Source organism: Lithobates pipiens, unplaced genomic scaffold (assembly GCF_037356315.1).
Source record: "Lithobates pipiens isolate NorthernLeopardFrog02 unplaced genomic scaffold, aLitPip1_a1.2 Scaffold_16, whole genome shotgun sequence".
In the NCBI taxonomy this organism is placed as follows: domain Eukaryota; kingdom Metazoa; phylum Chordata; class Amphibia; order Anura; family Ranidae; genus Lithobates; species Lithobates pipiens.
Window position 1 is genome coordinate 81,348,895 of NW_027507748.1, and position 1,153,433 is coordinate 82,502,327.

General features: G+C 42.1%; 1 protein-coding gene and 1 long non-coding RNA gene across 4 annotated transcripts in view; both read right to left on the reverse strand.

Moving 5' to 3' along the window:
- Positions 1–355,747: 355,747 nt before the first annotated feature.
- Positions 355,748–861,084, reverse strand: LOC143981884 (uncharacterized). The gene is made up of 8 exons (XR_013274374.1): positions 860,635–861,084; positions 781,202–781,243; positions 687,802–688,019; positions 609,051–609,091; positions 551,434–551,492; positions 463,400–463,449; positions 415,857–415,919; positions 355,748–359,737 (listed from the first exon to the last, which is right to left on the reverse strand). It is a non-coding gene; the product is annotated as an uncharacterized LOC143981884 (long non-coding RNA).
- Positions 861,085–1,107,783: 246,699 nt separating this feature from the next.
- USP25 (ubiquitin specific peptidase 25) overlaps positions 1,107,784–1,153,433 on the reverse strand; it is a 156,530-nt gene continuing 110,880 nt past the window's right edge. The window contains exons 14-26 of one of the 3 annotated variants that reach the window (XM_077480060.1): positions 1,152,858–1,153,060; positions 1,150,905–1,150,975; positions 1,148,428–1,148,656; positions 1,147,102–1,147,302; positions 1,146,435–1,146,574; positions 1,139,123–1,139,236; positions 1,131,597–1,131,692; positions 1,123,548–1,123,726; positions 1,119,641–1,119,719; positions 1,117,640–1,117,719; positions 1,115,179–1,115,302; positions 1,113,572–1,113,767; positions 1,107,784–1,108,482 (exon numbers count right to left, since the gene is read on the reverse strand). In XM_077480060.1, coding sequence (XP_077336186.1) covers positions 1,108,310–1,108,482; positions 1,113,572–1,113,767; positions 1,115,179–1,115,302; positions 1,117,640–1,117,719; positions 1,119,641–1,119,719; positions 1,123,548–1,123,726; positions 1,131,597–1,131,692; positions 1,139,123–1,139,236; positions 1,146,435–1,146,574; positions 1,147,102–1,147,302; positions 1,148,428–1,148,656; positions 1,150,905–1,150,975; positions 1,152,858–1,153,060 — 1,885 coding nt within the window. In that variant the 3' untranslated portion in view covers positions 1,107,784–1,108,309. The remainder of the gene's footprint in view (positions 1,108,483–1,113,571; positions 1,113,768–1,115,178; positions 1,115,303–1,117,639; positions 1,117,720–1,119,640; positions 1,119,720–1,123,547; positions 1,123,727–1,131,596; positions 1,131,693–1,139,122; positions 1,139,237–1,146,434; positions 1,146,575–1,147,101; positions 1,147,303–1,148,427; positions 1,148,657–1,150,904; positions 1,150,976–1,152,857; positions 1,153,061–1,153,433) is intronic. The other 2 variants (XM_077480061.1, XM_077480062.1) reach the window with 2 other exon arrangements.

The window sequence follows — 1,153,433 nt, forward strand, 5'->3', positions numbered from 1 at the left end:
TTCTATTAATGCCATGCTGGTCATTCGTTTTTACTGTATGTGAATTTTTAAGCTCCAATAAATGACTACACTATATGAGACCCTCCAGTGTGGATCCGTGCAGTGAACACTTAGGCCACGTACACACGGGCAGACTGTTCGCCCAACTTTGTCCGCTGAACAGTGTTTCAGCGGACAGTCCGCTCGTGTGTGGGCTTCAGCGGACAGTTTCAGCGGACAGTCTGACGAACATTCCCGTAAGACAGTCCGCTGAAACTTGGTTTGAGCGGACAGTCCGCTCGTGTGTAGGCTTGTTCGACAAACTAAGTTTCGCGCATGCTCAGAAAGGATTTACACGGCGAAGGTTGCATTGCAGTGTATTGGACGTCGTATTTTTCGTCCCGTCGTACGTGCCGTTCACTTCATCGCGCACGGTTTCAGCGGACTGTTCGTTCATCGTGTGTGGTCAAGTCCGCTCATGCAAAATTTTGAGCGGACTGTTTGTCGGATTGTTTGACAAACTAAGTTGGGCGAACAGTCCGCCCGTGTGTACGCGGCCTTACTCTCCATAGAGCCCATGTATGCATAGTGTGTGACGTTCTCTTGTGGTAGACATCTGTATCACCAGACATTTTGGGTTTTCCTAGCAGCTGGATGCTCGTGCATAAAGGATTGGGGAATTCTCTGTTTTTGATGTGCTGTTTGCTTGATTGAGGCAGTATAGGATCTGGTGAGTGCGACAGTAGCACTGAGCACAAGTGGTGGTGTGTGTCGCAAGCTAAGGTGGATGTTTTTTCCTGGACTCTGGAAGACACCATTCTATCTTTGTATTGTGTGCCTTTTCTCTGGGACTTTATTAATTTATTTGGTATCACAGTTACTATGGCCCTATTGGTTTTATATATGTATATTTGTTGATTTACAGTAGTTTTTGATGTAGTAGGCGCTGTTAATAGACATTGATTTAGTTTGTTATTAAAATAATAATTTATCAGAACTTTAACATAGGATTTAACTTCGCCACCGCTTATTATTGACCCTTGGCTTGTTCATTGACTATGCTTCCATCTGATTCCATCCAGCTAATACTAGTTACTGACCTTTGGCTTGTTCATTGACTACACATATGCTTGTTCCTTATCTGCTTCATCTGTTACCTGATGTCCGTTTGCTCTTGCTCTGCTGAGCAATCAAGAGGGTCGTAACCTGGCATTAGCGCACAGTGAAACCTATCTCCACCATCAGGAACTCTAGTGAAGACTGGCTTGTGCTTAGACCCTGTGCCTCAGGTGAGCTTGCATCATCCATTAGGGGGATCTGCTTGTATATTTTCAGACAATTACTCGTAAATCTCTCCACTGCTACAGCCACTGACCCCCCTGCTTGATTCCAAAATGACAGGGTGACACCACCAAATCTCATTCCAGATCTCCTGAGACTAGAAGTCAGAGGTAGCAGTGCCTTAGATATCACACTACAGATATCCAGCTATGAGTCTGTGTAGACTTAGAAAGCACCCTTACATGCCTGATATTTTTTGTATCTGGAATTCCAGATACAATGTAATTTTTCAGGGTACTAATTAGGCATAATTACCATTTCTAAATGTGCCTTTTGACACAGGAAAACTTTTTTTTAGTTTAGGGGGTGATGTGGGTTATCCCGGGCTGGGATAAATTTACCTGCTGCAGATCTATATATTTCTTTCTCTATCATTTTCTTATTTATAATGTGACCACTCTTTACACCAATAATGAACAACTCTGCTGTAGCCTGAGTCTATATTCTAATGTTTATTACAGTCGTGATAATCACCCCCGCTGAGATATTGTCAGCATTATTGGTCTCACCCACTCCACTAATCTCACTCTCATCAAAGAAAGTAGAAAATGGTCTCTCTGACATGCGATCCTTAGTTCACTGCACCGCTGAATGGCATAAGCAATTATAAAGCGTGCCTCTTCCCCAGGATAATTGTTAAGCATCCCCAAGCAGGCAAGCAGAGAGGAACATCAATGGTTGCCGATCTGTAGATGTACAATAATAAGGTGGTGGGGGGGGGGGGGGGACGATTATCTAGTTACGTGAGGAGAGTAACCTATAAATTTAAGGCACATTGAATTATTTGAATTTCACCTGAAAAGTGCATTGCTTACAAAAGTTTATAAGAAAAGTAAGCTAAAAACCTGCATTATATTTCTAATCCATAGCGTAAGAATTGTGTATTTCTTTTTAGTAGGCAGCTTTTGCCAGGCTGAATTCTGTGAGACAAGGGGATCAAGAAACCATCATCTCATATCTCATAGTGGGTACCTTAAAATCTGGGTAAACCGGATCATTAACCCTTTCATGCAAACCGTCTCCCTTTAAGCCCCTGTACACACGGTCGGAGATTCTGCCAACCAAATCCGTCGGATTTTGTCCGTCAGATTTAGTCCGACGGATTGTGTCCGAAACTGTTGCATACACACGGTCGGACTAAGTTGTCGAAAAGTCCGATCTTTCAGAACGTGATGATGTAATTTCGTTACGATGGGACTACATTCAGGCTAGTAGCCAATAGCTTTGATGTAGGAATTTGATCTGAGCATGCGTGGCACTTGGTCCGATCAAAATTCGCCACACATGATAGGAGTATGTCCGATCAAACCAGTTGGTCGGGAAATATTTCCAACATGTTGGAAAATTGGGTCCGACGGAGATGGAATCAGTCCGATGCATACCACACACAGTCGGATTATCTGACGACACGGTCCGATAAGACGCATTCCGACGGATTCTCCGACCGTGTGTACAAGGCTTAAGAGTTCCAAAATCCAGAAGGCAGAGGCAGGCATCCGGGTCACCAGAAATTAAATGTCACATGATCAGAAAGCCCCCGATCCTAAGTATGCATCGAGAGCTTACCGTTCTTCACCGTATACCACGCAGGAATCACGCCTTTAGCACGGTAAGCGTTTTACACAGGGCCGCATTAAGGCCCACATCCTGAGAGGACGTATATATGCGTACGGCCAGCGCAAAGAGGTTAAAGTCTTATACAATTGTGACTGGGAGTTTTGAAGACACCATGCCATCATCTTAAAGAAGAACTTATGGCAACGTTATTATTTACTCATGCAGTGGGGCCATGTCCGCACTGCGTGGGTTAACTGCTCGTTTTTGTCTAGGGGATTGCAGTGCGGAGATATACTTACTTAATCCACCTATCTTTAGAGCGCAAGACCAGTCCCCCCCACTCCTACCCTCCACACTAATGGTCTTGTGGATGGCCTATTTCTGACGTCATCATATCCATAGACCAGCTCCCGACGTGAGGACAGCAGGAATAGTCCACATGGACATGGGGTAACACGGTTTTCTGTAGAATTGGGTAAGTATAGCTTTTTGGTGTGCCCCTAGACAAATAAAGCACTTAATCCATTACCAGTACAGTCACAGTTCTTTAAATGCTTGTTCTTTAAAAGCTTGAAGGTAAAAGCACAGACAAATCAAGTATTTTGAACTGCTTACTTAAAGTGTTTTTACTTTCCATAAAAAATTTTTTGTTCACTTGCAATGTGATTTTGAACTTGAAAAATATTTTTCCACCTAACTGCCAGGTGGTGGTGACTGGCAACTGAACAAATTTCGTCCAATTCAACAAGAATCAGCCAAATGTTAGTCCATGTATGGCCAGCTTAAAGCGAAATGAGGGAAAGATGAATCTTTCAATACTGAATTTTCAGATTCTTGCAAAAGCCTGATCATGACTGATTCTCTTTAAACTAGAATATCAGTTCACATAATTACTGGTAACCATTTTCCTGTTTCTAAAATTTGCAGGTGTGTTTGATATTCCTCAGCAGCAAATATTATAACACTTTATTACTTTCACAGAAGGTTATTCTTTCAGCAGTTAAAATAAAAAATTTCTTATGGAACATGGAATAGAGTGGTTTTCGTGTGAGCCTGGCTATTGTAGTCTAGTGGTCACTTTTCAGGCTTCAGTGCATTACAAATTGTAAACAATTGTTCCTTCCTTTCGTGATTATAAGGACTGGCTTGTCTATGTACAGTAATTGTATGAATTCTCACACAGTATGGGGGCTCTGCTTTTTATAATCTTATAAAGAATAAAAAAAAGTGGCCAATTAATGGACTCACCAAGGTATGAAGCCTTAAATTTGGTAGCTTTTTAAAAATTCTTTGTTCTTTTTATTGAAATTTTCATAATAAAGTTACAAACATTAAAAAAAAAGTCAACAGTCAGCACTTCAATACACCAGCACCAGTGAACAATGCCACTCCAGACCATACCAGTGACCAGTTTCTTGGTATAGTTTTATTTTTAATCGAATATAGCCTAATAATGTATCTTCAAATTCAGGCAATAAACTCCAGGCAATAAATATTAATTAAAATGTAGGTAGGGGGATGCAGGCTACCTCCGCTGGATCCGTCACATGCTGGGATTCTGTGATCACTAAATCACTTTCCTCTTGTCTTTAGCAGTAGACAATGTGGTCATATGACTGCTGAATAAGGATGAGCCGAACAGACCTAAAATTCGTGTGAACTTTAGAACCCTATTAAAGTCTATGGGACTCGAACGTTCAAAATCAAAAGTGCTCATTTTAAAGGCTAATATGCAAGTTATTGTCCTAAAAAGTGTTTGGGGACCTGGGTCCTGCCCCAGGGGACATGGATCAATGCAAAAAAAAGTTTTAAAAATTGCAGTTTTTTCGGGAGCAGTGATTTTAATAATGTTTAAAGTGTAATATTCCTTTAAATTTCATACCTGGGGGGTGTCTATAGTATGCCTGTAAAGGGGTGCATGTTTCCCGTGCTTAGAACTGTCCCTGCACAAAATGTCATTTCTGGAGAAAAAAAAAGTAATTTAAAAGCACTCGCAGCTATAATGAATTGTCGGCTCCCCCTAATACAGAGAACAATCATTGAAAGTCATTGATAAAAAAAAAAAAAGTGTGGGGTTCCCCCAAATTTAATTACCAGGCCCTTCAGGTCTGGTATGGATATTAAGGGGAACCCCATGTCAAATTTTTAAAAAAATTACGTGGGGTTCCTCCAATTATCCATACCAGACCTGGTATGGGTTTTAAGGGGAACTCCACGCCAAATAAAAAAAAATGCCGTGGAGTTCCCCCCAAAAATCCATACCAGACCCTTTATCTGAGCATGCAACCTGGCAACGGCAGGAAAAGAAGTGGGGACTAGAGAGCCCCCCCCCCAACCGTACCAGGCCACATGCCTTCAACATTGGGAGGATGCTTTGGGGTCCCCCGCAAAGCACCTTGTCCCCATGTTGATGAGGACAAGGGCCTCATCCCCACAACTCTGACCGGTGGTTGTGGGGGTCTGCGGGCGGGGGGCTTATCAGAATCTGGAAGCCCCCTTTAACAAGGGGACCCCCAGATCCCCCCCCCTGTTTGAAATGGTAAGGGGGTACAAAAGTACCCCTACCATTTCACAAAGAAAGTGTAAAAAAAATGTTAAAAAACACACACCTTTATTAAAAATAAAAAACATTAAAAAAAGATTCCCAGTCAGAAGGGCTGCTGCCCTTCCTAGCAGTCCAGCTGAAGATCCTGCCTGTCTCATTGAGGTTCCAGGCAGCTGTGCATCACTAGGGGACCTATCCTGCTGCTAATTCTTTGAAAGCTGGAAGAGGGTTTTCACTAAGGATCCAGTCTGGAGGCTCCACTAAGGAAACTGTCTGCCTGAGTCTGCAGGGTGACTTCCAAGTCCCAAGGACACTGGCTGCAGACCAGAGAGAGGGATCTTAGTGACTGTTCCTGTTAACCCCTGGTGCACTAAGTTTAAGGCTTGCTGGCCTGGAACATTGCTAATGGTATCCCACCCAGTGCTGTCCATTTTATGTACTACTGCTCAATGGACTGTATTAAGAAGTAGCTGCAAAGGGAAGAGTGTACTCACATTCCTGTTCAGTGTTCTGGAGTATCCCACAGTTTCCCTAAGCCCCATCAAAGTTTATCTGCGACAAACTTTAAAAAGGCAACCCCTGCACTGTTTTCTGAGCTAGAGGAGTGAATGTTGCTGTTTACCTGGCTGCCTCTGCACTAGTGGGAGAAGAAACTAGGACACAACTAAGCAGCCCTTGAGTGGTTTATCACGACACCTAGTGTAAGTTACTTCCTACATCGCTGGCCTTTCTTTAATATTTAAAATGTAATTGTTACCAGATAGAAAAGCTCTTGCTATTATACTTCCTGCCCACTGTGGCTCTCATACACAGAAGCTGTAATGGGGTTCACACACCTTCCCTCTCCCCTTGTCCATTCACAGAACACCTTGTTTTCTGTGAACCATTTACTAAATGCAAGGCATTATGTGAATTGACAAGAGGAGAGGAGGGTATATAAACAACACTATGGCTCCTGTGAGTGAGAGCCTCATCGGGCTGAAGACATTGTGAAAGCTATTCCATGTGTGAATATTCACTTCCACTTTTGCAGTCATATGACGGCCTTCCAGAACGACTGCTCTTGTGCTCCCCCAGGGGCGCACATTGTGGCGATCAGTGGTGCGATGTGTCAGTCTGACACACACCGCTACACCGATTTCGGTAAAGAGCCTCTGACAGAGGCATAAGTACCCATCAGTGCAGCCTTTCAGTGCCCACCAGTGCCACCCATGAGTGCCCATCAGTGCCGGCTATCAAAGCACATCAGTGCTGCATATCAGTGCCACCCATCAGTGCCTCCTTCCAGTGCCCATTAGTGCCGCCTATCAGTGTTCATCATCAGTGCCCATCAGTGCCACCTCATTGGTGCAATCTCATCAGTGCCGCCTTATCAGTGCCCATCATGGAAGGAGAAAACATACTTATTTACAAAATTTTATAACAGAAACAAAAGAAAAATGTTTTTTTTTAAAACATTTTAGGTCTTTTTTTATTTGTTTAGCAAAAAAATAAAAAAAGCAGAGGTGATCAAATACCACCAAAAGAAAGCTCTATTTGTGGGAACAAAATGATAAAAATTCTGCTTGGGTACAGTGTTCTATGACAGCGCAATTGTCATTTAAACAGCGACAGCGCTGAAAGCTGAAAATTGTCTTGGGCAAGAAGGGGGTTTAAGTGCCGGTATTAAAGTAGTTAACATTGTAATAGAATGTTTCTCAGGAGGTGTCATAGTTGCAATGTTTTTTGAACAATTTTAGTGTGAGTCTGTCCCAGGCCTGTCCACACTAACAGTTAAATGAAGAAGCCCAGCCTCTACACCTTTAACCACTTCAGCCCGGAAGAATTTACCCCCTTACTGATCAGAGCACTTTTTGTTGTTCGGCACTGCGACGCTTAAACGCACAATTGCACGGTCGTGCAACATGGCTCCCAAACAAAATTGATGTCCTCTTTTTTACCACAGATAGAGCTTTCTTTTGGTGGTATTTGATCACCTCTGCGGTTTTTATTTTTTGTGCTATAAACAAAAAAATAGCATCAATTTTGAAAAAAAAAACGCATATAATATATAATAAATATCCCCAAAAAATATATAAAAAAATATTTTTTCCCGCAGTTTAGACCGATACATATTCTTCTACATATTTTTGGTAAAAAAAAAAAATCGCAATAAGCCTTTATTGATTGGTTTGCAGAAAAGTTAAAGGGTCTACAAAATAGGGAATAGTTTTATGCCATTTTTATTGATAATTTTTGTAATTAGTAATGACGGTGATCAGTGATTTTTATTGTGACTGCGACATTATAGCGGACACATCCGACAATTTCGACACATTTTTGGGACCATTGGCATTAATACAGTGATCAATGCTAAAAAAATTGCATTGATTACTGTAAAAATGTCACTGGCAGTAAAGGGGTTAACCACTAGATGGTGCTGTAGGGGTTAAGTGTGTCCTCGGGAGTGATTCTAACTGTGGGGGGAGGGGCTATGTGTGACACGTCACTTATCACTGCTTACGATTACAGGGAGAGCTGATCAGTGACAGTGTCATTAGGCAAAACGGGGAGATGCTTGTTTACATTAGCATCTCCCCGTTCTTCCTCACCATGAGACGATCACGTGTATGCCCACAGACATCGAGTCTGCAGGACCCGTGATCATGGTCACAGAGTTCGCGGCAGGCACACGTGCACGCCCGCAAGCCGTCTCTTAAAGGCCAATGTACAGGTACATTAATCTGCCTGTATGCGCCCTTCTGCCACAGTATATCTGCGTGAGGCTGTCGGGAAGCGGTTAATTGTTTGTTAAGACAAATAGCATTCAAGATCTGCTACATACAGACAGGGTTAATTATGGCAAACACAGCTGCCCCCTCCTAAGCCCTTGTACACACGGTCGGAGAATCTGTCGGAATGAGTCTTATCGGACCGCGTCGTCAGATAATCCGACTGTGTGTGGTATGCATTGGACTGATTCCGTCCGAATCTACGTCCGATCCAAATTTCCAACATGTTGGAAATATTTCCCGACCAACTGGGCCGGACGGACCTAATCCGATCATGTGTAGAGCATTTTGATCGGACCAAGTGCCACGCATGCTCAGATCAAATTCCTACATCAAAGCTATTGGCTACTAGCCTGAATGTAGTCCCATCGTAACGAAATTACGTCATCACGTTCTGAAAGATCGGATTTTTCGCCAACTTGGCCCGACCGTGTGTATGCAACAGTTTCGGACACAATCCGTCCGACTAAATCCGACGGGCAAAATCCGACGGATTTGGTTGGCAAAATCTCCGACCGTGTGTACGTGGGCTAAACAGAGGCAAATGCCTAGGAATTTTCCTTGCTGGAGGGTCCAGAATAAAGCATCTAAAAAAAGGTAAGCTGCAATTTTAATTTTTTTTTTTTACTTATGCTAGGTGAGTGAGGACATATAAAATGTAGAAAGTAGGTGTTATGCCAATTTGCTACAAAAGTGGAAATACACTTTAAATGATTTAATGATTAAAAAAAATATTTTTTAAATTTTTGCTATAATAGAATAATAGATAGCCCCCAAAATATATAAAGAAAACATTTTTCCTCAGTTTAGGCCGATATGTATTCTTCTGTATTCTTCTACATATTCTTGATAAAAAAAATTGCAATAAGCGTTTATTGATTGGTTTGCGCAAAAGTTATAGCGTTACAAAATAGGAGATAGTTTTATGGCATTTCTATTAATATATATATATATATATATTTTTTTACTAGTAATGGCGGCAATCTTCGATTTTTATCATGACTGACTGTGACATTATGGCGGACACGTCAGAAATTTTTTGGGACCATTGTCATTTATACAGCAATCAGTGCTATATAAATGCAGTGATTCCTGTGTAAATGACACTGGCAGTGAAGGGGTTAACCACTAGGGGGCAGGGTAAGGGTTAAGTCTGTCCTGGGGCGTGTTTCTAACTGTGGGGGGTGTGGCTACATGTGACACGTCACTGATCTCTGCTCCCAATCACAGGGAGCAGCGATCAATGACACTGTCACTAGGCAGAAAGGAGAAATGCTTGTTTACATTAGCATCTCCCCTTTCCTCCTCCCCGTGAGACAATTGTGGGTATCCCCGTGATCGTCCCGGCTCACAGAGGTCCTGCGCGCACGCGATGCCACGATGGCAAATTTAAAGGGACGTACCTGTACGCCCATTTGCCTGTCCGTGCCATTTTGCTGATGTATATCGGAATGTGCCGGTCGGGAACCTGTTAAACACATCTTTTTTATTTTAAAAAATGTTTGTAAGAAGAGGGACAGTAAGTCCATATAAAGACATATTGTTCTATATTTATATTTGTGATTGAATATGATTATGGAAGGTGTATGGGATAGACCAATGCAGAGAATGCATTAAGGTAAAAAAACCTTCTGCCTTTAGAACCACTTTAACATCCATTGCAAACGTACAAACCACCGTAGTTTTACCTTCCCCTTTGCCTCAAAATGGCAACAGTTGACCAAAATCCCTTAATTTTCACCCAATTTTCAGAGCTATTAAAACCTATTAAAACCTATTTGTAAATGTGTTCAATCTAAACCCCTGTTTTTATCACATGCTGTTAGACAGGACAATTCCGTTGGTTGCAGGCTGGTTGATAAGTTGAACTGTGAATTTTATTTGACATGCGTTGCCCTTCCATGTGCTCCATGCTGCAAAGGTCAGTTATAAGTGGGGGCAGTGGCCATTTGTTTGTACTGTTGGATTACTGGTGATGGAACGCACTGGAAACCTTTGCTGCCATTGTGCTATATGCTGGGTGTCCAGTGCGCTCCTGTGCCTCTAAGGAGGTGTGGGCTCCCTCTAGGCTCACTTGCTTTGCCCTCTGCCTATCCATTAGAATGTGCTTCCACTATGGAGGCTTTCAAAATTTAGAGTTAGGCCTGCAGATAATATTGAGGTGCTGTGAAGTGGCTCTGCAACTTATGAATGTATTTGCAAATGTTTGAAAACGAACCCCCTGTTTTTAACGCATACTATTAGACAGGATAATTTGGTTGGTTGCAGACTTGTTGGTAGGTTGAACTGGGAATTTCTTTGGTTTTGTTTTACATCGTTACCATTCCATGTACCCTTTAAGCCTCATACACACTATCAGATTTTCTGCTGATTTTTTTCCTTCAGATTTACCAAAACCATATAATATGAGGTCAAACCTTAGGAGTTTCAATGTGTATGCAATCAGGCAGGCCCTTCCACTACATGGTTTTGGTAAATCTGAAGACAAAAATCAGCAGAAAAACTGATAGTGCGTATGGGGCTTAAGTTTTCCTTATCCCTAAGCGGAGACTTTGGAAGAAGAAGACTATTCCTTGTTACTACAAGGAGGGGCCCCAATCATATATGGCATTCCAACTTTTCTTTTTAAACTCCCTTCAATTTTATTTGAGTCTATTATTCATCTGTATATAAATATCAGACTGGATCACAATTTTGGGTGCAATAATCCTGATAATCCTAAATCCTAAAGGATTCAAAGACTTTCACTGCTGTATATGTTTTCTTTGATCACTGGTTGTTTGCGCTGGACATCTTTACAGAGTAATATTTATATAGTTTATGACAGTACATCTGGATCATTAATCCAAAATCAAAGAATTTGAAAAACATGGGTTTTACAAAATTGTAACAGTATATGTGCCAGCATAAAAGGGATTTACTGTCTTTCAAAAAACAAAAACAAAAAAAAAATCCATGTTCCATGCTTAAAATCTGAAGGCATGCTTAGTCTCACAAGCAAAATAAATAGCAATTTTATTACACATTCATGTTGCTGTGGCAACTGGCTGTAATGACACAGACACAATGATGCCTTTGATAATGGAAAACAGAGATAGTGTAGAAGGTCTTATCTCACTTTTAGCTAACTTGCACCCATGTTTATTTATATCAAGCACTAACGGTAATCCTGTCCATATTTTTTACAATGATATTGCACCTGAACTATAGCGGTGATTAGAAAGAAAATGTCAGGGTAGACATAGAGAGTTTAAAAAAATAAATTATATACTATATGCATGGGTCATTTAGTGAGATTTTGATCTTGCTTACTCTGTTGTGCAATGTAAATGACATCTGACAATTGAAAAACCTCTGCTGTTGTCCATTTGCTCAACCTAAATGAAAAATAATAATTATAACAACAATAATATAAAATAGAGTGTAGAAGGATGCAAATAATTGGATAGAAGAGGATATGAGAAAACAAAGAGTAAATACATTTTTATATTGCACAAAGACATGCTTAGCTTTGGATTGATCCAAAATACAGATATTGAATAATATCTTCTAGGTGTATTGTGATGCTTTTACCGCTAATGAAAATTGTGGATTTCCACTCTGATTCGCTGTGTGCCGAGGCTGCCAATAATTTAAAAAGATCTCTGAAGCCATCAGTGCATTTGTAGTTATAAAGCTCAAACTTTTGTTGTTACCAAAGGATTTTATTAAAAAATAGACATATGACATGAGCGTGGGAGTTCTGGATGTAGCTTTAGTATATTAAACCAGAACACATATATGTTTCTAAAGGCAAATTAAATGTCATGAAATGTGTAATCACCTAACACAATATCCTGAGACATACAGTAAGGGACAAAATGCTGTCATTATGGTAGGGACATAAGCACACCATTGAGCTCAAGACCCGTTTTGTAGTTATATGCCACAAAATAGTTGTCAGAGGGTTAATTTGGAAGGACGAGGGTTGAGGATGAAAGGCTCTATTGAGCTTCGAATAGTGGGAGCTGTACAGTATGTGTGAGGCTGGAGAGAGTGGAGAAATTAGAATGGGAAGAAAAGACCAGAAGGGAAAAAGAAAGAAAAGACCAGCTCCAGGAAAAAAAAAAATACATTTAAATAGGGCATTGTGCATCAATTACCCTACTTCTCAGTCTCATTCTTCCTAAGCTATCCTGCTATGTAATGGATCAAAGCTAATACCCTGCCCTGGGGACCAGACATTTTCCCCTACCCATTATTTTCTTGGTCTCTGGTCCCCCCACTGCTGCCGTGGGTTCTTCTACCTCTGGACCCTATGAGAGAGGACCCTGGCCACCAGAAGTGTTGCCTCCACTAGATGAATATGTGCACATCAAGCAGGCATGTGGACACCTGAAGAAAGACACTAAGTTAAGTAAAATGGGCATATGAATAGGATTTTTCTTTATACCAGCGGTTAGTTGGGCGGGGGGGGGGGGGGCGGGGGTGAGAGAGGGGTAAGTTGAGGGTTGCTGTATCCTGGAGTTGGGCTTTAAGGAGGGATGAAAAGGGAATGAGAACGTAGAAGAGGTGAGAAGGAAACTGGAAAGGGGGTTGAAAGGAAAATGGGGGAAGGGGGTCCCTTCATCTTCATCTTGTGCATGCAATGTACAACACTACATGCATCTGTTGGGAAAAAAACAAAACTGGAAAATTGTATACTTACCTTTCCGTAATTTTCCTTTCCTGTTGCATCTTCATGGCAGCATACACTCTGGGTTGTGACTCCGCCCCCACAACCTGATAGGACCACATAGCTATAAGATGACGATACGCCCCCGCCCCGGTATTCTCTGTATATATGAATCACCTTTGCGGGTGGGATATTGTATGCTGCCATGAAGATGCGACAGGAAAGGAAAAGTATACAATTTTCCGGTTCCTGTCGCATCATGGCAGCATACACTCTGGGGATTAACTCACAGACTGGGTGTGAGATGCAAAGGTAAACGTTTATTAGAAAGGAATAGAAGAGTTGGCTTGAATAATGGACTTTCCAAACTCTGTTGATAGCCCAGCTGAGTCCCCCTTGTAGTGAGAGATAAAGGTGTTCCTGGAGGATCAGGTGGCCGCCCTGCAGATGGTTTCCGCTGAGACCCTACAAAACGGTGGCCACTGCTCTGGTGGAATGAGCCCTCAAGTCCTCAGGAATTTTCAGCTCACTTAGCAAGTAGGCCTTTCTAATGGTCTTCACCAACCAGGAGGCAATGGTTCGGGCTGACACTGCTCGACCTCTCCTAAGGCCGTAGGGAACGATGAAGAGGTTCTCCGATCTTCTAAAAGATTTGGACGCTGAAAGGTACTTTAGAATGTTGCCTTTTACATCTAGAGGATGAGGGTTGCCCTGGTCTGTAATAAGAGCTGGCAAGTGGATTTCCTGATTTCCTGGTTGAAGTGGAAAGAGGATGCCACCTTCAGGATAAAGCGATCCGAGGGTCTTAGAACTACCCTGTCCAGATGGATAATCAGATATGGCTCTTTAATCAGTAATGCTTGCATCTCTGAAACTCTCTTCGCTGATCTTATTGCAACCAGAAAAGTGACTTAGCACCAGTTGCCAGAGGGAGATGTTTTCCAACGGAAAGAAGGGCTCTTTGGATAGTGCCTCTAAGACGACCGATAGGTCCCATGTCGGAAAGAAAGGCTTCCTAGGGGGTCTTAGTTTAAGGTAGGCCTTCTGAAATTGCATAACGAGGGCATTATGAGCCCATTTAACCCCTGTCAGTGCGGATAGATCTGACACCTGAACCTTCAGAGTACTAGAACTAAGACCTTTGTCTAAGCCTGACTGCAGGAACTCTAGGATCAGTGGAGCTGAAAGGGAGGATAGATCCCAGCCAAGGTCCTGAGCAAAGGCAACAAACTTTTCCCAGACCCTGCGGTAGGTGCAGTTGGTGGTAGGTTTTCTGGCCTGGAGCAGGGTATCAATTACCTTCTGGGAGCAGCCCTGACCTAGATACCTAGCCCTCTCAGCCTCCAGGCCATCAAGTGCAGCTTTCCTGGATCTGGATGTAGTAACTGGCTCTGGGAGAGCATGTCGGCTGGCAGAGGAAGAGGGTCTGCCATGCTCCCTTGAAGAAGGATGGTGAACCATGGCCTCCTGGGCCAAAAGGGAATCACCGCTATCACCAACGCTGTCGATCCCTTGAGCCTTAAGAGAAATCTCGCTATTAGGGGAGTCGGAGGGAAGATATACCCGAGATGGAAGTTCCAGGGATGCTGGAGGCAATCTGTCCCCTGTTCTGAGGGGAAGGGGAATCTCAACAGGAATCTCCGGCACTTTGAGTTTGCCGGAGTCGCAGCAAGGTCTATATCCGGATGACTCCAGGTCTGGCAGATGAGGGAGAAGGCCTGAGGGCTCAGGGACCACTCGTTATTGGAAGCAAATTCCCTGCTGAGCGTGTCGGCTAAGATGTTCTCGACACCCAGGATGTAAGCTGCCCTCAGGTCTGACAGGTTCAACTGTGCCCATTCCATCACAGGGAGAACTTCCTGCATCATGGAGGGACTCCTGGTCCTCCCTTGTCTGTTTATGTAGGCAACAGCAACCTTGTTGTCCATCTTTAAGAGGACTTGCTTCCCCCTTAAAAGGGAGCTGAAAGCCAGGAGAGCTTGGAGGGCCGCCCTCATTTCCAACACGTTCGAGGCCGAGTCCCGTACTTCGAAAGGCCAATGGCCCTGTGCTGCATGGGACTGGTAGTGCACCCCCAATCCTTCTAGACTGGTGTCCATGGTTACTATCTCCTGAGGAGGGGTGACTATATGTTTGCAATTGTTTAAGTTGTGGGGACGAATCTACCAACGCAATGACCGCCTGACTCTCTCCGAGATCTGGATCATTTAGGTCATAGATGATCCATCCCACTGATGTAGGAAAGAGTTCTGTAGAGGTCTGGTGTGCCACTGAGCCCAATGAACCATTGGGATGGTCACTGACAGGGAGCCTAGAAGGCTGAGGCATACTCTGGCTGATAGGGATTTTGATAAAATGGCTTTCTTCACTTTCCGAATCAACAGGGAAGACTTCTACGGAGGCAGCTGCGCTGTATTCAACCGGGTATCTAGTTTGGCTCCTAAGAAGATCATTCTCTGGGTAGGCTGAGCATGGCTCTTCCCCCTGTTTATCAGCCATCCCAGATTCTGCAGATTGGAGACAAGGATTTTCTGGTGTTGTAACAACGACTCCTGGCTGTCTGAGAGGAGGAGAATGTCGTCCAGATAATGGTGGACTCGCAGCCCCCTCTCCCTCAGATGCGCGATAACGGGAAGAATTACCTTTGTAAAGGTCCTGGGAGCCGTAGAAATTCCAAACGGGAGGCTTTGGAATTGGAAGTGTTCGTGGCTTACCAAAAAACTGAGGAACTTTTGGAATTCTGAATGGATAGTAATGTGAAGGTAAGCGTCCTGTAGATCTATGGAAAGCATCCAGTCCCCCAGATTTATGACCTGGAGGATAGACTGGAGGCTTCCCATTTTGAATGCTTCTACCCGGATAGAGTGGTTTACGTTTTTTAGATCCAGGACTGGACGCAGGTCCCCTGATTTCTTCTTTACTAGGAATAGAGGGAATAGAACCCCCGACCTCTTTGAGATAGGGGTACCTCCATAATTGCTTCCTTTTGGAGCAGATCCTGGACCTATTGGGACAAGGCTAACCTCCTTTGTCGGGATGACGGGAGGTTCGTTGGGGAAAAATGGTCCCCCAGGGGATGACCCCTGAATGACCATCTGTGCCCCACACGAACAGTGGCTAACGTCCAGGGGTCTCTTATAATTTCCGCCCAGACCAGTGTGAACCTTGAGAGTCTGGCCCCCACTACTGCTAGCTGGGCAGATGCACCTTCAGTAGATGCCGGGGTCCTGGGCTTCTGGAACTTTAGCAAGGACGTCTGAGGGGCTTTCCAGTTCCTCCTGTACTCCCTACCAGGCCTGTAGGACTTGGCATCCCTGTACCTATCTGGGAGGTCGCGCTTAAAGGGAGGAGGCCTCTGAAGCTTTGGCTTCCTATCCGAGGGGATAAGCCCTGATTTTCCGCCAGTGACCTTTGAAATAGCAGAGTCCAATTTGGCGCCAAAAAGATTCTCGCCATCATACAGAATGCGGCACCAATTGGACTTGGAAACAGGATCTGCCACCCTGGGTTTAAGCCAGAGAGCTCGTCTGGCCATCACCGAGGACAACATAGCCCTGGATGCAGACTTAATTGCATCCACAGAAGCCTCTGCCACAAAATCCCCTGCAAGGCTTAGCTCCAGCAGAGCCCTAACTATCTGGCCTTGGTCTGCGCCCTCGGACACAAGCTTTTCTGTGCTTGCTGACCAACTGGCAATAGCCTTACCCACAGCTGCAAGTACCACTGCTGGCCTGCATGCGCCTCCTGCTTCTAGGTAAGCTCTTTTGAGATCTGTATCGATCCTCCTATCTAGGATGTCCTCGAATGACACGGCATCCTCGATAGGGAGCATAACATGCCTGGCTAGACGCATGAGGGATGCATCCACCACTGGCGGAGAAACGAGAGATTTAATTTTAGGCTCCTTCAGGGGGTATAACTTGGCAAGCCGATTGTTAAGAATTTCTTTCCTCTCGGGTCTCTGTCACTCGCCCCGATAAGCTCCTCTAGCTCATCAATGATGGGGAAGGCTTCGGATTCCCTTTTCAGATTCGGGAAGTATTTTCTCCATTTTTATTGGGTCTCCTGGGGTTCCTCCCAGTTAATGGCCTCCTTCACTGACTTAACAAAGGGCTCTATTAGGGAGAAATCAAAGCCCGCTGATGCATCTAGTTCTTCTTCATCTGAAGGGGAATCATGCTCTCTGGAAGTACTTGGGGGGGCCGGCGAAGCACCCCGTAGAGATAATTCCATGTCCAGAGCGATACAGAGGACTCCGTGAGCTCTGTGTTCTTGCCCTTTCTCTGTGTTCTTGCCCTTTCTCTCTGGTGGCTTCCTCAAAGCACCTGTGGCATGCCAATCTGTCTGAAAGGGCTATGGCCCTGCATACCCAGCAGGCATTTTCGGATTGATGGGAGTGGCGTGCTGGCGAATGGCGCCTCTGGTCAGGGGATCTTCTTTGGTGGGAATGGCTGCGCCTTGAACGAGACTTGAGCGACTTCTTCCACCCGAATGGCTCCACCTATGGCCAGAGCGGCTTCTTCTATGCGAGGAATCTATGCACCCTGATCGAGATGATCTTGCGAACCTGATGGGGCTAACCATTTAGGTAGCATAAGTGGTGTCCTGCTCTCTTTTTTGATCTTCTCTATTTACCAAACTCCTCCCCTCTTACCTATTAGGCTGGTGGTGATCTGCTGGAGCAGTGGTCTCCATGGATAGGGAACAGAGGAAGCCTAAGGAGACAGGTAACACAAAGGAGAAGGAAGATAAAGCCACAAGCAGAGAAGACAGAAGGCATAGAGAGAAGGAAAAAAAAGGGGAAGATACCAAGGCAGAGAGGCAACACTGGGGCAGATATTTGCCAATGCAGCAGTCAAAGAAACTTGGCTAAGGCAAAAAAAAAGGCATTAGCAGTAAAAAAAGGCATTTTCCCTTTTTAAAATTGGTGCCCGGGGTCACGTCCTGCTCGTGCATGCACAGTAGCACCGCGCGGGGGGCGGCGCCATCTTGGAAATTGGAAAGAGACACAGGGTGCCAAAACTGCACACTGAGCATGTGCAGAGCAGCAGAATGTCCAGGAAGAGCACTGACGCTCTTGTGGGACTACAGAGCCCAGCAGGAGAGAGGGAAAAACATAGGAAAAAACAACATGATGTGGCAAAAAGACATTAAAGGCATCTAAGATGCAGACAAAGGAAGACAGAGTGATACCGAGAGGAGAAAAGCCGGAGACCACCGCAGGTACTAAGCCTATTTAAGGCTTACAGATCAAGTCTTTATTGTATGCCTTCAGCCTATTTAAGGCTTACTTCCAATGGCTATAGAAGCAATGCTCTGTTATGCAGAGAAAAAGTATTCATACCTCTGAGATCACCAGAGTGGGGTTCCTTCCATTTAGCTTCCTTTAGAGGCTGTACCGGTAAGGACTTCCACCCAGGAGAGGCTAGAACCTGGCTGGGGCGAAGCGTTAAGAGGGTGATGATCTGTGCGGTCCCAACAGGTGAGGAAAAGTAAGACAATACCGGGGCGGGGGGGCGTGTCGTCATCTTATAGCTATGTGGTCCTATCAGGTTGTGGGGGCGGAGTCACAACCCAGAGTGTATGCTGCCATGATGCGACAGGAAACACCTTTTTCTTTCTCCAACAAATGAATGTAATGTTGTATGACAAGGCCCAGGAAGTAGAACAGAAAAACGGTAAGTAAAGCAGAAGAGCATTAAAAAGGTGTTAAATGAATGATTGCCTTTCAGTTACACTTAAAAGAGGGACTTCTGCTTATCTGCCCCCCCCCCCCCCCGGTGCCACATTTGACACCTTTCGGGGGGGGGGGGGGCAGTCCCCACTTCCATCGGACCTCGCCACGGCTTTAACTTAAATTTTGGGATGCATGAAAGTGATGTGATGTTCGTGTATGCATGCGAACTTATTAGCCACCCTCTTTATACTACTTATTTGGGGTTATTCTAAGGTAATATTTACACCTGTGATTACAATGAATTCCTGCAGCAAGAGGCAGTGAATCCTGTGGCAGGAATCAGCCTGTACAAAGCAATAACATGCTAAGAAGAACCGTAGAGACAAGAGAGATTGGGGCGCTCTTGTGAGGGTTGATAGCCGGTCTTGAACAGCAGTAGGGGGTGGCACTTGAGGCAGCACTTACTTGAGGGGAAGCAGCTCTAGGAAATAACTCACCATGCTTGATACCAAATTTCTTGGTCCTGATACACTACTTAACTCAGCGTATAATATTCTCTGGTTGTCCACCATTATTACTCTTGCAGTTTCCCACCTGTTCCTTTAAGAATCACTAAGAGATAATATATGCCTACCTTGTTGTCACATGCTAACTCTTATGCTAATTTACCGTTCTCTACCTTGTCCTTTAAGAATAGCCAAGGCCTAATATATGCATTCCTATATATGCTTATATATGGCCCCGAAACACATTACCGCCCACCACCTTCATCTGACTTGACTACCGGCACATGCATTCCAGCTTGGTTCCAGGACCCAGGCTGTTCCATTGCCTCCTCGCTCCCCCATTCCTCCGCGTCCTGCTGGGACTCGGAAACCTGCCGAACGTCTCTCTCTCTCATGCTGCACTTAGAGGCACCGTTCGTAATTCTTTCCTTTTTAGATGGGCAACAGCTGCCCACTGCTGTTCGGTAGTACCTGATTACCTATGGTTAGGGACAAATGTCAGCCCTAGATGTGATCTGTCCACATCCAGGGCCTCAGAACATCATATGTTCCTAACTACAGGAAATTGATGGATGTCTTGATACACACAAACAGCGCTGGCTTCTATCAGTTTGTCACTGCTTTGTATAGGCTGAGCTGCTGCAGCTGTTCACACCCCTGTGAATTCTACCACAGAATTTACAGAAATTCAGGCATGCAGGCAGGAGGGTGTGCTTAGTTGAGAAATCTCCTCCTCCCCTTCCTCCCTCCTGAAAACTCCTGGGATGTATAAAATCATTTGCCTAGGCCTGAAAACCATGAAAGTTACTGAAAAAAATTAAAACACGTAAATATAATACACTTTCCTGTTTATTTATTAATGCTATCAGCATAAGGATTACAAATAGTGAATGTTTATTGAGAGAGTGGAAATCCACTTTAACCACTTGCCGCCCGCCATATAGCAAAATGGCGGTGGCAAAGTGGTTTTAATATCCTGACCGGACGTCATATGACGTGATCAGGATATTAACCACTTACAGACTGGACCATTTTGCTGGTCAAAGACCAGACCACTTTTTGCGATTCGGCACTGCGTCGCTTTAACTGACAATTGCGCGGTCATGCAATGTGGCTCCCAAACAAAATTGACGTCCTTTTTTTCCCACAAATAGAGCTTTCTTTTGGTGGTATTTGATCACCCCTGCGGTTTTTATTTTTTGCGCTATAAACAAAAATAGAGCGACAATTTTGAAAAAAACGCATTATTTATTACTTTTTGTTATAATAAATATCCCCCAAAAATATATAAAAAAACATTTTAATCCCTCAGTTTGGGCCGATACGTATTCCTCTACATATTTTTGGTTAAAAAAATCGCAATAAGAGATTATTGATTGGTTTGCGCAAAAGTTATAGCGTTTACAAAATAGGGATAGTTTTATGGCATTTTTATTAATCATTTTTTATTATTTATTTTTTTTACTAGTAATGGCGGCGATCAGCGATTTTTATTGTGACTACGACATTATGGCGGACACATCGGACATTTTTGACACATTTTGGGACCATTATCATTTATACAGTAATCACTGCTATATAAATGCAGTGATTCCTGTGTAAATTACACTGGCAGTGAAGGGGTTAACCAGTGGGTGGCAGTGTAGGGGTTAAGTGTTCCTAGGGGTGTGTTACTAACTGTGGGGGGGTTGGGCTTTCATTTAGTGAACACTGATATCTGCTGCAATCACATGGAGCAGAGATCAGCGTCACTAATTGCTAGGCAGAATGGAGAAATGCTGTTTACACGGCATTTCCTCCATTCAGCCGTCCCGTGAGACGATCGCGGGTATGCCCGCAGCAATCGAGTCCGCGGGACCCGCGACTGGACTCACGGGGGTCCCTACCGGCATGCGAACGCCGATGGCAGGGCGGCATTGAAGATTGGACGTAAATGTACGCCAATATGCCTGCCCGTGCCATTCTGCCGACGTACATCGGCGTGCGCTGGTCGGGAACCGGTTAAGCTGCTGCCCGGGGGCGCGCATCACAGCAATCGTTGTTGCGGGGTGTCAGTTTGACACCCTGCAACTACGATCTTGGTAAAGAGTCTCTGATGGCACCCGAGCCGAGTCACAGCTCCCTGTGTCCATTCAGCCACAGAGTCGCACCCCAGCCCCGCCCCTTTCTCTCCTCAAAGGCTGACTGACTTTGATTGACAGCAATGGGAGCCAATGGCACCACGCTGCTGTCTCAGCCAATGAGGAGGGGGGTTCTGGTTCAGCTGAGACACTCTTGCAAGATCGCTGGATCTGGATGGGGCTCAGGTAAGTATTAGTGGGGCTGCTGCACACAGAAGGCTATTTATCTTAATGCATAGAATACATTAAGATAAAAGAAACTTTCTGCTTTTACAACCCCCCCCCCCCCCAGTTCGGTCCGCATCAGAACATGCAAACAGGCAATAAATTTGTTTGAACATCCGAACACCATTAAAGTCTATGGGACTGGAACATGAAAATCTACAGTGCTAATTTTAAAGGCTTATATGCAAGTTATTGTCATAAAAAGTGTTTGGGGACCGGGGACCTGGGTCCTGTCCCAGGGGATATGTATCAATGCAATTTTTTTTTTTTTTTTAAACGGACATTTTTTCGGGAGCAGTGATTTTAATAATGCTTAAAGTGAAACAATAAAAGTAAAATATTCCTTTAAATTTCGTACCTGAAGGAAAAAAAGTCATTTAAAAGCACTCGCAGCTAAAATGAATTGTCAGCTCCCCATAATACAGAGAACAGTCATTGAAAGTCATTGATAAAAAAAAAAAATCAATTACCAGACCCTTCGGGTCTGGTATGGATATTAAGGGGAACCCTGCGTCAAAAAAAATGACGCGGAGTTCCCCCCAAATATCCATACCAGACCCTTCAGGTCTGGTATGGATTTTAAGGGGAGCTCCACACCAAATTTAAAAAAAAATGGCGTGGAGTTCCCCCCAAAAATCTATACCAGACCCTTTATCCGAGCACGCAACCTGGCAGGCCGCAAGAAAAGAGGGGGGACAAGAGAGTGCCCCCCCTCCTGAACCATACCAGGCCACATGCCCTCAACATTGGGAGGGTGCTTTGGGGGTAGCCCCCCAAAGCACCTTGTCCCCATGTTGATGGGGACAAGGGCCTCATTCCCACAACCGGTCGGTGCTTGTGGGGTTCTGTGGGCGGGGGGCTTATCAGAATCTGGAAGCCCCTTTAACAAGGGGACCCCCAGATCCTGCCCCCCTGTTTGAAATGGTAAGCGTACACCCTCCTTCGCTGGCCCCGGCTACCTGGAGACGTGCTCAAAATGAGCGGACTTTCCCCCGCGTGTGTGGGCGAGTCCGTTCATTTCAAAGGTACGGCGGATAGTCTGGCGGACTTAGTACGTCGTATTAGTCCGCTGAAAAAGTGCCGTGTGTGGGCAAGTAGCCCATTCGGAAAGTCCGGCGGACAGTCCGCCGGATAGTTGGCTACGTGTGTACGCAGCATAAGATGCAGTGGTGTGAGAGCTAAACATTAGAAGCTATAGAATACAGCAATACTGTAATTTCAAAAATAAATCTGTTCTGTTGAGTAGCAGCAAATACTAATGCAGAAAATGGATAGTGGATGCCATTATTATATTATACAGGATTTATATAGTGCCAACAGTTTGTGCAGCGCTTAACAAAATGAAGGCAGACATTACAGTTGCAGTACATTACAATTTGGTACAAGAGGAATCAGAGGGTTATTATAAAACAGTTGTAGGTACTCAGACAAGGTTATATGACTAACATATTATGCTTTAATAATCCACTGCTTGACAAGATGGCCCTCATTATTTTGCTTGTTATTCAAGAAAAGGTTTGAAAATAAAAGGTAAGATCACAAAGTAGACTTGAGGACACATCAGGCTGCGGCATACAAGCTTCATTTCGTAATATGCAGTGAGCCTGACTATTTTGTTCTATACATGCAGAATGCATAAGTTCAGTATTCATGGCTTTTCAAGATTATATTTGTCTTCTTCACTTGAAAATGCACAATACTGTTTCCAAACAAAATTAACGAGCCACAGAACATTGATCATAAAATAATGCCCTTGTGCTTATGTTGTATTCGCTGACAACGTGCCCATTATTTGCAACAGTAGTGGCTGCCATACTGTTAACTAAAATTATTTCTTTTTTTGTAAAATTGAGAACACCACAAATTGTCACTGTTATTAAACCTCAAAAACACAGGAGAATTTAAAGTGTATTGAACCCCCATAGCAAACCTTTTTTATATTGCAGCTTACCAATTCTTAGTTATGATGATTGCATTTGTTTTCCTTTATTTTAGGTGTTCTTTCCTTTATTTTCACCTGGTGATCCAGCCAGTAAGTCTGTTGTTTTTCAACAGAGCAAGTTCTCCTGCAGATGTCACATTTAGAGGTTGGGTACAAACCATTTATCGCTGACGGGAGTGCTTACAATGGTCAGCTTTAGACATTTATGTATACAACTTTATCCCAAAAGGAAAAAGCTGTTACTGTAACAGCTTAAAGGAGAAGTAGAGCCAAAGGAGTGAAATCTGTTCTGCACTCCTGTAACCCGTTTTCAGCAGACAGTGGGCTGAGGCCTGCTGTCAGCTGATGTCACAGAGCCGGCCGGTATAACCAAGGTAACGCCTGTGTCTGTGTGAATACAATGTGATTAAGATATGATTAAAATATGTGCAGCCGCTGTCCAATATATGGCTGTTTGCCAATACAGTGCTTGCTTTTCCAACTCTGTGCCGACCCCACTGGATGAGATCTTGCATGGAGCCCCAGATCGAGGGAGATTATCAGTGGTCTTGTATGTCTTCCATTTTCTAATTATTGCTCCCTTAGTTGATTTCTTCACACCAAGCTGCTTGCCTATTGCAGATTCAATTTTCCCAGCCTGGTGCAGGTCTACAATTTTGTTTCTGGTGTCCTTCGACAGCTCTTTGGTCTTCTCCATAGTGAAGTTTGGAGTGTGACTGTTTGAGGTTGTGGACAGGTGTCTTTTATACTGATAACAGGTTCAAACAGGTGCCATTAATACAGGTAATGTACTAGTGGAGGACAGAGGAGCCTCTTAAAGAAGAAGATGCAGGTCTGTGAGAGCCAGAAATCTTGCTTGTTTGTAGGTGACCAAATACTTATTTTCCACCATAATTTGCAAATAAATTATTTCAGAAATCAGACAATGTGATTGTCTGGATTTGTTTCCACATTTTCTTTCTTATAGTTGAGGTATACCTATGATGACAATTACAGGCCTCTCTCATCTTTTTAAGTGGGAGGACTTGCACGATTGGTGGCTGACTAAATACTTTTTTGCCCCACTGTACCTTGGGGTGTCTTCTTTCCAAAATGTGGTCATTTGTGGGGGTTTTGTGCCATCTTGACATTTCAGGGCCTCCATAACTGTCATAGGTAGTGAGGAAGTGAAATCACTATTTTATGCCCTTAGAAAGGCTGAAGGCGGCAGGGCTCAAGTCCTGTGGGAACGCATGGGAACGGAGTTCCTGTACTTTTTCCACAACAGGAACTCAGTTCCCGTTAGCAGCCATGTCCTGCAAGACTTTGAAGTATGCGAGCTGTGTGGCAGGTGCTACACTAGCAGCCGCCGACACAGCTCGCAATAGTAAGTGCCGCACACCTGACCAGTCAGGCATTGCCAGTAGGGGGCCCCATGACAGCTTCCACTTTGATCTACCTGTCAATCACAGCTAGCTGACGGGTAGACCAGGTCCCTGCTGCTAAGAGATTGTATTTAGTCAGACCTCTCGTGATGCGCTCCTCCCTACCGGCCCCTCCTGATTTTCTGTCTCCTCATCCCCCCCCAGTCTCCTGCATACTTGCTCTGTGTGTCTCGCTGAATCCCCCCCTCCTCTATCTTCAGTGTCATATGATGAGAGAACCCAGAGGAGGAGCACAGCTATTCTGCTCACAGGACATGCAGGGAGAGAGGTGAGCTGAGGGAGTAACATCAGTTTGGGGTGGTAAGCTGAGCACAATACCTGGCAAAGTTTAATGCCAGGAGGGAAGTTTATGTGGAAATATGTGAAGCGTTGGAATAGCAGTGAGTGTGTGTTGGAGCCCTGCAGAGTTTGCACCCCCCCCCAAGCTAACATACATCTCCTAAGCAGGAACACAACACTATCTCCACAAGCATTCTGTCCAGATAATGTGCAGTTAGTTTATGTCTTTTCCGTTTAACCCTGTGTTATCCAAACTCTGTTCAATGAAAAGTGTAAACTCACCACATAAACACTATATACAAAATAACATTCCCAATAAAGATCAGAACATGATGTACAATTGAATGAATGCTGATTATTCAGAGAATTACCGTATTTATGTTTATTGAGGATTGTTTTTTTTTAATGTACTAACAGTTAAGCTTCATACACACAATACGAAAATTGGATGAAAAATACGCGTTCGTGCATATGAGCGTATCATTTTTTTTGGGTGGGTGAGTGGATTGGGGTTTATTAGACCCTAGATCTCTCCTTTGCCCTCAAAGCATCTGACCACACCAAGATTGGTGTGATAAAATGTTTTCCCAATTTCCCAATGGCTCTGTTTATATCCGGTGAAACCTAAACCATTAAATTGCTCGTAGCATTCGGTTTCTTGGGCCATAGCGATGATTGGAGCTGTTCTGGTCACCGATCAACTCTATGGTCAGCTGGAGGAACCACCAGCTGCATTCTCGGGTTCCCTGTTGGGACAAGAGAGCCTGAGAAAACCATGGAAGATGGTGGGGGTTCCCTCCCACTGCTTGTAAAAGAAGTCTACAGGCTAAATTAGCCACTAGAATTGCTTTTACATGAAAGCCACCCGCTGGCTAAAAAAAATTATACCAAGATGATACCTAAACCCGCAGGCATTATTCTGGTATAACCACTCAAAATCTAGCAACATACTAGTACGTTGCTGGTCCTTGTTGGGCATAATGTAATGTTCAGGCTGCATGAAAAAAACATTGATCAGTGGGTATACCGCCCTTCATCCATCCACTTCTAATGATGGGAATACACGCACCATTTTTTTTAACTGTGATGGTGAAATCACCTCCTACAGCGCTGGAGTCGCTGATTTACGTATCGTGAGAGCAAACGCTGTTGCTGTTAAGATAAATAAATCAGTGTTGCAGCTGAATGGCGTACCAGGTAAGCAAATGATGGTTAACAATAAAACAAAGTAACATTACAGTATAACAGTAAGACATACCATACCTGCAAAGTAAATACAATAAAACATAGTAAAAATAAAACATTTTGAAACGCAATCTGTGCCTAAAAAATATATGTCGAAGCATGGGGGCATTCCGCCCCTAATTTTAGGAGCAATTTGCTCCTCCACTCCTGCCCCATGCTTCGGCATATATGCTCTTTTTTTTAATTGTGGTGGTCAAAACCGTGCTGCAGCTGAATGGCGTACCTGCTAAGCAAATGATGGTTAACAATAAAACATTACAGTATAAAAGTAAGACATACCATACCCGAAAAGCAAATACAATAAAACATAGTAAAAATAAAACATTACAGTTCTAAAATACAGGAACACTAGAGAGAGAACAATAGATATAGAACAATAGAGACCGAACAATGGAGCGGACAATGGAGAGTGAACATAAAAGAGAGAACAATAGAGTGAATAAAAATAAAACATCAACTATTTTTGTGTTTTTTTTGTTTTTACTTTTATGTAAACTGTAAACTCTAAAGTCTCACAAAATGTGATGGCCAGCTTATCTTTCGGGACCCTGTGTAAGTGTTCCCTAGGACTGTGTAGTACTGTACCCTACGCTAATACACCACTAGTGTGTTGTTGCGTTTTGAAAACGATGCAGAGACCTGGTGCAGAGCCCGATGCAGAGACCTGGTTGGTCAGGACAGGAGGGACAATAAAAGCAGGTGTCACGCATAAACCCAAGTTTTCTGTCCTCCCTTCACGCAGATACGACGGTCCAAATTCCTACGCCGACTGGTGCTGTGGAGAAACCCCTTTGTGTCCCTGAAAACAACCTTAACATGGGAGGGGTGGGTCTTAATAACCAGTTGTTGGCGCTGTACTTAATTGCCCATAAGGCCAGACACTGCTATTAAAAAGTGTCTGTATATTCCAATCGGCTCTGCTGAATGCTTTTGTGCTATACCAAGCTTGAGGACAAACCGGACCCTTCCTAAAATTCCAGGAAGAGATTGTCACAGCCCTTCTGTTTCCAGACGGTGCTATGGCCTACCTTCCCAACACAAATGCAGTGAGCCGGCTGCATGAGAAGCATTTTCCGTATGTCCTCCCTGGTATTTTCAAATTTCCAAATTTTAGAATTTAGACTTTTCAAATTTTAGAATTTTTGATTCTTCAAATTTTAGAATTTTAGATTTTTACTTTTTTGGATTTTCACATTTTCAAATTTTAGAATTTCCAATTCTTCAAATTTATGAATTTTTGATTTTTTTTTTTTTTTTTCAAATTTTCACATTTCCAAATTTTCAGATTTTGGAAAAATTCGTTACACGAGTTTTTCTTAATTCTAATATTTCCAAATTGACAAATTTGTTGAATTTCCTTGAAAAATAAATTCGGAATGAAACAAATTGCACGTGTCTATTGTATTTTTCTATATACATTTACCTGGCTTCAAGTTAACAAACCAGCACTTTCTCCAGCTCCAGCACCACTCCCCTCATTTCCTGCTTTTTCAGAAGAAACTGAGGACAGCAGAGCCATAGGCTCCTGCTGTTATCAGTCAAAGATGTGTGTAGAAGGGGGTGTACAAATCTGAACACAGACGGTGTGCATTTGGAAGCACACACACCTGTAAGCATGTCAAAATTTGACATTCAGCTATGTCTGGATGAGTCCATGCAGCATCTGTATCCACAAGGTTACTCTTAGCCAGCGTAAGATTTCCACTCTACACTATGATTAAAGGGTACCTTTAAAGTTTGATGCAAGAAACAGGAAGAGTATATTGGATTTTGATGATCTACCCGTGAGCCTAACTTAACACAGGATGGAGGAAACCTGAAGGTGATGAATTTCTGCCAGGTTTGGGAAAATCAGTTAGAATAATTGGCTCAGGAGGTGCCAGAGCATATTGGCAAACATCTTTCTGAACTGGCATTCACAAATATTTCTGACTGCACAATTATGTAAACACTGTCACTCATCGCAGACTGCACACAAGTGACTGTCACATTTCTACTCTTCCAGGAACTTTTGGATGCCTTCATAGCAGTGTTTTCAAAATTCAGTTAGAGCCAATGATATATTTTTGTGTATCTAGATGAATGAGACATAAGAGAATATACAAGGGCTTACAAAGTCTCATATTAAGTTTTCTTGTCTGTTAAATTCTGAGTTATCACTTTGTGAATATTTCATGCACAAAGTCAGAGACTAGGTATGGGCCGAATGGACCTCTATTCAGTTTGCACCAGAACGTCCAAACACTGTGAAAGTTTGGACCCAAATAACGAACCCCATTAAAGTCAAAGGGACCCGAACTGCAAAAATCAAAAGTGCTAATTTTGAAGGCTTATATGCAAGTAATTGGGCATACAATGGTTATAGGGGTCTGGGTCCTGCCCTGGGGGACATGTATCATTAAAAAAAAAAAGTTTGTGCAAAAACATCATTTTTTAATGAGCAGTGATTTTTTTGATTTTTAAAGTGAAAGCCTAAAAATGAAAAAAATCCTTCCAATATAGTGCCTGGGGTGTCCCTTTAGTCTACCTGTAAAGTAGCAGATCTGTACCATGTCTAGAATCTGCTGCACTAATAATTGCATTTATAAAGCCAAAAAACTGACATTTTCCATGCAAGCTGCCTTTATTTTGCTCAGCAACAGCTGGTGAGCCAATGTGTATGATGAGGTCACAACGTAGTGCACCGGGAACAAGATTAGAGATTTTTTGGATACATTCTGGTGTCACTTTAACTTTGTATAGAAGTAACAGTGCATAAAAATTGGTCTTTGGGTGTCTGACACCTTCCCACCGTAACCCTATAGAGGTAATCTTGATGAAAGCAGGAATTGGCCTTGCTGTAAAAAATTGCAATGATATGCACCTGTTAAACAGCTGCAGAAATATTTGTCTTAGGGTGTCGGTGGCACCTTTCCACCATAACTCTATAGACTTACTCTTGATGAAGACAAAAAAATTTGCAATGATATGCACTTGTCAAACATGTGCTGCAAAATTGGTCTTTAGGTGTTTTAAGTGTACCCATGAAACCTATACCAAAAACATTCTTCCAGATGAAATGATTGAACACCATCAAAGCTAGGCAGCCTTGAAGTCCTGCAGATATTCCACATCCCAAAAAGATTTAATCAGTGACATCGGCATCAGGGGCTTCATAGCTGGTAATCCAGGACTGATTCATTTTTATAAAGGTCAAATGGTCCATGGAGTCTGTGAACAGATGCGTTCTATGATCAGTAACGAAACCTCCTGCAGCACTGAATGTCCATTCTGAAAGTATGCTGGATGCAGGGCAGCCTAACAACGCAATAGCATACTGGGCAAGTTCTGGCCAGTGGTCTATTCTCATGACCCAGTCAGTCAGTGAATCATCAGCTAGAAAGCTCTCCATCTGTTTTGGCCCCAAGGTAATCGTCCACCATATGATGCAGATACTGCCAATGGGATGTGGAAGCTGAAAGCCCTGGGCGGCGAGGACTAAAAAAATTCTGAAATGCCTCACTTAGGAGGACGCCTTCTCCAACGCTCCTCTCTTGACCAACAGAAGACTCAAAACTATGTTTTTCATGACACTGTAACCTACTGGGGTCAGGAAAAACATTCAATAAAATCCTCTTTAATGTGTCCTCAAGAGATTTTATCTTCTGCACTCTCTGTGGGGACGGGATAAGTTCTGAGACCTTCCCTTAATAATGGTGGTCAAGGAGGGTTTGCCAACCAGTAATCATCCTTCTCCTTTTTGTCACTTATTCTTGGGTCCTTTCACAGGTTTTGAAACATGAGGTTGCCCATGTGCCTCAAATTTGCCAAGGCTTGAGAAGCAGACTCCTCAGGGTCACTCAGAATGACAGCATCTGTCAGAAAAAGTTTCCCCTGCTAATGGCATTGTCAGGCATTTGGCATGCAGTACTGATGTCCACCAGCGGGTGTCTCCTGGCAGTCTGGAACTGTCAGGGGAGCTTTCTCCTGCTGGTGGTACTATGTGATCTTTGTGCCGCAGTACTGGAGTCCACCAGCAGGTGTTTCCTGGCAGTGTGGAGGCTACATAATCTCCTGCGATCAGGCGTTACCTGAGTCTGATTGCAGGAGATGTGTATAAATACCCGGCAAGCACACACACACCTTGCCTTGGTATCTTCCGTGCACCTTGACCTGATTCTGTGAGCTCCGAACCTGATCCCGTCTCGGTTGTTATCCTTACCCTCACCCTGCAGCCTTATCCATCCATCCCCTCCTTGTCCTGGTTGCTCCCTGTTCCCATCTGCTGACCTCCTGTTGATGACCCTGGCCTGACTATTCTGGCATTCCCCATTGTATATATATATATATATATATCTGTCTGATTATTATTATTTGTGGGTCTCTGTGATTTGGTTGGTCATGCACTGTATTATATTGGAGGTGGTTGTGTGTATATTTGTCACTTATCTTTAATAAATCACCATATTCTCACTTATATACATTTGGTTTCCTCTGTTGTTGTCCACAAAGGTCTGGTCTCACCTGATACGTGACAGCATCTGGAACTTCCTCCTCCCAGTCACGTACTACTCCCAAGGGTCCTGGGGTTGGAAAGCCATTGCTTACAGATTGACACGTCTTCCTCTTCTTAAAAAGCCTTTGAAAGTACCAGAATCCTCCTCCTCATCCACCACCCCCCTCTCCTCTGTGTTCTGTGACATAGGAATGATGGTGTCTGGATAAAGTGGGCCTTGAGAGTAAAGGAAGTCCTCCTCTTCCTCCTGCTGCTTTGCCTCCAGTAACCTGTCCATAATGTCACGCAGAGTCTGTTCCAGCAGGAACACAACAGGGATTGTGTCACTGATGCATGCACTGTCACGGCTCACCAGCCTTGTGGCCTCCTCAAATGGTGACAATACAATGCATGCATCCTTAATGATCAGCCATTGGAGTGGGGAAAAAAAACTGAGGCAGCCTGAGCCTGTCATGCCGTATTTGCACAGGTACTCATTGACAGCCCTCTGCTGCATGTATAGCCGCTGTAGCATTGAAAAAGTCGAATTCCACCTAGTGGTCATATCAAAAATCAAGCGGTTTATGGGCAGGTGGATTTCCCACTGAATTTCAGCCAACCAAACACTGGCTGTGTATGACTGCCTGAAATGGCTACAGACTCTGGGCAGTTTTATCACACCTTGCAATCCTGGGTATGTATTAAGGAAACACTGCACCACCAAATTGAGGAGATGTGCCAAACATGGCACATGTGTCAACTTTCCCTGTGTAAGGGCGGACAGGAGGTTTGAACCATTATCGCACACCAGCATTCCTGGCTCCAGTTGGCATGGTGCGAACCACATCTGGGCCTGTCCCTGCAGAGCTGCAAGAATCTCTGCTCCGATGTGGTTCCTGTCTCCTAAACACACCAGCTGAAGCACTACATGGCACCTTTTAGCCTGACTCTGGGAATAGCCCTTTGATTACTTAGGGGGTACCTGATGTTCATAGGACAATTCTGCAGAGGAGGGCATGGAGGTGGGGGAGGAGGTAGAGCTCACAGGTCTGGCATCATCACCACCAGCCGTATGAAGACATGGGGGCACAACAAGCTGCAGCACCAAGCCCTGTCTGGCATCCTTTCAAGTTGCAAGCAGCATTATATCTCTGTCCATGCTTGCTGGACCACGTGTCAGCAGTAAGGTGGATTTTACGGCTATCTGCCTTAACCCAACAATGCCAGAACATTTCCTTCCATGTGATGGTAGAAAGATGGAATGGCCTGGAATGTGAAAAGTAGTAGCGACTGGCAACCTGCCATTGTGGTACAGCACATTGTGCGAATTCATGGATAGGGGTAAAATCCACCAGGTTGAAAGGCAGAAGTTGGGGAGCCAACAGCTTTGACAAGCTTGCATTTAGATGCTGGGCATGTGGGTGGCAAGGACCGTATTTTTTTCCCACTGCAGCAGATGGGGCAGAGAAATTTGCCAGGTACAGTCTACATCTGGTGGTGTGCTGCTGGCAGATGTGCTGCTAGAACCTGGGACACCCTGTGCTATAACATCATCCCTGTCACTGGAGGCTGCTGAGCTTTGGGGAGTGGGTCGGCAGACAACAGCTACAGAATGTGATGGAATTTGGTGGCTGCTCTCTACTCTTTCTTGGGGTTGTGCCGCCTCACCTTCAGTTTCCTCCTCTGCTCTGACACCCAAGTGACATCATCATCATCTCCATCTCCTCCATCTTCACCATTACCACTGCAGACAACCTGGCAATATGCTGCAGCTTGGGGAACATGAATGCCAATTTGTCTACCAGTGTTCCTCCTTCTCTCTAGGCTCATGTTCCTGTCATCCTCAACCTCAGAACCAACATCTGAATCCAGTAATGGCTATGCATCATCAAGGAGAAAATGGCTGATGCTGTGGTCAAATAACCTAGCTGACTCCTCAATGGCTGATGTTGGGGCTATGGCAGGAATTGATGTGGACAAGGAGGCAGGTTTATCCACTCTGGCAACTGCAGGGGACTTCACACTTATCTCTGCTTGCATGACAGAGGATGAGGAGGATGAGGAGGGTTTAGTAGGCCAGACTACCACCTCCTCTGCATGCTGTGGCTGGACAGCACGGGCAAATTTCACAGAGGAAAGGCCTTGCCTAAGGACTGACCACCATATCACCTTTGCCTGTGGACACATTTGTTGCTGGCCCCCTTACAGTGCCAAGGGAACGTCTGCCTCTCCTTGTTGTCCTTCCAGACATTATTGGACGGGGGGGGGGGGGGGGGGTGCTTATAAGCAAATGTAAAGAAGAATTTGAAATATGTATGTAGATGCACTTTAATCAATGTAAGCATCATGGAAAATGTAGTTCCAAAACATCTGGGGTGCCAAGGTTCGCCATCACTGCACTATATTATACTGCAATATAAAGCGCCTGCCGTTAAATTGGCACTAACCCACACAGAAGTAAATGGAGTTAAAACTGACAGTAACGCACACAGAACTATATGGCGTTAAATTGGCAGTAACGCACACAAAATTATACGGCGTTAAACTGACAGTAACGCACACATAACTATATTGTGTTAAACTAACAGTAACTCACACAGAGGTAAATGGCTTTAAACTGGCACTAATGCACAAAACTATATTGCTTTAAACTAGCAGTAACGCACACAAAACTATATGGCATTAAACTGGCAGTAACGCGCACAGAAGTAAATGGCATTAAACTGGCAGTAACGCAATCAAATAGACAGTGTTTAACCATCACTACACTGACGCTATCTGAACTGTCTCTACTCTAGCTATACACTAATATAAAGATTACTGACACATTCTCACTACACTACACTGAAACTATCTGAGCTGTCCCTACTCTAGATGCACACTATGCAAAGCTGAATGATGGTCCTCCTCACTACACTCACACTATCCCTAGACTGACACTATACTAATATTCTACACTGACAATTGAAGAAAAATAGTACAGCATAGCCACTAACTAATAGCACTGAACAGAACCCTGTTCTATCTCTCTCTACCCCGAAATCACACTGAAAATGGCTGCAATTGAAATAATACTTTTATACTGTGGGGTGGGAATGAGCCATGATTGGATAAAGTCATGATGAGAGTGTCCAATCATGACTCTGACAGTGCTCTGTGGCCTGATTGGCTGGAGCTTCCACTGCTTCAGCCAATCAGGGCTTGCAATACACTGCATTGCGGTCGGTTCGGGGGCCGAACAAACGGTCGAACAACCCATTTTTTTGCTGTTCTTCGAACGTCCAAACAGTGAAAGTTCATCCCAAATTTATGCTCGGGCCAAACCGTTCACCCATCCCTATCAGGGACAAAAAGTAAAGCATTTGTTCTCAGAACTAAGAAGAATATATACAATATTCCAGAGGATATATAAGGCTGAGACTGCATGAAAGGGCATTCATAGATTTCAGAGGGTCCTACAAGCAGACCCAACCTCTTCTAAAAAAAAAAAAAAACTTGACTATAGGATGCATAAATGTGAATGCTCAGTATAGCCAAGCATTCTTTTAATGTATGTCTTTGTATCTGGGATGGGGAATAATGGCCAAACATTGCCAGTACCACTTATTACAGGGTATGTTACTGCAGGATGTAGGGGCTGGAAGATTGACCCAATGGCCATAGCAGGGGGTAAAGGCATCTGTTCCCCCTGGAATTTTCAAATGCTTTACATTTTGAAGGAGGCTGCAGCATGGAGTAAATCAGGTAGGTGATCCAGGCAGCGGGAAAGCAAGATAAGTACAATAGTTCTTCTTTTGCAAGCCATTTTTGCATTTTTTTAAACATACTATATATTATGCCGACTTTTCAACATCCAAAGTCTGACGGACTGATTCCGTCAGACTATTCGATCGTGTGTGGGCTGCAACGGACTTTTGATTCACCAAAGTCTGACGGACTTTAGAATATGGAACATGCTTCAAATTTTTCCGACGGAACTCCGCCGGACCCGGTCCCTTCGAAAAATTCGCTCGTGTGTATGCTATTCCGACGGACTAAAACCGACGCTAGGGCAGCTATTGGCTACTGGCTATGAACTTCCTTATTCGAGTCCAGTCGTACGTCATCACGTTCGAATCCGTCGGAGTTTAGTGTGATTGTGTGTGGCTAAGTCCGCTCAGTCGAAAAGTCCGTCAGAACTCTGTCGGAACTCCGGCAGAACTCCGGCAGAACTCCTTCGGAAGTCTGTCGGACATAAGTCCTCTCGTGTGTACGGGGCTTTAGTGTTTCTCAACCTTTTCTCAGTCAAGGCACCCTTTAAAATGATCTTGAGGCACCCTATTCTAAAATGTAAAAAACAAAACAAATAATTTTACATAATGCAGCAGCATCCACGCATGTAGGACACCCAACATTAGAGATGACTTATGTTTTTTACAATGCAAATATACCTTTGTACACTACTACTAACTAGTATTCCGTCATTTCTCTTCTCTCTCAGTCTCTTCACCCCCCCCCTCCTTCTCCATCACACAGCTAATGTGATTCCAATGCTGAATGCTGAGGGACAAGGATGTTGAGCAGGCGCTGAATGTATTCCTTATGACCAATGATATTATTGGTTGTGTGACAGTGCCAGGCCCTGCCACTGTGAAAATGTTGGAGGAAATGACACTGGGTTTGCATTAAGGCTTAATTAAGGGGCTCCAGACAATTGTTGCTGAACAGAAAAAGCTATGTTTTTGGCTTTCTCTGGATTCTGTAAACCTGGATTGGGGCCTGGAGTTTGATGGTTCCAAAGTGCCTGGGATGGGGTGGAACCTTCAATCCTGTGCCTGGATTTTACTGGATTTCAGCAGGCTGTGAGGACATAGGTGTGCAAGGTCATTATATTCTCAAGCCTGAGGATAGCTCAAGGCTCCCAGTTTGGAGACAGAAGGTCTCACCCAGTGGTCAGAGGTGCCCCAGCCAGGAGAAAAGAGGTCTCATTCCAGGAGTCAAGTGGGCTTCTATCACGGGTGTCAGGAGAACCCATATCCAGAGGCCAGGAGTGGACCATGTAGCAGGAAAGCAGGGGGCTGTAACTAAAGAATAAGAAAGTCAAGTGAACCAGGCCAGCAACACAGTCAGGGGGATTGGTAAGAAGAGCAGTGGTGCTGCTTACCAGGGTGCCGGGTGGCTCTACATTTTCAGCTGACTAGTCATGTGTATGTGGAAAAACCCCTGCTTGGGCAACTGATGTTTATGTAAACTTTCTTCTTTGTTTAATAAAAGTGGTCTGCCATGCCCTTAAATACAGTTTGGGCTCGGGAAAGAACATAAACACATGGGTATAATTACGGTACCCCAATAGCATAGTTGCTAAGATTCTGGACGCTGGCCTGTAGGCTGCCCAAGGTTGTAATGCTGCACAATAAAGGTTTAATCCACCTGCTAGCTTAATAACAATTTGTGGGCAATTATGCCATTTGCCACAGCAAACCAGGTTGAAAAAGGCTGCATTATATCATATTTATTAGGTAATGAAAAATAAAGCTGCTTTGGATTTACAGCAGAAACAAACAAATAAATAAGCAGATCTAACAGGCTGCTTTTATATTGGGTGATGGTAGTCGGGCTTGTCTGGAGCACAGAAGATCCTTGTTTCCTCACGATAGAATGAAAGGACCAAATCGCCACCTCCGTATTGGTATTCAGTGACATTCACCAGCCCAGCAGACAGCGGTGTCTGCAAGGAACACAATGGAGCACTGCATATGTCAAGGAGATGGATTACATCTGCAGTGTCTGAATTCCAAGCCACGCTTTCCGCCAGCAGCAGATTCACCTCACCTAATAGTGATGAATCTGAAGGCTTCAAAGAGTGGGCCGGGTAAATATCTGCTAATATGTTCCAATTATAATTTAATGAGCATAAGCACTGAAATAAGAGGAGCTGTTCAAAGGGATCCTGAATAAAAAGGGACTTGCATAGAGACTCAAATCTAGAGTGAATATTGTAGAGGTATTATTAATTGCCTCTTCATGAGCTATTTCACCTTAATTTTCTGTATCATGTAGTAAGTATCACAATCAGCCTTAATTGCTCCCAAGTAAATGTTTAACATACCGCTTTAGCGCCAATTTAATATTAAGGAAGATTAGCATTTCACCGATTCAATCAGTTTAATTAAAGACGCCTTCCACCTACAAATTATTATTTGTTATTTTTTAATGTGTTATACAGCACCATCAGCTATAGTGGCATTGTACAGAGAAGTGATACAAACAAGAGTTTGTAATGATGATAATACTAATAAAACATTTCCAGTATTACATACAGTTAAATAGAAAAACTATAGGAGACAGAACTGGCATGATAGGAGACAGAACTGGCATGATAGGAGACAGAACTGTACCCATGCAAGCTATGAAATGATTTCAAGCTCTTGGCCACCAGCAGATCATTATTGTTAAAGTGCACCAAAAATGCAGCTCGCTTATTGATCTCTGATGCCCATCCATATCACATGTTCCACGTCATATACTATATTAATACAGTATATCAATATAAAAAAAATAAAAATATATGTATTCTTCTACATATTTTTGGTAAAACAAATCCCAATAAGCGTATATTGATTGGTTTGCGCAAAAGTTGTAGCGTCTACAATATAGGGGATATATGTGTAGCGGCCATAACCCGTTGCAGGACGGCCTTGACTCAATGAGCTTACCGGTTACCTTCTTTTGGCCTGCTCTTCCACTTCCAGGGTTGATACCCAATGACTTGTACACTGACACAGATGAAGTCCTTTCAAAAAGGTTTTATTCTGCAGTAAAACTTTCAATAACACAGTCTCTTAGGGAACAGAGGGCATGGGTGAAGAAATCAGGCACCTTGAACTGCAGGTCTAGCAAAGTCTCTATTTCCACCCAGAGAGTAGCCACTTGCAGCTGAGTACTTCATGGCTGAACAGATCTCTAGCCAGAGATCATGGCAGTCAGCACGTTGACTCAAACTTGAACAACTAAGGGCGAACAGGAACCTTTTTCGTCCGTACCTGGAACGTTTCCCATCTCCTTTATGGTACTGGAAAAGTGTGAATTTGTCAATGTCCTTCTCAACTCAGTAACCAGGCACTTCTCAAGATGCCACTTGCCGACCCTCCTCCGAAGATTCCTCCCCCAGTCACTTCCACGAGCTGCGGTGTCCCTCCAAGCTGAGAGCGCACCCAGACACTTTGAATCCTCCCTCAGTTACTGCGCCTCGGACCAGCAGGTTCCGAGACTCGGGAACAGACGGATCCCTACCCCAGACCAAGCAGGTCTATCAGGGGCCACTGACAGGAATGTGTTGCGGGGTGTTGAACACCCCAAGACCGGGACCCCTCACTGAGCTGCCCCGGTCCTGGAACCAGACCAGACCACGCGGGTCTCTCGAACAACTCCGGAACCCCGAACACGTGACCCACACCTGTTTAAATACCCCTTCCCAGACTCCTCAGCGGGCTCCGGCACTCCCACTGATTGGCTCCGAGAAGGCCGATACCCAAACATCCAACCAGACTTGGTTCTAGCCTTCCAAACATAGCCTGGCCAGACTTGTGTTAAGGCCTACCTACACAATTAACCCTCAGAACCTTTACTGTTCTGAGGCCAAAAACTAAATTTACAGGTGTGTGACATTTGATGCCAAATGTCATCCGTTACATATGTATGACATTTGTATTATTCATTTTTTTTTAACTAGTATTTTTTTTTGTGACATTATGGCAGACAGGGAAAAGGATCACCGCTCAAGGTGAAAATGTGGATATAGAACCCTCCTCGGAACTGGAACACCAGGCGCTGGCTAAGCATATAGCAACATGAGGCAAAAAGAAAGTTCTGGACATCCACACTCCAGAATATAGCCTTTATTAGTAAAAGGTCTAACAGATACAAGCAACAGCAAAAAATGGGACAAACGACCCGACGCGCTTCACATTTAACAGTGCTTAGTCATAGCTTGACTATGACTAAGCAATGTTAAGTGTGAAACACGTCAACTCGTTTGTCCCATTTTTTGTCCCTTTTTTTGCTGTGGCTTGTATCTGTTGGACTTTTTTACTAACAAAGGCTATATTGGGGAGTGCGGCTGTCCAGAACTTCCTTTTTGCCTCATTACGGCGGACAGATCGGACACTTTTGACACTTTTTTTGGGACCATAGACATTTATACGGTGATCGGAGCTAAAAATAGCCACTGATTACTGTATAAATGTCACTGGCATGGAAGGGGTTAACACTAGGGGGCGATCAAGGGGTTAAGCGTGTCCTAGGGGTTGTTTCTAACTGTGGGGGGAGGGGACTGACTGGAAGTAGAGAGAGATCGCTGTTCTTAATCACTAGGAACAGCAGATGTCTCTCTATTTCCCTGACAGAATGGGGACATTGACAGATCCCCATTCTGGCTCTCTGAGGAGCAATCATGAGTCGCCGGTGGACATCACGGCCGCCAACCACGCGCATTGGCTCCGGAGTCATTTTGCAGGAGCGTGCGCGCTCCCTATAGCTCTTACAGCGGCTGATGTAAACCTACGGCGTTTTTTTGCGCAGCCGCGCCAACCTGCCGCAGTATAATGGCGGCGGCTGGTCATCAAGAGGTTAAAATACATCGCCTCTCATCCTACAATAAAGCAGTTTTACTTTTCTGAGGATTGCGGAAAAAATATAACTAACTTTATGGTTAATATTTTTTTTTTTGCTCAAAAGGTTTATTTTAAAACGTACAGGAGATATTAGCATTATTATCTTGAAATTGTATATAAATACAGTTCTTCTCAGAAAGATGTTATTACAGTTTAAGTGTGGTACTTCCGTATCTTCTGAGTACACAGTAGCATTATCCTCCCAGAACTATACTTAACCACTATTTTTGGTTGTAGCAATGCTCATGTATTGCTACTTTTATATGGATGATTATGCCTATATTTCATGGGAATGACTGTGACATATATAATTAATGTAACTGTGTACTCTTTTCATTCTCCACATTTACTTTATGACTTTTATGTTTTAATATACAGTTGCCTCCAGGCTAGTATTTGTTTCTCAACTGTATATAGTGTCAGTATATTACTTAGCACTTTACAGGGTATAAAGAATCAATTATATCAGCCCCTGTAACTTAAAGCGGTATTAAACCCTAAACCAAATATATTGCAGCTTACCAAGCATTAGATGTAGTGGCTGTATTTGTTTTCTTTTTTAGGCTTTCTTTCTTCTATTTTCATCTGGTGATGTGGCTAGTAGTTGTGTTGTTTTTCACAAGTTCAAGCTCTCCAGCAGAATGTGTCAGTTTACAGGAATGAGACAAACCACTTAACACTGACAGGGGTGTAAAACCAGCTTTAATTTATTCATGCAAAACCTTTGCTGCCCCCTCTGTTTTCCTTTGGTGATCTGGCCAGTAACACACCTCCTTTATTATAGTGCCTCCACTCTAGATGAATGAGAACAGGGGGCACCTTTGGACAGCAGCATTGTTAATCTGGGGGAAGGGTGTGTTAGGACTAGCAGGTTTAAATACACTAGCAAAATTTTGCCAAACTCCAGCTCACACTTCATATGCAGTTACAAAAAACAGTATTTATTTTCTTTTTTTCTTTTGGGATAAAGGGTTTACATAAATAAAAGCTGATCATTGAAAGCACCCTTGCTAGTGTTGAATGGTTTGTCTCATCCTTGTAGCTTATACATTTGCAAGCAGGCTTGTTCTTTAAAAAAAAAACAGATTTACTGGCTGGATCACCAGATGAAAATAAAAGAAAAAAATCCTATAAAAGACAATACAGCCACCCCATCTATGAATTGGTAAGCTGAAATATAATAAATGTTTGCTTTTGGGTTTCTTCAATTTTGATGTTCCTACTATGCAGAAAAATTCTGGGTGGAAAGCCAGTCAGCCTACGATATATTTTTGAATTATGGAAGGTAACATAAGCAAACAAAAGGAGACTATAAGGTCCGTACTACCACTTGACCTCATTCACAGAATTAACGCGCATAAGATATTTAGGTATCAGGACACATTTTGCCTAAATATCTCATGCGATCCTGAAACTGTAAATTCACTAGACAACTTGTGCAGTGTTTACCGAAAACCACTGAAAATGGTTGGTAACTACCACATGAACAAGCGTTAAAATACACTCACAGAAGCAAATAAATAATTAAGTGCATCAGAAATTAAGTAGTGGTCCAGGCATGCGGTATTTGTGGAATGTGTACTAGTTGTTAAGGAATATGTGACCTCTGCATCCTTAACAACCAATGGTTCCCCACAGACAGCTGAATCTAAAAAAAAAAAGAAATTGCCAGCAATAAACTTGGGGAAAAAGACAGGGTGCCCCCCCCCCCCTCCCAATGCATACCGGCCCTTTGGGTCTGGTATGGATTTTGAGGGGAATCCAAAGACAGAGTTTTTATGCATGGGGTCCCCTCAAAATCCATACCAGACCCTTATCCAACCATGCAACCCGGCAGGTCAAGAAAGGGAGGGGATAAGCAAATTCCCCCCCCTCCTGATGCCAGGCCACACCCTCAACATGGGAGAGTGCTTTGGGGTGGGACAGGTTGATAGGGACAAGAACCTCCTTCCCATAAACCTGGCCGGCAGTTGTGGGGGTCTGTGGGCGAGGGGATTATTGGAATCTGAGAGGCCCCTTTAACAAGGGAGTCCCAACATGGGGAGAGAAGGTGCTTTTGGGACATCCCCCCCCCATGTTGAGGGCATGTGGCTTGGTATGGTGCAGGAGGGGGACGCTCGCTTGTCCCCTCCCTTTTCTGACCTGCTCAGCTGCATGCTTGGATAAAGGTCTGGTATGGATCTTGGAGGGGGCCCACACCATTTTTTTTTAAATGTTGGTGTGGGGTTCCCCTTAAAATCCATACCAGACCTGATTTTTTTTTCTACTGTCAGCAGGGAACGCCACTGACAGCTTATGACTTATCGGCAGTCCATCTATTTATTAATATTAATAAATATACCAACTAGTGCCAGACATTAGATTTTCATATGTTTTCACTCCCAAAATACCTCAAGGGGGGATGGGCCGTAGCTCTGTGTCTGACTGGACACAGGGAGTTGTGACTGGGCTCAGGTGCCCCAGAGCAAGCTGCTTGCTCTGGGGGCACCCAACAGGAGGGAGGGGCCAGGAGCACAGAAGAGGGACACGAGAAGAGGAGGATCTGGGCTGCTCTGTGAAAATCCAGAGGTGGTAAGTATAACAAAACTTTACAATCACTTTAAAGCAACATTCAAGGTAAAAGCAACAAGATGAAATGAATAGCCTATTAAAAAATAAAAACAAAATCAGCTTTTGCTGCAATATTCTATTCAGCTTTTAAGGGTTAGTTCACTTTTTTGAAAAAAAAAATGAAAAGGTGAACTAACACCCTTCATCCTCCTGAACCCTCCCATGTCCCTGCTGTACTTCCCTCCATGGGTGATGAGCTGACAGTGCCCATGCAGTCTGAGTAGCTGTCTGGGGATTTGAGATGCTGGGAGGGCTCCCCTTGCGGCCGAGTGCAGCATACCACTGAAGGTGACACAGCAGGTGTGGTGCCCACAGAAGCATGGGTGCCTGGTTGCTGGAGACAGACGTGCTTTGGTAGGTCCAGGAGACAGGGACCAGGGAAGTAACTGGATCGCTGAGCCGGGAGCTAGGCCAGGGGTCATTCACAGGAAGACAGTCTGGAATAAGAATGACCAGGGGTGAGCTGAGTCTTGATAAGCAGAGTCCAATAGCCAGGCCGGGGTCAAATGCAGAGAGCAGGCAGAAAGAGGTCAAGTGCAAGCCAAGGATCGAGCCAGAGCAGGTCAGAACAAGCCGGGTCAGTACACAGGAGATCAGATCAGCAGGTAATACAGGGCACAGGAACACAGGGGGAGCTAAATATAAACCAGCACTGCATTGTTGCAATGCATTGTTGCAAGCAGTGGGTTTAAATAGGCAGTGGCGCCCAGATCACGGCGCCGTGCGTCCTTGCGCGCCAATGCGCGCTAACATTCACTTGTCTGTGCTGGTTTCCTGACACCCTGTGTTTATATGTAAATAACAGTCATTGATATGTAAATAGCGACAGAATTAATATGTAAATAGCCGTGGACCGCTGCACTGATATGTAAATAGAGGCGGTATTCATATGTATATCATGCCCCCCTGAGGTCATATCCACTATTACTTCTGCTGAATAGGGATGAGCCGAACACCCCCCCCCCCCCCCCGGTTCGGTTTGCACCAGAACTTTCGAATGGACCGAAAATTCGTGCAAACTTTAGAACCCAATTGAAGTCTATGGGACTCGAACGTTCGAAATAAAAAGTGCTAATTTTAATGGCTAATATGCAAGATATTGTCCTAAAAAGTGTTTGTGGACCCGGCTCCTGCCCCAGGGGACATGGGTCAATGCCTAAAATTTTTTTGAAAACGGCCGTTTTTTCGGGAGCACTGATTGTAATGATGATTAAAGTGAAATATTCCTTTAAATATCCTGCCTGGGGGGTGTCTATAGGATGCCTGTGAAGTGCCACGTGTTTCCCGTGTTTAGAACAGTCCCTGCACAAAATTACATTTAACTGAAAAAAAGTCATTTAAAACTGCTTGCGGTTTTAATGTAATATCTGGTTCTGGCAATACGGATGAAAATCATTGAGAAAAATGGCATGGGTAGCCCCCCCTGCCCATTACCAGCCCCTTTGGGTCTTGTACGGATATTAAGGGGAACCCCATACCCATATTAAAAAGGCATGGGGCCCCCAGGCCCTATGTACTCAGAACATACAGGTGGTGCAAACAAGACAGGGACTGTAGGTTTTTTGTGTTAAGTAGAATCTGTTTGTAATTTTGAACTGGTACATTTTTAAAGTGTAGCTCCAGTCCAAAAATCTATTTTTAAGCTTTTTGGAAAACATAGGGAAGGGTTATCAGGTTCTCTATATCGGTGCTGGTGTCAGTGCTCAGTCTCTATCGCGGTGCTGGTGTCAGTGAGGGCGATAGCAGCAGAGAAGGCAATCAGCAGGCAGTGCCAGCACCATGGTTGAGGATCAGCACTGGACTGGCACCTCCGGACCACCGCAGTGGAGCCCTGCATAGGTGGGGGTAAGGGCCGGGCAGAGGGAGGGGCTCAAGCACAGGTTGGCACACTGGGACACTGGCACCGGACTGCGCTGCCCTGACTGTGGCACTGATCATCTCCTGCACCCCCTTCATAGCCTGGCTTGACCTTGCCTCTCCTGCATGGCCTTCATGCGCTCCTGAATTGTCAAAATTTCACAAATAAAAAAAAGAGTGCTTGTCGTTGTCGATCCCAGATTCACTTCATACTTTTATTATGTCAGTGTCCATGTGGTGGGACTGTGTGTGCACAGCTAGTAAGTATTTTGTGGCTGAAAATATGACCTGTAGGTTTTTAAGGTTCGCCTTCCATTAAAGTCAATGGGGCCCGCCGCAAACTTTGTGGTTCGCAAACTTTTGGCCGCGCTCACAGTTCGCGCAACGTCCCGTCGGAAGTTCGTCCATCACTAGATGTGACATTTCAAAAAAAATTATTTGGTTACATCAGCTTCAGGTGTTTGGTAGCTGGTGGTGATCCAAGACTGACTCATTGGAGATGTGCCGCCTCCTCCTCCTCTCTCCTATCAGGCACCCACGTGGAGTCATTGACCTCATCATCCCCTCCCTCTTGATCACTGGAGCAAACCTGGCAGTATGCTGCTGCTGGTGGAACGTGACTGCCAGATTGCTGTCCTTCTTGAGCATCCCCTCTCTCTGTGCTCACGGTACTGCCTTCCTCTAGCTGGGTATCATCATCAGAGCCTTCAAAACGCTGGGCATCCTCCTGGAGCATGTACCCAACACTGTGCTCAAACAGTTCAGGGGACTCTTCAGGAGGACATGGTGAGTCTAGGGAAGGAGGGACTGATGACATTGAGATGAGGGAAGAGGACGCGTTGGCAGCTGCTTTGCTAGTACCCTGAGCCTGGGTGAGAGAGGATGAGGAGGATGAAGAGGGCTTGGTTATCCACTCTACCAAGTCTTCGGCATGATGCGGCTCAACACGTCCAGCTGCCAAAAATAAGGACAAGCGTGTCCCATGGCCACGTGCTGATGATGATGCATAGCGTCCATGTCCAGCACTGTTGTCTCTAGACACAGAGCCTGCTTGCCCTCTTTTATTGGCTTGTGACTGTCTGACTCTCATTGTTGGCCTACCAGACATAGTAATGGCCTGTAGGGAGATGGGAAAACCAGCAATTGGGTAGTTTATATTGTGCAGGAGGCACACAGCACCCACTGTAAAGGCTGCAGATGCCTGTATTAGAGAACACCAGCAATAAAGGGTAGATACAGGTGTATACTGTGCTGGAGGCACACAACACCCACTTTAACTCCTGCAGATGCCTGAGAAAAGAACACACTGTCCCTGCCTATCTAGCTCTTTCTCTGCACACCGGAACACTACACAAGACCGTCGCGCTGGCGGCCTTATATAGTGTGGGGCGTGTACTAACCCCCCTGAGCTATAATTGGCCACGCTATTTTTTAAAAAATTTTGGTGTGAGGTTCCCCTTAATATCCATACCAGACCTGAAGGGCCTGGTATGGAATTTAGGGGGACCCCACACTTTTTTTTGGTTCGGGGTTCCCCTGTGGGGAAACCCCCATGCTGTTTTTATCAATGAACTTTTATGTGTATTGTGGACCAACAATTCATTGTAGCCGTGAGTAGTTTTAAATGACTTTTATTCCTTTAGAAATGTCATTTTGCGGTCAGACTGTTCTAAACACGGGAAACATGCGCCCCATTACAGGCATACTATAGACACCCCCCAGGTACGAAATTTAAAGGAATATTACACTTTTATTGTTTCACTTTAAGCATTAAAATCACTGCTCCCAAAAAAACGGGCCATTTAAAACTTTTTTTGCATTGATACATGTCCCCTGGGGCAGGACCCAGGTCCCCAAACACTTTTTATGACAATACCATGCATATAAGCCTTTGGATTATTCATGTTTGTGTCCCATAGGCATTAACGGTGTTCATGTGTTGAAACTAATTTTTTTGCCTGTTCGCATGTTCTGGTGTGAACCGAACAGGGGGGTGTTCGGCACATTACTAGTTGTCAGGGAGATCATTGCATATTCCCCTTTACACTGGTGGTTGGTGTAAATGCTCTTATTATGTTGGTGTCAGTGTAGAAATCCCTCTTTATATTGGAGGGTGGCGTAAAATCCCCCATTACATGGTGGTCAGTGTAAATCCTCCCTCACATTGGTGGTCATTGCAAATTCCCCAAAGATTTCCAGCTTTACCCGATTCAGAATTTGCCACAGTGTACTGCCTCCTAACTAATCCAATCTCCCCACCACTTCCACTGATCCCGTCAACTCCCCAGCATTTATCTGATCACACCCCCTCCCCCAGCATTGCCACTGATCCCAGGAGTCCTAGGAGTTTTCTGTCTATCGATGGGTCCCCTCAACTCCCCAGCCCATGGTGTGCAGGCAATAAGATGATGATATGCTGTAACCTTTAGCAACCAATCAGTGAGCACTAACCACTTGTAACCGAGTAGTGAGTGGTAAGAATGTCCAGTAACCTCAAGCAACCAGTGAGCAGTATTGATGTACAATAATCTCTAGCAACCAATTAACAAGCAGAAGTCAGCTGTAACCTATAGCATATAATCAGTAAGCCATAATGTGTACTGTAACCTCTAGCAGGTAGTCAGTGAGTGGTAATGATAGACTGTAACCTCTGGTAACCAAACGCGATCGCTGCCTGATATGATTCAGTAAACTGATTTTGAGTATAGCTGCTATTTATTGTATGTCGCAGAAAAGGTGAAGAGTGAAATTGCATGGGGGGGGGGGGGGGGGGTGTCATAACAAAATGTTTGCCCAGTGTCCAGTCACTATTAAAGGGGTTGTAAACTCTTGTGTTTTTTCACCTTAATACATCCTATGCAAAAAACCTGGCAGTGACTGGTCCCCCAGCCCCCTCGTTTTACCCTAGGGGGTTATTTGATGCAGGGAAGAGCCACGAGAGCCACCAAGGGACCCCAGAAGAGGATGTCTGGGGCCACATGTTTGTCGTTAAAAAACAAACAAACAAGCATTTACAATCAGTTTAACTAAAGACGGTCCTGCTTATGACAATTCTTCTGTATGTCCTTATGGCAATACTTCTCTATGCCCGGTACACACAATACGATTATCGAACAAATGATCGTCCATTTTTTTTTTGCATGCTAATCTCACGTCGAATTTGATGAGTTTACTACAGTCACGAAAATTCACGTATGACAGAATAAAAAAAATCGGAAGTGATGTCATGTGTTGTATTGCATTTTTAAAAGACAGCTGTACTGTAAACGAAAATCGTACGATCCGTGCATGTCCGATAGAATAATATCGGATGAACTGTCCTGATCAGCTCTCGAAAGCTCTGTACTAACGATCTGATTATCATATTATTGATTCAAAATCTGCATTTTTGGTACGATTTTCGGATTGTGTGTACGGGGCTTAAAGGAATGGCATTATGCCAGGTGTAGCTAGGCACGAGATGGACAATGTCAGTGATTTTGTGTCTCTGGTGGCCTAAGCTTAAATCCAGCTCAGATTGCCTTCAAGAAAATACAACTTGAAACTTTTATCATTTTTCAAAGGACAGAAGTTGTTCTTGGCACTCAATAAACACAAGTGTACTTGTTTAAATCATGATCTGAACAAAAATGACGGCAAAAGAACATGGGGCTCTGCAGTTCCTGTGACAGTAAGATCAGAGCTGATAATTTCTTGCCTTTTTCTCAGACATTGAAAAAACATGAAAACATTCAGTAACCCATCTCTATAATTTAACCCAAAACCTCAGACCTGTAAGGCACAAATGATCCATACTTATCCATGCTTCATCATGCTTCATAGGCTGAGTTTTTCTTTGTTTTGCAAAAACAGTAGTAAAAATTTTTTTCATGTATTTCTCCTTTAAAATCCCTGTGGTGTGCCTCTATATGAAATATAAAATTTGAAGCAGTGCCAACATGAAGATTAGAAATTGGACTCCAGGCTGTTGGATAAAGAGAAGAGCTACATTGTGTTTTCCTGTATACTGTTAGCAGGGGGTCCTACCAAGACCTTGTACTGGACAGAAAACCTTACCAGTGCTAAATGTGGACAGTGAACCTTACTGATGCACAAAAAATAATAATGGAAACCAGATAATACCTCCTTCATATAATATACTGCATATGCATATATACAAAGAGAAAGAACCCTTAAAGGGCCAGAAATAGAATAATGAGCAGATGCTATAGGGTTTAATCAGCAGTTGGTGGCAAGCTTTTAGGCAGGTGAAGTCTGTTTTCTCCACTGCAGGTGGCACTCAACCACAGCGGCATTGCAGTTGGAGGGGAAGTCAAGAGGAACATGGTTCCTCTATGGTTTTCTGGATCACTGGAGAAGCTATCCGATTGGATGCTGCCATTCCATGTGACTCTGGCTGCCATCTTGGGTCAGGCAGTGTCTATTTAGGGACCATGGTTCCCAGGCTTGGTGTACAGTTCGCGTGCGGATAGTCAGGGACAGTGAATAGGGGTAGGGAGAGGCTCCAGACAAATACGGAATGAGTAGGGATGCATCATCCTTCCTGGAAGCCTCCCTACTTGTGTACGGACCAGCCAGGCCATATTCTTTACCTCAAGACAGACGTTATCAGTACATTTGATACCTGCTCTGCTACACATCGCTGTTACATCCTGTGAGTGCCCCTGGTTGGGTGCTTTCACACCATGCTTATTGTGAATTGCCAAACCTTGACTTTAAAGTAATGTAAAGTCTTGTTTAAAAAAAATTGAAAAATAAACCTGGATCTTGCAGCCTGGATCTTCCTCTTCTCAGGTCTCTCTTCACTGCTCCTTGCCTCTCCCTCCTGTTGAGTGCCCCCACAGCAAGAAGCTTGCCATGGGGGCACCCGAGCTGGGTCACAGCTCCGTAAGTCCATTTAGACATGGAGCCCCGACCCGGCCCCTGATTGGCTCTCTGACTTTCATTGACAGCTGCAGGAGCCATTAGCACCACTGCTGTGTCTCAGCCAATTAGGAGGAGAGTCCCGAATGGCTAAGACACCCGTGGACATCGCTGGAGAGAGAGAGGGCTCAAGTAAGTAATGACAGGGTTCTGAGGAGGCTGCTACACACAGAAGATTTTTTATTAAGATAAAAAACCTTCTGCCTTTACAACTCCATTAATACAAGTTCTGTTTCCTGACTCTTATGTGTTTATTACCGCACCATGTTGCACCCCCCCCCCCCCCCCCCCCACAAGCTAGTTCATATATTTGCCAACCTTAGATATATGGATTCTACCTGCCCCTGAGTGGTTTTCACAAAACATATAGAGCTAGGATAGCTCCCTGCTCCCCATTCACACCTGGAACCTGCTCCACATTCACACCTGGGACCTGCTCCCCATTCACATCTGGGACCTGCTCAGGTTTGCGGCCTTTTTTAAAGAGCATCAGAGTGGCCTGGGAGGCAATTGCCTCCCTACCCACTGGGCCTCTCTGATGTCCTGTAAAAAGGCTGCACTGCTTCTGCCAGAAATGATCAGCCAAGAAACCGTCAAGAGGATCACACAGAGCGGGGATCTGACGCTGTGACATATCTTGTATATTAAACGCCGACCCCAGTCAAACAAGGTCTCGGCTTCTATGATAGACAGACTGCGGGTCCAGGAGGCAAGACTTTGACAGTGGCCAGCATTTCATCTCCAAGCTGTGTTACAGCAGAAGGTCCCCTCTCTGTGTGATCTGGCTGGCAATCCTCCTGATTCCTCCCTGTGATCCCTGTTGCATTGATGGGAACTGATGAAGCTGCACTTATGGGCACTGATAGGCTGCATTGATGGGCACTAGTGAGGCAGCACTTATGGACACTGATAGGCTTTATTGATGGGCACTGATTAGGCTGCACTGATGGGCGGGCACTGATAGGCTGCATTAATGGACACTGATAAGGCTGTACTTATGGGCACTGCTATGCTGCACTGATGGGCACTGCTATGCTGCACTGATGGGCACCGCTATACTGCACTGATGGGCACCGCTATGCTGCACTGATGGGCACCGCTATGCTGCACTGATGGGCACTGAGACTGCATTGATGGGCACTGATAGACTGCATTGATGGGCACTGATAAGCGCCGATGAGGCTGAACTGATGGACACTGATGATGCTGCACTGGTGGGCAGTGATAGGCTGCACTGATGGGCACTGATAAGGCTTCACTGATGGACACTGATGAGGTTGCACTGATGGGCAATGATAGGCTGCATTTATGGGCACTGATAGCCTGCACTGATGGGAACTGATGAGGCTGCACTGATGAGGTGGCAATGATGGGCACTGATAAGCTGCACTGATGGGCACTGATGAGGCTGCACTGATAAGGCAGAACTGATATGCTGCACTGATGGGTCTGCACTGATGGGCACTAATAGACTGCACTGATGAGCAATGATAATGCTGCACTGATGGGCACTGATGATTCTGTAATGAAGGGTGCTGATGAGGCTGCACTGATGGGCTCTAATGGGGCTGCACTGATGGTCACTGATATACTTTATGTCAATATTGTTAAAGTTGTTGATAATATTCATTTTGTAACTTAATTCTGCATAAAACATTTAACAGTGTAATTTCATGGGGAATGAGATCTAGGGGTGAGACAGGGTAGGGGTTGGGTGGGGCAACTGGTGGCCTGGCTAGTAGCTCAGGACTTGACATTTTGAGATTTTGAGCCCTGTATATATATATATATATATATATATATATATATATATATATATATATATATATATATATATATATATACACACACACACACACACACACACACACACATATATATATATATATATATACAGTATATATACAGTACATTTGTCAGCTTATAATAAATCCAGAGTAAGATTTTGTGTATTTATTTGAATTAATATGACCAAAATTAATATGGTAGGTAGGCAAAATAGTCAAAGGGTTTTAGTCAAGTTAAAGTAGAGTTCCACCTGAAGCACTTACCCCCGAAGAAGCGGCTGAATTTGATTCGGGCCTGCACTCTGCTAATGACCCCCCCAAATTGACTCAGTCCCCTTGACACAGCTGTGGTGCAACACAATACAGTACAATATAATGTAATGCAATATACCTGTGTTGTAACCTCAGGATTCACTGGCTCCACCTGCTGGGAGAAAAAGGAACAACACTCCACACCAAAGTACTTAACCAGAAACGTATATATTTACTGGAACTTGAGTAAAGTAAAATGGTAAAATGGTAAGTACAATATTTGCACTGTTACATAAACATAATGTAACAGCACAGTAGGTATACACAACAGATTATACCTGAACAGTTGTCTTAAATGACCCCTTAGAATGCGGCTCCAATTGGGACCAGTGCTCAGAGGGACTACACCTTACTCTGGGCACCTTCCCACTTCCAGCACATCCTAGTAGCTATATGCAGGATCAATAATGAATTACAACACAATCACTAGGGAGCTCCCCCTACTTTAATAAGATGCAAGGCCTTGCAATAAAGGATGCAGTCTTTGATCTTCTTTTCTTCTGCTAGCTATAGTTGTTGTAACAATTGTAATCCAACAGTAATCCGACAGTGGAACAACAAAGGTTAACGTGAGATGAATATTAGAACTGTTCCTGTAGTATGATACACTTGTAATTGCCTCTGGTGTAACACAGTGCTAATAGTATTGTGATGAATAGGCTTGAGGTCTGCTTAAACTCAATCTGTCCATTAGATTCTCCTCCGTGGGACTACAAGTCCCAGCAACACTGTGTTAAAGTCTAGGTGTATGCAAGTGCATAAGAAACTGTGGGCAACAACCCTCTCACCAAACTGGGTCTGAAGAATCAGTCAGCTCTACTCAACTGGTCTCAGTCCATTTGCTGCGGCCACACCGTCACGCTGTTCAGCTTCACAAGGTCACCAGGAGCTCTCGGTTACCTCCGTCAGGGTGCCTCTGTATCCTTCCCGATCCGACCACACTGCTATCCCAGCACTCTGTGGTGTGAAGTCCTCCTCTGGTTTTAATTTGCTGCTCTGCAGGCTGCAGTTCTCTGGAGACCTCCTCACAGGTCCTCACAGGCAGGCCATGTGTCCAGAAGAGCCAGAAAATGGCCACTTGGGCTCTTTTATAGCCTACCCAGCATGCAGTTCAGTAGAGGGTGATCATGGGTAGGTCACCTGAAAATATAGGTAGATAAGGACAAATAACAAAAGTAAACACAGTCACTTCCTGTTATCTTTCCAACACCATGAAAAGGAAAATAACTAAAGTCCATTTCCAGTTTTGGTCACTAGATAGTGCCAAATACTAATGAATAACATTATCCTTAGGTTTACATTGTATTCACCTTAAAGTGGAGGGCCAACCTGAAAAAGAAAAATATTAAAAATTACAAAAAAATCTAAAAAAAAAAATGAAAAAAATTTTTTTTTTACTTACCAGAAATGCCTGTTGCTAGGCACATAATCCTAATATTCCTCTTCCTCCTCCGCGGAGATGTTCTTTCTTCTCTCCTCGTCGCGTTGTCTTCTGGGTAATGGGTCGCGCTGTGTTCTGGGAACTGTGTGTTCCAGAACACAGCACGTCCCATTCACAAAGCGCTGCGCTACTCGCGCATGCTCAGTAGGAAATGGGCAGTGAAGCCGTAAGGCTCCACTGCCTGTTTCCCTTAGAAGGAATGGCGGCGCCGGGACCCGAGAGCCGAGGGACGGGTCGGCCTTGGGTGGCCGACATCGCGGGCGCCCTGGACAGGTAGGGATGAGCTTCATGTTCGAGTCAAACGTACGTTCGACTCGAACATCGGCTGTTCGCCCGTTCGGCGAATTCCGAACGTTATGGGCCATTCGCGCCAAATTTGTGTGGCGCTCACAGCCCACAATGCACTGCGTCATCGCAGTGCATTGCTGGCTCATGATTGGCCAAGCATGCACTGTGACCCCGCATGCTTGGCCAATCACAGCGCCAGCAGCGAGGAGAGCCATGATTGGCCACAGGCAGGATGCCTGTGGCCAATCATAGCTCAGGCTGTGTAGTACACGCCCCACACTATATAAGGCCGCCAGCGCGGCGGCCTAGTGTAGTGTGTTGGCGTCTGAAGCAGTTAGTGGGTGTTGTGTGACTCCATTACACTGCTGTTTTACCCAACTCCTTTCAGGCCATTACCATGTCTGGAAGGCCAGCAAGGAGAGGCAGACAGGCGCGAGCCGATAAAAGAGGGCAAGCAGGCTCTGTGTCTAGAGACAACAGTGCTGGTTGTGGACGCGGTGCATTGTCATCAGCACGTGGCCATGGGACACGCTTGTCCTTCTTTTCGGCAGCTGGACATGTTGAACCGCAACATGCCAACGACTTGGTAGAGTGGATGACCAAGCCCTCTTCATCCTCCTCATCCCCTCTCACCCAGGCTCAGGGTACTAGCAAAGCAGCTGCCAACGCGTCCTCTTCCCTCATCTCAATGTCATCAGTCACTCCTTCCCTAGACTCACCATGTCCTCCTGAAGAGTCCCCTGAACTGTTTGAGCACAGTGTTGGGTACATGCTCCAGGAGGATGCCCAGCGTTTTGAAGGCTCTGATGATGATACCCAGCTAGAGGAAGGCAGTACCGTGAGCACAGAGAGAGGGGATGCTCAAGAAGGACAGCAATCTGGCAGTCATGTTCCACAAGCTGCAGCATACTGCCAGGTTTGCTACAGCGATGAAGAGGGAGGGGATGATGAGGGCACTGACTCCACGTGGGTGCCTGGTAGGAGAGAGGAGGAGGAGGAGGAGGAGGAGGAGGAGGCACATGTCCAACAAGGCAGGATGCCCTCCGGGGGCCAGCTTAGGGGCAGCACACCGACTGAATCACACCGCAGAGCTCCGCCTGTGCAGGGCGCTGCCTCTGCGTGTTATTCTAAAAGTTCTTTGGTGTGGGCCTTTTTTGAGACGAGTGCATCAGATCGCACCGCTGCTATATTTGCAACATATGTCTCAAGCGTATCTCGTGTGGCCAAAACATCAGCCGCTTGGGCACCACATGCTTGACCAGACATACCGTATATACTCGAGTATAAGCCGAGATTTTCAGCCTCTTTTTTGAGGCTGAAAGTGCCCCCCTCGGCTTATACTCGAGTCATCGCTGTCTGCCCGCTCGATCAGCGTGTCGAGCAGACAGACAGCGGCCATTCTATTCAAAAGCCGCGCCTCCGGCTCCGCCTTCGCCTGTGATAGGCGGAACACTGAATTTCCCAGCAGCCTGTGTTCCGCCTATCACGGACATCGTATCATCCTCGTACTACGGACGAGGATGATACGACGTCTGTGATAGGCGGAACACAGGCTGCTGGGAAATTCAGTGTTCCGCCTATCACAGGCGAAGGCGGCGGCGCAGCTTTTGAACTTTACAATGGCCGCCGACGAAGAGGGCACGGGACGGCACGGCACGGGACGGGACGGGACGGGGGCAAGGCAAGGCACGACACGGGACGGATGCAAGGAGGCAAGGCACGGCACGGGACGGAGGCAAGGAGGCAAGGCACGGGACGGAGGCTCGGGACAAAGGTAGGCTGGACACACACACACACACACACACACACACACACACACACACACACACACACACACACACACACACACACATGGATGGAGACACACACAGGGATGGATGGATGGATGGATGGAGACACACACACACAGGGATGGATGGATGGATGGATGGAGACACACACACACAGGGATGGATGGATGGATGGATGGAGACACACACACACAGGGATGGATGGATGGATGGACACACACACACACAGGGATGGATGGACGGACACACAGGGATGGACGGACACACAGGGATGGACGGACACACAGGGATGGACGGACACACAGGGATGGACGGACACACACACAGGGATGGACAGGCATGTCTCACCCTCGGCTTATACACGAGTCAATAAGTTTGCCAGTTTTTTTGGGGGTAAATTGGGGGCCTCGGCTTATATTCGGGTCGGCCTATACTCGAGTATATACGGTATGTTGACCTGCCATGCAGCTCGTTGGCAAGCGCACCTCAAAGACCCACACCAAAGAACAAAGCGGGCCTCTCCTTGCTCCTCATCAGCTGGCATCTCCAACCCCACTAGGCCTTCAGTCCTCTCTGAAACCTGCTCTGAGAGGAATGAAGGTGTAGAATTAGGTGTGTCACAGCCAAGTGCTTCCGGGCACTCTGCTAGCAGTACACCCACGTCCGATTATAGCAGGCAAATGTCCCTGCCCCAGCTGCTGGACCAGCGAAAGAAGTTCACTCCCAGCCATCCACATGCCCAGCGGTTGAATGCTAGCTTGGCTAAATTGCTAGCACTTCAACTGCTGCCTTTTCAGTTGGTAGACTCGGCCCCCTTCCGTGAGTTTGTACAATGTGCGGTTCCTCAGTGGCAGGTCCCCAAACGCCACTTTTTCTCACGGAAGGCGATTCCGGCTCTCTACCGGCATGTGGAAGGCAATGTCCTTGCCTCGCTGGACAGGGCGGTCAGCGGTAAGGTGCATATTACCGCTGACTCATGGTCCAGCAGGCATGGACAGGGACGTTACCTGTCTTTCACGGCCCATTGGGTCACTCTTCTGGCAGCTGGGAAGGATGCAGGACAAGGTGCAGTAGTGTTGGAGGTTGTTCCACCACCACGCCTCCAAAATGCTACTATTGGTTGTGACACACCTCTCTCCTCCACCCCCTCCTCTTATTCTTCCTCCATGGCCTCTTCCAGTGCTCTGTCCTCAGAACCAGCGGTGCTCCGTAGGCGTTCCAGGGGCTACGCAAGTACGCAGGCAAAACGATGCCATGCTGTGCTTGCGCTGGATTGTTTGGGGGACAGGAGCCACACTGGGGCGGATGTTTTGTCAGCTCTGCAGGGGCAGGCTGAGAGGTGGTTGACGCCACGCCAGCTTAAGCCAGGAATGGTGGTTTGTGACAATGGCACCAACCTCCTCTCCGCCCTCCGACAGGGACAACAGACCCATGTGCCCTGTGTAGATCACGTCCTTAACCTGGTGGTGCAGCGGTTCTTGGGCAGGTACCTCGGCTTACAGGATGTACTGAAGCAGGCCAGGAAAGTCTGTGTGCATTTCCGCCGATCATTTAATGCCTGTGCTCGGCTGGCTGAGCTCCAAAAGGAGTTGAACCTGCCCAAGAACCGCCTTATATGTGACATGCCCACCAGGTGGAACTCAACGTTGGCCATGCTGCAGCGGCTGCACACGCAGCAGAGGGCCATCAATGAGTACCTGTGTGGCCACGGCACCAGGACAGGGTCAGGGGAGCTCGGTTTTTTCTCATCACGCCAGTGGAGCATGATCAGGGATGCATGCACTGTCCTGTCACCGTTTGAGGAGCCCACAAGGATGGTGAGCAGTGACAGTGCATGCATCAGTGACACTGTACCTCTTGTCCACCTCTTGGAGCATACGCTGCGTGGAATAATGGACAGGGCACTTGAGGCAGAACAGAGGCAGGAAGAGGAGGACTTCCTTGCCTCTCAAGGCCCCCTTTATCCAGACAGTGTTCCTGCTGTGCCACCCATCACACAGGAAGAGGATGAGGAGGAGGAAGAGGAGGAGGAGGATGATTGTGTCAGCATGGAGGTGGAGGCTGGCACTCAGCATCAGCAGCAGCAGTCTTGTAGGGATGATTTACAGTCCCAAGAAACACGTGGACTTGTACGTGGCTGGGAGGAGGTCGCTGCGGATCATGTTGCCCTTAGTGACCCAGAGGACTCCGGACCGAATGCCTCAGCTAACCTACGCTGCATGGCCTCCCTGATCCTGCAAAGCCTGCAGAAGGATCCTCGTATTCTTCGGATCAAGGAGAGGGACCATTACTGGCTGGCCACTCTCCTTGATCCACGGTACAAGGGTAAGGTTGTCGACCTTATCTTGCCATCGCAGAGGGAGCAGAGGATGAGACATCTCCGGGAGGCCTTGCAGAAAGGTCTGTGCAACGCGTTCCCAGAGACTGGGAGGTTACAAACTCCTGGTCCTGGACAACGTGTTGCTGAGGCATCGGTCAGAAGGAGCGGTGGAGAAGGTGGCCGTCTGACTGATGCTTTCAGACAATTTTTTAGTCCACAGCCCCAAGGTATGATCGGTTCCAGCAACCATCGACAGCGTCTGATTTACATGGTGCAGGAATACCTAGGGGCAAGGTCAGACTTGGACACCTTTCCCACCAAAAATCCTTTGGCTTACTGGGTCTTGAGGATGGATCACTGGCCAGAGCTTGCACAGTATGCAATTGAGCTACTGGCCTGTCCTGCATCCAGCGTTCTTTCGGAACGCACCTTCAGTGCTGCTGGTGGCTTTGTTACCGATCACAGGGTGCGCCTGTCCACCGAATCAGTTGATCGACTGACCTTCATCAAGATGAATCACTCTTGGATCACCCACAGCTACCAAGCACCTGAAGCTGATGTAACCGAATAATTTTTTTTGAAATATCACATCCCTTCAAGATTGCCTATGCTGAGTGACTGTCCTGTTATGTTGATTGTCTATCCTCTTCCTCCTCCGCTGATATGTTGGAAGAACATTTCTGGCTCTGGGTGATGCCATCAGCCCAATTTTTCTGCCCCTGTTTAACAGGGGCGTTTAATTACAATTTTTGATGCAATGCTTTGCAGCAGGGCTAATTCCTGCAATAAAACTAGAGTATATGGGAGAGGTTGCAGTGTGGTGGCACCAGCACCAGTGCCTAAGGCCCAATTTTTCTGCCCCTGTTTAACAGGGGCGTTTAATTACAATTTTTGATGCAATGCTTTGCAGCAGGGCTAATTCCTGCAATAAAACTAGAGTATATGGAAGAGGTTGCAGTGTGGTGGCACCAGCACCAGTGCCTAAGGCCCAATTTTTCTGCCCCTGTTTAACAGGGGCGTTTAATTACAATTTTTGATGCAATGCTTTGCAGCAGGGCTAATTCCTGCAATAAAACTAGAGTATATGGAAGAGGTTGCAGTGTGGTGGCACCAGCACCAGTGCCTAAGGCCCAATTTTTCTGCCCCTGTTTAACAGGGACTAGTAATTACAATTCTTGATATAATATTTCACAGGAGGGCCCGTTCCTGTGCCCACCCAGAGTAACTGTGAGGACTTGTGGCACCTAGTGTTGTGGCACCAGCACCACAACCACCAAAAGTCAATTTTTCTACCACTGTTCAACAATGGCATGTAATTACAATTCTTGATATAATCGTTCACAGCAGGGCGCTCCAACGCCCACCAATAGTCACTTTGAGGGCTTACAATGTTGTGGCAAAACCAACACCTTGTTCCGCCATTTCTGCAGAGCATATAGGGCAGGCACCTACTTTCAAACATCCAACTTACAAACATCTCCTACTTGCAAACGGAAGGAGACAACAGCAAGTGAGATGAAAAAAGATGGACGACAAAACAAATTATACAGGGGTGATAACCCTTCCCTATGTTTTCCAAAAAGCTTAAAAATAGTTTTTTTGACTGGAGCTCTTTAAAAATGTACCAGTTGAAAATTACAAACAGATTCAACTTAACACAACAAACCTACACAGTCCCTGTCTTGTTTGCACCGCCAGTGTACTGCTGTTCTAAGTATATAGGGCCTGGGGGCCACACACATTTCCTTTTTTTAATATGGGTACAGGGTTCCCCTTAATATGCGTACAAGACCCAAATAGGCTGGTAATGGGCAGGGAGGGCTACCCATGCCATTTTTCTCAATGATTTTCAACCATATTGCAGGAACCAGATATAACATTAAAACCGCAAGCAGTTTTAAATGGTGTTATTTCCGTTTAATGCCATTTTGTGCAGGGACTGTTCTAAACACGGGAAAGACGTGGCACTTCACAGGCATACTACAGACACCCCCCAGGCACCATATTTAAAGGAATATTTCACTTTTTTTTTCACTTTAATCGTCATTAAAATCAGTGCTCCCGCCAAAACGGCCATTTTTAAAAACATTTTAGGCATTGACCCATGTCCCCTGGGGCAGGAGCCAGGTCCCCAAACCCTTTTTAGGACAGTATCTTGCATATTAGCCGTTAAAATTAGCACTTTTAATTTTGAACGTTCGAGTCCCATAGACTTCAATGGGGTTCTAAAGTTCGTTCGAATTTGGGGTCCGTTCGAAAGTTCTGGTGCGAACCGAACCGGGGGGTGTTCGGCTCATCCCTATGGACAGATAAGTGTGCTTATTAAGTCAGCAGCTGCAGTGTTTGCAGCTGCTGACTTTTAATTTTTTTATTTTTTAAACGGCCCTCCTCTTTAATATTGCATTAATAGGCAAAAATGTCAGTGCTACACACCCATTTAAAAGTCAGAAGCTACAAAAAGTGTAGCTGCTGACTTAATAATCAGACACTCACCTGTCCCACAGTCCAGCGATGTGGGCGCACAAAGCCTCACTCCTCTCCACGGTCTTATGGGACCTGTGACGTGTCCCAGAAGATTGCAGGGAGGGAGGAGGGAGAGGTGAAATTCCTTCCGGCGCCACAGAGCCAGAGGAGGAAGTGGGAGCTTAGTGCTCTTAAAAACAGGGTACCCACTCCAAATGTGGCTTTCCAGGGGGGGGTACCATCACTTAAAGCGGAACTTCCATTTTTGGATGGAACTCCGCTTTAACTGATACTGATAGCAACTGTACTTATTCTGCTAAATTTGGCCTGATAACCTAGGCGGACAAGGAAAAGGTAAATCTTTTTTTTTTTTTTTTTTATTAAGGAAAGATTCTACTCCAAAGCTAGAAAATGATCATTTATTTTGTACACAGAATTACAAACAGTTTTCTGCTGGCTTGTATGGATGGCGAGATTTCAGAGCATTTCATGTTCAGACTGACCATTACCAGTCAGCTTGTGCTAGAATTCAAGGACTGTTATGCTAATGTTCAAAGCTTACTTCTTAATGCCTGGCTAATCGACTTGGCCAAGCAGAAACCGTCGCAGATGGAATTCTAACCATGAAATAACAGGCCTGACACTTCACATTTTCATAATGAAAACTTGTCCCCACCAATATATTAAAGCAAAATAATAATTAAGATATTCTGAACAAAAGCAAAAGCTCTGCGTAGACAGCCATGTTAGAGGACAAATGTCACCTTTTTTCCAACCATGCTAAAATGAAAACCCTTGTTATGTTGTCAAGCTGAGGGGGTAGACAATGCCCGTGCTAACCTATAATCAGACTGTTTTACTTTCCTTACTGTCATTTCTCTAATTACAGAATTAAGGAAAGGGATCTTCTCAAGCATAAATATAAAGGAAAATCTCCTGCTGAACTGATAACAAAACCAGGACAAATGTATAAACTCAAATCTAGCTTCATATTGAAAAAGATATATACCGGTGTAAATATAAAAAATTATACTATCATTACTGTTTATTTTTATTGATAAAGCAACATGATATTCAATAGGGATGAGTCAAATGTACCAGGGTTTGTTGGCGAGTCAGAGAACTGTTAAATCCAAAATCTAGAGCAAAGATGCTGCTTGCAGGAGTTTTTTTAACCACTTCAGCCCCGGACCAATAAATACCTTAAAGAGGAGGGCCGGTTAAAATAAAAAAAGAAAAAAAGTCAGCAGCTGCAAACACTGCAGTTGCTGACTTAATAAACACACTCACCTGTCCAGGGCGCCCGCGATGTCGGCCGCCCGAGGCCGACCCGTCCCTCGGCTCTCGGGTCCCGGCGCCGCCATTCCCTGTAAGGGAAACAGGCAGTGGAGCCTTATGGCTTCACTGCCCGTTTCCTACTGCGCATGCGCGAGTCCCGCAGCTACTGCGCATGCGCGAGTCCCGCAGCGCTTTCCGAATGGGACGCGCTGTGTTCTGGAACACACAGTTCCCAGAACACAGCGCGACTCATTACCCAGAAGACGCCGCGACGAAGACAGAAGACAGAAGATCTCCGCGGAGGAGGAAGAGGAAGATTAGGATAAAGTGCCTAGCAACAGGCATTTCTGGTAAGTAAAAAAAAAAATTTTTTTTCATTTTTTTTTTTTTAGATTTTTTTCTAATTTTTAAAATGTTTTTGTTTTTCAGGGTGGCCCTCCACTTTAAGGACCAGAGGTCTTTTTCCAATTTCGCACTGCGCTGCTTTAACTGGTAATTGCGCGGTCATGCAATATTGCACCCAAACGAAATTTGCGTCCTTTTCTTCCCACAAATAGAGCTTTCTTTTGATGGTATTTGATTGCCTCTGCGACTTTTATTTTTTGCGATATAAATGGAAAAAGAGCGAAAATTTTGAAAAAAAATGATATTTTCTTCTTTTTGTTATAAGAAAAATCGAATAAACTAAATTTTAGTCATACATTGAGGGCAAAATTTATTCAGCCACATGTCTTTAGTAAAAAAAATGTCAATAAGCGTATATTTTTTGGTTTGCGCAAAAGTTATAGCGTCTACAAACTAGAGTACATTTTCTGGAATTTACACAGCTTTTAATTTATGACTGCCTATCTCATTTCTTGAGGTGCTAAAATGGCAGGGCAGTACAAACCCCCCCCAAATTACCCCATTTTGGAAAGTAGACACCCCAAGGAAACTGCTGATGGGTATGTTGAGCCAATTGAATATTTGTTTTTTTTGTCCTAAGGGATTGAATAATGACAAAAAAAAAAAAATGTACAAAAAGTTGTCACTAAATGATATATTGCTCACACATGCCATGGTTATATGTGGAATTGCACCCCAAAATATATTCCGCTACTTCTCCCGAGTACGGGGATACCACATGTGTGGGACTTTTTGGGAGTCTAGTCGCGCACGGCATCCCGAAAACCAATCACCACCTTCAGGATTTCTAAGGCCGCGTACACACGCGCGGACTGTTCGCCCAACTTTGTCCGTCCAACAGTTTCGGCAAACAGTCCGCTCAAACTTAGCATGGACGGACATGGCCACACACGACGGACGAACAGTTTGCTGAAACCGTGCGCGATGACGTGAACGGCACGTACGACGGGACGAAAAATACGACGTCCTATACACTGCATTATAGCTTTCGGCGTGAAAATCCTTTCTGAGCATGCGCGAGACTTAGTTGGCCGAACAAGCCTACACACGAGCGAACAGTCCGCTGAAACCTTGTTTCAGCGGACAGTTTTTCGGAATTTCCGTAAGACCTTGTCCGTCCAACTGTCCGCTGAAACTGTCCGCTGAAGCCCCACACACGAGCGGACTGTCCGCCCAAACACTGTTCAGCGGACAAGGTTGGGCGAACAGTCCGCCCGTGTGTACGCGGCCTAAGGGTGCAAATTTTTGATTTCACCCCTCACTACCTATCACAGTTTCGAAGGCCATAAAAAGCCAAAATAGCACAAAACCCCCCAAAATGACCCCATTTTGGAAAGTAGACACCCCAAGCTATTTACTGAGAGGCATGTTGAGTCCATGGAATATTTTATATTTTGCCACAAGTTGCGGGAATATTACAAACTTTTTTTTTTTTGCACAAAGTTGTCACTAAATGATATATTGCTCACACATGCTATGGGCATATGTGAAATGACACCCCAAAATACATTCTGCTGCTTCTCCTGAGTACAGGGATACCACATGTGTGGGACTTTTTGGGAGCCTAGCCGCGTACGGGACCCCGAAATCCAAGCACCGCCTTCAGGATTTCTAAGGGCATAATTTTTTTATTTTACTCCTCACTACCTATCACTACCTATCACAGTTTTGACGGCCATAAAATGCCAAGATGGCACAAAACCCCCCCAAATGACCCCATTTTGGAAAGTAGACACCCCAAGGAAACTGCTGATGGGTATGTTGAGCCCATTGAATATTTATTTTTTTTGTCCTAAGGGATTGAATAATGACAAAAAAAAAAAAAAATGTACAAAAAGTTGTCACTAAATGATATATTGCTCACACATGCCATGGTTATATGTGGAATTGCACCCCAAAATATATTCCGCTACTTCTCCCGAGTACGGGGATACCACATGTGTGGGACTTTTTGGGAGTCTAGTCGCGCACGGCATCCCGAAAACCAATCACCACCTTCAGGATTTCTAAGGGTGCAAATTTTTGATTTCACCCCTCACTACCTATCACAGTTTCGAAGGCCATAAAAAGCCAAAATAGCACAAAACCCCCCAAAATGACCCCATTTTGGAAAGTAGACACCCCAAGCTATTTACTGAGAGGCATGTTGAGTCCATGGAATATTTTATATTTTGCCACAAGTTGCGGGAATATTACAAACTTTTTTTTTTTTGCACAAAGTTGTCACTAAATAATATATTGCTCACACATGCTATGGGCATATGTGAAATGACACCCCAAAATACATTCTGCTGCTTCTCCTGAGTACAGGGATACCACATGTGTGGGACTTTTTGGGAGCCTAGCCGCGTACGGGACCCCGAAATCCAAGCACCGCCTTCAGGATTTCTAAGGGCATAATTTTTTTATATTACTCCTCACTACCTATCACTACCTATCACAGTTTTGACGGCCATAAAATGCCAAGATGGCACAAAACCCCCCCAAATGACCCCATTTTGGAAAGTAGACACCCCAAGCTATTTGCCGAGGGCCATCTTGACACTATTGAATATTTTTTTTTTTTGTCCCAAGGGATTGAATAATGACAAAAAAAAAAAAATGTACAAAAAGTTGTCACTAAATGATATATTGCTCACACATGCCATGGTTATATGTGGAATTGCACCCCAAAATATATTCCGCTACTTCTCCCGAGTATGGGGATACCACATGTGTGGGACTTTTTGGGAGTCTAGTCGCGCACGGCACCCCGAAAACCAATCACCACCTTCAGGATTTCTAAGGGTGCAAATTTTTGATTTCACCCCTCACTACCTATCACAGTTTCGAAGGCCATAAAAAGCCAAAATAGCACAAAACCCCCCAAAATGACCCCATTTTGGAAAGTAGACACCCCAAGCTATTTACTGAGAGGCATGTTGAGTCCATGGAATATTTTATATTTTGCCACAAGTTGCGGGAATATTACAAACTTTTTTTTTTTTGCACAAAGTTGTCACTAAATGATATATTGCTCACACATGCTATGGGCATATGTGAAATGACACCCCAAAATACATTCTGCTGCTTCTCCTGAGTACAGGGATACCACATGTGTGGGACTTTTTGGGAGCCTAGCCGCGTACGGGACCCCGAAATCCAAGCACCGCCTTCAGGATTTCTAAGGGCATAATTTTTTTATTTTACTCCTCACTACCTATCACTACCTATCACAGTTTTGACGGCCATAAAATGCCAAGATGGCACAAAACCCCCCCAAATGACCCCATTTTGGAAAGTAGACACCCCAAGGAAACTGCTGATGGGTATGTTGAGCCCATTGAATATTTATTTTTTTTGTCCTAAGGGATTGAATAATGACAAAAAAAAAAAAAAAAAAATGTACAAAAAGTTGTCACTAAATGATATATTGCTCACACATGCCATGGTTATATGTGGAATTGCACCCCAAAATATATTCCGCTACTTCTCCCGAGTACGGGGATACCACATGTGTGGGACTTTTTGGGAGTCTAGTCGCGCACGGCATCCCGAAAACCAATCACCACCTTCAGGATTTCTAAGGGTGCAAATTTTTGATTTCACCCCTCACTACCTATCACAGTTTCGAAGGCCATAAAAAGCCAAAATAGCACAAAACCCCCCAAAATGACCCCATTTTGGAAAGTAGACACCCCAAGCTATTTACTGAGAGGCATGTTGAGTCCATGGAATATTTTATATTTTGCCACAAGTTGCGGGAATATTACAAACTTTTTTTTTTTTGCACAAAGTTGTCACTAAATAATATATTGCTCACACATGCTATGGGCATATGTGAAATGACACCCCAAAATACATTCTGCTGCTTCTCCTGAGTACAGGGATACCACATGTGTGGGACTTTTTGGGAGCCTAGCCGCGTACGGGACCCCGAAATCCAAGCACCGCCTTCAGGATTTCTAAGGGCATAATTTTTTTATATTACTCCTCACTACCTATCACTACCTATCACAGTTTTGACGGCCATAAAATGCCAAGATGGCACAAAACCCCCCCAAATGACCCCATTTTGGAAAGTAGACACCCCAAGCTATTTGCCGAGGGCCATCTTGACACTATTGAATATTTTTTTTTTGTCCCAAGGGATTGAATAATGACAAAAAAAAAAAAAAAAAAATGTACAAAAAGTTGTCACTAAATGATATATTGCTCACACATGCCATGGTTATATGTGGAATTGCACCCCAAAATATATTCAGCTACTTCTCCCGAGTATGGGGATACCACATGTGTGGGACTTTTTGGGAGTCTAGTCGCGTACGGCACCCCGAAAACCAATCACCACCTTCAGGATTTCTAAGGGTGCAAAGGCCATAAAATGCCAAAATAGCACAAAACCCCCCCAAATTACCCCATTTTGGAAAGTAGACACCCCAAGCTATTTACTGAGAGTCATGTTGTCTGAACGAAAAAAAAGAGATTGATCGGTGGGTATGCCCACCATTAGATACCTCCCTTCATCCACCCACTTCTAATGATGGACATACATGCACCATTTATATATGCCGAAGCATGGGGGCATCCTCCCGCAAAAAAGTTATGCCGCGTACATACGTTCAAACTTTTCCATGGGCAAGCCCCCTGTCGGAATTTTGACCGTATGTACGCGGCATTAGGAGCAAAATCACTCCTCCACCCCTTATGCCCCCATGCTTCGGCATATATGCTCTTTTTTAACTGTGGTGGTGAAATCACCGCCTACAGCACTGGAGTCACGGCTTTATGTATCGTGGGAGCAAACGCTGTTGCTGTCAAGATAAATAAATCCGCGCTGCAGCTGAATGGCGTACCTGCTAAGCAAATTATGGTTAACATTAAAACAAAGTAACATCCCAGTAAAACCTTACCATACCATACCTGCAAAGCAATTGCCAAAAAAAACTGTAAAAAATAAAACATTTTTTAACACAACCTGTGCCTAAAATATATATATGCCGAAGCATGGGGGCATCCTCCCGCAAAAAAGTTATGCTGCGTACATACGTTCAAACTTTTCCACGGGCAAGCCCTCCGTCGGAATTTTGACCGTATGTACGCGGCATTAGGAGCAAAATCACTCCTCCACCCCTTATGCCCCCATGCTTCGGCATATATGCTCTTTTTTAACTGTGGTGGTGAAATCACCGCCTACAGCACTGGAGTCACGGCTTTATGTATCGTGGGAGCAAACGCTGTTGCTGTCAAGATAAATAAATCCGCGCTGCAGCTGAATGGCGTACCTGCTAAGCAAATTATGGTTAACGTTAAAACAAAGTAACATCCCAGTAAAACCTTACCATACCATACCTGCAAAGCAATTGCCAAAAAAAACAGTAAAAAATAAAACATTTTTTAACACAACCTGTGCCTAAAATATATATATGCCGAAGCATGGGGGCATCCTCCTGCAAAAAAGTTATGCTGCGTACATACGTTCAAACTTTTCCATGGGCAAGCCCTCCATCGGAATTTTGACCGTATGTACGCGGCATTAGGAGCAAAATCGCTCCTCCACCCCTTATGCCCCCATGCTTCGGCATATATGCTCTTTTTTAACTGTGGTGGTGAAATCACCTCCTACAGCACTGGAGTCGCGGCTTTATGTATCGTGGGAGCAAACGCTGTTGCTGTCAAGATAAATAAATCCACGCTGCAGCTGAATGGCGTACCTGAAAACATGAAAGATGGTTAACAATAACACAGTAAACAGTAAAGTATAAAAAATTTGAGAGAAGAGAGAGAGAGAGAGAGAGAGAGAGAGAGAGAGAACAATAAAACGACAACTATTTTTGGTTTTTATATTTTATATTTTTTTTGGTTTTTTTATTTTACTTTTGTTTTTTTTGTTTTTTTATACACTTTTTTTTGAACTGTAAACTGTAACTGTAACGGTTCGGGTCTCTCAAAATGCGATGGCATCTTGGGAGACCCTGTGTAAGTGTGCCTAGCCTGTGAAATGCTGTACCCTACGCTAATACTTCACTAGTTCATGGTAGCGTTCAAAACACTCACCCTGACAAAGACTAGGATTGCCAGGACAGCGTGGACAATAAGAACGGGTGTCACGCCTATATCCGCGCTTGCTACAGACACGACATCTTTTTTGGGGGGCTCGTTGGGTAGGGGTACTCGGGAGGACATAAGAATAATGCCTCTCATGCAGCCGGCTTACTACATTTGGTTGGGAATGGTGAGGTACAGAACCGTCTGGAAACAGAAGCTCTGTGACAACCTCTCTTTGGAAGAAAAGAAAGGTTAATGTTCCGCCTGAAGTTTTGTATAGCACAAAAGCATTCAGCAAAGCCAATTGAAATAAGTAAGCAGACACTTTTTTGTACCAGCGTCTGGTCTTACGGGAAGTTAGATACGGCGCCAACATCTGGTCATTGAGGTCCACCCCTCCCATATTTTTGTTATATTCGTGGACACAGAGGGGTTTCTCCACAATACCAGTCGCCGTAGAAATTTGGACCGTCGTGTCTGCATGAAGGGAGGTAAGAACGAAAACATTCTTATTATGCCTCCACTTCATAGCGAGCAAATTATTACACCGATAGCAGGCTCTCTCCCCCAGCCTAAGACGGGAATCTACAAGCCGCTGGGGAAAGCCCCGGCGATTAGGTCGCACGGTGCCACATGCTCCAATCTGATTATCAAATAAATGACTAAACAGTGGCACGCTGGTGTAATAGTTGTCCACGTACAAGTGGTACCCCTTTCCGAATAAGGGTGACACCAATTTCCACACTATCTTGCCAGCGCTTCCTATGTAATCAGGGCAGTTCTCCGGCTCTACGTAACTATCTTTACCCTCATAAACCATAAAGCTCCATGCATAGCCTGTGGCCCTGTCACAGCACTTATAGAGCTTGACCCCGTATCTGGTACGCTTGTTGGGAATGTACTGTTTGAATGACAAGCGACCAGTAAACTTAACCAGGGACTCATCAACGCAGACAACTTTTTGGGGAGTAAACAAGTCTGCAAAACGTTGGTTGAAGTGGTTTATGAGGGGCCGAATTTTGTAGAGCCGATCGTATTCAGGGTCTCCACGTGGACGACAAAGTTCATTGTCACTGAAGTGCAAGAACCGCAAGATCTGCTCGTATCGTTTCCTGGACATGGAGTTAGAGAACACGGGCATGTGGTCAGCCGGATGCGTGGACCAATAAGCCCGCATCCGCATAAATTTATGTGTGCCCATGTTGAGGGAAAGGCCCAAAAACGTCTTAAATTCGGAAACCGTAACTGGTTTCCAATCTCTGGCAAGAGACGGCAACTGGGGATTAGCGGCGATGCGTTGACCAGCATATAAATTGGTTTGGTCCACAATAGATCTATAGAGATCTTCCGTGAGATACAGAGAATAAAAATCGAGTGGCGTAAAATCATCTGTATCCACCTGAATACCGGGTTGGGCAGTGAATGGGGGAAGTACGGGTTCTGCAGAAGTGGTGGGCACCCAATTGGGATAGGCGAATTCTGCAGGAAGGGCACTATGGGTACGACGGGCCTGTCTTTGTCTTCTTCTTGGTGGCAGCGGGACACTACTTGTGCTTGCCACCTCGCCAGCTTGAACTGCACTTATGGGACTCGCCACGTCACCACGTGATACTGCAGTGCTGGATGTACGTCCAGGGTGTACTAGGCCGCTGGTGCTTGCCAGTTCACCAAAAGGATGAGCGGCACTAGTACTGGCTCTATACTCCATACGAGGGACTTGCGGTTCCTGCACCTCAACAACATCAGAAAATCGGGGTCGGGTACGCCTGACAATAGCAGGGACCTCTTCTTCGTCGTCAGAGCTATCTGACATGGAGGCGCTGTCCTCTACAGGTTCGTATTCTGAGCCTGAATCTGACAGATCAGTGTCTTCCTCTTCACTATCTGTCATGCTCAGAAACGTGTAGGCCTCTTCACTAGTGTACCTTCGCTTTGCCATTTTGGGCTCTAAATTTAGGGGTACAGTAGTGAGACTCACAGGTAAAAAAGCACCTAGCCTGTCAGCGACTGTATAAAACGCTACAAAAAAAAACTGTTAGCGATCGCAGGGATCAGGCCTGACTCTGCGAACGCTGCAGTTATGTGTGTTGTGTTTTGTAAGTGACAGTGATCGATCGATACTGCACTTGGGTGGGCTGGGCTGGGCTGGGCAGAGGGGCAAAACGCAGGTGCTAGCAGGTATCTGGATTGATCCTGCTAACAATGCGTTTTTTTAGAACCCTAAATTGCTGGGCACGCTAGTATAGATCTGATCAGATCAGATATTGATCTGTTCGGATACTATACCACTAAGGGAGGTGTATGCTTTGCGCGTGGGTGTTAGCGGTGCTGGCACTAACCTAGCACTGCCTGGGGCGACGCAGACCCTTTCTGACCCTAAAACCAAATTTATATCACCCGCCGGGTGATCAGGGGGTTAAACCTTTATTAGGTACCGTATATACTCGAGTATAGGCCGACCCGAATATAAGCCGAGGCCCCCAATTTACCCCCAAAAAACTGGAAAACTTATTGACTCGTGTATAAGCCGAGGGTGAGACATGGCTGTCCATCCCTGTGTGTCCGTCCATCCCTGTGTGTGTGTCCGTCCATCCATCCCTGTGTGTGTGTCCATCCATCCATCCATCCCTGTGTGTGTGTCCGTCCATCCATCCCTGTGTGTGTATCCATCCATCCATCCATCCCTGTGTGTGTGTGTGTGTGTGTGTGTGTATCCATCCATCCATCCATCCATCCCTGTGTGTGTGTGTGTGTGTGTGTATCCATCCATCCATCCATCCATCCCTGTGTGTGTGTGTGTGTGTGTGTGTGTGTGTGTGTGTGTGTGTCCATCCATCCATCCCTGTGTGTGTGTCCGTGCAGCCTTGTGTGTGTGTCCAGCCTACCTGTGTCCCGAGCCTCCGTCCCGAGCCGCCGTCGTCCCGAGCCTCCTCCGTCCCGAGCCTCCTCCGTCCCGTGCCTCCTCCGTCCCGTGCCTCCTCCGTCCCGTGCCTCCTCCGTCCCGTGTCGTGCCGATGGATCGCCGCTCCAGGATCGCCGCTCTTCTCGGCGGCCATTCTACAATTCAAAAGCCGTGCCTCCGCCTCCGCCTGTGATAGGCGGAACACTCAATTTCCCAGCAGCCTGTGTTCCGCCTATCACGGACATCGTCTCATCCTCGTCCGTAGTACGAGGATGAGCGGATGTCCGTGATAGGCGGAACACTGACTGCTGGGAAATTCAGTGTTCCGCCTATCACAGGCGGAGGCGGAGAAGGAGGCGCGGCTTTTGAATTTTAATGTCCGCCGTCTGTCTGCTCGATACGCTGATCGAGCAGTCAGACAGCGGTGACTCGAGTATAAGCCGAGGGGGCACTTTCAGCCTCAAAAAAGAGGCTGAAAATCTCGGCTTATACTCGAGTATATACGGTAATAAATGGCGGGTGCCCTGATGCTATAAAAAGCGAACTACCTAACCAGCGTCACCCGTAACACTTATACGGTGATCACTGGTGAAAGGGTTAACTAAGGGCAATCAGGGGTTAAAACCTTTATTGGGTATTTATATGGGGGTACCTGAAGCTTTATAAAAACCTGACGGGGAACCTAAATAACTAAATAACTAACTGGCTAACCAGCGTCACCAGTGACACTTATGCAGCGATCGCTGGTGAAAGGGTTAACTCTAGGGGCAATCAAAGGGTTAAAACCTTTATTAGGTTATATATCGGGGTACCTAACGGTATAAAAACCTGGCGTTGAACCTAAAAAAAAACTAGCTTCCTAGCGGGACCAGTGACACTATTGCAGCGATCAGAAAAACGATCGCTTAGTGACACTGGTAAAAGAGGGTGAAAGGGTTAACTGGGAGGGCAATCAAGGGGTTAAACCTTTATTGGGGGGGGTAGGGGGCTACCCTGGACCTAAAGGGGCCTAACACTAGCTGCCCTGACACTTTTTACAGTCACAACTGACACTAAATGTAGTGATCAATAAATAAATGAACACTGCATTAGTGACACTGTGACTGGGGGGGGGGGGCGGGGGGCCGATCGGGGGGGTGATCGGGGGGTGACTGGGGTGAAATGTGTGCCTGTGTGTACCTATGTGTCAGTGGACTGTTGGTGCACTTACTTGGACGTCTTCACTCCTCGCTGTCCGGTTCAAAAAGACCGCCACGAGGAGTGTGACATCACTTCCTCCTCCTGTGTTTACATTTTCACAGGGGAGGAAGTTCGTCACTGGCCAGGAGCGATCGAGAGGGGATGGCCAGAAACCAACGGCCATCCCCTCATCGCGGGTCACTCCGGCACCGAAAGGGACCGCCGTATCTAGCGGGAGGGGGTCCGATCGGACCCCCCACCCGCTAGAAGGCATTCACGTACATTTACGTGATTGTGCCTGCCTGTGCCATTGTGTTGACGTACATTGGCAATACGGCGGTCCTGAAGTGGTTAAATGTCCTGCAAGCCCACAGCTTCAGTATGAAAGCACTCGGGTTTTCACACTGGAGAGACAGGAGTGGCGCTTTACAGGCGCTATGCTATTTTTAGCACTGTAGCGCCTGTAAAGCGCCTCAGTGTGAAAGGGGTTTAAATGACAGCTCTTGGCAGCTTTTTTTTTGTTTGTTTGCTTCATCTATACCAAACCCTTATCCTAGATGATTGTCTGGTATACAGTAAATGTTATTGGTCCTTTTTTGCATGCTGTTCCCTCTAACATTGCAAACCAGATCCTTTTTCTTGATGAGAGTCTGGTATGGATGTGAAGAAACCCCCCCCCCCCCCCCCCCCAAAAAAAAAAAAAAAAAAAAGTTTTGGGTTTTTTAGATCTGGTACGGTTTTTAAGGGGGGACTCCATGCAAAAAAACAAGAAAAAAAAAAAACATGATGCCCCGCTCCTGAAAATCTGTACCAGACCCTTATCCTTGCATGCAACTTGGCAGGCCAGGAAAGAGGAGGGACAAGCATGTGTGGGTTGGGCCAACGCACCCCTCTGCATGTGGGGGTATTTTTTGCTATGAATGCACTCACCAATGTGAAAGTCTAACATTACGGCATTTCCCTGACTTAGAGATAAGCCATAATACTGTGTGCAGTAGTAAACATATAGAGTTCTTCTGAAGGTGCTGTCCCAGTTCACTACACATTGTAACTTTGTATATGTTGCATTAGGAGGAACACTGTTGAGCCTGCACCCTCTCCACTAGTCCAGCGTACCTCTGTTACCGCACTCCCAGTAACAGAATGGGGTCCCACAGTGCACCTAGCGCAGATCTCATGCATGTAAGCATTAACTCCTACACTCTTGTACCCATGTGACCACGTCATAGATCTCCATACCGCAGGTTCGGTTCTAGTTGCTACTGGGAAGAGAGCCAGATCACCAAACCAAAGTGTTGTAACTTGAACTAATGCTTGGTTACTTATAGCAACTGTACTGCTCCTCTTGTTAATTTGCCAAGTAGACCTTTGATAGCAGTAGTGATTCATACTTCACATGTGCTTTACTGGCCCAAGTTCTTTGAATATGCCAGAAACAACATGTTCCCCTTGAATAATTTAAGACAAGGCTTAGAACAGTTGATGCAATTTTACTAAAATGCTTCCTAGTTCAGGGGGTCCCTGACTTAAGAACGCCCGACTTACGAACCACTCCTACTTACGAACAGGGCGCTGCAGGGACCCTATGCTGTTCTGTGCGGACCATCTGCCGTTCTGCACATGCGCGGCCAGACGGAGCCTTGGAAAATGCCGGAAATGTCTGTAATTGTCGTTCTGCACATGCGCGGCCGACTTACAACCATTTCCGGATTGCAAACAGGAGGAAAGTCCCTAACGGGTTCATAACCCAGGGACCACTTGTACAGTCCAACTTGAACAGTAATATCAAAATGTTCCTAACTACCTCTAGCTGGCTGCCCAGGCCTACCTCAGAAAGGTTGCGTCCTTCACTTCTTTGTTCTCCGGAACCCTGATACCTCAGACGGACTGCAGGGGACAGCAGTCCTTCTCTACAGCAGCTAAGTCATGTCCTTTCTGATGTGGCCTACCTGAAACCGTGCTGAACCCAGCTTTCTCCCATATTTATACCACTAGTAGGTAGAATGGATCCAAAAATCCTGGGAACCAGTGGCGGTGCATCCATAAGGGCTCACGGACGCCACCCCCTCTCTCCAGCCACCCCTCTAGCACCAATAGATAGATTCATGCATAGCATGAATCTATCTATGGCCGCTGCTGCCACCCTGCCCGGCCCCTTTTCGGGCGCCGGGCACTTGAATTAAAGCGGCAGTTTCTTTTGGGAAGCACCTGATTAGAGCCATAGGCTCTAATAGGCATCAAAAAAGGTATTCTGCGAGCACCATGTAGGGTGCTCGCAGGCCACTCAGCTGTGTTAGAAAAGCAAATGAATATTCGCTTTCCTAACACTAAACCTCCTCTCTGCCAATCAGGTGCTTGGATCTGTTACCCGTCATCCGATTTGCTGAAATGACAGGCGCTGGGATTGGATGCCTATCAGGCATCCAATCATAGCAGAGGAGAGGAGAAGACATCGAGGAGCTGTCCTACTGCCACCGAGACAGGGTAGTACAGACGGCGGGTGGGGGGCACACTGACATCATTTGCTATGGCACAGTGGCTGCATTTGATGGGGCACAATGAGGCTGCATTTGATGGGGCACAGTGAGGCTGCATTTGATGGGGCACAGTGAGGCTGCATTTGATGGGGACCAGTGACTGCATTTGATGGGGCACAGTGGCTGTGTTTGATGAGCACAGTGGCTGCGATTGATGGTACATTGAGGATGCAATTGATGGGGTTTTTTCCCAGAATTTTTCAGTTTGTTTGCGCCCCCCAAAAAATTTTGAACACCAGCCGTAACTGCTGGGAACTATAGCACACACATTCCTCCTGGCCTGGGCCAGCCACTAACTGAACTAATATTTCCGTAGGCAACCTGCCTACATATGCAGCCCCCTCCTCCTAAAACATATCAGGCCATATGCCGTCAACATAATGAGGGTACCTTGCCAGGGGAAACTTGTCAGAAAGGGTCTGTTTGTTTATTTATCGTTGGCTTGTTTTTTGCGTAGGGTTACTATATCCACATGAAGCCTTACTTTTTTTTAAAGTGCCAGTTATTTTCAGCTGAGACCAAAGCAATATAAAACTTACAATGATGTGGCTGTCAATAAAGATTGTTGTTCTTGTGTAAATCTTATAGTGCTTTAGCAAGCTAATTGTTTTACAGCCAGGGTTTATATGAACTTTGATTGCTAAATTATAGAAATATATTATGCTTTCTTGATGATGATTATTATTATTTATACACTTTATTTTTACTTTTTTACTATTGGTATGTAGTAATATTGTCTTAGGCTTCCTCACAATCTGTGTCAAGTGAAAGGTTACTGTCTATAAAGCATGTCTTCACATCAAGCACAGTGAAAGCTGTGAGGATCAACCTGGAGAAGGCAAGGCAGCAAAGCCAAGCATACAAATGTGTAAGCCTGTAAGAAGTAGCTTACTGAGTATTGTAAGTTTCCCAAGAGCAATATCGTTTCAGACTCCTGTTTAGACTTTTATGAAGCGAGTCATATGTACAACAGACATCTCTGGAGACGTTAAATCAGACAGAGAGACTGGGGGAAGAATGTGATTTAACCGCTAGCGCTCACCTCTGAGGGAGCACTGGAGTAAATAATATATACCAACAAGCTTATATTGATAAGAAGGATTTCTCAGACACCCTTCCTAAGTGTTAGACTGAAGATGACACAACAGCAATGTCAACCAAGTGAGAACGCGGAAATCGCACCCACCCATGGGCTAGTAAAAAATCCACAAATCTCTTTTTATGTTTTCCTTTTTTCATTATTATCAATACGATTTGGAGTTTTATTGATGTTGAGGATTTTTTATTTTTTTTGACTCTCATGAAGAAGACATTGACCGTAATGTGCATTTCAAATAAAAAGCAAGCATAATCCAACCTAATTGTTCAGTATTATTTAAACTAGCTAAACTGCCCATCGACTCGAGAATTATCCGATTGCCCTTAAGACAAGCTGTCTGTAGAGCTCTGCTATGTGATCGATAAATTACAATGTATGTCAATGGAGGAATGAGGAAGCAGAGAAGAGGCCAGGGCCAACTTATCAAGATGGATAAATGGCTATGGGGACTGGTGTTTGAAGCAATCTAATTGTTAGTTCCGCCTGACAGTAGTCGACTTGCAGACATGAGATGATCACCCTATCTGGCTAGATAAGAAGACTTAGTCATCTACAGGTACCTTAAATAAACTCTCTTTCAGTATTTTATCTTTTGTCTCAGATTCTCTAGAAATTCCCATGGCAGTCAGGGAGCTTAGAATGGAAGATAAGGCGAAAAGGATAGTTTCTGTATCACATGACCACACCGAAGTAGATAAAAAAAAAAGGATTTACAGGCATCTTTTTATAAAAGATATATTTTTAGCAAAACTTGTCATTAACCTAATAACCACTTCAACCACTTCAGCTCCGGAAGATTTACCCTCCTTACTGACCAGGTCATTTTTTGCGATATGGCACTGCGCTACTTTACCTGACACTTGCGCAGTCATGCGACACTATACCCAAATACAATTTATGTCCTTTTTTCCCCACAAATAGAGCTGTCTTTTGGTGCTATTTGATCCCCTCTGTGTTTATTTTTTACGCTATAAACAAAAAAAAAGACTGCCAACTTTGAAATAAAAAAACAATATTTTTTACTTTATGCTATAAAATATATACCTTTTTTTTTTTTAAATCTAGTTTCTTCATCAATTTAGGCCAATATGTATTCTGCTACATATTTTTTTTTTGTTTAAAAAAAATAAAAATAAAATCCCAATAAGCGTATATTGATTGGTTTGCACAAAAGTTATAGCGTCTACAAACTATGGAATATTTTTATGGAATTTTTCTTTTACTAGTAATGGCAGCGATCAGCGACTTATAATGGCACTGCAATATTGTGGCGGACAAATTAGACACTGATACTTTTGACACTTTTTTTGTAATACAGTGATCAGTGCTAAAAATATGCACTGTCACTATACTGATGACACTGGCTGGGAAGGGGTTACTATCAGGGGTCAAAGGGTTAACTGTGTGCCTAGCTAGTGATTTACTGTAGTGGGGGAGGTGCTTGTACCAGGAGAAGGCATAGATCCGTGTCCCTGCTTTGCAGGAACACAGGATCAATGCCTGCCATACTGATAGAATGGCGATCTGCCTTGTTTACATAGGCAGATCGCTATTCTGCCTGTGTCCTGAATGATTAATGGGTGCCGGCGAACATTGGGTCAGCGGGGCCTGCTGATCGGCTCCCACTGTGTAGAATCACAGTGGGAGCGAGTCACCAGTGGCGCGCACTCGCGTCTAATACCAGGAAGTGCAGGATCACGTATATATATATATATATATATATATATATATATACACATACATATGTGTGATCCTGCGCAGTGTGGCAAGTGGTTAAAGCTAGTTTGTGTGCAGCACCCCCCTAACCCCTGGTATCGGGGTGGGCTGACATTTCACCTCAGGGTGCTGGTTCTTAGCAGTGCTAAAACATCTTCATCTACAAAATTAGTACTATTCTAGTCGACTAAAATACGACTAAAACAAACACAATTGGGATGACTAAAATATGTCTAAATGGCATTTTAGTCAAGAGTATGGCTAAAAATAAATTGAATTTTGACGTCAAAATTAACACTGGTCTGTAGTGCATGTTTAAACCTAAATACCATAACATAGTTACATAGTTACAAAAAATAAAAATAATATCATACAATCCCATATACCCAATTCTATACCCACAGTTGATCCAGAGGAAGGCGAAAAACCCCAGCAGAGCATGATCCAATTTGCTAAAGAAGGGGAGAAAATTCCTTTCTGATCCCCTGAGAGGCAATCGGATTTTCCCCAGATCAACTTTACCTATAAATGTTAGTACCCAGTTATATTTGTACATTTAGGAAATAATTCAAGCCTTTCTTAAAGCAATCTACAGAGCTGGCCAGAACCATCTCTGCATATAGTCTATTCCACATTTCACAGCTCTTACTGTGTAGAAACCTTTCCATATTTGCAGATGAAATCTCTTTTCCTCTAGACGTAGAGTGCCCCTGTGTCCTCATTGTTGACTGTAAAGTGAATAACTCAACACCAAGTTCACTATATGGACCCCTTATATATTTGTACATGTTGATCATATCCCCCTTAATCTCCTCTAATCTTTCCTCATAGCTGAGCTCCTCCATGCCTCTTATCAGTTTGGTTGCCCTTCTCTGCACTTTCTCCAGTTCCCCGATATCCTTTTTCAGAACTGGTGCCCAAAACTGAACTGCATATTCCAGTTGAGGTCTTACTAATGATTTAAACAGGGGCAAAATTCTCTCTCTCTCTCTCTCTCTCTCTCTCTCTGGAGTCCATACCTCTCTTAATACAAGAACGGACTTTGCTCGCTTTGCAAACAGCAGCTTGGCATTGCATGCTATTATTAAGCTTATGATCTACCAAAACCCCTTCTCCACTATGGATCCCCTCCAGTTGTACTCCCCCTAGTATGTATGATGCATGCATATTCTTAGGCCCCAAGTGCATAACTTTACATTTATCAACTTTAAACCTCATCTGCCACATAGTCGCCCAATTAGACAGAGCATTGAGGTCGGCATAAATAATAACATATTCGATTTTTCACTCCAGCCGTATATAATGAGTTTGGAAATTGTAGAGAAATGCTTAAATAATGCATTACAATTTAACTACACCCATCAGATTTTAAACGACTAAAATTATTTTAGTCAACTAAAATGACCTGGAGATTTCGTTGACTAAACATAAGTAAAACAATTGCAGAAGACTAAAATTGGACAACTGACACTAAATGTAGTGATCAATAAATAAATGAACACTGCATTAGTGACACTGTGACTGGGGGGGGGGGGCGGGGGGCCGATCGGGGGGGTGATCGGGGGGTGACTGGGGTGAAATGTGTGCCTGTGTGTACCTATGTGTCAGTGGACTGTTGGTGCACTTACTTGGACGTCTTCACTCCTCGCTGTCCGGTTCAAAAAGACCGCCACGAGGAGTGTGACATCACTTCCTCCTCCTGTGTTTACATTTTCACAGGGGAGGAAGTTCGTCACTGGCCAGGAGCGATCGAGAGGGGATGGCCAGAAACCAACGGCCATCCCCTCATCGCGGGTCACTCCGGCACCGAAAGGGACCGCCGTATCTAGCGGGAGGGGGTCCGATCGGACCCCCCACCCGCTAGAAGGCATTCACGTACATTTACGTGATTGTGCCTGCCTGTGCCATTGTGTTGACGTACATTGGCAATACGGCGGTCCTGAAGTGGTTAAATGTCCTGCAAGCCCACAGCTTCAGTATGAAAGCACTCGGGTTTTCACACTGGAGAGACAGGAGTGGCGCTTTACAGGCGCTATGCTATTTTTAGCACTGTAGCGCCTGTAAAGCGCCTCAGTGTGAAAGGGGTTTAAATGACAGCTCTTGGCAGCTTTTTTTTTGTTTGTTTGCTTCATCTATACCAAACCCTTATCCTAGATGATTGTCTGGTATACAGTAAATGTTATTGGTCCTTTTTTGCATGCTGTTCCCTCTAACATTGCAAACCAGATCCTTTTTCTTGATGAGAGTCTGGTATGGATGTGAAGAAACCCCCCCCCCCCCCCCCCCCCAAAAAAAAAAAAAAAAAAAAGTTTTGGGTTTTTTAGATCTGGTACGGTTTTTAAGGGGGGACTCCATGCAAAAAAACAAGAAAAAAAAAAAACATGATGCCCCGCTCCTGAAAATCTGTACCAGACCCTTATCCTTGCATGCAACTTGGCAGGCCAGGAAAGAGGAGGGACAAGCATGTGTGGGTTGGGCCAACGCACCCCTCTGCATGTGGGGGTATTTTTTGCTATGAATGCACTCACCAATGTGAAAGTCTAACATTACGGCATTTCCCTGACTTAGAGATAAGCCATAATACTGTGTGCAGTAGTAAACATATAGAGTTCTTCTGAAGGTGCTGTCCCAGTTCACTACACATTGTAACTTTGTATATGTTGCATTAGGAGGAACACTGTTGAGCCTGCACCCTCTCCACTAGTCCAGCGTACCTCTGTTACCGCACTCCCAGTAACAGAATGGGGTCCCACAGTGCACCTAGCGCAGATCTCATGCATGTAAGCATTAACTCCTACACTCTTGTACCCATGTGACCACGTCATAGATCTCCATACCGCAGGTTCGGTTCTAGTTGCTACTGGGAAGAGAGCCAGATCACCAAACCAAAGTGTTGTAACTTGAACTAATGCTTGGTTACTTATAGCAACTGTACTGCTCCTCTTGTTAATTTGCCAAGTAGACCTTTGATAGCAGTAGTGATTCATACTTCACATGTGCTTTACTGGCCCAAGTTCTTTGAATATGCCAGAAACAACATGTTCCCCTTGAATAATTTAAGACAAGGCTTAGAACAGTTGATGCAATTTTACTAAAATGCTTCCTAGTTCAGGGGGTCCCTGACTTAAGAACGCCCGACTTACGAACCACTCCTACTTACGAACAGGGCGCTGCAGGGACCCTATGCTGTTCTGTGCGGACCATCTGCCGTTCTGCACATGCGCGGCCAGACGGAGCCTTGGAAAATGCCGGAAATGTCTGTAATTGTCGTTCTGCACATGCGCGGCCGACTTACAACCATTTCCGGATTGCAAACAGGAGGAAAGTCCCTAACGGGTTCATAACCCAGGGACCACTTGTACAGTCCAACTTGAACAGTAATATCAAAATGTTCCTAACTACCTCTAGCTGGCTGCCCAGGCCTACCTCAGAAAGGTTGCGTCCTTCACTTCTTTGTTCTCCGGAACCCTGATACCTCAGACGGACTGCAGGGGACAGCAGTCCTTCTCTACAGCAGCTAAGTCATGTCCTTTCTGATGTGGCCTACCTGAAACCGTGCTGAACCCAGCTTTCTCCCATATTTATACCACTAGTAGGTAGAATGGATCCAAAAATCCTGGGAACCAGTGGCGGTGCATCCATAAGGGCTCACGGACGCCACCCCCTCTCTCCAGCCACCCCTCTAGCACCAATAGATAGATTCATGCATAGCATGAATCTATCTATGGCCGCTGCTGCCACCCTGCCCGGCCCCTTTTCGGGCGCCGGGCACTTGAATTAAAGCGGCAGTTTCTTTTGGGAAGCACCTGATTAGAGCCATAGGCTCTAATAGGCATCAAAAAAGGTATTCTGCGAGCACCATGTAGGGTGCTCGCAGGCCACTCAGCTGTGTTAGAAAAGCAAATGAATATTCGCTTTCCTAACACTAAACCTCCTCTCTGCCAATCAGGTGCTTGGATCTGTTACCCGTCATCCGATTTGCTGAAATGACAGGCGCTGGGATTGGATGCCTATCAGGCATCCAATCATAGCAGAGGAGAGGAGAAGACATCGAGGAGCTGTCCTACTGCCACCGAGACAGGGTAGTACAGACGGCGGGTGGGGGGCACACTGACATCATTTGCTATGGCACAGTGGCTGCATTTGATGGGGCACAATGAGGCTGCATTTGATGGGGCACAGTGAGGCTGCATTTGATGGGGCACAGTGAGGCTGCATTTGATGGGGACCAGTGACTGCATTTGATGGGGCACAGTGGCTGTGTTTGATGAGCACAGTGGCTGCGATTGATGGTACATTGAGGATGCAATTGATGGGGTTTTTTCCCAGAATTTTTCAGTTTGTTTGCGCCCCCCAAAAAATTTTGAACACCAGCCGTAACTGCTGGGAACTATAGCACACACATTCCTCCTGGCCTGGGCCAGCCACTAACTGAACTAATATTTCCGTAGGCAACCTGCCTACATATGCAGCCCCCTCCTCCTAAAACATATCAGGCCATATGCCGTCAACATAATGAGGGTACCTTGCCAGGGGAAACTTGTCAGAAAGGGTCTGTTTGTTTATTTATCGTTGGCTTGTTTTTTGCGTAGGGTTACTATATCCACATGAAGCCTTACTTTTTTTTAAAGTGCCAGTTATTTTCAGCTGAGACCAAAGCAATATAAAACTTACAATGATGTGGCTGTCAATAAAGATTGTTGTTCTTGTGTAAATCTTATAGTGCTTTAGCAAGCTAATTGTTTTACAGCCAGGGTTTATATGAACTTTGATTGCTAAATTATAGAAATATATTATGCTTTCTTGATGATGATTATTATTATTTATACACTTTATTTTTACTTTTTTACTATTGGTATGTAGTAATATTGTCTTAGGCTTCCTCACAATCTGTGTCAAGTGAAAGGTTACTGTCTATAAAGCATGTCTTCACATCAAGCACAGTGAAAGCTGTGAGGATCAACCTGGAGAAGGCAAGGCAGCAAAGCCAAGCATACAAATGTGTAAGCCTGTAAGAAGTAGCTTACTGAGTATTGTAAGTTTCCCAAGAGCAATATCGTTTCAGACTCCTGTTTAGACTTTTATGAAGCGAGTCATATGTACAACAGACATCTCTGGAGACGTTAAATCAGACAGAGAGACTGGGGGAAGAATGTGATTTAACCGCTAGCGCTCACCTCTGAGGGAGCACTGGAGTAAATAATATATACCAACAAGCTTATATTGATAAGAAGGATTTCTCAGACACCCTTCCTAAGTGTTAGACTGAAGATGACACAACAGCAATGTCAACCAAGTGAGAACGCGGAAATCGCACCCACCCATGGGCTAGTAAAAAATCCACAAATCTCTTTTTATGTTTTCCTTTTTTCATTATTATCAATACGATTTGGAGTTTTATTGATGTTGAGGATTTTTTATTTTTTTTGACTCTCATGAAGAAGACATTGACCGTAATGTGCATTTCAAATAAAAAGCAAGCATAATCCAACCTAATTGTTCAGTATTATTTAAACTAGCTAAACTGCCCATCGACTCGAGAATTATCCGATTGCCCTTAAGACAAGCTGTCTGTAGAGCTCTGCTATGTGATCGATAAATTACAATGTATGTCAATGGAGGAATGAGGAAGCAGAGAAGAGGCCAGGGCCAACTTATCAAGATGGATAAATGGCTATGGGGACTGGTGTTTGAAGCAATCTAATTGTTAGTTCCGCCTGACAGTAGTCGACTTGCAGACATGAGATGATCACCCTATCTGGCTAGATAAGAAGACTTAGTCATCTACAGGTACCTTAAATAAACTCTCTTTCAGTATTTTATCTTTTGTCTCAGATTCTCTAGAAATTCCCATGGCAGTCAGGGAGCTTAGAATGGAAGATAAGGCGAAAAGGATAGTTTCTGTATCACATGACCACACCGAAGTAGATAAAAAAAAAAGGATTTACAGGCATCTTTTTATAAAAGATATATTTTTAGCAAAACTTGTCATTAACCTAATAACCACTTCAACCACTTCAGCTCCGGAAGATTTACCCTCCTTACTGACCAGGTCATTTTTTGCGATATGGCACTGCGCTACTTTACCTGACACTTGCGCAGTCATGCGACACTATACCCAAATACAATTTATGTCCTTTTTTCCCCACAAATAGAGCTGTCTTTTGGTGCTATTTGATCCCCTCTGTGTTTATTTTTTACGCTATAAACAAAAAAAAAGACTGCCAACTTTGAAATAAAAAAACAATATTTTTTACTTTATGCTATAAAATATATACCTTTTTTTTTTTTAAATCTAGTTTCTTCATCAATTTAGGCCAATATGTATTCTGCTACATATTTTTTTTTTGTTTAAAAAAAATAAAAATAAAATCCCAATAAGCGTATATTGATTGGTTTGCACAAAAGTTATAGCGTCTACAAACTATGGAATATTTTTATGGAATTTTTCTTTTACTAGTAATGGCAGCGATCAGCGACTTATAATGGCACTGCAATATTGTGGCGGACAAATTAGACACTGATACTTTTGACACTTTTTTTGTAATACAGTGATCAGTGCTAAAAATATGCACTGTCACTATACTGATGACACTGGCTGGGAAGGGGTTACTATCAGGGGTCAAAGGGTTAACTGTGTGCCTAGCTAGTGATTTACTGTAGTGGGGGAGGTGCTTGTACCAGGAGAAGGCATAGATCCGTGTCCCTGCTTTGCAGGAACACAGGATCAATGCCTGCCATACTGATAGAATGGCGATCTGCCTTGTTTACATAGGCAGATCGCTATTCTGCCTGTGTCCTGAATGATTAATGGGTGCCGGCGAACATTGGGTCAGCGGGGCCTGCTGATCGGCTCCCACTGTGTAGAATCACAGTGGGAGCGAGTCACCAGTGGCGCGCACTCGCGTCTAATACCAGGAAGTGCAGGATCACGTATATATATATATATATATATATATATATATATACACATACATATGTGTGATCCTGCGCAGTGTGGCAAGTGGTTAAAGCTAGTTTGTGTGCAGCACCCCCCTAACCCCTGGTATCGGGGTGGGCTGACATTTCACCTCAGGGTGCTGGTTCTTAGCAGTGCTAAAACATCTTCATCTACAAAATTAGTACTATTCTAGTCGACTAAAATACGACTAAAACAAACACAATTGGGATGACTAAAATATGTCTAAATGGCATTTTAGTCAAGAGTATGGCTAAAAATAAATTGAATTTTGACGTCAAAATTAACACTGGTCTGTAGTGCATGTTTAAACCTAAATACCATAACATAGTTACATAGTTACAAAAAATAAAAATAATATCATACAATCCCATATACCCAATTCTATACCCACAGTTGATCCAGAGGAAGGCGAAAAACCCCAGCAGAGCATGATCCAATTTGCTAAAGAAGGGGAGAAAATTCCTTTCTGATCCCCTGAGAGGCAATCGGATTTTCCCCAGATCAACTTTACCTATAAATGTTAGTACCCAGTTATATTTGTACATTTAGGAAATAATTCAAGCCTTTCTTAAAGCAATCTACAGAGCTGGCCAGAACCATCTCTGCATATAGTCTATTCCACATTTCACAGCTCTTACTGTGTAGAAACCTTTCCATATTTGCAGATGAAATCTCTTTTCCTCTAGACGTAGAGTGCCCCTGTGTCCTCATTGTTGACTGTAAAGTGAATAACTCAACACCAAGTTCACTATATGGACCCCTTATATATTTGTACATGTTGATCATATCCCCCTTAATCTCCTCTAATCTTTCCTCATAGCTGAGCTCCTCCATGCCTCTTATCAGTTTGGTTGCCCTTCTCTGCACTTTCTCCAGTTCCCCGATATCCTTTTTCAGAACTGGTGCCCAAAACTGAACTGCATATTCCAGTTGAGGTCTTACTAATGATTTAAACAGGGGCAAAATTCTCTCTCTCTCTCTCTCTCTCTCTCTCTCTGGAGTCCATACCTCTCTTAATACAAGAACGGACTTTGCTCGCTTTGCAAACAGCAGCTTGGCATTGCATGCTATTATTAAGCTTATGATCTACCAAAACCCCTTCTCCACTATGGATCCCCTCCAGTTGTACTCCCCCTAGTATGTATGATGCATGCATATTCTTAGGCCCCAAGTGCATAACTTTACATTTATCAACTTTAAACCTCATCTGCCACATAGTCGCCCAATTAGACAGAGCATTGAGGTCGGCATAAATAATAACATATTCGATTTTTCACTCCAGCCGTATATAATGAGTTTGGAAATTGTAGAGAAATGCTTAAATAATGCATTACAATTTAACTACACCCATCAGATTTTAAACGACTAAAATTATTTTAGTCAACTAAAATGACCTGGAGATTTCGTTGACTAAACATAAGTAAAACAATTGCAGAAGACTAAAATTGGACTAAAACTAAAATTCAATTTTAGTCAAAAGACTAAATCGAACTTTGCTGCCAAAATTAACACTGGTTCTTAGGCATGGTGGATGTGTATGTTTGCAGAAAGTCTGTGCCAGTCACTTTTAAAATGAACAAAGTGATTTTATTGCTCACAACAACAAAAATGCAAGGAGAGAAAGTTAGGGCACAGGACACCCTTAGGACAGTAGGGTCAGACAGGTTAGCAAACTCCCCAAAAAAAACAAAAAAAAACAGCCAGATAGAGAGCAATACAGCACAAGGGCCTTTGGCCTGCATCCAATGTTCTGTATCTAAGTAGCAACTGCTGTCTCCAATAGCAACCAAAATCTCACTGTACCATTCAGGGTTTCCTTCTCAATTCAAATCAATTCACAAAACATTATTTTTTGTATGCTGCTGTTTATTTTGTTCCTGACATTTGGGGGTGATGGGAGTGTGACTGTGGCTGCTTGTACTGTGCTCTTCCCGTTATTCTCCCATTTTTGTTTATTATTATTATTATAATACATGATTTACAGTTGTGCTCATAAGTTTACATACCCTGGCAGAATTTATGATTCCTTGGCCATTTTTCTGAGAATATGAATGATAACATAAAAACATAAATACCGCAATGACCTTGATCAAAAGTTTACACACCCTGGTGATTTTGGCCTGATAACGTGCCCACAAGTTGGCACAAAATGGGTTTGAATGGCTATTATAGGTAACCATCCTCACCTGTGATCTGTTTGCTTGTAATTAGTGTGTGTGTGTGTGTATAAAAGGTCAATGAGTTTCTAAACTCCTGACAGACCCTTGCATCTTTCATCCAGTGCTGCACTGACGTTTCTGGATTCTGAGTCCTAGTGAAAGGAAAGGAATTGTCAAAGGATCTGCGGGAAAAGGTACTTGAACTGTATAGAACAGGAAAGGGATATAAAAAGATATCCAAGGAATTGAGAATGGCAATCAGCAGTGTTCGAAATCTAATCAAGAAGTGGAAAATGAGCGGTTCTGTTGAAACCAAAACACGGTTAGGTAGACCAACTAAAATTTCAGCCACAACTGCCAGGAAAATTGTTTGGGTGGCAAGGAAAAACTCACAAATAACTTCAGATGAAATACAGGCTGTTTTAAGATGCACAATAAGGAGGCACTTGAAGAAAGATGGGCTGCATGGAAGAGTCACCAGAAAAAGGCCTTCACTACGCAAATACCATTAAGTGTCCTGCTTACAATACGCCAAACAGCAAGAGACAAGCCTCAAACCTTCTGGCACAAAGTCATTTGGAGTGATGAGACCAAAATTGAGCTTTTTGGCCACAACCATAAACACTGCATTTGGAGAGGAGTCAACAAGGCCTATGATGAAAGGTACAACATTCCTACTGTGAAACGCGAAGGTGGATTGCTGATGTTTTGGGGATGTGTGAGCTACAAAGGCTCAGGAAATTTGGTCAAAATTGATGGCAAGATGAATGCAGTATATTACCAAAAAATACTGGAGGAACATTTTCATTCATCAGCCAGGAAGCTGCGTATGGGACATACTTGGACATTCCAACATGACAATACTCCAAAATGCAAGGCCAAGTCTACCTGCCATTGGCTACAGCAGAATAAAGAGAAGGTTCTGGAGTGGCCACCTCAATCTCCTGACCTCAATACCATTGAGCCACTCTGGGGAGATCTCAAATGTGCAGTTCATCTAAGACAGCCCAAGAATTTACAGGGACTGGAGGCTTTTTGCCAAGAGGAATGGGCAGCTTTACCATCTGAGAAGATAAACAGCCTCATCCACAAATACCACAAAAGACTCAAAACTGTCATTGATGTTAAAGGGGGGCAATACACGGTATTAAGAACTGGGGTATGTACACTTTTGATCAGGTTCATTTGGGTAGTTTCTGTTGTAATTATGATTTAAAAATAGCAAATACAATTGATTGATAATAAATGGCTTCAGCCCAACACTAACCATGAGTGAAAGAAAAGTTTTTGTGTTATCATTCATATTCTCTGAAAAATGGCTTAGAAATCATAAATTCTGCCAGGGTATGTAAACTTATGAGCACAGCTGTATATAGCTATACTTTAGTGCTCTTTTGAGCATGTTTGGGACGCAGATGGGTAAATGTTGGTGATGTAGTTTGCATGATGGCATTGTGGCCTGTATTCCAGTATGGAGTGGGTGCTGTATTTTGGTGATGGCAGGCGATAAAATGATGATAGTTGGAGAGGGCTTTTAGGTTCCCACTGAACCTGTGCCAGGGAAGTTGATTTTTGGTCAGGGTGTTACCTCAGCTTGCCACCTCATCCCTTTAAACCCAAACACATATGAATTACACAGGTTCTGAGGCTAATTTAATGCGGAAGAGGCACCAAGTGAGTTTACTTACCACCTTAATCATCCACGGAACCTGTTTAATTAATAGGTGTTCGGTCCTAATCACCTGCTTCCCTGCAGACTCACAGTCATTGTCAGAATTACTGTTTGTGCTCCAACAACAAGAATACAATCCTTTCCTGGGTTTTTCTTTGAATTGCTAAAGGAAATGACTATTGTTAGCCTTTGCATAAGTACAGCTTTGTAAGTATGTATATATCATTTGATTTTAGATTTGAAATGGGTACCTGGTTGCCATTGTTTCTGTGTGTGAAGTACCGTACACAGACTGTTCTGTCCCATTTATGATTTATTGTTATTGCATTGAACTATATAAGGTTACTATTGATGTATGATTATTGATGTTTAATTTATGCTGATATCTAGTGGTGGTTTCGTGCCACTACAACTTGTCAACTCATGTGATTTGGTGTCCTCCTCTGTCTTCCCCTCCTGTTTAGTGCTAGTCAGTTTAGTCCTAGCTAGACCCTCTCTGATTCATCCATGTTCCCATTGCTTCACAGAGACAGAATTTAGGAAGGTCATTGGCTTCTTCAACTGCAATGATACTGCACTGCAATTTATATGAATAATTATTTGTGTTGTATATAACTTCTGTTTCTTTTTGAAGAGTTAAGCTGCCTATGTTGAGATGGTTGGCCAAAATGTACGACATCCATTGTTACAACTCAAAAAAACATTTATGTCGGACTTGACTGGTACTAGAAAGGAAAGACACATAAATATATAAAAAATATAGAAAATTTTATTCAAACCCTTAAAGGGTAGTTCCACTTTCATGGAGAAAAAAATAGCAAATAAAGAAAAAATAATATAGCACATATAATTGCCACACTAATCATATTGTGATTGAATGTTATTAAAAATTACCTTTCCTTTTCAATCTGCAGCCAATGCAATTTTCTGAGAATCCATTGCAATATGGCTACCTGGAGTTGTTCTGTACTCTGGCCACTACCCAGAAACATAATTTCCTGCTTTTGCGATTGGCTCACCAATTTTCCCAGAAGTCTACCTAAGATACAAGTCAGATTTCAGGCATCCCTTGCAACAAAAATGAAATTTTTGGAGATATACTTTCAATAGGGATGCAGGCCCAGCAAATTTCCTCATTAGTGCTTTCCAGCTGCACATGTGACAGTTAAGGCACAGATAAACACACATGGATTTATTCAGAATAACAAAAGGTAGGACAAAAAGGTCTGCAAAAAACTTTGTTATAATCCTTGTAATGTACATAGATCACCCAGAGGGGAATGTTTTTTTCTCAACAAAAGTGGAGTTACACTTTAAGATCACAATTGAAATAACATGGGATTATGATCCCTTCAAGACAATGTAGACCAAATATATTGTATCTATTCACAAATATCTTATCTAAAATGTCTTTGCTGAACTATCTCAAGTAGTCAATGTGTTTCACATCAATTAGCTTCTTCAGGACCTTTACATCTTGGAAGCAAAGAAAAATGGCCAAAACACAAGCAGTGAAACACGTCAACCTCAGTACGGCATCCACCTAGGTAAGATTTTTTTTTTAAAAAGGAAACCCATACTTCTGTTTTTAATATCTTGTGAGACTTGTAGCATTTGCAGCCTTTTATTTTATTCATTTCTGCTTTTCAGTTGGAAACAGAGTTCAAGCCTGTGTCACTGGCTTAGCCCGGGTGATAAAGAGTTCACTACCTAATTTTCTCCAGTATCTTCTGCTGGGAACTTTTTTCCTTCTACGTTAGTCTCTTGAAGGACTTTAATTAAAGTCCACATCCTCCAGATTTTTTCTCTAGCTAAGCTTCTCACAGGACTTATGCATTTTCTGGTTCTGGTTAGGGGTAAGAGGGAGAAGTTCAGCCAGCTATTGCTGGCTCAGTTTGTGAAATGTAATGTTTGTTTTTTTGTTTTTGTTTTTTCTGTCTTTCATTTCTTTTCATGGTATGACACTATGAGTATTGTACAGCAGCTGTCAATGAGATATATGGTAGCCTCTATTCTATGTTTGTGGTTGTACAGTATGTGTGTATATCTCATAGACTACGATGACTATGGAATTCCCATGGAATTCAACTCAAATTATATAGAGCTTCTGGCACCTAGATTCACAACTCGTTTGACCAATTTGCCTCCCAGGGTTCTCTTCATGAGTCTACTGTATGTCTGAGACTCCTATTCTGTTGGTGCCCAAACTCAGTAAGCACCCAGAGGATTGTGCATCTTACAAGCAAATTTATTTGCTTAATGTTGATGCAAAGATACTCACACAAATCTAGCCAATCATCTATCCCGGGTGCTAGATGATCTTATACATGTTGACCAGACGGGTTTCATGTCTGGGAAGGGCACTAATATCACTATCCACCTTTTGTTTTTAAATATTTTGACTACTCACATCAAATGCAGCACAAAGGTTATAGCCTTATTACATGTTGAGAAGCTTTTTTGATTTGGTTGAGTAGGTTTTCCTCTGGGAGATAATGCATAGATTTGTGTTTGGGCCTAGGTTCCTGATGTGGCTACACATGCTTTACCAGGCTCCTAGAGCATGGGTACACGCCAATGATAGAAGTGCCTTCTCTCTGCAGGAGGTAGGGAACCTGTCAAGGGTGCCCTTTGTCATCTAATCTTTTTGCTCGGGCCCTGGAACTGCTGGCCATGTTTGTATGAAACTCTTAGCTCATTAACAGCCTGTGAGTTGGTCCCCTGGTGGTAAAAATTTGCTTTATGATAATGATGCTCTCATGTATTTACAAGTGGCTATTCTGGGTTTTGGGTTGGAGTCTATACTAACCTTCCAAGTCCTACGAGAATGACTCTCTGAGTATGGGTTTACACTAGGAAGAGATTTATTAAACTTAAAAATGAACACCCCACCACCGGTTGTAGGGAAATCCTTAAGATCTATGCCAGATTTATAATGTTGAAAGTTATTATGCCTGCTAGTATGCTACTATCATTTGAGGACCTATCCTCAGTTTCACTTTTCACAAATTCCTGTGCTTGAAACAGACCTAATGCCGCGTACACACAACCGGACTTTTCGAGGGACTAGGTCCGACGGTCTTTCCAACGGACTTTCGGCGGAGTTCTGATGGACTTTATGAATGAACGGACTTGGCCACACACAATCACACCAAAGTTTCCGATGGATTCAAACGCGATGACGTACGACTGGACTAGAATAAGGAATTCATAGCCAGTAGCCAATAGCTGCCCTAGCGTCGGTTTTTGTCCGTCGGACTAGCATACACATGAACTGATTTCTCGGTTTGGCGGAGTTCCGGTGGAAAAATGTAAAACATGTTCTATTTCTAAACTCCGCCTGATTTTTGGCAAGCAAACGTCTGATGGAGCCCACACAAGATCGAATTGTCCGACGGACTTGTTCCGTCGGACCTTTGATGTCAAAAAGTCCAGTCGTGTGTATGCGGCATTAGAGTCTTCTCTCTCAGGACTCTTTTCTGAAGCCCCTTTCCTCCCTAAATCTGCATCTTCTTCGTGTAGATTCTCCTAGTATTGATAGACTGAGGGAACAGTGGAGAGCTGATATTCCGGCATTGAACCAAGAGGACTGGGAAGACTGTCGTGAGGACTGCTTTAAAAGTGTTATTTCATCTAGAGATAAATGGATACAGACACATTTTTTTGATAGGGTATCCGTCACCTCACAATGACTGCGTATAATCTATCCCCAGAAGTTCCCGATCTGCCGTGCTGTCTGAGGGACCCTGCTAGACACTGCTAAATATTTTTACATGTTTTAATACTGTCCCAGGTTGATACAATTTTGGATGGAGGTGGATGACCTCATTAATGTCTGTCTACAATTGTCCCTTTCTGTGTCCCCTGAGCTGGCTTTCGCAAAGATGCACAAAGGCCTCACCATATTAAGTTGCTGGTTTTTATATCTATTATATTATGCAAAAAGGAATCTTTATATAAATGGAATTCACCATCCCCACCCACTCTGTCCTCCTGGAAATCCTTGATTAATGCAGTTTTGCATATGTAAGTTGACATATTTGTATGGGAATTGTCCTAAATAGTATGGTAAGGTCTGACAGCCTTGGAGAGCCCAGTGTCACTCCCTTTCCTCCCTAAGAAAGTTTCCTCTCTCTTCCTCATCCAGGTACCATATGTGTTTTTTTCTTTCATTTTATGTTCTTAATGTCTATATGTTTCAATAAAATAAATCCCTGCTTGTAAAATAACATTTCTGTCTTGCCCTTATCAAACAATGAGACTCAAATGCAGTCACTACAATGCAGGATCCACATAGATTGTACAACAAAGAAAGGGCCCAGTTCACAATAATTTATCCTTATTTAAATGTAATTTCTTTAAGACTCCTTTCTTCCTAACTAGATGAGTTGTATTTTGCAAAACTGCAGTTATCCTATTAACTGACAAAGCTCTGTGATGGATCCGTGTGGTGAATAGCCATGTAACAGATGTAGAATACTGTGAACTTACTATTGTAGTTTTATACACTTCACAGTAGGTCATATCTAAACACACATTTTGAGCATTTCATTCACCTCTTGATAACAGAACACAATCATTTTGAAAATTTGAAATAATTTGACCACCAAATGTGATCAGATGAATAACACGGCTTGTTCACTAAAGAAAATAAAGTATTGCCAAATGTTGTGTTTTTGATAACCAAGGAACTCTGGGAAAGCTGTTTTGTATGCACAGAAAATCACAGTTGGATAAGCAAAGGCATCAGGAGGCCCTGCCAACTATTACTGGGCAAATTGTTCAATGGGCATGAGAGCATGACTTGCAATCTAAGATTAAACTAAGAGCAAGATTAAAAAAAAAAAAAAAAAACCTTTGCTTGTTCCACTACAGTACAAATCATAAAACCGAGGCTGTAATGGTGGGTGATGACATTTAAAGACTGCAAAGAAATTTGAAAAGAAGGAAACAGAATTATACATGAAATTATTGTTTCAAATCTCTTTGACACCCATATTTAAAAAAATTCTGTCAAGTCAACTTTAAAAATGAAATCGAGAGGCCAAGTGATAAGCATTCAGAAGGGTTAGTTTGCTCTTTTTTTTTTTTTTTCATTTTACAATGTGATCTATTTATAAAGGTTTGTTGGAGGGTCAAGTTCATCGTTTCCATCCACTGGTTCTGCACATTCATTAGTTCAGCATTTTTAGCTTCTTTTTAAATCCTTTTTTTTTTACAATTTAATTTGAACTGTCCCCATCTGTAATCCATTCAAAACTGGAATCTGAGAAAAATGCATTAAATGGTGTGTATAAAAATGTAGGAGGGTGCCTTTAAAGTGTTAGCCCTTGTACACACGGTCGGAGATTCCAACAACCAAATCCGTCGGATATTGTCCGTTGGATTTTGTCCGACGGATTTTGCCCAAAACTGTTGCATACACACGGTCGGACAAAGTTGTCGGAAAATCCGACGTGATGACGTTATTTAATTACACCGGGACTACGTTCACGCTAGTAGCCAATAGCTTTGGTGTAGGAATTTGATCTGAGCATGCATGGCACTTTGTCCAATCGGAATTCTCTACACATGATCAGAATATGGGCATTTTGTTGGAAAATTTTACCAACAAGTTGGAAAACTTGGTCTGTCAGATACTCCGACAGAAACAGTCCGATGTAGACCACACACAGTCGGAATATCCGACAAAACGGTCCGATCTCCGACCTTGTGTACAAGGGCTAAGAATGTATGTTTGCTGAGTGCTATGTATTGTAAAATATGCCTTCCTTATTTTTGTTTAAGAAATGCACGTGGCTGTCCTGGGTGAACAATCATACTGAGCTAAAATGTCTGTGTTCCCGTTTGGGTAACTTAGAAATACAGGAATTCAGCATTGCAAGGGATTCAGTCAGTCTGTGTGTGTAATGAGGATTGAGGGGAAAAACTTGTGTAGGATTTAAGAGCTTTCAAGCTACAAGGCACCTTCAGCAGGAACCCAGTTGGGGTTCCAGAGTACAAACTGAGCCATTGGTGGATTCTATTGTATTGGACTTTAATATTGAGATACCTGCTAAATCTTGGCGTAGGGGCACTAAGGGAAGCACAGCCGTATTAATGCAATAATGCAACTTTGTCAGGACAAGTCTATGTAAGAGAGGGTCTATGCTCCTGTTGTGAATGTAATGAAGATTTATTTAAGTAAACCAATTAATTTGATGAAGAAATCCTGCCTGGTCTGAAGTTATTTGAGGTCACAAAGTGGTGTATGTAAGGTGTATCACAGAACGCAGTCACATTATGGAGAGACATTGCAATGTGAAGATACAGTACAAGGGTCCCATATGTGCAGCAGAATTAACCTGTTTGCTTCTGGTGGTAAATCGAGTACAAGTGTCTAATAAATGATAGCAGCCAGCCGTTCAGGAATTGGGGTGACTGACAGAGGTGATGGAAGTCCCTTGTGGCAAAGAAGGTTTTTACCCAAACATTGGTATAGGGCATCCTAAAGAGCTGGCCTGAGGGTCACAGGGGAGAGAGAGAGGCCTCGGGATCAGAAGCATGGTGTTGGCTTCTTGGAGTATATAGCAGTATAATGCTAAAGTGGAGAAGAGATAAGTGAATGATAGCTGGGTCACTGGGAGAGTGAAAAGTTATGGCTGGTGGCAGGGTCGGACTGGGAATAAAAAACAGCCCTGGAAAAAATTTCATACCAGCCCCACAGCATAACGTCATTATTTGCTTATTTATGAAAGGAAAAACCATACATTTTGAAGCACATTTGATGAAGAGTGTATTATATATAGATATGAAATCACATAGGGATATATATATATATATATATATATATATATATATATTGTGAGGGGTTAGCTCGGCAGCGGGTGTGTGTGACCCCCTGGATGGGTTCACAACACAAAGTCAGGCACAGCAGACAGCGGTGTAGGTTAAAAAAACAAAAGATCCGGTTTATTTATGCTACATGCAGTGATACATATAACAGCCAAACAAAATAAAACAAGAAAATAAATCCTGGTCAGCTTGACCTCTAACTACACATGTAGACTCCCTGTCTAACAACTGGGTGCAGCCTTGTGCTATACCAGTCCCTGCCTTTGTTGTAAAGGTTTTGCCACACAGGCGTTAACTCACCGCACAGTACAGGTGACACACTCCCCAGTCTATACAACACAAAACTGGTTCCAGGATGGAGCATCTCCCTAAGCATGCTGGGGTTTTTTGTAGAGGTCTTAATGAGCCCACTTACTACAGCTGGGCTCATTAACTCTTCCCCTCTAATTGTAAAAGTCTGCATAAAGCCTGAATCTAGGACACACATATTTCCCATCCTGGATACAACCAGGTGATTTTACCTGCGTGCTGCCACATACCCCCCCCTCTTGTTTCAACCTTGGGGTTGTAACACAAGCAGCCAGACACGCATGTATCCGAGACAAAGCATCCACATTCCCCATTTTAACACCAGGGCGATGCTTAACTGTAAAGTTAAATTCCTGTAGGGCCAGGAACCACCTATTTACCCTTCTATTGGTCTCCTTGTTTTGAGCCATCCACTTTAAAGGAGCGTGATCAGTCCCCAGGTCAAAGTGCCTACCTAGCAGATAGTACCGAAGGGAATCTAGAGCCCACTTCACTGCTAAACATTCCTTCTCAATCGTGGAGTAATTTACCTCATGGGACTTCAACTTCCTGCTGAGGTAAATGACTGGGTGCTCTTCCCCGTTCCAGACCTGGGATAACACTGCTCCTAACCCAATGTCTGATGCATCAGTTTGTACAACAAAGTCCTTAGAGAAGTCTGGTGAGTACAACACTGGCTGGCTACATAAGGCTGTTTTTAAGGACTGAAATGCTTCTTCAGCCTCTGGGGACCATTTAACCATGACCGACTCTTTCCCTTTCGTCAGGTTGGTGAGGGGCACAGCCTGAGAAGCAAAATGGGGAATGAATCGTCGATAATAGCCAGCGATTCCCAGAAAGACTCGTACCTGTTTCTTGCTGTTAGGACGTGGCCAACTCTGTATGGCCTCGACTTTATTGACTTGGGGTTTTATCACCCCCCTCCCAATAGTGTACCCAAGATATTTGGCCTCCTCCTGTCCAATGGTACACTTCTTTGGATTGGCCGTAAACCCAGCTTCCCGGATAGAGTCTAGGACTGCTTGTACTTTTGGTAAATGTGAGACCCAGTCTGTGCTATGAATAATCACATCATCCAGGTAAGCTGCAGCATATTTCTGATGGGGCCTCAGAATCTTATCCATTTTCCGCTGGAATGTTGCCGGTGCATTCTGTAACCCAAACGGCATTCTCTTATATTGGAATGCCCCATCTGGGGTTACAAACGCAGTTTTCTCCTTGGCCGACTCGGCCAGGGGAATTTGCCAATACCCTTTGGTGAGATCAAGAGTTGTCATATATCGGGCTGTTCCCAGCCGGTCAATCAACTCATCTATATGCGGCATGGGGTAGGTGTCAAATTTTGTAACTTTATTTAATTGTCAAAAATCATTACAAAACCGCCAGCTCCCATCAGGTTTGGGCACTAGTACGATAGGACTGGACCAGTCACTCTGGGACTCCTCTATCACACCCAATTCCAGCATCCTTTGAACCTCCCCACGTATTGCCTCCCGTCGGGCCTCTGGTATTCTATAAGGTTTTAGTTTTACCCTTTCTCCTGGCGGGGTGATAATGTCATGCTCTACGCCAGATGTTTGTCCCGGCAGCTCAGAGAAAATCTCTTTGTTACGAAGTACAAACTCTTTAACCTCCTGTTGTTGGGCTTTCGATAAGGTGTCTGCTATTCCAACCTCAGGAACTAAGCAATCAGGCTGTACTTGTGACAAAGTCTCTGCGACTAGGGATTCCCTATCCCTCCAGGCTTTCAGCAGATTGACGTGATATATCTGCTCCGGCTTTCGCCTTCCTGGCTGTCTAACCCTGTAGTTCACCTCACTCATTTTTTCAATTACTTCATATGGACCTTGCCATTTGGCCAGAAATTTGCTTTCAACCGTAGGGACTAGCACCAAGACCCTATCCCCGGGGAAAAAGTACGTGTCTTGGCCCCACGGTTGTACACTCTCTGCTGTGCTAACTGCACTTGGGTTAAATGTTCCTTTACAATTGGCATTACCTGTGCAATTCTATCTTGCATCAGGGCGACATGCTCAATCACACTCCTGTGAGGAGAACTCTCATTTTCCCAAGTTTCCTTGGCGATATCCAGCAGCCCTCTTGGGTGTCTCCCATAGAGCAACTCGAAGGGTGAGAAACCCGTAGAGGATTGGGGTACCTCCCTAATGGCAAACATCAGATAGGGTATTAGACAATCCCAATTCTTTCCATCTCTATCCACCACCTTCTTTAACATTTGTTTTAGGGTTTTGTTGAATCTTTCAACCAACCCATCTGTTTGGGGGTGATACACAGATGTACGCAATTGCTTCACTTTGTACAACTTGCATAATTCTTTCATAACCCGGGACATAAAGGGTGTACCTTGGTCCGTAAGCAGTTCCTTACAAATACCCACGCGGCTAAAAGCAAGAGATAGCTCTTTGGCTATGGTTTTGGCCGAGGTATTTCGAAGAGGAATTGCTTCCGGATATCGGGTGGCATAGTCCAATATAACCAAAATGTACTGATGCCCCCTAGCGGACTTCATTATCGGACCTACCAAATCCATTGCGATCCTTTCAAAGGGGACCTCAATGATAGGAAGAGGTACCAGCGGGTTACGGAAATGTGGCATAGGTGCCGACTTCTGACACACAGGGCAGGAGGAACAATAATTTTCTGTTTCCTTCATGACCCCAGGCCAATAGAATCTCTGCAATACCCTCTCTCTGTTTTTTTCGGTCCCCAGATGATCTCCCAGAATGTGCCCATGGGCCAATTCTAACACCAACTTCCTGTAAGGTTTGGGCACCACAAGTTGCTCAATGGTTTCTTCTGCCCTTTGAGCCACTCGATACAGCAGGTCCCTTTCCACAGTGAAGTACGGGTAAGTGCAAGTCTTATCTGGGTTCACTAACTCGCCATCTATTTTCACCACATTTTCCCGTGCCTTTATTAGGGTGGGGTCTTTTAACTGTTCTGTGGCAAAATTTTCCCTGTGAACCTCAAGATCCGAAAACTCCACAGACGGCATGTTTTCAACTGAGGATGTTGGCTCCTCCCCAGTTTCTCGAGTTTCCCCCGCCAATACCGACAAGGGAAATTCAGGAGAGTCCTCACCACCCCCAGAGGAATTCTGGTCATCTTCCTGGTTTATAGGGGCACCAGTGGGGGGCTCAGGACAATCCCAGAGTTCCCAGAATTTTGGAAAATCCCTTCCCACAATAGCATCATGTGGTAAGTGAGACACTAACCCCACCTGATGAGAGAGGTTACCTTTGGGGGTCTCAAAAAACATGGAAGTTACAGGATACTCTCGGGTGTCCCCATGCACACAAATAACAGCCACCCTGTTCTTCCCAGAGACCTCTGTAGTAACTAATTCAGCTTTTATCAATGTTACCAGGCTACCTGAATCTAGCAACACATCAACATGTCTACCATTAATACACATTTTACATAAATGTCTCTCAGGTCCCCGAATGGCAGTGCATGCAACTGTCGCAAACAGCGACTGACGTCTCTCCCTTATAAAGTCACATTGCATAGGCTCATCCACAACTGGGCAATTGGCTGCAATATGTCCCTCTTGCCGGCAGCGGTAGCAAATAATCTTTTTCGCTGCCTCTTGCAGCATGGGCTTCCTGGGCTGCTCCCGCCAGACCTTAGGTAGAACTCCCACCCTCTCACTCTCTCCCCTCACCCTCTCACTCTCTCCACCCTCACCCCTTGGAGTCATCTTACCCGCCACTGGGGATGATCTGGTCTTAGGGGGGAAAGTCCGTGAGTCCCTGGAAGATGTGGTCAGGTTCTCTGTAGCCAAGTACCTCTCAACCAGACCCACAAGTTTATCTGCATTTTCTGGGTCTCCATGGCTTACCCATTTTTGGATGGCAGTAGGAAGAGCTCTCAGGAAACGATCCATAACAACAAGTTCCACAATGTTTGGTGCAGTCAAAGTCTCTGGCTGCAGCCACTTCCTGCTCAGGTGAATGAGATCATACATTTGAGACCTGGGAGGTTTTCCAACCTGAAAAGTCCAGTTATGCACACGCTGAGCCCGGACGGCCAGGGTGACACCCAGCCGTGCCAATATTTCTGCTTTTAGCACCACATAGTCTTTTTGCTTGGTCAGGCTCTAGGTCATAATAAGCTTTCTGCGATTCCCCAGTTAACAGAGGGGCCACCAGTCCAGCCCATTGCTCCTTAGGCCACTTTTCCCTTTCAGCAGTCCTTTCAAATGTGGTCAAAAACACCTCCGGATCATCCTCTCCAGTCATTTTTGTCAGTAAACGGCTCACACCAAAGGATGCGGTATTATTGTAACCACTTGCTTCATTGGTCTGCGGACGTTGCTGTATTAATGTCTCTATTTTCTGTTGAAAATTCTGCTCTTGCTTCTGCAACAGGTCTATGAAGCAGGCTTCAGATCGCTGCTGGGCTTGTTGCTGAGCTTCCAAACTCTGCTGGTGAGCCTTCTGCTGATTTTCCAAACTCTGCTGCAAAGTTGCATTTATCTGCTGCTGGGCTGCAAGGCTCTTTTGTAAACCTGCATTTGTTTGCTGCTGATTTGCATTTGCTTGTTGCTGGTTTGCATTTGCTAGAGCCAGCTATCTCCTCCATGCTGGCATTATAACAAAAAAAAAAAGTGCCAAAATTCTTCACCAACTGTGAGGGGTTAGCTCGGCAGCGGGTGTGTGTGACCCCCTGGATGGGTTCACAACACAAAGTCAGGCACAGCAGACAACGGTGTAGGTTAAAAAAACAAAAGATCCGGTTTATTTATGCTACATGCAGTGATACATATAACAGCCAAACAAAATAAAACAAGAAAATAAATCCTGGTCAGCTTGACCTCTAACTACACACGTAGACTCCCTGTCTAACAACTGGGTGCAGCCTTGTGCTGTACCAGTCCCTGCCTTTGTTTTAAAGGTTTTGCCACACAGGCGTTAACTCACCGCACAGTACAGGTGACACACTCCCCAGTCTATACAACACAAAACTGGTTCCAGGATGGAGCATCTCCCTAAGCATGCTGGGGTTTTTTGTAGAGGTCTTAATGAGCCCACTTACTACAGCTGGGCTCATTAACTCTTCCCCTCTAATTGTAAAAGTCTGCATAAAGCCTGAATCTAGGACACACATATTTCCCATCCTGGATACAACCAGGTGATTTTACCTGCGTGCTGCCACAATATATATATATATATATATATATATATGTGCAAATTCCAGTTAAAAGTTGTAAGTGGACAATCATCAAGGGGGACCCCAGGAACTCAGAACATGGGAGGGGGGGAACCACCTTCCACATAAAGAATACACTAAGGTAAGGGGGGTGGGTGCTCACCAAATGCAGCTTTACTCTGCCCATGAATGCAGTCTCACTTTGCTCACAAATGCGGCCTCACCGTGCCCACGATTGCAGCCTCACTGTGCCCATCAAATGCAGCTTTACTGTGCCATGAATGCAGTCTCACTATGCCCATGAATGCAGCCCCTCCTGTGCCCCATGTCCCAGTCTGCAGTCCCTGTCTTTGGGAAGGTGTATGATTGATGCTCGGTACGGTACCTTGCATGCCAGAAGGATATCCATGACGGGCAGCAGCAGGCAGGATCTCTTCTCGTTTTGGATGGGGGTGGTGCTCCTTCCAGAGGATCTGTTTGCTGTCAGATGAAGTGGTCCCTGGCCACCTGCACATTCAGCCGTCCTCATTTTCCGGCCCCAGTCAGCCTGTCCTCTGGTCCTGGGGAAGTGGAAAGCACTGGGTGGGAGCTGGAGAGAAGGGGAAAACACATGAGTGGGGGCAAAGAGCAGGGGGTAGTGGAGATCACAGGGGAGGGGAGCAGAGAGCACTGGGGGGGGGGACTTGAGAGTACTGGGGGGCCAAAAAGAACAGAGCTGGAGAGCATGGTAGGCTGAGAGCACTGAGGGTGCTAAGAGTGTGGGCTGGCGAAGAGTACGGGGGGGCAGAAAAACAGGGGTGGAGAGCAAGGGGGCTGGAGAGTACTGGGGGGGGTACAAAGAGTAGGGGGGAGCTTGAGAGATCCAGTGGGGGCCAGAAAGAACAGGGGGAAAAGCACGGGGGACTGGAGAGCATTATGGAAGGTGGAGAGCATTGGCAGGGTTGGAGAGCACATGGGTGGGGGCAAAATGCAAGGGGGAGCGGTGAGTACAGGGCTGTGGAGTGGAGAGTGCTGGAGGGGAGCCAAAAAGAACAGGAGTGGAGAGCACGGGGGTAGAGAGCACTGGGGGGGGGCTGAAGAGCGATGGGTGGAGCTTGAGGGCACCAGGGGGCCAGAAAGAACAAGGGTGGGGAGAATGGAGGGCTGGAGAGCACTGGGGGGGGGGGCTGGAGAGTGATGGGGAGAGCTGGAGAGCACTGGGGGGGGGGGGGGTGAGAAAGAGCGGGGGAGAGTACTAGGGGGAAAAGAACAGGAGAGAGAGCACTGGGGGGAGTGGAGAGCACTGGGGGGGAAAGATCAGGGGGGAGAGCACTGGGGGGGGGAGAGAACAAGGCGGGTAACAAGAGCGGAGAGCACTGGGGGGAGTGGAGAGCACTGGGGGGGGGGGAGAACACAGGGGGGTAGAGCACTGGGGGAGTGGAGAGCACTGGGGGTAGAACAGGGGGGGGAGAGCACTGGGGGGGAGAACAAGGGCGGAGAGCACTGGGGGGAGTGGAGAGCACTGGGGGGGGAGAACGGGGGAGAGCACTGGGGGGAGTGAAGAGCACTGGGGGGAAGAACAGGGGGGAGAGCACTGGGGGGAGTGAAGAGCACTGGGGGGAAGAACAGGGGGGTATAACACTGGGGGGAGTGGAGAGCACTGGGGGGGGAGAACAAGGGGGGGTAACAAGGGCGGAGAGCACTGGGGGGAGTGGAGAGCACTGGGGCGGGGAAGAACAGGGGGGTAGAGCACTGGGGGAGTGGAGAGCACCGGGGGTAGAACATGGGGGAGAGCACTGGGGGAGTGAAGAGCACTGGGGGGAAGAATGGGGGGAGCACTGGGGGGAGTGGAGAGCACTGGGGGGAGCACTGGGGGGAGTGGAGAGCACTGGGGGGGGGGCAGGAGGGAAGAGCAATGGGGGGAGTGGAGAGCACTGGGAGGGAGAACAGGGGTGAAGAAAGGGGGGAAGAATGGGAGGGAACAATTGGGGGGGAGAACGGGGGGAGAGCACTGGGGAGAGTGAAGAGCACTGGGGGGGAAGAACAGGGGGAGCACTAGGGGGGAGCACTGGGGGGAGTGGAGAGCACTGGGGGGGAGAATGGGGGGGGCAGAGCACTGGGGGGGAAGAGCACTGTGGGGAGTGGGGAGCACTGGGGGGAGCACTGGGGGAAGTGGAGAGCACTGGGGGGGAGAACAGGGGGGAGAGCAGAGTACTGGGGGGGAAAGCACTGTGGGGAGTGGGGAGCACTGGGGGGGAGAACGGGGGGAGCACTGGGGGGAGTGGAGAGCACCGGGGGGGAGAGCACTGGGGGGAGTGCAGAGCACCTGGGGGGAGGAGAGCACTGGGGGGGGAAGAACAGGGGGAGAGCACTGGGGGGAGTGGAAGAACAGGGGGCAGAGGAGAGCACTGGGGGAGAAGAACAGGGGGGAGAGCAGATCACTGAGGGGAGAGAACAAGGGAGAGCACTGGGGGGAGTGGGGAGAACGTGGGGAGCACTGGGGGGGAGTGGAGAGCACTGGGGGGGCACTGGGGGGAGTAAAGAGCACTGGGGGGGAAGAACAGGGGGGAGAGCACTGGGGGGAGTGGAGCGCAGGGGGGGAGAACACGGGGGAGAGCACTGGGGGGTGGGCGGACGGGGGGAGAGCACTGGGGGGGAACAGGGGGGAGAGAGCACTGGGGGGATGAAGAGCACTGGGGGAGTGGATAGCACTGGGATGGTGGCTAGAGAAGGATGGGGAGAACTGGAGAGCAGGTTGGGGGGCAGAAAGAACAGGGGTGGAGAGAACTGTGGGGGGGGGGGCTGGATAGTGTGGTTGGAGAGGAGAGCACTGGGGGGGGGGCAGGGAGCACAAGGTGAACTGGAGGGGGGGCAGTGAAAGAAGTTGGAGGATCAGCATGGGGGCTGCATATAGAGGAAATTATCTTTCTATATTCCTCCATGCAGCCGCGGAATGCTTGATTCTCCTCCTCTCCCTCCTGAAAGCATTCAGCGGCTGCATGGAGGAATATAGAAAGCTCATCTCCTCTATATGCAGTCCCCCCTGCTGATCCTCCTATCCAGGCACACAGGGCGGGCTGTACAGGCTTCATCTCCCCCTGTTGATCACAGCGCTGGCTGGCTCTGTGTTCGGCGGCCACTCTGTAACACGGCCCCGCCCCCCAGACTGGCTCATGTGATAGGCGGAACGTTAATTCTCTCTACCATCAGACGAGCTGGTCTGGGGGGACGGGGCCGTGTCACAGCGCGGCCGCCGAACACAGAGCCAGCCAGCGCTGTGATCCGCTGTAGCAAGCCCCAATGCAGCCGCAACTAAAAGTGGCCCGAGGGCAGGTGGCCTACAGGGAAATCTCCCGGTATCCCGGTAGGCCAGTCCGGCCCTGGCTGGTGGAGTCTGGTACATGCACCACAGTGCCAACTAATACATTGTACTTAGTTTGCAAGTAAAGAGTAAAGGTGTTCAGCCAGCATGTTATATAGAGCAAAGTTAACAAACAGAGCCAAGATAGATGTCTGTAAAGAGTATTGTCCATTAGTGGAGACAGATGCCTTAATGCCACTTCAAGTGTTCAAGGGAGTACCTTTGTTGGCCCCTAAGGGCATGAACGTACACTTTCCAGAGTCCCCACCTTAGCCTGCTCACTATCACAGGTATTGTGCCAGTTCCTTGCATTGTTCTTTAGGTTTTCCAAAACTTCAGCACATTTGTTTCCTGAATTAAAAAAAAGTCATAATTTTTACTAGTGCACCAGCCTCTAGAGTAAAGCTTTATAAATATATAGGGAAGCTGGGGTGATGAGAGTCAAAAAAACTGTAAACCAAGGAGTTGAAAACCTGGTTCTGTGTCCAATTCAGGGCCAAATTTACCATTAGACTCAATAGGCCTGTGTCTTCAGCTAGCAAAGTTAAATCTGAGCTCCAGACAAACAGATACATATACAGATAAAATACATAAATGGAAATTACTACTAAGAAATACTGCACTCCATTGATGTTACTAAAGCTTAACACCTTTATTGGAAAGCACACACTGTGTACTTCCACCCTAGGTCCACCACTTTTATGCATTACACCCCTCCTGGCTTAGTTGTAGAGATTCTCTATCTAAGCCAGGATGGGTGTAACACATTGGAGAGGCACACCTAGGGTGGAAGGGTGCAGCATGTGCTGTCATCAATGCAGAGTTTTGGTGGAGTCAATGAAGTGCAGTCCTTTTCTTCATAGTGATGCCTATTGCATAGAGCGTGGATGTTACATAGTTACATAGTTAGTGAGGTTGAATAAAGACACAAGTCCATCTATCTCAACTAATTAAAAATAAAGAAATCCTATACTCACAGTTGATCCAGAGGAAGGCAAAAAACAAACAAAAAAAAACAGCAAAGCATGATCCAATTTGCTGTAGTAGGGGAAAAAACTCCAAAAATAAAGAAAAAAAGACTAAATAATGCAGTCATCACAACTGACTGATAAGCAACATTATAATAAATGTTTGATTTTGGGTTTAAAACCACGTCAAGGACTAGCACCCCCAGCCTACTAATTGGATAGTGAAGTATCAGAAGACTAATGGGATTGTCCCTCTACTCACTCTGCTCTAATGACTCTTTTCAATATCTTTAAAGTGGTTGTAAACCCTTACAAACCACTTTGACCTACAGGTAAGCCTAGATTAAGGCTTACCTGTAGGTCCAAGAAATATCTCCCAAACCTATACAGTTTAGGAGATATTTGCCCGAAGATGGGCACCGCTGTCTTTGGCGCATGCGCCGTAGACAGCGGCGCGCAGGCGCACTGAGCGTGGCATCGTCGATGACGAGGATGCCGCGCAATGCTACGCGTCTTGGCTCCCGTGCGCATGTGCGGGAGTGACGTCATCGCTGCTCCGGCGAATCACATCGCCGGAGCAGCGAGACCCACGGAGACCCACCAAGAAGATGGACGCTCGGAGCTACAGGGGACAGCGGTGACTTCGCTGGCTCCTGTGTCAGGTAAGTGACACATAATGGGCTACTATGCGATGCATAGTAGTCCATTATGCTTTGCCTTTGCAGGGAATGAAAGAGGAAGTAAACTCATCAGGGTTTACTTCCTCTTTAACCACTTGAGATCCGCGCTATAGCCGAATGACCGCTACAGCGTGGACCTCCTTTGCCGGGACTACGTCTATTGATGACGTCCCGTGCACGAGCGGCCTGCGCGCCCCCTGAGGGGCGCGCTCGGCACGCTCTGTGATCGGCGAGTCTATGAGACTCGCCTGATCACTGATCCGAGCAAGGGGTCGATCCCGACCTCTTATCACGTGATCAGCTGTCAGCCAATGACAGCTGAACATGTGATGCGACGGAGCCGGTAATCGCTGTCAGCGCGAGGAGAAAAAAAAAGAGCCGATCACCGGCGGCCGTGATCGGGACATCAGTCCCGATCACGGCCAGCCCTGCCAGTGCCTACCTGCCCCCTGCCAGTGCCACTTTAATGAAACATAAGTGCCCCCCGTCAGTGCCACCCAGCAGTGCCCACAGTGCCACCCAGCAGTGCCCACAGTGCCACCCAGCAGTGCCACCCACAGTGCCCACAATCTGCCTCAACAACGGTGCTGTACCCCAGTGCCACATATCCGTGCCCATCAGTGTCATCTACTAGTGCCCATCAGTGTCCAGCAGTGCCGCCCATCAGTGCCCAGCAGTGCCACCTATCAGAGCCACCTATCAGTGCCACCTATCAGTGCCCATCAGTCCCATCTATCAGTGGTACCTATCAGTGCCCCTTAGTGCCACCCATCCGTGCCACCCATCCGTGCCACCCATCCCTGCCCATCTTTGCCCATCAGTGCCGCCTTATCTGTGCCCATCAGTACTGCCTTATCTGTGCCTATCGGTGCCACCTTATCTGTGCCTATTAGTGCCGCCTTAACTATGCCTATCAGTGCCCACCAGTGCAGCCTATCAGTGCCCACCAATGCAGCCTATCAGTGCCCACCAGTGCAGCCTATCAGTGCCGCCTCATCAGCGCACTTCAATGAAGGAGAAAAATGACCTGTTTGCAAAATTTTATAACAAACTATTAAACATGATTTTTTTTTTTTTTTTGTTTGTTTAGCAAAAAATAAAACTCCCAGCTGTAATTAAATACCACCAAAAGAAAGCTCTATTTGTGGGAAAAAAATGATAAAAATTTCATTTGGGTACAGTGTTGTATGCCCGCGCAATTGTCATTCAAAGTGCATCAGCGCTGAAAGCTGAAAATTGGTCTGGGACTGAGGGGGGTTTAAGTGCCCAGTAAGCAAGTGGTTAAATGTGCACCATTTCAGTTCCCTCTGTCCATTTTGGTTTCCTCTGGGTGCTCCAGTTTCCTTCCACAATCCAAAAACATGCTGGTAGGCTAATTGTCTCCTGTCTAAATTGTCCCTAGTATGTGTATATATGAACATGATTTAGGGACAATATATTGTAAGCTCCTTGAGGGAAGGGACAGATGTGAATTAATAATATATGGAAAGATGAGCAGAGGTTCACCAATCTGTGAAAAGCTGCATCCAAAAAATTGTCAAAAAAATTCTCAGTAATGCTCCTCAATGTAAAATTGAAGCTGCATCCAAAAAGTTGTCAAAACATTTATGAATAATGTTCTTCAATGTAAAATTGCAAAGATTTTAAATATATGATCATCTCAGTACCTAATATTGTTAAAAGATTCAGAGAATCTGGAGAAATCTCTGTGCGCAAGAAAAAGGTGGAAACACAATATTGAATGCCAGTGATCTTCAGGACCTCAGACGACACTGCATTAAAGCCAGGCATGATTCTGTGACGGACATCACTTCATGAGCTCAGGAATACTTTAAAAAAAACACTGTTTGTGAACACAGCTCACTGTGCCATGCAAAATTGCAGGGTAAAGCTTTATCATACAATGAAGAAGCCATATCTGAAATGTTCCAGAAACACTGCTGTCTTCTTCGAGCCAAAACTCATTTAAAAAGATCTGTTGCAAAGTGTAAAACTTTTCTGCGGTCAGACAAATCAAAATTTGATATTCTTTTTGGCAACCATGGACGCCACATCTAAAGAGGAGAGGGACCTTCCAACTTGTTATCAGTGCTCAGTTCAAAAGTCTGCATCTCTGATAGACATGTGCTATTCGTTTGTACGAATCTCAAATTCGTACGAATTTCCCTAAATTCGTACATTCGGGAGGATCCGAAATACGAATTGCCATGCGTCCGAATTTTCGTACGAAATAAGAAACTTTTGTTTACGAATCCCCAGGAGGAAGTCAGCACAGCACAGGGATGGTGGGAGCCCCTCATCTAACAAAAATTCATATTTCGGATAGGAAATTCTTCAACGGAATTTCGTATTTCATATAAAAACCAAACTTCCATCAGCATCGACTGTCATATTGAGGTATATTTTTGCCTTTAAATTCATCGTAACGAACATTCGTACAAGTTAACTAACCTAACGACAATTAGTATTTTGTACAAATTGAAACGGAATTTCGGACATGAAATACGAAGTACGAATTAATTTTAATACGAACCATAACGGAACAGAACGAAACAAATTTATTGACGGCGCCCATGTCTAATCTCTGATAGTATGGAGTGCATTAGTGTATATGGAATGGGAAGCTTGCACATCTTGAAAGGCACAATCAATGCTGAAAAATGTATCCAGGTTTTAGAGCAGCATGAGCTCCCATCCAGTCCATATCTTTTTTAGGGAAGACCTTGCATATTTCAGCAGGACAATGCTAAACCGCATACTGCATCTATGACAAGAGCATGGCTTTGTAGTAGAAGAGTCCAGGTGCTTAACTGGTCTGCGTACACTCCAGACCTTTTATCAATTGGAAATATTTGGTGCATCTTAAAGAGAAAAATACAACAAAGAAGATCCAGGACTGTAGAGCAGTTAGAATCCTATATTAGACAAAATGGGACATTTCTCTGCCAAAACTCCAGCAACTGGTCTTCTCACTTCTCAGGCGTTTACAGAGTGTTTTTGAATGAAGAGGGGGTTTTCTATTTTCTATTGTGCATAAAAAAAAATTAGATCTACAAATTTTTACATTTTGTTTCTATGTAGATTTTAAGCAGGGTCCTGAATATTTTGTGGTTGTAAGATACAAACAACAGTGGACTTTTAAATATTACATGAACAGTCTTTTATAGTCATTAGTGGGAATAGGTGGCTACATACTTATATAACTATATAACTATATAACTATATATATACCGTATATACTCGAGTATAGGCCGACCCGAATATAAGCCGAGGCCCCCAATTTACCCCCAAAAAAACTGGCAAACTTATTGACTCGTGTATAAGGCGAGGGTGAGACATGCCTGTCCATCCCTGTGTGTGTGTCCGTCCCTGTGTGTCCGTCCATCCCTGTGTGTGTGTGTGTCCATCCATCCATCCCTGTGTGTGTGTGTGTCCATCCATCCATCCATCCCTGTGTGTGTGTGTGTCCATCCATCCATCCATCCCTGTGTGTGTGTGTCTCCATCCATCCATCCATCCATCCATCCCTGTGTGTGTGTGTCTCCATCCATCCATCCATCCATCCCTGTGTGTGTGTGTCTCCATCCATCCATCCATCCCTGTGTGTGTGTGTCTCCATCCATCCATCCATCCCTGTGTGTGTGTGTCTCCATCCATCCATCCCTGTGTGTGTGTGTCCGTGTGTGTGTGTGTGTGTGTGTGTGTGTGTGTGTGTGTGTGTCCAGCCTACCTGTGTCCCGAGCCTCCGTCCCGTGCCTTGCCTCCTTGCCTCCGTCCCGTGCCGTGCCGTGCCTTGCCTCCTTGCCTCCGTCCCGTGCCGTGCCTTGCCTCCTTGCCTCCGTCCCGTGTCGTGTCGTGCCTTGCCTCCGTCCCGTCCCGTGCCGTGCCTTGCCTTGCCTCCGTCCCGTGCCTTGCCAGGATCGCCTCGGCGGCCATTCTAAAATTCAAAAGCCCCGCCTCCGCCTCCGCCTGTGATAGGCGGAACACTGAATTTCCCAGCAGCCTGTGTTCCGCCTATCACGGACATCGTCTCATCCTCGTACTACGGACGAGGATGAGACGATGTCCGTGATAGGCGGAACACAGGCTGCTGGGAAATTCAGTGTTCCGCCTATCACAGGCGGAGGCGGAGGCGGAGGCGCGGCTTTCAAATTGTAGTATGTCCGCCGTCTGTCTGCTCGATACGCTGATCGAGCAGTCAGACGGCGATGACTCGAGTATAAGCCGAGGGGGGCACTTTCAGCCTCAAAAAAGAGGCTGTAAATCTCGGCTTATACTCGAGTATATACGGTATATATATATATATATATATATATATATATATATATATATATATTCACTGACTGCACCTGCTCTCTTTGTATTGTTATAGAAATCATGACGCATGAAAAGCTTTTAAATCAAGAATTTTCAAGGGAACGTATAAGGCTGTACCCATCATTACACTGTTTATGGAAGGTCAAGTCCACAGACACTCCTAATTGCCTACTCAGAAATAGATCTTATGAACAGCTGGTGAAGTTCTGAAAGATAATTAATCTTGTGGTTATAACAAAGTTTGCAAAAACAAAAATTGCACAAAATTTATTTTAAAGAGTTGAAGGCGACAAAAATTTGAAACCTCTGCTGTTAATGTGCATATTCCTTGCCTTGGGTACTATGAATTGTGTACGTTTATGGCAAACTAGGAAATAGGGCACTCCACAATTTCAAACTTTAGCAGTGATAACAGCAGATATAATTGGGTATATGAAGGTTCACAGCCATCCAAGTCATAGGATATCTAGTGGTAGTAAATAAAACACAAATGGACATCCAGCCTCCAAGTGGCTTCTTCAGTTTGCGTTAAGTAATTACACAAAATTTATTAACCCTATAAAACAAAAAAGTTGATCAAGAAATGCTCACCTTCTTTAACCAGTTCCCGACCGGCGCATGACAATGTACATCGGCAGAATGGCACGGGCAGGCATATTGGCATACAGGTACGTCCATTTCTATATGCCGCCCTGCCATTGCGTGCACACCGCCGGCAGCACGCTCGCGCGTTGATCAGGACACCCGCGAGTCCGGTCTCGATTACACAGGAATCAGTGCATTTGTATAGCACTGATTGCTGTATAAATGACAATGGTCCAAAAAATGTGTAAAAAATGTCCGATGTGTCCACCATAATGTCGCAGTCACAATAAAAAAAAAATCGCTGATCGCAGCCATTACTAGTAAATAAAATAATTATTAATAAAAATGCCATAAAACTATCCCCTATTTTGTAAACGCTATAACTTTTGTGCAAACCAATCAATAATCGCTTATTGCGATTTTTTTTTTACCAAAAATATGTAGAAGAATATGTATCGGCCTAAACTGAGGGAAACAACTGTTTTTTTTATATATTTTTGGGGGATATTTATTATAACAAAAAGTTAAAAAAAATGCTTTTTTTTCAAAATTGTCACTCTATTTTTGTTTATAGCACAAAAAATAAAAACCGCAGGGGTGATCAAATACCACCAAAAGAAAGCTCTATTTGTGGGAAAAAAATTACATCAATTTTGTTTGGCAGCCAGGTCGCACAACCGTGCAATTATCAGTTAAAGCGATGCAGTGCTGAATCGCAAAAAGTGGTCTGGTCTTAAGCCAGCAAAATGGTCCGGTCTGAAAGTGGTTAAATATATACTGTAGGTCAGTGGTTCTCAATTCCTGTCCTCAGGACCCACTAACAGGCCATATTTTAAGTATTACCTTGGGGAGATGCAGACTAGAATATTGCAATCACTGAGTAGCAAATTATATCACCTGTGATGTATTTCAGTTATCTTGCAAACCTGGTCTGTTAGTGGGTCCTGAGAACAGGAGTTGTAGGTGGTCCATGTGCCTTATATGACTAAAAGTTTGTGGACACCTAACCATCAGAGCTGTATGAACTTGTGGAACATCCCATTCCAAAACCATGACCATTAATATTGAGTCCCCCGCCCCCCCTTTGCAGCTATGACAGTTTCCACTCTACAGAAACAAAATCTTAGCGTGAGGGAATTTGTGCCCATCCAGCCAAAATATAACTTGTGAGGTCAGGGCTGTTTTTGGACAAGAAGACCTGGTTTATAATCCCATTTCAATTCATCTTGAAGGTGTTCAGTAGGGGTTGACGTCAGGGCTTTGAGTTTTTCCAACACCAAAAACATTAAATCATTACTTTGTGGACCTGGCTTTGTGCGCAGTCATGCTGGAGCAAACAAAATAGCCTTTCCAAAGTGTCTGTCATACATTTCAAGGCACACACTTGTCTAAAAAATTCTTTGTATGCTGTAGCATTAATTTGAAAAAAAGTGAGCTTCTCTGATACCAAAACAATGGTAATGGTGATAGTCAGAAATCAATAATTAATAACTACACATGAATAAACTGATACTCATTATATAAGTGAATGGCAATAAATATTAAACACAAAAAACCCTGTGAGAAAAAAAAGAAAAAATCTTTGAAGAAAAATGTGTCCATACATAAGTCCAAAGAAACTTTTATAGAAAGAGTTAAATTAACAACACCCACTCTAGTGATAGGAAAAAAAACTGTATTGAATTATTAGTAACCATAATGTGATCCAGAAAAAAGTGGTGTTCTGATAAATCTCTTCACCACCAACACTCTCCTCTTACCAGAAATACTGGATTTCAGGTATTAGAGATCACATGCGCTTGTTTAGATTCCAATGGACTTAGTAGTCAATCTGGAGAAGAGATCCAATTCCAACGGACTCAGTGGTCAGGCTGGAGAAGAGATCCATATCCAATGGACTCAACGATCAGGCTGGAGGAGAGATCCAATTCTAATGGTCTCAGCGGTCAGGCTGGAGGAGACATCTGATTTACGGGTGGTGATAATAATAACTCCCAATCTGGCTGATGGTATCCTGGTCTGGAGGTTGATGTGAAGCTGCTCTGATGAGTTTTCTATGACTGGGTGACTTATAAGCACGGTGACTGGACATTATGTCTGTATTAATGAGTTAATGAGAATACAGACAACATTATAAACCTCACATAGGATCTACTTCTTTAACAGTATGCTAATAAAGTTGTTTCACCTTTGGAGAAAAAAATTGACAGAGATGCTTATACTTTTCCCTCTCCAAAACTCAATGAAAGAAAGATTTCGCCTGGAGTTACCTTAACGCTTTGTCAACAGTCTTATTTGGATGGATATTTGAAGAGAAGGGCTGAAGTATTTAGCTTTGCAGTCCAGGTTCCCTCCAGCCTTGTCTCCAGTGTTGCCTAAATAACCAAAAGCCAAGGCATTTAGTCATGTGATTTTTGTTAAAGGTGAGGAACAGGTTTTAGTTTTGCTGAACCTTTCTCTTACATTATGCGACCAAAGACTAGGAACTAATTGAAGGAACCTGCATTTTCTCTGAGAAAGTATTATAGCTCAACTGTTACTCTTTATGCATCCATTACTGCAAGACTATGGACCCTCGAATACACGTTCTCTTTAAATATTAGGCAATCTCTGTTATTTCAGAGCAGGTTTCTGGAAATATTTGTCCAACGGATACTATTGTTGAACTACTTTAGACCTTCTGAAGATCTACCTACAGCCAAGTACCCCATTGTCATATGAGACGTTGTCCAATGTAAATGGTTTTATTCATCTTTTTGGAAAATAATGATGAATTGCTTGTAGAGGCACAGGCTTGGACACTGTTCAGTTTTTTCTAATATTTATTAGACATGTGCATTAGTTTTCGTCCGGATGCATTTTCGTCCAAATCTCAATTTGACAAATGAAAGCGCAGAATCCGAAAGACGAAAGATCCAACATAAATAAATGCTTTATTTTCCTTTTCGTTGTTACAACAGTTCGATATAGAATAGGAGATTTGACGTGACTCTGACAATAACAATCTGTGTCTATTGAACCTGTGGTCGAATGTGCCTAACCTTACCTCTATTAGTCCAAGATTATATAGAGAAAAGATTCGACAGAGAGAAAAGATTCTGGAATTGGGTGGGGGAAGTAAAATAAAAATAATGATGATGATGAATGTTATTGGCTGATTGTAACCAAAGAGGAGGAGCAGTAAAATAGCTAAAACTAAGTACACACGTACAGCCAACTTACTTTCACTTACGATTGCTAGCAGAGAGAGACACAGAGAGTCATTTCAGTAGACAATCAATCTTATCTCGTCCATTTGAATTCTCACTTTTCAGAGAACCCAAATTATTATTAAGCATAAGCACAGCAGCAGAACAATAGTGGAGCAAGCTACAGTTCAACTTAGCTTTTTCCTTATAATCTGCTGCTATTGTGTTAGTGTGTGAACCTTATAGCAATACTAGTGTTGCTGCTAGTGTTGTTGTGGTAGCCTCAGAGGCTGCCTGTGTTGTGGGGGGAATTTATTATTATAGAATCTTGTTACCTGTCTGATCAGTGATCACTATCACCAGTCCACCAGTTTCTGTTTGAACGAGTATATAATATATATACAGAAACACTTGTAGATGGTCCAGGAACGTCCTCCAATGCCTCCATGTCGCTCTCACAATGGGTTGCTGCCATATTCATTATTATCAGTCACTCACTATCTGACACCGTGAGACTTATGCCGCATACACGTGATCGAATTGTCTGGTGGACTTGGTCCGCCGGACCACAGTAAGCCGGACAATTCGATCGTGTGTGGGCTCCAGCGGACTTTTTCATCGTAAAAGTCCGGCGGACTTAGAAAGTAGTTTTGACTCAAAATTTGTCCGCCAGACTTGGCTTTTGGCGGACAATCCGTTCGTCAGTGTGCTAGTCCAGCAGACTAAGAATGATGCATGCTCTGAAGCAAGTACGAGAAGGAAGCTATTGGCTATTGAACTTCCTTTTTCTAGTCCTGTCGTACGTGCTGTACGTCATCGCATTAGAAATTGCCAGACTTTCGGAGTGTCCGTGTGTGGCCAAGTCCGTTCGTTATCAAGTCCGGCAGATTGTTTGCCGAACAAGTCTGCCGGACAATTTGATCGTGTGTAGGTGGCATTAGACCATTCATTCTACATGAATGGCGTGGATTTGACAAAGCAACGAAAAACACACACGTTTATAATAATATTCGACGGAGCATCGAAACTGTACGATGCTGCAATCATATATTTCCGGAGTCAAATGCTCCGCCTATAGGCTATATAGAGTTTAGCAGCTCTGTCGAATCTTCTTTATACATTTGACAGACACCATAAGCCTTCAAAGACAGATTCGACTGTAATTCATGTGGATTTTCGGACTAATGTAATTTTTGAATGAAAAACAAAATAAATAAAAACACATTTCGGGAGTAACAAAATAAATTTATTTTTCGGACGAAAACGAAATTCCAAAACGAAATATTTCACTCTGCACATGTCTAATATTTAATACACCAGCTATTCATTATTTCTATTATTTCTTAAGACAACCTTTCTTGAGCTAGGTAATCTTGCTTCTAAAGCCAAAGTAGTTCATATACTTATTTTCCTTTTTCTGCTGATGTGTACTCCTAAGTTCACTATGTAAACTTAAAAGTAAGGCCTCATTCACACGGGTGTACACTGCTCCTGAAGTGATATCCATGTGGGTGTAAGGCCCTGAATGTATCCAGGTAGCATTTGAGGCCATGCACCCACACCAGCACAGATGTCACATTGTGAGCAGCAACTGTGTCTGTGCAGCCATTGTGTCTGAAGGCAATGGGACTGCCTATATGGGGATGCATGGAACACCTGTGTATCCTTGTGCAGGCAAACCATGCTCTCCATGGATGGAAGGTTATGTGCACCCCATGTGAAAGAGTCCTTAAAAGTTGGATCACAAGAACTAAATTAATTAAATTCTCATAAGATGTATATACAGTATCTCACAAAAGTGAGTACACCCCTCACAGTTTTGTAAATATTTTATTATATCTTTTCATGTGACAACACTTTTAATGTTAAGCATTGTAAAGTAGTGAGTGTACAGCTTGTATAACAGTGTAAATTTGTAGTCACCTCAAAATAACTCAACACACAGCCATTAATGTCTAAACCGCTGGCAACAAAAGTGAGTACACCCCTAAGGGAAAATGTCCAAATTGGGCCCAAAGTACCAATATTTTGTGGTCCTCTTGGAGGTGTGTTTGGGGTTGTTATCATGTTGGAATACTGCCCTGCAGCCCAGTATCCAAAGGGAGAGGATCATGCTTCAGTATGTCACAGTACATGTTGGCATTCATGTTTCCCTCAATGAACTATAGCTCCACAGTCCCGGCAGCACCCATGCAGCCCCAGACCATGACAGTCCCACCTCCCACTGCTTGACTGTAGGCAAGACACTAGTCTTTGTACTCTTCACCTGGTTGCCACCACACATGCGTGACACCATCTGAACCAAATATGTTTATCTTGGACTTATCAGAACACAGGACAGGGTTCCAGTAATCCATGTTCTTAGTCTGCTTGTCTTCAGCAAACTGTTTGTGGGCTTTCTTGTGCATCATCTTTAGAAGAGGCTTCCTTCTGGGGTGACAGCCATGCAGACCAATTTGATGCAGCGTGCGACATATGGTCTGAGCACTGACAGAGTGACCCCCCACCCCTTCAACCTCTGCAGCAATGCTGGCAGCACTCATACATCTATTTCCAAAAGAAAACCTCTGGACATGACGCTGAGCATGTGCACTCAACTTCTTTGGTCTACCATGGTGAGGCCTATTCTGTATGGAACCTGTCCTGTTAAACCACTGTATGGTCTTGGTCACTGTGTGGCAGCTCAGTTTCAAGGTCTTGGCAATCTTCTTATAGCCTAGGCTATCTTTATGTAGAGCAACAATTCTTTTTTTCAGATTCTCAGAGAGTTCTTTGCCATGAGGTGCCATGTTGAATGTTGAACTTCCAATGACTAATATGAGAGAGTGAGAGCGATAACACCACATTTAACACACCTGCTCACCATTCACACCTGCGATCTTGCAACACTAATGAGTCACATGACAATGGGGAGGGAAAATGGCTAATTGGGCCCAATTTGGACATTTTCACTTAGGGGTGTACTCTCTTTTGTTGCCAGCGGTATAGACATTAAGAGCCCTTTCACATTACTAGCACTGCCGCGCTAGCGGTAAAGCGCCACTAGTAAAGGGACTGGAGGATAGTAGTTATGAAGAAAGGTTAGGAGCACTGAACTTATTCTCTCTGGAGAAGAGATGTTTGAGAGGGGATATGATTTTAATTTACAAATACCATACTGGTGACCCCACAATAGGGATAAAACTTTTCTGTGGAAGGGAGTGTAATAAGACACAGGCCACTCATTAAGATTAGCAAAAAGAGGTTTAACCTTAGACTGCATAGAGGTTTCTTTACTGTAAGAGAGGCAAGGATGTGGAATTCCCTTCCACAGGAGGAGGTCTCAGCAGGGAGCATCGATAGTTTCATAAAACTGTTAGACAAGTAACTGAACAACCGCAACATAAACTAATATACAATGTAACACCAACATATAATCGCACACATAAGTTGGACTTGATGGACTTGTGTCTTTTTTCAACCTCACCTACTATGCAACAGTGTAACATTCCCACAGACACACTCCTAAACCTTGTGGGCAGCCCTCCCAGAAGAGTTGAAGCTGTTTTAGCTGCAAACGATGGGCCAACTCATTATGGGACCCTACAGACAAAGACTGGAATGCCATTAAATTTCATTATAAAAAGCTATTATAAATGTAGCGGTAAGGGATAGAAAGCAATTATAAATAACAATGTACCAAATAATATATCAAAATAGTGCAAACATATGATAAAATCAATTCCAAAATTAAATTAGCATGTGAAGATATGTATGTATAGTGTATAAAAACACAAGTGGAAAGTCCCAAAGGTGGAAAGACCTTAAAGGTAAGCATATATAGTGTCCACCACAAGAAAAGTTGTTGCTCAGAAGTGGGGTACAACGACGTTGGCAAACATGTAGAGCACCAGGGGTAGTGTGTCCTCCACCCAAGATGAGGGGTATGTACTCTTATCGGAAGAAATGGACTCGAGTGTCAGCAACAACAAGGCAATCATGCAAGAATGGCCCAATCAGTGGACTTCCACGAACGATCCAGGGAATCAAGCTACCTCCAATAAAGTATCCAGGAAATCGTGCAGATGAATGTGAGGCTGAAACTCAGATGTTAAACAGCTGGAGTGGAAAGCCAAATAACTCTCATCTGAGGGGATAGCGAAAGAAAAAATGCCTACATATGGTGTAGGTCAAAAAGCTGGGTTTTATTGGAAAAAAAAAAAACATTCATCCATGAATATAAAACTGTGATCACAGAATAAAAAGCAATGTGGGAAGCTGAAAGCCAAGCCCAAGTACATGTAAAGGCAGACGTCCGAATACTTTTGCTAATATAGTGTATTTGCAAATACAGCTACTGTACTACTGTACTAGCTGAGTGTTCACTGAATTTCCCCACCCAAGTGCACCTTTCTCTACCCATGTGCTGGTTATTAACAAAATGTAATAAGCTTCCACTTTGTCCTTCAAGGTAATCTTTCTCTCAGTTTTCATTGCAATATACTGTATATCTCTCATTTTGGGTGCTCACAGTTGGAGACCTTTGTATACAGAAGTGCCTCAACAGGGCAGTTTTGCTTCGCATGTGCTTGACATCAAAGTATTTTTTTAAACTCTCGGGTAGTAGATGAAATGTTACATGACCCATTCTATACTGTATCTTCCATCTGCTGTTGTCTGACAGTTAATATTGGTATAACCCTAAATGCCAAGGCCTGTAGAGTGCTCTCAGTAGTAAGCGTGGTGTTCACTGACAAACTACAACTAGAAAAAAAAAAACTAGCAGTATTATCTTTAGCAGCCAATTAGATACTATTTATTCTCATCTGCTTTTGAGATAAATATGCCAAAATCAGATTCTAAATCCAGCCAGGCTACAGAGGGGAATGACTATTACTGATTATTAGTTATTGCTAAGCACTTGTGTTAAAAGTAATAAAAGCTAATTTCACCTTGTCTGTGAGAATTACCCCTAAGGGAGTGATTAAAAACCTGGATTCTTTTAACTACAAACACTTGAAAAAATAATTAGAATGGTGGAACCAGAGAATTGTCTGCTGCAGCATTCTGGAGGGCTTTGCTGTGAAAATCAGACAATGAAAAAAAAAACCCTCTGTTATTTATTTATGCAAAATCTGAATGTGTTAAATTAAATCTTTGTTTATGTCATAAATCTGGTGCACATACATGAGATTAATGGTGTACCAAGATTTGGGGCCCCGGGGAGAATAGAGACCCTTCTCACATGCAAGATAGCACAAAGCAGGTAAACTGTAATCCAAGACAACCTGCACATGCCAAGCCTGACCCTAGCAACTAAGACTGCGTGAAACTAAACAGCACTAATGGTAAGAGAGAGCTCTGGTAGGCTGCTCAAGTTAAATCAAAAACATATTGTAATTTCAATAGAAGTAGACACTAAAACTAGCATAGCTGCAATTAACCAACACCTAATTGAGTCAGCAGTATATCACCACTTCAAACTATTTCCACAAATAGCAGCGTACAAGAATACACTTAAACACATTCAATCAGTGATTAGAATCCCAAAAATACAGCTGCATTGTGTCCAGGAAATGGTTGTGGTTCAAGGCTAAAAGAGTAAATCTATATACTTCAATGGCCTGTTTTGAATAGAAGATTTAAAAACATTCAGTCATCTTTCACAACGTTGTGTCACTGCAGGCTACACAATAGCTTACATTGCTTCCCTGTGTTCAGTTGATGACAGCTGGTGATAAGTATACAACTCCCACCAATAGGGCTTTGGATGGCTGAGCTCCCGGTAAGGATGGTAATATTTATTATGCTCAGGATTGGTGTCCCTGTTGTCTGATTAAGGGTATCCTTGTGCGCTCCTTTTCTTGGCAATTTTATGGTTTCCACTTTATCCTGGTTCTGGTGGTACTAGAAATAGCCATGGAAATACTCATGTCCCTGGCTGTTTGACATTTGAATAAGTACATCTTTCACAACACAACCACTAATAATATTTAGTGCTCTTCATTGAGGGCTGGCTGACTGAACTCTCCAGGTCCAGGGGTTCTAGCTGGGTGCAGGAGCTGGAGGAGCCACCACCACCAACGCAGTACTTCAGGGTCATGGTAGGACAAGAAGGAAGAAAGCCAGAGGGAAAGATGCCTGTCCTTCTCCCCACCTTCCCCTTCACCACATGGTCCCTGGAGCATTGGCCTTGTAGCTGTGGTGCTGGCTCTCCTCTAGACACTGGTAGCACACGAGGCCTTAGAGCTGTGGTTCTGCAGCTCATGTTGGTACAGGTGGAGATCTTCCAGTGGCTCAGTCTATGACTCACCTAGCCTTGGGTGGGTGGTACCATGAGGTGTGTGGCCAGCATTTCTCAGGGTGGATGACAGAGAAGGCAGCAGGACTGTAGAAGATGCATTGCTGACAGTGTCCTCCTTCGGGCTCTGGAGGGTGGCTGACCTTGTTCTGCTGTTAGAGCTCTAAAGCCCCATACACACTACCAGTTTTTCTGCTGAGTTTTTCCTTCAGATTTACCAAAACCATATAATATGAGGTCAAACCTTAGGAGTTTCAATTTGTATGCAATCAGGCAGGCCCTTCTACTACATGGTTTTGGTAAATCTGAAGGAAAAACTCAGCAGAAAAACTGATAGTGTGTATGGGGGTTAAGACACACTCCAGTACCCAGTGTAGCTACATCCAGGAGAAGCTCGCCCAGGATAGGGGGACCTTAACACTGCGGGCATGTAGTGGTGAGGAGGGAGGAGCAGAGCCCTGGTGGTGTAGTGGTGAGGTTGGTGTGCTGCAGGCATGGCCGAGGGAATAACAATAATAATTTTCCAAACTTTCTGTTTTGCCTAGAGTACAGGAGCTGAAGGGAAATCTCTCTAATATGACACTAATTACAAACAAATTGACAGGGGTTTTACCCCTTTTCTACTCTGTCCAAAATTGAAAAATGTTGTGCCTTTAAAAATATTTTAAACAAATTGGTGTGTGTCAAGCAAGATTCTGTCATATATTGTCCACAATAGGGCTGCACAGGGCAGTTACAGCCTGGAGCGGGAATGGTACCCCATGGTTCCCCTGAGTTGAATCAACCTATATGGCATCACATGACCAAGCACACAGAACCAAATAAGAAATGTTTTTGGTTTTAGTTCAGTTTTGAGTTTTGGTCAGTTTTATGTTCATTTTTTGAATGCACTGTTTAAGATGACACATTTATACACAATGTATTTCAGTATATTTGTATATCAGGAGCTGACCACAATTAGACTACTAGTCTATGTCTAACTGGAATTCTCAAAGAGTAACTCCACTTTCGTGGGAAAAAAATATAGCAAATAAAAAAAATTACATAGCATATACATTTACTATTATAATTGCTATTATAAGTCAAAACGTAATTGAATGTTATTAAAAATATCCTTTCCTTTTTAATCTGCAGTGTTATTTTCTGTAAAATACAATGCAATATGGTAACCTGGAGGCGTTCTGTACATAGATGGTATACAGAACATCCCTGAGAAATTGAATTTCCTACTTGTGTGATTGGCTTATTGATTCTCCCAGAAGTCTGTACCAAGATACAAGTTCGAATTTGGGCATCCACTGCAACAAAAAAAATATTTTTGCTGAGATACTGAAAAGGAAATCCCTTCTAAAGGGATGCAGAGCCTGCCACTTTCCTACTTAGAGCCCTGCAAGTGCAGCAGCTGATTGATAATGATAAAGTCACTCCCTGCAACAAAGTTTGTTTAAATTAGGGATGAGCTTGATGTTCGGATCAAACAAAAGTTCGACTCGAAGATAAGGTGTTCGTCCGCCCGTTCGTGAAGACCGAACATTATGGGGCGTTCCCGGAAAATTTGAGCACAGCGAAATGCCCCATAATGCACTGCGACATCATTACTTTACAGGGTAAAGGACCATGCAAAGCCGCAGATGGTGGCAAGAAAGCGCGCTGAGGTGATTCAGTTCGCATAGGTAGCGCAATACAAGTCACTCATTCATTCATTGCTGTATGATTATTGGCCAAAGCATGCACCTGACCTGCATGATTTTTCCAATCACAGCATGCTCTGCTAAGCGAGCCATAATTGGCCAAAGGCAGGGTGCCTTTGGCCAGTCATGGCTCAGGGGGACTAAGTTCACACCCCACACTATATAAGGCTGCTTACATGACGGCTGTGTGTAGTGTTGTTGGTGTGGATATATATATATATATATATATATATATATATATATATATATATATATATATATATATATATATATATATATATATAACCAGTCTGATATATGTATATATATATATACAGTGGTGTGAAAAAGTGTTTGCCCCCTTCCTCATTTCCTGTTCCTTTGCATGTTTGTCACACTTAAGTGTTTCGGAACATCAAACCAATTTAAACAATAGTCAAGGACAACACAAGTAAACACAAAATGCAATTTGTAAATGAAGGTGTTTATTATTAAAGGTGAAAAAAAATCCAAACCATCATGGCCCTGTGTGAAAAAGTGATTGCCCCCCTTGTTAAAACATACTATAACTGTGGTTGTCCACACCTGAGTTCAATTTCTCTAGCCACACCCAGGCCTGATTATTGCCACACCTGTTCACAATCAAGGCATCACTTAAATAGGAGCTGCTTGACACAGTAAGGTCCACCAGAAGATCCTTAAAAGCTACACATCATGCCGAGACCCAAAGAAATTCAGGAACAATTGAGAAAGAAAGTAATTGAGATCTATCAGTCTGGAAAGGGTTATAAAGCCATTTCCAAAGCTTTGGGAATCCAGCGAACCACAGTGAGAGCCATTATCCACAAATGGCGAAGACATGGAACAGTGGTGAACCTTCCCAGGAGTGGCCGGCCGCCCAAAATTACCCCAAGAGCGCAGCGACGACTCATCCAAGAGGTCACAAAAGACCCCACAACAACGTCCAAGGAACTGCAGGCCTCACTTGCCTCAGTTAAGGTCAGCGTTCATGCCTCCACCATCAGGAAAAGACTGGGCAAAAATGGCCTGCATGGCAGAGTTCCAAGGAGAAAACCACTGCTGAGCAAAAAGAACATCAAAGCTCATCTCAATTTCTCCACAACACATCTTGATGATCCCCAAGACTTTTGGGACAACATTCTGTGGACCGATGGGACAAAAGTGGAACTCTTTGGAAGGTGTGTGTCCAAGTATATCTGGCGTAGAAGGAACACTGCATTTCATAAAAAGAACATTATACCAACAGTAAAATATGGTGGTGGTAGTGTGATGGTCTGGGGCTGTTTTGCTGCTTCAGGACCTGGAAGACTTGCCGTGATAAAAGGAACTATGAATTCTGCCGTCTACCAAGAGATCCTGAAGGAGAATGTCCGACCATCTGTTCGTATACTCAAGCTGAAACGAACTTGGGTTCTGCAGCAGGACAATGATCCTAAACACACCAGCAAGTCCACCACCGAATGGCTGAAGAAAAACAAAATGAAGACTTTGGAGTGGCCTAGCCAAAGTCCTGACCTGAATCCTATTGAGATGTTGTGGTATGACCTTAAAAAGGCAGTTCATGCTCGAAAACCCTCTAATGTAACTGAATTAGGACAATTTTGCAAAGATGAGTGGGCCAAAATTCCTCCAGGACGCTGTAAAAGCCTCATTGCACGTTATCGCAAACGCTTGGTTGCAGTTGTTGCTGCTAAGGGTGGCCCAACCAGTAATTAGGTTTAGGGGGCACTCACTTTTTCACACAGGGCCATGATGGTTTGGATTTTTTTTCACCTTTAATAATAAACACCTTCATTTACAAATTGCATTTTGTGTTTACTTGTGTTGTCCTTGACTATTGTTTAAATTGGTTTGATGTTCCGAAACACTTAAGTGTGACAAACATGCAAAGGAACAGGAAATGAGGAAGGGGGCAAACACTTTTTCACACCACTGTATATATATATATATATATATATATATATATATATATATATATACAGTATCACACATAAGTGAGTATACCACTCACATTTTGGTAAATATTTTATTATATCTTTTCATGTGACGACACTGAAGAAATTACATTTTGCTACAATGTAAAGTAGTGAGTGTACAGCTTGTATAAACCACTGGCAACAAAAGTGAGTACACCAAAAGACAAAAGGGAAAATGTCCAAATTGGGCCCAATTAGCCATTTTCCCTTCCTGGTGTCATGTGACTAGTGTTACAAGGTCTCAGTTGTGAAAGGGGAGCAGATGTGTTAAATTTGGTGGTATCGCTCTCACTCTCTCATACTGGTCACTGGAAGTTCAATATGGGACCTCATGGCAAAGAACTCTCTCAGGATCTGAAAAAAAAGAATTGTTACTCTAGATAAAGATAGCCTAGGCTATAAGAAGATTGCCAGGACCCTAAAACTGAGCTGCAGCATGGTGGCCAAGAACATACAGTGGTTTAACAGGACAGGTTCCACTCAGAACCGGCCTCGCCATGGTCGACCAAAGAAGTTGAGTGCACGTGCTCAGTGTCATATCCAGAGGTTGTCTTTGGGAAATAGATGTATGAGTGCTGCCAGCATTGCTGCAGAAGTTGAAGGGGTGGTGGGTTAGCCTGTCAGTGCTCAGACCATACGCCGCACATTGCATCAAATTGGTCTGCATGGCTGTCGTCCCAGAAGGAAGCTTCTTCTAAAGATAATACACAATAAAGCCGGCAAACAGTTTGCTGAAGACAAGCAGACTAAGGACATGGATTACTGTAGCCATGTCCTGTGGTCTGATGAGACCAAGATAAACTTATTTGGTTCAGATGGTGTGAGGTGTGTGTGGTGGCAGGAGAGGAGTACAAAGACAAGTGTGTTTTGCCTACAGTCAAGCATGGTGGTGGGAGTGTCATGGTCTGGGGCTGCAGGAGTGCTGCCGGCACTGAGGAGCTACAGCTCATTGGAGGAACCATGAATGCCAACACGTACTGTGACATACTGAAGCAGAGCATGATCCCGTCCCTTCAGAGACTGGGCCACAGGGCAGTATTGCAACCTGATTGCGACCCCAAACACACTGCCAAGATGACCACTGTCTTGCTAAAGAAGCTGAGGGTAAAGGTGATGGACTGGCCAAGCATGTCTCCAGACCTAAACCCTATTGAGCATCTGTGGGACAGCCTCAAACAGAGGGTGGAGGAGCGCAAGGTCTCTAAAATCTACCAGCTTTGTGATGTCGTCATGGAGGTGAAATGTTTCTAATACACTTCAGGCAGTGTTTTTTAATAAATATATATATATATATATATTATATATATATATATACTCTGCATCCAGTGTAGCCTATATCTACAGTGCATTCAGTGGTATACTGTTTCTAATACACTTCAGGCGGTGTACACAGTATCTAATACAGTGTATACATTTTCTACTACACTTCTGGTGGTCTAGACAGTACACAATACAATGCAGCCGTAGTACAGTTTCTAATAGAGTGGAGGCAGTGTACACAGTATCTAATAAAGTGTGTACAGTTTCTAATACACTGTAGTGTGGTGTTGCAAAACAAAAAATACATTATGCCTCGAAGGCCACCAAGGAGAGGCAGACGCTCACAGGCTACTAAAAGAGGATAACTCTGCTGGCAGCTGGGAATAATACAGGACAGGGTTCAGTGTTGTTGGAGCTTGTTCCGCCACCACTCCTTCAAAATTCTAGTGGTGGTTCTGCCACAGCTCTTTCCTCCACCCCCTCCTCTTATTCCTCTATGGCCTCTTCTCCAGATTTGTCCTCTGAACCAGCGGTGCTCCGTAAGCGTTCAAGGGGCTACGCAAGCAGTCAGGCTAAAAGATACAATGCAGTGCTTGAGTTGGTCTGCCTAGGGGACAGGAGCCACACTATGGCAAAGATTCTGTCAGCTCTGCAGGGGCAGGCTCAGGGGTGGTTGATGCTATGCCAGCTTCAGCCAGGAATTGTTGTATGTGACAATGGCACCAACCTTCTTTCCCCCCTCTGACAGGGACACTTGACCCATGTTGCATGTTTAGCACACATCCTGAATTTGGTGGTGCAGCAGTACCCATTCTTACAGACTCTCCTGAGGCGGGCCATAAAAGTCTGTGGTAATTTCCGCCGGTCATACAATGCCAGTGCTCGGCTGGCTGACATTCAAAGGATATGCAACCTGCCCACCAACCGCCTCATTTGTGACATGCCCACCAGGTGAAACTCAATGTTGGCAATACCGCAGTGACTGCACACATAGCAGAGGGCCATCTATGAGTACATGTGCAAGTATGGCACCAGAACTTGGCTTCTTTTTGAAACAACAGTGGCTATTGATCAAGGATACATGCACTGTTCTGTCACCATTTGAGGAGGCCACAAGGGTGGTGAGCAGCAACAATGCATGCATCAGTGACTCTGTCCCTCTAGTCTCCCTGTTGGAGCACATGCTTCATGGAATCATAGACAGGGCACTTGGCAGAACAGCGGGAGGAAGAGGAGGACTTCCTTACCCCTCAAGACCCCCTTTATCCAGATAGCATTCCTGCAGGCCCACCAAACACACAGGAAGAAGAGGAGGAGGATTGTGTCAGCATGGATGTAGAGGATAACACTCAGCAGCAGTCTTCAAGGGATGGTTTTCAGTTCCCAGAAACCCAAAGAGTTATACGTGGCTGGGAGGAGGTAGTTACAGATCATGTGATCCTTAGTGACCCAGAGGACTCAGAATCGAAAGCCTCTGCAAACGTACGCTGCATGGCGTAAGTCATCCCTGATTCTGCAAAGCTTGCAAAAGGACCCTAGGATTTGTGGTATCAAGGAGAGGGATCATTACTGGCTGGCAACCCTTCTTTAGCCACGTTACAAGGGTAAGGTTGGATAATTCATCCTGCCTTTGCAGAGGGAGCAGAGGATGAAACATCTTCAGGAGGCATTGAACAAAGGTTTGTGCAATGCATTTCCAGACCCTGGGAGGTTACAATTTCCTGGTGCTGGACAACATGTTGCTGAGGCTTCGTTAAGTCAGAGGAAGAGCATTGGAAAAGGTGGCTAACCGATGCCTTTAAACAATTTTCCAGTCCTCAGCACCCAGGTCAGATTGGTTCAAGCAACCATCCCCAGCATCTGCATTACATGGTGCAGGATTATCTAGGGCAAGAGCAGACTTGGAGACCTTTCCAACAGAGCATCTACTGGGTTACTGCATCTTGAGGATGGACCACTTGCCAGAATTTTCTGAATATGCAATTGAGCTACTGGCCTGTCCATTCTGTCTGAATGCACATTCAGTGCTGCTGGAGGGTTTGTAATGGATCAAAGACTGCGCCTGTCCACAGACTCCGTTGATAGGCTCACATTCATAAAAATGAATCAGTCTGGGATCAGCGGCTATCAAGCACCTGATGCTGATGTAACTGATTGAATTTGCTATGGATGTAGTATCCCCCAAAGACTGCTTATGCTGACTATCCTATTCCTCCCTAATCTTGATGATGCTAGCTTCCAACAATATTTTTGGTTTAGGGCACCACCACCCAAGCCCATTTTTCTGCCCCTGTTTAACAGGGGCATGTAATTAAAATTTTTGATCTAATATTTCACAGTAGGGCCCATTCCTGCACCCAGCAAGAGTATCTGTGAGGGGTTACAGGGCACCACCACCACCACCCAAGCCCCACTTTTTCTGCCCCTGTTTTACAGGGACATGTAATTACAATTTTTGATCTAATATTTCACAGCAGGGCCCATTCCTGCGTATAGTTACTCTTTAAAGTTGACCTTTCCTCCTTTCCCTGCGGCGGATTCACCGTGAGATCACTTTTATCAGCGGCGGGAGAGGAGGGCCCTTCTCCCGCCGTGCTCCGTTGCCCTCCACTGCTTACCAGAGCCATTGGCAGCAACAGAGGCGATCGGATCTTCACTCTTGCTGGGCATGGAGACAAGTGAGAGGAAAATGGCCCCCACCTGTCTCCATAACTTTGCAGGGCGGAAGCGCCCGTATATATGAAAATGGTATTCAAACCACACATGTGAGGTATTGCTGCGATTGGTAAAGCGAGAGCAATAATTTTAGCCCTAGACCTCTCCTGTAACTAAAAACATGAACCTGTAGAATTTTTTAAACATCGCCTATGGAGATTATTAAGGGTAAAAGATTGTCGTCATTGCATGAGCGGGTGCAATTTTGAAGTGTGACATGTTGGGTATCAATTTACTCGGCATAACATTATCTTTCACAATATAAACAAAATTGGGCTAACTTTACTGTTGTCTTCATTTTTAATTAAAAAAAGTGTATTTTTTCCCAAAAAAGTGCGCTTGTAAGACCACTGCACAAATACTGTGTGACAGAAAGTATTGCAGGAACCGCCATTTTATTCTCTAGGGTGTTAGAAAAAAAGATATATAATGTTTGGGGATTCTAAGTAATTTTGGAGCAAAAAAAAACTGTTTTTAACTTGTAAACAACAAATCTCAAAAAGAGGCTCGTCCTTAAGAGGTTAAGGGAGGGGGGCTATTTAATAAGCTGAGATGATGGATAAGTCACTCCATTGTCTCATTCAGTTGTGTGTAATTTGCAGCTTGAGATGTTGAGCTCTGTAAGCACCTGACCCCTGAAACCTCATGGGGTAGATTTACTAAGAATGGTGCACTCAGAATTTGGTTCAGCTATGCATGGTGGATAATTAGCTTCTAATTTCAGCTTGTTCAATTAAGCTTTGTCAAAAAAACTGATTGGTTCCTATGCAGAGCTGAAACAGAATTTGCACTTTACTGGTTTAGTAAATAACCCCTACAAATACTTGCTATTCTGGCCAAAATTATATATTAAACATAAAGGGTAATTGTATTTTCTAATTTTAGCACAGCATTTGGTTCTCCAACATTTCAGTTCTTCTATTAAAATTAGGTTAATAGTAAGTTAGTACGTAATAATATACTTGTATGACCATAAAACAATGGATGATTCTACTAATGCATTTCTTATTCATTTCTAACATTACAATTTACTTTGAAGGTCAATGATCTCTTTTCCCAAAGCCGTGTATCTATAGAAATGCTCTGTGTTGGTAAACCTGTTAACATCTTCTGCATTATCTTGGCAGAAAGTACATGAAATAATGTGATTCCCAGAAAAGCGCCATCGGTAAATATTGCTGGTTTCTAAGCAATATATTTGAAAATGATCAGAAAAATGTTCCATGTGTTATTACTGAAGAACATCCATTTCAAAATAATATATTATTTAAAAAAAAAAAAATTGTTGTTGGTTTGTCTGAGGCAAAATCCTACCAGAATTCTTGGTAGCTGTTGCAGTATTTGCGACTTATTGTCAGTGCCCGAGGCATGTTTTCTGTTGCTGTAAAAGTAAGCTGAAGGTGTTGCCCTTAGCCACCAGTTAGGCCCCAGATGTAATTTTTTCCAGCCAGGCCTGAATGAGTGGAAAAGCCGAAAGGCTGTAGCCGCAGGCAACAAAATTTTGACATTTGTTGTCCTTCCTTACACCATGCGAGTGCAATCTTTCTTATGTAGAAACTAGAACTACTAAGTAATAATTGTCTCAGCTCATACACTAATGTCCATTTAAAGTGTATCTTCACCCTCCATGGCAAGCTGCCTCCCATCCCCCCCTCCACTGCACAAATCAGGCTTTTTTTTTCTTTAGTTACTGTATGTTTTTTATTTTTTAATATTAAAGCTGTAGCCTGCCCCCTGTGCACATCATTCGCCTAGGCGACTAATGTGCAGTATGCCCACACTGCCTTCTGGGATGTGATGTGTACATCACATATCGAAGGAGGCTTAATCCTTCAATGAGAAAGGAGGAGGGGCCTAGTGGCATGTCATCTGGGGAGCCCACGTCTGAACCTGGAAGGGCTGGCAGCTTCCCGATGAAGTCACTGAAGAAGATGGCGGCATGGGACTGGGCGGGGGGCAGAAGGGAAGTGTCAGAAACCAGGAATTAGACCGAGACAGAAGTACAATTAAATCACACTTGTTTATTAAATAAAAAGCATAGTAAAAGCATAGCCAGAGTCCAGTAACCGGATCGAGTAGTCAGCCAGGCCAGAGTTCAATAACCAGATTGGGTAATCAGACAGACCAGAAGTCAGGGATCCAAGTAGAGCAACAGCAAGCAGGATAAGGAGCCAGAAGGGATGTCAGCAAGCCAGTCTTTAAACAGAACCACAGGAGATGGTTTCTTGTGATGTGAAGGCAGGTCAGACAAGCATGATCAGGAACAGCTGGTAACTGTGGAGAGAGATGAGAGCTGGCAATTAGCCGACAGCTGAGCAGCCAGCCCAGAGAAGGAAGGGCTAAGCCAGCCCTGACAGGAAGCGGATCGCAACAGGATCCGCTGGTTGGGTGAGTGCCCTATAGAACAAAAAGCAAAAAAGTTTTAATAATATGATAAGACTTGAGGCTGGACATGGATTAGGCAAATGAACGGTTAAAAACTTGCACTCAGTTTATTATGATAAAAATGAGTCCATGAATAGTGTTAATGGTAGTAAAAACTGCAAAGAATGCCAAGCCAGGGACCATGAGCATAGATGGAATGGGGTCATCCAGCGCCATGATGAGGACTGTTGGAGGGGCGCCAACTCAATAGCCCTTGTGGGATGAATCCGGATGGGTAACCAGGAGAACCAGCCTGCTCAGGAAGCCAGACCAGGCAAGCCCATGCGCCCGGATGACTTTGTGGTGAGCTGACAGGTGGGACCAGGAAGACCAGATGGAATCCTCACAGTCCCAGTGTGGAACGCAAGCATGATGTTGCTGTGATGACGTAGTTTGCATACATGCGCTGTGTACAGAACTCCTCCAAGTAGCCATATTGCATTGGATTTTACAGAAAATGAAGCGCTGCAGATTGAAAATGAAAGGTCGTTTTTGAATAACATTCAATTACAATATGACTTATGTCACAAATGTATATGCTATATTAATTTATTTTTATTTGCTAATTTCTTTCCCCACGAAAGTGGAGTTACCCTTTAACTGTGCAGGATTGGCTATAAGGTAAGCGGGGTTTAAAAAAAAACTGAGGGTGGGGGGGGGAGTGGAGTGAAGATCCGCTTTAAGTAGATGTGCTGTAAAGGACTGTGCTCACACACACAGAACTAGTCACAGAGAGAGGCAAAATAAAAGTGAAATATTACTGAAGCCTGCCCTTGTTTTTAGTGCAGGTTAGAAAATGAAAACTAATGCTTGCCCGATTACCATGGGTAATCACAGTATATTTCTTTACCAGCAAAGGTTGTATGAATTTGACCAATGATTCATCAGTGCAACCAAAAACCCCTTGTTAATATAAAGGAAGTGATAATCAGACATCAGTGGATGGTTTTTGAACTCTAAAGCCCCATACACACTTTCAGATTTTCTACAGATTTTTGTCTTCAGATTTACCAAAACCATGTAGTGGAAGGGCCTGCCTGATTGCATACAAATTGAAACTCCTTAGCCCTTGTACACACGGTCGGAGATTCCGTCGAAATGTGTCCAATCGGAGCGTCTTGTCAGATATTCCGATTGTGTGTGGTCTGCATCGGACTGTTTCCGTCGGAATATCCGTCGGACCAACTTGCCGGAAATATTTTCCGTCAAAATGCTCCGATCGGACATACTCCGATCATGTGTAGAGAATTCCGATCGGACAAAGTGCCACACATGCTTAGATCAAATTCCTAGACCAAAGCTATTGGCTACTAGCGTGAACATAGTCCCGTCGTAACGAAATAACGTCATCACGTCGGATTTTCTGACAACTTTGTCCGACCGTGTGTATACAACAGTTTCGGACAAAATCCGTCGGACAAAATCCGACGGATTTGGTTGTCGGAATCTCCGACCGTGTGTACAAGGGCTAAGGTTTGACCTCATATTATATGGTTTTGGTAAATCTGAAGGAAAAAATCTGCAGAAAATCTGATTTGATTGTGTATGGGGCTTTATTGGTCCCTTAGAAAAGTGCGAGGGTTCTTCAAAAAGTTTCCACACTTTACTAAACATTTTCTATTAAGAATTTCAAAAACAAATCATAACACTTTTCTACATAGTCACTTTCCTTTGTGATACAATTTTCCCAGCATTGCACCAACTTTTTAATGCCATCAGCAAAACTCCTCCCTTCCTCGCCGTTTCCAACGAAAACACAAGTACAAGGTGATTACATAATACAACTAATATCTATCAGAGCTTGATCATGTAAACTTTTGTGGTTTGTGGTTTAGCCATGACCACTGACTCACTCCATAACCGCCTTTAGGACTTCTCCAGAGCCTCTCCCATCCTCTGGAACTCCCTGCTCCGTTATATCTGATCAGCCCCTAACCTGTCCACCTTTAGGAGATCCCTGAAAACTCGCTTATTCAGGGAAACCTATTCCACACCCACCTAACAACTGTCTCTGAGCCACCTCCATCAAATCATTCCCCGCATCTATTACCTTTTGTACCACCTCCACCTCCCTTTAGAATGTAAGCTTTACGGTTAGGGCCCTCCTGTCTCTTCTATATTGAACTGTACTGTAATTGTGCTGTCCCCCTCTACATTGTAAAGCGCTGCATAAACTGCTGTGCTATATAAATCGTGTATAATAATAATAATATTAACCCGCATTGAACCACCTCCAAATTCACGATCAACATCTGAAAAAAATGAAGACCACTTATAACTGCATAACCCTCCACAACATTCCCAAAATGTTGTAGCAAATTACACTACAAAGCCTGTGATTCACCCCCTTACCTTGGCTACTGCAACTCCCTCCTTGTTGGCCTTTCTTTACACAAGGGGGACAGCCTGTCTATCATGAATCAAAACTCATCCACCTATCCAACAGGGTCAGCCACCCATCTCTGCCAATCCCTATACTGGCTTCTGCTTGCTCAAAACATACAATTTTAAATAATAAACCCAATATACAATGCCATCCTCAACTTTGCCCCAAGCTACTATACCAATTGCCCTATTGCTTTTACATTCTGTAGGACTATTTCTTAACTGTTTATCTATGTTGACCCATTGTAACATTGGCATGTTAGTCACGACTTTTATGAGCAATGTTTTTGGCTATGGTCTACCATGCGGTAGTGTAGGTGGTATGCTGTTTGTTTGGCGGCAAGGATTTTTCTTATAGTGCTATTTATGATTTATTGATGTAAGTGCAATTTTAAATTTGAATAAATCTACTAAAAAGGTTTTACACTATTTAGAACATTTTCTTCCATGCTCTGGGGTGAGCCTATCGGGATAATGCTGGTTTAATCATTATTGCTCAACTATCTGCCTCTGAAGAGATCCATTAGAAACGCTCCTGGAAGACCCTGGCCAGGTTGTTTGGCCACATGCTCTGCTGACCTTTCTTTAATTAACAGTACAAAATAAAATACTGTTAATACTGTTTAATTACTGTTAATAATTATTATTAAGTATAACTAATTAATTAATAATTAATAGTATAGAACAATTAATACTGTTCTAATTACTGTTAAGTAACTGTAATAAAATAAAACAAAATAAAATGTGTTCTTATACATATACAGTGGTGTGAAAAAGTGTTTGCCCCCTTCCTCATTTCCTGTTCCTTTGCATGTTTGTCACACTTAAGTGTTTCGGAACATCAACCCAATTTAAACAATAGTCAAGGACAACACAAGTAAACACAAAATGCAATTTGTAAATGAAGGTGTTTATTATTAAAGGTGAAAAAAAATCCAAACCATCATGGCCCTGTGTGAAAAAGTGATTGCCCCCCTTGTTAAAACATACTATAACTGTGGTTGTCCACACCTGAGTTCAATTTCTCTAGTCACACCCAGGCCTGATTATTGCCACACCTGTTCACAATCAAGGCATCACTTAAATAGGAGCTGCTTGACACAGTAAGGTCCACCAGAAGATTCTTAAAAGCTACACATCATGCCGAGACCCAAAGAAATTCAGGAACAATTGAGAAAGAAAGTAATTGAGATCTATCAGTCTGGAAAGGGTTATAAAGCCATTTCCAAAGCTTTGGGAATCCAGCGAACCACAGTGAGAGCCATTATCCACAAATGGCGAAGACATGGAACAGTGGTGAACCTTCCCAGGAGTGGCCGGCCGCCCAAAATTACCCCAAGAGCGCAGCGACGACTCATCCAAGAGGTCACAAAAGACCCCACAACAACGTCCAAGAAACTGCAGGCCTCACTTGCCTCAGTTAAGGTCAGCGTTCATGCCTCCACCATCAGGAAAAGACTGGGCAAAAATGGCCTGCATGGCAGAGTTCCAAGGAGAAAACCACTGCTGAGCAAAAAGAACATCAAAGCTCGTCTCAATTTCTCCACAACACATCTTGATGATCCCCAAGACTTTTGGGACAACATTCTGTGGACCGATGAGACAAAAGTGGAACTCTTTGGAAGGTGTGTGTCCAAGTATATCTGGCGTAGAAGGAACACTGCATTTCATAAAAAGAACATTATACCAACAGTAAAATATGGTGGTGGTAGTGTGATGGTCTGGGGCTGTTTTGCTGCTTCAGGACCTGGAAGACTTGCCGTGATAAAAGGAACTATGAATTCTGCTGTCTACCAAGAGATCCTGAAGGAGAATGTCCGACCATCTGTTCGTGTACTCAAGCTGAAACAAACTTGGGTTCTGCAGCAGGACAATGATCCTAAACACACCAGCAAGTCCACTACCGAATGGCTGAAGAAAAACAAAATGAAGACTTTGGAGTGGCCTAGCCAAAGTCCTGACCTGAATCCTATTGAGATGTTGTGGTATGACCTTAAAAAGGCCGTTCATGCTCGAAAACCCTCTAATGTAACTGAATTAGGACAATTCTGCAAAGATGAGTGGGCCAAAATTCCTCCAGGACGCTGTAAAAGCCTCATTGCACGTTATCGCAAACGCTTGGTTGCAGTTGTTGCTGCTAAGGGTGGCCCAACCAGTTATTAGGTTTAGGGGGCAATCACTTTTTCACACAGGGCCATGATGGTTTGGATTTTTTTTCACCTTTAATAATAAACACCTTCATTTACAAATTGCATTTTGTGTTTACTTGTGTTGTCCTTGACTATTGTTTAAATTGGTTTGATGTTCCGAAACACTTAAGTGTGACAAACATGCAAAGGAACAGGAAATGAGGAAGGGGGCAAACACTTTTTCACACCACTGTAGATGTTCCGTATACATATACATGTTTAGAGGCATATTTTAAAATATGCATATTTAAAGGCATATTTAAAGCTCAGCCTTTAGAGACAGAAGAAAACCATTCTGGATTGCATTTTTGAGAGGCGTTGGCAGGCAGAACAAAAAAACATGCTAAATTCTTCTAAATGCCCTTAAACACATTTTTTTAAACCCAGTGTGCATGGACCCTTACTGGCAAATACCAGCTGTCAAAATGACAGCTGAGAATTGCTATATGGCAAGAGTTTCTGTCAAAATGTAGCCATTCCTGTGTAAAATTACACTTGATGATACATTGCAAGTGTCAACGAGTAATACAATTTATTTCTATCGTATATACTATTTACAACTATTTTTACAATTGTGTAGATCTTAGGTGTGACCTTGGACCTGGCTATCACATCCTTAGTTAATCCTAATTAGTCTTCATTACTCTATTTTTGTACCATTAATTATATATATATATATATATATATATATATATATATATATATTTTTTTTTTTTTTTAAGCATTCCACCAAAAATACTTTTTATTTGCAAATAACATTGCCATGCTTTGTACCAATAGCTTTATTTTAGTATAATTTTAAATGGAACAAATTATAAAATGTATATTTTTTTCTTTATAGTAAAGCTACATTGTTTAAAACTAACACTGGTCAAAATAGAAAAAAATATAGATTTTTTGTCTATAGATTATATAGGAAATTCAAATAGTTTTTTTCAAAACAATTTTGCCATAGGTGTATCATGAAACATGGTCAGAAGATGGATTTAGCTTTGAAAAACAAATTAAATGTGTAATATTCTGTTTGGCCACTAGATGTCAGAGACAAATATATAACAACGTGTTCCGTATCGTCAAGTGTATTTGTAAAAACGAATGAAAAGAAAGGTCTCCACAAAAGAGGAGTGAACCTTTTGCAGCGTTTTATTTTACCAATGGTTATGTTGTTCAAATGAGAAACGCCAGCCTCTAGGCCCACATGCATGCACACACACATAAAAAGAGAAAACACAAATCCATCTTGATCCAGGAAATGTTTTATGCAAGAGGAAAAAAGCAACCTGGTTCATTTTACCCTTTGATAGTGTACTTACAATGTACCTGTGACATGTCAGTTGCAGGTCGATATATGCAACTAGGAATGAGTTACTAGTCTGAACTTGAACTCTCTATATTTCACTGAAAGGGCAAGCTGAAATGGTTAGATTTGGCCAGTTCGCCCATCTGCCCAAACGTTCTACTGCAGCCGGAAGTCATTCATTTGGTGGACGTAATTCTGCTGCCATTAAATGACAGTTTCTGGACGCCCATGGCTTATTTCAAATTATAAACAAGCTGGCGGGCATCCTTGGGTGATGTTATTGACCAAGTATGGTCATGATCATCTTTGGTCACTGTCACCAGTGAGCATCCCCAGCCGGTTTGTTGACATCAGTTGTCAGCAGCTGGCCAGTGTCTGGTGGCAAGTGTCTGGTGGGAGAGGATCATCGGTATGGATGTTTGTGTTGACGGGTCATCGGGCATTGTTCATTGTGATTGACGCTGGATCTACTTTCCTGGCTGACAAGATTGATGTTGGATTTACATAATGGTTAATTTTTTTTTGTGTATTTTTGTTTAATAAAAAACGTTTTACAGGTGTGTGTCTAGGGGTCTGATATGGATTTTTAAGGTGGGAACCCCGTGCAAAGAACAAAAAATAAATGGAATTGGGTCTTCTCCATACCAGTCCCTTATCAAGTCATGAGGTCTGGCTGAGTAGGAAAGGGAGGGGCAGTGAGTATGACCACAGACCGTCAACATGGAAAGAGTGGATGGGGGAAGGGGGGCTGGGCAGGATGGCCACTAATTAGATCTACACTACAGTACACACAGCTCACTGCCCAATATCTGTGCTGAGACAACAATGCCTTCAGATCCCAGCTGCTGCCACCAATATGCGATAAACAGAAGGTCAACTCTCAGCATGCCGCTACCAATAATTGATGATAGTGCTCTCAGACTCAACCCACTGAGATTTTCTAGCTTGCAGTACCACAACCTAGGTTGCCAGCCAACCAAGGGTAATCTGGTCCAGTAACTACACAGTTAATCAGTAACTACCAATCAGTGCCCATCAGCGTCTTCTCATCAGTGTCATCTATCAGTGCCACCTACCAGTGCCCATCAGTGCTACCTAATAGTGCCCATCAGTGCAAACTATAAGTACCATCTATCAGTGCAGCCTCATCAGTGCCCACCAGTGCCTCCTCATCAGTCCCCACCAGTACCGCCTCATCAGTGTCCATCAGTGCAGCCTATCAGTCCCCACCAGTGCCGCCTCATCAGTGCCCATCAGTGCAGCCTATCAGTCCCCACCAGTGCTGCCTTATCAGTGCCCATTAGTTCAGCCTATCAATGCCCATCAGTGCTGCCTCATCACTGCACATCAGTGAAGGAGAAACATTACCTGTTTTTTATTATTTTATAACTAACTATGAAAACGTTTTTTTTTTCCCCCAAAAAATTGTCTTTTTTCATTTATATAGCAAAGAATAAAAAATCCAATGGTGATTAAATACCACCAAAAGAAAGTTATATTTGTGTGAAAAAAATTATAAAAATATTGTTTTGGTACAGTGTAGCAGAGTAGCAGGAAAGGGGTAAAAGTGGCCAGTAGGCAAGTGGTTAAAGTGAACTGTGCATTTAATTTATAAATTGTTGTAATGGGATCAAGATGTGTGTATGCTGGGGGGGTTGCTTGTGTAGTAGATGGAATACTGACTTCTATAGACAATAATAGTTAAACTAACATGTGTCGCAGATTGGCAAACTTAAACAGAAAATACTCTATTTTCTTATTCTGTTTTGGGGTGCCTTGACTTTATTACTGTCACATGTGCCACCAGTGAGATTTGACGTCCAGTTATAGGGTTCACTTGCCAGTGTTCACAATAGCCCCCCAATGACTTGGCTCTATAAAATGTGTTAACCCCTCAGTGACCAGCCCTCACAATATGCACATTAAACCCTCAGTGACAAGTCTCCAGTTTATAGGCATTAACCTCTCTGTGTTTGGTGTCAAGTGTATGTGTAACCCCTTAGTGACCACTCTCCAGGATACTAACCCCTTAGTAACCAATATCTAGTATGTTAACTCAGTGACCACTCTCAACTTTATGCTTAATAACCCCTCAGTAACCAGTCACCAACATTTGTGGAGTAATCCCTCAGTGATCAGTTTTTAGTACATTTCTACTTACTCAGTGATCAGTCTCCACTGTATATACTGTACACTTCAGTGACCAGTCTTCATTTCCTCTCAGCGATCTGTCTCTAGTATATGTAAATTTAAAATGTTACTAAACCCATAACAGTAAAATCAATCTGTGTATGCAGTAAAGCATGCTTGTTATGCTCACCGTGGGAACCTAATCCTCAGCATTGTGTAAAAAGACTATTCCTGTCTTCTGTATTCTGATCCTTCCCTTCTTTTACTACTCTAATCGATCTGATGCTAGTACAGAGTCTTGGAGGCACACTGCACATGCTTAGTTTGGGGTGTATTGCTAGAGTTTTTTTTTTTTTTTTGGGAGGGTGCGTGTTATCAGCACTGTCCAGACAGAGGGTCAGGGGTTATGCAGCTTCATAGGATGGTCAGAGGAGAATGAAAACTCCCTCTACAAGCTCTAACCAGACACTGATAGAAGTGACAAGACTTCTGTATACTGCTGATGAGAAAAGGTATTTAGCAGTTTATATTTACTGAAATACGGTAATTGAATTTCCATGTTCCATGTACTGTGGGAAACCAGATTTAGTGAATACAGAGTCATGGGATTAGTAACACTTTAACTACTAGATGAGCAGCCTCCAGTGTATGTGCTTTAACTCCCCAGTAACTGGTCTCCCTTGTATAGCCATTAATCTCGCAGTCATCATCACGAAGGGTATATGTATTACCCCCTCAGTGACTAGTGTCGAGTGTCCTTCAGCAATTCTGTAATTACCCGCGCTTTAGCTCAGAGCTTTTTGAATCACCCTCCAACCCCACTCAACACACACACAGACACACACACAGAAACACACAAATACACAATAAGCTTACTACCTATTCTATTTCTTTTTTTTTCTTGCATAGTTGTAATACTTTCCATATTTTATTTATTCACAGCACATTATACTTTTTGCTTTACTATGTATTTGATATTTTCAAATCACGCATTTTTTAATGCTTTCTATGTCCCAGACTGCATGCATATTTGTTTTATGATGTAATACAGTACACAAAGTATAAACGTCCATCACGATAAACGTTTTTCCTACTTTATATCACTTTACATGTACACCCTTTCACAAAACACTACAGATATAACTGTATCATGATGAACCTATCCTCCAGATGCCCACACCTCATTCTTCAGCCTGAAGGCTTTACTCTCTTTTTTCCAGACTGATGAACACCTCCTGGACCCTACACTGTAGACCAACAGCCCCACTATCCTTTGTCCCAGACTGATAGGCACATATTGAACCCTACTTTGTAGACTGAAAGCCCTGCTTTCCTGTTCCACACTGATGGACATATCCTTGATCCTACTCCTTGAGCACTAAGCTAAAATCCTAACTTTATCTGAGTTCTCTGTAATTCACTGCCCCTACATTTTACAGAACTGAGTAAGAACATACAAATTAGAATTCCCGAACACTGTGCCATGTAACCTTTTCACTCTGTATTCTGTATCACCAATTACATTCAGTCTTTCAAGGCAGCTTTGACTCTAATTGCTTAATATGAGAAACATTTTAGCAGCATTTTTTCCTTTATGTAAAAAATAGACAGAGGCCTGCAGGGATATTTCAGAATTACAAGCAGGTGTGTTCCAGGATCACCAGATGCAACACCCTACTAAGTAGGTTACTAGGATGATAGATATTCAGTGTCTCACAGGCTGCAGGTTTGATTGCTTCCCCCTGCATTCGAGACATTTCCATAACATTGGAGGCTGGGGGAGTCAAACGGACAGCTTGAATATGTATTGTGCTGCAACCAATCCCTGGGGAGGAGTGTCCAGTAAGTGTCTGGGGAGTCTGCAGCAACCCTGTTCTTGTCCTGCTGCAGAAGTTCACAGCCTCAGGGGCTGCTGCTCCATTGAGACAGTTCTGCTGGTGTGTGAGGGCCCCATGATAATATTTCATTAGATCATACTTGCCAACTGTCCCGGGTTTGCTGGGACAGTCACATTTTTTGCTAAGCTATCCCAGGATGGCTGTGTCCTGGGAAGAATCCTGGAAACTGTGCCCTCCTGATCACAGTACTGTGCCCTCTTGACCACTCTTATACGGTGCCCTTTTTGTTTATTACTCTTTGATTTATGGCCTGTTTTCATATTGTTTAATATTGATTTTATAAAAAGTAGAAATAAATATGTTTAATTCTATCAATTATTTATTCTTTAATTCTTAAGAGTAGGTATGTAAATTAGGGGAGGCTAGTAGGGGCCCCAGTGCATTATGTTGCCCAGGGGCCCATTATGCTGGCCATTATGATGGCCCTGGTCGGGAGAACTCAATGAAGAGTGCCTGGTGAAAGCTGGAAGGAATGTAGCTGCCCTGGGACATTCTGGCCTCAGCTCAGGATCCTACTGAATGTGTGCTGTTCTACTTTTAGGGTGTCAGCAATAGCTTACTGAGACAGCTTTTACAGGGTTTCAGTCCTGACCTTCCCCTTTGTTTCTGGCTTAAAGACTGTTCAATGATGTTTCACATAGTGTGTCCTCCTGTTACAGTACAAGTCAGCATTTTTGGAGTTTCTGAATACTACCCAAAACCCTCTCCTGTTACAGGTTCTACTAGCAAGAAAAACATAAAAAAGACCACCCCAGACTGTTTATTGGAGCCAGACTAGCATACTAGAAAAAGGGAACCATATGGAAATTTGGTATTAGAGGTAAAGATTAATAATATAATTTTGTAGTAATATACTGTATGTGTGTTTATACAGTTTATTCTCTAGGATTTCAGTACATTATGTTAGGAGCAGCAAATGAAAATAAATGAAACGTGTTCAGCGATATTTTTGGTATTTAGAAAGTATTTGTTAAAAAAACATGCCTGAAATGGGATGGGTTTCTAATTTACACACCTTTTGTTTCACTGATTGTCACGTAATTCACATATAGATTTCCATTTAGAAAATCGTATCTAGAACGGGATTTTTGGTTTTGTGCCTGAAAAATACAACTTTATACTCTATATCAGGGGTCTCCAAACTTTCTAAACAAAGGGCCAACTTACTGTCCTCCAGACTTTAGGGAGTGGACTGTGGACATTGGGAGTACAAAATGTCAAAGCATCAGTGGCAATAAACAATCCCCATTGGTGTCAGTGGGAGGAATTGTGTCCCATTATTGGTGTTTTTGGGATGAATTATGCCCCATCATTGGTGTCATTGGGCCCCATCGTTGGTGTTATTGGAAGGAATTGTGCTCCATCATTGGTGTCATTGTGCCCCATCGTTGGTGTTATTGGGATGAATTATGCCCCATCATTGGTGTCATTGGGCCCCATCGTTGGTGTTATTGGAAGGAATTGTGCCCCATCATTGGTGTCATTGGGTCCCATTGTTGGTGTCATTTAGAGGAATTGTGCCCCATCTTTGGCGTTATAGGGCCCCATTATTGGTGTCCTTTGGAGGAACTGTGCTCCATTGTTGATGTCACTGTAGCAATTGTGTTATTCATTGTTGTTGTCAATGAATAAAATAGCACCCGAAGGGCCACAAAAAAGAAAGCAAAGGTCTGCATCCAGACCCCGGGCCACAGTTTGGAGACCACTGCTCTATATGGAGCAGTGAAAAACACTTCTGCTTTGCATCAATTTTTAAATATAAACCTATTGTTATTGTGTTATGATTATTTCTATTATTCTATTCTATTATTTCTATGCTTTTCAAAGCAACAACAGAGCAATAAAATGTAGTACAAGTAATATAACACATCCAATGTTCCTGAGGCTAGTAGTCTATACAGTTGTTTAGCACACATAATGTAGCAATAAGGAAAAACAGTAGCAGAGAGACTCCTGTCCATATTAGCTTAGAATCTAGATGGATAAGGGAACTATTTTGTTTGCAATCACACTTGATTCATTTTTAGCATTATTTTTGGGGTATTTTCCAATTGCTTTCTTCTTATATTACATTGAACAACTGCTCTGTGAACCTTTATATATATTTGCGGCAGCAGAGTTCCTGGCCTCCGGCAAAATGATTGCAAGGTAAGATGTGTATATAGATTACAATTACTGCTGACATCTAAACAACATTAACAAAGGCTCTATTGGATTTTTACTAGTAATCAAAGGTCATATTATTAAAAGCATACAAAACATCGTGAGTATAGCAATAAATCACTTCCAAGTGCTAAACATAATTTTTGTTGAAAACATTTTTTTAGAATAAGTACGCTGAGAGTTTTCTGCTCAGCTTTCAGTTACAATGATGCCATGCTGCTTCCTTCAAATGTAAAACCTGAAAAAAATTTTTTAAATGTGTGATATTTACCTTTTACAGATCTGCCTGTTTTATAGTGCTTTTATTTTATTCAATTTTTTTTTACCAGCAGAAGACAAAATATTAGGGCCCATTAAAAAAAATTTATCTGGCGCAGAACACAGCAGATTTCAGCAAACATCTGATTGGCTGCTATTGCCCATACTGCTGAAGCCCTTATAAAATTAACCTTTTTACCCTGAGGGGTGTATTCAGTAAACCATTGAACAGGGCAATCCAAGAACTTGAAGGACCAGCTTGAAACTTTGGGGTTGATTTGCTAAAGACACATAGACTGTGCTCTTTGCAAAGTGCAGTTGCACTCTTCAAGTGCGGTTGCTCCAGAGCTTAGTAAATGAGCAGAAGCTCTGCTGACTTCCATCATCCAATCATGTGCAAGCAAAAATGCTGTTTGTTTGCTTTTGTTTTTCTTGCACGTGATTGGGTACTCTTTGCAAAGCGAAGCCTTACCTCATTTACTAAGCTCTGGAAAAATTGCACTTGCAGAGGGCAACTTCACTTTGCAAAGTGCACAGTCGATTTGCCTTTAGTAAATCAACCCCTATGTCCTAAAGCTGCACTCCAGTCAGGCAGCTAGATACACAAATTAAACACATAAAAACAGTTTTACTAGCTAGAACATTTGTGATTCAGGCCCAGCTGATGGATAACACTACTTTCAGATTAGACATACAGTAGGGCCACTTCCCTACATCCAGCCTGCTAATTAGACAATAAAGGAGCAGCAGCAAAACCCTCCAACAGGAACGATTATTCTGTATAGATATAGAATTTTCCACCCCTGAGATTTTGTTTTAAAGGGTTAGTTCACCTAATAAATGGGTACCAGTAAAACTGTGCAGCTTTGAGTAAAGTTGGATTATGCTCCTGCTATAGGAGTAGGTCATCAACGTATTTACCCAAGCCTGGCTTAAAAAACTCCCATAGATGCCCCCCATCCTATATTGTTGCTAGGACTTTGCTAAGACATTTTTCTAAGACACTCCCAGATGTTACTGCTCACTTCCACTATCACAGGAGTGAGGTTCACTATATCTTCCATTGCAGCATCTCTGAGCTCACAGTTATTGTGAGCTACTTTTTTTCTGCCACTAAATTACCCTCTATGCTAGCCTATGTGCCCATCACACAAAGGTGTAGTGTTACCCCCATAGTAGTCACTGGATAGGATGTTTTTTGCCACAAGGACCCACAAGGACCCAAACACTGGGATGAGTTTACAAACATAAAATATTAGAGAAATTCACTAAAATGTTAATTAAGGGTACACTTTAGTAGTGCTATATAAAATAGATAAATAAAAATAAAAAAAAACAGGCACCAAACTAAGTAGTATAGGCAAACTTCATATATTGTCACCCAACATAGTTGGTAACTAGGCAAGCATAAAATGGATTAACAATGGTAATAACACAATTTATCATACAAAGTGATTAACAGTAGGGACTAGGTATAAGATGACATTTGGCTTCCAGATCAGCATAAACAGTAGTTTATAAACAGTAGTAAGACCCCCTCCAGTGCAGCAGTGAGCAGTAGAAAAGTTTAATCTACGACAAGGTAGTTGTGACTCAGATGCAGTAAAAGTTCAGTATAGTACAGTATAAGGTTGGTATAAGTGCAGTCTACATTTGGAATAAGTGTGGTATAGAGTGCAGCATGGTTGCAGTATGGATTGGGTAAACTTTGTGTCCTGCTCTCAGTGGCTCAGTCCCTGCTAGCAGTATTAGCAGTGGGCAATAAGCCCTTTTACCAGTCCCCAGGATGCTGAGGTGGCCTCTAACTGTAGAACGGGGCCCCCTCCCCCCAGACTCTTCCAGAAAGCCCCTCGGTGATCAGCAGCAGTTGGAAGAAGAAGGTGAGTGGATGAGCTAGTTTCCCTGCGGCAGTGGTGCAGGTGATGTTATGTGGTCTGTGCTGCCCTGCCCCTCCAAGGTGTCCTCACATACACTCTCAGGCTTGGATATATGATGATATAGCCTCTTGCTGGCAGGCAAATATGCAGACAGAGGTGTTATTGCTCTAAGACCCCATACATGCTATACAACTTTTGTCTGATTTGTTTGGTGTGAGCTTGTTGTTGGAAAGTCCGACCGTGTGTAGGCTCCATCGGACATTTTTTGTCAGAATTTACGACAACAAATGTTTGAGAGCTTTCGAGCATGTGTACACAATTCCAACGCACAAAATTCCATGCATGCCTGAATCAAGTACTGGATGGAAGTGCTTAGTCTGGTAAAACTAGCGTTCGTAATGGAGATAGCACATTCGTCATGCTGTACATTTTGTAATCTTTCAATGCAGCGCATTCTCCAGAATAATGTTTTTAATTTTTGTTTATAGTAATCTCCTTTTCTTTTTTTGGGGGGAAATCAGGATCTTTTTTTTCTAGTGATCTTCATAATCTTTTTTTTTTCGTTTTGTGTGTCAAATTACCACAACACCATTATTATCTTGTATTTTTTAACCTCAAAGAGATTGGCTGGTGTAAGTGTCCCTTGTTAATTTGACCTTGTATTTTTGAAATGTACCTGCCTACTCACAAACAAACTGTCCTTTTTAATTATAACACATAGCCAATGATTTAAGAAAAAATATATACATTTGTTAGAGGTGCTAACAAAATAAAGAGCAAGGCAACGCTGCATAAACTGGTGAAACTAGCGAAGACTTTGTACCCCAGGGCACATATCAACTATTTGCTTGGCAAAATTGGGAGCCTCAGGAGTCTATTTAATAGGGAGCACAATCCGGTCCAGGACTCCGAGAGATCAGGAACAGCAGCAGATGACATGTATGTCCCCAGGCTGTGGTCTTACAACAGCCTGCGCCTTTTTCCAGACCAGACTGAACCCAGGCCATCACTCTCTTGTCTTCCTTACATGCTTGCTTCCACGCTTGCTTCCACGCTTGCTTCCAGGCTGTGGCTCTGGTGTTGGAGTTGTAGCAGGAGGTGTAGGAGAAGGAGGAGAATGGTTCAACTCACATAGGTGGGTTTTGCTTGTGATTTCACCCCTCAACCCCTTATTTAGGGACATATATATCTGTTCCTCACAAAAGAGGCGTTGGCCCACCTCCATTTCCTGCATTTTTTTGGCAGCCATGCAGGCATAGGCCTCCAGAAGACTGGTGGGGGTTCTGAGGGCCACAGATGCCTGTCAAATTAACCTAAGTGCTGACTCCTCCATGATCCTCCCATTCCTGGGTCTTTTTTGTTGAAGGTGAAGGGGAGGGACCTAGGATTCGGTCAGGCTACTGGGCCCGACCACCTCCTGGCTGCCACATACTCCCACCAGCTCCTGGTTGCCACTTACCCCCGCCACCTCCTGGCTGCCACTTTCCCCTGCCACCCCCTGGCTGCCACTTTCTACAGTTTCCTTCTGGCTGAAGATTTCCTACGTATGAAAAAGGGAAATAGTTTTAGTTTATTGTTCTTCAATCACACACAATTTTGATAAATATGTTGAACAATGCTATACCTGACTCAAGCTGGGCTCCTCCACATCTTCTTCCTGGGTGGAAGGCCCAGGTTGGACACCAGAAGCCTCAGCTGGGGTGGAAGGAAGAGTGGAAGGAAGGGTTGAGAGTGATGGCCTGATTTCAGTCTGGTCTGACAGAAATCGCAATCTGTCGTAGCACCACAGCCTGTGTACATAAATGTCATTTGCTGCTGCTCCTGATCTCTAGGAATCCTGGACCTTCTTGCGCCCCTCATGCCACCTATTTTGCACTTCAAATAGTTGATGTCTGCCGTGGGAATCTGCAGCTTCACAAATTCCATCAATTTACCCAGCGCTGCCTTCCTCTTTAGTCGATTTGTATAAAAGGGGTGTTTTGTCTGACACAGACAGGGCAGCTCTCTGTACAAATCAATGAATTGGGGGAGGAAATCATGATCTCTGAATTGATCCATATTCTCTGCAAGACACAACACAAGACAAACCCTAATGTCACGCTAAACTTGTATAATCTTGTCCTAATATAGGCCTCAATCTCTAAGCAGAATAGGCCACTGATGCCCCAAATTAAAATTGTACCTTCCTTAGAATGATCACGCTTCCGCTACGCCATCCTCCGCTCACAGATCGTACATATGGCATACGCATGTTACGCTTTATATACACAGCGCATGCGTGAAACTCTGCCCGCCCCTGACCTTCTTTCCCAGCCCCTTGTCTTTCGGCGCAGTGGGAGAGCACATGGCGAAGACAATAGGTGCATGCAGCAGAGAGCAGCAATGACGAACACCAGGAGCCACGAACGTCCCGATCCCGGAGGAGATTTAAGGCCTCTAATATGTTCTTGGGTGAGATGGTGGACATCTTGAAGAGGGCCGACTATGACCGGAAGCATGGACCTTACCCAAACTCAAATGTAAGAAAGGCCATGACTAAAGTTGTGAAAAATCTGCAGAGGAATTTTGGGGTGCGGCGATCGAAGGATCAACTGAGGAAACGATAGTCAGACCTCAAATTGAGGGAGCAAGATCAGTACAGAAGAATCAAGACAGTGCTGCAAAAAATAAGTATTTTGTTGTGTGTTCCTATTCTTCTTATTACGTTTGTGTTGCTCCATGTGCTTTTCTTTACTGTTGTACAAAATGGCAAGTTTCAGGTTCGTGGGCACAGTAATTGTTCATAGTAAACATCATTCATTTGCCCACTAATACGATGGTTTTGCCAGGTGCAGGTTAACTACATTTGTTCAGGCCTATTTCTGTTAAAAAAGGTTTAATACATTATTGTCTAGATGGGTTTGTAACTAAAATGAAATGCAAACTTGATTCAGTGTAAGGAGAGGACACTCAGCAGCTGTTTACACATCTGGATGCAGGATAACTAGTGTGGAACACCAGAACAAACTTTTTAGGGTGTCCCACACAGGTGCTCCAGTGGATACTAGGGGTGTCTCCATGCGAGAAAAGAATCGGGACATCAGAGGACACCAGTGACCCCCAACCTCCTAAAGAAGGGGAAATCCAAAAACCACACCCTCGGGATGTGGAGGAAGGAGAGGTTTATGAATTGGGTGAAATAGTGACCACAACAGGTGAGTGTCTGAGACCACAACTTCAGGAAATCGATGTATGCATGCATACTTATAATACATGGTGTATTTTTTTCTTTTAGGTGATGTGGATGTTGTGGAAGAAAAATTTCATTTTGCAAGTGCACACGTCCTCATCGAGGAGATCATGGTGTGCAATCGGTATTTACAGAAGATCAAGGAAGACATCAATGATGTGGAAAAAAGACTCAAAAACATCATTGATGTTTTAGGCAGAATATAAAACACACCAAAATTTTATAATTTTTTGATTTTTATTATAACTTTTCTAAAAAATGTTGAAAGCTACATTTTTGAAGATGCACACACTGTGTCAACATGTGCTATCTGCCATCACGGGATATCAAGGTACGCGTTTTGTGGGCGCAACCCCTTCCTCGCAACTAAAGTAGATAAGAGGAAGGGGTTGTACCCCTGAAACATGTTCATTGATTCCCCATGATGGGAGCTAACACATGTTGACCTTAGGCATGAGATCAGGAGGGAAATCCCCATTTTGACTCTCAATTTTTGTGCATCTTCAAAATTTGGCTTTCACAGGGGTGACACCACCCCATCTGATGAAGGCAATATCAACACAGTTTGGACATACTAATGTCTGATATTGCCTTCAGTTTATCAAAGTTGAACTTTGTAAGTTCCTGAGTTGTGTATAGTTTTATGTTTTGAAAAACATGCCTGTTTACCACAAAAAAGGATATTTCTACTGTCCCAAAAAAAAAAAATCCACAGTGCTTTATAATTTGCATCAATCAGGCCATTATCGTCACTCCCAAAAATTATTTCAGGGTGCTGAAAATTATGGATATTATTATCATTAATGCATTACATACATTAACCGGTTCCCGACCAGCGCATGCCGATGTACATCGGCAGAATGGCACGGGCAGGCATATTGGCATACAGGTACGTCCATTCTTTAATGCCGCCCTGCCATGGCGAGCACACCGGCGCCGGTGTGCTCACGTGCTGGTCGGGACCCCCGTGAGTCCGGTCGCGGGTCCCGCGGACTCGATCGCCACGGGCATACCCGCGATCGTCTTGCGGGGCGGCTGAACGAGGAAATGCCATTGTAAACAGCATTTCCCCATTTTGCCTAGGAACTAGTGAGGCTGATCTCTGCTCCATGTGATTGGAGCAGAGATCAGTGTTCACTAAGTTAAAGCCCAGCCCCCAACAATTAGTAACATGCCCCTAGGAACACTTAACCCCTACACTGCCACCCACTGGTTAACCCCTTCACTGCCAGTGTCATTTACACAGGAATCACTGCATTTATATAGCAGTGATTGCTGTATAAATAACAATGTCCCAAAAATGTGTCAAAAATGTCCGATTTGTCCGCCATAATGTCGCAGTCACAATAAAAATCGCTGATTGCCGCCATTACTAGTAAAAAAAAAATATTAATAAAAATGCCATAAAACTATCCCCTATTTTTTAAACTCTATAACTTTTGCGCAAACCAATCAATAATTGCTTATTGCATTTTTTTTTACCAAAAATATGTAGTAGAATACCTATCGGCCTAAACTGAGGGAAAAAAATGTTTTTTTATATATTTTTGGGGGATATTTATTATAACAAAAAGTAAAAAATAATGCGTTTTTTTCAAATATGTCGCTCTATTTTTGTTTATAGCGCAAAAAATAAAAACCGCAGAGGTGATCAAATACCACCAAAAGAAAGCTCTATTTGTGGGAAAAAAAGGACATCAATTTTGTTTGGGAGCCATGTCGCATGACCACGCAATTGTCAGTTAAAGCGACGCAGTGCCAAATCACAAAAAGTGATAGGAGACAGCTAAAAGAAACACAAGCAGGACATATTTTTCATTTTTAAATACAAATTTATTTTAAAAATACATTTATTTAAAGACATATAATGTCTTTTATTGACATTGATCTGTTATTGATCAATGAAATTAAATTAATACTGGCCAATGAAATTAATTACCGCCCAAATGTTTGATGCTCCTGAACATATTTAAACGCTATATACTGCTTTTCTCCTGTCAGGAGCAAGGAGTTCAGAAGAGCCTAGTGTGCATGAGGTCAAGTAGATCTTAACCATATCTGAACAATGCTTATTTTCGAAAAGCACTGCTTCCCAGTGGTGCTGTTTTTTGTGACACTGTGTACATGCACTTGCTCTGCATTTCATTGCCAAGAACTAGGCCATGCCTGTGCAATGTGTGTCCATACAGATGCTTGTAGTCCCTATTGAGGGTGCATGTGACAGGGTGATAACACAGTTGCACAATTGAGAGAACACTGTAATCCCATAAGAGGAGATGCCTGACCAAGGACCTCCATGGTGGGATCACCAGGTTTTATTATAATAAAATGTGCATATTTAACCACTTGCCGACCGCCGCACGCCGATGTACGTCGGCAGAATGGCACGGGCAGGCATAAGCACGTACATGTACGTGATTTGCCTCCCGCGGGTCGGGGGCCCGATCGGGCCCCCGCCCGGTGCCTGCGGCGGTCGGTTTTCGTTCGGGAGCGATCCCGGACGAGGGGACGGCCATTCATTCATGGCCACCCCCTCGCGATCGCTCCCGACGAATGGAAATCCCCGGTGACATCACTTCCTCTCCTGTAATGTAAACACAGGAGAGGAAGTGATGTATTCTCTCCTCCGTGTCGGTATTTTTCGTTCCGACACGGAGGAGAGCGGATCAGTGAGTTGCACCAACACATCCCACACACAGTAGAACATGCCAGGCACACTCACACCCCCCCTTTACCCCCCGATCACCCCCCCAATTACCCCTGCCCCCCCAGTCACAGTGACACCAATGTCATTTTTTTTTTTTTTTTTTTTTTTTTTGCATTGGTGTCATTTGTGACTGTAATAACTGTTAGGGCAGTTAGGGTTAGCCCCCTTTAGTTCTAATGTACCCCCCTAACCCCCCCAATAAAGGTTTAACCCCGTGATCACCCCCCGTCGCCAGTGTCACTAAGGCTGGGTTCACATTGCAGCGGTTTATGAGAACGAATGTGATTCGCACCGCACTGCAGTGCAAATCACATCCGATCTCTGTGCGATTCGAGTTCAGCCATTCGCCGCACCCGCCGCACCCGCCACACCCGCCGCACCCGCCGCAAATTCGCACGGGACCCTTTTTTTGGCCCGCAGCAGAATCGGATCGCATGGGTGTTCACACCATGCGATCCGAGTTTGCAGATCGCACTGCGATATGCGAACTGATCTGGGGGTGTCAGTAACATTTCACTGACACTCCCAGCAGTTCGCATAGGGCAGTGTGAACTGCCGCCGGGAGGCATGCGATGCGGGAACCCGCCACGGATTCGCGGCGTTTCCGCATCGCTCCAGTGTGAACCCAGCCTAATAAGCGATCATTTTTCTGATCGCCGTATTAGTGTCACAGGTGACGCTAGTTAGGCAGGTAGGTATTTAGGTTCGCCGCAGCTTTTTATAGCGCTAGGGACCCCCATATACTACCGCATAAAGCCCCCTGATTGCCCCCTAGTTAACCCTTTCACCAGTGATCACCATATAACTGTTACAGGTGACGCTGGTTGGTTAGTTATTTTTTTATAGTTTCAGGGCACCCGCCATTTATTACCTAATAAAGGTTTAACCCCCTGATCACCCGGCAGGTGTCATTTGTGACTAATAACTGTTAGGGCAGTTAGGGTTAGCCCCCTTTAGTTCTAAGGTACCCCCCTAACCCCCCCAATAAAGGTTTAACCCCGTGATCACCCCCCGTCGCCAGTGTCACTAAGGCTGGGTTCACATTGCAGCGGTTTATGAGAACGGATGTGATTCGCACCGCACTGCAGTGCAAATCACATCCGATCTCTGTGCGATTCGAGTTCAGCTATACAGATAGTATGGCTGAATTCGTGTCGCACCCGCCGCACCCGCCGCAAACTCGCACGGGACCCTTTTTTTGGTCCGCAGCAGAATCGGATCGCATGGGTGTTCACACCATGCGATCCAAGTTTGCAGATCGCACTGCGATATGCGAACTGATCTGGGGGTGTCATTAACATTTCACTGACACTCCCAGCAGTTCGCATAGGGCAGTGTGAACTGCCGCCGGGAGGCATGCGATGCGGGAACCCGCCGCGCATTCGTGGCGTTCCCGCATCGCTCCAGTGTGAACCCAGCCTAATAAGCGATCGTTTTTCTGATCGCTGTATTAGTGTCACAGGTGACGCTAGTTAGGCAGGTAGGTATTTAGGTTCGCCGCAGCTTTTTATAGCGCCAGGGACCCCCATATACTACCGCATAAAGCCCCCTGATTGCCCCCTAGTTAACCCTTTCACCAGTGATCACCATATAACTGTTACAGGTGACGCTGGTTGGTTAGTTATTTTTTTATAGTTTCAGGGCACCCGCCATTTATTACCTAGTCTCACTAGTGTACCCCTAAATTTAGGGGTGTCTACTTTCTAAAATGGGGTCATTTGGGGGGGGGGGTTTGTGCCATCTTGGCATTTTATGGCCTTCAAAACTGTAACGCCCTTAGAAAGCCTGAAGGCGGTGCTTGGTTTTTGGGGCCCCGTACGCGGCTAGGCTCCCAAAAAGTCCCACATATGTGGTATCCCCGTACTCAGGAGAAGCAGCAGAATTTATTTTGGGGTGTCATTTCACATATGCCCATGGCATGCGTGAGCAATATATCATTTAGTGACAACTTTGTGAAAAAAAAAAAAAGTTTGTAATTTTCCCGCAACTTGTGGCAAAATATAAAATATTCCATGGACTCAACATGCCTCTCAGCAAATAGCTTGGGGTGTCTACTTTCTAAAATGGGGTCATTTGTGGGGGTTTTGTGCCATCTTGGCATTTTATGGCCTTCAAAACTGTAATAGGTAGTGAGAAGTGAACTCAAAAAATTACGCCCTTAGAAAGCCTGAAGGCGGTGCTTGGTTTTCGGGGCCCCGTACGCGGCTAGGCTCCCAAAAAGTCCCACATATGTGGTATCCCCGTACTCAGGAGAAGCAGCAGAATTTATTTTGGGGTGTCATTTCACATATGCCCATGGCATGCATGAGCAATATATCATTTAGTGACAACTTTGTGAAAAAAAAAAAAAAAAAAAAAAAGTTTGTAATTTTCCCGCAACTTGTGGCAAAATATAAAATATTCCATGGACTCAACATGCCTCTCAGCAAATAGCTTGGGGTGTCTACTTTCTAAAATGGGGTCATTTGTGGGGGTTTTGTGCCATCTTGGCATTTTATGGCCTTCAAAACTGTAATAGGTAGTGAGGCGTGAAATCAAAAATTTACGCCCTTAGAAAGCCTGAAGGCGGTGCTTGGTTTTCGGGGCCCTGTACGCGGCTAGGCTCCCAAAAAGTCCCACATATGTGGTATCCCCGTACTCAGGAGAAGCAGCAGAATTTATTTTGGGGTGTCATTTCACATACGCCCATAGCATGTGTGAGCAATATATCATTTAGTGACAACTTTGTGTAAAAAAAAAAAAATAATTTTTTTTTTGTCATTATTCAATCGCTTGAGGCAAAAAAATAAAATATTCAATGGGCTCAACATGCCTCTTATCAATTTCCTTAGGGGGTCTACTTTCCAAAATGGGGTCATTTGGGGGGGTTTTGTACTGCCCTGTCATTTTAGCACCTCAAGAAATGAGATAGGCAGTCGTAAACTAAAAGCTGCGTAAATTCCAGAAAACGTACCTTAGTTTGTAGATGTGACAACTTTTGCGCAAACCAATAAATATACAATTATTGACTTTTTTTTTACCAAAGACATGTGGCTGAATACATTTTGGCCTAAATGTATGACTAAAATTGAGTTTATTGGATTTTTCTAATAACAAAAAGTAGAAAATATCATTTTTTTTCAAAATTTGCGGTCTTTTTACGTTTATATCGCAAAAAATAAAAATCGCAGAGGCAATCAAATACCATCAAAAGAAAGCTCTATTTGTGGGAAGAAAAGGACGCAAATTTTGTTTGGGTACAACATTGCATGACCGCGCAATTACCAGTTAAAGCAGCGCAGTGCCAAAGTGTAAAAAGACCTCTGGTCATTTACCAGCAAAATGGTCCGGTCTGAAAGTGGTTAAAAAGATTGTAACATGTTAAAACTTAAAAATGAACTGACATTTTTTGGGGATTAGCTTGAAAATCATCTTAGTTGCAGTGCCATTCCTATTAATGGTGCAGTATTCAGCTTTTTCTATGTAATTCAGTATTCACTTTACAAAAATTTAATGGAGGCTGAGTCTGTACCATCTTATATCTTTCTCCATTTGACAAGGCTTGAGTCACTGGAAACCTTGATTGCAGTTCCTATACTGAATGCATAATACGTAGTGTTAGGCACATATATTTTATTTCTTTTTGATTAAAGAGTTTCTAAACTTTTCTCATTTAATTTAAGTCATTTATAACTGCTTCCCCATTGGAAAGATTCACAATCCCTTCATATCTCAAAGGCCACTATCAACTGGACAGGAATTGAGGCAAATGTTCTTGAATGGGGGCAGAAAGAGTCCCTCGAAAAAATAAAAATTAATAATGGAGAACCAAAAAAAGATTGAGCTGGAGCTCTGCTTTAAAGCTGAACCCAAGGGAAAATCTTGAGTTATCCTTGTGCTGCGTCCCCCCACCCCCCCCTTGCACTGCACACATGTTGTTTGTCTAAGGTACCAAGAAAAAGCAGTTCTACTTATGTTTTCCCTTAAGCTGGGTACATACACTTTGTTTTTCTTTTGTTTTTTTTTCTTTTAGCCTGCTGACTGATAAAAAAAAACATGGATCCTCCATCTGCACAAGCAAGGTGGATGGAGGAACCCTCCCCGCTGTGCTATTGTATTCTTACACCAGGGACTCTTCTGTTGTCAGAATACACCGATCAGCACTGCAGCCTGTTGGCTGCAGCAGCTGATCGAATGAAGGTTTACTAGCAGTCTCGTGAAACATTAGTTGATCAGCTGACTTCTGCAGGAACCGGAAAGGCCACACAAAAGTTTGGCCTGTTCCTGTTGAGCTGGCAGAATTTCCATCTGTGTGTACCCACCCATACTTCCACAAGCTTCCTCTTCCCTGTGCAACCAGTCCCCTGAAGTTGCTTCCCTTTGCAGCACCATTTGTTACATACAGTAGTTAATCTGGTTGAAAAAGGATAAAAGTCCATCCAGTTCAACAAAAGGGGAAAAGCACTCTGACATCATTGCAGGCCTGCATTGTAATGGAGGACACCGAGGGCCCATCCAAACCCCAAAGCATTGGAGAGAGGAGGAGAATGCTGGTTGCTGGTAAAATGATGAAAAGTGTAACTAAAACTGCTTTTTAATGGTACCCAAGACAAGAACATGCATTGAACCCTTAAAACCCCACTACAAAGATAACTTTCGATTTTTCCCAGAGTGCAGCTTTAAGTAATCTCTGATAGTGGTTTTAAGATCTCATTAAGTATGCTTGGGGGGGACAAAAAGGAAATTTGTGCATACTTTATAATTCAGCTATTAGTTACCTTGAGTGATTCAATTTAAGGCAATTATTTGTTCACATAGCTTTTATCTTCTGCAATAGCCACCAATTTTTCTATTTCCCTTGAATATTCTACTCTGAATAGCAAATGTATTTTTTCGTTCCTTTGGTGAATGGTCCACAATAGAGCCTATAGTGCATAATTATCTTACATTTTGACAAGGTTTATTATACAAGTTTTGTGAATTAGGTAGGAAGTCCTGCTCTTTAATCAGTTCCACCAAATGGGAGAAAATATGGTCTAATGCCCTGTACACATGGTCGGACTTTCCGACGGAAAAAATGTGTGATCGGATTGTGTTGTCGGAAAATCCTATCATGTGTGGGCTCCATCTGACTTTTTCGTCGGAATTTCCAACAGACAAAGTTTGAGAGCTGGATCTCAAATTTTCTGATAACAAAATCCGATCGTTTAAATTCTGATTGCGTGTAGACAATTCCGACAGACAAAGTGCCACGCATGTTCAGAATAAATGAGGAGACGAAAGCTATTGGCTACTGCCCTCTTTATAGTCCCTTCATAAGTGGTTTACGTCACCTCATTCTGAACGATCGGCTTTTCTGACAACTTTGTGCTACTGTGTGTATGCAAGACAAGTTTGGACCAAAATCCGTTGGGAAAAATCAGACGGATTTTGTAGTCGGAATGTCCGACTGTGTGTACAGGGCATAACAATATCACTCCTTTGCTTTAGCCCAGGTTCACACTAAGCTGCGGGAATAAAGCCGTGCAAATTCAGGTGAACTCACACAATTTCACTCCCGCATGTCAGTCCCGATTTTGGCCACGATTTAAGAGAAATCTGTGCAGGTTTCTGCACAGATGTCGATGTAAATTGCAGCCCGAAATCGCAAAAAGTAGTACAAAAACTACTTTTTGAAACTGGCATTGCACCGATTAGGATTAGGATGGTGCCATTGACGGCAATTGCCGCCGATTTAATATGCTAAATCGCATGTCAAAATGCTCCAGTGTGAACCTGGGCTCAGTGTGACTTAACCACTTGACCTCCAGGAGGTTTTACCCCTTCATGACCAGGGCATTTTTTTGCAATTCAACACTTTACTACTTTAACTTGCAATTATGCTGTCATGCACCACTGTACGCAAATAAAATGTATAATTTTTCTTCACACAAATAGAGCTTTTTTTTTGTTATATAAACGAAAAAATAACAAAAAATTTGGTGGGGGGGGGGGGGGGGGTGGGGCAGGGGGAAATGCGTTATTTTTTACTTTTCTACATATCCAATAAAATCTAATTTCTTCATACATTTAGGCCAAAATTTATTCTGCTACATCTCTTTGGTAAAGACTAAACTGCATTTTTGGGGACATTATACTATTGGGGACACTAGTATAGTTCTGATCGTGATCTAGATACTGATCTGTACAGACACTATTCTAGTAATAGCAGTTGTAGTATAACTGTGATAGTGTGGCTGCCAATCTGGCTAATTTGTTAATGTACTGCTGATAGTTGTCAAGGGGTTAAATGACAACCTGTCCTTTTATAGGCATTATAAAACTTCCTATCTGCACCTTGTATTTTCACCTGCTGAAAATGTGTATTACTCATGTAGTTTCATAGTGCCCTTTGTTGTTCTGTAAGCAAAGCTTATAGTATTTACAGTAAATCTTCATATTTCTTGGTCAGCAGTTTCTGTCTGTGTTCAAACATATGCCATGCAGCATGGCACTGCACAGGTTAATGCATGACCTCAGTCTGTAGTCTGAGAACTGACACTTCCTGCTAATAAACTACATATCACACAATCTCTGGGTCTCTCAGTCTAGTGCTGGGAGAGCTAGACAGTCTGCCGGCTTGTGTATGACACAGACAAAAGCAGGCAGAGCATTCGCAGACACACAAAGAGCTCACTGATGCAACCAGATGATATTTTTTTTATTACATTAGCACTCCTGTATTTGTGATGCAACACTAAGCAGATGGCTAGTAAATCAGTGGATGCTGTGTGACCCAGAACAGTTGTTTTGTGCCTTTGGTGAATAGGAGAAAGCTTGGTGAATGACTACGTGGATATAGGAAAATCAATCAGTCACGATGCTACAAACTGCAGACACAAAATGCAAGCTCATCATTACAAGGTAAGGCAAACAAACAGCACAAGGAATGAAATTACACTAATACCCAGTTAAAACAATGTTAAACATCCATACAAACCCCATGAGAGACAGCCACGTACCTTCATACTTATTACTTACCTCCAGACCCACTTCTGAGTTCTTTGCAGTAAGGAGTTCTGGACATGTCTAGCTTCTACTGAGCATGCATGCCACTTAGCTGAAAACTGAACTTGGTCTGAAGACCCAGAATCAGATCAACTTACAACAACTCCATTTGATTAAATCCTCCTTAACCCCTTGGCAGTGAAAGTACGCATATATGTGGCCTCTTGGCAGGTGTGCCTTAACATATATGCAGCCCTGTATAAACAAATTACTGAGCTGCGAGCTTGCTCCCTGAATGCTTCCAGCAAGGTAGGGATCGGAAACCTCCTGATGCATGCTTGCAACTGGGAGTTTTCTGATCATGTGACTGCAATGACAACCAGTCACAGAGGTCACATGACCTGAATGCCCATCTTTGCCCTCCGGCTTTTAGAACTCTTAAAGGCCCGGGAGGCGGTTGGCGCCATGAGGTTAAAATATATCTACAATTAACTTGTAGACACGTCAAGGTAACCAATATGCACCCTCCAAACAAACCTGAACGTTTTATTCATTACAACACAAATCATATGAACGCAACAAATATTCCAGTCCATGCCACTTATTTAAATGACCGTCAGTTTGATGAATGCCAGTCCTACAATGTAATCTTAACAAAAGCTAATAATAGCTGAAGGTATGATGTAGAGCTGCACCAGATTTTGCACTCTCAAGTTTTAGTAAATCAACCTCAGTATTCTAAATGAGGTCCAACTAAAGGTCTATGTTGGGGAATCAGGACCTCTTTCCTCTTGTTGGTGATCCCTCTAGTGATTCAACCTAGAATTCTATTGGCTTTCCCCATTGCCGTTTTCTCATTTTGCAATCATCTAAAATAAGTACACCTATACCTTTTTCCTCTGTTGTGTTGGTCAACACCCCAATATTGTGTTATATCAATGAATTCAATGGATTTTTTTTCCCTAGGTGCATTATTTTACATATAGAAACATTGAACTGCAGTTTCCACTGCTTTGACCAATCTTCCAGCATTGACAATACTGTTCCATGTTGCAGTCACCTTCAGGGATATAAACCCTTTGCGTCATCAGCAAAATAGACATGCATTACCCACCAAACCTCTAAATATACAGTTAGGTCCATATATATATATATATATATATATATACGGACACAGGCACAATTTTAGTTTTTTTCAGATATTTACCAAAACAAGCTCTAGTTATATAATGGTTTTGGGCTGAAAGTGAACACTCTCAGGTTTAATTTGAGGGTATGTACATCCAAATCGGAGGAAGGGTTTAGGAATTATAGCTCTTAAGAATAGCCACCCCCCCCCCTTTTCAAGGGACCAAAAGTAAATGGACAATTTAATCAAAAGCTGTTTCATGGCCAGGTGTGCGCTACTCATTTGTTATTTCTTCATCAATTAAGCAGGTAAAAGGTCTGGAGTTGATTCTAAAGCCTCATACACATGATCAGATTTTCCACAGACAAAACCTCAGACTTTTATCTGAAGGGCATTGGCCAGGAACTTGTCTTGCATACAAACGGCAAGGAATTGTCGGCCAACAAACATGAACATAGTGACGTACTAAGTGTTTTTTTAGCTCCTTAGCACCACCCTTTGGGCTCCTTCTGCTAATTTCATGTTAGTAGAAATTTGGTAAGTGTTGATTCGTGCTTCTCATTTCACGCTTTTCACTTCGCGCTTTTCATTTTGTGTTTTTCAGTTTGTTTCTGAATGGCCATTCGTCAACCAGCCATGTTGCAATGGCCTTAGAGTTATTGCTTCGACCCAAGTCCAGTCCAGGAACAGAAGGAGGAGGATTTCTTGGACCAAAAATTGGTTGCTTTATTAATCGTGACCAATTATGTCATTTGCCTTTGCTGCGGTAGCTCCAGGAGAATAATCCAGATGATTTTCTGAATTATCTATGGATGACGGACCCCTGCTTTCACCAACTCTTGGCATTGTTGACCCTTTATATTAACCTCCCTGGCGGTATGATTCAGTCCGGTTTTAGGTGCTGAAAGCGGTACAATTATTTTGCATGGGAATTTGGCGTTTTATTTTGTAGTCCTGTAATTCTTAGGAATAATGCTCTTAAATCTGTTCAAACCAGAGTCTAGCAGACATCCCGGGTATGATAAAGTTTATAATATAATAAAGAATAATAAAAATTATTCAATAATGTAATCAAATCCAAAAACACTGAAAAAGGGACACGTTTTGGTTTCTATGGGCAATCTCCGAATTCCAGGCAGAAAAAACAGTATTTATAATATAAAAGTGCATGCAGGGCACTGCACAGACCACTAGGGACAAAGGGGGTGTGTAATTTTTAATACAGTACTGTAATCTGTAAGATTACAGCGCTGTGTGTGTTTTGTGTCTTTTTACTTTTTTGAATTTGCCGCCGTTCTCCGCTCCCGTGCGCCGTAACGTCGCAGGGAACGGAGCTCGGTGGCATTCGGCACTGTGAATCGAGCGGAGGACAGCTCGATCACACAGTGCGGGGGACATCGCTGGATCCAGGGGACAAGGTAAGTAACTCTCCCTGTGTCCTCCCCTGCATCTAGTGATGCGATCCCAAGTCTGGCTCGGGGTTACCGCTTCTATCAGTAAATTCCTAACCCGAGCCAGACTCGGGATTACCGCTAGGGGGGTTAAGAAGCAGGACACATGCATGAGGCTTTTATTTTATTTTTTGGTTGAATAATGATTTGATTTGGTATATTTTCTATATTTTTGGATGTATAGAATGCAATTTTGGTTAAATTCTATTGGCAGATAGCATGTCTAATTTATTTGTGTTCTTTTTTTAATGCACAATAAAAAAATTGTGGAGAATAATACTTGGCTATGTGTTTTACTACAAATTTGGAAGTAGGCAGTTACATTTTAAAAGATACAATGTAAAATTAACAAGGGACACCAACATAATTGCATCTTTGATCTTAAAAATTACGGGTTAATGGTGTCATGGTAACTTGCACCAAAAAAATCCAACAACAATTGTCCAAGGGAGCGTATAAACGGATGGATTTTCCACCAACAGCCTGTCATCACACAATTTTCGTCTGAAAATCTGATTGTGTGTATGAGGCTTTAGTGTGGTATTTGCATTTGGAATCTATTGCTGTGAACCTACTTCATGCATTCAAAGGGGCTGTCCATGCAAGTGAAATAGGCCATTGTAAGGCTTTAAAAACTAAAAAAATCCATCAGACAGATAGCAGCAACATTAGGAGTGGCCAAATCAACAGTTTGGTACATTCTGAGGAAAGAAGAATGCTTTGGTGAGCTCAGCAACATAAAAAGGCTTGGACTTACACAGAAGACAACAGTGGTGGATGAGCACAGGATCCTCTCTTCTAGATTGTAAGCTCTAATGAGCAGGTCCCTCTGATCTCTCCTGTATTGAATTGTATTGTAACTGTACTGTCTGCCCCCATGTTGTAAAGTGCTGCTCAAACTGTTGGCGCTATATAAATCCTTAATAATAATGAATAATAATAATAGTAAAGAAAAACCAATTCACAACATCTGGACAAGTGAAGGACACTCTCCAGGAGGTGGGCGTATCATTGTCAAAGTCCACAATCAAGAGAAGACTTCACAAGAGCAAATACAGAGGGTTCACCACAAGGTGCAAACCATTCATAAGCCTGAAGTATGGACAAGTCAGATTAGACTTTCCCAAAAAAACATCTAAAAAAGCCAGACTATTTCTGGAAAAGTATTCATTGGACGGATTAAACTAAGATTAATCTGTACCAGAATGACGGGAAGAAAAAAATGTGAAGAAGGCTTGGAACAGCTCATGATCCAAAGCACACAACATCATCTGTAAAACATGGTGGCCACAGTGTCATGGCATGGGCATGCATGGCATCCAGTGGCACTGGGTCATTGGTGTTTATTGATGATGCGAAGACAGAAGACAAAATTCTGCAGTGTTTAGAGATATACTGTCAGCCCAGATTCAGCAAAGCTTCAGAAAGGAGGAAACACCCAGTCTTTGGTAATGTCCATGGGATCCAGACTTCAGGCAGTCATTGCTAGTAAAGATTTCTCAACAAAATATTAAAAATTAACATTTTATTTATGATTATATTCATTTGTCCAATTACATTTGAGCCCCTGAAAATGGGGGAACTGTATATAAAAATAGTTGCAGTTCCTAACATTTTTACTTGATATTAATGTTCAGCCCCATGAATTAAAGCTGAAAGTCTGCACTTCAAATTAATTTTGGATTGTTTTGTTTTATTTTTATTCTGGTGGCATACAGAGCCAAAAGTAGAAAAATTGTGTCTGTGTCCAAATATATATGAACCTAACTGTATATGACTTACAAATAGGTGTTACACCACTAGTGACGGCTCTCTGTTCCAAATGAATCACAAACCCAACCACACTCTGGTTTCTGTCCTTTAGCCAACTGCATATTCACTGAACCGCCCAAGGGTTAAATCCTACCTTGTACAACTATTTATTAGATCATTATGTGAAACTGTAGCAAATGCTTTGCTCAAATCAAGATAGGCTATGTCCACAGCACCACACTGGTCCAAAACATTGGTACTGTTGTCAAAATATTCAATCAGATTAGTCTGACATGATCTGCCCTCAGTAAAGCCATGCTGATTTGGGTCCTGCAGATTGTGTTTTTAAGTTATCAAAAAGGCTATTGCTTCAGTAGTAGTACACTCTGCTTATTTATTAAACAGTAACAGGCTCACTTTGACTGGTGGATAGAAATGGAAAAAAAAAAGCACTTTAAGCTAAAATAAAGGCCATATCAACATAACATAATAAACAATATATACCCCAAATAAATGAAAATAACAAAATACAATCTACCTGAAACAAAAGATATTTTTTTTAAGGGAAGCATTGTAGCAAAATAACAAAAGCTTTTTATGGACTGAAAATAAGATTAAAGTAACCACTGACTTCAAATCAACCACAAAATAAAATGAAAGAGAAAAAAGCACCCAAGAAAAATAAAGCAGCAAAGGGGTCAACTGCTCAATCAGAATTAAAGATGAGTTTTACTCCCCAAACAGTTTGACACTATTCCAGCACAATTACACTATGGTTGCCCTCTGCCCTCTGTCCTCCAGTGAGTGGACTAGTTTAACCATAATCCCCTTTACTGGCCCTTCTAAGCCTGCTGACTATAATTCAAGGCCCATGCAGTGCATTATGGTTTAAAAAAATCTCCTGGGTGAAACTGCACATAAACTCACCAGGATCATGAATCTCAGAACCCAGAGAATGCACCTCAAATCCTTAGCAGCAACGAATATGAACGTCAACTCCAGTGAGGGTCGAGCTCCACCTTCACGAAAAAGTTTTAGACTTGCACAGTATATACTATCTGTATATACTGTACTATCCCTATAATATCTCCCTGGATCTTCATGTACACTTTTTGTATAATTATTCCCAGTTTAAATTTGACAATGTTTTTGTGACAGGTTTACCTTAAATATTGATCAGCTAAATAGTTCATTAGCGTTTTACAGTCTGCACTTAAATCTTTGTAATCTAAAGTTGGGCTGTAATTCACTGGCACCGTACAACGTGGCATGAGTAACACGCAAATGCAATCTCTGGCAGAACTCCCAAGTCATATAGTTTAATTACACTGATGAGTTATATCTCTATCCTGTGTAGTGGTTGGAAAAATATAAACACGCAAAGAAGAAAATGTCCCCGGCCCACTTAAATCAAGAACATTAGAGGTGTACATGCATTGCCATATTAAATTCACATTTCAAAGTCATTTCAGGACAGCAAAAATACCATATCATAAAAAACAATGACCCCCACCATGCTCCCACTATTCATGAGCAAATACAAGTAGAAAATAGGTAACATTTTAATCTTTTTTTTTTTTTTACATTTTATTTTAGCTGTCATAAAAAAAGGAAAACCTGAATAATTTTTTTTTTTAATAAAAGTTTAGCTATGAAATGCAGACAATATAATTAAATCACAAAAGTGACCTTTCCAACAGGCTGCTTTATATAGAAATCTACAAATCTGCTGTAACAGTAAAGCCTCGTACACACAATCAGATTTTCCGACAGGAATTGTGTGATGACAGGCTGTTAGCGGAAAATCCGACCGTTTGTACGCTCCATCGGACAATTGTTGTCGGATTTTCCCCAGACAAATTTTGGATGGCAGGCTTAAAATTTTCCATGGACAAATGTCTGTTGTCGGATTTTCCGAGCGTGTGTACACAAGTCTGTCAGACAAAAGTCCAAAGTAAAAACATGCATGCTCGTAGGCAAGGATGAGCTGGAAGCGGTCGGTCATGTAAACTAGCGGTCGTAATGCAGAATTAACATTCGTGGCGCGGCAAATTATGAAATCTCAAAATGCAGTGCCCAATTCTCTTCTTCTATAATGTTATAACAATGAAGCTGCTTTGCTGGTGATATTGATGGAGTTATTGCAAACGCATTTTCAAAGGTTTTTTTTTCCAGTGATATCAAGAATAATATTATTATGCTTGTTATTTTTTATTTTTTTTTGGTGCAAGTTACCACAACACCATTATCTGTAGTTTTTAAAATCAAAGATACAACTATGCTGATGTCCCTTGCTAATTTTACACTGTATTCGTGTGTACGAGGCTTTAGGCTATCTCTAAATCTCTTACTAAAAAATAAAAGAAAAAGAGGGAGAATTAAAAAATTTAAGTGCATACCGCTTTTGGCAACATTTTTGCATGGGTATCCAGACTAGTGCGTATGAATGCTTTCAGACATGCCGGTGATAAAGTATCTGGTGATAGTGAACCAATCACAGTTACACTTGCTTATGTTTCTTGAAAATAATAACACTCACTCAGTTCTGAAAATGCCAATTGGATAAGTGATTAAACATTTTATGAATCTTTAGTTGTGTTTGATTTACTGCTAAATATTCTGACTGTTATATTACTTTACATTATTTTTTCTAGTCCATAACATAATTGGTTTAAAGGGAGTGAATTTTTGTATTTTTATTACTATGTTAAGCACTAAAAACTATCAATAAAACATTTATTTCCTTTTAGTTACATGAATATGAAATATTAGTATATAATATTTAAATCCCAATAAAACTTTCTGTTTAAATCAGCTAAATACATTCCAGGTGCATTAAAGGAAAGGTCTTGTTTTCTTTAGAAAGCAGCCACAGTTTGAGTAAAAAAGCCTGCCAATACGAAGGACTCTTCATCTCTGTGTGGAAGCAGTGGTCTCACCCGAAATCTAGTAAGTCACAAAAGCAATTCAAGGCTTTCTTATTAGCCCAGCAAGATTGTAACATGTATAAACATGTGCTTTCTTTTTCCTCCGAAAGCATTTTCGTCCAAATTTACGGTATTTTTGTTATCGTTTTAACAAACGATAACGAAAGTGCAGAATCCGAAAATTGAAAGATCCGACGTAAATAAATGCTTTATTTTCATTTTCGTTGCGACAACAGTTCAACATGGATAGGAGATTCGACATGACGCTGACAATAGCGATCTGTGTCCATTGAACCTGTGGTCGAATGTGCCTAACCTTAGCTCAGTTAGTCCAAGATTATTCGAGATGAAGATTCAGCATGAAGATTCAACGAAGCAGTCGCTGCGAGCAAACATTTATGGTCAAATGTTCCGCCCATAGGCTATAGGAGAATTCAAATGTTGGTTGACTAGTAACAATAATTAAAAAAAATAATTCTTACTAGTGTCATACAACATTAGAATTCTACTATAGCTTGTAGGCGGAACAATCGACCTGAAATGTACGATTGCGGCATCGTACAGTTTAGCTGCTCCATTGAATCTTCTTAGAACATTCGACAGACACCATGAGCCTTCAATGACAGATTAGACCTTAATTATTTTGGATTTTCGGACAAATGCAACTAAATAAAATTATTTTTTCCCCCTTCTTTTCTTTTTTTTTTTTCTCTTTTTTTTCTCTTTTGCCCATTTGAATATGGTTGAGTGATCATGCTCCAGGCGACCGGTGTCGGCATTGCGCGCTCGAGGTAGGCTGGGGGGTGGGGTGGGAGGGGTGGGAGGGGCGGGGGGGAGGGAGGGTGGTAAAATGTATATTGATGCTGACAATAATGAGCAAGTGGGCTATATTTTTATTTCTGTAATATTCAGCCTGCTTTGTAAGCTGCTATGTATAACCTACAATACTGCTGTATATATTTGGAAAATTATTAATAAAAATTTATTAAGTGAAAAAAATAAAAGTATTTTTCGGACGAAAATGAAATTCCGAAACAAAATATTTCAGTGTGCACATGTCTAAACATGTAATACATATATTATTGTTAATATATATATATATATATATATATATATATATATATATATATATTTGTTTACATAATGATTTTATACAAATAATTAAACAAAAATAATAATATCAGTTTATAAACTCATAAAAATCAAAAAGAAATTGACCAAAACCTTATAGTACCCTGTTATTTAAATGTGCTCTTCTTTAATCTTATCTACCTCTCAATAAATAAAGGCTTGTTCACACCAAAATATGGTGTTGAAAACTTGTGTTCTGTGCTTGTTTCCTGCACCTCACTCAAAACACACAAGGTGTGTGATCTGCTGCATGTGTCAATGTAATCCTTACCACGCCCCAAACATTGATTGAAAACTTAGTTTATTTGTCTGCACAGTAGCATGCGATCCAGTTGCAGTGCATTTTTAAAAGTAGTACATGCATTACTTTTGGTGCAGTCCTGAGCAACTTCTTGGCAGCCTCATTAATAGGGTTTCTGTCTTGTTCCCCAATGGTGCGTAAGCCAGCTGGCAAGGGTAGCACATGGGCGATGTCTATATCCTCCAAATTTGAGTCCACATACTCCCCGAGTGCTCCTCTGGGAACCCGGACAGGGCATCAGTGTGCCCATTGAGCTTCCCTGGCGGATAGTGGATTTTGAGCTTTAATCGGGCCAGGCAGGTGGCCCACCTCTGTTCCAAGGCCCCCAACTTAGTGGTTTCAAGGCATGCAAGGCAGTTGTTGTCCGTGAAAACTTCAGTCCCGCCGACTGTAGCCTTTTCACAGTGACAGCTGTTATATAGCGAAGGGTGGGACACTTTTTATTTTTTTAATAAAGGAATTGTCAAAAACTGTCTGCTGTCGTTTTTACTTTTTTTACACTTTTTTGGTGACTGGGTAGAGGTACATTGTACCGCCACCCATTCACATAGGGGGTCGGGACCCCCACAAGGTTGTGGGGACAAGGTGCTATGGGGGACCCCAAAACAACCTCATGTTGAGGGCATGTGGCCTGGTATGGTTCAGGAGGGGGGGCTCTCTCGCCCCCTCTTTTTCTGCGGCCTGCCAGGTTGCATGCTCGGAGAAGGGTCTGGTGCGCCATTTTTTTTTTCTTTTAACATTTGGTATGGGGTTCCCCTTAAAATCCCTGAAGGGCCTGGTATGGATTTTGGGGGGACACCCACGCCATTTTTTTCAATTTTGGTGCGGAGTACCCCTTAATATCCATACCAGAGCCGAAGGGCCTGGTAATGGACTGAGGAGGGAACCCATGCCGTTTCAATTATTTTTTTTTATGTATATTGCCGGGGTCCGGCAATACATTACAGCCTCAAGCAATTTTAAATTAAATTTTTTTTCTTTTAGAAATTGAATTTTGCTGCGGTACTGTTATAAGCATGGGATAGAGGCGCTACTTTACAGGCAGACTAAGGAGACCCCCCAAGCACAAAATTTAAAGAAATATTTCATTTTTATTGTTTCACTTTAAGCATTAATAAAATCACTGCTCCTGAAAAAATTTCAGTTTTACATTTTTTTTGCATTGCTATATGTCCCCTGGGGCAGTACCCGGGTCCTCAAACATTTTTATGGCAATAACTTTCATATAAGCCTTTAAAATTAAAATTTTGATTTTTCACATTCGTGTCCCATAGATGTTAACGGTGTTCGCACAAATTTTTTGTCTGTTCACATGTTCTGCTGCAAATCGAAAGGGGGGAGGGGGGGTGTTCGGCTCATCCCTAGTGGTGGTGAGGCACCGCATCAACATCAGCCAGGATGGCATGTCTGAGCAGTGGTATTGGTGTGGTTCCCAGGTTGACAAGTTGCACCACTCTTCTTTTTTGGACATTGGATAGGGTTTGGCTTACCAGCCACTCTCCTGACATTACTGGACCCTTGTGGGCTTCTACTATAATGGTGGCCCCTGTAATTTTTTTGTGGGCCTCAACAGGCGGGTGAGCATAGGTCATTCAAGACATTCATGCCCAGCACTACACTGCTGTGTTGACTGGGCCACCGGTCAGCACTACCTCTACCCACTCCACCATCTGGTCTTTGATTTCCTCACCAAGGTGATGCCTTTGACCAGAATGGGTAGATTATTGGCCTCTCTATAGGATAGTCAGCAGGGATTTAACTATTTTAATGCTCCCTCTCCCTCAGGAGTCAGTAGTTTAAAGATGGCCTGGAGAGGTTTCTGAATTCAGACCACCTACAGTTCTTGGATAAGTGTCCATAGCAGCTGCACCACCCACATTTTCGATCCTCTTTAAGGTCCCTGCGCAGTGGATTCTCACTCCCTGTGGCACTGGGATGGTCCTTCTCAGAGAAGGCCACTTCCTGTTTCAAGGCGGCCGCATGCCATGCTAGATTTGTCAGCGGGATTTGCATGGCTGACAGGAGTGAAGGTGCCAGGGCCTCCTCTATGAAGTATACAAGTTCAAATATCTTGGTCACTGCTATCGTTGCATCCATTTCTTTCTGTTTCTGTGCAACCCCGTCCACCACCGCATTGTGGAAGGAGGTGGCGTGTTGTGCCTTAACTTTCTCTTGCAAGGCCCTTTAGATGGGTCCAGCATTCAGGCCCGCTATGACCTGGTCCCTTAATATGTGCTCCGTGTCAATGTCAGCGCAGCCATGCACTTCCCTCTTTTCCATGTGCCTCCACATGTTCTTCATGGTTACTGCTTATTGGGTGAGATTCTGGTCCTCCTGGTGTTTTCTTAGGAAGAACTTTGCCTCAGCTCCAGAAGCGGTATCTTCTCCCCAAGCAGGCCCCGCATGTGATATGATTTGTTCCAAGGTAGCTCACTCATGTTATGGCAACGCCATCACTGCATGGCAGGTATCATCCTCTATGGTGTTAATAGCCAGCTCCACCACTAGCCGGGTCGGGACCTGATACAGGCGTGTGGCACTTTCCAGTCTATCCTCCCACTCTGCCAAGGCAATGTTAGAGCTAGTAAACTTCGATATTAAAGATAAGTCCGATCCTAGCAGAGCCATGCTGGAGGCAGATCCTCTTACCACACCCGCTGCAAGGGACATATCCTGCCGGCTGGCACCAGGTGTAGCTGTGGTGCGGAATAATACACTCAGTCCCAGTGCAATGAAAGAACTTGTTTTGAACAATTGCAGAAACAGTTCACAAATAACCTGGTGGGAAGGCAATTCGACCAGGAACACTCACAGTTCCAACAGTGTGTAGAGAGCAGAGTCCAGCCAAACTCTCAGTGTCTGTAGAGAGGGAACGAATGTGCCCTGTGGCCAACTTATGGTCAACAAGCAGGTGTCCCGAGACATCGTGAGCCCTAAGTTTTCCCCCTTCATCAATAGCCTTTCCCACTAGTACTGTCCCTACGATGTGGGGGTACCTGTCTATACTCTACTAACTCGCAAATGCACCCCAAATCTGAGAGCTAGGGCCTTAAACAGGCTCTATCTGACCCAAGATAGCTGCCAGAGTCACATGTGTCAGCAGCATTCAACTGGACCATAGAGTGTTCCTCTTGACTTCCTCTCCAACTGCAGTGCCACTGCAGTTGGAGCAGCGGCACTGCAGCTGGAGAGGAAGAGAGTTGGAGAGAAAAAGTAGACGGCACCTGCTGACACACATGCAATGCAAAAAACTGGCTGATGTCTATTTTGCTTTATGCTGTACATCTCACAGTTCCAGCAGTTATGGTCCTGAGGTAGGCAAAACAAAATCATCCTGGACAGCTGCTGCCAATTCTGTGACTCAGAAAGAAAAAACTTCTTCCTGACTCCTCAGGGTCATTACATTGATTTCTTGGATCAATTTATATTGCTTTACTAGCTTTTAGTAATTTTAGATTTTGTTTTACATTCTATTTTTGTTTTGCCATTCCTGCCTCATACTGTAAAGCATTCTAAAGGTTATCCATTCCTATTGTAAATAGCCCCTCCCTTAACTGATGATAATCCATTCTTTTTACCACATTCAGCAGATGTCCCTTGTTCTTTGTACAGTCCTTGGGTAGTAAAGCTATTTTATTTAATCTTTATGCTGGCTTTGTATATGATTGAACTTGTTTAAGAACTAAAGGCAAAACAGTTTTTTCATTCATTTTGGAAAGCATAGCGGAATGGTATAATCCCTATCACTTTTATTTTTACCATCTATGTCCCACTGGGGAGATTTCCCTTCATCAGGGTTACCGGGGTTCCCGCCGGGGTTACGAGAACTAGAATCCTCAGTGGAAGGTTTCCCCTCTATTTTTGTTTTGGGGGCTTAACATTTGGTAAATGGGACAAATAGAGAGGAAAAACCACCCTAATAGGGACACAGACAGCAATAAAAAAAAAAAATAACAGGTGTTCTAATCCCTCTTCATTCTATACAAAACCAAAAAAAGTTTTAGTTATACTTTAAGGCTAAATTTCAGGCAAACAGCAAAACGCAAATATGAAATACATATAGGGAGTTGTTTTAGGTGTCAAATGTTTTGTATGTCTTTCTATCTGGTCCTAAGATATTGACAGCTCTGCCACACAGCACAACCCTGTTTGGCAAGGGAGGGCAACTAAACGCTTTCTTCTGCAGTTTCACTTTCACTTACAGGTCCCCACCCTTGATCAGTGAAAGGAGAACCAGCATACTGATGAGCTAATTTTTCTTTCATTCTGTTCTTTTCACCTATAAGTATACTACTTGTACTGCTATACACTTGATTAGCTCTCTCTGCTGCTTCTCTATCACTCTGAACTCTACTGCTCAGAAAGCATAGGGACTGTTAGCGGCTGATACCAAACTTCAGGAACTTACCCTGCTTTCATTTGAAAGATACAAAATAACAAAATAACGAAGAATAAAGAACAAAATATGTTTAATGATATAATAATGATTATAGCACAGCATCAATGATTACCTTTTATATCTGTCTGTTGCTCAATTTTATGTGTCCTTAAAGCAGAGCTCCACCCAAAAGGGGAAGCTTCGCTTGTTTGAAACCAGGTACCCCCCCTACACTTCAGGGTAAGATTGCCGCAATAGTTGTGTGGTGATCTTCAAAATTTCTGGCCCCTCCTCCTTTTCCCGAGTCGCGCTGTGCTTTCTGAACCATTCAGAAAGCACAGCGTGACTCGCGCATGCGAAGTAGGAAACAGGCTGTGAAGCCGTGAGGCTTCACTTCCTGTTTGCCTTAGTAACGAAGATGCCGGCGCCTGGATGGATCGGCTTTGGGTGCCAAAATTGCGTGATCCCTGGACAGGTAAGTGTCCTTATCTAAAAAGTTAGCAGCTACAGTATTTGTAGCTGTGGACTTTTAATTTTTATTTTTACACGCTGGAACTCCGCTTTACAGATGTTTCTTTTCTAAGTTGAATATATGATTTATTTTTACTTTTAATGTTTCCCAATTTGATATCCAAAAGTGGATATTATAGTGGTATTAGAAGTGATTTACACAGAAGTAAGGCTACTTATATCCCTTTTTATACCTGCCAAGTTTTATTTTATTTTTGTCTTTAGTCACTCACCAGCACTTTTTGCCCAGCTTACCTATTTTAAAGCTGATGTTTATCCATAAAAAAAAAACATTATTTATAGCTTTAGTGAGTTAACCTAACCTGGGTCCTGTAGAAATATTCACCATATGGATGCCCAGTCCTCTTCCTGTTTCTGAACTTCCAGCACTGTGAGGCTTGATATCTTGGGTCTTCTGTGAAGCTGCTGTGCAAAGATTTTGACAGGAACATATACCCTCCTCCCTTCTCCTCCACTAAAAACATTCTTTCATTGCTTTCACTGCATGTAACACAATCTTTAAATAAGAGAGAGAATTATTAGAATCAGACTCTTCCCCATTCACAGAGCATGCTACAGGCAGTGAAAGCAACAAAAGAACATTTTTTAACAGAGGAGAAGGAAGAAGAGTACAAGTCCTCTTCAGGAACTTTTTCACAGCAGCTTCACAGAAGACCTGAATCTATTAATCCCCACAGGGCCAGATGTTCAGAGACAGGAAGAGGACAGGGCATCTCTACCAAGAAGATTTCTAGAGGATCAAGTGGCCAGCACTATATGGGACAAGTTTTTTTTATGATTAAACTTCAGCTTTAAAATACAGAAGGTCTGCCATTTCTACAGTCTAAGGGAATATCCTTATGTAGCCAGGTGCTGGCTAAATTGCCTGTGTCATCGAGGGACATTCTACAATATCCGCCGCAGTGAGTCTGCATCCCTCTAGAGCTCAGCTCGGACACTGCATTGCCACCTCCTAAATGCAGAGTGAGTAAGGTCCCAGAAGAGAGTGAATGATATTGGGACATGTAGTCAGAGGAGCCAAGTTTACACTGGAGTCAGACTACTGTTTACTACAAGGGGGAGAGAGTAGAATGCTGGGAGAGGATAAATATAGCCTGGTCTGGGAAGGAGTTGGTCTCTTGGGATCAAGGCCTTCAGGTGAGAGCGGGGACCTGGACAGTTGGAGGGTTGCGAGAGGTGCCACGGCCTAGGCAGTGTGAAGAGCTTCCTGAAAAAATCTAAGAGAAATGATCTTCACCAGCTCTCCGTTGGCCGAGTGACTGTCGGTGGTCACTCTCATCATTATTGGCACATCCCACTGCATCCCTGCTCTGCAAGGTGTGCGGTCGGGCTCCTCTCCCAGGGTGCAGATTCTTCAGGAGCCTGTTCCAGGACCCAGTTATTCCCTTGAGTCTGATATTGTCAGGATTGGTGTTCCAAATTATTATGCCAATGACATTTTTCTCATTTACCTAAATAATTGATGTAAACAGTCAGCATAATTCTCATGTTATCAGTTATTAAGAGTACAATTCAAATTTTATTGAACAAACCTCCTAATGATAACAGTTTTTTTTTCTAAATAAAAAACTTAAAATGCACTGTTCCAAATTATTATTATGCACAGTAAGTTTCAAAATACTTTGTAGGTTGTAAAAACTGAAAATTGTTATTTGTTGTGTTTGCATCATATTTACTGAAATCAAAAGATATTTTAATCAAACTTTGAACAACATTTTAACTTTTTTAACATTTTAACAGGTCACGTTACATTTTAACATAGGACCCCTTATTTGATAGCAGCTTCACAAGTGTTTCATCCACTGAACTTGTGACTTTTTGGACAGTTTCTGCTTGAATTTGTTTGCAAGATGTCAGAATAGCCTCCCAGAGCTGCTGTTTGGATGTAAACAACCTCCCACTCTCAGATTTTTTGCTTGAGGATGCTCCAAAGGTTCTCAATAGGACTAAGGTCAGGGGGGATGGAGGCCACACCATGGCTTTCATCCTTTTATCCCCAAAGCAGCCATTGATGCCGAGGTATTCTTTGCAGCATGAGATGGTGCATGATTTTATTATGGAAAGCATAGTTCTTCCTTCTGTACCAAGGAAGAAAGTGGTCAGTCAGGAACTCCACATACTTTTCAGAGGTCATCTTTACACCTTCGGGGACCCTAAAGGGGCCAACCAGCTCTCTTCCCATGATTCCGGCCCAAAACATGACTCCACCACCGCCTTGCTGACGTCACAGCCTTGTTGGAACAGGGTGGCTGTCCACCAACCATCCACTACTCCATCCCTCTGGACCATCTAGTGTTGCATGACACTCATCAGTGAACAGGACTGTTTGAAAATTAGTCTTCATGTATTTTTCTGCCCATTGCAGCCATTGTGCTTGTGAGCATTGGTTAGTGGTGGATGAACGGAAGGTTTATGCACAGTTGCAAGACTGTGGAGGACTCTACACCTTGATGTCCATGGGACTCCAGAGGCACCAGAAGCTACAAATATCTTTTTGCTGCTATGTAATGGTGTTTTAGCAGCTGCTCTCTTGATCCGATGCATGGACCTGGCAAAAATCTTCCTTAATGTGCCTTTATCTGCACGAAACCCGTCAAACTCTGAATCAGCCACAGATCTCTTTATAGTGCCATGATCACGCTTAAGTTGTCTTGAAATATCTAATGTTTTCATACCTCATCCAAGGCATTGAACTATTTCACTTTTTTCGGCAGCAGAGAGATACTTTTTCTTCCCCATATTGCTTGAAAATGGTGCTCTGCTTAATAATGTGGAACACCCTCCTTTAGTAGTTTTTCCTTTAATTGGGCTCACCTGGCAATCTAATTATCACAGGTGTCCGAGATTGTTTTCAGTGATCAAAAGAGCCCTGAGACACGATGCCATCCATGAGTTAGACTGAAAAACAAAATATTTAATCTTTGTGACACTGAAATAGAATTTGAATAATACTTTGGAATAGGGTGTATTCAGATCTCAAATGTTATATTTCCGTTCATTTGCTGAACCATAAATGTGTTACCGAGCTTGCTGAGTCAGTGGCGTCAGGAGTTAAAGAGAGTAGTCTGACATAAAGGGTCATTCTCCTTCCCTTTTCATACCTGCAGTCGTAGGTCCTACTAAACTTTACTGGTTGCCACTATTCATCTTATTGTAATTCTATATGCATTGCATACCTGTTTATGTGTGTCGAGAGTAGGAGTTTAATGCTAAAAAAAAAAAAATCTGTTTAAGCCAATCTTGTTCTGTCTACTTGAACACCCAGAAGTAAAGAATACTTACTTTACTGCAGTCTGATTTCTGTATAATTGCCAACCCCACCAGTGAGAGACTCAGCAACATACTTCAGATTAAACCTGACCATCATCACAATTCACAGCATACTACAGACTATGTGCTGCAACATGCCAAGCCAGAAGACTGACTGCATTTAGCTCGAAGAGCAGAGTCGACTCTGCCATCCACACACCCTACATTAAACAAGAAAATAATCCCATACTTGGTCAGCCTTCAGTGCAACCTACATCCAAGCTATCAAACCCCAATGATACAGCCACCCACTTCAGAAAGGAAGGGTCATGGGGTAGAAATCACAGCAACAGCATTTTTGATGACCACAAATACAAATCAAGTCCCCCACACAGCAGAGCATCTCCAAACTAGTAACGCAAAGACCAAGGTGTGTTGGATTTCCTCAAGTTCTTTGCATGGCGTGAGCTGTTGACAAAGGGACTTACAAGGTTTAACGACCAACTTGAGAGCTATAGAGAATGGCGATCGCCCTTCACAAATTCAATAAATGATCTAGATCTATCTGCAAGTGAGTAGGCTGATCTCTTGTCAAATGGCTCGGGACTGAGTGTTCAGAGCATGCATGAAAAATCAGGGACATCAATGTTAACTACCCAAGCAGAGGACTTAGCATGATATGAGAGAGAATTGAGGAGTGCTAGTTCCCCAGATGCCACAGAAAATTCACTCTTTAAAAGAATAGGACTTCCCTAAGATTCCTAAAAAAGGCTTCCAGAAGCTGAAAGAGTTAAGCAACTTGGTAACAGAGCTCCAAGTAGCCAAGGCAGAAGGAGATTTGCCAGGCCTTACTTTTATAGACACAGCCCGTGGTATTAACCTGAAGCCTTACAGCCTTCAGGAAATGTGGGTTACACGAGGCTCCAACTACAAGCAAGAGCATAACGTCTCTTTTCCACCATTCTTTTTGGACTTTATTCACCAACAAGCAAAGACTAAAAATGATCCCAGTTTTGACTTCTCATCATGTGACTCTGCTTACCCTAGGACAGGTAAGGTTACTTCAACTCGAAACTTTAAAGACATCACTGTTGCAGTACATAAAACAAGCGTATCACCAACAGAGAACCCAAGCAGAGAGTGTCCCCCTCACAAGAAGCCCCACTGGTTGCTAAAGTGCAGAGGTTTCAGAGAAAAAAACTCTCCAAGATCTTAAAACCTTTCTCAAAGAAAATACAATTTGCTTCAGGTGGTGTTCATCAACTTTGCACCTTGCAAAGAACTGCAAAACTGTTTAGAGTGTGGCAACCAGGGCCAACGCCATGGGCTCTTACCACCTCAAACCAGGTTGAAGAGCACGATGGTTAGCAGCGAGACACAGTGCCTCTTATAGTGACACCCCAGTGCACCCAAGTCTGAAGGTCTCTTTGGAAAATCCTGCTCCAAGATTTGTCTTGTCACAGTTTACCCCATAGGTCACAGACAAAAGGCAGTAAAGCTGTACATGATCTTGGATGATCAAAGCAACAGATCACTTGCTAGCTCAGCTTTCTTCAATACCTTTAAAATTGTGGGAGCCAGGTCTTCATACTCACTCAAGACTTGTACGGGTGTGAGTGAAAAAAACTGTGAGAAGGGCCATTGATTACCAAATCGAATCCATTGATGGCCAAACTGCCTTTGCCAACCTTAATCAAGTGCAATCAGTTCCAAACTGAAAGAGGGGAAATCCCTAAAGCCAAGATGGCATTTCACCACAGACATCTAAACAGCATAGCACATCTTATCCCTACACTTGACCCTCAGGTTTAGATATCGCTCCTGCTTGGGAGAGATATCATCAGGGTTCACAAGGTGAGAAAACAAACCAATGGACCCCACAATTCTCCTTAGGCTCAGAAGCTGGACCTAGGATGGGTCATTATAGCCAATGTTTGCCTAGGGAATGCTCACAAACCAAGCAGCATGAACTCTTTTTTTTACAAGGACATTAGAGAATGGGCATCCCTCCCTTTTCCAACCTTGCCCCAACAGATTCCCTATAAAAGAGGAACCTGCTAGTGTCATACATTCCAACCTTTAAACTAGCAATTTTCCCTACGATGAAGACAAAGATCAGTTAGGATGCTCAGTTTTCCAAAAGACAAAAGAAGACCACAACATTGCCCTATTTATTGAAGATCTTCTTGAGGATAATGGAACAGGAATTCTACAAAAATGATGCAAACAGCTGGATAGCACCCCTCCCTTTCAAAACACAGAGACCCTGTCTTCCTAACAAGAGAGCACAGGCTTTAAAACTCTTTTCTTCTCTCAGGCACAATTTTCAAAGAAAAACCAAAATGAAAGAACTTTCTGAGATTCTTCTGGTTTAAGGATAAAGACCCCACTGATGAAGTTAAAGAATACTGCATTAAAGGAGGACATTTTTGGCAACAGCCCATCTCCTGCTGTCGCTAGCTATGGACTTAAAGCTATCTGCCCAAGAAGGTGAAAAAGACTATGGGCAAGATGTAAGACAGTTCATTGAGAAAGACTTTTATGTAGATGATGGCCTGAAGTCACTTCCATCGACTGAGGCTGCAATCAGCCTACTTAAGAGGGCCCAAACCACACTTGCCTGTTCAAACCTTAGGTTGCATAAGATAGCTTCAAACAGCAAGGCTGTTATGGAGGCCTTACCCTCTCAAGATCATGCCAGTGATTTTAAAGACCTAGACTTGGCAACAGACTTGCTACCCAGGCAGCGCAGCCTAGGACTCAATTGGGATCTCAAGTCTGACACCCTCACCTTCCAGGTCGACCAGTAGCCAAAGCCTCTTACCCGGTGAGGTGTCTTGTCTACCATAAACAATCTGTATGACCCAATTGGGTTTGCAGCACCAGTGACTGTCCAAGGTAAGATTCTGCTCAGAGAGTTTACTGCAGACATATGTGATTGAGATTCTTCACTTCCTCCTGAGAAAGCGACATTATGGGTAACATTATGGGTAACATGGAGAGACTCTTTAAAGGCAATATTCAACTTAGACATACATAGGCCATATGCTTACATCTCCCCTGCAGAAGTTCAGTATAGAAAGCTATGTGTATTCTGCGATGCTTCGGTAAAAGCAATAGCTGCAGTAGCCTACCTTAAGTCAGTGGACATCAAGGGTCAAGGCCATATCGGATTTGTACTGGGTAAGTAGCACCATGTCCTGGGACTACCATTCCAAGATTAGAACGTTGTGCTGCTGTTCTAGCAGTGGAGCTAGCAGAACTAATTACATCTGAAATATATGTAGAACTTGAAGTTCAAGGTAGTGCTGGCTACATTTACAACAAGAGGAGGAGATTCTATGTCTGTAAGTAACAGAGTCCTTCCTGAGGATCAGGAAGTCTACACAACCTACCAAGTGGAATTCTGTATCAACTAATCATAATCCAGCAGATCATGCTACAAGGGGTGTGCCAGCATCCCGCCTTAGAAATACTACATGGCTTACAGAACCACACTTCCTGTACATACCAGTGCCTAGCAAATTGTTGGGATCCAAGTACTTTCATAGATTCTCCACTTGCAAGTCTTTATTGAGCTATAGCCTGCTTAATTTGCATAACCAGATCTTTTAAAGCCACACCTACAGGATCAAGACATTGCAAAGGTTGGCGCTTTTCAAGGCATACACAGTGGATGAGTTCACACCTGGGACGTGCGGTGAGGTCAGTAATGAGACACTGGCTAGTATCAGAGCCAGATACATGCAGGTTACATACACCATGATCGTTAGAGCGAGAGCAATAATTCTAGTACTAGACCTCCTCTGTAACTCTAAACATGTAATCTGTAAAAAAATGTAAAGTGTCACCTATGGAGATTTTTAAGTACTGAAGTTTCGTGCCATTCTGCGATTTACTTGGCGTAACATGATCTTTCACACTATACAAAAAAATCGGGGTTATCTAGTGTTTTTTTTTTTATATTCATGAAACTGTTTTTTGAAAAATTGCTGCGCAAATACAGTGTAACATAAAAATTTGCAACAACAACCATTTTATTCCCTAGGGTCTCTACTAAAACAAAATATATATTGTTTGGGGGTTCTGAGTAATTTTCTAGCAACAAATTATGATTATTACATGTCCAGTCCTGGGCACCAGTCCTCAGAAAAGATGTCCTGGAAATGGAGCAAGTACAAAGAAGGGCAACAAAGCTAATAAAGGGTCTGGAGGATATTAGTTATTAGTTGCGAGCACTGAACTCATTCTCTTTGGAGAAGAGAGACGCTTGAGAATAGATATGATTTCAATTTACAAATACTGTGCTAGTGGCCCCACAATAGTGATAAAACTTTTTTGTGGAAGGGAGTTTAACAAGATGCGCGACCACTCATTAAAATTAGAAGAAAATAGGTTTAACCTTAAACTACATAGAGGGTTCTTTGAATCTGTGCATTTCCTTGCACAGATAAGCACCTGAATGACCACAACATACAGGGATACACAATGTAATACTGACATATAATCACACACATAGGTTGGACTTGATGGGGTTGTGTCTTTTTTCAACTTCACCTACTATGTAACTATGCAGCTATGTAGGAGAGAAGTGTTAGAATTGGCCTGGGTGGCAAGGGGTTAATTACCATAAGTAATATACAAATAATTATTATATATTGTTTTTAAGGTAATTTACTATATTTTTAAAAACTGTACTCAAGTAGGTGGCTTAACGGACACATTAAAGAAGTCTGAAGTTATAACTTCAAACCAGTAATTTCACAGTAAGTAGATAAATAATACATTTTTATCTTATAACATATAGTATAATAATATATGATTTAGCTTGATTAAAACAGTGCCTTTTTCAGCAGCAGCAGATTCTCATTCTCCTTCTTAACTGTGTGAGAAAAACATAGGATTGTGGGTAAATTATCCCTATAAACCCATGTTTTTTCCTTGTAGTTAAGAGGGCTGGGCTGGAAGGGAGCATGTGTCTTTTAGACACATGCCCCTTCTATGACACTGCAGTGAGAGGCGTGTCTCCACTGCAGCATTTTTATTGAACAGCTGAGGCTAATGGTACTTTACCATTGGTCCAAGACTCCAAGCTGTCCATTGAGCTCAGTGCCTACGACAAGAAGTGAGGAGAAGCACTGTGAGCTCAACCACTCAGTCGCTGAGCTACGACCCTTGAAGCTCAATTTGTTTTTCTTTTTGTTTTCTTTCTTTTTTCTTTTTTTACATTTTCATGGCAGATTGGGCTCTGCCTCACCTGCCACCCCTGACTACACGTGCCCGGCTCACACAGGCTAAAAATTGTATCATTTACTGTGTCCAACAAGAGACGTATGCACCAACACTAGAATCAGGGGCGTAACTATAGGGGGTGCAGCAGTCGCGACCGCTACCGGGCCCTGTGATGCAGGGGGCCCATGCAGCCCCCTCTACATATGGCCGGCAGCAGCATAGGCAGCTAGGGGTACCAGTGCACCATGCACACGGGTGGCTGGAGGGTGACTAGCAGAGCTCCATGCTCGAATATCGCACTGGCTGCTCTTCAGTTGTGCATTCCCCGCATTACCTGTGTCCTCGGCCGACTCCTCAGAGTACCCCTCCCCTGCTCCATGCATTGCCGCTCAGTCCGATGTCTGTTTTCCCCAGCCAGAGTCCCGCGCCCCCGGAGTCCGGCCTGCACTGCATACTTCCCCCGGGTAAACTTTAAGCACACAGATGCAGTTCAGCCCTATGACAACCGGCTCCCTGGAGGACCTGTAGGCTTGTCTGCCAGCCCCCCTCCTCCCCCGTCATACACAGATGGTGAAAGGTCTTTCTGGGAGATATGCTGATCACCCGTCCAGCACACTGGATGGAGCCCAGGCCAACATGGATGAGTGCGCGGCTTACAGCTTGTTCATGGTGAGTGAGAGGACCCCATCCCCCACACACCATTACATACCCCCTCCATCTCCCCCTTGGGACAGGGCCCCCTTCTCATGTGGGGACAGGGACTCCCACCTCCCCTGGGGACAGGGACCCCTTCTCACCTGGGGGCAGTAACTTCATCTGCCCTGGAGAAAAGGACCTCATCTCTTCTGGGGACGGGGACCCCATCCTGCCTAGGAACAGTCCCCCAATGGGGCACCTAAAAATAAAAAAAAAATAATAAAAAAAAAATACTGATACCAGTGGTGGAACTACAGGGCTCACAAAGGTCATATCCGTGACCACGCCCTGGAGTTCCACCGCTGGAATCGGAGGGAAGGGCCCTGGCTGGGGTTCAGGGGGGCCCTTCATGGTTTCTTGCATCGGGGCCCTGAAGGTTCTAGTTACGCCACTGACTAGAATGCATTCAAAATCACAAGAATGTTGCAAAAGACTGTCCTCTGAAGAAACTCAATCCCTTTGTAGACAATAAAGGACTGTTGAAAGTTGGAGGGCACATTTCCAACGCAAGACTTGAAAGTGATGAAAGCAATCCAGTAGTAATCCTAAGTCACCATATTGCTTCTGTACTTATGGAACTTTACAAAATACAGACAAAGCACCAAGGGCGTTTGTTCACAGAAGGACCCTTATGTGCAACTGGATTATGGAACAAGTGGAGGAAGCAGTACCTATCCAATCTACAGATAAGAAACAAATGGCAAGACTGCAAGCCCAACTTCGAACCTGGCACCATTGTTCTTGTGAGACTCTAAGTCTAGGAGAAACGAATGGCCCAAACCCAAGTGTTTCCAAGCAAAGATGGGAAAGTCAGGAAAGTAGAGGTTAAGGTCATTAGACAAGATAAGCCTAAACTTTTCCTCAGACCTGTGTCTGGAATTAATTTAACTACTCTTCCCAGAGGGACCATCATAGTTGCTATCCTTGGGATACCAGACAGGGAGTGCCATGCTTTCAGAAAGTGTTTCTTATGTTCCTTTGTTAATTGTTGAATATGCTAATGTTATGTTAAGTAAATTGTAATATCGCCATCTAGTAGTTAGTTTGTATACTTATAGTTCTCCAATTATTAATAGACAGGTTGTTGCTTTAAAGCCACCGTAACTTCCCATAATTCCTGTGGGCTAGTCCACGAGACAGCTCCCAGTAGCCATCTTATTTTCATTTATGCATTTTCTCCAGAGGACTCTACAGCTTCAATTTTATCATCAGTCTAATGGCAGAATCATCACCGGTATGTTTATAACCCCTTTCCCTGGTTAGACTAGTGTGTCAGGACTGTATATTTTGTATATTGTATATACTGATTGAATGTTATTTCTTTTAATTGTAGTTTTACTGTAACTTCCCTGCAATAAAAGTTGAAAAAAGGACCTAACACCTGCCTCAATGAGCTGTCAAGGGTTAAGGGTTGTTAAGGGTTGTTAAGGGTTGTTAAGAGTGTCTGTCAAATTATACCTCAGCCACTTGTAGTGAGGGCAGAACAAAACTGATACACAACTGATACACAATTTGCAATATTATACCTTCTAAATCCCTCAAATTTCAGTTTTTCCTTCTCCTTCTATTGAAATCAACTGGTTTTCTCATGTTTTCATGGTGGTCGTAAATAAGACAAAGTTAACGCAAAGTATCTGCTATGATCCTTGGGTTAGCAACAGCCAGGCAGATGTCTTACTGAAAATCTCAGTTTATAAAACATCTGCCAGCTTCCCTCTGCACTTGGTTCTGTTGCACAGCCTTTTACAACCAAGCAGCAGTTCCATTTGCTTAAAGTGGTTGTAAACCCTTACAGACCACTTTTACCTAGATGTAAACCTAGATTAAAGCTTACCTGTAGGTGCAAGAAATATCTCCTAAACCTACATGGTTTAGGAGATATTTGCAAAAGACAGGCACCGCTGTCTACGGCGCATTCATCGTAGACAGCGGCGCGCAGGCACACTGAGCATGCCGCTGCTAATGGCGATCATGACGTTAGTGGGAGCTCCTGTGCGAATGTGCAGGAGTGACATCATTGCGGCTCCGGCCAGACACAGCGCTGGAGCCACGATACCCGGAAGTCACTCCGGGAGAGATGGCGGCATCGGAGGAGGACAACGAGGGTTGCTTCGGGGGTTTCCATCTCAGGTAAGTTATTCATAATGAGCTAGTATGTTATGCATACTTGCTCATTATGCCTTTGCCTTGCAGGGTCTATTTTTTTTTTGGTTTGGCTTTACTTCCTCTTTAAGTGAGAATATAAAAGGAATGGAACTGAATTATCCAAAAGCTGCAAAAAACTCACTGTGTGCCATAAGGAGTGTGTCAGAATTTTGGTTTATCTCCCCCTAGCATGATGGATGTGATGGCTAATCATCAAACCAGGGATAGTGATGAGTAGAGTGATTAAGTCAAATTGATTTTGCAAAAAAAATTGAACATTTTGCCAGTAATTCTCTAAAATTTGCATGAAATAAATAAAAAATCCATGTAACCATTTTCTTTAGAGAATGCTGTTTTTTTTTTTTGTGGAGAAAGTGTTTTAGGGTAATTTATTTGTTTATTGTTCTTTGTATTTGTATTTTTCCCCCTTTTTATGTAATTGTTATTTGTGTTTCGTCCCTTTATATTTTTAATTTTATTTTTTCTCACTGTCTGTTTTTTTTTTTTTTGATGCAGGATAATTGATAGGAGCTTCTGTAACCTTCAGTTAAAGCCCATTAAACCCTTAAACGCTACCAGCAAAACTTAAATTTCACCTTCTTCATTGAGTCCAATACATTTTTTCAAAATGGCAATATTAAAGGATAAGTTCACATTTTAAAGTGTTACTAAACCCAGTAATATGAAAATAGTTCAACCCCTTCCACAGTACCCACAGCTTATAAATCTTGTTACATTAAAATACTACCACTATATACCTTTTTCACGGTTATATGATAAACTGCACAGTTGCTTCAGTGCTGAGAGTTTAGAAAGGAGGAGGTTTTCACTACAGCCTGTATACACGCCCACATGTGTGATGCCAATATCATGTGACCTGGCTAGCCCTGAGAACAAGAAACTGTTCTCTCCAGCATAAAAAACACAACTGAGCATGTGCAGGTCGGCTACTCTGCCTGTGTTAGCTGGCCTTCCCCACATAGACAGTGCAGGAGGGAAAGATCTGTGCATACAGGATAAAACAGCTGTAGCACTAACCCCCGAAGGAGCTACTGGTTATTTTTGGGCTTACCGTTACCTTCCGTTCTCCCTGTGACACGTCAGGGGATGTCCCATGGTAGATGACCCAGTAACTTGAGACTGACAATAGATCCACTTGAATGGATTTTATTTGCAAAACTCAAACCATTGAACAGTCTTTCAACTTGGGATCAAAGGGTTGGAAAAGGAAGTTCAGGTACTCTCAATGTCAAAGTCCAAAAAACGTTAAAGAACTTGCTTACTTTGACTGCATCCAGAGAATAGACATTCACAGCTGGTTGAACACTCAGGTTGGACAGTCCCTCTCTCACAAGGCCTAGCAGCCAACAAGGTGCTTACTCAGGAACAAAGTCTTTGTCATAGACGTTGTTGCAGAACACGTAGGGAAACTAAGCTGTAGAACACTTGTAGGATACCTGGATCTTTCAGCCTGCTTGACGATATCCACAAGACCAGATTCTTTCGGTAACTTCAGCCCTTCCAGGCTCTTGTTAAGAAAACCAACCCCTACATGGTGTTCTTCTAAAGAGTCCTCCCCTGGAATGCTTGAAGTACAATGGGTCTCTCCCGAACCGGAGATGGCACCTCAGAATCCTCCTTTAGTTTCTTTGCCCTGGGCCAGCCAGCCCCGAAGCATTAAAGTCAGGTGGATTTGCACCCCAAGCCATAGCCTTCCTGCGGGCTGGTCAGGAGGACCATGTAATCAGCATATCATACTGGACTGGAACCCTGAACCACGTGACGTCCACATCTTAAATACCCTCTCCCAGAGGGCACCTTGAGAGTGCCACTCCCACTGACCTGGCTCCGAAAGAGAGTAACTTAAGCACCTGACCAGACCATAGTTCCACGCCTGCCACAAGAGACAATGCCCCCTGTGGCCAGACTGAACATCTCACAGTCCAGTCAGACTGATACAGAAGTCAAATTTAGACAAATAATACCCAAACCTAACTGCAGTTTAGGTAGAGTTTAATTTTGAAAAACACATACTGCGTGCTCTTCAGGAGCCCGCCGCTACACAGCCTTTTTACACAATGCAGAGGATTAACCCCTTAAGTTCCACAGTGAGTATAAAAAGCATCCTATGCTGCATATACAGGCTGATTTTACTGTTGTGGGTTTAGTAACACTTTAACATAAAATAATAAATGCACATTTTTTGCAGATAAAAAAATGGGCATTTATAAATTTTTTATTAATTTTGTTTTTAGAGCCTCTAAAGCATTGCACCAGCAATCAGCAAGACGCTGGTGACATGCATGTCTCCTGCAGACCTGTCAGTGTATCTGTTTATAGCACAAAAAATAAAAACCGCAGAGGTGATCAAATACCACCAAAAGAAAACGCTTGTTGTGGGAAGAAAAGGACACAAATTTAGTTTGGGTACAGCGTCGCATGACTGCGCTATTAGCAGTTAAAGCGGCGCAGTGCGAGATTGTAAAAAGTGCTCTGGTCACGAAGGGGGTAAAATCTTCCAGGACTGAAGTGGTTAAAACTAGCAATGTTTCCTGCTGCTAGTCTGGGAAGAGTACACGTTTCTACAGCTAATAGCTTACCCAAGAACAAGAAAATGTCACGTACATGCTACTTATGTGTTGTGACACACACAGACTACTGAAAACGACAACAATAAACTCTGATTTCACAGTGTATAGCCCAATGGATGTTTTCATTGCAGCTCTTACTTTGCCAGTCTAGGTAATGTGTCCACAGCTGATAAACCTATCATTGCGGTAACATCTTACGGGTCATTTATGCTTCCAGGAAGAAAAGAAATGAACTTAAACTGCTACTTCATGAGCCATGGATATGGTTTCTTATGAGCCACTAGCAGCTGCAATGTGATATCTGCCATGGCTCATTAGTACATTACTCTCTTCTTCACACCTCTAAGTAATTCTGTGTTAAAATAAAACAAAGCACCGCATTCAGCCTAGAGGATTTAACTGGACTGACCTGAAATTACATTTTAATTTTGTTTGCATTCAACAAACACTTAGGCTTCTACTTACTTGTCGGGGAGGAACATTTCCAATAGCTCCATTACACAGCCCTATGGCTGATTTACTGAAATGAATGGAGAGAATGGATCATTATGCTGGATCAGATTTGGGTAAAAACCGTGTGCATTCAGCTGCTGGAGAGCCACACACAGTAAGCCAGCAGACAAACATTTGGGGAATGTAAAGTGGAACTCCAGCTCCAGGTTATCCCCACCCCTGAGCCTTTCTTGGATGGCATTTTTGTATACACTTCTATACATGCCTTTTTTATCCTCAAATTAATGTTTTGTGATGACACATGTCCAGGAGTTGGGATTACAGGAACAGTGACAGTGACTCTATATTGAAGGTGGTTATTGAAAATATATATATATATATATATATTTTATATATATATATATATATATATATATATATATATATATATATATATATATATATATATATTTTTTTTTTTTTTCAGTAATCACCTTCAATATGGAGCTGTTTATCATTTTTTTTTTTTTTTACAGGTGAAGGGCAGCAAATTAAAAAGAAAATCTCTTAAGCTGGGTTCAGATATGTGCGAATTGGATGCGGCTTTTCCTGCATTCAATTTGCATGACATGCGAGCGTGACTGGCTCTCAATAGAGCGGGTTCACACATGTCCATATTCCAAAAGGGTCCTGTGTGTGTTTGGGTCCAGTTCAGGTGTGAATTCAGGCAAAAATTGATGCCCCTCTAGATGTCCTAGTTGGACAAAACGCGTTCAGCTTGGTTCGTTGCTCCCCACATTGCTTATACCTGTGATCCCATTTTACTTATTGTATGTTGGTTTTAAAATAAAAACCTACTTTTTTTGATCTACACCATTGGAAGCACTTTTTTTTCTCTACATACCTCCCGGATGTGAGTTTGTCTGGCTATCCAACTTGGGTCATCAATTGTCCAGTCTTGCTGCCACCTACCAGTTTCCTTGGCTGCACTTCTGGAATTCCTGGACTTCTTGGACCATTTGGGTGACTTGCCAACTTGGATATCCATGCTTTATTGACTCATTGACGCTGACATTCTGGTCCACTGGTTCCTGTAAGAGTATGCATTCTTATTAATGAATTGATGATTCCCCACCCTGGAAGTTCCTTGTATCGGTTCACCATCAGTTTCTTTCTGAGAACCACCATTTGTCCGTTGAGGACTCCGTTTGCACTTTTTTAGGATTGATTCATATCATTGGACTCATTGGGCATTTATGCATTTATATAGCAGGTTTTACTTTGAATGCACATCTGATGATTCATCCTTTTGATATATTGTTACTGTATAAATATTGTTTAGCACTACATTTCACACACCTCATCACTTTGAATATTTGTCACATTCTTATGTAGCAGCTTCTGATTTCCCCACAGAAATGTATTTATTATTTTTCATTTTAGTTAGCGCAATATTTCCTTACATCTTATAAAGATTTGGACCTGATTCACACCTGAACCAGTGAACAGAAATGCATCGGACCCCATACTCGGAACCACGGCCAGACATATGTGAACCTGGCCTAAAAGTGATTGTAAAGGAAAGAATAATAAAAAAAAAACAATCATGTTATACTTGTTCTTTGAAATGGTTTTGCACAGAGCAGCCCCTGCCTCTAGTCCTGGCCCATCCTCCTGCCAATTTCCCCCAATAGCAAGCCTCTTGCTATGGGGACACTCCTGACCCACGCTCTGTTTGTCCATTTGCACACAAAGTGTGGCTTGGTGATTGACAGCATCAGGAGTCAATGGCTCCTGCTGCTTTGTAAGACAACGAGGAGAGAGCCCCCCGTAGAGCCGCTGCTCTTATGCACATCGCTGGATCAAGATGAGGCTGGGGTACAGTGGGTATAGAAAAGAATCAGCCCCCCGTCCTTTTAAAATAATCAAATTTTGTTGCTTTGCAGCCTGAAATGAAGATAGACACGGTTTTTGTTTTATCCAGCTGTATTTACTAGTGCAACGTATAATATCCAGTACATACCAACATGTCGTAAAAAATAAAAAAATTACCACCTCCATGCTTTACTGTGGAAATTGTGCTATTTGGATGGTGAGCTGTACTGGATTTCCACCAGACATATTGTTTGGTGTCAAGACCAAATAATTCTAAATATCTCTCTATCAATAATTTATGATTCTTATGATTCTTTTTTATACCCACTTTAAGTATAAGGGGGGTGAGCCGCATCCAGAAGGTTTTTTACCTTATTGCATAGAATACATTAACGTAAAAAACCTTGAGCCTTTAGAACCACTTTAACCACTTCCCGACCACCTCACGCTGATATACGTCGGCAGAAGGGGATGTACAGGCTGAATCACTGTACGTTGCCCTTTAAGAGGCGTCGGGGGTGTGCTCCATGGGTCCGGTCGTGGGTCCCGTGGAATTCGATCGCCGTGAGGATATCTGCAATCGCCTCATGGAGGAAGAACGGGGAGATGCGGAAGTAAACAAGTATCTCCCTGTTCTGCCCAGCAACAGTGACACTGATCTCTGTTCCCTGTGATTAGAGCAGAGATCAGTGATCTGTAAAACACAGTCAAGCCCCCCACAGTTAGCAACAAGCCTCTAGGACACACTTAACCCCCTAACTGCCCCCTAGTGGTTAACCCCTTCACTGCCAGTGTCATTTACACAGGAATCAGTGCATTTGTATAGCACCGATTGAGGTATAAATGACAATGGTTCCAAAAATGTGTCAAAAATGTCCGATGTGTCCGCAATAATGTCGCAGTCATGATAAAAATCGCAGATTGACGCCATTTAAAAAAAAATATTAATAAAAATGCCATATAACTATCCCCTATTTTGTAAACGCTATAATTTTTGCGCAAACCAATCAATAATTGCTTATTGCAAATTTTTTTTACTAAAAATATCTAGAAGAATACATATCGGCCTAAACTGGGTAAAAAAATGTTTTTTTATATATTTTTGGGGGATAATTATTATAGCAAAAAGTAAAAAATAATGCTTTTTTTTTTAAATTGTCGCTCTTTTTTTGTTTATTGTGCAAAAAATAAAAACCACATGGGTGATCAAATACCACCAAAAGAAAGCTCTATTTGTGGGAAAAAAAAGGACGTCAATTTTGTTTGGGAGCCACGTCGCACGACCGCGCAATTGTCAGTTAAAATCGACGCAGTGCCAAATCGCAAAAAGTGCTCTAGTCAGGAAGGGGGTCAATTCTTCTGGGACCGAAGTGGTTAAAGCCAAACTCCAGGCAGATGAAAGTACACAACTTGATACAGTTGTATATTCTTTTAAATAGAATTAAAATAATTTTTACATAAAATAAGCATAAATACACTGTATTGTTAACAGATTCCTGTCATCATTTGCACAGCAGCACTGGCTGGGAGAGGATGGGGCAGTCAATTTGATGCTTGTAAATTTGCTAACAAAGGAGGATGGTGACAGGAGGAGAGAGCAGAGTGTGCAGACTTGTCTGTGTGCTGCTCCTTTGGTGTCCAATCAGTGGGGATTGGCATTTCTTACCTCCAACAGAAAGAAGGTGGTGTCACCATGCTGGTTATGCTACCTGGCATTTTGGCATGAGCTACTTTGGCAAAATCTGCTTGTTTTCTTTACCTCTAGGATTTATTTGTGGTAGTTTAGTGTATTGCATTCATCATTTAGTGCTATTTGTATTTAATCACTTCCGCCTGGAAAGATTTACCCCCTTAATGAGCAGGCCATTTTCTGCAATACGGCACTGCGTCCCTTTAACTGACAATTATGCGGCGTTGTACACAAACAAAATTTATGTCCTTTTTTCCCCACAAATAGAGCTTTCTTTTGGTGGTATTTGATCACCTCTGTGGTTTTTATTTTTTGCGCTATAAACAAAAAAAGAGCGACAATTTTGAAGAAAAAAAACAATATTTTTTACTTTTTGCTATAATAAATATCCCAAAAAAAAAATTCTTCAACAGTTTAGGCCAATATGTATTCTTCTACATATTTTTGGTAAAAAAAATTGCAATAAGTGTATATTGATTAGTTTGCACAAAAGTTATAGCATCTACAAAATAGGGGACATGTTTATGGCATTTTTATTATTATTATTATTATTATTTTACTAGTAATGGTGGTGATCAGTGATTTTTAGTGGGACCGCAATGTTGCAGGGGACAGATCAGACACTTTTGACACTTTTTTGGGACCATTGACATTTATACAGCGATCAGTGCTATAAATAGCCACTGATTACTGTATAAATGTCACTGGCAGGGGAGGGGTTAACCCTAGGGGGGCACTCAAGGGGTTAACTGTGTTACCTAGGGAGGTGTTTCTAACTGTGGGGGGATGTGACTGACAAAGAGTAGAGAGAGATCGCTGTTCCTGATTACTGGGAACAGCAAATCTCTTTATTGGGTTTTTTTTTTTCATTTTGTATTTGATTATGTTTGCCTACTGTCATGTTTTTGTCTACTTTTTTCATGTATAAAAACCAAAAACATTAAATGATGCTGCTGAAAGGCGGAAGCGCTTGACACAAGAACAGGTCCAGAGTAGTTGAAGTAGGTTATACAATCTCACTGCTATTCAATGAACATTGTTGCCTTTAAAAACCAACAAAAACATTTTAATTGTACATTATCCTTTGCTTCACTTTGACCTAAAATATTACCAAAACTCTCCTATTTTTGCTGAAATTTGGCACAATGAAAACTCCCAATTTCTTTTATCCCTAATGTATACGAATCCCAAAAGCATTTTTTGGTAAATACGACAGTTCACATATATGTATTTCAACTGTGTATGCAGCTATTTGCCTGGAGTTCAGCTTTAAACCCTCTCTGTTCTCAAAGTTCTCTATCATACTGACTGCTAATGACTCTCAAGGAACTCATATCAGAGATACAGTGATAAAGAGAAATGCAGAGAGTAAGAATAAAATATTTAATGTTACATCTCTGCACAAAAATCAATGCTAATCAATCTAAACAATTCACAACCTAAGCAATAACCTTAAAGTGGACCTGCACTTAACTAAGCTATAAAATCTGAGTTCTGGAAAGACTGGGTGCCTGCACATGCTTCTTCTACTGCTAAGCTCCCAAATGTCCCTTCTTTGGAACCAAATCCCTCTCTGTCTCTTCCTACTCAATGTTCTATCTATTCCATCATCTATACAGACCTTTATAAATTAATCCGCTATTTGGATATTAAATGTGCTTTCACTAAAGCCTCTGCATCAGGAAGTTTTGTCACCTTAGTCACCTAGTGCCCCGTACACAGGATCGGAAATTCCACCAGCAAAAGTCCGATGAGACCTTTTGGTCGGAAAATGCGATCGTCTGTATGCTCCATCGGACTTTTGCTGGGGGAATTTCGGGCAGCAAAAAATTGAGAGCATTATTCTCAATTTTTTCAATCGTGTGTACGCGGCATAAGGAATACTTATATTGTATCCCAGTGTACGGTACGGTATCCCAGGGTACCGTATCCCGGTGTACTGGAGAGGTAGCTGAACAAATTGTTGGATCCAGTTTTCACCATGCCATCACTACGTTTGCAAAATCCGTCACCGAATTTACACGTATGTAGAAAATTTTGATATTTAAAGTTTTTTCTAATTTTACTACCAATTGTATTCTGAAAAATTGGGGTACAAAGTACAAGTTATACCTCTTGCCAAAAACCTTAAGGGGGCTACTTTTCTAAATAGAGGCATTTTGAGGTGGCTCAGGGGGTGCTACTACTCTGAGCCACTGTAAATGCAATACAGTGCAAAAAAACAGACATGCCAGTTTTCAGCCATTGAGAGCCAAAATGTGCTCCCTTGATTCAATGTCCTGCCTTGTTCTCATCATGTGACTAATACATACTTATTAATTATCCTTGTGTATGGGAGAGGTAACTGAATAAATTGGTGGATGCGGTTTTTACTATGCTATCACTGTGTTTGTGAAACCCATCACTGAATTTAGGCTTTTGTTGAAAATTGTGTGTTTATTTTTTCCCCTAATTTTTCTGCTAAGATTGGAAATTGGGGTTCTTATTCCAAGTTATAACTCTTGACAAAAACCTTGAGGGGTCATTACAGTGTAGTTTCCAGGAATCTTGCCATTCGGGGTGACTGTAAATGCAATCCAGTGCCAAAAAATAGACATGCCAGTTTTCAGCAATTGAGAGCCAGGATGCGCTCCCTTGTTTCTGGGCCCTACCATGTTTCTGCCATATGACTAAAACTAACTTAAATGTTCTTATGTATAGGAATAGTAGTACAAAGTATTTTTATTGCATCATTACCTAATATACTGTATGAAAGAAACTGAAAAACAACTAGAAACACAAAACAATTTTTAATAAATGTACATTTTTTCAATTTGTTTCCATTTTTTTGCTTTAAAACTAAACTAAAGTTCTGAAATAATACACTATGAGCAGGCGGGCATTTCTATTCTGCAATAAAACATACCTACCTGCAGCTGAGCCAATCTAGTGTACTGGAATGACTAGCTCCTGTGCATCCCACACTGGCCAATGAAGACTGCTGAAACCAGGCATATGGGAGAAGATGCCGGAGGCGGCTAGGGAGTGTTGGGAAGGTGCATATCCTCCTGTTAGTTTTGCTTTAATTTCAAGTAACACCAATATAAAAATGATTACATACAAATGTTCAAAACATACCCAGTCTAAAACTTCAGACTGTTTGCTGTTCAAATGGGACATTTGTAGGGTCTTTTAATATATTTTCAAATCCAGGGCCTTTGTTGTTATGTCATAGTATGAGAAAAAAAAGCTTCATAAAAAAAATCTAATATATACATCATTGTTTCTATACCATATAACTCCTTCCAAAATTAGAAAAAACAAGCAAATATGGTATTGCTCGATTCCAAGCACACATTTTAAAAAATAAGTTATTTCAGAAAAATAAACTCATCTTTTACATTTGTTATTTGGTCGATATCACCAGAAAAAAAAAATTTCAAATATTTTAATAATTTTTACTTTCATTTCTATAACAAAATATAAAAAATAAAGAATATCATTTAAAGTATGGGACTCAAGTAGTTATGCAACACATACATGCAGCTTGACTTATTTTGTGCATATTCATTTGCAAAAATGTAACTGTAATAATAAATTATATGAACAAAGTAATGTAAAGCTAAAACTTATTTTTTTTGATTTGGATATTATGGGGAAGTGTTAGAGCCTGTCACTGCTATTCAGTATCTAAAAGGCCTCCATCATAATGTGTCTACTCATTGCCATAGGCCTTCCAATGACATCCTCGGCCATTAGCTTTTATATTCTTGAAGAAAGGAAAGTCCACACAAGAAAGTTATTTACTGCACTTTACTGATGTTCTTCAAACATGGCAGTGACAGATCATACCACACAGACATACTGATAAGTGTCTTCAGCATACGTTTCCATACACAAAAGTGGACAACCTGTAGCAATCATTTGTGAAAGCAAAACATTGCACATCACGCATAAGACATCTTCCCTAAGGATCTCCTCTCTCCTCCCCTTGGGAGCACCACAGTGTTGGGACCCATCCCCCTGTATACTAAATCTGTAGCATTCTGCTGTATTCAGACCGAAAGTTACAAGGTGAAGCATCTCTGTCAGCCGAGATTAACAAGGTGCCTTGTCAAGTCTCTCTTTTTATGTCCCACGTCATAGCCCTACCTAGCCGGATACACTCCCAGATATCACTATCAGTCCCAGCTGCACTATTACTCACGTCAGAGAACACTTAGCCCGGCCTAAAAGGCCTTTCGCATCCTGTTGCCAGTCTTCATAGACAATGAACGACTAAAGCTGGCTCTTCTAGTTGTTAGATTATCTCATGGGCACTAGCTCCACTAATTACATTACTAAGGGAGGCTTGGTTTAAAAAGAGACCTAACACCCAATTACATAATTCCATATTGCCACACTTTTTTGGGACAGAGTCACCTTGTGGTAGACTAGCCAATTGCACCTGCTTACATTGCATTTTGGAGAGATTTTCTTTGAAAAATAAATGAAAAATCCACTTTTAGCTCTTGCCACCTATTTTTAGCAAATCATTTAACAACTTTGACTCCTTCTAAAAAAAATTAAAAATCACCATTAGCTAAAGTTATTCTATTAATAATAATCCTGTCTGGACTTGTTTCTAACAAATATTGTACATTGCAATATGTATTATCCTTGTTCCAAGTTTCCAAGCCAATAAAACACCATGAGCCCACAAAGAGATCAGTTATTTGGCTGCATGAATGTAGAGAAATTTATTGAGTTCCCTTACCATCCCAAACCCTACTGGTGAATGTAAATTTCTGGATGCATAATGAAATGTACAATAATTGCTTCAACTACCTTGACATACTGTACCTCAACAATATCTAATTATATTTATGAATCACATTCTGCTGGTTAGGCATTATGTTTATTAAATTGTTTCTTCTTATCATCTGATAAGTCATGCTAAATTAGATAGATAGATAGATAGATAGATAGATAGATAGATAGATAGATAGATAGATAGATAGATAGATAGATAGATAGGTAGATAGATAGATTTATTAATAAGTCAATGATAGACAGAGAGAGGTTGATTTATTAAAAAAATAAATAAATAGGCTGCTCACTTTGCAAGGGAAGTTGCACTTTGCAAAGGGATTTCCCCAAGAGCTTAGTGAAGTTTTGCAAAGAATACCTAATCACAAACAAGAAAAAAAAAAAAAAAACAACAACAATTTTATTTGCACGTGATAGGATTATGGAAGTCAGCAGCACTTTACTAAGTCAGCACTTTACTAACTTATTTACTAAGCTCTAGGGTAAATTCATGTTGCAAAGTGTAACGTCCCTGTAAATTTACTAAATAAAATCGATAGAGAGCTATATATTGATAGATAGACAGGTTTATAAATACATGCACATTAGACAGATAATAGATAGTGGCAGCAAAGTGGCTTAGTACTTAGCACTTCAGCCTTGCAGCACTGGGATTCTTGGTTTTAATGCCAGCCATGACACTATCTGCATGGAGTTTGCATGGCCTCCTTGTGTTCATGAGGGTTTCCTATGCGTACTCCAGTTTCCTCCTACACTATAAAGACATGCTGGTAAGTTTAATTACTCACCTTAGTATTTGTATATATGCATGTGAGATAGGTATTAAATTGTAAGCTTCTTGAGGGCAACGACTGATGTAAAGTAATGTGTAAATTGTTGGTGCTATATAAGTGCATGTATTGATAGATTTACTGATATATGCATGATAGATCTGGCTTCCGTGTACATGTACCATACAGCAGGGAGTGAGCTATGAGTAGGCATTGATATTAATTATTCCCCCAGAGATCAGTGACATTGAATGAAAAGAGGTGCAGCATTAACACGTACAAGAAAAAAAAATTGGACCATTTAGCAAGCCCCCATGTCTGTGTTTTCTACAGAGAATATGACGGGTTAAAAGTTTTGTCTGTGACAATGAAATTGAGGCCAGCTGTAGGTCATATTCACGTCCCAGTCACAGGAAAATGAACCTGTGAGACAGAACCTAATTATCTGCTAAACCAAAAGCCAGTCTCAGTTCAATAACTTACGACAGAGCTGGCAGACAGATATAGTGTTGCCATGGAAACCTTCGACTGCAGACAGGAACAAGAAGTCAAACGAGACTGTAACCCTAAGTGTGCCGAAACCGTTTCTTTGTCACCGCACTAAGATACCAAATAATGTTCCTTTTTCTATCTTCTAAAACATATCCAAAAAAGAATTTCCCAAAATTACGCGACTGCTACCGGCTTGCTGCAGCCTTTGTGCCAAAATAGGTTTTTAACAGTCTAAAAACCCCGAATGTAAAACGCTTGCCTAAACAAGTAATGTTCCTGCAGATACAATGCTGTAGAGATTACAAATGTCAGCCATTTTGCATCCATAAGCCATTTTATTTTCCTTTTATTGTCCCAGCGCAAGTGTTCATTACTGCTGTTTTGTTGCTTTCAGGCAATAGCAAATTACTATTTATTTTATTCTTTTGTGAATATTACTAAATTCTTGTTAGGGGAAGGAAATGTAGCACATAAGTGGCACCTTTACTTTATGAACATTGAACAGGACCCCCACAGGCAAACAGGAATGAAACTTGGAATGGATGGTAGAAAGCAGAAAGTAATAGAAGAGGAAAATACAAAATACCACTGTTATAAACCAGCAAGCTTTATATGAACTTAGAATTTACACCAGGCTACCCATTAATACATGGACTTCATTGAACACATGTAACATATAAAGGAATTTAAATGGAATTAGCAGAGACATTTTTCTTTAAGTGAAGCGAGGTCATGTCAGTTTACAGCAAGTAAGCTAGTAGATGAAACATTCCCTACCGTTCAATAAAGGTTTCACCCTCTACTGACGATCTTAAAGTGCACCTACTTTACTAAAAAATATAATACTGTAAAGGAAGAGGATAGGAGATGTAGAGGTTGTACTGTTCTTTTTAGTGATGAAGGTTTTATTGCATTTGGCGAAAGTCAACTCTATAACATTCTTACGTGTCCCTTTATTCTGCTTACCATAGCAGTTCTTAGCAGGTAAGGTTGAGAAGGTTAGACATTACATACCAAATTTCCCTTAAGCACCCCAAAACATCTATATAAGCATACACAATTTGGTCAATGTTTTTTGGACACTTGACAATCACACTTACTTATACTGATTAGCCAAAAGTATGTGAACATCAAGTTTAAATGTTTTGCGTCAGGGGTTAAAGTTAAAGCTATAGTATACAAAGAAATATTAGACAATTGTACGTTTCCAACCTTGCAGCAACAATTTGCCTAGTTCGGTGTGGAGGAACTCGAGTGGCTTGCACAGAGCCCTGACCCCCTACTGAAGACCTTTAGGTTCAACTGGAATGTGAGCCAGATCTCGTTCAAAGTTGGTACTTGACCTCATAAGTGCTCTTATGGCTGAATGGGCACACATTCCCACATACACACTCAAAAATCATGTGGAAAGCCTTCCCAGAAGAGTAGAAAGGGAGGGCCGGCTGTTTGAGGGGCTGTCAAACTGGAGGCTAGAAGTAGACTTGCAATACAGCACAAATGTTTTTTTTTTTTTAAATACTACACTAAGCAACAGCCCAGACTTTCTACATCCTCAAGCCCTGATAAAGTTTCTCCTTGAAAACTGTTGCTTATTTTCCTAATTGTATATAAAGATAAACTTTATCTGCCCCGTGAGTCTTTCTGCTATTAGCTGATGTAGGTAGACATTAGCATGCCCTACTGGTTGCATTTAATTATATTAGGTGTAGTGCCTGCCTTGCAATAATGCTACAATAATTAGCATTGTCAAAAACAACATAGAACCTGTCTGGGTAGCAAAACTATCCATGTTAACATGTTAATTACATGTTTAGAAACAGTAACTCTGTCATAATAAATGATCGGTTATTTCTTCCTTAAATTTAAAAGCTTGGTGCACCCAAAAAGTGATATTTATTATTAGATGGAGCTTGGTGAGTCAGCAACTAATATTTTTTGTGTCTTGGATATGTGGGTGTTCTGCCCATTTTCCCAACAGCTCCTGTTGCATTCTTTATATAAAATAAACAATTAAATCCAACAAGGAGGGTGGGATCCATTTATACTGACCACACTAAGTGTGTGGACTCAGGAGCAGATATCTCTCCAAGCAAACTGTAACAAACTGTGAGGTGGTTTAACTCTCCAGCATCTACAAAAATGTCAAATATCAGTTATGGTCTATAACTCCAATAAAACATTAACCTAAATTCTGGTCTGAAAACATTATATTGTCTTGCACTACATTTCCATAATTTCTCACAAACTGGTAGAATGTATCAGTCAATTCTGACATTAGTGATGATACCTGGAATTTCCTTTTCCTAGGGGAAACACCAGTCAGAGTCAATGTTCCTCCAGGCAATTTCATCATTTTATTGAGTATTAGGGATGGTCTGGATGTTCGAGCCGAACGTAAGCTTGACTTGAACATCAGCTGTTTATTTGTTCGTGGAACAAACAAACATATGGGGCGCTTGTGGCAATTTCGTCCGCTGAGGAGCGCCCCATAATGCACTGCGAGATCACAGTGAATTGATGGCTGCTGATTGGCCAAAGCATGCACCTGTCCTGCATGCTTTGGTCAATCACAGCAGGGTGAGCTGTGAGAGCTATGATTGGCCAAAGGCAGGGTGCCTTTGGCCAATTATGGCTCAGGGGCTAAGTCCACGCAGCACAATTTATAAGACTGCTTATATGGCGGCCGTATGTAGTGTGTTAGAGTGGAGATAGCGTAGGCAGGTTAGTTAGTGGATAGAGCGTGTAGTCAGTGTAGTATATATATAGAGTGCGGCAGTGTAGAATATATACTACAGTGCAGTCAGGGTAGAATATATATTACAGTGCAGTCAGTGTAGTATATATTACAGTGCAGTCAGTGTAAAACAAAAAAGTGTGGCGCTTAGGTGGCAACAAACCACACGAACCAGTAAGGCACTAATTCAAGCAAAGAAAATTACACTTCAAAAAAAGAATATATGTGTAAATTCCCTTATATATCAAGAGATCTTACTCCCAGGTGGAAGAGTGCATGAACCTCATGCACACAAAAGGTTAAAGTAAATAAAATTAATTTAACATATACAGTCCATCAAGTGAACGTCTAACAGTCCTTGAAATGTGTAATATCAATCACAATTCCAAACTTGAGGTGATGTAAAAAAGGTGGAATTCAACTTCTGATGTATAGAATAATACCACCACCACTGTGATAAAGAAGGGAAGAGGAGGCTTACCAAATGACGTGGACTCAGAGGAAGGCTTACGCCTCTCGAGTCATATGGGCCTGTAGGTTAGCAAACCAGATAATCATGCATCTAGTGTGTAATCTCCCGCAAGTCTTCAGGTCATAAAATCATCCGTACCGATCCTCCTATAGTGCTCATCCCATGAAAATAGGGGGCTCAGGTATCAAAGACCATGGAAGTAGAAAACTAGCATAACGTGATACCGTTTTAACATCCAATTTATTAAAAAATAATAATAAAATTACACTCACATTTGATTCAATCGTAATAACATAGTCAGAAAGTAGCGATATCCATAAGGGGGTCCACCCGACACGTTTCAACTAAACAGTCATCCTCTGGGGTGTGGACCCCCCAAACAGCATCTCTTATAAGTACAAAATGACCCAAAAATAACCAATGACCCCAGAAGCACTTGGCACTTCCGGTCACATGTTCCGGAAGTGTATATATTAAAAATTCCTCCATATATATTTATTATCCTTACATATAGCATCATCCCCATCAGAGATGTCTGCCAAATATCCAAAATATAAACGAGACTGTGAATATTTGGATATGAAAGATTTTCCACATCTTGGGCATAAATTAGCATCCATCCTGTGTCGTAACCAAGCCTCGTTCTGATCACGAGGCCTGGCCATCCAAACACCAGCATGCAGCATAGTCAAGCCTCATTCTGAAAACCAAGCCTCACCCTGATTATGAGGCCAGGCCTCATACTAGCATCCGTCCTGTGTCCTAACCAAGCCTCGTTCTGATCACGAGGCCTGGCCATCCAAACACCAGCATGCAGCATAGTCAAGCCTCGTTCTGAAAACCAAGCCTCGCTCTGATTATGAGGCCAGGCCTCATATTAGCATCTGTCCTGTGTCATAACCAAGCCTCCTTCTGATCACAAGGCCTGGCTATCCAAACATCAGCATGCAGCGTAGTCAAGCCTCATTCTGAAAACCAAGCCTCGCTCTGATTATGAGGCCAGGCCATCAAAACTCCGGCATACAACGTAGTCAAGCCTCACTCTGAAAGCGAGGCCAGACTGTCACAGCTGCGGTTTAGCCAGCAAAAACACTTCCCAGGACCAAGCCTCGCTCTCAAAACGAGGCCCAACCCACGGACTGGCTGCAACAATATTGCAGCCACATGAACATGTTCACCATAAGGGAAAAAAAGGAGGAAAAAAGGGGGAGATAAAATATTTACTCCACCTCAATAGGGGGTCATTAATTTCTCCAAAAAATCACGCTACTAAAACAAATCACGCTGCTAAAACAAATCTGTTTTAGTAGCGTGATTTTTTGGAGAAATTAATGACCCCCTATTGAGGTGGAGTAAATGTTTTATCTCCCCCTTCTTTCCTCCTTTTTTTCCCTTATGGTGAACATGTTCATGTGAATATCTGTATATATATACTTTGTATACCTACTAAATATGTGTAAAGTTTATATTGATGACCCCCTTAAGACCATGACTCTGGCAGACGTTGTATGGCGTCGCCCTGTTGCTATGGAGTTGCTTGACGCCCCCTATGGGGAGGTTATGTGGGGCGGGTTCATATACACACAAGCGGGCAGTATGGGGCTTGATAATGATTGTTGCAGCCAGTCCGTGGGTTGGGCCTCGTTCTGGGAGCGAGGCTTGGTCCTGGGAAGTGTTTGCTGGCTAAACCGCAGCTGTGACAGTCTGGCCTCGCTTTCAGAGTGAGGCTTGACTACGTTGTATGCCGGAGTTTTGATGGCCTGGCCTCATAATCAGAGCGAGGCTTGGTTTTCAGAACGAGGGTTGACTATGCTGCATGCTGGTGTTTGGATGGCCAGGCCTCCTGATCAGAACGAGGCTTGGTTACGACACAGGATGGATGCTAGTATGAGGCCTGGCCTCATAATCAGAGCGAGGCTTGGTTTTCAGAATGAGGCTTGACTATGCTGCATGCTGGTGTTTGGATGGCCAGGCCTCGTGATCAGAAGGAGGCTTGGTTACAACACAGGATGGATGCTAATTTATGCCCAAGATGTGGAAAATCTTTCATATCCAAATATTCACAGTCTCGTTTATATTTTGGATATTTGGCGGACATCTCTGATGGGGATGATGCTATATGTAAGGATAATAAATATATATGGAGAAGTTTTTAATATATACACTTCCAGAACATGTGACCTGAAAGTGCCAAGTGCTTCTGGGGTCATTGGTTATTTTGGGGTCATTTTGTACTTATAAGCGATGCTGTTTGGGGGGGTCCACACCCCAGAGGACGACTGTTTAGTTGAAATGCGCCGGGTGGACCCCCTCACAGACATCGCTACTTTCTGACTATGTTATTACGATTGAATCAAATGTGAGTGTTATTTTATTATTATTTTTTAATAAATTGAATGTTAAAACGGTATCACGCTATGCTAGTTTTCTACTTCCATGGTCTTTGATACCTGAGCCCCCTATTTTCGCGGAATGAGCACTATAGGAGGATCACTATGGATGATTTCATGACCTGAAGACTTGCGGGAGATTACACACTAGCTGTATGATTATCTGGTTTGCTAACCTACAGGCCCATATCACTCGAGAGGTGTAAGCCTTCCTCTGAGTCCACATCATTTGGTAAGCCTCCTCTCCCCTTCTTTATCACAGTGGTGGTGGTATTATTCTACACATCAGCAGTTGAATTTCACCTTTTTTACGTCACCTCAAGTTTGGAATTGTGATTGATATTACACATTTCAAGGACTGTTAGATGTTCACTTGATGGACTGTATATGTTAAATTAATTTTATTTACTTTAACCTTTTGTGTGCATGAGGTTCATGCACTCTTCCACCTGGGAGTAAGATCTCTTGATATATAACGTAATTTACACATATTTTCTTTTTTTGAAGTGTATGTAATTTTCTTTGCTTGAATTAGTGCCTTACTGGTTCATGTGGTTTGTTGCCACCTAAGAGCCACACTTTTTTGTTTTAATTTTTGCATGTTACTGTGTAGTCTTCAGTAGTGTTGGCAGCTGGGTAGAGCACATCTTTTCACAACGCAGTATTTTTTTACACCTTTGTTCCTCAGTGCAGTCAGTGTAGAATATATATATCACAGTGCAGTCAGTGTAGTATATATATTACAGTGCAGTCAGTGTACAATATATATTACAGTGCAGTCAGTGTATCATACATAATACAGTGCAGTCAGTGTAGAATATATAACACAGTGCATATTAAATATTACTGTGCAGTGCACAGTGTATATACTGCAGTGCAGTGTATATAGTGCAATGCATAGTATATACTACAGTGCAGTGCATAATATATAATGCAGTGCAGAGTATTTACTACAATGCAGTTCGGCATATATATGACAGTGCAGTGCACAGCATATAGTGCAGTGCAGAGTATAGAATACAGTGTACTGTGGTGTGAATAACACAGTGCAGTGTAGTGTGAATAACGCTGTGTTCTAGTGCTACTGAAGTGTCGCTACATTTTTTTTCATGAGTCTTTTTTTTTATCTTTTTTTTCAGTATCAGGCCCTGTTGATGCATTATTTTTTCTCTGTGACACATAATTGCTGCCCCCCCCCTTCTGCGTCGCAGGTGTTTATCTTTCTGTGTCAGCAGTGGTTCCCTTTTTCTTTTTTCTGTCCTTTCTTATTTCTTTTTTACATTTACTTAATTTTTATTTTTTTGCAGCAGCAGCAGCAGCAGCAAAAAAAAATTATCCACAGTTGCTGCATCGTTATATTCATTAAAAATATATATCATAAGATGGTTTATAGTGCACCAAGCAAAAGTATTGCACCCAAGCACCATATTTCCTTCTCACATTCTGTAATAAAGAGTTATAAACCCCTCCCCCTCCCCAAAAAATAAAAAACAAGAAAAAAAGGGTGTCTGCCCCGGTTCCACCAGGCAGACACAAACAGCCACACTATTCCATCCCAGGCATAAGATCAATAAGGCCTGTCCAGCTATCAGGTTGACTTAACCTTAACTATTTCTAACCTATAAAAGCTAGAGCAAACATTGGGACTTTATATGAGGCGGTATACTGTATATACATGCACCTCCATCCCCGATATATTGAGAAAGAAAAAAAGGAGCAATGGTGGGACTTTATATGAAGCATGTCACTATATTTATTGAACCACTTGATTTACATATCATTCCATTTATTAACACAAGCTATGCATACATTGGGTAAATAGTACATTAATAAATTAATAAATAATTCAGCTAAAGGATCATAATCATAATACATAATATATAATTGATTCGAAAGTATATCATAAATAGTAATATAGTAATCTCATACAAAAAATTATATTAAATATAAATTAATAATTATAGATCCATAGAAAACGAATATTTCATAATATAACATAAAAAATTCCATGTAGTATGCATAGCATTTGATCTTAGTATATAGACCTAAAATTATAATTGTACCCGCATGTAGACCTCAGTAGAAAATAGGTTCGTTAAAGATAATGAATATTAAATAAAAAACTGTGACAACGCATCAAAGGTAAGCTCTACGCGTTTCGTGGTTATATACCACTCATCAGCAGATGCAGAAAAAGGGGGTATCTATAATGAGAAAAAAAAGCCAAATAAGTAAGAGGTATATGAATAATATATAATATATATGGTTATATGAAAAGGGGGGAGCAAGGGGGACATAAATAGTCCCAAACATTCTCACCTATCCATAGTATCAAAGGTACATTTGTTTGTAAAAAAATTCTAACCTATGATGATCTGGACGGTTGGATCCAGGACCCAGACTCCACTTCCTATCATGCAGATGCATGTTTAGGGGGAAGAAGTATTATATTTCTCCTCTAAATTCAGGTCAATATAGAGAATAAACCTAAACATAAACCGTGTAGTGGGACTACTTCATCCTATGTGAATCAGCCTGTGCGCTGCTCTGACGGACAAAGCTCTCTTTTCATTTTTGAGTTATGATTTCTTTCTGTATGGGTGGAGCATTAACATTTGGGATATAAGCAACCGATTTGGAAACCGCAAGCCATTTGTCCCTGAAGAATATTTGCATTTTGTTTTTTCGATACGCGTTGGACATTCTGCCTGTCCGAAATGTTCTGGCCTTTCTCCGCAGCTGTTTCCATTTCTGTTCCCAATATGTGTTTGTTGCTTTAATTCCCATTTTGTTAGGTACCTGATGTTGAAGCCCGACTTGTAGAAGGAGACCCCTCTTACAACGGTGGTTCAGGAGCCACTGGAATGGGAACAGCGGTCTCAAGAGCACAGTGGGTAGGAGTGCCTGCTGGAATAGGGCCGCTGGGACTGATAGTGGAGAAGAAATCCCTCTGGATGGCTGGACGGCTGGAAGTTGATAGAAGAGCTGAGAAATGCAAGCAGCAGCTACAGGAGCCGATGAGAGGAACCACAGGCACAGCAGAACACTGAACAGGCATCAGGTTGGAGCAGGGTCGGATGGTCCGGATCAATTGGCGAGCAGACAGGTGATAGCAGCAGGCAAGGAAGCGTCGGTAAAACTGGCAGAGGTCGGCAATGGAATCACAGGCAGAAGTGGTAGCAAGGTCAGGCGGGCCGGGTCAGGTTTAGAGAAGGCAGAGAAGCCAGACGAAGCCGGGTCGGTAACAATAGCAGATGATCAAGTTCAGGTTCAGGTAGTCAGATACACAGGAGCTGAAACAGCGCCGCACCAGCGCACTAGGAGAACCTTTAAGCGTTCAGTGGCGGCAAACAGCGCTATCGCGCACACGCGCGCGCCTGACGCGCGCACGCCAACGCACCACTCGCGATTGCGCATGCGAACGCGCACGCGCGCGCGCCGGAAGCACGCGCTGACGCCTGCCAGTGTGAACACGCTGAGGCTCAGTTTGAGAAGAAGCACACGTGCGCATGCGTGCACGCAGCTGTGCCTGTCCATCGCTGGTAAGTCCCTGACATTGCCCCCTCCCAAGGGGCAGCCTCCGGATGCCCAGCAAGTCCCTCTTTTCTGGATGGGCAGAAAAGTAGGCACGAATTAACCGCTTGGCATGGATATTGCTGTCAGGTTCCCAGGAATTGTTTTCCGGACCAAACCCCTTCCACTTAATCAAAAACTGAATACGTCCCTGTCTTCTTCTGCAATCAAGGATGGCTTCCACCTCATACTCCTCGTTTCCATCCACTATGATGGGTTCTGGAGGTCTAGTTCCTCTATCAGGGGAAGGATCAGGGACGGCAGGAATCAGCAGTGACACATGAAACACAGGGTGAATCCTAAGCGACTCGGGCAGGGCTAACTCATAGGAAACTTCATTGATTTTCCTCTTTACCGGAAATGGTCCCATAAATTTAGGTGCAAGTTTCCTGGAAGGACAAGCCAATTTAATGTTATCGGTAGAAAGCCATACCTGATCCTCAAGATGTAGGGTCAGTTCTCCTCTTCTTCTCCGGTCAAAGGCTCTCTTGTTGTCTGCCTGCGCTTTAGCCACTGCCTCCTGCAACACCCGGTTATTATGGCTGAGGAACTCCACTGTCTCCTGGACCACCGGAACTGAGGTTTCTGAAAGAAAGTCAGGCAGAAAAGTTAAATGAAAGCCATAATTGGCGAAAAAAGGGGACTGACCGGTGGCTGAATGACGAGCATTATTGTAGGTAAATTCTGCTAAGGGCAGCAGGGACACCCAATCATTCTGTACAAAAGATGTGAAACACCTAATGTACCGTTCAAGAGTTTGGTTGGTCCTTTCCGTTTGTCCGTTGGTTTGGGGATGTTAGGCCGAGGACAGGACCAGCTCAATTTTCAGAATCTCACACAGGGCCCTCCAGAAACGTGAGGTGAACTGAACTCCTCTGTCGGAAACTATATTTGCTGGAATTCCATGTAACCTCACAATTTCTTTAATAAATATGCGGGCAGTCTCCACAGCAGATGGGGTCCCTTTTAGGGGTAAAAAATGGGCCATTTTGGACAGCCGGTCTACAACCACAAAGATAGCCGAGCACCCCTCAGAGCATGGAAGCTCGACTATAAAGTCCATGGTAATCATTCTTCAGGGTCTGTCGGGCACAGGTAAGGGTTTCAGCAGTCCCCAAGCCCGATTTCTTGGCGTCTTGTTCTGGATACAAACAGGACAGGAGCTGACGTACTTCTCACAAAAGTCCTTCAAGTTGGGCCACCAGAATGTGCGTCGTACGAGCTCAAGAGTCTTACGGACCCCAAAGTGGCCTGCCAGCGCATGATCGTGAAGAAGGGACAACACTTTGACTCGAACATTCTTGGGAACAAAGATTTGACTTCCCCTCCAGAACAAGCCATCCCTGGACGTTAAAGTGATCCCGGGGGATTTTGAGGAGTCAGAGGACACTTATTTGATCAAAGAGAGAAGATCTGTCTGTAAAAAATTAGTAAAAAATTTCCGGCAGGCAGGATGGTATCAGGAACAGATAAGTCCTTTGGATTGTCATAAATGTGCATCCGGTTTCACGTTCTTTGATCCGGGCCGGTATGTTATATGGAAGGAGAAGCGTGAGAAGAACAGGGCCCAGCGAGCTTGTCGGGGTCTCAGTCGTTTGGCAGACCTTAGGTACTCTAAGTTCTTATGATCGGTATATATTAGTACCGGATGAGCAGTGCCTTCCAACAGATACCTCCACTCCTCCAAGGCAGCTTTAATAGCGAGCAGTTCTCGGTCACCAACGTTATAATTCCTCTCTGCAGAAGAGAGTTTCCTAGAGAACAACCCCACAGGGTGCATTAGGTCCTTGTTACCTCGACGTTGAGAGATGACTGCTCCTATGGCCACTTCAGAAGCGTCTACTTCGAGAATGAAAGGTAAGGACAGGTCCGGATGACTGAGGATTGGGGCAGACGTGAAAAGTCTTTTAAGCTCTTCAAAGGCACTCTGGGCCTCCTGAGTCCAGCAGAAATGAGAGCTTTGTTTTTGTTAGTTGCGTGATGGGCGCAATTATAGCTGAAAAGCCTCTTATGAATTTCCTATAGAAGTTCGCAAAGCCGATGAAGCGTTGTATGCCCTTATTATCCAGAGGCACCAGCCAGTCTAACACAGCAGACACTTTTTGGGGATCCATCTTAATGCCCGTTGGGGAGATCACTAGCCCCAAGAATTGGATGCTCCGTAATTCGAATTCGCATTTCTCAGCCTTCGCGTAAAGTCTGTGCTGACGAACACGGCTTAGGACCTTGCGAACATGCTCCCGATGCTGATCGAGTGATCCGTCAAATATTAAGATGTCATCCAGGTAGACAATCACGAATACATCAAGAAAGTCTCTGAATACATAGTTAATGAGATGTTGGAATGTTTCCGGAACGTTGCAGAGCCCGAAGGGCATTACCAAGTATTCATAATGCCCGAATCGGGTCCGGAAGGCTGTCTTCCATTCATGCCCGGCCTGAATGCGGACTAGATTGTAACCCCTCTTAGGTCAAGCTTAGTAAATATGACAGCAGACCTCAGTCTCTGGAAGAGTTTGGGTATCAAAGGTAAGGGGTAGCGGTTCTTAACTGTAATCTTGTTTAGCTCTCTATAGTCCACACATGGTCAGAGGGTCTGATCTTTTTTGGTAACGAAGAAAATTCCGGCTCCCGCTGGGGAAGTTGAAGGGCGAATGAACCCCTTTTCCAGGTTCTCATCTAAGTAGATCTTAAGTGCCTCCTGCTCCTTTTCTGACAGAGGAAAGATGCGTCCGAAAGGAATCTCGGCCCCAGGGAGCAGTTCAATCGGACAATCGTAGGGGCGATGAGGAGGTAGAAAGTCTGCTCCTTTCTTGCTGAAGACATTAATAAACTCGTGATAATGCTTGGGTACAGTCTGGAGTAGATTCTGGTCAGAGTCTACACATAAAAGGGTGGCAGAAGACTTGGTGGAGTCTGTTAGGCAGTGCTTCAGACAATAGGGAGAAGGAAACTTGACTTCTCTAGTAACCCAATTGATGTGAGGGTTATGGGCTTGGAGCCAGGGTATGCCCAGGATGATCGGAAACATCGGAGAGGAGATTACATCAAGGGTCAGGAATTCTTTATGCTGAGAGGAGATGATGACAGGCAGGGGAAGAGTCTCTTGAGTTACCTTCCCAGAACTGATGCTAGATCCATCAGCCAGGAAAACTGAAAGTCCATGAATCTTGTCTTGTAACGGGATGCCCTGTTGGCCAGCAAAGATGGGATCAATAAAGCAGCTGCACGCCCCGGAATCAATGATAGCGTTGACTGTCACCGTCCTTCCTTGGAGCTGTAGCAAAAGAGGAATAGCAAGGTGGGTTGAGTTGGCAGACAATGCAGAATAGACTGGTAGAAGCAGAAGATAGGCACTTACTTGTCTTGACAGGGCAGTTATAGACATAGTGACCTGTACCACCACAGTAGAGGCAGAGATTCTGCTGCCGGCGACGTGCACATTCTTCTGGGGGTAAAGCAGGGCGCATTAGTCCCAATTGCATGGGCTCGGAGGTGTCAGGAGCCGAGCAGGCCGGATAAGAGCTGGGCGGAGGTAAGTAGCGGGAAGCAGGCATTGGGGCCTTCGCTGTCATCCAAACCGGGCTGGTTTGCTGAGCAGACTGCTCTGATCGTAGCTCCCGGAGACGACTGTCAATCTGGATTGCCAAGAAGAGCAAGGCCTTAAGGGTTTCTGGTATGCAGACTTGAGAAAGTTCGTCCTTAAGCCCTTCGGATAACCCCATGCGGAACTGATGCCTCAAAGCCGTATCATTCCACTGAGTGTCTGTAAAGTCCGTGACATAGTCCTCGGCCAGTCTGCGGCCCTGCTGGAGCGCAAACAGGGCAGATTCAGCTGCGGCAGTCCTTTGGGGGTCCTCATAAAGCTGAGCCATGGCTTCAAAGAAGGATTGCAGAGAGTGAGTCAGGACTGAGTCTCCTTCAAGTAATCGATGGGCCCAGGTCTGGGGTTCTCCTTGTAAAAGGGAGATCACAAATCCTACTTTAGTGGCTTCCAGGGAGAAAGTCCGTGGTTGTAGGGCAAAATAGAGCTGACAGGCGTTCCGAAAAGGCCCGAAATTTGGTTCGATCCCCAGAGAACCTCTCTGGAATGGGCACCCTTGGCTCAGGTGGAAGCATGACAACAGATGGGGAGGCAACAGACTGTACTGGTGTGGAGGATGGAGCAGAAGCTGCATGACCAGCATCAGTAAGGTTCTGGACCTGTCCTTCAAGTCTGGTGTAGCCATCCTGAAGCGACTTTACAGCTTGGGTAAGGGCCGCCAGATGCGTGCAGATCTCCTTCATGGAAGAGGTCTCTCCTGCGGGCTCAGTCATAGCTGTTTCGTACTGTTAGGTACCTGGTGTTGAAGCCCGACTTGTAGAAGGAGACCTCTCTTACAACGCTGGTTCAGGAGCCACTGGAATGGGAACAGCGGTCTCGAGAGCACAGTGGCTAGGAGTGCCTGCTGGAATAGGGCCGCTGGGACTGTTAACGGAGAAGTGATCCCTCTGGATGGCTGGAAGGCTGGAAGTTGATAGAAGAGCTGAGAAATGCAAGCAGCAGCTACAGGAGCCGATGAGAGGAACCACAGGCACAGCAGAACACTGAACAGGCATCAGGTTGGAGCAGGGTCGGACGGTCCGGATCAATTGGCGAGCAGAGAGGTGGTAGCAGCAGGCAAGGAAGCGTCGGTAAAACTGGCAGAGAAAGAAATTATAAGGCAGAGGGGGAAGGGGGAAAGAGAGGAATCTTCACACAAAAGACCTCAAGGAAAAGTGTTGGTTCTATTGGACTTTTTAGGCAAAAGAAAAAATTCTAAAAAACAATATATTCAAAAATGTTATTTATTGTTTAAAAAAATCAAAAAATTTAATTTAGAATATAAACAGAAAAAGAAGGGATTTTTAAATACACATCAAGTCTCGCTTGATATCCTGTCGAGATTAATACAATCTACACATAATTCATATTCATTTCCATATATATCCAAAGATTAGCAGCTTGTACATTAATACAGGATGTCAATGAGTCAGGATATCAAGTATAGAACTAAAACTTAAATATGTTCTGGTGCTCTACATGTTTCGCGTTTTTGAGTAACGCTTCTTCAGGAGCTTTAATAATTTTCTAAAATATAAAAAATGTATAAAATATGTCAATCAGATCCATAACATAAAACATTACATATATATTTATTTATGCATTACATATATATTTATTTATACAGTCTATCAATATGTTAAAATGTTCTAGAGAAAAAAAAAAATTTAATTATGTGTTGTGAGGACTCTCATGACTTTGAAGCAATATGGGAACGGATGTGACATTTAGATTTCGTGCAAATAGTGTCAGTATTGTAATAAATTTACTTACGTTTCTTCATGGGTATGCTCCTGGTGATTGATATAAGCCACTGCTGTGGCATTGTCGGACTGAACCCGAACAGGGAGACCTCGTAGTCTGTAAGACCACTTTATGAGAGCCATATAAACTGCCCGGATCTCCAAGACATTTATGGGCAATAGCTTCTCGATCGCAGACCATTTCCCCTGCGAGCACGTCTCCTCCAACACTGCTCCCCGACCTGTCAGGCTGGCATCTGTCGTGATAATCTTCCATGGAAGAGGAAGAAAAGTTTTGCCCTTCAGCAAATTCTTGGTTTGTAACCACCAGACGAGACTCCTGCGTGTCCCTGGGGATAGACGCATAGGAAGATCCAAGGATTGGGGCTTCCTGTTCCAAGCCGCAAGGATGCATCTTTGCAGAGGCCTTGAGTGGAACTGGGCGAATGGGACGGCCTCTAAGGAGGCAACCATTTTCCCTAACAGTCTCATACACAATCGAATGGGGGAAGATCTCCTGCCCAGAATTAGGCACACCAGATCCCCAATGGCCAAGGCTTTTGGCCTTGGAAGAAACGCCTTGCCCTGAGAGGTGTCGATGATCATACCCAGGTATTCCAACCTGGTGGCAGGCTGTAGGGATGACTTTTCTAGGTTTATAATCCAACCTAGGCGTTCCAGGTGTTCTAGCGTTCTGGTGACGCTGTGGTTCAGGAATGCTACTGTTTTCTCCATGAGAAGCAAATCGTCTAGATAAGCCATGACGGCTATACCCTGAGCTCTTAGGTTTGCCAAGAGAGGGTCCAGAATCTTTGTGAAGACTCGAGGGGCCGTAGCAAGCCCGAACGGCAAGGCCACAAATTGAAAATGGCGCCGCTCTACCGCGAACCTTAGAAATTTTTGGTGTGCGGGAAAAATTGGCACATGGAGATATGCATCCTTGATGTCTATTGATGCATAAACTCTCCCCCTTGCAGGGAGGAGACCACAGTGCGGATTGACTGCATTCGGAAGGACCGGATGCGTAAAAAACGGTTCAGATCCTTCAGATCTAGGATAGGTCTGACACTTCCATTTGGCTTCGGAACGATAAAGAGATTTGAGTAAAACCCTGAACCCTGTTCTTTTGGGTCCACTTCTACTATCACCCCCTGGGATAGTAAGTGATCTAAGGCCAGAAATAGCGGTTTTTGCTTTACTGGATCCCTGGGGATCCTTGACCTTAGAAAGCGAGAAGGTGGAATCTCCTGAAACTCTAGCCTGTAGCCCAGAGATACCGAAGAGATCACCCACTTGTCCCGGATCTCTTCCCGCCAGGCTCCTGCAAACTGCAGGAGCCTTCCCCCCACTCGGCCGAGCGGGGGCGCCCCTTCACAAGGAAGCTTTTGGGCTCTGCTTGGCAGGCTTTCGCCCCCAAGTCTTTTTCTGCCCCCGGGCTCGGCCCTGAGGGTTGAGAAGGCCGTCGCCACTGCTTAGAGCTTGATGCTCCGGGAGAGAGAGCATGCCTGAATGAAGGACGCTTGCTCCTTTTGACTGGAGGGAGAGTAGTTTTACCTCCTGAAATTTTTTGGACGAATTTGTCTAATTCTTCTCCAAACAAACGTTCCCCTTTAAAAGGGAACCCAATCAAATGCTTCTTGCATGACAGCTCAGCTGCCCGATTCTTTAGCCATAGGGCCCTTCGCATGTGTACCAACATGAGGGACAAACGTGATGCTTGTTGGACAGAATCCAAAATCGCATCAATCATGAAACACAGAATATGAGGCATTTCTGCATACTTTTCTACTTCCTCGCTGGGAAGGAGCCCAAGCATCTGCTTAACCTGTTCCTTGAGGAACTGGCACAACCCCACGGTTGGGACTGTAGGTTGCACTACAGCGCTAGTCATGGAAAAGGAGGCTTTTAATAAGGTTTCCAGCTTCTTATAAGTTGGATCTTTAAATACCTGCGCATTATCCAAGGGACAAGTCAGGTTTTTATTCACGCAAGAAACAGCCGCATCAACAGATGGGACCCCCCACTTCTTGGTGAAACTCTCCTCCAGAGGATAATGCATAGAAAACCTTTTAGGAGGAGTAAACAGTTTATCAGGATGTCCCCAATCCTCATACAACAATTCATCCATTAAGGGATGAATTGGGAAGGAATAGGCAGTCTGTGGGGCTTTCCTGACTCCCAGGGAAGAAACGGAGGATGTAGCGACTTCAGCAGCAGGCATTCCGAATGTGGTAGGCACCAATTCAGTATAATACTGCATCTGTTTTCTGAGCGCCTGGGAGGAGGGGACTCTCTCCTCTTCCTCTGATTCATCCGACTGCTCATGATCCCTGTCCCAAGACAGGGATCTCGCCACATTGTCAGAAGAATCATCTGAGAGAGGAATTTCAGCAGAGGGAGGGGATCTTCCCCTTTTCCTGCTATCTTTCAGGGAAGCAGAAATAAAATTCATTATTCTCCCTTCAAAACCCTCCAATGTAGCCCTAAGGGAGACCTCAGTGACATAAACTGGGGCTGGGACATTAGGAGAGGCTGCAAAACCTGACAGGGGCACTGACTCGTCCTGAGAGGCTGGCTCCAGTCTTGCAGGGGGGGATGGTAACTTACAGGCACTTTTAGAACCCCTGGACCTAGGCGGTGATTTACCAGTAAAAACCTTTGGAAAACAGCGCTGTCCAAAAAAATAACTCTATATATCAAAACAAGGCCTAAGCCAGTGAACTCTAAATGTGATACTATAAATATCAGTATAAATTCTTGCTGCAGCCCAATGTGAGATACCCACACTAAACACAAACCAAAAAATAAATAAAGCTGCGCCAAAACTTATACATTAAAATGATAACATTGTGACACGTTAAATGCTAATATTAAATGCTAGACCATGTGTACTAACAAAAATTGTGAAAAAATCAACAATCTTAAAACACATAAAAAATCCAAAAGGAGGGAAGCCCAGAGATATGAATTTAGTCCATTGAAGTGACTCAAAACAGACACTCTTCAGATGTATAACAGGTGCGCCCAACAAGACAGTTATATCCACCACCTATTTCAATGAGGCTTACCAGCTGCCAAGATCTTTTCAGGGAGATCATACACGCATGAAGAGAAGCGATCGTTCCTAGTCTCTCCAATGGATTCTGCTGGCGTCTCCACCTCTTATGTCTCTTTCCTACAGCGTCTCACATTCCACCGTATTTGTTAGGTAAGAAAAGAGAAAGAAAGGCTACCATAGCGTAATTCCAGCAAATGAGCAGCACCTCCTCTTTACCAAAGAGGGACCTCACGATATCCACCTAGATGGAGATCCTGACCAGCACAGGAACTTCCGAGTGATTACAATGACTAATTTCCGGGTCAGAACATGAAATCACGCTCTTTTGATCGAAGCTGCGAATATTTGATCGCAACCAGGATTTAAATTTTTTTCTTTTCCTTTATTTGCAGATATGCAAATCTGTATTTCTACATATGATATTTGAAGGTAAAGGGAGTTCGATAAGAAATGGTATCCCTGGGATAGTAGCACGTGAATTACAAAAACAAAGGACCAGTTTGATCTCAGGTTCACATTGACAGCTGAACTCGCACGATTTCATTGCCGCATATCAGCCCTGACAGCGGGGGGGGGGGGGGGGGGGGTAATTTCAGAGACCTCTGTGCAGGTTTTTTACCAGTGCCTTTGTTACCTCCCCCTGAGACCCTCTTACGAGGAGACATAGCAAACAAAGCTACAAAGCAGAGATACTAGTATAAGTGCAATCACTGTTGTGCTTAAAGTTTCACAATAAATATATATGCTTAAATTGCACAACCTGATGCTAAGTAGGTGTCTAGATTTGCCTGGATCCAATCCCCACGGATGCTTACTGCCCACAGCTCCTGTGTCTCACACTTACAGCCCCCTGACGCTCTGGGCTTTTTAAATCTGCCGCCTGGAGCCTGCGCAGTACAGCACGGTGCACACTGACGTGCACGGCTCACAACCACACTCCCCCCTCCTCCATTATGCCAGGAACGCGCCCGGCGCATGTGCACGAGGACCGCGGGATCCAGGGGGGAAAGGAGAACTCCACCGGAGCTGCGTGGGACCCCCAAACTACGTGGGACCCCTGTGTTACCTTGTTGTGGCAGGGACTGCAATGGAGACATGAGACAGCCGGAGAACCAGGCTTCACTGAGCGTGTGTACTGAAAGGCATGTAAGTATGCATCAGGCTGCTCTTACTCCCTCTAGTGGTGGAAACCAGGTAAGACATACAACTACTCAAAATGAAGAAATCCATCATATAATTATATATATAGGATTAACTTACCTTACCTGTCCTCGCCACAGGAATTGCTGAAACAGACAATTTCCAGCCTTCACCCATCACGGCGGGCAGTGTTAGCCAACCTTCAGGTTTATCTGGGGCTCTTTCTCGGAAGAGCCTCCTACCTGGACCATGTAAAAGACTCTGCCAGAAACTTTTGTGCACTCTGTATAAGCAGTACACCAAGTCTAGTTTTCCCAGAGCCCAGTCTTCCAATAGGAGAGGACTTACAGGCCAAACCTCGTTCCTTTGTCTGACGAGGCCCGGGTACCATACCATCTTGGGAGTCAAATATCGGCCCGAGGTATGGATCCGGTTTGTTGTAGTCCTTAGGCCCCCGCATGGACCTGCACAGAGCTAAAGTTTTACGTGACCAACCACCATAGACACTGGCGAAAAAACTGAGGTGCCTCCCATATGGGAGGGGTTATATAGGGGAGGAATTCTCCTTAATTGGGGTTAACCAGTGTCCAATCACCAGAGGTGCCTATATAACCCACTATGTAATGAAGCTCCTGTGTCCCGTGATGTATGATCAAGAAAATACATTTTTGCTTGCACATGATTGGATGATGGAAGTCAGCAAAGCTTCTGCTCATTTACTAAGCTCTGGAGCAAATGAACTTGCAGAGGACAACTACATTTTGCAACATGCACAGTCTATTTGCCTTTAGTGAAGAGAAAAATGACCTAGTGCATAACAATGGCCAAGCCTGCATAGCAGTTCAAATGAATATATGTGGATATTATTGTCCATATATACTTAAGTACGGTATATTCAGGTGCCAGCCATCTAGAGTGTATCCAGAATACTCTGTGAGAAATGCGAAAGAGGATAGGGGGGAGGCTCACCTAAGTATTAAATGATTAAATGGTTATGTAATAAGCGCAACATAATGCACTTACACAAAATAAGACATTAAAGGCATATCTATGGTTAAGAAGGTTCTCCTTGAGGGATGCCAACTATCCAGTTTTCCCAGAGTTCAGAAGGTGTCAGAGCCTGTGCAAGATGCTGAATCCAAAAGAGACAAAGGAAAAGGTCTGGTGTCCCCAGTGACACACTTCCATCCCTGTAATATATAAAAAACAACAAAGGATTCGCCCTGGGACTTTAAATGAAGTGGGTACGGTTTCCGCCAGTAAACATAACAGTAGTAAATATAATATATGGTTTATTCAAGTACAATTGTTAACATGGATAAATAACATCAACGGTTGCCAATATAAAATATATAAACAAGGAGTATTGGTACATAAATGTAGAAGTAGTACATGGTACACGGGCATCATACTACCCGACTAGTTTCGTGAGATCCAGCTCGCTCTTCAGGGGTGGATGTGTGTAACAATGTACCTAGCATGAACAAAAATATATATGTTTGGCAATATAGCACAGTATTAGTTATAACAGCGCAGGGTAGGAGGGGTTGTAGGCACCCCCATACTTACCACTGAGCTTGGCCATGGCTCCAGGTGTGCAGCCTCGAGACAGCAGCAGCGTATGCCTCCCCTGGGAGCTGAGGGGGCAGGATCAAATGGGACCCCAAACAGGGCCAAACGGAGAGCAGGCATGGCAAAGGTGTAGTGATGTATCCCTAGGGTCCTCATTGGTCGATAAAACGTATAGGCTGTGAACATAAGTATGTTTGTCAGGCATCTGAAGTAGTAGAGTAAAATCAATAGATATTGGTATAAAGATATGTATGCATGTATGCATGAATGAAAAAGTTGTAGGGCCATGAAGATGGTTAGAAACCTAGGACAACAGAGGGGTACTACCAGGTGACAAAGAGAGGGGGGAAAGAGGTGAACTACAATTGTGTGGGTAGTGATGTATCCCTAGGAACCTCATTAGTCCATAAAGCGTATAAGCTATAAACAAATATGTTTATCAGGCATCTAAAGTAGTAAAGTAAGATCAATGAGTATAGGCATAAAGATATGTATAGCCAAGTAAAGCCTGAATCAAGGATGGTAGGGACATGGAGATGGTGGAAACCATAGGGTAGCAAGGGGGTACTGGCAGGTGACAAGGTAAGAAAAGAAAAAAAGAAAGATGGACTCGTGTGGAAAAATCATCAGTATCCAAGAAAAATATAAATAAATAAATAAGAATAAGTGCTCGTAAGATAAACAATGTGTGAGATATGCAAGTGTGCCTAAATAAGGTAAGTATCAAAAAAGTGAATATGGTGAGTACCTGAGTCAGGTGAATATCCTAAGTATAAAAGTAATGAGACACAGCAAGCAATCTCCACAGCTGTGTGTGTCCTCAGTGAAGAGTGAAATGAAATCCAAGCCATGCCTGACCTCCAATTTAACCCCGGAAGGCCCCAACAGACTCCGCCCCCAACACCATGTGTGGATGGCTGACATGTGAGTGCAGGAGGCACCCACTGTCATAGGAAGGCACGCAAATGCAAGCGTACCCCCATGCCATCTGATGATATAGTGCGTCCAGCTATGCCGACGTCTGCAAAATCGCACACGCCATGCTTCTGAAGCCTAAACATGGTGCCGATGTGTAGGTGTCCCCAACCGCCAGAAAGCAGATGGGGACAGCAGGAGACATGAAAAAGCCTCCCTTTATACACATCGCAGCTCCCAATGCGAGACAGAAATCGCTAGCGCCAACCGAGGAATCGCATACAGAGCCAGGGTATATAACAATACTGGAATAAAAATTGTGTTGGAGAATGAGTACCCTAGTATAGTATCAAAGTATAACAGTTATTTGTACATGTAAATACTGGCGGGGGTGACAACAGACCAGGTTTGGGCTAATGGGTGTCTTCCACCCGGGTTCAATATAGAGACAAAGGAAAAGGTCTGGTGTCCCCAGTGACACACTTCCATCCCTGTAATATATAACAAACAACAAAGGATTCGCCCTGGGACTTTAAATGAAGTGGGTACTGTTTCCGCCAGTAAACATAACAGTAGTAAATATAATATATGGTTTATTCAAGTACAATTGTTTACATGGATAAATAACATCAACGGTTGCCAATATAAAATATATAAACAAGGAGTATTGGAACATAAATGTAGAAGTAGTACATGGTACACGGGCATCATACTACCCGACTAGTATGCTGCACGGTCTAGGAGATAATTTACAAATCACTGTACGGTGATTTCTTCTGCATATGCTCCGGAGTTAGAAAGGGCGCGCTGTGCGGTTTCTGTGCCGTTTCGGGCTTGGTCATATCGTTAAAGGCGGCTCCCACACGCATGCTCGGGAGTGATGTCACGTGACTCCGGCCAGTCAAAGAGCCAGAGTTTGCCGCCCTGAAAGGAAGAGGGGTGAAGAATGGACGCTCGCTACTACAAAGGAAGACAGGGACATTGTGGGCTTCTCCTGCAGGTAAGTATCACATAATGGGCTACTATGCGATGCATAGTAGCCCATTATACTTTACCTTTGCAGGGAATCAAAGAAGAAGTAACACACATCAGGGTTTACTTCCTCTTGAAGATGAGGCGGCACAACCCCAAGGAGACAGACATCAAGAAAGAGTAGAGAGCAGCCATTCTATTCCATCACATTCTGCAGCTGTTATCTCCCGGCCCTCTCCCCAAAGCTCAGCTGTCTGGGCCCTTTTCAGCACATCTGCAGCAGATTGAAAACTGTATCTCAGGCACATCAAATGTGGCAAAAACACCAACCATTTAGGTACCACATGCTTAACAAGGCATTTAACATCCAACCACTCAGCCCGTTGGCAAGAGCACCTAAAAGCCACAAAAAAGGGGCAAAAATTTGTCCCCCTCCTCCTCCTTACCCAATTCAGTCTGCTCCTGCGATACCAAGTCATTATCTCTCAGCAGCCTCCACTGACAGGGATGATGGTATAGCATAGCGTAAAGACTGTAGCCGGCAAATTTCTCTGCTCCATCTGCTGCAGCGGAAAAAAAATGACAGTCCCTGCCACCCACATGTCCAGCACCTGAATGCAAGCTCGTCCAAGCTGTTGACTTTCCAACTTCTGCCTTTCATCCTGGAAAATTATGCCCCCTTCCGTGAATTCACACAATGTGCTGTACCACAATTGCAGGTTCCCAGTTGCTACTACTTTTCACATAAGGCCGTTCGATCTCTCTACCATCATGTGGAAGGGAATGTTCTGGCATCACTGGGCAAGGCAGTCAGCCATAAAATCCACCTTAGTGCTGACACATGGTCCAGCAAGCATGGGCAGGGATTATATATTTAGTTCACAGCACACTGGGTAACGTTGCTTGCAACTTGAAAGGACAGGGCTCAGTGCTGCAGCTTGTTATGCCCCCACATCTCCATACAGCTGGTGGTCAGAGCTCTACCCCCTCCTCCTCCTCTGCCACCTCTATGTCCTCCTCTGCAAAATTGTCCTATGAACATCTAAATGTTCAAAGGTCTATTCCCAGAGTCAGGCTAAAAGGTGGCATGCAGTGCTTCAGCTGGTGTGTTTAGGGGACAGGTACCACACAGGAGCAGAGATTCTTGCAGCTCACCAGGAATGGTGGTGTGAGATAAGGGCTCAAACCTCCTGTTCGCCCTTAGACAGGGAAAGTTGACATGTCCTCAATTTGGTGGTGCAGCATTTGCTAAGTACGTACCCAGGGTTGCAAGATGTACTAAAGCAGACCAGAAGAGTCTGTAGCCATTTCAGGCACTCATACACAGCCAGTGCTCGGTTTGCTGAAATTCAGCAGGAATTCCACCTGCCCATAAACCGCCTGATTTGAGGCAGAGCAGCAGGAGGAAGAGGACTTCCTTTCCTCTCAAGGCCCACTCTATCCAGACACTATCATTCCTTTGTCACAGAACACACAGGAGGAGAGAGGGGAGGAGGAAGAGGAGGCATATTCTGGCACTTTCATAGGTTTTGAAGAAGAGGAAGACATGTGTCAATCTGTAAGTGATGGCTTTCCAACCCCAGGACCCTCTGGAGCAGTACGTGGCTGGGAGGAGGACGTTTCAGATGCTGTCGTTCTGAGTGACCCAGAGGAGTCTACTTCTCAGACCTCGGCAGATTTGAGGTGCATGGGCAACCTCATGCTTTAAAGCCTGCGAAAGGACCCAATAATATGTGGCATAAAGGAGAAGTATGATTACTGGTTGGCAACCCTCCATGACCATCGTTTTAAGGGGACGGCCTCAGAACTCATCCTGTCCCCACAGAGAGTGCAGAAGATAAAATCTCTTGAGGACACGTTAAAGAGTATTTTATTGAATACTTTTCCTGACTCCAGTAGGTTACAGTGTCATGGAAAATGTAGTTTTGAGTCTTCTGTTGGACAAGAGAGGAGTGTTAGAGAAGGCTCCTGCCTAAGTGAGGCATTTCAGAATTTTTTTAGTCAATGCCGCCCATGGCTGTCAGCTTCCACATCCCATCAGCAGTTTCTGTGTCACATGCTGGACGATTACCTCAGGGCCAAAACAGAGATGTACAGCTTTCCAGCTGATAATCCACTGCCTTACTGGGTCATGAGAATAGACGACTGGCCAGAACTTGCCCAGTATGCTATTGAGTTGTTGGGCTGCCCTGCATCCAGCGTGCTTTCAGAATGGGCATTCAGTGCTGCAGGAGGTGTTGTTACTGATCATAGAACGCATCTGTCCACAGACTCCATGGACCATTTGACTTTAGAAAAATGAATCAGTCCTGGATTACCAGCTATGAAGCCCCTGATGCCGATGTCACTGATTAAGTCTTTTTGGGATGTGGAATCTCTGCAGGACTTCGAGGCTGCCTAGCTTTATGGGTATTCAATCATTTCACCTGGAAGAATGTTTTCGGTATAGGTTTCATGGGCACAATTAACACCCAAAGAACAATTTTTCTGCACCTGTTTGACAGGTGCATATCATTGCAATTTTTTTACAGTAAGGCCAATTCTTGCTTTCATCAATATTACCTCTATAGGGTTATGGTGGGAAGGCATCAACATCCAAAGAACAGTTTTTACGCACCCGTTATTCTATCCAAAGTCAAAGTGACACCAGAATGTATCCAAAAAATCTCTAATCTTGTTCCCAGTGCACTACAATGTGGCCTCATCATAAACACTGGCTCTCCAGATGTTGCTGAGCAAAAGGAATATTTTTTTTTTTTTTACTTTTTAAATGCAATTATTGCTGCAGCAGATTTTAGGCATGGCACAGATCTGCCACTTTACAGGCAGACTAAGGCCCCCGCCCCCCCCCCCCCCCCAGCACTATATTTAAAGGTATTTTTAATGTTTTTGCTTTCACTTTAAAAATCAAAAAAATCACTGCTTGTTTAAAAATTACATTTTTCACAAACTTTTATTTTATTGATACATGTCCCCCAGGGCAGGACCCAAATCCCTATAACCATTGTATGCCCAATTACTTGCATTTAAGCCTTCAAAATGGGCATTTTTGATTTTTGACATTCGTGTCCCATGGACTTTAACCACTTGCAGACCGGACCAATTTGCTGGTCAAAGACCAGACCCCTTTTTGCGATTCGGCACTGCGTCGCTTTAACTGACAATTGCGCGGTCGTGCGACGTGGCTCCCAAACAAAATTGACGTCCTTTTTTTCCCACAAATAGAGCTTTCTTTTGGTGGTATTTGATCACCCCTGCGGTTTTATTTTTTGCATTATAACCAAAAATAGAGCGACAATTTTGAAAAAAATGCATTATTTTTTACTTTTTGTTATAATAAATATCCCCCAAAAATATATAAAAAAACATTTTTTCCCCTCAGTTTAGGCCGATACGTATTCTTCTACATATTTTTGGTAAAAAAAATCGCAATACGCGATTATTGATTGGTTTGCGCAAAAGTTATAGCGTTTACAAAATAGGGATAGTTTTATAGCATTTTTATTAATAATTTTTTATTATTTATTTTTTTACTAGTAATGGCGGCGATCAGCGATTTTTATTGTGACTGCGACATTGTGGGGGACCCATCGGACATTTTTGACACATTTTTGGGACCATTGTCAGTTATACAGTAATCACTGCTATATAAATGCAGTGATTCCTGTGTAAATGACACTGGCAGTGAAAGGGTTAACCAGTGGGTGGCAGTGTAGGGGTTAAGTGTTCCTAGGGGTGTGTTACTAACTGTGGGGGGGTTGGGCTTTCATTTAGTGAACACTGATCTCTGCTCCAATCACATGGAGCAGAGATCAGCGTCACTAGTTGCTAGGCAGAATGGAGAAATGTTGTTTACACAGCATTTCCTCCATTTGGCCGCTCCGTGAGACGATCGTGGGGATGCCCGCGGCAATCGAGTCCGCGGGTCCCGCGACTGGACTCACGGGTGTCCCGACCAGCGCGGGAGCGCGCCGCCGGCGGCGCGCTCCCGATGGCAGGGCGGCATTGAATATTGGACGTACCTGTACGCCAATAAGCCTGCCCGTGCCATTCTGTCGATGTACATCGTCGTGCGCTGGTCGGGAAGTGGTTAATGGGGTTCGTTATTCGGGTACGAACTTTTGTGGTGTTCGAAAGTTCTGGTGCGAACCAAACAGGGGTTCATTCAGCCCATCCCTACACAGGAACTGTCAAGCCAGTAGAAGGAGCTGTATGCTCTCTGAGTGCATAGCCTATCTTCCTGTCCTTTCAAAACTGAGGTCTGCCCAACAGGTGACATAATTTCCCTCTGTGACATCCAGACCAGGCAGCCTGGATCCTCTTCACTCCCTATTTTGGATTCAGCATCAGGGCTGCACAGGCCCTGACACATTCTGAACGCTGGGAAAACCAGATAGTTGGTACTCCTCGAGGAGAACCTTCTTAACCTCCTTTGATGTCTTCTTTTGCGTAAGTGCGTTATTTTGCGCTATTAGATAATCATTTAATACTACACTTAGATGCATCTTCCTCTTTTCCTCTTTTGTCTTTCTCTATTTGCCTTTAGTAAGTCAACCCCAATGTGTACTACACACTGCCAGGTTCTGACAGGTCATTGGCAACACGAAGCTTGAATAAGAAGCCATGTGCAGACGTATGCAGAACACATTGTACATTATGTATACTAATATAAATATAAATATATATATATATAAATATATATATATATATATATATATATATATATATATATATATATATATATATATATATATATATATATTGTGGCAGCACGCAGGTAAAATCACCTGGTTGTATTCAGGATGGGAAATATGTGTGTCCTAGATTCAGGCTTTATGCAGACTTTTACAATTAGAGGGGAAGAGTTAATGAGCCCAGCTGTAGTAAGTGGGTTCATTAAGACCTCTACAAAAAACCCCAGCATGCATAGGGAGATGCTCCATCCTGGAACCAGTTTTGTGTGTATAGACTGGGGAGTCTGAGATCTGTTCTGTGCGGTGAGTTAACGCCTGTGTGGCAAACCCCTACAATAGAGACAGGGACTGGGGCAGCACAAGGCTGCACCCAGTTGTTAGACAGGGAGTCTACGTGTGTAGTTAGAGGTCAAGCTGACCAGGATTTATTTTCTTGTTTTATTTTGTTTGGCTGTTATATGTATCACTGCATGTAGCCTAAATAAACCGGATCTTTTGTTTTTTGCACCTACACCGCTGTCTGCTGTGCCTGACTTTGTGTTGTGAACCCATCCAGGGGGTCACACACACCCGCTACCGAGCGAACCCCCTCACAGTTGGTGGAGAATTTTGGCAGTTTTATTTATTTATTTATTTTTGTTAAGGCCAGCATGGAGGAGATACTGAGACAGCTGGCTCTAGCAAATGCAAACCAGCAGCAAACAAATGCAGCTTTACAAAAGAGCCTTGCAGCTCAACAACAAGCCCAGCAGCAGGCAAATGCAAATCAGCAGCAGACAAATGCAACTTTGCAGCAGAGTTTGGAAGCCCAGCAGCAGGCAAATGCAAATCAGCAGCAGACAAATGCAACTTTGCAGCAGAGTTTGGAAGCTCAGCAACAAGCCCAGCAGCGATCTGAAGCCCGCTTCATAGACCTGTTGCAGAAGCAAGAGCAGAATTTTCAACAGCAAATAGAGACATTGATACAGCAACGTCCGCAGACCAATGAAGCAAGTGGGTACAATAATACCGCAACCTTTGGTGTGAGCCGTTTACTGACAAAAATGACTGGAGAGGATGATCCGGAGGTGTTTTTGACCACATTTGAAAGGACTGCTGAAAGGGAAAAGTGGCCTAAGGAGCAATGGGCTGGACTGGTGGCCCCTCTGTTAACTGGGGAATCGCAGAAAGCTTATTATGACCTAGAGCCTGACCAAGCAAAAGACTATGTGGTGCTAAAAGCAGAAATATTGGCACGGCTGGGTGTCACCCTGGCAGTCCGGGCTCAGCGTGTGCATAACTGGACTTTTCAGGTTGGAAAACCTCCCAGGTCTCAAATGTATGATCTCATTCACCTGAGCAGGAAGTGGCTGCAGCCAGAGATTTTGACCGCACCAAACATTGTGGAACGTGTGGTTATGGATCGTTTCCTGAGAGCTCTTCCTACTGCCATCCAAAAATGGGTAAGCCATGGAGACCCAGAAAATGCAGATAAACTTGTGGATCTGGTTGAGGGGTACTTGGCTACAGAGAACTTGCCCACCTCTTCCAGGGACTCACGGACTTTCCCCCCTAAGACCAGATCATCCCCAGTGGCGGGTAAGATGACTCCAAGGGGTGAGGGTGGAGAGAGTGAGAGGGTGGGAGTTCTACCTAAGGTCTGGCGGGAGCAGCCCAGGAAGCCCATGCTGCAAGAGGCAGCGAAAAAAATTATTTGCTACCGCTGCCGGCAAGAGGGACATATTGCAGCCAATTGCCCAGTTGTGGATGAGCCTATGCAATGTGACTTTATAAGGGAGAGACGTCAGTCGCTGTTTGCGACAGTTGCATGCACTGCCATTCGGGGACCTGAGAAACATTTATGTAAAATGTGTATTAATGGTAGACATGTTGATGTGTTGCTAGATTCAGGTAGCCTGGTAACATTGATAAAAGCTGAATTAGTTACTACAGAGGTCTCTGGGAAGAACAGGGTGGCTGTTATTTGTGTGCATGGGGACACCCGAGAGTATCCTGTAACTTCAGTGTTTTTTGAGACCCCCAAAGGTAACCTCTCTCATCAGGTGGGGTTAGTGTCTCAGTTACCACATTATGCTATTGTGGGAAGGGATTTTCCAAAATTCTGGGAACTCTGGGATTGTCCTGAGGCCCCCATTGGTGCCCCTATAAACCAGGAAGATGACCAGAATTCCTCTGGGAGTGGTGAGGACTCTCCTGAATTTCCCTTGTCGGTATTGGCGGGGGAAACTCGAGAAACTGGGGAGGAGCCAACATCCTCAGATGAAAACATGCTGTCTGTGGAGTTTTCGGATCTTGAGGTTCACAGGGAAAATTTTGCCACAGAACAGTTAAAAGACCCCACCCTAATAAAGGCACGGGAAAATGTGGTGAAAATAGATGGCGAGTTAGTGAACCCAGATAAGACTTGCCCTTATCCTTACTTCACTATGGAAAGGGACCTGCTATATCGAGTGGCTCAAAGGGCAGAAGAAACCATTGAGCAACTTGTAGTGCCCAAACCTTACAGGCAGTTGGTGTTAGAATTGGCTCATGGACACATTCTGGGAGGTCATCTGGGGACAGAGAAAACCAGAGAGAGGGTATTGCAGAGATTCTATTGGCCTGGGGTCATGAAGGAAATAGAAAAGTATTGTTCCTCCTGCCCTGTGTGTCAGAAGTCGGCACCTATGCCACATTTCCGTAACCCACTGGTACCTCTTCCTATCATTGAGGTCCCCTTTGAGAGGATCGCAATGGATTTGGTAGGTCCGATAATGAAGTCTGCTAGGGGGCATCAGTACATTTTGGTTATATTGGACTATGCCACCCGTTATCCGGAAGCAATTCCTCTCCGAAATACCTCGGCCAAAACCATAGCCAAAGAGCTATCCCTTGTTTTTAGCCGCGTGGGTATTTGTAAGGAACTGCTTACGGACCAAGGTACACCCTTTATGTCCCGGGTTATGAAAGAATTATGCAAGTTGTACAAAGTGAAGCAATTGCGTACATCTGTGTATCACCCCCAAACAGATGGGTTGGTTGAAAGATTCAACAAAACCCTAAAACAAATGTTAAAGAAGGTGGTGGATAGAGATGGAAAGAATTGGGATTATCTAATACCCTATCTGATGTTTGCCATTAGGGAGGTACCCCAATCCTCTACAGGTTTCTCACCCTTCGAGTTGCTCTATGGGAGACACCCAAGAGGGCTGCTGGATATCGCCAAGGAAACTTGGGAAAATGAGAGTTCTCCTCACAGGAGTGTGATTGAGCATGTCGCCCTGATGCAAGATAGAATTGCACAGGTAATGCCAATTGTAAAGGAACATTTAACCCAAGCGCAGTTAGCACAGCAGAGACTGTACAACCGTGGGGCCAAGACACGTACTTTTTCCCCTACGGTTGAAAGCAAATTTCTGGCCAAATGGCAAGGTCCATATGAAGTAATTGAAAAAATTAGTGAGGTGAACTACAGGGTTAGACAGCCAGGAAGGCGAAAGCCGGAGCAGATCTATCACGTCAATCTGCTGAAAGCCTGGAGGGATAGGGAATCCCTAGTCGCAGAGACTTTGTCACAAGTACAGCCTGATTGCTTAGTTCCTGAGGTTGGAATAGCAGACACCTTATCGAAACCCCAACAACAGGAGGTTAAAGAGTTTGTACTTCGTAACAAAGAGATTTTCTCTGAGCTTCCGGGACAAACATCTGGCGTAGAGCATGACATTATCACCCCGCCAGGAGAAAGGGTAAAACTAAAACCTTATAGAATACCAGAGGCCCGATGGGAGGCAATACGTGGGGAGGTTCAAAGGATGCTGGAATTGGGTGTGATAGAGGAGTCCCAGAGTGACTGGTCCAGTCCTATTGTACTAGTGCCCAAACCTGATGGGAGCTGGCGGTTTTGTAACGATTTTAGACAATTAAATAAAGTTACAAAATTTGACACCTACCCCATGCCACGTATAGATGAGTTGGTTGACCGGCTGGGAACAGCCCGATATATGACAACTCTTGATCTCACCAAAGGGTATTGGCAAATTCCCCTGGCCGAGTCGGCCAAGGAGAAAACTGCGTTTGTAACCCCAGATGGGGCATTCCAATATAAGAGAATGCCGTTTGGGTTACAGAATGCACCGGCAACATTCCAGCGGAAAATGGATAAGATTCTGAGGCCCCATCAGAAATATGCTGCAGCTTACCTGGATGATGTGATTATCCATAGCACAGACTGGGTCTCACATTTGCCAAAAGTACAAGCAGTCCTAGACTCTATCCGGGAAGCTGGGTTTACGGCCAATCCAAAGAAGTGTACCATTGGACAGGAGGAGGCCAAATATCTTGGGTACACTATTGGGAGGGGGGTGATAAAACCCCAAGTCAATAAAGTCGAGGCCATACAGAGTTGGCCACGTCCCAACAGCAAGAAACAGGTACGAGCCTTTCTGGGAATCGCTGGCTATTATCGACGATTCATTCCCCATTTTGCTTCTCAGGCTGTGCCCCTCACCAACCTGACAAAAGGGAAAGAGTCGGTTATGGTTAAATGGTCCCCAGAGGCTGAGGAAGCATTTCAGTCGTTAAAAACAGCCTTATGTAGCCAGCCAGTGTTGTACTCACCAGACTTCTCTAAGGACTTTGTTGTACAAACTGATGCATCAGACGTTGGGTTAGGAGCAGTGTTATCCCAGGTCTGGAACGGGGAAGAGCACCCAGTCATTTACCTCAGCAGGAAGTTAAAGTCCCATGAGGTAAATTACTCCACGATTGAGAAGGAATGTTTAGCAGTGAAGTGGGCTCTAGATTCCCTTCGGTACTATCTGCTAGGTAGGCACTTTGACCTGGTGACTGATCACGCTCCTTTAAAGTGGATGGCTCAAAACAAGGAGACCAATAGAAGGGTAAATAGGTGGTTCCTGGCCCTACAGGAATTTAACTTTACAGTTAAGCATCGCCCTGGTGTTAAAATGGGGAATGTGGATGCTTTGTCTCGGATACATGCGTGTCTGGCTTCTTGTGTTACAACCCCAAGGTTGAAACAAGAGGGGGGGGGGGGGTATGTGGCAGCACGCAGGTAAAATCACCTGGTTGTATTCAGGATGGGAAATATGTGTGTCCTAGATTCAGGCTTTATGCAGACTTTTACAATTAGAGGGGAAGAGTTAATGAGCCCAGCTGTAGTAAGTGGGCTCATTAAGATCTCTACAAAAAACCCCAGCATGCATAGGGAGATGCTCCATCCTGGAACCAGTTTTGTGTGTATAGACTGGGGAGTCTGAGATCTGTTCTGTGCGGTGAGTTAACGCCTGTGTGGCAAACCCCTACAATAGAGACAGGGACTGGGGCAGCACAAGGCTGCACCCAGTTGTTAGACAGGGAGTCTACGTGTGTAGTTAGAGGTCAAGCTGACCAGGATTTATTTTCTTGTTTTATTTTGTTTGGCTGTTATATGTATCACTGCATGTAGCCTAAATAAACCGGATCTTTTGTTTTTTGCACCTACACCGCTGTCTGCTGTGCCTGACTTTGTGTTGTGAACCCATCCAGGGGGTCACACACACCCGCTACCGAGCGAACCCCCTCACAATATATATATATATATATATATATATACATAAATTAGTAATTATTAACATGACATATTGAAAATGATAATCACTCATTAAACATTAAATAATAAACCAACCATTGGTACTAAGGATTTGCTGAGCGTCTCCAAGGTAGTAGATGTTCTATGTATTTATTTAGGTTTAAATGTACCTATTTTACTGCAGCTTGGAAGAGTCCCACTAGTATTCATTACTAGGCATTTTGCACCAAGTAATTCAGTAGCTCCCAAAGAAGCATATTTATCACCAAGTGCGCATAAACTGTATTGACAATGATTACCCTGACTGGAAATATGCTTTAGGCTTAAAGCAGCATGGAACTTTATTAATATGATCATCACTTGGGGCCTTTCATTTTTCATAATTCCAGAAACTTAAGCATTCTTTAATAATAAACAATTTCTGCTTTATTAAAGCCTATTTCTATGCAAGTTGCTAAATGCACATTTAAAAAAAAAAAGAGAGAAAGGTCGGATCCTGTCTTGCAGGGGGCTTCAATATTGGCATGTATCATTGCCTGGGTGACCCTATGTTTGGTAATCAAGATACAGATTGTAGATGTTTTCCAGGACCTGGCAATAGTTTGCTTAACCACTGTCCACCAAATATGTAAATATGTGGCGGGTTTTCCACAGCCTCAAAAGCAAGAGGATAGGTAAGCCAGAACTTACTTCGCTATTCTCCTTGGAACAAGGTACCACCTGGATAGCACCTTTTAAGTTTTTAATGCTGAAACATTCTGTGACAACTTACGGGCACCCAACAATATTTCCGACCAACTGAAGTCTGTTGCAGTTTGGGTTTAATCTAATCTGTAGGTAACAAAATATGTCAGAGCTTGGAAACTCAGTGGGCACCATTCACATTACTGATCGCATGCGGTATTTAGGTGTTTTACCAAATACCACATAAATGCAATCCTAAAAAAAGTAAATTCACTATTGCTTTATGCAATATTTGTAGCAGTGAAAATCAATTCAATTCAAAATGCATTTGGGAAATGAGTAGTGGTCTCAGCATGCGATATTAAAGGAACCGCCAGCTGGCAGCATCCTTAACAACCAGTAAATAGATTTGGGCTAACGGTTCAGCCGAAGCATGAGTTCGGGCCAAACCCTGGCTGTTCTCCCTGTTTGGGGAACACCTGAATTTGCAGAGTGTTCAGCGGGTGTTTGCCCCGCTGAACACCCTCCAATGCACTGCACGCTGCACAGTATATTCTGTGCCCTGATTGGGCAAAGCTTTTCCCAATCAGGGCACAGTAAAAGCTGGTTGTTAACTGCTTCCGGAATGCCCACTGCACATTTACTATGGTAGCCCGGCTGCGTGAAACAACATACCTGTACGTTGTTTCCGCCTTGGGGTCCACTTCTGTTGTGATTGGACACAATGGGAGCCAATCAGCAGGTCTTGTGGCCACGATGGCCGCCTGGACCCGCCGATCGTTCTTTAGAGAAACAGTACGGTGGTCTGCCTATGTAAACAAGGCCGACTGCTGTTCGGTCAGAGAGGAAGAGAGAGATCTCTTCTTTATGCTAATCAGGAACACAGATCTCTCTCTTCCTTCAGTTAAACTATCACCCACACAGTTAAAAATCACTCCCTAGTAGCACACTTAACCCTTTAATCACCCCTGATATTACCCCTTCCTTGCCAGTGTCATTTATACAGTGACAGTGCATTTTTATAAGCACTGATCACTGTATTGGTGCCACTGGTCCCCAAAAAGTCACTTGCCACATACACATGATTGCAAATTTGGCCAGCAAAAGACCGATGAGAGCTTTTGGTCAGAAAATGCGATCGTGTGTATGCTCCATCGGAATTTTGCTGGCCGAATTCCAGCCAGCAAACGATTGAGAGCAGGTTCTCAATTTTTCAGTCGGAATAATGAATATAGCACATCGTCATGCTGAAATTTGTGAAATTGTTTAATGCAGCGCATTCTCTTCTTCTTTAGAATGCTAGAAGAATGAAGTTGTTGTGCCGCTCATATTCATACAGTGTTCTCACAAACTTTTTTCTTTATTATTTCTTGTGATCTCATGAATAATCGTTTTTGTTTTTAAAGCCAGATCTCCATAATAATGTTTGGAATTTTTTTCATTGTCATTTTTTTTTATCAAGAACTCATTTTTTTGGAATATTTTTCAATAATTTTCTAGTCATCTTTATGTGTGTCAAGTTTACACAACAACATTATTATCTTGTATTTTTAAAGATCAAGGAGGTTGGTGTTGGTGCTCCTTGTGAATTTGACATTGTATTTTTGAAATGTACCTGCCTACTCACAAACTGTCCTATTTATTCTGGCTAATAACAAAATAAAGAAGGCAACACTGGAGAAACTGCTGGAATTTGCAAAGCCTTTCTACCCCAGGGCACACATCAACTATTTGGAAAATAAAATTGTTAGCTTGAGAAGTCCATATAATGGGGAGAACAATCTGGTCCAGGATTCCCACAGCCTCTGTCTTCTGTCAGATCAGACTGAACCCAGGCCAAAAAAAAAAATTCTCACACCTGAGGCATTGGCCCTCCTCTATTTGCTGCAATTTAGCAGCTACATAGCAGCCATAGGCCTCTTCAGCGTCGGGGGGGCTTTTCAGGGCCGCATTAGCCGCCTTAATTAGGCCCAGTGCTGCCTCCTCCACATTACTCCCCTTCTTGGCCCTTTTTGTTGTAAGGCGGAGGGGAGGCACCTGGGATTGGGTGAGGCTACAGGGCCCTGCCACCTCCTGATTGCCACTTACCCCCACCTCCTCCTGTCTGCCACATTCCAGAGCCTCGTCCTGGCTGAGGTCTTCCTGTGTATGAAAAAGGGACATCGTTTTATTTATTTTTTTCATCAATCACACACAATTTTCAGCTTATGACTGTTGCAAATTGAATGTTAATAAATAAAAAAGACTATCATTCTGACCCCAGCATTTTTCACTCTTGTCACACTCATTTTTGACCCCTACTGTCTATTGATGTGTCAAACACTTTTTGTTAAATCATTCATTTGTTAGCAATAAAACATCTAGTTAACAGCAATCATTTTCGGACAATAAATATGTTAAAAAAATACTATACCTGGCTCCAGCTGGGCTCCTCTACTTCTTCCAGGATGAAAGGCCCATGTTGGTCCTCGGAAGCCTCATCTGGTGGATGGAAGTGTAGAAAGTGATTTCCTGGCTTCCATCTGGTCTTCCAGAAACTGCATCCTGTTGTAGTACCACAGACTGGGTGCATACACATCCTCTGCTGCTGCTCCTGATCTCATGGAAGCCTGGATCTTATTAAGTTCCTTCCTATATGTGCTTCTCAAGCTACCAATTTTCCTCTCCACAAACTCGATGTCTGCGTCGGGGACCTGTGTCATCACAAATTCCAGCAGTTTCTCCAGCAATGCCTTCCTAGCTGGTTTATTTCAAATTTAGGGGTTTTTAACCTCCCACAAATTTTGCATATCCCTGTATTTGTCTATGAAGTGGCCCATGAATTAAGGGTCTTTGAATTGTTTCATATTTGCTGCAAGACAAAACACAAGACAAATACACTAATATCAGCCTAAACTTTCCTAATGTTATCCCAATATAGGCCTCAGTCTAGAATCAGTATAGGCCACTGATGTACCAAAGTTAAGATGTTACCTTTGTTCGTTCTCCTTCCTCAGCACACTGATCATACCTATGACACACACGTGTTAACTTTTACACTGTGCATGCGTGAAACTCCACCCGCGTCACCCCCCCTGACGTTCTTTCTATAATATTCCCTGCCCCATCTCTTTCATCGCAGTGGGAGTGGAACATGGCAGAAACACAGCAGGTGTTCACTACTACTAGTAGTAATGAGGAGGAGGAAAGCCCAGAGGCCGAAATGTCCCGATCCAGGTGGAGATGATCAAAATATTGAAGAGGGCTAACTATGATGGGAAGCATGGACCTTTCCTAAACCGCAATCTGAGAAAGGCCAAAATCATGACAAAAGTTGTGAAGAGACTATGACGGAATTTTGGGATACGACGATCCAAGGAGCAATTGATGAAATGCTGGTCAGACCTCAAATTAAGGGAGCAGGCTCAGTACAGAAGGATCAAGAAAGTTCTTCTAAAAAGTAAGTAGTTATCGTATTATTATTATTAACTAGCATGCTGCTCCATGTGCTTTTCTTTACTGTTGTACAGTTTAATATGGCTACTTTCATGTTCATGGGCACAGTAATCGTTCGTAGGAAACATCGTTCGTTTGCCAACTAAATATGATGTTTTTAGCAGATACAGGGTTAACTATATTTGGTCATGCTAAGTTTAGGACATTGTTGTCTAGATGTCTTTGAAACTAGAATGAATTGCAAACTTGATTCAGTGTAAAGTAAGGAGAGGACACTCAGCAGCTGTTTACACATCTGGACTCAGGAGCATTGTGTGGCACACCAGAGCACATTTTTTAGGGTGACCCACACAGGTGCTCCAGTGGATGTCTCCTTGTGTGAAACTTGTCCAAAAAAGGTAAGTATTCCAGCTTGGTTAAGGGAATTAATCATGTCTTCAACTTGGAACTCTGCCCATTCAGGTAATAGATGTACCATAGGTACAGGTAATAGATTTAAGCCTGCATATTTATAATACATGGTGTGTATTTCTATTTTAGGTTATGTGCAGGTTGTGGAAGAAAAATCTACCAATTTCACAAGGGACAGTACACAATGGTTTATCCAGTACATACTGGTGTGTATTCAGGATTTAGATCTTATCAAGTAAAAAACCAAAGAGATTGAACAAAGACTGAGGAACATGATTGATGTACTAGGGAGAATCTAAATCCAAAAAAGATGACACCTTTTTTTGACAGTCTGTCATTCCTGTGGCATTGAAGGAAATTGTGGAGTCAAAACCAAAAAAAAAATAGTAATTTTGTACCTAAACATTGCAAGCAGATTAGACAAACATTCTTGGCCAACATCAGTATAACATTTATTTTAATGAGTATTTAAAGACAAAAATCTAAGGCCCACATTTTAGGGGGGGGGGGTCTAAATGAGTTTGGGAGGCAAAAAAAAAACAACCTCTGACACTCTGCATGAATTTAAGGACAACAATAACATTTGTACACATTATAGGGGTGTTTAGGGTAAAGCAATACAATGGCTTTACAATGGCTGATAAAATACATTGTAAAGTGACTGGGCTGGCTGTGTATGGACCCAGGACCGCATGCTCGGGAGGTTAGTGAAGGCAAATATGCATGTAGGCTAAGAAGTACTGCAATGTGGCTACTAGCCTCTGCTCGGGAGTGATGGCTTGCTGTATGCAGGTGTCCTGCCTGCTAATATAAGGGGAGAGCAAAGCCAACAAATGGTGAAAAATGGGGTCCGTCATCCGGAAAAAATTCCTGAAATCATCAGGGTTATTCTCCTGGATCTTCTGCATAGTACCCCTACATATTCACCAAAAAAGTGTAAAAAAAAGTAATATAAATACATAGATAGTTTTTGACAATATCTTTATTAAAAAAGTGTCCCCCTGATATAAATCCATTGTCAACCACCATGTTGAGGGCATGTGGCCTGTGTGGTTCATGTTCATTTTGGCGTGGAGTTCCCCTTAAAATCAATACCAGACCCGAAGTGGACCCCACACTGTTTTTTCTTTATAAACAAATGCAATTTGCAAAAAAAAAAAAAAGTTGTAAATTGGGACACTGTCATTGGTTCATCTGGCACACACCTTCCAAGAAGGCACTGGACACCGAACAGGAAATGTGGGTTGGGGGCTATTAGTACAAAAATGGTAGTTGTTAGCACTTAAACACCTCATATTGTGTAGTTCTCTTCACGATCACAGGTGAGATAATTGTGTGGTTATTTTAGAATATAAAATACCATATGGCCTAAAGCAGAACTACATCCAAAAAAAGGTTAGTGGTCTTTTTTGCAGAAGAGATAAGAATAAAGATATACAGTAGATCTCACTCAGTGAAGAAATGCGTCGGACAAGGCTTAGTTATGCAAGCTAGAGACATCTGTGCTGTGAGGACAGACAGTATGGAGAGTGTTAAACTTCTTATGCTATAAATGATAGACTGAACAGCTTTTAAATGTTTTTAACTTTTGCTGCTTTTTTAAATGTTGTATGCTGAGAATGCCCTTGAAATATCTTCTTTTGAGCACTGTTATCAATAGTGCTTGTATGCACTTAGGTTATGCGGGTGCTCAATTATAAAAGTATTTATACAGATTTTAATAAAGTAATATTTAATATACTGTAACTTATATCCTAAGCATCAGTTAATTATAAAAAACATCATCAAAATACCACTGAAATACGCTTACAACTATGATCTACAATTGCTATTAAGATTCTATTTACTCTATAATGAATAATAATAATATGAGAATAATAATATAAGGAATAATAAGATGAGAATTGTTTTAAGCTATATATATATACATATATATATATATTTTTTTTTTTTCAGATTTATTTATATATTTCAATCTTCTATTGTATGTAAAATACCATTAGACTAAGTATTTATGTACATCATAATGTACATGTTTGTATATCATATACTCTCTTCTTTATTGTAAGTACAGTTACAATTGTAATCACATATTTCTGTACATCACAATATTGTTTTCTTTTGTTATGTTAAAGAGGTAGTAAACTGCAGATGGTAAAAAAAAAAAAAATCCCTGCAAGGCAATGTCATAATATACATCTCATTCTAGCACATTATGATAGACTTACCTTAGAATGAAGCCCTTCCAGTGGCGCAATTGCACCACTGACATCTTTCTCTGGTCTTCCTCCCGGATTCGCGGCCTCCGGCTACATGAGTGGCCGTCGCGCGATGATGTCACTCCCGCACGTGCATGCGGGAGCCGCCATCTACGAAACTGTTACTTATCCATAATAGAAACATAATTAAAAAGATGAGATTTTGTCCATAAGGAGAGGTTGGTGAAAGAATATTACTGCACATAGTGTGGAAGGGTGTTGGATCACTGGCTGCATAAAATTGATGCTGCATTGTTTTGGAAGAAATTATATATTGTAAATAATTAGACTGCACACACAAGGGTGGTCGTATCACATAAATTTTTAGGGGTTATGAGAAAAATATTACTTTCTTGATGATGTATGTATGATATTACTTAAGAGCAGCAGCTGTGGGGGAGTTTTTACGTTGAGAGTGCAAATAATAACCGACAGTATATTGTATTTTTGCAAAATTTGTCCTGAATGTGAGCATGCCCTAATAACTCACCAATCCATCATTTGCTAATCTTTTTGTGTTACAAGATATATGATAAATTATATCTCTAAGACCCATTTATTATTGTTACCTGTAGCTTTGGAACCAGATCCTGGCAATCTACGGCTTCTGCCTTCTTGGATAGCTCACAAACATTAAAGAATAGGTAAACCCAACATTTCATATTCATGATATGGGCCTGCTGTACCATATACTTGTATGAAAAAGTATCCAGTTCTCTATTTATTGCTTCCTTCGTGTGAAATCTCTGGTGTTTCTGCCAGTCCCTCTGCTTTCCTATATATCAACCACACTAAGCAGGGGAGCACAGCATGGTCAGTTCTCTAGCTGTGCTGGAGCCTGCTCTCCTCCAATGTTTAGACTTGTCCTGACACCCCCTGCCCCCCTACCCCCACACCGCCTTTCACTGGGAAGATCACTGCACTGCTTCTTCTCCTCGACCAGTTCTTGTGTGGCTGAGAACAGAGGGAATGTGATCACTTATAAAAAAGGGGGAAAAAAAGGTTTTTATATATTTTTTTTATATCTATATATAAATGGTTTGCCTTTCATTTCTATTTTAAACTAAATGGGTTGTTTTACAAGGTGATTGTTTACAATCATTTTAACTAATAGACCCTCAAGCAGTGGGTTTTTGCAATGCAGATGTTCTATGTAGTATCTTGCAGCCAGGAAAGGCATGTCTTTGGACAATATCCATAAAAAGCCAAATACCCGATTCAAGCTTTCAACCAATACCAATCACAATAAAAAAAAAAAAAACATTGGTAGAAGGATGGTTGAGATAACACAATGTCAAAACTTGGAAGTAATTGGCAATTTTATATTATTATGAGGGGACCCTGGATAATATTGTGGGTAAAGTCATGTGACATCATAAATAACCATGCGCACAGGGGATGGGGATGGGGGAAGACATCACTGCACTATGTGCTGTTCCCAGGCACATTCCTGGTTCAGCTGTGCCCTTGAGAATGTGACTGCCAACTCCCCCCCACTGTTTTGATGCAGGTGGCCTCAGAATAGGGTCCAATCACAGTTGCAATTACTGCAACTTCTGCTTCTATGTCACTAGCAATTAGCATGGTTTTACTATGATCACTTATGCTGCATAATTTAGCATTTGTTAAATTCACTAGCTTTTGTAATTGCATTCCCTGCATGCAAATGAGGTATGACTGTGACTAATAAATTCACCAATTTGTACTTAATAAGGAAACAACACACCCCATTCCGCTACAAGTATCAAATGATAGGTATTGAATATGCAAGAAACCCAATTCCCCAATCATGAGTTCACTCATTCTTTTTATAAGCAAACACAACCATGGTAACGGATAGAGATGAGTAAAATTCAGAGTTTCCGTTTCCCCCAAATATTGGCAAAAATCAAGGGATTTCGAAAGTTTGGCATTTTGGTGAAATGCATTAGTCAGTGAGAAAGTCAAGGTTGTTTATTTAATTTTGGTGAGGTGGACTAATGGATCCTGATGGTTACAGATGCTCCTTTCAACTATCCTAGACCTATTATTTTCCCACAAATTAATATAAAAATACACAGGAAAAAAAAAAATACAAGGAACACTAAATGCAATGAACTACTATAAATACATCTCTTAAAAAAAAAAAAATCCATACATTCTAAAAACAAATGGAGCTCTCAATGGAGCTGATTCACACAGCTCCGAGGTGACCGAAGTCCACACTGGAAAAGGGTCCTGTGCATCTTTGGCTCAGTGTAAGGTCCAAATTCAGGCAAAAATTCGGACCTGATTTGCCCCTGAAATCGAAAATAGGGACGCAGCAGCTAGTGTAAAACCTGCCTCAAACAAGATTCACCAAGGTAGTTCATTGATCAAAATGATTACATTCCACTTCCCTGATGGATCTGTTGTTTTGTGGCCAAAATCTATTTTATCCAACTCAGTAAACTCCTCCCTAGTAACAGATAATCCACTAAAAATATGACTTTACCAAACAGGTATATTACCTACTGATTTCACTTATTGCTTAGACTTACCCTTTCTTTAATGTAGTTGGGATTTTTGAGTGTACTGATCCATTTAACTCAACTTTAAGCAACAGTACGTTCTTTGTATGAAAAACAGTATTATATCATATTCATCTATTTGAAATCGACCTCAGCTATATCTCACCATCAATGCCTGCAGAGACCAGCAGAAGAAATGTACTCTACGAAGAAGCAAAGATATTCAGATCAGACATTGACTGACAACCCCATTTTGCTGTCCAGTCAACAACTGGGAGATCGCTGGACAGATAAGAATTGTTATTAGGCTGATGTGTTCAGCTGCCTCCTTTCTTACATCTTGTGCGGTTCATTTTTCTGCACCCTGAATAAAATCTCTCTCCGCATTGTCATAAAGACCACATACCATGCAAGCCACTGATATCAGATACATCAATGCCTACATTTACTATGTGACAGTGATATGGATCTGTATCTGTAATACACACAACATTCCAAAGAATGTGTAAGATAAAGAGCCACATATGCAAAATGCCTTTGGTGATATTCGTTGCTAGCAGGATATAGAGTGGAATTTAGTTTAATACAGCTATTATTACAAATCTAACATTATGGATAAAGTATAGAGGAATTGAAGAGAGTATTAGAACTGCTTTAGGCTTTTATTACTGTTTTCATCCCTGCTAGAGATGTTCACTCTCTCCATTTGCATTGGTGACCATTGCAACTAGGTCAAAAGTGATGGAAAATCACACATTTTACAGTTGCCACTGGAACAGAATGTGATGGGAAAATCTTCCATAGGGAACACATGTTCTGGTGACATTATCTAGTAGCAGATGTTTAAAGCTCGTCACACATATGCCAATTTTTTGTCAATTGTAACCACTTTCATAATCACCACCAGAAAATACAATCATAGACAACCACCAGAGGCTAAGCAAACTAACACCCATGAGTTTGAATGACCACCAGAACGCAGTTGGTTGTGAAGTTGGGCAATACATTGCCAGCTTCAGTCCAATTTATTATACTACTGAATTGAAATGGAATCAAAATGGAAGAAAACTGCTCCAGTTTGGATATTTGGATTTCTCCACCATGTAAGAGTGGGCGATTTTGTTTCCGTCTCCTTGTGGGCAATCAAAAACACCATTTTATGCCTTCAAATTGCTTTGTGATTCTGACAGGAAATTGAACTAAAATTGTGATCGCTCTCAAATGCATGGTTTAGAGGAGATTTCCTTGTACTTTAGAGAGGTTTCTTTTTATGGCACAGACTGGAGTCAGGCTCGGAGGCCAGTAGCTATAGCAGTGGAGGAGCACCCACCGACAAGTAGGTGGTAGTGATATACAAGCGGGTCATTCTTGCTGATGACACAGGTTCACCTGAGATAGTAGAGAAACTGGTATTCACCAGAGCTCCTGATGGTGGAGATGGATTTTGCTGCATGCTAGTACCAGGTCACAGTCCTTAGGATTGCCCCACTAGGAGGTGAGCAAGCTGGGGTGCAGTAGCAGATACAGCAGGTAGGGCTAAAGAAGAAGCATAGTCAGAAAACAAGCCAAAAGGTCAGCAGTGAATGGTTGCAGGTTGGGATAAAGCAGAAGTGTAGTCGAGGAACAAGCCAAAGTCCATATCTTCGCTGGTAGCGAAGATATGGACAGCAGCAGGAGAGACAAAAGCGAGATAGCTGGGATGGAGGGAGCACAATAATCTGGCAAACAGGAAGTGCAGAGACATGGCTTAAATCAGGGAGTTCATGGGAGGAACAAAGAGGTCAAGGTTTAAGACAAACAAGATTCAAGGCAGGATCAAGGAGCTGTCCAGGAAACTGTCCAGCATGCCAGGCGGCTCAGCAAGCAACTTCATTGCCAGACACAGCAGAGATACATCCCTGATCAGCAGATCAAGATTCTGTAATCACTCTGCCATGGTCTGCAATTAACTTCATACTCATACTTCTGGCATGCTCATGCTTGGGCTGGCAAAACAATGTCATTGGTGGAAGTATATTTAGTGCCAATATGACCTCTTGTAAAGATGGTACTAGCTGATGAACCAGTGAGTGGGGGACTAACTTACTGGAAAAAAAATTCTCATGAAATTAATTTTTTTTATCTATATATGTTCACATATGATCTAACATTGTAAAGGTCTAGTTCCACTTTAAGGCCCCTCTCTGCAAATGCCTGATGGAGTTTTAATACAGACTGCTAGTCCATGAATTTATAAAGTCTTATACTTTACAAAAGCAATTTTTGAAGTTTAAAAACTAAACTAGATTTTATAAAAATGTTGAATTTATAAAAAAAGAAAGTTGATGAAAAATGTATGAACCAGGGCCGATAACGCTTTTTTTCAAAGGCTTGCATTAACACACTTAACAATGTTTTGCAAACAGAGAAATCTAAATCAAGAGCAGTAACAATGTCTGAAAACAGCAAACTTGACCTTCAACACAAGCTTTTATAGTCATGTTAAAATGAGCTATAGAAAAAAAAAATATAGACGAACTGTAAAACTAAATATTTTAAACATTTCTAAATAGACCTTTGATCACTACTTTACCTATTCTACCACTTGTCTCTCTTATCTCCAGAAAATCTCTTGTGCTGTTCCCTTTCTCTAGAGCTTCATTACAATGTAGCACTACCCCCATAGGAGCTGTTGGTTAGGATGGGTCCGCTGTTCTTTGCCTCGACCTTTTCAAGAACCTCAGCCCCTCTTATACTTCAGGTTGAGTGTACAAATATACAATACCACAGGAAATCACTGAAAATAATACTTAGTACCCAGTAGTAGTGCTATATCAAAGAAAACAGGCACCAAACCAGGTAGTAATAATATAATTCCATCCGATATGATTGGTAACAAGGCAGGCATAACAATTGATTGATAATTGTAATAACACAGATTAGCATACAGAGTGATTAGCAGTAAGCCTAGGCATGAGATTACATTTGGCATCCAGATCAGCATAAATAGTAGCAAGGCCAACTGAAGTGCCACAGTGAGCAGTAGTAAAGTTTAATCTACCAAATTCTGGAACTATACTGCCAGAGTGCATTTATGGTGGTGATGTTAGTCCTAGACTGACTGAGTATGCACTCTTCAAAAGAGAAAGGAGAATGTAGAGGAGAGGGTATGGGTTCAAAGGAGACTTGCTGAATAATTATTGTGGGAAGGGCAGTCCTTTGAGCTGTTCTTCTGCTGGCCATTGTTTGGGTCATTTAAGAGTGTTAGTTCAATTAACCACCTCAATACAGTGCACTTACACCCCCTTCCTGACCAGACCAATTTTCATCTTTCAGCGCTCTCACAGTTTGAATGACAATTACTCAGTCATGCAACACTGTCCCCATATGAAACTTGCATCCTTTTTTCCACACAAATAGAGCTTTCTTTTAGTGATATTTAATCACTAGTGGGTTGTTTATTTTTTGTGCTATAAATAAAATAAAAAACGTAAATTTTGTGAAAAAATGCCCTTTACTTTGTTTCTGTCATAAAATTTTGCTAATTGGTAATTTTTCTTCATAACTTTTTGCCAAAATTTATACTGCTACATATCTTTGGTAAAAATAACCCAAATTAGTGTATATTATTTGTGAAAGTTATAGAGTCTACAAACTATGGTGCCAATCACTGAAAATTGATCACATCTGATCAGGCCTTCAGTACATCAGGTGTATCTCATTTCTTGAGACACTAACAAGTCAGGAAAATACAAATACCCCCTTTTTAGAAAGTAGACATTCCAAGGTATTAAGTAAGTAGCATGGTGAGTTTTTCTAAGTTGTCATTTTTCCCACAATTCTTTGCAAAATTAAGATTATTTTTTTTTTTTACAAAATTGTCATATTATCAGGTTATTTCTCACACACAGCATATGCATACAACAAATTACACCCAAAAATACATTCTGCTACTCTTCCCGAGTACGGCGATACCACATGTGTGAGACTTTTACATAGCCTGGCCACATACAGAGCAGCAACATTGAAGTGGCACCTTCAGGCATTCTACAAGCAAAAATGACACATCTCATTTCACAACCACCTATTACATTTTGAAGGCCCTGGAGTACCAGGACAATGGAATTGCCCACAAAATGACCCCATTTTGGAAAGAAAACACCCCAATGTATAATCTATGAGGCATAATGAGTCTTTTGAACGGTTAATTTTTTTCCAGACTTTTTGGAAATTGTGGAAAAAAATAAAAAAACATTTTTTTACACAAAGTTGTCAATTTATAAGATATTTCTAACACATAGCATGTATATAGCAAAAATTACACCCCAAAATACATTCTGCTACTCCCGAGTATGGCGATACCATATGTGTAGGACTTTTACACAGCCTGATCACATAGAGAGGCCGAACATTGAAGTAGTACCTTCAGGCGTTCTAGAAGCATAAATGACATATCTCATTTCATTCCTACCCATCACACTTTTGAAGGTCCAGGAGCACCAGGACAATGGAATTACCCACAAAATTACCCCATTTTGGAAAGAAAACACCCCAACGTATATTCTACGAGGCATGGGCTGCAAATAGGTACTCGGGTACTCTGAGGGGCTGCAGATAGGTACTCGGGTACTCTGATGGACTTGTGAAAGGTACTTGAGTACTCTGATGGCCTGGTGACAGGTATTCGGGTACTCTGATGGCCTGGGGACAGGTGCTCGGGTACTCTGATGGCTTGGTGACAGGTACTCGGGTACTCTGATGGCCTGGTGACAGGTTCTCTGATGGCCTGGTGACTGGTATTCGGGTACTCTGAAGGGCAGTGATAGGTACTCAGTTACTCATATGGACTGTGACAGGTACTTGGGTACTCAGATGAACTCTGACCGGTACTCAGGTACTCATATGGATTGTGATAGGTACTCAGGTACTCAGATGGACTGACAGATACTCAGGTACTCAGATGAACTGTGACAGGTACTCGGGTACTCTGATGAGCTGTGGCAGGTACTCGGGTACTCTGATGGGCTGTGACAGGTACTCGAGGACTCTGATTGGCTGTGACAGGTACTCGGATACTCTGATGGGCTGTGACAGGTACTCAGGTACTCAGATGGACTGTGACAGGTACTCAGATGGGCTGTGTCAGGTACTCGGGTACTCAGATGGACTGTGACAGGTACTCTGATGGACTGTGAGTGACAGGTACTATGATGGGTGGTGACAGGTCCTCTTTATTGGGGGGGCAATCAGTGTGATTGGTGTGTACGCTGTCATTTGACAGCCGGCGGTCGGTAAGCAGTTAAAGACAGTCCAAATAACCTGCATGCAATATAGGTAAAGTATAGGTATGGTATAGACTCAGCACAGGTGCAAGGTAGATGTGGTTCTAAAGTGGTAAAGGTTTGGTGTAATGAAGTAGAGGGTTGGTATAGGTGCAGTCTAGATTTGGAATATGGGCTGTATAGACTACAGTATGGGTATTGTGTGGTTTGGGCACACTTGGTGTCCTGCTCTCAATGGCTCAGTCCCTGCAAGAAGTGTCAGTAATGGGTTAATAGCCCACTCACAAGTCCACAAGATTCATTGGTGACCTCTTGCTGTAGAAGGGGGAGCCCTCAGTCTCTACTTGAAAGCCTCTGATGATCAGTGGTGGGAAGCAGAGGGTGAGTGGATGCTGGAGTTTCCCTGTAGCAGTAGTGGAGTTGCTGTGATGTGGGCAGTGTTGTGCTGCCCCTGGCAGTCCTTATACCCAGTGTCAGGCTCGGTTCTCTTCTGGTATGGTCTTCTGCAGGCAGCTAAATATCTAGGCAGAGGTGCTCTCTCACTCCCTCAGTCAGTACCATCAGTATCTCAGTAGAGGGGGAGGGAAATATATAATATATGGCTGTAGTCTAGCACCTGGCTACAACACCATGAAGCATTAGTTTGAAGCAAAATAAAATAGTTTGTCTGTTTTAGGCAGGACTTTTTTCACAGAAAATAGGTGCAGGAACTCATAGGTGCTAAATTGCACTGGGGTGGGGGGTGGGAGGGTCTCATAGGCAATAAATACTAGAAGTTTGCTTCATACAGAATGCAGAGTTTGGGAGTGAGATATAAGAGCCTGTGTTGTGTAGAGTGTGGAGATCAGAAGTGCGCAGTGTAAAGATTGCAGGGATCAGGAGTGCTTGGTGAACTGAGTGCAGATTTTGGGAGTGCGCGGTGTACAGGGTGCAGAGTTTAGGAGTGTGCGGTGTACAGAGGGCAGAGTTTAGGAGTGTGCGGTGTACAGAGTATAGAGTTTAGGAGTTTGTGGTATACTGAGTGCAGAGTTTAGGAGTGCATGGTATACATAGTGCAGAGTTTAGGAGTGTGTGATGTACAGAGTGAAGGGTTTAGGAGTGTGCAGTGTACTGAGTTTAGCAGTTTGGAGTGTGCAATGCAGGGCTGAAACTAGGGGGGGCAGACGCATCTAGGGCATAGAGCCGCTATATTGCCACATACCATTTTTCTTGGGGGGGTGCAACAAAATTACCATCCCTAGTTGCCAGATGTGCTAGCTACGCCACTGGCACGGTGTACTGAGTGCAGGATTTAAGAGCGCTTACGGTGTGGAGATCAGAAGTGCACAGTGTAAAGTGTGCAGGGTTCAGGAGTGTGCTACATACAGAGTGAAAAGTTAAGTTGCATGCTTTGTACAGAACTGTGCAGTCACTCAAGGTTTTCTTGGCACTTTAAAACAAAAATGCCCCCCCCCCCCAAATTCTCATTCTAGACAGGACTGACATCCCTCTTCTAGCACAAGTAGTCATTCCCCCCACATCTATATAAAGGCTCTGCCCCCACCATAAATCCTTTTGTTTCTCCTCCCCAAATCTCTCATTAGTGACCTCATATACAGCATACAGTGGTGTGAAAAAGTGTTTGCCCCCTTCCTCATTTCCTGTTCCTTTGCATGTTTGTCACACTTAAGTGTTTCGGAACATCAAACCAATTTAAACAATAGTCAAGGACAACACAAGTAAACACAAAATGCAATTTGTAAATGAAGGTGTTTATTATTAAAGGTGAAAAAAAATCCAAACCATCATGACCCTGTGTGAAAAAGTGATTGCCCCCTAAACCTAATAACTGGTTGGGCCACCCTTAGCAGCAACAACTGCAACCAAGCGTTTGCGATAACCTGCAATGAGGCTTTTACAGCGTCCTGGAGGAATTTTGGCCCACTCATCTTTGCAGAATTGTCCTAATTCAGTTACATTAGAGGATTTTCGAGCATGAACGGCCTTTTTAAGGTCATACCACAACATCTCAATAGGATTCAGGTCAGGACTTTGGCTAGGCCACTCCAAAGTCTTCATTTTGTTTTTCTTCAGCCATTCGGTGGTGGACTTGCTGGTGTGTTTAGGATCATTGTCCTGCTGCAGAACCCAAGTTCGTTTCAGCTTGAGTACACGAACAGATGGTCGGGCATTCTCCTTCAGGATCTCTTGGTAGACAGCAGAATTCATAGTTCCTTTTAATCACGGCAAGTCTTCCAGGTCCTTAAGCAGCAAAACAGCCCCAGACCATCACACTACCACCACCATATTTTACGGTTGGTATAATGTTCTTTTTATGAAATGCAGTGTTCCTTCTACGCCAGATATACTTGGACACACACCTTCCAAAGAGTTCCACTTTTGTCTCATCGGTCCACAGAATGTTGTCCCAAAAGTCTTGGGGATCATCAAGATGTGTTGTGGAGAAATTGAGACGAGCTTTGATGTTCTTTTTGCTCAGCAGTGGTTTTCTCCTTGGAACTCTGCCATGCAGGCCATTTTTGCCCAGTCTTTTCCTGATGGTGGAGGCATGAACGCTGACCTTAACTGAGGCAAGTGAGGCCTGCAGTTCCTTGGACGTTGTTGTAGGGTCTTTTGTGACCTCTTGGATGAGTCGTCGCTGCGCTCTTGGGGTAATTTTGGGCGGCCGGCCACTCCTGGGAAGGTTCACCACTGTTCCATGTCTTCGCCATTTGTGGATAATGGCTCTCACTGTGGTTCGCTGGATTCCCAAAGCTTTGGAAATGGCTTTATAACCCTTTCCAGACTGATAGATCTCAATTACTTTCTTTCTCAATTGTTCCTGAATTTCTTTGGGTCTCGGCATGATGTGTAGCTTTTAAGGATCTTCTGGTGGACCTTACTGTGTCAAGCAGCTCCTATTTAAGTGATGCCTTGATTGTGAACAGGTGTGGCAATAATCAGGCCTGGGTGTGGCTAGAAAAATTGAACTCAGGTGTGGACAACCACAGTTATAGTATGTTTTAACAAGGGGGGCAATCACTTTTTCACACAGGGCCATGATGGTTTGGATTTTTTTTCACCTTTAATAATAAACACCTTCATTTACAAATTGCATTTTGTGTTTACTTGTGTTGTCCTTGACTATTGTTTAAATTGGTTTGATGTTCCGAAACACTTAAGTGTGACAAACATGCAAAGGAACAGGAAATGAGGAAGGGGGCAAACACTTTTTCACACCACTGTAGGCTTGGGCTCCATGCGGGCGGGAGATCTTCTTTCTCCCAAGCTTCTCCTCTTGTAGTCTTTCATAGGACGTGTCAGAGCCAAGGAGGAGACTAGGGAAAGCTTCCTCAGATGATCAGATCTCAGATGACAAGCAGAAGCTGGCAGGGGAGATGACACGGGTTCTAGCAATTGCAGCGTGGGCAACACATGAATGGATGGCCAGCACTAGCGATGTCATTGGGGCCCCACCCGCACATTACTCCAGAGGCACCCGGGTGGGGTGGGTTCACTGCAGCTGGGCTTTTGTATTTAGAAATGACAGCAGTGAGCGGAAAGCACAGGGCTAGCGTTCTGCCACATTCTGGCTGTAAAAAAGCCATGGTTTTAGGTATATCAGTTTTGAAACCAACTAATTAATATATCACACCCAAAAAAATAAATGTGTGACATTTGTGAAACCAGTTTATCTTACCTAAAAAATGAATTGGAACTAAACCATTTAAATACCTCAAAACCTCAGAGGTGTCTTCCATAATCTGCAAGTAACTACCATTCTTTAACAGCTGGCAGCAAACTAGATTTAGGGTTCCACTGTACTGATATAATGCACAGTGAAGTGGAATGAACTCAGTTTCATGGGCCCAGTAATAGTATATACTGTAACCCTTGGGATGGCTGCAACCATTGTAATATAACATCTGCTTTTAAGTTTTTTTTTCTTTGTGGTCTTCAACCACACAAAATATGTTCTTCTGGATCTCTCTTTAAAGCTTTATTTCACCCAAAGCTGATATTAATGTATTTGGTCAATGCTTAAGCATTAAATCTCCTAACATTTTCTTACTTCTTTAGGGTACTCAGTTACCAAAGTAATTTGAAGGATGAGTTACAGTCCCTTTGAATTTCTTTTTATTTAGTTCATATTACAGAATGTGCAAAAGGTGAAGTGATCAAAAAAGTAAAGCTGATACTGTTTTTTTTAATCGGCGGACAGTTCCCTTAAATCAGAGATTGTGCCTGAAAACCAGATATCTGGGCACCCTATCTTTAGTCTTATACTAAATATTAAAGGATGAAAAATTAGTCCAGAGTAGTGAGGATTGCAAAAACCCATACATATATATGCATATCATAGCATTTATGGCTTTAACGCCAACATTTATCTTATGCCGTGTACACGCGGCTGTACTTTTTGACAGCAAAGGTCCGACAGAACAAATCCGTCGGACAATTCGACTGTGTGTGGGCTTCATCAGACCTTTACTGTTGAAAAAAACAGATGGACTTTAGATTTAGAACATGTTTCAAATCTTTCCGACGGACTCAAGTCCGGTTGAAAAATCAGTTTGTCTGTATGCTGGTCCGACGGACGAAAACCAACGCTAGGGCAACTAATGGCTACTGGCTATGAACTTCCTTATTCTAGTCCGGTCATACGTCATCACGGTCCAATCCGTCAGACTTTGGTGTGATTGTGTGTAGACAAGTCCGTTTCAACAGAGAAAAAGTACTTCGGAATTCAGTGCGACGAAAAGTCCAGCCGTGTGTACAAGGCATAACACTAGGTTTTCTTTGAAACTCTGCTAGGCCGGCAAATTTTGTCAGTGATTGTTGTTTTATGCCTCATACACACGACTGGACTTTCCGGCAGACTAGGTCCGACGGTCTTCCCGAAGGACTTTCGGCAGAGTTCTGACGGACTTCCGAACTAACGGACTTGGCCACACAGGAATGGACTAAATCCGTTTGAAAGTCCGTTCATTTTGAATGTGATGACGTAAGACGGGACTAAAAAAGGAAGTTCAATAGTCAGGTGCTAATAGCTTCCCTTGCGTCATATTTGGTCCGTCGGACCAGCATACAGGCGGTTTTCCGGATAGGAATTGAGTCCGTTGGGCAGATTTGAAATGTTCTATTTTTAGTTATGTCAGATTTTTTAAATGAAAAACAATCGGATTAGCCCACACACGATCGGATTGTCCGACAGACTGATTCAGTTTGACCTAGTCGGCCGGAAAGTCCGGTCGTGTGTACGTGGCATGACTTTCTTTACATAAGGTACCATTATACACAGAATTAAGGTGGAGCACACATCACAATGCTGGCAGGCTAATATAATTCTAAATTGGCCTATGTTCAATTAGTGTGCTGCAGTGATCAATATATCCATTATTTGTTAAGAGATGTAATATATGCAACCAATTTATGACTTCCCAGAATTACTTTATGAAAAGCTGGATGAGGAAGAATACAGATACTAAATCTTCTTCAAAGAAAAGTGCTCAACAATGCAGAAATGGAATAGGGTCATTTAAGTTTATGTAAATACAACACACTTGCCAGTAATTGATGTGATTTTTTTTTAGATGCTGAGAAATGTTTGACCCCCTTTATACTGGAGTTGAGGGGTATATAAGGAAGAGAAAATCCTCCTTATATTGGTGTTCCATTGAAGAAAAGACTCTTAAAGTGATTGTAAAGTATTGTTTTTTTTGTTCTATAAAAATAACAAACATGTTATACCTATCTGCCCTGTGCAGATGGTTTTGCACAGAGCAGCCTGGATCCTCCTCTTCTCAGGTCCCTCTCTTCTGTGCTCCTGGCCCCTCCCTCCAGTTGAGTGCGCCCACAGCAAGCTGCATTAGAATGCATTAAGATAAAAAAAAAAAAAAAAACTTCTGCCTTTATAATAACTTTAAGCAAATAAAGGCACTAGGTAGCCAATTGATAAAAATTTGCTTCAGCATTCAAGCACATTTCTTACCTGGATCAGTGAAAGGAAAAATGCCCCTCTACACTGATGGTCCGTGAAAGAGGGAATGCCCTGTTACATTGGTGATCAGTGTAAAAACAGGGATAAAAAAGAAAATACCTGTCATACATTAGCGGTCAGTAGAAGGCAGAATGTCCCTTAAAAAGTATGCCCAGTTACCTACATTGGTGGTTAGTGAAAATAAAAACGTCCCATTATTTTGGTGTTCAGCAGGAGAGAGAACACACCCTTACATTGGTGATCAGTGGGTAAAAAAAATACCCTATTACATTGGAGATCAGTGGAAAGAAGATTGCCTGCCACCTTAAGTTGGTGGTCAGTGGGAGTGCAGCTAAAGAGATTATTGATTTTCTTGGTTATATACCTAGGGGAGAGGAGAAGCTTTGCTGATCCTGCCCAGCTTTCTCCGGCACTGCAAATAAATATTAGTGTCAGAAATTTTCAAACACCATCAGGTGGTGGATTAATCCATTTATGATCTGCCTACCACCATCTTCAGTCTCAACCAAGTAAAGTCTGTGGGGTTAAAAAATTGGGAGCCATATTTGTTTAGGTCTCGTGACCTGGGCTCCCATGGGTAAGTGGCAGTTAGTGGCCTAGCACATCTATTGTAGTGTTTAGTGGCCTTAAACATCAATTGTAGTGTTTGTTTTTTGTATTTGTGTACATGATCATGGCAGGGTATGGATGTCCTTCACTTAGCTTTACCTTTGAGAGAAAATGTTGTCATTTTGAACAGTTCTCTCAATTGTGTCTGTTTGTTTGGGCATAGTGAGGGCTGAAATTGTATAATGAAAATCATAGGCTTTCAGAAATCTTTCAATTGTTGTTGAAGGGCCATCGCAAACTCTTCTAGAATTCTGTCTCTATTGCGTTCAGTTTTAATGTACAGTGGGTCTCATGTTTTTGTAAACAGGTTTTTGTAGGGGGTCACTTTCAAAAAATCTTCTGTAACAGTCCACATCAGGAACACAGTTTTAAATGTCAGTACAAAAATATCTAATGCAATGCCTTGCCATGATTTTGAAGATATTGTACGTGGGATCACACGTATCATTGGGTTAGTACAATGCTGAAAACAATGTGATTACTATTATGGATTTAATAGCAATCAACCTTTTCCCTTCGCAAATAAGATAAATTATCAACATATACAAACATTAGAAGATGATCCCTCTATAGCAGGGGTCTCCAAACTGTGGCCTGGGGGCCAAATGCAGCCGTTTGCTTGACTTTACCTAGCCCATGAGCAATATTACATCCTCTGACTCCAAAAATGGGATGGATTTCCCCCCTATTACCAACAAAAGGGAACAAATCCTCTCAATGACACCAATGATTGGGTAAGTTTCTCCCAGTGACACAATGATTGGGCATGATTCTTCCCACCCAATGACACCAATGATGGAGCACAATTCCTCTCACCAAAGATGGGCATTTATTCACTCCCATTGATGCCAGGACATTTTCTACTTCCGATGGTCACAGTCCACCCCCCTAAAGTCTGAAGGAATAGTAAACTAGCCCTTTGTTTAGAAAGTTTGGAGACCCGGGGGCGTGGCCAACTGCCGAGCTGAATGGAAGCCTGAATCCTCAGCTCCTGCACTGAACGGATGATAACGGCCGTATACTGCTAATCCGACCGCTAAAAAATGAACCAACCGGATCCCCACGCGTTCGGGAACCAGAACGGAACATCACGGAAACGAAAAGAGTACCGACATCCGAAGAAATTGACGGATTTCTTCTCCTCCGGGAGCTCTCAAAATGGCGCCCGCGATACCTCACAGCACAACGAACGGGCCTATACTGATCTGCCTGATGCGGACGTCCTGAACACGCAGGCACAAGAGGAAGATGTGAACTCCACATCATCCCAGGAACCCCAGTCAGCATCCAACAGCCCAGCTAAGTCACGAATGAGACTAGAAACTACTACTACTCCAGCTCTGGAGGTAAGGCCTACTCTGGACAGTCTCCTCACACAGACACCAGCATCCTCCCCTATTGCGGCCTTCCCCACTGCTAATCAGCCTGTGATAGACACCATGTTAAAAGACATGCTGATCTCTCTACACAGCTCCTTACATTCTGATATCACCTCTCTAGTCACAGCATTCAAATCTGAAATGGTCACTGTGAGCAGCAAAGTAAATGTTCTTGAACAGCAGATGAGCACAATGGCTGTCACAGTTAATGATTTAGTCGATGCTCACGACCACACCAGAGAAGAACAACAATGGGTTTGCGCCAAAATGGCGGACCTCAAAGACCGCTCGAGGCGTAACAATATAAAAATCAGGGGGATACCCGAAACAATCTTACCCTCAGATCTACAATCCTATGCTAGAAAAATGATTTCCTTAATTCTGCCTGAGCTACCCCCAATTGAAACGGTCATCGATCGTATTTACCGACTTCCGAAACCACATCACTTATCTGTGGAGGTCCCACGAGATACCCTCATGAGAATACATTTCTTCCACACCAAAGATATGCTTCTAGCCAAAACCAGGAGAATGGAACATCTTCCTCCACCATACCAAAAACTGCAATTCTTTGCAGATATATCCCAGTACATGCGTCAGCAACGACGTCAACTACACACCATTACTAAGCCACTAAATAACCACAAGATTCCATATCAATGGGGCTACCCCACCAAACTCCTGATCAACAGAAATGGAAAGAAATACAGCATCCATACAGTTGAAGAAGGTATACAGCTTCTCCGTGAATGGGGCATTGTCCCTGAACCAATAATGCCAATACAGCAGCAACATACTGCAACCCAACTCCATGGCTCTTCTGATCCTAGGATCCGCTCCAGCCAATACACATGAGATTAGTGGTATCACTGTTCAGAAATCCACTGTAACCTCCGTTCCAGTGCCTGCTCATTGCAGATTGTTCACGAACACTACCCCCACAGATTGCTAGGTAGTCCTACCACCTTACTACCGAGCGCTACCTTTCTTCCCCTCACCATCGCACCTCCCTTCCATTGTTTTTATCTCCCTTTTATTGTTGTTTCAGCTTGTGTATATTATCTGTCTGCTTTTTCCCCCACCCGTCCTTTCCTTGGAGAGCACAACCCTCAGACCTTTACTGACTTCCGCACCTGCTCCATCAACCGACCAGTGGATCCATCGTCTTCGCAACTTCTACACCGACAATACCTGATAAGCCGTCAACTGTGAGTACTACTGCACCTCTCACGACCCTCCTTCACCATTGCACAGAATGCCTAAATTCTTATCTCTCAATGTTAAGGGTCTTAATCACCCAGCCAAGAGGTCGTCTCTGTGGAAAACTGCAATATCTTCTCACTGTGATGTCCTCTGTGTTCAAGAGACACACTTTAAAATCACTGCAGAACCCCCATGTACCAATAGACACTTCCCCAATATTTTTCGAGCCTCGGGGCCTGAAAAAAGAAACGGAGTTCTAATAGCAATTAAAAACACACTCTCCTTTTCACTACACGATAGCCTAGTTGACCCCAATGGCAGATATCTTGCAATAGATTGCTCTTTAAACAACGTCAGATATACTATTGTGGCCCTATATGCTCCCAACAAAAAGCAAATGAACTTTCTCTCCAAGCTTCTGAAGAAAATAAATAATTTTAAACGTGGCCAACTCATAATTTGTGGGGACTTCAACATAGTCCCGGACATCACCATCGATACCTCCTCTCACACCACTAGACCTGCCTCCCAAATGGGACCCTTCATAAGGAATAATGATCTCTATGACGTTTGGAGATGTCATCACACTACGGAAAGAGACTATTCCTACTTTTCTCCACGCCATAATTCTTACACACGCATAGATTACTTTTTGCTGGACAAATGGACTTTACCCCGTATATCTGCTTCAGAGATTTCTACCATTACATGGTCCGACCATGCACCGGTTATGATAACTGTGGAGGACTCTCCGACCACATCCAAAACTCGGATCTGGAGAGCTAATGCCTCACTTCTTAACTCCCCACAATATTCAGACCACCTCAAACAAGCACTGGAGGAGTACTTCTCCCTCAATGAAGAATCTGTTAATGATAATTTCACACTTTGGAACGCTCATAAAGCGTTCATAAGAGGAGTACTTATACAATTGGGAGCCAAAGAGAGGAGGAGGAGATCACAGCGCTTAGACACGCTTACTTCAGACATCAAACTCCTGGAAAACCAAAATCAATCCAATCCTAACCCCTCCACTAAACTTAAACTAGATCACCTTAGACAAGAATTACGAGCTCACCTACTTGACAATTACCAAAAAGCACATACTTACTTTAGAGCTGTACATTATTCTACTAGTAACAAAGCTGGTCGAGCCATGGCTACCAGAATTAAAGGTCATTACTCCAAGACTAAAATTCCTTTTTTATTTCACCCCACCACGAACAAAAAAGTAATAGATCCCTCTGCTATCGCAGACGCATTCAGCCACTACTATGAATCCCTCTATAATTTAAAATCAGACCCCAATACCACACAACCCTCTCCTCAGGACATAGACTCCTTTCTCCAAGAAATAAAACTTCCCAGACTCTCAAGTGATCAACTTCAGTCACTGACTGCTCCATTCACACCACAGGAAATTATTAACATCATTTCTGCCCTGCCCTCCAACAAATCTCCAGGACCAAATGGTCTCACTGGTGAATACTATAAAAAATTTAGCTCGCTCCTCAGTCCCTACTTTTCCAGAGTATGCAACGACGCTGCCTCCTCCTCCTCTCTACCTCCAGAAATGTTATCTGCTCTAATTATTACATTGCCGAAGCCGGGGAAGGACCCGTCACATCCACAGAATTTTAGGCCAATCTCTCTTCTAAATGTAGACACCAAGATCTACGCCAAACTTATAGCAAACAGACTGATAGACTTAATGCCCCATTTAATACATAGAGACCAATCCGGATTTACTAAGGGGAGACAAGCCTTTGATGCTACCCATAGAATAATTAATGTGGTACACCATGCTGAGCTCACTAGAACGCCTTCTCTGCTTCTGTCATTAGACGCAGAGAAGGCGTTCGATAGAGTACATTGGGAATATATGAAAGCAACCCTACTTAAGTTTGGATTCCAAGATACGATATTCTCTGCAATTTTAGCTCTATACTCGTCACCTTCTGCCCAAGTATATACCTCTGAAATGTTATCTAAACCCTTTCAGATCACTAATGGCACACGCCAAGGGTGCCCCTTATCGCCACTAGTTTTTAACTTAATGATGGAACCCCTGGCCGAACACATTAGAACACATTGCAACATAAAAGGATTCACCATTGGCCAAATAGAACACAAAATTAATTTATTTGCTGATGACGTCATATTGATGATCACGGATCCCCTTTCTTCCCTGGCTTCGGTACAATCATTATTGAAAAGGTTTAGTGATTTATCATATTATAAAGTGAATGAACATAAATCCGTTATTCTAGACATGGGTTTGGATGCGACCACTGGTAACCTTCTTAGAAATTTGTTCCCTTACTCTTGGACTGACACTGGTTTACCCTATCTGGGTATACATATTACTAGATTTACGAAATTACTCTTTTCCCGTAACTATCCTGTTATCAAACAAACGCTACTTCAAGACATGGAAAAGATATCAAAACATGAATTTTCTTAGGCAGGTCGTCTAGCTGCTTTCAAGATGATGGCGTTACCTAAACTGTTATATGTCTTTCGTACACTGCCTATACCAGTACTGCTTACTTATCTTAATTCACTACAATCTGCATTAACACGCTTCCTCTGGCAAGGCAAGAAACCACGATGCAATCACACAAAGCTCATCAAACACAGATAAGTAGGTGGCATGGGACACATAGATATTAAGGATTACTATATTGCTACCATCATATCCCAAACGAAAGAATGGTTTAACACACACACCAACACCCTGTGGGGAGCTATAGAGAACACAATGACACCTGGTACTAATCTATCCACCTGGCTGTTTAGCACCTCCACTAAGACTCCACAATTATCTCTATACTCACCTACCATACAAGCCACGGTCAAAACTTGGAGAACACTACACTACACTAACTGGACAAATCTTCCCCTACGACCCATTCCAATCCCCCTTGAAACACTACAACTACTTACTCCTGACCTCCACATTCCTGTCTGGATATCGGCCATGGCAACTTACACATCGGAACTTCGCTCTCTAATTAAATCCAATTCGCATACACTCAAGCAACAACAGTCGGCCACCCATATGACGGACTATCTAACATACTACAGGATAAGACATTGCCTCGCTGCTCACCCTTCTTTAGAAAGTTCTCTACCACTAAACATTTGGAAGTTCCTCTTTCTTAACGATCATATCTCTAAGGGGATCTCAATAGTATACTCCACCTTGCAGGGAAAACACATGTTTTACAAGTCCAAACCCCTTACAGACTGGGAGACAGACCTTGAAACACAATTCTCAGATTGTCAGTGGCAACAAGCAATTAAGTCCACTTACACATACACTGCTTGCTCCGCACTTTGGGAGCTCGCCCAAAAAATTACAATGAGATGGTACTTGACACCATATAGAATGGCCAAATTTAACAAACAAACACCGCATACTTGCTGGAGAGAATGTAACTTGCCTGGGACACTCCTACATATTTTCTGGTCATGCCCGCGTATAAAACTAGTCTGGTCCAAAGTAGAAACACTACTACATGAAGTTCTGCGCCTACACATTCCACTAACTCCTTCTCTGGCAATCCTCAATATTAACATTAACGACATTCCATCAGACCTATGTTTAATCACCACACACATTCTCTTAGCCACAAAACTCTTAATAGCAAGAAAATGGAAGACAACTGCAGCCCCATCACTGGATGAAATTATCATGGTAGTCCAAACGCACTATACATATGAAATTGTTCTCTCTAGAGGGAAACACAACCATCACCGCATTAAAACTCTCTGGCATCCCTGGTCGGTATGGTATGACCAATACCACAATGTTTGATTAACTCTTTGAATCTAGACAACCCCATGACTCTCCGTCCTCTTTTGCTTCTTCCCCTCCTATCCCCCCCCTCCTCTTCTCTTCCCCCCTCCTTTCCTTAAGCTCCCTCTCCTCTCCCCCCTTCCACTCCCCTCCCCCCTATATCTCTTGCCCTTCCATCATTGCTGTTTATAAGCTGATATTATAGACTGTTATGTACTAAAATGAACATTATATTGTACCTATTGTACCTATCATAACTACTGTTCCTGTAGTACCGTTTGTACCTACTGCGTATTTACATTGTTGTATGTTCGCTAAACTCAAACAAAACTATTTTGAAAGAAAGTTTGGAGACCCCTACTCTATAGATACAGTGGAGTAAGCGTGAGTGAGCTGTTATAGCAGTCTGTCCACTTTTTACTAGGAGTCATTTGAGCAGTTTCAAAGCTGCTTAATTACTTCTACAATTTGTGGAAGGTGCAACTCCCTCCGTTGCCTCACCCCAATCCCAACCACACCATGTATTCTGGGCTCAACTGCCCTTCCTGAGCCTCCGGGAGATCCATGGAAGGCTTCAGCTGATTGTACCTGTAGTGAAGCTGTAAAAAATTAAACATGGTCTCTGGAGGCAAAAGGCATTTAGACTAAGCACCATCTGCTGTTCACCATAGTCACATGCTGTTCACCCTTATATGTTAAGCCCCATACACATGGGCTAAATGTCAGGAGACTCTGGCCAATTGAAAAAAAAATTACCTACATTCAGCTTTTAAGTATGTCAGAGCCCGGCCTCTGTTAGACAAGCATGCTGGAAAACCAGCAGCCGACATGCTCCTCATCAGCTCTCTCAGCCAGTAGCTGAGAGCGCTGATTAGAGTGTTTTGGCTGAGAGCCTTCCCCATGTCATAACATAACAGCTCAGCAGGGGAGATTGCTGTGCCAACGTCGGATCCCGCTGGGTTGAACAAAAAAAACTGTTATGCCGTGTACAAGCGGTCAGAATTTCCGGCAACAAATGTTCAGTGTGAGCTTGTTGTTGGAAATTCTGCCCATGTGTAAGCTCCATCAGACATTTTTTGTTGGAATTTCCAACAAACAAAATTTGAGAGCTGGTTCTCAAATTTTCCGACAACAAAATTGTCATAAATTCCGATCGTGTGTACACAATTCCGATGCACACAATTCCACGCATGCTCAGAATCAAGCAGAAGAGCCGCACTGGATGTTAATCTTCATCTTCTTCTCTAGTGCCCTGTCCATAATGCCATTTTGCATCTGCTCCAGCAGGAACACAACAGGGACTGTGTCACTGATGCATGCACTGTCACAGATCACCATCTTTGTGGCCTCCTCAAATGGTGACAATACAGTGCATGCATCCTTGATGATTAGCCATTGGTGTGGGGGAAAAAAGCTGAGGCAGCGTGAGCCTGTTGTCATGCCGTATTCGCACAGGTACTCGATGATGGCCCCCTGCTGCATGTATAACTGCTGCAGCATTGACAAAGTCAAGTTCCACTTGGTGGGCATGTCACAAATCAGGAAGTTTATGGGCAGTTGGATTTCCCGCTGAATTTCAGCCAACCGAGCACTGGCTGTGTATGATCACCTGAAATGGCTAGACTCTTCTGGCTAGCTGTAGCACATCTTGCAACCATGGGTACGTATTTAAGAAACGCTGCACTACCAAATTGAGGACATGTGTCAGGCATGGCACATGTGTCAACTTTCCCTGTCTAAGGCTGGATTCACACCTATGCAGTTTTAGTGCTTTTTGCATTTTGCAGATTTGCACTACAGAACTTGTTCCATAGGAAACCAAGTTAAATGGACTGTAGTGCAAATCTGCAAAATGCAAAAAGCACTAAAACTGCATAGGTGTGAATCCAGCCTAAAGGCGGACAGGAGGTATGATCCATTATAGCACACCACCATTCCTGGCTCCAGCTGACGTGGTGTGAGCCTGTCCCTACAGAGCTGCAAGAATCTCTGCTCTGGTGTGGTTCCTGTCTTCTAAACACACCAGCTGAAGCATTGCATGCCACCTTTTAGCCTGACTCTGGGAATAGCCCTTTGAATGCTTAGGGTTACCTGATGTTCATAGGACAATTCTGCAGAGGAGGTCATGGAGGTAGTGGAGTAGGAGGGGGTAGAGCTCACAGGTCTGGCATCATCACCACCAACTGTATGGAGATGTGCGGGCATAACAAGCTGCAACACCGAGCCCTGTCCTGCATCCTTTTGAGTTGCAAGCAGCGTTACCCAGTGTGCTGTGAACAAAATATATCATCCATGCTCATGCTTGCTGGACCACGTGTCAGCAGTAAGGTGGATTTTACGGCTGACTGCCGTGCCCAACGATACCAGAACATTCCCTTCCACGTGATAGTAGAGAGATGGAATGGCCTTACGTGAAAAGTAGTAGCGACTGGGAACATGCCATTGTGGTACAGCATATTGTGCAAATTCACGGAAGGAGGCAGAATGCACCAGACTGAAAGGCAGAAGTTAGAGAGTCAACAGCTTTCACAAGCTTGCATTTAGACTCCCGGCATGTGGGTGGCAGGGGCTGTATTTTTTTTCCGCTGCAGCAGGTGGGGCAGAGAAATTACAGCTACAGCCTACAGCTGGTGGTGTGCTGCTGGCAGATGCGCTGCTGGGACCTGGAACACCCTGTGTTAGGTGCTCTTGCCAAGGGGCTGAGCGGTTGGAGGTTAAATGGCTTGTTAAGCATGTGGTACCCAAATGGCTGGTGTTTTTGCCACGTTTGATGTGCCTGAGATACAGTTTGCACATAGAAACAGTGTGATTTGCTGCAGATGTGCTAAAAAAGGCTCAGACAGCCCAAAGGCCCAGACAGCTGAACTTTGGGAAGTGGGCCAGGAGATAACAGCTACAGAATGTGATGGAATTTGGTGGCTGCTCTCTACTCTTTCTTGATGTCGGCCTCCTTGGGGGTGTGACCCCTCATCTTCAGTTTCCTCCTCTGCTCTATCTGGCACCCAAGTCGCATCAATGACCTCATCATCATCCTCTCCATCTCTTTCATCATCATCAGTACCACTGGAGACAACTTGGCAATACGCTGCGGCTGGGGGATCATGAATGCCAATTTGTCTACCAGTGTTCTTCCCTCTCTCTAGGCTCATGTTACTGTCATTCTCAACCTCAGAACCAACATCTGAATCCAGTAATGGCTGGGCATCATCAAGGAACAAGTGGCTGACGCTGTGGTCAAATAACTCAGCTGACTCCTCCATGGCTGATGTTGGGGCTATAGCAGGAATAGATGTGGACAAGGAGGCAGGTTTATCCACTCTAGCAACTGCAGGGAACTACACACTTGTCTCTGCTTGCGTGACAGAGGTTCAGTCAGTCCACCACCTCCTCTGCATGCTGTGGCTGTATAGCATGGGCAAACTCACTAAACAGAGGAAATTATGCCCTGCCTGAGGACTGACAACCACGTATAACTTTGCCTGTGGACACATTTGATGCTGGCCCCCTTACAGTGTCAAGGGAATGTCTGTCTCTCCTTGTTGTCCTCCCAGATATTATTTGGAGGGAGGGGGCAGTGCTTATAAGCAAATGTAAAGAAGAAGTGAAAATCTGTATGTAGATGCACTTTAATCAATGTAAAGTGGCATTTGGTGCACTTTAATTTGAGTACTCACACTACACAGACACACTCCATGGATACACTATAATAAATTGCAATATAATGCGCAGTGACGCACAGAACTATATGGTATCAAACTTGCAGTAAAGCACACAGAAGTAAATGGCATTAAACTTGCAGTAAAGCACACAGAAGTAAATGGCATTAAACTTGCAGTAACACTCACAGAAGTAAATGGCGTTAAACTTGCAGTGAGGCACACAGAAGTAAATGACGTTAAACTTGCAGTAACGAACACAGAAGTAAATGGCGTTAAAGTTGCAGTAATGCACACAGAAGTAAATGGCATTAAACTGGCAGTAACGCACAAAACTATATGGCATTAAACTGGCAGCAACGCACACAAAACTATATGCCGTTAAACTGGCAGTAACACACACAAAACTATATGACGTTAAACTGGCAGTAACGCACACAGAACTATATGGCGTTAAACTGGCAGTAACTCACACAGAACAATATATGGCGTTAAACTGGCAGTAACACACACAGAAATATATGGCATTAAACTTACAGTAACACACACAGCTATATGGCGTCAAACTGGCAGTAACGCACACAAAACTATATAGCGTTAAACTGGCAGTAACGCACACAGAACTGTATGGCGTTAAACTGGCAGTAACACAATCAAATAGATGGTGTTCAACCGTCACTACACTGATGCTATCTGAACTGTCCCTACTTTAGCTATACACTAATGTAAAGATTACTGACATGGACTCACTACACTACACTGAAAATATATGAGTTGTTCCTACGCTATACTAATGTATGTATGAATGACAGAGTCTCATTACACTACAGCGAAACTATCTGAGCCGTCCCTACTCTAGCTGCACACTATGCAAAGCTGAATGATGGTCCTCCTCACTACACTCACACTATCCCTAGACTGACACCGAACTAATATTCTATACTGACAATTGAAGTAAAATAGCACATTATAGCACACTAACTAACTAATAGCACTGAACAGAGCCCTTTTATATCTCCACGCCAAAATATGACTGAAAATGGCTGCCATTGAAAGAATACTTTTATATTGCGGGACGGGAATGTGCCATGATTGGATAAAGTCAGGAGGACAGTGTCCAATCATGAGTCTGATAGTGCTTTGTGCTCTGATTGGCTGAAGCTTTCACTGCTTCAGCCAATCAGCACTGCAATGCATTGTGGTCAGTTCAGGGGTGGGGGGGCGAACAATGGTCCAATGACCTGTTTGTTCGGGTGTTCGCTGAATGTCCAAACAATGAAAAATCAGCCCAAAATTATGCACGGGCCAAACCATTCGCCCATCCCTAATAACAACGTGACCTTAAAAAAATGGAATCTAACCACTTCAATACAGGGCTTTTATACACCCTTCCTTCCCAGACCAATTTTTAGCTTTCAGCGCTCTCACACTTTGAACGACAATTACTCAGTCATGCTACACTATACCCAAACCAAATTTGTATCATTTTTTTCTCACAAACAGCTCTTTCTTTTGGTGGTATTTAATCACCGCTATATCTTTTATTTTTTGCAATATAAGTGAAAAAACAGAGAGATTTTTGAAAAAAAAAACACTTTTTTTTAGTTTTTATTGTAAAATTTTGCAAATAAGTAATTTTTCTTCATACATTTGGGCCAAAATGTATACTGCTACATATCTTTAGTAAAAATAACTAAATAAGTGTATATTATTTGGTCTCCCTGAAAGTTATAGAGTCTAAAAGCTATGGTGCAAATCATCAAAAATACATTCTACTACTCCTCCCGAGTGTGGCAAAACCATGACTGTGGTATACCAGATAGGATGCTTCCAGAACCCCAACCTTACCTTATACCCCATTAACTTAAAGCGGGAGTCCGCCGGGACTCCGCATTTTTTTTTTTTTTAAAAGCCTGGAGCTACAAATACTGCAGCTGCTGACTTTTAAAATAGTGACACTTACCTGTCCAGCGCGCCCGCGATGTCGGCACCCGAAGCCGATCTGTAGATCGTTTCTCGGGTGCTGCCGCCGCCATCTTGGGTATGGGAATCAGGAAATGGAGCCTTTCGGCTTCATTTCCCGGTTCCCTACTGCGCATGCGCGAGCCGCGCTGCGCAATAAGGACGGTCCCCGCTGCCTCTGGGATCTGTGTGTTTTCCCAGCAGGCAGCGGGGCACTTGCGGAAAGGGGCGGGCACTTGCGGAAAGGGGCGTAATCTACGCCCCTTTCCGCAGAGAGCTATCCCGGAAGTGGGTGCATTTACCTGGATTATCCCTCCCTCCTGAAAAGTGGCAATTGTGGCGCCGGAGGGGGGGAGGATTCCGATGAGCAGAAGGTCCATTTTAGGGTGGACCTCCGCTTTAAGACCACACTGGTTGGAGTAAGAAAAGGCCGTAGCAGCCTACTTTATTATTTTAAACAAAATAAACAAATAAATTCCAATAGGAACAACTCTGTATGAAAAATATGTACTCTCAAGAATATAAAATTATAACAATAACAAACAATATCCCAATATAATTTCTGAATAGCAACCACTGCATGGCATTGGTCTGTGCAGGCAATTATCACCAAAACATCTGAACCCATGACCAACTTGACACTGCGGTCCCTCTCCAAGCGTAATAATGGGCCTCAAGCCGACAAGCAAGCTCAAAGACAAACGCTGTCCGCAGTGCCCCCATAACACTTTCCTTCTAACCTCAGTTATCCGGAAACCACCATCAGGATCCCATCCAGCGATAGTTCCTGAACCATTTTGCCATATCTCCTTCGCCTGCACAGACCAAAAACCCGCCACCGCATGAGGAAATAAAACCCACTTACTGCCGCATGCCCCTCCACACCCGAAGCGCTCGCTCAATACCATCCTGGATCCCAAGAGTCCACAGGTCAATGCCCACGTCATTCAAGTGAACTCCATCCTTTCTCAGGTATATCCAAGTCTCAAACTCGAGTTCTAAGTGTCTAATGGCCAACCCCCCATTCTGGACCATGAAGTTACTAACCGCCCTATTCACCTTCCTCCTGGCTCTATTCACCCCCTCAACTGACCTGGCCATCCGCCACGTGGTGCGGGCCATCATGTCCGACCAAACTATGACCATGTTTGGAAAATCCATGCTGAGACGCCACACGTCAAACTGAATATCACGCGTAAGGTCAATCATAGTCCTACTGCCCAAGTCATTACCTCCCGCATGGATCACTAGTACGTCTGGGGGCCTGTCTCTCTGCGCAAAACGATGAACCTCCCCCACCAATCTGCCCCATAACATTCCTGGAAAACCAAACCACTTGATACAGACCTCACTTTTAGCAAAACCTAAACGTCTGCCTCCCCTCCTAGCATTACCCCGTCGTGCCCCCCAGCACACATAGGAATGGCCCATTATCCAGACCAATCCTTTTGCCGTACCTGAAACAGAAGAAAACAGGAAAAACAGCAATGATCACCACCGTACAGTAACATCATAACATGAAACCAACACATTCCAACCAACCCCTTCCCCTGTCAACCTACTGCAAACCCCTAATCCAGCTATCCAGCCCAGGATAACCGTCCCCTCTCCCCCTTTTTTTTTTTTGATAGACCATAGCTAACCAAACTGAGCACCGATCACCATGAGGTGGCCCACCACCCCACTTGCCCCCAAACCATCCACCTGTTCCTCCCCAGGTGGGATGCAAGCCCCAGTAGATCCATCCGAACCCATACCAACCAGTCTACCACAGCACTACGAGTCCCGTCAGGGTACCACACTGCCCCTCCCCCTCAAACAGCATCCTGTGTCACAGGCGTATCAAAAGCCAAATCCCACAACCACATAGGGCAGGGAGTCCCAAATCTTTCCACCCCGGTACCAACTCCCGGAACCTCTCCCACTTGAACCTGGACAGCGCATCCACCACCACGTTCTCCACGCCCGGAAGATGCACCGCATGAATGAACACATTCAACTGCAGGCACCGCAACACCAGGTGACGCAGAAACCGAATGACCGGGGGGAAGAGGCCGTATGATGATTAATGACCTGCACTACCCCCATGTTATCCCCATGGAAACGCACTTTCAGGTCCCTGAATGAAGCACCCCACAGTTCCACCGCCAGAACCACTGGAAACAACTCCAGCAGCACCAGATTCGACGTGTACCCTGCCGCCACTCATGATTGCGGCCAAGGACCCGTGCTCCATTGACCCTGAAAAAACGCCCCAAATCCAAAAGCCCCAGCCGCATCGGTGAACAATTCCAGGTCAAAGTTGCTGACTGGCCCTGACATCCACATCGCCGGCCCATTGAACGACTCCAAAAAAGTCTGCCAGACCTTCAAGTCTGCCTTATGCGATTTCACTAATCGCACAAAATGCGTAGGGGACCTGATACCCGCCGTGCTGGCTGCCAACCTGCGGTTGAAAACCCGCCCCATCGGTTAAATCCGACAGGCAAAATTGAGTTTTCCCAGGACCGGCTGCAATCTCCTCAGCTGAACCTTCCGAACCCCCAACAACTCTGCTATCTCCCGCCGCAAGTCCGCTAACTTGTCTTCAGGCAACCGGCACTCCATGGCCTCGGAATCCAAGACAATTCCCAGAAGCACGATGACCGTGTGAGGTCCCTCAGTTTTGTCCGGTGCCAAAGGAATGCCAAATATGGCCGCAATATGCTGCAGCGTCGCCAGCAATATCGCGCAAACCTTGGAAACTGGCGGCCCAATGCACAGGAAATCGTCAAGATAGTGAATGATCGAATTCACCCCCGACACATCCCTCACCACCCATTCAATGAACAAGCTAAATTGTTCAAACACCGCACAGGAAATTGAACAGCCCATCGGTAAGCACTGGTCCACATAGAAACCATCCTCCCAATGACACCCCAACAAACGAAAACTATCTGGATGCACCGGCAACAAACGAAAGGCCGATTCCACGTCCGCTTTGGCCAGTAACGCCCCTTTCCCATACCTGCGCACCCAATTCACCGCTGCGTCAAAGGACGTGTATGACACGGAGCAAACCTCCTGATCGATCACATCATTCACCGACCCACCCTTTGGAAAGGAAAGGTGGTGAATAAGCCTGAACTTGAGGGGCTCCTTTTTGGGCACCACACCCAACGGAGAGACCACCAAGTCGTCCAAAGGAGGCACAGGGAAAGGGCCACACATCCTACCCAACGCAACCTCCTTCCGCAGTTTTTCCGAAACCACTTCCGGATGTTGCAGGGCCGACTTCAAATTGGGTGCCAACGGGGGAATCACCGCCAACGGAATCCTAAATCCATCCGTGAATCCAGCCTCTAGAAGCTTCGCTGCACTCCTGTCCGGATACCTACCGAGAAACGGCCGCATCCTTGCCACCATCACCGGAGTCCTCCCTCTTGTTGCTAACATCCCCCGGTCGGCCCTTCCCTTGCTTAAAGCATCTGGAGGCGGGATGAGCTCCGCCGCAGCCCGAACACTCGTGCTTGAACCGGCAACCAGAGTTGTACTGCAAACACACCCCTTTTTTATTTCCGGTCGGTTGTCCTGGGGCCGAAAGTCCACCGGCCCCCCCTGAAAAAACTGCCCGGGGCCCTCGCCGTCGTCATCAAATGCATCCACAAGCTGATGTCCTTGTGGTCCCATCGTAGGTCCGGCTGCACCACTCTCCGCTGTCTGAACTGTTCGTCATAGCGCAACCACGCAGTTCCGCCGTACACCCGGTAAGCCTCCCCAATCGAATCCTGGTAACAAAACAACGCCGAACAATGTTCGGAGTGTTTTTCCTCTATGACACTGGCCATAATGGCAAATGCCTGCAGCCAATTCGCAAATGTCCTAGGAATTAATCGATACCTCCGTTTTTTCCTCATCCTCCTTCTTGGAATTGTCAGGCTTCACCCTATCCAAGTTGAACTTTTCCAGCGGTAACAACGAGAAGATCTCCACATACTCACCCTTCCACAGCTTTTCCCGGACCTCCTGCTTTAAATGAGCCCCTAATGGTCCCTCGTAACAAACGTAGACCTCACATCTTGTCGCGTCTGCCAGCCTAGTAATGTCCTGCCTCCCACCTTTGTCACCAGACGCCGCCACCTGTTCACCCGCCGGAAACCACACTCTTGTCACTCCCCACAGCGTCCACAACCGGCCCCCCAACCACAGGTCCCAGAACAGGCCGAGCTGCCGCTATGCTCGCCCCCGCCATACCGCCCCCCGGGGGCACCCATGCCGCCCCCGGCCCCACTGGTGCCGTAACACCCCGTTCAAACTGACACACCAGTTCTTTCAAACCCACCAAAAAACCTTGCAAGCCCTGAGAAACCCCTGCCCCCCCCTGCTCAAAATGACCTGACGTACACAATCCTGGTAAAGTAGCAGGTGACTTACTGGGCTGCACAGGAGACGCCCCATCAGCCGATCGCCCATTCACTCCGGATACCCTCCCGACGACTGGAAGGGCGGCATCGTCCACCTCATCCGATTCCTCCATGGCTCCCAGCTCTCGCTCCACCTCCTCCGATGATGAGGACCCGCCAGACAGCTCTCCTTTGGCTGCCGCTGTGCTTGCTGCCATCCGTGCCCGTCTGCGCTCCGCGTGACCGCCCTCCGACTTCCGCTTGGCCTTGCCCAGACTGGTGTACGCCCCCACAGTCCCGCAGTCTCCATCCTTGCTTGCTGTGTCCCTGGGCAGCCTCCGTCCCGGACTGCGGCGATCCCCTGCCGTGGCTGTGGCTGGCCCGGGAATAGCAGACATCCTATGCCCCCTCCCGTCCCCCCCACTGCTCAGCTCCGCTCCGGGGGCGGGGCCAGCGCTCCGGAATGACTCCCCACAGTGCTCCCCTGCCGTCACCACCGCAGGCCCGGGAACCACCGCTCTCCCCCTTTTGATGGCTGCTCACCGCTCCTTTCCTGGGGGGTTGCCAGCGCTAAGAAGGGGCTCCAAAGAACAGTCCCCTGCCGTCAAGTAAGCAGGCCTGGGGACATCAGCTCTCCCCCTCGTGACTCCCGCTTGCTGCTCCGTTCTGGGGGCGGGGCCAGCGCTCACTGAAGCTGCTCTCCTGGCCGTTCTGTGCTCCATCCCCATCCCCCTGAGCCTCCCCCGCGTGGCCGATCCGGGCTGTGTAGAACCCTGTCCCGGGAGACCCAAGCTGCCTGTGGCCAATTTTGTCACGGGGGTGACACCGATCGTCCCGCCAAGCCGCCGCCCCCCGCCCGCTGTCCCCCCCTGTCTTTCGGGCGAAAACTGCTCCGGTGGCCGGAATCGCCGCGCCCCTGTGCTCACCCTGTTCCCCCCAGCAGTCATAGGCTAGGCTCCGGCCGTGTTACTAAACCCCCCAGGGTATCCAAAAGCCAGTCCTCACCCCGGACCACTGCCTGCTCCCTCAGCTGCATCAGAAGCCTCTCCACAGACTCCATGCTGGAACTTTCTCCTCTGTCTTCTGTTAACTCCGTGCATGCCCGAGGGGACTATATTAACTTTTCTAACCCCGCCCCCTAGGCACCCTAGTCCTTCCCTTAATTCTTTCATCTACTCTACTGTTAATCCCATCATGTCCGCCCTCCACTTATCGCCTTTTTGGCTGTCAGCTCCGGGCTCTCTTATGTGTGAGACTTTTACACAGCCTGGCCACATATATAGGCCCACCATTGAAGTAGCACCAGCATAAATTACACATCTCATTTCTCAACCCCCATTACAGTTTTGAAGACCCTGGAGCACCAGGACAATGGAAATGCCCACAAAATGACCCAATTTTGGAAAGCTAACACCCCAACGTATAATCTATGAGGCATAATGAGTCTTTTGAACAGTTAATTTTTTTTCCAGAAGTTTTTGGAATATGTGGGAAAAAAATGAAAACGCTTTTTTTTTTATAGAAAGTTATCAATTTATAAGATATTTCCAACACATAGCATGTATATAGCAAAACTGACACCCCAAATTACATTCTACTACTCCTCTCGAGTATGGCAATACCATATGTGTGAGACTTTTACACAGCCTGGCCACATATATAGGCCCACCATTGAAGTAGCACCGTCAGGCGTTCTACAAGCATAAAATACACATCTCATTTCTCAACCCCCTATTACAGTTTTAAAGACCCTGGAGCACCAGGACAATGGAAATGCCCACAAAATGACCCCATTTTGGAAATCTAACACACCAGCGTATAATCTATGAGGCATAATGAGTTTTTTGAATGGTTCATTTTTTTCCAGAAGTTTTTGGAATATGTGGAAAAAAAACACAAAGCATTTTTTTTATACAAAGTAGTCCATTTATAAGATATTACCAGCACATAGCATGTGCATAGCAAAACTGACACCCCAAAATACATTCTGCTACTCCTCTTGAGTATGGCAATACCACATGTGTGAGACTTTTACACAGTTTGGCCACATACAGAGGCCCAACATTGAAGTAGCACCGTCAGGCATTCTACAAGCATAAATTACACATCTCATTTCTCAACCACCTATAACACTTTTGAAGACCCCGGAGCTCCAAGACAATGGAAACGCCCACAAAATTACTCCATTTTGGAAAGCTAACAACCCCAACGTATAATCTAGAAAAGGAATATGTGGGAAAAAAATTAAAACACATTTTTTTTTATACAATATTGTCCATTTATAAGATATTTCCAACACATAGCATGTACATAGCAAAAAGGACACACTGAAAAACATTCTGCTTTTATACAGCCTGGCCACATACAGAGGCCCAACATCCAAGTAGCACTGTCAGGTATTCTAGGAGCATAAACCTATCACATTGTTAAAGGCCCTTCATATTTTCTAACACATAGCATGTACTGTACATACCAATTACAAACCAAAATACATTCTGCTGAGCAAAGGGTAAAGAAAAGATTACCTGTGGTTTTAGTAGTGTAGTGGCCCACAGAGGAGAGCATCGGTCCAAGTAGCAGGCAGGAACATGGACCGCAACAGCAAAACAGGCAGTAGGCAGGAATAGTCAGTACAGATAGAGACGTCAGCACAGCCAAAGCATTGGTCCAGATAGCAGGCAGGGATTTGGTCAGCAGCAGCAAAAGGATCCAAGGATCATCCATGCAGCAGGCATGAATACTGTCCATAGTACATGCAGCAGGCAGAGGTATGGTCAGCACACCCAGAGTATTTGTCCAGGGAGCAGGCAGGACCATCAAGCTTAGGGCATCGGTTAGGAAAGAATGGGGACAGGGGTAGAGTCTTCTCCCACCCAAATCGCTTTGAAGCCTCCGGACAACCAGACCCTGTTCTGGGAACACAGAAAACCAAAAACTGGTTTTCTGAACTCAGAACACTATTCTGGAGACCCTCACATATGTGAGACCCCTGTGTAGCAGGGTGAAAGATCAATCCAAGGGGCAGGCAAAAACATGGTCAACAGGACGAAGTCAGTGCAGGTAAAAGGCAGAAATAGACGGTAGGCAGAGGCACAGTCCAGGGTCATTTCACGTGAAAGGCAGAAAAATGGTAGATAAACAATGCAGATGGTAGGCAGAGGCATAGTCGAGAAACAGGCCTGGGCAGTTCATGCGGAAGACAATGATGTGGTTGGTTAATGCAGGAAAATATTCAGGACAGAAATTGAAAACGGGGAAATGGCAGTATTAGAAATATGGGCTAATAGTTTTCGAGAGTGTGATATCGCTTGAAGCATTCTCTAATGCAAAGGCCAGGTTGGGAGGGGCAATGGAAGCTGGTGTCTTTCCTAATTGCTCTTTTGGTGCACACCCGACATTTTTTTTGGCGTTGTCTTCCGGATCCTGCTGGTGGAATATGGTCTGGAAAATGGCACTCATGTAGTCTGCTGACACAATTGGAGCAAATGCTTTCTTGGGGGATACTTGTTGGTAGATCAGGGCAGTGACAATGCCTTCAGTAAACTTTATGAAGGTGGTGGGTGTTTCTGTTGTTTTTTAATAGATGATGAAAGAATTTAAAAGGGCAAAATGAAAAAAGTAAATTGTGACTTTTTTGTACCAGAAGAGGATTTTATTGTTGAAAGATAGGGCTGCAACATTTGATCGTTTAAATCCACCCCCCCCCCCCATGAATTTATTGTACTCGTTGATACAGGAAGGCTTGCGAACGGGACCGCGTCTTCTGTGAAGTTCCACCGAGGTGTCCTCGTGGATGGTGGACATGATGTACACATCTTTTCTATCCCTCCACTTCACAGCCAACACTTCCTCGTTCCTCAAGCTTGTCGATTCCCCCCTTTGAATGGTTGTGGTGACAAGACACCGTGGGAAGCCCTTTTCATTTTTCCTTGTTGTACCACAGGCCAATGTTTTTTTTTTAGGTATAGGTGGTGGAGAAGGGGCAAACTGGTGTAATAGTTGTCCATGTAAATATGATACCCCTTTTGGAGGAGTGGGAATGCCAACTCCTAAACAATTTTTCCACTTATTCCCATGTACAATGGACACTTAGGGGGCTGGAGCTGGGAATCTTTGCCTTCGTACACGCGGAATGAGTACACATAACCGGTGTTGCTTTCACAGAGCTTGTTGAGCTTCAAGCCGTACCTCGCCCTCTTACTGGCGATATATTGCTTGATTCCCAGCCGGCCTGTGAAATGCATCAGGGATTCCTCCACAGATATGTTTTTGTCAGGGACATAACGTTTGGCAAACTTCTTGGAAAAAGAATTAATTAGGGGGTAAATTTTATATCGTTTATCAAAGTTTGGCTGATATGGTGGATGGGTTTGGTTGACCAATAGTTATGCATATAATTTTCCTTTGTGTAAGCCCCATGTTGAGCATTAGGCCTAAAAACAATTTAAGCTCCACCACTGTTAGGGGTCTCCAGTCAAAAGGGGGGCAAAGCTGGAGCTGGGGTTGGTGGCAGTAAATTGTTGGGCAAAGAGATTAATTTGGACTGGGATGCCTTGAACTAATTTGTCAGGGAAAAATCCCTTTGGGAAAAACCTGCAGTGTTGACCTGCACACCTGGCTGTGCTGTAAAAGGGGGATTGTGGCGACCCTGTGGTAGAAGGCAGCCACAATGGGTTTGCCAAGGCATCTGGAAGCTGGGTTTGGGCCCTAATTATTTGGCGGGCACTTGTACTGGGCGTTTCCTCCTGGGGTCTAGCAGCGCTTGTACTGGGCCTCTCCTCCTGGGGTCTACAGCCGTTGGCACTGCTGGTAGCTGCCTGGTGTTCAGACCGTCGTCTTTTTGGATGGACTGCTTCCTCCTCTGATTCGGATCCTGATGTTCTGCCTTCGGGGATATCATATTCCGAACCAGAATTGGAATCAGAACTGCGCGGTGAGAGCTCCCCGTTGCTCTCATCGGTCAGACTGAGTATTTGGTATGCGTCTTCTGGGGTGTACACCTTTCTGGACATAGTGGCTGTATGTACTCTGGTGGCGGGTACTCTGGTGAGGTGGCGGGTACTCTGGTGGCAGGTACTCTCCTGGTGGCAGGAGATCAGATTAGCTGATCTCCTCCTCACACTGGATTGGTGTTTGAAGAGGAGAACCCAGCAACAGCGGTTACACATTGGTTTTGTTTACATTTAGTAACTGGCTTTGATAGGACATAGCCAGTCACGTGGTAAAGAGACAATTTCATTGGCTCTTTTCACTGATCGGGGCTGGGCTGCATCCAAGGGAAAAGCCTCAGTCCCGATCGCTGCTCTATGCACCACCGGAGGCACGCACGGGCACCGTGCACGCTGCTTCCCAATGCCGCTCTGCATAGAGACTAGGCATGTGCACTGACAAAAAAAGTGTTCATTTTCGTTTCATTTGTTTTTTTTTCCGGAAATTCGGAAAATCTAAAATTCAGAAATTCGGAAATTAGAAAATTCGGAATTCGGAAATTTCGGGAATTTTCACATTTAGATTTTTCGGATTTCCGAATTTCCGAATTTAGAATTTTCGGATTTCCGAATTTCTGAATTTTTGAGTTTCCAAATTTTGAATTTTCGAATTCCCGAAATTCCGAATTTCACATTTTCGGATTTCAGAATTTTAGATTTTCCGAATTTCCGAGTTTTGCATTTTTCGAATTTCCGAGTTTCGGATTTTCAGAATTTCTGAGTTTCGGATTTTCAGAATTTCCGAGTTTCGGATTTTCAGAATTTCCGAGTTTCGGATTTTCAGAATTTCCGAGTTTCGGATTTTCAGAATTTCCGAGTTTCGGATTTTCCGAATTTCCGAGTTTCAGATTTTCCGAATTTCCGAGTTTCAGATTTTCCGGATTTTCTGAATTTCCGAGTTTCGTATTTTCCCGAATTTTAGATTTTCGGATTTATGAATTTCCAAATTTCCAAATTTTCGAATTTGCGAATTTTGGATTTTAGGATTTTCAGAACTCCGAATTTTTGGATTTTCAGAACTCCAAATTTACGAATTTTTGGATTTTCGAAATTCGGGAATTCAAAGATTTGAAAGTCCAAAAATGTGAAAATCTGAAAAAAAAGAAAGAAAATCAGTTTAATTAATAACTAACTATTAAATTAATGAGTACGAATTTATCCGAAGTTACGAATGATCTGAAATAACCAATGCTGCATCTAAACAAATGGAACGGAACAAATTAATAATAAATAATTAATAATATGTTGTATTATTATTATTAGATTGTTACATTCCATTTGGTAAGATGTGGCATTCGTTATTTACGATAATTCGTAACTTCAGATAAATTTGTACTCGTTACGTTCACTAATACAAATTTGAAAGGGAATTCCAATACCTATAATTTAATAGTTAGTTATTATTTAAAATTATACAGATTTTCTTTCTTTTTTTCTTATTTTTGAATTTGCGAATTTCCAAAAGTCCGAAATTCGGAAATCTGAAAATCTCAAAAATTTGAAAATCCAAAAATTTGAAATTCGGAAATTCAAAAATTCGGAAATCAAAAAATTGGAAATTGGGAATTTTTAAAATCCAAAAATTCGAAATTCGGAAATTCATAATTTCGTAAATTCATAATTTCGGAAATTCGTAGATTTCGTAAATTCATAATTTCGCAAATTTTGAAATTCAAAAATTTCGGCAATTGAAAAATTCGGAAATTCGGAATTAACGAATTTGTCAAAATTTGTTAAAAAACGAATTTGGAACTAAATGAATCGGAAGTGCACCGCTAGGTAGTGGACCTTAGGACTGACTGCTGCAGATTGTACCGAGGAAGGTTCAGGACACAGGTCTACTAGATCACTAACACAGATCCCAGTAGGAGCTAGAGCATAGATTACCCAGGGCGTGGAGTCTAAGAGCCAACAGGTGTTTACCAGATCCTCCAGTGATAAGGAAGGACTTCGCTGCAATCTGGCTCCAGGGCGTGGCCCCTAGGGTCTCACAGCTCACACTCACAGTAGACTATAGGAAAAGAAAGCAGCAGGCTGGAACAACAAGGATAGAAAGGGGATAAGGCAGAGGTCAGGGTAACTAGCAGACAGGAACAACAGAATACACGCCAAAGGTTCAGGGTCACAGGCAGACAGGGATGGTCAGGGACATGCCAAAAGGACAAGGTCACAAGCAGACAGGAATCGTTGAGAACACGCCAAGGTCGGTAACAGAAACAAACATAGAGCACACGGCAAGCAGGAAACAGGAACCCAAATACACAATGGATACACAATAGTTGATCAGCAGCACTGGCTTGCAGTGCACAGGTTAATATAGGGTTCCCTGATAGGGCCTGGGGTGGAGCCATGCTTAGCCCCTGTACACACGGTCGGAGATTCTGCCAACCAAATCCGTCGGATTTTGTCCGTCAGATTTAGTCTGACGGATTGTGTCCGAAACTGTTGCATACACACGGTCGGACTAAGTTGTCGAAAAATCCGATCTTTCAGAACGTGATGACGTAATTTCGTTACGATGGGACTAGATTCAGGCTAGTAGCCAATAGCTTTGATGTAGGAATTTGATCTGAGCCTGCGTGGCACTTGGTCCGATCAAAATTCTCTACACATGATCGGATTACGTCCGACCAGCCCAGTTGGTCGGGAAATATTTCCAACATGTTGGAAAATTGGGTCGGACGGAGATTCGGACGGAATCAGTCCGATGCATACCACACACAGTCGGATTATCTGATGACACGGTCTGATAAGACGCATTCCGACGGATTCTCCGACCATGTGTACGCGGCTTTAGAGGAGAGGTTATAAAAACCACCAGATGGAAGTGGCTGGCCTCTTAGTCTGAACACATGAGGAGAGGTAAGCAAACAGAGGAAGATTACTACATAACCATGACACTAATAGAGACCAATTGCTCTGCTGTCCATCTCCACTGCTTTATTACCCCCAACAGGAAATGTCTGTGTCCCAACTGACACGTCGGATCCCCAATCGCCGCAGTAAAGCCAAGGACATAATATGACACCCACCCAGGATGGGAGATCCCATCTGTGGGCATCATTTAACTATGGCTGGGAATTGAAGTGGTTAAAGACCCATTTTGAGGCACTTTCAAATCGCTATTTCTAGCACTAAAACACCTGAAAACTGCCTCGGTATGAAAGGGGTCTTAAGCCCCATACACACTATCAGTTTTTCTGCTGAGTTTTTTCCTTCAGATTTACCAAAACCATATAATGCGAAGGTCAAACCTTAGGATTTTCAATTGGTATGCAATCAGGCAGGCCCTTGCACTACATTGTTTTGGTAAACCTGAAGGAAAAACTGTATGTGTATGGGGCTTAACAGTCTTTAGATGCATTCAATTTTTTGTCAGTCTTTTTTCCCCTACATTTTCACTTGCAGTAATGTACAACCTGTCCTAGCGTGACAATACTCACTTACTATACTGAGAACTGGGAAGATTGATATTATTTAGGATTCCAGCTCAGTGCACAGGGAATTACAAGGACAATGTATTCTGGTAGGATCAAAACATTTATTTTTGTACTTGCAGAAAACAAATTTAGCTCAAAAAATAAACGAAGCCACCACATATATAACTATAAGCTGCAATACATTTATATATATTATATATATATATATATATATATATATATATATATATATATATATATATATATAAAACCTTTAGTGCAGCCAAAAGGAAAAACTGAAAAATCAGCACAGGGGATATAATTTACAGTATGCAGGATGTGTGTCCCTTGTACTGATGCCTCTTCTGTTTTTAGAAACGTCTCCATTAATGTCCCCCTACTCCCGCCACCATATTCTTCCTGTGTGGCAGGGGTTAATAGAACAATGTTTGAAAAAATCAAAATAGCTTCTTAAAAAAAAGAACTAAATAAGATCTATTGGATCATTAAAGGAGAACTATAGCCAAAAAAAATTTCATGTTGGATAGAGTAAGGGAGGGTTATGACCCCTGTCAGATTTTTTCACTATCTGTGTTCCAGTGAGGAGATTTCCCTTACCTTCCTATCCCATAGCCAAATAAGAAGTCAGAGGAAATCCATTCAAATTAAGGGAATTCCTTGGGGGCCCCCCAGGTCACCAAAACTAGTGTCCATGTGAAAAAATGTAGCTGGATAACCGCACTCCAAAGTATTTAACTTTATTGCAAAAATATGATTAAAATCATAGCATCCAGGCTAATGTACAGACTAACTGCACAGCTGCTGACATGTTTTACACCAAACACGGTGCTTAGTCATACCTAATGTGCAGAATATACATACAAAGCTATATACACACCCAAACAATTAAACAAATGAATAAAATATGTGTATAACTCAATAACAATCAAAGAGGCACCTGTAAACATCCAAAGTCCAAAGAATAACCCTTAAATGGATAGAAAAAAGCCCTTTTACACCTAAATGTAGTTAATATATTGAGAACATGTACAATAGTGATAAATTGCATCACAAATCCTAACTTTAGAGAGAAAGATACGGGTGCAACCTAAAGAAAAAGACATATTTAAAAATATTTTTCATTTTGTATGTAAAAAAATCCCATGCATCGGCTAACACACAAAGGAAGAGAAAGAACATAACTCCCATTGTGTGTATATGCCGGTGCATGGTGCTCACTAGACATGTGCATTCGTTTTTGTCCGAATGCATTTTGGTCCGAATTTCAGGTATTTTCGTTTTCATTTTGACAAACGATAATGAAAGCACAGAATCCGAAAAACGAAAGATCCAACATAAATAAATGCTTTATTTTCGTTTTCATTGTTACAACAGTTATAGAATAGGAGATTCGACGTGACTTTGACAATAACAATCTGTGTCTATAGAACCTGTGGTCGAATGTGCCTAACCTTACCTCTATTAGTCCAAGATTATATAGAGAAAATATTCGACAGAGAAAAAAGATTTGACAGAGAGAAAAGATTCTGCAAGTTACTGTCCTAAAAAGGGGCACATGTTTCCCGTGCTTAGAACTGTCCCTGCACAAAGTTTCATTTATGCAGGAAAAAAAGTCCTTTAAAATCACTCGCAGCTATTATGAATTGTCGGCTCCGTAATACAGAGAACACTCATTGAAAGTCATTGATAAAAATAAATAAATAAATAAATAAATAAGCGTGGGGGTCCCCCAAATTCAATTACCAGGCTCTTCAGGTCTGGTATGGATATTAAGGGGAACCCTGAGTCAAATTAAAAAAAAAAATTGACGCGGGGTTCCCCCTAAATATCCATACCAGACCCTTCAGGTCTGGGTGATCTCGCCCCCCTCTGATGTAACACAGGCAGGTTTCCGTTACATCAGAGGGGGCGGGGTCACCCATACGTCACTGGGGAAGCCCGGGTTTCCCCTTGCATCAGAGGGGGCGGGGTCAGGTGACGGGTGGCAGACACTCTGAAGACAGAAGATGGATGGATTCACTGCGCTGGATCAGATCAGCCATCGCTGGACCCCGGAGAGATGATCATCCATCGCTGGATAGCAAGAGTGGATTAGCACCGCTGGAATCTTTTTTTTATTTTTTTTTATTTTTAATAAAGGCATTTTTCAAAAGTGTGTTTGTCTTATTTAACTATTTTTTACACTTTCTTTGTGAAATGGTAGGGGTACTTTTGTACCCCATTACCATTTCAAACAGGGGGGGCGGGATCTGGGGGTCCCCTTGTTAAAGGGGGCTTCCAGATTCTGATAAGCCCCCGCCCGCAGACCCCCACAACCCAGTGGTTGTGGGGATGAGGCCCTTGTCCTCATCAACATGGGGACAAGGTGCTTTGAGGGGTCACAGACCCCCAAAGCATCCTCCCAATGTTGAGGGCATGTGGCCTGGTACGGTTCAGGAGGGAGGGGGGCGCTCTCTCATCCCCCCTCTTTCCCTGCGGCCTGCCAGGTTGCGTGCTCGGATAAAGGGTCTGGTATGGATTTTTAGGGGGACCCCATGTAATTTTTTTTTTTTTGACGCGGGGTTCCCCTTAATATCCATACCAGACCTGAAGGGTCTGGTATGGATATTTATGGGGAACCCCATGTAATTTTTTTTTTTAATTTGACGCAGGGTTCCCCTTAATATCCATACCAGACCTGAAGGGCCTGGTAATTGAATTTGGGGGACCCCCACGCTTTTTTATTTATTTTATTTATTGTTTTTTATCAATGACTTTCAATGAGTGTTCTCTGTATTACGGAGCCAACAATTCATAATAGCTGCGAGTGATTTTAAAGGACTTTTTTTCCTGCATAAATGACACTTTGTGCAGGGGCAGTTCTAAACACGGGAAACATGCGCCCCTTCACAGGCATACTATAGACACCCCCCAGGTACGAAATTTAAAGGAATATTACACTTTTATTGTTTCACTTTAATCATTATTAAAATCAGTGCTCCTGAAAAAACTGCCATTTAAAAAAAAAAAATTTGCATCGATACATGTCCCCTGGGGCAGGGCCCAGGTCCCCAAACACTTTTTAGGACAGTAACTTGCATATTAGCCTTTAAAATGAGCACTTTAGATTTTGAACGTTGGAGTCCCATAGACTTTAATAGGGTTCTAAAGTTCACACGAAGTATGCTATATACTAGCTCCGTCTAATCTTCTTTATACATTTGACAGACAACATAAGCCTTCAAAGACAGATTCGACCGTAATTCATGTGGATTTTCGGACGAATGCAATTTTTGAACGAAAAACGAAATAAATAAAAACGAATTTAATAAATAAATTTTTCGGACGAAAACGAAATTCCGAAATGAAATATTTTACTCTACACATGTCTAGTGCTCACTAAATAACAGAATCACCAGAAAAAAAACATACACAAATATTCCCTGAAAAAGACACATATCAAAAGAGAAGAGTTACATTATGCCGCGTACACACGGGCGGACTGTATGGCGTACTTAGTCCGTCGAACAATCCGACGGACAGTCCGTCATACTTTCCACTGAACGGACTTGACCACACACGGATACCCAAACAGTCCATCGAAAGCTTGCGCGATGACGTGTACAGCACGTACGACGGGGCTAGAAATAGGAAGTCCAATACACAGCAAAGCACCCTTCCGCCATGTAAATCCTTTCTGGGCATGCGCCATTCTTAGTCCGTCGAACTAGCATTCTGACGAGCGGATTGTCCGCTGAAACCAAAGTACGACGGACAGAATTTCGAAAAATCCGGAATACTTAGTACGCCAGACTGCACGCTGAAAAAGTCCGCTGAAGCCCACACACGAGCGGACTGTCCGCTGAAATGTGTTTCGACGGACTAAGTACGCCATACAGTCCGCCCGTGTGTACGCGGCATTAGAGAAGGATTACTAAAATCTCATTGTAAGATGTATCTAGTCAAACCTGCTCCTTTGATACAATGTAGAGATTGTAATAAAGACAATAAATAAATAAATGAAACAAGGATAGGCTGATAGAACGATCTAAACCAAATCGTCTAAAACCAAAAATAAATTAAATATATGTATATATCCTGAAACTAACAAGTAAGGCAAACTGGTAAAAATTTATATATCCAGCTAATTAAACACTAATGAATATTCAACTAGTTAATGACATACACAGTTAAGCATGTGCCTAGTTAATCGCATACACAAAACACTACATTAACCGCTTGAGATTCGCGCTATAACCGAATGACGGCTACAGCACGGACCTGCTTTGCCGGGACGATGTCTATTGACGTCGTCCCGTGCACGAGCAGCCTGCGCACCCCCTGAGGGGCGCGCGCGGCGCGCTCTGTGATCAGCGAGTCTATGAGACTTGCCTGATCACAGATCGGAGCAAGGGGTTGATCCCGACCCCTTACCACGTGATCAGCTGTCAGCCAATGACAGCTGATCATGTGATCACAACAGAGCTGGTAATCGGCTACTTTTTCCTCCTGAGGAGAGAAAAACAGCCGATCACCGGCGGCGGTGAGAGGGACATAAGTCCCGATCACGGCGAGCTGGGGCCAGCGCAGTAGGTGCCCACCTGCCCCCTGCCAGTACCACATAAAATATGGCAAAAAGTGACACAAATTAGTGCCTATAGTGCCACCCATCAGTGCCCATAGTGCAACCCATCAGTGCCCACAGTGCCACCCATCAGTGCCCCCCGTCAGTGCCACCTATCAGTGCCCACAGTGCCACCAATCAGTGCCCACAATCTGCCTCGCACACACAGTGCTGCACCTCAGTGCCACATATCTGTGCCCATCAGTGTCATGTACCAGTGCCCATCAATGATGCCCATCAGTGCCCAGCAGTGCCACCTATCAGTGCCACCTATCAGTGGCCATCAGTTCCATCTATCAGTGGTACCTATCAGTGCCCATCCGTGCCACCCATCTGTACCACCCATCCGTGCCACCCATCAGTGCCATCTTATCTGTGCCCATCTTTGCCCATCTTTGCCGCCTTATCTGTGCCCATCAGTACTGCCTTATTTGTGCCTATCGGGGCCACCTTATCTGTGCCTATTAGTGCCGCCTTAACTGTGCCTATCAGTGCCCACCAGTGCCGCCTCATCAGCGCATTTCAATAAAGGAGAAAAATTACCTGTTTGCAAAATTTTATAACAAACTATTAAACATGATTTTTTATTTTATTTTATTTTGCATCTTTTTTTGTTTGTTTAGCAAAAAATAAAACTCCCAGCTGTAATTAAATACCACCAAAAGAAAGCTCTATTTGTGGGAAAAAAATTATACAAATTTAATTTGGGTACAGTATTGAATGACCGCGTAATTGTCATTCAAAGTGCATCAGCGCTGAAAGCTGAAAATTGGTCTGAGCAGGAGGGGGGTTTAAGTGCCCAGTAAGCAAGTGGTTAAACTTATGTCCATCAACCAAATAAAAGATATATATAATAGTGTATTAATTAAAACACGCTGGTATTAGCAGTTGCCCAGTTAGCTAGAAAATAAGGATGGAAATAAACTAATAAAAATTATCAGAACTAAATCGTCTAGAAACCAAAAATAAATAAATATATACATATAACCAAAACCAACGGGTCGGGCAAAGCTAATAAAAATATCTAGCTAATTAATCGCATGCAAGACGTAACATATCATATTAGACATGCTTCCATCAAAGGGATGGAAATATAGATAAATTGTATGAAAATAATAATAAACTGCGCTCAGGTATGGACAAACCAATTAATAATAATACCAAAAACTAAATGAGTAAACAAAAGGCTGCAGCTCAAAGTGGGATGCACACACTTAATAAACTAGGAAAAAGGGGTCAAGAGCTGCGCCACAGACACTATTAAGTAACCAAATGGATAATATATAATAATAAATAAATAAATTATTTATATATATAAAAATGTATTTAAATGATATATAAATCACATTAATCCCACATAACTTAATGAAAAAAGGACTTCAAGGCCACAGTTCATCAACCCAGAAGGAAAAAACAAGGATTATAGAATAAAGTCCTTTGTAAGGGTTCTTTTCGGGACACCACAGTGAATCCACACAAAACAGCAAGCAAGTGCCCGTCCCCTGAGAAGTGGATGCGTTTACCAGATAGCAACACAAATAAAGCCTTATTAATAGACCATCTGTGTCTTTTTCAGATGGTCTATTAAGATATTTAAGATGCGGACGTCACATGGTTTGTGGTTCCAGTCCAGAATGATGTGCTGACTTCATGGTCCTGGTCCTCCTGACCAGCCCCCAGGAAGGTTTTGGCCTGGGGTGTGGATCCACCCAATTTTGATGTCTCGGGGCTGGCTAGCCCGAGGCAAGGGAACTAAAGAAGGATTCTAAGGTGGTTGGGCATCGTCTCCGGTTTGGGAGAGACCCAGTGACTTCAAGCATTCCAGGGGAGAACTCTTCAGAAGAAGACCACATATGGGTTGGTTTCTTAGTAAGAGCCTGGAAGGGCTGAGGTACCCGAGAGAATCTGGTCTTGTGGATATCGCCAAGCTGGCTGAAAGATCCAGGTATCCTACAAGTGTTTTCAAGCTTAGTTTCCCTGCATGTTCTACAACAGCGTCTGTGGCAGAGACATTATCTTGTATGTTCTACAACAACATCTGTGGCAGGGACTTGTTCCTGAGTTAAGCACCTTGTTGGCTGCTAGGTCTTGTGAGAGAAGGACTGTCCAACCTGAGTGATCATCCAGTTGCAAATGGCTATTCTCTGGTTGCAATCAAAGTCAGCAAGTTCTTCAACATTTTGACTTTGATATTAAGAGTACCTGCATTTCCTTTCCAATCCTCTGAACCCAATTTAAGAGACTGTTCATTGTCTACGTTTTGCAAATAAAATCCATTCAAGTGGATCTGTTGTCGGTCTCTCAAGTTACTGGGCCATTTACCACGGGACACCCTTAGACGTGCAAGAAGGAAAACAAAAGGTAACGGTAAGCCCAAAACTAACCAGCAGCTCCTTCGGGGGTTAGTGATAAACATACATAATAACTAAAGGGACTCTAAACAATCAATGTGTGGAAAATTTTACTCATAAAAAATGAAATATCCCACTCAAAGTTGTCTTGTATGGAGGTGGAATATCCAATAAACCTCCCTCTTACACAATAAACTAAACCTATCACCTCCTCTTTTAGGCAGAATGACTGAAAGAGGGGGTGATAAGTTTAGTATCTTTTTGTAAAACTAGTGTCCATATTGGAAGATTTCCTCTCTATTACTTTTCTGGGAACAACTCAAAATTTGGGATTTTCTTTTACTTTCACTTTTATTGATAATGATAAACAGGACAAATAGAGAGGGGGTAAATCTCCTTGACAGGGACACAGACAGCAATAAAATCTGACAACTGTTCTAATCCCTTTGCACTCTTTCCAAAACAAAAAAAAAGTTTTACCTTTAGTTGTACTTTAACCACTTCAATACAGGGCACTTTCACCCCCTTCCTTCCCAGCCCAATTTTCAGCTTTCAGCGCTCTAGCGCTTTCAGTGACAATTGCGCGGCCATGCTACACTGTACCCAAATGAAATTGTTATCATTTTGTTCGCACAAATAGAGCTTTATTTTGGTGTTATTTATTCACGACTCCGTTTTTTTTTTTTTGCGATATAAGCGCAAAAAAAGCGGAAATTTGGGAAAAAAACAATATTTTCTTTTTTCTATTTGAAAAGAAATCCAATAAAATCAAATTTTGTCATAAATTTAAGCCAAAATGTATTCTGCTACATGTTTTTGGTAAAAAAAATTCCGTTAAGTGTATAATAATTGGTTTGTGTGATCACGGACATATGTACGCAAATGATCATGTACATATGTGTGCAGGTGATCACGTACATATGTGTGCAGATAATCATTGGGACATGTGATTTTAGTGGGACATATGTGGGGGACATGTTTTTATTATTAGGGACATGTGTTTTTATTATTTGGGGACATGTATGTTTTGGGGACATGTGTGTTTTGGGGACATATGTGGGGACTGTGTTTTCACTGTGTGGTGTGTTGTGTGTTTACACTACACTGATGATCAGTGAGTAAAAAGCTGTGAAAAGCAGCCCATACTCACTGATCATCAGCCGGCTGCAGCGTTCTGCTCTCCTCTTCTCAGCGGTGACTTCCGTGTGAGGAGAGGAGAGCCGATTGCCTAGCAACCGGCTGTTTGTTTACATCACATGACGGCCGTGATTGGACACGGCCGTCATGTGATCAGGAGGGCCAATCACAGAGCCCTCCTGCCGATCTGAGATGTGCCGTGTCCGGGTGACACGAGCACATCGGGATCGCGCCGCTGCGCGGGCGCGCGCGCGCGCGATCCCGCTGCTCCTGAATGACGTTCCTGAACGTCCTATCAGGAGCAGGCGGCTCCCACCCGGCCGTATATATACATTGGCCGGGTGGGAAGTGGTTAAGTAAAATCATCACATTATAGCCACCTTTACAATGTTTTAAATCTCAACCACATGCTAGGGATTTCTAATATATGTAAAATTTTACAGCTGCATGCAGCAGAATAGCAGATCATTTGCTTCAAGCCAAATCAGAAGTTACATGATATTGGACAGTGTGGAAAATACTAAAGGAAAACTTGGACCTACATCCCAATGAGGAAACCCAAACCTTTTACATTCAGAATAAGAACTCCAAATATAGATTTGACAAATGTTACCATTGTGTTAGGCATAGGGCTTTCAGACAGATTCCTTTGAACCAAGAGAGATTTGAAAGTTGTAGTCTTTTACTTTAATTGGATAGATGGAAATAGATGAAAATGATGTTGTGTTTGACAGTAATCTTAATACCAGAAACATAAATAATTATTCAAATGTTTCATTGGGTGATACAATAAACCTACTGTAGATGGCCAAGGGTATCCAACTTCTTAGATGAAGGGTTTTGGTTTCATGATTTTCAGTTATACCAAAGTGATTACCACACTCTGTTTCACTTTTGTATTATATTAACAACTACCCTTTCTTTTACAGAATCAAGAGTTCCTTTTAATTTTGGCAAATGTTTACAATTTGTGGTCATCTTTTATTTTCTGGTATTTATGATTAATCTAATCTTCGTAGGTTATAAGTACTTTGATTACAATACATTCATGAAAACAAGTAAAGCACTGTTTGTAAGGATTCATGCACATTGGATGTTTTTACTGCTGCTTTTAGGGGCGTCAGGCATTTTTTACTTCTGCTTCCAAATGTCCCTCCATGTTAAATAGATAAAAACAGATTGCATACTGGCCTAGGGCATTAACCAACAACAATTTATTGAAGATAAAATATAACTACTCACTAACATAGGTAGTAAAAACGTTCATCAAGCCACTGCAAGTGGCTGCAATCTCCCAGCTTTGCCAAAGCCTCTAGCTCAAGGAGGACCTCCCCAGGGTCTTTACTGACTGAAGTGTTTCAAAGGTTTGTCCTTCTTCATCAGAGCCAAACAACAAATGATCATATAGCCTTTTAAATACCTTCAATCTTATTGCTGTCCCTCCCACAACATGAGGGTCAGAGCCTCCTCCCAAAATAGGGAGGGGGAGAACGTCCTGCCTTTGCATGGAGTCATGCTATAATAGTAAGAAAAAGAGGGGTTGGGACTTTGAATGAGGTAGGTCTAGCATGGCTAAAAGATGAGTCAATGTAAGAAGACATGTTTTAGTCAATACATTAAAAAACATGCCATAGCAAAATAAGTACATGCATGGTAAACAAGCATATCAATCACATATTATTAACCAGATATTCATAAATACAATAATAGCAACTTAGAGATGACATATAGAAGTACAAGACAGGTGTCCATCATAAAGAATCACTTGAAAAGCAACATGGTGGGGTAACTTGGTAATGGATGAAATAAAACCATCTAAAAAGAAAATGGTGCATCAAAATTGGCGCCCCACACTTTTTGTGGTTTCCTACCACATCATCAACCATGTGAACATGAAAACTGGAGGCTGCTTAAAATGTTCATCCCAGGAGCTGAGGAAGGGGCCTGCAGGAAAGCCAGATGCACATCATGATCCCCAAAGAAGTGATCAAAAAGAAAACCAATGCGGTAAAAGTGCTATCTTCTGACTACAGAGTTCTTTTCTGACTTGGACTATCACACCTATGCTCAGGAGATTATCGTTTCTATAGCCCCTCCATGTTAACCTATGTGTCCATGCACACAAATACTTTTAGCAGCATTTAGTGGCAGGGGCTTTTAGAGGCAGGAAAAAAAAACCACTGCCTGTGTGTCCAGGAGCAGCAGCGTTTTGGCAGAAAAAACAATTGATGCTTCTAAAGGTGTCTAAATGCATGTTAAAGTGGTTGTAAACCCTTACAAACCACTTTGACCTACAGGTAAGCCTAGATTAAGGCTTACCTGTAGGTCCAAGCAATATCTCCTAAACCTATATGGTTTAGGAGATATTTGCCCGAAAACGGGCACCGCTGTCTACGGCGCATGCGCCGTAGACAGCGGCGCAGGCGCACTGAGCGCGGCAGTTCCAAGAATGGAGCTGCCGCATTTGTCGACTCCCGTGCGCATGCGCGGGAGTGACGTCATCGCGGCTTCGCCGAATGACAGTGGCGGAGCTGCGAGACGCCACCAGCAAGATGGATGCGGCGGACTACAGGGGACAGCGGCGACTTCGCTGGCTCCTGTGTCAGGTATGTGACACATAATGGGCTACTATGCGATGCATAGTAGTCTATTATGCTTTACCTTTGCAGGGAAAAAAAGAGGAAGTAAACTCATCAGGGTTTACTTCCTCTTTAACGTCAGGCATGTTTAGCACTTTAGCATTAATTCATTTTATGAGCAGAATAAATTAGTATGCTGGGCAATGAAATCAATTAATGGACAAACCTTAGACACTTTTACAAGCGCAAGGCGTTTTTTTGCCAAACGCTGCTGCCAGGAGGAAAGGCTTCTAGGAGAGTAAATTATAGTAGTGAAATTACAGTATTTTTCAAGGTTCTCCTCAAATCTATGTTACCTTCTGAGTTGAAGCAGAAAGGTTTGTTGAAAGGAGAAAGAATCTGGAAACCAGGAGTTGAGATGACCCTCTGTAGCTCTATCAGTCTACAAGTGATGAACCTCCTGAGATAAGTTTTTCACCTTGTTTTCCACAAAAAAACAGGGGCGTTTATACATGGCCATACAAGTACCAGAAGTGATGCTATCACACAGACCAGAAGTGACGTGGACTGCATCACAAAATTTGTTCCAATGTACATAGAAACATAGATGAGCGTTTTTTTACTGCAATTTTGTGAGTGTTTTTAATCTTAAGTGGGCAATATAATGTAGCACTAACCCCCGAAGGAGCTGCTGTTTTTTATTTGGGCTTACCGTTACCTCACCTGCTCATTGTGTCCGTCTTAGGGGTCCTGTTATAGAGTGGATGAACATTAGCTCCGACACTTAGTCCTTTTTATGAGTATTTATTTAACAAGAACACACACTTTTGCAATAGAGGGGTAGAGGAAAAAGGGAATTCAGGCACCTTTGTAGTTTTGCGGGATAAAGGTATTTTCTTGATCCAGAGGACAAAAGATTTCCACTAGCTGGATCTTACAATCACCGGATAGGCCTCTCTCACTGACCTAGCAGCCGGTGAGATGCTCAAACAAAGTATCTGCAACAGACTTGATAAATTTAGCGATCTTGTTATGCAATCCTCTGGGCACAATAAGCTTCTGGTTGCAAAGATTAAAGAATTTCCCCACAGTACCTGATTCTTTCAGCCGACCTGACGATACTGTGTGGTAGACAACCCAGGATGCATCCTCCAACTGAGTCTCCAGGCTTCTCGATGAGGCACCAGCCTTATTGCTTGGTCCTCCTCAAAAAAGTCCTGGATCCTCCAGTTGCTTGGCTTCTCCCCACAGGCAAGACAGCACAGGATCATCTCTGGATCAGTAGGCCCCAGAGCCTCTGGGTCTACCTTTCAGTTGCAGAGCCTCAGGCCAGCAGGCCCTGAGACATTGAATGAGGCAGAATACACCTCAGGCCAGGAGGGCCACGAGGTTGGGAAAAACAAACCACTCTCTCGATTATATGAATGGTAACAGCGCTCTCTGCAGGGACATCTCAATCCATACACCAGGTCCACTCACAGGTGCCGAGGCTCAATGTGTCCCAACACACTCCAATGCAACAGTAGTAAGAAGAGCCGGCAACACTGTAATCCTTGAAGTGTCGTTTATTGGTACATCAGAGTGACCGTAAAACAATAAAACTGACGCGTTTTGGCAATAGTCTTAGTCTTCTTACTACAATAATATAGCGCCTGAATGGGATTATAGGATTTATATAGCGCCAACAGTTTGTGCAGCGCTTACAATGAAAAGAGGGGGCAGCACAATTACAATACAGTTCAAAACAAAAGGGACAGGAGGGCCCTGCTTATGGAGCTTACATGATGGGGGTGGCTCCGGTACAGTTCTTAAGTGGGTGTGGGATAGTCTTCCCTGAGTAAATGAGTTTTCAGGGATCTCCTAGAGGTCGACAGGGTGGGGGCTTATCAGACATACCGGGGCAGAGAGTACACTATGTGGAGTATTCTGTCTGAGCCTTAGAGGTAAGGAAGTTACCTAATTGGAAGTGGCTATCCTGACCTGGAAGATCTTTCCACAAAACTTGTTTAAACAAAGCGAGATATGCCCACCAGTAAAATGAGAGACATCTTCATTTGGTGAGTGTGGTGTATTGAGGGGAATGGTGGTCACCATTTGCACCATGGTGAAGATTTTAGGAGTGGATGTTGGGATCGCTATCTGGAGGCACTTAATTCGGTATACTAAGGATACTCATTTGAGTATGCACTGACACAGAGGTGGACATGTGTACATGTAATTTAAATAGTGAAGCACTGCCTGGAATGACAGACTATTTTTCTTAATTGTACCAATTGATATATCATGTATGGTAGCTGCTAACTCTTTTTATATTAAGTTTTTTATATATTTTTTAAATTTTGTGTGACTCTCTAAGCTCGGAGTGTTTTGAAATTGTTTAATTATAACAAAGATATCCAATAAAAACATTTTTTAAATCTAATTTCTTCTTAAATTCAGGCCAATATGTATTCTGCTACATATTTTTGGTAAAAAAAAATCCCAATAAGCTTATATTGATTGGTTTGCACAAAAGTTATAATGCCTACAAACTATGGGATATATCCTGGAATTTGTATTTATTTTTATTTTTTTATACTAATAATGGTGGCAATCAGTGACTTATGCCACGTACACACGAGCGGATTGTATGGCGTACTTAGTCCGTCATACAATCCGACGGACAGTCCGTCATACTTTCCACTGAACGGACTTGACCACACACGGATACACAAACAGTCCGTCGAAAGCTTGCGCGATGACGTGTACAGCACGTACGACGGGACTAGAAATAGGAAGTCCAAGACACAGCAAAGCACCCTTCCGCCGTGTAAATCCTTTCTGGGCATGCGCCATTCTTAGTCCGTCAAACTAGCATACTGATGACCGTATTGTCCGCTGAAACCAAAGTACGACGGACAGAATTTCGAAAAAAACGAAATTCTTAGTACTCCGGACTGCACGCTGAAAAAGTCAGCTGAAGCCCACACACGAGCGGATTGTCCGCTGAAATGTGTTTAGACGAACTAAGTACGCCATACAATCCGCTCGTGTGTACGTGGCATAATAGTGAGACTGTGATATTGTGGCAGACATTTAAACACTAACTGAAGCTTTTGACATTTTGTGGGAACCAGTGACACTAATACAGTGATCAGTGATAAAAATGTGCACTGTCACTGTACTAACACTGGCTGGGAAGGGGGTAAAATCTAGGGTGATCAGTGTTTTTGTGCACTGTGTGTGTGTGTGTTGTTTTTACTAAAGGTTGTGCTGTTTTTTTTTTTTATAAATCCATCACATCCCTGCTGACAGAACAGAGTTCAGCCTTATTTACATAGCCCCTCTCCTCACCAATCAATGGGTGGCGGCGGACATCCATTGGCTGCTACCCACTGATCAGCTTGTGCTGTGTCTAATCACAACACAGCAGCAATATACAAATCCCCTTCGTGTCTGGCATGGATATTAAGGGGAACTCTGTGGCAAAATGTAAAAAGTGTTAAAATATATTGGCATGGGGGTCCCCCCCCCCAAAATCCATACCAAAATCCATACCAAGCCCTTCAGATCCGATATGGATGGTGGGGTGGGTGCTTTGGGGTCTTCCCCAAAGCACCTTGTCCCCATGTTGATGGGGATAGGGGCCTCATTCTCACAACCCTTGCCTGGTGGTTGTGGGGGTCTGTGGGCAGGGGGCTTATTGGAATCTGGAAGCCCCCTTTAACAAGGGGGCCCTCAGATACCCCCTAAGTGAATGGGTATGGGGTACAATATACCCATACCGATTCTTCAAAAAGTGTCAAAAAAGTAAAAACCACTGCAGACAGTTTTTTGACAATTCCTTTATTTAAAAAAAAAGTGTTCCGCAAGTAAATCCATCTTCAATCACAGAGCCGACGGTCCAGAGGAAAAAAAATTGAAAATCTCTGCCTCCCATGGGAGGCATCCTGCAGCCTTTTCATGATGAAAGCTGTTATATAGCCAAATGTGGGGCCACCCAGTGACGTAAACATGTGGCCCCCCCCTTGGCTATATAACAGCTGTCGCTGCGAAAAGGCTGTAGTCGGCAAGATGCCTCCCATGGAGGTGGAGTTTTTCCTTTTTTTTTGGTACTGTCGGCGCTGTGATTTAAGATGGATGGACATTTTTTACTTTTTTGAAGTTTTTTGGTGAAAGGGTAGGGGTACAATGTACCCCACACCCATTCACATAGGGGGGGTCGGGATCTGGGGGCCCCCTTGTTAAAGGGGGCTTCCAGGCTTTGATAAGCCTCCCACTCGCAGACACCCACAACCCTTGGGGATGAGGCCCTTGTCCCCATCAACATGGGGGCAAAGGTGCTTTAAGGGGGACCCAAAAGCACTCTCCCCATATCGAGGGCATGTGGCCTGGTACAGTTCAAGAGGGGGGCCTGGTATGGATTTGGGGGGGGGGGGGGGCACGCCATTTTGTTTTACATTTTGGCGCAGGATTCCCCTTAACCCCTTCAATACACTGTGCTGTATAAATTACACTGCCTGCATTGACTAAATATAGGCTAACTAGCCTGCCTGCCTAATATGGCTCAAACTATCTCCGTCCACACACTATACATGGCCGCTATGTAAACAGCCTTATATAGTGCCTTATATAGTGTGAGGCATGGACTTAGTCCCCCTGAGCCATGATTGGCTCAAGGCTCCAAGACTAATTCATTTTTATGAATGTGAGCCTATGAACGGAGTCTGTGGACAAGCGCACTCTTTGATCTGTTACAAACCATCCAGCAGCACTGAATGTGCGTTCAGAAAGCACGCTGGATGCAGGACAGGTTGGTAGCACAATTGCATATTGAGCAAGTTCTAGCCAGTGGTCCATCCTCAAGCCCCAGTAACTCAGTGGATGCTCTGTTGGAAAGGTCTCCAAGTCTGCTCTTGCCCCTAGATATTCCTGCACCATGTAAAGCAGACGCTGGTGATGGTTGCTTGAACCGATCAGACCTTGGTGCTGAGGACTGAAAAATTGTTTAAAGGCATTGGTCAGCTGGCCACCTTCTCCACCACTCTTCCTCTGACTGAAGGAAGCCTCAGCAACACGTTGTCCAGCACCAGGAAATTGTAACCTCCCAGGGCCTGGAAATGCGTTGCACAAACCTTTCTTCAAGGCCTCCTGAAGATGTTTCATCCTCTGCTCCCTCTGTGAAGGCAGGATGAGTTCTGCAACCTTACCCTTGTAACGTGGATCAAGAAGGGTTGCCAGCCAGGAATGATCCCTCTCCTTGATACCACGAATCCTAGGGTCCTTTTGCAGGCTTTGCAGAATCAGGGAGGCCATGCAGCGTAAGTTTGCAGAGGCTTTCGATTCTGAGTCCTCTATGTCACTAAGGATCACATGATCAGTAACTACCTCCTCCCAGCTACGTACAACTCCTTGGGTTTCTGGGGACTGAAAATCACCATCCTTGGGCCCTCCTAAAATGGTGACAGGACAGTGCATGCATCCTTGATCAGTAGCCACTGGTGTGGCAAAAAGAAGCCATGCTTCCCTGACCCTGCCCTGGTGCCATACTGGCACAGGTACTCATTGATGGCCCTCTGCTGTGTGTGCAGCTGCTGCAGCATCGCCAATGTTGAGTTGCACCTGGCGGGCATGTCACAAATGAGGCGGTTGGTTGGCAGGTTGAATTTTCTTTGAATGTCAGCCAGCTGAGCACTGGCATTGTATGACCAGTGGAAATGACCACAGACGTATGCCAAACATGGAACATGGGTCAAGTGTCCCTGTCGGAGGGCAGAGACAATCTTGATGCCATACAACCATTCCTGGCTGAAGCTGGCGTGGCGTCAAACCCCCTCTGAGCCTGTCCCTGCAGAGCTGACAGAATCTCTGCCCCAGTGTGGCTCCTGTCCCCTAGGCAGCCCAACTCAAGCACCACATGATAACTTTTAGCTTGACTGCTTGTGTAGTCCCTTGCAGGCTTATGGAGCACCACTGGTTCAGAGGACAAATCTTCAGAAGAGGCCATAGAGGAAGAAGAGTAGGAGGGGGTGGAGGTGAGAGCTGTGGCAGAATCACCACTAGTATTTTGGAGGCCTGGTGGCAGAACAAGCTCCAACAACACTGAACCCTGTCCTGCATCCTTTCCAGCTACAAGCAGAGTTACCCAGTGCACTGTGAAGGAAAGGTAACGTCCCTGTCCATGCCTGCTGGACCACGAGTAAGCGGTAATATGCACATTACTGCTGACTGCCCTGTTCAACAAGGTTAAAACTTTGCCTTCCACATGCCGGTAAAGAGCCGGAATGGCCTTCAGTGAAAAGAAATGGCGTTTTGGAACCTGCCACTGAGGTACAGCACATTTCACAAATTCACAAAAGGAGACAGAGTCTACCAGCTGAAAAGGTTGCTAGTTGCAGTGCTAGTAATTTGGCCAAGCTAGCATTTAGACACCGAGCATGTGGATGGCTGGGACCAAATTTCTTTTTATGGTTCAGCAACTTGGGTAGGGAAATTTTAGTGCTAAAATCAGATATTGGTGTACCACTAGCAGATTGGCTGCAAGTAATTGGGACACCTATTGCTATACCTTCATTCCTCTCAGTGCAGGCTTTTGAGAGGACTGGAGATATAGTAGGGTTGGAGATCCCAGATGAGGAGAAGTCCGCCTTTTTCTTTGATGTGGGTCTTTCAAGTGCTGCTGCCAATGGACTGCATGGCAGGTCGTCATATGTCTGGTTCAGCATGTGGTGCCTAAGCGGCTGCTATTTTGGCCACGCTTGATCCACTTCAGACATAGGTTGCAAACAGCAATGGTGCGATCTGCTGCACACGTGTTGAAAAAGGCCCACACCAAGAAAATTTTAAAAGTCAGCGGGGAGTCAGCAGTGCCCTGAATCTGCAGAGTTCTGCGGTGTGATGCAATAGGTTGGCTGCCTTTAAGCTGCCCCCTAGAGTACATCCTACCTCATTGGAGTTGTGCCTCCTCCTCCTCTCTTCTCTCAGGCCCCCTCGTACAGTCAGTGACCTCATCATCCCCTCCCTCCTCATCAATGGAGCAAACTTGGCAGTATGCTGCAGGTGAGGGAACATGACTGCCACTTTCTTGTCTTTCTTGGGCACCCCCTCCCTCTAAGCTCATGTTACTCCCTTCCTCAACCTGTGAACCAACATTTGAGTCTTCAAATCACTGCGCATCTTCCAACAGCATGTACACGACACTGTGGTTGAATTCTGGGGACTCCTCTGTGCATGATGGTGGGGCTACGGAAGGACTGACTATGGACAAGGAGCCAGTGGAATAGGCCACTTTGGCAGTTTCATTGGAAGGCAAACTACTCTGAGCCTGGGTGACAGAGGATGAGGACGGCTTTGTTATCCACTCCACCAACTCTTCTGCATGCTCTGGCTCAATAACATGGCCATCAGCAGAAAAAAAGGACAAGCATGCCCCACAGCCACCTGCAGAGGATACACAATGTCCACGACCAGCACTGTTGACTGTAGACACAGAGGCTGCTTGCACTATTTTAGTGACCTCTGAGCGTCTGCCTCTCCTTGGTAGCCTTCTGAACATGATGTATATTTTGTTTTGCAACACCACACTACACTATATTAGATACTGTGTACATCACCAGAAGTGTAGTAGAAACTGTACACACTGTATTAGATACTGTGTACACTGCCTGCAAGGTATTAGCAACTGTACTACGGCTGCACTGTATTGTGTACTGTGTATACCACCAGAAGTGTACTAGGAACTGTTCACACTGTATTAAGTACTGTGTACACTGCTTGCACTGTATTGGAAACTGTATACCACCAGACGTGCAGTAGAAACAGTACACCACAGAATGCACTGTAGATATAGGCTACACTGGATGCAGAGTATATATATTGTAATATTTGGGGGTTATTTTAGCTTAAAGGTAGAGCTTACCAGTGAGCTGAGTCCACGCCAGATATGCAGTTTTAAGGGCTTGTAGGCCCACTTTTATTAAAGAAAGAAAAGTCTGATAACAAAATAGTTGCCCACACAGGGGTTTCAGCTTTCCACAGCAATAATGTAAGTAGAACCAAAAATACCAAGCCACCTGGCTCTCTTTAGCAGCACTGCTGCTCAGACTAATGCTGCAGCCCTCTCGGCTCTGTAACAGGGTTCCTGTACATCCAGTACCTCAGCACTCTTTACGAGTTTCTTTTTTTTCAGCCCACAAGCTTGGACCCTCTGTCTGCTCTGACAGACCGACCTGTGTGGACATGCACACTTCTTCTCCCTTACTCGCCTGGACTCCTCGGGAGGGTGGAGCCCAGAACCATGGTGTTGGCTTTGTTTTAAGCCCAAGACCCACCTGTGCAATCATCCAGCCAGACTGCTGGCTGGTCCCAAAACCCGGTCCCAGGATTGGAGATTCCGTACTACCACATATCCCCCCCCCCTTTGTTTCGACCCAGAGGGCGGAACACCCAAGTTACTTTTGGCACCTCTGTGCCAGATACCATTTACAGAAGTATCCCCCTGTCCAACCTCGCTTCTCCTAACGGGGAACTCCACCCAATGCCTCCTTTGGTGTCTCCCTCTAAGCCTTACTGTCACTCTGCTATGAGCTTTGATGCAACCTTCCCAACTTTTCTTCCGAGTGCATTTCCATAAGCACTTCCTCTCCTGAAATCTTAATGGGTTCCCGTTGGTCTTTCTACCAATCCTTCTGCCTCCACGCTTCAGGTTCCCAGGTTTCCCCAAAACTTTCTCAGTAGTACTGTTCTGAGACTGTAGGGGGCCTATTTCTATAGTGTTTAGAATGGAAACCCACCTCTTATTTCTGGTACCTGACTCAGCAGTCACTAACTGATTACCAGGTTTACCTGTACCTTTGGGCACCACATTATCATGTACCATTAACACATTATTTGGTTCATCATTGACAGACATATTCAAACCAACATTAGACCTCTCAATGTTGCACATGTCACCAATGCCTTTTGTTTTCAAAATTTGCTAGGGCAGAGTCTGCAGAGGGCACACATACCAGAGGGCCGCCATCACCCACAGGAACCTCACAGGACGCCACCTCCCCTGGGTTCACCCACTCTGCAGGCAGCTGTCCTATCACTTGACCCGTTCTGATGCCATCTGTATTTTTATCCACCGGAACAGGCAAGCTCTGGTCTGATCCACATACAATTTTTATCACACTCCTTGTCCATTCCCCTGTCCCGGGGACCTTATTAGGTTTGTCACCTAAACCAAGCACTGGACTGGGGACCCCAGTCTCTTTAATCACCTTTGTTTGAGCCCTGGTCCGGATCTCTGCTGCTTTCCAGTTCACACTTGGCCCTTCCATTTCATGTGGTTTTTCTACCGGTGCAGTAAACGCGCCCTTCATCGATAACTGACCAGCACCACCCTGAACCATAGTAGCAGAAATGCTTCCCATCTGGCTGTTAGGAGGTGAAACCACAGGCACAGACATTTTAGGCTTATTTACCATTTCTCCAAAGTCTGTCTCAAGTATTTCTTCTGGACGTAATCCAGCAGCATACGTAGCGGCAACTTTTAACAAAAGTAGCAAATTTAGGAATAAACCATTCCTGTCCTGTTTTGCTTTGCTCTGTACAGCCTGCCATACAGTGCTCCACCTAGTGGTACTCCGCAGTACCAGACCATCAGACTGTGAAGGAGACACACTAGTATAGATTGGCTGTACATCCCAAAGTTCAAGCATCTCTTTTAATGCTTCAGTTATAAACCAGGCCCTTGACTCCAGACCTAAGTCCTTCCTGGGGACTTTCATGACACTGGGGATGCAGAGAGACTCACTTGCTGAGACTTGAAAAGTTGCAACGGTTAACGGAACCTCCTCCCGGCTGGAGGTAAACACAGCCTGGTGCTCCACCAGAGCGCTGCCAGGTGCTGGACTCATACACAACTTCTCAGGCTCAGCATCAGTGAACTGCTCCAGAACATTACCAGTGACGTCACGTTGACACTCTATGTCAACCTCAGTTTTGTGGGTCACGGACAATGTCTCTGCTGTGCCCTTGTTTGGTTCATCCTGCTCACCAGGGTTAACTCCTGCAGCAGCCACCGCGCCCTCAGGTACAGGCTGTTCTGCAGCCCCTCCTGCTGGCCCAGCAGAAACCGTGTCCACCTTATTTTTGTGCATAAAAGCCTTTTCTATCAGGGAGATAAGATTTTTGCTCCAACTATCCCAATCTGTTGTATGTGCGCTCCCTTCTGCGGTACTCCTCAGCACCGATCCATGTGCCCAAGGAGACACATAAGAACAGACTGGCTTAGTTGCAGACTCATAACACCAGTCATTGTAAATTACGTCAGACTGTGGTAGCACAGGTTGCAATACACCATATTCACCACCTTTCTCAGCTTGCATTTCATAAGCCTCACACACCTTTGCATTTTTCACAGGTTGTGTTAATCCACCATTTACCTGCACATTTTTAGTACTAGCAGCTTGCACTAACACATTACCATTACACGGTACAGTTCCATTCTGTCCCACCAGAGTGACATCGCAGTTGTCCAGGGCAACCTCTGACTCCAACACATGAAGTTCCCTGGAGATTCCTGTGGACAACTGTGCTGTCTTACCACCAGTTGCTACAGGCAACGGCCCATTTTTGATAACCCCAGGTTCTTTCAGAGCAAAAGTTTTCCCAACAGCATTAAACTTTTCATTAACAGTAACACTTATAGCATTTTTCGCATTTGTAGGCTGTCCTAGCCCATGGTCAACTTGAGCCTGATAGTCATTAGACATAACACTTTTAGTCATCAACACAGGTTCTATTTGGATTTTAACCCTTGCATTCCCACTATATAGGGAAAAGTCATTCTCAAGTGCACATTCAGTGGCCCCACTAACTGGGGTCACTCTCACATCATCATGGACAGTCTCGTAACCAGTCCTTTTATACATGAAATCAGCAGTTCCAGCCATCATTTCATTAAAGACAGTCTTACCCACCGCAGTAGTTGGGGTCACCATCTTCATTTGAGTACGTCGTCTTATGCACCAGTCCTCTGCTGCACTTTTACTGGCCAACTCCTCCTGGGGGCCATGGGATGAAACTACAGCAGGCATCTCCCACCGTTTAGCACCCCCTGCAGGCACAACAGGAAACTTCTTGTTGCTAGGGGTGACTGCAAACATATTTTCACCGGAATCTGGGCCTACAGACAAAACTTTATCAGCAACATTATCTCCAGCCGTATTCCACAACCTAGGGCAAGAAAACATGCCATGCCCCAGCTGGCCACATTCCAGGCATGGTACTGGACGATTTTTTTCCAAAGCGATTCTCTCCTGGTGATTCCCAGCTGGCCGGAATGCACAGGCCTCTTTGTGGGGACGCTGAACCAAACCTCTACTGCAGCTCCTTTCAGGCATAAATTTCACTCCGGTTGCCATGGGAGACCGCACTCTCCCAGCAGAACTTTGCTGACTCTCTCCAACATGATAAATTGGCTCCTCCTTAAGCCACTTTCCACAATCCTTATTAGACATAGCCCATTGTACAGAGACAGCCCGACTGGCTTCCTTTGCGTTGCTATGGGCAACCACTCTCATCCTCAGCCTTTGATCAGCCTCTCTCCTTGCATATAGCATGGGCTTCTCTCTGCTGGATCCCGTCTCATGCTGTGACACATTCACATCTTTCACAATAGCGGTTTTAACTGCATCAGCTTTGCCAGGGGCAACAACAGCCCTCTTCCAATTATGGACATCCAGCGGCTTTCCCCTTGCACTGAGGGTTGGCTTCCTTTCCTCTGTAGCTTGGTTCAGTGCTGCTAAATGCTGCTTGCACCAATCCACTGCAGATTCAAATGCTGGTGGACTCTCCATAACAGCAGTCACCTGTGCACTCATTGCACCAGTGTTGCTAGGGACAACCCCAGCCCTTTTTCTCCTTGATAAACTCTGATCAGGTATGTATGGGGCTCGTTCGGGCGGTAACAACCCCTCCAACCACAGAGCTCTGTCTCTCATTTCAGCAAAACCTGGCCTCTTTTAGGAGCTTTGACCGCCCCATACTTAGAGACTCCAGAACCACTTTAAACAGTCCAGGAAAATGAAAGTGTCTCTTTTAAAGCAAGTTGCTTTTCTCTTCATGCAAGCTTTCCTCACCTGCACATTGCACACACTGATTGTGCTGTCTCATACACACAAACACAGTTCATAGCAAGAAAAAATAAATAAAATTTAGACTTTTCATTCACATGTACACCACCTGCAACACGCAATGCCTTTTGCCTGGCTGCACTTCCACACACAGCCAATAGTTCCTGACTTGAACTTACTGTAGGGCAAGGACCCGAATTCCACCGTCTTGTGCCCGCATTCGAACACCACTTGTAATAATTGGGGGTTATTTTAGCTTAAAGGTAGAGCTTACCAGTGAGCTGAGTCCACGCCAGATATGCAGTTTTAAGGGCTTGTAGGTCCACTTTTATTAAAGAAAGAAAAGTCCGATAACAAAATAGTTGCCCACACAGCTCCCCCTCTCCACCCCCCAGACCAGGCCCTTTAGCAACATATGTCGTTGGTTTACAGTTTTATTTAACCTTATAGTTTCAACTTTTATAGTTTATTTAACATTATGCCAACTGCAGGTGGGATCTCAGTATCTTCTTGTGTGAATCCCATGCAGCTGGAGAAACACAGCTGCTTGATATTGCTTTTGAGTCCAGCCTGGGCCCATAAATAGTCCTGGTGATATGGGGATGACAGTGTCATTTGTGAGTTATGAAAGAGCGATTAGGAGGTGTTGTGCGTGGAGGCGAGTAAGCTGCCCATACAGGGGGTTTGTTCTATATTTATTGACACAGCAAAAAAGTCTAGAATGGGTGGAATTCAATATTCCTGATTTGCACAATATACTCATAAACTAGTGTTCTGAAAATACCAGATTACTGGCAGCAAGAATGTTTTTGCAGCTGAGAGGCCCTTTGCAGTATAGTAATCCTATATAGGCAGCACTCCTCTGTTTGCATTTCAAGGCTTAGAGCTCAAAAGTTGTTTGCCTTTTTTACTACTTTTAAATATTGCTTAAGATTGTATCTGAGTGATTACAAGAAAGCCCCATGTTTCCACCTCTAGATATGGAATATTAATCCATAGTCATGTACAAGATTACCGGCATTATTGTAGGGAAAGCAATGTTAATCTTCTGCTGTGATGATGAGGTTGTTGAAATAGATGTGAAAGTTAAAATTAATAGGAAAGAAGCGTAATGATCGGGGGAGATTTGTAAAAATTAAATGGATTTCCATTCCAATCAAGTCTCATTCTCTTGTTGGAAATGTCAAAGTGTCAGGCAGGGCCATTAAATGAGCATGATTTATAGCAGAGACAAGAAGATCATTTCTGGTGACTGTCTACATCCAGCAAGCACAGGCAGAGAAAGAAGTAATGCACAACCATATCAGTACTTAACATATTCGCTGCTAAAGAATGATGGGGTCACAAGTCACCACATTCTCTACAATAATACTACTCACTGACTTACAGCATTGCCAGTTAAAGGATAAGTGCACTTTCATATGAATTGTCAATATTGCCACCACTCAACCTATGCAATAAAAATCTCATCAGAAAACTGTAACTTAGCATTGTAGAAATCATAGTATTTATTGTCTGGGGTCAGCACTGTAGTTACCAGTTCTATACTCTGTAGCTCCATTGCAACCTGGCTAATGTGCCAATGTAAAGAAGTGGCCTGGGCATTATTCTCTATAACCAAAACCTGTCTTTCCCATCTGCAGCTCAGTAGTGACCAGCAGCTCCAGGCAACAAGTAAATCCAACAATGAAGAACCAACACTATCTATAAAACAGTGCAACTATAATGAAAAAGTAATCTTGGAAGTCACTCTAGCTATTTTGAAAAATTACATAAGCAGCTCCATGTAGGAAAGCAATTGACACTTACTAGTCCTGCTGCCCCACTTCTTGAATATCCAAGTTTTGCTAGCAAATGCTTACATTTCCCAATTGTGCTTTGTGAATTAATCTACTGTCCCCTATGTCAAATCAGGACACAGGAGTCAGCAGAAGGAACCACAGGGAGCAATGACAACAAGCTATCTGACCCATAAGTGTGATGAAGGTTTTTCAGTTAGCTTAGAGCTGCAAAGAAGTGGGGTTCAACAGTGGGACAAGAAAACATTCATTGCAGAAAGCTGTTTTTTTTTTTTTTTTTTAAATAGTTGACAAAGTTGCTTCTAAGCAAACCTGTGATCTGCCCATCCAGTGCAAAGCAACATGTTTGTGTTAATCCCTCATATACTACTGCCACACACATGAAATTATTTTATCCTCCTGACATTCCATTTATCACTGTGAGCCCAAGTCTTTGTATTGAGAAGCATGTGACTCACTTCATGTCACAGTGCTGGGCAAAACTGTGCTGTGATATAGGGTTTCCATATCCACGTGTAAGCTACAACTCTAGTTTTCCTTACACTCTTGGTAGCTGAATGGGGAATGAGGAAGTGAATGGAAGGTAAGTAGATACTGTACATCCATAGAGGTCTGCATTAAAGTGGACCTGTTTCTTTATCCTGCATATGGAAAATTTTAAGTTATCTGAGATAGCATAAACAATGCCATAGGAGTCACTGAAGAGTTGCAAGTCCTGTGGTAATCTTCAGATCGATCTCCATGCCACTGCAGAGCTCTCCCTTGGATCCTAGACCCATATTGTACCCAGGGCTTCAGCTTCTTTCTGAGTTCAGATTAAAAAGCACCAGTTATGATTGGGCTTATACAGAAATTGAAATATTCCATTTTAAATGATCATATACAGTATGTGCAGGCTTACCCATAAGGCAGAAGGCAGAAGTGAGTGCAATGAGTATAGCAGTTTTATGTTGCTTCTCAGGAAAGAACTTAGATGTTGAAAGGATCATGCAAGGTAAACACAGGCCCTCTCTGTGTTGGAGAAGTGGCTAACACATGAGAATGCCACTGTTGTAGCATGAGCAATGAGAATTCACAAAAGGCTGGGAAAAGATCATGGAGAACCCAGCAAGTGCCTCATCCCACCAGACTGTACCTACACCTGTAACATCAGGTTAGGGTAGACTGAAACTTTAATTAGGATCCCTGGCCAAAATGTCTCCCTTATTTAATTATGTATACCCTAACTTCCAGCCCCAAGAGGTTCTAACTGTTCACCAATCTTAGCCTGGAATTCTTTTACTGTACTATAGTGTTTTTTGTTTTTTTTCAAAAAGATTTTTATTTATTTATGTATAAGAACAACATACAGAAGGCTTGGACATAAGTTGTACAATAATGCTATGTACACACGATCGAACATTCCGACAACAAAACCATGGATTTTTTTCCAACGGATGTTGGCGCAAACTTGTCTTGCACACACGGTCACACAAATGTTGTCAGAAATTATTATCGGCAAGAACGTGCTGATGTACACGACGACGGGACTAGAAAAAGGAAGTTCAATACCAAGTGCACCACCCGTTGGTCTCCATCTGCTAATCCCGTGTTAGTAGAAGTCTGGTGAGAGATGATTCGTGTTTTTCAGTTCATTACTGCTCTTCAGTTTGTGCTTGTGGTTTTGTACCTGTTTTTCAGTGCGTCTTGTCAGTTTGTATCTGTTTTTCAGTGCATTCTGGTCTGCTCGTTTCTGATTTTCAGATCATTCTTATCATGTTCTTTCTGATTTTCAGTGCGTTCTGTTAGTTGACCAGCCGACCATTTTCTAGCCATGTTGAGGGTACGTACTCCTTGTAGAGTTTGTGCTGTGCAGGGGCTTGGTGTTGGAGTTCTTACTTTGATCAAAGCCCAGTCCATGAACAGGGAGAGGCGAAGTTCATGGATGAAGAATTGGTTGCTCCAGCGTGACCAATTCTCGCACATGCCTTTGTTTCGGGAGACCCGGGATAATAATCCTGATGATTTCAAGAATTATCTCCGGATGATGGACCCCGTTTTTCACCGTCTGTTGGCTTGTCTGTCCCCTTATATTACCAAGCAGGACACCTGCATGCGGCAAGCCATGACTCCTGAGCAGAGGCTCATCGCTACCTTGCAGTACTTGGCGATGGGGAGAAGTCTGCAGGACATCAAGTTCTCAACAAGCATCTCCCACCAGGCTCTGGGAATCATTATTCCAGAGACCTGTTCTGCCATAATTCAGGTCCTGCAGATGGACTATATTAAGGTAAGTTTTATCCTTTAACATCACATTCTATGTATTTAATGTTTGATAATCTATTGTATTTCTTTCATCATTCCATAATTACTATGGTCCTAATATGCTGTGAATGTCATCTTTGTCCTCATGCATGCTGTAAGTTTTTAAAGTTATTTTTTGTCCTTCCTAAATATTTTCCTTCACTAACCTCCCCAGCATGCTATCCTGGGCCCATACACACATATCCTAGTCACTTAACAATGTATTTAGTCAGCTCCATTGTAGTACTTACCCTAACCCCCCCCTAAAATGTGTACAAATTTGATTTTTGTCCTTAAATTCATGCAGAGTGCAAGAGGCTTTTGGGAGAGGGGGGCAAAACTCATTTGGAACCCCCCCTCCCCCCAACCGCTAAGTCAGCTGATACCAATCCTCTATCTGCTGACTTTGCCAAACTCATATACACTATACCTACCTCTTTTGTGTTCAGATTTATGGATGAATTCACCAAAGAATGTAGAGCAAGGGCCTGCCTGAATGCTTTCAAATGGTGCTGTTTAAAGTTTTGTTCTCCTATTATCTTGATAGGTAACTGCAGAATTTAAAAATGTGCTTACATTTGGACAGTGTGTATTCATATTTTTGGATTATGACACTTCTTAAGCCACGTACACACGGGCGGATTGTATGGCCTACTTAGTCCGTCATACAATCCGACGGACAGTCCGTCATACTTTCGAATGAACGGACTTGACCACACACGGATGCACAAACAGTCCGTCGAAAGCTTGCGCGATGACGTGTACAGCACGTACGACGGGACTAGAAATAGGAAGTCCAATACACAGCAATGCAACCTTTCGCCGTGTAAATCCTTTCTGAGCATGCGCCATTCTTAGTCCGTCGAACTAGCCTACTGACGAGCGGATTGTCCGCTGAAACCAAAGTATGACGGACAGTATTACGGAAATTCCGAAATACTTAGTACGCCAGACTGCACGCTGAAAAAGTCCGCTGAAGCCCACACACGAGCGGACTGTCCGCTGAAATGTGTTTCGACGGACTAAGTTAGCCATACAGTCCGCCCGTGTGTACGCGGCTTTACCTGTCCAGTGGGCTGCCAATAGTGTAAGTAAGGATGGGTTGGCCAAAGTAAAACACATTATTTATGCATTCAGCTCTCAATGAAGTGGAGAGGGTTACCTGTCCAACCCCCCCCCCCCCCACCATAACATTTTTACAATGGACCATCAGAGGGGGTGAGTAATCTGATAGGTGGACCTTATACTTTTGTCTTAAAACACTAATTTCAATAAATGTTATAATTATGTTGGCCAAGAACGTTTGTGTCTAATCTGCTTGCAATGTTTATGTGCAAAAATACTAATTTTTTTGCTTGTTTGACTCCACAGTGTCCTTCAAACCCACAGGAATGGCAGACAGTGGCATTCCAGTTTGCCCAGCAGTGGGACTTCCAAAACTGCGGAGGGGTAATCGATGGGAAACATGTAAATATCGCCCCCCCCCCCAACCCCCAACTTGGGGTTATACTATTATAATTATAAGGGGTTTAAAAGTAAATGGTGGCAGGTGACATGGCAAGTGACAGCCTGCAAATGGTGGCAGGCGATGTGGCAAGTGACAATCCAAAAATGGTGACAAGTGACGTGGCAAGTGGCAATCTGCAAATGGTGGCAGGTGATGTGGCAAGTGACAATCCACATTTGGTGGCAGGCGACATGGCAAGTGACAATCCACATCTAGTGGCAAGTGACAGTGGCAAGTTAAAAAGCTGCATCTGGTGACAGGCAACGGTGGCAAGTGACATGCTGCATCTGGTGGCAGGAGATGTAGCAAGTGACACGCCCAGGGCTCCCACTGATTCTGCATTAAGGTGAATTGAACCACTTCATTATATATTAGAATGTAACAATAGAAACGATGCTCTTCGATCACCCTTGCACCATATCAACCATGGTGCCGTGATGATTGAAACGCCAACACCAGCCTTTGCCCGTGAATAATTGCTTACCACTGGTGTGACCCCCAACCCCCCCCCCCCCCCCCGGCCTGCAAAAAGGTTGTTGACCTCTTTTATGAGCTCTAGCCCCAGATCTTTTGCAGACCTAGCAACGCCCCTGGTAATACAGTGGTGTGAAAAAGTGTTTGCCCCCTTCCTCATTTCCTGTTCCTTTGCATGTTTGTCACACTTAAGTGTTTCGGAACATCAAACCAATTTAAACAATAGTCAAGGACAACACAAGTAAACACAAAATGCAATTTGTAAATGAAGGTGTTTATTATTAAAGGTGAAAAAAAATCCAAACCATCATGGCCCTGTGTGAAAAAGTGATTGCCCCCCTTGTTAAAACATACTATAACTGTGGTTGTCCACACCTGAGTTCAATTTCTCTAGCCACACCCAGGCCTGATTATTGCCACACCTGTTCACAATCAAGGCGTTCCAAGGAGAAAACCACTGCTGAGCAAAAAGAACATCAAAGCTCGTCTCAATTTCTCCACAACACATCTTGATGATCCCCAAGACTTTTGGGACAACATTCTGTGGACCGATGAGACAAAAGTGGAACTCTTTGGAAGGTGTGTGTCCAAGTATATCTGGCGTAGAAGGAACACTGCATTTCATAAAAAGAACATTATACCAACAGTAAAATATGGTGGTGGTAGTGTGATGGTCTGGGGCTGTTTTGCTGCTTCAGGACCTGGAAGACTTGCGTGATAAAAGGAACTATAAATTCTGCTGTCTACCAAGAGATCCTGAAGGAGAATGTCCGACCATCTGTTTGTGTACTCAAGCTGAAACGAACTTGGGTTCTGCAGCAGGACAATGATCCTAAACACACCAGCAAGTCCACCACCGAATGGGTGAAGAAAAACAAAATGAAGACTTTGGAGTGGCCTAGCCAAAGTCCTGACCTGAATCCTATTGAGATGTTGTGGTATGACCTTAAAAAGGCTGTTCATGCTCGAAAACCCTCTAATGTAACTGAATTAGGACAATTCTGCAAAGATGAGTGGGCCAAAATTCCTCCAGGACGCTGTAAAAGCCTCATTGCACGTTATCACAAACACTTGGTTGCAGTTGTTGCTGCTAAGGGTGGCCCAACCAGTTATTAGGTTTAGGGGGCAATCACTTTTTCACACAGGGCCATGATGGTTTGGATTTTTTTCACCTTTAATAATAAACACCTTCATTTACAAATTGCATTTTGTGTTTACTTGTGTTGTCCTTGACTATTGTTTAAATTGGTTTGATGTTCCGAAACACTTAAGTGTGATAAACATGCAAAGGAACAGGAAATGAGGAAGGGGGCAAACACTTTTTCACACCACTGTAGGTGTCCTAAAGCTACAACGTTAGAGTTCTAATCAATATTAAGGGCTTTCTACAGTTCCTACTGTCTGTCTATTATTGGGTAGGTGGGCAATTATTCAAGCAGATGGCAAATATTCAAGATCATTTTTTGACTTTAGTACTAAACCAACACCTCATATTAGCCGATCCAACCCATACCAAATATAAACATGTTTCACATGCATGGTTAAGTGATACCCCTAAACTACCACACTTCCATGAGTCGAGTCATTTTTTATTAAAAACTTCAGCCAGAGATTAAAATGCAAACTAATGTTATAGACATTTTACTCCATGTGAAACTAAGTGCACCAAAACCATAAATGTATGATTAAGTCTTAACATTCAAATACAAAATCCAATAAATTAATTTCTATGTTTTAATAAAAAGCCGAAGTAAGTCAGTAGTTTTCATTTAAACTTCAACTACAATTATTTTGTCTTACTTACCAAAGCTACACAAAAATAATACAATAAAACTATAAAAGAGTATAATTCATTCCTCCATACAGCATCCCTGCATTACTCATTTTTCCCTGAATCCATCAAGCATCCTTATACTGTGTTTGCTGCAAACATCTCTCTTTCCTATTAAATGATTTAAAAATTTTCTCATTAATGATAATATTAAGCTTAGCCAATCTAAGAAGAAAGAAAAATGAACTTCATTAAAATGATTGAACATTAGGGTTAGGGGCCTCATAAGACAGTCAGAGTAGAATGAAAACTCCTCCTACAAGCTTTAACCAGACACTGATAGAAGTCACAGTTTATATTTACTAAAATAATTACATTTCCATGTTCTGTGTACCGTGGGAGACCAGATATAGTGAATACAGGGTCCTGGGATTGGTAACACTTTAATCATTACATATTACTGTCTAAGTTCTACAAAGGAATTCTATTGGATATTTTTTACTTTTGAAGTAAAGTTTTCTTACTAATTGAAGTTTTCATAACACTGTCATAATGGTGCGTATACATATTGGAAACCATAGGACTTGTAGAACTGCTTAGTATTGTAAAACGTGTTAGTTAAAGTCCATGGTGGCTGGTGGTCAGTTGGTCAGTCAGTCACCAGCCCTGCACTTACCCTATCTAGGTTGCCGGCAGAGCTCCCTCTGGGCGGCGGCTCCCCCTGCATCTCCTCCTCCTCGGCATGACAACGATGTCTGCCGCACGTTTCCTCCCTCCTACTCCCTCTTCTTCCTAGGTGGCCAATGGGATTGGGTCTCCTCTCAGACAATCAGGTGATGGGTCTCAGGACCCGCTTCCTGATTGACTGAGAGGAAAATCAGGAAGACAAGAGCAAATATCCCCCCCCCTCCCCCGAGCCCATCCTTTTTTGAAGCCTATTAGAGCTATTGGCTCTAATTACGTGCTTCTAAAAAAAAAAATATATATATACCCAATTGGAATCCATGCGTCCGGCACCCCGCAGGCAGATTAGGGGGCCGGACGCATGAATGGTGGGGGGGGGGGGCATAACGGGCCACCACTGGTTAACGTTAAACTCATTTTATTTTGGAAGCATGCACACTGAATAATTATAGGCAATATTCTGGTGCTGGCCAGTCTGGAGAGCCAAGGTTATGTACAGCTAAATAGCCAAATAATTAAATTCTGTAATTTCCCACCGTTCTTTGCTTGACAATTGCAGTATAAACGTTGAAAATAACTATTTCTGTTTTATATGTGTTTGGACGCTGTACTTAAATGTGAAATATATATTTCACAAAGCTGAATCTGAAAAGCTAAGGTTTAATAAATTATTATTCCATATTCCAATGCATTTACTGGCTTTTATACTGTATGCTGTCCTCTAACTTCATTCTAGCACATGTAAACTCAAAGCCAATATTTAGGTTTAATTATTATAGCATAGCTAATTGGTCCAGGCAGCTTAGACCAGCCTTTCTTAACCAGTGTGCCATCAGAGGTTCTCAGGTGTGCGGCTGGATCAGGGCAGAGAAGGGTTGTCAGATGAGCCCGATCTCCTGACTCCCAGCTGAACTGTACATCTGCACTGTGAGAAGCTCCGTCAGCCTCAAAAGTGCAGCGGAGTGTGCTGTGCTTTCTGCTTCCCACTACAGTGCAGTACCCGGCTGAATGAGGAAACTGGAAAGGTACTGTGCTAGAAGCTAGATTCATTTTAAAAGGGCTTTATACACACTCAGTCCTCCCCCGCAATCCCGTATATATGTCAGCCCCCAGCTGCGGAGCTGATCTGTGTCTCACCTTTACAGCTGTAGGTCGGCTGGCACCTGTTGTTCCACTAGCTGGTGTTCAGCTCTGTGCATTCTGCAGCTATGGGTGTCACTGCCCCTCACCTGTTGCCTAATATATGATTCCTTCCTGCTACTTCCTGTCCAGCCCCTCATGTGCTTTTCTATTTAAATCCCTTTCAAACCAGCTACTGGTTACTTGAGCAACATTTGTTTCTGAGCTCCCTTTGTGTAACCTGCTTTACCTGACCTCTCGTGAACTGATCTCTTGTGTATCGACCTGGCTTGTTCTGATTACATTGTCTGCAGCCCACCCTGACCTTGGCTCACTATCCGGCTCTCCTTTGCTTCATCCATCCATCTATCTTTGTCTGCAGTGTCTTCTGGTACTTCCCTAGCGAGCAGGGTGAACCCGGGGGTCGTGACCTGCGGGAAGGCACGCAGCTAAGCCCAAAGCCTCGTGAGGGGGTCCCTGGCAGAATACCGGCTGAGCACAGTGGCAGCGTTTGATGGGCACAGTGGCAGCGTTTAATCAGAACTTTAAACTTTAAACAAAGGTCACTGGACTCCTCGCCCCTTCCCTTCGTTAGCAGATGGAGGCACTTGGGGAAGTGGGGAGGAGTCCAGTGACATTGATGTCCATGATGTCACCGGATCTCTGACGGAACTCCCTGAAGATCTGGAAGCCAGTGGAGAGGTGAGTACTGATCAAAATAATTTTGATTGATCAAAAAAATTTAAGATTAATCGAGGAATCAATCTTTAATTTCCACAGCCCTAAAAAAGGATGATAAACACTGGCTTAGACCAATATAAGTATGTATGTGCCATACTTGTAAGATCCCAGTGGAAGCTGAAAATCACTGTAGGTTAGTACCACTTCTACAGTGATCCCCACTCGCCTCCGGGCCCCATGCCAAGCGGATGACCTGCTGCTTACTGAGCACAGGAGATCACTTGCTTGGCATAGCTGCCATTCAAAGAACATTTTGCATCTTCTCAATGAATGTAAAGAATTTTCTGAAACCTAAAGTTGTATTAAATCCCAAAGCAAACATTTATTATATTGCAGCTTACCAATTCTTAGATGTGATGGCTGCAGTAGTTTTCTTCATTTTTTTTTTTTTTTAGGATTTTTTTTATTTTATTTTCACCTGGTGACCCAACCAGTAAGTCTGTTGTTTTCAGCTCATAAAATGGGGGACGCATAAGATCAGAGCTCCGTCCTTCGTTCCCTAATCTGAAGCTCCTGCTTAGCTACACCAGCATCCACGCCCCGAGAGCCCTCTCATCTGTGAGGCACACGTCACAGGCCATGCTCAGCTCATGGATCGGTACCTGTGTCAGCAGCAATCCCCTGTCTCAGGTAATCCAGCCGATGACGTGAAGTTAACCGACTCTCTCCCACTCGTCATACCCTCTCTATATGCTGACCGGCCCCCACATAAAACACAACCACCCGGCCATCCTGTTACGGCAATGGTGACTGTAAGGGTTCTGGATTTAAAGCAGGCCTTGCTTCAGAATTTGACCCAGAACATTGCCAAGGAGGTGGGGAAGCTTGCACATGAGCTCAGGGGAGAAATTCTCAACCCATCCTGATCATAGGTGGTGATTTTAACCTGTGCATGTCTCCGACTAAGGATAGATTTGCCCTATTTCAAACTACCCCATCTCTTCAAGTGCAAAAACTTTCCTCCTCGTTCCGAAAACTTGTCCGAGCCCACAATATGTTTGACACATTGAGAGTGAAACATCCAACTGCCAAACAATTCATGTTCTATTCCCCACCTCACAAGCTATATACACGATTTGATCACTTTGTCTCTGCACTTTTAAAACAAAACCCCGATTAACTGGCCAGACCATGCAGCTATAGTACTTGACCTTCTCTTAACTGCTTCAACCCCCAGAAAATGTCACTGGCACCTTAACTTTTCCTTCCTCAACATCCTTGACGTCAAACTCCACCTACAACAAAAACTGACTGAATTCTTTCAACTCAATGAGGGTACAGTATCTGAGACCTCCACTCTGTGGGAAGCTCATAAGGCTTTTTTCAGGGGTGAATGTATCTCTTCTGGATCTCGTCTAAAGCCCTACTCTGCCCTCCAACGCTCCTCTCTTTGAACCCAAATATCTGCGGCGGAGAAATGATTATTCAACTTCCCCACTGTGGATCGTGTTCGTGCTGTAATCTCTCTGCGTAACCGCATAAAATCACTAGACCTGAGCAGGGACCAAACAAACATTTTATGAATATGCTAACGAGCCTCATAGAATGTTGGTCCATAAACTGAAGCCATACCCCTATGATTCTACCCCTGACTTTCTGCTACAATCTGATGGAAACCCAACATACTGTCCTTGCACCATGTCTAAAGTCTTTGGAGAATTCTACCAGCAACTTTATAATTGCTTATCCACAGACCCAAATTTTCAGTTCACACCAGAGAAATGTAATACTTTTGTTAATTCTCGAAACCTTCCCACATTAGCCCCTGACAATCGCTCTGGGCTAAATGCACCTATAACTGTTGAGGAAATCACTGAGGTTATTAACTATCTACCATCACATAAATCCCCTGGTCCTGATGGACTCTCCTACTCTAAAGCTGGCCATATACCTATAGATTATCTGCAGATTTTCTATGGTTAGATGGAAAAAGTGGGAGATTGCTCCAGCCACACAGTTTAGCGAACATGGAGAAATCCATCTAACCATAGAAAATCTGCAGATAGTCTATAGATGTATGGCCAGCTTTACTATAAGACATTCCTACAGACTCCTGCTGCCCACATGGTAAAATTGTTTGCCTCTCTAATGAAAGGGAACATTCCCCACACCAAATTTTTACATGCTTTTATTATGGTCATCCCAAAACCAAACAAAGACCCAATGATTCCTGACAACTACCGCCCCATAGCTCTACTAAACTCTGATTATAAAATATTCATGAAAATAGTGGCAAACAGACCGTTCTTACTACTCCCTTCACTAATACACAAAGACCAGGTTGGTTTTGTTACTACTAGACACACGAATTACAACACCGGTTGTACTATTGACCTTATTGACTTATTAACCAAAACTAAGAGACCTGCTATAGTGTTAAGCCTGGATGCTCAGAAAGCATTCAACCTTTTAAACTGGTCATTCATTTTTGCCATATTATTCAGATATGGACTCTCTGGCCCATTTTTGCAGGCCCTTAAGGCTTTATATTCTAATCCTACTTCCCAGGTACAGCTTTCTTCCCATTTTATTATTATTATTATTATATTATTATAGATGATTTATATAGCGCCAACAGTTTACGCAGCACTTTACAATGTATAGGGGGGACAACACAATTACAGAACAGTGCAAAAGGTACAGGAGGGCCCTGCCCGTATAGCTTACATTCTAAAGGGAGGGGGTAGTGGTACAAATGGTAATAGCTGCATAGAATGATTTATTGGGGGTGGTTCGGGGACAGTTAGGTGGGTGTGGGATAGGCTTTCCTGAATAAATGAGTTTTCGGGGAACTCCTAAAGGTCTCCATGTGTCTCCATCATTTCCCCTGATTAACTAGACAGGGCTGCCCCCTATCCCCCTTGATTTTATACTCAGTCTAGAACCTCTAGCTACAGACATTCAATCCCACCCTGATATAAGGAGGGTGATGCTGAGACACAGGGAGTACAAGCTGTCCTTATTTGCTGAAGACATTCTACTAACAATAACACATCCCCACATTTCACTCCCATCACACAATATCCTACATTCATTCGGCATACTTTCAGGATTTAAAGTTAATTTGATTAAAACTAAAGCCCTCACTATAAACATCACGTCAAACACACTCACCTCCATACAAGATAATTTTAAATATCGTGCTCCCACTCACTTAAATACCTAGAATTATTATGCTTCTCATCTGAGAGCCATTGCCTCTTGGACGTCCAGGTGCATCCCAAACAGATGGTCGGAAATTGAAATAGGGATCACATCTCCTGCCCACCCTTGCTGCATGTTATGGCCATCCTCTGACAAATTAATCTCTCAACTGCGAAGCGTTTTCTTGTGAACTCGATGCTGTTCACGCTTTTGATTTGGAAACGCTGCTCTCATCTCTCATCTCCATTCTCACCACTAGTGAATGTTCTATTCAACCCGGAAATCCCTGACAGCCTATCTTATAATCCTATGTTACCATAGACCCAAGCTGGTATATTTCAGTTACGCCATTTGGTACACCCTGTGACACGCAAACTTCTCTCCTTTTCTGACTTACAATCCAAACATAAAATCCCCAAATCTCTCTTTTACTCTTTTTTTTTACAAATTAAACATTTCTTTGCATCCAAAATCCCACATATGACTTTGGACGTGCCAACCGAATTTGAATTGCTATGCTTAAGAGGCCCCTATGAGCCCCACCTGATTTCATCTATCTATAAAATCCTACATGCAGCCCCCTCTTGACTGAAAATATTCATGCATACATGAGGAAGTGGTCCCATATTTTGCAACGGCCTATTTCCCTAGGTAAATGGGGGGAAATATGGGAATCTACATCCAAATTTTCAAGGTGTGTGGCACAGAGGGAGACAGCTTACAAAATACTCATGTTTTGGTATAGGACCCGGACTTCTTAGTAGCTCAAAAACTGACATCATCTGGGCAATGCTGGAGATGTGGTTTATCCTTGGGTACCCATTTTTCATATATTCTGGGAATGCTCTGCACTTATACAATTCTGGACACAAGTTCATAAACTTTTAAAAAAAGGTCCTAGCTATACCCATCCCCTTAAACCCACACATCTTTTTTAGGTCTCCCACTCCCGAACACACCTAAAACTACCAGAAGATTGATGGCATTTATCTCATTGGCAGCCAGGCAAGTTATACCTCAACGCTGGCTGTCTACTTCCCCTCCTACTTTTATGTAGTTTCTCTGAGCCATAGCTGATATACACAGAATGGAACGTCTAACTGTTGTTATAAATACTCCCTGCCAAGGTTTGACAAAATCTGGGGGAAATGGGATGTTTCTGAATATAACAATGAGACGCAACCTCCAACTCCATAGTACTATAACTTATGTGCAAATCATTTTGGGTCTGTATATAACAGATAATATTTAGTTTCCTCTTGACTTTTTTATTCACAGTTATATTGCCTGTACCACGATGTATTATCACTGTTTTTTCCTTATATTCCCTCTCACCTTTTGCATCTGTGCATACCGTTTCGCTTTTTTGGATACTGTTTTTAAAATGTACAATCGCTTATGTACGATTTGAAAATGTAATAAATAAACAATAAAAAAAAAAAAGCTGTCCTACAGATGTAGAAGTTACAGGGTTGAGACAAACTATTTACTACTGATAGGGGTGCTTACAATGATCATCTTTTATTTACATAAAAACGTTATCCTAAAAGGAAAAAAACGTTGCTGTAACTGTTTAAAAATTGTTAGCTGGAGTTCAGCTTCAATTTGTTCAGTGTATTTAAATCTGTTAGTCTATCTAACACTCCCCTCCCCCCAGACTGACAGTCTTGCCCCCTGTTCTCCTTTATCCATTCCCTTTAAGTGAAGCCTGTCATGAGACAAATATAGAGGCTGCTGAAGTGTCTTTCTTAACATACTAGTTGCTTGGTTGGTATGTTAACTCTCTGGATTTGGTACTGTGAGTCACAGGCCAGTAACAAGTATGCAGATAAGGAATTCTGACTTTTCTTTGACTTTTCTGAACTGCACACTTCTCCAAGTTTAGTGAATCAGAAAGTATAACGGCTCCTTCACAAGGGCGTTTTGTCGCATATATCTGATTTCACGAGCAAGAATTAGTGTATTCTTGTAGCTGGAATGCAGTGGCTGCAGCTCCATTAGAAGTGCAGGGGTGCTGCCCCCCTAATCCTTGCACCCGCCCCTAATCTACATACGCCGGACAGATGGATTTCAATGTTTTTTTTTTTTTTACGCCTGAGGTTCTAATTGGTTTCAAAAAAGGGTCCCCACCCAGTTGTGTGACAATAGCAAATTATTATTCGCTATTGTCTTCCTGCTTCTCCTCCCAGCCAATCAGGAAGCAGTCTTAAGACCCAATTGGCTGAAAGAAGAAGCGACCATATTGGCCGGGAGCAGAGGGGGGAGGTGTGCTGAGGAGGAGACGCAGGGGAAGCGAAAGCTGACTGCGACTTGAATGAGGTGAATTCGGGGCTTATGGGTGGACAGGCGAGCAATGGGGGGGTTGTTTACCGATTGACCAAGCAATGGGGAGGGCGATCGGGTGGTTTGTTTGCCCCCCAAAAAAATAGAGCACCCGCCGCCACTGCTAGAATGACAGGTGTGTGTGAATGGCAGCCACTCAGCCCATACAGGGTCGTCATTCTCAGATCAGATGCATAAAGGTTCGGACACCCGTCCTTAAACACTGGTGCCCACTTGGTGTGTGACTATATGTGAGCAGTGACACTTGCTGCCAACCTAACAATTCTTTGTTCACGCTGAGCAGCAGCTGCAACTCGCATGCACCTGTCTATCCAGCTGCAGGAATAGACTGATCCTTGATGCTGGAAATCGATGTATGCCAATAAAACCCCATGTGAAACAGGTCAGCAGTAGAAGATGACAGGTTTGCTTTAGACCAAAACCTGCAAAGTATAAAACTTTTCATCTCTGACATCTCAACACAAACAAACTTTCCCCGTGTTCTTATTCTATTATGTGCATTTTGCATTGCAATAGTAAAATTTGCTACTTTTACCATATAACCAGCAACGCATTCACAGAACGCGCTCATTCGGTACTTGAAGCATGCTTAAGTAACTTTGTGGCTTGGTATTGACTGCCACTCATTATTTCATTTTGATCCTCGCAAGCTCCAGTCTTCTAATTCCTGCTTGCAAGGTTTTTATGAAATAAGCCTATGTGTGTTGATTTTGGAAGATGGCTTCATACCATTTGCTTGCCATCTAAATTAATAATAACCGGGTACAATGCTCATGAAGTCAATCATTTTCCTATAATTAGACTAGTATAATGATTCATTGAGATGAATGACTTTTTAAAATACCTTTTGCCATCATTTACCAATTAAGCCAGCTCTACAGAATACAGAATACAAAATAACTCAGCACTCAGCCAAGGATGACCTAAAAAAACATCATTTATAATAAAACCAAGGTCTCAGGGGTTGATTTACAAAAACTAGAGAGTACAAAATCTGGTGCAGCTCTGCAAAGAAACCAATCAGCTTCCAGGTTTTATTGTCAAAGCTTAATGAACAGGCCGAAGCTGGTTGGCTTCCGCTGCACTAGATTTTGCACTCTCCAGTTTTAGTAAGTCAAGCCCTTGGTGTACATGTATAACATATGTAGACTCACACTGGTGAGTTTGGGGTTCTGGGGTGTAGCTATACAAAAGATTGGGCTACCTTCAAATGCAATTGCAAATGTATATACACTATATTACCAAATATATTGTGACGCCTGCCTTTACATGCACATGAATTTTAATGGCATCCCAGTCTTAGTCTGTAGGCTCATGGGTGTCTGCAGATTTTTTTTTTCGGGGGGGGGGGGGGAGGCATCATTTTAGGGTCACCCATGCTCTGCCCCTTTTCGACAATGTCATGAAGTGGAGGGGTTTAGTCATCATATAAATTGCAGGCATGCAAAGGTTTGAGAAACCTGATGCAAAAGCTTAATAGAACAATCAAGCTGCCAAAATGTTCCCATATTTCTCCTTTAAACCTCATTTGCCATGTAGTTGCCAACTCCATTATTTTGTTACAGTCTTTCTGTAAAATTTCCATATCCTGAGTTGAAGTTATTGCCCTGCTTATTTTTGTGTTGTCCGCAAAAACTGAGATTGAGTTATTTATCCCATCCTCTATATCATTTCTTTCAAAATATTTTATTTTATAGTAAAGGCACTTACATACGTATAACAGTACATAAACTAACTGCAGCAGGGAGGGCCTGCTGTCACAATGTAAGTAATGAAAACAGGAGACATTAGTGAAAGACAGACAATATCAAAAGGGTACAGTCGGCATGCCCTTCCTCATCGAGGGGCTACATGAAAAAGAGGTAAACGGAGGGTGACCCCCCCGGGAGAGCCCACCAAGTAGAACTATTAGGGGTAGCTCCCAGGAGCCCCCATCCCGACACCCCTAATAGGGAACTTGCTGTGCCAGGATGGGGGAGTATCCTCCCAGGCCCCTCCCTCTCAGAGGGATAAAGCAGTTGGAGGACCGTCTGCAGTGGGTACCGCAACATTAAATTGGACTGTATGGTGAACCTGTCAATTACAGCTCTGTTGAGCAAACCAAAAACATAGAACGACTAGAAGGACAGAGAAAAGAAAAGAGGAAGAGAAGAGGAGAACAGAGGGGTAAGGGGAGGTAAGCTATGTCCTGAAAGGGTGGAAGGTTATAGCGGGGGAATGTTTCGCATTCAATGTAAGAGAGGGCGCTTTAGGGGTGAGGTCTGGTCACTAGGGGAGAGCCTGGGGGTACCCCAGGCAGCAGAGAGATTCCCATGTAACGGGCCCAAGGGTCCCACACCTTTCGGAATTTAGGTGTGGTGTCTGACAGAATACCTGACAGTTTTTCTTGGGACATTATCCACGATATCTTCCTCTTAACTGCGAGGAAGGAGGGTTTGGGTTGCTTCCATGCGGAGGCAATCGCAATTTTGGCTCCTAATAGGATAAAATAAGTTAGTTTCTGAATGTTACCAGACATCAAAGGAACCGGGGTATTGAGTAACGCAACCTCTGGAGTTCTCGGAACCCGGCAGCCTGTGACTAAGTAAATCAAGTTGAAGATTTTAGTCCAGAACGAACGAAGTCTAGGGCATTCCCACCAGATGTGGATCATGGAGCCACGAAGTTGGCACCCCCTGAAACATAAGGGGTTAGCCGTGGGATATATTTTGGCTAGCCTTACTGGAGTGAGGTACCACCTGGTTATCAATTTGATGCTAGCCTCCATTAGTGAGGTGTTCTGGATCCCACGAAAGGATCTGGCTAGGGCCAGCTGCCAGGTTTCGAGACTGCCAGAGGTCTGGAGATCAGATTCCCAAGCCGTCATATAGGGGGATTTGCCCGTTGGGGAAGTGAGAGCCGCGTAGATCACTGAAATACCACCCCTCTGCTCCCCGATCCTACCACACCAGGCTTCATATTCAGTAAAGGAAGGAGGAAGGGGTTTGTTTTTCCAAAGTGAGTTCAAGAAGTGAGATATTTGTTGGAAGCGGAACCTCTCTGTATCTGGTAGCTCTAAGTGTTCGATACAATAAGCTAGGGAAATCGGACCCCTGGAATTGAAAAAGTGACCTATCCGGTATAGTCCCTTGTCCAGCCACCATCTGAAGGCCTCAATGTTCAGACCAGGGGGGAAGTCATGATTACGGAACATGTGAGCAAGGGGTCTTAAAGTGGAGACTAGGGAAGGCTCTTTGCGAAGACCGTCCCATAGGGCGCAGGAGTGAGATAGGGATGGGGACATGATGGGCGGCCTGGCTTTGGGCGGGCACCATAATAGAAAATCTAGTGTAAAGGAGGGTACCGAACAGCGTTCTATGGACTGCCAATCCGGTTTCTCATATTTGGAGTAGATCGAGGAGAGTTGGGCTAGGCGAGCTGCAAGGTAGTATTTGTGGAGGTTGGGCAGACCCAACCCCCCCCTGCGTCTGTGCAGGAAGAGCGTGTTTTGCGGTAGACGGTATCCCTTATTACCCCAGATATATTTCAGTATTTTGCTTTGCAGAGAGCAAAGGTGGTCCTTCCGAACTGGTATTGGCAGGGCTCGAAAATAGTAGAGGATTTTGGGGAGAAGGGTCATTTTTATGGAGTTAATCCGGCCAAGCCAGGATAGTTCGTGTTTAGACCATGAGGAGAGATCAGTTTCCAGCTGTCTGTATAATTTGGGGTAATTGTGGGCATACAACATCTCTATTTTAGGTGTAAGGGAGATACCCAAGTATTGGATGGCAGTGTCACTCCATTGGAACGGAAAGGATTGTTTGAGTGAGAGGACTTGGTGGGTGGGGAGAGAAATATTCAACGCCACAGACTTGGAGTAATTAACCCTCAAGCCTGAGACCTTGGCAAAGTCGTCCAATACCCGGGATAAGTTGGGCAGGGTTGTGAGGGGGGAAGTGAGGAACAACAGTATGTCGTCCGCGAAGAGTCCACATTTGTGCGTTTGACTACCGCATTGGACACCTCCAATGTCCATATTGTGGCGGACTGCGATCGCCAGTGTTTCAATGGCTATTGCAAATATGAGGGGGGACAGGGGGCACCCCTGTCTGGTCCCCCTGGTGATGGGAATTGGCTCAGAGAGGTATCCCTGCATTCGAATTTGGGCCCTCGGCTGGGAGTATAAGGCCCGTAATAAGCCCAGGAAGCGAGCCCCAAATCCCCACCTGTCAAAGAGCTGGAAGATGTACTGCCATGAGACCGAGTCGAAAGCCTTCTGAATATCTAAGGAAAGGAGGAAGCCAGATTGTCCGGGTCCCCCTTCCCAATTAGACTGCAAAATGGAGATAATATCAATCGCCCTCCGAATTTGATCAGGTCCCTGTCTGCCGGGGATAAAACCAACTTGGTCCTTGTGGACGTAGCGTCCGATAAAGGAGGCTAACCTATTGGCCATAACTTTCGTGAGAATTTTGAGATCATTATTAATAAGGGAAATCGGTCTGTAGTTGCTGACATCTTCCAAGTTCTTGCCAGGTTTGGGGATGACCGTGATATACGCCGTGTTAAGGTGGGGATCCAGGGGGTCTCCATTAGCTTTATGATTACCGAGATTGGCCAGGTGAGGGGCTAGCGTGTTGGCAAAGGCTTTATAGTAAGGGATCGAAAGACCGTCGGGTCCAGGGGCGGAGCTTTTTTTAAGAGCCTTTATGACTTCCAGTATCTCCTCTGCCTGGAAGGGGGCTTCCATAACTTGTTTGTGAACGTCCGATAAGGCCGGGATGGGAAGTCCCTCCAAAAACTTTGGAAGGAGGTTATCTTTGGGAGGTGGGGAGCTACTGTAGAGAGAGGTGTAAAAGTTCTGAAAGGCATTCAGAACTGTGACCGGATTAGACGTGGGCGGGAGTCCTGCGCTTCTGATCCGAGGGAGGGTGCTCAACTTGGTTCTAGGGGAGAGTCTATTAGCCAGGAGTGTGCCTATTTTGTCCGCCTGTGAGTAAAATTTGTGGCCCGACCACCTAACCGATTTTTCAGCTTTCGTGGTGAGGGCGAGATTGAGTTCTAAGCGAGTCTTGTCTAGTATGGAGGTGGGGGTGCGGAGGGGGTCCTTTTTGTGAAGAGCTCTGAGTTTAGAGTATTCCTCTTCTAGCTTCAGGATGGTTGATTGCCTTTCCCGTTTTATTTGAGAACCTAATTGCATGAATTTTCCCCTAATATATGCTTTGTGCGCCGCCCACAGGGTTTCGGGGGAGACATCAGGAGTCGCATTAATAGAGAAATATTCCTGCAATGCTTTGTCGAGATCCATAACTCGTGATGGCTCCGAAAGGAGGGATTCATTTAACCTCCAATGCCTAGGGTGTCTCCCACTCGAACCCCCCAGGGCCGTCACAATTACCAGTGAGTGATCCGAGATCACTGTGTCAGTGATGGAGGCTTTGAGCATCCTGGGAAGGAGCGAGGAGGGGACAAGTATGTGGTCTATGCGTGCATATGATTGGTGAGGCGCTGAGAAGTGAGTGTAGTCTCTCTTTGTGGGGTTTAATTCCCGCCAGACATCGGATAACCCATGAGCGTGCAGCAATTTGGCGATCCGTAAGCTTGCCTTCGTGGGCCTGGTTAAGCGGGAACGTGAGGGGGAGGATTTATCAAGTCCTTGATCAAAGGCGACGTTAGAGTCCCCTCCGACAATAACCGTTCCCTCTAAAAGAGGTGCTAAGGTGCGCAGCAGGGATTCGAAGAATTTGGCCTGACCCGTGTTCGGGGCGTAGTAGGAGACCAAGGAGTAAAGTTGGTCCCCCACAGTGCCCTTTACAAGTAAATACCTGCCCTCCGGATCCGCTTTTTCAAAACTTTTATTGAATTTGCATGTTTTGGCAAACAAAATGGCTACCCCCCTGGTCTTGGATTCCGCGTTGGCTAAGAAGAACTGAGGGAAGTGGGCATGTAGGAACTTGGGACTATACCGGATAGGAAGGTGGGTTTCCTGAAGTAGAATTATATCTAGTTTCAGGGATTTGTAGTAATCAAGGGCTTTTCTCCGTTTGATGGGGGAATTAAGACCCTGAATGTTATGGGAGGCTATCTTAAGCCTAGCAGCCTGTGGATCAGCCATGGAGCAGAGGGGGAGCCCAGCATCTGAAAGCGACCTCACTTACCCAATCCATAGCGGGGTTCTTGGTAAGGGCATTGGGATCGGTGGCCCGAGGTTGTCTCCCAGGATACCATGTCGACTGGGTTGGCTCAGCCCAACCTGAGGAGAAAAAAAATAGTGTCATGTAAACATTCAACGGGGGTAGCTTACCATCAAGGGGGGAGAGAGGGGGAGAAAGGGCAAGGAAAGAAAGGGTTCCTGAGAAGAGAAAGAGGAGATCAGGGCAGGAGACACCCCCCGAAATCCCAAGAAAAAACAATGAAGACAACCGACCCATAAGGTCAGAAGTCCCGACCCTCAGACGCCTGGGATAGGCCGAGGGAGGGAGAGTTACACATGTGGTCCCTCGCGGAACTGGGGACCCCTAGTCGGGTAACTACCCGAGCTGTGAAATCAACTTTAAATAGCAATAACATATAAGCAGCAATATACAAAAAAAGGAATTTTTCTTGAGGCACGGCTAAACATAATGTCTAGAAGACACTGGGGCTAAACAATGAATGCTGTTCTTTAGGCATAAGGTAGGATGGTATATCCAGGGGGGGTGCTGTGGAATGCAGCCCCCTGGGAAATCCTCAAAGCAGCCTTAGGGCCCATTTCGAGGGGATGTAAAAAAAAATATGAGGGGTTACGGGCAGTCCAGTAGATGGACGAAGTACTGCATAGCGTCCCGGAATATTGGAGGCAATGGGGAGAAGGGTAGCACAAGGGTAGCACAAGTCCTAGGCAAGGGGAGGGCAAAAAGGGTTGGAGGGCCAAACTTTCAATGTTTGGGGAGCAGTCCTCCGGCCCTCTCCAGGACCTCGGACGGTCAGTCACAGAATGGAGAGTCTGAAAATGGGACTGGAAGTTGCTCAGGTGGGTGCATTATCCTTGACCTTCTTGGCTCTTCCGGAGGTCCACAACGGGGATTGTGGGCTGTTAGGAGTGGGTCGTTTGTTGGATCCTTGGCTAGGGTTAGAAGTGTCCATGTCAGCTTCTTGAGAAATGATTTTCAGCCTGGTGAGGAGCTTTTCCCCCTCGGGGAAAGTGGAGAAGGCAAAAGACTTCCCTTTGTCCGTGAACCTGACCGCAAATGGGAATGCCCATTTGTATTTTATGTCTTTTTGTGACATTGCAAGCAAGAGGGGTTTTAGAGCTCTCCGTCTCTGTATAGTGGAGGGGGAGAGGTCCGCAAAGATCTGAACCTGGTGGCCCTGGTAATTGACGTGTTGCAGGGATCTGGCTCTCTTCATAACTTCTTCTTTCACCGAGAAGTGATGTGGCTTGGCCAGAACATCTCGCGGGGTGCCATCCTTCCTAGGGGGGCCGAGGGTTCTATGGACCCGGTCAAGTTCAAGCTTAGTAGCTGGGATGTCAGGGATTAGCTGTTGAATGAGGTCTTGCACCGCCCTGGACACATCAGTTATTGATTCTGGAAGCCCGCGAATTCTGACGTTATATCTGCGTGACCTATTTTCGAGGTCATCTATACGGGCCATGGCTATGTCCAATTGCTCCTGTACTGAGTAAATGTGCCTGGAGTTTTGGATGGATCTGGCTATGGTATCCTCCATTTTATGTTCGATCGTTTCGATCCGGGAGCCTAGGTTAATAAAATCAGCTTTCAATTCCCCCGTGATTTGCAAGGCAGTTTGGGAGAGGCCCCTCTCTAATAGTTCAGAGAATTTGCCAAACAGGGCATCCATGTGGGAGACTGGGTCTGCATGAGCAGCCTCGTGGGGGGCCATGGCGGCCTGGGTAACCCTGTAGGTCCCCGCTGGGGAGGGGGAGAACTCCTGGATGGTGCGTTCCAGCAGAGAGACCGTGGAGGCCGGGGACGGTGTGGCTTCCTTGGGGAGACCCCTGGGGTTGCCTGGGGTGGCGTGGAGAGGAGGAAAGTCTGTATCTGACCTGAAATCCACTGTGCCTGCGGATCTGTGATCCTGAGACAGGAGCTGTGCTGCGGTGGCCATCTTGGATTTCTCCCTCACGTCCAATGAAGCGAACAGCGGGCCCAGATTGCGTTTAGCCAGTCCACCGGTCATTCAGAAATGTGCCCCAACACTTCGGGAGTCCGCCCCTATAGCTCGGGAAGCGGAAGGGTAGCCGTGTCGTGCGGTAGGGGTTCCGTCGTTCCGCGAGGCAGCGGAGCTTTAGATGATCGCGGCCATCTTGGAAGCCTCGCGCATGCGCACTCCTCCTCTATATCATTTATGAATACATTGAATAGAATTCGTCCCAAGACAAAACCTTAGGGTACCCCACTTACCACTTCAGACTAGTCGGAGTACACATTATTGATCACCGCCCTTTTAACACACCCCTGTAACCATTTTTTTTTTACCCAAGTACAAACCTTATGGTCCATGCCTGCAGAGCTCAGCTTGTAAATTAAGCACTGATGCAGAACTGTATCAAATGCTTTTGCAAAATCCAGGTACACTAAATCCACAGGCCTTCCCCTGTCTAGGTAGCTCATTTCCTTGTAGAATGTTAGCAGATTGGCCTGGCAAGAACAACCTTTTATAAACCCATGTTGATTACTACTAATGATACTTTTTTTCTTCAGTAAATTTTTGGATATATTCCTTTATCATCCCCTCCAATAATTTACCTACTATTGATGTTAGGCTGACTGGCCTGTAGTTTCCAGGGATTTGTCTCTGCCCTTTTTTGAATATTGGTACCACATTGGCTTTTCTCCAATCAGCTGGTACAATTCCTGTCAGTATACTATCACTATATACCAAAAGTTAGGAACAATGGTCTGGCTATAACCTGTCTGAGTTCTCTGAGGACTCTTGGGTGTAAGCCATCTGGTCCTGGTGATTTACCGTATATACTCGAGTATAAGCCGAGATTTTCAGCCTCTTTTTTGAGGCTGAAAGTGCCCCCCTCGGCTTATACTCGAGTCATCGCTGTCTGCCCGCTCGATCAGCGTGTCGAGCAGACAGACAGCGGCCATTCTATTCAAAAGCCGCGCCTCCGGCTCCGCCTTCGCCTGTGATAGGCGGAACACTGAATTTCCCAGCAGCCTGTGTTCCGCCTATCACGGACATCGTATCATCCTCGTACTACGGACGAGGATGATACGACGTCTGTGATAGGCGGAACACAGGCTGCTGGGAAATTCAGTGTTCCGCCTATCACAGGCGAAGGCGGCGGCGCAGCTTTTGAACTTTACAATGGCCGCCGACGAAGAGGGCACGGGACGGCACGGCACGGGACGGGACGGGACGGGGGCAAGGCAAGGCATGACACGGGACGGATGCAAGGAGGCAAGGCACGGCACGGGACGGAGGCAAGGAGGCAAGGCACGGGACGGAGGCTCGGGACAAAGGTAGGCTGGACACACACACACACACACACACACACACACACACACACACACACACACACACACGGATGGAGACACACACAGGGATGGATGGATGGATGGATGGAGACACACACACACAGGGATGGATGGATGGATGGATGGAGACACACACACACAGGGATGGATGGATGGATGGATGGAGACACACACACACAGGGATGGATGGATGGATGGATGGAGACACACACACACAGGGATGGATGGATGGATGGATGGAGACACACACACACAGGGATGGATGGATGGATGGACACACACACACACAGGGATGGATGGATGGATGGATGGATGGACACACACACACACAGGGATGGATGGACGGACACACAGGGATGGACGGACACACAGGGATGGACGGACACACAGGGATGGACGGACACACAGGGATGGACGGACACACACACAGGGATGGACAGGCATGTCTCACCCTCGGCTTATACACGAGTCAATAAGTTTGCCAGTTTTTTTGGGGGTAAATTGGGGGCCTCGGCTTATATTCGGGTCGGCCTATACTCGAGTATATACGGTATTTGTATTAAAGCGGAGTTCCAATAATAAAAAAAAAAATTAAAGTCAGCAGCTACAAATACTGCAGCTGCTTTCTTTTAATAATCATATACCTACCTGTCCCAGGGTCCAGCAATGCGGGGGAATGAAGCCCCGCTTGTCTCCCCCTCCTCACTGTGGTGCCGGCATTTTCACAGTAGAGCACGCACTGTGCATGCGCGAGCAACGCTGCGTGCTGTGACTGGCCGGGCAATCATCTGGGACCTGTGATGTATGCCAGATGATTGCCGAAAGGGAGAGGGGAGAGGTCATCTCCCTTCCGACACCACGGGGCGCTGCAGAGCCCCAGGAGGAAGTGGGAGCTGGAACATTCATGGTTCCCTCGATGAACTGTAGCTCCCCAGTGCCGAGAGCACTCATGCAGCCCCAGACAATGACACTCTCACCACCATGCTTGACTGTAGGCAAGACACACTTTGTACTCCTCACCTGGTTGCCGCTATACACGCTTGACACCATCTGAACCAAATAAGTTTATCTTGGTCTCATCAGACCACAGGACATGGCTCCAGTAATCCATGTCCTTGGTTTGGTTGTCTTCAGTAAACTTTGTGGGCTTTCTTGTGCATCATCTTTTTAAGAGGCTTCCTTCTGGGATGACAACCATGTAAACCACTGTATTGTCTTGGCCAGCATGCTGCAGCTCAGTTTCAGGGTGTTGGCAATCTTTTTATAGCCTAGGCCATCTTTACATAGAGCAACAATTTTTTTTCAGATACTCCAAGAGTTCTTTCCCCTGAGGTGCCATGTTGAACTTCCATTGACTAGTATGAGAGTGAGAGCGATAACAACAAATTTAATACACCTGCTCCCCATTCACACCTGAAACCTTGTAACACCAACGAGTCACATGACACAGGGGAGGGTAAATGGCTAATTGGGCCCTATTTGGAAATTTACACTTAGGGGTGTACTCACTTTTGTTGCCAGCAGTTTAGACATTAATGGCTGTGTGTTGAGTTATTTTGAGGGAACAGCAAATTTACACTGTTATACAAGCTGTACACTCACTACTTTACATTGCAGCAAGGTGTAATTTCTTCAGCATTGTCACATGAAAAGATATAATAAAATAATTACAAAAATGTGAGGGGTGCACTCACTTTTGTGAGATACTGTATGCTGTATTTTGTTATCTGCACACAAAATGTTTTCAGTTTTAAACTGAATGGGTTGGATTGTTTTAAAAGGTGATCATTTACAATCACTTTAACTCTTTTAATGTATCTTATTATTTTAAGGGTATACAACCACTTTAAATTCACCAATGGCTTCCACAAGAAGGTAGATCAAGGTGTAGTTTAAAGTAATTCTAAAGTCTCACTTTTTTTCTCTAAAATAATAAACATGTTATACTTACCTGCTCTGTGTAGTTGATTTTGCACAGAGCAGCCCCGGATTCCTCCTCTACTCAGGTCCCTCTATGGCTCTCCTGGCTCCACCTTCCTGTCAAGTGCCCCCACAGCAAGCAGTATGCTATGGAGACACCTGAGGTGAGTCACAGCTCCCTGTATCTATTCAGATTCGGCCCTGCCCCTGCTCTCTCTCCTGATTGGCTAACTGATTTTGATTGAAAACAGCCAATGGTGCCACTGCTGTGTCTCAGACAATCACGAGGAGAGTCCCAGATGGCCAAGGAATTCATGGACATTGCTGGAGAGAGATGGGGCTCAGGTACGTATTAGGGGGGTGCTGGGGAGGATGCTGTAAATAGAAGGTTTTTTATCTCAATGCATAGAATGCATTAAATGAAATGGACATTTGAAAATCTGATCCCCAGCCAGAAACACCAAAGAAGGGAGAGCTAACGGACTATTGCGATAGACATCCCAAAATACAAAATCGATTGAAAGAGCAAATATAAAAACAATTATATCAATTAATGTAATCATAAAATCAGACAATACAAACAGTCAAGAGCTAGTGTAGGAAGTGAAGTATTTAGACTAGTTTCGCTTTTCAGCTTCTTCAGGAAATACATACCGTATTTATCGGCGTATAACACGCACCCCAAGTTAAGGAAAAATACTTTTAGGAGGGAAATTTAAGGAAAAAAAATTACATTTAAATGCCCATCAATGCAGCCTTATCAGTGTCCAAGTGTATCAATGCAGCCTTATCAGTGTAAAAGAATATATCACAGTTAAATACAGGGTACAATCAATAAGTGTAATAAAGGGGGAGGAGGGGGAGGGGAAAAAAAATTGTAATACAAATTAATACAATCAGGGTCTTACCCAAACGCTCAAGCCACCAATTATAATTAATAGGTGGATAACACACCTGGTGCTTTGTGAAAGCTCCTCTCGGTTGCCTGAGTTACTTTGGTGGCTTGAGCTTTTGGGTAAGACCCTGTTTGTATTAATTTGTATTGCAATTTTTTTCCCCGCCCCCCTTATTACACATATTGATTGTACCCTGTACATATTTAATTGTGATATATTCTTTTAGATGTACCATATTTATCGGCGTATAACACGCACCTTTTCCCCTTAAAATCAGGGGAAAATTGCGGGTGCGTGTTATACGTCGATCTGCCATGGTTTCCTTGCGATTTTTGGGCTCTGGGTGGCTTTCGGCCGCCTTCGGCCTTTCTCTGCAGTTTTCGAGAGCGGCTGAAAGCCTCCGAGTACGGCTGAGGTGGCTGAAAACCGCCGAGAAGCGGCGAGAGTGGCCGAAAGCCTCCGAGTACGGCCGAAAGCCTCCGAGTACAGCCGAGGCGGCCGAAAGCCGCCACGATACGAAGGACATCTCGGTGGCGCCATTTTTAAAAACAAAATCTTAGGGGACAACGGACAAGGGGACAACGGACAAGGCTGCAATGATGGACAAACTGCATGACGGACAGGCTGCAATGACAAGGCTGCAATGACAAGGCTGCAATGATGGACAAGGCTGCAATGACAAGGCTGCAATGATGGACAAGGCTGCAATGACAAGGCTGCAATGATGGACAGGCTGCATGACAAGGCTGCAATGATGGACAGGCTGCATGACAAGGCTGCAAATGACGCTGACAAGGCTGCAAATGACGCTGACAAGGCTTCAGATGGACACTGATAAGGCTGCATTGATGGGCATTTAAATGTAAGTTTTTTTTTCTTAAATTTACCTCCTAAAAGTTTTTTTCCTTAAAATTCCCTCCTAAACTTGTGGTGTGTGTTATACATCGGTGCATTAAAATAATTGCCTCCTAAAAAAACTAAAAATTGAATAAAGACTTACACAAATCCGTATACAACAAATTAGCATTAGTAAATGGATAAGAAGGTATATTCAATTCACTTGTTTTAAACTTATTTTTTTTTTCATTTCTTTAGTTGCATACTGGTTTCTGGCCCAGACCAAAATGATGTCATACATTCCAGGAGTCTTTATGGGCATTTTTTTTTCTCTTTAATTTGGAGGAGCTTACTCACCAAAGCACACCCTTCTGCATGCATGCCTAAGCTAAGGCAACAAGATTCCAGGACATAAATGCTACCTGAATCATCTGCCTTTAATCAAGATGACCACAGCTGGGGGGATGTTTTTCAAAGTGATTTCTTAACAAAATAAAGTTTAAAGACATGGATGAGTTTGCTTTGAATACTAAAATGAATTAACTAGAGTTTTCAGTTTGTGGTGCTCAGATACAGTTTAGTTCCACGTTAATCTTTGCAGAGAGACGATCAAGAAGTGAGGGTGGTGACACCATGTCTCTTGGGATAAAAACTAGCTTAATGCGGATAAGTTAGAGCAGATCTTCTCATCCCTTTTATTCAAGAGAATCTCTTGAAATAACTTTCAGGCCTTAGAAAACAGTGTGATGGAAAGTTGTGGATAAAAAAATAAATAAAAAAATCTGGAATGTGGCATGCCTAAAGTATTTGGCACCCAAGCCTGTTCTATGCTAAAATAAAATTCAGTACTAATAATAATAAAATAAAACCAATATTAATAATAGCTAGAAAAGCAGACCATGAAAATCAAAGTGGTTTCTTACAATAGTCAGCGGGAAGAATACCCGCCTTATAGATAGTTGAAAGGTCGTTAGTGTCAGTATTTTCTAAGAGGCAGAAATTGCTCAAGGAACTTCTAATCTAGCAACCTCTGAAATAACCATAGGGTTCCAAAAAACCCTGGTTGAGAAAGGCTTTAACAGAGAGAAGATTATGAATTAACTTTAAGTTACGGTGGAACATGCTTTTGAACTGAACCCAGCAAGTTCATAGTTCTGTGAATGGACAAACAAGCCATATTTGACTAGATTGGCTGCCAAACCCCTGCCACCAAATTGCAGATCCCCCTCTGGCTGCTGTATTCCAACAAACTTTCTGACAGGTCTTCTGGGTGATGTAATTGACTGGCTGCTTTGTTGACATACAACGGCCTTCTGGGATCTGTCATCTGCAACAGGAGTAACATAGGTGAACAGCGCAGGGTGCTGCACTTCATCTTGTCAGTAGGTGATTTTTCTGTACTCCTGGGAAGGAGCCAAATATCTGGGGCCCACCTACTCTAAATGGCCATCTCCACCATTGGGGGACAGGGTGAGGGAATGAGGCCATTGTCACCATCAACATTGGGATACAATACTTTACTAGGTAGGAAGTTTTGCTGCCCCACCTTCATCCTTGCAAAGTACTCTCCTAATGTTGAGGGCATGTGGCCTGGTATGGCTCATGAAAAAGGAGGGTTATATGCTGGCTGCACCACCCTTTCCTTTCTACCCAATATGCCTGGAAAAGGGTTTTTGTGGAATTTTAAGGGGGGCACCACACTGTTTTTCTTTTTTTAAAGACAGTATATAATGATGATAAGGAATATGAGTGTCTAAATGGGAGGAAGAAGAGAACTATTAGAATCTAGATGCCCCCGTTAGAATAAGGGAACCCTCAGATATCTGCTCCCAAGTAGGTGAATGTGTATGGGGTACACAGAAAAATGTGAACAGAAAATAGAAATACACTATAAAAAAAGTCCTTTACTAGAAAAAAAGAACTTAACCAATGTCTCCTAATTTAAATCCAGCATCATGTCTAGTCATGTAGATCCACATCACTGACTATGATCCAACCTCATGTTCACCAGCTGTGTTTGATTATGCCCCCCCCCCCATGCTGCAGTCTCAAATAAGCGTAACCCCTGGTTGGCTGCTATACAATATGTCAAAAAACCACCTACTCCACAACTTCACATGAAGGTTTAAAGCACCCCCAAAGCAATTAATTTAAAGGATTTGTGTATTTTTTTATTGTTGCCCTTTAAGACATTTTAAAAACCCTCTCTCCTCTTAAATAGACTTTACCGTTTTTTGTTTTTTTGTCTCCAGTGGTAGTTCCCAGCTACCCATACCTTTTTTAACAAAAGCTTGCCTTCAAGAAGCTTAGAAAAAAAATGGCTTTGTATACCTCTGCAAGATATTGCTTAAGCAGAGATGAGATTTTAAAGTATTTTTACAGATAAAATAAAGGACATTTGACATTTCTTTTACACAAAAGAAGGATATAAACGTTTCCTTTTTTTTCATTAAAAAAATAAAAATTATTATTAAACATTACCTATCCACTTTACCATCAGCACTAGTGACTGTGCAGCGAATACTGCTTCTTACCAATACATTTTAAGATTTATTTTGTAAAACTGAACTGCGAGTTTAGATGTGCTTTTACTTTTTACAAATACATTTGCAAATGTGAAAACAGGTATTGTAGCATTGTGTTGTGCTGTGTTAAAAATTAAAGAGGAAGTAAACCCTGATGGGTTTACTTCCTCTTTGATTCCTGGCAAAGGTAAAGCATAATGGGCTACTATACATCGCATAGTAGCCCATTATGTGTCACTTACCTGACACAGGAGCCAGCGAAGTCACCGCTGTCCCCTTGTGTACAGAGCCTTTCTCTTCTTGGTGGGTCTCGCTGCTCTGGCGCTGTTATTCGATGGAGCATGCGCACAGGAGCCGCAACTCGCGGCATATCACCGTTAACAGCGGTGCCTGTCTTTTGGCAAATATCTCCTAAACCATGTAGGTTTGGGAGATATGTCTTGGACCTACAGGTAAGCCTTAATCTAGGTTTACCTGTAGGTCAAAAGTGGTTTGTAAGGGTTTACAACCACTTTAAGAAGCATGTTGCTTTCAGGAGGCATAGCCGCTTATGAGCCACCTCCATTAATTTCAATGGTAACGTGTCATAGCACACACACGTTTGAACGAGCAGCATGCAGCTGTGAACACTTACATGATGAGGAAGGGGACTGAGGAAAAGCTTCCTCCTGTCTGCAGCAGACTGATGACATAATCTAGTCTAGGCACTTGACTAAAGATCAAGTATGTTTTTTTTTTAACAATTAATGGTATAGCTCTTTATACTGTTACTCTATATTGCATAACATGCCAAGAATGTATTCAATCATGCATGCTCATAAAATTATTAAAAAGTTCCCTTTAGGCACTTAAAGTATAACCAATACTGATAAAAAAAAATGCATAACCAAAGGCAGCATGTAAGCAGGTTACGTTTTATGCTGCCCCATCAGGGAGGATTAGTGTTAATATGTTTCCCTGTTGTTTCTTACCAGGCTTTCTTGGTTGGGTCCAACCCATTTATAAATAAGGAAAGGAGTCCAGTCTGGATAGAAAAGAAAGTTAAAAGGAGAGAGGGATGCTGAGAAAAATGTTGCAGTTGCTGAGTTTGTCCCTGCAGCCTACTGCTGATGCCGGAGCACCCATGGATAAAGAGCCTTCTACAGAGTACGAGGCCTCTAAGATCTATAAAACGCCCAGCGACATCAGATCTGGAGGACTGCCATAATGGACTTCAAACAAAAAACTGAAAAAAGAGGGCGCACCAGACTTGTGCATTATCCTTTGATATATTTATATAAAAAAAAAAGAATTAAAAACTACTCACAAAGGTAGAAATAAAATCACGCTTATAACAGTCTTTGACATATGGCAGTCTGTCCACTGATAGCAGTCTCCAAGTCCTAGAGACAGTACATACGAACCGCTGCTGTCTGATGCGTTTCGAAGGTATACCTTCTTCCTCAGAGCCTAACAATGTTACTGTCTTGCATCTACTTATACATGTGTACATCTGGGAAACACATGTGCAGCCCCCTTAATTGACAGCAGTGGGAGCCAATGGCTCCCACTGCTGTCAATCTGGGCAGTGAGGAGGGACAGAGCCAGGAGTGCGCCAGTTCAGGATCACTGTCACTGCTGAAAGTGCTCTCATCTTACGCTGGTCTTCCTTACCGGACTCGCCGGTTTGCGAGTGGCCGAAGCCACAATGACTTCATTTATGGCACAGAACTCTGAAGGAATGGCCCGGGTGGCCATTCCTTCATTGTTCATGTGCCTCTGAGGTCACCAGCTACCTCTACAGGAGATATTTACAGTACCTATAGATAAGCCTTATTATAGGCATAACTATAGGTAAAATGTATGCATGGGATTTACTCTCACTTTAGCAGCTTCTGGCAATGTCCTATTTGCACCCTAAGGTACATTTTAATTCTAAACCTTAAAGGCCCTCCAAACCCCAAAACAACAATGTATATATAATACAGCTTACTACAGTATTTTTAGATGTGGAGCTACATCAGTGTTTTCAGGCTAAGAAAACCCTCTGCACTGAGTTAATATATTACACACATCAACTTCCCAAGTACCCTCTATGAACTACAAAAGAACGCCTTCATACATAATAGAAATGGAAAGTGGAAGAGTCATTCGTAGTACAAATCAAGATAGCAGCCTAGTGACAACCATGAATCTCTCCATGTATACAGTGGAAGGGTGGATATAGCCACCCAAGAACAGGAAGTGTGGTGTCACTAGGTGATAATAAGACAAAGAAAGCCTCAAAAAGAAAACGAATGGAGCCACCACATCTAAGAACAGATAAGCAGCACTATATTACATTTTTGGTTTTGGTATAAGTATGTTTTAAAAGAGGAAAAAAAAAAATTGGCAAAATGCTATGAATTGTCTTAATTTCAGAACTATAAGGACATTACATGGAATGTATTTTAACACAAGCCATACTAGGTACAACATGGATATTCAGATTTTTTTCTGCCTGTGTTTCTAATCCTGTTCTGATCGTAGAACTAGACACGAGAATTTTTATTTTTCGACAGACTTCCACGATCCAATTAGTACACTGATCATTTCCATGGGTATTTAAGTAAACCTGCTGGATACATTGTGGTTCACTACTATAAATGTAGCTAGTCCAAGACATAACTTGGCTCTAAGCGCAGAATTCTGAAGCTTAGCAAAAGCTTTTTTTTTTTTTTTTTGCTTCATAACCCTGTAGCAAAATTTCAATCCTTTAAAAATGTAAATGTGACAGAGGTTATTAGAATAATCAGAAAACCTGAGGACTATTTCATTTTTTGGAATTTAAGTGCATGTAAACCCAAAAACTAAAATGTAATATATTAAAGTTTATGAGTCCTTAAAGGAGTTGTAAAGTCTCAAGGTCTTTCACCTGAATGCATTCTATGCATTCAGGTGAAAAACCTTTTGTGGTGGAGCTTCCCCCCCCCCCCACCAGAGCCCCACTTTTACTTACCTGAACCCGATCTTTCCAGCGACGAGAAGAAGCTCAGCAGCTCCAGCCGCTGTCTTGGGTCTCCATTGGATAGATTGGCTTGTGCTGCTGTCAATCAAATCCAGTGACTCGGGAGGCGGGGGGGCTGAGTCCTGCTGTCTGTGTCAATGGATGCGGCAGCAGGATGCGGAGAACACCTGCATAAGTACCCCCATGGAAAGCAGCTCTCCGTCGGGGGCACTTGATGCGGAGGAGGTGCCAGGAGTGCAGACGGGGGTCCCAGAAAAGGAGGATCGGGGCCATTCTGTACAAAACCCTTGCACAGAGGAGGTAAGTATACTATGTTTTTTTTTTTTTTTTTTTTAAGTAAAACAAACCTTTACAATCACTTTAAAGGGGTTGTAAACCCTCAAGGTTTTTCACCTTAATGCATTCTATGCATTAAGGTGAAAAACCTTCTGTAGTGCAGCAGACCCCCAGAGCCCCCCCATACTTACCTGAACCCGATCGTTCCAGCAACGGGGATGGGCACAGCAGCTCCAGCCACTGTATTGGGTCCTCATTGGATAGTTTGATAGCAGCAGGAGCCATAGGCTCTCACTGCATTCAATCAAATGCAGTGACATGGGAGCCGGGGGCGGGGCCATGTCCTGTTGTCTGTATCAATGGACACAGCAGCAGGACTCAGGAGCGTGCCCACACGAGTGCCCCAATGGAATGCGGCTCTCCGTGGTTGCACTCAAGATAAGAAGGAGCCAGAAGCACCGCTGAGGGACCCCAGAAGAGGAGGATCTGGGTCGCTCTGTGCAAAACCCTTGTACAGAGGAGGTAAGTATGACGTTTGTTATTTAAAAAAATAAAAAAATAAACAAAAAACCTTTACAACCCCTTGAAATATGGTGACTGCATTTTCACATTTCAGACTAAACATATTCTCAGCAAGTACAGAATATACCTGTTGATTGTGCCAAAAACGCAGTTTCTTTGTGATTTTGTGTGAGCTTAAAAAAGCATAAACATCCCTATCTTGCATGTATGAACTACCATTCCCACCAATCTACCATGTAACAGATGAAAAAAGTTCAGCTTGTGTGACAACCATGGTTACCCCCATATATACAGTGGAGGAGTGAGTGTAGCCACCCTGGGACAGGAAGTATGTTATTCCTGGGATTGCCAGGAGAACATGAAGGAAAAGGTAATAATGCAGCCACTTCATCCAAGAACTGCTAAGCTGCAATATGTAACATTTTTGGTTTTGAGTTTAGATAAGCTTTACATACATAGAGTCACAGTTGACATGTTGCACAAGTGAAATGTAGCATTCGGTTTCACCTCCTGCTTATTTCGATAACTGACCCCTTTATCACACCATTTAAACTGGTTTTACAGAGTTTATTGTTTACATGCATAGAGCGTATGTAAGCCAGTTCCTAATGGCCCTGTTGTCAAATTCTCGCCCGACATCATTCAATTGAAAAATTGAAGGAACCAGGCAAACAATGGTTGGCTGAACGGTGCTTGTATCCCATCAGATGCAAAAACCATAGAAAGAAGCACCCAACCAAAATAATGAAGAGTCCAAGATCATTATAATCTTTTATAAAGTCATATAAAACAACCAACGCTTTCCAGGGACAACACCACTCCCCCTTCATCGGGGCTCATTACAGGATAAAACCTGGATGGACTCATAGAAAACTGTAACCTCACAGAGCTAAATGTACATAATATAACTGGATACTAACATTTATAGGTAAAGTTGATCCAGGGGATCAAGAAGGATTTTTTTCCCCTGCTGGAGCTAATTGGATCACGTTTTGCTGGGGTTTTTTGCCTTCCTGTAGATCAGTGTTTCATAACCTTTTTTTCAGTCATGACACCCTTTAAAATGATGGACAGTAACAAGGCACCCCATTCTAAAATGTAAAAAACGATTCTAATAGCTTTACACAATGCAGCAGCATCCACATATAGGGCACCCCATGTTAGAGGTGATGTATTCTTCCAAAGCAAATACACTTTTGCACACTGGTAATGACTAATATGAATGACTAGTATTCCAATGTTTCTCTTATCTCTCAATTTCTCTCCATCAGTCAGCTAATATGACCCCAGTGCTGAGGGAGAGAGGCAGAGGAGGATCAAACAATGATCTTGTGGAGGCCACAGATATCATTTTTTTTTACTTATGACATCAATGGTTGTTAGGATGCCGGTGTCTAGAAAGTCGTAATGGTGCTTAATGAAAACCTGTAGCTTTGTGTAACTAAAAGGCACCTGCTGGCTTATATACAACTTTTGATAAATTTTTAGGCATTTTGCCAAGGCACTCCTGAAGAAACCTCATGGCACCCCAAGGTGACTTGGCACTCTGGTTGAAAAAGGCTGCTCTGGATCAACTGTGGGTAAAGGGTTGTGTATATGGGATTGTATGATATGTATTTCCTTTTTTCTTTTGTAGGTTGAACTAGATGGACTTGTCTTTTTTTTTAGCCTGACGGACTAACTATCTATAGGAGCAACAGAACTGAACTCTCCTCATTGCGGAACAACTTGACAGCAGTTGCTGAGCACTGAGCAGCAATGGGTTGTTTGTCCCAAAATGTGCTGGTTGTTTTAAAATTACTTTTTATCAACAATTCAAATTATCTTGGAATCGTTTATCCTATTTTGGTCTGGCGCTCCTTTCTGCAATTCTATAGTTTGAGTTACTGTTGGGTGTCCATCGAGAGAGGCCTTGTTGTGTGGGAGTCCCCTTCGCCAGAGCTATTGAGCTTGTTTCAAGTTTTCCTTCATCTGTCTAAACATGCAAGTCTTATGCCCTGTACACAGGACTGGTTTCCCCATCAGAATAAACTCTGAAGGTTTTTCCGACAGAGTTCCAACAGAATTCCGCTGAAACTGTCTTGCGTACACACGATCACATCAAAGTCCGACCGTCAAGAACGCAGTGACATACAGCACATACGACGGGACTAGAAAAAGGAAATTCACTAGCCACTGCACCACCCTTTGGGCTCCTTCTGCTATTCTCGTGTTAGCAGAAGTTTGGTTGGAGACGATTTGCGCTTTTCAGACTCCAGCTTTTTCAGATCGTTTTACTGTTGTTCAGTTTGTGCTTGTGGGTTTGTATCTGTTTTTCAGTGCGTGCAGTCAGTTCGTATCTGTTTTTCAGTGTGCGCTTGTCCGCTCATTTCTGATTTTCAGCTCGCTCTTCACAGGCCTTGCTGTTCTTCAGTGCATTCTGTTAAGTTCGTTCTGACCAGCTGACCGTTTTGAAACCATGTTGTGGGTGCATACTCGTCGTGCAATTCATGCTGTGTGGGGGCTTGGTGTTGGGGTTTATACTTTGACCCAAGTCCAGTCAATGAACAGGGCGAGGAGGAGTTCATGGACCAAGAATTGGTTACTCCAGAGTGACCAATTCTCGGACCTGCCTCTGCTGCGTGAGATCCAGGAGAATAATCCTGATGATTTCAGGAACTTTCTAAGGATGATGGACCCTGTTTTTCACCATCTGTTGGCTTTGCTCACCCCTTATATTACGAAGCAGGACACCTGCATGCGGCAAGCCATCACTCCGGAGCAAAGGCTCGTCGCCACCTTGCGGTACTTGGCGACTGGGAGAAGTCTGCAGGACTCACGTTCTTGACAGGCATCTCCCCCCAGGCTCTGGGGATCATTATTCCAGAGACCTATTCTGCCATCATTCAGGTCCTGCAGAAGTACTATATTAGGGTAAGTTTTCTCATTTAGCATCACATTATATGTATTTAATGCTTTCTAATTTATTGTATTTAGTTAGTTCCCTAATTATCATGATTGGAATATGCTGTGAATGTCCCCTTTGTCCTCATGCATGCTGGAAGCTTTTAATGCTCCTTTTTTGGCCTTCGTGCATATTTGCCTTCACTAACCTCCCCAGCATGCTATCCTGGGCCCATATAGACCTATAGCCTAGTCCCTTAACAATGTATTTTGTGTATTTTGGAGTGCTGGAGGCTTTTTTTTTGGGCTCCCAAAGTCATCTCAACCCCCCTAAAATGTTTACAATGGACCATCAGAGGGGGGGGGGGGGGTGAATATGATATAAGTGGACCTTAGATTTCTGTCTTGAAATACTCCTTTAAAAAAATGTTATACTGACGTCAATCAAGAATGTTTTTGTTTAATCTGCTGTTTAATGTTATGTGCAAAAGTACTTTTTTTGTCTGTTTTGACTCCCCAGTTCCCTTCAATGCCACAGGAATGGCAGACTGTGGCCTCCCATTTTGCCTGCCGTTGGGACTTTCCCAACTGTGGAGGGGCTATAGATGGAGAACATGTCCACATCGTGCCACCACCCCATTTGGGGTCTTTCTATTATAACTATAAGGGGTTTAATAGTATAGTGTTAATGGCGGTGGTGTCAGCACAATTTGAGTTCCTCTATGTGGACGTGGGGAAGAATAGCCAGATGTCAGATGGAGGAGTTTATGTCCAGGCAGAGCTTCACCAGCGTCTCCAGACTAGTGGCCTAGCATTGCCACCTGATGCGGACAACATATAAGGACCCCATTTGTCTTTATTGCTGATGAAGCGTTCGGTCTGGGCGAGCACCTGATAAGGCCAGTCCCCCAAAGGACCCCCACCCCGCAGAGGAGGGTTTTTAACTACCGGCTTGCCAGAGCGAGAAAAGTCATTGAGAATACCTTCGAGATAATGGCCAGCCGGTTCCACCTGTTTCTGGCAGCAATCCATATGAAGGACTACAAAATCAACCATATCATCCTATACTGCTGCATATTGCAAATTTTTTTTAAGGAAAAATGCCTAAATTTATATTGCCTCAGTTGGGCCTGAGGCCGGACTTCCTATTAATCCCTTGACAGGCCTGGATACTGGCCATACTGGCTTGGCCCCCAAAGCACCCATGACGTTCGGCAGAAATATGTAAATGATTTTATGGGTAGCTGGGCCATTGCTATGCCAGACAATGTGTAAAACATTTTTAATAAAACAAAAATTATCTGATAAAATCTTAATTTTTCTTTATTATTTGTGTTTGTTTTTGGCTGTCTCCTTGGTTCTCCTAGTGCACTTGTAGTGCCAAGTGGATTTACCTTTAGTAAATAAGCCCCATTGTCACTGTAAACACAAAATTACTTAAAAAATTGGTATTGACCATTGAAATAACAAGCCACACATTGTTGATGAGCAAAGTTTTTACTGTGTGCACATTCACACATGTAAATTTTCAAATTTTTGGGTAAAAATAATAGTTTTTGTATTTTTTTTATTTTTTATTTTTGTTCAAAATAGGCATGTTTAATAACATATAACATACAAAACTCTGGAACTTACAAAGTTCAACCTAGAAAAACAGAAGGCAATATTAGACATTATAGTATGTCCTAAATGTCTGAATATTGCCTTCATCAGATGGAAGGATGTCACCCCTGTAAAAGCCGAATTTTGAAAATGCACACAATTAGGGAATCAAAATGGGTATTTACCTCCTGATCCCATACCTAATGTCAGCATGTGCTATCTGCCATTATGGAGGATCAATGGACATGTTTTGGTGGTACAACCCCCTCCTCTCACCTACTTCATTTGGGAGGAAAGGGTTGCAACCACAAAACACATACATTGAAATCCCCTGATGGCAGATACTGTAGCACAACTGTAGCACATGTTGATGTTGACACGCTGTGTGCATCTTCAAAACTGGGCTTTTACTAATTACAAAAAAAAAATGTGTTTTTAGAACAATAATTAAATTGGTTGCATTTTTAATATCTTTCAAATTCTCCCCAACACATCAATCATAGAAAAAATTCCTTTTACTCAAAAAGAGTGTATATCCCCTAATGGGAATTTAAATAGTTTATATTAAAATTGATATTTATTTAGAAAAAATATAAAATCAGTCACTATGACATAAACCAACATTACAATGGATACATGGACAAAAATGAATGACAAAGCCTATACTATTGAAACAGTATACAATAGATACGACGTTTCGAGGTGTTGATATGTGAACCTCTTCTTCAAGGGTAGTTGGCTTGGTCGCAACAACAATTATGTCTATAGTTCAAAAGGGGGGGGGGGGGGGGAAGACAAATAAAAAGAAGGAACAAAAAAAAAAAGAAAGGTACATGCAGCAAGTACTTTCACTATAATATCAAATTACTGTTCAGTGTGCAAAGCCTTATTAATCATTTTGATAACAATCATATTATACAAACATGTGTTCAATTACTAACCCTGTATATATGAAAGCAAGGCTTCTCCAAAACATATACCGTATCCAATGAGTGATCGATTAGCTGCAGCTCCACAGAGATCACGGAGTCGTAGCAAGGGAAGATGAAAAAGTGAGGGGGGAGGGGAAACAGGGAGGCAAAGCCAATCCCATAGATGGACACTAATCCCTCAGAAAAACCACAATCTACGTCAACCCAAGAGCTTCGCAACGGGCACCTAACCCCACATACGTCCCGATTTCCACGAAGAGGTAGGAGAGAGCCAGCGCAAAAGCAATGGCCCAAAACCAGCCCTCCCCAGTTGCTGGAAAGAAAGCACAAAATATCACATATATTGGTTACTATATTAAATATAAATGTACTTGCAGGTCTATAGATAAAATACAGCTACCCAGATAATTGACTTGTGATACTAAAGCCACAGACATAATCATAAGCAGACTCTGCTTGTTTAGTCTAACAATCATATATCAAAAAACTCAATATTAGTGTCTCCAAATAGTAATATTATCTCACACAGGATGATCCTAAGAATAATGACTGATGTTCAGTATTAGGTTTACCAAGCTAAATCCAGCTAGCATGTCAGTCTGTGGTATACTGCAGTCCAAAGGCAATCAGGGGACATCTGTTTAACCACTTCCCGACCAGCGCACGACGATGTACGTCGACAGAATGGCACGGGCAGGCATATTGGCGTACAGGTACGTTCAATATTGAATGCCGCCCTGCCATCGGGAGCGCGCCGCCACCGGCGCGCTCCCGCGCTGGTCGGGACCCCCGTGAGTCCGGTCGCGGGACCCGCGGACTCGATCGCCGCGGACATCCCTGCGATCGTCTCACGGAGCGGCCGAACGGAGGAAATGCCGAGTAAACAGCATTTCTCCATTCTGCCTAGCAACTAGTGACGCTGATCTCTGCTCCATGTGATTGGAGCAGAGATCAGTGTTCACTAAATGAAAGCCCAACCCCCCCCACAGTTAGTAACACACCCCTAGGAACACTTAATCCCTACACTGCCACCCACTGGTTAACCCCTTCACTGCCAGTGTCATTTACACAGGAATCACTGCATTTATATAGCAGTGATTACTGTATAAATGACAATGGTCCCAAAAATGTGTCAAAAATGTCCGATGGGTCCCCCACAATGTCGCAGTCACAATAAAAATCGCTGATCGCCGCCATTACTAGTAAAAAAAAAATAATAAAAAATTATTAATAAAAATGCTATAAAACTATCCCTATTTTGTAAACGCTATAACTTTTGCGCAAACCAATCAATAATCGCTTATTGCGATTTTTTTTACCAAAAATATGTAGAAGAATACGTATCGGCCTAAACTGAGGGAAAAAAATTTTTTTTTATATATTTTTGGGGGATATTTATTATAACAAAAAGTTAAAAATAATGCGTTTTTTTCAAAATTGACGCTCTATTTTTGTTTATAGCGCAAAAAATAAAAACCGCAGGGGTGATCAAATACCACCAAAAGAAAGCTCTATTTGTGAGAAAAAAAGGACGTCAATTTTGTTTGGGAGCCACGTCGCACGACCACGCAATTGTCAGTTAAAGCTACGCAGTGCCGAATCGCAAAAAGTGGTCTGGTCTTTGACCAGCAAATTGGTCCGGTCTGAAAGTGGTTAAAAAGGCTGTGTAATTATTTAAGCTTGCCCTCTGATAGGCTTGCGACCAGCAATGGGAGAAGTACAGCAGCGCGCGGCACCACATCCCCTCAAAGAGGGAGAGCGATGTCTCATAAGACATCTATGTGCGTGTGAGCGCCACGCTGCCCCAACCCATAGGGGGGCCGGACACGGCGCCCTGGTGATGCCGCCCGCGTCAATGTCCCGCAGCGCAGGTGAGGCATGTCGTTCACATGGAAACCATGTAAAAATACTGCCCAATAGTGAGGGAGGCAGGTCACGCCTCTAGGGCTGTACCCAAGCCCCCCCCCCCCCGCGCTGATTGCCATTATAAACAAAAAAAATCACAGCAAATATTGCAACACCACATTACAATGTAATGTTTAAGTACAAAGTCCAAATGCATATACAGTAAAAAGTTAATCAAATATAAAAATTTACAATAACAAAAAAAAAAACCCCAGAAAATAATCACAAATCATTAAATACATATACTGGACATCTCTGAATAGAGATTTCACTTTTAATTATAAAGTGGTTTATAGGACACAAATTTTATCACTCTTAAGCCCCGTACACACGAGAGGACTTATGTCCGACAGACTTCCGAAGGAGTTCTGCCAGAGTTCTGACAGAGTTCTGACGGACTTTTCGACTGAGCGTACCTGGCCACACACAATCACACTAAACTCCGACGGATTCGAACGTGATGACGTATGACTGGACTCGAATAAGGAAGTTCATAGCCAGTAGCCAATAGCTGCCCTAGCGTCGGTTTTAGTCCGTCGGAATAGCATACACACGAGCGAATTTTTCGAAGGGACCGGGTCCGGCGGAGATCCGTCGGAAAAATTTGAAGCATGTTCCATATTCTAAAGTCCGTCAGACTTTGGCGAATCAAAAGTCCGTTGCAGCCCACACACGATCGAATAGTCTGACGGAATCAGTCCGTCGGACTTTGGATGTTGAAAAGTCCGCTCGTGTGTACGCGGCATAAGGATTCCCACTCAGACCCTCCAGAGGAGAATCCCTCCAAGAACGGCCTAAATGAGATTGCTCCGTTAAGGCCAGGTGGCTTAGTCGCATTTAGGCGGAATATCCACCTCTGCTCTAACTGTAGAAGAAGTTTGTTGGTATCCCGTATCCCTGAATGTATCCTATCCAAAATAAGGAAGGAAATTTTTGGGGTGATCTCACTGTGTAAGTCTCTAACATGCATTCCAAGTGGAAGACTGGGATTACACGCCTTCATTGACACAATGTGTCGATAGGCACAACGCCAAAATGGCTGAATAGTCTTTCCAACATAAAAACAAAAACAGTCACAGCAAAGAAGGTATACAACACCCTCAGTCTGGTAATTAGCATAGTGTATGGGGCGATATCGTTCTCCATTGTCTAGGTATTTTGACAGCTGGTTCTCAGAATTCAATAGCAGCAGATTTGTCCATCCGTGTAGTTTAGAAATGATAGAGGAATATATTACAATTGTGTACATGGCCACCTTTATTGGCAACATATTTATCCACTATAAAACGTATTTTTCCTTTTAAAAATATTAAAGCTTTTGGATAGTAATGCTACAGGGAAAACATGAACCACGACTAAACAAGGACAGACATTAGGTCTGTATCTGATAAGAAACTAAGCATCCCAGAGTCAGCAGGGATGCTTGGCCTATTTACTGTATGTTATGTACCGGTACTCAATTTATTCTGCCCAATTTAGCTTGTTTCATCGTTAGACATTCAACTGATTTCTTAAATTTTCATATATATTTTATATATAAATGATTTATATGATATAAATAGCACTGTAACAACTTTGTAAAAATGTTTTTCCAACAAGGAGATAAAGAAAACACATTCTCCATATTCTACTTTTGTTTACTGTCAGGCAATTAGGAGATGACATCCCCTGTCTTATATGTCCTAATAAGGAGTTACTATACTTCTATATTAAAACCAGCTATAAAAAGGAAATATACACAATGATGTCATACCCCAAACATTGAAAATACTGATATCAGGGCTCAAAATTTCAAGTCCTGAGCTACTAGTCAGGCCTCAAGGGTTACTCACCACCAGTTGCCCCACCCAACCCTGACCCTGCCCCACCCCTAATTCTGCCCCTAAATACACCCTATAAATTATCTCATGAAATGACACTTAAATGTTTTATGCAGAATTAGGTTATGAAGATAAATATTAAGAACAACTTTATCCGTGCCCACCAATGCAGCCTGCCTGTGCCCACCATATAGCCTGTGTCCACCAAAGCAGCCTGTGCCCATCATGTAGCCTCTGCCCGCCATGCAGCCTGTGTCCGCCATACAGCCTCTGCCCACCATGCAGCCTCTGCCCACCATGCAGCCTGTGTCCACCATGCAGCCTCTGCCCACCTTGCAGCCTGCGTCAACCATGCAGCCTTTGCCCTACTAGCCAGGCCTCAAAGGTTACTCGCCACAAGTTGCCCCACCCAACCCTGACCCTGCCCTACCCTAATTCCACCCATAATTCTGCCCCTAAACATGCCCTCATAAATTATCCCATGAAATGACACTTAAATGTTTTAAGCAGAATTAAGTTATAAAAATAAATATTAACAACAACTTTATCCATGCCCACCAATGCAGCCTGTCTGTGCCCACCAATGCAGCCTGTGTCCACCAATACAGCCTGTGCCCACCAATACAGCCTGTGCCCACTATGCAGCCTGTGTCCACCAATGCAGCCTGTGCCTACCATACAGCCTCTGCCCACCCTGCAGGCTGTGTCCACCATGCAGCCTGTGTCAATCATGTACCCTCTGCCCACCATGCAGCATCTGCCCACCATGCAGCCTGTATCCACTATGCAGCCTCTGCCCACCATGCAACCTGTGTCCACAATGCAGTCTGTGTCCAACATGCAGCCTGTGTCCACCATACAGCCTCTGCCCACCATGAAGCCTGTGTCCAACATTCAGCCTGTGCCCACCATGCAGCCTACCCATGCAGGGTAGGAGAGGAACAGGAGAGCCGCCCGAATGATCAGAGTGCAGGCAACACAGCGATAACAGCTTTAATTTCAATTGCTGTGTTCCTCTGCTCAACGTCACATACAGCCCTATCCCCTGGCCGGGAAACTTTGATTGACAGATTGCCCGTCCTAAGAGGAGGGGCTATATGTGACAGCGAGCAGCGGGGAACCCAGCAATGTGAAATGAATGAATGAATGAAATACTTGTATAGCGCACAATGCGAACTGAATCGCCTCTAGGCGCTGTGGCGAGCTTTGATCATCTGCTAAAAGAGGAAGGTCTTGAGTTTTTCCTAAAAGCAAGGTGATTTTCTTCCAGGCGGATGTTGATTGGTAGAGCATTCCATAGCCGAGGCCCTTGGACAGCGAATTTCTGATCCCCCTTGGATTTATACCGGGCTTTGGGCACGAGGAGGAGGTTTTTGTTGGCTGATCGAAGACTGCGGTTTGGTGTGTAATGATTTCTTTTCTCCATTAGGTATTGCGGAGCTTCTCTATGCACGCATTTGTGGGTGAGGCAAAGGGTCTTGAACGTGATCCGATTTTTTACGGTTAGCCAATGTAAGCTCCTCAGCGAAGGAGAGATGGATTCCCAGGGTTTCTTTCCTGTTATCAGCCTTGCCGCCGTGTTTTGGATCAGTTGTAATCGCGCAAGTTGATATTGTGGTAATCCTATGTAAAGCGAGTTTGCGTAGTCCAGTCGTGAATTAATGATTGTTCCAACTACCACTGCTTTGTCATTCTTTGGGATAAAAGGGATGAGTCTGCGAAGCATGCGCAGCAGGTGGTGAGATCCACTGACTACTGCTCCTATTTGCGCATCCATTGACATTTGTGCGTCTAAAATAACCCAGAGACTCTTCGCTTTGGTCTTTGGGGAGATAGTCTGCCCAAAGACGGAAATGAAAGCTGTTATCGCTGTGTTCCCTACGCTCTGATCAGCTGGGCGTCTCTCCTCTCTCATCCCCTCCGCGATCACTGGCAGAAGGATTCCCATTCAACCCTGGCTTCTGGCAATGCCCCCCCCCCCCCCCTCTTCCAGACAGCTCTTAGGTCCTAGGCAGCCATAGCTCACCAGCCCTCACAATCCACTCGCAAAATGAGAGCAGGCGAGTGGAATTTAATTTAAATTACATTTTGCTACAATGTAAAGTAGTGAGTGTACAGCTTGTATAACAGTGTACAACAAAATTTGCTGTCCCCTCACGCAATAACTTAACACACAGCCATTAATGTCTAAACTGCTGGCAACAAAAGTCAGTACACCCCTAAGTGAAAATGTCCAAACTGAGCCCAAAGTGTCAATATTTTGTGTGGCCACCAATATTTTCCAGCACTGCCTTAACCCTCTTGGGCATGGAGTTCACCAGAGCTTCACAGGTTGCCAGTGGAGTCCTCTTCCAATCCTCCAAGACGACATCACGGAGCTGGTGGATGTTAGAGAACTTGAGCTCCTCCACCTTCCATATGAGGATGCTCCACAGATGCTCAATAGGGTTTAGGTCTAGAGACATGCTTGGCCAGTCCACCACCTTTACCCTCAACTTCTTTAGCAAGGCAGTGATCGTCTTGGAGGTATGTTTGGGGTCGTTATCATGTTGGAATACTGCTCTCCGGCTCAGTCTCCAAAAGAAAGGGGATCTGCTTCAGTATGTCACAGTACATGTTGGCATTTATGGTTCCCTCAATGAACTGTTGCTCCCCAGTTCCGACAGCACTCATGCAGCCCCAGACCATGACACTCCTACCACCATGCTTGACTGTAGGCAAGACAAACTTGTTTTTGTACTCCTCACTTGTTTGCCACCATACACGCTTGACAGCATCTGAACCAAATAAGCAAACTGCGGGATTTCCTGTGCATCATATTTAGAAGAGGCTTCTTTCTGGGACAGCAGCCATGCAGACCAATTTGATGCAGTGTGCAGCATATGGTCTGAGCACTGACAGGCTGACCCCACCACCCCTTCAACCTTTGCAGAAATGACAAAAGCATGATGCTGAGTGTGTACACTCAACTTCTTTGGTCGATCATGGTGAGGCCTGTTCTGAGTGGAACCTGTCCTGTTAAACCATTGTATGGTCTTGGCCACCGTGCTGCAGCTCAGTTTCAGGGTCCTGACAACCTTCTTATAGTCTAGGCCATCTTTATGTAGAGCAACAATTCTTTTTTCAGATACTCAGAGAGTTATTTGCCATGAGTTGCCATATTAAACTTCCAGTGATCAGTATGAGAGCTATAACACCAAATTTAACACATCTGCTCCCCATTCACACCTGAGACCTTGTAACACTAATGAGTCACATGACAACGGGGAGGAAAAATGGCTAATTGGACTCAATTTGGACATTTTTACTTAGGGGTGTACTCACTTTTTTTGCCAGCGGTTTGGACATCAATTGTTATTAATGGTGCTATACACCACCCTGCACTCCTGCCCGAGATGAGGATCTGCTACTCACTCAGCCAGAAACATCACAGACATATTTAAAACGAAACAAGAGGCCTGCAGCATGGGGAGCTCCAAGATGGTGCCGTCCCACCCCGAGGACTTCCGTGAGGACTCACAATCAGCACCTGAGGACTCAGGTAGGGGGATATCCCACTCAGATCACCCACTTACCTACGCTGATATGACCGTGTTTGCTATGGACATTAAGTCCATGTTCTCAGCGGCCATAACTGAATTAAAAGCGAACTTCCTAGTCATGACTAAGAAGATGGCGGCAGCTGAGGCGGGGGGGGGGGGGGGGGCGCAGGGACAAGGCTATCCACAGACTGTAAAAGATTACCACTACACAAACCCATCACTTTATTAAGATGAACAGGCACATTGTGGACCTGGACAACAGGGGCAGAAGAATCTCTGAGGTGGTGGAGCCAGACCAAATCATCCCTGCTTGCTTGCTGTTAAAGAGGACATGGGAATTGATTTTGTGAGTGCATACAGAGCTCTCCGACCGAGGAGCCCAGACACCGCCCACCAAGGGCCATAATTTACTGCTTACAGAACTTTATCCTCAAGAAGGAGATTATGCAAAAAGCCAGAAGGACCAGATTATATTTAATGGAGCAAACATTATGCTGTTCCAGGATCTCTCAAAAATCATAGAGCACTGCACCCCCTGCTGGAGAAACTGAGGGAAAGGGATCTGAAATACACCTGGAGGTTCCCATTTGATAACTATATCCTGGAATGGTCAGCAACATATCCTGTGCACGCTCGATGATTTACAGGACTTCTGTGAGGCCCTAAATTTGGACCATGTTGCCTTACCAGACTGGTACTCGGATTTCACCCTGGCCCCATTGGAAAGAAGCCCTCTGGGATCCCCGTTCTCCATGCCGGATAAATGACAATCCAAAAAGCAGAAGCCAAATCGTAATGGGGGATCCAAAGCAGGGACACCCAAACACCTAATGGAGGATCGCAGAGAGCAGAAGGGAGACTGACCCTGGACTGGGATGCCTCTTTGTTTTCCCCTATTTCTCTGCTCAACGTTCAGGGGAAACCTGACTACTGTTTTTTACCCCCCCCCACATTTTCCAATATCACTGTTTTCCCCACGCCTGGGAAAGCAAATACCACTGCTATGCCTGTTATTCCCATACCCACCTCTTTCCACTGACTCTACCATGCCACATCTCCTAGGCTGATGTCGCCTAAAAGCAATCTTCCACCCTTTGAGCACATAGAGTCACTGTTTATCCCAAGACTCCCTCCCCTTCCCTACCCTCCCCTATCCCCCTGAGTATCCCAACCTGGAACTTCAGATGTTCCCTACTGCTGCCTACTGACTTAACCAATTTGCCGTTTGAACATGGTAATCTAATATGGCTGTTGTCTGCATTCACCCCATGTATGGCCACATTTGTGACCAGCATGTTTGGTGCATAACAGTTGCCTTCATGCCTAAGGGTTCGGATATGGAACCAACTCTGACCATCACCTCCCGGGGGTGGGATGGGGAGACTGTGAGCCTAGATTCTGCAGAGATGTTACCCCTTGCTTAATGCTCACAAGATTACCTGTTAATGCTACCTAGTTGGGTAGATTTAATACTTGGTTAGAATTATATGAATAATGATATAAGACTGTGTTGCAACCTAGTTGCCCTTATTGGTTTAATTTTTTCTGTTTAACTTTCAATAATAGTTGAAACTGGTGACCGACCAATCACCCGGTCGCTAGTTGCCTCCCTCTTCTGCTGCCAAGTGACCCTATACCTAGTTGTTTACTAAGGAATGCACTATTTTATCACCTTTTGAGATATTACAATCTGTCTGAAAAGGAATATCTTCAGCTCCGTACATCCACCTTTCTAAACATTCTTCTTTCCTCTTTTATTCCTGTTGTTTGGCATAGTGTTTTCTACTATTTATACAAAGCATCTCTGTCTGGATATTGACTTGCTCTCTCCAATTTTGTTTTGCAGAGTTGCTCCAGGGCATTTCCTCCGGAGTCCACCAGATGGCATATACAGCACTGGGACACGGTCCCTTTGTGATCTCACATAATGTGAGAAGTTTGAATGTACCTGAGAGGCGCACCAGCCTACGGAGGGAACTCAAAAAAGGTAGGCAACACTTTGTGTTTCTCCAGGAAACTCACTTTAAAATGCACCACCTACCTAAACTAACAGACTCCTTTTTTAGAGATGCCTATCATGCCACTAATGATGACTCCAGGTTCAAGGGGGTCTCGATCTTGGTAAGCAAAGAAGCACCTTTCATCCTCAAAGAAAAACTGATGGACCCGAAAGGTCGATTTGTTTTTCTGAAGGGATCATACAAAAACACACCTATCACGTTGGGCAGTGTATATTTCCCCAACAGATCCCATGTATCTTTCTGCCAACGAATGGTGCAGGAACTCCAGGGGTTTGTGTCTGGATGCCTTATCCAAGGCAAGGGATTTAAACCGCTTGCCGACCAGCCACCATCATTAAACTGCAGCAGGTCGGCATAATCCCACGAACCGTTGTAGCAATACGTCAGCTCACGGGATCGGGAAAGCAGGTGTGCACAGCCCATGCTTATGGCCGATGGTCGCGAAGACCGCAGACCCTAGAGTGGTCGTGAGCAGGAGATACAGATCAGGGATGAGTGTGTGTAAATACACACTTCCCTGTTCTTTTCTGAGAGGAGTGACAGATCATGTGTTCGTATTAGCTAGGAACCACGATCCATCACTTTCTCTAGTCAGTCCCCTCCCACTTCAGTTAGAATCACACACAGGGAACACAATTAACCCCTTGATCACCCCCTAGTGTTAACCCCTTCACTGCTAGTGACATTTTTACAGTAATCAATGCATTTTTATAGCACCGATCACTGTATAAATGCCAGTGGTCCCAAAAATGTGTCAAAATTGGCCAATGGGTCCTCCATAATGTCAATATCATGATAAAAATCGCAGATCGCTTTTACACAAACCATCAATATATGCTTATTGTGATTTTTTTTAACCAAAAATATATAGAAGAATACATATCTGCCTAAACTGAGAAAAAATTTGCATGTAAAAAAAAAAGGATATTTATTATAGCAAAAAGTACAAAATATTGTGTTTTTTTTTCAAAATTGTTGCTCTTTTTTTGTTTATAGTGCAAAAAATTTAAATCGCAGAGGCGATCAAATACCACCAAAAGAACATTTCCCTCCAAGTACAGACATTTACATGGACCAAGTCAAACTCCCCCTTTAAATGGGACCCCAAGGCACTGAAATACCTAGGAGTGTGGCTCACACCCTTACTAACCTCCACTTAGGTCTACCTGACTTTAGAAACTACCAGGCATCTCATGTAACTAGAATAATAGACTGTCACGGGACGGCAAAGGATTGGGTCTCTCTGGAAGCGAACCTGAATCCAATCCCACTAAAATATTCCCCATGGATTCCTTGGGGGAGCTACCCTCTTAGTCTACGACGACACTCATTAACAAGAAACGCCTTGGACATTTTCCACAGACTGGCCACTAATTCAGATATCTCTTCCTCTCTTAGCCCCCTAACACCAATAAAAGACAACCCCAACTTTACACTTGGCTTTGGTAACCAACCAAACCAATAATCAGACACTCTCCTAGCTGGAGATTGCTTCGTTGATGGCAAATTAAGAGATTGGAACGTCACTTGAGGAAGGGACAAACTTAGCGCATATGCCCTTCTGGGCATATCTACAATTACGCAGCTACCTGGGGGGAAGGCTAGTAGAGAGAACTTCTGCAGACCCTTTACGGACCCAGAGTCAGCGTCTCATGAGGGCACTCAGTTCATTAGAGCCACTTCTACTGCATACTCATGGTTACAAAAGTCAAAACCCACTGGCACAAACGGACTCAGGAAGAAATGGTCAGAGGAGCTACAAATGGAGATCTCCGCCAGGCAATGGTGGTACAACACCCTGGCCAAGTTGCATGGTTGGAACCCACAGACTTTAGCAGAATGTTGGAGGTGCCATAAAGAGAGGGACACACTGTCCCATATATGGTGGCATTGTTCACTAATTGTGCCATATTGGGACAAAGTCAACGCCTTAATTAAACAAATAACGGGAACCAAACTTATCTTGAACGTGGCATGCTGTTTACTGCACATAACCAATTTTCCATTCAAGAAATATAAGCACACCCTATCAAAACGCCTACTCAACGCGGCCAAGTCCTTAATTCCTATATACTGGAATTCTCAATGGTTCCTTCCATTGCAAACTGGCTGTGCAAGGTTTCGGATACTCATGAAATGGAGGAGACTTTAGCACAAGCCAATGATAGAGTCGATAGATTTCATAAGACTTGGCAACCCTGGCTCTCCTTCAAATAATTACAAGCATATGACGGACCACATAAACTATACACATAATGAAGACCTCAGAGATGCTTTATGGGACCTCTTTAATATCCACACAGATGTTTATACAGACTGAGACATATATGATGCCACTCTCCTCCTTTATCTCTCTCCACATTCTCTCTTCTTTCTACCCTCCTTTCCTTAAAACCCAATTAGCAACAGCTACTGTTTGTCCAAATCCAATAAGACTGTGAATGTACTTTAATTCCGCTCACAAGGGAATTTATTATCTTTTTGACTGCAAGCTAAATAGTCTACCAGTTTATACATATTAGCATTGAACTGATACCTGGCTATGGAGAATTTGATAACAGTTGCTGACGGGTCACTATTAAAACCAGGTTATCTGTAAATGTAAGTCTGTAATTACCATGTATTGAACCATTATCCAAACAAGCAGTTGCATCTGCAATTATTATGTTATGCAAGATAGAGCAGAGGGGGAAAATGAGGGTGAGGCACAACCCCAATGAGGCAGCCATCATGGAAGAGTATAGAGCAGCCACCTTATTCCATCACATTGTGGAGCTATAATCTCCCGGCCCACTTCTCACAGCTCAGCTGCCTGTGCTTTTTTTTTAGCACATGTTCAGCTGATCACACTGTTGCAATTTGCAAACTTTGTCTCAAGCACATCAAGTGTGGCAAAAACACCAGCCATTTGGGAAACAAATGCTTGACAAGGCATTTAACCTCCCTCCACTCAGCCCATTGTCAAGAGCCCCTTGAATGCCAAACAAAAGGGGTGCAAATCTATTCCTCCTCCTTACTCATCTCAGTCTGCCCCCACTATTTCTCATGACCTCTCAGCAGCCTCCACTGATAGGGATGATGGTATAGCGCAGGGTGTCCCATGTCCTTGCAGCACATCTGCTGGCAAATTTCTTTACATCATCGGCTGCAGCGAAAAAAATATACAGTCACTGTCACCCACATGCCCAGCATCTAAATGCAAGCTTGTGAAAGCTGTTGGCTCTACAACTTATTTCCATCTGGTGGATTCTGCCCCCTTCTGTGAATTTGCAGAATGTGCTGTACCACAATGGAAAGTTCCCAGTCACTATTTCTTTTCACATAAGGCCATTCCAGCTCTGTACTATCTTGTGGACGGCAATGTTTTGGCATTGTTGGGCAAGGCAGTCAGCAGCAAAGTCCATGTTACTGCTGACAGGTGGTGCAGCAAGCATGGTCAAGGGCGATATATTTCATTCACAGCACACTGGGTAACTCTGCTTGCAACTCGGAAAGATGTAGGACAGGGATCAGTGCTGCAACTTGGTGTGCCGCCACATCTCATAACAGCTAGTAGTGATGATGCCAGATATCTCAGCTCTACCCCCTCCTCCGCCTCCATGCCCTCTGCTGAATTGTCCTATGAACCACAAGTACCCCCTAAGCGCTCAAGGGGCTATTCAATGAGTCAGGCTAAAAGGTGCCATGCAGTGCTTCAGCTGGTGTGTCTAGGGTCCAGGAACCACACTGGAGCAGAGATTGTTGCAGCTCTGCAGGGACAGACCCAGAGGGGCTGCCCGTCACGCCATCTGAAGCCAGGAATGGTGGTGTGTCTGGCACATGTCCTCAATTTGGTGGTGCAGCATTTCTTAAATAGGTACCCAGGGTTGGAAGATCTGCTAAAGCAGGCCAGAAGAGTCTGTAGCCTTTTCAAGCGGTCATACACAGTCAGTGCTCGGTTGGCTGAAATTTAGTGGTAAATCCACCTGCCCGTAAACCGCCTGATTCGTGACATGCCCACCAGGTGGAACACAATTTGGCAATGCTGCAGTGGCTACACATACAGCAGAGGGCTTCCAACGAGTATATGTGTGACTATGGCACAACGACAGGCTCCGCCAGGCCACAACAATGGCTGCTCATAGAGGATGCATGCACTGTACTACCACCATTTGAGGAGGCCACAAGGATGGTGAGCTGTGACAGTGCATGCATCAGTGACAAAATCCCTGGAAATTGTCATTCAAAGTACGACAGCGCTGAAAGCTGAAAATTGTCCTGGGCAGGAAGGTGCCCGGTATTGAAGTGGTTAAGCATCAAGAAATCACTGCTCATTTAAAAATTACGTTTTTTACAAACTTTTTTCATTCATACATACAGTACCCGGACCCCCATAACCATTGTATGCCCAATTACTTGCATATAAGCCTTTAAAATGGGACTTTTGATTTTTCACGTTCGGGTTCCATAGACTTCAACGGGGTTCCTTATTCAGTTCCAAACTTTCGTAATGTTCGAAAGTTCTGGTGCGAATGGAACTGGGGGTCATTCAGCCCATCCCTAATGTTTAGTATTTCGAGGATAGCAATTGCATACTGCACAATAATGTGTGGCTCATGAGATCATGACATTTTGTATACTCAAAATATTAATACATTTAGAAAACTATATCTGAGGGCTTGGTAGCTGCAAGATCATAAAGACTGTGATATCCCATGGGCCATTCTTCTGATCTTTTTATTGGTCACGTCATTTCTGTCTCTCCTCATGGACCAGAAAAGAGTGACCACACCAGCAGTCTAGAGTCCTCTTTTACCATCAAATGAAGGAAATCAGAAATCAGATGAGGTACACTCCATCATGTGCTCATTGACTGGACTTTGATGAACCCACAGAACCAGAACTTTGTTAAGTATATTTACTCCTAAACTCTTTTTGTGCTCTGTTGCATTATTGTATATTTTCCTTTTTTAATACCTTTTTCTGTAAATATTTTATTTGTGTTGTTTTACCTGTTCTTTTTATTAAACAATAATTTCAGATCATTAATATTGTCTCTAATGCTCGAAGACAGAACTTAAAGTGATTGTAAAGGTGTGTTATTTGTCTTTTTAAAATAACAAACATGTCATACTTACCTGCTCTGTGCAAGGGTTTTGCACAGAGCGACCTCAATCCTCTTCTTCTAGGGTGCCCCGGCAGCGATCCTGGCTCCTCCCTCTTTATCGGGTGCCCCTCATGAGTCCCGCTGCTATGTCAATTGACAAAGACAGCAGGACTCGGTCCTGCCCCCCAGCTCCCGTGTCACTGGATTTAATTGACAGCAGCAGAAGCCAATGGCTCCTGCTGCTATCAATCTATCCAATTTGGACAAAGACGGGCTGGAGTCGCTAAGCTCATGCACATCGCTGGAATGGACTAGCTCAAATAAGAAAAAGGCGGGGCTCTGGGGGCACCTGTAGCACAGGTTTTTCACCTTAATGCATAGAATGCATTAAGGTGAAAAAACTGGAGACTTTACAACCCCTTTAAAGAATCCCTATCTCTTTAAAGAATGCCATCATACTGAAAATCTCTGGAATATTCCTGTCTGTGATAACAATGTGTATTACAGATATTTGTTAAAAGTCAATTGTTATTGTGAATTGTCGATAGGTCAAAAGCTATCTGATGGTAGTTTAAGGTGTAAGGGGTTAATTGTGTAGTTAACCAAACCCAACGGCAGTCGATCTTATTCTGCTGGCACGTAGGTTGTGGTCCTGCAAGCTGGAAAATCTTTGTGTAGGTTGAGGCTGAGAGGGCATTGTCGTGTATCAGTGACAGCACATTGTGAGTTTGATCAGCAATTTGTCAGAAGTTGGTGAAGGTGACCAGGGCCTGATACCACATCCATCACAAGGTGCACTCAGTGGAACAGGAAAAATTTTCCAATGAAGTTACACGTCAATGTTTAAGCCAGGCATGGTCCTACCTGTTTGATCAGCTGCCTTGGTTTGCCTCAAATTATCACCCCATTTGAGTAGAAAACTGCATTGGATCTTAGGCTTTCAGAATGGCACACACCATCTCCCACAGGAGATCTGCATATCGAGGGCATAAAAGGGATCAGAGGTCTTACAGACCCCTGATCCATTTTATAAAGAGTACGGTCACTGTCCAAGCTATCACAAGGGGTGGTGTTCACTAGAGTTGAAGAAAATCAAAAACAAATAAACAAATTTAAAAATTGTTTAAAATAAATTTAACATTGCATAATTTCAAGGCATTATAAAAAAATCTGCCCATTAATGATTGTAAACTTTATGAATTAATACTGTGATTATTTATATTGTTCTACATGTAGTTTTTTCCTTTTTGATTTTCTTATATGATATATGAATTTGCTCTTGTATAATATATGAAATAAAAACTTTGTGATTTTAAACCTTAATGTAATGTCCAATGACAGCACTTATAAAATCCTACTGCCCCACCTCATTTATTGTTTCTATCTAAGATAATTAAGGATGTGGGTACCTGTATATTTAAAGTGACTGTAAAGTCTCATTTTGTTTCTATAAATATAACAAACATGTTATACTTTCCACCTCTGTGTAGTGGATTTGCACAGAGCAGCTCGGATCCTCCTCTTCTCGGGTCCTTCTTCAGTGCTCCTGGCCTCTCCTTCCTGTTGAGTGTCCCCACAGCAAGTAGCTTGCTATAGGGGCACCCAAGCAGAGCTGCAGTTCCATGTATCCATTCAGAAACAGGGCTGTGGTTCGGCCCTGCCCCTCTCTCTTCTGATTTTGAGTGACAGCAGCGGGAGCCAATGGTGCTGCTGCTGTGTCTCTACCAATTTAGGAAGGAGAGTTCTGGATGGCTGAGACACTCGTGGACATCGCTGGACAGAGATGTGGTTCAGGTAAGTATTAGGGGGCTGAGGGCAGCTGCTGCACACAGAAGGCTTTTTATCCTAATGCATAGAATGCATTAGGATTAAAAAAACTTTCTGACTTTACAACCCATTTCATTCTATTTTTCTGAGCAATCATTTTCAAGAATTGAAAATTGAGTGATCAGATAATAAGTAAAACAAAACTCATTCTAAAGTATATACAGCACAAATATAATATAAATATAAAATATAAAGGCAGCAATATATTAAAAGTAGTTGTAGAATATATTTGAAAAACAATAAGCCTAAGTTTAGACAAAATGTAAAAAAGAAACAACATGGGACATAACTTACTATTATTATTAGTTTTAGTCTGCTGCTGACTCCTGTTTTTTTTGCAATATTTATCCTCTGCCAACTCCCCACCCCCCATTAACCCCAGGCCCAGAATATTATGCCCAACTGTGCCCACCCTTTCTGGCTAACTCCTCCATTCATTGAAGCTGTACTATAGTTTTTTGGGGGTTTTTTTTAGTTTTCTTTTTAGTTTTTCCCAAATATTTATTGAAAATATCAAGAGAAATCAACAAAGCAGGTGACAGAAGTAGAAAGTACCAAATACAATATAAGTTGAAGCTGTACTATAGTTTTTATGAATGAGATACAATATATGAATGGAGGGGGCATACCTTTCCACACATCCTCCATTCATAGATCCATTTTCATTCATAGAAGCTGTAGTATGTGAATGGAGGATGTGGGTGGAAAGGGTGGGCATAGTTGGGCACTCTTGATGAGTGCCTGTCACAGCTCTCTCGATTCTATTAACCCCCACCACAATAGAAGATTGCAGCAGCAGTGGTACGGAGGTTTTGAAGGATGAGGATTGCAAAGAACCCAGGAGCCAGTAGCTCAAGGGGCGCATCCGATTAATAGTAAATAATGTCCCTTGTGCTGATTTTGTTTTGTTTTTTTCTTTATTTGTCTAAAGGCGTTCAAAGAAATGTGTTTTGTAAGAAAATCCAATATAAATGATTCTATTTCCCGTATTTAATACATTGGGGGTTAATTACTAAAGGCAAATCCACTTTGCACTACAAGTGCAAAGTGTACTTGAAATTGCACTGAAAGTGCACTTGGAAGTAAAGTCGCTGTAGATCGGAGGTGAACATGCAAGGAAAATAAAAAACAGCATTTTAGCCTGCACATGATTGGATAATAAAATCAGCAGAGCTTCCCTTCATTTCAGATCTACCCCTCAGATTTACAGCGACTGCACTTCCAAGTGCACTTTCAGTGCAATTTCAAATGCACTTTGCACTTGTAGTTTGTACTTGTAGTGCAAAGTGGATTTGCTTTTCGTAAATAACCCCCATTGTGTATACTGGGGGCCAGCAACCAATAGATCTCAGACAGGTGATGGTAGATCATGGTCTGGACTTGCTGACCTGCCATCCCAGAACATCAAACAGAGTGCAATGCAGAGGAACTACTTGTAAAGTTGGAGGTGTAGTTGAGAGAAAGAGCCACATAAGCTGATGCCTCCTCTGTAGTGCTGGCTTCTGTCCCATGCCGAGTGATACTAACTGCACTCCATCTCTTATCCTGGCTGGTGGTCTCCAGAGTGGTTCCAGCAGCAGGAGGAAGAGATGTTCAGGTCAGTGTTTACACAGGGCATAATAGTTTAGGGCTGCTCTCACACTGATGTGCTGCTTTTTACCTACACCGCGAGTGCAGTATATCTGCAGTTTTCTTGCAATCTTCCTGCACTTAGCCATAGACGTCTATTATATCCTGGGGGTTTGGTGCACTTTCTCAATGTAGGAGTTTTGGTTTTCATAAAGCACCGCACCTGCAGGATATGATAGAAGTCTATGACAATGGGTAGCTAACCTAGGAAAAATGCAGATGCACTGCACCCGCGGTGCAGGTAAACCGCAGCACATCAGTGTGAAAGCCTTAAAGGGGGCTCATTTACATTTGCAGTGGGGGGGGGGGCGTAAAAGTTCATAATTAAGATGTGTTTTTATCACCCCCGCCCCAACCTCACCCCCCTTTAGCTGCAATGGCCAGGGGTGTACACATTTCGCAGCCCCAGCAGAAGTTATACACCCTGTCATGGTTGGTGGTTGTAGCACGGGCCAAGCATGAACCATCAAGTGAATGGGGCCATGTTATAAGTGACCTGCAATCTTGTGCAATACAGCAAACAAGGGATTAAAGCAGGCAGCGTTGTGTTGCTTTCTCACCACCTGCTTTAACTCTTTGGACCCCACAGAAGTATGCAGTTGCGGGGCACTTGCACAGTGGCCCAATTAACTTGAATGGAGAGTGATTGGCAGGTGGTAGCACCCACCAAAAGCAGCAGAGGTTTCAATTCCTGCTGCGGCATGTGTACACCTTTGGCTGCTGCCTCAGCAGCTAAAGGGAGTAGAGATTGGGGGTGATAGAACCATGACTTAACCGCAGGGTTTTGCCACCCCCCAACTTTAAATGAGATTGAGCAGTAAGGGTGCAGCTGCTGAATGCCAGAAAGGGCTCAGTCACAAGTGCAGCAGGCAGTGCTGCTCCCCTGAAAAGCAATCTGAGTGTGTTTGACGGGCAGCAATCTGTTTCCTTCTCACCACTTGATTTAGCCTAGATTCAGATTGGTACGATTTGGCATGTAATTTTACATGTCAAATCACCAATGGCACCATCCAAATCAGTGCGGTGCCGACTTTGTCGTGCCGCACCGATTCCCAATAGTAGTTCCTATACTACTTTTGGTGACTTCGGGGTGCGATTTGTATAGACATCTGTCCAAGAACCTGCACAGATGTCTCTGAAATTGCTCCCGAAGTCAGACTGACATGCGGGAATGAAAACGTGCGAGTTCAGCTGAACTTACACATTTCCTAACCTGCTATCAGTGTGAACCTAGGCTTAAAGCCATGAATGCCGTGCAATGCACGAGATTGTGACACGGTAGTACGGCAATTATAGTTTTAAATCAGGTGTAAGGAGGAGATACTGTACATTTGGATCCTCTCCCATGCTGTTAAGGTAGATCTCCAACTCTTTAAATTTGCCTACCCGTGGTGTATACCATATGATAAAATAATTATATGAATTAGCACACTTACAAAAAATAACATATATTTAAAACATTGTTTAACTTTCAGTCTCTATTGATTTCTATAGAATAGTGTTTATTAAGATGTAAATGCATACATACAGATACTTTTTGAAGCATATGTACATTGAACTGAGATACAGCAATGGTCAGGTAAAAAAAGAGCCACACACTGCAGAGTGATGGAGCGCAGTGGTAAGGCAACTGGTCATTTGTTAAAATTCCCCCCGGAGCAGTATCTGCATTGAGTTTGTGTGTTTACCCTTTATTTGCATGGGTGTGCTCTAAGTTTTTAAACATAACTATAGGTTAATGGTCATCCTCCCAAATTGCCAATAGATGGCAGGAAAATTAGACTGTTCCTTTGGTGGACAGAGACCCTGTAAAATAATTTGGTGGCAATAAATAACTACTGGCCCAGGGCCATGGACCTATGAAGCCAACTGAGGCTGCATTCATGGAGGTGCATTAGGGGGCAGTACTGAGGCTGGAGTGTCTATATGGGATACTAAGTTCTCAGTACATGTTCAGCTGTGTATATGCTAAGTCTCCAGGCTACACACCATTATTGGTAGTGCAAGCGGTCACCTAACAACTAATGATGCTGTGTGGCCTGGCCACCAGCATCCTAGCAACCAAAGACACTGTGTAGCTGCAGCCACCAGCATCCTAGCAACTAATTACACTGTACACTGTTCAGCCCCAGGTGCCAACATGCTAATAACCAATGATGTCGTGCAAACCTGGCTGACAGTGTCCTAGCAACCAATGACAAGGAGGCAGCACAAATGGTTGCAAGAGGCTGCATCCACTCCTGGTAAAGAATTGAATACTGGAAATAAATAAATAAAGTTAGCTATACAAGTTGATTGGCTATAAACTCTTCCAGACACAGTCATAAATATGAATACGAGTGTGGCATTATGAATATTGAGTGTTCAGCTTAATATGTATTTCTTTTGTTTAACAATATAATTAATGATAATCTATGGGTTATGTTAAGAATTTATTATGCTGTTCTTGAAGTGCACAGGTGTATTGTTAAGGCACATAACAGAACTGCCAGCTTCCAGATATGAATGAACACACATATATCACATAATTGCTTCTTTTGTGAATAGAATGATAACACAGGTGAATTGAAATTACAATGAGATGCCAACATTTATTACTTTATTTTAAATCATTATAATGACACATTTATTAGTGCAAACTATGTGCAATAATGATGAAAAAAATAACACGAAAATACATTAAAATTGCAACAATACTTTGTCAAAATAGTGATAGTCAAATACAAAATCCCAACTCTCCTGCTCCTGCGAGCTTCAACAGGCATTTGTGATTGCCTATAATAAACTGCATGCGCAAAGACCTAGCTGTGTAAATGTATGCATGCGAGTATCCATACTACACATCAGGCCCTAAAAGTCTTCTTTTTTTATCCTCTCAAAACTTTCACATATTCATCAATTACCATTACTGATTATTATTCTATATAGCTGTCTGTAAGGTATACAGTAATTTTAAGAACAGTTTAACATATCAATAAGAGGATTTTCCTGTAAGAATCTTATACACATATTACAATTAAAATACAACAAAAAACAAACTTTTAGAATAAGCATAAACCAGGTTTTATCTCTGGAGCACAACAAAACTATATACTGTTTGAAGCATTTAAAAATAAAAAAATAATAATTCTATTGTGATATATGTGTTACAATTTTAATTAAAATTATATTTAACTAAAAACACATGAGTGGCAACCATTCTGTTTTTGCCTTTTTTTTCTAGCATTTATGGAATTCTATCGAAATATTACACTTTGAAAAAGTATATGATAGGTAGCATAGAGAGAGACATAAAATAAGCAAAGGAAAGACACTGCAGCATAGAGGATACCCTCCATTTACTGCATGCTCAAAGATAAAGGGTTAAAAATTGAAAGTTTAAACCTATGACTTTTTTTACATTTTCAATTTTACATTTTTATGTACATGTTTGTCTTACATTATCTGTGATTATATTGCAAAAATAAGTAATTTTTCTATTATTGGATAATAATTTGCTTGGCTATGTTATTAGCTATTTTTGGGCCAACTGTGCTGAAAAATATTATTGGAAGAAAGAAAGAAAGAAAGAAAGAAAGAAAGAAAGAAAGAAAGAAAGAAAGAAAGAAAGAAAGAAAGAAAGAAAAATAGGAGAGACAAGGAGAAAAATAGGAGAGAAAAAGAGAAAGAATGAAGGAAGGAAGGAAAGAAAGAAAGAAAGAAAGAAAGAAAGAAAGAAAGAAAGAAATATAAGAGAAAAAGAGAAAGAAAGAAGGGAAGAAAGAGAAAAATAGCAGAGAAAAAGAGAAAGAAAGAAAAAAAGAAAGAGAAAAATAGGAGAGAAAAAGAAAGAAAGAACCAACTTCTTATGAATATTATATATACATACACATAAAAGGCTAGTTGTGTCACAGACACAGCAATATTTTAGGCAGAATTGTTATGATCAGTATAAATGGAATGTGTTATATGATCAATGCACACTTAAGAACATTTAAAGATCAGAAAAGGTTACGTTTTATAGGTGTTATAGTTTTAATAGCAATGATTTTTGTCTTTTAAAATTAAAATGTACAAATAAGCTGGTGTCAAAACCTAGGTGATCCTTCATTTCCAGCACATTGAGCAAGCTCACATCAGCAGCAGACAGCAGTTAATGTATGCGTCTGGCTCAGTCTGGTCTACCCGCCAGGAATTCATCGAATTGTTAACATCCCTCCTTTTTTGTATGCACTGCACATGATTCTCTTCCTCGCCCTCCCCCCTCCTCCCCTGCCATTCTACAGCTGAGGGTTTATAGCGCTACCATGATATGATTACCTACAATCACATATTTTAGGAGAGATAAAAATATTCTAGCAGATATACTGAAAAATCTGTAAAATTCAAATTACATTTTTATATATAAAAAAAAAATTATATATATATATATATATATATATATATATATATATATATATATATATTTATCTAAGTATTAGGCTTAAGCCATTATACAGAAAAAAATAATAAAAATCACAACGTCAATAATTACTTATTTTGTTAAAACCAATAATTGTTAATATACTATTAATTAAAATAATTGAATTGCAGATTTATAATAAACATATATTGTAATCAGTATAAATAAGAGCAACCTAAATTAAGCGCTTAATGGGAATTAATCTTATCTATAAAGAGCCATATGGCTTAAAAAAATTTGATTAAATGTTATTAACAATAAATTAATTAAATCACTTAAATAGAGTTAGCTGTATTATTAAACACTGTGTGCTGTAGGGTTGCATAAAAATGCATCAACTACATGTAATGAAAATGGATTCTTTATATACTGCTATGAGATATAGATTATATATATATATATATATATATATATATATATATATATATATTATTGTTTTGGATGCTTGGACCTGTAAGGCAGTCAGTTTAATTTTTAAAATCTTTCCCAGTCTTAAACCTTTCATGAACTAGAGTATTAACACAGTATTATTCCTAAATGCATAAATCTTGGTCTTATTATATTGTTATGAAGTTTTTAGAGCTATAGTTATATCATTATGATTTGTGAAATGAATTTTTATATATATATATATATATATATATATATATATATCTTTTATGTTTCATTTCACAAATCATAATTATAGCTTGAAAAACTTAGAATAAGACCAAGATTTATGCATTTAGGAATAATACTGTGTTAATATCCTAGTATTATATATATATATATATATATATAAATAAAACATATATATAAAAAACACACACGTGTGCGTATTATATGGCTACTAGTATATCTTTAAAAAGCAAATTGTCTACATTTTTCAATCAATCTCACTTTACAAATAAGAAAATAACAGGGCCACACAACAACAAACTATATACATTTTTAATGTTATTTACAGAATATGTATTGTAATACAAAAGTAACTATGATCACTAGCATACAATAAATATTTTATAAAAAATAACCTATTTTCGAATAACATAAAAGCATTATATTATAATGCAAGCATTACATTTTCTCTGTAATAATCCCAATGTATGTGAATTCCTATAAAGACAGCAAGCACAGGTAAATGACAATATCCTGTCGCCCTCCCCTCAACATCTTCCCAAAAGAAAGAACATTTTGAAAATAAATGAATTGCTACAGCCACAAGTTACAGAAGTCATGCTTTCAATACCACAGGTACACAATCAATACAGTCCAGAGTTGCTGGTTCCCCTCCGCCTAGGTCCCAAGAGCCAAACTTGTGATCAATACTAAAAAATCCTCACAAGTTAGGGTCTCAGGGACTAGGAAAAGTCCGAGATCATTCCGCTGTGTTCGTCCTTCAAAATCGCGAGAGGGTCTGTTCGTTTTCCGATCGCGAACAATTCCAGCAATTAAAAAATTTAGACAAATACAACATGATGGTAAATGCATTTTGGTGTACATCAGATGTGCTAGATTAAAAGAGAGAGGATGACTTCAAAACATTCACAGTACATTGAGCATCGTTTTCCTAATAAGCCTCAGTATCACTCAGGGACCAAGCAATACATTTCAGCCTCATTTGGCATCCTGTTGCTCACTTGGGCCCTAGGAAACAGACTGCTTTAAATATATTTCCACAAGTAGAAAAAAAATAAAAAAAAAGGAGCAGAAAACAGTCTTTTTTTCTATCTTATTTAAAGGTGTTAAGCTCAAAATCCTTTCCTAAACGTAAATTGGTAAAACCAGGAGCCAGTGTGTGCAAGTTTTAAATGCTGTTGATATAGCTTGAGAACAACGAACAATGTGAAAAAAAAAAAAAAATCTATCACCAGGGGGCTTTCGCTGGTTTTGCATTAAAGAGGTACACCAGAAATCCCAGAAAATTCATAGGACAGACTTATGTCACAGAAGCAAAACATCTTTTCCATTGAAAGTGATTTCCTTGTTCTTTTCTTCGAAAAAAGCAAAAAAAAAAAAAAAAGACAAAAAAAAAAAATGGCCCAGGTAAGGTCTCAGTGCCTGAAGCAAAAGAAAAAAAATATATATATATAGTAGAATCCGAACTATAAAATCTTCATCTTTCCAGGATATTTCTGTTGTAAAAGAGAATACAGTAAAATAAAAAGAGTTAGTCATAGGACAGAGGTATACGCACAATGCTTTCAATTAACATCAGTTAAAAAAAAAAAAGGAACAGCACATAGAAATCAACCTGCAATGAAAAAAGCTGGTGTTGCACCTAATTTTTCGAACAGTGGATTCCATACAAAGCTTTTTTTTTTTTTTTTTGGGTCGCTTAAAATGCTGCAGCTATTAACATTTCCTCAAACGGCAAATGAAACCGTCTCAAATAAGTAGCCTTTATCCAGTTATCAAGCCATTTCGTCTCTTATCTTAAAATGATTTTACATGCAATATTTGAACACAGGCTATGGACGAACAATTAGCATGAAAAATCTGTGCCCTCCGCAGATTCGGCATTAACATAATTACATCCCCCCCCCCACCCCCCCATGGCAGAGACCCATCCTCCTGTGAGAATACATCTGATGCTCCAAAGATTGAAATCAGTCAGGTTTTTGAGGCTGGGAGACATACCTGAGCTTCTCACTCCCAGGCTTGGCTTTTACCTTCCCTCCACGCACGCAGACACGCAGACAGACAGACACACACTTGCAGACACGCACAGACATACACAGAGAGAGAGAGAGAGAGAAAAAAATAAAAATGCAAGCCCAAGCGTTGGATGCTGACTCAGAACAGTTGTGTTTGGAGGGGGTGCAATCGGCTGGTGTTTTCTCTGCACTCATCATTACCATTAACTCAGTCTCTCGTATCCACCCTTTCCTCGACCTGCAGAAATGCAGCATTTGCATGATGCTGGCATCTCAGCCCTTCCAGGTCAGACGCCTCGGGGTGGAACACACACACACACAATACAAGATCTAAGCCTCTCCTAAGATTTCCTTCTGATCTTCCAGCCGCGTTCTCCTCTTAGGGTGCTACCTTCCCACTTCCGCTTATTTGACATCTTTTCGGGGATTAAAAAAAAAAAAAAAATGCCCGTTGTTGAATAAAACGGCTTGCCAAATGGTCCTTCCTGCACCTCTTTTTTTTTTTCCAAAAAAGCCTTAGTCCCCACCCTTCTTTTACACCCCCCCCCCCCCCAAAAAAAAACAATAAGTAAGATCTCCCAAAGCAGTGGTGGAAATAGGCTGTGACATACAGACTTTCATCCTCAGTTCTCAGGCTGAAGAATAGCAAGTGATCCAGCCACGCACGTGACGTGGTGAGACATAATGCCAGCAATTCTTTTACAGTCTTAAGAGTTTATTCTACGCCTTTTCAGGTCCTCACCCTCCTCACTGAGCAAATGCTTGTGGAAACAATGCTTGTCTATAGTCCGGTTGCCAAACAATGCTATGATCAAGCATTTTATCACTGCTCCGTCAAGAAATCAAACTTGCTGCTTTCAATAACACTACAGCTTTGGGCAACGGAGCGGCTATTTTCTTCCTTTAGATCTACCCAACTGATGAGGCTTGTTTTTTTGTTTTGTTTTTCCGGCAGTTTCCAGCACCTAAAAGCAGCGGCTTCTGATCAATATAAGGGAGGACAATAGTTTAAAACCTGCCAGGGTGACAGCAAAGTAAATGGATCTTTGCAGACACACATTGATGCTAGGCACCCAGGATTTTTCATTAGCGTTCATATAAATAAAACATTAGTGCATGTAGACACTTGAAAGCTGTAGCATTGCTTTACTCCAGCTGATATCCTGCTACATCTCTACACATGAATCTTCTTTGTTCTAGGAATCCATGACACACCTAGATCCCTACAGAGCTGGAGTTAAAAGCTATTCCTCTAGACACTGCTCCTCTGTTCACTTGGAAAATTAGGAACAAAGAAGAGACAGCTACACAAGCACCGGCTAGAACCCACTGCCGTCTCTTGGTAAACAAAAGTCAAGTTTAAAATCCCAGCATGCACTGCAACATTGCAGTACTTCCGTAAGTAACCTACTGGTGTAATAATAATATTCACAATAATAATAAATGGCAACAATACTTAGCATTTTTAGGGAAAAGTTCCATGTTTCCTTTGTAACAAATAAAAAAAAGTTACAATATTTGTAGACTGATTATAACAAAATAAAAAAAATCTGTAAAATTGTAAAAAAAAAACAAAAAAAACATACAAAGTCAAACACATACATAAACCGCACAGACAAGCATGCATGCAGCAAATTATTCATCGTCAATACGGTTGAGACGGACGTCAGGCTCAGTTTAATGATATACGTACATTAGACAGCCTTCACTTCTTAATGTCCTTGTGCTGGAACTCACCCTTGCTCCAGTATCCCTTCCTTTGTGCCTCTTTTGCCCCTGTCTACTTTTACCCACAATGCCCTGGTTAAATAAATGTCATGACCTCGCTACAGCTATCAGACGTGAATAAAAAAAAAAAATAGAAAAAAAAAAAAAAGTCAGACACTGTTTAAAAAATTGAACATGCGCTCTCAACTAAACTGCCTCCTGGTACAGGTTTGTGGGCAGGCCCCTTAGAGGAGCTGTCTCCTGCTCCACCAATCAGGGAATGCCAATGCAAATGTTAGACATGTTGTACGCCAGCCCAATGTCTGGCATTGTACAGAATGCAAAGCAATGGTTAAACGATGTATAGATAACCTAAATGTTTGTTTTTTCTTAGAGCCAACAAAACCTTTCAAAGCAACAAAGCATGCCCTGGGTGATAGATGTCCAAATCCATAATGAGGGGCAACAAAAAAAAAAAAAAAATCGAATAAGCATACTGTATTTTTTTAAACAAAGCGTTGTCACAGAAACATCAGAGATATTAAAAAAGAAGCCCCTTTTAGGGCCAGGGGACTTGGCGGACCTGACTCAATCAATAATTGTCTGCTGAGAGATGCTGTAATCTATCAAGTCAATTACCTTTGCTAGCATACATCTGATCTGATTGTCTTCTAGTAACATTAACCCTTGAATGATTTTCTTTTTAATCTCACAGCATGAGTAAAGAAGCTAGGATAGAAAAGATGATATGGGCTGTGCCTGTGTAGAATTACTATAACCTGAAGATAAGATACACTATTGTGGTATACAGATACGAACATACGATACAGTTATTTTACAGAAAAGGAGGCATTGGTACTATAATACATGTGATTAGCCTTAAGAAATGAGTATGGTAGCAAGGTATTAACTGTAACAATATAATACAAAAAGCAGAAATACATTGTAAAGTGATAAAGCAGTTTTAACAGGTCAACAATGCTTTGTTTGGCCTCTTGCACACTGCTACCTGATAAGGAATTTTTTTTTTTACTGATCTAAATGCAGCCAATTGTTTTCAATGTGCCTGTACACACAGGCACATAAAAATGCATTGCGTATTGATCAGTAGAGAAAAAAAAATGCAAAAATTTGAGTTGTTGATTAGTATTTTTGTGTGTATACCCATAAATACGCACAAATACGGGCAAATCCCAAACTTCCTGCTTGTATGTGCATGTTTCCAAATACACGGAAGTGGTATACAGCCCATCCTCGTGTTTTTTCTGCCAGAAATGTGTGATGCTCTTACATCAGTACAGTGTGCAAGAGTCCATTAAAAAAAAGAAAGTTATCAGTGTTTATGTATACATTTGTTAAAAAGCGCAGCTTAATGTAAATATTTTTAATATTAATGTTTTAAAAATCTTGTTCCCATCTATAATATCATTATTTGCTATGGAGAAGAGACGCTTTAGACAACATATAATAGTGATATATAAATACCGGTACCTAAATGGTGACTCTAGCATAGGGAACAAAGTTTTCCCTTTAACCACTTCAGCCCCGGAAGGTTTTACCCCCTTCCTGACCAGAGCACTTTTTGCGATTTGGCACTGCGACGCTTTAACTGACAATTGCGCGGTCGTGCGACGTTGCACTCAAATAAAATGGACATCCTTTTTTTCCCACAAATAATGCTTTCTTTTGGTGGTATTTTATCACCTCTGCGGTTTTTATTTTAAATAAACAAAAAAAAGAGTGTCAATTTTGAAAAAAAAACGCATTATGTTTTACTTTTTACTATAATAAATATCCCCCAAAAATATAAAAAAAAAAAAATTTTTCCCTCAGTTTAGGCCTATAGTCCTATATGTATTCTTCTGCATATTTTTGGTAAAAGAAAATCGCAATAAGCGATTATTGATTGGTTTGCGCAAAAGTTATAGCGCTTACAAAATAGGGGATAATTTTATGGCATTTTTATTAATATTTTTTTTTTAAATGGCGGCGATCAGTGATTTTTATCATGACTGCGACATTATGGCGGACACATTGGACATTTTTGACACATTTTTGGGACCACTGTCATTTATACAGCAATCAGTGCTATACCAATGCACTGATTCCTGTGTAAATGACACTGGCAGTGAAGGGGTTAACCACTAGGTGACAGTGTAGGGGTTAAGTGTGTCCTAGGGGCATTTTTCTAACTGTGGGGGGCGTGGCTGTGTGTGACACATCACTGATCTCTGCTCTCGATCACAGGGAGCAGAGATCAAAGACACTGTCACTAGGCAGAACGGGGAGATGCTTGTTTACATTAGCATCTCCCCCATTCTACCTCCCCGCGAGGAGATCGCGACGATCGTGTCCGTGGGATGCACGACCTGACTCACAGAGCTTTCCGAGGGCGTGCGCATGCTGACCGCCACTTAAAGGGCAACGTACAGGTACGTGATTCTGCCTGCACAAGCCCTTCTGCTGGCGTATATCGGCATGAGGTAGTCGGCAAGTGGTTAAGGGAGCTTAAAGGGATTGTAAAGGTTCAGATTTTTTTTTTATAAAAATAACAAACATTCATACTTAAGGGTTTTCCACAGTGCAGGCCCGATCCTCCTCTTCTGATGCTCCTGCCTCATCCCCTTCATTACGTGCCCCTACGGAGAGCGGCTTTCCATGGGGGCACCCATGCGGGCACACTCTAGAGTCCTGCTGCTAAGTACATTGACACAGACAGTGGGACTCTGCCCCGCCCCCCCCTTGCTCCAGTTTCACTGAATTTGATTGACAGCAATGGCTCCTGCTTCTATCAATCTATCCAATAAGGACAGAGACAGTGGCTGGAGGTGCTGGGCTTGTGCACGTCTCTGGAACGGATGGGCTCAGGTGACAAAAAGGTGGGGAGGGGGACTCTAGGGGCAGCAAATAAGGTTTTTCACCTTAATGCAAAGAATGCATTAAAGTGCAAATCCTTGAGACTTTACAATACTTTTAAGAAGCCAGATGGCCAACCAATAAAATTAAAGGAAAGGCGATTAAACCTTAAACTGCGTAGAGGGTTCTTTATAGTCACATTGGTAAAGATGTGGAACTCCCCCCTGCAATTGGTGGTGTCAGTGGGAGGTGTTGATAGTTTGAAAAAACATGAGCATCTTAACAAACGCAATATACAGGCATATGGGAAACGGTATTGACATAAACGCTCGACACACACCCACACAGGTTGCACTGGATGGACTGGTGTCTTTATTCAACCTTAGAAATTATGAAACTATGTAACTATATCAGTCGGCATAGATATTTACATACTTATGTTGATAAAAGATACAAGTTCATTAAAGACCTCCATATACTATAAAGACACTTAAAGGAGAAGTCCAGCCTGAGCTCGTTTGGGCTTCTCCTCTGGGTCACAGGGGTGCAATTTGTTTTGCACTCCTGTGACCCGTTTTCAGCAGAGAGCGGGCTGAAGTCCACTCTCTGCTGACTTCACTGATTTCAGTCCAGGCACTGCATCATCGCAATAATAAAGTCTGGATCCGCCAGGTGCCTGGACTGACACCCGTCTCAGCCTCTCAGAGAGCCGCTGAGTGCCTGAAATGGTCCGCTCCGCCCCTCCACAGCTCAACGCTCCAATGAGCGCAGAGGGAGATGAGCAGAGAGCTGTGACTGACAGTCTGCAGCTCTCTGCTCATGGAGCTCTGAAAACTGAGTGATCGGCGATGTTCGATCGCTGAGTTTTCAGTGTAGATTCACCAGGGGACAGATTCAGCATCAAACCCATGCTCCATCCACCTAGGTAAGTATGAATGAGGAAAAAAAAATCCCATACCCTCAGTTAATCTAGAGGAAGCCAAATAACCTCTAAACAAGTCCGTTCTAACATTTAAAAAAAGCACAGTCCGATTTGCTCCAACATGGGAAACAAAATGCAAAAATTCAATTTGGCTGGCTCAGCAGGGGCTGGCCGAATTTTGATCAATGTGTAGCCACTGTGGTTGAAATTAAGTCAATCTACTGATTGATTTCTGTTCAATCACCGTGTGGGTATATTTTCATTCGATCAGTGCCACGTGCAATAGGCTACAGTGCTGATCTATGTATACGTACAGTGGGGGAGTCTCCTCGCTATCAGAATACAATAGCACAGCAAGGAGGATTCCCGCATCCACATCAAATGTGTGAATGGGGGAAGCGGATCCGTTTTTTCATTCCACCCTGTGTTTAAAAAATAAACTGACCCATGTATAGTTAGCTTGATAGTAGTACTACTAATAGTACTACTATACCTCTAATCTACAAGTTTATAAATTTAATACAAAAATGAATAAATAAAAGAAAAAATGTGAAAGACATTTAAAAATATTTCTTTAAGATAAACACTGCAATAATTCAAAATATTTGCTCACTGAAAGTGCACCTTCTTTTCCTCCTAAGACTTGAGAACTAGGGGCATGTTTTAAAGCATTGAACGTGACATTTAAAAAACTCTTTCTGCAGGTAAATCAATGACTGTAACATAAAACACATTCAACAGGAAGCTACACCTGCATAGGACACAAAGATAATAAAGCAGAACTATAGGATACAGATGTGATATTGGAGAATAATAGAAAACAGAGGTGACATAGTAGAACTATAGGATACAGAGGTGATATTGAAGAACTTTCAGATACAGACATAATATAGTAGAACTATAGCATGCACATAGGATATAGTGGAACTATAGGATACAGATAAGATATAGTGGAACTATAGGATACAGGTAAGATATAGTGGAACTATAGGAGGTATTATAGTAGAACTATAAGATACAGAGGTGATATAGTAGCGCTATAGGAAACAGAGGAGATATTGGAGAACTATAGGATACAAAGAGTAGAACTATAGCATACCGAAGTGATGTAGCATGCAACTATAGGATACAGAGGCAAAGCTCCCAATTGACCCATATTTGGAACAAAGTACCTCTGTCCCTCTTTTCTCCTCATTTGCCCTCCCCCTGATCTATATAAATGTAAATAAAATGCACTTTTTATTTTTCAAAAAGTGTTTCCTGGTGCTAAACCTTTCATCCAATTTCTAAATTGCTGCATTTGTAAATGTCAAAGGCCAGTATAAATTAATGGTATTGGTAAAAAAAAAGTGTGGGTTTAACTAATCTTTTTTGGTATAAATCTCCTTTAAGAGGGCGTGGCAGGGGTGTGTGTCCTATGCCTACATACTTTTGCTAATGTGTGTGGTGTCCCTCTTTCCCATCTCAAAAAGTTTGGAGGTATGCAGAGATGATGCAATAGAACTATAGGACACAGAGGTAATATAGTAGAAATACAGAATACAGCAGTGATACACTAGAATTATAGGATATAGAGGTAATAGAGTAAGACTGTAGGATGCAGAGGAGAGGAGATATTGGAGAAATATAGGATACAAAGGTAATATAGTGAAAATATAGGATGCAGAGATGATATGGTAGAACTATAGGATACAGAGGTGATATTGGGAAACTACAGGATGTAGAGGTAATACAGTTTAGTAGAAATATAGGGTACAGAGGTGATATAGTAGACCTATATGATACACAGAAAATACTGTATATTAGAACTATAGTATACAGGGGTTATATATGAGAAATATAGGATACAAAAGGTAATATAGTTAAAAATATAGGTTACAGAGGTGATATATTATGTACAGGAAGCCAAAGTTGGGTCCAGGAAAGCAGGTATAGTTCCCCAGTATTTGGGTGGTGGTTCCTTTAAGAGGACAGTCAGAAAACATTGTTGCATACTTAGGGGTTATCACCTATGCAGGGTGAGTTGTTCTGGGGTAGTCCAGGTGGAGAGAAAAAAATATTTTTCTGAATGGTAAGTCCTCATTTGGAACCCAGAATTCTGAGGATCGGAGAGACCTTTGGGGGGGAAAAGAACCTCCAAATTTTGATTACAAGGACTTTGGTCCTGAAAGTGCTAACCTGTCTGCATGGGAATCCAGAAAGAGAAGAAGAAACAGCCAGTCACCTGTCTCTGAGTGAGGAGTGTGAGCATGAGTGCGGCCGAGACAAGGCTGCTGAACTGTGGAGACCTCTTGTTTAGGCCCACTGAGATGGATGGGAGCTTTCAAACGCCCTGTAAGGGACGAGTGTGACTGGAGGTGAGCCAACCCTTGATTTTGTTGTACCAACCAATTGATGAACTATTTTGTTTTCCAAAGAGAAGCTATTTTTATGTTTGCCTGTTTCTTGAAAATAAAAAGCACTGTTTGCTTTAACCAATGTGCCTGGCTGATGATCTCAGGCTCCTCAAGTTCACAAGCAGAACTATAAGATACAGAGATGATATAGAAGAAATATAAGATACAGATGTGTTATAGTGGAACTATAGGATAAGGAGGAGATAGTGTAGAACTATAGGATATAGAGGTGTTATAATAGAACTACAGGATACAGAAATGATATAGTAGAACTATATGATACGCAGGAGATATAGTACAATTATAGCATACCGAGGTGGTATAATAGATATATAATAAAAACTATAGGATACAGAGGTGCTATATTAGAACTAGACAGTAGGATATAGAGGTAATATAATAGAACTATAGGATACAATGGTAAACACATTCACCAAGAAGATACACCTGCATAGGATATAGAGATGACATAGTAGAGCTATAGGATACAGAGGTGATATTAAAGAACTTTTGGATACAGAGGTAATATAGTAGAAGTATAGCATACAGAGGTGATATAGTGGAACTATTATTCTTATTATACAAGATTTATATAGCAAATAAAATAAGCAAAATGTTGTGCTGTCATTATTGTGATAAAGAAAATCAATATGCAAATAAAACAGATATTTTTCATTATTTGCATATTGATTTTCATTATCACAATAATGACAGCACAACAATTATCTTATTTTATTTGTCTTATGGTGTGTACATACATATGAGTGCAGCTGTTGGGTCATATATTTATATTCATTGAATCACTGAGCGCAGAATTTTATCATTTATACAGGATTTATATAGCACCAACAGTTTACGCAGTGCTTTACAACATAAGGGCAGACAGTACAATTACATTACAGTTTAACCGATTGCCGGCTCTCGTTCTGGGCGGGCATCATATGACGTCCCTCCATTTAAACAGGGAATTCATGCGATCGTGTGAGCGCATCCCTGTTCGTTCGGTGGCGGCATGTCACGGGGACACCGCTCGCCACCGAGGGGAGTGCACAGCCATTGGACATTGCTGTTTACCATGTGATTGGCCGTGATGAAGTCACGGCCAATAACAGGTGGTACCGCCACACTTTGCACGGCACATGCGCGCAATCTCGAGCACACTGCGTGTGCACATCGGTGGCGGCATGTTCCTGGGAACACTGCTCATCACTGACGCTGGTAAACAGCCATTGGCCGGCGGCTGTTTACCACATGAGCGGCTGTGATCCTTTCACAGCTGATCACTAAATGTCAACAAACCGCAGTAATGAGATGTTACCGGGTTCTCCTCCTCACACACCAATCGTGTATGAGGAAGAGATTGTGGTAACATCTCATTACCGCTTACAATGTACACCAATCACACTGATTGCTCCCCCCCAATAAAGAGGACTTGTCATCACCCATCAAAGTACCTGTCACAGTTCATATGAGTACCTGTCACAGTCCATATGAGTACCTGTCACAGTTCATCTGAGTACCCGAGTACCTGAGTACCTGTCACAGTCAGTATGAATACCTGAGTACCTGTCACAGTCCATATGAGTACCCGAGTACCTGTCACAGTCCATATGAGTACCGAGTACCTGTCACCACCCTTCAAAGTACCCGAATACCAGTCACCAGCCTATCAGAGTACCCGAGTACCTATCTGTAGCCCATCAGATTACCCGAGTACCTGTCACCAGGCCATCAGAGTACCCGAGTACCTATCTGTAGCCCATCAGAGTACCCAAGTACCTGTCACCAGGCCATCAGAGTACCCAAGTAGCCCCAGCCTCATAGAACAGGGCTCACAATTTTAAGTCCTGAGCCACTAGCCAGGCCTTAAAAGTTACTCGCCACCAGTTGCCCCACCCAACCCCTCCCATGCCACACCCCTAAACACGCCCTCATGAAATTACATTGTTAAATGTTTTATGCAGAATTAAGTTCTAAAAATAAATATTAACAACAACGTTAACAATATTAACATAAAGCATATCATTACCCATCAGTTCAGCCTCATCGGTGCTCATTAGTGCAGCCTCACAGTACCCATCAAATGCAGTTTTACAGTGCACATGAATGCAGCCACACTGTGCCCATCATTGCAGCCTCACTGTACCCATCAATGCAGCTTCACTGTGCCCATCAATGCAGCTTTACCATGTCAATGAATGCAGTCTCATTGTACCCATAAATGTAGCTCACTGCACCCATCAATGAAGCTCACTGTGCCCATAAATGCAGCTCACTGTGCCCATAAATGTAGCCTCACTGTGCCCATAAATGTAGCCTCACTGTGCCCATAAATTCAGTTCACTGTGCCCATAAATGTAGCCACACTGTACCCATAAATGTAGCCTCACTGTGCCCATAAATGTAGCTCACTGTGCCCATAAATGCAGCTCACTGTGCCCATAAATGTAGCTCACTGTGCCCATAAATGCAGCCTCACTGTGCCCATAAATTCAGCTCACTGTGCCCATAAATTTAGTCATACTTTGCCCATACATGTAGCCTCACTGTGCCCATAGATGTAGCTCACTGTGCCCATAAACGTAGCCTCACTGTGCCCATAAATACAGCTCACTGTGCCCATAAATGTAGCCACACTGTGCCCATAAATGTAGCCTTACTGTGCCCATAAATGTACCCACACCTTTCCCATAAATGCAGCCTCACTGTGCCCATAAATGTAGCCACACTGTGCCCATAAATGCAGCTCACTGTGCCCATAAATACTGCTCACTGTGCCCATAAATGTAGCCTCACTGTGCCCATAAATACTGCACACTGTGCCCATAAATGTAGCTCCCTGTGCCCACAAATACTGCTCACTGTGCCCATAAATGTAGCTCACTATGCCCTCAAATACTGCTCACTGTGCCCATAAATGGAGCTCACTGTGCCCATAAATACTGCTCACTGTGCCCATAAATATTGCTCACTGTGCCCATAAATATAGCTCATGGTGCCCATAAATGTAGCTCACTGTGCCCATAAATGTAGCTCACTGTGCCCACAAATACTGCTCGCTGTGCCAACAAATACTGCTCGCTGTGCCCACAAATACTGCTCGCTGTGCCCATAAATGTAGCTCACTGTGCCCACAAATACTGCTCACTCTTCCCGAGTATGGAGATACCACTGTCTCACACATGTGGTATCTCCATACTCGGGAAGAGTAGCAGAATGTATTTTGGAGTGTAATTTGTTTTATGCATATGCTCTGTGTGAGAAATAACCTGATATTATGACAATTTTGTAAAAAAAAAAATATTAATTGCAAAGAATTGTGAGAAAAATTACTACTTAAAAAAAACTCATCATGCTACTTAATACCTTGGAATGTCTACTTTCTAAAAATGGGTCATTTGGGGGGTATTTGTACTTTTCTGACTTGTTAGTGACTTAAGAAATGAGATACACCTGATGTACTGAAGGCTTGATCAGATGTGATAAATTTTCAGTGATTGGCACAATAGTTTGTAGACTGTATAACTTTCACAAAGACCAAATAATATACACTAATTTGGGTTATTTTTTTTTACCAAAGATGCGTAGCAGTATAAATTTTGGCCAAAATGTATGAAGAAAAATTACTAATTAGCAACATTTTAAGACAGAAAAAAAAGAAAAAGGCATTTTGTTTCTTAATATTTATGGTCTTTTTTTGTTTTTAGCACAAAAAACAAAAAAAAAAAAACCTAACTGAGACAGAGGCGATATAGTAGAACTGTAAGATACAGAAGCGATATAATAGAACTATAGGATACAGAGGTTACTATGTGATACAAAAAGTTGCAATGTTACTACAAAATATAGAGGTGCTACAGTGTTACCATGACATATAGGGATGAAACAAATGCGATAAAGTGTTAAGCTGACCATAGATTGATCGAAATGTGGCCAGTTCAGTGGGGAGTCAACTCCAACTCGATCCATCTATGGCCATTTCCTGCTCAACAAAAGTCTATCTAGTGATATAGGCATTTCTGCTGTCAGAATACACTAGAGCAGTGATGGCGAGCCTTGGCACTCCAGATGTTTTGGAACTACATTTCCCATGATGCTCTACTACACTGCAGAGTGCATGAGCATCATGGAAAATGTAGTTCCAAAACATCTGGAGTGCCAAGGTTCGCCATCACTGCACTAGAGTATAGGGGAGGATTCCTCCATCTACCTCACTTGTGTGGATACAAGAATCTGTTCCTTTTTTTTCCCGATCAGATCGATGGCTGATCGAAAAAAAAAAAAATACATCTATGTGCAGTCTTACAACAAGATAAAGGATGTTGCCTACAAAGATACATAGATGACACTTTTAATACATGGTTGCAATGACAAACATATACATGTAGTGATAAAATACAGTGATACTGTGAGATATAGAGGTGACACAAGGATACTATAACACACAGTGATGAGATAACATTATTTTAAACAGTGAACTATAAACATGCAGATAATAACAGGATAAAGTGTCGGCAGATAGAGTACTTATATTTATTATGTGATAGTGATAAAGCAATCACATATAGTATATAATGGTATCACTAGTGTAAGGATGAGCTCAGGCGTGTTCGCATACTCCATGTGCAGAACCCGCCAGGAAGTCGGCACTGCGCTAATTACAGGCAGTGAGACATTGCCCATTCTCTGCAGCTGCACAACCGGCAATGTCTCACTGCCTGTGATTAGCGCAGTACTGCACTGACTTCCTGGCGGGCTCTGCACGTGGAGTATGCGAACACGCCTGAGCTCATCCTTACACTAGTGTGACAATGCTGCTTTCTAAAAAAAAAAGAAGAAGAAAAAAAGGAATGAGGTAGTTGCCAGATGGTACTTCCTCTGTACACATTTTAAGTTAGACTGATTGGATAGTCTGATCAGACAGATGTTAACCTGTTAACATTAGCCACACCTACTTCTTGCTAAATCCTGCCCACTGTAGCCAAAACCCAATTCAGTTCTGGTCAATTAGCAGTTTGTTTGGGTGCAGCTATCAGAAATGGGTGCGGATCAGCCTGGCAGAACCTAATTTACTTAGGCCCCTTTCACACTGGGGCGGTGCGGGCGTCGGCGGTAAAGCGCCGCTATTTTTAGCGGCGCTTTACCGTCGTTTTAGCGGCGGTCTGCGGACGCTAGCGGGTGGTTTTAACCCCCGCTAACGGCCGAAAAAGGGTTAAAACCGCCCGCAAAGCGGCGCTTTGCCGGCGGTATTGCCACGCTGTCCCATTGATTTCAATGGGTAGGAGCGGTTTAGGAGCGGTGAATACACCGCTCCTTCACCGTTCCAAAGATGCGGCTAGCAGGACTTTTTTCACTGTCCTGCCAGCGCACCACTCTGGAGTGAAAGGGGCCGGTTTTTTTCAGGCGCTACACAGGCGCTATTTTTAGCACTGTAACGCCTGAAAACCGCCCCAGTGTGAAAGGGGCCTTACAGTTAACCCAGGCATGCGTGTCCTTAGTGTGGTTCAGCTGGAGGACGCACACCTCTTCCTGATTTTGTCCAACAGTGTGAGTTCTGCTGGATTATAAATGCTTTGGTATTGTAAGCTCTAATGAGCAGGGCCCACCGATTCCTCCTGTATTGAATTGTATTGTAACTGTACTGTCTGCCCTCACGTTGTAAAGTGTCGCACAAACTGTTGGTGCTGTATAAATCCTGTATAATAATAATAATAATATAATAATAAGAAGAAGAATGTGCCACCTGATAAATGACAGAACTTGGGTGCCACATCGTACATTGATATAAGCACCAGACTACTGTGCGAGACCTAATAACCTTAGTTATGGCAAGGGGGACATTGTTTTATGTAGACAGTAAGATATATATATATATATATATATATATATATATATATATATATATATATATATATATATATATATATATATATATACACATATACACACACAGTATCTCACAAAAGTGAGTACACCCCTCACATTTTTTTGTAAATATTTTATATTTTTCATGTGACAACACTGAAGAAATGACACTTTCCTACAATGTAAAGTAGTGAGTGTACAGCTTGTATAACAGTGTAAATTTGCTGTCCCCTCAAAATAACTCAACACACCATGTGTCTAAACTGCTGGCAACAAAAGTGAGTACACCCCTAAGTGAAAATGTCCAAATTGGGGCCAATTAGCCATTTTTCTTCCCTGGTGTCATGTGACTCATTAGTGTTACAAGGTCTCAGGTGTGAATGGGGAGCAGATTGCCAAGACCCTGAAACTGAGCTGCAGCATGGTGGCCAAGAGCATACAGCGGATTAACAGGACAGGTTGGTTCCACTCAGAACTGGCCTCGCCATGGTCAAGAAAAGATGTTGAGTGCATGTGCTCAGCGTCATATCCAGAGGTTGTCTTTTGGAAATAGACTATGCCAGCATTGCTGTAGAGGTTGAAGGGGTGGGGGGTCAGCCTGTCAGTGCTCAGACCATATGCCGCACGCTGCATCAAATTGGTCTGCATGGATGTCGTCCCAGAAGGAAGCCTCTTCTAAAGATGATGCACAAGAAAGCCAGCAAACAGTTTTCTGAAGACAACCATGACCTGTGGTGATGAGACCATGATAAACGTATTTGTTTCAGATGGTGTCGAGCGTGTGTAGTGGAAACCAGGTGAGGAGTACAAAGACAAGTGTGTCTTGCCTACAGTCAAGCATGGTGGTGGGAGTGTCATGGTCTGGGGCTGCATGAGTGCTGCCGACACTGGGGAGCTACAGTTCATTGAGGGAACCATAAATGCCAACCTGTACTGTGACATACTGAAGCAGAGCATGATCCCCTCCCTTTGAAGACTGGGCCGCAGGGCAGTATTCCAACATGGAAATGACCCCAAACACACCTTCAAGATGATCACTGTCTTGCTAAAGAAGCTGAGGGTAAAGGTGATGGACTGGTCAAGCATGTCTCCAGACCTATACCCCACTGAGCATCTTTGGGGCATCCTCAAGTGGAACGCGGAGGAGTGCAAGGTCTCTAACACCCACCAGCACTGTGACATTGTCATAGAGCAGTGGAAGAGGGATCCATTGGCAACCTTATGGTGGCCACGCAAAATATTGACACATTGGGCCCAATTTGGACATTTTCACTTAGGGGTGTACTGACTTTTGTTGCCAGCCGTTTAGACATTAATGGCTGTGTGGAGTTATTTTGAGGGGACAGCAAATGTACACTGTTAGGCCGCGTACACACGGGCGGACTATCTGACGGACTTGGTCCGCTGAAACGTGTTTCAGCGGACAATCCGCTCGTGTGTGGGCTTCAGCGGACTTTTTCGGCGGACAGTCTGGCGGACTAAGTCTTTCGGAATTTCCGTAATATTGTCCGTCCAAACTTGGTTTCAGCGGACAGTCCGCTCGTGAGTAGGCTAGTTCGACGGACTAAGTATGGCGCATGCTCAGAAAGGATTTACATGGCGAAAGGTTGCATTGCAGTGTATTGGACGTCGTATTTCTAGTCCCGTCGTACGTACTGTACACGTCATCGCGCAAGCTTTCGGCGGACTGTCTGTTCATCGTGTGTGGTCAAGTCCGTTCATTCGAAAGTAGGACGGACTGTCTGTCGGATTGTCTGACGGACTTAGTTGGGCAGACAGTCCGCCCGTGTGTACGCGGCCTTAGTCAAGCTGTACACTCACTACTTTACATTGTAGCAAAGTGTCATTTCTTCAGTGTTGTCACATTGCTTTTACACGAATATAATTTAATGCCATCCCAGTCTTAGTCCGTTGGGTTCAATATTGAGTTTTGCAGCTATAACAGCTTCAAATCTTCTGGGAAGGCTATCCACAAGGTTTAGGAGAGTGTCTATGGGAATGTTTCACCCTTTTTCCAGAAGCACATTTGTGAGGTCAGGCACTGTTGGGGACGAGAAGGCCTGGCTCACAGTCTCTGCTCTAATTCATCCCAAAGGTATTCTATCGGGTTGAGGTGAGGACTCTATGCAGGCTATTCAAGTTCCTCCACCCCAAACTCGCTCATCCACACTATATTGCCAAAAGTAATGGGCCACACCTCCAAATCATTTGGTGTGGGGGGGCGGGAATTATGGTGTGGGGTTGCTTCTCAGGGATTGGGCTTGGCCCCTTAGTTCCAGTGAAGGTATCAGCATACCAAGACATTTTGAACAATTCCATGCTCCCAACTTTGTGGGAACAGTTTGGGGATGGCACTTCCCGTTCCAACATGACTGCGCACCAGTGCAAAAAGCAAGGTCCATAAAGACATGGATGAGTGAGTTTGGGGTGGAGAACCTTGATTGGCCTGCACAGAGTCCTGATCTAAACCCGATAAAACACCTTTGTGATGAATTAAAGCGGAGGCTGTGAGCCAGGTCGTCTCGTCCAACATCAATGCCTGACCTCACAAATGCACTTCTGGAAGAATGGTCAAACATTCCCATAGACACACTCCTAAACCTTGTGGTCAGCCTTCCCATAAGAGTTAAAGCTGTTATAGCTGCAAAGGGTGGACCAATTAATCTCGGACCCTATGGACTAAGACTGGCATGCATTTAAAGTTCATGTGTGTGTAAAGGCAGGCACCCCAATACCTCTGTCAATACAGTATTATAATTATTATGATACATTTTACAAGACTGACATCATTCGCAATCTATGTAAGGTAAATGTCACCAAAGAGTCAAAGTTTCCAAAACAGTTTCTATTTCACAGCAGTAGTCTCACAAATGTCTCCCATAAGTTATATTTCACAAGTACATCAGTAAACTTCAGCATAAGTTATATTTCACACAAGAGTTGCCACTAATTTCAAAATTAAATTTTGTAACAATAAAATCAGTTATTTCCAGGATAAATTGTATTTTATGTGAGTGACATCACTAATCTCCAATATAAATCATCTCTCACAATAGTAATGTAATATTACACAGGAGTGACAACATTGATTTCCGATATAAATTATATCTCACAATAATAATTTAACATTTTGAAGGAGTGACATCATTTTTTTCCAATATAAATGATTTCTCACAATAGCAATATAACATTACACAGGTGTGACAACATTGATCTCCAACATAAATTATATCTCACAACAGCAATTTAAAATGATGCAGGAGTGACAACATTCATTTCCAATATAAGTGATATTTCTGAATAGCAACATAACGTTTCACAACAGTGACACTGATCATCTCAAAATAAAAGTTATCTCTCACAATGCTGATACAACATATAAGACACATCTTCAATATAAATTATATCTCACAGTATAACATCTCATAGGAGTGGCAAAACTGATCTGCAATATAAGTTATACCATAGAAACTTCTCATAGGAGTGACATCACTAATCTCCAATAAAAGTTATATCACACAATACAACATATCACAGGAGTGACCTCATTATGCTCCAATATAGTTTATACCCAACGGTAACAATAAAACATCATTCATTTCCAATATTCTAGATTTTACAATATCAACACCCCTTATCTCAAATGTAAATTGTATTTTACAGACCCAAATCATTTATTTTCAACATAAATTATATCTATTGGATTTGACGAATGTTACGCAAGTTATATTTCACTTTTAGACCTGTACATACCTTACCTCCCATACTAGTTATATATTACCAGATTGGAATACCTTACTTCATATACTAAATGTATTTCACCAGAACGGCATATCTTTTCTCCTATATAAGTCTCCTATATAAGTAATATTTCACCGGACCCACATGCCTTACCTCCCACATAAGTAATATTTCATCAGACCTGCATATACCTACCTTACTTCTCATATACGTTATATTTCATCCAACTCACATTCCTTACCTCTCAGATTAGTTTTATTTCACCAGACCGGCATACCTTACTTCCCATACAAGTAATATTTCACCTGACCCACATACCTTACCTCCTATACAAGTAATATTTCACCCGACCCACATACCTTACCTCCCATACAAGTAATATTTCACCCGACCCACATACCTTACCTCCTATACAAGTAATATTTCACCCGACCCACATACCTTACCTCCCATACAAGTAATATTTCACCCGACCCACATACCTTACCTCCCATACAAGTAATATTTCACCCGACCCACATACCTTACCTCCCATACAAGTAATATTTCACCCGACCCACATACCTTACCTCCTATACAAGTAATATTTCACCCGACCCACATACCTTACCTCCCATACAAGTAATATTTCACCCGACCCACATACCTTACCTCCCATACAAGTAATATTTCACTCGACCCACATACCTTACCTCCCATACAAGTAATATTTCACCGAACCCACATACCTTACCTCCCATAAAAGTAATATTTCACCCGACCCACATACCTTACCTCCCATATAAGTAATATTTCACCCGACCCACTTACCTTACCACCCATATAAGTAATCTTTCACCCAACCCACATACCTTACCACCCATATAAGTAATATTTCAGCAGACCCACATACCTTACCTCCCACATAAGTAATATTTCACCCCGACCCACATACATTACCTCCCATATAAATAATATTTCAACCGACCCACATACCTTACCTCCCATATAAATAATATTTCAACCGACCCACATACCTTACCTCCCATATATGTCTTATATTTCACCAGACCTGCATATACCTACCTTACCTATTATATTTCACAGAAGGAACATCACTACACTTAAGGCAGGTTGGCCATCACATATTAATTACAGGAGTATCGCTTACCTATACATTTTATCATTTCAGACACATCATAGATAACGTCAATTCTTGTGCTGTCCAGAATCCCTGATGGGAATTTTTTATTCACTCTTCCGTATATTCCTGGCCTCAGCAACTGACTTCCGAATATTTACTGCTAATCCCTAATATGAGTCTACGTACTGCCCACAGCCCCATCACCAAGGAAACACCGGCACATGACAGGCAACCTCAAAGTACCCAATCTCTGGGAGTTCTGAGCACGGTACATGTGAAGAAAGCCAAGAGACACTGGAGAATAGAATGAAGCAGAGATATCAATACACGACGTGCCTCAACAAATGTTTACTTAGAAAACACAGCATGAGGAATGTAAGCTTTAGCCTAGGTTCATATTGGAGTGATTTGTCATGCGATTTGATCTCTTAGTTGCAGCCTATTGGATTCAATGGCACTGTTCCAATCAGCGCGACATCGATTTTCAAAAGTAGTTTCTGTACTACTTTTGCCGATTTCAGGTGCGACTTCAATAGACATCTGTGCATGAAGCCACACAGATGTCTATCAAGTAGCACCTGAAACCTTGCTACTACTTTGAAATCGCGCTACTTCAAGTGAAGTAGCGCGATTTCAAAGTAGCATTAATGTGAACCAGGGCTTAAATGGTTTTCATTCTATACAAATCTCTCTGACTAGCCAAAATTCTTCAGCGTGTGAACACCTCTTTACATTTCTGGGAAAGACAGTAATAATAATAAAAAACAAAAATGTTACCTTCCTAGGGATTTGTTTTGGAGCACTCTAAACTGTTTTGCAGTGATTTTGGTCCCACCGACAAAAAGGTAACTGCTGAGCTTTCCCTGGTCAACATAAATTACAAGAAGTCCAGAGTCTAGATTTATAACCATTTCTTAGGTTTAAAGATGTAGTACTGCCAGCACAGCACTGGTTGGACTAATTATAGTGGCTCTCCAGTCCTCCCATAAAAAGGTAAATCCGGTCATAGGTAAATCAAAAATCAGTTGGTTCAGTGGGGGCTAGTTGAATTTCAATCCATGTATGGGCAGGGAGGTTGTACGATGTTCGATCTACCGTTCTGTACAACTGCCCTGATGATTTTCCCTGCTCGATGAGAAAGCAGGCTATAGCCCGCAATGCTGATCAGTGTATTTTGATGGGAGGGAAGTCTCCTGCGTGAGTTTTTCCTGAATTAAATGGTGGAAGCAGTACCCGATAACTGATTTAAAATATCCTCTTTTGCTGAGGACACAGCTGGATTCCTGCACAGGTAAGTGCCCCAATGTTAAAAGTCAGCAGCTACAGTAATTGTAGCTGCTGACTTTTATTTTTTTTCTGAAGGAGCCTAGAGCTCCTCTTTAAAGTGAACTAAACCCCTTGATTTAACAGTTTTGTGCTGGGGATGCAACTGTCACATTGGTTGTGCTCTCAACCAATCTGTCAAACCACCAAACAGCTGGTGTCATAACTGATTACATCATCAGTGGCAGATAAAGTATGCACCATCATGGCATCAAATGTCTGGTGTCATAACTGATTACATCATCAGTGGCAGGTAAAGCATGCACCATCATGGCATCAAATGTCTGGTGTCATAACTGATTACATCATCAGTGGCAGGTAAAGCATGCACCATCATGGCATCAAATGTCTGGTGTCATAACTGATCACATGTGCAGCCTCATGGCAGTTGCAGGTCAAACAGAGGCCAAGATGGACACTTCCTTGGTTGAAAATGATAGGAGGGTGAGCAGCATTTTTTTAATTTAAATTATGCTATGCGAATGGAAACACGTAACAAATATAAAGTAGCTGTTAGCCCAATTTGGCTGCAAAAGTGGAAATACGCTTCACATGTAAAATATTCACGTTTTAATCAGATCCTACCTCTTAATGGTAAGCCTAAGCAAATTATTTTGCTTTGGTTGGTTTGGTACCTTGCCAACTGCTAAAGAAACCATGGTACAAGGAAGGATTGGCACTGGAGCTTGGAGCAGTAAGTTTGTGGGGATAGCACCAGAAATGGAGGGGAGTATTGCAGCAAAGTTGCTTTTATATTTGTAAAAGTGCTGGCATATTTCATTTTAAAAACTTTGACAAAGCTTGGTGATTGGCCTTTGATGCACCCAGTTTTGTCACATACTGTAGTGGCAAGGACAGAGTCTTCAGCCCTGTGTAACCTCCAAGTTAGGACTTGGACCTTACGTGGGATTTCTCCTTTTTACTTTTCCTGACAACCAAACAGAGCCATGGAACAAATGGGAAGTTTACATGTGCAGCTAGGGAGAGCAGCAGATATGTGAGCTATTGGTTCGCCCTACACCGGCACTAAAACAGGAAGTGGTATCTAGAAGTGCTAAAGTTAGAAGTCGATTGGCTACCATGACCAGCTGCACCAGGTTTTGCACTCTCCAGTTTTAGTAAATCAACCACAGTCTGTACAGACAGCATGGTCAACGGCTGACTTGGCACCATGCATAGGCAGCTTAAATCCTTAATAAGACACAGAAGTTGAATCCAATGCAATTCTACTTCAGATAACTGCAAGTACAGTGCATTTTTTTTCCCAGTCTTTTAATGTTTAAGAATGACTCTAAGAAAGCACTGACTCTGCAATGTACTATCACTGACAGAGTGAACAGTCTAGCTAAGACTGAACTATTGAACACTGAACAGGAGGGGAGGACCCAGGAAGATACCAAATCACATAGTAAACAAGTTGTAGGGATCATTTACTTTCACTAGATGTCAGCATACTACAGAACAATGGCAACCAGATACAGTTCAATACAGCACAGAAAAATATATATACATATACGTGGGGCAGAACAATGAACGTGCTTTTTAATGGATCCATCTTTTGAAAGAATATCCCACCAGTGATGCCAAGCTGTAGACACAATTACAAAGTGCAGGTTACCTGAGACAAGATTTTCCTGGCATTTAATAAAAGGTATGTAAACAGAAGGCAACGACTTGCTCGTAATTTCCTGAAAGGTTTCGCTGATATTTATGCCCTTTGCAAATAGAGCAGCATTCACTACAACAGCGAGACCTTCTAGTCATAATCACATTGCTAACAAAACATTAACTGTCAGGAAAAAGCAAATATGGTTGTACAGCATTCAGAGCTCATCTGGGAATCTATATTATTATTATTATTATAAGTATTACATACTTCCCTACCTTTTAAGATGGGAACAAGGGACACCTATTAGCAAAAGTAGGTAGGCATAGGAAACACCGCTTGCCTCTCCCCCTTAAAGTAGAATTACATGAAAACAATTATTAGTTAAAGGGTTTGTAATTCTTCATGATTTTTCACCTTAATGTATCCTATGCATTAAGGTGAAAAAACACCTGGCAGTGACCGGTCCCCCATTTTACTTACCTGAGCCCTGGAATTTGACCCACTGGGGACACGCTGTCTCTCTGCCTGGGGTTCTTAGCTCTTGATTGGATAGATCGATAGCAGTGCAGCCATTGGCTCCCACTGCTGTCAATCAAATCCAATGACGTGGGCGCCGGGGGGTGGGGCCGAGCCATACATTCGGTGGCTATGGACACTGAAAGGTGGAGTCGGGAGTGTTCCCACAAGGTAACCCCCTCAGGGGTTATCTGATATGGGGAGGAGCAGGGAGAGACGCCAGGGGACCCCAGAAGAGCAAATTCAGGGGACACTGCAAAATGAGCTGCACAGTGCAGGTAAGTATGATATGTTTGTTATTTAGAAAAGAAAAACAAAAAAAACTAACCCTTAAGCCTCATACACACGATCAGACTTCCATCTGACTTTTCCGTGGATTTTTTGTACGAAGGAGCATTGGCCGTGAACTTGTTCTGCATAAACACGGAAGAACTTTTTCAGCCAACATTCCCCAAATCATGTGGTTTTTCAGCTCTTTACCGCCACCCTTTGGGCAACTTCTACTATTGTTGTCTGATCTTTAGAATTGGTTCTGAGCATGCGTGTTTGTACTTTGGACTTTATTCCGATGAACTTGTGTACACACTATGGGATTATCCTCCATCGGACATTCATTGCCGAGAGCATTCACAGTGAACATTTGTCCATTGAAAAAAACGAAAACAATTGTCCGATGGAGCATACACACGGTCGGATTGTCCAATCGCGTGTATGGGTCTTAACAATCACTTTAAACCCACAAGAGCTTTTTTTTTTTTTACCACTGCTATTCCTTTATATTGGCTTTTAAAGCTTACAAATGCAGAAATGTTAAATTTTGATAAAAAGTTTAGCACTGTGAAACACTTTTTGAAAGGTATACAACTATATGGATCAGCTCAAAATGAGGGACAAATGAGGAGGAAGGAGGTACAGAGGGGCTTTGTTCCAAATCAGGGACAGTCCCTCGAAAATCAGGGACAGTCTGGAGCTATGCTATTATCGATACTACAAGAAAACAGAAAAGCTGCGAGCCAACTGCAAGAGCAAGGGGATGAACATTTTGGTAAGAATGGCCTGCAGAGTGTGGTTGACATGGTTGAATGTAAGATATGATTTATTTTTCTCAGTCTTAGAAAGTCTGTTTGAAGACTAAAATAAAAGTGCAGTTAAAATAAAAATAATATTTGCAATTTCATCTAGAAAGCTCAGATCCAAGGCTGCAACTCTACACTACCTAAGCTGGGCACAGTTACGGTAACCATGGCAGCCGGTGTGCTCCTCACTACTACACAAGTGCCTGCGGCTCCCACAGAATAAGTAGATGGACAACAGTCCTCCTCAATGGGGACTGCTGGTCTAGTAGCAAAGAGGATGCCTGAAATGGATAGTATCCATTCGCTGCCTGGCTGGAATTCCAGTTTTCTTTTTTATGCACTGCTTTGATGGAGAAGTCCCACTGATTTTTTTCAGTCTACATCACACTTATCCTTCAACCATTTTGCTGCGGCACCAAATTTTGAAAACGTTTTACAAATATGCTATTATGCACATTTTTTTTAGCCTTAAGAATACTTACAGCCCCTAAAACATTCTATATTTTCCGAAAACAGAGAACCCGTGGAATAAAAAGATTGCAGTGGAAAAATGTTAATGTTTCATAATGTTTGTGTAACCTATATTTTCAATAAAAAAAATACATTATTATTATACAGGATTTATATAGCACTAACAATTTGCACAGTGCTTTACGACATTAAGCTTCATTTTAGTGCACACACAAACATAATCCCAAATTTTTTAATAAAATATGAAAGATGTGATTGTGTCGAGCACATGAATACTAATATGTCAGGAGTACCAATTAAGTGCACCCAGGAAAGGTGACAAACTACAATTCTCAAATGTTTACATAGGATTTCACATTTTAAGGGTAGATTTATAAATGCGTCTAAATCTCACTTGCCTCTGAAGCCCGAGACTGCTGACCGGTGGTATGGAAGAGGCGTGACGCCTCCCCACCGCCTGCTCTAACCCCACTTTTGCTGACAAAGGCACCGCAACCGCATGCATGGCATACGGTTGCAGGCAGGGGCGGACTGACAACTCATGGGCCCCTGGGCAATAGGAGAAGATTATGGGGCCCCCGGGCAATAGGAGATTATGGGGCCCCCAGGCAATAGATTATGGGGCCACACAGTATACACACACACACACACACACACACATACACAGTATACACACACAGACACACAATATACACACACACCTGGTTTTATTGAGGCTGGCAACCCTGATGGGGCCCCTTAGTGGCATGGGGCCCTCGGGCAGTGCCCGAGTGCCCAAATCGTCAGTCCGCCCCTGGTTGCAGGGCGTTTGCAGCGCTTCTCCATTTACTTGAAAGTGTCGCAACAAGTTGAGTGACCTTTGCCATGGTCATGAAGCATCATGCATGCAAATACCATGCAAACACCTCGGCCCGTTGTCTATTGTAGTGTAAGATGAGATGGTTGGCGGGAGGCAAAAACACAGCTTAACTACGCATTTTTGCTGCCCCTCTGACTGTAAGCCTAAACTTATGCCCCGTACACACGATCGGATTTTAAGACAACAAATGTTGGATGTGAGCTTGTTGGTGGAAAGTCCGACCATGTGTATGCTCCATCGAACATTTGTTGTCAGACTTTCCACCAACAAATGTTGGCTAGCAGGTTCTCAAATTTTATGATAAAAAATGTTTGTTGTTGGACTTTTTGATCGTGTGTACACATGTCCATCGAACAAAAGTCCACGCATGCTCGAAATTAAGTACGAGATGGAGATATAACTAGCTTTCATAATGGAGATATCACGTACGTCTTGTATGTCGCTATGTTCATAATTGTTGGCCAACATTTGTGTGACTGTGTGTATGCAAGACAAGTTGGAGCCAACCTCATTTGAAACAAAAATCCACGGTTTTGTTGTTGGAAAGTTCGATCGTGTGTACGGGGCATAAGTCTAAAAGCTTCTGTAGCTCATGAAATAAGAGCTGAGTGTAAATGATGGCCCTAGAATTTTTCCTCTCACTCTGGCGGTCACGTCAATATCTAACATGTGTTGTGCAATGAGCATTTATGCATGCATCCTAGGTGCACAGATATTTTATGTATGTGCTTGTACAAGTTTTTATTTTTATTTTGTTGTATTTGCTAGATTTTTATTATACTTTCTTTACTTCACTTTATCACTATTACAAAGGAGCTTACAGGCCAATTATGTGATAGCATTTTGCAGGTTACAAGTCTTCTTTATGGAGGTGTCAGGGGTCTTTTAGAATCCCAATGCCACAGTAATTTGTACAGTGCATAAAATAGAAAGAGCTTGCCTCCTCACTGCTCTTTCCGGGTTTCTTGGGAATCCAGACGTGATGCCACTGGCTCCACCCACCACGTTGTGTCACTGGTCATGTGACCAGGGAAGGGAAAGGCTTTACTTACTACAAAAAAGAACTCAATCTGTTGTTTACATGGGGCAAAGCCTTCAGCCATCTGACAGCTGTGAACTCAGAAGTGCTCAGAGCAGAGTACTTCTGGGTTTACTGCATGGAAGAGAGTGCACTCACTGGAACTTTTCTGTCTCTTGCTCTCTGCTGGCCATTCTAACAGGTGTTGTTGTAGTCCTGGGCCCCATAAGGAACAACAGAGCCTGAAAACCATAGAAGTAGGTGTCTTGGGGTAAGGGAGGTTCCAACACTACATCTTTGGTAACAAAAGGGTTCAATTACAAAACGGCTTTTGCAGGGATTACATTTTCTATTTAGTTAGGCTTTACTTATGCTTAAAGAAAACCTAACAATAATCATATCTTATTTTCTTCCTTTTGGGTCTATTAAATATATAATTGGAAAGTGTTTTGTTATATGCGTTTACACTTTCACTGCCATCTTAAATTGTTTTATTAGTCCTTCTAGTTCTGATTCTTGACTCCAAAACAGAGGTCTATTAACAACTATTTCCAGTTTCCACTTGGAAATGCAACAGGCTCAATTGCATTGCATTGGGTACCTCTTTTGCTCAGAAATAGCCCAGTAGAAGTGGTTCACCCGCTGTGCATTCTGGGTAAGGGTACTTAAAGTGGAAGTAAACTCCCCTATCGTTTTCAGCCAAGGAAGCTGCCATCTTTGCCTCTGTTTAATCTTCAACTGCTATGGTGCTACACATGTGATTCGTTATGACACCAGCCATTGGGTGGTTTGATAGTTTGGCTGAGAGCACAGCCAATGTGCAGTTAGCATTCCCGGCATCCCTTTTTTTTTTAACTGTTTAAATCCATGGGTTTACTTCCACTTTAAGGTATAGGCGCCATATTTTTGGGGTTCGTTATCCCAACCTCATGGCCCTCCTGCCATGAGGTGTGTGTGCTGTCTTCTTCAATGTCTTGGGGCCGGCAGGCCCGAGGCTTTGCAACTGAAAGGGTGGGTCCGAAAGTCTTGGGGCCTACCGATCCAGGGGTTGTTCTGTGCTGTCTTGCTGTGGGAAGAAGACAAGCAACTGCAGAATCCAGGACTGAGCAACAAGGCTGGTATCTCTGGAATAGCCTGGAGACTCAGTTGGAGGATGCATCCCGGGTCTTTAACTTTATAACAAATTGCTGGTTGTGCTTTTCTATGGCAGAGGATTGCACAACGATTCCGTTGAATTGAAAAGTCTGTGGCAGAGACTTTGTTTGAGAATCTCGCGGGCTGCTAGGTCAGTGAGAGAGGCCTATCCGGTGGTTGCTAGATCCAGCCTGTGGAAGCTGTTTGTCCTCTGGATCAGGTAAATACCTCTAACCCACAATTACAAGGTACCTGAATCACCCTTAACCCTCTATTCCTCTATTGCAAAACTTCATGTTCCTTCAAATAAATCTTTGGAAAAAGGACTAAGTGTCGGAGCTAACATTCTTTAATCCACTCTACAATGGGACCCCTAAAGCCCCGTACACATGAGAGGGATTAAGTCTGACAGACCTCCAAAGGAGTTCCGCCGGAGTTCAGACGGAGTTCCGACGGAGTTCTGGCGGACTTTTCGACCGAACGGACTTGACCACACACCATCACACCAAACTCCGACGGAGTCGAACGTGATGACGTACGACTGGATTCGACGTAGGAAGTTCATAGACAGTAGCCAATAGCTGCCCTAGCGTCGGTTTTAGTCCGTCGGAGTAGCACACACACGAGCGGATTTTTCGACGGGGACCGGGTCCGGCGGAGTTCCGTCGGGAAAATTTGAAGCATGCTTCATTTCTAAAGTCCGTCAGACTTTGGCGAATCAAAAGTCTGTTGCAGCCCACACACGATCGGATAGTCTGACGGACTCAGTCCGTCGGAGTTTGGATGTCAAAAAGTCCGCTCGTGTGTACGGGGCTTAAGACGGACACAGTGAGCAGGTGAGGTAATGGTAAGCACAAACAAAAAACCAGCAGCTCATTCGGGGGTCATTGCTACACTAGTGAGAAGACATTTTCCAAGAGCGGGTGCACTAAGCAGTAAAATGTTGTCAGATGTTCTAAAAATCTGCTGAGATTGGCCTTTAAGAATTAGTGCCATTAGTAAGGATGAGAAGAGATTTTGGATTTTGGTAGCTTTGACTTTGCCACAAAATTACCAATTCCGTCACCAGTAAAATGTCGCTGATATGGAAGCTCTAAATTTCACTCATTGAGCTGCTTGGGAAAAATTCACCTGACCTATTCTTTATTTAGATGGTGTTTTTTTTAAAGAGGTGGAGGATCTGTTTAGAGTAGTTTCACTTATTTCATTTAATGCTGGGATTTTTTAGTTTTTTTTTATACATTTTTTGTGAACCTGTTATTTGTGTATTGTTGCTTAACATTTTTATTTTGCATAATGACAGGTCCAGGATAGTTCAAAGGTGCTTCTTTAACCCTCAGAAGTCCTGTGAAGCCCAATGAACAAAGCACACAGTATGTATTTTGCAGCTTACCACTTCTTAAAGGTGTTTGTAAAGGTTTGATTTTCTATTTATTAAAATAATAAATGTCATACTTACCTTGATCCTCTTCTTCTGGGGTCTGCCGGTGCTCCTGATTCCCCCCCTTCAGTGATTGCCGCCATAGAAAGCCACTTTCTATGGGGGCACTCGTGTGGGCTCGATTCTGAGCTGCGCTGCCTATGTCTATGGAATTTGCCTTGTCACAGAATTTGACTCCTGCTGCTACCAATCTGCCCTGTGAGGAGGGAGAGAGCGGAGAGAATCACTGCTCTCGAGCACAGTGCTGGATGAAGATTGGGCTCAGGTAAGTTTAAGGGGAGCTGGGAGGGATCCTGTGGCACAGAAGGTTCCTTAAGGCTTTAGAAGTACCTTAACCACTTGAGGACCGCCGTATTGCCATTGTACGTCAGCACAATGGCACAGGCAGGCACAATCACGTACATCTACGTGATTGCCTTCCAGCGGGTGGGGGGTCCGATCGGACCCCCTCCCGCTGGTTACGGCGGTCCGATTCGGTCCAGGAGCGCTCCGTGATGAGGGGATGGCCGTTGGTTTTCGGCCACCCCCTCTGGATCGCTCCTGGCCAATGAGAAGCTTCCTCCCCTGTGTATTGTTTACACAGGAAGGAGGAAGTGATGTCATTCTCCTCGGGGCGGTCTTTTTGACCGGACTACGAGGAGAACAGTAAAAGTAAGTGTGCACCAACACTACACTGACATGTAGGTACACACAGGCACACAAACCCCCCCCGATCCCCCCCCCCGATCGCCCCCCGATCCCCCCCCCGCCCCCCCTCCCCCCCCAGTCACAGTGTCACTGATTGCATTGATCATTTCTTTACTGATCAATGCATTCAGTGTCAGTTGTGACAGTAAAAACTGTCAGGACAGTTAGTGTTAGGTCCAGGGTAGCCCCCTATCACCCCCCAATAAAGATTTAACCCCCTGATTGCCCCTAGAGTTAACCCTTTCACCCCCTTTTGCCAGTGTCACTAAGCGATCATTTTTCTGATCGCTGCATGTGTCGCTAGTGTCGCTAGGTAGCTAGTTATTTTTTTAGGTTCACCGCCAGGTTTTTATATCGCTAGGTACCCCGATATACTACCCAATAATGTTTTTAACCCCCTGATTGCCGCTAGTTAACCCTTTCACCCCCTTTTGCCAGTGTCACTAAGCGATCGTTTTTCTGATCGCTGCATTAGTGTCGCTACAGTCGCTAGGTAGCTAGTTATTTTTTTAGGTTCACCGCCAGGTTTTTATAGCGCTAGGTACCCCGATATACTACCCAATAATGTTTTTAACCCCCTGATTGCCGCTAGTTAACCCTTTCACCCCCTTTTGCCAGTGTCACTAAGCGATCATTTTTCTGATCGCTGCATGTGTCGCTAGGTAGCTAGTTATTTTTTTAGGTTCACCGCCAGGTTTTTATATCGCTAGGCACCCCGATATACTACCCAATAATGTTTTTAACCCCCTGATTGCCGCTAGTTAACCCTTTCACCCCCTTTTGCCAGTGTCACTAAGCGATCGTTTTTCTGATCGCTGCATTAGTGTCGCTACAGTCGCTAGGTAGCTAGTTATTTTTTTAGGTTCACCGCCAGGTTTTTATAGCGCTAGGTACCCCGATATACTACCCAATAATGATTTTAACCCCCTGATTTCCGCTAGTTAACCCTTTCACCCCCTTTTGCCAGTGTCACTAAGCGATAATTTTTCTGAACGCTGCATCAGTGTCGCTAGTGTCGCTAGGTAGCTAGTTATTTTTTTAGGTTCACCGCCAGGTTTTTATAGCGCTAGGTACCCCGATATACTACCCAATAATGGTTTTAACCCCCTGATTGCTGCTAGTTAACCCTTTCACCCCCTTTCACCAGCGATCACAGTATAAGTGTCACTGGTGACGCTGGTTAGCCAGTTAGTTATTTAGGTTCCCCGTCAGGTTTTTATATAGCGCCAGGGACCCCCATATACTACCTAATAAAAATTTGAACCACCTGATTGCCCCTAGTTAACCCTTTCACCACTGATCACCGTATAAGTGTTACGGGTGACTCTGGTTAGTTTGTTTTTTATAGCATTTTATATTCAAATCCGGAAGGCAGTGCTTGGTTTTCGGGGTCCCGTACGTGGCTAGGCTCCCAAAAAGTCCCCCACATGTGGTATCCCCGTACTCGGGAGAAGCAGCAGAATTTATTTTGGGGTGTAATTTGACTTCTGCCCATAGCATGTGTGAGCAATATATCATTTAGTGACAACTTTGTGCAAAAAAAAAAAAGTTTGTAATATTCCCGCAACTTTTGGCAAAATATAAAATATTCCATGGACTCAACATGCCTCTCAGTAAATAGCTTGGGGTGTCTACTTTCCAAAATGGGGTCATTTGGGGGGGTTTTGTGCTATTTTGGCATTTTATGGCCTTCGAAACTGTGATAGGTAGTGAGGAGTTAAATCAAAAATTTGCACCCTTAGAAATCCTGAAGGTGGTGATTGGTTTTCGGGGTGCCGTGCGCGACTAGACTCCCAAAAAGTCCCACACATGTGGTATCCCCGTACTCGGGAGAAGCAGCAGAATGTATTTTGGGGTGCAATTCCACATATAACCATGGCATGTGTGAGCAATATATCATTTAGTGACAACTTTTTGTAAAAAAAATTTTTTTTTTTTTTTTTTGTCATTATTCAATCCCTTAGGACAAAAAAAATAAATATTCAATGGGCTCAACATACCCATCAGCAATTTCCTTGGGGTGTCTACTTTCCAAAATGGGGTCATTTGGGGGGGATTTGTACTGCCCTGCCATTTTAGCACCTCAAGAAATGAGATCGGCAGTCATAAATTAAAAGCTGTGTAAATTCCAGAAAATGTACTCTAGTTTGTAGACGCTATAACTTTTGCGCAAACCAAAAAATATTCGCTTATTGACATTTTTTTTACTAAAGACATGTGGCTGAATAAATTTTGCCCTCAATGTATGACTAAAATTTAGTTTATTCGATTTTTCTTATAACAAAAAGAAGAAAATATCTTTTTTTTTCAAAATTTTCGCTCTTTTTCCATTTATATCGCAAAAAAAAAAAATCGCAGAGGCAATCAAATACCATCAAAAGAAAGCTCTATTTGTGGGAAGAAAAGGACGCAAATTTCGTTTGGGTGCAATATTGCATGACCGCGCAATTACCAGTTAAAGCAGCGCAGTGCGAAATTGCAAAAAGACCTCTGGTCCTTAAGGTATTTATTGGTCCGAGGCTGAAGTGGTTAAAGAGGAACTGCAGTCTGCTCACATAATTTGTTATAAAAACATATTTGCCATTCTGAAGCTTCCCTCCAACCACTTTGCATATTATTTTTTATGTAATGTGATTCTTTACTAGGCAAATATGCTGCAGAAATCTCCCTCCACTGAGTCTGGCTGTAGCCATTTTAACTGTGGGCAGCTGAAGCTGCTGCCTGTTCACTTCCTGGAATTACACAGACACACAGAGGCACACTGCAGCCCTGCAGCTCTCATTGGCCCGCTTATGACTCACCCCGCCTCTATTCCAGGCAAACTCTCACGAGAGTGAGAGAGAGGGAGAGCTGTGCATGATGTCATAAGCCTAGGCTAACGACCAGACAAGAAAGAGGAAGTGGGCTGTATACGGGATTTACTGGTAGAAAAAAAATGTTTTACTATCCAAAGTTAAAACAACAAGGGAAGAAAATTTAATAGATGGAAAGTTGAAAAAATTGCTGGAGGTCCGCTTTAAATAACTCATAGATTAACAGGTTGAATGAAAAAAAAATGACCAGATTCCCCCATCCACACATTTGAGGAGAATTGGGGAATCCTCTCCACTGAGCTATTGTATTCTGACTATAGCCAGTAGTGCTGATTGAGCGGAAAAATACCAACAGGCTGGTTGTACAGAGGTCTATCAGTGGAACAACCAACTGCTGAAACTGATGACATTTCAATACTTGTATGTATAGCCAATTTTAGATGTGATGGCTGCGTTCGTTTTCTTTTTTCTAGACTTTTTTTCCGTTATTTTTATCTGGTGATCTGGCCAGCAAGTCTGCTATTTTTCAACTTCCTTTAACAGACCAAGCTATCCAGCAAAAGTGGCATGGTGAGACAAAACAATTTAACGCTGACAGGCAAGCTTTTGTTCATTTACTGAAAATCTTTTTTTTTTTTTTAAAGGAAAAAAAGAACGGTTTCAGCAACTGCCTAAAAAGTGTTAGCTGAAAACCAGATTTAATTTGTTAATCACTTTTTCAAAATCTATTTAACTGCTTGCCGACCAGCCACTATCATTATACTGTGGCAGGTTGGCACGATCCCGTGAGCCGTTGTAGCTATATGGGATCGGCATAGTGCCTGCTGCACTGCGGGGGTGCCGATGCTCGTGGCCGATGGTGGTGATAACCGCCAGCCATGAGCGATCATGGGCACGAGAGGCAGAACAGGGACGTGTGTGTGTAAACACAGTAATCGCTGTTCTGTGTGGAGTGACAGATCATGAGTTCCTAATAGCTAGGAACTACAATCAATCACTTTCTCTAGTTTAGTCCCCTTGCCCTACAGTTAGAAACACACACAGGAAACACAGTTAAGCCCTTGATCGCCCCCAAGTGTTAACCCCTTCCCTGCCAGTGAAATTTTTACAGTAAATAATGCATTTTTATAGCACTGATGCTTATAGAAAATCATGTACGCACTCTCTCCCAAAAAGTGCCAAAATGTGGCAGTGCAGGGTGCAAACAAGCAGAGCTTTCTCTTTTGGGTGGAGATCCACTTTAACCACTTCCCGACCAGCGCACGACGATGTACGTCGACAGAATGGCACGGGCAGGCATATTGGCGTACATGTATGTCCAATATTCGATGCCGCCCTGCCATCGGGAGCACGCCGCCGGCGGCGCGCTCCCGCGCTGGTCGGGACCCCCGTGAGTCCGGTCGCGGGACCCGCGGACTCGATCGCCGCGGGCATCCCCGCGATCGACTCACGGAGCGGCCGAATGGAGGAAATGCTGTATAAACAACATTTTTCCATTCTGCCTAGCAACTAGTGACGCTGATCTCTGCTCCATGTGATTGGAGCAGAGATCAGTGTACACTAAATGAAAGCCCAACCCCCCCACAGTTAGTAACACACCCCTAGGAACACTTAACCCCTACACTGCCACCCACTGGTTAACCCTTTCACTGCCAGTGTCATTTACACAGGAATCACTGCATTTATATAGCAGTGATTACTGTATAAATGACAATGGTCCCAAAAATGTGTCAAAAATGTCCGATGGGTCCCCGACAATGTCGCAGTCACAATAAAAATCGCAGATCGCCGCCATTACTAGTAAAAAAAAAAATTATAAAAAATTATTAATAAAAATGCTATAAAACTATCCCTATTTTGTAAACGCTGTAACTTTTGCGCAAACCAATCAATAATCGCTTATTGCGATTTTTTTTACCAAAAATATGTAGAAGAATACGTATCGGCCTAAATTGAGGGAAAAAAATGTTTTTTTATATATTTTTGGGGGATATTTATTATAACAAAAAGTAAAAAATAATGCCTTTTTTTCAAAATTGTCGCTCTATTTTTGTTTATAGCGCAAAAAATAAAAACCGCAGGGGTGATCAAATACCACCAAAAGAAAGCTCTATTTGTGGGAAAAAAAAGGACGTCAATTTTGTTTGGGAGCCACGTCGCACGACCGCGCAATTGTCAGTTAAAGCGACGCAGTGCCGAATCGCAAAAAGTGGTCTGGTCTTTGACCAGCAAATTGGTCCGGTCTGAAAGTGGTTAAGTCTAACTTTCTACCCTTACCCTCTTCTGCACAGGTTGGCAATGCTAATGTCTAAGTGTGGTTGTCTTGCTCCTCAATAGATACAGTGAATGCAATCAACCTAAAACAGGAAGTGTGTTAAAGGCGGAAATAAAGGGGGAAAAAAAGAAAAAACTAATTCAGCCACCACATCCAATAATGCAATATATTACATTTCGCTTTTGGGTTTAAATATTTTTTAACCACTTCAGCCCTGGAAGGATTTACCCCCTTCCTGACCAGAGCACTTTTTGCGATTCGGCACTTCGTCGTTTTAGCTGACAATCGTGCGGTCATGTGACGCTGCACCCAAACAAAATTGATGTCCTTTTTTTTCCCACAAATAGAACTTTCTTTTGGTGGTATTTGATCATCTCTGCAGTTTTTATTTTGTGTGTTATGAACAAAAAAAAAAGCAACAATTTTTGAAAAAAAAAAGCAATACTTTTTACTTTTTGCTATAATAAATATTCCCAAAAAATATATTAAAAAAAAATAATTTCTTTCTCAGTTTAGGCCGATATGTATTCTTCTACATATTTTTGGTAAAAACAAATCGCAATACGCGTATATTTGATTGCTTTCGCAAAAGTTATAGCAAAATAGGGGATATATTTATGGCATTTTTAGTATTATTTTTTATATTAGTAATGGCGGCGATCTGCGATTTTTATTGTGACTACAACATTATAGCGGACACATCGGACACTTTTGACACTATTTTGGGCCCATTGTCATTTATACAGTGATCAGTGCTATAAAAATGCATGGATTCCTGTGTAAATGACACTGGCAGTGAACGGGTTAACCACTAGGTGGCAGTGTGGGGGTTAAGTGTGTCCTAGGGGCAAGTTTCTAACTGTGGGGGGCGTGGCTGTGTGTGACATGTCACTGAACTCTGCTCTCGATCACAGGGAGCAGAGATCAGTGACATGACATTGTCACTGGGCAAAGCGGGGAGATGCTTGTTTACATTAGCATCTCCTCGTTCTTCCTCCCCGCGAGGCGATTGCGGCGATTGAGTCCGCGGGACCCACGATCTGGCTCACAGAGCTTTCCGGGGGCGCGCACACGCGAGCACGCTGACCGCCACTTAAAGGGCAACGTACAGGTAAGTGATTCTGCCTGCACGAGCCTTTCTGCCAGCATGAGGCAGTCAGCAAGTGGTTAAGGGAGCTTAAAGGGGTTGTAAATGTTCAGATTTTTGTTTTTATAAAAATAACAAACACTGATTACTGTGTAAATGACACTGGCAGTGAAGGGGTTAACCACTAGGGGGCGATCAAGGGGTTAAGTGTGTCCTAGGGAGTGAGTTTAACTGTGGGGGGGGGGTGGGCTACCACTGACATGACAGCGATCATTGCTCCCGATCTCTGTCATGTCACTAGGTAGAACAGGGAAATGCCTTATTTACAAAGGCATCTCCCTGTTCTGCAGCTCCATAACACGATCGCGGGCCCCCGGCGGACATACAGTCACGGAGTATGCGGCGGGCACGCACGCGCCCACAATGCCGCAATTTAAAGGGGACATGCCTGTATGCCCATTTACCCTGCCGAGCCATTGCACCGACGTACCCTTGTCGTACATTGGTCGGCACGTGGTTAAAGCAGCCTTGTTGAATGACATTAATTCCTTTTACAAAATGCCAACATTTTGTCAAAATCTCCTGATCCCCCCAAAAAAAAAAAAAAAATTTGGAGGAATGAAAACTCTCAGTTTTGCTCCTCACTTGTCAATAATCATATGGATTATCAAACATTTTATTGTGCTTCACTTACAATAACATTTTTATTAGGTCTGTACACCTTGTTTTAATAGGAAGGCAAAAATCCTACATAGTGATCTATTCTTATTTCTATATCTTAAAAGAAGATCTGCTCACAGAACTGTCACTCAAGTCTCCATATCACAAATGTTGAACCGCAGGCATCTAATGTGTACAGATACCTTACCCATCCCCAGAGACCCCACCAGCAGCTAGGATGCGGTGACAGTAAAGTTCTAACATAAATCAATGCACAGTTTGCAGCATCATCCACCGGGGGTAATATATTCGAATTTATGCCTAATTACATTTACAAACACAATAAATATTACGGCATGCAGACAAAACTGGCAATCTGGGGATCTCTAAAGGGGATTATTCTTTTTTTTTTGCAGAAATTTAGCATGGCTGTCTGGAGTCAGACACTGGAAAATGCTTGCTAGTGTATGTAGCTACTTTCAGATTAATCTGGAGGTGTCAAGCTGAGGAGTCGCGTGTACTAAACTCCTGACAAAAGGTCAGAACGTTGACAGTTTTTTGATTTATGAAAACAATGGAAGGGAAAATCTCTGTATTGCTCACAGGAATTAAACAAGGCTTATTGCAGTTTGACCTCTACTAGATAGTAACTGGAATAACTTTTATATCAAGTGTGGACACTTCCATGCCCTCTAAGAAATCCGCCGCAAATGATTCTACTTTAGAAAGCCAAATAGTCTGTTCACTTTTCAAGGGAAGCTGCACTGCAAGGGAATTATCTTCAGAGATGGGTGAATGTGGTGCAATTTTACTTTGCAGCGAATACCCAATCCCACGCATGCAGAAAATTATTCTTGCACATGATTGGATGATGGGCGTCAGCAGAGCTTTACCACTTTCACCAAGCTCTAAGCATAATTCCTAATTCCTAATTTCAAAGTGCAACTTCCATTGTAAAGTAAACAGCCTATTTGCCTTAGTAAATCAACCTCATGGTACATTTTCAGCAGGCACTTAAAGTACATGGCCTCTTCCTAACTGTGGAAAATAGTGGGTTGGACCCATCTGAGGTATGGGTGTGCCTTCCTAGCAATGTGTTGGTAACATCAGGGTATTAATTAAGTTGTATCTGGTAGTACATAAGTTGTTAATTGTCCCTGAGCCGGTGTAGTTGTGGCTGGGGGCCTTTCATTGGGTCACAGATACTACCAGTTAATTGTGAGTATATAGGCTCTCTAAGACCTTAGTCCTTATTTTCTTGTCATAGCAGCAGGGGGTCTATTGGGTCTTTGAAGGAGGTGCTGGTTAAATAATTGTGGGAAATTGTGGGTTGGGCCCATCTGAGGTATAGGTGTCCCTTCCTAACAATACGGTGGTAACATCGGGGTATTAATTAGGTTGTATCCGGTAGTACGTAAGTGGTTAATTGTCCCAGAGCCGGTGTAGTTGCAGCTGGGGGCCTTTGATTGGGTGGCAGATACAACTGGTTAATCGTGAGTATATAGGCCTTCAAAGACCTTAGACCGGGCATAAGCTGAGGTTGGTTTATTTGTTATGCATTGCCTGTATTATATGCATTAAACTCGTTTTCTTGTGAATGCTGTATTTAATGGTTTGTAATAAAAAGCTGCTATGGCCATTTGACTCCAAATAAAACGTGTCGTCTGGTCATTTTGGAAGGAGGGATTAGTCAAGTGTTTAACCTTTTATAGATAATCATAACCTCTACACTCTGCAGGTCCCTCAGTCAAGTGACATTAAAGCCTTGTTTTTTTGTTTTTTATATCAAACTTGTTATGCTTACCTGCTCTGTGCAATGATTTTGCACAGAGCAACCTGGATCCTCTTTTTCTTGGGTCCCACACCAACGTTCCTGGTTCCTCCCTCCTGCAGGGTGCCATCACAGCAAGCAGCTTGTGCTGGGGCACCCAAGCAGGTGCACTTCCAGCTCTGCCCCCTCCGTCTCCCGATTGGCTCACTGGCTGTGCCAAATGGCTCCCACTGCTGCCAAAAGCCAATCAGGTGTACGAGGCAAGGCTCTCAGACATTGCTGGATCAAGAGGGGTCTCAGCTAAATTTTTTACCTTCATGAATAGAATCCAACCCTTTATCCCAAGATACATGAATATAAAGTTCAGCTTCAGTGTATTTAAATCTGCTATTACATCTAACACTCCCCTCCCTCCAGACTGAAAATTCTGCTGTCCAAATCTGCCCCCTGTGCTCCTTCATCCAGAGTGGGAGCACTGTAATACAGGAAGTGTGTTACTGGCCAGTTCACTAGATTAAAATGGAGGGAAGGATACGAAAAAAGAAAACGAATGCAGCCACCATATCTAATAATTGGTATTTGCAATATATAAAATTTTGGGTTTTGGGTTTAATATCACGTTAACATAGAACTGGTTTAATGAATTTGCAACAGATTCAGAAGTACCTGAATCTGTTGTATGTATCAGAATTATCACCAAAACTGTTATAAAGCTTTCATGAATAGTCACAGCTCTTTCTAATATGGCTATACCACCAGAAAAGTGTTGCACATGCTTTAACCACTTAATGCCCACCCTATAGCAGTTTTATTGCTACAGGACGGCAGTTGTGTGCAGGATCATTATATATATATATATATATGTGTGTGTGTGTGTGTACTCCTGCACTTCTGCCTGCAGGGGGCACGCATCAGCAGAAGCCAGTCTGCGGGTGTCAGGCACTCAGTGTTCTCTGACACCTGTCAGTCATATGTAAACACAGAATGGGGATCCCGGTTCTGACAGGGGGGAAGGATGCATCCTGTGTCTCTGCAAATCAGGGACTAGAGTCAATGTCTACCCCTAGTAAAAACAGCACACATATTAAACACAGGCTAGGCACACATTTAACCCTTTGATCTCCCTAGATGTTTAACCCCTACAAAGCCAGTGTCATTAATACAGTAACAGTGCATATTTATAGCACTGATCACTGTATTAATGTCACTGGTTCCCACAAAGTGTCAAAAGTGTTAATGTCCGATTGTCCACTGCAATATCGCAGTCTCGCTATAAGTCGCTGATCGCTGCCATTACTAGTATAAAAAAAATAAATACAAATTCTATAAATATATCCCATAGCTTATAGATGCTATACCATTTGCATAAACCAATCAATATACGCTTATTGGGATTTTTTTTTTACCAAAACATGTAGCAGAATACATATTGGCCGAAATTCATGAAGATTTTTTTTTTTACATTTTATTTAATATGTTTTTATAGCAGAAAGTCAAACATATTTATTTTTAATTTTTTCAAAATTGTCGGCCTTTTTTTGTTTATAGTAAATAAAAAGTGCAGAGGTGATCAAATACCATCAGAGGAAAGCTCAATTTGTGGGGGGAAAAAATTCTATAAATTTTATTTGAGTACAGTGTCACACCACTGCGCAATTTTCAGTTAAAAAAGAGTTCTGTATTGCAAAAAATGGCCTGGTCATGGGGGGGGGGGGGGGGGGGGGATATTGCGGAAGTGAAGTGCTTATTAAATCACAGGCATCATATCTAACCAGAGATACTGTAAGCCCTTGTACACACGGTCGGACATTCCGACCACAAAATTCGTCAGATTTTTTCTGACGGATTTTGTCCAAAACTGTATTGCATACACACGGTCGGACAAAATTGTCGAAAAATCCGATCGTTCGTAATGTGATGACGTTATTTAGTTACGACGGGACTACGTTCAGGCTAGTAGCCAATAGCTTTGGTCTAGGAATTTGATCTGAGCGTGCGTGGCACTTTGTCCGATCGGAATTCTCTACAAACGATCGGATAAAGTCCGATCGGATCATGTTGTCGAAAAAATGTTATATCCAGCTCTAAACTTTGTTGGTTGGACATGCCGACGGAAAAAGTCAGATGAAGCCCACACATGGTCGGATTATGCGACAACACGGTCCTATCGGACATTTTTCGTCGGAATGTCTGACCGTGTGTAAAGGGCTAAGGGTGACATGCTGTGTATGTACCTCCTTGACATCGACAGATCTAAATTTTCCGTAATTTTTTTTTTATTTATTCAGCTATTAATGTTTTGTACACAATATTTAGTAAAATATTAAAACAATAAACATTGTTGGAAAGCAGTAAATAAAGTGCAAATATAAAGTGATTTTCTTGTGGAAATTGATGAATGTTTCAAGGACCTCAAAGACAGTATTGCACACAACGACACAAAATACACAGCAAAGTATTAGAAGTTATTTTTCAAATATTGACAAATATGTACACTGCTCCTCTATCCTCACTGAAAATGTACAGAAGCCTATCCGCTCTGCTATTGTTTTTCTGAGCAATAATCGTTAATTAAAAATTAATGAAGCGTGGACATCCAGCGAAGGCATTGCTCGCAGTTCGCGAAAGCAATCTCTCTCGACCATGTTTGTTGATAAACACAGGAAAATGTCATTCTGAAAGTCCACCCACATGATATAAACAGATTGTTTCTATAGTCTGAGCACATCTTTGTGTTAGTACAAAGCCTCTGTGTATCGACATGCAAATTCCCTTTCCACAGCTGATTCTGGGAATGTTAGCTATTCAGCGAGGCAAACTGATTACACATACAGCCGAGTATTCCAAACATTCAGTGCACTTCAGAGGATCAGAAGCAAAAAAAAAAAGGCTGGCGTTATGTTTTCCCATTTCCTCTGATGATATACTGACATTCGTGCTTGTGTCACCCGTGCAGAGTACTCCCTTAAAATAGATCTAAACCCAAACTGAACTGCATTCTCCATCCGACTCTCCATCAGGAGTGCATGTAAGCCCTTGTACACACGGTCGAAAATTCAGACGGAAAATGTCCGAACGGACCGCGTTGTCGGATAATCCGACCGTGTGTAGGCTCCATCTGACTTTTTCCGTCGGAATGTCCAACCAACAAAGTTTGAGAGCTGGATATAAAATTTTCAATGTGATCCGATCTAACTTTGACTGATCGTTTGTAGACAATTCCGATCAGACAAAGTGCCACGCATGCTCAGATCAAACTACGAGACCAAAGCTATTGGATACTAGCCTGAACGTAGACCCGTCGTAACGAACGAACGTCATCACGTTCCGAATTGTCGGATTTTCCGACAACTTTGTCCGACTGTGTGTATGCAACACCAGTTTCAGCCAAAATCCGTTGGAAAAAATCTGACGGATTTTGTGGTCGGAATGTCCGACCGTGTGTACAAGGGCTAAGAGGGTGACAATGCAGGACTTGGAGCACAATTGGGAGACAGTTGTTACCCCATAACAGGTAGTGCTTAGATCAGGTTCACCCTGCTGTGGGTTAGAAATTGTGCAAATTTCAGCTGAACTCACACGATTTCAAACCGGCAATGCAGTCCAATGTCGGGGGTGATTTGATAGACATCTGTGCAGGTTCATTCAGAGATGTCTATTCAAATTGCCCCCCGAAGTTGCCAAAAGTAGTGCAGGAACTACTTTTGGGAATCGGTCGGTACCGCACCAATTTGGACGGTGCCATTGCCAGCAATAGCTGCCAATTTGCCGTGCGACTTGGCATGTCAAATCACATGTATACAAAGAGGTGTAGTGCTAAAAAAAATAAATGAAAAGTTTGTCACAAATAAATTAATTGAAGGCAATTGAAACAAAATCCGCACAAGGACACGTAGGAAAGCCACCACCAGCACCCAATACTACTGACTCTTACCATCAGTGTGTAGGGTAGACACATTAAACGTATAGGTTATTATCCCAGAAATCCTCCTCCACAGATCAATCACCTCCACAGAGTCAAAACACCTTATTCAATAAGGAAAAAAGACCTCCAAGACCTCTTCCATAGATAGGAATTCCACAGATAAATTCCTGCATCAACATAAATATGATAAAGAAGACTCATTGCGCAGGCATCCAGGTAATAAAATGTATTAGGTAAAAAAGTGATTACACTCACATGATTAAAAGATCTAACAGGCAAGGGGAAACCACGTGCGTTTCCAACCAACAAAATGGCCGCCGTGTCCCAGTCAACGTCCTACGTCACACACGTCCTTAGCTCCACCCAACGTTTCATCATAAACATGCGTCATCAGGGGCCCCTGGATGCCTGCGCAATGAGTGGTCTTCTTTCTCCTATTTATGTGGATGCTGGGGTTTACCCGTGGGATATCTATCTATGGAGGAGGTCTTGGAGGTCTTTTTTCTCTATTGAATGAGGTGTTTTGACTCTCTGTGGAGGTGATTGATCTGTGGAGGAGGATTGCTGGAATCATAACCTATACATTTAATGTGTGCACCCTACACACTGATGGTAAGAGTCAGTAGCATTGGGTGCTGGTGGTGGCTAGCAAGCAATTGTGCTGCAAGTTTAAAAATGATTTGCTAGACTTGCCATACTTCAGAAGTTTGTTACACAATTGCAGCAAGTCTGCATTGAATGACTCCAGATCATTTTTCTTTGCAAACATTCTGTAAGTCTGCTGCAAGTTCTGGTTCAGTTATGTTGTGCAATAGTCATCCCACCACAGGGGTCACTGTGACTGAATTTTTATGCTGCAGACTTGCAGGACTCTTGCTGTAGACTCACCACTGCAACTTTGCTCTTGCTACAAACTTGCCATGCAAACTTGCTACAAATTGTAAAAATGTTAACTAGAACTTCTGCTTCAAATGCTCTGCAAATGTACTTGCCAGTGAAAATGTGCAGCAAGTTAACAGACTTGCAAATCAAACTGCCACAAATTTGAGGCAAGTTATCCTTGCTATCTGAATTTGACTAAAAATCTTAATAGTTGCCGTTTAAGGCCTTATGCACAGTGGGCTCTTCTGAATGCCTTTTCCCCTGGCAGGAGAAAATCAACATCAAAAATGCACTTAAAGGTGCATTTTAACAAACACACATTTAGGTGTGTTTAGATGCATCAAAGGCTTGGGAATTTATTAATTTCATTAGTCAGAATATTCATTTATTCCTGCCACCAAAATGCATGAACACTCAAGTGCTAAACGCACCTAGCATTTTTCATCCTCTAAAGCTCCTCTCCTGGACACTTTATTGTCCTGATAAAGTCTAAAGTGACAAACGCAACATGCAACTTCATGCCAATTGAGCAAACGCATTCCTCATCCCCTATGATATGTGCACATACCTGTAACGTGGGGGGGGTGGGGGAGACTGGTCAAAGTCCGAGGCTAGACTGGCGGCTCGTGCCCCCCCCGGACGGACCCGGTCTCTTCCTCCCCTTCCCCTCCCTCATTTGCTTCCTCCCTCCAAGATTAAATTTTCCTACCCCCATTTTTTTTTTTTTTTTTTTTCTGGGAATCCCATTACAAACTCATATGTTTACTGTTATAGACTCCCCCCACACACCATCTTCCTGTCCCTAATCCCCTCTCAACTCCCATTCCCATTTACGCCTCTAGCGGGTACACCTTAAGACACCAGCTGGTCTGGTTACCTAGTAGCCCTTACCGCACATAAGACTCAAAAGACACACATGACGATGGAATGATCTCCAGACAAATATCTACTCACCCTAACTCTCGAAACTCACATTGCTGACTTTCGTGATGCTTGCTTCTAAACAAGACTCTGTATTGGAACCTTGGTGTCACTCACGATTCCATATGTACGGAATTCGAAAATCTCCTTTTGCTATGTGTTTACACCCATTATCTAAGGTTGTTCAAGAAAAGCTTCTCCTGTAAACCTTGTCTTATATTTTCTGCAGCTCACAGTCATTCATGCTAAGGTACTCTTTTGTATTGACTTTATTTTTGGAACCTGTATGACTTGTTTGTACTTCCGTCGTTATACCCTTTTGTTTGTATGGTTGTACCCCAACGATATGTATATTCATTTATGTCCAATAAAAAAAAAAAAAAGTCTAAAGTGTGCATTGACACATGGGCCAACATGGAGTTTCATGGAAAAGTGGAAAAAAATAACTCAAATGCTTGTAATTGCAGTCACAACTAAAATTACAGTTTTTTCAAGACTGTTCACTAACTGGTTTCCAATGTCTTTTGAAAACTCCAAAAGAGAGACAAAATGTATGTTCTAAAGAGATTGCAAAGGTAAATTTAAAGGTAAATAAAAAACAAAAAAAAAACAATATGTCAATACTTACCTTGCAATTCCATTGCATAGAGCGGCCACAAACCTTCTCTTTTCGGGTCCCTTCCAGCACTCCTCGCCCCTCCCCTCTGTCCAGTGCCCCCACGGGAAGCTATTTCCCATGGGGGCACTTGTTTGTGCTTGCACCCGAGCCCTGCTGCTGCTCCATTTATTTACACAGACAATGGGACTCGTTCCCGCCCCCCACTCCCTGGTCACTGGCTTTGATTGACAGCACTGGGATCCAATAGCTCCGGGTGCGTCAGCAAAGCCAGCAAGACCCGGAAGTGAAGGGGGAGAAGAGCTGCAGCTGTTCACGGCACTGGATGACCACAGCTGTCCATAAACTATGAGCCAATGTCAAGCTGCATTCACACCTGGGAGTTTTCACCTCGTAAAATGCCCGTAACCTGCTCATCTCAAAAGTTCAAAAACACCCAACAAGCAAAATCCCATTCATTTAAATGGCCCCTGTTCACATCTGAGTGTTCTGTCGCCTGAAGCAAAACACCTGAAGATCAAAAAAGTACACAAGCTTATTTTTGGGCAGATTACAGGCATTTTTTTCTGCTTTTTACATTGATGACCTTTTGACCTGTACACAATTGGGGCAAAACACGATGTAGAAATTGCGGTAAAAACGATACGCTCAGGATTGTTGAAATACCGATCTGGACAATTTTAATTAGGCAAGTGGCGCTATTATTGCCGCTTTTAACAAAATATGGATATATGAACATTTGTTGTATAACAAAGTGGCAAAAATCAATGAATGGTATAACATTTATCTACATCATTTGTGAAGAACAGTTTAAATCAGTTGTAGGTATGTCCCTGAAACCTGTTTGGCATGACAAAGGGGGCTAGGCCTCCAAAACTTTGCTGTCATTAAGTTATGATTTACAAATATCATTTGAACAAAAAAATAATCACTCTTAGGAGAGAGGTAAGCATTTACACTAAGACCATAGTTATGTGTTTCATATCCTGCTAGCTTGCCATGATTACATAGGTGCAACACAACTGGGGGGAAAGGAATAAGAAAGGCTTCAGGAAACATGGCAGCCTATGGAGACTCCATCTGTGTTTATCTACCTTCCAGTGCATTTCAGCAACATGCAGTGGAGTGCTCTTTAGAAAAAACATTAAAATGATTTTCTGATTCTTCCAGGGCTCCTACATACTTATTTATTATTTACTACTGACATTATACTGACCCTCACTGTAAAATAAAGTCACAAGTTAGTATTGTGTATGCATTCAAAGTTTCATACAATGTCTTGGCACAGCGAACAGGAACGTTATCGTTTGTGGAGTTGCATTAAATTGCTATGACATTTGCTGATCTATTACAGATACTTTTTTTTTACTGCATTTAATTCAGTATGACATTTGAATGAAAATTGGGGCAAATTCACAAAATTTGCAAATAATTATGGCAAAATTTACTGAATATGGCCTTGGACCTAGCATTTCTTTGACAAATATTTATAATGCAGAAAGTTTGGAGTTTAATTCATATCCTTTATAATATTGAATACTGAATATTTTGCAGTTTACCAATTCCTAAATGTGGTGGCTGCATTTGTTTTGCTTTTTTTTTTTCTCTTTATTTTCACCTGGTGATCAGGCCAGTAATCCGTTATTTTTTAAACTCCCTTTAACAGACCAAGCTTTCCAGCAAAAGTGGCAGATAGAGGGTTGAGAAAAACCATAGAACACTTACACGGGTACTTACAATGGTCAGCTGTCATTCATTTTGTAAACCCCCCGAAAAAAAGGTTGCTGTAACATCTTAAAAAGTCTTTGCTCTAGTTTGGATTTAATATGTTGGTCAGATCCTCTAACTGTCAGGGTGTGTACTTTTGAAGTGTTATTCTCAAAGCTTACATTTAAAATCACTTAAAGTGGGAATAAAGGCAAAACCTAACTATCTCTAAACCTATTCCCACCCCCATGCTAAGCTTAATCTATCTAGTCTTGTAAAGAAAAGATCGCTATACTTAACTTTTTCTGAAGCCACTCTGCTCCGATCCCAGGCTTAGCCATCAGCTGTCGACTGAAGGAGAGGCAGCCAACAATGGAAGCCCCATAGTAAGTCTATGGGTGACTTCAATTCCCTGGTATTTAACTACCATTGTTGGCTTTCTCCTGTGCACAGAAGGTGCCGCTTAGGTTTAGCGTTAGTTAGGTTTTGCCTTTATTTCTAAGTTAGCCAATAAATAGGTAGTCTTGAACTCCAAACTATGTATTAATCAATGGTCAGCACAGAACTACACTCTAATATATATCTATATCTACATATATATATATACATCTCCCACAAATGCATCCTCTCTTTCACTTTCACGTATGAGCTAACCTGATCATGAGATTCCAAAGAGGACTGAAATAAGGTCTGTGGGCCCACCATCACAGTTGGCACCATGAACATGCTCTTGCTAAGATGCTACCTCCTTTGCAGGTACTGCCACTCATTTTTTTTTTATAGTTTCATAGTTAGTAAGGTTGAATAAAGACACCAGTCCATCCAGTTCAACCTGAGTGTGTGTCTACAATTGTCCCTATCCCTGTACATTGCACACTCCCATCGGTCCCCACAATCCAAGGTCCCCATTCATATACTAGGGCCAATTTTGGACATAGGCCAATTAACCTACCTGCATGTCTTTGGATTGTGGGAGGAAACCAGAGTACCTGGAGGAAACCCACGCAGGCACAGGGAGAACATGCAAACACCAGGCAGGTAGTGTTGTGGTTGAGATCTGAACCAGCGACGCTTCTTACTGCTAGGTGAGAGTGCTAACCACTACACCACTGCGCTGCCCTATTTCATATACTTCATCTGTGTGCATTGTCAGCATCCCTAATACTGGTGCCCAAAAACATTTACTACCACCCAAATTGTTAATCTGGATGAAACACTTTTCTTTTCTCTATACTGAGGCCCTTGTTATCAGTGTGATCAATCATTGAACCCTCTTTGGGTTACCTGCATAGTAGCCTATAGGGGTTATTTACTAAAGGCAAATCCACTGTGCACTTTCAAGTGCACTTGGGAGTGCAGTCACTGTAGATCCAAGGGTGACATGCAAGGAAAATAAAAAACAGCATTTTTGTTTGTACATGATTGGATGGTAGAAATCAGCAGAGCTTCCCCTCAGATCTACAGTGATTGCACTTTCAAGTGTACTAGCAGTGCAGTTGTAGTGAAAAATGGATTTGCCTTTAGTAAATCAACCCCCTATGTGTACCTGCAGCTGGCACCATCATTAGAGTGTTTTTGTTGACATCATGCCGGGTACTAGTCGTATCTTGTCTCCTGAGCTGAGGAGCAAACAAATGGCCTTCACCACTAGTCACAAATATAATGGTAATACACCAGGCAATGGGTCCACAGCAGGACCTTTTTTATTCATGGAAAAGTCTATAAAATAGAAGAAAATTACCCAATAAGTTTCTATGCTTCTTCTCAGACCTGGAATGATCTAAAAAGTGGCAACTGTTACCAGGAAGAAAATATGTTCTTCTTTAATTATATGCTAGTGTTAAAATGCGTAACATATGTTCAGTGTTTTCCTTACAATTTCTGCAGCTCTAAATTTAGAAGTTTATTTTTTTTCATCCAACCTTAGGAGCCTTTGAAATAATGGAATTTCTTCCCGCTGAATCTTTTGTCTTAATTGTTCTGTGCTGTGGTTAGTGGGAGCAGGGAAGCTGCTGTGTCGGATTCAGTAGCTGATGTATTGACTTTGCCTTTGAATATATTCATGTTAGGTAACAGGATACTTTTAATGTGATGAGTATTGTGATACAATTGGAAAAAAATACTAAAGATAGGTCAGGTTAGGCAAACTTAGCACAAGCTTAGAGTCGCCAGTGTGTTTATATATGAAAAAAATGAAATAAAGAAGAACCCTGCTTTTTAATATCCTCCTCTACTTCTGGTGTACAAAAAAAGAGGAAGCACTCCTCGCCCTCCTCCACCTCTTCCACTGTTGAACAATGGCAAGTGCCATTCAATCAGGAGGGGCTCACAATGGAGCCCCCCCTGACCAAAAGCACCCCTCCATGTTGAGCGCATGTAGCCTGATATGGTTCAGGAGGGGATAGGGGCGGTTGCTCGCCCCCTCCCCTCTTTTCTGGCCCACCAGGCTGCATGGGGTTCCCCATAAAATCCATACCAGACCCCGACACTGTTTTTTTACCACATTTTTTTATTGCCGGCAATGTTTTTTTTTTTCATTTAGCTGTCAGCGGGAAAGCTCACTGACAGCTGATGACTCATCCGTTGTTAGGAATGTGGCAGCCAGCTTCCCGGCCCACTCCTTAACCCCCCTAGCGGTAATCCCGAGTCTGGCTCGGGTTGAGATTTTAATTACAGGAGCGGTAACCCCGAGCCAGACTCGGGATGGCTTCGCTCGATGCAGGGGAGGACACAGGGAGAGTTACTCACCTTGTCCCCTGGATCCAGCGATGTCCGCCGCGCTGTGTGATCGAGCCGTCTTGCGCTCGATTCACAGTGCCGAAGGCCGCCGAGCTCCGTTCCCTGCGACGTTATGGCGCACGGGTGCGGAGAACGGCGGCAAATTCAAAAAAGTAAAAGTACACAAAACACACACAGCACTGTAATCTTACAGATTACAGTGCTGTATTAAAAAATACACACCCCCTTTGTCCCTAGTGGTCTGTGCAGTGCCCTGCATGCACTTTTATATTATACATACTGTTTTTTCTGCCTGAAATTTGGAGATTGTCCATAGCAACCAAAAAGTGTCCCTTTTTCAGTGTTTTAGGATTTGATTACATTATTGAATATTTTTTATTATTCTTTATTATATTATAAACTTTATCATACCCGGGATGTCTGCTAGACTCTGGTTTGAACAGATTTAAGAGAGTTATTCCTAAGAATTAGAGGACTACAAAATAAAACGCCAGATTTCCATGCAAAATAATTGTACCGCTTTCAGCACCTTATTCCAGACTGAATCATACCGCCAGGGAGGTTAAAAGCCAGCAATTCACTGTATTCTGTGCCTTGATTGGGCAAAGTCTTGCATTGCTTCAGCAAATCAGGGCCCTAGAATGCACTATGCAGCATGCAGTGCATTGTGGGATGCTAGACTTGAGAGCGCCCTGAAAATTTGGGTGCTCAATGCTTGGCCTGAACAGTTCGCCCATCTCTACAGTTTGCATAGCAGAGCTCAGAGAGGGGGATGAATAAGCAGCACAAGGAGATAATCTGGTGTGCTATAGTACTAGAAATATGCTAATAGAAAGAGAAAGTGATTGATGAGCTCATCGGTATGCTGCTTTTTCTTTCACCAGTCACAGGTTGGGGGTTGGGAGGGGACATGTAAGTGAAAGTGAAACTGTAGCAGACAAAGATCTGGTCCTTGTTGATGCCAGGGCTGTGCTTTGTGGTTGAGCTTTTAAATGACAGGACTTGCGGGACAGAAATACAAGTGTGTTGGGAGGCAAAACAGCTCTCATTCTGTAATTTTTTTTTATCTGTGTATTTACATTTTTGCCTGGAGTTCAGCTTAACCTCTGAGCGAAACTATATTACCTTACGTTGCTTCGCCTTTAGGTCTCTAGAGGCACGCACAGAATGTGCCCAGAGCCGATGCGGGCTCCCGCGATCGCTCGTGACAGAGCGATAATTGGGATCTGTGTGTGTAAACACACAGATCCCGGTTCTTTCAGGGAAGAGGAGACAAATTGTGTGTTCATACTATGTATGAACACCGATCTCCCTCTCCTCCTAGTCAGTCTTCTCCCCCCACAGTTAGAAACACACATAGGGAACACAGCTAACCCTTGATTGCCCTCTAGTGTTAACCCCTTCCCTGCCAGTGACATTTACATAGTAATCAGTTCATTTTTATAGCACTGATCGCTGTATAATTGTCAATGGTTTAAAAAATGTGTCAAACGTGTCAGATGTGTCTGCCATAATGTCACAGTCCCGATAAAGATCGCAGATCGCCACCATTACTAGTAAAAAAAAAAAGCCATAATTCTATCCCCTATGTTGTAGACGCTATAACTTTTGCGCAAACCAATCAATATACGCTTACTGCGTTTTTTTGTTTTTTTTACCAAAAGCATGTAGAAGAATACATATCGGCCTAAACTGAGGAAAAAAAATATTTTTTTTTTAATAAAAAATGTGGGATATTTATTATAGCAAAAAGTAAAAGACAATGGGGATTATATAGGCTACTTTCACACTGGGGCGCTGGCGATAAAGCAGCACTATATTTAGTGGCACTTTAGCTTCGTTTTAGCCGGACTACACGGCTGCTAGCCGGGCAGTTTTAACCACTGCTAGCGCCTGAAAAAGGGTTAAAACCACCCACAAAGCGCTGCTGCAGCACTGATTTGCAGGCAGGTTTGCAACGCTGCCCCATTGTTTTCTATGGGAAGGGGAGCTTTAGGAGCGGTAAATATACCGCTCCTACACCACTCCAAAGATGATGCTTGCAGGACTTTTTTGACGTCCTGCAAGTGCACCGCTCCAGTGTGAAAGCCCTCAGACTTTCACACTGGAGAGACAGCAGCGGCTGTTTCAGGGCGCTTTGCAGGCGCTATTTTTAGCGCTGTATTGCATGCAAAACGCCCCAGTGTAAAAGGGGTCTTACGAAATCCACTTTGCACTGCAGGTGGACTTGGAAGTTCAGTCGCTCTAAATCTAAGGGGTAGATCTGAAATGAGTGGAAGCTCTGCTGATTTTATCATCCAATCATGTGCAAGCTAAAATACTGTTTATTATTTTCCTCGCAAAAAATGGCCTGGTCATTGAGCAGCCAAATCTGCTGGGGCTGAAGTGGTTAAAGAGGAAAAAAAAACTTTTTTTTTAAACTCTGAAATTAAAGGTTTTTGCCAATACTTCAAAAATTTACTGAAATTACAAAGCACCTAATATCCAGAACAAATACAGACATTTACAGAAACAACTTGATGTACATTAGTGCATAATATAACATAGTATAAAGGAGCACCTTCCTCTATACTTCCAGGGAAGGGAATATCCACAAATCAAGCGACTACCAGTTTCCTTTGGATTTTAGGAGTTGGGGGGGGATCACTAAGCTCTAGGGATGGAAGAATATGACTACAGGGTATGGGGATTAGAAGTATACTGATATGGAGGGGAAAAGAGACTAAAAATAGGTAGGGGGATAAGGGCAAGAAAGGGGACACAGAGAACAGTCAATGGAGAGGTGAGGGTTTCTCAATATTGAAAATATTCAGGTGATAGTTGAATTATTCCCAATAAAACCTCCTGGTCGTATTAGCTGATTTGCCCCTAGGGGCAGAAGTAAGGTGTTCCATTCACTGTATATGGTTCACTCTGGCAAACAAATGACCTACTGTAGGTGGGATTTGGTGTTTACATTTGCTTGGTCTGCAAGCTCTTGAAGAGTTTAGATAAGTAGTGGCGACTTACAGTAACATTTCCTGGTGTTAAAGTTAAGTTAAAGAGAGTAGCTGTTGGGTTATGTGAAAGGGATATGTCTGGGAATTGCAATATTATTTAGGTAACCTTTTGCCAAACGGACAAAGTGTTGGGCATTCCCAAAAAATATGCAAGTAACCTTATGGGCCTCACATCGCCAGCACAAATCACTTTTGTGACAAATTGGCGAGGAAGGTAGACTTCAGGTACCAATGCGATGTAAGATGTTTTGTGCATTTACTACAAAATGAGGCTTTATGTATAAAGAATAGAATTCTGTCCCTTTGGCAGTCAGAGAATGGGGTATCCAGGTCTCTTTCCCATTTGAGGAGGTAAGCTGGGTCATATCAGGCGTAAATGCCCACTAATATTTAATAAGACATGGAAAGAGTCTTCCTGCTCCTTGACTCTTGCATAAACTCGTGAGCGGTCTTTGAAACGCTGTGTTTTTCTTTATTTAAGCATTTGTTCATACGATCAGCTTAACCACTTTAATAGCGGGCATGTTCACCCCCTTCCTGCCCAGGCCAATTTGTCGGTTGTTCGTGCTGTCGCATTTTGAATGACAATTGCACGGTCATGCAACACTGTACCCAAACAAAATTTTTATCTTTTTTTTCCCTCACAAATAGAGCTTTCTTATGGTGGTATTTGATTACCACTACTTTTTTTATTTTTTGCTAAACAAAAAAAAAAAAAGAACATTTGTCAGATAGGCTGTATGGGCCCCCCGTGATTTCTAACAGCAGCCCTGCTCACTGCGCTGTGTATGGGTAGTTGTACAGTTGGTATGGAAATAATTTGCATTGACATGTAAATTTCTGACTATTGAAAACTAAATGTCCAACTAGCTGTACATTGTATTGACTTTGTAGTGCTTTTGTTTTAATAAAAAGGTACTTGATTGAAATAAAAAAATAAATAAAAAAAACGTTTTTTTTTTCATTTTAGATAGATTGGAGAAGGATTAGAACATCTGTCAGTTTTTATTGCTGTCTGCTCCCCCATTAGGGAGACCCCCCCCCCCCCCTCTATTTGTCCTATTTACCATTATCATTGACAGTGAAAGTGAAAGAAAATCTTGGGTTGTACCGAGATAAGTAGTAGAGGGGAAATCTTCCAATTGGGGCACTAGTTCTTGTGACCTGGGGGTCCCCAAGGAAATATCCTAATTTGCAGGAATTTCCTCTCACTTCCGGTTTGGTTATGGGACAGGAAGTGAAGGTAAATGTCCACAATGGGACACAGAAAGTGAACAAAAAAACTTACAGGGGTTATAACCTTCCCTTACTCTACCCAAAATGAAAAGAAAAATTGTGCCTATAGTTCTACTTTAGATATTGATTTCACATTTTCACACCAGCAGAAAAGAAAAACACTATTAACAATGTTCCAGAGTACCAAATTCACCACAACAGAAAATTGTAGATAATAGGAACTAATATAAAAACTAACATCATCATTCCAAATTTGTATAACATTAAGACATATTATTTCAACTGGTTACACCATTAGTGACAATGCACTGTTGTAAAAAAAAATCCACACATTCCATGTGATGAAGGTGCCTAAATGGTCCATTTCTATTTTATATACTGTACTTCATAATCCTAATTACAGGCATAGTTTATCTTTACCAAAATAACTGCCTATTCAGGGTGTCTGTAGATAAAATCAAGCTGTGCAGCTTTGTCCAAGTTAAATAATGTCCCCTGCTATAGGTGTAGGCCATTTATGTACCTCGTGAAGCCTGAATGAAATAGTTCTAGGCCCTTGTACACACGGTCGGACATTCCGACAACAAAATCCGTCAGATTTTGCCTGACGGATTCTGTCCGAAAGTTGTGTTGTTTACACAGTTGTCGGAAAATCCAATCGTATGTAACGTGACAACGTTATTTCGTTACGACGGGACTACGTTCAGGCTAGTAGCCAATAGCTTTGGTCTAGGAATTTGATCTGAGCATGCGTGGCACTTTGTCCGATCGGAATTCTCTACACACAATCGGACAAAGTCCGATCGGATCATGTTGTCGGAAAGATTTATAGCCCAGCTCTAAAACTTTGTCCGTCGGATATTCCGACGGAAACAGTCCGATGGAGCCCACACACAGTCGGATTATCCGACAACATAGTCCGATCGGACATTTTCCGTCAGAATGTCCGACCGTGTGTACAAGGGCTTAGACATTACTAGAATAAGCCTATGTTATTGCTCACCTTGGTCATCACATGAGCGAGTTCTTTCTCTGATTTAAACCCACTCAAATGCTCTTTCTCCTCTCTGATGCAGTAGCTCTGAGCCCTGAGCCTAGAGGCGATTCAGTTCGCATTGTGCGCTATATAAGTATTTCATTCATTCATTCATTCACCTACAGAACCTGCAGATAACATATTTCAACACTGCTGGCTCCTCCTTGCTTCCCTGAACTTCCTTTTTCACAGGAATGTTACATTGGACAGTCTAGTCTACACTTAGTCTGTTAGCTTGGAGAAGAGAGGGGCTGAGCAGCTGGGGAGAGGCTTGCTATCCTAAACCCAGGGCTGGCGCTAGACTATTCTGTCCCCTAGGCAAGACCAACTATTTGCACCATACACCCCCCCGCCCCAAAAAGGCTAGGGTAGTATATAGACAGGCTAGGGTAGTATATGAACATGCTAGGGTAGTATATGAACAGGCTAGGATAGCATATTGACAGGCTAGGGTAGTATATAGACAGGTTAGAGTAGTATATAGACAGGCTAGAGTAGTATATGGACAGGCTAGAGTAGTATATGGACAGGCTAGGGTAGTATATAGACAGGCTAGAGTAGTATATAGACAGGCTAGAAGTTCAGCAGAAACTGTCAGGGTATGCTGGGAGTTCTGGTTCCACAACAGCTGTCAGGTTACTGACAGGTCCACTTTGCAGCTCATAGCTGGCCTCCAGCTTCCACTCACCACATCCCAGGCTTTGGCACTCAAGGTCCCCCAGGGACAGGTCTACCTCAACACATCTGTCTCCAGCAGGGACACCCTCATACGGGCCCTGAACATCAGTGTGATGTCCGTGTGCAGAGCAGAACCATGTCCTCCGGGAGTGAGGCATGACCATCAAAGTTTCCAGCCAGCTGCTGACCAGGAAGTGGAGAAGGGGGAGTGCGGGTCATCGGGGAGGCCAGGATGAACACCAGGGAGAGCAGCACTGTTTTGTGTGGGCTAGTGGGACACCTGGGGAATTTCCACTACAGAGACTTCCAGGACTCCTCAATCCAGGCTGAACAATGTGGCAACCCTGCCGGGGGGGGGGGGGGGCAATCACTGGAAAGATGCCCTGTGTCTGTGTCTCTCCCTTTTTTTATTTTACTAGTAATGGCGGCGATCTGGGATTTTTATCGTGACTGCAACATTATGGTGGACACATCGGACAATTTTGACACATCTTTGGGACAAATGGCGATCAGTGCTATAAAAATGCATTGATTACTGTAAAAATGTCATTAGCAGTGAAGGGGTTAACACTAGGGGGCGATTAAGGGGTTGTGTTCCCTGTTTGTGTTTCTAACTGAAGGGGGGATGGGACTGTGTAGGGGAAGAGATAGATCGCTGTTCATACTCTGTATGAACAGACGATCTGTCCCTTCTCCCCTCAGAGAACCGAAAACTGTGTGTTTACACCCACAGATCCCGGTCCTCTGTGTCTCAGCGGCGATCACGGGAGCCCGACGGTGATTGTGACCGCTGGGCACTCACATCTGCTCGGGGGTCATGCAGCTGGCGCGCACCCCTAGTGGCCAAAGGGCGAGGCAACATAACATAATGTCGCTTAGCCCAGCCGTGCTACTCTGCCGCATTACAACTGCGGTGGTTGGTTGGCAAGCAGTTAAAGATAAAGAAGCTGCATACTTCATTAAGTGATTAAATCAGCTGCTGAAGAGCCTAAAACTGAAGGGACATAAAATCATTTTAAAGTTATTAAAAAAGTCTTTTTACCTTAATGCATTTTCTTTACTAAGGTAAAATACCCTTTGAGTCCAGCTCACAGCCAAGTCTACCCTTATACTTACCTAAGACCGATCTCAATGTGCAGGAGAGCAGCAACTCTCTCGGTTCTCTCACTCCTCAAAGGCTCAGCGCCTACTGCTGTCAATCAGATCCAGTGAGGAGGGAGCGGGTGGTGGGGCCAAGCCACGCTCTGTGTGTCTATGGACACACACAGCTGGCTTGGAAGTAAGGTAACAAGAGTGACCCCGTAGCAAGTGACTTACTATGGTGGGCACTTTGGCGGGGGAGGGTGCAAAAGCACTGGCAGGGGACCCCAGAAGTGGAGAATTGAGGTTGCACAGAGCAGGTAAGTACTACAACATGCTGGTTTTAAAAAATAAAGGGTTCCCAATAATTTTAAGACACAAAAAAAGTATTTGAAAAAAGTCCAAATGAAAAAAAAAAAAAAACTTACCGAACATGAAAGCAAAAGAGCTCTGGAAAAGTTTCTTCTTTCAATTAATGAGATGAGTGTAATCTTAAACAAAAAAAAAAAATACATTTATAAATACATATATTCATTTATTTACATACATTACAAGATTTCTCACCATGCTGGAAAATCTCTACAACCAAGCTCCGAACTGACCAGACCACCATACATTAGCCGGTTGCCTTTGTATTACATTATTATTATTATTATAATAACTGCATGCAGGCAACAGCTTTGTTGATAGTGTTTAACATATCCTTTTATTTTCTATTTTACATACCTTAGGTTATATTTTTATCTACAGTACCATTTCTACAGCTAACAAATATGATTTACAAAGATAATTATTGTCCTGCCCTGGCACCATATATCAAATATGGCAAAAGAGTGCACAAAAAAATAAATAAATAAGTGGAATTACACTTGAAATAAAATGACTACAACTACTAACAACAATAATAATAATAATAATAATAATAATAATTTATATAACCTTTTTATTATAGTAATAATAATAATAATAATAATAATAATAGGTGGTGATTTTGCAACACTGAATTCTGTGGCAGAGATCTAGCATGATGTATATAGCCGGTTGAATTATTACTCAGCCCTGTAGATGTCACTGTTGCCCCTGCAGAGTGTAGCATTAGAAGATATTGTGATGGTACCAGGCTGCCTGTGTCTGGGCTGTCTGGACATGGCCTTTGAAGAGAAAATGTATTAGAAATCATGGCTTGCTTACTGTCTGGAACTTGGGGATTAGGTTAGGACTCTGGCCTCAATCACCCACTTGTCACTGATCCTCTATTTTGCTTCTATGGGAACTGACATTTCTTAAATACAAAAATAGTCCCTGCTACAGCTTGTAATAAAATTGTAAAGAATTCCCTAACTCTTCTTAAAGGGAATATGTAGTATTTTCCATCCGTTTTTTCTCTACATTACACATAGCTTGATGTAAATAATGTTATCAATGCGTGCTAATCTTTAATTTTTTAGTGAACTTATCCTTTAAAGCCCACTTAAAGGGCCGCTGGGAAGCAATGTGAAGGTGTTAAACTGCAAGTGGATCATGTCAAGATAGCAAGTCTCCATATTCTGGGGTATGTTTCTTGCCTAAAATGGCATTTTTGAGATGGAAGACATAGATCAGCAGTGCTGGTTGGACCTATGTGCATTATCCTACAAACCGCTCTGTACTAAGTCTTGACTAAAACTGCTTTTTAAATTTGCCACTACAGTGTAACCTAATCCAAAGCACTCACTTATCAAAGCGAGTTTCCCCATAGAAGTCAATAGAAATAAAGATAATTAGTTCCACATTGACTTCTATTGTATGCAGTACCACATTTGGCCAGAGGTGGGGGGGGCACCGGAGAGACTTGGAAATACTATGAGACCGCTCGGAGCCGCTCGGATGGACTTGGAAACCCTCAGAGTGGTTCAGAAACACTTGTGAACAGAGTATTTCTGAGTGTTTGATTATTTCTGAGTGCATCCGAACAGCTCCGAATGTCACCGGCGCCCCTTCACCTCTGGCCAAATGTGGTACTGTACACCGCAGAAGCTTGAATCTTGCTCGTTGTGCGAGGCACTCGCAAACTGAGTCAGGATATTTTTGTAAGTAATAGCTCGTATTGCGAACCGCTCGTAACCGCGTTACTCGCAATCAGAAGTATTACTGTATTAAAAAATTATGAAAAAAAAACACAGCTCATTAGTCTCTTAAATTGTAAGCTCTAATGAGCAGGGCCTTCTGATTCTTACTGTATTAAATTGTATTGTAACTGTACTGTCTGCACTCGTGTTGTAAAGCGCTGTGTAAACTGTTAACGATATATAAATCCTTTATATTAATAATAATACTTGTGAACATAAAACAAATGCATTTTCGAAAGAGATTGATGAGAATTGTTGCAATTACATTTTAGATACAACATTTGATCTTGTGGTGGGCCCTGTACATAGCCCAGGAGTCACTACCAGAGCATGAATCAGAGGCATCCCTGGAGAGCAATAGCCATGACTAATTAGCCTGTTTATCTTTAGCCTTATTGGTCATGCAATATGAACTAGAACAATGGTATACCTATTGTTATGTTACACAGGCCATGGATCACACATCTTTTTATCTGTTAATAAAAGACCTAACTTTTATTATTATTATACAGGATTTATATAGCACCACCAGTTTACGCAGCGCTTTACAACTTGAAGGTAGACAGTACAAATACAATACACTTTAACCTCCCTGGCGGTACGATTATTTCTGATTTTAGGTACTGAAAGCGGTACAATTATTTTGCATGGAAATTTGGCATTTTGTATTGTAAGCCTGCAATTCTTAGGAATAACTCTCTTAAATCTGTTCAAACCAGAGTCTAGTAGACATCCTGGGTATGATAACATTTATAATATAATTGTAATAAATAATAATACAAATTATTCAATAATGTAATCAAATCCAAAAACACTGAAATTTGCTCATTTGCAGAATTGTCGCTGTCATTAGATTTAGTGTTTGATGACGAATTTCCCCACAAATCGCTATCGTTCAATTCTGCAAGTGATTATAATTTATTATCGCTGTTTTCTAGTTGGTCTAAAATCACTTTTGACATAAAGGGACACTTTTTGGTTGCTATGGACAATCTCCAAATTCCAGGCAGAAAAAAACGGTATTTATAATATAAAACATGCAGAGCACTGCACAGACCACTAGGGACGAATGGGGTGTGTATTTTTTTATACAGTACTGTAATCTGTAAGATTACAGTACTGTATGTGTTTTGTGTATTTTTGCTTTTTTGAATTTGGCGCCGATCTTCGCTCCCGTGTGTCGTAACGTCACAGGGAACGGAGCTCGGCGGCACTCGGGCACTGTGTGAATCGAGCGGATGCAATCCCAAGTCTGGCTCGGGGTTACCGCTCGTGGTACTGAAATTGCAGCCCGAGCCAGACTCAGGATTACCGCTAGGGAGGTTAATGCAGTAGGAATCAGAGGGCCTAACTTCATTTTTTTTTTAGATCATTTTGGGTTGATTTACTAAATGCAGTTTACTTTGCAAGGATTTTTCTCTTGGCTTAGTGAATTAGGTGAAGCTCTGCTGACTTCCATCACCCAATTCCCTTGTAAAATGTTCAATACAGTAAAACAAAATACTTAGCCAAGCAGTCCAAAGTTCAGGATGGATAATAGCTAGCAGCCTTGCTGCCCTCCAGGATAGGGGTATCCTAGCAATCAAACAGGAAAACAGAAAAGAGAGAGTGCACCAGCCTCGTGCATTATCCTTTGATACATTTATTTAAAAAAAAAAAACATTATTAAAAACTACTCACAAAAGGTAAAAAGAAAATGACGCTTGTAACAATCTTTGACTTGAGACAGTCCATCCACTGATCGCAGTCTCCAGGTCCTGACAGAGGATGTGAACCGCTACTGGCTGAGGTGTATTGAAGGTTTACCTTCTTCCTCAGAGCCTTGAGGAAGGTGGTAAACCAACCAGTAGCAGTTTGCGCGTTCTCTCTTCAGGACCTGGAGACTGCGGTCAGTGGACTGACGGTCACAAGTCAAAGATTGTTACAAGCGTGATTTTCTTTCCACCTTTGTGAGTCGTTTTTAATAATATTTTTTCTTAATAAATGTATCAAGGGATAATGCACAAGGCTGTTGCACCCTCTCTTTAGGTCAATGCAGGTTGCCAACAAGTAGACAAGTGCTATAGATCTTTAGCTCTCAGGTAGGTGATAAGACAAAGCACCAGCCACTTCAAAGGTTGGAACATAAATATCCTTTTGTTCACAGGACACATACTGGCAACTCTAGAACAGTGGTTTTCAACTCTGTCCTTAAGTACCCCCAACATGCCATGTTTGCAGGTTTTCCTTTATCGTGCACAGATGATTTAAATCAGAGTCAATGGCTTGGTATTTTGGACAGATATTTTATATAAGAGAAATTCCAAAAACATGGCCTGTTGGGTGTACTTGAGAACAGGGTTGAAAACCACTGCTCTATAAGACATAGCAGGGATTCTACAAGCACCATTGGAAGTCCTAGAAGGGATTCTGGAAGTCCTGGCAGGGATTCTGAGAGCAGGAGTCCTGGCAGGGAGCCTCTCAGGAGCACTGTAACAGGAACACAGTGAATCCTGGGGGGAAAAAAACCTGCTTATATAGATCAGTACAATTCCTTAACAGGTTCAATACCTAATAGGATGAACAATGTCACCATCATGGTGGCAATTCTTTTATGTCCAAAACCACAGGAAACTTTTGGTTCCAGGTGACAATGAGACAAAGGTTTCTAGCTCCTGGCTTTTTATTTTTTATTTACAGCACTGACATTCTTTATAGCCTAAAAAGCCCCTTCCAAGAGGTTGGTAGCAGTTGGAAATCACAGGCTCTCCTGCTATCCCTGCCTTAAATGCAGCAAATACCAGTCCATCACTGAGTACTCTCAAGCACAGTTAACTGGCAACCTCAGTTCCAGGAAGTCTATCCAGACAATAATTGTTGTATTCCTTTCATCCTTAAAGTAGAAAACATTAAACAAGCAATTACTGCATCACTCATATTATCTAATTATAATTGGTAATCAAGTGGTTTACCGCTGCGGCATGAAAAAACAAGCCTTTCCCACTGGGATTTGAACCCATGACCCTGGTGTCACACAGATGTTTTATGCAGCACTAAAGCTCAAGTTTGCTGAACAGATTCTGAACTTGGAAAATGCAAATTAACTATAACTATGTTTCAGAATGAACATTATTTTTTATTAGTACTTTTGTAAATTTTTTGTACTTTACAGCTGTAATAAAAGAATCACTGGTATGAGGCAAATGCATGCACAGTATACTTCATTTACTTTAGATCAGACTTTTTCTGTCATGTCTTCCCACCCTACCCATTCACATCTGAACATCTTAAAAACTGGGAGAATGAAAGTTAAGCTGCTTCCAAAGGAGCTTATGACCGAAAGTTAAAAAGGCAATTTTTACATACTGTAACTATAAATATAATATAGTAGTTGCAGCAATATTATGGTGGCCATACACGGTGCTCTTAAACTGAATGTCCAATTTGACAAAACAATCAAAATGGACATCAACAGATGGAACCACAAATGGCATGGGCAAGCGATGCGATGCAATTCCATTGACCCCAGTCAATTAGATGTGGTGAAAAAAAATTGATCATACCTCTCTCTTCCCTATCTACTTGACATATTTGTTGGCTGTTTTACTGACAAAGTACATGCCTTTTCGGTCTTCTTCTATCTTTTGAAAACAATAAAAACAATGTAAAGTAAAAGAAAATATATATCTTTATAATTGATCATGTAGTTGTTGATTGATGCTGTTTTTTCTGGCCCTAAATGTGGATAGATCATAATTGATTCACAAGGGCATGAAAAACAATATTGATCTACTCTGTACGATAATTTTTTTTTCAGCCACAATTGATGAACTTTGGTTGATTGAAACCATCACTGTATGTTGCTCATCTCTAGGCCATACCAATTTTGTCTCACTTGTTTGTTTTGTCAAATCGGACATTGATTGTTCAAGTTTTATTGCACCATGTTGGGCCTCCATTATAAGTATATTGATTAAACCAGTATCTATACCTTTTAGGGTCCAGGCTCACATGTTCATAGGGGAACCATGTTTAAAAGTTAAGTTCTCCTTTAGGAACATGTTACACTGGTATTTAGGATGTACTTGTAACATGTTTCTAAGCACCCGCTTCCTATGCCCAGAGCTACCCCCATACCCCACCCCCTCCACCCCAACCCCTATGACAGCCTATAGGAGTTTTTATCCCCCACACTCGGTGTCAGATTTAAAATTGCTGTGGCTGTCTGGGGTTCCATGTCGTTCATTTACAGAAATCTACGAATAAATAGACTATAAGTCCTGTCTTCCACCACGGCAGATGGACTTGTAGTTTACAGCGTACTTGTAGTCCATTGGCACTTCCTCCACCTTTTTAACGGAAAGTCCGTACAGAGGTAGGGGCAGGGAGCTGAAAGAAGTGTCTCCAGGAGCCTGCATTGTACCCGTGATCTACTGATTGTGGGTGGGTGGGTGGATAAAAATAGTAAATACACATTTTTTTAAATATATGCAAAAATATGTGCATTTATTATTATTTTTTCTTAAAAGTGAACTCAGCCTTGAAAGTTATACTAAACAGAGAAGTGTTAATTGCCGTAATTCATGCACATAAATCATATATATCTGCATTGTATTTTCATTTTATTGTATTTTACAGCTTACAAATCTTTATTGAACATCAAATTTGTATTTTTGTGCATTAACCTCTTGCCGACCAGCCGCCACAGTTTTGCTGCGGCAGAATGGCATGGGTTACCTTACTTCGCTTTGCCTTTTGGCCACGAGGGGCTCGCGTGCCCCGCATTGTGTGCGCAGAGCTGATGCGAGTGCCCGGCGGGCGAGATGACAGCTGGGCTCCCGCAATCGCTCGGGACAGAACACACAGATCCAGGTTCTTTCAGGGGAGTAGAGACAGATGGTGTCTGAATATTGATCTCTCTCTCCTCCTAGGCAGTCCCATCCCCCTACAGTTAGAACACAGTGAGGGAACACAGTTAACCCCTTGATCGCCCCATAGTGTTAACTATGATCAGTGCTATATATCCCTGCCAGTGACATTTATACAGTAATCAGTGCATTTTTATAGCATTGATCCCTGCCAGTGACATTTATACAGTAATCAGTGCATTTTTATAGCACTGATTATTGTATAATTGTCAGTGGTCCCAACAATGTGCCAAAAGTCTTCCTGGATTAACTCTACCAGTGATTCATTGAAGGAAATTAGTACCTTCTAACCTTGTGGAGAGTTTCCTCCATTTCAACCCAGGCAATTGCGTCTTTAGCTGCCCTTGCAAAAAAGTCTCTATTGGGCAATCTTCAAAGCTTGTGGCCCCTTTAACGCTTTCTTCTCTTAGCAAGCTTTCCTATTTGGACGCCACCTACTGGCTCTGGTTGGAAGTGCTAGGCAATTCATGCACTATAGCTTGTCAAGCAATGACTTTCCACCACAAATGCAGCAACCATTAGGGCTGGTAGTCTGTGGTGTTTGTAAATGGGGAGAAAACTAAATGAGAGGTGGGATGATGACATTGATCAATGTTGCCTGTATGTCTGCGCTTGAACGGTGACTGTTCAGGCTAGTAGCCAATAGCTTTGGTCTCGTAATTTGATCTGAGCATGCGTGGCACTTTGTCCGATCAGAATTCACTATAAACGATCAGACAAAGTCCGATCAGATCATCTTGTCAGAAAATTTTATATCCAGCTCTCAAACTTTGTTGCTCGGACATTCCGATGGAAAAAGTCAGATGGAGCCCACACACGGTCGGATTATCCGAAACACGTTCCGATCGGACATTTTCCGTTGGAATTTCCGACCGTGTGTACAAGGGCTTAGAGTCTATGAACGGTACTCATTGGAAATCATGGTGTACGGCTTGTCATGCGACTTTGCAGTGACAAGTCGCACTAGTGGAAACTGAGCCCAACATAGTGATCCCAGACCAAGCATTGAAAAGGTCATAGGAAGAGCACAGGTGAATGCCATAAAAAGCACAATGATCCTAGAGCAACACCGAGAAGGAGATAGGGAAAAACATAGGTGAATGCCATAAAAAGGGAAAAATATACCTGCAAACAATGACCACATAAGCATCCAGCATGCATGAGTAGAGATCTCCACCATTTGTTGCCCAAAAATGCCATAAATCCATTTAGAACTCAAATTTGCCATTAGTGATAATATCTGTGCCTGTACATGTTCAGATCACCATCCTGGAAAAGCTCTAGACAGAAAACAGAGGGGCCACATCACTTCCTGCCTCTCATGCTCAGAGTGTACTTGCACTGCTGCAGCCATCTTGGGAATGGCAAACACCCATAACACAGAGAAAAGAAGTAAAAAGCATATGAAAAGCAAAAGGAAATGCTGTCACTTAAGTCAAAGCTTAAAAGTTTAAAGTTCTTTGAGAAGCCTGCACCATCAGAATGGGGCTCCAATCATATAGCTCATTTAGAGACTGTAGAGGAAGGACTTCCACCCAGGAGAGGTTGAAATATTTCCCCAGTCCACCAGAAGGGGGCTCAAACCATATAGGATCATTTAGAGACGGTACAGGAAGGACTTCCACCCAGGAGAGGCTGAACCTGGCTGGGGCAGCAATCGGTAAGGGATCTCTCACAATTTCATTCCTGATCAAGTGAGGAAAAAAAGAAGAATGCTGTGAGCAGGGTCTGTCTTTGATTTATAGTTAACCAGTCCTATCAGGTTGTGGGGAGTCACAACCCATATGTATGCTGCCATGATGCGCCAGGAATCTACTAAAAAATAAAAAAATTATAATTTTGTTTGGGTACAGCGTCGCACAACTGTGCATTTGTCAGTTAAAGCAACGCATTGCCATATCGCAAAACATGGCCTGGTCATTGAGCAGCCAAATCTTCTGGGGCTGAATTGGTTAATATGGTGTAGGCGGAGTCAAAGATTGATACTAGCTTTTATCTTGTTCAGATGGCATCTGCATCCAAGGCTCTTTTTTTTTACTTTACAGGTATTAGCAATTACATTTGATATATTTAATACTGATTTATATTAAAACTAAGCTTTTTTGTGAATTTCTTACTGAATGTAATTAATCAGCATACTATATCCTCCCCCCATAGCATTTAGCAATATATAGACATAGAGGAGGAGGAAGAGCTGTGTCATTTACCACTGTGTATATGCCCACATGTGTGCCTTTATAGTGATATGGGCTGCTCAGATAAGAAAAGGAACGAACTGAACAGCTTCAAAGGGAACTGAAACTGAATGTTCAGTAAATGACAACAGCTGGGCTATACAATCTCAGGCTGCAGTGGGGACAATCGGGTATATTTCACTCTACACAAAATTATTTGTGAATATGAACACTGTTATATAGCATGTAATGGGAGGCTTTCATAGTCTGGAGTTTAATGACACTTTAAATAGAACATGGGCTTACCCAAAAGGGCCACCAGAGTTTAATTGCAGACACTTTTAGTCTATGTTGTGCCTTTCTTTCAACCAGTGCTGTGCTCTAGTGGGTGAGCCTACTTGGCGCCCATCTGCATGTGACATCCCTCTAGTACCACTCCTCCATTACAGCTTACAAATCCTTATAAATTGCAGCTGCACCAGTTTTCTTTTTTTCAGGTGTTTTTACCTTTATTTTAATCTAGTAATCCTAGGATGACACAGCTTGGTCACTGCACTGTATCTATGGAGGAACATTGTTGACATCTTAGGCTGCTCTTCTGGTTTGGACTACAAACACTTCCCCTCTGTTCATTTTATTTACATAGGTTGGTTGTTTTTTTTTTAACTGGGAAAGATAAGCCCTGGAGCAGAAGGAACTTTAGTGGAGGGGACGCATGCCTGGGGGGATGCTGTTGTAAGATGCACCAGGAAATAGTAGGCAGGAAGGGGGAGGTATTGCTGTGGGTCTCAGGGCGGTCCCTCAGTCTTTTCTTAGAACGAGGCAAGGGCAGGGCTTACCATTCAGGCACAGCGTGCAAGAGGTAACATACAAGCTTAGTGCTATTGTGCTGTTACCTCTTAATGGAGAATTTAGACCACATCCTTGAGCAGCTCTGCTCTGCAGCCATGGCACACGGGCCGGAGTGGATTGAGCTGCTGCCCGGGGTCGGCGGAGGGTATGTCGGGCCCAGGGCCGGAACAAGGGGTGGGCAAGAGGGAAGGCTGCCCCTGGCGCAATGGTTTATTGCAAGGGTAGGGGGCACCCTGACCCCAACCCTAAGGGAAAGGGAGGTGCAGATATGCATCTTTGCCCTGGGCGCGGGATGACCTTGTACTAGCACTGGTCAGGCCAGTCACACCCCCCAATGCCTCATGTGCGGACATCACGGTCCTCCCCTTTTTCTTTCCCTTTATCTGCTCCTGTGTCTTTGTTGTTTGTGTCTCCCCCTCCTGCCCTCACCTCCTTTGGGGTTACGGGTAGGGATGGGCCAATAACGGGTAGGGATGGGTCAATAAACACCGGTTTTAATAACAGCTTATGGGGTAGGGGCATTGGGTGTGGGCAGTTTTCGGGTCAGGTGAGGTGTTGCTTCAGTAATTAATGGTGTCTTTATTAGCGGGCTGCAGGGATACGGTGAGCAGGGGAGTCGCAGGGGTGCCCATTGCTACCACGATAGATCAGCAGTCTCCTTCTGTAGCAACCGGGGTGGCTGGGGTTCCTCTGGCGGTGGTGGGGGCACCACAGGTGAGTGTAGGGGTGAGAGCCACCCCTCTTGCAGTGGCAGGAGCTTCTCAGGTGAGTTCGGGGGTGGGTGCTATTTCCCCAGAAGTGGTCGGAGCCTCCAAGGTGGGGGGCGCCAATGCAGGGTCGCTGAACACAGGTGGGTTTTGGCTGGTGGACACAGTTCGCTGCAAGGTCTATGTTTGTTTACGAGGGCCCCCTGGGTGCTCACTTAAAAGCAGAGGTGAGGGAGAAGATCCGGAAGGGTGACTATGTGGAGACCTTTTTCGCTGCTGCCGCTTGAGAAGTTTAATTTGGATAAGGTTAAGCCGGATGAGAGCAAAAAGGAAGAAGAGGAAAAACTGCATTATCTCCTTATCCCGCGCACGTTTGTGAATTGGATGCAAGCTTTTAACATTTTAGCTAGTCTTATCAGGAAGAAGACACCAGAAAATTGTTCGCCCCTATTCTGTTATCTCGATTCTATTAGTGAGGCCCAAAGGGTGTATGGGGGGGCATGGCTGCGCTACGATGAGCAGTTCTGGCAACGGAAGGCATGAGACCAACATTGCGATGGGATCACAAAGCCATTGTTTTGTGGATAAAGCTCATGACGCAAGCCAGGGTCGCACCGCAGCCCTTTCATGGGGGGTCGGGGGTGCCCAAGCCTCTTCACCATCGGCCAGTAAGGATGAGCCGAACACCCCCCCCCCCCCCCCCTGTTCGGTTCGCACCAGAACCTGCAAACAGACCTAAACTTCGTGTGAAATTTAGAACCCTATTAAAGTCCTGCGTTACATCAGAGGGGGGCGGGGTCACCCATACGTCACTGGGGAACCCCATGGCTTCCCTCATCAGCGTCAGAGGGGTCGGGGTCAGGTGACGGGTGGCCCCGCCCTCCTAATATAAGAAACTTCAGCGCTGGGATCCCCGCAGTGTCTCCGCAGTGGAGACAGAAGACGGATGCATGTATGGACAGCGCTGGACTGTGAGATCCCCTGTCGCTGGATCAGATCAGCCATCGCTGGACCCCGGAGAGATGATCATCCATTGCTGGATACAAGAGGAATTTTTCAAAAGTGTGTTTGTCTTATTTAACCATTTTTACACTTTCTTTGTGAAATGGTAGGGGTAATTTTGTACCCCCCTACCTTTTGAAACAGGGTGGGCCGGGATCTGGGGGTCCCCTTGTTAAAGGGGGCTTCCAGATTCTGATAAGCCCCCCGCCCGCAGACCCCCACAACCACCAGCCAGGGTTGTGGGGGTGAGGCCCTTGTCCACATCAACATGGGGACATGGTGCTTTGAGGGGTCACAGACCCCCAAAGCATCCTCCCAATGTTGAGGGCATGTGGCCAGGTACAGTTCAGGAGGGGGGCGCTCTCTCGCCCCCCCCTCTTTTCCTGCAGTGCTCAGATAAAGGGTCTGGTATGGATATTTAGGGGGACCCCCACACTTTTTTTGTTATCAATGAATGAATTGTCAGCTAATACAGAGACCACTCATTGAGTGGTCTCTGTATTACGGGAGCCAACAATGGAAAGTGATTTTAAAAGACTTTTTTTCCCTTGCAAAAAGGGCATTGTTCAAGCCGGAAAGGAAGACAGTTGGGTTTCCCCTGGGCGGAGGCCATGGTACAGTGGATAGGGATTCCAGGGATGCTGTGGTCTAGAGTATTGCCAGAAATCCAATGGTATGCTCGGATGTGCTCTTGTTACATGTTGGGGCAACAATGTTTGCCTCAGGGCCTCCAGGAAGCTTATCTGAGATGTTAAGTGGCATTTCCTCTGAATTAGGGTGGCCTTCCCGGACACAGTGAAAGTGTGGTCAGACATTATTGGGAGGGCGGCGAGGCGGGGGGCCCGGTCAGTGGAACGTGTTAACAAAGCCAGAATAAAGGTTAATAAGGCTGTGGCGAAGTTTGTAGTCCGCAATGGGGGGGCTGGTGGTGCGCCACTTGAGGGGTTATGGGGTAAATCTTTCCACAATGGGTATTGATATGTGGGTCCTGGGTCTCCAGGAAAGTCTCCAAAGGGCCTTACGGCTGTGGTGGGTCGCCCAGCTCTAAGGGATCAAGGGTGGGCATCTGTGGCAGGGGTCTCTGGTTCCTGAAGGTCGGAAGGGTGATGGTGTGTATATATTTATCTATATACATAGATAGATAGATAGCTAGATAGATAGATAGATAGATAGATATGAATATATGGTGTGGTACAGGTTGGGATCTTGGTATGGGTACCTTCCCTATCTGGTAATATGGACTATTGGTCATCGAGCTGAAGGTGTAAGAAGGTGGCAAGCATTTTTCACTGAACTGTATCGATCGCGGCTAGGGGCCAGAATGCTGTGGTGGTGGTGGTCAGACGATGAGATAGTGGTACCTTCTTTCAGGAACCTCAGACGTAGCAGTAAAATGTTTTTGGTTATAAATATGTGTTATATATATATTTTGAAATAAGAAAGTTATTTTTATACAATTTTGTTGTTTGAAATTAATAAAGGGGCATTGTTGGCCATTTAATCCAGACAGTGTTACGTGTTTCATTGGTAAATTAAGATTAAGTAAGGGGTTTGTAAATGGGGTTAAGGGTCAGGGCAGCTAACATATCAGCCTTACACTAGTCATGCTAAAACATTGTTTGTGATTTCAGTTCAGTTCCACAGAAAGTTACAAGGAAACTGTATTTGTTGCTGGATTAACAGGTAGAGGGCATAGCTAATTCATGCTGAATGGTGCAAAGGGACATGGTGAAATAAAGTCTACCTCTACCTTTAGTATACACTGTACAGAGTCCACAGTCCATGTAGCCACACCCATTACTGTTCTAGGAGTCTCAACCTCAAACACATAAACCTAAACAATCACTGAAAAAAGAATACAAAAGAGAAAGGGATTGATTTACTAAAGGCAAGTGTAGTTGCTCCAAAGCTTAGTAAATGGGGTAAAGCTTCACTCTGCAAAGAATATCCAATCACATGCAAGGACAATAAAGGAAAATAAAAAGAAAACAGCATTTTTGCTTGCATGTGATTGGATGGTGGAAGTCAGCAGAGATCCTACTCATTTACTAAGCTCTGGAGCAACTGCTCTTAGAGTCTTTAGTATCAACCCATAAGAGCTAGAAAATAAAAAAGGACTGGTGTCAGTGGAGTCCAGAAAGGTGCACTGGAGATCAGTGGGGGCAGGACAGTCCCGTAGAGGTCAGTAGGGACTACAGTGGAAGTTGGTGAGGGCTGGAAATGTACAGTAGTGGTCAATGGACTGGGAGAGGTATATTGGTGGTCATTGGTATTCAGTGGGACTGATAGGGTACACTGGTACTCATTGGGAGAGGGAGAGGTATTTTAGTGATCAGGGGGGCTCATGGGGTGCACTGGTGGTCAGTGGGCACTTACCTCATAGTAGTCTGTTTCCCATGCTGCTGTTCCCTTGCTCTGCCTAGTTTATGCACATATAATAGAAGCTGATCATGGTAAAGTGGCCCCGGGATCAAGTCTAGGACACAGCTTGGATCTGCAGAACACAGGGATTGCGTTTCCATTCTGGGACAGTTTGGGGAGCCCTAAGTGTTTTCTGGGGTTTTCTGTTTTTCTCCAGTGAGTCTCAATTCCCTGGTTATAGAGAAAAAGTTATTATTCTAGTTATGCTTAGATGGAATCTGTATTTCCTCTGCATGGGGACACAGGGAATTTAGTTAAAAAACATTTAAATATTTAATCTCAAAACTAAAAAAAATAAAAAATAAAAAAAAAAGAAGAAGAAAAAGCATAATCATGTGCTAAATTCGTGATTTTATATTTCCCTGGAATTCTCTAAAGGATACATGTTTATCAGCACATCACAGAGGTGAATTGAAGAGAAAAACAATCTGTCCTGGCCAATGTCCTTACTTCCTGTTCTAGAGTTTTTATTTGGCACTTTCACCGCTGTGGACTGTCAGGTTGGTTTGGAATCTCCTGAACGGTATGTGTTTGGCCACTATGAACACATTGCTCAAAGTCTTACCTCAGAAAACATTCTTGCCCCCTCTTGGAACTATTTTTGGAAAATATGTTTTTGCAAAGTTCCAAATATAGATTGAAAACAAACTCTTTGAAAAAGCCCTCAGTATCTGACACCACCCACCTTCTTCTAGCCTAGGTGTACATTTTGGAGTGTTTTTTTTTCCTCTACTCCCCTGGCTTTCTCCTTTATTTTCTCTCAATTACTCTTCACCTCTACGATCAATAGCCATGATATTTCTAAGGGTCAGAGATTGTACATTCATCGATCAGAAACAGCCTGACACAACTGAAGAGCAGACATAGCCAGACAGATCAATGACACCCGTGCCTAGCTCTGAAACATTAAGGTTTATTCCAAAGCAACAAACTGTAATGTGACCTGTATTTTTTCTCTAAATAAGATTGCAAGTACAAAAGAAATCTGGTATTCAACAATTCTTGTTTAAACGAAAAACACTAATCGAGAGATTTATATCCCACCCCACCTCAACTCCCTCAAGCACTGAACTTCTTAATAAATTCTTAATTATCATGCTATCACTTACCCTAACTGTAGGTCTTTTTTTATTTTATTTCATGATATAATAAGTGTCAACTCCTCTTCGGCAGTATCTGAGCAGCCTAAAGCTGAACTCCAGGCAAGCAGCTAAGCATGCTGTTGAAGTACACACAGAGGTTGCTTTACTTAAACTGGAGAGTGCAAAATCCTGTCCAGCTCTAAATAGAAACCAGCTTCCATCTTTTTTTTTGTGAAAACTTAAAGTGATTGTAAAGCCTTTTTTTAAAAAAATAAGAAACACATTATACTTACCTGCTCTGTGCAATGGTTGTGCACAGAGCAGCATGGATCCTCCTCTTCTCAGGTCCCCACTGGCACTCCTGGCCCCTTCCCGTTGCTGGGCGACCCCACCGCAAGCAGCTTGTAACTGGGGCATCCAAGCAAGTGCACTCCTGAGACACAGCTCTGTGTGTCCATTCCCACAAGGAGCCGTGCCCTGGCCCTGCTCCCTCCATCTCCCGATTGGCTCACTGGCTGTGATTGACAGCAATGGGAGCCAATGGCTCCCGCTGCTGCCAAAAGCCAATCAGGACTGTGAGTCCCCGGAGATCTAAGATTCTCGTGGACATCGCTGGATCGAGAGGGGGCTCAGGTAAATATTAGGGGCTGATGCACACAGAAGAATGGACAAGAAGACATGAAGGAGTCTATGGATTCCACTCTTTGATATGTCTACACACATTGTGGTTATATAGATTTGATACAGTACAGAATTTAGATCCATACTTTCATGTCCATTCTATTGGGTATTTGTTGACCTTTTCATTTAGTAGGGTGTCTATGTTATTTTAATCGTGTTGTAATAAAGACTTTATTTGTATAAACTGCTGCCTCATGTTATGCCTATAAAGTTTGCTTTGTTTTGATCGAGTTTTCAACCCATTCAATCCTTTCATATAATTATAGGATGTTGGCTTAGTGGGGGTCTCACCTTTCTACCTTCATGCATGGGATGCCTTTACAACCACTTTAATTGAACAAGCTGAATTTAGAAACTGATTGGCTACCATGCACAGCTGCACCAGATTATGTGAAATGCAAAAGCATTTGTAATACTATCCATCCACTATTATGATCCTTACACCTCTGCCAGAAAGCACGCCCAGAAAGGTGACGCCAGTCTCAATTAAAGTACATGTCTAGCAAAATCTTTTTCTAAATAGTTTTAAATAGAGACACGTTATAACTGCTGTTGGGTTTTTATTGCCCAAAATATAGAAAAGTCAGCACTCTGCAAAAACTCTGAGATTTATTGCGGTCATTTCAAAAATACAATGAAAAAGACATGTTACACTGTCACCGACATTTCGAAGCCTTGCCAGATCCCTTTCTCAAAGTGACAGACCAACACATGACACTAAAATCTTCAAATATATATATATATAGATATACACATTCAAAATGCTGTGAATGGATTTTGTCACTACTGGATATGCCTGAACTGGGTTCCAGGATTCAAGGGAGGATCTTGAAAGCAGTAGGTTGGTGGATATTTATTATTATATTCTGATTACCAGTCCATGGAACATTGGCAGAGGCATTGGGAGATGGAGACACAGTTGAAGTGAGTTTACTCGTTATGAATTTGTATATAGTTGAAGGTTTTAGTATCATATGTTGGTATGTTGATTTGACACCTTGAGAAAGATGTCTGGTGAGGCTCCAAAACATTGGTGAAAGCGGAGCATGTCTTTATCTCTTCCAATGGGTTCACCTGCTCCAGTGAAACTTTGTGCCACTTTTCCAGACTGTCCCTTTTAACTTTATGTTGTGTCTCTGCTACATTTAAGCCTCATACACACGATCGGATTTTCCGCAGACAAAACCTCAGACTTTTGTCCGAAGGCGTGTGCCTGGATTTTGTCTTACATACAAATGGCAAGGAATTGTTGGCCAACAAACATGAACATAGTGATTTACTATGTGTTTTTTCAGCTCTTTAGCACCACCCTTTGGGCTCCTGCTAATTTCATGTTAGTAGAAGTTTGGTGAGTGTTGATTCGCATGTTTCATTTTGCGATTTTCATTTAGGGCTTTCCAGTTTGCGCATTTAATTTAATGCTTTTCAGTTCGTTTCTGAACGGCCAACCAGACATGTTCCAGAATCAGAGGAGATAACGTGTTATTTATTATTGGCCTTGGAGTTATTGCTTTGACCCAAGTCCAGTCCAGGAACAGGAGGAGGAGGAGTTCTTGGACCAAAAATTGGTTGCTTTAATAATCGTGACCAATTATGTCATTTGCCTTTTCTCCAGGAGCTTCAGGAGAATAATCCAGATGTTTTTTGGAATTATCTCCAGATGATGGACCCCTGCTTTCACCAACTCTTGGCACTGACCCCTATATTAAGAAGCAGGACACATGCATGAGGCTTTTATTTTATTTTTTGGTTGAATAATAATGTTTTGATTTGTTATCTTCTATATTTGTGGATGCATAGAATGGACTTTTGGCAAGTTCTATTGGCAAGATAGCATGTCTAATTTTGTTTTCTTTTTTTAATGCACAATAGACATGTGCACACTGAAATATTTTGTTTCTGAATTTCGTATTCGTCCAAGTTTTTCGTTAAAAATTGCATTAGTCCGAAAATCCAAATGAATTAAGGTCGAATCTGTCATTGAAGGCTTATGGTGTCTGTCGAATGTTCAAAGAAGTTTCAACGGAGCAGCTAAACTGTATGTATGTATGTATGTAGTTTAGCTGCTCTGTCGAATCTTCTTAGAACTTTCAACAGACACCATAAGCCAAAGATTCAACGTTTGTATGTTTGCTTTGTCAAATCTTTGTGGTTCATGTTGAATGTATATGGTTCAAACAGAAAATGGACTAGTGATAGTGATCACTGATCAGACAGATAACAAGAAGATAGGGTATATAGAATCTCAATCTATAATAATAAATCCCCCCCCCCCCCCACAACACGGGCAGCCTCTGAGGCTATCACAACACTAGCAACACTAGTATCACTGTCAGGTTCACAACACTAACACAATAGCAGCAGATTATTCTGAAAAAGTTAAGTTGAACTGTAGCTTGCTTCACTATTGTTCTGCTTCTGTGCTTATGCTTAATTGATAAATAATTTAGATTCTCTGACAAACGGACCAGCTAAAGCCGCGTACACACGGGCGGATTGTATGGCCTACTTAGTCCGTCATACAATCCGATGGACAGTCCGTCATACTTTCGAATGAACGGACTTGACCACACATGGATGCACAAACAGTACGTCGAAAGCTTGCGCGATGACGTGTACAGCACGTACAACGGGACTAGAAATAGGAAGTCCAATACACAGCAATGCAACCTTCCGCCGTGTAAATCCTTTCTGAGCATGCGCCATTCTTAGTCCGTCAAACTAGCCTACTGACGAGCGGATTGTCCACTGAATCCAAAGTATGACGGACAGTATTACGGAAATTCCGAAATACTTAGTCCGCCAGACTGCACGCTGAAAAAGTCCGCTGAAGCCCACACACGAGCGGACTGTCCGCTGAAATGTGTTTCGACGAAATAAGTTGGCCATACAGTCCGCCCGTGTGTACGCGGCTTTAGATTGACTGTCTTCTGAAATGATTCAGAGTGTGTGTCTCTCTGCTAGCAATCGTAAGTGAAAGTAAGTTGACTGTACGTGTGTACTTAGTTCTAGCTATGTTACTGCTCCTCCTCTTTGGTTACAATCAGCCAATAACATTCATCGTCATCATTATTTTTATTTTATTTCCCCCACCCAATTCCAAAAGTAATCTTTTCTCTCTATGTCGAATCTTTTCTCTCTATGTCGAATCTTTTCTCTCTATGTCAAATAATTCTGGACTAATAGAGTTAAGGTTAGGCACATTCGACCACAGGTTCGATAGACACAGATTGTTATTGTCAGCGTCATGTCAAATCTCCTATTCTATATCGAACTGTTGTCACAACGAAAACGAAAATAAAGCATTTATTTTTGTCGGATCTTTTGTTTTTTTCGGATTCAGCACTTTCGTTATCGTTTGTCAAAACAATAATGAAAATACCTGAAATTCGGACGAAAATGCATTCAGACGAAAACGAATGCACATATCTAATGCACAATAAAAAAAATATGTAGAATAATACTTGGCTATGTGTTTTAGTTCAAATGACAGTTTGGAAGTAGGCAGGTACATTTTAAAAAATACAATGTAAAATTTACAAGAGACACCAACATAGTTGTATCTTTGATCTTAAAAACTACAGGATAATGGGGTTGTGGTAACTTGCCCATAAAAAAAAAAAAGCATAATAATATTTTTTTTATTACACAGGTTTTATATAGCGCCAACAGTTTGCTCAGCGCTTTACAACATGAGGGCAGACATTACATTTACATTACAATTTGGTACAAGAGGAATCAGAGGGCCCTGCTCGTTAGAGCTTACAATCTAAAAATTATTCTTGATATCACTAGAAAAAAAAAGCCTTTGAAATTTGTTTGCAATAACTCCATCAGTATCACCAACAAAGCAGCTTCATTATTATCTGAAGAACAGAATGTGCGCTGCATTTCTAGATTTCATAATTTGCCAGGTCACAAATGTTAATTCTCCATTACGAATGCTAGTTTACAAGACCGACCACTTCTGGCTCGTCCTTGCTTCTGAGCATGCGTGTTTGTACTTTGGACTTTTGTCTGACGGACTTGTGCACACACACTCGAAAAATCCGACAACAGACATTTGTCCGCGGAAAATTTTAAATCCTGAAATCCAACATTTGTCTGTGTAAAATCCGACAACAATTGTCCGATAAAGTGTACAATGGTCGTATTTTCCACCAACAGCCTGTCATTACACATTTCCCGTCTGAAAACCCGATCGTGTGTACGAGGCTTAAGTGAGGGCAATTCTCCCCAACAGGACACAGACACCTCACATGGTTACTGGAAGGGTTCTTTCTCTGTTTCTTGTATTGCCCGCAGACTCCTAAGGCCTCGTACACACGATACGAAAATCAGAAGGGAAAATTCGTAGACGAGCTGTCTGCAGATTTTCGGTTCAATAGTATGGGGCTTTCGACAGCCGATTTGACTTTTTCCTCAGACAAAACCTGGATTTGCAGGCTACAAATTTTTGTCTGATGTGAACTCAATGTCTGATTTTTAGATGGTCGGTACAGAAATCGTCACACAAAAGTGGAAAGTACAAACACGCAGGCTCAGAATCAAGGAACTACTGGGAAGAGTTGGGTCTTGTAAACTACCATTCGTAATCTAGAATTAACATTTGTGACGCGGCAATTGTTGAAATGTCGAAATGCAGGGCACATTCTCATTTTCTTTAATGGGATAATAATGAAGCTGCTTTGCTGGTGATACTTATTATTATTATTATTATTATTCATAACTGTCGGGAATGAGTTGATGGAAGTGGTAGGAGATTAGTTTGAGACGTGATAGGCTTCCCTGAGTAGATGAGTTTTCAGGGATCGCCTGAAGGTAGCAAGAGTGGGGGATAGCTGGACCAGTGGAGGTAGCGAGTTCCAGAGGATTGGAGAGGCTCTGGAGAAATCCTGGAGAGGAGTGTGGGAGGAGGAGACGAGAGAGCTTGAGAGTAGGAGGTCTTGAGAAGAACGGAGGGGACGGTTTGGGTGATATTTGGAGACAAGATTGGTGATGTAGTTTGGGGCGGAGTTGTGAATGGCTTTGTATGTGGTGGTTAGTATTTTGAATTTAATTCGCTGGGTGATTGGGAGCCAGTGTAGGGATTGGAGGAGAGGGTTGGCAGACACTGAGCGGTTGGTAAGGTGGATAAGTCTGGCAGCAGCATTCATGATAGACTGAAGAGGGGATAGCCTATGGAGAGGCAGGCCAATGAGAAGGGAGTTGCAATAGTCAAGGCGAGAGATAACAAGGGAGTGAATGAGGAGCTTGGTAGTTTCATTTGTTAAAAAGGAGTGAATTTTAGAGATGTTACGGAGGTGAAGTCTACAAACTTTTGACAACGATTGGACTTGGGGCTGAAATGACAAGTCAGAGTCTAGGGTTACACCTAGTACCCTGGCGTGAGGGGAGGGCCTGATGGTTGCATTGTTGATTTTGATGGAAAAGTCATGGAGGGGGGCATGTGCAGGGGGGATTATTAATAGCTCAGTTTTAGAGAGGTTTAGTTTAAGGAAATGGTGTGACATCCATGCTGATATGTCAGTTAGGAGGTTAGTAATGCGAGAGGAGACTGAAGGAGTGAGGTGAGGAGTAGACAGATAGATTTGGGTGTCATCGGCGTATAAGTGGTATTGGAAGCCATGGGCAGTTATCAAGTGACCAAGGGAGGAGGTATAAATAGAGAAGAGAAGGGGTCCAAGAACAGAGCCTTGGGGGACCCCCACAGAAAGAGGCAATGGAGAGGAGGATACAGAGTTGTAGGTGACACTGAAGGAGCGCTGTGATAGATAGGCAGAGAACCAGGAAAGCGCAGAATCTCAGAGGCCAAGGGAATGTAGTTTATTGAGGAGGAGCGGGTGGTCAACAGTATCAAAGGCAGCAGAGAGGTCAAGTAGTAGGGGTATGGAGTACTGGCTGTTGGTTTTAGCAGTTAGTAGATCATTAATGAGTTTTAGTAAGGCAGTTTCCGTGGAGTGCTGAGAGCGAAAGCCAGACTGTAATGGGTCAAGAAGGTTATTTTCACTGAGGTAGGAGCTAAGGCAGTTGTAGACTAAGCGTTCTAGAAGTTTAGAGGTGAATGGGAGCAATGAGATAGGTCTTAAGTTGTTCAGGTTGGTGGGGTCCAATGAGGGTTTTTTAAGTATGGGGGTGATCTGCGCATGTTTTAGAGGGGAGGGGAAGGTGCCACTTAAGAGGAAGAGATTGATACTGTTGTTTTTATGCCAAACGTATCTTAAAAGGCATTTGTTTTGTACGAAAATCACGAATCAACACTCACCAAACTTCTACTAACACGAAATTAGCATTCTCACTGATCCCCAATGTAAGGGGTATTTTTCCTACTGAACCCCAATGGAAGGAGCATTCCTCCCACTGAACGGGGGAGGGGGTATCTTGCCCATAAGTGGACATTTCTCCACTGATTAACAATGGAAGTAGGCACTTCTCAATTGACCATGTCAGGGGGCACAACCATTTTCACTGATGATGTTACTTTTCTAACCATAATTGTTAGCAAAGCTGGTTTATTTCTCAACATAGAGAATCGATCTCTCTTTTAGAGGGTCTTCAAAACTTTCTTTAAATACTGGTTGTGCTGAGCTAAAGTTAACCAGGAAAAGAGTTTTACTTTTTAATTATATCTGCCCCACCTGTTCACAGCTTGAACCCATTTGGGGTGGACAGGTGGTCTGGAGGCATATATCATTAATTCTCTCATATAGTTCATTCCTAATTTAGTTCAGTACTTATAATATTATAGTATACAATCTCTATGTTACTTATACTTTCACTTATAACATACCTAATCTATGTGATCAATACCTGATTATAACTATATTGTTAATTTACGATACTCATGATATGATGCTCGTTATTATCTGTAAACTTCCCTTTTTTTTTCTCTTGAAATTCAATAAAAAGATTTAACAAGGAATAATATCCCCATATATATCTCCACATGTATCACACTTGTGGTATTAGCCCTGGAATTATACATGCACTATAAGGGGGAAGCCCAATCTGCCACTGCTTACTGCTCAAGGAACCCCTGGAAACCTCCAGAAGAACCCTAGGGTTTCACAGAGCCCCAGTTGTATAGGTTTATTTTTTAATTGCCACTGAAATGTACCTTTACCTGCCCACAGAAATGCATCTGGATTGGACAACATCATGGCTATGGGACCCATGTTTAACTGCTGCTAAACTGTTACCAGGAAGATTGAGAAAACCTTGTCTGATAGGTATTGTTCCTCCATTATGGAGCCGAGAAGCATTTGCCAGCCCCCTTGTAATCCTTCCCACCTACCCTCTTGTGACTAAACATGAATGTGCAGCACAGTCATGTAAGTGCCTGGGGCATTCAAATTGTGAATGTATATCTGACCACTCTCTAAAATCTATGGGCACCATGGGTTATGGCCATTCAGAGACCACATTTAAAGAACATCAGCTACCAAACAAAAGCACATACATTACAATCTAACCTACAACCAATAATAAATCAGTGATAGGTATGAAGGTGTATAGATAAAGAAAATTCTATGTTTCCAGGCAAAGCATTTGCTTAGGGTTAGTGTGGATAGCACAGCTTGGGACCGTCCAAATTCTGCCTATATTAAAACTCAAGGGATCCTCATGGAAATGGGTAACCTCAAGGGTATACAGTGCCTTGAAATAGTATTCATACCCTTTTCCACGAATCCACATTTTGTCATGTTACAACCAAAAACCTAAATGTATTTTGTATTTTATTGGGATTATATGTGATAGACCAACACAAAGTGGCATATAATTGTAAAGTGGAAGGAAAATAATAAATGGTTTTCAATTTTATTTTTTTACAAATAAATATCTGAAAAGTGCCCTTTTACTCTGATACCCCTAACTAAAATCTAGTGGAAGCAATTTTGCCCCAGAAGTCACCTAATTAGTAAATAGATGGTGTACGGAACACTCCATGAAAATGTAATTTCCTATTTGAGTGATTGGCTTTACTGATTTCTGTACTGAAGTCTGTACTAAGACATAACTCAAATTTTATCATCCCCTGCAACAAAAATTTTATTTTTGTTGAGATACTCTGAAAGGGAAATCTCGTATAAAGGGATGCAGGCCTTGCCAATTTCCTCAATGGAGCCCTGCAGGTGCAGCAGGTAACTGATAATTATGAAACCACTCCCAGGTTCACTCTGCACATGCACACAAACAACTATATCTTGAGAATAACAAAATGTAGGAATCTGGAACAAAGTGTGTTAACCACTTACAGACCGGACCATTTTGCTGGTCAAAGACCAGACCACTTTTTGCGATTCGGCACTGCGTCGCTTTAACTGACAATTGCGCGGTCGTGCGACGTGGCTCCCAAACAAAATTAACGTCCTTTTTTTCCCCACAAATAGAGCTTTCTTTTGGTGGTATTTGATCACCCCTGCGGTTTTTATTTTTTGCGCTATAAACAAAAATAGAGCGACAATTTTGAAAAAAACGCATTATTTTTTACTTTTTGTTATAATAAATATCCCCCAAAAATATATAAAAAAACATTTTTTCCCTCAGTTTAGGCCGATACGTATTCTTCTACATATTTTTGTTTAAAAAAATCGCAATAAGTGATTATTGATTGGTTTGCGCAAAAGTTATAGCATTTACAAAATAGGGATAGTTTTATAGCATTTTTATTAATAATTTTTTATTTTTATTTTTTACTAGTAATGGCGGCGATCAGCGATTTTTATTGTGACTGCGACATTGTGGGGGACCCATCGGACATTTTTGACACATTTTTGGGACCATTGTCATTTATACAGTAATCACTGCTATATAAATACAGTGATTCCTGTGTAAATGACACTGGCAGTGAAGGGGTTAACCAGTGGGTGGCAGTGTAGGGGTTAAGTGTTCCTAGGAGTGTGTTACTAACTGTGGGGGGGTTGGGCTTTCATTTAGTGAACACTGATCTCTGCTCCAATCACATGGAGCAGAGATCAGCGTCACTAGTTGCTAGGCAGAATGGAGAAATGCAGTTTACACGGCATTTCTCCATTCAGCCGTCCCGTGAGACGATCGCAGGTATGCCCGCGGCGATCGAGTCCATGGGTCCCGCGACCGGACTCACGGGGGTCCCGACCAGCGTGGGAGCGCGCCGGTGGCAGCGCGCTCCCGATGGCAGGGCGGCATTGAAGATTGGACGTACCTGTACGCCAATATGCCTGCCCGTGCCATTCTGTCGATGTACATCGGCGTGCGCTGGTCGGGAATTGGTTAAAATTCCTGCAATGTACATTAATCACCGAGAGAGGAATGTTTTTTTCTCAACAAAAGTGGAATTACTCTTTAACATTGTTGACCTGTTTTTAAAAAGCCCTATCTCCAGCTGTCATCCTGATCCTAGGTTCTCCACAGTGATTCACCTGTTGATGATATCCTGCTTGTCAGTCCTGCCTACTTAAAGAGGAAGTAAACCCTGATGGGTTTACTTCCTCTTTTTTTCCCTGCAAAGGTAAAGCATAATGGACTACTATGCATCGCATAGTAGCTCATTATGTGTCACTTACCTGACACAGGAGCCAGCGAAGTCGCCGCTGATCCCTGTAGTCCGCCGCATCCATCTTGCTGGTGGCGTCTCGCAGCTCCGACCAATGACAGCGGCTAAGCCGCGATGACGTCACTCCCGCGCATGCGCACGGGAGTCGCGTCTCGCAGCTCCGCCTCTGCCATTCGGCGAAGCCGCGATGACGTCACTCCCGCGCATGCGCACGGGAGTCGACAAATTAGGCAAATCCATTCTTGGATTTGCCGCATTTAGTGCGCCTGCGCGCCGCTGTCTACGGCGCATGCGCCGTAGACAGCGGTGCCCATTTTCGGGCAAATATCTCCTAAACCATATAGGTTTAGGAGATATTGCTTGGACCTACAGGTAAGCCTTAATCTAGGCTTACCTGTAGGTCAAAGTGGTTTAAAGGGGTTTACTTCCTCTTTAAGACGCTCAGCCCAGATGATTTCTGCCTTCACCTTTCACATCTCTAGAGACGCTCTCCTGTGTTCCTGCTGAAGACTTGCTTGCCTGACATTCCTTCTGGCTCCAGATCCTGCTTGCTGTTCTACTACGCCCATCTGTGGCTCCCTGATGTTTTTGCTTGTCTGGCTATCCATTCCGGTTCCTGAACTCTGGCTATGTTTTCACTGCATTTACTCTGTTTACCTTTTTTATTATTATTATTAAACAAGTATGATTTAACTGTACTTCTGTCTCAGTCTAATTCATGGTTTCTGACACCTACTAAGTCACTGACCTGCAGAAAGCATGCAGCTAATGAAGAAAGTTGGAACTCGTATTCCATCTTTAAATCAGGTCAGCAATAGCACTAGGATGAGTAATGATGTTTAAAGCAGCTTTTTATTTTGAACCATTAATTGACAGAAGATAAAGGCTTATGAGCTCTTTTTTGGATAATTGCAATTACAAATCTGATTAGCTCTCTAGTTCCCTCTGGTGAAATTAATATGACAATTTTCATTATTGCAGGAGATCTATATTCTTCATCACTAATTCGAAAATAAATTGTGGTAACATGTTAGAGCTTTAATTCAATGAAGATAATCCTTTTAAACCTGCAAGACTCATCTAAAAATCTTGTCTAGGCTCATCTTATCATCCCTAAAAAATCCCTCAAAAGTGGAAGAAATAGCCACGATTATACATTAAAATAAAAGTTATTAGAAATAACCTATCACACAGAATTAAAAAATGTGTGTTTCTGCATCAGCCTCCGTAAGAGATTATTGTAATGCACAGCCATCATTAAAAACTTTTGAGGGAACTATACTATACAGTTTTCCACTTCTTTCCTCACATATGATATATGTAAAAAATAATAATAAATAAAAATAAATAATAAAACATATGTAAAAAAAAAAAAAAAAAAAAAATATATATATATATATATATATATATATATATATATATATATATATATATATATAGCAAGTGTTACACTACACTGTAGGTGGCAATTCAGAGACACTCATTATTGTACACTGTCATCCACTGAATTCTATGCCATATGATGAGTAGTCATACCCTAAACATAGCTGGGAATACTGATAGCTGCATAAATTATGTTAACTTTCTGCAGTAAGGTAAAGTATGACTAGAATTTGTAACTTCTTTACTTTGATCTTTTCAGCAAAGACACATGAGAGGTGCTTAGATGCCCTTAGTAAGTCTGTATATCTCGCCTTCATTGGAAACTTATAAAATGTAGTGAATGAATGATGCAGCCATGTGGGCGGAGCCTTGCGTGGCCGCACTGATTTCAAAAAGTGACAGCTAGTATGGGGAACTTCTCCCTGTACTGCTTTAACAGGAAGGGGGGAAGGGGGATAGGGCGGCGACTGCAGCATTGGGAATATGCTACATGTTCGCCCAAAAACTGGGTGGAAAATGTTACACGTTCCCAAAGGTGAATTTATCATTTAATGCTGGTACTAGTATAACTGTGAGTATAGTTACACTAAGCCAGGAGTGAGCAATTTCACAAGGGGCCACATGAGAAACCAGGACTGCTGTGGAGGCCAAACTTAAATCTTCTTAATATTAATTTTAGACCTGGGAAGGTCCGTAAGTAAATAAACATATAGAAAACAAACACCTGGCACTGGGGATATTAGGTAGAACTGCTCAAGAAATAGGTTCTTTCACACAAATGGTTGGGGGTGGTAAAAACAGGCAGCTGAGCTGCGGTTTTATCGCCCCCCCCCAGCCTCCCACATAAACTATAAAGCACTGTGACTGGAAGGAGAAAGTCTGAGATTGGTACAGAGGGGATTTCTGCAGACATTTTGGCTCTTGAGGTTTGCAGCATGTGGGTACTAACACAGTAAGAACTTGGCTGGGATTGAATCAAGTCTCTTTGCCATACCGATCAGCTACTTTGTCTCTCTCCTTCCAGATCTTGCAGCTCTCCACTCAGACATCTGTAAGCTTCCTTAGTGCTCAAAGTGGCATGGTGGCAGCGGAGGTATCGAGGGCTGGATAGGGACAGCCAAAAGGCTGGATTTAGACCTGGGGTCGCAATTTTCCCAGGTCTGTATTAAACAAAAGAAACCTGTACGGGCCATACTAATACCCTCCCCACAGTATATGTACTTTTATATTTATATATTATTAAAATATTATATATTTTATATATTTTTGCAAATGTATGCAACTGAAATATCTGGGGTTTCTTTTCATTCAAATGGTAACTATAGGTTGTTATTAGGTTGCTTTTGTTGGCTGGCAAGGTTTAGTGCTAGGCATATCGTTCATTTTAAGCAGTTGTTGTAGATTACCTCTATCTAGTTATAAATTGACTAGCTGCTTGCCATTTTTACTCCTCAAATAAGAATATTTAGAATTAACACACGTCCACTAGAACAATATTGGTCCCGTTTGAGGTTAGCTATAGAATTAACCTGCCATCATAATAAAGAAGTTATATTAAAAGGATCATTTTATGTTTTTACAAAACTACAAATCATTGGTCCCCATAACACATTCACTTCCCCCGTGATGACCTCTATGTGAGGAACATTGTTGCTATAATTGTTCTGATAGCTCAAACGTGGCTACTTTATTTAGCACACTGGCATCTGCAGTTCCAAAAAAAATTGGCAAGACCCAGGTTACCTACTTGTGGTATCTTTAGGTCCACATAAGATCTCTACAACACAATCTGTTGGCAGAAAAAAGGCAGGAGGTCCTCGGCTGGGGTTTCATTGCAGTACAGGGAAAGCAGAATGTAGGTGCCCATAAACATTGGCATGGACATTAAAAAACACCACTGGCTTCTGTCTGAGCATGCACATATATACATACCATTGATGCCTCTAAAAGAAGACACAGGCTTTGGACTGAGCCCTCACGCAATCCCATCATCTTCAACTCTCTAATTTCCTCAAATGCCAAAAAACCTAGAATGTGACTGAGCCAGAGCCCAATGTCTTTCCTCCCCACACACCCAGAGTGGCCCCTTCCCCACATCTCCATGCCCCCAATGTGTGCTGCTCTGTCTGTATTTATATTCTTGCAAATGTAAATCAGTACTGGGAACACCATGAGCTGATACAAACAAAAAACACGTGCCTTATGAACCAATGCCACTGTTGCACAATATCCCTCTAATAGCCATAACCATTCTAATTTTGGATTATGCTAGAAAATGAACCCAGGACAAATACACATAAACAAGAACATTTAACCAGCTTGAATATGGTATTATTGGGAACTGAACCCATGCCCTTAGTACTGTAATGGCAATGGGCCTCCAAAATGACTGTATCTAGAAAAGATCAGCAGTATTCTGAAATGTTTGTATAACATGTACTTCCAAGATTCAGCACTTGCATTCACTTGTGCATACATGCCAGTGTGGAGACAGAGTTTTAATAAGTGTAAAGTACAAAGCGTAAAATACAAAGAAATAGCTGTCATATCATTCCAAGACTATCATCCGGTGTTTTTATTTCTGTTATTCCCTTCCAAAATAAAGAACCACCCAAGAGTTATCGCTAATACCTGGGTGTGTTCAGTTTGTGTTGGAGTCTATGAAATCTTCCCTTTATTAGACAATTACTTCAAGATGAACAATAATCTGCCTAAAAGCATGTTATCTGTGTAACGGTTCAAACCCAACTAGTAGCAGGCAAATGTATAATCAGTCAGTAAACTGCTAGGGCTATAAAGGCAACTAGAAAATTGTGCAAATTTAATTTAAAAGTCCTTGATGCGAGTAAGATTGCAATTTGGGACACAGTAGTGAGGTAACCTTTGCATCCTATAATCTCTGCACAGAAGTTTTTTAGGTTTCCTATGGGTCATGTTCACATCTATGCATTTTATAGAAAGGGCCAGGGACTTTTTTCTGGTTTATGGTTCCAAAAACTTCAATCGATCAAAACCGCGTGCAAGGAAGCCAAGCAGAGTGACAGAAGAAAAACGCAAAATTAACCTGGAATATGCAAAGTTTAACCTCCATAGGTGTGAACCAGGACTTAAGACATGTGACGGGGTTAATTTACTAAAACTGGAGAGTGCAAAATCTGGTTCAGCTGTGCATGGTAGCCAATAACCCTCTAACTTCAGCTTGTTCAATGAAGCCTTGACAAAAAAAAAGAGCTGCACCATATTTTGTATTCTCCAGTTTTCGTAAATCAACGTGAGTACTGTCCACTTATACACCTAGCCAGCAACTCCTTTTTTTTTCTGTGGCCATTAACACAAAATATTAAGTACTGTAGTAACTTGAGGGCCAGTAGGAGGAACCACGTCACATTGGTGGGCCAAGTGATGATTCTGGCAGACGTTGAAGCTCTTTAAGAGAGCAATGTATTAAAATGCATGTCCAACCAACACAAAAAAATAAATGCTTTGGATTGAGTGAGGACGGCTTAGAGATCCTGTCATGTTTACTACTTTCCAGGACTACTTTAGAGATATTTACCCTCACTTCCTGTTGTGCTGACAACAGTTTCACCAGACAAATCTGCAGCAGGCACACAGTAAAAGAAAAGATAACCAAAGTTTTATTCTTTTGTCACCATAGGAAAATTTGTATTTCTGTCTATGTTGCCATTGGAGAGTTACCTGTTTTTCCTGGCTAGTGAAACTGCAGTAGGCAGAACAGGAAGCGAGAGGAAACCTTTCCACCTGGATAGCAGTAAAACGTAAGAGAAATTCGAACCCTTTCCCACTCACTCTATTTAAAACGAAAAAAAATTGCCTGGGCATATGCTTTAGCAGTCTTCTTTTGCATGCAATCATCTCCTTAAGTGCGTCCAACTGATATATATCTAAAAATACCTAACACGTCTAGGAATATTACCTCCTCCGCTCACAGAAGGAGAAGACATGGCATAATTATTAGTGGTGATTCCCAACCTAAGCACATTTGAAGTAACTCTAGACATTTTTATTCACAAGAACTCAAAGCAGATGATATTCCACTCTTTGACCATCCTAAGGCTCCAAAAGTCACTTTTGTTTTATTCATGTATGTACACAGATGTAGCCTCCTGGCACACACCAGTGCCTGAAATAATGAGCGCTCTCCCACCAGAGACCAGCTATGGGAGGAAAGGGGGACTGTAGTGCTGAAGTGCTAAGATCTAGGAGGGATGGGAGTGAAGCATCCATATATGTACAAGAAATATATCAAAACATTGTGACCACTCAACACTAATGATCCCTTGACAGCATGGACAGCGGTGTGGAGCTGAACCTAAAAATGGGGCTTGAGCAGGCAAGACCACCCAGCTGTACAGCAGTTTATGCACTGACCTAACATAAATTGTTTCATATGATTGAATTGCATATCTCTGGCCACTCAATATTCATATTATGAGGCTGTCATAGCATTATCATATCATATCATATTAAAAAGAGACTCTGGCTCTCAAATGTCCTTCTTTTCTACTTAAATCTCTTTTGTCCTTCTTTGATTCACAGTGGTATCAATCTGTATACCTTAAACACACATACACACACACACACACATATATATATATATATATATATATATATATAAACCAATGAGAGTTGAATGTTAACTCTGTCAGTGTGCCAATGAGGAGAGAGAGGGGGTGGGGCCAAGTCGATGCTCCATGTCTGAATAGACACACAAAGCTGCGGCTCAGCTCGGGTGCCTGCTTGCTGTGGGGGCACTTGGCAGGAGGGAGGGGCCAGGAGCACCAGTGAGAGACCCAAGAAGAGGAGGATCCAAGCTGCCCTGCGCAAAACCACTGCAAAGAGCAGGTAAGTATAACATGTTTGTTATAAAAAAAATAGACTTTAGCATCACTTTAACCACTTCAGCCCCAGAGGATTTGGCTGGCCAAAGACCAGAGCACTTTTTATGATTCTGCACTGCATCGCTTTAACTGACAGTTGCGCGGTCGTGCGACTTGGCTCCCAAACAAAATTTACATCCTTTTTTCCCCCACAAATAGAGCTTTCTTTTGGTGGTATTTGATTGATTGGTTTGCGTAAAAGTTATAGTGTCTACAAAATAGGAATAGTTTTATGGCATTTTTATTAATATTTTTTTTTTACTAGTAATGGAGGCAATCAGCGTTTTTTATCATGACTGTGACATTATGGCGGACACATCGGACACTTTTGACACATTTTTGGGACTATTGGCATTAATACAGTGATCAATGCTATAAAATTGCATTGATTACTGTAAAATGTCACTGGCAGTGAAAGGGATAACCAGGAGGTGGCGCTGTAGGGGTTAAGTGTGTCCTAGGGAGTGATTCTAACTGTAGGGGGGATGGGCTATCTGTGACACATCACTGATCACCTCTCCCGATTTCAGGGAGCTATGATCACTGACAGTGTCACTAGGCAGATCGTTCTTCCTCTCCGTGAGATGATTGCAGGTATCCCCGTGGATATCGAGCCCACGGGACCCACGGTCAGACTCACGGAGCTCGCGGCGGGCATGAGCACACGCCTGCAATGCAAGGCTCGCAAGATCACATAATATAATGTAATTTTGCGCAGCGGAGCCAACCTGCCGCTGTAAAATTGCGGTGGCTGGTCCGAAAGCGGTTAAAGTGGATGTAAACCCAATGTCATCCTTTCTAAACTACTGCCATAGGGGTTATCTAGAAGGATATACATGGCTCCTGCATGTATCTTTACCTGGCAAATGTCTCTCCTCTGTCTGCTATGAGACCCGAAAAACTGCATATTCTGTGGGTGGGTCTGTTGTCTGGAGCTCGTTGGGTGGAGTCGTGATGTCAGTAGACTCCCCGCCCCCCTCTACACTCCCCTTGTCAATATGCATATTCTCCTGTGTATTTCTTACACTGAACTTCTGCTATGATCTCTAACATCCAGTGAAAAGACAGGAAAGTAACCACATGACTTCAGTAAGCCAAATCATGCTGAGGTGGGGAACATCCAATTCTGGCAGAGCAGCAGAAGAAAGGACTGGGAGGAAATTAAAAAATAATGCATGTCTCTTAGGCTAGTGCATGAGATATGTAAATCACCTGTCACTCACAGCAAGGGGGAGGATTTGACAAAGATTTTATCTGTTTGTCAAGATTTATAAACAATAAAAGATGATTGCTCAGAGATGGATTAACTCTTTGTGGCAAGACTGGGCTGAAATGATAGGAAATCTTATACTCTACATTATGACATCAAAAAAAAAAAAACCGGGTTTACATCCACTTTAACCAGTGATCTTAAGTGTTTGCATCCACAAACGTTCTCCAGGGAGAACACTGTCAATGTTGCCATATTCCCCAGGGTTAGGGTAACTTGAAACTCAGCTATATGGCAACTCTTTATCAATTAACTACCAAGTGCCAGTGTTGCCAACCTACCAGATTGAAATTTACTGACAAGAAACCCAAAATTTACTGGCATAGCCAAGTTTTACTTGCATTTCCAAAAGTTACAAAATTACAGTTTTAAATGCAAATTTCAGTATTTAGGCTACAAACAAATACAATATGCAATTAGCAATGTGATTTAAAGTGGAGTTCCACCCAAAAATGGAAATTCCGCTTTAAGGCAAGGTGACCCCCGACATGCCACATTTGGCATGTCATTTTTTTGAGTTGGGTAGTGAAAACCCTCTTTTTAGACCACTTCCAGGGCGCCGTAAGTAAGTTCACCTCTCCCCCCTCCCTCTCAGCAATCATCTGGTACACACCCCAGATGATTTCCTGGCCAGTCACAGCGCGCAGCGCGGCTTGCACATGCGTAGTGCGTGCCCGGCTGTAAAGCCACAGCCGGGTGCCCACAGTGACAATGCCGCAGAGAGGAGGGGGAGAAAATCGGGGGTTCGTTCGCCCGCATCGCTGGACCATGGGACAGGTAAGTGTCCGATTATTAAAAGTCAGCAACGGCAGTATTTGTAGCTGCTGACTTTTAATTTTTTTTTGGTTGGAACTCCACTTTAAGGTGAATATTAAGGCAAAAAACATATTTCTTATTTTATTTTCAATATAGTAAGTACCGTATTTATTGGCGTATAACACGCTCCGGCGTATAACAGGCACCCCAAGTTTAGGAGGGAATTTTAAGGAAAAAAACTTTTAGGAGGGAAATTTAAGGAAAAAAAACTTACATTTAAATGCCCATCAATGCAGCCTTATCAGTGTCCATCTGAAGCCTCGTCAGTGTCATTTGCAGCCTTGTCATGCAGCCTGTCCATCATTGCAGCCTTGTCATGCAGCCTGTCCATAATTGCAGCCTTTTCATGCAGCCTGTCCATCATTGCAGCCTTGTCATGCAGCCTGTCCGTCATTGCAGCCTTGTCATGCAGCCTGTCCGTCATTGCAGCCTTGTCATGCAGCCTGTCCGTCATGCAGCCTGTCCATCATTGCAGCCTTGTGCATCGTTGTCAGCTTTTATTTTTTTAAATGGTGCCGAAAGCCGCCCAGTACGGCCAAAGGCGACCGAGAACTACCGGGTGCCGCCGAGATACACAGGACATCTCGGCAGCACCCGGTAGTTCTCGGTCGCCTTTGGCCATACTGGGCGGCTTTCGGCCGCCTTCGGCCGTACTCAGCGGCTTTCGGCCACCCTCGGCCCTTCTCTGCAGTTTCTGGCCACCGAGAAGGGCTGAAGGGAGCCGAAAGCCGCGAGGAAAGGCCAAAAGCGGCCGAAAGCCGCCGAGGAAAGGCTGAAGGTGGCCAAAAGCCGCCGAGAAGGACAGAAGGCAGCTGAAAGCCACCCAGAACCCAAAAAATTGCACTGAAATCACAGAGGATCGGTGTATAACATGCACCCGTGATTTTCCCCTGATTTTAAGGGGAAAAAAGTGCATGTTATACGCCAATAAATACGGTAAGTAACTCAGGGACAGGACTCAGAAGGGCAAGAAATTAGAATGGGCAGAGCACACACACACAAGAAATTGACTCTCACAGTGACACTGACAGAAGTGTGATGATGATGATGATGCCTCACCAACACGACATGTCCCCTCTTGAATCACAGTGACAGTCTCTCTCCACACCAGGTGATCTCTTCAGTCCACTCTAGTCCAAATAGCACTGACAGTCCTGCTCCTGGCTTGCCTTGCTCTCATCCCGCAGACCCTCACCCAGGCTCCTGCTGCTCCGCTTGGCTCCCTTGCTCTATGACATCGCACAACACACTCAGGCATCGCCTCGACTAGAACCACTCTCCCCACCGGCGCCGCCCAAAACACTGTACCAAGCACTGGGATGATCTTGGAGGGCTCTGGAGCGTCACAACCACATTTTTTACTGGCAAATTTTTCCTGTCACTGGCATTTACTGACAGGAGTATAGTGCCCATTTTTACTGCCTGCCAGTAAAAATACTGATGGTTGGCAATACTGTCCAGTGGTGGCAGATCATCTTCCCTTTTCCTAAACTCCCTAAATAAACTTTTAAGTAGCTGCCAATACCATAGAGTGTCACTTGCATGACAGATCAATATGTCTGCTCACACTGCTGACATCACATCCAAGATGGTGGCACCCAGCAACAGTCTCAGGACTTCTGGATGTCAGAACAAAGGAGGGTTTTTCAGGTGAATATCATGCATAAAATATATAAAATGCTCATATAATCTTATGGGAAGATTGTTGTCAAAATAAAAAGCCTAGTGTCAGGATTTCTTCCAAATACTTTGCACAAGACAATAAGTCCTGCACATTCATGTAAATATCTGGAGAAAGATTTACCACATCACTTGTGGACTTGTGAAAGTGTTTTGCGGTTGTCAATTTGCTTAATGATTTACTTATCTTTATTGGCGCATTGGCAACCATGTAATAGACTTTCAAGACTTGCAAAAAAACTAAAATCATAAACAATTATTGGGCCTTGTTCTACATTTAAACAAAGAGACCCCTTTCTGTCCATTTAATCTGTGAATTTATTTTTTCAACCGACACAGAACTGGAAACACAGCTGTAACCAATGACTTGCAGATCCAGTTCATCGGCCAGCTGGATTCTGTTCTGCTGAAACAGCAAGATTTTCTACATTGTTCCCTTTTGTACATCTGGAGAAATCGTTTGAGTTCAAAGGTGACAAGAAAAGCTCTTTAAATAAACCCAACGAACGGTGAAGATGCCCAGGCAACCAGCAAATCCACATCAGGGGGATGCTTATTAAAATAAAGCCTCCATTGAGAGGCACTCTTTTTGTGTATTTATAAATGTATCCAACTCAAGTTCCTTTTTTTCCTTTTATCACCAAAGAACCATCTGAAGCTTTTCTCCCGTCAGCTAGCTATTTTAAGGAAGGACTCCACTAAAGCATCAAAGCTAGCCAGAAATTCCACTGAAATAGTGAGAATTTGTAAAGCTCCACTGTACTATGTTTAAGTTAAACTTTTCCTTCTAAAAAATTTGCATAGTCATAGAAACAAGGAGCATGCAACCTCAGGTGCCTTGATGTACCTCCTAATTCCTTTTATACTGTCTCAGGAACCACAAAGCCAAGGGCTGCCCATTAGTCTATCAAAAACTTTAACTTTGTTTTATAAAAGTTTGTTTTTTTATGGTAACAAGGCACCCTTGAATTTTTGGATCCAAGAGCACTCATATGGTTATTGGAAGATGCATATGGACAGATAGATGTGCCAGATTTTTTATTTTCACTACTGCTTTCATTTTTGATTTGACCAATGACAATTCTCTTGTTTGGCAATCCTAAAGTACCTGTTCATAGAGACTGTTGTAAGCTCTGTACTGCTTCTTCTTCTAAGTCACAGCTTTCTTGCAATACTTATATAGCAGCTGTGAAAACCCAGTATAAAAATCTATTATAATTGAACTTTTTCATCCCTTCTTTCCTAATTAGACTAGAATTAAAGGGGTTGTAAAGTCAGACGGTGTTTTATCTTAATGCATTCTATGTGTGCAGCAGCCCCCCTTAGCTTCCCTAATACTTACCTGAGCCCCATTTCTCTCCAGTGATGTCCACAACTTCCTTGGACATTTGGGACTCTCTTTCTGATTGGCTGAGACACAGCAGAGGCGCAATAGGCTCCCCCTGCTGTTAATCAAAGACAGTTAGCCCCTATAGTAAGCTGTTTTCTTTGGGGGCACTCAACAGAAGGGAGGGGCCAGGAGCACCAAAGAGGGACCCAAAAGCGGAGGATCTAGGCTGCTCTGTGCAAATCCACTGCACAGAGCAGGGAAGTATAACATGTTTGTTATTTTTACAGAAAAGAATAAAACCATTTAAAAAATACCTTTTTTCTTTTATTTATTTTTTTAATTTTTTATAAATGATCATATTATCTCTGTTCTCAGTTGAATAAGGTGTTTAGAAAGGTGGGGGTAGAGCAGCTTTTTTCAACCAGGGTGGCCTCCGGGTGCCTTCAGGTTTATTCATGGGTTCCTTGGCAAAATCCCTAAAAATGCCCAGAAATTGTATACAAGCCAGTGGGTAGATCAAGCCTGCATTTTAGTTACACAAAGCAATGGGTTTTTATTGTGCACCATTACAGCCTTCTAGCCACGGCAACCCTAACAACCAATGATGTAGTCGGTTCATAAGGAGGGTTTTGGGTGCCTACACAATATCCTTGTTTGCCCCTCCCAATTGCCATTGGGGTCACATTAGCTGAGTGAGGGAAAGAAACTAAGGGAGAAAAGAAACATTGGAATAGTAGCCAGTACCAGCGTGTAAAGGTGTATTTGCTTTGGAAGAATAAATCACCTCTAATGTTGGGTGTCCTACCTGTGTGGATGCCACTTTATTATGTAAAACTAAGAATTTTTTGCATTTTAGAATGGGGTGCTTCAAGATTATTCATACATTTTATGCTTTGTAACACAAATACATGGTACAACAGGCTTACATCAGGAACGTGAAATGTTGGGGTAAACATATTTTTTAATAAGTAAAAGAGGGATGATATCATTGTATTGAGAAAGAGTTTGTAAGAACCAACTTCACTTTCAAACATCTATGCCAAATGAGTTTTCACAGCTGCCCTCTAGAAACTGCTAGAGAGACGTGGCATGAGAGAGGGAGCAATTAAGAGCTTAAAACAGGAGGAAAGGCAAGGGTCACTTTACAAGGTAGCTTGAAATGTCCCTTATTTTTAACAAACAAACTTATGACAGTTGCGAAAAGCGCTGTTTTTGCTATATGGCAGCCCAGTCATACACCTCTCTGGTAGCTTGCACCACAATGTGGTGACCACAATGTACATTAGTGTCAGACGCAGAAGCAAAACAAGCACAGCAAGCTGTTTTAGGGAAAATGTATTTTAAGATGCAAAGGAGTGTTTGAAATGTAATTAGTCTGCCTTCATAATGTATACTAGGCAGTTTGGAGTAACATAAGTGATGTGTGGAACATGCAACAATAAAAGTAAAGTGATCCATACAATCCAGTTTAAAAGACAAATACTTCTGCTTTCTCACTTCACAACCTCACGTCTGAAATAAAACATGAACACTAGGAATGAGCTCGGTGTTTGACTCGAATGCATGTTCGACTCGAACATCGGCCGTTCGTCTGTTCGGCGAATTCAGAACTTTGTTGACCGTTCGCACCAAATTCGTGTGGTAATAACGGCCCACAATGCACTACGCCATCGCAGTGCATTGCTGGCTCATGATTGGCCAAGCATGCACTGTGACCCTGCATGCTTGGCCAATCAACCGGCAGCGAGGAGAGCCATAATTGGCCACAGGCAGGATGCCTGTGGCCAATTATAGCTCAGGGGGTTTTGTACACGCCCCACACTATATATGGCCGCCAGTATGGCGGGCTTGTGTAGTGTGTTCCGGCATGAGGGAAAGAGTAAGCTAGGCAGGGACAGTGTTCTTTTCTCAGGCATCTGCAGGAGTTAGTGGGTGTTGTGTGCCTCCAGCACAGTATACACCTGTATCTGCCCTTTTTTGCTGGTGTTCTCTAATACAAGCATCTGCAGGAGTTAGTGGGTGTTGTGTGCCTCCAGCACAGTATACACCTGTATCTACCCTTTTATGCTGGTGTTCTCTAATACAGGCATCTGCAGGAGTTAGTGGGTGTTGTGTGCCTCCAGCACAGCACAGTATACACCTGTATATACCCTTTATTGCTGGTGTTCTCTAATACAGTCATCTGAAGGAGTTAAAGTGGGTGTTGTGTGCCTCCAGCACAGTATACACCTGAAGATACCCCTTATTGCTGGTGTTGTCTGTTGCATATCTAGCATATTAGCCTTTAAAATTTGCACTTTTGATTTCGAACGTTCGAGTCCCATAGACTTTAATAGGGTTGTAAAGTTCGTACGAATTTTTGGTCCGTTCGAAGGTTCTGGTGCGAACCGAACTGGGGAGTGTTCGGCTCATCCCTAATGAACACTATGAACCTTACAATGCAACACAGATTTTTGTGGTCATACGATTTCTTTAACTCACAATACAGTCTATACACAGTATTTAATTTCTGATTATTTACAAAATAAAAGAAAAGAAAAGAAAAGAAAAGAAAAACCTACAGTATATAAAGCCTCAGCTGTATACGCTGAGCAGGTCTGACCCCAAAATAAAGCTCAGCTCCCATGATGCAATAGAAATTTTTCCAGCTATCTCTGTAAGCTGTACTGTCAGACTATTGTAGGTGGACAGTGACTGTACAACCTCTGACCACTAGAGGGTATAATTTGTAAAGGGCACACCAATGTTGCTTGGAACTGATCTGGTAGATTTCTGCAGCAAAGGCAGTGTTCAGCACCGGACAAGGTAGGTATGGCTCTTTATGGATAAAATATTAGATTAGGATTAAGGGGGTAAAGAGCTGGTGTTATGGTTCAGGGGATTAACAGATAGGTATAAATGGACATATTCAAATTCATTGTTTACAATCAATAGGTCACAGGTGAGCATAAACCAATTCACATTATAATTATTTTTTTTTTTTTTACATAAAGTTTATTTAGGTTTCAAAACAAACATATAAAGGTAGTGGTACAATTTTACCAGCCATACATTGAGCACCCATTTATATTGCAATCCAAACAGCAGTAGTATGACACGTTGTTATCTAAATATCTAGAAGGAAAACCACCATCGGGAGTACACTGGAGTAGAGTTAGGAGCGCATGGGAGAAGGGGAGGACAGCCCTATATACCTAGGGAGGAAGGGGGGGTTGGGAAAGAGGGAGGGCAGGGAGGGAAGGAGAGTTCCACTTCCACTTTATTGGAAAATTACCGTCTTTGAGCACTTTGCGTATTTCTACATATCATAGCTCATCTATAATGCTGCATTCTGAGCCCTAATCCAGAGGCAGCCGCCGCTCACTAACCCATGCCGCCCATAGTTTATCAAACTTGTTTGGGCAATTTCATCCCATATATGTCAGCTTGTACAGGGGCAGTGCTAGGCCTATCAGAGTTTGCATTGCTGGACCGAGGTGGGAACAAGCTTGTTCCATTGCAGAAGGATTGCTTTCCTAGCATAGAAAACTGCGTAGAATACAAATAGTTTTTTTAGATTGGGGGGCCTCTAGCGTGTCGCAGATACCCAGTAGCAAGGGTATTAGGTCACATGGGACTCTCAGTTTACCTATGGAGTTTATATTCTCTACCACCCCCACCCAGAAGGGTCTCAGCTGCGAGCATGACCACACCACATGGAAAAAGAATCCAACCTCTGCGCCGCATCTGTGGCAAGCCGGTCGTCTGTCAGTGTATATTCTAGCCAGTCTCTCTGGGGAGTAGTAGACCCAGTGTAGGCACTTCAGTTGGGTGAGTCAGTCTCTGGCCGAGATCATTAGTGGGATGTACTGTTGGATGCCCTCCTTCCAGTAATCATCTGCCAGTTCAGGGATATCTGATTACCATGCCGAAAATAGCAGGGAGATCTTTGAGGTATCAAGTCCCGCCAGAATAGAATAAAGAGTAGAGATAGCTCCACCCGCCCCCGAGGCCCTCAATAAGACCTCAACGTCTTGAACCAACCTCTAACTTAATGGCTAGTGGAAATTGGGCCTGAAACACGTGACACAGCTGTAGGTATCTAAATAACATATGGTTAGGTAGGGCCCAGTCCTATTTGAGGTCATCAAAGCTAAGCAGTCTACAGTCAGACACTATATCTCCCAAGGTTTTAATTTCAAACCGGGCCCATATCACTGGGTCAGGCATGGTTTCAAAATGGGGTAGTCGGGGATTACCCCAAAGTGGGGTGTGTGGGGAGTGGGACCAAGTATCTGGTTTCTCCACCTTGGACTGGACAATAATAACACTAATGTGGTACCTAGTGAGGTGGTAATGGAGAATGGATCGGGGTCCTCGGTGGATCAGGTTCCGCAATTCAGCATAGGAGCCCAACAGAGCCGCTTCTAAAGTGATATCCAGATTGGCCGGTCCTTCCAAGAGCCACCAATGGACAGTAACCAGGACCGTGGCCCAATAGTATTTAGTAAAGTAGGGTAAGGCCAGGCCTCCCAAGAAGGTCGGGAGTTGCAGTGTCATTTTTGCTATCCTGGGTGTACTACCATGCCAGATGAGTGAGGTAATTATGCTATCCAGTTTATTAAAGAAAATTGTTGGTATAGGGATCGAGGTCTGCCTAAAAAGATACAACATTTAGGGAGAATTGTCATTTTAATTAGACTAACCCTGCCAACTAGGGTAAGGGGGAGTGTTTTCCAGACATCGCGTCTCCGAGATAGGGAGGATACCACCGGGGTCAGGTTAAGAGTGATATACTGTGATAGATCTCTGTGTATTATAACGCTTAAGCATTTAAATTGAAAAACTTGCTGTAGTGGGGAATTGGTCGGCAGTGCGGCATCCGCAGGAGACAATGGGATAAAAACCCAACTTTCCCCAGTTGACGTGGATGCCAGAATATCGACCAAATGTGTCAATAATATATAAGGCCTCCCCTAGGGAGTCATCGTAGTTCCTCAGGTACAAAAGGGTATCATCGGCATAGAGGGAAATTCTCTCCTGTATTGGGCCTATGAATATTCCGCATACTGCCTCCGAGGCACATAAAAGAATCGCCATTGGCTCAATGGCCAGCACAAAGATAGCTAGAGACAGGGGAGATCCCTGTCTCGTGCCTGTATGAAGTTGGAAGGGTAAGGAGATGGTCGATCCAGTACGCACTCTAGCCAACAGAGAACTATACAAGGCCCTGACCCATGAGATGAATTAGGTCCAAAGCCAAAGTGAGGCAGGACCTCCCACAGACAGATCCATTCTACTGAATCAAATGCTTTTTCAGCATCAAGGGAGGCCACTGCTTTAGACTGGGTGAGAAAATCAGTGGATGCCAGAACTGTATTTAGTCTCTGAAGGCTGATGTCCATCCCCTTACCAGGCATAAACCCTGTCTGGTCCTCATGAATCAGAGTAAGAATAACGTCATGTAGTCTACCAGCTAGCACCTTGGTGAGTATCGTAACATCAACATTAATCAGGGATATGGGCTGGTAAGATGTGCATAGTTCAGGGTCATTATCTGGCTTGGGAATCACCACAATGATTGCCTTGGCCATGGAGGCAGGAAGAGCACCCCCCTCCAGGGCTTGAGTCATCATGGCATATAACTTGGGCAACAGTTATTCCCCATAATGCTTATAGAACTCCGGGGGTAGATCATCCACCCCAGGAGTCTTCCCCACCTCTAGGGCACCCAGGGCTTGCTGTACCTCCTTGAGAGTAATTGGGCTATCTAAACTGTCCCTAGTAAGCATAGGGAAGGCTATCTGATCCAAGCAGCTTCTCAGTTCCTCGTCTGAATACAGCACCCGGAGAGAGTACAGGGACTTGTAATAGGAAGCAAAGTGAGCATTGATGGCCTGTGGGTCTATTAACACTGTCCCATGGTTATCCTTAATGCGAGCTATACTGGTGACCGGCTGTTGTTCTCTAGAAAACCAGGCCAAGAGCCGTCCAGTTTTCTCTCCCTGCTCAAAGATGTGCTGTGTTTGTGCCAGTTGTTTTTTTTGGCCTTTGTCACCCTTAGGAGAACTACCTCACAATAAGCTGCCTGCATATCTAGACAAGTAATCAGGTTTTTAGAGAGGACGTATTGAGACTCCAAGGTATGCTCCTTGGTCTCAGCCTCCTCAATAGTTACAGCTGCATCACAGCGGGCTACAGAGATAGAGGACTGGAAGCAACCCTGAATATATGCCTTGAAGGCATGCCATATCGCTTCAGCAGCTAAAATTCTGAGATATGTTTAACTATGTCATATTCTATTGTAGGGTCAGAGATCCAGTAGCGAGAAAGTCGCCATAATCTCTCGGAGGGTGGAGTCAACGTTTGGAGGCAGCAAAGCAGGGGAACATGATCTGAGATACCTCTTGGGAGGATCTTAACTTCTTTAACCTTCAGCAGGAGCACCACTACTAGCATAAATCAGATCTATTGAAGAATCAGATCTATGCTATGAAGCTGAATGGCAGGTAAAAGCACGCTCATTAGGGTGCTTCCATCTCCACACATCTGGAAGCTGCCGGATTCCAGCTTATCTAGAGATGGGTTTGGAAGCATGTTGAAATCCCCAGCTATGATAATGTTATCTGTTGCAAAGGTACTATAAAGAGAATGGGGACCAAGCATTTCAGCAGTGAAACAGTGGCAGGTGGAGGTATATATATTTCCACAATCAACAGCTCAAGTGCATCAATTATTACATGTAGCAGCCCATACCTGCCCTCCGGGTCAAGTTTAACATCTAGGAGTTTGTAGGTGAGGAATTTGTGTATCAAGATACTAACTTCCCTGGCATAGCCAGAGTAAGTAGCGTGATAGTAATGTCCCACTCATGGTTTTTTTAAGGCTCATTATCTTGCTACCCACCAAGTGGGTCTCCTGCAAGATGCATGCTGTTTGGGTTATGCTGTTTGAGAAATGACCTAACCAGGGAGCCCTTGATTTTCTCGTTAAGACCCCTGACATTTCAAGAGACAAGTCGTATGGGGGCCATACAATACATATGTGTGGAGTAACAGTAGGATAGAGAATCATCCCCTGACCTGCAGGGGAAGGTCCCATCTTCAGCATTAATAGCACTGCAACCTCCTCACCCCTCACCCGGCCACTCGTCCATGTCCTAGGCACACCATGCATCATCAAAAAGGGAGACCCACTGCATTTACCAGATTGGAACAAAAAAGAACACATAAACATACCCCACCCCGCACATCCATTAGAAAAAGAAAACTTGGAGTGCCTTATCCCCCAACTCACAGAACTAATAAACCCCACACATTCTCCTATGGGAGCAATGAGATACGCTATCAAACAGAGAACCTATACATTAGGACCATGTGATCTACTTGGTCCGCAGGCAGTAGCCAAAAATACCTGCATAGAAATAACAGTACAAAATGGGATTATATGTCGTGTAAAAAGAATAAAAATAAGAATAAAATAAAATAAAAAAACACCAAGCATCCTCTAGGGGCACAAACTTAGTTACATGTAACAGTAGAATGTGGAGTAGTCTGTCCCAGGTATTCGTGTTGCCATCTGTGCCTGTTAATCAGAGAAAAGTCCTCAACCATCAAGAACAGAGTGCAATGGGGGGACCTAGAAGAAACTTAAAAGAACTGGAGTCCGAAGCAGGAGAAAGTATAGACGGGGAGATCCAAGCAGAGGAAGAGTCCAGGTTGTAGGTCCCAGCAGAAGGAGGCTGACCATGTTGCAAGTGGAATGCCTGTCACTGTCTTCGGGTCAGTCCTCTGGGAAGATGTAGATTGGTCAGCCATCCCCCAGAGACAGGGAACTAGGTGGTGATGGGAGCACATTATCAGGTTCTCATCCAGCAATCACTGGTCCTGGGTGAATGTGACCAGCCACAGATTTAAGGAGAGTGTGCCATGTGAAAACTACAGGCCCCAAAATGGGGGGGGGGGGGGAGTCTCCCAGCAGGGGCAAAACTGAAAGAGCAATTGAATAGGCAAAAGGTGAATAGCACAAGAAACAGTTACCATGCTCTAGGTAGGTTGTCAAGCCATTGGGAGGCATCCTCTGGGAGACAAAATACTTTATAGATTCCCCATCCACAACTTGAAGGTGTGCAGGGAACAGCATGCTGTAATTCATCCCTCGCGTGTGAAGTTGGGCCTTAACCAGGTTCTGCGGATCCTCTGTGTTTCAACAGAGTAGTCCGGGAAGAGCATGAGTTTAGTGTCTTCAAAACAGAGCTCATCAATCTTCTACACCTCACGGAGGATAAGGTCACAAACCCTGAAGTTCAAGAGCTGGAATATAAAGATGCGTGGTGGGGAGCCCTGTGGGCTCTTTCCACAATGAAGTGAGGGGAGAACTGCGCTCTGGGGAGAAGGGTGTGGAGGAGATGTTCCGTGAAGATAGTGGGATCTTGTCCCTCCCCTCCCTCTGGCAGGCCAACCACCCTCAGGTTGTTTCGTCTGCTCCAGTTCTCACTATCTTGAGCACAGGACTCCAGGGCTTTCATCTTAACTTGTAAAGTGTTGATTGATGCCCGTTGGTCTCTAGCGGCATCATCCGATTCACCCACTTGTCACTCCGCTTCTCCCAGCTGGTCCCGGAATCCATCCATGTCTCTCCGAATAAGCCCAAAGTCAGTTTGCAGAAGATCAATTTTTTCTGTCAGTGTAGTTTTGCAGCTTGAAATAGCTTGCATGAAGGCCGTGAATTGGTTCTTCTCCAGGCCTTAGGAGCTGAGGCACCTCATCACGTGGAGCCAGACTTCCCCCATCTCATACCTTGAGGTCCTCCAGAGTAAAGGACAGGTGTCGGTTGTGATGAAATCCCAAGAATTACGGATAAAATAAGTAGGTATATGCGGAGCTCCAATCACACATGTCCACTCAGGCCACCAGCTTGACCACGCCCCCCACATTATAAAATGTAAAGGAAAAGTATCTATTTCATGTATAAAAACCTGCTGCGTCCAAGCTTCCTCAGCCTAAACTAAAGCTGGCCATAGACAGTCCATATGTTTAAACAAGTCCGCGGTCTGATTGCAAAAAAACAAACAGATTTCCCCATCCACACATGCGAGGTAAATGGAGAACCCCCACCCCCCATGCCATTCTGACAGCGGGATTCCTCTGCTGTTAGAATACACTGACCAGCAGCTGCAGCTGATTGTCTGAAAGCTGCTGATCAACAAAAGTACTACAACAGTCACTTTCAACAGAAGTCGGCCCTTAGATCACCTTCTGATGAGCAGAAATGGCCATAGATGGATCTAATTGATTCATCTATGGAAAGCTTAAGATCACATAATACTGAATATGAATTGAATTATTCAAGTGTCACTAAAAGCAAACCTTTTTTTATTTAGTTTTTAGTTTTGCATAGCATGTAAAGGGATTAGAACCCTCTTGGGTTTTATTGCTGTCTTTGTTCCTGTTAGAGTGATTCACCCTCTCTATTTGTCCTGTTTACTGTTATCATTGAAATGAAAAGAAAATCCTTAATTTTGGGTTGACATCAATACAGTAATAGAGGGGAAATCTTCCAATGGGGATGCTAGTTCTGGTGACACCCAGGGATTCTCTCACTTTGGAGGGATTTTCTCTCACTTCCTGTTTTGGGACAGGAAGTGAAGAAAAATCTCCCCAATGGAAAGACAGATATCAATAACAAAAAAAACTGCCAGGGGTAACAACCCTCCCTTACTCAATCTAAAAAATAAAAAAAGTTGTGCCTTTAGTGAAACTTTAAGGTTAAACATTATGTATATTTAAAGTCAAAACTTTTTTTGTAGGAAATTGTTAAAAACCCTTCCAAGTATTACCACCTGTGATCCACTAGGGACATTTCTCTTTACTTTAAATCTTGTAAACACAAAAGAAAATGAGAAGAAACCACTTCAAAATAAGAGCTATGCTCTCTTAGTGCCGGTTCACACAGGGGCAACACGACTTTGCGAGGCGACCTGGACGCGACCTGAGCCCGTACCACAGTGTGACTTACAAGACGACTTGAGGTGACATACAAGGCGACTTCAAGTAACCTCTAGGACAGGCAACTTTGCAGTGGCCAATCAAACAACAATCAGCTCTGTGGGAGGGAGGGGGAGGGAGGGGTTTGCCTGAGAAAACAATTTTATATTCCTGTATTGTTGCTTCAGTTAAGACATGATCTGATTTTGGAGACAACTTTCATTGAATTCTATGGGTACAAGTCGCTTAAAAGTTGGATTGAAGTAGTACAGGAACCTTTTCTGAAGTCGGAGCGACTTCAGTAATGTATATTAAGAAGGCTCTCATTTACTTCAATGGAATTTCTGATGTCAAGCGACTTGGGGCGACTTGAGGTCTGACAAGTCGGATCCCAAGTTGCACTAGTGTGAACCTACACTTAGGTAGGCATCCCTATTACAAGATTTGAAATAAAAAAGTGAATCTACCTGATGGGACACAGACAGTACTAAAAACCCAAAAGAGTTTCCAACTCCACCACCACTTTAACTAAATCTCTTTAATATGTAATTATAGTGGTTGGGTTAAGTCTTGGGGTTCAAGTGTGAAGGTTAGGGTCAGGTAAAAGGTTAAGTTAAAGTGTAATTTGCAACCAAACTGTGGCCTTGTTAGGGGGTTTTCCTCTCAATTCCTGTACTTGTGATGACAATCTCAGCTAATCACCCACTGGTCCTTCTGTACTTCCTCACCTTGTATCCATGATGGAAAATCCCCTACCTAAATACGGTTTACTTAGGGCCGGTTCACACTGGGGGCGATGCGAGGCGACACGACTTGCCTCGCCGCTACCTGACAAGTCGCCCCCGTTCTGTACAATGGAACCGTTCTGAGAGGAGCGACGCGAGTCACTCCGACTCAGAAAAAAGGTTCCTGTACTACTTTTGGGCGACCTCGGGGCGACTTGCATTGACTTCTATACAGAAGTAATTTGCAAGTCGCCGCTGAGATCGCGGCAGGTCGCGGCGAGGCAAGTCGGTGTCGCCTCGCATCGCCCCCTGTGTGAACCGGCCCTTAGCCAGCACAACAATTACTACTTTAGCATATCAGACACACAGTCCAAAAATGTTCTTTACGATTAAACTTATAGTAGCAATACATCCACAAGATGAGTGTTTTACCTTCTTTGCTGTCAGGAGTTTACACTGGCAGATCATCATGATTGTTGCACCTACAAAAAAAAAATCTTTATATTATCATTTTTGCAATAATATTAATAAAAATACATTTTCTTATTTATTGCATTTATTTTCTTTAAAAAAAGAACAATATATGTACAACCAGCCCGCCCATGCATGGATCGAAGTATGGCCAGTACCTGCTGAAAAAAATTCAATTTTGGTCCATTTATGGCCAGCTTGAGAGTGAATTTTCCCCACTTTGGACAGGTCGCCAGTCACTTTCTGTTGTGTTTTAGACATGGGTGCCTTCAATAAATTTGTTTCGTTCTGTTCCGTTATGGTTCGTATTAAAATTAATTCGTACTTCGTATTTCGTGTCCGAAATTCAATTGCAATTTGTACGAAATACGAATTGACGTTAGGTTCGTTAACTTGTATGAACGTTCGGTACGTTGAATTTAAAGGCAAAAATATACCTCAATATGACAGTTGATGCTGATGGAATTTTGGTTTTTATCCAAAATACGAAATTCCGTTCAAGAATTTCCTATCCGAAATATGAATTTTCGTTAGATGAGGGGCTCCCCCCATCCCTGTGCTGTGCTGACTTCCTCCTGGGGATTCGTAAACAAAAGTTTGTATTTTGTACAAAATTCGGACACATGGCAATTCGTATTTCGGATCCTCCCGAACGTACGAATTTAGGGAAATTCGTACGAATTTGAGTTTCGTACGAAACGAATCGCACATGTCTATTGTGTTTACAGGACAAGAAGTAAAGGGAAATCTCAACAGGAAACAGTTAGTGAGAGAACAGGCCATTCTCTACTACTGATACCTAATTGATAATTTGGCTATAGATACCTTTTAAAGCGGAGTTCCATCCAAAAGTGGAACTTCAGCTTTAAGGACTACTGACTTGACACATTTGACATGTCACTTTTTTTGGAGGGGCAGCGGGTACCTAGTTTTGCCTTCTTAAAAGAGAATTAAACAAAAAAAAACCTTAGTTAAACGTTAAAAGTGTTTTTTTTTATAACTACTCTTCCTTTATACTAGCTTTTGAAATTTCCAAATGCAACTGTTTAGAAACTGGATGGAAGGTTTAGCACTGGGAAACATTTTTTAAAAGATAAATGGTGTATTTTATATATAATTATATAGATCAGACCCAAAATGAGGGACAAATGAGGAGGAAAGAGGGACAGAGGGACTTTGTTTGAAATCAGGGACAGTCCCTCTAAATCAGGGACAGTTGGGAGCCATGTATATGTATTACTTTATTATCTTAAATTATGACAAAGTTGTTGTCAAATAAACAGGCCCATGGCAGAAATGTAAAATGCTGCCACTCCATGTGACGCTGGCAGACATCCTGGGTCAGGCAGAGCCTATTTAAGGCCCTGGCTCCCAGGTTTGGTGTACTTTTGCCAGTTGGTAGAATAAGGACAGGTACCCCGCCCGTTAGGGACAGCACTAGCGGTAGGTTGAGGTTCCTGACAAGGAAGGAAAGTGTAGAGTTGCAACTCCTTTGGTCATCATCCCACTTGGGCACAAGACGGCCAACCTGCATTCTGCTCTCTTAACAGATGCTGTCAGTCCAGCTGATCCCTGATTTCTTCACATTACTGAAAACCGGTTGGGCAGCCTTCCCACTGGGAATTCACCATTGTGAATTGTTGCTGAACTATTTCAATACAAATTTTCCACTGCACCTGATTGTGTGAATTATTGTGCTGCACACCACCTACATATATAAAAAGCATCGCCTGCAGGTGTGTAGCAGGATCACCAGATTACAGACAAGAGGGAGCAGGGTGATTTATAAGCAATGCTGGAATGAAAACCTTTTTACTTTATAGATGAACCCTGCATGCATTTCAATGATTATTATTTACATTTTGATTGGAATGTTTTTTTTTAATTATCTGCTAATAATACAATAAAAAAAAATATATATATATATATATATATATATATATATATATGATTTAAATTTGTTGATTGTAACAATAGGCAATCTCATTTAACCTTTTATTGTTGCCACTTGGTATAATGTGTTATTATGAAAAAATCTGATACCTCACGTGGCATCGCCAAGGCAGCATTTCATTGAATCCCTATTTCTTATATGTTGTAGCGTATATAGGAAGCACCACTAGAGAGCACACTATACACACGTATGCTGCTTTGTCTAATAATGTAAATCTGTTCTCTTCAGTGATAAACTGGGATTACAGAAAACCTAAATCAAGTCTGTTTCTCTGCAAATGGTTATAAAAATAGCATTTTGAGGCCCCACTTGTTAAAGCTTTTAAGGAAGAAAAACACTTTTAATGTTACTAGCATGTCAGTGATCATACTGCAATCTGAATACCCACTTTGCATTTGAAGCCCATGGTAATTTTTTATCACTTTATTTCTTATCCACAATCATTTTTCTTTAAATTAAATTTAACTTCTCCATCTTTAAGTTGTTTTTCCCACGGCTATGTCCTGGTTTGCCCTGTATTTTCAGAATTTACGGATTGTCATGGATCAGCTGTATACAAAAGAGCCTGTACATACATGTAAAAAATGGCCACTGGAATTTCTTGAACCTAACGTGGCTATTGGTAACTTGCTGGTGGCGATATCTGTAGCTCACAGCGGAATAAAACAGTGCATGCATGTGAATCTTTTTATGCTTGCCCTAAACTACACTATAAAGGGGGAAAGTACATGAAAAAAATGTTATATATCAAAATAAGATGTGTGAGTGCACATCAATTTTTGAAGTATAAATTGAGAACTTCATGTTACCCTTTAATGGCCGAGAGTATTGAAGGCTAGATCAACCTTTTCCAACCTGGGTGCCCAGGCACCCTGGGGTGCCTTGAGGTTTCTTCAGGGGTGCATTAGAAAAATGCCTAAATATTGCCCAGGCACCGGGTGCCTTGAGGTTTCTTCAGGGGTGCATTAGAAAAATGCCTAAATATTGCCCAGGCACCCTGGGGTGCCTTGAGGTTTCTTCAGGGGTGCATTGGCAAAATGCCTAAATATTGCCCAGTCACCTTGGGGTGCCTTGAGGTTTCTTCAGGGGTGCATTGGCAAACTTCCTAAATATTGCCCAGGCACCCTGGGGTGCCTTGAGGTTTCTTCAGGAGTGCATTGGCAAAATGCCTAAATATTGCACAAAAATGTATACAAGCCAGCAGGTGGCTCAAGCCCACCTTTTAGTTACACAAAGCCACAGGTTTTTATTGTGCACCATTTTAATCTTGTTTGATCCTCCCCTGCCCCCCTTCATCAACACTGGGGTCATTATAGATGAGTGATGGAGAGAAACTGAGAGAGAGGAAAAACCCTGGAATACTAGTCAGTACCAGTGTGCATGTGTGAGACTGTCCATAATTTTAAAGGGTTCTGGGACAAGCTCCATCCCTCACCGGCACTCTTGATACAGACATGGGAGCATCTGGATTACTCCTCATAGTGACCGATCCTAAACGGCACAAGAATCTATTGTCATCCACATCAGTTTCTGACCTCACAAATGCGCTTCTGGAAGAATGGTCAAACATTCCCATAGCCACACTCCTAAACCTTGTGGGCAGTCTTCCCAAAAGAGTTGAAGCTGATATAGCTGCAAAGGGTGGGCCAACTCAATATTGAACCCTATGGACTAAGACTGGGATGCCATTAAAGTTCATGTGTGTGTAAAGGCAGGCGTCCCAATACCTTTGGTAATATAGTGTATATATGGATTTGTTTTGGAGGATAAGGATTTTGTTTAGTGTCACTTTAAAGCCAGGTGCTTGACCGCGGAATTGGTCAGCCATGACACCACAAACTGTAACCACAACATGTGAGCCCATCATTACATGGTAGGGCAAACAAATAGGACAGGGAATACAACTACACCAATACATAGTTAAAACAAATATTTAAAAGTGTGCAATACCTTTAAAACATCCTTATTTGTAATTTGTCCACAATTCTTCATATCTGATGTTTTTACTGAGTCCCTGGACCTTCACACATTGTTTCTAGAGCATTTTTATTCTTCTGTGTGAATAAGAAGCCTTGGTATCTTTATAGAAGAAGCTCCTTGCATGTAATTTGTACAACCTTTTATTTTGTATTCCGTCATTATGATTTAATACTTTTGTGTATTTTTTTTTTTTTTTTGATTTCTCACAGCATTCCAATAAAAAAAAAAAACCCACAAAGGTATTGTTCCCATTGTCCACATTTGTTGAATGGATGCTGTGTTATTTGCAGGAGGCCTGACATGGCAGCTCTGGAATAAAATGAATTTCCAGAGTCCTTGACATGATATAAAATGCTTTTTTAAAATTTATTTTTACCTTTTATGATTTACTTCAAATGCAGAAACCTTTACTTTGAATCATTTAAAATGTTTACTTGTATCTGAAATATTCTGTCAGGTATAGGCTGGCTTACACTGCTCGAATTTTGGCTGATTCATGCTGAATGGGCTGAAATTGGAGCCATGGGTGCCAAATAGACAAAAGTCAATTGAACAGTTGAGTCGGAGCCAGGGGGACAATTGTTGGCTAAACAGCTCCTGCATCCAATCAGATGCAAGTACTGTTTAGGTATTCTGACAGCTACTAAAGCCTGCTGTCAGATAACAAGACAAGAGCTGGCAGGGTGGATTTGTTCATCTCAGCTGTTCAGCATGGATGGAAGAATCAGTATTTTTTTTGTTTTTTTTAATTCAGTCTGCAGTCTGAACAAAATAAATCTTTCTGTGTATTGCCAGCGTTTATTGTTATACTAATGAATAAGTGGCATTGGGACAGGAAGTGAGAGCGAGTCCCCTCAAACAGACCACAATAAAAGCCTGATAGTAGTTCAAACACATTCCCACCTTTCCGAAACAAGAGCATTTATTTTTGTATTTCCACAGGGGAAATTTTCACTCAGTTCCTGTTCTTGTGCCATCTCCACTCTCTACCAAAACAGAAGTCAAAGGAAGATTCCCCAGCACAACAAAGGTAAAAAAACTAACAGAAGTAAGTCTTCATTAGTGTATCTAAAATAACAATAAAAACGTTGGCCGCAGATGGGCTTTCATTTCTAAAGAGGAGTTGTAAAGTACATTTTTTCATAAGTTAAAAATAATACAAATGTTATGTAGCGGATGACATTTTGGACACACATGTACATTTTTTTTGCCTCAGAACAATAGGGGTTCTGAGGGTTAATTGTGTAGGTCGGCCTTAACACCAGTCTGGCCAGACTGTGTTTGGAAGTTCTGCCTGGTCATGTGGACGGTGAGGTGCACATGACAGGCCAGAACCAGGTCTGGTTGAATGTTTAGGTATCAGCCTTCTCGGAGCTAATCAGTGGGAGTGTCGGGGCCTGCTGAGGAATCTGGGAAGGGGTACTTAAGGGGTGTGGGTCACGTGTTCAGGGAGAGGACTTCGTGAGACCCGTGGGGTCTGGTCTGGTTCCAGGACTGGGGTAGCCATGTGAGGGGTCCTGGTTACGAGGGGTTCGACATCCCACAACATGTTCCTGTTGATGGCCCCTGATAGACCTGCCTGGTTTGGGGGAGGGATCCGTCTGTTCCCGAGTCTCGGTCGGACCCGGCTGGTCCGAGGCGCAGTAACTGAGGGAGGATTCAAGGTGTTCGGGTGTGCTCTCGGCTTGGAGGGACACCACAGCTCGTGGAAGTGACCGGGGGAGGACTCTTTGGAGGAGGGACGGCAAGTGGCATCCTGGGAAGTGCCTGGTTACTGAGTTGGGAAAGACATTGACAAATTCACACTTTTCCAGTACCATTGAGGAGACGGAAAACGTTCCAGGTACTGAGGAAAAAGGTTCCTGTTCACCCTTAGTTGATTGTTCAAGTTTTTAGTCAACGTGCTGACTGCCATGATCTCTGGCTAGAGATCTGTTCAGCCTTGAAGTACCCAGTTGCGAGTGGCTTCTCTCTGGGTGGAAATAGAGACTTTGTTAGACCTGCAGTTCAAGGTGCCTGAGTTCTTCACCCCTGTCCTCTGTTCCCTAAGAGACTCTGTTATTGAAGTGGTTGCTGCAAAATAAAACCTTTTAAAGAGGACTTCTTCTGTGTCAGTGTTCAAGTCGTTGGGTATCAACCCTGGGAACCCCTAGAGGTGGAAGAGCAGGCCAAGAGAAGGTAACTGGTAGGCCCAATAAGTCAAGGCCGCCCTGCAACGGGTTATGGCCGCTACATTATACTTGCCTGCTCTGTGTAGGGGTATTGCAGAGAGCGGCCCCAAACCTCCTCTTCTGGGGTCCCCCACTGCTGCTTTCTACTTCTCCTCTGTTCCGTGTGGCACCTTATGAAACCTCTTATTATGGGGCAGACATATGAGCGTGTACGCTCGGTCCCGCCCCTGCTCTTCTCACAAGTTTTGACTTTGGCAGCAGGTGCCAATGGCTCCTGCTGCTCTCAGGCAAGCGTGTGAGAGCCTTTGAGAGTGGAGGGGAGATCTGTATCCGGCATAGAATGCATTAAAGGGTAACTTTACTCTAAAGGTTACGTTCTGCTTTATGTCCTCCTCCTCTTTTCCTCTAACCCTATTGGCCATTTTTTTTTGGGGGGGGTACCTAGATTTGTCAGTTTGAAGTAGTTGACATTCTTAGACAGGCTGAAATTTGCATGAAGACTGCCCTAGGTAACGTTCTGGGGCCAGGAACAATAAGATGGGGGGGGGGGGGGGGGGTTGATAGATGATGCTGGACATCCTCCAGCCAGGAAATTAAGTTCTGCCTGACTTTCTGAAGCTTCTAATGCACACTGTGAGAAGTTCACAGCAAGCTGAGAAATCAGAGTAAGCAATGTCAGAGACGAGTCTGTACAATGATGCAAGACTAAGGGTAATGCCGGAGTTCAGCTTTAATACATAGAATTTTTTATGCATTCCAGAAAATAGTAGCAAAACTTCCTGTTCTGCAGTATAACTTTATTATTACAACACCAACTGCAAAAACACCTCCCTCTGACGTGTGTCACCCCCAACATTACCTAAGTGTAGAGCTCTGAAGGAAGTGAAGCTTGTCAGGGGGAGGTTGTGTTTGGAGTTGTACTAATAAAGTTACTGGAACCAGAGTGCAGCTACTACTTTCTGGAAGTGTGCATGGTCATCTGGAATGAGCAGGTGAAGGCCGGCACCCAAGATGGAGGAGACGCAGCATGGTTTAGCCTGGAGTGGGGGTGCACAGGCAGCATAAGTTCACTTTTTCTCAAAGTATACTTATCTTAAGTTTAAGGGTTAGCTTCAGAAGTAGACTTTTGGGTTACATTGGATGAGACACTATATTGCCAAACTCGCTCATCCATGTCTTTATGGACCTTGCTTTGTGCACTGGTCCAAATCATTTGGTGAGCTGGATCATGCTGTGGGGATGTTTTTCAGAGATTGAGCTTGGTCCCTTTGTTCCAGTGAAGAAGGGGACTCTTAAGGTGTCAGCATACCAAGACATTTTGGACAATTTCATGCTCCCAATTTTGTGGGAACAGTTTGGGGGTGGCTCCTTCCTGTTCCAACATGACTGCACACCAGTGCACAAAGCAAGGTCCATAAAGACATGGATGAGTGAATTTGGGGTGGTTGGAGGAAATTGACTGGCCTGCACAGAGTCCCGACCCCAATCCGATAGAACACCTTTGGGATGAATTAGAGTGGAGACTACGAGCCAGGCCTTCTCATCCAATACCAACGCCTGACCTCTCAAATTTGATTCTGGAAGAATTGTTAATAGTCCCATAGACACACTCCTAAACCTTTTGGACAGCCTTCCCAGAAGAGGTGAAGCTGTTATAGCTGCAAAGGGTGGGCCAACTAAATATTGAACTCTACCGACTAAGACTGGGATGCCATTAAAGTTCATATGCGTGTAAACGCAGGCATCCCAATATTTTTGACAATATAGTGTATACTCAAAATGTAAAGATATGCTATCTAAGGGAATATCTACTAAGGTTAATCATATTTAAGCAATAACCTGAAAACTTTGCCTTTTAACTGAAACTCCTCCTGGGAAATAGCAGTATACTTCCTGTCATGTGACTATGCCTGTAGCTTCATAGCTGCATATCTACAACGTGAGATTATCCAAGTCAGGGATTTTGTAACCCTTTTATGATTACAAACCTCTAATGTCCCATTACCCCTTTGCTGCACATTTAAAACCCTTAACATAACAAGTCCTATTAGGTACCAGGGTGACTTCAGAGTATGTCATTGGCATAGTTTTACTTTACATATTGGCAGATACTGTAGTAACACAATCATTATAATAAAGTTATAAGGATTGTGTCATATTGAAAAAAAATTTAAATAAAAATTGCATGTCACAAATGCACAAGCTAGGTACAATAAATGTCTATTGTTGTTTGTATGCAATATAACCATGGAACTGTAGGAATATGGGTATACATACTCTAAATTTAGAACCCCTGATCTAAGGCATAGACTACCTCTGATGACTGCTATTCACATGAAATTTGGAGTGAGAAATGGTAATGCTACAATGGTACTGCTCGATGCTCTTCTGAGGATCTGCTTGTAGTCAGGTGTAGGCTGAACTATTTCCTCAAACCCGGAGGTGGCACTGTTCCATTTTTCCAGGCTTGCAGGAGCCCATTGAGGAATAAGTGTCTCCTGCTATAGACACCATGCAGTTATCTTGGGGAGGACAGCAATCCGATTGGATACAGAAGTTCTGCAAGATTTTGTTGGCTATCTTGACTGGGGATTCCATACATAGTGGAATTCTGTATCATTTGGGGTGCCCACCATGTAGGAGGGCTGGAAAGCTGCCTTTCTTATAAACATTACTTTATCTACAACAGCCATTCTCAACCAGGGTTCCGTGGAACCATGGGGTTCCTCCAGAGGTTGCTAGGGGTTCCTTGAGCTGTGGCTGATGAACCACCTTTTTGATGGTGGCTACATTGTCCAAGGTTCAGCATCACTTAGCAAAGCCATCAGCATGACACCAAATATACGTTTAGCTGTCTTTAAGGGTGGCATTCTGAGCACCATTTTAAGGGGAACATTCTTCCTATTGACCACCAGTATAAGGGGCATTGTTCTATTGATGAATTGGTTTTAGTAAGGGTTCCTCAAGACTTGAAAATAATTTTTGGGGTTCCTCTAGGGTTAAAAGGTTGAGAAAGCCTGGCCTACAACATACTATATGTAGTACCAATGCTATACCTGCCTAGATTATGCCTATTTAATTAATATGCATACAGTGTTCAAATAACTGTGATGGTTCCTCTCAGTCTCCAGGTAAACTGACTAGGCCCTGCCTACATGCTGAAGAGGAAGTTGTACCGGTAAATCTGCAGTGCATGGAACTCCATGCTTCTGGCTCTGTCAGTCTATGTTTTCTCCATCTCTTGTTGATTCTTGACCAAATTCCCACCAGTAATCAAATCATTATTCATCAGGGGTCAGATCTGAGATTAGAAAGTAAAACTCTGTTCCTCCACCTCCATGGACATCTCCAGAGACACAGTGCACAACGTAATAGAAGGTCAGTGCTATGTTTATAGATCAGATGCTGCAAGGCTATAGTAAAGGATAGTGATGGCGAAACTTGGCACCCCAGATGTTTTCAAACTACATTTCCCATGATGCTCAACTACACTGCAGAGTGCATGAGCATCACGGGAAATGTAGTTCCAAAACATCTGGGGTGCCATGGTTCGTCATCTCTGCTATAGGCTATACTGGTTCTTTGACCTTGACTTGACTATTTTGGTGCAGAGGTTCCACAGCACAGATCCTTTTTAATTTCTGAAATATGTTCAGATTGGAGGTTAAATTATAAAGTTAGATCTAAGGTTAGTTTATCACTTACTTTTCATATGTGACAAATTCAGTTTCACAAATTTCATTCATTTAATCAATTGCACACAAACCTATCATACTTACAGTATTTCATTTTTCTGTAAACTGTATGTGTTGCTGAATAACTAGTTAAGAGTAAAGCTTACAGTGACTGAAACCACTGGCAGAAGAGTGTTTATTACTCTGATGGGTTGCCAGGCCCACAGATATCCCGCTGGTGTACAAGGGCTTGCATTCCATTACCTTTGCCCCTCCTGGGCATTTTAAATACAATGTTCTTTATCTTTAAGTCTATACTGTATCTAGAGAGGGTGAAAGAGCACTCTATTATGAACATGTCGGTCAGATCATAGACATATATAGTTCCATTTTTGTATAGACTTTAATAGAATTTCCCACTGCTTTTGTCTGTTATCCCTGAAAGCCTGGACAAAGCATGCGGTTAATGCAAAAAAAAAAAAAATATATGAATGTGTGCCAGGGTATGGCACGTTTTTTAGTCTATGAATTTAGTAAGCCATGGTAATGCTTTCACCTCAAACAAATGCGTATCATTTATAACTGGAGATCAAATGAACTTTTCATCTAAGCTGTGATCTCCGAATCCCGACAACAGTGCAGGTAAATAACACTGGCAGGTGTTTGAATTGTAAATGGTGTATAGGGCCTTTTGTGTCTTATCTGCTCAATTGTGACTTTAAATTGTAACTTTTCAAGGGAACACCAGAAAAGCCTTACTTAGGGCAAGTAAGAGTCAGATTCTCTGTCAGGTTTGAATTGCTGAGTATCCTGTTTGTACTTCTAAGAGGAGACTTTAACTCCCTAGGTGTCACTAGGACAGGAAGTAAAGGCAAATCTCCCATATGGGGATGCAGACAATAAAAAAACTGCATGAAGGTAAAAAAACCTTCTTGATGTAGCAGCCCCAAAGCCTCCCCAATACTTATATGAGCCCCATCACGATCCAGCCATGTTCACGAGAGCCTCAGCTCCCCAGAGAATCTCCAGGGGCCTTCCAGGGACTCTCCAGGGGCTCTCCAGGGACTCTCCCTCCTCAATGACTGAGACAGCAGCTAGAGCCATTGACTCTCACTGCTGTCAAATACAGCAATGGGGGCCAATGAGGAGAGAGAGGGGGCAGGCTTGAGCCATTGCTCTGTGTGTGAATGGGAGCTTGGGTATCCCAATTGCAAGCTGGTTGCTCTGGGGGCACTTGACAGAAGGGAGGGGCCAAGAGCACTGGTGGGGACCTGTGAAGAAGAAGATCGGGGCTGCTCTGTGCAAAACCACTGCACAGAGAAGGTAAGTATAACATGTTTGCTGTTTTTTGTTTTGTTTTTTTGCCTTTAACCACTTAACAACCGGCCCATAGCCGAATGACGGCTACAGGGCGGTTGTTTAACTCTAGGAGGCCGTCATATGAAGTCATCCCAGAATTCTGCTCTCGCGCGCCCCCTGGGGCACGCACTCGAGAGCTTCCGTGACCGACAGGTCCACAGGACCCGGCGCATCACGGATCACGGTAAACGGCTGCTCATCGCGGCCGTTTACCACATGATCGCTCCGTCAAATGATGGAGTGATCACTTGTAAATCATGTTATGACGCCGGTTCCTCCCTCCCCCTCTCTGTACCGATCGGTACAGCGGAGGGGGAAGAGATCGGTGTCAGCAGCGCTGTGGGCTGCATCTGCAGTGCCCACATCGCTGCTCACCGAAATTTAACCCCTCAATTCCCTGCCATTACTCTGCAATACCCTGCAATACTCTGCAGTACCAGCAAATACTCTGCAATACCCACAAATACTCTGCAATACCCGCAAATACTCTGCAATACTCTGCAAATACTCTGCAATACCCACAAATACTCTGCAATACTCTGCAACACCCGCAAATACTCTGCAGCACCCGCCAATACTCTGCAATACTCTGCAATAACCTCCAATACTCTGCAATGCCCACAAATACTCTGCAATACTCTGCAATACCTGAAAATACTCTGCAATACCCGCAAATACTCTACAACACTCTGCAACACCCGCAAATACTCTGCAACACCCGCCAATACTCTGCAACACCCGCCAATACTCTGCAATACCAGCTTATAATCTGCACTACCCTCCAATACTCTGCAGTACCCGCCAATACTCTGCAGTAAAATTCCAGCCAATACTCTACAATACCCTGCCAATACTCTGCAATACCCTGCCATAAATTGCCATACTCAGAGACACCCAGCCATACTCGGAGATACCCTACAATACCCAGCCATAGTCGGTGATACCCTGCAATACCCAGCCATAGACATCCCCCCCTCCCGCCGCCCTCCGGTGCTTCTACCGACTCGCCAATACGATCAAAGACAGAATCTTTTTTTTATTTTTTTTTATTTCAGGCTTTCCAGCCTAGAGGTGAGATGTGGGGTCTTATTGACCCCATATCTCACTGTAAAGAGGACCTGTCATGCCATATTCCTATTACAAGGGATGTTTACATTCCTTGTAATAGGAATAAAAGTGCTCAAAAAAATTATTTTTGGGGAAAAAAATGTCAAACTAAAATAAATAAAGTAAAATGAACAATAAAAAAAAAAATGTTTAAAGCGCCCCTGTCCCCATGTGCTCGCATGTAGAAGCGAACGCATACGTAAGTCCCGCCCACATATGAAAACGGTGTTCAAACCACACATGTGAGGTATCGCTGCGAACGTTAGAGTGAGAGCAATAATTCTAGCCCTAGACCTCCTCTGTAACTCAAAACATATAACCAGTAAAAAAAATGTAAAGCGTCGCTTATGGGTATTTTTAAGTAGCGACGTTTGGCGCCATTCCACGAGCATGTGCAATTTTGAAGAGTGACATGTTAGGTATCTATTTACTCAGCATAACTTCATCTTTCACATTATGTAAAAATTGGGCTAACTTTACTGTTTTTTTTTTTAAGCACAAAACAGTTTTTTTTCCCCAAAAAAAAGCATTCGAAAAATTGCTGCGCAAATACTGTGCGAGATAAAAAGTTGCAATGACCACCATTGGATTCTCCAGGGTGTTTGCTAAAAAAACATTTAGAATGTTTTGGGATTCTATGTAATTTTCTAGCAAATAAATGATGATTTTTTGGAAAAAATTTATGAAGAAAAAATTACTAATCTGCTAAATTTTATAACAGAAACAAAGAAAAATTCATTTTTTTACAGAATTTTCTGTATTTTTTTCTTTTATAGCACAAAAAATAAAAAACCGAGCGGTGATTAAATACCACCAAAAGAAAGCTCTATTTGTGTGAAAAAAAGGACAAAAATTTCATATAGGTCCAGTGTTGCATGACTGAGTAATCAAAATGTGAGAGCACCGAAAGCTGAAAATTGGTCTGGTTATTAAGGGTGTTTAAGTGCCCAGTGGTCAAGTGGTTAATATCACTTTAAGCGTTTCACACTAGAATATAAGTGATTGTTTCAGGCAGCAATGTAGAGTGTACTGTTAGAATGTCACCAATTCAAGTAAATTATGTTTACAGAGACTGTGTCACCAGGGAAGGACTGTGCTGGGCTCAGGAGGGGCATTTGCCCCCCCCCCCCCCCCCAGGCCATGACTAAGAAGGTATGTTGGGCTGGTAGCCCTGGTTGAAGATATTTCATTATTCATGCATCATTTATGGTAGGAGCTGCAGTAAGGCAGGCCATAGATTACATTAGTTTGGTGAAAGGAAAGAAAATTACTAGATTCCCTCATTAACACAGTTAGTGTCGATGGGGAATACCTCCAGCAGCGCTATTGTGTTCTGCTGGCAAGGAGCAGGGGGAGCCCTCTCTGCCTGCAGAACACAATGATTTGTGTTGCCGGCTATGGCCCAAGACATTAATCGTTTGGAGAAAAACAGAACAGGCTGGTTGTACACACGTTGATAGATAGTTTGACTTGTCTACAGCCAGGGTGCCCATACATGGATCGACATTTGGCTGGTCCCTAATCAATGTATGGCTGGCGTCAGTGATATATTATAGGCATTATAGGGCTATCTGATCCCCATTCAGACCTACAGTCCCAGTGTCTGGTGGAGGGAGGGTTTCTAGCACCAACTTCCTTTGCAACTCTGAGATATCATGTGACTAAATGTTGAGAGCTGCAAAGGAAGCTCATGTTTTACAATGTGAAAGGGTGTACCACAATACATCATGTTCTTTAGAAAAATACACTTTTCACCATTCCCACAATTATTGCAACACCATGGCACTCTTATCATGGTAAGCTTAGCCAGCAGAAATACAACCCTTCTGTAAAAGGGCTACTTGGTTGTGTTTGACCCCAGGCTTAAGGTTTTCAGTCCTCCTCTGTGTGTCATTTTGCCTATCTATAGCACAGTTTCAAAAATGATCTTAGATCTCCCCTTCCTGACCCACTTATAGTCACATTTACTGCAATCCCCCACCGCTGCATTGCTGTGCAGGCCTAACACTGTGTAAGGCCCTGTGGAGGATGTTGAAGCTATGCAGGGCTGATTATGCCACTCCCTCACTTAAAGGAGAAGTACAGTCAAAGCTAGTTTGTGGATCACAGGAGTGCAGTTTGTTCTGCACTCCTGTGACCAATTTTCAGCAGAGCCTTGATGTCACAGAGCCGGCTTGGAGAAAGATTGCAATCATATGGTCGGGATCCACCCAGATGCCTAGTAGTGATGGACGAACTTCCGACGGGACGTTTCGCGAACGCGAAACGCGAACGGACACAAACGTTCGCGAAAACGACCGTTCGCCGCGGGCTCCATTGACTTCAATGGGAGGCGAATTTCGCAAACCTTTAGGTCGAATTTGCGGCCACGGGGTAATTATTAGGGGGTAGCACGTAGTCCCACCACCTGGACAATAGCATAATACATGTATGAGGTGAATTTGGGATCGATAACTACAAGCATTTTTTTTTTATTTGGGAAATTGTTCTGACAATTCAGGACTATGGAGCTAATGAAGGCAATGGAGGAGAGGGAAGGTCAGGGACCAGGGTAGGCAAACAAGAGGGTGCAGGAGATACAGAGCACTGACAGCAGCACCGTAATACAGAGCACTGACATCAGCACCGTGACATACAGCGCTGACAGCAGCTCCGTGACATACAGCGCTGACAGCAGCTCCGTGACATACAGCGCTGACAGCAGCTCCGTGACATACAGCGCTGACAGCAGCTCCGTGACATACAGCGCTGACAGCAGCTCCGTGACATACAGCGCTGACAGCAGCTCCGTGACATACAGCGCTGACAGCAGCACCGTGACATACAGCGCTGACAGCAGCTCCGTGACATACAGCGCTGACAGCAGCTCCGTGACATACAGCGCTGACAGCAGCTCCGTGACATACAGCGCTGACAGCAGCTCCGTGACATACAGCGCTGACAGCAGCACCGTGACATACAGCGCTGACAGCAGCTCCGTGACATACAGCGCTGACAGCAGCTCCGTGACATACAGCGCTGACAGCAGCTCCGTGACATACAGCACTGACAGCAGCTCCGTGACATACAGCGCTGACAGCAGCTCCGTGACATACAGCGCTGACAGCAGCACCGTGACATACAGCGCTGACAGCAGCTCCGTGACATACAGCGCTGACAGCAGCTCCGTGACATACAGCGCTGACAGCAGCTCCGTGACATACAGCGCTGACAGCAGCTCCGTGACATACAGCGCTGACAGCAGCTCCGTGACATACAGCGCTGACAGCAGCTCCGTGACATACAGCGCTGACAGCAGCTCCGTGACATACAGCGCTGACAGCAGCACCGTAAGCAGCCCCAGGAGGAAGTCAGCACAGCACAGGGATGGTGTGATCCCCTCATAATAAGAACCCCCAGGAGGAAGTCAGCACAGCACAGGGATGGTGGGAGCCCCTCATAATAAGAACACCCAGGAGGAAGTCAGCACAGCACAGGGATGGTGGGAACCCCTCATAATAAGCAGCCCCAGTAGAAATATGACACCGCTCAACCTCTTCAAAGAGGAGGGTAGGGGCATATAGTACGGTGTGCTTTTTTGGGTCAGGGAAGTGAGCCAAATGAATTAAGAAGGTCTGTGTGCTTGATTCCAAAAATTGTTTATAGACATATACATGGTCTACTGATCACATGTGTTGAATTCCTCCGAGATCCATGCCTCATTCATTTTTAGAAATGTGAGGTAGTTAACACTGTCGTGAGCTAGGCGAGTACGCTTATCGGTCACAATCCCCCCTGCTGCGCTGAACGTCCTTTCGGACAGGACACTGGATGAGGGGCAAGCCAACAGTTCGATTGCAAATTGGGCAAGCTCTGGCCAGAGGTCAAGCCTGCCCACCCAGTAGTCTAGGGGTTCATCACTCCTCAGAGCGTCCACATCGGCCGTTAACCCAATGTAGTCGGACACCTGACGGTCTAGGCGTTCCCTGATGCTGGATCCGGATGACACCTGTCGATGGGTCGGCTGAAAGAATGACCTCATATCCGAAGTCACCAACACATCTTCAAACCGGCCTCTTCTTGCAGGCGCTGTTGGATTGGTACCCGCAAATCCTTCTCTGGGAGTGGGAATTGCTCCTCTGCCAGCGCACGCAAAAGCAGAATGCAGCATTTCTCGAAGCAAGGCCTGGAAGTGCTGCATTCTGACAGCCCTCTGCGACGGCGGTAACATTTCCGCCATTTTGTGTTTGTACCGGGGATCTAAGTACGTTGCCACCCAGTACTGGTCCTTGACCCTCATGCTTTTTATACGGGGGTCCCTATTAAAACACTGGAGCATGAAGGCCCCCATTTGCACTCAAGCGGAAGGTATGTGGTGGTGGTGGTGTTGTTGGTGGTAGTGTCTTTGGGGGTGCACATAGCAGAGAGTGAAGAAGAGGGTGCAGATCGAGAGGATGAGGAGGGTGCAGAAGAATAAGGCTGAGTGAGCCACTCAACCAAGTCTGGTGCGTCCTTTAAAGTAATTGAACGCACCTTCTGCAACTTCCCACTTTGGCTCAAGGCTGTTGCTCCTGCCCTACCCCTACCACCCCTGCGGAAGGGCCTGCCTCTTCCTCTGCCTGTCATTTTTTAAATCACCCTGTGACAAAACTCTTAGTCCCTATACCGCTGAAGGACTGCTGCAGTATAGGGCAGCGGTCAGCAGTAGTGCACGTCAACCCTATGTATTGTGGACCGATAGCGGTCCTTACAGAACAGCAGACTGTACTGCACTCAGGCCTATGTACCGTAGCACCCTATACCAAGTTACCAGTCCTTATAAAAACTTTTGTGGACCAAGCAGGTTGTGTGTTAGTGTTTAGCAGACTGTGCGTCAGTCCCTATACCGCTGAAGGACTGCTGCAGTATAGGGCAGCGGTCAGCAGTAGTGCACGGCAACCCTATGTATTGTGGACCGATAGCGGTCCTTACAGAACAGCAGACTGTAACGCACTCAGGCCTATGTACCGTAGCACCCTATACCAAGTTACCAGTCCTTATAAGAACTTTTGTGGACCAAGCAGGTTGTGTGTTAGTGATTAGCAGACTGTACGTCAGTCCCTATACCAATGAAGGACTGCTGCAGTATAGGGCAGCGGTCAGCAGTAGTGCACGGCAACCCTATGTATTGTGGACCGATAGCGGTCCTTACAGAACAGCAGACTGTACTGCACTCAGGCCTATGTACCGTAGCACCCTATACCAAGTTACCAGTCCTTATAAAAACTTTTGTGGACCAAGCAGGTTGTGTGTTAGTGTTTAGCAGACTGTGCGTCAGTCCCTATACCGCTGAAGGACTGCTGCAGTATAGGGCAGCGGTCAGCAGTAGTGCACGGCAACCCTATGTATTGTGGACCGATAGCGGTCCTTACAGAACAGCAGACTGTAACGCACTCAGGCCTATGTACCGTAGCACCCTATACCAAGTTACCAGTCCTTATAAGAACTTTTGTGGACCAAGCAGGTTGTGTGTTAGTGATTAGCAGACTGTACGTCAGTCCCTATACCAATGAAGGACTGCTGCAGTATAGGGCAGCGGTCAGCAGTAGTGCACGGCAACCCTATGTATTGTGGACCGATAGCGGTCCTTACAGAACAGCAGACTGTACTGCACTCAGGCCTATGTACCGTAGCACCCTATACCAAGTTACCAGTCCTTATAAGAACTTTTGTGGACCAAGCAGGTTGTGTATTAGTGTTTAGCAGACTGTGCGTCAGTCCCTATACCGCTGAAGGACTGCTGCAGTATAGGGCAGCGGTCAGCAGTAGTGCACGGCAACCCTATGTATTGTGGACCGATAGCAGTCCTTACAGAACAGCAGACTGTACTGCACTCAGGCCTATGTACCGTAGCACCCTATACCAAGTTACCAGTCCTTATAAGAACTTTTGTGGACCAAGCAGGTTGTGTGTTAGTGTTTAGCAGACTGTGCGTCAGTCCCTATACCGCTGAAGGACTGCTGCAGTATAGGGCAGCGGTCAGCAGTAGTGCACGTCAACCCTATGTATTGTGGACCGATAGCGGTCCTTACAGAACAGCAGACTGTAACGCACTCAGGCCTATGTACCGTAGCACCCTATACCAAGTTACCAGTCCTTATAAGAACTTTTGTGGACCAAGCAGGTTGTGTATTAGTGTTTAGCAGACTGTGCGTCAGTCCCAGCAGACTGTAACGCACCCAAGCCTATGTACCGTAGCACCCTAGACAGACCAAGTTACCAGTCCTGATAAAGAGCTTTGTGGAACAAGTGAGTTGTGAATGATTAGCAGACTGCAGCAGAAGGGCAGCAGTCAAGTATAATATTCTTTCTATATTTGGAAGAAAGAATATTATACGTGTACAAGCCTATTACCGTACCACTGATACCAGTCCTGAAAAGAACCTTTGTGGAACTAATAGTAACAGCAAGTCTTTAAAATTATCCTCACTGCCTGACACACTGCTTCCTGCCTGTCCCTATACAAATTGGCAAAAAAGAGTAGGCTGGAACGATTAGCTGGAACAGCTCTTTTGTGGACCTGATAGTAACAGCTAATGATGATGATGATGATGATGATGAAGAAAGACTAATCTGGCTGAGCTGTCCCTAAAATAGCAGCATACAGCGCTCTGTCCCTTTATCTAAACTGACAAAAGAAACTCAGGCTGCTGACCTAACACCTATACCAGTCCTGAAAAGAACTTTTGTGTACCAAATAGCTAGCGTTTTCTCTGTCCCTACTCCACACAGGATCCTTTCCCTACAGTGACAGAAGAAAGAATGTAAAATGGCCACCGGATCGGGTGTATTTATAGGTTAGGGGGAATGTCCAAGTGTCCATGAGCTGTCATGTCTCAATTGGTTGTCCTGTAACACATGATAAACGTGTCACGAAAGGTTAAAGTTCTTGTATACATTAAACACGTAAGTCCGCCGGGGCGAACGACGGAAAAAGGCGTTCGAACCCGCGGACGGCGAAAGTCGGAAATTCGCCGCGAAACGACCGCCGGGCGAAACGTTCGTCCATCACTAATGCCTAGACCAACTCTCGGCTCAGCCTCTCAGCTAGAGCCTGAGCCAGCTGATCTCACCCCCTCCACAGCCCAGCGCTCCAGTGAGCACGGGGGGGGGGTTCAGGGTAGAGAGCCCGATGACTGACAGTCAGAACTGAGTGATCGGCGGTGTTTGATCGCTCAGTTCTCAATCTTAAAGCCGGCGGGAGACAGATGCAGCATCGGTCCAATGATTTTTTTTTTTTTTAGAAATATTATTTCTAAAAAAATTGCCAAACTTCTCTTTTAAGTAACAGCGTTCATAGTGTGGCCATTGATCACTCAGGTTTAAACTGTAAATGAAAAAAATCATTGGACCGATGCTGCATCTGTCTCCCGCCGGCTTTAAGATTGAGAACTGAGCGATCAAACACCGCCGATCACTCAGTTCTGACTGTCAGTCATCGGGCTCTCTGCCCTGAACCCCCCCCCCCCCCCCGTGCTCACTGGAGCGCTGGGCTGTGGAGGGGGTGAGATCAGCTGGCTCAGGCTCTAGCTGAGAGGCTGAGCCGAGAGTTGGTCTAGGCATCTGGGTGGATCCCGACCATATGATTGCAATCTTTCTCCAAGCCGGCTCTGTGACATCAAGGCTCTGCTGAAAATTGGTCACAGGAGTGCAGAACAAACTGCACTCCTGTGATCCACAAACTAGCTTTGACTGTACTTCTCCTTGTACACACGGTCGGAGAATCCGTCGGAATGTGTCCTATCGGACCGTGTCGTCTGATAATCTGACTGTGTGTGGTATGCATCGGACTGATTCCGTCGGAATATCCGTCGGACCCAATTTTCCAACATGTTGGAAATATTTCCCGACCAACTGGGCTGGTCGGACATACTCCGATCATGTGTAGAGAATTTTGATCGGACCAAGTGCCACGCATGCTCAGATCAAATTCCTACATCAAAGCTATTGGCTACTAGCCTGAATGTAGTCCCAACTACGTCATCACGTTCTGAAAGATCGGATTTTTCAACAACTTAGTCCGACCGTGTGTATGCAACAGTTTCGGACAAGATCCGACGGACAAAATCCGACTGAGAAAATCCGACGGATTTGGTTGTCGAAATCTCAGACCGTGTGTACAGGGGCTTAATTGGAGGAGGTTGCATGTTCTCCAAGACTTAGAATTTGCAAGAGATTTGACAGAGCCATGGAGTGACAAGGGAACATGGGGATGATGAGTAGGGATGGGCCGAACAGACCCCTGTTAGGTTCGCACCAGAACTTCCAAACACCAAGAAAGTTTGGACCCAAATAACAAACCCCATTTAAGTCAATGGGACCCGAATGTCAAAAATCAGAAGTGCCCATTTTGAAGGCTTATATGCAAGTAATTGGGCATACAATGGTTATAGGGGTCCGGGTCCTGCCCTGGGGGACATCTATCAATAAAGAATACATTTGTGAAAATTGTAATTTTTAAATGAGCAGTGATTTTTTAGATTTTTAAAGTGAAAGCCTAAAAATGAAAAAATCCTTCCAATATAGTGCCTGGGAGGTCCCCTTAGTCTATCTGTAAAGTGGCACATCTGTACCATGTCTAAAATCTGCTGCAGCAATAATTGCATTTATAAAGTAAAAAAAATTGAAATTTTCCCTCCAAGCTGGCTTTATTTTACCCAGCAACAGCTGTGGAGCCAGTGTGTATGATGAGGCAATGCATTGTGGTTGGTTTGGAGGGGGGGGGGGGACAAATGATCGAACCGCTGCAAACGCTGCAAAATCGTGGTAAATTCGCACGATTTTCTGCTTGAAAACGCCGCGCTCAGGTGTGAATGCAGCCTAAAGCTACAAATCACTCAGGTGTGAATGAGGCCTTAAAGCGGATCTCTACTGCTTCTGAGCACCACAAACCAAATAAACTATTTTATTCATTTTTAATATTCAAAGCAAACTCCCCCAACCATCCATGTCTCTATGCTTTATTTTGTTGAGAAATCACTCTGAAAAACTCCCCCCTTCCATCCATCTGCCCTTAGCTCAAGCATGCATTCAGGAGAGTGTGCTTAGCTGAGAAAGCCCCTCCTCCTGCCCTCCCCTTCTGATGACTCCTGAGATGTATGACATCATTTGCCTAGGCATGTAAACCAGGAATTAACTGAAGAAATGTAAAACAAAAGTAAAAATAAAGTAAATATGATATTCTTTCCTATTTACTAATGCTAGCAGCATGCAGATTAAACACAATCAGTGTTGATTGGGAGAGTGAAGCTCCTCTTTAAAGAGATTCTAACACATTGGGGTTCATTTACTAAAGGCAAATAGGCCTGTGTACTTTGCAAAGTGCGGTTGCACTCTGCAAGAGCAGTTGCTCCAGAGCTTAGTAAATGAGGGGAAGCTCTGCTGACTTCCATCATCCAATCATGTGCAAACAAAAATATTTTTTTTTATTGCCCTTGCATGTGATTGGGTATTCCTTGCAAAGTGAGGCTTTACCTCATTTACTAAGCTCTAGTCTAGAGGAACTACACTTTGCCAAGTGCACAGCCTATTTGCCCTTTGTAAATCAACCCCATTGTTCTGAACGGGTATCATGGCGGAGTCTTTTTAAACAGCTTCCTCCGATATCTACAATGAATTACTCCACAATTATTCTCATTACCATATTATTTGTTTCTGTCCTTTGCCAACCAGATTGTAATGAGACCTGGACAATAGATAACCGCAGAAAAAACACAAGGATGATGTCTTATTAAAGGAGATTTTACTGAGTATGTTCCTTCTATCTGTAACATAGTCAATAAACCACTCATCTCAGGCTCCGAGGAAAATGATACTTTTTATTTGCTGGCTTCAACATGCTAACAGTTAAAACATATCCATTACGTGGTTCCTCTTGAATTTTCAGAATTTTTGAACAAATAGAAAACAAGAAAACCTACAGTAACTCTGCCAGTGACAACATACTCTTAATTGACAGGGGAGGTTAATACTAACGCTCAGTCTTTGCTCCAGTTCATCAAAAGTCTCAGACGGAACAAGAAGGCGACGTGTGCAGATTTTTAAACAAGCTAAATGAAAAGTACATACGAATCATTCCAACAGTGAGCAGCCCACCGGCAACAAAAGCACAATCTCCGCTCTATCTTCACCAGCCAGAGCAATTTAGAAGTGGACGCTAGGCCCGCTCTTAACCCTTTTGCAGCAGTACAAAAAGCCTCAAATGAAAGTTCTAGACATTCTAAGATGCGGTTTGGTTGATATAAATGAGAGATGGAAAGGCATCTCCTACTGAAGCGCTATATTCACAGCTGAAACAGGTAATTGGCAATCTTATATTGGGAAGACATATTTTCTTATACAGCTGACTTCCTGACAAGTAATCCCATTAAAGACAACAGCAGTGTCAGCTTTCTTCCCAAACAGTATTTTATTTAGACCTTTCCATAACTTTACAAATCACTGATATGTCACTGAGCTCTAAAGCAGTGCTTTTGTATAGGTTGAGATGATAGAACCAATGTTCTGCAGGCAGGATAAAGCATTTCCTCATCCCCCCCCCCCCCCCCCCCCCCCAGTGATCAGACTGTACCGTTGTCTCTTTAAGGCCGGGTTCACACTATAGCGATGCGGGAACGCCGCGAATCCGCAGTGTTTACCCGCATCGCACACCTCCCGCCGGCAGTTCACACTGCCCTATGCGGACGGCTGGGAGTGTCAATGTTATGTTAATGACACCCCCAGATCCATCGGCATATCGCAGTGCGATCTGCCGACTCGCACAGGAATCGGATCGCATGGTGTGAACCCCCATGCGATCCGATTCTGTTGCGGACCCAAAAAAGTGTCCCGTGCGAGTTTTCTGCGGGAGCGCTGCGAATTCAGCCATACTATCTGTATGGCTGAACTCGCATCGCTACGGAGATCGGATGTGATTTGCTGTGCGAATCACATCCGGATCTCCCCCCGCAGCGGTGTGAACCGGGCCTAAAGCAGCTCACAAGATGAGGGGTGCAGCAGGGGCGGATCTGTGGCAGACATGTATGAACTTGTGTGGACATCACTATTATCCGATTCAATACCGAACACTTTCACCCCCTTCCTGCCCAGGCCAATTTTCAACTTTCAGCACTGTCACACTTTGAATGACAATCGCGCAGTCATTCGATGCTGTACTCAAAATGTTAATCTTTTTTTTTTAGACAGATAGAGCTTTCTTTTGATGGTATTTAATAACCACTGTTGTTTTATGTTTTGCTAAACAAATAAAAGCAAAAAAAAAAATTTGAAAGAAAAAAATGATTTTCTTAGTTTCTGTTACAAAATTTTGTAAATAAGTAATTTTTCTCCTTCACTGATGTGCACTGATGAGGCTGCACTGATGGGCACTGATGAGGCTGCACTGATGGGCACTGATAGGCTAAATTGATGGGCACTGATGAGATGGCACTAATGAGGTGGCACTCATGGGCACTGACGAGGAGGCACTAATATGCAGCACTGTGTGGTGCAGATTCCCCTGCGTCCCAGAGCCACCCCCCACTTCCTGTATTTCCTCCACAGGGGGATATTTCAAGACGGAGAACTGGGGAATGGGCACGTACAGGCATACCCCACATTTAAGTACACAATGAGGTTTATTTACTAAAGCTGGAAAGTGCAACATCAGGCTCACTTCTGCATAGAAACCAATGAGCTTCCAGGTTTTATTACCAAAGCTTAATTGAACAAGCTGTGGTTAGAAGTGCATTGGTTTCTATGCAGAAGTGAGCCTGATTTTGCAGTTTCCAGCTTTAGTAAATAAACCCCATTGTGTACTTAAACGTGAGGTATGTAAATATGTAATTTACTGACCCCTTCCTTTTCTGAAAGAAAACAGTGAGTTATTGATGCCAATCACTCACTGTGTGCATAACTGAAACATAGTAAACTGTGTTTAATACATATTAAAATTTCTAATTACCCGTTTAGAGTGCATGTCTGTATATATATATATATATATATATATATATATATATATATATATATATATATATACAGTATCTCACAAAAGCGAGTACACCCCTCACATTTTTGGAAATATTTTATTATAACTTTTCATGTGACAGCACTGGAGAAATTACACTTTTCTACAATGTAAAGTAGTGAGTGTACAGCTTGTATAACAGTGTACATTTGCTGTACCCACAAAATAACTCAACACACAGCCATTAATATATAAACCACTGGCAACAAAAGTGAGTACACCCCTAAGTGAAAATGTCCAAATTGGGAAAAATTTGCCATTTTCCCTCACCGGTGTCATGTGGCTCATGTTACAAGGTCTCAAGTGTGAATGGGGAGTAGGTGTGTTAAATTTGGTGTTATTGCTCTCACTCTCTCATACTAGTAACTGGAAGTTCAACGTGGCACCTCATGGCAAAGAACTCTCTGAGGATCTGAAAAAAAGATTTGTGTTCTACATAAAGATGGCCTAGGCTATAAGAAGATTGCCAAGACCCAGAAACTGAGCAGCAGCACGGTGGCCAAGACCATACAGTGGTTTAACAGGACAGGTTTCACTCAGAGCAGGCCTTGCCATGGTTGACCAAAGAAGTTGAGTGCACGTGCTTAGCGTCATATCCAGAGGTTGTCTTTGGGAAATAGACATACAAGTGCTGCCAGCATTGCTGCAGAGGTTGAAGGGGTGAGCATCAGCCTGTCAGTGCTTAGACCATACGCAGTACATGCATCAAATTGGTTTGTAAGGCTGTCATCCCAGAAGAATGCCTCTTTTAAAGATGATGCACAAGAAAGCCCACAAACAGTTTGCTGAAGACAAGCAGACTAAGGACATGGATTACTGGAACCATGTCCTGTGGTCTGATGAGACCAAGATAAACGTATTTGGTTCAGATGGTGTCAAGCGTGTGTGGGGCAACCAGGTGAAGAGTACAAAGACAAGTGTGTCTTGCCTACAGTCAAGTATGGTGGTGGGAGTGTCATGGTCTGGGTCAGCATGAGTGCTGCCAGCACTGGGGAGCTACAGTTCATTGAGGGAACTATGAATGCCAACATGTACTGTGACATACTGAAGCAAAGCACAACCCCCTCCCTTTGGAGACTGGGCCATAAGGCAGTATTCCAGCATGATAACAACCACAAATACACCTCCACTGCCTTGCTAAATAAGTTGAGGGTAAAGGTGATGGACTGGCCAAGCATGTCTCCAGACCTAAACCCTATCGAGCATCTGTGGGGCATCCTCAAATGGAAGGTTGAGGAGCACAAGGTCTCTAACATCCACCAGCTCTGTGATGTCATCATGGAGGAGTGGAAGAGGACTCCAGTGGCAACCTGGAAAGCTCTGGTGAACTCCATGCCCAAGAGGGTTAAGGCAGTTCTGTAAAATAATGGTGGCCTTGACACTTTGGGGCCCAATTTGGACATTTTCACTTAGGCGTGTCCTCACTTTTGTTGCCAGCAGTTTAGACATTAATGACTGTGTGTTAACTTTATTTTGCTAAATAAAAAAATTAACATTAGCAGAAACCTGCCAAGTCAGACATATTTAAGAATAATTTCTGATCATCTCTGATCATGGGGTCGGCTTCAGAGCTGTCATGTTTAATCCTGTGATTTTATTTTAATCATTAGTGGAGTTTACCTCGTACATTGACCTAACATCTCCATGTGGCCACATTAGGTCAATGATGGGATGAGCCCCCGCTCCATTACGTATGTGTAGCTGCTGGGCAGGAAATGCCTCGGCTGCAATTGATTGGGCAGCAGTGGGCAGGAGTGACTGCTTCCTTCTATGTTTGGTTTGAACGCAAGTTTGGACCAAACCTGAGCTCATCCCTATTCTGAAGCATGCGCCTTTAAAAACAAGTCAACAATAAGAGCTTCAACATTTCTATACCGGCAGGTTCTTTTTAAAATATAACTCCAGTTTTGTGGGAAAAATAGCAACCTCTCTGGGTGAACTTTGCATATTACAAGGATTTTAGCACAGTTAGATTCAAACTTCTGTTCTAAAGAAACTGCGGTCTTACTTAATTGAATGGACACCTAAGCAATTGTTATAAGAAAATCTGCATTGCCTGCATTAACCCCTGAGCAGAGTGCATACCTATCAATTGAGAAGCATTTTCTTGGGACAGTTTTAAAGCATTTTACCAGATTTGTGTGTATCAAACTTCGGGCATTTATTGCCTGGGATGGCCAACAGAAAAAGTTCTAGAGGAGGAGAGAAGATCTTTAGGCACAAAACTGCAAGCAAAAATACATGAAAATGCACATGTTGCCCTTTTTTCAGGTGTTTCCATTGAAGTGTATAGGGCCAAAAACACCTGGTTCTGTTATTTTCAAACACAATGGGGTAGATTTAATTAATTGGGTGCACTCAAAATCTGGTGCAGCTGTGCATGGTAGCCAATGAGCTTGTAACTTTAGCATGTACAATTAAGCTTTAGCAATAAAACCCGGAAGCTGATTGGTTTCTATGCAGAGTTGCACATGATTTTAGTATATAAACCCCATTGCATCAAGCATGCATGCGACTGTGAACAGGCACAATTATAAACCATGGGATTCTACATGTTGAACGTAGTCAGGTGTTGGGAAACTCACTATTAAATGCTCAATTGTGAATTGGGGCTTAGACCAGTGGTGGTCAACCAACATAATACAGGGGCCTTAAGTAAGGTCCCTGACTTCATCAAAGCATCACTCAAAATATTCAGTGAATATAATGCTACAGAAACCTGTCAGAGACTGTCACCATGGGACAGAGGATGATCAGAGACTGCGAACATGCTGTAAGAATAGTTGGGAGACTAGAAGAATGCTTCGGTAGACAGTAGAAGACTGAATGTACATTGTATGGGACTGTAATAGATCACTGCTTCTACAATCGCTTTACAAATAGATACTTCTGTATTAGTTTTAGTTCTTCCTACACCCCCCCCCCCCCCCTTAAAAATGACTAATTTGAAATTTCTCCCAGCAAATAGGATGTACAGCACTAAAAAAGTAAGATGGTGTTAACCTCCCTGGCGGTGATCCCGAGTCTGGCTTGGGTTGGGATTTCAGTACCATAAGCGGTAACCCCGAGCCAGACTCGGGATCTCATTGATGGATACAGGGAGAAGTTACTTACCTTGTCCCCTGGATCCAGCAATGTCCTCCGCGCTGTGTGATCAAGCTGTCCTCCGCTCGATTCACACAGTGCCCGAGTGCTGCCGAGCTCCATTCCCTGAGTTGTTACGACACACGGGAGCGGAGATCAGCGCCAAATTCAAAAAAGTAAAAACACACAAATCACACACACTACTGTAATCTTACAGATTACAGTACTGTATAAAAAAATTACACATCCCCTTTGTCCCTAGTGGTCTGTCCAATGCCCTGCATGCAGTTTTATATTATAAATACAGTTTTTTCTGCCTGGAATTTGGAGATTGCCCATAGCAACTAAAAAGTGTCCCTTTATGTCAAAAGTGATTTTAGACCAACTAGAAAACAGCGATAATAAATTAGAATCACTTGCAGAATTGAGCGATAGCGATTTGTGGGGAAATTCATCATCAAACACTAAATCTAATGACAGCGACAATTCTGCAAATGAGCAAATTTCAGTGTTTTTGGATTTGATTACATTATTGAATAATTTTTAATATTATTTATTATATTATAAACTTTATCATACCCGGGATGTCTGCTAGACTCTGGTTTGAACAGATTTAAGAGAGTTATTCCTAAGAATTGCAGGCCTACAATATAAAACGCCAAATTTCCATGCAAAATAATTGTACCGCTTTCAGCACCTAAAATCAGAACTAATCATACCGCCAGGGAGGTTAAAGAAATAAACCAAATAATGTAACTACTAGAAGTCCAAAATAATGTGCCTCCTTGTTGTGGATTCCACTTGCTCAGCAGCGGATCGCTCCACTGATCCCCGCTGAGTAGGTGTATGATAGGTTTGTGTCCGCTCACTGTGCAGAGTGGACACAGATACAGCCCCACTCTTCTCTATGGGGGAATGGAATGAAAATGGACAGCCTGTCCATTTCCATCGAATCCTATACGCCAGACAGATGGAAAATAGGACCATGATCCCTCTGTTTTTTGCCGGCAGGATCGGATCGGATCGCATGGCGGCCACAGAGGAGACTGCAAGGTCCAATTAGGTCTGCCTGAAAGACTGACCGGTGGACCTGATCGAATCGCCTGTGTGAAAGGGCCCTTAGACAGCATCTCACCAAAAGTAAAGCTCCCATTTCAAACAGCACCTGGAATATGCCATGTATCTCGGTGCAGTCTTCCAGGATTTTTTTCCCTTGAAAGGCAAAGTGAACTTTTACTTGGACAGGATAGGGAAAACATAGAACCTCTATCGGGGGAGATTAAATACATTAGCCCTTATTATGAAAAAAAGGACTTCATAATTATACCTGTTTGGCATTTTCTTTTGCAATGTTTTTTTTTTTCTGTTCCCATCCCAGAGCTGGGCTTTAAATATACATATATAATTTCTCAATTTCTGTGCAGATACAGGTGTTTTTACATTTTTGTGAATGAGATAAGCGTACTATTCTGTTCACATAAAGCAACTTCTGTATTTTAGATTTACTGCTCTTTTACGGGGTAAGTACAACATTTTTTTTTTCATTTACAAGGAGCCAAATCTAAAATTAAACATCCTGCCTGTTCCCAGAAAAAGTAGAAAATGCCAGGGTTTGTAAGGGTTAGAAAAACAGACAAGACTTCTCCGATATGAAAATATGTTAAAAGCGCAGTTTAGGAGCTCGGCTGGAGTCATCCGTGGGGTGCATATACTAATATGTTTCTGATGTGACTGTTCAAGTCGATTTCCCAGAAGTAAAGACTGATGCTGTCTATTATTAATCAGATCAAACAAGACACCGGGAATGGAAGATAAATGCTCAGTGCCCCCGTCTTTTTAAATTATTTTATATGTAAATGTTGCAAGACCCCATGGTCTGTACAAAAATCCTAGTCTGTGTTTTAGCTTTTTCTTATTACATTACTGCTGCTCATAGTGGTTTTGCCCATTGGCCACTACATCTCTTCAGTTTTGCAGGGACGTAGTGGGGATGTGATGCCAGACAGGTTGAACCACAGTGCACAGGGGAGAGCATCATATACAAGGGGCATCATATACAATGGAAAAGAATCTTTAGCTTCACAAGTTATTGAAGATCAGTGCATGGTGATGGAACTGGTAATGGCTGCTTTGGGGGTGGGGGGGTGGGGGTTGTGTAGTTTCTTTTTGCCACATGGTTTCTTTACAGTAACCCAACTTTCTTGAACTGCATAGGACAAGCATAGGTTTACTTTGAACATTGTTCACAATGAAAATCATTTAGTTTGCACTAATGTATTTATCTATCTTGATATCATTGTTCATTCTGTCAGATTTGTTTCTCAAGCTAATTCTTGACAAAAGGATTTTTTTTTGAATTGCGTTGCTTTTTTCTGATTTGAAGTTAAAATTTTATTGATAAACTTGAAAATACACATTGATATGGTCTTTAATAACTAACAATACTGAACAATATGAACAAATAATGCTTTAATAATAAAATGAATATTGTAACATTTAGATAAATAGAAAAAATATTTTTGTAAATTGCTTGAAACTATCTAGTTAAAAATATAAATATAATATATACAAATATACAACATGCTTAGAAAAAAGAAAAAACTATACGTATGCTAAAGTTTTATATTAACAAAAGAAAGCCTATAAGACATAGCTTACAAATATTGGCAATACCGCCCCTCTGGGGGGGGGGGGGGGGCTGCTGAAATGATCCAGGTGGGTGGTATCCTTAGATGGTATTGAGGGGCATTGAATAAAAGTAAAGTGGCGGTGGAAGCATTATGAAAGAAAAGAAGAGTAGAACTTTTTGGAAAACTGTTCATACATGTTTCATCTGTTGGGTACCATTGAGTTAAAGTTCTAGTGATTACAATATTTCCCAAAAAACACATGAATCGCAAATTACGACTGATCAGCAGGCAAGTCTGCCAACAGGTCTTAAAACTCAACTCGGGGTAAAAAAAAAAACTATCCCTTGCAGTGGGGCTGCACCCACACTGCAAGAGTTAAGTGTTCCTTTTCTCCGGGGTTGGGGATAAACCCTTATATATACCTGAACCATGAAACTGAAACATGGCAAATGACGCTCCCCCACAATCCAGTGGAGAACTGTTCCTGGCATCCTCACATCTAGTGCAGGGCTATGGACGCTGGTCTGGGCTTGATGACATCAGGACTCAAGACTGCTAGAGCACAGGGGGTTCAGCAGCTGCAGGAATCAATCTTGTGCCAAGAGGAGTGGAGGGTCGGGGAAGGATATTTCCTTTCCTCTTTACCCTAGAACGTAGGTAGACATATAGATACATAAAAGTACACAAATTTGTCACTGAATCTTTGTGTTTGTTCACTTAAAGAAGGTACGTTTCCAGGGGGTTTCTGAGTATTTTTTTTCTGAAAAGGGGGGTGGTAGGCCACTGTTGTAAGAGAATTATCTTTGTTGAGTTACTTGCTAAGTGCTTCATATCTAAAGGCATATTGGGGATTGGGGAAGGGCAGAGCAAATTGATTCCTGATCATGTGATTATAGCCGACAGATGCTCATACTTGACATTAACTTGATTATTGACACACAAAAGCGTGATACTACATGAAATGTATCTTGTCCAATTCACGCTCCTAAAAAACAAAAAAGTTCTTAAAACTGTTCTTAGTTGGAAGGCCACGATTTTATTGCTTTATTTAACCTACTATTATTATAAAAATATTGGCAAAAAAAAACTGATAACATTCAGTTGACAACAAAAACCTGTTCAAAGATGAAATGTGAGCACTAAACATTGCACATTGCATAGCTTTAAGGCCTGTCCAACTAGCTGCCCACTGAGGGCATCAATCAGAGACCATTCTACCACTGGCAAGCTAACCCCACCAATAAACTTGTGAAAATAATAACAAAAAATAAGGCAATAACCTGACTGGCAGCTGAACGAGGTTTCAGGTGTGGTTTCAGGTTAGTGTGGCCTCTTCTTGCAACCACTAATTAGTCCCCCGTCTTCTGATCCCCCCTCATTATGCTGAAGCATATCTAAACCCAAAAAACAAAAATGTAATATATTGTAGCTTACCAATCTTTAGATGTGATGACTGCATTCATTTTCACAAGCTGAGAACCTTTTCAGCAAGTAGAGAAAATGCCAGTTGATCTTGCCAGATCAACTTCTGGTGAGCTTAAAAGAAAGCACAACAATTCTTAGCTTTATTGTATAAACTGATAGTCCCATCAATTCACCATGTAATGTGTGACAACCATGGCTTCCTCCATAGATACAGAGGAGAAAAAAAAAAACACAAATACAAAGGAACAGGAAGCGTGTTATTCTCAGGATTACCAGCTGAACACAAAGGGGAAAAAAAGACTACCACCACATCTAAGGACTGGGAGTTGCAATATATTACATTTTTGTTATTGGCTTTAGACACACTTTCAGTGCTAAAACTCAGCATCCTTGAATAGTTAGGGCAAATAGCATGGGTTTTAGAGGTTAGGGGACGCCTAACTTTACTGTATGCTTCTAGCAGTGAGAAGGCCTTTTCACTAGAGATCCATTAATCCAGCAATGCACTGATATCTTCTAGGCTAAGCTCACCTTTCCAGGCAGAATTTCACTTTTCATAACAAATAGAAGCCTTTTCTAATGTCTTTTCTGCCTAAGCCATCCCAAGGTGCTTATCTCTCACTTACCTAGTCCATGGCAGCTTAGAATCTGTGACAAAACAGGTAGAGAGGTAAAAGTCCAACTAGGCTACTGTGAGGGCAGGCAAGGACAGAGAGCTCACCTAGCTCCAAGCTGCAGCAATGTCAAAGGAAAAGATCCATAAGCCACACATCATAAAAACGGACCCATGTGACTAAAGTAAGATGAATGGCAGCCTCAGCCTGGACTCTATCCAGGCCATGCCCCAAACACATTTCATCCTACCCATTGGAGCTTAATTAATGGGGATTATGATCCTGCTTCTGATTAAGCTCCAAGGACGTAGCAAAACATGTTAGGTGCGTGGTCTTGCTGGAGTCTGGGCTGAGGCTGCCATTCATCTCACTTCATGCACATGGGTCTGCTTCATTATGTGTGGCTTATGGATCTTTTCCTTTGACATTGCTGCAGCTTTGAATCTTCACCTCTCTGTTCAAAGTTTTAAAAAATGCATTTTGAGCCCTGACTTCCTGTAGCATCATGTGACCATCCAGGAAACGTCATCTATCATCATGCACTGCCTTACTGCATCACAGAATAGGGGCGTGTTTACCTCTCTGAACCACATCTTCCTCAATATACTACCTCTTTTTTTTTATTTCCACTTACCTTTCTATACACAATCTGATTGTACAATCTCCTTTGGATCAACCATCAGCTATGTAGTGCAAGGGCCTCCCTGATTTGATACAAATTGAATGAATTCTTTAGGCGGGCCATCCTATTACATCGTTTTAGTAAATATAAAGGAAATTTAACAGAGATTGTAGAATTAGATTGCATAGTGTATAGCCAGATTCATACAAATACCTGGGAAGGAGTGGGTGGAGAAGCTCAGCTGTAATTGTGCTTGTGTAAACACACCAATTTCACTTTCAGGCCCCATTTACACCTAGCGTAGTGGGATTGCATTTTATTGGCACTTTTTTCTGCGACATGCATAGGGCAGCCCATTGATTTCAATGGGCTGCCCTTTACATGACAAAGTAGCACATAGCACATTTTGGCATGTTGTAGTTTGTACGTTTATTACTGTACATTTTGCCGTGTTTGTCATGTGTTTTATTTACACTGCAAAACGTGCGTTTGCTTCCGCATCTGGGGTGCCATTAACACTTAATGCCATCAAAAGCACGACAAGTTAATTTTATGTGTATAAAGCTGGCCATACACTACACAATCTAATTGTACAATTTCTGTAAATCTGCTTTAGATTTACCATAAATATATAATAGGAGGAAACACCTATCTATCCAATAACTCTGTATCCAATCAGGCAGGACCTTGCACTACATAGTTCATGCTATAACTAGATGAGGCTGTTATATGATTGCTCAGCTCCTGCACACTCACTGTCAAATGAACAATCTATGCAAAATGAAAGCAAGGTACAAAATGATTGATCAGCAGAGGAAGACACTGGCTGTGCACTCAGGGAGAACTGTGATCACTGACAGTGATTGCATGTAAGTACAGGTTTGGGTGGGAGCAATCTCCTGGAGGGGGAGGGCAAGTGCAGGGTGTGTGTAAATGAAGTCAGCTGCTGAAGTTCTTCCTTAGGCCACTAACAGTTTTTATATCCCAATTAAAGAATGTATACCAGTAAGTCATGGAGGCGTTTTCTTTCTTAATTTAAGTTACATACAGTAACTGTAGGCCATGTTGGTCCCTCTGAAAAAACTCCTAATGGCCGATTCCACTGCTGCTACCGGGTAAGAAACTGCTCACTGCACATGTACAACCTTTGAATAGGAGCGACACTTGATCCTTTGATGCCATGCCATATGGTTGTAGCGTCCTGGAAACAGGACAAAGGGGAATCTGCCATCAGAAGTTTTTTTTCCACAGGCTTGGGGAGGACCAACATGCAAAAAGTGATCTAACCTTTTATTCTCTACAGTACAGACAGAAAAATATTTGTTATGGGCAGCATTGACCAGGAGGTTGCGTTTTAGCTCAAATAAATGTGATTTTCACTTTAAGTACGCCGTGTGCCCATATCTGACAGGAGCTTTGAGAAATGGGTAAAATACAAATAGTACCGCATTAGCTCTGTAGACAATGGAAGGAAAAGTACAGAACATACTGCCACCACGTTCCCACACAATGCTGCAATGTTCTCAAGGCATTTTCAGAGGTGGCCTATTAATATCTGCTGAATAGCTAACCTGTATAAGTCCATGAAATGTGCCAGTGTGTAGGAGTGGGGCAGCTGGGAGTCAGTGTATGGAGCACAGAAGGTCTGCAGGTATGCTGAGCTCAGCCTTTTATACATCCAGCATGCCTGCTCATGTCTACAGAGAGACGGGCGGAATACAGCAGGTGCTACACACACTACGGAAATGTGTCTGACAATCATGAATGCATTTGGAAAAGCCAGTGCCTAAAAGAAAATGTACAAAACATGTATACTTACTACTTATGTATATTTAATTTTCCTTTGTACATGACTGTCAAAAAATAATGCAATTCCACTTTGTATCCATTTTCAGAAATAGAGAATTAAAAAGGGTAAGTGCATCCTAAACAGGGTATAAGGCTTAGTTCACATATATATGTGAATCAGATGCATTTTTAACTGCATCCGATTCACATAACATGTAAACCGGACAGGCACTCAATGAAGCCGGTTCACACATATCCGGGGAGGCCGCGGTCTATTTTTGAAAAATATCTTGTGCGATTTTGGGTCCGGTTCAGGTGTGAATTTAATTAGAAACTTGCATCTGAATCGCACCTGAACAAAACTGTACTGGACTCCGGACTGCAAACCGCACTGAACATGTGTGAACCTAAAGGTAACTCCAGTCAAACATAAAGATATTACAATGGATTAAAAAAAAAATAGCAGCAGCCATGAGTCTGGTCATCTATTTAAGTATTTCTCAGTCAAGCCACCCTTTAAAATTCTGCACAATCTCAAGGAACCCCGATATAAAATATAAAAAAAGGAATAGTTTTACATAATGCAGCAACACCTATACACATACGACACCCAACATTAGAGGTGATTTATTCTTACAAGCAAATATACCTTTGCACATTGGCACTGACTAGTATTCCAATATTTCTTTTCTCCCTCAAACAAAGATGCTGTGCAGACACCCAGGGCCGCTGATAAGGGAATACAGCCAGCCCTCCTATACTGGGCCCAGGCCTCGTCAGTTCAAAGGGGGACCCGGGCACCCGCCAAGCAGGAATGCCAGCAGTACTGTCTTATTGATGACACTTGTGATTTTTGTACAGTGCTGCCAGGTTCTACATTCCTTTTCTTCCTCCAGCTGCACTGCAGGTTGATCGGTTCTACGAGCTGCTCCCTGCTGTCTGGGACCCGTGTGCTCCTTTCCCCCACAGTGCTGCCATTTTCCCTCCTCTCCTGCTGGCAGCTGCTGAGGGCACACAGGCGGGTTATTTCAGGATGCTGAGTGGGGGGGGGGGGGGCTTACCAACCAGAAATTAACACAGTGAGCGATCAGTACCGATTGCTCTCTGTGGGGGTGCAGATAATGTCTCTGTGCCCCTAATCACTTTAATGGGTCTTGTTCGACAGGGGGTATAATTTCTTCCATGGCTGCAAAACATATCATCACGGGCATTGCATTTTAGCAAAAATAGTTTGATATTTTCAGAGGAGGGGGGCCCTATCAGGTAGGCTGTATGGGGCCCCGTGATTTCTATCAGCAGCTCTAAAGACACCCAATGTCCTGCTTATTAAGCATATATGTCATTGATTGTTAGGATACTGGAAAGAACTTAACCACTTGAATACCAGGCCTATTCTGACACTTTTTATTTACATGTAAAAATCTGTATTTTTTTTATAGAAAGTTAAGTCGAACCCCTAAGCATTACATACTCTTTTTTTTTTGCACAGGCCCTAGAGAATAAAATGGCGGTGGTTGCAATGTCATGTGGTTTTTCAAATGCAATTTTCTGGGGAAAAAATAAATTTTGATGAGAATTTATAGAAAAAAACACAATATATAACCACATTTTTTAGTACGATATAAAAGATGATGTTACACTGAGTAAATAGATACCTAATACAGGCATACCCCACTTTTAAGTACACAATGGAGTTTATTTACTAAAGCTGGAAAGTGCAAAATCAGGCTCACTACTGCATAGAAACCAACGAGCTTCTAACCCTAGCTTGTTCAATTACACTTTATTTTTTACAATTTACCAGTTTATTTACAAAAGAGATCTAGCACTAGAATTATTGCTCTCACTATAACGTTTGTGGCGATACCTCACATATGTGGTGCAAACACCGTTTATAGATGTGTGTGCGACCTACGTATGCAAGCAAACCCGGGGTGACAGGGGCACATTAACATTTTTGAAAATTTTCTTTTACACTGTTTCTAAAAAATAAAAATTTGATCACTTTTATTGCTGTCACAAGGAATGTAAAGGAATGTAAACATCCCTTGTGACAGCAATGGGCAGTGACAGGTACTCGTTATTGAAAGATCTGGGGTCTGTTAGATCCCAGATGTCACCACTGCCCTTAAAAGAATCTGATCACACCAAGATCAGTGTGATAAGATGTTTTACCAATTTTAAAATGGCGCTGATTATATCCAGGGAACCAGAAGTGACAAAGAAAAAAGCTTTTGCTTCTGGTTTTCTAGACCATAGGTAATCTGAGATGATCCAGTCTTTGGTCACGTCTGTTGTAAGCCAGCTCCCTGCCAGGATAGGGGAGCATAGAGAACCTGTACAGCCCCAAGGGGGAGCCCCTTTTTTGCCTGTAAAAGCAATCCAGCAGCTAGTTAGCTGCTGGGATAGCTTTTACAAAAAGCCGGTCACGTGCAGAAAAAAACAACAACACTGGGATAATAACTGTAGCTGCAGGCATCATCCCAGTATAACCACTCGCAATCAATCACGCACATGTATGTATGGTTGCCACCTCATCCCTTTAAACCCAAACACATATTAATTACACAGGTTCTGTGGCTGATTAAGGTGGTAATTAAACTCAGTGCATTATCTGCACTTAATTAGCCTCAGAACCTGTGTAATTTAAAGGTGTTCCGGTTGAAAGGTATGAGGTGGCAACTCTACATGTACGTGATTTGGTGGCAAGTGGTTAAAGGCAGGTTTGATCCATCTGCTGGCATATAGAGTTTTTGGGCCTTTTTTTAATTTATTTTTTATTTATTTTTTAGACATTTTGCCAAGGCACCCCTGAAGACACTTGAAGGCACCCCAGGCTGCCTAGGCACCCTGGTTGAAAAAGGTTAATCTATATGATGAACCTTGATCTTTTTTCTACATCACGCATCCACTAGATAGGTCTCATACACACAGAGATTTTGAATCTCTTCTCTGAACACCATTTACTCCTGGCAAGAAAATGCCACTAATGCACATGCTTTAACCACTTAAGCCTCAAACCATTTTGCAGCTAAAGGACCAGGCCCCATTTTGTGATTCAGCACTGCGTCGCTTTGACTGACAATTGCGCGGTCATGCGACGTGGCTCCCAAACAAAATTGGCGTCCTTTTTTCCCACAAATAGAGCTTTCTTTTGGTGGTATTTGATCACCTCTGTGTTTTTTATTTTTTACTCTATAAACAAAAATAGAGCGACAATTTTGAAAAAAATTCAATACTTGATGCTCCTTAACCACTTAAGGACCGCCTCACGCCGATATACGTCGGCAGAATGGCACGGCTGGGCACAAGCACACACAGGTATGTTGCCCTTTAAGAGCCCAGCCGTGCCATTCTGCCGACGTATAACGGCGTGAGGCGGTCCTTAAGTGGTTAAGGAGCATTAAGTTTTTGAGCAGTTATGGAGTCTATTGGCCAGAATATAAATTTATTCTGGCCATTGGAATAAACGAATGCTCAAGCGCTAAATGTGTCTACCATTTAGACACTGCCCAAAAGCTCCTTTCCTGAACGCGCTAGTGATGTTTTTTTTTCCCCATCTGTTAACACAGCTCTTCTAAGATGCCTATAAACACCTATGTATGCATGGACACATAGGCTAACACAGAGGTGCTTTTACAAGCTGGAAAAAAAAACATCAAACGCCTGTAAAAGAGGCGTTTTTTTAAACCCTGTTTCCCATAGAAGGGGACATATCACAGAGATACCTTCTAATGTCTATTTAACGGTATACAGGTATTGATTAGTGGTAAGCTTTATACACATGATATATGAATTTTGATATATTTATGGCACCCATTTTTATATGTCTTTTCAGAGGAATATTAATAAACATGACTTAATAAATAGCATGAATATTTTTCTATTTGTAGAGTGTTCATAGCATGAGGAGAACAGCAAATGTTTGCTGCAGGGTGGATTTGATTTAAATCAAGTGGATTTAAATCACTAGTAAAAAGGCTTGATTTAAATCATAATTTTTAAAGAGCAACTGTCATGTCTGTCCCGCAGCGGCTTCTCCTCTGACCCGCTGTTCACTCACCGATAGTCCTATTTACTTTAATGGGATGGCTGGTAATGCAGCAGTGACACAACAAGGTGAGGGACGTGGCAGCAGGAGGTGATTGGATGCCCACTAACAGGCGCTGCCATGATGGATCTGAAATGACAGGTGCTCTTTAAATGTAAGCACTTATTCTAGCCGGTAGTTAGAATCTTTATTATTTGCAAACAAGATGAAGGTTTCCTATTTAGAATAATAAGCTGTCAGGTTAGTAAAACAGTGATATCAGAACCGATTCAATCATACAGTTTTTAGTGTACATAGATTTTCAAAACAATAGGATAAAGGAATATTCCTGAACTTTGTTTTATCTTTGTTTTGTATTATATTTTCTTAAAATAAATTTGATTTAAATAAAAAAAAAATCAGATTTAAATTAAAAAAAAAAAATCTGGTTTGCTGTCTGTAGTTTATGGAAGTTTCTGAGCATTTTCAAAGATTTTCCTATCACATTTAACAAGTTTCTCTTATCAGCAGTCATATACAACATAATAGAGATAGTTTAATAACAAACAAGATTCACCAATTTGACAATCATTTTCAAAAAATATTCACCTATCTGTATAGAGAAAGCTGGTGGGCAAATCCTATATTGTACTCTAATTTCTCTATTATGTTGTAAACAGCTGCTGATGGGTGAAACATGTTAAATGTGATGGGTAAATGCTATTTGAAAACAATGGGGAGAATAAGGCAAACTCACTCAAATACTAAAATACAGACAAACGATTGTTCAAGGTGAAAACGTAACCTTGAACATCCTTTGGGGTTATTGTTTGTAAAACTTTGATGTTAGCCGCCTAGCTATTGAAATCCCTAGCACTGACTTTTATTAATTTATTTGGTTACAGATAAACAATTGTCCAGCAAACATTATACTGGATGAGTCACATGCAAGAGAACCCAAATCTGCAGGAATATGCCCTGAACTGAACATCTGGCATAAGAATTAAAGTGAGTCCCCAACTCCCCCCTCCCACTCCAACACTATTGTGATCACTTACTGCTTAACCTCCCCGGCGGTATGATTATTTCAGATTTTAGGTGCTGAAAGTGGTACAATTATTTTGCATGTAAATTTGATGTTTTATATTGTAGTCCTGAAATTCTTAGGAATAACTCACTTAAATCTGTCCAAACCAGAGTCTAGCAGACATCCCGGGTATAATAAAGTTTGAAAAATGAAATAATAAATTATAATATAATAAATAACTATAAATAATTATATCAAATAATAATATAACAATAATAAAAATGATTCAATAATGTAATCAAATCAAAAACACAGAAATTTGCTCAGTTGCAGAATTGTCACTGTCATTACTTTTCAGTATTTGATGATGGATCTCCCCACAAATCGCTATCGTTCAATTCTGCGAGTGATTCTAATTTATTATCGCTGTTTTCTAGCTGGTCTAAAATCATTTTTGATGTAAAGGGACAGTTTTGGTTGCTATGGAAAATCTCAAGTTTCCAGGCATAAAGAACAGTTTTTATAATATAAAACTGCATGCAGGGCACTGGACAGACCACTAGGGACAAAGGGGATGTGAAATTATTACATACAGCAATGTAATCTGTAAGATTACATTATACTGTATGTATACTGTGTGTTTCACTTTTTGAATTTGGCGCCGTTCTCCATCCCCGTGCGTCGCAACGCTCAAAGGGAACGGAGATCGGCTCCGTGACAGATCGAGTGGAGCACGGCTCGCTCGTACAGCGGGGGGACATCGCTGGATCCAGGGGAGAAGGTAAGTAAACTCTCCCTGCATTCAGCGGTCCCGAGTCTGGCTCGAGGTTACCGCTTTTGGTATAAAATCTCCACCCCGAGCCAGACTCAGGAATACCGCCAGGGGGGTTAATGCCTGGTACACACAATGAGATTGTCGGGTGAATGATCGTTTGTTTTTTTGTTTTTTGTTTTTTTTTGTATGCTAATCTCATTTAGAAAATAAGGAGTTTACTAAAGTTCTGAAAATTCTCGTATCAGACAAAATAAAAATTCTAAAGTGATCTGTCATGATTGGCTCTCAAAATCTGTGTACTAACGATCAGATTATTGTATGATCATTTCATAAGCGATATTTTTCATACTATTTTTTATTGTGTGTACAGGGCTTTACACTTTGCCTAAAATGTAACACTTCAATCCTTAACTTTCATTTCTAACCCCTGACATTAACACTGTTCACACCTATGCATTATGACAAATGCATTATAATGCATATGGGTTGATTTACTAAAATTGGAGAATGCAAAATCTGTTGCAGCTCTGCAGAGAAACCTATCCGCTTCCAAGTTTAAGCCTAGGTTCACACTGATGCGATGCGGGAACCAGCGCGATTACAGCGCTGCTTCCCACATCACATCTCTCCCAGAGGCAGTTCACACTCCCTCTGCGAACTGATGCGGGTGTCATTACATCGTTAATGACACCCCCCAGATTGGTTCACAGATCGCAATGTGAACTGTAAACTCACGCAGGAATCAGATCGCATAGGTGAGAACACTCATGCGATCCGATTTCAGTGCGGGGGGAAAAAAGTCCCTGTACTTTTTTCCTGAAAATCTAATGTGAGTTCAGCCATACAACTGTATGGCTGAGCTCACACCTCACAGACATCGCATGTGATCTGCACTGCAGTTGCAGGTGTGAATCAAATGTGATGTCTGTGATCGCAGCAGTGTGAACCTGAGCTTAGTGCCAAAGCCCTAACTAAATAAGCTGAAGCTAGAAGCTGATTGGTTACCATGCTACCATGCACAGCTGCCCCATATTTTGCACGCTTCAGTTTTAGTAAATCAACCCCATAGTAACTCATGTGCTCATCCAGATATGTACAATGTATTAACATGCAGATACATGTAGTTTTTTTGAAAACTGATGCATGTTGATTGAGTTAATTGAAATCAGTGAATGCACATGGAAAAACATGCGTCAAAGTGCATTGGATGTGCCCAATTCCCACTATTGCAGCTTGTCACCAAAGCTTTTTTACAGGTCAAGTCAATCACCTACAACAGACGATGGAATCTTTAAAAGTGAACCTAACATTAAAATGGTCACGTTATATAAATCAGGAGGCCATATTTCAGCATTTTCAAATAAAAATGTATTACTTTTTGATTACTTGGCATGAATAAAAATACAGATGTTCCTGAGCTCCCAGGGACACATGGTGGAGCTTTGGCAACCCATTTAAAATGAATGATCTGCTTTACACCACACAAATTAAGTGCACATGCATTACCGCAAAAAAAAAAAAAAAAAAGAATGGTATAACTGGGTTCTACCTGCAGATGGTCTACTGTTTTCCAGTAAATATAAGGGTGCAAAAAGATTGCCCCTATATTCATGGATAATTACAAACTACACAGAGACATCTTTTATTTAAAACATTAACTCACATTGGTAAGATGACACATATAGTCATTGCCCTGTGTTCAGAAACAAGCTTCTCATGCAATGGATAGCTATACCTCAACCATGCAACAACCAACCAACAGATCACTTACCTCACAGCAACTGCCTAGGGCAACACCAGTTGCTGATAGATAGCTGAAGCTGGTAAATCAAATATTTTAGCCACCGTGACACTGCACAGGCCTAGTGATTGGCCTAATTTTAATGCACAAATTTGGTTGCCCGTGTGGACACAAATATTTAAAATCATACATTGAGATACAGCAGTGTTTTCTTATAACAGATGTTATTTACGTGTCCTCACGTCCAGCAAAAAACCCTAAAAAAAGGAGCTTAGTCCCTACTTATAAGGCTAAAGTGTGGAAAAATTTCCTTATGGCCCTTTTAGTCATCAGTTCATCCAGGTTAGTGTACATCACAGATTTAGCCATCATTTTATAGAGACAGTATTACCAACTTAGCTCTCATCAGTGCAATATATGGTTTTATGGCTGATTGACCTCCCATTTGATTGTGCATTCATAGTTAATTGGTGTCAGCGGCATGACACCAATGATCTTTTGTAGGAAAATGGGGTTGGGGTCCAACTCAGTCACTGACATTGTGCCGCTAGGTATTTTAGTGGTATCTTAGGGCAACCTAATGCTTACAGGGTAAAGTGGCATCATCTATGATGTGATGGTTTGCACAGCACTTTAGGCATCGTACCACTGAGTGAATGTAAATTGCAATTGGAACTGTATTGTTATATAGTGTATTAATGCTCTGTGTCGCATAAAAAAACACAAAAAAGTCAAGATGGACTTTTTACCTAGCCTGCACCCTCAGTGGAATCTATCGGATGTGGCTATTAAAGCCTAAGCGGTGAACCATAGTTCTACTGAGGTTCACCAATAAAATATTTGTTACTTATATTTTACATATAGATAAAGTGTTTTTTTCCAACACAAAAAATTATCTTCTAGCTATCTGTAAGGGTGGCATTCTTCTCACAGATCACCAATTGTAAGGGACATTTTTTCCAAACGACAAAAAATTGATTGGTTTTAGCAGGAGTTTCCCAATAGCTAAAAACTATTTTGAAGGTTCTTCTGTGGCAAAAAGGTTGAGAAATGTTAGATTAGGATTGGTGAGCCCAGATGAACAGTACAACATTATGTTTGAAGTGAGGCAGTACAAAAAGAACCAAATGCCCAAAGTACTGGGAGATATAGCATTGCCCCCTAAATACAGAATGAAATTACATGTCCTCATTTCAGCACAAAACCCCAAGGCAAGAAGCTCAGTCTCTGCTTATGGGTAAGTGGGCACAGTCATGTCAGTCATTCCTTTTTGCCCTTTTTAGCCATCTGTGCATCTAGAACCACTACTGTATAGCGCATATAGTCATAATTTTACAGAGCATAGAAATTGTATTTTTAAAACACGTATTAATAAAATCAACAAGATTACAATTACCACCTTCACAAATATAGCACTTGTACATATCTAAAAATATCCTTTTATGTAATATGTTTTATATATTGTTTTTATAATACATATGCATTCAAAGTCTTCTTATGTTTAAGCAAGTATAGAACAGTCCCCTTTGTACTCTACCTAATAAATGGTTTCCTTTTATCATTTTCCTGCATCAAGTTGATGATAATGTATGGTAGGTGGTAGGCTTAGAAGGCATACCCAATAAAACATTATCAGGCAAATAGTTCATCAGCAGTAATAGGACAATAGGTTGCCTACCCCTGCTACATGGCCTCAAGTGATCCTTCTTTCATTCTTTTGTTAAGTACACAGTATTTTATTTTTTTATATAACATTACTTGCGCCAAACCAAGCAAACCCGTAATGATCATTGTAGGAAACTTTTACATTTCCCATAGATTTTTATTCATTTACCTCGTAAAAAAAAGCCACACTTTCAATATACACAGAGTACCAACACAAAGGACAGGGAGATCAAAACATTATATTTTGTATGTTTCTGTAGACTTCCTTGGCTATAATCTATATGTAGCCTTTACGACTTTACCGCTAGCTTTTTTTTCCTAATCTGCTGCCAAACTTCAGGGGAAGCGTGCTTTTACAGTGATATGTCTTTTCACAAAGGAAAAGCAGAGGATGATGACATTTCCATTAGATTTCATAAGTCACCTGCTGACAACATTCCTGACGAGTTTTAAATTATTTACGCAGAATTTTGGATCTGATTTGTTCCCGTGTATAAGCCGAAAACATGCCATGTGTTTTTTTATATTATTCTGTAAAACACCATTAATGAATCCTCTATTGGTATTCTAGCACTTGTTATATGTCAAAATAAGGGATTAAAGAGGTTTTTCTAGTTTAAGTAAAAAAAATAAAAAAGTACTAGGACTGTCTAATGATATTTATTTGTACCTTTTATTTTATCTTAAAAGTAATATCTAGTGGCTTTGTATATACTTTACTATGGATGCAACTATATATTTAGCTGTTAAATAGGAAATATTATATTAACAGGTGTTGCGCTTACATGTGACATATAAACAGAACCAATCAATGTAAATATATATATATATAATTATTTAATTATTAAGTTGTTTATTCACTTTTCGTGTTCCAAGAATCTAAAACATGTGATCAACCTTCATCACCAATAAGGGAGAGTTCCAACATTAAAGACACTACCAGATGAATAAAATGCACGCTTACCAACTAGTGTGTGACTCCCTAATTAAAGAGAAGACAAAACGAACTTGTGTTAGGACACCCAGCCATGGATTCTGCTAGATAATCCCTCCAGCTCCTCCACTAGCTGATGGTTGTGGCTAGTTAACATTCAGGTATCACCTCATACAGTATGTGAATAAAAGAGAGATGCTCCGATAACGTAAAATCTCATGGACACATTTATTAAATCAATAAAAGTAATTCTCACATTTTGTAGATTAAAAATTGCTTTCAAACAATTCACTGGCCAGATAAGCAGCACCCACATTTTTGGGAACTCATGATGACGTCAGCACGTCACTCCTCCCTATGTGTTTTGTCACACATGACTTCGTCCGGGCGCGCTCAAGGTATTGGAGCTATTTTGGCTTGGTCCAAAGACTACAAGCGCCCTACCCCAAAAATGGATATTGCATTTAGTGACAGTGCAGCTGGTATCCTCTAACCCGCAGAGCTCTTTGCATATACTGGCAATCAGCTGTCAGTATTGTAAGGCCTTGTTTACATTTCCAGTTATGAAGCTATAAAATTTGGCCCCACTGTTGTGCTGAATGGGGCCTGGTGGTAAATGGCTCCATTCAACACAACAGCGGGGAAAAATGTTGCTGCAACACAACTGCAAATGTAATCTTGACAAATCAGTGTTGATGGCTTTTCGTCAAGTTTTTTTTAGGGGTTAAAACGGGCTCTTACCCTCCTGAAGAGATCTTAATTAGTATTAATTATGTGTGACTTTCTCATGTTTTAGGACAATTACCAATCTCCATTTAACATTCACAAGCAGGTCTGTGGCCTGCAATCCCTCTTACAGCTTAACTTGCTCAACAGCACATGCGTTACAAATGGTAGTTATGGATTTTCTGTTGTTTGAAAACATTATTAAATACATTGGAATTTTATTTTAATGGCATTCTACTTCATGATTGCCTTTGTTGTTACTTCCAAAAGCCTAAGTGGTAATAAAAAAAAAAAAGCTATATTAGAAAACCAAATGTTGTCTTGAATGCATACATATATCCAATTTCATATCCACTGACCAGAATACATCCCCACAGTCCTGCCTGGGGGTGATAGTTGCTCCATATGTAGGCTATATTCTCTATGTCTTATTCAGAAACAAGAGCAGCTCATAAATGGTGCTCTGTCCTGCCAAATCTGTAAAACAGAGCATATTAAATTGCCGTGCTTCAAACTATCTGTCAGACGGAAGAATGAATGGCGATTTCTGCTTACAATTATCCTTCAGATAATAAAGTGAAAGAAGGCATGTGATTTTTAAGTTTCACCCATTTGTTGAAAAGCTGTATGTTATTCTGCCTATATCGCAATCTATCATATATGAACATAACTGAACATCACTGTTTTTATTTTTTCTCTGAGTTGTTTTAACAAGCAACACCAAATCAAAAAGTCATGCCATTTTTATGTTTAAACTATTTGTTGCTAGAAGAAAGCAGCATGTTATTCTGTTTATATCATGACTTATCATATATAAACATAACTCAAGTACAAGTTTTTTTATGGTTTTTGTAAGGGCTCTTTCACATGAGTTGCAATGCTTACCATCCTCTGAAAAGCATTCCATGGAAGATCACTTATCAGAGGGGGGTATCACAGTGGCTAGCTGGGTTCAGAAGGCCATCCTACCCACACCTTTTGTAGGGTAGTGTCACAGTGGCCGGTAGGTGTTCAGGAGAGAATCCTGCCAAAACCTTTCAGAGGGCGGTGTCACAGTAGCTGGCAGGTGTTCAGGAGACAATTCTGTCGCCACATTTCAGAGGGTGGCGTCACAGTGGCTGCCAGGTGTTCAGGAGACAATCCTGCTGCCACCTTTTGTAGGGCAGTGTCACAGTGGCTGGTAGGTGTTCAGGAGACAATCCTGCCGCCACCTTTTGTAGGGTGGTGTCACAGTGGCTGGTAGGTGTTCAGGAGACAATCCTGCCACCACCTTTCAGAGGGCTGTGTCACAGCGGCTGGCAGGTGTTCAGGAGGTGATCCTGGCACCACCTGAAAGTTTGCTTTTTTTTTCTATTATTCCTAAGTAGTTGGGGCATGTTCTCCTTGACCTCAATGGGTGAGTTTAACAGGCAGTGCCGCCTGTCAAACTCTGTAGGCTGATGTAAAATTGACTAAGCATGTGTACAGCCCCCTCCAGCTATAATGTTATAATTTAGGTGGGTGGCTAGTAAGACCAGACATCTATTTTTTCTTTTTTACTGTTCCCTGGTCACCAGTGTGAAAGAGCCCAATCAACATCAAATAATATCAGTTAAACCTAAGAACAAAAAATGTAATATATTGCAGATAAGATAAGGTGGCTGAATTCGTTTTTTTTTTCCTTTTAGAGTCCTTTCACACTGGGTCGTTTTTCAGGTGCTTTTGGGCTAAACATAGCACCTGTAAAGTGCCTGAAAAACACCTCCCCTGCAGTCCCAGTGTGAAATCCACTGGGGCGATGCTCTGGCAGCGTTAAAAAAAAGTCCTGCAAGCAGCATCTTTAGGCTCCCGCCTGTTGAAATGAATATGCACCACTGCCGAAGCGCATGCAAAGCCCTTCGGCAGTAGTGCTGCACGGGCACATTTTACCCTTTGTTCGGCCGCAAGCAGGAGTTAAAATTGCCCTGCTAGTAGCCGAATATCGCCACTAAAATTACGGTAAAACGCCGCTAAAGCTAGCAGCGTTTTACTGTCAACACCTGCCTGCCCCATTGTGAAAGAAGCCTTATTTGAACGTGCAAGTACCAGACTTTATGTCTGAGGGTGACAACACTTATTCACTGTACTGTATCTATGGAGGAGCAATGGGGTTGATTTTTTTAAATTGGAGTGCAAATCTGGTGCAGAAACCAATCAGCTTCCAGGTTTTTTTTCTCTTTCAAACCTAATTAAACAAGCTGAAGTTAGAAGCTATAATGCAAATGGTATTATCTGTGTGGTGACATGCAACTTAAGGTGAGACTGCTGACACAAAAGGTAGTTTAACAAAAGCCTCAGATCGCAAGTGTGAAAACAATAGTGTAGCTCCTTAATATACAATGAATATATAATAATACAAAGAATATTTTTTTTTACATAATGTATAGGTGCAAAATATGGAACACATAAAGTCCAAAAATAGTCCAAAAAAATGTACCACATAGGAGAACATGTGCAGGACCTAGGTGTGCTCCTATACCTGGCTGCCCAGCCATCCGTCCATGCATGTGGGTTTAGGCTGGACGGGGTCCCTGCTGTACTGGCTTAATGACCCATAATCCAGGGAGTTCCACTGCAGGTCTTTGGGACAGCTTTTATCATGACTAGCAGCCTTGTCTGGAGTCCACTGGGTTCGTGTGAATTTGGCAGCAGTGACAGCAGAGTCTCCCCTAGGCACATGCACCTGCGCAGTGCCGATGTTAACAGTCAGATGGTGGAGGTTGGTTCTTTGAGTGGAAGCAATCCCTGAACAAGTAGGGACCATTTTTTTTTCACGTGGAAGATGTGCAGCTTTAAGCTGTATGGACTGCTCTATTCAGACGTCTCCCCACTGTGACATCACTAATCACACAGCCTTGCACTCTCTGTGACAGCTTACCAAGAATCATTAATGCTCTGTGCAGTTGGAAGTACATGAGGACATGCCATTGAAATTAACATGCTGCAGTGGTTCCTGTCAGACCTCAATAAATGCATTCGCATAAATGCATAAAGCCATTCGCTTTGGTGAGTTTTGAATTTACTTAATGGTGATGACTGGTCACTGGAGCATCTTCTGAGAAGCATCTATGTGAGCACTAGCATTGTTACACACAGTGATTTTTCCTCACTCATCATACACATTGTGGGACTTTATTTTGCTGTTCTTGGACTTTATGTTTTGCATTTTTTGCAGGTACTTACCTATACATTATGTAAAACGTTGTATATTAAAGCACCACAATATTGTTTTCACACTTGAAGTAGGAAGCTGATTGGCTACTATGCACAGTTGCCCCAGATTTAGCACTCTCCGGTTTTAGTAAAAAAAAAAAAAAACAATGTGTTCCAATAATAGGAGATGTGTTAGGACTACAGAAAACCTTGTCTCCATAACAAAGGGGAGAGATATTCCGTAGGTCACACAAGTGAACTTGGCAAGGTTGATAACACTGAGGTGTGCACAGGACAGCACTAAATGTCTGGTCAAAGGGCCAATGGGTATTTTTTTTCCACATACCAAACAGTCATAATAAACTGTTTTAGGGAGTAAATGAGACAAGGTCATTAGGATTTACATACATTTTAATAAATTGCGAATTTTTTAAAGCCAAACTTTGGATTAAATCTTTTGTTTTATTTGTTCTTTTATAATGTACGAAAAAAATAACATTTTCTGTCTGATCCATTGGAGAGATTTGTATTCACTTCCTGTGTCTATTCCACCCAAAAAATAAAGCTCCTGTTACCTGGATAGGCAGACAGAAACAACAATAATGATGTTGTCAGAAGTTCTAAGCCTTCCCTATTCTAGTAAAAAAGAAATTATTTGTGTTCCAAATAAAAATATATTACTAGTACTTCCTGTCCTAGCATGAATAGGGTGTCTCCCCAGCAGACTCACAGACCGCAAAAAAATAACTGACAGAGGCTTAACTCTTTTTTTGCTCTATCCATAATTAAACTAAACATCTTGGCTGGATATGGCCTTGCTATAGCATTTACTTGCTTACATTTAATCTAAGTTTCCAATGATCCATTACAGTCATATGCAATGCCTTTTAGAGAAGCTACCCCCCTTTTGTTATCACCTTTGAGTTATCTATAGAGAGACATCGCACAAGCTGCCTGAAAGAAAACTCAGACAGAGCTGTGTTCAAAGAAAATAATGGTGAAAATTATTTTTTTTGCAATGCTTCTCCTGTGGGTCACAGTAGTGCAATTCATTTTTATCTCCTGTGACCCAGAATCAGCTGTTAAAGAGTAGAGGCGCAGAGCCGCTCCAGGCTATGGAAGGATCCCAACCATTATTATCCACACAGCTGCCTGATTGACAGCTGGCTCTGCCTCTCAGCACACAACTGAAGCCAGAGCCAGCTGCTCCAGCCCTCTCTCCAGCCCAGCATGCCAGTGAGCGCTGGAGGGGCAGAGTGCAGAGCAGTGACTGCAGTCACTGCTCTCCACTCCAGGCAGACTGAGAGCTGAGCAATCAGCGGTCATGTGATCGCAGAGTTCTCAGGCCTAGAGCCGACTTGGGAAAGCCGCGGCATCCCACCGATGCTGCAGCACAGAGGTGAGCATGTGTGTCTGTTTTTTGTTAACCCCAATCTTCTGCTTCAAATGAGGTTACATAGTTTATCTGATTCAAAAAAAGACACAAGTCCATTTGTTCAACCAATAAAAAGGGGAAAACAAAAACAAAACCAAACATCAATCCTATATACACAATCCTATACCCACAGTTGATCCAGAGGAAGGCAAAAAAAAAACAGTAAAACATGGTCCAGTTTGCTCCAGCAGGGGAAAAATTTCCTTCCTGATCCCCAAGAGGCAATCGGCTGTTCTCTGGATCAACTTTACCTATAAAAATTTGTATTCAATTATATTATGTGATAAAGGGTAGGGATGAGCTTGATGTTTGACTCGAACAAGGCCATTCGCCTGTTCTGCAAATTCAGAACTTTGTGGACCGTTCGCACCAAATTCATGTGGCACGAACGGCCCACAATGCACTATGCCATCGCAGTCCATTGCTGGCTCATGATTGGCCAAGCATGCACTGTGACCCCGCATGCTTGGCCAATCAGAGCGCCGGCAGCGAGGAGAGCCATAATTGCCCACAGGCAGGATGCCAATTATAGCTCAGGGGGTTTAGTACACACCCCACACTATATAAGGCCGCCAGCGCATGCAGGGAGAGAGCTAGATAGGCAGGGACAGTGTGTTCTTTTCTCAGGCATCTGCAGGAGTTAAAGTGGGTGTTGTGTGCCTCCAGCACAGTATACACTTGTATCTACCCTTTTTTGCTGGTGTTCTCTAATACAGGCATCTGCAGGAGTTAGTGGGTGTTGTGTGCCTCCAGCACAGTATACACTTGTATCTACCCTTTTTTGCTGGTGTTCTCTAATAAAGGCATCTGCAGGAGTTAGTGGGTGTTGTGTGCCTCCAGCACAGTATACACCTGTATCTACCCTTTTTTGCTGGTGTTCTCTAATACAGGCATCTGCAGGAGTTAGTGGGTGTTGTGTGCCTCCAGCACAGCACAGTATACACCTGTATCTACCCTTTATTGCTGGTGTTCTCTAATACAGGCATCCGGAGTTAAAGTGGGTGTTGTGTGCCTGCAGCACAGTATACACCTGAAGATACCCCTTATTGCTGGTGTTGTCAGTTGCATATCTTGCATTTTATCCTTTAAAATTAGCACTTTTGATTTCAAACGTTCGAGTCCCATAGACTTCAATAGGGTTCTAAAGTTCGTATGAAATTTCGGTCGTTGGAAGGTTCTGGTGCGAACCAAACTGTGGGGTGTTCGGCTCATCCCTAATAAAAGGGAACGAGTCATTGCTCTAAATCTCTACCTTATGTCTGTAAAGTTCTGCTTAAGATATTGAGCTCTGTAATCAACAGTCTTTTTTTATGAAAGGACTGCCTGCAAAATATGTGAAAATAAGTCTAAAACGTTACCAGTTGGCTGAAAATAGAAATACATAACATTCATATAAGGACCTTGCAAATATACAGCATATGTATCAAAAGTGGACCTTCACTCAAAAAATCTATTTTATCCCATTGTATTTCTCCCTCTCCACAATGTAAGAAACATGACCTTTTTTTTATTTTTTTCCATGCTTGAAATCCAGCTCACCCTTTGCCTTCATTCTCTTCTAGGGAAAATGTAAATTACATAACCCTGCTCCTGCACCCTCCTTGGATATCAATGCCAGAAGCACCAGGTAAGGCATACAAGGCAGTGAAGGAAGGAAATGATGGTGTATTATCATGGGGCTGGTTGCAAGAACCAGGAAGAGACATAATGAAATAAAAAAAGAGAATGGCAGCACAGGACCAGTAATGCAGAAGCAGAATACAACAACATTCATTTTGATCTGGAATTGAGTATGTTAATTTCAGACACCCCAGTGAAAAAGGTAAGAAGGGGTTAGAAAAATATTATATACAGGAGGGTGAAGTTTTTATGATCTGCAGGAAGCAGTTAAAGTGCAGCCAGTCTAAATGTTCCTTCACTTCTGAATGTCCCTAAGTTCGATTTGTTTGCTGCTTCTGCCAGCTGCTGTAGTAGTCTGTAACAGAAGGGGTTAACAGCCCGAGTTATTAAAAGTGATCAGGGCAGCCAATCACTGAGAAGTTTGTCCTGGAGGTGTGAGATTGAAAGGTGATAAATAGTTCAGAACAACTTCAAAAAGGATTATCTCCCTTGGGCTTTAGTCCAAAGTTGTATGTTGGAGGAGTCTTCTCTTTGGGGAGATGAGTACAAAATGCTGGTCTACTCTAGGAAAAGATGTACTTGGCCTTAAGGAAGCACCTGCAGATTTTCCCTACGGACGAGAGGTGCTAAGTGATGGGCTGAGGGAAAACATTTTAATTATCCTGCCGTAGGAATTGCTGCCAAGATACCATTAAAAACTTGGTCCCTAAAGAGTCCATGTCCAGTTGGTCTGCAATCAGCCAGCATAGGAGCACAAAGAATGTCTTGAATAGGATCATATGTTGATTGGTTGACACAAGGTGCCAATAGGGTATCCTGATTGCTCCTGATTGCTCCTCTTCATCCCATTTATTACAGTTCTGCGATAAACCACCCAAAATTGTTTTACAAAGTGACTGGCGCCAAAGTTATTCTCATAAACACTTTAGAGACCCCTGTAGTGATATGCTTGAAACATTAAGGTCAAGCAAGAGGACAGAGACATCTCTGTGTACAATACACATTGTTTAATTTAGCCTCAGTGCAAATAATTGTTACATGCATTTACAGTATTTTGAATTTCAGATATTTAATTTTTCTATTTTTAGGGACACTAGATCTGGTGGCCTGGGGGTTCCCTTAATTTACAAGGATTTCCTCTCACTTCCTGTTTTAGTTATGGGACAGAAAGTGAAAAAAAATCTCTCCAGTGGGTGTAGATGGCAAAAAATAAACCAGCCAAGGCTATAACCCTCCCGAAAAAATGTCAATACTTAAACAGAAAACATACAGTATATAAAACCACTATATATTTCCTTTAAACAGAAGTCTTAAAGGGGAAGGGGGTTATACAGTATCTCACAAAAAGTGTGTACACCCCTCACATTTTTGTAAATATTTCATCATATCTTTTCATGTGACAACACTGAAGAAATTACACTTTGCTACAATGTAAAGTAGTAAGTGTACAGCTTGTATAAGGGCCGGTTCACACAGCGAGGCGCGGCGAGGCGTCTCCGACTTGCCTCGCCGCGACCTGCGGGGACCTCAGCGGCGACTTGCAGAGGACTTCTGTATAGAAGTCAATGCAAGTCGCCCCCGAAGTCGCCCAGAAGTAGTACAGGAACCTTTTTTCTGAGTCGGAGCGACTCGAGTCGCTCCTCTCAGAACGGTTCCATTGTACAGAACGGGGGCGACTTGCGGGAGCGAGGCGAGGCGAGTCGTGTCGCCTCGCATCGCCTCGCTGTGTGAACCGGCCCTTACAGTGTAAATTTGCTGTTTCCTAAAAATAACTCAACACACAGCCATTAATGTCTAAACCGCTGACAACAAAAGTGAGTACATCCCTAAATGAAAATGTCCAAACTGGGCCCAAAGTGTCAATATTTTGTTTGACCACCATTATTTTCCAGCACTGCCTTAACCCTCTTAGGCATGGAGTTCACCAGAGCTTCAAAGGTTGCCACTGGAGTCCTCTTCCACTCCTCCATGATGACATCACAGAGCTGGTGGATGTTAGAGACCTTGCGCTCCTCCACCTTTTATTTGAGGATGCCCCACAGATGCTCAATAGAGTTTAGGTCTGGAGACATGCTAGGCCAGTCCATAACCTTTACCCTCAGCTTCTTTAGCAAGGCAGTGGTTGTGTCTGAGGTGTGTTTGGGGTCGTTATCATGTTGGAATACTGCCCAGTCTCCGAAGAGAGGTTGCTGTCACAAATGATTGACACCATCTGAACCAAATAAGTTTATCTTGGTCTCATCAGACCACACAACATGGTTATAGTAATCCATGTCCTGCTTGTCTTCAGCAAACTGTTTGCAGGCTTTCTTGTACCTCATCTTTAGAAGAGGCTTCCTTCTGGGACAACAGCCATGCATATCAATTTGATGCAGTGTGCGGCATATGGTCTGAGCACTGACAGGCTGACCCCACCCCTTCAACCTCTGCAGCAAGGCTGGCAGCATTCATATGTCTATTTACCAAAGTCAGCCTCTGGATATGATGCTGAGCACGTGCACTCAACTTCTTTGGTCAACCATGGCAAGACCTGTTCTGAGTGGAACCTGTCCTGTTAAACTGCTGTATGGTCTTGGCCATCATGCTGCAGCTCAGTTTCATGGTCATGGCAATCTTCTTATAGCCTAGGCCATCTTTATGGTCTTTGTCATGAGGTGCCATGTTGAACTTCCAGAGACCAATATGAGAGAGTGAGATTGAATTTAATACAGCTCTTTCCCGTTCACACCTGAGACCTTGTAACACTAACGAGTCACATGACACTGGGAGGGAAAATGGCTAATTGTCCAATTTGGACATTTTCACTTGGGGGTGTACTCACTTTTGTTGCCAGTTGTTTAGACATTAATGGCTGTGTGTTGAGTTATTTTGAGGGGGCAGTAAATGTACACTGTTATACAAGCTGTACATTCACTACTTTACATTGTAGCAAAGTGTAATTTCTTCAGTGTTGTCATGAACTGATGTAATAAAATATTTACAAAAATGTGAGGGGTGTACTCAATTTTGTGAGATGCTGTATATCTCAAGAGGAATCAAAAGCGTAATGACTCTACAAAGAGAAGAAACCCACATACACACATATCTTTGTCCTGGTAGACCATAGTGTTTTTTTTTTCAGTTTGCCCATTTTGTGCTTCCTTATTTAGCATCCCATCTGAGCCAATCAGGTTTTATCTTTATTCCAGATGTAAATACAATGAACTGAGTAAGTTGTTATGGGTTATTGCACTTTGCACATAGTAACTGCACCATGTGTTACCTTATTCGGTTAGGAGGAAAACCTTGTAGTTCTGTGTACATCAAAGTTTAGAAAGGCTTATCCAGAAATTGCAGAAAATGTGTTGCACAGACACACTTCCTCAGATGAATTGTTATAAGAATTTGTACAGTATGTCTTCCCTGCACATTAGCCAAATATGATGTAACAGCACAAATATCACACCCATGAAGTACCAATCAGAGCCTGAGAACAAGTAATTACAGGAAACACCATTACAAAGCTGAGAGCGTACCACACACAATTGTTTAACAAGTACACTAAATGGGAACACAAAAACCTTTACTTAAGCAGAGCATTGGCCAAAATGTTTATAAGGGTAGAACTTTAATCAGGGTTTCATTGTTGTCTGTGTCCCCATGGGGGGAATTCTCTTCACTTCTTGTGACGGAAGTAGGTCAAGATCTCCTTAAAGAGTGGAGAAATCCTGCTTTGGACAGTTGACGTTAGAACAGGTGTTCTCCATTTGAAAATGTCTTCTCCATTCCTAGGCGACAACTGCAACATTATGATTTTGCTTCTACTTTCTGTTCCAATGACAAAGGTTACCATGACAGAGGATGAAGACTACTAATAGGGACACAGACAGCAATTAACACTAAAACCTGACAGAGGTTTCAAAATCTAAAAGAGAATATGTGATGAAAAATTGCATAAGTTACTTTCAGTAATAATAGCATGTGTAAGTGACAGAGATATAGGCAGCTGCAGTTACATGGAAGTTAGATTTTTTCCTGCAAAAATTCAGCTTTTTAGGGAGGCACTCACATTAAAGAACCAATAAGGAAGCTTGAGAGGTGTGCCTAGGTAAACTGTGAGCCAGAATCTGAGATTTGCATATAACTTTAGTTGCCTATATTTGAATCTACTGATCATTTTACATATTTTTTTTTATTAAGTCCTCTTTCACAAGGGTGGCAAGCTCCAGATTCCATGGTGGAAGGCTTTCTCAGAGATGGTTTAGAGCTGGTTTAGGCTTCATATACACTTGAACTACTTTAAGCGCCGGCCGCAGGAGAATGCAAAATGCATCAAAATCCCTTTATTGTGTTTTGTAGCCAATGGTCAAAACGTTCCTATCCTGTATTCAGTTCTTCCGTGTTCAGGAGAGGGAGGTTAGGGAAGGTTGAACCTCCTCTAACCTAAGCAGCTCCTAAACAATCCTAAAAGACATAGACCAAAAGGCCAAAAGCCCTTAAACTCAAATTTAGAAGTTGCTAGTGTACATGGAGTCTTAGGCCGCGTACACACGCGGGGACTGTTCGCCCAACTTTGTCCGTCAAACAGTTTCAGCAAACAGTCCGCTCAAAATTAGCATGGACGGACTTGCCCACACACGACGAACGAACAGTTTGCTGAAACCGTGCGCGATGACGTGAACGGCACGTACGACGGGACGGAAAATACAACGTCCTATACACTGCATTATAACTTTCGGCGTGTAAATCCTTTCTGAGCATGCGCGGAACTTAGTTTGACGAACAAGCCTACACACGAGGGGACTGTTCGCTGAAACAAAGTTTCAGCGGACAGTTTTTCGGAATTTCCGAAAAACCTTGTTCAGCGGACTGTTCGCTGAAACTGTCCGCTGAAAGCCCACACACGAGCGGACTGTCCGCCGAAACACTGTTCAGCGGACAAAGTTGGGCGAACAGTCCCCGCGTGTGTACGCGGCCTTACAGGCATCTAGGAGATGATACTGCTGCTTCCTGACTACCTGTTTTTTTTATTCTAAGTGGGACTTTACATTGAAATATCATGTTGCAATCACATGACAAATCTTGGCACACTGTTGTGGCATGATATTTCAATGTAAACTCTCCTTTAGAACTGAAAAAAATATGCATTTGTCCCAAGGTCCCATTGACTTCAATGGTCATGTTTGACAAGCGGCAAGTTTTATCAAACTCAACATGCAACAGCTGCGACAATGTGAACAGACCTGATTGGCTGCCATGTCACACTGGGTGTTGACCCTGCTACACTACGTAAATTTAGCTATGAAGTAACCTATTTGCATTTTTCGTTTTGGCACCCTCATACAACTGAAAGAAACTGTGTGGAGTAGTATGATGCCGCATACACACGACCGGACTTTCCAGCAGACTACGTCTGACAGAATCAGTCCGTTGGACAATCCGATTTTCATTTTAAAAATCCGACGGACCTAGAAACAGAACATGTTTCAAATCTGTCCAACGGACTCATTTCCTATCGGGAAAACCGTGCTGGTCCGATGGACCAAATACTACGCAAGGGAAGCTATTGGTTACTGGCTATTGAACTTCCTTTTTTAGTCCCATCTTATGTCATCACATTCAAAACAAACGGACTTTCAAATGGACTTAGTTCATGCGTGCGTGGCCAAGTCCATTTGGAAAGTCTGTTGGAACTATGCTGAAAGCCCGTCGGGAAGACCCCCGGACCTAGTCTGCCGGAAAGTCCAGTCGTGTGTACGCGGCATGAGTTTCAGTTTCTAAGTGTTGCCAATCCTGCTCAGCAGTTTACATCTGAATAGCCCCAGAGCATTAATGAACAGCCCAGCTCCCATAATTCTTTGCTCTTGATAAGCTGTACAGTCACTAGGCATGGTGTAATAAAGGGCATAGACAGAGACTAAATAAACTACACTTAGTGATATGGTTGCTGTGAGTCATGTCCTCAAACATCAGCATTGGAAACTGAGCACAAGCTACTTAATTTACTTCAATGACCGCAAACATGCTGCAACCAGATGTATCACTGCTGAAAATCAGGCCTAGAATAATGTGCTGAAGCTGCTTAAAGTGGATCTTCATTCTCCCAAGCCATGTTCTTCCAGCTCATCACTTGCCCCCTCCTCTTTCAAAATCAAAATGAGCTTTTTTGAATCTCATACACTTTTTGCCCTTCCTAGGTCTTTTCCTAGGTGAGAATGGCATGTCACTTGTCCAGACACTCCTAGAATATCCATGCCATGCATCCCAGGAGGGTATGCTATTGCAAATGCGCCATGGCATGTCATCACAAGTCTGTTTCAAGTACTTGTAGCCAATCCCCGAATGACATGATGCAACACATATAGTCATACCTGGCAGCAAAAACCTGGAAGCCGCAGCTGGCCTCCTGATGATGTCACAGATGAAGATGGTGGCATGGGTCCCAGTGTGCAGCAGCAATATGGTGAATCCCTACAGAACACAACTGAATCCCTGAGTGTGTATTTTTCTTGTGGATTATCCAGCAAAACAGGTAATGGAGAATAGGGGAGTGGGGGTGATGATGAGATAAGTATGGTCAAAGCTTTGAATAGCCTGCCAAAATGTGCAAATATGTGGTGCGTACTAATACATTTTGTCAGGAAATGTATTTATATATGTCAAAGTTAAATTCTGCTTTAACAAGTGTTTCAGGCATAATCATTGTCTCCTTGAGGTCCTCCTAAAGTTGTTTTTGCATGAGCAGTTGCTGGATTGGGGTGCCACAGACCCCTTATGGCCAGCCTTATAAGTGTTCAATCCTAAGCAAAGCTGCTTATGTTGTGTTATTGCATGATAGCAATAGCTTTGACATGAATAACTTTTCTGTAAACATAAAGTTGTGAATCCAGGTGTTGAGGAGGAAAACAGGTACTTGGTCCATTCAAGGTTTAAAACTTAACTGAAATTCCTGTTTAAATCAGCGAGATACATTGAAGTTAAATGCTCCCTGCTGATTTGAAAGTTCTAGCTCTGACTTCAGCAGATAGACCACTGATTCCACACAGAAAGTAAGGGACATTTACTGTAGCATGTTGACAGGAGATAGGCTTTTTCTGCTCAGGATGTGGCTGCTTTCTAAAGAAACCCAAGTGTAAGCCTTTGCACACCTTTTGTTTTGATGCCCTTGGAATGTATTACCTGATTTAAATGACAGTTGAATTAGGCTTTAAAGTTTTAATGCATTTTGGAGGTATTATGTTAAAAGCTGATTTTAGTCTTATGTGTACCATCTCTATGCTATGTATATATTACTGTGGCAGAACTAAGAGGTTAGGTTATGGGATAGGGGCTTCATGAGTGTCCTATAGCCTAAATTCATGGAGCTTTCGGTGTAGTCATCTAGCACAAATGGGGGCAAGGTTCATCACTAATATTAGAAAAATGCACATAAGGTGAACTTTGCTTCTGCTTCTGGCTATACAGTATCTGTCTGCCCACATGGAACCCAGTACTTCCGGGTTTAAGGGACATATGACTCTCTTTCTTGAGCAATGCATTGCTGGATGCCAATCGCCAGGCCCAAGTGGTTGAGAAATTTTAGCCCTTTGTATGCTCTGACCAGAGAGACTCGGAGCTTATATAGGGCTTGTTCTCCTTGCTATCACAGGAAAATGGAGTGGTGGATTGAATATATACAGTTGGGGCTTTATCTTGCATGAACAAAGCACAGGAAAATCCTCAAGCTTCTAACTGAAAATAACCACCTCGCCTACCTTTTAAGTCTGTATCGTTTGCTCTATATTGTTTTATTTCAATTGGTGGATTCACTTCAAAGCTGGAAGTGCATCTAGCCTCATGGCCTCATGTACACTGGATGTTTTTGGACGTTTTTACAGCTGCTGTTTTTGGCTGTAGACTTTTTTTTCTACAGTCAATAAACTCTCCACCATGTTACCCTATGTGTCCATGCACACATAGGCTGTTATCAACTGTTTTTGGCTGGGGTATTTTTTGGCTGTAAAAAAAATCCAGAACTAGTGGGTTCTGAGAGGCATTTTTCAGCTGTAAAAATGTTGTAACATCAAAAAACGCCTAGAAGAGCTGATAAATGATGATAAACACTCAAAAACGCATTTTTGATCCCTTGAAAAAAACGCTGAAAAAAGCAAAAAAACACTATTGCAAAAACGTTGATAAATGATGAAAAACTCACTGCAAAGCTACTGGCGTTTTTTAGCGTTATTAGAAAGTCCAGTGTGCATGAGGCCTATAGCTTAAACTATATTGGGTGAAATCTATTGTAGTCAGATCCTGTTATAAGAGTGGAATGGGCAACTTCCTACAATACCCCGCTAGATGCCATGGAACATGTTTAGCACAGTCTGAGAGTAGATTGTTGTTACTCCCTTTAGCAAAGAGCGTCCCAGTCCTATCATAAAAATCTTACTGGTGGTCCGTCTTGTTCCCTTACAATTAGCGTATAAGAATTTCTATTGTGAAGTACATTTGGCAATGAAAATAGACTTCCCCTCCAGCGTCGCCCCATTTTCCCTGGGTTGGGAAAGCTTTGTTTGGTGTTTGTAGTCTTTAGGTCTAGAGTTTCACCTCTTCTTCCAACATTTGATATATTACAGATGATGTGTTGTGTGGAAGCGGCACCCCTTACTGCCAGAAGACTGTGCTCTGCATGGATTTTGCATGCAGCCAAGCCTAAAGACTTTTCAATAAAACATAAATTTAAATTGGATTTAGAATCTTCATTTCCAGGGATTTTATGAAAGCATTACAGAGGACTAAAGCCTTTGTTTTAGCTTGATTCAAAATGACAACGTAAGATGGAAAGTTATTGGTTTCATAGGGAAGGCACTTTGCAGAAATAATGACAAAGCAAAAAAATGTTATGGTGTCTCAAATATGTAAAAACACCCTTGCCTTCATTTTTATATTTATTCAAAAATGCTGTGATATTTTTACATTTTGCCAGAGTTAATTATTTGAAATCATTACTCATAGTAACTTGACATATTTCAAGTGTAAAGCCAAATCAGGGTTGTTGGCTAATGGGTAGAGGGAAGAGGTAATGAGAAGGACTTGTTCGAGTTAGGCCAGCCATACACGGTGCAAACTTCTTTCCTGCATCTACGGGTTGCAGGAAAGGAATTCACACAATTCTCCCATCAACACACACAGAGCTGACAGGGAAATTAGCAATTGTCTTCTTCAGACAGTGATTATCACTAGCGGCTATAGCAGGAGAATCCGGCAGACTGGTTGTACCCAAGTTGATTGATCGATCAACTGGGTACATTCTGCCTGCTCATTAATGGTTTGAATTTCGGACAGTTTCTGCTGAAATGGTCCAGATTCAAACAGTGTATGACCGGCCTCCCGGAGAGATAAGGGTGGGTGTCACCAGTGTGATGTTCTTTGCCCCAGTCATTAGAGTAAATGGGGGGTGGACCAGTGACACACAGGCTTTATAAGCAAGGGTCCAAAAAGTACATCTAGATATTACAGATAAAATTATGGACAAGCTTGAGGTTCCCCATTCTAAAATGTAAAAAACAATTCCATTAGTTTTACATAATGCAGCAACATCCACACACTTAGGACACCCAAGGTTATAGGTGATTTATTCTTCCAAAGAAAACACACCTTTGCACACTGGTACAGACTAGTATTCCAATCATTCTTTTCTCCCTGAGTTTCTCTCCATCAGTCAGCTAATGTAACTCCAATGCTGACAGAGAGGTGCAGGGGAGGGTCACACAAAGATGCTGTGTAGGTGACCGACATACTCCTTATCAACTGATGACATTATCGGTTGTTAGGATACTGGTGGCTACTAAAAGGTCCTAATGATGCACAGTGAAAACCTGTGGCTTTGTGTAACTAAAAGACAGGCTTAATCCACCCGCTGGCTTGCATCCAATTTTTGGGCAATTTTGCTAAGGCACCCCTGAAGAAACCTCAAGGCACCCTGGTAGAAAAAAGGCTGATCTAACTTACCCTCACCTCACTTCACTGATGTTTTTCTGAAATGTTTTCCTGCAGCTGCCCCATCCTCTCCATCCGGGTTCCTACACGTGCTCTGTATAACTCTGTAGATATTTTTATGGGGCTGGGAGATGGACACAAGGTAAAACACAGCATAGGAAGTCTCCAGTCAATAATAACTTATTTGTGGCTCTCTTCAGTGGCTCATGTATAAGCTGCAAATAAGTTCTTAGTGACCATTTTTTTCTTATCCGAAAGACACTACCTCAGTAGTATTGACATTTAAATGTAGACCAGTACTGTCCAAAATAGCCATACCAGCAAGAAGCATATCCATAGCAGCAGTGAGACATGGCCTTCTAATTTCTTGCACCATCAGTAAATACCACCTCCCTATCCACATTCTTACCGTCTAAACTCCATCTTCCCTCCTGCGATAACCATCTCTCCCACAAGACCCCACTTCTTTCACCACTAACCTGATGGCTGATGTGCCAACAGACAATATACAGTGTTGTGTTCATTTTGATTATAGATATTGTTTCCCTATGCAATAGGCTAGCTTGCCCACATTTGCTCCCCCTATGCCTCCATTGACATAAACAACATGTTTAAGAGATCCTTGCATGTATATTTATATTTTAATCTGTTAAAAATAACTCTTCCAGACATTGAATTGTGTCCACATGGCTAAGTGCCATATAGCTAAACATGTTTAATGTCATTATTTATATCAACTTGATCATATTTCACTATAAGCACTGAACTCAGGAATATTTATATAGGAATTTGTAATGTAGAATTATTATTATTAATATTTAATTTTTTGAATACATTTTTTTTTCTTTAATTCTAACACAACTGGGTGCCTCCACGCCACACAGATCTGACAAGCTGGGATAAAATATGAGTATTTAAATATACCTACTAATAAAGTGACTTATTTAACACCTCATAATTATTTTTTCTTCTTTGGATAACACTTTCATCAATATAAAATGATAGTTCTCATTAACTAACAGATCTAAAGCCAGGAGCCATACTAAGTGTTGACAGCCTTAAAACTAACTATAAAATGGCTCTTACTTGTTATATATAATTAATAGGGAAAAAGAATATAACATTTTCATCTTAAAAAAACAAAGATTTGATGTTATGGGGAACATTTAGAAATGTTAATTGTACCTAGGCAGTACTCTGAATTCCTCCTAAAAAATAGCAGTGCATTTCTTGGTATGTGTGGGTACCTGTATCTACAGTCTTACATTTGTGTATCAGCAGTGTAAAATCTAAAGACAGTGTTGCCTCTGACTTGGTGATGTCACTATTGTGCTGCTCATGAAATGAGAAAACAAAGCTCTGTCTCTGCCAAGATGGCCACCCCTACACACAGACAAATGAAAAGCAAGGCCCGGTAAGTCTTTAACCACTTCTGGACCACGTGGCACAGATATACTGTGGCAGGTCGGCCCTCCTGCATGAAAGCATGTACCTGTACGTGATTTCCTGCACTGGGTCTGGGGCGTGTGCTGCTGGCAGCCATCTTCTGCTGTGATTGGACACAGTGGGAGCCAATCAGCAGGTCTGGCGGACCCAATGTTTGTCAGCACCTCGCGATCATTCTGAGGAGAGGCAGAACAGCGGTCTGCCTATGTAAACAAGGCAGACTGCCGTTCTGTGAGAGGGGAAGATGGAGATCTTGTGCTCCTGCTTAGCAGTTTTGTATTAGAATACATTAAATTAACTCTTTATAATTTTAACCTTTTAGATGCCTGATTAGGATAAATGACATAATCTCAGAGTGGATTGAAGTAGGATTAACCTTTATGATGACAAACATACAACGTAAAATAATGAACATAATTCTATTAAAAAAGAAAATATTAATATGCAATTAATATTCTATAAATAAAATCACAACATTAAAATATTAAAATAGTCCTGAACCCATCTACATTAGAAAAATAATTAAAAGTCTGGAAACATGGAAAGAGATTATAGTGCGACCTGCAGATAAAGGGGGAGGGGTAGTAATTATGGAGAGAGTATTTTATCATCAGCAGTTGATAAATATGCTGTCAGATCAATCTACATATAAAACGTTGGCGAGAGACCCCACATTAGGTTATAATGAAGAATTAAAAACATTAGTGGAATATGATTATAGGACTAATGTATTAAACAAGAAGGAAAGCAAATATTTGGTACCAAGTGTGTGAAGAATCCCAATTATATTAAAGATTAGAGCTTCACTGATGATATTTCCCCTTTTTTAAGAATACTGGTAAATAGTCTTTTGCCCACTACTTGCTTTGTTTTTGGACACAGCTTCAAGACTTTAGTTCCACTTTAACCACTTCCCGACCGGTGCACAATGATGTACGTCAGCAGAATGGCATGGGCAGGCAAATTGGCATACAGGTACATCCATTTGAAATTGCCACCCTGCCATCGCGTGCGCGTGCCAGTCGGGACCCCCGTGAGTCCGGTCGCGGGTCCCGTGGACTTGATCCCCACGGGGATACACGCGATCGTCTCACGGAGAGGCTGAACGGGGAAATGCGGAAGTAAACAGCATCCCCCCGTTCTGCCTAGCAACAAGTGACACTGATCTCTGCTCCCTGTGATTGGAGCAGAGATCAGTGTTCACTAGCACACAGCCGCGCCCACTACAGTTAGTAACACGCCCCTAGGACACACTTAACCCCTACACTGCCACCCCTTGGTTAACCCCTTCACTGCCACTGGTTATTTACACAGGAATCAGTACATCTGTATAGCACTGATTGCTATATAAATGACAATGGTCCCAAAAATGTGTCAATAATGTCCAATGTGTCTGCCATAATGTAGCAGTCACAATAAAAAATGCTGATCACCGCCAACACTAGTAAAAAAAAAAATATTAATAAAAATGCCATAAAACTATCCCCTATTTTGTAAATGCTATAAATTTTGCGCAAACCAATCAATAATCGCTTATTGCAATTTTTTTACCAAAAATATGTAGAAGAATATGTATCAGCCTAAAATAGGAAAAAAAAATAGATATTTTTGGGGGATATTTATTATAGTGAAAAGTAAAAAATAATGCCTTTTTTTCATATATTTTTTTGTTTATAGTGCAAAAAATAAAAACCGCAGGGGTGATCAAATATGACCAAAAGAAAGCTCTATTTGTGGGAAAAAAACGTCCACGCAATTGTCAGTTAAAGCAACGCAGTGCCGAATCGCAAAAAGTGGTCTGGTCTTAAGCCAGCAAAATGGTCCGGTCTGAAACTGGTTAAGTGAACCTATTACTATGCCCTGCATGGACAAAGCACAGGCTCACATTAACATAAAAATAAGAGTTAGTTCATAAAGACAATTGACCATCAGCTGACCATCCTTTATCACTTTATCAAAGACAGTGTTTTTGGGGGAAATAAATTAAAGAAAGACAGCATAGTACTTTTCCAGCTAATAAGTCAATAGTGTGATCCTTCAGAGCTTTGGGGAGGGATGGCCACAGTGAGAGACGCAAGCATCTGACCCACCTTGGAATTGTCGAATGCTGAAAACTCTACAGTCACTTCTAGTTCTGCAAGAAAGAGAAAGTTGAATAGAACAGAACAAGTACTGGTAAGTATAAGGTTAGGATCACAATAGTGCACCTGCATTTTGATGCAGTTTTTTAGTTTTTTTTAATAATATGCTCTTATTGAAGTCTATGGGACCAAAATGCACACACCAAAAGAAGTGCCTGCACAATTCACAAGTCACATGAAGAAGTATTGCATAGGTATGAATGGGCCCTATAGACAAAAATGGAATTCCTCTTTTTGTGCATTATCATATGGTGGCTTAAAAAAGCTTCACAAGTGTGAACAGGGACTTGAACCCCTTTTACACTGGGGCGGCGGGTCTGTTAGTGGTAAAGCACCGCTAGTTTTCGCGGCGCTTTATCGTCGTTTTAGCAGCGCTTTTCAGCCACTAGCGGGGAGCTTTTAACCCCACCAGCGGCCGAAGAAAAGGTTAAAAGCACCCGTGTTGCGGGGCTTCGGAAAAGCTTTACAGGTGCTTCAAAATTGCTGCCCATTCATTCCAATGCTCAGGGGCAGTGTAAGAGCGCTGTATATAGTGCCCCAAAGATGCTCCTTGCAGGACTTGTTTTCACAAGTGCACCGCACTCAGGCTTTCACACTGGGGAGCCATGAGAGGCAGTTTTCAGGCACTTTACAGGTGCTATTTTTAGTACTAAAACACCTGACAACTGCCTCAGTGTGAAAGGGGTCTAAAGGTTGTCTTTGTTCACACTTTTTTTAAAATGACAACGGTGGTTATTTACGAAAGGCAAATCCACTTTGCACTACAAGTGCAAACTACAATTGCAAAGTGCACTTGGAAGTGCATCTGTAAATCTGAGGGGTAGATCTGAAATGAGGGGAAGCTCTGCTGATTTTATCATCCAATCATGTGCAAGTTAAATGCTGTTTTTTTTTTATTGTCCTTGCATGTCCCCCTCGGATCTACAGTGACTAAACTTCCAAATGCACTTTCAGTGCAATTTCAAGTGTATTTTGCACTTGTAGTTTGCACTTGTAGTGCAAAGTGGATTTGCCTTTTGTAATTAACCCCCTATGTCTCTTTAACTGTGCACGTCAAATTAGTTATATTGTTCTTTTACAAACAACAGCACATAAAAAAGCTGTAAAATAAAATGATGCATAAAAGCTGCAAAATGATCCTAACATTTAATAAATATGATACCGAAGCTTAAATCAAAAGATCTTAATTTAAGGCCTTCTTTGAAGTTTGGTTTAATTCACTTTAATTAAGTTCTTATTTACAAAGCACTTGCATTGATAGTCAGAGGAACAAAGAGTTATCTGTTGTTTCTCCTGCATATATTAAAATATCAAATTTAGAGGAGCTGATTTTATCCAGTGAACATAAGTGAGTTTGGAGAGAATTCAAATTTTGCTATACACCCTGATCCTCCTGTGAAACAAATATTGTGTCAGAGTTTTACTTTTGCCATCAATGGTAAAACGTATCATTTGTAATATGTAATATTTTTGTTTTGTTTTTCCACCTTGGTCATAAGGAGCCTTTGGCCTTTTCGATAAAGATGTTTTATATATTTTTTACCTATTCTTCAAATGTTAACATTAGAAATTGACATAAAAATAAGTTGCTTTCACATTACAATTAGGGTATAAAAAGCAACAGTTATATGGATATATACAAAGTAACGCCCAACAATAACATTAAACACCACAGCATATTACCCTAAATGGGGGTAAGACTCAAGAGCATAAAAAGTATGATGATAACTAATTTATGTTATCATTTTGTGAGTCAAAATAGGGAGAAATTAGTAAAGTTAGAAAAAAGAATGTTGTGGGGGAAAGGTTTCACAGAAGTGTAGAGAGCAGATTAAAGACCTTTGAAAGGAACTTCTTTACCTTCAAGAGGCATTGAAAGACCATTGCACCATTAAAAACCACTCAAAGTACTTTAATTTGGCTTCCCTATTCAATGCACTTAGTTGACATTTCACCAAAATGTTCAATTTTCCACTAAAATTTAGTGGACAATCGCTTTAGATTCACCAAGAACTGTCTAATGTGAGGGTAATCCATTCAATATACCATATAACCAATCAGTCAGGAAGGCTCTTACACTGCATAACAGCTGGTAAATCGAGAGGAATTGTACAATCAGATTGTTGAGTGTGGCTGATTTTCAGAAAAAGTGTTTGCTTTGTTTTCAATTATCTTCAGAATAATACAAAGGACTATTTTTAAGAGCCAAATACATTTTCCAAAATCCACTAACGAGGTAGTTGACACGCAATACACAGCAAAAAGTCTCATGATTCACCAAAACTTTTTATATAACATGACAATCTAATTCTCTGAATGGCAAACTTAACTGTCAGGCATATAAAGATAAGCCAGTGCAGCTCTATCCTATTATAAATCAAAAACTATCCTATTATAACTCAAAAATAAATAAATATAATTACCAATCAATATCAATATATAAATAAATAGGTGAATAACCAAAATTAAAAAAACAACAATTTATTGATGTGATCTTGTGTTGTCTTTGTTAAGTGTGTCTGTGTCGTAACAATTTCCCAATGTCCCTTTGGGATTAGTAAATTATTCTGTATTCTGTATCTCTGAATAATGAAAATGTTGTCTGAATATTTATTCGGAACGAAACGGACTGCACATGTCTACCACAGACACACTCCTAAACCTTGTGGACAGCCTTCCCAGAAGAGTTGAAGCTGTTATAGCCCCAAAGGGTGGGCCAACACAGTATGGAAACCTAAAGGCAGGTGTCCCAATACTTTTGGAAATATAGTATATGTGCTACTTCTGCACAAGTTTTGTGAAAGTTTTTAACTTTTTTATTTTTAATAAAACCATTCAGTGAACACTAGGAGACTTACTTTCTCTTATAGAAGATGGGTCAAATAATGCTGATGGTGAGGAGTGCAGTTAAAGATGGATTATCAGTATACTCTCATGTAAGGATTCATGCCAGATAGACCTCAAGATTATATACTGTAGTTGTCAATTTGTAAAGGTGATCAGTTTGGAGTTACATTCGGTGAGATGTGAACACCTTTTAGTGTAAAATTTAAACAGGAAGTGCACTGTTCATATTATTGGATTGGGACTAATTCGGTATCACTGGTTATTCCATAACCGTGTTTTTTGTGATTTTTTTCACTTTTGTGTATATATGGATATTTGATGCACATTTATTGTATGCACTGATATGTGATGCATTATATTTTTATGGCTATTTCATCTTACTGTGACACTGTATTTTGATTTGGCTATTCACCTATTTATTTATATATTGATAACAACTGGGAATTGAATGTTGATTTTCCTGTACTGGTTTTTGGTTATAAGTAAAGGTGGAGTGATCACTTTGTAGTGTCAGCAAGCTCCCGGTGAACATTTTTTTGGATTCTTTAATTTATAGAGCAGGTTGATCATTGGTTTTTTTTACCTGTCAGGCATGACACCCAGTCAAAGACAAGCTTTGTAATTGTATTAAAAAGGAACGGAAAAACATAAAAATAGAAGGCCTGTCTGTGCTTCATTCAAAATCTGAAAACATAACTCCAGTCAATAGTGATCATTTTTTTCAAACAAAATAGCTATTTATAAAAAATACCAGATGCTTTTTAGAGTTATTAGATATAGTATATATTGTTTTCTTTCTTGTTTCTTTTGCTGCATTTATTCCAGAAAGAAATACTGACTTGTTCAGGGGTACTTTTCTGCTGGTTAAATAAATTATTCACATTTGTAAACATTCACCCCTGAAGGATCAAAAATAGACCCAGGGGCTGTCAAAAATTATTTAAATTTTGATAAGAAAATAAATAGGGAAATGCACATCATTCCCAGCTCTAAGCACATAACATTAGTTGCTGCATTCTGCAGGCAACAAGCGTTGAACCCTTTCATGTTATTTTAAACCCCCCATTATTCCCATGATTCACATGATTCTACTGATTAATAAAGCCACCTTTCATAATTTTGGTCTAGTAGGTTCGTGTGGGTTGTCCCATCAATGCCCTCTACATTGTAAAAACAAAACCAAAAATAGACAAGGTGCAATTCCACATAAGATAGCAACGAGCCTGACATCTTGACATTTTTTTCAGTAAAAATATTGATTTTGATAGTTCTGCATATTTATTGGAGAGTTTAAATACTAATTTCTTTGTATTTGAACATTTTTATATTTCTTTGTATTTGGACATCTGTGAAAATATTCTTCTTCGAACCCCTTAAATGTAGATAGGTGTTGAGAGTTTGTCCTAAAATTTCCTTTTAAATAATAATATCCTAGACTGACTTCCTAAACCATTTTAAACTATTTGAAGTTGGAAAACTGGAGAATTTTTTTTCTATTTTTGCCCATCAGCGTTGTAACTTTCCATATCAGACTTCTATTAGTTGAAGAGAATCCAATTGAAATCTAGTAGCAAAACAGAGAAAGCAGGGAGGCCAAAGGAAAAACAATTATTTGAAAGATCTTTAGAAATAGGTCTCCTGACTGTAATTTCCAAGCATTACATTCAAAGTCTACCAGTTCGCAGAGAACTTTAATAGGGTAATAAAAACTTTTCTTAGATACGGTGTAAGATTTATTCCTTGTTGGGGAAAAGATCGTTGCTGTTCCGGATAGTGTAAAGCTACTCTCTAATACTATTTAGACAATAGGGCTTACTACTCTGCTAACAAACTCAAAAAGATTTTTTTTCCCTAAGTGAATGGAGAGTTGTATTATAGTATCTAAAAGAAGCTATAAAAGTGGTTGTAAAGCCTAAGCATTTTTTATCTTAATGCATTCCCTGCATTAAGGTAAAAAAAAAATGTCTGCATGTGTATTTTTCCCTCAGCCCTCTTATATTTTCCTGAGTCCAATTTCGATCCAGTGCTGTGCCCATCTGCAGTGGCTCTCTCCTCTCTCTCTCCTCTTCTCCCTGCTTTAACTGCCTTCACTGAGAACAACAGAAGCCATAGGCTCCCATTGCTGTCTGTTAAATCCTGTGGCGAAAGAGTGGGGACAGGGCTGAGCGTCTATAGATGCAAGCAGCGTAGCTTGAGAGTGAGCCCACAGGTGTGCCACAATAGGAAGCTGCTTTCTATGATTGCACACAGAGAAGAGGAGGAACCAAGACCACTAGTGGGGAACCCAGGACTGGGGCTGCTCTGTGCAATACCACTGCACAGAGCAGGTAAGTGTAACATGTTTGTTATTTTAAAAGAACACTTTAAATCCTACTTATAATGCTGTCTGTGAAAAATTTCCACTATACTGATTTTTATGCTGCTGTTGGAGATGGAAATATCAAAATGGGCAGTAAGACATTTAATTATATATAAGACTTCCACAGGGTTTAAAAGCTGACTGAAACTAAAAAATGTAGTATTTGCCATAATGTAGTATCATCTAGAGTCATTCAGAAGGTAACCCCCATAATAAATAAACTTTGCTCATCTTATTGCACAGAAGATCAAATTGCCATTTGTTTTATATGAGAGGTTCCCTGGGCTAATTATGAATTTAACAAAAGAACATTAAAAAAATCACCAAAGATAAATTATTAAAATAAAGAATACCTGGATTATTTAATCCAACACAGAGCTGCATTTTTGTCCCTGTATTTGCATTGCCTGAGTGTAGAAAATATGTTTTTATATACTTTATTATAAAAAACGAACAAACATGCTCTACCTTTAAAGATATAAAATATATAGTGTATACAAAAAACATTGTAACACTTCTGACATGGGGATGCTCTGCTCAACCTGCGAACTTCAGCAAAAAAACACTGAGCAGCATAGAATTGGAATCATCAAATACCACTCAAAAACCTCCTTAGTGGTTGGGGGCAAAGGCACCTTAGATCTCACTCTGAAGATGAAGAAGTGCACTGCTATTTTTTAGGATCAATTCCAGACAAAAGGTATATTCTTCAGGGTACTACTTAGGCACAATTAACATTCTAGATGACACTACATTATGACAAATATTCAATTTTTGAATTTCGGTAAATGTTAAAACCATGTGGTACTTGAAGTGCATGCCCTTGAGGACCTTGTAGCCCTTTGAATACAGTAATTAAATGTCTTACTGACCCTTGTTGATATTTCCACCTTCAACAGCAGCATAAAAAATTCAGACCTTGGAGATCTACTACTATTTGCTTGTGTTTCGGCATTCACCCCCCCCCCTCCTTTGGGCTATTGCTAGAATTGTAAAGCTCCTGCTTCTTACTGATTGCAAAGCTCAAGCTGTGGCTCCATTGGGGGGAACGGAGGGGGTCAAAATGCTTCAGAAAGACCGCTAATTACACACATAGCAGTGGCCCTTTCTGCAGCCTGCCGCCCAAGTCTGAAGTCTTTTTGCTGCTGTTGGAGATAAAACATTAATAAAGGATGATAAAACATTTAATAATGTATGTTTGCCAACAACTTCAAGGTATTAATGGAATTAAGCAAAATACTTTAGTTAGGGTTTTAAATTATAACTAAAGGCAAAACTTTTTTTTGTTTTGTATAGAGTGCAGAGGGATTAAAACACCTGTCAGTTTTTATTGCTGTTAGGGATGTTTGCCCTCTCTATTTTTCCTGTTTACCATTATCATTGAAAGTGAAAGTAAAAGAAAATCACAAATTTTGGGTTGTCCCCAGAAAAGTAATATAGGGGAAATCTTCCAATTGGGGCACTAGTTCTGGTGACCTGGGGGTCCCCAAGAAATTCCCTGAATTTGCACTAATCTCCTCTCACTTCCTGTTTGGCTATGGGACAGGAAGCAAAGGAGGGAAATCTCTGCAAAAGGACACAGATGGCGAAAAAAGAATCTTACAGGGTTTATATGAAAAAAAAGTTTTGCCTTTAGTTCTACTTTAATTCTATGTATACATATTATGCAAACACTTCTATTTTTACCCTTTGAGCCATACAACTTTATACTCGTGTCATAGATTATTTTCTGTTAGTCATTTTTTTTTTTTGCTAAAATATCTTTTTGATTGGCCATGTCATTTCTCAATAAAGTCACAGCAGAACCATGGGTGGAGTGTAGCAAATTAAAAGTATTTTATAATGGATTTCAAACAAAAATAGAGCCTGTTCCACAACTCTGTTGTATACAATAGCTGACTGTGTTGTATACAATGGCAGACTATTGCGCTGCTGCAATTATTTGGCCCAGCAGTCCATAGAGCTGTGTTTTGGTCCCTCTAGAACAGTCATGTTAAATCAGGGTTTTTTGCCTGCATGTGATTCTCTCACTCTTTCCTGGCAACCCATGGCCAGTTTAGGAGTTTAGCCTAAATAAGGCTCCAATGCTGTTTTTTGACTGTGCACAAATATCTGATTTTCACCAGCAGGTGGTGCTGTATGTAAAATAGGTAATTACAGCAATCTGCCCGAATTAGAGATTTCACATAGAGCACCACTGGCTGGGGAAGGCAGGACATTTCTGTGTTACCACATGAAGAACTACCAAACAGAGGATTTTAGTTTCCCCTTTAAAAGTTGAAGTGGTCAATAGGAAACATTTTTTGCAGATAAACAACGAAGTGAAACAAGCACATGATCTCAGGAAGGAAACTTTGTGTGAAATGAGCTGAGATGTAATTGCTATGTGCTGAAATAGTGATTTAATCTAAACACTTCTGGAGGTCAGGAAAGACTTGTTTATTATTGTGAAAAAAAAAATTCTCTGAAGCGACTGAATGGGGGGTTTTGTGTTATTTTTATTTCCTCTGGATGGCCACAAAGTGGTAACCTAAGCTGAGATCATTATAAAGTTGGAAATGATTTCGCTAACAATTAAGGCATGGTTACGGTTTCTAAATTCATGGTCAGCTCTTCCCCCAGCTTTTATTTGTCTGCACAAAGAGCCAGCTCTGGGTACAATGCTATGTGAAGTGCTTCAGAGGTACGAATCGAGGACTCGGGGAAATTTCAAGGCAGCTGTATTCATTTGAAGATGGGAGGTACAGTACTACCTAACAAGCTGGATGAATGATTTCATTTTGTATAAAGAGAAACTGGAGGCAACAATAAAAATCAATGAATTGACAATTCCATCCAGGGAAGTTTGCAACTATGCTTGAAGGGGAAAGTCAGCTTGGTTTGATTTTAATGTAAAGTTTATATATTCCAGTGCAACTGGATTCTGTAGACGGGTGCTCAGGACACAGGAACAATTCATTGCCAATCAGAAAAAGAGGACATTGAACGCAACAGAGAGATATTAACTCAGTTTAACTGCAAAAAATAAATAAATGCAAAGTTAAAGTGTCTCTTAATAAAATAATTACAAAAGCACCCTGTAATACGATTTACCTGTCCCGCCACCCATGCCTCTGATATATACTGCCTTGCAGAGCTAAACTGGACACACTTATGATGTGATGGGTAGAACCACCTGCAGTGGTTGGGTGCAAGCCTCTGACACCTCTTGAACTGTTGGATGCCACAGATTGCTTGGCTGGTATAAGTCTGCAAGAGAGCAAAGACCCAACTTAAGGGACAGGTATTTTTATTTTTTGCTTAAAAGTAGAAACTTTTTGTTTTCTCTGTAAGCTCTTTTTAAATATTTTAAATATTAAATAGATGAAATATTCTTGTTTGACTAAAGTATAACTTTAAGGGTGTTTTCACTGAAGCGCCACAACCACTCACATCAATTTGAACTCTATTAGTGTTATCAGCTAACTGTTGGCTGGACAAATTAGTGCAGTTAGGTATAAAGGTATAAAAAAATATAGGAAAATAAAGCATATGTACTTCTGAGCTGAACATAGCGATCTCAGCTTTAGATCTGAGTTTGTGCGCAGCCACATTTCCCACACTAACCTTTGACCGCACCACACTAACCTTTGGGAAGGGACATATCGCAGAGCTCCAATCTGCATCTGAGGTCAAGGCTACAGTTGATGTGTGTGCCCAGGACCTGGGGCCTCCCAGGCACATTGAAGTTTGCTCTCATGCTTTAATAGTGGTTAAAGGTAATTGAGGGACATTACAGATTAAGCTTAGTGTCAATTAGATGATAAGGTGATGTTTTTGTTTTAAAGTGATTGTAAACCCCAGTTATGAAATTTGAACAAAGCACATATATCTGCAGTGTTTACTTGTCTCTCTTCGAAGCTCTACGTTTTGTTTCTCTCTGATGCTTCAATCCTCTGTTATCAACATGAGTCATTTCTGAGAAGTTTTCAGACACATGAGATAACATGAGATAATACCAATACCACTAGTACTATTAATCTCCAGCCCTTTTCAACCACTTCCTGTTTACAACCTCTTGCTCCAGGACTAGCAGCACATCAGTGCTCTGAACTGGCCCTCTGATGATGATGGTGGACGATGGTGGACCATGCCCATGCGTCAGATTGTGACAGGGTGACAATGTACAAATTGTCACCCCATATCAGAAGGTGCCTTACCAGGACATTCATAGCAAGATTACCACTTGTCTTTTATCGAAAGCTGCAGATTAAGAAGATTGAAAACAAGTTTTGTAGCTACAATACCATGTCACAGCTTTTAAGAAAATTAAGTGATTAAGGTTTATATATACTTTAGGGTTTCTGCATACTTTATATGCCAAGCAATCTTTAAAGTCTTCAAATTAAAAGTTGTTTTACAAATGCAAATTTGAAATTTTTGTCTACAGAGGAGGTGCCCTTGAGCATCACGTTATTTCAGATGAGAATTACAGCAATATACACCTTTGGCAAGTAATTCTTGTGAAAATCTTAAATCTCCTTATATTGTCAGTTGAGCAACAGGACATAATGAACATTTTGTACATGCCTTCCAGGAGCAATAAAGTTCTATGGGAACTGCGGGGGGGGGGGGGGGGGGGGGATGTTTGAAGGCAAACTTAGCTTTAAAGCTCCAGTGAATGGATTTCCTATTTTCAGAATTAAATATTAACCTCCTAAAAAATTGTGTTATTTTTGTTTTGTTTTTTTACCTATCATTATTGTTTTTAATGTATTTGTACCATATTAGCTTAAAGGGCAACACATCAAGAAATGAACTGGATTCCAGTTTATAAAATGTTGCACATCAGAAGTCTAAAATCTCGTATTGCTTTTCCTAAAGAAACAGAACACTTGATCCACCAGAACCCGACCATACTGCCTAACTTCCCTTAAAATAGGAATTAAATACCGATCTGGTAAATAAAATGGCCTCTTCAATATCCAAAGCCTTCCCTGAGCCCTGTTAGGGAACTGCACCAAGGCACAGGCAAGAATTTGGATGGTATTTTATATATCTTATGAACATAGTAGTCGGCCAAGTTTCTACTTTAGATCCACTTTAAGATGGCCATTTTCATTACCGGCAGACAGGATGCGCAGGTATGATTTGGCTGATTCATGGATTTCTATGATATTTTTCTGCACAATCATGCCTGTTTGGAACACCCAGTTGTTCATGTTGATGTTTACAGAAGCATGTCCAGAAACCTCTGTCACCAGCTTATTATGGTGAATAATCAAATTAAGCAATTCCCCCAAGATCAATTGGCCAGGGGGGATGATATTCATGGGCATGAGAATCATTTCCTGATGCAACTAAGCAGCATGTGGCCACTTTCATTAAGAGTTCACCCACTTTCCACCTTCACAGCAGAATAAGCAGCTAAGTGGTTAGCACTTCCACCTGGCAGCACTAGAGTTGTTGGTTTGAATCCCAACCACAGCATAACCTGCCATGTTCTTCCTGTGCCTGTGTGGGTTTCCTCCGGGTACGCTCCAAAGACATGCTGGTAGGTTAATTGGCTCCTGTTTAAATTGGCCCTAGTATGTATATGAATGTGAGTTAAGGGTCTTAGATTGTAAGCTCCTTGAGGGCAGGGACTGATGCAAATGTACAATATATATATATATGTAAAGCACTGGGTAAATAGACAGCACTATATAGGTAACTGGAATAAAATATACTAAAGCCAGAAAACGTATGTTAGTGGAACAGACTCACTCTATGGTTAAAATATCACCTTTCAGTGGAATGACCCTTTATCTTTAAATTTTTTTAAGATGGATTGTTGGTTAAAACTGTGGGCTAAGTAGAAACCCGCTTAGAACCACTTTAAGCTTTCAGATGATGAGTTAAATAAGCAATCATAGAAATTTAAACAAACAAAAAAAGACCTTTCTAGGAAGTTCCACTAAACCAAAACCATATAATATAGCCGATGCAAAACATGGAAAAAGCTGAAAAAATAAAGCTGGTTCTAATGATGTGTATTTTTATGTAAACACTATAATCATTATTAGAAATGATCTCCACATCAAAAAACTCAGCATGAACTGCTCACTTACATTGAGAAATTGAGTAGAAAGATCTTAGCATCAGTTAACATTTAGAAACAGTTTTATAAATAAGGTATTTTTATTTCTTCCTCTATCCTGTCCCATGAAAAATACAAACATTACGGAAATCAAGATCGCTTTTAGTTATAGCGGTTGCATGAAGTTCTGGAGAGAAAACAGTTTTCTGCTGATTTTACAGTGGAGGCTGAAATCGGAGATAGAAGATCAGATGCTTCCTGTCCAGGGGCTTCAGGTCTTTCCTAAAGGGGAACTAGAGTCCTTTAATGTTTTTAAGATATACAAATGGAAAAAATCAGCTTGAAGGAGAACTCAAGCATATATTTTATAGTTTTGGATAGAGTAAAGAAGAAATAGAATATGTTGTACTTTTATTGCAGTCTATGTTCCCATTGGAGAGATTTCTTTTTAATTCTTGTCTTAACATTGTTTGTGGGAAGGGGAATCTTTCCCAGCAATACAAACACATTTTTAGTAGAGTGGTGAAGAGCTATAACCTCAGCTTTGTTTTAATTGCTGTCTGCCTATTGGAGTTCTACCTTAACTTTCTCTCCTAGGGAGCACTATACTAACCACTAATTTAAGGAAGAACTACAGTGACTACAAATTGTACGGGGGGAGGGGCTACAGACCGGGCACAAGACATTGTGCTGCCTGGGCCCAAAAGAAAATCTCTCCCACCAAAAGGCCCCCACATTCATTATTTTTTATATAATGACAATTAAAACCAAAATGTAATTTATCAGGAAGTCAGATTAACATGCAACAGTGGTGGTGGGTTCAGACAGAGGCAGCGGTGGTGGTGGATTAAGACACAGGCAGCGGTGGTAGGGGAGATAGACACAGGCAGGGGTGGTAGAGAGGGGGTTAGACACAGGCAGGGTTGGTAGAGAGGGGGTTAGGCACAGGCAGGGGTGGTAGGTGGGGTTAGACACAGGCAGGGGTGGTAGGAAGGGGGTTAGACACAGGCAGGGGTGATAGGGGATTAGACACAGGCATGGGTGGTAGGGAGGGGGTTAGACACAGGCAGAGGTGATAGGGAAGTTAGATATAGGCAGGGGTGGTAGGGGAATAGATACAGGCAGGGGTGGTGGGGAGGGGTTAGACACAGGCGGGGGTGGTAGGGGGGTTAGACACAGCCAGGATAGTAGGGAGGGGGTTAGACAGAGGCAGAGGGGGTAGGGAGGGGGTTAGACACAGGTAGAGATGGTAGGGAGGGGGTTAGACACAGGCAGGGTGGTGGGGGGGTTAGACACAGGAAGGGGTGGTAGGGAGGGGGTTAGACAGAGGCAGAGGTGGTAGGGAAGGTGTTAGACACAGGCAGGGTGGTAGGGAGGGGGTTAGACACAGGCAGGGTGGTGGGGGGTTAGACACAGGCAGGAGTGGTAGGGAGGGGGTTAGATGGAGACAGAGGTGGTATGGAGGGGGTTAGACAGAGGCAGAGGTGGTAGGGAGGGGGTTAGACCCAGGCAGGGGTGGTAGGGAGGGGATTCGACACAGGCAGGGGTCGAGAAAAGATTAGTGGCACTGACACTTACTTTCTCTCAGTGTGAGTTGTGCCTATATCCCTCTTTCATCATGGGGTCTCTGCTCAGCAGAAAGCTCCTCCCCCTTCACACAGCTGGCCATCAGCCTGTCAGCTGACTTTCTCTTGTCAGCAGCAATGGGCCGGGAGCCGCAGAGAGGATGGGCAGGCGGCCATCTGTGCTGGTAGAGCAGCAAGTGCTCTGCCATTACCAATAGCAGTGGTGCCGGGCCATCCACACAGTGAGGAGGGGAGCGGGGCAGGTGGAGCAGGGGCGATCTGGTGGGACCAGTGTCTTTTTGGGCGTCAATGTGCCACCCCTCAGAACATGGTAGGGCCGGCCCTGGAGATTACACTGATCACCAATGCAAGAGGGCACTACACCAACCACCAATGTAAGGGGAGACTTTTCCACTGATCAACAATGTTAGTGGACACTACAATCTGTACTGCATATTTTTTCATGACTTTATTACTCAAAATATTTTTTTCCTATAGGGCAGGGGTTGTTAACATGATCCACATCGGGTGTTATATACACTCAGTTGAGTATGCCACCTTTATTTTTCTATTTATTTATATATCTACAACTTATTAACCTCCTTAGCGGTAATCCCGAGTCTGGCTCGGGTTGGAATTTTAATTACAATAGCGGTAACCCCGAGCCAGACTCGGGCTTGCACCGCTCGATGCAGGGGAGGACACAGGTAACGTTACTTACCTTGTCCCCTGGATCCAGCGATGTCCCCCGCGCTGTGTGATCGAGCTGTCCTGCGCTCGATTCACAGTGCCGAATGCCGCCGAGCTCCGTTCCCTGCGACGTTACGACGCACGGAAGCGGAGAACGGCGGCAAATTCAAAAATGTAAAAAGACACAAAACACACACAGCACTGTAATCTTACAGATTACAGTGCTGTAGTAAAAAATACACACCCCCTTTGTCCCTAGTGGTTTGTGCAATGCCCTGCATGCACTTTTATATTATAAATACTGTTTTTTTCTGCATGGAATTTGGAGATTGTCCATAGCAACCAAAACATGTCCCTTTTTCATTTTTTTTTGGATTTGATTACATTATTGAATAATTTTTATTATTCTTTATTATATTATAAACTTTATCATACCCAGGATGTCCGCTAGACTTTGGTTTGAAGAGATTTCAGAGCGTTATTCCTAAGAATTACAGGACTACAAAATAAAAGCCAGATTTCCATGCAAAATAATTGTACCGCTTTCAGCACCTTATTCCAGACTGAATCATACCGCCAGGGAGGTTAAGCATACTAATGTACAATGAGGGTAGATATATAGCAAGTTTCTAGAAATAAAAGTATCTCCCATAAATGTGTTCTCTGAATTTTATTAAGCAATATAAGAAGCTTTTACGTGGAAGATTTATAGTAGATTTAAATTCAATCAATAAAATCGCATATACGTTTTCATTTTAAAAGTTGTTTCCATCTTTTTAAAATATTAAATATTATGTAAAATTATATCTGGTAACCCTGCCATAAAGGTCCTTGCTCAGACTCTTCCTGCAGTCAGGTGACTATACTATAGGGTTGATTTACTAAAGGTAAATAGACTGCGCACTCTGCAAGTGCTGTTGCTACAGGGCTTAGAAAATAAGGTTAAGCTTCACTTTGCAAAGAATACCTAATCACTTGCAATAAACAAAATAGCATTTTTGCTTGCACATGATTGGTTGATTTTTGCTTGTACATGATTGGTTGATGGAAGTCAGTAGAGCTTCTGCTCATTTACTAAGCTCTGGAGCAACTGCTCTTGCAGAGTCTATTTGCCTTTAGTAAATCAACCCCTATATCTCAGTTGTGCCTCTTTGTTGTCATCCTGTCTCACGCCCCCTCAGTGAAGACTACAAGCCACACCAGCACACATTGCACAGGCATAGTCCACAACTGTCACTATCAGAAAGCTGATGCAGAGCAATAATGTGCAGTTGTCAGTGGAAGAGTGTGTGTAGACAGTAAGTGGCAGGGGCTTTGTATCACTCCAGCGCAAAAATGGATAAAAAGAGTAAAATATGTTTTTTATGACAATTTTTAAAAATTAAAATTGTTTATGATACACAGTGCATCAGCAAATGAATTGTCATATAATAGGGGTTTAATTCTACTTTAAATAAGGGTATGTTTTCAGTACTGAGCACTGGTGAATACATCTGCTTTGTGCACTTAGTTAAAAGGAGCAGGGGATGAAAGGGTGAAGACCTCCTACCACTGCAGCCATCCAAGTGCTCAGATGGAAATTCACCATATCATATACCATGATGTATGGATCAAAAGGGAGGAAAGAGATAATGTGACGAGACAGAGCAGGTGGTAGCAATGATGTATTGCTATTAGGCTGGTCCTTGAGACTACCGGGTGTATTCTCAATGATATGTGACTGTAATAACTACTGCTAGGTTGCTTACTCTACATTGAGATACAGAATGCCTGCAAGTTTAACACTGAGCACTGTGTTTTATTCTTCACAATTCCCTCCCCAGATTCTGACACATCCTCTTTCCTGTTACCTCATTCAGGTCTATTTCCAACAATGTAATTAGTAACGCATAGGTAATAACATGTGTGCACTGGTAGACCCGAAACATTTTACCATGTTGGCTTGAGAGTTCAAGAGTTTATTGCTTAGACCTAAAGGACTGTCAATCAGATATCACTGCCCCATCTGTTCTCTAGAAAATTGAATCAACCCTTTTCCATAGCTCCCAAGTGTCCCTGATTTGGATGGACTGTCCCTGATTTGAAACAATGTCCCTCTGTCCCTCATTCCTCCTCATTTGTCCCTCATTTTGGATCTATATAGCTGTATATAAAATGCACTTTTTATCTATCAAAAAGTGTTTTCCAGGGCTAAACCTTTCATCTGATTTCTAAATTGCTGCATTTGTAAATTCCAAAAGCCAATAAAAGGAGGAGTAGTGTTAACAAAAAAGCATTTGTGGGTTTAACCAATCTTGTTTTTTTGCACAATTCTCCTTTAACGAGGCGTTGCAAGGGATCCTATGCCTACATGCTTTTACTGATAGGTGTCCCTCATTCCTATCTCAAAAAATTGGGAAGTATGCTTTTTTTCTCATATAGGAGAAAGTACCCTGGGTAACTGCCATGTAACAATAGGTATAATTAGCTTTTTTTTTATAATAGTAAAGCAAAGTGATAGATTTTATTCCCATTGTCCATCCAGTTGAGAATACTGGACACGCTATACATGCCCAAAATAACATCATCAAAGTACACAGGGCGTATATAACATGTCCAGTTCATCTTCCCCTCTGCTGAGTCCTCCCCTCTCAATTGCCAGCAATTTTGGGCTCTGAAAGTGAAGCCGGGAGTTGCTGTGTATGTACAGCAGCTATAGCAGCTGCTGCTGTCAATAAAAAAAACATTCTTCTACATTTATTAACATCGTTCAGATGTGAAACAGAGAGATATAAAGTAACATTGTTAATTTTGTATCTATCCTATTTCTTCTTTCATCTGTAGATCAAAGAGATGAGATTCGACCTTCAGAAGAGGTCAGTTAAAAAAACACGATAAGTAAAAGGAAAAAAAAAGATTTTTAAAAAATTAATTAAAAAAAAATTATATTTACCCTTTATTAACCCTTAGTTTACTCCCAGCCCAAATTATTCCTTTTCCAATTCTCCCTTTAACTATTTTTTGTCATGTTGTCATCCTTTCCTGTGTACTCTTAAGTTGGACTACAAGCAGCAGTTGTAATGCATCATGCACTGGTTTATCCTGCCATAGTAAACTTTGTCAATTTGTAATGTTCAGCCACACCAAGAGCAGGTGCACATCTGCAGGAAGTTCCTACAAATAGTCCAGAGAATATGCACAGTGCAGGGAAAGAAAAACCTGAACATTGTAAGGGAAAAACTGTATTTTTTTTATTTTTAACATAAAATAATTCTGCTATCATATTTTACTTACAATGCCCTACAAAATTAACCAATTATGTCTGGGTGTTTAATTCTTTTTTATGTGACTCTGTTTCCAGACAAAGGACATAAAAGTGTTTACATATTCTTAGCAAGCAGTAAAAGAATTTTAGACAAACCCTCCCTGGCCTCTGTTACTGCAGGAACTGTTGAGAAATTCATCCTCAAAGCTAAAGCACTGAAATCTAAGCTTCTCTCACCTTTCCCTGGCAGCAGTGACTTGGTGGCCTACCAGCTGTCTAATGTAAGCAAGTAACAGCTGCTCTAAGCTTTTAGAAATTGACTAAAACTGGATTTCAGAGTCTCTTTTGTGGAGGCAGTGTGTGTTTCTTGATCCTGCATGAACAAAAGTGTCAGTTATTTCTTGTGGCTCTGGTAGCAGATTAGGACAGCATGGAAGAACAGAGGAAGTAAATACAGCCTGCCTATAATGCTAGCTATGCAATAAACCTGCTACTTTACCTATTATTTGTTTTAAACCCCAACTCACTGAATTACAAAAAAAAAAAAAAACCCTCCTCCTATCCCACCCTACTCTGGCAGGCTCCTTCTATCTGTATGCCCATTCCTCAGAAGCCTTGTCTTTAAGATGCTGGCACTCCCCTTCTGACATTATCAAGTGCAATGCAGTGAAAAATGCACTGTATGTGAAGATTGCACGGGACTACCCACAGCCCCAAGTACAGGAGAGCTCTGAAGCCTGCCAAAGCAAGGAATAATGGAAGCATTTCACCTTACTCCTTTACCCCAGAGACTTAATAAGCATTTACTCCTGCAGTTTGGTGGACCTCACTGCAAGGGTGATTTTTGTGTAATTCCCAGAGTTGGGCTTTAAAGGCTTAAAATGTTAGCTGCACAAATACTGTGCTCGGGGGTTTAGATTCAGGGCTCTGTGCAGACATCATGAGTTCCTCTACACAAAATTCATCAAACATTGCCTTTATGAACTGAATTTGATCACCTGAACTTAATTATTTGAAGGGTTGTCCACATTTAGCTATATCTGAAAAAATGTATGAAACGTTGAAAATAAAAGTCTTGACATAACTCTTATAGCACACATAGCAAGCATTATCATAAAAGCACTTTAAAGTGGACCTGTCATTATAATTTAACTAAAAAGCATCTGAAAACTGCCAGATATTTGAAAAAAAATCTAGAAGTTACTGTTAATCACATGACAAAGCATCATCATGCAGGTCAACAGGAATTTGGTAATGAGAAAGATTGCCGCGGATAGTTGAAAAATGATCAAAGCCACTTGTATGATTTTGCTCACTAAAATATGATTGCTTCCCATTACATTGGAACACAGTTTACTTTCAAAATAATTCATGCTGGAACTCCTGAAATACAGATCAGAGGAATTAATCAGTGTACTTTACTAGAGTTACAATATGGGAATTACCTAAAATTCTCTAATAGGATTGAATATACTATGCACTTCAGAATGTTAACAGAGTGATGTTATTGGTCACTGTTAAAATAATTATTACCTTTAATATAGGTTGTCCTTCCATGTTGAATGGTCAATAGACTATTTATACATTAGATAACCTCACAAAGTAAAAGTATCTCAGGGACTTGTTAGGACTGAAGTATTTGGCTAAAAGTTAATCTGTAATAACTCTAGATTTAGCAAACCACCCTGAATCTTGGTGTCGGGCCTACTGAGATACCTGCATCTTAAAGTTGAGCTTCAGATATAAAAGCACTGTATTAATTAATAGACCGATAAAGTGGAAGTAAAAGCAAACCTAACTAGCTCTAAAACTTCTTCTCACATTCTAAGAGCCTAATCTATCTATCCCTGTAAAAAAAAAGATTACTATACTTACCTATTTTACTGCCGCTCTGGTACAGTCCCAGGCTGTGCTATCAGTGGCTTCAGTGAGTAGAAAGGCTGTTTACAACAGAAGCCCCATAGTAAGTCTATGGGTGATGTCATTTCCTGGGCATTTCCCAGTCATTGTTGGCTTTCTCCTGCACAGAGGGTACTTCTGGTACTTCTGGAGACCAGACCAGAGCGGCTTCAAAACAGGTAAGTATAGTGATCTTTTTCTTACAGGCCTAGATATATTAGGCTTAGAATGTGGGTGGGAGGGCGAACTCCAGAATCTCTGGACGGACATCCCTTGTTCCCCTACTACTCCTTTTCCTTTTCTTCTTTTCTATAATTGCTTTTGTTCTTTTGAGACTTTCTTTTAAAATAGTTTTTGATAATAATGCTGGGTCTTTTACTTGGACTTCTGGTCCTATCGGAGGTTTATCACAGTATGGAACCTGTTATACCTTTGACTTCATATTGTTGAAATTTTTGATGGGTTCACTTTGGATTTCTACCCTTGGGCTAGTCCCTTGAGTCTTGTAGCTTAAGGGTTGCGATTACTACCTGATTGAGACATGGGACTATAATGCTATCCTTTGATTTTGATACTACTGTATGCCCTTTCTTGATAGCCACAGCATTGTAAAAATGTCTACTACATAGTATTACTCTATGTAAAGCTAATAAAAATGATTGAAACAGAATGTGGGTTGGAGTTGGTTTAGAGTTAGTTAGGTTTTTCCTTTACTTCCACTTTAAATGTTGTTTGAAATGCAAGCAGTGTAAGTAACTGAATTTTACTTATGGCAAACCCTGTAATACCATGTACAGCAGAGCTTGTTCCAGGGCAGGGAGAAGTAAAACAAAAAGCCAGTCAGTTGTCCTGCAGTGCTTATATGCTAACAAGGTACATGCCGATGGAAGGAGAGAGCAGAAACACACATAAATGACCTTATCACTATGTCACTCCTTTTACTGTGAAGTCACAGGCTGTGGGAGGGACAAGAAAAATCTGGTTTCATGTCCTGCGAGACAGTGCTGTGCAGCAGAGCTGTGTAAATTGAAAGACTGAACAGAGAGAAATAAAAATAATTTGGCAGGCAAAACAGCTCTAATATATGTATTGCATATTTATTTATTTAGCTATTTTGCTGGGGTTCAGCTTTAACCACACTTTCCCCCACTCAGACTACAATATTCTCACCTAAATGCTTTAGGTCACCCCCAAAAAATTGCAAACTGCACAGAGTTAAGGACAACCTCCATCCTACACATAAGATCACTTGGACATTGTAGTAGGCCGCTTGTACACTAAGTATTAAATTATGGGTGGCAGGGGTAGTGTCACATGTGCTCCATATCCAGAAGAACAGGGCTCTTCTCTAAATCGGGTAAAGTGGTTTGAGTCAACAATATTTTGATAAATTTAAATATACTGTAAACCAACTATTACAAGGTAAAATACACTGTAACTGACCTTTGTATACCATTTTTATCTGGCCTACAGTGGCTAATACAATAAAACAATAAATTGTACTTCCACACTACAAAAACTGAGATACAGTAAAGCAGATTTACTGAAGAAGTTGCAAATCTTTAAAAGTGTGTAAATATTCACTTTAATTAGCCAATCATGCGCAGATGAAACAAATAAACAGGGATTTGCTTTAAAAATGATTGGATAACTAATTATGTGAACTTTTTCAATTTTTCTTTTTTGATAAACCAGCCTCAATGTAAAAAGTTAATGAATTATGAAGTTACATTTAATAAGTACTTATTTGAAGCAAGTTGAGTTTTACCAATAAATAGGCTTATATAAACACCTCATCATAACAATCAACAATTCATCTTTTTTTTTCTTATTATGGAATGATATATCTGACAGTAGTGGATACAACTGTGATCACTGATTGACAGCAATAATTATAATTTTGCTCCAAATATCTGACTTTGGGGATTTGAGGGTTTCAGAAAAATGTCTCATATCTGTTGTTTGGAGTTAAATACAGTATATATATAATTTTATGTCTATAACATGTACACATAACTGTATAAATCGTATATATTTCAACAGCATTTCAAAACACAAAGCTCTGCAAAACACAAATTTAAAGTCTTAAAGAGGGTTGCAGATGTTTTGTCTCAGGAGATGACGATTCCTCGATGGCTCAAGTGTGCTCCAAGGAAAGCTAGAAGGTTGTACAGTTAACTCCCAGGGTGTCATTCTAAACCATACAACCTACTACCTCAACCTGGATGCACACATTTTCCAACGCAGTCTTCATTTCTTCAGCATCTCACTTTATTTGTGATGCCTCCCTTTATTAAAATCACTATTAGGAATTGCACATTACGAATACAATAGTTCCTACCCATTGTCTGCTGACCAGTAGAAAACAAACTGTACCAATTGTACACTGTAAACTATGGAACATTTGCGATGCTATAATAAAAGACGAAGAGATCTTTCTTGACACACTACATTTTTAAATAACACAGCCAACCATAAAAACTACCATTTTCAATCAGGACTCTGTAACAAAATCTGGAAAAGTTGTTCAGAAACGGAGAACAGCACAAAATACAAACAAAAAGTACATGCAAATGTAAGCAAGTTTTAAACGCTATAGTGCATCTTTACAATACTCACCAATTTGGGATGCAATATGCATCTGTAATAGTATGGTTTAGATTACCAGAAAGGTGCCTGTGCAAGAGATGGATTATGTAACTTTTGCCATTACTCTAAACTGAACTCTAAAAACTGAATATAAAACAAAACTTCTACTATGTTAAATTGACAAAACGCTTAAGCAGAGCAACGTCTTCGAACCGCAATCACACAGACCCACAGAAACGAGCTTGAGCAGAACAATTTACCACAAGATCGGATCTACGGGTTCTTGTTATTGGGCAATAGAACTGTACCCTGTTCAATTGATATACAATACTAAAAAGTACTTTCAGGTTTCATTAATATACTAATAGAAATAGAATAAAACAGACTTTTCATTTAGTTTGTTGTGACAGTAAGATAAAAAAAGTTTATATTTGGTATATTAGAAAATAGTATAAATGATGATACATACACAATAAAAGTAATTCATTAGATTGATTTTTTTCTCAGAAAAAAAAAGTCATATTAATTTGGCTTTGAAGGAAATTAGATCTTTTTTTCAAATGCTGCATGTTAATAAACAGCATTAAAATGACAAAACACATAGTGTATATAACCCCTATGCATTAATTCTCATATTTTGACCAAGTAGAATTACACATATACAGATAAATAAAAACATTATTTAGTTCATAGACATATGTACTCTTTAACAATCTTCTAAACCATTTTGTAGCATGTATCATTTGCTTTTTTAAATATATAAATGTAAAAAATATTGTGTTGCAATAAACGACAAAAGCTTCAAAAACATGATAAGTTTTGTCCTACAGCACCACAAAATAATAATAATAATAAAAACAAAAATGCGCACACAAATATAAGCGTGGTTATTTTAATACAAAGGACATGGCAGCCCTACAGTCAAAGGCCCAAAACTACTATTCTAAGTATGCTGACAGAACCAAAGCATAAAACTAAGATCCCACGAAATAAACAATACATGATTTAAGCTGAGAAAAAAACAATTTTATTGCATGTTATACTAAAGCTTTTATTTTTATGTTTTGATGTATAGCTAATTTAATTCAAAGCTCTTTTTGCCATGCAGGTTTTTCTGTAAAGCAGAAATGTAAACATATTACTATAAACGTTACTAACAGCTGATTTTGGCCTCATCAGACAACAGGTATAAAGAAAACCTCAGTTGGTAACGTATATTTTTAATGACCTTTTATGCCTCTAAACGGCCACAATGGAACACAACTCTTAAAAGAATTACATCTCTTTTATCAATCTTCTTTTCAGCCGCACATATACAAAAACCCAGTTGTTTATCTTTTTTTTTTATTTTTTTTTTGCCATTAGCTTAAAATAGGATATTTCAGCTTTAATATAGCGGTGATAATAAACACTTTTCAACAAGTTTTAATATTTTAGGATTTATTGTGATTAAAAAAAGGTGAACACAAAAAATTGATGTTTTTAAATTATGCTCATTTAGTATGCAACACCTTAGTAGAGAATTCTTTTTTTATTAATTTTTTTTACAAGTCATTAATGCTGCCGATTTACACATTAAAACTACCTACAGTAAATGAGAGGCTATTTCCAGTATATTTGCATGAGAGTAATAGATGCTTTATTACCTTTGCTGGTATCCTGCAATCTTGACATATTCTTTTTCTCAGATTTCCTGGCATGTTTGCTGAAATAGGAATAGTGTTGAATTGTTAAGATGCACGGTGTTATATATAAAAAAAAAACACACATACATTTTTATTAATGTTTTTTCCTTAATGAAATAGCGTGAAAGGCATGTTCCAGGAACATGAATAAGTATTACAAATCTGTATATATATATATATATATATATATATATATATATATATATATATATATATATATACATTGTAATAAAACAGTAATCGAAAAAAATATATAAAACATGTAACTTGAACACTCCGAGCTAAAGGAGGCCACAGAATGGCACATATGGATATTCATGTAACTGTATCCTCATATGACCTCACACGCTCAAGCAAAAAAATTTACAGTAAGAAAGCCTTTTTTACCCTTTTATGCTTGCTAATGGACACTGAAAATGCTGGTTTCTAATTATTTAGGAAAATAAATAACTTTTCCATGTCAAGTAGTACAGCGTCTCATATAATAAACATAAAGTCCTTTTTAAGCGTTTAATTATTATTAGAAGCACTAAGCTGCAATATTATTTCTCTTGGTTATTACTTTTCAAAAATTGCTTCAACTATTAATATATAAATGCTATCATACCTTTATAATAAAACAAACTGACACACTTCACATACACGTCTGCCTTCAATATGATATCATCGCGACTTGACTGATTTAATTTAATGCATTTTTTAAAATAATTTACAGAAAACAATAAAATGTTTTTACGCACTTTTGACATAAAGTGTCCAAAAAGAAAAAGAAGAGAAAAAAAAATGCATTTTAGTAAATTATTACGCCACGAGAAAACATGCATACAAATAGTAATTTATGTGAAACAACACATAAATGACGATTATTAATAGTCATATAAGATTAAAATATGTAGGAAGCAGACATTTAAAAGAAATGACACCTGCAGCATGAGAAAATTAAAATAAAATAAAATATATATATATATACCTGTAGTTATGCAAGGGAATAGCCTTACTGCCACTTCAGCAGAATTTAAATTGGATGACTTTGAAAAGTTTGCCTTTTGTCTAATTAGAATTTGAAAAAAAAGTGTAGGGAGGCTGTGTGGCTGAATCGTGACATTTCCATTAACTCAGGCTTCCTTTCTATCCAGTTACTCCTTAAGGAGGACCTTGGTGCATTTTTTTTTTTTTTTAACTTCAGTTCTTCTCAGGATTCCAAGCACAAAGCACTGCACAAAATCAGCACCAATCCATGCCGCAACATTTTGCACAGCAGTGGAGGTGGGAAAGCTCTGAAAATACATGAAGACTGCTTTCTTTTTGTAAATAGAGTAGGCAAAGATCTTTCACAGCAAGGGGGTCACAGAGGCAGGTTTCCAGTATGCTTCACTGCTGAGCAATGAGCTCATGATGAATGCTGTCACCCCATTTGCCTGACTCAAACGCCTGATTACAAGTCTAGCTCGAATATATATTAATTTAATGTAACCGTAACATTTAATAAAAGACGTTATAGGTTACATAGCCTTTAAAAACTTGTTAAAAAATTAGGTGGCGATAATATTTGTACTGTCCCCTTTATCAGTATCAAGATAAGCAGAAAAATTTTTATCAGGCGTGAAAGGGACAGCCTCCTGGTGCCCTGCCAAAAAAACAGAATAAAGACGAAGTTGTGCTTCAAAGCTGAATTGCTTGCTGAGCCTAGCTAAAGTCAAGTATTAGGATCCACCATTTTCCGAGCCTTGAAAGAAAAAAAAAAAGCGAAAAAGAGGAAAAAAATCAGCACGGATGTTGCTATCCAAGACCCCTTGGCACCCACACAAAATCTCAGCCGTAAGGTCACATGATCTTCTGCCAAGCCGGGAGTGCATTCCCATAAACCATTCTGTTGATATTGCGAAGGCAGCTATTGTCTAGCTTACTGTACACCCTCGGCTCAGCCCACTTTTCATTAAATTAGCTAGGAGGGAAAAAAAACGAAAAAAAAAAAAAAAACGCATCACCTTTGGGGGTTGGGTGTCATGGTAACGTCTACCTGGCAAACTGCCCACTTTCTCTGCCCATCAACCAGAAATGGAATCGTAGCTATTTAAGAGGTTGATGACTAGGAATGCAAAGTTGTCTTCAGTGAATCTAAATTAATTTTCTAAGAAACTCTTCAAGCTACTTAAGAGCAAAAAAAAAAAGAGAAAGAAATCTAAGTAAGCATATTAAAAAAAAAAAAATCTTACTATCGCTCAAGATTATTTTGAAAAATACTTTAAAAAAAAATGAAAAAAAAAGAATTCTTTCTTTGCTGTGCAAATGTCCTTCCCTGCTTTAACCTCTTTAGTGCAGTAACCTCACAGGACCTTCGAGTAGAGACATTACTGCATTGTATAAAACTACTTGTTAGATTTGGCTGCTCCTGGAACGACACTATCTGCCAAATATGAGAGAACTGAAAACTTTACCCCACATCTAAAAGGGTTAAGGCAGACAATTATCCCCTCCTGTCATTGAAGGGGTGAATCGCGGTAGCTGCCAATAGCTTGTTCTTTTCAGAGTTGCCTGAGTATTGTATAACGGATCCTTTCAAATCTTGTTTGGAGTCGTCCAACTTAAAATTCCTTATAAAATAGGTGCACGGCAATAGCCAACAGCAAAAGTTTGCATGGCTGATAAAAAATTGAAGTATGTGTTCTTGAAAGTGGCGTGCTGAAAAATCTGTTTAGATTCCAGTAGTATGATGAAGCTCAGCTGTAAGTCCCCGCCCTTCTTTTAGATTTAAAGCACCCGTCTCTCCAAAAAATATAAGCACAGTAAAAACCTCAGACCTCTAATGTAACTCTTACTAAAAATACCACTATCATGGATTTCAGCACTTGTGGTTGTCAGCATGGGGCTTTCATTACTGAAAACAACTAAAAATATAAAGGACTTACAAATTTTCCTTTGCATATAAACTCTTTGTTTGGTAACCGGATAACTTAAAGAGGACCTGTCATCCTTGCACTTATGCAAGAATCTGAATTTTTAGGGGCAGTAAAGGTGATGTTCACTAAATATTCAATGCAGATGAATCCTCCTGGTACAAGGAATTTAAATTACATTTGAGTAACCACCTGTCAATGTTTGGTTTACTGTTTACTGGTTTACTGGTTTACTGGTTTACTGTTTACTGTTTTATAGATATGCTTCTTAGACTTAAAATGTAAGAGTGTATTATCAAAAATGTTGTTTAGTTTATAGAGTAGAGTAAGGACACCCAGTAATTTTCATAATATATTCATGATATATTTCATGATAATTTTCAATAATTTGTCCAGTAGAGGACACCCAGTAAATGTATTTTCTTTTCTGTGTCCAATTCCTTTCATTTCCTGTCCTGGAAGCAGGAACAGGATGTGAGAAAAAAAAAATCCCCCTCTTAGCCAGATGTCACTGGAAGAGTTGTCCATATTGGAATATTTCTATGACTTCCTGTCTCAGTACCAACAGTCACCAAGACCAATAGAAAAGGGGATTTTAAATAGCGGGGACATAGACCACAGTGAAAACTTGACAGGGGTTCTATTCCCTTCCTACTCTATCTGAAACCAAAAAAAAACATTTTTGCTTGGATATACATTTTAAATCACTAATTCTGCAGGCTTACCTGTGAAAGATCTTTTTTTAGCTTTACTTAATTTGCCTTAGGATGGCTTTTGAAGATAACAGACAGCACTGAGAGGCTCCCGGAGATCTAAGAGTCACTACCTGAGCCCATAATGATATCACATGCTGACTTGCAGATGATTAGAAAAACTAACATAGGGGTGTGTGGCCCCCTAATAATCACATAAATATTTGCAGCGACTCGGCTGTGGGAGATGCAATTACTTCCTACTAGTGCACGAAGCACTCCTTGAGGAAGTCACGTGATGAGTGTCGAAACATGCTTTGCAAAGTCATCATGCATTAGTAGGAAGCAATTGCCTCTCCCAGAGCCTAGTCGCTGTGAAAATTTATGTGACTATTAAGGGGGCCACATATCCCTAATGTGCCAAGCAATTTGACAAAGTGCATTGGAGGAAGTGCACCCACGAATGTGAGTGTTATTCTTATTATTTTAGTCAGTTTTTCTAATTCTCTGAGCACCATCAAGTGCAAGTGTGTGATGACGTCATAAAGCTCTGCCCGACGTGTTTTATCACTTAACTTCCTTAGGGAGTGCTTCATGCACTAGTAGGAAGTAATTGCATCTCCCAGAATATTTATGTGACTATTAAGGGGTGACACACCCCTAATGTCCCAAGTAATTTTACCAAGTGCAAAGGAGGAAGTGCACCAATGAATGTGAGCGTTATTCTTAGTATTTCAATAAAGTACCGATTTTATACAGTTCCTCACTATGTCAGGATTACTGCACACCAAAAAAAGTTTCCCCGGAACCAGAGTAAAGTTGCTAGCTATTGGAGTTATACCGCTAAAGGGAAGGTGTATATGGACCTGTACAGGGTCTACATATGAGGTGAGCGCATACTTTGAATGGTGGAGGGCCAAAAGTTGTTTGACTATGGAGAACACACTATTCACACAATCATGTTTACTTTAAGGACTTTGTTCACACTTATTACTTGCATTTAGATTATTGGTTTCACAGAGTGTTATCACCAAGAGGTGTTATATATTACTCCTGTTTGCCATAAAATGTACGTATTATCACATATTGGATATGTTTATGCTATCACGGCAGGTACTTATATGACCTATTGAGTGGGTTTCTTTTGGAATTGTTGTATTGGTTTATGATATTATGTATTTGGAGTCTAGTTGTTTCTAGTACACTCATATTTTGATTTTTTTTATTGCTAGAGGGGTAGCGTTTCACTAAGCTTATTATTTTTTGTTGGGTTTATGTGGGAACACATATAGGTGTTAAGCAGCAAACCCCACACTATATAACAATGTCTGGCCATTACATTTTTTTAGTCTACACATGCAGTTAGCTTATTTGAACTGAAAGTTGGGCATTAACCCCAACATTAACCACTTCCAGACCGCCCACCATATTTATACTGCAGCAGGGTGACCCGGCTGCATGAAATCACGTACCTCTAAGTCTGGGGTGCGCCCCGCCTGTGACCCACTCCTGCTGTGATTGGACACAGCAGGAGCCAATCAGTGGGCCTGGCTGGCGCAATGGCCACCGGGACCTGTGGAACGTTAACAGGAGAGGCAGAACGGCAGTCTGCCTATGTAAACAAGGCAGCTTGCCTTTTTTTTGCAAAATTGTCGGCCTTTTTTTGTTTATATCGCAAAGGTGTTCAAATACCCCCAAAAGAAGGTTCTATTTGTGGGGAAAAAAAGAACATTCATTTTATTTGAGTACAGCATCGCACGACTGTGCAATTGTAAGTTAAAACAACGCAGTGCCATATTGCAAAAAATGGCCTGGTCAAGAAGGGGGTAAAACCATCCAGGGCTGAAGTGGTTATCCCCACCTTTAACCTAGTCCCCAACACTAAGGGCCATTGTTGACCATGTGATGGAAAAAGAAGCTTGAAGCAGGTCAACTGCAGGTCAAATGCACTTGCAAAAATTTTGGAATGATCTCAGAAACATCCCAAACTGCATTTGCCCACCAAAAGCCCACCAAAGCTTGTTGACACTGGCCCTTAATGCCCGTGTTGTCATAGTCTAACTTCTAACCACTTAAAATTAAAATTGGAGATGAAAATGGGAGATGAATTGCTCCACAGTGCCTCCAGCTGAGCAGGTCAGTGTAGACTAGATTTAAAGTTTAATTATTATTTGTTCAAAATGTGTAAATACTTGAATGCCCATAGACTGGTTGCAGGCTCACCTTAGGACACTTAGAAGTACAGCACCCTTGGGCATACTAACTGTTATATCAGCAGTGTACATGTGTTGCTCATTTTCACCTGTAATATGTTGTCACCTTCACAGTCATATAGGGTGACTCTATATAGCCGTATTTAGCCAAATTTAGCTTTCATGCTGAATTTAGTTCCAAATGTCCAGGGGTGGCCAGAAAAGGAAAACAAAATAAAGGAGAACAATATGAGACTTTGTGAATGGTTTACTAAAACTGGACAGTGCACAATCTAGTACAAATGTGAATGGTAGCCAATCAGCTTCTAACTCCAGCTTGTTGAATTAAGCTTTGACAAAAAACCATGGAAGTTTGTTTCTACGCCAAGCTGTACCAGATTTTGCACTCTTTAGTTGTGTGTTGCAATCTCTAAACCTGCTGCCCTGAATGCCATTATGATAAAACTGCCCTGATAATAGAGAGTAGAAGGAATTGTCGGTTTTAAAGGCTAATTCCACTTTTCTAACCACATTTTATGGTACACCAATATTTAGGGTGTGACATGAAACATGATTGCATTACGCATTCATCTTTGGAGGTCTGCAATACAGTGAACGTGTTGCTTTTTCTCTGCATGGGCAAATCACACAATTCAGTAAACCTGTCAAGTGCTAGAAGATCCAAATGAAATGCATAAACAGAGTTTACCCTGATTGAAAACCATCTCATAATAATCCATAGATCAAGGAATATAGGCAGTTAAAAAACTATAGGGGAGATTTACTAAAACTGGAGAGTACAAAATCTGCTGCAACTCTGCATAGAAACCAATCATCTTCCAGGTTTTATTGCCAAAGCTTAATTGAACAAGCTGAAGTTAGAAGCTGATTGGCTACCGTGCAGAGCTGCACCAGATTCAATGCTCCAGCTTTAGTAAATCCCGTCCTATATGACAAGTTGACCTTGCTTGTAAAAGTAGAACTTGATTCTACCCTGACATGAAATCACATTACAGGCCAATAGAAATATTCGGGAAGAAGAAGGGAAGCAACTAAGCTGAACTTTTTAAATAAAAATTGTGATTTACATTTAAATATCTCAATCGTTTAGACTTGCTGTATGCATATAGCTTTCATATCATTTCAGTTTCGTCCACCTCTGGACTCACTGATCTTTTTGAAATGGGATTTTCACTGAAAGCAACTTACATTTATGCATGTTTTCATGATATTCTCAGACTAAATTGGCGAGGCGTGTCACAGGGTTTCTTTATATCTAACTGATTGCACTGGGTAATGGCTTTTTCCACTTTTGGTTTGCTCTTTGCACTGCCTTAAAGAATAAACCCTCATAGCCATTTGCAATAAAAGCTGGCAACCTAGAGGCAGAGAACCTTTGTTTGTAAGGACCATTTTCAAGAGAGTACTCATGCAATCCTTTCTAAATAGACACCGCTTAGCAAACACACCTCTGCCAAGGCAGCCAGCTGTGCACCTGGGTGCAACCAGTTTGGAAATTGCCAAAACCACAATGATAATTTGAAAGCTTTGTTTATTTTGTTGTTTTATTCTTTTTGCCGAAATATTCTTTCCATTTTGCATACATTTTAGATGCACATTTTTATGTGAAAATGCACTGAAACCTCAAAACATTACGGGAGGGGGGGGGGTTCAAAAGATCCTTAACAACAAGTTTCATGTGCTAAGGCCCTTTAAAATGACCCAAACCAAACAATCTCGTCCTCGTTTTGGTAGCTTTACCAACACGTCCTGCAGATTCAGGCAGTTCAGGTGGTTTGGGTAGTTCATAATTGATAATGAAACTGGAGATCATTTTGACCAACTTTAAATTGATACTAAGGACAATGATTTAAAAAAGAAAAAATATCATTCATACCTGCTCTGTACATCGGTTTTGCACAGAACAACCCTGATCCTCTTCTTCTCGGGTTCCCCCATTGGGGCTCCTGGCTCCTCCCTCCTGCCAAGTGCCCCTGGAGCAAGCAGCTTGCACTCTAGCATGTCCATTCATGCACACAGAGCCATGGCTCGAATCTGCTCCATCTCTCTTCTCATTGGTTCACTAGCTGTGATTGACAGCAACAGGAGAGTCCCCAGAGAGCCGAGGCTCTTGTTCATATCATTGGATCACGATGGAGCTCAGGTAAGTATTAGGTGGGGCTCAGGAAGGGCTACTGCACAAAGAGGGTGTTTTACCTTCAAGCATGGAACACATGAAGGTAAAAAACCTGGAGCCTTTACAATCACTTTACGTGATTAAATTAAATGTTTCTTGAACCATGGGGTAGAAATGTCCCATGCTATATTTTTTAAGATATTAAACACCTCTGGCATGTTTGAAGTAAAATGTTTCTTAGCAGACTGTGTAGGTAATGTATAGTTTCTATATATCATAAATTAGTAAAAGTGTTTGGGATCTGGATAATCACTTAATAGAACATCCTCCACATCCTGCGATAGAGATGCTCAATCTTGAGTTTGACAGGTTGGATAACGGTGTGTGAGCCGATGATTTTTAGGAACAATCTAGCTTTATTATCTGAAAATAGGAACAATACATTTTGCACGATATTACAGTGAATTATCTTCACCCAGGGACAGGCCCACATAACTTTGGTTTGGCGGGTTGCCCTTGTTCTACACTCCAGAAAGGCCTGAAAGTTAATATTATTTAAATATACTAATATGACAAGCACACTAGTAAAATCTTTCCACGTATTAATGTCAGCTCTATAAACCACCCCTATTTGCTCCTTCAATCTTCTGGCAACATCTGGAGTGTGTTACCTACAAAGGTTAACAGAGGCTTCCAACATAACATACACCTCAAAAGATAAAACAATGAGGTTAATTTAAAAAAAAAAAAAAAAACACTGCAGAGAGCAATGATGATGTGCAAAGTGCAGTAATGCAGAGCATACAGTCAGATTTCAGGTTACTGAGGTCAAAGCAGTAAAAATTGGATCTTAATTGGTTACGCTTTACATATTACCTTACTGAATAAGTCCAGGTAAATTTACAGAACTCTTAAATCGAAACCAACATTTTTAGTTATTTTTGCAAATGTAAAACTTTACTAGTGAACAACTTTATTTGCATTTATGGAATAAACAGTAGTGTGAAATTCTGGGGTTGATTTTTTTTTGTCAAAGCTTTATTGAACAAGCTGAAGTAAAAAGCTGATTGGCTGCCATGCACAGCTGAACCAGATTTTGTACTCTTCCGTTTTAGTAAATGAACCCCTCCAAATGACCAAAACACTGGCAAAGTTTTTGGCATGCATAGTTCTATGTATGTGAGTACGTAATGACAACTGCATTGGTCTTGGGTTCATTTTTTTTTTTTAAGACTAGTCTAAGCCGGGCTCCTTTCAAACCTGTGCGCTCCGTTGTGGAATGCATACATGCGTCATTTCCGGGCGCCCGCACCTGGCCGGGTCTGGCCTCCTCCTGCGTCAGACTGGATTATGTATAAAATGTAGTGGTGGCGTCTATAAACCGGGCAGTCTCCCGTTGGTACAGTCAGTGGCGCTGATTGTGCTCAGGGCCTAACGTTAACTTATGGTTGTAAGGCAAGGAAGATGTACTGCGTTTGGAGTTGATTTAACTGCATGGTGAAGCTGTATATAGGGATACTTTGTAGGTGGATATTATATCTTTTCTTTGTTATTTACTAAGTGGACGTTAGGTTTAGCCTTGGACTGTGAGGGGTACTAATGTCTATAGGATGTTTTGGCTAAGTTAATTAAGCCCAGTAGAAGCACATGCCAATCCATTAGTAATTTTACAATGGGCATTGTGCTAAATATGAAGGTTGGAATTTTTTTGTTTTTTGCTTGACCAAATTGGGAAGTAAAGCTTAATGGCATTTCTCTTATCCCTTCTTCTTCCTTTAAAGCTTACTACAAGTGGTCTGATTGAATCAATCTCTTGGGTCTTCTGTTTGACTTTCAAGTTTCTTCTGTCCCCATACTTTACTCTGCATATAGACAGATTGAAGTGATTGATTATATAGGGGACGTTGAACACCTATAAACTGCCATATCCCTTGTGTAAAATGTAAGAGTGGTAGAACATATACTCTCTTTCTTCTCACAGTACTTGTTTTTTGTCCTTTCCACCAGGTCTATAATTGCATAATCCAGTATCCGCTTGACAGGGTACTGATTGTTTATCGGGGACCTCTACCTGGAGGGCAGGTTCTTTGCGTGCAGGGCCTGTGGGAGAGCATATTTACTGCATACTGATTTAATTGGTGAACACTTTTGTAAGGTGTAATATGATTCACACTGTTAATATGAAATGTATGTATTTATAGATTTATTATTTAACTAGCATAGTGTGACAATAATATTATATTTTCTGTTCTTCAACCCAATGATAAATGGATACTAATCAAATTGGAGATTTACTTTGGCAAAGGCGTTGGAATTTCTTAATGATATGAACTGTCTTCAAGCATGTGGAATACTCATCACTGTTTGTGTATCATTCTATATTATGAACGAGATAAGAATATTTTTGTATGTGATTTTATTATCTTTTTTCAATAAATTATTTTAATAGACATTGTGTGCTCACCTCGGTGTCAGCTCTACATCCTGAAAAGTCCTATTTATTTATTTTTTATCCTTTGCAAATTTTTTAAAGGTCAGGATGTGAATGTGGTAGCTGTCCCTAGAACTGGCAATATCAATCTTTTACCTGTGCGCTCCTCCTGTATTTTTTGTTAAAATTTTTAGTATACTGATTTTTTTCAGCATTTTCTGCCCCATCACATGATGTATGGCACATCTTTTTTTAATCCTATGGCAGTGGATGGTTTTGAATGCCGCATAGAATGGCACTCAAATAGTGATATTAGCACTGTTCTCTTCAGCAGCACTCTCATGTTATCCTAGTTTAGCATGATGATGAGCCCTCATCATGCTAGACTGAGGATTCCCTTAATTTGCAAGCATTTCCTCTCACTTCATGTTTGTCTATGGAACAGGAAGTGAAGGGAAATCTCTGCAATGGAACGCAGATGGCTAAAATAAATCTGACAGGGGTTATAACCCCCCCCCCCCCCCCCCCTTACTTTATCCAAAAAAAAAAAATTGCCTATAGTTTTACTTTCAGCCAGCGCACTGAAAAAATAAACAACAGATTCCTTCATTTAGACAAATGAAGACATTATATTCTAACAGCTGGACTTTCTGCTGTCAGGCAACACTGATCAACTGCTGCAGCCGCTCATCGACAAAAGTTTTCCAACTCTCTACAATCAACAATCTAACAATCGACTTCTGTCAAGCAGGAATAGCTAACTACACATGGATCAAAATTTCGATCCATTTATGGCCAGCATAAAAATCTGTAATGGTGTAGGGAATCAGACAATTATACTTCTGAAATCATTGTTCTCTCTACATAAGGTCAGACCGATAACAGAGCAACTTTCAGACCTCAAGTGACCTCCTACCCATGACAAACACTCATAGTCAGTTTGTGGAAACGGGATAAAATAGTATGGACAGTATTTACTAAGGTGCTTAAAGAAAGAAATTGTCTATAATTACCAAGATTTTGAAGTTCTGTTAAGCTGGCCATAGATATTTTGAATCTTGGCTGGTTCAGCAGAGACCAACCAGATTTGATCCATCTGTGGGCAGGCTGATTGTACCCAAGTCGAGCCATCAATTGACTTGGGTGCAACCAGCATGCTGGATTTCTAGTATGCAATTATTCCCAGTGGCTAAAGCCGCTATAAAAAATCGTTGTGTTCTGCCAGCAGAGATGGCTCCCCAGACCCAGCCTCCCCTACCCTTTCGGGAGAACACAATAGCTCCATGGGGGGGGGGGGGGGGGATTCCCCCATCAATATTGACTGGGTTCTTATTCTTTCTGTGTTCTTTTACATTATCCTAATTCTTTGGGTCCTTTCTTTGTGGCCCACGTGAAGACCACAGGGTATATATCTGACCATTTTGTTATAATAATAAATTATATAAATATATTAATAAACAAAAAGCCAAGGAAATATTAAATATTAAAAAAAATATTAAAAGATGTTCAAATCTTCCCATTCATTTTCTTTAGAGGTAGAGCAGAGCACTTCAATCAGCAGGGAGCATGAGTTTTGTTGATTGAAGAGCTAAAGGGCTGACTCCACAAGGGGAGCATGTCAGACCTTGACAGAGAGACTACTGCTTTCCCCCAAAAAAACCTTAATAATAAACCTTAATAATAAATTAGGGAAATACTAAAGGAAATATTTATAAACCATGGTGAAGATGGCTCATGTTAATTTGGGAAATCCACAGCTTCAAAGGTAAAACTTGTTTATGTAGCGAATGTGACTTTAATTGAACATTCACTAGATATTCAACTGAAAATGATCCAGCTGACCAACACTGACCAGTTTGAGAATTTACTGCCATCAAATCCACCACATTATAAATGTGATGAATTATGCTGGTTAAAGTCAGTGAATGTGTCTGGATTTTCCAAAATTTTATGAATATGCTCTTAAGACAAATGAGCTGTGCTGATCTCAGGCAATCAAAAGTAAATGTTTGGATTCACCAAGTTTAAAGCCTAATTGAACTGTCACTTTAAATCAGTTAAACACATTTAAGCGCATCAAAGCAAAAGATGTTCAAATCTTCCCATTCATTTTCTTTAGAGCTAGAGCACTTCAATCAGCAGGGAGCATGAGTTTTGTTGATTGAAGAGCTAAAGGGCTGACTCCACAAGGGGAGCATGTCAGACCTTGACAGAGAGACCACTGCTTCCCCCCCCCCCCAAACAAAGAGCATGAGTCTATCTCTACAGTATGCTGGCGGTAGACAGGCATTACTACTCAAATGGGCTTTAACCACTTGGGATCCGCGCTATTGCCAAATGACGGCATTAGCACGGACCTACATTTCCGGGACTACGTCTATTGACGTCGTCCCGTGTACGAGCGGCCTGCGCGCCCCCTGAGGGGCGCGCGCGGCGCGCTCTGTGATCGGCGAGTCCATGAGACTCGCCTGATCACCGATCCGTGCAAGGGGTCGATCCCGACCCCTTATCACGTGAACAGCTGTCAGCCAATGACAGCTGATCATGTGATAGAACGGAGCCGGTGATCGGCTATTATTCCTCCTCGCGCTGACAGCGCGAGGAGAAAAAAAAAAAGCCGATCACCGGCGGCCGTGATCGGGACATCAGTCCCGATCACGGCCATCAATACAAGGGACCACCTGCCACCTGCCAGTGCCCACCTGCCTCACGCAGTGCCATCCTGAAGTAAAAGTAAAAGCAAAAGTAAGTGCCCCCCGTCAGTGCCCCCCGTCAGTGCCCATAGTGCCCACAGTGCCACCCACAGTGCCACCCACAGTGCCACCCCACAGTGCCACCCACAGTGCCACCCACAGTGCCACCCACAGTGCCCACAATCTGCCTCAAAGGTGCTGCACCCCAGTGCCACCCATCAGTGCCCAGCAGTGCCGCCCATCAGTGCCCAGCAGTGCCGCCCATCAGTGCCCAGCAGTGCCACCTATCAGAGCCACCTATCAGTGCCACCTATCAGTGCCCATCAGTCCCATCTATCTGTGGTACCTATCAGTGCCCATCCGTGCCACCCATCCGTGCCACTTATCCGTGCCACCCATCCGTGCCATCTTATCTGTGCCCATCTTTGCCCATCAGTGCCGCCTTATCTGTGCCCATCGGTGCCGCCTTATCTGTGCCTATTAGTGCCGCCTTAACTATGCCTATCAGTGCCCACCAGTGCAGCCTATCAGTGCCCACCAATGCAGCCTATCAGTGCCCACCAATGCAGCCCATCAGTGCCCACCAATGCAGCCTATCAGTGCCGCCTAATCAGCGCACTTCAATGAAGGAGAAAAATGACCCGTTTGCAAAATTTTATAACAAACTATTAAAACATGATTTTTTTTTTTTGCATCTTTTTTTGTTTGTTTAGCAAAAAATAAAACTCCGAGCTGTAACTAAATACCACCAAAAGAAAGCTCTATTTGTGGGAAAAAAATGATAAAAATTTCATTTGGGTACAGTGTTGTATGCCCGCGCAATTGTCATTCAAAGTGCATCAGCGCTGAAAGCTGAAAATTGGTCTGGGACTGAGGGGGGTTTAAGTGCCCAGTAAGCAAGTGGTTAAGATAAAAGTAAAGTCTAAATACTCACCTCTTCTCCAGCGATGCAATGTCTGTCAGCTCCCTTTCCGAAGCCAAGTGTCTCTTCCCATCCAGAAACTGGGTCTTGATTGCAGGGACTGGTGTAACTCCACGCATTGGAGCGCATGCATTCTGTCACCAAGGAGAACGTACACTGACCTGCACATGTGTAGCTAAGGCCAGCAATAGACAGTTGGAATCTTGACCAGTTCAGCAGGAATCGGCCGAGATTCAAACCATGCGTGGGCAGGTTTAATGTACCAAGTTGGGTACAATTAGCCTGCTGGATTCACTTGCAATTATTGCTAGCAGTTGCTATAGCCACTATCAATAATCCCTGTCTTCTCCCAGAGGTACTGCAATACCTAGAGCAGGTCTCTATATATATATATATATATATATATATATATATATATATATATATATATATATATATATATATATATATATATATATATATATATATATATATATATATATATATATATATGTATATATATATATATATATATATATATGTGTGTATATATATTTTTCTTTTTTTTTTCTTTTTTTAGGGCATGAATTCTTTTTATACATAAGGATCATCAAAGCACAGTTATAAAAGGCACCTGCCACTTTAGATTTAATTGTGTGCTTTGAAGAATGGACTATATATGGTTACGACACATTCATCCATGTTTGAATATGTGTGTTGTTAGCACGTGTACACACCAGTGTATCCACCAAGCACTTGACACTTTTCAGAAATTACATTGGGAGTATAATATAGGGACACACAGATTGTTAGACAAGGGCATGCAATTATTGCACCCTAGAACAGCGCCACACCTACCTCTCTCCATTTAAAGATTTTTTTGATGCAGAGGCAATTTAGCAATGTCACTTCTGCAGTAAAAAGCCTGCCTGCTCTCACTTTTTAATTTTTAGTACCCTTTTAAGAATACAACAGAGGTTACATATAGCTTTACTTATGAAGGATTCTAAACTCCAGACGATAGTGAATTTGGAAGATCTTATTGAAATGGATGAATATTGACAGCAAACGTTCATTATACAGCAAGCAAATGTTTCCTGGGAAAATGTAGGTACATCTTGGGAGCTGAGATTTAACCCATTATACATACTTACATTTTTACTCCTTTTATACATTTTTGAAGTTACTTTAAATTTTTACAGGTATTTTAAATTAATAATTCCAATGCTTGATAACAGTTCAGAATTGCACATTGTAGTTGGATCTACAAGCCCAAAGACAATGCTGCAGAGGGATGCATTGCTTTCGGTCTCCTTATAAGATCCCAGTTCTCCGCACTGCTCTTGTCCTGCAACCTTTTCTGTGCCTCGCAGGGTGTGAGCTCCCTGGGTCATATCAGGACACCGGGTGAAATATCTGTGTTTTATGGAACAAACTTCAGTGCTGGCTTTAAGACCACAATAAATTAGCCAAAACCTAAACTGAATAATAGATTGCAGTTACCATAGAAGACAGACAGCTGGCAGCATACATTCTGTGCTCTCGTTTCTGAAAACATATTATGCTTGCTGGCAGGAGGTGCAGATGAAGTGGAAAATGTCCTTAACTGTTGACTGTTGTGTACAAGTATGGGAGTGCGCAGCGTGAAAATATAGAAAACTGTGCAATGTCATTAGTATCATTTACAGGAAATTGTATCTTCTTGTGGATGACCTCAAGCCGGTGACGGGAAAAGTTAAATATCAGAACAGGCAATGGGAAAGCAGGTTCTAAGAATAAAAAGCTTTAGGGCTGATTTATGATACTGCAGAAAAGAGATTACCACAAGTGGAGCAGTTAAACTGCCCATAACGGCCAATTAGGATTATTTAACTTTTTCATAAAATTAAACATTAAAGTGTATCTAAAACCAATAAATGCATTTGTGTAAGGCTTTCTACATTGGTGTGTGTAAATGTCTTATGAATACCTGTTGATCCTGCCAGATTCTGCCCTCTCTGTGGCCTTTTTTAATAGGGTGACCACCAACTCACTAGTGTTGAAAATATCTAAGTAGTACTATAACTTCTCCGCAGATTGTGGAAAATTTGCAAGAAGATCTAAACAAATTAATGGGGTGGGCAACTACATGGCAAATTAGGTTTAATGTAGAAAAATGTAACACAATGCATTTGGGTGGCAAAAACATGAATGCAATCTACTCACTAGGGGGAGAACCTCTGGGGGAATCTAGGATGGAAAAGGGCCTGGAGGTCCTAGTAGATGATAGACTCAGCAATGGCATGCAATGCCAAGCTGCTGCAATCAAAGCAAACAGAATATGGCATGCATTAAAAAGGGGATCAACTCCAGAGATAAAACAATATTTCTCCCACTCTACAAGACTATGGTCCAGCCAAACCTCGAGTATGCCGTCCAGTTCTGGGGACCAGTCCTCGGGAAGGAAGTGCTGAAACTGGAGAGGGTTCAAAGAAGGGCAACAAAACTAATAAAGGGTCTGGAAGATATTAGTTATGAGGAAAGGTTATGAGCACTGAACATATTCTCTCTGGAGTAGAGACGCTTGAGAGGGGATATGATTTCAGTGTACAAATACGATACTGGTGACCCCACAATAGGGATAAAACTTTTCTGCGAAAGTGAATTTAATAAGACACACAGCCATTCCCCAAAATTAGAAGAAAATCGGTTTAACCTTAAACTCCATAGAGGGTTCTTTACTGTAAGAGTGGAAGTCTCTTCCACAGGCGGTGGTTTCAGCAGAGAGCATCGATAGTTTCAAAAAACTATTAGATAAACACCTGAACAACCACAACATACAGGGATATACACTGTAATACTGACATATATTCGCACATAGGTTGGACTTGATGGACTTGTGTCTTTTTTCAACCTCACCATAGTTACTATGTAACTATGTAACTCCCAGTTCTGCAGGATGGTGGTCTCCCTGTGCGTTCATCCAATCTGCTGCAGTAAATGCCCCCTGCTGGTTGATTAACAGCTACTTTCAACATGTAGCAGCTGAGGCAGGGATTTGTACTTGCACTAAGGCATGGTCTTCCTGTACATTTAAAGAGTAACTCAACTTTTGATGAGAAAAAAAAAATTCCCCACTGGAGGATCTGTGTACATTACAAGGTTTTTGACAAACTTTGTTGCAGATTCCTACCTTTTCTTATTCTAAAGAAATCACGGTTTGATCCTAAATGAGTCTAATGGGAGTGGTTTCATAATTATCAATTAGCTGTTGCACCTGCAGGGCACTAATGAGGAGCGCTACAGGGTCTGCATCCCTTTAGACGTGATTTCCTATAGGGAACATCTAACCAAAAAGGCCTTTTTTTTGCAGGGGATGCCTGAAATCTGACTTGTATCTTAGTGTAGACTTCTGTGAAAATCAGTGAGGCAATCACGCAAGAAGGGCATTATGTTTCTGGCCGGTGATCTGTTCACATTCTGTGCATAGAACACCTCAAGGTAGCCATATTGCATTGCATTTTACAGAAAATTACAGAGCTGCAGATTGAAAAGGAAAGGCCATTTTTTATAACATTCAATTATAATATGACCCTATATTATCTTTTCTTTATTTTCTATTATTTTCCCCACAAAAGTGGAGTTACCCTTTAACTGACTGTAATGTAATCTGACTGCTGCACATTTTGGAAATTGAAAAAATAACAGATTCAACGTCAGCACCAACAACAGGTAATACAACAATGTTACAAGGGGACTGAGGAAAACAAAAACCGCTGTGATAACGCTACTGGCCATACTACTACTGATCACATCATTTCATTTTTTTTATGTTTCTGTTAATTACACATTTAACTAGGGGTGTTAAAACTTTTGACCTTCCTGGGCCACATTGTAAGAAAATATAATTGTCTTAGACATGAAGGCCCCATTAACAATTTGCAATTTTGAATCGCAGGCAGAATCACCACGTGGGAAAAAGCACCACACATGTTTGGGTGCCTTTCCTTCTTAATGGTATCTCAAACACAGTGCAATTTTTTCATGATTGTTGTGTGCCAATTGCGGCAAAACGAACCGCGTGAAACTGTCTCCAAAAAGAAGCTCCTGTTTGGCAGACAAGTTTTGCGCAAAGTGTTTTGAGTCAATTGCCGCGTGATTCTGTCGCATGACAATCGTGTTTGAGGTGCCATTAAGAATGAATGGCACCCAAACAGGCGTGGTGCATATTGCCATGATTGCAGTGCGGTTTGGAATTGTGGGCAAAGTTGTGGCAATTCTGTCCTCGAAATTCGCAAAGTGTGAACAGGGCCTAAGGATAGATGATGAGCAAAAAAAAATGGGCAGATGATCAGATTTCAACTGTGGTGTCAGGCTGTGTGTGTACAGTATAGGGACGGGAGATAGCTATTAACTGTATTGGAAGGGGTAGGTTGAGGACAGGGGGATCCAGTGATGTGGCACCTACTTTGATGCTAGCTTATGGGGGTCCCTGCATGTGCCGCCGGTGCTACATCAAACATGACACCCAGAATCCTTTCGGAAGTTCCTGGGCTCTGCATGTCTATGCTGGCCACCACCTTGGGTGCCATGCCAAACATAGCATCTCCATCATCCCTCAAGACGTGAACATTCATCACCACAAGTTTACAATTTTGCATTGGGCTGCATGCATATCCCTCTTGGGCCACGTGCAGCCCACAGACTGCGGGTTGGACACCCCTGCTTTAAACCTTTAGTGTGCTATGGGCAACATCTGATCTTGGATTCTTTTCATAGTTTTTTTTAAAAAGCCCCAAGTATTTGATTTTGCATTGGAAAACAGCTTTAGAGATAACTTCTACACTTGTTCAAGCAAGGACACAGAATATTATTGAGTGTACAACAAGCTGTATATTTTCAGCTGTAAGTAGAACATACAATGATTATTCAATAGTATTTAATACAATACCACAAGTGTTCGATTCAGGTACAAAGACTGTGAATTGCTTATAAAGTGGTGCAAGGATTTTTTTTTTTCTTGAATCGTGTTGTGTTTTGTCTGCTAATTATACAATAACTGTACAATTTAAAGTGGTTCTAAAGTGAAAAGGTTTTTCTACCCAAATGCATTACCTGTATGAAAGCAGTATTAAACTCAAAAGCAAACATTTATTATATAGCAGCTTACCAATCCTTAAATGTGGTGGCTGTATTAATTTCATTTTTTAGAATTTCTTTCTTCTGCCAGTAAGTCTGTTGTTTTTTTAAAAGAACAAGCTCTCTTCCGGGTGTATCAGTTTACGAGGATGAGACAAACCATTTAACACTGTCAGGAGTGCTTAAAATGATCAGCTTTTATTTATTTATGCAAAACCTTTATCCCAAAAGGAACAAAAATTGTTTACTGTAACTGATTATAAATTGTGAGCTGGAGTCTGACTTCAATTTGTTAGTGTATTTAAATCTGCTAGCACATTTACCACTCCCCTCCCCCCACACTGACATTGCTGCTATCCAAAGGCGCCCCTTTGCTTCTTCATTCAGAGTGGGGGCATTCTAATACTCTAATACAGGAGATGTGTTACTGGCCAGATCAAGAGATGAAAACAGAAGGAAAAAGAAAACAAATGTGGCCACCACATCTAATGATTGGTAAGCTTCAATTTAATTATACCCCTAGACATTTCCATAGTCTTTGGTATTGGTAAACCCCTTCCATACTAATACTGTTAAAGCTTTGACACAGTTGACCACTCACTCCTCCTCAATTAACTCCACTCCCTTGACCTCCACGACTCTGCTCTTTCCTGGTTCTCCTCCTACCTATTTCAGCGCACTTTCAGCATCACATACTACAATATCACGTTCCTCTTCCTCTTTCTGTTGGGGTACTCTATGCTTGGGCCCCTGCTTTTCTCTCTCACCTCTATCATGGGCCAGTTGATACGATGGATGACACCCTCCACAGATTACCCCCTCGAACTTCTCACGTGTCACAAATTTACAGTCACACATCAGTATGAATGTCACAGCACATCATAAAATTCAAGCTGAGCCTGGGATATTTTCTCCTCCCTGATAACCCCTTACCCGCCCTCCCCCCCACCACTGACTTTACCATTGAGATCAACAGCAGAACCATTGGTCCCTCCACTCATGTTAGGTTGCTAGGTGAAACCGTAGACTCTGAACTCTCCTTTGGGTCTCACATCCAATCACTGGCTAAATCTTGCTGCCTTAACCTATGTAATATTTCCAGAATTTTCCCCTTCCTGACTAACAACACCACATATTCACTCCTTGGTTATATCCTTGACTACTGCAACTCCCTCCTCACTGGCCTACCTTAGCACTGGCTATCACCCATTCAGTCTATTATGAATGCTGCTGCTTGACTTATACACCTTACTCCATGACTGCTGCCCCTTTCTGCCAGTCCCTTTACTGGTTTCCACTCGACCAACATATAAAATTCTAAATATTAACCACAACTTACAAAGCCATCCACAACATCGCCCCCACCTACATCACTAACCTCATGTGCCGATATCACCAAATCGTCCTCTCCACTCTTCGCAAGACATCTTGATCTATAGCTCCCATGTTATATTCTCCCATGCTCACCTCCAGGACTTTTCCAGAACCTCTACCATCCTCTGGAATGACCTACCTCACTATGTCCTGTCGGTTCTACCCTGTATACCCTGTATACCTTAGGCGATCCTTGAAACTCATTTATTCAGGGAAGCCTACCCCACCTTAACCTAAAAACTGTACCATCAGATCATCCCCTGAAGCAAAGAAAAAAGGAAAGAACTGCGCAATCCCTAATATTTCTATTAGGATATAAGCCACTCCACCTTAAGAAAAAAGTGTACCTTGTGGTCTATGATTTCAAAAAACAAATCTCATGACTAAATAAACCATAAAACATTGCTTATAACTAGTGAAATAAACATATATATTAGCCCTCGTGCGTTATGAACCCAAAAATGAAATATACAGTTCTGGGTCAATCTATGCCAAAAAATTCTGAAAAGAAAAACATGTGAGGTAACATCCAACAGGACTAGAAAAATTATACAAAATAATGAATCAACATAAATGTGATAATATAATAAAGTCCATTATGAGTCCAACTAAAGAAACACCCCGTGTTAAAGGGATCTGTTCATTCCCAAACCCTTCATTCAACGTGAAGAAAAACCAGGTGCACCTCCACCAAACAGATAACAATAGCCCCTTACCAGATACCCCAGTAAGGAGCGCTTTATCACAAATCAGGTCTGAAGGCAGGTCAAACTTGAGCCATCCAAGTGGGACACTTTATCGTAAACCAGATTGGGGGATACGTCAGTCATGAGCCATCCAACAGAGGAAAACGCTGTTTGAAGCAGGACTCAAATGTGTACTATATCTCCGATGGAGGAGCGGAGGGCGTAGTGTCAGAGGATGCCGCTATATGGCGCTGTCCTGATCTGTCACCGGAGCTCTCTGAAGATCCCCTGAAGCCATTACCTTTTATACCACCTCTCCCTCCCTTTAGATTGTAAGTGTTATGAACAGGGCCCTCCTAATCCTTCTGTATTGAACTGTGTTGTAATGGTACTGCCCCCCTTTATATTGTAAAGCACTGGGCAAACTGTTGGTGTAATATAAATCCTGTATAATAATAATAATAATATTTATAGTGGTCCACGCATTTAATTGAGAGTTGTGATCTTCTGAGTCCTGCTTCAGCAGCTTTTCCTCTGCACACTAAACACAAGGTTTGGCTCGCTCAAAACTGACATCCATTCAGTGAATGCCTTGTATTTTTCTTTAATTGACCAAGGTGGAGAGGAAGGGTGGATGATGTCTCGATTTCAACCTCCTCCAATCATAAAATTCCTTGTATTCACAAAAATTATACAAGGCATTCTCTGAATGGTGGCAGTTCTGAGTGAGAGACCCTTTGGGGCTGAATTACTAAAACTGGAGAGTGCAAAATCTGGTGCAGCACTGTAGAGAAACCAATCAGCTTCCAGGTTTTTTGTCAAAGCTTAATTGAACAAGCTGAAGTTATAAGCTGATTGGCTACCATGCACAGCTGCACCAGATTTTGCACTCTTCAGTTTTAGTAAATCAACCACTTTGTGTTCAGTGTGCAGAGGAGAAGCTGCCGGAGCAGCACCCAGAATAAATCACGACTTGTATGTAGAATGGACCACTACGGTGATTTTCAGCATCTCCAGCAGCCCACTAGATATCAGACAAGGATAAGTACATTGAGAAAAGTTGGAACAATGTAAAATCCTGGAGTTCTGCACTAAAAGAAAAAACTCTAAGCACACCAAAACAGAAAACAGTTGCAACTAAACACCTTGAATAAATTAGACCAAAGTAATCAAAGGAAAACGCTGAGAATCAACTAAAATGTTAATGGTTACATTGAGGACATTTTCCTATCATAAAAGTTTGAGAATAATAAAATTGATCTTCTTAGCTAGGTCAGGTAAGGCAGTGGTCATCAACCCACTAACAGGTCAGGTTTTATGTATTACCTTAGGGAGATGCAGACTAGAATACTGCAATGACTGTGCAGCAAATTATATCACCTGTGATGTATTTCAGTTATCTTGCAAACCTGGCCTGTTAGTGGGCCCTGAGGACAGGGTTGATGACCACTGAGCTAAGGTAAACCAAGGAGAAAATAAAAGTGTAACAAAGGTTTGAGGTGGGTATGAAGGAGAAAAAAAAAATTTGGATTATCAGATGGCATATGGGGTTGACAAAAAATAAAAAATAAAACTAAGCAGCTTCTAATGCTGCGTACACACGATCAGAATTCTCGTCGGAAGAAGTTCTGATGGTTTTCCCGACGGAATTCCAACGGAATTCTGCTCAAGCTGTCTTTCCTACACACGGTCACACCAAATTCCGATAGTTTAGAACGCGGTGACGTACAACACGTATGACGGAACTAGAAAAAGGAAGTTCAATAGCCCGTAGCCAATAGCTTCTTTCTCGTAGTTGAATCTGAGCATGCATGAATTTTTGGAGTGTCGGAATTTCATACACACGATCGGAATTACAAATAGGAAGTTTTTCCGTTGGGAAAATTGAGAACATGCTATCAATTTTTGGCTGGCGGAAATTTGGACAGCTAAATTCCGATGGAGCATACACACGGTCGCATTTTCCGATGAAAAGCTCTCATCGGTCTTTTTCTGGCCGGAATTCCGACCGTGTGTACGCGGCATAATATAGCTCATTTGGAGGGACTTTGTTTTTGGAACCAGATCCCCCTGCCCATCTTTCCTTCTCAGTTTTCTATTTTCCTGCTCTGTTGTCTCTCTTTTTAGTCAGATGTATATAACTGTCTGTGAAGGTTTTCATTTATGTAGGTCATGATATGCAGTAGTTAGTTATAGTAACTCCCACCTAACTGGACTTGATCTCTAATGTTGAAAATGTTTCACAGCTTATCCAAACCACTTCTTCAGTTCTAAGTGCCAGGAATATATGCCAGCATTTCTAACTATATGGGTAACAAAAAACTTCCCACCTTGACTCCCATCCCGTTCTTGGACAAAGAACATCTACCTATAGTGTTTGGATTAATCTGACTGAATTACTTGTAAGCTGCTAAATGTCTTCAACATTACAGAACAAGTTCAGGTAAATATGAGTCACTACTACCACTGATAAAATAACTCTATAAAAAAATTTATTATATGACTTTTGAAAAGTATTTTAAGACATTAAACTTTTAATCCAACCTCCAATTGCAGTTGTTATTTTAAAAACCCAGTATAAAAGAAAAAGTGGAAGTGAAAAACAAGTCAGTTTAAGCAATTGTTATAGTGCAGTCTTTCTCAACCAGAGTTCCATGGAGCCCTAGTGTTTCTTTAGAGGTTTTTAAAGCCTTATTATAGGCTTACCTGTAGGTAAAAATCACAAAGCGGACTTTACTACCGCTTTAAGGGTTACTTGAGCAATAAGAAGTTTCTGGCTCTCAGATGAATAACCACTGACAAGAATGATCTTTTTTAACTATCTGTAAGGTGGGGAATTATTCCAATGGCCAAAAATGTAAGAAGCATTCTTCCCAGTGGCCATCACACTAATGTGTAGACAGGTGAAGACTATATTCTCCACTGCAGGTGGCGCTCAACTACATTGCAAAGGGAGACGAAGTCGAGAGGAACATGGTTCCTCTATGGTTTCTGGGTCACTGGGATAACGATCCGGTTGGATGCTGACAGACCATGTGACTCTGGCACCATCTCAGGTAAGGCAGAATTTATTTAAGACCCTGGCTCCTGAGATTACCACATATTCTTGCAAGTGGACAGGTTAAGTACAGGTCTCCCATCTGTCAGGGAAAGTGGCTGGTGGTAGGGAGAGGTTCCTGATAAGTAGGGACAGGCTAGAGATATGCCTTCCTTCTTGGAATCTTTCTGCTTGGGTGCAGACCGGGCCAGACCACATTCTACCCTCTGGGACAAATATTGTCGGCACGTGCAAGAACCGCTCAATTCTACTTTGGCTATACATACTGTGAGTGCTCCCATTTGGATGCCTTCCCACTGGGCTGTTTGTTTCATTGGACTTTCTTCTTAATACAAGTTCTGTTTATTGCAACTGTGTCTTCACTGCTGCGGCACCACGCTGCAATTACCCACAAATGCATTGTGAGTTGTAGATATAGTAATTATTAGTAGGGTTTCCCTGAGACCATAACATTATTTTAAGGGTTCCTTCATGTCGATAAGGTTGAAAAAAGCTGTTATCATTAAAAATAAATTTCCCTTCTCCTGTTCCAATGATAACTCAAAATAATTGATTTTCACTCAGTTCCCGTCTTGGTGACTGAATGGTCACTAGGACAAATACAAAGGGTGAATCTCCATACTGGGGACACCTAACAGGAGTTCTATCTTTTTCTGCTTCATACAAACTAAGAAAACATTTGGGCTTTGAATGCACTTTATTTCTATATAGTCTATGTAACTGGGGGCATGGCAGGGTGGTGTCCTTTGCATACATACTATGCTATAATCTTATTATTTTAATCATCTCAGAAGGTTAGGAAGTACGTTTTTAGAAAGCCTTATATATGAATACATTTGAATGGGGGACTTTAAATGGATCATGTGCTTCTCTAAAAGCTCTTTCACACTTCAACTGTAAAAGGGTGATTGGTGGGTGTTCTATATGCACTAGGACAAACAGCGGACTTCAGGTTTTTCAAAGCAGAAACTCAAACACTATAAACAGCATTTGAGTAGTGGCTGACCCACCCTTCTAGAAGTAAAATGTGATCATTGGTGTAATGCTGTCTGACAAATTAACTGCAGCAGTAGCTATTACAGATATGTCAAGCTTCTAGGGTAGTGTTTTTCAACCCTTTTGGCTTCAAAGAACCCTTGGCAAAAAGTTTGAGATCTCGGGGGAACTCCTAAAATAATTTTCAGATCGACAGCTCTCTGAAAAAATGTATGTGATCAGCAAGCTGTTGCTATAACAGTAATTATTTTTAGAAATAGCATGAAATAATAGAATAAATATTAAAACGTACTTCCCTAATGTGAAACTTGGGCTGGCTTATTTCTGAACAGATTCTAAATGCTGGTTAAACTTGGGTAATGCACACACACAAATTTAAACTTCAACTTAAATCAGACAAGGGTGTCACCAAGACAGAGCACAAGGGAGTCACCAGGCCAAGGCACAGGGGAGTCACCAGGTTAGGGCACAGAGGGGTCACCAGATCAGGGTACAGGAAAGTCACCAGGTCAGGGCCCAGAGGGGACACATGGCCAGGGCACAGGGGAGTCACCAGGTCAGGGCCCAGGGGGGACACATGGCCAGGGCACAGGGGAGTCACCAGGTAAGGACACAGTGAAGTCACCAGGTCAGGACACAGGGGAGTCACCAGGTCAGGGCACAGTGGAGTCCCCAGGTCAGGACACAGGGGAGTCCCCAGGTCAGGACACAGGGGAGTCACCAGGTCAGGACACAGTAAAGTCACCAGGTCAGGGCACATGGGGGTGTCACCAGGTCAGGGGAGTTTACAGGTCAGGATATAGTGGAGTCACCAAGTCACAGCACAGGGAAGTCAAAAGGTCAGGGAATGGGGGGGTTACCAGGTCAGGGCACAGGGGAGTCACCAGGTCAGGGTACAGGTGGGTCTCCAAGTCAGGGCACAGGGGGGTCACCAGGTTAGGGCACAGGAGGTCTGTAGTACTGTTTATTTTCCTCATATGCAGAGCTGCACAGGGAAGCTGCTGATACACATCTGTTTTGGCACGCCGATCCCCACCAGCTCTCTTCTCTCACTCATCCCAGGTGATGTCACACACAAGTGCCTGGAATGGACAGAATGGGAGGGCCATCGGGGATTAGGGGAGTACAGTTCTAATTAGTAGGAGTACATGTATGCTGTACACAGTTCATCTATTGTGCTCACCTTGCTACAACATTCCACACCTGCTGGAATAAATACTCACTGATGAGAGAGGGTGGGAGACAAGATGCTTTTCACATGCTGCATGCTCTCTTCTTGTCCTGCTCTACCCGCTGCAGTGATGTCACGGTAGCTGGGACTAAAGGAGAGGTTTTGGGTATCAATGTGCCCTGATTGTACACACTGTCATTGTGCATTGAATTCACCACGGGGTGGATATAGCCCGCACAATGGTAAATTGCGAGGGAACCACTGGGGACTTCTCGCAGAATCCTGGTTGGAATCCCACAGGCACGCTATATGCATAGTTTTATTGGACTAAGCTGGATCAATGTAACTATGTAAAAAATCTATACCTGGAATTCTTCTTTATGTTCACAGTCTCAGACTTTGGACTATTCATAAAATAAACAAGGTATATACAGTGGCAGAATGTGAATTTCAGGATTGTAGGCAGCTTCTGCTCATAAGTAAGACTATATGCACAATTTCCATGTTCGACTGGGGTGTACCTTTAAGCTTGATGTACAAAATACCAAGCTTGCCAACACATCCAGGCTGTCTCAAGTATGAAACATATTGGTGGTAACATTTCAGAAATATGTGCTAATAATGTACAACTAGGTTCATTTAAATTGTGAAAAATTGATTAAAAACTTGCACTGACATTTAAGTAAAATGATTACTTAGATCGCATATCCCCAGGAAGCATGTACTATACTTTATTTGAATCGCAACAAAAGCTTATGACAAGCTGCATGTGAAATTAGACCATCCATCATCAGAAACACATGAGCAGTATTAATAGACTGTCATGTAAATAGTACTTACTTCACTAAAGTTATTAAATCATCATTATATTTTTGTCTGTTTTATGCCTTTTAGTGAAATTCGTTCTTGTTTTTGGCATGTTTCCAGAAAGGCCTCTTTACCAGCAAAATGTTAAAGCTTACCTCTGGGCAAAACACTTACGTTGAAACATACAGTATATGTGAACTGTTTTACCTGCCAATGAGCATGTAAGGATTTGAAATTCTACTTACTCAGTTTAGCCTTAACTCATACTCATACTAAAGACTGGAAAAGAAACCTCCTTTTAAACATAAAAGAGAAGTATGACCAAAGCTTTTTTTGGGTTACAGGAGTGCACTTACGTTTGCTCTCCTGTGAACCAGAGTCAGCTAAAGTCCGCTGTCAGCTGCCATCATGGAGCCACTCCAGGCTCTTGAAGGATCCCAACCATATTGTCAGGATCCACCCAGCTCCCTGATTGACAGCTGGCTAAGGCTCTCAGAGTGCAACAGGGAGCCGAAGCCAGCTGTACTCGCCGCCTTCCTTTTCTGGTGCTATAAGCAAACCAAGAAATGAGCGATCAGCGGTCATGTGATCGATCATTTCTTGGGCTTAGATCCAGCATAAACCAGAAGCAGTACTGGAAGCAAATCAGATGTGCTGCATGTAAATTTCCTAACAATAATTATGCTGATAGAAGTGTGCAGACAGATAAACATCAGTTTTCTTGTGGGCAGGGGGGCCTAGCATGTGTTGGGTTACTTTGCCCCTTGTGTACCTGCTCATCAATATCCGAGACCAGGTTGGGCCACGGTAATGTGAAAATCAACATTAAGGCGGCACCCTGGCTTAAAGATGAGCAGTACACTGTGTTCAGTTGTATAACATACAGAGTTCGATAAACATTGTATTTAAGAGGGACACCAGTGACCCTACATCCTCTCCACCAGTCCAGCATATCTCTACCACTCCCAGTGACAGAATGGGGACCCACTGTGCACTAGCGTGGACCTCATGCATGCATATAATTAACTCCTTCACTCTCCCCTACCAGGCAGCTGGATAAGTGAAGAAACCGAAAAAACTCTGGATAGCCGCACTCCGGATCAGGTAAAATAGGTTGTGCCTTTATTGTTTCCACCAAAACAAACCTTCACATCATACGAATTACAGCAGCAGAGGGAATGTAGAACAGGGAATGCATACCCTGTTCTACATTCCCTCTGCTGCTGTAATTCGTATGATGTGAGGTTTTTTTTTTGGTGAAACAATAAAGGCACAACCTATTTTACCTGATCCGGAGTGCGGCTATCCAGAGTTTTTTTGGTTTCTTAATTTGGCTAGTGCAATTAGCCTGCACCTGGGACCCCTACTTGTTTGGAGTGGCCAGTTTCTTGGTGGATCAGCCTGGAGCGGTGGATTTTTCTTTATGTTGTCGATTTTCTGGATTCTTCTGCAGGCAGCTGGATACATGGGGCCTTTGTATCATGGGTTCAGTCCCTACCAATTTTGGGGAACTGACCGATAGGCAGTATACCAACCCCCCTTGCTACTGGAGGACCTGTCACGCGGGCCAGGTACTGCTTTTTGCTGGCTGGCTGATATTAATTACCCACAATTCTTGGTTATATTCCTTTTACAACTCTCCTACCAAGTCAACCCATTGTGGTGACTTTCCTTTTGTACCCTGTGTGTGCTTTACAGGCCCTGTTCTTCTGATATGCCCCATGCCACCAGGCACCCCTTTGAGTAACTTCAGACCAGGCTCAAGAACGGTTCACAAAACTTTACTTGTAGACTGCAATGGTACAGTTCACAAGCATTTGAGTTCCTAACTAACTAGTTCTCCACTCCCCAGGCATAACTTTACAGGTAAAAGTCCTTCATAGAAATATTCCCTTAGGGTGGTGTAGATCGAAGGTCACGCCAAGTTACATCCTCAACTAGCCTGGATCCACTTCCACTTCCCACGCGGGCCTGCTTCCTCCCTGAACTGGCCTTCCCCCTGCTTTATATCCTGGACAGGGTAGAGGGAAAAACCCAAAAAGCCCAGGAAACCAGCAGACCCAAGTTAACCCTCTCCCACCTGGGCCCATGTTTCCTAGCTCAAAGCAACCCTCCATATAGGCCTGCCTACCATGGGCCTCTTGGTTGCTTTTCTGATTAATGCTCCTTGCCCGGTCTGTCAGTTTAGGTGGACAGCCGTGTCTTGGTAGGTTTGCAGTTGTGCCATATTCTTTCCAATTTCGGATGATGGATTGAACAGTGCTTTGTGAGATGTTCAAAGCTTGGCATATTTTTTTTATAACCTAGCCCTGCTTTATATTTCTCCACAACTTTATCCCTGACCTGTCTGGTGTGTTCATTGGCCTTCATGATGCTGTTTGTTCACTAAGGTTCTCTAACAAACCTCCGAGGGCTTCACAGAACTTCTGAAGGCAATTGGTCCCACTAGATTTTAGTGAGGGGTATCACAGTAAAGGGGGCTGAATACAAATGCACGCACACTTTTCACATATTTATTTGCAAAACATTTTGAGAACCATTTATCATTTTCCTTCCACTTCAAAATCATGTGCCACTTTGTGCTGGTCTATCACATAAAATCCCAATAAAACACAGTTACATTCTTTGTTGTAACATGACAAAATATGGAACATTTCAAGGGTATGAATACTTTTTCAATGCACTGTATAATTTAAAATGCAATCATTAAATCAAACAGAATACTCTACTAACAATTACCAATCAAAGGTGAGTGCTAGGTACTAGTGTAAACCCTATACATTGTATTATATACATAATTTAGGTGAAACCTTAAAAATATAAATCAACCCTATGAAAGTGTACATCAATCAGTATAACCAAAAGTGAGACTGATAAATAAATAAAGTGCATACACTAAAAAGAGTTCATCAATAGTGCCAAAGTTCATGTGTAAAACTTCCTTCCAACGTGCTCTACACACACCATACAAATGAGACTAACTGTCTCCACCCAGTTATGACTCACCAGTTCCCTAGACCCAGGGTGAAGTGGGTTTGGTAATGCTTGTTAGGAGTCTTAAACATGGGTAGTCATGAGACTGATATTCTAGTATCTCCCCCCACAGGAGAAAAACAAATCAAAAAGCAGGATCACAGTGCAACCCATTTAATATTTCATACCTCCAGAAAGTATAACATTTCCACTCTTTCTCCGTTCACCCCACCAGCGAGATGGCGATCCGGCGTATGTTCCACTACCCGGACCTTGTTAATGAGACATGATGTCAGACCTACTATGCCTCAACGCGTTTTGCTGCCCACAGCGTCATCAGGAAGCAAGGAAATGTATGTGTTCATAGGGTCCAATAACATATAGCCAATCACAGCTCTTAAAATGAAAACCCACAACTTACACTGCTGGAGCCCGTCTGTCTTAACAATACATTGGTAAACCCATCCTCTCCCCATTAGGTATACATATAATACAAATGTGATAATATATGAATTACAGTTCATCCTACATATAATATTATTTTAAAAAACAAAAACTTTAATATATCTTATAACAAAAAATATTTTAATGAATATTAAAAATTACATATATTAAATTTAAAATATGCACTGTCACCACCTAGTGGTTGATTTTCCTAAATGCACCCCTAATAATATAAATTTGGCATACAGCACCATCTTGTGGTTTTTGATAATAACTACACCCCTATTTATCTTCTTACAAGAGATTATATAGCTATATTCTTTTTGTGTATATATATATATATATATATATATATATATATATATATATAATGTAAATATGGTTAATTAATAATTTGCAATAAAACAATTTATATCCAGTTCAATATTGAGACCCTGGAGGGCTAGGATCCCCAATGCAAAAATCCACCTAGTTTCATTCCCAGACATTTCCTGTGGTAGGTTGGATCCCATCTAGTGCCGTCTATTCTGACTATCCCATACAATTTTAATCCCCTGGAATTTTTCTGGTGTGCTATTCTGAAAAGATTGGAGACACTGGATGCTGTTTAAAACCCTTCTTTATATTATTTATCTGTTCTCCAATTCGTACTCTAAGTTTGCGTGTGGTCCATCCTACATATTGATATCCACACTCACATTCTAACACATAGGTACATGTGCAGGTAATACGTTTTCTTATCTTATATTTTTTTCCCGTCTGGTTAGATTTAAAAAATTTTCTCCTTTTGTTTGTCTTAGAAACTGATCTACATGCAGGCCACCTTCCACACCCATAAAAAACCCTTCTCATCCAGGAAAGAAATCCTTTTGGGTGAATTGGGTATATTATGCACCACCTTCAATTTTAGGTTTGGGGCCTTTCTATAGATAAATTATGGTCTCCTAGGTAGAACTTTCCCCAATGTGGGATCCCTTTGCAATATTGGTCAGCTTTTTTATAGCCTTTTATAGCTCTACTTGTTAGTAAGGGGTCCCTATCCATACCTCCAACTTGTTGCTGGACCTTCTTTTAATATATTCATCTGGTATTTTTAGTTTACCAATCTTTGGATAAGGGTATTTGACTGTTCTAAATAGTATGATATTCTGTCAATTTCTTTGTATCCTAATGAATTGTCCTTGGGTATCACATTTTTCCATGTGGAACGATGACAACTATTTATGGGTAAAAATCCATGTATATCTGTGGGTGTATGTGTAGGTATCAATATGTAGGATGAACCACCCGCAAACTTAAGAGTACAAATCAAATGTTTACATGTTTTAAAACTTTTTTTTTTACATTTCTTTCTGGTTTTTGGCCTAGGCCAAAAGTATGTCATATATACCAGGAGTCTTCAGGAGGGGGAGGGGCTTTCTCAGCTAAGAACACCCTCCTGTGGGTGTAAATATTACACAAAAAGAAAAGAAATTGGGACTTGATAAGTGCAGAAACCTCCTCTTAGAATAACTAATCATACAACATGTCATTTTAAAATCATTCATTTTATTATATATCATTTAAAATGTGTCTATTAGAAGTAATAGACATCTCTTAAAAGCAAAGAATACACAGCATAACTCTTGTTAAATACACACATCCCTCCCCTCCAAAATATGGTAAATCCTCCAAGGACAGGTGTAGTAAGAAGTCACGGAAGGACCATGCAGAGCAATGAGTCAAATATAGGAGGAGATACACAAACTGACATGTTTCGCCTTGTTGGCTTCTTCAGGGGTTTGGAGGGGAATAAATACAATATACGATATTGATTAGGTAGATACTGGCTTTTGGAAAGCCCCTGAGGACATTACACATTCCTGCCAAAGCAACTGAATGTGGACCGGGTGCCTATTTATGTCAGATGGACAATCATGTAAAATAGAGGAGCCTCACCCCGAAACCACAGAGAAGGTCTAGCACATAGGGATTGGCAGCCCAGGCTATGCAATCCAATCTTAAACAGAGAGGCACTAAAATAAACTTCTGTTCAGGGTAATGAACAGGGTAATAGAAAAGTCACAGTGACCGGGATAGTATACTCAGTATCTAAATCTTTTGTCCAACATAGAGGGTGTCTCTGCTAAGCCATCCACAGCTCTCACATCTTTGGAGATGGATAAATGTCTGCCACTAGTCAAAGTACCTCAAAGCAAAGACCCAAGTAAATGCTACATGAATCATCTACCCTTATTCAAGATGGCCATGGTCAGAAATGCAAAATAAAGCATGGAGGCATGTACAGATGGGGGAGTTTGCTTTGAATATTAAAAATGAATTAAATAGCATTTCTGGTTTGTGGCGCTCAGATGCAGCTTAGCTCTGCTTTGAGATAAGCAAACAATCACATTGAAAGTGAGCAGGCTCTATTCCTTTAGTAAATCAATGCCATTGTTTGGCATTTGTACATTTTGGCACATTATTAGAACCAAATGATCCATAAAAAAATGTTTTTTTGTTAGTACTTTAATGCTTACAAATTATGCATTTAAGGTTTCTCTGCTTTAGGAATGGCTAATAAAGATGCCTAGTGCAGTGTGGCCATACATCTTTACAATCTGATGGTGCATTTCCTGTTCTTTAGAATCTATAACTTAATGTAAAGGCCTAATAAAACATTGACTAGGCTGAAAGGCACCCATTTTCAGTCATCTAAGTCTAAAATACAGGGGGTTCTTAAAACAACTAGGAATTGTTACCACACTGGGACCCAAGAAAAGATTTGTTAACAAAATGTCAGCAAAGCCATACAAAACGACATTAAATTGCAATGGCCATTTAATTGAAGTTATTTATGCAGCTCTGTATTCACATCATGTGGGAGGATTGCATTACATCATTGCCAAACATGCTATGATGCTAGCTATATTGCTTTCTGATATGACATTGAGAATGTCTTGGGTTTGTTTTCATGTTGTGGGTTTGTTGTTAAAAATGCCTTTTAGCTTCTTAAATTTAAGGATTTCACTATTAAGAGCTTCCTCACAGAGAACCCCTGTGCACTGTTACTGGATTTACTGCCAATCATCCGTATACCCAACTGACGGCCAACTGCCTGCACTCACTTTCAGACTTGCCTCTCTTCCCCACCACACCACAAGTGTTATCCACATGCCTTCATCCTACCAGAACTGGAGCCACCCACCTGCACCCTTTGGATAGACAGCCAGTTGCCTGTCCTCAAACCCCAAACTACTCATCTGCATCTCAACTACTACCTGCATGTACTCCACCAAGAAATTGTGCAAACATGTATGAGGAGATCTGTGCTGTTATATTCAATGGCATTGTTCTCATCTATGCATTTTTAGAAGTGCATGTAAACTGTATGCACATTTATATGAAATACATTTTATTTTATGATTTTTGAAATAAAAGAAAAAAAGTACTCGCTGCTATAAAAAAAAAACAAATACAGAAAATGCTGTAGTTGACAATGTTAATTAAATACAGAAAAAGTGCACTAAAAAGACATTACAAAGTATGAAAAATGCACTTAAAATGCATAAACAAAGCATGCCTACATTAGGAACAATCATGAACTGGGGAAATAAAATAAGCAAAGTGCAAAAATTGATGCATTTTCAGTGTGTGTTTTATAGATGCCCATTTTAGATCTTATTAAAGTGTATTAAATATAAACTGGCTACTACCCCACATCAACCATTCACATTCAAAATACAGAAGAAAATGACAGATGGAGAAAGTGTGGATCTGACTGCTGACTGTGGAAGATACAGACAGTTCTGATTAAATAGGTTTTCTAGTTTCTGCAAGAAGCAGAAATCCCCTCTATTTCCCCAATAAGGACAGCCCGGGGGTTTCCATAGTATGAACCCAAGATGTCGTTGGACTCAAGAAAGAAAAGATCCAGGATTCCTGTAGTATATAGTGCTGCTCAGATATTTCCTTGCATGGAAATGCAATGGCTTTCTGAATAGGAGCTGTGTCATGCTGACAGAGCGTCTCTGTACGCTGCAAAGGACACAGAGTTGCTTTTTTTTTTCAATTTGAGAACAGTTGATTGGTTCAGATTGAAGTGCAGAGACCCCCGCTGGTGAATTGCAGGAAATTCTACATTTCTGGAAAGTGCTAAATCTATTTAAAGAGGTACAAGGGTGCATCTAATCTAATATTATTACTAATGTCCGAAATGGGCAGATTGGGGGCTGTTTTGGGAATCAGAGTCAGAGTTTAAAGATAAACTATTCTTTGTCCATTTAAGGAAAAGCAATAGGTTTACTTTTAAGCCCAACTCCATTAAAATGGAAATATCCACCCTTGCAGTACCCATCCACCCCCTTCCTGTACTGCAAGGTTTATTGCTCATCATGCCAAGGGGATTACAGAACAGGCTTTATCACTTACAGGTACCTGTCTCTCCACCCCAGTTGGATCTAGCGCTCTCATCCACCACCCTTGTATTGTATTGTTTTTACAAATCATTTTTATAGATTTTTTTTATTTTTTAAAGGAATTCAAAATGATTAGAACTAAATATATAATAAATAAATGAAGTATACCGAAAGGCACCAGCAAGGACAGACTGTTTGTCTAAGGCCGCGTACACACGAGCGGACTGTTCGCCCAACTTAGTCCGCTGAACAGTGTTTCAGCGGACAATCCGCTCGTGTGTGGGCTTCAGCGGACTGTTTCAGCGGACAGTCTGACGAACAAAGTCTTACGGAATTTCCGTAAGACAGTCCGTCCAAACTTGGTTTCAGCGGACAGTCCGCTCGTGTGTAGGCTAGTTCGACAGACTAAGTTTGGCGCATGCTCAGAAAGGATTTACACGGCGAAGGTTGCATTGCAGTGTATTGGACGTCGAATTTCTCGTCTCGTTGTACGTGCTGCTCACGTCATCGCGCACGCTTTCAGCGGACTGTCTGCTCATCGTGTGTGGTCAAGTCCGTTCATGCAAATTTTGAACGGACTGTTTGTCGGATTGTTTGACGAACTTAGTTGGGCGAACAGTCCGCCCGTGTGTACGCGGCCTAAGTCTCCCACAAATAATTGCAGCATTTTTGAGAATTTGAATAGGTCTAGCCTATTATCTAACCCTTTACATGAGTTGTTGGGACTAGGTATCAGCTGTGCATTTTTTTGAGGGGTCCTTGTGACCCCTGTAGTAGGGTCAGTCACTCGCATTTGTTTAAGTGGCACAATCAATCAAAGAAGAGCCGCAGCAATTTTCAGTTTCATGTAATCAAAGTGCCCCAGCAGCATAGCCCTAAGGAAACCTAAATGGTCAGTTATGACTTACAAAAGAACAGAGTGGAAAGGTTTTGCTTTTTTTCTGTTATTTGTCTATACAGTATAGTTCGAGAAACAGCCATCCTTCAATTTTCACCAAGGTATAAAAGCAGGTTATTATTATTAGTATTATATGGGATTTATATAGCGCCAACAGGAGGAATTAGAGGGCTGCTCATTAGAGCTTACAGTCTGATAACATTTCAAATGTACATTTGAATTGCTAAAGGTTTGTGTATGGTACAATCCTCGCATTCATTGTGTAGTTCTGCATGTGTGTGTTTACATGCATTAGTAATGCTCTGCTGTGTGCTTGCAGTGTGTTTGGGGTGCATATTTTTGGAATTATTTCTAATCTTTTTTAACTGAGATGCATTTGAGCACATTGAATTTTTTTGCTTTCACGTTCAAACTGCAATTAAAATGCATTCTGCATCTGGTGTAAATGGGCCCTTACATACTTGTCTACTGGGAGCTTTGGCCCCTTTCCTGCCCAGGCCAATTTTCAGCTTTCAGTTCTGTCACACTTTGAATGACACTTGTGCGGCCATGCAACACCTTACCCATATGAAATGTTGATCATTTGATCAGACGGATAACGTTTTCTTTTGATGGTATTTAATCACCACAGTTTTTTTTTGCTAAACAAACAAAAAAAACTAAACATGTTGGGGGAAAAAGTTTTTATGATATAAAATGTTGTAACTACCTTAAGCACTGATGAGGCACTGATGAGGCAGCACTGATGGGCACTGATAGACATTACTGATGGGCACTGACAGGCAGCACTGATGATTAGTGCCCTGATTATCATAGTACAGCGATGGTGAACCTTTTTGAGCCCAAGTGCCCAAACCTCAACACAAAACCAACTTTTGTTTTCAAAGTGCCAACACTGCATTTAAACTGCAGACATCCAGCCACCCAGGTGATGATCGCACACTCCAAGAGGGGTTGCAGTCAATTCAGCAATCACCCAGCTCCAGTGTCCAGTGTCGGTGTGCCTGGCAGCAGTTTCTCTCTTTGTTGGTGCCTGTGATCACGCTCCACACTCGTGATCATGTCCTCTCAGCACCATCCTCTTGCTCCTCTCTGGCTGGTTCAACTTCAGAGGCTGTTGTGGCTTGGGGTCTCTCTCTCTTCCGAACCACTTCAGCCTCCCCTCACTCTTGTCTCCACACTCCTCTCACCCTTGCTCTCCCTTCTCCCTCAGCCTTTTTTTTGCCTTGGCTCCAGGCTGTCCCTCCTCTTATGTTTGAAGGGCATGCTGGGGCTGTAGTTTTTCTTTAATTGATTAAAATGGAGCCATAGTCTCCTGGAACTACATGTCCTGCACTTGTCCTGGCTTCACATTGGTCCCTGGATGCAGCCAGTGGGGAGGCAGAAGGAATCAGAGTGGGCGGCGATTCCTGCTGCTTGACAGAAGAAGTTGGGCAAGTGGGGAAAATTCACTGACAGCCCACGCTCGCTTCTCCCCATGTCACAGCGTGGGCACAGTGGCGGCGGGTCTCGCATGCCCAGAGAGAGGGCTCTGCATGCCAGCTGTGGCTCGCATGCCATGGGCTTGCCATCACTGTCATAGTAGATGTCCCCTGTGTGGATTGCCACCAACTTTCCTCTCCTCATGAACTGTCAGCAAAATCCGGTTTACACTGTGATCAGCTGTGATTGGAGACAGCTGATCACATGGTAAAGAGTCACTGAGATTGGCTCTTTACCCCCTGATCTGGATCAGCTGTGTTTCAAAGACACAGCGATCACAGATCCCTGCCGATGGGCACCACAGGAGGACGTCAATAGACGTACTTTACTCAGAGCTGATGTGAATGTACAATGTATATATAAAACGCTGTGTAAATTGATGGCGCTATATAAGTACCTGAAATAAATAAAAAATAAAATAAAATAAACAAAAAAGTTTTCACTTTACATGAACTATACTTTAAAATATAAAATCTGTAAAATTTGTAAGCTCTGGTGCAGACTCACAAAACCAACTCAATATATAATTTTTATATAAAACACTTTCCAAATTAGTAAAGTCTTTGTAAAAAAAAAAGACAGAAAATTAGAGGGAGCGTATGAGCAAAAAAGAAGATGGGGTATGCGGGGTCTATAGTCGCTTTCTAGCCTGACCTGCTCCTTTACCAGCTAATTCTTATATGTGGTGGCTGTATTTGTTTTCCTTTTTAGGCTTTCATTCCTTTATTTTCACCTGGTGGTCTGTCCAGTAAGCCTGTTGAGACAAACTATTTAGCAATGACTAGGATGCTTACAATGGTCAGCTTTTATTTATTTTTTATTATTAAAATAGGTTAAGCAAAAATGCAAAAAATAAATAGATTGATTTCAACAGCATCTTACTTCATAAAAATATGTTTCTTTCTAAGCAGGTTTGAGATGTTTAATTAAGGTTACATTCACACTGGCGAATTATATGGTGCGAATTGTAGCAGCAGGGATCACAGATTCTTACTGCGGTTCTGAGCAGTTGGGTGCGGCTGCCAGCCTCGTTCACTATAATGACAGGTCACCAGCAGCCGCAGCTATTCGCAGCTCTCTGCGCAGCCAGCGATTATCGCAGGTGTGAATGTAGCTCTAAATAAAAATCTCAAACCTGCTTAGAAAGATACATATTATTATAAAGTCAGATGCTGTTGGAATCAATCAATTATTTTTTTCCATTTTGCCTGACTTATAAAATAGTTTTTAGAACTGAGGATTCTGAAGATGAAGGGAACTTTATTTTTGTTTTTTTGACTGAACTCGCTAGACTTGTGCCTTTTTTCAACCTGACTAACTATGTAATTAGGTTTCTGTACGCTAGTGGTGTCTTTGATTTTTTTTCCAGAATGGGGGAGAAGTGAGACAACAGCTGTATGAACATTTCGCTTTTACAAAAACTTTCAATTTTGAAAAAAAATCAAAGTTTGAATATAATAAATACCTAAAGAGTTAACTTGACAAATAATTATCTCTGCCAAACATCTAAACTGAGAACTTATTAGATGGCTGTGAAATATTTCTCTAATATCAAAAGTAATCAAAGGCTTCTGATTAGTTGTTACAATGCTAAATAAAACTTCTCATTACTTAATAGAAAATTTGTCCGTAAGGCTATATTCTCATATAATTATAAAAGTGTGAACGTTGTCTGAAATTCTAACCTTCAGTTAGAATAAAAGTCAACCAATAGAACAGAACATCAAGACAATGCTAATGTCATAATTCCAGCTGTACATGTAGTGGGGTTTTCAGTATACAGCATGGCTGTACTACACTTTAAAGGGGTAGTAGAGTCCGTTTTTTCAGTTGTACCTACAGGTAAGTCTATGATAAGGCTTACCTGTAGGTACAGTGAATATCTCTGAAATGTGCACTGTTTAGAAGATATCATATCTGTATCTGATGTCACCGGCACATTTGCACTGACCTCTAAATGGATGGAATTCACGAGTGTGTCATCTATTCAGAGCGTTATGACTGCAAGCCTGGTAGGAAGACCAGATGAAGATGGAAGCCCTGTCAGCAATGACAGCGCACCGCTGAAGGGATCTGTTTCTTGCAGAGGGGCTTTATTTTTAAATGACTTTACTACCGCTTTAAGCAGAACTTTGACCTGTACAAAAAATGGGAGCCAGAAGGTTTTTTTTTTATTTATTTAGAAGAGACATTCTTTGTATCTTCTGCAATACCTATAGGAAGAATGGGAAAGAGTTAACATTTTTTGTCAGGTTTTTATTTCTGCTTGAAACTCCATTGGAGGGATTTGTTCTGCTTCCTTTCTCTGTGTCAAAAGGACAAACAATAGGTTGGGGTGGGGGTAGTTGTCACTAAGATAGGAAGGCACAGATGCGCACTAATGACATCATCTTTCTGCATCCTGTAAGTAGTCTCCCAGTTAGCACGTATATGCATTATAACAGAGTTTGAATGGTTCAGACTGGTGGCCTTAACTCAACCATTCTGGGTGCTGCTGTACAGAGAATTACAGAAGGCTGCCTTCAAGCCAAATTCAGATATTTGCACCACAACTATTATGTAGGGCATCACTGAGCAACTGGGCATCCTCAGGTGGGCTTACCCTGATCTCCCTTTTACTCTAATGCCGCGTACACACAATCGGAATTCCGGCCAGAAAAAGACAGATGAGAGTTTTTCATCAGAAAATGCGACTGTGTGTATGCTCCATCGGAATTTAGCTGTCCGAATTTCCGCCAGCCAAAAATTGATAGCATGTTCTACATTTTCCCGATGGAAAAACTTTCTATCGGAAATTCCGATCGTGTGTATGCAATTCCGACACGCCAAAAATCATGCATGCTCAGATTCAACGACGAGACGGAAGCTATTGGCTACTGGCTATTTAACTTCCTTTTTCTAGTCCTACGTGTTGTAGGTCACCGCATTTTAAATGATCGGAATTTGGTGTGACCGTGTGTATGCCTGACAGATTGAGCGGAATTCAGTCGGAATTCCATCGGGAAAACCATAAGAGCTTTTTTCGACGAGAATTCTGATCGTGTGTACGCAGCATAATCCCTGCATGCCCTTTCTCCCCATTGTTCAAGTTCCAAGCTTATAGCCTAATCTATCCTTACTTCTTCGTTTCCTTTTTTCTTCTATATCTCTCTTCTTTCTGTTTTCCCCCTTTTCTTAGCTGATTACTATACCCCTCAGATGCCAAACAACAACCATGATGGTTTTTTTGCATTTTATATTTTCAGTATCCCGCATGTGGCGTGCAACTGGCCTTGGATCCTACGTATGTTTACTATGTGAATTCTTGTACAGATACTCCTTGTTTAACGACTTACCTGTTTAACGATTGCTCAGACTTACGACCAGCTCTCCCCACTCTAATGACCCACTATACATCATTGTATTCTACAGTACAGTACGGAATTTCTGTTTGTGTTCTGTACTTATGCAAATTAAAACAAGGTTATTGAGCTAGAGTTTTGTGTTTAGACCTTTTTTCATAATGCTTCAAATATGGCTCCTCTTTAATGACCAATACGTTTAACGACCCAGTTGTTGGAACGGAACCTGGTCGTTAAGTGAGGAGGGCCTGTATTATGCGTTTGTTATCTATATGCCTCATGTCAATTATAAGTTTGAAGGAATACATGTGATACACTGGAGTTGTCAAATGTTACTTTTGACTCCTACGCATTTTACAATATCTTTGTTAAAACTCAATAAACATACAGTATATTCAACCTTAAAAATACAGCTATTTGTTTTAAAATAATAATAGCATAATCATTACCATAACTACATTCATTTGTGTGTTATATTTCTGCTAGAGTTCAGATTTAGCTTTTATTTATTTAATGAAGTCACAAGCTATCATTATGACTTGAAGACTAGTTTTGTGAAATGTCAGTTTACATTCTGGACAGAAATATGAAATGCTTAAGAAAAATAAGAAAAAAAAACCCCACTGGTGGTGAAAGGTTCACACTGTATAGCAAATTCCTAGACAGGAAATAAAGAGAGCTCAGTCTACAGGACCTTCTACCATGTGATAGTATACTGCTCTGGCTGACGGCTGATTATATGGGTCATGAAGGGAGCACGTCCAATGAGGCAAATACACTTTATACGTGTGGGCTGTGATTGCACACATTTTAATAATCAACAGCTTTGGTTTATGTTGTTCTTCTGGCAAATAGCATGGTCAGAGCAACTATGACAAATTAAACTTGCTCTCTTGACCTGATCATGTAATGGGATTTTTCCAGCCAATAAAATTTAAGCTCCATAGGCATGGTGTCAAGCTGTAGTCCTGGGGGGCTTGAGAATGATGGATTCAATGGTAAAAAACATGAACTTTTCTGTGTGCACATCATATTACATTTCTTTGTGTCTTTCCATAATCAAGCTATAATTGGTCATTTTCCAAAAGAAATGTGCCTCGGTTATCAATGCTTTTGGAAAAACTGCTGTAGTCTAAGCTACATGTATAAATCAATCAGATTTTTCTTTTTGTTCTCCCATAGCCCATAACACAAAAGCAGACATGTGTAAAGCTCCTTTACAAAGCATATTCAGTATAATAATGAATTTTACCAAATCGCCAAGCTCCAAATTTTTGCTCTTGTTCATATACCGATTTATAAACATTTCTTTTAGTGGCCATCTGTATAACATCCAACATGATTATCATTTGTGCTTAACCTCCCTGGCGGTATGATTATTTCCGACTTTTGGTGCTGAAAGCGGTACAATGATTTTGCATGGAAATTTGGCGCTTTATATCGTAGGCCTGTAATTCTTAGGTATAACTCACTTAATTCTGTCCAAACCAGAGTCTAGTAGACATCCCGGGTATAATAAAGTTTGAAAAATAAATCAGAAATTATACTATAAAAAAAAACTATACATAATTATAACAAATAATAATATAATAATAATAAAAAATATTCAATAATGTAATCAAATCAAAAACACCGAAATTTGCTTAGTTGCAGAATTGTCAGTGTCATTAGATTTAGTGTTTGATGACGAATTTCCCCACAAATCATTATCGCTCAATTCTGCAAGTGATTATAATTTATTATCGCTGTTTTCTAGCTGGTCTAAAATCACTTTTGACATAAAGGGACACTTTTTGGTTACTATGGACAATCTCCAAATTCAAAGCAGAAAAAAAAACTGTATTTATAATGTAAAAGTGCATGCAGGACACTGGACAGACCACTAGGGACAAAGGGGATGTGTAATTTTTTTATACAGTACTGTCTATCTATAAGATTACAGTGTACTGTATATGTACTGTGTTTTTACTTTTTTGAATTTGACGGCGTTCTCCGTCCCCATGCGTCGCAACGCTCGCAGGGAACGGAGCTTGACGGAACTCCGCACTGTGTCAATCGATCCTGCAATGCAGCCCCAAGTCTGGCTCGGGGTTACCGCTAATCGTACTGGAATTCCACCCTGAGCCAGACTCGGGAATACCGCCAGGGAGGTTAAAGAAGGAGATCAGGTCAAAATAAATACACATCTACTTGATCTTATTTGGAAATACACTATATTACTAAAAGTATTGGGATGCCTGCCTTTACACGCACATGAAATTTAATAGCATCCCAGGCTTAGTACGTAGGGTTCAATATTGAGTTGGCCCACCCTTTCCAGCTATAACAGCTTCAACTCTTCTGGGAAGGCTGTCTACAAGGTTAAGGAGTGTGTCTATGGGGTTGTGCAGTGGTCCAAATCATTTGGTGGAGGGGGGATTATGGTGTGAGGTTGTTTTTCAGGGGTTGGGCTTGGCCCCTGTAGTTCCAGTGAAGGAAACTCTTAAGGCCTCAGCATACCAAGATATTTTGGACAATTTCATGCTACAAACTTTGTGGGAACTGTTTGGGAACTGTTTGGAGATGGCCTCTTCCTGATCCAACATGGCTGCTCATCAGTGCAAAAAGGATGGTCCATAAAGACATGGATGAGCAAGTTTGGTGTGGAAGACCTTGACTGGCCTGCACAAAGTCCTGACCTCAACCCGTTAGAGCACCTTTCGGATAAATTAGAACGGAGGCTGCCCCATAAACAAACTCCTAAACCTTGTGGACAGCCTTCCAAGAAGAGTTGAAGCTGTTATAGCTGCAAATGATGGGCCAACTCAATATTGAACTCTACAGACTAAGACTGGGATGCCATTAAAGTTCAGACAGGCACCCCAATAAAGGACATCTATATTTACCTTTCCAGCAGGCCGTCTTAAAGCTCTATGTCACTGCATGACATATGAGCTGGCAGAAGAAACCACTCTGTGTAGAATGGCCAAATACCAAAAGGCTCTCTCACAATATTTGTGGTGACCTGCATTTTTCTGCACTGTTGTTTTCTATATGCCCCATTCACAACAAAAAGAGGGTGTGATGTGCATCGCAGTGCAGTGTGAATAACTGTGGCATGTCTGCAGAGCAGCACAACGCACTCTTCAAAAAAAGTTAGGAAAAAAAATAAAAAATAAGGCATTGAAACCCACATCATGACGTGACCTACCCGCAGCCAACACTAGCCTGCACAGTAAAATGATGCGTTTTACTGTATAGACTTAAACCCAGTACACATGGGCTGAATGCCAGGTGGCATCAGCCGATTCAAAAGAAACTGGCTAGCATTTGGCCCATGTGTACGACAGCTGGTCCGACAGATGCTGAAATGGCTGACCAGAGCGTTCTGATGGGGGGGGGGGGCTTCCCCCTGTCAGAACACAATAGAAAGGCAGGGGAGATTGCTGTACTAATGTTGGATAGTTAGTACAGTGGCTCCAACCTGATCTGTCAGGTTTTTTTTTTTCGTTCAGCCCTACTAGTGTGTATCCAGATAGCAAGCAATTGTGCTGCAAGGTTGAAAATGACTTGCTAAGCTATTGCTAGACTTGCCAGGCTTTACAAGTTGGTTGCACAATTGCAGCAAGTCCGCATTGCATGACTCCAGATCAAATTTATTTGCAAACATTCTGCAAGTCTGCTGGAAGTCCTGGTTCAGTTTTTTTGTGCAATAGTCATCCCACCACAGGGGTCACTGTGACTTGCAGGGCTCTTGCTGTAGACTCACCACTGTAACTTTGCTCTTGGTAGAGACTTGCAATGCAAATTTGCTACAAATTGGAAGTGTCAACTAGAACTTGTGCTTCAAATGCAAGTATCAACTTGCCAGTGAAAATGTGCAGCAAGTTAACAGACTGACAATTCAACACTGCCACAAATTTGTGGTAAGTTATCCTTGCTATCTAGGTACTAGGCTTAATGTGAACCTAGCATTATGCATCCAGGGAGCAGTGAAATGTTAATGTTTCACAATACATGCTACCAAAAATGGAAGTGTAAATGATTTTCTCTAAAGGGCTGTTATTTTTTTTTTATAAGCAACCCAGTAGTAAAACCTTAATGAAAATGTGCACATGAGGTCCAGCAGCAAACTCACATTGGATTTATCTGTATTGTTCAAATCAGAGCTTATTTACGCTTACTTCATCTCAGACGTTGATATACCTGTCTTGACCTCAAAAACAGTATTTTACACGCAGATAGATAAACAGCGATAGGATTTTGTTAAAGCGGAGGTCCAGCCATTTGAAAAAATAAAAAAAAGTTTGCAACTGCAAACACTGTAGCTGCTGACTTTTAATAAGGACACTTACCTTTCCAGCAAGCCCGCGATGTCGCCCCCCGTTTGCAATCCGTCCATCGGATCGGGTGCTGGCACCACCATCCTAACTAAGAGAAACTGCCCGTTTCCTACTGAGCATGCGCAAGTCACGTGGTGCTTTGTGAATGGCCCTGTGGTTTACTGGGGCACACACAGAAGACAACGGGGCAGCTCACCGAAGAGGAGTGAAGGAGCAGTGCCGTGGAATAGGAAGAGGCAGATTAGGAAGACTGCCTAGCCACCGGCATTTCTGTTTAGTAAAAAAAAATTTTTTTTCAAATTCTTTTTATAGAATGTTAATGTAATTTTTAATTTTATGGTGGACCTCCACTTTAAGAGGATGGGTTTACTATAAACACTGCTTTATGTAGCTATTCTTTAATGATAGCTAATAATCATACATACGCTAATGTCTTCGACCAGGCCAGACCTGACCCTAAAACCTGCATTGAGAAAGAAGCAATGAAGCACAACCATTATACAACACAACCAAGAAGGAAGCAGAGTAGGTCCATTTATTAAATGGCTATCCCCATGTACATGTAGAGGTATAAAATATGCATAGTAACAAAGGTTTTAAACAATAACATATTCAAAAGATTATTTATGTTAAGCTGATCACATTGACATACTGCCCTTTAAAGGGGTTTGTAACTGGCTGTATACAGAATATAACCTTTGATTTTATCTGACACTTTTGGGATGCTTTGTAACCCTTTTGTTCAAACTTGGGCGGAGCTTTGTTTTCTTTTTAAAAAAAAATCTTTTTATTGAGATATAAAAGTACAAAACCAAGCCTTTGAGCATTTCCTGGCTCAAGGTAAACAAAACTCAATACACATTAACACAGATTATACTTCTTAACTTAACATAAGCAGAAAAAGTAACCAACTAATGCTCAGTACCACAAAATAGGAGAGATATCAAAAGAAGACAATCGCAAGCCTAGCTCCTTGCAGTATGCAAAGAGAGAACCTCAAACACAGCATACACCATCATGGAAGGGAGAAATAGCCCCTCTGGTAATAAATGTATAAGACACCAATGGAATATAATGTGCAGTAGCTTCCGCAAGGAGATTTCCAGAAAACCAGTAAAAAATACTTACTGGGTCTACTCCCGTCCCAAACTCTAGAGTCTAAGTTGATCCATGAATCCCACACTTTATTCAATTTTATTGGGCAGCCCCGTGAAAGGTAGGTTACCTTGTATAAGGGAACTACAGAATTAATTAGGGTCTACCAAAAGTTGAGGGTAGGAGCTTGGTCAGACTTCCATTTCAAGGTTATGGCCTTTCTGGTGTAGAATAATAGTAAACCAAAGAGGCGCCTTGGTTGTGCGTGTTAGACATGTGCAGAGTAAAATATTTTGTTTCGGAATTTCGTTTTCGTCTGAAAACTTAATTTATTTAGTTACTCCCGAAATTCGTTTTTATTTATTTCGTTTTTCGTTCAAAAATTGCATTCGTCCGAAAATCCACATGAATTACGGTCGAATCTGTCTTTGAAGGCTTATGGTGTCTGTCGAATGTATAAAGAAGATTTGACGGAGCTAGTATATAGCATACTTTAGAACCCTATTAAAGTCTATGGGACTCCAACGTTCAAAATCTAAAGTGCTAATTTTAAAGGCTAATTTGCAAGTTACTGTCCTAAAAAGTGTTTGGGGACCCGGGTCCTGCCTCAGGGGACATGTATCAATGCAAAAAAAAAGTTTTAAAACGGCCGTTTTTTCGGGAGCAGTTATTTTATTAATGATTAAAGTGAAACAATAAAAGTGTAATATTCCTTTAAATTTCGTAGGGGGGGGGGGGGTTGTCTATAGTATGCCTGTGAAGGGGCGCATGTTTCCCGTGCTTAGAACTGTCCCTGCACAAAGTGTCATTTATGCAGGAAAAAAGTCCTTTAAAATCACTAGCAGCTATTATGAATTGTCGGCTCCCGTAATACAGAGAACACTCATTGAAAGTCATTGATAAAAAAAAAAAAAAAAAAATTAAAAAAAAAGCGTGGGGGTCCCCCAAATTCAATTACCAGGCCCTTCAGGTCTGGTATGGATATTAAGGGGAACCCTGCCTCAAATTTAAGAAAAAATTTGACGTGGAGTTCCCCCTAAATATCCATAACCAGACCCTTCAGGTCTGGTATGGATATTAAGGGGAACCCCGCGTCAAATTTAAAAAAAAATTGACGTGGGGTTCCCCCTAAAAATCCATACCAGACCCTTTATCCGAGCACGCAACCTGGCAGGCCGCAGGAAAAGAGGGGGGGACGAGAGAGCGCCCCCCCTCCCTCCTGAACCGTACCAGGCCACATGCCCTCAACATTGGGAGGATGCTTTGGTGGTCTGTGACCCCTCAAAGCACCTTGTCCCCCATGTTGATGAGGAAAAGGGCCTCATCCCCACAACCCTGGCCTGTGGTTGTGGAGGTCTGCGGGCGGGGGGCTTATCAGAATCTGGAAGCCCCCTTTAACAAGGGGACCCCCAGATCCCGGCCCCCCCCTGTTTGAAATGGTAAGGGGGTACAAAAGTACCCCTACCATTTCACAAAGAAAGTGTAAAAAATGGTTAAATAAAACAAACACACTTTTGAAAAATTCCTTTATTAAAAATAAAAAAATACAAAAAAGATTCCAGCGGCGGTAATCCACTCTTGCTATCCAGCGACGGATGGTCATCTCTCCAGCGATGTCTCATCTCATCCAGCGCAGCGATCCATCCTTCTTCTGTCTCCGTGGAGGAGACACTGCAAGGATTCCGGCGGCTGACGTTTCTTATATATACGGAGGGCGGGGCCACCCGTCACCTGACCCCGCCCCCCTCTGACGCAAGGGGAAACCCGGGGTTCCCCGTGACGTATGGGTGACCCCGCCCCCTCTGATGTAACGGAAACCTGCCTGTGTTACATCAGAGGGGTGCGGGGTCACCCATACGTCACAGGGAACCCCGGGTTTCCCCTTGCGTCAGAGGGGGGCGGGGTCAGGTGACGGGTGGCCCCGCCCTCCGTATATAAGAAACGTCAGCCGCCGGAATGTCTGCAGTGTCTCCTACACGGAGACAGAAGAAGGATGGAGGATTCGCTGCGCTGGATGAGATGAGCCATCGCTGGAGAGATGACCGTCCGTCGCTGGATAGCAAGAGTGGATTACCGCCGCTGGAATCTTTTTTTTATTTTTTTATTTTTAATAAAGGAATTTTTCAAAAGTGTGTTTGTTTTATTTAACCATTTTTTACACTTTCTTTGTGAAATGGTAGGGGTACTTTTGTACCCCCTTACCATTTCAAACAGGGGGGGGCCGGGATCTGGGGGTCCCCTTGTTAAAGGGGGCTTCCAGATTCTGATAAGCCCCCCGCCCGCAGACCTCCACAACCACCGGCCAGGGTTGTGGGGATGAGGCCCTTGTCCTCATCAACATGGGGACAAGGTGCTTTGAGGAGTCACAGACCCCCAAAGCATCCTCCCAATGTTGAGGGCATGTGGCCTGGTACGGTTCAGGAGGGAGGGGGGCCGCTCTCTAGTCCCCCCTCTTTTCCTGCGGCCTGCCAGGTTGCGTGCTCGGATAAAGGGTCTGGTATGGATTTTTAGGGGGAACCCCACGTCAATTTTTTTTTTAATTTGATGCGGGGTTCCCCTTAATATCCATACCAGACCTGAAGGGTCTGGTTATGGATATTTAGGGGGAACCCCACGTCAAATGTTTTCTTAAATTTGAGGCAGGGTTCCCCTTAATATCCATACCAGACCTGAAGGGCCTGGTAATTGAATTTGGGGGACCCCTACGCTTTTTTTATTTATTTATTTATTTATTTTTTTATCAATGACTTTCAATGAGTGTTCTCTGTATTACGGGAGCCGACAATTCATAATAGCTGCGAGTGATTTTAAAGGACTTTTTTTCCTGTATAAATGACACTTTGTGCAGGGACAGTTCTAAGCACGGGAAACATGCGCCCCTTCACAGGCATACTATAGACAACCCCCCCCCCGCTACGAAATTTAAAGGAATATTACACTTTTATTGTTTCACTTTAATCATTATTAAAATCACTGCTCCCAAAAAAACTGCCGTTTTTAAAACTTTTTTTTGCATTGATACATGTCCCCTGGGGCCGGACCCGGGTCCCCAAACACTTTTTAGGACAGTAACTTGCAGAATCTTTTCTCTCTGTCAAATCTTTTTTCTCTGTCGAATATTTTCTCTATATAATCTTGGACTAATAGAGGTAAGGTTAGGCACATTCGACCACAGGTTCTATAGACAGATTGTTATCGTCAGAGTCATGTCGAATCTCCTATTCTATATCGAACTGTTGTAACAATGAAAACGAAAATAAAGCATTTATTTATGTCGGATCTTTCGTTTTTCGGATTTTGTGCTTTCGTTATCGTTTGTCAAAACGAAAACGAAAATAGCTGAAATTCGGACGAAAATGCTTTCGGACGAAAACGAATGCACATGTCTAGTGCGTGTGAATGTGTCTACCAGCAGATAGCTTTGATTTCTTATTGTATTTGATCAAACACTGACAAGTCTTAAAGTATACTTCTCATCACAACAATGAGAGAGCTGCCATATCTGACCACAGCCTGGCTATAATACCCCAGTTTCTTCTATACTTTCTGAGTTACTGATCAGAAAAGTCTGTGAACAATCAGAAGACCAGTTCTGTATACTGTACTTGTTCCCAGTTAGAAGCTCAATGTACCAAAGCATGTGGGCAGCTCAAGAGCCAGGCAACTTGCATTTACCAGTTGTACAAAACATTACCAGATCATTAAAAAGGACACATTACAACTTTATTCCACCCTCTGGTGTACTCAGGCTCTCTGCTCCAAGGCTACAGTTTATAAATTACAACATTTTGATGAAAGATGATGGCAAAAAGGTAGAACAAACCCAAAGATTGATAAAAGAAACAGAGAAAATTCAGAAGAATCAAAGAGAATTGTTGAAATGCGCTCATGGGCAGAGCTGGAAAGATGCCCAGTGACAGCAGCAAGCTAAACCTGCCTCAATAGTTGATGATTAGAAGCGCCTCTTTTAACTGAAGCATATAGCGTCTGTCAACTTGTTAGAGAAGGATGATCACTTTATTTCCTCTGTAACACTAAGAAAATCTCAGCAAATTATTAGTGCTCATCAGGGGCTGAGAAAGAAGCCTGCCCAGAGGACCCCACTCGATTTCCACAATACAGCGCTGATTTCCCAATTGGGCCCCAATTCCTGGAACAATGTACCCCCAGCATGTGATAAGAGCTAGGAGGACACAGCACCACTGATTAAATATCTTAATTATAACCTTCCATAAAAGACTGAAGCAGGATGTATCCTGATAGTAAGCAGAGAAGGAAAGTTTCACATTGTTACCAGGATCATGAATAGATTCTGTGAGGAATGAGCCACGGTTCAGTCTAAATAGCACTTTAAATCATTAGCTTTGCAAAACAAACCTTAGGTTTGCTGATACAAGTTTTATATTGAGTGGTTGATAAATGAATTCAATTATAAAGCTGGCCACACACATATCTGGGCAGTTGGATATGTGGACATGATCTGACTGCTTTTAGAGTCTAAGATCCTAAACAACATTGGTCACTTTAGACCTCCACCATAGCTGGTGCTATCTTTGGGAACTACATGGAAATTGGATTAGTGCCAGAGACTGCTTTCTAATCTATATGGGCCACTTAAATCACCAAACCCTAATAGCTTGGATGCTGACGAATTCACTAGCTTAATTGTAATTTTCTCAAGACTATAATTTTCTGCAATATTTAAAGAGTATATATAGGAAAAACTGTGTAATAGTTTTGGAGAAGTAAGTAATATTTAGAACCCTTATTATTGTTGTTTATTTCTGCGCCCTACACATGCTCTGAAGCACTGCCATTTTGACCTCGCTCCCGGAAGTAAAATCCTCCAAGAGATCACGGATCTCTCCGAGCCTCCACCGCTTGCATTCCAACTATCAGGAAGCACCAGGATTCCACAGCGCCACCGGATATCGGACAGGCTGAAGGCGCTGGAGCCCTCTTTAAGCAGCTCAGGAGATCCTCGTCACCTGGGAAATGTGGATGCATTTCCCAGGTAAGATACATGCTTGTACATCATAACCCATTTGTGAGTGTTTTTAATCCTCTTACAATAAATCTGTGTTAATTACCTGTGCGCTTAGAGGGCGCAGTCTCTCTTTTCTTTTTTTTCTATTTCTGCCCCCTCCCTGGGGAGAGTCAGCCTCTTAATGTGTCCTGTTTTTTTTCCAAAAGTGAGAGAAAACCACATTTTGAATTGTGACTGGACTGGAATATTAACAGAGGAAAATCTTTCAATGGGGATACCACTTCTGGTGACAGCTGCTGAACATAGGAAGTCCCCTGAATTTGTAGAGATTTCCTATTGAATCTCCAGGACAAAGTCCCAAGTGGGAAATCTGCTGAGTGGAATTCTGCAGGGCATCCATAGTAAAACAGAGGACTTAAGGTAATATGCTGAGTTTTCACTTATGTCACCCTCATCATCTGTGGAATCCAAGTTCCTAGACAGATGCTTCATTTGACCCTCAGACTGACAGACACCAAATCGCTGCTATTGCTAGTTGCATGGCAGCCCCAGCCAAAGAAAAAGAGACATTTGCAAGATCCACATCACAGCATCCAACATCGTAAATCTCCCCATCATCCATGCAATCCTTTTCCAAAAAAGTAGAAGGTATAGATGAAGGATAGTGACCATGCTTCTTAGTAGATACGGGAATATGGTGGAAGGATGGCAGCGCATTCCTCCCCGAAAGGAATACCCTCCAATTTTTGGTACTTTATGAATGGCAACACAAACGATATGCTCCAGGAAATATCAAAAAGCAATTTCCATGCAAATGTAAAATAGCGTGTAAAAAGTGGCGGAATACCAAGATGTGGTTCCCACTGCCAACCCAAAAATCACAAAGTCATCCCATAAAACTACATACAAACTTTTTGGCAATATGCCACATCTAACAACTGTAGTTACTGCACCAACACAAACATGTAGGCTTCCAATGCTGTTCTCTTGAAGTTGATAACCCAACTCTGGCTCCAGGACTATAAGATACTGACTTGAACCAAACATGCACCAAGTTAAATCAAAGTCAGAACTCCTTATGTCTCACAAGACTACAAAGTTTGTGGCCTTAAGCCACATTCATCAACTGTATTTACTGTACCAACAGAGATGTGTGTAGACACTCATTGTTGTTCTCCTGAAGATGATAGTCCATCTTTAGCTCCTGCACTCTAATCTAAGATACTGACTTGGAACAAGCAAGCACCAAATTAGGTCAAAGTCAGAATTCCTTAACTGAATACTTGTTTTGGGTCACACAAAAAGTATTAAAGTGAATAAATAAGAATGAAAGACAAGCAAGTTGCTATTTTGGAGGAAGAGTTCAGTAATGGTAGCCATGTGTTCCTTCAGTACATTATTCCTTTAAGAGAAAGCATTGCAATAATGCTAAATCTATTCATCTCCTTTTAAAATGTTAAACATATGATGGAGCAGAGACAATAAAAGGTGTATTTTTTTCCATGTTTGAAAGTTTGAAGAATGCATTCCATGCCAAATCTTTTCAACATCTACCCCCATTTATGTTGACACACTGGATTTCATGCTGTAAGGGTACTTTTGTGGCAGGGTGATGGTCAGATGGGGTTATCATTTAGAAGAACTGATATCATCCTTACCTGACAGTCACTCTATCCCCACTACTCTGATCATGGAGATGGGGGTCAATATCAGTCTCTGCCTCAATTAAAAAAAATATTGTTGTTACACATAATTTAGATAGCAGACACTCTATGGAATCATACAAGAGTGCAAGAAGGGTGGAAGTGATTAGCAGATGGAATGTAACCCACATGCTGCTAGAGATAACATACACAGTGAGGAGAATACACGGGAGTAACAGCAGGAGGCTAAGAATTAATAGGAAACACATGATGTAGTGGGAGGTGGTATTGCACACAGTCTTTAAGCAATTATAAGGGAGTTTTCATTTTCAAAGTACATTCCAAGTGCAGATGCAATACACAGTATATTGTACCACCTACTGTAAATTAAAAGGATCTCAAAAGCTACTAAGGAGCTATATGCCTCGAAAAAGTTTGGTAATACTGGTTGATTAACTTAATATTGATTTCAGGTATCACTAATATGACCTTCTTCATAATGTTACACAACATAAGCTATTGCATCTGTACATTACCCAGAATATTGTTTTGCTCTTGATATCAATCTATTTTGCAGGAGCAGGGGGTCATTGTACTTGTGATGAGAACCAAATGCAGCGTGGTGTTCATTCTACAATACCAATGAGTTTTCCTTCTTTGTTCTTTTGGCACCACAGACATATATGCCCCAAAGATTTGAGCAGGACATTGATCAAACAGTATGGGTGGTACACCCCATTTATGTCCTTGGGACAAAACTGCCCAGGCCGGGCAGTGCCATGCCAGAGATTTTGCAGACCCAGGTCAAACAGTCAGTTGAGGAAAGTAAGCAGAAGAATCAGTAGAATTTCTGCTTAGGATAGTTTAAGGACCTAACAGATAGAGATTGGGGAATCTTACGTAAAGTGCTACTAAACCCAGGACTCTGCATTCACTATATCTGGTCTCCCACAGTACACAGAACATGGAAATACAATTATTTTAGTAAATATAAACTGCTAAATACCTTCTCATCAGCGGTATATAGCAGTCTTGTGACTTCTATTATTGCCTGGTCAAAACTTGTAGGGGGAGTTTTCATTCAGTACTGACTGTCCTATCAGGATGCAGGACCCCTGACCCTCTAATTGTACAGTGCTGATTGGCCCTGTGCTGATCACATGCACCCTCCCAAGAAAAAAAACTCTCTAGCAACATACACCAAACTGAGCATGTGCAGCCTGTCCCCTGACTCTGTATTATCAGGAAATATATTAGAGACAGTGGAAGGAGGAAAGGTTCAGAGGAGACAGGATCAAACAGCCTTTTAGCACAATGCAGGAGATTAACCCCTTAGACAGGGGTTATAGTAAGTATACAGTAAGTATAACAAGCATGCTTTACTGCATATACAGACTGATTTCACTGTTGTGGGTTTAGTAACACATTAAAGGTGAACATGTATTACAGGTAATAGCAAGCATTTTGTGATGTTTGCTCTTAGGACTTTTTCTTCTAAGCCCTTATACACACGGTTGGACATTCCGACGGAAAATGTCCGATCGGACCGTGTTGTCGGATAATCTGACTGTGTGTGGGCTCCATCGGACTGTTTCCGTCGGAATATCCGACCCACAAAGTTTTAGAGCTGGGCTATAAATCTTTCCGACAACATGATCCGATCAGACTTTGTCCGATTGTGTGTAGAGAATTCCGATCAGACAAGGTGCCACGCATGCTCATATCAAATTCCTAGACCAAAGCTATTGGCTACTAGCCCGAACGTAGTCCCGTCGTAACGAAATAACGTCATCACGTTACGTACGATCGGATTTTCCGACAACTTTGTCTCCGACAGTGTGTATGTAACACAAGTTTTGGACAAAATCCGTCGGACAAAATGCGACAGATTTTGTTGTCGGAATGTCCGACCGGGTGTACAAGGGCTAAGAGTATAACATGTAGTAGGTTCACTTTAACTCTAAACGTGGCATGCAAAAACAAAATAACAGTCATGTAATAATATAAAATACGCACAACAAGAACATTTCTGTTTAATGTGAAATGCTTGTCAAGCATTCTCTTCTTCCTCTATTAACAAGCAACATGCATTAAGTTGTTTCCCATTTTTAGCTTTTAAAGCAGGTTAAAATTAAGTAGGGATGTAAAGTGCATTTTAAATCATCTGTCAGTTCTAAACCTCATTTAGTATTTTATAACCACTTACAAAAAGAAGAGTTCAGTACAAATTCCACCACCCCATCCAATAACTGTTCCCAGTGCCTCATTGGGGAAGAGAATGGTTAATCTCTTAATTCTTCTATTTATGATTTCTTCTCTGTTACCTTTCAATACCATAAAACTTCCTGTAATTGGAATATTGAGTTACAAACTCATGGCTGCTCGTTAAGCTGATGCTGTTCAGTCTGGGGAAGAAAGCAGAGGCACGCTGAACAGTGAAAGAGTGGCTTAGCGCAATTGTTTCTAAAGGGCTGATTAAAGCCTGGTAAATGCACTTCAGATGATGCCTGTGGATTCTATAGAATAGGCCGCTCCTTGCAGGGGACATATATTATTCAAAACAAACCCTAATAGTGCTATTTTGTACTACAACAATGGGTTATTGTTAAATTGCCAATTTCAGCAAATGTAGCAGCCTCAGTTAAACTGGTAACTACTCGGGTAATTAAACATGAGGAAGGGATAAAAGTCCATCAAATGGATGGTTTATTATTTAATTGTAGGGTTCACTGCCTGTATAGATTAAGTTCAAGACATTTATGAGTTGTTACTTTTAGCTAAAAAGCATAATATTTTATAAATGTATAATTTAGGAAACGCACTGTAAGCCCTTGTACACACGGTCGAAGAGGTCCGGAAGTGATGTTGCATACACACGGTCGGACTAAGTTGTCGGAAAATCCGATTGTACATAACGTGATGACGTTATTTCGCTAGGACGGGACTACGTTCAGGCTAGTAGCCAATAGCTTTGGTCTAGGAATTAGATCTGAGCATGCGTGGCACTTTGTCCATTGGAGTAGGCTACACATGATCGGAGTATGTCCGATAGGAGCATTTTGACGGAAAATTTTACCGGCAAGTTGGAAAACTTGGTCCGTTGGATATTCCGATGGAAACAGTCCGATGCAGACCACACACAGTCGGAATATCCGACAAAACGGTCCGATAGGAAACATTCCGTCGGAATCTCTGACCGTGTGTACAAGGGCTAACACAGATTACACGTTTGCAATACTTGTTTGCCTACCAATAAAATGAGGGTCCTATACATACAGGGGCACTCAATGCATGCTCCCCTATCCCTGGTAACACAGAGGCTGCAAGAAATGGCTCAGTACACCCAAGTGTAGGTCTTGTTGCTTCTATCTATCTATCTATCTATCTATCTATCTATCTATCTATCTATCTATCTATCTATCTCGAGTTGAGATTTGCTGTCTACCTGGTGATCTGACCAGTAACACCCCTCCTGTATTACAGTGCCTCTACTCTAGATGAAGGAGCACAGGGGCCACCTTTGAACAGCAGCATGGTCAGTCTGGGAGGAGAATAGTGTTAGGTGCATTAGCAGATTATTATACACTGGAAAAACTGCAATAAAACAAATTCTTGTTTTTGGGTTTAACACCGCTTAACCAATTAAGCCCCGGACCATTTGGCTAGCCATAGACCAGAGCACTTTTGCGATTCGCTTTAACTGACAATTGTGTGGACATGTGACGTGGCTCCCAAACAAAATTGACATCCTTTTTTTCCCACAAATAGAGCTTTCTTTTGAAACACTGCAGAGATCCTTTTCCGTCATTTCCCGCAGGCACAGCAGCTCATTCAAGTGAATGCCCATGCAAACACTGGTTGTATGAATGCATAGGTGTGAACCAAGCCTCCAAGAGGATGGGCACTCCATTATTTACATATAATTAAATAGAGGGTAATAATAAATTGCAAAATTTACATTACAGCTGAACTCCAGGCAAACCTCTAAATAGATAGATAAAATACATATATGGGAGATGTTTTATCAATCAAGGGACTTGTAATATTGTCCATCCAGCTTAGAGCTTCTAGAGCCTTACACCACTGCCACACAGCACAGCCCTGTCTAGAGACCTGATTTTTCTCTGCTGCAATGAAATAAAACTTACAGGTCTTGTCCTTTCCTTGACTGGGAATGGGCATTTAAAGGAGAAGCCTGTACCTAAAACATATCAATGAAGTATAATGAATATTGGGGGTTATTTACAATGGGAAAATCCACTTTGCACTACAAGTGCACTGCAAGTGCAGTCGCTGTAGATCTGAGGGGAGGATCTGAAATTAGTGGAAGCTCTGCTGATTTTATCATCCAATCATGTGCAAGCTAAAATGTTGTTTTATATTTTCCTTGCATGTCCCCCTCAGATTTACAGCGACTGCACTCCCAAGTGGATTTTCCTTTCGTAAATAACACTCATAGAGGTGCATTCATTTCTGACTTTTATATCTGCTTGGAATTCAGCAATAAATCATATGCACCAGTTATTTTAATCTTTTTAGCTGTGACTAAAGCACCTCATTAAGTGTCTTCGTCAGACGTTTCTAAATGATGAAGACTAGTACCTTTCTAAATGGTCATATCTGTTCATATCTGTACCTGACCACCAAAGCCTTTGGTATGGTTGATATGTAAATGATAAAAGTTAGAATAAATGTAATTTTCACATCTGTTTGATAGATCCAAAAAGTTTCATAAAACCATGGAATATGTTGATGTATTATAAAAATGAAATGCAATATTGTGAGGAAAAACATATATCTTTCATAGCCGCAAGCCTATTTTTATTTTTTTATTTTTGCTTACCTTCCATTGATGTATTTTTCATCTGTTTTCCACTGGATTTCCTAAAAACAAAAAGGATGTGAAGCCTTTGATTAGTCTTTGTTGCTCTCTTCTACATAAAAACAAGGTACCATAATCAATATTTAACTATTAACCATAAGGCCCCTTTCACACGAACAGATAGAATGGTGCTTTTAGCTGCAGATTTTCTAGTTTTCTACCGCAGCTAAAAGCACACAGTGCTTTCCTATGACCCCATTCACACACAGCGTTTAGCTGCGATTTTGGTACATTTTCGTTCGGTGCAAATAAAAAAAATAGAATTGAATGCGTCCAGGGGCGATGTAGCTTAGCTATATGCACATAATAAATTTTAAAAAAGGGTTGCTATGGGAACAACTATATTAGATAACTGCAGCTGAACGCAACTGCACAGAAACGCACATAAACGCAGGTAATTGCACTGTACATATGCAGTTGATCGCTGTGCCTGGAGTCTTGAATTTCACAGAAAAAAATAAACATGCTAAACTGCGGCAGAACAGCCGTCCGTGTGAAAGGGGCTTTATAATTACACAAATTTTTTGGTTTGCAGCCAGATGGTGTGACAATGTAATGTCTATGGGGCAGGCAGACACAGCACCTGGAGGGAACATGGATTGGATCTTGCAACATTTATGGAGTACTCTCCAGTACAGGGAGACTAAAAGCTATTGCACCGTCACATCCAATCACCCTGCAAATCAGAGTTTCTCAACTAGGGTTTCATAGAACCCTAGGGTTCCTCCAGAGGTTGCCAGGGGTGTCTTGAGCAGTGAGCAATTTCTTCCTCTTAGATAAGTTCCTATTGACACCCTTAATCTTTTTAGCTACCTGCGAGGTGCTGATTCTTCCCAATGACCACAAAAGTAAAGAGCATTCTTCCATCGGACTATCACACTTATGTATCATGATCAAGAGTTGTAGATACAGTCATTTTTAGCAGGGGTTACCTGAGACCGGAAAGTTATTCTGTTACACTGTGTTAAAAAGGCTAAGAAAGGCTGTCGTAAACTGTCTGAACAGCCTATTGGTACTTTACCTTCCGTCGCAGCTATAGTTCCTAAATAGCAAAGAAAAACTATTTTCCTAAATAGTAAAGAAAAACTCTTTTCCTAACCAATTCCTACTTCACATACTGGAAACCCCAAACCAGAATGTGTCTCCCCAGAAGTTTCAACCAGTCCAACCTGAGTGAGTGTCCACAATTGTCCCTATACCTGTACATTGCACACTCACATTGGTCCCTACCCTCAAGCAGCCCACAATCCAAGGTCCCCATTCATATAGGGCCAATTTTTGGACAGAAGCCAATTAACCTACCTGCATGTCTTTGGATTGTGGGAGGAAACCGGAGTGGCCAGAGGAAACCCACGCAGGCACAGGGAGAACATGCAAACTCCAGGCAGGTAGTGTTGTGGTTGGGATACGAACCAGCGACCCTTCTTACTGCTAGGGGAGAGTGCTAACCACTACACCCCTGTGCCACCCGTAAAATTCACATCTTCCTAAATTCTTAACCAAATTTAAACCCTTTGGGATACTTGGGGCGATTACATTTTTTGGATGTTGATTCAATCCCTCAGGTACACATCAACGAAATCCAGTTTAGAAACAGCAGCTGATTAACGTATCTTTATGAACATATACATTCGATTTCTTTTTTGGAAACTTGAAAAAAGTTAGACTCTTGAGGTTCTACATCAGGGCTCAGTTAACCCAAGCATGCCTTCTTGGGAAGGCAAGCGATGCTTTCTTCACTGGCACCTGATTGTAACTTACAGCTCACTACATTGTAAATTCCAAAGTTTGGCCTTCCTATGGCCTACCCATATTCCTGGGATCACTGATCTAAGGACATCAGTTTGTGGAATAAGCCTAACCACTCGCCTACACTCTTCCTCCTCTTGTTTCTACCATGCAACAGGTATATGTAAAAACTCCTGCAATTCAGAAAGTGCGGGTTTTGATGCTCATCTGAGACCTTAAGGTGCATTCATTGGGACTGACCTGAGTTCTGAAGGTGTGTGCATTAGGCCTGATCTGTGGTGTAAAGGTACATGCATCGGGGCTGTATCTGAAGTCTGAGGGCGCATGAACTGGGGATGATATAAGGTCGGAAGGTGCATGCATTGAGTTAGATCTAAAGTCTAAAGATGGATACATGTATTTGCTCATTTCCACTAGTGTTCTCTAAAGTTGTTACATTATATCTAATGTTACAAAGACATATGTACAGTAGTTTCTGTGTTCAAAAAGAAGAATAGCCTAAAGAACATCTCTCTCTTTTTGGCCATATCACACAGAATCAATGTACATGCAAATTCACTGGACGAATGGCTATGCAATTATTATATATTTTTTATATATATAAATGACCCTTGGCATTACATAAAAAATCTAGGTAAAACTTGTCATAAATGTAAATCCACAAATATTATCACACACATGATCACTCCTTGAAATATCACTAGCTTCTTTCTGCATGATGATAATTGTGAAGTTCCATAAGGTGTATATTAAGGAGAAAATAAAAAAGATCCATTCAAGATAGGGGTAAAATACCAATGTGTGAGATAAAATAGTTATTGAAAAGAACATTTGTTAACATTGTTAAAATAAGTTTTCCAGTAACTTTCTAATAACTCCATGTAAACAGATCCATGTCACTATATACAGTAGTATTATTTATTTATTTTTTTAAGTTCTAATTTTAGAATTACAAGCCAACCTTGAGCCCCAGTAAAGTGAATTTGCCTAGGCTAAGAGAATATCAGTCCACTGCAGACAAGAGGACGCATTTCCACAATCTCTCCTCCACCAATGATGAGACTGCAACCAGGGTGGATTTGATTTAAATCACAAAAAAAAAGGCTTGATTCAAATCAACCAGTTTACATCATAATTTTCAAAGAGCAACTGTCATCTCTGTCCTTCAGTGGCTCCTCCTCTGACCCACTGTTGACATACCAACCCTCCCATTCATTTTAATGGGGTGGCTGGTGATGCGGCAGTGACACAACAAGATGAGGCATGTGGTGGCAGCAGGTGATTGGATGCCCACTAATAGACGCTGCTATGATGGCTCTGAAATGACAGGTGCACTTTAAATGTAAGGACTCATTGTTGCTGGTAGTTAGAATCTTTAATATTTTCAAACAAAGTTAAGGTTTCCTATTTAGAATAATAAGCTGTCAGGTTAGTAAATAGCCCCAAACAAGGTCTCTTTTACGGCCTGCTGCCATTTTACTCCTCAAGGGGGAATAAAGCACTTCACACTATGTGTGGAAAGATCACAAGGTTTATAAGCTGCTTAGAAGGTTTCACTTTCATTTTTACTGCTTGCCCTTCCTGTGAATGTTGATTTATTGCAAGGGTTAAAAACACTCACAGGATAAAACATTAAAAACACGCTCATCTGTAATAGATGCGGTATAGGTCTCTCCTCTCCATCCCGCAGGTACCGCCAGTGGATGTCCCCACAGCTGTAGATGGTATAACTGGGCTGTAAAGCCTAGGGAAAGACAGGAAGTCCATGCCAACCAGCATGGAGCGCATGGGCAGATGTGACGTCACCAAGGGAATAGGAAGACACAACAATAGACAGGCTTCTGCCCTAACACTCCACACTGGTTGCCATGGACTTCCTTGATTTCCCTAGGCTTTCCAGTTATACCATCTACAGCTGCCAAGATATCCACTGACTGTACTTGCGGGATGAAGAGGAGAGGCCTACACTTATTACAGATGAGCATGTTTTTAATCCTATGAGTATTTTTAACCTTTGCAATCAATCAGCATTCAGCATTCACAATACTGCACATAGGTGGCGCTTCCCCCCCACCCCTTTTCCTTTCTTTGATGTTCTCACAGAATTGGCTAGTGAACTTTATGGACTTGTTCTGCTACTTGCAGCTAATGCATTTGCATGTTTTCTAGATCTTAAAGTGGTTGTAAACCCACTTTTTGGACTTCTACCTATAGGTAAGCCTAGAATAAGTCTTACCTATAGGTAGTGGAAATATCTCCTATACATGCACCGTTTAGGAGATATTTCACTTCTAGTCCGCCAAAAATTCCAACGGCACATGCGCAGGGAAGAAACGAAACGAAGTGCCGTTTCTTCCCTAGCCTGTGCTGTTAATCGTGGCTCCCATGCGTATGCGCGGGCGTGACGTCACGCGGCTCCAGCGAATAACAGAGGCGGAGTCCACAGCCCAGAAGGAAGACGGGCCAGAAGATGGACGCTGCCTACACAGGGGACATCGCTGGATTCTTTTGCAGGTAAGTGGCACATAATGGGCTAGTATGTGATGCATACTAGCCCATTATGCTCTTCATTTGCAGGCTTTGCAGCAAGCAAAAGAGAAAGTAAAACCCATCAGGGTTTACTTCATCTTTAACCGTCCATACGCCAGAATACTATCCTTTACTTATATAAGTAGGGTGTACCTTCTATTTCTCCCTTCCTTTGTTTCATCTCTCAAATGCAAGCTTTTTTTTCTGCTTTTCTTAGCAAGTTTTTTTTTCTGCTTTTCTTAGCAAGCTTTTTTTTCTGCTATTCTTATACCGTGTACACACAACTGGACTTTTTCGATGGACTAGGTCCAACGGTATTCCCGATAGACTTTCGGCGGAGTTCCGATGGACTTTCCAAACTTATTACCACACACAATCACACCAAAGTCCGATGGATTTGAACGTGAAGACGTACGACCAGACTAGAATACGGGAGTTCATAGCCAGTAGCCAATAGCTGCCTTATCGTCGGTTTTCGTCCGTCGGACTAGCATACAGACAAACTGATTTTTCGACTGGACTCGAGTCAGTCGGGGAGATTTGAAACATGTTTTATTTCTAGCTCTGTCGGAATTTTGGAAAATAAAGTCCGCTGGAGCCCATACACGATCGTAATATCTGACGGATTCGTTCTGTCGGACCTAGTCCGTTGAAAAGTCCTGTAGTGTGTACGCGGTATTAGACATCCTGTTCCAGGGTGGCTACATTTGTTCTCAATGCCCCCTTATTATGTGAATGTAGCCACCCTTTCCTACTTGCCCCCAAGATGGAGCACACATCTACATGCAGACACATGCAGCTCTATGGGAATAGTAGTATGCACAGAGCAGAACATGTGACCACAAATAAAGGGTACAGCTTGCTCTACACTAGAAGTGAAGTGCATCTTTGGAGAATAGGGAGCATGCAAAGGAAAAAAAGAAGACTGAAAACAATGATAAGAGACTTAAAAAATTTGGAGCACTGCCATGGTATACTTGATATTCACATAAGAAGATTTTCTGTAAAAATGTATAGTGTCTCTTTAAATACAGTGATTTTAAAACAGTCCGTGAAAACCACTGCTCCTTTATATCAGCATCTCCTAATGGCATTTAATGACATATATGAGGAATCAGGAGTACTTATGTAAGCGGCCTTTTCTTTTTCCAAAGTAAGACATCAGTACCTCTTTGAACACCAGCAGTGAAACAAGGAATGTGAGACTATTCAATGTGTGTGGAATTCCTGGAAATAATATTGTATACAAAAGCTTTAAATGTCTTTGAGTGTAGTATATACACTATTGTAGAACAATGTCCATGTATTAAACAGCGAGAAAAAGAAAGGTGGCACTAATGTATAATACAAATCTTGCTGCTTGTATGACAAGCTATTTGTCGATGAGCAAGTACATTTTAACTTGTGCTAAAATATATAAAAGCAGATCATATAGGGCAAGGTTGCCTATTGTTGTTGCAATAGTGAAAGAAATTGTTCATTGTAGAATGGAATATTCGAAATTGTACATAAACAGCACTTAGACTACGTACTGCGCTTTTACTCACAGTCCATCTTCTCCAGAATCACACATTTTTACATACTGGGGTTGATTTACTAAAGGCAAATCCACTTTGGAATACAAGTGCACTTGAAAGAGCAGTCGCTGTAGATCTGAGGGGAAGATCTGAAATAAGTGGAAGCTCTGCTGATTTTTTCACCCAATTATATACAAGCAAAAATGCTCTTTTTTATTTTCCTTGCATGTCCCCCTCAGATCTCGCCTACAGGATTTCTCCAGAGCTTCCCCTATCCTTTGGAACTCCCTACCCCAATCTGTCCGACTGTCCCCTAATCCATCCATCTTTAGACGATCCCTGAAAACTCTTCTCTTTAAAGAAGTCTATCCTGCTGCTAACTAATGCTGTTTTACTTTCTTCATCAGCTCATCCCCCACAGCTATTACCTTTTGTATCAATTGACCCTTCCTTATTAGATTGTAAGCTCTAAGGAGCAGGGCCCTCTGATTCCTCTTGTACCAAATTGTAATGTAACTGTAATGGCAATGCCCCCTGAGGAAGATATGGAAATCCCCTTGTATCGACACGCGTTGGGGAAGGGGACAGGACGGACAGCTAGGCAGTGTATCTGCCGAATGAGATCAGCATACCACCATGTTAACGGCCGGCATATCCCACTGTTTCACGCTGTTATAGAGTGGTGCTCTGATGCGCCATGGTAATGTGAGTACCCTGTGTGGGATTATTAATGTGTTTGCAATAAAAGTTCTTTATATACTACACCAGCCTTTCTCAACCTTTTCAACACAGAGGAACCTTTGAAATAGTTCTCTGGTCTTGGGGAACCCCTGCTAAGAATTAGAAATCTACAACTCATGATACATTAGTGAGGGTCAATGGTCCTTACACTTGTGGTCATTGGGAAGAATTACCCCCTTACAGGTAGCTAAAAAGATCAATGGTGTCAGTGGGAACCTATCTGAGAGGCAGAAATTGCCCAATGCTGAAGGAACCCCCAGCAACCTCTGGAGGGACCCCAGGGGTTCCATGGAACCCTGGTTGAGAATCACTGTACTACACTATGAAGTCCTCCTCTCTCTATTGCTATATTGAGGTACAAGAGGGACCCCACTGGTACACTAAGGTATATGTGAAGTCCACCTAGGATTCCGGATATACAGCTGAACCATTTTAGGTTCTAAAGCGTGTATTGACCTAGCCTAAACAGCGGGGTCACACGCTCTAAGGTGAGCGGCTAATACCTAGGGGGGACACCAGAGTGTGAACACAGCATGCACAACATCCACTGAATCGCATGAAGGATTTTGCAGCACTTGTGGACTGGAATTGTGAAATTTACACAGTGCACTTTAGCACTTTTTATATTTTTTCACATGCTTAATATATGTATGAACTTTTAGATTGATGTTTTATATTTATATGGACTTTTTTTTATTATAAGGATGTTATGATAATTTTCACGTGAGTGCACTTTTGCAGCATTGCATGTATATCGTAGCACTATTGTCACTTTATTGTGGATTATTTATACATTTTTTTAAAATGTAATTTATATCAGTGCATGGATATTGAAGCACTACTGTCGCATTATTTTTGAAAGTTTCATTTGATAGCGCAGCGTACTACATTAAATAAACCACATTGTGTATTTAAAGGGTTAGTTCACCTTTACCAAAAACTGTCTATGTAGGTAAAGGGTGTCTGTAGATAAAAATAAGCTGTGCAGCTTTGACCAAAGTTAAACAATACCCTTTCTATTGGTGTAGGCCATTTACATGCCTCCAGGAGCATGACTGAAAAACTCCCAGAGGTGGCATCATCCCATCCTGCCTTGTTGCTAGGAAGTTGCTAAGACACTCCGGGGTTGATTTACTAAACCTGGAGAGTGCAAAATCTGGTGCAACTGCGCATGGTAACCAATCGGCTTCTAAGTTCAGCTTGTTCAATTAAGCTTGGACAAAAAAAAAAAAAATGGAAGCTGATTGGTTTCTATGCAGAGCTGCACCAGATTTTCCAGTTTTAATAAATCAACCCCCAAATCTGAAATATTGATTAGTTTAAACCCTTTAGAAAACACAGAAGTGCTGATGCAGTCTCCATTATAGATAATGAAAGCTCTCACTAAGGAGTTTGGTTTTTCAGCCCACATAACATTACTGCTCTATATGAACCAGAATAAAACCCTCTCTAAAGCAGTGCTGGGAAGCCAAAAGTAAATGAAATGAGGCATATGTAATTTCTGGCTGGGTGTCCTATAGTATTCTATTGCCAAGAAACTGCAGGTTCTCCCCTAGCGGTTTTATACACTGCTATATAGCACAACATATAGTTATGGCTTATTAAATATAGTTAGATCCTAAGCTGTGGAAAAAGTTAGTATGTGCCTGTAATGACACCAGGATGTGTTTGGAGGTGTTGTGTAACCCTTTCTTATCATTGTCAGAGATGAGAAAGGAGGTTCAAAGGTTATCTGTGATGGACAAAAACAGCAGAAAGACAATGTGCAGGTCAAAGCAGGATCCAGACAATGCTAAAATATACCATGCTTTTAGCACCTGCCCATCCAATGAGCCTTCACTGCCCTACCAATATACTCAGATAACAATCACTGATCTGGTATGGTTGATAGGCATGTCCCCAAACTGCAACCCATGGGGCAATGCTTGGTGCCTGATCCCATAGTGCAATGCTACGTACTTTAGCTACCTACCACCACCCAAGAATTTGTCATATAGCATGAAGGGATGGGGGGGTGTTCAGGGTCAAATTTATACTTCTTACTCCTATAGACCACATGTCTTGTGCCACACCTCTCCTATCCTAGTCAACTGGCTAGCCTTAAGCCTAGTACATGTTAAGTTTTTTCATTCAACCCAGCAGGCTGACATAAAACTAAGAGCATGCTGTACAAACTATGTTGCGATGTTAATGCAGCGATCTTCCTCATAGTGATATTGTGTTCTGACAGGGGACTGGCCCCCCGCCAGAACACAGTGATTAGTGCTCGCAGCATATGGCTGGTTGTGAGAATGCTGGGCAAAGCAGTAGTCTTGAACATTCACTTATACACCAGAACATAGGTGTGCGCAGCTTATTGCATTAGGATGTGCACTGTAAAGCTCAAACACACATGTGTGTCTACATATATATATATATATAGCGCTGGTGTTCTGTAAAATAAGCCAACTCATCAGAAACTCCAACCACGTCACTTCTGGTTTCTTTAAACCATCAGTAATTGGAGATTTTGACAAATTTCTGTTTGGACACAACACCGGCAACCAAATACAGTCCGGTACAGGACGATTTAGCTGTTTTGGCAGCACAGTGGCTAAGGAGGACAAAGTTGTCGCCACCTCGGAGGCCAACATCTTGTTGGCTAGTATCGGAGCGGAGTAACAATCCGCTCATATTATCATGCACCGGACTGTATTCGGTTGCCGTTGTTGTGTCCAAACATCAATTCATCAAAAACTGCAATTACTGATGGTTTAAAGCAGGCATGTCCAAAGTCCGGCCCGCGGGCCAATTGCGGCCCGCGGTCAGGTTTTGAACGGCCCACCTGGTTGTTTAAACATATACATCTTTTGTGGCCCGCGGCGATCTCCCAGCGCCGGGGTCACAAAAGATATATAGTCCGGCTGCCTCGGAGGGAGGAGGCGGGACGAGTGCCATGCACACAGGAGGAGGATTTCCTGTTTACACGGCAGCTGTAATAGTATGTCCCATCTCTGCCATTGGACGACTGTTCTGTGCATCAGAGGAGGCGGGACTTTCTCTTAAAGAGGCCACTGTGTAAACAGGAAATTCTCCTGTAGGATGTCTTTGGCGCTCGTCCTGCCCTCCATGGCTGCACTGATGGTAATGGTGGCTGCATTCCTGGCAATTGCAATTGTGGGGATGCATTTCTGGCAATGGTGAGCGAATTCCTAGCAATGGTGGGTGCATTCCTGGCAATGGTGGGTTAATTTCTGGCAATGGTGAGTGAATTCCTAGCAATGGTGGGTGCATTCCTGGCAATGGTGACTGAATTCCTAGCAATGGTGAGTGAATTCCTAGCAATGGTGGGTGCATTCCTGGCAATGGTGGGGCTGCATTCCCGGCAATGGTGGAGCTGCATTCCCGGCAATGGTGGAGCTGCATTCCCAGCAATGGTGGAGCTGCATTCCCGGCAATGGTGGAGCTGCATTCCCCCCGGCCATGGTGTGTGCATTCTCGGCAATGGTGGGGCTGCATTCCCGGCAATGGTGGGCGCTGCATTCCCGGAAATGGTGGGCGCTGCATTCCCGGCAATGGTGGGCGCTGCGTTCCTGGCAATTGTGGGTCTGCAGATGGGCACTGACCCTTATTTTGCTTCACAGTTCTTTTATTTAAAATTTAAAAAAAAGAATTTCACCTGAAGCTTCCCTCTTAAAGTGAAGGTGCGTGTTATACGCCAATAAATACAGTGTATCCAAATAATACAATTGAGTTCATCTCTTCACCACACACAGCCACAAAGGCAAGAGAATTCTTGTTGGGCAGTGTATTAGAACACACTTAGACTGAATTTTAATGGTTCAAAGAATGTCAGGCAAAATGGTTGGCCCTCATGCATGTTCAGTTCATCAAATCTGGCCCTCTTTGAAAAAAGTTTGGACATCCCTGGTTTAAAGAAACCGTAAGTTAAGTTGAAGTTTCTGACAAGTTGGCTATTTTGACAGACATTGGCAGGAGGAGCAACCGAATACAGTCCGGTACAGGAAGATTTAGCTGTTTTGACAGCACATCGGCTAACGAGAACAAAGTTATCGTCTCCACGGAGGCGGACATTTTGTTAGCTAGTATCGGAGCGGACTAACAATCTCCGCTCATAATATTGTGCACCGGACTGTATTCAGTTGCCAGTGTTGTGTCCAAACAGCAATTCATCAAAATCTGCAATTACTGATTGTTTAAAGAAACCGGAAATTAAGGTGGAGTTTCTGATGAGTTGGCTATTTTGACAGAACACCAGCAGGGAGAGAGAGGGGGAGAGAGCCAGTAAGAGATCTTTACCATCTTCCCACTGGCACACAGAATGTGCATGGGGTGGTTAGGGTGTGCCTAGGCACCCCCGGCAGAGCCTGTGCGCACGCTTATGCACTAGAATGTCTTACTAACAGTTAGAAACAAGATATGTGGGTAGCTCTGTGTCACTCCTGGCAACCCCATCACCCTAAACCATTACTAATGTTGGCTAAGCAAAAATCCAGCCCTCCCTTGGGATGGCCATGAATCTCTGTATGCCATTACAAAATCTATATAGCCCATATAGCGCATAGTAGCAAAGAAATATTTCTAATAGTTCACTCGGGAAGAAAGGCAAACACTAATATGGCTATTTTGAAAATAACACTACCATTTTAGATTTTGAAAAGCTTTTGCTGAAGTTCCCTTCCCTTAGCACATCACGAAAAAACATTTTTTTGCTGAACATAAATTTGGACAGTCTATGACAAGCAATTTGTAGAAATTAGGCCTACACAATTCATCAAGCATAAAGCAGGCCTTTTACTACATAGACAAGCAGGAAAAATAGAAGATGTACTATGAATTAGGTAAACTCAATAATACTAAAGATGTCTTAATTTTTATTTAGGCTTCGAGTTTCAGAACCCATGGGAGTCATAGGAGAATTTCTACAGGCGTGCGCTACCATATATAGTTCTTCTTCTGTTTAATCAGTTTACATAGATCTCCAAAGACATTTCCTATTTTACATTGTACCAGTCAGGGATGTTCCCTCTCTCCCCCTTCTGTTTGTTTTATGCACAGAGCTGCCTGCTGCATGGATCAGGAACTGTCAAGACATCTTCGGAATTTTGTAAAAAGAAAAAAATATTCACTGCTTTTATTGACATTGTAATCTTATTATTATTATACAGGATTTCTATAGTGCCAACAGTTTTGCAGCACTTTACAGTGCTAGGGCAAACAGTACGGTTACAATACAATTCAATACAGGAGGAATCAGATGGCCCTATTAACAAATATGTTCCAGATCAGTCACAATAAAACAGAGTTATTACACAAAACATGTAAAACATGCTGGCTTTCCGGCTAAAAGTTTTAAAATATAGCTTTGATTAAAGGAGAAGTACAGCCAAAAAGCAGGAAAAAAACTTTTAAAGTTTTAAAAAAGTTTAAAAAACGTTTAAAGTTTTAAAACTTACCGTAGCTTTGATTAAAGGAGAAGTACAGCAAAAAAGCAGCAAAAAAAAAAACAAAAAAAAAAAACTTAGCTTTGATTAAAGGAGAAGGACAGCCAAAAAGCTGCAAAAAAAACCACCAAAACATGACATTGAGTCCCCCCCCCCCAAAAAAAAAAATCCATACTAGACCCTTCAGTACAGATTATCAGAGAGAACCCAGCACAAAAAAAAGACATGGGATCCCCCAAAAAACAATGTCAGACCCTTCAGATTTAGTACAAAATTGACTTTAAGGAGAAATTCTGCCCAAAAAAAAGCAATATCACAGCCCCCCCCCCCCCAAAAAATCATACCACAACATTAATCCAATAAATGGCCTGGTTTCCCCTGCTTACTGAACCATACCAGGCCACATACCTTCAAGATGGTTGGGGCCATCCATGTTGATGAAGACAAGGGCCCTTTTCTTATGACCCTGGCCAAGTGTCAGTACGAGGGTGACTTATTAAAATCTGAAGCTCCCTTTAAGGTAAATGAGAATGAGTAAGGGAGTACATAGTAACCCTACTCATTCATGAAAAAAAAAAAAGCTGTAAACACACATATATGCATTTTTTGACAACTCATTTATTTTAAAAAAAACAACATTGTAAATCCAGCATTAACCATGCTAAACTTTGCCTGTCAATTGTAGCCTGCCGGTTGTCAAAAGTAAAAAGCCATTGATACTCCAATTTGTCTGCCCATGCTGCACTCCCACTGCTTTGAAGCTGTTATTACATTTATAAACAAAATGGTGGGGATGTGGCGCCATTACTGACCAAATATGGCAATACAAATGAATGGGGCCGTTGACATCACTGGTTGTTAAGACCTTGCACCCGCTGGCGTCCTTATGGTGAAACTAACGCCTCCTCATCATTTTAGCTAAGGAAGCTGCCATCTTAACCTCTCTATGATCTGTAAGTGCCATGATGCTGCACATGTGATCAGTTATGACACCAGACATTTGAGAGTTTGAGAGTTTGGTTGAGAACACAGCAAATGTGACAGTTAGCATTCCCGTCATGCTGGGAATGTAAAGCCGCGTACACACGGGCGGACTGTATGGCCAACTTAGTCCGTCAGACAATCCGACGGACAGTCTGTCCTACTTTCGAATGAACGGACTTGACCACACACGGATGCAAAACAGTCCGTCGAAAGTTTGCGCGATGACGTCTACAGCACGTACGACGGGACTAGAAATAGGAAGTCCAATACACAGCAATGCAACCTTTCGCAGTGTAAATCCTTTCTGAGCATGCGCCATACTTAGTTCGTCGAACTAGCCTACTCACGAACGGATTGTCAGCTGAAACCAAAGTACGACGGACAATATTACGGAAATTCCGAAATACTTAGTCCGCCAGACTGCACGCTGAAAAAGTCCGCTGAAGCCCACACACGAGCGTGTGTTTCAACGGACTAAGTTGGCCAGACAGTCCGCCCGTGTGTACGCGGCTTAACTGTTTTTTCAAACCGTTAAGACAATGAGTGTAGTTCCACTTTAACAGACACTACCAATAGGAAGCTGCCATGTATAATAAGGCTTTTATACATGGGGTTCAGCTCCCACCGAACAGGTAAGTGTTCATCCGAACAACTGAACAGCCAAAGTTTGGTTCAAACTCGTGTTCAGACTGAATCTTAAACTGATTCCTACTGATGACCTGCAGTGCATCTGCTTTATCCATTCTGTGGATGTGTGCTTTCTGTGCCTCTTCTGCTGATAATTACTTAGGTCATCAGATCACCAGTCACCAGGGGACAGCTCTGACAAACATTCCTTAGATGATCTCACACTGAAGATATAGCTAGAGCTGTCTGAGATTCGGTTCACTTTAAAGCAGAACTCAACAACTGAAAGATCCCTCCCTCGGTTGTCCACCCCCTCAAAGTGGCAAGTCTGGACCTTACTCATTTTGCCAAGCACTGGCAGGGACTATAAGCAGTCCTCCCTACTGAACAGAGTGGTGCATGCATAGTTACATGTAAACACTGTTCTGTGCAGCAGTGCTGTGAACCCAGGCTGCATGGTGATGCACATTACAGCAGGTGTGTCTATGAGAGGTTGGGATCAGAGGATGGAGTGAATGACAGCCAACATCCTTGTGGACGGTGATGAGTGGCAGAGGGAGATACAGAGGGCAGAGCTGGAGCATGGAGAAGGAAAATAGTGCATTATAAACTGGTTACAGGTCAGTGCCTTATAGGACTGAAAGTGGAGATAGCCTGACAGCTAGAATTTTAGAAGGAGGTCACCAATGCAGCCTCCATATTCCTCACAGTGCAAGTTTCCTTTCCTTTAACCACTTAACCACTGGGCACTTAAACCCCCTTCCTAACCAGACCAATTTTCAGCTTTCAGTGCTCTCACATTTTGAATGACAATTACTCAGTCATGCAACACTGTACCTATATGAAAATCTTGTCCTTTTTTTCAAACAAATAAAGCTTTCTTCTGGTGGTATTTAATCACTGCTGGGTTTTTTATTTTTTGCGCTATAAACCAAAAAAATTTGGTAAAATAAAAATAAAAATCTTTATTTCTGTTAAAAAATTTTGCAGAGTATTGGCGAGTATTTGCAGAGTATTGCAGTGTTGCAGAGTATTGCATTGTTGCAGAGTATTGTAGTGTTGCAGAGTATTGGCAGAGTATTGTAGTGTTGCAGAGTATTGGCAGAGTATTGTAGTGTTGCAGAGTATTGGCAGAGTATTGCACAGTGTTGAAGAGTATTGGCAGATTATTGCACAGTATGGGCAGATTATTGGCACTGAGCAGCACTACACATCCAGCCCACAGCACTGCTGCCATCTCTCCCCCTTCCCCTCGCACTGTATCGATTAAGAGGGAGGAACCGGCATCGTGAAATTGTATACAATTGATAGCTCCATCATTTGACAGAGCAATCAAGTGGTAAACCAGCAGGTGTTTACCACGATCTATGATGCGCCGGGTCTTCCGGACCCGACGGTCATGGATGTTTGCGGGAGCGCACCCAACGATACCAACAATGGGGCATTATTCCTCCCACTGACACCAACAGTGGGGCACTATTCTTCCCAACAAAACCAACAAAGTGGCACTATTCCTTCCAATGATACCAATAATGGGGCACTATTTCTCCCAATGACCCCAACAATGGGGCACTATTCCTCCCAATGACACCAACAATGGGGCACTATTCCTCCCAATGAAACCAACAAAGTAGCACTATTCCTTCCAATGATACCAATAATGGGGCACTATTCCTGCCAATGACACCAATAATGGGGCACTATTCATCCCAATGACACCAACAATGGGGCACTATTCCTCCCAATGATACCAACACTGGGTCACTAAATCTCCCAATGACATCAACAATGGCAGACTATTCTTCCCAATGATACCAACAGGGGGCACTATTCCTCCCAATGATACCAACAGTGGGGCACTATTCTTTCCCCCAATACCAAATGTGGCGCTGTTTACTCTCAACAAAGCCAAAAAAATAAAAATTGTACACTCCCGCTGGCCATATTCCGGCCCTCTTAAAGTCTGAAGGACAATAAACTTGCCCTTTGTTTGAAAAGTTTGGAGACCCCTGGTCTAATCCCTTGTTAGAACATGTCATATGTAGTGCCAGGGAGACTTTTTCACAATCATTTTTAGAGATATCTTTGGCTCAAATAATCGCAAGAACGAAAAGGAATATGAATAGACAAGTGTTCTTACAAAGGTGTGGAACTTGAACTTAGGAGAGGGGTGTCATCAATTTGAAGGTTTGAAAGATTGATTACAGAGTGACACTTTCAAGAACATCAGGGAATGACAATGGCTGTTCTCTAAAAGACAAAACAGACCTGTCCAGAAATGACTTTGCCAAATATCACAGAAAAAAATGATTTTACAGCAGGGTTTCTCAACCAGGGTTTCATGGAAGCCTATGGTTTCTCCAGGTTCCTCCAGAGGTTACCAGGGGAAAATAGTATAAAAAAAATCACACACACATATAAATACCCTTCTTCCACTAATAAAAAAGACAAAGTTGTATTTTCTATTTGTGGAAGAAAGGTATTTATATGTGTGTGCAATTTCTGATACTATTTTCATTCACAATTTATAAAGATATCTTGTATTTACTTAATTGTTTTTGATACACCAAGTGTGTCCTGTGAAAGCAGCTTCCCTTTGATTGGTATTCTAGTCATCTTTTTTCTTTAGCGTTAATACATATGCTGCAGGGACCACACCGACTTAGTAAGTTAACATATTTCTAAGGTTTAAACTCTTTAGGTAAAACTCTTTATTATGAATAAAACCTGACAGGGGTTCTAATTCTTCTCTGCTGTATCCATCCCACTGGATATCACATGAGATAAAATACTGCATAGTTTCATGAGATAAATCCCGCATATTTCTCATAAATACCACATGCGGTATTTTAGTAGTATTTTTTTTTCAAATTGCAAAAATATGTTTGGAAAAACACTTAGCCCTTGTATACACGGTCGGAGATTCCGTCGGAATGTTTCCTATCGGACCGTTTTGTCGGATATTCCGACTGTGTGTGGTCTGCATCGCACTGTTTCCGTCGGAATATCCGACGGACCAACTTTTCCAACTTGCCGGTAAAATTTTCCGACAAAATGCTCCTATCGGACATACTCCGATCATGTGTAGCCTACTCCGACGGACAAAGTGCCACGCATGCTCAGATCAAATTCCTAGACCAAAGCTATTGGCTAATAGCCTGAACGTAGTCCCGTCGTAACGAAATAACGTCATCACGTTATGTACAATCGGATTTTCCGACAACTTAGTCCGACCGTGTGTATGCAACATCACTTCTGGACCTCTTCCGGAATTAATCCGTCGGAATTACTCCGACGGATTTGGTTGTCGGAATCTCCGACCGTGTGTACAATGGCTTTGAGTTATTTTAGTGAAAAAGTTAAAGGAGAAAATAACATTTTGTGAATGGAGCCCAATGCCCCACACTAAATAAAGAAACTGAAAAAAAGCAGCTTTCAAAAAACATGCTTCAAGACAACCATAAACTACTTAAAAAAAAAGAAAATAAAAGGTTAGTGGGCATGGGCATATCTCAAACATGAAGTGCAAACAGAACAACCTACAAATGTTTCTGAAAAGGGATGAGCTCGGTGTTTGACTCGAACATCTGCAGTTTGTCTGTTCGGCGAATTTAGAACTTTGTGGACCGTTCGCACCAAATTCATGTGGCACGAACGGCCCACAATGCATTACACCATCGTAGTGCATTGCTGGCTCATGATTGGCCTGTGACTCTGCATGCTTGGTCAATCACAGTGCCGGCAGTGAGGGGAGCCATAATTGGCCACAGGCAGGATGCCAATTATAGCTCCGCGCGGCGGCCTTGTGTAGTGTGTTCCGGCGTGCAGGGAAAGAGCAAGATAGGCAGGGACAGTGTGTTCTTTTCTCAGGCATCTGCAGGAGTTAAAGTGGGTGTTGTGTGCCTCCAGCACAGTATACACCTGTATCTACCCTTTTTTGCTGGTGTTCGCTAATACAGGCATCTGCAGGAGTTAGTGGGTGTTGTGTGCCTCCAGCACAGTATACACCTGAAGATACCCCTTATTGCTGGTGTTGTCTGTTGCATACCTTGCATATTAGCCTTTAAAATTAGCACTTTTGATTTCGAACGTTCGAGTCCCATAGACTTTAATAGGGTTCTAAAGTTCGTACAAATTTGTTGGTCCGTTTGAAGGTTCTGGTGCGAACCAAACCGGAGGGTGTTCGGCTCATCCCTATTTCTGAACTTGAAGCATCCACAAAAAAAAGAAAAGAAAAAAAAACTCCTAAAGAATGGAAAGCTGGCTACAAGATATATTTGGCAGCTGTATGATTTGACATAGGGAATGTTAGTAAGTACTTAATGAAAGGGTGCCCAAACTTTTGCATGTCTCAGGTTGCATCGTATTGCTTTCCAATCTATTACATTCAACAAATAAATCAAAAATATAGACAGAACAGCCCAAACTTTTGGACACGTTTGCAATTATGTTTTCAAAAGTCATGAAAATGTTGTTTTAATTCCACTAGTATAATTATCTAAATCTGTCTTTCCCACATAAAATCTGAACTTTGGCAAAAAAAAGCAAAGGATAAACATCTAATGTGATTTACATGTACATAAATGCATGACAACACTGTAACTAAGGAACAGAAATGTAAAAAAAAACACAAATGCCTGTAAAAAGAACAAAAAAAAAAAAGACTTGTCAAAATGTATAACAAAACTGCACACAAAGGGGTTGATTTTCTAAAGGCCAATAGGCTGTTCACTTTACAAAGGAATACAGGCACACCTCACTTTTAAATACACAATGGGGTTTATTTACTAAAGCTGGAAAGTTCAAAATCAGGCTCACTTCTGCATAGAAACCAATGAGCTTCCAGGTTTTATTACCAAAGCTTAATAGAACAATCTGGGGTTAGAAGCTCATTGGTTTCTATGCAGAAGTGAGCCTGATTTTGCACTTTCCAGCTTTAGTAAATAAACCCCATTGTGTACTTAAAGGGGAGGGCCACCCTGAAAAACAAAAAAATGTTAAAATTACAAAAAATCTAAAAAAAGAAAAATGAAAAAAAATTTTTTTTTTTACTTACCAGAAATGCCTGTTGCTAGGCACTTTCTCCTAATCTTCCTCTTCCTCCTCCGCGGAGATCTTCTGTCTTCTCTCTTCGTCGCGGCGTCTTCTGGGTAATGAGTCGCGCTGTGTTCTGGGAACTGTGTGTTCCAGAACACAGCGCGTCCCATTCAGAAAGCGCTGCGGGACTCGCGCATGCGCAGTAGCTGCGGGACTCGCGCATGCGCAGTAGGAAACGGGCAGTGAAGCCATAAGGCTCCGCTGCCTGTTTCCCTTACAAGGGATGGCGGCGCCGGGACCCGAGAGCCGAGGGACGGGTCGGCCTCGGGCGGCCGACATCGCGGGCGCCCTGGACAGGTGAGTGTGTTTATTAAGTCAGCAGCTGCAGTGTTTGCAGCTGCTGACTTTTTTTTTTTTTTTTTATAACCGGCCCTCCGCTTTAAAAGTGGGGTATGCCTGTATTTACTTTGCAAGAAAATGTTCCCTTATCTTAACGATTGTGGTGAAAATGCAAACAAAGAATACCCAAACGTGTGAAAAGAAAATACAGCAAAAAAAATCTAATTTGTGCTGGAACATGATGGATGTCACCTCATTCAATTAAGCAGAACTAAACCCATCAATTTAACAGTTTAAAAAAACAGTTACATTCCTGGCACGTGACACAACTGTCACATTGGTTGCACTCTCAACCAAACTGCCAAATCATCCAATGGCTGGTGTCATAATTGATCACATGTGCAACACCATGGCAGTTGAAGATCAAAAAGGGCCAAGATGGCAGCCTCCTTTGCTGAAAACGATTGAAGGGTTACATTCTGCTAAAGGAAAAATCCCATGCTAATAAAAAAATTCCTTTGCAAAGTGAACACCCTATCTGCCTTTAGCAAAAAAAACTGAAATATATGGCAATTCTGAAAAAATAAATAAAAAAAGAGTCACTAAAAAGTAATAGTAATCATATAATGAACTCTGTGATGCTAAAGGCTATTTCAACTTGTGAAATTAAATTATTCTGCAGGCTGGTGCAGTATAACAGTCATAGTAAAAAAGCAATTATCTTATTATAGGCACAGAGGACTACAGAAGGTCTTATAAATCACACTTCCAAACTACACTAAAATCTTAGCTACTGGGAGGACAGAATACTGTGTCCGTCTTTCCTTTAACTCTACCACTCTGTTAGCTCTCTCTCTCACTCTCCTGAGAGTTTGACAGGAAGGGAGGGGGTGAGTCATAAGAGGGCCAATGAGAGCTGTGGGGCTGCAGAGCTGGAGGTGTGCCTCTGTGTGTCTGTGTAAATCCAGGAAGTGAACAGGCAGCAGCTTTAGCTGCCCAGAGTTAGAAGACTGCAGCCAGACTCAGTGGGAGGGAGATTTCTGCTGCATATTTAAGTACAGAATTACAGTATATATAAAATAATATGCAAAGTGTTTGGGGGAAGCTTCAAAATGGAAAAGATGTTTTTATTACAAATTATGTGCGCAAACTGCAGTTCCTCTTTCAAGTGACTGTAAACGACCACCTTGTAAAACAAACCATTCAGTTTAAAACAGAAATGAAAGGGAAAACATTTGTGTATAGATATAAAATAAACCATCATAAATACCTGTTTTCCCTTTTTTATAAGTGATCACATTCCCTCTGTTCTCAGCCGCATAAGAGATGGGGGGAGGAGGAGAAGTAGCAGCACACTGAACTTCTCAGTGACAGGCTGTGCAGGTAGGGTGTGTCAGCACAAGTCTGATCATTGGAGGAGAGCAGCATAGCTAGAGACCAGCTAGCTAGACTACACTGTGTTTTCATGCTTAGTGTGGTCAGTTTTTAATAGGAAAGCAGAGGGACTATCAGGAACACCAGGGATTTCCCACAAAGGAAGCAATACAAAGAAAACAGGAGACTTTCTCATACGAATACATGGTACAGCAGGCATATCAGTAATATGAAATGTTGGGGTAACAAACGCTTTAACCACTTCAGCTCTGGAAAATGTACCCCCTTAATGACCCCCTTAAAGAAACACAGGATCGCTATCGTCTGTACTAGCAGAATGGCAATCTGCCTTGTTTACATAGGCAGACTGCCATTCTGCCTCTCTCGGGAACGATCACCGGTGGTTCCGGCGGACATTTTGTCCAATCACAGTGGGACGCATGTGCGTGCCCCAGACTGAAAGAGGGAAATCAAGTACTTATATGTGATTTCGCACAGGAGAGACGCCGCCCCTCAGTATATGTACGGTTGGTAGGTGGTTCATGTCTAAACTTTGACACAGCACTTAGAGAGTGCTTGGAGGAGTCAGAACACCGTCCAAATACCATTTCTGCTTCTGTTGAGAATGGTTACAATGAAATTGCACATGGACATACAGCAGATCACTTATCGGGGCCTACTTACACTTGTCCATTTTGATGCAGCAAAACTCTCATGCTGCATACACATGACGGGATATTTTTTTTTTATTGATATTTTTTTTTTTATTGATATTATTTTTTTTATCGATATTATTTTTTTTATTTATTTTTTTGTGGTTGAACTAGATGGACGTGTGTCAATAGCTTCCGTCTCGTACTTTCTTTACAGCATGCGTCGTTTTTGGTCTGTCAGAACAGCATACAGACAAACGGTTTTCCCGATAGGAATTGCTTCCGTCAGAAATATTTAAAACATGTTGTATTTCTAGGTCCGTCAGAATTTTCATTAAAAAAAAGTCAGATGGGGCGTATACACTATCGGAAAATATACGATGAAAAGCTTCCGTCTGACTTTTTCTGTCGGACATTCCTCTCGTGTGTACGCGGCATTACATTTTGCTGCATGAAAATGCACGTCAAGTACAAATCCCATTATTTCCTATGTGGCTGGCCCACATCTATGCACTACAGTTTAGACAATAGGAATCTCAATGGATCCATTCACATCTGCACATGCGTGCTGGACACATGGGACAATATAAGGCTTAGTTCACAAGTGCGGCCGGGGAGCAGTAAAATCTGGCGGTTGGGTCCCATCTGCACACTAACATACACCCACTCACAGATGTACACAGCCACAATTCTGCACTTTGCAGCCACAGCAAAACTTAAACAGCCGCTCCCTTCAAATACGACTAATGCAGTTCTATGGGGATATGCTGCGACGCACACAATGGCAGCATGGTAGCACAGCAATTGTAGGGTTAAATTAGGCTGTAAGGAGGTAAGACATAGCTCCTCACCAGCTGCCAAACACCGCGGGGTCATTTTCCAGATGTACAGCAGTCCCCGCCACACATGTGAATGAGCCCTTAACCCAGCCTAAAGAAGCATGTTTCAGATGAGTATTCCCTTATAATATACACTAAAACCATTCTAGACAATCCCGTTTTAAATTATTATTTAAAGTGTTAAAATTTCGTAACTGTGCGTCCCGGTTCACACTGGGGCGGCTTCAAAGTCGCCCGACTCTCGTCCGACTCTGATGCCGCCCCGTACAGCGCAACTTCAGCGCAGCTTGCAAAATGACTTCTGTATAGAATTCAATGCAAGCCGCTCCGAAGTCGCCCCCAATTAGTACAGGAACCTTTTTCTAAGTTGGAGCGACTATTAGAACGTTTCCATTGTTCTGCATAGAGTGCCGCTTGTCAGGCTGACAGGTCGCCCTGTGTGAACCGGCACTTATAGAGGCAAAGATTTAACAGAAAGGCACAGAAATCTCTCTAGCTAGCATTTCTAAATACTTGGCAACGTCCCCCTGTGTTAAAAAGTAGAAGTGATAGTCAAATTGTTTTATTCCGCTAAATAATGCTGTTACTTTGCTCCACAGGAGACAGATTTGTTTTAAGGAATCAACTCCATCTTTTTAACGCAAAGTAAATCTGTACTAACTACAAATTTAGAAAGTGAATCTTGGTCGAAGGTGTACTAAAGCATCTGCAACTACTTTAACCGCTTCAGACCCGGAAGATTTCACCCCCTTCCTGACCAGAGCACTTTTTGCGATTTGGGACTGCGTCGCTTTAACTGACAATTGCGCGGTCATGTGACGTTGCACTCGAACAAAATTGACGTCCTTTTTTTCCCACAAATAGAGATTTCTTTTGGTGGTATTTGATCACCTCTGCGTTTTTATTTTATGCACTATAAACAAAAAAAGAGCGACGATTTTGAAAAAAAAAAACACATTATTTGTTAACTTTTTGCTATAATAAATATTCCCCAAAAATATATAAAAAAAACATTTTTTTTACTCAGTTTAGGCCGATACATATTCTTCTACATATTTTTGGTAAAGAAAATCGCAATAAGCGTATATTGATTGGTTTGTGAAAAAGTTATAGCGTCTACAAATAGGGAATAGTTTTATAGCATTTTTATTATTTTTTTTTTTTAGTAATGACGGTGAGCTGCAATTTTTATCGGGACTGCAACATTATGGCAAACTCTTTGGACATTTCTGGCACTATTTTGGGACCATTGTCATTCATACAGTGATCAGTGCTATAAAAATGCACTGATTATTGTGTAAATTACACTGGCAGTGAAGGGGTTAACCACTAGGGAGGGATGAAGGTGTTAAGTGTGTCCTAGGGAGTGATTCTAACTGGGGGGGGGGGCTACTAGTCACTGCTCTCGATGACAGGGAGCAGTGATCTCTGTCATGACACAAGCCAGAACGGGGAAATGCCTTGTTTACATAGGCAATTCCCCGTGCTGAGGCTCCATGACATGATCGCCGGGAGACCGACGAACATCAAGTCTGCCACCCCTGGGAATGGTCACGCTGTATACGGCACGGGCTCGCACGCCTGCTATCCCCGGTTCCCAAAGGGCATGTACAGGTACACCCATTTGCCCACCGCTGCCATTGTGCCGACATATATCGGTGGTCGGCAACTGGTTAAATGCACTTTTATAAGTGATGCGCTTGCGGTGCCATTATTTCTTAAAGAGGAAGTAAACCCTGATGGGTTTACTTCCTCTTTTTTTCCCTGCAAAGGTAAAGCATAATGGACTACTATGCATCGCATAGTAGCTCATTATGTGTCACTTACCTGACACAGGAGCCAGCGAAGTCGCCGCTGTCCCCTGTAGTCCGCCGCATCCATGTTGCTTGTGGCGTCTCGCAGCTCCGACGAATCACAGCGGCGCAACCGCGATGACGTCACTCCCGCGCATGCGCACGGGAGTCGCGCCTCGCAGCTCCGCCGCTGTCATACGGCGAAGCCGCGATGACGTCACTCCCGTGCATGCGCACGGGAGTCGACAAATTTGGCAAATCCATTCTTGGATTTGCCGCATTTAGTGCGCCTGCGCGCCGCTGTCTACGGCGCATGCGCCGTAGACAGCGGTGCCCATTTTCGGGCAAATATCTCCTAAACCATATAGGTTTAGGAGATATTGCTTGGACCTACAGGTAAGCCTTAATCTAGGCTTACCTATAGGTCCAAGTTGTTTGGAAGGGTTTACTTCCTCTTTAATGGACCCCAAATGCAGTGTGACATCATACGAAAATCGTAGCTTAATGCATATCGTCAAACGTGTTTGGCTTAGTGACAAAATTTGGCACATGAGCTTATTTCACGTGTTTGTCGTGCATAGGGCACCCATTGAAATGAATGGACTGACCTATGTGCAAGATGCAGAAATATGTGAAAAAACGCACAGAGAAAACATGGGCACGTGTGAATGCGGGTTTATCTTGCATAATTGCACAATGGGGTTTATTTACTAAAGGAAAATCCACTTTGCACTGCAAGTGCACTTGGAAGTGCAATCGCTTTAGATATGAGGGGAAGATCTGCTGATTGTATCATCCAATCATGTACAAGCAAACTGCTGTTTTATATTTTCCTTGCATGTCCCCCTCGGATCTACAGCGACTGCACTTCCAAGTGCACTTCCAGGTGCATGTGCAGTGCAAAGTGGATTAACCTTTAGTAAATAAACCCCTATGTTCTTGTTGCATTCAACTGCTTGTTACTGTGGGATTGAGTTACTAAAGACAAATAGACTGTGCACATTGCAAGTGCAGTTGCGCCACAGCTTAATAAATGAGGGGAATCTCTGCTGACATCAATTATCTATATCATGTGCAAGCAAAAATCCTGTTTTAAAAAAAAAAAATTTGCATGTAATCGGCTAGTCTTTATAAAGTAAAGCTTCCTCTCATTTACTACTTGCTCTGGAGCAACTGCACTTGCAAAGTGTACAATCTATTTGCTTTTAGTAAATCAACCCCTATATTTTCATTTGCAGATTAGACCATATAGAAGCATATGTTGCATTTTGGTAGTGGACAACATGCTCATTAACCTCCCTGGCGGTATGAATATTTCAGAGTTTAGGTGCTGAAAGCGGTACAATTATTTTGCATGGAAATTTGGCGTTTTATATTGTAGGCCTGTAATTCTTAGAAATAATTCACTTAAATCCATCCAAACAAGAGTCTAATAGACATCTCTGGTATGATAACATTTGCAATATGAAATCATAAATTATAATATAATATAATTTATATATATATATATATATATATATATATATATATATATATATATATATATATATATATATATATATATATATATATATATAAAAGAAATAACGAGTTGCAGAATTGTCGCTGTCATTACTTATAGTGTTTGATGATGAATTTCCCCACAAATTACTATCGCTCAATTCTGCGAGCGATTCGTATTTATTATCGCTGTTTTCTAGCTGGTCTATAACCACTTTTGATGTAAACAGACATTTTTTGGTTGCTATGGACAATCTCCAGTTTCCTGGCATAAAGAACAGTATTTATAATATAAAACGGCATGCAGGACACTGGAGAAACCACTGGGGACAAAGGGGATGTGTAATTATTTGATACAGTACTGTAATCTGTAAGATTGCAGTATACTGTATCTATACTGTGTTTTTTACTTTTTGAATTTGTCGCCGAACTCCGTCCCCGTGCATCGCAATGTTCGCAGGGAACAGAGCTCGGCACTGTCACAGATCGAGCGAGAAACGGCGGCCCGCTGATCACAGCGGGGAGACATCGCTGGATCCAGGGGACAAGGTAAGTAGCTCCCCACATGGATCCAGCGATGCGATCTCGAGTCTCGGGATCGGGAATACCGCTTATGGTAATTAAATCTCACCCCGAGCCAGACTCGGGAATACCGCCAGGGAGGCTACTATCAATTCTAGAAGTGGGAAAGATCTGATAAAAAAAATCGCTCATACAGCTCAAGCCATCGAACTTCAAAAACCAGATATCCAATACTAACTTTTGGAAATTCGGTATGTGTTCAGGGTTAAGCTCACTGCTATGACAGCACTTTACGCAAGCAAATGTCTGCTCAGGGACTAAGCAATGAACTGCAAGAGGAAAACGTCATGTGAATGTTGTAAAGTTGAACCAAAAACTGCCTGGATGTGCACCGTGACAAGCGGATATAAATCACAAGACTGGCTGAGTAGATTACAAATGCATGTTGGCAGGTAAAACAATTCACATATACATATTCCAGTTATGTAACTCTGATTTTCACCCCATAACAACCCCTCAATTTAACAAGAATTCACTAGGCATAAGCTTTGGCTAATGTTTTTAAAATGCTTGTCATACAAGGATTTTCATTCATCTGCTGTTATTTTAGTTTTTTACTATATATAATGCTTCAATATACGCAGTGCTTTACATATTTATTATACATTCACATCAGTCTCTGTCCTCAAGGGGATTACAATCTAGGGTTGTTAACTCACATACATGCATATAACTAAGGGCAATTTACCTACCATCGTGGCTTTGGAGTGTGTGGGAGAAAGCCTACACAGGTACAGGGAGAACATGAAAACTCCATGCAGGTAGTGCTGTGGTTGGGATTCGAACCAACAACCCCAGTGCTGCCGGTGGAAGGGCAAACCACTTAGCCAATGTTATTATGAAGATCACAGCTTACAAAAGTCTTACATAGTCATAAACCAATCCTATGTGGCAATTATAGATTCAAACTGGACAAGAGTGTATATCCCAACACATACTCATCCAGTTTAATATTATGTGTTTTGGTTTTTAGCTTAATATTTTATTGGGCAATGTGAACAACAATGCTTTAGAGGCTAAATGCTTGAAATAAAAAAAAGCCAAATTTAGAAAAGCTTAATCTGTAACCCTAAAAAGAAACCATTCTAGGATATCTCAGAATGACATAGACTCTAATGTTCTTCTAAAAGGCAAATGCTTTTTAAATATTATAGTAGCTTTTCAGGGTGTTAAATCTCTATTGGCTGTATTCAACGAAGATGGGCAAACTTCAACGATTCATATCAGCCAACCAAATTTCAGTTTATTGCAGTTAGATCACTTAAAAAATGATTTCCGAATATTCCCTGTGGGCTACTGCCATGCATACTTACAGATCAAGCTTAAATGTTTCAATCCAATTTTTTTTTTAATTCTTTGATACTTAAGGACATCATTAAAATAATTATTCCGTTTATTTAGTATAGAGCCAGTAGTGTTATGTACTGTAAAATCAGGCAGTATTAAATAATCTAATATTTAGCAATATTACAGGTGGTATAACACCTAGCAAGGTGAGGTGGTAAAACACATTGTAAGGTTAATTGTGTGGTTTCTGGTTTACATAGGGCCAATATAATATTCAGCACCCCTTTAAAGCACAAAGGTCCATTCATATGAATACAATATAATATTGTAATATCGGGTGCTTCTTTATAAGGCACAATCACATGGCTTTAGTGTAAGTTTGGCCAGTATTATGCACGGTAAGTTCAGGGAATAGTATTGAACTGTAAGTCAGGTGCTAATACATTTCTTAGTATTACACCTTGTAAGGTTGGCTGCTATACCATACTGTGAAGTCAGTCCATATTAGATAAGTAAGCAAAGACATTGTAAATGTTGGCGTTATTATGCCTGATACGATTGGGTAGTAATGGACACAGTAAGCTCATGCAAGATTAGATATTGTAAAGTCAGCTGGTATTATTGGTTATCGAGAACCCGAAAGCTGGGTTCACACTAGAACATGCAGCAGTTCACAGCTTGGTGCATCTCCATTCACCATTTCAGGTCCGATTTCAGCCTGAAATTTTGGCTAAAATCAGACCTGAAATGGACCAGAAGACGCACAGGGCTCCTGTGCAATTTGCAGTAGAGCCGCTGCAGAGATGTGTGAACCGGCTCCATAGAGATCTGCTCACAATCTCCTGCAATGCAAATTGGATGTGATGATACCCAGTTCGCATAGGTTTGAACCCAGCCTTAAAGATCAGGTGGTGATAGACACTATAAAGTCAGTTTGTATTACATATTGTAAGGGCAGCTGATATAACACACTGTAAACTCAGGGGTTATTACACACTGCAGGATCATGTAGTAATAGGCATTGCAGCCCCATATTATACTTTTAAAAACTCAAGTAGTATTAAGCAGTATAAGCCCTTGTAAACACGGTCGAACATTCCGATGGACAATGTCCGATAGGACCGTGTTGTCGGATAATCCGACAGTGTGTGGGCTCCATTGGACTGTTTCCGTCGGAGTATCCGACGGACCAAGTTTTCCAGCTGGGCTATAAAATTTTCCGACAACATGATCCGATCAGACTTTGTCCGATCATGTGTAGAGAATTCCGATCGGACAAAGTGCCGCGCATGCTCAGATCAAATTCCTAGACCAAAGCTATTGGCTACTAGCCTGAACATAGTCCCGTCCTAACAAAATAACGTCATCATGTTAAGTACGATCGGATTTTCTGACAACTTTGTCCAACTGTGTGTATGCAACAGTTTCGGACAAAATCCGTCAGACAAAATCCGTCAGACAAAATCCAACGGATTTGGTTGTCAGAATGTCCGACGGTGTGTACAAGGGCTAAGACTACTCCATATAAGCAATTATAAAATTAGGTTGTATTAAACGCTATAAGGTCAGGCTGTATTAGACCCTATAAGATCCAGTTGTATTAGTTTATAAGATTAGGCTGTATTAGGCACTATAATGTCAAGTGGTATTAGTCAATATAAGGTTACTCTATATTAGGCCTTATAAGATCAAGTAGTATTAAACACTATAAGGTCAAGTGGTATTAGTCACTATAATGTCACTATAATATCAGGCTGTATTAAACACTATAAGATCAGGTTGTATTAGTCACTATAAAGTTACTCTATAGTAGGCATTTTAAAATCAAGTAGTATTAGACAGTATAAGATGAGGTAGCATTAAGCATTACAAAATCAGGTAGTATTGGACATTAGATGATCAGGTTGTATTAGACACAATACGATCAGGTAGTATTAGACATTATAAGCTCAGATAGTATTAGACACTATAAGGTTACTCTATATTATGCATTATAAAAATCAGGTAGCGTTGGACATTAGATGATCAGGTTGTATTAAATACTATAAGATCAGGTAGTATTAGACACTATAAGGTTACTCTATAGTAGACATTATAAAATCAGGTAGTATTAGATAGTATAAGAACAGGTAGCATTAGACATTATAAAATCAAGTAGCATGGAACATTAGATGATCGGATAGTATTAGACACTAAAAGATCAGATTTTATTAGACATTATAAGACTAGGTTATATTAGACATTATAAGATCAGATTGTATAAGACACTATAAGATCATGTAGTATAATGCCCCGTACACACTATCCAAAAATCTGACAACAGACCATCCGTTTTTTTTTTTTGCATGCTAATTGTAAATTGATCCCGAAGAGTTTACTAAAGTTACAAAAATTCTCGTACAACAGAACAAAAAATCAAAAGTGATGTCATGTGTTGTAGTGTATTTGTCTTGTGTTTTCGGATGACAACTGAACTGATTAAACAAAAATGACATGATCTGGTATTGTACGAGAATCATTTTCGTGCTTGTCTGATCGGATAATATCGAATGAACTGTCGCGATCTGCTATCGAAAGCTCTGTGCTAACGATCCGATTATCGTACAATCCTTTCGAAAACTGTATTTTTCGTACGATTTATACGATCAGGCAGTATTAGACACAATAAAGGTTAGGTGATTTTAGATGAATGAATACTTAAGGCAAGATATTTTTTTTACAGATATTAGTGAATAAAGTTAAGCTCTGCTAACTTCTATTACTCAATCATGCAAGGAAAAAAAAAATGCTTTTTTTTATTTTATTTTCCTTGCACATGATTGGGTATTCTTTGCAAAGTCAAATTTTAGAACATTTATTAGGCTCTGCGGAAAATTCCCTTGCAAAGTGAACAGCCTATTTGTCTTTAGTCAATTGACCCCTAAAAGTGTACACTGTATTAGGCACCGTAAGATCAGGTGGTATTAAGCTAGACACAAACCAGTAGAATTTTTTTGAACTGTTGCTCTAAATTCTGAAAAATCTTTTGTCAGAGTATTTAATTTTGCCATCGAGTCAATTAATTTTGCTTGAAAACTCTTAAAATGTCTTCCATACAAGCTACCAAGCTTCTTTGAATTTTCTCATCACTACAGTGAAAAATGATCATCCATTTGACCTCAATGACAATAACAAAAAAAAAAAGTTCCAAAAAGAAAATATTTTAGATTCTTCTGGTGTATGGCCAGCTTTAGACACTATAAGGTCACACCTTATTACGCACTGCAAGATCAGGTAGTTATAGACAATTTTAGTTTGAATTATGCACTGTATGGATGTACTATTACAGTATTACATATTGTAAGGCCACTTACAGGTGGAAGTAGACACTGTGGTTAGTATTATATAAAGTTAGGTTAGGGACAATATTTAGCCGATCCATTGCCATATAAAGAAGGTATGATCAGAACTTATATATATATATATATATATATATATATATATATATATATATATATATATATATATTTTTTTTTACAGTTACAACTTAATTTTCTTTTACAAAAAAAAATAATAATACAACATTGTATACTTTGGCAAGCATATATGGAATGTATAAAGTAACCATCAACCAGCAATTAATATTGTCTATCCAAACGATGTTGGAAATCATTTTTCAACTCTTAAATCTCTTAATAAAGATAGTTTATAATCTTTATTTTGACTGATTGATATAATCCATCAAATTTTTGCAGTATTTTTAGTATTCATTATTTGTTTTGTGCTGCATAATCAATATAATTATAATTAAGAGTAAGAAAAGTTAAAATATGTATAAAAAAGAGAGAAGTAATAGCTACACAAAAGTTTAGTTCTGCAACCTCTTATTATAAATTATATATGAAGAAAAATACAATAACAAAAACATGAAATTTGCATCCTTTTGAATGCAAAGATTACAAAATATATTTCAGGTAACGGCATCTGATCGCTTTTTCGACTGTTTATATTTTAGTTTACATTTAGAATTTCGTGTTACAAAAGAGGTCAAGCACTACTTTTTGTATGGCTTTTTAAGTAAAATCCAGTTTTTATAAAGCCTCTTATTTAAGAGTTATGAATACAGCAACTTTACTGTATTCTGGAGAATAAATTATTTCCAGCATTGCGAAGCTGCTACAAATTATTAAATCTTGGCTATAAGACAGGGGCTTTTTTTTTTTTTTTACTATTTTAAGGACAAAATGTGCCAAACCATATACAACATCTAGTTTACAATAAACAATTTATTTTAAAACCATGTGAGTCCCATGATCAAATACATAAAATTACTTAACAGGACCAAACTTGTCTCTGACACCAGCTCATCTTATGCCTGAAGCACAGCAGGTAGCAAAATGATAAGATGATGGAAAAGAAAAATGATAAGACGATGGAAAAAAGATTTTCTTGAAGTATTAGAAACATAATTGCTGAGGTTATTTTTGTTTAAAAACCTATGTTGTCTTTTTTTACATGAAAAAATGTAATCATATTTAATATCTTATTGTTTATAAGTTACTGTTCTTGTGCGCATTATTACTATTTCAATTTTTACTATAAAAAAATGCTCTGTTCATAGGTTTCCAACACAATTTTCTATTTTTTTTATATTTTTTTGTAATACAAGTGCATATTAACTAAATGTACACACATGTGTTTTATTTCATAATACTCTTTGTGAGAAAGTATCAGCTCCTAAAGTTACATTACTGATGCTCAACCATGCTATTTATTAACACACTTTATTATTATTTGTCAACAGCATAGTTCTAGGAAATCAATATTTAACAATATACAAATGAAAGCAGTAAAACAAAAATATGAAATGTTACATTTGTATTTTTTTTTGCATGGATTGTTATGAAGAAAGAACGCAAAGATGAGAAAGAAAGAGAGAAAGTAAGAGGGAGAGAGAGAATGAAAGAGAAAGAGAGAAGGAAAGAGAGTAAGAAAGAAAGGTAGAAAGAAAAGGAGAAGGAAAGAGAGTAAAGCTGGATACACAATATACAATTCGCTTTTGATTTTTGTCCTTTAGATTTACCAAAACCATATAATATGAGGTCAAACTTAAACACTTTCAATTTGTATGCAATCAGACAGGCCCTTGCACTACAGAGTTGCTAAATCTAAAGGAAATCGAACAACAAAAGTTGTATAGTGTGTATCCAACTTACAAAAGAAAGAGAGAGCGAAACAAAGAAAGAAAGAAGGAAGGGAAAAAAAAGAAAAAAAAAAAAGAAACAATATAGTTGCACTACATGGTTGAAGGTAAATCTAAAGGAAATCAAACAACAAAAGTTGTATAGTGTGTATCCAGCTTAAGAAATAAAGAGCGAGAGAGAGAAAGCAAGAAAGAAAGAAAGAAAGAAAGAAAGAAAGAAAGAAAGAAAGAAAGAAAAAAAGAAAGAAAGAAAGAAAGAAAGAAAGAAAGAAAGAAAGAAAGAAAGAAAGAAAGAAAGAAAGAAAGAAAGAAAGAAAGAAAGAAAGAAAGGAAAAAAAATAAATAACATAGTTGCACTACATAGTTGAAAGTACATCTAAAGGAAATCACACAACAAAAGTTGTATAGTGTGTATCCAGCTTAAGAAATAAAGAGCGAGAGAGAGAAAGCAAGAAAGAAAGAAAGAAAGAAAGAAAGAAAGAAAGAAAGAAAGAAAGAAAGAAAGAAAGAAAGAAAGAAAGAAAGAAAGAAAGAAAGAAAGAAAGAAAGAAAGAAAGAAAGAAAGAAAGAAAGAAAGAAAGAAAGAAAGAAAGAAAGGAAAAAAAATAAATAACATAGTTGCACTACATAGTTGAAAGTACATCTAAAGGAAATCACACAACAAAAGTTGTATAGTGTGTATCCAGCTTAAGAAATAAAGAGCGAGAGAGATAAAGAAAGAAAGAAAGAAAGAGAAGGAAAGAGAGTAAGAAAGAAAGGGAGAAAGAGAAGGAAAGAGAGTAAGAAAGAAAGGGAGAAAGAAAGAGAGTAAAGCTGGATACACAATATAACATTTTCTTTTGATTTTTGCCTTTTAGATTTACCAAAACCATATAATATGAGGTCAAACCTAAACACTTTCAATTTGTTTGCAATCCGGCAGGCTCTTGCACTACACAGTTGGTAAATCTAAAGGAAATCGAACAACAAAAGTTGTATAGTGTGTATTCAAACTAAGAAAGAAAGAGAGAGTGAAAGAAAGAAAGAATGAAAGAAAGAATGAAAGAAAGAAAGAAAGAAAGAAAGAAAGAAAGAAAGAAAGAAAGAAAGAAGAAGAAAAAAGAAACAACATAGTTGCACTACATAGTTGAAGGGAAATCTAAAGGAAATCAAACAACAAAAGTTGTATAGTGTGTATCCAGCTTAAGAAATAAAAAGCGAGAGAGAGAAAGAAAGAAAGAAAGAAAGAAAGAAAGAAAAGATAAAAAAAGAAAAGAAAAAAAAAAGAAAGATTTTAAAAAAGTAAAAGAATTACAATATGTTCTGCAAATTAAAAAAAAATCGAATCTTAGGATGATTTAAAATGGAATTGATATCTGCATATGTAAAACAGCAATATTTAAAAATAAAATAACTGTTGTACACTGCAGAAAGAGGAAAAAACTGAATTTTAATTTGAACATTTCCACACAAACGCTAGTGGCCACATTCAGGCACAAGTTTTAACTGAGGGAAGGAGAAATGTGCTATGAGTTCTTTTAGTGAAAGGCTGCCACTGGGAAGTTGATTTTGGCCTGTTGCCATGTGCAGAATGTCCCTCATTACAAATTCATGAAAGTCTATACTATGAACAGAAGGAAAAAAAGACCCAACAGACTGAATCTGTGACTAAAATTAAAACCTCACAAAGGCGCTCCAGAAAAAAAAAATCATTTTGAAGTGTCATTTCAGGTTTTTGCAGCTATTTCAATTTCTGCTACCGCAGCACAAAGCCCTGCCAAAGTCACTTCCTACATACTCACACAATAGAATCCGTAAACATGGGAGGAAAAAAATATATATTTGGAGCTCTGCAAGCATACTGTACACATGTACAGTACAAGGGTTTATTTTCAAAAGCAAAAAAGCAGAATAAAAAAACAAGCAGCAAACTCTGGTGGAGGTGAGCGAGGAGGAGGAGGAGGGGGGTCCGAGGGAACGACGAGGGATTCGTTATGCACATAACCTTACCGAGACGTCTTCTATCGGTTCCTGAGATGACAAAAATCCTGGCAAAGCCAACAGATATTCTCGCAGAAACCATAAAGGGCCCTTCCTCAGTTCAGTGATGTAACACACTGCCTTGTACTTTGAGAGCGTAAAAGTTTAATAAAAATAAAAAATAAAAACAAAATAAAAAAAAAGCACAAGCACATTCCTGATACTCAATTAGACTGTGAGATTGAATAATGTGGATTTTATCTTTAAGAGAGGGGGGTTATAAAGCAAGGAGGGTGTGGTCAGACTATTAGGCTATCCCTGATAGAAGGGGCCTTGCCGGCACTAGCACCTAACTGCTTGCAGAGGCAAACTGGGAAGGGAGCCAATGAAATGACTTTGTTTGACCCAGCTGCCAATCTCTACTGAAGCAGTGCGCCAGACTAAACACTGACACTATTTTAACTCAAATCATGCTTCAGCAGCTGTTTACTCTCTGGCTCTAAGCTACACACCAGAGTACTGATGACCCCGCACTGCACACATTCCTGATCGGGTGCTGCAAGCGCTGCAATCTTCCTAGATTCAAATGAATCATTTTCGGTCACACTTTTATTTTTATTTTTTTAAATGAGCGCCTTTAAAGCAAGCTCCGTCATAGAAAATATCCTGCTAAAAGGACAGTTACTGTATCTGAAAATATTTTTAAGAGTTGAAAAATGTGACTGTACCACTTGCGGACCGCCCACCGTATATTTGGCGCTCTGCGCCAGATCATGTACCTAGTACATGATCTGACACTTCCAGGTCTAAGGCTGTGATTCTACATAGCGGGAGCCTAGCAGCGGGCACCACGGAATCGATGTCCGCCAGCACCCAACAATTACACAGGACACAGGCAGAATGACAATCTGCCTATGTAAACAAGGCAGATTGTCGTTCTGTCGGAAGGGAAGGTATTGATGCTGTGTTTCTGCAAAGCAGGAACACGGATCTTTGCCTTCCCCTAGTCAAAGCACCTCCCACACAGTGAGTAAGCACAACCTAGGCACACAGTTAAGCCTTTGATCGCCCCTGATGTTAACCCTTTCCAAGTCAGTGTCATTAGTACAGTGACAGTGCATATTTTTTAACACTGATCACTGTATAAATGTCACTGGTCCCCTAAAAGTGTCAAACGTGTCAGTGAGGTATCCGATTTATCTTCTGCAATATCGCAATCCTGCTGTAAGTTGCTGATCGCTGCCATTACTAGTAACAAAAAAAATAAACAAGTACAAATATCCCATAGTTTGTAGACTCTATAACTTTTGCGCAAATCAATCAATATACGTTTATTGAGATTTTTTTTTTTTACCAAAAAATAATTTGCAGAATACACATTGGCCTAAACTAATGAACACATATTTCTTCATTTAGGTGAAGAAAAAAAATGGGAAAAAATGCACCCGAACGCATGCAAAACACACCAGAGTGCATAACAAATGATAAAGTAATAAAGAATAAATAAAGAAATGCATCTGAAACACAGAAATTGTGGTGTCACTCGGCTCTAAATGATTTTGAACTTGAAGCTCCTTAGAATAAGTATCTTACTTCAAGGAGAGGCATGGGTTTGTAAAATAACAAATATACCTACCTACCTCTATGCTGCAGCATCTATGTGATGCTGCAGCTGTCTCACGTGAACCGCTGATCCCTCGGTTCTCGGTCTGCTTGGATCAGAGAGCAGTGACTGGCAGTAACTGTCCTCCGGTACTCACTGGAGTGCCGGGTAAGATAGGGGGCAGGTACAGCTAGTTTAGGCTCTCAGGCAGGCACTGAGAGGTGGAGCCAGCTGTCAATCAGGCAGCTGGATGGATCCCGACAAAATTGTTGAGATCCTTCCAGAGCCTGAAGTGGCTCTTCCAGGTCCGCTGACAATAGCCCACTATCAGCCGACTCTGGGTCACAGGAGAACAAAAGTAAGTGCACTCCTGTGACCTACAAGAAAAGTATGTTCTAAAAAGCTTTGGCTATATTTCTCTTTTAAAGCTAACTTGATTTTACTATTTACTGGCATTTTCTCCCTTTCGAATCAGAAGTGTCAGACTGAGTGGCAGGCATTAAAGTGAAATGAAATCTCTAACAATGAACTTCACAATTTGCTTCTTTTTGGTTTCATAAATATAAGTAAGTAAAATCAGTTTGTGATATCTTTGATAATGTAAAATTACCTGTTGATCCTGCCAGAAATCAAGTACTGTACTGTTATCAGTTATCTTAAAGCGGAGTTCCACCCAAAAGTGGAACTTCCACTTATCTTATTCCTCCCCACCTCCGGTGCCACATTTGGCACCTCTTGGGGGGGGGAGCAGTACCCTGTCCCCAGGGCTGGACTGGGACAAAAATTTGGCCCTGGACTTCATCCAGGGGGGCCCACATTTTGCAAACACACGCAAAAACAGTATATAAACTATACGCAATGGTGGAAAAAAAAAAAAAAGTTAAATTATTTCACTGTAAGTACAAACAGCTTTTTTTTTTATTATTTAGAGAAAAATATGCATTCCAACATAACAGACGCCTTTAGCATTAAATGTGTAAGTTACACTCCGTTCAATGGCAGGTGTCATAAATAAGGAAAACAGTTATACCAGTGGTCATTAATGCATCAGTGACCAGTGGCAGTACATTCATTCATCATCAGTGATCATGACCAGCAGAGACAGTACATTAATTCATCAGTGACCATGGCTACCAGTGGCAGTACATTCATTCATCAGTGACCATGACCAGTGGCCATAAATTCATTCATCAGTGACCATGACCAACAGTGGCACTAGCAAATTCATATATCAGTGACTGTGACCAGTGGCATTAAATTATTGATCAGTTACCGTGACCAGTGGCATTAAATTATTAATCAGTTATGGTGGCCAGTGGCATTAAATTATTAATCAGTTACCGTGGCCAGTGGCATTAAATTATTCATCAATTACCGTGACCAGTGGCATTAAATCATTCATAAGTTACCGTGGCCAGTGGCATTAAATCATTCATAAGTTACCGTGGCCAGTGGCATTAAATCATTCATCAGTTACCGTGACCAGTGGCATTCAATTATTCACCAGTTACCATGGCCAGTGGCATTAAATCATTCATCAGTTACCGTGGCCAGTGGCATTCAATTATTCATCAGTTACCGTGACCAGTGGCATTCAATTATTCATCAGTTACTGTGGCCAGTGGCATTAAATCATTCATCAGTTACCGTGGCCAGAGGCATTTAATTATTCATCAGTTACCGTGACCAGTGGCATTCAATTATTCATCAGTTACCGTGACCAGTGGCATTCAATTATTCACCAGTTACCGTGGCCAGTGGCATTAAATTATTCATCAGTTACCGTGGCCAGTGGCATTAAATCATTCAACAGTTACCGTGGCCAGTGGCATTCAATTATTCATCAGTTACCATGACCAGTGGCATTCAATTATTCATCAGTTACCATGGCCAGTGGCATTCAATTATTCATCAGTTACCGTGGCCAGTGGCATTCAATTATTCATCAGTTACCATGACCAGTGGCATTCAATTATTCATCAGTTACCATGGCCAGTGGCATTCAATCATTCACTAGTTACCGTGGCCAGTGGCATTAAATCATTCATCAGTTACCGTGACCAGTGGCATTAAATTTATATTAATGCCACTGGTTACGCTAACTGATTAATAATTGAATGCCGCTGGTCAATTATTAATTTAATGCCACTGGTCATGGTAACTGATGAATAATTTAATACCACTGGTCACAGTAACTGCTTAATAATCAGTTACCATGACCAGTGGCATTAAATTATTTATCAGTTACCATGACCAGTGGCAGTACATTTACCCCTACCCCCCCCCCATGCTGCATATTACAGAAATCAGATAATGACAGTAATAGACTCAGCTTATCATGCAGCCTGCATCCCGTATAGCATCTGATGCTGTCTGGACTTGCTGCACTGCAAGGAATTATCAGGTTCCTCCTCCTCAGCGGCGCTAGCTCCTTGGTTGCAGTCTTGCAGGCAGCTGAGCTTGGGCAGCCGCTCGCTACGCTCCTCCTGTATCTCCGGCCAGCCTCCCCCTCCCCGGCCGTGAGTGACGTCACGGCGCCAGGACAAGGAGGCCGTAATGTTAGGGGGAGTTACAATTGAGTGGCAGCATCACGATGATGGTGTCTGTGTGCCGCCGCCGCCGGGTGCAGGAGCGGAGCCAGCCAGAGTTATTATAACACAATGCAGACACGGAGAGAGAAGTTTAGTGAGTCAGTGACACACTAACAACCGGCCCACTGAGCCAATCGGCCCACCGGGAAACTCCCGGTAGTCCCGATGGCCAGTACAGGCCTGCCTGTCCCCACTTCTGGGAGCCCAGGCTGCGGCAAATTACATCAGAAGCTCTGCCCCCTCCTCCTCCTTCCTCTTCCACTGAGAGAGTGCAGCACACTTTGCGCATGCGCAGGGAGGACCCGGTTGTGAAGTCGAAAGGCTACACTGTCGGGTTCCCTTACTGGCAATGGCGGCAGCAGCACCCAACATCTGATGGAAACATCGGCTGTGTTGCCAACAGTATGTGTATCTACCGACTTTTAATTTTTAAAGGGGCGGGCGGACCTCCGATTTAAGCAGTGTTATCAGGAAATGTGTTAAGACTACAGAACATTCTGGAGAAAAGGAGTAGAAGAGGAGTTGTTCTGTAGCCCCTGCACACTTTTTTTTCACTTTACAATGTCGCCTCTCCATATATACAGTACAGTGGTTGAACGCTGTCACCCTTGGTCAGGAAGTGTGTTACTGGCAGGATCATTAGAATAAAGTAAAGAAAGAAAGCCTGAAAAAAATAAAACTAATGTAACCTCCACATCTAAGGACTGGTAAGCTGCAATATAATTCTTTTGTTATCGCCATTAGATACACTGTAAAGCAGAACTTAACTGTATATGAGCAAAAGTTTTAAAACTAGTAAATATAATATATCTCCCTATCTATTTAGTAAGGCTAGCAGCGAAAGGATTAAAAATAGTTAAAAGAGAAGTATGGGTTTTTTTTTTTCCGAATCATACTTACCTAGGTAGATGCAGCACCGGTCTGATGCTGCATCTTTCCCCCGCTGGCTCTAACACTGAGAACCGAGTGATCAAATAACGCTGATTGCTTGGTTCTCAAGGCTTCCTGAGCAGAGAGTGGAGACTAACAGTCACCGCTCTCCGCTCTGCTCGCACCTCGCTCACTGGAGCTCTGGGCTGTGGAGGAGGTGGGAGCGGCCGGCTCAGATCTTCAGCGGCTCGCTGAAAGGCTGAGCTGGGAGTCGGTCCAGGCATGTGGACAGATCCCTGACTTCAGTGTCACAATCTTGCCAGAGCATGGACCAGCTCTGTGACATCAGCCGACAGCAGGAGCACGCTGTCTGCTGAAAACAGGTCACAGAAGTGCAGAACGAACTGCACTCCTGTGATCCACAGGAGAAGTACAGCCAAGCGAACTTTGGCTGTACTTCTGCATTATTGTTGATTAAGAGAGTAAAGCTCTGCTTTAAGAATGTGTTAGCTCGAGCTTACTGCTAACACACAAGACCTGCCATATCAAAAAGAAAGAGTCTTTTTACTAACCTAAAATTGCACAAATTAAATAAATAAACAGGGTTTACACATAACTGGATCATTGAAGTAAATCTACACACAATTTATTGTGTGAACATTCTCAATTCCTTTAGTAAATCAGCCTTAAGCTGGCAAGAGATGGATGGAAATGTGGCCGGCGGAGGGACGTGAGATTCGATCCTTCTATGGGCAGGCTGATTGTACTAAAGTTGATCCATCAACCCAGATAGCAAGCAATTGTGCTCAAAGTTTGAAAATAACTTTCTAAGCTATTGCTAGACTTGCCAGGCTTCACAAGATTGTTGCACCTTTGCAGCAAGTCCGCATTGCATGACTTCAGATCAACTTTCTTTGCAAACATTCTGCAAGTTCTGGTTCAGATATGTTGTGCAATAGTCATCCCACCACAGGGGTCACTGTGGCTGAATTTTCATGCTGAAGACTTGCAGAGCTCTTGCTGTAGACTCAACAATGCAACTTTGCTCTTGCTAGAGACTTCCCACGTAAATTTGCTACTGATTGGAAAAGTATCAACTAGAACCTGTGCTTCAAGTGCTATAGCTGCTAGCAGTAATCATTGTGTTTTGCTGGCTGAGAAGGCTCCCCCAACGGCAGAACACAATAGCGCCGCAGGAGGCTTCTCTGTGGGAAAATCAAATCATTTATGGGCTGCTTTAGAGTGTCAGTTATGAAACCTGAGATCAGGTCAGTCTCCATTGGAGGCTTTACAGCCTGATGGTGAGCTAACATTTCGCTTCTAACCTGGAATGAATATGCAAAAAAGAGCATATACTGTACATATATCCCATGTGCCTAAAAATGCACGATTGTAACAACTTAAGAGTGAAGATTCCAATTTTTACGAACTAACTGTAGAGTAGAATTTTTGTATTTATTGGGGTTTCAGCTTGATATTCCAGATTCCTGTATTTAAGTTTATTTTTTTTTATTCATTATTTTATTTATGTATTTATTTATTTTCACATGTTTTCTTTAAAGGTGTATTTCAATAAAACAGGAAAATATTACATATAAATGGAGTTCATGGCCCACCTACATAGTAGCTCTTATCTCTTTCCTGGCATTGATCGTGTGATTGGCACTACATCTAAATTGGTTCAAAGCAGACCAGCATGTGAGAGTATGTTCTATTAGACCCTTGCAGCCATGGCCACACAGACAGAGCATAAGAAGGAGGTTGCAGAGAATGCCCTACCTCAACATACTGTCAGCCTACAGAATGTGGCTCCAGTTTGCGCTCTGGTTTTTAGCATAAATGCAATATTTCCTGAATAGCATTAAAAGTTTACTGATTTTACTTGCTGCCTTGCACTGCTCTTTGATATATTGATAGCTAGAAAATAAGTTTGCACAGAAACCAAATGAACATAAAAGTCAGAGAATAGTGTTGGGATTCCTGCTCGCCCCATTTACGTGACTAATACATAACCCCAGTCTCGGTTTCTGTCACCATCATTCATTTTACCTGCTGACATCCACGGCTGACTGAATCCACCTGGTGGCAAGCGTGGAAAATCATGTCCACATACAAGCACCCCTTACTGTGAGGCAGCATTGTATATGATCACCCATGGTTGAAGAAAGGCTGTAACAATATCCAGTGAGCCGTTTGCACACAGGGCTCAGGGATCTCTTTTCTCCAAAACCAGACAGCTGCAGATACAAAGACCTGCTACGCCTTTACATTTCTGGACAGTACTGACTGCTCTTATCCGTGGTATACTTAAAGAGCTAGTCTAGAAAGCAAGTCTGCCAGTGTATTGCTATAGCTATAGAGGAAGCATTGCAACTATGCTAGTCTAAAAATCAAGTTATTTGGTGGAGTTCTACAGCTATAGAAGAGACATTTCAAAAGTCGAAAATTCCACTTAGTTTACCATTAAATTAATATGGTAAGTAAAAGGATACATGTACAACCTTTTTCATGAAGTCCATTGAGAAACACAGGAATTCAGGAATTTTGAAACTTGCGGATTATCTTGCCGCCTATAGAAGGTTGGGCACTAGCAAACTGGCAAGCAGAAAAAAAGTGTAACCCACATATCCATATATCCACTCCTATAGCCAGTATGCCTTGCAGGTGCATAGCTAGATCTGCAAAAGATCTGGGGCTAGAGCCCATAGCAGTGATCACCAACCTTTTTTTGCATGCCCGTGGTGGGGGGGGGGGGGGGGCGGATTAGTGGTAATCATCATATAGCATAATGGTTGATATGGTGTCAGGGTGATTGAAGTGCTTCAAGACTTCTCTAGAGCCTCTCCCATCCTCTGGAACTCCCTGCCCCAGTCTGTCCGCTCAGCCCCTACCCTTTAAGAGTTCCCTGAAAACTCATTTATTCAGGGAAGCCTATCCCACACTCACCTAACTGTCCCCGAGCCACCCCCATCAAATCATTCTCTGCAGCTATTACCTTTTGTACCACCACCTCCTCCCTTTAGAATGTAAGCTCTACGAGCAGGTCCCTCCTGTACCTTTTGTATTGTACTGTAATTGTGTTGTCCCCCTATACATTGTAAAGCGCTGCATAAACTGTTGGCGCTATATAAATCGTTAATAATAATAATAATAATAATTATTATTATTTCTATTGTTACAGTCTAATATATAATGAAGTGGTTCAACTCACTATACTGCAGAATCAGTGGGAGCCTTGGGCATGTCACTTGCCACATTTCCTGCCACCAGATGCAGCATGTTACTTGCCACCGTCACCTGCCACTAGATGTGGATTGTCACTTGCCATGTCGCCTGCCACCAGACGTGGATTGATTGAAAATATAGTAAAGCAAAATTACAAATATTTTTTCCATCATACAAACATTCAGAAATCATGGAACAGTCATTGCCAAGACAATACCAATATATCAAAGGTTGGGCATTTATAAAACATCGCAAATGCAAATGGTTCAGTGCGCACATGGTGTCTCGCTGCTCTGTCAGGTGGAGGAAAGAACAGCACCTTAACTTTAAAGTATTTGTTTATAAAGCTCAGTGTTGATAAATATTCTCCTGATCTGGCTTATGGAGCGGCTGTTGAGGTGGAAGTTCCAGGTGGTAGATAGATGTTGTGGTGGGTTTGCATGAGAAATCAGTAGTTATGGGGTCAGATGTTACTGACTGGGCACTCTTTTACGAGGGCTCCAACAGCAACCGGTAGGAAGGCGGGTTCTTAATAGGTAATGAAAAAGAGAGGTGAGGGGGGATTATACAGGGGGAAGGAGGAGGGGGGGTCGAGGGGGGGGAGTTTGAGTTGAGTCAGGGGAAGATGTTTATCTCCTCAGTCTCCGCCGAGAGTCGTGTAGATGTGGTGTGGGAATGCGTTAGGGTGGGTCGGATTAGGTGCGGGTGGCGTTGAATGTCCAGGAGAAATGCAGACATAACGATGACATGTGATCTCCCAATCACTTCCCCTGGTTGGGGTTGGGAGGTCCATGTCCTTAGAGGTGGGAGAGGGGGGAAAAAAAGAGGGGGGGGGAAATGTTTGGGAAGAAAATGTAGTGTTGATCGCATGAGATCAGCGTGAGTGTATAAGTCAGGAAGGGGTCATCAGCATGAGATATCTATCGGTTGTACGGAAGTGTGTCCAACATGCCCATATTTTCGAGAATTTGGCTGGGGAGTCCCGGGAAATGTGGATACGTTCCTCCATTTCAGCTATTTTGTTAATTTGTCTGAACCATTCTGGGATGGTTGGTACCTGAGGGGAGCCCCAGTGTCTGGGGATGCACAATTTTGCCTCGTTGATCAGGGGTAAGATTAATATATTACGGTAGTATGGGGCTGAGAGGACTGAGTGGTGGAAGAGACATTGGGCTGGGTCCATGTAACTCTTAATGCTAAATATTCGTGACTCAAATACAACTGGTGGGTAATGACTTAGCTATAAGCCCTTTTTAACAAATTTCCAAACTTGTTTCTAATTTGAGTTTATTCCATAAGAGGTGTTAAAAACTGACAATACTTTGGGCGAAAATAGATTTTTCACACATATGTTAACATCTGGCAGCAATTTCTACCAATAATTTAAAGCATGTGACACATACAGGCTGCTCACAAGTAACTTAATATGTTGGAGGCTGCGCCTCCTGTCTTCTATTAGGAATCTTGCATATCAATTTCCTAAATAATATCACTGAAAGAGATATGGTAGATAAAGAAAAACTGCAGGCAAAACACATTGACCAAAGTTCTCTCCAATTTGTTGCCTTTTCAGCTTCTAAAAATTGGTGTGTATGTTAAGGAGTATTGGCACCAAACTGCATCACGTGAATTTTTTGCGCTAAGAAATTGAACGTTTATAAACTATAAATATTTGCCATTGACAGTGACACCATATTTGATGTTTTCATTCATATGTATCACCTGGGAAACAAACTTCCCACACCCAGAAAAAGTAAATTTTCCAGCTAAACTTATCAATTAACATACGTCGTCAAGCGCTGGCATTACAGTTTTGAAAAATCCATTTGTACTAAATTACATGGCAAATGCAAGTTAATGCAGCCAAAATGCAGTAGACAGGACTTCTTTCCAATGCACAATGAATTGCTAGGAACAGAATCTAATAAGCACAATTTTATCATGTCTAGGTATTTTCTCTCTGCACCAAAATGACACAAAACAGGTGACAATGCAAGGCTTAAAGAAATAATGACCTACAGACTACTTTCTGTTGGTGGTTAAGTCTAAGGTTCATGGATGATCAGACTGATTCAATTATCAAAAGAAAAAGATAAGCATTTTAACTTCCCACATGTGTATGAGCTGCTATGCTATCATATGTTTTGTGTCTTTTATTAAAGTAATACATCTATCTATGTATCTATCTATGTATCTATGTATCTATGTATCTATGTATCTATCTATCTATCTATCTATCTATCTATCTATCTATCTATCTATCTATCTATCTATCTATCTATCTATCTATCTAAATGGGGCTATATTTTGTACTATACCTGGAAGCTAGAATTCATGCTCTCCACTAGCTTCCAGGTCCTGTGCCAAGCAGCTTAGTGAACACAGGAGGTCACTTGCTTGGCATGGGCACCATTTTCTCAATTAATGCAAAGCGTTCTCTGCTTGGAAGTGGTGGAGAGGGTTTGGCAGTGATGTTACAATCTCTACCTCATCCAGTCTGAGAACTTTTTCCACTCAGTGAGAAAGTGCAAAGTGTTCTCTGAAAGGATGCAAATGCTGAGCATGTCACTCCCTGTGTTCACTAAGCAGTAGGGCAGATGCTGGAAGCAGTAGGGAGCAAGACCTGGAAGCTAGCAGCAATCGCTGTAAGAGCATTGCCTACTACAGTGATTTCCAGCTTCCACGGAGATCAACCAGGTGTATGGCACAAACATGCTTCCATTGGTCCAAGCTGGAGAAATGTAACTATGCAAAATGGTCTATACCTAAACTTCAGCTTTACATCAGCCTTTGTCATATAAGCTGCTATAATAATACAAACTGAAAGAATAAATCTGGATGGATGTCTCATGATTGAGGTGCTTATTCATGCTTACAGTGCCTGGTTGTAAGCCACAAACTTGGTAAAATATATTGATAAGGGATTGTGGTTTAACTATCTTCACTAACTATGTAGTTGTTCTTTATATAGATGTAGACCTTGAAACTTACACCATGATTACTTTCAAACCAGTCACCCCACTATAACAGACCCCAGTTACAGACTCATATTGGTTAAGGACTTGGCAATTTCCTTGCTTGGTGCCATAATGCAAAATATGCCAGCTCCTTGAGTGCTTTCAATACTTTCTGACCCTGGGCATCTATTAAGGTACACAAATTAGGCTATTGGGGTGGGGAGGCATTATTTGATAACTTTGGTACCTAGATCCCTTCACCCAAGCACCCAAGACAGTCTTTCTCATCCAGGGTTCCTCATCCAGGTTGTCAGAAGAAAACATCCAACCTCAGCCAGCAAATACATAAAGATGATGTCCGCACCAACATACCGCAACCGCCAAAATTTTCACTATCCCCAATTACCGTAGACACCGCAAAAAACATCATTAATAAACTGCGTGACAGTACCTCACCTATTGACATCATCCCCACAAAACTACTGAAAGAATGCTCCGACATCGTGGCTCCAACCATAACCCACCTCATAAACCGATCATTCCACGAAGGGATTGTTCCCAGCATCCTCAAACTAGGCATCGTCAAACCTCTACTCAAGAAACCAAACCTGGACCCTCAGGATCCAAACAACCGTAGGCCGATTACAAGCCTCAACACCATTTCTAAGATCATGGAGAAAGCTGTAGTACATCAGCTACAACTTCACCTGGATACTCACAAACTCCTGGACCCGCTGCAATCAGGCTTCCGCCCGGGTCATGGAACAGAAACAGCTCTCCTCAAGATTTGGGATGACGCCCTCGAAGCAGCAGATGACGGAGAGCCGTGTCTCCTCGTACTGCTAGACCTAAGTGCAGCGTTTGATACAGTAGATCACAATACTCTACTCGTCCGCCTCACAGAAGTAGCCGGAGTCCAAGACATAGATCTCCATTGGTTCGCGTCCTTCCTAGGAAATCGGTCACAGACAGTGAAACTAGGAAAATTCCTCTCCGAAACTCGGGCAGTCACCTGCGGAGTCCCTCAAGGCTCTCCGTTGTCACCCGTTCTCTTCAACATTTACATTCGCCCACTCCTTCAAATCATCAGATGCTCAGATCTCTGCTTCCACTCTTACGCTGACGACACGCAACTTTATTTCCGGATCAATGGAAAAAAAGATCACCAACAACAACTTGAAAACTGCCTCAAATCAATAGAGGACTGGATGACCACCAACTCCCTCCAGCTGAACCAATCAAAGACAGAGCTTCTTATCTTACACCCAAATCATAAGCCCGCAACCAAAACCTCCTGGTCTCCACCAACCGTCTTTGGGCAGACTATCTCCCCAAAGACCAAAGCGAAGAGTCTCGGGGTTATTTTAGACGCACAAATGTCAATGGATGCGCAAATAGGATCTGTAGTCAGTCGATCTCACCATCTGCTGCGCATGCTTCGCAGACTCATCCCTTTTATCCCAAAGAATGACAAAGCAGTGGTAGTTGGAACAATCATTAATTCACGACTGGACTACGCAAACTCGCTTTACATAGGATTACCACAATATCAACTTGCGCGATTACAACTGATCCAAAACACGGCGGCAAGGCTGATAACAGGAAAAAAACCCTGGGAATCCATTTCTCCTTCACTGAGGAGCTTACATTGGCTAACCGTAAAAAATCGGATCATGTTCAAGACCCTTTGCCTCACCCACAAATGCGTGCATAGAGAAGCTCCGCAATACCTAATGGAGAAAATAAATCATTACACACCAAACCGCAGTCTTCGATCAGCCAACAAAAACCTCCTCCTCGTGCCCAAAGCCCGGTATAAATCCAAGGGTGATCGGAGATTCGCTGTCCAAGGGCCTCGGCTATGGAATGCTCTACCAATCAACATCCGCCTGGAAGAAAATCACCTGGCTTTTAGGAAAAAACTCAAGACCTTCCTCTTTTAGCAGATGATCAAAGCTCGCCACAGCGCCTAGAGGCGATTCAGTTCGCATTGTGCGCTATATAAGTATTTCATTCATTCATTCATTCAGAGGTTGCTTGAGATTCCTTGAGCAAGGAACAATTTCTGCCTCTAAGATAACTTCCCACTGACAACAATGATCTTTTTTGCTATCTGTAAGTTGAAGATTTCTCCCACTGACCACAAATGCAAAGCCTCTTACACACGGGCCGAATATCTGCCAAAATCAGCCGGTACAGTAGATATCGTCCAGCCTTCAGCCCATGTGTGCAGGTCCTTGTTTTACAGAAGCCAATCTCACAACCAGCTTCTGTCGAATAAGCATGTTGGAAAACTAGCAGCCGATTGGCATCTGATCAGCGCTCTCTGCCAATGGGTGCAGGCGCTGACTGGTGTGTTCTGGTGGGGCAATCCCCCTGTCAGAACACAATAGCACAGCGGGGAGATTGCCATACTAACATCGAATGGTTAGTTCAGAGACCACCTCATGAGCTGCTCAGTTTTTTTTTCACTGAACGAAAAAAGAACTTGCCATGTGTACCAGGCTTTGGGAAAGTTTTTCCCAGTGGCTATGACACTAATGTACAGTGAGCTGTAGATATACTAATTATTAGCAGCAAATATACAGAGGAAAGGTTCGCTGCTACTCCGGACCAGCCCAGGTGAACAAATGATAAGAAGTAGCCTCAGCCTAAACATCTCCACCATAACCACAAACCCTGACACATTCACTCCACCCACTGGGGCTTAGTAATACCTTATGAATAAGCCCTGGTGGGCAGGGCAAAATGCATCAGGGCATGTGATATGGTGGAGACATGTAGGCTGAGGCTGTTCCTTATCGTTTGTTCACCTGGGCTGGTCAGGAGTAGCGGCGAACCTTTCCTCTGGGACATAGGGATATACTTTCATCTCTACTTCGAGCAGCACCAAAAGCTATATAACAGGTCCCAATTATTAGCAGCAGTTCCCTGAGACCAGAAGGTTTTTTTAAGAGTTCCTCCATGTTAAAAAGGATGAGAAAGACTGATCCAAGGGATATAAGAAACTGTTATGTAGTTTTATTTTCTGGCATCTACCAGAAGCTGAATTATACAGTGGACTGACCCTTTAAAAAAAGTTTGTACAGACTACAGTCAGGCATTCTGTATTTCCCCAGAGGCTGGAAGCTCTGTGTAAGGAAAGGCACTGCTGACTCATGTTCTATGTGCTTCACTTTACACACCTGCTTTCATTTATCATCGCACATCACAGCATCAGAAATAGAGAACAAAAAAGTATTACTGGACACAGTAGGGCAATAAACTGACTCAGTTAAAAAACAACTGAAGTCTAAAACTTATTTTAGTTTAGTTTCTAGGGCAGGGCTGTATGGATCTCTTGATATAGCCTATGACCAGTTGTATCTCATTGTCTGAGGCTGCAAGGGGCAGGACAGCTAATGTGTACATCAACGGTTATCCTGGATTAGACAACCACCATGCCCTGTACATTGGCAGTCTGTACGAGCCATGCTATGGTTGTGCCCATTCCCAAAGCTGTGTCTCAGTTAAGAAAGCTCCTATTCGATTATGAGTTTAGGTTCCTGATTCAGAGATGCTCCACTATGTCAGAGCAGAAGCAGGTCAGAAACTGCAATATAATTTACCTATAAATATATATAAATGCAGCACTGCAAAAAAACTACAAGCTTTTAAAGTGTTACAAGCATACAATATATATGCATGTAAATGTAGCGGCCATAGCCCGTTGCAGGGTGGCCTTGACTGAATGGGCTTACCGGTTACCTTCTCCTGGCCTGCTCTTCCACGTCTAGGGGTTCCCAGGGTTGATACCCAATGACTTGTACACTGACACAGATAAAGTCCTTTCAAAAGGTTTTATTTTGCAGTAGAACTCTCACAAAACACAGGCTCTTTGGGAACAGAGGAAACGGGTGAAGAACTCAGGTACCTTGAACGGCAGGTTTAACAAAGTATATTTCCACCCAGAGAGTAGCCACTCACAGCTGGGTACTTCAAGGCTGAACAGACCTCTAGCCAGAGGTCATGGCAGTCAGCATGTTGACTCAAACTTGAGCAATCAACTGAAGATAAACAGGAACCTTTTTCCGACTGTACCTGGAATGTTTCCAGCTTCCTTTGAGGTACTGGAAAAGTGTGGACTCGTCAATGTCCTTCCCAACTCAGTAACCAGGCACTTCTCAGGATTCCACTTGTCGGCACTCCTCCGAAGAGTCCTCCCCAGGTCACTTGCACGAGCTGTGGTGCCCCTCCAAGCTAAGAACACACCCGGACACTCTGAATCCTCCCTCAGTTACAGTGCCTCGGACCAGTAGGTTCCGAGACTCGGGAACAGACGGATCCCTACCCCAGACCAGTCGGGTCTAGCAGGGGCCATTGACAGGAACATGCTGCGGGATGACAAACACCCTGTTACCGGGACCCCTCACGGGTCTACCCCAGTCCTGGAACCAGAACAGACCACACGGGTCTCTCAAACAACTCCGGAACCCTGAACACGTGACCCACACCTGCTTAAGTACCCCCTCCCAGACTCCTCTGCGGGTCCGGCACTCCCGCTGATTGGCTCTGAGAGGGCCATACCAAAACATCCAACCAAGCCTGGTTCTCGTCTGTCATGTGCACCACACCATTCACATGACCAGGCAGAACATCAATCATGGCCTGGCCAGACTGGTGTTAAGTCTTACCTACACAATTAACCCTCAGTACTGTAAGGTCCTGATGCAAAAACGAAATTTACAAAGCGTGTGACATTTGGTCCCAAATGTCATCCGCTACATGAACAATATAAAAATCAATGAGGAAGTACTCTACCCAAAAAACACATATATGTGTGTCGCACTCATGTGGCCATACAGTACATCCCACAGCAATGTAATCATTAAAGCAGATCTAAAGCCAAGAATCAATATTGATAGTACTGCAGCTTACTGGTTCGTAGATGTAGTGATTGCATTAGCTTTCCTTTTTCCCACTTTTTTCCTTTATTTTAACCTGGTGATCCTGCCATTAAAGTGGTTGTAAACCCTTACAAACCACTTTGACCTACAGGTAAGCCTAGATTAAGGCTTACCTGTAGGTCTAAGAAATATCTCCTAACCCTACACGGTTTAGGAGATATTTGCCGAAAGACAGGCACTGCTGTCTACGGCGCATGCCGCAAGTGGCGGCTCCCGTGCACATGCGCGGGAGTGACGTCATCGCGGCTTCGTCGAATGACAGCGGCGGAGCAGCGAGACCCACAAGACCCACCGAGAAGATGGATACTCCGGACTACAGGGGACAGCGGTGACAGCGGTGACTTCGCTGGCTCCTGTGTCAGGTAAGTGACGCATAGTAGTCCATTATGCTTTACCTTTGCAGGGAATCAAAGAGTAAGTAAACTCATCAGGGTTTACTTCCTCTTTAACTCGTTTCTATCCTAGGGTGATAACTGTACTTAGCAATGTTGTCACTCTAGAACTACAGTGGTGTGAAAAAGTGTTTGCCCCCTTCCTCATTTCCTGTTCCTTTGCATGTTTGTCACACTTATGTGTTTCGGAACATCAAACCAATTTAAACAATAGTCAAGGACAACACAAGTAAACACAAAATGCAATTTGTAAATGAAGGCGTTTATTATTAAAGGTGAAAAAAAATCAAAACCATCATGGCCCTGTGTGAAAAAGTGATTGCCCCCTAAACCTAATAACTGGTTGGGCCACCCTTAGCAGCAACAACTGCAACCAAGCGTTTGTGATAACGTGCAATGAGGCTTTTACAGCGTCCTGGAGGAATTTTGGCCCACTCATCTTTGCAGAATTGTCCTAATTCAGTTACATTAGAGGGTTTTCGAGCATGAACAGCCTTTTTAAGGTCATACCACAACATCTCAATAGGATTCAGGTCAGGACTTTGGCTAGGCCACTCCAAAGTCTTCATTTTGTTTTTCTTCAGCCATTCGGTGGTGGACTTGCTGGTGTGTTTAGGATCATTGTCCTGCTGCAGAACCCAAGTTCGTTTCAGCTTGAGTACACGAACAGATGGTCGGACATTCTCCTTCAGGATCTCTTGGTAGACAGCAGAATTCATAGTTCCTTTTATCACGGCAAGTCTTCCAGGTCCTGAAGCAGCAAAACAGCCCCAGACCATCACACTACCACCACCATATTTTACGGTTGGTATAATGTTCTTTTTATGAAATGCAGTGTTCCTTCTACGCCAGATATACTTGGACACACACCTTCCAAAGAGTTCCACTTTTGTCTCATCGGTCCACAGAATGTTGTCCCAAAAGTCTTGGGGATCATCAAGATGTGTTGTGGAGAAATTGAGACGAGCTTTGATGTTCTTTTTGCTCAACAGTGGTTTTCTCCTTGGAACTCTGCCATGCAGGCCATTTTTGCCCAGTCTTTTCCTGATGGTGGAGGCATGAACGCTGACCTTAACTGAGGCAAGTGAGGCCTGCAGTTCCTTGGACGTTGTTGTGGGGTCTTTTGTGACCTCTTAGATGAGTCGTCGCTGCGCTCTTGGGGTAATTTTGGGCGGCCGGCCACTCCTGGGAAGGTTCACCACTGTTCCATGTCTTCGCCATTTGTGGATAATGGCTCTCACTGTGGTTCGCTGGATTCCCAAAGCTTTGGAAATGGCTTTATAACCCTTTCCAGACTGATAGATCTCAATTACTTTCTTTCCCAATTGTTTCTGAATTTCTTTGGGTCTCGGCATGATGTGTAGCTTTTAAGGATCTTCTGGTGGACCTTACTGTGTCAAGCAGCTCCTATTTAAGTGATGCCTTGATTGTGAACAGGTGTGGCAATAATCAGGCCTGGGTGTGGCTAGAGAAATTGAACTCAGGTGTGGACAACCACAGTTATAGTATGTTTTAACAAGGGGGGCAATCACTTTTTCACACAGGGCCATGATGGTTTGGATTTTTTTTCACCTTTAATAATAAACACCTTCATTTACAAATTGCATTTTGTGTTTACTTGTGTTGTCCTTGACTATTGTTTAAATTGGTTTGATGTTCCGAAACACTTAAGTGTGACAAACATGCAAAGGAACAGGAAATGAGGAAGGGGCAAACACTTTTTCACACCACTGTACATAACACTGGGTTAATACTACATAACACCTCCCAATCTTCTCCATATCAAGGGGAGGTGTTCTGTAAGTTCATGGAATAGCAAGGAACAACACTAACTGACAACAGTCCCGAGGCAGAGTACAGGAAGTTATCAGCTCACACGATTTCTGGCTGGATGAACAACAATTTATTTTTTGCTCTTGTTGAACATCTATATTAAAACACATTCAGTTGTATATTTAATAGACCAAAGGGGAGCAAATAAGAAAAATTTATTGTTAGAGTTTCGGTACATTTCAAGGTGTCGATGTATAAAACATTCATTGGGCTAATGTCATAAGCATTCTTCCAAGCTGCACAAATTGTCCCAGTATTTTCTCTAATACTATGACTTCCTATAATCAATACAGAAAAGTATCAGTATATACCATTTTCTTCAAAATTATCACAAGAAAAAGAACTATGAAAATTTGGACTTTTCAGATGCTACTGCAGATCAAAACACATACAATATCTGTTAAATCTGAGTGCATCTTTTATTGATCAATATAATATATCATATACTGTATTATTATATTATATTACATTATATGAAATTGTATTTTGATTAATAAAAGACGTACTAAATTTTAACAGATATTGATGTATGTGTTCTGACCCAAAGTAGCAACTGAAAAGTCACAATTTTCATTTTTGTTTTTCCTATGACTTCCTATGATTGTTAGCTCTAGTAGCCAAAATGCGGTATATTTTCTGATTGCGGTATTTCAGAAGAATATTTTTAGGCTATTAAAAGGTGCTGACAATAGTAGTATCAGAGAAAATGCAGGGAAAATGTGTGCTTCCTAGACAAATGCTTGTGACAACAAATATTATATATAGTAAATAGACTTCTTTGTAAAAATCACTAAAAAGATCATTCCTTATATCATAAAGTGCCTAAAAAAAGTATGTGCAAATAAAGTGTTTCACACTTCTGTGATGTTGGTAAAATGTTTCACACTTCTGTGATCTTGATATAAGAACATAGCTGTGCTTACTTACGTCACAATACTAGTGAGGAAGTAAGAAGGAAGCAACAGAATTAATTAAGTAAAAGCAAGGCTGTGCATACACTGCAGATCCCCTTTTCACAAAGCAGCTTCCGGGAATTGGGTGCTTGATGATTTTACTTACATTGGCTCTGCCCTACGTGTTTCATCACAACTAACATCAAAATGACGGGTCCAGATTACGTCAGTAGTGATGCAACACGTAGGGAGGAGCCGAAGTATGTGACGTCATCACATACACGATTCCTGGAAGTAGTTTGTGCCCATCCCAGGCTACTACTTTGTTTACATATGCACATATGAGGATGCTGTTTCTATAATTTAAGTTTTTTAATAAATATTTGTTTTTCATGGATTTGCACTATGTGGTCTCCCAGCTCTTTTCTTTCATTGGAGCGCATAGATCCCATTCTGCCTGTTTCTCTGATACAGGCGCATTTTAACTTCTTATAACTTGGAAGTCAATCCCATCTGGTAAGCATATTTTGGAGTGGATGGCGAAGGGGCACGGAAGTGGTGGTCCCATTCTACTTTTTAACTCAGGTTTATGTGAATGTGCCTTAACTCTCTCCAAAAGGGCTTAATTTTTACTTATACTTATGTGGCATTACAGTTTTAACTTTTACATTTGGACTCCACCAATTAGAGACTGTACGACTTTCTCGGGCTTCCCCGAATCATCTAGAACAGGGTTAGATCTCAGTGCTATAGTTAGTAACTTAAATGCATCAAAACTTCTAAAAGAGTTATATTGACACAAGCATGGCAGCATATTTATGAATAGTTACACCCCCTTACTAAACTAGACAGGGGGAGGAATAAACTACTTTACTTGATACAGGAAATATTTTTATTTCACATGCCTGTTTTTGCCCTTACTTGACCATTTCTTGCAGTCATTTCCAAGCAGTTTGCCGTGACTCTCATTCCTGAAATCTTCATCACATTTTAAATGCATTCCACATGGGGATGCTTCATTCTGGTGGCCTCAGGGGCTTATTGCCGGAGCAAATGGTCTGTGTTGAACACACTTTTCCCCTTTCTCCACCTCTTCTCCTTCCTATGAAGCCTCTTTCTGATCAGCGTGATCATGCTTTGATGACATCAATGCACCCCAACCTACAAGATGGGCCTTTTCCCAGCCACGTGACAGTAGTGTGCTGGCCAAGGCAGACTGTGGAGTGACGGGGGAAAACTTAGCAGCATGGCAGTCACCCTTCTGTGCACATGCCTCTTCCAGTTTCAGGAGGGCAAATTGCTCCCTTCCTCTCTACTCTGCACCTCTGCCCTTTGTGACTCTTCACTAGTAAGTGCTTCTTCACAATTCCATATCTTTGCCTTCATGTTCTTTAGGCTTTTTACTAAATACTTTTGCCATTTGCTATAGCTTTGCTCTACTTCCTTGCTTATTCTAAATGATTAATAAGGAACAGGCCCACCAGTTACACATAGGTAAGGGTTAGTATATATAAAGATTTTTATAAATAAGCATGTGAACGAACATGTTTTATTCAAAACTCTGGCCTATGTTAGTTCTCCTCTGCATCATCCTGTTTCAAGAAACATACACTTGATACAATCACATAATTAGTGAATAAGATCACGGTCAAGATCACCTCATCTTTATTCACATTCTCATCAGGATTTCAGTACGACATTTTATTCATGGTCTCAAAGACATGTACGTCCGGCCAGAAGACAATGCCGGACTTTTGAAAGACCAGCACTCCATGATAAATTCTTTGAGGTTACAAGGGAGTGAGAGTTTCATAATATGCAAGTAATGGACATGACCTGACATACCATGCAAGAGTCATTTTTAGCACTGTCATCTCAGGTGCCAACATCTGTTAATACCGGCCTCAGCCATCTGTCTCCAATCCTTTATCCTCTACTTTTGCAACTATGCAGAGGTCATAAAAAACACGATTCTTCTTCAATCAAAGGAATTCAAAGGAAGTTTCAGAGGAGCATATACAGTTAGGTTTTTTCATTAGTCCAATCTTGTAAATGCTGTTAAACAAGCAACAGAGTAGCCTCGTCCAGTTGCTGAAAAGAGTACGTGCCTTTTTCTAAAAATAATTAATTACCTTTTCCATTAATGTAGGAAATAAAATGTATTGGAAGAAATTCGAAAAAAATGTTGATTAAAAATCATTTTTCTGAATTATATCGCTTCACAGAAGTTTGTCCCTTTGACATGATTCTTCAAGTAGACTCAGTGGTTATTATTATCTCTGCATGCGGCCCATTTAATGAACAAATCAGTGACCTTTAAATATAGCCCAGATTGCAAGACTGTTTAAGATTTTAAAAAGATCTCTCAATCCTCAGGAAGTACAAGTAAGCCTGTATTAGCACTAACTTCAGTGGTCAAAGCCATTATTAAAGCCTTAGATGATTCGAAACAAGCAGTCAGTTTTTTGCCACAAATTCATTAAGACGCTCAGCTAGATCTATGCTGTTTTTTATTATGACCCAGAGGGCTTTATGACTGAGGCCACGGGCAGCGCATCTGCATTCCAAAAACAACTGGTATAAGATTCTGTAAGACTGAATAAACAGTTTCTGCAGCAAATTTAATGCAACAATATTAAAAGTCCTAGGTGGCAAATCAGGTTTAATACCTGAAGACCATAAGAATAGAAAAACTCATCCTTTATCAGACAGAAGACTAGGAAGTGAACATTTTAAAGATTCAAGATCTTATAGAATGGAACTCAGTTTTTCTTTTTGAAATTGACAAAAGCAAAGTTGACACCATCTTTTTCACCCCAAAAAATGTTTTGAAGATCTATTCATTCAGTCTGGGAATGTGGGTGCAAGACTTACATTTTTTCCCCCCAGATTTGGATGAAAAATCCAGATTTGGATGAAAAATATTAAAGATGCTTGGGTAGTACAAGCCATTCTCAAAGGTCACTATTGGCAATTCAAGACTACCCTGGCCTTGCCATCTTACATCTCAACCCGACTTCCAACAATCTCCTAAATTAAAAGGCTTCTCACGTACCCATGCCTCAGAATTTTATGGAAAATCTATTAAGTCGCAAAACACATTATGCCCATGAGAGGGCATTTACTCAGAAAGTATTTCTTCGGATTTTAAGGATCTGGGGAAAGCTGGATTTGATCCTGCTGCCCATACCACAGTGAGCTTTGGTGGATCAATGATTCATTTGTCTGCTTCCTACCTTGTCAATTCAATTTTACCTGTAGTTTCCCACTCTTGTCTGTGCTTGCTCGGTTTCATACATATGTTGCCATTCTTGTCTCAGGAAAGCAGGAAATTGTAAATGTATCCATCTGTAATTTTCTTTCTTGACACACATGCATAATAGCATATGTTTCCATCCCTTTAGCTTTTAAGTTATCTATTACATTCTAAAAGACTGCAAATAATGTCACACGGTTCAAGCTACACATAAGTATATTGGTAAGTTGCCATTTATATAAGTCAGCAAAGTAAAATTACCAGTAGTAAGTATACAATTTTTCATTATATCTCCCAACACATGCCAATTCACCAAATCCTGATAAAAAGAGAATAATATAAAAATAACTGTGGCAGTGTGAGTGATAAAGAAGTAGAATAAATGCATAGCCTCTGTGCAGTCTGCAGAATTTGCTTGACCCAGAGAGAACACATTCTTAGCACAGATGAAATGTATATCAATGTGCTATAGGGTCATTTCAGGTTATGCTTGCTGTTTCTCTGGGCATTGCTTCTCCTGATATTTCACACGTTCTCAAGTGAGGATTCAGGGCACTGCAGTCTAAAGCTAAAAGATGTATTTATTTCCTCGTGATCAGCAAGTGTGTACACAGACTGTAACACATCAACACGCTTTTACATATAGAAAGGCTTCTGTGCAAAAGAGAAAAAAACAAAATCCTCATTAATTGAAAGGTTTACACTATTCATGTACCAATATTCTTGCAAAGAAATTTTGTTTTAGACACAAATTGGCATTAACATGGAGGGGTGGAGGGTTGTTCCTTCACTTTGCTGCTCAAATGTTATCTGATGGATAATGTTCAAACAGTGGCGGCTGGTGCTCAAGATTTTTAGGGGGGGCGCAAACAAACTGAAAAAAAAACAGCAATTGCAGCCTCACTGTGCCCATCAAACGCAGCCACTGTGCCCATCAAACGCAGCCACTGTGCCATCAATTGCCGCCACTGCGCCTATCAAATGCAGCCACTGTGCCCATCAAATGCTACCACTGTGCCATCAAATGCTTCCACTGTGCCAATTGAATGTCGCCACTGTGACCCCTGCACGCTTGCCGTCTGCCCAGCACTTACCCTGTCTCGATGGGGCAGTGGTCAATGGGGGTGAGCGGTGTCCATGAAATGCAAAATCTGTGTTGTTAACAAAAGTCTTCTTTTGTCCCCTGAACAATCTACAAATGGACTTTATAATCATGCAGATGTGGAGTTGGGATAGCACCAAGGTTCCCACACAAATCCATCTGTTTTGTTCTGCTATAGACATTATAAGTTGATATTAAATAATGAAAATTAAAAAAAACAGACCCAGGGACTCAAGGACTGATTTAATCAAATCACAACAAAGCCCCCAAAAGATATAAGGCTGGGTAAGTCGACTAAATGAAAAAAAAGTGAATAAATTCCTCCCATCCACACAAGCGAGGTCAATAGAAGAATCCCTCTCAACGGGACAATTTTTTCTGACAGCGAGACTCTCTGCTGCCAGAAGTTTCCCAGCCTGATCAATCAACAGAAATCAATCTATTATATTGAATTCTGTCGAACAGGAAGGGCAAATGCACAGATCAAAATTCAACCAGTCTATGATGAATATCAATCCGGAAAGGAAAACTGTGGGACTTTAAAGCTGTCAAAGGAAAAAAATATAGTATATTTTAATTATAAAAAATATATTTTATTAAATTCAATAAAAACATTATCATAAAAAATCCCTTGTTGCATGTTAAGTGCACTTGTGTATATATATATATATATATATATATATATATATATATATATATAAAATAATCGCCAAAAAAGGAATTGTTACAATAAAACAAAATGGTTGAAGCATAGACAGACCTACCAGATATAAAAACTCTTGACAAAATGAGAGGCCTAGGCATTTCATTTCTGAATATTTCCAGCAGATAACTTCATGTGCGGGACATAGCAACCTGTACAGGGGGGGGGGGGATGGGAGCGAAATCTATTTTGTAGAGATGAGATGCAATCCTCCCTATGCAAGATACCCCTATGGCGTTGATACATTGGCAAAAATAATTTATTTGGCCTGGGACCAAAGTTGAGTTGCTTTTATTTTTTGAGAGAATAAAAGTCAATCAATGCAATCTCAAATTTACTCAAGAAAGCCAGCAAGAGAAAATAAATTTCTTGGATATTCAGATATTGGTTAATCCTGATGGATCCTTGGGTTCTACATTGTCTCGTAAACCCTCTGCAGGGAATTCACTCTTGCATGCTAACAGTTCACATCTGACTTCCTTGGTGGCAAGTGTGCAATATCTTAGGTTAAAAAGTAATTGCAGTGACAACAAGACCTTTGAAATATAAGCCAATGCACTTTAGCTACTCCTCATACAAAAAGGCTACAGCAAAAAGTGGCTCAAAAGGGCCTATGTTAAAGCAAAGAGTAAAGATAGAGCCTCATTAATCTATGGTCGAAAAGATTCTAAAGCCAATCCAGGAGTCAGAATGATTACCCGCTTCTCGGTTCAGCACAAACAGGTTTGTCAAATCATGCAAAAATATTGGTATCTGCTATTGGCCGATAGCACTATCTCCAAGTATTTAAAAACGCATCCTGAAATTACTTTCAGAAGATCCAGATCGCTCAAGGACAAATTTGTCCATAGTCATTATGAACCAAAGGTAGGAACTCAGGACAAATTAAAGGGAACCACTTCTTGCAATAAATGTAACTTTTGTAAATATATTCTTAAAGCAGTAGAAATCACTCTTTCTGATGGGTGTCTGTTTAGACCTCAATTTTCTAGTCAGTCGGAGTGGTATACATTATACTATGTAGTTGTGGGGCATGCTATGTGGGCAAAACGAAAATTCCTTTTTTGGCAATATTTAATATATATACAAAGTGTATCTTTATGCACCTTTATTTCTGATAAATTGTTAGTAATTATAGGTTTGTAGTAGGTTTGTAGTAATTAATCCCATTTTTTGTTGTTGTTTTATTTACTTTCTTTAGTTATCATTTCATACAACACTCTAGAAAGTCCCGAAGAAGCTCACTCAAAGCCAAATATGTAGAGCGGTAGTGTCTGTATACAGTATGTATATGAAACGTACTTAACATGCAACAAGGTATTTTATTATGTTTTTATTGACTTTAATAAAATATATTTTTTTTAATATATTTTTTTTATAATTAAAAAATACTATTTTTTTTTTCTTGGACACCTTTAAAGTCCCACAGTTTTCCTTTTTTTCATGCCTCCTCTTGACAAATCAAGTCCTAATTTTGAAGTCGTATATGCAAGTTATTGGCCATACAAAGGATATAGGAGCCTGGGTTTTTTTTTTGTTTTTTTTTTTAAAGATTGTTTTTACAGGAGCAGTGATTTTAGTTTAAAGTAAAAAAAATAAAAATGAAATAATTCCTTTAAATATAGTGTCTGGGGAGTCCCCTTAGTCAGCCTGTAAAGTGGCATACCTGTACCATGTATAGCAATGTTTCTCAACTTCAGTCCTCAAGTACCCCCAGAAGGTCATGTTTTCAAGCTCTTAATTATTTTGCACATATGATTTGATCAGTTTCACTGCTGTCTCATCTAATTGAGGAATGGAGTTGAGAAACATTGGTGTATAGAATCTGCCGCAGCAAATCTGACATTTATAAAGAAAAAAAAAGACATTTAAATTGCTGACAGAGCCCCTCCTGCCTTAAAGCACCCCCTCTAATGTTGAGGTCATGTGGCCTAGTATGGATCATGAGGGGGGGCTCACGCTTCCCCACTCCATTCCTGTCCTGTCAATCTGCATGCTCAGATAAGGGTCTGGTATGGAGTTTGGGAGGGGGGACTCCACACTGTTTTTTTTTTTGCCGTGGGATTCCCCTTAAAATCCATACCAGAGCCGAAGGGCCTGATATGAATTGTGTGGGGACCCACCACGCTGTTTTTTTCTTTTACTTTTTCTATTACCAGCAATGTTTTTTTTTTCATTCAGCTGTCAGTGGGGAGGCCTGTTGACAGCTGATGATTTATCTATTGTTAAGGATGCAGAAGGGGGCTCCTTAACAACCAGCTATTCCTTATGTCCTGATTGGGCAAACCTTTGCCCAATCGGGGCTTAGAATGCACTGTACAGCGCAGTGCATTGTGTGGCGCTCCGTGGGCAAACATCCCGTTGAGCGCCCCGCAAATTACGGTGTTTGTTTCAGGCAATGTTCGGGCCAAACCTTTGCTTGGCTCGGACTGTTCGCCCAACTCTAGTCTTTACTCTCTAAAGGCCCATTTTCATCAGTCAGGTTTACTGTGCATTTAATGCACAATTGTTAACCTATAGTAACATAAATTGTGTTAAGAGGCCACAATGGACCAAAAATCAGACCTGCTGCATTTTCTGCTATCACAGCACATTGCATTGCATGGTAGTGCATTACTACATGTTGCAGTGCTCGGCAGCCTAGGTGCATTGTAAAGATGTATTAGGATGCATTCCTGCGGCACAGTGGTGTGGAAATATTTGTTGTTAAAGAGGATCTTCAGCATTTTTGTAAAAAAATAAAAGTCAGCCACTACAAATACTGTATCTGATGACTTTTAATAAAAGGACACTTACCTGTCCAAGGATCCAGAGCCATCCTTACTTGGACCGTTTCTTTGCCAGTTTTTGTGTCCTCGGCACTGGCATGTTTTGTGTGTGAAGCTGTCTGTGACTCCTTGCGCCTTCACAGCTGGCTTCCCATTGTGCATGCACAAGCCACGCTTTGCTGTGTGAATGGCCCCACAGCCTCATGGGACCTTTGACATGTCCCAAGAGGTTGAGGGTGGGGGTTGAACTTTCAGTTGATTCGCCTAGGCGATTCGACTGGAAGTGGGAGCAAGCACCTACCAAAACTAAGTACCCACTCCCCCCAGCCCCAAAACAAAGTGGAGCTTACCGTTTAGGGTGAAATTCCACTTTAAGGTTATAGCACAATTTTTTTTTATGTCTTGATTAAGAGTATATTATTGGTGTCTTTTAACTGACCAGACACTGCTGTTATACTGGGGCAGGTTGGCTCCCCTGGGTGAGCCGTCATAGCTGTACGTCAGCTCTTGAAGACTCTGTAGGAGGTGCGCTTGCAAACCCACAGTGTGTCCCCAGAGCCGATGCGAGTGCACCCTTTGATCGCTCGTGCCAGAGTGAGAACCGGGATCTGTGTGTAAACACACAAATCCCAGTTGTGTCAGGGGAGAGGAGACCGTTTGTGTGTTCATACTAAGTATGAACACCGATCAGTCTCCTCCTCTAGCCATTCCCACTCCCCCCCACAGTTAGAACACACCCAGGGAACACAGTTAACCCTTTGATCACCCCCTAGTGTTAACCCCTTCCCTGCCAGTTTAACATTTATAAAGTAATCAGTGCATTTTTATAGCACTGATTGCTATATAAATGTCACTGGCCCCAAAAATGTGTCAAAATTGTCCGATTTGTCCGCTGCAATAAATCGCAGATTGCCGCCATAACTAGTAAAAAAACAAAAATAATAATAAAAATGCCATAAATCTATTTCCTATTTTTTAGACACTCTAACTTTTGCGCAAACCAATCAATATACATTTATTGCAATTTTTACTAAAAATATGTAGAATTCATATTGGCCTAAACTGAAGAAAAAATGTGTTTTCTTTTTTTTTTAAATTGGGATATTTATTATAGCAAAAAGTAAAAGATATTGGGGGTTATTTACGTAAGGAAAATTCACTTTGCACTGAAAGTCGCTCTAAATCTAAGGGGTAGATCTGAAATGAGTGGAAGCTCTGCTGATTTTATCATCCAATCATGTGCAAGCTAAAATGCTATTTTTATTCTCCTTGCATGACCCCCTCGGATCTATCATGAACTTTAGTTCCAAGTGCATTTTCAGTGCACTTTCAAGCACACTTGCAGTGCAAAGTAGATTTTCCTTTTGTAATTAACCCCCCTTGTGTTTTTTCAAAATTGTCGCTCTTCTTTTGTTTATAGCACAAAAAATAAAAACCACAGAGGTGATCAAATACCACCAAAAGAAAGCTCTATTTGTGGGGAAAAAAAAGGATATACCTTTTGTTTGGGTACAGCATTTCACAACCATGCAATTGTCAGTTAAAACATCACAGTGCCCTATCGCCAAAAATGGCCTGGTCTGTGGTTAAAGCTCAGTAATAAAACCCAGTTCCAGCTATAACTTTTCTATTAGTTGGAGAGAATGTTAGAATATCTGTCAGGTTATTATTGCTCACTGTGTTCCTGCTGGGGAGATTTAACCTCGAATACAGTGCTGGTGTGGCAAGGTGTCCCCAGTGCAGGAAGTGTGGAGATAGCTCTCTGATGGGGGCAGAGGCAGAAAAAGTGCATTATTAAGCAGAGCAAGAATTATTGCATTTTCTATCTTTTTTTTTGCTGTCCCAGTGACACCTGACATGACAGGTGAGTGTGACTGGCTCTCAATGGAGTAGTTCACACAGGTCGGTGGCGCCCGCGTTTCCAGATTGCAGAACGGTCCTGTGCGTCTTTCGGTCTAGTTCAGGTGCGAATTCAGGCAAAAATTCGGACCTGAATCGCACATGAACTGGTGAACAGGGACACACCGGCCCCCATGCTGGCCAGAGATATGTGAACCAGGCCTAAATTAAAGGTGTGTATGAGAGTGAAGAGTGTTACCCGCTAGCATATGCATGTTACATCTGCTCACTCAATGTCCCCACCACCTTAGTACATCTACCTCTAAATTTGCCTTCAGGATTTGAGCACAGGTCATTTTATTGCAGAATTTTCATCCCTACACATTTCCCTTAGTCTCCCTAACAGTAAAAGTGTTAGAGTGTGCCACTAGGGGCAGGGCTTAGTGCCATGAGATTGCATTGCAGTCCTGTCTCAGGTGGCATGGTTTGCAGAATCAATCATGAAAAAGAAGACTCCCTTTAAAGCCAACCAAAATAAGCAGCACATTTGTCTTAATAAGTGAAGTTTCTGGAAGGACCAAGCTCACAAAGAAATCATAATCAGTCTATTAGCATGAAGAGTTAATGGGTGAAAATAACAACCCTGTAAATCCCAAATGGATTTCAAAGCAAACAATAAACTCCATGATTTTCACATATGAATAATCTTGCTCTCTCTCTCTCTCTCTCTGTCATGTTCTCTGGTAAAAGAATAATGGCCAACTAGATGGAACAAAGTCTTGCAATATGACCATGGGATTACATCATTTCGAAGCAGCCATTTTCACCATTCAAGCGTTTCAATTCATCATTGTGGGAGGTTGGCTCAATGTCACAGATTTCTCTCTGTTTTAAGAAAGCAGAACTTTCCATTCTACAGGTTCTCATGCTGGCCATCCAAGAACACTTTCTCTACAGTCAAAGCATGTCCTCAGTGTTCACTTCATTCTTGTTTCTGAACAAATAGCAATGTCCTGTTCCTTGCAGTGATCTGGCTTGCAACGTCCAGGGTGACACAGTCTAAAAAGGGACGCTTTCTGTCTGGTTGCTAAGGTACCAAGTACAAACAATTTCATAGGCAGTATTAATTATTTATAGGCTCATTCAGTTCCAAAGTCTATTTTAAAACTGATTGAGGGTAATAAAGAACACACTAGGTCTTATGCAATATGGTAGGACAAAGATTAATGATGTCTAGTAATCCATAGCATCCAAAAAGACTTAATCTGTGATCAGTTTCGATCAATCAGAATAATAAATGATGATTGCAGCTTGGTGGATACTGATAACTCATTGCTATTTGATGAATACAAAAGCCAAAGCTTTGGCCCCTCAATAAAAGACAATACTTACCACTTAAGCAGGTAGCAAGACCAAATTCAGCTGTCTTCAAACAGTACAGGCTCCAGCAAAGTCTTCATATTCAACACTTCAAGGACTATCTGATGTCGGCGTCCCTCATTATACAGTGTGGTTCCCCCAACATTCCCTACAGAACTAAGTTGTGATATGGAGACCAGCGGAAGAAACCATTGAGAGCAACACAGCAGAAGAATGTAGAGCACTCTAGTACTCTGATGCCTCCCCACACAGACAGGAAAATAGAATTATTAATCATTTCTATTTACTGACTTCAATAGCCCCATGTCTTTTGAAAATACCCTGGCTTTTATTAGGAATTCAGCTTTAAAGTTGTCATGCTGATGCATTGTCTTTCAGTACTTATTCAAAATATTGGGTGGCTACTTTCTGTTATTTAATTTACTTGTTTGTAGGATACCTACTCATTAAAAATATATATATATATATTTTACTACTAATACCAAAGTTGAGCTTAGCCTGCATCATCAATTCTATATCTATAACTATATTTTCACAGTTACAAAAAAAACATTTTTTTTGGAACAACAAAAACTACTAAAAACATTTAAAAACCCCTGACCGAGGTAGACTTACTATATTCCATATACATCTGTAATTAGAAAACTTTTAACTCTGTCTTGGGTAGATCACAGCTCCGCAGTCCCTTAAGGGTTTATTTACTAAAGCTAGGGAGGGCAAAATTAGTCACAATTCTGCAAAGAAACCAATTAAACAATTATAATCAATTTTCCATAAATATAACAGTATTTTGTAATCTACTTTAAACAAATGTCAAATTTCTAAAATACTGTATTCAAATTCAGCAATAAGTTCCATTATCAGTGAAGTTCTCTATACAGAACTACAATTGGGATCCTTCCCCATTCATTGTATAGAGGTTTCTGAAGTATTGTTGCTTTGGGAGCTAAATTTACTACTGGATTCAGTTGTAATGCCAGCAGAAGAAAACTCTAAAGCCCCGTACACACGAGAGGGATTAAGTCTGACAGACCTCCAAAGGAGTTCCGACGGAGTTCCGACGGAGTTCTGGCGGACTTTTCGACCGAACGGACTTGACCACACACCATCACACCAAACTCCGACGGAGTCGAACGTGATGACGTACGACTGGATTCGACGTAGGAAGTTCATAGACAGTAGCCAATAGCTGCCCTAGCGTCGGTTTTAGTCCGTCGGAGTAGCACACACACGAGCGAATTTTTCGAAGGGGACCGGGTCCGGCGGAGTTCCGTCGGGAAAATTTGAAGCATGCTTCATTTCTAAAGTCCGTCAGACTTTTGCGAAGCTAAAGTCCGTTGCAGCCCACACACGATCGGATAGTCTGACGGACTCGGTCTGACGGACTTTGGATGTTGAAAAGTCCGCTCGTGTGTACGGGGCTTATGTCCTTTAAGTACCTGTCCCTGGCACTCTGATGCCCACCACCAGAATAAATTATTCTTAATTATTAATCGTGTGTGTGCTGATTTCAATAGCCCTTTATCTTTAGAAAATATCTTGTTTTTTAAGTAATATTTTGCAGGTCAAACACTGTCAATGTTTTAAATTATTCAAATTTGGCAATAAGTTCCATTATCAGTCAAATTCTGTATACAAGAATTACAATTGGGATCCTTCCTCATTCATTGTAGAAAATCTTTTTAACATATTTATTTTTCTTGGGTGCCAAACACACCACCTGTTTTCCAGAAGTACTTTTCAGAAGTACTTACCAGTTTGTATATCTGAAGTCATGACTTCATTCTTATCTTCTTCTTATTATTCTAATCTGTATGTTTGTTTCGGGACAAAGTGTTAAAAATAAAAATTGTCTTTATGTTGAAATAAACTCAGAAATGGCAGTCCCAATATTCAGGTCCATAGATAGACATCATGCTGCTTCAGGCCTGCTTGAATCATGCTGCCTTTTTCGACAAGCACCATCCCTTGTGCCATGTGATTATCTTAGTAAACACCACTGATAGAATGTATTAATGGTGTCCGAGTGCAGAGCTAGTTTTTAACTGTACAGATTATTAAGCAAGAGAAATAAGATATGGTTTCTTGACCAATAAAGAGTCTTATGAAGCAACACACACTTAACATCTCCTACAACCTCCATGTTGTTGTGGTCTCCTATGGCCCAAGTGTTCTTAGCACTGTTCCAAGAGTTCATTATGTTAAATACAGCTACAGTGCGGGTTATGAACTAAAACTGGAGATTGCAAAATCTGGCGCAGTGAAGCAATCAACTTCCAGGGTTTATTGACAAAGCTTAACTGAACAAGATGAGGTTAGAAAGTGATTGGCTACCATGCACAGTTGCACCAAATTCTGAGTACACTAGTTTTAGTAAATCATCCCCAATACGCGACTCTGGAAGATGATGATGATGGGTGTTGTTTTCCTGCCTTTGAAACGCAACTCAAATGCAAGTAAGCAAAATTCCATTGACTTGCCATTTCAGAGGCTGCATTTGACCTGCTTTGCCCTCCATTTCCTTGGATAAAGCATGTCCTATCATAGGTATGTTTTTAGCAGACAGGATCAGATCGGATGTCGGTGGGTGTCAAGACACATGTTCATTGGCATCTACCACACTGTATAGAGCAATAAATGGTCCAATCGGGTGCACCTGAAAAACTGACAGGCAGACCTGATCACAAAAACAGGCTTACCCATTGGCATATTTCCCCATGCCTCCTGTTCCTGTGACAACCCAAGGGTCGCCATACAAATATAGAGGATGGATGTCCCCAGCAGGAACACAGAATGCAGGAAAAACCTGACAGGGGTACTCTTTTCAAACCAAAAGAAAAGTTTTCGCTATACATACACTTTAACAACTCAACATCATCTGCTGCCTAAGAGTATTGTTTGCTGACACCAGAGCATTGATAAAGCTGCTACTTCCTTCCTGATGACTTCTAGCTTACTATATATCTATACATTGAAATCTCCAGAAACACTTCATTTTCCAATCATCATCTCTCAAGTGCTTCCATGTACTTGTACGCTGACAAAACAAGTTAATGAAGTACATAGCGGATGTGCAATATCTGATTGCCTCGCATGAATTTCTACCTGAACATACACAGCTTCGCTCCATGTCACATTTAATAAGCAGCAGATTAAGTGAAGCAGTGAATTTCAGAAACTAATTTATAATAAATCTTATAGGGAAATTAGGTCATAAAATAATTGTAATGGAATTGGAGCGGCCTCACATTGTCAGTGTTATTAGAGTCATGGTCCTGGATTTTCACATTCTAATCATACTAAATGCCAGGAACAAAATTCAACAAGGACACTGATAGAAATGGCTACCAGCTGGGGAAAAAGCAGAAAAACTATTAACTCTATTATTTCCAAGGGCCATTTGTGTTTTAAGCAAGAAGCACCATGGCCTAAGAAAACCTTTTGCCATGGTCCCACATCTGCGTTGATGCCTGAGATCAGAGCAAGATAGGACAATTTTGTTCACCAGGCATTGTCAAGGAGCCAGTCAGTTGGCTTCTGTGATGGTGTGGACTGAGTTTGGTTTACTACATCCATGTAACCACTTTTTTCTTCCTGTGAAGAAAGTATAGGAATGGAAGGTTTAGCTGTTAAAGCAGGTTTGCTCAACATTTTTAACCTAGAGCAGTATATTAGTTCACAAGTATCTCTAAGCCCTTGTACACACGGTCGGACAAAGTTGTCGGAATATCCGATCGTTCTTAATGTGATGACCTTATTTCGTTATGACGGGACTATGTTCAGGCTAGTAGCCAATAGCTTTGGTCTCGCAATTTTATCTGAGCATGCGTGGCACTTTGTCTGATCGGAATTCTTTAAAAATTATTGGACAAAGTCCGATCGGATCATGTCGTCGGAAAATTTTATAGCCCAGCTCTAAAACTTTGCTGGTCGGATATTCTGACGGAAGCAGTCCGATGGAGACCACACACAGTCCAATTATCCGACAACACGGTCCGATCGGACATTTTCCGTCGGAATGTCCGACCGTGTGTACAAGGGCTAACAGGTCCTTTTCAGAATTCCCTTCACTTTGCACGAGTGCTTTAAAACATTGTCAGTCTCTTGGTATATATGACAGATATTTTATCTAAGAGAAATTCTCAAAACATGGCCTGTTGGGGGTACTTGTGGAGTGAGGTTGAGAATTACTACTTTGATTAAATCATTTTCAGGGAACACCTACTAAAACCAATTCATCGGGAGTCAGTGGGAAAATGCCTCTTACATTGATGGTCAGTGGAGAGAATGCCCCCTTACAGTGGTAGTTATATTGCACCCCTTACAGGCACTTCAATAATTCATTGGTGTCAAGCAGCTGGCTCTGCCAAATGGTGTTGACCCTGGAACTATGCAGGCACCTTAAAGTGGGAGGTCACAGCTCAAGGAACACCTAGCAATTTCTGATGGAGCCCTAGTTGAAAATGGCTGTGTTAAAGGTGTTATTGAACCCTTGGGTTTCCTGTTAAACTGGCCTATCTAGGGCCAATTATGCTACTGTTGTGGTTATCATTTAAAGAGTAAGGACAGTGGCTAGCAGCACCAGGACCATCAGTTCGAATCACAACCATGTCACTACCTGCCCAGAGTTGGCATGTTCTCCTTGTGCCTGCATGTGTTTTTCCTCAGGGCACTATGGTTTGGTCCTAGAATGTGTATGTATGAATGTGAGTTAGGAACATTAGAGTGTAAGCTTCCTGAAGGCAGGGACTGATGTGAAGGTATAATAAATATATATGCATATATTAACTGTACTACATGAGTCCCTGTAATAAAATAAATAAATAATAGCAGGTTGTTTTTTGAAGATGGACACCAGTTTTAAATGCCTGGTAGAGAGAGAAATGACTGTGTATTAAGTGTCAAACAGGCTAATATTTATTTTGCATTTTATGCTCCATAGACACTTTCTAAGGTGTTTTGATGCTAAAACATTGTTTGATGCTGGAAACACAATAAACCTGGGTTTGGACAGTTTTAGTTGTGTGGACACTCCCTGGCTATACAGAATCTCCCCATACTGTATGTGGCTGTGTACCTAGCTAGGCTGCTGTAATTGCATCCTTTCAGGGCAAACCAGAGAAATGTTTTCACTTAGCCAATTTTTGTTTTCTTTTCTAAATGTAGGAAACAAAAAAAAGCACAAAAAAAGCCCTTTTTGTGCTAAAAAAATGCCAAATTGTATTTGATATCACAAAGAAGATTGGAAGATATCAAGCCAGGAAAAACTGCTCTAAGCATTGGGCTGTAACTGAATCATAGACTTAAGGGGTATCCATGTTTTTCAAGGGTAACTAGGGTAAGCAGGTGTATGATCTAGACTAGGTTTATCAACCTAGTCTAGATTATACTAGTTTTTTTTATTCATTTATTAATAATAGAAAACACTCTCAGAACCGAATGATTCCAGTTACAAAGATGAAAAACAATTGGTGTTATGTTTAAAATAGTCCAACTGACCAATTCTCTAAATTTCACCTGATTCTCACATGCAAAATGCATATTCCAAGAGAAAAGACAGTTGAATTTGTAGCGTGCTAACTGTAATCAGTAATGCATTTCTGTTTATATTTTATGTTCTACAGCTGTCTTAATTCTTAATGCATACAATCTGTACTGCATCTTTTCTCTTGAATAAAGAATTTATTGAATAAAGAATTTATATATAGAAAATAATCCAACTTTAATAATCTGTCCAAAACGCATATTTCAGTGGGCACCAGAAGGTTACTTCTGGCATCAGTTTTTTTATGCAAGTTAGAAACTTCAACACAATTTCCCGTCCATAGTTTGTATACCCGCCCCTCCTCATTTTTTTTTTAAGAGCCACTATCTTATAAGTGCCCCCCCCCCCCCCCCCAGCTACTTCATTGTACTGCATCCTGCCATTGAGGATACAGTGCCTTGAAACATACCCCTTGAAATTTTCCAAATTTTGTCATCTTACAACCAAAAACATAAATGTATTTTATTGGGATTTTAAGTGATAGACCAACACAAAGTGGCACGTAATTGTGAAGTGGAAGGGAAATTATAAATGTTTTTGGTGTGCATTTGTATTTAGCCCCCTTTACTCTGATACCCCTAACTAAAATCTAGTGGATTAAATTGCCTTCAGAAGTCACTTATTTATTAATTAGTCCACATGTGTGTAATTTAATCTCAGTATAAATACAATTGTTCTGTGCAGCCCTCAGAAGTTTGTAGGTTAAATAAAAAATCCCAAGCTTTGAACATCTCACGGAGCACTGTTCAATCCATCATCCGAAAATGGAAAGATTATGGCCCAACTGAAAACCTACCAAGGCCATCCACCTAACTGATAGGCCAGGCAAGGAGAGCATTAATCAGAGAAGATGCCAAGAGGCCCATGGTAACTCTGGAGGAGCTGCAGAGATCCTCAGGTCAGGTGGGAGAATCTGTCCACAGGACAACTATTAGTCGTGCACTCAACAAATCTGGCCTTTATGGAAATGTGGCAAGAAGAAAGTGAGAAGCCATATGGGGGTTACAGCAAACATGTAGAAAAGGTGCTCTGGTCAGATGAGACCAAAACTGAACTTTTTGGCCTAAAATCAAAATGCTATGTGTGGCAGAAAACTAACACTGCACATCACCCTGAACACACCATCTTTTCTTCAACGGGGACAGGGAAGCTGGTCAGAGGTGATGGGAAGATGGATGGAGCCAAATACAGGGCAATCTTAGAAGAAAACCTGTTAGAGTCTGCAAAAGACTTGAGACTGGGGTGGAGGTTCACCTTCCAGCAGGATAATAATCTTGAACTTACAGCTATAGCTACAATGGAATGGTTTAGATACATTGTAACATTGTATACATTGTACACATTGTAATGTGCTGCGTAAACTGTTGCTATATAAATCGCGTATAATAATAATAATAATAATAGATTAAAGCATATTCATGTGTTAAAATGGCCCAGTCAAAGTCCAGACCTAAATCCAATTGAGGGGCAAGACTCGAAAATTGCTGTTCACAGATGCTATTCATCCAAGCTGACAGAACTTGAGCTATTTTGCAAAGAAGAATGGGCAAAAATGGCACTCTCTGGATGTGCAAAGCTGGTAGAGACATAGCCAAAATGACTTGCAGCTGTAATTGCAGTGAAAGGTGGTTCTACAAAGTATTGACTTAGGTGGGCTGAATGCAAATTTACGCCACACTTTTCACATATTTATTTGTAAAAATGTTTTAAAACAATTTATGAGTTTCCTTCCAATTCACAAAAGAGCCCAATAAAATACATGTACATTTTTGGTTGTAACATGACACAATTTGGAAAATTTCAAGGGTTATGAATACTTTTTCAAGACACTGTATGTTATTACTGGGAACACAAGAGGTACGCCATATGGTCAAAAGCATATGGACACCCCTCCAAATTCAGAGTTTATGTGTTTTCCAGTTAAGGGCACTGTTCTGGTATTCAGTATGTAGGCATTTTAGACAATTGTGCACTTCTAGCCCTGTGCTAACAATTTGGGAAATGCCATTTTCTCTTCCAGCATGACTGTGCCCCTGAACGCAAAGCTAGCTTTATAAAAAATACTGTATGATTAGATGAGTTTGATGGGATGAAACTCTAGTGGCCTCCACAAGGCTCTTAACTCAGCCCTACTGACCACAACTGGAATGAGCTGGAACACTGATTGCAAGCTAGGTCTTCTCATCCAACATCTGACAAATTGTGCATGGACACAAATTCCCACAAACACACTCTAATGTGTGAAAGCCTTCCCAGACTCCAACTCCACAATAATGCCCATGGTTTTGGAATGATATGTCCAACAAGCTCATAATGGCTATGCGTCATAGTGTAATAGAATATAACTTAAATCAACTCCGGGGACCTCAAAAACCCCCCTGTGCAGTTGAACCAACATCCTTTAAAGATTTAAATTAGTTTAAATGACTAAGCATTTTAAAACGATCTCGATTTTGAAATACATTAACATATTTTAAAAAATCCACCTTTAATACTAAATATTTGATCCAGTATGCAATCACAGAAAAAAATCCATATTAATAACCATTATAAAGAGATGTATAATCATCTAAGAACTCATTAGATAGATTTCATATATATATATATATATATATATATATATATATATATATATATATATATATATATATATATATATATATATATATATATATATGACCCAGACTAATTAACCCCATGGTTGTGTTTATATTACACAGTGTTCAGGATCAAGTGGTCTTGGCTTTAATGAAATTGCTGTAGCTAAGCCTTCTGTAAGTGGCACTTGTAGAATCCTGCCGCTTCCTTTATTTGCATTAAAACACAAAGAATCGATACGTGTTTACTTTTCCCTACATATTAGACAATGCTTGAGGATATAAGCCTCCATTTCACCATATTTTTTTGTTTATTAACTGCTTTAGCCTTTTTCCTGCTTGAAATACAAGTGGCTCTTATATTTTTAAAGTTGAGGCATTAGAGACAAGAGAAGCCAAATCTCTCTATGAGGGCAAACAAAATCAGAAAAGTAATTGACCCAGGTCAATTCTTTTTCATTTTTCTATTTGTAATATACTCTATGTGCTGTGTGTTTTAATTTGTAATGTAATTACTTTTTTTTTTCTCTTTACGACATTAACCACTTTTCTGTGTCCTTTAGATTCCTCCTACATTTTTTAAATTGTGATCATTACAGTGGACAACTGGTGGACAGAACTGCCCACTTTGGACAAATCAAACTGGCTGCTGGAATTATATTAATTATTTCATCTTGATGCCATTTCTTTTCAGTCAGAATAATGCTCCTGAAGCAAGAAAATGTAAGTATTCTGCTATGGTAGCTAGTTAGGGATTTGTTTAGGATAGCCTTTCTCAAACAGGGTTCCTTGGAACCCCAATGCTCCTCCAGAGGTTGCCAGGGGTTCCTTGAGCAATGGCTAATTCTGCCTCTCAGATAAGTGTAATGCCGCGTACACACAATCGGAATTCTCGTCGGAAAAAGCTCTGATGGTTTTCCCAATGTAATTCGGCTCAAGCTGTCTTGCCTACACATGGTCACATCAAATTCCGATCATTTATAACGTGGTGACGTACAACGCGTACGACGGGACTAGAAAAAGGAAGTTCAATGGCCAGTAGCCAATAGCTTCTGTCTCGTAGTTGAATCTGAGCATGCGTGATTTTTACAGTGTCGGAATTGCATACACACGATCGGAATTACCGATAGAAAGTTTTTCCGTCAGGAAAATTGAGAACATGCTATCAATTTTTGGCTGGCGGAAATTCGGACAGCTAAATTCCGATGGAGCATACACGCGGTCGCATTTTCCATTGAAAAGCTCTCATAGGTTTTTTTGTGGCCGGAATTCCGATTGTGTGTATGCGGCATTAGGGGAATTCATCCCTTGACCCACAATGTACTAAGGTCTTTCTATCACTGGCCAGCAATACAAAGGGTCCATCTTTGACTGACTACCAATGTTAGGAAGTACTACAATTTTCACTGTCTATGTTTCTTTTCTGCCCATTACTTCAATATATATATATGTATAGCAAAAATAATATTATATAAAAGAGTACTGGGTGTCAAACATTCCAAGTACAACACATTCCTTATTCTTTATTTATCTATCTATAATTTACTATTTACACTAATGTCTCGTGAGCTGTAGATAGTTATTTAAATGGCTCTTCCCTGTTAAAAAGTTTAAGAAAGGCTGGTTTAGGGGTTAGGCTAACTTATTGTTTATGTACAGGTTTTTAGAAGTTTAGTCTAGAGCAGTGGTCTTCAAACTGTGGTCCGCAGACTAGATGTGGTCCTTTGTCTGTCTTTATCTGGCCCTTAGGGCACTCACTATTTCTCCCATTGACACCAACAATGGGCACTGTTCCTTCCACAGACACAAAAGATGGAGCACTATTCCTCCCACAGACACCAAGGATGGGCATGTTTCTTACCACTAATACTAATTATAGGACACAATTCTTCCCACTGATACTGATGATAGGACACTGTTCTTCCACTAATACCAATGATGGACAACTATTCCTCCCACTAATACTGATGATGGATCACAATTCCTCCACTAATACTGATTATGGAGCACTATTACTCCATTAATACCAATGATGGGGCACCATTCCTTCACTAATACCGATGATGGATCCCTGGTCATCCCACTAATACTAATGATGGAGCACTATTCCTCCTCTAATACCGATGATGGGGCACTATTCATTCAACTAACACTGATGATGGAGAACTATCCCTCCAACTAATACCGATGATGGGGCACTATTCCTCCCACTAACACTGATGATGGAGCACTATTCCTCCAACTAATACCAATGATAGGGCACCATTCCACCCACTAATAAGGATAATGGAGCACTATTCCTCCAACTAATACCGATGATGGGGCACCATTCCTCCCACTAATAAGGATGATTTAGCACTATTCCTCCTCTAATAGCAATGATTGAGCACTATTCCTCCTATTAAAACCAATGATGGAGCACTATTCCTCCTACTAATACCAATGATGGAGCACTATTCCTCCCACTAATACTGATGATGGAGCACTATTCCTCCCACTGATACCAGCAATGGGGCACTAATACTCTGACTAATATAAATGATGGGGCGCTATACCTCCCACTGACACCAATTATGTGAAATTATTCTTCCCACCACTACCCATGATGAGGCACAATATCTCCTCCTACCACCCACGTGCATTATGCAATTTTTGTTCACCCCTGCTTACCACCATGTCATTTTCTACTCCCACTGGCCACAATCTAACCCTCCAAAAGACTAAAGGATCGTAAACTGGCCCTTTGCTTAGAATGTTTGGAGACCCCTGGTCTAGAGAAAAAGATCCACACAATGGTTGTATTATACCACTTCCTTAAATGTTAACCAACACACTAAAAATAATGCACTTCTTAAGTTATTAAAGCCGGACGTTAAAGTGGAACTATGGCCTCCCATTAAGTTATGAGCTTAACTGCATGTGCATCCTAACGTACTGTCTTTTCTTTGCATTAACACCCGTTGATCCTTCCAGTGAGGTTCAACCTCCTGCAGCCTCCTTCCTTTGATATGGTGACAGCACTGCAACAGAATTTAAAACAGTGTTGTCACCTCCAAGTATGCTGTGCCTCCTGGCATTAGTGGTATACGAAAATGTTGCAAGGGGATAAGCTATCATCATTGTCATTGCTAATGCGTAAGCCCGTAGCATGTCAAATCAGCAACTGGCCAATCCTCATGCTGCCCATTGCTTTCTGAATTGGCAGAACTGCTTTTACTTCTTCACTCCTGTGAGATGCAGTGTCTGGGAAGGTGATGTTTATGATTGTCAGATGAAGGAGGATTTGGCTCACACCGGGGAAGTAAAGGAAGTTGTTTTTATTACATTATGAAGCTTGTTCATCACATACAGTAGAAGGAAGGCAATGTGCTTGCAAACTGAGTTTTTGCTCCCTCTAGTGGCTAATCTACAGATCGCTATGTTTTTAATATATTTTTACATAATAACAAAAATATGGAAGAGCACACATATAAATTAGTGATAAATTGATTCACTATAATAAGTAAAATACAATAAGTAAGTGCTCCTTGAAAATACACTGCATAATAGAGTTGGGACAGTTTTATTTTTGTTATTAAGTATATACAGGCACCTCAAGGTGTTAGCATTTTATCTATATTGATGTGTAAGGTTCTTTATAAAACCAACCAATCCTCTGTAAACTGCATACACACAGGGACAAGCTGTAAGAGTGACAGCTAACAGATTCCAACAACATGACAACAATGTCATCTTTTCAGGCCAAGTGATACAGAGCTGTACAGATTTAAAAATGGTAATCTGAGTTACAGGTTAAAAATGGAGGTGCCAGAGTTTTAAAATTGAAGTTTAGGTATTTTTGTTCTGGCTACAGCTGCAGTCATATAACATATGTGTAATGAAGTGTACCCCGCATCCTGCTGATTGTAGGAACCTTCTCTCCAGGTTCTCTTAGCACCACTGAACTTGTTGCACTGTATGGGTAATTTCTTTTTGTCTATCATTGCAGCATATTGAAGAAGTCCTGATGAACACCCACCCTTTCCTGTCATCTCCTTCATTCATAAAAGTCCTTGTTTTCTCTGAATAAAACACATTATGTGAATGGGTAGAGAGGATTCTGTTCATCTGTCCTAATCCATTCACAGAAATTGTATTATGTAAAAAAAAGAAAATGCAAGGACTTTTATGAATGGGGGGGGGGGGGGGGTGGGGGCAGAAAGGGGCATGCAGCCATCATGACTTTGTCAAAGTGCTGCAATGCTAGACCCAAACAATTAATCCATGAGTTCTGTGAAGAGGACCTGTCATCACTGGATAGAATAGTTCTACTCTAAAGCGCAATCAGCAGGACGTGGGATATATGGCATACACAACATCACAGGTAAGGTACTGTATGTACCAACTTACTTGTGTAAAGTAAAGTAAACTTCAGCTTTAAAGTAGTTCTCCACTCTGGAAAAAAGATAAATAAAAAAAGTCAGCAACTATAAATCCTGTCGCTGCTGACTTTTAATAACAGGACATTTATCTAACCAGAGATCCAGCGCTGCCCTCATCCATGCTAGTTCTTCACTAGCCTTCGGGTTCCTGGTGCCACCAACTTAACTGTGGGCAGCCATCTGTGCTGCTTGAGGCTTCACAGACGGTTGCCCACTGCACATGCGTGAGCCATGCTGCGCTTTGTTATTGGGGCCGCAGTCGTCTGGGACCTGTGATATGTCCCAGGAGACTGCAGGGAGGGAGAGGCAGAGGAGAACTTGTCACCTGTCAAAACTAGATACCCCCCCAATAAAAAGTCCCAAATGTGGCAGAGAAGGGGTAAGGAGGACTTAAAGTGGAACTTCCCCTTTTAAGTGAAGCTCCATTTTAAACTTCAAAACAAAGACAAAGGATCTTTAAATTGGATGTATATACAATTCTTTTTTTTATATAAATTAGGGAAGGATTAAAACCACTGACAATTCATGTATTGTTGTTCTGATGTGTCCCATTGGGGAGATTTACATTCACTTCATATTTCAGAGAAGCAACAGGAATATAAAGGAACTGGAACTCTTCATCTCCTATTCCAAAGATGGCTGTAAAATTTGGGATTTTCCTTCCCTTTTTGTCTCTGGAAAAAGGTCACCAGGAAAAAAAGAGGATGTGAATTTCCTATGTCTCTGGCAAATGTATGTGCCAAAATGTTAAGGTTAAAGTGGAGCTCCACCCAAAAGGGGAAGATCTGCTTCTCTGCTTGTTCGCACCCCCCCCCCCCCCCCCCATTGCCATGTTTGACACTTTTTGGGAAAGGGTAGAGAAGGGTACCAGGTATTGACAGGTTACCACTTCCACTTCCTGGTAAGATCATCATTGGTGATCTATGTCATGACCGGCCCCTCCTCTTTCCCCACGCTGCCTTATGGGACCTGTGTGTCCCAGAAGATGGCTGGACCATTTAGAAAGTGCAGCATGACACGCACATGTGCAGTAGGAAACTGGCCGTGAAGCCTGAAGGTTTTGCTGTCAGTTTCCCTTATTTGCAATGCCAATGCCTGCACCCGAAGCTGATGGATGAATCGGATTGAGGTGCCGACATCACGGGAGTCTCAGTTGGGTGCATCCAACAGGTGAATGAGCTTTCTAATGGCAAATTTTCTGATGGAAGTTTAGCAGAGAAAAAGAGGGGGAGTGTTCAGTGGTTCAAGCAGTAGTCACATTACAAGTCAAATATGTTTTTTATGCCACTCTGTCAATTATTTTTGCATTGTCCGAAGTTCTCTGGTTATATTAAAACCTTTGCTACAACAGAAGCTGATCTCAGCTCTGCCACCTGCTGTCCTCTGATAACGATGCACATACAAATTACAATTTTTGTCAAATTTCACCTGGGGCAATCAATCTTGCTAGATCACATGATGTACCCTTGCGTTTTGTTGCCATATCAAATGCCACTCTGGGGCTTTAACTTACTTTGCAATGTATGTTATAAGCTGGGTTTGTAATTGAGATAGTTGGCTGTTTAAGGATTATTATCAATTTCATAAGCAGCCATAATCTCATTTATTTGCAATATATCACAGCGGATAGAAAATATAAACTACGAGTCACTTACGTTCACGGCGGCACTGCGGTTTCTTTATCCCCGGCGAATGATGAAAGCATGATAGTGAATACATGAATTATTAGCAGTGGGGGTTCCAGATGCGTTCCTGAAAAAATGTCCTTCTCAGCACATTCCTTCTTCAAAGGTTGCTTATTAATTCCCCCACCAGATGGCACTAAGTACATCTACAAGTTCAGGAACTCAGGAGAACAATGGTCTTCTTTATTCTGAAAAGTAAAGAAAATGGCTGTGTTTGACAGTGGAACAGATGTACATACCAGCTCTTTAACCCTTTAAATACCTAGAAACGCCCGCGGCACAATGATAATGAGCGGTTGTACCTGCCTGGTTATTTATAACTGATGATTATTAGCAACACTCCAGTAGAATGCTGAAATGGGGAATTTTGACAAGTGTACATTACTTATGTTTCAGTTCACAGTGTGGCCCCTTTGGGAGACTTCTCAGAACCTTTAATTACACATGGCCTTTGCATTACAGATCACTAGCCGATACCCAGATGTTCTTCCTCCCCTAGATAATTCCATCAGAGCTGTTACAAGCACAGGACAGGCTGCTGGATGTGGACAAGTTTTTAAAGTGGAACTAATCCTCAAAAAAAACATTTTCATATGAAGAAGCTGAAAGCTGCAGCTTTAGTTTCCTTAAAGGGGTGTTCCACTTTTAGCTGTAAACCCCTTTCAAGGAGGTAGTAATGGCTGGCAGAGGAGAGTTATTTCTTTGAAGGTTCAAGCCTACTCCTGGATATGAGAAAACTTTCTCCACACAATGCAACCCTCTTCAGAAAAGCAATTAATTTTGTGTCGCTTCAGAGAATGATTAAAGCCTAAGTTTAGTTCATTTTTGTAAATCACATACAAGGGGTAGTACTTACATTCTATGAGAAGAGTCTCTTGTGCTGCTGTCTTAGGTAAAATCTTTAGTCCTCTTACACCTCCCCCCATAGCCCAGCACTGGTAACCTTCAAGAGATGCAGAGGTTATAGTAAGCGATGGACTTGTCATAGGCAATTGTCAAAAGTGCCAACTATGCCTACCCTTTCTGCCTCCTCCTCCATTCATAAAAGCTGTACTATCACTCTAAAAAAGGAGGAGTGCGACTTTTCATTCATCTGTCCAAATTCCATTCATAAAACACTTGTCACTGATGTACAGCTTCTATGAATGGAAGAGGGGGTGTAAAGATCAGGCAAGGCCATGACAGGTCCAGCAGGTGCATTAACCCCCTTGGCACCAGAAGATTACTGTAAAACAAAGAAAAGAGGGCACACCAATCTTGCACATTACCCAAGAGAGGTAGCTCTGAGGAATAGGGGAATTTACTTCGAAATGTGTCAGCCATCTCAAAAGTCCTACGACTTGCTGGGAACTGTTTTGGTGACTTGGTCACTTTGTGTCTACTATGGACCTTGATATGTTTTTATCATATATGTGCTTGTGAGTATACTTCCTTTTATACATTATTAAAGATATCACCTGGGTAATGCGCAAGGTTGGTGTGTCCTCTTTTCTTTGTTTTACAGTGTTTCCATTGGGTCTCTTCCCCAACCCTCAGAAGACAGCAATATCTGTGCTTCTTTCCTGAACCACCAAAGTTCTGTGATGCATCCAAGACCTTTACACTACCCTTAAAAGTAGGAGAATACTGCAGATTACTGCTGGAGGGATATATGGGGGAAGAATGAAGATTTCAACCAAAACAGCAGCCACCGGCACTAGGGAGACGTCTCATTCTGTTTAGACGTTCCGTAGCACGTAGAAAAGCACATAGAAAAGCTTTACTTTTTGAGTTCAGGTCTACTTTAATTTCTTTTCTTTCCTGCCATCCACAGTTACTGATTGTTAAGGCACAATCAATTTTTTGTGGGCAGCAAGGGGCAGAGAAGTTCCAAATCGGAAAGCCATTTAGTCAGAAAACTTTTGCATAACAGTCTGATAAACATTTAGGATCCTAATAGGTTTACTTAAAGCACCACTTGGTAGAACATGCATCTTTACTTGTGGGAAGGGTAACAAGCACCACTGAGATATTTTTTATTCCCCAAAAGCAATCTGTTTCTTGGTGATCCTATAAGGTTCACCAAGGTACAACCACTCAGGAAATCACCTTACCATTAAGTCAGTAAATCAGTATTGTATCTCATGAAAATAGATTGAAATAGGTGAACATACTCCTTCTGCTGTATAGAAAAAGTGGATGGAAGACCTAACATGTCATTTCTAGTGTCAAAGTGAAAAGGCACATGTCAACCTGATAGTGGGAGTCAGACACTGTAGAATTTATTGTTAAAGAAAATGCAAATTTTTCTTGCATATGTATATTCCTCATTTATTATGTTGCCTGCTGTTTGCAGAGGTCAAAAGCTGAAGTTCAAATTTAGAAACAAAACCAAATAAGTAGAGACATGGCTTATCCTCCTTCTGGCCCTCCCCTGCCTGCTCTTTCCATGCACTTATGACGTTTACATTAGAGGGTCTGAAAGAAAACAGCTTCTGCTGTGCTCTCTTTTATGAAAGCTCATACATTTTTGTCATGGGTGCATGCTGTACATACATATTTTTAAATTATTGTATAAAATAAAGATTTTTATGTACAAAGTTAAACAATATACACAAATGTCACACCCTACCTTTGTAACCTTGATAAAGGCAGCCAGTAAATTACCAAAACCTCACTGCAATACATTTTCGCAACAGAGACTCTTTTAAAGTCAGGTTTTAATTAGTTTTAACATATCTTAGACCACCTGCTGTTTGTTTACATTCAAATACCGGTGGGCTGCAGGAAGCAAGGGAAGATGAACTGCCATTTCAGTGCCACTGTAATGAAATTTGAGGATTCATTGCTAAACAGTGATTGTAGCTACAAAGGTCAGTGGTAGCTTTTTTATCCCATGTAATCCTTGTTAGAATATAATAAAATATTTCATTACCCATAGCCTGGCTATAGGTTCACTTTACAGAATTACATTTAATTAAGCCAAAATCATTATAGTTTTTTTTTTAAATAATTTAACTAATACCGCCATCCAAAGAGAGACCAGTGATGTGGGGAGCTGAATTTTAGCCCTTGACTTCCCTAAAGGTCCACAGTTTACAATTGTATTATTGAAAAAAGACTTCTGTTTAAATCTTCATCTCTAGGTTTTCCTGACAGATTTGCTTTAAATACCACTGGTTACGTTATGGTAAGTTACTTAAGTATGGACAAGGTAAGGCTGGGAGAGCAGCCCTGACAGCTGGGGAATTTAAGGCCTTGCAACAAATTTGCATCTATTTAAGATATTTAATAAGGTATTGGAAGGGTATTGGATTTCTGTGACTATTACCTAAGATCCAACTGTCTTGGACCTGGTAAGCATAAGAAAAGTTTGTTGCAGTGATATCCAGAAGTAGTTAGTCACATTCAACTAGACTTGTTCTGTAATGTTGACATGTAATGTAAAGACTTTTCGTAGCTCATCCAAGCCGCGTCTTTGATCTAATGAGTGTCAGGAAAATACCCCAGCATTTCTATTTGCAGTATTGAAAAATTAGTCCTCTGCTAGATGTATACTTTGATGGAATCTCCCCTACATCATTAGTGGTGAAATAGACTAGAACATGTATATAATCGTCACAAATAATAAAAAAGGAAAATAGCGGATTTGGCCTGAAGTGAGGGGAGAGAGCTGCATTTATATCATCTGGCCACAAGATGGCGATGGAATCAATGACTAAACCATACATTGATTTCCAGAAAAAACTTTTTTGAATATTGTGAGGAAGGAATAGAACTTTTCCTTTGGCGTGAAGGGGTAGAGGCTTGTCTGAGATTTCCACCTGTTGTTTAAAACTTGGATATATTTCTTTGGGGAATGTCTCAAGAGTGAGCAAAGTAAAAGAAAGATTCTATGGGTGGGAAGAATTAATTTTACTTTGTTTACTTGTGAGGTTGGTGACCAGGACAAAAAGTGTGTCATAGAGTAGCAGTCCTCCTTTAGGCTTGAGTTCCACGTTAAATGTTATGTAGGTTTGCCTCAACCGATTTGATCTCCATAATACACAACTCTATGTTGACCATTCAAGCTATCTGTGCTGTTTGTAACCAATCAAATAAGGGCTTATGTTGGCAGGCCTTGTTTTGCTACATTCAATACTGTATGTGTATGGAACACATGTCAAATGCAGGTTGGCAAAGTACAAGTAACTCTAAACGAGCAGTACACGGAACAGTTGAGAAATTTTATTTCACCTGCTTTGTGTTGCACGGCTTTCCTTTGAACTCAAAACCCCCCAAAAAATCCCTGCACTTAGGTAACCATGCGAATTAGTGAAATGCTGCTAGCACAAAATTTGTTGTTCCTTTTGGACACATCATAACTAGGGATGAGCCACACATCCCCCGGTTCGGTTCGTACCAGAACCTTCGAACGGACCTAAAATTCGTACGAACTTTAGAACCCTATTAAAGTCTATGGGACTCGAACGTTCAAAATCAAAAGTGCTAATTTTAAAGGCTAATATGCAAGATATGCAAAAGACAACACCAGCACTAAGGGGTATCTTCAGGTGTATACTGTGCTGGAGGCACACAACACCCACTTTAACTCCTGCAGATGCCTGTATTAGAGAACACCAGCAATAAAGGGTAGATATAGGTGTATACTGTGCTGTGCTGGAGGCACACAACACCCACTAACTCCTGCAGATGGCTGTATTAGAGAACAGGATAGATACAGGTGTATACTGCGCTGGTAGATACAGGTGTATACTGCGCTGGTAGATACAGGTGTATACTGCGCTGGAGGCACACAACACCCACTAACTCCTGCAGAGGGCTGAGAAAAGAACACACTATCCCTGCCTATCTAGCTCTTTCCCTGCACGCCAACACACTACACAAGGCCGCTGCTTTGTCGGCCTTATATAGTGTGGGGCGTGTACTAAACCCCCTGAGCTAAAATTATGTCTCTCCTCCTTGCCGGCGCTGTGATTGGCCAAGCATGTGGGGTCACAGTGCATGCTTGGCCAATCATGAGCCAGCAATGCACTGCGATGGCGTAGTGCATTGTGGACCGTTCGTGCCACACGAATTTGGTGCAAACGGTCCACAAAGTTCTGAATTCGCCAAACAGACGAGCGGCCGATGTTCGAGTCGAACATCCGTTCGACTCGAACACCGAGCTCATCCCTAATCATGACCTACTGAGGTGTGTTTGAACTTAAGGCAAAGCAGGACAAAAGTAGCCTTTTCTTGTCAAGAGCTGCATTTGCCGTTCAACACAAGCATTTGCATCTGAATAGCATAATAACGCCCGTCAACACGAGCCCTAAAGCTGTACTCCTTTCTGGTGACATCATGACACTAGTTGAGCCCTTGTAGCTAGTTGCCTATTGCCTGGCAAATTTAACAAATCAGTCCTTAGGCTTAGCCCCATGATCAAATAATCGTACCAGAAGATCAGAAGAATCAGAAGATGACCCACAAGACATCTACAATATAAGGATTCATTGCATAGGGCAGGATTTTAAGGTTGGGGGCGAAGCAGGTAGGATAAGTGTGCTGTGCTGTATATGATAATATTTTCAATTGTTAAATAGAAGGTGAGAAGTGAACTCAGTGGAGCAATGGCACTTTCAAGGGGTCCCACTATCCTCATGTGATTTCTTTATGAATAAAACAGAAGTGGGCTTCCTGGGCTGGAACACCCACTGTGAAACAGGAGGAGAGCATTTCAAAGTCAGACAGATCAGAAGGGTCTCACTGTCAATGTCTTCAATAAATAAGAAAAGCCTGTAAGACTTGGCCCTCTGGCTTCCCCCTATAACTGAAATATCACTTCTGAGTAAAATGACACAAGTCACTGAGAACACTTAAATTATATTTTGTAATTTTGAAAGGTATTTAAATGTTTTAAAATTACATTTCTTCTGTGTAAAACGTAATATTAAATTACTGTTAAAAGAAAATCACTATACCTAAAACAAAAAAAGCTGTTTCATGATAGAGGGGAAGTATAGTGGTTTCTGTACACTAGCTGGCCATTTTATTAAGTACACCTGTTCAATTGCTTGGTAACACGAATTGCTAATCAGTCAATCACATGGCAGCAAATCAATGCATTTAGGCATCTAGACATGGTAAAGATGACTTGCTGTAGTTCAAACCAAGCATCAGAATGTGAAATAAGGGGGATTAAGTGAATTTGAATGTGGTATGGTTGTTGGTGCCAGACAGGCTGGTCTGAGTATTTCAAAAACTGCTGATCTACTGGAATTTGCTCACACAACTATCTCTGGGGTTTACAGAGAATGGTCAGAAAAGAGAAAATATCCAGTGAGCGGCAGTTATGAAGGCGAAAACTTGTTGAAGTCAGAGGAGAATGGTCAGACTGGTTCAAGATGATGTCACAAAGCTCAAATCATCTCAAACTGGTTTCTTGAACATGACAATGAGGTCACCGTACTCCAATGGCCTCCACAGTCACCAGATCTCAATCCAATAGAGCACCTTTGGGATGTGGTGGAACGGGAGATTTGCATCATGAATGTGCAGCCAACAAATCTGCAGCAACTGCGTGCATGATCCTATCATGCCCATATGGACCAAAATCTCTGTGGAATGTTTCCAACACCTTGTTGAATCTATGCCATGAAGAATTAAGGTTCTGAAGGCAAAAGGGGGTCCAACACGGTACTAACAAGGCGTACCTAATAAAGTGGCCTGTGTGTGTATATATTCTTTATTTACTACAGTCAGGGCTAAAAACTCATTCTAGCTTGTCTAATCACTGGCTACTATGTATGTAAAAAATATCCATACCAACAAATACGGTGCTATGTATGCTATGTATAATTAAATTGCTTATCTAGTAAGTAATAAGCTCTGGAAATGTTTTGCGTACTCCAAAATAATGCAGTTGTATATCATTTTTTTTTGCAATTGATCCAAGTGGGGATTGAATCCACCTATGCTTGCCTTTTAAAAGTGAGAGCTGTCAATGACAGTTGGTCAGCTTCTCCTCGAAGACTAGCCTGAACTAAAATGGGAAAGGAGATTGAATATGATTGGCTGAGGACAACATATAGTGCTGTGCTGCTCATAAATTGATTCTATTTCTTGTTTTTACAGTGTCAATTAAAGATAAAATCAAGCACCTGACTGGCTGTTAGTGGGAACCCAGACCTTTCATTTACAGCTAGATGACATCAATCAGCTCCATTGTTAGTGTACTGGCTGATGGTAATGTGGTGTGGACATACAGTAATACAGCATGCCCTCTCTGCTAAAGTGTCTGACCCGACAGCTGTAGAACGAGTCACTAAAAGTAAACAAACAAATTCACTTCTAAATTAAGAACTGTTTTCTTGTCGGTCGTGCCAAGCCCTGCCACTGGAATTCACCAAAATCTGAGTGTCGTGTTTGCGGGGGGGTTTTAGTGTACATTTTGGAGCGTCTCTGTTCGTTACTTGAATGGGATGACCTATGTGTGACAAACACACAAAAAAAGCTATAAAGCCTATTCTAAGAGCTGAGTGTGGCACACTTTTTCACCGACAAGATGTGCGGCAAAGGCAAACCTGCTCTTCACAATTAATAGCACTGCAAGAGCGACGCGTGTTTCCCAAACGCATGGCAAAATGTGTTTTTTTTTCTGTGCGCTTTGTTCCTGAAACACCAATTGTGATTGGAACATAACAAACCAACAATCCAAAATGTCCACCTAACTAAGTTGTAGATGAACACCATTCACTGATTTATCTCCTCTGCTTTAACACGTCAGAAGGCCCTGACATAGAAAGAGGTGGGGAAAAGCCTATGGCCTTTAGGGATGTCCTACCGGTGAAGCTCAACCATCGTGTTGAAGAGATTACTGAGTCTTCCTGTTCGTATTGTATTCCTCCCTCCAAGGGGCGGTAGTGCAGGGCAAGGCATGTGGCAGGGGAGCAGGGGATTACAACAGAACAAAGCTGGATTTGCTGGTGTGAGTATGTTGAGTATAAACCAGAGAAATACTGTAAGAAACCAATATAACCCAAAAAAGAAGGGTAAGAAAAGACTGTGACGGGAGTCACTTTGGGCGGGGGGGGGGGCCTGTGGAACCCAGCTTACATTGGAAAGATTGGGAAACTCCTTGTTCAACTTATGTGTAAATCACCCTGTATCTATTAGGGGCACAGTGTGACCGAGAAGTCCAGTCTGGTCTGCCCTAACCAGACTTCCAGTACAACCACACCAGACTCAGCATTTCTTTTTTCCCCTGTTATCCTGGGTCTTAAACGTGTGCTTTGTGTTGAAAGTTGGAGAGGATCCTTCACTTGGGACAGCAATATTTAAAAAAAACTATCTCTCAAGAAATATATAAAGATAAATAAATTGCATCTGTTCAGACTGCTGGAATATTGTAGGAGTGTGTCTCATAGACTGTTGCATATAGTTTGAGGTGAGGTGGGGTTTGTTATGTGTTTTTCTTCTTAGCATGTCTCTCCCATTGTTAATTGCTAATTATATGACGGTCTACCTGCCCAGTTACTGATTATATTATTTGTTGAGAAGTTTGAATATTCCTGTGTCTCATGTTACTAGATGTAAAGTTTACACCACCCTGTGTCATTATGCAAAGAAGGGGGGATTGTCCCAGAGTGTATATCTCTTTTTGCCTGTGTTTCAATAAACAGTGTTATGTCTTCCACAACCCTACTCTGAGTCTTGATACGTGACTGGGTGGGCTGCAGGATCTGGTATTGCTGTGTTATCGAGCAAGAGAAGCTTATATGATGGATGTATTCCTCTTGAGTATAGAGTCCATCACAGAGACTGAAACAAACACAATGGGGGCGAAGCTCCTTTTTAAGCTCTACTGTAAGGGGATTAAGGACAGATATCCTTAAAAACAGGAGACTTCTTCAGATCATCACTTCTATTTACACAGAGATAACTTGTCCATATGAAAGCCTTCATCAGAATGCATATAACCAATGGCAGCAATTAATATTCCCAATATCCACCTGTTAGAGGTCACAGTCTTTTCATGGTTTTGTTAAGACAGGAAATGTTGAGTCTACAGCGGGAACAGCCCACTTCTTTAGGAACCCCTCCTTAGCAGGCTATTGCTGAGCAAGAGACTTAGGAAGGAACGTATGAAAACTTTATCAGGGTGAGGCCAGTCAGTCGTCAGTCACCATACAACCCAAGCTAAAGCAGACAATGTATACGGAAAGATTTTGCAAAATGGGGATCCTTTAGGGAACCTACACTAGTGACCTTTGGCAAGATCAACAGTGCCAGTTTTCGTTTTAAATACAGTATGTGGGTAGTGAGCCCATAATTATAGAAATGATGTCCTTCAGCTTTAAGGTAATGCCCATCCCCTCTACTTGTGCCAAATTCTCAGTTCTGGATGTGGCACCATTCTCCTTTTCCTTGTCAAGGAGCTTAAGGGCAGGCAGATGAAGAGCAGAGGGAGACTCTAGAGGTGAGGATGAGGGGGATCACCTAGGACCCCTGTGGCCTGAGGTCTCTAAAAGGTCAGACAATTTTCCTGAACTCAAATACAAATTCCTTCCTGGATAAATATGAGGATAACAATTCTGCCCAGGATGAAAATGTCAAGATTCCTAAAAGAGACCAAACAGACCCTCTCTGGACCATTAGCAGAACTAGAGCTGGCAGGTCCTGAGGCCCAGTCTCAAACTGTTTAGTCCCCCATGTGCATGAGGGGACACTTTAGGGGTAGCCACAACAGTCCTGTGCTCAGTCACCCACAATATACTGTAGGTCCTATAGTGCATCTAGAGATCACTCCGTGTTGTGGTCTGTGGCCTCAGGGAATGGAGAGCTGTCGCACGGACTGGATTACAGAGAGGACGCCTAAGCAGTCCTAATTTTCCAAGGCTGCAGTCCAGGAGCAGAAAGGTGCCAAACTTAACCTTGAAAAACATTAACTGATGTCTACCCAAGCTCACCTGAATCCAAGGACATGAACCATCATAGGATGATGGAAGACCTAAAGCGGACAAGATCCATCTGCATCTACACCCTTTGGGTGAGCTCACCCCATAAAGGTATCTTCAGGGACAGGGCTCCACTGATAGATGGACTCAACGCAATGCATGTCTTACTAGAAAAAATTACATGAAAAAAAAGGATGAAGCATCTCTGAGACAGAGAGAAGGCATGGATCATCCAAGGACACTATCAAAAAACTATAAGCGTGCCAGGAGAGGGAGGGATTATGCTTGGCTATCCCTTCATATTTGCTGTGTGCGATCACCTGAAGGTAAATGCATAACCCATTGATTACTAAATTGCCAACCTGTGTACTGTTATGTATGATCAAGAAACTCCACTGAACCCCTTGCCTGCCATATTCCCATGGTGATTTTAGCTAATATATACAATTATCTAACAAAAAGAATAAAATATGAAATGCTTACTTATTTGCTCATGGAGAAATAATTACAAAACCTTATATTTAGAAAACATTTCTGAAAATAAAAATGTGTTGAAGAAAAATCCAAGCATCATTAAACATACAATATTCAGTTATGAATTCTTGTTAACTTGCCAGCTGAAATGTTATTATTTATATTGGAGCTGTTATCAGACACGGCTTTTTTTTCTGGCATAAGTGTGGGAAAAGAGGCCAAAAAGACTAAAAGAGGTGAGAGGAGAAGCCTGAGAAAATGATTGTCAGACTGAATCATGGGGCATAGTCTGTGAAGTATAAGTGATATGATATCAGATGTATTCTACATTTTATTTCCCTTTCAGTGCATAGTAATTATAGTCCAGAGCACATTAAAGCAAATAGTGATGAACCACGCAAGACAAGGTGGCAGTGTCTTTGTAAATTTCCTCTCCTGAAATCCTGATCCAGCACTCCCTCAACCAAACCAAAACTTAAAGTGACTCTAGTCTAAACAGTATGCTTATTCTTCGAAAAACAATCTACACACATTCACAATGTATTGGCCCTGTCATCTATTTTTCATGAAATCATTACAGTGTTTTTCTGCATCCTTTAGGGTCCTTCCCAAAGATTTCCTTTTTCCCCTCACTTCAGTTTATTTGGAATGTGCAGTGTATGTTAGTTGTGTTCACGTGTACTGCTCTATGCACACTACACATCCCATAGTCCATAGTCCAACTTAAGAAAGGGTGCCTACGCTCCTACAATGGAACTATGGAGAATGAAGGTAGCCACCCTCTAACAGGAAGTCGAATCAAAGCAGCAAAAAAGTTAAAAGTAAATAAATTTGGAGATTTGGAGGAAACTGATAGCCATAGTAGGCACATTTTTTTTACTTAAAGTAATACTAAAGCCTATTTTTTTTTTTTCATTAAAAATAACAAAAATGTAATGCTTACCTGCTCTGTGCAGTAATTTTGCACAGAGCAGCCCTGATCCTCATCTTCTCAGGTCCTTCTTCAGTGCTCCTGGCCCCTCCCTCCTGTTGAGTGCCCCCACAGCAAGCAGCTTGCTATGGGGGGCACCGGAGGCGATCCACAGCTCCCTGTGTCCATTCTGACACACAGCTGTGGTCCAACCCTGCCCTCTTTCTCTCCTTATTGGCTCCCTGATTTTGTTTGACAGCAGCAGGAGTCAATGGCACAACGTTGCTGTCTCAGCAGATGAGAAGGGGGGTCCCAGACAGCCGAGTCTCTCATGCTACATCGCTGGATCTAGGTGGATCTCAGGTTAGTATTAGGGGGCCTGAGGAAGGCTGCTGCACACAGAAGGTGTTTTCCCTTTACAACCACTTTAAGAATACATACTTGAATAGAATTTTCTGACAGTGTTCAGGCATAACGATTGGCTGCTGGACCCAAGCACTATCACAGAGTGATATAGACTCTTGCACATGGGCAAAACACCATGTTTTTTACTGATTTGAACACAGGAGCATTGTTGTCTATGGCAGCGGTCCCCAACCTTTTTAGAACCAAGGACCAGTTTCATGGAGAAAAATTTGCCAAGGCCTGGGGGGCTGTTTGGTGTTAGGGGGGCAATCAGGTTGTCAGGTAAGTTAGTGCTTCAAGCATCCTGACACCATGGTTTATATGGTGTCAGGATGATTGAAGCGCATTATTTCAGTTATTACATTGTAATATATAATGAAAATTTCAACTTACATTATCATAATGCAGAATCAGTGGGAGCCCTGAGCTTGCCACTGTAGCCTGCCACCAGATGCAGCATGTTACTTGCCACTGTCGCCCACCACCAGATGCAGCATGTCACATGTCACCGTCTCCTACCACCAGATGCAGCATGTCACTTGCCACTGTCTCCTACCACCAGACGCAGCATATCACTTGCCACCTTTGCCTACCACCAAATGCAGCATGTCAATTACCACTGCATCCTTCCATTAAATGTAGCATCACTTGTCACTAGATGCAGCGTGTCACTTGCCACCTTCGCCTGCCACCAGATGCAGTTTTCTCTTTGCAGTGAAACCTCTCAATCTATGGCTCTGCAGCATCTCCCCAGCCTCTTCCTAGCCTCTATCCAGCACTACCAACTCAGCCAGATCAGCAGGCAGCTGGCATTAGCTTCTCTAGAAGGGAAACCTACAATTGGCACATGCACAGTTGACAACAGGGTTCCCCTCCTATGAGAATCTAATGTGCAACTGATGCCCTTATCTCATATTGTGAAATGCGTAGGGACGTGACCTCACCCACACACAATGTAATTGCTATATACCATGTAATATAAATTATTGAGTGCAAATGAATATATTGAGTCATGTTAATATGTGTTGAGATGATTGGGCAGGATATATAAAAGGTAAATGTATTTAATAGCAATATTTTTTAATCCCATTTGAATCACAATTGTTGTAGAGAAAAATCACCCGTAATATGAGTTTTTACCTTTCCTAGAGTGCATTTGTGTTTTTCTAAGGTATTTTACCAGTTCTCAACTGGAATTTCCATGAAACATCTTCACCCCAAGCCTGTGCTAGGCAGAGGTTTACCACTGCAGCAGAAGACACAAGGCTGGGTTGATATACTGGTAAGCTCTCCAACCCTGGTGAACAACCTGTGGCCCGGGTGCCACATGCTGCCTTTTGGAACTCAGTGTATGGCCCTCGATCCTCTGCAGACAATACTGTGTTACTTATCCAGTGAAGGAAAATATTGTAAATACTGGGTTATAGCAGCTAAGTAGTTTGGTATGTATATGTCTTTAACAATAATCAACAGCTTTCTGTGTTGCCCATTCCATTTCTATTTTTTTTTTCCTCTTGGACCTTTTATAATAGATGGTGCAGAGAGAAAAATCAAATGTAGCACAAGTATAATTAAGGGGGCTGTAGGAAGTTCAAATTTGGAAACTTTGATTTCTAAAGGCGCTGTTGTGGCAGGGAACTTTAGCAGTCTTATGTAACATGTCTTCCATCTATGACCATCTATCACAGTCTATGAAGCATTTTTCCAGTGTCTAACAATACGTATAGTAGGTATTTTTATGGGACATTATTTACGCGACAACATTTTTTTTGATTTTGACATTGCGAAACATACCTATGAAATAAATAACCCCAACATAAACATGTTGTCTTTAGGTATAATCCTACTTTCATCTACAGTAGTTTTTAGAGAGGATATGCCTATGTTTCTTGAAGTTTTTGTACCACTGTTACTGGGTCTGACACTTTGGAATTATCAGGAGAAAGATATCCACCAAGGGACATCCCATGTACCTCATCCATAACTGTATAAGAAAATTCTAATAGAGGAACACATCTGTTACTCTATAATACTAAATTTTCATGGTACACCATAAGGTATAGATTTCAATAAAAACTGTTAGCAGGGTATTGAATTATGTGCTGGAAACTTCTTGTATACAGCAATTTACTTTACATTCATGGAGAATTGCAGTACATATCTTTACATCATGTCTTGAGCATGGAACAGGAACAAGGAGGATACAATTACATACACTGAGAGAGATAACACTTCCTCTGTTTACATTACCATAAACACACACTACAGTGCCACCTACTGCATAGATATCATGCATACAGTATATATTTCACAGTATAGAAATATATCTTCTGTTGTCCTTTCAACACCCCTTCTCAACAGCATGTGCTTTGTCAAATTATATTCAGCTTCTTCTGGATATAACTATGACTTTCCTTCAACAAAGGCTTGGCAAGTGCATCAGCAGTCATCTACTCTAATGGGCAATATTGAATGTCAATAACACCTTGCTGTTCAATTTTCTCTCAGCTTGTGAACTAGCTGATTATAATCCCATTTTTGTTCAAAACAGGTTATAATGTCATCAACATAGATAAGGATGTGTATCCATCTGTCTTCTTGATTCCTGGAGTAGAGACAGGGGTCTGCTTTACTTCTTGAGAATCCGTCTCTGGTAAGTACTTTGTACACTTTCTCATTCCACATCCTTGCAGATTGCTTAGGACCATAGATGCTCTTCTGAAGTTTACACACAAGGTTGTCTCTTTGCTTCATGTAGAGAGATCTTCCATAATGTCTCCATATAGGAAAGCAGTTTTAATGTCTAGGCTTTTGACTTGCATGCACTGCCCGGCTGCAGCGCTAAGAAGCGCTCTGATGGTACAGTGTTTTACTACAGGAGCGAATGTTTAATCGTAATCTTCACTGAATTTTTGGGAGTAACCCTTGACAACTAGTTGACTTTGTATTTGTAAATATTCCCTTCTGCGTCTGACTTTATTTTGAAAGTCCACTTACTTCCTATAGTTCTCTGGTTAGGAGGGAGCTCTGCGAGTGTGCAGGTTTTATTTTCTTGAAGTGACTTTAATTCTTCTTCTGCTGCTTTTCTCCATTTATTTGCTTAATTTTATGGCAGTTTTTCTATGTCTTCCTAGAATGTTGTTTCAAGTATGTTGTGTGATTTAAGTGAAGAGGTGCAGCACTTATTTAAATATAGTGTGCATATTTTTACTTAATAAATTTATATATTGGATGTCTGCGCAATGAGCGTTCCTCTTTTCATTTCTGAGAGTACCCAGACGCTGGGGTTCACCCATTGGTTTCCCGGATGAGTGACGGTGGCTTTGATACCTATTCCTGGGGAGTGGGATCAGTATAACCCTGGTGGGGTTGATCTGTCTATGTAGGATGATCATTGATGCTGCCATTTGATTTTTTACTGTGCATATCCCTTTCATTGAGGGTAAAAGTCAGTATTTTGGGGTATTGGTGACGGCTGTTCTGTTCAGTATATCAGGATTCACCTCAAGAATTTCTTGGCTTATTATGAACTTTTAATTATTAACGGTCTATATTTAAATAAGTGTTGCACCTCTTCACTTAGTCATTGCATTGTGTAGAGGGATATTGGGGGTTATTTACGAAAAGTAAATCCACTTTGCACCGCAAGTGCACTTGAATGTGCACTGAAAGTGCACTTTGAAGTGCAGTCGCTCTACATTTAAGAGGTAGATCTGAAATGAGTGGAAGCTCTGCTGATTTTATCATCCAATCATGTGAAAGCTAAAATGCTGTTTTTTATTTTCCTTGCATGTCTCCCTCGGATCTACAGCGACTTTACTTCCAAGTGCACTTTCAGTGCAAAGTGGATTTTCCTTTAGTAAATAACCCCCATTTTGTCAGCTGCTATTTTCTGCCTATTGAACTCTAAGCGCAACAAATTTGTATTTTTAATGCTGTGTGTTTTGACAGTGCACGACAGCTTGTGGGATGGTATCCCCTTTGTAGTCCGTGTCAATCTTCTGACTTCAGGCAATTCAGCAGGATCTGTTGGGGAACTTGATATAGGTATTGTGAGTTCCACCTCTTGTTCTGTCTCATGCACAGGTTCACTTTGGTTGACCTTTTCTTTTAGTTTGTTGGGCATATTCACTTCACAGCTTTCAGGAAAACTGAGTTTCTGGTGATGGGCTGCCATCAAAATAAACACTATGGTTTATTGTCACTTTGTCAGTCTTTGGATGTAGAATTCCTTAGTTTGCTCGCTGCAGCCTACTAGAATGCCCTCTATGGCTCTCTTCTCCAGTTTGGATCCCTTTTCACTTGGAATATAGGCATATGGTTCACATCCAAACACTCTGATGTGCCCTATGCTAGGGTTTGATCCATGCCACATTTCAAATTGAGTATGTTTAATGGCTCTTGAGGGTAGTCTGTTCTGTAGGTAGGTTGCAGTCATGACTGCTACTCCCCAGTACTTGTAAGGTAGGTTGGCATCCGACATGCATCTGGCCATTTCTATAAGAGTGTGATTTTTACTGTCTGCTACAGGAGTGTATGGTGTGGTTGTCTGGTGTACTATTCCTTGTAGATTCAGGTATGAGGCCACTTCTTTGCTTATGCATTCTCCCCCATTGTCAGTGCGTATTATTCCTGGTTTCTGTTGGAATCTGTTGCTAGACATGGTAACTAACTCTTGAAGTTTCTCTGATGTTCCATTCTTGTGTTTCTTCAGATAAGTAGTTGTGTACCTGGAATAATCATCAATGAAAGTCAGTAGATATCTGTTTCTGCCTGACGTGGAAGTTTTCATTGGACCGCATAGGTCACGGTGTATGAGCTGCAGGGGGTGGGTAGTTTTTCTTTGAGATGCCTATGGAAGGGGAGCACATGTGGCTTTTGCTTCAATACAGAATTTGCATTTCATGAGCACTTTGCAAGGTTGGTAAATCTTCTGATAAGTCTCTCTTTATAATATCCTGTATAGCTTCTGGACTTCTGTGCCCCAGCCGCCTGTGCCATAAGTGAATACATTTGATGTGTAGGTCATATTGGCTTGCTGATCTGTGGTGATTTGTTCGGAATCTCTTATTATTGTGAATTGTGCATTCATCACCCTGGAACTTAACTGTGAGACCATTGTTTGCAACATTTTTTACTGATAAATGGCTGCCTTCTAGTTCTGGAATATACAGCACTTTGTTTACAATGATACTCTGCTTGCCTTGTGGTGTAATGAAGTTCAGGAAGCACTGGTCTTTACATTCTGTTGTAATGCTTTTCCAGTTTGCTAGGAAAACTGTCTTTTGCACTGTTATCAAGGTTTGTGAAGAAGGTCTCCTTGCTAGTCATGTGGCTTGTCCTCCTGAGTCTATGCAACAGCAGCTTGGCTTGCCGCTCTGTGGTACTTTAAAGGTACCACTCCAATGAGTGTCTGCAGTTTCCTTTACGGTTGATTAGAATCTTTCTTTTGTGGATAGCTCCAGCTTTCGCTGCTCAGTTTTCCAGATAGAACAGTCCTTTTTTTTAGATGACCAGTCGTTTTACAGGAAAAACAGGATCTGCTTTCTTTGATGTGCTTTGTGCCTTTGTACATCTTAAGAGCTTTGTCATCTTGCTGCATGTTTCTTCCCGTCTGTCATATTCAACAATTAATTTGCCTGTAACATATTCCATGTCAGCTCCTGCTCGGGTCTGGTTTCTAAAGCGTTAATAAAAGCAGTATATGTCTCTGGAAGGCTGCCGAGGAGCAGGGCAACAATATGGTTATTTTTGATGTCCTCTCCGATGGCGCGTAGCTGCTCTGTGATCTCTAGCATAGCTTTCATGTGGACACACATTTGCTGGCCTTCTTCTAGTCTCATCTTATATAACTTTCTTGGTAGAAATAGCTTGCTGTTTAGATTGGAACGCCCATGCAATTTCTGTAATGAAGTCCACATACCTTTGGCCATTTTCTCTTTTCTTATGTGGATAAGCTGGTCATCTTCCACTAGAAGGCTTATTGTTGCATTTGCCTGTCTGTCCTTTCTCTCCTATTTCTCCGTCTTTCTGTTTGTGGGTCAGTCTGTATTCAGTACTTGCCACAAGTCATCCTTGCTTAGAATTATTTCTAGTTTAAATTTCCACAGCTGGTAATTGGCATTGTTCAGGTTTGCAATTGCAAACTTCTCATCTGAACCATTGCCATCTTTCAGTAGCTTTTATACAATAGTCACTGATTTGCAGTATCCTCTCTAGTGCCTGAATGCTTGTGTGGCTACTGGGTACACTGAGTGTGCTGCACCCATAAACTATTATGCACTGGAAGCTTCTTGTATACAGCAATATGCTTTACTTTCATGAAGAAATGCAGTACATATCTTTACATCATGTCTTTAACAGGAAGAAGGAGGGCGCAACTACATACATGAGAGAGATAACACTTCCTCTGTTTACATTACCATAGATACACACGACAGTGCCATCTGCTGGATAGATAGGTATAATGCATTTGGTATATAGTTCACAGTATAGAAAGCTATCTGCTGTTGTTCTTCCAACAAAAACATCTAGTTTATTCTCAAACATTAAAACTTAATTACCATCATCGACAATTAGACATGCAACTATTTGGTTTGCTGTGTGCATTTGCCCATGGGTGTTTTTTTTGATGGATGGCTATTGACTCATCTGCCCCCCCCCCCCCCTTGTCTCCTGTCTTTTTTCTTTATAGTTGTGGTACAGCCTTATTATATAATATCATGAGGAGATCAAGGGTGTGCCAAGTGAACACCTTGGATCATTAATTGTTCCTTACTTTTCTTTTTGGTGAGTGAGACATTATGATGAGGAGGTTTCCCTGGTTGTTATTTATGTTTAATGCCTATTTAGGGTTGTATTTACCATCTATTAAGGTCCTTCATGCTGGTTGTCATGCCTTCTGGATGCTTGTCTATATGTCATACTCGCCTAGAGATGTAAGGGAATGCTCTAATAATTGAAATGTTTGAGGAATTGTATTTTACATTGTGAATTTTGATATTATTGTTTTCTTGATTATATTTAGTGTATTTCACAACTATTGTTCTGTCCTAAAGAAGTGGTGTGACGTTGAAATGCGTTGACAGCATACAGGAAGGATGCCTGTCAAGCCATTATATAGGCAACTAAAGGATTGTTTGTATAAGATATTTTTTAATATCTGTGATAAGGGTTGTCCTAGACTGGACTTGTGAACAATGGTGTACATATACATGATCTGAAGTTTTTATCAATTGTCTAACTATGGTTAATTGTAATGTAGAACTATAGGCAAATCTTTTTTGTTCATTTTAGATAAGGAGGATTTAAGTAAGGGAGCATTATAACCCCTGTCAGCTTTATTTTCGCCATCTGTGTCCCATACCCAACACAGGAAGTGAGAGGAAATCCCTGGAAATTAAGGGAATTCCTTGGGGACCCCCAGGTAACCAGAATAGTGTCTCCATTGGAAGATTTCCCCTCTGTTATTTATCTGGGGACAACCCAAAATTTGGGATTTTCTTTTACTTTCACTTCCAATGATAATAGTAAACAGGACAAATAACAAGGGTGAATCTCCTTATCAGGGGTACAGACAGCAATACGAATTGACAGGGGTTCTAATCCCTCTCCACTCTATCCTCAATTTAAAAAACAAAGTTTAGTTATACTTTAATTATGCTTTATTTTTGAGAATAAAGTAGATGTTTTATGAAACCTCATGGTGTGCTGTGACAATCCAATATTATAGAGTAACAGATATGATCCTCTATTAGAATTTTTTTATCAGGAGAGAGTATAGAGGGCAGGGGTGTGGTCAAATGTTGAGCAGAAGTTGACAAAGTTGTGTCCGAAAAGAAGGTGTGCGTCAGAGGGTTGACATAAATGATAGCCTGGTGGTCAGATCTGGTGCTTTAAATTGCCACGGGGAGTTCCTTGGGCCCTCCCAGCCTAAATGCAGTAGGGGTGCAACAAGTCCCTATGTATGGGACATGGAGGTTTGAGGGAGATTTCTGAGTGGTGTCTGATGGGACAGAGCTTGTATTCTAGGTGCACAATAGGCACAGTGTCAGAAACAAGTGAGTAAAGATGGCAGCAGTGCAAATGGAGACGCTTATTAGGAGACTTCAGAGGCAAAGGATAGCGAGTAGGTGGGAATGAACTTGCTGCATAATACAGTTTTACTTTGTTTCATTTGTTTTATTAAACCTCCATGTTGGGAAAGTTGTGACACATAATTATGATTGTCCTAAGAACTGTATCGTGCTGTAACCGCAGGGCTTTTATATCTGGACTTGTCGTTAACAGCAAGCTGAGTAAATATTTAGTCATTTTTAACTAGCGAGTAGTTTGTGAGTCCTGGCTATTGTCTTACCCTTTCACAAGTGTTTATAACAGATTGTATAATCCAGCAGGAATAAGTAGGCAAGGAGCATGAAAGAAAATTGAGAAAACACAGATCTTGGGTGGGCAATCACAGAATCACTAGAGATTTAGAAGATGATTTGTTTTAGTACAGATTTTATTATAAGGAAAGGACTATATTTAAAGCTGAAGTTTAGCAAAGTTTTTCGGGGCATACAGCACCACTGTAATAATGTACCTCTAATGATGTGTATCCCACGTTCTGCTAGCTTCTGGTTGCTGTAATAATTCATTCGAATTCATAGCTCCACTCTCATGCATTGCCTGTAAATAAGAGGGCAATAATGGGACAGCCAATCAGTTGAACTCATTATTGCAAGGGCATATTTTCTAGCTTAGTGAGATGCCAAGGGCAGATACCTTCATTCCTGGAATTTGGTGGAGATATCTGTCTATAGTCATATAAAGGAAACAGGTTAGAGGATGTATGAGTTGGGTGTTAAAAATTTTAATTTTATACTTTTTTTTTTTTGGAAAAATTAATTTTTTTGCCATTCAAGGCTGCAAGGATCCTGTAGCTTACAAGTCATTCTTTATTTTTTTAAAAAATGAATAACTCTCCTCATTTATATCTGGTGACAGTCCAAGTATGAATTCTATTTAATCCCACGGTAGTTTGGACAAAAGTTTAGCATCTTTATTAGTCAAGGAAATGAGTCTATGAAAAGAACATTTTGTGGAATACTACCTTAGCTTAGAAATTACAAAAGCATCTGTCATCAACTCTAATACCCTGTACACACAGTCAGACATTCCGACAACAAAATCCGTCAGATTTTTTCCAATGGATTTTGGCCCAAACTTGCATACACACGGTCGCACAAAGGTGTCGGAAAATCCGATCGTTCAAAGAGGGTAGATCTTTGGGTAGGGTAGAGAGGGTAGATCGTTCAAAGAAGAAGATAAAGAGGGCAGAAGCCAATAGCTTTCATCTTGTAACTTATTCTGAGCATGTGTGGCACTTTGTCTGATAGAATTGTCTACACACGATCGGAATTGAAATGATCAGATTTTGTTGTCGGAAAATTTTAGATCCAGCTCTCAAACTTTGTGTGTTGGAAATTCAGACGGAAAGAGTCAGATGGAGCCCACACACGATCGGATTTTCCAACAACAAGATCTGATCGTACATTTTCCGTCAGAAAGTCAGACCGTGTGTACAGGGCATAAAAATCAGAATGATTTAGCTAACCGCCTCTCTTCCTTTCTTAAATATTACATTCACAAAGACCAAGTGGGCTTTATACCGGGCAGACAGGGACCTGACCAAATGAGAAGAGCGGTTGACATTGTCTCCCTCCTACAATCTGGCTGGAACGGCAAACAAGCTCAGGAAGTGATGCTTCTATCCCTGGACCTACACAAGGCATTTGATGCCATAGACTGGAAGTACATTTTCTTCCTACTAGACAAATGGGGATTCGGTCCCCGCTTTAAAGGGATCCTGGGCTCGTTGTACTCTAACCCTAAAGCCATGATTCGCATACAAGGTCAACACTCAGAACCACTAGCAATAGCCAGGGGAACCCGGCAGGGATGCCCGCTCTCCCCCCTAATCTTTGCAATGGCGATAGAGAGCCTGGCCATTGCAATTCGCTCAAACCCAGACATACAAGGTGTCACAGACGGCAAACAAACACACAAATTCGGTCTTTTCGCCGATGACCTACTCCTTTTCCTGACCTCACCGACAGTCTCCCATCCCAACCTATGTAAACTCCTTCAAGAATTCTCAGTCGTCTCGGGACTTACGGTTAATTACACTAAATCCCATGCCCTGAATATCTCTCTCAGTCCTGAAACTAAGTCGGCTCTGCAGAGCGCTTTCAAATTTAAATGGAGCGATTCCTCCATAGAATACCTGGGCATTAACCTCACAGCCAGGGTGGAACAGTAATACGAGGCTAACTACCCCCCCCATATATCGAAAACTTGAGGAGGATCTGGGACAATGGGAGAAGGGAGAATTATCATGGTTGGGAAGGATATACTCCATTAAAATGACTTTACTCCCAAGATTGCTATACCTCTTCAGGGCCATACCCATCAATATCAAACTGGACCACTTGCGGTCTTTCCAAGCCAAAATAAACAAATTTGTATGGGGCGGGAGAGGCCATAGGATCCCCCAGCGGACCTTGTACAACCACAAATCGCAGGGAGGTTTAGGGCTGCCGAGACTGCTCTGGTATTTTCAGGCAGCCAGAATAGCACAGCTATCCACAGTATACAGTAGAACTGAAAAACCAGACTGGGTCTCCCTGGAGAATCAGGCAGTCCTGACTTATACCATTGATTTTCTTCTTTGGTCCCCTCCCAGGCTCCGACCTCCCATTCTCTCCCCGATTCTATCACAATCGATGCATATCTGGGACAGGATGAAAAAATCCCCCCACCTCATATCGCACCTAAAACCATTAGCTCACTTATTCAACAACCCGGATTTCCCACCAGGCCAGGAGATCAAAGCTTTTAGATGGTGGCTGGATAAGGGTCTATATCGAATATGGCACTTTTTGGATGCTCGAGGCCCTATTACCTTGGGACATTGTGTGAACCAGCTCGAGATGCCTCCCTCAGAACACTTTAGGTTTCACCAAATCCGTCATTTCTTACTAAAGTTATGGACGGATAAGCAGGCCTCCTCAGGCTGCACTCCGTATGAATCATGGTACGGACAGGCCACGGAGCAGAGTAGTTTACAAGGTCCTGGCTCATCAACCGAATAGATCCACTTACATGACAGCTTGGGAGAATGAACTAGCATTTAGCACGACGGTGGAACAATGGCAGGCCTCCTTCTCCAGAGCCTTTAAAGGCATCAGAAATGTCTCACTAATTGAAGCCAACGTAAAGGTCCTTACCAGGTGGTACTTAACTCCCTCGAGACTCTCCCTAATGTACCCCTCAGCTGACCCCAATTGCTTCCAGGGATGCCACCTGGTCGGGACCATGGCCCACATCTGGTGGGAATGCCCCAGACTAAGGCCTTTCTGGAAAAGAATCCTGGCCTTAATAAGGAAAATCACTAACCATACCCTCCCGAGAAGCCCGGCCATTGCCCTCCTGAATGCTAATCTCCCTGGGATCCCGAAACATACTCGTAAACTAATTTAATTTATATTCGTGGGCACCAAAATGACAATAGCCAAGGCATGGAAACTCCCTAGAGTCTCCTTTGCAGCCGCCATTAAAAAAAAATTCTTGGATAATGTTGCAAGAGAAACTTACTGGCATTCTTTTAGACTCCACAGCCCAGTTCAAGGCTACATGGGAGCCTTGGGCTCAATACCTGGGCATTTCGCTGATTCCAGGAGTCCGGCCCTAGTTCCCTGGACCACTCTTAGTTGGGGGGGGTTTGCTCGCCCGCGGACACGCCTCCCCCCTTCCTCCCCTACCCCACCTACCCACACCCCCCACCCTTTGTTTGTCTGTACAGAGCTTCATTTTGTTCCCTCACTCTCCAGGACCTTTATCATACCCCCTTTTTATTCTGGTATACAGTACTGGAGAGAAGAGGTGTTGGAGCTTAAGTCACACCCCTAACATAGTCCCCCTCCTCCATTGTATTTGAGGTCTCTCACCTCTTGTAGAGGACGCAAGACACCACGGAGCTCTTTCCCTGCACAGTATGTTCCCAGTTGGGGTGCAGGGGGGGCCTAGCTAGTGCTCCTCAGATAAAACCTCAATGTATCGCAAGCAGTTGGGAAGGGCGACTATACTCAAGAATGCTACATTCCTAATTCCTTGTTATTTTCCAAGCAACCATATCTGTATTTCTTAACCGTGTCTTTTGTCTCCGACGCGTGAGCTGTGTTAACTGTACTGTGCTGTATTGTTCTCTTTGGTTTGTAAAATCAATAAAAAAATTTGAAAGTAAAAATCAGAATGATTCACAGACTTCATTAAAGTAGACTCCAAGTATGGTGTTAAAATCTCAATATATTCTAAATCACATTGAGGAGACCGTCAATCACAGGTGTTTTTTTCAGGTGGTGGAAGACTCAGCTGTTTCTTGTGTAATATTTCTCCTTCAACAATTCTAGGCTGCCCAGCAGAGAGACAGTTTAAACAATCATCTATGATCCTTTTTTGAGAAAATAAAGCTGGTCAAACATGGGACAGCTTATTTTCAAATTAGCCAGTAGGTAACAGATTCCCCCATCCACAGAAGCGAGGTGGATACAGGAATCCTCCCCTCTGCACTATTGTATTCTAACAGCAATGGACTCCTCCGCCATCAGAATACATCAATTGGCTGCAGCGCTGATCGAATGAGAATTTTCCAACAAACCCGTTCGCAAGAAGTCGATGATTAGATTTACTTTTCATGAATGGGAACGACCATAGACGAATCGGAATTTGGCTGTTGAACCAAATTTTGATCCATCTATGGCCTTTTTAGGCTTGTTGGCATATAAGGTCTCATAATACATAATAAATGAGTAACCATAATGAAACCTTATCTTACTAATACACACTGTTCATATAGCCACAAACCTTTAGAGGTTCTCACTTGTATACTTCCCCTTGATGCCCTGCATTCTTTTTCATCACCCTATGAATTTACTTGACCTCTGCTGCAACCAAACAGGAGTTATACCATCAGACCTAACCACCATAAAAATCCCATAAAGGCCAACTTAAGTTCATAGAGTGAATAAACACAAACTTCGGCTGATTTCAAAAAGTTAACTTAATTTTAGAAAGGTAATTCAAAACATTGTTCTTAGTTCTAGACACCTCACGACCTAAGCCAGATTTAGGGCCCATACATTATATGTGTTGGACAGCCTTGCTGAATGCAGTGCCAACACATAAACAAGACCAATTATGTCCTATTGTTTCAGCCCATACCAAAGCGCTACTCTGGTGTGCACTGAAAAAAGTAGGACAGGATGCATTTTTACCCAGCACACTGAGGTCCGTAAAGTTGAATGAAATTTCATTTCAATTAAGTTTAAAGAGTAACTCCACTTTTGTTGGGAAAAAACATTCCCCTCTGGGTGATCTATGTACATTACAAGGATTTTAATAAACGTTGTTGCAGATTCCTACCTTTTTTTTATTCTGAAGAAATCCCTGTGTGTTTGTCTGAGTCCATTTGGTAAGTGAATCTAATAGGAGTGGGTTTTATAATTATCAGCCAGCTGCTGCACCTGCATGGCTCAACTGAGGAAAATTGCATGGTCTGCATCCCTTTAGACGTGATTTGCTATTGGAAATATCTCACTAAAAATAAAAAAATGTGTTGCGGGGATGCCTGGCATCTGACTTGTATCTTAGTGTAGACTTCTGGGAAAATCAGTAAGCCAATCACACAAGCAGGAAATTTTGTCTGTGGGGAGGGGGTGATCTGTAGAAATTCTGTGGACAGAACATCTCCAGGTAGCCATATTGAATTGCTCTTTTCAGAAAATGACAGCACTGCAGATTGAAAAGGAAAGGTGATTTTTAATAACATTCAATGACAATATGACTTGAGTCGCAAACATACAGTATATGCTATATTATTATTTTATATTTGTTTGCTATTTCTTCCCACAAAAGTGGAGTTACTCTTTAACCAGTTTGCGCTGAACGCACGCAAATATGTGGCCTCTTGGCGGCTGGGCCTTGGCGGAGAGCAACCGCATATTTGCGTGCAATAGCTTCAACAGTGCTGTGCCGAGATCATGCGACTTGCGTGCTCTGGGCATAGTGACCAGCGGCTCACGGAAAGTTGCCGATTGCTGCTTGCAATCAGAAATTTTCCAATTATGTGACCTACATGACAGCTAATCAAGGTGGTCACGTGGCCATAAGCCCCATCCCACCTCCTGGCATAGCAAACCCCTTAAAAGGCCGGCAGCAGCCGATGCCAAGGGCTTAACTACTAGAGAAAAAAAGTAAACAGAATGTATTGTAACAGCGAATGATACCACCCCTAAACAGCACATACCAGCAGTCATACACTATACAGAGCATAATGCATGTCCATTGGTGTGAATGGCCCTAAAGCTAGCAGTACACTGGCAACTTTTAGAAAGTCATTACGCTACTATAAGTAATACTGATTACTTGCAACAGTAGCAGATAATCACTAGTAGCAGTGATCAATTGTTATCAATAAGAAGCAAGTGTCTGCCCAAGGAGTGGGACAAGCAAGTAGTTGTAGTGATTTTACCCCCTTCCTGACCAGAGCACTTTTTGTGATTCGCCACTGCGTTGCTTTAACTGACAATTACACGGTTGTGCGACGTTGCACCCAAACAAAATTGACGTCCTTTTTTCCCACAAATAGAGCTTTCTTTTGGTGGTATTTGATCACCTCTGCGGTTTTTATTTTTTGCGCTATAAACAAAAAAAGAGACAATTTTGAAAAAAAATCAGTATTTTTAACTTTTTGCTATAACAAATATCCCCCAAAAATATATAAAAAAAAAACATTTTTTTCCACAGTTTAGGCTGATATGTATTCTTCTACATATTTTTGTTAAAAAATTGCAATAAGAGTATATTGATTGGTTTGAGCAAAAGTTATAGATTCATGGCATTTTTATTATTAATTTTTTTTACTGGTAATGTCGGCGATCTGAGATTTTTTATCATGACTGCGACATTATGGCGGGCGCATCGGACACTTTTGACACTATTTTGGGACCATTGTCATTTATACAGCGATCAGTGCTATAAATATGTACTGATTACTGTATAAATGACACTGGCAGGGAAGGGGGTTAGACACTAGGGGGCGATCAAGGGGGTTACGTGTGTCCTAGGGAGTGATTCTAACTGTGGGGGGGATGGGCTACCTAGGACATGACAGCGATTACTGCTTCCAATGACAGGGAGCAGATCTCTGTCATGTCACTAGGCAGAATGAGGAAATGCCTTGTTTACATAGGCATCTCCCCGTTCTGCCGCTCCATGACACGATCATGGGACCCCGGTGGACATTGAGTCTGCGGAACTCGTGGGTACGGTCACTTAGCACACGATGGCATGCGTGCGCTCTGCCGGTGTGCTCGTGCCCACAATGCCGCATCTTAAAGGGGACGTACCTGTACGCCCATTTCCGCAGCCATGTCATTGTGCCGACGTATATCGTCGCGTACTGGTTGACAAACGGTTAATCACTAATGATCACACAATGCTTCAAATATATGCAATTAAATGCTACTACAGACGCCCCCCACTCCGTAGGAATTCATTTGTTCCCTGTATGTGTCTGTCAGTCGCTACCACTACAATTCAAGGCTAACAATTTTAGTAGTGTGGTTGCCCTTCCTAATGTTACCTGTGTGCTCCTAGCATAAAAGTACTTTTATGCTGCATACACACGATCGGAATTTGGCCAGCAAAAGACGGATGAGAGCTTTTCATCGGAAAATGTGACCGTGTGTATGCTCCATCGGAATTTAGCTGGCTGAATTCCCTCCTGCAAAAATTTGATAGCATGTTCTCAATTTTCCAGATGGAAAAACGTTCTATCGGAAATTCCGATCGTGTGTATGCAATTCTGACGCGTAAAAACTCACGCATACTCAGATTCAACTACAAGATGGAAGCTATTGGCTACTAGGTATTGAACTTCCTTTTTCTAGTCCCGTCGTACGTGTTGTATGTCACTGCATTCTTGGCGGTCGGAATTTGGTGTGACCATGTGTAGGCAAGACAGTTTGAGCGGAATTCCATTGGAATCCCGACGGGAAAACCATCAGAGCTTTTTTCGACGAGAATTCCGATCGCGTGTACGCGGCATAACTGTTTGTTTCCTAGTGCCCAATTTACACTTTACATCTTTATTTCTCATTCCAGTGTCCCATGTTTGGATTACAACTTTCTTTACAAAACACACTTCCCTAAATTGCCCTCGATCATACTCCCATCAACATGTCTTGACTTAACATGAATAAAAAAAAAATTGGTCTTGGTGACTCAACACTTCTGTCTTTGAAGAAATCCCTGTCCTAGACAAAAAAAGGAAACACACATTTTCTATTCCTACCAAAATTCTACCTAGCCTTTCATTTCCTTTCCGTCTGCACATTTGCGGGAAACCCAATAGTATGTGGCAAAAGGGAAAATTACAAACCAAATAGCCCAAAAAAAAAAATCATACAGGCACCAGTGAGGACATCATTTACATGGACCTCTCAACTTGAATGTGTACATCAGTATTCTTTAGTGCAATCCTCATTCAATGCATTGGAGAAGTGCTTGAGAAGAAATGAGCTCTTCTATAGACAATGTAGACAATAAGGCAACTTTTCTAGCAACGGCATTTCTATAAAATAACACAGCCACACATTTTTGAGGTATTAATATTTCTATGGGCAATATGCACTTCAACCCCGCTGCAAAACTATTTTGACATTATTATCTTTCCCATTAAAACTTAGCTATTCAGCAAGCTCAACTACTTTTAATAAATCCCAAGCAATTCTTGAGTGTCTTTCAGATAGTAGCTTGCTCTACATAAGCTCTACATAAACTATATTACCAAAAGTATTGGGACGTCTGCCTTTACATGCACATGAACTTTAATGGCGTCTCAGTCCATAGGGTTCAAAATTGCATTGGCCCACCTTTTGCAGCTATAACAGCTTCAACTCTTCTAGGAAAGCTGTCCACAAAGGTTAGGAGTGTGTCTATGGGAATGTTTGAACATTCTTCCAGAATCGCATTTGTGAAGTCAGGCACTGATGTGGATGAGAATGCCTGGTGCGCAGTCCCTGCTCTAATTTATCCCAAAGGTGTTCTATCAGGTTGAGGTCAGGACTCTGTCCAGGCTAGTCAAGTTCCTCCACCCCAAACTTGCTCATCCATATCTTTATGGACTTTGCTTTGTGCAATGGTCCAAATCATTTGCTGGAGGGGGGATTATGGTGAGTGGTCGGTTTTCAGTGGTTGGGCTTTGCTCCTTGGTTTCAGCTAAAGGAACTCTTAAGGCGTCAGGATACCAAGACATTTTGGACAATTTCATGCTCCCAACTTTCTGGGAACAGTTTGGGGATGGCCCCTTCCTGTTCCAACATGACTGCACTGCAGTGCACAAACAAGGTCCATAAAGACATGGAGGAACTTAACTGACCTGCATAGAGGCCTGCACAGGGTCTTGACCTCAACCTGATAAAACACCTTTGGAATGAATTAGAGTGGAGACTGTGAGCCAGGCCTTCCTGTACACATTAGTGCCTGACTTCACAAATGCATTTCTGTAAGAATGGTTAAACATTCTCATGGACACACTCCTAAACCTTGCAGACAGCCTGTCCAGAAGAATTGAAGCTGTTATAGCTCAAAATTGAACCCTACAGACTAAGACTGGGATGCCGTGTGCATGTAAAGGCAGGCATCCCAATACTTTTGGTAATTTAGTGTGGCTCTATCCCTCTTGCAGGCTTATAAAGGTTAACCTAACAGAAGAGTAATTGAAATTTTTCCTGACAGAACTAAAATCAGGGAAGAGTCTGGGTCCTGATGGATTAAGTACTAAGTACTACAATATTTCCTAACCAACAACCCCTATGCTTTCTAAAAGCATTTAACTACTTTCCAGTTTCCACCCAAGGGACATCCATGGATGTCCTTGGGTTTTCACCCCCACTCTACCTTTCCACCCAGAAGCGATTCAGCCATCAGAAATTGCTGCACTGAACAGAGAGAGGGAAACTGACATCATTTCTCTCTATCTGTAACCACAGAAACCGAGAGCGACGAGTATTGTGTCACTTCCGGTTCCGCCTCTTTCTTTACCTGGCAGCCAGAAAAGCAGCTGATCAGACCAATCAGTGTCTTATCAGCTGCATGGAAGGCTAAAGGAGAGATTTGGGTTCTAATAGACCACAGCCATGCTGTCACAAGATTGTTCATCAGTTGTGATAGCAATAATCCAAAAATAAAAGTGTAGAAATAAAAAAATTCGTATAAAATAAATAATAAAAAAGAAAAAAAAATTTAAACTTCCCGGTCTTACTGTGCTTACATGCAAATGCAAATGCATATGCATATGTTACTCTCGCACGCATATGTAAACGGTGATCACACCACACGTGAGATATTGTCACAAAAGTCAGAGTGAGAGCAATAACTCTAGCACCAGACCTTCTGTGTAACTCTAAACTGGTAACCTGTAAAGGCGTTTAAAACATCACCTATGATGAATTTTAAGCACCGCAATTTGCCCCCATTCCAAGGGTAGACGCAATTTTAAAGCATGACATGTTAGGTATCTACTTACACTGTGTACCATCATCCTTCACATTATATAAAAAAATTGGGTAAATATTGTGGGGCTTTTTTTTATTCATTAAAGTGGATTTTTTTTAAATGCATTTTAGAAAGCGCTGCGCAAAAACTGTATGACATAAAATGCATTACCCACCATTTTATTCTATAGGGTCTCTGCTAAAAAAATATATTTAATGTTTGGGGGTTCTAAGTAATTTTGTAGCAAAAAAATTGGAGATTTTTACATGTAGGAACGAAGAGTCAGAATTGGTCCGGATACAAAGGGGTTAATCTAATCTTTGCTTCATGTGCTTAATCACCGCCAGAGTTGGAAGCCTCGAGGTGCATCTCAAAGAATTAGAATATCATCAAAAAGTTAATTTACTTCAGTAATTCAATTTGAAAAGTGATTCATGTATAATATATATTCATCACACACACCGGGATATATTTCAGGCATTTCTTTCTTTTAATTTTTATGATTATAGCTTACAGATAGTGAAAACCCATAATTCTGTATCTCAGAAAATTAGAATACTGTGAAAGTTCAATATTGTAGACTTATGGCGTCACACTCTAATCAGCTAATTAACTCAAACACCTGTATGCCTGAGCCTTTAAATAGTCTCTCAGTCTGGTTCAGTAGGCTACACAATCATGGGGAAGACTGCTGACTTGACAGTTGTGCAGAAGACAGTCATTAACACCCTCCACAAGGAGGGTAAATCACAAAAGGTCATTGCTAAAGAAGCTGGCTGTTCACAGAGTACAGTATCCAAGTATATTAATGGAAAGTTGAGTGGAAGGAAAAAGTGTGGTAGAAAAAGGTGCACAAGCAACAGGGATAACTGTAGCCTTGAGAAGATTGTGAAGCAAAGGCCATTCAAGAATTTGGAGGAGATTCACAAGGAGTGGACTACAGCTGGTGTCAGTGCTTCAAGAGCCACCACACACAGACGTATCCAGGACATGGGCTACAGCTGTCGCATTCCTTGTGTCAAGCCACTCCTGAACCAGAGACAACGTCATAAGCGTCTTACCTGGGCTAAGGGGAAAAAGGACTGGACTGTTGCTCAGTGGTCTAAAGTCCTCTTTTCGGATGAAAGTAAATTTTGCATTTCATTTGGAAATCAAGGTCCCAAAGTCTGGAGGAAGAGTGGAGAGGCACAGAATCCAAGTTGCATGAGGTCCAGTGTGAAGTTTCCACAGTCAGTGATGATTTGGGGAGCCATGTCATCTGCTGGTGTTGGTCCACTCTGTTTTATCAAGTCGAAAGTCAATGCAGCCCTCTACCAGGAAATTCTAGAGCACTATATGCTTCCCTCTGCTGACCAGCTTTATGGAGATGCTGATTTCATTTTCCAGCAGGAATTGGCACCTGCCCACAATGCCAAATGTATCAATATCTGGTTTAACAATCATGGTATCACTGTGCTTGATTGGCCAGCAAACTCATCTGACCTAAACCCCATGGAGAATATGTGGGGTATTGTCAAGAGGAAAATGAGAGACACCAGACCCAACAATGAAGATGAGCTGAAGGCCGCTATCAAAGCCGCCTGGGCTTCCATAACACCTCAGCAGTGCCACAAGTTTATCGCCTCCATGCCACAACGCATTGATGCAGTAATTCATGCAAAAGGAGCCCTGACCAAGTATTGAGTGTATACTATACTGTACATGTACATACTTTTCAGTAAGCCAACATTTCTGTATTAAAAATCTTTTTTTTATATGTCTTATGTAATATTCTAATTTTCTGAGATACTGAATTTTGGGTTTTCACTAGCTGTAAGCCATAATCATCAAAATTAAAAGAAAGAAATGCTTGAAATATATCACTCTGTGTGTAATGTAACTATATGATATATGAGTTTCAGTTTTTGAATTGAATTACTGAAATAAATGAACTTTTTGATATTTTCATTTTTTTGAGATGCACTTGTATATATAATACATAAAGTGCATAATATGTAATGTGCCAACTATAGGTCTATGGTCCTGTTAAATACAGACAATAAATTATTTAAAAACATCCTGGTCAATAGATCCAAGTCCTTACCCATCAGCAATGGTACACAGTAAGGGGGGGTCCATTACTCATAATTGGACAAAATTAGAACATTTGACTAGTCGAGGCACTCAAAAACGTGTACTAGCTATACAGTATGTCATGCATCCTAAGAGCATTATTTTTATCACAAGCAGCAAGCTAAAGGATTGGGATCTTGATATGAGTAGAACTTGGGACGCTCTAGGTCTCTATTGGCTTTACCTGTAGATTAGACAATTTATTAATAGCTGCAGCAACAAATAGGGCAAGCTGAGAACATTAAGATGGATTGCATTTATCTAACCCTTACTACTGATCCATCTACCTTCTCTATGTCCTATTACATTATCCAGAAAATCTTCAATTCCTTCAAAAATGGTGCAGTAGGAGTCTTAACTTATCTTATCTTATCCATGAAACTAGATATACATACACAACCTGAAACACTTGCAAAATGTGTTTCTATATATTCAAAAGGTCCACTAACCCTGCCACTGCCATTGGGAGCTTTGTTATCTTATTCATGTGTGGTGGTTTCGTCTTTTCATAGTTGCATAAATGAAACAACACATGTCTGCCATGTTCTACCTAATAAAATCCACAGAAAGGATTGGACTACTTTGGTCCTTTTGAGCTTGCCGCTAAGTAAGTCTCAGCAACTACAAGACCTTAAGGCCTACAAAAAAAAAAAAAATCCCTAGTTATATATTTGGAACTGGACACCTGTTTTCAGGGCTAGTTTGGTGGTCACCCTTTGTGTAGTAATAACTGGCCTCAATGGTGTTTTTCTCTGTTGTAGCTTGGTATCAAATACAAACTCTGTAATGTGTTTTCCCCAAAGGTTGTATCCATAGTTATACCTTTTGACTTTCAAGTTGAGGTGAAATAAACATCCTTGACAGTTTCCTCAAACTAAACATTTATCTCACATATATCTCACCAAATACCTGTCAACAGAGTTGAAATGTACGGACAAAGATAAATTGTCCATACATATAAATTGTCCGTACATATAAATTGTATGTACATATTTTTCCTTACTATTATTATTTGAAGACTGGGGAGACAAATGCATGTGTTTATACAGTTCATGCAAAATAGTCAATGAAGATTAGGTTAGGTTTTCTAAAACGTAAAAAAGGAGAAGAAAAATACATACAGCTGCAATATAATTGACTACAAGAAATAATTACTTGGTTTTGTTTACTGAATAGGAAATATTCATCTATTCCCCTGCTTTTTCAAAAGCCAATACAATCCTAGGTGCAGCACAAGTAGCATTCACAGCTATGAATACTTTTTAAAAACTTGAACATAAAAGGTAGGAATTAGAGTTGACTGGAGTTTGATGAGTCTACCACAGGACCACAAATATGTGTAATATATAAAGTCAAATTTCTATATTTGACTATTTAGCATCCAATTTTGTGGCAGATCTCAATAGATGGTTCTCTATTTTGTTCAGTGGCCAGTCTTAGGACTAAAACAGTTTTCGGTATGCTTCTAAGGTAACCATGCCCCCTTATTCTGTTAAATGGTTGCATAATACTGGTGCTACATACAGTCTACACAGACCCTTGTACCGATCCAGTGTCTATAAAGGACACTGATATACAGGCAAGTAACTAAGTGCTTCTAAAAAAAGGAAGTCTCCCCTTGCCAAGTCTAATGAAGGAGACAATGGCAATATAAATGGTGCTGAGATTATTATAGCCTGCTTATCCACAGATCATAATAAAGTCATAGCGTTTAATGGAACAGCAGCGTATTGTTAATGAGATTAACTGAAAAATAAAACCAGACAAATATTATTTAACAGGCGAATCAAAATTAGAGGCTGTAGCTGTCTGGTTAACCTTCAGCGACAGCGTCTTTTGACCTTGGTACATCATTCAATCTCTCTATGTGTGTCAGCTGCTCCAATATGAACCTGTAAGCTCTGGGGATCACTGAGTATCCCAGCGTGTCTATAAAGAAAACCCAGACAATACTGTTTGGCCTGATTTGCACCATGCAGAAGAATGCAGAACCACTATTTCTGTAATCTAAGGGGTTAACGTTAAAGATACAATTACCCCACTGTCATATGAATATTTTAGCACTAAGATCAAGTTCTTTGTATTAATATATGGTGTACTAATGGGATACAATATATTAGTATAATATACTTTAATCAGTAGAAAGAAAAAAAAATATATATATACTGTAATAATAACTACCATCGTGAAAATAGGACAGCTTTAGGCATCAAAAAGAAAAGGTAAAAGAAGAAGAAAAAGAAAACGAAAAAGAAGTTGGAGCAAAGGAAGATGAAGAAGATAAAGGAGAAGAAGAAGACGAAGAAAAAGACAAAGAAGAAGAAGATGAAAAAGAAGAAGATGAAGAAGAGGAAGACAAAGAAGAGGAAGAAGCACTGGCAGAGGCCCCCCTTCAAGCAAGATCACAAATATATAAAAAAAAAAAAAAATATATATATATATATATATATATATATATATATATATATATATATATATATATATATATATACATACAAACACAGACATATGTATATATATTTATATATATATATATATATATATATATATATATATATATATATATATATATATATATATATATATAAATTTAGGTACAACAGGCAGCATAACACAATAAAAAAATATATATTTGTATATAAACAATTATTACACACTGCACACACAAGCATACAGGGCAATATATTGTCAAACCACTTTTCCCAACACTTTTATGAAGAGCTACTACACCATTCACACTGTGGATCAAAAGCCAGCTATCACTGCAAATAGGTAAGGACACATACATGTATTTCAACATTCTCATGCTCAGAAACTGATAACATTCCATATCTGCACACGCTACATCTACAGACAAAGCGTAACAGAGATTTTTAGCTTAAGGAAGCATCCATGATCCTGACAGTCATAGCACCAGCTGAATAAAGATTTTTAAGCTCAAAGTGTATCTTGCAGCTTACAGTGTTATTTTTGTATGCAACACAGCAATGATCTTCATCTGCTACTGCTTTAATATAAAAAAAATCTAATTTGCTAGTAGCATGAAAGGTCACTTCTTTTGCATGAAAAAACAATACAGATTAAATGCAAGCAAGAAATTCACATTGAGTCTATGGGCAAAGAATAAAAAAGATCAAGAAAAAATAGAAAAGGAAAAAAAAAACAGTTCCTTAAAAATCTATCCCGCTGTTTTTTTTTTTTGCCGGCTTCATCTTCCTAGCGAGAATAGAAATCCAACATGTACTTCATGCAAAGAAATGCACAGTCAGGAAAGAAATGAGAACACAGCGAAGGTCAGCAAGATAGAAATTCATTACTTTTCATGCTCTGTCAAACCTATGAGAACAGCTCGATCTTAAAGAGATGCAAAATCTTACTCCAAATGCTATTCAGTCCAAAGCAATGGCCATAAAGAAAGGGTTTGTGGCCTGGCCACAAAAAACCTTGACCTCCGTAACCTCTTTTTTTAATCGGCAAAAAATGAAAAGGGCAGATCTTGCCTATCATAGGAAAGGTTGTTTCGTGCTAACATTTGTCTAGATCTGCCCAGCAATAGGGGATTTGTTTCATGAAACAGCAGAAGTCTCGGAACTGTCATGTGACTTATTTTTTTTTCCTCCTGATATGAGACATGTGCTTGCATATCATTTTGCAGTTTAATAACTATGCGAATTTTCAGAACAACCTGCCTTTGCTTATAATGCATGACAAAGGGAGCATGAGAACAGTTTTCCATGAAAGGCAAGGTTTTCATAGTTGGCCTGTAACCATGGTAGCAGATGCCTTTTTCGCTTAACCCTGCTTACCTCTTTGCAGCCACGAGCTGCTCTCTTTTGTTACAAGGGGTACGCCTTGATTTTTCTTTCTCGTGAACAAACTTGCATCTTCTTCAAAGGGCATGATGTTGCAGGTCCTTGGTCTAGACTGTTTGAACGGTCCAGGGAACAGCCTTGATGTAACCCTTGCTCCTTGTGTGCCACACCACCAGCCGTGTGACTGCAGACTGTAGGGGGACATTTGAGATCTGTATTTGAAAAGGACTACGTCCAATTTTGCCACTGTGCCTTTTCACTCATCGATTGAATGAATATCGAACCTTCTGTCGTTGCATGTGTGAAATAGATAGCTTAGCAAGCACTTTTCCAACTAAACCTGAGCGGTGGGCCAAATATTTTTTTTTTTCTTTCCTCCTAAGCTATAATTATTTCTTCTCTTTAATGCATTCATCGCATGTTCTCTTTAATGAGCTGTGTAAAACACCACCTTGACTGCCATTAATGTTCTACATCTAGAACTAATTATTTACTTTTTTTGTGGATTCATGAGATTTTTTAATTTTTGATGCTCTTTTTTTCATTTATTCCAATTTTAAATGTAGAATAAAAAAATAAAAAAAAATCTTAATAAACTTTTCACACATACTAATAAAAAATTTTTTTTTTTAAATCTTAATAAACTTTTCATACAATGAATAATTATATTTTAATTTTGATATGCTATCACCTTTTTAACTGCATTGTTTATTATTTATAGTAACAATATCAAATAAACAGTAATAGTAGCAAACACAAAATCTGATAAATCTGTACGTCTAGTCTCCTTCGTTAAATATTTTTGGATTAATTTTAATATAATAAAATTTTTATTTTTATTTATTTTTTTAAACTGTAAAACGTAAACACTCTTATTGATGCATTTTATCCAGAAAGAAAGTAGGAATAATTTCATGGTGACAGCCAGCACCACCTGCTCTGTCTGGAAAAAGAAGTTTGATAGTAAGGTTACTAAAATCCTGATAAAAAAATACCAAGAGGACTTAACAAATCTTCATGGCTGTGCTTTATGTAGGCGACATCTGTATGTATTTCTTGAGACAGCATTACTTTATACTACAAGGCTTACTTTCCTTATTCTTAATTGCTACAGGCAAAGGGGAGGTGCACATAAGAATAAAGGTTACACTGACAGATGAAACATAATTCACAATGAGAACGGTTTTCATCCAAGCTGAAATAGACCATGCTGACTTCTAGACCAGTTAAAGGGCAAGCTGAGTGCAACTGGATTTTAATAATACAAGTGTAGAACAAAGACGAAAAGACGGGTTTTGTGACAAACCTGCTTGCCAAAAAAAGTGTGTTATAATGGAGAAGAGGCAATATGATGGAAGAAACGAACAAAAGCTGAAAAGGTCGCTGTGGAACAGTGATGGGGATAGCTGGATTGGCAAGATGCGCTTTATAAGTATCACAAACAAAAAAGTCTCACTGTTTTATGTAATTATGCAGTTTGAAAATTAGGTAATTGTAAACAGGACACATTTAACCTTGTTTTTATTTGCTTAAATATGCATACTTTTTAATCAGATTCCTATTAAATTTACCTCTATCCACTTATGCTTTATTCTAATGTGGAATCATAATATGTACAGTTACAGTTGTTACTTACATATACATACAGAGAGAAAGAAAGAAAGAATGAGAGAGATAGATAGATAGATAGATAGATAGATAGATAGATAGATAGATAGATAGATAGATAGATAGATAGATAGATAGAATGCGAGAGATAGATAGATAGATAGATAGATAGATAGATAGATAGATAGATAGATAGAGAGATAGAAAGAAAGAAAGAAAGAAATAGAGAGAGAAAGAAAGAAAGAAAGAAAGAAAGAAAGAAAGAAAGAAAGAAAGAAAGAAAGAAAGAAAGAAAGAAAGAAAGAAATAGAGAGAGAAAGAAAGAAAGAAAGAAAGAAAGAAAGAAAAAGAAAGAAATAGAGAGAGAAAGAAAGAAAGAAAGAAAGAAAGAAAGAAAGAGGGAAAGAAAGAAAGAATAAAGGAAAGAAAGAAATAAAGAATAAAGGAAATAAAGAAAGAAAAACAAAAAAGAAAGAAAGAAATAGAGAAAGAAAGAAACAACTAAAGAAAGAAAGAAAGAGAGAGAGAGAAAGAAAGAAGGAAAGAAAGAGAGAAAGAAAGAAAGAGAGAGAGAAAGAGAAAGAAAGAGAGAGCAAATTAAAGGAGAGACTTAATTAATTATTGCATTAAATATGAACTTTTTATCAATAAAAATAGCATATTGTATTTGTATACAGGCATATAAAAAAATGCAAAATTCAAAGTGAACCCGATTTTGGAAAGCAAACAGTAAAAATATATATTGTTTGTCTTGAAACTAAGTTAAAATGTAATGTCTGCAATATTTATTACTCATTGTATTTACTCTGTTAAAAACAAATGTTTGCAAGGTTGTCCAAGACTGTCAAAACAAAAAGCTCCTGCATAGTATATAGTTAGTTAGACTAGCAGCTTAAATATTTTCAATTTTTTTCATTCTTAAATTTAGGCAAACAATATGCCAAAATACTGGGGAAAAAATGAATATATATCTTATATGTTTATATTACACATACACATCTAAAAAATACACAAAGGTGATAATTTATCAAAAAAAAACTGTAATCATAATGTAAAAATGAAATAACAGTAAGCTTATAGTAACATTTAAAAATGTTAAAAATGATATTGTATTGCAAAAAGATAAAAATAAAAAAATATATATTACATCACCAAAATTTGGGGACACAGCCGGTTATCAAAAACTGAAAAAAGAATTAAAATGTTTAAATGATAACGGAACATTCTGTTACTTTTTTGTGTTAATTTCTGTCGCTGAACATAAAAAAAAATGTATCAATGAAGGAATTACATGATGATCACGTGTTTGTCAAACCCAAAAGCTTATTTCTATGTGGATTAAAAGGTTAATTTATTAAAACTTCTAATTAATACATTATATTTTTCGGGGTTTTTTTTTCAGCGGCAGTTTTAAATGCTCTTGTATGGCATCAACTAATGATGAATGTTTTTGTTTGTTATGATCGTGCTTTACTACCACACCTTTACTGAACAATAGCAGTAGGAAAACAATAATCGAATAGCACACATTTATGGTGGATGGTTCACTTGCATTCATTTTTTTATTACATTTATCACCTTAACTTACAATGCCTGTTTGTTACTTCTCTACTTTAAACGTGGATAATATTTTATGGGGTAAAAAGCTAAGAAGGCAAGTATCACACATACAGTTTAGGAGACAGCTCAGAAAAAAAAACAGCAGATTTTGATTCCATAAGACAGACTGGATCAGAGTCAAAGCTGCCACATACTGTGTGAAAAAATGCCACCCTGGTGTGAACAAAGGGTTTAAAATGGAGTCAAAAAGCATGCAAGCTCAATGTCTAAGCCTTTCCTGTGTATTGTTCTGCCGCAACCTGCAGGACATCAAGTGGGCTTGAAAGAATAGAGTGCTCTTAGAGATTACTGTTGACAGTGAAATGAATTGGGATTTTTTGGGGATTAGCAGAATAAAAAAATCCAGTGGTTATTTTATGCAGCGTAAATACATTTTTATAAAATTCATAATTAAAAAAATTTAAAGTACAAAATAACCACAGAATGGATCCACTTCAACTATTACACTGTTTACATACCTATGGGACAGAAAAATGGATGGCTATAAAGGATGGGGTGACATTTTTGTCCAGATTCATATTAATAGATAAAATATTTAAAAAAAACAGGAAAATCATCTATATAAAGGAACATTTCTGCTCTATAAAAACATTGCATCCAAGTATAACATCAGCTTTTAGAATCTTATAGTTTTTAAAGGTTAGGTCTGAAGATTTTTTTCTCAAACATTATCATTTGAATAAATAAATAAATACATTGACATAAAAAAAATGTCTCCTACCAATTAAGTTTCACACAATGGTTTAAAAAAATGATTTCAGAAAAATCCTTAGAACTAAAATTAGCTTGTGAATGAGTATGCCAACTACTTTAGGTTGTGTAAGCGAAAATGAAATGTCATCATACATCAACAAATACACATGTGCTACCTCAGTAATGATTCAGCATTTTTTCTTTTCAGTCAGAATATTTGTTTACATAGTTTTCATGCAGAACCCATTCTATGATAATAATTTACATATTTATTTTAGAACCAAAAATTTTCAGCTTTTAAATTTACCACAGAACACAAAAAAAAATCACAATATTCATGTCTCCAGCATGAAGAGTTGTATATTTTTGATCTAGTATTTTAGTAAATAATTAATAATATAATCACATAAATTAAGCATAATGAATAGTCTGTTAGTAATCCTATAAAAAATATTTCCCTATTGGTTTACTTTCAAAATTCACTTAAATTATTTCTTTCAACTTGCATTCAATCTCTTGGTAAAGGAAAAAAAATGGTTTAGAGCCCCTAAATCCCTGAAGCTTCCCTAGAAGGTCAAGATGGGAACATTTTTCTATTTACTCTTTGTAACTCTGGATAAAAATCAATTTGTTGCTTTCATTACAACCACACAATCAATTCCATTTAAAGCATGATGCAAAATCAAGTCCAAAGACAAAACGAAGCTGTGGAATTGTGACAAGTGGATTTTTACTAGGTTAGCATTTGTATGAAAATGTCCCATCTGCTTTGCCATAGCTAAGGCATCAGGCTTTTTAAGCAAAAGCTCATGTCATTTATTCTTCATTTATTTAATTCTGGACCTATTCATACCTTTCTTATTCAAGGAAGATTGAAAAGAGAAATGGTCACGTTAATAAAAATGCCAAATAATCCTAACATTTAAAATGCAAAATTACTTTTTATTTTTTACAGACATTTATATAGCACAATCATTTTGTGCAGCATTTTACACACTGTACATTCACACCAGTCCCTGCTCTCAAGGACCTTACAATCCAAGGTTTGTGTTTCAAATGAATGCATACACACACACACACACACAAATACAGTGCATGCTAGACACAATATAGACAGATGCCAATTAATTTACCAGCCTTTCTTTGAGAGAAAACCAACGTGTCCAGAGGAAACCCACAAAAGCACAGAGAGAACAAACTCCATGCAGATAGTGTCCCAGTAGGGCATCAAGGCAAAATTGGCAACCACTAAACCACTGTGCTACCCAAAATGGCTTGTTTAAATATATATTTTAACTGGGCATATCATTTCCTACTGGCAATTTTGCTATATGCATATGATTGTATTTTAGATGTGTGTGAAATGTGTTGTACAATTACCATTAGCTGGCTTTACATTTTTATTTGCATTCAAACATATACAGAAGTAAAAACTAGGGTAAAAACTGACTAGTCTTAAAAGCCCCGTACTATAGCTATTACTAGAGTAGCGAATGGAAATGTTGGTGCCGAAACCGAAAATTCAGAAAGCACTTGGCCAAAACCAAAACCGAAAATGATTTTTTTTTTAATATATATATATTTTGTTTATAAATATTTGTATTATATTTGACTTTTTAAATAATATAATGAATTTAAATTAATATTAATTTGTCACCCATTATCGGCACCTTTAGCGCAAGAAAAGCTCAAGAATAATGTATCCCTTTAAATTCTGTGTATGTATTTACACTGGTCCGTTGCGTTTCTGTTGGGGTGTTAAAAAATCTTGCTTGCTGCATTTTTGGTCAGTTAACAAAAATGCACCTTCCCGTTGAATTGCATTGAAAACACAGCAAGAACGGAACAATAATGTACCCGTTTTAAGTTTTTTATGCGTGTTTGAGTCACATGACCTATGAAAAACACACCATAAGCACAGCAAAATTGTGGTAAAATCGCATGCATTTTCAGTGCCATTATCGGCAACTTTCTCCTCTATTGGCAAATTGTCAAAAACACCAATATGTTTCGGCTGCCGAAATTTCGGTGCGTCTCTAGCTTTTACTTTTCACTTGTTTGCATATGCTTTTTCTATATGCAGAGCTGTTAACATTGGTTAATGACAACCTAAATACTGTCTAAGGTTTAATGCTACTTCAAATTTTTATATGAAGTAACGGATTTCCAGTGCATTAAAGCTGGAATATTCATACAGACATAGCTACATATAAAGTCACAATGGGTTCAGTTCACAAAGCTAACACACCAGGATAAGGATACTTATTTTTTAAAAAGTGACAGGTATTTTCAACTGTATCTATTGAGGGTTTAAAAGTGGTCACATGACTAAAAATAAAGATTCTTATCTCTGGTTAAAGTCATCTGAATTGAACTTAACCACTTGCCGACCAGGATTTTTCTGGCAATTTTTTTTTAGCAGAGACCCTAGGGAAAAAAATGTCTATTGTTGCAATTTTTTATGTCACACGGTATTTACGCAGAGGTTTTGCAAACGCAATTTTTTTGGAAAAAATAAACCAATAAAAAAAAAAACACACACAATAGTTACCCCAATTTTTTTGTATAATGTGAAAAATTATGTTACGACGAGTAAATAGATACCTAACATCTCACTCTTTAAAATTGTGCATGCTCATGGAATGGTGACAAACTACTACTAAAAATCTCCTAAGACGACTCTTTCAATGCTTTTACAGCTTACCTGTTTAGAGTTACAGAGGTCTGGCACTAAAATGATTGCTCTCGCACTAACGTTCTCAGCGATACCTCACATGTTTGAATACCGTTTACGCATGCATTTGCAGCTTACGTATGCATTCACTTCTGCGCACGGAGGAATGTGGCGCTTAAAAATATAATTTTATTTTTTATTTTTACACTTTATTTTGTCACTTTTATTCCTATTACAAGGAATATAAACAGCACTTGTAATAGAAATAAGAATGACAGGTCCTCTTTATTTTTTTTGTTTTTTTTTTTCTTTCCAGCCTGAACGGGAAGTGACGTCATGACGTTGCTCTGGTCCTCCAAGGCCAGAGAGTCAGTCAAAAAGTGTTAACTATTTAAACTATTTAATCATCTATGGGAGCAGATGGCCACACCCTTGGATCATTTCTCAGGTGAATCAGCCATAACTGTAAGCCCGAGAAGCACCGGTCAGCAACAGGATGTCCTTGGGAAAGGGGCCCAGTGGCTCATGAGTCGCTCGGACTGGCTTCATGAGAAAGCTGTCCGTCTGCTGAAAAAAACTGTAGGGGGCTTATAGCTGATATCTTTAGCCATAATCTCGGTAAACCACTTGCAAACCGCAAGGTATTTATACGTATTTCGGTCAGTAAGTAGATAAAGCATAACTAAACCTAGTGATTCTTTCCCAAAACAATTACTTTCAAGGCATGATTTGAATGATAACTGTCAAATGTGCTTGTGCTCAAATCAAATGGCTGGTTTCAAAACTGATCACATGTGCAGCACCATGGCAACTGCAGATAAAACAGAGGCCAGGATATCAGCCTCCTTGGCTGTAAAGGATAGGAGGGTTTGGTTCCTCATTAAAGTGGAACTAAAGTTGAAAAACATAAAACTGAGAACAGGCAGGCTCTTTATTACAGAATAGATATGCAATGCATGGCATGCAGACAGGAGGGTGTGCTTCACACAGAAAACCCTCTCCTTCCTCCCTGAAGACTCTTGGGATGTATGACATCATTTTGGCCTAGGCCAGAACCCAGGAAGCAACTGAAGAAATGTAAAAAAAAGCTTAAACAAGTAAATATAACATAGCTTCATATATATATATATATATATATATTTACTAATGGCAGCAGAATAAGGATTATAAATGGTTAATGTTGATTGAGAGAGTTTAGTATTACTAAACTCAATGTTAATCAAGTGATCTAGGAACCCCTGCCTGAGATACAGGAGAGCCACTCTCAAACACTCCCACTGCAGATGCCTTGCTGTCTCTCACACACAGTCAAGCCTTAGGGAAAAAAATAGCAATTAGATATAAAACACCTTTGGAAACCTTAGTCTGGTGGTACAAAAAGGAAAAGGGGAAGTTATGCAACACAGGCTTCAGAGACTACATTCCTAGAAACCTTGTGAGGTGGTCTCTGGCTTCAATGAATTGGACAAAGAACTAAAATTAAAGAATTTTAAATACCGATTCAAGGCTTAGTTCCCTGTACCCGCCTTCCCACCTGGACTGCCCCCGATAATATGTTATGCTTTATTTTAATGAATGCTTACCTTTTTTAGATGTCTTCAGGTGGGTCACAAGACATGGGTCCTCTTCCTCTACATCTCTTCTCCGTAATTAGATAGTCTATGATGATTCAAGGAACTGTGCTGACATGATGATGTCAGTGCCACCCTAGTGTCAGCAGTCAGTGTCACCCCAGTGGCACCATAGTGACCATAGTCTATGACGCCTTGCAGTTACAGGTTCCTCTCAGTCTTCAGGATTTAAAGACTGAGGGCTTTTTTGTGGCAAAAAAGGGAAAAGCTCCAGATCGAAGGTAAGTATTGCAGCCTGAGATTTTTTTTAAGTTCCTCCTGGGGGGGGGGGGGGGGGGGGGGACTAATAATCTATTTAAATTATTAAAAATATATATTTTTTCAAATAAACTAAATAAAAACAGTTGGAATAAATCAGTAGCTTGCTGATTGGTTTTACTTATCTGGAGCTGTTCTATAAAATCATTAACAATAAATTGTCTGGTTACTGTAAACGATTCGAGTGCCCTGTACAACAAGATCTGGCCATTCAGCCCAGACATTTAATAAGCTGGCCATATGTGGAAAGACAATAAAATTCCACACACATATTTTGCTTTGCCCCGTGGACAAAGGAACAGCATTGCATTCATTGACAGATTCAGTCACCACACAACTAGATCACATCAAATGTCATTATGTGGCATCTGCCAAGACATCATTGCTACCGTGGTTCTGTAACTGATGTACTGGGAAGGTTCATTATTTTTTATGTTTTAGTCGCTACACAAGCATATGGTAAATAATAAAAATGTAGCACTAAAACCCAGTCTGGTTTTATTGTATCTTCAACGTGAAAAATTGTGAACATTCTGATATCTATATATACAGAGCAGAGGGGGTATTTCAAGTCCATAGGATTCTCCCCAAGAATACACGTTAATATTTTATGAAAACCTATATAACATTTTTACATGGTACCAAGCCTAATCATTGGATGGTACTTTGTGCAAAAAAATGTCTTTTGCATTCTTAAAGAGAACAAGTATAGACTTTTCTCCTTCTCCTTTGTAGCCACCGCCACTGAACAATGATATATGAGTCCTTGTGTTTGGAATTCCTCCTGACCTTCCATATTCCTTATTACATTAGACATAATTCCTATATACTGTAAACATTTCCAGAACTGTGAGACAACCTATACAAAGTAGATACTTGGCACAAATGCTTAAAACTGGCAAACTTCTATTAAGCAATAACTTAACTTAGACATTCACTCTCTTTAGACTTACACATCCCTCACTGTTCAGGTACATAAGCAGACAATGAATGTTTTTTTTCCCTAAATACTTTTGCTACAGGACCCAGCCCTGAACTTCTTACCTAGGCAACAATGGAGTCCTCCCCTTCCTGTCTGAATCCTCCTGGGATACTACGTTATACACCCTCTGAGGCATTGGGGCAATTTCCAGCCTACTGCACATGTGCTAGGCAATCTCAGGCACACTGCACATGGGTAGTGGCATGCCATTAGGGGGTAAGCTACAAGAACTCAGAAGAGGTGGGCAGCCTGCTGATGGCGTAAGAAGAGAAGAAGGTGGCATAAGACCCAACGTGCAGTGGTGGAGAAGCAAGTTACACCTCATAACTTAATGTGTGAGTATGTTTTCTGAGTACAACCCGACCGTCAAGATAGGAGGGGAAGATAAAGACAAAAAAGTGCAAAAGGGATTGAAGTTCCTCTTTAAGGCTCACCACAAAACAATATCTGTTCAATCTACCTAATCTATTCAGTTTCAGCTAGGCAGGTTCTTGCACTACCTACTTGTTTGTGGATTTAAAGGAAATATTTCAATCAGGTTGTAACGCATGTGGTGAGCTTAACAATCTCATTCATAGGTAAGTTAATGTATAACGTACATAAATATATGAAAACATGGAGCAGCTCATGCCAGAATTCTGCACTTGCTTCAGATATGACCAACAACATTGTATCTGAGCAATGCTTTTTTTCTCCAGGGTTAATAAATCAGCCCCACAGAATACTGCTTAGTTCCCAATTTAGCTGTAGATGTGAGCCTGGCAAAAGGAATTCCTATCAGAAAGATCTTGATTGCTACTGGCATAACAGCCTTTCATGAATTAGGAACCAGGTTAGAAATGGGGAAAGGCTGAAGTAAAATACTTGTCGTTGACAGTGACCCAGGACACTCATAAGACAATTATGATTGCTGTTATAGGGGAAGTTATTAACATTTGTATGCACATTTAGGAAATCCACAGCCACAAACAAAAGGACAGAGGAGGATACAAAAGCTAGCTGTGGATTTTCACTTACACACACAAACATAAATAATAATATAAATATATATATATATATATATATATATATATATACATACATACACGGTGTGCCTTAAAATGGAGGGTGGGTGTTCTTGTATTTCTGGAGGGCTGATCAAAAACATCCCTCATCGCTGTGATAGCACTGTCATTAGAGAGTGCAGACCACAGGTAAAATGCACACAGCCAATCAGATTATGCCTTGTTATTGCTGTGATAGCCAATCATAGCAATCACAAATGTAAACATTCCTAGTGTTTACATTTAAATACCTCCCACCTTCCCCACCTTCCTTCAAGATAGGGGGGGGGGGGTAATACCTCCTCCCCCCCTTCCCCTGTATGTCTCATCTACATCCTATCTCTGTAGTGCCTGTATATAAACATTCACTTCCCTTAATCCTGCTCATTAACCATCTCACTTCCATCCTCCCATTGTATGTGCCCTGTACATTACCCCCTCAGCTCCTCCCTCTATGTATGGCCTGAACAATATTGATGTGCTGTATCAAGTACACCATTATAAAGCTCAATGTTTCTTCATTTTCAAAAGAATTGTGGCAAAAAAAAAAGGTCACCTCGGAGTGTCCACTTTCCAAAAAAGAGATATTTTCTGGGGGTGTTTATACAGTCCCGGCATTCTTATTGTATAGGTTTTATCACAGAAAGCAAATGGAAACTTTTTTTCAAAACGTTTTCCTTTATATGGTAAACAATAAAAAACAAGTGGTTATTAAATACAAAAAATAAACAACCTCTTCTGTCTCAAAACATATTAAAATAATTTGGGTAAAGTGCTGCACAACTAAGTAATTGTTATTCAAACTATCATAGCACTGAAAACTGAAAAAAAAAGCCTGGTAATTAAGGGGGTATTACAAGTTGGTACTCAAGCTGAGTTAAGAATATATAAATATTTGGATATCCATAAGCTGGCAACAGTTCTACTTTAAGAACCAGTCATCATAAATATAATCAAAACTGACTATAATGTCTAATCATATATATTTCTATGAAACTACAAAAATAATCTATAATGTATTTCTAATATCTATATTATGTTGCTTCTTTTTGAGCATTTGTATGAAGAAAAAGCGGTGATCTGTTTTTTTTTTTGGTTTTTGTTCTATCTATAATGAAGTATGATCAGGGTGTGGTAAGGGTGTATAACATTTTTGGCAATAAATAGTCCCTTTTTCCCACTTCAAAATTTGGGAGCTATAAAAACGAAGTGTCTCTAAGGCCCGAGGCTCTCCTTTGCTGCTGTGGGTTGACTCCCTTTTTTGCTCTGCATCGAATTGAGTCAAATTATTCTTTTTTCATATTGAATGATATTTCACAAATATATTTTCCATAAAAAGAAAACCTAAAAGATTTAAACATTGTATCTGTGATTTCACATAATGCATTAAATGTCTACAAATGTCTGTTTTTTTTTTTTATTGCTCCCTGTGTCCCCTGTTAGAGAGACCTAGATACCCTCTCTATCTGTCGTTTTTTACCATTATCACCAAAAGTGAACGTGAAAGAAAATCCAACATTTTTAATTGTCCCCAGAAGAGTAATAGAGGAAATTTTCCAATGGGGACACTAGTTCTGGTGACACTCACTTTGGAGGGATTTCCTCTCATGTGCTGCTTTAATTATTGGACAGAAATTGAAAGAAACTCTCCTCAGATGGGAGAAAAATGTAAAAAAAAAGATAGAGGTAATAATCCTCCCCTACTTAATCCAAAATGAGAGTGAAAATGAAAAAGAGTTATCCTTTAGTTCTACTTTAACTTCCAGAGCTGTTGCCATGACAGGCAGTTAGACAACAGAGGACTAGTTACCATTATGGCCTTTGGTCTCCCTGCAACTGATCTTTTCCCTATTACTCATGTACCATGCTTTGTTTTGTACTGTCTCTATGTGGAGGTGGCCATCGTGGTAGAGGCAGAGTGTTGCTTCCTTATGTGAGATACTTCAGCAAGGATAATAGTGGGCAGCACAGTAGTGACATCACCAAATCTCACTCCAAATATCCTAAAGTTGGCCATAGATGGACTTTTTTTTGATCAGCCAGCCAGCTGATCAAAAAAAACAAAAAACAAGCAGATTTCCCTATCCACTCAATCAAGGTGGACAAAGGCTGTGCTCCTCAACTGTCAGAATACACTGATCAGTGCTGCAGTCATTCATTCCTGTTCAAGAAAGATCAATTTCTTTCTAGTGGGAAAGGTCAAAGATAGATTGAAATTTGGCTGGTCCCTGCTGAACCAGACAAATTTTAATCCATCTCTGGCCAGCTTGTGACAGAGGCTGCAGTGACTAAAACTGGCAATAAATGGATTAAAATGTGTCCGGTTTAGGGAACTGCTGAATTTTGATCTATCTGTGGCCACTCCTGCTCCAGATAAGTTGAACAGGAATGTTGGAAAATGTTCAATGTCTTATGGTAGTGGAGGAGTCAGAATACAACATGATAGTGGGGAGGTTTCTTCCATCCACTTGAGTGGATGTGGAAATCTGGCAGCAGACAGATCGAAAAAAAAGGGCCCATCTCTGGGCAGCCTAATGCTGCGTACACACGGTTGGATTTTCCGACAGAAAATGTTTGATGGGAGCTTTTTTGCAGAAATTCCGACCATGTGTAGGCTCCATCAGACATTTTCCATCGGAATTTCCAACACACAGAATTTGAAATCTGGATCTAAAATTTTCCGACAACAAAATACATTGTCGGAAATTCGGATCGTGTGTACACAATTCCGACGTGCAAAGTTCCACACATGCTTGGAATAAAGCAGAAGAGCCACACTGGCTATTGAACTTCAATTTTCTTGGCTCGTCGTACGTCACCACGTTTTTGACGTTCGGAATTTCTGACAACATTGCGTGACCGTGTGTATGCAAGACAAGTTTGAGTCAACATCTGTCGGAAAAAAACACACGGATTTTGTTGTCGGAATGTGCGATCGTGTGTACGCGGCATTAGACCTCACTCTGTAAATATACAGCTATAATCCTGTAGGTTCAAGAGTTCCTAGGTATCATCACATACAGGAAGTGAATTATTTCTTTTTTTAGGAGGAATTCCAGACAAAATGTAGATTTTTCAGGGTACTGTTTAGGCACAAATACTGTTTCTAAAAATTCCCTATAAGCTAGTAAATCTTTACTTTGGGGAGTTCAAGTTCCCTTTAAAAGTACATTTTTGTAAAAGGAAACACAAAAATCTTTTATAGTGTGCAAAAAAACACAATATTCATGTCATTTGTACTGTAGGCAGTAACATAAACAATAGAGGTACCTGCATGCTCCTTTGTTACCTTCTTGAGCCCCCTGGGAGTCCTACCATTCAGAGATCTCAATATGGAATCAACCCTCTGGCACACCGCCCACCCATTGCACATCTCACTATGGGTCAGTGGGGTGAGCGAGGTGCATTGAGGGATGAGGCGGGGTGTACTAAAGACTTCAGAGCTGGAGGCTGCTATTTGCATACTGTTCGTGGAGCACCTCAGGAGACCCCAAACCCTGTTTTTAACTCTTTGGGAGTGATTTAGGAAAGGGGTAGGTAATGTTCCTGTAGATTAGTAAAAAAGCAAAGCTGTGCTCACTTAGCATACTCAATTGTACACTAAAATAGAAGGATTTTGCCTTACACTACTGGACAATTAAAAGTGAACACAGCTTCTGTTTTTAACTAAAATCAAGAACCCTGTTTTTTTGAAGGATTGGCATCCATATGAACAATTGTTGTGTCCTCAGGCTCTTAGATGATAAAAAATATTCTGAAACACTGCTAAATGCCAATGCTAAACTTATCATCTCAGGGACAAGCTCACTTATAAATGTACTGCCTATACATAGACTTAAAAGCTTTAAATGGATTATAATCCTAATCAATAATAATATTATGAAGAATGCTTAGGTCTATTGTCCAAAAACGATAGCCCGTCTTGTTTAATAAAACAGGCTTGCTGTCCAACTCTAATGCATAAAATGTATTTTTTATTTTTTTTGTAGTGTCCCCACTGGGTAAATTCTCATTATTATATAAATTAATTAAACAGGAAGGGGAATCTCTACAATGGTGGCACAGCAATAAAAACCTGAGCTCCGCAATCTTTCCAAGAAATAAAATAAAAAAGATTTGGCTGGAGTTGGGTTGTAAACTTAAATTTAATATATAATATTTCATCTTAAATAAAGTGATGTTCTACATTGCCTGAAGACTGCCAAATAAAATAAAACAGTTACATTTTTTTTAAATTTATTTTTACTGTCAGTGAATCTTAAAGCTAATAGAAATTCTAATAGTATAGAATAGTATTTTGTTCAAAATGTTTCAAATCAACATTCATTTTTTGACTGGAGTGACAAGAAAATTTGACGGAGAAGGATGTATATTTTTTCTTGGACAAATGAGTTTCTAACAGTGAGTGTGGTTTTAATTTTGGAAATTACATTCATTCCAAAATTAAATGTTAAAAGCAAACAAAATTTTGTGAAGTACAATAGTACGAAAGTACTTTCAAACAACATTCTCCTAGCCATCACATGTACTGAGAATTTTCGTAGGAATTTTTGGGCAAAAAAATCTACTAGTGTATGGTGAGCTTTACATCACCAGTAGCAATGACTGATGCTGGGGCAGGCAGCGCAAGCTAAGCAGCATTGCTTTTTGTGTGGATTACTGTATCAGCACATTTATTAAGAAAAAAGTAAATTATTCCATGTTATTATCTCTCACAAACTAGCATTAAATCACTATTTCTGCTCTGTGAGTGACTTTTATAGCCTTCAAGACTGCAGATATCAAGACAGATTTAAGACTACAGATAGAACTACAAATGATTGCCTGTGATATGTAAAATAATCGTATATCTTTCTACAAATTCCTTTATAACTACACTTACAATATGGTAGCTGTCTGCAAACAACATGCTATCCACTGGAAATACTCTTTTAATCTGGGATAGTGGGCTATAAAACTGCAGACTCTAGTTTGCATATTGCATTTTTATTTACTTTACTAATGAATGGGTCACACTGATTCTCCTGGAACGGTGACCCCAATAAGGAGAGGAGGGGAATGAAAGCCCAGCCATCTGTAAGACATGGGACCTAAAAGGGCAGACGGCCAACGCGGTGCAAAAGGTGGCAGGAACAAGACATATGAGGTGACAGACAAAGGGCAATAGACAAGGGACTGACAGACAGGATGGGTCAGACTAGAGCAAAACAGCAAATGGGGCAGACAGGAAAGACAAGGGGAGACAGGCGAGAGAGGGCACTCTACATACTAGGGGGTAGGCAGAGGAGGGCAGACACGAAATAAAAGGACAAGCATGAGCAGGCAGACAAGAAACAATAAAGAAATGAAGGGGGTTGACTAAGGTAATCAACCAGCTGCCAGCTGACTTTATGCAAGTGCATGCTTCTCCGTAAAGAACTGCTAAACCCAAATTACAGCTTGGTTTTAGAATTAATAATGTCCAAAGATACAGACGTGTAAGTTATCCTGAGATGACCTTTAGGGCTATCCAGAACTGAATACTGTTTAGCCTCCTTTGATATAATATAATCGATAAAGAAAATAAAAAAATAATAATAATTATTATTATTATTATATTTTGCACTGCATAGCATAGAAAAGAGAAAAGTAGTGCGCTTCATTCATCAATGTCTGGAATAAGAATTGTTTGAGCTGCCTCATCTGCATCTCCCACCTGCCCTTTATGGACCCTAATCTCTCGTTCCTTCATAATTTTCATTGCTTTTCAGTGTGATGTATACTGTACATCTGTAGCAAATTGTTTATACAGATTTTTATATCCACAAATCTATATGTTGCAAAAGAAGTGGAGACACCTCCCATACTGATCTGAATGTTTAAAGAATATTTAAAGAATATTTTAAAATGTGTAATTAAATTAGAAAAAAACACACTATATTGTTATGTGTTCCCATTCACACAGTAAGCCTAAAAAAATGTTTTTTTTTTTTGTTTTTGTTTTTTATATTTCTTACCTTTTAGATGTTTCTTAGGAGAAATAAAGTTGTTAGTGTTTGGGGCTGGATGTCTAGAGCTGCCAAGATCCCAAAAAAGTAAATGTATAGTGCACAAAGATTGCAAAAGGATATTACCCCCTTGGACTTTTTAGGCAGAAAAAATGGGGTAGAAACATAAATACGTTAAAAGGGAACAATGACACTTTTATTAGTACAAACATTAACCACTTTCAGACCGGACCATTTTGCTGGTAAATGACCAGAGGTCTTTTTACACTTTGGCACTGCGCTGCTTTAACTGGTAATTGCGCGGTCATGCAATGTTGTACCCAAACAAAATTTGCGTCCTTTTCTTCCCACAAATAGAGCTTTCTTTTGATGGTATTTGATTGCCTCTGCGATTTTTATTTTTTGCGATATAAACGTAAAAAGACCGCAAATTTTGAAAAAAAATGATATTTTCTACTTTTTGTTATTAGAAAAATCCAATAAACTCAATTTTAGTCATACATTTAGGACAAAATGTATTCAGCCACATGTCTTTGGTAAAAAAAAAGTCAATAATTGTATATTTATTGGTTTGCGCAAAAGTTGTCACATCTACAAACTAAGGTACGTTTTCTGGAATTTACGCAGCTTTTAGTTTACGACTGCCTATCTCATTTCTTGAGGTGCTAAAATGACAGGGCAGTACAAAACCCCCCCAAATGACCCCATTTTGGAAAGTAGACCCCCTAAGGAAATTGATAAGAGGCATGTTGAGCCCATTGAATATTTTATTTTTTTGCCTCAAGCGATTGAATAATGACAAAAAAAAAATTTTTTTTTTTTTTTACACAAAGTTGTCACTAAATGATATATTGCTCACACATGCTATGGGCGTATGTGAAATGACACCCCAAAATAAATTCTGCTGCTTCTCCTGAGTACGGGGATACCACATATGTGGGACTTTTTGGGAGCCTAGCCGCGTACAGGGCCCCGAAAACCAAGCACCGCCTTCAGGCTTTCTAAGGGCGTCAATTTTTGATTTCACGCCTCACTACCTATTACAGTTTTGAAGGCCATAAAATGCCAAGATGGCACAAAACCCCCACAAATGACCCCATTTTAGAAAGTAGACACCCCAAGCTATTTGCTGAGAGGCATGTTGAGTCCATGGAATATTTTATATTTTGCCACAAGTTGCGGGAAAATTACAAACTTTTTTTTTTTTTTTTTTTTTTTCACAAAGTTGTCACTAAATGATATATTGCTCATGCATGCCATGGGCATATGTGAAATGACACCCCAAAATAAATTCTGCTGCTTCTCCTGAGTACGGGGATACCACATATGTGGGACTTTTTGGGAGCCTAGCCGCGTACGGGGCCCCGAAAACCAAGCACCGCCTTCAGGCTTTCTAAGGGCGTAATTTTTTGAGTTCACTTCTCACTACCTATTACAGTTTTGAAGGCCATAAAATGCCAAGATGGCACAAAACCCCCACAAATGACCCCATTTTAGAAAGTAGACACCCCAAGCTATTTGCTGAGAGGCATGTTGAGTCCATGGAATATTTTATATTTTGCCACAAGTTGCGGGAAAATTACAAACTTTTTTTTTTTTTCACAAAGTTGTCACTAAATGATATATTGCTCACGCATGCCATGGGCATATGTGAAATGACACCCCAAAATAAATTCTGCTGCTTCTCCTGAGTACGGGGATACCACATATGTGGGACTTTTTGGGAGCCTAGCCGCGTACGGGGCCCCAAAAACCAAGCACCGCCTTCAGGCTTTCTAAGGGCGTTACAGTTTTGAAGGCCATAAAATGCCAAGATGGCACAAACCCCCCCCCCCCAAATGACCCCATTTTAGAAAGTAGACACCCCTAAATTTAGGGGTACACTAGTGAGACTAGGTAATAAATGGCGGGTGCCCTGAAACTATAAAAAAATAACTAACCAACCAGCGTCACCTGTAACAGTTATATGGTGATCACTGGTGAAAGGGTTAACTAGGGGGCAATCAGGGGGCTTTATGCGGTAGTATATGGGGGTCCCTGGCGCTATAAAAAGCTGCGGCGAACCTAAATACCTACCTGCCTAACTAGCGTCACCTGTGACACTAATACAGCGATCAGAAAAACGATCGCTTATTAGGCTGGGTTCACACTGGAGCGATGCGGGAACGCCACGAATGCGCGGCGGGTTCCCGCATCGCATGCCTCCCGGCGGCAGTTCACACTGCCCTATGCGAACTGCTGGGAGTGTCAGTGAAATGTTAATGACACCCCCAGATCAGTTCGCATATCGCAGTGCGATCTGCAAACTTGGATCGCATGGTGTGAACACCCATGCGATCCGATTCTGCTGCGGACCAAAAAAAGGGTCCCGTGCGAGTTTGCGGCGGGTGCGACACGAATTCAGCCATACTATCTGTATAGCTGAACTCGAATCGCACAGAGATCGGATGTGATTTGCACTGCAGTGCGGTGCGAATCACATCCGTTCTCATAAACCGCTGCAATGTGAACCCAGCCTTAGTGACACTGGCGACGGGGGGTGATCACGGGGTTAAACCTTTATTGGGGGGGTTAGGGGGGTACCTTAGAACTAAAGGGGGCTAACCCTAACTGCCCTAACAGTTATTAGTCACAAATGACACCTGCCGGGTGATCAGGGGGTTAAACCTTTATTAGGTAATAAATGGCGGGTGCCCTGAAACTATAAAAAAATAACTAACCAACCAGCGTCACCTGTAACAGTTATATGGTGATCACTGGTGAAAGGGTTAACTAGGGGGCAATCAGGGGGCTTTATGCGGTAGTATATGGGGGTCCCTAGCGCTATAAAAAGCTGCGGCGAACCTAAATACCTACCTGCCTAACTAGCGTCACCTGTGACACTAATACGGCGATCAGAAAAATGATCGCTTATTAGGCTGGGTTCACACTGGAGCGATGCGGAAACGCCGCGAATCCGCGGCGGGTTCCCGCATCGCATGCCTCCCGGCGGCAGTTCACACTGCCCTATGCGAACTGCTGGGAGTGTCAGTGAAATGTTACTGACACCCCCAGATCAGTTCGCATATCGCAGTGCGATCTGCAAACTCGGATCGCATGGTGTGAACACCCATGCGATCCGATTCTGCTGCGGGCCAAAAAAAGGGTCCCGTGCGAATTTGCGGCGGGTGCGGCGGGTGTGGCGGGTGCGGCGGGTGCGGCGAATGGCTGAACTCGAATCGCACAGAGATCGGATGTGATTTGCACTGCAGTGCGGTGCGAATCACATTCGTTCTCATAAACCGCTGCAATGTGAACCCAGCCTTAGTGACACTGGCGACGGGGGGTGATCACGGGGTTAAACCTTTATTGGGGGGGTTAGGGGGGTACATTAGAACTAAAGGGGGCTAACCCTAACTGCCCTAACAGTTATTACAGTCACAAATGACACCAATGCAAAAAAAAAAAAAAAAAATGACATTGGTGTCACTGTGACTGGGGGGCAGGGGTAATTGGGGGGGTGATCGGGGGGTAAAGGGGGGGTGTGAGTGTGCCTGGCATGTTCTACTGTGTGTGGGATGTGTTGGTGCAACTCACTGATCCGCTCTCCTCCGTGTCGGAACGAAAAATACCGACACGGAGGAGAGAATACATCACTTCCTCTCCTGTGTTTACATTACAGGAGAGGAAGTGATGTCACCGGGGATTTCCATTCGTCGGGAGCGATCGCGAGGGGGTGGCCATGAATGAATGGCCGTCCCCTCGTCCGGGATCGCTCCCGAACGAAAACCGACCGCCGCAGGCACCGGGCGGGGGCCCGATCGGGCCCCCGACCCGCGGGAGGCAAAGGACGTACATATATGTGCTTATGCCTGCCCGTGCCATTCTGATGACGTACATCGGCGTGAGGCGGTCGGCAAGTGGTTAAAATAGGATAAATGTAGGGACAAAATGAGCCTAAAAACAGTAAACATTACCATAGAATTTAATCCATATACATGACAAGTACTCAAAATCAATAAGATGCATCCTGGGTACTGCCAAAGAGAGACTGTGGTCAGTCGGCATGAGTTGCTGGATTGAGTCCCAACATGCTTCAGAATTATATTTTTCCTTCAGGGGAAGCTTGATTACTAGATCCTTTATAGATCAAAGAAAACCCACAGACAGACACAAAACAGCATGGATCGGTCGAGGGATCCTGGAAAGATGAAGTTTACAGGTGAATCCCTCCCCCCCAGGGATGGGCAAGTGTCCATGTAACCACAAGGATCACCCATTCATAAATGGCCAGCCTAGGATATGTAAAGAGGAGTATCATCTGCAGATTGCCATTGGGGATGCATCCAGAGCCACAAGGAGCCTCCGACCATGCTGTTTTGCGTCTGTCTGTATATTTTCTTTCATCTGTAAAGGATCTAGTACTCCAGTCTCCCTTGAAGAAGTAATATAATTCCGAAACATGTTGGGAATCAGTCCAGCAACTCATGCGGACTGACCACAGTCTCTCTCTAGCAGTATCCAGGATGCATCTTATTTACTTTGAGTATTTGTTATGTATATGGATTAAGTCCTATGCATTTGATGCCATGATTTATATGTATGTTAGTGATATTTACTGTTTTTGGGCTCATCTTGCCCCTACGTTTATCCTATTTGAATTTTTGTACTAATAAAAGTGACATTGTTGCCTTTTAAAGTATTTACGTTTCTACCCCATTTTTATGCCTAAAAAGTCCAAGGGGGTTATATCCTGTTTCTTAGAAGAAAGTGTCATAGCTGACTGCAAGATTATTTTTTTTTAGAGTGAGCCTGTCCAAAGTCTGCCCTCATTAACATACAATGCAAGAAGTCCAGCATCTACACCTTTAACGTTGGTCATAGACCGTTTGATGTCTGAGCAAGAGAGGGAGCTTGAGAAGGGTTAAGCATATGGACTTTAGTTCCTCTTTGAGGCCCCATACACATAGGAATACAATTCTCCATCACCCAGTTCCAAATAGCTTATTGAGCTTAATATAACAAATCACTTGGTGAAGCATTTGCTTTTGGTATGTTGTGTTTTGGAAAACAATGCATGGAGTGTCAAAAATACCTTTTGTTCTTTAGGGTCAAAAAAACCCTTCCCTTTTCCCAAAGGCCATCAGCCATTTGACAAGTGCAGTCTATTAGCATGCATTGTAGCAAGCAATATCTATTATGATGAGATGTTTATTGGATATGATTGTTATTTTGGTATCACAAACTACTTTTTATGTGTATATTAAAAAATCCATCTGCCTTAGAATTTTTTATTTATTTTTTTTGGTAAAGAGATGAGATTTTCGTGTTTGTTTTCATGTTCACAATAAGAAGGGAGAGTGACACATCTCCATTGTTGCCTTGTCAATTTTCTATGTTCTGGAAGACAATATGTGGCTGTGTTATCTCTTTAGTCGAAGAATACCTTTGTTCACGTCTTAATGAGACTGAAGTCAACTTATTGACTGGATAGAAATCTAAAGTAATGTCACAAGGTAATAACTGTTGTGTTTTAGGAGCAAAAAGATCAGAATATGCAGGAGTCCCATCAATAACATTGATAAAATAACATAAACTTGACATCCTTTGTGTTGAAATATTGACTACAGTGACACTGACATATGTGTTGAGATATTATCCTACAAGCAGAAGCTCAGGCATTTGACTCTTTGCCTACCGAAAGGTTATAATGACACTTAAACCACCTGCGAAAAGGATGAAGTCACAAAGAAGAGGTTGGACACCATTGCAATGTGATCCTTCAATATCAACACTGTAGCTTGCACATGGTGCACCCTATTGGGTTAAACTGTTTTATCTGTAAAGGCTGAGACAACCCCAGATCCGATATGGAAAACAGTGGTAGAGTATTGTATAAGGCGCCTTTCAGACTGCCACAACTTGAAAATCACGTGATTTTGCTGCGATTTTACGGTGATTTTCATGCGATTTTGCCACGATTTCAGGGAATGCCTGTGTAAACTTCAAGTCTGTGGACCTGAATTCACATCAAAGTCAGACCGAAGTAGTACAGGGACTACTTTGAAGTTGGTGCGACTTGAAGTGGAAATAGATATGGATGATAGTCATTGGAAATCATGGGGTGGTACTTGTCATGCGACTTTGCAGTCCCAAGGACAAGTCGCACAACTGTGAAAGGGGCCTAAGTGATATTAAAGGCAAATATAAAAAAAAAAATAATAACAAACTATAATTACTTGCTCTGTGCAGTAGTTTTGAACAGGGCAGCCCTGGCCCTCCTCTTCTTTGGTCTCCCACCGGTGGTCCTGGCCCCTCCCTCCTGCAGAGTGCCCACAGAGCAAGCAGATTGCTATGGAGGCACCCGAGCAGGCTCACTCCTGAGCTTCTGCTCTGTGCATCTATTTACACACAGATCTCAGCTCGACCCTGTTCTCTCTCCTCATTGGCTCATTGTCTGTGCTTGACAGTAGCGGAAGCCAATGGCACCCGCTGCTATCTCAGCCAATGAGGAGGAAGAGGCCAGGGAGAGCCGCTGCTCTTGTGCACCTCACTAGATCAAGATGGGGCTCGGGCAAGTATTAGAGTGGCTGGGGGGGTGGGATGCTGCACATAGAAGGTTTTTTACTTTCATGTATAGAATATATGAAGATAAAAAACCTTGAGCCTTTACAACCACTTTAAATACCACTTTCTCATGGCATTAAATGCCCACCTCTGAGACAGAGGAATTTACATGTAAAGATGAAGCTCAATGTACTGTAGAGTGGACAGAAGAATTAGCATGATACAGAGATGGGGAAGACAGGGGGGTTGATTTACTAAAGCTGGAGAGTGCATAATCTGGCGCAGCTCTGCATAGAAACCAATCAGCTTCTAGTTTCTTTTGTTTTTGTTTTTTTAGTCAAAGCTTAACTGAACAAGCTGAAGTTAAAAGCCAAATTTTCTACCATGCACAGCTGCACTAGATTTTGCACTCTCCAGTTTTAGTAAATCAACCCCAAAGAGAGAAAGGTGATGCCCAGAGTGGTGATGTACAAAAACAGGTATAGCCCAACACTAGTCATAGTTTACAAGTTTTGGTCAAAGTAAGAAATGGTTTTAACCATCATTAGCTTTTTATTGCTTTCAAAGTCCCCGATAGACAGATTTGACCTCACTTCCTTCCCTGGTGACTACACAGTGGGGACACATGCAGCAATAAAAATCTGAGAAAAATCATAACCTTTGCCTACGTTACCTCTAAGCCCTTGTACACATGGTTGGACATTCCGATGGAAAATGTCCGATCGGACCGTGTTGTCGGATAATCCGACCGTGTGTGGGCTCCATCGGACTGTTTTCGCCGGAATATCCGACCGACAAAGTTTTAGAGCTGGGCTATAAAATTTTCCCACAACACGATCCGATCGGACAGTGCCACGCATGCTCAGATCAAATTCCTAGACCAAAGCTATTGGCTACTAGCCTGAAAGTAGTTCCGTCGTAACGAAATAACGTCATCACGTCCTGAACGATTGGATTTTCCGACAACTTTTTCCGACCGTGTGTATGCAACACCAGTTTCGGACAAAATCCGTCGGACAAAATTCAACGGATTTTGTTGTCGGAATGTCCGACCGTGTGTACCCCCACACGGGGCTAAAACATGGTTTTATTGTTGCCTGTACCCCCATTGAGATTATGCTCACTTTCTAAATAATACACAGGAAGTGAGGGAATTGTCTCACTGGAAAAACACACGAAATTATAATCCTTAAAGAAGGATTTTATCCCTTTCCTTCAGTCCATATTCAAAAAAATAAATAAATAATTGGTTGGACTTTATTGCTGAATTCTAGACAAACAGCTGATTTCAGTGGAAATATCTGTATGCACTTTGTTTTTACCTGCCAAAGAATTCTGTAATTCTATTTAGTCTTGTGATTCATCTACCCCTACCAGACAGCACAATCAGGTGCCTAACCTCAATTTTCACCGTAACAGTTAAGTTATATATTTTGGTTGCTGTCCCATTCCCAGTCTTCTGTCAGGACAAAGAAGAACATACTGATCTCAGTTGCAGTAAAAAAATCAGCATTACACCCAAAAGCATAAATCTAGTATATTTCAGATACCATTCATTAAAAGGGGTTAGCTGCATTCATTTTTGTGTTTTTTCCCTTTATTTTAACCACTTCAGCACTGGAAGATTTGGCGGCTTCTATTTTTTGCGCTATAAACAAAAAAAGAGCGTAAATTTTGAAAAAAAAAACAAAAACAAATATTTTACTTTTTGCTATAATTTATTTTTTAAAAGCACGTTTTTTTTCAGTTTTACGTATTCTTCTACATATTTTTGGTAATAAAAATCGCAATAAGTGTATATTGATTGGGTTGCGCAAAAGTTATAGCGTCTACAAAATAGGGGATAGATTTATGGCATTTTTATTAGTATTATTTTGTTTTACTAGTAATGGCGGCGATCTGCGATTTTTATCGTGACTGCGACATTATAGCGGACACATCGGACACTTTTGACACATTTCTTGGCACGATTGACAATTATACAGCGATCAGTGCTATAAAAATGCACTCATTACTGTATAAATGTCACTGGCAGGGCAGGAGTTAACACTAGGGGAAGATCAATGGGTTAACTGTGTTCCCTGACTGTGTGTTCTAACTGTAGGGGGAGGGGAATGACTATAGGAGATGAGATGTAAGGTGGAAAAATGGGGTGTCGGCGCCAAACCTGAGATTTTCCTTAATAGGAGATGACAGATCGTGGCTCCTAGTTAAAAGGAACTCACAACCTGTCTCTCCTCACAGAACAGAACAGGGATTTGTGTGTTTACACACACACGTCCCTATTCTACCTCTTGTGCCTGCAATCGCTCGTGGCAGACGGTCACCGCGACCGTCGGCCATGAGCATCGGCACCCCCGCAGTGTAGCGGGAGCATGCGCGCGCCTCCGGCGGCGTGTGTGCGCCTGCTATCCCGCTTAAAGGAGCCGACGTATAGCTAGTTTATTAAAGGAAATTGAAAAACAACAGGCTTACTGGCTGGATGAAAATAAAAGAAAGAACGAAAATAAAACTAAAAGTTCAAGAACAGATTACTTTTTATCCTTTCATTGTACTGTAGTAACACAAACAGTTTTTTTTATAAGTTTTAAATATCAACCCCATATCCTGCTCTAAATATGTTCTTCCTTATAATACTTATTCTGTCCACGTTGCTGTTCAGGTCTGCTATCACACATTCTTCTGTTGATGATACCACAATTCTTGGTTGGATGACAACCAGCATCAGCCACGTTCTTCCTGACGGTGTTGATCATCAAAGACACTCCATCCTGTAGTCCTCTAGAGCTACAGGTGGCTGGTAATCACTCAGTCCGGGACTACTGCAGAAGGTACTAGAAGTGGTGTGGAGCAGACGGATATCCGCCAATCGCTGTCTTGCCTGCCCCAGTTCCTGTTACTGAAGGTTAAAGTAGACCTTTACTTTGTCCAAGCTGGTTAAAGTAAAAGGGTCACTTAGCTCAACCAACTCCCAGCAGAATCTACTCACCTTTTCTTACTCCTGAACTGCTTTTTCAACTCCCAGGACCAGAGAAAAAAAGCCCTGCCCCAAACCAATTCATAGGAGGTTACACGGGGCTATGGACTTCTTTCCCAGCCCCATGTGAAAGTTCTAGAGACAAGTAAAATAGGGAATGATGGCGCAAAAATCCACTGAGTGTCCAATGTGAATTAAAAAAGGCACAAGGGGGATAAAAAATGCATCAAAAATATATATCAAATAAATCCAATCATTAAATAAGTTCAAGAGAGTTCACATGAGTTCACAAAAAGCACCGTAGGCAGCAACGTTGGGAGCAGAAGCAAAAATTCTGCAACGGTAATAACAAAGAGACCACGAACGCCAAACTAAGTGCAGTAATCACTATTTAATGAGAATTTTTTTAAACCAAAGCCAATAGCTTCTCCCAAACGCAGAGTGAAAACAGGCATGTAGAGTCTAATTCAAGTGGCAGGTGTTTCTGTGGTCCGGGTTGCTATACAATGCTGAGAACTGGTTAGATGTAGTACACTAGGTTTGCCTGTAGGGTGGCTGGTGGTGTGGCCGTGGAACCTCTGAGTTAATCCGGAATGCAGGCAGTCCTCGATGTTTGCTCCCCAGGCTGGAACGCACTTCCGGTTTCCATCTGACGTGCAGGACGCTCTTATGCTGTACCACTGGGCATTCCGGATTAACTCCGAGGTTCAACAGCCACACCACCCACCATCCTACAGGCCAACCTAGTGTACTACATCTAACCAGTTCTCAGCATTGGATAGCAACCCGGACCACTGAAGCACCTGCCACTTGATTTATATTCTACATGCCTGTATTCTCTCTGCATTTGTGAGAAGCCATTTGGCTTTGGTTTTTAAAGTGGGGTGCCCCCTAAAAAAAAAATTGAAAGTCAGCAGCTACAAATACTGCAGCTGCTGACTTTTAATAATCGGACATTTACCTGTCCCAGGGTCCAGCAATGCGGGGGAACGAAGCCCCCCCTATAGTTCCCCGCTCCGCTCACAGCGCCGGCATTCTGACTGTGGGCACCCAGCTGTGGCTTCACAGCCGTGAACCCACTGCGCATGCGCGAGTGGCGTCGGGCGCCGTAATATGCCGCACAGTCATATAGGACAAATGTCAAGTCCCAGATGACTGTGCGGCGTGAGGGGAAGTGATGTCACCAGACCGGGCATTGAAGACGTCAGACTACGAGGGACCCCCTAGCAACAGGCATTTAGAGGTGAGTAAAACGTTTTTTTTTCAATTATTTATTTATTTTGTGAATTTTGAGCTATTTTTTTTTTTTTTGGGTGGCAACACCACTTTAAAAAAATCTCATTAAATAGTGATTACTGCACTTAGTTTGGCGCACCTGGCCTCTTTTTTCTTAAAGTTCTACAGAAAGATTAAGACAGAATGGGGCCCTCAGCATGGTGGCAGCTTTGCCCCTCCTCTATCCCTTCCACTAACATTGATAAAGTTTGCAATAGACAGTCCAATCTGCATTGTATGCACTGGCATTTCTCATCCTTTCAGACACCATCAGCCTATATGAACATTGTCCCTTGTGAAGCGAGAGATGATGCCCAGCTCTAACCAGTTGTATTGGCTTGAGCGGGTGCCTGAAGTTGTAGTTAAGCCCCCTAAACAAGGACCGGTCCCTAAGCTCCTGTTTAGGTTGTCGATGATCCGGTTCTGCACAGTGTTGGGCCAATCAGAGGTCATGTGCTCACCTATACCCAGATGTGGCGGAAATTCACATTGCTCCTAGGTGCAGAATGATGCAAGGTTTGGGGAACGAAGGGAAGATGAGTATACTCTTAAGGTGGGGGGGGGGACACTAAGCAAATCATTTATTTTGTCATGCAAGGGTAAAGGAAAGGTTGACCATAAAACTGGAGCATTTGGAATTTATTTCAGTTCATGTTTTTCCCATCATCAAATCCAAGAGTGTTCACTTTTTGTTCAGCTGCACCTATGAAGACTAGTTCAGCCCTGAACAAAGGCAGGTCTTTACAGCCATATCTGGTGTGGGCTGTAAGCTTTTTTAGTGCAATACAAAGACACGGGTAAGAAGCTATTCCTATTTATTGTTGCATTTTGGAATTGTCTGTAGCCCTCCTTTATGTCGATCGTATCAAGCTGAAAGTTTGCTGAAATCATCATTTCGATATTGTAATTGAATCTGGCAATTACGAATACATTTTTACTATCATTTTCATCATTTTTGTTTGACTGAATTGAACCAAACCAATTTGAAGCAATCTATTATAAGAACCAGTAGGGGACACAATTTGCTGTAATTGCCATCATATCCTAAATCACAATTTGAGACAAAAAAAAAAAAAAAAGAAAGAAAGGAAAAAGTGTCAAACATAACCCCCAAAAAAAGGGAAAGTTCAAAAGTTTTTATTTCACATCATTGTAGGTTACAAAAGTTGCATAAAATCAAAATGTATAAACATGTAATTATTGTATAATTATTCTTGAGAGAGCGCTATTCCTGCCAAGCCCCATTAGACATATATTTTATTTAAAAAGCTGTGTACATAAAACCAACAGTACAAGATAGGGCAAAAAAAGCAGGAATGTTTTAAAAAATGTGATGCGTTTCGCAGTCTGATTTCTTCATCAGAATTCCAAAAAGATAAATATGACTGAGCTGCCCTGGTACAGCCTTTTTCACTGTTTCATAGTTTGAACAATCCTGTGTGTTTTCTGGTGTTAATAATAATTGAGAAGAGGGCCTATTCTTTGGAATGTGGTCATACACCACTGACTGAGATAAAGTAATTGTAAAAGATCACCTTGTAAAACAACCCATTCAATTTAGAAATAGAAAAGAAAGGCAAAACATTTTTGTATATATATATATACAAACAAAATTATAAATACCTTTTTTCTTTATAAGTGATCACATTCCCTCTGTTTTCAGCTGTATAAGAGCTGGGGGAGGAGAAGCAGCAGTGCACTGAGCTTCACAGTGAATGACTGTGCAGCGGGGGGCTTGTCAGGACAAGTCTGATCATTGGAGGAAAGAACAGTGAGTTCCCAGCATAGCTAGAGAACTGACCGTGATGCGCTCTCCTGCTTAGTGTGGTCAGTTTTTAATAGGAAAGCAAAGGGAATAGCGGGATCTTCAGGGATTTCACACATAGGAAGCAATACAAAGAGAACAGGAGACTTTATCATACAAGTACCTTGTACAGCAGGCACGTATTAGGAATATGAAGTGCTTGGTTAAAAAACGCTTTAATGCTTCAGACCACCCACAAAGAGTTTTTTGTTTTTTTGGCCACCCACAAATATCTATATGTTCTCCTTTCCAGGGCAGTTTTGGGGGTTCCCTTATTGGATGCAGCTCTATATTTACAGCATCATATTTATCTATACCGTTTCCTGATGAAGCAATCAAACTGTAAAATGTGTCAGTCCCTATGAACACACTCCTGCATGTTTTCCCTATCTTATACTGTTCTTATTATGGACACAGCTAAATAAAATATGTGTCTAATAAGGCTTGGCAGGAATAGCGCTCCTAATAATATAATAATAGTTATAAAATAATTCCATGTTTATACATCTTGATTATACACAGCTTTTGTAACCTATAATGATGTGAAATAAAAACATTTGAACTTTTATAGGTTGTGTGTTTTCTTTTTTTTTGGGGGGGGGGTTATGTTTGGCACCTTAAAGAGATTGTAAATTCAAAATGTTTTATTATCTTCATGCATTCTATGTATTAAGATAGAAAAAAACTTCTGTGAGCAGAAGCCCCCCTTAGCCCTCCAATACTGAGCCCCATCTAGATCCAGCAATGTTGAAGGATTGTCTCAACTGCCCGGGACTCCCCTCCTCATTGGCTGAGACAGCAGCATGGTGCCATTGGTTCCCACTGCTGTCAATTAAAGTCAGTCAGCCAATGAGGAGAGAAAGTGGTCAGGGCTGGGACTCGGCTCAGGTGCCGCCCCCATAGCACGCTCAAGAGGATGGAGGGGCCAGGAGCACCAGAGAGGGACCTGAGAAGTGGAGGATCTGGGCTGCTCTGTGCAAAATCACTGCACAGAGGAGGTAAATATAACATGTTTATTTTTAAAGTGGATGTAAACCTGATTCATGAAATTTGACCTAAGCACATATATCTGTAGTGTTTTCTTATCTCTCTCCAAAGCACTAAGTTCCATGTGTTTCTGTTGCTCAGTTCTTCTATTATCAGCATGATAACTTCTGACAAGTTCTCCATCAACCAATACAAAACCAGCCAGAAATTTGTCTCGTGGGAGATTGCTATAAATAGATTAGCAGACAGCTTGTCTTGTCACAGCACAGCTCTTCACATCACTTCCTTCCTTTGCCTATGTGGAGGGGGGGGGGGGGGTGTGCCTCTCCTCCAATCAGCTGTCTTGGCTGTATGCCAATAATCCACTTCCATGCTGAACAAGGGTTTACATCCACTTTAACAAAAAAAAAACGAGACTTTACTTTCACGTTAAAGTCCCTTTCCTTTCTTACTTTTTTTTTTGTTTCAAATTTACTATGAAACAATCATTTTTATTTTTTCACTTTGACACTAAAAAAGATTTAACTGATGCAGATAAATCCGCCATTTTCGTTGCACTTTTTTTTTTTTAACCATTGGATTGAACTGTGAATTGTAAGAATTTTGCATGTATGGCTGATATGAAAAAAAATAAATACAAAAAAGCATATATCACAGGTAAAAAATGCAATAAATAGTAACATATCTTAGATTGTTAGCTCCTTGAGGGTAGGGACCGATGTGAATGTACAACGTATATGTAAAGCGATGTGTAAATTGACGGCGCTATATAAGTACCTTAAATAATAATAATAATAACATGCTTTCTAAACCGATACACTGAAGTCCCTATGGGTATTAAAAGTCAACACATTTTGCGACTCTTGTGTCATTGCTATTTGTGGCTGGAGGCTGCAATTTGCAATTTATTTTTAACTGTCTGGAGTTCTTCATAGTAAAAGGGGGGGGGGGGGGTCATCAATTATGTAGCCAAAGTTCAAGGATATCCAGTCCCATGTGATAAAGAGGTCAGCATCTGACTACCGTCCAGTTCAACCCCAGTAGCATAGCAAGAGTTAAACATTAGTGAAATGAAGATTGCAAGAACAATATATATTTATGAAACAGCTCAAGACCTATTGATTCAATTCTAGGATTCAAATCACATGCACACACTCTCCCTTTTATTTCACGATTCCCCATCCACACAAATGAACAAAAAGCTTTATCTGCGATGGCCACTGAGCAAACTAGGAATCTGTGCGGGGACTATCCATCACATTTCTGTCTTAATTGAATGACACCAGAATGAAATCGATAAATTGTAACAGGAGACAGCTTTGCATTTCCACACTCACTTATACTCCTTCTCTATTACTTGCTGTTTTTCGACGTGACCAGAAAGCCAAGCTAGAACGGAACAAGAGGGAGGCTGAAGAGCAAACAGCCTTTAGAACAAACTTACAAGAAGAGGAGTGTATAAAAATCTAAGGAGCTCATTTGTATGCTGCATACGGGCGGACAAAAGTGCCGGAATCCAGCTTTTGGAACCTGGAGGCGCTAGGGATTATGGGTACCGAGGATATTGCTGTTTCTCCAAACTATAATGGGGAATGTGTTTGAGTTTAACCCAGTCGGCGCTAAAGTGGCTGTGGGAAAGACTGGAAAGAAAGAATGTGCGTCTGTTTAATTAAAAAAAAAAAGACAAAAATAACAATTCTATATATAGTACATTTTATCGTTTCTTTTACTAACAGCATTGTATATACAGTAATATAAAGTGTTGAAAAATTAGGGTATCAACACAAATTGTTGGTCTGCACAGAAGGTTGAGTAAGATCTGCAATTATTATTTTTATTTATTTTTATTTTTTAGAAAAATTATTTTTATTATTTTCAATAAACAAGTACAGTATACAAATACTTCAGCCCCGGAAGAAATTACCCCTTTCCTGACCAGAGAAAGTTTTTCTATACGACACTGCGTCACTTTAACTGTCAATTGCGTGGTTGTGCGACGTTGCACCCAAACAAAATTGACGTCCTTTTTTACCCACAAACAGCTTTCTTTTGGTGGTATTTGACTGCTACATTATGGCGGACACATCAAACACTTTTCACACTATTTTGGGACCATTGTCATTTATCCAGCGATCAATGCTATAAAAATGCACGGATTACTGTATAAATGACAATGGCAGGGAAAGGGTTAAACTCTATGGGGCGATCAAGGGGTTAACTGTGTCCTAGGGAGTGATTATAACTGTGGGGGGGATGGGCTACATAGGACATGACAGTGATCACTGTTTCCGATGACAGGGAGCAGTAGATCTCTGTCATGTCACTAGGCAAATGCCTTGTTTACATAGGCATCTCCCCATTCTGCCACTTCGTGACATGATGGGGGGACACTGGCAGACATCAAGCCCGCGGGTCCCGCAGGCACAGTCGCGGAACACGCGGTGGGCGCAAGTGTTTCAACAATGCCGCATCTTAAAGGGGACGTACCTTTACGTCCATTTGCACAGCTGTGCCATTGTGCCGACGTATATCGTCGGCGCTGGTCGGCAAGCAGTTAAAGTGGTTGTATACCCAGTTGTATACCCGCAAGAAAAAAACTGTAAGGCAAAGGCATAATTATAATAGTATGCACCACTCATTAAGAAATACTTACCTTTAGAATGAGGTCCCCGCATCACATCCCGGTCAACGGTAAATTTGCTGTCCCCTCAAAATAACTCAACACACAGCCATTAAAGTCTAAACCACTGGCAAGAAAAGTGAGTACACCCCTAAGTGAAAATGTCCAAATTGGGCCCGAAGTGACACTATCTTGTGTGGCCACCATTATTTTCCAGCACTGCCTTAATCCTCTTGGGTATGGAGTTCACTAGAGCTTCACAGGTTGCCATTGGAGTTCTCTTCCTCTCCTCCATGATGACATCACAGAGCTGGTGGAAGTTAGAGACCTTGTGATCCTCCACCTTCCATTTGAGGATACCCCACAGAGGGTCAAAAGGGTTTAGGTCTGGAGACATGCTTGGCCAGTCCATCACCTTTACCCTCAGCTTCTTTAGCAAGGCAGTGGTTGTCTTGTAGGTATGTTTGGGGTCGTTATCGTATTGGAATACTGCCCTGTGGCCCAGTCTCCAAAGAGAGGGGATCATGCTCTGCTTCATTATGTCACAGTACATGTTGGCATTCATGGTTCCCTCAATGAACTGTAGCTCCCCATTGCCGGCAGCACCAGACCATGACACTCCCATCACCATGCTGACTGTAGGCAAGACACACTTGTCTTTTGTACTCCTCACCTGATTGCCGCCACACATATGTGAGACAAATACGTTTATCTTGGTCTAATCCGACCACAGGACATGGTTCCAGTAATCCATGCCTTCAGTCTGCTTGTCTTCAGCAAACTGTTTGTGGCTTTCTTGTGCATCATCTTTAGAAGAGGCTTCCTTCTGGGACAACAGCCATGCAGACCAATTTGATGCAGTGTGCGGCGTATGGTCTGAGCACTGACAGGCTGACCCCCCCCCCCCCCCACCCCTTCAACCTCTGTAGCAATGCTGGCAGCACTCATATGTCTATTTCCCAAAAACAACCTTTGGATATGACACTGAGCATGCGCACTTCTTTGGTCAACCTGAGCCCTGTTCTGAGTGGAACCTGTCCTGTTAAACCGCTGTATGGTCTTGGCCAACGGGCAGCAGCTCAGTTTCAGAGACCTGGCAATCTTCTTATAGTATAGGCCATCTTTATGTAGAGCAACAATTTTTTTTTTTCAGATTCTGAGAGCGTTCTTTGCCATGAGGTGCCAGTTTGAACTTCCAGTGACCAGCATGAGAGAGTGAGAGCGATAACACCAAATTTAACACTCCTGCTCACCATTCACACCTGAGACCTTGTAACACTAATGAGTCACATGACACCGGGGAGGGAAATGGCTAATTGGGTGTACTCACTTTTGTTGCCATTGGTTTGGACATTAATGGCTGTGTGTTGAGTTTTTTTGAGGGGAAAGCAAATGTACACTATTATACAAGCTGTACACTCACTTTACTTTGTAGAAAAGTGTAATTTCTTCAGCGTTGTCACATGAAAAGATATAATAAAATATTTACAAAAATGTGAGGGGTGTACTCACTTTTGTTAAATACTGTATAAATGATGTAATCACCATGAATTCAATCTACTTTCTATTCCAGAACTGTTCTTTAGACATAAAGCAATCAGCTGAGTATATCAATTCTGCCAAAAGTAATTGGCTTAGGGCACTGTTCCTTGGATGAGCAGGACAGTTAATAAACTAATAATCTGGAACATACAAGTTAAATATAACAAGTGACAGGGAGTGAATGATATAAGCTTAAAGGTATATTAGTTCAGTGCCCATGTAAGACAATAAATCTGTTTCTCTTACTCATTAGAGAGAAGAAAATCCTCTGATGTCTGGTCTGGGCCATTACTGCTTCCCCACCTGGCTGCCTCTCAAGGTGACTGCAGATGTGAGTGTATAGAAAACAGCCCCATTATCTGCTTGTAATAAAAGTGATGGTCGAGTTTATGTTCTTCTCCAGATACTTCATAACTTTAGAAGAACTGCAGCTGCTTTCAATGAGAGCAGGTCCTTCAGATAATCTTGCAGCTCTAGTGATTCTGCTTTCCTCTCAGTCCTTGAGCTCTGCAATGCATTATTGATAATCTTATCACCGTGCTAAAAGAAGTGACTGACACAGTTATAATACAAGACCCTCCCAGAAAGGCTTCGGTGACAGCCAGGAATCAATCACTTCACAATCCAGGAATAAAATTACCTTCACAAGTTAAATAGATGTATATTATCAAGTACAATCTAGACTTGTATTGATTATTTTTAGGGATGAGCCGAACACCCTCTGGTTCGGTTCGCACCAGGACTTGCAAACAGACAAATAATTTGTGCGAACATGCGAACAGCATTAAAGTCTATGGGACACGAATGTGAAAAAATAAAAGTGCTAATTTTAAAGGCTTATATGCATGTTATTGCCATAAAAAGTGTTTGGGGACTTGGGTCCTGCCCCAGGGGACATGTATCAATGCAAAAAAAGTTTTTAAAATGGCAGTTTTTTTCAGGAGCAGTGATTTTAAGAATGCTTAAAGTGAAACAATAAAAATTAAATATTCCTTTAAATATTGTGCTTGGGGGGTCCCCTTAGTCTGCCTGTAAAGTAGCGCATTTTTCTCACATTAACAAAAGTACCACAGTAAAGGAAAAAATCTAAAGGAAAAAATGTCATTTAAAATTGCTCATGGCTGTGATGTATTGCCAGATCCCGGCAATATACATAAAAAATCATTTTAAAAAACAGCGTGGGTTTCCCTCCCAGTCCATACCAGGCCCTGGGTATCTGGGTATCGAGTCTGGTATGGATATTAAGGTGAACTCCATGCCAACATTTTTTTTTAAATGCCAAAATCCATACCAGACCCAAAGGACCCAAATATATATATATATATATATATATATATATATATGTATATATATATATATATATATATATATATATATATATACTAGTAGATTGTGTATATATCAAATACACTGCCTGTACTGATTGAATATAGAGTTTACACTATATATAGGCCACACTGAATGCTGGGTATATACTGAATGCAGAGTATATATATATATATATATATACAGTATATATATATTGGTCTGACTATATATATATATATATATCAAATACACTGCCACTAACTAACCCGCCTGCCTAATCTAGCTCAATCTCTCTATCTCCATCCACTATAACACACTATACGGGCACTGTGTAAGCAGCCTTATATAGTGTGGGGCATGGAATTAGTCCCCCTGAGCCATGATTAGCCAAAGCCACCCTGCCTTTGGCCAATTATGGCTCTCGCTGAGGAACCCCATTGTCAGTTTATGTTTAACTTACCTCCTATAGCTGTATACAGCAGGTTTCTATGTCTGTGATGTCACTCCTCCTGGCTGAATTTCAAAGTTCTCTGACTTCCTTCCTTTTCCAGTCCTGATACTACATGTCCCATGATCCTTTCATCCTCTGTAGTTTCAGGGCGGGCTAGGGACGTCACATGTATTAGTTCTAGGAGTTGATGTGGGTTGGTCCTAGGGTTACCATGGATGTTTCTGGGCCTTCGTGTGGGCTGTGAAAGGTGTAAGTGTATCATCCCTTCTCCTGTGTCATTCCTGCCTTGCAGCATGCCAAAGAATAATGGCTTACTGCAAGACTACAGCAGAAGGGATTGGGGGGTTATTACAAAGGTGTGTCAGGGAAGCAATCGCAGAACTGGCGATCCTGCCAGGAACCATTACGGTCGCACCGGGCAAATTCCCAGGCGCATGTGCGCACACAGGTGCATGACAACGGCAGGCGCACGCAGATGCACCAGTGCGCATGGACGCGCACCAACGTGCACGCTAACACGTGTGCGCACACGGTCGTGGGTGCATGCACAGTGACGGTAGTTGGCACCTGCTGGTCTATTTAAGCCTGCTGCAACCTGTAGGCAGGTTGCTGGATTATCGTCAGCTCCCGAGTTCCCTGTACCCACTGCCTGTATCTGATTACCTGATTCTCGTGACTACCTGGCTTGCCTGACTCTCCCTGCTCTCCGCCTGCACCGACACCTGGCTTGGACCTGACTATGCACATGCCTGCACCTCCTGTACCTCCGATTTCCTGCACAGTGTTGACCCTTGGCCTGGTTTACAACTCTGCTCCTGATTCATCCTACTGTACCTCATATCGGATTAGAGCTGTGTGTGACCCCTAGCCTGGCTTGACCCTGTTCCTGTTTGCTCCACTGGAACCCGTCCACGCACGGTTGCCCAACCTGCTTACCTGCACTCTCCAGCAGCCCAGCGTCTCAGCAACCGTACCTGGCAACCCGTGCACCTTTGGGCATCGTATTCCCTGTCTCACTCACAGGGGTACGCTGCACTCAGCAGCAAGGGGCACCCTCTCAGCAACTCAGCCTCCCACCAGAGACTTTATTAAGGTGTTTCTCTCATATGTAAATTAATGACTTCATAGCGAGCATGGCTCTGAGAGGGCGGGATCTCAGAGGTGTTCATGCTGGTCGGCATATTTAACTGTGCATGATTAAATTCTATATGTGATCCATCCAATGCCTGCCCAGCAGCAGCACAGCTAGCTTTCAGAACAGGCTGTGTATAAAGGTGTTTCTTTCTTAAATGCTGCTGTGATCTGTGAAGTGGGACTTGGGAGGTTTGGAATTTTCCTGTAGGTGTGACTGGGTAGGATTGAATGCTAATTAGGATGTGTTCAATCCCACCCACCATCAGAGCTGTGAAGTAAATTACCTCATTTGGAGAGTCTGAAGAACTACAAAGAGGTGTGTTATAGACTCTAGCTGCTGCAGAAAGTGGCTGTGGAAGGGACAGAGTCTATCAGCAGGGTATACGGAGTGTCACATCATACAAAGCCACAACTAAACCCAGAATTTCGGGGGGTGTGCAGACAAATGAGCAACAAGGTACAGAGGTATGATCTATGCTGGGATTATTCATGCCATTCAGTTCTAGTGAAAATAAATTTGGAGTTCAGCTTTAATTGAACAAGCTGAAGTTAGAAGCAGATTGGCTATCATGCGCAACTGCATCAGAATTTGCATTCTACAGTTTTAGTAAATCAACCCCAAGGTCTATCTAAAGCAGCTGGCTACAGACATAAGTCCAGATGGCTATAGATCAGGGTTTGATTTAACTGATTGTTAAGGACTTCTCTGTGTACACACAATTCATGCACAGTATTAGCACTTTATTACTAGTCATTTAGGTTTGTTTGCACTGTGGTATACACATTTTATTCACAATGAAGGACTTCTTTGCCTGACAACCAACTCCAACGTGGCCTGCAGCACGCCTTCCCTTGTAGAATGTTACTAGATTAGCTTGGTTGATATGTTGCCCATCTACATACTCCTCAGCACTAGCACTTGGTGCTGCAATTTTCTTTTTTTGATGGTGACCAATGTAACACAGCATAAAGCACATGTTCTGGTTACTTGGCTAGGATTTGATGATGACAAATAAGGGGTTGGCTATAGTGTAGGAAAGGTCCTTGACTATTACCTTGAAATTGCAGCATGTCATACAGGGTACAAACAGAACCTCATTCCTGCTGTAAGCTTATATTGGTACTTATCAAGAGACACTTGGTGCCGCTTCACAAAGTTGACCATGCCCATTTTGACTGTGGAATGTCTTCAAGTATTCCATAGACACCTGCTGATGGTTAGATGTTGAAAGAAAAATGGTCTGAATTCTGTACAAATGTCCCAGGCTCCTGAAAACCACATGAAGAATGTAATTACATTCTACAAATGTGTATGGCTGTGTGATTGGAAGTAAAGACATATTATAGTATATAGTCTATTCCAGGCATGAACATTTTCATAGTTGTATGTGTAAATGTTCTTATCACTTGAAATATTTCCTATTTTATTAGTAGGAAGCTGTGGCCTATTGTTTCCAGCTGTCAGTCAATGTCTTGAAATGTCCTTCTGTGTGAATAGTCAGCTGCTGCCAATTTTGTTTTTAAGGTAAACATTTCTTTTAAAGGATAACTAAATCCAAAAACAAAAATACAATATACGGTAGCCTATGAAACATTTTCAGGAAGTACAGAAAGCACAGAAAGTACCTACTAGCCCTCCTAGAAGTGCAATGTCCTAAGAAAAACTGCTTGTGATCCACCCCCCCCCCCCCCCCCATGAATTAGAGATGAACAATGGAGGACATATTTGAAGTCCAGCTTGGGTAGCAACAATGGATCTCTTTAAACACCGTAGAGAAGTGAACTTAGCCACCCAGGGAAAGGAAAAGTGTTTGTTTCAGGGTAACCAGGTGACAATAAAAGCTAAAAATACTAAATAAAGTAAATCAAGGAATTGTAAACTGCAATATATTACATTTTTGTTTTGGGGATCAGATAAGCTAAAGGTCCTGCACATGGGGCATTTATCAGCCAAACAAAATTAATATTAGTCAAGTTAATTTAGTTTGCTTGGCAGAACTGTTTAGCTATCTATATATATATATATCTGTTATCTATTTTGTTGATTTCCAAATCTAGGGGAACTGCTCCTGTGAAAAACTCTAAACGCTAATCTCTCAATATCCCAATTTGCTTTTCTAAAGTACCTCTTGGTTTGAATACATGTATTGCCTATATCTCCTGAGTATAGGAATTTTCCAAAGAAGAATGGGGGCTTTGGGATACTCTACTGGAGTAAACAGTAAAACCAAAGGTGTTTTTATTGTGGCTGTCTTACTATAGCAGTGTTGTTGTTAATACTTTTTAATTTCTTCATTTTAAGACTCCATTCATATCTACATGTTTTGGGTGTATTGTGAATGTGGTGCACTAGAAAGTCCTACTTGCAGCATCTTTTATGTTTCCAAGATAAAAACACAGGGAAGAATACTCCCACTGCTTTGTGACAGATTGTTCTTAATTCAGACCAATAAAGGTATAACCCACTGGTTCTAAATTGTAAAGCCAAACCCCTTGGTGTACATAGTTTGAATAGGTTAGGTATAGTTAGTTAAGCTCAACTGTAGTCAGTGGATTCAGGGTTATTTGGGGACATGTGCAGTTCAGCTGTCAGGCTCTCAGAGCTCAGTCTCTGTCATCTCCCCCTGGCTTCTGGAAGCTTCCAGAAAGTTCCAGAACTTAGTGGGCGGAGGGATGGAGACAGACGCTTGGATATTTATGGGAGGTCTACCAATCCCTGGGTGAGGAAAGCCCAGAAGGTAGAGAGTTGGCCCCATAAATGCCCAGGAGTCTGGACATGTGGAGAGAGAATCCAGGATTGAAAGGCTTGGAGAGGACCCCTGTGCTAGGAGGACCTGCCTCCAGGCAGAAGGTGTGAGGTGGCAGTGGACAGAGAAGAGTATAGAGGAGAAGGAACCAGAGAGGGATCCTTGCCCCCCTTAATCTCATCTCGGGTCAGTTGAGATACCCTGGCAAACAAGTAGGACCTGAACAGCAGGCAGACTGGGCAGAAGTCACCATTTATGCTGAGGACTGGGTGAGTAACCACTACACATTTTACCCCCCAATGCCCCTACAAGGCAGACTGCAAACGTGTGCAATATTCAGATAGCTTTCAGAGGGACGGTATACTGTTATCTTCCACCCTTGCTTGGGGAATTCTCAGTTGGAGCCAGGTGCACTGGCACTATGCAGGGAAGACTAAGGTACCTGAAAACAAGTTGGGACTTGTAGCTAGTCAAGATATACAGTTATTCAGGAAGAAGTACAGTCTGGGATATTTGCTAGAAGTCTGTGATCACTCACGTTGTCCTCATAGTTCTACATTGACCAGGTTCTGGGCATCATTTTTTTCTCTAATAAATGACCAAAAACAAAGCCCTTGGACTGCCTGCTGAAAATGCATGTTGCCTGGCTATGCAGACAAAGGGAGGCCCAAAAACCAGCAGCTCCTAAAGGGGGTAGAGCTATATACATATATTGTATGTGAACTGTATTGTCTGCCTAAAACATTTGAGATTTTTTTTTGGCCATTTTTATGATTCACACACCCTTGCATACTGCACCACAAGTATGTCAGAAAATCGGTTGTCATTGTTTAAGCCCTTCTGAAAATATTAGTTGATTGGCTATGTCTGGAGTTAAAGTAAGTATGCCCCACATGAAATTTAGAGAAGAAAAAAAATAGGATTTCCATACCTTTCTACTTTTCCAGTAAAGTAGAAAGTTTGGAAGCAAAGTATACATAGGACAGCCAAGCAGCTACCATCAAGACAGATCAGCACTGGCAGTGTCTATATTTCATTTAGACAGATGTACCGTATGGGCTATAATAGAACCTCTTTCTTCTAGTGTGCTGGAAATAGTCACTGAATAAACAGCAGAACATCTGAACAGCTCTCTTTACTCTTCTCCTGTAGGCATGTTCATAGTTAGGTCACCAGAAAGTTCAAATGGAAGAAAGATATGCTATATATAAAAAAAATTCTGCTTAGCAGAAGGTCCCTCTTTGTATAAATAGAGAAGTGAGGAGGCAGAGTTTGTTGGTGCCTTCTATCTCACAAGTGACCATAGCAACAGGGGAAGGTTGATAATCTTTGTGATCAACAGTACTCCTTCACCAGCAGTGGCCAACCTACTAAATACTGAAGTCCTCAAATGTGGCCCCTGACATCCCCAAAGGGCAACAAATGATAATCAGTATGAAAGCTTTTAGAATCAGTGGAAATATACAGGATATGAACAGATACTTTGGACGGTGCTTCATATGTGGTTGGAGAATATTGGCAATTTGTGTCTCATTTTTAAAAATACAGTTTCTGGTTCAATAATTTTTTTATTGCAGGTATATCATTAATACATAAAGTAATACCAAAAGCACCTAGTCTGCCCATGCAGGGGCTATGACTGGCGGCATAAAGAACACAAAATACACAGCATAAACAAAGGAGGGAAGGCCTCCTATCTGAACAAGCCCAGAAATACTGAATACAACATACTTATAGTTTGGGGTTGACCCCATACAATGCAAACCTAGCCAGGACCTGTATCCTAATAACTCTTTTTTTAAATAGTCCTGGGCATCTATAGACAACTAAGGAGGGCTCAGAAACCCCAAAAAAGAGTAAAAAGAGAACAGGAAGGAAAGAAAATGAAGAGGGTAAAAGCAAGGTGAAGAAGAGAGTGAAAGAATAAGGGACCCAGGATCCCTCGAGATACCAGTTAGAGCCGACTCACACTTGCTGAAGGAAGATCAGGGAAGGCATACATCAACGATGGTCCCCAGATTTTAAGGAGCTTTGCATGTGTGTTTTTAAGAATATTGAACATTTGTACATTGCTCATCATGGCCAATCAAGTGGTCTCTCACTACCCGGAAAGGGACTATATGTTTCTTCCATGCCTGGGCGATTCTACTTTTAGCAGCGATAAACAAGTAGGTTGCTAATTTCTGCTGTTGAGTGAATAAGCCCAGGATAGGGCAATGTAGCAAAGCGAATTTAGCCACCTTTCAGATGTAACAGGGAATACAGAAAACCAAACACTCGGACCAAAAGCCCACCAGTTGCAGGCAGGTCCACCAAGTATGCAAAGCATCCCCATAATGGCCTTAAAAATATAGTTTCTAACACAGACAAATACCTTAATATGCAGCCCTTTGATCTTCCTCCACGCAACTTCTGGTTTTGACGACCAATCTGCTGAAGCCACTCTTTATGACGGTCTCGGACCAATCTTACTCCCACCCCTCTGGTCAATGTAATTACTTCTGTACTGTAATGTAGTGCAAGGCCAGGGTCACGCCATTGGAATGGTACATGGTTACTGGTAGAGGTAGTAGGTAGTGAGCATAGGAGGCATATTTATAAAAAAAGTGAATGTGGCATTTACCAGTCTGCTGAAGTCCACTGCCAAAGACTCTTCCTGGTGCATATGTTTTAAATTTCAGTGACTGATTTACCTGCAGTGAATAGTGAGTGTCATGTTTGCTACTTTTAAATATGCTCATAGTGTGAGTTAGAAATTCTATTTTTAAAACAGGCTACAGTTTATTTTTAAGTCAGAAAGGGTAAGTTATTCACATTTCGTTGTAGCTCAACTTTAAAAATGCATTTAATATGTTTTTTAAGAAACATGTGCAGTGTAACTGGTTTGAATTATGCATTTTAATATTAACCTGGAGTAAAGCTATAATTCTTCCACATATGTGTAGTGTAACTATACAAGCCATGGAGATCCTGCAACAGTATGTTTTTTTCCCCACAGAAAGAAATATTGCTTCTAAAGTTGCCATGTGGGTTTTTTTATATGGTGGCTTTTGCTGCAAATAGTGTTTTAGAGTGGTTTTCTTTTAAAGTCGATTTAAAATTTAGTTGTGTATAATTTTCATATTTTTAGGTCACTAAAACAGCCACTTTTAGGTTAAGCGGTCTTTTATAGTTGGTAAAGTAACATAAAATCTACAAACACAACGTTAAACAATGCTAAAAGTAAACACCCCCATAAAGGCTAATGAGTCAGGATTAATTCAGTTGGAGAAAGTCATTTGAAGCCATTGAAATTTGACAGGAGAAAGGGAGGTCCGAGGCTCTGGCTCATTAGGACGAAGAGCTGATAATGTGGAGATAATGCCATTATCTCAACAATGGCAATAAAATAATTTGTCACCAATTAGTCTCAATTAACTTAAGTGTAACAATTAAGCAGAAGTAGTATAACCTTTGAGACGCTAATAGAGCGCCGGCATTTGAATGGCTGTAATCTTAGCAAGCTTTCAATGGCTTACCAGGCCTTTTGTGTCTGTGTGATGTCAATGTAATGAAAAACCCTTCACAGTGAGTCCAGTACACATACGGATGCGGACAGATGTCAATACACGCATGAAAATAAAATCATAATAATCTACTGCAGGCACATTTTTTCCTATTGCAAATTTCTAACATCTGTCAGCAATCTATTGATGTAATGATTTTTGCAGGACATTTTTCAAAAATCTCATAAAGTCATATTAAAGTGGGTATTTTCTGAGATAATTGTCTGTGACGTTGGCTGGCGCCTGAGGCTAAACCATCATTCTCCTTACCAGATTAGTTTATGGATGGTTATGTTCTCATGGAAGCAGTATAACCGCTTGTCCAATAAAAAAGAACTTGTAAAATGTTATTAAAGGGGTTTTCCACTTATTTCACAGTGTGAACCACTAAGGGCATTCCACCGGTGGTAGATTGTGAATACTGGTGTAGCAATTTTGGGCACAATCGTTTTGCATTTTTTTTCACCTGAAAATGAATATATTACAACTGAAAGAAATTATTTTATTATACATTAAAGAATTCATTTTTCACACCTGAAAAACTTCCACATAAACCCTTGAACCTAACACACTATTACCCATTAGCAACTGAACTATCACACTAGTGCCAATATATTTCACTGGATTTAATAGGAAGGAGGATTTGAAGATTGACAAGCCATACTTGTTTTAAATGGAATGACTGCCGATTTGGGTGGACCACTGTGTCCCAAAGCAGGTTAGAAATACGTGTGTCCAAAGTTTGGAAAGGAAGATACAGATAGGAGAGGTTATATAATGAATGCATACATTACTCAATGGATATTGTTCAGGTGGAGATGGTCACTTCCAGAACTAGAATACGGGGCAACATTTATTCATCAATCAACTTTATTTAATTTTTTATTTTTTTACAGATCGACAATCTAATTGCAATTAGGGTGCAATACTTAACCTAGGGACAAGCCAATGTTAATACGGACCATGTACAGCAACCTTTTTATTTTTTTAATTGTACCTATTTTTAATTTTACCTTTATTTTTTAGTAAAAAGCATGCCTTAAGCACCATACACATGGGCCAAATGTCAGGAGACATTGGTCGATTCAAAAGAAAACGGCCGAAATTCGGCTGTGTGTATGCCACTTTGTCCAACAGAAGTTGACTGTTTGGCCAGTTTCTGTTGGATGAGCAAGCTAGAAAACAATCAGCTGACCGACTCCCGATCAGCACTCTCAGCCGATGGTGGGGGGGGGGGGGGGTGCAGTGTTCTGGTGGGAAGGGCATCCCCCCTGTCAGAACGCAACAGCTCAGTGGGGGAGATCGCTGTACTAACTTTGCATAGTTAGAACAGTGGCTCAGACTGCTGTGTTGAACAAAAAAGTTGAACAAAAAAGAATTCATTGTGTATACCAGGCTTTACACTCCAGACCAGTGATGTTTACTAGGCTAAGATTATGTCATGGGTCTGCTGCAGGTAGGGATGAGCATTTCCTCAGTCTCCCCCTCCCTCCAGGGATAAGACAGCAACTTTGTAACTTTGTAGCAAGACATAAGTTGAGAGTCTGCTACAGGGACTGAGCTGTCAGATGTTTCTGAACACTTTCAAGAACTTTACAAGCACAAGGATTTACATAACTGTTTCATCTCTAAGCTGCAATCTCAGACTAGGAAGTAGATAGAGACCCTGGATGGTGCCTGAACAAAGATGATGCTGCTGACAGAAAAGCACATGAAGGTATTGTCAGAGGGAGCCCTATGATCTGTGTGAAAGGGGCCTGCAAATTAGCATTCAAGGAGATTAAAAATATATCTTATGCTAGATCCACTTAAAGTTGGACTGCAACTTTTTAGATGATTTTGCATATATTCTTCAGCATAAAAGAAAACTACCATTCTGCAATTCACATTGCGTGTGCAATCATGAAAGAGTGATCTTTTAGCACTCAACCATCAACAACCACCTATGCTTTTTTCAATTAAAAAAATGAATATGGTCTTCGAAGACAGACATAAAGCTTTATTTTGTCAGTTGAAAAGAATTGCTTCTATAGATGTACTAAAGATTGTGTTGGATTTAGTGTCTTGAGGCAAGTTGTCAGAGAGAGTCGATTTAGCCAACAAGATGGCAATGGATTGATTGTAGTGGCAGGTCTATTGTGTCTTCTTCCTGTGTATGTATTCACCAGTAAACCAGTATTTACATACCCAGCTAAAACATAGGACAACCCCATACTGAGTAAAGCTTTGTAGGGCAACTATAGAGTCAATAGAGAAATTATACTTTAAGCTCTAAATCACTGAAAGGAAAATTGAAAGAGTAAAGACCTCATAAGCTGAAGTGAAGAAGTCAAATTCTCTTGTAGCTATGCTTAGTCCATAAATGACAAAGATTTATCGTTAAAGAATGGTTGTTTTTACAATAAATACTCTTTTGCGGTTCATGGCAGGGGTCATGTAAATAGTAAAGTCTAAAGCCCCAAACACACTATCAGATTTTCTGCTGATTTTTTCCTTCAGATTTACCAAAACCATATAATATGAGGTCAAACCTTAGGAGTTTCAATTTGTATGCAATCAGGCAGGCCCTTTCGCTACATGGTTTTGGTAAATCTGAAGGAAAAAAATCAGCAGAAAATCTGATATGGTGTATGGGGCTTAATTCCGGCCACAAAAAGACCGATGAGAGCTTTTCATCGGAAAATGCCACTGTGTGTATGCTCCATCGGAATTTAGCTGTCTGAATTTCCGCCAGCCAAAAATTGATAGCATGTTCTCAATTTTCCCGACGGAAAAACTTTCTAGCGGTAATTCCGATCGTGTGTATGCAATTCCGACACGCCAAAAATCACACATGCTCAGATTCAGCTACGAGACAGAAGCTATTGGGTACTGGCTATTGAACATCCTTTTTCTAGTCCCGTCGTATGCGTTGTACGTCACCGCGTTATAAACGATCGGAATTTGATGTGACCGTGTTTAGGCAAAACAGCTTGAGCCGAATTCCGTCGGAAATTCCGCCGGGAAAACCATCAGAGCTTTTTCCGATGAGAATTCCGATCGTGTGTACGCGACATGATTGTGAAATTGTCAATCAAAATTAGACATCTATAGGCACACTCAAATGGGAGAAGAAACCCCTTGCTTTTGTACAATATCTTAGTAGGTAGGTGCAGGTGACTTCTCAACTGATATGGTCTGTTTAGAGTGTATGTGATGTGACATACATTTTTACATTTTACTTGAATACAAGTAATGAGCTAGTGTAACACTTGCAAGTATTTATTACCTCTCAGAGTATTCCCCCTGGCAATGCTTTCATCTTTCTTTGTTCCCAGAACCAACTTTGTTCAGACATCATCCAGGGTCAGCATCTACATTCTGGGCTAAAATCCATTGTGGTTCCTGTAGGGTAGACTTTCCTGTTTTGGGTTCTCGGACTGATGATATAATTCTCCCAGTCTGCACCTCTTGGTGTGGCGCTCATACTGTGACATGACAGGCAAATACATGCAGACTTGAAAAGACACTGAAAGGATCACTTTAAAGGCTCTACTACACAGCAAATTTCTTACTGATCACAGGATGTGAAACAATTTGCAGAAGCATTAATTTGCTATGCTTATCACAGGGATGTGTACTAACGGTGAACAAGCAAGACCATTCATGGTCATTACAGGTTCCTACAACCTCTGTAGCAAAGGTGATGGTGGGAGGGCTATGCTATAAAAATCTAGACTACTCCTGGGTACTCTTGCAGCATGTTCCCCAATTGTCTCGGCTTAGCACAGTCAGCCAGGGGCCTCATGTAATAAAGCACTAGCAATCAATGTATTTATATGTACATTTAAATAAATCTCACCATTGAACTAATGGAATCATTTAGCCATTAAAAAAATGCATACAATGCAGTATATTGGGAGATTAATATATAGAATTTGTGGATAAGCCCCTGTAAAAGTTGCAGGTCCCTAGAAGAAAACTTTTTAAAAGAGGTCTTGGTAGGAAACAGATAAGACTAAGACTCCAGGGAGAGGCCTGAAACTCTGCTCCATTGCCTTTGTGTGCACTGCAGGAATGTGCTTGCTTTTCATTTTACTTTTTTTTGTGTGTGTCAAGCACACTGGCTTGCAAGCGTATCTTAAGCCATGCAGGGTCAGGGCAAACAGAGAACTGCATTCATGAATAGATCAAGTTTATGTGAGAATCTGCTCCTCCGGTGCCCTCGATTTCCATATGAATTGTTAATAAAATCTCAGGCTGAAAGCACATGATCACATCAGTGGGGAAGTCATGCAGAGAATCCCCCTAGCTCTATCTTTCTCATCCCCCTTTCTGTATTCGTGGGAATTAAGCCTTGTAACCCCTCCCAAATTAACCCCCTTCCGTCTTCAACAGCATCCCAACACCTGATCACCGGGGAACAGATTGCAAAATCTGCTGGAACACAAAGGGAACACGATGGTAATGAGTCTCACCTGCCTAGCAGTTGGCCATCACAGACACCTTCAACCAGAGAGAATGATAAGATGGGAGGACAATGCCTCCAACAGCTGATGCGAGTGGCTAAATGACTTTCCCACAGCTTCTTGACATTGGGTGAACTGAGGAGCAGCCAACACAATGAGAGGTCATACATAGAGTGAAGAACAGAACCCACTGCAATTAATGTTATCTTCCCATGGAAATTCAGGGACAAGGAAGCACGTCTGCTTGTATATTCTACCATAGCCCCATTCAAACTAATCTCATGCTGGACAATGGTGTGCCACAATTATTAATGATAATCTAGCTTGTGTAGCTCATTTCTAAGTACAAGCTTATCTTGATTTTCCTTTCCTTAAAATAAAAATATAAAATCTTTCTTTTAAACACAAGATAATACAGGATAATGACTAATATAGTATACAAGTTGTAATACAGAAATTAATAAATATGTTTTGATTTAATTTACTCGAGGTGAATCAATCACTTAAAAAAAAACAATCAGTGAATTTTTGGTAAATCTCAGATTCACTGTTCTATAAAGATACCCCAACATGCTGTAGTTTTATTAAGAGGATCAGTCCAAAAAAAAGGCCTATCTTGCTTCTAAGTGGTGATAGACTAGCTCTGCCATCTTTTGGAATCTCTTTGCACATTTTAGAAAATGTTATTATTAAAGTATAAAGAAACAATGTACATATGGATGTGCTCAGAATTGAGGGTGGCACCGTGTTGTAGGTGGGCAGCACTCTCACCTAGCAGTAAAAGGGGTCGCTGGTTCAAATCCCAACACGACACTACCTGCCTAGAGTTTGCATATTCTCCCTCTGCCTGCGTGGATTTCCTCTGGATACTCCAGTTTCCTCCCACAGTCCAAAGACATGCTAGTAGGTTAATTGGCTTCTGTCCAAAATAAATTGGCCCTAGTGTATAGGTGTTGGTTGGGTACCTTGGATTGTGGGCACCTTGGGGGTGGGGACCGATGTGTGTGTGAAGCACTGCATAAAAATTGATGGTGCTATATGGGTACCCTAACTAAATAATAATAGATGGACATGTTGAAGGGCCACAATGTATGCAATCCCGTGAGTCTACAGGTGTACTCGCATGTGAAACAATCCATGTGACTTGCAACTTTGAAATTTCCAAATATGTTCCCCATTATTCACCTGCCTATTTCCGTGGCTGTGGAAACTCAGGCACCCATCATCATATGTGGTGGTCCTGCCTCAGCTAATCTTGAGTGGAAATATTTTGGATCCTCTTCACCCTGTGTGCACAATCTGTTGCCCCTGACCCATTAGTAGTTCTTATGAACCCAAAACCTGTTTATCTTACTAAGAACTCGTTCGCTTTGTTACTACAAGTAATAACAGCCACTAAACAGAGCTTAGTCTGCTTATGCAAATCTCCCCAACTGAACTTGGCTGAAGTTAAAAATAGAATAACGCTAGCTATGGTCCATGCTAAGGTCGAGACTCATATTAGAGATAAAGTTTATACCCCTCCTACAGAACTGGTCTCCTAAGAAACAATATTTCCTTAGCAATCTAAGTCCATGAGTTTGCATTAATAAAGGAAAATGGACAGTTTACTTTCGGGAATTAGAATTTTTTCACTTTTTACCTTTTATACCAACTGCCATCCATTCGAGTTTATTTTGTTTATTATTCTTCATCCCTAGACCCAGCATTGCTAGTTTTTTCTCAAACTATACTAACAAACTGTTCATCGTTTTTCTTACATTGTCTCATTGGCCAAATGTTGAGGCCATTTTGTGTTTAACCCCATTCTCTCATGAAAATCAAAGTATTTAAAAAAAACAGGAAGAAAAGCTCATATCCATGATGAAAAAGGAACTGTTCCTATTTGTCCTACTGTAAGTAAACTATACGGTAAGACATTGTGGTGTAGCAGATAGGACAGTCATAGACACAGATTGTTTTAGGGTGCCAATCACTAAACTACATATCCGTTGCTCAGAAATTGGGGGGGGGGGGGGGTATATTGTCTGCATTGAGAAAGTTCAACAGCTTTTTCATACAATAACATGCTTTTCCATTACCCTAGACTTCTTCATTTAATGATGACCTACAGTATGTTTATAACTATGTCTGCACACTAACTTAAAAGCAAGCTATGGCAAATACAAGATTATACACCGTTTTTCATCATATTTCCATCCAGGTGAAGTAGTCCCTAAACTCCCCTTTACATTCCAACATCTTGTGTACACTACATTGTTGCTGATGTCATATAATTGTGCACGACTGTCTTATATCTGCTTCAGAAAGCCTAACAAAGAAAGATTATCCAGATGCATCCATTCCCTGTGCCTGCCCACGTCCCCTTGTAAAGTAATTCCCAGGATTGCTTATCTCATAGCACTTATGATAAATATGTTCTGAGCACCTAAGTGGTTTCTAAAATGGATAATTCCAGCCATTTGCACAATAACATAAGTTTACTCAACCTGTGTTTGCATTACATTTACTGTACTTCTGATACATGACATACTTAGGAATATTAGGAATAGGATTTGTTACTGCCAAGGTTTAATTACAGTTCTTGCAGCTTAATATTATTATAACTACAAACTAAGGTACAAGTTATACATGTACGTGTCATTTATCAGTACAAGAAATACAGTTAAAGCCAAAGTTTAATAAAAACTTTAAAAAAATCAGCACAAGGGATGTTGCTTACATGTAAATTGAATTGTGCCTTGTGCTGCTGGCTGGTCCGGTAGCTGAAATCTGAAGTCCCCTGCCCATATCCCACAGCTTAACCTTCCAGGGCTGTGGTTAATACAAGCAATTGACCTGGGACAGGAACTCATTGTGAGTGCCAACTATGCCCAACCTTTTATAGAAGCTGTAATATAGCTTTCATCAATGAAAAGCATTCTATGAATGGAGGAGGATGGCTTTAGCTTTGCTTTAAGGTAGTTTGTACAGCTGTACATACAAAATGCATTTTTATTTAATCCATAAGCGAATTAAAGTGTTTTTATGTATCAATGTTATTAGCTTTGAATGCAGTTCGTAGGGATAATTAGTATACATTGTTACTATTAGTATTTAATTCATGTGAATGGTGCTTGGATGACATAATCCTTATGATTAGATGTGATTTTGTATAAATTCTATAAATATGATATCGTATTAGCAGGCCCTCAACTGACCAAAAACTCAAAATATGAAAGCAAATGTAATTATCACATTAAAAATAATTATGCAGGGTTCCCAGAATCCTTTTAATGAAGGCCATTACTGACTTCCGTGACCTTTAGCAAGGTGCATGAAGACATACTAACCATTTATATAAAAATAATGGTTTGCTGCGGCTACATTGTGGTAACCAGATAGATACGTTGATGTAAAAAAAAATCTATTTTGGCACCCCCTTTCCCAAATATTTTATGGTGATGACCCTGCTGGATATTTTTTTGGCTAAGGATAGAGACAAACTTTCTTTGGATTTCACCTACTAGACCCTGGTTACCTCTCTGGTAGGTAACCCTTTACAAGTGGAAGTGAATAACAATGCGTAAAGAAAGGGAAATCTGGTTCTAATGTTTCGGGGGATGTATTTATGTGATGTACCTGAAAACTGTCAGCCCAGCCACTACTTACATATGGTGCCTAGGCATCAAACAACTGCAATTAGACCCCCTATCTTCACATTTGGTTTGCTTTGCACACGGCACATTTTGGTATGTGGGACAGAGCGTTGAACCTACTGTGACGGAAGCATTATTATCATTTTAGCTGGAAATTTAGAGTTCTCAAAAACTTGGATGCAGAAGGACAACTTGTGACCATGACTCATTCTGTAGATTTGTGCTTCCTTCCCCTTTACTCCATCTATAATCACATCACCAGTTATCAGGGAGAGAAGCATGAGGAAGCAACCCTGTGCCTTTACCAAGATGGCCGCCTCCACAAAGAGACCCCATACAGAACAAGGCACGGTAAGTCAGTAATGGAGTGAGAGATCAGTTATAGGGAGCATACAGGCAATACTGTTGACTAGTACCTTGCCCTCAGCTTCCACAGTACAGGTCCTCATTAATGTGCAACTCTCAAATTTGGTTTTATTATTGGCTTGTATTCATATCTGTTGGTCCTTGCAAAGGCTAAGTGTTAGGCAAAAAACACAACTTTGCAGCTTTTACCTGGGTGACTTCATTCACAATAGGACCTAAACTGTTGAAAACACATCCCTGCTTTCCATTCAGAAACCCCAAATATCCTAATCAAATCTGACAGATATTTGCCTTTAGCACATCTATGTCTTTAAGCAAGCCTAAAGCCAAAGGTTGAAAATGCAAAATGTCAAAGTCACATGCAAATATTAAAGCTGAATTCCAGGTGAACATAATGAAAAAAATCTAGATTTCTAAATACAGTACATATAAATACCAGAATGATTTGTTTCTATTAGCTTCACACAATGTCCAGAACACTAGTACTCACACTAGGAAAGAGTTAGGGCCCATTCAGACCATAAGCGTCGGGTTGAGTTGGGCGGCCTTGCCCAATGTATAGACAAGGAAATCTGCCTTATGCTATGTTGTTTCAGTTCAAACCAACACGCTGCATTGGTGTGTGTTGAAGTAAGGTAGGACAGGATACATTTTTGCACATTTGTGCTGCAATACACTATACAACATCACAAAGTGCTGTGGTGCATAAAGTTGAATGAAATGTAATTTTAGCAAATTTCAATAAAGTTATAAAAAGAAAAATGTAAACAGTGTAATAAGTTAAAACTATATACAAAATTTAACATGTGCCAATGTGAATTGGCTCTTATGGGTTTATGGCTCAAAGTACTGAAGGCAGATGGCCTGCATAACAACAAAGCAACTAATATTTGCCAAAAGAGAGGTCAGCAATGACAGCTCTCAAGTCTGCAGATTTCCTTTAACTACACTGACCTGACTGTGCTGTGGGGCAGAGGTGTCTGGATCACAAGACTAGCTCTACAGAATTACTTCAGAAGATAAAAAGGTATATACACAGTATAGTAAAAAACTACTGTCTGAATTACATAAATACAGCATAGAAGTCTAGAACTTCCTTGACCCACATTCTCATATACAGACTTAATCAGATGTGCCCAACATCATCAGTTAATGTATATATTAATTTTATTTTTATTTCACATTTTGGATAGCGTAGGGAAGGTTCAACCCCTGTGAGGTTTTTTTTCTGCCATCTGTGTCTCATTGAGGAGATTTCTATTCACTTCCTGTTCTGTAGATACAAGGGGAAACAAGAGGAAATCTATTCAAAGTGAGTCATAATCTCTCTAAGTCCTTGTACACACGGTCGGAAATTTCGCCGGAAGAGGTCCGATCGGACCATGTTGTCAGATAATCCGACCGTGTGTGGGCTACATTGGACTTTTTCCGTCGGAATGTCCAACAAAGTTTGAGAGCTGGATATAAAATTTTCTGACAGCATGATCCGATCGGACTTTGTCCGGTCGTTTGTAGAGAATTCCGATCAGACAAAGTGCCACGTATGCTTCGGTCAAATTACGAGACCAAAGCTATTGGCTACTAGCCTGAATGTAGTCCCGTCACAACAAATGAATGTCATCACGTTCCGGACGATCGGATTTTCCGACAACTTTGTCCGACCGTGTGTATGCAACACCAGTTTCAGACAAAATCCGATGGATTTTGTTGTCGAAATGTCCGACCGTGTGTACAAGGGCTTAGACAGCTGTGATCTGAACAAATGTCCTCAAAAGATTTCCTTCTATTCATAGAAACATAGAAAAGTGACAGCAGAAAAAAGACGTCGTCCATCAAGTCTGCCCATTTATTAATTTACTTTTCTTTTGTTTTTGTTTTATTTTTTTCCCCTTAAAGTGGTTGTAAACCCATTACAACCACTTTAACCTACAGGTAAGCCTAGATTAAGGCTTACCTGTAGGTGCAAGAAATATCTCCCAAGCCTAAAAAAAGATATTTGCAGAAATAGCGGCACCAATGTCTATGGCGCATGTGCCGTAGACATCGGGCGCAGGCGCACTGAGCGTGCCGTTTCTAACGGTGATCATGCCGTTAGTGGTGACACCAGCGCGCATTTGCAAGAGTGATGTCACAGCGCTGCGATACCCGCAAGTAGCTCCTGGATAGATGGCGGCGTTGGAGGAGGCGAACGAGGGCCAATGTGGGGGCTTCAATCTCAGGTAAGTAATTCATAATGACCTAGTATGCTATGCATAATGACCTAGTATGCTAAGTTTCACACAAAAATGGAACTTCCGTTTTTCGGAACCCTCCCCCCTCCAGTGTCACATTTGGCACCTTTCATGGGGGAGCAGATACCTGTCTAATACAGTCACGGGTATCTACACCAATTTCCCTCCCCCCTGCTGTCTTCTGGGAGATACACGGGTCCCAGCAGACAGCAGGGACCAGTGGGAATACACAGCGCGAGTCCTGCATGTGCAGTAGGAAACCAGGAAGTGAAGCCACAAGGCTTCACTTTCTGATTCCCTTACCGAAGATGATGGTGGCAGCACCCGAGAGCCGAGGGACACCCTGGACAGGCAAGTGTCCATATTTAAAAAGTGTCCATATTTTAAAAGTCAGCAGCTGCAGTATTTGTAGCTGCTGACTTAAAAAAAAAAAAGGCGGGACTCCGCTTTAAGCTTTAACCGAGTCAGGTCCTCTGCCACCTCTGTCTCCAGAAATCCTAAAAATGAACTGTCATTACTAGAACCAATATGAATCCCCAACTTGTTATTGCAAGTATAATTAATTTTTTAGAAGACTGAACAGAACAAATTATTTAAATGGTTTGCTATGTCCAGGTCTCCAACAAGATATGTGTTTCCATTTTAGGGATCCCATTGAATTTTTTCCTTCTATCACTAATGTACCTAAAAAAGGTTTTATCTCCCTTCGCTATTAAAGGAACTGGAATTATTTGGCATCCTAAGTAACTTTAAAATGAATGCTGCTAAATCATATTTCTTAGATTAATCACTTCCTACAGGTACCCAAGATTCTATCACAGGCTCTATATTACTTAAGTTTATCTGGTTTAGATCATCCACTAGACATAGTGAGGAAGAGAGATTTGGAATTATACTACACTTAGCAGAATATTAGACTGGTTCCATCATAGTCTTTTTAAGCAGTGGGTCACTCTTAAGTCAGACTTATCGCCAGTACCACTGACTTCTCTTCCATGGCTGCTTTCAACTGATCGCCCTCCTCTTTCACAGCTAACACTTCTGCTTCTTTGTTTTTATACGTCTGGAACAAGGCTATCGCTACATATAATATATCTTCACGCCCAGGGCCTCTTTCCCCGATTCTGGGTAATTCAGGTTTTTTAAGGGTTTTCTTTGTTGGCAACCATGACACACACACCTCCTATGCAACACCCCGAAGGGCCTGAAACCCCTGAGTGAGCTTAGCTCTATTTCTTGCATTGGACAAGGAGATTGGCTTCAATATCTCCAACTACATCATCTTTATGATGGATTGGGCAAGGGGCAGCTTTGTAGGGATCTGACTAAGATTGAGGAGCTGTGTCTTTCTGATCAAAAATGTACACATGTTCTCTCTAAAATGTATGGAATTCTCTTTTCTCAGGCATTCCCATATTGCCCTGTCTATATCCGAGACTGGGAGCCATGAACTGGCTCCTGAGGAATGGGATAAAGTATTATTCTTACATTTAAATCATCCTTAGCCTTCAACTATTAAATAAATCAACTGGCCTTAACAGACCAATGTTGGAGATGTGGGGGGCCTAGTGGTACACATCAATACATGTGGTGGTCTTGCCCGGCAATAAAACCATATTGGTCTGCCATATTCCGCGTAAGTCAGTTGATCACGAGGAAGACCTGGCCAGAGACCCCAGAAGTTGCCCTCCTAGCCCTGATCCTGGGTTCAATCACATCCATTAGAAATATTTAGATTTTTATTGCTGGCAGATAGAGCTTTGATACCCAGATATTGGAAATCAGCAGTAATTTCAACAATACGAGAATGGGTTGCAGAAGTGAACTATATAATGCGCATTGAAGAGCTGGTAGCTCCAGTCAACAGAAACAATTTTAAGTTCACGGAGGTCTGGACCCCATGGGTGCAGTCTCCCGAATCTCCTTTATTTTTGCCTTTCATGAGTTAATTGACATTGGCACCCCTTTTGAGAAGGTATATATGTTTGACCTTTTGGGTCAGAGAGTTTGAAGTATTAAACAAATGCATACATACATACATACATTTACATATGTGTATATATTCAAATATATAGGTCCCTTTATTATTTAACAAACCTGGAAGCCTGGCTAGGCCATCCCCCTCACTGGAGCCTCCTAGCCCCCCCCCCCAAAAAAATTTGGACTCCCCCATAAATTGTTAGAGAAGATGGCTTTGATAGCAAACATTGCATCACATTATAATTGTATAACTTGTTGATAGTTGCTGCATAACATGATGACATGATGACATTTTTAGGTTTGGCGGGTAGCCTTAAATAGGGTTAATGATAACAAATAGAATTGCTGATGTTACGGTGCCACACTTTTCAGCAACAATAAAAATGTATTAAAAATGTATTAAAAAGAAAAAAAGGTTTTATCTCCTTTCCTCAGCAAAGAAATCGCTCCCCATCCTTAATCTAAAACTAAAAAAGAGAAAGAAAGGAATTCCAGTGTAATGTGGGAAACCTTTCTGTGTGTGTGTTTTTTTTTTTTTTTATCTTGCAAAATAAGCAAGCTATATTCAGTCCTTTAGACACAATAGTTCCTTCTCATAAGATAATACTGGAGCTTATTTTTAAAAACCAATGCAAGAGAAATTTATAGCAACCAATGCAGGGACAGCTGCACTAATAAAGAAAATCAAGCAAATATGACTAGTTACTATCAGCAACAGCTCTGTATTATGTTGCTTCACTCTCTATTAATCATTTCCAATGTACCAGAGTTATAAACACATTTATGCAAAAATTCTACTTCCAGATTCATTTTGCTTGACAAATGTTATAACATTTGAAGTAACAGCTGTGCAGAAAAATACAATTTATATTACAATGAAAACATCATAAAATGTTTTAAACCCCCAAAGAAAATCACATTTTCATATCTGGCATTTAACGTTCCATTTTTCCACAGCAGATACAGCGACTACCATACTTCAAATTACTGCAAAAAGCTTCACTAAAAACTTACATAACTTATGTAATAGCCAGTGGCTACTTACCAACTCGAATGTTTCCTTCCGTTGCTTGTAAATCACTCCATCCTAAAACAAACATATATACGGTAATTTAATTTTCAGGATGTACAGTAGCTTCATTTTTAGAGCAATAACATACTATTGTTGAATTAAATTATTAACTTAAAAAATTATCTGATCTGCAGGTAACCAGCTAAATATTGCACATATATATATATATATATATATATATATATTGTAACTCTTCTCAGTTTTTGTAACTCTTCTCAGCCAGCCTTGTGATGCAGACACCACTGCCAGATAACATAGCCAGGTCAGGTCAGGTCTAGGGCAGCCCATATCATTCTTGAAGGAAAAAAAAACCAAAAAACTAGATTCCTCCATCCACACATTTGATGGGGATGGGGAAATCCTCTGTGCTGAGCTATTATATTCTGACAGCAGGGAGAATTCCCCACCATCAGAATACATCAGCGCTGCCAGCTATAGGTAGTGGCGGTGAAAATCCAACAGGGCGGCTGTACAGTCTTCATCCACACAAATGAGGTGGATGGAGGAATCCCCCAGCAGGACATTGTTCTCGGACAGTGGGATCCACCAATTGGCTGCAGCTACCAACTGGCTGCAGCTGCTGATCAAGAAATGTGTTCCTTCAACAGAAGTCAATGAAATGGTCTTCAAATTCTGTTGAGCGGTTATGGACACACACCAATCGAAATATGGCTGGTCCCTGCTGAACCAGCTGAATTTCGATTACTGCATGTTCAGCTTTAGACCCTACAAGAATTAAAACAGCAGAATGGAACTGGGGTAAGAGAAATCTTAAAATGCAGAGTTTATTATGTTTCCAGTAGAGAATGGAAAGGAATGTAGAATAAGATAACTGTGTTAATATAGTGTCACAGGGTCAATGCTTTGTACTTTATCATTCAAGCCCTGATCTTGTTCCCTCTGTAAAGACAGTTCTTGGCTGAGTAGTCATTTCCTTTGTGCACTTATTAAACACAACTTGCAAATGTTGCTGAAGTTACAATATATTGTCAAAAGTATTGGGCCGCCTGCCTTTGAATGCACATGAAATTTAATGGCATCCTAGTCTTAGTCCATAGGGTTCAATATTGAGTTGGCCCACCCTTTTCAGCTAGAATAGCTTCAACTCTTCGGGGAAGGCTGTCCACAAGGTTTAGGAGTGTGTCTATGGGAATGTTTGACCATTCTTCAGGAAGTGCATTTGTGAGGCCAGGCACTGATGTTGGAAAAGGACTGTCTCGCAGGCTCCGCTCAAATTCATCCCAATGGTGACTGCGAGCCAAGCCTTCTTGTCCATATCAGTGCCTGACCTAACAAATGTACTTCTGGAAGAATGGTCAAACAATGAACACACCCCTAAACTTTGTGGAGAGCCTTCCTAGAAGATTTAAAGCTGTTATAGCTGAAAAGGGTGGGCCAACTCAATATTGAACTCTACGGACTAAGACTGGGATGCCATTAAAGTTCATGTGCATGTAAAGGCATCACAATACTTTTGACAATATAGTGTACCTTAGGAATCATCTGATTAATGTTAGTCAGATACTTAATGTTGGTCAGCTACTTAGACTTAGATACTTAAAACTAGAAAAAAATACATTTTAAATCTGTTAGCAATATGCTTCCAGTATTTTTTATATCTGTAACTGTCACACAAAGAAAGTCTCTGTGCATCCCAGATGAAATTCAGGTCAGATACAAACATATAGGCCCCATTCACATCTTTGCACTGCACTGCAGTGTTTTCACAAAGGTGTTATGTTGCACGGTAATGTGTGTTCTGTTGAGGCAGACCGATCATTTGGCACAGGCAAAAATGCACATGGCACCATTTTTTCTAACAAAATGCACCACAACAGTACAGAACAGGTATGCTGGGGTGACTTTTTGCAACTCAAAGCACCATGGCACGCACACTGCCCCGTGTTGCAATAACAAGCTGTAAAACCATAATGCATAGGTTTAAATAGGCTCTAAAAAAAACTAATCATACTAATATTTTTACATATACTGTACATACTGTACATATATATTTGAATAATCTCCTCTTGGCAGCAAGTTCAGTGGGATGGCTATTGGGACAAATTTTTATTTAAAATAATATTGTGATTTGCCATCTATTTATGTAAGACCTGAGTATTAAGGCTGAACTTCAGGGAAAGTAAACATCTTCCCATGCAGTCTCCACACTGCAATGGTTAATGCTCAATTCCATTTAGAGGATGGAGAAAAGAAAATATATTTGTTATATCTGTCACTCCCACAAGCTCCTTCCCACTGCAAGGCTGGAACCCCCAGCCTTATGTTTCCGTATGCTCTGGCAGGCAGATGCCCCTGATGTCATCAAGGCCAAATGCAGGGTCCATAGTTGACTTACAGTCCACCGCCAGAGTATGGGGAGCAGTGTCTGTTTGACAAACGGAGATTGCCATTTCCCATCTCTTAGACCCAAATTAACATTTAACTCTTGCAGTGTAGGGTAGGCCCACTGCAAGGGGGATATTTTACTCTTGCTGGAGTAAATTATTTTTATCCATTTCTTTGTAAAGAACACAGTCAGAAACTGTTCACTGCGAATCCTCTGGAAAGCCTTGAAACATGGTCTATAATGTTTTTCTATTTTAGAATGTCTACTTTCCATTAATTATATTATTTTTAACTCTCCGATGGGACCTCAAAACTTAATCACAAGGGTATCTTTGCCAATGTTTTCATTTTTCTTCTGATCACTGACTTACTGCACAATTCACAAACAGCAGAGCTTAGAGGAGCCAATCAAAAGAGAGAACTGTCATTTTGTCTCTTTCTACTATGGTTTTGCAGGTTCAATAAAGGTAAAGAGGTCCAACCTCTTCAGACCTACCTAGGGACAAAACACTACCAGTTGTGTTATCCATGTATCAGAGGCTATCAACATCATGGTATTTTTAATTCTAGTCTTTCCTCAGCTAATATTTTTCAAAATCGGCTATAAAATGTTTTGACTTCTGGGTACCGCTCTTCGACAGCCCTTTGCTCCTGGAGGTCAAAGGAGGCATCAGAATGACAGCTGGTTGTTTTCTTACTAGACAGGAAGTAAGCTATCATTCCTTATTATAAGTTTTTGTTTTTAAGCAAACCTGTACTCACATACATGTGATGGGCAAATAAACATAGTTTCTGTACAACTAACCTCATAAAGTGCCTGCTCCTAACTTTGCCGACAGATCAGAACTTTTAGCTACCAACATCTACAAAAAACTGAAATGTCAGTTTTGCTTGGACATTTTCAAGTGAGCCTGTGCTTTATTCATCTAAAAAAACTTTTTTACTTTAAAAGTGGTTCCAGCAGGAACCAGCCAAGATTCGAATCATTTAAGGTCAGGCTGAATGTACTCAAGTTGATCAATTAATCAACTTGGGTACAACCAACCTACCGGATTTTACATATGATCCTTGCTAGTGGCTGTTATAATTGCTTGCAATAATCACTGTGCTCTCCTGGCAGAGACTGCTCCCTCGACCCCCCCGCTTCGGAGAACACAATGGCTCCACAGAAGGGATCCCCCTGTCAACACTCTCTGTGTTGATGGTAGAATTGGGCAGTTTTCTTTCCTGCACCCACAGGTTTAAATTCGCTCAGTCTATATACGTCTTTTCTCATCTCTTCCACGCTTCCATTAACAAAGAAAAAAAAAGTCCAGAAACAAAGAAAAATACCTAGTACCTCTGGTTGTGGGGAGCACTTAAAGTGTTAATGGAGGCATTTTTTTTTTTTTTCATTTTGGATTGACCCATAGGGGAGATTTCCCTCCACTTCCTGCCCCACAGCCAAAATAGGAAGTGAGAGAAAATTCTATTAAAGTGAAGAAGTCCCTGGTCATCTCCAGGGTCTCCATTGGAAGATTTCCCATCTGTTACTGTTCTGATGTCATATTAAAATTTGGGATTTTATTTTACTTTCACTTTTGATGATAACAGTAAACAAATAGAGAGGGTAAATCTCCCTAATGGGGGCACAGACAGCAATAAAATACTTGACAGGTATTCTAATCCCTCTCCACTCTATCCAAATGTAAAAAAAAAAGTCTTTAGTTCCACTTTAATTTACTCCACATCCTCCCACATGACAGCCTTAGCTGTTGACCACTCAGGTAATCAGGGCTGTCACATGGGGTGGAAAGAGAGAGTTCCTGAGTCCTGTGTAAGCTTTAAGCCGTGACTTTAACTTTTCCTAACAGCGAGCAGAATGTACAGAACTTTTCCTAATAGTGAACAGAAAATCAAGCATTATTTTCTAAGCAGAAAATAGAAACTTTTCAGAACGAGAGGAAAGTAGAGATTATTTTTTCAACTAAGCAGAAAGTAAAGACCATTTCCTGAGGCCTAGTTTACAGTTGGATTTGAAATAGAGCAGTTTTAAAGCTCTCCTATAATCCATCGCTGCATCTATCACATCGTTTTATAATGACCTGACATACAAGCAGGAGAGGTTGCATTGTTTTGTGGTGCACTACAACAAAAATTATATCAGCTATTGCATTCGACAGGCAGGACATCTACCAAACGTGACCCAAAAGAAATGGGCCACACCGCAAACATGAGCCAAACACTGGGCTTGTGGTTGCAGCATTGTATTCCTATTCAAAATCCTAGTTCGGCTGTCATAAAAAAAAAGAATAGAAAAACAAGCATTCGGGAGGTGGCAGAATTGCCTACTGATTGCCTGTTAGCTGCTCCTGTACTTTTCCACGATGGACTGCTGCAAGTGTAGAGAAGCCCTATTAGTGAGCAAAAAGTGAAGACATTGAACTTTGTCCCACAGATGAGGCCCAAGCACGATCAAAATATTCGGTGAAAAGATTCCGTCTGACTTTTTTTTCTGCCGGAAAATCCGACCATGTGTACACGGCATTACAAGTTCATTATACCCTTAAAAACCACACACATTAATTTTACATTTTGTATTGAGTCCAATGTATTTACCAAAAATGGCAAAATTCAGGCACAAGGTATGGCAAAAGTTCCAGGACTGTATGACTCTGAAAATTGCATACTGACCAGAATGAAATGCTGTTAAATTCATTTTATAATACGGGTAAATGAACAAGCAACAGTACGCAAGTAAATGGGAGGAAACCAAAGTTTGCAAAGTTATACAAAGACCCCTATATTTTAAATCAAGAGAGGACTACAGCAACAACCCAAAGCATCCAATTATTTTATTAGATATCACTGGTATTAGAAATGTCATGTTGTAGACGTCCGAAAGAAATCTTGGTCTAATTAAACTTTAAATGGAAAACTAATCCAAAAATAGAACGGCAATCTGTTATTTAAGGAGATCTATCATCATCTAAATTTAAACATTCATCATTATGCAGTCTACCGGGATTTCTCAAAAATGCTTGATTTTTATTAAGAATACCATGCTGCTCAAAACATTTAGGGCTAATTAATTAAACATGGAGAAAATGTGGGTTTTTTACCCAACATGGCCATTTAGAATTTTTTTCCTGTAAAAGAAAAGAAAAACATAATTGACAACTAATGGCAGGGAATAACATTTCATACCCCCTTTTAATCTTGTTTTAATGAATCAGACCACATTGTGCTTATAATTTTTCGTCTAAATTGAGTTCCCCCGGCTTACAATACATAAAGAAAAATGCTAACTGCAGTGTGCAGTAACTAAAGCCCCCTGTCTTTACTAGGGTTCCTCCAGAGTTTGTTAAGGGTTCCTGAGCTTGAGCTGTGGCTGTTTGGCCTCCCATATGTTGGTGCCTGGATAGTTTGGCAGAGCCAGCAGCCTACCATCAATGTTTTAGTTGCCTGTAAAGGTGGCATTTAGACCACCACTGTAATGGGGTCCCTAAAAATGCAGTCATCTCCCTCGCTGAATTTTTGGAAACACTTGGTCAACTCAGCATTGTCACTTTACAAAGCTACCTATCTAGCTCGTGGTTGTGCCAAAAAGTTTCATAAAGTATGGGATATATGGATAGACTCCCTGTCTACAAATAGTGACTCTGCTACTCTTGATTGTCCTCTATGATAAAGTACCTCCTGTGGTGTCAGTGTGTAGGTGTTTTACCTGTTCGCTACCTGTGCATACCTTAATTCAGCTAGGTGATGACCTACAGGGAAGTGCCATGCATATATCCCTCCACCCTTTTTTATTCCAAACCCTTAGTTTAGATCTACGAATACTGTGAATAATTTCACTGTCTGAGAGTACTTTTTGGTTGGTGCTATAATTTTACTGACGTTTTGCTTTGGTTTTCCACTGTTTATTATTTTTTATGCCCTCCGAGCATGAGTATGCACAATAGGCTCTGTTTTTTATATTTCAAATTCTTAAAATCACAATAAAAAAGAATAAAAAATAAATAAATGCAGTCATGCCCGTGTTGGGAGCTGTAAGTTCTGGTTGCCTACAGACATATTCACAAGTAATGCAACCAATCAAAAAATGATTAGCTAGGCAGCTGAGTGGTTAAAAAGCTAGTGACACCATCCAAATGTTGGAAGTCATCAACCAAAGAGATTCAGTAAAATTGTAAAACCAGTTTAAATTCGAATTAAACCCAAAAGTGTAACATATTGCAGCTTACCAATCAATTAGATGTGATGGCTGCATTCATTTTCTTTATTAGTATATTCCCCTTTGTTTTCACCTGGTGATCTAACCAGTAACACACCTCCTGTATTAAAGAGACACCACTCTGAATGAAGCAGTACAGAGACACCTTTGGACAGCAGTATTGTTAATCTAGGGAAGGGGAGTGTTATATGTACTAGGAGATTTTATATACACTAACACATTCAAGCCAAACTCCAGCTAACAATTTCTAAGCAGTTGCAGAAAACAGTTTTTCCTTTTGGGATAAAGGTTTTACTTAAACGTATTAAAGCTGTTCATTGTAAGCACCCCTGTCAGTGGTAAATGGTTTGTCTCAGCCCTGTAATCGATACATCTGCAGGACAGCTTGGCTGGATCACCAGGTGAACGTAAAGGAGAGAAAGACTAAAATAAGAAAACGAATGCAGCCATTACATCTAAGAATCGGTAAGCTGCAATATACTAAATGTTTGCTTTTGGGTTTAATATCACTTTAAGATCATTCTGATAAACACTTTCATCATTGCCCAGGTAAAAAGCCACAACAGATCTAGCAATAATGAGAAGCCACCATACAAGCTGTTGCTAACCATGATAGCCCTGTCCTTCTTTGGAAGCCTTATACCATAAGATCAGGGCCTCATAAACACATATTTCTTAATTTTTTTTTTTTTCAAAAAGTCTTAAAAGGACAAGTATGCCCAAAGCAATTTTGGCTATACTTCCCATTTTCAACTGGCAGCGGACTGGGTGGGCAGCACATGCCTGGATTTTCCCTGTATGTTCTTGCTGTTAAGCATGGGTGGCCAAATATATAGCAGACCAGGTTTAGCACCAGAGAAGCAGACACTCAGAGGTATATAAGCACCTCTTTCATACACCGGCCAAGTTTGGAGAAGACAACGGAAGCAGCATACAAAAGCGAGGACTGGCAGCTTCTACCATTTGCTCCCAGGGCAGCTCCTGCCTGTCATTGGCCAGGAACAGCACCAGACAACAAAGTGAGCTTTAGGTAAGAAAAATTAAATTTGAGAGTGCTGATTAGTAGTTACTGCATTAACCTTGCTCAGAGGTGCTCTTTGGGTTTTGTCCTGTTGTGCGTTGCACAAGGTGATTCGATTTCAATTACTGATTTTATTATCTACATAAATGTATCTGGTTCAGGAGCAAAACATTTTATCTTCACCACAGAACACAAATCCCGTGTGTTCCTCTTGGGGCTCTTCTAGAATTATTCATCCTGTCTAGACTTGGCCTAATTGCCATTCATCTCCATATTTCAAGTACAATAAATGCAGGGCATCCTGCTTATATTTAACACCTTCATCAACATATGACCTTCAATTTAATGTAATTGTAAAGATCTGCATTGAATGTGTGACATATACTAACCACCCAACAATGAAATAATAGCTTTTATTGTCCTTGTAGACACTACATGTGGCCAATTTGTATGCATCACGTGCCCGCTAGCATATTAAAACAATGCTAATGAAGCTGCCTTTCCAACTTTAAGCACTCTCTGCTTTATGTAGTAGGTTTAACATGTTTATCGGATGGTTGTTACACTAAGTGTTTGCTTGGTTATGTGTGTTGCTTCATTTTGTATGCCCACCAGATAATATATGGTAAATCACAGTTTAGTAAATAAATTAACCTGATATACAGCTGAGATTTAATGAAAGAGAGCAAACTTTATTGAATTCTATGACATGAGTTTTATCTTTGCTAATAATCTTAAAATAATTTATCAGTTAGGCACTCACTTCTTTAAAGAGTCCCTGTCACCAACTTAAATAATTGATGGCAAAAGCCTAGAAAAATCAAGTCATTTAAAGATGAACTAAAGTATGTTGTAAAAAAAAAAACAGCTCTGTTTCAAAGGTCTGATGCCCACGATGTCCCTTTTGTTGAACTTGCTGGAAAATTTTACTATTATAGGAGAAGTCAACATAGCCCCTCCCTGATTGCACATCAACCCCTTTTGGGGGGTTTCCAAGCCCTTTCTGTGCTGGCCCAGCTTCTACGCCCCATCCTTACCTTACTACATAACTTTTAATGTAGCTGCCAGGAGACAGGCAAAGGGGAATATTGTAGGGATTCAGTTAAGTGAGAGCCCTATGTCAGTTGGAACTGCTGACATCTCATCCCAGCTGCAGTCTCAGGACATTTTCATGTTGACTCAAGGGAGGCTTTAACAGGGAAATAACATGAATAAAATGTGTGAGTGTAGTGACCACCATTCATCTTTACATTAGTGTGAATCTAGTGATAGTTTAGTCAGTGTGGGTGTAGTGAGTGACCATTAATTTTTACTTTAGTGTCACTTTGGTGTGAATCTAGTGTTTTTTACATACTTTTTTTCATTGATACATGTCCCCCAGGGCAGTACCCAGACCCCTATAACCATTGTATGCCCAATTACTTGCATATAAGCTTTCAAAATGGGCACTTTTGATTTTTACAGTTCAGGTTCCATAGACTTCAATATGGTTCGTTATTCGGTTCTGAACTTTCGCGATGTTCGAAAGTTCTAGTGTGAAAACTATAGGGGGTAGTTTGGCCCATCCCTATTGGGCACATGTAAATGACTCCCTCCAAAGGTGTGCTGCTCTAGCTCCATTGGTGTCACCTAGTTTTCTGGGCTACCGTTTGCTATGTTTTGATATAACTAGTAATTGAGTAGCCAGGATTCCATTACTATCACTCCCCACTTCATCACCCCTACCCTATCTTTGGTAAAGATAGATTGTTTATGGGTATATAGTACACATCCTTGATAAACTTTAATGTTTGTGAAGATTTTTTACATGTTGAACCCCTGTACGATGTTCCTTCTGCTTTTCAATTTACTGTCAAAGATTGTTTACTTTTATTGTATGTTCTAAGCATTATCCTTGTGCTTCTTCTCTATTAAAGCATTCAGTTTTTCTGATTTAAAAAAGTCTGAACCCAGTTTAACCCTGAGATAATTGGTGGTTAGCTGCATTTGACACATGAATGTATGCTCTTGACAGGCATATGTCAGGAATATCTGTTTCTGACACGATGTTTCAAACATATGTTCAAAACAATGAATTTCCATTCACCTCCACTATACCATTTTGATATCTGAGGTTCCGCACTATTTTGACATAACTGGAAGAAGACTGAAGTATCAGCGGGGCAATCCTCAACCATATTAGACCATATTAGACCTGCTCATGAGGAAATCACGATCAAATGAACAGGAAAACAAAGGGTAAATATCTCTAAATCCAAAAAGTTTTTATTACTGTTTGTGTCCCTGCTAGTGGGACCGACTCCTCTATTTGTCCTGGTTACTATTGTCTGGGAAAGAATGTAAAGGGAAAATCCAAAAGTTTGAGTTGCTGGTACAACAGGAAGATATAGGAAATATCTTTCAGTGAGAACACTGGTTGCAGTGAAACCTGTCTGAGGGGGATTTCCCTCACTTCGGAGAGTTTTACTTCCTGTTGTGGCTACAGGGCATTACGTGAAGGGACATTTCCCCAATAGAACATAGATGGCAAATAGCCTGACAGGGGTTATAATTATTTCCTGTCCTCTCCAAAATGAAAAAACAAAAGTTTGGGCTTTAGATATATTTTAACTCTTAAGGATTATGTACATGGTGTTGATTTACTGAAACTGGAGAGTACACAATTTGGTGCAGCTCATAGAAACCAATCAGCTTCCAGGTTTTACTGTCAAAGCTTAATTAAACAAGCTGATGTTAGAAGCTGATTGGCTACCATGCACAGCTGCACCAGATTTTGCACTCTCTGGTTTTAGTAAATCAACCCCATGGTCATACAGGGGCTTTACAGCATGCAGAATCTGCATAATGACATTTCTGGTTCCTGCTGGCACCACGTACAGCCACCCATTGAGAGGCACTAAAGAGGCAACTGGATGTTGTAGTGTACTGGGGGTTGCATTAAGCACCTACATATGTATGCTCCAAATGTAGATAGTGTGCATACGCAACCCACGGCACACTAGGGCGTACAGCTACCTCTTCTAATGCATCTCAATGGGTGGCTGTACTCCCCCTGTACAGCTGTGTGCATAAAGCCTAAAGGGTTATTATTCCCTTACTGTTTGGCCCCCAGCCCCCTGTGTAGGTATCTGAGGCCCGCAGAACTGTTTACACTCCATGCACTGGATAACTGATTTGAACTCCATGCCTGTGCAGTTCAACACCACAGACTCCTATGGGGCTGGTGGATGAACAGGAACTGGTAGACATCTATGGGGCTGAACTATGAAGGCACAGACCCTGGAGCAAGAACCTGGTGGAGGAATGTAAACAATGCCTTCGGCCTCAGAGCAGGTCTAGGTAAGTACAGTTGGGAGGTGGGTAGTCAACAACTACCTAAGTGGGTAAGAAAATTTTTATGGAACAGTTTGAATACCCTCTAAAGTTGAAATAAACTCAATATTCTTAACAAGTAGTTTCTATGGCAGAAGGCACTGTGGGGATGATTTACCAACACTGGAGAGCGCAAATTCTGGTGCAGCTCTGCAAAATCAGCTTCCAAAGCCTAATTGAACAAGCTGAAGTTAGAAGCTGATTGGCTACTGTGCACAGCTGCACCAGCTTTTGCACTTTCCAGTTTTAATAAATCAACCTCGCAGTATTAATTTTCTTCCATAAAACCATTGGCTCTTGTTGAAACTGTACAGTGACTGGCGTACATGCGCAATTCTACATGTACATGATGCTGGGAATAAAGCCTGGGACACATGAATAGTCTTTTGTTTTTTTTGGCTGAATGAAAAAGAACTGACAGCTACAGTCAGAGCCACTGTACGAACAGTTCGACGTTAGTATATCAATCTCACCTGCTGAGCAGTTGTCAGGGGGATTAGCCATTGGCTGAGAGTGCTGATCGGGAGATGGTCAGCTGCTGGTTTTCCAGCATGCTCGTCCGACAGCCTTCTATCGGACTCGGCTGACATACGCACGGGCCGAATGTCAGGCGATATTTATTGAAACAGCCGATGTCTCCTGACTTTTATATATATGTATACTAGGCATAAAAGTTGGGTGTTGGGACAATGTAACTTTTGCTCACATGTGCAGGAGTTTTGTCATCTTTGGCTGGCCAATGACCGAAGATAGAAGACTCCAGATGAAGATGGCAGTGGTGGTGATGGAGCAACGAAGGAGATCACTGGCCTGGTATTAATGGAGGAGGGCACACTAAATGTAATTCTGTCTAAAGGAGCACCAATGATATGCATACCTGAACATAATAATTAGGGCTCTGGGGGCCTTAGTTACATACAGTTCCAGGGTCAATGATTATTGGAATGGCTCAATGTTCTTTGCATCATGAAAACATGTCAGTATATAAAAGAGCAATATGAAAAAATGCACATTTCCATTTAGAAAAGCAAAAGGTAGCCAGATCTCCCATACACTCCCCAACCTTAATCTTGAGCCCATGTACAGCCAAGCACACTTTCTTACTAATTAGCTGTTGATACTGGCGTCCATATAGAACAGTTTACTGTCACGGTAAGCTGCGGAAGGGAAATTACTCCTCAATGGGAGTCCTAGCAATTATCTAACGCTGTTAAAGATCTCTGCCGAGAGAACAAAAAATAATCATGCCGACTGTCAGCCTGCTCGGACATGTTTTTTGTTCTCCGAGTAAATATTTGTCTTTGCCTTTTGTCTTCGGGGCTGTTGCCGGTATTCACAAAGAGAATCCGCTTGTATTATTGTACAAAACATTTAATTAAGATTATTTCCAATTTCTAAAACCCCCTACATGCTGATTAAAAAGCATGCAATAAGGTAGAAAGAGAAGACACCTGCTGACTGTAAACAGGGAATAACAAATGTCCCATGGCTTCAAAACAAGGCAATATGGGCCCCCTGCTGGTTGGTAATGAGAAGGAAGTCATCCCCTACAGACTGAGAGTCGGCATTGGGGATAGGGAGGAGTATGGACTGTACTATCACAAGGAAAAGGGGGGGGGGGATGGGGGGTTTGCTTAATGTAATGACACCACATTCTATTACCACTGGTAGCAGTGGGGACCTCAAATGAGACTTTTACAATCAATTGCTGGCTGAGCAGGAGAACAGTCCGTCCAATAAATAAATCGCTGCTTGTAATGCACAAGAATGGAGTCGTGAAATTCTAGACAAGCAGATTGCAGAATGTAAAATGCCCGGGCTGCATGCAATGAAAAATTTGAGGCTGCCTACAGTTTAGGGGAACACTATCAATATATTACCGTATGTAATCTACCATGGCATTGCAAAGATAGCAGAAGCAAAGTGTTTAAGCAAATAACCCGTACAAATGTTAAATAGCCAAACCATGCAGCATGTCAAAGTAATCAGCAAATCTCTAACGCTGTCCAAGAAACTTTGCAAATTTGAATTCCTGCTCAATTTACTTTTCTTTCCTAATGATGTATAAATACACCTATATCCTTTGCAACTAGATTAAGCAGGGCTCTCATAATGCCTCTGGAGGGGTTGGTGCTTGCTAGTCACTGTGTGCTGTTAAAACAGAACTAAACTCTCTCAGTTAACATGAACTATTTAAAATTTCTATGCAGCTAGCATTAGTAAATCATACCTTCCAACTTTTTGAGATGGGAATGAGGGACACCTTTTAGCAAAAGTATGTAGGCATAGGACACACCCCCTGCCACTCCCTCCTTAAAGGAGAATTATACAAAAAAAGTGATTAGTAAGACCCCTTTCACACCACACCGCCCATTGCGTTGGCGGTAAAACTCTGCTATTTTTAGCGGCGTTTTACCGCTGGATTTGCGCTTTTACCCCCGCTAGCAGCTGCGAAAGGGTTAAAACCGCCGGCAATACGCCGCAATAGCGGCGTTTTGCCGGCGATGATACAGCGCAGCCCCATTGATTTCAATGGGAAGCAGCGGTGGAAGAGCGGTAAACACACCGCTCCTTCACCGCTCCAAAGAAGCTGCTGGCAGGACTTTTTTCTGACGTCCTGCCAGCGTACCACTCCACTACACATAATGGTGCAGCTTCTTTAGGGCGGATTGCAGGCGCTATTTCTAACGCTATAGCACCTGCAAAACGCCCTGGTGTGAAAGGGGTGTTAAAGCGGAGTTCCGCCAAATTTTTTTTCTAAAGTCAGCAGCTACAAATACTGCAGCTACTGACTTTTAAAATACGGACACTTACCTGTCCAGGGTGCCCGCGATGTCCTCACCCAAAGCCGATCTGTCCGTCGGCTCTCGGATGGAGGTGCCGCCATCTTTGGTAAGGGAATTGGGAAGTGAAGCCTTGCAGTCGCGCTGTGCGTCCTCAATGGTCCCTGCTGTCTTCTGGGACCTGTGTGTCTCCCAGAAGACGGGGGGGGAGAGGGGCCAGACATGGTGATCTATGCCTGTAAGTGGGAGCAAATACCTGGATTATACAGGTATCTGCTTCCCCCTCCCCCTGAAAGGTGCCAAACGTGACCCCGGAGGGGGGGAGGAATCCGATCAGTGGAAGTTCCATAGATGACTCAATGTTCTTTCCTTCCAACACAGTTGGAAGGAATGAAAATCTCTTGATTCCTCCATCAACACAATCAGTGTTAGCCCACATTCACATTGGGAAGACATGTCGAATCGCATGCCAAATCGGAGCCTATTGCCTGCAATGACACTGTCTGAATCGGTGCGAGGCCAAGTTGCGGCGCCACACCGATTACCAAAAATAGTTCCTGTACTACTTTTGACGACTTCGGGGGCGATTTCAATAGACATCTGTGCAGAAACCCTAACAGATGTCTGTCAAATCGCCTCCGAACTTGGACTGAAATGCCGGTTTGAAATCATGCACGATTTTTAAACTGAGCTAAATAGAGGAATGCCTCCCACAGCATTATTGTGGAGCCTTCCCGGCTGTGAGAACACAATAATTACTGTACTGCTAGTGGCTATAGCCGCTGGCAGTAATCAAATATAAGAAATCCGTCAGGCTGGTTATCGATGGATTAGCTTGGATACAATCAGTCTGCCCAAAGATGGATTGAATCTCAGCCGGTCCCTATTGAACTGGATGAATTTTGATCCATGTATGGGCCGACTTTACCACTCTCATGTAGACTGCGCCTACTTGCACTACAGTGAGATGAATGAATGTTGCAGCTGGCATGCTATCAGCACTGTCACTGTTGCTTTAAAAGCCTGCAACCTGTCAATCAGCGCCTGGTCACACCCAGTACTACCCACTGCTTTCTGGATTGGCACCACTGTTTCTGCTGCTGAAACCCCTCCCACTGTGTGCTGCAGTGTCTGGGAGTGGGAGCGTGTGAAACCCAAATGAAGGAGGATTTGGCTCAGTCAGCAAAAGTAAATCATATATTTTTGTTTACTTTTTAAGGCTTGTGGATCACATAGAAACTTTATTTGGGACTTGTTTAAACTGTAATAGAAGTGCCTTTAGCTGTGATTTAAGGATTGAGGAAGGTCGTTCTTTTCACTGTTGATCATTCAACCTTAGTGAAAGAGATCCAGATCCCAATAAGGTTACTTTACTGCTGCCAGCCATAACAAAAGTTTATGAGAATTAAGAGCGGTATGGCGTGACTGCATAGTGCATACAGCATATTAATAAATATGTCCTTGGTCTTTGATCTGTGCAGCTCATAATGGAAGACAGAGACCACTGTAGAAAGGCTTAGTTGGGAAAGCAACCTCGGTTATAAACCATGCAACACTATACTTCATTGAAGTGTATTCGGCATTCTGATTACATACACAATTAATTTACACCTAAAGCATATCTATGGTCAAAATGTACAATCAGATATTCATTTACACTTTGTATTTCAGTTATTTCTAGCCTACTCCTATTTTGATTCAGGAGGCGGAGTCAGTACATGAATACCTGCTTGTAAACAAGGTACCATGGGATGTGTAGTCCTTAGAAACTGAAAGCAAACAGCAGAGGAAAAACATGCAGGGAATCCAGGAAGTTGTGGAAAGCAAACAGGCAGAACTTAGAACATGAAAGGTGATTTTTCAAGTAAGCTTATATTAGATTGTCAATAATAACTAGTTTTGTTAATATTACAATGCCGATGTTATAAAATGAAAGCTTATGCTGTGACCATAGATCTCCTTTGATGAATGTACTGTATACACTCAGGGTCATATCTTCCACAAAGCAAACAAGGCATTTGCCTTGAGCAGTATTTTTTGGGGGGGGGGGGCACCGCAGCCCCCCAGGCAACCACGCTACAGCCTGATGACAGCTACCGCACGGTCCTCCAGTTCTGGCAGAGCGTCTATTGACCACATCCTAAAGGTGCTGTATTGGATTGAGATCTCATGACTGTGGAGGCCATTGGAGTACAGTGACCTCATTGTCATGTTCAAGAAACCAGCAGTGAGATGATTTGAGATTATGTAAATAATGAATGGCTTTGATTCCTGTTGTGTTGCTAGATGTGATTAGTCATGGCGATCACATGGTACCAGCACCAGGCCAGTACACTGATTATTCATGAAATGAGTCTGGTGGACACAGCCATTGAGAGATCGCACCACAGTGCAGCTGGGGCATGCAACAAGTCACGTTGCGGGAGGTAGTCATATGACATCCACCTGCAACGACAAATTGTCATTTGACAATAAGGTGGACGGGAAGTGGTTACAGCTGCATTCCAGGCAGGTATATACAGTAAGTCAGCTCTGTATTCAAAATTTCATCAGTGAATGTATTTCCTAATGCAAGCAGTGTAGGTACCTTCAACTTGACTAGACATCAGCTTCTTATACTGTGCAGCAGAGCTTAGACTGGGAGAGGAAAAAGCAGCACACTGAGTCAGTCAATTGTTTACAAGGGCTCATGTGTTACTAAGAAACATGCTGATAGGAGAAGAGTGCAGCGTGACAGACAGATGAGCTTATCAGTCTTTTGCTGCTCCTTTCGCTGTCCAGTCATAGGCTAGGTAAGGGAGGAGAACTGTAGGCGCTACCTAACTTCAGCAGGAGAAAATCGGGTGTCTTACCCTGCCAGACAGAGCTGGGACCAATAAAACAATAAAGTGTTCTGCATATTAAAGATGATCCCAGCGCATGGGTATGGTGTTGGGTGCCAAATCTTATACAGTTACCTAATCCAGTGATGAAAATTGGACACATACAAAGATAATCACAAAACTTTATGATTACAAAACAGAAGGAATTTACACTTCACTGCATCCATCACAAAACTAAAAAACAAGGGATTTATTCCTAATTCAAGTAGAGCCGTCAGAGCCATGAAAATGCGACCAGCTGTGCATCCAGAGCCGCCAGCTAATAAGGCAGGAACAGTCTAGAATACAAAGCAGTCTACAATCTGAGTACAACTGTTTCCAACTGATAAGCTCTCATCAGTGCAAGATAAGGACACCATGGTTTCTACAAAATAATGATTAGGGAACAATAGGATGACATGACTTAAAGTTACAGTGAAGTGGACTGGAAAGAGCCCAGCCACTCTCTAGTACATTATCGCAGGACAACCCAACATTCGTAAAACAGAAGGCATGTACATGTCATCGCTTCTCATTCCCATCTAAGTTGGAGCCATGCAAGTAATTTCTTTATCCCTCCGTGGCAAAAATAGTTTTGCCAAAATTATATTGTCCATTAGCACATTAAAAAGTCATACAAAGTACACGTGAAGGGAATCAAAGGAACAACTCTACACACCAGACATCTCAATCGGGTTGATTTATTAAAGGCAAATTGGCTGTTCACTTTGCAAGAGAATTTTCCCCAGATTATAACCAGTTGTGGACCGCCCACGGTGGGGCAGGGTGGCCTCTCTGCCCCACCAGATCACGCTCTGTGCCAGATCACATACCCATAGCTCCCAACTGTCCCTGATTTAGAGGGACTGTCCCTGATTTGGAGCAATGTCCCTCTGTCATTCTTCCTCATTTGTCCCTCATTTTGGTCTGATCTATATAGATGTATATAAAATGCACTTTTTATCTATCAAAAAGTGTTTCCCAGTGCTAAACCTTTCATCTGATTTCTAAATTGCTGCATTTGAAAATTCCAAAAACAAATATAAAGGAATAGTAATGGTAAAAAAAGCACTTGTGGGTTTAACCAATCTTGTTTTTTTTTGTACAATTCTCCTTTAAGGGGGGTGGCAAGGGGTGTGTTCCATTTCCATTTCCATTTCCATTTCCATTTCCAACTCAAAAAGTTGAGAGGTATGGGTACCTAGTATGTGATCTGCCACTTCTAGGTCTGGGGCGCGGCCACCTGCTTCTGTTATGATTGGACACAGCGGGGACCAATGAGCGGGTCCAGCAGACGTGATGTCCACCAGGACCCACCTCCAGGAGAACGGCAGAAAGGCAATCTGTGTTAGGGGAATGTGCTGATCCTGTGTTCCTGCTAAGCAGGAACACAGATCTTTACATTCCTCCAATGAAAGCAACCCCCACAGTTAGTAATAATTCCCAGGGAACACATTTAACCCTTTGATCGCCCCTGATGTTAACTCCTTCCCTGCTAGGGTCATTAGTACAGCGACAATCGCTCTATTAGTGTCATTGGTCCCCAATAAGCATCAAAAGTGTCAGTTGGGTGTGCGGTTTGTCTGCCACAATATTGCATTCCTCCTATAAGTTGCTGATCACTGCCATTACTAGTAAAAATAAAAGAATCAAAAAAATAAAAATATCCCATAGTTTGTAGCTGCTATAACTTTTGCGCAAACCAATCCACTTATACAGTTATTGGGATTCTTTTTACAAAGAACATGTAGCAGAACACATATTGGCCTAAAATTAAACAAGAAATTTGATTTTTTTTTATTATTTTTTATTGGGAATGTTTTATAGCAGAAAGTAAAAAGTACTGTTTTTATTTTCAAAATTGTCGCTTTTTTTTTATAGTGAAAAAAATAAAAACTGCAGAGGTCATCAAATACCTCAAAAAGAAAGCTCTATTTGTGTGAGAAAAGGATACTAATTTTATTTAGCTACAGTGTCGCACTCCCATGCGATTGTCAGTTAAAATGACGCAGTGACGTATCGCAAAAAAAGACTTGGTGATGAAGGGGGGTAACCCTTTCCGGAGCTGAAGTGGTTGAGGTAAAGCTCTGTTGACTCAATCATCCAATCATATGCAAGCACAAAATATTGTTTTTTTTTATTTCCTTACATGTGATTGGGTACTTTTTGCAAAGTTAATTTTAACCATATTTACTAAGCTAAAGGGAAAATTCCCTTGTAAACATGAGCTGTAATTTTGCCCTTAGTAAATCAACCCCAATGTGTCTACATAACTCGCACTGTCTTCAATATCCTTCAAATAGTTTACAATAACTTGTACCCCAGCTCTTACAACAGAATGAGCATGTTAGGCTTGTGTAAGTAATTGGCGTATGACCCTCTCAGAGTAGGAATTTATGCTTCTTAGCAAAATAACCTTTGCACTTGCAGGACGAGGGTTAGATCTGACCGTTTCTGAGGTTATGCTCTCAGGCCCCTGAGGTTAAAGCCAGGCCATGGCATAATGCAAAGTCCTGCTGCCAGGTGGCTGGCTTAAGGCAGAGCTCTAAACCTGTCACATCACTCTTACCGCTAATGTGCAGCTGCATTATGTTTATTGTTATAACTCTTGTTAGTGTCCTTCACCCCACCCTTCCCCATCACTCACAAAAGTATCCTCCGAGATGACAGCTAAAGTGACACTAAACGATATCCTTATTCTCCAAATATATTTATACACATCCACTACTCTAAGGAGAAAGGTGGGATTCTAAATAAAAAAAATCCTCTATACTATCCCCCATGCTACAGTATCAGTGTAATGCTGCAGACCCCCCCCCCCCCCCCACTTGCTCTTAACCTGAGAACGGAGCAATCACATGATCTCTGATCGCCCAGTTCTCTGTCTGCTCTGAGCAGAGAGTGATGAATGTCATTCACCGCTCTGTTCACTGCCCCTCCAGTGCTCACTGGAGCACTGGGCTAAGGAGGGGATTGGATTGGCTGGTTCAGTGAGAGAGAACACATGATCTCTGATCACCCAGTTCTCTGTCTACTCTGAGCAGAGAGTGATGACTGTCAGTTACCACTCTCTTCTCTGCCCCTCCATTGCTCACTGGAGCACCGCGCTGAGGAGGGGATTGGATTAGCTGGTTCAGGCTGAGAGACAACATGATCTCTGATTGCCCAGTTCTCTGTCTGCTCTGAGTAGAGTGTGATGGCTGTCATTCACAGCTCTCTTATCTGCCCCTCCAGTGCTCACTGGAGCACCGTGCTGTGGAGGGGATTGGATTGGCTGGTTCAGGCTGAGAGACTGAGAGGCAGAGCCAGCTGCTGATCAGACATCTGGGTGGATCCTAACATTATTGTCAGGATCCTTCCAGGAACTGGAGCTGCTATGGAACGTCAGCTGACAGCTGTCTGCTTCTCCCTGCCTGCAGTAGATTGATGAGGTCATTTCATCCTTGGCAAAGTCACGTGACTGATGCGGAAGGAGTTCTTAATGAAAAAGGTAGAGTTTGTTGGAAAATTATACTTTCTGTATATTATGACGCTTTAGAAATGTATTTGTGGAGACTAGTAAAGTCACTAAAAGATCCACATTAAAGTAGAAGTCCACCCTAACACTAATATCCCTGCATCTACAGACATCCACGATCTAACACTAACCTATCTAACCCTGTAAAGAAGAGATTGCTACATATACCTTTTTTTAAGCCAATCCAGCCCGATCCCACACTAAGCTGTCAGCTGCGGCTTCGCAGTGGAGGCGGGTGCAGAGGACACAGCCAACAACAGAAGCCCCATAGTAAGTCTATGGGTGACGTCACTTCCCATTCATTTCACAGCCGTTGTCGGCTGTGTCCTCTGTAGAGCTCCTGCCGCTGGAGACCGGAACGGCTTCAGAAAAGGTATTTACACTGATTTCTTCTTTACAGAGTTAGCTAGGTAAGTGTTAGATGGGGTATTTCTGTAGATGCAGGGATTTTAGTGTTATAGTGGACTTACACTTTAAAGTTTTTGCAAACCCCTATATATACCCAGTGAAATGACTATCCTGAGGTGGTACACAGAGTTGAAACAAATCCTTCAGTTGTATCTGTTTGTACGTTGTGTATGTCTATCTGGGCATTTTCTGTCCATGCAATGTCCTAGCACAGGGATCCTCAAACTACGGCCCTCCAGCTGTTGCGAAACTACACATCCCATGAGGCATTGTAAAACTCTGACATTCACAGACATGGCTGGGCATGATGGGAATTGTAGTTCCTGAACAACTGGAGGGCCGTAGTTTGAAGACCCATGTCCTAGCATATACAGTATGGTGCAGCTTAAAGTGATTGTAAACCCTTACATATACCCAGAGAAGTGACTGTTCTCAGTTGATAGCCAGGGATGAATCAAATCCTTCTGCATAAGTTGTACCTGTTTGTCTGCAGTCTTTTCTTCTCTACATCCATTCAAAGTGCTGAATTTTAAAGCTTGTCTGAGAGTTCAGAAAAAAAGGGGGGGGGGGCTAAATTTGCACTCTGAGGAGTTCAGTGAGCTGAGCTCTGAGAGCTGATTGGAGGGAAGGGACATGGGACAACCCCCCCCCTTTCACAAAGCAACAGAGCTGAGGCTGTCAATCTGCTGGATGCCCCTCCCCTGTCACCTTCTTTCTCTTGGTGTCAGGATAAACTTGCAATCAGCAGACAGATTTGACACATTAGTGCTCTTAATTGAGACAAGGGATATGCTTTGTTCATATTTCATGTCTGAGGTTTACAACCACTTTAAGCTGATGACATTTGCATGCATGTCATAAAATATATTTCAGAGGACAGACCAGTTAGGTCTGGAAGTGTACAATGTGCTGAACTATGAATTTGTATGACTATGCTTATATGACGTTTAGCCTCAGAGCACACACAGACAAGCTGGATCAGGCTGTTCCTACCGACTGTATATCAGTGAATGATGTGCTAATCACTATGTATACGCTCCGCTTGCCTGTATAGACCCGCTGACTTGCCTCATTCCTCGCCCCCAGGCCAATTTATAACTCAACGGTGCTTCCTATATGAATTGTTTTGCTGAACAACCCTACAGATGCCTACATAACCCGCTTCATATTCCATCACATGTATTTATGAAGTTCACTGTTTAAATATAGTGCTGACATAGGCAAAGCATCTCACAGGATACATTGAACCCTTCCCATCAGTCCTTGCCTGCGAGAATCCTACAGTCTGTTCCTACGAGTCATAAAAGAATATGCACACACTAGTAACAAATCACTAAGCCTATAAGCTGACCTCAACCAACAATACAAATCAGTCCTAGAAAAGGCCGCAGAAAAGGACTCTTGCTCTCTGTGTGGAAGCAGTGGTCTCTCTGCAGAGGTCAGACAAGCCCACCGTTGAGTCAAAGGTAAAGCTGAGGTCTCCAATCTGCAGGAAATGTGAGCTTTGCTGATTGCAGAGCTATGGGTCTGTCTCAGCAAGAGGCTTATTGAACCTTATTGAATGCTGCCTATGACCCCAGGAACACCATCCCCACCATCAAACATAGAGGTGGAAACATTATGTTTTTAGGGTGTTTTTCCTGCTAAGGGGACAGGACAACTTCACCACATCAAAGGGATGATGGACGGGGCCATGCACCCTCAAATCTTGGGTGGGAACCTCCTTCCCTCCAGGGCAGGGCATTGAAAGTGGGTCGTGGATGGGTATACCAGTATGACAATGACCCAAAACACACGGTCAAGGCAACAAAGGAAGGGCTTTAAGAAGAAGCACATTAAGGTCCTGGAGTGATCTAGCCAGTCTCCAGACCTTAATCCCATAGAAAATATGGGGGAGCGAGCTGAAGGTTTGAGTTACCAAATGTCAGCCTCTTATTGACTTGGAGAGGATCTGCAAAGAGGAGTGGGACACAATCCCTCCTGAGATGTGTGCAAACCTGGTGGGCAACTACAAGAAACGTCTGACCTCAGTCATTGCCAACAAGGGTTTTGCCACCAAGTACTAAGTCATGTTTTGCAAAGGGGTCAAATACTTATTTCACTCATTAAAATGCAAATCAATTTATAACTTTTTCGAAATGCTTTTTTCTGGATATTTTTGTCGTTATTCTATCTCGCACAGTTAAAATAAACCTACCATTAAAATTATAGACTGATCATTTCTTTGTCATTGGACAAATGTGATAAATCAGCAAGGGAACAAATACTTTTTTCCCTCACTGTATGCTGGGACATTGCATGGACGGAAAATTTTCCAACCTGTCCCTTTGACAGAGGTTGATTAAACAATTGACTTCTGTTGAGCGGGAATGGCAACATACTGGACCAGCCAAATTTCAGAAATACTAATCCTTTGACATGTATAATAGCATTTAAATTGTAAAGGTAAAACTTTTTTTTTTTTTTTTTTTTTTTTAAATAACGAACAGGTCATAGTTATCTGCTCTATGGGACAAATACAGATCTATAAAAAAAAAAATGAACGAAAACAACCAAACAAAAAAATACTGACGCTCTCGAGCACAGCCCTGGATCGACATCGGGTAAGTATATACGGGAGGAGGGAGGGGGAGCTGAACACAGAAGGTTTATTGACCTTAATGCATAGAATGTCAGGGACACTGACTGGTGACAGTATGTAAAAAAAAAAAAAAAAAGATAATTTTTTTTTGAATTTTCATAATCTTTTTTTGCATTTTTTTTTTTTTATTCTTTCTTTTTTTTTCTTTTTCTTTACATACTGTGCCCAGAGCAATACAGCGCTATCATAGTAACACTGTATCTCTCTAGGGAGTTGATCAGGATTTTATTTTTTATTTTTTTACATACAGAAAATGTAAAAAATTTAATGAACATTCTTAAAAGGAACATTTTATTTACTAGACTGTGGCCAGATTAATACATCTATGCAGAAACCTATACAGTTTACTGACGTTTTATCACATTTAAAAAAAAATGTATTTTAGTTCCCGATGTCAGAAATAAAAAAAAAGGGTTGTCAGATTCCAAAAATAAGTTGTATACCAAACACAAACTTCAGATCGATTTACATCACCTCCTTCCAGTTGGATATATCACCTATTTTAGTCTTGGCAATCACCGGCTGCTAACAACTGGCCCAAGATCCCCCTTCAAACATTAGTAAATCCTTCTCTATGTCCGATGACAGATTTTTAAAACATAATCTGGTGGATCTAAACGACCCTGGTAAGATTTGGTGTTTTCGATCACTTTTTGGCACAAAATAAAGTTTATAAGGACTTTTGTGTGCAAAGGTGCTTGGATATATGGAATCCTGTGGAGGTGGATCTGGGGGGACTTTCATGGAAGTCGGAGCCTACAGTTGTAAACACAAAAATATTTGCATTTCTTGACCTTTCTTTATGCAAGCATTTATTGTCCTCAGCCTAATTAGTCTATATAAATATGAATCTGATTTAAAAAAAAATGCAGCTGCCCACAGTTAAAATGGTTGCAGGCAGACTCAGTGGAGGCAGCATATTTGGCAAGTACAGAATCACATTATATATAAAATATTGTGCAAAGTGGTTAGATGGAAGCTTCAGAATGGCAAAGACATTTTTATTACAAACTGTGAGCAGACTGCAGTTCTTCTTTAAGGGGGATGGTGGTTGGGGATGGTAAAAAATGCAGCTTAAATGCCAATTTTTACCCCTTTAACCGCAAGGGTTAATGAGCCCTTAAAGTTGTTGTAAACTCTGTTACACCACTTGTAACTGCAGGCAGTGGTGTCGCTAGGGGGTGACTTTTGGGGCTATACCCCCGAATCTGGGGCTCATAGCCCCAAGTCTCTGCAGGGGTCCTCAAGGGGAGGGGAGGCTCTCTGGGGACCCTGATGTAAGTGGGGGGTCTCTCTGGGGACCCTGATGCAAGGGGGAGGTTCTCTGGAGACCCTGATTTTAAGGGGAAGGCTCTCTGGGGACCCTGATTTAAGGGGAAGGCTCTCTGGGGATCCTAATGTAAGGGAGGCTCTCTGGGAACCCTGATGTAAGTGGAGGGCTCTCTGGGGACCCTGCTGCAAGGGAGAGGCTCTCTGGGGACTCTGATGTAAGTGGGGCTCTCTGAAGATCCTGTTGTAAGGGGGGGGGGGGCTCTCTGGGACCCTGATTTAAGGGGAAGGCTCTCTGGGGATCCTAATGTAAGGGAGGCTCTCTGGGAACCCTGATGTAAGTGAGGGGCTCTCTGGGGACCCTTATGCAAGGGAGAGGCTCTCTGGGGACTCTGATGTAAGTGGGGCTCTCTGAAGATCCTGATGTAAAGGGGGGGGCTCTCTGAGGATTCTGATGTAAGTGGTGGCCCACTGGGGATGTATACACACACGTATATTACTGTATATACATGTGTATGCCCGTCCAAGCGTATGACTTTCTTTACTACGCTGCTATGGGCTCTAGCCCCAGATCTTTTGTAGACCAAGCAACGCCCCTGCCTACAGGTAAGCCTATAATAAGGCTTACCTGTTGGTACTGTAAATATCTCCTAAACTTGCACAGTTTAAGAAATATTCACTATATATGCTGCTGCCGACGTCATCGGCACATGTGCACTAAACAATTGGCTCCGGCCAATCACAGCGCTGGAACCCGCAAACTCAGAGGTAACTCCAGTGAAAGATGTCAGCTGTGGGAGCCGAGTGTGGGGGTCATTGTTCTTTCGGAGGTTTACAACCTCTTTAATGTAGCAAACTTTGGGGTTGATTTACTAAAGGCAAATAGACTGTTCACTTTGCAAACTGCAGTTGCTCCAGAGCTTAGTAAATGAGCAGAAGCTTTGCTGACTTCAATCATGTGCAAGCAAAAAATGCATTTTTTTTTCCCTTTGCACGTGATTAGGTATTCTTTGCAAAATGAAGCTCTACCTCATTTACTAAGCTCTGGAGCAACTGCACTTGTGGAGTGCAACTGCACTTTACAAAGTGCACGGTCTATTTGTCTTTAGTAAATCAGCCCCTTTGTTTATTTTATATCGCTCAGCTTCAGCTTCGGGTCCTGCAAACATTTTAAGTAAATGATCTTTGTGGCTTTTGATCATCTGATCGCCATGATTAGACATCCATGGATGGTGATGATCACACTTTGTCGCAGTAACAAACTAAGAAAGGTTCCCTCTGCGTTTTCTTTTTCTCTGATGGACAATATAAGAAGAAATAAGGAAGGAGGAAGAGTGCACTGCTGACAGCTCTTATATACCATCCATGTAAGTACCTTGTGGACCTGTCAGTTGCACTACACCTGCAGAGCGGGTAATGTTACTCCCAGCAGGACTTGGCTTAGTATTGAGTTCTCTGTCAAAATTATAAACAGCCTAAAGACAGAACAGGATATCCTGAGTCCCGCTGCTGAAAGGAACACCGAGCGAAAATATCTACAGTACATATAAAATATTACAACTACACACTGACATTACAGCAGAATAACGAGTTTCTCTGCCCTGGAATATTTTACTGTATTTTTCCTTTTAACTATAAAAAAATCAAAATGAAAACTACGTGTGAACTTACTGAACATACGCTCGGTGCAATTCCTTCCTTTTTTTTTCTTTTCCATTTAAGCTTGTGCTTTGTCTACACAGGTTGGGCTGACTTTAAAAATATCACAGCGTGTTATATATATATTTATTTAATAACACACAAGCAACCAGTTTGCGTCCTGGGCCACTCATCTGTCCCTGTACAAATAAAAGCTCTTGTCATTGATTTGTACAGTAGGCTGTATGCAAATGCCTGTCAATTCTGGGTGCAAAGATACTCTCAATTTTCATGGTGCACAACTCTCTGTGCCTGCATGAAAGCATACCTCCCAACAATTTGAGATGGGAATGAGGGACACCTACTAGCAATTGTATGTAGGCATAGGACACACCCCCTGCCACACCCATAAAGCCCCAAAAAAAAGGTTAACCTCCCAGGCGGTATGATTATGTCAGATTTCTGATGCTGAAAGCGGTACAATTATTTGCCATGGAAATTTGGCGTTTTATATTGTAGTCCTGCAATTCTTAGGAATAACTCACTTAAATCTGTCCAAAACAGAGTCTAGCAGACATCCCGGGTATGATGAAGTTTGAAACACGAAATCATAAATTATAACATATTAAATAACTACCGGTATAAATAATTATAACAAAGAATAATATCATAATAATAACATTTATTCAATAATATAATCAAATCAAAAACACTGAAATTTGCTCAGTTGCAGAATTTTCACTGTCATTACTTTCAGTGTTTGATGACGGATCTCCCCACAAATCGCTATCGCTCAATTCTGCGAGTGATTCGAATTTATTATCACTGTTTTCTGGTCTAAAAGCCCTTTTGATGTAAAAGGGACAGTTTTGGTTGCTATGGACAATCTCCAGTTTTCAGGCAGGAAGAACAGTATTTATAATATAAAACGGCATGCAGGGCACTGGGCAGACCACTAGGGACAAAAGGGATGTGAAAAAAATTGATACAGTAATTTAATCTGTAAGATTACAGTGTACTGTATATGTACTGTGTTTTTTACTTTTTGAATTTGGCACCGTTCTCCGTCCCTGTGCATTGCAACGCTCGCAGGGAATGGAGCTCGGTGCTGTGATGAATCGTGTGGAGGACGGCTCGCACACACAGCGTGGAAGAACATCGCAGGATCCTGGGGACAAGGTAGGTGAGCTGTACCTGGATCCTGCTATGTGATCCTGAGTATGGCTCGAGGTTACCGCATTTGGTGCTGAAAATCCACTCCGAGCCAGACTCGGGAATACCGTCAAGGAGGTTAATTAAAGTGTTTTTTTTTACCACTACTATTCCTTTATATTGGCTTTTAAAATGTACAAATGCAGCAATTTAGAATTTGGATGAAAGGTTTAGCATTGGGAAGCACTTTTCGAAAGATAAAAAGTGCCTTTTTGTATACAGCTATATTGATCAGACCAAAATGAGGGAAAAATGAGGAGGAAAGAGGGACAGAGGGACATTGCTCCAAATCAGGGACAGTCCCTCGAAATCAGGGACAGTTGGGAGCTATGTGAATGAACCTTTACAAATTTTTTCTTGACTTCTTTGTCTTCTTTGAGTAGGATTGCAGTCCCTTGTCTCTATGATTTTGTGCTGTGAGTGCCTCTCATGCCACAATATGTGTGAGGGTGCACTGGGCTCAGAGGCAAGGAGGTACCTTGACCCACTGAACACACATTGGCTTGGGATTTTTGAAAGATCAGATTCAGGGTCTATTAGAAGACAATGACACTTGCAGCTATAAAGATTAAAGTAGAACTGCGTACCAAGAAGTAAATGAGCTTTAAAGCAAGACTTCACTTACCTCCGTAGATGCATGCACTTTAGTGTAATTCATTTTCAAAACTTACATCAGAAACGCTTAGGTGTGGGTGGCTGGATAGAGAGTTTTTCCATCGTAGGTTTGCACAGCGATTATTCACTTGTTGTTTAAAGCACAAAAACTTTTTGCACAAAGATGGATATCAAAGACCCCCCCCAACTCAATCCTTGTGGGTTAATGCAGTAAACCAAGTTGTACAAAAAGAACATATGGTATACCAACATAGAGGCAACCCAGGCATATTTCTTAAAATGTGGGATGTGGGATAAACAATGTGGGATAAATGGTTAAATACTATGGAGGTGGTTCCTCTACAATTAGTTAGAGAGAGGTTACTAGGTATAGGATAATAAAACAGGGAATATTGGGTAATATTTGAATAAAGTCATTCAATGATTCAATGAATTAGGTCAAAAGTGATTTAGGTCAAAAGTGTTAATAGAGTCATAGGGGAAATTATATGGGTCACATACAGAGGTATCAATAGTATAATTAGGAAATTGAGGGAATGTTTATACAGTATCTCACAAAAGTGAGTACACCCCTCACATTTTTGAAAATATTTTATTATATCTTTTCATGTGACAACACTGAAGAAATGACACTTTGCTACAATATAAAGTAGTGAGAGTACAGCTTGTATAACAGTGTACATTTGCTGTCTCCTCAAAATAACTCAACACACAGCAATTAATGTCTAAACTGCTCAGTGTTGCCAACCGTCAGTATTTTTATTGGCAGCCAGTAAAAAACAGGCATTTTTCTCCTGCCAGTAACTGCCAGTAAAAAGAAAAGGTTGCCAGTAAAAAATATGGCTCTGGCGCTCGGCCTGGAGCCAGCCGGGACCATACGAGTGTCTGCTACAGTGTGATCGGGCGGCTCTGGTGGAGGCGGTGCCTGAGTATGTTCTGTGATGTCATGGTGCAAGGGAACGGTCAGAGTCTTGTGTGTGGGTCTGTGGGATTGAAGCAAGGCAGGCCAGGAGTGGGACCATCAGTGCTGTTTGGACTGGAGGGACCACCTGGCTTGGAGTCACTGTGACTCAGGAGGGGACGTGTCGTGTTGGTAATCTGTACTGCTGCACACTGCTGTCAGTATCACTGTTAGAGTCAATTTCATGTGTGTGCCGCTCATTCTAATTTCTTGTCCTCCTGAGTCCTGTCCCTGAGCTACTTACGTACTATATCGAAAATAAAATAAGAAATATGTTTTTTGCCTTATTATCTACCTTAAATCATATTGCTAATTACATATTGTACTTGTTTGTAGCCTAACTAGTGAAATTTGTACTTTTGGAAATGCCAGTAAAAACTTGGCTGTGCCAGTAAATTGTGGGGGTCGTGTCAGTAAATTTCAATCTGTTAGGCTGGCAACACTGAAACGGCTGATAACACCCTTAATTTAAAATGTCCAAATTGGGCCCAATTAGCTATTTTCCCTCCCCGATGTCATGTGACTCATTAGTGTTACAAGGTCTTAAGTGTGAATGGGGAACAGGTGTGTTAAATTTGGTATTATCACTCTCACTTTCTAATACTGGTCACTGGAAGTTCAACATGGCACCTCATGGCAAAGAACTCTCTGAGGATCTCAAAAAACATTTGTTTCTTTACATCAGGAGTCTCTAAACTTTGACCCTCCAGTTGTTCAGGAACTACAATTCCCATCACGACTAGTCATGTCTGTGAATGTCAGAGTTTCCCAATGGGATGTGTAGTTCCGCAACAGCTGGAGGGCCAGAGTTTGAAGATCCCTGCTCTATATATTCAGATGGCCAAGGCCAGGGGTCCTCAAACTACGGCCCGCCAAGGCCATTTACCCGGCCCGCTCCCGCAAAGCTTCCTCCGCTGCTGTCATCAGGGAACAGCAGAGAGCAGGAGGCGGCTTAACTCAGAATGGAGGGCAGCAGTAGGAGCTGCCCAAATTAACTTAAAGTAAAACCACAGGTTGCTAGGACACAAGGACACAGGGCAACCAATCACCAGCTTCCTAATATAGAATGTCACTCTGCTGGCTCCCACTCTCGGCCTCTGTCCAGAACTGTGCGGTACATACTAGCACATTATGGCATTAATCTGAAGGGGGCCCCTTTTCTCTTTTTTTTTTTTTTTGCATTGACTTTATTACCCCTTTATCTCCAGCTGATGCTGGTGTTGCCTCAGCCTGCATTATATATCCACAGAGGGAATCGGAAATCCCAAATGAAACTATAAAAAAAGAATAATTTACTCTACACTTCATCCATCACCAGCTGTTGTAAGCATGAGCCTACTATAGGGGCTTACTCTGCAGTGACCCCGCATCAGTAAAGCTGTGATGGACGCGTTTCTGGAAACCATAGATCTCAGACATGTTGTGGATAGAGGCTGATGGCAGACAAGAACCAGTTGGCTTAACAACCATCATTATTTTTGAATCTCTTTTTTTTTTACACTCAATGTGATTTCTGTATTGAATGTAACGTCCCATCTATCTTGTCACTTTTACTGTAATTCCTTAATTCTTTTCCCAAGAAAGCTTTTCAAACACTCTCACTTGGCTCAGGAACATTGTCCAGGAGTACTGAAGAAAAAAAAAAACTTGACTAGTTTACTGTGTGGCAATTCCCTAAGTGATCTGAAGCAGAAAGTAATCAAGTACAAACTTTTATTTATTTTATGTTGTCACATCATTATGGTAACCATATGTTTCGTGTGTTCGCTTTCAATATTTTGCTAACCTCTGCCATAATAAAATGGTTAAGATCACCAGCTAGAATGTCAACCACAGCTGTAAATATTCTTTGAAAAATTGCCATAGTTATAAAAAAGCCCAAAAAAAAAAAAGTAAAAATTATTTAACATGCATTGTCAATGGCAAAAACACATTATTATTCTCCGATATCCAAAATGTATTTCTTGGTCAGCATAGAAAGAAAACTTGTCTCACCATATCCTAAAGGGGACCACTGTCGGAATTGCTAGCCATTGAGTAGCCAGGATTTTTGTTCAGTTTCTTAAAGCAGTATTAAACCCAAAAGTAAAGATTTACTATATTGCAGTTTATCAATCCATAAATGTGCTAGCTTTTATTTTATTTTTATTTTTTTTTAGGCTTATTTTGTTTTCTTTATTTTTATACCAAGTGACGTGGCCAGTAACATACTTCCTGTCTTAAAGTGTTACTAAACCCACAACAGTAAAATCAGTCTCTATATACAGTAAAGCATGCTTGTTATATAAACTGTGGAACCTAAGGGGTTAATCCTTTGCATTGTATAAAAAAGGGCAGTTTGACCCTCTCTTTTCTGATCCTCCCCTTTTTCCACTGCCCCCAATCCATCTCCTGATATTACAGAGCCTTTGGAGTCACTCTGCACATGCTCAGTTTGGTGTGTATTGCTAGAGTTTTTTTTTCTTGGGAGGGTGCATGTGATTAGCACAGGGCCAATCAGCACTGTCCAGACAAAGGGTCAAAGGTCATGCAGCCTCATAGGACAGTCAGACTAGAATGAAACTCCCCCTACAAGCTTTAACCAGACACTGATAGCAGTCACAAGACTGCTATATACAGGCATATCCCACTTTTAAGTACGCAATGGGGTTTATTTACTAAAGCTGGAAAGTGCAAAATCAGGCTCACTTCTGCATAGAAACCGATGAGCTTCTAACCCCAGCTTGTTCAATTAAGCTTTGGTAATAAAACTTGTAAGCTCATTGGTTTCTATGCAGAAGTGAGCCTAATTTTGCACTTTCCAGCTTTAGTAAATAAACCCCATTGTGTACTTAATAGTGGGGTGTGCCTGTACTGCTGATGAGAAAAGGTATTTAGCAGTTTATATTTACTAAAATAATTGCATTTCCATGTTCTCTATACTGTGCCAGTGGTAAATGTCTCAACACTCTCACCTCTCAACTGCCAATTTTACTGTACACCCTGGTCTCTTAAAGTGAAACTTTAAAGTGGTTGTAAAGTATATATATATTTTTAAATAATGTTATACGTATCTGCTATGGGCGATAGAATTGCACAGAGCGGCCCGATCTTCCTCTTCTGAAGTCCCCTGCTGGCTCTTACTTTTCTCTGTGTGCCACCATAGGAAGCTGCCCCCTGTTGTGGCATACCTGTGGGTTTGAACGTAAGTCGCACTGCCCGCATACATAGACACAGACCCCAGTTCCCTAATCACAGGATTTGACTGACAGCAGAGGGAGCCAATGGCTCCTGCTCCCTCAGCAAAGTCTGTGAAAGTGGGGAGAGCTCCTACAGAGGGGCACAGCGCTGCATCAATTGAGGGCATAGGTACGTTTAAGGGGGGGGGGGGGGTGACAGGGCAATACTAAACATTTTTTACCTTAATGCAGGGAATGCATTAAGGTAAAAAAGTGTTTAGACTTTAGATCCACTTTAAGCAGGAAAAAACATGGCACACAAGTAGGATCTTTTTTTTTTTTTTTTTAAGAAACGTTATTGTATTTATTTATTTATTTATTAACTTTATTTAGTACCAACAATATCACCAGACTGTTAAAAATGTATACAGTAATTAATAAATAAATGAGATGAAGGGTCACTTTGCAAAGAATACCTAATCACATGCAAGGGAAATTAAAAAAACAGCATTTTTGCTTGCACATAATTGGATGATGGAAGTCAGTAGAGCTTCTGGTCAATTACTAAGGTTTGGAGCAACTGCTCTTGTAGAGTCAAGGTGCACTTTGCAAGGGGCACAGTCTATTTGCCTTTAGTAAATGAACCCCATTATGTCTCTCCCGCCTTAAAGGTCCATTACCTGGCAGTGTGTCTTGCACATGCGCAGCTCTATGTAAAAATGTTGGCAATGCCGAGATGAATAAACTCATGCATGAACAAGAGGGATGTGATTGCGGTAGGGTCAAAGAAAATGGCCAATCATCAGTACCCAGAAGCCGATCTGGCCGAACATGACAGTGGCTGGCTGGGAGCAGCTCTGGATAGAATGTAAGTATAGTACTACTTTAAAGGACGTTACAAAAGAACAGACTTACTGGCTGGATCACCAGGTGAAAATAAAGGTAAAATAAGGTAATAAAACAAAAAATAAAAATAAACTAAAATTAGGTACTGGTAAGCTGCAAAAAAATACATTTAAGGTTATTTGGGTTTAATATCACTTTAATGGTATCTGTAGATATAGCCGAGATGAATACACATAACCACAAGCTTCTGATTACAGATTCATCCACAGTAATGGAGAAACCGCTCAATATCTACTGAACAGTTAGCAAAAGGGTTATCCATCACTCCCAAGCACTATATGCTAGGTTACCCCTTTAGATAGCTGGGTGCCAAAATCACAAATAGGCTCATCCTCACCCCAAACTGTGTGTAGATCAAAAGGAAAGAAGCCAACGGCACACCGTAATTGACCCGACACCGCCTGCATAATTTAGCCCCGTATATTTTTATTGGGCTTGTAGATGAAGCGCTTCTTGTTCATCTTCCAGCGCCATAGACATCTCTAGGGTCGAACCGTGCAGGCATGGATGTTGGACCATGAAGCGGATGGAGGGATGTAAACAATCAAGGTAAGTACAGGGACTCTGCATCGGAGGGGACAGGACCTACTTAGAGGCGTAGGGGCAACATGGAAATTTTCCTTCACCTTAAGCTGGGTTTACCTGGGGGAATTTGACCTCCTAGAAAATGCAGACCCTTGTGTGACCACGTCTTCATGCACATCCAAAGAAACATTCTTTAAAGTAGACCCTCATTACTTTTTAACATGTTCACACAAGCTTATACAGCCTCTAAAATAACCAGCCTAATCAAAAGACTTAAAAAGTTTTTACACGGTTGGTAATGGATTTCACGGGAGTTATAGCACAGATGTAAAGTTTTCTTTGGCTGAATATGAAATAATAAGAGAGCATGAAGTTGCAAAATGTATTGTAATCTCACATTATGATAAGATATTTTTAGCCAGAAATTATTATCACAACACAAATCTGTTTTTCATCTGATAAATGCAATATTAAAGGTAGTCAATGATAGTATTAAATAATTCATATATATATAAGATATATAGTATTCTAAATAATCAATTTCCTCAATTACATGGAGGTACACTACAGCAGTACTAGAACAGGATCATCCAGTGTCCAGGGAAAGGATGCGGAACTGCACCCCCCCCCCCCTTACAGGTGCATGTTGTACAATGGGTATACTGCCCTGCACCCATTCTCTGCCACCTTCCTCCAGCTGCCCATGGTTAACATGGGATGTGCCACTACATATTCATGGCTATTTGCTTTACTTGGTTTCTAGCAGCAGCAGGGTAGTAGCAGGGTAGTTGCACATGCACGGTATGCCTTTCATGTCAGCTGTGGGTGGATGGGGTGGAGAGTGGGTATATTGGAGCATGTATCGGCATAGCTGTCAGAGCAGACATGAAACAATGGCCCACTAGTTGCCAACCACTGACCTGGAGCATGCATGTAGTGAGGGGGAACATCTTACCTCTGTGCTCGGGGCAGCTTCCCCTCCTGCCCACCCCTTTCCCTAGCCCCGTACTCCATGAAAACTCACTAGAAGTACATATCCTACCTGGCTCTAGCTTCTATATTTTGAGTGCAAAATGGACTATTGTGGATTTATATCTAGAACAACTGCACCTGTCCTTAAAACAAAAATTCAGGATTTAGAAAAAAAAATGATACTCACCTAGGTGAATGCAGCATCAATCTGGTTCTGTAACTGTACAGTGCCATCTCTGCACTGAGTGATCAAAGACTGCAGATCGCTTAGTTCTCAGCATTCTGTGAGCAGGGAGCCGGGGACTGTCAGTCTCTGGCTTTCTGCTCTGGAGCACTGAGCTGTGGAAGAGAGAGGAGCAGCTGGCTCAGATCTAGAGTTCTGGGTGGTTCCCGATCCATATGGTTGGGATCTTCTCTCAGAAGCTGAACTGGCTCGGTGACATCAGCCGACAGCAGGCTTCTGCCTGCTGTAGGCTAAAAACGGGTCACAGGGGTGAAGAACTAACTGCACTTTTGTGATCCTTAGATGAAGTATAGCCAAAATAGCTTTGACTATACTTCTCCTTTAACTCATTCTTTAGGGCCCATTTACACTATGCATTGGGACATGGGTGCTAAAACGCACCATGCGTGGATCAAATTTTGGCCTATTACTGTTGAATATGCAAAAATTAGAGCCATGGTTGTCCCTGTCGGTACCTTCCTTTGATTCTTCAGTTAAAGTTTGTTGCCGAACAGTGACTGATTCAATCAGATGTAGCCACTGTACTCAGTTTTGTTGCCAGTGGTTTACCCATTAATGGCTGTGTGTTGAGTTATTTTGAGGGGACAGCAAATGTACATTGTTATACAAGCTGTACACTCACTACTTTACATTGTAGCAAAGTGTCATTTCTTCAGTGTTGTCTCATGAAAAGATATAATCAAATATTTACAAAAATGTGAGGGGTTTACTCACTTTTGTGAGATAATGTATGTGAACCCGGCCTCACGAATAAGCTGAATGGATATATATGGTCTTGCACTTAGATAAAAAGAGTAGTAAAGCACAATCACTGTGCTGTACTACTAATCAGGGAGGATAGAATGTATTTGTACCAAGACCCACATACAGAAAATACATTAATTCAATCAGAATACACCATACTGATATTTTCAATGAGCTGATCACATTCATATAATAAAAAAAAATATCAAAAAATTTTGGTAAAGGATTTGAAGTTTCGGAGTCCTAAGTGTTAATGGTCGGATTTAATACTTGCTGCCCTTCAGTTCAACTCTGACATAAAAAGGTTCATAAGGAGGGAAAGAAGCCAATTCATCTTCCGTCAGGCAGAGAGTTTAACAAAGCCCTTAATGGTCATGTTTTATCTGGACTTCAGAGTCAGCGATATCTGGTCATGAACTGCTCAGCAATCAATACAAGGGCAGACTGGGCAGCCGACTCAGAGTTTGGTGGGTGGCATAGCTTTTAAAACATTTGTACTTGGAAATGTCATTGATTTTACATTTTGACCAACTACACGGCTATAGCGACTGTCCATTCCCATCAATAGAATACGCCAATTACACACCTTTTTAGTGGGTAGGAATCCAAACTTCTGTCTTCAAAAGCTAATGCCAGCAGCGGAATATTCACATCTGACACACTTCCAGATATTAAAAAATACCTTTCAATTTTAATCTGAGGATGCTACAATTTAGTAAAACCGAAAAAAAAAACAATGCAATATGGCAACCTGGAAGTGTTCTGTACACTGTGTGAACACAGAATGCCCCCAGAAATGTCATGTCCTACTTGTTTGATTGGCTCACTGCTTTTCTCAGAAGTCTGAACCAAGATACAAGTCAGATTTTAGGCATTCTCTGCACAGTACAGAATCACAGTATACATAAAATAATATGCAAAGTGATTGGAGGGAAGCTTCAGAACGGCAAAGATGTTTTTTTTACAAATTATGTGAGCAAACTGCAGTTCCTCTTTAACAAACTTTGTTGCATATTTCTACCTTTTGTTATTCTGAAAAAATCTGTGTGTTTGTCTATGTGGGAAAGTTAATCTAATGGGAGTGGTTTCATAAGTATCAATCAGCTGCTGCACCTGCAGGGCTCTAATGAGAAAAGCTGCTTTAGACGTGATTTCCTATTGAGAGTATCTCACCAAAAATTACATTTTTGTTGCAGGGGATGCCTAACATCTGACTTATATCTCAGTGTAGACTTCTAGGAAAATCAGTGAGCCAATCACACCAGCAGGAAATTATGTTTCTGGGTGGCATTCTGTAAACATTCTGTGTACAGAACAAATCCAGGTAGCCATGTTGCATTGCATTTTACAGAAAATTACAGAGCTGCAGATTGCAAAGGAAAGGTAATTTTTTAATAACATTCAATTACAATATGACTTGTGTCGCAATTGTATACATTATATTATTTTTTTTTTTTATTTATTTGCTTTTTTTTTCCCCCATGAAAGTGGAGTTACCCTTTAAGGCCTCATTCACACTGGCACAGAGGCCTGTAGTCCACGAATGGATGGTGCGTTTATGTGCCTTGAGCCTCCAGGTGCTGTGTGCAGGCAGCCCATTCAAATCTATGGGGTCACAATGGCTGCATGGACAAAGCTGCTCGTCCCTATTTGACAGGTGTGCTGGTGCAGGTAAATAGCCATGAACGTCTTTCAAATTGAATGAGCCCTAAATAGGTAAAAAATGTAATTGGTGAGTCGGGAAGTCTAATTTTTGTTTTGCTTGAATCAATTTTTTTTTAAATGTAGTGTGTTCATATTTAGCTTATTTTGCTTTTGGTCCAAAGAACACACTGGCCTGTATTTTAAGGTAATTTCACCTGAAAAGGTCATGTGATTTTTTTTTTCCGCACTTCTCCTTTAAACATGTAAAAGTTGAAATACAAGCAAAAAGCTAAACACTCAGATTATATACATATAAAGTAGCTGGTTTACCTGCCAAAGGATTTTTGTCTGTCCCGACCTGAGATTTACAGATTTCTGTATATCACAGGCCTGTCTGGTCCCTCTGTGGAAATTTAGAAGCAATTACAGGTCTTGTCCCACCCCCAGGCTGTGACTAGACAGTGAAAGGTGAAGTAGCAGACTAATCTCCCCTCTTATCAGCATATCTCTTGTTAGCACATAAGCAAACGTATTGGCTCCTTGTGCTGCTTCTTCCTCTTCTAGTGTGAGGTTTGCTGTATAGGCAAAAGGCTGATACTAAGTCAAACTCAGGTACTTACACTGCTTGGATATCAAAAAATGTATTTAACATTGTGTTGATCAATACAGAACTGCATTCATTTGTGTCTTTTACATCTGCCTACAATTTAGCTTCTGTGCCCATTCATACTTGTCACATTAAAAAAATGGTGCCCCTGGTGCCTGTGCACGAGAGCCTTGGCTCTCCGGAGACTCTCCCTCCTCATTGGCTGAAACAGTAGCGGAAGTCAATCACAGCCAGTGAGCAAATGAGGAGAGAGAGGGGTGGGGCTAAGCCGCAGCTCTGTGTGTGAATAGGTCCAATCGTAATATTCCGTATGCGCACATCATTGAAATGGCTGTAATAAAGCTGGGAGCTGTTGTGACCACAGGCTGGAAACGAAGGGGCCCTGTGTGGCTCCGAAATGTTGCTGCATGTGTACCTTGTGACCATGTGAATAAAGCTTTGGACCTTTCTGAGGAATCCTTGGTGTGCTGTGCTGATGACATTTCTCCATTCTGTGTGTCAATAGACACGCAAAGCAGCGGCTTGGGAGCAATCCTGTCTGGGTGCCCCCACAGCAAGCTGCTTGCCTTGGGGGCAGGAGCGTGGGGCCAGGAGCGCCGGCGGGGGACCCCAGAAGATCAGGATCGGGGCTGCTCTGTGCAAAACCTATATTATACTGTATTTATTGGCGTATAACACTAAATTTTTCACCATGAAAATTGGGTGCAAATAGCATGTGCGTGCTATACGCCAATACTTAAATTTTAGCTGCCACGGAGGGGACAGGGAGGGGGGCGGGACGAGCACCATCAGATTACATACAGTGAGAATCTCCTGTTTACTTGGCGGCCTCTGTAATAGGAAGCTGCTGCACTGAAGGCAATGGTGAGGCTGCTGCATTGATGGCAATGGTGAGGCTGCTGCATTGAAGGCAATGGTGAGGCTGCTGCATTGATGGTAATGGTGAGGCTGCTGCATTGAAGGCAATGGTGAGGCTGCTGCATTGATGGCAATGGTGAGGCTGCTGCATTGAATGCAATGGGGAGGCTGCTGCATTGATGGCAATGGTGAGGCTGCTGCATTGAAGGCAATGGGGGGGGGGGGGGGGGGCTGCTGCATTGATAGCAATAGTGAGGCTGTTGCATTGAAGGCAATGGTGAGGCTGCTGCATTGATGGCAATGGTGAGGCTGCTGCATTGATGGCAAAGGTGAGGCTGCTGCATTGATGGCAATGGTGAGGCTGCTGCGTTGATGGCAATGGTGAGGCTGCTGCATTGATGGCAATGGTGAGGCTGCAGATGGGCATTGATCAGTTCCTTATTTAAAATTTATGTTTTTTCCTGAAACTTCCCTCTTAAAATGAATGTGCGTGTTATACACCTGTGCGTGTTATACGCTGATAAATACGGTACATATTATAACATGTTGTTATTTTAATATAAAAAATCTAAAGCTTTAATATCATTTTAATATAGGTCCATTTATATAACAAAATGAGCACCTTGTAGATGGAGGGGAGCGTAACAAAATAAAAAGTATAGCATAAACTAATAATGCCTGTATCAAAGTATCTAGCACTACATACCAATAAGCTTTCTTCATAAATTCTGAATGTCCATAAAAAAAAAAACCGAAGAAAAACACCACTTAACTCAAGAGGAAATTCAGACAACAATAAATTATATGGAGCATGGAAAATACGTACCGACAGTCGACTGTACATTCCTGAAATATAGCTCTACCACCTGTTTAGTTTTGTAGCCCATTTTATAGGGCCAGAAAAACTTCATCAGATTTCACACATAAAGGAAAGCAGTTATAGTCAGAGGTCAAGCCCGGACAAAGGAATGGAGAAGCTCAATGACTTTAATGTGTTTCGCTACAGCTCATTTGTCATTTGCTTTTAGGCTACAGAAATGAAGGCGCACTTGTTACTGTGCCCTGGTGACTTGGCGGGGACAGCTGTTCTCAGGACACTCACATTAAGCTAATTCTGACATTAAGAAAAAAAAAAAAAACTTGTTATCAGTCTCTCAGACGTAAGTATGGCCATACACTAGTCGATTTTTTTAATGAACATTCGTTGGAGTACGTTGGATCACATGACGAATGTCCTTCGAAAGTACTTAAAAGAAAATTTTCTTTTAACATTTGACTTTGGAGTAAATGGGCTTTCCCATAGGAAAACCATGCTCACTCTTAAAAATTATTTTGCTCAAGATCTTGTCCCTTCCATCTTTTCCCTTCCACATATATCTGCAAATGTGTGCAACCAAACACTCTGTTTATAATGTGAATTGTTGGACAGGGTCAATTTGTTTGTGTTTTTTTTGCTGGCTAGCTGGTAAGTGTGCTGGGAAATTTTGTCCGTTTGTGATGTGCATTGTCCTTCCATGTGCACCTTACTGTAAAAATTGGGGTGGTTGCCATCTTTTTCTATAGCTTGTTTGCTGGATTTGTCATGGGGATACATTGGATGCCTTCAGCTGCCATTGTACTCTTGTGGGGGTGCAGTGTGTCCCTATGTCCCTATGTTAATTATTAAAAGTTAATCTTTTGTCCTGAATTAGATAGTTACATATAGCTACATAGTTAGTAAGGTTGAATAAAGACACCAGTCCATCCAATTCAACCTGAGTGTGTGTCTACAATTGTCCCTATCCCTCAATTGCTTCTGAAAAAGAGCTGTGCACTTCCAGGTATGTGTCTTGGCTAGGGTTGCCACTTTTCTTCAAGCCAAACCCAAACACTTTAGCGGCGCATAGCAACATTATTTTTTTAAGTGTGGAAAAGGTGTAAAGAGAAACTCTGATGTAAGGGGGTTTCTGTTTACCAAACCTTATACTTACATTAGAGTTCCCAGTATTCCTCATTAAATTAGGGTTCCCAAAGTCCCCCTTACATCTGAGTCCCCCTTACCTTAGTCTACTCACTCGCTCTGAGGCAGGAGAGAGAAGAGAGGGAGGGGAGAGACTTCAGTCACAGACAGTGGACGGCAAGCTCACTCACCCAAGGGAGGAGGCTTAGGCATCAACACTTTTCATCCACAATGTACTGCCAGTTGCTGAGTTTCAAATTTTCAGGGAATCCCTTTCCTAAGGCACAGAAAGCCAGGGATTGGAGTGTGGGTGGGCAGACAGAGGGGTAGGGGCGAGAGGAGGAGAAGCAGATCAAGTCCTCTCTCATTTCCTGTCCGTGTTTGGAGCTATGTGCACACCTATGCACTCGGCGGTTGTGGTACTAGGTTACTTGGGGAGCCACAGTCCATTCTTAATATTGTATCCGGATTTGCGGCGGTCTGAAACCTGGACGCATGATTTAAAACCCGAACTGTACGGGTGAATCCCGGAGAGGTGGCAACCCTAGCCTTGGCACTCCTGTGTCTATAGCCTCATAGCTGTTTATTTGAAGGGTGAGATTAAGGCTCTGCTGCCTCTGGCTACTAGTCTCATGATATTTATAAAGTGAGATTTGGTGATATCGGTACTGTGCATCTCACTCTCACTGTTCTTCTTGATGAAGGCTTTTCCATGAGGAAGCAAAACCTGCCTCTGCCAAGATGGCCACCTCCACACATAAGCACATTGCACAAGAAGGCATAGTAAGTCAGTAATAGGGAAGATCAGCTGCAGTAAGTCTAGCAGCTTGCTAACTAGTCATTTGCTCTCTGCTTGCCTTTTATGGTACGGCTTCCAGAGTTCAGATTCTCTTTACTGCCCTCTACACACAGTCAGACATTCCGACCACAAAATCCATCATATTTTTTCCATTGGATTTTGGCTGAAACTTGTGTTGCATACACACGGTCGCACAAAGTAGTCGCAAAATCCGATCGTTCTGAATGAGGTGATGTCAAACACGTACATCGGGACTATAAACGGGCCAGTAGCCAATAGCTTTCGCCTCTTAGTTTATTCTAAGCATGCGTGGCATTTTGTCCGTCGGAATTGTCTACACACGATCAGAATTTATGAGATCGGATTTTGTTGTCGGAAAATTTTAGATCCTGCCCTCAAACTTTGTGCGCCGGAAAATCCGACTAAAAAAGTCAGATGGAGCCCAAACATGATCGGATTTTCCGACAACATGATCCGATTGCACATTATCCATCGGAAAATCTGACCGTGTGTACAGGGCATAAGTCTTCAGGGGTCATTTTTAGGAACCAGTAAAATAAGCCCATGCTTTGCTAATGCAAGGCAAATTGGCAGGTTTACTTTAAATCCATTCCCCAGCAGATTAGATTCACCTCTCCTTCATTCCTACAATGCTCCATTCATTAGCCAGGAGCTGGAGAAGCCACCCATTGAAAGCTATGAGTCACTCATTTCAGTGCTTAAAGCGGGAGTCCGACACTTACCTGTCCAGCGCACCCGCGATGTCGGCACCCAAAGCCGATCTCTCGATCGTCTCTCGGGTGCTGCGGCCGCCATCTTGGGTATGGGAATCAGGAAGTGGAGCCTTTCAGCTTCATTTCCCGGTTCCCTACTGCGCATGCGCGAGTCGTGCTGCGCAATAAGGACGGTCCCCGCTGCCTCTGGGATCTGTGTGTTTCCCAGCAGGCAGCGGGGGACTTTCGGAAAGGGGCGTAATGTACGCCCCTTTCCGCAGAGAGCTATCCCGGAAGTGGGTGCAGATACCTGTACTGTACAGGTACCTGCACCCCCCTCCCCCCTGAAAGGTGCCAATTGTGGCGCCGGAGGGGGGGAGGGTTCCGATGAGCGGAAGGTCCACTTTAGGGTGGACCTCCGCTTTAACATGTTAAAACGCATATTTTAGGCCTGAAAATTAATAAAAAGCCTCCAAACATTATATTTTTTTTCAAAGCTGACAATAGCCAATGATTTATAAGATTTTACAGGTTATCAATTTAGTTAACCATGAATGATGGCCCCAGAATTATTGCTGTCACTCCTGCATGTGCGGCAATACATTCTGGGGTATGTACTAATGGCAAAATGTTCACTTTGCAAGGGAATTTTCCCCAGAGCTTAGTGAATGCGATGACATTTCATACTTCAAAGAAAACCCAATCATGTGGAAGAAAAATTAAAAACAGCACTTTGCTTAAACATGATTGGATAATGGGAGTCCATAGAGTTTCATTTCATTCACTAACTTCCCTTGCAAAGTGCAACTTCACTTGCCAAGTGAACACTCTGTATTTAGTAAATCAACCCCAGTGTGTCTGGCACAATTGTAATTTTTATGTGGTTGTGCACCCAAACTGCATATTTGTCTGTGTGTATGTAGGGACAAGTGTTTTTAGAAATTTTTGGGGGTGTAGTTTATTAAACTTAAATCATTGAAACTTTGTTTTACTTAAAATGTTTGTAAAATCACATAATGACTTTACTGGTATGCCCTCTGGATTATGCTGGCATTAACTACAGTGTGCCTGTTAGCATGAGAGCGGCTCTCCTGCCGCCCTCTATTCAGCTGCAATATGCAGCAAAAATACACGTATCCCCTCCAGATAATGCTGGCATAACTACAGTGTATGTGGGTTTTTTTAACCTCCCTGGCGGTACGATTATTTCTGATTTTAGGTGCTGAATGCGGTACAATTATTTTGCATGGAAATATGGCGTTTTATATTGTAGGCCTGCAATTCTTAGGAATAACTCATCCCGGGTATAATGAAGTTTGAAACACAACATCATAAATTATAATATAATAAATAACTATAAATAATTATAACAAATAATAATATAATAATAATAAAAAATATGTAATAATGTAATCAAATCAAAAACACTGAAATTTGCTCAGCTGCAGAATTGTCGCTGTTATTAGATTTAGTGTTTGATAAAGAATTTCCCCACAAATCGCTATCACTCAATTCTGCAAGTGATTATAATTTATTATCGCTGTTTTCTAGCTGGTCTATAACCACTTTTGACATAAAGGGACACTTTTTGGTTGCTATGGACAATCTCCAAATTCCAGGCAAAAATAAACAGTATTTATAATATAAATAATATAATACTGCACAGACCACTAGGGACAAAGGGGTGTGTGTAATTTTTTTATACAGTACTGTAATCTGTAAGATTACAGTACTGTGTGTGTTTTGTGTGTTTTAACTTTTTTGAATTTGGCGCCGATCTCCGCTCCCGTGCATCGTAACGTCGCAGGGAACGGAGCTCAGCAGCACCGGGCACTGTGTGAATCGAGTGGAGGACAGCTCGATCACACAGCGCGGAGGACATTGCTGGATCCAGGGGACAAGGTAAGTAACTCTCCCTGTATCCTGCAATCGTTTCCAAGTCTGGCTCGGGGTTACCGCTTATGGTACTGAAATTCCACCTTAAGCCAGATTCGGGAATACCGCCAGGGGGGTTAAAGAAAAAGCGAAATATCTTTTCTCACGCCACAGCTGTGCGGTCACTTGATCCCCTCTGCTATCCTTCCCCGATCTATGGAGAGAACGGGGCTGAGATCCTCCTGTGATGTCAGCCGGCCAGCTGAGGGAAGTCACATGACCACAGAGCGGCAGTGTGAGAAAAGGTATTAGCCTTTTAATTTAATATAGCCGCTAAATAGCGGGCGGGCAGTCGAGCCACTCTCACGCTAACAGGCAGGGAGGGGTGGGGAGAGGGACGAGAATCTAAGAGAGAGCGGACTGATAGAGGCATGTATCCGGACCATGTTATCATGGCTCAGCAGCCATGATTACTGTGGTCAGCACAGACAGGGGGACACAGTAATAGGCAGGATCAACCAGGTATATTACAACATAGGAAGGGACAAATTACATAGCATAAAGTCATTTTTTTTTTTTATAGAATGTTAGCAGAAAGAAGTAGTCAGGAATCTGTGTACATACCAGCTGGTGTAATAATTATGTCTGTGGAAAAAAAAAAGCTGAACTTCAGGCTGAATACACAGATGATATACAGGTATGAGGGCTGTTTTACCTACCAAAATATGATGAGCTCATTTCTCTGTCACTCTTCTCTCTCCTCTGATCAGCTTTCTCCATGACTGCAGCACAACTGACTGGCCTTTTTTGCTCCCTCTTCCTCCTACTTTCTCATCTCTACAATACTGGAACAGCAAGAGCCTGATATCAAGTCAAGTCCAGATACTTGTGTACTGCTTTAATTTAAAACAATACATTTAATGATAGTGAATGATTACTGAGCTGCAATAATTTGTGTCTTTTCCACCTGTCTAGATTTCAACTTTATTGCATACATTGGCACACACCATTAAAAAGAGACCTATCATCATATATTTTCTTTCTAAAGTAATTCAAAATAAACAGTCACTAGAGGGAGCACTTGTAAACATGTATGAAATATAAGCAAGAAAATATGGAATGAAAGGCACACAAAAAAAGTAAAAATCTATAATCAGGTACATTTTTCAAATGACAGCTCTGAATGAGGCCTCACAGAAAGCGCATTATAGTGCCCCTTTAAAAAGCCCAAAGCCAAGTTAAATGTTTATGCTCCGTCCACTGGAAATCTTTACACACTGCTGTCAGAATTTTAAAGACCCATAATCCCACATCTCCTGTCAGCCTGGTATATCTCAGCCTGTCACCAGGTCGACATATCGCAAATTAAGGCCTAGATCCACCAAGGTCCATTAAATCAGGAAAAACAGCAAGATGTTACATAAAACAGGAACAGGCTTTATATGCCCTGGGGCTAAGACTTTGTTCACTTTCATAATTGTAAGAAAATCAATGTCTATAACAAAACCCATACGCAGCAAAGTAATACAGTATTGTATAGCAGCAGAAAATGCAGCTTTATCCCATAATCTCCCCGCAACCTCACTTTCCATATAATTCACTTAATGACACACAAGAAATGCTGTTTTGCATATTATTTAATAAAAGAAATGGAAGGTTTCATTTCAGGGGAACTCTGTATATGTTGTTTTTTCTACTGGATGGAAGCCACTGGGTATACATATTGATGAAATAGCAATAAAATGTAATATATACTGTATATTCAGCTGTATAAGGAGTTTCTTTGGATATCATGGGAATCTGTCTGGAAAAAGAGAACTTTGACTTGAATCAATACATTTATCAGAAATAATAATACAATACATTGTAACATTTTTAGATTAAAAAAGAGGAAGGACTATTAGCACAAGAGCAACCATTAGAGCTCATTTACCCAGGTAAAAGGCTCTATTGCCTCTCTGAAAACCGAACCATGGTGGATTACCGGTTTACAGGTATTCATAAGGCGATACTGTTGTCTATTGCATGCCTTGGTTTTCAGCCCCAAGAAGGATTTTTTTCTATCCCAATGAGGATTTTACATTGAACTACAACTGTCATAACTGAGTTTGGCATGCAATTGAGGTGCGATCCCATTGATCTCATTGGTCAAGTTTGACAAGCGGTGCCAACTGTTGAACTTGTCATGCCAAGCTAAAATTGCTGTATCACGAAGCAACCATGGAAATGTAAACAGACCCAAGCCATGTCATATTGCAGGTTGACAGTCAGGAAGAGGTTGGTATTGAGCGCACTCAATATATATTATACTTGCTTACAACATTGTTCCTCCAAGTTCTGCTCTACCCAGTTCTGTAGAGCCATATGCAGAATATTTCAGAATGGCACCTTTACATGTCTGATGCAGCCTCTACTCACTTCAATAGGAAACCCTTCAGTCATACTCTCAGACAACTGGGATTCGACTGGGGAGTTCAAATAGCCGAAAATCGTGTTACAATATGGCTGCAACCCACAGGATGAGCTAGATTTATTGAGGTAGTATGGGGGGGGGGGGTGCTGACACCAGGGAGCTGAGATGTTCTCTGGTGGTTTGGTGCTGGAATTCGGTGTTGCCCATTGATGGTGGTCCTTTGCACCACATTTTCTCAGAAGGTGGCTAAGGGGCAGATAGGGGACATGTTGTACACTGGCTGCATTATATGTATGAAGGGAGTATTTGCTTAAAATTAACTTGTGCCTGTCCAGTGTCAATATGGACAGGACAACCAAATTGGTGAGACCCGTCGAAAGTAGGCATGTTAGGCTAATGTGTGGAGAGTTTACCTGTGTCTGAATGTGACATGTTTTGAATTAGGTGGTTTATGGAGATGTAGCTGAGTTGAGCAGTATATGTATATGATGGGCATAAAAATCTTCCAAGGATCTGATAATTTATTCTGTTAAGCTGGCCATGGATGGTTTGCTTTTTTTTAGCCAGTGGGCTAAAGAGACTCTTCCATCCACCTCATTTCTGTGCCGGGACATTGTATTGAAACAGCAGCACCCCATAAGTATGAGTGGGAAAAAGTTGGAACTGATGACATCATTTTTAAAATCGATTGTGCCTTCTGCTTTTTCTTGTTCTGGTGTCACAGAAACCAGAATTGAGGGTCAATCTCCCTAGTGGAGCCACAGAAAGAAATTCAAACCTGGCAGCAATTCTTAGGCCGCGTACACACGGGCGGATTGTCTGGCCAACTTAGTCCGCTGAAACGTGTTTCAGCGGACAATCCGCTCGTGTGTGGGCTTCAGCGGACTTTTTCAGCGGACAGTCTGGCGGACTAAGTCTTTCTCTAAGAATTTCCGTAATACAGTCCGTCCAAACTTGGTTTCAGCGGACAGTCCGCTCGTGAGTAGGCAAGTTGGACGGACTAAGTATGGCGCATGCTCAGAAAGGATTTACACGGCCGAAGGTTGCATTGCAGTGTATTGGACGTCGAATTTCTAGTCCCGTCGTACGTGCCGTACACGTCATCGCGCAAGCTTTCAGTGGACTGTCTGTTCGTCGTGTGTGGTCAAGTCCGTTCATTCAAAAGTAGGACGGACTGTCTGTCGGATTGTCTGACGAACTTAGTTGGCCAGACAATCCGCCCGTGTGTACGCGGCCTTACTCTACCAAAAACAATACCAAAACAATTTTGCCTACAATTAGGCTTTACTGCACTTTTTATCTCGATTTCATATAACCTATTGCATGATCCATCTAGAATTCTTGTTATCTATACTTTGCCTCCCACCTATCGTGATTACAGTTGGAGAGCCCAGCATTTCAGGTAAATTTTGACGGTGACTGCAGCACTCTGAAACTCAAGATTCCACAGTTTTTGAACAACAAAGTTAATTAGAGCAGAGTGAGGCTTTTAACTTGATAAAGTTCTGTCTTCACTCTCCACATTGAGTCATCACCAGCATAGCCCATTGGTTATTGTTCTGGCAGCCGATGCTGAAGAGGAGGAGGCTCTGGGCAGCAGCTGAAGGCCAGGCTGGTGACAGTGCAGAACTGTGTGGGGACTGTGAACAGATGTGTGCATCCCAGTCTGGAGCTAAAATAACTCCTACAGCAAACTACATTACAAGTCATGCCTTTCATCCCCCCTGCTAATGGCAGCACTCTTACCACAATTCACAAAATGCATCTGTACCATGAAAACCATGAGAGCTCCAATCAAGTGACTTTACCTAGGTTGAAATGATATCATCAGTCTGTTGCAAGCTAGAGGAAACATTTCTTCTTTATTTCTTTAACTTTCTGGAATATCACCTTCATATCCCTACAGGAAGTCACGGAGTGCAAGGCTAAACCAAAGACGAATCTGTGTCATACATATGTAAACACAGCTGGGAATGTACAAAGACACCAGGACTGCGGCCTCTCTGAGCCTGCATCTCAGAGCAAGAAGTGGATGCTGACCCTGAATGATGCCTGGACAAAGATGGTTATGTCCTTCTAGAGAGAAAAGCAGGTGAATGCATTGTTTGGAGTAGGGATGAGCTTGGGTTCAGCTCTGATTTCAGTTGAAACTGCCACACAGAGCCAATAATCTGTGGGCAAAGTTTTTTCCCATCCCCCAGCAGTGTATACCCAAAGGGGTGAAAAGTTTGTGAAACAGTTGCTATGTGCTATGACCACATGCCCATTTTAGATCAATGTTATTGACCTAATATGGCCATTTGGCCATATTTAGTCAATAATGTAAAAAGCATCTTCATCCCTTTCCATATGTGCAGGGAATGTCCAGGCCACGCTTACAGGTTTGGCCAAACCCAAGTTCATCCCTAGTTAGGAGAATCTCTGTAAAAGGGCAAGAAATCCCTGTAGGTGTTACACTTATGCCGCGTACACACGACCAGACTTTTCGGCGGACAAGGTCCGACGGTCTTCCTGATGGACTTTCGGCAGAGGTCCGATGGACTTTCTTAATGAACGGACTTGGCCACACATGACTGGACTAATGCCGCGTACACACGAGCGGATTGTATGGCGTACTTAGTCCGTCATACAATCCGACGGACAGTCCGTCGTACTTTCCACTGAACGGACTTGACCACACACGGATACACAAACAGTCTGTCGAAAGCTTGCACGATGACGTGTACAGCACGTACGACGGGACTAGAAATAGGAAGTCCAAGACACAGCAAAGCACCCTTCCGCCGTGTAAATCTTTTCTGGGCATGCGCCATTCTTAGTCCGTCGAACTAGCATACTGATGACCGTATTGTCCGAAAAAAAACGAAATTCTTAGCACTCCGGACTGCACGCTGAAAAAGTCCGCTGAAGCCCACACACGAGTGGATTGTCCGCTGAAATATGTTTCGACGGACTAAGTACGCCATACAATCCGCCCGTGTGTACGCGGCATAAGCCCGTACGAAAGTCAGTTCGTTTTGAACGTGATGATGTAAACGGGACTAAAGAAAGAAGTTCAATAGCCAGTAGCCAATGCCTGCCCTTGCGTTATATTTGGTCCGTTGGATTAGCACAGAGACGAACGGTTTTCCAGATTTGTAGTCCGTCGGATAGATTTGAAACATGTTCTATTTCTATGTCCGTCTGATTTTTTTTTAGAAAAAATGGTTGGACTAGCCCACACATGATCAGATTGTCCGACGGACTGATCCCGTCTCACCTAGTCTGCCGGAAAGTCCGGGCGTGTGTACGCGGCATTACACTTTTTTTTTAGCATGCATGCTCATAACATGAAAAAAATGCATCTAATGCTAGGTCCTCTTTAGGGGTTTATAAAACAGAGCTGATTTGTGACAAATAAGTCCTCCAAGCAAACACTGTCAAGTAGTCTGGGAGCTACCTTAATGGACACAAGGGATATCTATATGTCAGAGGTATCTACAGTATAGCATGATCTCTGCTTGTTATATTCAAACTACAAATGGAAGAGGATTCCCACCAGTCAAAGAAGGTGAGGAACCAGAGATCTAGCAAGTGTCATGTTGACCTCATGTGCTCCATGTACTCGTCAGCTCTGTTACCTTATATTGGGTACGGCCCAGAAGTGGAAGTAAAATCTGCAATGAAATCATAGTTGATCGGGAGACACATTCTGGTATTATGCAAAGCAGAAGAACCCTCTCCCACTGCCGTGCTTCCAGAGGCATTGCTGTAGTGTGCACAGCAATGCTTCACCCTAAAACAGCATGGACAGCAAAGGACTCCTACAAGACAGATGCACTATATAAACAGGACACTGTCTGCAAAATGCACAATGATAAATATTTAATGCTCTTTTGTGCCCCTTGGCTTTGCTTCTTGCTTCTGACACACTTCTCCTATTCCTTGGAGGTAATGCTGAGCGCAGCAATTTCCTATCACACCTAGAGCTGCTATTTCCAGCACCTGCTTACTCTGCAATATTTACATAGAGCAATAGCTCCACAGACACTAAAATAACAAGGATATGACAGGTTGAACTATAGCATACATTATAGTACTGAGCTGCAACACAAATTGGCTTTTCTGCTAAGGCTGTGTAAAGAACAATGGTAATGTCCTAAGAGCAATTACCCAAAACAACCAACCAAACTTAATTTTGCTGACTCCAGTACACTGATTCTATGAGTAATGCACTTTGTACATTGCCATTGCTGTATGCCTGTGTGTGTGTGTGTGTGTGTGTGTGTGTGTGTGTGTGTGTGTGTGTGTGTGTGTGTATGATTTCATGCTGGGTAAATCATGCAACTAGCCTGCTTTCAAAAGAAGTACAAGAAGCCATTTACGATGACCAATAAAGTGGTAATTTTTTTTACATTGGCAGACCTACAGTATGCAGTAACCCAGGAAGCTTGGGAGTCATGTGACCTAGCATCCCAGTCTTAGTCCGTAGGGGGTTCAATATTGAGTGGGCCCACCCTTTGCAGCTATAACAGCTTCAACTCTTCTAGGAAGGCTCTCCACAAGGTTTAGGAGTTTGTCTATGGGAATGGTTGACCATTCTTCCAGAAGCGCATTTGTGAGGTCAGGCACTGATGTGGATGAGAAGGCCTGGCACGCAGTCTCCACTCTAATTCATCCCAAAGGTGTTCTATTGGGTTGAGGTGCAGGCCAATCAAGTTCCTCCACCCAAAAGTTGCTCATCTATGTCTTCATGGACCCTGCTTTGTGCACTGGTCCAAATCATTTGGTGGAGGGGGGATTACGGTGTGAGGTTATTTTTCAGGGGTTGGGCTTGGCCCCTTAGTTCCATGAAGGGAGCTCTTAAGGCGTCATCATACCAAGACATTGGCTTTGTGGGAACAGTTTGGGGATGGCCCTTTCCTGTTCCATCATGACTGTGCACCAGTGCACAAAGCAAGGTCCATAAAGACATGGATGAACGATTTTTTTGGGGTATATCGGGTTGAGGTCAGAGTCCTGACCTCAACCCAATATAACAGCTTTGGGATAAATTTGAGCGGAGACTGTGAGCCAGGCCTTCTTGTCAATTATTCCCATAGACACACTCCTAAACCTTGTGGACAGCCTTCCCAGAAGTAGAGGGTGTGCCAACTGAATATTGAACCCTACGGACTAAGACTGGGATGCTATTAAAGTTCTTGTGTGTGTGTGAAGGCATGCATCCCAATACTTTTGGTAATACAGTGTATATGACACATTGCTTTCAATGGTATACTTAACAGACCAAAGGGGAGCAAATAAGAAAAGTTCAAAATGACATATGCAGTGCAGAGCTCTGCTAAAAGACGGGTTTGAAGCTAAATACTGTATATTTATAACAACGCTGTTGACCATTACTATTTCATTCCAGGTCAAGATGAAACAGGGAAGGGACAAGGTTCCCACACAAAGTTCTTCTGCATTCAACAGTTCCAGGAGTATCAGATGCTGCGGCCCCCTGCTAAGCTTGAAAGCTGTTGAAATTGACTGAAAATTGCCATGTGTGTGGTCAGTTCTACAATTCTTACCCATCAAGGAAACCCCCCTCTATTGCCAAAATTAAAAAAAATGTAAAAATAATAAATGTCATCTTGCACCCACTCTGGTCTATCAGCACATACAAGATGCAGACCCCCAAAAGAGGAATTTCCCATGCATTAATTAATGGTTCTGCTGGACAGATTTTGCAAACAAAGGACTCAGAGCTGTTAACTGAATTCCTGACTGTTATAATTGCAATCTGTACTTCTTGTAGGCACAAGCCTTGGCATTTCTGTGAACTTCCTGGAAATGCTTTCTAATAATGTCTCTCCTGTCAAAGGCTGCTATATAAATCTCTCAGCGGGGATGTATTGTTTAAAGGAAGCATATTAAACACACAGATTAACAAAATGTATGGCAACTTTTAATGTTTATTAACAGGGATCACAGACACATCCTCAAGGTGCTGTAAAAATCTATTCACGTATGTATTCTTACCTCAACAAAGTACCTTCCATTGTTCTCAGCCTACTCTAAATTCATTTTTTTTTTGCTGCTGCTGTGATCTGATGTCCTGTAATAGGGTGGCTATGTTTGTTCTCCATAGTCCCACTGTATGTAAAAATGTAGCCACCCTCGTTAGCTCACTCCCAAGGTGGACTATGGACTATGGGACGTGTAGTCTTCATAGAGAAGTGCACGTGATTATAACTTGCGTGCACTGCTCATTCCACACAAACAAAAGTGAGGGGAAAGGGAGAAGTTGAGGAGCTAACTTAGGAAGTTACAAGGAAGCAGAAAAACACAGTAAAAACTAAAAAAAACTGAAAAAATAGATTACAGGACAATTAAAGGGGAGTTCCAGGCTTTTTATGTGTATTAAAAGTCAGCAGCTACAAAATGTGTAGTTGCTGACTTTTAATAAACAGACACTTACCTGTTCCATGGTCCAGCGATGCGGCCGGACGGGGTGTCGCTCCTCTCCGCCGGCGCCTCCATTGCCACTCTGGGCACCTGGACGTGACAGCTTTCAGCTTCACGGCCGGGTACGCATGGTGCATGCGCGAGTCGCGCTGCTCTCCCGGAGTGGACAGGCGATCTCCTGGGACCTGTCACGTGTCCCAGGAGATCCCCTAGAGGGAGGGGCCGCCTAAGGCGAAAGGAGGAGTCGCCTTGGCAGTCCCTGCGGGGAAGGAGGAAGTGGGACACGAAGTCCCCCTCCTAATGAAGCCCCCACTCCCCCCAAAAAAAATTACATGCTAAATGTGGCATGTAAGGGGGCGAGGAGTGCTTAAAGCGGAAGTTCCATTTTTTGGGTGGAACTCCGCTTTAAGTAGTAGATGTGCATGGATTATTTTTGGAGAATAAGGATATCGCTACATAGTTAGTCTGATTGAGAAAAGATTCAAGTCAATCTAGTTCAACTATTGTTCAGTGTCACTTTAACCATTTCCCATCCAGGCCAATTCTGACATTTCTCTCCTACACGTTAAAAAAAAAGTTTTTTTGCTATAAAAATACTTGTAAACCCCAAACATTATATATATATTTTTAGCAGAGACCCTAGTAAGGCAAAGGGCAGTCATTGCTATTTTTTATGTCTTAAAAAATCTTCATGTTACATTTTTTTACAGGTTACCAGTTTAAAGTTACAGAGGAGGTCTAACACTAGAATTATTGCTCTCGCTCACTGCGATATCTCACATGTGGGCACAACCTACTTATGCTCTCGCTTCTGTGCGTGAGCACGAAGGGATGAGTTTGCGTTAAAATAAAATTATTATTTATTTTCACACTTTTTTCTTCTTTTTTTTTTTGGAGCTGTAGCCATCATCCAGATATCTGCACTTCAAGTTCAGGACATCATATGAAGTCCTACTGGTGGGAAGTGGTTAAAGAGGACCTCTAGTTCCAAATTTTATTATATACCTTTTACTTTAAAAACTTTATTTTATATAAACTATATCTAACTTTATAGTATACTTTTATACACAACAAAGTCCTTTAAATGCTTCTGGACCGCCCCACGTACATTTACTGGGCGGCCCGGGTGCTCGAAATCACGTACCTGTACTTGATTTCGTGCATGCGGTTTAGAGGGATCGCATGTACCGCCGGCGCGCTGCCCCCGCTGTGATTTGACACAGTGGGAGCCAATCAGCTGGTCCGGCAGCTGTGATGGCCACCGCGACCCACTGATCATTCACAGGAGAGACGGATGAGTGGTGTGCCGATGTAAACAAAGCACACCGCTGATCTGTCAGGGAAGAAAAATGAGAGATTATGTTTCAGCTAAGCTATTTCTCCCCCCCCCCCCCCCAGTGTAACACTCCCACCACAGTTAGAAACACCTCCCAGGGAACACATTTAACCACTTGATCACCCCCTAGTGTTAACTCCTTTCCTGACAATGTCATTTATACAGTAATCAGTGCATTTTTATAGCAATGATCACTGTATAAATGTCACTGGTCCCAAAAAATTGTCATAAGTATCCGATCTGTCCACCATAATGTCACAGTCTCATTAAAAATCACTGATCACCGCCATTACTAGTAAAAGAAAAAAATGCCATACATCTATCTCCTATATTGTAGATGCTATAACTTTTGCACAAACCAATCAATATACACGTATTGTGATTTTTTTTTGTTACCAAAAATATGTAGAAGAATACATATTGGCCTAAATTGATGAAGAAATTTGTTTTTTTATATTTTTTTCTGGATATGTATTATAGCAGAAATTAAAAAATATATTTTTTTGTTTTCAGATTGTTGGCCTTTTTTTGTTTATAGCACAAAAAATAAAAGCCACAGAGGTGATCAAATACCCCCAAAAAGAAAGCTCTATTTGTGGGAAAAAGGACATCAATTTTATTTGGGTACAGCATCGCACAACTGCACAATTGTCAGTTAAAGCAATGCAGTGCCGTATCGCAAAAAAAAAGGCTTCGTCATTAAGGGAGAAAATCCTTAAGTGGTTAAAATGTTACTAAACCCACAGCAGTAAAATCAGTCTGTATATGCAGTAAAGCATGCTTGCTATACTCACTGTGGAACCTAAGGGGTTAATCCTTCGCATTGTGTAAAAAGACTGTTTAATCCTATTGTCTCTGATCCTCCCCTTCTTACAGAGTCCCCAATAGACATGTGCAAAAGGAAAAAATTCGTTTCGTTTCGTTTCGTTTTAATTTGTTAATTCATTAATTTCGTTTAGTTATATTCGTTAACTTCCTTAAATTCGTTTTCGGATTTCGTTTAGTTTTCTACCGAATTCGAAAAATCGGCCACATTCGAAAATATTTCAACCAAATTCGAAAATATTTCTACCGAATTCGAAATGATTTCAACATGATTGGACATTATTTCAACCACATTCGAAAATATTTAGTGACCCGAATTTAGGGCCATGTATCTCGGGGTCACTTGGTGCTAGACACTCTGAATTTGGATATGTTGTAGTGCTAGTACTATTGTGTTTGCATACCAAATTTGGGGTTTCTAGCTATAAGTGACCCTGAGATATGTGGCCCCAAAATCGGGTCGCAAAATGTTATTCTCTGCTCTAATAACTAATAATATTTTCTGACCCGATTTTGGGGCCACATATCTCGGGGTCACTTATAGCTAGAAACCCCAAATTTGGTATGCAAAAGCAATAATACTAGCACTACAACATATCCAAATTTGAAGTGTCTAGTACTAAGTGACCCCGAGATACATGGCCCTAAAGTTGGGTCACAAAATATTTGCGAATGCAGTTGAAATAACGTTGAATAATGTTGAAGTCATTTTGAATGCAGTTGAAATAATGTCGAATCATGTTGAAATAATTTCGAATGCATTCGAAATTATTTCAACATGATTCGACATTATTTCAACCACATTCGAAAATATTTTGTGACCCGACTTTAGGGCCATGTATCTCGGGGTCACTTGGTGCTAGAAACTCCAAATTTGGATATGTTGTATTGCTAGTACTATTTTGTTTGTATACCAAATTTGGGGTTTCTAGCTATAAGTGACCCCGAGATATGTGGCTCCAAAATCGGGTCGCAAAATGTTATTCTCTGCTCTAATAACTAATAACATTTTGCGACCCGATTTTGGGGCCACATATCTCGGGGTCACTTATAGCTAGAAAGCCCAAATTTGGTATGCAAATACAATAATACTAGAACTACAACATATCCAAATTTGAAGTGTCTAGCACCAAGTGACCCCGAGATACATGGCCCTAAAGTCGGGTCACAAAATATTTTCGAATGTGGTTGAAATAATGTCGAATCATGTTGAAATAATTTCGAATGCAGTTGAAATAATTTCGAATGCGGTTGAAATAATTTCGAATCATGTCGAATTCATTCATTATATTTCTTTCGTATAATTTTTGAATTCGGACATTCGGATGCATCCGAATGTCCGAAAGATGCAAAATTCGGCCGAATTTCGATTTGTTACGAAACGAATTGCACAAGCCTAGTCCCCAATCCATCTGCTGATAGTACAGAGCCTTTGGAGTCACTCTGCACATGCTCAGTTTGGTGTGTATTGCTATAGAGTTATTTCTTTTGGAAGGGTGCATGTGATCAGCAGAGGGCCAATCAGCACTGTCCAGACAGATGGTCAGGGGTCAGTTAAAGCGAAGCAGTGACCTATTGCAAAAAATGGCCTGGTCAGGAAGTGGGTAAAACCTTTGGGGGCTGAAGTGGTTAAAGCATATCTTCATTCAAAGTTTAACCAGTTGCCGACCGCCGCACGCCGATGTACGTCGGTACAATGGCACGGGCAGGTATAAGGACATACATGTACGTCCCTTGCCTCCCGCGGGTCGGGGGCCCGATCGGGCCCCCGCCCGGTGCCTGCGGCGGTCGGTATTCGTTCGGGAGCGATCCCGGACGAGGGGACGGCCATTCATTCATGGCCACCCCCTCGCGATCGCTCCCGACGAATAGAAATCCCCGGTGACATCACTTCCTCTCCTGTAATGTAAACACAGGAGAGGAAGTGATGTATTCTCTCCTCCGTGTCGGTATTTTTCGTTCCGACACGGAGGAGAGCGGATCAGTAAGTTGCACCAACACTCTACACACACAGTAGAACATGCCAGGCACACTCACACCCCCCCTTTACCCCCCGATCACCCCCCCAATTACCCCTGCCCCCCAGTCACAGTGACACCAATGTCATTTTTTTTTTTTTTTTTTTTGCATTGGTGTCATTTGTGACTGTAATAACTGTTAGGGCAGTTAGAGTTAGCCCCCTTTAGTTCTAATGTACCCCCCTAACCCCCCCAATAAAGGTTTAACCCCGTGATCACCCCCCGTCGCCAGTGTCACTAAGGCTGGGTTCACATTGCAGCGGTTTATGAGAACGAATGTGATTCGCACCGCACTGCAGTGCAAATCACATCCGATCTCTGTGCGATTCGAGTTCAGCCATTCGCCGCACCCGCCGCACCCGCCACACCCGCCGCACCCGCCGCAAATTCGCACGGGACCCTTTTTTTGGCCCGCAGCAGAATCGGATCGCATGGGTGTTCACACCATGCGATCCGAGTTTGCAGATCGCACTGCGATATGCGAACTGATCTGGGGGTGTCAGTAACATTTCACTGACACTCCCAGCAGTTCGCATAGGGCAGTGTGAACTGCCGCCGGGAGGCATGCGATGCGGGAACCCGCCGCGGATTCGCGGCGTTTCCGCATCGCTCCAGTGTGAACCCAGCCTAATAAGCGATCATTTTTCTGATCGCCGTATTAGTGTCACAGGTGACGCTAGTTAGGCAGGTAGGTATTTAGGTTCGCCGCAGCTTTTTATAGCGCCAGGGACCCCCATATACTACCGCATAAAGCCCCCTGATTGCCCCCTAGTTAACCCTTTCACCAGTGATCACCATATAACTGTTACAGGTGACGCTGGTTGGTTAGTTATTTTTTTATAGTTTCAGGGCACCCGCCATTTATTACCTAATAAAGGTTTAACCCCCTGATCACCCGGCGGGTGTCATTTGTGACTAATAACTGTTAGGGCAGTTAGGGTTAGCCCCCTTTAGTTCTAAGGTACCCCCCTAACCCCCCCAATAAAGGTTTAACCCCGTGATCACCCCCCGTCGCCAGTGTCACTAAGGTTGGGTTCACATTGCAGCGGTTTATGAGAACGGATGTGATTCGCACCGCACTGCAGTGCAAATCACATCCGATCTCTGTGCGATTCGAGTTCAGCCATTCGCCGCACCCGCCGCACCCGCCGCAAATTCGCACGGGACCCTTTTTTTGGCCCGCAGCAGAATCGGATCGCATGGGTGTTCACACCATGCGATCCGAGTTTGCAGATCGCACTGCGATATGCGAACTGATCTGGGGGTGTCAGTAACATTTCACTGACACTCCCAGCAGTTCGCATAGGGCAGTGTGAACTGCCGCCGGGAGGCATGCGATGCGGGAACCCGCCGCGCATTCGTGGCGTTCCCGCATCGCTCCAGTGTGAACCCAGCCTAATAAGCGATCGTTTTTCTGATCGCTGTATTAGTGTCACAGGTGACGCTAGTTAGGCAGGTAGGTATTTAGGTTCGCTGCAGCTTTTTATAGCGCCAGGGACCCCCATATACTACCGCATAAAGCCCCCTAATTGCCCCCTAGTTAACCCTTTCACCAGTGATCACCATATAACTGTTACAGGTGACGCTGGTTGGTTAGTTATTTTTTTATAGTTTCAGGGCACCCGCCATTTATTACCTAGTCTCACTAGTGTACCCCTAAATTTAGGGGTGTCTACTTTCCAAAATGGGGTCATTTGGGGGGGGTTTGTGCCATCTTGGCATTTTATGGCCTTCAAAACTGTAACGCCCTTAGAAAGCCTGAAGGCGGTGCTTGGTTTTCGGGGCCCCGTACGCGGCTAGGCTCCCAAAAAGTCCCACATATGTGGTATCCCCATACTCAGGAGAAGCAGCAGAATTTATTTTGGGGTGTCATTTCACATATGCCCATGGCATGCGTGAGCAATATATCATTTAGTGACAACTTTGTGAAAAAAAAAAAAAAAAAAAAAAAGTTTGTAATTTTCCCGCAACTTGTGGCAAAATATAAAATATTCCATGGACTCAACATGCCTCTCAGCAAATAGCTTGGGGTGTCTACTTTCTAAAATGGGGTCATTTGTGGGGGTTTTGTGCCATCTTGGCATTTTATGGCCTTCAAAACTGTAATAGGTAGTGAGAAGTGAACTCAAAAATTTACGCCCTTAGAAAGCCTGAAGGCGGTGCTTGGTTTTCGGGGCCCCGTACGTGGCTAGGCTCCCAAAAAGTCCCACATATGTGGTATCCCCGTACTCAGGAGAAGCAGCAGAATTTATTTTGGGGTGTCATTTCACATATGCCCATGGCATGCATGAGCAATATATCATTTAGTGACAACTTTGTTAAAAAAAAAATAAAAAAAAAAAAGTTTGTAATTTTCCCGCAACTTGTGGCAAAATATAAAATATTCCATGAACTCAACATGCCTCTCAGCAAATAGCTTGGGGTGTCTACTTTCTAAAATGGGGTCATTTGTGGGGGTTTTGTGCCATCTTGGCATTTTATGGCCTTCAAAACTGTAATAGGTAGTGAGAAGTGAACTCAAAAATTTACGCCCTTAGAAAGCCTGAAGGCGGTGCTTGGTTTTCGGGGCCCCGTACGCGGCTAGGCTCCCAAAAAGTCCCATATATGTGGTATCCCCATACTCAGGAGAAGCAGCAGAATTTATTTTGGGGTGTCATTTCACATACGCCCATAGCATGTGTGAGCAATATATCATTTAGAGACAACTTTGTGTAAAAAAAAAAAAAATTTTTTTTTTTGTCATTATTCAATCGCTTGAGGCAAAAAAATAAAATATTCAATGGGCTCAACATGCCTCTTATCAATTTCCTTAGGGGGTCTACTTTCCAAAATGGGGTCATTTGGGGGGGTTTTGTACTGCCCTGCCATTTTAGCACCTCAAGAAATGAGATAGGCAGTCGTAAACTAAAAGCTGCGTAAATTCCAGAAAACGTACCTTAGTTTGTAGATGTGACAACTTTTGCGCAAACCAATAAATATACAATTATTGACTTTTTTTTTACCAAAGACATGTGGCTGAATACATTTTGGCCTAAATGTATGACTAAAATTGAGTTTATTGGATTTTTCTAATAACAAAAAGTAGAAAATATCATTTTTTTTCAAAATTTGCGGTCTTTTTACGTTTATATCGCAAAAAATAAAAATCGCAGAGGCAATCAAATACCATCAAAAGAAAGCTCTATTTGTGGGAAGAAAAGGACGCAAATTTTGTTTGGGTACAACATTGCATGACCGCGCAATTACCAGTTAAAGCAGCGCAGTGCCAAAGTGTAAAAAGACCTCTGGTCATTTACCAGCAAAATGGTCCGGTCTGAAAGTGGTTAAATATATTATTTAATATGAACACTCTTAAAGTTGGTTAACTTACTTTGTGAAGATAACGCGCACATTTCCTTCCTTGATGCCCTTGGTGCCAGGTAGGCACTAGAGATATAAAATGTCTGGAACTTTTGAAGCCATGCTTTTTTTTGGACATTTTCAGAAAAATTTAAATAAAAAAAAACAGTGTTGAGTTACTTTACAAATTGAAAGTAATTTTTATTGCCCTGGGAATGTGAAATGCAATGTATTTAAATGTATTATGCTTGAATTAAAAGTACAACTTATTCAGCAAATAAAATAAACTTGCTTTTTAACATTACATTTTTTATTACAAATAGAATAACAAGGACGGTATATGTTAAGAACAATTCAACTATACATTAGAACAGGTAACACAAGAACCCCCCCCCTCAGAATAATGTAAAAGCCTCCTGCCAATATGCATTTTCAATTATTGACAATGCTGATCCAGAAACATACAGTATATTGCTCTTGCAAGAGCTTCATCAATTTTCTTCTGATTTTCAGTTGTCATTTTATCTATGCAGGCCTTTTCCGTTTTCTTTACCGGACCTTGATGGACCCGGAAGTAGGCATACATAAAGAGACAAACATCTGCCTGTCCAAAGGGCTGAATGGAGCTTCTGATTAGGCCCCTTGAAAAAGCGACAGATGGACCTGATTGGAATGCCTGTATGAAAGGGCCCTTAATAAATATTTATTTGTAAAATTATATGTTTAAATATTTAAGAAAATAAATAAATAAATAATTTAAAAACTTGGACAACTAGAGCTATTCAGGCAATATTTGCTATCTCAATCGTACTAAAATCACTACTATAATGCATTGATAGATTGCTAAACAGATGGAACAAATAAAGTTCTGTTTTACAAAGTTAACCATTGTATGCACCCCCAAAGGTGTTATATGTTTTTTCATAATCTCTGTAAGGCTCCATTGAAACTTGTATGACTGTAAAGTTGAGCTGACTTTTTGGTGCAACTTTGATGCACCTTTGACGCAACTTTGACGCAACTTTGACTAAACTTTGGGAATGGGTGCAACTTAGATACGACTTTGGCTTTGACCAGTGATAATGGACAACTGTTGCAACAAATTGCATTGTATAACTTTCAGGTACAATTTTCATGCAAATTCTAAAGGTTTAACATTGAAGTCTATGACTGTCAATTTTCATGAAAGTCGAACCAAAGTAGTGCATGAACTACTTTGAAGTTGCTGCAACTTTAAGTCAGGCATATATGAATGGTTTGTTGAAAGAACAGGAGAGGACATCAAAGATAACCATATTGTTGCCCTGCTCCTCTGCAGCCTTCCAGAGACATACGCTGCTCTTATTAACACTTTAGAAACCAGACCCGTACAGGAGCTGACACTGGAATGTGTCAAAGGGAAATTAATTGATGAATATGACAGAAGGAAAGAAAACATGCACCATGATGACAAAGTTCTGAAGATGTACAAAGGCACAAAGCACAATAAAGATTTCTGAGCCTGTCTTCGCTCTAAAAGAACCGGTCACTTAAAAAAGGACTGTTCATAGTGCGCATGCACGCAGGCACGGGAGACGACATGATCTGGTCTGAAAAAGAAAGTACACAGAGCTATTGACACCTCATCTATGCTCCTTTTTTAATGAATTGAGAAGAGGTTCCCCAGCCACACCTGAAAATGCTGCTTTCATACATGTCATCCCCAAACCAGGGAAGGACCATGGGGACTGTGCCAACTATCGCCCAATCTCACTCATTAACGTGGATCTTAAATTGATGACTAAAATTTTAGCGACTAGAATGAATACTTTTTTATCCAATTATATCCACCCAGACCAGGTAGGGTTTGTTCCCAATCGACAGGCTCCTGACCAAACCCGGAGGGTGATAAATGTAATAGCAGTGCTTCATTCAACCTGGGACAAACATGGCAAGCGTAAGGGCATGCTGTGGTTGTTAGACCTTTGCAAGGCATTCGACTCTGTATCAGATTGAGATTGTATTGAAACAATATGGATTTGGGCCTAATCTTTTAACTATTCTGCCGACATTATATAGCGCACCTACTGCTAGACTCCTGATAAAAGGGTACAGTTCGCATAACAGAGGGACACGACAAGGTTGCCCTTTATCTCCTATCATTTTTATAATGGCCCTGGAACCCTTGGCCATCAAACTAAGAGGTCACCCGGATATAAAAGGCATATATTGCGGAGATAGGGAGCACAACTTTTTGCTGACTACATATTGATGCTTCTCTCATCCCCAGTAACGGTGCTACCTAACTTATATCAAACCTTGTGCCGATTTACAGTCTCTGGTCTCACAATTATTCATTCAAAATCAGTTGCTTTAAACCTCACATTGGAGGCAGACACAGTAAAATTAATCCAAAACTTGTTTCTGTTTAAGTGGCAAAGAGAGGCTCTCCCGTATTTGGGAATTTCTTCCCTCCCTACATACCCTATATCAGGCCAAGTATCCTTTTTATAGGAAACTGACAGCGGATATTCTACGCTGGGCCAACAATCTACCGTTGTGGTTTGATAGACTGTACTCAGTAAAGATGAATCTCCTTCCAAGGTTGTTGTTCCTTGTTTAGAACACTTCCTGTTGCAATCTGCATGTCCGATCTTAATGTACCGCAGAGGAAGATTATAAAATATATCTGGGGAGGACAAAAGACCGTGAATAGGCACACCCTTTATACACCCAAACTGAGAGGTGGCCTGGGAGCTTCAGACCTGGCCAAATATTTTAAAGCCACGCAATGAGCTCAACTAATTAGTTACCATTCCTTGCAAGCTCAACCTTAAGCTCAACATTTCTGGATTAAAATTGAATCGTTTCTCCATCCCACCAAACTGATTAGTCATATGATGTGGCTACGAACAAGAGATAGACCAATCATAATGTTCCCCACATTATCCTTTTCTCTAAGCTTATGGGACAGATTGATGAATCCTCATGCGTTTAGATCTTCGTATGCTCCCTTGGCTCCATTGACTGGTAATCCTGATTTCACCCTGGGTCTTAATCCTCAAGGGCTTGCATGGTGGACTAACAAGGGCTTGAAAGGTATTACTAACATGAGTGCCCATAAAGGTATCTTATCGAAACAAACCCTACTAGATGAATACCAACTTCCTAACTAAGAAATGTACCATTACTCCTAGATTATCTGAAGACTCTACAGCGTACAAATGATTTAACAACTTCCATCCCAATGGAATATCTGTGTGGGCCTTTCAATAAGCATACCGGCCATATCTCTAAAATATATAGCATCTTGTCCTCTAAGTCGGAAAAATTGTTTTACATGAAGTGGGAACAGGATATAGAGGAAACATTGGAAATTGAAAAATTGTTTAAAATGGCACAATTCACCTCAAAATTATACATTAATTCCTCACTGATCGAGGCGAACTACAAAGTTTTGCAGCGATGGTACATGGTACCAGTGAGAGTGGCGGCATAAGTCCCAGGCACTTCCCCTCTATATTTTTGGTTGATGTGGCATGGAAGGCACAGTATACCACGTATGGTGGACATGCCCTAAAGTCAAGCGATATTGGATTTTCATGTACAATTTTATCTGTTCATGAACCCAGGTGAATGTAATCAAATCACCGCAGCAGGTGCTACTAGGATGCCCAGTGGAGTGAGTGCCAGGACACATGAGGAAACTTATATCACTTTTCTTTACTGCATCCAGGATAGCGGTAGCTAGACCTTGGGGGTGCCCATGATCCTCTTTGATTTGGTGAGAACTAAGTTGTCGTGGATCATGATCAATGAACGCCTTTCGGCGATATTACTTGATAATCAGCCAGTCTTTGATAGAGTTTGGGAACCATGGATAAAATATCTGTCTGAAGGCTTATGAGACATCCGTACAGTTATGCCTGGAATGACAGGGGTGCACAATCCCTCCTTTTACCTTCTCCTCCCTTCTTCTCTCCCCTTTCTTCCTTCCTCTTGCAGGCTTTTCTTTTCTTCCCCTGCATCCAGTTTGCGTGGCCAGTAAGAGGACATTGGCCACATGGTTACATGGTATGGATCCCTCCTCTTCATCCTCATGAAGCCTAAAGGAATGACAGGGATCCAAGAATGTGCTAACCCTCGCCTCTTTTCTTTATTTTTATTTTTTACAGGTTTCTCTTGTAGTTCATTATGTTGTAGTATATAGAGATAAGAAATACGAGTCCATTTGTTGGAATATATTATTTTGCTCATACCTTCAGTACCTTAAGACATCAGTCTGTACACAGAAATACCTATCTCATGTAAACAATATTTTGCCTTGAAATGTAGAATTCTCAATAAAAAATATTGGAAAAGAAAAAAGAACTGTTCTATCTGGAAAGCCGAGCAGCGGAAGCTAATGCTATCCGCAAAAGAAGGAGAGTCAAAGCAGCCACAATGGAAACTGCAGATACATCATAGAGTGGCACCTTTAAAGCGACACAGAGCGGCAAGCCACACGGCTGGTGCATAGACCCAGGAGCGACAAGCCATATGACTAGCGATGAGACCTTCTTCACAAACATTGATTACAGCACAAAAGACAATGTTTTCCTAGCAAATGGGAAAAGCATCACACCAGAAGGTAAAGGCCAGGGCTTCCTGAAATGCATTACACCACAAGGAGATGAGCACAGTATCCTTGTAAAGAAAGTGCTGTATGTTCCAGAACTAGAAGGCAACCTTCTATCAGTGCAAACAATGGTCTCACAGTTAAATTTCAGGGTGATAAATGCACAATTCACAATAATAAGCAATGCCTCACAAAGGAAAACTGGATGATCACCTATACAGGTATCATCACCACAGACCAGCAAGCCAACATAGAGGGAGGACTCGAAAAACTAAAAACTGCTGCTGTATTAATGCTTGTGACAGACTGCATCATATTTATTTTGCCCAAAGCTCCACATTATGTAAACCTGTCATAAATGTAGACAATTCATGCAAAATATATAATGGAAAATGCATAAGCAGAGGATACCTTCATTGAAAATCAGATGTCAGCAATCAGTGGATCCGGAGATATAGGCAGCTAAAATTATATGCAAATTTTGACTTTTCCTGTAAAAGTTGAGCTTCGCTGTACCACAGTCACAAGCAATTCTGTGTGACTTTGGTTTACAGTTTTGTAAATCTTGCTCAAAGTTGGACGTTCACAAACTTTGTGGCAAACCCAACTCAAGTCTATGGGAGCAAATCTTGTTGATCAATTCTGCCAATTTGGAGCACGCCAAGCAAGTCTATACTCAAACAAAAGGCATGGGAAGTTGGGCACTACCATGGGAGCTATGTACCCATGGCAAAAAAACAAATAAAAAAAAACATTTTTTTTATTTTTTTTTGAAAAGCCTGTGGCGTGCAAAACACACCCAAAAACTTCCACCCGGTGCCAAAAAAAGTGCACACGCATCAAGAGTGAACACAAAAACATGCAACGGATGTACCACTGTCCTCCACGAGGAAGGACCTTACCCTGATCCCCTGGGCATTAGGCACCAGACGGGGACTGAGGTACCATACATGGCCCATCTGGCCGAAACCAGACGACCGCCTTTCTCCGGAAGGTCTGCCGAAACAGACCCACCCAGGTACTTGGGTAGGGGCTCCCCCGAAGGGAGACCCCCAGAGAGAGAGGGCAAACCAAGCCAGAAGGCCTATGTCCTCATTCAAGTGGCACCCACACTTACACAAATGTCAAATTGGGAGCAGCAGCTGTGTCCATGCAACCACTGCACCCCATTGACGTTATTGGGACTGCTTCATGGAACACCTGTACATCCCGGTTTGAGTAAACACAGACCTTGCATGGCCATACCCTGACCTAACTTTTCTCACACAGAATTGTCAGCTCTTCCTAACAGGTCCGACACACACTGACGATATCCACTTCCAGATCAGGCTTTCCTGGCACTTTTTGATTACATGTATCAATCAGTACTTTTTGCTAGAAAATTACTTAGAACCCACAAACAGTATATATTTTTTAAAGCACAGGCCCTAGAGAATAAATTGGGGGGTGTTGCAATTTTTTTATGTCTCACGGTACTTGTGCAGCGGTTTTCCAAACACATTTTTTAAATATACTTTTTTACACTTTAATACAAAAAAAACACAATACATTTTTTCGTAAAATATAAAAAATGATGTTACAATAAGTAAACAGTAATTAGGTACCAAACATGTAATGCTTTAAAACTGCGCATTGCCCTTGCACAGCGACAAACAACAAAAATGTTACTATCCATTGGCAACACTTTAAAAGCCTTTACAGGTTACCCCTTTAAATTTACAGAGGAGGTCTAGTGCTAGAATTACTGCCATGATGTGACCTTTGCGTTGTTACCTCACATTTGTGGGACGTTCGCTGTTTGCGTGCACGTGGGACCCACATGCACATTCACTTTTTTTTGCGTGAACACAAGGGGGTGGGGGCAAAAAATGTATTTTATTTTTTTATTTTTATACTGCTGCTTTCATTTTTTTTGATCACTTGTAAACATCCTTGTAACAGCAATAGGCATGTGACAGGTACTCTTTATGGAGAGATCTAGGGTCTATTAGACCTCAAATCCTCCCGTTGCCCTTAAAAGCATTCAAAACAACAAGATTGGTGTTTTCAAATGCTTTTGATTTGGTAAAAAAGGCGCAGTTGACATCCGGGTAAATCGGAAGTAATATCAGGTCATTGCTTCCTGGTTACCATACCCAAGAGACAATTATAGCCTGAGAATACCGTGGAAGACAGGAGGAGGAGGAGGGGGGGGGGGGGGCGTCCCTTCTCCTTGTAAAAGCAATGCAGTGGCTAGTTAGCCGCTAGGATTACTTTACAAGAGAGCCAAACACCAGTTCTAAAAAACAGTACCGGGATGCTGCCTCTGTGATCCCAGTATAACCACCTGAAGTCCATCGACGTACAGGTACATCGCTGGTTTGGAACTGGATATGGCTTTTGTGAGGCCATCTTCTTATAGGAAGGGGGCTGGATTATCCATTATTTTCATTTTTTGGCTCTTGTGACTGATCAGGAAAAAGCTACTGCATTATAGTTATTTCTGCACATTTTGCAAATCTGCAATTTTTTTGCCAACAGTTTGCCAATCCCAGACTTTGTGAATTCTGATATTCACCACAATCCCATGGTGATGGTGAACCCATTCTTCATCCCTATAAAGGACCATAAGAGTGGTTCAGAAGGAAGCATGGGCAAGATCAATATACAGTTATAAGCTGCCTATATCTGGATTTACAAATCATTCAGAAATGTATTTTTCAATAAAAGTAATGTTTACTTTTGAATTTTTCATCATCTGCTCAATTGCGTTGCCCAGATGTGTGACTGGTTCACTTTCTAACATACAAAAGACATTTTTGACAACTGTATCCATGTTGGAGAATTTTCGTTGCTAAATGAGTACTAGCTTGGTTGGCATGCTTCAAGAGTTCCAAAAATCTGAGGAGTAAAGTATTTTCAGGACATGAGGGATACAATTGAATTTACAAACACAGCTCTCTAACTGGTTCAATGGTTAAAAATACAAACTTCAACGACTTCAGCGTGATTGCTTTGAAAGAAAATTTTCCATGAAAAAGTATCATTTCCCTCTTTTCTTCTACCTATGCTGCACAGCTGAGAATGTTTATCTTGGCCTCCACGAGCCCTGTGCCTGCTTTCCAGTATTTTTACACTGCGTCCTGTGTAGTTGGGATTAAGTTTGATGTTCAGCAGATGTTGACCATTATCTCTCCTACCCCCTTTTTCTCCAGCATGAGGTAGTTTGTTGGCTTTAACGTTTAGTAGGAACCTAATGGGCTCAGCAAACCTTTTATTACAGGAGAATACGAGTGTTGCCGGACTTCTACAGAAAGTTATGAATTTCTACAATAATGCTGCCATGACCTGACAAAGAACTTGCTTATATATTTATGCATTCACACATTTTATTTATGTATTGGAAAGACAAGAATGCTGCTCTCATTTTGTTTGACTTTATGACCAAGATTCAAGCCTCTGGTCTAGATTTTATACACATTGTTATATTTGCAGTATGTTGTCATCAAACCATACTAAAGAGGGATAATGTCAGCTTTTTAAAGTGAAGCTGTGGCCAATCTATGGACATTCAATTAATATTTACACATTCCTAACAAGCAATAAATGAGTTTTAAAACAAGCCTTCACTGACCTATGTAGCTTCTAGCACTCCGGTGTAATTTATCTTAAAATTCACAGCAGAAGCACTAAATTTATTCATGATCCAGCTACTCAGCTTTCCTTACTTCTTCATTCCGGAGTAACTAAGCATCTCAGTTCTCCATGCTCCCCCTAACATCAAGTCTGCATTTTTATATTTTCTAATGTACACATAGTTCAGGGGCTCTTGGGAGGGGGAAGGGGAAAGGGGAGGGGCAGGGGTAGCGGAGATGCTTAAAAAATTAATTAAAGCAGGCCTACACCCATTACAAGGAATTTTTCCTCCTCTGCATTCTCCACCTTGCCTCGTACAAAGGCATAAATTATGTTGGGATGCCCCACTACTTTCTGGAATTGTCATGTCACATCCCTGTAAGCAGTGTGTTACATGGGGGCGCATGCTCACCACAAGATCTGTGTATGCTGCAGACAGTGATAGACTTTAAAGCGGAACTATACCCAAAAGGGGAGGTTCTGCCCTCCTTTTCAACATTTGGGATATCTTTTTTTCTAGGGGGAGCGGGTACCTGTTTTGACAAGTACCCGCTCCTTTACTTCTGGTCAGATCGCCGCCGTGATCTGAGCGGAAGTTTAGCCCCTCCTCCCCACAGTCTCTCAGGACACATAACATTTCCCAGAAAGCTGCAGGACCAATCAAATAACTTAGCGTGCCTCGGGAATGCGTAGTTTGCAGCCGGCTGTTAAGCTGCAAGCAGTCAGAGCCAACAGCCTACAGTTAGTATGCCGCTGCCAGCCCTGTGATTAGGCATGGGGGGGGGGGGGGGGGGGGGCTGTGTGCAGAAGGTTTTTCTATGCATGAAGGTAAAAAAAAACTTGAACCGTACAACCACTTTAAGTGCCACCCGGGAGCATGACCACAATGGTGGTTACATGGGAACCTGTAAGGTGATAGAGCCAAGCCGCTGCTCTATGTATTCATTCAGACACAGAGTCGTGGCCCAGTCCCGCCTTCTCTCTCTCTCTCCTCATTGGCTCACTGACCTTAATTGACAGCAGCGGAGCCAATTTCGCTTCGCTGCTGTTTCAGTCAATGAGGAGGGGAGTCCCAGACAGCCAAGTCTCTTGTGCAACATCGCTGGATCGAGACGAGGCTCAGGTAAGTATTGGGGGGGCTAAGGGGGACTGCTGCACACAGAAGGCTTTTTATCTTAATGCATAGAATGCATTAAGATAAAAAAAACGTCTGCCTTTACAACCACGTTAAGGTTTAGTAACTAGGGTTGCCACCTGTCTGGGATTCACACGGACAGACCAGGTTTTGAATCATGTGTTTGGGTTTCAGTCCGCCTGAAACCCGGACACAATATTCAGACAGGAATGTGGTAATGTGATTCAGAACAGGGTCCGACAGGAGGGTGAGGGGGCACTGTGCATTATTATTCTCTTTGGAGCACCCAAAGGTGTCCCAGGTCTATTACAGTCCTATAGTATATGCTAAAAAAAAAAATTGCTATGTACCACTAAAGTGTTCGGGTTTGGCTTGAAGAAAAAGTGGCAACCCTATTAGTAACACTAATGAGAAGCAGCACAGGGATACAGTTGTATCTAACTAATACAGCATATTACAAATGAAAAGCTACAAGGTTCTGTTAGGGTTGACACTTTTTCTTCAAGCAAAACTCAAACACTTTAGCGGTGCACAGCAAAATGTGTTGTTTTTAACATACACTATAGGATTGTAGCAGACCTGGGGCACCTTTGGGTGCTCCAAAGAGAATGATAATGTGGCATGCATAGTGCCCCATTGGTTTACAGTTTTGTAAATCTTGTTCAAAGTTGGACGTTCGCAAACTTTGTGGCAAACTCAACTCAAGTCTGTAAGAGCAAATCTTGTTGATCGATTCTGCCGATTTGTAGCAAGCCAAGCAAGTTGATACTCAAACAAAAGGCATGGGAAGCTGGTCACTACCATGGGAGACATGTACCCATGGCAAAAAAAAAAGTATTGCCTCATTCAAGTGGTGAATCCCGGACAGGTGGCAACCCTAGGTTCTGTGCTTTCACATGCCCCAATCAGGCACTTAGGGGGAAACTGCAAGCCGAGAGCTACTTATAAGCTGAGCAGTGAATGTAAAGCATCTAAACTGTGCATGCAATGTGCAACAGAGACTCAAAAACCACAATCCTGGGAAACGAATGTTGAAGCACATGGGACTTGGAGGAAAATGTAAAAAAAATCAGCAGTGCCCCAGGGGATTTGGGATAGTTGACAACTATAGTGCAAATAAAAAAAAAAAAAAAGTAAAAAAAAGTAAAAAAAAAAAAAAATCAACGTTTTGCCTTGTAGGGTTGAACAAATATGGCTCCAGCGAGTTTTCTACTGTAACTTTAGAGACATAAAACCCAGCCTGTAAACGCATGACAGCTTGACAAACTGCCGGAGTGAGTCAGACTGTAGCACAGGCCTTTCTGGTTTCCTAGAAAGCAGAGAGCTATGTAAGGGAGACTGGAAACATCTGCAGTGGAGTAGATTACGTGCACAACCGGGCAATCAGCAGATGACTCCATGAAACTGTTTTCTATGTTTTATGCTATAAATTTGCTCACCGCGTAAACATAACAGAGTCGGTAATCTGAAACAGATGCTATGGATGTTATGCTATTATTTTTTATGATTGCACATATATGAAATGACACATTCCTTTAGATTTGGTACCATACTAAAAAATGGTAGGACACCATAATTGTATGACATGTGAACACGGCTTGAGTTGGTAATTCATGGCAATAGGGTTTACTGTAGGGATCAGTGTTTTTGCATTTTTAAATAAGGAAACGTACAATTTTCTATGGAATAGAACAGTTTAGCACCCTCTACTTCACACTTGGGTAGACAGATTCAGCCACTCATATCGGTCAGTAATTCGAATTTATCATAAATTCGAAAATGAAAGCAAATCTTTGTTACTTCTAAAGGCTCGTACACACTATAAGAAAATCAGGTGAACAATTTTGTCGAAAGAATCTTTGTACGATTTTCGTATAGTGTGTACACAACTTTCGACAGCCGATTCTAAATTTGCCGACGGAAATTCCCGAAGGGACAAACTCCAAAATTTTTCTTGTACGGGAACAGAACAAATGATTTTTGTAGAAGAAAAATCATAAAAGAAAGGCGGCACATGATCAGTAACAATAAACAACAAAAAAAGGACTTTGTCGAATTTTTGTACAAATTTTCATTCAACGGTTCCAATTTGCTGTGAAACAACGAGGAAAATCGGATGATCGTTCGCCCGATTTTCTTATAGTGTGTACCTCACTTAAAGGTGGTTATACACAATTCAAGAAATTATCAATTTCTTTTCGATCTCTTCTTATCACAATAAGCAATCTATAGTCGACAAACCATTTGATTGATACGCCACTCACAGAGAAGTAAATTTCTCCCAATAGTTAAAGGGTAACTCCACTTTCATGGGGGGGGGGGGGGATAACAAATAAAGAAAAAATAATATAGCGTATACAATTGCGATACAAGTCATATTGTGATTGAATGTTCTTAAAAATTACCTTTCCTTTTCAATCTGCTGTAATTTTCTGAAAATGCAATTTAATATGGCTACCTGGAGGTGTTCTGTACACAAAATGTGTACAGAACGCACCCCAGAAACATAATTTGCTTGTGTGATTGGCTTACTGATTTTCCCAGAAGTCTACACTAAGGTACAAGTCAGATATCAGGCATCCCCAGAACAAAAATATAATTTTTGGTGAGATACTTTTAATAGGAAATCCCAACTAAAGTGATGCAGGCCCAGCAGCTTTCCTCATTAGTGCCCTGCTAGTGCACAGCTATTTGATAATTATGAAACCACTCCCATATATACTGCAGCAGAAGGGCTCGTACGGGCAAATTAACGTACCTGTATGTGGCCCTTTAAGAGGTGGTTTGCCCGTGATCGTCTTACGATGAGAAAGAATGGGGAGATGCTAATGTAAACAAGCATCTCCCCACTCTGCCTAGTGACACTGTCACTAATCAGCACTCCCTGTAATTGGGAGCATGATCAGTGACATGTCGCAAACAGCCCCTCCCCCTCACAGTTAGAATCACTCCCTAGGACACACTTAACCCTTATAGCGCCACCTAATGGTTAACCCCTACACTGCCAGTGACATTTTTACAGTAATCAATGCAATTTTTTAGCATTGATCGCTGTATTAATGCCAAAAATGTGTCAAAATTGTCCGATGCGTCCACCATAATGTCGCAGTCATGATAAAAATCGCTGATCACCACCATTACTAGTATAAAAAATTATCAATAAAAGTTCCATAAAACTATCCCCTATTTTGTAGATGCTATAACTTTACTATAACTGTAAAAAAAAAATTCCCAAAAATATGTAGAAATATATGTATCGGCCTAAACTGAGGGAAAAAAAATGTATATATTTTTTGGGGATATTTATTATAGGAAAAAGTTAAAAATAATGTATTTTTTCAAAATTGTCGTTATTTTTTTGTTTATAGCGCAAAAAATAAAAATCGCAGAGGTGATCAAATACCACCAAAAGAAAGCTCTATTTGTGGGAAAAAAAGGACGTAAATTTTGTTTGGGAGGCACGTCGCACGACTGTGTAATTGTCAGCTGAAGCGACGCAGTGCCAAATCGCAAAAAGTGCTCTGGTCAGGAAGGGGGTAAATTTACCTGGGGCTGTAGTGGTTAAGGAATAATAAAAGGTAGGAATTATTATTATTATTATTATTATTCAGGATTTATATAGCTCCAACAGTTTGTGCAGTGCTTTACAATATGAGAATCTGCAATAAAGTTTGTTAAAAACCTTGTAATGTATATAGATCACCTAGAGGGGAATGTTTTTTTTCCCCAAAAGTGGAGTTACTCTTTAAGATATAATTGTAACTTCTGATCATAAATCATCAATCTCATCTGTTACCACTGTGTCATTTCATAATCTGATCGATCAAAATGTGATTGTAGTCATGAACAAATTATCTTGGTGCTGCTAATTGAAACAAAACGATCGTTCATTTCACCCCTTTAGATTGCGAAATCCATGAGCAGTGCCCTCCTATTCTGCATCCAAACATATTGTAATTGTATTGGCTCCCTTTTTATTGTAAAGTGTTGGCGCTATGTAAATCCTGTATTATAATAATATCTTAAGTCCTGGATGATCGACTCAGTATGATCAAATCCAAAGGAAACTGAGTCTAAATCAATTGGAAGGAAAGTCATGGCTATTCGATTGAACGTTTCAGATTGATAAAATCAAAAAACAAAGGGGTTTATTTACTAATGGCAAATCCACTTTGCGCTACAAGTGCACTTGGAAGTGCAATCACTTTAGATCTGAAGGGAAGATCTGAAATGAGGGGAAGCTCTGCTGATTTTATCATCCAAACATGTACAAGCAAAAATGCTGTTTTTCTTTTATTTTCCTTGCATGTCCCCCTCGGATCTACAAGGACTGCACTTCCAAGTGCACTTGTAATGCAAAGTGGAGTTGCCTTTAGTAAATAAACCCCAAAGTGTCTTTGGCCATCATAAAGGAAGTAAGATCCTAGTGCTGGCAACTAGAACACTTTTCCCTCTGATAACTGATATTGCTGTGGCTGAGCACAGCAGTCCACTTTATGAATAAGCCCATGGGTGGGGCAAAACACGTTAAAGTGAAGGGATGTTTGTTTTTTATTATTGTTTTGTTTTTATTATTATTTATTTATTGTTTTTTTTTATTATTATTATTACTATTATTATTATTATTATTATGGGTAGTCAATAGTGGAAAACCATTGTTAATCTGCACCTCTTACATACTTCATTAAATCCTGCATGAAGTCAAGAGCTCTGCATGGTCTATCCCTGGACACTGCAATTAAATATTCAAAATGGCTGCATCCACTACGACTTTTTAGACATTGAGTGACTTGGGGTAAACATATTATTTTAAGCGGTGGACTGCTGTGAATTCAATCAGACTGCTCTTAGTGACAGCTAGAAAAATAAATCTGTTGCCATAATGGCCAGTAAGATTTTAGCTTTCTTCTTCTAAATGGCACTGCCAAATCAAAAAAGTAATCTGATTGTTTGACACATGAATCACAAAAAAAACTCAGTCTAGCTTCAGCGAATCAAACGCTGGGTTCCAAAATTATATTTCAATAAGTATGTGAATGATTCCAAGCACATATTCCTAATTAACTAACAGCATGTGGCGAAAAACAATAAAACTTATCAGCCAGCTGGAAAATTTCTGTTGCCCATCAGAGTTTTATAGTACAAATAAACAGAATGTTTTCTCTTACTCAAAAAGTATAAAATGTAACTAAAATCCATCTGGAAAAATATATTGTGACATTGGGAGAAAGAAACACAACAATGTTTACAATGTGCACTATATAATATCTGTGAAATAGATTGGTCTTTCCTGTTATATGCTATCTTTGGTCTATCCAGGTACAATGCAATGTGTGTTAAGCGTTAAGCTCACTTCTTATGCCATGCCAGGCAGGGCCATCTTAATGCATGGGCACCCCTGGGCAGTGCCCAGGGGCTCCCAGTGCATGCATGGGGGGCCCCATGATAATCTTGCATTACATCATACTTGCCAACTGTCCCGGATTTGCTGGGACAGTCATGCTTTTACTAAGCTGTCCCAGGATGGCTATGTCCTGGGCAGCGTCCTGGAACCAGAACTGGGCCCTCCTGACCTACCCTGTACTGTGCCTTTCTGCCTCCCACTGTGCTGTGCCCTTTGCATTGATTAGTCTTTGATTTATGGCATGTGTTCTCATTGTTTAAAATAGATTTTATTGAAAGTACTAATGAATATATTTTTAATTCTATCAACCATTCATACTATAATTCTTCAGAGTAGGGGTGCAAATTGGGGCAGGCTGGTAGGGGCCCCAGTGTATTACTTTGCCCAGGGGCCTGTGATGTTAGTAGCCTCCCTGGTGGTATGATTATGTCAGATTTTTGCGTCTCAAAGCGGTACAATTATTTTGCATGGAAATTTGGCGTTTTATATTTTAGGCCTGTAATTCTTAGCAATAACACACTTAAATCTGTTCAAACCAGAGTCTAGTAGACATCCCAGGTGTGATGAAGTTTGAAACACAAAATCATAAATTATAATATAAGAAATAAATATAAATAATTATAAGAAGTAATAATATAATAATAATAATAAAATAAATTTCCCCACTATTCACTATCGCTCAATTCTACTATCACTGTTTTCTAGCTGGTCTAAAACCGCTTTTGACGTAAAGGGACAGTTTATGGTTACCATGGACAATCTCCAGTTTCCAGGCAGAAAGAACAGTATATATCATATAAAACTGCATGCAGAGAATTGGACAAAGCACTGGGGACAAAAGGGTTGTGAAATAATTTCACACAGTAATGTAATCTGTAAGATCACACTGTACTGTATGTATTATGATTTTTCAATTTTTTGAATTTGCCACTGGGCTCCGCCCCGTGCATCGCGATGGTCACAGGGAACGGAGCCTGGCACAAAGAGGCATCAGGCGGAGGACAGAGCCCACGGGCAGAGTGGGGGGACATCACAGGATGCTGGGGGCAAGGCATTGCAATCGCGAGTGTGGCTCGGGTTCCTGCTAATGGTGCTGAAACTTAACCCCGAGCCACACTCGGGAAAACCACCAGGGAGGTTAAGACGGCCCTGATGCCAAGCATAACAGTAGACTATAGTATAAGGGTCCAGTATACGGGTTGGTGTGAACAGATGCCTCACATTGTCTGCAGTGGCTTGAAAAAAAGTAGTGCACGCACGCACGCACGCACGCAACGCATTGGGCGGTTATTCTAACACATGACAAGGCAAAATGCTTTGTCTACTGTGTGCCTGATTCACACCACTGCGTTGTGTGCGTGCGTGCATGCACTACTTTTTTTCAAGGCACTGCAGCACAATGTGAGGCACCGGTTCACACCAGGCAGCAGCCAATTGAACTTTATGTAATGTCTGTGTGACATTTCAATAAAGTTAGTTAAGAAAAAAAAAAAAGGAACAGTGCAGTGATCCCGCCGAACCGCACCACACACCAGCCGATGCATTATAACGCAATGGGCGGTGTAAATTGACCTTAATAGTAGTATAATAAAAATAAAGATGCAGTATGTAAATAACAATAATAGTACAAAATCCACAAATTACATGACATAAAGATAAAAGAGCATTTTGAATAGTTCTGAAAGGCAAACAGCTGCGTGCAAAGTGAATAACCAAAAGCAACCAATCAGATAATATCTTTGCTGGTCTTGCAATCCTAAGCTAAAAATCTTATGGGGATGCTTAAAATGGGTGGTGGGGTACTTTGAATACTGCGTCTTCATATTACATTTTTTTATTTTAAATAAAAAACTTTAGGTAGTACAAGACTAAAATATTATATGTTAACAGGACAAATAAAATATTAGCTTGACCTTACAAGAATTACATTAATCAACCAGTAAATGTTTTAATGCAATTATTTTATACATAATAATAGATTGTTCGAATTACAATAATAATAGATTAAATTCACAAAGCTAACACTGCATAAAAAGGATCCTTTTTTTTTCTTTTCTTTTTTTGAATTTGGGATATTTTCAGTTGGGATCCAATGAAATTTAAAAATTACAGTCACATGGCTAAAAAAAAAGATCCTTTTCCTCACGTTAAATCTCTGTGAATTGAACCTACGCCTGGTATAAAGATTAGCTGTGTTGCAAAAAGAGGTAGTCAAAAACAAAAAAAGCAAAAGTTCTGCAAATTGTTAAAAGTGATAGTGCACATACATGATACAGTAAATTGTCTTGTTTTAATTGATTTTTACATTCAGTGGTTTAATGATTGCTGTATGTGTTATGTGCTTGGTCTGTTGCAGTTGGTACCTATTGAGCAGTTTAAAAGGCACACCAATAAGATGAGGCAAAAAAAAAAAATAAAAAAAAAAAAATTCTTCTGCTGGATCAACTTGCCACCTATGGCATTTCTGCATGAAAGTGTAAAATTTGTGACCATTCATTCCCACATAGTTGGAGATGAAAAAAAAAAATACTAATAAAATAATAAAATAAAAATACAATTATTAATAATAATATTATAATAAATATTAATACAATTTTCTTTCATAAATAGAGTACAGGAAAATGGACATATTTTGAATAATGACAGTACAAAGTAAGAACAGGTTTGATCTCACACTTTGTGATCCAGCCCAGATTTTAGTGCTGAGATATTCTGCTGAAAGTGAAACTGTTCAGCTAACCGCAAGCCGGTTTTAATCATCTGTAAAGCCTCTTATGTCACACTAAGCAGTGGTTTACTTACACAATAAAAGGGTGAATCAAAAGGTTTGCATTCACTTGGATTGTTAGACTCTGTTCACTAAACGAAACCTTGTAATATTTTCATTTTATGATTAGTACAGGTATAAAAAAATGTTTCTTAATGGATAAAATATAAGCCAAAAAGGCACAAAAATATCAGGAAGCCTAGCGACATTTTTGTGCCACCTTGCTCTTATTTCAGATTTGTTTTTGCTTAGACTATTCATAGAGTGAAAGGTAGATCAAGGAGAAAAAAAAAAGGGGAAAAAACAACTTTTTGCAATCAATGTTCTTCTTACAACATTATGAAAAATAAAAACACATAGACAAAATAAATAAAAAAGTACATTTAAAAAATACACAAATAAAGTTTTTTTTTTTTAAAGGAGCTAATACACAACTAGGCAACTATGCAATTTAAACAGTTTACTATTTATGAAAGTATCAATCTTTCAAATTCTATGCAGAATAGTGTTTTTTCGAGCATTTCTCTTGCATATTTCAACTTATATTGCGAATAATTTATAAGGTATAGATAAATATATATATATTACTCAGCAATCAGAAACGAGCACTGCTTATGGAAATGCTTTGCTGCTGTAAATAACTCTTAAACATTTTTTTAATATATATATATATATATATATATATATATATATATATATATATAAAAATGCACAGTCTATATAGTAACAAACTATGTAAAGTTAGGATTTGATTATGAGTATAGATTAATATTTAAATACGCATGTATTTAAGACCAATAAATATCTCCATTTTCTTAAAAAAGACAGATTATTAAAACTTGTTTGTCCAATGAAGGGCAAGCCTAAGTTAATGCCACTTTTGCAATGTTTAATCTATAATTTGGATGCCAAAAAAGTTTTTTTTTTTCCTATAAATTGGATGTCAAACTACTAAGGTTTTTTCAGATTATTGTAGCTATGGCTGCTCTTGGCAACTTTTTTGGACTTTTAAAACCAGGTTAGCTTTTTTTTTTTTTTCAGAAAAAGGATGTAATAGGCTACCCAATGATAATGTGATGTAAGTGTAATGGCAGCCAAAACCAAGTATTAAATATGTATTTTATCTTAAGACGAAGGAACAAAGGAATTAACATACATCAGCAGAATGAGCCTCTGGAACATAAAAATCTAGGCCAGAATAAATGGCTAAAGTACAAATAGACTTCTTATTGTTAACAGACAGCCTACAGTCAAATGCTACAAGATTGTTTTAGAAGGTTATTTTAGTTTCTAGAAAATGGTGCTTCTGGGATCTTACTGGCAAGCAGATGGATCGTACAGGCCCTGACCTCTAACTTTGCCAAGAATTCTCACACAAAGCCCTTTTTATACTGACCGCAAGCTAAATTTTTCAGATAAGGCAGCAGAGTAGGAACTGATAAAGAGTCGGTAACATCAGATCTTATTAAAAATATGTTCATTTTCCCAGCCTTAGTTACTGAGGTTTCTTTGTAAGGACTAATGGCATAATCATATGAATCCTGACTAGGCGATAATGACCATTTAACATAAACACCTAAAAACACACACATAAAAAAAATAAAAGCGCGCGCGGGAAAGCGCGGTCGGTTTATCTGTTTAAAAAAAAAAAGCGAAAACGCAAGCCCTGCCAACAAACTGAACTTACCATGTGATCGTAGACGTCTCCTGGAGTTCACTTGAGCATTTCTCCCTCCTGTTCCATTTCACATTTTGCTTGCAGTCCTCCTTTGCATTGTGCAGCTTTTGCTCGCTTGCAAGAGGCCCCGGCTCCGAGAGCTGGCTAATTTCCCTGTCATTCAATCCCAGTCCTACTTTCGGAATTAAGCAGATGTGCACTTTTTTTTTTTTTTGCAGGAGCTCCGCTTTGTAGAAGATGATCATTTTTCAAGGCAGGGATAGAAGAAACAAATAATAGAGGGTTTATATTCCTCTTTTTTTTTTTTCCTGTCCTGGTGAGTCAGGTAAAGATGCAGAAGAGTGAGGAGTAAAGGGTTGGTGTTAGGAAGTTGCAGAAAGCAGAGGGGGGAAAGAGCTGAAAGTGAGTGCAGAATCTCAACTCTTAGAAACTTCCTCTTTCTTGCTAGGCTAAGCTAACCTCCTTCACAAAACTTTGGAATGTAAAGGGAGGACTCTCCGAGAGGCCCCAGCTAGACAAGCCTTTCTTAATCAATTAGCTTGCAGGCATTACTTGTGACCTGAGGTCACACAGCAGAAGTGTGTGTAGGGTGTTCCTTAAAGGAATACAAAATCAGCGTTTTCTCAGTGCATTTGATACAAAACACCCCCAAGAGATGTTCAGGCAGAGCAGGTATCACATCTCACATTGGTTGGGAGTGAAGCAATATGAACTGCACAGCTAGACAAAAACAATTCCAAGCCTGTTTATTGCAGTCTTCTTAGATGATGGTCTCCAGAGACTGAGGATCTCCTTACCTGCAGTATCGGTAATAATGTGCTATTAGGATTGTGTACAGCTTCTGCTAAGAAGGCAATCTGTTCCGGGGTTGATTTTATTAAAAACATACGTATTGTTCATGAAACTTTTTATACCGGTATGAGGCTAAGTCTCCACAAGCCTAAATGCAGAAGCAGAGAACATATTGCTCCTACTTGGCCACGCTCCAGCTTGTAGGTCTCTGGTATACCAAACATTTGAGGGGATTTAATAAAGCTGGAGCACCCAGAATCTGGTGCAGCTGTGCATGATAACCAATCAGCTTTTAACTTGTTCAGTAAGGCCCCTTTCACACATGCGGACCGTATGTCCGTATTTCATCCATCCGTTTGCGGATGAAATACGGACATACATGCATCCCTATGGGATATCGGGTGTCTGTGGATAAACATCCGCAGACACCCGCTATCGTTTGCCTCCGCAATTGTCAGATTCTGCAGACGGAGGAAAATCCTATTTTTCTATCCGTCTGCAGAGCGGATCGGATGAACACGGACAGACGGTCTGTGCTCATCCGATCCCCATAGAGGAGAATGGAGAGCTGACAGGGCGGTCCCTGCACAGTGTGCAGAGACCGCCCTGTCCGCTGCCGGCTCAGTGGGGACAACGGAGCGATCCCCGCTGAGCGAGCGGATCATCACGGGGCGGATCATTACTGATCCGTCCCGTGTGAAAGGGGCCTTAAGCTTTGACAATGAAACCTGGAAGCTGATTGGTTTCTATGCAGAGCTGCACCAGATTTTGCACTTTCCAGTTTTAGTAAATCCCCTCTATGGTCTACAATTTGGGGACCAGAAAAAGCACCACAAAGCCTAAAGCCCCATTCCAGTATATATGGGAAATGTCACCACCAGCACAGCAGGAGCTCCAGAATGAGTCCAAAGTTAGATTATAGTTACAGAAGCAACATTTTGGGGTCTCGAAGGGCCCCTTCATCAGGTATGTGACCTGCCTGATAGGTCTCCACAAGCCTAATTGCAGAAGCAGAGAACATATTGCTCCTACTTGGCAAAACTCCACCTTGTAAGTCTTTGGTATACCAAACATTTGAGACAATTTAATAAAGCTGAAGCACTTAGAATCTGGTGCATCTGTGCATGATAGCCAATCAGCTTTTAACTTCAGCTTGTTCAGTTAAGCATTGACAATAAAACCTGGAAGCTGATTGTTTTCTATGCAGAGCTGCACCAGATTTTGCATTTTCAAGTTTTAGTAAATCCCCTCTTTTGTCTACAATTTGGGGCCCGCAAAAAGCACCACGCAGCCTAAAGCCTCATTCCAGGATATATGGGAAATGTCACCACCAGAACAGCAGGAGCTCCAGAACTAGTACAAAGTTACATCATAGTTACAGAAGCAACGTTTTGGGGTCTCCCAGGGCCCCTTCATCAGGCATGTGACCTACCTGATAGGTCTCCACAAGCCTAAGGCTTAATGTACACGGGATGTTTTTTACAACCTCTCCTGAATGATTTAACTTGATAGATAGTAACCCACGTTTAAAATGTCTGTTTTGGTGCGTTTACATGCCGCGTTTAGCCTAGTTTGCGTTTGAAAAAAAATATATATTTTTTTCAAAATAGCCAAATACGAAGAACGCCTGTAAACGAAACACGAGTTACTGCATTTAGCCGTAGAAGAGTTTGGCACTTGAGATGCCTTTAAATTTAGTGTCAAAACTCAACTGCCTAAAAGCTACATTAAACAAACCTGTGTACACATAAGATAACATTGGATGAATTCAGGGGCAGCTGAAAATAGCATCCAACTGCCTCTGAATGTCCGTTTACCAGCAGCAGTGTACATGAGGCCTAAATGCAGAAGCAGAGAACATTTTGCTCCTACTTGGCCAAACTCCACCTTGTAAATCTTTGGTATACCGAGCATTTGAAGGGATTTAATAAAGCTGGAGCACTCAGAATCTGGTGCAGCTGTACATGATAGCCAGTCAGCTTATAACTTCAGCTTGTTCAGTTAAGCTTTGACAATAAATTATGGAAGCTGATTGGTTTCTATGCAGAGATGCACCAGATTTTCCACTTTCCAGTGTTAGTAAATCCCCTCCTGCAATATTGGGAACAATATAAACACCACAAAGCCTAAAGCCCCATTATAGGATCAAGAGAACTGTCACCAGCACACCAGGATCTCCAGAACGGGTCCAAATTGTATCATAGTTAAAGAAGCAACGGTTTGGAGACTCGCAGGGCCCCTTCATCAGGCTGGTGACCTGCCTGATAAAGGGGTCCTGTGAGATTCCAAAACATCACTTCTGTAATTATGATCCAATTGCTGAATAAAGCTTTGGACCCATTCTGGAGATCCTGGTGTGCTGGTGACATTTGTTTATTCTGAAATGGGGCTTTAAGATTTGTGGTGCTTTATACTGTTCCAATATTGCAGACAATGGAGGAGATTTACTAAAACTGCAAAGTGCAAAATCTGGTGTTTCAGCCATGGTCACTGCAGCACTTTCCAGAAATTCTCAGAATGTGTACATTGGGAATATTGTGCTTCCACTCCATGATACAACACATTTTTGACCATACCTCGCTTCCTCCTCAACCCATGCTGATATGCATTTTTTTCTCTTTACCTTGTGAAGCCATATATACTTACATAGGTTTCCCCTCCAAGTCCCTCATAGCTGCCAGGGACCACTGATCCAGCGCTGCAATGCCAGCTTCAAGATGGCAAGTCCTCTGCTACCTCCCACTGATGATGTCATCCTCTTCTGGATCCTGACAGGGCCAATGGGAAGTATCCACATCATGCAGGAACTGATGTGGATACCCAAGAAGGACCCCAAGCAGGAAGTAAAGAGAAAAGGAGAAGACTTGAGAAGATTATCCTGGAGTGGGGCTTTAAATGATGTAGTTGTGTACACCAAAGTTGGCCAAACACTGCTGAATCAGCCAAAATTTGTGGGTGGCCCTGTTTGCACAACCAGGCTTTTTTTCAATAGATTATTTTTATTTTTTTGAAGGAGCTGGGTGAAAAAATCAGCTGAACAGTGACTGCATTCAGTCAGATGCAGTCTCTAACAGCCGGTAGGGGGTATGCCCTCATCTACACTATTTAGTGTGGATGGAGGAATCGACTGATCTCATTATGCCGCGTACACACGACAGGACTTAAGTCCGGCAGACTTTCGACAGAGTTCTGACGGAGTTCTGACAGAGTTCTGACGGACTTTCCGAATGAACGGACTTGGCCACACACAATCACACCAAAGTCCGACGGATTTGAACGTGATGACGTATGACTGGACTAGAATAACGAAGTTCATAGCCAGTAGCCAATAGCTGCCCTAGCGTCGGTTTTAGTCCGTCAGACTAGCACACACACGAGCGGATTTCTGGGTCCGGCAGAGTTCTGTCAGAAAAATTTGAAACATGTTCCATTTCTAAAGTCTGTCAGACTTTTGCAAATCAAAAGTCCGCTGTAGCCCACACACGTTCGAATAGTCTGCTGGAATCATTCCGTCAGACTTTTGATGTTGAAAAGTCTGGTCGTGTGTACGGGGTATTAGAATGACTGAAATCTAAAGGTTTATGGCTAGCTTTATGTGCTTTCTTGGCGCCCAGACAAATGACAGGCATCCAGGACATCTGTGCCCTTTGCCTTTGGAGACATGACCTAAGTCTAATTGTACATGTGTGAATATATATATATATATATATATATATATATATATATATATATATATATATATATATATATATATATATAAATATATATATTATATATAGATATATACTCTCGCCGGCCACTTTATTAGGTACACCTACCTGTTCAATTGCTTGGTAATACAAATTGCTAATCAGCCAATCACATGGCAGAAACTCAATGCATTTAGGCATGTGGACATGGTGAAGATAACTTGCTGAAGTTCAAACCGAGCATCAAAATGGGGAAGAAAGGGGATTTAAGTAACTTTGAATGTGACATGATTGTTGATGCCAGACAGGCTTGTCTAAGTATTTCAAAAACTGCTGATCTACTGGGATTTTCACACACAACCATCTCTAGGGTTTACAGAATATAGTCCAAAAAAGAGAAAATATCCAGTGAGCAGCAGTTGTGATGAGCACCAATAGATGATAGAAAGACAACATTAACTCAGCAGCAGAAGACCACTCCGGGTGCCACTCCTGTCAACCCATAACAGGAAGCTGAGGCTACAATTCGCACAGGCTCACCAAAATTGAATAATAGAAGATTGGAAAAATGTTGCCTGGTCTGATGAGTCTCGATTTCAGCTGCAACATTCAGAGGTTGGGGTCAGAATTTGGCGTAAAAACAAGAAAGCATGGATCCATCCTGCCTTGTATCAACGGTTCAGGCTGGTGGTGTAATGGCGTGGGGGATATTTTCTTGAGCACCTTAGTACCAATTAAGCATTGTTTAAAATGCCACGCCCAACCTGAGTATTGTTGGCGACCATGTCCATCCCTTTATGACTACAGTGTACACATCTTCTGATGGCTCCTTCCAGCAGGATAATGCACCATGTCACAAAGATCAAATCATCTCACCACTGGACAATGAGGTCACTGTACTCCAATGGCCTCCACAGTCATCAGATCTCAATCCAATAGAAGACCCGTTGGAATGGGAGATTTGCATCACGGATGTGCAGCAGACAAATCTGCAGCGACTGCGTGATGCTATCATGTCACTATAGATCAAAATCGCAGAGGAATGTTTCCAACACCTTGTTGAATCTATGCCACAAAAGACTGAAGGCGATTCTGAAGACAAAAGGGGGTCCAACTCGGTACTAGCAGGGTGTCCCTAATAAAGTGGCCGGTGAGTGTATATTCTTCTATATATTCCACTTATTCTTGTATTGCATACACATTCTACAGTTCTTTACAGAGAAAACTATTCACAGAAACCCCCAACTAAGGTTTAAGTTATTTAAACTTCCAGTATATTTATGAGTTGTAGGAGGGCCCTTGTGCATCAAAAGGATATCCACATAAGTTACAGAAGAACATACAAAATACACGGAGAAAGGGTTCCTGGTGGAAACTGAACTCCAGGCCTCAGTGCTGTAAGAAATGTGAGACAACTACTTATCCACCTCCCCCAGCTTTCAGTAGAATCAGTACTTGCTAATACAGATTTCACCTGCCCCCTGGTGTTTCAATCTAGCAATGCAACGTGACCATGTGCTTAACAAAGTCATCAGTAACATTTATAGTATTTTTGAAATTAGTCTCGCTTAGCATGTGATACTTTATATATCTAAAGTTACTAAGAACTACATATAAATACTGTATATCTGTTTAAAGTTTAGATCAATCTATGCAATGAGAAAAAAGCAGGGTTGTGTTCACTGTCTTTACAACTGTGTACTTATGTTTAATTTGTGGAAAGTAAATACACATATTAAATTAAATACCCACAGCTGCACCGCACATGCTCTAGGCAAATATTTACACACTCTATTCTGACCCAGTTTTGTTTAGTGAGTGTACAGTACATTGTTGTCTGATGATACCGTCCCATGTTTCTTAATATAGTAATGTGTAATGAAAAAAATCAGGAAAAAACAGCCAAGATTATATCTAGATTATAAGATTATTTATCCAGATACTGTGAAGATATATCTATATATATATATATATATATATATATATATATATATATATATATATATATATATATATATATAGATAGATAGATATTTATACACACACACACAAAAGTGAAGATTCACTTCAATAATCCAATCATGTGAAAAAACAAACTACAGTTTATTTTATTAGATTGTAAGCTCTTCTGAGCAGGGCCCCTCTTGTATTTTATTGTATTGTAACTGTATTGTCTCCTTTTTATATTGTAAAGCGCTGCGCAAACTGCTGGCGCTATATAAATCCTGAATAATAATAATAATAATTTACTTCATCTGCAAATCATATGAAAATAAAAAATGAATTATTCTCTATGGAGATGGTTCACATCTCCACTCCAAAGGGCCCGAAACCAGAAGCTCCAAAACACCTGAAGCTCAAACAAGTTCTGGAGCTTTTTTTTTTTTTTTTAGGCAGATTTGGTAGTTTTTATGCTTTTTACATTGGTGACTTTTTGACCTGTAGAAATTGTGGCAAAAATGCATCAAAATCATGACAAAAAAATCTGTAAAACCGCGGCATAAATGCCGTAAAATCACGCGACTTTCTGCCTGAAAACACTACGCTCAGGTGTGAATGGGCCCTAAGGCAGAGTAAGATTATTTATCAGATGAAGCAGGGCCTTGCACTCCTTTATAGTAACTCAGGAGATGGGTACAACTCAACCCAGGATCATACATTAGAGCAGCTATTCTCAACCAGGGTTCCGTGGAACCCTAGGGTTCCTCCAGAGGTGGCTAGGGGTTCCTTGAGCTGTGGCTGATTTACCTCCTGTTTAATGGTGTCTACATAGTTCTAAGCCAATGCCACTTGGAAGAGCCAGTGGTATGACACTTACACTGACCACCAAAGTAAGGGACATTGTTCCCACTGACCCCCAATAAATGGGTTTTATCAAGGGTCCCCAGAGACCTGAACATTTTTTTAAGGGCTCTCCTGGGCTAAAAAGGCTGCTTTAGACAATGTGATTGCACAAATCTGCTTCCTTGATGATGCGTAGGACCTTCCAGGCCAAAAGCGGAGTACACATGGATTGAAATTCAGCTGGTTAAACAGGGATCGAACAAATTCAAAATGTGTATTCCTGTCTCTTCAACAGAAACTGACATATAATCACACACATAGGTTGGACTTGATGGACTTGTGTCTTTTTTCAACCTCACCTACTATGTAACTATGTAAGCTGATCATTCTTTTGAACAGACAAGCTGGAAAACCTTCTTCGATCAGTGGCTTGCAGTCAATCGGCTGCAGCGTTGATCAGTGTATTCTGACAGTGGAGGGTCCCCGCTGTCAGAGTACAGTGTCACATCTACCTGCATCTACCTCGCTTATGTGCATGTAGCAACCTGTTTTTTTTTTTTTTTAGTTCAGTCCGCTGACTGAATGAAACAAAAACAAGCCATGTGTACCCAGCTTAAAGTGTTACTAAACCCCGGACCCTGTATTCACTATATCTGGTCTTCCACAGTATACAGAACATGGAAATGCAATTATTTTAGTAAATATAAACTGCTAAATACCTTTTCTCATCAGCTGTTAGAGTAGTCTTGTGACTTCTGAAAGCTTGTAGGAGGAGTTTTCATTCTGCTCTGACCGACCTATAAGACTGCAGGACCCCTGACCCTCTGTCTGAATAGTGCCGATTGGCCCTGTGCTGATCACATGCACTCTCCCAAGAAAAATAAAAAAACTCTCTAGCAATACACACAAAACTGCGCATTTGTAGCCTCTACGCTGTATAATGTCCAGAGATTAGTTGGGGACACTGGAAGAAGGGGGAGGATCTCTGTGTACAAATCAAACAGCCTTTTTTACATAATGCAGAGGATTTACCCCTTAGATTCCAAAGTGAGTAAAATAAGCATGCTTTACTGCATATACAGACTGATTTTACTGTTGTGGGTTTAGTAACACTTTAACATCGCTCCCAAAGATCCATGGATATCCACGTTGCAGAATAGGTACAGAATAGGCCAATGATAGCCATGTTGTACCTGCCTCTCCAGCTTGCAGACATCAATTTAAAACCCCAAGTTCTCATTTAGGAAGGTAACCGTAACCAACAGAAGATCACCAACTCTGGCTGACCCGCATATCAAGTTCTCCTCGCTTCTCTTTCCTAGAACTCCACAGTCTCTGCACACTCTATTCTTGGCCTCTGTCAACTTCCTTAATCTGCAGTTGCCTGCATTCCCTATAGACAGGTCCTGTCCATGGTGCAAAAGAAGTAAAGGAATTCCACATGATTGCATATCTTAAAATTTTTTAAAAATTTATATTTATTGAGAAGTTTCAATGGGAAACCTGGTATTCCATTAATTTTGAAGTGCAATATACATTTTTTATCTGGGCTTTAAATAACATCCTGTGCATTCCCTCTTAAGCTGGCCATAGACAGATCGAAATGTGGCTTGTTCAACAGGAACCAGACAAATTTCAATCCATCAAAAGGCAAGCTGGTTGTACTGAAGTTGATCTATTGATCGACTTCAGTACAACCAGCCTGTCAGGTTTTTTGTATGATCACTGCTGCTGGCTGGAGCCAGCAGAAGTGATCCTTGTATTCTGATGGAAAACGTCCCGCTGTCAGAATACAAAAGCGCAGTGGGAGGGATTCCCCCCATCAACACTGACTGTGTTGATGGAAGAATTGAGAGATTTTCTTTCCTTCAAAGAAAGAAAGAAAATTGCATAATGTATGGCCAGCTTTAGGTCTCTAAGAGGGCTTTCACACTGCTGCACCCACTATGTTTAGCGGCGTTTTACAGTCGGATTTGCAGTGCATTTCGGCCACTAGCGGGGCGCTTTTACCCCCCCCGCTAGCGGCCGAGAAAGGGCTAAAACCGTCCGCAATACGCCGCACTAGCGGCGTTTTGCCGGCGGTATTGCAACGCTGCCCCATTGATTTCAATGGGGAGCAGCGGTGGAGGAGCTGTAAACACACTGCTCCTTCACCGCTCCAAAGAAGCTGCTGGCAGAACTTTTCCTGACGCCCTGCCAGCGCACCGCTCCGGTGTGAAAGCCCTCGGGCTTTCACACTGGAGACAATGGTGCAGCAGTTTGAGGGCGGATTGCAGGCACTATTTCTATTCCAACAGGAAGACATACTCAAAAAAAAAAAAAATACCAGCATTGCACCTGCTGGACTCCTAACCTTCGAGCAGGACCCCATTAAACTATATGTGGGTACGCTTTCTCCTTATTAATGGAAACCCATAAATCAAGGCAGCGATTGGGCCAAGACGTGAAGCCTTTAAGGTAAAGAAATAAAACCCCTTAAATGCCTCATGTTGAAATCTATACTAGTGATGCAATTACAATAACACACCTCTGCCACACTGCACAGCCAGGAGAATTGCTTTTCCACTTCCTAGTTTGGCATCCCTGGATCACCTCCCTGGTAACTGGACAATGGTTTTTATGCAAATTTATCATATAAAAGTGCATTAATGAGTTTAAGTAATACATAAAAATGCTGAGTAGCGTTTTTTAACTATCTTCCTGGGTGGATCACAGCTTGTATGAGCTGTTTTCCTCTTTCTGAAAGCATCAGCACATTTCAAGCAAGTTTTTAATTCCGTACAATACCATAATACTATACATTTTTTTTTATATAAATATACAGTGATACATGTGTATTTGCTTCTGTTCTTTTTAAATTACAGAAGAAAATTAAAATTTGATAACATACTTTAATTAAAATCCTGGTAGGGACAAAGAGCGCGCTTGTCCTCACAGCCCTGTTACTGCTTCAGTAGCATGCTGTTAGATAGCCATCTATTGGTCATAAAGCCAATGGCAGATATTTTTATCCTCGGTTTGCCCTAAATACAACAATAAAACTTACATTTTGAAATGTACGGTAATGTTTGCTAGTTACGTATCAAAATCATAAAAACAAATCATTTTAAAACAATATAATCAAAATTCATAAAAAACAAACCAAAAAAAAACCCTCCTTTAATAATAGAAGCTCCATAGTATCATCCCACAAAGGGGATAAACAGGCTGCCATCAAATCCCCTTATGGAGAGTGCAAGAAACAAAGGGGTTGATTTAAAGAGTAAAAATAAAAATAAAAAAAGTACTGCAAAAACCAAGACAACCCCTACTATATGCTTAGAAATATAACATAGTTATTTACAGCTGGGCTAGACACTTTGAGGTTGATTTACTAAAGGCAAATAGACTGGGCATTTTGCAAAGAGTAAAAAAAAAAAGAAAAAAGTACTCCAAAACCAGGACAACCCCAATTATATGCTTAGAAATATAACTTAGTTATTTACAGCTGGGCTAGGCACTTTGGGGTTGATTTACTAAATGCAAATAGACTGTGCACTTTGAAAAGTGGTTTTGCTCCAGAGCTTAATAAATGAGGTAAGGCTTCACTTTGCAAAGCGTACCCAATCACGTGCAAGGAAGATTTAAAAAAAAAAAAAAAAATTTTTGCTTACACATGATTGGATGATAGAAGTTAGTGGAGTTTCTGCTCATTTACTAAGCTCTGGGGCAACTGCTCTTGCAGAGTACAACTGCACTTTGCAAAGAGCACAGTCTATTTGCCTTTAGTAAATCAACCCCAAAGTGCCTAGCCCAGCTGTAAATAACTAAGTTATATTTCTAAGCATAAAGGCGTTCTCTTGGTTTTTAGAGTACTTTTTTCTTTTTCTTTTTTTTTTACGTCCTGTTGATTAAAGGAGTTTTAGGAACTTTTTGGTTTTACTTCATTGAAATCTTCTTTATACATAAACTGTATATAAACTGAGAATTTTAGAAAAAAAGCTCCTGACTTGTTTGTCAATGTAACAGTGATAAAAGCAATTACTAAATGCAACTATAACAAAATCTCATCATTATTCTGACGCCACTGACTCACTGGCTCTGATTGAATGCAGTGGGAGCCAACTGGCTCCCGCTACTGTCTCAGCCAATGAGGAGGGAGAGTTCCCATACAGCAAGGCTATTGTGAGCATCGCTGGATTGGAGAGAACCTTCAGCCTTTAGAACCACTTTAAGCTTTGACAAAACACCTAGAAGCTGATTGGTTTCTATGCAGAGCTGCACCAGATTTCGCACTCTCCAGGTTTAGTAAATCAACCCTTATTTATAAGTATCACAAATGCATTTTTTTTTTCAATGAAATACTTGTTTCTTTCATCTTTTGTTGCTTCTCTATACTATAGTATCTTTACTGCCATCTCTAGTCTACATGCTACATACGTCTATGTAGCATGTACGTCTATATACGTCTATGTAACGTCTATGTCTACATACTCCAGCGATAGCAGCACGATATTTTATATTGTGGGTTTCTTAAAGGTGAAAACAGCATGTCATGTCTGTTGCAATATGTATTGAAACAGCCCTTTGCATACTTGCTAACTATCCCAAATTTCCCTGGACATTCCCGGGATTCAGACCCTTTTCCTGATTTTTCGCTGCCGCTGCTAGAGATCCATGGCAGGCCGAGACAGCTGCCATTTTACAGAAGACCAGAAGAAGTAACAGTGAGAACAAAAAAGAAGCGGAGGCGGCCACAATAGAAATTGAGCTGCGGCATCACCCACCCTCCGCCCTCGGTCTGTTTGTGACCTGTTGTGGAAATGGGCAGGGGTGAGCGGCACCAAAGCTCAATTTCTATTGTAGCCATTCGGCCAGCTCCATCACTAATTTTTTATCCCTCTGCCTCTGTTACTTTTTCAACCGCTGCTGGGATACTTAATGTAAGAAGGGCTCCAATGGGGGGGAGGGGGGCTCCAATGGGGGGGATACCTGATGTAAGGGGGGATTCAATGGGGGGGCACCTGATGTAAGGGGGTATACCTGATGGAAGGAGGGCTCCAATGGGGGGATACCTGATGTAAGAAGGGACTCCGCTGGGGACACCAGGTGTAAGGAGGGACTCCACTGGGGACACCTGATGTAAGGAGGGATTCCACTGGGGGCACCTGATGTAAGGAGGGACTCCACTGGGGACACCTGATGTAAGGAGGGACTCCACTGGGGACACCTGATGTAAGGAGAGACTCTGCTGGGGACACCTGATGTAAGGAGAGACTCCTCTGGGGACACCTGATGTAAGAAGGGACTCCTCTGGGGACACCTGATGTAAGAAGGGACTCTACTGGGGACATCTGATGTAAGAAGGGACCCTGCTGGGAACGCCTGATGTAAAGAGGGACTCTACTGGGGACATATGATGTAAAGAGGGATGTAAAGAGGGACTCTACTGGGGATACCTGATGTAAAGAGGGGTTCTGCTGGGAATGCTTTATGTAAGGAGGAACTCCACTGGGAATGCCTGATGTAAGGAAGGACTCTGCTGGGGACACCTGTAGTAAGGAGGGACTCTCCTGGGGGCACCTGATGTAAGGAGGACACCGCTGATGTATGGAGGGACATTGATGGGAATGTATGATGTAAGGAGGAGCTATGCTGGGGACACCTGATGTAAGGACAGATCCCACTGGGAATGCCTGATGTAAGGAGCGACTCTGCTGGGGACACCTGATGTAAGGACGGACTCTGCTGGGAATGCCCGATGTAAGGAGGGAATCTGCTGTTTAACACCTGATAGCATCTGGTGGCAGGCGACATGGCAAGTGACACGCTCAGGGCTCCCACTAATTCTACATTATGATCAGTAGAATGATTTCATCTTATATTACAATGTAATAATAGAAACAATGCGCTTAAATCCCCCTGACACCATAACAACCATGGTGTTGCGATGATTGAAGCGCTAACGCCAGGTGTTTGGAGTATCTTTATCTGCTGATTGTTAAACTTTCTGAAATACACATATTTCTATTGTGGTGTAGTATCTGGGCCTGCTGTCCCTCCATCCCTTTTTCTTTCCTTCCTTCTCTCTCTCTCTCTCTCTCTCTCTCTCTCCCTTTGTTTTTCCCTCCATCCCTAGTTCATCTCAGACTCTAACCACACACCCTTTAAGCCATGCCCAATATCTAGCTAAAACCATGCCCATTTTTGCTGCTGCGCGCCACATTTTTTTCCCACTATATCACACCTACAAAGGAATGCCTTGCCCCTAATTATAATAAGAATTTGCCCAGAGACAAAAAAAGTGTCCCTATTAATTTTTTTTACAGTGTTGGCAACTATGGCTGTCTAGTCTCCTCTGTGACAGAGAGAGAATGTAAAAGCACAATGGGTAGACAGGGCTAGACTCAAAGAGCACATACAAAATATACAGAAGGGGTACGATAAACATAATGTTTCTAAACATTTCGCTATTTATCATAATAGAGACCCCAAGCATCTAAAATTCTGGGGCATTGTCCCATATGTCAAACATTGGAGGGGAGGGCACAAGGTGAGGACCCTGAGTCAGATAGAGTCCAAATGGATATATACCCTTGATACTTTTGCCCCCAGGGGATTGAATATAGAGTTCGATTTGAACTGCTTTATTAGCGATTTTTAGCCCCCTAATGATACTCGTGTGTGCAACTTCGCGCCATGGATTTTTTAGGTTCTGTTTTGATATCTTCGTTTTTACCATTTATATATCTTTTAAAGCGATTCATTTATATACGTTTATTAAACCTCATGCAATTTCTTAAGACATGTTTTCATGCTTTTAGGATGTATGGTTTAAATCTCTCTTGCGATTTTATGTATTTTAGTTTTTTAGATATATCTTTTTTATTACATATACTTACCCATATCAATATGGTTTTAAATCAATTGCTATGTTTTGATGTTATCTAGAATATGTACGTCATCTCCGTGTCTCCATAAAATTATACACTTCTATGTATATACATTGTTGCCTAGTAAACTATTTTTGGATATATATTTTACTTAAAATTTTAAAAGAAAATTATTATCCGTCTCTCTAATATAGCTGCTTATACACACCTTCTTGTACCTGTACTTATAGATACAAGGTGGACATTTTTTACTTTTTTGACATTTTTTTCATTATCCTTTTTTGATCTATCAGGATATAACAGTTTTTAATGCGTGGTTTTGTGTTTGGTGTGGTTCCATGTCTTCCTCATAAAACTCCGTTTTCAGTTATTGCTGACATGAAACTGTTGCCCCAGATACTGTTAGACCACCAAAAATATGGCCACCTGCATAACTTGAAATTAACTCCAACAAAATGGCCGCCGGGCGTGCTCTATCGCTGTATAATATCAGAGCGATAGTTAGTACGCTCTAAATCACAATACGGCGCTATTTGCAGCTGACATAATTCAATATTTGGCCATTATAAATCTTTTAGTATGTTAAATAAGTATATTGCCTGTTCCGTCCCTCCCGCCCCTCTATCTGTCCTCCTCCTTGCGCTGCCGCCCATAAATGTTACATACTCCCAGATGTGAGGGTATCGAGCTTGTCTATTTTGAATTGGCCCGCCCCCACTAGCATTGCTGTGTCTGTACAGCGATGCAATGGTATGCTAATGAAATGGGCAGGCGTAGTCCCGCCCAGTACACCTATAAATCACTTCCTGTACCCTGTGAAAATATCCCAGTTGAAGTCTCGACGACGTAACGCGTAGGAACCCGGAAGTGACGTCCATATCCGTTTTTTTCTGCTGTCTGTCAAATGTGCTTATCTCTGCTTCACTTGTGAGTAGTTTTAATCCTTACAATTAAAATTGATACATTTTAAAATACTACACTATGGCGGTTTTCTCTGATCTATTCCCCTGAGTTTACCTACCATCCATGAGGAAGCTAGAGAAGTCTCCCAAAGAGTTTGTTATACAGCCATCCCTGCAATCATCTTGGTGTCCATTACTAATTTTGCTGTGTACCCACAGCAGTGAGGTAATTGCATAGCATTAACACTATCTGCACGGATCACCACGGATGGATTGACTGCCCAGCACGCTGCACATTTAATTTAGTGTGTTTACCGAATTGCACGATTTGATCTGATTGTGTATGGGACATTTTATTACAAATCACGATTATCACCTGGATTTAGAATCTGTTTATTTTTCTTTGCTTATATAAATTTTTGGCTCCATTTCTTCACACATTTTAATACGTTTACACATCCTATATATGAATTTTGATATGTATGCTAAATTTGCGTTTGTTTGCACATAGAGTCCTATTATGGTCTATGCACTAGGTAATCACTTTATGGTTTATTGTAGCTCTACTTCAGTTCATTGTTATATATGCACAGAGTGATTCTCTGATTTATTTATGCATGGTTGCACTTTATACAGTTCTATAATTGCACATTACTGGTTTTATTGTGGCTATTGAATGTTTTGTAATTAGCGCATCACATTTTTTTATTTATTTAGTATCTGGGCCTGCTGTCCCTCCATCCCTTTTTCTTTCCTTCCTTCTCTCTCTCTCTCTCTCTCTCTCTCTCTCTCCCTTTGTTTTTCCCTCCATCCCTAGTTCATCTCAGACTCTAACCACACACCCTTTAAGCCATGCCCAATATCTAGCTAAAACCATGCCCATTTTTGCTGCTGCGCGCCACATTTTTTTCCCACTATATCACACCTACAAAGGGATGCCTTGCCCCTAATTATAATAAGAATTTGCCCAGAGACAAAAAAAGTGTCCCTATTAATTTTTTTTACAGTGTTGGCAACTATGGCTGTCTAGTCTCCTCTGTGACAGAGAGAGAATGTAAAAGCACAATGGGTAGACAGGGACAGAGCATTGTCAGTCCACAACGAGAAGTTCCAAAACAAGGATCTTCATTGCAGGATCACTAAGTATTATTTTAATGAAAGCTACAGATTTTGAAATATTGGAAACTACTGCTACTTTGGACTCTGATAAATTGGGGACTGTAACTCCCCGGGAAGAGGGGTGGGGTGGCGTGGTAGCAATACCCCTTTATGTGCCTTTACATTTTTATGACTGATGTATATGTTTGATTTTGTTTTATTCTACTCATTTGGAATTGTAAGGTCTGTAACTTTTACAAGTTGCCAATAAAAATGATTGAAAATGAAAAATATTGGAAATGACTACTATTACTTATCATATTAAAGCATACTTTTCTCATATTTTATTGTTTGGGTTTATATACACTTTAAAGGGAAGAATGTAAAAGAAAAGAGCCAAAGTTATAAGGGAAAGGGTAGTGGTGCCACCCGGGAAAAGCAAGGAAAGCACAATGGCACCATTGATGACTGAACTATCTGATACCCTTTTATGGATCTGAGCAGCAAGTGCAAATATACTGCACACCAATGATTTTACTGTGTAATACAGTGCTCTATGTAAGCTATCTACTATAAATACATCTGCACAATTCTGGGAAAAATGAGAATCACAATCTTTTTGCTTAGAATAAAGATCACGATTCTCTCATGATTCTCACGGCGTAACTTCATCTTTCACGTTATACGAAAAAGCTGGGCTACCTATACTGTTTAGCTTTTTTTATATTCATTAAAGTGTATTTTTTACCAAGAAAATAGCATTTGAAAGGCCGCTGCGCCAATACAGTGTGACATAAAATATTGCAACAACCACCATTTTATTCTCTAGGGTCTCTGCTAAAAAAATATACATAATGTTTGGGTTCTAAGTAATTTTCTAGCAAAAAATAATAATTAACTTGAAAAAACAAGTGTCATAAAAAAGGTTTAGTTATTAATTGGTTAAACTTCCTTCCTTTACAGACCGAAGTTCGTTCCGTTGATCTAAAGAACAAAACGTTAGAATGGTTATAGTTAGCTCAGAGGCTGAGGAATGTTGTGAAACTTGGCAGATTGCCTGTTTTTTGTTTTGTTTTTCACAGCTGTCGGCTGGAGCAGAGAACTCTGCATAGAATTGGGAAAATGCTTTGTTAAGATTGCGAGGGGGAAAGAATTGCAACCTCGATTCTTAACGATTAATCGTGCAGCTAATTTGGGATGTCATATACTAAAGAGAAACAAAATACTTCATCCAAATCTATATTGGACAAACCAAAATTCGTAAAAGCTTCCAATTATTTTATTCCACTGTGATTATTTTAATATGGCCTTCCTCACTGCATATGGTCAGTAGAGAGAGACAAATAATTCAAATGGATTATTGTCATATGGATTATAACATACCAGTTGGAATAATGCCCAGTAGAATATATGTATGGATATGTTTCAATGTGCAATATTGATCTGAATTGCTCATACAGTCTTGAGCTCACCAGAAGTGGGTCAGTGCAGTTATATGCACATTTATTGACCCAGACAAGTTATATTTCATAAGGCCCCTTTCACACTGAGGCGTTTTTCAGGCGCTACAGCGCTAAAAATAGCGCCTGTATAGCGCCTGAAAAAAGTGGTTCCTTTCACTCCAGTTTGAAAGTCGGAGGGCTTTCACACTGGAGTGGTGTGCTAGAAGGATGGTAAGGCCCCTTTCACACTGGGGCAGTGCAGGCGTCGGCGGTAAAGCGGCGCTATTTTTAGCACTGCTCTACCGTAGTTTTAGCGATGCTAAAAGCTGCAGGCAGTTTGAAAGTCGGAGGGCTTTCACACTGGAGTGGTGTGCTAGAAGGATGGTAAGGCCCCTTTCACACTGGGGCAGTGCAGGCGTCGGCGGTAAAGCGGCGCTATTTTTAGCACTGCTTTACCGTAGTTTTAGCGATGCTAAAAGCTGCAGGCAGTTTTAAACCTTTTTCGGCCGCTAGCGGGGATTAAGCCAGGTTAAGCCACATATAGCCGCACTGCCCCATTGATTTCAATGGGTAGGAGCGGTTTAGGAGCGGTGAATACACAGCTCCTTCTCTGCTCCAAAGATGCTGCTAGCAGGACTTTTTTTACTGTCCTGCTAGCGCACCGCTCCAGTGTGAAAGCCCTCCGGCTTTCACAATGGAGTGAAAGGAGCCGCTTTTTTCAGGTGCTATACAGGCGCTATTTTTAGCACTGTAGAGCCTTATAAACGCCTCAGTGTGAAAGAGGCCTAAAAAAGTCCAGCTAGCAGCATCTTTGAAGTGGTGTATTCACAGCTCCTTCACCGCTCCTACCCATTGAAATCAATGGGGCAGTGCGGCTATACCGCTGGCAAAATGCTTTTTCGGCTGCTAGCAGGGGTTAAAACCGCCCCGCTAGTGGCCAAATAGTGCGACTAAAATGGCGCTAAAAATAGCGCCACTTTACCTCTGATGCCCCCACCACCCCAGTGTGAAAGGGGCCTTAGGCTAAGCATAAGCATCTATCTCCACCAATCTAAGTTGCAGGGTGGTGAAACTGGCTTTGATTTCCAGAATCCTTGGCAAACATGCAAATCCCTCCTCCTTCCCCACTACTGCTCCTTGCAATGGGTAGATGTGGATGCACATGCAGCAGAAAGTGGATCAGCACAGAGGACGGGTCTCAGTGCCAGTCTGAATGAGCCCTTATCACTATCAGCAGCAAGAGACCCTGCCAGACTTACCATCTGAGGTTCAAGTCTGGAGTTCCAATATGTACTACCTTATGCAAAAGCTAACCATACCGGCACACATTACTGTGGCCACATCATTGTAGGAACCTTTTATGAAAGTATTACATTATTCTAATGCCGCGTACACACGATTGGAATTCCGGCCAGAAAAAGACAGATGAGAGCTTTTCATAGGAAAATGTGATCGTGTGTATGCTCCATTGGAGTTTAGCTGTCCGAATTTCCGCCAGCCAAAAATTGATAGCATGTTCTCAATTTTCCTGACGGAAAACTTTCTATCTGTAATTCCGATCGTGTGTATGCAATTTCGAAAACACCAAAAATCACGCATGCTCAGATTCAACTACGAGACAGAAGCTATTGGCTACTGGCTATTGAACTTCCTTTTTCTAGTCACGTCATACGTGTTGTACGTCACCACGTTATAAGTGAACAGAATTTGATGTGACTGTGTGTAGACAAGACAGCTTGAGCCGAATTCCGTCGGAATTCCGTCGGGGAATCAGAGCTTTTTCCGACAAGAATTCCGATCGTGTCTACGCGGCATAAGAAGAATTTGTATTCTTAAATTAAATTAACTGCTCACAAAGAGAATAAAGTAATTATTTGTATGGCTTTGTCCAGTTCTATCAAAGGAATTAAAAAATTTTTTTTTGATTTTGTGATGGATATAATGACATAATAATACCTTCTGTCTTAACAAAGCAATTATTTAACTGCTAGGAAAACACCTTTTATATCCATATCAGGATATGACACTGCAATATTTGGACGGGGCATCAAGGGTCTCTATGTTTTCTGGTCATTAGGGGTAATTATGTGTTCTTTTCAAGAACTTTTTTGGCCCACTGCAGTTTAACCTGGTTGGTTATCTAGGCTCATTGCTACCAGTGGCTCATCACCACCCCTAGGCTCTGCTCCATGAAAGCCATGCTTTCCATAGCTTGCACAGATGATTACTGGCAAGTCTAAAACAACTAAGAGCCATTTAGTATGTTTTTTTGAAAGATTTTTTTTTTGCGGTATCTGTACCACAAAGCAGCAGTTCTGGAAGCACAGTTGACCGTTTGTACACAATTTAATGAATTCTTTGCATGGCTCCACCCACTACCATCTGTTATAAGAAGGCGATTCCCTATGTGATGCCCAAATAAGGAAGAAACTTGATAAAACAATGAAAGTCTAAGGCCAGCCATTGAAATTCTTTCTCCCTTGGGCAGGACCTCCATGGCCTTCATACACGTCTGTGACTGCCAGCCCTTTATTTTCCTCGAGTTTAATTAAGGACACAGATTACGTGATATGGAAATAATACACTGCGTCAAGGGAGAGTGATGTTACATTCACAATAAACATACATTATAGAGACCTTTTTTCCTCCATAAAGTGAACTTACCTAAATCAATGGGAGTCTTTCCTTTGAACAATAACATCTGAAGCTCAGGATCTGTAAGGGAAGGAAACATGAAATAAATGTTTCATGTATGTTTTGTTTCTTACTGTGTGAAATGCAGATAGGAGCACCTTTGTATTAAACTGTTAACCTACAACCATAGACTTGGCACATATTTACATTTACTGTGTTATATAAAAAAAAAAAGTTGACTATCAGGAGTATAATATCACAAGTAGTTACCATGCGGCCTGCCGGTACGCCATATTAGACTGTAACGGCACCCTTTACTTTTATCAGCCCAGCGCAATCCATTGCCATGCCTTGGACCCATAGGGGTTGATTTACTAAAGGTAAATACACTGTGCATTTTTTTAAGTACAGTTGCCCTCATTTTCCCCCAGATCTTAGTGAATGCAACGAAGCTTCACTTTGTAAAGAATACCCAATCAGGTGCAAGGAAAATTGACAAAAACTGCATTTTTGCTTGTACACGATTGGATGATGAAAATCAGAGTTTCACCACATTTACTAAACTCTTGGGTTATTTAATAATACTGGTGCACAGATAATCTGATGCAGCTGTGCATAATAACCAATCAGTTTCTAGCCCAGGTTCACACTGAGCTGCGGGAATGAAGCCGTGCGAGTTCACTCTCGCATGTCAGTCCCGATTTCGGCTGTGATTTCAGAGACATCTGTGCAGCCTGAAATCGCAATAAGTAGTACAGAAACGACTTTTTGAAATCGCTGCAGGCCGCACATGCGGCGTCGCACCGATAAGGACGGTGCCATTGGCGGCAATTACCGCCGATTTGACATGCGATTTGACAAGTCAAATCGCATGTCAAAACGCTCCAGTGTGAACCAGGGCTTATTGTCAAAGGCTCATTAAACAAGAGGGAATGAGAAGCTGATTGGTTACTATGAACAGCTTAACCAGATTCTGTGTGCACCAGTTTTAGTAACTCTCCGCTTATTTGTCTTTAGCAAATCAACCCCAGAATGTGCCAACGATTCCAATGAAAGACCACATTATGAAGAGCTCAAGAGGTACATTAGGGACAACTTCTCCCAGGATTATCCAAGTTGATTGATTCAACAGCATTTCAGAGCTGTAGCCGACCTCAGTGTATCTCTAGAGCTGTTCATATTATGGACTTTAGCTTGGGTCATTAGTATTAGAATTATTAAAAATATAGCTTGAATAAAAAATATTATAAAAAAAAAAAATCTAATGGGTACAATGCTGCATGACCGTGCAATTGTCATTCAAAGCGCAACAGCATTCGCATTTTGTTTCCTCAGAGTACTCTGTTTTCCTTTCAAACTTCAAACGACATGCTGGTAGGTTAACTGTCTAAACCAACGGTTCTCAACTCTGTCCTCAAGTACTCCAACAAGCCATGTTTTGGGAATTTCTCTAAAGCCTCGTACACACGATCAGATTTTCGGCAGGCAAAGCGTCAGACTTTTGTCTGAAGGGCGCATGCCAGGAACTTGTCTTGCAAACAAGGTACACAATTGTCGGCCAACAAACAAGAACGTAGTGACGTACTACATAGAATGTCAGCTCTTGAGCGCCACCCTTTGGGCACGTTCTGCTAATGTGGTGTTTGGTGAGCATTGATTCCGAGCATGAGTGTTTGTACTTTGGAATTTTGTGTGACAGACTTGTGCACACACGATACGTAAATCTGACCACAGACCGTTGTCCGCCGAAAATTTACTAGCCTGCCATCCAACATTTGTTGGCGGAAAGTTGGCCAACAATTGTCTGACGGAGCGTATTAACGGTCGGATTTTAGCCAAACAGTCTGTCATCACACAATTCCCTGCTGAAAATCCGATCGTGTGTACGAGGCTATAGATAAAATAGCTGCCCAAAATTCCAAGCCATTGACTCTGCTTTAAAGCACCTGTGCCAGATAAAGGAGAACCTGCAAACATGGCCTGTTGGGAGTACTTGAGGACTGAGGTTGAGAACCACTGGTGTAAACTGTCTAAATTGGCCCTAGTATGTGTATGCATGAATGTAAGTCAGGGACCTTAGATTGTAAGCTGCTTGAGAGCAGGGACTGATGTGAATGTACAATATATAATATGTAAAGCGCTGCATAAATTAGCAGTGCTATAAAAGTACCTGTAATAAATGAAATAAAAATTGTATTAAAGTGATTTTAAACCCAAAATCAAAAATCTATTGTATTGCAGCCTACCAAACCTTAGATGTGATGGCTGCATTAGTTTTCTTTTCCTTCAGGCATACTTTTAGGGGCAGACTGACAACTCATGGGGCCCCCGGGCAATAGAAGATCATGGGGGAAGCACACAGGAGGACACTGGGTGAGGGAGAGCACAATGGGGGACACGGACGTGGGGAGAGCACAATGGGGGACACTGGGCGGAGAGAACACAGGGGGACACTGGGTGGGGGAGAGCACATGGGGAGAGACTGTAGGGAGAGCACACAGGGGGACACTGGGTGGTGGACAGCACACGGGGGGACACTGTAGGGAGAGCACACAGGGGGACACTGGAGGGAGCACACAGGGGGGACACTCGAGGGAGCACACAAGGGGGGACACTGGAGGAAGCACACAAGGGGGACACTGGAGGGAGCACACGGGGGACACTGGAGGGAGCACACAGGGGACACTGGAGGTAGCACACAGGGGGACACTGGAGTGAGAGCACACAGGGGACACTGGGGGGGGGGGGGACCAGGAGAGTATCATGGGCCTTCCTGTGGTCATGTTGGGGCCCGGGCCCCATATACCTGTACTCGCCCCCCTTCCTCCTACGCTTGGTGTCTCAGCTTCACTCACCTGATGCCTCTAATAATACTGCTAACGGCGCACTGCTTTCCACTGCCCCCTCCTTTTATCGTTCATCCCAGGTGATGTCACAACGCATACAGTACAAGAAGCTGGAGCGGACGGGAGGGTAGAAGGAGCCGGTGGGGAGCAGCGCGCTGTTAGTAGTATTATTATCGGCATTATTACAGCCACTTCAAGTGGCATCTCATGGGGCTGGGTCTGGGCCCGAGTGCCTGAGTGCCCGAGTGCCCGATGGGTCAGTCCGCCCCTGCTTACTTTCATTTGGTGATCTGGTCAGTAAATCTGGTGTTTTTCAAATGAACAAGCTGCCTTGCAGTTGCAAGGATGAGACAAACCATATGCTACTGACGGGGGCACTTACAATGATCAGCTTTTATTTATGTAAAATATTTATCCCAAAAGGAAAAAAACAAAACAGTTTGCTGTAATGGATTGTGTAAATGCAGTGTGAGCTGGAGTTTGGCTTCAATGTGTTTAACCTCCCTGGCGGTATGATTCATTCTGGTTTTAGGTGCTGAAAGCGGTACAATTATTTTGCATGGAAATTTGGCGTTTTATATTGTAGTCCTCTAATTCTTAGGAATAACTCTCTTAAATCTGTTCAAACCAGAGTCTAATAGACATCCCGGGTATGATAAAGTTTATAATATAATAAAGAATAATAAAAATTATTCAATAATGTAATCAAATCCTAAAACACTGAAAAAGGGACACTTTTTGGTTGCTATGGACAATCTCCAAATTCCAGGCAGAAAAAAATGTATTTATAATATAAAAGTGCATACAGGGCACTGCACAGACCACTAGGGACAAAGGGGGTGTGTAATTTTTTAATACAGTACTGTAATCTGTAGGATTACAGTACTGTGTGTGTTTTGTGTACTTTTACTTTTTTGTATTTGGCGCCGATCTCCGCTCCCGTGCGCCGTAACGTCGCAGGGAACGGAGCTCTGCGGCACCCGGGCACTGTGTGAATCGAGCGGAGGACGGCTCACACACACAGCGCGGAGGACATCGCTGGATCCAGGGGACAAGGTAAGTAACTCTCCCTGTGTCCTCCCTGCATCCAGCGATGCGATCCTGAGTCTGGCTCGGGGTTACCGCTCGTGGTGCTGAAATCCCAACCCGAGCCAGACTCGGGATCACCACTAGGAAGGTTAATGAATCCAAATCTGCTAGTACATCTAACCTTTCTTTCCCCCCAGACTGACAATGTTTCTGTCTGCTGTGCCTCCTGTGCTCTTTTCATTCAGAGTGGGGGCACTGTATTACAGGAGGTGTGTTACTGGCCAGATCAGCAGAGGAAAACAGAGGAAACAGAGACTAAAAAAAAGAAAACTAATGGAGACACCATATCTAATGATTGATAAACTGCAATATATATATATATATATATATATATATATATATATATATATATATATATATATATATATATATATTTTTTTTTTATTATTTTTTTTTTTTATTTTTTTTTATTTGTTTTATATATTGTTTTGGGTTTAAAGCGCTTTATTAAATGTGGAGCGCCATAAATGTGTTTCTTTTATATCTGCCTGGAGTTCAGCTTTAATATAAGGACAAACCAGAGTTAATAGTATCATGGTCTGCTCAGTACAGTGATCCTACCTTCTAGTTTCATGGTAACCTCATAGCTTTAGAATTCACACATCACCTGATATACTGTATATACTACAAAACTGTCAGCACTAAGCGCTCTCTAAATATATCCTGTTCATTTTGCCGTAGTTTATGAAATATAATATGGGTTCTGTATAGCTAACATTCTAAACCAGACAACTGGAACAAATATTACCTATGCCCACTGTGATTTAAAGAATAATTCCAGGTATGGAACATAGTACATAGTTATATTGTACCAGCTTGGACCAATGTAGCTATGTATATACTGTACCTGGCCAATGTCTCTGGAGCTGCAAATCACCAATGTAGACAACCATTCAGTGTCCTCCACCCCTCTCTGCCAATCCCTCCAATGGCTTCCACTCACCCAACAAATAAAATTCAAAGTACTAACAATAATTTACAAAGCCATCCACAACTCTGCCCCCAGTTACTTTACTAACCTAGTCCCAACATACCAACCAAGACGCTCTCTTCGGTCCTCCCAAGACCTCCTGCTCTCTAGCTCCCTTGTCACCTCCTCCCATGCTCATCTCCAGGATTTCTCCAGAGCTTCTCCCATCCTTTGGAACTCCCTACCCCAATCTGTCCAACTGTCCCCTAATCCATCCATCTTTAGACGATCCCTGAAAACCCTTCTCTTTAAAGAAGCCTATCCTGCTTCTAACTAACACTGTTTTACTTCCTCCTTCAGCTCACCCCCCCCCCCCCCCCCCACATCTATTACCTTTTGTATCAATTGACTCTTCCTTTTTGTAAGCTCTAACGAGCAGGGCCCTCAGATTCCTCTTGTACCAAATTGTAATGTAAATGTAATGTCTGCATTCATTTTGTTAAGTGCTGAGCAAGTTGTTGGCGCTATATAAAACCTGTATAATAATAATAATATAATTATTAATATAATAATAATAATAACAATTAATCCATTGATCTCCTTTTGCTTCCGGGTCCCTTGCTCAATGGTTGGCTTGCAGAATTCTAAACACAGGAGGTTGGCCATACAGGCAATAGTTAAAGAATGCATTGGTGGAGAGTAAGGTCAGGGATGTGCCGAGTGGCTGACCTCCTGTGATCAGAATACAGCAGGGCAATCACTCGATGCCGGACCCGCAAGCAAGTGAAGATCAGTGGACTACAGGTGTCAACTTCAGTGGTTTCCAGCTTCCAGGGGCGTTGGCCAAGCACCATACCTTCTATAATCCATGTCTTTATGGACCTTGCTTTGTGGTCCAAATCATTTGGTGGGGGGGGGGATTATGGTGTGGGGTTGTTTTTCAGGGGTTGGGCTTGGCCCCTTAGTTCCAGTGAAGGGAACTCTTAAGGCATCAGCATACCAAGACATTTTTGACAATTTCATGCTCCCAACTTTGTGGGAACAGTTTAGGGATGGCCGCTTCCTGTTCCATCATGACTGCTCACCAGTGCACAAAGCAAGGCCCATAAACACACGGATGAGCGAGTTTGTGGTGGAGGAACTTGACCGGCCTGCACCGAGTCCTGACCTCAACCCGATAGAACACCGTTGGGATTAGTTAGAGCAGAGACTGTGAGCCAGGCCTTCTTGTCCAATATCAGTGCCTGACCCTTACAAATGCGCTTCTGGAAGAATGGTAAAACATTCCCATAGACACACTCCTAAACCTCGTGGACAGCCTTTCCAGAAGAGTTGAAGCTGTTATAGCTGCAAAGGGTGGGCCAACTCAATATTGAACCCTACAGACTAAGACTGGAATGCCATTAAAGTTCATGTGCGTGTAAAGGCAAGCGTCACAATACTTTTGGTAATGTTATATATATATATATATATATATATATATATATATATATTTACATACACAGACACACATTATAAATACCCTTTTCCAGTGATCACATACAGGGCCATCTTTAATATTATTTGGACCCCGCCCCCCTGCAGCTCTCCACCAGCTCTGAGACATACAATAAATTGCAGACTCAAAATCAGTTTACTGAATCATATTAGGCAGCGATTGTGATTGGTTACCAGAGGTTACAGTGTATCATTACCGCTCACTGGTTGCTAGAGGTTACACCACACATTTATGGCTCGCTGATTAGTTTCTAGAATTTAAAGCACATGTTTTCTGCTTGTTGATTGGTTGCTAGAGATTACTGTGGATATGACCTCAGGGGGGCATGATATACATATGAATGCCGCCGATATTTACATATGAATGCCGGTAATTTACATGTAAACACAGAGTCTGCAGGGGAGTCATCTGTACACAACAATAGGGCAGAGCTGGGCAGCATTAGTACCACCATTTCACACTGAGATATTGGGACACAGCACAGGACTAAAACCTCAAGGAACGAGGGAATTTAAATCATGATAGTTGGCAAGTATGAGGCAGTTGCTTTGGGCCCCACAACAATGACAGCTGCCCCTTTTGCCCTGCCTTAAAAACGACCCTGATCACATACCCTCTGCTCTCAGCTGCATAAGGAGCTCAGAGAGCTGAAGGAGGATATATAGCAGCACATTAATCTTCCTAGTAAAGGGCTGAGCAGGGGGGGGGGGGCATGTCAGCACAAGTCTGATCATTGGAGCAGAGCAGGCTAAGTTCCCAGCACAGCCAGAAAACTGACCATGCTGTGATCTCATGCCTAGTGTGGTTAATTTTTAATAGGAAAGCAGAGTGACTGACAGGAACACCAGGGATTTCACACAAAGGAAGCAAAACAAAGAAAACAGGATACTTTTTTACACGTACATGATACAGCAGGCCCATATCAGGAACATGAAATGTTAGGCTTACATATTCTTTAACTGGTTTTGCTTCATAAAATGTAATTCTGATTGGTTGGTGACAGCTTCTGTACTTTTCAGGGGCCGCTTTCCTCTTTCTGCTATAGCAACTAAGGCCAAATATTTTCACTTTTCCACTTATTTAAAAAAAAAAAAAAAGATTCGTAGCACAACGAAACCTTCTATAAATTGAGAAAACAATATGGAACTCATCAAAACCCATCTTGATAAACTATAGAAAGTCTGATTTCTTCATCTCTTACTATATACTTTGCAATGCAAACAGCTTCACTGTATTTACTGTACACACCATAGTAAACTGACGTGATGGAGTGGCTGATTCTGAGATTCATTCATAGATTACACAAGTCATCACGGCTCATTAGCAGCCATTCATTCCTTTAGAGGAGATATTTTCTATAAATCCCTCCTCGGATGCACAGGCCTCTGTACAGAAGTGTGTGTCAGCTCCTCTGGTGAAGGTGGGTCAGAGACATTCCAGGCTGCACTCAGCGCTCACTGAGAATGGCATGCAGAGGAATGCCATAGAATAACACTGAGAGGCTGGAGACAAACCAAGCCTTACATGCCTCACATTTCAATAGCAAAAGTCAAACAAACAATCTTGTAGAGTATTAGAAACATGAAAGTAACTAGAATGTTACTGTACTTCACTGTATTTTACCATGGTACAGTTGGGTTCCTTAGTAAGTTTTAATTCCAGCTTTTGATAATATATATATATATATATATATATATATATATATATATATATATATATATATATACTATATATATATATATATATATAATTATTATTATTATACAGGATTTATATAGCGCCAGTTTACGCAGCATTTTACAACATTAGGGAAGACAGTACAATTACAATACAATTACAATACAGGGGGGAATCAAAGAGCCCTGCTCGTTAGAGCTTACAATCTAGGAGGGAGGGTCAAGTTATACAAAAGGGTAATAGCTGTGGGGGATGAGCTAATGGAGAAAATAGTGCAGTTGTTAGATGGAGGCAGGATAGGCTTCTGAAGAGGAAAGTTTTCAGGGATCGCCTAAAAGTGGATACACTTGGAGACAGTCTGACAGATTGGGGTAGTGAATTCCAGAGGATGGGCGAGGCTCGGGAGAAGTCCTGGAGGCGGATATGGGAGGAGGGAGCTAGAGAGCAGGAGGTCTTGGGAGGAACAAAGAGGGTGATTATTTTGGTATTTTGAGACTAGACTAGTGATGTAGCTGGGGGCAGAGTTGTGGATGGCTTTGTAACTTAATGTTAGTATTTTGAATTTAATCCGTTGGGCAAGTAGCAGCCAATGGAGGGATTGGCAGAGAGGGTATATATTTATAGTTACAAAAGGATAAATTCTACATGCATGTGCAAATATAAAGTGATCTCGTGCAGTAAAAAATATAATTTAAAACATAAAATATGATAATCCAAGAGATAAAAAAGTGCCTAAATATTATTTAAAAATATATGTATAAATGTAAAAAATAAGTGCAAATATATAAAGTGCAATAATAGATATCTCAACACAATAGTGCAAAATGATTGCACTTTATATATTTGCACTTATTTTTTGCATTTATACACATATTTAATAATAATATTTAGGCGCTTTTTTATCTCTTAGATTATCATATTTTACTGCGCGAGATCACTTTATATTTGCACTTTATTAATTTGTGTACTGTGAACACTCTTAATTTTTGCTGCAGTTTATTTATAACTATCATTACCACTCTGTAAGATAGGAATATTTTCCACTACTCTAAGTAGTGCGAAGGACACACTTTTACTTACTTCTACATGCATGTGCTGAGGGTGAGGCTTCTGTCTAGAGGGACACACTTTAGCCCTTTGCCCACCACCCCCCCACATGGTAAGTCAGTATTAAAGCATTACTAAACCCACAACAGTAAAATCAGTCTGTATATACAGTGAAGCATGTTTGTTATACAAACTGTGAAACCTAAGGGGTTAATCCTCTGCATTGTTTAAAAAAGACTGTTTCATCCGGTGTTCTGCCAAAAACTGTCCCCACATTGGATAGTGTCCGCCCCGTACTGCGCAGGCGCAGCGCTTGCGCAGTACGGAGAACAAGGAGACTCCAAAAGTCTCAGAAGATAAATGGCACCTGCGCACTTGCTAGTACCTGCTGCCCTGAGTCCAGATTCAAGCCCCACCATGCAAGTGGACATATGGTAGCACTTAGTAACAGGGCCCCTCGCGGGCTTGCTTCGCTCGCCACGCTTCGGGCACGGCCTCGATTCACTGGGCAATTTTTTATTCTGACTCTATGTTCACTTGGATGGTGGGGCTTGAACCTGGACTTCGGAGACCTTCGGCGTCTCCTTGTCCTCCATACTGCGCAAGCGCAGTACAGGGCGGACACTATCCAACGGGGGACAGTATTCGACACAACACCGGCCTTCTCTGATCATCCCCTTCTTCCACAGTCCCCAATCCATCTACTGATAGTACAAAGCATTGAAGGCATTCTGCACCTGCTCATTTTGGTGTGTATTGCTAGAGAGTTCTTGTTTTTTTGGGGTGTGATTGGCACAGAGCACTGTCCGGACAGAGGGTCAGGGGTGATGCAGCCTCATAGGACAGTAAGAGAAGAATAAACACCACCTACAAGCTTTAACCATGACTGCTGATTAGAGCTGCGAGATTCTGGCCATAATGAGAATCCAGATTTTTTTTTTCTGCTTAGAATAAAAAGATCACAATTCTGTCACGATTTACGCAATGTAAAATCTTTCACATTATATGGAAAAAATTAGCTAACTTTACTGGTTATTTTTTTTTTTTAATTCATTAAAGTAATTTTTTCAAAAAAAATTGCATTTGAAAGACTGCTGTGCAAATACAGTGTGACATACAGTATTGCAACAACCACCATTTTATTCTCTAGGGTGTCTATTTAAAATATATATATATATATATATATATATATATATATATATATATAATGTTTGGGGGATTCTAAGTAATTTTCTAGCAAAAAAAAAAAAGATTTTAATTTGAAACCAACAAATGTCAGAAAAAGGTTTAGTGTTTAAGTGGTTAAACTTTTTCACTTTTCTTATACTTTTATACTTTATACGTATTGTACAAATATAAAAAGCGGTCATCAACATGCCCCTGTTGATGACCGTTTGTGTCGAAACACGTCGGGCAGCATTACTTGCACTCCACATTGCTTTTTTCTTATTCATTTAGTCTTTTGTGATCACTTTTTATATTTGTACAATACGTATATTTTTAATAAAACCAACTGTTTTTTTTTTGGCCTACACCATCCGGAGCCCCTTTTTTTCTTTTTTCTTGTTCTATATGCCATCTGTATGAGCCCTTATTTGAAATTGGAGTTTGGATATACTGGGTTCCCAAAATATCATCGCCCTTGAGTGTGGGAAACATCGGTCGGCGACTATCGGGATTACTTACCTCTATCGGGGACCGAGGACGCCCATAAGAGGATTTTATACCGTGATCCATTTCATCAGAAGTTGGAATGCAATTCTCTGAGATTACAAGCACTTTAGACCCACTGTCATAGGGCATGTGGGACCAACATTTTCGGTAAGAGTATCCACCTTACATTTATAGAGTGTTGTGTCCTCAGATACTACTACAGACAAACAGATTGCTGTCGTTGGTTCCTTTGTTGCCTTGGTCCAAGGTTTACATGAGAAGATTGGCCACTCTTGTCTTATACAATAAGAGGACTCTTTTACAGATTGATGAACTGACAATAGTTTATTTTTCATGATTCACGTTATGTAATCCCACTGTTATTATATCATTTATGCACAGTTGTATTTATACTGCATTAGGTATTACATATTGCACACAATGTTGTTTACACTTATCTCACAATAAGTGTGAGACTTCTCTCTCTTTTAGCACGGGTTGTTTATATTTACCCAAAAATTTCCTTTAGGTTTTTGTGTTCACTTTTTTAGCGCTACATTTTTTGTTTTCACATTTATTGTAACTTTGTTTGAGTGTTAGCTGCTAGTTCTATTGGAGTAGCGCAGTGTTTTTCTTTTCTGCTATATTCTCCCTCCTCATTGGCTGAGACACAGCAACGGTGTCATTGGCTCCAGTGGCTGTCAGTTAGTCAATCAGGAGAGAGAGGGGGCATGGCCGAACGGCAGCTCCATGTCTGAATAGATACACAGAGCTGCAGCTCGGCTCGGGTGCCCCCATAGCAAGCTGCTGGCTGTGGGGGCATTCAACAGGAGGGAGGGGCCAGGAGCAGCGAAGAGAGACCCTAGAAGAGGAGGATCCATGCTGTCCTGTGCAAATCCACTGCACAGAGGGGGAAAGTATGACATTATTATTATTATTGTACACTATTTATATAGCGCCAACAGTTTGTGCAGCAATGGAGAGGGGAGACAGCACAATTACAATACAGTTCAATACAGAAGGTACAGGAGGGCATTCTAATGCCGCGTACACACAAACTGACTTTCCGGCAGACTAGGTCCGACGGTCTTTCCGACTGACTTTCGGTGGAGTTCTGATGGGTTTCCGAACTAACGGACTTGCCCACACACAAACGGACTGAGTTTGTTCGTTTTGAATGTGATGATGTAAGATGGGACTAAAAAAGGAAGTTCAATAGCCAGTAGTCAATAGCTGCCAATGCGTCGGATTTGGTCCGTCTGACTAGCATACAGACGAACAGTTTTCCCGTCAGGAATTGAGTCCATCAGACAGATTTGAAACATGTTCTATTTCTAGGTCCGTTGGTTTCTTTAAATGAAAAACCATCGGATTAGCCCACACACAATCGGAATGTCCGACGGACTGATTCCATCGGACCTAGTCTGCCGGAAAGTCCAGTCATGTGTATGCTGCATTAGACATTTCTCCTTAAAATGATTCCATAAACATGCAAGATTGACTCCACAGACATCCAGCACACATGGACACAGTACTGAGCGGGAACAAAGGATGAAAAAGGCTAAATCAAGTATATTATATAAAAAATATAAAAATAAATCTGTTTCAATTGGCACTTTATGCATTGACATATTTCCATAGACTAAAACACACGATTGGACTTTCCGACTGGGAAATGTTGGATGTCAGGCTGTTGGCGGGCAATCCGACCCTGTGTATGCTCCATCAGACAATTTTTGTCGGACTTTCCGCCAACAAATATTGGCTAGCATGTATTCAAATTTTCCACCAACAAATGTCTGTTGTCAGATTTCCTGATCATGTGTACACAAGTCCGTCAGACAAAAGTCCAAAATACAAACACGCATGCTCGGAAGCAGAAGCGGTTGGTCCTGTAAACTAGCATTCATAATGGAGAATTATCATTCGTGATCATAAATTCTCCAAATGCAGCACACAATTCTCTTCTTCTTTAACCACTTCCCGACCAGCGCACGCCGATGTACGTCGGCAGAATGGCACGGGCAGGCATATTGGCCTACAGGTAAATCCGTTTTTTATCCCACCCTGCCATCACGTGCGCGCCGCCAGCAGCGCGCTTGTGTGCCAGTCAGGACACCCGTGAGTCCGGCTGAGGGTCAATAAATGACAATGGTCCCAAAAATGTGTCAAAAATGTCTGATGTGTCCACCATAATGTCGCAGTCACAATAAGAATCGCTGATCGCCGACATTACTAGTAAGAAAAAAATAAATAAAAATGCCATAAAACTATCCCCTATTTTGTAAACGCTATAACTTTTGCGCAAACCAATCACTAATCGCTTATTGCAATTTTTTTACCAAAAATATGTAGAAGAATACGTATCGGCCTAAACTGAGGGAAAAAAATGTTTTTTTATATATTTTTGGGGGATATTTATTATAACAAAAGTAAAAAATAATGTGTTTTTTTCAAAATTGTTGCTCTATTTTTGTTTATAGCACAAAAAATAAAAACCGCAGGGGTGATCAAATACCACCAAAAGAAAGCTCTATTTGTGGGAAAAAAAGGACGTCAATTTTGTTTGGGAGCCACGTCGCACGGCCACGTAATTGTCAGTTAAAACAACGCAGTGCCGAATCGCAAAATGTGGTCCAGTCTGAAAGTGGTTAATGGGATAATAATGAAGCTGCTTTGCTGGTGATACTGATGGAGTTATTGCAAACAAATTTTAAAAGGCTTTTTTTTTCTAGTGATATCAAGAATAATATTATTATGTTTGTTTTTTTTTATTTGGGCAAGTTACCACAACACCATTATCCCGTATTTTATATGATCAAAAATACAACTATGTTGGTGTCCCTTGTCAATTTTACATTGTATTTTTTTAAACGTAACTGCCTACTCCCAAACTGTGATTTGAAGTAAAACACATAGCCAACACATTTTAAGTGCTCGACTACATATAACACCCTAATATCTGTCCCTGTTTAGCTTGACCTGGGGACCCCAACATAATATAATAGAATAAATTACATTTCACTGCTTTTATATAGCAGCTTGTACTCAATTCTGTACTAAGGGACCCAAAGTGTGCCAAGAAAATATCCCCAACACCAGGGATCTTCAAACTATGGCCCTCCAGCTGTTGCAGAACTTTTTGGGTCAGAATGCACGTGCCTCCACTGTGGGGACACTTATAAGTTAGTGTTAGGTACCACAGATACCAGGGTGCCTTGACAAGGCTCTGTGGCTTACGCATGCATTTGCAAATGTGCCCCTGCTTTAACGCATACTGTTAGACAAGTTATTTGGTTGTCTGCGGGCTGGTCAGTAAGTTAAGCTTGATTTTTACCTTGGATTTATACTTGGCCTTGTTTATACCTGTTGCAGAACTACACCTCCCATTAGGCATTGTAAAACAGACATGATTAGGCATGATGGGAATTGTAGTTCCTGAACAACTGGATGGCCATAGTATGAAGTCCCCTGCCCCACACCATTACACCACCACCACTGCCTGAACTGTTGATGGATCCATGCTTTTATGTTGTTTACACCAAATTCTGACCCCACCATTTGAATGTTGCACGTGAAATCGAGACTCATCAGACCAGTCAATGTTTTTCCAATCTTCTGTTCTCCAATTTTGGTGAGCCTGTGTGAATTGTAGCCTCTGTTTCCTTTTCTTAGCTCACAGGAGGAACCCGGTGTGTGGTCTTCTGCTGCTGTACCCCATCTGCTTCAAGGTTTGATTTGTTGTGCATTCAGAGATGGTATTCTGCCTACCTTGGTTGTAACTAGTGGTTATTTGAGTTACTGTTGCCTTTCTATCATCTCAAATCAGTCTGCCCATTCTGCTCTCACCTCTGAAATCAAAAAGGCATTTTGCTGCACACAACTGCTGCTCCCTGGATATTTTCTCTTTTTCGGACCATTCTCTGTAAACCCTAGAAATGGTTGTGCGTGAAAATCCCAGTAGATCAGCAGTTTTTGAAATACTCAGACCAGCCCGTCTGGCACCAACAACCATGTCACATTCAAAGTCACTTAAAGTGTTACTAAACCCACAACAGTAAAATATGTCTGTATTTGCAGAATAGCATGCTTGGTATACTCACTGTGGAACTTAAGGCGCTTGTTAGCCCCCCAAACATTTTTTTTATTGATCCTGTTTCTTGAAAGCATTTTATACAGCACAGTACGTGTGCTGTGTAATTTTGTCCCCTGTAACAACTGTAATACCTGGTTGATCCTGCCAGTTTCTGCCCTCCCCTATGTAAACTGACCACAGTGTATCATGGCTTCTGAGCCCCGAGATTGTGGTCTGGTTATGTGCTTCCATCATCGGCAGCCTGCTATCTGCAGCTCCCCTCTCTGCTCCTGTGTCCTCCTCCTCCCCCTTCCCCTCTCTGCTAGTGTGTGAGCCGCCCCTCTCCCCCTCTTCTATCATCATTCCGAGCAGCTCACACATTACTGCTCCCAATCGCCGCCAGCCCCTCTGCTAGGATTATATGATGTATATACTATATGCCATTTTCTAAAATTCTTCTTATAAATGCAGTTTTTCTTATCCTCGATCAGCAGTCATGTGACCGCCCAGTGCTGTATTTTTCCACTGTATGTATTCCAGAGGGAGGGGCTGAGCTTTCCCTCTGACGTCTGCCGGGCGGTCACATGACTGTCCGGCACTGTCATCCTCCGATGTCTGTATTACAGAGGGAGGTTCGTGACCGCCCGGCGCTGTCTTCCTCCGATGTTTGTATTACAGAGGGAGGTTCGTGACCGCCTGGAGCTGTCTTCCTCCGATGTTTGTATTACAGAAGGAGGTCACGTGACCACCCAGCAGACGTCAGAGGGAGAGCTCAGCCCCTCCCTCTGGAATACATATAGTGGAGAAAGACAGCGCTGGGCGGTGACATGACTGCTGATCGGGGGATAAGAAAAACGGTATTTATAAGAAAAAAATGGCATATAGTATATACATCATATAATCTTAGCAAAGGCTGTGTGCACTGCTTTAACAACCATTTTAAGGGGTTAATCCTCTGCAAGGCTCTTTTATCCTGTATGGACAGATCCTCCCCTCCTGCACTGTCTCTCTTGGCAAGGCCATATAATACACAGTGAGGGTAGTCCTTCTGCACATGCTCAGTTTGGTCTCTCTTGCTGGAGAGAACATTTCCTTGTTTTCAGAGCTAGCCATGTCACATGATATTGACATCACACATGTGGGCGTGTATACGGGCTATAGTGAAAATTTCATACTGGAAAACTGAGCACTGGGCAGACCCCGCATTTCATCATATGACTGTGGTACACAGATCAGCCAAAAAGGTATATAGTGGCAGTATTTAAAGAGGGATTCCACCTAAAAAAAAATATTAAAAGCCAGCAGCTATAAATACTACAGCTGCTGACTTTTAATAAACGGACACTCACCTGTCCCGGGGTCCAGCGATGTCGGCAGCCGAGGCCGATCGATCGCTCGGCTCTCGGCTGCTGCCGTCACCATTCTAGGTGAGGGAATCAGGAAGTGAAGCGAATCGGCTTCACTTCCCAGTTCCCTACTGCGCATGCGTGAGTCGCACAGCGCAATAGGAATTCTCCGCGCTGTCACTGGGACCCGTGTGTGTCCCAGCAGACAGCGCGGCAGGACAGGATATGACATAGACTCCCACGGGAGTCTATGCCCAGAAGTGGGTGTAAATACCTGTCTTTGACAGGTATCTCCACCCCCTCCCCCCTGTAAGTTGCCAATTGTGACACCGGAGGGGGGGGGGGGTTCAAATTAGCGGAGGTTCCACTTTAGGGTGGAATCCCGCTTTAATGTAAAAAGAAGATTTATAAGCTGTTGTCACTGTCGGGGGCAGATGAACTATTTCCATATTACTGGGTTTATTAACACTTTAAACCCCCCTTTCTTCCCTATTCTGATGCTCGGTTTGAACTTCGTCATCTTCACCACCTCTAGATGCCTAAATGCATTGAGTTGCTGCCATGTGATTACCTGATTAGCAATTTGTGTTACCAAGCAATTGAACAGGTGTACCTAATAAAGTAGCGGGTGAGTGTATATCTCCGCTATGCCATTCCCTAGACAAAAACAAGCAGTTAACTCATGCAGTGCAGGCACAGCTCCACTACATGGGAAAAATTTTTTTTTTATTCTTTTAGTTCTTCTTTAACTCCTCAATAAGACTCAGAAGTTGAATCCAACAGAAATTGGCTTCAGAAACAAAGGATGTTTTCCCAGTCTTCTGAAGTGTATAAAGCAGTGGTCTTTGCTTGCCTTCATCCGGCCCTTGGGGCACTATTCCTCGCAATATCATTAACAGTGGGTCATGACTCCTGCCTCTGACACCAACAATGGGGCATATTTCCTGACAGTAACAGTGGGGCACCTTTCCTCCCACTGACACCAACAATGGGGTATATTTCCTGACAGTAACAGTGGGGCACCTTTCCTCCCACTGACACCAACAATGGGGCATTATTTCTCCTACGGACACCAACAAGAGGACACTATTTCTCCAACTGACACCAATAATGGGGCACTATTCTTCCCATGGACACCAATGATGGGGCATTGTTACTGACGCTGGGACATTTTCTACTCCCACTGGCCACAGTCTGGCCCCTCTAAAGTCTAAAGCAGTGGTTCTCAACCTTTCTAGTGCCGTGACCCCTTGATAAAATATCCCAAGTTGTGGGGACCCCTAACAGTAAAATTTTCATAGCGTGGGTTGTCAGCACCCAAGGGAAGACAAGTAATATGCGCCCCTATCCCACGGACATTTAGCGCTCCCTGAGTCCCTTCCACTTGTACAGTATTAAAAGCCTTTATGGTACATTGTAGGATGTAACACTCATTCTCTTTGTTATCCTTTCTTTCTCATTTATCTCTCTCTATCCTAATTTCTTGTTTTTTTATTGTTTCCCCCATCCCTCTCTCTAATCATCCTTCTTGTTCTTTATCTTATTCTTTCTCCCCCTTTTTCTTTGTTCTTCCCCCTCTTTTCCTCTCCCTTCTATGTATTCTCTATTTTTTTCCTTCTCTTACTCCTTGGTGGGGGAGTGGGGGGAATGGAATGAGTGGCAGTGCTGGCGAGGAGTTCTGCTCAGCCAACTTAGGCGCTCTTGATCAAGGTCATCTGCTGATCTGAGAACTGTAGTGGGGACTTTTAATGACAACTCTAATCACAGGTAGTATTACTCACTGTGTTTCCGGATTCACTGTGTCTCCAGCTCTGTGTTGTCTCGCAGCAGTCAAAATCAGGAGCCCCTCCTACTTCACTTTCCTCACCAGTCAGCTGACCTCTAGTCTCTGCCCCCCTCCCCCCCCCAGCTATGTTGTGAACTGAATGGGCGGCTGCAAAGAGGCTGAGTGGGTGGCCACAGACTCCAGGGACAGCCCTGCTGGGCGGCCCCGAAACAAAATGGGAGATCGGTGCGGGCTTCAGGAACAGCCCAGGATTTGGTGACCCTTGGCAAATCGTCTTTCGACCCCCAGGTTGAGAACCACTGGTCTAAAGGATAGTAAACCGGCCCTTTGTTTAGAAAGTTTGGGAACCCCTAGTATAAATAAAAATTACTTTCCTAGTCCAGTCTCTGGAAGAACTAATGCTGCTTGATGGAACATATAAGAAATAGGGATGGTCTAGCTAGAACTAAACTATCTAGCACTACACAGGAGGGGAGGACAGCGGGAAATACCAAACCAGATAAGTAAACAAATTGTATTGGCCCTAAACCATTACTAGAGGTCAGCATACAGCCGAACAATAGTAATAATATAACAATATATCAAATATATAAAAAATATATAAAAAAGAAGGCTATGGGGTACCCCATACCAAATATCACTTACAACAAAAACAACCAGAATGTTGGATTATTCCTGTACCAGTGAGGAACTCATATACAATATAATTTTAACAAAGTTGTCCAAAATTGGCCCTAGTATATGAATGGGGTCCTTGGATTGTGGGCTCCTTGAGGGTAGGGACCGATGTGAGTGTGCAATGTACAGGGATAGAGACAATTGTAGAAACTCACTCAGGTTGAACTGGATGGACTTGTGTCTTTATTCAACCTTACTAACTATGAAACTATGAAACAAATTTATTAGGGAAAATATCTTCATATAAACATTTAAAAACATGAAAACATTTTCTCACCAGATTACAACAATTCCAGGTACAATATATGTCAATGACAAAGTGGTTAACATGTTTAGCAGACAGCTTCTTCAGAACCACAGGTCTATAGACTTAAATCTGGAGAACCTTAAATTAAAAAGGAATATATAACAATATAGTATATATAGTAACAGTATAAAAAATATATATATATATATATATACTATATATATATATACCTATAGGTGGAACAGAGCAGTAATTGTTTATGGTACACAGTGCTTTATGTTGGAGTTTACATCTATTTTAGTTAGTGACCTGTTGGAAGTAAAATCTCTTGTTTAAATGTTTAGTTTACTCGGCTTCAGAAACAGTTTCAGTATGAAAATTCCCTGTGTTCTTGTACATACAGAAAGACACAGGTTGTGGCATCAAAACCACAAAGCTGTCAAAGATTTTGGATGACATAAGAAAACAGCCTGAGGAGACATCATATCATAGAAACATGTCTGACAAAAGCTTCATAAATGTCAAAACAAGAATATTAGACGAATGTCATTGCTAAATGTCCTCTGATAAGATAAAAGATGATTTATTGGAGCCTGAAAAAAAATGGTTTTAGTAATGTAGGATCAGATCTATTCCCTATAGGCAAAACAAAGACATAGCAAATAATTCTACACAGCGATCTGCCATCACACACGGGGACTCAGCCATTTGCAGAACTCAGGACTATCATATTGGAGGAACAGCAAGAAAAGATCAATAATGTATATTTTCCACAAGGGACAGGAGATCATGGTGCCTCGTCTCACAACGGGGCTTCAATCCGTCATTTCATACAGGTACCTGCGGTCATTGAAGATTCTCTTCAAAATGGCATTTTACACAAGTTCTTAAAAAAGCAACTTCAAGCAACATATGTAACCAATGACCTACTAATTATTTCCTGGAGACACCCACAAAACACACAGTTTACTTTAAATTACGTTTAATCTAATCTTTTACTCTGCACATTTACTGCATGTGTATCATGATTGGACTGCAGTCTCTTGTCACATGATTCTGCACTGTACAATTGTGCAGAAACCCAATTGGTTGTGCTGATAATATGGGGGGGGGGGGGATTTTATAAAACCGGTGCACACAGAACCTGGTGCAGCTGTGCATAGCAATCAGTCAGCTTCTATGTCTTATTAATTGCCAACCAAGCCTTTTCTGCCACTTTTGGTTTAAATCAGTATTTTTTGCTAGGAAATTACTTAGAACCCCAAAAAATTATACTGTATATAGATTTTTTTTAGTAGAGACCCTAGAGAATAAAATGGGGATTGTTGCAATATTTTACATCACACAGTATTTGCACAGCGGTTTTTCAAACACAATTTTTTAGAAAAATACACTTTTTTGAAATGTAATGCAAAAAAACATAATATATAACCCAAATTTTTATACAGTATAAAAGACAATGTTACGCTGAGTAAATAGATACCTTACATGTCATACTTTAAAATTGTGCACACTCGTGAAATGGTGGCAAGCTATGATACGTAAAAATCTCCATAGGCGAGGCTTTAATTTTTTTTTTTTTTTTTTTTTAGAGGTTACCCATTTAGAATTACAGAGAAGGTCTAGCGCTAAAATGGCTGCTTTCGCTCTAGCTTTCACGGTGATACGTCACCATTTACATATGCGTGCATGACTTAGGCATGCGTTCGATTTTGTGCGCAAGCATAGAGGTATGGGGGAACTTTAAAATAATTTTTTTTGATCTTTTTGATCTGGGGAGGGGGGGATCTTTTTTCATCAATCACATGACAATTGAAGCAGACCACCACTCCAAAATTACCCTATTGCCCCATTGCATTTCTCCTCATTCCTTCCGCATTTCAATTTTTTATATATTTTTTTTATCATGTGTCCATTCTTCCACCTCCTCCATTCTCACCTAGGCCAAAGTGATGTCACCCTACTTCTGCAGCCTCCCGGGATATCCACATCAGATATCCCAGGAGAACTCAATCTAAAGCATCACAACAGCTAAAGTTCGCTTCCGGCTGATGTCGCAGAGCTGGTGCAGGTTCTGCAGGGATCCCTACAATAATGTTGGGATCCACCCAGATGCCTGACTGGCAGATGGTTCAACCTCTCAGCATGCCTTTGAGAGCCTGAGCATGCCATTCCTTCCCCTCCATGGTCCAGCACTCCGGTGAGAACTGGAGGGGCAGAGCACAGAGCGGTTAATGACAGTCACCGTTCCGTGCTCAAAGCAGAACTGAGAACTGAGTGATCGGCGGTCTTTGATCGATCATTTCTCGATGTAGAGGCAGTGGGGGACAGATGCAGTATCTGATCACTGTTGCATCTACATAGCTGAGTATAATTGTTTTTTTCTTCTCTTGTGAAGTGGAACTTTATTTAAAAAAAATAGGTCTTGATAGATCACTTAGTGCAGGCCCCTTTTGCAGATATAGCTATATAAAACATTCAAAATAAATGCCTATACTGTTTAAAATCCAGAAATGTACTTTCTCAGTTGCTCTCTATTCTCCACACTGTGCCTAAAATCAGGGCCAATAAAGGCAGGAACAGCTGACAGCTTTATAATTTATGTTGCTGAAGAGGGAAGAAAGCAACAGGAATGACACAGAAGGTGCGGAGGGAACAAAGATTAGGGAGGGAGAAAGAAAAGCAGAAGAGGTGACAGGATAAACTCTGCTGCCAGGGAGACATAAACTTACAAATATAGTCTCTTATCTGCCTCATATTCTCTTCTTTCTCCCTCATCAGCAGCCTGTGAACTTCAGTACTGGAAAGCTTCTGTCAGCCTTACTCTCTATCTGAGCCAAGACACACAATCAAGGTTGGAAATGTACATAATTTAATCACAGAAAGTGACATTGTTTTTGAGATCAAGGAGAGAGGGAAAGATTCCAATAGCATATCTCCCAACTTTTTGAGATGGGAATGAGGGACACCTATAAGCGAAAGTATGTAGGCATAGAACACATCCCCTGCCACACCCCCTTAAAGGAGAATTGTACAAAAAACCAAGATTGGTTTAACACACGTGCTTTTCTTTACCACTACTATTCCTTTATATTGGCTTTTAGAATTTACAAATGCAGCAATTTAGAAATCAGATGAAAGGTTTAGCACTGGTAAATACAACTATATGGATCAGATCAAAATGAGGGACAATTGAGGAGGAATGAGGGACTTGGCCCCAAATCAGGGACAGTCCCTCGAAATCAGGGACAGTTGGGAGCTATACCAATAGGGAAATGACTGCTTGGAACTTCAATAAGAAGTAGGAGCAATGCTGGATGCAGTTTACAGCGCATACTAATTTTGGTAGCATAAGTATTAATGTGGAATGTATGTTCTTTTGTTAAAGAACATTGTTTTTTATTAGACTGACCACCCAGTTCTCAGTGCTCCCAAAGCAGAGAGCTGGTGACTGTCATGCCGCGTATACACGACCGGACTTTGCGTCAGACTAAGTCCGAAGGGGTTAGTCTGTCGGACAATCCAATCATGTGTGGGCTAGTCCAATCGTTTTTTCAAAAAAAAAATCAGATGGACCTAGAAATAGAACATGTTTCAAATCGAATCGATGGACTAAATTCCGACGGACTAAAATCGGGAAAACTGTTTGTCTGTGTGCTGGTCCAACGGACCAAGTACAATGCAAGGGAAGCTATTTGCTACTGGCTATCAAACTTTCTTGTTTAGCCCTGTCTACGTCATCACGTTCATAACAAACGGACTTTGGAATGGACTTAGTCCGTTCGTGTGTGGCCAAGTCCTTTCGTTCAGAAAGTCAGTCGGAACTCTGCCAAAAATCCATCGGGAAGACCGTCGGACCTAGTCTGCTGGAAAGTCCGGTAGTGTATACGCGACATAAGTCACCGTTCTCTACTCTGCCCTCAATGGGCTGTGGAGGGGGCGGTAGCAGCTGGCACTCAGTTGCTCTCTGAGAGGCTGAGCCAGGTGACGGTGCAGGCACTTGGGCGGATCCTGACCATATGGTCACAATCTTTTCCAAGCCTAGCTTGAGCCCGCTGTCCACTGAAAACGGGGTCACAGGAGTGCAGAACGAACTGCACTCCTGTGAGACACAGAAGTACAGCCAAATGAGCTTTGGCTGTGCTTTTCCTTTAACCACATGTAATGGCTGAGTGTACAGCTTCATACAGCGACAGCACCTCTCAACCTATCATTACTTCCTACAGGCTGAGCAGCTTTTGCTGTTCACATACACTGGTCAACCCAGCTGCAAGAATCTGCTGAATGCATGTAATCACCCATGTCAAGAAGGTATGTAATAACCCATGTCAAGAAGGTATGTAATAACCCATGTCAAGAAGGTATGTAATCACCCATGTCAAGGAATACCTTATAATACATGCAGTAAGAAAACAATTACATGTAGCAAAATAAAAATAAAAATGATCATGATCGCAAAGGACCATCAAGGTAGCTCCAGTGGGTCATATGCTGTGCTTGGCTACCCAGTAAACACCAGTGGTATCTAGCCTATTACATACAAATAGTACAATAATAGTAGTAAAAATAATTTTCCAACGTTAAAACTTTCCCCAAACCTCAACAATGCACAACCTATGGGAGAGGAAGGAGACAAAGGGACAATCAAAGGACAATGCTCCACCATAATTGGGACAAGTAAATCTTTCAGAAGGAGAAAAGTCATAAATGGAACATGGCCCCCATAATGTTTCCTTTACCGAGTGGGTGAATCGAGGCAAACAGGATCTGAAATATCCCAGAGCGGAAATAACAGGAAGTGAATGTGGGAAAATGACTGTCCAGACAGGATGAGTTTATGGGCCCTGCTTTACGAGAGATTTGTCCTTCGTAGACGTAGTTAAAACACCAGTAAATTGCTTATGACCTATATCCGAAGTCTGGAGATCCATGTGGGATGTATAAAGGCCACAGACAAACAGACCTTTATAATTATATGGCCCTTCCTCTGCTTTTAAAACAAGTAACAAAAAGAAACTAAAGTCATCCGCCTGGCAGAGAATGGAAAGTTCCTGTCAGGTGTAATTCACATGAACACACAGAGTCTTGTGAAGCTGGACAAGAGCAAAGAGTACGGCTTTCAGGGTCTTCTCCTTCCCAATCTGAGGTTGTTTACTGGAAGCCTTCACTGCGGCTCCACATAAGTCACTTCTCTTACCACAAAACATTTAAAGTAGCAGATTCAGATTCACAATACTTTATTAATCCCAAAGGGAAATTATTGGCAGCCAGCAACCATTGTAAGATCATTTTTTTTTTATAAAAGCTATGCTGTGCACTGGATGATGAAACTATGGAACACGGAGAACGCAGTTCTACAATGGCAAGTCATACATGCTTTCAATCAGAAAAAAACTGTATCTGATCACCACAAACTCAAAGGAGAAGTGTGGGACTTAAAGCGGGAGTCCGCCGGGAGTTCCGCCATTTTTTTTTTTTTAAAAGCCAGCAGCTACAAATACTTTTAAAATAAGGACACTTACCCGCCCAGCGCGCCCAGGATGTTGGCACCCGAAGCCGATCTCTCGATCGTCTCTCGGGTGCTGCCGCCGCCATCTTGGGTATGGGAATCAGGAAGTGGAGCCTTTCGGCTTCATTTCCCGGTTCCCTACTGTGCATGCGCGAGTCGCGCTGCGCAATAAGGATGGTCCCGCTGCCTCTGGGATCCGTGTGTTTCCCAGCAGGCAGTGGGGGACTTTCGGAAAGGGGCGTAATCTACGCCCCTTTCCGCAGATAGCTATGCCGGAAGTGGGTGCAGATACCTGTACTGTACAGGTACCTGCACCCCCCTCCCCCCTGAAAGGTGCCAATTGTGGCACCGGAGGGGGGGAGGATTCCAATGAGCGGAAGGTCCACTTTAGGGTGGACCTCCGCTTTAACCACTTCAATACAGGGCATTTGTACCCCCTTCTGGCCCAGGCCAATTTTCAGCTTTCAGCGCTGTCACACTTTAAATGACAATTGCAACACTGCAACCAAAGTACATTTCATCACTTTGTTCACACAAATAGAGCTTTCTTTTGGTGGTTTTTAATTACTACTGGGTTTTTAATTTTTTGCTAAATAAACGAAAAAAGACTGACAATTTTGAAAACCAACACGTTTTTCTTTGATTCTGTTATGCAGTTTTGCAAATAATTGTACTTCATAAATGTAGGCCAAAATGTAAGCTGCTGTATTTCTTTGGTAAAAATAACCCAAATCAGCATATATTATTTAGTCTGTAGGAAAGTTATACAGTCCAAAAACTATGGTATATATATATATATATGAAAATTGATCAATCCTGACGTAATGATGATCTAATTTCTTGATCCCCGAAAATGCCAGAATAGTACAAATATCCCCCAAATGACCCCTTTGGAAAGTAGACAGTCCAAGATATTAAGTAACAGGTATGGTGAGTTTTTTGAAGTTGTACTTTTTTGTCATAATTTTGTAGAAAATTAAAAAAAAATTTACATACTGTCACCAGTGCATTACAGCGTTATCATAAATTGTAGAAATTCAACCAAGTAGACCCAAATGTTGCCAACATCCCAAAATCCGAAATCATATAAAAGGAAATACCCCCCCCCCCCCCCATGGAAATATTACGGGACTTTAAGGGCAACTGATCAAATAACAAAATAAGAAAACAGAAATGTATAAATGTTTTTTGGACTTGGCTTCAACGATGCTCATTTCTCTGTCCCTGATGTTGATTTTGATGTGTGATTTTGTCTCATTATAGAATATTGTATAGCATATTGTATAGCATATTTGCATGGAATGCCCCCGAAGAAAGGACTCTACACAGGTCCTGAAAATGCATCGGACCCAATACTGAAGGAACTGCATTTACATGATATAATTCTGCTTTTGTTTTTATGTATTCGATTATGGTGATGCATGCACCACATATTTATTATCAATAATAATTTTCTCATATTTTGTTATTTGATCAGTTGCCCTTAAAGTCACGTAGTATTTCCTTGGGGGGTATTTCCTTTATATGACAGCATTATCATATAACATAATATAATATAACTGGAATTTTTTAATTCCTTTTTTTTCACAATTTGTTGTTAACACACTGTGACCAGTGCAATATAATGTTACCATGCTAACATTGTACCACTCTGGGGAAGTGATCAGAATTTAATTTTTTATATATTATGATTGCTTATAGCAGTGAATTTTACTAAATGAAATCAATTCATTCATTGTGTTTTGGTGTGATTAGCTGTGATTGGCCACAGATAATCACATGGTACAGATGGGCTGTGATTGGCCTTGTCTGTACCATGCAACAATGAATGGCATGAAAGGAAGCGTCATGTGATCTGCTGTCACTGTGCTTGACTGGCCAGAAAACTCGCCTGACCTAAACCCCATAGAAAATCTGTGGGGTATTGTTAAGAGGAAGATGAGACACCAGACCCAGCAATGCAAATGAGCTGAAGGCCCCTATGAAAGCAACCTGGACTTCAATAACAACTCAGCTGTAAGCCATGATCATCAAAATTAAAAGAAAAAATGCTTGAACTACATCACTCTGTGTGTAATTAATCTATATAATATATTAGTTTCACTTTTTGAATTGAATTACTAAAATAAATTAACTTTTTGATGATATTCACATTTTTTTAGAAGAACCTGTATCTACAGTGTATCAAAGAAGTGAGTACACCCCTCAAATTTTTGTAAATATTTTATTATATCTTTTCATGTAACACTGAAGAAATGACACTTTGCTACAATGTAAAGTAGTGAGTGTACAGCTTGTATAATTGTGTACATTTGCTGTCCCCTCAAAATAACTCAACACACAGCCATTAATAAACCGCTGGCAACAAAAGTGAGTACACCCCTAAGTGAAAATGTCCAAATTAGGTACAATTAGCCATTTTCCGTCCCCGGTGTCATATGACTGGTTGGTGTTACAAGGTCTCAGGTTTGAATGAGGAGCAGGTGTGTTAAATTTGATGTTATTGCTCTCACTCTCTCATACTGGTCACTGGAATTTCAACATGGCACCTCGTGGCAAAGAACTCTCTGAGGATCTGAAAAAAAGAATTGTTGCTCTACATAAAGATGGCCTAAGCTATAAGACGATTGCCAAGACCCTGAAATTGAGTTGCAGCACATTGTCCATGACCATACAGCGGACAGGTTCCACTCAGAACAGGCCTCGCCATGGTCGACCAAAGAAATTAAGTGCACATACTCAGTGTCATATCCAGAGGTTGTCTTTGGGAAATAGACGTATGAGTGCTGCCAGCATTGCTGCAGAGGTTGAAGAGGTGGGGGTCAGCCTGTCAGTGCTCAGACCATACGCCGCACACTGCATCAAATTGGTCTGCAGGGCTGTCGTACCAGAAGGAAGCCTCTTCTAAAGATGATGCACAAGAAAGCCCCCACACAATTTGCTGAAGGCAAGCAACTAAACACATGGATTACTGGAACCATGTCCTGTGGTCTGATAAGACCAAGATAAACTTATTTGGTTTAGATGGTGTCAAGCGTGTGTGACAGCAACCAGGTAATGAGTACATAGACAAGTGTGTCTTGCCTACAGTCAATCATGGTGGTGGGAGTGTCATGGTCTGGGGCTGCATGAGTGCTGCCCGCATCTGGGGAGCTACAGTTCGTTGAGGGAACCATAAATGTCAACATGTACTGTGACAACTGAAGCAGAGCATGATCCCCTCCGGAGACTGGGCCACAGGCAGTATTCCAACATGATAACGACCCCAAGCACATCTCCAAGATGACCACGGCCTTGCTAAAGAAGCTAAGGGTAAAGGTGATGGACTGGGTAAGCATGTCTCCAGACCTAAACCCTATTGAGTATCTGTGGGGCATCCTCATATGGAAGGTGGAGGTGTGCAAGGTCTCCAACATCCATCAGCTCCGTGATGTCATCATGGAGGAGTGACAGAGGACTCCAGTGGCAACCTGTGAAGCTCTGGTGAACTCCATGCTCAAGAGGGTTGTGGCAGTGCTGGAAAATAATGGTGGTCACACAAAATATTGACACTTTGGGCCCAATTGGGACATTTTCACTTTTGTTGCCAGCAGTTTAGACATTAATGGCTGTGTGTTGAGTTATTTTGAGGGGACAGCAAATTTCCCCTACTATACAAGCTGTACACTCATTACTTTACATTGTAGCAAAGTGTCATTTCTTCAGTGTTGTCACATCAAAAGATATAATAAAATTTTTACAAAAATGTGAAGGGTGTACTCACTTTTTTGAGATACTGTAATTATATGCACAACATGTGTAATTTTATGTCCTAACCATAGCATAGGAGAAGATGAGATGACAGGTAACACAACTAATAAGTGAACCATTGAAGCAGAATGGAAATTGTCCTCTTTTCCTAGAAAGGCCAGATGTCAGCTGTGGTCTTCCTGCTCCAGAGTGACAAAAGGCTTCGGTGTTGTCAACCAATATACTGACTGACAACACTGAAAAAAAAACAGCTTTATTACCACCTCACAGCTGGGCTGCAACACATCGCTATCTATTCCTACATACAGCAGACTAACTGGCAGTACCCTGCTGTTAATTATTGCAGACAGTAGGCTGTATGGACCTGTGGCGAGGAAATGGCAGCAACTGTAAAATAATGGCATTTAAAGTATGACCATATAGAACCACAGTGTTTGCAGACTATGTTGTGTTTATGTATATTTATGTGACTAAGGGAGAAAACCCTCTTTGCTTTAAACAGGCATCTAGTACCCAAAAGGGCAGTTTTACAAGGCAGAACATTTGCCTCTTATATGAGACTCATGGCACACACCCAGTGAGACTTACCCATCGTTCTGTTTCAAATGCCATTTTATGCACTGACATACCTCCCTAGATCCAGTCTGTCCAGACAGGTGACCTCCTGACTTAAAACAATCCACAGGCAGCTTAACTCCTCAATAAGACTCAAAAGTTGAATCCAGTGCAATTTTACATCATGTAATTGCGGTACAGAGGATGTTCTTCCAGTCTTTTGAAGTGCAATATGGCCACAACTTTCATAAACCTTGTCTCTGCAAATAACTAACACTGGCTGTGGAAGAAATAGGGAGGACCTACCAAAGACTGTCCTAAATAGCACTAAACAGGAGGGGAGGAAATAGGAAGCTACCAAATCACATAAATTTACAAGATGCAGTGGCCAAAACAGCCACTAGATGTCAGCATACATCAGAAGAATAATAACCTGATATAGTTAAATGCAACAATAGAAAAAATACAGAACATCCTGGTTTAAAAAAAAGGGGAAAAAAACATCCATTCATCCTGCCAGTGACCTCTTCTTGTTGTTAGTGATGACAATGACTTACAGGGTCATCTACCCTCTGCAGGTTTGTCACCTCATGTGCACATGCTCCAAAAGTCATGTGTAAGGGTTACTTATTATGACTTACTCTGCCTTTGCTTTATTCAGATCCAAACAGTCTGGGAGGTGGGTGGGGAGCCAGCCTGCCCTGAATGGCTATGACAGGAGGAGCTACTGTCAATCAAATACTCTTACTCACCCCATCAGATGGTGTTACTGATGGCATTGGCAGCTGGGAGCATGACAGGGCAGGTAAGAGTGATTGACAGAGGCTCCTCCAATCATTGCCTTTCTTGGCTGAGCAGGCTGGTGCTGCCCACTACCCAGGATGTCTCGCATCAAATAGATTGAAGCAGTCATTATTGTGAAATGAGTGAGAGTATCATCTACATCAGCTTAAAGGATCAATAATAAAAATCCTATCACATTTCTATATACAAGTAAGGAGTACAGTGCATGTTCTGCTATGTGTGTATTGTACACACAGATCCAGAGTGAAAGAGGACAGTGAGTGTCCTGCCACAGATATAGTCAAACCCGAAGAAACACTGTTACCAATAATTATTATTATACAGGATTTATATAGTGCCAACAGTTTGCACAGCTCTTAAAAAAAATGAAGGCAGAAATTACAGTTACATTACAATTTGTTACAAGAGGAATCAGAGGGCCCTGCTCATTAGAGCTTGCAATCTAAAAAGGGAGGTGTAACAGAGGGACCCACACTCCGCTTGAGTGCTTCCGTCAGCACACTGCTTCCTCCAGTCTGGAACTTCAGATATCAGATATTACAGCCCATATATTGTAACTAAGACCCAAATGAGACTAGCTCAGTTACACAGCCTGAACATGGAACCATATATTAGACAAACTCACACAAATATATACACCATGAGGTCACCCATCCCCCCCCCCTTCTGATCATATTACCCTAGCAAACTGTAACCAGAAACAGAATTAACATAGCTAATTAACTAATCCTTTAAACAGCCTAGGTGACTTTGAGGCATGACCTTTCGGGACAGACTTGCCTTCTTTTAGCTCAGAAGACACAACACACTTTATCATAAATATAAACACAGGACACCTTTACGCAATAGCAGAAGCTAATTACAATTAACAATACAAACAGTGATCTCCGCCTAGTAGGCAACAGACTACTGTAGGAGTAGACTGTCCGGCTCCTACACAGTTCTAGAGGCCTATGATCAGCTCTTTCAATTAACATGTCAAGTTCAGAATCAAACAAACCAGGAATAGTCTTTATATATATCCTGGGAGATATTGTGGATAAATATTACTGTTACATTTTAAGTAACCACCTTCTCATTGTCTATTAAACAGCTGTCCATCATTTTTCTCAGTCAACCTGTGCCCCTAATGGACACAGGATGACTTAGACATAGGAGGTACATGGGGAGAGGAAACAAATGTTTCCCAACCTCTCCAAGGAATTGTGGGTTCCATGAGCCCCTCACCCAAAGTAACTCCCGTCACAGGAGGATCAATTGATACAAAAGGTAATAGCTGTTGAGGATAAGCTGATGGAGGAAGTAAAACAGTTGATTCGTTTGAAGCAGGGTTTTCAGGGATCGTCTAAAGATAGATAGATTAGGGGACAGAATTGGGGTAGAGAGTTCCAAAGGATGGGAGAAGCTCTGGAGAAATAGTGGAGGCAAGCATGGGAGGAGGTGACAAGGGAACTAGAGAGCAGGAGGTCTAGGAAGGACAGAAGAAAGAGGCTTGGTTGGTATTTTGGGACTAGGTTAGTGATGTAGCTGGGTGCAGAGATATGGATGGCTTTGTAAAATATTGTTAGTACATTTATTTTGTTGTAATTTTATTTGTTGGGTGAGTGGAAGCCAGTGGAGGGATTGGCAGAGAGGGGTGGAGGACACTGAATGGTTGGTAAGGTGAATGAGTCTTGCAGCGGCATTCATTATGGACTGAAGGTGGGATAGTCTATGTAAAGGTAATCCAATGAGGAGGGAGTTGCAGTAGTCAAGGCGAGAGATAACCAGGGAGTGAATTAGAAGCTCGGTAGTGTCATTAGTTAAAAAGGGGCGTATTCTAGAAATGTTGCAGAGGCTAAGGCGGCATGATTTGGACAGGGATTGGACGTGGGCCTGAAAGGACAGTTCAGAGTCTAAGGTTACCCCTAGCACCTTGGCATGTAGGGACGGACTGATAGATGTGCCATTGATCTTGATAGAGAAGTCAAGGAAAGGGGCTCTTGGGGAGGAAATATTAAGAGCTTGGTTTTATATAGATTCAGTCTGAGGAAGTTTTTTGACATCCAGGCTGATATGTCTGTTAGTAAATCAGTGATGCGTGAGGAGACTGATGGGGTGAGCTGAGGTGCAGAGAGATAGATTTGGGTGTCATTGGCATATAAACCGTTTACAGTTTGCTGCATGATATTATGAGCGGAGATCGTTACTCGCTATGATACTAACCGTGGGGACGACAACTTTGTCCTCGATAGCCGCTGTGCTGTCAAAACAGCAAATTCTTCCTGTACCGGACTGTATTCGGTTGCCGGTGCTGTGTCCAAACAGCAATTCGTCAAAATCTCCAATAACTGATGATTTACAGAAACCAGAAGTGAGGTGGTTGGAGTTTCTGACGAGTTCACTAATTTGACAGAACACTGGTCTACCGTTCAGTAGGTATACTCCATCATTCTAAATGGTAACGATTCATAACTTCTGAAATTGCGACTAATCAGAAAAGATCTGGCACTGTCACACGGCAGTATCAAAACGTTCCCATTGGCTGCAGTTTCAGTTGGAAGTAGAAATGATGGAATACACTGACTGCACGGTGGACCAGCTGCTTTTAAATTCATGTCAGTTGTCCTTTCTCCTACTCTGCACCCACTGTGCAGAAAATTGAAACCAGGCAGCGAGGTGTAGCGGGACATTGCTTGGGTCCATAGACTACAGGATTTGTGCCAAAATCCAAAAGAGACCCCCCAGAATCAGAGATTGTTGTGAGGTTTGTTAATGCTGGAGATTAGTAAGAGGTTAGACCCCCATGTCAAGTTTTTATTGCTGTCTGGTACTCCTACTTGAAAGATTTACCCCTCTGTTTTTCCAGGTGGCTGTTATCACCAAAAATGAAACTGAGGGGAAAATGTGTGTGTATACACTATATTGCCAAAAGTATTGGGACACCTGCCTTTACACGCACATGAACTTTAAATGGCATCCCAGTGTTAGTCCTTAAGGTTCAATATTGAGTTGGCCCACCCTTTGCAGCTATAACAGCTTCAACTCTCCTGGGAGGGCTGCCATGTCCATGTCTTTATCGACCTTGCTTTGTGCACTGGCCCAAATCATTTGGTGGAGCAGGGATTAGGGCATGGGGTTGTTTTTCAGGGGTTGGCTTAGCCCCTTAGTTCCAGTGAAGGGAACTCTTAAGGCGTCAGCATACCAAGACATTTTGGACTATTTCATGCTCCCAACTTTGTGGGAACAGTTTGGGGATGGCCTCTTCCTGTTCCAACATGACTGCTCACCAGTGCATAAAGCAAGGTCCATAAAGACGGACAAGTTTGGGGTGGAGGAACTTGACTCGTCTGCAAGGAGTCCTGACCTCAACCCAATAGAACACCTTGGGGAGGAATTAGAGCAGAGACTGTGAGCCAGGCCTTCTCATCCACATCGGTGCCTGACCTCACAAATACACTTTTGAAAGAATGGTCAAAAATTCCCATAGACACAGCCTTCCCAGAAGAGTTGAAGCTGTTATAGCTGCAAAGGATGAGCCAACTCAATATTGAACCCTACGGACTAAGACTGGGATTGCCATTAAAGTTCATGTGCGTGTAAAGGTATATGTAGCACCCTCTAGTGTGCAACTAGTGTAGGTTAATTTGTTTTTGTGACTCTCAGTAGTTGTGTGAGTCTGTAATTGGGTTGGGTTACTCTAGGTCAGGCTGGAGGGCTCTACAGGGTAGGCCTCTGGTACCTACCCCTGGTTCTGGAAACTAGGATATGTTTTTGTAAGCTAGTGGGTGAAGGCCAGGAGGTGCTAATATGCATATTTATGGAAATCTGGCCAATCCCCAGGCAGGAGGCCTGGCAGGGTGTCTGGATCCGCCTTTAAATATTGTGGAGCCTGGCCAGCAGGGTAGTAGGGTGGAAGATGGAGTGAGGAAGCTGTGTCATGTGGCCTGGGAACGGAACCCCAGGTTGAGGAGGGCTCTGCCTCCAGGCCGGGAGCTGAGAGAGAAATAAGTACTGAGGGATCTCCACTATCCCATGGTCTATGGTCTTGGTTGGGAGACACCCTGGCTTGCGAAGAAGGACCTGTAAAGCTGGAGGCCTGAACAGTCGTCTTTTGTGATGCAGCGGGATTTCCAGGGACAGTGTGAGTACTTCTACATCCCCAGGGCCAAAAGGGGTTAAAGCTGCTGGATGTAATATTAAGCAAGCTTTTCTGGGACTGTGCTAGCGAGCTGACCTGGGACATTTCACCAAGCAGCTAGGTGGGCTGGTATTTTCAAGAAAGAGGACATTTGAAAAGTGGAACTTTGCTAATATTCTCCTCTGGGGACCCAGAGCTCCTGTAAAGGGGGATTTCCTTGTCAAGTTCATTGAGACTGTTGATATTTCAGAGCAAATACAGTCAAGTATATGTTCATTTTCTGCATTACATAGAGAAGAAATTTGTCCTCATTATTGTTCTTCAAGTCAAATTAGGCATCTCATAAATCCCATACCCTATCCAAGTTGTTTTCACCAATAAAACGACAAAAACAAGTTCTTGGACTGTTTCCTTGTCTCTAAATGAGAGTAGAAAATGCGTTGGCTGCGCAGAAATAGGGGGACCCAAAATCCAAAATGGCTCCTACGGGGGTAGCGCTACATATATAAACTGTATATAAAAATAGTTTTTGTTTCCCTGGTTGACAGTGGAGTTGAGTCAATTTTTTGGGACAGTCAGCAGTTTTTCAAATATCTCTAATTCTCTGTGTGGAATTTTATAACCTATTTTCAAGCAAACCTTGCAATCTTTAGACCCACAAGTCAATGGAAAATAATGATGTTTCTCTTAAGATCAATGCTGTTTCAAATAAAAAGCACTTTGGGGGCAGCTTGTGTAGGAGTAGCCGAATTACACAAACATACTCACCTATAAACCTATTAGTTATACCATATTGTAGGGAACTCTACAATAATAAAATACTGATTACAAAGCTGAATTTAGTGTAGGTGTAAGCTGAAAAATAATACCAAACAAATTAACCATAAATCAGGACTTTTCACCTTTGATGAAATTAAAGAGCGGATGAACGATTATCGATAGATGGATGCTGTTGCTACCTTGCTGTGACCCTTAGCAGAGTAAACAATATTATCTCATGGAGTTCAAGTGTATTAGTAAAGGACCCAAACTGAATAGGAGAATAGGTGTCTCTGGACCCCTGAGTGGCTCAGGATTTCTGGCAATAATGGCACCTAGCTGAAAAATGGCTCAGTCCAAACGCTCTGAGCCAATCTGGGTCTACAAATGCCATTCCTGTTGATGCCCATAATTTTTTCTAAAGGAAAAGTATTAAACGGGTAAAGAAGTCCTTTTAAGTTTTTTTTTTTATAGCTTCCTATCTTATATAATACCCTGTTTCCCCTAAAATAAGACCTAGCATGAGTGTCGGTGATGGCTGCAATATAAGCCCTACCCCCCAAATAAACCCCACCCTTTTTCCCAAAAAATAAGCCCTACCCTGAGAATAAGACATAGAAGGACTTTAACTAGGGCTTATTTGGGGGGTAGGGCTTATATTGCAGCCAACGTCGACAATCACGCTAGGTCTTATTTTAGGGGAAACAGGGTAGTATTGTTTAAAGGCAGTCACTTGTCAATTCTGGCCTTCACAGCCCACTAACACAGGGCTGTCTTTAATACTGATTGGACCCTGGGCAAAAATTTTCTTGCCCCCCACCCCCATGCAATTTCACTCTGCACCTGCTCTGAGACTTACAATAAATAGCAGTTAGACTTAAAATCAGTTTACTGTATCAGATCAGGCTGCAATTGTGATTGGTTGCCAGCCTTTACAGCATATCATTACTGCTAAATGACTGGTTGTTAGAGGTTACAGCACACATTACGGCTCACTGATTAGTTGCTAGAGGTTACAGTAAATGTTTTCTGCTTGTTAATTGGTTGCTAGAGATTACTGTACAGTAATACTGCTCACTGATTGGTTGTTAGAGGTTATAGCACATCATTTCCTCACTGCATGGGAGCATGATATACATATGAATGCCATCTTTATTTACATATAAATGCCGCCAGCTGCAGCTATTTACTTAGTAATGCAGCCACAATTTACATATGAATGGCGGTTATTTACATGTAAAAACATGGTCTGTGGGTGAGTCATCTGTACACAACAATAGGGCAGAGCTATGCAGCATTAGTACCAGCACTCCACACTGAGATATTGGGACACAGCACAGGACCAAAACGTCAATGGACAAGGGAATTTAAACTGGGATAGTTGACAAGTATGAGGCAGCTGCTTTGGGCCCCACAACAATGACAGGCCCAGGGCAGCTGCGCCTTTTGCTCTGCCTTAAAGACAGCCCTGCACTAACAGGACATGTTGTTACCACTACCAGGTAAGTGCCTATTGGCCAATTGTCAGTCCAAAGCACTACATCATAGGGGACAGGGGTTGCGCCATGTCCTATGCAAATACAGACTTTCATATCTTAGCTTGGATAATAGTATCCTTTAAAGTAGAACTATGATCAATGTATCAGATCACATATGTAACGTAGACTGCCCATACCAGTAAGACCCGGCTCTCGGTTTTTCTAAGCAACACCTAGACTATTTTGTAAATACATGTTGGTCCTGCCAGTAGAACTATTGGATATGTACTTCCTCTTATAGGTTAAAACACTCTTCCTTCCACAGAGAAATCAAAGCAGCATTGTAAAGTTTGCTGCTGCTGTAGCTGCTTGCATCATTGTTAGCTTTATTAGTGAATAGCCATGTTTAGTTCAGCCTTTTAGATTGACAGAACATTGTTCTAACTGTAGGAGCATTAAGAAAATGATGTAAAAAATCCAGCTCAGGCCCTTTCAATGACCAGGCTGCAGGGTTCAAGAGAACTCCAGCTCACCAGCAGAATTTACAATTAAAGCAATATTTAACTCTAATTTTGAAGAACAGTTGACAGACAGGGTTTTTTTATAACACAAGAGGCCTTAGTGGTCTCTTCCATAATAAATGCCTCTCCTGGCCTGTCACCGGTATTGTAATCTGAGCTGCGCATGTGCAGCTCAGACAACATTTACAGCACCCGCTGGTAAAATGACTTCATTGCAGTGTCATCATTGAGGACAGTGAACCTGGAAGGAAGATCAGGCAAAGATGCAAGCATTTGGAGTGGTGAAAGATCAGTGCTGGGGGGCACTGTTTGAGGGGTAAGTCTCTGTAAGTCTATGCGGTGCATACTAGCAAATTATGGAGTCAACCTCTAAGGGCACCATTTTTGTTGTGGAGTTTAATACCACCTTAAAAAAAGAGGTAACTTACTTTTCTTTTAGGGCATTTAACATGCCAAAACAGCAAAGTTCTGGGGCTGCACACCAACTTTATTGTTCAGCACAAGCACAGACACTCTACCCAGGATCCTGCCTCTATCATGTTTCACCCCCTACTGGGGCTTAATCATCTCTATGATCAATTATCATCCCCAGTATAGAATGCAAAATGCTATTGGGGAGGGGGGGTGGAGTTCCTGTGCTTGTGCTTAATAAAGTTAATTTTAACCTTTGGAAGTGTTGTGCATCTCCAGAGAGGAGGAATGGACCCCAGAGAAGTGGGCAATGACTTCCTACTGGAGTTATGAATGCAGCGCAGAGATCCTTGAAGTAGCTTAATTTTCTGTCAATAATATATTTAACATGCCAGCTTGCACTGATCTTGCATTTATCACTAATGGTGGAAATAACTAGAGGCTTTATATGGACTTTAAAGATAGCTGCCGATCAACTTTGCCAAACCACTGTCGCCTTGAGGACAGGAGGTCTATAACGACTTTCATAAGGTCAGAATTTGATGGGGGTGTCTGGTGTATACACAGACATGCATTTATAGGGTACAATTATGTATGTTGTAAGAAAGATGAAAGTTGTTAATTGATTTGTTTTTAAATATCCATCCACAATCTATTGTTAACAGTTGGCCTTATCATTATGACATCATGTGTTAATACTAAGATGGAAACCGAAACATTTTCATATAGCAAGCTTAGCTAAGGAGTAATAAAGATACTATACAGTTAAAGAAGGACATCGTGGTGATTTGATATTTGAATCAGGGGACAGTAAGCATAAAACTGCATATTTAACTTACCAGATTAATAAAGTGTGTATGCAAGACAAGTTTGGGCCAAAATCCGTCAGAAAAAATCCAATGGATTTTGTTTTCGGAAAGTCCAATCGTGTGTACAGGGCATAAATGCTACACAATCAAGTTAAATGTGAGTGTAGCTGTCCAAAGCTCTTTTTCTACTATCCCATAGCAAACTTGCGCAATGATGATGTCTTCATTTTTCCTTGAGAATCACTGTATTTGGAGAAGTCATGATATAAGTATCCACTATACAGGCATACCCCACTTTTAAGTACACAATGGGGATTATTTACTAAAGCTGGAAACTGCAAAATCAGGCTCACTTCTGCATAGAAACCAATGAGCTTCCAGGTTTTATTAGCAAAGCTTAATTGAACAATCTGGGGTTAGAAGCTCATTGGTTTCTATGCAGAAGGGAGCCTGATTTTGCACTTTCCAGCTTTAGTAAATAAACCCCATTGTGTACTTAAACGTGAGGTATGCCTGTATATGAAGATTCTCAGTGTCTGATGTGAGCTTCTATCTGGATAATACTCCAGGGATCTTTCTCTTAATCAAGATAGATGTGTGTGTTTTTTCATTTCTCTTGGCAATCAACTAATTAACTGTTAGGTGAGCAGTACATCCACTAACTGCTGGTGGTGACTATATGTTCACATATTGGACTTTCAATTTTTGCTGCAATTTTAAATTTTATACCTATTGCTTTTATGGCATTGGAATGTGTATAAATGTATGTAATATTGGAAGGTTGCTTTTAGCACATTATTACTTTATTAATCTAGCACTATATGGTGATATCAGTACACTTTTGAAATAGTTGCAGCTTTAATCATTTATTTATCTTTTTAATATTTTTGGTTCACATCAGCACTTAAGTACACAATTTTTTACATTTCCCTTACCTCCATGGCTGCCATCCAGATATTATCTTCTGTAAAGCTATGCACCTTGCTGCTTTTTGTTGCTCCATGCTTGCCATCCAGAGATTGCCTGCTCTAAAACTCCACACCCTGCAGCTGCTCCCTTGTTCCAGCATACTTCTATACCCTGAATGCTTCTCTACAACATACAGTGGATATAAAAAGTCTACACACCCCTGTTAAAATGTCAGGTTTCTGTGATGTAAAAAAAATGGGACAAAGATAAATAATTTCAGAACGTATTCTTTTTAATGTGACCTACAAACTGTACAACTCAATTGAAAAACTGAACTGAAATCTTTTAGGGGGAGGGTAAAAATAAAAAAATAAAATAATGTAGTTGCATAAGTGTGCACACCCTCTTATAACTGGGGACGTAGCTGTGTTCAGAATCACATTCAAACTCATGTTAAATAGGAGTCAGTACACACCTGCCATCATTTAAAGGGGTTGTAAAGGCTTGTTTATTATTTTCTAAATAGGTTCCTTTAAGCTAGTGCATTGTTGGTTCACTTACCTTTTCCTTCGATTTCCCTTCTAAATGTTTTTTTTATTTGTTTTCTTTGTCTGAATTTCTCCCTTCCTGTTCCTCCTCAGTAAGCTGTTCAGTAAGCTGTTCTGGCTGACTAAACACCGTTCGGATGATGGTGTGAAGTTTACTGAGGAGAAATAGGAAGTGAGAAATTCAGACAAAGAAAAAAAACATTTAGCAGGGAAATCAAAGGAAAAGGTAAGTGAACCAACAATGCACTAGCTTTAAGGAACCTATTTAGAAAATAAAAAACAAAGCTTTACAACCCCTTTAAAGTACCTCTGATTAACCCCACATAAAGTTCAGCTGTTCTAGTAGGTCTTTCCTGACATTTTCTTAGTCGTATCCTACAGCTAAAGCCATGATCCGCAGAGAGCTTCCAAAGCATCAGAGGGATCCCATTGTTAAAAGTTATCAGTCAGGAGAAGGGTACAAAATAATTTCCAAGGAATTAGGTACCGTATTTATCGGCGTATAACACACACTTTTTTCCCCTTAAAATCAGGGGAAAATCGTGGGTGCATGTTATATGCCGATCCTCCGTGATTTCCGCACGATTTTTGGACCTTCGGCCGCCTCGGCGGCTTTCGGCCGCTCTCGGACCTTCTTGGTGGGAAGGGCCGAGAGTGGCCGAAAGCCGCCGATAAGGGCCGAGGTGGCCGAAAGCCGCCGAGAAGGGCCAAGGCGGCCGAAAGCCGCCGAGAAGGTCCGAGAGCGCCCGAAAGCCGACAAGAACTTCCGGAGCGCCGCCGAGATACACAGGACTTCTCGGCAGCGCCATTTTTAAAAACATTAGCTGACATCAATGACGGACAAGGCTGCATGACAAGGCTGCATGACAAGGCTGAAATGAGGACAGGCTGCATGACAAGGCTGCAATGAGGACAGGCTGCATGACAAGGCTGCAATGAGGACAGGCTGCATGACAAGGCTGCAAATGACACTGACAAGGCTTCAGATGAACACTGATGAGGCTGCATTGATGGGCACTTAAATGTAAGGTTTTTTTCCTTAAATTTCCCTCCTAAAAGTTTTTTCCTTAAAATTCCCTCCTAAACTTGGGGTGCGTGTTATACGCCGGCGCGTGTTATATGCCGATAAATAAGGTATACCATGGAACACGGTGAAGACAGTCATCAAGTGGAGAAAACAGTGACATTACCAAGAACTAAACATCCCTCCAAATTTGATGAAAATACGAGAAGAAAACTGGTCAGGGAGGCTGCCGAGAGGCCTACAGCAACATTAAAGGAGCTGCAGGAAAATCTGGCAAGTACAGGCAGTGTGATACATGTGACAACAACCTCCCATATTCTTCATATGTCTGGACTTTGAGGTAGAATAACAGCTAAGAAAAAGAAAGAAAAAACATCTAAGCCCGGCTAAATTTTGCAAAAACACATCAGAAGTCTCCCAAACGCAGAACAGAGGCTTTAGTCAAGGTAGACTTAATTATGAACAGCTCCAAATACCAGTCGACATTGGCACAAAACCTTCAGGCTTCTGCTAGAAAGCTGAACATGAAGAGGAACTTCATCTTTCAGCATGACAACGATCCAAAGCATACATCCAAATCAACAAAGGAATGGCTTCACCAGAAGAAGATTAAAGTTTTAGAATGGCCCAGACCTTAATCCATATGAAAATCTGTGGGGTGATCTGAAGAGGACTGTGCACAGGAGATGCCCTTGCAATCTGACAGTGTGAAGTGTTTTTGCAAAGAAGAGTGGGCAAATATTGCCAAGTCAAGATGTGCCATGCTGTTAGACTCATACCCAAAAAGACTGCGTGCTATAGTAAAATCAAAAGGTGCTTCAACAAAGTATTAGTTTAAGGGTGTGCACACTTATGCAATCATTTTATTTTATTTTGTTTATTTTTTAATTCCCTCCGCCTAAAAGATTTCAGTTTGTTTTTCAACTGAGTTGTACAGTTTCTAGGTCTCATTAAAGGTGGAAAAGGTTCTGAAATTATTTATCTTTGTCTCATTTTTCAGAAACCTGACATTTTAACAGGGGTGTGTAGACTTTTTATATCCACTGTACATACTGAAGTATTCTCCATACAGCTTAGTGGTGACTTTGCAAAATCCAGCACACTGCAGAGTGTCACTTAGGGAGCAGAATTGTGCCAGGAGTGTGAATAAGCTGCCAAATTTTACAGCGGATGGTCGCTGGATATCTGCCATGAAAATGTAATGTACAGACTTAAAAGGAAATTACAATAGTTTGGACTTATTTTATTTTAAAGTTTATAGGTTTTTAAACCTATTATTGGTATTCTTGTTTATATTTATGTATATAAAATATTTTTGTAAATCAACATTTATGTTGCAGTGACCGGCACAGGGGTGGGTCTGTGACTCCCTGGTCTCAGAGGGAGCGGGTTGTATGACACTGGGTGTCATTCAACCTGGAGGAGGACCAGCACTGGGTCACAGGGGATTGGGTCTTCAGGAACCCTTGGGTGTGGGTCCTTGAGTTATTGAGCTCAGAGCAAATGGGTTGTGCGACACTGGGTGTCATTCAACCTGAAAAAGGACCAGTGATGGGTCACAGAGGATTGAGTCTTAAGGAAACCTTGAGGGTGGATTCTCGCCTTTCTGGTCTCAGAGGAAATAGGTTGTGTTACACTGGGTGTCAATAAACCTGGGGAAGAACCAGCACTGGGTCACAGAGGGTTCTGTTTTCAGGAACCCCTAGGTGTGGGTCTTTGACTCCATGGGCTTAGAGGAAGTAAGTTGTGTGACTGCATAGAATTGAATCTGCAGGGCACAGCGCTGGAGATAGAATGAGAATTCCAGCGAGGGATACTTATTTTATTTTATTAATGGCTGACAAATTTATTTTTTATACATTTTTTTGGGGAAGCTGAAGTTTTGCCTTTAAAACGGCATGTGGGGTCTTCAACTGTACCTTCCGTACTCATAAAACAAGCGATCACTTTGCTATGTTGGGACAATGCTGTTTATTACAGCATTTCCGAAGCATGCGATCCTGGGCTGGATATTACAGGGTTGACTAGCAGCATGAGAGCCGCTCACATCTTGAATTGTTGCTCTTGGCATTTCTGTTGTTATTGAAGCCAACCCAAGTGAGTCTTATAGCATAGGCTCTGAGCTGCCGCGGGGTATGAAGACCGCTTTAATAGGCTAGTGACTCTGCTAGGAGTGCCGGCCCAGCAAATATGATTTTACACTACATTAAATACCAAACTTCAAAAACATGCTCTGCACAATTTGCTTGAGAATAAAGTATTATTATTCCCACTCCCAGAAGAGAAATGGATGCATTTCACTAAGAGGTTGTAGCACATGAACAAAGGAACAGCGGAATTAACAGAGTTACAGCTACTTAAAGGGTTGGTTCACCTTTACTTACTTTAACCAAAGGGTTCCATTTGAATTACAGTGCCCCTAATACAAAAACATGTGCCCCATATTGTAAATAACTGTTTACTTTCTCAGCTGTCCTCACCTCTCTGTCCGGCAGATAGAAGGATGTACCCAGTGTTGGATACGTGTCCACAGAAATTCAAGGATGTGCACTCTCAGACTTCATTCCCTACTCACACATGTGCAGTCTGTTCTCTCTTGCAGCTCAGCATTCTAAGAGAGTGAAAGAAAGCAGACTGTACATCCATGGGTAGGGAGGGTAGCAGGGAGTGCTTGTTTCTGACTTTCTGGGGCCACTCCTCCAACAGCGGGTATGTTCTGCCATCTGTAAGATGTAGAAGAGAGGGCAAAATGTATGAGCAGTTGCAAAAGTAAGCAGTTATTTACAAAGCAGAGCGTAGCATGTTAATGTATTAAAGACACTAAAAAGAGTAGGGAGTTTTCTTTTTGAAAACCGACTCTTTAAAGCCCTGGTGTCCAACCTGTGGCCCAGGGGGGGGCATGTGGCCCTTTGGCACTTATTTTGCAGCCACTGGGGCCCCTGCAGAGACAAAACTGTTTTTCTTTATTGCCTTGTTATAGCAATTATTGTAGCAGTCTCATATGACATGTCTTCTGAAACCTGTCCCCAGTCTCTAACAACATCTTTAGCGTGTTCACAGTCTTTGACTATCTCTCATATCATGTCCGCAGTCTCTGACCATCTCTTATATCATATCTGCAGTCCCTGACCATCTCCTGTACCATGTTTGCTGTCTCTGACCATCTCTTATATCATATTCACAGTCTCTGACCATCTCCTGTATCATGTCTGCAGTCTCTGACCATCTCCTCTACCATGTCTGCGGTCCCTGACCATCTCTTATATCATGTTTGCAGTCTCTGACCATCTCCTGTATCATGTCCGCAGTCTCTGAACATCTCTTATATCATGTCCGCAGCCTCTGACCATTTTCTGTATCACGTCTGCAGTCTCTGATCGTCTCTCATATCATGTGCACAGGGACTGGCCTGAGTTTCTATCCATGTATGGGCAGGCTGATTGTACTACTGATTGACTTCTGTGCAACCAGCCTGTTGGAAGAGGTCCGCACCGTCAGTGGCTATAGCTGGCAGTGCTGATCAGTGTATTCTGGCAGCGGAGAAGTCTTCCCACTGTCAGAATACAATATCTCAGTGGTGAGGATCCCCCCATCCACATTGAGTGTGTGGATGGGGTAATCAAGTCATTTTATTTATTTATTTTCGTTCAACCCATTGTTTAAAAAAATAAAAGAAATGACTCATGTCTGGGATGCTTTACACTGAAGCAGCAGACATGCAATAAGTTTGTACATTTGTATGACGAAAAATAGATTCAAAATTCCAGTTCCATAAATAGATTTTTATATTAATATGTCTGTTGCTGGGGATTATGTACTAAAAATTCAAACAATTTTCCTACGGAGAATGAATGACTAAACTGACCTTATATGATTTTAGATAAATATCTTATATCTATAGATTCCCTAAAGCTACGAATCAGCCAAAATTTGAGCTGTGGGTGGCCCTGCCGAGAAATCGAAGGAGGCAAGTGGAAAAAACTTGGCCAATCATCGGAATACTGTAGCTGGCGGGAGATTTGTCCACCCATGCTGTTTAGTGTGGATGGAATAATCTATGGAAATTGTGCATGGTGGTCAGTCCAAGGACTGATTACGATTTCTTGGACACCCCATATCACAACAGTTTTCTGATCTGATTAAAAATGACAAATTCGTTATTTTTCTATATACAACACCAAGAAATCTAAACATAAATATATACAAATATGTTATAATCTGAGAGACTTTGGTCATGCTCTACACTGATGCCAAAGAACATTAAGCTATCAGTCCCTCTATTTTAAACTTTGAGATAACAATCAGCTAAAAATCTGTCCGCAATTAAATCCTTTATTTTTCAGGGGATGAATGTGACCTGATTCCAGTTCAGAGCAGTGGGTATGTTTTTCTGTTGATAAGATCAGCAGTCTTCTTGTCTTCATGAGAAAATATGATCATATTTTCAAGTACAGAAACAATTCTTTTTTATAGACTCTTTGGTGGTACATAAAAGCAAATAAATAGCTGTCTTTCTTTACATGGGAAAATGTCTTGGTGTGATATTATCAGCATCTTCTACAGGGGTTTTATCTGTCTAATCCTGTCATCAGCCTCACCAAATGAAGGATGGATTGCCAAGTGACGGGATTAAAAGATGAGTCTGAAATAAGGGTTATCACAAAAAAGATGTGAACCCTATTAAAGAAGCCTTTTGATACTGCTGGCAGTATATGGAGATATTTTATGTATGCAATTATTCAACTTTAGCGCTTAAAAGGGTTTCATTTAGAGTCCATGAATACTTTAAAGAATGTCCCAATGGAAAAAGGCCAGAGGGTCCATGTCACCCTGTTGGGGGTAAAATGGTAAAAGTAATGGAAAAGCCAATGGAAGAACCGCCGCTCAGTGGTTCATGGCACAAAAAGTCAGACAAACTGATACATATTGAAAAGGATGTAAGTATGGTGCCAAAACAGGCGTTTGATTATCTCTATATAACAGAAAGTGACTGCAGCAGAAGAGAGTTGGCAGGTAGGACATCAGCTGCATGTCTTTGACTGAGAGCTTGTCCAAAATGCACTATAGCAGTGGTTCTCAACCCTGTCCTCAAACCCCCAACAGGCCATGTTTTGGGAATTTCTCTTAGATAAAATAGCTGTCCAAAATACCAAGCCGTTGACTCTGATTTAAAGCACCTGTGCAAGATAAATGAAAACCAGCAAACATGGCCTGTTGGGGGTACTTGAGGACAGGGTTGAAAACCACTGCTGTATAGAACCATGCAGGCTGTCCCAATTATGTCAAATACAATGTAGCAGCTGCATTACCCTAACATCATTCTAAAAGGGGGAGGGAAGGTACTAACTGACAAGGCCCCATGGCAGGGTGAAACGCGTTTGGAGGTGTGACCTGGGAGGAGTCGGGCTGAAGCTGATTTTACTCTTCTTTGCACCTAGGCTGTTCCTTTAGAGTGCTGTGTTTCATCCTCCATCTTTTCTTGTGGGAGGCAAGGAAGAACACACAGGCCACTGGAGAAGTCAGTAAAAAAGCTTTTTTCTTACACAGCACCTTGATTGCAGTTGGGGGACATTTGTGGTGCTTTACCCATTTGCTTAAATGGGTCTCATTCAGTGGGCTTGCCACCCACTGATTACAACATGTTGCATAGTTCTAGCCAAGGGCATGAAGTAAAGCATCGTGACCACCCCCCCCCCCCCCCCATGGTTACACTCCCATCCTCAGCTTGAGGGGCATGGTTGGTGGGGCACTAAAAATGCAGCTTAACTGTGTGTCTAAACCTAGGCAGTTAGCGACAGGGTTTCTTTAACATTATTATTATTATTATTAATATTAATATTATTATACAGGATTTATATAGTGCCGACAGTTTACACAGCACTTTACAACCTGAGGAACATTACCTTGATAGTGAAAAACAAAGCACGCAATCATGCCAAAAACAAAGTTTATGGCTTAGCAGAGTCTTTCTTTCTTGTGTCACTTCAGGGTAGTAAGAGCAAGTACTGAATCAAGTTATTTCACCCTTTTGGACTTTACAATTTGCCCTGAAAAGCTTCAATGTCTTTTCGACTGTGACCGCGTTATGCCCTGAGACAGAACAGCGAGCAAAGTAAACAGCAAGCGCTGCGCAGACAACCTCTGAGAACATTGGATGTGTACGCTCAATAGATGTCTAGAACTTAATGAGACATTTTCTGCTTCTCACAACATGCCCGTGGCAAAGAATTGTTTATTAGGAGGCATTTATGGCTAAGAATAAATTCACACTAGCTCTTATTATAACAGGGGCAGTTGGGTTAATTGCAACAACTTCCTTTTTTTTTCCTACCTTCCTTTATTGTCAGTTATTTCTAAAATAACTACAAATTGCTAGTTGTTGCAAAATATTAGATTTATCATGAAGGAGGGCCATGCTTAGTAAAAGTGGTGGTTTCCAAAGAGTTAAGGTCCACAGACCATTTTAAAGGGTTAGTTCACCTTTACTGGCTACTGAGGCAGTCTCATTGGATAGCGAAATGGCGCTTGGCAGGGCTTAACCAAGAAGTTAGGTAGCGTCAGGCTCCAGCAACAAAGTTAAACTACATCAGACAGTGGCACAGAGGAATCTTTTCTCGCTAATAAGAGAAATAACAGCCATATCTTGTGGTGTCTACCCATTTTTATTTTTTTTAAGTAGGCTTTACATTTATGCATTTTAGTAATTTGTGGTACAGTGGACCCCACAGCCAAACGTTCTTGTCCTTTCTTCTAGACTTGCTATGATACAAGAGGATAACAAGTAACAAGGAAAGCAACCATCCCTACCCCAGTATACATAGTTAAAATGAATTTAACACCAAAACATTATTTTAATGCATTAACACACACTGGGATTGATTTACTAAAACCGGTGAGTGCAAAATCCGGTGCAGCTGTGCATGCATGGTAGTTAATCAGCTTCTAACGTCAGCTTGTTCAATTAAATGGGTTATAAACCTTCACAGTTTTTCACCTCAATGCATTCTATGCATTGAGGTGAAAAACATCTTGTAGTGCACCAGCCCCCCAGAGTCCCCCCTATTACTTACCTGATCCTGATCATTCCTGTGCCAGGGATGAGCACACACTCCAGTCAGTGTCTCAGGTCCTGATTGGATAGATTGATAGCAGGGCAGCCATTGGCTCCCACTGCTATCAATCAAATCCAATGACGGGGGCAGAGACGCGTCCTGCTGTCTGTGTCAATGGACGCGGCAGCAGGACACGGGAGCACGCCCGCATGGGTGCCCCGAGGGAGAGCGCTTCTCTGATGGGGCACTCGAGAAGAGGAGGAGCCAGCAGCGCCGCTGAGGGACCCCAGAAGAGAAAGACCAGGGCCACTTTGTGCAAAACCAACTGCACAGAGGAGGTACATATGACATGTTTGTTTTTAAAAAAAATAAAACATTGAACCTTTAGTTGTTCTTTAAGCTTTAACAAAAAATTGGAAGCTGATTGGTTTCTGTGCAGAGCTGCACCAGATTTTGCACTCTCCAGTTTTAGTAAAAACAAAACAAAGTGTTCTCTGATTGAATGAGGGGGATCAGCCAGGTATGTCATATAGATGACGTAGGTACTTTGGTGCAAGCTGGACCAGTGTAACTATGTATAAAATATCCATATCTGGAATTTTTTCCTTAATTGTACATGGAATATCAAACCCATTTAGGGACAAAAATTGAGGTATTTTTATATTGCTTGCTTATATAAAATGGAGATGCCCAGGGCTGGTGCTTCCACTAGACAAACTAGGCAGTCACCTAGGGCATACTGCCACCTAGGGCGCAGCCATAGCATGTCCTAACAAGACAGCAGCATGTAGAAAAACTGATTCCCTGCAGCTGCTGCAGCAACAGCTGCAGTAGGGAAATGGAGGGGATTGTTTTCTCTATATTCTGAACCCTCCTATCCAGATCCTGCTGCTCCACTGTGATCTTCTGGCACTGCTGCTTCCTCTCTCCTGACCCCACTTTTTCCTTTCTCCTGGCCCTGCTTTGATCTCTCTCCCGGGCCTGCTGTTTCCTCTCTCCTGGCCCCGCTGTTTCCTCTCTCCTGGCCCTGCTGTTTCCTCTCTCCTGGCCCCGCTGTTTCCTCTCTCCTGGCCCCACTGTTTCCTCTTTATTGGCACCGCTGATTCCTCTCTTCCGGCCCTACTGCCCTGTCTTCCGGCCCCCCTTGTCTCCCCACAGCTCTGCCAGCTTTCCTTCTCTCCTGCCAGCTGTTGCTGAGGATCTGTCAGGATGGAGAGCGGGGAAGAGGCCAGTTAATGTGTCATTTATGGGCCCCTGCCTTGTCTTAAATGACAGAGTGAATGATCGGTACCAATCACTGACTCTGATGGTTTGTTTTTTCATTCATAACTGAGGTATAGTAAACTGTGTTTACTATGCCTCAGTTTATGAATGAACAGGAAGCCTCTGAACAGAGTTATTCCTGTTCATTCATTCTGTGCCATTGAGGCTCCAGAGATGGAGATTGAGGGCTGTGTCCCTGATCTCCTTTCTCTGTCTCAAAAGTAAAATGCCAGAGGTCTGTTTAGACCCTTGATATTTCACCAAAGCCCATAACGAGGGTCCTAAAAAAAAAGAAAAAATTAAAATAAAATGTAAAAAAAAAAAAAAAACTACTGACACCAATGGAGTGAAGCAGACTAAATATAATTAAAAGACAACGAGAAACTGGTAGTTGTTATTATTTATACATTTAAATAATAAAAAAAAAGGGTTACTCAGTGTAAAATGCCCGAGCCTGTTTCCCACTGACTTTAATTGGCATTAAAGGCATGTAGTCCTTGACTGCCTCTATGGAGACTCATCCCAGGCCTTTGCTAACTTCTGTTTGGTCGCCATGAAGAGGAACATAGCAAGCTGTCGTTGATGGGCTTGAAAGCCTGGAATTGGGCAATGTAGCAGAACATATTTAGCTTCCTTAGGCCGCGTACACACGGGCGGACTGTTCGCCCAACTTAGTTTGTCAAACAATCCGACAAACAGTCCGCTCAAAATTTGCATGAGCGGACTTGACCACACACGATGAACGAACAGTCCGCTGAAACTGTGCGTGATGACGTGAACGGCACGTACGACGGGACGAAAAATACGACGTCCAATACACTGCAATGCAACCTTCGCCGTGTAAATCCTTTCTGAGCATGCGCGAAACTTAGTTTGTCGAACAAGCCTACACACGAGCGGACTGTCCGCTCAAACCAAGTTTCAGCGGACTGTCTTACGGGAATTCCGAAAAACTTTGTTCGTCAGACTGTCCGCTGAAACTGTCCACTGAAGCCCACACACGAGCGGACTGTCCGCTGAAACACTGTTCAGCGGACAAAGTTGGGCGAACAGTCCGCCCGTGTGTACGCGGCCTTAGGGACAATCAAATGAAACAAGGTATGGAGAAGTCCAAAGACTCTGGACCAAAAATAAAGTAATCTAGGGCAAGACCACCACATGTATAATATGTTACCTTGTTGTCCAAAAACCTGAAAACATCTGCCAAATAGTTTGCGTTTGCTGAGGCTATCCTGGCTGGAACTTAATACAATCCAAGGAGAACTTTGTAGGCTGACCCTGTCATGTTCATGTTGATAGAATATTTAGATATCTTAGATTTGACTTTTTTCCAATCTTCTAGTGCAGTCTGTTTTTCATCCATATGATCATGGGTGAAAAATTGACTGGCAAAACACCCGCTGTAAAGGGAATTTGATGTACACTCCCTGCTTTTTCAGAATATGAAAATACTTTAATCTAAATAGTATGGGCACAGGTGCGCTTTAAATCCTTGCTGTAGCTTGTGATACACAAATCCTTGTTGTGCTTTTTTTTTCCCTATTTTTCCATAGATCCTTTTTTTCAATTAGTGTGTTTCAAGTCCAGGACAGGTGCATACTGTTTACTGTGAGTGGCATATAAGTTTTGTTGAAGAGTTAATATTTATTAAAACTGTTTCACGTTTATGTTGGCTGGATTTTTGAAATGCACTTACCAACTTCTTCATTTGGATTCAACTGCTTTGCGTAGCTTCTACGCAGTCATTGCTAGTACAAAATGGAGTCTGTCTGGCATTTACATCTACGGGTCTGTTAAACAGAATCCTTATTTTAGAGATTATTTGGTATGTTTCTCCAGGTCTCTTGGCAATGCTGCCAATCTGCCTGTGTGTAAACAGAGTCTGCCTCCTGTACAGGATCCAGGGTGACAGGCTCGGCTGTGTATTTTAATTTTTCTGGATAAAATCAGCCTTGTACTCTCAAGCAGTGAAATATGCTACATAGTTTCAACTAGGCCAGCAGTTTTCAAGTTCTTTTTTTTTTACTAAGGCCCCAAATGGGCTAATTGATGTTCTGCCTACACTGTGTAGCCCTATTTGCACCTAGCAGCAAGCTTTGCACCTTGAACTGGCCATTCTGGATGGCATTTACCCTAAGAAAACAGATCATAGAAAGCCAGAAGACAAAATTATATCCTTTACTTAGGCTGACCATAGAGGGTGCCTGTGGGTGGGTTCCTATCTTAGCCTCAGAAGGGTATTAGTAAAGAGGTTTGGGGTCCCCAGTGGACATATCATCTAGGTATATGACTATCACTTCCTCTCGAGTAGTTAACTGCCATGTACAAAGTTCCAACAGCATTCTCTCCATGGGAATTTGAGAAGCACTTAGTTCAATATCCAGTTATTATTAGTTCCTGGCAGAACATGGTCCCTGGTCTATTTTCCCCCTGATAAGAAAAATACACTTCCTACTTCCATTGCGATGCCTAGTTTTCTTATATGTAATTTCCCCCAACTTGCCTATGCAGAACTTATCTTCCACTCTGTAATGTCCTTTCTCTAGACTGGAGGTAGATCGCCCTCAGTCACAGAACAGCAACCTAGTGTGTTGGGAAGAAAGGGGTCAAAATGCTGTGAATTCCCCTAATGCCATGTACACATGACCGGGCTTTCTGGCAGACTAGGTCCGACGGTCTTCCTGACAGACTTTCGGCGGACTTCCGATGGACTTTCCAAACGAACTGACTTGGCCACACACAATCACACCAAAGTCCGACAGATTTGACCGTGATGACGTACGACTGGACTAGAATAAGGAAGTTCATAGTCAGTAGCCAATAGCTGCCCTAGCGTCGGTTTTCGTCTGTCAGACTAGCATACAGACTAACGGATTTTTCAACTGGATTTGAGTCCGTTGGAAAGATTTTAAAAATGTTCTAAATCTAAAGTCCGTCTGATTTTTCGACAGCAAAGGTCCGATGGAGCCCACATATAATTTTAATTGTCCGACGGATTTGTTCCGTTGGACCTTTACTGTTGAAAAGTCTGCCTGTGTGTACACGGGATTAGAAACCACCTGAAGCTAAATTCTCATCCAGCCTCAATATTTAAAGGAACAAAAATGGTCCATTTTATTGTATTATTTCTAATGTTTTTCAATTGACGCTTCATTTATTTTTACTCCTCTATAATCCACTCCCAAAAATCTGAACTAGGTTGGAAATCTGATGTTATATGGACAAATGGTAATCTCATTTTGGCTAAAACACAAAAATTTTACCTAAAAATGTACTTTAATTTAGTAAAATGTTCCCATTTCAGTTGTTATATTGAAAATTTTAATTACCAACACACCATTAATAAAGACATCTTATTTATTATCCCCAAGTACAAGGGAAATCACATATTTACAGTAGCACATAGTTTACAGTATTTACCCTAAATATTTTTTTAATAATTTTTATATTTTTATAAACTTTCTTTTCCATTTTTTTATTTATCATGCATTGAATTTGGAGATTAGCATCTTAGCTGTTTAAGGGAGCTCTTAGACTGGCCATACATGTCAAATTCCAGATGTAGGAGATCCTGCAAGCACCACTTGGGTCAACAAAAGTAAATTTCAAAATTGACTGAGCCAAATGAAAGTGTGCAGATAAAGTCACTGTTCATCAGCACCACTGTAATTAGGCAGCCGCGGTAATAAAGGATCCAAATGTAAAGCACAACAGATCTTTCAGAAGTCTCCCTTTTTAGACTCCTGTAATAATGAACCAGATGCCTTATAGGACTGGATTTCCGAACTTAGATGCCATCAGAACGTTATCTGCATGCAATATGTACAGTATATCCTATAAATATCATGTAAATGCTCCCCAGGAGCAAAGACCTTAAAGACCTAGAAGAAGTAGTGGAGAAGATGATAGTGGTTGGGGAGGGAGCAGCGACTGCAATTCTTGTCCTAGCAGCACTGGAAAAAGTCACTCTACTAGGTAATTAGGCAATGATGAGCAAGTATTCTTTACATGGTTAGCCATTATGGCAACGGCGCAAATCAAAAACATGCCAGATTAACTGGCTTTTGTTCATTTTTTTTTTCTGTGTATGGCTGTGGTATGGACTTTAAACTGTAAGATTCTTGGGAGCCGTGACCAATGTGGATAGCCTTTCTCTCCTGTACCTTGGAGCTGTACAAAAAACAGTGCTTGCTCTGCTATGACCATAACAAATAATACTGTAAAATATAAAATGGGAATGGCAACAATTATCACTATTCCAGATGTTTCAAAACTGCATACTAATTTTCTACCACCAAATGCTAATAAAAAAGCAATTGCACAGCAAGCCAGGTTACTAGAATACCCTTCATCAAATGGACTTAATTTCTTCAATACACACTTTTGTTTCAGGACAATACTTTAATCCTTTCTAAAATACACGTTTTATTGTAATATCAAAGATAACAACAAAGTACTAAAACTCACGTGAAATGGTTTAAGCCTTAAAACCACAACTTGAAAGGGAACATTTGAATTTGGGAAAAGTCTGGAGAGACCGCGGTGGTGAGGCCTTTCTTGCCAACTTAAAGAAAACTAAGTCCAAAGAATGCTCACCCACTTGGGACAATGAACTTTAACTGACTCCCCCAGCCAAAAGTATAAAACAAAAGAACAAAGGATAAAAATATAGACGAGAACAAAGAGTCTGTGTGGGCTGCCGGTAAACTTGCATGAACTGCTGGAAGTCCTAACACAGCTGTGATCATTAGAATCTGCAAACCAACTTATATCGTAACTGGTTCTTTAAAGCTTAACTCCAACTATCCATAAAAATCTACCTGCCAGTAAGGGTTCTTTCCACATGGCAAGGGTTGAATGCTACTCTTCATCGCTACTGGGACAGGGCCTGCCCCCCCCCTCTGCAATGTCCTCATGTATGTGAAGACATGAGACAGGGGACTTTTCTTGGTGGTGCCCCCTTCTTACTGCCCAGATATGTCACTGGAGCACCTAAAAACTGACTAGCTTTGACTGTTTGAAAATAAAAACCCAAAAGGGCTAAGAAGGCTCCCCCTCCCCTGGCTGTATATGACAATGCTACGAAAATGGACTTAAAACTCAGGCCCCTGGCACAGGCTCTATATTGTTGGAGAAACTTTACCCTGATAACCCAAATTTCTGTTTATTTTTTCTTCAAACATGTACTGAGCACAGCTTAGTTTTAAGTCCAATTCACAACAGGGTCCCTGGGACCCTGGGAGTGTAATTTATGAATGCAATGCAGTGTAACCTACTTATTATTTCTGTTTCCTTTATTACCAATCATATTCAAACTTCCAAGGCAGGTATGTACTGACTTTTTCATATCAGTTTTCGGAATTCCTCAGCTGAAGCACAAATTGGGCTCACAAGTCACCAAAGGACCTGTGATGGACAGGTACACAACAGTAATGCCTGGCTGATAAAGCCAAACCATGGAGCAGGCAGTAGGCTTGTGCAATTCATTTCGTAACGAATCGAAATTCGGCCGAATTTTGCATCTTTCGGACATTCGGATGCATCTGAAAGTCCGAATAAAAAAATAACGAATAACAACGAATACGAAAGAAATATAACGAATGAATTTGAATGAATTCGACATGATTCGGTAATTCTTTAAAGATCTAATGAAACAAAAGGTCAGCTCAAAGTAAATCTTATAGTCCAATCAGCTAATTAATTTTGTGCCGGAGGATGGATTACTGGCAAAGTGCATTCCTGAGAACTGAGTTAGAAGGGTGGTGTATTGTATTTGAGCCGAGGAGAAGAGACGTTGTCATTGTGTGTGTTAAAAAATTCAATAAACAAACGACTTTTCAAACTACGAATCATTATCACGAATGTCTATACATACATAAATAGCGAATTTCAACGAATGCGAACAAATGAATTCGACACTCTACGAATAATAACTAATTATCCGAAAACTTATTAACGTAACATAACGAATATAACAGAACAAAATGATGTATTTTACGAATGACAACGAACCGAAACTAAACAAAATTTTCTGTTGTGCACAAGTCTAGCAGGCAGTCTGAGCTTCCATGTATAAGGTGTGTTTTTAGTTCTGACTGCAGCTGAGGGTAAAATTGCCCATAGATTTTAGGTGAGAGCTTCATGTTTTTGGTCATATTGGGTGATAATGATCATGCAAGGCAACCCAAATTTTCCCTATAAAATCCTGTTCCAGGACTGGCTAGAACTCAACACACCTCTTCTCCTCCATTGCTTAAAAAAACATAAAGTTAACCCACCAAATACCAAACACTACTCAATTTCACAAAAACATTTATGAGAACCCCACTATAGCACAACTATAAAAAGCAAAAATATTTTTTTAAACTTTTAGATGTATGTTAGGAGAAGGTGTCAAGACAGACTGCAAGTATTTCTGGACAAGATCAGGGTGAGTCTGTCCCATTATAAAGGCTTAGTACTTTTACTTGGAACTTTTTTATAATCAGCATGATATTATTCAGAACAAAAGTGAACTAACTTCAGCAAAACAAAGCAAAGAGGTGCCAAATAAACTTGAACCATTAATAAAGGTCAATAAAAAAATGAATTCAGTCCATTCCAGTACTTTTCTCATCAGAATCCCTCCTTACATCAGAGTACCTCCTGACATTGGGATCCTCATCAGAGTCCCCCTTACATCAGAATCTACATCAGAGGTCCTTCTTACAGCAGAACCCCCTTTACATCAGGGTCCTTCTTTTATGAGAGTTCGCATCAGACTCCCACCTTACATCAGGGTCCCCCTACTTTGAGGTCTCCATCACAGTGAAGATTGTGTGCATCAGCTGTAGGCCACATGTGGCTCGTAGGCCGTAGATTGGGAACCCCTGTTCCAAATGAACAGCACCTCACCACACCAAACAAAGTACTGTGTATTGTGGTAACATGACAAATCAAAATTTGACATTCTTTTTGACAACCATGGGCACCCCGTCCTTCACACAAAAAAGGATAGGGACCTTCTGGCTTGTTATCAGCCCTCTGTTCAAAGGTCTGCATCTCTGCATATATGGGGTGCATTAGTGCATATGGAAAGGGCAGCTTGCACATCATCTGGCAATGCACCATCAATGCTGAAAGATATAAAGTTTATCACCAAATTGCATGAGTGTAAAGCTGGCCAAAAGGTAAGCGCACTTAAACGGGACCATCCTAAGAACTCTATCCTTATGCTGGTTGAGGCTGCAATATACTTACCTAAACTGAAGCTCCACTGAAACCTTTTCCCAGAGGTACAGCCTTTATTCCTAGTCCTACAATGCTCCCACTCTGATATAGCCTTCCAATGCCGCTTGCTGCTATAGCCAGCTATAGATGAGAGCGGTGGCGAGTTTTTTCATATTGTATTTGTATTGGTCCAGCAATGCACCAACACCTTTGCAGCCATTGTGCTACATGCTGGGTGTTTGGTGTGCTGCATGTACCTTTAAGAAGGGGTGGGCTCCCCTTCAGTCCACCTGCCCTCATCTATCCATTAAAATGCATGTGCCTCCACTGTGGGGCACTCATATTTTAGTGTTAGGACCACAGATACTAGGGTGCCTTGACGAGGCTCTGTGGCTTACGTATGCGTTTGCAAATGCGCGCGGACTAAACCCCTGTTTTTAACGTACTGTTAGACAGGTTAATTTGGTTGTCTGCGAGCTGGGGGTAAGTAGGCTTGGGTTTTTCCTTGCAGACTATCACTCTCTCGCTCTCTCTGTCTTCTGCATGACACTTAACTCCAGGCACAACTAGCACAAGCACATGGTTAGGCCCAACACTGGCTCAGTCAGGCCCTGGAAATTGCCATTTGCAGGCAGGGACCGTGGGTCCCTTTTTAGTGTAGCATAAATAGGATAGGAAGTCTCTTAGTGCTAGCTGTCCAATGGTGGACTACTGCTCCCAGCAATCCCTCTTCAGGCCCTGCCAGCCCTCCTGGCCGCGGCTGCCCAACTCCACTGTCCGTGACATTGCAATTCTCACTGGCTCCACACCCAGCTCTGACTGTTGCCTCTCAGTCCCCTCTGGCATGCCTCGCCAGTATTCCCGATGGCACATGTCATTCACCAGCCCTTCTGGCTGCACACACACACCGGTGGTTCCCTCCTGAAGACATGCTAGGCAGAACTAGCTCCTGTTGTTCTCTTTGGTTCCTCTCTGTGCCTCCTGACTGGATCCTCCTTGCTTTCCAGAAGGACTCCATCCTGCACCCGAACCCCAGGCCCAAGGTCACTTGGAGCACCCTCAAAGGCCCTGACAACCTGGTGCTTCAACTTCAGTTCTGGTCAGGGCTCCTTGGAACACCTCTGACAGCTCCACCTCTCTTTACCTCCTCTATTCTAGAATCCTCTAGAAGCCAGAGGGAGGTAACCTGAGAAGTGATGCTATCTGTGAGTCACCAGCCTACACTAAGCCTCTCCCAGCCCACACAGATCAAAACAAACAGCTAGGCCTGCCTTAATTTGCCTGCATTTACCAAAAATCCAGTAGAGGGTGCTACATATACCATAGTTTGTAGACTCTATAACTTTCACAGAGACTAAATAATATACACTGATTTGGTTGTTTTTTTTTACCAAAGAAATTATTTTTTAATATACATTTCATTTGGATACAGTGTTCAATGAGCAAGCAATTGCCAATTAATGTAACAGTGCTGAATAGCAAAAAATTCCCTGGTCATAAAGAGGGTAAAATCTTCCAGAGGTCAAGTGGTTAAACTATTTAACTGATTGCTGATCGTATACTGTATTTATACGGTGGCAAAGCAGCTCTCCTGCTCTGAATTGAGGATGTGCAGGCGGGGGCCAATCAGCGAGAGCCAATCGATGTCCATCGACACTCGCCAATTATTCGTTATACAGGAAGAACAGCAATCTGCCTATAAACAAGGCAGATTGCTGTTCTGTCAGCGGGGAAGACATTGATCCTGTGTTCTGATAAGCAAGAGCATGGATATCTGCCTTCCCCTGGTAAAAGTAACTCCCACAGTTTAGTAAAACACAGGCTAGACACACAGTTAAAGTGGTGCTACCACCAAAAAATAAGAAGTTGCTTAAAATTCTTTAAAAAAAAAAAAGAATTGGAAAAAATTTTTTTTTTTACAATACCTGTTGCTAGGGGGTCCCTCGTAGTCTGCCTTCTTCCTTGCCCGGGCTGGAGACATCACTTTGGAGACATCACTTCCTCTCGCGCCGCACATTCGCCTGGGACCTGTCACGTGTCCCAGGTGACTGTACGGTGTTCCACGGCGGCCATGCGCAGTGGGTGCCCGGCTGTGAAGCCACAGCCGGGTGCCCACAGTACGCATGACGGTGCCGCGAGCAGAGCGGGGAACGAGGGGGGGGCTTCGTTCCCCCGCATCGCTGGACCCTGGGACAGGTAAGTGTCTGATTATTAAAAGTCAGCAGCTGCAGTATTTGTAGCTGCTGACTTTAATTTTTTTTTTTTTAGGGGGCACCCCGCTTTAACCCTTTGATCACCCCTGATGTTAACCACTTCCCAGCTAGTGTCATTATGTCATTAGTACGGTGACAGCGCATATTTTTTAGCACTGATCCCTGTATTAGTTTCACTGGTCCCCAAAAAGTGTCGGTTAGTGGCCTGACTGTCCATCGCAATGTTGCAGTCCCGCTATAAGTTACTGATCACTGCCACTACTAACAAACAAATATAAATAAATATTCCATAAAAATATCCTACAAATTTTGCACAAACCAATCAATATATGCTTATTGGGATTGGAATGCGAAAAAATATGTGGCAGAATACACATTAGCCTAAATTGATGAAAAAAATTGATTTTTTACATTTTTTTATTGGATGTGTTTTATAGCAGAAAGTAAAAATATAGTTTTTTTTTTGTTTCACAATTATCAGTCTGTTTATGGCAAAGAAAAAAAAAAAAAAGGCAGATGTGGTCAAATACCACCAAAAGAAAGCTCTATTTGTGGGGAAAAACTGACATAAATTTTATTTGGGTACAGTGTCGCACAACTGTGCAATTGTCAAAGTAACGCAAGTGCCATATCGCAAAAAAAGCCCTGGTCGTAAAGGGGGTGAACCTTCTGGAACTGAAGGGATTAAAGGGTCATTAAAGGTGAAGATCAGCTTTAAAGGGATGTTGGGACTGTAGCTTTTCTTATTACAACACTAATGCCTCGTACACACGATCTGACTTTCCGACAACAAAACCGTGGAATTTTGTCCGAAGGGTGTTGGCTCAAACTTGTCTTGCATTCACACAATCACACAAATGTTGGCCAACAATTATGAACATAGTGACGTACTAGATGTACTAGGTGTTTTTTCAGCTTTTTAGCGCCACCCTTTGGGCTCCTTCTGATAATTTAGTGTTAGTAGAACTTTGGTGAGTGTTGATTCGTGCTTTTCTTTTTCACGTTTTTCATTTATCGCTTTTCATTTCGTGCTTTTCAGTTCATTTCTGAACGACCGTTCGTCATCCAGCGGAATCGGAGGAGAAAACGTGTTATTTATTATTAGCCTTGGAGTTATTGCTTTGACATTATTTTTTTGGTTGAACAATAATTTGATTTGGTAAATGTTTTATATTTTTGGATGCATAGAATGCACTTCTGGTTATTTTCTATTGGCAGATAGCATGTTAATTTTTTTTTTTAATGCACAATAGAAAAAACTGTGGAGAATAATACTTGGCTATGTGTTTTACTTCAAATGACAGTTTGGGAGTAGGTAGTTACACTTAAAAAAATACAATGTAAAATTGACACCAACATAGTTGTATCTTTGTTCTTAAAAACTACGGGATAATGGTGTTGTAGTAACTTGCACAAATAAAAAAAAATAAAAAATAATAATATTATTCTTGATATCACTAGAAAAAAAAAAGCCTTTGAAAATTTGTTTGTAAAAACTCCATCAGTATTACCAGAAAAAAAAGCAGCTTCATTATTATCCCATAAAGAAGAAGAGAATGTGCACTGCATTTGGAGATTTCATAATTTGTAGCGTCACGAATGTTAATTCTCCATTACGAAGGTAACGCTAGTTTACAAGATTGATCGCTTCTGCTTCCGAGCATGCGTGTTTGTACTTTTGACTTTTGTCTGACGGAATTGTGTACATGCGGTCGCAAAGTTGGACAACACACATTTGTTGGCGGAAAATTTTAGAACATTGTTAGCCAACTTTCCGCCAACAAATGCCCAATGGCGTGTACACACGGCCGAACTTACCGCCAACAAGCTCACATCCAACATTTCCCCAGGGAAAATCCGATCGTGTGTACGTGACAGTGATCAGGTAGTTGTAATGAAAGAATACCCTCTCACTTAGCAGAGGGGTATGGCAAGACCTATATCATCATCAGTAGAACAGAAGATTGGAATCTCCAACAAAGCTTGTTAAAATCCTTGCCAGGTACATTGTTCACCTAGAGCTCTATTAGCTAACCAGTAAAATCAGACAGTGAGCTTACAATACTGAAGACAGAAAGTTCACTCTGATTGATCTTTATTCTACATTTTATTTAGTCCACTGCATAGTTCTCCCTATACCAAATACTTTCCAAAAGTCATCACAGATTGTAAAATACAGTGTGCATGCTTAGAAAGCAACCTACAGAGATGCTTAAAATACCCAGAGATGATATGTGCGCATAACAAATGTGGGATATGAAGCTTTTAAGAGATGGCATGATACCAGACTGCATAATGGCCCTTTGTAATGGAGGAACAATGGTTTATTATAATGGTAAGTCAGAAGGTCATAGTGCGTCCTCACTTGTTCTGCAGAGGAATCTAAGCTTAGCATCCTCTGCTATGTTTGGCGGCTCTGCAGGCAGTACTGATGTAATGTGATAACTAAAGCGAGATATGGCAGGTTATACGTCTCTAAGAGCCAGTTCTCAGAATACACATGTTGTAGTGTCTACGAAAAATGCTGCAGTTAAATGAGAGGGACAAATGTCCCCTGGACCACTTCTATTTTCACAATGGCGATTGGCAGATACAAAGTGCCCTCTATCAAAGCAATTAATACTACAGCAATAGAAGTTTATGGTGTCCATACCAACTCTATAGCTGCTTAATACCCATGCCCAGGGCCGGAACAAGGGGTGGGCAGGAGGGGAGGCTTCCCCTGGCGCAATGGTTTATTGCAGGGGTAGGGGGCACCCTGACCCTAACCCTAAGGGAAAGGGGGGCGCAGTTTGGCATCTTTGCCCTGGGCTCTGGATGACCTTGTCCCGGTACTGCCCATGCACATACACTTCCTGTGCAAGGAAGAGGAACTCATGAATCTCCTCTCTCCAGCAGCACATATTCACCTTTCTTTCACTCATGGGTTGCTCCATTTGATTGCCCTGAGCATATAAATGCATTGTGCATGTTACAAGTCACCTAAATCATAACTTACATAGGGTTGTGGACTCTCCCCATGTAATAGCACTCATAGGCGTGTGCACAGGGTGTACCAGGTGTACCTGGGCACACTCTAATCACCCTGTGCAGTGTCAATTCCCCCTGCTTCCTGGTGGCAGGAAAATAAAATATTTTCCTGCCACTTCCCCCTGCTCTCTATCTCCAGCAGCCGGCAGGAGAGGAGGAAACCTGGCAGCACTGCAATGGGGAGACAGGGGGTGTCCCCATTGCAGTGCTGCCAGGTTTCCTCCTCTCCTGCCGGCTGCTGGAGATAGAGAGCAGGGGGAAGTGGCAGGAAAATATTTTATTTATGGGCCTCTTTCTTTTCTAAATGAATACAGTGAGTGATTTGTACCAATTGCTCTTGTGTTCTTTCTTAACTGAAACATCTTTACTATGCTTCAGTTTGTAAACAAACAGTAAGCTGCTCAGCACAGAGCACTTCCTTTTCGTACACTGGCCATGACAGCTGAGGCTGCAAAGAAAGACTGTCCTCAGTCCCTTTCTCTGTCTCAAAGGTGAGACATTAGGAGTCTACTTAGACCATTGATATTTCACCAAACCCCCTTACAAAAAAAAATAATATTGTAAAAAAAATACAAAAAAAATAATAAAATTGTAAAAAATAATGAAAAACTACTGGCACCAAGCGTTGCTCTACTGACACTGTCCACTGCTCTGCTGATATACATGCATGTCTGGGGTACACATCCTGAAGCAATAGGCTGTGCACATCAATGACAACACTGGTGCTTTGTGAGCTGGTCACAAGCTTCCCCATACCTTGAAGAACTTTCTTCAATCCTCCTCTGCTGAATGGAGCAGAAAAGGTGATTCTGTGCTACTAGGGAGGATGACATTATAGCAAACCTATTGCTGTACATGGACTGGTTTACTTTAAAGAGGCCCTGTCTTCAGACCATTAATTTTAACAAATATTATAGTATATGTGCATTTAACATATTTTATACATGGTATTTACCTGTAAAAGCCCATCCAAAAGACCCAAGACAGCTGCTAGGCGCTGCCATCTTGAATGTGATGTTAGCAAACCCAGAAGACTCAAAGCTGTCACTCAAGTGACACTGTATAGGGTTGCTCTTCACTCCTTTCCTGTAAGCTTCATAAAAGTTTATGTAGGGGGATTAGGGTTGGGGTGAAGGAGCTGGGCCAGCACACAGATTAATTAGGCATTTCAACAAGAGGAGGGCCTATGGCATGAGGGAGGGGGCTGTTCTAGAGAACTGGCTCTTGGTGGAGTAGTAAAATATTTTAGCATGTTCAAAGGCACACTGCAAGTACATAGAAATTCATTTATGGAAAAGAAAAACACTGCAGGTAAGTATTTAAAATAGCTGAATATTCTGTGCCTTTACATACATTTTTTTTAAAATTGGTAACAAGGTTTATTTAAAGAGGAATTAAACCCTGAGCCCCCCCTCTCCTGAACCATACCAGGTACCAGGTAGCATGCCCCGAACCATACCAGGTGACATGCCCTCAACATGGGGGGGTGGGTGCTTTGGGGCAGGGTGGGCCTTGTGCCCCCCACCCCAAAGCACCTTGCCTCAATGTTGATGGGGACAAGGGCCTCTTCCCAACAACCCCAGTCATTGGTTGTCAGGGTCTGCGGGCGGGGGGCTTATCAGAATCTGGAAGCCCCCTTTAACAAGGAGGTCCCCAGATCCCAGCCCCCCACCCTATGTGAATGAGAATCGGGTACATTGTACTGCTACCCATTCACCTAAATAAAAGTGTCAAAAATAAAACGCAGTGCACAGGTTTTTAAAGTAATTTATTAAGTCAGCTCTGGCGTCTCTTTTTCGATTTCTTCTCCCCTCTCCGGCTCTTCTGCCTCCTCCACTGATGTCTTCTAGCCCTCTTCAGTTCTTCTCCCTCTGTCCGCTGTCTTCTGCTTCTGCTGGGTCTCCTCTCTGTGCTGTCTTCTTCCTCTGTTCTTCCTCCGATGTTGACTCTACACTCTCTCCTGCTCTAATGCTAGGTGCGCGGTGTGCCAATACTTATATTAGCATGGACGTCCTCCAAAGCCCTGCCCCTTATGATGTCACCATGTCCTGCCCTGGGCGGTGACGTCATAAAGGGGTGGGGCCTCCGGATGATGCCACCCGTTGACCCCGCCCCATGCCAATGTAAGTAGTGGCACACCGTGCAACAGCATTAGAGCGGGAGAGAGCATCCAGTCAACATTAGAGGAAGAACAGAGGAAGAACAGAGGGAGAAGTCAGAGCAGAGAGGAGACCGGGCACAGGCAGAAGACAGCAGACAGAGGGAGAAGAACTGGAGAGGGCTAGAAGATATCAGCAGAGAGCGGACAAGAACCGGCACAGGCAGAAGACATCAATGGAGGAGGCAGAAGAGCTGGAGAGGGGAGAAGAAATTGGAAGAGACGCTGGAGCTGCCTTAATAAATTACATTAAAACCCTGTGCACTGTTTTATTTTGGACACTTTTTTTAGGTGAATGGGTAGGGGTATCCATGTACCCGATACTCATTCACATAGGGTGGGGTTCGGGATCTGGGGACCCCTTTGTTAAAGGAGGCTTCCAGATTCTGATAAGCCCCCGCCCCCGGACCCCGACAACCAACGGCCAGGATTTTCGGGAAGACGCCCTTGTACCCATCAACATGGGGTCATGATGCTTTGGGCTGGGGGGGGGGCGCAAGGAAAGGCACTGCCCCAAAGCACCCACCCCCTCATGTTGAGGAAATGTGGCCTGGTATAGTTTAGGAGGGGGGAGCGTACTAGCTCGTCCCGACCCCCTTTCCTGACCTGCCGGGCTGCGCGCTCGGATAAGGGTCTGGTATGGATTTTGGGAGGGAGACGAAAAAAAGTTGTGGGGGTTCCCCTTAAAATCCATGCCAGACTGAAGGGTCTGTTATGGTCTTGGAGGGGGAACCCATGCTGTTTTTTTTTTTACAATTTGGTGTGGAGTTTCCCCTAAAGATTCATACCAGACACAAAGTGCCTGGCATTTTCGGGATCAAAGTCGGATCCAAGTTCATTGAAGTCGGACGGATGTTGGACTTCAAGTCACAGGGCAAAGTCGAATCCACAGTCGTACGACTGTCATGTTGTGCCAGTGTGAACCCGGCCTAAGACCTGTACACAAGTAAAATTTAGCTGGATGAATGATTGGCCAATTATCTGATCGTTAGTATAGTGCTTTTGACAGCCAATTACTACTTTTCCGACGACAAAACCTAAAGGTGCATGCTATAAAAAATTGTATCGCACGGGCACCACTACACGTACTCGGAAACTAAACAATACATCACAAAACAATTCAATACATAACATTACTTCCGAAGTTGTACAAGAATGTTCCTAAGTTGAGTAACCTCTTCACTTTTGTCCAGTCCCTGCTGGACTAGCTGAATTCTGATCGGGGTATGGCCAGCTTTACATTGAGTCTAGGTTCATACTTATGCGAATTAGATGTGGTTTCCCCCACATCCAATTCGTATGACAGGAGACTGTGACCGGCTCTCAATGGAGCCGATTCACACAACTCTGGGGTGTCCGTGGTCCACACTGCAAAAGGGTCCTGTGCATCTTTGGTTCCATTTCAGGTCTGAATTTGGGCAAAAATTTGGGCCTGAAATGGAGAACAGGGACCCACCAGACCCCCTGCTGTGCCACATGCCCATGGCTAGTAGGAACCTGGCCTGAGTCCCCATTTACATCTGCATGCTGCAGGAATAGACACAAAACCATGCGTGCCCTTGAAGCAAGACACTGCTAATGTTTTGGTGTGATGCATCTTTAGAACAGGTACATGGACTTCTTTAGTGTCATTTTTAGACTGTTTTTGATTTGATGCAGTGTATCCATGCATTAAAGTATCGCATAAGAAGCCATGAAGGACACTTATAAAAACAAGAACGGACTGCATTGAAAACGATCCAGCTATTAGTAGGAGTAGTAGCTATTATGATCAAACTGCCACATCTTTTCCTGTCTCGGCTTGAAAATATCTAAAGCCTTTTAAATTGACTGTCGTTAAAAAAAAACATTACTATTTTCCTATCAAACAAATGTTTCTGCTGTTGCCGCCATGAAGTTTTGGAACAAATGTAATTTATGTCACCTCAATTATATAAAATGCTCACTGGTGAACCATTTAAACTAGACATGTTTGTGTTAAACATTTTTCACTCATCAGAAGCTAATACAATGGCTCCTCTGTTCCTCCGAAGACCTTTCCCAGTCTTGCAGTGTCCAATCCACTCGGCGGTATTTATCAGCGGGTAGAAAATGGAAGTAGTCAAGCATAAAACACCTTGTCAAAACACTCCTAATGCCCGCCTCATTGTTAAAGACATGTTTAATAGCTTTTTAATTTGAAGATGAAGGACTGGAGAAAGCACAGTTAGAAATGTATAATGGATATGTGCTGTTTATTGTTCTTATTACGAGATGATTAAAGAATCATCATAAATGAGTTAATGATGCTTGTATGATTCAAAATGACCTAAGCAAAGAGAACAGGGATATAATTAGGGCAATGTTACGCCACAAAGTTTGCATTATGTAATCAGGGAGCCAGGCGTGCTCAGTACTCCACACGCTTCACTCATACACCAGGAATCATATACCAAATACATTATATAAAATAAGGGGCATCTGTATGAATCTATTATTAATGTATTATTATTAATGTATGTCCTCCATTTTTATAGTGCTAACATGTTACACAACTCTTTACATCAGGGGTCTCAAGCTCAAATTACCTGAGGACCACAAAACAAGTTTTCATATCTCATGGGGGCCGCATGCAAACTTTCAAACTTCAAAAACAGCAGTGGTGTCAGCGGACGTACTATTGACCCCAACATTGGTGTCAGCGGATGTACTATTAACCCCAACATTGGTGTCAGCGGATGTACTATTAACCCCAACGTTGGTGTCAGCGGATGCACTATTAAACCCAACATTGGTGTCAGCGGACGTACTATTGACCCCAACATTGGTGTCAGTGGCCGCACTATTAACCCCAACATTGGTGTCAGTGGACGCACTATTAACCCCAAAATTGGTGTCAGCGGACGCAGTATTAACCTCCCTGGCAGTACGATTATTTCAGATTTTAGGTGCTGAAAGCGGTACAATTATTTTGCATGAAAATTTGGCGTTTTATATTGTAGGCCTGCAATTCTTAGGAATAACTCACTTAAATCTGTCCAAACCAGAGTCTAGTAAACATCCCGGATGTGATAAAGTTTGAAAAATTAAATCATAAAATATAATATAATAAATAACTATAAATAATTATACCAAATAATAATATAACAATAATAACAATATATTCAATAAACACAGAAATTTGCTCAGTTGCAGAATTGTCACTGTCATTGCTTTTTAGTGTTTGATGATGGATCTCCCCACAAATCACTATCAAAACCACTTTTGATATAAAGGGACAGTTTTGGTTGCTATGGACAATCTCCAGTTTCTAGGCATAAAGAACCGTTTTTATAATATAAAACTACATGCAGGGAACTGGGCAGACCACTGGGGACAAAGGGGATGTAAAATAATTACATACAGCAATGTAATCTGTAGGATTACATTATACTGTATGTATACTGTGTGTTTTACTTTTTGAATTTGGTGCCGTTCTCCGTCCCCGTGCATCGCAACGCTCACAGGGAATGGAGCACGGTTCCGTGATAGATCGAGCGGAGGACGGCTCACTCGTACAGCGGGGGGGGGGGGATCCAGGGGACAAGGTAAGTAAGCTCTTCCTGGATCCAGCAATGCAGTCTGTAGTCTGGCTCGGGGTTACCGCTAATGGTAGAACATTTTCACCCCGAGCCAGGCTCGGGAATACCGCCAGAGGAGTTAACATCCAGCACTGGTGTCAGCGGACACACTATTAACCCCCAGCATTGGTGTAATCGGACGTACTATTAACCCCCAGCACTGGTGTCAGCAGATGCATTATTAACCCCTAGCACTGGTGTCAGCAGATGCACTATTAACCCCCAGCATTGGTGTCAGTGGACGCACTATTAACCCCCAGCACTGGTGTCAGCGGATGCACTATTAACCCCCAACACTGATGTCAGCAGATGCACTATTAACCCCCAGCATTGGTGTCAGCAGATGCACTATTAACCCCCAGCACTGGTGTCAGTGGACACACTATTAACCCCCAGCATTGGTGTCAGCGCACACACTATTAACCCCCAGCATTGGTGTCAGTGGACGCACTATTAACCCCCAGCATTGGTGTCAGCAGACGCACTATTAACCCCCAACACTGATGTCAGCAGATGCACTATTAACCCCCAGCATTGGTGTCAGCAGATGCACTATTAACCCCCAGCACAGGTGTCAGCAGATGCACTATTAACCACCTGCACTGGTGTCAGCAGACGCACTATTAATCCCCAGCATTGGTGTCAGCAGACGCAATATTATCCCCCAGCATTGGTGTCAGCAGACGCAATATTATCCCCCAGCATTGGTGTCAGCGGACACACTATTAACCCCAACATTGGTGTCAGTGGACACGCTATTAACACCCAGCACTGGTGTCAGCAGACACACTATTAACCCCAACATTGGTGTCAGCGGACACACTATTACCCTCCAGCACTGGTGTCAGCGGACACACTATTAACCCCAACATTGGTGTCAGCGGACCCACTATTACCCTCAAGCACTGGTGTCAGCGGACACACTATTAACCCCAACATTGGTGTCAGCGGACTCACTATTAACCCCCCAGCATTGGTGTCAGGGGATGCACTATTAACCCCCATCACCGGTGTTCATACCTCCCAACATTTTGAGATGGCAATGAGGGACACCTATCAGCAAAAGTATGCAAGCATGGGATACACCCCTTGCCACGCCCCCTTAAAGGAGAATTGTACAAAAAAACAAGATTGGTTAAACCCACAAGTGCTTTTTTTATCACTACTTTTCCTTTATATTGGCCTTTGGAATTTAAAATGCAGCAACTTAGAAATCAGATGAGAAGTTTAGCGCTGGAAAACACTTTTTGATAGATAAAAAGTGCATTTTATATAAAACTATATAGATCAGACCAAAATGAGGGACAAATGAGAAGGAATAAGATAGAGAGACATCGCCCCAAATCAGGGACAGTCCCTCGAAATCAGGGACAGTTGGGAGCTATGCTGTTGTCAGCAGACACACTATTAATCCCCAGCACTGGTGTCAGCGGACACACTATTTACCCCCAGCACTGGTGTCAGCAGACACACTATTAACCCCCAGCACTGGTGTCACTATTTACCCCCAGCACCCCACTAAGGACTTTGCCCTCCTGTCAGGTCCTGGCTTAACACAGGCCAAGTGGCAGGACAGTCCGAGAATGCCATGATCTTCTGCCCTGAGGTGGCAGTAGGACCCTGGATCCGGGCACAGCCTCCGAGGGAACACAGCTCTGAACGATCATCAGAGCCTAAGTGGGCTGGGCGATGGGCGGATCCTCTCTCCGCTCTGTTCTCTCTGTTCTCCTGTGCCATGTCGGTTTCCTTTGCTGTGAGCGCTGGGCTGCTGCAGCATGCAGGGGAGAGGACACAGGAGAGAGAGAAAGCTCCCAACCGCTGCGTGGTGCACCCCACACACCCAGGCCCTGCCTGCGGGCCATGTGTAACCATTCCGCAAGCCTTAAATGGCCCGCAGGACCCCTGCTTTACATATTACATACAACCATTGAAGCTGATGTTTAGGTATGGCAATTTTTACATCCGATCAATCCAGTGTCTTTGCAGGTTAACTGTTTATAGCTTACACAGATTTATTGCAGCAGCTTGGTAGTACTGCGCAAATCGCTGTATCTGTATGGCGGCTCGCAGAGGTGCAGTTGCGGGAGGGCGAGCGCCGGCGTGCTCAGAACTCCACACACTTCACTCATTATACACCAGAAATCATATACCAAACACATTATACAAAATAAGGGGCATCTTTAATTAAGTAATACTACAGACAGCTGTATGAATCTATTATTAATGTATGTCCTCCATTTTTATACTGCTAACATATTACACAACTCTTTACATAGTACATACAACCATTGAAGCTGAAGTTTAGGTATGGCAATTTTTACAGCCGACCAATCCAGCTCACACAGATTTGCTGCAGCAGCTTGGCAGCCCTGATGCGAATCTCTGTACATGTACAGCGGATTGAGCAATGGCACACGCATGCTTTTATGCCCTGTACACATGGTCAGACTTTCCGACGGAAAAAGTCTGATTGTTGTTGGAAAATCCGATCGCGTATGGACTCTATCTGACTTTTTCCATCGGGACGAAAAAAGTTTGAGAGCTGGATCCAAAATTTTCCGACAACAAAATCCGATCTGACTTTTTTTGATCCTTGTAGAGAAAGCAGACAAAGTGCCACGCATGCTCAGATTAAATTACGAGACCAAAGCTATTGGCTACTAGCCTCTACGTAGTCCCGTCATACGCAACATACGCCACCTCGTCCCGAATGATTGAATTTTCCGTCAACTTTGTCCGACCGTGTGTATGCAACACAAGTTTCGGACAAAATTAGTCGGAAAAAATCAGACAGATTTTGTGGTCAGAATGTCCGACCGTGTGTACAGTCCATTACTCCTGCTGCACGCTGCGGGAGTGAACCCATGGGTTAGACAAACTCAATGTCTGCTGGCAACCTGCGATTGCCTAATACAGGGGCAGAATGGGGATCTGCCAGTGTAAACAAGCTAATCCCCATTCTGACAGTAGACATGACAGAGATCTACTGATCCCAGTGATCGGGAACAGCGATCTCTGTCGTGTCCCAGTGAGCCCATCCGCCCTACAGTTAGAACACACCCAGGGAACACACTTAACCCTTTGATCGCCCCTAGTGTTAACCCATTCCCTGCCAGTGCAATTGTTACATTGATCAGTGCATTTTTATAGCACTGATCAATGAAATAATGTCTCTGGTCCCCAAAAAGTGTAATTTGGGGACAGATTTGTCCTCCGTAATGTCACAGTCCCACTAAAAGTTGCAGATCGCCGTTATTACTAGTAAAAACAATAAAAAAAATTAAAAGTCCCTATATCTATCCCATAGTTTATATACACGATAACTTTTGTGCAAACCAATTAATATACGCCTATTGCGATTTTTTTTTAACCAAAAATACAGTTGTGCTCATAAGATTACATACCCTGGCAGAATTTATGATTTCTTGGCCATTTTTCAGAGAATATGAAGGATAACACAAGAACTTTTCCTTCACTCATGGTAAGTGCTTGGCTGAAGCCATTTATTATCAATCAACTGTGTTTACTCTTTTTACATCATAATGGCAACATGACCCTGATCAAAAGTTTACATACCCCAGTTCTTAATACCGTATATTTCCCCCTTTAACATCAATGACAGCTTAAAGTCTTTTGTGGTATTTGTGGATGAGGCTCTTTATCTTCTCAGATGGTAAAGCTGCCCATTCCTCTTGGCAAAAAGCCTCCAGTTCCTGTAAATTCTAGGGCTGTCTTGCATGAACTTCTCGTATGAGATCTCCCCAGAGTGGCTCAATGATATTGATGTCAGGAGACTGAGATGGCCACTCCAGAACCTTCACTTTATTCTGCTGTAGCCAATGACAGGTCGACTTGGCCTTGTGTTTTGGATCATTGTCATGTTGGAATGTCCAAGTACGTCCCATGTGCAGCTTCCTGGCTGATGAATGCAAATGTTCCTCCAGTATTTTTTTTTATAACATACTGCATTCATCTTGCCATCAATTTTGACCGCTGTGCCTTTGTAGCTCACACATCCCCAAAACATCAGCGATCCACCTCCGTGTTTCACAGTAGGAATGTTGTACCTTTCATCATAGGTCTTGTTGACTCCTCTCCAAATGTAGTGTTTATGGTTGTGGCCAAAAATCAAAATGTTGGCCTCATCACTCCAAATGACTTTGTGCCAGAAGGTTTGGGGCTTGTGTCTGTGCTGTTTGGCGTATTGTAAGTGGGATACTTTGTGGCATTTGCGTAGTAATGGGTTTCTTCTGGCGACTCGACCATGCAGCCCATCTTTCTTCAAGTGCCTCCTTATTGTGTATCTTGAAACAGCCACACCACGTGTTTTCATAGAGTCCTGTATTTCATCTGAAGTTATTTGTAGGTTTTTCTTTGTATCCCGATCAATTTTCCTGCCAGTTGTGACTGAAATTTTAGTTGGTCTACCTGACTGTGGTTTGGTTTCAACAGAACCCCTCATTTTCCACTTCTTGATTAGAGTTTGCACACTGCTGATTGGCATTTTCAGTTCCTTGGATATCTTTTTATATCCCTTTCCTGTTTTATACAGTTCAATTACCTTTTCCCACAGATCCGTTGACAATTCTTTTGCTTTCTTGGTTACCTTTAATAGCCATTCAATCCCCTTTATGTCAACTTGTGTGCATGTTATCAGGCCGAAAGGGTATGGAAACTTTTGATCAGGGTCATTTGGATAGTTTCTGTTGTCATTGTGATTTAAAAATAGTAAACACAATTGATTGATAATAAATGGCTTCAGCCAAACACCAACTATGAGTGAAAGAAATGTTTTTGTGTTATCATTTATATTCTCTGAAAAATGGCCAAGAAATCATTAATTCTGCCAGGGTATGTAAACTGATGAGCACAACTGTATGTAGAAGAATATATATCGGCCTAAACTGATGAATATATGTGTTTTTATATATTTTTTTGGATATGTATTATAGCAAAAAGTAAAAAAAAAAAAAAAATCAAAATTCTTGCTCTTTGTTTATAGCGCAAAAAATAAAAACTTCAGAGGTGATCAAATACCACCAAAAGAAAGTTCTATTTGTGGGAAAAAAGGATGTCAATTTTAATTGGGTCCAGCATCGCAAGGCAGCGCAATTGTCAGTTAAAGCGATGCAGTGAGGTACTGCAAAAAAAGGCCTGGTCATTAAGGGGGAAAATCTTACGGTCCTTAAAGTGGTTGTAAACCCTTACAAACCACTTTGACCTACAGGTAAGCCTAGATTAAGGCATACTAGCTCATTATACCTTTGCCTTGCAGGTTGCATTTTCTTTTTTTAAATAGCCTTTACTTCTTCTTTAAGTGGTTAAAGTGTTACTAAACCCACAACAGAAAAAAATCAGTCTATATGCAGTAAAGTATACTTGTTATATTCACTGTGGACCCAAAGGGGTTAATCCTTTGTATAAAAAGGCTGTTTGATCCTGTTGCCTCTGATCCTCCCCTTCTTCTACTGTCCCCAATCCATCTGTTAATAGTACAGAGCACTTGGAGTCACTCTGCACATGCTCAGTTTGGTGTGTATTGCTAGAGTTTTTTTTTTTTTTGGAAGGGTGCATATAATCAGCACAGGGCCAATCAGCACTGTCCAGACAGATGGTCAGGGGTCATGCAGCCTCATAGACAGTCAGTGTAGAATGAAAACTCCTCCTACAAGCTTTAACCAGTGCTTGGCAGGACAATGATAGAAGTCACAAGACTACTATATACTGCTGAGAAAAAGTATTTAGCAGTTTATATTTATTAAAATAATTGCATTTTCATGTTCTGTGTACCGTGGGAGACCAGATATAGTGTATGCAGGGTCCTGGGTTTAGTAACACTTTAAAACAGCTAGTACATCTAATACTCCCCTCCCCCCAGACTGACAATGCTGCTGTTTGATGTGTCCTCTGTGCTCATTCATCCAGAGTGGGGGCACTCTAATACAGGAGGTGCGTTACTGGCCAGATTACCAGGTGAAAACAGAGGGGAAAAATGGCTCCCTTACCTGTCTAATAAGCATCAGGACAGCCGCATAGCACAGGACCAAGGAAGCTAATGGAGATCACTGGAGTACTGGTTCCTAGTACTACAGAGGTTTCCAGCCTCCACAGGGATTCAACAGGTTTAATACAATCGTAATTGCATTCGAGAGCAAGTGGAATCAATGTGCCTTTAAATTGTAATTACAACCAAACAGCTAAATACACAGGTAAAATACATACCTCTGATATTCTCCTCAGATATACTTGCTAAACACATATGTGCACATACCATTACTGATACTTGCCAATGGAAATGTATATCTTTATAGAAAAAGGGTTGTTGTTTTATTGTTTTTTTTTCTTACAAAATGTCCCCTGCTGTGTATCACAGCCGTATATTTAATTATATTCTCAGTACAAATATTCCAATATTCCAGGAGCTTGTTTACCAGAAAAAAGCATAATGTAACTCTGAGATTTCTCTTGACATCAAAAAAGATTAGATGTAAGATAGTTCTAAGTGCTGGAGCACCTAATTAAAAATTTGAGTTGAAGTCTGGTTAGCTGAAAGTAGTGGTAAGCTGCACCTTAAAAAAAAAAAAACCTGCAAGACAATGGCATAATGTGCTAGTATGCATTGCATACTAGCACGTTATGTAATACTTACCTAAGAACGAAGAACTCAATTGGCGCACTGTCACTGCTATCAGGACTTCCATCTTCATCAGGTTTTCCTTCCGTGTGCGAATACTTTGCCCGTCTGATTCGCCATGATGACGTTATGCACGTGGGAGTCATGGCAGCGGCATGGAGCTCTGAAGGGACAGCAATGCATGCACTGCTAATGTCACCGCCTGTATCAGTGTGATTATCTCCTAAACAGTGCAAGTTTAGGAGATATTCACTGTACCTACAGGTAAACCTATATTAAGACTTTACTACCACTTTAAAGGGAAGGTATCGTTTTTATATATTTCTTTTTAAATGATGTGGCTAATATTTTACCCAGATCTAAACCCATAGCTCCCAACTGTCCCTGATTTCGAGGGACTGTCCCTGATTTGGAGCAATGTCCCTCTGTCCCTCTTTTCTCCTCCTTTGTCCCCTCATTTTGGTCTGATCCATATAGTTGTATATAAAATGTACTATTTATTATCTTTCAAAAAGTGTTTCCCAGTGCTAAACCTTTCATCCAATTTCTGAATGGCTGCATTTGTAAATTTCAAAAGTCAGCATAAAGGAATAGTAGTGGTAAAAAAAAAAAGCATTTGTGGGTCTAACAAATCATTTTTTTAATGTATTTAATTCATCATTAAAGGAACATGGCAGGGGGTGTGTCCACATCTGTATATATAGGGTAACTCCCTCTCACACACACCTATATATATGTCAGCCCCCCCCATACACACCTGTATATATGTTAGTGCCCCTCCCGCACCTGTATATATGTCAGCCCCCCCACACTCACCTGTATATATATATATATGTCAGCACTCCCATACACACCTGTATATATGTCAGCCCCCCATACACACCTGTGCATATGTCAGCCCCCCCCCCCCCCACTAACCTGTATATATATGTCAGCACTCCCATACACACCTGTATATATGTCAGCCCCCCTCACACACATTCCTGTATATATATCAGCCCCCCCCCCACACACCTGTATATATGTCAGCCCCCCCCATACACACCTGTATATTTGTCTGCTCTCCCGCCCACACACTTGTATATATGTCAGCGCCACCCCCCACACAACCTGTATATATGTCAGCCACCCCCCACAGACACACAGACACACACCTGTATAAATGGCAGCGCCGTTCAAAATATTTCCAACTAAACCAATTCCTATCGGGAAAACCGCTCATGCTGTTCTGACGTACCAAAAACGACGCATGGTCTGAAGTACGAGACGGAAGCTATTGGCTACTGGCTATTGAACTTCCTTTTTCTAGTCCCTTCGTACGTGTTGTACGTCATCGTGTTCTTGACGGTCGGACTTTGGTGTAATTGTGTGTGCGCAAGACATTTTCAGCGGAATTTTGACGGAACTGTCGGATTAGAAGGCTCTACCGTAACCATTTGCAATAAGATTTCACTATTTAATAAAAATAAACCATATAAAAATGTGGGATGTTATCACTCCTATTCATAAAAAGAAGCAACAACCAGGAAACAGAAAGATGTACACTATATTACCAAAAGTATTGGGACACCTGCCTTTACACACACATAAACTTTAACTTTCACCAGCCGCAGTCTGCTGCTGGATGTTGGTCTGATCTGTCAGAATCTCTAAACTCCTCAATACTAAGTAGTGCCTTTTAGCCCTAAAAATGGCCAGAATTGAATAGACTTTAATGGGATTCACCTCAAACTTCAGGTTCACCGAATTGCAAACAAGATTCACCAAACTTTGGTGAACTGAACCTAGGCAAATTCACCCATCACTACTGGTTTGCTGTGATCTTACATGCAGGACAGAAGGGTCGCCGAGATTAAGGGAAGATTGGTGTGATCCTTTGCCCTGGAGCCATTAAGGAGGAGAAAGTGACTGCACGGTTGTCCATTGATGTACCGTCTTCCTTGAAGATGAGAGGCTGGTGGTACAACTGGGGGAGGATTCTAAATATATTCATAGTAGTATTTTAGTTTGGACTCCCTTATCTGGTCCCTGTCCCCCTCATCTCTGCTTGCCTACATAGAAATTAAAGGGGTTGAAAAGTAATTTTTTTTTTTTTTTAATAAAAAACATGTTATACTTACCTCCACTGTGCAGCTCGTTTTGCACAGAGTGGCCCTGAACCTTGTCTTCTGGGGTCCCTCGGCGGCTGTCTTGGCTTCCCCCAGCAAGTACTTCTCACGTTCATGCAACTCCCTCACATGGTGAGAAGCACTTGCGGGCATGCTCCCATGATACAGCCGGCGGCTAGAGCCGCTCACTGTATCACTCGGCCCCACTCCCGACGCGCCGCGTCATTGGATGTGATTGACAGCAGTGTGAGCCAATGGCTGCACTGCTTTCAATCCATCCACTCTAGCCAATCAGTGGCCAGACTGAGCGACGAAGAGGACGTCGGGGGCGAGCGCGAGGGGTCAGGTAAGTAAAGCGGGGGGGCTGGGGGTGACAGCACTGTCAGATGTTTTTTCACCTTAATGCATAGAATGCATTAAGGTGAAAAAATATTTACCTTTACAACCCCTTTAAAAAACTGAACATTTCCTTGAATCACCAAACTACTTTTTAGATGCACTTTTTGATGGCAACTTTTTTAGATGGATTATTGATGCACTTTAAAGTGGTTGTAAACCCTCCCCCACAACTTTGTCCCATGTAAATCAGCATAAAAAACCCTAATGAACACTGCTTGTAGATATCTCCTTACTTGTATTGTTGTAATCCTTTTTGTTCTTTAGAATGAAGTCACTGAGCATGCCCAGATCTCCCCTGATTTACGGCATAATCTCTATGTCTTATCTATCTGTTATCAGGACTTCCTACGGCACACAACACTGAACTCCCAGCAGGCTGCAGAGTCATTCAGAGCTTCCTCCTATACACCATGTGACCATGTGACATGCCATGCAGTGTAAACTTGGCCATTACTGCAGTCTTATCAGCTGAAGCTGATAAGACTGACAAAGGCAAACATTAGACATCAGCACAAGTAAATACTATGAAATAAAACAAGTCAGCTATGAACAGGGAAGCAGGGTTACCATAGAAACGTTGGATTGAGAAGGAGGCTTGGTTAACAGTACAGGAAGTGCTCAATGTAAGGGCAGAAATACACTCCACTGTGGACTCAGAAAAAAATACTTAAGATGGCGCTGCCTAACCCCTGGAAACAAGTTTTTTAAAGTTTCTTTAAACAGTAAGTAATATGCAATTTGGGCTGGATTACAGTGGCTATAGTTTGATAATTACTTATTATAATGGACTAAATGAAAAGAAGCATCAGAGTGGGAGAGTTTACTTCCTCTTTAATCATTGAAATACGGTTATTTTTTTAATTGAATAACAATAAGAAGATGTTATACACTTTATACACGGGATTTTATTGCACTTTATCCACTGGATCAGAGTTATTTGCATTTTTAATGTTTTATTGATTACTTTAATTGTTTGTGAAGAACTATTTTGTGCCAAGACACAATTCTAGGAGGAATCAGTATATTTTAAAGCACATTTGTACAATTTTTTTATTTTGTTTGAGTTGTTAGCGCTACTTCATCATTTATACACAGATCTATTGGGGCCAGTAACACTTTAGTTTAGCTGCTTTCCACTTTTTAACAAGCACTTTATACGACAATATTATTTTTCCACATTTTTTCAAATTTTTATACATTTTTAGTTTGTTTGTCAAGCACTTTCTAGATAGCGCATTAGTATTCTATTTTTTCAATAAACTTTAATGGTGTCCCAGTCTTAGTCCGTAGGATTCCATATTGAGTTGGCCCACCCTTTGCTGCTATAACAGCTTCAACTCTTGGCCATTCTTCCCGAAGTGCATTTGTGAGGTCAGGCACTATTAGAAGTTGTTAAAGCTGCAAATGGTGGACCAACTCACTATTAAAGCCTCCGGACCAAGACTGGGAGGCCATTAAAGTTCATGTGCATGTAAAGGCAGGAGTCCCAATACTTTTGGTAATATAGTATATCATGGAGACAGAGTCATCACATCTGCTCACTGCTAATAAAGCGCAAGTAAAAACTACAATTCCCATCAGGCAAAGGGAACTGTAGTTGTGAATGGCCATAATGTGGGCAAGATTGGGGGATGGGTACAGTATGCCACTCCAATGACCCAATATGAGAGGGCAGATCAGGCTGGAAGTCTGAACCACCAGGGTCTGCCCACTACAGTGGCAATCACTGAAAAAGAAACTACAGATGGGTAGTTACAAGACTGGTAGAGTGGCAGGACAATTTCTTAGTGGCAGGACAACAATGTTTATTTAAAGCGGTTCTAAACTGTATCTGAGCATCACAAACTGAAAACACTATTTAACTCATTTTTAATATTCATAATATTCAAAGCACACTCACTCATCCATCCATCCATGTCTCCATGCTTTACTTTGTTGAGAAATCACTCCCTAGCATTTCTAGCTGCAGCCATCTTGATTAAGGGCAGATGATTCATGTAGCATTTACATAGTACTTCCTGGAATCCAACTGCCCTTAGCTCAGGCTTGCAGGCAGGAGGGTGTGCTTAGCTAAGAAAGCCCCTGTTCCCCTCCTCCAGATGAAAAGAAAAAAAAATGCCCACAAAAAGACTCACAGAATGTATGATATAATTTTAGCCTAGGCCAGAAACCAGGAAATAACTAAAAAAATCTAAATTGAAGAAGCAGAAAAATCTATTTACTAATGTTAATAGCATAAGGATTAAAACTAGTTAATGTTGATTGAGCGAGTTTAGGGGTTGGAAACAGTGTAAATTTTGTCAGCAAGTTTTGATTTAGTTTTAGTCTTATGCTTTGTATACACGATCGGACATTCCACCAACAAAACCATGGAATTTTGTCCGAAGGGTGTTGGCTCAAACTTGTCTTGCATACACACGGTCACATAAATGTTGGCCAACAATTACAAAAGTAGTGATGTACTAGACGTACTATGTGGTTTTTCAGCTCTTTAGCGTCACCCCTTGGGCTCCTTCTGCTAATTTGGTGTTAGTAGAAGTTTGGTGAGTGTCGATTCGTGCTTTTTCTTTTTGCGTTTTTCATTTAGCGCTTTTCAGTTTGCGCTTTTCATTTCGTGCTTTTCAGTTCATTTGTGAACGGCCTTTGTCAACCAGACATGTTGCGGAATTGGAGGAGATAACGTGTTATTTATTATTGGCCTTGGAGTTATTGCTTTGACATTATTTTTTTGGGTTGAATAATGATTTGGTTTGGTAAATTTTTTGTCCGATGAAAACTGAAAAAGTTTGTCCGATGGAGCGTACACACGGTCGGATGTTGCCTTAAAACAGCTAATTTGCATGTTTGTTGTCAAAAAATCTGATCGTGTGTACGGGCCTTTAGTCGTGTTTAGTCGACTGAATCTCCAGTACATTTTAGTAGACCAAAATAATTTTAGTCAACTAGAACTAATTTTAGTCTTTTCACTACCTGCAGATAGTTCATTTCTTTCAGACGCACATTAAGTCCAGTCCCAATCTCAACTCTATGTCCCCATTTGAATCCATATGCTCCTCTGACCCACATGCCCCAGGCATTATCTCATGCCTTTATACCTGTCTCTCCACCGTATCTGAAGACCTCCCGCGTTACGCTGCTATGTGGGCTGCAGACCTGTCACTTAATCTTGACGCAGAGTCATGGACTGATATATGGACCAATACCAAAAATTCCTGACAGAACGTAGTGGCCTCTGAAGCGAACTATAAGGTCCTGATGCGGTGGTATTTGGTCCCCTCTAGAATTTCTAAATTTGTACCTAACTACTCGCCCGACTGTTTTAGGGGTTGCAAAGATTGGGGCACTCATGTTCACATTTGGTGGACTTGTCCCATCGTGACAAATTTTTGGTCCACGATCTTTCACTTACTATCTAAATTAATACAGCACCCCATAGATCCCAACCCAGCAATGGCCTTGCTAAATTGGCTACCCCAAGATTTTACTAAAGCCCAAAACCGACTCTTTCTCCAAGTAACAACTGCGGCTAAACAAACGATTGCGAAAGCCTGGAGGACACCTTCCCTGAATATAACTGAAACAAAACATAGAGTCACGCAGGCTATGATTCATGATAAGATAGAGGCAGTTATCCTAGGTAGGATCCCATTGTTTAATAAAATATGGCAACCCTTGGTAGACCATTACCTACCGAAAGATTTCGATACTCGTCTCATGGCTCCTTAGCCCAGAATGGGCGCAAAAATACTGTCCGCGGTTCGCGTGGGCCTTCCGACCATTCCCATTCCCTCTTACCTCTTCTACCCTATCCTCTGGTATTTCCTCTTTCCCTTATTGTGTCCCTATTTCTCTTTCTTTCTTCTCATTCCTCTCCTTTTTTCCTAATTCTTTTTCCCTCACTCTTTTTCTTCTTTACGTAAAACTTATCTCGCGGAACTCTTCTATCTACTGTCACCTCTGGTAATAGTTGTTATTTCAACAATGTTTGTTAAATGACTCTCCTTCTTTTGAGTTTGTAAGTTTGCTTTTACCCGGCCCCCTCCTGGGATACCGTATATCTGCCATACTTTATGTATAAATGGTCCATGGGCCTGTTTTAGAATCTTCTAATGTAACTACTTCTACAAACTTAAGATGCAGCCTATCTGGTTACTCTTTGTTACTGCTATCATTGTAAATTGTTCTGCTTATTATAGTGTGAATTATTTGACTTTTCAATAAAACTATTTGAAACAAACTAATTTTAGTCGTCTAAAATCTGATGGGTGTAGTTACATTGTACTGCATTATTTGAGCATTTCTCTACAATTTCCAAAATCTTTATATACTTCTGGAGTGAAAAATCCATTATGTTATTATTTATGGTATTAAGGTTTGAACATGCACTACAGACCAGTGTTCATTTTGACATCAAATTTCAATTTAGTTTTAGTCATACTCTTTTGACTAAAAATGCAATTTTAGTTTTAGTCGTATTTTAGTAGACTAAAATAGTATTATTTAGTCGACGAAAATGTTTCAGTCGACGAAAATAACACTGGTTGGAAAGAACATTTGTAAAAAATGATACAATAATTATACAATAGTTTGGCCTGTAGTTCAGCTTTAAAAAGTTGACTTTGGAGTATAGGTGCAAGGTCTTCTTTACGGTAACCCCTAATAACTTTAAATATATGCTTAATAGGGATACTCCATCCTTTTTCTTATTACATTTGTTTTGTCCTATTTTTCAGTGCCAGACCTTTCCTGTCTTTATAGTGCAGCAGCTTTCTCATATTATATTTAATCCACTTTGCTCCCCCTCTGTACCATTGTATTATCTTGTCTTCAGGCTAAATGTTTTTTCCTCCTCCAACTAGTCATTTGCTGTGCCCAGCCTGCCATTTAACACCCTGTATATCGGTAGCTGATATACAGCTACAGCAATAGTTTACAGAACTGGAATACTGTGCTTTAAATTGTGTGGCCAATCTGAGCTGAGGTGAGCCAGGAACAGCTGCAAAGCTGAATAGTTATTACCGATTTGTCATCTCTTGTCTCATAGCACCAAGGTCAAACTCACAGTCCTTGGCAACGAGATGGATTGTAGAGGCCTCAAAGGGGCCCTTTACTACTCAGAAGGGCCACACAAAGTATTTTTCGCTAAATTGACTTCTCCAAAGGTGGACATATAAACTACAGGGACCTGTCTCCACTCTCCATTTCTGAACAGGACCCCCCCCCCCTCCCCCCTCCACCCACCCATATGTAATAAAACTTCCATCTTCGGAATCTTTAACTATTTCTTAAAATTGGGCATCATATGCGTTTTTTTTAAATTAGCTTACTAGAGGCTCAAACAGAAAATAACAGAACTGATAAAAGATGTAAAGCATAACATAGAGCTAACATGCTGGTAGGATAATTGGCTTCTGTGTAAATTGGCCCTAGTATATGAATGTGAGTTAGGGACCTTAGATTGTAAGCTCCTTGAAGGCAGGGACTGATGTGAATGAACAATGTATATGTAAAGCGCTGCGTAAATTGACGGCGCTATATAAGTACCTTAAATAATAATTATAATAATGACATACAGCCAATATCATTGCTAGTAAAATATGCCTATGAACAACCAGCTAAGCCAAAAGTACCAGCACTAATAACCAGTTATAGACAGAACTTCTTGAAGGGTCTGACTTCAGTATCAGCTCCATCCTCAAAGATATCTTGTACACACGGTCGGACATTCCGACAACAAAATCCGTCTGATTTTTTCCGACGGATTTTGTCCGAAACTGGTGTTGCATACACACGGTTGGACAAAGTTGATGGAAAATTCGACCGTTCGGAACGTGATGACGTTATTTAGTTACGACGGGACTACCTTCAGGCTAGTAGCCAATAGCTTTGGTCTAGGAATTTGATCTGAGCATGCGTGGTACTTTGTCTGATCGGAATTCTCTACAAACGATCGGACAAAATCCGATCCGATCATGTTGTCGGAAAATTTTTATATCCATCTCTCAAACTTTGTTGGTCGGACATTCCGACAGAAAAAGTCAGATGGAGCCCACACACGGTCGGATTGTCCGACAACGCGGTCCGATCGGACATTTTCCGTCGGAATGTCGGACCGTGTGTACAAGGGCTTAGAGGCAAGGGAGGGGGAAAAACTATCATGAAGCCTCGTACACACAATCGGATTTTCAGCAGGGAATTGTGTGATAACAGACTGTTTGCCTAAAATCCGACCGTTAGTACACTCCATCAGGCAATTGTTGTCCAACTTTCAGCCAACAAATGTTGAATGGCAGGCTAGTAAATTTTCGGCGGACAATGGTCTTTTGTCAGATTTTCTTATCATGTATACTAGTCCGTCACACAAAATCCGTCACACAGAATCAATGCTAACCAAACACGACATTAGCAGAAGGTGCCCAAAGGGTGGCACTCAAGAGCTGAAAGTTCACGTAGTATGCCACCACGTTCGTGTTTGTTGGCTGACAGTTATGTGCTGTTAGTATGCAAGACAAGTTCCTGGCACACGTCCTTCAGGCAAATGTCTGACACTCAGTTGGCCAAAAATTTGATTGTGTGTATGAGGCTTAAGAATCCCTATCAGATCAGAATCCTTATCAGCTTTTTTTTTTTTATTCTTAATTTGCTATTGCCTCTCAGCACCAACAGGACACAGTACACTTATCTATCATACAGATAGGCCATTACATGTTACAAATACTACATTGCCAGCAGTATTAAAAAACAAAATTTCCTTTATAACCACTAAAGTGTAATTTTTTTAAATACAAGTTTAACTAAAAACGAATGCAACAGAAAGGTAGAAGCTTTGGGGTCCTGGTTTCTGGATTCCCTGAAGCACCATTTTGCTACAGTATCTGTTGCAGCCATATGAAATGTGTACCTGGCTAATCTGAAAGGAAACTCGAAAAATAGGATCCCTAAATCAGAAAATCTGTGGGGACGGAGATAACCCAGATAGCAAGGATAACTTGCCACAGATTTGTGGCAGTGTTGAATTGCAATGCCTCATACACACAATTGGACTTTCCACTACAACAACCTTGGAATTTTGTCCGAAGGGCGTTGGCTCCAACTTGTCTTGCATACACACGGTCACACAAACATTGGCCAACAATTACAAACGTAGTAACGTACTAGATGTACTATATGGTTTTTCAGCTCTTTAGCACCACCCTTTGGGCTCCTTATGATAATTTCGTGTTAGTAGAAGTTTGGTGAGTTGATTTTTGCTTTTCTTTTTGCGTTTTTGATTTAGCGCTTTTCAGTTCGCGCTTTTCATTTCATGCTTTTCAGTTTGTTTCTGAACGACTGTTCATCAACCAGACAAGTTGCGGAATCGGAAGAGATAACATGTTACTTATTATTGGCCTTGGAGTTATTGCTTTGACATTATTTTTTTGGTTGAATAATGATTTGATTTGGTACATTTTCTATATTTTTGGATGCATAGAATGCACTTTTTGGTTAAGTTATATTGGCAGATAGCATGTCTATTTTTTTTTTTTAATGCAAAATAAAAAAAATTGTGGAGAATAATACTTGGCTATGTGTTTAACTTCAAATGACAGTTTGGGAGTTGGCAGTTACATTTAAAAATAAATAAAATACAATGTAAAATTGACAAGGGACACTAACATAGTTGTATCTCTGTTCTTAAAAACCCAGGGATAATGGTGTTGTGGTAACTTTCATAAATTAAAAAAACAACAAAAACATAATATTATTCTTGATATCACTAAAAAAAAATACTCCATCAGTATCACCAGCAAAGCAGCTTTATTATTATCCCATTAAAGAAGAAGAGAAAGTGCGCTGCCTTTGGAGATTTCAGAATTTGCCACGCCACGAATGTTAATTCTCCATTACAAATGCTAGTTTACAAGACCGACCACTTCTGCTTCCGAGCATGCGTGTTTGTACTTTGAGCTTTTGCCTGACGGACTTGTGTACACATGATCGAAAAATCAGACAACACATATTTGTGGGCGGAAAATTTGAAAATCTGCTAGCCAACGGATTGTCTGCCAACAGCCTGACATCCAACATTTACCGTCAAAAAGTCTGATTGTGTGTTCGGGGAATAAGTCTGTTAACTTGCTGAACATTTGCACTGCCAAGTTGTACACTTGCAGAGCCCTTGAAGCACAGATTCTAGTTGACACTTTTCCAATTTGTAGCAAATATGCATGACAAGTTTCTAGCAAGAGCAAAGTTGCAGTGGTGAGTCTACAGCAAGAGCTCTGCAAGTCTACAGCATGAAAAATTCAGTCCCTGTGGTGGAATGACTATTGCACAACATATCCAAACCAGAACTTGCAGCAGATTTGCAGAATGTTTGCAAAGAAAGTTGATCTGGAGTCATGCAATGTGGACTTGCTGCAATTATGCAACAAACTTGTGACACCTGACAAGTCTAGCAATAGCTTAGGAAGTCATTTTCAAACTTGCAGCACAATTGCTTGCTATCTAGTATAATCCCGGTAAGGCATATTATACAATTAACAAACGTTTAGCTACATGTCAGTATTTTAGGCCCAAACACTACTATGCTTCCAATACGGAGGCAAACTGGACACATTACCTCTCCTAGGTGCAATAGCTATCTGATACCCATCATATTTGTATTCATTCAAGAGGTAATGCCATACTGAACAATAATATACAGGTCATCAGAATGCAACCTGTAAGTATTTGAACATATTAATACTTGTACAAAAATGTATTTTGGGAAGTGGCTGCTGCATGGTCATAAACATGGTGACATCCCATCGGCCACTACTTAGACCTTCTAATTGGTTAGATCATTTCTGTTCACACCCTTCTCAAGGACCAGGGAAGAGGGGCTGCATCAGCAATCTGGAGCTCTTCTTGTACCATCAAAGAAGGAATATCAGCAAAGACTTATGAGAGCCACTGATCCATTTTGCTCATTGATTCGCATTTTTAGTTCTCTGCTGTATTATTGTCTCTTTTTCCTATGTAATACCCTTTTTCTGTTAATATTTTGTTTGTGCGATTTCTTTTTCTTTTTAACTGAAAAAAAAAAAAAAGGCAATAACCTGTCCCACCAGAGGATGACTACAACGCGACTACCCTGTATCTGAAGCTGTTATGATGGAGAGCTGGGGGTCAGGAACATGACCATTAAATATGGGCTTGTGGTGGTGAAATATTGCCACTGTTGCCATGTCAGAATGTTTCCTTGGTGTTATTTAAGGTGCAAGTGAGGTCCTCCAAAAAGAGAATTTGGTTGTAAACTCTGCAAAAAAAAAAAACCTGCAAGACAAAGGCATAATGAGCGAGTATGCATTGCATACTAGCTCATTATGAAATACTTACCTTAGAACTATGCTATTGCAGCGGTCCCCGCACACCGATGTGATGGGCAACATGTTTCTGGAATGTTACTTCCAGGTTCGCGGGCTCCAGCGCTGTGATTGGCTGAATCCGTGATGACGTCACTCCCACAAATGCGCACAGGAGTCACAGTTTACAGCACAGCAGCGGAAGAAATGGCACGTATGAGCCGTTTCTTCAGTGTGAGTGCAAATTTAGGAGAAATTCATGGTACCTACAGGTAAGCCTTATTATAGGCTTACCTTTAGGCAAAAGAGGTTGTAAAGGGTTTACAACCACTTTAAGGTTGGTATACCACAGGGATTTGGAAGGCAGGTAAGGCTGTCTCCATATTAATGGAATACAAGCCTTTGTGGCATTTAACATATGCAGTGTGAGGGAGGTCTTGTATTTGGAGATTGGTTTGTCTGTTAGGTGGAGAAGACAACCTATCAGCGTTTAACTGCTGTAGACTATATATACCTATTTGAGAGATTTCTCCTCACATCATATTTTACTGGTATCAGAAAAATAAGTGAAAGTAAATCTGTGATAAAAACATTTTTTCTAGAAAGTAGAAAGGGCCTAAACCCCTCTTAGACCCCGTTCATGCTAAGGCAGTTTTCAAGTGTTTTAGCGCAAAAAATAGCACATGTAAAGTGCCTGAAAACTGACTCTCATGCTTCCCCAGTGTGAAAGCCTGAGTATTTCATACTGGGGCAGTGCGCTTGCAGGACGGGAAAAAAAGTCCTACAAGCAGCATCTTAGGGGTGTTCCTACATACAGCACTCCTACACCACCCCTGCCCATTGAAATAAATTGGCAGCGCTTCCGAAGCGCCTGAAAAAGCATTTTTGGAAGCGCCGCTAGTGGGGGTTAAAAGCCCCCCTCTAATGGCCGAAAAGTGCCGCTAGAACGACAGTAAAGCAGCACTAAAACTAGCGGCGCTTTACCGCTAACAGACCCGCTGCCCTAGTGTGAAAGCAGCCTTTGGTTTTTATTGCTGGAGACTTTTTTTCTCATTTCCTTTTCAGATGATAAATATCAGACAGAACAGAAATTTAATGGAAATCTCAGCAGAGACATGTATGGGGTATTGTCCAATTTTCAGGCCTAAACCAAATACCCGTTACCCATGACCTCTCTGAAATAATATTACCAGACACCTTGTACTTGGGTTTTAAATGGCCATAGCAGCCTTTTATTAACCAAAACATAACATGAAAAACACTTTTAAAAACATTAAAACTCACAATTACCAGATATCATATATTGCCAAGGGTTTTTGAAGGCACCAATGACATTAATTCCCTGTATCCGGCACCACCTTGCCTCTTACCCGGCCCCTAGCCATGACTTACGCCAGCACAGGGACAATAATTTGGCAAAATCACCCAGCAGGTACAGCCACCTCTTACTTCTGCCCTCCTTAGGGCAGGTCCACTTGTTCTGTGATGGGCCCAGCCCATCTTCCTCCAAATACCTTTTTACCATCCCCCGCCTTCAAAAACCCTACGACCACCGCCAGCTGCTACGTCTTCAGAAACATCACCAAACCATTGCAACCACCCTTCGTCCACCAAAATGCACTAAATACAGGGCGGGCAGGCGGGAGAATGTCACTGGATAGCTGTCCTGACTGAACTGATCCAGGGCTCCCCACACCCCACCTAGCAACCCACTAGGGACCACCCTGCCCCACCCCGCCACACCCTATCCTCCACCAATACCCTTTTCCTTAAAACACTCCACCTTCCTGACTTCCCCCTACTCTTACTGTCTTATTTAACCCCTTCTTTCCAGCCTTTTCTGTCCAAACCCCATCATGTAAGCCCTTCACCTACGCTGCACTACGGTTCCTGGCCTATACTAGACAGAAAAAAAAGACAGTAAAAAGTTTTCTCGACTCAATACACAGCTAAGTTATAAAGCAATGTCAAGCATATACTGTACTGAACCTTCAAAGAATCAATTTTTTTCAAAATTGTATGTGCCTCAACTCCTTTCCAGCTTGATAAGATTTCTGAAACCAATGTTCCCACTGTCCTTATTGCTCAGTACATTAAGTGGGTATCACAAGTGATGTTGAAAAATCCTACTTCACTTAAAAAAAAAACGATTTTCAGAGTAAATACTTTTCAGTCTAAGAAATCCTCCATAATGTTGAATACTGTTGAAAGATGTATTCAAAGAACAGGTGAGGAACTTGCTGAAACAGCATTTAACCCATGTCAGTACTAAAAAGAAAAGGATATGACCCAGAATCCACCTGTCTGGAAAACCAGAGAACAAATTGGATTGGATTCTGTATGATCTGTTCACTATAGAGTATTCAAGTTATTTTGGTTACTTCATAATGTGCAGTGATTGCTTGAAATTTTTTTTTACTTTTCTCACTGCTCTTCAGAGACTTGGTGTATAGGATGGCACACAAAATTTGTGGCATTAGCATGACTGAATACCTTATTTTCCTAAAAAATGGTAGCACATTTTTGAAATTGAGGAAGAAATATGGCAGAAGCAGATTGGGTCACTTTTAATATTTTTTTTGCCAGAGAAACATGAAAAAGATGACTTCTATCTCTATCTCAAATCCTCACCTTTGGTCATAGCACTGACTAAAGAAGAAAGATTCAGTCTGCCCATTTTTTTTTTTCAGATTACATTACAAACTCATGTCTATAACAAAAGAACTATTGGGGAGAGCATTGATTTTGCAGGTTTGAATAGCTATACTAATTACCATCTTTTTCTTCAAAGGTTAGCTGCAGTGATGGCATCTCTTTGCTTTGCTCACTTCTATTTTACATTTTTTTTTAGCCCTGAGATGGGTTAGATTATGCCTGTACATCCAATAGCTCTCTATAGTCTTAGCCCTTGTACACACGGTCGGAGATTCCGACATCCAAATCCGTCGGAGTAATTCTGACAGATTAATTGCGGAAGAGGTCCGGAAGTGATGTTACATACACACGGTCTGACTAAGTTGTCGGAAAATCCGATTGTACATAACGTGATGACGTTATTTCTTTACAACAGGACTACGTTCAGGCTAGTAGCCAAATAGCTTCGGTCTAGGAATTTGATCTGAGCATGCGTGGCACTTTGTCCGTCGGAGTAGGCTACACATGATCGGAGTATGTCCGATCGGAGCATTTTGTCGGAAAAGTTTACCGGCAAGTTGGAAAAGTTGGTCCGTCGGATATTCCGACGGAAACAGTCCGATGCATACCACACACAGTCAGAATATCCGACAAAACGGTCTGATAGGAAACATTCCGGTGGAATTTTTGACCGTGTGTACAAGGGCTAAGGGCAACATAACTGTATAGAGGCTCTTGTGTCCATGAAATAATTGTGTATTTACATATTTTGCGCTGTGAAAACTGTTGGCGCTATAAAAAACCTGTATAATAATAATAATATTTTGGGTGACCAAGCAATGTCTTAGGCAGGCCATAGATTATGTGATTTTGTTTCCTGCAACCATGGTTTGCAGAAAAGAAAATAGCTTTATTCTCCCATCAACACATTCAGTGTTGATGGGGGGATCTCTCCCTTGGAACTATTGTGTTCTCCCAGTGAGGAGTGGTTGTAGCCACTGGCAATAATCACATACTAGAAATCCAACATGCTGGTTGTACCCAAGACAATGAATCGACTTGGATACAATCAGCCTGCCCAAAGATGGATCGAACCTCTGTCTCTGCTAAACCAGCCAAGATTCGAACCATCTATGGTCGGCTTTAGAGTCCAACAGAATCGCCAGACGAAGAAAAGTGTGAATTGAACCAGAAAGTGTCAATATGCATAATGAAAGTTGCACAGACATGGGTCAGGCAATTTAGCAGACAATAAATGCAATAAACAAAAAAAATGTCCTTACTGCAGTAGAGCCTAATTATGCTCTGTTATTTATTTTCATTAATCAGTTGCCTACATTTGCAAATTCATGTGTAATCAGCGAGCTGCTCTGTGGACCTCAGTCTAATTTTTTTTACATGACCAAAACTGACAAATTTCTATAGCCACAATAAGAGTATGATTGCTTCAATTCAAGTCAATGAAAGTTGCTGCGCACATTTTATTATTTGAATATATCCTAATAATAATAATAGTGGACTTCTGTTTCTCTTCTGTCTTTGTTTGCATTGATAGGATACGTAGCATTGTAAGGAATTAGTGGGTGCAAACGGGAGGCATTAGGAAAACAGAAATCAGCTATAATTATCTTTGGGATATAGGGACTATCAAGAGCAGACATATTTGTTTTCTAGTGAAATCCATTATTAACTCAGTTTGGATTGCCGTGTGTAGTGATCCCCCCGTCCCCAGCAGCTCTACCTATATGGAGAACTAATGCACATATCTTCTTCCTGTAATAACTGGGTGCTCACTACTTCATAACCTAGAAAATTTCTTTCTGATTTTGGCATGGCTACTGAGTATTTGATCTGTAACAACCATGCAGGATGGGAGTTCATACATTCTGGTCTCACTGGTCGCTTGCTTGTTCTAAAACCGAGAAGTGAAGAATGATAACCCCAGAGAAATCACCTCTGCTAAATAACAGATTATTGACTACATTGGCAAAGGGTTTGAGCAGAGGAACAGGCCGGGTGTGGGTCAAACTCAAGTTTAACCTGAAACTCATCCCTCTTATCCTGATTTATTCCAACTAGAGGTCTTCATTCTGATCTTGGCATGGCTAGTGAGTATTTTATCACAACCATGTAGGATGGAAGTTCAGACATTCTGGTCTCACTGGTTGTTTGTTTGTTCTAAAACAGAGAAGTGAAGAATGATAGCCCCAGAGCATTCACCATTAAAAATAAGACAGTGAAGGCAACTTCCATATTTCTGTCCTTTCAGGTTCTCTTTAATGTTGGGATGGTGCTTGACTGGATGTTCTGTTCCAGTCTTTCAGATACAGTAGCAACTACGTAGCATTATCCTGTTGGCCCTGTGTAGTGTGTTATAGAGAGATAGATAGAGAAAGAGAGAGTGTGCCATTTAATTTACTTTGAGCAGGCAGTTTATTCAGTTAGGTAGATCTCACTACTGACCATTCCTGCTGTACTGTTTCTAATCTACTTCAGGCAGGCAGTTGATCCAGTTTAGCTAGATCTCACTGCAGACCGTTCCTGCTGTACTACTTGTAATCTACTTCGGGCAGGCAGTTGATCCAGTTTAGCTAGATCTCACTGCAGACCGTTCCTGCTGTACTACTTGTAATCTACTTCGGGCAAGCAGTTGATCCAGTTTAGCTAGATCTCACTGCAGACTGTTCTTGCTGTTCTGTTCCTAATATACTGCAAGGAGGCAGTTCATTCATTTAGTTGCAGTATATTCAGTACTGTATCCTGTGCTGCTAGATCTCGCTGCAGACTGTTCCTGTTGTTCTGTTCCTAATATACTATAGGCTGGCAGTTCATTCATTTAGCTGCAGTATATTCAGTATACTGTATCCAGTTTAACTTGATCTCGGGGCAGACCGTTCCTGTTGTTCTGTTCCTAATATATATATAATTTCATATAACATTCTATTAGTTTAATCATTATCTACCTTGTTTACTATGCTACATACGCCCCCATAGTATTTGAGGTTTTTGGCCCTTTCCTAATTACGGACTAGCCAGGAATTTAGTCACCAGATTAGTGATATACTTAGTGCTGTACTGTTAACCTTAATGTGTATGTATTATGTTTTGTATGACTTGTATGATTCTCATATGTATATTTTGTTTTCTAGTAAGTCTTTTTTTTTATTCTCCTGAAGAAGCACAAGGCACGTAACATGTGAAGCTCCAGGATTTGTACATCAGCTTCAATTTGTTACAATAGCCTATAATTAAAAAATCCATGTTTTCGATTTTGACGGTAGTGTTTCCCCAGCTTTAAGAGATGTTTTTGTTATTTTTATAGGCTATGTTTTAATAAACATTGTCAAACTGTGTTATATGGACTTGATCTAGTGTTGATTTTAATGAAAGAAAGAAAGAAACATAGTTACATAGTTAGTAAGGTTAAATAAAGACACCAGTCCATCCAGTTCAACCTGAATGAGTGTCTACAATTGTCCGTATCCCTGTACATTACACACTCACACTGGTCCCTACCCTCAAGGTGCCCACTATCCAAGGTCCCCATTCATACACTAGGGCCAATTTTGGACAGAAGCCAATTAACCTATCAGCATGTCTTTGGAGTGTGGGAGGAAACTGGAGTACCTGGAGGAAACCCACACAGGCACAGGGAGAACATGCAAACTCCAGGCAGGTGGTGTTGTGGTTGGGATTCAAACCAGCGACCCTTTTTACTGCTAGGTGAGAGTACTAACCACTACACCACTGTACTGCTCTATGATTACTGCCCCATGAGTGTCTCTATGTCTAATAAATTATCTTTTTATCTCAGTATATCTATATGGTCATGCCTATAACGTCCAAGCTCCTTCTTTCTGTATATATGCATTCAATTATAGGACGTGGCACTGAATATTTTCATCCATATTGCTGGGACCTGACATTACATTACATAAATCTCATTTGGTGCAGGAACTGTTCTAAACACAGGAAACACGTGCCACTTTACAGGCATACTATAGACAAACCCAGGTATGATATTTAAAGGAATATTTCACTTTTATTTTTTCACTTTAAGCATCATTAAAATCACTGCTCCCGAAAAAACAGCCGGTTTTAAAACTTTTTTTTGCATTGATACATGTACCCTGGGGCAGGACCCAGGTCCCCCAACCCTTTTTAGAACAATAAATTGCATATTATCCTTTCAAATTCGCACTTTTGATTTCTCACGTTCGAGTCCCATAGACTTTAACTGTGTTCAAGAGTTCAGTCTGTTCACATGTTCTGGATGTGAACCGAACCAAGGGGGTGTTCGGCTCAAGCCCAATCAGTAAAGATCAAACGTCTGTCTAATGTATTTAAATAAATATTTGGAAGATATCCAATTCATGTGAATGCCCAGAGGCATAAATTCGATTTTTACATTGCTCCACCTACGTTCTGTATTATACACTGGTTTGGTGGAGAGTCTACATCATCATAATCTGTCTAGTTATATTTGTTATGACTTATTGTGAATGGTTTATGTTTAAAAGCTTTGTCTGAAAACAATAGGCCCTGTGTAGCTTCTAATTACATAAATAATGACATAACATGGATGACAATATAGACTGCAGACAGTTTGTTGTTTGTAGTCTGAACAAGTCTAGTAGGCTTGCAGTAAGATAAGAGGATCAGCCAGGCATAGGAAGGAAGCAGAACCTGAATATGTAATATGCAAATATAGCTGCCTTTATGTGCATATGCAAACAAACCATTCTAAATCACAAAGTTAGACTAAAAAAAAAAAATTGACAAGATTATATGAATGAAAGCATGGGTGCTCAGCCTGTGGACCTCCAGCTGTTTTGGAACTATAAGTCCCATCATGCCTCTGCCTTTGGGAGTCATGCTTGTAACTGTCATTGGCTTGCAATGCCTCATGGGACTTGTAGTTTCACAATAGCTGGAGGGCCACAGGTTAAGCACCCATGAATTAAACAATAAGTTCACTTTTATTGCACTTATTTTTTGGATCCACCCTTTTTCATAGCACTTTCTGAATGGATCATACTTATCTACAACCTAAGACCCCTTTCACACCGAGCCGTCCCAGGCATCCGCGGAAAACAGCGCTATTTTTAATGCCACTTTACCGTAGTTTTAGCGGCACTAACCCCCCTCTAGTGGACAAAAAGGGGTTAAATCCACCTGCAAATTGCCGCTGGAGCGGCATTTTGCCAGTGGTATCGCAGCGGTGGAGGAGCAGTGAGTTCACTGCTCCTTCACCGCTCCAAACAAGCTGCTGGCAAGACTTTTTCTGACGCCCTACCAGTGCACCACTCCAGTGTGAAGGCCCTTGGGCTTTCACACTGGAGTGCATGGAGCAGCTGTTTTAGGGCGTTTCGCGGGTGCTATTTTTAACACTATTAAATGCTCCAGTGTGAAAGGGGTCTTACTCATCCCAAATCATCACTGTTTGCACTGCATGCCCTCTGTCCAAAATCTTCAGAAGAGCAGAGTTGTAGGTTTAGGTTGTAAGTAATAATCTATCCTGAAAGTCCCAGGGAAAGGGGATAAGGAGCAGAAAAAGATGGGTAAACTAAAAGTTTCAGCGGATTATAGTTCCCCTATAACTGGAAAGAGAGAAGATAGAGGAGCACTTCCACAGTTCTCCTTGTAAAAGAGAAAACAGAAAAGCGCCTCTGAGTGTAGTATTTAATAGGATTTTCAATTAGTAGAAACGACAATGGAACACTCACATGATAAACATGATGTTCCATTCATGATGTTCCATATCTTGTGAGTGTTCCATTGTCGTTTCTACTAATTGAATATCCTATTAAATACTACACTTAGAGGCGCTTTTCTCATGCTTTTCTCATGCTTTTCTCATGCTTCAGCCTCACAGAGTTGACTCCACTCTTGAGAAGAGCTTCTGCCCTACGTGCTTCAGTGTTTTAGACATCTTCCTGGTCTAATCCCTGGCTAACTCCCTATAATACTACTATTTCCTTGAACTATTTAAAGGACCATTGGACTGGGCTTTCTATTGGCATTGCATCGGATACTCCTTTTTGCGCTTGCACACAGTGCTCCTTGTAGCTGAAGACCATTGGATCCAGGCTACCAAGGCTATATAGGACTTTATTTCCACTCCTCATCTGCGTATTTGTGCTAGGTCAATGGCTACAAGTATTGAAATAACTCAGCAATGGAAGCCTTAGTGATTCCATGTTTAGGAAAGGTTTTCGAATGCCGTGTACACACGACCAGACTTTTTGACAGAAAAGGTCCGATAGAACGAGTCCGTTGGACAATTCGATCTTGTGTGGGCTCCATCGGACCTTTGCTTGCAAAAAATCCGGCGGACTTTAGAAATAGAACATGTTTTAAATTTTTCCACCGGAACTCCGTCGGACCGAGAAATCCGTTCGTGTGTATGCTAATCCTAGGGCAGCTATTGGCTACTGGCTATGAACTTCCTTATTCTAGTCCGGTCGTACGTCATCACGTTTGATTCCGTCGGACTTTGGTGTGCTTGTGTGTGGCCAAGTCCGTTCATTTGGGAAGTCCGTCGGAACTCCTCCGAAAGTCCGTCGGAAAGACCGTCGGACCTAGTCCCTCGAAAAGTCTGGTCATGTGTACGCGGCATTACAGTCACTGAGGAAGAAATATATTTCACGGCAAGACAGAGACTTTTTTTTTTACAAAAAAAAAAAAGAATGTATAGTATTCCTTTGATTTGTGCCAAATGTAAAGTTTATTGATTGGTCTACTTGGAAGCAAACCTGTGTTTTGCCCATATAGGGCAACAGGTTTGTGTTTAACCCCCATCTCAAGTAGCAAATATCCCCAACACTCACCTTAATTTCACTCCGCCACTGCTCTGTTCAGCTTCTTTTTTGTAACCCACTGTGGTGTGCAAAAACGAAACACATGTCAGTGAATAAAAAAGTGCATGTGAAAAAAAAACAAAAAAGTGCACTTAGGAGTATGTCTCTAGTCCATCTTCCCAAAAAAGAACTTATTGTGAGGCTTATTGTGAGGCTTATTGTGCAAGGCTCCTGACAGTGGCAAGGCACACTGGTGGTCCACCTAGAAATTTGGGGTACACTTTTTAAGAATAGAGTGTAGTTGGGTAGAATGAGCTGCAGGAAAAGTGAGTAATTACAGCCTTCTTTTACACATAAATGGGAAACTTTAGTATAGCAACAGGGTATGTCCAGGCAAAGATTTACATACCTGGACACATACCTGGACATTTTGTTAAAAGGTAAATAAGTAACTTCTGTGAGGTGAAAAATACTGAGTAGCAAAACCAGCTCCAAGGTATTTAAGATCAAAAACATTTTTGGGTGGGTCTTCTGCCAGAAGAACCCTTGGGTCATACCTAACTAAATGATCTCCCTGCAGGAGGGTCTTCTCCACTTATAAATGTATGTAAACCCTAACAATAAATGTATCTTATTTGGTCTGTTATAGAATTCCAGGTACCAGTGTAACTATGCATATATCATACCCGTGGGCTCCCAGTGGAAGCTGGAAATCACTGATGTAGACTGAGCTACTCCAGTGATCTCCACTAGTTTTCATGTCATCCATCGAGCAGCTGCCATGCTGCATTCTGAACACAGGAGGTTGGCCGCTCGGCATAAGCCCCATTCAGAGAGTGCCTTGCATTTACACAATGAATGCAAAGTGTTCACTGGTTGAATAAGGTGCAGAGACAGGGTGGTGACATCACACTCTCCAAGCTGGAGCAATGTAACTATATAAAATATCAATACCTGGAATTCTTCCTGCCCAAGCCATTTTTCAGCTTTCAGCGCTGTCGCACTTTGAATGACAATTGCGCAGTCGTGCTACCCTGTTCCCAAACAAATCATTTTTTTAGCATTTTCTTCACACAAATAGAGTTTTCTTTTGGTGGTATTTAATTACTGCTGTTTATTTTATTTTTAAAAAAAAGAACAACATTTTGAAAAAAATATGTTTTTTACTTTGTTTCTGTCAGTAAATTATGTAACTAAGTAATTTTTCCCCCTTCACTGATGTGCACTGATGTGCGCTGATGAGGCGGCACTGATGAGCACTGATAGGTTGAACTAGTGGGCATTGATGAGGTGACACTTATGGGCACTGATGAGGTGGCACTTATGGGCACTGATGAGGAGGCACTAATATGCCACACTTATGGGCACTGATAAGTGGAACTGATATGTGGCACTGATGAACACTGATAAGCAGTACTGATGGGCATTGTTAGGTGGCACTGATGGGCACTAATAGGCGGAACTGGTGCGCACTGATAGGCGGCACTGGTGGCCACTGATAGGCGGCACTGGTGGGCACTGTTAGGCAACACAGTTAGGCGGTACTGATTGGCACTGATGGGCATTGATGGCCGGCACTGATTGGTGACACTGATGGGCATTGATTGACAGCAGTGATAGGCATTGATGGGCAGCACTCATATACCTCTTCTACAAGTTAAAAAAGAAAAAAAAAAGCTGTTCATCCAGACAGAAATCTTGTGAGCTGAGAACTTATGCTCTTCGCCTCTCTAGACTGTTATCAGATAGCATTGTTCCCTGCCATTTCTGAACCACAAGAAAAACCTCCTTCTGGCAGGATGGTCTTTAATATTGATTGGACCCTGGGCAGATATTTTCTTGCCCCCTGTTTTATGATCACATAATTCTCAGATGACACTGATCTTCTCAGTGAATGGCTGTGCAGGGGGACGTGTCAGCACAAGTCTGACCTTTGGAGGGCAGGCAAGCTGTTCCCCCAGCACAGCCAAAAAACTGACAATTCTGGGATGGATGTCTTTCCATACCCTGGCATGGTCAGTTTGAAATAGGACAACAGGGGGGCAGGTAGGACAGGATCACCAGGTATTCCACACAAAGGAAGCAATACAAAGAGGACACTTTTTTTATAAAAATACATAGTATAATAGGCACATATCAGGAATATGAAATGTTGGAGTAACATTCTTCAATAGCAAGATTACCAGGTTCAAATAAAGGGAAAAAAGTGTGTAAAAAGAACTACAGCCACAGCATCTAGGGATTGGTAAGCTGCAATGTTATCAGTTTTTGACCCTGCAGCACTGTGTTATTATGATGGGCATAATTAATATGCCACTTCCCTGTCTGTTGAAAGTTAAGCTGGGCAAAATGTATGGTTGTCAAAGGAGTCAACTGATAATTTATAGAAGCAAACACTGAGACATAGGTCACTACATTCCATTCTACACTGCAGAATGTTCTATGCTGTGACTATGTGATAACTAAGGTTGCAGATTTCATGTACAAATAGCATTTACTATTGCACATTAGTGATCTCAAACAAAGCTTGAGGCTCCATGCACACTGAAGCTCATAAATGGACGTTTTTGGGAGTTTGTGATTTTTTTTCTAACAGCCCATAAACTCCCCTCTATGTAATCCTATGTGCCCATGCACACATGGACATTTTTTGGATGTTTATCAGCAGTGGAGTTTATGGACTGTTTTCTGAAGGCCATAAAATCACGTTCAGGAGTCGTTTTTCTGACTACAAAAAAACACCAAACGCTCATAGACGCTGATAAACATCCATAAACGCTCAAAAATGTGTTTCACCAGCGTTTTTTAACGTTTTTGAACCATTGAAAAACAAAAATGTGAAAAAAAACAGCTAACGCGGAAAACCGCTAAGAACTGCTAATAAACGCTATTGCAAAAACATTAAAAAACGTTGAAAGACTCACTGCAAAGATACTTCCGTTTTTATAACATTATTTTAACGTCTAGTGTGCACGGAGCCTAAGAAAGAAAAACAGTAATGAAAATGCAGAGCTCCTTCTGTAAATCAGGACCGTTTTTAAGGCAGGGCAAAAGGGGCAGCTGCCCTGGTCCCCATCATTGTAGAGGGGCCCAAAGCAGCTGCCTCATACTTGCCAACCATCTCAGTTTAAATTCCCTTATCCCTTGAAGTTTTAGTCCCGTGCTGTGTCCCAATATCTCAGTGTAAACTTCTGCTGCTACTGCCCAGCTCTGCCCTACTGCCATGTACAAATGGCTCACCTGCAGACCCTGTGTTTACATGTAAATAACCTGCATTGATATGTAAATAGTCGTGGACTGCAGCATTGATATTTAAATAGCGGCGGCATTCATATGTATATCATGTCCCCCTGAGATCACATCCACCATCACTTCTGCTGAATGCTGCCCACTGGGGAGGTAAAAGAGCATGCTTAAAAGTCCTGCCTACAACTGTGGTCATTAAGCCTAACATCATGTTCTGCAAAGGTAAGCAAATTGGAGGTGGAACCCTTCTTCAAAATAACATGGTGTCATAGCACCCTGAATTTTGGTAACCGATCAGTGAGCAGTAATGCTGTACACTAACCTCTTGCAACCAATCAGTGAGCAGTATTAATGTGCAACAACCTCTAAAAACCAATTAGTGAGTGGTATACATGTTCAGTAACCTCTAGCATTCAATCAATGAGCAGTATTGATGTACAGTAATCTCTAGCAACCAATCAACAAGCAGAAGTCATGTGCTGTAACCTCTAGAAAATAACAGAGAGCCATAATGCCAGCAAGTCAGTGAGCGGTAATTGACGCACTGTAACCTCTGGCAACCAATCACAATCGCTGCCTGATCTGATTCAGTAAACTGATTTTCAGTCTAGCTGCTATTTATTGTATGTCTCAAAGCATGTGGAGAGTGAAATTGCATGGAGGAGGGGGCCCAAGAAAATGTTTGCCCAGGGTCCAGTCAATATTAATGATGGCTCTGCTGTAAATGTTAGTTGCCTGGCTGTGTCTGGGTTTGATGGCAGATAAAGACCAACTGGTCCATGACGTCCCCTTTTTTACTCATGCAGACCTATGTTTATTGCAACCATGTTTAAAGCAATTTAAAGTGGATTGGCTCACTTGCTGGAGTTTTTTTCTAAGCATCTACTACTCTTTTGTTAAAATAATGCTATCTAGTGTTAGTCTTAAACTTTCCTCCTACTACTATGAGGTCATACCCTTGAGTTCAACTTTATATTTGAAATATTGCCTGCCAGAACTTTTTCACACCCTTAAAGACTACCCAAAGGTAAAACTTTTGTGTTTAGCAGAGTATGAAATGGTCAAAACCCTTGTCAGGTTTTTCTTACTGACTGTGTCCCTGCTTGTGATATTCACTATTATCCACTATAACTATTCACTATTAGTCTCCATTTTCCCTCTCTCTGTTAGTCCTGGTGACCGTCCCCGCAGAACTGAATGTGAGGAAAATCCAAAAAGTTAATTAGCATTTCATAGTTTCATAGTTAGGTTGAATAAAGACACCAGTCCATCCTGAGTGAGTGTCTACCCCTATCCCTGTACATTGCACACTCACATTGGTCCCTACCCTCAAGGAGCCCACAATCTAAGGTCCCCATTCATATACTAAGGCCAATTTTTGCACAGAAGCCAATTAGCCTACCTGCATGTCTTTGGAGTGTGGGAGGAAACTGGAGTACCCAGCGGAAACCCATGCAGGCACAGGGAGAACATGCAAACTCCAGGCAGGTAGTGTCATGGTTGGGATTTGAACCAGTAACCCTTTTTACTGCTAGGTGAGAGTGCTAACCAATACACCACTGTGTGTGTGTATAGAAGGAACTGCATCTTGAGGAAATGCTGGCACTTCCACAAACAGATAGCCTTTTTAAATGGAACAAAGCATAAAATCCACAGAAAGGGTCAACACGTTTTCGGCCGTTAGGCCTTAATCAACGGCCAACAACGGTAAAACTTTTTACGGAAAGGAAGAGTTTAACAAGACACATGGCCACTCATTAAAATTAGAAGAAAAGAGGTTTAACTTTAAACTATGTAGAGGGTTCTTTACTGTAAGTGTGGCAAGGATGTGGAATTCCCTTCCATAGGCAGTGATCTCGGTGGGGGGCATCGATCGCTTCAAAAAACTATTAGATAAGCACCTGAACGACCGCAACATACATATAGTTACATAGTAACTATAGACAAATTCATCAAGTCCAACCTTTGTGTGTGATTATATGTCAGTATTACATTGTATATCCCTGTATGTTGCGGTCGTTCAGGTGCTTCTCTAATACACAATTAGGAATATACAATGTAATACTGACATATAATCACACACATAGGTTGGACTTGATGTACTTGTGTCTTTTTTCAACCTCACCTACTATGTAACTACAGTGCTTTGCAAAAGTATTCACTCCCCTTAGCATTTTTCGGATTTCATTGCCTCACAACCTGGAATTAACATGGAATGTTTGAGGATTTGCATCATTTAATTTACAGAACATGCCCACTACTTTGAAGATTTTTTTTTTATTGTGAAGCAACCAACAAATAGGACAAAATAACAGAAAAATGTCAATGTGTATAACTATTCACCCCCCTAAAGTCAATACTTTGTAGAGACACCTTTTGTGGCTATCACAGCTCCAAGTTGCTTTGGATAAGTCTCTATAAGCTGCCACATCTTACCACTGGGATTATTGCCCATTCCTCCTTGCAGAACTGTTTCAGCTCCTTCAAGTTGGCTGGTTTGCACATGTGAACAGCAAACTTTAAGTCGGACCACAGATTTTCTATTGCATTGAGGTCTGGGCTTTGACTAGGCCAGTCCAACACATTTACATGTTTCCCCTTAAACCACTGAAGTGTTGCTTTAGCAGTGTGTTTGGGGTCATTGTCCTGCTGGAAGGTGAACCTCCATCCTAGCCTCAAATCACACACAGAGAGGTACAGGTTTTTCTCAAGAATATCCCTGTATTTAGCACCATCCATCTTTCCCTCAACTCGCCAGACAGCGTTTTCTTTGATGGCCAAAAACTTCAATTTTAGTCTCATTAGACCAGAGCACCTTACGCCATACATTTTGAGAGTCTCCCACATGCCTTTCACAAACTCAAATTGTGCCATTTTGTTTTTTGCTAAAAGTAATGACTTTCTTCTGGCCACTCTGCCATAAAGCCCACCTCTATGGAGCATACGGTTTATTGTTATCCTATGTACAGATACTCCAGTCTCTGCTGTGGAACTCCTCCAGGGTTACATTAGGTCTCTCTGATTAATGCATGCTGCCTCTCTGATTAATGCCCTCCTTGCCCGGTCCATGAGTTTTGATGCATGGCCTTCTATTTGCAGGTATGCTGTTGTGCCATATTCTTTTCATTTGGTTATGATAGATTTGATGGTGCTCCTAGGGATCATCAAAGATTTGGATATTTTTTTATAATCTAACTCTGGCTTGTACTTCTCAACAACATTGTCCCTTACTTGTTTGGAGAGTTCCTTGGTCTTCATGGCAGTGTTTGGTTAGTGGTGCCTCTTGCTTATGTGTTGCAGCTTCTGGGGCCTTTCAAAAAGATGTATATATGTAATGACAGATCACGTGACACTTATTCCATGTACACACGGAATTATGGTCAGAAAAAGGTCTGATGATTTTCCGACGGAATTCTGATGGAATTTAGCTCAAGCTGTCTTGCCTACACATGGTCACACCAAATTCCGACCGTCAAGAACGCGGTGATGTACAACATGTAAAACGGGACTAGAAAAAGGAAGTTCAATAGCCAGTAGCCAATAGCTTCCATCTCATAGTTGAATCTGAGCATGCGTGAGTTTTTGCGCGTTGGAATTGGATACACATACGCATATTTCCGACAGAAAGTTTTTCCATCTGGAAAATTGAGAACATGCTCTCAAATTTTTGCTGGCGGGAATTCGGCCAGCTAAATTCCGCTGGAGCCTACACACGGTCGCATTTTCCGATGAAAAGCTCTCATCGGTCTTTTGCTGGCTGAAATTCTGATCGTGTGTATGCGGCATTAGACTGCACACAGGTGGACATCATTTCACTAATTATGTGACTTCTGAAGGTAACTGGTTGCACCAGAGATTTTTATGAGCTTCATAACAAAGGTAGTGAATATATACGCACATGCCAATTATCAGTTTTTTATTTCTGAAAAACTGTTTTATGTATATATTTTTCTGATTTTACTTCACCAACTTAGACTATTGTGTTCTGATCCATCACATATAATTCAGATTAAAAAAACATAAAGGCCGTAATGTAACAAAATAGATAAAAAGCCAAGGGGGGTGAATACTTTTGCAAGGCACTGTATGTAACACTCATGAATAGAGAGAGGAGGTAGCAGCACTGATTGTGTCTTGTTTCCAATTTACAGAAGGAGCTCCAAAATGAAAACTTTCTGTTTGAAAGACTAACCCTCTATATTTGTTCTGTCATCAGTTGTTCCAAGGACAGAAAGGGATGGGAAATCCAATCTTTAACTGCTATCACTGGTGGAGTACTAGAGAGCAACTGTCTAAGGTGGGGTTTCCTATTTCTTTGGAGAGATTGCCACTCACTTTCTCTTGTGTCTGGGGGTAGAAATAAAAGGTCATCTCTTCAGTGGGATGTAGACTAACCATTACACATGTCGGAAAGCTTAAAGCAGAGTTCCACCCTATTCAGCAACCACAGCCCCACTGGTAACAGATTCCTGTGTCATTACTCTTTCAATATTTTTTTTTATAGTTTTTTTTAAATACGGTACCTTTTTTTCTTCAAAAATCCCCTAATTTCTGGCCCACCTTGCCGCAGTGAGGTACGTCATTTCTGCTATCCTGTTGCCTCCATAGATATCATTGTCACTAATCCCAGGAGTGAACGGCCATGCTTCTGGCATTACGTTATTTCAAAACTGGAAATGATGCAATGCCAGGTAGAGTTAGGCACCATTTTTTAATTGTTGACTCTCCTTTGTCATTATACTGGGTATCGAGCCAGTAGCTGCCATGGCATGAGCTGTAGCAGTGGGAGCGGGAGCAATAAACTGAGGTGGCAACCTGCCATGAAGCCACGCAGTGTCATAACTGCACAGGGGCTAGATTGGGAGGTGCATGCTGTGTAGCCAGCAGGTTTCAGATGCCCACAACCTGCCTGCTTCTGAGGTCATGAATATATTTTATGTATGTCTAAGCCCTTGTACACACGGTCGGACATTCCGACCGAAAATGTACGATCGGACAGTCTTGTCGGATAATCCGACCATGTGTGGGCTCCATCGGACAGTTTCCGTCTGAATATCCGACCGACAAAGTTTTAGAGCTGGGCTATAAAATTTTCCGAAAACATGATCCGATCGGACTTTGTCCAATTGTTTGTAGAGAATTCCGATCGGACAAAGTGCCACGCATGCTCAGATCAAATTCCTACACCAAAGCTATTGGCTACTAGCCTGAACATAGTCCCGTCATAACGAAATAACGTCATCACGTTCTAAACGATCGGATTTTCCGACAACTTTGTCCGACCGTGTGTATGCAACACCAGTTTCGAACAAAAACCGTCGGACAAAATCAGACGGATTTGGTTGTCGGAATGTCTGACCGTTTACAAGGGCTTAGAAAGAAGCAGGAAGACATTGCTAAAATTATGCAAATATTATAGTAGAAGTTTTAACAATCATGGGGGAGCTTTTAAAAAAAAATGGCTATGGAGAATGGAGCCCGGCTTTAACCCTTAGTCCTCTCAACTGTTGTCGCCAGGACAGAAAGCGCTGGGAAACTCAAAATGTTACAAATGTCACTAGTACAGGAATAGAGGGGAAAGCTTTTGATGGGGAAAACTGTGTAAGTCCTAATACTATAAAGAGATTTGCACTCAAGTCTTGTGTCTAAGCCCTTGTACACACGGTCGGAGAATCTGTCGGAATGAGTCTTATCGGACCGTGTCGTCAGATAATCCGACTGTGTGTGGTATGCATTGGACTGATTCCATCCAAATCTCCGTCTGATACAATTTTCCAACATGTTGGAAATATTTCCCGACCAACTGGGCCGGACAGACCTAATCCGATCATGTGTAGAGCATTTTCATCGGACCAAGTGCCACGCATGCTCAGATCAAATTCCTACATCAAAGCTATTGGCTACTAGCCTGAATGTAGTCCCATCGTAACGAAATTACGTCATCACGTTCTGAAAGATCGGATTTTTCGCCAACTTGGCCCGACCGTGTGTATGCAACAGTTTCGGACACAATCTGTCGGACTAAATCCGACGGGCAAAATCCGACGGATTTGGTTGGCAAAATCTCTGACCGTGTGTACGTGGGCTAAGGGTAAAAAGAGATGTGCTCAATGGGATGCATACTGATATTTCCCAATTTATCCAAAACTAAAAGAAAAAAAAAAATGTTGACCAGAGATACATTTTAGAAATGACTGAAACCCTAAAAACTTAAAAAAAGAAAGTGCCTACAATACCAGTTTTATCAACCCATATTGTTTGCTCCAAAACGACACATGCGTAGTGATCCCAGTGATAGTGAATACCCCCAAGATGTTGCCAACAGTCATGAAGCACAATACATTATTACATGTTTAGGATGATTTTCATTCATTTATCCTTACCCATGTCATTACACATTATGGGTGCTGTTCAGAAATAACACATAAAAATTGCACTTCGAACCACTCAACTCAGGCTGTGCCATCACTCAGCATGGTCCTAACAATAGCTGCATCCTTAAATGTGAGGTAGCTGACCCTAAGACAGTTTGCCCTCTGTCAGTGCCATATTCTAGAGCCAGATTTTTATAGGTGCCTATTGCAATTTATAATACAGACCACTCCTTTAAATATTTCATGTGGCATTAAGCAGAATCACAATAGGCTTCGGAGAGTCAACGGGAAAGCCGCACAATGAACTTGGAAGTTCAAAAAACAAAAAAAAACAACAAAAAAAAAGAATTCTCTCAACAATGACAAAAGCGACCCCCTGAGTTGACTGCAGGAACAATAATTTCCAGGCAGAGACAGGTAATTTATCCTTCAATGGTGACTAGATAAATGGATGCAATAATGCAATGTATTCCCTATGTACAAAGAAGAATTCAGGTTAGAGTAAACAGTTGCATGTAAATATAAAGCCGTAACGGGACTCTCCTGCTTCTCTGGTACCACTAAGAATATAGATGCCCGTTCTGCTGAGTCGCCATTGATTTCAACCCCCCCCCCCCCCCCATCCCTTTTCATTTTAATCTCTTCCTGCCACAGAGGACTTAAGCTAAGAATTTCTGCACATGGTGTGAATGCAAAAACATGGAAGGAAGAATTTTGAAAGCGGATCCTGGCGATTTTTTTTTTTTTTTTTTCGATGCAGTATTTTTAAGCACTGTTATTTCCAAGAAATTCTAATTTATAATATGGGGAGGATTTTTTTGGCAACGGCACCAGTGCAGATGTTATTCCTTAAGGAAGACGGTCTTGATTGCCTGGGTGAATAATGACCAGGCCCTGGCACTGAGCCAGGAGTCCTCTTACAGCAGAATGTAGAAAACCACTCTGCTACAGAAAAGAGGCCCCCAGAAGGATAATATATTATTACGCATGATTCAAATTACAGGATCTGCAGCAGGGGAGTGAGTGGCTGAACCAAGACACAGCCGCTGCTGCACACAGAATACTGATGATGAGATGATGGAATGCACGGCTCACTGAAAGAGCCACAGTTTACTGGTCACCTTCTCTGCGTTCTCTCCAGAGTCACGGCGTGCCTGATTATTACTCCGTCTCATTTTTTTGCAGCTGATAGAGACCTTTTTAAGGCTTTCGCTTGGATTCACGATTTTTTGGGGGGGGGGTTTTCACGTTTTTTTTTTTTCAACTCAGTTTGATCGACTGATTTAAAAAAAAAATAATATTTTTTTTTTAATAAAGAAACTGGACATCTCATTGCAATTTACTAAAAAGGCCTTGAGGACATACAAGGAAAAAAAAAGTTGATAGGATTTTTGCCTAGGTGTGAAATCTCGTCAAGATTTTTTTTCCCCAGAATTAACCAAGGAATATTTCTACGTCTTGATAGGAAATGTGCATGTGCAGATAATGGTTGGTAGAGAGGATGGAGAATTTTACGCCATACGTCTTTTTAAAAAAAAAAAAGCAAGTGTTATCAGCTGAGATTACTCATTACGCTATATATTCCAAGGCCGTTTATATCTGTTTTATTTATCGATGCGTTACTATTAACACCTGCCAGTGCCTAATATCCATTTTGACTACATTCAATTCTGTTTTTCACAAGAATATATAGGCTGCTTGCCTAAAGCGTATTTCTAAGCGTCTCATGATATGAAAAGATGAATATATGGTGTTTTATGTGAGGAGAAAACATTAAAGCATTGGCAATGGAGGAAGGTTTATCATTTATTCATAAATGATCTCACCGCTGTTTGTTAATGTGATTTCACCTTGATGGAAACAAATAAAGCACATTCGGGCTTGACTTGACCCAGACTGTGACAAAGGCCAAAGAATGTCTTTCAACACTCTTAAAATCCTAATTTTTAAAATAAAATATTGATAAGAATGCGTTCAAGGTAAAAAAAAAAAAAAAAAAGGACAGAAAAATAATAGAAAAGTTGAATAGAAAAAAAAAAAAAACGTAATGACTGCAAAAATAAATCATAATAAATGTAAGAAAATTATAGAAAAATAAAATACCGTTAAGTTGCAGGAAAGTAGTCAGCAGGAAAGGGTTAAAATAATCTGCTGCATTAAAAATGAAATAATTTTCTCAGTGACAGTGTGAGATAGCACATGCTCACATGATCGCTGGAACGGAGCCATCTTTTTTGCATAGCGATTTAAATTATGCAGGCAGAATAATTATTGGGGGACCTAATCACAACGAAAGCAAAAAAAAAAAAAAAAGATATAATATATGTTAAACAAGGTTCATTACTGCATGATGTAAATGAGTTTCTCACCAATATTGTCACTGATTGGCTGAGATGAGGAGCTGGTTTCAAACAGTGGAGCATGGCCGGATTGGCTGCTAGCTCTTCTGGTTACTGCCTGCTCAGGCAGTGCTCAAGTCAGACCCGTCCTGCGTCTCTCGCTGGTTGCTTCGCAGCAAATCTTGTTCAGCCCAGCTGTGTCTCCATAGTAGTGGTACCCTAAGCGAGAGTCTCCCTTCTGTTTCCCACAGCTCTTGTCTGCAAGGCGGTCGCTGCTGTGAAATACCAGCCTTTGGCATCGAGCCCAGACTGGGATCTTACATTCGTCTATAACAGAAAAACCAGGAAAAAAAAAGTATTAAAGAAAATAAATATAAAAGCGAATTCTTTTCTCAAAATTAATGCAAAAAGCGGACAGGTTAAGCGTCCATTGGTATTCTTTATTACAGCCGCTTATTTATTTATTTCTTTTTTCAATTCGTTTACAGCTTTGCCCGCTGTACCCCAATTTCGTAAACACCATTTCTTTAAAATTAAAAAAAAGTTTGAAAAAAAATTATTTTTTTTACCTCATTAACAAATTGCTTCTTGGCAAGCCGAAAAAAAAAAAAGTCATTATGGGGAATTTCTGCAGAATTTGAGCGCAGCGTCAAAATCTAATTAAAACCCTGCCATTAGTTTGTGCCTTTAATGAATGGTCTTTAACTATAAGGAATGACAGGGTATTATGAAAAAAAAAAAAAAAAGAAAAAGGAAATTCTGTTACAATTCAGCTGTCTGACCCCCCTGATAAAAGGGAATGCAGTCATACAGTCATATCAAGTTTAGCAGACAATGGAGTACCTACAGGCTTCCTCTAGACAAGTCCTTTATAACCAGTCAGTATTATGTGCTGCAAAGAGTGGCCAATCGCTATAGAGTATTCTGCAGCGGTGACACAATAGGTGCGTTGGCCACTGTGTCCTGATAGAAGCCTGAGACATTTGTACATTTATTAAACTGCATACGTCTTTAATATTCTCAGGGATAAAACAGCCCCGGCTGCCTAATTACTAAGAAGTAATTACTCTGCTTTTATTACCATCTACATGGACCACACATAAGCCGCACCCTAGCAATGGGTGGTGCACGATAGCGTACGTCACATAAATATGTATTAGAGTGTACGGTCAATTATATCAGCAGTCTGCAATTATTCCCTATGTGCAACATTTTAATATTTGGTAAAGCAGAGATGTTCAGCTATAATCGTATTATCTCTGCTAGCCTATCCTAGTGCATTTATAAAAAAATAAAAATAAAAAAAATACTAATTTGGGCCACGCTGGGTGCGTCTGCAAAAATATGCATGGCGCCACACTCTGCCATCTCTCAACAGTTCAGAACGCAATTTCTTTACCATGTTTAAGTTATTAATAAAGCTTCTCAGCTATACTTAGCCATAGATGTTAATAAAAAAAAAGGGGAGGGGGGGGGTCTACATATCGTAGACCCTTAAAATTGGATTCCTATTGTGTTAATCCCACCATGCGTGAAGTAAAGTGATGAGATAGCGCTACTTTTCCTCAAATTAGTTAAAGGAGATGATTCACGCTGCATAGTGGGAACCTCCAAGCTAATTTCAGTGATTTTTCTTTCCATATGCATCCAGGATTAACATATTCATGAACTAAATGGCTGTTATAACTGCGGATTTTAAGGGAGAGGATAAGCAAAAGCTCGACCATCTCGCGTCCACAATGAATATCATCAAGAAGGGGGAGGGGGGGCGAAGGAGGATACATTCGGAATAGGAATTAAAAATAAAATTCCTGGCTTTTTTATTTTTTTTTTTTTTGGAAGGATATCAATTTCCAAGATTTAAGAGCCTGTAAGTATTCTGAACTTAGAAGCGAGAAAGGATCATTTGTCATTCGGTCATTTACCTGTGCTGTCATGCTATCAAATCAACCATTTTAACAGGGTTTTAGCAAGTTTACTGTCATCACTGCTTGACGCTGTACTTTTATTATTACAGAATACATTCATGATTACAGAGAAGATCAAGGCGATGGGAAGAAACAAAGGACAGCCTGTATGTGTATGTTATGAATGCTGTGTCCTCCTGTAGAGATATGGAATATTACAGGCAAGGTTATTGGCTCCTGGAGCTCCAGCTGTAAGTTTTATGGATGGTTTTGTATGTATGTAATATAACTTCCCGGAGAAGTTAGGTTCTGTTTTATAGCGAATTATAAAAATGGGAAATTTTGCGTGATTTTTTTAGAAGGCCCTTTATATTCAACAATCAACACAATGCTTTCATACTATGCTACAGGTAACAAAACAACATGTTCACTCCTTAAGGTTATTTTGTCACATATTAGATTAGACATATTAGAGGCGATTCAGTTCGCATTGTGTGCTATACAAGTATTTCATTCATTCATTCATTCATTCATTCATTAGATTGCAGCATTATAATACAACGTGGATACTTCGTTTACTTTAAACATGCCCTCTGCCTTTATTTAATATTCAGCAGTGGAAAAAAAAATTGTAAAAATGTTGGAGCCTTCGATTTAAAGAAGTGTGGGTGAAATGTGTTGGCTGCCATTGCTGAACTTCTTCTCGGAAATGCCAGTTTCTCAGTTACAATGGTGACATCAAAGCCTTCAATGTAATTATACACTATCCAATGCCTAATATTGAGACCTTCTGACTCTCTGCGGGATATAATTTTTTCAAAAAGGTGCCAGTTTTCCTTCAGTGATTGTTTGCTATTGGCAGCATGAATGTGCGAACGTTTCCTGAGTTGTTTGATTCTACAATCCAGCACTGTCATACTGCTTTTCCGAAGACTGAGTCACTTTAGATTTTTAAATCGACAGAATAGAACCCTGTTGGAAGTTACAAGCTCTTGCCACTGCTCTGTGCTTGCTCAGTACCGAGCACAGAGACGTTTATTCAAAATGGCGACACGCTTAGCAGCTAATTGCTGCTAGAGGCAAATCACTGCGCATGGTGACTTCTGATTTCATTGGTTTCAATGGTACCATTTGTATCTGTAGGTGTTTTGCTGTGGTGTTAGTATATTTTCATAATGTATAGTTCTACATTGTAAGCATAGGTGTGTACAGCTTATTGCATTAGGATATGCACCCCAACGTTTACTTACAGTACACAATCCCACAGACACATGCTATTATAAATAAATGTAAACAAACATTTTAAAATGTATTAAAATATGGACAATGTCAGTAGAGTAGTAGATGGTCGATGGTATCAGTAGGGCAGTGGATGGTGTCAGTAGTTTTTTTATTTGTATTTTTATTTTTTTACACTTTTTGGAAACTTTTTTTTATTTTTTTTATTTTTTTTTTCAGTGCCCTTTTGGGGGACTTTGGTGAAATATCAGGGGTCTAAATAGACCCCTGATGTCTCACTCTGGAGACAGAGAAAGGGACAGAGGACATAGATTCCCCAAACCCTTTCTCTGCGGCCTCAGCTGCACTGGACAGTGAATGAATGGGGAGTGCTCTGTGTTGATCAGCTTCCTGTTCCTTCACAAACACAGTTTACTATGCTTCAGTTACGAATGGACAAAAGAGTAATCGGTACATACCACTCATTGTATTCATTCAGAAAAAGAAGGGGCTGGTAAATGGCATTGCACCCGGTGGACGAAGTGGTGGCACGTACCACAGTAACATTTTTAGTATTGGAGGAGCACTTTATGGACACTTTAAGAAGTCACTTTGAATGTACTAAAGAGGACTTTATACGCACAGACTGATATTCATTCAATTATTTTATTTATTTATATATTGAATTTTATCTATGATTTAGTGGATTTTTTGTGCAATTATGTCTATTATGATACGTTTTATGTTGGAATAAGCACACCATTTTTTCGACAATACTATAGTAAATAACATACTAACACCAAATCAAATGCAGGATTTACACTGTTTTCAATGTAGTTTTGGATAGAGTAGGGAAGGGTGAAACGGTTAGTTAACCTTTATAAAAAAAATTCTATGTAGTCCATGAACACTATTCCTTCCTCCTTATCTGGTCAGCTCACCCTCCAGCAACAGTCACTTTAAAAAAATCAGACAGCCTCTCATCAGTAATTAATAAACACCATCCCTTTATTTAAAAACAATATATAACCATTCACAAAATCAGTGCACTTCAATCCGGTGCACAAAGAATATTGCCTCTTTTACCAATTAAGAAGTTGCCCCCTTAAGCAGGTACATCGGTACTGTGGGTACATCAGCTTTCTTCCGGTTCTGGACGTGATGACGTCACCTAGCTCCGGCTCTGACATGTTTTGTCATGTCACCAGTGACTTCATCCAAAAGGCAAAAGCTGATCTTCTGAGTGGTTTTATATTGTTTTAAAAACACCATCTCTTTTAAAAAGAGATGGTGTTTACTATTTACTGCACCAAAAGAGGCTGTCTGATTTTTTTTTGGAGTGGCTGTTGATGGAGGGTGAGCTGACCAGATAAGGAGGAATGAGGTGACTCCCTGTTGTGAATACCTGCCCTAGTATATGGGCAGGGCACATATTGACCTTACCATTGTGTTAGATCATAAACCTAGGTAAGCGGTTTGTACAACAAATGAGGGCGGACACAGAGTGGTGAAAAAAGGCACATTGCATGGATTTGGAGGAAATGTATTTTTTTGGAATAATTTGTTTGGGTGACGTTGGACTTCTAAATAATCACACAGACACTGTTTAGTGATATATAAATGTATTTTATTGAAGACATTAGTAGTATACAATAATGTTTATTTATTAGTTAGATTGATTTTTTGATTATATCAATCGATATATTTTTGTTGTTGTTGTATATATATATATATATATATATATATATATATATGCCTAGAAAAATGGTGACGTGTTCAATACTTATTTTACCCGCTATATACGTGTGTGTGTGTGTGTGTGTGTGTGTATGTGTATGTGTATGTGTGTGTGTGTGTGTGTGTGTGTGTGTGTGTGTGTGTGTGTGTGTATGTGTATGTGTATGTGTATGTATATATATGTATATATATAGAGAGAGAGAGAGAGGGAGAGAGAGGGATATATATATATATATATATATATATATATATATATATATATATACTGTAACAGCTTTCATCAGTATTATTGTTTCCTCTGTTTGTGCTCTCTCCATGCCCTCCTGTGCCTTTTTGCCCCCCAAAAATTCCCTATTTTTTGGATATTTTGTAAAAGGGTCAGAATCTCTGTCAGCTTTTATTTTGTCAGTGTTTCTGCTAGTGAGATTTACCATTTCCTTTTCACCCTTGGTGATGTGGAATCACGGGGGGAATTTCCACAATTCTGCCTGCAATTCCAAATAGTGTGGTAGTTGGTGCAAAAATTCATTCTAAATGGCACCCCAAATGCGGTGCAATTTTGACACAATTGTCGCTGCAATCGCAGCACAACATGACTTTAAAAATGGCGTGGAGCTTGTCACTCAAAAAGCAGCAGGTGCTTTTTTTTTGGGGGGGGGGGGGGGGGCGAAAAATGGGCATAGGGCAGCGTATTAAAGTAAATCCTGTGAAAATCGCTCGCACAAAACCGTGAGCAGGAAATCAAGTTACGACAACGCAAAGTGTGAATGTTGTCCCACTGATGGATGTGTGATCCAAACTTTTAAGCTGTTGCCAGAACAGGAATAGAAGGGATACTTATTCCAGTGACAACTGTCTAAAAGGGTATTTATGTCACTTTGGAGAGTTTTCCTATTTTTTCCCGTCATACATACAGCTCAGAAAGTGGTGGGAAATCTTTACAGTGGAACACAAATGGCAAAATAAACCTGAAGCGATTTTGCCATTCCTGATTAACGATGTTACAAAAATTTGCTTTAGATATAATTTTTTTTTTTTACCTAAAATGAAAGATAAAATATGATTGGTTGCTGTTGGTAACAACTCTATTTACATTCACTTTCTTTTCATCAGGTTGAATGAATGGGCCCACCGTGAGACAAGGGAGAAAGACCTATGAAAATCGTGAGAATCCTACAGTAGAGCAATTCTGAAACGTGTAGGAGGGTAATTATGGAAAACACAATTAAAAGTTGTTTTCATTTAAATACTTACGAGCACCTGGTAGCATTTTCCATCCATAATTACAGTATATCATTCAGATTCGAACTCAGCAGGTGCTCACTATTGTTGACACTTAAGTCCTCGCCTTGAATAGGTTAAATGGACTTGATAAACAATGAGCTGTAGAAAATGCACGTTTCATAATGAAGAGCGGCTCTCATGGTTGGTTCTGTCTACATTTAGAGGTTTCATTTAGCAGGGGCTAAGCTTCCCGGGGTGAAGGAGATCGTGTGAGGACAGGGCAGTGCACGTACATTACAATGCATGGCATCCTACTATGTGGGAAAATAATCAGGTGTCCGTACAAAAAACACCAAGTAAACCTTTAAATAACATAGTAGTGGATGGAACCACCTAAAAATAATTAGAGGAGTTATATTTAAAGTTCAAGTTCAAGCAAAAAATGATTTAAAAAAAAAAAAAGGATAAAAATGTTTCACATGTATATTTATTGGTTTGGTGTTGTATATCATTGTATATATGACTGCCGGGGAGAAGAGAATTGTAGATTCAGCAGTTGAAGGGGAAGTTTGTACCTAAGACTGCCAGAGGGACAAATAAATACAATGCGACTTTTCTTGTTAGGAATAATATATTCCAACGAGAGATTTAACACAAACCTGACACTTTGATCTGAAAACTAGGATAAATCCTCTTCACTACTGCATAGCAGATACTCTCTGCTCTCAGTACTTACCTATAAATGGTCCTCACTGCTATTTTGCCACATGAAATGTTGGGGCACTGCCCAAATTTTGTGTGAATACTCATTTGTGACCCCATTCACATCTATGGGGGTTCACTGTTGGATGCATGTATGGAGAATGTAAAAACCAGAGAGGACCATGGCTATCATGTGGACATTAAAAAAGCACCTGGAGAGGTGGGGGGGGTATTAGAGTAGTGGTCAACAAACTGTGTCCGAGAGGCCGGATGTGGCCCTTTGCTTGCCTCATCCGACCCTTGGGACACTGACCTCAACAATGATAGTGCACTATTCCTCCCACTGACACCAATAATAGTGCACTATTCCTCCCACTGACACCAATGATATTGCACTATTCCTCCCACTGACACCAATGATAGTGCACTATTCCTCCCACTGACACCAATGATATTGCACTATTCCTCCCACTGCCACCAATGATATTGCACTATTCCTCCCACTGCCACCAATGATATTGCACTATTCCTCCCACTGACACCAATGATAGTGCACTATTCCTCCCACTGACACCAATGATATTGCACTATTCCTCCCACTGACACCAATGATATTGCACTATTCCTCCCACTGACACCGATGATAGTGCACTATACCTCCCACTGACACCAATGATAGTGCACTATTCCTCCCACTGACACCAATGATAGTGCACTATTCCTCCCACTGACACCAATGATAGTGCACTATTCCTCCCACTGACACCGATGATATTGCACTATTCCTCCCACTGACACCAATGATAGTGCACTATTCCTCCCATTGACACCGATGATAGTGCACTATACCTCCCACTGACACCAATGATAGTGCACTATTCCTCCCACTGACACCAATGATAGTGCACTATTCCTCCCACTGACACCAATGATAGTGCACTATTCCTCCCACTGACACCGATGATAGTGCACTATACCTCCCACTGACAACAATGATAGTGCACTATTCCTCCCACTGACACCGATGATAGTGCACTATACCTCCCACTGACACCAATGATAGTGCACTATTCCTCCCACTGACACCAATGATAGTGCACTATTCCTCCCACTGACACCAATAATAGTGCACTATTCCTCCCACTGACACCAATGATATTGCACTATTCCTCCCACTGACACCAATGATAGTGCACTATTCCTCCCACTGACACCAATGATAGTGCACTATTCCTCCCACTGACACCAATGATAGTGCACTATTCCTCCCACTGACACCAATGATAGTGCACTATACCTCCCACTGACAACAATGATAGTGCACTATTCCTCCCATTGACACCGATGATAGTGCACTATACCTCCCACTGACACCAATGATAGTGCACTATTCCTCCCACTGACACCAATGATAGTGCACTATTCCTCCCACTGACACCAATAATAGTGCACTATTCCTCCCACTGACACCAATGATATTGCACTATTCCTCCCACTGACACCAATGATATTGCACTATTCCTCCCACTGCCACCAATGATATTGCACTATTCCTCCCACTGACACCAATGATATTGCACTATTCCTCCCACTGACACCAATGATAGTGCACTATTCCTCCCATTGACACCGATGATAGTGCACTATACCTCCCACTGACACCAATGATAGTGCACTATTCCTCCCATTGACACCGATGATAGTGCACTATACCTCCCACTGACACCAATGATAGTGCACTATTCCTCCCACTGACACCAATGATATTGCACTATTCCTCCCACTGACACCAATGATATTGCACTATTCCTCCCACTGACACCAATGATAGTGCACTATTCCTCCCATTGACACCAATGATAGTGCACTATACCTCCCACTGACACCAATGATAGTGCACTATTCCTCCCATTGACACCGATGATAGTGCACTATACCTCCCACTGACACCAATGATAGTGCACTATTCCTCCCACTGACACCAATGATAGTGCACTATTCCTCCCACTGACACCAATGATAGTGCACTATTCCTCCCATTGACACCGATGATAGTGCACTATACCTCCCACTGACACCAATGATAGTGCACTATTCCTCCCACTGACACCAATGATAGTGCACTATTCCTCCCACTGACACCAATGATAGTGCACTATTCCTCCCACTGACACCGATGATAGTGCACTATACCTCCCACTGACAACAATGATAGTGCACTATTCCTCCCATTGACACCGATGATAGTACACTATACCTACCACTGACACCAATGATAGTGCACTATTCCTCCCACTGACACCAATGATAGTGCACTATTCCTCCCACTGACACCAATGATAGTGCACTATTCCTCCCACTGACACCGATGATATTGCACTATTCCTCCCACTGACACCAATGATAGTGCACTATTCCTCCCACTGACACCAATGATATTGCACTATTTCTCCCACTGACACCGATGATATTGCACTATTCCTCCCACTGACACCGATGATAGTGCACTATACCTCCCACTGACACCAATGATATTGCACTATTCCTCCCACTGACACCAATGATATTGCACTATTCCTCCCACTGACACCAATGATATTGCACTATTCCTCCCACTGACACCAATGATATTGCACTATTCCTCCCACTGCCACCAATGATATTGCACTATTCCTCCCACTGACACCAATGATATTGCACTATTCCTCCCACTGACACCAATGATATTGCACTATTCCTCCCACTGCCACCAATGATATTGCACTATTCCTCCCCCTGACACCAATGATATTGCACTATTTCTCCCACTGACACCAATGATAGTGCACTATTCCTCCCACTGACACCAATGATATTGCACTATTTCTCCCACTGACACAGATGATATTGCACTATTCCTCCCACTGACACCGATGATAGTGCACTATACCTCCCACTGACACCAATGATATTGCACTATTCCTCCCACTGACACCAATGATATTGCACTATTCCTCCCACTGACACCAATGATATTGCACTATTCCTCCCACTGACACCAATGATATTGCACTATTCCTCCCACTGCCACCAATGATATTGCACTATTCCTCCCACTGACACCAATGATATTGCACTATTCCTCCCACTGACACCAATGATATTGCACTATTCCTCCCACTGCCACCAATGATATTGCACTATTCCTCCCACTGACACCAATGATAGTGCACTATTCCTCCCACTGACACCAATGATATTGCACTATTCCTCCCACTGACACCAATGATATTGCACTATTCCTCCCACTGCCACCAATGATATTGCACTATTCCTCCCACTGACACCAATGATATTGCACTATTCCTCCCACTGACACCGATGATAGTGCACTATACCTCCCACTGACACCGATGATAGTGCACTATACCTCCCACTGACACCGATGATAGTGCACTATTTCTCCCACTGACACCGATGATATTGCACTATTCCTCCCACTGACACCGATGATAGTGCACTATACCTCCCACTGACACCAATGATATTGCACTATTCCTCCCACTGACACCAATGATAGCGCACTATTCCTCCCACTGACACCAATGATAGTGCACTATTCCTTCTACTGACACCAATGATATTGCACTATTCCTCCCACTGACACCAATGATAGTGCACTATTCCTCCCACTGACACCAATGATAGTGCACTATTCCTCCCACTGACACCGATGATATTGCACTATTCCTCCCACTGACACCAATGATAGTGCACTATTCCTCCCACTGACACCAATGATAGTGCACTATTCCTCCCACTGACACCAATGATATTGCACTATTTCTCCCACTGACACCGATGATATTGCACTATTCCTCCCACTGACACCGATGATAGTGCACTATACCTCCCACTGACACCAATGATATTGCACTATTCCTCCCACTGACACCAATGATATTGCACTATTCCTCCCACTGACACCAATGATATTGCACTATTCCTCCCACTGCCACCAATGATATTGCACTATTCCTCCCACTGACACCAATGATATTGCACTATTCCTCCCACTGACACCAATGATATTGCACTATTCCTCCCACTGCCACCAATGATATTGCACTATTCCTCCCACTGACACCAATGATATTGCACTATTCCTCCCACTGACACCAATGATAGTGCACTATTCCTCCCACTGACACCAATGATATTGCACTATTTCTCCCACTGACACCGATGATATTGCACTATTCCTCCCACTGACACCGATGATAGTGCACTATACCTCCCACTGACACCAATGATATTGCACTATTCCTCCCACTGACACCAATGATATTGCACTATTCCTCCCACTGACACCAATGATATTGCACTATTCCTCCCACTGACACCAATGATATTGCACTATTCCTCCCACTGCCACCAATGATATTGCACTATTCCTCCCACTGACACCAATGATATTGCACTATTCCTCCCACTGACACCAATGATATTGCACTATTCCTCCCACTGCCACCAATGATATTGCACTATTCCTCCCACTGACACCAATGATAGTGCACTATTCCTCCCACTGACACCAATGATATTGCACTATTCCTCCCACTGACACCAATAATATTGCACTATTCCTCCCACTGCCACCAATGATATTGCACTATTCCTCCCACTGACACCAATGATATTGCACTATTCCTCCCACTGACACCGATGATAGTGCACTATACCTCCCACTGACACCGATGATAGTGCACTATAACTCCCACTGACACCGATGATAGTGCACTATTCCTCCCACTGACACCGATGATAGTGCACTATACCTCCCACTGACACCAATGATATTGCACTATTCCTCCCACTGACACCAATGATAGCGCACTATTCCTCCCACTGACACCAATGATAGTGCACTATTCCTTCTACTGACACCAATGATATTGCACTATTCCTTCTACTGACACCAATGATATTGCACTATTCCTCCCACTGCCACCAATGATATTGCACTATTCCTCCCACTAACAACAATGATGGTGCAATATTCCTTCCACTAACACCAATGATGGTGCACTATTCTTCCCAATAACACCAATGATGGGCAACTATTCTTCCCACTAACACCAATGCTGGTGGACTCTGGTTTAGGGGATAGGGAGGGTGGAATAATACACTTTTTTATGTGGGTTTTGTTCTGTTTCAAATGCCACTTTATGCATTCTCATACCTCCTTAGAACCAGACTGTCTGGACAGTATGACCATCTGCTGACTTGACACCATCCACAGGCAGCTTAACTCTTCAATGCAGAAGTTGAATTCAAATACTTCCAGTTTCTTTAACTATAACAACACAGTTCCTTTCCTAAGCCCTCTCTCTGCAAAGAATACTGACTGTGGGAAGATAGAGGAAGCAGGGAGGGTCTGCCTAGGGATGAACTAACTAGCACTAAACGTGAGGGTAGGACAGAAGGAGATGACAAACCACACAGTAAACAAGTTTTAGTGACCCTAAACTGCCAGAAGATGGCAGCATACTAAAGAACCATATACAGTTCAATGCAATAACAAAACCAAAAAATACATATAGGTAGGACAGAGCGTCCCTATCATCTGTAAACCACTGGTGCTGAAAAGACTTCAAGAAAGTTGATCTGGACAGTAACACACTTCATGTCTTGGGGGAGGAGCAACAGAGAAATCAGCATTGTCAATCTGTATTGATGGTAGTGTTAGATGTACTAACAAATGAACTCAAGTAACAAATTAAAGCTAAACTCCAGTTAAAGCGGAGGGCCACCCTAAAAAAAAAAAAGATCATTAATATTCTTAAAAAAAATGTAAAAAAACATTTGAAAAAAAATTTTTTTTTACCTTGTCAGAAATCCCTGTTGCTAGGCAGTCTTCCTAATCTGCCTTCTTCCTGCTCCTCTGTGATCTTCGTCTTCTCTCCTTGTCACGTTGTCTTCTGGGTAATGGTGCGCGCTGTGTTCTGGGAACTGTGTGTTCCCTAATACAGCGCGTCCCATTCACAAAGCGCCGCACGACTCGTGCATGCGCAGTAGGAAACAGGCAGTGAAGCTGCAAGGCTCCTCTGCCTGTTTCCCTTAGTGAGGATGGCAGCGCTGGGACCCGAGAGCCAAGAGACATATCGACTTAAAAAAAAAAAAATTCAGCTGAAACACCGATTTAATACGTTTTACAGCAAACTTTTTTTCCTTTTAGGATAAAGCCTTTACTTATATGAATACAAGCTGGTCATTGTACATTAAGTGGTTTGTCTCAACCCTTTAACTGACACTTTTGTTGAACAGCTTGATCTGTTAAAGGAAGTTAAAAAACACAGATTTACTGGCAGGATCACTGCATGAAAATGAAGGCAAAAAAGCCTAAAAAAGAAAACGAATGCAGCCACCACAACCACCACCATGCTGCAATATAATAAAATGTCGTTGTTCAGTACAATACTAGACATGGGCGTCGTCAATAAATTTGTTTTGTTTTGTTCTTTTACGGTTCGTATTAGAATTAATTCGTACTTCGGAATTCGTGTCCGAAATTCAATTTCCATTCGTACGAAATACGAATTGTCGTTAGGTTCGTTAAGTTGTACGAACGTTCTTTACGATGAATTTAAAGGCAAAAATATATATACCTCAATATGACAGTCGATGCTGATGGAAGTTTGGTTTTTATCCGAAATATGAAATTCCGATGAAGAATTTCTGATCCGAAATACGAATCAAAACTGGAGCAGCTGTGCATGGCAGCCATGTGCTCATTATGCGGGGCTCCCACCATCCCTGTGCTGTGCTGACTTCCTCCTGGGGCTGTACCTCTGCTGTGCTCAGTATGTCAGCACAGCACAGAGATGGTGGAAACCTCTCATAATGAGCACAGCAGGGGTACAGCCCCAGGGGGAAGTCAGCATAGCACAGGGATGGTGAGAGCCCCTCATAATAAACATAATGAGTCGTCGAGAATGACCGATATGAAATTCGTAAACAAAAGTTTGTATTTCGTACAAAATTTGGACGCATGGCAATTCTTATTTTGGATCCTCCCGAATGTACGAATTTAGGGAAATTTGTACGAATTTGAGATTCGTACGAAACTAATCGCACATGTCTATTCAATACCGCTTTAATAGGCAACCAGTCAAGGCAGCAGTATTCTATACAGGCATACCCCACTTTTAAGTACACAATGGAGTTTATTTACTAAAGCTAGAAAGTGCAAAATCTGGCTCCCTTCTGCATAGAAACCAATGAGATTCTAACCCCAGCTTGTTCAATTAAGCTTTGCTAATAAAACCTGAAAGCTCATTGGTTTCTATGCAATAGGGAGCCTGATTTTGCACTTTACAGCTTTAGTAAATAAACTCCATTGTGTACTTAAAAGTGGGGTATGCCTGTATATACAGTGCCTTGAAAAAATATTCATACCCCCTTGACATTTTCCACATTTTGTCATGTTACAATCAAAAACGTAAATGTATTTTATTGGCATTTTATGTGATAGACCAACACAAAGTGGCACATAATTGTGAAGAAGAAGGAAAACAATAAATGGTTTTCATTTTTTTACAAATAAACTAAAATCTAGTGGAACCAATTTCCTCCAGAAGTCACCTAATTAGAAAATAGAGTCCACTTGTGTGTACTTTAATCTCAGTATAAATACAGCTGTTTTGTGAAGCCCTCGGAGGTTTGTTAGAGAACCTTAGTGAACAAACAGCATCACAAAGGCCAAGGAACACACCAGACAGGTCAGGGATAAAGTTGTGGAGAAGTTGAAAACAGGGTTAGGTTATAAAAAAATATCCCAAGTTTTGAACATCTCATGGAGCACTGTTCAATCCATCATCTGAAAATGGAAAGAGTATTGTACAACTGCAAATCTACCGATAAATGGCCATCCACCTAAGCTGACAGGCTGGGCAAGGAGAGCTTTAATCAGAGAAGCAGCCAAGAGGTCCATGGTAACTCTGGAGGCGCTACAGAGCTACACAGCGCAGGTGGGAGAATCTGTCCACAGGACAACTATTAGTCATAAACTCCACAAATCTGGCCTTTACGGAAGAGTGGCAAGAAGAAAAAAACATTGTTGAAAGAAAGCCATAAGAAATCCCATTTGCAGTTTGCGAGAAGCCATGTGGGGGGGACACAGCAAACATGTGGAAGAAGGTGCTCTGGTCAGATGAGACCAAAATTTAACTTTTTGACCTAAAAGCAAAACACAATGTGTGACGGAAAACTAACTCTGCACATCCCCCTGAACACACCATCCCCACCATGAAACATGGTGGTGGCAGCATCATGTTGTGTGGATGCAGGGACAGGGAAGTTGGTCAGAGTTGATGGGAAGATGGTTGGAACCAAATACAGGCAATCTTAGAAGAAAACCTGTTAGAGTCTGCAAAAGACTTGAGACTGGGGCAGAGGTTCACCTTCCAGCAGGAGAATGACCCAAAACATACAGCCAGAGCTACAATGGAATGGTTTAGACCAAAACATGTACATGTGTTAGAATGGCCCAGTCAAAGTCCAGACATAAATCCAATTGAGAATCTGTGGCAAGACCTGAAATTTGCTGTTCACAGACACTCTCCATCCAATCCTAGCTATTTTGCAAAGAAGAATGGGCAAAAATGTTACTCTCTAGATAAAGCTAGTAGAGACATACACAAAGAGAATTGCAGCTGTAATTGCAACGAAAGGTGGTTCTACAAATTATTGACTGGGGGCTGAATACAAATGCACGCCACACTTTTCAAATATTTATTTGTAAAAAAATTGTAAAACCATTTATAATTTTCCTTTCACTTCACAATTATGTGCCACTTTGTGTTGGTCTGTCACATAAAACCCCAATAAAACACAGCTGACCACTCGGTTCTCCCCTCTGGTCTGAGTAGAGAGTCATGACTGTCAGTCAATGGCTCTCTTCTCTGCCCCTCCAGCGCTCAGTGCTCAGCTGGGCTAAGGAGGGGAGGGAGAAGCTGGCTCAGTCTTCCAGTGGCACAGCTGAGAAGCTGAACCATCTGCTGATCCAGGCATGTGGGTGTGTAAAGTCAGGATCTTTCCCTGGCCTGGACTGACTGAGTGATATCGGCTGACAACGGGCTTTAGACCCAATGTCGGCTGAAAATGGATTCGTTCTGTACTCCTGTGAGCTATAGAAAAAGTATGGCCAAAAAAGCTTTGGCAATACGTCTCCTTTAAAGGCTAAATTCAATTTTTGTTTTCTAAATTTCAGCTTCCCACCTATCTATATCCATTTACTCTGTATCAAAACAAGTAGGCCCTTTCACTACATCAGTGGTTTCCAGTTCGTGGTCCCAGAGAGTTTAGTATGCGGCCCCGACCCATCTGGAGGGACGCTGGGGATGCCACGCAAACATAGCAGCCATGGTAGCCTACATTGACAAGCCAGGCAAATTCACATCTGGAGAGATTCCAGGGAGGCCATGCAAACCTAGTTGATGTGTGCAGAGTGTGTTCTAATGAGGTCAGCTGCTGAACTGCTTCCTGTGTCTTACTAATTTGTACGTCCTAAATCTACATATCAGGAAGTCATGAAGTGTTCTATGGAATATTCCACAGACTAAGGTAAGGCCTTGTTCTTAAAATTTCTGAGTTCTGAAGGAGTACCAGAGCAGATGCTTCACTAGCCGGGGATAGTGAATTAAGTTGGAAAGTTTCAGTAGAGACTTATCCAGGAATATAGCGGGTAGCTGTGAGTGAAGCTTGAAGGAGTACAGCGGGTAACTGTAAGTAGAGCTTCAAGATAAGTACAGCGGGTAGCTTTGAGTCAAGCCTGAGGGATCCAATGAGTAGCCTGTGAGTCAGAGGAACCCAGCGGGTAGCGTGGGTGAAGCTTGAAGAATACAGCGGGTAGCTGTGAGTGAAGCTTGAGAAGTCCAGACGGTAGCTGGGAGCTAAGCTTGAGGATACTGTGACTGAAGTTGTTGCCATAGGAGACAGCAGTTGCTACAAGATACAAATAAATCAGTGCATTCAGCTTAAAGACCCTTTTTCTGTATTACTGTCTGTCTAGTTCTATTTTTTTCTGCGGAGTCTGCCTAGTTGCCATTGCATTTGCCTAAAGGTGTCCTGTGCCCTAACCCTCTCTCCCACATTTCCTGTTAAGAGAAATAAAAACCTTTTTGTTCATTTTTAAAAGTGTCTGGCGTCCATCCTTCCATCTTGCACTACACCCACCATGCCTAGTAACCTGCACCCTGAGGGGGAATGTCAGCTCTCCCTGGCTCTGGGGGTCACCATTAGGCTTTTGCAAGTCGGGGAGACCGCTACATCCATATATAAAGCCATTCTTCCTCTCTATTTCCTCCTTCATGATCAGAGGAGGTTCTCTTAATTTTGTAAAGGTGTTTTACCTTGTTAGTGCTGTGACCCAGAACATTCTTCTTTCTTGCCTAGGCGAGAATGACATAGCACCCCTTGCTGCCCCCTGGGATGCCAATGTCACACATCAGAGGTGGCAGTGCCCTGCAGTGGAGAACCTATAGGTTTCAAATTTCTCTATGCAAGGTAACACGTGCTGAAACTAGCTACATGATTGTGCATGCGCATATTTCTGCCAGATCCAAAGACAGTACAGCATGAATAGCAGTAACATTCTCATAAGTTCTAACTCTTCCCTGCTCTACTGTAAATGTGTATTTCTTTTTGCTCCTCCATGCCTCTAGGGCAGGGGTCTCAAACTGGTGGCCCTCTAGCTGTTGCAAAACTACAAGTCCCATGAGGCATTGCAAGGCTGACAATTACAAGCATGACTCCCACAGGTAGAGGCAAGATGGGACTTGTAGTTTTTCAACAGCTGGAGGGCTGCCTGTTTGAGACCCCTGCTCTAGGGAGTCTTGGACTGACTGTTTGCAAGTCATTAAAGATTCTGCAAAATGAGAATTAGACGACGTTTAATGGATTGTGATTTTTTACCAACTTGCATATTCTGAGTAAAGTTTGGAATTTTCAATTGAATGGCTAGGATCTCCTTTCAGTCCAGTAATGGGATGTGCTACTCTTCTACAATATGGCATTTATTAATGATCTAAACAATCCTTCAGAATTTCCAAACAAAAGTCAAAATACTATTTACTGAAATTCAGAAAGAAAATAAACACAGATGTTAAAGGATATACAGTGAGATGTGAATCAAAGAACATAAACTACTACATTACTGAACATGTATTCACAGAACATCCAATGGCCTGTTTTCATCCCCTTATATTCCAAATACTTTTCCTAGAAAGCTTAAAAAGACTAAGAACAATACAACAAAGTATGGCATGCAAGCCAGAAAACCACTAAACGGAAAGTCACAGAAAACAGACATCCAACACAGTAAGCTGTTTCTGTTTTCTATTATGCCGGCAGCCCAGAGCTGGTTTTCTTCCTCTCTCTATAAAGAAGCCAGCTATGGCTGGTAAAATGGGCCAGTTCCTCTGGTACTGGCTACTACACACTCACTCCCACGCCTGCTACTACTTGAAACCAATCAGAAAGCATAAAAAACATTTATGTGCATCCTTCTGATTCTGGGTTTACTTACTAAGAACTTTTAATACAGAGGAGTAAACTTTTCCCTACAAAGCTAAAAACTCTATTCACCCGACAACACCCCATCGGGCATTAAAGTGTTATTAAACCTTTGTTTTTTTTTTATTAAAATAACAGCCATGTATATACTTACCTGCTCTGTGCAATGGTTTTGCATCGAGTAGCCCCTATCCTCTTCTTCTGTGGTACCCCGCTGGCGCTCCAGGCCCCTCCTTATCAGAAGGTGCCCCCACAGAAAGCCTTTTTCCATCAGGTACCTGTGTGCACTTCCTCCCGAGCTGCCTTGCCTACTACTACTAACATAGAGCAGTCAGCTTGGTCCCATCCCCTTCTCCCGTGTCACAGCATTTTATTGACAGCAGGGGAAGCCCAAGGCTCTCCCTGCTCTCAATCTGCCCGAGGAGGAATGAGACAGCTGCCAGACACATGCTCTTGTGCACTTACCTGCTCTGTGCAATGGTTTTGCATAGAGCAGCCCGATCCTCTTCTTCTGTGGTGCCCCACTGGCGCTCCAGGCCCTTCCTCTTCGGCGGGTGCCCCCACGGAAAGCCCTTTTGCATCGGGCACCTGTGTGCGCTTCCTCCCGAGCTGCCTTGCCTACTACTACTAACACAGAGCAGTCAGCTTGGTCCCATCCCCTTCTCCCGTGTCACAGCATTTTATTGACAGCAGGGGAAGCCCAAGGCTCTCCCTGCTCTCAATCTGCCCGAGGAGGAATGAGACAGCTGCCAGACACATGCTCTTGTGCACTTACCTGCTCTGTGCAATGGTTTTGCATAGAGCAGCCCGATCCTCTTCTTCTGTGGTGCCCCACTGGCGCTCCAGGCCCTTCCTCTTCGGCGGGTGCCCCCACGGAAAGCCCTTTTGCATCGGGCACCTGTGTGCGCTTCCTCCCGAGCTGCCTTGCCTACTACTACTAACACAGAGCAGTCAGCTTGGTCCCGTCCCCTTCTCCCGTGTCACAGCATTTGATTGACAGCAGGGGAAGCCCAAGGCTCTCCCTGCTATCAATCTGCCCGAGGAGGAGTGAGACAGCTGCCAGACACGTGCTCTTGTGCATGTCGCTGGATTGGATCGGGCTCAGGTAAGAAAAAGGGGGTGCCCGGGGGGGGGGGGGGGCGCTGCAGCACAAAAGGTTTTTCATTTCATTATGCACTAAGGTGAAAAACCTTAAGGCTTTAGAACCACATTCATGGTGCTTCTATTGGACAGGTAAGTCACACATGCAGGGCTTAAAGAGGAAGTAAAGGCAGTTAAAAAAAAATGCAACCTGCAAGGCAAAGGCATAATGAGCTAGTATGCATAACTTACCTGAGAATGAAGCCCCCGAATCGGTCCTCCGTCTTCATGTTCGCCGCTGCCATGTATCCCGGAGTGACTTCCCGGGTCTCGCGGCTCCGGCGCTGTGATTCGACGAAGCCACAATGACGTCACTCCTGCTCATGCGCACGGGAGCCGACACAAGCGGCATATCGCCGCGATCTGTGGCCTGCCCAGTGCGCCTGTGCGACGCTTTCTTTTTGTAAATATCTCCTAAACCATATAGGTTTAGGAGATATTTCTTGGACCTACAGGTAAGCCTTAATCTAGGCTTACTTGTAGGTCAAAGTGGTTTGTAAGGGTTTTAAACCACTTTAAAGTCACACAACAGAATACATGCACCAAAGTCTAGTCACATCTACAGAAAATTGCAATATCAATTAAGTACCTTCTTAGAAAAACTTGCAGCTTTAAAGCTGAACTCTGGGAAAAGTAACCCCCCTTTGCAGTGGGGTCACGTGTACTGCAAGGGATAAATGCTCATTTATGTCTAGGGTATGAAAAAAAGCAGTTTTACTTACCATATCCCTTTCACCACAGTCTCCTCTGCATTGTTAGACTGATCCTAGCAGCCTTTTCTTCCCTACGCTCTGGTGGTTGGATGCTCTCTGACGTCATCAAGGGATCAAGTAGTTAACAAATGTTATTGTTAATTATTGTTAATTGTTTATTAATCATTTTAAAAATGATATACAGTATTTCACAAAAGTCAACACACTAATGTCTAAATCGCTGGCAACAAAAGTGAGTACACCTCTAAATGAAAATGTCCAAATTGGGCCCAATTAGCTATTTTTCCCTCTCCGGTGTCATGTGACTCATTAGCGTTACAAGGTCTCAGGTGTTAATGGGAAGCAGGTGTATTAAATTTGGTGTTATCGCTCTCACGCTCTCATACTAGTCACTGGAAGTTCAACATGGCACCTCATGGCAAAGAACTCTCTGAGGATCTGAGAAACAGAATTTTTGCTCTATATAAAGATGGCCTTGGCCGCAGCATGGTGGCCAATACCATACAGCGGTTTAACAGGACAGATTCCACTCAGAACAGGCCTCGCCATGGTCGATCAAAGAAGTTGAGTGCACATGCTCAATGTCATATCCAGAGGCTGTCTTTGGATAATAGACGTATGAGTGCTGCCAGCATTGCTACAGAGGTTGAAGGGGGGGGGGGTGGGGGTCAGCCTGTCAGTGCTTTGACCATACGCCTCACACTGCGTCAAATTGGTCTGCATGGCTGTCATCTCAAAAGGAAGCCTTTTCTAAAGGTGATGCACAAGAAAGCCTGCAAACAGTTTGCTGAAGACAAGCAGACTAAGGACATTGATTACTGGAACCATGTCCTGTGGTCTGATGAGACCAAGATAAATGTATTTGGTTCAGATGGTGTCAAGCCTGAGTGGCGGTAACCAGGTGAGGAGTACAAAGACAAGTGTGTCTTGCCTACAGTTAAGCATGGTGGTGGGAGTGTTATAGTCTGGGGCTGCATGAGTGCTATAGGCACTGGGGAGCTACAATTCTTTGATGGAACCATGAATACCAACATGTACTGTGACATACTTAAAGTGGAGGGCCACTCTAAAAAAAAATTTGCATAAAAATTTTCATAAAAAATTAGAGGAAAATAAATAAATTTACTTACCAGAAATGCCTGTTAGGGGTTGTAAAGGTAAATGTTTTTTCACCTTAATGCATTCTATGCATTAAGGTGAAAAAACATCTCACACTGCCGGCACCCCCAGTCCCCCCGTTTTACTTACCTGACCCCTCGAAAATCCCGCGCTCGCCCCCGCCGTCCTCTTCGCCGCTCAGCCTGGCCGCTGATTGGCTGGAGTGGATGGATTGAAAGCAGCGCAGCCATTGGCTCGCGCTGCTGTCAATCACATCCAATGACGCAGCGCGCCGGGGGCGGGGCCTTGTGATACAGCGAGCGGCTATAGCCGCCGGCTGTATCACGGGAGCGCGCATGCAGTGCTTCTCACCAATGCGAGGGAGCTCGCATTAACGTGAGAAGCACCTGCGGGAGGAAGCAGAGACAGCCGCCGAGGGACCCCAGAAGAGCAGGTTCGGGGGCCACTCTGTGCAAAACGAGCTGCACAGTGGAGGTAAGTATGACATGTTTTGAAGGATGGACGTGTTGCGAGTGGAAAGGGAGCTCCAAGCACGTGAACTCTATGTCTATATAACTTTTAACTTCTGGTTTACACTTGAACCTCTTTTTGCGGTTCTAGGGCTTATACTTTTTGGTCTAAGGGTCCTTTTTTGACCCATCAAGGCTATGCCTTCCGGGACTATTTTTGGACTCAGTTTGGGGATAAGCTGCGTGTACGTGTTTTTTTCTGTTGTTGCACAGCAGCAGGGTGTTGTTGGGTTCTACAAGGTAATGGGTGGGGTAGGTGCAGCCCTTCAGGGTAAATTGTTTATCTTTATGCTTAATGTTGTATATGATCTCAGTCTACAATTGTATGTATCACTGCTGACGTTAGTAAGTTACTATCAGTTTAATGAGTCATGTGGGGAATGATGGCGGGATCGGGATTTAATGTAGTTTCCTGGAATGTTAGAGGTCTTAATGATAAATTCCGTAGAGCTTTAATGTTTCAATATTTGAAAACGTTCAATCCTGCTGTGGTGTTTTTGCAAGAGACGCATCTGGATGGGAGCAGGGTGCTGGCCTTACGCAGAGCCTGGGTGCAAAGAGCGCTGCATGCTACATATTCTACTTACTCCAGGGGAGTGTCAATTTTAATTAGCAAGGCGGTACCGTGCACCATCCACCATGTGATCTCGGACCCGGGTGGTAGGTTTCTGGTGGTGGTGGCAGATATTGGTGCGTGTAAAATGGTGTTGGTGAATGTGTATATCCCACCCCCATTCCAGATTCAGATTCTGTATGACCTTTTGGGTAAATTGGCGCCCTACATGCATCTCCCTCTCCTTATAGCCGGGGACTTTAATGCTATCCTTTCTACTGCATTGGACTCGTCTAATGCATCTAGAGTGGCGTCGGCTGACCTCTCTGCATGGGCGACAGCTGCTTCCCTGACAGAGGTTTGGCGCTGGAAAAATCCTATCACCAGAGGTTACTCGCACTTATCGAAAACTCATAAATCCTCCTCGAGAATAGATCTAGCATTTGCAAATTCGGCTATGCTTCAATTGGTAGGGGGGGCAAAATATTTAGCGGGTGGTTTTTCTGATCACTCGCCCTTGTCTATTTACATTGGCTCCGCCATGGGTTCTGCGGGGAGAGGGTGGAAATTGAACCCGGGGTGGTTGGAGGTGGAGGAGGTGTCCTCTCAAGTAGCGCCACACTTTGCACATTATTGGGAGGATAATGAGGGGTCTGCCGACGCCACCATTGTTTGGGATGCCTTTAAGGCCTGCATGCGGGGGCACTATATTTCGGCCATCAAACAGGCCCGCAGGTCCCATAATCAGAAGGACCAAGAATTGCAGGACAGGGAGAGGGTGTGCGCCATGGAGCACGCGAACAACCAGTCGGATGCCACTTACAGCGCTCTGTTGGAGGCAAGGCGTGCTTTGGCACTCCATTACTCTGATCTAACACACACCTCTAGGACGAAACTGGCTGAATCTATCTTTGAACAAGGGGACAAGAACGGTAAACTGTTGGCCATGCTGGTGGCTGAGCAAAGGGTGCAAACTAATATTCCCTGTATTAGAAACGCTCAGGGTGACCTATTGACTACCCCGACGGACATACTAGACACGTTTGTGGACTATTTCAAGTCCCTGTATGCACCCATACCGACCTACGACATAGCGGAGCTGGATGGGCTGTTAGCATCATTGCAGGTGCCGAGACTGTCTGAGGCGGATAGGGACTTTCTGGAGGCTGACATCACGACTGAGGAAATTGAAAAAGCTATTAGGTCTTTCCCTCCCCGTAAATCCCCAGGGCCTGACGGCTTCTGCAGCGAGTGGTATAGGCAGCACATTGAAGAATTGGTTCCTCGACTTAAAAAACTGTATGATTACTGCCTGGAACACAGGTGTCTCCCGGCTTCTTTGCTGGAGGCACAGGTGATCCTACTGCCGAAGCCGGGAAAGGACCCCCTATCATGTTCTTCTTATAGGCCGATCGCACTGCTGAACCAGGACTTAAAAATTCTAACGAAGATACTGGCTACCAGACTCTCTCAGGTTATCACGACTCTAGTTGACATAGATCAGACGGGGTTTATTCCGCAGAAATCTACTGAGACAAATTTATGCAGATTGTTCACCCACCTACAGATTGAACACACTGACAGGGGATCTAGAGTGGTAGTTTCCTTGGATATGGCCAAGGCCTTTGATTCCGTAGACTGGCAGTATATGTTGACAGTTCTGAGGAGAATGGGCTTTGGGGAGACCTATGTGACTTGGATTTCTTTGCTTTACAGTGCCCCACGGGCCGGTATCAAGATAGCTAATTCAGTCTCACACCAATTTAGCGTCGGCAGGGGCACGCGTCAGGGGTGCCCTCTTTCCCCGTTCTTATTTGCATTAGCCATTGAACCACTGGCTATAGCCCTGAGGCTGTCGCCTGGGGTAGGCGCACTGGAGGTGGGGGGTATCAGGGAGTGTATAGCGCTCTATGCAGATGACATGCTCCTTTTCCTGAAGGACGCAGGGCCATCTTTGGAGGCGGTGTTTGGGGTGCTCGACAGGTTTGCTGAGTTCTCCGGGCTCCGGGTTAATTGGGAGAAATCAAACGTGCTGGCTATGGACGGGGAGGCGCGAGAGGGGGTGACCACTAGGGTCCCCATAGCCTGGGTGCAAGAAATTAAATACTTGGGAGTGAGAGTTTCACCACGAGTGGGCGACTTTATGTCTCTGAATCTCCTCCCCTTGCTGGCCAGGGTTAAGGTGCAGCTGGAAGCTTGGAAGCATCTGCCGCTGTCCCTCATTGGTCGGGTTAACCTGCTCAAAATGAAGGTTCTGCCTGTATTCCTTTACCTCTTACGTAATTCTCCCATTTGGGTTCCCTGCTCATTTTTTCGGAGGGTTAATAGTCTTTTTGGATCCTTTTTATGGGCCGCTACGCATCCCCGAATAGGTCTCAGGGTTTTGCAGGAGCCGTGGGGTCAGGGTGGCTTGGCATTGCCGGATCTTTTTAAGTATTATCTGGCTGGGCAAATGGTAGTCGCTAGACGGTGGCTGACACGGGAGGACGGGGATTCGGCAAATGTACTGGAGGCGGCCCTTTTGGGCTCGTATGAGAGTCTGTCCCATTTGGTGTATAGAGGTCCAGGGGCTTCACCAGTTCTGACGGCCTCTATGCGGGCAACGATCCGGGCCTGGGGGAAAGCACAGACCTTGATGAAACAGCCAGAAGGGAGTTGGTCTCCCGACACTCCTCTATGGTTCAATCCTAATTTGTCGCATTTTGGGGGTATACCGGATCCGGTGTTATGGGCCAGGGTAGGTGTTAAAATGCTAAAGCATGTGGTAGGAGGGGGGCAGCTTTTGACGTTTGATCAGCTTAAGGTACAACATGATCTTCCCAATTGGTATTTTTTTCGGTACTTACAGTTGCGACATGCTTTTCTTTCTCAGTTCGGTCCGGGGGCTCTGCAGTTGGGGGTGTCACCTCTGGAAATTGTGCTGCGGACAGAGGATCTAAAACAGCCTCTCTCCGTTGTGTACAAACTGTTGTTCTCGGACAGGCCGAAACCTGTACAACAATGTAGAGAAGTTTGGAGTGCCTTGGTACCTGACTTTGGAGGGGAGGATTGGGACGACATGTGGGGATACCCGTTTCAGACCCTAGTATCGGCTAGAGACAGACTTATACAGTTTAAAATCTTACATAGAGTATACTACACCCCAGCCAGACTGGCTAGAATTTACGGTACCGGGATGGGGGGCTGCTGGCGCTGCACAGCTGACCGAGCTGACTTTGACCATGTGTTTTGGCAGTGTCCGCGGATTGAGGAGTTCTGGAATGGAGTGACGCAGGTTATACAATCTGTCCTTTCGGTGCCGATTCCAGTCACAGTTGCGGTATGTTTGCTCGGACTGGTGGAGGAGTTGGCACCTCGAAGGGCGCAGAGGACTCTGATCTCTCTGGCGTTGTTTTATGCACGCAAATCTATCCTGCTATGTTGGAAGAAACCCGAACCTCCTACGGTTTCTTATTGGAAAGGTTTAATTAATAAAGCTTTACCGTTATACAAAGCCACTTATCTCAGCAGAGGGTGTCCTAACAAATTTGAGAAGGTGTGGAGGTGTTGGCTTGATGCCGCGGACACTGTGAATTGATTGCTTGGCTGGTGGTGTACTCCTGGTATGTCGGGGGAGGGGCGGGGTGGGAGGGTGCTACCTCTCGGATTGGATAACATCCCCATCTTGGGTAGCTAAATACTCAGTAACGGTACAAATAATGTGTTTCTTATATATGTGATGCTGTCAATGATTACAGACTGAGCTCCAGAAGGAGAATGGAGGGCTGCACGGGTGGGAGTTTGGTCGGGTGGGGGGAGGGTGTGGTTGGGATGGGCGGGGGGGGGAGGTTATGTTTGTATGTTATTACTGTGTTGGAAAACTTTCAATAAAAATAAATAAAAAAAAAAAAAAAGTATGACATGTTTGTTATTTTAAAAAAATTAAAAATTTTACATTACAACCCCTTTAAGTCTTCTCCTCCTCACGCCGTCTTCTAGTGAATGGGGCGTGGTGTGTTCTGGGAACTGTGTGTGTCCCAGAACACAGTGCGCCCCATTCACAAAGTGATGCGCGGCTCGGGCATGCGCAGTAGGAACTGGGTAGTGAAGCCGCAAGGCTCCACTGCCTGTTTCCCTTAGTTGGAATGGCAGCGCCGGAACCCGAGAGCCAAGGGATGGTCGGCTTCAGATGGCTGACATCGCAGGCAACCAAGGACAGGAAAGTGTGCTTATTAAAAGTCAGCAGCTACAGTGTTTGTAGCTGCTGACTTTAAAAATTTTTTCCCCGGCTAGCCCTCCCCTTTAAGCAGAGCATGATCTCCTTCCTCCGGAGACTGGGCCGTAGGGCAATATTCCAACATGCAAACGACCCCAAACACACCTCCAAGATGGCAACTGCCTTGCTAAAGAAGCTGAGGGTAAAGGTGAAGGACTAGCCAAGCATGTCTCCAGACCTAAACCCTATTGAGCATCTGTGGGGCATCCTCAAAGGGAAGGTTGAGGAGCGCAAGGTCTCTGACATCCACCAACTTTGTGATGACATCATGGAGGAGTGGAAGAGGACTCCAGTGGCAACCTGTGAAGCTCTGGTGAACTCCATGCCCAAGAGGGTTAAGGCAGTGCTGGAAAATAATAGTGGGCACACAAAATATTGACACTTTGGGTCTAATTTGGACATTTTCACTTAGGGGTGTACTCACTTTTGTTGCCAGCGGTTTAGATATTAATGGCTGTGCGTTGAGTTATTCTGAGGAGACAGAAAATTTACACTGTTGTGTAAGCTGTACACTCACTACTTTACAGCAAAGTGTCATTTCTTCAGAGTTGTCACATGAAAAGATATAATAAAATATTTACAAGAATGTGAGGGGTGTACTTTTGTGAGATACTGTATATATATATATATATATATATATATATATATATATATATATCATCACATTACCTGACCCACCCGGGCTGAAGAGGTGAAATTTATTGCAACACTATTTATAACACTACAATAGCCAAAGAAATGGTAACAGCAATAACCCCTCAAGCAAACATGTTGGGGCCCAAATCAGTTGTTGGAGTGCTCAGACAACGTTCCTCCAAAGCCAGATATAGGTGACTGCACTGTCCCAGGCAAATAATACTATTCCTCTTTATTAGGGTGTAGTGGGGTTTGGCTAGAGGCCTCTCACCAACTCCCAGGGTGGCAGTTGGTCTCTTGTTTTCTCCAACAGATCACCAAAGTTGGTGGCAGCAACAGTGAAATGCTCATATACCAGGAGATGTCATTTACTATCTGCCTTGCTGTGTCCCTGATACAGTGGCCAGCATTCTACTTACAGCCTGCTTTTTTCTCCCACAAAGTCCTCAAAACATCGCCTTTGAACCTGAGAACAGACCTTCCTTTTCCTCTTCCCTAGTTATACTGGAATGTGTAGTTTCATTGCCAATCTGAAACACAGACCCAGTCTGTCTGGGGCCTACATCCCCCACAACTCTCACTTCCTCCCATCAGGCTCTCATCCCAGGATGCACAGCAGTATATATCCAATACCTCTGTGTCTTTTTCAGCCAATCATAATCCTTCCAGAATACATACTGGCTCACCCAAAATGGCCGCCCCAAGGGTTAAAGACACTCCATATGCGAGAATTGTTTATGGTCTTCCCCAAAATGGTCTACTGCAGCTCAGCATTGCAGGCAACCCTTCTAGTGTCACAGGAACAACACTTCCAAGCAGGGAAAAACATTTGTAACCATTAGCAAACTTGGCTACATTTATTACGTGCAGACAGTTTATAGATATTCTGTTTTATATGATTTTGTGTGGTCTTGGTTCTCAGCCCTGAAGAAAGGGGAGCATTGAGTCCCTGAAAAGTGTTGGCTTTGTCTTTTAACTTTTTACCAAGATTAATAAACTTACTGGACTTGTCCTGTCCTGTGTGGTGCTTTCATCTTTTTTACTGTTAGCTCCAAAGTCAGGAAAGCGAAAGTCTTGGTAACAAAGTAAATATAGGAGTTCAGGGAACAGGGTATTCTGCTTGACAAAGGTGATAGAAAGCACCTTTGTCAGGTTTGCTGTTAGTCTGAGCTTTTTCCATTTTAAAAGTGAAATATTTGGCAGATTCATTTTAAAGGCACCTCTGATTGGCAGCTGACATTTTGCCCAGTTCTTTTATGCTATCTGCAGTGGAATGTGTTCCAGCATTTAGACAGGATGCATTGCACCTGTGATTCCGGAACCCTTCATCCTGTCGGAATATTATTACATAGAACTTTACTTAAGAAAGCAAACAGGTTTTTCTTTTGATTTTCACAAATACTGTGACACGCTGCTTAAGATCTGGCAGGCTATTGTGTTCTGTCATGGATTGTCCCGGCCAACCTCAGTGCTTGTACATGCAAGACATTTTATTAGTCTTGGTGGAAGTATAATTAAAGCTAAACTCCAGAAAAATAGATAAAAGATATACATGAGAGCCGTTTTACCTTCCAAAGAATTTGCAATTCTGTCCATCCAGCCCTTAGATTTACACAGCTTTGCAACACAGCATGGCATTGGACTTGATTTTGATCTGCTGCAGTTCAGTAATGCCTCGTACACACGATCAAACAATTCGGTGGAAAAGTCCGGCGGACTCAAGTCCGCCGGACAATCCCCCCGTGTGTGGGCTCCAGCGGACTTTTTTTACCCAAAAGTCCGGCGGACTAAGAAAGTATTTTACAATCTGTCCACTGGACTCGCATTTCGGCGGCCAATCCGGCCGTGCGTGTGCCAGTCCGCCGTACTTTTGAAATGAACGGCCTTTTCCCGCCCAGAGAAAAGTCCACTCATTTTGAGCGCATCTCCAGGTAGCCGGGGCCAGTGAAGGAGGCGTCGCTGGCCCCGTCACCTGGTATGGAGTTAAAGGGGAATCCCTACGCCGAAAAATCGGCATGGGGGTCCCCCCCAGGTCCATATCAGAGCCTTATCCGAGCACGCTACCCAGCCGGCCAGGAAAGGGGGTGGGGACGAGCGAGCGCCCCCCTCCCTCCTGAGCCGTGCCAGGCCGTGTGCCCTCAACATGGGGGGGTGCTGCGCAGTCCCCCACCCCTAAGCACCTTGTCCCCATGTTGATGAGGACAAGGGCCTCTTCCCGACAACCCTGGCCTTTGGTTGTCGGGGTCTGAAAAAGTGCCGTGTGTGGGCAAGTAGCTCGTTCGGAAAGTCCGGCGGACAGTCCGGCGGAAAGTCTGCCAGACTCAGTCCGCCAGATAGTCTGCTACGTGTGTACGCGGCATAACACTTACAGCTCTTGTCGCTCCCTCAGTCTATGACTGGAAAGTGAAATGTCACTGCTCCAGCACTGATATATTTCACAGGAGAAACTGTGGGTAGCAGAACCATAGGCTCCTGCTGCTGTAAGTCAATCTCCTGTGAGGAGGGAGCGGGAGTTTGACTACCAGATCTGTGTGTGTCTATGGACACACACAGTCAGGCTCGGGAACCAATAGGATTGCACATGCATGGGTGTCTCTTTATTACCCAGCTTGCTACAGGAGAAACCCAAAGGGAGGGGCCAAAAGTGCCTGTGGGGACTACCAGAAGAGGGGGATAGTAACCTTTCTGTGCAATATTCTTGTACGGAGCAGGTAAATATAAACGCTTTATTATTTAAATTTTTTTAAATTAGCCTTTAGTATCACTTTAAGTTGTGAGCAGATCTGCACTTCCCATTTCACCTTCCTGAACCAAGTATGCCACTTGCAAGTAAAAAAATAGTCATGTGGATCCAAGACTTGTCATACATATTTACACGCACATGAACTTTAATGACATCCCAGTCTTAGTCCATAAGGTTCAATATTGAGTTGGCCCACCCTTTACAGCTATAACAGCTTCAACTCTTCTGGGATGGCTGTTCACAAGGTTTATAAGCGTGTCCATGGGAGTGTTTGATTATTCTTCCAGAAGGGCATGTGTGAGGTCAGGCACTGATGTTGACGAGAAGGCCTGGATCGCAGTCTCCACACTAATTCATCCCAAAGGGTTTCTACTGGGTTGAGGTCAGGACTCTGTACAAACCAGTCAAGTTCTTCCACCACAAACTCGCTCATCCATATATTTATGGACCTTGCTTTGTGCACCGGTGTGCAGTCATGTTGGAACAGGAAGGGGCCATCCCCAAACTGTTTCCACAAAGTTGGGAGCATACAATTGTTCAAAATGTCTTGGTATGCTGATGCCTTTAGAGTTCTCTTTACTGGAAATAAGGGGCCAAGCCCAACCCCTGAAAAACAACCCCACATCATAATCCCCCCTCCATCAAATGATTTGAACCAGTGCCCAAAGCAAGGTCCATAAATACATAGATGAGCAAGTTTGGGGTGTAGTAACTTGACTGGTCTGCACAGAGTCCTGACATCAACCCAATAGAACACCTTGAGATGAATTAGAGCCAAGTCTTCTTGTCCAACATCAGTGGCTGACCTCACAAATGCATTTCTGGTAGAATGGTCAAACGTTCCCATTGACAAACTCCTAAACCTTGTGGACAGCCTTCCCAGAAGAGTTGAAGCTGTTATAGCTGCAAAGGGTGGACCAACTCAATATTGAACCCCATCGACTAAGACTGGGATGCCATTAAAGTTCATGTGAATGCAAAGGCAGGTGTCCCAATACCTTTGGTGATATAGGGGGTTATTTATGAAAGGCAAATCCACTTTGCACTGAAAGTGCACTTGGAAGTGCAGTCGCTCTAAATCTAAGGGGTAGATCTTAAATTAGTGGAAGCTCAGCTGATTTTTTCATCCAATCATGTGCAAGCTAAAATGCATTTTTTTATTTTCCTTGCATGTCCCTCTCGGATCTACACCAACTTTGCTTCCAAGTGCTCTTGCAGTGCAAAGTGGGTTTTCCTTTAGTAAATAACCCCCATAGTGTATATTTTGCTTCCTGTCAGGTTCTCTTTATATGTTAAATGATCAATGATATCCTCCTACTGTATAAATTATTAATATTATTTTATAATATTTAATGTTATTAAATAAAACACAGCCAAGGAAAAGCAAAGGGATAAAATCAAGCCACATTCACACATAGTAAGTATACGGGTTAGGAACATCTCAAAGGTAAATCTGATCCAAGTCAGTGCAGCTCCTCCAACTGCAGTATCCAGCATTGTATGTTGATTTTCATGGTCAATAATGAATGGTAGTGAAATCAATCATGTCAGGAGCAGAAACACACATAATTGCGTGACCCTGGCAGAAATTAATCCGGAACACTGTGAAATCCCCCTTCCTGTGGCCTGTGTTATTAAGGTGAATGGAGCTGACAAGCAGATTAATGGCCCGGTGTCAGAGAGTTTGAAAGAAGCTCGTCTGAACTTGTCATCGAGTTGTCTACGAACTTGCAATTTCTCAGTGCTTAAGGCAAACGTGCTGATCACCAAGAGGAAAGGTCACCGCTGTGTTTTCCGCAATATTTAAGTGCCACTGATTAATGCACAGCGAGAGGACAGCTGATTAATGTCCTTGGATAGGGACCAAGGAACAAAGTATATATGGCTCTATGTACATGAGAGTCTAGGATGAGTGCAGACACCCAGAGCAACAAACCGGACATCGTATTTTAGTATTGTGTTCTAAATGATGGCTATGGGTTAAAGACGAACATCGACTGAACAAATCCAAACTTCGGCCCACATGGCAAAATTGGGCATTAAAATGCAAGGGGGTGTCTATAATCACTGGACGCAGCTGAGATTTTGGTGATTATGTTTTTCTTCTGGATCCCCCATAATGTTTAAAGTGGTAATAAAGTCTGATGATTTTTTTAAAGTGATTGTAAAGTTATTTTCAATAGGAAAAAAAAAAAAACGAAATATGTTATACTTACCTGCTCTGTGCAGTGTATTTGCACAGAGCAGCCCTGATCCTCCTCTTCTTGGGTCCCTCTTCTGTGCTCCTGGCTCCTCCTTCCTGTTGAGTGCCCCCACAGCAAGCAGCTTGCTATGGGGTCACCCAAGCCCAGCTGCAGCTCCGTGTGTCCATTCAGACACAGAGCTGCCGTTCGGTTCTGCCCCCTCTCTCTTGTTTGGCTATCTGAATTTGATTGACAGCTGCGGGAGCCAATGGCGCCACTGCTGGGTCTCAGCCAAACAAGAGGGAGAGTCTCGGATGGCCAAGGGACTCGTGGACATTGCTGGATAGAGATGGGGCTCAGATGAGTATTAGATGGTGCTGTGGAGGCTTCTGCACACGGAAGGTTTTTTATCTTAATGCAGAAAAAATGCATTAAGATAAAAAACCTTCTGCCTTTACAACTCCTTTAAATTAAAGTAGCTGTAAAGGCAGAAGGTTTTTTTTTTATCTTAATGCATTCTATGCATTAGGATAAAAAGCCTTCTGTCTGAAGCAGCCCCCCTCAGCACCCCTAATACTTACCTGAGCTCCCTCTTGATCCTGCAATGTTGCACGAGAGACTTGGCTGCCCTCATTGGCTGAGACAGAAGCAAAGCGCCATTGGCTCCCACTACTGTCAATTAAAGTTAGTGAGCCAATAAGGAGGGAGAGAGCGGGGGCAGGGTCAGGCCATGGCGCTGTGTCTGAATGCTGCTTGCTGTGGGGGCAATCAACAGGAAGGAGAGGCCAGGAGCACTGAAGAGGGAACCAAGAAGAAGAGGATCTGGGCTGCTCTGTGAACACCCATTGCACAGAGCAGGTAAGTATAACATGTTTGCTGTGTTTAACACAAAAAAACTGACTTTTGTATCACTTCAAAATGAACCTTGCATTCTCTGAATTAAGAAGAACCCCCCCCCCCCCTTTTGCACTTACCTGAGCCTGATCTTGAGCAGTGGCTCTCTCCCACCTCATAAGCTTAGAGACAGCAGTGGGAGTCATTGGCTCCTGTTGCTATCAATTACAACCAGTGAGGAGGGAGCAGGGGGCGGGACCGTGCCACGGTCCAAGTGTCTAAGGACACACAGAGCTGGCTTGAGTGAGCCTGCACAAATGCCTCCATTGTAAGCAGCTTCTTTTAGTGAGCACTCGGCAGTAGCCAGGAGTGGAGGCGGGAGACCCAAGGAGAGAAGGATCAGGGCTGCTCTGTCCAAAACCATTGCAAAGAGCAGGTAAGTATAACATTTTTGTTATGAAAAAAGATTGGTGCAGTAATCCAAGTTGAAACTTTGAAACTTTATCTCTGTGCAGGAACTCCCTGTAATAAAGACCAGTCGCTGCTGCTCTCTCTCTCTTTGTGCTGGGTGACTGGTCTTGTCTCCACCTCTTCCTGTAGTTTTATGCAGGGAGCCTGTTGTGGGTGGGGCCTGCTGGGCTCCTCCCACAGCTCTGCTCTCTGCTCAAACTACATGCAACATCGTGATGATGTCATTGCTACTTTTATATGGTAATATCTGGGTTTGCAAAGGTATTTAGTACACACATCGTGGATTTATATCCTCTGTGTCTATATCCTCTGTATTTAAATAATGTTTTTGTGCCCAGAGTACAGCTTTGAACCTGAATTCCAGGATAAGCAAATATCATATGTATTCCTATTGAACCTTGGTGTGATTTGTGTATCTCTTCCAGATCTGTTCAATAATCCAGTGTGAAACTTTGTCTCTATGCCAGAGCTTCCTGTATTAAAGACCCGTCACCGATGCTTTGTGCATATCTAAATTATAGTGGTGCACACCGAGAGTTACAGTGCCTTGAAAAAGTATTCATACCTCTTGAAATTTTCCAAATTTTTTCATGTTACAACCAAAAGCGTAAATGTATTTTATTGGGATTTTATGTGATAGGCCAACACAAAGTGGCACATAATTATGAAGTGGAAGGAAAATAATAAATGGTTTTCAAAATGCTTTACAAATAAATATGTGAAAAGTGTGGTGTGCATTTGTATTTAGTCCCCTGTGGCAATACTTTGTAGAACCGCCTTTCTCTGCAATTACAGCTGCAAGTCTTTTTGGGGATGTCTCTACCAGCTTTGCACATCTAGAGAGTGAAATGTTTGCCCATTTTTCTTTGCAAAATAGCTCAAGCTCTGTCAGATTGGATGGGGAGCATCTGTGAACAGCAATTTTCAAGTCTTTCCACAGATTCTCAATTGGATTTCGGTCTGGACTTTGATTGAGCCATTCTAACACATGAATATGCTTTGATCTAAACCATTCCATTGTAGCTCTGGCTGTGTGTTTAGGGTCGTTGTCCTGCTGGAAGGTGAACCTCCACCCCAGTCTCAAGTCTTTTGCAGATTCTAACCGGTTTACCTCTAAGATTGCCCAGTATTTGACTCCATCCATCTTCCCATCAACTCTGACCAGCTTCCCTGTCCCTGCAGAATAAAAGCATCCCCACAACCTGATGCTACCACCACCATGTTTCACAGTGGGGATGGTGTGTTCAGGGTTATGTGCAGTGTTATTTTTCCACCACACATAGCGTTTTGCTTTTAGGCCAAAAAGTTAAATTTTGGTCTCATCTGACCAGAACGCCTTCTTCTACAAGTTTGCTGTGTCCCCCACATGGCTTCTCACAAACTGAAACCTGGACTTCTTATAGCTTTCTTTCAACAATGGCTTTCTTCTTGCCACTTTTCCATAAAGGTCAGATTTGTGGCGTGTGCAACTAATAGTTGTTCTGTGGACAGATTCTCCCACCTGAGCTGTGGATCTCTACCGCTCCTCCAGAGTTACCATGGGCCTCTTGGCTGCTTCTCTGATGAATGCTCTCCTTACCTGGCCTGTCCATTTAGGTGGACGGCCATGTCTTGGTAGGTTTGCAGTTGTACCATACAAATTACCATACAAATTTCAGATGATGGATTAAACAGTGCTTTGTGAGATGTTCAAAGCTTTGGATATTTTTTTATAACCTAACCCTGCTTTAAACTTCTCCACAACTTTATCCCTGTCTGGTGTGTTCCCTGGCCTTCCCGATGCTGTTTGTTCATTGAGGTTCTCTAACAAACCTCCGAGGGCTTCACAGAACAGCTGTATTTATGACACAATTACACACAGGTGCACTCTATTTACTAGTTAGGTAACTTCTGAAGGCAATTGGTTCCACTAGATTTTAGTTAGGGGTATCAGAGTAAAGGGGGCTAAATACAAATGCAAGCCACACTTTTCAGATATTTATTTGTAAATAATTTTGAAAAACATTTATCATTTTCCTTCTACTTCACAATTATGTGCCACTTTGTGTTGGTTTATGACATAAAATCCCAATAAATGTAGAAAATGTCAAGGGGTATGAATACATTTTCAAGGCACTGTATATCCTCTGTGGCTATTAAGAAATGTATTTTAAATTACTGTTTTTGTGTCCTTAAAAAAAAATTAAGTTCACCTTTAACACTAATTTCCAGGCTAGGCAAATATCATCTGAGCACAAGTGACCTGTATTCTTGAATCTTGGTGTACTTTGTGTATTTCTTCAAGATCTGTGTAATAATCCAGTGTGAAGCTTCCTATAATATAGACCGGTCACTGCTCACACTAATTGTACAGGGTGATTGGTTTTATCTCCGCCCCCTCCTATAGTTTTCTGCAGACAACCTGTGGTGGGCGGAGCCTGCTGGGCCTCTCTTAGAGCTCTGCTTTCTGCTCTGGCTATGTACAGCACAGTGATGTAGTCATTTCTACTTTTACAAAGCAATATCTGGATTAGCAAACTTGTTTTATATCCTTTGTGGCTATTAAGGAATATATTTAATTGAAAGTTTCTGTGCCTGGAGAAAACAAACCAATTTTAGGTGGATTGTGCTAAGCTAATAAACAATACCTGACACACACACACACACACAATATATATAAATAAATATATATATATATATTATATTCACACACACACTTATGAACTTAAGAGACTAATGTAATAATAATGATTTTAGAGTTATGTAACATAAAACTTAAATTAATATATCACCTCCTTTCACCAGACAGTAATAATTACACCTCTCAGGATATTACTATATACAGATACTGATCTGAACGTTGAATGTTTGACAACTGAGACACTTGCCAAAATATTCAACACATGACAAGCTCTTTCTATATGTTATAATGGATTTTCTAGGTCTAAATAGCAGCAGAAAAAAGATAAAGTATCCCAAAACCTGTTTCTACAAATGACCTTAAACCAGTAACCAGAATGTGTCATTGATGGGTGCTAGTTTTTTTTTTATCTTGTCATCATATTAGTCAGGGGCATTTCATTATTAGTGCCATCTCCATTTCAGGCTATTTATGAAGGTTGAATGAAGGTATTGCTGCCCTGTGCACTGTGGATGAGCTATTAGTAATTCATTTATACACAATACCACCAATGATCAGTAATTGGGATTTCATAGTTAAAGTGAACCTTACCTGCCCTCAAACATTTTTAAGGTGGAGAGGTTCAGCCAGCATTTTCTGTGTTGGTATTCATATCCAGCTCTGTGTGCTTATGGATTCCCTAGGATCAGTATATAAAGCCAAGTCAATAATCAGCATCATCCCTTCTGGTGCCCAGCCCTAGCCCTGGTTACTCAACTGTCCTACGTAAGAACATCTAGTGCCCACTGTCAACTGACAGACAGCTGCCAGGTCCAGCTGGAATGAGAGGACCACAGTGTTTAATTCTGTCCCCATGGCACTGCCACCACCCCTCTCCCTTTCTGCCCTCCTTTAGAATTTCTGAAGTTCTTGGCTGTACAGTATATAGGTTCTGTTGTCTTTGAGTTTCTACTTGCAGGTGCAACAGCAGAATCTACAAAAGACAAGCTGTCACTGAGGAAAAGTCCCACCTCTACTGACCTGTCATTGGTTTCAGCTGGAAAACCCACTCACCAACGAATGCACATCACGTCAAAGGGTTTATATTCTTCTGTCTGCTCAGCTCTTCTGCAGTCATCAGGATCCCTTTTTTGCCATGGTAACATTTATTTAGGGTTAATGCGGCCCACAAGGTGCATAGACAAGGTGGTTTATGAACTGGGTGCTGGTTTACGGCTTGAGCTCCATGGCTAAGCCTTTCACTTGGTACTTTCGAATGGTTTACAAAACTTAAAGTTGGTTATTTTACAAATGTTTTCTTGAACCCCAATAAAGGGCAGCACCCATTAAATAGCATTTGGGGTCTGTGTGTATTTATTTATTTATAGGATATTACTATAGTTACAGTATGGTAGTGGAAAGATCAAAAGGGATTTTGACGGTGCTTGTTAGAGAAAAAGAGCATAGACAAAAAGAAAAATTTTGTTGCAGTATAAAATTGTACAGAAATATTTTACTTAGCTCAAGATTAAAAAAATATATAGAAATCACAACAGTACAATGCAGTACAATACAATGGTGGTCTAGATGAACAAATATACTGGATGACAATATTTTATTGCACATGACATGTTTCACAGAAATGCTTCCTCAGGAGATGTGCCAATATTCAAACAGTGAAATATTTAAGTTTAGAAAAGAATACAACAAGTTACAATTGACATAAATATAGCCAAAATTACAGAATTTTTGTAGAGCAAAAACACGCTGAGGAAAAGCACTTTTTGGGATAGCGGACCCCCCTTGACCCCATATCATGCGACCCACCTATAGTTACAGTATATTGTGTTGTGGGGAGATGTTGGGCTATGCAATCCCAGGGTAATTATTACAATACTTTGAGCAGCACCAAAATTGCCATTAGCCAAATGTGGCCTATGCCTATTAGGCTGCATTCACACCTGAGCATAGTGTTTTCAAGCAGAAAATTGCGCGAATTTACCGCAATTTTGCGGCGTTTTTACCACGATTCGCTGTGTTTTTTGCCACGATTTTGTGCAGGGCAAAAGGTCACCAATGTTAAAAGAAGAAAAACGCCCAAATCCGCTCAATTCGAGCGACAAAAAAGGGTCCGGAACTTGTTTGAGCTTCAGGCATTCGGCTTCAGGCGACATGGAGTGGAGATGTGAACCATCTCAATTGAGAATAATAGATTTTTTCCCCCTCTAGCGTTTTGTAGCTTCAGGCTTCAAGTTACAAAACGCTCAGGTGTGAATAGGATCTAACAGTCAAAAGCAAGAAGGCAGCTTTTCCACACAATTTTCCCATCATTAGTAAACATAAAGCCATTCAAAATGCATTGGGATGATTTAAGATAATGGCACAGGAAAACGGCATTTGTGGTGTTTGCCACAAAAATAAGCAGATAGACCTATTCCAAGACCCTGTGCATTACCCACACAAGTTTCTAATTCAGAGTGAAAAATAAACTAGCACAGGGTCACATCTTATTCAAAAAAAGCATTGGGGCAGTTTTTAGTATAGAAAACCGCCACAGATATTCGTCCAATCAGACCTAGGGTATGGAATGTGAACTGTCAGCAGACAGATTACATGCCTCTCTGCTCATGCAGTGATTACAAGAAAATGTTTACCCATAAAACAATAGATTTTATTTGTAAGTTTGAAAAATCATCAAACCTAAAATACATATACAATATCGCACAAAAGTGAGTACACCCCTCACATTTTTGTAAATATTTTATTATATCTTTTCATGTGACAACACTGAAAAAGAAGAGTTCTTTGCCATGAGGTGCCATGTTGAACTTCCAGGGATCAGTATGAGTAAGTGAAAGCGATAACATCACATTTAACACACCTGCTCCCCATTCACACCTGAGACCTTGTAACACTAACGAGTCACATGACACTGGGGAGGGAAAATTGCTAATTGGGCCCAATTTGGACTTATGGGTGTACCCACTTTTGTTGCCAGCGATTTAGACATCAATGGCTGTGTGTTGAGTTATTTTGAGGGGACAGCAAATTTACACTGTTATACAAGCTGTACACTCACTAGTTTACATTGTAGCAAGGACCCCTTCCTCTGGTAGACAGTGGCAGAGTAAATATCTGCCTGTATAGGGGATCCTCACTGTCACCCCAAAAAAATTGCTTCCTTTTGATATTTCTCACACACATGTTAGAATCAGAATTTGTATGCTATAAAATTACATAGAACCCCCAAAAATTAAATATATAGCAGAGGTCCTGGAAAATAAAATGGTGCCTGTTGCAATTTTTTATGTCACATGATAGTTGCGCAATGGTTTATCAAACGCAAATATTCAGTAAAAAATACACGTTAATGAATTTTAATGCACAGAAACACAATATAATAAAAAATGTTTTTGGTAAAATATAAAAGATGATGTTGCGACGAGTAAATTGATGACTAACATGTCATGGTTAAAAAATGCCCGTGGAATGGCGATAAACTACGGTATATTAAATTATCCATAAGCGACACTTTAAAAGCCTTTAAAAGTTACAAGTTTAGAGTTAAACAGGAGGTCTGGTGCTAGAATGATTTCTCTCATTCTGACATTCGTGGTGATGCCTCATATGTGGTGCGATTAGGTGCATTATGTGTGTGTTTGCATTTGTGTGTGAGCATGGGGGCGCTTTAAAAATGTACTTTTTTTTTATTATTATTATTGCAGGTAACTGCAAAAAAAATGTATAATTTAGCGCTTTTGATACCACCTAATTAAAAAAATGTCATATAAATGTTTCATACATATTAAACAGATTTTCTTCACTGTGGTATGAATGAACCCAAAGCAAACTATTCAGGAACCCACAAAATCTTTTTTATTATTGAAGAAATTCAATCTACTGTATAAATAAAAAACAGGATATTATATTAAAATAAAGAACTATCTGAAGCACATTACAGTGTATGTCAGGTTTATTACATTCTTACCTTCCAAAAGGGAGGAAGTATATGAATTTCTTGGCCTATGTTGGTAATTAAAAAAAAAATTTAAAATAAAAATGAAGAGATCAATCTACACAGTCAAAACAGCACTCTACCATGGATTGCAAGCTTACAACGAAAAAGTAATTCAACAGCACCTCCAATTGATTAATATTAGTCCTAGTTCAGTGCTACCCAAAAACTATATAAAAATTTCTTAGATAAAGGAAAAAAAAACATCAATCACGTGATATAGAAAAGCATATACAAAGTTCCACACTGTGCAAAAGATGGTATAAAGAATAATAAATACGTCCTTCAGTGAAGTCAGTGGTGGCTGGTGCCTACTATTTTTGGGGGGCAGCACATCCAATATAAAAGCGATCACCCCAAAGAACCTCCAACCCCCCCCCCCCCCCGGCGAGAGATACAGCCAGCGGCAATCACCTTACCTAGAGGAGGCATGGAAGAGACACAGAGGCAGGAAGAAGGAGCAGCCAGGCCACTCTAGTGAGGACACAGGCATTCTCCTTTCCGGCCGACTGGAACCCAGAAGTGTGTCCCGAGACAAGATTGGCCAGGGAATCATAAGACTCCCTGGCCAATAGGTGCTTCCGATGTAACAGAATAGCGAATATTAATATTAGTGTCACACAACTGGGTGGGATCAGGACGCACTCTGTGCCCTGAGCCCACCCTATTTTGAAGCCTATTAGAGCCTCTGGTTCTAATCAGGTGCTTCAAAATACACACCCCCGCCTATCCCTTCAATTGAAATTCATGTGTCCAGCGTCCTAAAAGTGGGCAGGCACATGAATAGGGAAGGTGGTGGCGGTGTTAGGGGCCCGGGCCGCCACTGAGTAAAATACTGTTAAAAAAAAAGGCATGCATGATAGTAATCCCACTGTTCCGTATATTCAAATAGACAATCCACCCAGTTATACATGGTCTGATCACCTCCACATATCTGCTTTCACTTCTCCAACGCTCCTCCTCCGCATATCACGGCAACCGTGTACATAAGGTATAAGAAAGAGAAGGAACTAATAGTGCTCACTGTATGCTTTAATAAAGATAAGAGGTAGGCATACACTCTTGTTAAAAGACAAAAAAATCATTCACAAAGTCACCAAGTTGTGCAACAAGGTCATTATACTCTAGTTCACCACCGGCTGCTTCTAGATCAGTAGCGTTATGATGTGATCGACAAAGGACTCCACCACTATATGTGTTACTTCCAAAACAGGACTTGCTCAGTAGGTCCTCACCTACTGAGGATATAACACGTATTGGAGCACTGTGTTTTTTAAGGACTTTAATAAAAAAAGCAAATAGAGCATTGTGTTCTACATGTCTCCACTTTTATTAATACAAGCAGTCAGTGACTGTTATCCAAAGCCATTCCAGGATAATGCCAATCGGTGCTAACTCATTATTACCCAATGTGACAGCACTGTGCAAAGTCAGGCAGTGTACTCTGTGTAGTACACTTGGCTACTTTATGTCAGGTTATTTTTATTAGGCACTGACAAGAAACATGTTTGTGAATGGGTACCTTCAAATATTATAGCTTTATTTTAAAAAAATACTCCAGCACAACAAGCAGCTGATAGCTGACAAATATAAAAGAGGGGCTGGATTTGCATTACTGGATCCTGTAAGTATACAACCTTTGACTCCCAAAGCAATAGTACTTTGTTGGGCTCACCTCTTTACAAAAAAGCTTGTTTCCATTTTTTACTGGTCCTAACCTGGCTCAGAATTTTGTGAACAAATACACATTTGAATTATAATCTGCGCAAACACCCTACTGATGCTGTTTTAAATAATAATGATGCAGTCCAAGATATCCAAAATAACACTGCAAAATGATTAGATGTATACCAAACAATCCATATCCTAATCATTGAAATCTCCCATACTAAGCTTACAATAAATTAAAACATGGCTAGAGGGCTTGATGATCAATGAAAAATGAACAGCTACCTCATTAGATAAACATGAGAAATTCCTGAATGTTGGATCCCCATGGATAGCCTATTTGAAACCCAATCTGGGAGCTCTGAGTATTTGACAATGTCCAGAGGGTTGGCCAACCCCCAGGAATGAGAGACACTGTCTCCCATCCCCCTAAATCTGATATGCCTTCCCACCCCCCAGTTAATTATTGGACTTTCTACAGTTTACCCCACTGGGCTTCAAACCTCTATCCTATGGTGTTCTCAGTTATATATCTTTTTGGTAGTGCAGCTACTATCTTACCAAAGCTGCTTAGGGCCCCTTAGGAGCCACTTTGGTTTACCTTCGACAAATATGTAACGCTAAATCAAAATCCAGATTAGCAGACATTATATCTCCTATAACTGGATGGACACTGGATACCCTACACAGTAATTGTATTCGCACGCTCTAACATTTAAAAAGGGTCATGCATTATTTTGTTTATAAATACAAGATCAGAATAAGAACTTGGTCCACAAGCTTATATGGCCTAATGCAGGCATTCATTGCAGGTGCAGGTAATCTGCAGTTGACCTGCTTTTGCATCCCCATAGACTTGTATGGGGAGAAAAGCAGTTCTGAAGTGAACAAAGGCTTACTGACCCTGGCCCATAGTATTAGTATTAGGGTTAGCCCTAGGGTTAAGGTTACCAGTAGGGTTAGTGTTAGGGTTGGTTTTGTTTAATAATAAGGACACTAATCACTAAGTCAGCAGTAGTCTGTATGGTGAAATTTGAGGCCAGTTTTGATGAAATTTCAGCAAAGATGATAATAGTGCTGCTAAATCAATGTATCCTTAGTACTAAATATTAAATATCTACTATAAATGCTTCACGGTACAACTTGCTGCCTGGTCTTTTAGTGGCTCCTAGTCTACTGATTAGTGCTATGATGCAGTCATCACTCCTCGCGTTAGCTGTTTCAAAGTATTATATGACAGCAGTGACATTAAGCTACACTTGGTCAGCACCTACAGTAATTCTGATTCTCCCAATTCAAGTCTTGCTGTGCACCCCTATGAGAGAGAGCCCAGCCAACCCAGACGTGAGTGCCATGCCTATTCTGGTTTCTGTCACCTCCTACATGGGATGAACAATATCAGGCTGTACTCCCCTAATTCATACTGTTTAAATAAATTTATTGAAACTAGAAGGTGAAAGCACTCCTATGTTCTTGTATGCATAAATCAAATGCACAATCCTACAATTCTACAATAAGGTCCCACTCAGGGCCGGATTAAGAACATTATGGGCCTGGTGCTGAGGATTTTGGTGGGGCTTATAAAAAAAATAAAAAAATAAAAATACAAACAATCTTTTGTTATAAAACAGTAAATTAAATAGAGAGAGGGAGGATGAGAAAGAGAGAAAGGGGATGAGAGAGGGGTGAGAGGTAAGGGACGGAGGATGAGAGTGAGGAGTGAGAAAGGATGCGCATAAGCATGCATGGGCATGACAGCAACGTAGTCCAACCAAGGCAAGTGACTGAAGGCACAGAACCCGGAAGGAAGATGGAAGATGTGTGAAGGTGTGAAGATGGAAGATGTGTGAAGGTGTGAAGATGAAAGATGTGTGAAGATGGAAGTGCCCGGGACCCACAGGACTGATCACAGCGCAGTGCTGGAGGGCTCAGTCTACCAGGTAAGTGTACCCTAATGTGCTAATATGCTGTACATACTTGTACATTATGGCATAACCTACCTCAGGACTGCTAAAAAGTAGTAATGTTAGCAAAGTTTACTACTGCTTTAATATCACAGGATTCCAGGAGCCTCTCTTGGGGCCCCCTACTGACCCGGTTGCCCTTGGGCAGTGCTCAAGTGCATAGTTGTCAACATTTAAAAAATATTTTCAGGACACTTTTTTTACCAGTGGTATATTTACATCCCCTATGTTCCTCTATACATCACAGTAGTAATAACATTAAATGAGTACTAATAATGAGCAGAACAAATATGAGGACTGAGAAGATTTGTGTACATTATAGAGCTGGTAACATTGAGGATATTCAATATAATTTTAAAGAACTGTTTTTGTGGGTAAGAGGCATAGGGAAGGAGTATGGGTGGTATAAAACTGGGAAGTATGTACAGGGGAGGGAGAGGAATATGGAGGGTATAACAGTTGGCAGTATGCAAAGCAAAGGAGTATGGAGGGTTGACAGTGGGTGCTATGTACAGGAGAGAAGTGTATGACAGAGGGCAGTATGTACAGGAGAGGAGCATGGAGGGTATGACAATGAGCAGTATGTGCAGGAGAGGAGTGCGGATGGTATGACAGAGGGCAGTATGTACAGGAGAGGAGCATGGAGGGTATGACAATGAGCAGTATGTGCAGGAGAGGAGTGCGGATGGTATGACAGAGGGCAGTATGTACAAGAGAGGAGCTTGGAGGGTATGACAGCCAGTACTATGTGCAGGTGAAGAGGATAAAGGAATCTGGCAATGTAAAGGCTTGTAGAAGGATATTTAGGGACTGTGTAGTGGTTAAGCGGGCCATACATGGATTGAAATTAAGCCAATTAAGCAGAGCCCAGCCATAGTCGATCTATGTATGGACTAGCTGGTTGTACACAAGTCAATCTATTAAATTGACTTGAGTACAACCAGCCTGTCAGGTTTTTCCCAAAACAATCAGTGCTGCCAGCTATAGTTTGCAACACTGATCATTGTATTCTTTTGGTAGGGAAGGCTCCTCACTGGCAGAACATAATAACACTGCAGGAGTGATTCCCCCATCCACAGTTCAGTGAATTACATCAATCAAGCTAAAAAAAAAAGGCTGATTAGGGTACTTTTATTGCTGTTTTTTATTAAACACACAGCTGGAGTAAATGGTGGCCTTATACATCTACATGGAGTTCAGATTTATTTATCCTAACCTAACTGCTCTGAACTGATAAAGAGAAATCGTATGGTTGCTATGGTTCCCTCATGTGATTCCATTGCACTTTGCCTTATGTAGCGCCTACCCTACTTTTCCAGGGGTCTGGTGGTGACAACCAGAGGCAGGAAGGGCCAACATTCCTTCTCAGGGTGTGGGTTACTAGGCACAGTGGGTGATGTACACGATAGAAAATGGATGTGTCTTTTTTATGCTGAAACAAATAGAAGTTTATTTCTCACAAAAAGGAACATGTGGGGGAGAGGGGATGGGGCACAGGGCACCCTTAGTCAATAATAGTAATGATCAGCAGACATTTAGGCTCCTTAGACAAAAAGGTGCGGTGAGGCAGACAGCAGTACAGCAGTACAGGAGAAAGAGCCTTTAAGCTGAACCAGCACATCTACTTTGTAGAATAGTCTGTCTCCTATAGTAACTGAAGTTTACTCACAGCATCATATGGAATTCTCTTGGATGAGTTATATAGTTGTCAACATTCTAAAAAAAATGTATAGGACCACTTTTTTGTCTGTAGGCAGAGTCTTATTATAATTAGGGGGCGTGGCATCCGTTTGTAGGTGTGACGTGTCGGGGGGAAAAAATGTGCGCAAATTGCGCTGAGGTGAATAATGGGCGTGGTTTAAGTTAAATATTTGGCATAGCTTAAAGGGGGCGTGACTCAAAGGGGGTGTGGTTAGAGTCTGAAATTAATGAGGGATGGAGGGAGAAAGAGAGAGGAAGAGAAAGAGAGAAGGAAGGAAAGAAAGAGAGATGGAGGGACAGCAGGCCCAGATCCAACACTACAATAGAAATATGTGTATTTCAGAAAGTTTAACAATCAGCAGATAAAGATACTCCAAACACCTGGTGTTAGCGCTTCAATTATCACGGCACCATGGTTGTTGTGTCAGGATGATTGAAGCGCATGGTTACTATTATTACATTGTAATATAAAATTAAATAGTTCAACTCACCATAATGCAGAATCAGTGGGAGCCCTGAGCGTGTTACTTGCCACATCGCCTGCCACCAAATGCCATCAGGTGTCCCTAGCAGAGTCCCTCCTTACACCAGGCATTTCCAGCAGAGTGTCTCTTTTCCTCAGGTGCCCCCAGTGGAGCCCCTACTTACATCAAGTATCCCCCAGAGGTGTCCCCCTAACATCAGGTTTCCCCCAGTGAAGCTCCCTTTATATCAGGTATCCCCCAGCGGTGTCCTCCTTACATCAGGTATCCCCCAACAGTGTCCCCCTTACATCAGGTTTCCTCCAGTGGAGCCCCGTTTACATTAGGTATCCCCCAGCGGTATCCCCCAGAGGTATCCCCCTTACATCAGGTATCCCCTAGCGGTGTCCCCCTTATGTCAGGTATCCCCCCAGTGGAGCCCCCCTTACATCAGGTATCCCCAGCGGTGTTCCCCCTACATTAGGTATCCCCCCAGTGGTGTCACCTTTACATCAGGTATCCCGGCAGCAGTGTCCCCCTTACTTCAGGTATCCCTGCAGCAGTGTCCCCCTTACATCAGTTATCCCCCCAGCTGTGTCTCCACCGCCATTACAGAATTGCAGAAATAACAGAGGCCGAGGGGGAACAAAATAGAGGTGGAGCTGGCCGGGTGCCTACAATAGAAATTGAGCATTGGCACCGCCCACTCCCCACCCCTTTCCACAACAGATCACAGACCAACCGGCAGTGGCACGAGGAGTAGGCAGCGCCGCGGCTTAATTTCTATTCTCAGCCACCGGGCCGGCTCCGCTTTTTTTTCTCGGGGTGTTACATCTTCTGGTCTTCTATAAAATGGTGGCCAGTGGAGGTGACGGACATCTAGCAGTGGCAAAAAATAAATAAAAAATCGGGAAAAACAGATTTCCTGGGACATTTCCAGGGAAACGCTAAAGTTGGGAAAAGGGTCTAAATTCCTGGAATGTCCTGGGAAGTTCAGGACAATTGGCAAGTATAGGTCCCCAGTCCGTGAAGAACCTCTGGTACTTCTCTAAAACTCCATCCCTCTCAGCATTGCCTTCCAGATAGTGAGCAGGCTTTTTCTTGCAGAGCCTTGAGCACATGGTTAGGCCTCAGGCTTCAGGCCTACCCAGCAGGAGCTGTTCCTCACACACCCTCCCAGACCACAATCTGAGTGGACAAGACCTAGTCCTGGACACCTGACTCTCTCCAAATAAATATCTTCTCCCAGCACACAAAGTGGCCAGTCTGATTGGCTGAGAAAGGTATGTTTATTCATAGCCGGAATTTACTGTAGCTCATCACACTAATGTCAAAGGCAACAGTGCCACCTACTAACAAAAAGGAAAAGCCACAGCTAAACAGGATTAGGAGGAAAGCCACTTGACCACTAAACACTACAAATTAGCCAGGCTGGCTACCACCCAACACAGCCAAATTTACATGTAGCCCTTTTGGGACAAGGGTGCTATACTTATTAAGTTAATTCATTTAACTTAAAAATACACAAAAAAGGACCCCAAAAGACAACAGGACTAGTATTTTCTGTCTGATAGTGAGCACCAACCTAATGAAAAATCTAGATTATTTTTGTAGAAATGTGCCCCATATATGATTCCCCGCTCCCCCTTCCTTTTGGTTTTTTTTTTGTAATGAGCCACTTCACTGACATGTATAAGTATATCTTGTAATCTCCCTGGAGTATTATTAATGCTGCAATTATAATTTATTTTCACGCTCTCAACAACAGATTACCATAAATACTTTTTAACAGGCACTTCAGTGAGGTCTAAATATGTTAAACTGTTAAAAGAAAAACAGGAAACTGCTGACCTCACCCATTTCAAGCATCCTCTTAACCTATTAGCACCAATTAAAGTGCAGGTGTAAAGAGAGCCTAACCAATCTCCGATGCCTGTTTATAAACAGTTCTGTATTCAACCACAGCCAAAGCAGTTTGCAGCTGTAAAAAATGTTACGCCTGCCTTATTTTCCTTGCTCTGATATATAAAAAGAGAAATAAAGGGGACCCTGTTTAGGAATCCCAGGAAGAGATCAGAGGTAAAAGAGAGAGGGATTATATAGAACTATCGATAACCTCTATAGATTTCCAACTTCTTTAGGGAGCAATGGTAGGTCTTGGCCACATCTCCAGGGTGAAGTTCACTCTAGTAGATGGGAATTGCAAAGACTAATGAAGAACATTCCCTTGCAAATGTGCCCTTGGGCAATTTTAATCTGCCCAGGTATTCCTTTAAAATCATTCTCTCCCGATACTGGTCTGCTCCCCCCCCCCCCCCCCACGAGCCATTGCATCATAAGCACGCAGAGTCAGCTGCACCATGCCTACTACGAGTAGGAGTGGGGAAAAAAACTCCAGCTGGCAGACCAGTACACTCCATGGAAAGTGGTAGTTAGGTTGCAAACTTTTTCCAGCCCACGAGTTGCCCAGCTTGGGTAAGACCCATAATGAATGAGGCGCAAGTTCAGGAATATGTAGGAACGACAGAAAACTCACCAGGAAGCAGGGGGAGGTGTTACACTTCCTGTGGGAGAGAACTCTTTACAAGTCAAAATAGTGGCAGAAGATCCAGCACTGGGAGTTATTCTCAAGCAATATTTCTACCTCTTACCCACTAAAAAGAAGTTAGAGGGGATGTTTACTCGCTTAGGAACTTCTCACAAGAGGGACTTAGAGGAACAGACTCAGAAGGATTTAATCACAGATTGGAAGATACTGAATCCACAATCAGCTCCCTGAATGTGGCAGTTCAGCAACTTCAAGATATGGTGGGGATGCAGTATAATTCATATAAAAAAAAGGAATGTGGATGCAACTTCATGATCAAGAAGACTATCACTGCATAAATAACACATGGTTGTGGGGATTGCCAGAGGCCACAGGAGCTGGAGATGTATGGACCATGGTCACAAAGACATTTAACTTAATTTAGAAAAACCTCCTATAGAACCAATGGAAATAGATCTGGTACATCAGATGCCAGAATTTAGGAACCCAGCAAATATACAACCTAGAGATATTGTATATAGGGTTCATTTTTTCCAGGTGTAGTGCTAGCCTTGTAAGAGCCACTTGATAGGATGGTTCCTCTGTTCTTTGCCTCAATCTTCTCAAGATCCTCAGCCCTTCTGGCACGCCAAGCTGAATGAACAAACATACACTATCACAGGAGCAGTGGTGTCGCTAGAGGGTGGCTTCTGTGGCTATAGCCCCGAATCTGGGGCCCATAGCTCGAGTCTCTGCAGGGGTCCCCCACCACTGGGCCATGGCCTCTCTGCAACTGGGCTGCAGGTGCAGTGGGCCGCATGACAGAGCTAGCCAGCAGAGCCAGAGAGCAGACAGGCAGCACGGGAGAGCTGGCCGGCAGGCATGCGAGAGAGCAGAGAGATGACATCATCTGTCACCGCTGTTCCACCCTGTAAGAGGGGGTTCTTTGGGAACTTTGATGTAAGGGGGGCTCTCTGGGGACCCTGATGTGAAAGGGAGGCTCTCTGGGGACGCATGATAATATATATATTATATATACACACACACACACACACACACGTATATTATATACATGTGTAGACCCGCTAAGCGTATGACTTTCTTTACTTCGCTGCTATGGACTCTAGCCCCAGATCTTTTGTAGACCCAGCAACGCCCCTACACAGGAGATCACCTAAAGTAATACTTAGTACCCAATAGTAGTTCTATATTAGAGAAAACAGGCAATATATCAGGTATTTTGATTTGATTTTGGATTGTAGTAAAGGTAAACTTTATATATTGTCCCCCAACATGGTTGGTAAATAGCAAACATAAAATAGATTAACAATGGTAATAACACAATTTAGCATACAAAGTTAATAACAGTAAGGACTAGGCATAAGATGACATTTGGCATCCAGATCAGCAAAAACAGTAGCAAGGCCATCTCAAGTGCTGCAGTGAACATTAGTAAAATTTAATTTGCTGAGTGCTGGAAATATACTGCCAGAGTGCATTTATGTCTAATCCTTGACCAACTGAGTATGCACTGTCCAAAAGAAAAGGAGGATGGTAGTAGAGAGGACAGGGGAGCAAAGATGGCTTGCAGAATAATTATTATTAATTGTTAATTAGGTTTGTTATAATGTGGTATAGTGTTGGCATAGGTGCAGTCTAGGTTTGGAATAAGTGCCTATAGGGTGCAGTATAGGTGCAGTATGGATTGTGTACACTTGGTGTCTTGGCTCAGTCTCTGCTAGCAGTATACTATCACCAATGGCAAACAGCCCTCTCACCAGTCCTCGGGATGCTGGGATGACCTCTCGTTGTCAAATGGGGGCCCTAGGTCTCCCCCAAAAGTTTCCAGTGATCAGAGATTGGAAGCAGAGGGTATGTGCATTTTGTAATCATAATAATCTGTAGCATAACCAACATGCTAATAAAACATGTGTTATAACAAAATATCCATTAATGTGCCACAATCTTCATACAGTGTACTTAAAGGACCATGCTGATGCAAATAGAACTTAAATCATAACAAAATGTCCATCTATTGGTGACGTGCCACAATCAGGGGCAGACTGACAACTCATGGGGCCCCCGGGCCATAGGAGATTATGGGGCCCCCAGACATCTACTGTTTTAGGGGTCTAGTGTTGCTGGCTGCTTGAGGCTCCATTGATGCTGGCTGCTGGGTTATCTATTTTTGCTGACGAGGAATCTATTTTGCTTGGGGAGGTATTTTGTTGCTGGGGGGGAGGGGGGTGGTGGTCAATTGTAGATGGAGAATATCTATTGTTGCTGGGGGTGGTTCCATTGTTGGCTGTAGGGCATCTATTTTACTGACCTTGTTACCATTGAGAATGTTCATACAAATTACTGTAGCACCCTCTACCATAGGTAGGTGCTAGAGTGAGGATTTTGTAAGGGAAACTGTCAGTTCAGGTAAATTTAGGCAGGCCTATGCTTCAGGCTTTTGATCTGGGGGGCAGGGAGTGGTTAGTGCAGCAGTGGGTGTGACCACCTGTGCTTTAGTTCTGAGGCACTTCCCCTGATTCTGGGGAGAATGTTCTGGAAGAGGGGCAGGGCCTAGGACTGAAGTGGCAGGCAGCTCATCTGAGGCGCCCTGACCAATCCCCAACTGGAATTGACAGGGGGAGGCCTCCCATATAAGCTGAGGTAACAGGCCACTGGGAGAAGTTGTCAGGCGGGTGACGTGGAGAATGGAGTACTAGGCAGCAGCAGGGGGGGATGCCTAGCAGAGGAGCCCGGGAGAGCTGGGAAGGATCTTCATCTTTACACGGTCATGGATGAAGTGTTCTGGAACAGAGGGGTTGGAGAAGCTGCCGGAATATACGTCCAGTTAAAGTTCTCCATCACGGACTCGGGGCGCAAGAAGGTTAGTGAGTGGACCACAGTGGATATCTGGATGAGGCATGCCAGGGGAGCTGTGTGTGAGGCATTAGGAGAGACTGTGGGGAGAGTGTCAAATCGATGGCCTGAGGGCACAGGATTTGCAGGTCAGACTATCTGGGAGCAGTAGTCCACCAACCAACACATGCTACTAAATTACTAGGCCCCCAGGGTGAGGCCCCAGTAGACGACTTTGCGGTCGAAACGCATAGGGATAGCGTTTCCTGCTCCCCAGATTGCTTTTCTTTTACAATTTATTAATTTGATCACGTGATTTTGATTTTTATGTGCTATATTTTTTATAAATAAACCTTCAGTGGTCGAACTTCACTATGCGAGGCATTGTGTTCATGCTTTCCCTTACATGGTGAGTCCCTCTGGAGCCATTTTGGACTAAACTATTTGGAGAGTATTGGAGGTCCGTTGAAGCCTGTAGAGTTTCACATCCTGGTGAGCTGACCGAGAAGTTGGACAGTAAAGAGGGTGACGGCTAATCCGGAGAAGATCCACAATCCACGGCGTACTGGTCCCTTTAGGCTTTTGGAGCCTTTTTAAGCCTTTATGACACCTTTGCTGTATGGTATTTGTGTCCACCATTTCCGGTAAGGGTACCTACCTCTTTCTGTGAATACCCTGTTGATGTTTGAAAGTTCCCTGCAGTTCGGGTTAACGGAACATCAGAATCTTCTTCGTTCATTACTCATATTGTTGGACATTTTAGAGCCACTAGTTTAAAGACCATTTGTCACTATTATTATTATTCATTATTTTTTATTCATTTTTTATATATTTGTTTACTCATTCCAGCATCTAGTTTTGAAATTTGAAGTATGATATGCATTGTGTATGCTGTCACATATTAGCATTTCTCACCATTAACCCTATCGGGCTAATGAGACACTTATTTTAGTTATTCACATTTATACGTTTTTCTAGCGCTGCATTTTTCGTTGTATATGGTTATTTCCCCAGGGAGAGGTACTGCAGACCTCTGGCCTCTAGTAACAGTGCAACTAATTCTAGCCAGCAACTGGGACTGTTCACAGTGGTCTCTTTTTGTCAAAAGAGGACGATGTGACAGGAAAAGTAATGATCTACAGCGGAAGTTTGTGCAGGAGGGTGAAAGTCCTGGGAGCAACATTCTGCAGGAGATACACAGAGGAGGAGAAATAGTCGGCATGGTGTTATGCAGGGGAAGTGACTGTAGATATTATTTGTACATTAATACTTCACGGCTCAACCTTTTATTCTAATTATTAACTATGATGGCAAAGCAATTGTTTTATGGGCATCCCATATTTCCTTTCCCCCAAACAAGTTATATCCCCCAATAAATAAAACAAAACAACGCAAATGACTGTTCATTGCCTCAGAAGTGATAGATGGAGGTCTGGCAGCAGGGTGACATGGTGGATGTTAGTTACTAGTAGCAACCAAGCACTACATTACTTAGCAATAAAAAAATGGTACTTTGTTCTCTATTCTTTAAAAGCAGTAGTGCCTGGGAGGAGGATAGAGGGTTGAGACAAGGGACTTTGCCAATAGGACTGATTTCTGTCTTAGCAGTGTAGCTTTATTGCCCTCTGAGCTTCTGCCACAGACCAAATAAATCTTAAGTGCCTAATGATGACACACATCCCAAAACTTCTTCTCTGCTAAAATCTTATATAACAGCTGATATCATTATTATTAATATCATAATTGCTACTACAACTCTTATTCACAGCACTGGTCCTTTGTAATGTACTAACTCAGCTAAAATCTCTCCTGCTGCCTGTCCTTGATTTAGCCAATGGTTTATAACAATGACATGTAATGTCATAGTCGATACTGCAAACTACTAGATAGAGATTTAGAAGTGGGACCCAATCAAAATTTTGTTATGGGGCCCCATGATTCATATTTTTTTGGTAATTATTACATATTATGTAATAAAATAATATATGTATTCTGTTTTATATTAAGTACAAATTGTATATGTATGAGACTGATATTTTTAAATTATGTGTGACAGCAATGGAAACTATACATCTAATATAAAAGCACCAAAAATTCTGGCATGTCACAATCCATACTGACCACTAGATGGTGCTACAAGCATCTGACAAAGTATTCCTTTCCTTTTATATGTGATAATAATGGAAAATTTAACTATAGCCATTCGCAATAATTTAGAGATTCAAGGGATCCAAGTTAAAGGAAAGGAATATAAAATGTCAGTGTACGCAGATGATCTGCTGATTTATGTTATGGTCCTGTGGTGACACTACCAAATCTTATTAAAAAAGGTGCTGTGAGTAATTTTAAGGTTAACTATGATAAATCAGAAGTGTTAAAATGTTTCTTTACCAATTTAAACTCAGCAGCTCCTTCGAAAAAACATTTCTTTTAAATGGCAAGAAGAAGCCATTAAGTATCTAGGGATATTTATCCTTGAGACTTGACTAAACTTCAGGAGCTAAATTATTCTCCTATAATTCGTAATACAATAAAATTAATTCAAAGGTATGATAGATCGGTCCTTTCATACATTGGGAGGATACATATATTACATATTACATATTACATATTACATACATATTACATACATATGACATACTACCAAAATTACTTTATGTATTTCTAACAGTCCCACTAATTCCTCCAGTCACTCTTCTTACGCAAAGTGCAAAGCTGTGTGAAGTTTTTTTTGGGCTCAGGACCCCCCAATTAAAATGGAAATCTTCATCAGGACCAAACATAAAGGGGGCCTCGCTCATCCAGATTTTATATCATATTTATGATCAGCATCCATGATTAGGATTATGGACTGGTTCCATAACAGGAAATCTAAACCGTGGGTGACATTAGAAGAAGATATTGTTCCAACAAAACTTAAATCACTTCCATGGATCAGCTCTTAGTTTCGACCTAGGACAAAGGATCTACCTTTTCTCGTCTCCTCAACGTTGAAAATATGGGACTCACTGCTAAGGAAAAAACATTTTTCTGCGCAGATTGGGCCAATGACTCCTTTATTCTTTAATCCAGAATTTCCAACGCTAGAATCTTCAACGTTGTTTAAATGGCATACTAGTAAGAAGACAAGAATCGCTCAAACTCTGTCAGATGGTAAACTTTATCTGTTAACTGACATGGTTCCGGAGTATGGATCCAAAAGGATGCAATATCATAAATTAAATACATATATTAGATATTTGCAACAAACTTCTCCATGAGACTCCTTTCACACCACACTGCCCATATCGTCGGTGGTAAAACACCGCAATTTTTAGCAGCGTTTTACCGCCGGATTTGCGGCGCATTACGGCCGCTAGCGGGGCAATTTTACCCCCCTCTAGCGGCCGAGAAAGAGTTAAAACCACCAGCAATAGTGGCGTTTTGCCAGAGGTATTACAGCGCTGCCCCATTGATTTCAATGGGGAGCGGCGGTGGAGGAGCGGTAAACACACCGCTCCTTCACCGCTCCAAAGAAGCTGTTGGCAGGACTTTTTCCCTGACGTCCTGCCAGCGCACCGCGGTAGTGTGAAGGCCCTCGGGCTTTCACACTACAGACAATGGTGCAGCTTTTTTAGGGCGGATTGCATGTGCTATTTCTAACGCTATAGCGCCTGCAAAATGCCCTGGTGTGAAAGGGGTCTTAGATAGACCTTTGACAGAATTTGAGTGGCCAACATATGGATTATCAACCATAAATAAATGACTACTACATGGTAATTCTCTTACTGAATAATCATCTCTGAAAAAATCTGAGATAGAAATGTCAATTTCTTCACAGGAGTGGGAAAAGGCTTTTCTTCTGACACATAAATTATCATTATTCTCCAAACATCAAGAAAGAAACTATACAATTATTGTAAGGTGGTACCGATGACCAGTAGATTTGAATAAAATAAATGGAGATAACCAGGAGACTTGCTGGAGGTGTTGTTAAGAAAAAGGCACAATGGCACATATATGTGCCTGCCAGTCAATGATTTTTGGCAAAATATTTAATATTTATCAGAAGATTAGAAGATCTGATAATATTAGATAGATCTATTAAAAGAGATATCTTACGTCATACATACATGCTTACAGTGGTGTGAACAGTTATAGCTTGAAACTGGCGAAAAAAGATCGGCCCTTCAATAGAGGAATGGGCATGTGAGATGAACGAGATGCAAAAAAATGTATCCTAATAGAAGTAAAAGCGATAAAGCAAACCCCAAAATTGGGGCAACAATCGGAAGTATTTCGAACCCTGGCAATAATTACACAATATCTATGATTAAGTAGAATGGGAACCCTCTCTAACTCACCCCCCCCCCCATCTCTCCTCCCTCTATTTCTTTTCTCCTCCCCTTTTTTTTTTATATGTGTGATGTGGTGAATGCATGGATATACAGTATCTCAGAAAAGTGAGTACATCCCTCAAATTTTTGTAAATATTTTATTATATCTTTTCATGCGAAAACACTGAAGAAATTACACTTTGCTCCAATGTAAATTAGTGAGTGTACAGCTTGTACAACAGTGTAGATTTGCTGTCGCCTCAAAATAACTCGCTGACAACAAGAGTGAGTACACCTCTAAGTGAAAGCACTGCCTTAACCCTCTTGGGCATGGAGTTCACCAGAGCTTCACAGGTTGCCACTGGAGTCCTCTTCTACTCCTTCATGATGACATCACAGAGCTGGTGGATGTCAGAGACCTTGTGCTCCTCCACCTTCCGTTTGAGGATGCCTCACAGATGCTCAATAGGGTTTAGGTCTGGAGACATGCTTGGCCAGTCCATCACCTTTACCCTCAGCTTCTTTAGGAAAGGCATTGGTCACCTTGGAGGAGTGTTTGGGGTCGTTATCATGTTGGAATACTGCCCTGTGGCCCAGCTTCCCAAGGGAGGGGATCATGCTCAGCTTCAGTATGTCACAGTACATGTTGGCATTCATGGTTCCCTCAATGACCTGTAGCTCCCCAGTGGCAGAAGCACTTATACAGCCCCAGACCATGACACTTCCACCGCCATGCTGGACTGTAGGCAAGACACACTTGTCTTTATACTCCTCATCTGCTTGCCATCACACATGCTTGGCACCATCTGAACCAAATAAGTTTATCTTGGTCTCATCAGACCACAGAACATGGTTCCAGTAATCAAATCCTTAGTCTGCTTGTCTTCAGCAAACTATTTGTGGGCTTTCTTGTGCATAATCTTTAGAAGAGGCTTCCATCTGGGATGACAGCCATACAGATGGGTTTGATGCACTGTGCGGCATATGGTCTGAGCACTGACAGGCTGACCTCCCCCCTTTCAACCTCTGCAGCAATGCTGGCAGCACCCATACGTCTATTTCCCAACCTCTGGATATGACACTGAGCATGTGCACTCAACTTCTTTGGTCAACCATGGTGAGGCCTGTTCTGAGTGGATCCTGTCCTGTTAAACCTCTGTATGGTCTTGGCCACCGTGCTGCAGGTCAATTTCAGGGTCTTGACAATTTTCTTTTAGCCTAGGCCATCTTTATGTAGATCAACAATTCTTTTTTTCAGATCTCAGAGAGTTCTTTGCCGTGAGGTGCCATGTTGAACTTCCAGTGACTAGTATGAGAGAGTGAGAGGGATAACACCAAATTTAACACACCTGCTCCCCAATCACACCTGAGAACTTGTAACACTAATGAGTCACATGACACTGGGGAGGGAAAATAGCTATTTGGGCCCAATTTGGACATTTTCACTTAGGGGTATACTCACTTTTGTTGCCCACGGTTTAGAGATTAACCACTTACTAACCGGCCCATAGCCGAATGACGGCTACAGGTTGGTTGGATAGCTCTGGGAGGGCGTACAGTGACGGCCTCCCAGAATCCTGCTCTCACACGCCACCTGGGGCACGCACCCGAGAACATCCGTGACCGTGATCACGAATCGCAGTAAACGGCCGCTGATCGCAGTCGTTTACCACGTGATCGCTCCGTCAAAAGACGCAGCAATCACTTGTAAACAAATTGGCGTCATGCCAGGAGGCCGGTTCCTCTCTCCCCTCTGTGTACTGATCTGTACAGTAGAGGGGAGAGATCAGATGGCAGCAGCGCTGTGGGCTGGATCTGTAGTGCCAACAGCGCTGCTCTGTGACAATTGCAGTCACATCCATGGATCCATATATCCATGGATCCATCCATCCATGCTCAGCCGCCATCCCTCAATACCCAGCCATACTCAGTGATACCCAGCCATACTCTGCCATACTCTGCCATACTCGGTAATACCCAGCCATGCTCAGCCATACCCAGCCATATCCAGCCACGCTTGGCTGTACTCGGCTTCTCTATGTGACCAGGCTGCGGAAGTCTCACACATGTAGTATTGCCGTACTCAGGAGGAGTAGGCGAATCTATTTTGGGGTGCTATTTTTGGTATGTACATGCTATGTGTTAGAAATATTGTGTAAATGGACAACTTTGTGTCATACGACATCCTTGACTTTGTGCGGGCATATCTGAATGATGCCTGCAGCTACAGGCATCATTCAGATATCAGCTTTTCAGCCTGCGATTCCCTACACCATAAGAATAATCATAGCGGCTGTTCTGCTGCTTGATCATTCTTATGGGAGGCGAGATGGGATGACCCCCCCTCCCACCACCCTCCGGTGCTTCTACCGACTCGCCGTTAAAATCAAAACCAGGATCGTTTTTTTTGTTTTTGTTTTTTGATTTCAGGCTTCCCAGCCTAGAGGTGAGATGTGGGGTCTTACTGACCCCACATCTCACTGTAAAGAGGACCTGTCATGTCATATTCCTATTACAAGGGATGTTTCCATTCCTTGTAATAGGAATAAAAGTGATCCAAAAAAATTTTTGGGGGGGAAAAAGTGTCAAATTAAAATATCAAAGTGGTGTTGAAACCACACATGTGAGGTATCACTGCGAATGTTAGAGCGAAAGCAATAATTTTGGCCCTAGACCTCCTCTGTAACTCAAAAAATGTAACCAGTAAAAAAATGTAAAGCGTCACCTATGGGTATTTTTAAGTAGCAAAGTTTGGCGCCATTCCACGAGTGTGTGCAATATTGAAGGGTGACATGTTAGGTATCTATTTACTCAGCGTAAATTCATCTTTCACATTATGCAAAAACATTGGGCTAACTTTACCGTTTTGTTTTTATTAAAGCACAATACTCTTTTTTTCCCCAAAAAATAATGCGTTTGAAATATTGCTGCACAAATACTGTGTGAGATAAAAAATTGCAATGACCGCCACTGTATTCTCTAGGGTCTTTGCTAAAAAAACATATATATTGTTTTGGGGTTCCATGTAATTTTCTAGCAAATAAATGATGATTTTTACATGTAGCAGAGAAATGTCAGAATTGGCCTGGGTGTTCCAGAACGCCTGCAGGTGCTCCCTGCATGTTGGGCCTCTGTATGTGGCCACGCTGTGTAAAAGTCTCACACATGTGGTATCACCATACTCGGGAGTAATAGCAGAATGTGTTTTGGGGTGTAATTTGTGGTATGCTTTGTATGAGAAATAGCCTGCTAATATGACAATTTTGTGAAAAAAAAAAAGAAAACAATCTTGATTTTGGAAAGAATTGTGGGAAAAAATTACAACTTCAAAAACCTCATCATGCATCTTTCCAAATACATTGGAATGTCTTCTTTCCAAAGAGGGGTCATTTGGGGGGTATTTATACTTTTCTGGCATGTTAGGGTCTCAAGAAATGTCAGTACTTCAGGTGTGATCAGTTTTCAGATATTGGCACCATAGCTTGTGGACTCTAACTTTCTAACTTTCACAAAGACCAAATATTCACCAATTTGCACTTATTTTTACCAAAGATATGTAGCAGTATAAATTTTGGCCAAAATGTATGAAGAAAAATTACCAATTTGCTAAATTTTATAACAGAAACAAAGAAAAATTCATTTTTTTGCAGAATTTTCTGTATTTTTTCTTTTAAAGTGCAAAAATGTAAAAAAACTGCGGTGATTAAATACCACCAAAAGAAAACTCTATTTGTGTGAAAAAAGTGACAAAAAATTCATATAGGTGCAGTGTTGCACGACTAAGTAATTGTCATTCAAAATTTGAGAGCACCGAAAGCTGCAAATTGGTCTGGTTAGGAAGGGGGTTTAAGTGCCCAGTGGTCAAGTGGTTAATGGATGTGTTGAGTTATTTTGAGGGGACAGCACATTTACACTGTTATACAAGCTGTACACACACTACTTTACATTGTAGCAAAGTGTCATTTCTTCAGTGTTGTCACATGAAAAGATATAATAAAATATTTACAAAAATGTGAGGGGTGTACTCACTTTTGTAAGATACTGAATGTTTGTTAGTTGAACTTTTGAAGTTCAGATATGATCAATGGTATAGAGAGACTGGCATGGAGATTATCTTAGACCCTAGATATACAGTTGCAAAAAAAAGTATGTGAACCCGTTTGGAATGATATGAATTTCTGCACAAATTGGTCTTAAAATGTGATCTGATCTTCATCTAAGTCACAACAATAGACAATCACAGTCTGCTTAAACCAGGGATACTCAAACTACAGCCCTCCAGCTGTTCCAAAACTACACATCCCATTAGGCATTGAAAAAACTCTGACATTCACAGAGGTGACTAGGCATGATGGGAATTGTAGTTCCTGAACAACTGGAGGGCCATAGTTTGAAGACCCATGGCTTAAACTAATAACACACAAATAATGTTACCATGTTTTATTGAACACACCATGTAAACATTCACAGTGCAGGTGGAAAAAGTATGTGAACCCCTAGACCAGTGATGGCGAACCTTGGCACTCCAGATGTTTTGGAACTACATTTCCCATGATGCTCATGCACTTGCGGTGTAGTGGAGCATCATGGGAAATGTAGTTCCAAAACATCTGGGGTGCCAAGGTTCGCAATCACTGCCCTAGACTAATGAGAACTCCAAGAGCTAATTGGAGTGAGGTGTCAGCCAACTGGAGTCCAATCAATGAAATGAGATTGGAGGTGTTGGTTTACAGCTGCCCTATAAAAAACACACACCAGTTCTGGGTTTGCTTTTCACAAGAAGCATTTGCTTGATGTGAATGATGCCTCGCACAAAAGAGCTCTCAGGAGAGCTATGATTAAGAACTGTTAACTTGCATAAAGCTGGAAAGGGTTATAAAAGTATCTCCAAACGCCTTGATGTTCATCAGCCCACGATAAGAAAAATTGTCTATAAATGGAGAAAGTTCAGCACTGCTTCTACTCTCCCTAGGAGTGGGCATCTTATAAAGATGACTGCAAGAGCACAGCGCAGACTGCTCAATGAGATGAAGAAGAATCCTAGAGTGTCAGCTTACAAAAGTCTCTGGCATATGCTAACATCCTGTTAGCGAATCTACGATACGTAAAACAATAAACAAGAATGGATTTTATGGGAATATACCACAGAGGAAGCCACTGCTGTCCAAAAAAAAAACATTGTTGCACGTTTACAGTTTGCACAAGAGCACCTGAATGTTCCACAGCAGTACTGGCAAAATATTCTGTGGACAGATGAAACCAAAGTTGAGTTGTTTGGAAGAAACACACAACATTATGCGTGGAGAAAAAGAGGCACAGCACACCAACATCAAACTGTGAAGTATGGTAGTGGGGGCACCATGGTTTGGGGCTGCTTTGCTGTGTCAGGGCCTGGACGGATTGCTATCATCGAAGGAAAAATGAATTCCCAAGTTCATCAAGACATTTCGCAGAAGAACTTAAGGCCATCTGTCCACCAGCTGAAGCTCAACAGAAGATGGGTGTTGCAACAGGACAACGACCCAAAGCATAAAAGTAATTCAACAACAGAATGGCTTAAACAGAATAAAATACGCCTACTGGAGTGGCCCAGTCAGAGTCCTGACCTCAACCCGATTGAGATGCTGTGACATGACCTCAAGAAAGCGATTCACACCAGACATCCCAAGAATATTGCTGAACTGAAACAGTTCTGTAAAGAGGAATGGTCAAGAATTACTCTTGACTGTTGTGCACGTCTGATCTGCAACTACAGGAAACATTTGGTTGAGGTTATTACTGCCAAGGGAGGTTCAACCAGTTATTAAATCCAAGGGTTCACATACTTTTTCCACCTGCAATGTGACTGTTTACATGGTGTGTTCAATAAAAACATGGTAACATTTAATTCTTTGTGTTTTTTTTAGTTGAAGCAGACTGTGATTGTCTATTGTTGTGACTTAGATGAAGATCAGATCAAATTTTATGACCAATTTGTGCAGAAATTCATATCATTCCAAAAGGGTTAACATACTTTTTTTTTTAAACTGTACTTGGGGTTAAAGATAATAACTCCTATTAAGGAAAATAAAGATACAAAGTAATGGATCTAGAAATATATTATTTCTTAGGTGTGAGATATATGCAGGGCCGTCTTTAACGCAAGGCAAACAGAGCAGCTGCCCTGTGCCCTACCATTTTTGTGGGGCCCATCGTAGCTGCCCTGAGCCTGCGCTGCCCACAAATATTTTTCCATATGCAGCGGGTGCAGTCGATCCCCCGCTTGGTCTCCAAGCCCGTTAATTCAAACGGCTATGCTGTGACAGGAGATAGGCACAGCTGTGGGCTGTACGTGCCTCAAATCGTGCTTCTCCCTCTGTTAGAACTGGAGCTACTATGACAGAAAGTGAGAAAGAGTGGCTCGGTGTTTCCCCACTCGCCCCCCCCCCCCCTTCTTCGGTCAGCAGCTAGGAGATCAAACACACCGACCGGGCTGTGTGTGGATTCTTCTCTCCCTTCTCTTGTCAGCAGAAAGAGATAAATAGCAGGGGCAGGACCGGTAACAGAAAAGGTCACAGGGTAAGTTTCTGGCAATTAGTGAATAGTGTTAATGTGCAGTAACCTCTCTAGCAACCAATCAGTATATGGTATTAATATGCAGTAACCACTAGCAACCAATCAGGGAATGGTATTAATGTGCCGTAACCTCTCTGGCAACCAATCAGGGAATGATAATATAGTGCAGACCTCTCTAGCTACCAATCAGTATATGGTATTAATGTGCAGTAACCACTAGCAACCAATCAAGGATTGGTATTAATGCACAATAACCTTTCTAGCAACCAATCAGGGAATGGTAATGATGTGCAGTAACCTCTCTAGCAACCAATCAGTAAATGGTATTAATGTGCAGTAACCTCTAGTAACCAAATAGTGAATGATGATCATGAGCAGTAACCTCTCTAGCAGCCAATCAGTAAATGGTATTAATGTGAAGCAACCTCTAGCAACCAATCAGGGAATGTTATTAATGTGCAGTAACCTCTAACAACCAATCAGGGAATGGTAATAATTTGCAGTAACTCTCTAGTCACCAATCAGTACATGGTATTAATGTGCAGTAATCTCTAGCAACCAAACAGGGAATGGTATTAATGTGCAGTAACCTCTATCAACCAATCAAGGAATGGTAATAACGTGCAGCAACCTCTCTATCAACCAATCAGTAAATGGTATTAATGTGCAGTAGCCTCTAGCAACCAAATAGTAATTGGTATTAATGTGCAGTAACCACTCAACCAAACAATTAGTGAATGGTAATGATGTGCAGTAACCTCTAGCAACCAATAGGTGAGCAGTAATGATGCGCAGTAACCTCTAGCAAACAATTGGTGAGTGGTAATGATGTGCAGTAACCTCTAGCAACCAATCTGTGAGTGGTAGAGATGTGTAGTATATCAGTGAGTGTGGGCCAGTTCTTTATGTGTACATTAGCAAAGTTTTTTTTTTAGATAAAGCCGGCCATAGACAGTTCGCATCTCAGTCAATTCAGCAGGAACTGGCCAAGATTTGAACCATGTATGGACAGGCTGAATGTATCATCTATCAACTTGGGTACAACCAGCCTGTCAGATTTTACATGTGATTATTGCTAGCCGATAGCAATAATCATGTGTTCTGCCGGTGGGGACGGCTTCCCCTGCCAGGAGAACACAATGATTTTGCAGGAGGGAATCCCCTGTCAACACTGTGTTGACGGGGGAATATAGATATTTTCTTTCCTGCCACTCGTGGAGGCATGAAAAAAAATTGCTCCGTCTATAGTTTGCTTAAGTCTGTGTGTGTGTGCGTGCGTGCATGCGTGCGTGCGTGCGTGTCAAAAAAAATTTGCCCAGGTTCCAATCAATATTAAAGATGACCATGGATATATGTGAAAACACCTATAATACATATGCTCTAAATTTTCAAGGGATATAACAGAAGCAATGTAGATTTGAAAATTATACAAATGTGAAGAGGCATAATTAATGTTTTTTATCTTAAGCTTTCACAAAACCCAATTTTGGAAGCGTTGAATGTATTTTTGTACAATTTGTTAAAAATTAAAAATAATAAAAAGAGAAATTGTAAACTAAGTATTCCTTTCCATATACTGTAGTGAGAAAGTAAGATAAAAAGACAACTCACCTGTTCATGATAAAGGAGACTGAAAATTATTTTACAGAAAGAAGTAGGGTAGAACCACAAATACTGGAGTCTGTAAACTACTGAAAGTGACAAAATGGGTTTTCTTATACTGCACACTTAGAATTCATTATTGTTATTTGCGTATATGTTATGTCTAAGCTATAATATATTTCAACCACAGTGAGTGGAAGACTTTTAATAAAATTGTATACCGTAAAAATTGAGTCTATCAATGTCTGAATTAATGATAAAAAGTTTAATCATTGTAGTAGACTATCCTACAAAAAAAAAGTCTAATCATTGATGATCCTGGAGTTTCACCGCTCCTCTCAGAAAACAGCTAGCATTAAATATTTAATGTGACGGTCCACCCAAATTCAGTATTTTACCTAAAGGTGTGGCCTTAAGGGCCAAGTCAGTCCTAAGCGTCTTAAACTCCTGTTTTCCTGGGAGTTTTGGGTGTTCTCACCTACTTTTCCAACTCCTCTTGTTACATTCTTTATAATATAAAATAGTTATTATACATCAGTGTTATAGTTACAGTAGAATGGTCCTAGAGGTCACAACAGACCTGAGAACTCAAGGGCAGAGAGCTTGTGGAGGCCCTTAGCAGTGGTTGATAAGCCAGTGGTTCTCCCGCTAGGAGCCTACGTGAATTAATTGCAGCAAGGTTGGTTAGAAACTATGCTCACAATCTGGGGCCTACTAGATCTTTGTTAGGGGGCTAACATTTTACTTTCACAACTGAGTTGTAGGGGCTACATTCCTGTGGATTTAGGTCAGGTCCATCAAGGGCCACACAACACACCTGGCCTGAGTACATGAAGAAATGGGTTTCCTGGCATGTATTCCAGACAGGAGGCCCATTTCCACCGCCGGGCAGGCAGATTTACCATCACCCGTCCACTACTAGTCCCCTGATCAAGCTAGTCTGTACGCTTCCTTTTTTTTTTAACAGGTTAGGCTACCATTCCCACCACCGGATGAGTAAGACTCATGCCGTGTACACACGATTGGACTATCCGGCAGACTTGGTCTGGCGGACCAGAGTCCGCCGGACAATCTGCCTGTGTGTGGGCTCCGGCGGACAATCCGCCTGTCTGTGTGCTAGTCCGCGGATGGGCTTGCCCACATGGAGAAAAGTGCATTCATTTTGAACGTGGCTCCAGGTAGACGGGACTAGCAAAGGAAGTCAATGTCACCGCCTCCATCAGCGAGATTACTACCTTGCTAACCCCATCATCTGGTATGGATTTAAAGGGGAACCACTACGCCAAAAAAATGGCGTGGGGGTCCCCCCAAAGTCCATAGCAGATCCTTGTCCGAGCATGCAACCCGACCGGTCAGGAAAGGGGGTGGGGATGAGTGAGCACCCCCCCCTGAGCCATACCAGGCCACGTGCCCTCAACATGGGGGTGCTTTGGGGAAGGGGGGCCCTGCAGCCCCCTCACCTCAAAGCACCTTGTCCCCATGTTGATGAGGAGAAGGGCCTCTTCCCAACAACCCTGGCCGTTGGTTGTTGGGATCTGCGGGTGGGGGGCTTATCGGAATCTGGGAGCCTCCTTTAATAAGGGAGCCCCTAGATACCGGCCCCCCACCCTATGTGAATGAGTATGGGGTACAATTGACCCTTCCTTTTTAGATTTTAAGTTCTAAGGAGCAGGGCCCTCTGATTCCTCTTGTACCAAATTGTAATGTAACTGTAATGTCTGCCCTCATGTTGTAAAGCGCTGAGCAAACTGTTGGCGCTATATAAAACCTGTATAATAATAATAATAATAATACCCCTACCCATTCACCTGGTAAAAAAAGTGTAAATAAAAAAACACAACACACGTTTTTAAAATAATTTATTAGCCAGCTCCGGTGGTCTTCTCTTCTTCCGTCTTGGGGGGGTCTTCTCGCTGGACTCCTCCGCTATCATCTGCTCTTTTGCTAGCTCTTTTACTAACGGAGGAGCCTGGCTTTCTTCTTCGTCATTGCCGCCGCCGTCTGGGGGTCTTCTTCTGACTTGTCCCACTCTTCAGGGGTCTTGTCCCGCTCTTTGGTTCTTCTTGCCAGGCCTCTGCTATCTTCTTATAGCTCTTTTACTAGCTTTGGCCTTTTTCTGTCGCCGCCACCGCCGCCATCTATTCTTCTTCTTCCTTGTGATGTTGACACAATGCTCTCTCTGGCTGCAATGGCAGGGATGCGTAGTGCAGCGACTTATATAGGGGCAAGGGGCGGGGTCACCAGGTGATGTCACATGGTGACCCCGTCCCCTATGATGTCACAGTCCTGGAGGATGCTGGGACTGTGTGCTAGTAAAAGGAACAGGATAAGCACTGGCAAAGGCCTACAAAATGACCTCCAGCAGGCCACCAGTATGAATATCTCTGACCAAACAATCAGAAATAGACTTCATGAGGGTGGTCTGAAGGCCCGACGTCCTCTAGCGGGCCCTGTGCTCACTGCCTGGCACCATGGAGCTCGATTGGCCATAATTTGCCATTGAACAGCAGAATTTGCAGGTCTGCTACTGGCACCCTGTGCTTTTCACAGATGAGAGTAGGTTCACCCTGAGCAGATGTGACAGACATGAACGGGTCTGAAGAAGCCATGGAGAACGTTATGCTGCCTGTAACATCATTCAGCATGACAGGTTTGGTGGTGAGTCAGTGATGGTCTGGGGAGGCATATCCATGGAGAGACACATAGACCTCTGCAGGCTAGACAATGGCACCCTGAGTGCCATTACGTATCGGGATGAAATCCTTGGACTCATTGTCAGACCCTATGAGTATGCAGCCAGCTCCTGGAGGATGAAGGAATGGATGCCATTGAATGGCACCCACGCTCGCCTGACCTAAATCCAATAGAACACCTCTGGGATATTATGTTTCAGTCCATCCAACACTGCCAGGTTGCACCTCAGTCTGTTAAGGAGCTCAGTGATGCCCTGGTTGAAAATCTGGGAGTAGAAACCCCAGGACACCATCCACCATCTCATTAGGAGCATGCTCCGACATTGTCAAGCATGCATACCTCCCAACTTTTTGAGATGAGAATGAGGGACACCTATTAGCAAAAATACGTAGACAATAGACACACCCCCTGCCATGGCCCCTTAAAGGAGAATTATACAATAAAAAAGACTTGTTAAACACACAATTGCTTTTTTTTACCACTATTATTCCTTTATAATAATGGCTTTTGACACTTACAAGAGCAGCCATTTAGAAATTGGATGAAAGGTTTAGTACTGTGAAACACTTTTTAAAAGATAAATAGTGCATTTTATATACAACTATATAGATCAGACCAAAATGAGGGGGGAAGAGGAATAGAGGGACATTGTTCCAAATCAGGGATGTCCCTTGAATGCATACAAGCATGTAGGGGTCATAAAAACTACTGAGTACCATTTTGATTTGCTGCAGTCCATGGCTATAATGGGAAGTTGAATAGAATTTAGGCGCCAGTCACTTTAGGTATTTTTCTATGCTTTAATGAAAACGTGAGAAAGGTTGTAAAAAAGAGGTTTAGGTTGCATAGTATACATAGTAGTAAGGTTGAAAAAGGTTGAAAAAAGACAAAAGTCTATAAAGTCCAACCTATGTGATTATATGTCAGTATTACATTGTATATCCCTGTATGTTGCAGTCGTTCAGGTGCTTACCTAACAGTTTCTTGAAACTATCAATGCCCCTCGCTGAGACCACCGCCTGTGGAAGGGAATTCCACATCCTTGCTGCTCTTACAGTAAAGAACCCTCTCCGTAGTTTAAGGTTAAACCACTTTTCTTCTAATTTTAATGAGTGACCACGAGTCTTGTTAAACTCCCTTTTACGAAAAAGTTGTATCCCTATTGTGGGGTCACCAGTATGGTATTTGTATATTGAAATCATATCCTCTCTCAAGCATCTCTTCTCCAGAGAGAATAAGTTCAGTGCTCGCAACCTTTGTTCATAACTAATATCCTCCAGACCCTTTATTAGCTTTGTTGCCCTTTTTTTGTACTCGCTCCATTTTCAGTACATCTTTCCTGAGGACTGGTGCCCAGAACTGGAAAGCATATTCCAGGTGCGGCCGGACCAGAGTCTTGTAGAGCAGGAAAATTATCGTTTTATCTCTGGAGTTGATCCCCTTTTTAATACATGCCAATATTCTGTTTGTTTTGTTAGCAGCAGCTTGGCATTGCATTCCATTGCTGAGCCTATCATCTACTAGGACCCCCAGGTTCTTTTCCATCCTAGATTCCCCCAGAGGTTCTCTCCCAGTGTATAGATTGCATTCCTATTTTTGCCACCCAAATGCATTATTTTACATTTTTCTACATTGATCCTCATTTGCCATGTAGTTGCCCACCCCATTAATTTGTTCAGATCTTTTTGCAAGGTTTCCACATCCTGCGGAGAAGTTATTGCCCTGCTTAGCTTAGTATTGTCTACAAATACAGAGATTGAACTGTTTACCGCACCCTCCAGGTCATTTATGAACAAATTAAATAGGATCGGTCCTAGCACAGAGGTGAGGTTTCAGATGCACTTTTTAGCAGATCACTTACAGACGCCTTGAATTCAAAGGACAAAACAGCTTTCTTTTAGCAGACCTTGAATACCTGGGTAGGCCTCTCACATAGACCTAGCAACCGGTAGAATGTCTGGACAAGCCTCTCTCACAGACTTAGCAGCCAGTAGAACTCCTGGATATGTCTCTCTCACAGACTTAGCAGCCAGGAGCTAGTTACCTTAATTAGATTGTAGAACAGCTTGACAGTACCAGAACCTTTAAGCCAACCCTGCAGTACTGTAAGGGTAGTTTAGATATAGGTGTGTCCTCCAAACGAGTCACCAGACCCTCCTGTGAGACCAGCCTTCATCCTGGCTCTCTCCAGCAAAGGTCCACCCCTGGATCTCCTCAGCTTGGCTCGGCTTCTTCCACACAGGCAAGACAGCCTAAGGACCACCTCAGGATTAGTAGGCCCCAGACAGGCTTCTGGGCCTACTGCAGAACTTGCAGCAGCACATCCTCAGGCCAGAAGAGCCCCGAGGTAACGACTGACTAGAGCACATGACATCTGTCAAATAAATACCCCTTCCCAGAATGCACAGCGGCCAGGAACCTCCTATTGGGCTGTTTCTGGAAAAATAATATTCATTACAGCTCAACCTAGTTGTAATTCTCACACTGTCCTGTGGTACCAGTGACACCTACTGGCAACAGTGGGAAATGCACAACCCAGCCAAGTTTAGAACAGAACCAATAAACGATATACAATCAATGTGAGCTGCTTACAGCTCAGTCAAAAACTAAATTTACACTATAGCCCCATTTTTTTCTTCCCCCTACTGGATGGAGAGTGGTATAAGACACTAATACATAACCTTAGTTTGTTTTTCAGGGAGTCTTTGATTTCAGCCCTCTGTGGGTTGATAATTTTAATTTCCATCAAACGATATGCATCTTTTCATTCCTAACAAATTACCCAGTCCATATCAGTATAGATGTCCAGCGGGATATTTATCCCCATTGAGATCTGATGTGTTTTTAAAGTGTTCCTTGAATTTTTTTTTAATAGTGTATATACATACATACAAATCCATTGATTTACTGTTTCATAGGCAGCTACTAACTGTTACTGATAAGTGCAGCATGCAGAGTATTTTCTTCCTTTCTGCTAATGCAGGGCATGGAAGCGGCTGGTGTCAGTGATTTGTGTGAGGACAAGGTGAATGTCAATCAGATGAAAGTGAGCAGAAGTATCAATCAATAAAGAGAAAGCTGTGACAATGCATGCACTGGGATTAATGCTAAAGAACCTGACTAAGGATTGAAGAAATACATTCATATTTAACCTTCTTATAACCAGAGGTATTTGGTGCATTTGCTTTTTAGATCAGAAGACTTTACCTGAATTTTGATTAGGTTTTTGATCTTGGGCAGCTACAAAATGCTCAGTCGTCATGTGTCAATCTCTTATTCTCTACTGCTTGATAGTAAGAGGCCAAACAGACAGGTGCTCATGATATAGCAATGTTTTTCCAACTCATGTGACAGTTAGTAATTGCCTTGTCTTATCAGTTAACTGTGTATTTGAACACTTGTGCTGCGGTGCATACATCCATGGACACACACCTCTATGGGTAGATTTTTTTCAGAGCTCCGCAGTGTGATGCTATATAAAATCCATATGAGCAAAAAAGGAGCAAACCATTAAATCACAGCTCACAGAAAAGAGTGCACACTGGGCCAATAATAGACCAACCTCCAAGGAGGAAGAGTCTTAACCTCTGAACTTCCCAGGGAGCAAGGCTTCTGATGAGGGCACCCAGGCTGAAGCCAGATGGACCCCGCTCCTAAGAGACCTGCTGAAGCTGGCCCTCCACATATTTGCTGTAGAGAGACCCTGTGGCCTCATGCACATGGGACGTTTTTAAAGCCACTTATAGGAGTGTCCGATTTTTTTTTTACAGCTTAAAAAAGCCTATCCATGTTATTCTATGGCCTCATGCACACACAAGGTTTTAGACCCTTTTCACACCACACCACCCATAGCGTGGGCGGTAAAACGCCGCTATTTTTGACAGGTTAGCAGCAAATCATATGCAATTACACAATCTGCACTTCCCTGTGTCAGGAATTGACCGATGTGTGCAAATAACTGCTGCCCTGAGCCGGTACAATGCAATGACAGGCTGTCGGTGGGCACAGCTATTGTGTCTCTCCTCACAGTCAGTAATTTAGGGTTGCCACCTTTTCTTCAAGCCAAACCCGAACACTTTAGCAGCACAGAGCACATTTTTTTTTCGTAGTATACATTATAGGATTATAAAAGACCAGGGACACCTTTGGGTGCCCCCCAGTTAGAGTGGTTACACAGAGCGCTGCGACAAAGTGGGTGTGGCCAAACTGTTCTTGCCAACACCCTGCCCCCCACCCCCCAGTCAAACCTGCCCTCAGAGAGGGGGCTGCAGCACCCGAATGGCAACAGATTTTTGTGTGACTATCTCAGTTACTTGAGGAGCCACAACCCAGTCTAAATAATGTGTCCGGGTTTCAGGCAGACTGAAACCCGGACACAAGATTCCAAACCCGAACTGTCCAGGTGAATCCTGGACAGGTGGCAACCCTACAGTAATTACATGTGGTGATCATGGCTGGATGTACATTGTATAAGCGGAGCGTGTATAATAGCCTGTGTGAATGGAGCCTTATAAGGCAATTATAGTATTGTTTGGCCTAGTCAGGGTAATTCTCTTTTTAATATTCTGCTGCATCTTCCACTGTATTGAGATGCTTTCTGTATAATGTGACAATATATTACAATTTAACACATTTGCAAAGTACATGCAGGCAACTTGGGTATAAAGTCAGTATTTGCATGACCTGATTATTAGTAGCAATCTAATGGATAGATTGTAAGACTGGCTGAGTCATTTAAAGCGGACCTACAGTCATTTTTTCAACTTTTCATCTATTAAATCCTCTGCCCTTGTTGTTTTAACTTTGGATAGTAAAACATTTTTTTCTTCCAGTAAATAACTTATACAGCCAACTTTCTGTTTCTTGTCTGGTAAAAAGCCTAGGCTTATGACTTCATGCACGGCTCTCTCTCTCTCTCTCACTCTCATGAGAGTTTGCCAGGAAGGGAGAGGGAGTGAGTCATAAGAGGGCCAATGAGAGCTGCATAGCTGGGGCTGTGCCTCTGTGGGTCTGTGTAAATCCAGGAAGTGAACAGGCAGCAGCTAAAATGGATGCAGCCAGACTCAGTGGAGGTAGACTTCTGGAGCATATTTGGCAAGTACAGATTCACAGTATATATAAAATAATATGCAAAGTGGTTGGGGGCAAGTTTCAGAATGCAAAGATGTTTTTATTACAAATTATGTGAGCAGACTGCAGTTCCTCTTTAAATACTTTTCAACACCACCCCATTGGCTTCTAAAGTTCAGATGAATGGTAGGAAATTCCTGCCATCTAAACCATTATGAGTAATCCAGCCATCAGGGTGTCATGTAACTCCTATAGGCATTTGTTAATTAACTGAGTTAGATGATTAGAGCTGTCAATTGCTGTTAAAAGGGATTTAAAATACTCACTTTCTGAGTCAACTGATCATATTGAGGCTTCATGTACACTGGCAGCTCCTACACTTTAGGAGCTTTTGGATTTTTTTTTCCAAAGCTTCTAAACTCAACTCCATAAAAGCCTATGTATCTATGTACTTATACCTATGTACTGTGCATGTAGGCTTTTAGCAGAGATTAGGAGGTGCTGCATTTAAGTGAAGTTAAATCCCCCTCCATGAACGCAGAAAAATCGCATTCACGATAGGAAAGTTTTGACCGCCAATAGCGGGTAAATGCAAAACGTGGCAAAATTTTGTTTTTTTGCATTTTTACAGCATATTGTGTTTTCCCACGGCTGCGGTCAGGACTAGTGTACATGGCCAGTTCACACTGGTCCAACATGCCCTCCAACTTCCAGAGCAGAAGTAGCATGACACGTCAAAATTAATGTTTCCCTATGAGAGCTGTCTTAACCGGTCAAGCTTGTCCTACTTTGAAAATGCTCCCTGCTCAACTTTGGTCTGACTCGGACACGATTTTAGCCCCATGACTTGAATGTAAGTTGCCTCCAAGTCAGATCATCATCTTAACTGATCTGACTTGTGTCATGCGACTTGTGCTCTGAGGATCTTGAGGGGGAACCCCATGCCAAAAAAAAAAAACGGCATGGGGTCCTACCCCAGATCCATACCAGGCCCTTTAAGTCTGGTATGGATCTTGAGGGGAAACAACGGGCCAAAAAATAAACGGCATTGGGTCCCCCCAAAAATCCATACCAGGCCCTCATCTGAGCATGCAGCCTGGCAGGCCAGGAAAGGGGGGGTGGATGAGCAAGCCCCCCCCCAAACCATACCACAAGGGCCTCCTTCCGACAGCCCTGGGTGGTGGTTGTGGGGGTCTGTGGGCAGGAGGCTGATCAGAATCTGGAAGCCCTCTTTAACTAACCCCCAGATCCTGGCCCCCTACCCCTATGTAAATGAGTATGGAGTGCATTTTACCCCTACCCATTCACCCCCAAAAAATATAGTGTTACAAAAAACAAAAAAACTGTTTTTGAGAAGTCCTTCATTAAAAAGGAAGAATGTCCCCCATCGTATGTCCAATGCATCTTCTTTATCCAGTTCCACCACCACTATCTTCTTCCTCCGGTCTTCTCCTCAGCTGATCTGATGTCTTCTTCCTTCGATCTCCTCCTCCTCTGATGTCTTCTTCCTCCAGTCTGCTCCCTCTGCTGATGTCTTTTTCTTACTCAGCCGATGCTGCTCTGATGCTCCCTCCTGCCAATATGTCAGCTACGGCATCTGCCAGTTCTTATATAGCTATGGGGCATGGCCATCCGGTGGCGTCACCCGGAGACCCCGCCCGCATGTGACGTCATGCTCTATCATGCCCCGTTGACTATTGTCTGGTAGGTCTTGACCAGTGCAAACCAGGAACTTCCACAAGAGCTACAGTTTTGGGTGTTTTCGGGAGTGAGCCTACTCAAGTGTCCTCATAGCAAGCTGCTTGCTATGGGGGCCCTCTGCAGAAGGGAGGGGCCAGGAGCGTTGGTGGGGGACCCGAAAAGGGGAGGATCAGGGCTCTGTGCAAAACCACTTTAAAAGAAAAAAAAATCTGCCTTTAATATCACTTTAAAATGAACATTCTAGAGCATATTGTGACAATGCTAGCATTTCAACCTTATCAAGTACAGTCTAAGTATATTCTGAAAAAGCCTATGTCATCAGCTAATACAAAGCTGTATTCTAAACCTTTTTGTTCAGGGCTGTCAGTCATTTCGGTTCTGTACACAAAGTGCAGGGTATTGTTTAAACCACAAGCGCTCTCAAAGTGACAATAGAGAAATACAAGGCATTACCCAATCTGAAGCTAAACAAATAGAAATATAACTTAGAGGATGACAAAAATGTATTTACATAGGGAAAGACGTCATGGCCTCATCATACAGGATGGAGGCAAAGCAGGCAAGGACTGGGAATCTTTGAACTATGTGCAACTACAATCATGTGGTCCATTCACTGTATATTCTGTAGACTAAAGAAGAGTGCCATGTACAGTGTAATAGTAGTGCCACAGTTGTTGTTGGGCATGTTGAAAGTTGGGTGCTTATGGGATGGATTATGGTAGCATATGTTCAAGCCTTCCAAACCATGAAAGTTGAAGCTGGAAGACTTAACAGATGCCGAAATCACAAGTCTGAAGAGGAGTAGGTAGCCTTATGAAGGCCAACACATGTCACTGACTGTGGGTCCCACTCTGAATGATGCCTGAATGATTTAATATGTACACTCGGGCAGTGCCGGATTTATAAATTGGCAAAAGGACCAATCACCCCGGGCCTTCCTGCCAGAGAGGGCCCCAGACCTCCTTTGTAAAAAAAAAAAAAAAAAAAAAAACGTATTTTCCCTTGAGACTTCAGTAGTGTGCTTGTTGAGAAAATCATCCAGTTTGCAGCCTTTGCCAAGCCCTGCTCATGTCACTCCATCTCAACAGGCAGTTTTATTACATCATTACATGAGGATACCTCTCCAGATATTAATGTAGCTCCTAGAGTATATTTAAGCATGATGGTCACTAGTTGTTTGAGAGAAAGGTTGTTCAGCAAATTGACACCGATAAAGAATTATCTGAGAACCACAATGACCCATGAAAGTTCTATGTTGAAGGTCCCCCAAACTTGAAGTGCCTTGTGGGCTCCCCAAGGTGTAATTCCGGCACTGCACTCAGGGCCACCAGCCCAACATATTTTATTAGGACTGGCTCAGGAGGCACATGTCCCCCCCCCCCCCCCCAGTCCTTCCCTGGGGTAAAGTTGGGCAAACAACTGACATTTAAAAAAAAAAAAGAATTAAATGTAGCACCCTCCAGTGTAAAGTGCTAGGTTGTACAGAGTTTTTTTTTCTGTAGTGTAGGTAAATTGTTTGGCTTGGCAGAGGCTGGAATGGCTCATCAGGCAGCACCTCTGGTACCCCCCCCCCCCCACTTGTGGAACCTTGGAGAAGCTTCCAGAAGAATCAAAGGGAGGTTAGGAGGAGCTGCCTGGAGTATTGAGGAGTGCCCTAGCCAACCCTAGCAAAGTGGGCTGGTAGGGGGTAGGACTCTCCCAATTATTTAGAGTTAGGCCAGCAGGGGCAGTGTGTAGTTCAGGTGGAAGCTGGAGATTGAGTGCTGAGGAGGCTGTTGGAGGCCCTTGAAGGTGCCCCTTAGTCTGGAGAGGGGGGTGTGACCTCGGGCCTGGGGGCTGGCGGGATCCTTTCAAAACACACAGGGGCATGGGAGCAAGAGTGAGGACAGCAGACAGCAGGAGCCAGCGAGCACATCCGAGAGATCTCCATATGGGTGTGGCTGGTGAATGAGACACTCTGGGAAGACTGTGGTAAGTAGCCAGGAGAGCTAGTGAAAAGGGCAGCTGCAGCCAGGTGGGCTGGCAGTGCCTGACAAGGTGGTGTTGGGATCAGTAGCCATAGGGATGTAGCTGGACACTGGGACTTTTTCTACACACCAAAGGGGTCTGCAGACCCTGCCTGTAAAGGGCTTTTGCTTGATCTGGCTGAGTTCCTTGCCAGATCCACCAGCTGGGTCTGACTGTTTCTGCAAGCAAATGATGTGCTGGAGGAAGAGAAGTGTATACATATATGTTTCCTGTCTCAAGCAAGCCTGTGAAATTTGATGTGCCTGCTCGTGCAGGGTGGGGGGATCCCTATTTACCAGTGGCTCCTATGAGGGATGTGCTACATGAATAAGAAAATGCAATTTGGGGCAAATAGTTATTATTTATCTCTCTCGGTTTAAAAAAATAAAATAAAATGTAAAAGTCAGCAGCTGCAAACACTGTAGCTTCTGACTTTTAATAAGCACACTTACCTGTCCAGGGCGCCCGCGATGTCGGCCGCCCGAGGCTGACCGGTCCCTCGGCTTTCGGGTCCCGGCGCCGCCTTGCGGCTTCACTGCCCGTTTCCTACTGCACATGCGGGAGCCGCGCAGCGCTTTGTGAATGGGGCACGCTGTGTTCTGGGACACACAGTTCCCAGAACACAGCACGACCCATTACCCAGAAGACGCCACATGGAGGAGAGAAGACAGAAGATCTCCACGGAGGAGGAAGAGGCAGATTAGGACGATGTGCCTAGCAACAGGCATTTCTGGTAAGTTAAAAAAAAAAAATTTTTTCATTTTTTTTTCTGATTTCTTTTTACATTTTAATGTATTTTTTTTTTTCAGGGAGGCCCTCCACTTTAATCTCTCTGGGGACATGTCTTCACACAATGTTCACCCAGTATTTCAAAATTTTTATAACTATATTTGATTGGGAAAGTGTGGATCCTGGGTAAAAGTTGTATGAATCTTGTGTAAAAACATATATAAATACACTAGTAATCAAAATGACCATGCAATCAAAACTGCTTATTTTTGTTCCTCACATCTGATCATTATTCACCACATTTACTCACGTTGCGTGGGATCTTTTGGGTTAGCTGGTCTCTTTTTAGAGCAAGATCAAAAAATTATTACAAAAAAAAAAGTAAAATGCTCAAAAAAAGAAATAGAATTTTATACTCATGCCATTTGGAGATACATGTGTTGGACCCCTGATTCCTAACTGTTCTCAACTTCTCTCTCCATTTCTTTTAAGGTCTTGTAAGATGATTAAAACAGACATTGACTCAACTTGGATTCTTTATCTGGAACCGATTCTGCTTTTTTAATGAACGATGACTCAAGTTTTCGTGTTGTTTTTTTTTTGGGCTCTGAAGCATTTAAAACACAATCCATGGGGATTCAGTAAATGGGAACAAAATGAGAGCACTAAAGAAAAATCAAAGAAGTTTTACTTGGAACCTTTAGGCTTAAGTATATAATTTTAACTTCATCTATAAAATACCTTTATTGCTTATTAAAACACAGGGTGGGGGCAGAGAAAAGAAAATATCCACTGTCCAAAGTTAATTTCCTGCAACCATGCAATTCAGTTTAATTATAGCTATTCTGATTTGGTAAATAAGCAAAATTGCAGAAGTTAAAATGCGGAGACCTGCAGATGATTAATGAATGCAGATGGGATCAATTAGGCAGCAGTATAAGTTACATTTTTAAAAAAATAAAAATTCCAGTGTGGAAGCATTAATTCCGATCTGAGTTTTTTTTTTTTTTTTTTCATAATCTGCAAAATAATCTGTCATGCAGGAGTTTGATACATACCGTAAGTGTCGAGAGTCTTTTCTGCTCCCGTGTCCCTCGTGACCTTTCTGCGGTGTTTTAAAACACATCCTACGTTACATTTTGGTTCTGTGAGCTCCCTAAAGTCTTTCTAAAAATGTCTCCCGTTTCACTGCTCCTCTAGGTTCCTCCTGCCAAAAAGGTTGTGGCATTGGTTACTGACACATGAAACTTTAAAACGAGCCTTGCACCACATATTTACACTAAAAAAAAATATATTAAAAAATTGATGGAGCTTTGAGCAGCCAAGGAAAGGCTGGACTATTCAAGTGGTAATTAATCCCTTTTCAGCAGAGAGAAGGTTTCTAAGTAATAGCACCTTGGACTCCTAAAAATGGGTCACATAGCTGAAACACCGAAGGAGAAAAAAATATTGGTTTATCCAAACTAATTATGGTGACGAAGAGTCAGGAATTGGTCAAATAATCTTTCACAGGTGATTTGTCATCTCTGGTGCTTACAAGCCAGTGGCCGCAAATATTTTGAAAGAATAGCTAAAATGTTGTAAGAATGTATATTTTTCAACATATTACAGTGGTAGTAAAGTCATTTAAAAAAAAAAAAATTAAAGAAGAAGAAAAACATCCCCCTGCAAGTTCAAGGCAAAGAAGAGAGGGCATTTCCCAAGAGTTATCTTTATTAATCACTTCAGCCCCGGGAGATTAGGCTGCTCAATGACCAGGCCATTTTTTTGCGATACGGCACTGCTTCACTTTAACTGACAATTGAACGGTTGTGCGATGTTGTACCCAAACAAAATTGACGTCCTTTTTTCTCACAAATAGAGCTTTCTTTTGATGGTATTTGATCATGTCTGTGGTTTTTATTTTTTGCGCTATATACAAAAAAATAGCGACAATTTTGAAAAAAAAAAACACAATATTTTGTACTTTTTGCTATAATAAATATCCCCAATTTTTTTTTTTTTAAAAAGCTAATTTTTCCTCAGTTTAGGTCGATATGTATTCTTCTACATATTTTTGGTAATAAAAATCACAATAAGCGTATATTGCTTGGTTTGCGCAAAAGGTCTACATCTACAAAATAGGGGATAGATTTATGGCATTTTTATTGTTATTACTTTTTTAACAGAGGAGAGCAGCGGCGACTACAGTAGGGGGATCACGGCAGTCTAATAGGCTACAGCACAGCCGGCCCCAGGAGCCTGCCAGTGAAGTGGGTCCAGTGGCGGTGTCAGCAGATGGTGCGGAGGAGCATGGAGGGAGCATGGCACGGTCAGCGTGGCAGAGATTGGTGCGGTCAGCGCCGTAGTACATGGCGCAGTCGGGCGCTGTGGGACAGGGAGCAAGCGGCGCTTGGGGAAAACACGGCCACTGGGACAAGAGAAGAAGGTGGGCCTAGTCTCCATCTCCCATCTGAAGTGACAGGGGCTGGCCCGGGGTGAGTGACTGTATTTCAGAACACCAGGACCTGCCCCCAACAGCCAGTATTTTTAATGGCAGTCAGTAAAAAATGGGCACTTTTCTCCTGGCAGTAAATGAAAAAGGTTGCCAGTAAAAAATATGGCTGTGACTCTTTGCCGAAACCATGCGAGTGCCTGCTACAGTGTGTTCAGACTGTGCAGCCAGTGTGTCACATGAAGTCATGGTGCAAGGTAACAGAGCAGCCAGAGCCGCATGTGCAGGTCTATGGAACAGGAGGAAGACAAGCCGGGAGTGGACTGAAGGGACCTCCTGTCACTGTGACTCAGGAGGGGACGTGTCATGTTGGGGAGGTGCCATCATCATCTGTGCTGCTGCTGCACACTGTTATCTAATATAGCCAAGATTTGTATGTCAGCTAATGGGAATGGTGCGGCTCCTCTGCATCTGTATGGTCTCCAGCAGCTGCGGCTGTTAACCCTTTGGCATCTGGGGGTCCCTCAGTAGTGTCAAAGGGTTTGCTTAATATACCTTCTCTTGTTAATTCTTTTTTGAATGTACAGTGCCTTTTGCCACATTTCAGGTTTCAAACATAAAGATATAAAAAAATTTATTTTTTGTGAAGAATCACCAACAAGTGGGACACAATTGTGAAGTGGAACGAAATCTATTGGATAATTTAAACTTTTTTAGCAAATAAAAAACTGAAAAGTGGTGCGTGCAAAATTATTCGGCCCCTTTACTTTCAGTGCAGCAAACTCACTCCAGAAGTTCAGCGAGGATCTCTGAATGATCCAATGTTGTCCTAAATGACTGATGGTGATAAATAGAATCCACCTGTGTGTAATCAAGTCTCTGTATAAATGCACCTGCTCTGTGATAGTCTCAGGGTTCTGTTGAAAGCGCAGAGAGCATCATGAAGACCAAGGAACACACCAGGCAGGTCCGTAATACTGTTGTGGAGAAGTTTAAAGCCGGATTTGGATACAAAAAGATTTCCCAAGCTTTAAACATCCGAAGGAGCACTGTGCATGCGATCATTTTGAAATGGAAGGAGTATCAGACCACTGCAAATCTACCAAGACCAGGCCGTCCCTCTAAACTTTCAGCTCATACAAGGAGAAGACTGATCAGAGATGCAGCCAAGAGGCCCATGATCACTCTGGATGAACTGCAGAGAACTACAGCTGAGGTGGGAGAGTCTGTCCATAGGACAACAATCAGTCGTACACTGCACAAATCTGGCCTTTATGGATATCTCAAAGATATCCATAAAAAATCTCGTCTAAAGTTTGCCATAAGCCACCTGGGAGACACATCAAACATGTGGAAGAAGGTGCTCTGGTCAGATGAAACCAAAATCGAACTTTTTGCCCACAATGCAAAACGATATGTTTGGCGTAAAAGCAACACAGCTCATCACCCTCAACACACCATCCCCACTGTCAAACATGGTGGTGGCAGCATCATGGTTTGGGCCTGCTTTTCTTCAGCAGGGACAGGGGCGATGGTTAAAATTGAGGGGAAGATGGATGCAGCCAAATACAGGACCATTCTGGATGAAAACCTGTTGGAGTCTGCAAAAGACCTGAAACTGGGATGGAGATTTATCTTCCAACAAGACAATGATCCCAAACATACAGCAAAATCTACAAAGGAATGGTTCACAATTAAACGTATCCAGGTGTTAGAATGGCCAAGTCAAAGTCCAGACCTGAATCCAATCGAGAATCTGTGGAAAGAGCTGAAAACTGCTGTTCACAAACGCTCTCCATCCAACATCACTGAGCTCCAGCTGTTTTGCAAGGAAGAATGGGCAAGAATTTCAGTCTCTCGATGTGCAAAACTGATAGAGACATACCCCAAGCGACTTGCAGCTGTAATCGCAGCAAAAGGTGGCTCTACAAAGTATTAACGCAAGTGGGCCGAATAATTTTGCGCGCCCCACTTTTCATTTTTTTATTAGTTAAAAAAGTTTCAAAAATCCAATAGATTTCGTTCCACTTCACAATTGTGTCCCACTTGTTGGTGATTCTTCACAAAAAATAAACATTTTATATCTTTATGTTTGAAGCCTGAAATGTGGCAAAAGGTTGAAAAGTTCAAGGGGGCCGAATACTTTCGCAAGGCATTGTATAGAATTCTGGTATTGCTGAATCTCTTTCACATGTATTGGTTAACCCTGCGGTGCCTGAAACCTGTTTTAAGGAGACGTTGCCCTGTGAGTTAACTCTGCTGGTCTTCTATCTTCCTGAGGCTGTGAAAGAAAAAATATGTAAAGGCAAATTTTTAGATATTCTGTCCCTTTTACCTTCCGCTAAGGAATTTTTAACAAAAATGGATAGGAAAGCTGAAGAGAAAGGGGATGAGGATAGGCGCAGGCCCATTACAAGGTCATTTAATAATTGGTTGCAGGAATACTGTATTTTTTCTAGCATTGTAGGGGAAAAACATAAAATGTAGTGGGTTGTTCCAGCATAAATGTGCTGGAAGTTTACGGGAGCTTTGGGGGGGGGGGGTATCTGGTATCAATATGATGAGTCTTTTAGGCAAAAAATTTCCATTTATCCCAATCTAAAATGGGGCATGAAAAATGTAGGCCTCTGGCTGAACTTGATTGTGCCCCAGAAGCCCCCCTTTTCTAAACAGCAATATTTCCTCATACAGGAAAGGTGTATCCTATGCGTGAACGAGTGCAAGTGTTGTGCATCGTGTAAATATAGGCACGAGTGTTCCTTTTGTTCTGGTCCCCACGCAGTGTTAAAATGCTTCGAAAGGGGGAGTCCGTCAGGGCAACAGCGGGAACGTTTTCAAGCCTAAAGTGTTCACACCAGTGAGGCTAGCAAATATGGTCCCATGGTTAGACCGTTACCTAGATTAGGGGATAGCGCAGCTCTTAATTGAGAAGTTTACAAATGGATTTTCACTGCCTACGTTTTTTCGAGAATAGGTTGCAAGGTGGTGGACAATTTGAAGTCAGCTGCTGAAGTCCCAGAAGTTGTTAAGGAAAAAGTGCAAAAAGAAATCGCAGAGGCCGTGTAGTGGGACCTTTCCCATTTTCCCCTTTCGAAAATATGTGTACCTCAGCTTTAGGGGTTGTCCCTAAAAAGGAACCAAATTCATTTAGAATCATCCATCATCTGTCATACCTGAAAGGGTCTTCCCTTAACCACTTAAGGACCAAGCCTCTTTTTTAGATGTGTTGTTTACAAGTAAAAATAGTTTTTTTCGTTAGAAAATTACTTAGAACCCCTAAACATTCTAAAAAAAAAATTCTAACACCTTAGAAATTAAAATTTCCGGTCGTTGCAATACTTTCTGTCACACCGTATTTGCGCAGCGGTCTTACAAGCGCACTTTTTTTGGAAAAAATACACTTTTTTGAATTAAAAAATAAGACAACAGAATAGATAGCCCATTTTTTATATCGTGAAAGACAATGTTACGCTGAGTAAATTGATACCCAACATGTCACGCTTCAAAATAGCAATCGCTCGTTTAATGGCGACAAACTTTTACCCTTAAAAACCTAGATGGGCTGTCACGTACCTAGAGGTGAGCCCAGAATGCAGAAGGAGACCTCTCTTGCGTCCCCGACTCACGGCCTCTGATGGTGGTGACAGGAGGCACGGGAGTCAAAGGTAGCACAAGTGCCTGGCAGGATCAACAGCCGGAGGATGGACCAGGCTGACTTCAGGAACTGTAGCTGGATAAGCAGGCTCCAGTGGCAGCGGACAGGAACCAGTAGACAGCAGGAGACCAACAGGAACAGGTAGATCGCTCAGGGGCAGACACACAGAAGAGTCGGGTAAGCCGGGTCAAACCAGACAGTCAGTACAGGAACAGATGCAGTAGGCAGAGGCAGGAACGTGGAACAGGCCGGGTCAGTAACGGATGAGCACGGATGGACCAGAGGATGAGACAGGTGCAGAGTCGTAGACAAGCCGGAGGTCAGAGGCAGGCAGAATGCAGGGAAGGTCACAGGTCAGGCCGGGTCAATACACAAACAGATCAGATTCAGGCAATAGTCTCCGGAACGCTGTAGATCAAGCAGCAAGATCTGAAGGGAGAGCTGGGTTTAAATAGCCCACCTGGCGCCGGTAACCGTGCACGCACCCGCACGCACGCGCGCACCCGCACGGACACGCCCAGGCACCCGCAGGCCCGCACAGACAGGTGACGGACCACTGTCCCCAGCCAGCCTTTCCTGACATTGCCCCCTCCCAAGGGGCAGCCTCCGGATGCCCAACCAGGCCATTTTCTCAGGATGGGATCTCCTGAAGGCTTATATCAGATGCTTGGCATGTATGTTGCTTTCAGGCTCCCATGAGTTTTCCTCAGAACCGTACCCCTTCCATTTAATGAAAAATTGGACACAGTTATTTCTCTTCCTGCAATCCATTATTGCCTCCACTTCAAACTCCTCTTCACCATTGACCATAATAGGAGTAGGGGGATCTGTGGCTCGTCCTGGGAAAGGATTAGAGATGGCGGGTTTCAGGAGAGAAACATGAAAAACGGGGTGTACCCGAAGTGATTCTGGCAGTTCCAGTTCGTAGGCCACCTCATTGATTCTCCTCTTGACTGCGAAAGAACCCAGAAACTTAGGGCCCAATTTCTTTGAAGGGCAAGCGAGTCGAAGATTAACTGTAGACAGTCAATCCTGGTCTCCAGGTTTCAGAATCAGTTCCCCCTGTCTGTTTTTATCAAAAGTCTCTTTGTTTAGCGCTTGTGCTGTGGTCATGGTTTCCTGCAACAGTTTATTGTTGGTACTGAAAAAATCCACAGTCTTGAGAACGGCTGCCACAGAACATTCAGGAACAGAGTTAGGTAGAAATGATGAGTGGTAACCATAATTGGCAAAAAAAACGGGGTCTGCTTGATGGTAGAATGGGTGGAATTATTATAAGCAAACTCGGCCAGTGGCAACAGAGAGAACCAGTCATCCTGAGAAAAGGAGGAAAAACAGCGAATATACTGCTCGAGAGTCTGGTTAGTTCTCTCTGTCTGCCCATTTGTCTGAGGATGGTATGCAGAGGAAAAAGATAGCTCGATGCTAAGGGAACTGCATAGTGCTTTCCAGAACCGAGAGGTAAACTGCACTCCCCTATCTGATATGATGTTGGCTGGAACTCCATGAAGTCTGATGACTTCCCTGATAAAAACTTGTGCAGTTTTCGGTGCCGACGGTGTTCCTTTCAAGGGGAAGTGTGCCATCTTGGACAGCCGATCCACTACCACAAAGATGGCAGTATGGCCTTCTGAAGGGAGGAGTTCAACAATAAAGTCCATAGAGATTAATTTCCAGGGTCTCTCTGGAGCAGGTAAAGGTTTGAGCAGGCCCCAAGCCCTGGCCTTATTACCCTTGTTGCGATTACAGATGGTACAAGACTCCACGTATCTTTTGCAGTCCTTTGCAACTTGCGGCCACCAGAACGTGCGTTGCATTAGGTCAGACATCTTGGAGACACCGAAGTGGCCGGCTAGTACATGGTCGTGGCAGAGCCCGAGTATGGTGGCCCGAAGATTTTCTGGAATGAAGATTTTGTCCTCAAGCCAGAACAGACCGTCTTTCGCAAGCAGCCTTGCTTCTGCAGGAGGGGGGTCTTCACTGGAAACTTGCTTAATCCGACTTAAAAGATCTTCTTGAAGAAGGAGAACGTTTTCCGCCAACAGAATAGTATCCGGAGAGGTAGGTACTTTGGGATCATTGAACATGCGGGACAATGCGTCCGGTTTGGTATTTTTTGAACCCGGTTTGTAGGTGACATGGAAGGCAAACCTGGAAAAGAACAGCACCCACCTGGCTTGACGCGGCTTCAATCTTCTAGCAGATTTCAGGTACTCCAGGTTTTTGTGATCTGTATAGATCAGGATCGGGTGAGCTGCTCCTTCCAGAAGGTACCGCCACTCCTTCAAAGCCACTTTTATTGCTAATAGTTCTCTGTCTCCCACATCATAGTTTCTTTCAGGAGCAGACAGCTTGCGTGAAAAGAAGCCAACAGGGAACAGAAGAGCCTTGGGACCTTGTCGTTGTGAGAGTACTGCCCCAACGGCGACTTCGGATGGATCAACCTCCAGAACAAACGGGAGAGCCGGGTCAGGGTGTTTCAGTACAGAAGCAGAGGTAAAAAGTCTCTTGAGGGTGTCAAAAGCAGTTTGGGCTTCGGGAGTCCAATGAAATTGAACTCCCTGCTTGGTCAGCTGGGTAATAGGCGAGATGATGGCTGAGAATCCTTTAATAAATTTCTGATAAAAGTTTGAAAAGCCCACAAACCACTGAACACCTTTTTAATCCACAGGAGCAGGCCACTCAAGGATAGCGGAAATTTTTTGAGGGTCCATTTTAATGCCCTCAACAGAAATGATTAGTCCCAGAAACTGTATGCTCTGTTGTTCAAATTCACATTTCTCAGGTTTTGCATAAAGGCCATGCTGACGGAGTCGCTCTAACACACACTTGACATGTTGACGATGGCTACTGATGGAGGCAGAAAAGATCAAAATGTCATCCAGGTAGATGATGACGAATAGGTTCAGGAAGTCTCTGAAGATGTCATTTATAAAATGCTGAAAGGTGGCAGGGGTGTTGCAGAGCCCAAAAGGCATCACAAGGTATTCAAAATGTCCGAATCGGGTGCGAAAAGCTGTCTTCCATTCGTCACCCTCCCTTATGCGAACCAGATTATAGGCCCCCGTAGGTCTAATTTAGTAAAAATGACTGCTGCCCCCAGTCTCTGGAAAAGTTCTGGCACCAAAGGGAGAGGATAGCGTTTTTTAATAGTCACCTTATTTAGTTCTCGGTAATCGACACATGGCCGAGAGGGTATGGTCCTTCTTTTCCACAAAGAAAATGCCAGCTCCTGCAGGGGATGTGGAAGAGCGGATGAATCCTTTCTTAAAGCGGTAGTAAACCCGCTAATTTTTTATTTATTTTTTTACCACCTGCAAAGCAAAAGGCATAATGAGCTAGTATGCACCGCATACTAGCTTATTATGAAATACTTACCTTAGAATGAGGCCCCGACATCTGGCCCGATTCATGCCGAGGGAGCTGACATGCTCCCTCTGCGTTTCTTCTGGGTATCGCGGCTCCGGCGCTGTGAGTGGCCGGAGCCGTGATATCGTCACTCCCGTGCATGCGTGCGGGAGAATTCATCCCGGCCGGGTCCGGCCACTGCCGGACTTTCAGCCGAGAATCCCCTTGTGTGCATGCGCCGCTGCAGTAAGCGGCGCACACCGAGGGGAATATCTCCTAAACCGTACAGGTTTAGGAGATTTTTTTTAACCTACAGGTAAGCCTTATTATAGGCTTTCCTGTAAGTAAAAGTTAAAAAAATGAGTATACAACCACTTTAAGATTTTCGTCAATATAATCCTTAAGTGCTGCCAGTTCCAGTTCAGTTAAAGGAAAAATTCTTCCAAAAGGTACTTAGGCCCCAGGGAGGAGCTCAATAGGACAGTCATAGACCCAGTGAGGGGGAAGAGTCTCTGCACCTTTCTTGCTGAAGACATCCATGAAGTCGTGGTATGCCTCTGAAACTAATTGGCGAGCTTCAGTTTCCAGGCACATCAGAGCTGTGGGCTGGTTGGAAGTCCTTGGTAGATAGTGTTGGAAGCAATAAGGTGAAGGAAAGGTAACATCTCTGGTAGTCCAGTCAATGCAACGGTTGTGGGCCTGGAGCCAGGGCATTCCCTGGATAACTGGAAACAAGGGTGAAGAAATTATGTCAAGACATAAAAGTTCATGGTGAAGATTGGATATGCTGGCAGAGATGGGGATGGTTTCCTGGGTGACAGGACCAGACCGGATGGGAGATCCATCAGAAAAATGTGTCAGTAGTCCTTGGGTCTTGGAACATAATGGTATGTGGTGTTTCTCTGCAAAATCAGAGTCCATAAAGCAGCTGCATGCTCCTGAGTCAACGATAGCGGGAACCTGGATGTTCTTTCTGGGGAGCTGCAACAAAACAGAAAGAGCAAGATAAGGGGAAGCATTGGTGATTGCAAGGACTTGATCAGCAGAAGGAGGAAGCCACTTACAGATCTTGGTTGGGCAGGACCTCACGTAGTGCCCAGGCTCCCCACAATACATGCACAGATCATTCATGCGGCGACACTGACGTTCTTCAGGTGTGATATATATATCCCCCTTCTCCTGCATTTTTTTCAGGAAAACTGTTTTTTTCTCTCCTGCAAACACTGGCTGGGTACTCTACCAATGGGACGTCTTTCATACACATGAAACCTGTATTTCTCTATTTTTCAAGCTACATATTGATTTTAAGCAGTTTGGGTAAGGTTCATGTCTCTCCCTTATATCCATAACATGAATAGTGCTCCATAATAGATATTAAATGTACTACTTTGTAATATCTGCATATTGAATTGTCTCTATTAACGAGTTTTTGTATCAACAAAAATCAACATGAGCATTCATTCCAATCTTTTTGTTGTCTTTAGCATTTAAAACATCATACCAGAATGTAGTTACATCGGTCCAAGCTGAACCAATGTAACTATGTATAAAATATCCATACTTAGAATTCTTCTTTAGGCCCCTTTCACACGAGAGGTCTGATCGGGTCGGCTGTCCATTTTTTCAGCCAGACCCAATCAGATCCTTCATTCTGCTCTATGGGCAGTTGGACGTAAACGGACTTGTGTCTGTTTACACCCAGCTACCTGCGGGTCTGATCCAATTTGGCAAAAAAATAAAAACAGAAGGGGATTCGTTCCCCTCTATCTGGCTAGATCGGAGGGCAGTCAGGTGTAAACAGAGAGCTGCTCCATTTATACCTGGCTGCCCATAGAGCAGAGCAGGCTGTGTCTGTGTCCACTCTGCATAAGCGGAGCTGGCAATAACCTGTTATCCAGTCGCACAGAGGACAGATCTCCTGCTGAGCAAAACCGGATCTGGCCCATGTGAAATGGGCCTTCAGGTGTATTGTAATGCCAAAAATGTTCCTTTTGGTTTAGGATAGAGCTAGTTATGGTTACAGTCCCCTGCAAAAAGATTTCCCTTTACCTCCTGTCCCAGTAGAAGGAAATCTCTCTAAAGTGAGGGGAAATCCAATCTTAGGCAGTAGGCACAGAAATGCATACCCAATGGAAATGTTTCCCTTATCTTCTGTTTCTGTAATAATCCTAAAACACTTCCTTACCAGCACAATGGTCAACAGGAGACTTAAGGACACTCAATCTATCTAGAGGAACACGGACAGCAAAAAAATAAAAAGTTGATGGAGTCATAAAACAACGCATTCAGTATGAAAGGCAAAACATTTGTGTGTATGCATATAAATACATTCTAAATATCTGTTTTCCCCTTTTTTTAAAGTGATCACATATTCTCTGTTCTCAGCTGCATAGGGATCTTAAGCCGCGTACACACGGGGCGGACTGTCTGGCCAACTTAGTCCGTCAGACAATCCGACGGACAGTCCGTCATACTTTCGAATGAACGGACTTGACCACACACACCACTTTTTGAGCGGACTAATACGGCGTACTAAGTCCGCCATACTATCCGCCCTACTTTTGAAATGAACGGACTCGCCCACACACGCGGAGGAAAGTCCGCTCATTTCGAGCGCGTCTCCAGGTAGGTGGGGCCCGCGAAGGAGACGTCGCTGGCCCCGCCGCCTGGAATGGACTTAAAGGGGAACCCCAACGCCGAAAAAAATCGGCGTGGGGGTCCCCCCCAAGTCCACAACAGACCCTTGTCCGAGCACGCTACCCGGCCGGCCAGGAAAGGGGGGCGAGCGAGCGCCCCCCCTCCTGAGCCCTACCAGGCCGCGTGCCCTCAACATGGGGGGGTGCCTTGGGGAAGGGGGGCCGCGCGGCCCCCCCACCCCAAAGCACCTTGTCCCCATGTTGATGAGGACAAGGGCCTCTTCCCGACAACCCTGGCCGTTGGTTGTCGGGGTCTGCGGGCGGGGGGCTTATTGGAATCCGGGAGCCCCCTTTAATAAGGGGGCCCCCGGATACCGCCCCCCCACCCTATGTGAATGAGTATGGGGTACAATGTACCCCTACCCATTCACCTGTAAAATAAAAGTACAAAAAAAACACAACACACGAGATAAAATACTTTATTGCACAGCTCCGGGGGTCTTCCGTCTTCGGGGGTCTTCTCGCCGGACTCCTCCGCTATCTTCTTGTAGCTCTTTTACTAGCGGAGGAGTCCGGCTTTCTTCCTCGCCGCCGGCCTCTTCTCCCGACTTCGGGGGTCTTGTCCCCCTCTTCGGTTCTTCTGCCGGGCCACCGCGCCTTCTTATAGCTCTTTTACAGGCGGTGGCCCGGTCTTCTGTCGCCGCCGCCGCCGCCGCCGCCTTCCGTTCTTCTTCTTCTTCTCCAGGAGATGTTGCCTCGACGATCTCTCCGGCCGGAATGCCAGGGCCGCGCTGTGCGGCCACTTATATAGGGACAAGGGGCGGTGTCACATTGCTTTATGTCACATGGGTTGGTGTCACATGGTGACCCCGCCCCCTTACGATGTCATAGTCCCCATGTGACATCAACCCATGTGACATAAAGCCATGTGACACCGCCCCTTGTCCCTATATAAGTGGCCGCGCAGCGTGGCCCTGGCATTCCGGCCGGAGAGATCGTCGAGGAAACATCTCCTGGAGAAGAAGAAGAAGAAGAAGAAGAAGAAGAACGGAAGGCGGCGGCGACGGCAGTGACAGAAGACCGGGCCACCGCCTGTAAAAGAGCTATAAGAAGGCGCGGTGGCCCGGCAGAAGAACCGAAGAGGGGGACAAGACCCCCGAAGTCGGGAGAAGAGGCCGGCGGCGAGGAAGAAAGCCGGACTCCTCCGCTAGCAAAAGAGCTACAAGAAGATAGCGGAGGAGTCCGGCGAGAAGACCCCCGAAGACGGAAGACCCCCGGAGCTGTGCAATAAAGTATTTTATCTCGTGTGTTGTGTTTTTTTTGTACTTTTATTTTACAGGTGAATGGGTAGGGGTACATTGTACCCCATACTCATTCACATAGGGTGGGGGGCCGGTATCCGGGGGCCCCCTTATTAAAGGGGGCTCCCGGATTCCGATAAGCCCCCCGCCCGCAGACCCCGACAACCAACGGCCAGGGTTGTCAGGAAGAGGCCCTTGTCCTCAACAACATGGGGACAAGGTGCTTTGGGGTGGGGGGGCCGCGCGGCCCCCCCTTCCCCAAGGCACCCCCCCATGTTGAGGGTACGCGGCCTGGTACGGCTCAGGAGGGGGGGCGCTCGCTCGCCCCCCTTTCCTGGCCGGCCGGGTAGCGTGCTCGGACAAGGGTCTGTTGTGGACTTGGGGGGGACCCCCACGCCGTTTTTTTTTCGGCATTGGGGTCCCCTTTAAGTCCATACCAGGCGGCGGGGCCAGCGACGTCTCCTTCGCGGGCCCCGCCTACCTGGATACCCGCTCGAAATGAGCGGACTTTTCTCCGGGCGGGAAAAGTCCGCTCATTTCAAAAGTACGGCGGACTGGCACACACACGGGCGGATTGTCCGCCGAAATGCGAGTCCGACGGACAGTATTACGGAAATTCCGAAATACTTAGTCCGCCAGACTGCACGCTGAAAAAGTCCGCTGAAGCCCACACACGAGCGGACTGTCCGCTGAAATGTGTTTCGGCGGACTAAGTAGGCCTGACAGTCCGCCCGTGTGTACGCGGCTTTAGAGAATCAAAGGAGAAACAGCAGTACACCAATCTTCCCAGTGAATGGCTGTGCACGTGTGTGTGTGTGTGTGTGTGTGTGTGTGTGTGTGTGTGTGTGTGTGTGTGTGTGTGTGGGGCATTTTCCATTCACATCTGGACACAATAAATCAGTCTCAGAGCTTGGTTTTGTTGCTTTATTAGGGGTGATAACTTTTAATTGGAAAAGGAATATGAGATTACTGACATAAAATCACACACATAGGTTGGACTTGATGGACTTGTGTCTTTTTTCAACCTCACCTACTACCCTGTTTCCCCGAAAATAAGACCTAGCATGATTGTCGGTGATGGGTGCAATATAAGCCCTACCCCCCATATAAGCCCTACCCCGTTTCCTCGAAAATAAGCTCTACCCTGAAAATAACACCTACTTTAACTAGGGCTTATTTGGGGGGCAGGGCTTATATTGCAGCCATCACCAAAAATCATATTATTATTTTTGGGGAAACAGGGTATGTAACTTGATGGAAACAGTGAATGGGGACAACTTCCTTTCCGTGTACAAAATTCTGAACTGTCCTCCTTCTTGGACACCGTCAGTCTTTAGTGATCAGAAGTAAAAGTCCCTTGAGGATTAGGAGCTGTCAGCCCCTTTAGAAAATAGCACAATATGTTGTGAGCTGGATACAGGAATAACTCTTCTTCTCTCCTCTGTAGAACTGCTCCCAGCTCTACTGCCTGCAGGAACTATTAGGCTGCTTGTCTACCAGCCCACCTGGCTGCTCCAAAGATCTCCCAGGACAAGGGAAAGGAAAAGTTAAGCACAGCGCCGTCCTCTTGAAAGTTTGCTACATGTGGCAGTCTCTCCCCATGTGAATCCCTGGGTGTGCTGATATACTCACTCTGTCCTCTTCACTCCCTGCTGCTACTTAGGCAAGATTCCTCTTCAAACCGAAATGCTGATAGGATCTTCCCAAGCCAGCCCGAGCTCAGCCTGGAAGCAGAGGCCCCCCCCACCCCAGAGCCAAGGGTCGCCTCCTTAGGCCACCAACAGCCTCCTCAGCACTCCATCTTACACCGAATTCCCCTGCTGGTATGGCTTCCCCATATTTAAGGGCTGATCTAGCCACCCTGCTAGACATTCTGCTTAGGCATTGGCCAAGTTCCCTCAAGTATGCACATCAGTACCTCCTGGCCTCCACTCACTAACTTATAGAAGCTTCTCCAAACTTCTACATCCATTGGGAGGTACTAGAGACCTGCCTCTGTGGAGCCATCCAGCCTGACCTGCAGTAACCCTGAACAAATTTCTGACTCACAAACTTATCATGAGTCATACTAACACTAGTAGCACACTAGAGGGTGCTACACACCCAACGGAAGCAATTCAAATAGAACAGAATACTTTTTCATACAAGTACATGGTATAGCAAGCAGGTAGAAGTTGGGTATACATATTCTTTAACACTTCTCCATTCTACAAAAAGTAAAAAATATTACTTTAGACAAACCCTAAAGTGACACTTAACATTATGCTTTTTCTCCAAAAATAATCCTTACACATCCAGTACATAATAGTCCTGTAAACTATGTTTCTTACTAATGTTTCTTATGCCATGTACACAGGAGCAAAATGTCCGACAGAAAAAGTCTGACAGGAGCTTTTCATCGTATATTCCGATTGTGTGCATGCCCCATCTGACTTTTTACGTCAAAATTTCTGACGGACCTAGAAATGGAACATGTTCTACATATTTTTCCGACTGAACCAATTCCTATCGGGAAAACCACTCGTCTGTATGCTGTTCCAACCGACCAAAAACGATGCATGCTCTGAAGCAAGTACGAGACGGAAGCTATTGGCTACTGGGTATTGAACTTCCTTTTTCTAGCCCAGTCGTATGTGTTGTACGTCACCGTGTTCTTGACGGTGGGACTTTGGTATGATCGTGTGTATGCAAGACAGTTTCAGCAGAATTCCATTGGAAAAACCTTCAGAGTTTATTCCAACGGGAAAACAGGTTGCGTGTACAGGGCATTAGGCTTCATTTAGGTGTGTGGTTGGGTCATGTTTCTTAAGCTGTAATAGGGGTGTTTACATGCTGTGGTCATGATGCTTCATATTGAACCTACAGCAAGGTTTACCCAACATGTAGTGAATGGCAGGTGGCAAGCCTGCCGCCCTAAACATTTAAGCAAACTCCCTATGCGCCCCTCTAACAGGAAGTCAAATCACAGCAGCAAAAAAAAAAAAGAGGAATTTGGAGGAAGCTGAGAGCGTTAGGAACTTTTTAAAATAGAAATACATATTTAAATAGTTTTTTATTTTTAACTAAAGTTCAGTGTCACTTTAACCTTACCTGGTAACAAAATAGTTAAACTGCTGAACGGAAAGAAAGCTCTTTGCTGTGAGTTTATTTTTAGACTTAGTTTTGGCCACAGAATTGGTGTAATCCTAGCTTGCAGCTTTTTTCCCCCTAGCAGACTGAATTATTAGCATTGCAGAACCAGAGATGTAGCAACCTGACTGATCTCCTCAATCGCACTTCTAAACAAGTCTCTGTAACATACATTCCGAATGTAAATCCGTCCCCAGATCTCCATCTTAAGAGGAGCTAATTCTTAAGAAGAACCAGAACCATCCTGGAAAAGTGGCATAATGTGACATAATGCAGTGGGAACAAAAAGCCAGACGTTCTCCTGGGGCTTTCATCATCCTCTCAGAATTACCATAACTTTTATATATTTTACAGAAGATGAAGAGCCGGGTGCTTTCAGCTCCTTTTATTCTCTTTAAGAAAAATTTAACAATATGCCACCACCAGTAATCACCAACTGAAATCTGAAAAATGTTTAACCAGATACTGGAAGAATAGAAGAGCGTAAGTGGCACCTGCTGGTTCTTTGGGAGAATTGCAGTGGAGAAAGCAAAAGAGAACCTGTCTTTAGAACAAATAACCAAAGTGACTTTATACCCAGATAAGCCATATGGTGCCTGCGCACATATTCGTTTAAAAATGCAGCTCCGGTCTATCTCAGTGCCCCTAACCCAGGTGCTTTATGCAAACAATGTATTGAAGTTTGCCGTTATGAAAAAAATTGCCCTCCCCAATCCAGGTGCTGCGCTAAACCTGTAGGTAAATAAAGGAACCAGAACGTTCCCTAAGTGGTGGAAGAGTGGGTTTGAAAATAAAGTTGGCAGTGCCTTCTTCACCTAGGAGTGGGCCTTTCTGGGAAATGAACCAGTAATCTAATCAAAGTATTTGGGAGCAGAGGAACTATTGCAACCAGCTTATAAATAAGCAAGAGTATATAGATGCACATCAGTATGGAAATAATACAAGCTATATATAAGAAAACATTAATAACAGTACATACATCCAATGTACAAACAAGTATTCATTTCATAGGGCCTGATAAGAGTGGATTTCCCCTGGGTGTACGTATATATACAGTAGTTATTTATTTTAATTTTTTTCAACAGAATTTATTGAAGGATTTACAGTACATATATATGGTAGCAACAGGAGGAACTCTGTGTCGCCAGAAATAGACATTTTGACATTTAGACAGAGTGTTGTTTACAAAAGGTTAAATACCAACAAGATATTTACCGGTAGGGTGTAAGGAAACACTTTAAAAAAATACGTAAGTAGTTAAGTAAGTACTGTATATGTAGGGTACATAGCACTGTAAAAAAGTGGAGACAAACGATCACCGACGACGGGGGGAGGGGGGGTACAATGAAAGAAGGTACAAGACATAAAGCAGTGAATCAAGTAGAAAAATAACCGTGAACAATAAAGAACTGGATGGATCTCTCCTATGCAGGATTGCCAAAATATGAGGGGAAACAAGGGATGGAAGCGGGATGGGGGGGAACCTGCAACTGCTTCCCTTATATGCAACATTTGAACATGCGGTTCTTACAAAAGTAATAGATTATCCATTATTCGCTAGTCGTGTGTCGGTGAAAAGTAATTTTTCTTGGTCAGATCCCTGAAGGGTTTAGTGAGAAAAGGATGGTGGAGATCTCAAGAGGTGTCATCCATATCATAGTGCGATTTGATATCCTTGTAGTAAACAAAATGGCTATGAAAGGTCTTGAGTATGTCTGGAGGTATTGTTGAGTTTATAAAGGCCTCCCATCATGAAAGGAAGCGTTTTTTGGTGACCGGATGGTTAAAGTCCGTGTTAATTTTTTCTTTGTGAAACTGTAGTAATAGTTCTTGTTTAATCTATGTCATTTTTGGACAGAAGGAAGAGGTCCAATTTTTTTTAAATTGCTCTCTGATCCGCGAAGCGGCAAATTAGGATCCAATCTTTATGCTGATTTTTGACATTGGAAGACCAAGTCAGCAGTTGCTTGTCTTAATATCCAAATATTAGGAGAGGGTCTTTTGGGAGCTGAAGCAGGGTAATTCCCTGAATGAAGGATACGGTTTGGTTCCCAGAAAATGGATACGGTATGCATTTACATTTCTCAAAAGCGGTGGGTTAAGGTAGGTCTTGGCTGGTGGCAGAGAGGACAAGAGTTTAACTGAGGGTTGTTTTTATCCGCAAGGAAAGGTATATGAGCACGGTGGAGTATTATCATTTGTGTTTCCCTGTAATATTCACAAGGTATCAACTGGAGGACTTTGTTTGTCAATGAGTGACAGAAGGCGGACACTGTCACTGACTGTCTGATGTGGAGACAGGACAGGTATAGTAATATGAAGGGGACAGTGGAGGAAACTACCATGTCCATAGTCTTTAACCACCACCTGCCCGCAGCCTTTGACCATCTCCTGCCCACAGCCTCTGACCATCTTCTGCCCGCAGCCTCTGACGGTGACCATCTTTTGCCCGCAGCCTCTGACCATCTTCTGCTTGCAGCCTCTGACTACCTCCTGTTCCTGTCCGCAGCCTCTGACCATCTCCTGTACCATGTCTGCAGTCTCAGACCATCTTCTGTACCATGTCCGCAGCCTCAGACCATCTCCTGTACCATGTCCGCAGCCTCTGTCCATCTCCTGTACCATGTCCGCAGCCTCTAAATAGCTCTTGCACCATGTCCGCAGCCTCTGACTATCTCCTGTTCCCGTCTGCAGCCTCTGACCATCTCCTGTACCATGTCCGCAGCCTCTGACCATCTCCTGTACCATGTCCGCAGCCTCTAAATAGCTCTTGCACCATGTCCGCAGCCTCTGACTATCTCATGTTCCCGTCTGCAGCCTCTGACCATCTCCTGTACCATGTCCGCAGCCTCTGACCATCTCCTGTACCATGTCCGCAGCCTCTGACTATTTCCTACATTATGTCTGCAGTCTATGAGGGGGAGTCCAGAGAGGGGTCATCAGTGGGAGCGCTGGGATCATGGAGGTCATGGGATAAGTCAGACGTTTGAGGACTGTGGAGACATCAGAGTTTCTGGCATTCCCCTTTACATCGGGGACTGCAAGATTGCCCCTTACAGTGAAAGGGTAATGCTGCAGACCCTGATGTAAGTGGCAACTCTGATGTAAAGGTAATGCAGTGGACTCTGATATAAGGTGGTCTCTGGTCACCAGAGCCCCTCTCTACATCAGAGTTCCCCTTTACATAAGAGTTTTGTTTCACTGTAAGGGGGAATCCTGCAGACTCTGATGTAAGGGGGAACTCTGTGCTAGCTGGGTTATAGTAACCTGACCTTCATGTCAATGCAGAATTAAGTTTTTTTTACTTTTGTTAAACTTAAACACATTGCTAATAGCACTAGATATATGTTTATAGTTTAAAAATTGATATTTGCACTGTTTAGGTACTTTTTTGCAGTGCCAGTAAAAAATTGGTGCCGTTTGTAAATTTTTGGTATCCTCCCCGTAAATTTTGCTTCGGAGGGTTGGCAACTCTGATAGATGTTAGAAATCATAAGATCTCAGTCCCCCAGTCAGATGTGTACAGTGAGAAGGCGTCCCTGACTGTTCGAATCAACTCTTAATGCTTCACATGGAAATTTTATGTGTATCAAGATGATCACCCCGCTTTGTGCTTAACTGTGTCGGGTCCTATCACAGTAGCCACTCACAATTTTTTCATGCGGTGAAAGTCAGGATGTGTCAGATGAGATTCCTGTAGCAGAGCAATCTCAGTTTTCAGTTTCTTAAAGCGGAGTTCCACCCAGAAGTGGAACTTCTGCTCATTTGTCTCCTGCCCCCCTCTGGTGCCACATTTGTCCCCCATTGGGGGGGAGGGGGGAGCAGATACCGGTCTTTGACAGGTATCCTGTCCTCACTTCTGGGTGTCTCACCCACTGTGCATTACGTCAGCGGCTTGGCTCCCTCCTCCTCCCTCCTCCACCACCGGGTCAGTAGGAGAGTGCAGGGGTGCCTAGCGCATGTGCAGTAGGGATCCAGCATGAAGCCGTAATGCTTCACTACCGGATTCCCGGTAGTTAAGCATTACGCAATGGTGGCGGCAGCACCTGACAGCTGATGGAAACATTCGTTGCGTTGCAAACATCCCTGGACTCCAGGACAGGTAGGCATCCTATAACTAAAAGTTAGCAACTGCAGTATGTGTAGCTGCTGGCTTATCATTTTTGCAGGGGTGGGAGGACCTCCTCTTTAAGGTGTCACTCTCATTGAGGGGGGAGGGGGTTGGAGAATGGGGCTGGTTGTATAGTTGCAGAGGTGATTTCCAGAGATAGGGAGGCTATTACACAGGGAATGTTCCCTAGGTGAATCGTCTATTGCCTGGAATGTATGCAGGTGGATGAAAATAAGCGGAGTAGGTGAAACGTGAGGGAAAAGACATTGAGGGAAGATAACAAAAATAAACCATATAACAAAACAACCGTAGGACTTCACTTTTTTCTGCATGGGTTCACAGTAAGAGCCAGCTACCAAAGACTGACCCTGCAAATGGTGTAAATGGTCACCCGTTTAGTCAGGAAACTCAGTAAGGTGGACTCATCAGAGAGGGAGGCACAACAGCTGCTATTATTGAGGCCCAAAGGGAAAAGACGGTAAGCGAAGCTTAGTGGGTAAGTATAGGTCGCTTGACTACAAGAGGCTGCCGATATGAATGTGGCTGGTATAACAGAAACATTACCATAGTAAAGTCAGAGCGGTCATAAGATTACCCATATGAATGAGTTCCATGTCTGACGAGTCAGCGAGGCCTAAAGCGATTGTTTGAGCCAGAGAACTTTTTTCGGGGAGTCCTTACATGGGATCCGTTGATCCGTAGGCTGAGGGATCGGGGATTCCCTGCATGGAAGATTTGGTTGTAGTTCTGAGTCAATCGAGCATAGTCCTCGATAGGTGCTTTGAGGCAGAGTATTGCGGGGAAAGCCAAAGTGAGTTTTATCCGTTGCTGATGAAGCCCTGTGCAGATGTGCTGGAAAGCTTTTCTTTTCTTCGATACTTCTATAGAGTAGTTGGCAAAGATCAGAATATGATTCCATAGATTTGTAGAGATCTGGCCTGCCGGTATTTTTGCAAGATGTCTGCTTTATCTGCATAATTCAGATACTTGGCAATAATTGGACATGGGGAGGTGCGTTCAGAGAAGTATGCAACCATGCGATGTGCCCGTTCAACCGTACAGGGGCCTGGTAGGCGTAGAGCTTCAGATATGCACCAGGCACAAAATTCTGCGATAGCAGATGCTTGCCTTGATTCTGGGACTCCTATGAATCGCACGTTGCAGTGTCTCGATCTGTTTTCCAGGTCTTCTAGTTTCGGGATTGTATACTGGTTTGTTTTATCTTGTGTCTGCTCTGTTGCCTGTGCCTTGTATATTTCTTCCTCTATGTTGGAAATTCTGTTCTCAGCTTCACTGGGGCGAGAGGCATGTTCCCACAGCTCTCTTTTGATCAGCAGCATGCCTGAGTTGACAGCCTTCGCTACTGAGGCTTCTATGATGGGGCAATAATCGCAGCCACCTCTTGGGTTATTCTTTCAGTGGTGTAGGCCTCGTGCTGTTGTGAGACAGGGGTGGGACTGCCATTCACCTCCATAGCAGGCACATCCGCCACACTGGAGGTAAGGTCGGATCCCTGTTCTTGATTTGGCGCTGGGCCGGAGATGCTTGCGGGACGCTTTCACCCAGGAAGCAGTCCCTTATTGTGGGGAAGGGGGCTTCCCAGAGGTTCTGCGGGCAGCAGCAGAGGCCTGGGCTGGATTTTTAAGCCATTACTAGGGCCGTGATGTGGGAGCTGAGGTGAAATGCAGCTACTCCATTCAGCGCCAGAACCTGAAGTACAGTAGTTATTAATAAAGATACCTGCAGATGAAAGTAATAGCAAAGTCCACTTGAAGAGGCCCTTGAGGATGGTCCTGATGTGGTATTCGTCTTGGTGACAGAGACCTGAAGAAAAGACCTGTGGTGATGGGGAGACACTCCAGTCGTTTGCCAACCAGGCTGGAACGCAGCTGCTCACACACAGCCACCGTGGAATGGCACTGGAAGTAATTTTATCGGTTCTGCACTTTAGTCCCTAGTAATTCCTAATCTTACATGCAACTTGACCTCTAACTACCAGAAGTGGTCGTCAGATGCTCAACCTGGCTCTAGCTTATGCAGGTTATTGATCCCTGAGCTAAAACTAGCTATAGAATCCCAAACCAGAAAGTCAGGATTAAAGGGGTTGTAAAGGCAGTGCTTACAATCACTGCCAGCCCCTCTGCTAGGACAAAATGTACTATACAGTGGATGTGCTTTTTTTTAAATCTTCTTCTAAAAACCTTTTTTCACCTCACCAATCAGGGGTCACATGACCACCCACCTCTCTCTTTCTCCGATGTATGCATTACAGAGAGAGGGACTGAGATCTCCCTCTGATGTCTGCCAGGCGGTCACGTGAAATAAGCAATTTAGAAGACTAATTTTAAAAGTACATCTAACAGAGGGGCTGGCAGTAATTGTGAGCAGTAACTTTACTGCTGGTCAGAACAGTGGTTGAAAGGAAAAGGGGGGGGGGGGGGGGTGCAACTCACACAGAGGAGCTGAAAGGCAGGAAGGGAGGAGGAGAGGGGAGAGAGTTGAGCAGCAGGATGATGGAGGCATGTAAACTGACCACGGTAATCAGGGCTCAGGACACACAGGGGCAGGGCCATCTTAACAGCATCATAGGCCCCTGGGCAAAGTAATGCATGAGGCCCATACAAGCCTGACCCAATTTTCTCACCTACCCTCAAGAATTAAAGTATAATTTCTCAGTGTGCCCAACATCGCAGCCTCACTGTGCCCAACATCGCAGCCTCACTGTGCCAAACATTGCGTCCTCACTTTCATTGTAGCCTCACCGTGCCCAAAAATTGCAGCCACACTGTCATTGCAGCCTCACAGTGCCCAACATTGCACCCTCATTGTGCCCAACATTGCAGCCTTACCGTGCCCGACATTGCTGTCTCACTGTCATTGCAGCCTCACCATGCCCAACATTGCAGCCTCGCTGTGCCCAACATTGCACCCTCATTGTGCCCAACATTGCAGCCTCACTGTGCCCAACATTGCAGCCTCACTGTGCTTAACCTTGCAGCATCACTGTGCCCAAAATTCAACATTGCAGCCTCACTGTCATTGCAGCTTCTCCTTGCCCAACATTGCAGACTCACTGTGCCAACATTGCAGCCTCACCGTGCTCAACATTGCAGCCTCACTGTGCCCAACATTCAACATTGCAGCTTCACTGTCATTGTAGCCTCACCGTGCCAAACATTGCATCCTCACTGTGCCCAACATCCCAGCCACACTGTGCCAACATTGCAGCCTCACCATGCCCAACATTGCAGCCTCACCATGCCTAACATTGCAGCCTCACTGTTCCCCCATTGCAGCCTCGCCACAGCGGAGGAAGAGAGAACCGACTGATCTATTAGTAATATATCGTCTAGGTACGCTAAGACTGTGATGCCCTGTGCCTTTAACCTGGCTAGAGGTGGGGCCAGCACTTTTGTGAAGACCCGGGGTGCTGTGGCTAGCCCAAAGGGCAGGGCTACAAACTTGAAATGCTGCTGTTCTAACTCAAACCACAGAAACTTTTGGTGATCGGGAAATATAGGGACATGCATGCATCCCTGATGTCGATTGATGCCAGAAGTTCACCTCCTAGAAGGATAGAAACTACTGACCTGATTATCTCTATGTGAAAGGAGTGGATTTTCAGGAATTGATTTAGATTTTTTAGATCTAGAATGGGTCTGACATACATCCCCATTTGGTTTTGGTACCATAAAAAGATTTGAATAAAACCCCAGATCTTGCTATTTTGTGGTGATCTGTGTGATCAACCCTTGATATATTGATCAGTCTAGTGCCTGAAACAGATTGTCTTTTCTCTGGATCTTTGGAAACACTTGACCTCAGGAAGTGAGACAGTGGAAAGTCCTGAATTTCCAGCTTGTACCCCAGCGTTACCGTGGAGATGACCCATCTGTCCTGAATTTCCTCTTTCCAGATTTCTGAAAACTGCAGAAGTCTTCCTCCCACCTTGGTGAGGGGGGTTGTCTCTTCATGATGAGGCTTTAGGATTCTTCTTTGTAGGTTTCTAACCCCAGGACTTCTTTTGAGCCTGGGTCTGACCCTGAGGTTTTTCTCTAGAGTCTTACAGTGGAGGCCGTCGCCACTGCCTAGAGGCAGAAGACCCTGGCGCAGGGGAAAGAGCCCATTTAAATGAAGGGCGTTTATACTTTCTTTTGACTGGCAAAAAGAGTACTTTTCCCACTAGAAATTGGATATATTTGTTCAAGTCTTCTCCAAATAGTCGGTCCCCTTGAAAAGGGAACCCAGTTAGGAGGTTTTTTACATGGTGCTTCAGCTGACCAAATTTTTAACCACAGGATTCTATGCATATGCACAAACATAAGCGTAAGGCTGGACGCCTGGTGAATAGAATCTTTAATGGCATCTATGGCAAAGCATAATGCTTTTGGTAGTTCAGCCAATTCCCGAGCTTGTTGTGCAGGAATCTCTCTAAGGGCCTTTTTAAATTGGTCCTTTAGTGATTGACAGATGCCTATGACAGCGACTGCAGGCTGAGTAACGGTACCTGCCAAGGAAAAAGTAGATTTTAACAGGGATTCCAACTTTTTATCTGTTGGATCCTTAAGCATTTATGCATTGCCTACAGGACAAGTTAGGCCTTTATTCACACTGGAAATCGCAGCGTCAACTGCTGGTACTTTGCATTTTTGGAGAATTTCTCCTCCAGGGGATAGAGAATTGAAAATCTTATAGGAGGGAGAAAAATCTTATCTGGGTGATCTCATTCAGCAAAATTAAGCTGTTCTAGTAATGCATGTGCAGGAAACGCATGCAGAGGCTGAGAAGGTTTTAAGGAACCCAAGGAAGAAACTGAGCTTTCAGGAGACTGCGTTAGGGGCAGCATGAAAGAAGAACAAACCATCTCTAAGCCCTTGTACACACAGTCGGACATTCCGACAACCAAATCCGTTGGATTTTGTCCGACAGATTTTGTCCGAAACTGTTGCATACACACAGTCGGACAAAGTTGTCAGAAAATCCGATCGTACTTAACGTGATGATGTTATTTCGTTAGGACGGGACTACGTTCAGGCTAGTAGCCAATGGCTTTGGTCTAGGAATTTGATCTGAGCATGCGTGCCACTTTGTCCGATCGGAATTCTCTACACATGATCGGACAAAGTCCGATCGGATCATGTTGTCAGAAAATTTTATAGCCCAGCTGGAAAACTTGGTCTGTCGGATACTCCAACGGAAACAGTCTGATGGAGCCCACACACTGTCGGATTATCCGACAACACGGTCCTATCAGACATTGTCCATTGGAATGTTCGACCATGTGTACAAGGGCTTATAGTTTATAATCAGCAATTGTGAGGCTGAAAATGGTTCATCTACCGTCGTTTCCTCCACAGAGAACTCATCGGTTTGTTTTTCCTCCTGATCGATTGAGGGTAACTACCTGAGCCCACTATTCCCCTTGCAAAGGTTCTAAAGTGGGGGATCTAGCATGCTTCCTATCCATTTGAATGGAGGATGCGATTAAAGATGCTAATCTTCCTTCCAGACCCTGCAGGGAGGAGGAAAGGACATCTTCCATCACATATATAGGGGCTGAGATGTGAGAAGCAGCTGCACCATCAATTTGTTCCAATGGCTCACCCTGGCTTGCCATAACTGGTAATTCAGGCGAGGATGACAGCATGGAAATACGACTTGAGATCCTAATGCCTGGGGGTGAAACCTTTACTCTTTGTTTTTTTGTGGTGTCCTTTTTGGTAGGCATAGTCCTAAGTACAAAAACAGAGGCACTATACAAATTGCACTTAATCGCTGAATATAGTCATGACATGTAAAGCCGCTATAAAGTTCAGCCTAGTGCTGGGAAAAAAGGTGTCTTTCCTGTATCAGGAATGTCAGTTTGCAACCCTCGTTTCCCACAGCTCCTCTGTCCCTGTTTTGCAGGCTGCTTGTTTCCTCCTCGTCAGCCAAGGAGAGACTGTCACAGCTGTAGTTTTATTTGCTTTAGCCTGGCATGCGTACCTCTGGACGTTCACGGCACCGCGATTAGGCCCCGCCCCCTCCAAGAAAAAACCCCGCCCCTTTTTACATTAAAAATGTTCCCACACTCTGCCAACATGAGAGGGGAGGCAGAGACCCGTCCAGCAGCAAGCACCAACAACAGTAAAATCAGCCAAACAGTAATAAAATTAGCAGTACCAGTGGGACCTTCACACCCCCCCCCCCACAGTGGGGAAGGGGGTAATGTAAGGGGGCACAGCGTTGATGTCCCCCTAACCCTCTGGTCCCTTCGGGGGGAGAAAGAAAACATTTGCAGATTTCTTTTACCTTGATAAAAAAAAATCTCCCTGCAGGCATGACAACACTTTTTCCCTAATGGAAGAATATCTAGGTGTTTTTAATACCCAAGTTTCTTCCCTTACCTTATCTGCGCCGCAGGATTTGCTGAATTCAACCTTCACCCATCACGACAAGCTGCATTTAGCAAATGTTCAAGAACCGGGTCCCTAAATATTGAGATTCCAACTCCCTTGGACCTGTAAAGCACCCCACCAGGAAAGCTTTAGGTAATGTAGCAAGACCTAAGCCCTGGGTTCCCATGGTCCAGCCCTACAAAGAGGCAAAACCTTGTGCAATGGATATGAGGTCCCAGGTACCATCCTTTTAGGCTTTAGTGGCACTTTGGATGTATCTGGTCTTTATGGGGTATATTTAAATCTAGCATGGATCCCTCCTGGAGCTCCTCAGAACACATCTTCACTTGTGACCAACACCTTAGACACTGGCAAAAAAACCTGATGTGCTCCTGGAAGGAGGAGGGGTTATATAGGGAGTGAACTTTTTGGATTGGGTATAACCAGTGTCCATCACCTGAAGGTGGCCTATAACCCATTAAGTAATTAAGGATCTGTGTCCCATGATGTACGATAAAGAAATTATGATTTTTACATGTAGGAGAGAAGTCTCAGAATTGGCCCAGTAGGCAAGTCGTTAAAGTGACAATTTTGTGTATTAGGCCCCTTTCACAAATGCGGACCGTTCGTCAGTTTTTCATCCATCCGTTGACAGATGGAAAACATACATCAGTGCATTCCTATGGAAAAATGGATGACAACAGAAGATGATCTATTTTCATCCATTTCCGTCAACATCCATTTTTTTTTTTCAATGGATGAAAGCCCTATTTTTCATCCATGAAAAAAAGGGATCGGACGAAAAACGAATGGTCCGTTTTCATAAGTAGTGTATGTAAAAAAAAAAAACGGATGAAAAACTGATGAATACTTCATCTGCTTTGACATGACTGAACTGATGAAATGTGTGAAAGGGACCTTAAAAATATTTTTTTTGTAATTTTCCAAAAACGTGTGGCAAAAAATAGTCTTCTGTGGATTCAACATGCCTCTCAGCAAATAGATTGGGGTGTCTACTTTCCGAAAAGAGGTCATTGAGCGGGTGTTTGAATTGTCCTGGCATTTTATGCCAAACATTAGAAGCTTCTGCCACACATCCACTCTCTCTTCTAATGTTGAGCATACATGTAATGTTATTTTGTTCACGCAGTCTGTGGGCTGAACTAAAACAAAGGACCTAACAGATTCCTCCATTCACATCCATTGATATGGATAAAGAAATTTTGAACAAAAAAAAAAAAGTAAAAAAGTATATGCCGATGCTAGCTGACCACCTCGTGCTCCTTATTCTGGGCACAACACATAGTATATAACATATATAACATCACCCCAATACTAAAACATGTGCCAAAGATTTCACATAGAGCATCAGCTCAGAAGTGAGCACACAGTGGTGCCCCCCAGGGCAAGCAGCTTTCTCTTGGGGCGTGGGGCCTGAAAAAACAGGATCAGGACTACTGTGTGCAAAACCACTGCATAGAGCAGGTAAGTATAACATTTGTGATTTTAGAAAAAAAAAAACCCTGAAGCTTTAGTATTACCAAGACCCCTTTCACACTGGGGTGTTTTTCAGGCGCTTTAGCGTTAAAAAAAAAGCATGTAAAACGCCTGAAAGAAGCCTCATCTGCAATCCCAATGTGAAAGCCTGAGTGCTTTCACATTGAGACCCCTTCCCTTTCACACTATGACATTTTTCAGGCACTTTAGCGTTAAAATAAGCGCTTAAATAAGCCTCAACTGCAATCCTAACGTGAAAGCCCAAGTTCTTTCACACTGAGGCACTACGCTGGCAGGGCGTCAAAGAATTCCTGCAAGCAGCTTCTTTGCAGCGCTTTTGGAGCGGTGGTGAATACACTGCTCCTAAAGCGCCCCTTCCCATTGAAATCAATGGGAAGCGCCTGCAAAGCGCTATTGGCAGCATCGCTTTTAACCCTTTATTTGGCCACTAGCCGGGGTTAAAAGCGCCCCAATAGCACTTAGAAATGCTGGTAAAGCGCTACTAGTTTAAGCGGAGCTTTACGAGCATTTTTCGGGCACTGACATTGTGAAAGGGCTCTTAAAGCACTTGGGCTTTCACATTGGGATTGCAGATAAGGCTTCTTTTGAAGCTAAAGCGCCTGAAAAATGCCCCAGTGTGAAAGGGGTCTTAAAGAGGAAGTAAACCCTGATGGATTTTACTTCTTTTTTCCCCCCCGCAAAGTAAAAGCATAATGGGCTAGTCTACATCGCAGACTAGCCCATTACCTGCAAACGAAGTCTGTGCTGTCCCGCATCCATCTTCACCCCTCTTCCTTGCAGGGCCGCAGATTCCGGTTCTGTGACTGGCCGGAGTCATGAAGGGCTAATTCTTCACAGCCCATGCGCCGATGACATTTGCGCACATTTAGGAGATATTTACAGTACCTATAGATAAGCCTATAATAAGGCTTACCTATAGGTACAAGTTGCACAGAGGGGTTTACAACCAATTTAAGGATTAATTGCTTGTAAAACCTGTGAATCTAGCCAAACATAAGTGTAGATTTACTGGTCTCATCTGTGCCTTTCTGTACACCTTTGTTTTATACTTTTAATTATCCTTTTTAGTTTTTTTGTTACACATTTTGTGTAAATACCTATAATTTTTTCCAGATTGCAACCCGAGACAGAGTTAAAACCCAACCAATCCTTCACCAAATCCCCCCCTCCCCCCCAACAAAAATAGAGGTGTTTTATTCTGTAGGTAATAGACTATAACAGTTTTTTTACGCTTTAACGGCTTTAGACTTTTTCTTCAATGTAAAATAATTTTTTTCTAATTTATTACAGAGCTCATTCATAACACAGGATTCCCAGAGCACAGCATAAGTTTTTTTTCTCTGACTCAATCACTTGTGGTTTTTAATTTCAGCTTGAGCTATTGAGGACTGGAAACAATCGTTATTTACTTTTTTTTTTTAAATAAAGCACAAAGGATGGCTGGGAGCTTCACTCCCTGGCTGCTTAAAATGGAAACAAACTATGAATTTGCAATACTTTATAATCACTTGCCCAAGCAAATTGTTTTTAGATGTATTTTTGTGCCAACCAAAATTGAAAGACTTTCTTTTCACAAAAATAACTATACATTCCCTTTAAAGCGGTCCTCTACCCTGAAGTGGAAGTTCCGCTCATCTGATCCCCCCCCCCCTCCGGTGCCACAATCGGCACCTTTCAGGGGGGAGGGGGGTGCAGTTACCTGGATAATCCAGGTATCTGCACCCACTTCCGGGACAAGACAGCCGCAGATGCCTGCCCCCCGTTGTGTTCTGGGAAACACACAGTTCCCAGGACACAGCAGGGACCAGCAGAGACGCGCAGCGCGACTCACGCATGCGCAGTAGGGAACCGGGCAGTGAAGCCGCAATGCTTCACTTCCCGATTCCCTGACAGAGGATGGCGGTGGGGGCAGCAGAGAGACGAGCGATTGCTCTTCATCTGCCGCCGACATTGCTGGACCCTGGGACAGGTAAGTGTCAATTTATTAAAGGTCAGCAGCTGCAATATTTGTAGCTGCTGGCTTTTAATATTTGTGTGGATACATGCAAATACCTGCATTTCCTGTCATTGCTTCCTGGCTACAGTTATTCACATACACTGGTGATCCCTGCCATAAGAATCCACTATTTGCCCATTTGAATGTAGCCTAAAGTAATTCTGTCAGCTACTGTAAATCCTACAGGTACTGCAAGACACCTGCTTATAGTTTTCTAAATCATATATCTATCTTCTGTGAGCCTCCCTGAATTAGTTTCACTTACTAAAGTTTGGCTTTCTTATGTTCTCGGCTTGGCATCACCCAGTGGTGTATTTAGGTTTTGTGCTGCCCTAGTCCTGACTAAACTCGTGTGTCCCCTAATTTAAATATGAACCACAAACTTCTTGTCAAGACCACACCCCTTCCTGTTTAAGACCCGCCCTGTCAACAAATAAATTTTCTATTAAAAAAATTCACCTCTTGATTATAGTTTAATTAAACTAAAAAAAAAAAAATCAAGAATATATATATATATATATATATATATAAATATATAAAACATTTAATAATTTAATAACTACAAGAATTAATGATGACAAATTTGTTTTATATAATACTGAGTTTTGACATGGATAATATAATATGCATTGCAAATTGTACAGTATGTTATAGAGAAGAAATATTTATACTACTGATCTTGGCTAATACGCAAGATATTATATGGGACTTTGTTTTAGTTAAACTAGGACCTGCTGGCCTGTATTTGCTATCACAGTATGTCACTGGATTAGTAAGATTACTCCTATCTTGTCAGATATTTGGACTTGCGTTTGCTGTCACTGATTGTAATCATAGGATTATTTCACTTATTTGTATAATAACTAGGAATTCCCTAGTCATTATACAAGTAAGTGAAATAATCAGCCCCCCCCAGCCCAGTCCGCCCGATAAGACTGGCGGTACACTAAAAGGATAGCGTAAGCTGAGCAGGGACTCGTGTGTTTTCGTGTGGGAGTCGGGAGGAGGCTGTTTTTTTATGTGCGGGGGGGGGGGGGCGCTTTCTTGCTGTCCCCTCTAAGTGCCACCCTAGGCCTGGGCCTTGTTCGCCTAGACAAAGATGCAGTGTTGGCATCACCACCTGGTTAAATTCTATTCAGTGAAAGATGAATCGCTCTCTACTGCTCTATTTTGACTGATGGCTATCCGATCAGAGAATTCATTCCCTTAAAGCAGCTCATCAAAGGCTGTTCATGTAAAGCAGAAAAAGCATATGCTTACCTCTTCTGCTATCAAATGTTACTCCATTGAAGAGGAATTGCTGGGTGAGTTTTTTTTTTAGCTGACACATCCAGGAATGTTAATCTCCTGTCTTCTCTAGAGTAGCCTATTTCAACCAGGGTGCTTTAGGTTTCTTCAGGGGTGCCTTGGCAAAATGCCTAAATATTGCCCCAAAACTGTATACAAGCCAGCGAGTGGATAAGGCCTGCCTTTTAGTTACACAAAGCCACATTGCGCACCATTACAACCCTCAAGCTGCTGGCCTCCTATCAATTAATGACTTCATCGGTTTATAAGAGAGAGACCTCGGGAGCCTGAACAGCATCCTTATTTGCCCCACTCCATCAGCATTAGAGTCACATTGGCTGAGTGAGGGAGCGAAGCTGAGGGAGAAGAGAAACATTGGATTACTTAGTACCAGTGTGCAAAAATGTATTTGCATTGTAAGAATAAATTACCTCTAATGATGGGTGTCCTACATGTGTGGATGTTGCTGCATTATGTAAAACTATTAGTTTATTATTTTTGGTAAGCCCAGGACCGATCCGGTGCAGCCAATGGCTGGGCAGGAAGCCAAGTGAGGGCAAGATAGCCCCCACCCAGCTCTATGTCCTCCAATGTCACTTCCGGGCCTCGGGCAAAGAGGGTTTTTTTTTCACTGTGAGCCAATTTTATGTGTGTGCGCCCATTCTAATTTCTTGCCCTCCTGAATCCTGTCCCTGAGCTACTTACTATATGGAAAATAAAATAAGAAATATGTTTTTTGTCTTATTATCTACCTTAAATCATGTTGCTAATTGCGTATTGTATTTGTTTGCAGCCTAAATACTCTCATTTACACTTAAAACTGCAATTTTGTATCTTTTGGAAATGGCAGTAAAAACTTGGCTGTGCCAGTAAATTTTGGGTGTTGTGTCAGTAAATTTCAATCTGGTGGGTTGGCAACACTGCTTCCAATTACACCCCAAAATACATTCTACTACTCCTCCCGAGTATGGTGATGTGTGTGACTTTTACACAGCCTGGCCACACAGAGGTCCAACATGCAGGGAGCACCAGCAGGGGTTTTAGGAGCATAAATTACACCTCTAATTTCCTAAAGACCTATTACATTTATGAAGGCCCTGGAACACCAGGACAGTGGAATTACCCACAAAATGACCCCATTTTGGAAAGCAAACACCCCAATGTCTATTCTATGAGGCATAATGAGTCTTTTGAATTGTTCATTTTTTTCCCCACAAGTCTTTAGAAAAATTGGAAAGAAAATTAAAACTTTTTTTTTTTTTTACATAAAGTGGTCAGATTATAAGGTATTTCTAACGCAAAGCATGTATATAGCCAAAATTACACCCTAAAACACATTGTGCTACTCATCCTGAGTATAGCAATACCACATGTGAGACTTTTACACAGCCTGTCCACATACAGAGGCCCAACATGCAGGGAGCACAGTCAGGCGTTCTAGGAGCATAAATTACATCTCTAATTTTCTAACAACCTATTACAATTTTGAAGGCCCTGTTGCACCAGGACAAATGAATTACCCACAAAATGACCCTATTTTGGAAAACAAACACCCCAACGTATATTCTATGAAGCATTATGAGTCTTTTGAATGGTTCATTTTTTTTTTTACACTAGTCTTCAGAAAACACGGAAAGACAATGAAACTCTTTTTTATTTTTTTTTATTTTTTTACACGAAGTTGTCAATTTAGAAGATATTTCTAACACATAGCATGTATATAGCAAAAAGTACACCCCAAAACACATTCTGCTACTCCTCCCGAGTATGGCAATACCACATGTGTGAGACTTTTACACAGCCTGGCCACATACAGAGGCTCAACATTGAAGTAGTACCTTCAAGAGTTCTAGGAGCATAAACATTACACATCTCATTTCATTCCTACCTATCACACTTTTGAAGGTCCTTGAACATCAGGACAGTGGAATTACCCACAAAATGACCCAATTTTGGAAAGCAAACACCCCATTGTATATTCTATGAGGCATGGGCTGCAGATAGGTTCTTGGGTACTCTGATGGGCTGGAGACAGCAACTCGGTTACTCTGATGGGCTGCGACAGGTGCTCACTGCTCATGTACTCGTGTACTCAGATGAACTGTGACAGGTTCTCTTAATGGGGGGGGGGGCGGTAATCAGTGTGGTTTGTGTACACTGTAAGTGGTAATGATCGGTGTGTGAGGAGAACCCGGTAACATATCGTTACCTCGGTTTGTTGACTTTCTGTTATCGGCTGCGATTGGACACAACAGGTCACATGGTAAAGAGCCAATTTCATTGGCTCTTTCCTACGATTGGGTTGGGCTGTGTCAGGGTGACAAGCCTCTTCCCGGATCGGCGTGCAAGAGCGCCGTGCATGTATACAGTACATGTGACTGGCTGTGATTGGACACAGCCGGTCATGTGGTAAAGAGACTTTTTATTGGCTCTTTTTATGGATCCGGGATGGGCTGTGTCCAAGAGACACACCTCACCGCCATGTGGTGGGCCCCGGGGGCCTGCAGGAGCAGCGAGAAGCCGCGGATGTCATGACGCCCGGCCAGGATAGGAGATCCCATCTGCGGATGTCATATAACCATGGCCTGGTATTGAAGTGGTTAAAACGCCTCATCCTTCCCAGCTTGCAGGCAGAAACAAATGCAAACGTAAGTCACTCCTGCATATGTAAACGGTGTTCAAACACAACATGTTAGGTATCGCCGCGATTGTTAGAGCGAGAACGATAATTCTACCGCAAGACCTCCTCTATAACTCTAAACAGGTAACCTGTAAAAAAATTTAATGCGTCACCTATGGAGATTTTTAAGTACCGTAGTTTGTCGCTATTCCACTATTCTCAATTTCAAAGCATGATATGTTAGGTGTATATTTACTCATAACATCATCTTTCACATTATACAAAAAAAAAAAAAAAAAAAAAAATTGGCTAACTATACGGTTTTATTTTTTAGTTAAAGTGTCTTCTTTCCAAAAAAAATTGTGTTTGAAAGACCATTGCACAAATACAGGGTGACAAAGTATTGCAATGACCACCATTTTATTCTCCAAGGTATCTGCTAAAAATAAAATAAAAAAAATGTATAAATATATATAATGTTTGGAGGTTCTAAGTAATTTGCTAGCAAAAAATGATTTCTACTTGTAAAAAAAATGTCAGAAAAAGGCCTGGTCCTAAAGTGGTTAAATTAAGCAGTTTGCGGGTTAGTAATTTGTTCCCTGGATTTAATTTTGCAGAAATATATTTTTTATTCATAAAATTCCTCCCTTCGTACATATAAAAAAGTAATTTCCTTTCATTTAAATAAGAAGCTGAGAGCATACACATAATACACCTTGAAAAGCTGCCCTTTCTAGAGAAACAGCTCCGCCTTTGTGTTCCATCCCATGTTAAAAGGGAATTTGTGCCACTTGCGTCCAAGAAATCTTTACACCAATCCTTCTTTCCCGGAATGCAGGAAACAACCACTGGGTTGAATTTTCTTATGGATTTTACATGCTATAAAATCTGATGAACTAAATATTTCTGAAAAGAAAAAAAAAAAAAAACAGTGCAACACCCCCCAGTAATGCAGATTTAAAGGTACACCAGCTTCCTAAATAAGGAAAATACATAGCATGTTACATCTCTATAGTTCTCTTTTCTTCCCAATAGATCAAAAGATACAAAAAGGTTGGAACAATTGTTGCCCGTTATATATATCGCCGTTTCATATTTTTATGTCCATATTAGTAAGAACAGTCTTCTGAATTTCTGGCATTATGTGGGGAGGCTACATTTAAAAAAAATATATATTGACATCTTGCATGCACTATTGAGGCCGCTGTAAGCTGGGATATTGTAATTCCAGAGGACAGCTTATATACCAATTGGCTGTGGAAAACAATATAAAATAGACATGTGAAAGGATCAAGTGGACAAGGTGTACTGAAAAATGAGGGGGAAAAAAAACAAAAAACAGGAAATGTAATTAAATATAAAAAAATAATACCCAACAAATATACTAGGTGAACTTACACAGGACGCCCTCCTTACCACCCACCCCCATGCCACTGACCTGGAGCGCGGTGTTCACCTGCACTCACACATCGGACCGCCGCCTCACTGTCCGAGGCTTAGAAATACAGCGCAGCTTAATTTTCAAAACGTACATCCTCAGGGGGTACATTTAGGAGCATTCTAACTGGTCGGCGCCGACCAATCAGAACCCACATAGCCCGTATGGTCACCGCGGATCAAAGAGGAGAGATGGCTGCAAACCCCCGGACGGGTACAGAGGTTTTTTTTTTTACTTGGTATGGAACAATTTTACCATTTGAAGACCGGGCTCTTTCACCCCCATCTTGCCAATATTTTGAATGACCATTAATCATTCATGCAGCACTGTACCCACGTGAATTTTATATAATTTTTCCAGAGTTTTCTTTTGCTGGTATCACCACTGGGTTTTTTTTTTTGCTATAAAAAAGGAAAAAAAGACAAGATTAAAATAAAAGTTTTTAGTTTGTTATAAAACTTTGCCAAAATGTATTCTAAAAGATTTCTTTGGTAAAGATAACCCAAACCGGTGTATATTGAGTCTTTGTGAATGTAAGAATCTACAAACTACTATGGTAAATATATATTTGAAAATTGATAATCCCTGATGTTCTGACTGCCTGTCCCATTTATTGGGGCCATAAAATACCAGAACAGTTCAAATACCCCCAAAACTTCCCTTTTTTGGAAGTAGACAGTCTAAGGTATTTAACCGGTTCCCGACCAGCGCACGCCGAAGTACGTCGGCATAATGGCATGGCTGGGCAAATGGGCATACCTGTACGTCCCTTTAAATTTGCTGCCATGCCACCGCGTGAAAGAAACGTCAATTTTGTTTGGGAGCCACGTTGCACGACCGCGCAATTGTCAGTTAAAGCGACGCAGTACTGAATCGCAAAAACACATTTAAAAGATTTTTTTTTTACTCACCAGAAACCCCTGTTGCTAGGCAGTCTTCCTAATCTGCCTCTTCCTAGTCTGTGGCACTGTTTCTCCAATTCCTCCTCCACAGCGAGCAGCCCCGTTGTCTTCTGGGACATGTGTGTTCCAGGAAACAAAAGGGGCCATTCACAAAGCGCCGAGCGGCTCACGCATGCGCAGTAGGAAACGGGCAGTGAAGCTGCAAGGCTCCACTGCCTGTTTCCCTTAGTTAGGATGGCGGCGCCGGCAGCCGATCCGATGGATGGATCGGCCCCGGGCAGCTGACATCGGCGGGCTCGCTAGACAGGTAAGTGTCCTTATTAAAAGTCAGCAGCTAGTGTCAGCAGCTACGGTGTTGAACTTGGATGCTAGAAGATCCACGTCCGGAGTCCCCCACCTTTGACAAGCAGTTCCGAATTATGTCAGGGTGAGGAGACCATTCCCCTGGGCATAACTGCTGGTGACTTAAGTAGTCCACCTGCCAATTCTCTACTCCCGGAATGAAGATTGCAGAAAGGCATGGAACATTCCTTACTGCCCAAGTTAGAATATGGTTCACCTCTCTCTGTGCTGAGCGACTTTTGGTGCCCCTGTGGTGATTGATATAGACCACAGCTGTGGCCTTTGTCAGATTGAACCCTGACAGGACAATCCTGTAACCTGAAAGTCCAGGCCTTTAGAGCCAGACGTACTGCCCGAATCTCTAGGATATTGATGGGCAAGATTCTTTCGGGTTCTTGACCACTGTCCTTGGACAGTTGTCTTTTCTAGTAGTGCTTCCCAGCCTGAAAGGCTGGCATCCGTCGTTACTACTTTCCAGATGACTGGTCTGAAGGATTTTCCTTTCAGCAGATTCTGGGTTAATGACCACCAAGTGAGACTTTGGGCCACTCTTGTGGACAGCCACATTGGTAAGTATAAAGCTTGAATTGTTTTGTTCCAAGCAGAAAGGATACGGTCCTGCAACAGCCTTGAATGGAACTGGGCATAGGGAACTGCTTCGAATGAGGATACCATGGTTCCTAGCAATCTCATGCAGAGGCGAATGGAGGGATTGCCATTTGACCCGACCCTGCGCACCAGCTCTCCTATAGAATTGATTTTTGCTTGAGGCAAGAACACCCTTTTCTGGGCTGTCTATATGATCAGACCCAAGTACTCCAGCCTTTTTTAGCGGTATTAAGGAAGATTTCTCTAGGTTGAGAATCCAACCCACATTTTTCAGATAGTTGGCTGTAGTGTGTAAGTTTTGCTCCAAACGAGTCACCGCTTGATCTACAAGTAATAGATCTAGGTACACTATGACTGTTATACCCTGTGCCCTTAACCTGGCTAGAGGTGGGGCCAGCACTTTGGTGAACACCCGAGGTGCTGTGGCTAGCCCAAAGGGCAGGGCTAAAAATTGGAAACGCTACTGTTCTAACTCGAACTGCAGAAACTTTTGATGAGCAGGAAATGTAGGGACATGCAGATATGCATTCCTGATGTTGATTGACACCAGAAGTTCTCTTCCTAGGATAGAAACCACGGACCTGATTGTCTCTATGCGAAAGGAGCAGATCTTCAGGAATTGATTTAGCTTTCTTAGAAACTAGAATGGGTCTGATGTCTCCATTTGGTTTTGGTACCATGAAAAGATTTGAATAAAACCCCAGACCTTGCTCTTTTGTGGGTATCTGTATGATCACCCCTTGAGATATTAAATCAGTCTAGTGCCTGAAACAGAGATTATTTTTTCTCTGGATCTTTGGGAATGATTGATGTCAGGAAACAAGACGGTGAAAAGTCCCGAAATTCCAGCTTGTACCCCAGCATTATCGTGGAGATGACCCACCTGTCCTGAACTTTCCTTTTCCAGACTTCTGAAAATTGCAGATTTCTCCCCCAACCCCCACCTTGGTGAGGGGGGGTTGCCTCTTCATGATGAGGCTTTAGGATTCTGTTTTGCAGATTTCCTACCCCAGGGCTTCTTTTGAGCCTGGGTCTGACCCTGAGGTTTTCCTATAGAGTCTGACAGCGGAGGCCGTTGCCACTGCCTAGAGGAGGAAGACCCTGGCATCGGGGAACGAGCCTGTTTAAATGAAGGGCGTTTATATTTTCTTTTGACTGGTAAAAAAAAAAAAAAAAGTACTTTTCCCCTGAAGAAATGGTCTTAATATATTTATCCAATTCTTCTCCAGTCGCTCCCCATAAAAGGGGAACCCAGTTAGGAGGTTTTTACATGGTGTTTCAGCTGACCAATTTTCCAACCACAGGATTCTGCGCATATGTACAAGCATAAACCGTAAGGCGGGATGCCTGGTGAATAGTGTCTTTTACCATAGAAGCCGTTACAATCTATGCCTTAGGTAGTTCAGCCAAATGCCAAACTTGTTGTGCAGGAAGCTCTCTAAAGGCCTGTTTAAATTGGCCCTTTAAAGGATTGGCAGAAGCCTATCATGGTGATGGCACCAGCTATGGAAAAAGCAGATTTTAGCAGGGATTCCAACTTCTTATGTGTTGGATCTTTAAGCATCTGTGCATTGTCTACAGGACAAGTTGAGTTATTATTCACATTGGAAATCGCGTTGTTTGCTGGTACTTTTCATTATTTGGAGAATTTCTCCTCCAGAGGATAGAAAATTGAAAACCTCTTAGGAGGGAGAAAATGTTTATCTGGTTTATCCCATTCCGCAAAAATAAGCTGTTCAAGTAATGCATGCAAAGGATGGGAAGGTTTTGAACCACTTCAATACAGGACATTTATACACCCTTCCTTCACGAACCAATTTCTAGCATTCAGCGCTCTCACACATTGAATGGCAATTACTCAGTCATGCAACACTGTACCCAAAATTTTTTATCTTTTTTTCATACCAATAAAGCTTTCTTTTGGTGGTATTTAATCACCACTATTTTTTTTCCTTTTTTGCGACATAAGTGAAAAAAAAAAAAGAGTAAAAGTTTTGAAAAAAAATACTTTAGTTTCTATGATACAATTTTGCAAATAAGTAATTTTTGCTCATAAATTTGGGCCAGAATTACTGCTATACTGCTACATCTCTTTGGTAAAAATAACCCAAATTAGTGGATATTATTTGGTCTCTGTGAAAGTTAGCGTCTACAAGCTATGGTGCAAATCATTGAAAATGTATCACACCTGAAGTACCGATGGCCTATCTAATTGCTTGAGGCCCTGAAATGTCAGAAAAGTACAAATACCCCCCAAATACCCCTTTTTGAAAAGTAGACAGTCAAATGTATTTAGTATGAGGCATTATGAGTTTTTGAAGTTGTAATTTTTTTTCCACAATTCTTGGGAATATTAAGAAATGTTTTCCTTTTCACAAAATTGTCATATTTATCACACACAGCATATGCATAATTCCAATTACACCCCAAAAAAACATTATGCTACTCCTCCAGAGTATGGCAATACCACATGTGTGGGAGTTTTAGAAAGCAGTCATCAAAACGTCTATTCTATGAGGCATAATAAGTCTATTGAAAGGTTCATTTTTTTTCCCCACAAGTCTTCAGAAAACGTGGAAAGAATTTATTAATTTTTTTTACACAAAGCGGTCCATTTATATGATATATCTAACTCAAAGCATGTATATAGCAAAAATGACACCTCAAAATGCATTATCCTATGCCTCCTGAGTATGGCGATACCACATGTGAGACTTTTACACAGCCTGGTCACATACAGAGGCCCAACATGCAGGGAGCGCCGTCAGGCATTCTTGGAGCATAAATTATACCTCTAATTTCCTAACGCCCTATTACCTTGTGCAAAATTACATTTTGGAAAGCAAGCACCCCAACGTATATTCTGAGGCATGAGCTGCAGATAGGTACTCGGGTATTCTGATGGGCTGGTGACAGGTCCTTGGGTACTCAGGTTATGTGACGAAAATAACAAAAATATACTGCGCTGTCTACACAATAGCAGCCAGCACAAAAGTGTAAAGTAAACAGAAATATTATATGGAAAATGTGCAGTGCCAAGCAAATCATGATCAATATCAAAAATAAAATTGACATATGAAAAAATGCATTATAAATAGTGACACGTGTTCCGTGAGAAATTAATGTTCAAGGTGTAAACAAAAAAAAGGGGCCAAAGACAAGTCTCAAATTTATTCTAAAAGGGTGAAGTTCAAAACATAAATGGGTAACAGTCACAGAAATCTTGAGCGAACATCCAAAATGCGACAGAGGTAACAGAAGACCCGCCACCAAAAGCACCAGTCGCTTACCAGAAAGGATAGACTCATACAGGCGTACACCTGATGGGTCAAACGGGCTTTACAGGATGACCAGGGAATTCAGGCTCTCTATGTGGATACGGTCTTCAGGCAAACACTCCAAAACGATGGATAAAGTAGGTAAAACAAATGGGCAAATAAGCCCAACCATACAGAGAAAAGAGAGAACAGGGCACATAGCATAATTCCGCAAAGAATATTTATGGTTGTAAAGATAAGAGTTGCAATTACATTTTCCAGAGTAAAAACAAGCGCTTCAAAATAGACAGTAACCAGGGGGTCAGCCTAACAACCCGATGCGTTCCACCCCAGATTATGCCTATTTAGGCGAAACGCGTCAGTTGTTATGCTGATCATATGACTAGAGCCTGGGAATGAAGTGGTTAAAGAACCTAAGGAAGAAGCCACGTTTTCATGAGACTCTGTTAGAGCCAGCATGAAAGGGGAGCGAACCATTTCTGTAAGAGATTGTATCATCAATTTTTCATATTGAGAAGCTGAAAAAGGTTCATCTACCTTTGTTTCTTCTGCAGAAGAATCATCAGTTTGTTTCTCTTCCTGATCGATTGAGGGTAAATCCTCATTGTGTGCCCACTATTCCCCTTGCAAAGCTGAAGCGGGGAAGGGGGACCTTGAATGCTTCCTATCCATTTGAATGGAGGATGCAATTAAAGCTGCTAATCTTTCTTCCAGACCCCGAAGGGAGGAGGAAAGGGCATCTTTAGTCACATATACAGGTGCTGAGATGTGAGAGGCAGCTGCACAATCAGTTTGCTCCAATGGCTCACCCTGAGCTGCCATAGTTAGTAATTCGGACAAGGATGACAGCATGGAAATACAGCAGGAAATCCCAATGCCTGGGGGTGAAACCTTTTTACTCTTTTGCAGGCATAGCCCTAAGTACACTTAGGCGCTATACCAATTGCATTAAATTGCTGAAAATAGTCATGACTTTTAAAGCTGCTATAAAGTTCAGCCTAGTGCTGGAAAAAGGTGTCCTTCCTGTATCAGGAATGCCACTTTTGCAACTCATACGTGTCCCACACCTCGTGTGTCCCTTTATGCAGACAGCTTGTTTCCTCCTCATCAGCAGAGGAGACAGACACAGCTGTATTTATCTGTTATTAGCCTGCTGTGCGTCCTCGTGAACGTTTCACAGCACCTGCATTAAGCTCCCCCCACCCAAAAAATCCCACCCTTATTTAAAGCTTCCTGTGCCTGAGCACGGCATTTTTTGGGTCCCAGACCAAACAAGAGGGGGGTGGGGTGGCACAGCCTCCTGCAGTGGGGCACAGACCTGTGTAAAAATACAACCTACAGTAAAACTATAGCAGTAAAATATCGGGACCTCCCGCAGCGGGAGGGAATGCAAGGGAAGGGGGTGCAGCACTGCTGTCCCCCTAACCCTCTGGTCCCATCAGGGGAAGTAAAAATTTTTTTTGCAAATTTGTTTTTACCTTGCAAAAGTTCCTTCCACACACTGTGCAGTCAGATGCGGAACTGAGCAAATAGTGAGACAACAGAGGAAGGTATGTTGCATAGACTCCATCTAGTGGACATTTTAAGGCATGACAAATAAATTTCCTTAAATGAAAGAAAATGCATAGATGTTTTTTAAATCCAAGTTTTCTTCCCTTACCTTGTCCTCGCAGCAGGATTTTGCTGAATAAACAGAAAATCCAACTTTCACCCATCACGGCGGGCAACGATTAGCAAACCTTCAAGGACTGGGTCTGTAAAAACAGGGGTCCAACTGCCTTGGGCCACTTACAAGCACCCCATCAGGAAGCTTGAGGTAATTAACAAGGCCTAAGCCCTGGGGTCCAGCCCTACAAAGAGAGGCATTACAGGCAAAACCTCATGCTTCTGATACAAGGCCCCATGTACCATCCATCTTAGGCCTCAGTGGCACTTCTGGATGGATCTGGCTTCTTCTTATGGAGGAATTTAAATCCAGCATGGATCCCTCCTGGAGCTCCTCAGAGCACTTTTTCACTCATGACCAACACCTTAGACACTGGCGAAAAAACTGACATGCTCCTGGGAGGAAGGGTTATATAGGGAGTAAACTTCCTTTGATTGGGTTTACCAGTGTCAACACCTGAAGGTGGCCCATAACCAATTACTTAAGGCTCTGTTTCCCATGATGTACGATAAAGAAAAATGCATTTGAAAAAGAGGGTGAAGTCCCTGGAAACGCATCATGTACACTCCCTCTCGACACCTACCAGGCATTTTGACAGCTGTCATCCTCGTCTGTTGCCGAGAATACCGCTGCTTACATCCACACATTGAGCTGGCTAGTGCCCTATCATCCTTTTTTTTTTTTGCTCAGTGAAGCCTACAGCCTCACACAGACCACAGCTGCTTGGTCTCAGGTGTTCCCTATCCATGCTGTTTCATGCCAATTTCATTGTAAGTGCACTGCTTATTTTAATAGTTATTTTTTTTTTTATATACTGACCTCAGCACCCTGCTGTTCATTTTCCTTTGCCTATGACACCACCCTGAAGCGTCTGACTTCTCCCATCAGAGAGCATGAACTTTGCTGATTGCAGAACGTCAGGTCTGACCCTGTATTGTCAGAGGTAGGGTAGGCTTATACTGCAATTACAGGTCTCCGTTCAAGAGATTTGTCTTCACTTTCCTTCCGGGTGACAATGATTTCACTAGACAGAAGTGAGGGTGATCTCCAACAGCAAGATAAAAATAAACACATTTTTAGTCAAGTTGGGGGGGGGGGACTAGAAATTCTATCAGCTGTTTATTACTCTAAAATGTGCGGGTAGAAGGGACTAGATCCAGAGCTTTTTTCTTAGCGTTAGGATAAGTCCATATTACATAGCCCAAGGCAGGGCTCTGACACGAAAGCACCTCAAGGGTGAATACAGGAAGGTATCTTGGGAATTTCATTATTAGTCTTTTGGTGTGGCATTCTCGTGTTCACTTTACAGCTTTTTTTTTACTGCTGTGTCCCAATGTCAGAGTGAGGGAAAATTACTCCAACGCCTAGATAGCAGTTACAACATGACCAAGGTTCTAATCTTACCCACGCTATTCATGGACAAATTAACCTCTGCTAGCAGTATTAGGTCACTGGATGGCATCACCTCCCTTGACTGCTTTTAACCCTTCACATAGCACAAAGCAGATGGTACTTTAAACCTATAAGCCCCAAGATCTAGCGATCTTTGCCAAGTCCTTCAATGAACGATTGAGAAAATATTTTTTTTTTTTGCAGGACAAACCTTTAATAACACCAGACAGTCATAATATAAAAGCTACTGTGCATTGGCAACAGCACTAACATTGAGTTTAGTCCTGAAAACCTTTTTTTTTTTTTTTTTTTGTAAAAAGAGCAAAATTTATTTGAGAAATAATGTCGTTATTTCTAAAGTAAAAAAAAAAAAAAAAAAAATAATAATAATACATGTTAACTGCTTTGGAATCCATACAATACTCCTGCTTAATTTGCATTAAGAAGTTAAACCCTACAAACCTGTCCTTTTAGTTACTGTTCGGGTCATCAAAAATATTCATCTATTCATACATACACAAATATACATTTTTTATTTTTTTTGCAAACAGGAAGTAGCCATAAATAAAACTTTATTCTTCAATTTCATTTACAAGCTACCAGGAGCCACGTTGTCTAACATGGCACCAGATAATTAAAATGGCTGCTGTCACAAAGAATAAACTCATACTCTAAAAAGAAAAAGGGGGAAAAAAAAAAAAAAAGCCGTTAATAAAATGAGGTTTTTGAAGGTAAAAGCTATGTAATACTGTCACAGAAAAGTGGCAAAGCGGTCTCGCCATTGATATTTTGGTTGCATTGTTTCTGTTTTAAAAGGAAGCCGAGGGCCATGCGTTTCTCAGCTGGGTTTGCAGTCTGGTTAAAAGTCTGTACAGTCATTTTGTCTTTAGCAGTTTGTAACATAAAAAAGTTAAAAACTATAGCAGCAACAAAGCAAACCTTGTCACAGGAAGGCATGAGTTAAAAAAAAAAAAAAAAAAACTAAAAAAACTAAAAGAAAAAAAAAAAGTCTATACAATGTGCGTGAGAAGGTGCATAATTTATCTCCCATCAGCTGGAGTTCGGCTAAGTGACAACATAATTCGGGAAAATCGTTCACACAGCTCGTGCGTGGAAAAGATGGGTAGCTTTGGCGGTTCGTTGAAGCCTTTAATTTCCGTTGAACAATCCAGCAGTTTTGGCAGGAAGTCTGTAAGCTTTTCTTGCAAAGAAGCTGGAAACAGATGAAAATTTTTTGTCAGTTTAGATTTAAAGACCTTTCTAGGAAAAATGAACAGTACGGTTTTGATTTAACCACTTATCCACTGGGCACTTTTACCCCCTTCCTGCCCAGTCCAATTTTCAGCTTTCAGCGCTGTCACAATTTGAATGAGAATTGTGCGATCATACAACACTGTGCCCAAACTAAATTTTTATAATTTTTTCTGTGGTTTTTATTTTCTTTATTTTGGTGGTATTTAATCACCACTGGGGTTTTTTTTTTTTTATAATTTTACTAAACCAAAAAAAAAAAAGACTGTAAATTTTGGGAAAACAAAAAAATAATAATAATTTTTCATAGTTTGTTACAAAATTTTGCAAGCAGGTAATTTTTCTCCTTTACTCATACTCAAGTGTGCTGATGAGGCAGCACTGATAGGTGACACTTATGAGGCACTGATTAGCAGCACTGGTGGGCACTGTTGGGACCGATGTCCCTTTAACATGAGTCGGTTAATCAGCTTGCTTGCTTCTCTTCACGCTGTCAACATGAGGAAAGAAAAGCCGATAACCGGTTTGTGTTTAGATCCTGTGATCAGCTGTCATTGGCTGACATCTGATCACCTGGTAAAGGGCCACTGTGATTGGCTCTTCACCCCACTAGCCGAGTCTGAGGGCTTGGTTATCAAAGAGCACATTGCCCGTGCACCACAGGGGGGCGTGCAGGCAGCTCGGTCATGGGAGGACATCCACACCCATGCTGTAGCTGTCTTTCGGCTATAGTGCGGGTGGGAAGGGGTTAAAGTGCAAAGTCATACAGCAATGGGGTTGACGACCTGTAGCACTGACCTGATTTTCTCAATTCTAACATGGCACAGGGACAGAACTAGCAAAGTGTAGAGAGAATGAGCAGTCTTTTTAATTTAATTTTATTTTTTTACATGCAGGTATTTTATAAAAACATACCAGATATAAACATTCTTATCAACGACTATTGGGCTCCTTTTACATTAGCATGTCTCCAAACTCGCACAACTTCCAGTCTGAATTTTGAAGCGCCACTTTGATCTGACTTTACATTCTCTGGACCAAAGTCACATTAAAATTGGGACCAAAGTAGTGCAGGAACCTTATCTGAAGCCGCATGGGCTTTTGCGGTACCATCAGTAGGAACCGCTCTTGTAGAAATACATTGAATTTCACACGTCCTGCAATCCCAAGTTGCACAAGTGTGAAAGGAGCCTAAACATTTTAGAATCTTTACTTCTGTATATAGTCATTTAGAAACCCCAAGAACAAAAATAAATTCTATTGCACTTTACCAGTCTTTAGAAAGGTGGGCCTATTCTTTTTTTTTTTTTTTTTTTAAGGTTAAGTACACTTCTTGCAAGTACAGAAAAAGAAGCCGTCAATCCTGCCAGAAGTACATTTCAGTTTAGTGCTTTGCAACAATGTTATGGGCTTTCCAAGCTAACTTCTGTGATCTACGGAACTCCTTCCCCTATGGTATGGAGATTAAGAGAGGGGGCTCCGCAGCCCTGTCTTGGGGAGGCAGTGTAGCTCCTCCAAAAAAAAGACATAGTATAGTTCACTTTGTCATTCAGACAGGAAGCGTGCAAAAAAAATAAAAACTAATGCAGCCAACATATCTAGGAGTGGTAAGCTGCAATTAGAGGTCGACCGATATATCGGCCGGCCGATATTTGCCGTTTTTTAAATAATCGGCATTGGCCGATTGTGCTGATAAAAAGCCGATTTAGAACTACAGCAGGACTTTGAAATGACTTCTGTAATAGAAGTCAGTGTAAGTTGCCATAGAAACGTCTTTCCTCCTCTCTGGGCAGGCTGCCAAGAAAAGAACAAAATGATACAATGTTTACACTTGAATGAATGAAATCATCTCAGTGTGTAGAAGTTCTCAGTTTAACCATTTAAAGACTAAATCTTTTCTGACACTTGTTGCTTACAAGTAAAAATCCTGTATTTTCTGCCAGAAAATCACTTAGACCCCCCCAAAAATTATATATATTTTTTTAGCAGAGATCCTAGGGAATAAAATAGCGGTTGTTGCAATATTTTATGTCACACGGCATTTGCACAGAGGTCTTTCAAATGCATTTTTTGGGGAAAAAAATACACTATTTAAAAAATAAAAATAAAATAAAAAAACAGTAAAGTTAGCCCATTTTTTTTTTTCGTCCAAAAGTTTTGACTACCTGTTTTTATTTAATATATAGGTTTTTTTTTTTTTTTAATCTAAATCATACATACAAGTAAACTGATTGGAGGTTTGTTTTGTTTAATAAATGTTTAAATGTAAGAAATTTTCTGTATCACTTATGAAGACTGCTTTCACACTGGAGCGGGCAGGCGTTGATGGTAAAACGCAAGTTTTAGCGGCTCTTTACCATAATTTTAGCGGTGCTATTTGGCTGCTAGTGGGGCACATATAACCCAGCTAGCGGCCAAGGAAGAGGTTAAATGCGCCCATGAAGCACTGTTGCCAAATCGCATTGCATGCGCTTCGGCAGTGGTGCCCATTCATATCAATGGGCAGGAGTGGTGGAGGAGCGGTATACACCACTCCAAACGTGCTGCTTGCAGGACTTTTTTTTTTTTTTAAGATCCTGCCAGCGCATCGCCTCAGTGTGAAAGCACTCTGTCTTTCACACAGACTGCAGGGGAGCCATTTTACAGGCACTTTACAGGCGCTATTTTTAGCCCAAAAGCGCCTGAAAAACGCCCCAGTGGGAAAGGTGTGTTAGATCAAGGGGGATTAAAAAAAAAAATAATAATAAAAAATAAAAAAAAAATAAAAATAAAATAAAATCGGCCTAACATATCGGCCCAAAAAAAATCGGCATCATATATCGGCTATCGGCCGCCATGATTTCTAAATATCGGCATCGGCCAGAGAAAAACCCATATCGGTCGACCTCTAGCTGCAATATATTGGTTTTATTCTTGGGTTTATATACGCTTTAACAGTAATTAAGCAGAACCACAATTCAAAAAAAGTTGGGACACTGTATAAAATCCACATAAAAACAGAATGCACTGATTCACAATAGAACATAGAACAGATCAAATGTATCATTTTAAGAAAAAAAAAAAAGAATTTTTAAAAATTGATGGCAGTAACAAGTCTCAAAAAAGCTGGGACTGGGCAGTTTTTATCATGGTGTAGCATCCTGTCATTGTATTTCTTTTTTTTTTTTTTTACAACACTCTAAATATCTGGGAATTGAGGAGACCAGTTAATGTTTTGGGAGGGGAATTTTGTCTGATTGTTGCCCAATATAAGATATAAGAGTCTAATGGTTAGTTTATTATTGTCTTACTGAAATAGGCAAAGCCTTCCCTGAAAAAGTTGTCATCTGGATGGGAGCATATCTTGCTCTAAACCTCTAAATACATCTTTCAGCATTGATGGTGCCTTGTCAGATGTGCAACTTGCCAATTACATATGCACTAATATATATTCCCTTATGCACATACATTCATAGATGAAGACTTCTGAACTGAGGGCCAATAAACTGGAAGGTTCCTCTCTTTAGTCTGAAAGACGTGGTGCCCATGGTTGCCAAAAAGAATGTCAAATTTTGATTTGTCAGACCACAGTTTTCCACTTTGCAATAGACCATTTAAATTAGCTTTGGCCCAGAAAAAAAGGCTGCATTTCTGGATCATGTTCAGATATGGCTTTTTTTTGATAGAGCTTTACATTGCATTATGAGTGGCATGACAAACTGTGTTCACAGGCAGTGATTTCTGGAAGTATTCGGTGATCTCCATCACAGAATCATTCCTGGCTTTAACCACTTCCAAACTGCCCACAGTATATATACTGCGGCAGGGTAAATGACGTACAGGTACGTGATTTTGTGCACTCGATCTGGGGTGGGGGCGCGCGATGACGGAAGCGTCGCCAAACAAAGCAGGAGCCAATTGGTGGGTCCGGCAACCGCGATGGCTTCCAGGACCCGCCGATTGTTCGCAGGAAAGGAAGAAGGCCGGTCTGCCTATGTAAACAAGGTAGACCGCTGTTCTCTCCAGGAGCAAAAGAAAGATCTTGTGTTTCAGCTAAGCTGAAACACGGATCCCTTTTCCTCCAGTGCATCCACTCTCCCCACAGTTAGAAAGCAGCCCCTAGGAGCAAACTTAACCCCTCGATCGACCCTGGTGTTAACTTTAACCCCTTCCCTGCCAGTGTCATTTATACAGTAACCGTGCATTTTATGTATTGGTGTCACTGGTCCCCAAAAAGTGTCACTTAGTGTTAAATTTGCCTGCCGCAATGTCACAGTCCTGCGAAAAATCGCTACTTTGTTTATTAATATATATATAAATAAATAAATAAAACGTTTGGGGGTTCTAAATCAGATTTTTACACGTATTAGAGAATTGTCAGAATTTGCCTGGACTGGAAGTTGTTAAAGTCTTTCCAATTTTACGTTGGGAAACATGAAATTGTTTGCAAATTTTAGATGCAGCTTTTCACAGATTGGTGAACCTCTGCCCATCCTTATTTCCGAGACAGACGCTAAGACTTTTTATACCAGTCTCCATTTAACCTAATTAGTTGCAATATGTTTTTAGCTCTTCTATGCGGGCCATCGGTTTCAAAGGCGCAGGAAAAGCGAATAAACTAGGAGGGCGCTCAACAACATCCTCTGTGTTACGGTTACTGATGTGTGACTGTCAGTGACAGACAGAACCTGTACTTCATTCATTCACAGATTCCTATAAATGAACAACAGGGCAGAGCCATACACAGCCACATTGATTTTTAAATATGACAGCAGCTGTGGGGGAGAGAAACCACTGTCCTAGTGTGTGTGTGTGTGTGTGTGTGTGTGTGTGTGTGTGTGTGTGTGTGTGTGTGTGTGTGTGTGTGTGTGTGTGTGTGTGTGTGTGTGTGTGTGTGTGTGTGTGTGTGTGTGTGTGTGTGTGTGTGTAGGGGGGGGGGGATGCTGCATAGTAAAAGGATACAATACGGGTAACATGGCAAACTTATCCTTATGCATGCTAATCACAGGCTTGGGTGGCAGGATACACCAGTAACTCTTTAGATCACAAACTATTTAGTTTTGGGTACTTACGCTCCATTTCTTGTCCCAAGTATGAACACCAGCGATTCCTCATGTCTTCTACAGCAATTATATCCTTTTCCTCCATCTCATCAATCAGCAGCATGGGCAAGCACGGTACTAGAAGTTCATTCATCAAAGTCAGGCCGTTACACACTTCCTCTACTTCTCCAGACTCAAACATGACTGCCGCTTTCTCATTTAGTTTCTTCAAGATAAAAACAAGAGACAAAATGAGGGGCCCCATTTGTAATGGAACTTGCAATAGTATAGATAGCTTTCTTCAAACCATCATCATCAATATTTGTATAGCCATCTTTAAGTTTTATAAAAGCTGAACTCCAAAAGAAAATTGTATTTTAAGAGTTAGATTGAGCCAGCTCGGTTACCTCCTCTAATGATTGTTATGTAACATCCAGAGTTGCTGGGGAGGCTCAAATTATCAGTTGTAATCTGTTCCCTGAGCGGTGATAATCTGGCTAGTGCTGCAATACCTTCCTGTCTTTTACAATGAGTATAGCAGGTCGCTCGCTCCATGCCTCCTCTATTCAGCAAAAAGTTTTATTCTTTTCAATAAACTGTGAATGGACAAGGTGTAGCGAAAGGGAGGATAAATGTCATGATCTACCCTTATTCAATCAAAACATCTTATGCGCATTTTAGCTGTGTTTTAAATGGAGGGGGTACCCAACGAGCATCCAGCTATACTCGCCTTAAGAGGTGGCAAGGCGCTGCAGCTCTGCCCAGAAGATCACAGCTCAGAGAGTAGTTGGGAACGGATTACAACTAACAATTTGAGCATCCCCAACAACCCTCCAGATATTACAGCAATCATTAGGGGTAACCATGCTCGCCCAATCTTTACGTTTATATTAAACTTCTATAGGAGTTCAGCTTTAAATCTTCATCCACATAACTCGAGATTCCACTGCTTGCCATTTCCAAGCAGAGGCCAGCATCTGTGTAAGGCTCAGGAAATGACTGGTTACTACAGCCTGAACAGCCAATCACTGCTTCTGTCTACCTACAATTACTACTCAGATCCAGAAGCAGTTATCTGCTAAAAATCTGAAAAATGTGAAAGTATTTTCTTTGCAGACCAGAGGTCTTTATGGCCAACACAGGCTAGGGCATAGTGGAAGGAGAACGGATGGCTGGCCATGCACCTTACAATCGTATTACATAAACTTTCTATAGCTCAGGCTCTTGTATGACATAATTATTAGTGTATCTCAGACACTCTAAACAGTCTTGTGTATTGTTCGCTTTACACGTGGACTTGGCTGTTTTGACAGAACACCAAGTGAGGAGGAAAAAAAAAAGTTGTCCCCGTCTTGGAGATGGCCATGGTGATCATCGGGCGGACTAAATGTTCTTTCACTATATCGTCTACCGTACTGTATATGCTGCCGGTGTTCTGTCAAAGCAGCAAAGTCATCAAAATCTGCAATTTTCGCTGCTGGAGTCACCGGAAGTGACGTAATTGGTGATTTTGACGAGTTGGCCATTTTTCCAGTTAGCCTTGGCTGTAAATCTTTTATCCAGGTCCCAGTTCTCAGTGCAGTCCATCTGGTGCTACATTCACAGGACACAAAGCTCAAACATGTGTCCTGACTTACCAGCAAACACTCTCTGCGATAATGTGATATGAGTTCCTCATCGTGTCCTCGATACAGGCCTCTGGATAGCAGCTCCTTGTTAAACTGGTAGCCAAAGATGAGGTAGAGCAATGCTTCAACATAGCTGAAACCAAAAAGACAGACCGTTCTAAAACAACTTGCTCATTGGCAATCAACAAAGCAAACGGAAGTCAAGGTAAATTTGTTACATATTATATGAGCAATGAAGAGTAAACGGGTAAGAACGGAGAAAAGGATGCAGGTTTGAGAAAGACTGGCAAAGAATGAATCCAGAGCAAATTTGACTTCTTTAAGGGATTTGTTGCGCTATTCTCAGATTTAGAAAACCTCTGCCTGTAAACGCACATCAGTATAGTCTTCAAATACATTTACCATCAATGCACTTGAGACTTTTGTCACTGCAGATCATCACAGCAGGACTTCAGAGAACACAGATAGGTAGGAGGAAATAGGGAGTCTAAGAACCATTGTTCTTTCAATTGTGATGGTTTGTGAATGTAGTATGCAAGTTTAATAGAAAACAAAACAAAAACGTCAAGGTACATGCACACGACCACAAGAGGGCCATACAGCATGCGACTGTATTAATTTGTGTAGTAGTGGGTAGTCATTTGTGCGCGTAATTCTCTGCCAGGTAGTCAGAGGTGTAGCAAGTAACCAACCAACTGCCATAAGCCTGTAAAAATCTGCGACAGGCTAAAATACACAGCAGCAGTATGCCGATATATGCACATACAAGTGGCACATGGACACAGGGACACATGTACTGCCCCAAATGCAGACTGCAGCTGAATGCAAGTGCTGCATGGATCTGCACATACACCACCGTACAGCTGCTGCATATTTAAGCCGATCATTGATTTTTGACTGGTTGCTGCACCTGAAACACCTGGGTGGAGAAGAACACCTACACAGACTCACAAACCTAGGGTGCTCCATATTCAAACTGCAGGTACCAGTCCCTCCAACCATGCATCACTAAGGCTAGCTACAAGTTTTTTTTTTTTTCCCAACCCAGCGGCCTGAACAAAAGAGAAAAAAGAAAAAAAAAAAACTAGGATATCGCTGTACTAACTCAGGGATGTTTGTGCGGCAATCAACCCCACTGTGCCCTTGTGTTCTGACAGGGGGACTTGCCCCCCTGCCAGAACGCACTAATCGGATGCTGGTTTTCTAGCATGTCCCTTCAACAAGTGCCGGTCGTTACGCTGGCTTCTGTCAGATTGACCGCTGTACACAGTGACCAAACATCGTCCAGTTTCTGTTGAACCGGCGGATACTGGCCATATTCGGCTTATGTGCACTTTGCTTAACTGCACTGCAAACAAACACTTTCCTGAGACATGCAGATAGCATGCCAGAGCATAGAATTGAATGCAAATCACAACTTTGCATATTGAACACCCTGGGTTCAAGGACTTGCAGCTATTATAACAGGCCAACTTCAAAAGGAAAAAAAAAAACTTTCCTGAGACATGGAGGCCGCCATTTCATTTTTATCTGCAAATGGCTTTTACTGTACAGAAAACATTGTGCAACTTAAAAATATTTGTTCCTAATAACCATGGAGAATTAAAGTGGTTGTAAAGGTAGAAGTTTTTTTTTTTTTTTTAATCCTAATGCATTCTATGCATTAAGATAAAAAACCTTCTATGTGCAGCAGCCTCCCTCACAATTATCCGAGTGTCAAAGCTGACCGATATTCTCCCTCTTGATTGGCGCCATTGGTTGCTGCCAAAGTCTGCTAGCCAATCAAGGAAGAGAGGGGGTAAGGCGGGGTTGGGGCTTCGTGTCTGAATGGACAACGTAAGTTGAGACTTGGCTCAGGTGCCCCCATAGTACGCTGCTTGCTGTGGGGGCACTGAACTGGAGGGAGGGGTCAGGATCACAGAAGAGGGACCTGAGAAGAGGAGGATCTGGGCTGATCTGTGCAAATCCACTGCAACTAAACAGGCAAGTATAACATGTTTATTATTTTTATAGGGAAAAAAACAAAAAAACAAGACTTTACTCTCTAGCAATACAGCCCAAAACTGAGCATGTGCAGCTTGTCCCCAAGCTCTGTAGTGGCAGGAAATGATTAGGGCATGATGTAAGAAATGGAGGACCAGAGAAGACAGGATCCAAAACAGCGTGTTTACACAATGCGGAGGATTAACCCCATAGGTTCCACGGCGAGTATAACAAGCATGCTTTACTGTGTAAATAGACTAATATTACTGTTGTGGGTTTAGCAACACTTTAATAATATATAGTGTTTAGCTTGAATTAGATACTAATTTAGGGCAACTGGCATCTGCGACATCCCTGGAAATATATTTTAATCTTTTTACTTTTAATCTGCAACGGTGGTGCATTAATGGATTTGAAAACCTGGAAAACAAATCAGCCTCATTATGTACATTGGCTCCCTAATGTAGAAGCAATAAGCCCCACCCACCTTTTGTTCTGAAACAGCTCCAAACCAATCAAGATGTACATTGTTGTGTCGCGGAAACTCTTGTACTCCTTGTGCCAGCGCTACAAACAAATGACAGACACTGTTGGGATGTGCTGCTATGACATTAAGGGAATATACACAAGGTACGAATACATTATCAGATATTCCTCGCAGAAAAAAATGCAAGGATGGGCCGTATAGTACATACATGTATTTTTGCTCGTACACATGAGTAAAATTGCTTCTAGCCATTTTATTCCAAGGGAGTGTGATGTACATGTGTAAAAATACTGACCAGCAACGCAGATTTGTTTTGTATTTTTTAAATGATCTATACGCAGCACAAGTTTACGCACATGTGTATATAGACCCATGCATTAAGATCAGTGTAAAGAAAGAAAAAAAAAAAAAACCCTGCGAGCCTTAAAACACAGATTTATAGGCATCCATGTGCAAAAGGTCTAAAGCACCTAATTGTAGGAAGACCTTTACAATAATTATATTGCAGAACAGACAGATATCACATGGACAGGAAGTGAGGGAAATCATTCCAACAAGGGCACAGGCATGTTAAAGTTCAATCAAACTCTCACACTTTTACAATCTCCATCATACTACTGGATGTTATGAGTCTTAACTTACTCTGACTCTTAACTGATACGTTAAAGCGGAACAGAAGAAAAAAAAAAAAAAAAAAAAAAAAATCGCAGAGCAGGCGGGCACTTTATTGCAATGTCTTTTTTGCAATAAAACCAACTCATCAGTTTGTTTGCAATCTTTTAGCATGTACACTAAGCTGCTCATAATCAGCTCAGTGCACATTCTCAGCACACTCAGAGTTGCGTTATTCAGTCCTGGCCAATCAGGTTTGCCAAAGAACCCAGATTCGGAATAAGACCAGGTCAGAGTCGGAGAAGACTGAGGGGAGGGAAGGTAGTTCCATTTAAAAAACAAAAAAAACCTTTTTGCTTTCTGAAAATTCTCCTTTTGCATTTCCTCTCTAGTGCTTTACCCTAGCATAGATGAGGAAGAGCCATTCCTCTTTTCACCATTGTCTTCACACAGACTACAGAGAAAGGGAGGGGGCATATCTGAACAGGCCTGTCAAATTATAAAGTGTGCTGGTAAGGGTGGTCAAACACTGGTACCCATTGGACTGCAAATTCATATTTAGATACTATGCATTAAGGTAAAAAAAAAAGAAAATTCTGTGTGTAGTAGCCACCCCAGCACCCCCTAATTACTTACCTGAGCTCCTTCTCTCCACAGCAATGTCCACGATCCCCTCAGCCATCCAGGACACTCCTCCTGATTGGCTGATACAAAGCAGTGGTGCTACTGGCTCCAGAGGCTGTCATTCAAAGTCAGCCAATCAGAGGAGAGAGGTGGCGGGGCTAGGTCGGGGCTCCGTGTCTGAATGCATACATGGAGCTCTGACCCAGCTTGGGTGGCCCCTGTAGCTTAGGGGCATTCAAAGGAGGGAGGGGCTAGGAGCAGCGAAGAGGGACCCGAGAAGAGGAGGATCCAGGTGGCTCTGTGCAAAACCAACTACACAGGAGGAGGCAAGTATAACATGTTTGTTCTTAAAAAGAAGAAAAAAAAAAAAAGCCCTTACAATCACTTTAAAATGTTATAGGGATTTTTACATAGTTTCCTGTAGTTGCTATTCAAGTGTGAAAATAGTCTGCTGATGCTAGGATTCCTTTACTATGTACTGATGAATGCTTCCAAAATATGCCTTACACAGCTGTAGCTATGGGTACATTTTCATATAGCATAATGTTCTATTGACGTATCCATGTCTCTCCTAACCCTCACTCCTCTTGAAATGACAAGGATTACATACAGCAATAATGGCAGACGATGTTGTGAAGATTATTTCTATTTGGCAGCATGTTATAAGGACATATAAAAACAAGGGATATGACAGGAATTTTAAATTAAGTGTGATAATCTAATGAAGCAGTGTTGCCCCCACAATGTACAAACAAAACCACCTACCATGTATTCTTCCATATTAACCTCATCAGGTTTAATCATTTCAAGCTTCGCCTGAGCCACTTTCATGATGTTGCGGCAACTGAAAAAAAAAAAAATTTTTTTTGCTTAATACGGTGTATCCCTGTTATATTGTTATTACCTTTATAAAAAATATAGTGCGCTGTCCCTTTAAATCCTAAGGCAATTAATCAGATCAATCCTGAACTAAAATTAATCTGTGAAACTCACAGTGCAAAGAATATGCAAAAAAAAAAAAAACTGTGCAAATTAAACACGATAAAAACACAAAACATTGTGAAACATAGCAATGGTGCAAATCAAGCAATCAATAAAAAAAAATGTGCAAATAAATTGAAATCAATAAAAAAAAAAAAAAAAAAAAAAAAATTATGGGAGCCTCTTCATTCAAACAAACCCCTTGTATGAATACTGGTGATATAGGTGCTCAGTGCTGAAAAGCAATCTTTAAAAGTGCTTAAGTACTTAAAGTACTCCTTCAGGAAAAGATGGTCGCTTACCAAACAGAACTGATCCCAAATGACAGGGATCAAAAGCACATGAAATCCATCTATAGATGAGAAGCTCCCATACAAAGCCATATCATGGCAACATGCTTCTTCAGTAGAGTGCAATGTGTTATTATATCAACATAAGATCGCAGAGTCTCTTCACAGTAAGGCGGACGTGTGCTGGGTATGGAACGACTACAAGGAATCATCAAATATTCTTGATCTGAGCCGACACATCGAGGGTACCGAGCCGCATGCAGCACAGTCCCGAAGCAAAGTTTTTTGTTTATTGATATCAACTTAATTTATTTGCACATTTTTATTTATTGATTGATGGTTTGCACCATTGCTATGTTGCAAATTGTTTTGTGTTTTTTTTTATATAGGGTTTACTTTTTTTTTGCATATTCTTTGCACTGAGTTTCAAAGATTACTTTATTTCCGGATTGATCTAATTACCATATGATTTAAAGGGATAGTGCACTATATTTTTTCTAAAGATTTGCTGTTGGTTACACAAGTTGCAGCAGTCCTGCGATTGTGATCTGCGTTTGGTGTCATTAACAATACATTGGCATCTACATGCAGATTGTAAGGGCAGCAAGTTTAAACGAAGCGTGCCTTTCCCCGCACCGCATACTCATCTGAACTGGCCCTCAACTTGAATCAGAAGGTACACAGCTAAAAACATATCAACTAGTTTGCTTGCCAAAGAATTTGTAACTGTTTAGGCTTGCGATCCAGACACCCCCCATTGCCAGGACTGAGATTGACTTCCCTGCAATTAAAGTGCACCTGTACTGACAGAAATATAGAAGCTTCTACCACTGACTCGTGAAGATGCATGTTCCAGGGCTTTCCTCTTTATATTTGCTTTACTACTTAGTGGGTCACTTGACTGATATGTACATCAGTGTTTCAGATCAGGGATATCAGAAATGTCAGGCTACAAGTCCCACAGGGAGGATTGTTCAATGTTAATTGATAGTTTTATCTTTTAGTAGTTCAGAAAGAATACTTTTTTTTCATTACTGAGACAGAAGATGGGACAGCCTCTGCTGTCCCATCTTCACAACAAGAGCTGACACCTCTCAACTGAGAAGCGGCATCTTTGCCAAATGATATATTCTGCAGATGGTATATTTTTTAAAACAGAACTCCAGTCAAACTTAAGAATAATCATTAGCTCATTGAAAGATTCAATAAAAAGCAGCTTTTGTTGCCAGATTTACTCTGAATCCAGAACTCTTGCCAGCGCAGTACTTTTTTTCTGTCACAAGATGTCCTCAACAGCTTCATTCAACCCACTTCCTCTAAGTATAGGTTGTACTGGACATTGAAAGGAGAAGCAGCGTAGTGATAAGCTTCCACCTCTGCCTTCTCCTATCTGCATGCTCCGTGATGGCACATAAAAGAATTGGCTCTTTCTTCCTTCTGTCACATTTCAGCCCTGCTGAACAGGGACCAAAGAGGCCGATATCAGGTCTAATTTAGGTACATGCACGGCTTGCATTTAAAAACACATTTATGTATTAATGATTACAGAGCTGCATTAAAACCAAAAAATATATTGCAGCTTATCAATTCTTAGATGTGATGGCTTTTCTTTTTTAGGCTCTCTCCTTTATTTTCACCTGTTTATCTGGCCAGTAAAAGTCTGTTTTTCGAAAAGACTATGCTGTCCTGAAGATGTAGCCGTTGAGATTGTTGAGAGAAACCATTACCACCGATAAGGGTGCTTACAATGGTGAACTTTTATTTATGTAAAACCTTTATCCCAAGAGGAACAAAACTGATGCTGTAACTGCTTATTCAGTGTTAGCTGGAGATCAACTTCAATTTACTAGTGCAGCTAAATCTGGCAGTGCATCCAACACTCTCCTCTCCCAGATTAACAATGTTGCTGTCCAAAGATGCCCCTAGATCAAAAGCACTCCAAATGAGAGAGGTGTGTTACTGGCCAGATCACCAGGTGAAAAATAGGAGGGGAAAAGCCTTAAAGGGAAGTAAACCCTAATGGGTTTACTTACTCTTTATTTCCCTGCAAAAGTAAAACATAATGGGCTGCTATGCATCGCATAGTAGCCCATTATGTGTCACTTACATGACACAGGAGCCTGCAATGTCACCGCTGCCCCCCTCTTCCACAGAGCGCCCATCTTCTTTCTGGGTATCGTGGCTCCGGCGCTGTGATTGGCCAGAGCCGCGATGATGCCACTACCGCGCATGCGCACGGGAGCCGCCACTAATGGCATATCGCCATTAGCAGCGGCATGCTCAGTGCGGTGCCTGTCTTTTTGCAAATATCTCCTAAACCGTGTAGGTTTAGGAGATATTTCTTGGACCTACAGGTAAGCCTTAATCTAGGCTTACCTGCAGGTCAAAGTGGCCTGTAAGGGTTTGCAACCACTTTAAAAAGTAACACTAATGCCAAAAAGTCACCACATTTAAAGATTGGTAAGCTGCAACATAAGACACATTTGGCTCTGGGTTTAATACTGCTTAAAGTATTATATCTGTACAGAGTTCAAGCATAAAGTGGAACTAAACTTTCCTATTCATGGAGGACGGTGCCACCAACATACAATTTAGATCTACAGTTGCCATGGTGCTATACACTTGGGTAGCTAGAACACCAGCCATCTGAAGGACTGAACATCGGTTGAGATCGAATGTAAGCACAATGGCAACTGTGATAATCACCAAAATGTATCGCCTTGAGGCCCGGTTCACATATCTTTAGCCACGGTTCCAGCATGGTGTCTGATGCGTCCTTGGTTCAGGTGTAATTCAGGTCCCAATTTTTGCCAGAATTCACACCTGAACCGGACTCAGACGCACAGGGCCCTTCTGCAATCCGGTTTTCAGCTGCCCCAGCCGGACCTGTGTGAACCGGCTCCATTGAGAGCCAGACCAATCACTTGTCATGAGAAATGGATGCAGGGGAAACCCGCATTCAATTCTCATCTATGCGAACCCAGCCTAAATAAGGCAGATACTGACCATGTACTAGTAGTTAGAACGTAAAACAACACCACTAGAGAAAACTGCCGTTTTTGCTTAAAGATTTACTAACATTTATTGAGCATTTTTAACTTCAGCTTTCTTTTGGGAAGTAGTTAAATTTAAAGCTTAGTTTTGGTTTAGGTAGAGTTCCTCTTTGAAAGCAACCTATCAAGAGTCAAATACGGAGACTGCTACTTAACTTTCTGAAAAAGCCGGTTTCCAGGCTGTTATAACTGATGCTTTGATTTTACTACTCTGAGTTACTGATTCAAAAAATAAACTCATTTGCTGCATGTTTGTTCAGGACGGATCTAAAGAACTGAAAGCAGACACATCCTGTTTTTCGAATGACAGATTTACTGAATTGCCAACATACAGGCTCATCATATTACCGTTCATCAAAACTCAGGTTGCGATCAGCAAACTGCTCAAGCAGGGTCCTCTCAATGATTTTCTTTGGCGCCTGGCTCTGGATGAAGTAAACGACCGCATGCTGTAACCGGTAATCGGTCTCTGGAGGGGGATCCTCTTGTGCTAATTTCAATAACCGTGCATACTCTGTTTTAATGGCCTAAGAGGAAAAAAATGTAAAAGCATTTATCACATTAAAGCAGCAATCCTACAAAGAGAACAGACCAACAACACACTGAATAAATGGATAAATTCAAAAAAGTCTTTAAAAAAAATAAAAATAAAAAAAAAAGGGAGTTGTTGCCTATGGTAGATAACTAGATGTGGAAAATATCACTGGATTACTGAAAGGAATAAGAAGCCGCTAGTGTATTTAGCCATCCACTGAAAATGAAAAGCAAAGCAACTTTCAAAAATGATTAACCACTTAAGGACCGAGCCTCTTTTTTACACTTGTTTACAAGTTGATCATTTTTTTTTTCTAGAAAATTACTTAGAACCCCCAAAAATTATATATTTTTTTCTAACACCCTAGAGAATAAAATGGCGATTGTTGCAATACTTTGTCACACCGTATATGTGCAGCGGTCTTACAAGAGCACTTTTTTTGGGGAAAAAATACACTTTTTTAAATTAAAAAAATAAGACAACCGTAAAGTTAGCATATTTTTTTTTTTATATTGTGAAATATAATGTTATGCCAAGTAAATTGATACTCAACATGTAAAGCTTAAAAATTGCACCCGTTCGTGGAATGGCGACAAACTTTTACCCTTAATCTCCATAGGTGAAGTTTAACCTGTTTGTCTACAGGTTACCAGTTTAGAACAACAGAGGAGGTCTAGGGCTAGAATTATTGCTCTCGCTCTAACAATCGTGGTGATACCTCACATATGTGGTTTGAACAGTTTTTACACGCGGGTGCTACTCGCGTATGCGTTCACTTCTGCGTGCGAGCTGATCTGAAAAAAATTCTCTTTTGTCAAACGTCGCTTCCGCCCTCCCATGCCATGGAATCAAGCAGGGGCCATCTTCTCCTCAGTCGACAGCCAAGCATCCACAGGAGAGGGCGTGATTGTCATCGCTGCTACTAGCGTTTTCGCCGCTACTGAGACAACCTGAGTGTGGCAGGAAGGGGTGGGCGCCTCTCCCGCCTTTGATAAGTGATCTTGTGGCGAATTCCCCCCCGGAGACCACTTTTCTCTTAAAGAGAAACGTGTAGCATTCACGAAAATACTGGGGTTATGGCAGTTAGCTGCTGTCATAACCCTGGTATTTAACAAAGTACTGACGTACGGGCACAACGTTTTGCGTGAAGTGGTTCAAGTTATGCTAATAGACTTCTTGGGATGAATACATTTACTGCGAGTACAAAAGTCCTATATTCTCTCTCATTCAGGGACACTGGAAGCTTTAATCTTTGGGATATCCAAAAGCAGTCCAACCAAGGGGTGGCCAACACAGCAAACATGCTAACAGGCCCAAGAAACAACAGATACTAGGGACTTGCCTGCAGCTCGCAGAGCCGACTGAAGGACCTTACATCCAAAGTTGGCATCAGAAGAGGCAGAAACTTCTACCTGGTGGAACCCAGTGTGAGTGAAAAGATGACCAGTTGGCAGCCTTGCAAATGCAGCAAACCAATGCTTGATGCACTTCCAGATCTTGTAGATTGTGCATGGAGGAGCAAGTAGACATTGCACCCTACTGGAGTTCGTTCGGGACGACAAAAAAGGTTCAGTCTTTATGCAAGAAACAGTGGTTGAGAGATTGACCCTAACAGCCTGAGCCACATTTAAACAATAGAGGAAAATGTAGTTTTGCTTAACTGGATCCAGACAGAGAAACGGAAAAACAATATACTGGTTGAGGTAAAAGGCAGAAGCTATGTAAGGAAAGAAGGACTCTTGCAAAGGTGCATCTCGAAGAGTAGAGAGAGAAATACTGTATATCTGATGGAGAGAACCAGATTTACATCCCATGGAGTCGCATGGGAACAGATGCGAGGAACTACACGAGAGACCCCTGTACAAAGGTCTTAAAGTGTTCTCTGGAATAAGATAGAAAGGGTAGGAACCAGGCCTATAATAGCACAGGCAGTCAAACTATTGTCTAGACCCAGCTGCAGGAAAGAAAAAATTCCATCCTATAAAGAAGCGCTAAGGGTGGAAGCCCAGAGACTTGCACCAAGCGAAATATGCTTGGCATGTCTGATGAGACCTTGCAGAGGTAGCATATTTAGCGTTAGGAATCAAAAGGAATCAGATTCAGAGATGTCCCTGACTCTCAGAACCTGGGCTTCAACAGCCATGCCATTAAAGCCAGTGACTGTGAAGCAGAAGGGTAAATCAGTCCGAGAGACAAAAGAGCATGGTCATCTGGTTGAGCTCATGGAATCTTGCAAGGTTGATGTGCCACAACCACCTGGACGATGTGCCACAACCACCTGGACGATGTGCCACAACCACCTGGACCAATCCCAGGTAAAAAATAATTTGCAGACGGCCCTTCATCTTGCTCCTGGGAAGCAGACGGGGAAGTTTTGAGGGAGGAAAGGTGTATTAATCCGAATGAGCCACCAGAGAATCAACTTCTTCTGACAGAAGATTTCTGTATCTGGAGACAAACCTATCCAGTTTGTTGTTGAACATGGAGGCCAGAAGGTCGACATCCAATGTTCCCCACCTGCGACACAGTTCCAGGAAAACCTTTGAGTTGTTTTGTTTTTTTTGACAATTGTCTATGCTTGGGACGTACAAGCCTGAAATGTGAAGATCTGTCCAGGGCAGGATCCTATCTACCTTGAATGGCTTTCCAGCAGGATGGTCCAAAGCTGCAGAAACAGCAAATTAGGAGGCAAAACAACTCCAATGAGCCAGAACCGAACACTAAGAACAGAGTTCTAGAAAGGGCTTTAAACCACTTATCAGTTGGGTCCTTAATGACAGTAGCTTCTAATGTAATACGAATCACCAGATCTACAGTGGAAATGCACTTTTACACAAAATCCTTCCTAACTAGTACAAGGCCAATAAGGCATGGGGGGGGGGGGGGGGGGGTGGGGGAGAACCCACTTATTAGGGCGTTTTTATCCCTGTATAGAAATACTTGGAAAAACTAGCACAAAAAGGAACATCTTTGCAGCTTTAGGAGATATACAGGTACCAAGGCTGAAAACAGCTCTGGCAAAAGCAACAGGCTGATCCACTATTTTTAGAGTGGTGCACACTGCATCATAAGAGCCAAAATGGATTTTGATTAATAGCGGTAAACTGAAACTCCTCAGGGTCATCAATCAGGGACTGGAGTGACTCAGAATTGGACAAAGTCTCTGTAGTTGATGGCTCAAAAGGCACAATTAAATTAGATAAAGTAACTGAGGTAGAAGGCGCAGGAGTATGCTTGTGGCCTATGCGGTCAAGGTCTGCCATATCTAGAATTAGACAAATTAGTCAGAGGTGACACATCACTGAAAGCAGGCAGCAGCAATAGACCAAAGCTCCATATGGCTCCTTGCAAGCAGAAACAGCAGTGATGAGATTCTTCTTGAACACTGTATGGTGGGAAAATGTGTGGATTGTGTGCACAACAGTTCTAGATTCAATATAGAAAAGAGTTTAAATTGAAGTTAAAACAAAAACAGTCCGTAACAAAAAGTGCTTGCAAGCTGGCCTTGAGCTGCAGAAAAGATATCCATTCTCCTAGGACAATAGATGGGAGTTATTCCATCTTTGCGTTTACCAGTGTCCATTCCTCCTGTAGGCAATAGTATAACCTGAAGGTTAAAAAGACTTCCTGTGACTTCCTGTGACTTTCAGTGGATGAAAAATAAATGATTCTATGCATCAAAGCGCTTGTAAACACATCACTGTGCACTTACGTCTGTTACAATGCATGACATATGTTTTGGGACTTTTTTTTTAAAATTTCCAAATCAATATAGACATGTACAAAAATGTTATTTTTAGTATCATAAAGTTCAAAATTTGTAAAGCTGGGCCACCAACAAAATTCAAAGGGAAGCTCCAGTTTGGTTGAGAATAGAAAAAAAAAAAATACCTACCCAATTCCATCCACAGTGAATGATAAAGGAAAAGAAAGTCTGCAACACTATGTTAAAATTAAAAGTTGGTTAAACTATCGATTCAGCCAAACATTCCCTGCCTGGGGACCTCCTAATTTTCCTAGGAGGAGGAAGTAGGAATCTCATGCCTGGATCTGCATTTACAACGGCATTAAATTTTAATGGCGTCACCAGCATTCTTTTTGGGGATTGCTTGGCTGTTTGTGGCATAGGACGAGCTCCTGTCTGATTTCCGACACCCAGCTTTTTGGACATGCGAGTGCTGCACAAGCCTTTAAAGCCGGAGTTACGCCGTTTTTTGTTTTGTTTTTTTAAAAGCCAGCAGCTACAAATACTGCAGCTGCTGACTTTTAAAATAATGACACTTACCCGCCCAGCGCGCCCGTGATGTCGGCACCCGAAGCCGATCTCTCGATCGTCTCTTGGGTGCTTCCGCCACTATCTTGGGTATGGGAATCAGGAAGTGGAGCCTTGCGGCTTAAATTTCCCGGTTCCCTACTGCGAGTCGTGCTGCACTATAAAGGATGGTCCCCGCTGTCTCTGGGATCCATGCGTTTCCCAGCAGGCAGCGGGGGATCTTCGGAAAGGGGCGTAGCTTCTGCAGAATCTACTCCGGAAGTGGGTGCAGATACCTGTACTGTACAGGGACCTGCACCCCCCTCCCCCCTGAAAGGTGCCAATTGTGAAGCCGGAAGGGGGGAGGGTTCCAATAAGCGGAAGCTCCACTTTAGGGTGGACCTCCGCTTTAAATGAATTATCTACATGGCAAAGGTTTTAGCAAACTTTACAGTCTACTTTACTTTCCTCTGTTCTGAAGACATGGATGTAAACCTTTTCAGCAGTTAATCAAATTTACCAAGTTGGAAGGCTAGACTTCATTATAACTATAGCCAAGTGGAATGAAGTAAACCGATAAGTACATAAAAGTTTATCCATCTGCTGAATGCCATCTTCTACTACGATCTGTTTGGAGAACATGGATGGATCATGCATTAAGTGCTGGTATAGAGCAATGTAAAGCATCAGTTTATATTATTCTTGAACAAAGGTACTGTTTTTAGTGACACTTTGAAAAAGGCAGAAAGGGCAAGAAGAATGGATGTATTGCACATTATAAAAGGTATTTGTATGTAGATACACAGGGTCCTGTGTGTTTTTAAAACATTTTAAAAGGTTTGATGTTTTTACTTAAAGGAAGTTTTTCATATTGTTTCGTGTGGAGCCAGTCAAAATGGCAGTTAAAAGAATTACATTTTACTTTTTTTTCCAGGTACTCATTTTGAAAGGAAAAGCATTGGTCCACGTGCGATTAGGAAACATTGTATATCAACTGATGCTACTCCAAGAAGAGTAATGAAGAATGAGCGCATATGAAAGGTATGTAACTTAGCTGTCCATCCGAAGCAAAATATCCCAGCAGAGCTACTATAGCAATCATGTTGAGGGCTCCAAGGGAATCACAATTGGATATTAATCCTTCCTAGGGGGCATTACAGGGCAGACACTAACATCTTAAAATACCTAGTTCTTTAAAACCTTCTACTAATTTCTAATTTCAGAGATAATCCAATAGTAAGCAACCTTCATCTAGCACATGAAAAGCCAGTGACGAGGTAAACCAAAATAAGGCAGCTTTTCAAGAAAGTGCAATCGATGGGATCGTAGCCTTAAGGCTCATGGGTGGTTTCTACAGGTAATGGTGTTTCGGTCATTTGAGAATCTTGGCACTTGGATAACAGATAGCAGATTGAACATCTCCATTCTTTCATTATTATTTAAGTTTTACCAGGAGTTCAGAATTACTATACAATTCACAATATATACCCCAGTCTACAATTAAAACATTTCTTAAAAATAACAAAATTGGTGCAGTTGAAAACAGATTTACAATGATAGATGCATGTGTAAACGATTAACTGGACATCATTACTAATGACCAAGTCATGCATAGGGGTACAAGGTCCATAATTTTTCTGTGGAAATTTTTGGCCAGCTGAGGCCCATTATCATTCCAATTCCTAGGGGGGGGGGGGGGGGGGGGGTTTGTTAACAGAACAGCAAGCAGAACATGGGTGTAAAGGAAATAAGGACCAAGTCTGCTTGTGATCCACTAGTGCAGCCATTCTCAAACAAGGTGCTGTGAAATCCCAGGGCTTCTTCAGAGGCTTTTAAGGGTTTCTTGAGCATTGGAAGACTAACATTCAACCTGATGGTTGTGGCACAGTTTTGGGCCAATGTCGCATGACAATGATATTTTTAGATATCTCAAAGGATGGCATTCTTCCCACTGAACATCAATATAAGGGAAATTCTTCCTATGATTTCCAGTGGAATAATGCACTCTTTCAACTAAGCATCAACTACCATGTAATGGGCATTCTTTCTCTGAACATAGACAATGGGGGATCTGTCTCACAGACCATACTGTAAGGTGGACCTCACTCTGATCATTAATGTTAGTTTACAGCTCTCCCATTGACAACCAACATTAAGGGGAACCTTCACTGAACACCAATGCAAGGAGGTATTTTTCCACTGACCACTTATATAAAACTAGTCTGCTGGTTTGTTTCGCGAGACTTTTTTATTTAAATTACTGAAAATAATTTTATCATACAGATCAGTGGGTGTTCACAATGATTCACCTTTGTGGCCAAGGAATTGCTAGCCTTGTCTAAAAACGTCCTGCAGACCACTGCGCACCTGTGCACTGTCCCCATGAAAAATAGGCATGCTCCTGACTAGAATGGGAAAGTTTAGTTCCGAGATAGAAAACGGCACAATATATAACTTTTAAAAGACAACAATTACTCAAAAACACTCTCAAAGCCCTTTACCTGGCTAAAGAGAATTATGGGAAAAATTATTAAACCCAAAACTAAGGATTAAGTGCCCCCTTGTTTAGCAAAATGTATTAAATCACTGCTGATCTGCAACAGCCATCATGGCATATGGTATTCAGAGCACTGTTTGCAAGAAATCCTTGAACTCTGCCCAGAATAGTCAGAGGCTTCCCAAGAGTGCTGCGACTCTATGGGGTCCCAGCACAATCACTACCATATTCCACTGTGTGACCATTTTGTGCAGTGCCTAGGCAATATTTTGGTGAATTTTCAGGTTGTAGCACAGATGCAAGGTAACCTAGACAGCTTTAGCAGTCACCTTTTTAGTTATCATTAATGAAGAGCCACAGTGTTATCCAAAATTCTGCTCCACACCCTCCACCCCTAAGCCAAAATGAAAAAAAAAAAAAAAAAAACCTCCCCTGCTTACTTAATTGAGATCCAGAGGCATGGCCTCCACTGTTATTTACAGACTGTAAACAAAAGAGACAACATCTCTGTATCTAATGTAAGTAAGCAGGCTCCTGGGGGGTGGGTTGCAGGAATTCAGCTCACAGAAAGGTGGGGGTAGCTTAGTGTAAGTTTAGATAAAAGTACACCCATGAAGTTTTGGGCATTTTCTAGTTCCCCAGTAGAGGTTACCTACTGAGCCCTGTGATAAATCAAACAAGTGTTCCATTTCATGCAGCTTTTCATGCTGCCACCCTTTTCATGAGCCTCCCTCCAGAGTTGGTTGGTGAAAATAACATGATTAGTTTACCAATCACACACCCCATTAAAAAAATACAAATAAATAAAAAATTCTACTCAATAAGACATTCATAATTTGAAAAGGCTCACTATGTGGGTCAAGAGACCAAATTAAAAAAAAAAAGTCTGGCGGCTGTCCTCGTTATATATCTCCCAACCTCTTAATTTGCTTAAAATTACAAAATACTTTTTGAAAACGGCAATTCTACTTTATTTTTGGGCATGCTAATATATGTGAGAATGTGTGAGAACAAACTGGACTATGACACTGCAAAGCAGAAAAAAAAAACCAAAGCAAATATCCATGAGACAAACTAATGCCAACAGCATGAAAACATGTAAGGAAGTTGTACCTTAAAGAACCCAGCTTCAGGCCCACACATGTCATACACATTCCTGGATTTACCTATGGCCATGATGATACCTTGCATGTTCGGGGTCATCATGACCTGCCACAAAGGATTTCAGTTTTAATGATCATCATATTGTTCAACAGTGTAATAGAGCACAGGCATGCAAACATACGTTTTTTTTTTTTTTTGCAAAGCAAGTCACCACATGCATGTGCCATATAGCGTGTGCTAGCAGTACATCGGAGCAGGTTAAATGTAATGAAGTGTGGGATGTGAGGCCGAGATCGCCAGTAAACATAACAATGGCGGCTGAAGCAGGTAGAAGACATTCGGCAGAGGAACGTTAGAATTCAGAAACCACCTGTAAGCGCTAAAAATACACTGGCTTAATAATTAAAACAAAAATATATCATGGAAATACACGTTGTAAACATTTTTATATTTCCCTCCATGCAAGTTATGAGCACACTCACTAGTAATGGGTGCCTCCATGTTCCCTTTCTGCCATGACAGACTTGACTTAACCCAGCCATCTTCTCTCCCCTTTCCCCAAAACATCCAAGCTGATTATTAGGAAATTATTAGTAAGTGTCAGTAGAATGAAAGGGGCTAAAAGAATGGAATTATAAATCTCTTAAAGCGATTGTAAAAAGGAAAAAAATAAAAAATAATAATTAACAAAACAGGTCTATACTTACATGCTCTGTGCTTTTTTAGGAATAGCACAGAGCAGATGTGAACCCCCTCTTCGTGGGTCCCCCGCGGCGCTCTTTCTGCCAAGTGCCCCCATGGAGAGCCGCTTCCCATGGGGGCACAGATGGGCACTCGCTACCGAGCCCCGCCCCCTTGTCATTGGCTTTGATTGACAGCACTGAGGCAATGGCTCCTGATGCTCCAGCAAAGCCAGCAAGACCTGGAAGTGAGGGGAGAAAAGTGCTGCAGACGTGCATGGCACTGGATTGAAGGAGGGGGGCGGCTGATGCCTAAACATTTTTTTTTACCTTAATGCAAGGAATGCATTAAGATAAAAAAAAGTTTAGGCTTCAGAACCACTTTAATCCTAAACTTTAGTTCTAGGTTTTAACAAACACTGTCCCATATGTCCTGCCCCTATTTCCATCTGTACTCATCACATTTTTATAAGAGAAGATTATAATATACACATTAAGTGGAGATAAATTGATGCCCAGGGAGTATTCACACCCTACTAGAGAGGCCTTTACAGTACGAAGCCTGCATTCTACAGAGGCTGGTACAAGTGGAACATTGTGAAAGCCACCAGATACAGAAGCGTGAAAGCCTTAACGGACCAAGAAGTGAACAATGAAATATCATATACAAGTTGCAAGTAAACTAGTGTTCTTACAGAACAGAATTTGTACTTTTATGATGAGTAAAAGCAAAACAGAAATGTTTTTAAAAAGCTAGTTACATGTTTAGGAGGCAATTTTATAGTCAACACCCACCCCCCAAAAAATGCACTTAGTGCTATTATTAAAAAAAAAAAAAAAACTAGAACGCAAGCTCAAAGTCATGTGACCAGCTTTTCTCCAGTCACAGTTCTCCTTATTGTGTTAATACTGTGGCCTACATTTTATGAATGAGCTAAAAATACAAACTGGGGTGTTGAGCAAGTGCCGGTTCACACCAATGCGCTCTGTGAGATTGCATGTGATTTGCACCCTACTGCAAATCACATGCAATGTGATTTCAGCCATACAGATAGTATGGCCGATATGGCATCTGGATCAAACTTGCACAGGACCCCGTTTGGTCTACACCAGAATCGTATCGCATGGGTGTTCACACTCATGTGATCCGAGTCATGTCAGAACTGTCCGTTCGCAGTGTGATATGCGAGCTGAAATGGGGGTGTCATTAACATAGTATTGACAATCCCAGCAGTTCACACAAGTCGGGTTCGATGCGGGAACCCGCAGTGGATTCACAGGGTCCCCGCATCGCACAAGTATGAACGGGCACTAACACTGTATTATAATGAAGCATTGACAGAGTTAGCAATTTTCTGCTATACACATATGCCCACTAATGTAGGCCATACCTGGGTCAAATGCTGAACAAATTTTCCAAAATAATCTGATGGTGCCACCATTGACTTTGAAATTCAACCAAGCCTTCAATTTTACCTCTTGTTGCTACAGAAAGGAAATTTCCACCGCGCTCGATCACTCAAATTTGATGGGTGCGTGAAAATTGGTCATTGCTACAGCCCACTAATGTGAAATCTGGAGGGAAATCCCCAATTGTGATTTTCAAAAGAAAATTTGTTCGGAATTCGACCCATGTATTTTAGTTGGTATGTCTTTAGTTGGCTTTGTCTGTTACACAAAACTAACCCCCCCCCCCCCCCCCCCCCAAAAAAAAAAAAAAATACGACATCATTATCCCCAGTCTTGAAGAGTGTCTAAAGTCTAAGACATTTTTTGTATTGGCTATAGGGGGGTTAGAACACCAAGTTTTCATTGTCATCTGCAGTTCTAATATAGAGATTTAATTTTGAGCTTTGCCTGGGAACAGAGAATTCTTCCAATTGGGAAACTCATTCTGGTAACAATGGTCTAAAAGAGAGATTTTCTCTTACTTCCTGTTGTGTATAAGGGATAGGAAGTCAGCTAAGAAAAAAAAAAAAAAAAAAACTGATGGGTTTTAGAATTTCTCTACTCTATCGAAAAAGGCTTAAGATATTCATTAAAACAGTGGTCATCAACCCTGTCCTCAGGGCCCACTAACAGCCAGATTTTATGTATTAACTTGGGGAGATAAAGACTAGAATACTGCAATCACTGAGCAGCAAATGATATCACCTGTGATGTATTTAAGTTGTCTTGCAAACCTGGCCTGTTAGTGGGCCCTGAGGACAGAGTTGATGACTGCTTTAAAAGACAAGTATGGGATTTTTTTTTTTTTTTGTAGAATCATACTAACCTAGGTTGCATCTGTCCCCCACCAACACTAAGGCTGAGAACTGAGTGATCAAACACCGTTGACTCGTTTCTTAGAGCTCCCTGAGCAGAGAGCTGGAGATTGTCAGTCACCGCTGTCTGCTCTGCCCCTCCAACACTCACTGGAGCGCTGGGCTGTGGAGGGGGCATGGCTGGGTCAGAGGCTCACTGAGAGCCAGGTCCCGGGCCAGGCATGTGGGCGGATCCCTACTTTATGGTCGCAATCTTTACTGAGTCTGGACCAGGTCTGATGTCAGCTGACAGTGGGCTTCAGCCTACTGTCTGCTGAAAATAAGTCACAGGAGTGCAGAATGAACTGCACTCTTGTGATCCATAGGAAAAATACAGCCAAAAAAGCTTTGGCTGTATTTCTCCTTTAAAGGATAAGTGGAGCACCACCTTTAATATAAAGGAGCCCCCCCCCCCCCCCAACTCTGCAGCAAAAAGTAAAGCTATTGGGGGCCTGTCCAGTGTTGATCATCTCAGAGTTTCCCCAACTCCTTGTACAATCCTACACACATGCTGAGCTGAAGATGAGTAGAAGTGTAATAGTCTGACTGCTTAGCACTCATGTTCAACTTCGCATTATTACAACATTATTTTCTATGACCAGACTTGCCCTTAGTTAGGGCTGTAGAGGGAGACTGGGAGATAGACACTGGACTGGCCCCAGACACGCTACATTAAAAACTCAACAGAGCAAGAGCAACAGTAAATATATGCCAACATGGGTCCACAGGATCCAATTCAGGACTCAAAAACGATAAACCAAATCCTTACATAAATGCATGCCAGCAGTTAAATGCAAATACCATTGTACATTAGCTCATATGATCCTTCTAATTCTGATCTCTAGAAATGCTGCCACCCTCCCTTCACCCTAACTCCCCTCAACAAACTGCCTAAATGTCCCTTTTACTGATCTAAATTTGGGTCCTTCTTCTGGCTCCATGGTTTTGCTGCCTGGCAGTGACACTTCCTATTGGCTATCCAGTGGTGGGGGTGCTCAAATTCCTCAAAAGACTGCAGTTTCGGGATATCGTGACAAAAATTTAACTAAATTAGCAAAATTATAGATTGCAGCACTGGGTAACCGGACCCCACTCCTGAAAATAGTGTTGGTGAGGGACACGTGACGGCAGAGTAGAAAAAGGTGGTGTAGGGACGTTTTGCAAAAAAGTTTGAATGAGTGGGAAGAGGAAGAGGCACAACTTTTGCTCAGGTCAGAAGCAAATTAAAAGCAGCTATGGGTCAGAAACAAATCGAATGCCGCTATCAGAACACCAATGCTGGTCATACATTTCGACGCTGACACCACCAAAATCTATCTCTCTGCCCCTCAGCTCACGTATCACTAACTTACTAACAGACATATCAAGCCTGGATGTTACACCATTGCCTCAAACCAAATCTATCCAAAACGGAGCTTGCAATATCTCCTCCGCCACATGCCTCTTCCTTCTCCTGAATTCTCAGTCAAGATCGATAGTAGTACTATCAGCCCGTCCCCAAATGCCAAGGTGTAATCCTGGACTCTGAACTCTCCTGAAGAGCTCCTTTAGACCCAAATCACACTTGTGTTTAAAAATGCACAGAAATGTTTTTCATGAAAATATGTGAAATCATAAATAGATACTAATAAAACCGTAGCCCTACCATGAAAACAAAACTCAAGCGTCCACTGCCTAGTAAAGGTAACATTTCAAATAACGTATTAAAAATAAAAATTAAGCTCGGATAAGTCTGGAATTAAATACATTTTACAACTTCATAAATTCATTATGGACAATTCTGTTACTCTGTTTAAAGCATTACCACACACTGACAGTCGGATACCATTACCCCAGCACACAACACCACAAGCCACATAAGAGACACAACTACATTATGATGATGTGCTAAAAAAGTTTGATTGCTTGTTAGGCATCTTCCTCATCACTAGTGTGCACAGCCTGTTGCATTAGGGCACACACCCCAGAGCACAAACACACATACGTGTATATCAGTAAACTAGTTGACATGTCAGTAGATCAGCAGGGCAGTAGTTTATTATTTTTATTATTTCTTACAAACGTATTTTTTTAATTATTATTATTTAGGAGCTTTGGCAAAATATCAAGGGTCTAAACAGACCCCTGATGTCTCACAAACAAACATTTTGGTATGCTTCAGTTAAAGCGATTGTAAAGTGCTTATTATTTTTTTTTAAATAAACAAGTCATACTTACCTGCACTGTGCAGCTCGTTTTGCACAGAGTGGCCCCGAACCTGCTTTTCTGGGGTTCTCCCGGCGGCTGTCTCGGCTTCCTCCTGCAGGTACTTCTCACGTTCATGCGAGCTCCCTCGCATGGTGAGAAGCACCTGCGGGCGCGCTCCTTTGATACAGCCAGCGGCTATAGCTGCTCGCTTCAGTGGATGCGATTGGCTGCGCTGCATTCCATCCATCCACTCCAGCCAATCAGCGGCCAGGCTGAACGGTGCAAAGGACAGCGGGGGCGAGCGCGGGATTTTAGGAGGGGTGAGGTAAGTAAAACGGGGGGCGGGGGTTTAATACCAATAAAAGGTTTTCATAGAGAAGTTGGGATTAGACAGATTTTGTAAGGTTAGGTATAGAAAGTAGGTTGAAGCTAAAGGTTACATTACATAATTCATTGGAGACCACACTATCAGCACATATTCCCATTCCTTTACCTCTCCCACTGCTCTACTTGGCCACTTCTCTTCCTACCATGTGACAGTACTAATGCTTGGCATGTGGCCACAAAGGTATCCAACATGTCCCATGGGAGAGAAAGAGTCTCCTCAGCCCCCACTTGGGGCTTACACAGAGTTGCCTCTTTCCTCCCAGCTAACCAAAGGCAAGTATAAGCTGCTGGTGACACTGCCATTTAAAGCAAACTGTTGCTTTGACCAACATGAGCAAAGTACAGGTTCCCTTTAAGGTTATAACTAGCCAAACATCAGAGAGTCCTTCAATAGATCAAAACTTACCAACAATGATGTAAAGCGAGAGTCTATCTGGTAATGAACTGCATGGAAGAAGTACTAGTATCACTGGAATGTACACACAAAATATTGAAAGTGACAACCAATGATCCCAGCGCCCTATGCAGTAAGTCAAAACTCACCCTAACAAGCTGCTATCATACAGAAGGACAAATCCCAAAAATATATAGTATACCGTATCCGTACTGCATGGAAGACTGCCATTTACACAATAGTGATTCATAAAACTCTATGCAAAAATCTAACTGGTGTGCAGCTTATTAACTATAACACTACAATATCACCATCAGATATATGCTGGCCCCAAGCTTAAAAAAGAAGTTTGGGTTTATGGAAAAAAAAAAAAAAAACGCATTGATGCTCACCAATGTCCTGTTCAATACTGCATCTGTCCCCCCGCTGGCTCTGCACTGAGAATTGAGTGATCAAACACTACTGATCGCTCAGTTCTCCCTCTGCTCTCTGAGCAGAAAGCTGGTGACAGTCAGCACTTTGCCCTTTGGTGCCCACCAGAGCTCTGGGCTGTGGAGGGGGGTGGGAGCGTCTGGTTCAGGCTCTCAGCAGATCGCCGAGAGGCCGAGCCAGCTGCTGGTCCAAGCATCTAGGTGGATTCCGACTGTAAAATTGGTATTGATCGACAGCCTGGACCTGCTCAGTGAAATCAGCTGACAGAGGACTTTGGCCCACTTTTGGCTGAAAGTGGGTCACAGGAGTGCAGAACGAACTCCACTCATGTGATCCATAGAAATGGGGCCAAAAAAGCTTTAGCAATACTTCTCCTTTAATTTGTGTACATGCTATTACTGCTATTTTGCTTTCTGGAAATGCCCTTCCCCAAACAGTCATACCAATTTTAATGAAACAAACTATTAACTAGTGGAGAGTTTTGCTTCCAGTAAATTGTCTCTCAACCTCTCCCACAAGGTCATATTTAAGCTAGTGCTTTGATACCCTAATGGTTTATTCTATACTGTGGAGTATACGTCAGAAAGCCTAGAAACAAGGGCATCCAAAAGCTTAAATGGGCAAAGCAGTTGCTTAGAATATCAGTGGGATTCATTTCCCCAATTGAGCCACCCATAGGAAAAAACATAGGTGATTCAACTAGCAGCAACCAGCAAAAGCAGATATTTAATTTTAGGTAAAACAGGCATTCAATGGCCTGTTTAAATATGGTAAGTGCAGTGTTTATAAAGATGGAAACACGCCCAACTTTAAGGGCAAAATAGCAAGTAGACTCACTGACTGGATATCAGCTACAATTTAGGTATCTTAAGGTAGTGCAAACCTTTCACTAAGAGAAAAAAAAGGGTTAAGCCAAGTGTTAGGCATCATCTTCCCAAGCAGAGTCAGCCATCTCCCATAAAGCATGCATACAAATTTCTCGGATGATTGGCGTAAAGTAAAGGTGCTTGATTAGTCGAGATTCATTGGCATGCCACAGTGGAACAGTCAGGCAGCGAAACAAATAGCTCCAGGGAAAGGGAAGAAATGGCACAAAGGAGGGGGGAGGATGGTGCTCAGCAGCTAGAATGGTAAAAAATAAAAAAATAATACCTCGTCGTCATAACCCCCCTCCTCTGACTCAATAACAAAAGTCCCTACGTGAGGGATCGCCACCTCCACAACACGCTGGCTGGGAGCTGCTGGCACTGTGGTGTTATCAGTGGGCTGCAGGAAAGAGATGATGGGAATACAACATTAGCTGGAATACTATTGCAGAGCAGTGCCCCTTCACACAGTGTAAAAATAAAAAAAAAAAAAGTACAGATTTAACGTATTACTACTATAGTCTCTGTGTGTTAAATTACAAGAACTCTACATAAACATTACAGCTTTGGACGGAGGGTAACTGGAGAAACTTTTAGTGTTGTCCTTCCCTCTTAAGCTGTAATTGTGAAGTTACCCTACCAATCCCCTCTTCTCTGATTGGGGCTTCGGAGCTTTGATTTTAGTGGGGAATTTCCTGATCCAATGACTGGCATGGAAATGCAACATGGAGAGGAGATTGGCAGTGAAAGCTCACACCCCAGGACTCTGGAAGAAACTGAGGTAAAGCAGCATTAAACCCAAAAGCAAACATTATACTGCAGCTTACCAATTCTTATATGTGATGGCTGTGTTAGTTTCATTTTTTTTTAGGCTCTTTCATCTATTTTCATCTGGCGATACAGCAAAGTCTGTTTTTCAAAAGCACAAGCTCTCCAGTGGAATGCATCAGTTAACCACTTCCCGACCAGCGCACGACGATGTACGTCGACAGAATGGCACGGGCAGGCATATTGGCGTACAGGTACGTCCAATATTCAATGCCGCCCTGCCATCGGGAGCGCTCTGCCGGCGGCACGCTCCCGTGCTGGTCGGGACCCCCGTGAGTCCGGTCGCGGGACCCACGGACTCGAACGCCGCGGGCATCCCCGCGATCGTCTCACGGAGCGGCCGAATGGAGGAAATGCTATGTAAACAACATTTCTCCATTCTGCCTAGCAACTAGTGACGCTGATCTCTGTTCCATGTGATTGGAGCAGAGATCAGTGTTCACTAAATGAAAGCCCAACCCCCCCACAGTTAGTAACACACCCCTAGGAACACTTAACCCCTACACTGCCACCCACTGGTTAACCCCTTCACTGCCAGTGTCATTTACACAGGAATCACTGCATTTATATAGCAGTGATTACTGTATAAATGACAATGGTCCCAAAAATGTGTCAAAAATGTCCGATGGGTCCCCCACAATGTTGCAGTCACAATAAAAATCGCTGATCGCCGCCATTACCAGTAAAAAAAAAAAAAAAAAAAAAAAAAAAACAATAAAAAATTATTAATAAAAATGCTATAAAAGTATCCCTATTTTGTAAACGCTATAACTTTTGCGCAAACCAATCAATAAATCGCTTATTGCGATTTTTTTACCAAAAATATGTAGAAGAATACGTATCGGCCTAAACTGAGGGGAAAAAAATGTTTTTTTATATATTTTTGGGGGATATTTATTATAACAAAAAGTAAAAAATAATGCGTTTTTTTCAAAATTGTCGCTCTATTTTTGTTTATAGCGCAAAAAATAAAAACCGCAGGGGTGATCAAATACCACCAAAAGAAAGCTCTATTTGTGGGAAAAAAAGGACGTCAATTTTGTTTGGGAGCCACGTCGCACGACCGCGCAATTGTCAGTTAAAGCGACGCAGTGCCGAATCGCAAAAAGTGGTCTGGTCTTTGACCAGCAAAATGGTCCGGTCTGCAAGTGGTTAACATGGATGAGACAAACCACTTAACACTGGCAGGGGTGATTAAAATCATCACCCTTTAATTCATGCCTTTATCCCAAAAAGCAAAAAAAAAAAAAAAACAGTTTGCTGTAACAGTTTTTAACCACTGGCGCATTGCCCACTATGTACTGCAGGCGAGTGGCCACTGTAAGCAATGTGACATACCTATACATCGCTGCCTAATTCCAGGTTTAGTGCGCCCGGCTCCCGTGGTGTACAATCACAGGTTCTGGTATGGATTTTGGTGAGGACCCCTCACTTTTTTTTTTTTTTTTTTTTTAAATGTTGGCGTGGGGTTTACCTTAAAATCCACAAACCTGGAGGGCCTGGTATGGATTGGGAGGGACCCCTACGCAGGTTTTTTTCTCAATTTTTCTTTGCCGGCAATTTAGTTTAAATTCAGCTGTCTGTATGGAACTGCGCTGACAGCTGAGGATTCATTTGTTGTTAAGGATGTGTCAGCCGGCTCCTTAACAACCAGCTATTTACTGGTTAAGGACAGTGGCCCTGCTCCTCAACACTAATGCTACTAAATGTAGCCTACACATTCACTGCTAAATGCCAGCAAAAACACTATTAAAATATTAGCATTTTTTTATCCATTTTTTTTTTAAATCAGTTTTTAGCTTCTAGTGTAATTGAAGCCAACGACGGAGAATGCTGCTGTCTGCTGTGCCCCCAGTGCTCATACTTACAGCTTCCAGAGTTGTGTCTCACTAATACAGGTGGTGTGTTACTAGCCAGATTACCAGGTAAAAACAGAGGAAAAAAAAGCTAAAAGAAAAGTGATGCAGCCACCACATCTAATAATTGGTGAAGCTGAAATATAATACATTTTTGGTTTCGTGTTTAATATCGCTTTAAAGATAATGTTTAGAAAAATTGCAAATGTGTTCTCAGAAACCACAGGTGATGCTTTATTTTTATTCAGAGTTTTAAAAATCTAGCAGCAAAGCTCAATGCATGGCTGTACATAATGGTGAATGTTCTTGAGAACAAAATTACTGAATTGTATAATACCTTGACCTATACAAAAATCCAAATTTTGCATAAATAGAAAAAAATACAAATAATTGAAATGTGGTTGACTAAGACATAAACGGGCAAACTGCTAAATGCGCACAAATCACACATGATTTATCTGCCGGGGGATTTGAACATTTTTCAGCCAGTCTTGTGATTCACACCACTACCACACAGCAGTGACGGAAAATGTTATTTTCTGGTTTAACTTTAGAACTTCCTCCGTCTCCAGATTGTTCACCGGAAAGAGGTGGCGATACCAATTCACTGTCCATGGGGGACCAGACTGGGGTAGAGGGGATACTGGAAGTGATCACGTTAAATATAAAGCCACCCAACTACACAATGTAACAGAGGTGTGTGTCTCAGAAGTGGCTGCAAAGAATTACAAATCCTTTCCAGGTAAAACAGGTCACATATAAGCATTTTAGCAAAGTATTTAGCCATTTGCCAGTTTATGTTTATGGCAGATATACTTAAAGCTGAACTCCAGGCAGATATAAAAAAAAGGCATGAATAAGGGTTGCGCTATATTAAACACATTTTTTTTTCTTCTTTATTTACAGCAGTGTAAATACTTGACCTGAGTTAGCTAGTCTCCTGTACAGAAGAGCTCAGAGAGGGGAAGGGATAAACAGCACAAAGAGCCAATCAGGTGTGTTGGAAAGCAAGGGGCCACCACTCCTCTTCTAAATACCTTGTAGAAGGAAGATGCTTTACTTACAGGATGCTCCTGTCCGGTCACATGATCTCCCCAGCGGTTGGCTTCAGGGCAGAGGAGACAGCGCAGGCAATGGAAAGTAATGCCTGGGCAGTGACATCACCCATAGGCTTACCGTGGGGCATCTGTTGTCCCTCCTCTCCCCTGAAGCTGGCTGCTGATCATGTGACTGGACTACCCTGAGCAGTGACAGAACTACCAGGACTGCAAAGGTCGCACTTGTTACTGGGTCCTGGCATTTCTCCACTGTGGGGGGGGGGCGGGGTGGTCGGGGGCAAGACAATAGAAAGGGGGCCCACTGCTGAACATGGGCTTGGTTCACACTGCTGCAACTTGCTTGCAAATTTTGTGATTTGCCATCACAGTCTATGGCACTCTAATCACACCAAAGTTGCAGAAAAGGGCCCTGCGATAGGTGGAAAGGGCCATGGGCTCAGAGGCAAAAGCCCCAGCACCAGTGGAACGGGCCCCAGCAGTCAGGGGGGCCCTTCATGGTTTTCTAGTTACACCTCTGGGCCTAGGAATAATTAGGTATAAGCATCTTCCTTCTACAGGGTAGTTGGGAGTTAGGAGGGTAGGAGCCATTTTAAGCTTAGTTAGATCTAGCCTAGAATTCCACTTTAAAGTGAAACAGCAGTAGAGACACACCAGGCTCTTTCCTTTGCCAGTTAAGGCTATGCCGTGTGGCATATGTGACCCTTGGCAGGTAAAATGTATGTATGTATATATATATATATATATATATATATATATATATATATATATATATATATATATATATATATATATATATATATATAATCTTTGTCTATTGATCCTTTTGCCTCGAGTTCAGCAATAAGTAACGTCAAACAGACCAGTTCAGAAGAAAGACTCATATTTGTATTGAATATATTGTAGGTTTTAACAGTGTTTCTCAATTATATTATGCACAACTTTATTAAGGAACCATATTTTGCAATTATAAGCATTTTTGACACACGTTACTGAACAGGTTTAAGAACATGTTATGCAGTGCAGTTTATATGCACTTCTTTTGTTCATTTATTCTGATAAGTCAAGGAGGAACATTTAGAATTTGGATTTTCCAGGTACAGATGAGCTAATGTACAAAAATGCATGTTATATGTGTTTTTATACAGTACATGCCAAAATACACTCAAAGAATGTCCTATATTTTAAAACACACTAAGCAGCAGCAAATAGCCATTAACTAACCATTGACTAACTCCATGGGAATGGACGGGATCCCTACTTGTACCAAGTTCCCACAAATGCACATTACATTTTAGCTCCTCCCTAAAGTGTATACATGTGTTGCCAATACCCTTTAGCCCCCCGTTCACATCAGGGCAATTTGACATGTCAAATCAAAGCCTATTGCCAGCAACGTCATTACCCCAATTGGTCCGGCACCGCAAAGTTCCTACACTACTTTTGGCGACTTCAGGGAGATTTCAACAGACATCTGTGCATAAAGCCTTACAAATGTCTATCAAATCACCCCCGAACTCGCACTGAAATGCGGGTTTAAAACCTACGTTCGCTGTAAACGAGGGCTTAAGGGTATGTGCACACGGCTATGATGAATACTGATCATCTACTCAGTATTGCTGGCAGAAAGATCCTGCGTAAAAAAAACCCACAAGTAATAGTTTGTAAAGTGAGACTATACAACAGTTAGAGAAGTGTAATTCTACCTCCATTTCATTGAAGGATAAGTTCACCTTTTTTTTGCAGGTAAAAAAGCTTTGAAAACATTGCACCAGCCATCAGCTGATGGCGAAGCAGGCCACTGGACATTTTTTTTTTAAAACAGTGACAGCGAGCGGGGGGGGATTGAAGATCACTAGATGCAGTGGATCAGGAAGATGCTGCAGAAGTGGGAACATGTTACATGTTCTACCCTAAAAACAGGTGGAACATGTAACATGTTCCCAATGGTGAACTTATGCATGTGTGTTTACACTCTTACCTGTGTACATACATAAACTAGTGACCTCCAATGCAGTTTCTCTATATTGATTTTACAGTTCTGAACATGGTGCATATTTACTTATCCTTATGAACTGTATGTGTGGGCCCATAAAAAACAAACAATGGCAGTTCTGGTAAAAGCACTGCAATTTTTTGTGGTCATGTCCATAGAGTGTACCTAGAATTTTCAAAGAACCCCTCTAAAAATCTAAACATACCTAATCTGATATACCTGATATTTGATTTTGATTTTAAACTAATATACCAATGGTAAGGAAATTCACTCAAAGTGTCCAGGATGATTCAGCTCCCACAAAGTAAAAATATGGGGATATTAGTCAGATATTATTCAGTGGTGTATCCTGTGACTTCTTTAAAAGAACCCCAACAGTTGTCCTATACTTGTAAATGGTCAATGACAATGAGTGCCTTTTTTTAGTCTTCACCACATTATTGAAAATCTAGGCTATTTCCACAGAAAATCCTTCCTGCACTACATAAATTGGGGCCAGAAATGTAAAATTAACTAAAAACATCAGTCCAAACAGTAACGCATTTCAAATCATAGAAATTAGATGTTTGAAAGGCCCCTTTTAGTTAATGGGTATACAGAGCAATCCCTACAACAATACTAATGAGGTTGTACCAGAAAACTGTACCAAATGTGTGCTTTGAAAGCATAAATGTTTTTAACATCCAAATATAAAACTAACAAGTTCCCCTCTTTTGGTATGGAAGAAGCTAAGCTGTGCCTTGGAGATAGTTTTTTTTTACATCAAGGTTTACATTTTCATTTAAGGCTTTTAAAATAATCAGACCAAAGATTTTGAGCTGTTGGTGAGCCAAAGAACTGCTCTAAAACAGACTGAGTGCCTTTACTTTGATGCCACTTGTATGGCTGTAAAAAACCATCACCAACGGCTGGTATATGTGTTTGCATGTAGGTGGCATTTGACTGCTAAGGAACAAGATCGTCTGCTCCATTATACAATGCCTAGGCCTTTCATAAATGAGGTCTAAAAGATCTGAAGATGGGCTAAATCACTGGTTTCCAAACTGAGGCCTAGGAGCCAGACACTGCCCATTGCTCGCCTTTATCCTGCACTTGGGACACTATCCCTATATTGACAATGGGATAAAATTTCCTCCCACTGGCACCAACAATGGGGCAATATTCCTTCCACTGACACCAATGAAGGGGCACGATTCTTCCCACTGACATCAACAATGAGACACCAACAATGGGCCACTATTTCTCCCACTGACACCAACAGAGGGGCACCATTTTGCGAATACCAAAAATAGGGCACTGGTCATCCCCACTGACGCACACATTTTCTACTCCCACTGGCCATAGTCTGGCACCTCAAAAGTCTAAAGGACAGTAAACGGACCCTTTGTTTTTGAAAGTTTGGAGACCCCTGGGCTACATTATACAGAAATGGGCCTGTTCAGTTTAAGGAACAACCCCAGTCAAATAGGTTCATTGAAGTGGATTACTATAAAACTTCCCTGTAGAGGTTTATTGTTTTCCAAAGCCAAAATTATGGCTTCACCCTCAGCTGGATTACATGAGCACTAAACGGCATTCACGAGGGAAGATGCATAAAGCACTATTGTAGGGTATTGTAATGAAAGCAGTTGGGTGGATTTCTGTTGGGAGATTTAGTTGTTTCAGTAGACACAGAAAAGGACAACATGCAATTTAAATTTTCAGCATCCACTCAATACAGCAATATTAGTGTTTGTTGGTGCTGGCTTTTGTGGCCTGTAATGTATACTTTTAAGACTGGCCCATTGTCTATGGACTCCTAGGCCAAGAAACGTATGCAAAATGGGCTTCAATTTAGCATAAAAGAATGAATGATATTCTAACCGTTTGCAGAACTGCCTCTGGACCTTTGTCTTCAGATTCCGTGGCTGCCTGTGATATGGCATTGGTGGTTTCCTCCATTGTCTCCTCAGGCAGCTCCGCTCTCGTAGGCTGTTCCAAGTACTCCGGCTCTTTTACAGGAGCTGTGTGGACAGATGGAAAAACATTAAAGCCATCCTAATCATCAATATCTCTGGTGCATATACATCTTACATGATAGGGCTTCCCAACTGGGTTATAAGTGCCATTGATCTGATGCAATTTGCAAACACAAAGCTACTGCCCGAATGAGAAAAATATGGAAGCGGAAAAGCATGGTACAAGAGGCGATAAATATTCAAAACGGGGACACCTGTTGCAATGGCAACTGTCTAAGATGGGAATTCAGCCCACGAGATTTGCTTTCACTTTGTCGCATTTTCAAGAATGGAAGTGAAGGAAATCTTTGAAATGGGCCAATGAAAGCAAAGATAAACTAGTAGGAATTTTAACTCTTCACTACTCTTGCCCAAGACAATAAGTTTTGGCTGTACATACTGTAAGCCTCTTGTATTTACAGTCCAGACTAAAAGTTTAAAAAAATTACATACACAAGCCCCAATTTGATTTCCACTGAGTCAGTGTATATCAGATATGTATATTTATCTCCCAATAAAGACATCTGCAATACCAGACACAGAAGCTGGAGGCGGTTTTATGGTCTTCTGAGAAATCAGCATCTTCTCTTGCTCAGCTTTCCTGAGCTGTTCCTTGTTCCATTCTTCAAGCTCTTTTTCAAACCGTCTGTTGTCTTCTTTGACAAATTCCTTTAAATCAGGAGGTAAGGTGTCCATCCCGGAAAGCACCTGTCCTGTCTCCTTGTCATATTCTTCTGGAAGGGGAAGATAGAACGCAGGCATTAGCTGTTTAAGTGTGGCATAACAAATAAAAAAACACTTTTCAGAGATGGCAAAATCTGAATATTGTTGGCAGATGTGTATTTTACACTCAAATTTCTGTTTTAAGGCAGCTCTCCACAAATGTCAATCAGTAAGTTCAACTCCTGTAAGCCTTGTTAAAGGGAATGATAGACAGAGTCACAAAAATGAAGGGATGGGGGGGGGGGGGGGGGGTAGGGACAGAGAAGCTTGCAGCACAATGTTTCAGACTATGGAGAAAATACCTATTTTGAGATTATACTGCATGCAGCTTGTTCACTTTGACTTAATCCTAAAATTGATTTTCTGTGTGCTCCTGACACGTGTGAAGGGCAAATCGTCTTTTGGCAGCAAATGTTCCCCTTTCTCTGCTTGTGACATGAATAAGAGTCAAAATCTCATTTGCTAGGTTAAATATATTTAATATATTAGGGGTTTCATTGCTAGTTTACAAAGCTAATCAAGGAGGGTTTGTGATTACACAAACTAACTAAAATCTCTGATGCTGATCCATTTCATATGTGATAGAATGTTTGCGAATACATTTCTGCATTGTAAATTGGGAACCTCTTTTGCTTACCTGAGTCCCAGAATAACAGATCCCAGATCAAAAACTAGTGCACTCTATAAACAAATGGCCACTGCCCTCAGCTATAACTAGCCTTTGCAGCAAGGAGCACATGGAAGGGCAACTCATGCTAAACCAAACCAGCTTGCTAACCAACCGAATTGTCCTGTCTAACAGTATGTGTTAAAAAAAACGGGGTTTAATTTGCACACATTAGTAAATTCTAAGCCTCAGAGCCCCGTCAAGGCACCCCAGTATGTGTAGTCCTAACAAACTTTTGGTAGCCTTCACATTGGAAGAACATGCATTGTAATAGATAGGCAGAGAGCAGGTAAAACTGGAGGGCACCCACACCTCCAAAAAAGGCACGGGGGGGAGCAGAGGACACCCAGCATACAGCACCATCTACTACATTTATGCCCGAGAAGAAAATTATGACCTACATTAGTAGGCTCTGCTACTTTATGAATTTCAATAAGTAGGTTTTAATTTTGGCTGGCATTAAAGTTACCTTGTATTAGGTGCTGTTCATGCTCGTTTATATACATTAAACAGTAGGCGCTGGCATTTCTGTAACCTCCAAAGGAATCCCGCTCTAGCTCTTCCCATGAAGACTTTGTGACCGAGATGTCATTATATTTCATCCACCTCTTCTCATTGTGGTCAAAAATATATGCCCAGTAGTGTCCTGCATTGGCTTGGCCTTCGTGGACCAACACTGCATGTAACCTGTATGGAACCTGGAAGAAGATTGCAAAAAAAGTATTCAAGTGTTTGGATGACCATTAATTGACAAACCCCATGTCCAATTCAACAGGCTGATTCAACAGGTCGAGACTTATGTTTAAGGCTCCATTCACACTACTGAAACCACAAAGTTGTGCAATTCTGAGTGCGATCTTGATGCGGCTTTAAACTCTCTGGCACTCAAGTCGCAAAAACGTTGCATCAAAGTAGTGCAGTAACCTTTTCAAAGCAGCTGCAACTTTAAGTCACATAGATTGGAACAAGTTCCATGCCGATAGTAAGCTTACTGGGAACCAATGACTTCTAGTGCTTATATAATTAATAAATATATATATACACACATACATACAGTGTGGTACCTCAGTTCATGTGCTTAATTCACGAACCAAGGGAAAATTTCCCATAGGGTTCAATGCAAATCAGGTTAATCTGTTCTGAACTTTTTTTTTATATAATAAAAAAAATTATATATATATATATATATATATATATATATATATATATATATATATATATATATATATATATATAATTTTTTTTATTATATAAAAAAAAGTTCAGAACAGATTAACCTGATTTGCATTGAACCCTATGGGAAATTTTCCCTTGGTTCGTGAATTAAGCACATGAACTGAGGTACCACACTGTATGTATGTGTGTATATATGTGTGTATATGTGTGTATATATGTGTGTATATGTGTGTATATATGTGTGTATATGTGTGTGTGTATATATATATATATATATATATATATATATATATATATATATATATATATATATATATTATAGTGAAATGTATGTACAAAAAAAAAAAAAAAGCATTTTAAACATATTACATACAGTCTTTTACATTAAGCTGACCTCTTTCATGTGTACAGCTTAATAAATAAATGTAAAAAAAAAAAACAACCGATAGCTCCTCTTTAATACTTGTTTGAAACAATCAGAAACCCCAAATTAAATGACTAATCTAGGTGCCAGAAAGCAGAATTGTGCGTCCGGGAAAAGATCTGAGGGCATGAAAAGTTGTAATATTCATATGAACCATCTTTCCATGATTCCCAATCAAGTGAGCCCACCCTCATGGTAGTCAGGGGGCAGAAACCCTAACTGAGCAGACAGGTTCTCCTTAGACTCATCTTGCAACCCTTTTCTCAATATGAATGTGTCAGAGCAGGGAAGATGGCCACGGCTCATGTACCAAAGCAAATTTTTGTGAACTCTTCTGTTCGCTAACCGAAGCGTTCGTGAACCGAGGTATCATTATGTAAGTAATATAATACATATATATAAAAAAAAATTCTCATCTTGAGAACGCTGCTTAATCTCTTGGCGCCTCCTGGCCCTTAAAGAGGTTTATGACGCTGGGAGGCGAGCGCTGCTTAAGATCACCTTGATTTGCTGCCACAGGGTCTGAAAACTCCTGATCGCAAGGAGCGATTGGGGGCTTTTGGCAAAGCGTGAGGAACCGTGCTGGGAGCCTGCAGCACGCACGCTCTTGGCACAGGTGTATTGGGGGGAATTGACGGGAATATACAGCCCCTCTGCGCTAAGGACCAGGTGCCGAGAGGTTAATGAACATTAAATATCACTCTCTCTCTCTCTCTCTCTCTGTGCCACAACTCTTTATTTTTGGTGGTTGCACTGGAAACACCTTTACGTTGATTAAAAATGATTCAAACAAAGATCAGAGCTCCCTAGAAGCATTGTATGATGACAGCAGAGCAACAAAAGCTGCTCATTCTGTTTTGTCGAGGCTTAATTGAACAAGCAGAAGACCCAGCCAAGATTTGAACCATTTCTAGGCAGGCTGAATGTACAAAGTTGATTGGTTGCCATGCACAGCTGCACTAGATTTTGCACTCTCCAGCTTTAGCAAATCAACCCCATGGTCTCATATCAGTAAGATTGACACTGCCTCAAAGGGCCAGGTAAAGACAAGCAAAGGGCCAGGTAAAGACAAGCAAAGGGCCAGGTAAAGACAAGCAAAGGGCCAGGTAAAGACAAGCAAAGGGCCAGGTAAAGACAAGCAAAGGGCCAGGTAAAGACAAGCAAAGGGCCAGGTAAAGACAAGCAAAGGGCCAGGTAAAGACAAGCAAAGGGCCAGGTAAAGACAAGCAAAGGGCCAGGTAAAGACAAGCAAAGGGCAGTGGTTTGGAGACCCCAGCACTAGAGAATCACATACTGATCTTCTCCAGGCAGAATATAATTCAATAAATAAACAGAATCACACATACTTGTGTCATCAGCTTGTCGGAGTACATGAGTTCTATCGTCCGGTGTATTCTACCAATACTGTCCTGTAGATCTGTAAAAAGAGCAGTGCGTTACACGTGATCTAGCAAAGCTCTGTAAGCTGGACAGCTAGTAATTTCTTAAGAAAATGTAAACTTGTCAGTTGTTTAACTATACAGTACACAAAAACAATTATGAAGCAGACTTTGACAGTACATGGAATTTTGCCCTCAATGTTCTATGATTTTTTAGGTACTAACAGACACCATATGTATTGCTTTTAGCTTTCTCTGTTTTTCTTGTTTAATCCTTTTATTCTGTATGTCAATTTTTTTTGCCTCTCAAGTGGGGTGTATATTAAGGATGATGCTGCAGCAATTACATATAATCCCCTGTTATTTCACTTATATCACCCCTAGTTTGCACTATGAAAGATCTATATTTTTTAAATGTATGAAGATGCCTTGCAAGCATTTATACTTCTATGTGACATTCTTTTAGATTATAATAAAAAAAAAAAAAAAAAAAAAAACACTTCATCTAAATGAACCTTTTTTGCCACAAGACAACATTCAGAAGCTCGTGAAGAGCATTTAGGTGTGCTTTTGAGATCAGCTACAACAGCGACATCCATTGGAAGTTTCTACAGAAAACACCTTTTTTAAAGGATATGAAAGCTGTTTGGGGTGTATGTGTACAATGACTTAGGCTGGTCTTAGCTCGAATCTCAGCCAGTTCAGCAGGAACCAGCCAAAATTTGAACCATTTGTGGGCAGGCTGAATGTACCAAGTTGATTGATCATTGTGGGTACAACCAGTCTGCTGGATTCCCTTGGGATTACTACTAGCGGCTGCTATAGCCACTAGCAATAATCACCGTCTTCTCCCAGCAGTGGCGGCTTTCCCCGCCAGTTGAGCTGTCTGTGTTGATGGGAGAATCGTGCAAATTTCTGTTCTGCAACCCGTGGTTGCAGGGAAGAAATTTGCACCGCCTACGGCCTGCCTTACAATTCCATAACCCTATATTTGATTTGGTATTTGTGTTGTAAAATCCCCTGTATGGTGCATCTTTGCCATGTGACAGGAGGATTTATTTAAATACACCCATGAGGTTTTTCATTAAACCAATATTAATATGTTTTTTATATTTCATGCCGCTGTTGTATTTTTTTTTTTTTTAAGTTAAACTAACCTTTATATTTCTTTGCCAGTGCGCTCCTATCTTAATTGTGGGAATGTGAAGTCCATTCATATCTTCTTCCAGAATAATGTGCTGTGGGCTACCCATAAAAATGGCAGCAATGGGGCAGGAACTTCCTCTGAAACTATGGCAACCCGTCTCCCAAGACTAAAACCCAGAAGCAAGATGGTGCTCATCACCGCCTTGCATCGTGTCATTTCCTGTTGGAAAATAATGGAATGCTACCAGGCGGCGATGACCACCGACTCCTGGGAATGACGACACATCTCCCAGGAGCCAGTGTGCTGGCGGAAATTGTGTACCTCACCGCAGGGAGATAAACCGGAAAGATTAGCCCTTGGAAACAAGGTAAATGGAGCGAAAAAAACAAAAACCTCCAATGCTTTTTTTTTTTTTTTAAATGCTGCAATGAAGCGTATGGTGATAACATAAAAATGTGGGTGGAACTCAGCTTTAAGGAGCCATAGCAGAATTTCCAGAGTAACTTATTAAAAAACTGGAGCTTTACTCGCGAAACCTCAGAATAGCAAAACATTATCTGCAACTCTGTGGTCAGCTATTCCAATCTTACATAAACAGTAGGCCTTATTCCCCAGAGTATCATACAAGTACTATCTGAGAAAGATATACTGCAATAGGAGAATAAGTGAATCTAACTAACTTCTATGAAGACAATGACAGTTGTAGACAATGTCTCTTATAAACCTGGCAGGTCAGAATTATTTTATTGAAACAAATTCCTGCATCTACATACCTCTAGTGTCAGTTTCCACCTCCGTCCTCCAGCGGTGTAAACACCCTTCTAATACTGTCAGCTCCTCGTCTGTAATATGGCGCGGTGCTGGGTGCATAGGTAGATCTGGAGGTATTCTGGACTGGGTGAACGGTTTGTGAATAACGGAGCGCTGGTTGGACTGAGGCTCACTGGATGAGGAAGGCCCTTGATGTTCCATTGTGCTAGAATTAAGAAAATATTGCTGTGTGACAGTCAACCATCTAGAGATGCACAATTTTGGATGCAATGCTAGACCTATAGTTCTGCCTTATCAGTCAATTCAGGCTGAGGGGGGCTTACAAGAAGCTTGATGTAATGTCTTTCTTTAGAACTACTAAACGAGAATTCAAGTTTATGTATGAAAAGGTCTTTACAAAACCATCAATACTTTAAAAAGATTTTAATACTGTACTACATGCATCACAGAAACATAGAAGAGTGAGGGCAAAACAAACCAAGTGGTCTATAAAGTTTGAATATAGGTTTAGGTTTGTCCCGATCATATTTAAATTTGCATTCAGTCTACTGACTAACTCTTGTAGTTAGTCTACTGTG